The 1,080,062-nt window shown below is 52.9% G+C and overlaps 352 protein-coding genes and 5 non-coding genes across 357 annotated transcripts; 174 read left to right on the top strand and 183 right to left on the bottom strand.

Moving 5' to 3' along the window:
- Window positions 1–7,022: 7,022 nt before the first annotated feature.
- On the top strand, window positions 7,023–8,050 carry PRE2 (Proteasome subunit beta type-5; the record flags this gene model as incomplete). Its single annotated transcript, XM_049372821.1, has 4 exons — window positions 7,023–7,154; window positions 7,212–7,433; window positions 7,495–7,635; window positions 7,694–8,050. 4 exons carry the CDS (start codon window positions 7,023–7,025, stop codon window positions 8,048–8,050), a joined length of 852 nt encoding a protein of 283 aa, XP_049237479.1.
- A 592-nt stretch (window positions 8,051–8,642) lies between these two features.
- Window positions 8,643–13,414, bottom strand: J4E87_001173 (uncharacterized protein; the record flags this gene model as incomplete). The annotated part of the gene is made up of 2 exons (XM_049372820.1): window positions 8,643–11,716; window positions 11,764–13,414. The coding sequence occupies 2 exons, from the start codon at window positions 13,412–13,414 to the stop codon at window positions 8,643–8,645; spliced, it is 4,725 nt and encodes a 1,574-aa protein (XP_049237478.1).
- An 805-nt stretch (window positions 13,415–14,219) lies between these two features.
- Window positions 14,220–14,825, top strand: J4E87_001172 (uncharacterized protein; the record flags this gene model as incomplete). The annotated part of the gene is made up of 5 exons (XM_049372819.1): window positions 14,220–14,257; window positions 14,346–14,369; window positions 14,421–14,477; window positions 14,550–14,677; window positions 14,743–14,825. 5 exons carry the CDS (start codon window positions 14,220–14,222, stop codon window positions 14,823–14,825), a joined length of 330 nt encoding a protein of 109 aa, XP_049237477.1.
- A 521-nt stretch (window positions 14,826–15,346) lies between these two features.
- Window positions 15,347–16,471, bottom strand: J4E87_001171 (uncharacterized protein; the record flags this gene model as incomplete). The annotated part of the gene is made up of 1 exon (XM_049372818.1): window positions 15,347–16,471. The coding sequence occupies one exon, from the start codon at window positions 16,469–16,471 to the stop codon at window positions 15,347–15,349; it is 1,125 nt and encodes a 374-aa protein (XP_049237476.1).
- A 1,354-nt stretch (window positions 16,472–17,825) lies between these two features.
- Window positions 17,826–18,716, top strand: J4E87_001170 (uncharacterized protein; the record flags this gene model as incomplete). The annotated part of the gene is made up of 1 exon (XM_049372817.1): window positions 17,826–18,716. One exon carries the CDS (start codon window positions 17,826–17,828, stop codon window positions 18,714–18,716), a length of 891 nt encoding a protein of 296 aa, XP_049237475.1.
- Window positions 18,717–18,736: 20 nt separating this feature from the next.
- Window positions 18,737–22,110, bottom strand: J4E87_001169 (uncharacterized protein; the record flags this gene model as incomplete). The annotated part of the gene is made up of 12 exons (XM_049372816.1): window positions 18,737–18,922; window positions 18,993–19,102; window positions 19,159–19,295; window positions 19,355–19,362; window positions 19,414–20,103; window positions 20,156–20,241; window positions 20,302–20,460; window positions 21,193–21,421; window positions 21,488–21,599; window positions 21,652–21,806; window positions 21,862–21,886; window positions 22,106–22,110. The coding sequence occupies 12 exons, from the start codon at window positions 22,108–22,110 to the stop codon at window positions 18,737–18,739; spliced, it is 1,902 nt and encodes a 633-aa protein (XP_049237474.1).
- Window positions 22,111–22,982: 872 nt separating this feature from the next.
- On the bottom strand, window positions 22,983–25,461 carry J4E87_001168 (uncharacterized protein; the record flags this gene model as incomplete). The annotated part of the gene is made up of 5 exons (XM_049372815.1): window positions 22,983–24,486; window positions 24,534–24,891; window positions 24,939–24,981; window positions 25,029–25,289; window positions 25,339–25,461. The coding sequence occupies 5 exons, from the start codon at window positions 25,459–25,461 to the stop codon at window positions 22,983–22,985; spliced, it is 2,289 nt and encodes a 762-aa protein (XP_049237473.1).
- A 2,724-nt stretch (window positions 25,462–28,185) lies between these two features.
- J4E87_001167 (uncharacterized protein) lies at window positions 28,186–29,577 on the bottom strand (the record flags this gene model as incomplete). Its single annotated transcript, XM_049372814.1, has 3 exons — window positions 28,186–29,278; window positions 29,328–29,416; window positions 29,500–29,577. The coding sequence occupies 3 exons, from the start codon at window positions 29,575–29,577 to the stop codon at window positions 28,186–28,188; spliced, it is 1,260 nt and encodes a 419-aa protein (XP_049237472.1).
- Window positions 29,578–30,075: 498 nt separating this feature from the next.
- J4E87_001166 (uncharacterized protein) lies at window positions 30,076–30,776 on the top strand (the record flags this gene model as incomplete). The annotated part of the gene is made up of 2 exons (XM_049372813.1): window positions 30,076–30,231; window positions 30,288–30,776. 2 exons carry the CDS (start codon window positions 30,076–30,078, stop codon window positions 30,774–30,776), a joined length of 645 nt encoding a protein of 214 aa, XP_049237471.1.
- A 1,494-nt stretch (window positions 30,777–32,270) lies between these two features.
- J4E87_001165 (uncharacterized protein) lies at window positions 32,271–34,154 on the bottom strand (the record flags this gene model as incomplete). Its single annotated transcript, XM_049372812.1, has 3 exons — window positions 32,271–33,528; window positions 33,579–33,790; window positions 33,849–34,154. The coding sequence occupies 3 exons, from the start codon at window positions 34,152–34,154 to the stop codon at window positions 32,271–32,273; spliced, it is 1,776 nt and encodes a 591-aa protein (XP_049237470.1).
- Window positions 34,155–34,616: 462 nt separating this feature from the next.
- On the top strand, window positions 34,617–35,738 carry J4E87_001164 (uncharacterized protein; the record flags this gene model as incomplete). Its single annotated transcript, XM_049372811.1, has 3 exons — window positions 34,617–34,909; window positions 34,970–35,151; window positions 35,227–35,738. The coding sequence occupies 3 exons, from the start codon at window positions 34,617–34,619 to the stop codon at window positions 35,736–35,738; spliced, it is 987 nt and encodes a 328-aa protein (XP_049237469.1).
- Window positions 35,739–35,802: 64 nt separating this feature from the next.
- On the bottom strand, window positions 35,803–37,896 carry J4E87_001163 (uncharacterized protein; the record flags this gene model as incomplete). Its single annotated transcript, XM_049372810.1, has 2 exons — window positions 35,803–36,703; window positions 36,830–37,896. 2 exons carry the CDS (start codon window positions 37,894–37,896, stop codon window positions 35,803–35,805), a joined length of 1,968 nt encoding a protein of 655 aa, XP_049237468.1.
- Window positions 37,897–38,291: 395 nt separating this feature from the next.
- J4E87_001162 (uncharacterized protein) lies at window positions 38,292–39,968 on the top strand (the record flags this gene model as incomplete). The annotated part of the gene is made up of 3 exons (XM_049372809.1): window positions 38,292–38,442; window positions 38,494–39,087; window positions 39,139–39,968. 3 exons carry the CDS (start codon window positions 38,292–38,294, stop codon window positions 39,966–39,968), a joined length of 1,575 nt encoding a protein of 524 aa, XP_049237467.1.
- Window positions 39,969–40,330: 362 nt separating this feature from the next.
- J4E87_001161 (uncharacterized protein) lies at window positions 40,331–41,767 on the bottom strand (the record flags this gene model as incomplete). The annotated part of the gene is made up of 2 exons (XM_049372808.1): window positions 40,331–41,460; window positions 41,524–41,767. 2 exons carry the CDS (start codon window positions 41,765–41,767, stop codon window positions 40,331–40,333), a joined length of 1,374 nt encoding a protein of 457 aa, XP_049237466.1.
- Window positions 41,768–42,052: 285 nt separating this feature from the next.
- J4E87_001160 (uncharacterized protein) lies at window positions 42,053–45,900 on the top strand (the record flags this gene model as incomplete). Its single annotated transcript, XM_049372807.1, has 4 exons — window positions 42,053–42,291; window positions 42,367–42,878; window positions 42,928–45,677; window positions 45,730–45,900. 4 exons carry the CDS (start codon window positions 42,053–42,055, stop codon window positions 45,898–45,900), a joined length of 3,672 nt encoding a protein of 1,223 aa, XP_049237465.1.
- A 380-nt stretch (window positions 45,901–46,280) lies between these two features.
- On the bottom strand, window positions 46,281–50,312 carry ACR2 (DNA-directed RNA polymerase I subunit RPA2; the record flags this gene model as incomplete). Its single annotated transcript, XM_049372806.1, is given in 4 exon segments — window positions 46,281–46,753; window positions 46,806–49,926; window positions 50,098–50,293; window positions 50,308–50,312. 4 exon segments carry the CDS (start codon window positions 50,310–50,312, stop codon window positions 46,281–46,283), a joined length of 3,795 nt encoding a protein of 1,264 aa, XP_049237464.1.
- A 204-nt stretch (window positions 50,313–50,516) lies between these two features.
- On the top strand, window positions 50,517–51,600 carry J4E87_001158 (uncharacterized protein; the record flags this gene model as incomplete). The annotated part of the gene is made up of 6 exons (XM_049372805.1): window positions 50,517–50,566; window positions 50,723–50,795; window positions 50,879–50,898; window positions 51,024–51,086; window positions 51,209–51,280; window positions 51,327–51,600. The coding sequence occupies 6 exons, from the start codon at window positions 50,517–50,519 to the stop codon at window positions 51,598–51,600; spliced, it is 552 nt and encodes a 183-aa protein (XP_049237463.1).
- A 2,845-nt stretch (window positions 51,601–54,445) lies between these two features.
- J4E87_001157 (uncharacterized protein) lies at window positions 54,446–54,872 on the top strand (the record flags this gene model as incomplete). The annotated part of the gene is made up of 2 exons (XM_049372804.1): window positions 54,446–54,451; window positions 54,606–54,872. The coding sequence occupies 2 exons, from the start codon at window positions 54,446–54,448 to the stop codon at window positions 54,870–54,872; spliced, it is 273 nt and encodes a 90-aa protein (XP_049237462.1).
- Window positions 54,873–55,443: 571 nt separating this feature from the next.
- On the bottom strand, window positions 55,444–59,216 carry J4E87_001156 (uncharacterized protein; the record flags this gene model as incomplete). The annotated part of the gene is made up of 6 exons (XM_049372803.1): window positions 55,444–55,980; window positions 56,031–58,756; window positions 58,803–58,811; window positions 58,860–58,889; window positions 58,937–59,085; window positions 59,140–59,216. 6 exons carry the CDS (start codon window positions 59,214–59,216, stop codon window positions 55,444–55,446), a joined length of 3,528 nt encoding a protein of 1,175 aa, XP_049237461.1.
- Window positions 59,217–60,633: 1,417 nt separating this feature from the next.
- Window positions 60,634–61,557, top strand: J4E87_001155 (uncharacterized protein; the record flags this gene model as incomplete). The annotated part of the gene is made up of 1 exon (XM_049372802.1): window positions 60,634–61,557. One exon carries the CDS (start codon window positions 60,634–60,636, stop codon window positions 61,555–61,557), a length of 924 nt encoding a protein of 307 aa, XP_049237460.1.
- Window positions 61,558–62,618: 1,061 nt separating this feature from the next.
- Window positions 62,619–63,530, top strand: J4E87_001154 (uncharacterized protein; the record flags this gene model as incomplete). Its single annotated transcript, XM_049372801.1, has 3 exons — window positions 62,619–62,942; window positions 62,996–63,379; window positions 63,432–63,530. The coding sequence occupies 3 exons, from the start codon at window positions 62,619–62,621 to the stop codon at window positions 63,528–63,530; spliced, it is 807 nt and encodes a 268-aa protein (XP_049237459.1).
- A 545-nt stretch (window positions 63,531–64,075) lies between these two features.
- J4E87_001153 (uncharacterized protein) lies at window positions 64,076–65,483 on the top strand (the record flags this gene model as incomplete). Its single annotated transcript, XM_049372800.1, has 2 exons — window positions 64,076–64,360; window positions 64,416–65,483. The coding sequence occupies 2 exons, from the start codon at window positions 64,076–64,078 to the stop codon at window positions 65,481–65,483; spliced, it is 1,353 nt and encodes a 450-aa protein (XP_049237458.1).
- Window positions 65,484–65,771: 288 nt separating this feature from the next.
- On the bottom strand, window positions 65,772–66,477 carry NAA30 (N-alpha-acetyltransferase 30; the record flags this gene model as incomplete). The annotated part of the gene is made up of 2 exons (XM_049372799.1): window positions 65,772–66,185; window positions 66,247–66,477. The coding sequence occupies 2 exons, from the start codon at window positions 66,475–66,477 to the stop codon at window positions 65,772–65,774; spliced, it is 645 nt and encodes a 214-aa protein (XP_049237457.1).
- Window positions 66,478–66,680: 203 nt separating this feature from the next.
- J4E87_001151 (uncharacterized protein) lies at window positions 66,681–68,764 on the top strand (the record flags this gene model as incomplete). The annotated part of the gene is made up of 3 exons (XM_049372798.1): window positions 66,681–67,034; window positions 67,126–68,536; window positions 68,616–68,764. The coding sequence occupies 3 exons, from the start codon at window positions 66,681–66,683 to the stop codon at window positions 68,762–68,764; spliced, it is 1,914 nt and encodes a 637-aa protein (XP_049237456.1).
- Window positions 68,765–69,223: 459 nt separating this feature from the next.
- Window positions 69,224–71,288, bottom strand: J4E87_001150 (uncharacterized protein; the record flags this gene model as incomplete). The annotated part of the gene is made up of 2 exons (XM_049372797.1): window positions 69,224–69,481; window positions 69,534–71,288. 2 exons carry the CDS (start codon window positions 71,286–71,288, stop codon window positions 69,224–69,226), a joined length of 2,013 nt encoding a protein of 670 aa, XP_049237455.1.
- A 310-nt stretch (window positions 71,289–71,598) lies between these two features.
- Window positions 71,599–73,087, bottom strand: J4E87_001149 (uncharacterized protein; the record flags this gene model as incomplete). The annotated part of the gene is made up of 2 exons (XM_049372796.1): window positions 71,599–72,609; window positions 72,656–73,087. 2 exons carry the CDS (start codon window positions 73,085–73,087, stop codon window positions 71,599–71,601), a joined length of 1,443 nt encoding a protein of 480 aa, XP_049237454.1.
- Window positions 73,088–73,251: 164 nt separating this feature from the next.
- J4E87_001148 (uncharacterized protein) lies at window positions 73,252–74,616 on the top strand (the record flags this gene model as incomplete). Its single annotated transcript, XM_049372795.1, has 1 exon — window positions 73,252–74,616. One exon carries the CDS (start codon window positions 73,252–73,254, stop codon window positions 74,614–74,616), a length of 1,365 nt encoding a protein of 454 aa, XP_049237453.1.
- A 295-nt stretch (window positions 74,617–74,911) lies between these two features.
- Window positions 74,912–76,069, bottom strand: J4E87_001147 (uncharacterized protein; the record flags this gene model as incomplete). Its single annotated transcript, XM_049372794.1, has 1 exon — window positions 74,912–76,069. One exon carries the CDS (start codon window positions 76,067–76,069, stop codon window positions 74,912–74,914), a length of 1,158 nt encoding a protein of 385 aa, XP_049237452.1.
- A 778-nt stretch (window positions 76,070–76,847) lies between these two features.
- On the top strand, window positions 76,848–78,644 carry J4E87_001146 (uncharacterized protein; the record flags this gene model as incomplete). The annotated part of the gene is made up of 3 exons (XM_049372793.1): window positions 76,848–77,481; window positions 77,557–77,593; window positions 77,648–78,644. The coding sequence occupies 3 exons, from the start codon at window positions 76,848–76,850 to the stop codon at window positions 78,642–78,644; spliced, it is 1,668 nt and encodes a 555-aa protein (XP_049237451.1).
- Window positions 78,645–80,605: 1,961 nt separating this feature from the next.
- Window positions 80,606–82,653, top strand: J4E87_001145 (uncharacterized protein; the record flags this gene model as incomplete). Its single annotated transcript, XM_049372792.1, has 6 exons — window positions 80,606–80,660; window positions 80,712–80,717; window positions 80,776–80,919; window positions 80,968–81,452; window positions 81,498–81,635; window positions 81,724–82,653. The coding sequence occupies 6 exons, from the start codon at window positions 80,606–80,608 to the stop codon at window positions 82,651–82,653; spliced, it is 1,758 nt and encodes a 585-aa protein (XP_049237450.1).
- A 93-nt stretch (window positions 82,654–82,746) lies between these two features.
- On the bottom strand, window positions 82,747–83,807 carry J4E87_001144 (uncharacterized protein; the record flags this gene model as incomplete). The annotated part of the gene is made up of 3 exons (XM_049372791.1): window positions 82,747–83,079; window positions 83,155–83,408; window positions 83,465–83,807. 3 exons carry the CDS (start codon window positions 83,805–83,807, stop codon window positions 82,747–82,749), a joined length of 930 nt encoding a protein of 309 aa, XP_049237449.1.
- Window positions 83,808–84,725: 918 nt separating this feature from the next.
- On the bottom strand, window positions 84,726–85,812 carry J4E87_001143 (uncharacterized protein; the record flags this gene model as incomplete). Its single annotated transcript, XM_049372790.1, has 3 exons — window positions 84,726–84,967; window positions 85,129–85,512; window positions 85,665–85,812. 3 exons carry the CDS (start codon window positions 85,810–85,812, stop codon window positions 84,726–84,728), a joined length of 774 nt encoding a protein of 257 aa, XP_049237448.1.
- Window positions 85,813–88,254: 2,442 nt separating this feature from the next.
- On the top strand, window positions 88,255–88,881 carry J4E87_001142 (uncharacterized protein; the record flags this gene model as incomplete). Its single annotated transcript, XM_049372789.1, has 1 exon — window positions 88,255–88,881. One exon carries the CDS (start codon window positions 88,255–88,257, stop codon window positions 88,879–88,881), a length of 627 nt encoding a protein of 208 aa, XP_049237447.1.
- A 1,188-nt stretch (window positions 88,882–90,069) lies between these two features.
- Window positions 90,070–90,891, bottom strand: J4E87_001141 (uncharacterized protein; the record flags this gene model as incomplete). The annotated part of the gene is made up of 2 exons (XM_049372788.1): window positions 90,070–90,290; window positions 90,426–90,891. 2 exons carry the CDS (start codon window positions 90,889–90,891, stop codon window positions 90,070–90,072), a joined length of 687 nt encoding a protein of 228 aa, XP_049237446.1.
- Window positions 90,892–92,837: 1,946 nt separating this feature from the next.
- J4E87_001140 (uncharacterized protein) lies at window positions 92,838–94,865 on the bottom strand (the record flags this gene model as incomplete). Its single annotated transcript, XM_049372787.1, has 3 exons — window positions 92,838–93,116; window positions 93,172–94,779; window positions 94,845–94,865. The coding sequence occupies 3 exons, from the start codon at window positions 94,863–94,865 to the stop codon at window positions 92,838–92,840; spliced, it is 1,908 nt and encodes a 635-aa protein (XP_049237445.1).
- Window positions 94,866–96,830: 1,965 nt separating this feature from the next.
- Window positions 96,831–98,837, top strand: J4E87_001139 (uncharacterized protein; the record flags this gene model as incomplete). The annotated part of the gene is made up of 1 exon (XM_049372786.1): window positions 96,831–98,837. The coding sequence occupies one exon, from the start codon at window positions 96,831–96,833 to the stop codon at window positions 98,835–98,837; it is 2,007 nt and encodes a 668-aa protein (XP_049237444.1).
- A 5,778-nt stretch (window positions 98,838–104,615) lies between these two features.
- On the bottom strand, window positions 104,616–105,168 carry J4E87_001138 (uncharacterized protein; the record flags this gene model as incomplete). The annotated part of the gene is made up of 2 exons (XM_049372785.1): window positions 104,616–104,721; window positions 104,786–105,168. The coding sequence occupies 2 exons, from the start codon at window positions 105,166–105,168 to the stop codon at window positions 104,616–104,618; spliced, it is 489 nt and encodes a 162-aa protein (XP_049237443.1).
- A 2,970-nt stretch (window positions 105,169–108,138) lies between these two features.
- Window positions 108,139–110,781, bottom strand: J4E87_001137 (uncharacterized protein; the record flags this gene model as incomplete). Its single annotated transcript, XM_049372784.1, has 4 exons — window positions 108,139–109,039; window positions 109,101–109,446; window positions 109,507–110,580; window positions 110,775–110,781. 4 exons carry the CDS (start codon window positions 110,779–110,781, stop codon window positions 108,139–108,141), a joined length of 2,328 nt encoding a protein of 775 aa, XP_049237442.1.
- A 1,077-nt stretch (window positions 110,782–111,858) lies between these two features.
- J4E87_001136 (uncharacterized protein) lies at window positions 111,859–117,138 on the bottom strand (the record flags this gene model as incomplete). The annotated part of the gene is made up of 3 exons (XM_049372783.1): window positions 111,859–112,112; window positions 112,161–116,677; window positions 116,861–117,138. The coding sequence occupies 3 exons, from the start codon at window positions 117,136–117,138 to the stop codon at window positions 111,859–111,861; spliced, it is 5,049 nt and encodes a 1,682-aa protein (XP_049237441.1).
- Window positions 117,139–118,921: 1,783 nt separating this feature from the next.
- Window positions 118,922–120,498, bottom strand: J4E87_001135 (uncharacterized protein; the record flags this gene model as incomplete). Its single annotated transcript, XM_049372782.1, has 3 exons — window positions 118,922–119,177; window positions 119,290–119,565; window positions 119,621–120,498. 3 exons carry the CDS (start codon window positions 120,496–120,498, stop codon window positions 118,922–118,924), a joined length of 1,410 nt encoding a protein of 469 aa, XP_049237440.1.
- Window positions 120,499–123,264: 2,766 nt separating this feature from the next.
- On the top strand, window positions 123,265–125,838 carry J4E87_001134 (uncharacterized protein; the record flags this gene model as incomplete). The annotated part of the gene is made up of 1 exon (XM_049372781.1): window positions 123,265–125,838. One exon carries the CDS (start codon window positions 123,265–123,267, stop codon window positions 125,836–125,838), a length of 2,574 nt encoding a protein of 857 aa, XP_049237439.1.
- Window positions 125,839–127,962: 2,124 nt separating this feature from the next.
- J4E87_001133 (uncharacterized protein) lies at window positions 127,963–134,649 on the top strand (the record flags this gene model as incomplete). The annotated part of the gene is made up of 4 exons (XM_049372780.1): window positions 127,963–128,111; window positions 128,294–128,969; window positions 129,074–134,422; window positions 134,482–134,649. The coding sequence occupies 4 exons, from the start codon at window positions 127,963–127,965 to the stop codon at window positions 134,647–134,649; spliced, it is 6,342 nt and encodes a 2,113-aa protein (XP_049237438.1).
- Window positions 134,650–141,197: 6,548 nt separating this feature from the next.
- Window positions 141,198–143,767, bottom strand: J4E87_001132 (uncharacterized protein; the record flags this gene model as incomplete). The annotated part of the gene is made up of 4 exons (XM_049372779.1): window positions 141,198–142,515; window positions 142,607–142,904; window positions 142,951–143,532; window positions 143,584–143,767. 4 exons carry the CDS (start codon window positions 143,765–143,767, stop codon window positions 141,198–141,200), a joined length of 2,382 nt encoding a protein of 793 aa, XP_049237437.1.
- A 215-nt stretch (window positions 143,768–143,982) lies between these two features.
- J4E87_001131 (uncharacterized protein) lies at window positions 143,983–145,518 on the top strand (the record flags this gene model as incomplete). Its single annotated transcript, XM_049372778.1, has 2 exons — window positions 143,983–144,332; window positions 144,381–145,518. 2 exons carry the CDS (start codon window positions 143,983–143,985, stop codon window positions 145,516–145,518), a joined length of 1,488 nt encoding a protein of 495 aa, XP_049237436.1.
- An 8,289-nt stretch (window positions 145,519–153,807) lies between these two features.
- On the bottom strand, window positions 153,808–156,848 carry J4E87_001130 (uncharacterized protein; the record flags this gene model as incomplete). The annotated part of the gene is made up of 4 exons (XM_049372777.1): window positions 153,808–154,018; window positions 154,071–154,814; window positions 154,863–156,443; window positions 156,490–156,848. The coding sequence occupies 4 exons, from the start codon at window positions 156,846–156,848 to the stop codon at window positions 153,808–153,810; spliced, it is 2,895 nt and encodes a 964-aa protein (XP_049237435.1).
- A 3,696-nt stretch (window positions 156,849–160,544) lies between these two features.
- On the top strand, window positions 160,545–162,553 carry J4E87_001129 (uncharacterized protein; the record flags this gene model as incomplete). Its single annotated transcript, XM_049372776.1, has 3 exons — window positions 160,545–160,771; window positions 160,822–161,423; window positions 161,490–162,553. 3 exons carry the CDS (start codon window positions 160,545–160,547, stop codon window positions 162,551–162,553), a joined length of 1,893 nt encoding a protein of 630 aa, XP_049237434.1.
- A 232-nt stretch (window positions 162,554–162,785) lies between these two features.
- Window positions 162,786–163,366, top strand: J4E87_001128 (uncharacterized protein; the record flags this gene model as incomplete). The annotated part of the gene is made up of 2 exons (XM_049372775.1): window positions 162,786–162,887; window positions 162,938–163,366. The coding sequence occupies 2 exons, from the start codon at window positions 162,786–162,788 to the stop codon at window positions 163,364–163,366; spliced, it is 531 nt and encodes a 176-aa protein (XP_049237433.1).
- A 4,311-nt stretch (window positions 163,367–167,677) lies between these two features.
- On the bottom strand, window positions 167,678–168,430 carry J4E87_001127 (uncharacterized protein; the record flags this gene model as incomplete). Its single annotated transcript, XM_049372774.1, has 1 exon — window positions 167,678–168,430. The coding sequence occupies one exon, from the start codon at window positions 168,428–168,430 to the stop codon at window positions 167,678–167,680; it is 753 nt and encodes a 250-aa protein (XP_049237432.1).
- Window positions 168,431–171,031: 2,601 nt separating this feature from the next.
- On the bottom strand, window positions 171,032–173,083 carry J4E87_001126 (uncharacterized protein; the record flags this gene model as incomplete). The annotated part of the gene is made up of 6 exons (XM_049372773.1): window positions 171,032–171,764; window positions 171,819–171,928; window positions 171,991–172,302; window positions 172,367–172,447; window positions 172,589–172,856; window positions 172,920–173,083. The coding sequence occupies 6 exons, from the start codon at window positions 173,081–173,083 to the stop codon at window positions 171,032–171,034; spliced, it is 1,668 nt and encodes a 555-aa protein (XP_049237431.1).
- A 3,078-nt stretch (window positions 173,084–176,161) lies between these two features.
- J4E87_001125 (uncharacterized protein) lies at window positions 176,162–178,989 on the bottom strand (the record flags this gene model as incomplete). The annotated part of the gene is made up of 2 exons (XM_049372772.1): window positions 176,162–176,283; window positions 176,376–178,989. 2 exons carry the CDS (start codon window positions 178,987–178,989, stop codon window positions 176,162–176,164), a joined length of 2,736 nt encoding a protein of 911 aa, XP_049237430.1.
- Window positions 178,990–179,891: 902 nt separating this feature from the next.
- J4E87_001124 (uncharacterized protein) lies at window positions 179,892–181,376 on the bottom strand (the record flags this gene model as incomplete). Its single annotated transcript, XM_049372771.1, has 1 exon — window positions 179,892–181,376. The coding sequence occupies one exon, from the start codon at window positions 181,374–181,376 to the stop codon at window positions 179,892–179,894; it is 1,485 nt and encodes a 494-aa protein (XP_049237429.1).
- Window positions 181,377–181,951: 575 nt separating this feature from the next.
- J4E87_001123 (uncharacterized protein) lies at window positions 181,952–182,355 on the top strand (the record flags this gene model as incomplete). Its single annotated transcript, XM_049372770.1, has 3 exons — window positions 181,952–181,996; window positions 182,047–182,160; window positions 182,209–182,355. The coding sequence occupies 3 exons, from the start codon at window positions 181,952–181,954 to the stop codon at window positions 182,353–182,355; spliced, it is 306 nt and encodes a 101-aa protein (XP_049237428.1).
- A 1,271-nt stretch (window positions 182,356–183,626) lies between these two features.
- On the top strand, window positions 183,627–184,860 carry AOX1_2 (Alternative oxidase, mitochondrial precursor; the record flags this gene model as incomplete). Its single annotated transcript, XM_049372769.1, has 4 exons — window positions 183,627–183,876; window positions 183,929–184,241; window positions 184,297–184,634; window positions 184,688–184,860. The coding sequence occupies 4 exons, from the start codon at window positions 183,627–183,629 to the stop codon at window positions 184,858–184,860; spliced, it is 1,074 nt and encodes a 357-aa protein (XP_049237427.1).
- Window positions 184,861–187,094: 2,234 nt separating this feature from the next.
- On the top strand, window positions 187,095–189,195 carry AOX1_1 (Alternative oxidase, mitochondrial precursor; the record flags this gene model as incomplete). Its single annotated transcript, XM_049372768.1, has 3 exons — window positions 187,095–187,391; window positions 187,443–188,835; window positions 188,888–189,195. The coding sequence occupies 3 exons, from the start codon at window positions 187,095–187,097 to the stop codon at window positions 189,193–189,195; spliced, it is 1,998 nt and encodes a 665-aa protein (XP_049237426.1).
- A 341-nt stretch (window positions 189,196–189,536) lies between these two features.
- On the top strand, window positions 189,537–190,940 carry J4E87_001120 (uncharacterized protein; the record flags this gene model as incomplete). Its single annotated transcript, XM_049372767.1, has 2 exons — window positions 189,537–190,267; window positions 190,331–190,940. The coding sequence occupies 2 exons, from the start codon at window positions 189,537–189,539 to the stop codon at window positions 190,938–190,940; spliced, it is 1,341 nt and encodes a 446-aa protein (XP_049237425.1).
- A 3,091-nt stretch (window positions 190,941–194,031) lies between these two features.
- On the bottom strand, window positions 194,032–195,057 carry J4E87_001119 (uncharacterized protein; the record flags this gene model as incomplete). The annotated part of the gene is made up of 2 exons (XM_049372766.1): window positions 194,032–194,865; window positions 194,917–195,057. 2 exons carry the CDS (start codon window positions 195,055–195,057, stop codon window positions 194,032–194,034), a joined length of 975 nt encoding a protein of 324 aa, XP_049237424.1.
- Window positions 195,058–195,998: 941 nt separating this feature from the next.
- Window positions 195,999–197,254, bottom strand: J4E87_001118 (uncharacterized protein; the record flags this gene model as incomplete). The annotated part of the gene is made up of 2 exons (XM_049372765.1): window positions 195,999–196,773; window positions 196,794–197,254. The coding sequence occupies 2 exons, from the start codon at window positions 197,252–197,254 to the stop codon at window positions 195,999–196,001; spliced, it is 1,236 nt and encodes a 411-aa protein (XP_049237423.1).
- Window positions 197,255–200,375: 3,121 nt separating this feature from the next.
- Window positions 200,376–200,478, top strand: J4E87_001117. The gene has a single exon. It is a non-coding gene; the product is annotated as a tRNA-Ser (tRNA).
- A 7-nt stretch (window positions 200,479–200,485) lies between these two features.
- On the top strand, window positions 200,486–200,566 carry J4E87_001116. Its single transcript has one exon. It is a non-coding gene; the product is annotated as a tRNA-Ser (tRNA).
- A 294-nt stretch (window positions 200,567–200,860) lies between these two features.
- J4E87_001115 (uncharacterized protein) lies at window positions 200,861–202,000 on the bottom strand (the record flags this gene model as incomplete). Its single annotated transcript, XM_049372764.1, has 3 exons — window positions 200,861–201,487; window positions 201,557–201,921; window positions 201,976–202,000. The coding sequence occupies 3 exons, from the start codon at window positions 201,998–202,000 to the stop codon at window positions 200,861–200,863; spliced, it is 1,017 nt and encodes a 338-aa protein (XP_049237422.1).
- Window positions 202,001–202,431: 431 nt separating this feature from the next.
- Window positions 202,432–204,467, bottom strand: J4E87_001114 (uncharacterized protein; the record flags this gene model as incomplete). The annotated part of the gene is made up of 5 exons (XM_049372763.1): window positions 202,432–202,546; window positions 202,594–204,036; window positions 204,084–204,174; window positions 204,221–204,381; window positions 204,433–204,467. The coding sequence occupies 5 exons, from the start codon at window positions 204,465–204,467 to the stop codon at window positions 202,432–202,434; spliced, it is 1,845 nt and encodes a 614-aa protein (XP_049237421.1).
- A 251-nt stretch (window positions 204,468–204,718) lies between these two features.
- On the top strand, window positions 204,719–205,856 carry J4E87_001113 (uncharacterized protein; the record flags this gene model as incomplete). The annotated part of the gene is made up of 2 exons (XM_049372762.1): window positions 204,719–204,853; window positions 204,984–205,856. The coding sequence occupies 2 exons, from the start codon at window positions 204,719–204,721 to the stop codon at window positions 205,854–205,856; spliced, it is 1,008 nt and encodes a 335-aa protein (XP_049237420.1).
- A 603-nt stretch (window positions 205,857–206,459) lies between these two features.
- J4E87_001112 (uncharacterized protein) lies at window positions 206,460–207,404 on the top strand (the record flags this gene model as incomplete). The annotated part of the gene is made up of 1 exon (XM_049372761.1): window positions 206,460–207,404. One exon carries the CDS (start codon window positions 206,460–206,462, stop codon window positions 207,402–207,404), a length of 945 nt encoding a protein of 314 aa, XP_049237419.1.
- A 50-nt stretch (window positions 207,405–207,454) lies between these two features.
- On the top strand, window positions 207,455–208,968 carry J4E87_001111 (uncharacterized protein; the record flags this gene model as incomplete). The annotated part of the gene is made up of 2 exons (XM_049372760.1): window positions 207,455–207,459; window positions 207,603–208,968. 2 exons carry the CDS (start codon window positions 207,455–207,457, stop codon window positions 208,966–208,968), a joined length of 1,371 nt encoding a protein of 456 aa, XP_049237418.1.
- Window positions 208,969–209,122: 154 nt separating this feature from the next.
- Window positions 209,123–210,283, bottom strand: J4E87_001110 (uncharacterized protein; the record flags this gene model as incomplete). Its single annotated transcript, XM_049372759.1, has 1 exon — window positions 209,123–210,283. The coding sequence occupies one exon, from the start codon at window positions 210,281–210,283 to the stop codon at window positions 209,123–209,125; it is 1,161 nt and encodes a 386-aa protein (XP_049237417.1).
- A 986-nt stretch (window positions 210,284–211,269) lies between these two features.
- J4E87_001109 (uncharacterized protein) lies at window positions 211,270–213,110 on the top strand (the record flags this gene model as incomplete). Its single annotated transcript, XM_049372758.1, has 5 exons — window positions 211,270–211,824; window positions 212,302–212,326; window positions 212,378–212,415; window positions 212,464–212,607; window positions 212,664–213,110. 5 exons carry the CDS (start codon window positions 211,270–211,272, stop codon window positions 213,108–213,110), a joined length of 1,209 nt encoding a protein of 402 aa, XP_049237416.1.
- Window positions 213,111–214,743: 1,633 nt separating this feature from the next.
- On the bottom strand, window positions 214,744–215,663 carry J4E87_001108 (uncharacterized protein; the record flags this gene model as incomplete). The annotated part of the gene is made up of 2 exons (XM_049372757.1): window positions 214,744–215,346; window positions 215,415–215,663. 2 exons carry the CDS (start codon window positions 215,661–215,663, stop codon window positions 214,744–214,746), a joined length of 852 nt encoding a protein of 283 aa, XP_049237415.1.
- A 1,472-nt stretch (window positions 215,664–217,135) lies between these two features.
- On the bottom strand, window positions 217,136–218,881 carry J4E87_001107 (uncharacterized protein; the record flags this gene model as incomplete). Its single annotated transcript, XM_049372756.1, has 2 exons — window positions 217,136–218,444; window positions 218,496–218,881. The coding sequence occupies 2 exons, from the start codon at window positions 218,879–218,881 to the stop codon at window positions 217,136–217,138; spliced, it is 1,695 nt and encodes a 564-aa protein (XP_049237414.1).
- Window positions 218,882–219,444: 563 nt separating this feature from the next.
- On the top strand, window positions 219,445–221,010 carry J4E87_001106 (uncharacterized protein; the record flags this gene model as incomplete). Its single annotated transcript, XM_049372755.1, has 1 exon — window positions 219,445–221,010. The coding sequence occupies one exon, from the start codon at window positions 219,445–219,447 to the stop codon at window positions 221,008–221,010; it is 1,566 nt and encodes a 521-aa protein (XP_049237413.1).
- Window positions 221,011–225,055: 4,045 nt separating this feature from the next.
- J4E87_001105 (uncharacterized protein) lies at window positions 225,056–226,936 on the top strand (the record flags this gene model as incomplete). The annotated part of the gene is made up of 4 exons (XM_049372754.1): window positions 225,056–225,309; window positions 225,367–225,434; window positions 225,489–226,503; window positions 226,552–226,936. 4 exons carry the CDS (start codon window positions 225,056–225,058, stop codon window positions 226,934–226,936), a joined length of 1,722 nt encoding a protein of 573 aa, XP_049237412.1.
- Window positions 226,937–228,279: 1,343 nt separating this feature from the next.
- On the top strand, window positions 228,280–229,076 carry J4E87_001104 (uncharacterized protein; the record flags this gene model as incomplete). The annotated part of the gene is made up of 3 exons (XM_049372753.1): window positions 228,280–228,447; window positions 228,505–228,633; window positions 228,696–229,076. 3 exons carry the CDS (start codon window positions 228,280–228,282, stop codon window positions 229,074–229,076), a joined length of 678 nt encoding a protein of 225 aa, XP_049237411.1.
- Window positions 229,077–232,202: 3,126 nt separating this feature from the next.
- On the bottom strand, window positions 232,203–235,825 carry J4E87_001103 (uncharacterized protein; the record flags this gene model as incomplete). Its single annotated transcript, XM_049372752.1, has 5 exons — window positions 232,203–232,747; window positions 232,799–234,097; window positions 234,146–235,307; window positions 235,359–235,544; window positions 235,817–235,825. 5 exons carry the CDS (start codon window positions 235,823–235,825, stop codon window positions 232,203–232,205), a joined length of 3,201 nt encoding a protein of 1,066 aa, XP_049237410.1.
- Window positions 235,826–237,920: 2,095 nt separating this feature from the next.
- Window positions 237,921–239,761, bottom strand: J4E87_001102 (uncharacterized protein; the record flags this gene model as incomplete). The annotated part of the gene is made up of 3 exons (XM_049372751.1): window positions 237,921–238,689; window positions 238,741–239,128; window positions 239,179–239,761. The coding sequence occupies 3 exons, from the start codon at window positions 239,759–239,761 to the stop codon at window positions 237,921–237,923; spliced, it is 1,740 nt and encodes a 579-aa protein (XP_049237409.1).
- A 990-nt stretch (window positions 239,762–240,751) lies between these two features.
- J4E87_001101 (uncharacterized protein) lies at window positions 240,752–242,725 on the bottom strand (the record flags this gene model as incomplete). The annotated part of the gene is made up of 2 exons (XM_049372750.1): window positions 240,752–242,401; window positions 242,453–242,725. 2 exons carry the CDS (start codon window positions 242,723–242,725, stop codon window positions 240,752–240,754), a joined length of 1,923 nt encoding a protein of 640 aa, XP_049237408.1.
- A 348-nt stretch (window positions 242,726–243,073) lies between these two features.
- J4E87_001100 (uncharacterized protein) lies at window positions 243,074–244,068 on the bottom strand (the record flags this gene model as incomplete). The annotated part of the gene is made up of 2 exons (XM_049372749.1): window positions 243,074–243,091; window positions 243,409–244,068. The coding sequence occupies 2 exons, from the start codon at window positions 244,066–244,068 to the stop codon at window positions 243,074–243,076; spliced, it is 678 nt and encodes a 225-aa protein (XP_049237407.1).
- A 2,225-nt stretch (window positions 244,069–246,293) lies between these two features.
- On the top strand, window positions 246,294–246,518 carry J4E87_001099 (uncharacterized protein; the record flags this gene model as incomplete). The annotated part of the gene is made up of 1 exon (XM_049372748.1): window positions 246,294–246,518. The coding sequence occupies one exon, from the start codon at window positions 246,294–246,296 to the stop codon at window positions 246,516–246,518; it is 225 nt and encodes a 74-aa protein (XP_049237406.1).
- Window positions 246,519–250,427: 3,909 nt separating this feature from the next.
- J4E87_001098 (uncharacterized protein) lies at window positions 250,428–251,171 on the top strand (the record flags this gene model as incomplete). The annotated part of the gene is made up of 2 exons (XM_049372747.1): window positions 250,428–250,680; window positions 250,729–251,171. The coding sequence occupies 2 exons, from the start codon at window positions 250,428–250,430 to the stop codon at window positions 251,169–251,171; spliced, it is 696 nt and encodes a 231-aa protein (XP_049237405.1).
- A 401-nt stretch (window positions 251,172–251,572) lies between these two features.
- J4E87_001097 (uncharacterized protein) lies at window positions 251,573–252,859 on the bottom strand (the record flags this gene model as incomplete). The annotated part of the gene is made up of 1 exon (XM_049372746.1): window positions 251,573–252,859. One exon carries the CDS (start codon window positions 252,857–252,859, stop codon window positions 251,573–251,575), a length of 1,287 nt encoding a protein of 428 aa, XP_049237404.1.
- Window positions 252,860–253,646: 787 nt separating this feature from the next.
- J4E87_001096 (uncharacterized protein) lies at window positions 253,647–254,912 on the top strand (the record flags this gene model as incomplete). Its single annotated transcript, XM_049372745.1, has 4 exons — window positions 253,647–254,158; window positions 254,209–254,634; window positions 254,684–254,822; window positions 254,871–254,912. The coding sequence occupies 4 exons, from the start codon at window positions 253,647–253,649 to the stop codon at window positions 254,910–254,912; spliced, it is 1,119 nt and encodes a 372-aa protein (XP_049237403.1).
- Window positions 254,913–255,362: 450 nt separating this feature from the next.
- Window positions 255,363–262,013, top strand: J4E87_001095 (uncharacterized protein; the record flags this gene model as incomplete). Its single annotated transcript, XM_049372744.1, has 10 exons — window positions 255,363–256,167; window positions 256,213–256,564; window positions 256,612–257,447; window positions 257,496–258,793; window positions 260,038–260,108; window positions 260,161–260,308; window positions 260,357–260,392; window positions 260,446–260,927; window positions 260,976–261,817; window positions 261,895–262,013. 10 exons carry the CDS (start codon window positions 255,363–255,365, stop codon window positions 262,011–262,013), a joined length of 4,989 nt encoding a protein of 1,662 aa, XP_049237402.1.
- A 766-nt stretch (window positions 262,014–262,779) lies between these two features.
- Window positions 262,780–263,643, top strand: J4E87_001094 (uncharacterized protein; the record flags this gene model as incomplete). The annotated part of the gene is made up of 1 exon (XM_049372743.1): window positions 262,780–263,643. The coding sequence occupies one exon, from the start codon at window positions 262,780–262,782 to the stop codon at window positions 263,641–263,643; it is 864 nt and encodes a 287-aa protein (XP_049237401.1).
- Window positions 263,644–266,338: 2,695 nt separating this feature from the next.
- On the bottom strand, window positions 266,339–268,004 carry J4E87_001093 (uncharacterized protein; the record flags this gene model as incomplete). The annotated part of the gene is made up of 3 exons (XM_049372742.1): window positions 266,339–266,534; window positions 266,575–267,489; window positions 267,544–268,004. The coding sequence occupies 3 exons, from the start codon at window positions 268,002–268,004 to the stop codon at window positions 266,339–266,341; spliced, it is 1,572 nt and encodes a 523-aa protein (XP_049237400.1).
- A 748-nt stretch (window positions 268,005–268,752) lies between these two features.
- J4E87_001092 (uncharacterized protein) lies at window positions 268,753–269,827 on the bottom strand (the record flags this gene model as incomplete). The annotated part of the gene is made up of 3 exons (XM_049372741.1): window positions 268,753–269,073; window positions 269,124–269,553; window positions 269,604–269,827. 3 exons carry the CDS (start codon window positions 269,825–269,827, stop codon window positions 268,753–268,755), a joined length of 975 nt encoding a protein of 324 aa, XP_049237399.1.
- A 1,083-nt stretch (window positions 269,828–270,910) lies between these two features.
- Window positions 270,911–272,929, top strand: J4E87_001091 (uncharacterized protein; the record flags this gene model as incomplete). Its single annotated transcript, XM_049372740.1, has 3 exons — window positions 270,911–271,745; window positions 271,793–272,398; window positions 272,457–272,929. The coding sequence occupies 3 exons, from the start codon at window positions 270,911–270,913 to the stop codon at window positions 272,927–272,929; spliced, it is 1,914 nt and encodes a 637-aa protein (XP_049237398.1).
- Window positions 272,930–272,999: 70 nt separating this feature from the next.
- On the bottom strand, window positions 273,000–273,986 carry J4E87_001090 (uncharacterized protein; the record flags this gene model as incomplete). The annotated part of the gene is made up of 1 exon (XM_049372739.1): window positions 273,000–273,986. The coding sequence occupies one exon, from the start codon at window positions 273,984–273,986 to the stop codon at window positions 273,000–273,002; it is 987 nt and encodes a 328-aa protein (XP_049237397.1).
- A 523-nt stretch (window positions 273,987–274,509) lies between these two features.
- J4E87_001089 (uncharacterized protein) lies at window positions 274,510–276,317 on the top strand (the record flags this gene model as incomplete). Its single annotated transcript, XM_049372738.1, has 3 exons — window positions 274,510–274,546; window positions 274,609–275,316; window positions 275,380–276,317. The coding sequence occupies 3 exons, from the start codon at window positions 274,510–274,512 to the stop codon at window positions 276,315–276,317; spliced, it is 1,683 nt and encodes a 560-aa protein (XP_049237396.1).
- Window positions 276,318–278,145: 1,828 nt separating this feature from the next.
- J4E87_001088 (uncharacterized protein) lies at window positions 278,146–279,684 on the top strand (the record flags this gene model as incomplete). Its single annotated transcript, XM_049372737.1, has 1 exon — window positions 278,146–279,684. The coding sequence occupies one exon, from the start codon at window positions 278,146–278,148 to the stop codon at window positions 279,682–279,684; it is 1,539 nt and encodes a 512-aa protein (XP_049237395.1).
- Window positions 279,685–282,692: 3,008 nt separating this feature from the next.
- J4E87_001087 (uncharacterized protein) lies at window positions 282,693–283,712 on the bottom strand (the record flags this gene model as incomplete). The annotated part of the gene is made up of 1 exon (XM_049372736.1): window positions 282,693–283,712. One exon carries the CDS (start codon window positions 283,710–283,712, stop codon window positions 282,693–282,695), a length of 1,020 nt encoding a protein of 339 aa, XP_049237394.1.
- A 2,437-nt stretch (window positions 283,713–286,149) lies between these two features.
- Window positions 286,150–289,844, top strand: J4E87_001086 (uncharacterized protein; the record flags this gene model as incomplete). The annotated part of the gene is made up of 2 exons (XM_049372735.1): window positions 286,150–289,017; window positions 289,071–289,844. 2 exons carry the CDS (start codon window positions 286,150–286,152, stop codon window positions 289,842–289,844), a joined length of 3,642 nt encoding a protein of 1,213 aa, XP_049237393.1.
- Window positions 289,845–293,991: 4,147 nt separating this feature from the next.
- J4E87_001085 (uncharacterized protein) lies at window positions 293,992–297,013 on the top strand (the record flags this gene model as incomplete). Its single annotated transcript, XM_049372734.1, has 6 exons — window positions 293,992–294,116; window positions 294,405–294,504; window positions 294,574–295,362; window positions 295,419–295,457; window positions 295,995–296,346; window positions 296,403–297,013. The coding sequence occupies 6 exons, from the start codon at window positions 293,992–293,994 to the stop codon at window positions 297,011–297,013; spliced, it is 2,016 nt and encodes a 671-aa protein (XP_049237392.1).
- An 896-nt stretch (window positions 297,014–297,909) lies between these two features.
- Window positions 297,910–300,054, bottom strand: J4E87_001084 (uncharacterized protein; the record flags this gene model as incomplete). Its single annotated transcript, XM_049372733.1, has 1 exon — window positions 297,910–300,054. The coding sequence occupies one exon, from the start codon at window positions 300,052–300,054 to the stop codon at window positions 297,910–297,912; it is 2,145 nt and encodes a 714-aa protein (XP_049237391.1).
- Window positions 300,055–300,388: 334 nt separating this feature from the next.
- Window positions 300,389–300,830, top strand: J4E87_001083 (uncharacterized protein; the record flags this gene model as incomplete). The annotated part of the gene is made up of 2 exons (XM_049372732.1): window positions 300,389–300,413; window positions 300,466–300,830. The coding sequence occupies 2 exons, from the start codon at window positions 300,389–300,391 to the stop codon at window positions 300,828–300,830; spliced, it is 390 nt and encodes a 129-aa protein (XP_049237390.1).
- A 170-nt stretch (window positions 300,831–301,000) lies between these two features.
- Window positions 301,001–302,743, bottom strand: J4E87_001082 (uncharacterized protein; the record flags this gene model as incomplete). The annotated part of the gene is made up of 5 exons (XM_049372731.1): window positions 301,001–301,661; window positions 301,735–301,868; window positions 301,927–302,237; window positions 302,317–302,687; window positions 302,736–302,743. 5 exons carry the CDS (start codon window positions 302,741–302,743, stop codon window positions 301,001–301,003), a joined length of 1,485 nt encoding a protein of 494 aa, XP_049237389.1.
- A 1,135-nt stretch (window positions 302,744–303,878) lies between these two features.
- J4E87_001081 (uncharacterized protein) lies at window positions 303,879–304,968 on the top strand (the record flags this gene model as incomplete). Its single annotated transcript, XM_049372730.1, has 2 exons — window positions 303,879–304,150; window positions 304,197–304,968. 2 exons carry the CDS (start codon window positions 303,879–303,881, stop codon window positions 304,966–304,968), a joined length of 1,044 nt encoding a protein of 347 aa, XP_049237388.1.
- Window positions 304,969–305,508: 540 nt separating this feature from the next.
- Window positions 305,509–310,494, top strand: J4E87_001080 (uncharacterized protein; the record flags this gene model as incomplete). Its single annotated transcript, XM_049372729.1, has 1 exon — window positions 305,509–310,494. One exon carries the CDS (start codon window positions 305,509–305,511, stop codon window positions 310,492–310,494), a length of 4,986 nt encoding a protein of 1,661 aa, XP_049237387.1.
- A 2,644-nt stretch (window positions 310,495–313,138) lies between these two features.
- Window positions 313,139–314,200, bottom strand: J4E87_001079 (uncharacterized protein; the record flags this gene model as incomplete). The annotated part of the gene is made up of 1 exon (XM_049372728.1): window positions 313,139–314,200. The coding sequence occupies one exon, from the start codon at window positions 314,198–314,200 to the stop codon at window positions 313,139–313,141; it is 1,062 nt and encodes a 353-aa protein (XP_049237386.1).
- Window positions 314,201–315,410: 1,210 nt separating this feature from the next.
- On the top strand, window positions 315,411–315,906 carry J4E87_001078 (uncharacterized protein; the record flags this gene model as incomplete). Its single annotated transcript, XM_049372727.1, has 2 exons — window positions 315,411–315,477; window positions 315,530–315,906. The coding sequence occupies 2 exons, from the start codon at window positions 315,411–315,413 to the stop codon at window positions 315,904–315,906; spliced, it is 444 nt and encodes a 147-aa protein (XP_049237385.1).
- A 610-nt stretch (window positions 315,907–316,516) lies between these two features.
- Window positions 316,517–318,583, bottom strand: J4E87_001077 (uncharacterized protein; the record flags this gene model as incomplete). The annotated part of the gene is made up of 1 exon (XM_049372726.1): window positions 316,517–318,583. One exon carries the CDS (start codon window positions 318,581–318,583, stop codon window positions 316,517–316,519), a length of 2,067 nt encoding a protein of 688 aa, XP_049237384.1.
- Window positions 318,584–319,726: 1,143 nt separating this feature from the next.
- J4E87_001076 (uncharacterized protein) lies at window positions 319,727–320,826 on the bottom strand (the record flags this gene model as incomplete). Its single annotated transcript, XM_049372725.1, has 2 exons — window positions 319,727–319,765; window positions 319,816–320,826. 2 exons carry the CDS (start codon window positions 320,824–320,826, stop codon window positions 319,727–319,729), a joined length of 1,050 nt encoding a protein of 349 aa, XP_049237383.1.
- Window positions 320,827–321,930: 1,104 nt separating this feature from the next.
- Window positions 321,931–323,750, bottom strand: J4E87_001075 (uncharacterized protein; the record flags this gene model as incomplete). The annotated part of the gene is made up of 2 exons (XM_049372724.1): window positions 321,931–323,414; window positions 323,465–323,750. The coding sequence occupies 2 exons, from the start codon at window positions 323,748–323,750 to the stop codon at window positions 321,931–321,933; spliced, it is 1,770 nt and encodes a 589-aa protein (XP_049237382.1).
- Window positions 323,751–324,259: 509 nt separating this feature from the next.
- Window positions 324,260–325,605, top strand: J4E87_001074 (uncharacterized protein; the record flags this gene model as incomplete). The annotated part of the gene is made up of 5 exons (XM_049372723.1): window positions 324,260–324,347; window positions 324,405–324,511; window positions 324,573–324,745; window positions 324,794–325,193; window positions 325,243–325,605. 5 exons carry the CDS (start codon window positions 324,260–324,262, stop codon window positions 325,603–325,605), a joined length of 1,131 nt encoding a protein of 376 aa, XP_049237381.1.
- Window positions 325,606–326,124: 519 nt separating this feature from the next.
- J4E87_001073 (uncharacterized protein) lies at window positions 326,125–327,892 on the top strand (the record flags this gene model as incomplete). The annotated part of the gene is made up of 6 exons (XM_049372722.1): window positions 326,125–326,199; window positions 326,254–326,561; window positions 326,638–326,726; window positions 326,803–327,104; window positions 327,185–327,452; window positions 327,699–327,892. 6 exons carry the CDS (start codon window positions 326,125–326,127, stop codon window positions 327,890–327,892), a joined length of 1,236 nt encoding a protein of 411 aa, XP_049237380.1.
- Window positions 327,893–328,191: 299 nt separating this feature from the next.
- J4E87_001072 (uncharacterized protein) lies at window positions 328,192–328,882 on the bottom strand (the record flags this gene model as incomplete). Its single annotated transcript, XM_049372721.1, has 4 exons — window positions 328,192–328,217; window positions 328,269–328,434; window positions 328,483–328,646; window positions 328,699–328,882. The coding sequence occupies 4 exons, from the start codon at window positions 328,880–328,882 to the stop codon at window positions 328,192–328,194; spliced, it is 540 nt and encodes a 179-aa protein (XP_049237379.1).
- Window positions 328,883–329,895: 1,013 nt separating this feature from the next.
- Window positions 329,896–332,025, top strand: J4E87_001071 (uncharacterized protein; the record flags this gene model as incomplete). The annotated part of the gene is made up of 6 exons (XM_049372720.1): window positions 329,896–329,963; window positions 330,014–330,086; window positions 330,139–330,282; window positions 330,336–331,223; window positions 331,272–331,461; window positions 331,508–332,025. The coding sequence occupies 6 exons, from the start codon at window positions 329,896–329,898 to the stop codon at window positions 332,023–332,025; spliced, it is 1,881 nt and encodes a 626-aa protein (XP_049237378.1).
- An 881-nt stretch (window positions 332,026–332,906) lies between these two features.
- On the top strand, window positions 332,907–335,158 carry J4E87_001070 (uncharacterized protein; the record flags this gene model as incomplete). Its single annotated transcript, XM_049372719.1, has 4 exons — window positions 332,907–332,984; window positions 333,031–333,087; window positions 333,134–334,442; window positions 334,491–335,158. 4 exons carry the CDS (start codon window positions 332,907–332,909, stop codon window positions 335,156–335,158), a joined length of 2,112 nt encoding a protein of 703 aa, XP_049237377.1.
- A 730-nt stretch (window positions 335,159–335,888) lies between these two features.
- J4E87_001069 (uncharacterized protein) lies at window positions 335,889–337,581 on the top strand (the record flags this gene model as incomplete). The annotated part of the gene is made up of 4 exons (XM_049372718.1): window positions 335,889–335,970; window positions 336,019–336,559; window positions 336,606–337,492; window positions 337,550–337,581. 4 exons carry the CDS (start codon window positions 335,889–335,891, stop codon window positions 337,579–337,581), a joined length of 1,542 nt encoding a protein of 513 aa, XP_049237376.1.
- A 5,850-nt stretch (window positions 337,582–343,431) lies between these two features.
- On the bottom strand, window positions 343,432–344,847 carry J4E87_001068 (uncharacterized protein; the record flags this gene model as incomplete). The annotated part of the gene is made up of 4 exons (XM_049372717.1): window positions 343,432–344,051; window positions 344,108–344,194; window positions 344,247–344,697; window positions 344,749–344,847. 4 exons carry the CDS (start codon window positions 344,845–344,847, stop codon window positions 343,432–343,434), a joined length of 1,257 nt encoding a protein of 418 aa, XP_049237375.1.
- Window positions 344,848–345,457: 610 nt separating this feature from the next.
- J4E87_001067 (uncharacterized protein) lies at window positions 345,458–348,511 on the top strand (the record flags this gene model as incomplete). Its single annotated transcript, XM_049372716.1, has 6 exons — window positions 345,458–345,574; window positions 345,624–346,108; window positions 346,166–347,194; window positions 347,633–347,762; window positions 347,816–347,914; window positions 348,155–348,511. 6 exons carry the CDS (start codon window positions 345,458–345,460, stop codon window positions 348,509–348,511), a joined length of 2,217 nt encoding a protein of 738 aa, XP_049237374.1.
- Window positions 348,512–348,886: 375 nt separating this feature from the next.
- On the bottom strand, window positions 348,887–350,672 carry J4E87_001066 (uncharacterized protein; the record flags this gene model as incomplete). Its single annotated transcript, XM_049372715.1, has 2 exons — window positions 348,887–350,122; window positions 350,307–350,672. The coding sequence occupies 2 exons, from the start codon at window positions 350,670–350,672 to the stop codon at window positions 348,887–348,889; spliced, it is 1,602 nt and encodes a 533-aa protein (XP_049237373.1).
- An 842-nt stretch (window positions 350,673–351,514) lies between these two features.
- On the top strand, window positions 351,515–359,545 carry J4E87_001065 (uncharacterized protein; the record flags this gene model as incomplete). The annotated part of the gene is made up of 4 exons (XM_049372714.1): window positions 351,515–354,179; window positions 354,226–355,119; window positions 355,167–359,455; window positions 359,513–359,545. 4 exons carry the CDS (start codon window positions 351,515–351,517, stop codon window positions 359,543–359,545), a joined length of 7,881 nt encoding a protein of 2,626 aa, XP_049237372.1.
- A 1,087-nt stretch (window positions 359,546–360,632) lies between these two features.
- Window positions 360,633–363,316, top strand: J4E87_001064 (uncharacterized protein; the record flags this gene model as incomplete). The annotated part of the gene is made up of 5 exons (XM_049372713.1): window positions 360,633–360,699; window positions 360,755–360,780; window positions 360,954–361,378; window positions 361,429–362,211; window positions 362,263–363,316. The coding sequence occupies 5 exons, from the start codon at window positions 360,633–360,635 to the stop codon at window positions 363,314–363,316; spliced, it is 2,355 nt and encodes a 784-aa protein (XP_049237371.1).
- A 1,157-nt stretch (window positions 363,317–364,473) lies between these two features.
- Window positions 364,474–364,980, bottom strand: J4E87_001063 (uncharacterized protein; the record flags this gene model as incomplete). The annotated part of the gene is made up of 2 exons (XM_049372712.1): window positions 364,474–364,931; window positions 364,977–364,980. The coding sequence occupies 2 exons, from the start codon at window positions 364,978–364,980 to the stop codon at window positions 364,474–364,476; spliced, it is 462 nt and encodes a 153-aa protein (XP_049237370.1).
- Window positions 364,981–368,751: 3,771 nt separating this feature from the next.
- Window positions 368,752–370,313, top strand: J4E87_001062 (uncharacterized protein; the record flags this gene model as incomplete). Its single annotated transcript, XM_049372711.1, has 3 exons — window positions 368,752–368,756; window positions 368,897–369,050; window positions 369,102–370,313. The coding sequence occupies 3 exons, from the start codon at window positions 368,752–368,754 to the stop codon at window positions 370,311–370,313; spliced, it is 1,371 nt and encodes a 456-aa protein (XP_049237369.1).
- A 560-nt stretch (window positions 370,314–370,873) lies between these two features.
- On the top strand, window positions 370,874–371,601 carry J4E87_001061 (uncharacterized protein; the record flags this gene model as incomplete). The annotated part of the gene is made up of 2 exons (XM_049372710.1): window positions 370,874–370,923; window positions 371,175–371,601. 2 exons carry the CDS (start codon window positions 370,874–370,876, stop codon window positions 371,599–371,601), a joined length of 477 nt encoding a protein of 158 aa, XP_049237368.1.
- Window positions 371,602–372,037: 436 nt separating this feature from the next.
- On the top strand, window positions 372,038–373,040 carry J4E87_001060 (uncharacterized protein; the record flags this gene model as incomplete). The annotated part of the gene is made up of 2 exons (XM_049372709.1): window positions 372,038–372,294; window positions 372,344–373,040. 2 exons carry the CDS (start codon window positions 372,038–372,040, stop codon window positions 373,038–373,040), a joined length of 954 nt encoding a protein of 317 aa, XP_049237367.1.
- Window positions 373,041–373,671: 631 nt separating this feature from the next.
- J4E87_001059 (uncharacterized protein) lies at window positions 373,672–375,249 on the top strand (the record flags this gene model as incomplete). The annotated part of the gene is made up of 2 exons (XM_049372708.1): window positions 373,672–373,860; window positions 373,918–375,249. 2 exons carry the CDS (start codon window positions 373,672–373,674, stop codon window positions 375,247–375,249), a joined length of 1,521 nt encoding a protein of 506 aa, XP_049237366.1.
- Window positions 375,250–375,297: 48 nt separating this feature from the next.
- On the bottom strand, window positions 375,298–376,524 carry J4E87_001058 (uncharacterized protein; the record flags this gene model as incomplete). Its single annotated transcript, XM_049372707.1, has 1 exon — window positions 375,298–376,524. One exon carries the CDS (start codon window positions 376,522–376,524, stop codon window positions 375,298–375,300), a length of 1,227 nt encoding a protein of 408 aa, XP_049237365.1.
- A 648-nt stretch (window positions 376,525–377,172) lies between these two features.
- Window positions 377,173–379,575, top strand: MDR2 (multidrug-resistance transporter mdr2; the record flags this gene model as incomplete). The annotated part of the gene is made up of 2 exons (XM_049372706.1): window positions 377,173–379,062; window positions 379,108–379,575. The coding sequence occupies 2 exons, from the start codon at window positions 377,173–377,175 to the stop codon at window positions 379,573–379,575; spliced, it is 2,358 nt and encodes a 785-aa protein (XP_049237364.1).
- A 724-nt stretch (window positions 379,576–380,299) lies between these two features.
- On the top strand, window positions 380,300–380,923 carry J4E87_001056 (uncharacterized protein; the record flags this gene model as incomplete). The annotated part of the gene is made up of 1 exon (XM_049372705.1): window positions 380,300–380,923. The coding sequence occupies one exon, from the start codon at window positions 380,300–380,302 to the stop codon at window positions 380,921–380,923; it is 624 nt and encodes a 207-aa protein (XP_049237363.1).
- Window positions 380,924–381,045: 122 nt separating this feature from the next.
- Window positions 381,046–382,086, bottom strand: J4E87_001055 (uncharacterized protein; the record flags this gene model as incomplete). The annotated part of the gene is made up of 1 exon (XM_049372704.1): window positions 381,046–382,086. The coding sequence occupies one exon, from the start codon at window positions 382,084–382,086 to the stop codon at window positions 381,046–381,048; it is 1,041 nt and encodes a 346-aa protein (XP_049237362.1).
- A 563-nt stretch (window positions 382,087–382,649) lies between these two features.
- J4E87_001054 (uncharacterized protein) lies at window positions 382,650–383,705 on the bottom strand (the record flags this gene model as incomplete). Its single annotated transcript, XM_049372703.1, has 1 exon — window positions 382,650–383,705. The coding sequence occupies one exon, from the start codon at window positions 383,703–383,705 to the stop codon at window positions 382,650–382,652; it is 1,056 nt and encodes a 351-aa protein (XP_049237361.1).
- Window positions 383,706–385,920: 2,215 nt separating this feature from the next.
- On the top strand, window positions 385,921–387,914 carry J4E87_001053 (uncharacterized protein; the record flags this gene model as incomplete). The annotated part of the gene is made up of 2 exons (XM_049372702.1): window positions 385,921–387,849; window positions 387,903–387,914. The coding sequence occupies 2 exons, from the start codon at window positions 385,921–385,923 to the stop codon at window positions 387,912–387,914; spliced, it is 1,941 nt and encodes a 646-aa protein (XP_049237360.1).
- Window positions 387,915–388,792: 878 nt separating this feature from the next.
- Window positions 388,793–389,688, top strand: J4E87_001052 (uncharacterized protein; the record flags this gene model as incomplete). The annotated part of the gene is made up of 2 exons (XM_049372701.1): window positions 388,793–389,595; window positions 389,646–389,688. 2 exons carry the CDS (start codon window positions 388,793–388,795, stop codon window positions 389,686–389,688), a joined length of 846 nt encoding a protein of 281 aa, XP_049237359.1.
- A 431-nt stretch (window positions 389,689–390,119) lies between these two features.
- J4E87_001051 (uncharacterized protein) lies at window positions 390,120–391,420 on the bottom strand (the record flags this gene model as incomplete). The annotated part of the gene is made up of 4 exons (XM_049372700.1): window positions 390,120–390,139; window positions 390,195–391,085; window positions 391,136–391,217; window positions 391,274–391,420. 4 exons carry the CDS (start codon window positions 391,418–391,420, stop codon window positions 390,120–390,122), a joined length of 1,140 nt encoding a protein of 379 aa, XP_049237358.1.
- Window positions 391,421–391,812: 392 nt separating this feature from the next.
- ALC1 (Allantoicase) lies at window positions 391,813–392,947 on the bottom strand (the record flags this gene model as incomplete). Its single annotated transcript, XM_049372699.1, has 2 exons — window positions 391,813–392,786; window positions 392,839–392,947. The coding sequence occupies 2 exons, from the start codon at window positions 392,945–392,947 to the stop codon at window positions 391,813–391,815; spliced, it is 1,083 nt and encodes a 360-aa protein (XP_049237357.1).
- Window positions 392,948–393,735: 788 nt separating this feature from the next.
- On the bottom strand, window positions 393,736–396,228 carry J4E87_001049 (uncharacterized protein; the record flags this gene model as incomplete). The annotated part of the gene is made up of 2 exons (XM_049372698.1): window positions 393,736–396,020; window positions 396,075–396,228. The coding sequence occupies 2 exons, from the start codon at window positions 396,226–396,228 to the stop codon at window positions 393,736–393,738; spliced, it is 2,439 nt and encodes an 812-aa protein (XP_049237356.1).
- An 825-nt stretch (window positions 396,229–397,053) lies between these two features.
- On the top strand, window positions 397,054–404,657 carry J4E87_001048 (uncharacterized protein; the record flags this gene model as incomplete). The annotated part of the gene is made up of 8 exons (XM_049372697.1): window positions 397,054–397,164; window positions 397,219–398,996; window positions 399,052–399,059; window positions 399,119–400,628; window positions 400,767–401,160; window positions 401,225–404,126; window positions 404,180–404,287; window positions 404,338–404,657. The coding sequence occupies 8 exons, from the start codon at window positions 397,054–397,056 to the stop codon at window positions 404,655–404,657; spliced, it is 7,131 nt and encodes a 2,376-aa protein (XP_049237355.1).
- A 961-nt stretch (window positions 404,658–405,618) lies between these two features.
- J4E87_001047 (uncharacterized protein) lies at window positions 405,619–406,368 on the top strand (the record flags this gene model as incomplete). The annotated part of the gene is made up of 1 exon (XM_049372696.1): window positions 405,619–406,368. One exon carries the CDS (start codon window positions 405,619–405,621, stop codon window positions 406,366–406,368), a length of 750 nt encoding a protein of 249 aa, XP_049237354.1.
- A 273-nt stretch (window positions 406,369–406,641) lies between these two features.
- On the top strand, window positions 406,642–407,518 carry J4E87_001046 (uncharacterized protein; the record flags this gene model as incomplete). Its single annotated transcript, XM_049372695.1, has 2 exons — window positions 406,642–406,946; window positions 407,026–407,518. The coding sequence occupies 2 exons, from the start codon at window positions 406,642–406,644 to the stop codon at window positions 407,516–407,518; spliced, it is 798 nt and encodes a 265-aa protein (XP_049237353.1).
- A 2,970-nt stretch (window positions 407,519–410,488) lies between these two features.
- On the bottom strand, window positions 410,489–410,974 carry J4E87_001045 (uncharacterized protein; the record flags this gene model as incomplete). Its single annotated transcript, XM_049372694.1, has 2 exons — window positions 410,489–410,566; window positions 410,798–410,974. The coding sequence occupies 2 exons, from the start codon at window positions 410,972–410,974 to the stop codon at window positions 410,489–410,491; spliced, it is 255 nt and encodes an 84-aa protein (XP_049237352.1).
- Window positions 410,975–411,925: 951 nt separating this feature from the next.
- Window positions 411,926–412,624, top strand: J4E87_001044 (uncharacterized protein; the record flags this gene model as incomplete). The annotated part of the gene is made up of 1 exon (XM_049372693.1): window positions 411,926–412,624. The coding sequence occupies one exon, from the start codon at window positions 411,926–411,928 to the stop codon at window positions 412,622–412,624; it is 699 nt and encodes a 232-aa protein (XP_049237351.1).
- A 338-nt stretch (window positions 412,625–412,962) lies between these two features.
- J4E87_001043 (uncharacterized protein) lies at window positions 412,963–413,977 on the bottom strand (the record flags this gene model as incomplete). Its single annotated transcript, XM_049372692.1, has 5 exons — window positions 412,963–413,184; window positions 413,248–413,338; window positions 413,395–413,734; window positions 413,794–413,877; window positions 413,926–413,977. 5 exons carry the CDS (start codon window positions 413,975–413,977, stop codon window positions 412,963–412,965), a joined length of 789 nt encoding a protein of 262 aa, XP_049237350.1.
- A 1,406-nt stretch (window positions 413,978–415,383) lies between these two features.
- J4E87_001042 (uncharacterized protein) lies at window positions 415,384–416,765 on the top strand (the record flags this gene model as incomplete). The annotated part of the gene is made up of 2 exons (XM_049372691.1): window positions 415,384–415,745; window positions 415,808–416,765. The coding sequence occupies 2 exons, from the start codon at window positions 415,384–415,386 to the stop codon at window positions 416,763–416,765; spliced, it is 1,320 nt and encodes a 439-aa protein (XP_049237349.1).
- Window positions 416,766–416,973: 208 nt separating this feature from the next.
- Window positions 416,974–417,612, bottom strand: J4E87_001041 (uncharacterized protein; the record flags this gene model as incomplete). Its single annotated transcript, XM_049372690.1, has 2 exons — window positions 416,974–417,479; window positions 417,564–417,612. The coding sequence occupies 2 exons, from the start codon at window positions 417,610–417,612 to the stop codon at window positions 416,974–416,976; spliced, it is 555 nt and encodes a 184-aa protein (XP_049237348.1).
- A 526-nt stretch (window positions 417,613–418,138) lies between these two features.
- Window positions 418,139–419,056, top strand: J4E87_001040 (uncharacterized protein; the record flags this gene model as incomplete). Its single annotated transcript, XM_049372689.1, has 1 exon — window positions 418,139–419,056. One exon carries the CDS (start codon window positions 418,139–418,141, stop codon window positions 419,054–419,056), a length of 918 nt encoding a protein of 305 aa, XP_049237347.1.
- Window positions 419,057–419,600: 544 nt separating this feature from the next.
- J4E87_001039 (uncharacterized protein) lies at window positions 419,601–421,728 on the top strand (the record flags this gene model as incomplete). Its single annotated transcript, XM_049372688.1, has 2 exons — window positions 419,601–421,054; window positions 421,143–421,728. The coding sequence occupies 2 exons, from the start codon at window positions 419,601–419,603 to the stop codon at window positions 421,726–421,728; spliced, it is 2,040 nt and encodes a 679-aa protein (XP_049237346.1).
- Window positions 421,729–422,565: 837 nt separating this feature from the next.
- On the top strand, window positions 422,566–423,056 carry RPL44 (40s ribosomal protein L44e; the record flags this gene model as incomplete). The annotated part of the gene is given in 5 exon segments (XM_049372687.1): window positions 422,566–422,574; window positions 422,587–422,662; window positions 422,715–422,815; window positions 422,866–422,931; window positions 422,982–423,056. The coding sequence occupies 5 exon segments, from the start codon at window positions 422,566–422,568 to the stop codon at window positions 423,054–423,056; spliced, it is 327 nt and encodes a 108-aa protein (XP_049237345.1).
- Window positions 423,057–423,495: 439 nt separating this feature from the next.
- Window positions 423,496–424,650, top strand: J4E87_001037 (uncharacterized protein; the record flags this gene model as incomplete). The annotated part of the gene is made up of 3 exons (XM_049372686.1): window positions 423,496–423,691; window positions 423,757–424,424; window positions 424,486–424,650. 3 exons carry the CDS (start codon window positions 423,496–423,498, stop codon window positions 424,648–424,650), a joined length of 1,029 nt encoding a protein of 342 aa, XP_049237344.1.
- A 1,777-nt stretch (window positions 424,651–426,427) lies between these two features.
- Window positions 426,428–428,369, top strand: J4E87_001036 (uncharacterized protein; the record flags this gene model as incomplete). Its single annotated transcript, XM_049372685.1, has 3 exons — window positions 426,428–426,494; window positions 426,552–427,104; window positions 427,154–428,369. The coding sequence occupies 3 exons, from the start codon at window positions 426,428–426,430 to the stop codon at window positions 428,367–428,369; spliced, it is 1,836 nt and encodes a 611-aa protein (XP_049237343.1).
- Window positions 428,370–428,732: 363 nt separating this feature from the next.
- Window positions 428,733–429,261, bottom strand: J4E87_001035 (uncharacterized protein; the record flags this gene model as incomplete). The annotated part of the gene is made up of 3 exons (XM_049372684.1): window positions 428,733–429,044; window positions 429,096–429,149; window positions 429,211–429,261. 3 exons carry the CDS (start codon window positions 429,259–429,261, stop codon window positions 428,733–428,735), a joined length of 417 nt encoding a protein of 138 aa, XP_049237342.1.
- A 515-nt stretch (window positions 429,262–429,776) lies between these two features.
- Window positions 429,777–430,327, bottom strand: J4E87_001034 (uncharacterized protein; the record flags this gene model as incomplete). The annotated part of the gene is made up of 3 exons (XM_049372683.1): window positions 429,777–430,121; window positions 430,179–430,232; window positions 430,283–430,327. 3 exons carry the CDS (start codon window positions 430,325–430,327, stop codon window positions 429,777–429,779), a joined length of 444 nt encoding a protein of 147 aa, XP_049237341.1.
- A 1,680-nt stretch (window positions 430,328–432,007) lies between these two features.
- J4E87_001033 (uncharacterized protein) lies at window positions 432,008–433,878 on the bottom strand (the record flags this gene model as incomplete). Its single annotated transcript, XM_049372682.1, has 4 exons — window positions 432,008–433,064; window positions 433,114–433,538; window positions 433,589–433,701; window positions 433,749–433,878. The coding sequence occupies 4 exons, from the start codon at window positions 433,876–433,878 to the stop codon at window positions 432,008–432,010; spliced, it is 1,725 nt and encodes a 574-aa protein (XP_049237340.1).
- Window positions 433,879–436,684: 2,806 nt separating this feature from the next.
- J4E87_001032 (uncharacterized protein) lies at window positions 436,685–439,011 on the top strand (the record flags this gene model as incomplete). The annotated part of the gene is made up of 3 exons (XM_049372681.1): window positions 436,685–436,750; window positions 436,803–437,163; window positions 437,213–439,011. The coding sequence occupies 3 exons, from the start codon at window positions 436,685–436,687 to the stop codon at window positions 439,009–439,011; spliced, it is 2,226 nt and encodes a 741-aa protein (XP_049237339.1).
- Window positions 439,012–439,420: 409 nt separating this feature from the next.
- J4E87_001031 (uncharacterized protein) lies at window positions 439,421–440,466 on the bottom strand (the record flags this gene model as incomplete). Its single annotated transcript, XM_049372680.1, has 2 exons — window positions 439,421–440,062; window positions 440,116–440,466. 2 exons carry the CDS (start codon window positions 440,464–440,466, stop codon window positions 439,421–439,423), a joined length of 993 nt encoding a protein of 330 aa, XP_049237338.1.
- Window positions 440,467–440,686: 220 nt separating this feature from the next.
- J4E87_001030 (uncharacterized protein) lies at window positions 440,687–442,848 on the top strand (the record flags this gene model as incomplete). Its single annotated transcript, XM_049372679.1, has 3 exons — window positions 440,687–440,737; window positions 440,803–441,093; window positions 441,145–442,848. 3 exons carry the CDS (start codon window positions 440,687–440,689, stop codon window positions 442,846–442,848), a joined length of 2,046 nt encoding a protein of 681 aa, XP_049237337.1.
- Window positions 442,849–444,682: 1,834 nt separating this feature from the next.
- On the top strand, window positions 444,683–445,900 carry J4E87_001029 (uncharacterized protein; the record flags this gene model as incomplete). Its single annotated transcript, XM_049372678.1, has 4 exons — window positions 444,683–444,856; window positions 444,908–445,606; window positions 445,658–445,672; window positions 445,727–445,900. 4 exons carry the CDS (start codon window positions 444,683–444,685, stop codon window positions 445,898–445,900), a joined length of 1,062 nt encoding a protein of 353 aa, XP_049237336.1.
- A 1,082-nt stretch (window positions 445,901–446,982) lies between these two features.
- J4E87_001028 (uncharacterized protein) lies at window positions 446,983–448,312 on the bottom strand (the record flags this gene model as incomplete). Its single annotated transcript, XM_049372677.1, has 2 exons — window positions 446,983–447,665; window positions 447,718–448,312. 2 exons carry the CDS (start codon window positions 448,310–448,312, stop codon window positions 446,983–446,985), a joined length of 1,278 nt encoding a protein of 425 aa, XP_049237335.1.
- A 1,413-nt stretch (window positions 448,313–449,725) lies between these two features.
- On the bottom strand, window positions 449,726–451,356 carry J4E87_001027 (uncharacterized protein; the record flags this gene model as incomplete). The annotated part of the gene is made up of 3 exons (XM_049372676.1): window positions 449,726–450,474; window positions 450,555–450,676; window positions 450,722–451,356. 3 exons carry the CDS (start codon window positions 451,354–451,356, stop codon window positions 449,726–449,728), a joined length of 1,506 nt encoding a protein of 501 aa, XP_049237334.1.
- Window positions 451,357–452,734: 1,378 nt separating this feature from the next.
- J4E87_001026 (uncharacterized protein) lies at window positions 452,735–454,804 on the bottom strand (the record flags this gene model as incomplete). The annotated part of the gene is made up of 2 exons (XM_049372675.1): window positions 452,735–454,429; window positions 454,478–454,804. 2 exons carry the CDS (start codon window positions 454,802–454,804, stop codon window positions 452,735–452,737), a joined length of 2,022 nt encoding a protein of 673 aa, XP_049237333.1.
- A 1,126-nt stretch (window positions 454,805–455,930) lies between these two features.
- On the top strand, window positions 455,931–456,002 carry J4E87_001025. Its single transcript has one exon. It is a non-coding gene; the product is annotated as a tRNA-Ala (tRNA).
- A 693-nt stretch (window positions 456,003–456,695) lies between these two features.
- On the bottom strand, window positions 456,696–459,117 carry J4E87_001024 (uncharacterized protein; the record flags this gene model as incomplete). The annotated part of the gene is made up of 3 exons (XM_049372674.1): window positions 456,696–457,808; window positions 457,857–458,408; window positions 458,461–459,117. 3 exons carry the CDS (start codon window positions 459,115–459,117, stop codon window positions 456,696–456,698), a joined length of 2,322 nt encoding a protein of 773 aa, XP_049237332.1.
- Window positions 459,118–459,439: 322 nt separating this feature from the next.
- Window positions 459,440–460,790, bottom strand: J4E87_001023 (uncharacterized protein; the record flags this gene model as incomplete). The annotated part of the gene is made up of 2 exons (XM_049372673.1): window positions 459,440–460,132; window positions 460,197–460,790. 2 exons carry the CDS (start codon window positions 460,788–460,790, stop codon window positions 459,440–459,442), a joined length of 1,287 nt encoding a protein of 428 aa, XP_049237331.1.
- A 229-nt stretch (window positions 460,791–461,019) lies between these two features.
- Window positions 461,020–461,706, bottom strand: J4E87_001022 (uncharacterized protein; the record flags this gene model as incomplete). The annotated part of the gene is made up of 1 exon (XM_049372672.1): window positions 461,020–461,706. One exon carries the CDS (start codon window positions 461,704–461,706, stop codon window positions 461,020–461,022), a length of 687 nt encoding a protein of 228 aa, XP_049237330.1.
- Window positions 461,707–461,960: 254 nt separating this feature from the next.
- Window positions 461,961–463,029, bottom strand: J4E87_001021 (uncharacterized protein; the record flags this gene model as incomplete). Its single annotated transcript, XM_049372671.1, has 3 exons — window positions 461,961–462,274; window positions 462,324–462,691; window positions 462,743–463,029. 3 exons carry the CDS (start codon window positions 463,027–463,029, stop codon window positions 461,961–461,963), a joined length of 969 nt encoding a protein of 322 aa, XP_049237329.1.
- A 558-nt stretch (window positions 463,030–463,587) lies between these two features.
- Window positions 463,588–464,838, top strand: J4E87_001020 (uncharacterized protein; the record flags this gene model as incomplete). The annotated part of the gene is made up of 4 exons (XM_049372670.1): window positions 463,588–463,734; window positions 463,795–463,903; window positions 463,954–464,427; window positions 464,480–464,838. 4 exons carry the CDS (start codon window positions 463,588–463,590, stop codon window positions 464,836–464,838), a joined length of 1,089 nt encoding a protein of 362 aa, XP_049237328.1.
- A 409-nt stretch (window positions 464,839–465,247) lies between these two features.
- J4E87_001019 (uncharacterized protein) lies at window positions 465,248–467,013 on the top strand (the record flags this gene model as incomplete). The annotated part of the gene is made up of 2 exons (XM_049372669.1): window positions 465,248–465,330; window positions 465,399–467,013. The coding sequence occupies 2 exons, from the start codon at window positions 465,248–465,250 to the stop codon at window positions 467,011–467,013; spliced, it is 1,698 nt and encodes a 565-aa protein (XP_049237327.1).
- A 331-nt stretch (window positions 467,014–467,344) lies between these two features.
- Window positions 467,345–468,541, top strand: J4E87_001018 (uncharacterized protein; the record flags this gene model as incomplete). The annotated part of the gene is made up of 1 exon (XM_049372668.1): window positions 467,345–468,541. One exon carries the CDS (start codon window positions 467,345–467,347, stop codon window positions 468,539–468,541), a length of 1,197 nt encoding a protein of 398 aa, XP_049237326.1.
- An 888-nt stretch (window positions 468,542–469,429) lies between these two features.
- On the top strand, window positions 469,430–470,006 carry J4E87_001017 (uncharacterized protein; the record flags this gene model as incomplete). Its single annotated transcript, XM_049372667.1, has 2 exons — window positions 469,430–469,828; window positions 469,881–470,006. 2 exons carry the CDS (start codon window positions 469,430–469,432, stop codon window positions 470,004–470,006), a joined length of 525 nt encoding a protein of 174 aa, XP_049237325.1.
- Window positions 470,007–470,178: 172 nt separating this feature from the next.
- On the bottom strand, window positions 470,179–470,894 carry J4E87_001016 (uncharacterized protein; the record flags this gene model as incomplete). The annotated part of the gene is made up of 3 exons (XM_049372666.1): window positions 470,179–470,587; window positions 470,648–470,794; window positions 470,890–470,894. The coding sequence occupies 3 exons, from the start codon at window positions 470,892–470,894 to the stop codon at window positions 470,179–470,181; spliced, it is 561 nt and encodes a 186-aa protein (XP_049237324.1).
- Window positions 470,895–472,792: 1,898 nt separating this feature from the next.
- J4E87_001015 (uncharacterized protein) lies at window positions 472,793–473,476 on the bottom strand (the record flags this gene model as incomplete). Its single annotated transcript, XM_049372665.1, has 1 exon — window positions 472,793–473,476. The coding sequence occupies one exon, from the start codon at window positions 473,474–473,476 to the stop codon at window positions 472,793–472,795; it is 684 nt and encodes a 227-aa protein (XP_049237323.1).
- Window positions 473,477–477,013: 3,537 nt separating this feature from the next.
- Window positions 477,014–479,128, bottom strand: J4E87_001014 (uncharacterized protein; the record flags this gene model as incomplete). Its single annotated transcript, XM_049372664.1, has 3 exons — window positions 477,014–477,245; window positions 477,326–479,042; window positions 479,095–479,128. 3 exons carry the CDS (start codon window positions 479,126–479,128, stop codon window positions 477,014–477,016), a joined length of 1,983 nt encoding a protein of 660 aa, XP_049237322.1.
- Window positions 479,129–480,573: 1,445 nt separating this feature from the next.
- Window positions 480,574–482,314, top strand: J4E87_001013 (uncharacterized protein; the record flags this gene model as incomplete). Its single annotated transcript, XM_049372663.1, has 2 exons — window positions 480,574–480,786; window positions 480,842–482,314. 2 exons carry the CDS (start codon window positions 480,574–480,576, stop codon window positions 482,312–482,314), a joined length of 1,686 nt encoding a protein of 561 aa, XP_049237321.1.
- A 2,142-nt stretch (window positions 482,315–484,456) lies between these two features.
- J4E87_001012 (uncharacterized protein) lies at window positions 484,457–485,143 on the bottom strand (the record flags this gene model as incomplete). Its single annotated transcript, XM_049372662.1, has 1 exon — window positions 484,457–485,143. The coding sequence occupies one exon, from the start codon at window positions 485,141–485,143 to the stop codon at window positions 484,457–484,459; it is 687 nt and encodes a 228-aa protein (XP_049237320.1).
- Window positions 485,144–487,323: 2,180 nt separating this feature from the next.
- Window positions 487,324–488,303, top strand: J4E87_001011 (uncharacterized protein; the record flags this gene model as incomplete). The annotated part of the gene is made up of 4 exons (XM_049372661.1): window positions 487,324–487,534; window positions 487,584–487,640; window positions 487,689–487,768; window positions 487,869–488,303. 4 exons carry the CDS (start codon window positions 487,324–487,326, stop codon window positions 488,301–488,303), a joined length of 783 nt encoding a protein of 260 aa, XP_049237319.1.
- A 1,283-nt stretch (window positions 488,304–489,586) lies between these two features.
- J4E87_001010 (uncharacterized protein) lies at window positions 489,587–489,928 on the top strand (the record flags this gene model as incomplete). Its single annotated transcript, XM_049372660.1, has 2 exons — window positions 489,587–489,591; window positions 489,640–489,928. 2 exons carry the CDS (start codon window positions 489,587–489,589, stop codon window positions 489,926–489,928), a joined length of 294 nt encoding a protein of 97 aa, XP_049237318.1.
- A 690-nt stretch (window positions 489,929–490,618) lies between these two features.
- J4E87_001009 (uncharacterized protein) lies at window positions 490,619–492,241 on the bottom strand (the record flags this gene model as incomplete). Its single annotated transcript, XM_049372659.1, has 1 exon — window positions 490,619–492,241. The coding sequence occupies one exon, from the start codon at window positions 492,239–492,241 to the stop codon at window positions 490,619–490,621; it is 1,623 nt and encodes a 540-aa protein (XP_049237317.1).
- A 1,523-nt stretch (window positions 492,242–493,764) lies between these two features.
- On the bottom strand, window positions 493,765–496,030 carry J4E87_001008 (uncharacterized protein; the record flags this gene model as incomplete). Its single annotated transcript, XM_049372658.1, has 2 exons — window positions 493,765–495,918; window positions 495,968–496,030. The coding sequence occupies 2 exons, from the start codon at window positions 496,028–496,030 to the stop codon at window positions 493,765–493,767; spliced, it is 2,217 nt and encodes a 738-aa protein (XP_049237316.1).
- A 372-nt stretch (window positions 496,031–496,402) lies between these two features.
- Window positions 496,403–499,150, bottom strand: J4E87_001007 (uncharacterized protein; the record flags this gene model as incomplete). Its single annotated transcript, XM_049372657.1, has 1 exon — window positions 496,403–499,150. One exon carries the CDS (start codon window positions 499,148–499,150, stop codon window positions 496,403–496,405), a length of 2,748 nt encoding a protein of 915 aa, XP_049237315.1.
- Window positions 499,151–502,333: 3,183 nt separating this feature from the next.
- On the top strand, window positions 502,334–502,696 carry J4E87_001006 (uncharacterized protein; the record flags this gene model as incomplete). The annotated part of the gene is made up of 2 exons (XM_049372656.1): window positions 502,334–502,487; window positions 502,542–502,696. 2 exons carry the CDS (start codon window positions 502,334–502,336, stop codon window positions 502,694–502,696), a joined length of 309 nt encoding a protein of 102 aa, XP_049237314.1.
- Window positions 502,697–503,032: 336 nt separating this feature from the next.
- Window positions 503,033–504,943, bottom strand: J4E87_001005 (uncharacterized protein; the record flags this gene model as incomplete). Its single annotated transcript, XM_049372655.1, has 1 exon — window positions 503,033–504,943. One exon carries the CDS (start codon window positions 504,941–504,943, stop codon window positions 503,033–503,035), a length of 1,911 nt encoding a protein of 636 aa, XP_049237313.1.
- A 587-nt stretch (window positions 504,944–505,530) lies between these two features.
- Window positions 505,531–506,502, bottom strand: J4E87_001004 (uncharacterized protein; the record flags this gene model as incomplete). The annotated part of the gene is made up of 1 exon (XM_049372654.1): window positions 505,531–506,502. One exon carries the CDS (start codon window positions 506,500–506,502, stop codon window positions 505,531–505,533), a length of 972 nt encoding a protein of 323 aa, XP_049237312.1.
- A 1,575-nt stretch (window positions 506,503–508,077) lies between these two features.
- Window positions 508,078–509,192, bottom strand: J4E87_001003 (uncharacterized protein; the record flags this gene model as incomplete). Its single annotated transcript, XM_049372653.1, has 2 exons — window positions 508,078–509,150; window positions 509,189–509,192. 2 exons carry the CDS (start codon window positions 509,190–509,192, stop codon window positions 508,078–508,080), a joined length of 1,077 nt encoding a protein of 358 aa, XP_049237311.1.
- A 2,471-nt stretch (window positions 509,193–511,663) lies between these two features.
- Window positions 511,664–512,584, bottom strand: J4E87_001002 (uncharacterized protein; the record flags this gene model as incomplete). The annotated part of the gene is made up of 1 exon (XM_049372652.1): window positions 511,664–512,584. One exon carries the CDS (start codon window positions 512,582–512,584, stop codon window positions 511,664–511,666), a length of 921 nt encoding a protein of 306 aa, XP_049237310.1.
- A 535-nt stretch (window positions 512,585–513,119) lies between these two features.
- J4E87_001001 (uncharacterized protein) lies at window positions 513,120–514,221 on the top strand (the record flags this gene model as incomplete). The annotated part of the gene is made up of 2 exons (XM_049372651.1): window positions 513,120–513,162; window positions 513,209–514,221. The coding sequence occupies 2 exons, from the start codon at window positions 513,120–513,122 to the stop codon at window positions 514,219–514,221; spliced, it is 1,056 nt and encodes a 351-aa protein (XP_049237309.1).
- A 124-nt stretch (window positions 514,222–514,345) lies between these two features.
- J4E87_001000 (uncharacterized protein) lies at window positions 514,346–514,798 on the bottom strand (the record flags this gene model as incomplete). The annotated part of the gene is made up of 3 exons (XM_049372650.1): window positions 514,346–514,447; window positions 514,497–514,583; window positions 514,637–514,798. The coding sequence occupies 3 exons, from the start codon at window positions 514,796–514,798 to the stop codon at window positions 514,346–514,348; spliced, it is 351 nt and encodes a 116-aa protein (XP_049237308.1).
- A 453-nt stretch (window positions 514,799–515,251) lies between these two features.
- J4E87_000999 (uncharacterized protein) lies at window positions 515,252–518,395 on the top strand (the record flags this gene model as incomplete). Its single annotated transcript, XM_049372649.1, has 3 exons — window positions 515,252–515,576; window positions 515,626–516,570; window positions 516,618–518,395. 3 exons carry the CDS (start codon window positions 515,252–515,254, stop codon window positions 518,393–518,395), a joined length of 3,048 nt encoding a protein of 1,015 aa, XP_049237307.1.
- Window positions 518,396–520,998: 2,603 nt separating this feature from the next.
- On the bottom strand, window positions 520,999–522,090 carry J4E87_000998 (uncharacterized protein; the record flags this gene model as incomplete). The annotated part of the gene is made up of 1 exon (XM_049372648.1): window positions 520,999–522,090. One exon carries the CDS (start codon window positions 522,088–522,090, stop codon window positions 520,999–521,001), a length of 1,092 nt encoding a protein of 363 aa, XP_049237306.1.
- Window positions 522,091–522,634: 544 nt separating this feature from the next.
- On the top strand, window positions 522,635–523,492 carry J4E87_000997 (uncharacterized protein; the record flags this gene model as incomplete). The annotated part of the gene is made up of 2 exons (XM_049372647.1): window positions 522,635–522,865; window positions 522,920–523,492. The coding sequence occupies 2 exons, from the start codon at window positions 522,635–522,637 to the stop codon at window positions 523,490–523,492; spliced, it is 804 nt and encodes a 267-aa protein (XP_049237305.1).
- A 164-nt stretch (window positions 523,493–523,656) lies between these two features.
- Window positions 523,657–525,156, bottom strand: J4E87_000996 (uncharacterized protein; the record flags this gene model as incomplete). Its single annotated transcript, XM_049372646.1, has 1 exon — window positions 523,657–525,156. One exon carries the CDS (start codon window positions 525,154–525,156, stop codon window positions 523,657–523,659), a length of 1,500 nt encoding a protein of 499 aa, XP_049237304.1.
- A 627-nt stretch (window positions 525,157–525,783) lies between these two features.
- On the bottom strand, window positions 525,784–527,654 carry J4E87_000995 (uncharacterized protein; the record flags this gene model as incomplete). Its single annotated transcript, XM_049372645.1, has 3 exons — window positions 525,784–527,038; window positions 527,096–527,383; window positions 527,431–527,654. 3 exons carry the CDS (start codon window positions 527,652–527,654, stop codon window positions 525,784–525,786), a joined length of 1,767 nt encoding a protein of 588 aa, XP_049237303.1.
- A 1,559-nt stretch (window positions 527,655–529,213) lies between these two features.
- J4E87_000994 (uncharacterized protein) lies at window positions 529,214–532,289 on the top strand (the record flags this gene model as incomplete). The annotated part of the gene is made up of 3 exons (XM_049372644.1): window positions 529,214–530,046; window positions 530,183–530,595; window positions 530,824–532,289. The coding sequence occupies 3 exons, from the start codon at window positions 529,214–529,216 to the stop codon at window positions 532,287–532,289; spliced, it is 2,712 nt and encodes a 903-aa protein (XP_049237302.1).
- Window positions 532,290–533,046: 757 nt separating this feature from the next.
- J4E87_000993 (uncharacterized protein) lies at window positions 533,047–534,212 on the bottom strand (the record flags this gene model as incomplete). The annotated part of the gene is made up of 3 exons (XM_049372643.1): window positions 533,047–533,653; window positions 533,710–533,854; window positions 533,900–534,212. 3 exons carry the CDS (start codon window positions 534,210–534,212, stop codon window positions 533,047–533,049), a joined length of 1,065 nt encoding a protein of 354 aa, XP_049237301.1.
- Window positions 534,213–536,753: 2,541 nt separating this feature from the next.
- J4E87_000992 (uncharacterized protein) lies at window positions 536,754–538,565 on the bottom strand (the record flags this gene model as incomplete). Its single annotated transcript, XM_049372642.1, has 3 exons — window positions 536,754–537,779; window positions 537,835–538,286; window positions 538,343–538,565. 3 exons carry the CDS (start codon window positions 538,563–538,565, stop codon window positions 536,754–536,756), a joined length of 1,701 nt encoding a protein of 566 aa, XP_049237300.1.
- Window positions 538,566–539,216: 651 nt separating this feature from the next.
- On the bottom strand, window positions 539,217–541,551 carry J4E87_000991 (uncharacterized protein; the record flags this gene model as incomplete). The annotated part of the gene is made up of 6 exons (XM_049372641.1): window positions 539,217–540,374; window positions 540,426–540,508; window positions 540,557–541,025; window positions 541,079–541,179; window positions 541,231–541,399; window positions 541,447–541,551. 6 exons carry the CDS (start codon window positions 541,549–541,551, stop codon window positions 539,217–539,219), a joined length of 2,085 nt encoding a protein of 694 aa, XP_049237299.1.
- A 1,573-nt stretch (window positions 541,552–543,124) lies between these two features.
- Window positions 543,125–543,902, top strand: J4E87_000990 (uncharacterized protein; the record flags this gene model as incomplete). Its single annotated transcript, XM_049372640.1, has 2 exons — window positions 543,125–543,796; window positions 543,846–543,902. 2 exons carry the CDS (start codon window positions 543,125–543,127, stop codon window positions 543,900–543,902), a joined length of 729 nt encoding a protein of 242 aa, XP_049237298.1.
- A 402-nt stretch (window positions 543,903–544,304) lies between these two features.
- Window positions 544,305–546,234, top strand: DBP9 (ATP-dependent DNA/RNA helicase; the record flags this gene model as incomplete). The annotated part of the gene is made up of 3 exons (XM_049372639.1): window positions 544,305–545,224; window positions 545,281–545,920; window positions 545,971–546,234. The coding sequence occupies 3 exons, from the start codon at window positions 544,305–544,307 to the stop codon at window positions 546,232–546,234; spliced, it is 1,824 nt and encodes a 607-aa protein (XP_049237297.1).
- Window positions 546,235–546,848: 614 nt separating this feature from the next.
- On the top strand, window positions 546,849–548,945 carry J4E87_000988 (uncharacterized protein; the record flags this gene model as incomplete). Its single annotated transcript, XM_049372638.1, has 2 exons — window positions 546,849–547,342; window positions 548,501–548,945. 2 exons carry the CDS (start codon window positions 546,849–546,851, stop codon window positions 548,943–548,945), a joined length of 939 nt encoding a protein of 312 aa, XP_049237296.1.
- A 3,354-nt stretch (window positions 548,946–552,299) lies between these two features.
- On the top strand, window positions 552,300–554,378 carry J4E87_000987 (uncharacterized protein; the record flags this gene model as incomplete). The annotated part of the gene is made up of 1 exon (XM_049372637.1): window positions 552,300–554,378. The coding sequence occupies one exon, from the start codon at window positions 552,300–552,302 to the stop codon at window positions 554,376–554,378; it is 2,079 nt and encodes a 692-aa protein (XP_049237295.1).
- A 10,959-nt stretch (window positions 554,379–565,337) lies between these two features.
- J4E87_000986 (uncharacterized protein) lies at window positions 565,338–566,077 on the top strand (the record flags this gene model as incomplete). Its single annotated transcript, XM_049372636.1, has 2 exons — window positions 565,338–565,686; window positions 566,022–566,077. The coding sequence occupies 2 exons, from the start codon at window positions 565,338–565,340 to the stop codon at window positions 566,075–566,077; spliced, it is 405 nt and encodes a 134-aa protein (XP_049237294.1).
- Window positions 566,078–567,638: 1,561 nt separating this feature from the next.
- On the bottom strand, window positions 567,639–567,934 carry J4E87_000985 (uncharacterized protein; the record flags this gene model as incomplete). Its single annotated transcript, XM_049372635.1, has 2 exons — window positions 567,639–567,837; window positions 567,885–567,934. The coding sequence occupies 2 exons, from the start codon at window positions 567,932–567,934 to the stop codon at window positions 567,639–567,641; spliced, it is 249 nt and encodes an 82-aa protein (XP_049237293.1).
- A 340-nt stretch (window positions 567,935–568,274) lies between these two features.
- Window positions 568,275–569,186, bottom strand: J4E87_000984 (uncharacterized protein; the record flags this gene model as incomplete). The annotated part of the gene is made up of 4 exons (XM_049372634.1): window positions 568,275–568,846; window positions 568,896–568,961; window positions 569,012–569,089; window positions 569,138–569,186. The coding sequence occupies 4 exons, from the start codon at window positions 569,184–569,186 to the stop codon at window positions 568,275–568,277; spliced, it is 765 nt and encodes a 254-aa protein (XP_049237292.1).
- Window positions 569,187–572,820: 3,634 nt separating this feature from the next.
- Window positions 572,821–575,708, top strand: J4E87_000983 (uncharacterized protein; the record flags this gene model as incomplete). The annotated part of the gene is made up of 3 exons (XM_049372633.1): window positions 572,821–574,690; window positions 575,110–575,269; window positions 575,321–575,708. 3 exons carry the CDS (start codon window positions 572,821–572,823, stop codon window positions 575,706–575,708), a joined length of 2,418 nt encoding a protein of 805 aa, XP_049237291.1.
- Window positions 575,709–576,021: 313 nt separating this feature from the next.
- J4E87_000982 (uncharacterized protein) lies at window positions 576,022–576,783 on the bottom strand (the record flags this gene model as incomplete). Its single annotated transcript, XM_049372632.1, has 1 exon — window positions 576,022–576,783. One exon carries the CDS (start codon window positions 576,781–576,783, stop codon window positions 576,022–576,024), a length of 762 nt encoding a protein of 253 aa, XP_049237290.1.
- Window positions 576,784–576,971: 188 nt separating this feature from the next.
- On the bottom strand, window positions 576,972–577,766 carry J4E87_000981 (uncharacterized protein; the record flags this gene model as incomplete). The annotated part of the gene is made up of 1 exon (XM_049372631.1): window positions 576,972–577,766. The coding sequence occupies one exon, from the start codon at window positions 577,764–577,766 to the stop codon at window positions 576,972–576,974; it is 795 nt and encodes a 264-aa protein (XP_049237289.1).
- A 1,153-nt stretch (window positions 577,767–578,919) lies between these two features.
- J4E87_000980 (uncharacterized protein) lies at window positions 578,920–580,221 on the bottom strand (the record flags this gene model as incomplete). Its single annotated transcript, XM_049372630.1, has 1 exon — window positions 578,920–580,221. The coding sequence occupies one exon, from the start codon at window positions 580,219–580,221 to the stop codon at window positions 578,920–578,922; it is 1,302 nt and encodes a 433-aa protein (XP_049237288.1).
- A 927-nt stretch (window positions 580,222–581,148) lies between these two features.
- J4E87_000979 (uncharacterized protein) lies at window positions 581,149–583,510 on the bottom strand (the record flags this gene model as incomplete). The annotated part of the gene is made up of 4 exons (XM_049372629.1): window positions 581,149–582,220; window positions 582,744–583,187; window positions 583,235–583,306; window positions 583,389–583,510. 4 exons carry the CDS (start codon window positions 583,508–583,510, stop codon window positions 581,149–581,151), a joined length of 1,710 nt encoding a protein of 569 aa, XP_049237287.1.
- A 1,435-nt stretch (window positions 583,511–584,945) lies between these two features.
- Window positions 584,946–585,879, top strand: J4E87_000978 (uncharacterized protein; the record flags this gene model as incomplete). The annotated part of the gene is made up of 3 exons (XM_049372628.1): window positions 584,946–584,995; window positions 585,044–585,356; window positions 585,409–585,879. The coding sequence occupies 3 exons, from the start codon at window positions 584,946–584,948 to the stop codon at window positions 585,877–585,879; spliced, it is 834 nt and encodes a 277-aa protein (XP_049237286.1).
- A 262-nt stretch (window positions 585,880–586,141) lies between these two features.
- Window positions 586,142–592,812, bottom strand: J4E87_000977 (uncharacterized protein; the record flags this gene model as incomplete). The annotated part of the gene is made up of 6 exons (XM_049372627.1): window positions 586,142–586,263; window positions 586,299–588,316; window positions 588,367–592,328; window positions 592,378–592,597; window positions 592,647–592,720; window positions 592,768–592,812. The coding sequence occupies 6 exons, from the start codon at window positions 592,810–592,812 to the stop codon at window positions 586,142–586,144; spliced, it is 6,441 nt and encodes a 2,146-aa protein (XP_049237285.1).
- A 460-nt stretch (window positions 592,813–593,272) lies between these two features.
- J4E87_000976 (uncharacterized protein) lies at window positions 593,273–594,268 on the top strand (the record flags this gene model as incomplete). The annotated part of the gene is made up of 1 exon (XM_049372626.1): window positions 593,273–594,268. The coding sequence occupies one exon, from the start codon at window positions 593,273–593,275 to the stop codon at window positions 594,266–594,268; it is 996 nt and encodes a 331-aa protein (XP_049237284.1).
- Window positions 594,269–595,236: 968 nt separating this feature from the next.
- Window positions 595,237–597,033, top strand: J4E87_000975 (uncharacterized protein; the record flags this gene model as incomplete). Its single annotated transcript, XM_049372625.1, has 2 exons — window positions 595,237–595,871; window positions 596,001–597,033. The coding sequence occupies 2 exons, from the start codon at window positions 595,237–595,239 to the stop codon at window positions 597,031–597,033; spliced, it is 1,668 nt and encodes a 555-aa protein (XP_049237283.1).
- A 378-nt stretch (window positions 597,034–597,411) lies between these two features.
- J4E87_000974 (uncharacterized protein) lies at window positions 597,412–603,021 on the top strand (the record flags this gene model as incomplete). Its single annotated transcript, XM_049372624.1, has 8 exons — window positions 597,412–597,419; window positions 597,623–598,962; window positions 599,125–599,234; window positions 599,582–600,199; window positions 600,985–601,630; window positions 601,683–601,812; window positions 601,916–602,434; window positions 602,481–603,021. 8 exons carry the CDS (start codon window positions 597,412–597,414, stop codon window positions 603,019–603,021), a joined length of 3,912 nt encoding a protein of 1,303 aa, XP_049237282.1.
- A 63-nt stretch (window positions 603,022–603,084) lies between these two features.
- On the bottom strand, window positions 603,085–604,402 carry J4E87_000973 (uncharacterized protein; the record flags this gene model as incomplete). The annotated part of the gene is made up of 2 exons (XM_049372623.1): window positions 603,085–604,035; window positions 604,094–604,402. 2 exons carry the CDS (start codon window positions 604,400–604,402, stop codon window positions 603,085–603,087), a joined length of 1,260 nt encoding a protein of 419 aa, XP_049237281.1.
- Window positions 604,403–604,775: 373 nt separating this feature from the next.
- Window positions 604,776–606,254, top strand: BNA52 (Kynureninase 2; the record flags this gene model as incomplete). The annotated part of the gene is made up of 1 exon (XM_049372622.1): window positions 604,776–606,254. One exon carries the CDS (start codon window positions 604,776–604,778, stop codon window positions 606,252–606,254), a length of 1,479 nt encoding a protein of 492 aa, XP_049237280.1.
- Window positions 606,255–606,800: 546 nt separating this feature from the next.
- Window positions 606,801–607,781, top strand: J4E87_000971 (uncharacterized protein; the record flags this gene model as incomplete). The annotated part of the gene is made up of 4 exons (XM_049372621.1): window positions 606,801–606,844; window positions 606,913–607,039; window positions 607,095–607,222; window positions 607,355–607,781. 4 exons carry the CDS (start codon window positions 606,801–606,803, stop codon window positions 607,779–607,781), a joined length of 726 nt encoding a protein of 241 aa, XP_049237279.1.
- A 460-nt stretch (window positions 607,782–608,241) lies between these two features.
- Window positions 608,242–609,168, top strand: J4E87_000970 (uncharacterized protein; the record flags this gene model as incomplete). The annotated part of the gene is made up of 3 exons (XM_049372620.1): window positions 608,242–608,285; window positions 608,335–608,461; window positions 608,533–609,168. The coding sequence occupies 3 exons, from the start codon at window positions 608,242–608,244 to the stop codon at window positions 609,166–609,168; spliced, it is 807 nt and encodes a 268-aa protein (XP_049237278.1).
- Window positions 609,169–609,761: 593 nt separating this feature from the next.
- Window positions 609,762–610,321, bottom strand: J4E87_000969 (uncharacterized protein; the record flags this gene model as incomplete). Its single annotated transcript, XM_049372619.1, has 5 exons — window positions 609,762–609,788; window positions 609,830–610,066; window positions 610,128–610,139; window positions 610,202–610,257; window positions 610,315–610,321. 5 exons carry the CDS (start codon window positions 610,319–610,321, stop codon window positions 609,762–609,764), a joined length of 339 nt encoding a protein of 112 aa, XP_049237277.1.
- A 1,112-nt stretch (window positions 610,322–611,433) lies between these two features.
- Window positions 611,434–617,513, bottom strand: J4E87_000968 (uncharacterized protein; the record flags this gene model as incomplete). Its single annotated transcript, XM_049372618.1, has 3 exons — window positions 611,434–611,697; window positions 611,745–611,858; window positions 611,907–617,513. 3 exons carry the CDS (start codon window positions 617,511–617,513, stop codon window positions 611,434–611,436), a joined length of 5,985 nt encoding a protein of 1,994 aa, XP_049237276.1.
- Window positions 617,514–619,592: 2,079 nt separating this feature from the next.
- J4E87_000967 (uncharacterized protein) lies at window positions 619,593–620,648 on the bottom strand (the record flags this gene model as incomplete). The annotated part of the gene is made up of 1 exon (XM_049372617.1): window positions 619,593–620,648. The coding sequence occupies one exon, from the start codon at window positions 620,646–620,648 to the stop codon at window positions 619,593–619,595; it is 1,056 nt and encodes a 351-aa protein (XP_049237275.1).
- A 1,811-nt stretch (window positions 620,649–622,459) lies between these two features.
- Window positions 622,460–624,119, top strand: J4E87_000966 (uncharacterized protein; the record flags this gene model as incomplete). The annotated part of the gene is made up of 3 exons (XM_049372616.1): window positions 622,460–622,519; window positions 622,569–623,930; window positions 623,988–624,119. The coding sequence occupies 3 exons, from the start codon at window positions 622,460–622,462 to the stop codon at window positions 624,117–624,119; spliced, it is 1,554 nt and encodes a 517-aa protein (XP_049237274.1).
- Window positions 624,120–624,275: 156 nt separating this feature from the next.
- J4E87_000965 (uncharacterized protein) lies at window positions 624,276–625,978 on the bottom strand (the record flags this gene model as incomplete). Its single annotated transcript, XM_049372615.1, has 3 exons — window positions 624,276–624,908; window positions 624,957–625,567; window positions 625,618–625,978. The coding sequence occupies 3 exons, from the start codon at window positions 625,976–625,978 to the stop codon at window positions 624,276–624,278; spliced, it is 1,605 nt and encodes a 534-aa protein (XP_049237273.1).
- Window positions 625,979–626,858: 880 nt separating this feature from the next.
- J4E87_000964 (uncharacterized protein) lies at window positions 626,859–628,753 on the bottom strand (the record flags this gene model as incomplete). Its single annotated transcript, XM_049372614.1, has 3 exons — window positions 626,859–627,700; window positions 627,747–628,099; window positions 628,146–628,753. 3 exons carry the CDS (start codon window positions 628,751–628,753, stop codon window positions 626,859–626,861), a joined length of 1,803 nt encoding a protein of 600 aa, XP_049237272.1.
- Window positions 628,754–629,472: 719 nt separating this feature from the next.
- Window positions 629,473–630,779, bottom strand: J4E87_000963 (uncharacterized protein; the record flags this gene model as incomplete). Its single annotated transcript, XM_049372613.1, has 5 exons — window positions 629,473–629,670; window positions 629,719–629,991; window positions 630,040–630,509; window positions 630,559–630,619; window positions 630,675–630,779. 5 exons carry the CDS (start codon window positions 630,777–630,779, stop codon window positions 629,473–629,475), a joined length of 1,107 nt encoding a protein of 368 aa, XP_049237271.1.
- Window positions 630,780–631,269: 490 nt separating this feature from the next.
- On the bottom strand, window positions 631,270–632,832 carry J4E87_000962 (uncharacterized protein; the record flags this gene model as incomplete). The annotated part of the gene is made up of 6 exons (XM_049372612.1): window positions 631,270–631,299; window positions 631,346–631,501; window positions 631,549–632,319; window positions 632,370–632,444; window positions 632,493–632,595; window positions 632,768–632,832. The coding sequence occupies 6 exons, from the start codon at window positions 632,830–632,832 to the stop codon at window positions 631,270–631,272; spliced, it is 1,200 nt and encodes a 399-aa protein (XP_049237270.1).
- Window positions 632,833–633,273: 441 nt separating this feature from the next.
- On the top strand, window positions 633,274–636,182 carry J4E87_000961 (uncharacterized protein; the record flags this gene model as incomplete). The annotated part of the gene is made up of 6 exons (XM_049372611.1): window positions 633,274–633,309; window positions 633,364–633,456; window positions 633,513–633,598; window positions 633,648–634,796; window positions 634,844–634,964; window positions 635,013–636,182. The coding sequence occupies 6 exons, from the start codon at window positions 633,274–633,276 to the stop codon at window positions 636,180–636,182; spliced, it is 2,655 nt and encodes an 884-aa protein (XP_049237269.1).
- A 577-nt stretch (window positions 636,183–636,759) lies between these two features.
- On the bottom strand, window positions 636,760–637,923 carry J4E87_000960 (uncharacterized protein; the record flags this gene model as incomplete). The annotated part of the gene is made up of 1 exon (XM_049372610.1): window positions 636,760–637,923. One exon carries the CDS (start codon window positions 637,921–637,923, stop codon window positions 636,760–636,762), a length of 1,164 nt encoding a protein of 387 aa, XP_049237268.1.
- A 1,796-nt stretch (window positions 637,924–639,719) lies between these two features.
- J4E87_000959 (uncharacterized protein) lies at window positions 639,720–641,258 on the bottom strand (the record flags this gene model as incomplete). Its single annotated transcript, XM_049372609.1, has 1 exon — window positions 639,720–641,258. One exon carries the CDS (start codon window positions 641,256–641,258, stop codon window positions 639,720–639,722), a length of 1,539 nt encoding a protein of 512 aa, XP_049237267.1.
- A 397-nt stretch (window positions 641,259–641,655) lies between these two features.
- J4E87_000958 (uncharacterized protein) lies at window positions 641,656–647,097 on the top strand (the record flags this gene model as incomplete). The annotated part of the gene is made up of 3 exons (XM_049372608.1): window positions 641,656–641,837; window positions 641,891–645,173; window positions 645,220–647,097. The coding sequence occupies 3 exons, from the start codon at window positions 641,656–641,658 to the stop codon at window positions 647,095–647,097; spliced, it is 5,343 nt and encodes a 1,780-aa protein (XP_049237266.1).
- A 1,022-nt stretch (window positions 647,098–648,119) lies between these two features.
- On the bottom strand, window positions 648,120–649,205 carry J4E87_000957 (uncharacterized protein; the record flags this gene model as incomplete). The annotated part of the gene is made up of 2 exons (XM_049372607.1): window positions 648,120–648,142; window positions 648,167–649,205. 2 exons carry the CDS (start codon window positions 649,203–649,205, stop codon window positions 648,120–648,122), a joined length of 1,062 nt encoding a protein of 353 aa, XP_049237265.1.
- Window positions 649,206–651,821: 2,616 nt separating this feature from the next.
- On the top strand, window positions 651,822–655,349 carry J4E87_000956 (uncharacterized protein; the record flags this gene model as incomplete). Its single annotated transcript, XM_049372606.1, has 1 exon — window positions 651,822–655,349. The coding sequence occupies one exon, from the start codon at window positions 651,822–651,824 to the stop codon at window positions 655,347–655,349; it is 3,528 nt and encodes a 1,175-aa protein (XP_049237264.1).
- A 1,756-nt stretch (window positions 655,350–657,105) lies between these two features.
- Window positions 657,106–657,990, top strand: J4E87_000955 (uncharacterized protein; the record flags this gene model as incomplete). Its single annotated transcript, XM_049372605.1, has 2 exons — window positions 657,106–657,195; window positions 657,532–657,990. The coding sequence occupies 2 exons, from the start codon at window positions 657,106–657,108 to the stop codon at window positions 657,988–657,990; spliced, it is 549 nt and encodes a 182-aa protein (XP_049237263.1).
- Window positions 657,991–658,667: 677 nt separating this feature from the next.
- Window positions 658,668–659,322, bottom strand: J4E87_000954 (uncharacterized protein; the record flags this gene model as incomplete). Its single annotated transcript, XM_049372604.1, has 4 exons — window positions 658,668–658,849; window positions 658,899–659,094; window positions 659,149–659,170; window positions 659,315–659,322. The coding sequence occupies 4 exons, from the start codon at window positions 659,320–659,322 to the stop codon at window positions 658,668–658,670; spliced, it is 408 nt and encodes a 135-aa protein (XP_049237262.1).
- A 234-nt stretch (window positions 659,323–659,556) lies between these two features.
- J4E87_000953 (uncharacterized protein) lies at window positions 659,557–660,996 on the top strand (the record flags this gene model as incomplete). Its single annotated transcript, XM_049372603.1, has 3 exons — window positions 659,557–660,141; window positions 660,192–660,443; window positions 660,493–660,996. The coding sequence occupies 3 exons, from the start codon at window positions 659,557–659,559 to the stop codon at window positions 660,994–660,996; spliced, it is 1,341 nt and encodes a 446-aa protein (XP_049237261.1).
- Window positions 660,997–661,398: 402 nt separating this feature from the next.
- Window positions 661,399–662,510, top strand: J4E87_000952 (uncharacterized protein; the record flags this gene model as incomplete). The annotated part of the gene is made up of 3 exons (XM_049372602.1): window positions 661,399–661,571; window positions 661,633–661,912; window positions 661,965–662,510. The coding sequence occupies 3 exons, from the start codon at window positions 661,399–661,401 to the stop codon at window positions 662,508–662,510; spliced, it is 999 nt and encodes a 332-aa protein (XP_049237260.1).
- An 873-nt stretch (window positions 662,511–663,383) lies between these two features.
- On the top strand, window positions 663,384–664,986 carry J4E87_000951 (uncharacterized protein; the record flags this gene model as incomplete). Its single annotated transcript, XM_049372601.1, has 3 exons — window positions 663,384–663,843; window positions 663,899–664,296; window positions 664,345–664,986. The coding sequence occupies 3 exons, from the start codon at window positions 663,384–663,386 to the stop codon at window positions 664,984–664,986; spliced, it is 1,500 nt and encodes a 499-aa protein (XP_049237259.1).
- Window positions 664,987–665,239: 253 nt separating this feature from the next.
- J4E87_000950 (uncharacterized protein) lies at window positions 665,240–666,172 on the bottom strand (the record flags this gene model as incomplete). Its single annotated transcript, XM_049372600.1, has 1 exon — window positions 665,240–666,172. One exon carries the CDS (start codon window positions 666,170–666,172, stop codon window positions 665,240–665,242), a length of 933 nt encoding a protein of 310 aa, XP_049237258.1.
- A 1,164-nt stretch (window positions 666,173–667,336) lies between these two features.
- J4E87_000949 (uncharacterized protein) lies at window positions 667,337–668,437 on the bottom strand (the record flags this gene model as incomplete). The annotated part of the gene is made up of 2 exons (XM_049372599.1): window positions 667,337–668,242; window positions 668,432–668,437. The coding sequence occupies 2 exons, from the start codon at window positions 668,435–668,437 to the stop codon at window positions 667,337–667,339; spliced, it is 912 nt and encodes a 303-aa protein (XP_049237257.1).
- Window positions 668,438–669,800: 1,363 nt separating this feature from the next.
- On the top strand, window positions 669,801–670,831 carry J4E87_000948 (uncharacterized protein; the record flags this gene model as incomplete). Its single annotated transcript, XM_049372598.1, has 2 exons — window positions 669,801–670,074; window positions 670,125–670,831. The coding sequence occupies 2 exons, from the start codon at window positions 669,801–669,803 to the stop codon at window positions 670,829–670,831; spliced, it is 981 nt and encodes a 326-aa protein (XP_049237256.1).
- A 730-nt stretch (window positions 670,832–671,561) lies between these two features.
- On the bottom strand, window positions 671,562–671,997 carry J4E87_000947 (uncharacterized protein; the record flags this gene model as incomplete). Its single annotated transcript, XM_049372597.1, has 2 exons — window positions 671,562–671,597; window positions 671,626–671,997. The coding sequence occupies 2 exons, from the start codon at window positions 671,995–671,997 to the stop codon at window positions 671,562–671,564; spliced, it is 408 nt and encodes a 135-aa protein (XP_049237255.1).
- An 8,968-nt stretch (window positions 671,998–680,965) lies between these two features.
- J4E87_000946 (uncharacterized protein) lies at window positions 680,966–683,039 on the top strand (the record flags this gene model as incomplete). The annotated part of the gene is made up of 5 exons (XM_049372596.1): window positions 680,966–680,973; window positions 681,106–681,218; window positions 681,264–681,452; window positions 681,504–681,636; window positions 681,686–683,039. 5 exons carry the CDS (start codon window positions 680,966–680,968, stop codon window positions 683,037–683,039), a joined length of 1,797 nt encoding a protein of 598 aa, XP_049237254.1.
- Window positions 683,040–684,411: 1,372 nt separating this feature from the next.
- Window positions 684,412–686,534, top strand: SAC6 (Fimbrin, actin-bundling protein; the record flags this gene model as incomplete). Its single annotated transcript, XM_049372595.1, has 4 exons — window positions 684,412–684,434; window positions 684,505–684,715; window positions 684,764–685,467; window positions 685,514–686,534. 4 exons carry the CDS (start codon window positions 684,412–684,414, stop codon window positions 686,532–686,534), a joined length of 1,959 nt encoding a protein of 652 aa, XP_049237253.1.
- Window positions 686,535–688,259: 1,725 nt separating this feature from the next.
- Window positions 688,260–689,576, bottom strand: J4E87_000944 (uncharacterized protein; the record flags this gene model as incomplete). The annotated part of the gene is made up of 2 exons (XM_049372594.1): window positions 688,260–689,075; window positions 689,142–689,576. 2 exons carry the CDS (start codon window positions 689,574–689,576, stop codon window positions 688,260–688,262), a joined length of 1,251 nt encoding a protein of 416 aa, XP_049237252.1.
- Window positions 689,577–690,140: 564 nt separating this feature from the next.
- On the bottom strand, window positions 690,141–692,513 carry J4E87_000943 (uncharacterized protein; the record flags this gene model as incomplete). Its single annotated transcript, XM_049372593.1, has 4 exons — window positions 690,141–691,257; window positions 691,539–692,014; window positions 692,064–692,092; window positions 692,510–692,513. The coding sequence occupies 4 exons, from the start codon at window positions 692,511–692,513 to the stop codon at window positions 690,141–690,143; spliced, it is 1,626 nt and encodes a 541-aa protein (XP_049237251.1).
- A 1,845-nt stretch (window positions 692,514–694,358) lies between these two features.
- Window positions 694,359–696,428, top strand: J4E87_000942 (uncharacterized protein; the record flags this gene model as incomplete). The annotated part of the gene is made up of 5 exons (XM_049372592.1): window positions 694,359–694,716; window positions 694,766–694,956; window positions 695,014–695,040; window positions 695,098–696,373; window positions 696,400–696,428. The coding sequence occupies 5 exons, from the start codon at window positions 694,359–694,361 to the stop codon at window positions 696,426–696,428; spliced, it is 1,881 nt and encodes a 626-aa protein (XP_049237250.1).
- Window positions 696,429–697,266: 838 nt separating this feature from the next.
- J4E87_000941 (uncharacterized protein) lies at window positions 697,267–698,804 on the bottom strand (the record flags this gene model as incomplete). Its single annotated transcript, XM_049372591.1, has 3 exons — window positions 697,267–697,633; window positions 697,690–698,548; window positions 698,735–698,804. 3 exons carry the CDS (start codon window positions 698,802–698,804, stop codon window positions 697,267–697,269), a joined length of 1,296 nt encoding a protein of 431 aa, XP_049237249.1.
- Window positions 698,805–699,458: 654 nt separating this feature from the next.
- Window positions 699,459–699,961, bottom strand: J4E87_000940 (uncharacterized protein; the record flags this gene model as incomplete). Its single annotated transcript, XM_049372590.1, has 4 exons — window positions 699,459–699,488; window positions 699,542–699,631; window positions 699,765–699,843; window positions 699,954–699,961. The coding sequence occupies 4 exons, from the start codon at window positions 699,959–699,961 to the stop codon at window positions 699,459–699,461; spliced, it is 207 nt and encodes a 68-aa protein (XP_049237248.1).
- A 224-nt stretch (window positions 699,962–700,185) lies between these two features.
- Window positions 700,186–702,771, top strand: J4E87_000939 (uncharacterized protein; the record flags this gene model as incomplete). The annotated part of the gene is made up of 1 exon (XM_049372589.1): window positions 700,186–702,771. The coding sequence occupies one exon, from the start codon at window positions 700,186–700,188 to the stop codon at window positions 702,769–702,771; it is 2,586 nt and encodes an 861-aa protein (XP_049237247.1).
- Window positions 702,772–703,918: 1,147 nt separating this feature from the next.
- Window positions 703,919–707,582, top strand: J4E87_000938 (uncharacterized protein; the record flags this gene model as incomplete). Its single annotated transcript, XM_049372588.1, has 2 exons — window positions 703,919–704,361; window positions 704,408–707,582. The coding sequence occupies 2 exons, from the start codon at window positions 703,919–703,921 to the stop codon at window positions 707,580–707,582; spliced, it is 3,618 nt and encodes a 1,205-aa protein (XP_049237246.1).
- Window positions 707,583–707,796: 214 nt separating this feature from the next.
- Window positions 707,797–709,193, top strand: J4E87_000937 (uncharacterized protein; the record flags this gene model as incomplete). Its single annotated transcript, XM_049372587.1, has 3 exons — window positions 707,797–707,803; window positions 707,903–708,379; window positions 708,433–709,193. 3 exons carry the CDS (start codon window positions 707,797–707,799, stop codon window positions 709,191–709,193), a joined length of 1,245 nt encoding a protein of 414 aa, XP_049237245.1.
- A 121-nt stretch (window positions 709,194–709,314) lies between these two features.
- On the bottom strand, window positions 709,315–709,993 carry J4E87_000936 (uncharacterized protein; the record flags this gene model as incomplete). The annotated part of the gene is made up of 2 exons (XM_049372586.1): window positions 709,315–709,697; window positions 709,762–709,993. The coding sequence occupies 2 exons, from the start codon at window positions 709,991–709,993 to the stop codon at window positions 709,315–709,317; spliced, it is 615 nt and encodes a 204-aa protein (XP_049237244.1).
- A 2,888-nt stretch (window positions 709,994–712,881) lies between these two features.
- Window positions 712,882–713,625, top strand: J4E87_000935 (uncharacterized protein; the record flags this gene model as incomplete). Its single annotated transcript, XM_049372585.1, has 1 exon — window positions 712,882–713,625. The coding sequence occupies one exon, from the start codon at window positions 712,882–712,884 to the stop codon at window positions 713,623–713,625; it is 744 nt and encodes a 247-aa protein (XP_049237243.1).
- A 441-nt stretch (window positions 713,626–714,066) lies between these two features.
- Window positions 714,067–715,424, bottom strand: J4E87_000934 (uncharacterized protein; the record flags this gene model as incomplete). Its single annotated transcript, XM_049372584.1, has 6 exons — window positions 714,067–714,117; window positions 714,180–714,255; window positions 714,307–714,330; window positions 714,919–715,008; window positions 715,056–715,147; window positions 715,197–715,424. 6 exons carry the CDS (start codon window positions 715,422–715,424, stop codon window positions 714,067–714,069), a joined length of 561 nt encoding a protein of 186 aa, XP_049237242.1.
- Window positions 715,425–719,127: 3,703 nt separating this feature from the next.
- Window positions 719,128–720,982, top strand: J4E87_000933 (uncharacterized protein; the record flags this gene model as incomplete). Its single annotated transcript, XM_049372583.1, has 2 exons — window positions 719,128–719,735; window positions 719,782–720,982. The coding sequence occupies 2 exons, from the start codon at window positions 719,128–719,130 to the stop codon at window positions 720,980–720,982; spliced, it is 1,809 nt and encodes a 602-aa protein (XP_049237241.1).
- A 456-nt stretch (window positions 720,983–721,438) lies between these two features.
- On the bottom strand, window positions 721,439–721,828 carry J4E87_000932 (uncharacterized protein; the record flags this gene model as incomplete). Its single annotated transcript, XM_049372582.1, has 2 exons — window positions 721,439–721,718; window positions 721,770–721,828. 2 exons carry the CDS (start codon window positions 721,826–721,828, stop codon window positions 721,439–721,441), a joined length of 339 nt encoding a protein of 112 aa, XP_049237240.1.
- Window positions 721,829–723,483: 1,655 nt separating this feature from the next.
- On the top strand, window positions 723,484–724,248 carry J4E87_000931 (uncharacterized protein; the record flags this gene model as incomplete). Its single annotated transcript, XM_049372581.1, has 1 exon — window positions 723,484–724,248. The coding sequence occupies one exon, from the start codon at window positions 723,484–723,486 to the stop codon at window positions 724,246–724,248; it is 765 nt and encodes a 254-aa protein (XP_049237239.1).
- A 1,194-nt stretch (window positions 724,249–725,442) lies between these two features.
- J4E87_000930 (uncharacterized protein) lies at window positions 725,443–726,838 on the top strand (the record flags this gene model as incomplete). The annotated part of the gene is made up of 3 exons (XM_049372580.1): window positions 725,443–725,489; window positions 726,032–726,256; window positions 726,310–726,838. The coding sequence occupies 3 exons, from the start codon at window positions 725,443–725,445 to the stop codon at window positions 726,836–726,838; spliced, it is 801 nt and encodes a 266-aa protein (XP_049237238.1).
- Window positions 726,839–727,829: 991 nt separating this feature from the next.
- J4E87_000929 (uncharacterized protein) lies at window positions 727,830–728,320 on the top strand (the record flags this gene model as incomplete). Its single annotated transcript, XM_049372579.1, has 3 exons — window positions 727,830–727,938; window positions 727,993–728,220; window positions 728,265–728,320. 3 exons carry the CDS (start codon window positions 727,830–727,832, stop codon window positions 728,318–728,320), a joined length of 393 nt encoding a protein of 130 aa, XP_049237237.1.
- A 498-nt stretch (window positions 728,321–728,818) lies between these two features.
- Window positions 728,819–729,502, bottom strand: J4E87_000928 (uncharacterized protein; the record flags this gene model as incomplete). The annotated part of the gene is made up of 2 exons (XM_049372578.1): window positions 728,819–728,969; window positions 729,045–729,502. 2 exons carry the CDS (start codon window positions 729,500–729,502, stop codon window positions 728,819–728,821), a joined length of 609 nt encoding a protein of 202 aa, XP_049237236.1.
- A 2,259-nt stretch (window positions 729,503–731,761) lies between these two features.
- Window positions 731,762–732,524, top strand: J4E87_000927 (uncharacterized protein; the record flags this gene model as incomplete). Its single annotated transcript, XM_049372577.1, has 2 exons — window positions 731,762–731,843; window positions 731,896–732,524. 2 exons carry the CDS (start codon window positions 731,762–731,764, stop codon window positions 732,522–732,524), a joined length of 711 nt encoding a protein of 236 aa, XP_049237235.1.
- Window positions 732,525–739,544: 7,020 nt separating this feature from the next.
- Window positions 739,545–741,135, top strand: J4E87_000926 (uncharacterized protein; the record flags this gene model as incomplete). The annotated part of the gene is made up of 2 exons (XM_049372576.1): window positions 739,545–740,453; window positions 740,515–741,135. 2 exons carry the CDS (start codon window positions 739,545–739,547, stop codon window positions 741,133–741,135), a joined length of 1,530 nt encoding a protein of 509 aa, XP_049237234.1.
- A 610-nt stretch (window positions 741,136–741,745) lies between these two features.
- Window positions 741,746–743,874, top strand: J4E87_000925 (uncharacterized protein; the record flags this gene model as incomplete). The annotated part of the gene is made up of 2 exons (XM_049372575.1): window positions 741,746–743,366; window positions 743,480–743,874. 2 exons carry the CDS (start codon window positions 741,746–741,748, stop codon window positions 743,872–743,874), a joined length of 2,016 nt encoding a protein of 671 aa, XP_049237233.1.
- Window positions 743,875–744,328: 454 nt separating this feature from the next.
- Window positions 744,329–745,624, top strand: J4E87_000924 (uncharacterized protein; the record flags this gene model as incomplete). Its single annotated transcript, XM_049372574.1, has 1 exon — window positions 744,329–745,624. One exon carries the CDS (start codon window positions 744,329–744,331, stop codon window positions 745,622–745,624), a length of 1,296 nt encoding a protein of 431 aa, XP_049237232.1.
- A 2,178-nt stretch (window positions 745,625–747,802) lies between these two features.
- On the bottom strand, window positions 747,803–748,391 carry J4E87_000923 (uncharacterized protein; the record flags this gene model as incomplete). The annotated part of the gene is made up of 2 exons (XM_049372573.1): window positions 747,803–747,814; window positions 747,978–748,391. 2 exons carry the CDS (start codon window positions 748,389–748,391, stop codon window positions 747,803–747,805), a joined length of 426 nt encoding a protein of 141 aa, XP_049237231.1.
- A 663-nt stretch (window positions 748,392–749,054) lies between these two features.
- J4E87_000922 (uncharacterized protein) lies at window positions 749,055–750,273 on the bottom strand (the record flags this gene model as incomplete). Its single annotated transcript, XM_049372572.1, has 3 exons — window positions 749,055–749,363; window positions 749,416–749,627; window positions 749,679–750,273. 3 exons carry the CDS (start codon window positions 750,271–750,273, stop codon window positions 749,055–749,057), a joined length of 1,116 nt encoding a protein of 371 aa, XP_049237230.1.
- Window positions 750,274–750,797: 524 nt separating this feature from the next.
- On the top strand, window positions 750,798–752,033 carry J4E87_000921 (uncharacterized protein; the record flags this gene model as incomplete). Its single annotated transcript, XM_049372571.1, has 1 exon — window positions 750,798–752,033. One exon carries the CDS (start codon window positions 750,798–750,800, stop codon window positions 752,031–752,033), a length of 1,236 nt encoding a protein of 411 aa, XP_049237229.1.
- Window positions 752,034–752,769: 736 nt separating this feature from the next.
- Window positions 752,770–774,662, bottom strand: J4E87_000920 (NRPS; the record flags this gene model as incomplete). The annotated part of the gene is made up of 6 exons (XM_049372570.1): window positions 752,770–758,534; window positions 758,584–762,735; window positions 762,789–767,058; window positions 767,106–770,312; window positions 770,365–774,089; window positions 774,185–774,662. The coding sequence occupies 6 exons, from the start codon at window positions 774,660–774,662 to the stop codon at window positions 752,770–752,772; spliced, it is 21,597 nt and encodes a 7,198-aa protein (XP_049237228.1).
- A 3,947-nt stretch (window positions 774,663–778,609) lies between these two features.
- Window positions 778,610–783,425, top strand: J4E87_000919 (uncharacterized protein; the record flags this gene model as incomplete). The annotated part of the gene is made up of 7 exons (XM_049372569.1): window positions 778,610–778,834; window positions 778,888–779,416; window positions 779,475–779,701; window positions 779,758–780,271; window positions 780,322–781,103; window positions 781,170–783,100; window positions 783,152–783,425. The coding sequence occupies 7 exons, from the start codon at window positions 778,610–778,612 to the stop codon at window positions 783,423–783,425; spliced, it is 4,482 nt and encodes a 1,493-aa protein (XP_049237227.1).
- A 235-nt stretch (window positions 783,426–783,660) lies between these two features.
- J4E87_000918 (uncharacterized protein) lies at window positions 783,661–784,449 on the bottom strand (the record flags this gene model as incomplete). Its single annotated transcript, XM_049372568.1, has 1 exon — window positions 783,661–784,449. The coding sequence occupies one exon, from the start codon at window positions 784,447–784,449 to the stop codon at window positions 783,661–783,663; it is 789 nt and encodes a 262-aa protein (XP_049237226.1).
- Window positions 784,450–785,673: 1,224 nt separating this feature from the next.
- Window positions 785,674–787,318, top strand: J4E87_000917 (uncharacterized protein; the record flags this gene model as incomplete). The annotated part of the gene is made up of 2 exons (XM_049372567.1): window positions 785,674–786,139; window positions 786,189–787,318. The coding sequence occupies 2 exons, from the start codon at window positions 785,674–785,676 to the stop codon at window positions 787,316–787,318; spliced, it is 1,596 nt and encodes a 531-aa protein (XP_049237225.1).
- A 400-nt stretch (window positions 787,319–787,718) lies between these two features.
- Window positions 787,719–791,546, top strand: J4E87_000916 (uncharacterized protein; the record flags this gene model as incomplete). Its single annotated transcript, XM_049372566.1, has 1 exon — window positions 787,719–791,546. The coding sequence occupies one exon, from the start codon at window positions 787,719–787,721 to the stop codon at window positions 791,544–791,546; it is 3,828 nt and encodes a 1,275-aa protein (XP_049237224.1).
- A 378-nt stretch (window positions 791,547–791,924) lies between these two features.
- On the bottom strand, window positions 791,925–794,192 carry J4E87_000915 (uncharacterized protein; the record flags this gene model as incomplete). Its single annotated transcript, XM_049372565.1, has 3 exons — window positions 791,925–792,425; window positions 792,492–793,838; window positions 793,884–794,192. The coding sequence occupies 3 exons, from the start codon at window positions 794,190–794,192 to the stop codon at window positions 791,925–791,927; spliced, it is 2,157 nt and encodes a 718-aa protein (XP_049237223.1).
- Window positions 794,193–794,568: 376 nt separating this feature from the next.
- J4E87_000914 (uncharacterized protein) lies at window positions 794,569–795,778 on the top strand (the record flags this gene model as incomplete). Its single annotated transcript, XM_049372564.1, has 3 exons — window positions 794,569–794,599; window positions 794,637–795,335; window positions 795,384–795,778. 3 exons carry the CDS (start codon window positions 794,569–794,571, stop codon window positions 795,776–795,778), a joined length of 1,125 nt encoding a protein of 374 aa, XP_049237222.1.
- Window positions 795,779–796,937: 1,159 nt separating this feature from the next.
- Window positions 796,938–798,657, top strand: J4E87_000913 (uncharacterized protein; the record flags this gene model as incomplete). The annotated part of the gene is made up of 2 exons (XM_049372563.1): window positions 796,938–797,127; window positions 797,177–798,657. The coding sequence occupies 2 exons, from the start codon at window positions 796,938–796,940 to the stop codon at window positions 798,655–798,657; spliced, it is 1,671 nt and encodes a 556-aa protein (XP_049237221.1).
- Window positions 798,658–799,059: 402 nt separating this feature from the next.
- Window positions 799,060–799,148, top strand: J4E87_000912. The gene has a single exon. It is a non-coding gene; the product is annotated as a tRNA-Asp (tRNA).
- An 805-nt stretch (window positions 799,149–799,953) lies between these two features.
- J4E87_000911 (uncharacterized protein) lies at window positions 799,954–802,340 on the bottom strand (the record flags this gene model as incomplete). Its single annotated transcript, XM_049372562.1, has 7 exons — window positions 799,954–800,125; window positions 800,176–800,389; window positions 800,467–800,670; window positions 800,720–800,798; window positions 800,847–801,263; window positions 801,307–801,371; window positions 801,419–802,340. The coding sequence occupies 7 exons, from the start codon at window positions 802,338–802,340 to the stop codon at window positions 799,954–799,956; spliced, it is 2,073 nt and encodes a 690-aa protein (XP_049237220.1).
- Window positions 802,341–812,280: 9,940 nt separating this feature from the next.
- J4E87_000910 (uncharacterized protein) lies at window positions 812,281–813,739 on the bottom strand (the record flags this gene model as incomplete). Its single annotated transcript, XM_049372561.1, has 3 exons — window positions 812,281–812,603; window positions 812,653–813,248; window positions 813,303–813,739. The coding sequence occupies 3 exons, from the start codon at window positions 813,737–813,739 to the stop codon at window positions 812,281–812,283; spliced, it is 1,356 nt and encodes a 451-aa protein (XP_049237219.1).
- Window positions 813,740–815,966: 2,227 nt separating this feature from the next.
- J4E87_000909 (uncharacterized protein) lies at window positions 815,967–816,863 on the bottom strand (the record flags this gene model as incomplete). The annotated part of the gene is made up of 1 exon (XM_049372560.1): window positions 815,967–816,863. One exon carries the CDS (start codon window positions 816,861–816,863, stop codon window positions 815,967–815,969), a length of 897 nt encoding a protein of 298 aa, XP_049237218.1.
- A 778-nt stretch (window positions 816,864–817,641) lies between these two features.
- J4E87_000908 (uncharacterized protein) lies at window positions 817,642–819,492 on the bottom strand (the record flags this gene model as incomplete). The annotated part of the gene is made up of 1 exon (XM_049372559.1): window positions 817,642–819,492. One exon carries the CDS (start codon window positions 819,490–819,492, stop codon window positions 817,642–817,644), a length of 1,851 nt encoding a protein of 616 aa, XP_049237217.1.
- A 1,102-nt stretch (window positions 819,493–820,594) lies between these two features.
- On the top strand, window positions 820,595–821,661 carry J4E87_000907 (uncharacterized protein; the record flags this gene model as incomplete). Its single annotated transcript, XM_049372558.1, has 3 exons — window positions 820,595–820,799; window positions 820,880–821,204; window positions 821,280–821,661. 3 exons carry the CDS (start codon window positions 820,595–820,597, stop codon window positions 821,659–821,661), a joined length of 912 nt encoding a protein of 303 aa, XP_049237216.1.
- A 321-nt stretch (window positions 821,662–821,982) lies between these two features.
- On the bottom strand, window positions 821,983–823,639 carry J4E87_000906 (uncharacterized protein; the record flags this gene model as incomplete). Its single annotated transcript, XM_049372557.1, has 5 exons — window positions 821,983–822,119; window positions 822,166–822,814; window positions 822,873–823,124; window positions 823,192–823,244; window positions 823,294–823,639. 5 exons carry the CDS (start codon window positions 823,637–823,639, stop codon window positions 821,983–821,985), a joined length of 1,437 nt encoding a protein of 478 aa, XP_049237215.1.
- Window positions 823,640–825,624: 1,985 nt separating this feature from the next.
- On the top strand, window positions 825,625–827,323 carry J4E87_000905 (uncharacterized protein; the record flags this gene model as incomplete). The annotated part of the gene is made up of 2 exons (XM_049372556.1): window positions 825,625–826,653; window positions 826,706–827,323. 2 exons carry the CDS (start codon window positions 825,625–825,627, stop codon window positions 827,321–827,323), a joined length of 1,647 nt encoding a protein of 548 aa, XP_049237214.1.
- Window positions 827,324–827,652: 329 nt separating this feature from the next.
- On the bottom strand, window positions 827,653–830,179 carry AP1B1 (AP-1 complex subunit beta-1; the record flags this gene model as incomplete). The annotated part of the gene is made up of 7 exons (XM_049372555.1): window positions 827,653–828,267; window positions 828,315–828,491; window positions 828,539–829,107; window positions 829,155–829,792; window positions 829,843–829,974; window positions 830,029–830,049; window positions 830,103–830,179. 7 exons carry the CDS (start codon window positions 830,177–830,179, stop codon window positions 827,653–827,655), a joined length of 2,229 nt encoding a protein of 742 aa, XP_049237213.1.
- Window positions 830,180–834,543: 4,364 nt separating this feature from the next.
- Window positions 834,544–835,811, bottom strand: J4E87_000903 (uncharacterized protein; the record flags this gene model as incomplete). The annotated part of the gene is made up of 3 exons (XM_049372554.1): window positions 834,544–835,295; window positions 835,351–835,436; window positions 835,486–835,811. The coding sequence occupies 3 exons, from the start codon at window positions 835,809–835,811 to the stop codon at window positions 834,544–834,546; spliced, it is 1,164 nt and encodes a 387-aa protein (XP_049237212.1).
- A 2,157-nt stretch (window positions 835,812–837,968) lies between these two features.
- On the bottom strand, window positions 837,969–839,076 carry J4E87_000902 (uncharacterized protein; the record flags this gene model as incomplete). The annotated part of the gene is made up of 2 exons (XM_049372553.1): window positions 837,969–838,515; window positions 838,664–839,076. The coding sequence occupies 2 exons, from the start codon at window positions 839,074–839,076 to the stop codon at window positions 837,969–837,971; spliced, it is 960 nt and encodes a 319-aa protein (XP_049237211.1).
- Window positions 839,077–842,364: 3,288 nt separating this feature from the next.
- On the top strand, window positions 842,365–843,793 carry J4E87_000901 (uncharacterized protein; the record flags this gene model as incomplete). Its single annotated transcript, XM_049372552.1, has 2 exons — window positions 842,365–842,952; window positions 843,002–843,793. 2 exons carry the CDS (start codon window positions 842,365–842,367, stop codon window positions 843,791–843,793), a joined length of 1,380 nt encoding a protein of 459 aa, XP_049237210.1.
- An 858-nt stretch (window positions 843,794–844,651) lies between these two features.
- On the top strand, window positions 844,652–846,029 carry J4E87_000900 (uncharacterized protein; the record flags this gene model as incomplete). Its single annotated transcript, XM_049372551.1, has 3 exons — window positions 844,652–844,655; window positions 844,865–845,711; window positions 845,879–846,029. 3 exons carry the CDS (start codon window positions 844,652–844,654, stop codon window positions 846,027–846,029), a joined length of 1,002 nt encoding a protein of 333 aa, XP_049237209.1.
- A 2,453-nt stretch (window positions 846,030–848,482) lies between these two features.
- FEN1 (Elongation of fatty acids protein 2) lies at window positions 848,483–849,817 on the bottom strand (the record flags this gene model as incomplete). Its single annotated transcript, XM_049372550.1, has 4 exons — window positions 848,483–849,004; window positions 849,054–849,615; window positions 849,659–849,669; window positions 849,719–849,817. 4 exons carry the CDS (start codon window positions 849,815–849,817, stop codon window positions 848,483–848,485), a joined length of 1,194 nt encoding a protein of 397 aa, XP_049237208.1.
- A 481-nt stretch (window positions 849,818–850,298) lies between these two features.
- J4E87_000898 (uncharacterized protein) lies at window positions 850,299–851,718 on the top strand (the record flags this gene model as incomplete). The annotated part of the gene is made up of 4 exons (XM_049372549.1): window positions 850,299–850,506; window positions 850,554–851,469; window positions 851,516–851,625; window positions 851,672–851,718. 4 exons carry the CDS (start codon window positions 850,299–850,301, stop codon window positions 851,716–851,718), a joined length of 1,281 nt encoding a protein of 426 aa, XP_049237207.1.
- A 711-nt stretch (window positions 851,719–852,429) lies between these two features.
- On the top strand, window positions 852,430–853,164 carry UBC1_1 (Ubiquitin-conjugating enzyme E2 1; the record flags this gene model as incomplete). Its single annotated transcript, XM_049372548.1, has 4 exons — window positions 852,430–852,473; window positions 852,631–852,676; window positions 852,756–852,969; window positions 853,025–853,164. The coding sequence occupies 4 exons, from the start codon at window positions 852,430–852,432 to the stop codon at window positions 853,162–853,164; spliced, it is 444 nt and encodes a 147-aa protein (XP_049237206.1).
- A 306-nt stretch (window positions 853,165–853,470) lies between these two features.
- On the bottom strand, window positions 853,471–855,483 carry J4E87_000896 (uncharacterized protein; the record flags this gene model as incomplete). Its single annotated transcript, XM_049372547.1, has 3 exons — window positions 853,471–854,094; window positions 854,151–854,895; window positions 854,948–855,483. The coding sequence occupies 3 exons, from the start codon at window positions 855,481–855,483 to the stop codon at window positions 853,471–853,473; spliced, it is 1,905 nt and encodes a 634-aa protein (XP_049237205.1).
- A 936-nt stretch (window positions 855,484–856,419) lies between these two features.
- J4E87_000895 (uncharacterized protein) lies at window positions 856,420–859,403 on the top strand (the record flags this gene model as incomplete). Its single annotated transcript, XM_049372546.1, has 3 exons — window positions 856,420–858,802; window positions 858,853–859,134; window positions 859,183–859,403. 3 exons carry the CDS (start codon window positions 856,420–856,422, stop codon window positions 859,401–859,403), a joined length of 2,886 nt encoding a protein of 961 aa, XP_049237204.1.
- A 1,050-nt stretch (window positions 859,404–860,453) lies between these two features.
- Window positions 860,454–860,781, top strand: J4E87_000894 (uncharacterized protein; the record flags this gene model as incomplete). Its single annotated transcript, XM_049372545.1, has 2 exons — window positions 860,454–860,481; window positions 860,567–860,781. 2 exons carry the CDS (start codon window positions 860,454–860,456, stop codon window positions 860,779–860,781), a joined length of 243 nt encoding a protein of 80 aa, XP_049237203.1.
- A 3,342-nt stretch (window positions 860,782–864,123) lies between these two features.
- On the bottom strand, window positions 864,124–866,034 carry J4E87_000893 (uncharacterized protein; the record flags this gene model as incomplete). Its single annotated transcript, XM_049372544.1, has 8 exons — window positions 864,124–864,619; window positions 864,674–864,988; window positions 865,042–865,089; window positions 865,140–865,269; window positions 865,317–865,432; window positions 865,484–865,706; window positions 865,754–865,928; window positions 865,978–866,034. The coding sequence occupies 8 exons, from the start codon at window positions 866,032–866,034 to the stop codon at window positions 864,124–864,126; spliced, it is 1,560 nt and encodes a 519-aa protein (XP_049237202.1).
- Window positions 866,035–869,960: 3,926 nt separating this feature from the next.
- J4E87_000892 (uncharacterized protein) lies at window positions 869,961–870,753 on the bottom strand (the record flags this gene model as incomplete). Its single annotated transcript, XM_049372543.1, has 2 exons — window positions 869,961–870,315; window positions 870,371–870,753. 2 exons carry the CDS (start codon window positions 870,751–870,753, stop codon window positions 869,961–869,963), a joined length of 738 nt encoding a protein of 245 aa, XP_049237201.1.
- A 1,298-nt stretch (window positions 870,754–872,051) lies between these two features.
- On the bottom strand, window positions 872,052–872,846 carry J4E87_000891 (uncharacterized protein; the record flags this gene model as incomplete). Its single annotated transcript, XM_049372542.1, has 2 exons — window positions 872,052–872,708; window positions 872,787–872,846. 2 exons carry the CDS (start codon window positions 872,844–872,846, stop codon window positions 872,052–872,054), a joined length of 717 nt encoding a protein of 238 aa, XP_049237200.1.
- Window positions 872,847–873,259: 413 nt separating this feature from the next.
- J4E87_000890 (uncharacterized protein) lies at window positions 873,260–874,202 on the bottom strand (the record flags this gene model as incomplete). Its single annotated transcript, XM_049372541.1, has 3 exons — window positions 873,260–873,724; window positions 873,851–874,107; window positions 874,163–874,202. The coding sequence occupies 3 exons, from the start codon at window positions 874,200–874,202 to the stop codon at window positions 873,260–873,262; spliced, it is 762 nt and encodes a 253-aa protein (XP_049237199.1).
- A 407-nt stretch (window positions 874,203–874,609) lies between these two features.
- Window positions 874,610–876,069, top strand: J4E87_000889 (uncharacterized protein; the record flags this gene model as incomplete). The annotated part of the gene is made up of 2 exons (XM_049372540.1): window positions 874,610–874,707; window positions 874,824–876,069. 2 exons carry the CDS (start codon window positions 874,610–874,612, stop codon window positions 876,067–876,069), a joined length of 1,344 nt encoding a protein of 447 aa, XP_049237198.1.
- Window positions 876,070–876,478: 409 nt separating this feature from the next.
- J4E87_000888 (uncharacterized protein) lies at window positions 876,479–878,121 on the bottom strand (the record flags this gene model as incomplete). Its single annotated transcript, XM_049372539.1, has 2 exons — window positions 876,479–878,044; window positions 878,098–878,121. The coding sequence occupies 2 exons, from the start codon at window positions 878,119–878,121 to the stop codon at window positions 876,479–876,481; spliced, it is 1,590 nt and encodes a 529-aa protein (XP_049237197.1).
- A 333-nt stretch (window positions 878,122–878,454) lies between these two features.
- Window positions 878,455–879,459, bottom strand: J4E87_000887 (uncharacterized protein; the record flags this gene model as incomplete). Its single annotated transcript, XM_049372538.1, has 1 exon — window positions 878,455–879,459. The coding sequence occupies one exon, from the start codon at window positions 879,457–879,459 to the stop codon at window positions 878,455–878,457; it is 1,005 nt and encodes a 334-aa protein (XP_049237196.1).
- A 1,021-nt stretch (window positions 879,460–880,480) lies between these two features.
- Window positions 880,481–882,595, top strand: J4E87_000886 (uncharacterized protein; the record flags this gene model as incomplete). Its single annotated transcript, XM_049372537.1, has 4 exons — window positions 880,481–880,699; window positions 880,784–881,048; window positions 881,094–881,405; window positions 881,454–882,595. 4 exons carry the CDS (start codon window positions 880,481–880,483, stop codon window positions 882,593–882,595), a joined length of 1,938 nt encoding a protein of 645 aa, XP_049237195.1.
- A 2,748-nt stretch (window positions 882,596–885,343) lies between these two features.
- On the top strand, window positions 885,344–887,586 carry J4E87_000885 (uncharacterized protein; the record flags this gene model as incomplete). Its single annotated transcript, XM_049372536.1, has 5 exons — window positions 885,344–885,536; window positions 885,585–885,837; window positions 885,884–886,571; window positions 886,619–887,413; window positions 887,434–887,586. 5 exons carry the CDS (start codon window positions 885,344–885,346, stop codon window positions 887,584–887,586), a joined length of 2,082 nt encoding a protein of 693 aa, XP_049237194.1.
- A 195-nt stretch (window positions 887,587–887,781) lies between these two features.
- J4E87_000884 (uncharacterized protein) lies at window positions 887,782–888,285 on the bottom strand (the record flags this gene model as incomplete). The annotated part of the gene is made up of 2 exons (XM_049372535.1): window positions 887,782–888,221; window positions 888,282–888,285. 2 exons carry the CDS (start codon window positions 888,283–888,285, stop codon window positions 887,782–887,784), a joined length of 444 nt encoding a protein of 147 aa, XP_049237193.1.
- Window positions 888,286–892,014: 3,729 nt separating this feature from the next.
- J4E87_000883 (uncharacterized protein) lies at window positions 892,015–893,222 on the bottom strand (the record flags this gene model as incomplete). Its single annotated transcript, XM_049372534.1, has 2 exons — window positions 892,015–893,136; window positions 893,214–893,222. 2 exons carry the CDS (start codon window positions 893,220–893,222, stop codon window positions 892,015–892,017), a joined length of 1,131 nt encoding a protein of 376 aa, XP_049237192.1.
- A 207-nt stretch (window positions 893,223–893,429) lies between these two features.
- Window positions 893,430–893,515, top strand: J4E87_000882. The gene has a single exon. It is a non-coding gene; the product is annotated as a tRNA-Val (tRNA).
- A 1,238-nt stretch (window positions 893,516–894,753) lies between these two features.
- On the bottom strand, window positions 894,754–896,047 carry J4E87_000881 (uncharacterized protein; the record flags this gene model as incomplete). The annotated part of the gene is given in 2 exon segments (XM_049372533.1): window positions 894,754–896,020; window positions 896,040–896,047. The coding sequence occupies 2 exon segments, from the start codon at window positions 896,045–896,047 to the stop codon at window positions 894,754–894,756; spliced, it is 1,275 nt and encodes a 424-aa protein (XP_049237191.1).
- Window positions 896,048–896,761: 714 nt separating this feature from the next.
- Window positions 896,762–899,147, bottom strand: J4E87_000880 (uncharacterized protein; the record flags this gene model as incomplete). Its single annotated transcript, XM_049372532.1, has 2 exons — window positions 896,762–897,943; window positions 897,990–899,147. The coding sequence occupies 2 exons, from the start codon at window positions 899,145–899,147 to the stop codon at window positions 896,762–896,764; spliced, it is 2,340 nt and encodes a 779-aa protein (XP_049237190.1).
- Window positions 899,148–899,913: 766 nt separating this feature from the next.
- On the top strand, window positions 899,914–902,072 carry J4E87_000879 (uncharacterized protein; the record flags this gene model as incomplete). The annotated part of the gene is made up of 3 exons (XM_049372531.1): window positions 899,914–900,194; window positions 900,244–900,745; window positions 900,798–902,072. The coding sequence occupies 3 exons, from the start codon at window positions 899,914–899,916 to the stop codon at window positions 902,070–902,072; spliced, it is 2,058 nt and encodes a 685-aa protein (XP_049237189.1).
- A 2,263-nt stretch (window positions 902,073–904,335) lies between these two features.
- On the top strand, window positions 904,336–904,814 carry J4E87_000878 (uncharacterized protein; the record flags this gene model as incomplete). Its single annotated transcript, XM_049372530.1, has 2 exons — window positions 904,336–904,507; window positions 904,657–904,814. The coding sequence occupies 2 exons, from the start codon at window positions 904,336–904,338 to the stop codon at window positions 904,812–904,814; spliced, it is 330 nt and encodes a 109-aa protein (XP_049237188.1).
- Window positions 904,815–905,010: 196 nt separating this feature from the next.
- Window positions 905,011–905,578, bottom strand: J4E87_000877 (uncharacterized protein; the record flags this gene model as incomplete). The annotated part of the gene is made up of 2 exons (XM_049372529.1): window positions 905,011–905,377; window positions 905,436–905,578. The coding sequence occupies 2 exons, from the start codon at window positions 905,576–905,578 to the stop codon at window positions 905,011–905,013; spliced, it is 510 nt and encodes a 169-aa protein (XP_049237187.1).
- Window positions 905,579–906,907: 1,329 nt separating this feature from the next.
- Window positions 906,908–908,329, top strand: J4E87_000876 (uncharacterized protein; the record flags this gene model as incomplete). Its single annotated transcript, XM_049372528.1, has 1 exon — window positions 906,908–908,329. The coding sequence occupies one exon, from the start codon at window positions 906,908–906,910 to the stop codon at window positions 908,327–908,329; it is 1,422 nt and encodes a 473-aa protein (XP_049237186.1).
- A 555-nt stretch (window positions 908,330–908,884) lies between these two features.
- J4E87_000875 (uncharacterized protein) lies at window positions 908,885–910,181 on the bottom strand (the record flags this gene model as incomplete). The annotated part of the gene is made up of 5 exons (XM_049372527.1): window positions 908,885–909,099; window positions 909,153–909,399; window positions 909,450–909,629; window positions 909,750–910,067; window positions 910,125–910,181. The coding sequence occupies 5 exons, from the start codon at window positions 910,179–910,181 to the stop codon at window positions 908,885–908,887; spliced, it is 1,017 nt and encodes a 338-aa protein (XP_049237185.1).
- A 966-nt stretch (window positions 910,182–911,147) lies between these two features.
- J4E87_000874 (uncharacterized protein) lies at window positions 911,148–912,797 on the top strand (the record flags this gene model as incomplete). The annotated part of the gene is made up of 4 exons (XM_049372526.1): window positions 911,148–911,276; window positions 911,329–911,567; window positions 911,619–912,599; window positions 912,668–912,797. 4 exons carry the CDS (start codon window positions 911,148–911,150, stop codon window positions 912,795–912,797), a joined length of 1,479 nt encoding a protein of 492 aa, XP_049237184.1.
- A 3,618-nt stretch (window positions 912,798–916,415) lies between these two features.
- Window positions 916,416–917,934, bottom strand: J4E87_000873 (uncharacterized protein; the record flags this gene model as incomplete). Its single annotated transcript, XM_049372525.1, has 3 exons — window positions 916,416–917,209; window positions 917,261–917,487; window positions 917,558–917,934. The coding sequence occupies 3 exons, from the start codon at window positions 917,932–917,934 to the stop codon at window positions 916,416–916,418; spliced, it is 1,398 nt and encodes a 465-aa protein (XP_049237183.1).
- Window positions 917,935–918,532: 598 nt separating this feature from the next.
- J4E87_000872 (uncharacterized protein) lies at window positions 918,533–919,297 on the bottom strand (the record flags this gene model as incomplete). The annotated part of the gene is made up of 1 exon (XM_049372524.1): window positions 918,533–919,297. One exon carries the CDS (start codon window positions 919,295–919,297, stop codon window positions 918,533–918,535), a length of 765 nt encoding a protein of 254 aa, XP_049237182.1.
- A 3,573-nt stretch (window positions 919,298–922,870) lies between these two features.
- J4E87_000871 (uncharacterized protein) lies at window positions 922,871–923,893 on the top strand (the record flags this gene model as incomplete). Its single annotated transcript, XM_049372523.1, has 1 exon — window positions 922,871–923,893. One exon carries the CDS (start codon window positions 922,871–922,873, stop codon window positions 923,891–923,893), a length of 1,023 nt encoding a protein of 340 aa, XP_049237181.1.
- Window positions 923,894–924,298: 405 nt separating this feature from the next.
- On the bottom strand, window positions 924,299–925,501 carry J4E87_000870 (uncharacterized protein; the record flags this gene model as incomplete). The annotated part of the gene is made up of 1 exon (XM_049372522.1): window positions 924,299–925,501. One exon carries the CDS (start codon window positions 925,499–925,501, stop codon window positions 924,299–924,301), a length of 1,203 nt encoding a protein of 400 aa, XP_049237180.1.
- A 2,154-nt stretch (window positions 925,502–927,655) lies between these two features.
- Window positions 927,656–928,983, bottom strand: J4E87_000869 (uncharacterized protein; the record flags this gene model as incomplete). The annotated part of the gene is made up of 2 exons (XM_049372521.1): window positions 927,656–927,824; window positions 928,346–928,983. 2 exons carry the CDS (start codon window positions 928,981–928,983, stop codon window positions 927,656–927,658), a joined length of 807 nt encoding a protein of 268 aa, XP_049237179.1.
- A 2,039-nt stretch (window positions 928,984–931,022) lies between these two features.
- J4E87_000868 (uncharacterized protein) lies at window positions 931,023–933,418 on the top strand (the record flags this gene model as incomplete). Its single annotated transcript, XM_049372520.1, has 8 exons — window positions 931,023–931,319; window positions 931,367–931,559; window positions 931,607–931,794; window positions 931,857–932,046; window positions 932,098–932,691; window positions 932,745–933,111; window positions 933,159–933,261; window positions 933,395–933,418. The coding sequence occupies 8 exons, from the start codon at window positions 931,023–931,025 to the stop codon at window positions 933,416–933,418; spliced, it is 1,956 nt and encodes a 651-aa protein (XP_049237178.1).
- Window positions 933,419–936,412: 2,994 nt separating this feature from the next.
- J4E87_000867 (uncharacterized protein) lies at window positions 936,413–938,824 on the bottom strand (the record flags this gene model as incomplete). Its single annotated transcript, XM_049372519.1, has 3 exons — window positions 936,413–937,927; window positions 937,975–938,434; window positions 938,820–938,824. 3 exons carry the CDS (start codon window positions 938,822–938,824, stop codon window positions 936,413–936,415), a joined length of 1,980 nt encoding a protein of 659 aa, XP_049237177.1.
- A 416-nt stretch (window positions 938,825–939,240) lies between these two features.
- On the bottom strand, window positions 939,241–940,251 carry J4E87_000866 (uncharacterized protein; the record flags this gene model as incomplete). The annotated part of the gene is made up of 1 exon (XM_049372518.1): window positions 939,241–940,251. One exon carries the CDS (start codon window positions 940,249–940,251, stop codon window positions 939,241–939,243), a length of 1,011 nt encoding a protein of 336 aa, XP_049237176.1.
- A 131-nt stretch (window positions 940,252–940,382) lies between these two features.
- J4E87_000865 (uncharacterized protein) lies at window positions 940,383–940,990 on the top strand (the record flags this gene model as incomplete). The annotated part of the gene is given in 2 exon segments (XM_049372517.1): window positions 940,383–940,423; window positions 940,441–940,990. 2 exon segments carry the CDS (start codon window positions 940,383–940,385, stop codon window positions 940,988–940,990), a joined length of 591 nt encoding a protein of 196 aa, XP_049237175.1.
- Window positions 940,991–942,983: 1,993 nt separating this feature from the next.
- J4E87_000864 (uncharacterized protein) lies at window positions 942,984–945,018 on the bottom strand (the record flags this gene model as incomplete). The annotated part of the gene is made up of 2 exons (XM_049372516.1): window positions 942,984–944,021; window positions 944,074–945,018. 2 exons carry the CDS (start codon window positions 945,016–945,018, stop codon window positions 942,984–942,986), a joined length of 1,983 nt encoding a protein of 660 aa, XP_049237174.1.
- A 650-nt stretch (window positions 945,019–945,668) lies between these two features.
- Window positions 945,669–946,392, top strand: J4E87_000863 (uncharacterized protein; the record flags this gene model as incomplete). Its single annotated transcript, XM_049372515.1, has 2 exons — window positions 945,669–946,304; window positions 946,360–946,392. 2 exons carry the CDS (start codon window positions 945,669–945,671, stop codon window positions 946,390–946,392), a joined length of 669 nt encoding a protein of 222 aa, XP_049237173.1.
- A 1,973-nt stretch (window positions 946,393–948,365) lies between these two features.
- Window positions 948,366–949,201, top strand: J4E87_000862 (uncharacterized protein; the record flags this gene model as incomplete). The annotated part of the gene is made up of 2 exons (XM_049372514.1): window positions 948,366–948,626; window positions 948,677–949,201. 2 exons carry the CDS (start codon window positions 948,366–948,368, stop codon window positions 949,199–949,201), a joined length of 786 nt encoding a protein of 261 aa, XP_049237172.1.
- Window positions 949,202–949,488: 287 nt separating this feature from the next.
- Window positions 949,489–950,330, bottom strand: J4E87_000861 (uncharacterized protein; the record flags this gene model as incomplete). The annotated part of the gene is made up of 2 exons (XM_049372513.1): window positions 949,489–949,493; window positions 949,547–950,330. The coding sequence occupies 2 exons, from the start codon at window positions 950,328–950,330 to the stop codon at window positions 949,489–949,491; spliced, it is 789 nt and encodes a 262-aa protein (XP_049237171.1).
- A 363-nt stretch (window positions 950,331–950,693) lies between these two features.
- J4E87_000860 (uncharacterized protein) lies at window positions 950,694–951,076 on the bottom strand (the record flags this gene model as incomplete). The annotated part of the gene is made up of 2 exons (XM_049372512.1): window positions 950,694–950,834; window positions 950,888–951,076. 2 exons carry the CDS (start codon window positions 951,074–951,076, stop codon window positions 950,694–950,696), a joined length of 330 nt encoding a protein of 109 aa, XP_049237170.1.
- Window positions 951,077–951,875: 799 nt separating this feature from the next.
- J4E87_000859 (uncharacterized protein) lies at window positions 951,876–954,224 on the top strand (the record flags this gene model as incomplete). The annotated part of the gene is made up of 1 exon (XM_049372511.1): window positions 951,876–954,224. One exon carries the CDS (start codon window positions 951,876–951,878, stop codon window positions 954,222–954,224), a length of 2,349 nt encoding a protein of 782 aa, XP_049237169.1.
- A 2,394-nt stretch (window positions 954,225–956,618) lies between these two features.
- On the top strand, window positions 956,619–958,124 carry J4E87_000858 (uncharacterized protein; the record flags this gene model as incomplete). The annotated part of the gene is made up of 1 exon (XM_049372510.1): window positions 956,619–958,124. One exon carries the CDS (start codon window positions 956,619–956,621, stop codon window positions 958,122–958,124), a length of 1,506 nt encoding a protein of 501 aa, XP_049237168.1.
- Window positions 958,125–959,044: 920 nt separating this feature from the next.
- Window positions 959,045–960,585, top strand: J4E87_000857 (uncharacterized protein; the record flags this gene model as incomplete). The annotated part of the gene is made up of 2 exons (XM_049372509.1): window positions 959,045–959,138; window positions 959,189–960,585. 2 exons carry the CDS (start codon window positions 959,045–959,047, stop codon window positions 960,583–960,585), a joined length of 1,491 nt encoding a protein of 496 aa, XP_049237167.1.
- A 189-nt stretch (window positions 960,586–960,774) lies between these two features.
- Window positions 960,775–963,420, bottom strand: J4E87_000856 (uncharacterized protein; the record flags this gene model as incomplete). The annotated part of the gene is made up of 2 exons (XM_049372508.1): window positions 960,775–963,233; window positions 963,300–963,420. 2 exons carry the CDS (start codon window positions 963,418–963,420, stop codon window positions 960,775–960,777), a joined length of 2,580 nt encoding a protein of 859 aa, XP_049237166.1.
- Window positions 963,421–964,515: 1,095 nt separating this feature from the next.
- Window positions 964,516–965,115, top strand: J4E87_000855 (uncharacterized protein; the record flags this gene model as incomplete). The annotated part of the gene is made up of 1 exon (XM_049372507.1): window positions 964,516–965,115. The coding sequence occupies one exon, from the start codon at window positions 964,516–964,518 to the stop codon at window positions 965,113–965,115; it is 600 nt and encodes a 199-aa protein (XP_049237165.1).
- Window positions 965,116–967,058: 1,943 nt separating this feature from the next.
- Window positions 967,059–967,859, top strand: J4E87_000854 (uncharacterized protein; the record flags this gene model as incomplete). The annotated part of the gene is made up of 2 exons (XM_049372506.1): window positions 967,059–967,064; window positions 967,191–967,859. The coding sequence occupies 2 exons, from the start codon at window positions 967,059–967,061 to the stop codon at window positions 967,857–967,859; spliced, it is 675 nt and encodes a 224-aa protein (XP_049237164.1).
- Window positions 967,860–968,352: 493 nt separating this feature from the next.
- Window positions 968,353–970,120, bottom strand: J4E87_000853 (uncharacterized protein; the record flags this gene model as incomplete). The annotated part of the gene is made up of 2 exons (XM_049372505.1): window positions 968,353–969,745; window positions 969,795–970,120. 2 exons carry the CDS (start codon window positions 970,118–970,120, stop codon window positions 968,353–968,355), a joined length of 1,719 nt encoding a protein of 572 aa, XP_049237163.1.
- Window positions 970,121–974,820: 4,700 nt separating this feature from the next.
- J4E87_000852 (uncharacterized protein) lies at window positions 974,821–975,852 on the top strand (the record flags this gene model as incomplete). Its single annotated transcript, XM_049372504.1, has 1 exon — window positions 974,821–975,852. One exon carries the CDS (start codon window positions 974,821–974,823, stop codon window positions 975,850–975,852), a length of 1,032 nt encoding a protein of 343 aa, XP_049237162.1.
- Window positions 975,853–975,955: 103 nt separating this feature from the next.
- J4E87_000851 (uncharacterized protein) lies at window positions 975,956–978,752 on the bottom strand (the record flags this gene model as incomplete). Its single annotated transcript, XM_049372503.1, has 5 exons — window positions 975,956–975,958; window positions 976,227–977,039; window positions 977,336–978,369; window positions 978,423–978,577; window positions 978,640–978,752. 5 exons carry the CDS (start codon window positions 978,750–978,752, stop codon window positions 975,956–975,958), a joined length of 2,118 nt encoding a protein of 705 aa, XP_049237161.1.
- A 1,395-nt stretch (window positions 978,753–980,147) lies between these two features.
- J4E87_000850 (uncharacterized protein) lies at window positions 980,148–985,022 on the bottom strand (the record flags this gene model as incomplete). Its single annotated transcript, XM_049372502.1, has 1 exon — window positions 980,148–985,022. One exon carries the CDS (start codon window positions 985,020–985,022, stop codon window positions 980,148–980,150), a length of 4,875 nt encoding a protein of 1,624 aa, XP_049237160.1.
- A 744-nt stretch (window positions 985,023–985,766) lies between these two features.
- J4E87_000849 (uncharacterized protein) lies at window positions 985,767–988,280 on the bottom strand (the record flags this gene model as incomplete). Its single annotated transcript, XM_049372501.1, has 2 exons — window positions 985,767–985,941; window positions 986,005–988,280. The coding sequence occupies 2 exons, from the start codon at window positions 988,278–988,280 to the stop codon at window positions 985,767–985,769; spliced, it is 2,451 nt and encodes an 816-aa protein (XP_049237159.1).
- A 322-nt stretch (window positions 988,281–988,602) lies between these two features.
- On the top strand, window positions 988,603–989,276 carry J4E87_000848 (uncharacterized protein; the record flags this gene model as incomplete). Its single annotated transcript, XM_049372500.1, has 2 exons — window positions 988,603–988,690; window positions 988,753–989,276. 2 exons carry the CDS (start codon window positions 988,603–988,605, stop codon window positions 989,274–989,276), a joined length of 612 nt encoding a protein of 203 aa, XP_049237158.1.
- A 175-nt stretch (window positions 989,277–989,451) lies between these two features.
- J4E87_000847 (uncharacterized protein) lies at window positions 989,452–990,985 on the bottom strand (the record flags this gene model as incomplete). The annotated part of the gene is made up of 2 exons (XM_049372499.1): window positions 989,452–990,776; window positions 990,826–990,985. The coding sequence occupies 2 exons, from the start codon at window positions 990,983–990,985 to the stop codon at window positions 989,452–989,454; spliced, it is 1,485 nt and encodes a 494-aa protein (XP_049237157.1).
- A 511-nt stretch (window positions 990,986–991,496) lies between these two features.
- J4E87_000846 (uncharacterized protein) lies at window positions 991,497–992,030 on the top strand (the record flags this gene model as incomplete). Its single annotated transcript, XM_049372498.1, has 1 exon — window positions 991,497–992,030. The coding sequence occupies one exon, from the start codon at window positions 991,497–991,499 to the stop codon at window positions 992,028–992,030; it is 534 nt and encodes a 177-aa protein (XP_049237156.1).
- A 6,578-nt stretch (window positions 992,031–998,608) lies between these two features.
- Window positions 998,609–999,645, bottom strand: J4E87_000845 (uncharacterized protein; the record flags this gene model as incomplete). Its single annotated transcript, XM_049372497.1, has 2 exons — window positions 998,609–999,288; window positions 999,339–999,645. The coding sequence occupies 2 exons, from the start codon at window positions 999,643–999,645 to the stop codon at window positions 998,609–998,611; spliced, it is 987 nt and encodes a 328-aa protein (XP_049237155.1).
- A 3,391-nt stretch (window positions 999,646–1,003,036) lies between these two features.
- Window positions 1,003,037–1,005,460, bottom strand: J4E87_000844 (uncharacterized protein; the record flags this gene model as incomplete). The annotated part of the gene is made up of 4 exons (XM_049372496.1): window positions 1,003,037–1,004,120; window positions 1,004,174–1,004,295; window positions 1,004,343–1,004,980; window positions 1,005,034–1,005,460. 4 exons carry the CDS (start codon window positions 1,005,458–1,005,460, stop codon window positions 1,003,037–1,003,039), a joined length of 2,271 nt encoding a protein of 756 aa, XP_049237154.1.
- A 2,121-nt stretch (window positions 1,005,461–1,007,581) lies between these two features.
- Window positions 1,007,582–1,011,007, bottom strand: J4E87_000843 (uncharacterized protein; the record flags this gene model as incomplete). The annotated part of the gene is made up of 1 exon (XM_049372495.1): window positions 1,007,582–1,011,007. One exon carries the CDS (start codon window positions 1,011,005–1,011,007, stop codon window positions 1,007,582–1,007,584), a length of 3,426 nt encoding a protein of 1,141 aa, XP_049237153.1.
- Window positions 1,011,008–1,014,838: 3,831 nt separating this feature from the next.
- Window positions 1,014,839–1,015,903, bottom strand: J4E87_000842 (uncharacterized protein; the record flags this gene model as incomplete). Its single annotated transcript, XM_049372494.1, has 1 exon — window positions 1,014,839–1,015,903. The coding sequence occupies one exon, from the start codon at window positions 1,015,901–1,015,903 to the stop codon at window positions 1,014,839–1,014,841; it is 1,065 nt and encodes a 354-aa protein (XP_049237152.1).
- A 476-nt stretch (window positions 1,015,904–1,016,379) lies between these two features.
- J4E87_000841 (uncharacterized protein) lies at window positions 1,016,380–1,018,160 on the top strand (the record flags this gene model as incomplete). The annotated part of the gene is made up of 2 exons (XM_049372493.1): window positions 1,016,380–1,016,385; window positions 1,016,433–1,018,160. 2 exons carry the CDS (start codon window positions 1,016,380–1,016,382, stop codon window positions 1,018,158–1,018,160), a joined length of 1,734 nt encoding a protein of 577 aa, XP_049237151.1.
- A 106-nt stretch (window positions 1,018,161–1,018,266) lies between these two features.
- On the bottom strand, window positions 1,018,267–1,018,998 carry J4E87_000840 (uncharacterized protein; the record flags this gene model as incomplete). The annotated part of the gene is made up of 1 exon (XM_049372492.1): window positions 1,018,267–1,018,998. The coding sequence occupies one exon, from the start codon at window positions 1,018,996–1,018,998 to the stop codon at window positions 1,018,267–1,018,269; it is 732 nt and encodes a 243-aa protein (XP_049237150.1).
- Window positions 1,018,999–1,019,312: 314 nt separating this feature from the next.
- On the bottom strand, window positions 1,019,313–1,021,121 carry J4E87_000839 (uncharacterized protein; the record flags this gene model as incomplete). Its single annotated transcript, XM_049372491.1, has 4 exons — window positions 1,019,313–1,019,767; window positions 1,019,813–1,019,996; window positions 1,020,053–1,020,881; window positions 1,020,931–1,021,121. The coding sequence occupies 4 exons, from the start codon at window positions 1,021,119–1,021,121 to the stop codon at window positions 1,019,313–1,019,315; spliced, it is 1,659 nt and encodes a 552-aa protein (XP_049237149.1).
- A 1,145-nt stretch (window positions 1,021,122–1,022,266) lies between these two features.
- On the top strand, window positions 1,022,267–1,023,383 carry J4E87_000838 (uncharacterized protein; the record flags this gene model as incomplete). The annotated part of the gene is made up of 2 exons (XM_049372490.1): window positions 1,022,267–1,022,618; window positions 1,022,668–1,023,383. The coding sequence occupies 2 exons, from the start codon at window positions 1,022,267–1,022,269 to the stop codon at window positions 1,023,381–1,023,383; spliced, it is 1,068 nt and encodes a 355-aa protein (XP_049237148.1).
- A 960-nt stretch (window positions 1,023,384–1,024,343) lies between these two features.
- On the top strand, window positions 1,024,344–1,025,072 carry J4E87_000837 (uncharacterized protein; the record flags this gene model as incomplete). Its single annotated transcript, XM_049372489.1, has 4 exons — window positions 1,024,344–1,024,351; window positions 1,024,432–1,024,448; window positions 1,024,519–1,024,787; window positions 1,024,845–1,025,072. The coding sequence occupies 4 exons, from the start codon at window positions 1,024,344–1,024,346 to the stop codon at window positions 1,025,070–1,025,072; spliced, it is 522 nt and encodes a 173-aa protein (XP_049237147.1).
- Window positions 1,025,073–1,025,637: 565 nt separating this feature from the next.
- J4E87_000836 (uncharacterized protein) lies at window positions 1,025,638–1,026,696 on the bottom strand (the record flags this gene model as incomplete). The annotated part of the gene is made up of 4 exons (XM_049372488.1): window positions 1,025,638–1,026,291; window positions 1,026,355–1,026,531; window positions 1,026,586–1,026,620; window positions 1,026,675–1,026,696. The coding sequence occupies 4 exons, from the start codon at window positions 1,026,694–1,026,696 to the stop codon at window positions 1,025,638–1,025,640; spliced, it is 888 nt and encodes a 295-aa protein (XP_049237146.1).
- Window positions 1,026,697–1,032,186: 5,490 nt separating this feature from the next.
- On the bottom strand, window positions 1,032,187–1,033,519 carry J4E87_000835 (uncharacterized protein; the record flags this gene model as incomplete). The annotated part of the gene is made up of 5 exons (XM_049372487.1): window positions 1,032,187–1,032,418; window positions 1,032,468–1,032,935; window positions 1,032,982–1,033,119; window positions 1,033,167–1,033,248; window positions 1,033,312–1,033,519. 5 exons carry the CDS (start codon window positions 1,033,517–1,033,519, stop codon window positions 1,032,187–1,032,189), a joined length of 1,128 nt encoding a protein of 375 aa, XP_049237145.1.
- Window positions 1,033,520–1,034,520: 1,001 nt separating this feature from the next.
- J4E87_000834 (uncharacterized protein) lies at window positions 1,034,521–1,035,794 on the top strand (the record flags this gene model as incomplete). The annotated part of the gene is made up of 3 exons (XM_049372486.1): window positions 1,034,521–1,034,629; window positions 1,034,676–1,034,714; window positions 1,034,764–1,035,794. 3 exons carry the CDS (start codon window positions 1,034,521–1,034,523, stop codon window positions 1,035,792–1,035,794), a joined length of 1,179 nt encoding a protein of 392 aa, XP_049237144.1.
- Window positions 1,035,795–1,036,699: 905 nt separating this feature from the next.
- Window positions 1,036,700–1,037,758, bottom strand: SHO1 (Transmembrane osmosensor; the record flags this gene model as incomplete). The annotated part of the gene is made up of 4 exons (XM_049372485.1): window positions 1,036,700–1,037,224; window positions 1,037,276–1,037,398; window positions 1,037,450–1,037,605; window positions 1,037,663–1,037,758. 4 exons carry the CDS (start codon window positions 1,037,756–1,037,758, stop codon window positions 1,036,700–1,036,702), a joined length of 900 nt encoding a protein of 299 aa, XP_049237143.1.
- A 1,905-nt stretch (window positions 1,037,759–1,039,663) lies between these two features.
- On the bottom strand, window positions 1,039,664–1,040,378 carry J4E87_000832 (uncharacterized protein; the record flags this gene model as incomplete). The annotated part of the gene is made up of 2 exons (XM_049372484.1): window positions 1,039,664–1,040,130; window positions 1,040,177–1,040,378. The coding sequence occupies 2 exons, from the start codon at window positions 1,040,376–1,040,378 to the stop codon at window positions 1,039,664–1,039,666; spliced, it is 669 nt and encodes a 222-aa protein (XP_049237142.1).
- Window positions 1,040,379–1,040,673: 295 nt separating this feature from the next.
- On the top strand, window positions 1,040,674–1,042,322 carry J4E87_000831 (uncharacterized protein; the record flags this gene model as incomplete). Its single annotated transcript, XM_049372483.1, has 4 exons — window positions 1,040,674–1,040,756; window positions 1,040,806–1,040,885; window positions 1,040,935–1,041,289; window positions 1,041,338–1,042,322. 4 exons carry the CDS (start codon window positions 1,040,674–1,040,676, stop codon window positions 1,042,320–1,042,322), a joined length of 1,503 nt encoding a protein of 500 aa, XP_049237141.1.
- Window positions 1,042,323–1,043,017: 695 nt separating this feature from the next.
- CYT21 (Ribosomal protein S16, mitochondrial) lies at window positions 1,043,018–1,043,586 on the bottom strand (the record flags this gene model as incomplete). The annotated part of the gene is made up of 2 exons (XM_049372482.1): window positions 1,043,018–1,043,360; window positions 1,043,510–1,043,586. 2 exons carry the CDS (start codon window positions 1,043,584–1,043,586, stop codon window positions 1,043,018–1,043,020), a joined length of 420 nt encoding a protein of 139 aa, XP_049237140.1.
- A 383-nt stretch (window positions 1,043,587–1,043,969) lies between these two features.
- On the top strand, window positions 1,043,970–1,044,838 carry J4E87_000829 (uncharacterized protein; the record flags this gene model as incomplete). The annotated part of the gene is made up of 4 exons (XM_049372481.1): window positions 1,043,970–1,043,981; window positions 1,044,038–1,044,146; window positions 1,044,194–1,044,354; window positions 1,044,410–1,044,838. 4 exons carry the CDS (start codon window positions 1,043,970–1,043,972, stop codon window positions 1,044,836–1,044,838), a joined length of 711 nt encoding a protein of 236 aa, XP_049237139.1.
- A 420-nt stretch (window positions 1,044,839–1,045,258) lies between these two features.
- Window positions 1,045,259–1,049,792, top strand: J4E87_000828 (uncharacterized protein; the record flags this gene model as incomplete). The annotated part of the gene is made up of 5 exons (XM_049372480.1): window positions 1,045,259–1,046,742; window positions 1,046,795–1,047,075; window positions 1,048,375–1,048,619; window positions 1,048,668–1,049,150; window positions 1,049,202–1,049,792. The coding sequence occupies 5 exons, from the start codon at window positions 1,045,259–1,045,261 to the stop codon at window positions 1,049,790–1,049,792; spliced, it is 3,084 nt and encodes a 1,027-aa protein (XP_049237138.1).
- Window positions 1,049,793–1,053,803: 4,011 nt separating this feature from the next.
- Window positions 1,053,804–1,056,348, top strand: J4E87_000827 (uncharacterized protein; the record flags this gene model as incomplete). The annotated part of the gene is made up of 2 exons (XM_049372479.1): window positions 1,053,804–1,054,873; window positions 1,054,923–1,056,348. 2 exons carry the CDS (start codon window positions 1,053,804–1,053,806, stop codon window positions 1,056,346–1,056,348), a joined length of 2,496 nt encoding a protein of 831 aa, XP_049237137.1.
- Window positions 1,056,349–1,058,869: 2,521 nt separating this feature from the next.
- On the bottom strand, window positions 1,058,870–1,059,497 carry J4E87_000826 (uncharacterized protein; the record flags this gene model as incomplete). Its single annotated transcript, XM_049372478.1, has 3 exons — window positions 1,058,870–1,058,908; window positions 1,058,959–1,059,468; window positions 1,059,492–1,059,497. The coding sequence occupies 3 exons, from the start codon at window positions 1,059,495–1,059,497 to the stop codon at window positions 1,058,870–1,058,872; spliced, it is 555 nt and encodes a 184-aa protein (XP_049237136.1).
- Window positions 1,059,498–1,059,953: 456 nt separating this feature from the next.
- Window positions 1,059,954–1,061,314, bottom strand: J4E87_000825 (uncharacterized protein; the record flags this gene model as incomplete). Its single annotated transcript, XM_049372477.1, has 2 exons — window positions 1,059,954–1,060,912; window positions 1,061,308–1,061,314. 2 exons carry the CDS (start codon window positions 1,061,312–1,061,314, stop codon window positions 1,059,954–1,059,956), a joined length of 966 nt encoding a protein of 321 aa, XP_049237135.1.
- A 352-nt stretch (window positions 1,061,315–1,061,666) lies between these two features.
- On the bottom strand, window positions 1,061,667–1,063,290 carry J4E87_000824 (uncharacterized protein; the record flags this gene model as incomplete). The annotated part of the gene is made up of 4 exons (XM_049372476.1): window positions 1,061,667–1,062,362; window positions 1,062,413–1,062,700; window positions 1,062,753–1,063,066; window positions 1,063,122–1,063,290. The coding sequence occupies 4 exons, from the start codon at window positions 1,063,288–1,063,290 to the stop codon at window positions 1,061,667–1,061,669; spliced, it is 1,467 nt and encodes a 488-aa protein (XP_049237134.1).
- Window positions 1,063,291–1,064,508: 1,218 nt separating this feature from the next.
- Window positions 1,064,509–1,065,406, bottom strand: J4E87_000823 (uncharacterized protein; the record flags this gene model as incomplete). Its single annotated transcript, XM_049372475.1, has 2 exons — window positions 1,064,509–1,065,103; window positions 1,065,162–1,065,406. The coding sequence occupies 2 exons, from the start codon at window positions 1,065,404–1,065,406 to the stop codon at window positions 1,064,509–1,064,511; spliced, it is 840 nt and encodes a 279-aa protein (XP_049237133.1).
- Window positions 1,065,407–1,068,620: 3,214 nt separating this feature from the next.
- On the bottom strand, window positions 1,068,621–1,070,045 carry J4E87_000822 (uncharacterized protein; the record flags this gene model as incomplete). The annotated part of the gene is made up of 3 exons (XM_049372474.1): window positions 1,068,621–1,069,034; window positions 1,069,087–1,069,669; window positions 1,069,717–1,070,045. The coding sequence occupies 3 exons, from the start codon at window positions 1,070,043–1,070,045 to the stop codon at window positions 1,068,621–1,068,623; spliced, it is 1,326 nt and encodes a 441-aa protein (XP_049237132.1).
- Window positions 1,070,046–1,070,603: 558 nt separating this feature from the next.
- On the bottom strand, window positions 1,070,604–1,071,225 carry J4E87_000821 (uncharacterized protein; the record flags this gene model as incomplete). The annotated part of the gene is made up of 3 exons (XM_049372473.1): window positions 1,070,604–1,070,899; window positions 1,070,952–1,071,114; window positions 1,071,172–1,071,225. 3 exons carry the CDS (start codon window positions 1,071,223–1,071,225, stop codon window positions 1,070,604–1,070,606), a joined length of 513 nt encoding a protein of 170 aa, XP_049237131.1.
- A 985-nt stretch (window positions 1,071,226–1,072,210) lies between these two features.
- J4E87_000820 (uncharacterized protein) lies at window positions 1,072,211–1,073,589 on the top strand (the record flags this gene model as incomplete). Its single annotated transcript, XM_049372472.1, has 3 exons — window positions 1,072,211–1,072,238; window positions 1,072,306–1,072,414; window positions 1,072,473–1,073,589. 3 exons carry the CDS (start codon window positions 1,072,211–1,072,213, stop codon window positions 1,073,587–1,073,589), a joined length of 1,254 nt encoding a protein of 417 aa, XP_049237130.1.
- A 67-nt stretch (window positions 1,073,590–1,073,656) lies between these two features.
- J4E87_000819 (uncharacterized protein) lies at window positions 1,073,657–1,074,935 on the bottom strand (the record flags this gene model as incomplete). The annotated part of the gene is made up of 4 exons (XM_049372471.1): window positions 1,073,657–1,074,045; window positions 1,074,116–1,074,442; window positions 1,074,502–1,074,758; window positions 1,074,805–1,074,935. 4 exons carry the CDS (start codon window positions 1,074,933–1,074,935, stop codon window positions 1,073,657–1,073,659), a joined length of 1,104 nt encoding a protein of 367 aa, XP_049237129.1.
- Window positions 1,074,936–1,077,251: 2,316 nt separating this feature from the next.
- Window positions 1,077,252–1,077,708, bottom strand: J4E87_000818 (uncharacterized protein; the record flags this gene model as incomplete). Its single annotated transcript, XM_049372470.1, has 2 exons — window positions 1,077,252–1,077,360; window positions 1,077,416–1,077,708. 2 exons carry the CDS (start codon window positions 1,077,706–1,077,708, stop codon window positions 1,077,252–1,077,254), a joined length of 402 nt encoding a protein of 133 aa, XP_049237128.1.
- Between the last annotated feature and the right edge of the window lie 2,354 nt (window positions 1,077,709–1,080,062).

Raw genomic sequence — 1,080,062 nt, 5'->3', positions numbered from 1 at the left:
AGGTGGCAGTGCTCCCCTTTCGCTCCCATCACACCCAACATACCGGAGACTTGATTATTGTTGTACACAAGTTCTTGGACTCCCAGGAACCTCAGTTGAGCAGGTTCCCCTGCAAAAACCCTCTGAAGGTCAACTTGAGCGAATGGAAACCAGATATCGGTGATTTCTTCCTCCATGAATTTCTCGATAGCGTCTAGTTGGCCGATCATCCGAAGCACGGTGTATATCCTGGGTATGTGACTCCATGCATCTCTTGCACATAGCTCTAACAGTGCCGCGATTTCCCGTATGTCCTTTTCAGTGAAGCGCACGCCCGGAACCTGAGACACTGTGTCCGGAAAATATCGGCCCAGAAGGCTCTCGGGCGAAGCATCAGGCCTCGTATCGTACTCATGAGCCTGAGGGGATTTGGTGGTGATGACACCCCAATCGATATCTTCAGAATCTGGAACAGGGTAGTCAGACACCTCTGGCAGCTTTTCGCCATCTATGAAGAGGTCAAGCGTAGGTCCAGTATCTGGTTCGGATGCCTGGCTGGTTGATTCCAAACCACTGTCTTCATCGCTAGACTGATGCTTCGCTGATGCTGAGCGACTTCCATCATCGCTGAGCAAAGCCTCCAGAGACTGTTGGTTTTGTGAAGACTTCGAGTCCGCCTCATTATCTGATAATCGCGGCAGCGCGAACAAGGCGATTCGTTCCAAATGACGAGCGACATGATCGCAAAGGCTTTTAGATTTCCTGAAGCACAAATTGCATTTTCCCGAAGAGCTGCGGTCGGAACGCCGAAACATAGGTGCCAAGTTGGCCATCTGCTCCCATGAAAGCTTGGTGCCATGGCTCTGCAACATGTGATCCATGAAAAGCTTTTGAGTTTTGTATATGCCGTGCCCTTCGACGTTACAGTGCCAGACACAGCGGTGCTCTTGAGTCTCATGCAAGTACCACGAGTTTCTGCTCAGGAAAAAGTGGTCCTGAAGACTGCAGCCGGAAAAGGTACAGACGTAAGGTTGAAGATCGTGTAGGACGTGTTTCTTCCATGACCTCTCCGATTTGATGTATTGTATGATGTTGCAGTAGGGGCAGAGGAAATTGGTAAGCGGAGTTCCGTCTACGTTCTTCGGTATTGGAGGTACAGGAAGGCCTATGCTGTTGATCGCGTAGCTGGATGCCCGAGAATGATGTGAAGATGCAATAGAAGGGGGATAGTCGAACTTCTGTAAGTCGGGGCGATCAGAAAGACTTTGATGAGTCGTGGCTTTCGATGGACGTGAGATCCCAGAGGCTTGTTCAGAGGGGGGTATTGTGTAAACTACAGCTTCTGTACCTGGATTCACATCAACCATGGGTCTAGATGAGAGGCCATTCTGTGCCCGCTCTGGCTGAAGTTTCTGGTTGTGCTTTTCTTGATAAGCCAGAATTTGCCTTCTGAGAGATACGAGTTGCCCAAGTCGAGCGGCTATTGTAGGATCGAGTTCGGGATGCAAATCGCGTACGAATTGCGCATCATACTGCTGATATGGCGCGAATTGGGTCGAGATCCGTTCCGTGATTCGTTCAAGTGCGGCTGGGCGTCGAATAGGCATCTTGTACAAACAGTTGATGATGAAACGTATTAACTCCAACGTTTTCGGGAGCTCCAGATTGTTGCTTCTAGCTGAAGAGGATACATCCAAACCTTCAGAATGCCGTTTAGTTGCCTGCTCGTCTTGTTCTTCGCTCGTATCAGAATCTAGGTCAGAGATGGTGCCAGAGCTCGCTGTGGAGTCAATAGCTTCAACACTTAGATTAACATCCACCATTTCCTCGAAAGGCTTCGTCTCATTTTGAGCTATCTGAGTTGCTGGTAGTGTCAATGTCGAGTAGGCTGAGGCGCCGATTTCCAGTTTACTTACCTCTCACGAGCTTTGATGTTGTTTCGTAAGCTTGGGCATTAACGATAGAAAGGACCACGCTGACCGATAAAGATGACAAAGATAGCACGGGAATTTGTTGGCGTAGGAGATTTCGAACATCGGAAACTCTGAGAAAGGATCATAGAGAATATAAGAATACAACGCTACCTACATATTTGTTCAGACTGTTGAGAAAGCTCACTACCTATTTACGGTAAGCCTTGGTTGTGGTAGAGAGCGACAGGTGGTAGCCATACCCTTTCTTGGTAGAAAGGCGACTTGCGTAAGCGGTAATCGAGAGAAATCTCGTATAAGTCCCCAGAGTATATGGCTCCCACATTGTTCGCCCATAGGAGGAGTTTGTCCAATTCCGATTCGACATCTCTGGGCGACATCTGATTGCCTATGTCACGCTTCGGGGAACGAACAGCGGATAATAGGGCCTGGAAAGAGCCATGACAAGAAGCATAGAGGTCTGCGAGTCGGGAAACCATCGCGATGAGTTGCGGTAGCGACTGAGGCCATCGATAGGTCTACTCAGCTAAGGTGTTGAGAGTAGGAAGGCTGAAGGCGGGGGCATGACGGGATCAGGCTGCGCTAGGCTGCGTTCGGTCTAGGGCAATCATATGTCAGTCAGCCTCGACCTCGGGAAGGCTTTACAGCACCATGTAGCATACGCAGTAGTCGCCATATGGTAAAGAGTAGGCCATATCAGTATATAGACTGATGTGACCAGCACTCTTACTCCTGTGGCTCAGCCTATGTATCCTAATGTAGCTGGCAGGCAAGTGCAATCATTAGCGATAGCGCTGTGGTTTTGGATACTAACCAGTCGAGAATCTTGTATCATACTATATATAGCTTTACAACGCTTGAAGATACTAATGCATGGAGCACATCAACAATGGGAAAGGTCCAAAGTTAGAACACATTTACTCATTGAACGAACCTCTTTTTCATCCAATATGTTTAACCTCTACCAGACTCCCCCTTCATCTTCCTGGAGCGATCGCATCGTAGTCCTCTTTCAATGGCGTAATAACTCGCTCAATGAAATTGGCCCGAAATTTGTCGTCATCTAAGCTATAGTTGAATGGGTACCCGAGATCACATTGTACACAAGACGCAGCCGCCAGCGCAAATCTATCGTGCTCACGATTTTGGATGTCTCCTAACAATCTTGCTGCGACGAGCATCTCGGTTGTGGGTATCGCGTTTCCATCTGAATCCAGCTCATCAGGTAGGGCCAAAGCTAACAATCGTTGGCCGTATGTTAGTTCCATAAGCGACACACCAAGCCCATACAGCAACGGATTTCTAGCTAGCTTTCTCCCCTCAGATATTACAGGAAGACTTGCACTCGTCGTGTTGACGGTGATGAAAGTTCGTGATACGTAGGCTGGCTCGAATAACGGGATGTCTGGATTAGACACGTTTGTAGGGAAGAATACAGAGTCTTGTCCATAGTCGGAGCCGATCCACGGTGTGCCGTGAAGCTGCAATACTGCCACAGCCATTTGTAGCGCCACAGTTATTCTAGTTGTTGTTATTACCATTTACCCATAACGAAAGCTGACCTTACGTACTTTTCCTTGGGAGATACACCGTTCTGTAGCCGTTTGCGCATTATCTCCCCCAAAGACATTATCGCCCGTGTGTTCCGTGACTCATGATAGTGCAGTGACTCGTGTATGTGAAATCTCCATTGATCGTCGTTCAGATAACCAATACACGACCCTATGCTTGTAGGAGTTTTGAGCGCATGGCAGATATCACGTATCTCTGGTGCAGTATAGGTCTTCTGAGACTTCAGTGCCGGAGACCGGGTGGGCGACGTATTGGGAGCAGACGAGGCCGAGGTTGCAAAGCGTACCGATGGCGTGCCCAATCTTACGAACTGTCCTTGTAATCTGGCCTATGCATGAGCTTTATCTCATACCAACGACATCGGCTCGCTTGTGTACTTACGAATCGACACGCTCGGGTTCTATGTCAATGTCACGCCACTTCCAAGGAGGCAAAGGATTTCGTCCTGGTTTCTTCTCAAGGGAAAGAATGCATTTTACTCGAAAGCCGCTTTGAGTCGTGTCATTCTTGATGCGTAGCTGCAGACTGGCTTGGTGAAAGTGTTCACAAGAGCAAGAACACGATAACCGGGATTCGAGACTTTTGAATACACGCTTCGCGTGGTCACGAACAACCAACCAGTGCGTGGAGTCGATCTGAGCCTGCTGCTCTCTTCGTGGAGTCTCCAGCTTGACTGCGTTGTCGACAAAGCTACCAATACTTTCAATCTCTTTGCTGATGTCTTCGATGATGGCTTGGCAGCGCCTGAGTTGGTATATCTCCGATAACCCTTTTCGAATGAAGAAATTCGTCCGTTTTGTCTCATCTTCAATGAGCTGGTTTCCTGATTTTGTGATCCAAGATGGCTAATTCTTAGCAACGAGACAAACAATCATGGAACAACTTACCAGATAATCGTCACTCAACTGCAGTCTCCTCTTCAATTTATTCACCTTTGTCTAAGGTCAGTTCTGGTAACATTGGACGCAGCAGGAGTAGTTACCTTTGTCTGCAGTATCTGCGTCGCCGCCAAATACTTGTTATACCGCAGTCCCAACCTTCTCTTCAGTTCTTCATGTAGATGCGGATCCTTCCACCTCTCCGAGTCCGGATGTTCGATCAGCTCCTCCTTTTCCTGAGGTGAGATCGTAAGTGGAGAAATCAGCTGCTCGCAAGACGCACGATACATCGTGTATGCAAATTCGAACTTGATGCTCAGCTCATCATACTGCAACTTGTAGTTCGTCACAGCTTTGATGATTGAGTACTAGAATGTTGTTGTCAGCGAATGCCTCCTGTAAGTTGGTCTAGTCTTCTTACACCCGCGGAGTAACTTTCCAGAGCTTTACAGACGAGCGGAAGCACTGCGAGTACGACGCCAGCTACCTCGAATCCGGACATCGCACAGGCTGCAGTGTGATAAGCGTGAGGGTATTGACATCAGATCGTGTTCGCGGGGTAATCAGTCAGGCTGGGTGGCGGCTTCTGGAGTTGGACGACAGGCGGCCAATCTAGCCCATTCTCAGCCACCTGCAGCCTCACGTTCATGATTCGTCACCACCACGAACATCACAGATATCCAAACATCAAAATTTATCATGATCATTAAGAACTACCCGCTCAAACCCCAACACCAAATCAATTCCCAAACAAAAGAAAAGGCGTCAAAGCCAACGATCCATGCTCCCGAATGGGGGATACTTCAACCCAGCCGGTTTCCTCCTTCTCATCCACCTCCCACCCCCACTCGCACTACTCCCCACAGTACTACTAACGCAATCCCAATCCCACGGCATGCTCTTGCTCAAGGCTTCGTAGCCGGCTACTCTGCGTAAAGTACCTCGGGTTCGCTCTTGCTGGACATTGCGGAGGGCTGTGCGGGTGCCTTCCCGGACTGTTGTTGATGATACCCTAGGCTCGACGATTTGGGTGTGGTAGGTAGGTTCACGGGGGCGGGACGGTGGTGGACAACGTGATGGTTCGCGGGTTGGTGGTGGAGGGCAAGGGGATGAGATTGTGCGTTTTCTGCCAGAGCCGCGGAGGTGGCCTTCTTTAATGTCGACTATGCCGAGTCCGTGATGGTGGTGGTCGTGACCATGAATCGGATGCATGAGTAGGGGATGTAGATGCGGATGCCTGTGGTGATGATTCAGGTGCGCGTCGAAGTGCACGTGATCATGGCCACCTCCTTCCTCCACCTCGAGGCTCATACTCGGTACTCTGACACGCACGTCGCTAAAACGAGGTGATGCTGGACTACGACGAACGCGAACGAGGTCCTCCGCACATGAAGAGTCGGTAGAAGGGCGCTGTTGCTTTTTGCCTTTGGCTGGTGTGAGGGTGAACCAGCACATTTCTGGGGCGCGGCGAGGAGAGATCAACGCCGGAGTCGATGCGCGCGGGCAAGGGGTGGAGTCGTGTAGGCGGGGCAATACGATGGTAAGCAGTGTGTGAGAAAGATGGGTTGTAAGTTGAGGGTGGTCGCGAAGGTTGATAGTACGAATAAGGTGTAGTGTCGTAACGGGGCATTCAGAAGACTTGAAAGAAGAGCAGACAATGGGGTGAAGGCGGTACTTTATCCTACGGCTGACACACAATGTACATATGATCAGATCCTTTCGCACTCCTTCTCTTGATGGCGTCCACCTATGTATATACTGCTGCCCTCGACGATCATTTGCTACCATCACGCACGCTGCGCCGGACCTGCACGCGGGCCGCACGTATGCTTATACGTGAGAGGACAAATGAGACAGAGCGAGTGAAGACGGTGCCTGCATGATTGTTGCTGGTGCCTGCATATAGGAAATGCAAACATGTGTTCAAGTCCGCTGGGCGAGTGACTGAGGCTGACATGGGTGCGAGATGCGCGCGTGGGTCGGCGCGATGTCTTGCCTGACCTCAAGTCTCAACGAGCGGCATGTGACGCTTGAGCCCCAACGCCCGTTCCTGACTTGCGCGATGCGGGAACTTGTAGTACCTGATGACGTACGTAGATATGTATCAAGGTCGTGCAATAGTCCTTCGGATGGCATTTCCCTCTTTTGCGATGCGTCTGCGCCACGCTGGTCCGTCGCTGTGTGTGACGGGATGACTGCGGCTATCTCTACACTCTTTGCGCGTGTACATGTCTGTAAGCATCATTGCATCCCTTCTCTTAGTTAAATGGAGTAGATGCTGTTGCGATAAATGGCGACGACGTACGCCAGGCGCGCAGTACTGAGCATCGCTGTTCGTGTGGGTGGCGATCACTGCGAGGTTAGTACTAGAGAGGAAGACGTGAGCGTAGCAAAGAACAAAGCAAGCGATAGGGCTCATCATCCATAGCAGAGTCTACGCGCAAAGACAGCTCGAAAGTGCGCAGGTTGTAGTGTAGGTCATCGGCGCTGATCCGCCGGACTGGTGAAGGCAACAGCTAGACGCGGCTATGTCTTGGCATTACCGACAACGCCGGAGCTTCGAGCTCACATCACCACGTCAAACAATCAAACAACCCCACCCCAACCACTCGATCACGTCTCTGATACCCTCTGAATCCCGCCAATACACACTGTCGCAACCATGGATTCATTAGTATCGCAGTACAGCCGACCGGCGTATACAGAGGAAGGCCCGTCCGAGGAGGAGCAGTTGCAGCTCTACAGCGGCACCCCAGAGCTATCTCTCAAGTTTGCCCTACCACCAGTAGCTCAGGTGCGCTCACCCTCTATCATGACTTATGAAGGGCGGAATATACTAATACCGTCATAGTCAGCATCATGGCTCCGCGCAATGACGGACGACTACTCCAACCCGAACTGCCCCATCAAGATCGCCCACGGAACCACAACCCTCGCCTTCCGCTTCAAGGGCGGCATCATCGTAGCCACCGATTCGCGTGCGACGGCTGGAAACTGGATAGCCAGTCAGACGGTCAAGAAGGTCATTGAGATCAACAACTGCTTGTTGGGAACCATGGCTGGTGGCGCTGCTGTACGTACAGGACAACCACACGATGGAGTTTGAAGGCAAGTGGAGTATTGACATGCAATAGGACTGCCAATACTGGCTCGCATACCTCGGAATGCAATGTCGCCTCCACGAGCTCCGCCACAAGCGCCGTATTTCCGTCGCCGCAGCCTCCAAGATCCTCGCCAATCTCGTCTACTCATACAAGGGCATGGGTCTGAGTATGGTACGTCTTCCCCCCTCACCGCTACCCTCCCTCCCACCCCTATCTAACACATCCCCAGGGAACAATGTGCGCAGGCGTAACCCCGCAAGAAGGCCCCGCCCTCTACTACATCGACAGCGACGGCACGCGTCTCGCCGGCAACCTCTTCTGTGTCGGCTCCGGTCAGACCTTCGCCTACGGTGTGCTCGACGCACAGTACAAGTACGAGCTGGAAGACGACGAGGCGCTCGAGCTGGGCAGGAGGAGTATCCTCGCTGCTACTCACCGCGACGCATACTCTGGTGGTTTCATCAACTTGTACCATGTCAAGGAGGACGGCTGGGTCAAGCACGGCTTCAACGATACGAATCCGATTTTCTGGGAGACGAAGCTGAAGAAGGGCGAGTTCTCGAACGTTACTAGTGCGTTGGAGTAGTGTGGTGGCTATAGGTTAGGGGAAGAAGCCCAAGGCCCGCTGAGGGGATGAGAGATAGACGGCAGACCACGATAGCTGCAATGTGGCAGTCTCACTCGAATCACGACTTAGACATGTCCAATGAAATAACGGCACATCACAATATTTCCCTCCTGAAGCGAATTACGCATTGTGATGTTTGCATTTGCATTACCAAATCATACGCGACTAGTCACCATTATCTATGATACTATGCATGCGACCCCCAAGAGCGAACAACCGAACAAGGAAAGAGCCGCAGTCCATGCAGGCTAACGAACGCCTACTATCCCCTCCACCACATGAGTATGAAAGAGAAAAGAAAAAGTGCAATGTACACTATCCCAGTGCCGAATAGTTGGGTATAAGCAAAAGCCTCCTAACAAGGAAGCAGTAAACGCCGCGCAAGTCCCGTTGTCCCCATACTTTGGACATGTTCGAACGCCGTTGACCGAATTGATGCAAGACAAGACAAAACAGAAAATGATGTGGAAAAATCAAAGAAAAGGGAGGAGAACATCTCCAAATGATAGTGAAGTAGAGCCAAGTAAGGGTGTGGTGTGGTGTAGTTTGCTCAACGACTCCGCCTTCGTAATCCCAAATCCTCCTGTTGTAGCTGCTTGATCAGATCGAAACTTGCTTGGTCGAGGTTGGGATCGATCATGTTGATCATGCTGCCCATGGGGACGTTCATGCCGCCGTTCATGCCCACGGCCATGCCCATACCGGTTCCCATACTCATGCCGTGCTCCAATTTGATGCCGTTGCCATTGCCGTTTTCTTGCCGTTTGCTGGGTGTGGATTTGGGTGTTTTGCTATTGCGGCCAGCGCGAGAGGGCGTTTGACTGGCTTTGTGGCCAGAGGAGTTCTGCGTACGAGCTTTGTATGTGTTGTTGAGTGTAGGCGTGACAGGTGGGGGAGGGAAGTCGGAGTTTGTGGTGAAGTTGTTGTAGTTGTTTGTGGCCGGGGAGGTGATGTATGGGTTGTAAGTGTGGTTGTTGGTGGTTGCCGTGGGTGAAGCAGCGGAGACATGTCTGGGCGAAACAGGTGATGATGGATTACGGACAGCGTGGTGTTCTGATCCGGGCTTTGATGTGAAGCCTTTCGTGTGCGTTTGCGCAGTATCGTTGTGTGGTGGCGGACCAGGCGTGAGCGGCTCTATGCTAGGACCATGGACTTCGCCGTTGCGTCCAGTGGGTTCCATTCCGTCCATGAGCATCGGATCGGTCGGTTGATACTCGACAGACGACATGACCGTATCACCGTTTGCGTGGTACGAGTTCGCCACGTCGTGATTGTAGTCGCCGTTCGTATATGCTTGAAGGGCAGGATCAACTGGCACTAGATCGTCATTCTCAGGACTTTGATCTAGCGCTTGCTGGGCGGAATAGGCCATCTCTTGGAGGAAAGACGAACCACCACTGAACTGGTTCGGAAGAGAATGTCGCGCATGCATGTCTCCATGCAAATATTCGTCGTCATATGAAGATTCATGTCTCATCCGCTTCGCTGTTGATCCCGAGTCCTCATCGCTGACTCTCCGTTTCTTAGACGCTGAACCCCGCGGAATGGGGATCTCGTTGGCCTTGACAGGATCAACATTGCCATACTCGTCGTGTATGCATCGCCGCTTGCTCTTCCTGCAGTCGGCACAAGCCTTGACTCTGCCAGACTTGAGTGCATAAGGGTCGCCGTTCACATCAGCCATGATTGGGCCGCCATTCACTGGCCCATTGGCGGCGTTCGACAAGCTATCTGCAACGGAGTGATCGCTCAGCCGGCGTTTGACAGATATGCCGTATGAGCCAGAGAGATCGATGGTGTGCATACCCGGCTTTGATGTATCAATAAGCTCGTCTTTGTGTTTGCATCGGATACGGCGCTTCCTACATGCATCGCATGCAACACGTTTGGGTCCGAGCTGAGATGTTTTGGGTGTGGTGATGTGCGGGTTGTTTGCCGACGGTCGTAGGAAACCAGTTAATGGTCCGGACGTTACAGGCACCATTTCATAGTTGTAATTCTCCACTTCGATAGGCGGCGAAGGCTCGGGAACCACATCAGAAGCTTTGATGCGGGCTGAAGATCTCTCTGCCGTTGCTCGTAAGGCTTCATGGAGCGTCTCACGCTCCAGTCTCTTAACCTGAGCAGCACTGAGCTTCTTCTCTGTGGTCTCCATCACTTCGGGAAGAACAGCATCAGAGAAGGCCCAAGATGGTATGGTCTCATTCCCGCGTTTCCATGCGATCCACATTGCAAAGCGTCGGGCTAGCACAAGCGGCTCGCCATGGCCCTTAGGGATCGACTTGTTGACAGCGCTTCTGGTCTTTTGAGGCACATCGATTTTTCCTTCGGTAATCAAGACAGTTCTCCAAATGTAGTTCAGAAGATCGCTCAGCCCTTCGAGTTCGTGCTTGGAGTAGTACCGTTTGTTGTAGTTCTGTGCGCCGAGGTGCGAGTTGTGACCGAACCTATCTGGCTCGCAGTAGATGGGTGTGTCTCGTGTGAACTGCTCGCCGCTTTGCAGAAGCTCTTGAACTGGACCAGGAATTGGATCTTCTTCCAGATATTTGATGGCTGTTAACCACATGATCTTTTGGAAGAACGGATACCGAAATTGCAAGGCCACCTTGGTGTTCTTCTCGATCTCCAGAATCTTAATCTGCATGCCGTAATGGATGCGAGTGAGGAAGTTACCGCCGATGACGAGGCTGTCCTCGGGAGTCCAGACTGCGTGGATCCAGCCAGAAGGAATCAACATGGTATCTCCAGGGTATAGATCTACTCGGTAACACTCCTTGACCTGTTTGCCAAGCCAGTCGTGTCCTTGATTCGGAGAAAGACACCAGTCTTCGTATTTCTTGAGGTTTTGCTTTGTTGGTGGGATAAAGAAGAAGACCTTCTTTCCCTTGACGATGTGATAGTAGACGGATGAACCGCCAAAGTCGATGTGGAAGTCGGTGAAGCAGTCTGCGACAGACATAAGGCAGTAGAACTGCACTGGGGGCGGCGCAGACTTGTCATCCTCCCGCCACACGGAATCTTGGAGGTCCATGTCTCGAACAGCCTTGGGCCGCCGTATGAGCTTCCCAAGCCTGCTTCGAGATACCTCCAGACTGATGACATTCCGTACTGGCTTTTCTCCTTGTTGCTCGTAGTAGTCGGCCCACTTCCCCATGGTCCACTTCTTGCCTTCGCCTTCTTGTGCTTTGACGTCGATGACGGGTACGGGTTCGTTTGGGCCGTAGAGTTCCGCTACGCGGCGAACCGTCAGGCCCTTGGGTATGACCATATCCAAACTGTCTTGACCGTCATCGACGACTGTATCGTACCCAGCGTGTGATCCTGACCCGTCTCCTTGCCCCTCAGTGTTTCCCATGACGATGTCTTCCTCCGTTGACACCGCCGAAGGGTTCATGTCGCCAGGGATCACGATCGGCTCCTTGAACCCGTTCATCTTCTCGAGGAAGTCGCCGGTGATGAGTTGAGCCGGGACACGCGCAAAGGTCTCGGGGGTGAATTCGATATCGCCATTCTTGAAAGCTGATATATAGTGGTGCTCCGGGTTGTCGTCTGAGGTCTTGAGAACACCCTCGTTTAGACCAGCGTAGTCAACAGTTGTGTGGGCTCTGACGGATTTACGAACCTCTGGACCATGTTAGAACTATAAGCCCAATGTGCGTCGGTAGACCTACTCGTTGTTTCACCAAACTTGGGTCTACACGGTTCGCAGTAGAATTTGTTTACCTCCCGTACCTCCCGTTCGCTGTTGAAACCAGCGCAAGGGTAGTGATACCACTCTTTGCAGCCATCGCAGCCGATCCATTGTTCGCCGTCGCCGATTTTGGTAAGTGATTCGGACGATTTGCAATGGGCGCAGATAAGTTCTGGTTCGGCTAGAGCGGGCGCAGGCTGCGCGACAGGAGCAGCAGGAGCAGGGGCGACTGCTTGGTTTCCAAGAGGTAGTGATTTGGCTCGTGAGTACGTCGAGAGCGGCTGGTCGTCTGGTATTGGTGGAGCGGATATTGAGAAGGAATGACGACGTGCTTGCGAGGGCGAGATTTGGGCTGGTCCAGCTAGCGGTACCGTGGGAATGGAGCTGTCCGTTGGGACCGCAGCAGACTGGTCGGCGGGCAGACTCAGCGGCGACTGAAGCTGGTCCGGGGCTCCAGAAGTACTTGTGGATGGCGCACTTTTGGGCTTGGGAGTTGACTTCTTCCGTTTGCTGCTGGCCGAAGGGGTGCTACGAGATGCGCGCGCCTTCCCTTTTGGCAAGCCCTGTCCTTTTTTCGCCTTTGGCTCTTCTGACGGAACGGCATCTTGCATCTCAGGCTGTGTAACGATAGTAGGAGCTTCTTCAGGCGGTGTATGTGTTTGTGCAGCCGAGGCGGTCGGGGCTATGTCTGAGGGTGCGTCTAAAGGGTGTTTCAGGTCGACGGGTGCCTGCGTAGGTTGGCTGTAGTGATCGGATGACGGTGGTGGCGGCGGAGGCGCTAGAAAAGGATTTTCGGGCGCTTGCTTGTGTTGTATTTGTTGTACTGGTTGCGAATGTTGTAGAAGTTGCGAAGGCTGCTCGGCCGGCGCTGACTGTGAAAAGACCAACCGCTTTGCTGTCGAGGGCGGAGATTGCGCAAGCTGCGTTGTAGCTGCCGTGAAGAAATCGAGCAGCAGCTCAGCTTCAGCACGTCGGTCATCAGGCACGGCGCTGATCTGATGCATGCCATTGCCGCCGTTGGCCGTGTGCTCGACGCTATAGGACCAGCCCGGGATGTGGCTCGTAGCCGGTCTCGACTGAGACTGCCCATACTGCGGAGAGCCGTACACCTCGGAGCGCGCTCTCTTCGCGGGTCTCTCATCGTAGGGATATATGGGCTCCCTAGGGGAGGCGTGTACGGGGGCGCGCTCGCCGATCGGGTAAGGGAGGGTCGCGGGCGACGTCGCTGGGTGTGAAGCATGGCGCGAAAAGTCAGCGTAGGGCAGGTTTGTGTGCTGCCTGGTGACAGCGACATCTGCGAGGGCCTCAATGGGCGATGCCTGCGCCAGAGAATACTGCGGCGGCGGAGGTGCGGAGCGCGACGAGTGCCCGTACGTCACCGCCGGCGACGACTGCTCCGCGGACGCGCGCGCGCCCTCTCTGAGAGTGAAAGCATTGTGCGGAGCATCATTGATGTGCCTTGTGCCTGATAGCGACGCGGTTGGGATATTCGCATTGCCGGCGGGGTGCGCCGTCGAGGGCTCCGTGGGCAGCAGGATGGGCGACAGTGGCTCGTAGGCGGGCGGCGGAGGTGTAGGGGCGCGCGCCGAAGCTCGCCTGTACTGCTCCTTGAAGGACGAGAGGCGCCTCATGGTGGCCGTGGGTGCGGAGGTGGATGGACTGGGGCTTCGGAGGTGCGAGGTACTCGCCGGTCTGGCGTCTCAGACAGATGCGCGGCTATGGAGCAGCGGCACTATCAGCGGAGAGACGGGCGGAGTAGGAGCCGGGCATGGGCATGTCCTGCGGCGAGGCGAGGCGACGGTGGGCGCGGTCGCGGATGAACGAGCGTAGGGGGAGGTTTGGGAGCAGAATGATGGTGGTGGAGAAGTCGGCGGGGATTGTATTGGGAATGTTGCGACCACGACCAGCACAATCCAACCACGACTCGGCCACGCCAGCGCCGACGACACTCTCAGGACGCGATAGGTAGGCGAGGATGCGGCGGCTTCACAGAGAGCTCGAAGCGCATGTGTCTGTGGTATGCAGATGGTTGGCCGTTGCAGGAGCTCTGGGGAGGAGACAAGCCGCTTCATTCGCTGCAAGTCCGCGTCTCCGATTCGAGCGCTCGATTCTACGGCAAGGAGTGCACCCATCACCATATCACCTTCAGGTGAGACATCTATATTCCAGTGCATGTCCATAATCACTAGACGCTAAATTTCCCATTTCACAGCCTCTCGTTTGCGGCGCATGTGCATCGTCATCTCGGTGCTGCATGAGTCGCTGTTCTTGGTCTGCGTCCGCCACGTGATGCAGCTCGGCGCTCGGACGTGCACGCCATCCACGATTGATCCCGCATGTTCACCAACTTCACTTCTCACTACAACCTCCCCACCGCCCGTCGCCCATTACAAACCTCGCAGCCCGTCCTTTACCGTTCATCACAGTCGCCAAAGTATGAGTCGAGGAGGAAAATTGGCCCCGGAAGTCAACCGGTACGTCCGCCATGCCGCATCGCGTGCCAGTCGCAAGGCCGATGCGACCAACTCACACGACATCTGCGCTAACATGTTATGTCTACAGAGCTCTCTTCGTAAAGAACCTGAGGTTAGTAGATGCCCGAGGTGTCTAATCTGCCACGCGCTAATTCTCTGCCAGCTTCAACGTCACCCCAGAGGAACTCTTCGACCTCTTTGGCAAGTTCGGCCCAGTGCGGTACGTCGTCTCCCTCATGCGCTGGCGCATCTTGGCCTTCACCGTCACTCCAGGTTACTGACGTTAGCACAGCCAAATTCGCCAGGGCATCGCCAACAACACCAAGGGCACTGCCTTCGTCGTCTATGAAGACGTAATGGACGCAAAGTCGGCCTGCGACAAGCTCAACGGCTTCAACTTCCAGAACCGGTATCTCGTTGGTACGTGGCAGGCGCTTCTCCGACACAGCAACCACTAACAGCAGCAGTATTATATCACCAGCCAGATAAGATGCTCAAGGCCGCGAATGATCTCGCCGAGCGCCAAGAGAACTTAGAAAAGCTCAAAAAACAACACGGTATTGATTAGGGGTGCGCGAGGACTCAGGAACAGGTGACATCGCGCGAGCGAAGTAAAGACAAAACTCCTGAGGGCCTCAAGACCGATAGCGTAATCTCTAGAAGCTCTTCGAGCCGCGGCGGCGACACGCGTACCTCGACGACCGATTCGATTTCAGCGGAAAAGACCGGCGCTCCTTCCCCGACGACTACACCTGCCTGCCGTAGCTGCGACTGGCGTACTGTAAAACGATCGTTGAAGGGTATATTCAAGTCGGCACACGGCGTTAAGAGGTCATGAAACGTTCACGAACCATGACAGATTGCTGCATTTTCTTGGAGTGGGACTTTACTTAGGATAGCTGGTGATGCATAGGGCTATAACAGACTGCAACAGGCCCCGGCTTCCTCTACAGCGGGCAGTCGGTACTCATCCGACTAGGAATCAAGGACTTCTGGTTCCAGCAATTGCATATGACGCAGTGACATGCTAACAATGATTTCTGAAGGTAACTTCCTCAAGGTCCTTCGCACCTTCCACTTTCGGCTGCATCACGGGACTAGAACCGCCATCTGGCCGAGCTCGTGGTTTTCGCCAACCCAGTCGAAGCCTCTCTCAAAGTCGTCCATCTTGAACTCCGTCACCGAATCAAAACCTCTCTCTTTTCCAAGTCTCAACACTCCCGCTTCGGCCATCTTGATCATTTCCTTCACATCTTGACCCCGGTACATGGCATGACCATGAACCGTGATACTCTTAAACACGATATCCATCATCGGAATCTCCACATCCTTCATCGCGCCGCCACCAAAGCCCATGATACACGCTCGTCCGTGCTGCTTGAGCGCGCCAAAAGCAGCACGAACATGTGTACTCCCCTCCGCTCCCATGGGCGTGAACTCGAGAAACGCATCCACGGTGCCATGCTTCTGCAGATTCTTAACATCGACCTCGATGTCGTTCGTTCTCAGGACACTTGAAACAAGCTTCGGATGCGCATCCACCAGCCGCTGAAGCGCGCGCTCATTCCTTCCCGTCACCAAAACAGACGCTCCCATCGCAACCGCCACGCCCACGGCAGCACCTGAAAAAAGCCCCGTAGCAGGCGTAACAATCAGTCTCTCCCCGGGCCTCAGCCCAATCCCCTTCAGGCCACTATACGCCACAACATCAACACTGAGCTGCACCAACTCCGGTATCGTATACCCCAATTCCCCACAAAGCCTCTTTTCATCCAGCGCCCAGGTGTTCTCCAAGGGCGCCTTAACATACTCCGCAAACGTAGCATACCGCCAGTTATCCGCAAAGAGCTTCTTACTCCCCTCACTCGTACCTTCCATTGCGCCCCAGAAAATCCACGTATCAGCGTCGTCGCGGGCGCGGATGAAGGGCTCGAGGAGTACGAGTTGGCCTTCTGATAGACATGTGGTGTCGGGACCTGTAGCTGCGATGCGGCCTACGGCTCGTCCGCCGGGGATCATGGGGGTGGGGTAGGTGAAGCCCGCTTTGCCAGAGAGGATGCCCGGAGTTTGGTGTTGGAGGAGGTTTGCGAGGACTTTTACTACGACAGAGCCTGGGCCCGGGTTGGGTGTTGGGATAGACTTTGGGACGAGGGGCCCGTTTTTTGTTTCTTGGAGGAGGGCTTTCATTGTTGGGGGCAGGGTGGTGGTGGACATATTTGGATATGAAGGTTTGTTCCTTTCTTGATAGTTGAGAACGTGTTATAAGATACGGTTTGGGATCGGGTTTCTGTACCTCTTCCCTTATCCTACCTGCCAGGTTTTCCGTACTTATACCTGTCCATGACCACATTGGTGTGCACCCTCCATGCCATGTCATCCATCTCGTTCTACTCACCTATCTCCTTCTCGCGCAAAGGCCGTCGACCTTCTCTCGGAGTTTACGCATATGACGCGCTTCATACCTCAATACATTTGCCCCATCCTAGCGATTGAATCATGCTAGCACCACACCTCCGTCGTTGCTACCCAATCAACCAATCAGACCGCCTCGCGACTGCTGTATACGAACGCGGGTTAGACCCGCCCCTTAGCGCGGGTTCCTGTGGACCCTTTCCGCCGTCGCAGTATGCAGCACGACCTCATCGCTTACGCCCTGCTGCCACCGGCGATGAAGTAGCTAAACTCCGCGTTTCTTCCGTCTCGTACAGTCTTACACGCATATCTAGGTATATAACGGCGGCATGGACTCTTTATACGAGCACGGGTTAGACTGCATCTACCCACCTCCAATGCCCTCACTGTTTGCAGGCTTGCCGCACACCTCATAGGCACTCCAACAAGAACGGAACTCAAATTGAATCGACGCTATGCCTGCTCTCGTACCCAAACGCAGCGGTTTGTCAGCGGAAAAGGGTGTAAGGAAACGCCGCTGGAATGCGAAATCGAGGAACGGGTGTCAGAATTGCAAGTTGAGACGGGTTAAGGTTAGTTGTGATGACTGTATCTAGGATTTAGGCTGGTTGGGCTGATGGTTCTTGGGTAGTGCGATGAGACGAGGCCGCGGTGCGCGAAATGCGTGACCTATGGCGTGGCGTGCGACTTTGAGGGTCAGGAGGGAGAGTTGGACGTGCACGTGGAGGGCGTGGGGACAGTTGATTTTAGGGAGCTATCCACGATTACGCCGCACCATGAGAATAGCGGAGCGACTCGCACGCCGTGGAGCCCGATATCGTTCAACGGCGTTGTGACTTCTATGATTGGAGACTCTCTTCGATCTGGGGCGTCGGCGCTGGATCCAAACATGGGTACTGGACAGTCATCTTGGGAATTTTCGGAAAGTCATCTTGAGATCCTTGCGAGATTTCAGAGTAGGACGTCTCTGACTGTCGGAGGTATGGTATAACATTGAATCGTTTTGAGTATGCGGGCTGACTGACGGAATTCGTGTAGGCGAGAGAATGGCCCCAGCATGCAGAGACATAGTATGCCGCCTCACATTCAACGTAACGTCTAACCCATTCTTCCTTTAGCTGTCCAGAACTGACTTGTAGTGTAGCACCCCTTCCTAATGCACATGATCCTCGGCCTAACCCTGATGCACGACTCTGCTCTTGCCCACACTTCCACCCGATCTCTCTCTCTCCAAAACGCATCGCTGCGCCACTGGTCCCACGCCACAACGCAGTACCAGCGTCTCCTCTCCGGTCCCATACCTCCATCCCAACGCGACGCCATTTGGGCCACGGGCGTCCACCTCGGCGCTGCTTCCTTCTGGTACCTTGAGTCAGACGACCCCCACGCAGTCTGGCCGCTGAAGCCTTCCGAGCCGGGTGACCTCGCTTGGATGAAGATAGGAGAAGGCAAACGACATCTCTGGCGTATAGCAGATCCTACGAGGGAGGACAGTGTATTCAACCGTATTCTAAAGAAGAAGACAGGCCCATGCCCTACGCCACCCGAATGGATGGTGAGTAACGACACCAGTCTCGTGCCTGAGAAAGTCAGACTGGTCTTTGGTGTCACGGAAGAGTCTAATAGGGATAACAACGTCTACCATTTCCCTGTCCTCATCCTTTCGCGGATCCAGCATCTACGCTTGTCGCATGGCAATGTATTGGATTTCCTATACTTCACCGCGTTTCTCACGCCCGAATTCTTGGCCTTGCTAGAACAAAAAGACCCTAAGGCTGTGTTTCTTTTGGGTTGGTGGTTTAGCATGTGTCGCGATGGCACGCTTTGGTGGGTGACGAGACGAGCGAGGGTCGAAGGAGAGGCTGTGCGGATTTGGTTGGGCAGAACGGATAAGCGTCTTCTCGACTTGTTGGAGGAGCTGAGTAAGAGGAGGGTAAATGTTTTGGAAGAGAGGTTCTGGGTAATGGAACGGGTTGTGGATGAGGATGGCTTCGAGACTAATTGGGCGTTGGATTCTAGAGGTAGGATATTGACGGTGGCTAATTGAGGTGGAATGTTACTCTTTTTTCATACCCTCTTCTCGACGTATACGGGCCATGAATGCGGAACAACCGTGAAGTAGGCCTTCCACTGCCAGTCTTGCGCGGAGTCCACCTGCTTGATCTTGTAGTCCCTGACTAACGTCGCTGCGATCTTCGCGAGTTCAATCTTAGCGATGTTTTGACCTGGGCAGCCTCCATAACCTGCACCAAACTGCGGTGATCAGTCAGCATATACGCGAAGCCGCCGGTGTACACTCAGTATAAGTGCAAGTGTCACTCACAGGTATCCAATGCTTCTCCATGGCAGCACTGTCTGCTTTCAACCATCGATCTGGATTGAAGACGTGCGCATCCGCACCCCAAATCTCCTTTGAGTAGTGCATCACCCATGCTTCAGTTTAAGGTCAGCCTGGTCGATAAGGAAAACATCGAAATGGATTCACTCACGGTTGATCGAAACAATAGTACCCTCAGGTATAATGCGATCTCCAATGACCAATCCTCCTTTGGGCGCTATGCGGGGAAGGCCCATGGGCACAGGACCGAAGATGCGAAGAGCCTCCTTCACGCAGGCTTGCACGAAACTACTCAACGTCAGTCTCGCACAGTCTTCCATGGCGATCAGACTGAAATGCTTCCTCACCTAAGCTGCTGTGCATCAGCATAAGACACCACCCGATCCCCACACAGCCCGTCCCTTACCGCCTTCGCCACTTCCTTATGCGCGCGCTCCCACGCATTTTCATGCCGAATCATATGATAAACAAAAGACTGTATCCCCGCCGCAACAGTATCCGACCCCGCCCCCACAGCCGCAAGCGCCTGCGTACCAATCTCGCGTATAGTAAACTTATCCGGATGCTTCTCGTGCTGCTTGAACCAGTAATGAACAGCATCATACCTCACATTCTCATTTTTCTCTCGATCCGCCAACACAGACGTGACAGTGTCGAAGAGATGGCCCATTGGTAAGATAGACAGCCATGTCATAATGGGGTTGGCTAGCAGGGCGATGTTGATCCAGCGGAAGTAACCTGCTACAGCGATATATGCGTTCAGAGCGAGGGAGTTTGAGATGGAGTTCCCGATGTCTTTGCCTTGCGCGAGGAAGCCGAAGGGTTTAGAGAAGACGATTTCGCCGATTACGTCGAAGGTTAGGTAGGAGATGTAGGTGTTGAGATGCATTGGTTTCTCCGCGGCTGCGTATTCGTTCATCCAGTCGAGGAAGGATTCGAAAGTACGGTCGATGTGCTCTTCGGAGCGGAGCAGGTTGGAGACGGTATATGCCGCGGCTATGTATTTTGACTTTTCGATCTTTTTCTTGGGGTCGGTAGTGCTCATGGGTGACTGGAAGCGATAGTCTGGTAGGGCATGGATCTTGTACCAGTTTGCCTTGTACTCATGTCAGTCGTCTCGTAGATCGATGTGCTTTTCGAAGTAGTACCTTGTGTAGAGGAGCTACGAGGATCTTCGCAATGGCATCTGGATGGCTAACGCTGACTTCGTCGTACGAGATGCGAACAAAGTGACCTAGAAGGACTGTGAGCGAACTGTCGATAACAAGCGCTGTTGCATATCTTGTACACTTACCATGTTGTTCATGTAAGCGTACGAGTTCGAGGTTTTGATCACCTTTCAGAATACGATGCATATGCCAAAGACGAGTGAAGGAAGCAGCAAACGGTCCTGGTATATCGCCGATTGCGGAGAAATACCGGCGCCATGCAAGTAGAGTCAAGAGACTGATGCCTGCAATTGACGTGACCAAAAGCCAGTACATGTTGATTCAGTCGAGACGACTGATATCGACGCGAGCTTGATCTGTATAGTGGGAAGATATGCGGCGTGGCACATGAGTGGGATGGAAGAATTCGAGACTTGCATACTTTTGGAGTAGCGGGATGCGGCTTTAACCGAATCAGGCTTTTAGCGACATGCAGTTCGAGATGGCATAGATTACGGACCGTTAGCGCGGGTGAGGATGGGATCCTAAAGTTTTCCCATTGATACGCGGCTAGGTACACTACAATACTGAGTAACTCAATACAGGAGTGAAGCGCTATGCCGAGCTATATATACTAAGTCTCAACCCGGCTCTAACGCAAGCCTTCGGACGTATGTCTTCAAGCCGCTATAATCTCGGTGTATGTCGCACGTCCAGTTCAGTCGTCACAATAATTGAGTTCTGCCGAGAAGACTTTACAGAGTTGGAATGCGACTCTGCAAACCCGAAAACCAGTGGACCTGGTTGTTTGTGTAATCCTTCCACAAGCTCCACTTGTGACTCGTTGCCAGTCAGCCCCTGCTCTAGCCTCGTTATAGTTCCCATGGAAGCGCGCTTATTTCTGAGTCCTCGGCGCATCGATGAAAGATGGTATGGCTTCTCGTTCGATCGCTCATAACTGCCCGCAGAGCTGTATTTGCCTCTGACCTTACCCCAAAGTGCTTTCATTGCGGGTAAATTCGCTGCGACAATCGCACATTGGACCTCGAATGATGCCACAATCATCATTTTTCCCACGTCTATTGATAGGTCTGTCTTCATCGAGGATACCGATATGAGGATGGGTAGGCGGATGATTGCGACTGTGACGGAGATGATGCCGAAGGCGAGGACGGAGACGACGGTGACTTTGCGGCGTAGATTCATTTGGAGGGTCAAAACGGAGGGTATCGGGAGACAGATGATGTAGAGGTCCATGAAGATGTTCTAAAAGCGACACGTGTCAGTATGCGCGCAAAGTGTGGTGGCTGAGTGTAGGTAGCCAATACGTACAAGGATAGGTGGCGTGAGCATCATTATACGCATATCGATGCATTTGACCTCGGGATACAACATGGGGTTGAGAATCTTCTCGAATGGTACGCATTGTAGGACGGTCATGAGTCTAGATGCCGTTAGTCTGTGGCCATATGAACTGCGGATACCATTCAACTTACAAGCTGGAGAGGAAAATCGAAAACGCAAGCGCGAATCCAAGATATACGAAGCCGCGGAACGTTTGACCAACAGAAAGCCGGAGATAGAACAAGAGGAAGGTCATCTTGATGACAGAGTGTGCGCCATAGATCACGATCTCTTCGATGAATGATATCTGCGTGCTTCCTTAGTTCTTCTATCTCTCACGAGAACACCCATAGAGTACGTACCCGAAGAAGATCGAGCGATTGGAAACTGCAATTTACATTGCCTGGTCTGTTGAAGTCGATGGTAAGTCTTCGCACGATCACAGAAGATCACCCCCAAACTTACTTGCCACAGCCCAGGTCCAGAAACAGCTGCAGAACAACTTGGTGAGCAATACTGACGACCTGAGAGAATAAGCAAACGTGGAGACATCGCAAAGCTGGTCATGTTTTACCAGTACAAGACATGAAGCTGTATCATCCCAACCCCATGATCTCAAGACTAGTGCGCGAGAGTAGAATCGGGCGACCGAAGACAGCAAGCCGATTGCGAACGTGACATAGGCGACAAAATACGCCCACTCGAAGAGGCCGAGCACCATACTGAAGCTATAGGGTGGGAACTACTGCTGGAGGAGAAGGATGAACGAGCAACTCCACAATGCAGAAACAAAGGAGATGCATCTTAGATCTAACTGCGCGAAGATCAAACCTCCACCCTACACGATGCCCAAAACAGCGTTCACGCATCGACACGAAGCAAAAAACCTTTATCGCGTCTCATCTGGCTCGCTGATTTGCCTGACACACCGGGAATGCGCGCCACGGCACAACGTGCGGCGCAATTAAAGCCGGACCTGGTATAGCCATGTGTATTGTACCCCATCTCAGGGGAGACGAATGTTGATCTTATGTCGTTATGGCGGCAATCTAGATGGCGTGTGTGCTCAGGACGCGAAGAGGTACAGGCTGAGGAGCGCGGTTGAGGCCGCGAGGGGGTGACGAGCTATTCAACGGTCCTGCCGCCTTGGCAACGTACACGTGCGAGGTGGTACTATCGTCGGGTAACTTGTTCATGATCGCAAATTGGCTGATTTGGGGGGTTTAGGAGATTTGCAAGAGAATTGGAGATGTTGGAGGGTGAGGCGTGGAAGTGTGGCTAGTCAGCAAATGTCGGAAGGGTCCAAGCAATGACTAAGAAGGCACGTCATTGCGACGCATTGGCATCGACACTGAGTAAGAGCGACGGCACGTAAAGGTACCGAGGTATCGACATGCCATAACACAAGATTTTGCGGAAACCATCGATACAATGCGAACGATTATCGCCCAAAAGACTAGATTACGGATGCACACTTCCTCGATTACACATCCTTCACAAACCCAACCTCAATAACCTTATCCATAGGAACATCCAAACTCGCAATCTTCGCTCTCGAGTTATCCCGAATGAACAAGAAAGCCTTCAAGAAGAACCGACGGATGATGTTCGTACCGACCTTAACCTTCATCTGCTCTTTCCCAATAATGTACAAGACTTCACGGTTGTACGCACGCTCAAGGGCTTCCAGACGAGCAGAAGTAGTTGAGCTGCGTGTTGGAGTCGATATGCCACTCCCAGCAACAGTCTCGGTAACCATGGTCTTCTCCGGCTGGGCGCCGGTAGCCTTGGCTGATATCTCGCCTTCGCGTTCCAGGGCCCGTGCGACGATGTGGTTGCGGACTTTCTCGTAGATCAATGATGCTAGATCTGGGGTGATTACTTCGTCCATGTAGCCGTGGCGGACTACTAGGCGGTAGCAGTTTGGAACGGCGAGTCGCGAAACACTGTATCGATTCTCTGGAGCGACGAAGGGTACCTCCAGCGGCCGGAGATGGAAGAATACGATGACCTCAGGGATGGTGACTAGTTTGCGGATGAATTGACTGAAGACGATGGGAGTTGTCTCGCCGGCTTTGTCGAAGAAGATGCCGAAGCCTTCCATGGTTCCGACAGATTTGCTGCCATATTGCTCGGTTAGCTCTAAGCGGCCGTCTGGTAGTGTCTTTACGAAGTGCGTTGTTGGGAAGCGATCACTGGCCTCGGCGCCCCACTGTTGCTCTTTGCCAAATCGCCAGAGGATGAATATGGATCCGAGAAGGCAGGCAAGCAAGATGGTGAACCAAGCACCGTCGGGTACTTTAGTGAGTGCCGATGACAGGTAGGTACCGTCCAGGCAAGCGATGGTGAGCCAAGGAAGAAGTACAAAGTATGGCTTGATGCGCCACACTAGGATCGCAACGAGGGTAACCATGCAAGTGTCAAAGAATGTAACGAACATGACGCATACACCGTAGGCGTTACCCAAGGATGTTGTGTTGTTGTAGATAGCAGCGACAAGTACAGTGCCAATCATCAGTAGCCAGTTGATGCTGGGGATATATAGCTGTCCGTGATACGTTGTCGAAGTGTGGACGACCTTGATCTGCGGGAAGTACGAAAGCTTCATGATCTGGGTCAGGAGCTGGAACGTCGCCGTGATCATGGCCTGCGACGCAACGATGGCAGCAGCGATGGCTACGATAAGCGAAAAGATGAGCCATCCTGGTGGGGCACAGTTGTAGAAGGGGTTGGAGTATGCTTCCGGGTGCACACTGATGTAGGCAGCTTGACCACTGTAGGCAAGCAGTAAACACGGGTAGGCGTATCCGAGCCAACTGATCTGTACGGCACGGCGACTGAAGGCACCGATATCTGCGAACAGGGCTTCAACGCCTGTAAAGGCCAGGAGTATACCACCAAGACTGCGCCAGCCTTCGTATTTGTTCCGTATCAGGTAGTCGAATGCATAGAAAGGATTGAAAGCTTTTAGGATCGCGTAGTCATAGCTGTAGTTGTCAGTCAAGAGTACTTCGGGAGTAACAAGAATACATACTTGGCAAGGTTGTATACTCCAAACCCAGCGTTCAAGGCCAGCCATACAATGACGATGGGCGAGAAGACAAACGTCAATTTCGTGACACCAAGCGGCTGCACGACGAATAGCAGGACCAGAATGGCGCATGTGACACCGATGATGGTGGACTTCTCGATATCAGGCTTCACGACGTTTAGACCTTGTACGGCACCCAAGACGGATTGAGCTGGAGTGAGAACACCATCAGCCATGACCATCGATACGGCTAGTACACCGATGACCTGCAGTAGACCGCGAAAGAACTTGGACTTTTCGATAGTTGAGCGGATGTTTCTTGTGGATCGGCCCAGAGTATCGGTATTGTGTCTCTCCATCCCTGCATGAAGTCAGTATAAGAAGACCTATGGCATGATGCACACTCACGTATGAGGGTTGCTTCGCGTGGATCTCTGTTCGCGATGTTTGCCTACATACATCAGTGACTGAGGTACTCACGCACGTTGTTTGACGTACATATTTGGAAAGAAGCGAGTATGTGCTGAATGTGCCACCCTCTCCATCGTTGTCGGCGCGTAGGATGATCAAGACGTACTTGACGGTGACCATCAACGTAACAGACCATAGTATGAGGGACAGGGCACCGAGCAGATTGATTCGACTAGGCGCCTCTGTGAACGTCGAAGAGTAAACATAGAGCGGTGACGTTCCAATGTCGCCATAGATGACACCGGTAGATTGGTATGCAAGGACGAGGATCTGTGTCAGACTGAAGACCTGTGTCGCGTCAGTGTGCTGGATCACACCGCGCCATGTGCCTCCTTACCTGACTGCGCTTAAAATCGCGCTCATCGCGCAGACCTGCATCTTCGTCTTCCGCGTCTTCCAGTTCGCTGATCTTCGCATCAACCGAAGTCCGATTCGCGTGCGACTTGGTGCGTGAGCGCATAGGATAAACTCCGCCCACGGACTGCGACGACCGAACGGGATGCAGGTCTGCATCTGCAAAATGTATTGAGGTATCCATACCAGGCTGTCGGTGTTGTACGCAAAGACAGTCAAGCAGTCTCGCAGGACTTATACCATCCCGTTATCTGGCCGCAACTATGACTGTCTGACAATCTCATCTGGTAACGAGCTCTGCCGCTGACGAAAAGCTTTGGTTGGCTCCTAGCCTTGGTGCTTATCGTGAGAACGGAATGCCCACGTGTAGTTAGCTGCTTCATTGTTTAGGCAGGATGGCGCAGCACTGCGGGATTTTCTTGAGCGTCGGCGCGCGGGGATGTGACTTGCAGCGCTTGCTTTTCGGCGCCGCAACGCTTTTGATGCAATGTCGCGGGCTCGTAAATCGCGCATCCCGTGAATAGTTGCTAGGAGTAATGGCTAAAAGCAGGCTTTGGTCCTCAGCTCGGGGAGGAAGCACATAATGCATGGGCACTCGAAAGAGTGCAGTGTGGTCGGTCACAGTGGTGACGAGCGATCGTCATCCGCCATCGTCAGGGGTCGAGCTTTGCATCCTGCAGACTTCATGCACGAGTACCAGCTGAAGTTTGGCGGGGTGTGGGATGTCTTTGTGTATCGGGCAACTGCACCCTGAGGGATGATTGCAGCTAAGATCGTTCTAAGCCAATTAGCGAGGGTCGCTAATGCCTGAGCGGGTCACCCCGCTAATGCTTGGTCTGACCTTCACGCCTCGCAGCCCGTGGGGTCTCGACCACGCGTCCGGCACTCATTGACAGACGGTTCAGTACCAGCTCTACCTCGTTCCTTGGTCACACTACTTTGCAAGCGCCCGTCGCGGCTCGTGTCTATGAATTTTCTTCGTGTCAAAGGCCCGAAAACAAGGATACGATCATGACAGCGCATGGCCTAGCTGACGGTGCCATCGGTCTAGCAAAGCGTACCTGCATCTGAAAGCCGGTCATGTCGTTGACATGGTGTATCATTTCTCTAATTACGTAGTCGCAACAGCCACCGTGTTCTTCGTCTGCATGCGACACACCCCAAAAGATGTTGCATAAATCTGCCTAGTCCACAATCTCGAGATTATGGCAGCTTCTCCAAACCGAATTGCGCAGATTCAGCAAAGAGACAAACGATCTATCACGGGTTGTACTCATTCACGTGATCGGCGAGTAAGCGTATCTTCGCGCAAGTATAAAACCCTCCTTTAGCATTCTCTCCATCTCTCTATCTCACTCATTCTAAAGTCATTGGAGTTTTCAAAACCTTAGCATGCAAGCGATATGTTCTCATAACGAGCCTCGATCAAAACATGTCTTTTGTCTCGCCAGCCTTGTCCATCTTAATTCCAAAAACCCGAATCTCGAACCGAATGTCTGCTGCTCTTCTCCACTGCTACTTTTATCAAATTCATGCCAGCAACTCCAAAACCTTTACGATATGTCGTTATGGCGGTCTGTCCCTCAATAAGAAAGCTTCTAATTTTCATGGAGAGTAGACTTCATGGGAGTAAAAACTTCTGGAGAACAAAGCGATCGTAGATGTCATTGATGTCTGCGTCTCTGAGCAACTGAACCCATTCGAAAGACAAGAGAAAACTTCGATGGAGTTTTCGAAAGAAAATTGTCGTAGACGTATTCATGTCCGCGTCTGGAAACAAAAATACCCAACACAGGATCCATGGACGTTGGAGCTTTTACTGTTTCCCGAGAATTTCCCCAGTATGGAACATGTCCGAGTTCCTCTCGTCTCCACAATATATAAAACCCTCTTCTCACCCAGGTCTCAACTCTTATCTTTCCACCACGCTTCTCCTGCGCAAATCTCAAAAAGCCCGCAGCCACGAGCCGATGTGTTCCAAAAAAAAAAGAAAGAAAGAAAGAGATTATGTCCTGTCTCCGTTGTTCCTGGCTTCTCAGCACATTACAAAACTACAAAATACCAACGCATGTGAAGTGACATGGCTCAAATAGCTTAGAGACCTTTGCGATGTCCTCTGCGCTCCAGCTTTCTCACCTACTTTCTCTCATTTAATCATCAAAAAAGGGCTGTGATCCTTGCATGTGGAAGTTGTTATTCTCAAAATCAGAACAAAACAAAACCGCAAAGTTTCCATGGAGTCTTTCCTTCCTCTGGGCAAAACATGCGAGATTTCTCAAGAAGACCTTTATGCACGACTTCCAGTTCAAAAGCCCAAGCTGCCTCCTTCATGAGTCAGCGGAGAGTTTCCAAAAGTCTGGGTTTGAAGATCTTATGTGTTCTGTTTTTCGGCTGTGGGCCAAAAGTCAAGTACCTACGTACTCATGCTTCCAGCCTTCTACGAAACTCTTATCTTAAACATGATCTCGCTCTTCGAAAAAGCCTACAAGACCCTTGATGATTTCGAGAGTGAGATTGGAGAAATGAGTGATCGCACGGCACTTACCTGTCGATGATGATGATGATCATCATCACCGACGCATACATCCTCATGGCACCAACACATAGTGTATTCATCCATTGTTCTAGTATATATCCATAAAAAACATACTCTATATGCCAAAGCAACACATCCCAAAGCCATAACCGACTCCCCAACTCCACATCATCACCGGGTATACCACGCTCAATTCACACAAGCACTGAACATATCGCTTCATCCCAGCATCATCTTCCACGCACGCTCTATACGCTGTGCATACACCGAAGACATCCACTTCAGAATCCCGTCCTACAACTCGTCGTGCGCATCCGGCTCAGGCATCGTAATAGGCTCCGTCGGCCTACCGAGTTCCTCATCAATGCTAACGCCCTTCTTAGCGCGGTGCTTTTCCCACACGCTCCAGAACTCCTTCTCCATGCTCTTGTCCATTTGGTCGGGGAGGACCACTACGTACTCGACGTGCAGGTCACCGTATTGCAGGCCCTCGTGGGTTTCGAGTTGTTGGGCCCATACTGGCATGCCCTCTTCTTTGACGATTTCAACCATGTTGGGCTGAACAACTTCGCCGCGTTTGCGCGAGAGTTGGACAATGTGGCCGTCTAGGTGGGTAATGTTACGAGTCCAGCCGCCCATCCATGCCTCGCGGAGGGAAAGCACTTCGCGCCAGAAAAGATCTTTGCCCCGTCTCCGGAAGAAGGTTCCGTCTGTGCGCTCGTGGTTTTGTTCTCCCATAGCGGGTTCGGCCTCGACGAGGTGGACAATGAGGTCGCCGGCGACGTAATCGGGGCTTTCGTCGGCTTCGTTCTCGTAGGTGATGCGTACGCCCTTTGGCATGCCCTTCTCAATCTCGAGATCGTGGGATTCGGCTTCGCGGATAACTCTACTGCCGTGGCAGACGGGGCAAGGTTTCTTGATCGTCTTTCCTTTGCCGTGACATTGGTCGCAATGTACCTGCACTTGCTGGAACAGGCCGGGCGCGAGTTGCTGTCGCTGGATCCTGATACCACGTCCACCGCATGTACCACAAGTCTCCACGTGTCCATCTTCCGAACCTGATCCCTCGCAGGCTGAGCAAATCGCTTGCTTCTCGATTGTGAACTCCGTCTTTCGGCCGTTGTAGAAGTCGCGCAGGGGCAGTGCGACCCGTACTTCCATGTTCGGTCCGCGTCGTTCTCCGCCCTGGTGTCCAAAGTGTCCTGAGCCGCCGAAGAAGCGCGAAAAGAGATCGAAGGGATCGTGCTGGCGTGGACCACCGCCTTCTTTGTGTTGCTTGATGCCATCGTGGCCGTACTGGTCGTAAATCTTGCGCATCTCTTTCTTGCTGAGGACCTCGTAGGCTTCGGCTATCTCGACAAACTTCCCACTTGCCTCATCGTCGCCACTGTTAAACGTTAGAGGTGTGAGCTGGTATGATGGGTTTACGAACGTACGGGTTCTTGTCTGGGTGGAACTTCTTGCTGAGGGTTCGATAAGCTTTCTTGATCTCGCGCTCCGAGGCATCTTTCTTCAGGCCAAGTAGCTACAGTATCATGTTAGGAAGTGCACTTCTACTTGCAACTGAGGCGAAAGTACAGATGTGTACCGATATACGCTTTTACATACCTTGTAGTAGTCCTCTGCACCAACAACGATCAGCGCCAGGAAGGCGACCAGAAAGAACAGCGCTAACCGTGGGAGCATTTTGTCCTATGAGTTGCGCCAACAGCGGTGTTGGAGTTGCGAAAGTGAGTGGACGGAATAAAAGTATCCGAGATAAATGCAGAGCAAACTTCTACATGGAGTTCGCGTGTGAAATCCGGGTACGAGCGACCCCGAAAAGAAAGAATTGGGAGAGTGAAAGCGGAAGGGCGACTTGGAATGTGAAAGTGGATGTTGCGAATGGGACACGATAGCAGTAACGTAGATTATGCGGCCAATCGGAGTTAAGCCTTGGCATTACCGACTTCACTTTTCATGCGAGGCATTTCCCACGCGACGACGGTGAATCGAGGCTGCACCACCCCACACGCCTCCGACACGCCATCGCATACAGTAGAAGGACGCATTGAGTTGCCGTCTCCATACACACATCCTCAGGTCGACCTTGGCGTGCGCAGCCCGCGCTAGCAAACCTCCGCAAGACCTCCGCAACCACCGCACACCAACCACGCCTCGACTCGACACCCACCACCACCCGCCATGGCGTCGATAGCGACCAAGGCGATAGCCGGAAAACCAATTCTACCGCCATGTTTCACAAGTCAGAAAGTCGGCGTCGTAGTTTCAGCAGGCAAGATGGCGAGAGCAGTACGAGTGCGCGTCGCAGAGCACGAATGGAATAAGAAGTTCAGGAAGGTGTGTTGGCACGACAATCGCACATACGCCCAAAGCAGTGCTGACGAATCAAACAGCACTTTCCAGCCCCAAAAACATACATAGCCCGCGACCCCAACAACTCCGTCGTCGAAGGAGACATTGTGCGCATAACATCCGGCTACCGCACCTCCAAAGTAATCCGCCACGTCGTAACCTCCATCGTCGCGCCTTTTGGCGAGCCCGTCGAAAACCGGCCCCCAGTCCTCACCCAAGCACAACTCGACGAACAGCGCATCAAAGAGCGGTTATTGAAGGACGTACGGTCAGCGGAGCGGGGCAGGCAAGCGAGTATCCAAAGACTGGCGCTGGCGCGGAAACAAGGCTTAACAATACCCACACTGGCGGAGGCTATGGAGGGTATGAGGATACACACCGAGGCGGAAAAGGCACGGGCTGAGGCGCATGGTGGGCAGGCTGGTCAGCAGAAGACGGCCAAGGAGAGGAGGCTGGATCAGGGCAAGAAGACGAAGGCGGAGGTTAAGGCGGAGAGTAAGGTTAAGAATGCGAGAAAGCAGACTGCCTGAGGTAGTTGTGAGGTGGGAATTGTAAAACATATTTTGTATACATCAAACGCATCCAAGGCCGCCTGTACGGTGAGTTGTGGCAGCGCATGGCATACGCTTTACGATGTCACTGATGTTCAGCATTACTACAATGATGACTGTACTAACCAAGCAGCCCTCACATCTGTCTTATAGCGTTTTCTCCTTCTCCATGGGTATATAACGGGACATCTTCTGTTTCGTAGCTCAGCCCAACACGGAACTGACACTCAAGCCAAAAATCCAGCTCCCACGGCCAGGAGAGCTACCGCCCATCCCACCAGCCTCAAAGAAGCTCCATCTCCACTCGCCTTACCTAACACCAGTCAGTCAGTCAAACATCTCACACGCATCTCGTCAAGTCTCAACATACCTTCCCCATCCCCCGTCTCCACCGCACTCCCCACCGCCGTCGTACTCTGCGCCACCTCCGCCGCCCTCGTCCCATTCGGCCCCTCTATGTACTCCAACCCCCTTCCCTCCCCTCCATAGCACACCTGCACAACCTTGAAGTGATCATCCGTCTTCGCCTGCGGATAAATCTCCTCGACACACTCCCTCCACTCGTCGGCCTGCCTCGACGAAGTCTCGCAGTAAAGCATGCAGTCCTGCCACATTTTCACCTCAGCCCCCGGTTTGCAGCACGAGGCGAGGTAAGGGATCGTTTTGTTGCTGCTGCCGGCGTCGATGTTGTACGTGCAATACATGCCGGATACGTCGCTGAAGAACATTTCTCGGGATACGGAGGGGTGGCAGGTTAGGGGCGTTGCCAAGGGGGTGCCGGATATTATCATCTGTGTGCCCGAGGGGGCGAGGGAGGAGGTTGGTGTGGGGAACAGGAAGGTGTCTAAAGAGGTGAGGGAAGACATGGTTGTGTGGGTGAGGATGTTTCGTTGTATTCTTGAGGCAGAAATGTTTTCGTGGATCCGAAGTCGTGCGGGAGATATGTAGTATTCCGTCTTTGTTTGATCCGTACCTAACCTACTTTCACCTTTCCCTTATACTCATCCCATCCACCGGCACCAGCGGCACTTTATCCACTTTTCTTCTTCTACTACTTTACTCAAGCAATGCCCATCCCGAGGCTCTCATCTAACACCTATACCAACCATGCCACCAGAAGACTTTTTCCCCACTTCACCGACGCCTGGGCCCCTATTAACTTTCAATCTTCCTCGCGTAGTTGTAGTCGTACGAAGAGCCTCACCGCGCGTAACCCGTTAGAGTCAGGCGCCCGATACGCCAAGAGCTTCTGGCAGGGAGCTAGGACAGAATAGGGAAGATCCAGGGCAGTAAGGCGTGCCAATTTAGACATACGGGAGATTTTCTGGACGGCTAACGGGAAGAGATACGAAGATTGACGCGCTGTGGCTGTGTTTTGAGGCTCTGCATTTTGTACATTGGTAAAATAGCGAACATCCATAGAACCCCGATGTCTTCTAGGTATAACCATCCTCCCCACCATCAACACCCCCCTCACACAAACGGCAAAACAACATGACTACCAAACTCCCCACCCACATGCACCACATGCGTCCCCTTATTCCTCTCCTCAAGCTCCACCTTCTTCCTCGGACCAAACTCCTGCACAAGAGGATACTCGCCACTAACCTGCACGGAAATCCCCTCTCCAGCCTCAAAATCAACACCCATAGCCCACAAACCTATCTCTAACTTCACCACCTCGCCCGCCGGTACCTTCTGCACCTCGTCGTGCGTATGGAAAGGATATTGCGGGTGGATAGACTGCGAGGGATCGGTTTTACGGTGGGAGGCGCGGAGGACGCCTGTAGGGCCGCAGTAAACCATCAAGTTCGAGTAGTCTGATTCGGGGATTTCAGACGCGGATTTGTAGGGCGCGGCAGACCAGGGGATGTTTATGGCGATCATGGGGTTTCCGTTTTTGTCGAGTTTGCGGATCAGCACGTAGACGATTATGTCGTTGAAGTCGGGGCAGGACATGTATAAGACGGCTTTGGGGAGGCCCATTAAGCGGGTAGGCTTGTCGAAGGTCATTCTGAAGGCTGCGTGGGAGACGGGGCTGGTGTTGCTTTCGGAGTTGTAGGTTAAAGTGCCGGGCTTGCTTGGTGCGGTGGCTTCAAGCTTGTTATCGGCGGAGAGGTAGAGGGTGCGGTAGTCTGTTCGTGGAATGGGGAAGTCTTCTTCGACGATGGGGTAGATGGCTTCTTTGTCGCCGTAGTTGAGCGACGACATGCGTACGCGCGGTGTATTTTCCCAATCGTTCTTCTCGCCCTTTAGGTACCGGTCGAAGAAGGATGCGAGCTCGTCGATGGATTCTTGGACGGCCCAGAGATCGTACCATTCTTGATACGGGTCCCATCTTAACCACTTGTCCTTTGTGTCGACTTGCATCCAGCCGCGTATCGAGCCCATGGTATGCACGAAACTGGAGTAGGATGCGACGATGTAGGTTGGAATTTTGATGCTGGCGATGTCGGCGCGTTTGTCCGCCCAGTAGGGGTTCATGGTTGAGGAGCGACGGTACATCTCTTTGAAGTCTTCGAGTCCGTTCTTGCCCCGGATTACGTGCTCGGTGATGAAGTCAAAGAGGCCATTGTCCCAAGCTCCGCCGCGGACGAATTGTTCGCGGTAAAGATCACCACAGGCTTCCCAGGGCGCGATGGCTTTGAGCGAGGGGGGTTGTGTTGCGGCAATGAACCATTGGACGATTCCGAGATGTGAGTTGCCTGCCAGTCCGATCGAGCCGTTGCACCTGTATCATCGTTAGACTAGTGTTATCCGGAAGACTGGTGCGAATCTTACCAGTCCATCTTTGCGAGCTCTTCGATCACGTCGTGCCCATCCTCGCCTTCTTGCTTTCCCATAATGACGATGTCTCCGTCTGAGTCTCCCGCACCTCTCGCATCTACATTGACGACTGCATACCCCCGAGGAACGTATTCTGCCGGATCGGGTCCTTCGAATCGCTCAAGACCGCTGAGGCAGCCTTTCGGCACACCGCAACCCCATTTGACCTGGATGATGTCAGTCTCTCCTCATTCCGAGTTTTTTTTCTGTATGGTAAACACGAACCTTTGACATCATATCGATACCCGTATGTTTCTTGCCAAAAGGACTCCAGGCCACAATCGCAGGCACTTTCTCGCTCCCATCGCTACCGACTGGCCGATAGATGTCGCAGTACAGCGTACACCCATCTCTGACTTTGACAGCAACGTCGTGCTCAGCAATCATGTCTCCAGAAAGTGCGCGAGCGCCATCCCGACTTTGGTACCCCTTGCGAAGAGTCTCTTTGCGCGGATTGAAGCCTTGGTAGCCATTTTCACCCACCTTGGGCGGCTTGACAGCCAGATTGGCGACCTGAAAAGCGAGAGGCATGATTGCGGTATGAAAAGAGCGGACAAAGAAGTTGTTGCGAGTGACTTGCAGCAACATGGGAAGGAGGAGGCCGCATCGTGGTTTTGAAAAGAGCGTATTGTCGCCGGTGGACTCCGTGGAAACCGCCCGACCGTTCTCGGCCGCGACACTTCCACCGAGTGACCCTGCCTTTTGTATCTACACGCGCCTTTCGAGGTGTAGCGTCGGCATGTGGAGCGTTTCGAGATGCACATGCACGCTAAGGCTCGCCCGATCTCGACCGTGATGCAGTGAGCCGCAGGGTCCGCCCCACAACGAAGCTTGTCTGTCCCCGCAGCGAGCGGCCGTGGACGGGCGAGCCGGGGTAATGTGACCGAGAGGATTGTAGAGGGGTGTGAGGTATATCAGTGGAGGAATATCTTGTGCCATCACCTCCGAATCCATTACTCCATTTCAAACTCATCAACTCATTGTATTGCGACTATGGCGCCCTTCCTTGACGACAACGAGAACACGAGTGCTGCTCAGCAAAAGTACGGCGACTGGCGAGATGACTTCTATGAGAAGGGCTATGTCGTCCTCAAGGGCGTCGTGCCCAAGGAGCGTGCTCTGAAGTACCGCAACAAGATGATGGACTGGCTCGGTACATTCCCCAACGACTTCGATATCAACAAGCCAGAGACATGGACCAAAGAGAATCTGCCTCAAAGCTTCAAGAACGGCATGTACCTCAACTACTGCGCTGCACACGAGAAGTATGTTTGGGAGGCAAGACAGTGAGTACCCCTCTTCGCAAATGACGCGCCAATCTTGGTGACTGATGCTTTTGCGAATAGAGAACCAGGCGTTCTAGCTGCGTTTGAGAAGCTGTGGAACACAAACGAGCTCATTGTGTCATACGATACCATCAACCTCACACTGCCGAATGCTGGCAAAATGGCTGGCAGCAAGCCGTGGCCGCACGTCGACCAGGCACCCGAGCGACAAGGCCTGTCGTGCGTCCAGGGTATCATCAACCGTACGTCAAGACTCCTTTCTCCGAACCATTCTTAAGTCAAGACCATTCTTAAGCACCCTGCTAACACCCCCTCAGTCTCCGAGGCCGGTCCCAAAGACGGCGGCCTCGTCGTAATGGAAGGATCAGCCAAGCTCTTCGACAAATTCTTCAAGCAACACCCTCCGGACCGAACCAAGGGCCCCCTCGCCGCTCTCCACTACGACTTCTACCCCTTCCAAGACACCGACGTAAAGTGGTACGAAGACCAAGGCTGCAAGATGGTCAAGGTCTGCGCCGAGCCTGGCGATCTCATCCTGTGGGATTCGCGCCAGATGCACTACGCCGTCTACCCCGAGACAGACAACATCCGCACCATCATCTACGCATGCTACACACCGGCAGCCATGGCGTCCAAGGAGGATCTGGCGAAGAAGAAGGAGATCTTCGAGAAGTGGGAGGCGACTACACATTGGCCACACATCAACATCCACTCACAAGGGAAGGCCAAGGTGGATGGAGAGATTGATCCATGGGAGCGGACGGAGCCGCTTGAGAAGCCGGAGTTGACGGATAAGCTGCTCAAGCTGGCGGGTGTGAAGCCGTACTGAGGAAGACATAGTGTAAGACTTTCTGAGGCAGAGGCGAATTTTTATAGCGTTGTATAGAAATCATTCACATTTGAGCAAACACCTCGTCCCAGTCGTCAAAACCGTATGTTGCATTGAGTGTGCTGCCAATCCCATCGAACATGTCGATGTTCTCGTAGTTGCCGTGGTGGGCAAAGCCGTCCATTGGAGGCGCCGAGTTGGATAAGTCGTTGGTGTTGCTGTGATCAGCCATCGACAGCTGCTGCAGTAGTTCGTGTATCGTACGTGACGTTCCAGGAAGCTCAGTGTCGTGTCGTTCCAGCACGGGCAGAAGCCCCTCAAGTACAGCCGAGCCTTTTGCTGCATGGACAGCAACGGCAGAGTGCTTTCTCAGCTCAGTAAATGCCATTCTTAGAAGGTTGATGATTCGAAGTTTTGCGTCACCTCGATAGTCATGCGGGTTGGCAAGCATGTCTAAGGATACGTATATAGCAGCTGCGACTGTTGACGCAGATATAACCCAAACTAACCTGTAAACCCTAGGAACAGGCTTCGCGTAGTAGCTCAGAAGATTGTTCGCCGACTGAAGGGCCAGCTGTCTGAAGTTCGGGTCATCATCTGGATTCTCCGGTGACAATACACGAGCGATGGTCAGCAATAAGAAGTCAATAACGAAGTGGATCTGATAGCGCTGGAATGGTATCCAAGGGTACTCTAACTCCCATATCCGGTCGTCTTCATTGGCTGGAAAGTTTGGCGATAGATGCAGAGGCAGGTCTCGTCGAACAGTCTGAACCTCCTCGATGGCTTTGATAAATTTCAAATTCGTCTGGTGTGTGTTGGCTTTGATGTAGATGTAGACTATGTAAGAGACACGGCACATGATTGAATGGTAATGAGCCGGTGAAGGAGTAGCGAGATTTCCAGACTCGAAAGAAGCAGGACTATCAGCCATGGGCGTTCTGGGTAGTATGTAGTCGTCCTGGCTGGTGATGGTCGATACATGGCAGCAAAAGCTGGCGGGGGAAATTGATGGCGGTCGAGACCAACTTCCAAGCCTAGAGAGGGTCAGTCAGATCGATTGGGCCAAAGCGTACGTGGCCAGTACTTACCAATCCCGGATAACGCAAGCCCACCACAACCGACGTCCCATTTCCCGCTGAGAAGGGGACGACCACTCCGGTCTTTTGCACAGGTCTTTGGAGATGTTGACTTCATTCCCCAGCTTGTGCATATCAAGGCATCTAGCCATGTTTGTCGCAAAGCCGGTGATGAGCCACTCTCGCTGGTGTTCACCAAAGTTGGAATGACATAGTGTCAGTACTGACAGGGCCTGAACAACAGGGAGAGAAGGTGAGCCTGCAAACCCATACCTCTCTAACTCTTTCAGCGCAGCCTCATACCAGAGACGAGACGTGTGTACTGCAATAGAAACAGGATTGTCCAATGGCATTCCAAGTTGAGGTAGTTGGTTGACATCGGGGATTTCGTCTGGGTTGGAATAGAGTATGCCCACAGCCAGGACAGCAAGGTAGACAACCAGCCAAGGTCTCCGTGCGCGATCGATGCCAGCACCGAGCTGCGTACACTGCCAGAACTCTTCATGTTCTCCGAAGAACACATCAGCATCCACGGCGCAGTGCAGCCAGCCCAGCGTTTGGAGCGAGAAGGTAACGAGTTGGATACTAGCGTCTTTACTGGGAAGAAGCAGATAGATGGGATCCGCAGCAGGTTCGTAAAGTCTATCTATGAGATCCTTCTCGCCACCCTCACGCGCAGCATTGGTCGTGATACCGATGTCGAACTGTTCAAACGCCGGGATCAGGTCCTCCAGGGAAGCCGACGGTGCAGAATAGTCCGTAGATTCGCTGGTGCGGCTATGAGCACACGGCTTCGACAGCGCAAGAGCAGTCTCGAGTTCAGCAATCTGGGCGCGCAGGGCGCCTCGTTCGCGCAGGAGGTCCTCGAGTTGCACATCCTCCGCGCTGCCAGCCTCGGAGTCGGCGTAGACGGTTAGCTGTCCCCTGACGCGGACGATCGGCCGGCGGCAGGAGTTTCCGGCATTGCGGCGCACGCAGGGCGCGCAGGGGGATTTCTTGTCGCAGCGGATTTTGCGACGGCTGCACTCGACGCACGAGCGGCTCACGCGCTGCGATGTCTTGATGCCGGCTTCGCTCATGGTGCGTGAAGGTGACGTACGTGGTGTGGGTGGTGAACATTTGCCGAGGAGCTTGAGGCTCAAAATGTCCCAGGCCTGTAAGTACACGGTACGCGCGTACCCCGCATGTCTCGTCTCGTGTCCCCCATGTCGTTCCCAGCTTTTCCCCCTGCCTGGACCGGGCTATCCCCACACCTGCTTTCAGCTTAGCCCGCGCTCCCTCCACAATCCGTTCGCATACTTATTGGGCTGCGCGGCCCAGTGCGGGCGAGGTCCGGGGTTGCACTGCGCTGAGAGTCGTGTCCCAAGTCACGACGCAGATGCCATGGCGCTGGTAGCTGCGTCCACTTCGGAGCTGGAGGTGTACAAAATCTGGGGAATGCCTCTCTGTTTCGAGGCATCAGCGGCTGTCCATCATGGCGCCTCACGACTCCAAGAACGAAGCCAGCGCTCACATTGAGATAGTTGATGCCCACAAGAAAGCTGCCAGGCCGGTGGTTGGCACCATCAGGCTGTACGACGAGGATGGCATTGTGCTGATCCCAACACCAAGCAGAGATCCCAATGGTAGCTCCAACCCATCAAAACCATCAAGATAAGGATCGCTAACGAACATAGATCCTCTAAACCTTCCAAAATGGCAAAAGTACATTATCTTGATCATCGTCGGCCTCTACGCTGCCACCGGAAACCTGATGGCCAGTGGCATCACCGCCATCCTACCCATCGTACAAGCCTCGTACGGCGGCGACCCAAAGACCAGCGACCTCGCAACCTGGCCAGCTTTCTACATGGGCGTTGGTAACCTCCTCGCGATCCCTGTAGCCCATGCCATCGGCCGCAGGCCAGTTTATCTCATGTCGACCATCGTGCTCTCCTTCGGATGTCTCTGGTGTGCCTACAGTGGAAGTCTGGAGTCGCACATCGCAGGCAGAGATGTCATGTCGATTGCTGCCGGCCAAGCTGAAGCGCTGTGCCCCATCATCGTACAGGAGATTTTCTACCTGCACGAGAGAGGCCATGTCATTGCGTGGTTCTGCGCGCTGCAGACGCTTGGTACTGCTGCGCTCATTGTAGCGAGTTCGTATCTCGCGAACGATCTGGGCTGGAGATGGTGGTACGGCGTGTTTGGATGTCTGAGCGGCGCCATTGCAGTCCTCAGCATCATTTTCGTCGCGGAGACTAAGTATGAGCGCACGCTTGAGGCACTGAGTAAGTCGACCTACACCACATAGTCCAGCACATATACTAACCCCCCCTCAGACGGCCAAGGCATCGACGAAGACGGCACCCTCGTCCCCGTAACAACAAACACCAAGCGCCCCCTCGACACTGTCAACTATGCGCCCCGCAGCTTCCTCAAAGACATGCTCCCCTGGAAAGGCCACGCCCACTGGTCCGAAGCCATATCCTGCTGGAAGCAAATGTTCCAAATCATCTGGTTCCCCAACATCCTGTGGCTCATCCTGATAAACTCCGCCGCCCTCGGTATCTACGTCCTCATGTCCGCCCTCTTCGCCGGCGTCCTCGTTCAACCGCCCTACCTCTGGAACTTCGACATGCTGGGCTATGTTTTCGCAGGACAGGTCGCGACAGCCGTTGCAGTCCCGCTCTTCTGCGGTTCCCTGAGCGATTTGATCGTCAAGACGATGAGTAAGAGGAACGATGGCGTTAGTCAGCCGGAATATCGTCTCCTCGCTCTTATCATCCCGCTGGTGTCTATCCTCATCTCAACCATCATCTACGGCATGACCGCACAGAATCCCAACAACTGGAGTTGGGCTGGCATCGCCGTCACACTCAACGTCGAGTACTTTGGTTTCGTCGGTATTGTCGTTTCCAGTTTTGTGTACTGCATGGATGCTTATCCTCAGCGCATCGATGCTGCGCTCGTTCTCATCTGCTCGCTCAGGGGCTTCATTGGCTTTGGAATCTCGTTCGGGTCGATCGCTTTCGTTGAGAAGGCTGGGTATGAGGGTGCGTTCAATATCTGCGGCGGCATTGTGGCCGCACTGATGTTCTTGGGCATCTTTGTTTATCTGTTTGGCGAGAAGATCCGCAGTATAACGCAGAAGTGTGCTCAGGATGAGTAGACGTCGGATTGCGACTCTCGGGAGGTTAAAGTCGTCTTGGACGTATTAGTTCTCTGGAGCGAACAGCCCTGCTTATTTGATTATGAGAAATGAGAATGAATCTGCATTTATCCCAATGGCATCGCTCTATGCTTAGTTAGCCGTCAACCGTGCGGAATCAAACTGACTCAAATGGATCATAATGTACGATCGTGATTGAGCAAAAGTATATTGAACATGCTCTTGACCGTGTGGAAGGGTATCGCAATAACTCATTGAGTCGCCGCTCTGTAAATGGCCAAAACTCCTGTACTATGCCCATGCCGTTATACGCCTTCCATGCTATTACTCATACAACGTCATCATAGACGTGATCGATGGCGTTAATCCTCTACAAACTCCTCTTTCATGTCATCGTCCCCCTCATGTTCTTCGTAAGCGTTCACTAGGAAAGGGTGGTGGAGCGCTTCTTCTGCTGTGATGCGCTTCGCAGGATTGCATTCCAGTAGGCGGTGCAAGAACTGGACAGCCTCCTTCTCATCCTCATCCAGCTCCCTCTTTGGTTGTGTCTTGTCGCCTGTGCGGCCTGTGCACCAGAGTATGATCTTCTCCAGGCTGTGCCCACCCTCGCTATAGCTGGGTACATTGGTCTCGAATACCTGGCCGTGCAGGAGGGCTGTCTCCCGCATCTTCTTTCGTCCGAAGATGGTTGTGATTTCGAGGAGCGCATCGATGTCGTCTGCACTGTGGAAAAACGGGAAGCGCTTCGAGAGCATGGTCAGGAGAATGACACCGACACTCCAAACGTCGATGGAGCAGGTCTGCTGGGTGCACTTGAGGAGTACCTCAGGCGCACGGAAACCACGGGTACCTGCGCGGTTGGCACGACGGCTGTTGCGTGTATCATTCTTGGGGTATGCGGAAGCGGTGTGGCCTGCTGACTGTGTCTGCGCGTAGACACTGTGTGATATTCTGTATCGACGGTCCTCCTCCGACATGTGGCAGGCGCAGTTGTGCCAGTCTGTGCCCTCTCGCTCGGCGAGGCCAAAGTCAACAAGGACTCCACGAGACTGCGAGGTATTGTAGAGGAAGTTGGTAGGTTTGACGTCGCGGTGAATGATGCCTTTCTTGTGTACCGCTGCAAGTGCAGTGAACAGGCTCTTGAAGTAACAGCGCATGTCGGAGATGCCCATGTCGCGGTAGTAATCGCGGAAGTCGCGGTGCTGGTAGTAGGGCAACACAGCGACGACCTGGTCTTGGTGGCGGAAGGCGGTGATGAGCGGACATACTGAATCCGCGTCCCTCAAATCAAACAGCAACTCGAGCTCGTTGAAGATGCGTATCGGACTGCTCGTGACGTAGATCTTCTTGATCGCGACATAGCGGGGCTTTCTGGCGGGTTGCCTCTTGTGTGCTGGGAGAGATCTAGCCTCCTCGCGCTCGTCGATGTCCCAATCGTTGTTGTACTTGGTGTATTCGAGATCCTCAGCCTTGTAGACGGTGGAGAAGGTTCCTATTGAAAGCGTGAGTCCCGCCCGCTACCCTGCATGCTGCAAGCCAATGATGTAGGACATACCCTCTCCAATGCGGTTAATCAGTCGGAACCGCTTGCTGATTCCGACAAATGTCTCTTCGAAGCGTGCCATATCTTCCTGAACGGAATCTTCGACTTCTTCGTCGCTGCTGTCGGCAGTGCGCCCGCTTTCGTCGAGCGGGTTCATGCTTTCGTCCTGTGTCTCTTCGGCCTGGTCCTCTCCCATGTCGTCCTCATGGACGTCGATTGCCTCTGCATGACGCAATGAAGTGCGTGCCTTTGCCATGGTGCGCGTGGCTTGTGATGTTGTGTTGAACGCTGCGTGAATCTTTCTTCGCGGTATGGCGGCCGACGCGTTGGACCCTGGCTGGCTAGGCCGAAAGGGGAAGACTGATGGCAGACGCTCGGACCACTAACAAACAGCTGCAACGCGCCTTCCTGGGTCGGTGCATGTGCGACGGTTGCGGCCGCATCTTGACTTTCACGGCGCAAACACCCCCACCCTAGCCCGACGCTGATTTCGTCGCTTCTTGTTTCTGATTTCTGATCTCCTCAAGCGACTCTGATCATCATGGACGCCCGGGTGGATTTTGACATCAATGAGGCGGTTAAGCTGTTCGACAGCGATCCCTCCGCGATACCCACCCCCGAGGCCCCGCAGGCGCTGCAAGACTGCGAAGATGAGCCAGAATCGCTGTCGTCGCCCGGGTTGATCAACAGCGAGCTGAATCCTGTGGTCGATGCCGTGGCGGAGAGTCCAGATGCGATTACTCGCAGCTCTGTGTTTGACACGCTGCAGTTTCTCTTGAAGTGCGTCCCCGCATATCCAAAGGATACAAAACAATATGACACGGAACCTAATTCTAAACTGTTCCGACTATCTAGGCACTCATCGCAAATACCGCCAGCCATCCTCAGCAAGATCCTCGACCTCATCTCCTCGGCGCTGTCCACGCAAACCGACATCATCCACGCCGACCTCGAAGCCGAAGACCAAGATGCGATACCACACCACAAGAACCTGCTGGAGATGTATGGCTTCCTTCTCCGATGGACCATCTCCGCCGTCGAGACCAGAGCGCTTGAGAAGTCTGCCTCTGCACCAGCAGCGCGGGGGCGGGGTAAGGCCACAAAGACAAAAGCGGGAGGCGGCAAAGACGTCGTCTGGGATGCCTCGGCGCAACTTGAGACGGCTCTCGACCGCATGAGCAAAGTGCTGAGGCTCAAGCTGGGCCGAATCTTCGTTACCACCTCGGAGCGAGACACCTTCATCGGCCTCTTCACCAAGCCAGTATACCACATCCTCGAGAATGAGGCCAGAGTCAAGAGCAACGCCATACGGAGTCACTGCTTTAGGGTTCTGTGTTTCGCCGTCAAGTCTCATGGACATGCATACAGTAGGTAGAGGAAGACTCAGACAAGTGACTGTACTAATACCCATGACAGCTGCCCAGACGTCCATCAACCAGAGCTTGACATACTTCGAGCATCTGTCAGAGCCCATGGCCGAGTTCCTCTTCACACTAGCCGACGCTTTCGACTATCCACAGCTTACCGAAGACGTCTTGAAGGACATCAGCAGCAAAGAATTTAGTTCTACCGATCTGAAGGGGCCCAAGTCCATCTCGACCTTTCTTACCAAAATCTCCGAACTCACGCCGCATCTTGTCATTCGCCAAATGACATTGCTCGCCAACCTACTGGACAGCGAGTCATATACCCTCCGTTGCGCTCTTATTGAGGTGTGCGGAAACTTGATCATCATGCTTAGCAAGCTGAGCCAGGACGACCGCAGCGAGCAACACAAGCAACAAATTCGCATCTTCTTCGACGTACTCCAGGACCGCTTCCTGGATATCAACCCCTACTGTCGTGCTCGAGTGATGCAAGTCTACATCAAACTTTTGGATCTAGAGCAGAAATACCCCAAGCGCAGGCAGAAGGTCGCCGAACTTGCGGCACGTAGTCTGGAAGACAAGAGCAGTAATGTACGTCGTAACGCAGTCAAGCTGCTCGCGAAGCTCATCTCAACCCATCCTTTCACTACCTTTGATGGTGGATTGCTATCGACGAAGGATTGGGAACAGAGGTTGGCCGATGTCGACGCTCAGATCGACGCCTTACAACCCCCGGAAGAGTTACGTGAGCGTGCCCCGGGTGAACAGACTGTAGACGAGACTCTATTGCAAGACGCAACCCAGGCCGATAACGATGAAGCACCCCAACATCCAGCCGAGATGTCCGAGGAAGAAAGAGCTGCTGTAATTGCAAAGGCACAGAGGGACGCTGCGACCGCGCAAGAACTGGAGAAGTTCCAGGCAGTACGCAAGTATCTGATGGAAGCGCTCAAGTTCATCGAAGTCCTCAACGACGCCGCTGAGGTTGTCACTCAACTGCTGTCGTCCAAGAACAAGAGCGAAGTTATCGAGGCCATGGACTTCTTTGTGACAATCGACGCATACAAGATCGCGAATGCGAAGCTTGGTATCCGGAGGATGTTGCGTCTTATCTGGACCAAGGGCAACAGCGACGAAGGCAAGGGTGTTCAGACACATCTGTTGGAGTGCTACAAGGGCCTTTTCTTCGACGCGCCACCTGGTTTTGATGCCAATGCAGTTGCTAACTACATCTCGAAGAACATGATCAGTCTGACATTTGGCACAACCCCCGCTGAACTCACGTCACTCGAGCAGCTCCTCAGCACCATGATGAAGCAGGGGCTAGTCAACGCCTTGGTTATTCAGAAGCTTTGGCAAATATATGGATACCAGAAGAAAGACATTTCCAAGAACCAGCGCCGTGGAGCAATCATCGTCCTTGGTATGCTCGCACTCTCGGCCCCACAGATCATTGTCGAGGAGATGGAAGTATGTCTGCGCATTGGTCTCGGGGAGCTCGGCCGACGCGATTTGGGCCTGGCTCGATACACCTGTATAGCTCTGCGCCGCATGAGTCCACCACCTGGAAGGCAGGCCTCGAACGACAAGCCAGTACAGACCGTCAAGCTTCCAAACGATCACGCAGTTCTTGTCAGACTGGCCGCCATCACAGAGATGCCATCCGATAGCAAGGAATGGTTTGGCGTTGCAGAACAAGCCATCAGTGCTATATACGTCCTCTCGAAACATCCTGACGTTTTGTGCTCTGAGATCATTCGCAAAGTTACAAAGCGTGTGTTTGCGGGACAAACCAAAACTGAGTCACGGCCGACGTCGAGTTCCAGTGCTGCAGAACCAATGGAGGTCGATCAGGGAGATGAGGAAATGCCCGACGCGCCTGCAGCTGAGGAACCACATCAGAAGAAGCAGAACTCGGCGCTTGCATTATCGCAACTGCTTTTTGTTGTCGGACACATTGCCATCAAACAAATCGTTCACTTGGAGCTTTGTGAGCTTGAATTCAAGCGTCGCAAGGCTGAGAAGGACAAGATGGCACCAACACCTCGAAAATCCATGTCTTCGTCGGGACCCACACCACTCAAGAAGGGGCGGAAGCGGGGTTCGACCAAAGAACCAACGCCAGCGCCTGAAGAAGACGATCTAGAGCTCATGGCGGGAACGAACGAAGATGACTTCACAGAAGCTATTGCACACGTTCGTGAACGCGAACTTCTATATGGTCCACAATCCCTCCTCGCAAATTTCGGACCCCTCGTAGCAGACATTTGTGCCAACAACACGTCGTATAACCACCCGACGCTACAAGCACAAGCTGCACTGTGCTTAGCTAAGCTCATGTGTGTCAGCTCAGAGTACTGTGAGACGAACCTCGGTCTATTGCTCACCATCCTCGAACGAAGCCAGGACGCTGTTGTGCGCAGTAACCTTGTCGTCGCACTCGGCGACATGGCTGTATGCTTCAACCATCTCATCGACGAGAACACCGACTTCCTCTACCGCCGTCTGAACGATGGCGACCCAAGCGTCAAGCGAACATGTCTCATGACCCTAACCTTCTTGATCCTAGCCGGCCAAGTCAAGGTCAAGGGCCAGCTAGGCGAGATGGCCAAGTGTCTCGAAGACAGCGACAAGAAGATTGCAGACATGGCACGCATGTTCTTCACCGAGCTGTCCACTAAGGACAATGCCGTGTACAACCAGTTCATCGACATGTTCAGTGTACTCAGCGCTGATTCAGGACTGAGCGAGGATGCCCTGAAGAGGATCGTCAAGTTCCTGGCTGGGTTTATTGAAAAGGTACGTTTGAACGATCTGACCACGTTGATGACCTTATACTTACTTTGATTAGGACAAGCATGCCAAACAGCTAGCAGCCAAACTTGCGTCCAGGCTACCGAGAGCAGAGAACGAGAGACAGTGGAACGATGTCGCGTATGCATTGAACCAGCTTCAGCACAAGGACGAGGACATCCAGAAAATGGTCTCAGATGGGTTCAAGGTTGTGCAAGCGAATGCTTAAGCTGCGTCTTCGTCTTTACCCTTTCTTGTCGTGTCGAATTTGTTTATGACTTTATGAAAGCGATGATACCCTGGTTTGGGTTGCGTTGGATCGGGGGCGGTAGATAAGCTTTGGCGTTTGGACTCACATAGTACATTTATGCAAGTTTTACATCACCGCAACGACGAGAAAGTACACATGAAGCGTATTGTTTGAATTCGTGCGAAATACTCTACACTCGTCCATCTCGTGCACCAAGAACGCCCGTAGATGCTGCTAAAAGCCAACTTTTGGACCGACATCATAAAAACCAAAGTTACGCCGATGAAAATGCGTAAAACAAACGTCCTCTCGTGTCGTTGATCCCTTCTCATCCCAGCAATTGTACTTCCTCCTTTCCTTTATGGACCAACATTGAACTTCAGCCTTACACCCATACTAGCAAGCTCAATGTCCAAAAACTTGAGCACACCAGGTACCGCCACCACAGCAACGTCCTCACCGCCACTATACCGCATCCCCTGGGCATCCATCCACAAATCCGCTTTACTGCTATTCGCATCCGCCAAGACAGCACACCTCCTGCAGCGAATGGTGAGATCCTTGCCGCTCCGATCCTTCTTACGGCCGTACTCAGCGACGGTAGGTGTAGTGCTGAGGAAGGAGCCGCAAGTACGACATATGGAAGCTTTCGTGTAGTCGGAACAGTTCATCAGACGGTCTTGCAGTAGGAAGGCTGTGCCGTGGGCAAGCAGGGAGTCGCGCTCCATTTCTCCGACACGGATACCACCACCCTTGCTACGTCCTTTGATGGGTTGGCCGGTTGTGGAGACGACGGGGCCGGTGGTTCTGGCCTGGAACTTATCGTTGACCACTGCGTCATTGTTAGTAGATGGGGGTGAGATGGTAGGGAGGGAGATGCTTACTGTGACGTAGACGCTGGTAGTAGACCACACCAATGTAGATATCTGCGTGGAGTTCTTGACCTGTGATGCCAGAGTACATGGGTTCGTTGCCGTAGTAGTTGTAGCCGGCTTTTTTAAGCTGGTGGCCGAAGTAGTCGACGGCCGTGTTTTGCTCGTCGAAACGGAAAGGCGTTGAATCTTGGGCCATGCCGTGGAGCGCACCGGATTTTCCGGCTAGCGACTCGACGAACATACCGATTGTCATACGCGAGGGGAAAGCGTGAGGGTTGATGATGACGTCGGGTTGCATGCCGCTCTCGGAGAAGGGCATGTCTGGTGTGGGGAACTTCTGACTGACGACACCCTTCTGTCCGTGACGGGAGGAGAACTTGTCACCGACGACGGGAGAACGGGGAATGCGCAGCTTGATACTGAGCTTTTGGCAGGGTTGCGTTCCGTCTTCGGCTCCGATGATGCGGACCTCTTCCACGAAGGCGAGTTCATCGTCCTTGTATTTGAAGAACTGTGTTTGGCCGTCGCGATTAACGTACTCGCCGGTAGCTGCGTCGTACGAAACAATGTGCCATGCGGCAATAACGTCGCCGTGGCGCAGCATGGTGCCAACACGTGGAAGACCATCTTCGTCAAGAGTCTCTTTGGATGCGGCCTTGACCAAGCCCTCAGGGGCAAAGCCGAACAACTTGGTCACTGACCTCGCCGCACGGCTCTTTCGGTTGCCTTCCTCGAGATCGCAGATCTTCGTCTTGTATACGGTTCCGTGGCCGAAACCGCGCTCGTGTGAAGATTTGTTCAAGATCATAGCGTCGTCCATGTCGTATCCGGTGTATGAGATGACAGCAACGACGGCGTTCATTCCGTTGGGAAAGTTGTCCATGCCGTATTCGTTGTGCAACGGGGCTCTCGCGATCGGAGTTTGACCGGTTTGTAGGCGGTAGGTCTTGTTGTCGGTTCGGTATGCTGTAGCAGTTCCTGGTGTACCCATCGATTGTTTACCCATCTGACACTGGTACATGTTACGGGGCGATTGGTTGAAATCCGAGAAAGGCGTTTGGTTGGCGATGATACTGAAGATGTTGGTTGGGTCAAACTCAACATGCGTCGAATCGCCAGAAACGATCTCGGCATCCGTGCAGGCGATGGACATGTATGGTTGCTCAAACGGTCCTACGTAGTCGAGCTTGCCGAGAGGCAGGTACTTGACAGGTCGGTACATTCGAGAGCTTTGTGAGAAGAGGTAGACACCGGGATATTGACCGCCATTGGATCCGGGAATGAAACCAATCTCCATCTCTAATGGCACGTTGTGCGAGCCTTCAACCTTCCAGTAACGGAGTGTATCGGCAATGGTCTTGGCCTGCTTGGGCGAGCAGAAGCCTAAGACACGGCCATCCAGTTGTACGACCACACTCGCTTCAAGAGAGGCGGCTGACTTGCTGGATACGCCTAGTTGCGCCACAAGGTTGGGAATCGTGGAGACATCGACGTTGGAAGTGGCAATCTTGCACTTGTGCGCGAAATGGTTGAGAAGTCCACAGGGCGATCCATCAGGAGTGTGTACAGGGCACATGAATCCCCACGCCTCAGGAAGTAACTTTCGGACAGTTGTTGTCTTCAGTTGTGCGAAAAAGGCACCTCGATGCACCATTCTGAAATGTGAAATGAAACGAGGGAAGTTGAGTTTCTCAGCGACCACGACGTATCCAGAAGTTTGCTGCAGATCCAGACCCGTTGGACTGACGAGATTACCAGTACTGAGGAAGTACTCCAGAGCTTGTCCCAGGTTCATGTTTGTTCGTCGGAGGATCTTGGAGTTCCAGTCCTTGGTAAAGTCTTGGGATGTGAAAGGCTTGTACTCGTTCTTCCTTCCCCACTCCCTCAGCACAAGTTGGAAGCTGTTGAGCCACTCTTCTAGCTTCTCTTTCAAAATCATGCCGTAGAGTTGTCCGCCTAGTAGGATCTCTTGGAATTGTACAGCATCGGGGTTGTCGACAGCGCAGTCGCCTTCGACCAAAGCGTAGAGTTTCCTGGTCATGAAGAGAAGCATCCTGAACTTGTCGGCATCCTGAGCTGGTGTGACGTTGACGCAGCCTAGATGGGGTAATACTATCTTACGGAGGAATTCCGTACCGGCCTCCTCGTCGGCGACGTCGGCGGGCAGACCAAGTACAATCTTGAACTTTCCACCCAGATATGCCCGTGTCTTCGCCTTGGAGTGTAGCCCGTAGACCTTGTATGTGCGGAGTAGCAGCTCTACTCGGTCGGTGACGAACTGCTTCTCTTCAAGACCTTCGGAACCGGCTGCACCGACCAGACCCTCGAAAATTTCGCGGTCATTCGTCTCGACCAGAGCCTTCATCACCATGACGATGGGAACCAGGTATTCTGACTTGCGCCATGAGAAACGGAAGTTGACGTTGCCGTCGCTGAGGTAGTGCAGGGCGTTCGATTGCGAGGTCTGGTCGGGTCGCATCGATCTGAGGGTGATACCGAACTGGGTGTAGCCGGCGCCACGGTTGGTGAAGGCGCCGCGCTTGATGGCCATGGGGTAGTTGCGACGGTTGACCTGGAGGAGACGAATGATCTTCTCGATACCGTTGACGATAAAGTATCCGCCCAGCTCGTCGGACTCTTCTTTCGCCTTGACCAACTGCGCTGGCGACATGCCTTCCAGCTGGCAGCGGTTCGATCTCAGCATGACGGGTATGCCGCCGAGATCCACAACGTCCTCGTTCCAATCTCCGTTATTGACCCTCCACTCCAGCCGTGCGCGCATCTTGCCGCGGTATGAAGCATGTCGTTCGCGGGCCTCGGCGGGATAGATGTTGCGGTTCTTGAGCGCGACCTTGTTCGAAGGCGGCAGGACGGGCTTGTCGAGGAAGACTTCTGATATGCGCAGGTAGAGACGGTTCCTCTGGCCTGCATCTTCGGGGGCTGCGTATGGGTCGCCATCGACAAAGATCTTGGTGCCAATGTCTTTTATGCCCTGGTCAAGTTGGCCGCCGCGGGTGAAGATGGTGTTGAACGAGTTGATGTGGGGATCGACGGCAGCCGCGAGCATAGGGTATGCCGTCTTGTCCTTGGGCGGGTTGCGGAACAGGTCATGCCGCCTGAGGGTATCAAACTGGATATGTTAGCCTGGCATAGTTGTGTCGAAAGTGCTCTCTTGCCTTGGTCGACCATTCCTGAGGGCTGTCTGCCCGTGCGGGAGGCGCCATGATTCCGTATGCGGCTATTACGGTGAATGTAAGATTAGGGCGCAATCAAGCGGCATGCGCAATAGTATATCAAAGACTGTGAGTGTCGCGGTCGCAAGCTGCAGCGCGATTGAAGATGCGACGCTGCGCTCGAACTTTTTTACTAGACTAGTCGGATCCATGGTTGGGCTACCCCTGCTAGCGCGCTGGCCAAAGTCACACGCCGCGGCGGCTCCATCACTCTGCTGCAGCGTGAACCACTCCGGGCTTTCCTTAGGGCGGCACAGCTCTGCTCTCTACTTCCTCACGGCATTGCCTGCGCTCTTTGCCCCCCGACGCATCGAAGGAGACGTTGTCCATTTGCCTGTTGCTGTTGCTAAGACTACGGCGATCGCGCCTACTACATGCCCCGCAGCAAGGATCAAGGTTCCCAGACTTCCCTCCATCGCCCGTACATCACCACTCCTCCCGACCAGACGACAACTCCACCGAGTCAGCCCCTGCCCTGACGACGGCCATGGCGAACCTCTTCCGCCGCATCTACGACTGGCTGCTCCGCCTGTTCTGGTATGCCTACCTGTCCTTTTCTACTGACCCCAATGCCCACCTGGCTGCCTGATGCGCCATTTGATACTCGCCCAACTGCTCAGCTTCCGCCCAAGAAAAAGCAAACTTACCGGCGACGATAACATGGCGCTCCTGCTAACTTGCGATACCATCCAGGGCGACTGAGATGGACATTACCATGATCGGGTTGCAAAACGCTGGCAAGACTTCGCTGTTGAGAGTTCTGGCGGTGAGTATCTTCCTGATGCGGAAAGACCCTCCTGCGTCAACATCATCAACTTTGAAGACTGCGAGCTGACCCATCCGTTCTAGGGAGGAGAGTTTACTGTCGAGTAGGTCTACATCCGTCCCGAGTTGCGCAAGCCGGCGGCGACGTTGTTTCATCCGTGTCCCGATGCTACTGCTTTGCGCAACGTCGGGCGCCATCGTAGTCGGGCCCTGCGCTGACTGGCTCTAGCTCCATCCCGACGGTTGGCTTCAATATGAAGCGTGTCCAGAAAGGTCATGTAACCTTGAAGTGGTGAGTGCCCTCCATCTTCTCCCTGGTCACGCATGTCCGGCTCTTGCAGCGCCAAGCCCAGCCTTGCGGGGTGCAGCGCAATCTACTAGCCTCGAGGCGCACCTGCTGACCAGCGGCAACAGTTGGGATCTCGGAGGCCAACCTAGGTTCCGTTCCATGTGGGAGCGGTACTGCCGCGGTGTGAACGCTATTGTGTACGTCTCCTCTCATGTGATGGTGGGGTGTCGCTTATCGTCATAGGTTCATCGTCGACTCCGCTGACAAGGAGGCTCTTCCCGTCGCTGGCGAGGAACTGAAGCTCCTACTGGAGAAGCCTGCGCTGGAGGGCATTCCTCTTCTCGTCTTGGGCAACAAGTCCGACCTGCCCAACAAGCTTTCCGTCGACGAGCTGATCGAGGCGCTCGACCTCAAATCAGTGTCGCACCGGGAAGTGAGCTGCTACGGCATCAGCGCAAAGGAGGAAACCAACCTCGATGCCGTTCTCCAGTGGTTGATTGCCCGAGCCAGCAAGTGAGGTATTATGTTGTTCGTATTCGGTCGACGTAACGTGACCGCGACGGTCAGGTGCCGCTCGCAACGCATTCGACTGGGTTTGGTGTTTTCGCAACTTCACGACGCCGACGTGCCTACGTTCTTACGAATTACGGTCGTCAGCTTTACATGACATCTTTAATGATTCTTACGACTTGATGGAAGAAAAGACGGGCAGATCGCTCTGCAGGCTAGCGATGGCCATTCCAGTTCCCCAGCTCGACACATTTACTTCTTCTCATATCATTATGATGGCGACTGCCCCTTCTTCATCCTGTATCATCCTCTTTGTTTCGATTTCCAGCGAAGACGTAGCGGCTAAGAAAAGACGGAAGATTTTGGTCCAGGTATGATTGATATGTATGGTTGCGCGCGCTTCGTCTCTTGTTCGGCTCCATGAGGAGCGACCTGAGTTGCAGCGATATAATGGTATCCTCGTCTCTGTCATGTGTCGCCAATGCTGTCCTCGTGCTCGTGACTTTCGCGTGCCTCATGTGCAGGTGCGCGGCATCTGGTTTGGTATTGACAAATCGTTTGGACGGATGTTTGTCGAGGACTCCAGCGCAATTGCGTGTGAAGGCTTGTCGAGGCTCGTGGTGACTCCTCTCTCAGTCGGCCTGGCCTCCCAAATCCCATGTTGCACGCAGCTCAATGACTCCAGTACATGGTAGCGCCGCGGAAGTAGCACCTCGCGCCAAACATTGCAACAAAACGAACAAGTCACCGCGACACCGGTGGGGGAAAGAAGAAGAGAATCAATGCACCGAGAGGAAAGAAGAGAGCAAACAACTAAATTATTCGCACAACTCACGCACCGCGCTGGCAGAAAAACGGGGTGGGACCCAAGCAAAATCCATGGCCATGAACAATTGAACAACTCATCCTGCATTAGCGCCTCCCAGGGAATCCTGAGCAGAGCCCGTCTGATTGGTCAGACGGCGGCGACAGCAATGCGAACCCTTGTCGCAGAGCTGGGAGTGGAATGGCAGGATGGATTGGCAGCCGATGAGCTGGAGGGGTGCACGGGGAAGTGGGTGGGATGTTGCGATGGGGATGGGGACGGTTTGGATTGAGAGTTCGTGGCGTCGGGGACGGTGGGTGTGGCGCTGAGGGTGAGGGGTGGGTTGGAGTGGGGTTAGGGTTGATGGGGTTGAGGTACAGTACTTGATGCTACGTTTGTGAGGGAGTTTGCACGGGACGCCAATTGTCAGAGGATTGCGTTGCGAAGCATTACATGTTGAAACATCCGGCAAGATGCAATGTGGTTGTTGATAGTTAATTCCGTCTGGAAGACTCACGCGGCATCATCATCACTGGAGACACATGTCGCAAAGGTTCTAGACAACCTTGGTGATACAAAGAACACACCACTCTCGAGTACATCCCACAAGTACCGTACAAGACGCGCAATGCACCCATCTCACGATGTCAACGGCTGAGCGACCACGCAACGCAAAATCTCAAGCGCACTGCTGACCCGAGCAAAGGGCAATGTCTCGGAACCACTGGAACCACGAAGAGGCTGAACTGCGTACCCTTGGCGCAGACTCGACACAACATTGCGAAAGCAATAGGCGCAGCAGCTCTCGTGATCCTCAAGAACCATCGTCGGCCGACTAAACTCCCTCCAAAGTCTTACCCTACTAATCAAAACCACCCGAACAACATGCGCAGCACGACGTTTTGCCGCACAATCCTCCCATCTCATCTTCTCGAACAAGCTAGAACCCGGATAGCCCATCATCCATCCCCACTGCGCCTCCTCACCCACAATCAGCAGTACCAAAAAGCCTTCCCAGCGCACCCAATAAGCCCAAAGCACACATCGTAATCGTCACCAGCTTAGCCCTCTCGTCTCCGCTTTACCCGTTTAAAGCCTAGAATGCGGGCCCCAAGCCATACTCCGGGCAGCGTTCTTGGCTGGATCGTGGCTGAGCACCAACGCCCAAAGACACATCATATCCGTGTTGAGCGGATATCGTCATAAGCAGTCAGCCAGAACCCTGTTCTTCCTGCGGATTCGTTCCATCCCATCTCCGTCGCAACTTTCTGAACTTCTATCATTTCCAGCTTTTGAAACAATCGTCGCATATCGCTATAACACACAGATTTGAATATTCATCATGGTAGACCTTGAGATCGCGCATCCGCACCACACTCCTTACCGTACGAGACAGTACTACGGGCCAGATTATGGCGACAGGTACGTTTTCATTCCATGCGCTCATCATCGTCATCCTCCATCTCTCCTTGTCCATCATTCGCTGCAAAGTGGCTGTGCGACACACTTTAGCTGTGCAGCGGCGCAGTTAGTCCATGAATTTTCTGGGGAAAAGGCACGCTTGGTGGATCAAGCGGATCGGCTTGGTCCTGGCTTCGCGTTGGTGCAGATGGGTGTTTGCGACAGACGACGTCACAACGTCACTGCGCCCAGCCTGGCGCCCGCATCACTCGGCATCTATGCTGCGTGACTGCTGGAATGGCCTGCCTTGTGGTGGCCCTTGCCACGGGTTTTTCTTGGACATAATACGCTGCTTTCGTCTTTCTCACATTTTGTTCTTCAACCACTCGAACACAGTACACCTCTCACCACTCCACTTTTTGCGCTTTTGTACCAAGGACACTTGCGCATCGCGTTACTGTCAATTGATCGAGAGATATTGGAGACGCGACACACAAACACACGAATATCGCTTCTAACACGCCATGGCTAGGAGGTGCTATAGCAACAGCCGGGGCTACTACCGCTGCAACTCAGCATGGAATAACTGGGTTCGCTGGGTGGTCCTCGTAGTCGTCGTCTTGGGCTTCCTACTCCTCTTCGTACTATGCTCGTAAGTCCACCGTCCATTCTTCCCCCAACCCTCCCTCCCTTCCCTTCTCCAATCGCCATCCCCAATCGCCATCCCCAACCCCCTTCCACCCAGCACACCACTAACACCCCACAGCTGCCTAACCGCCCGCCGCCGCCGCAAAGCCGGCCGCCAGCCCTTCTACGGCACAGGCTGGGCCGCGCGCCCAGGCAATAACAACGCATACGGCCAAAACACCACTGCACCCTACTACAACAACCAACACAACCCCGCGCCGCCTTACTCCGCCGCCACCAATAACAACAACGGAGGTTACTACGGCGGCGGAGGCGCAAACCAGGGCTACTACGGTCAGCAAAACGGCGTCGAGCTGCAGAGTCCGCAGCCAACATACGGAGGCGGGTATGCGCCGCCGCCGGGCCCGCCGCCGACGAAGGGTTAAGCGTTGTACGGTAGATGATGAGAAGGCCCCTCGGAGATTGAGATGGGGTTGGATGGCGTTACGGAGATTGTGAGAACTGGACTGCGTTACGATATGTGATGAACGAGCGAGGAAGGGACAGGATGGTTTCCTTTGCTGTTGAACACGCTTGATACCTCTTTTACGCTTTAATGCTATTATTTATCTTCCTTGTAAATGCGGAAGATGTAATCTACTATTACACGTTTCACCAAAACAGCATACAGCATAACCTGCTTATAAGACCTGTTTCGTGCACATGTCTTGCTCGTTATGAAACACACGGATGGACATTTCAGCTAGTCCAGTACGGCACTGCATCATTAATTATTGATCGCGGGTGTTCAAGTATAAAAGCTGCATGTATTCCATCCATTCATGTTACTCTTGGTCTCCCATTTTCAATACTCTGCGTAGTTGCGTCCAACTAACCTCACAGGCAACACCAGACTTTCGTAAAAAGGGCATATGAACACGCTAAGCATACACCTTTTCAACCGATTCCTGCAATGCTACCTATTCTCCAAGCCCTGGTCTCTCACTTCCAACCAATCTAACCCACCAACCTCAAACCACTGGCCGGCGCACCGATCTGTGTGATGCCGTCGATCCTGCACACAGTGCCCTTGTATCTGGCGTGGTACTTGGCACCGCTGTATGGGCTGGTAACCGAAGGCATGCCGCTGTAGATAGGTGTGAAGCTAGCAGCGCAAATGTCAAAGTCGGCGAATTGATCAAAGTCAATCTCGATGACGTCGCTGGGGTTTCTCTCGGCGACCGTCTTGACGCGGTTAGCTTGCTCCTTCATCTTGGCGTTGCCGGTGCGGTCGAGCAAAGCGTTGGCAAAGTTCAGCGCCGTGTTGAGCTGCTTGTTCTTGTGGGCAAACATCATGGCTGCTGAGAGCGGGATCGAGTTGTGGGGACCCTCTAGGTCGGGGACCGTGAAGTAGGCAGAGAGTTCGAGGGCGCGCTTCTTGTCCGCGTCGGAGAGGGCGGAGATGTCGGTAGCGCCGTTGAGCAGTTTGCGACGCTCTAATTCGATGGACATGGCAAGAATGTATTGCGTCGCCGTGTTGATTGCCTTCTTAGCCTACATTGATGTTAGTGTGCGTTGGCTGGATGTATGTCTGTAAAACTTACATCAGAAAACTCAGCTTGGGATGAGACGACGTTGACCATGATGAGCTGCAATAGGCTCTTGAGGACTGCGACACCCTCCTCCAATTTGTTCTTTTGCAAGAACTGCTTGCCAGCGGTCAAGTCTGCCGATAATGACGACTCCAGATCGCGTGGGATGATGGGCAGGATCTTGCGCGAATCGGTCTCGTCTACTGTTCTCCGTACGTAGTTGACCAGCGAAGGCATGTTTGGTGTCGCTGGCAAATAAGTTCGGGTGGCTTGGTAGATCTCCTGGAAGCGCTCTTCAAGGGGAGCGAAATTGACAGCACCAACCTGTCGGTTTAGCAATTGCATGGCAGTATCGAATGATCCTGCAGCAATGTGATCTGCCGCCAAAGGTGAGTTGCGTGCCCAGAAATCAGCTTCGCTGCTTCCTGCACCAGCATCAGCACCCTCAACCTCAACGAAGTCGTCGTCTGCCTCCACATCGCCATCATCACCCATGTCCCAACCACCGATATCGTCGTCCTCGCCACCTCCAAGTTCAGCAGCCGCACCTTTAGGCTCGGTGTCGCCCATAAGATCCTCGTCGCCAAAGCTGTTTGCTGTTGGCTCTTCGGATCCGATGCCTTCGACTTCGCCTTGAAGAGCCTTTTCGAATACAGTTGAAGAAGCTGCGCGCGTTGGCCAGTTTGCTTTGTGAGTGGGCACGATAGGTTTGGCAGGTGCCGAAGGAGCACCTATTGAAGGAAGGTTAATCTGCTCCTCCGATACACCGGCAGCTTCAAGTATTGACTGTGCCTGTTCGTCGAGACCTTGTGCCTTGGCAGTGGCATATGCGAGGGGGTATAGATCGAGCTCCTGGAACATCTCTATCCGGTTTTGTACGTCGCCCAGGTAGAGTGCGTTCTGGAATCGTGCCGTCATGTCACCGCGGTGCTCCGCGATCTTAGCCATGCGCTTCAACTTGTCCTGATCTCCGGTAGTGAGGTACAGGAAGGATAGCCTGTCGAAGTTGCGCAGCTTCTGGTAGGTCATCTCTACGGTTTGGTGGTTGCCGTGTGCTAGAGCTTCGGTGCTCAGCCGTTGCCAGAGCTTTGGTCGGTCAAGCTGCTTAGCCATCTCAACTGCAACCTCCAGGTTGCCGCATTCGATAGCGAGCTCGAACCGTGTCTGAGGATCCTGCACGAATTGGAGAGCAATCTCGGGATAGCCCTTCTTCTGGAGGTAGGAGATGATGCTCTGTCCAACCAGACTTGAAGTCTTGATGATATTAAGCATCTCGTCGTAGTTGCGCTTGACAAGGGCGAGCTTGAATCGATATTCAGTGGGGTCGATTTGGAGAATCTTGGGCTTCGCAGCACGGTCCAGGCAGTATACGTTGCGACCCTTGACTCTTACAAGGTATACTGTTTGCTCCAATGTGCGTACTATACCATTGTCGCCGTTCATTAGACTGTACTTGATGTGGTTCAGCGTGGAATACAGAAGGACACCTGTGTCATCAAAGATGGCACTCTTGATCCGGATAGTCTCGTGCAGAGTGCTGACTTGCTCCAGGTTCTTGTTCGCAATGGTGACATTGTGTTTGCTCAGCAATGCGACGTGCAGTCCATCTGATGACCAGACAACGTACTTGACGCCGTTGACAGAGAGCTCAGCAAGGTTCTTCTTGGCCTGGATATCGTACAGAACAACCGAAGTAGGAGTGATCAAGAGCAAGTTACCGGTGCCGCCGAAGTAGATGTCGGTGGTTCCGTGCGGGGGCTTGATGGTCTTGGTAGTGGAGTTGCTGAGATCCTTAATGTCGATCTGTTGGTTAGACTGGTTGAAGACGGCAAATCGGTTCCTGGCCACGAATACAGCCGAGCTACCAGATCCGCGCTTGGTGTCGGTCGGTTCTACCGCTCCCGAAGCGTCGCGCGGAAGGCTGATCAGCTCGTATGTTCCGCTGTCGGCTGGAGATGTGACCAGTATAGAGCGTTCGGCAGGGTTGTAGGACAGTGTTCGTGGAGGTACCCAGGCGCTTCCCAGCTTCTTGAGAGACAGCATCGATGGGGACTCGATGTTCTTCTGGAAGTCGTAAGACCGTACGTGCTTCTCCTTCGTTATGTAGAAGAGGTTGTTCTGGTAGACGGCGGATGCGGGCCGCTCGCGTTCCAGCTTGAATACCATGACACCGTTGTCGTGACCGGCAGCGAACAGGTTGATCTCAGGATGAGCTGCGATGACCCAGAAGCGATCGTTTTCGCGTTTGAAGGACTGGACCGATGTACGCCTGTTGAGATCCCATACGCGAATCGTCTTGTCTTCTCCAACGGACAGGATCAAGTCCTGATGTGGGTGGAACAGACACGCCGACGCGTTCTGGAAGTGCCCTCGGCAGGTATCGACTTCCCATGCCTTTGTTTCCGACATCCTCCACAACTTCACGAGACGGTCGTCACCAGCGGAGACGATCAATGGGAGTGTAGGGTGGAATGCGACCCAGTTAACACCTCGGTCGTGGCCTTCGAGGACGAACTTGACAACAGCATCGGTGTTTCCGAACATATCCGCCTGGTTCTGGTTCGCGCGTGCCATCTGGTCCTCGAATGACAAGGCCTGTGGTGCCGAATGCTTCTTCCTGAGCCCAGAGATATCCCAAACGCGGACCGACTGATCGAGCGAGGCGGAAACGATGAGGTCTTCCTTCGGGTGGAATTGCGCGCACATGGTGTAATGGTTGTGACCGGTCATAGTACATACTTCGGAGGGTTAGGTGTGTTTTTGCGAGGGATGCGACGGACTTACTCAGTGATCCTATGAACGTTAGTTGTGTGCCAAACAGCAGTTGAGGATGTCACTTACGGTTCTGCCAATTCCATATACGAATGGTCTCTGATTCGTGTTAGCCATTGCACATGGAACCCATAGCATGCGCTTACGGTCGTCGGAACTACTCAATATCCATGGCAGCTCGTGGTGGAAGAAGACGGTCCGGACATAGTCCAAGTGGCCGTTCAATGTGAAGAGACATCGCCGAGTCTGGTATGACCAGACCTTGATCTTGTAGTCGTCGCCACCAGACACGAATCTGTGCAGTCTCAGTATGTTGCTGGCGCTCCCAAGTTGTCCACGGGATGCTCACAATGGCTGGGTCTTGTGGAAGTCAACGCCGCGGACCGGCCCGTCGTGCTCTTCGAAGCGATCTATGAGGGTACCCATGCGGTAGTCCCATAGTTGGATGGTCGACGAGTGTAGCGACACAAGGATCCATGGCCTGGAAGCGGTCAGCGGGGAAGGGAGCCGCAAGGTGAAGGTATGAGCTACCTCTTGGGGTGAAAGGCAATGCCTTTCGCACGCGAAGACTTGGACTCAAACTGCCCGGGATTAGCTAGCTACACGGTCGCATAGATGGGAGCTGCTTGCCTTGGTCAACATCGAGGGAGAGGAGGCCATAGCGGAATTGGGGACGAAGCCGCAGCTTCACTGTCGTCTAGAGTGGCCTCAATGCAAGAGACAGCAGGCGCGAAGGGATACGGGTATAAGGTAAGGAGAAAGAAACACGGTGTTGACTATTATCTTTGGTATTGCTGCCTGCGTGAGCTGCTCTTGCTAATGTTCGATATGCCACGCAACATTCGGATTAACCGCCTAACCGTCCTGGTCTCTAGCGCGCTTTCCCCACCAAGGTCACGTGAGATCTGCCAGACATCGCCTCAACTCCGTCTGAAGCGCTCGGGGCCGGTTTCAATTTCAAGCGAACCTCGAGTTCCCACACTAGTTGCCGTAAGGCAGAGCCTCACTTCCTGACGCTGCCTCATCTCAATTTCGCCGCCGCTGCGTGGCTCGGCTCCCCTGGTCTGGCGTCCTGCAACGATGCCCCGCAGAACTCACCAATGCGACTCCGTGTGCCAGCTGGCATCGTAGTGCCAACCCTACCTACCCGCCCTGTGCAGGACAATTTTGCTCGCTGACCTCATTGGGCATCCATCCTGTCTGACGCAAGGTAGATTGCCCGAGTCTCTGTTGCGACTAATCGTTCGCAAACACGCAGCATCGGAGTCATGGAGGAAACCGATGCAGCGCATGCAAAGGGCAGCAATGCTGCAGACCCGCTCCGTGGCCGGCCAGCTCATCGCTGAAACGCAGGTGATAATTGGCGACAGCCCGCACACATTTCTGTCTCTGCAGGGAATTCATACCTCCTCCAGTACTCTTCTTCCCCTTTAACGTTCCCATTCGATCACCACAGACGCATCGCATCCGAGCTGACCTGCACTTTGTGGCTGTTACCGATCTGCGAGCTACGCTACCTGCATTGCTGCCTATAGTACTCCAATTCTACCTGCACGATAAGCCAAGGCGTTGCAGGGTTCGACTTGTCAAAACTCTCCACCTCTCCGCTCGAGCTCGCCGCTCAGATATCCCAGTAAAACACTCCCGGGCCACCTCCAGAATGATACAGTCGACGCAACTCCTCTTCCGTATTTCAAAGATTAGACACGCCTGTCGGACTTTGATCCCTTAAGAAGTCAGCACAAATACCTGAAAACATCATCGATACGTACGCGATCGCAATTGGCTGCAAGCAAGCCTGACGCAACTTTCCCCGTCAAATCACCACGACACCCTCCTGGCCATGGCAACACACCACGAGATGCCAGCCGCCGCGCTCAACGGCCATCCGCAATCACCACCCATGACGCCTACTCCTCATACCATTAGTCGCTTCCCGCCGCCAAAATTCTCAACCTCTCCAATACATCGACGCGTAAGCAACTTCATCCAGACACCTCCACTGGAGTACATTGAACCGACCGGACACGACTATCACTTCAGCTTCACACGCCCGCAATCGTGCCCGGCATCTTCGCGTCTGTCGTCAGAGTCCGACAGAGCTTATCCGGCAACAACGTTGGAGGGATCTGAATACGAGACCGACTCTGAGGAGGAATGCGAATCGGATCAAGAAAGTGAACAAGAAGAGGAGATACCGATGCGTCGGGTAGAGAAAGCCCAATTCGTACTCGAAGAACTGGACAGCGATCCAGGCTACGACTGTGACGTAGAGGTAGTGCGACCAGACCATTGCGAAGATGCAAGGAGCGAAAGGAGCGGCACAAAGGCAGCGATATTCGCCAGAATGAACGAGCTACAGCTCGAAGAAGACACTTCAGAAGACGAGGAAAGGGAGCGGATCTACCTAAAGAAGAAGAAACGATGGAGCGCAGGCATTTTCAAGCGCAGCCACAGCCAGAGCGTGGAAGGAGACAGCAGTTACTCCGACGATGACCCTCTCGATGACAGGGACCAGAATGCTCGCCGACTGCGCCGCCGCGTCCGAGGGCCTAGAAGAGGCTCGCTTATCTTCGAAGACCGTGGCTTCTCGAACACGAATAACATTGCGGAGGTTGAGGAACCTGACGAAGGAAGGGTGCTACACTCCAAGGGACCGCCATCCATCCCTAGTGATGACGCCTTTACTCTAGACGAGCTGCCGTTCTGGGGAGGGCACAACATGATGGAGATGGAATTTGAGTCTGACCAGGTGTCAGAATTATGATTGACGAACCTTAGAGGCCATTACCATGACCTTACGGCTGTTTTCTTAGCTGATTGCGTTCACGAGCGACACGCTCGCTGTCGATTGTTGGATTTAGCGTAGCGTACTATTTTCTGAATGCATCTGTTTTTACCTGCACATTGCTCAGCACCCACCAGACAGTAAGACATGGTCTAGATGCGAATTTGAAATCCACCTGCGTCTAAGCTCTGCCTTTGTTGCAGTTTGTTCTTAGAGACGCGTTGGTCTCGCGAGTCAGTGCGGGCTAAACTTAGCCATCCTTAGGTAAACAGAAGGCCCACCTGCCCAGGCGTCAACGGCGGAAGCTGACGGCCGCTTGCAAGCGACCAAATCAACCCACGCCAACTATCAGGCAACACGCATTCACGAAGGACGCGGATAGTCGCCCTTCCGTTGTTCTGCGCCGAGTCGACTGACCTCAGTCACAAAACGCAGCTCATCTCGCGCGAGACCACCCCAAGGCTAGCCTCACTATAGACGTTTACCGGTAGATTGCACACGCATCATCAATCCTCTGCACGGTCAACTTTTCTAGCCGTTTCATCTTCATCAGCGCAAGCGTCAAGAAGTAATTTCCATCCTTTGTCCCATCTATTTCGTGCAAGCGACGCCGTGACGCCGAAATACACCGCCCCCACAAGATCCACGCCCCATCAGCGCTCCCGCTGTAAGGCTGACGGACCGCCAGACATAGTCGCACCGACTTGGAATCCCAGCCAATGATTATTCTTGACCCCAGGATGTCTAAGCATATCGCATCCCTCGCTGAAGAAAATACACAATTAGTCGGCAAGCGTCAACACCGTACTGTACAGCCCTCCGGAATCGTGACTTCCGTCCAGGACAGCTGATGAGTGCTGGTAAGACGGATGAGAACAATGGAGGTATAAGTAAAGCAGCGTAGAACACTCAGTTGGAGAATCATCTCCTTACAACACAACCAGAAACTCATACTACCATCTCATCTTTTCCTCTTTACTTTCCATTATCTCCTTGTTTCTTTACTGTCTATCCAAGCCTTCGCTTCTTAATCAGTAATCATGTTCACCATCACCAACATCGTCGTTGCTTCGCTTGCTCTTGGTGCTGTTCAGGCACTCCCTCAGCACATCCATGCGAGACAGGACAATGCTACTTCCACTCCTGCTGCCCCGGCAGCACCTGTTTCGACGCCTGACATCTTCGACGACCTCCTCACTGCTCCTACAGCCATCAAGCGTTTCCAAAGGCTTTTGACTGTGGGAGAAGGCCCTGAAGGCCCTGAGCTCCTGAAGGGAGACGACCTCCGCAAGGCGACCGTCTTCACTTTCGACAGGAATGCGAAGCCAGCCCCTGGCGCAGAGGGTGGGGTTGCGGTCGCAGCTGTGAGTGTCCTCGTTTCTGTAATCGACACAACTTATACTAATCCCCTCACCAGAACATCGGAAACTTCCCCATCCTAACCGGTCTCGGTATCTCCACCACCGTCGGTTTCCTCGAGCCCTGCGGCATCAACACCCCCCACGTCCACCCGCGCGCCACCGAGATGCTCACCCTCGTCGAAGGCGAGAAGATGGAGTTTGGTTTCGTCCTCGAGAACGCACTTGTCGGGCCTAAGCAGAACCCAGAAGTCGCAGGGTACCTCAACGCCTTCGAGGCTACAGTCTTCCCTCAAGGCTCCATCCACTACCAGTTCAACAACAACTGCAAGCCAGCGACTTTTGTGGCGGCGCTCAACTCCGAGGACCCTGGTACTAGCCAGATTGCGCAGAACTTCTTTGCGCTTAACTCGGAGGTTGTGGATGCTACGCTTGGTTTCCCGGTAGGTTACATTTGTTAGAATGGTTTGGAGGTTATGCTAACGTGTTTTGAAGGGTCAAATCAACAGCAAGAACATCGACGAGTTCGGTGCTTCGCTTCCTGCCAACCTTGCCCGTGATGCCAGAGCCTGCATGGCTAAGTGTGGACAATAAATCTACTGGGAAGGCACAACACGTTGAGGGACACTCGGGAGGTTGTAATATGACGGGACGACATCTTCGAAAGCAGCATACATAGCGACGGCGCGATTTAGATTCACCGAACGATTGGTGGGCATTGGTTATTGGTTTTACTTCTTTGTGGATTTACCTTGGACTTATCTGTTATTGAGCTTTACACTCCTTATGCAAGCGAATAGAAAACACTTGTTTATCAGAGCTACTGCATTATGTCATGCGTGAGTGTTTGTTCGAGCTTCCTCAAAAGAAGGGGTGGGCAGCCACACATGTGGCACAGCAACTGGACCCTGGAAATGTTATTTTGGTGACTGTTCCCGGCCCCGCAACGACTCATCCAGTTGGGCGCAGGGCGCAAGATACACCAACAACTCACCCGCTTCGACTGAGCTTGAGAAAACCAGCTTTAAATCGCTGTTTTTGCTCACCCCTTCTTTCTCCAAACAACTCCACTACTCTCCTTCCGGTCTCGAGTCAATTGGCACACCAGCTGCCCCTCGTACCCCACCACGGCCGACACAATGGCAGACCCCGCGGCAATCCAACAGGAGATCGCGGACATTGAGAAGAGAATCGAAGAAGCGCAGACACAACTCAAGGATGCAAAGTCAAGATTACAAAAAGCTCAGGCAGCTTCGTTCGTCAACCCCGGCGCGAACATGTCCGAGGAAGAAAAGATGGCGCTCATCAAGGTCAACCTGGCGGAAGTCTTGAACCCAGAGATCATGGACGAGGCGCTGAAGAAGCAAGGACACTTGAAGGTTTACTGGGGTACTGCGACAACAGGACGGCCACATTGCGGTTACGTATGTTGACATCGCGAGATACGGTCGCGTGCACTGCTAACGATGTATACTCTAGTTCGTACCTATCCTCAAGCTCGCACAATTCCTCGCTGCAGGCTGCCACGTCAAGATCCTGCTCGCAGACATCCACGGCTTCCTCGACAACCTAAAAGCGCCCATCGAGCTCGTCAAGTTCCGCGCGGAATACTACCGCTACACCATCACCGCGCTACTCAAGGCCGTCAAGGTGCCAATTGACAAGCTGGAGTTCGTGCTGGGATCGAGCTATGAGTTGAACTCGGACTACACCATGGACCTGCTGAGACTAGCGAGTATAACAAGCGAGGCAGCTGCAAAGAAGGCCGGCGCAGAGGTTGTCAAGCAGACCGAGAACGCGCCCTTGAGCGGCCTCATCTACCCACTCATGCAAGCCCTCGACGAGCAGTACCTCGACGTAGACGTCCAATTCGGAGGCGTAGACCAACGCAAGATCTTCGCCCTCGCAAAAGACGTACTCCCCAAGATCGGCTACAAAGAGCGCGCCCACTTGATGAACCCCATGGTTCCCGGTCTGCAAGGCGGAAAGATGAGCTCGTCCGACCCAGACTCCAAGATCGACGTCCTAGACGACGCAGACGTAGTAAAGCGCAAGCTTAAGAAAGCGCACGCGGCGCCCAAGATCGTCGAAGAAAACGGCGTCCTCAGCTTCGTCGAATACGTACTCCTGCCCGCCAGCCACCTCAACTACGGCGAGCCCAAATTCGTCGTAAAGCGTCGCGACGCCGAGCTCCTTACCTACACAGACATTAAGAAGATGCAAGAAGACTACGCAGCCGACATTCTCACACCCCAGGATCTCAAGCCCGCGGTTACGGAGGCGCTCAACGCGCTTCTGGAGCCCGTGCAGAAGGAGTTCCAGGGCAACCAGGAGTGGAAGGATATCGAGCAGAAGGCTTACCCGCCGCCGCCGGTGGTCAAGAAGGAGAAGAAGGTTAAGAATAAGGGTACTTTCCATCCGAAGCAGAGGAATGTGGAGGCTAAGCCTGATGGGCATGTTGAGGGTGAGGATAAGGACAAGGTTGATGTTGGGACTGAGGGTGGGGAGAAGGCTATTGAGGGGCTGAGTTTGGAGGAGAAGAAGTAGATGGGTCGGATAGATGTTTCGTGATACCGTGTAGATGAGCATACTAGTTGCGTCCGTCGTTGCATATGCCTACAACACTCTGTTTAGTAGTGTCTGTGAGGATTACATGCTCTGGTTGGTACAAGTGTCTCGTCCTTCATGGAGCCTAGAGAAGGCTACCGTGGTATTCCACATCCAATAGTTATGAGTCTTCCTGTTCCTCCAGAGCCGCCAGTGCCACTCAAAGCTGCTGACTTCGTACCTTTTCCACTCTGGATAAATATTTGTTGAAGCAGCTCCATCCCTCTTTCAAGAGTACAACTCCGCCTCATCCCTTCTCATCTCCATCCCCCCACCTCCCTCCCCATGCATCCCATGCTCAGGTCTCTTCAACGCAGTCCCCTCCTTCAAATACAAAATCAACCTAAACGCCGCATTCCCATTCAAATAATACCGATGCAGCCTCTTACTCCGTGTAAACCCCAGCCGCTCATACAGTTTCAAACTGGCTGTATTCGACACCTCAGTCTCGAGGACGATCTCGTCGGCGTCGCGCGCAGTCATGGCGTCGATGGCGAGGCGAACGAGTTGCGTGGCTATGCCGCGGCCGCGGTATTCTTCTTGCGTGGCGAGCATGGCGATGTAGCCGCGGTAGGTGCCGCTGCGGTGGGGTTCGAGTTTGCAGGTTATTACGCCGATGAGGGAGTTTGTGGGGGAGAGGGCCTGTGGAGGGATGAGGGTTAGACACTGTAAGGTGGTTTGGGGAAGGGGGAGAGAGAAGTACCATGTAGCATAAATCACCCCATTGGTATAAGAAGTACCGGTATACATAGATACTGTATGGCTCGGATAGGTCTTTGGAGATTAATTGGCGGATGGCGGGGAGGTACTGCTCTTCTTTCGAGGGTTCGTATTGGACATATTGGAGGTCGTCAGGTTCCTTCAGCTGTTTGGTCAAGGGTGCCGCCGTCGCCGTCGCATCAACTGTGACGTCGCCATCTTCATTGCCGGCCATGGCGCGTGGGAAGGAGAGCGATGCGCGTATGCTCAGCCCCTCATAGCGGCCGGCTTGGCCCGCCGTGTCAGGAACGTGCTTTCTCGTGCATCCTTGTGCCGATCATTCCGTCACATGCCGAGGGACGATAACCAAAAACAATCTCGTGGCAGTCGCCCACGCTTTCCCGTACAACCCCGCGTACAACTTCCAACGCTTCGTTCATGTCTTTCCTGAGACGCCGCTTCGGCGGTGGCGGCGGCGGCGATGACAGCGAGATCTCGACGCCCGAACTGTCCCGCGAACCTTCTCCCGGACCGGATGGGAAATACAAGCGTCCTGCCAACTTGCGCCTGATTACCGCGGAGCAGCTGCAGACGCTCAAGAAGAGGGGGCAGCATAAGAAACGGAGGAATTTCTGGGTGTTTGGTCTGGGAGGCATATTCGGGTTGTTGCTGGCGGGCTTCTTTGCGAGCAGTAATGACATGATTGATCTGAGTAGTTTGGAGGGCGTCAACTTGGAGAGCATCATGGAGGCGCTGCCAGACAACTTTGTGAAGAGCGCGCAGCAGATGCAGGTACGCGCGACCTTTGTTTTCTGCAGAAGAGGACTGAATGGGAGACCCTGCGCATGGAGTGGAATCGAGGCTGACTGCCCCAACTCAGTAGAAATCAGAAAAAGACGCCGTAAACTACGATTCCTTCGCCGTCGGTCTCCACGCGCAGAAACAAGGCATCAAAGCCAAACACCCCGTTATCATGATCCCCGGTGTCATCTCGACGGGTCTTGAATCCTGGGGTACAGAAGAAGGGTCAAGACAATACTTTCGCAAGAGATTGTGGGGGTCATGGACGATGATGCGCGCGCTCGTGCTGGACAAGGCACAATGGAAACGACACATCATGCTCGACAAAGACAGTGGTCTCGATCCACCCGGCGTGAAGCTACGGGCAGCGCAAGGGTTCGACGCAGCCGACTTCTTCATAACGGGATACTGGATATGGAATAAGATTCTGGAGAACCTCGCTACCATCGGGTATGATCCAGGTAATGCCTTCACTGCAGCCTACGACTGGCGCATGTCGTACATGAACTACGAGATACGGGACCAGTACTTCACGCGTCTGAAGTCGCACATCGAAGTTGCCGTGCGCGTGTCTGACAGGAAAGTCGTTCTTCTCTCGCATTCCATGGGTTCACAGGTCCTCTACTACTTCCTGCACTGGGTCGAAGCGGAAGGTTACGGCAATGGCGGACCAAACTGGGTCGACGAATACATCGACAGCTGGATCAATATCTCCGGCTGCATGCTCGGCGCCCTAAAAGACATGCCCGCCGTCCTCTCCGGCGAAATGAAAGACACAGCCCAACTCAACGCCTTCGCCGTCTACGGCCTCGAGCGCTTCCTCTCGCGCTACGAACGCGCCGAAATCTTCCGCGCAATGCCCGGTCTCTCCTCCATGCTCCCCCTCGGCGGCAACGCCGTCTGGGGCGACGAAACTGGCGCCCCCGACGACCTCCCCGGCCAAAACGTAACTTTTGGCCCCTTCATCCGTTTCCGAAACGCAAACAGCACCATGACGCAGAAGAACATTACGGTGGATGATAGTCTGCCGTTTTTATTCCGCAACACAGAACCCTGGTTCAAGAAAATGATTCAAACCTCCTACTCCCACGGCGTAGCCCACACCACCAAACACGTCGAGGACAACCAGTTCCTGCCCGCTAAATGGGTCAACCCCCTCGAGACCCGGTTGCCGCTCGCTCCCAACCTGAAGATCTACTGTTTCTACGGTGTAGGCAAGGATACGGAACGTGCGTATTATTATCGCAGCGACGATGATCCGTTGAGCGGGTTGAATGTTACGCTCGATACGATGTTCACCCAGCAGGAGGGCAATGTGGATCATGGTGTCGTTATGGGTGAGGGGGATGGCACGGTGAATTTGTTGAGTTCGGGGTACATGTGTACGAAAGGGTGGAAGATGAAGAGGTATAACCCCGCAGGTGTGAAAGTGACGACGTTTGAGATGAAACACGAACCTGATCGGTTTAGTCCGAGGGGAGGACCTAATACTGGTATGTCTTTCCTCTTTGCCCTCCTTTTCCTTTGCTGTCTCCTCGGTTTGGATACATGCTGACGATTATCGTGAAATAGCGGATCACGTAGACATCCTCGGCAGAATGTCACTCAACGATCTCATTCTGCAGGTGGCGGGTGGACGGGGCGAGTTGATCAACGATACCATTCATTCCAATATCAGGGAGTACGCCGAGAAGGTCAAGATTTACGAGGAGGAAGACTGAGCTTCCGTTATGAGTATAAGTCAAGCGGGGATCATGTATATGAATAGCGATGCCAGCGATGAACGATTACGTTGCAAGGAGATGGTGAGGGATGGATGGGTAGGGGGGCTCCGGCTCAGATCACTTGATTAAATGATCGATCGCTGGAGACTACGGAAATGATACCATAGACTACTGTTTACCCACTCACTACACTCTTGTAGATGCCTTCTTATCCAGGAGACCAGATTGGACAATATTCTTTTGCATTACGTCAAGGTAAAAGACGGCGGTGTGCTTCAAGCTAATGTTATTGTTGGGAGGATACTTGGCTTGGTGAATCTGTGTTGGGAGTTTGTTCTCCTTCTCCTTGGTCGTCCACGTCTGCAGTAACGAAATGATAATGATGGTACACCTCCTCCACCTCCTCCTGCTCCTTCACTACCCCACTCGCTCTTCGCCCTCCTCCCCAGACCTAGACTAAAAGTCCGCCTTCCCACCCATAACCTTCGCCGCATTAACCGCACTCATCTTGTTCGCCCAGCCCTGCGCAGGCACAATCTTCCTCACAGTCCTCACCTCATCAGACGCGTATCCTGGAATACGAATATTGTAGTTGCGCTCGAGAATGACTTGGATATCGCGGATGTCGAGCTGGGGCGAGTCGCGCAGCTTGCTAAGCTTGCACGCGTTGCTGATGACGTTGTCGACGAAGTCGTCGGCGAGTTGGAGGACGGCCTGCGGAGTGGTTAGATATTGTGTTTGAGGGCATATAGGAGATGGGGCTTACCTCTTCGACTTCTGGTGTTAGGGCTTCTTCTGATCCACCTGTTACCTGCCTCACGAGCTCATCTAGCTTCCGCTTGCTGAGCACCCGATCGCCTTCACCTTCGAGTTGGAATGGTGGTGGACGTGGAATGACGGGTTGGCCCATGGGTCCTGGCGCGCCGTTGGTTGGCCCACTCATAGTAGGCCGGGATTGGCCCATGTGGACGGCTTGTGGTGAGGTGACATTCAGATGGCGTGGAATGGGCATCTTAGGGTTATTAAGCTGCTCGCGTTCGCGACTGCCAAAGTTGCCGCCTTGTCCGCCTTGCTGCATGGGTGTGTTTGTGCGTTGCGGGTCGGTGTAGGAGCGGTTCGCGGCGCTGACGGCGGCGCTGTGGGAGAGAGGAATTGGTGGGCCGGGCGCGTTCGAGGCGGCGGATTGAGGGTGTGGTGAGTTGCTCTGCTGGTGCGCGTTCGCCTGCATGGGGTTGATCTGAGGTCGCTGCTGCTGTTGTTGCTGGTGGAAGTTCTGTTGCTGTTGTCCCTGCGCGAATTGCGGCATCTGGCCTGGAGGCATCGTCTGCGAGTGAGGCCCTGGCGGAGGTCGAGCTTGCGGCTGTCCTTGCTGCATTTGTTGCTGCTGCTGCTGCTGCTGCGGAAGTGAAGGCGGCATCTGCTGGTTGTGTTGTTGGTTATGCTGCTGTTGCGACGGGCCCTGCTGGTGGTTTCCCTGGTTTTGTTGCATGTTGAACTGGGGTTGTGGTTGGGGTTGAGTTTGCGATTGTTGTTGGGGTTGTGGTTGTAGTGTCTGTCCGCCCTCAATCTTGATTTGAGGCTCCTCTTTCACTTGGGGCTGCGCGGGCATGTTAGGTTGTGAAGGCTGGCGCTGAGGCGCTTGGGGCTGTTGTTGCGGCGGTTGCTGCTGCTGCTGCTGCTGTTGTGGGGGCGATTGCGCTGTGTTCTGGCTCTGAGGTTGCGCCTGAGCCTGGCCCTGCGCATTTCCCTCGCGTTCATCCTTCCATTGCTTCTGCATGGCACGGAACTTGTCAATCTGGGCCTTGATCTTAGCAGACTCCTTCTCGATGTTGGCCTTCATCATGAGCTGTTCCTGGGGTAGTTCCTGCCCATTGTTCTGCCTTTCGGTAAGCTGATGAACAAGCCGCCGTCTCTGCTCGTTAAAGGAAGCTTGTTTGGCAAGCATGTTAAGATAACCAGATCGGTACTCCTTGATTTTGGTCTCGTACTCGGGTGTGCCTGGCGCCGGTCCATTCGTGGGTCCCTGCATGGGGAACTCGTGGACATGCTTGACGATAGCAGGATCGACCTGGCCGCGTCCTGGGTTCTGGCCTTGGTTGGGCTGTTGTCCTTGGTTCTGCTGGTTGGGTTGCGCGCCGGCACCACCAGCTCCTCCATTGGGACCCTGGCCTCCTTCCTGCTTGACCGCATTGGGGTTCTGCTGGCCGGCTGCACTCGACTGTCCAGCTTGTGCTTGGTTCTGATTTCCCTGTTGCTGCTGTGCCTTCATCTTTGCGCGATACTGGCGTTCGCGCGCGATGAACTTTTGCGACCAGTCCGTCAGCTTCTGACGCGCCGTGGTATTCTCCTGGCTGCCCGGCGGGTTGTTGTTGAAGATGTTCCACGAGCTCTGCATGATCAAGCGGTACTTCTGCTTCTCGTCTTCGGGAAGACATTGTAGCTTGAGGATGTCATCGGGGCGTAGCAGCTGCTGGCCTTGCTGCTGGCCGCCGCTGGCCTGCTGTGGCTGGGATTCGCTCATCGCGAGGACTGCGGACTTCGGAGCCGCGCGTTGGGGGGTCGAGTCGTATGCGAGGTTTGATGCGGGAAGAGGTCTTGGTGTTGTCGCGTAGTTGCTGTGATTAAAAGATGAGTGGCAGAGATGGATTCTTGGTGTCTGAAGTTTGATAGTGGGAGTGGTGAGGTTTGGAGTGATGGTCCACGCATGGGGCCAAGCACCCGACAACGACCATGTCGCGCGTTTGTACGACCGCACGTGCACGCGTCGGTCCTCACTGACACATACGTGCATCAGCCAAGCAACTTCTCTATTATCTTGCATCTAACTAATGCTACCGCTCAGATGCAAACGGTATCTCACTACTCTGAGAATCAACCTTCGAAACTTCCCCTTTTGCGAGCGCCCGCTCTCTGGTATTCCGGACTTCCCACTCGAATTCCTTGAGTGCCCTGATCTCGCTACCAACAAACAACAACCCCATCAATCCGTCGATGACACCAACACTAAATCCCAATGTACTCAACAACATTAGTATGAAGGCAACGTAGTTCTTGGGTGACCACCAGACACCTATTAGGCAGCCAACGGAGAATGAGAGCTGGTAGAAGAAGTGACCTATGCGCAGCTTGCGCTGTATCCTTTCTCGGACCTGGTACTTGAGTATGGTTGCCATGATCTCGTCATAGACCTCGATGGGCAAATATTTCTCAGGCAGTGCCCATGGGGATAGCCGTATGGCTGACGGATCAGTAGAAGTCCTCGTCAGTGTCGCTTCGACGGAGAAATGATCGCTCAAGGAGCAGTGTAGCGTAGGATGACGCATCGCCATGCCTACGTTAGCTTCCTTGAGCTCCCACTCAGCTGTCTCCTCCTTGGTCTCTGGGTGGTGGTATCGCCCGCTGCTGAAGAAGACGTAGTCAAGTCGCTTCGCATTGGGGTCTGGAACGGCAGGATCTATTTGCACGTTCTCACCCTTATTGAGACGTCTCTGTTGTCCTTTGTTCCACCGCCAGGAGTTCAGCTCACTGTCGCACGTTGCTCCATTGACAGTCATGTTGAACTGCGCAGATGGCATTGGTACGCCGCGAACCTGCTCGACCTTGTCTTTCGCTGCGCCGATAGAGGACTCAGGGTGTAGGATGCGCCATACGTCCCGGACAGGCGAATGCGTCTCTATGATACGGTGCGCGAGGGATAAGGGGATCATGTTGAAGTCGCCCATGCCGATGACGAGATGTCCACGTTCAGCCGCTGCGCGCATGAGTTTTGTGATTTCCCACGCTTGGGCTGTCCGGTGGCAGATGTAGGAATCGTGTGGTTCGCGTTCATATGGAGCGTGAAGCTATTGGAGTCAGTGCGTGTACTTTGTAGCTGAACGCCCAACTTACATGCGTGCAGAACACTTCTGCAATGTCTCTCTTGGACGGCCCCATCTGGATTCTTGCACATGCGACTCCCTTTCCCACAAACCAATCGCCACGATAGAATGCAGCAGGCCGTCCATTCAGAGGGTACCGCACCATATTGCTCTCGAGAATAGGCCATCGTGACAGAATGACTAAACCACCACCGAAGATTCCGCTGTGGTAGAACTTGCCATAGGGCAATATGTGTTGTGTCTTCTCCCTTATGGCATTGTAGTCTTGCTGGGTCCAGCACTCCTGGAGTCCGACAATGTCTGGCTGCGGACTGGCGGCGGCGATCTGGTTTCCGATTTCGGTAAGGCGCTCGTTGCGCAGCTTGGAGATGAACTTGAGACCCCAGCAATTGAGCGATAGAATGCGAATACTCGAGGGTGGTGGGCCGAGTTGTGAATCCATTGTGTAGACGGACGCGAGTTGAACGGACGGGTATGATGCAACCCAGGAAATGTACCTGAGATGCTGCAGGGATGCTGGGGACCGCCTGCACGCTAACTTTCCATTGCCGATCAGTCGCGTTCCGCAATTCACTACGCAACATCAAGCCAACTACCACATTGAACATGGACAACACACGGTCAACCTCACCGAAAAGACGGCGCGAAGACGAAGACGGCTACGATGACGAACGACCGCGCAAACGCTCCGCCTCACACGAACCGCCCAATGCCTCCCCCAGCTACAGGATAGCGGAAAGACCCGCGCGCCGATACAGCAGAGGAGACAGCGAAGACGAACCACGCGAATACCGAGACCGGCGGCCCTCCTACTCGCGCTCGCGATCACGGTCACGCCGCTCCAGCACCTCCTCATCCTCGCACCAGCGCCGCACATCACCCTCAAAGCCCACCACTCTAAACTATGCGCCCACGCTCATCCTACGCGGCCACAAGAAAGCCATATCCTGCGTCAAGTTCTCGCCCGACGGCCGCTACATTGCCTCAGCCTCAGCCGACTGCACAATCAAGATCTGGGACGCACACACCGGCGCCCTCGAACACACGCTCGAAGGCCACCTCGCAGGTATAAGCACGATATGCTGGTCCCTCGACTCCAAGATCCTCGCCTCGGGGTCCGACGACAAGAGTATAAGGCTCTGGGACACAACCACTGGGCTCGCCCACCCCACGCCTTTCATCGGCCACCACAACTACGTCTACAGCATAGCCTTCAGCCCCAAAGGCAACATGCTCGTCTCGGGCTCCTACGACGAAGCAGTCTACCTATGGGACGTCCGCGCCGCCCGCGTCATGCGCTCTCTCCCCGCGCACTCCGACCCCGTTGGCGGCGTAGACTTTGTCCGCGACGGTACGCTCATCGTATCGTGCTCTCACGACGGCCTGATTCGTGTCTGGGACACGGCAACAGGACAGTGCCTCCGCACCCTCGTCCACGAAGATAACGCCCCCGTTTCCTCCGTCATCTTCTCGCCAAACGGCAAATACATCCTCGCGTGGACCCTGGATTCCTGCATCCGCCTGTGGAACTACATTGAAGGGAAAGGGAAATGCGTGAAAACGTATCAAGGACACGTGAATAAACAATACTCGCTTTCCGGTGCGTTTGGCACGTACACAGGGAAAGAAGAGGGTGTCGAATACGCATTCGTTGCGTCTGGGGATGAAGAGGGGCAGGTGGTGTTGTGGGATGTTAGTAGTAAGAATGTGTTGCAGAGGTTGGAGGGACATGGCGATGCGGTGTTGAGTGTGCATACGCATCCGACTGAGAAGTTGATTGTGAGTGCGGGGTTGGATCGCACGATCAGGCTTTGGAGACCGAGGGAGGGTGAAATAATTGTCAACGGCGAGAAAGAGACTGAGAAGGTCAATGGGGTGGGAGAGGGAGAGGCTGTAAACGGGATCCAGCGGGAGGAGACGAATGGGTTTGATCCCAATGTTTTGCCGCCGAACCCATTTGCTGAGGGCTGAAAGGGGCCAACCGAACAGCGGTCTAAGGATGGCCAAGAAGAAGAAGATGGAAAGAATTGAATAGAATGTGGTGTAGTTTAGATACCCAGGTAACTAGCGTATGATTGCTAGCACGTATTCTCTCCCTGATCCCGTTGTCCGTAAATCGTTAAGCATCGGAAACGCCTCGTGCTTTTTGGTATACCCCAACGCCGACCATGCCGCGAACAAATTCGCGTCAAGTTGAAAGAAAACGCCGTGAAAATGCACCGCCTCCACCATGTTTCCATGCCATCTTACCCCTCACACCACCCATCTAACTGAAATGGATACCCTCTTGGTTGAAAGCATACAGTAGCTTCAAAAAGTCACCCTCATCACACAACCGCGCCCGCTTATCCGCCAACTGCGTCTCATCCTCCAACACCTTCCTCACCTTCTCCCTGACCAGTTCACTCAGCCTCCCCTTCCTCTTCCTATTCACGCCATTAACCCTCTTCTTACTCTCCGCCTGGAGTTGTTTGAAGAAATCCGGGAGTTCATCGTCCGGGTCGTCCGGGTCAGAAAACCCTTTGAATTCGTCGTCAAGGTCCATATCCGCTTCGTCGCCATCTTCCGTAATCTCACTCGGATCCACCGGACTGTCATCAACAGGAATATCATTCTGCGCACACCACAACCTGTAATTCCCCCCCAGCAACTCCAACACCGCCGCCGTACCCAAGAAACTCGCTCGTAACGTCCTATTCTTCCGCACAAAGCAGATGCGTAACAAGCCATCCCACTCCTCATACGCAATCTGCGGCCGCGGATTCTTCGGCTCGATACGCACGACGTTGCTCTCGACCTGCGGCGGGGGATTGAAGTTATTACGTCCGACTTTCATGACGTGGCTGACTTTACTCCACATTTGTACGTTGACGGAGAGGCGGGAGTAGAGTTTCTCGCCGGGCCGCGCGAAGAGGCGCATGGCGAATTCGCGCTGGAACATGAGGATGCAGCAGCGGGGTGGGTGGGCGAGGGCAAGCAGTTTGAAGACCAGTGGTGAGGAAATTTGGTAGGGCGTATTGCTTATACAGACATCGAAGCGGGGGAGTTCGGCCTTTATCACGTCGCCCAACCGGATCGTTAATCGCTTTTCCTCCGGGCTGCCTTGAACTCGTTTTGTCAATTCAGCGGCCATTCGGGGGTCCATTTCTACGGCTGTTACTTGTTTGGCGGCTTTCAGTATCAGGACTGTCAAGTTTCCTGTTCCCGGACCCACTTCGAGAACGTGGTCGGATTGCTTCAAATGCGCTTTTTGGACGATGGCCGTTGCGACACCGGGGTTCTTGAGGATATGCTGGCCGAGGTCTTTGTCCATCTTGAAGATCGAGTGTGCGGCCGAGGCTTTCGCAGAGGCGGCGGCAGGGCGGGCGTAGGGGGAGGCATCTTTGTCGCCGCCTTTGCTGCGCTTTTGCTTTGCTTTCGGCATGGTGGGTGGTTGTGAGGTGGTTTGATGCGGTTGAGTAGGTTTTTCGTCGACGGAGAGAGATCGCGCGAGATCTGAGTAGTGCTGCGACGAGCTTGAGCGGGTAAGCTTGGCGGTTGTGGGTACTGGCCGAACTTGCGATCGGTTGGCGTGGGCTGTTGGATCTGGCGACGATAATTTTTGGTGTTGCAGATCGGATTTACCGCGGGGTTAAGACATGTGAGCGCGCGACTAGCGTGGTCGCGAGTTTGCCCTGATCCATGACGTTGATGCGACTTTCATCGCATTCTCGTAGTCCTTGTGCAAACCCTACTATTCTCGTATGCGAAATAGTATCGCGAACCTAGCCTCAAGCCTTCTGTTTTCATCGCGTTGTCACTCTTTCAAAGTCGCCACACACAGTCGTTCCCTCCTGAAATACTCACCCTTGCCGACGCGCTCCTTCCTCAGCAACCCCAGCAATTGCAATCACTATCAGCATCGCAATTACACTCACTTCATACCACGTGCCCCTAATTGCCCCGCTGTACACTTGCAAACGCGGTTCCTATTGCGGCCTTTGTCGAATCTCCAGTCACCTCGACATGCTATCAGGAGTAGCACCCTAATCGCGCTCTCTCACCTTTACCTCGATCGATTGCGCCCGTTTGCCGTCTACAAAAGCAGCTTTCCGGCCTTCGACCTCCGTCGCTCCTACACCTCACTCCTTACTGCATCAGCAGTCCCAGGAAGCCTAGGAACCTCTTTGATAGACACTCATAAGCCTTTGGCTACAGGAATCATGGCCAGGAAAATCTCTAACGCGCCCTCAGACTCGTCCCTTTCACCTCCTCCTGACAACCTCATGTCAGCCACCGAAACCGCTACCGTCGCCCAACCAGTAGCGAACGGCAAGAAGCGGAAGGCCGAGACAACACCCCGTACAAGGAGGACCAGAGCACAACAAGTCGACGTCGAAGATGTTGTTGATGCCGTCGATGAGTCGCCTCGACCCAAGCGTCGCGCTGCCAAGAAGATAAAGGTCACAGAAGAGGTGGAAGATGAAGTCATGGCCCAAGAGAGCGGTGATGGCGAGGGCAAGTCTAAGAAAGCCGTTTCAAGACGTAACAAGAAGACCGCTACTACGAAGAAGGCCGTGGCGGAGGACAGTTCGGTTGAAGCCGAAGTCGATGCAGAGATAGAGGTTGACGCAGATGGAGATGACAAGATCGCGACCAAGACCTCTGTCAAGAAGACCACACGAGGCAAGAAGAGCAAGGCCAAGATCGAAGACAGCGACCATGAAGACAAGCCCAAGCCTAAGCCTAAGCCTAAGGCAAAGGGCAAGGGCAGTACTGCAAAGATCCTACCACCACTTGCAGATCGCACCAAAGACTCAAAGCATCTGATTGGCGCCCATGTCAGCTCCGCCGGAGGTTAGTTCATATCACACTCCCGTCTGCTATTTGTGAAGACCACTGGCTAACATGGACTCGAAAACAATCGTTTAGGCGTACACAACTCCATCATCAACCTTGTATATATCGGGTATGTTTTTGATCTTCCACATTCACCAATTTGAGCCATCGCTAACATCCACAGCGCCAATGCTTTCGCTCTATTCCTGAAGAACCAGCGTAAATGGGAGACCATTGAGATGGATCCAGAACATGCTGCACTTTTCATTCAGGGCTGCAAGGACCATGGTATCAACGCTGCGGAGTGCTGTCTACCCCACGGTTCCTACCTGGTCAACCTTGCTCACCCTGATCCCGCTCGCAAGAAGCAGGCCTACGACTCCTTCTTCAACGACTTGACGCGCTGCCATGCGCTTGGCATCCGGTACTACAATTTCCATCCTGGAAATGCCAATGCCACCACTCGCGAGGAAGGCATTCGCATCATTGCCGAGAACCTCAACCGAGCACATGCAGATCCGGCGACTGGTAGCGTTGTCACTGTACTTGAGACAATGGCAACTCTCGGCAACACCATCGGAGGAACATTCGCTGACATTGCCGCCATCATCAACCTCATCAAGGACAAGAGCCGTGTCGGTGTTTGCCTAGACACCTGCCACGTCTTCGCTGCCGGCTACGATCTCCGTTCCCCTGAAGCCTACGCCACAACCATGGACAAGTTTGACCAGGAGATTGGCCTAGAATACCTCAAAGCCTTCCACGTCAACGACAGCAAAGCCCCTCTATCCAGCTTCCGCGACCTCCACGCCCGCATCGGTACCGGATACCTCGGCCTCCAAGCCTTCCACAACCTCATGAACGACGAGCGCTTCCACGGTCTCCCCATGGTTCTCGAGACCCCCGTCGACAGCGTTGACGCCAACGGCAAGAAGGTCGAAGACAAGGGTGTCTGGGCGCGCGAGATCAAGTTGCTCGAGAGCCTGGTCGGCATGGACAACACCTCTGATGAGTTCAAGCAGTTGGAAGCAAAGCTTCTAGCCGAAGGCACCGCTGAACGCGAACGCGTCGGCGATCAAGTTCAGCGCAAGGCCATCAAGGACGCGAAGCCTAAGAAGAAGCGCGCTACCAAGAAGAAGGTGGAGAGTGAGGATGAGGACGAGGAGGATGTGGAGGAATGAGATACAACCACTTGAGTACGTCGATTAGCGCCATCAGAAGGGATGGGTGGCGCATGAACTGTTCTATCCTCGAGGTGACTGTTCCGGCTCTGGTGTTATCCCTTTGGTCGTCTGGTGGAAGATGGAAGAAGGGTACGGGGTTGATGAGAGCAGGAGAAAAGCGGGGTTGAAATGCGTTGATTTGACTGAATTTTGACTTCGGCTTTTTTATCTCCTATGCGATACCCATTTCTTTGTATGGAAGGCATAGCATTTGCATGGGATATATACTGGTGGAGACTTCAAATCAACTCTACATCATGAGCACATATACAACTTATCTTGTACTGTGTAGGCGCATTGGACAACGCGAAGATGATGCTTATTTTGCTATGGTAACATGACCATGTTTCTCATGGACGAGGGCGTTGGATCACTTCGCGGCCAAGGTAGCGAGTAAGAGGACAAGAACAGGTATATGTATTGCTACGGGTCAGAGGTACAGATTGAAGTTCGTATCAGTGTTTTGAGATACCGGACATCAGGTGATCTTAACATAGATTTCACCTGGGCACTGTCTCTTCTTCAAATGCGAGCTGTCGGGGGATGGCTTCGTCATATAGGTCAGCTTCTACTACGCGGATGTGCAAGAGCTGCTTAGGCATCACTTGGCTCTGTAGATGGTGCGTCGGCATGCGTAACTAAACGGTGTGGTCTGACTTCCTAGCTGGGCCACCGAGATGCCGAGCGTGGGTGCCGAGGCCGCGTGTTCGTGCCGATTTGATGTGTAGGGCGTGTTGAGTAAGAGAGCTGACTTCGTGCCTCGTTTAGCTGGTGAGCTCGATGACTAACTAGGTAATAGGGATGGCCAAGCTCGCCTACGCGTAGAGTTCGTAGGGATTAGGGATTTAGATATGTTCGGAGGGATCTCGGGAATTGTGGGGTTGTGGTTAGTGTACGGGAATGAGGCTTCACATCGTTCAAGTCAAAGCAAGACGCGTGGATAGTTGAGTAGTAATCGCTTGAAGGACTACCTCCGGTGAAACATTTGCCAGTAACTAGAAAGTCTCCGAGAGACAGCGTTGTGTCGTCGAGATGCTACTACTGCACATCATCAATGCTATCGCAATCATACCGTATACCAAAGTGCGATCTCAATTGCCAGCTCGAACCATTACTAAACGCAGTCTGAGTCAAAGGCGCAGTCTGTTCATTTTGCTACTACTGCACACTAATAGAAGAGATGATGCCCAGGTGTACGGTGAAGCAGCCACACCAGCATCGCTTGCAGTCGACACTGCATATAGTGAAGTAACATAAAGTAGGAACAGTAAGCATACCGAAAGCCACAGTCTCAGTTCACTGGCCAGACAGGGAGGAGTACTGATGCTTCTTGGGGTGTTCGAGGCTTCTGGCGTGGGAGGGGTCTATTTCGGTTCTAGCGGCTTGGCATTCCCTATCGCTCTTGCTGTCCAGTCTGCCTTTCCGTCCTACTCTACACACGACGCATACGCGGTCTGACGACATGTGTAACACACTCGACGGGCACGATTGAGACCACTCAGAGCAGACTCTCAATACAACTGTCTGCGGCGCGTCCCGAATTCATATAAAGTCTGACCAATCATCTCCACCTTCCATCCCATCTAGCCTGATCAGGTTCCATGTCGCGAACACGTGGGGTGACGAGCGTCTTCTTCAGCCATCAGTCCACCGCCAGATCAGGGTGCCGAACAATAACCCTTGTGGACCTAAGCCTCGCCTGCAGCCACGGTATGGAACTCCCCCGAGACGCCTAACGGAGGCAGGCAGTTTGCATACATCATACACAGCATCGTTCGACAGCCATATGGCCACCGAGGTGCGTTGACAGCAAAAGTCTCAGCTCCAGCTTCTCAGAATCCTGTTAATTTCTCCGTCTCATCTTTGCGTCATTCATTTCGCTTGTTGTTCATCCTTGGAAGGTGCATCATTGTGGAAGTATGGTTGGTGTTCCGAAAAGCACTGGGTGCCTCATCTGCCGCAAGAGGAAGATTAGTAAGTCGTGTGTGGCCCTCTTCCTTGCGGATAACGCCTGACTAAGGACAGAGTGCGGTAAGGCTAGCTCCACCAGAACGCCCCGACTCAACCATTCTGACTAGTGACGATCAAGACGAAAGTTGGCCGACATGTCTGAATTGCCAGAAGAATGGAAAGCAATGTCCAGGAGCCCCCGCGCGACACACGTTCAGAGATCTCGGGCATAGGCTGAGTGGAGGCGCCACACACTCCTCCGTCGAAGAAACTGCATCACCAGGTAAGCTGGTATTTAGTGTACACGACTACGATACTGATTCGGTCACAGATCCGGACAGACAATTAACACAATTGAACGAGAAGTTTGCCGACAATGGGTCCGTCACCCACAAATTCAGGATATCGAACAAGAGTTCAACACCGCGGAAGCGGTCTCCACGATCAAGTTCAATCAGCTTATCTCCACCTAAATCGCCCTTTCTGAGGCAACCGTCGCCATCACAGCATCAACAACTCGCACGCTCCTTGATCGCAGCTACCACAACAGGTAGTACCGGGCATCGCATGTCGGTATTTGGTCGGTTTATCCAAGAAGTACCAGCTAGGATCGGACACAATGCTGCCCTTGATGCAGCAGTGACAGTACTGGTGAATGTCCATACCTCGCTTGTATACAAGAAGACTGCAGACGAGATCGTTTCGCCAGAGCTTTATATCCGGGCTATCAAAACGCTCCAGGGATGCCTCGAAAGCCAGCAATTAGGCATGTCGCCCAATACTCTCTGCGCATCAATACTTCTCGGTCTTGTAGAAGTAAGTCTTGCCTGGTTGAGCTTGCACCCGTACTTACATGCCCAGGCATTCGCAGGTCCAAGAACAGGCAACCGATATTTGACGCACGTGGGCGGCGCCGGACGATTAATGGAATTACAAGGGCCTTCTAGATACACGGACAGTTTCACGAAAGAGATGTTGCGCTTCAATAGAGGCGGGATAGTAAGTCGACCAAAATCACGATGATGCGGTCGAGTCTATTGGCTGCGACATGCACAAGAAAGCTCGCTCGAGACTAACATGTCGGTAGATTATTACGTGCATATACGAACGAAAGCCATGTTTTCTCGCATCGCCTGAATGGCGAGATATCGCTTTCGACAAGACCGGGCTTGGTTTCGACGACTGCCTCAATACCGACTTGATGCAATACATGGCCGAGTTGCCGGGTATCTTCAATACGTTGAAAGAGTTGGACGAAACTTACACCCTACAACCGCTCCACACTTCGAGCTTTGAGTTCAGCTCCAACGGCGAACTATATAAACCGTTGATCGACACGCCCCCGTCACTTGACTTCTCCACCGACTCTTTCGACGATATTGATTTTCAAGAAGACATACGGCCGGTCAAAACATCGTATCCAATCAGCTCAAATCCATACACATCTCAATACGAATCTGTACGGACGGCACTTCTGTACAAGGTATATGAGCTCAAAGACGCACTTCGCAGTCTAGGCGAACACATGAACACGAAGCTCACAAACGGCATCGCCGTCTCCGAAACACCGGCAAGAGAAAAGGGCAGTCCCATACAAACGACCTACCATTTCAACAATTGGCGCGACATGACCGCCTACAACTGCTTCTGGTCCGTTATCATCTTAACGAACAAAGTCCTAATGCGCCTCCTTTCTCCCTTCGACCAAGCGCGCTATCAACTCCAATCCGAATGCCGCTGCGCCGCCGTCGAGATCTGCAAAACATGGGAGGACGCTTGGGCCAGTAGACCCATCGGCGCGTTTCACACTGGCTTGAGCTTTGTTGTGGCATACGAATTCTGCACACCGGAAGTCCAGGCATGGATAGTAAGGAGCTTGAACTCTCTTCTAGACTACCACCAGGTTGATGCGTTTCGTTGGTCCGATGAGGTTATTGTTAGTATGGCTGAGAAGCTTGCAGGCGAGGGGCCGGCGGTTGCGTTTTCGAATGTTAGGGTTGAGGGGGATGCGCGGTGAATGAATGGTATTACAACAAAGCTTGCTTACATTCAGGCGACCGATTCCTCAGACTTGTATTCCATTACTGATACCCAATAGAAAAACGAAAGCTTATCTGCTCTGCGTCGCCACTGCACCTCCCTGCGTCTGCGTAGCGACAGGACTCTGTTGACTGACAAATACAACCAACACAGCCGCATATGCTGCCGTGGCTGCGATAACATCTTTCCTTTGCGCCGTCGTCAGGAAGCCTAGCCATCCCGCAAATGCCACAACAAAACCAGTAACAGCACCCAGTTTGGGGATCATGTGGTCTTCGAGCCGCCAAAGAACCCACATCGCGGCTACCAGGAAGCCGATTGATATGACAGTACCGACAAAGGTGACGAAGCGCTGCATCTTCTGTTCATTGACGTACTTTGCGCCTTCGGTTGATTCGGGGGTCTGGAAGCATTAGACTCCCGGAGAAGAAAAACGAAAATGAGGAAAGGGACAAAGAGGAGAGCAGTAATCACATACCAAAAAGAAACCATAAAAGAATTTATCGACAAACCTCGACAGGTAATCGTTCTCCGCGGGAGTGTACAAACTGACAAGGTCGGGATACGTTGTTCTGGCTCCATTCTTCTTCATCTGGTACTTCAGCTGGTGACCAAGCCACGGTTTCCCGCCATGGAATTTGGGTGTGGAGATGAATCGATCGAGTGCCTCGACTGTTCGTCCCGCCGGGGGCTCGAGATGCAGCACACCGCTGTAGGCGGCCAAAAGATTGTCTAAAGCCTCTGTCAGCAAGTCTCTCCTATCGCTTGGGTACGGAGCTACCTCTTACAGTATTCCATGATTTTGAGGCCGAATTGCTCGCTGTCTATCCCACTCTCTAGTCCTTCTGGATCCCCTTCACGGCTAATATCGTCCACATACTGATCATGTATCATTTCGAAACCTCTTAATTCTTTGCTTAGCACAATGAGCCGATGCATGGCAAGCTTGTCATATCTTCGGAACACCGCGGCGGACTTGCTAGAGTTCTGGGCGAGGGAATCCGCTATTAGGTATGAGCCCTCTTTCAATAACTGTCTTTCCCAGATTACTTTGGGGTCGTTGTGGGTCTGAACACCCGTCCAGTGTACGTTTTCAACAGCTTGAGTGGGTGATATTGGCGCTATTTCCATCGCGTCATTGGAATGTCCGGGAGACGTACGTCGACCCGAGAGATCCATCATGGAAAGAGCAAGGAGTACGATCAAAGGGTTGAAGGGGCTCGTTATCACCCTGAGGTTAGCCAAAGGCACATGGTTGCCTTATCAATTCAGCCTCGAAGGCGAATACGACATATCGTCTATCTTGCCCATATCCGGTCGAATTTGGTTTCCAGCTCCGACATCGAATTCTTGTGTGTGGCCAGTAAGCGGCAAGAAGAACAGCCACGTCAGCCTGCACGTATACATAGGGTATAGGTTCGGTTACACAACAGCGTTCCCAATGCATGATGTAGGACTATTGGCGCAGTTTTTATCGTAAGCTGAGTGTTCGTCTTCGCTTGGGGTAGCCTTCTACCTCGATCTTCTCCATATTCTCTCAGATAACACAGAACATTAAACCCTCCGCAACATATACCAATCGTCTAACCAATTCTTCTGGAGCTTCATGATCTAATCGCCAAGATCAGTTCTTTCGCGCGGGTTTAAAGTCGACGCTGGACTCGCAATTTGTTACTACTTCACCATACGTTGGAGGCACCACTTCTAGCTGTCATGCTGCTGGCGGACTCAAGACAGCCAGCAGCCAGTGCTTATGGCCTCAACGATATATCTACTCGAAGCCCAGGAGGCCAGAATCACGAAAGAGCGCATCCAAACAACTGGAAAAAGAAAATAGCAAAGAAACTCAAGTTTTGGAAAAGAGACGACCAACAAGACGATGGGCCGTGGATGCCAAGAAGCAGTTACCTGCTGGGTTAATGGCACTACCTGTTATTTGTCATATGTAATTGCGTGGGACAGATGGGAACGAGGGCCACGGGGGAATTGGTGGTCAGATGATCGGTCATTCGCTGGTGCTAGTGACTCGCCCGCAAGGTACGTTGTACCTTATGTCTCTAGAGCTACATGCGTCTTCTCCTTCTTATCAACACCCAGCCACAGTAGATCAGGTCGGCTGTAATGTCCACAAACGTCCAAGAACCCTTTTGCCTTCAGAATATCATCCAGCTGCAGTTCTGCGTAAACGAACCCCTCTTCTGTCTCTGGAGGGCCTTCAGCCACCAGGCGCCCATCTGGGCCAAAGATAGCTGAGCTACCTCCACCAGGGGTATTCATGGTGACGCCAGAGGCTGTTCGCAATGTAGCGATGCCTGCATCACTCATTACCGCTGTAGTGTGCAGAACAAAGGATTGCGACTCCATGGCGTAAACTTGAGAGAGGCTGCGGCAACCTATATATGAAGTACATTAGCTAAGGGATACTCTGCTCGTATACAATATGATATCGCACCTTCTTTGCTCATGGAATACAAGCCTGGACCGCCATCGTGATCGTACAGCGGCGGCCACGCAGCAACATGTATGGTTTCTCTCTGATGGTAAGTGTGGTATTTGAGTAATGGCTGCGTATGCTCCCAGCAAGCCAGGGTACCAACGCGTCCAACGTCCGGCAGCTCCACGACATTCTGGAGAGCAGAGCCCGATGCATCTCCAAATATCGTCCTCTCCATGTGCGTCGCTTTCAGCTTCCGACGCAGGACTTCGATACTTCCCTCGGCATTGATGATAGCTTGTGAGATGTAAAGCGAGCCTTTGAAGTTCTCGCTGAACCCAAGCACAACGGCGATATGGTGATCTGCAGCACTCTGACAGATGCGACGCATCTCATTTGAGTCTACATGCAGAGAGTTCTTCATATAAGCTGTCGAGAGCTCGAAGTCTATGGGCCTTGACCTAGCACTGCATATCAGCATGCCTTGGAAATCGACGAAGGACAACTGTATTCGCGAACGTACCATATCCAGGCAGGGTAGCCTGGAATCCAACATTCGGGGAACGACACAAGCTTTGCGCCGTTCTCTGCTGCCTCGCGGATCAAACGGCAGGTCTTCTCGACAGCCTTTGGCAAGTCAAGCCATGCTGGCTCGAATTGAGTGACAGCAACGCGAACAGTGGATGATGGTTGATGTGACATGACGTGGATAGTGTGTTGAGCGTAGGAAAGTGAAGGGTCCACGGGTATCTGATCACGTTGTATTTCAAAGAAGGTATTTATTGCAGAAACACAAAGGACCGTACATATCACTATGGTATTAGCAACGAAATGACTGCAGCCATCAGATAAGTGGGCACGAGGATACAGAGGTTCACTAATCTTATACAGCAACACGAAAGGCGGGGCTCCTGAATGCCAGCAGCGGAACCTTTCCGAAGGGATCTCGGCAAGCTTCGAAGCCGACGTATCTCTACATCGGCAACCTTATCTCTGATTTCGGCATCTCTCTGGCGATAGACGGTCATCTTAATGCTAACAGATGTATAACGCGACCGAAACAATGCTAAGCCGCGGACACTGCCCCAATTGCTCGGGTGATAAGTATCACATATACCCGGGTAGTTCCCGAATAGACCCGTGGACTGCACTACTCTTCCCGCTCCCCTTCTTATTCATCAACTTCTATCTGAAAGTCACAATGCCATTCTTAATTAGATTAATTAGATGCTGGTCCGCAGCAGCGCTTGGGTGATGTTACCCACGCACAGACATGTCAGATTCGCGAAATCCTATGGTGGGCCTTACCACAGCCAAGCTACAAGGCAGTCGGGCTCAGCGAACGGATCTCACCTGGGCAGCCTTCACCTTGCTTCCTTCCACCACGGTGGCTTTCATACACATCTCCAATACAGTCTTTTGCACCCTGAATAAGTCTTTGCGATCGTTATAGGTTTACTATCTGAGTATTGAACGAGCAGCATACTCCACGACGCGTCCACTGTGGGCTATGCGGGCTTGGCGTGCAGGATGAGAAGCGAAGCTGTCTCCGGACAGGAACTGGCAGAAATGAGGTGCGTCTCGCCCAGGTCAGAATCTAGATCTAGGTTGCTCATACTGAAGCTCCAGCCATACAACGGGCTTACTGAAAAGCGGCTATGCAAGTGTCGATTCGCGCGATGACACCTCTGGCGATAACAGTCACAATGCGAATGTAGTCGAATTGGAAGACAACTCCGCCCCATCGCAGGTAAAGCGTCGCCATCTCATGCGACAGTTTCGGTTTCAATCCGCTTCCTCGACGTTCTCTCGATGTATGGGCTCTCGTTGGAACCGGAATACCGAACGTCGCAAAGTAGCCATTCACTACAACAGGGCAGTCGCCGCAGTGCATGCGTTACTGCACGTTGTTCCTCTTTCTGGCGCCATCCTACTGCTGGTATTCCAATGGACGAATTATTGGGTCAATGAACAGAACGATTACTCAACTGAATTGCAATTTGCAGCAAAGCTCCACGAGTTACTTATGCAGGCTTCAATCGTCGAGGTTCTACTTAGCATTATTCGTGCAGGTCTTATTAACGGCCTTGTTCCATTCGGCACTTTATCAGGCGCTATGCAGCCGACTCAATTGTCTTATCTATGGTCACTGGATTTCTTCTCCCTCTTTCGATCTCGTGCACTCCAAGGATGGCGAAAGACAATCTTCGTGGTCGCCATGCCCCTCTTGTTCGCTTTGACAGCGCTGGTTGGACCTTCAAGCGCTGTTCTCATGATCCCACGTGCGGGCGTTCCACGCACTCCTTCACACAGCCAACTCTGGGGAGTAGCATCTGACGAAGCTTCGTATCCTTCTAAAATTCCCATCTCAAAATTTGACTCGTACGTACCTTGGCCCAAAATAACATCGAGTACTGAACTACAAGCAGTGATATTCAAGGGCTGAATTCAACCCTATGGTACTCCGACAGATACGAACGTGGCAGTTCTTATGGGTCAAATACCATTCTTCATTTTTCCCGGAGATTATCGAACTTAAAACGACTCCTACGGTGGTCCAACGATGTGCGCAACCCCGACAAAACCGGGGGTACAGTGCTTCGAGAGGCAAATGTCACGATCCCGACGGAGGTTATAGCTGATCAATCGGACCTAAAGGGCATAGGAAACACGACGCTAATCGTGGAGGCTGCACACCCAGTTGTAGGGGCGCAGTGCTGGGGATCCTTTTTCGACATCAATAACAGCAGCGATTGGTATTACCCCTGGCCTTGGACATCACTAATGCCGGATCTTCCCACCTTGATCTCCAAAGTATCGGATACTGTCGAACTTTCCGCCTCCACATATGGAGGGGGTGAGAATCACTCCACTGCTGTCTACTTCAGTCCGGTCTGGATCTCATCACCAGAGCCAGCAGATCACCCGTTGCTCGTAGTGTTCTTCCAGGGCAGGACGAGTGAAATGTGGAATCAGTCCACACTGGTCCAGCCTGGTCTGCTGTCGTCAATGGTCGAAAGTAAAGATCCTGCTGTGACCGCCTCTGTAACAGCATGTTCACTTTCTGCATATTGGAGCTCTGGCAAGGCGCAAATGCGCTACAACGAAGCATTCACACTGGTCGATACTGGCCAATCATCAACAATGGAGCAATCCGCACACCGGAAGATCACGCTGGATATTGCTGGTGATCACCCAATGCAAAGCGCGAAGTTCTATTCGGCCCTTGTGGGAATACTCGGGACGACACAACTCGGCAGCTTGGGTCTAGAAGGTGCACTAGCTGCAGCTCTGGTGATCTGGATCGCCAAGGTACCAACGTCGGTATCCATGAAGAAGTCGAAATGGCTGGAAGCTTCCTTTTTCTCTGAGTACCCACCGGAGGAAAACATCGAAGACTACACCCCTTACGAGTTCTTTGCCACACAGTATGGCTACGGCTATGGGATGCGATCGACGTCTGTATATCTATCCATGACGGTGCTGCTTCTGTACTGTGTTGTCACTATTGGCTACATGCTATATACATTCGCCACTGGCTCGGCCTCAACGGCTTGGAACTCCGGAGCTGAACTACTTGCACTTGCGCTCCAGTCCAAAAGACCAGATCATTTGGGTTACGTTGGCGTCGGAATCGACTCCGCCAAGACTCTAAGTGAAAGCGTTGGAATTCGAGTCAATGTAGATAATGAAGTTGAACTGGTGTTTGCGCAAGATCGGGACTTCAACACAAGAGGGTTGCAGAAACTTGAACAGAATACAGAGTACTAATACATATATTAGCCTAGTAGGAACGACTTATGTAGATTGTGTATCGCCTACTAGTACTCAACACAGGTCTATTATAAGATCTAACAAGAAAGAACGTATAACAGAGTTAACTAGAAGATAGAAAGCACAAAGCCTTTTGTCGTGGTTCTCTTCTATAATATCTAAAGTAAGGTGTTAGTCTCGAATATTATAGCCTGCAGACATACATCGATCTAATAAAGAAGAATGATGTCTTAGAGATTCCGACCGAGGAAGGAGCAGTTTAGTAATAGACCTGCTTTAATCCGCTAGTGTCCATCGCTCCAAGTACCACATTCTCCCTAAACCATTCCCACCTTCTCTACCAGTCTAGTCGTAGTTCGCCGAGGTCGTAAAATCTATCATGCCACCCAGCAGCGGCCCGCCCGCGGGTGACAGCCCGACTAGGTAGAAACACTACCACGAAGGAGCAGTATGTCTGACTTATATCTGACCTGCATGCGGCTACCGGCGATGCGTCATCAAATCTACGCTTACTGTGGGGGCGAGAAAGCATCTAGCTCTCACGTCGTGGTCCAGACGCTGACCCGTTTCTCCACGTGTGGACCGGCCCATCGGTACAGGCAAGCCACGGCGGCTATTATACAAGACATCAGTCTTTAGGCTTTCATCGGTTAAGTCGTGTCTCCAATGCCATGGAAAGCCAACGCACTCATGGCCCTGATGGAACACCCTTGCTTGCCCCGGGCGCCTCACACATCAACTTGGCTATGTCGGCGAGGTCCCCACTACCAGGGCGGGGTGACGGCCCGCAACATGGTCTCGTAATCTACATGCACGATCGCTGCACGATCTAACCAGGACGGAAGGAAGCAAGATGAAGTTGTTTCGTATGCAGAAAACACGAAGCTTTTTATTGTTGTTCTTTTCCGTCATATCTAGGTATGCATGCATCATGACATCATGTTTAACATCGAAACCAAGAAACCAGCAAGACCACAAACCACAACATGCAAACGCAAGGGCAAAGCGAATGCGAAAACATTACCCCCACTAAAGCAAAATAAGAAGCCAAGAGCGTGGAAGAAAGAAAAAGAGACAAAGCCGTTGCAACCGTCTGCGCCACACGCGCTACTGCCGCAGCAGCAGCAATAGTAGCCGGCACGGCACAGCCCTAGTCTCCACCAACATCAACTTCGACTGGAAGCCTTACATCTGGATATTGCACTTCTTCTTGCACTCCGCGGATCCGATAATAGCTCCAGTGCCCACTTCAGGGATCATTTCGCCGATGCTGGCGGGGTTGAAGGACGCGTCGCCGAAGCCAGCGCTGATGACGTCTTGAGGGACGGACCAGAGGCTGGGCAGGATGTTGAGGGTGCCGCTGTCGTCGCTGTTGAGGGCGCTGAGGAGGAGGGCGGGTTCGCAGTCTGTGGGTTGGTGTGGTTAGTAAGATGTGCATGCAATCAAGACCGGGTAAGATGCAAGGGCCGTTGCTCAGACCGTGAGGCTGAGAGCCGCATCCCCGATCGGTCAATAGGTAGCAGGGAGTGTGGAAGACATACCATTGTTCTGCATCATGTGCAGACTTCCCTGCGGGAAGATAGTAACACGCATGGGGATCATATCCACCTTGCGTGTCTTGACACCATTCTCGCCAATCATGTAAGTTGTCGTGTTGCCCGTGATAGCAGTGACCAAGTTGGTAGCCCTGGGATGCAGATGCGGTGGCAGCATGCCACAAGGAGCGAGCTTGAGAAGAGCCATGCTGGAGCCGAGGCCAGTGAGAGCAGGGAAGCTAGCAGCATTCGCGTTGATGACAGCGCCGGTGGGCGAGTCGTAGTCTTTGCTGGAGTCGAAGTCGAAGTACCAGTCTTCATCGGCAGGGAGAAGAGCATTGCGGTCGAAGTTTGTGGCGGCCATGCGGAGGGCGGCGTTTAGTTCGGGGTTGACGGTGGAGGATTTGGTGTCCGCTGCGGTGATGAGGGAGGGGAGGAGGGAGGTGAAGAGGAGGATGGTCTTGGTGAACATGGTGATGGTGGGGGTGGGGGGTTTGGGGGTTAGGAGGGAAGGTCTGGAGTGTAGCGTGTGGGAGGAGTGAGTGCTTGAGATGGCGAGATGTTGAGACGATGGGTATATGCTTTTATATACCGACAACCGAACAACAGGACGTGATGTTGGCAAGTGGGGCTGATAGATCTGGGAAGCTGCAAGGCAATCGACCGTATCGACAAGGGTAGAGAGACGGAATAAGGCGTGCTGACTTTGGGGCTGAGTTGCGTTGATGGGTAAATTGTAGTAAGCAAGTGGTGGAGTTTATCGACTTCGATGCCGTCTATCCAAGTCATGCATGCAGACTTATATAGATCAGGCGGCCGCATGGAAGGCTGGGACTCGCTGCAGTGGAGAAGACGAAGGGCCAGGGCGTGTTCGGTAGACTGGACTGCTGACCGCTCTGTCTTGCTCATCGTCGTAGGCTTTCAAGCCACTGTTACTCTTGCCCGGTGGAGGCGTCGCTAGGGAGGTTGATCGGTCATTGGAGCGTTCCTGACTATGGAGCGCCATTCCGTCCCAGCTTGTGTCGTGACCAGCTGTCAAAATTTCCTCGTTTGAGCCGAATATGTTTGTTGATGGCACTGTTGCTTCCGACGGGCTGCGCTGGTGATTGCTGCATATAATGCATCGTGAAGATTATGTGAGAAGCGGTCCGATCCCGGGTGTTGCTGCTTCTGTAAGGTACCTAGGTACATAGGTACATCTCACTTGCCTGCAAACCCGGTTTACGGATCGATGCTCGAGATTCGCACCATGTGTGCGGCCGCATTGGACCAGGGACCGGGGTCAACATAGCGCGTGGCGTAGCTTAACTAGAAGGGGACGTGATAGATTGCTATGCTGAGTCCTCCGACTGTTACTGGCAAGTTGCAGCTTTTGTGCAAACTCGCTTGTAACGAGAAGTGGTCGTAGGTGTGTGATGGACCTTCCTCCATCACATGCTATCTGTTGATACGACCTCTACTTGGGAAGAGACGCCGATTTAGTGTAACAGATTGAAGCTTGTGAGCGTTCCTTGGAGGTTGTAGACGTGCTGTTGGGGATGAGTGGGTCCAGGGTGGTGCTGCATATCAGTCGATGGTTATAGGCCTTGTGCGGCCCAACAGCATTCGAGCTACCATCAAGCGGAAGAATACGTCGAAATCTGACAGGCGCCTTACATGGCTGCGTCAGGCGCCCCTTGGGTACAGACTGGCTAAAAACGCCACAGTTCTACCGAACGAGGCGGAGCTTAGTCAAGATTGTTGGTGGAGGAACGTCGATATTCTTAGTGACACGGTCGCACTAGAAGATTGCGCCATTGGTCGTTCAAACGCTAAGTTTCGACCAACGGCAATACAGATGTGCGTGTAATTGTGGAAGAAACACAACGCGCCAGTCACGTTGTGGCCTCGTTGCATTAGCTTTGCCGTCTTGGGCGGCTATGCTTTGGTGTGCAGGGATTGGTTAGCCCGACGCGAGTTTGAGAAAAAGATGCCCGCATCGTTGCGCAATATCTTGTGTATCTTGCTGTGCAGCTTTGAGTGCTTTAGAGAAATGACTTACCACGAAGAGAAATGTTTTGCTAGTATCACAATCGCGAGATACTTCGTCCAGGTCAGAATCGGTCGCGGAGCAAGCGCAGCAAAGGTGTAGCTCTAGATTGATTGTGACACCAAACAAGTTGGCCTTCGTGGATCTAGCTCAGCGTTTCATGTAAATGACTTGAAGAGTGGGAAACCGAACAGGATAGTTTTGGGGACAATTTAGGTCGTGAATAGGTAGAAGAATTGTACGCTATCCCAGACGCCCCGAGCATCTCCGGTCTTTGGAAGTGATGGGATTCTAGTATAGACCTCGGGGCTTGAGGTTCACAAGTCCACATCGTCCCATATTGGTCATTCAGTCCCTTCAGTAAGAGCCACACCGGTGACAGCGAACTATCACTGTTTGGTAGCAATACCAGCGGAATCAGCGTGATCAGTCTTATCTGAGCGCATGAGATAGGCCATTACCCCCCAGATGCCTCTCATCGCCTCAGTACGGTCATCAATGTTGAACAGATCGAACCATCTTGTTCTTTGCACTTTTGGGGAAAACCAGTCGGAGTCTGTTGGCGCTTCTTTGGGCAGTCTACCTTCGGTGATGTACTCAAGATAAGTCGGATGTATGCGTAGCTTTAACAGGCTGATGTGGTGGTTCAATGACGATACCATGAAGACCTAGATTGTCGGATCAGCGGAATGAGCTTCCTAGAGCTGTAGTACGAAGCCCTACATCGTCCCACTCAACACTCTTGTCTTTGCCGATGGCCTTGTAGGTCACTTTTGGATCCCACAGTGGGTTTCCAGGTCGCAACGTTTTCCAAATCTCTGCTGGTGACGGCCTGCGGCGAGCCTTGGATCCGTCACGATTCCTGTCGGTGGGTTTTGCTTCAGGTTTGGACGCTGCATCTTTGGACAGTATTTCGATCGCCCCAGTTGTTTCGCCAACCTCGCCCCCGGGTCCTCCACCCCACCGCTCCTTTGTTGTCCACCATCTATCCTCGCCACCTCTTCGTTCAGCTTTCCCCTCTCTAGCTCTCTCTTGTGCCAGCAAAAGCAGCCCACCTAACTCGCGCACAGCATCAAGATTAGATTGCTTCTTCAGGTTTCCTGTCAGTCCAAAGCCAACGTCTGCCCTGCATTGTATCCCCAATACCGGACCTTCCATATAGCCATGCCTGGCCTTAGCCCTATCCTGAGGTGCTTGCCAAGCGACAGAGCTCATGCGAACAGGAAATCTAATGTGCTCAATTGTGAGGACGGGAGGACGGCGGTGTGGTGAGAGTGTCACACCAAAAGCCCATGCAATCGGCTCTATGAAAGCACGCACGCAATCAATGCGGTACTGATCAGGCATCTCGGCACCACTCCCGATACGATAGCCTCGGTAAGACCCGTTTGAGAGATCAACTACCTTGTTCTGAGACTCCATATTCACAGCCCAAGGGGCCTTGGGTGGTGCAGCCCGAGCTGGTAGTATGCGGTTTGGAGTATTTGACGGCACACGTGCGCTCACTGGTGCGGCGCTGGAGCCATTGGCGCCTTGGACCTCGGCTGGTCGATGTCCACTTTCAGCATCTTCAACCTTGGCCTTCTTGCGAGGTTCCTCTTCTTCAGGCGTGCGAGACCCTGGCCTCGCTGTGGATATTCGATTCGAATCAGTTTCACGTTTGGCGTCCTGACTTTGGGCATCTGTGGACTCTTGCGGGGAGCTTGAAACCACTGCCTCCCCGCTAGCACTGCCAGCTTCTTGCACTGGCGGAAGATATTCGTCTAGTGAGGTATCCCAGTAATAAGCCAAGTTGTCAAGACCTTCCCAGAACTTTCGGAAATGCGCTAGTCGAAGCTGTGGTTGATCTCCAACACTCTTGCGCGTAAGTGTTGAGTAAGCATCAGCATTCTTGAAGAACAGTTCTCTCGCTCGGACATAGAACTCTCTCTGATCTGGTACTCTTCTGCCATTGCTCAAGAGTGTGGCCGGGGTATCAGGACTGGTTGCGGCGTCGTTCTCTCCCGGTGATTCTAACCAGGAGGTTGGGGGCAGGAACGACTCTGCGTTGTTTGGCAAGGATGACAATAATGTTTCCAAGTCACACTGGGGCTGAAACGTGACATTCAACAAGGCCAAGGTCTCTTCACTCACATCAGACGGCTTTTTGAGTCGCAAAAAGTGCTCTGATATCCTTGCTCCTGGTTGGGTCCAGGTGGCTGGCAACGTGTTTATTGACGGCTCGGGCGGCTCAAGGGAAGGAAACTTGACGGGTGTCGGTTTCGAGGGTGGCGACCTCTGTTTCTGCGTATCATGCTGCCCCGCAAGTAGGTTGCCTATGAACAAGTTGTCCTATATCAGCAACAATATTGCACGTGCGCCGCACGTCTCAGACGAAACATGTGTGGAATATATACCCACTTGACTGACAGAAGCATGCCAAGTAGCTACCACAACAAGCAGCTGAACCCGAGAAGAAAGAAAACATGTATGCGGATTTGGAAGGCCATTTCAGATGCCATCGTAAACCAAGCTTCGAGATGATGTGATTGGCGTAGACTCCCGAGGTCCACTTCGAGCGGGCAGACAAGACCTCTGCGCGAGACGAAGAGACGCCGGCAATGGACCAAGAACAAACCAATAAGAAGAACACTCACCGCTGAAGCTGAACATTATCACAGGGTCGTGGTACGAGGACCGTGATGCTTAGGGGCGTGGTGGAATCGGCGATGGATGTCGAAGTCGAGCGAGGGCCGCGGATCTTCAAACCGGACGTGCGCACCCAACGCAACAACGTCTCCACACCCACCAGCGACTCTCTGCTAGAGCTTTGCGCGAGCATGCGATATTGATGCATTATATCAAACTTCAGGAAAACCAGATATGAGTATTGTGACATTTCCTCCCCGCAAGCCACGCGCGGCGTAGCCACCTAAACTCTAAGAGCACGTTCACACAATATAATCTTAATTATCTTAACGTTGCTGTCTTAATAGATTATTTTATTTTAATCTTAATAAGTTCTATTTAATGTTTATTAGAAAGTAAAAAGTTATAATAACTTAGTATAGTTGTAATTCTAATGTAGTTATTTATATATACTATAGTATATACTTAGATCTAAAAGTTTTAGTATCTTATAAGTAGAATAGCTACCTAGTAAAGAGTATAATAAAATAAATCTTCTATATAGTAAAGAGCTTTATCTAATATATATAAAAATAAATGCTAGCTCTAGAACTTTATACGCAATATTAATCTAGTGCGTAGTACTTATAAGAACTATAATAATGCTAATTTATATTAGTATAAATTCTACTTATAACCTCTATTATGCCTAGCGTATTAGAGAGTATAATGTAAAAACTAAGCCTAATAATACTTAGAGGCTTCTACTATATATATAAAATAGAGTATGTATAAAAGTATAGCTTATAGAAGAGCAACTCTATAAGTATATTTATACTATACTTTTAGAGATAGATAGCTAATAAAAAAGTAAGCTATATAGCCTTCTTAGCGTAGATAGAAGAGAAGATTTAAGTACTTTTTACGCTTTACTAAAAGATTAATAAGATTAAAAATTTTACGCTAAAAGAGGCCTAGTTTATCTTATAGTTAGAGTTATAAAAAGATAATTAAGTAATTATAGAGAGCTTTAAGTTTAAGAATAATATCTTTGCTTTATATAATAGCCTTATTACGTATTACTAGGGCAGATATTAGGGGGATACGACGTTAGTTCTATTATATTATTTATTATTATTAGAGCACGTTCATGCATTACCCCGAAGGCGACTGTCAAGTGGTGCCACTGGGGCCAAATGAATCATGGGATGACAAGGCAGACCAGGAAGATGCTTCTCAGCGATTTGGAAGATGCGAGAGGTCGAATAGAAGTATTTTCCATCTTCGAGTTGCTTTTGGTGTTCAGTCACGTGCTGAGGACGCCCTGCTTGCCACAACACCAGCACCAGCCTCCAACACTCCTCTCCATCCAACCCCATCGCGCATCGTCATCTATGTCATCGCGTCCGCAAGAATGGCTGCCAGAGTGCTTTGTCGGGCGGCACGGCAGTCGGCTGAGACGGCCAGGCCGGTGCCGCTCAAGTGTGCGAGGCTCAGCGCGCTTCATGTGCATTGTTCGAAGCGCGATGTGAAGCCGCCCGCGTTTCAGACGGATACAAGCGCACCATACTGTGCCAACGGTTGACTACCACCCGGCCGTTCTTCGAACGCCTACTAACACCTCTCTTCGTTAACCATTCATTCAGCATCACGTAGCGGTAGACTCCAATTTCCCAGTTTAATATGCACAAAGCGTCCGCGGCGCCTTGTATCCTTTCTCTTCGTCTCTCTTTCTGAGCCCTTGTCGGCGTTTCTTTCCATGAGCTACTGCTCGCATGGCCACCCCTCAAGAGTCCATTACGACGGTAAACGGGAGACGATGTACTCGTTCTCGGGCCCGAACGGCCCTTACAACCTCGACGACTCCAGCAACGTCCGCAGCCGCCGCCCCTCCCCAAGTCACTTCGTCCACGACCGTTGAGGCGGCACCCAAGATAGAGACCAGCACCAGCCAAGCACCTCCTCCGCCACCTCCTCCCTCTTCGACGGCACCGGCACCAGCGCCGACTACGTCTGCCCAACAGACAGCACAGCCGCCCCCCGCAGTGCCTACAACATCTACGACGGAAGCAGCAGCAACGTCCGCGATAGGTACGAGTAGCCCGGCCCCTACATCTTCGGAGCGGGTGACACCGCTGGCTCTCGCATCTTCAGCCCGTGCAACGGTAGCGGCTCAGAAGCAGCCAGAAACTCAAGCGGCCCCAGAAGTGTCTTCTCCGGCCGCTGCTGTTCCTCTGGCTGTGTCTTCGCAAGCTGCTGCGGCTTCACAGGTTGCTGTGGCGGTGTCTTCGGCTCCGCCTCCGCCTCCAAGTCCCATACCAACAACTTCTGACACAGAACAAATAGCTGTTCCAACGTCACTCGTTGCATCTTCGCGCGCACCGGCTCGCTTCACAGCTCCGGCGATATCCGAAGGTGCCACATCGGACGCGAGCCCTCCGCTGGCGATAGAAACCGACACGAATGCACAACCGTCTGTGACAGAAGCGCCGGCTATCGCAGAACCACAGCCCACTACTTCGCTAGTAGATTCTACACCGACCGGAGGATCGGCTGGCATAATTGCACCGGAACAAGGAAACTCTGGCGACAACAGCCCGTTGACCTTTGCGAACGGTGGAAACATAGGCGGCATAATCGGGGGTGTCTTTGGCGGCGTAGCTGGATTGGCCTTAATCAGCGTATTGCTCTTCGTCTGCTTGCGGAAACGGAAGTCGCGGCCCGTGCGATGGAACGAGAAGCAAGAGTCAGGCCCAAGTTTCCTGGCCAGGTTGAAGACGATACCCAGCGGGGTGGGCGCATTCGTTGCCAGGATTAAAGGAAGCCAATCCGGCCCGATCAGCAATCCATACCAACGCCATGCTGCGCAAACCAGCGTTGGTTCGGTATATTCGAGGGACTCCAATGGCAGAGGTCGATCAACCAGCGAGCCGCAAGGATTCTTCGGTGTCAAGCGCGCAGGCTCCAGCAACAGCATGTCAAGCAAGAAGAGCGAGAGGAATCTGCTCCGGAAGAAGCCGAGCAGCATTTCATCGAATTACCGATTTCCAGGAATCGTCGAAGACACAGGCTCGCCAAATCCCTTCGCCGACCCAAAAAGCACGCTGTTGGTACTCAACCCGGATCCTCGAAGTGCGCCTGTCACACCGCAGGTCCCTGTTGCTGCTGCCGACACGGAACCCAGAGATCCTTTCGCATCGATCCAGGACCCACCTGGAGCTGCACCAGCCTGGGCTCAAGTACCGACTCATCACCATACACGTACTATAAGCTCAGTATCGGCCCTGAGCTCACATCCCGTGTCCTCATTCTACACGGCCGATAACCCGTTCCGAGATCCACCTTATGCGCCACCTGCTCCCAGTCAGGCTGTTCTACCAAGCCATACCCGTCGTTCGTCAATGGCATTACCAGGCTTCAACGCGCTATCGACCGTGGATGCCACCTCTACCTTCGCCTCTCGTGACTCTGACATGTTCTTCGGAGAACCAGGACCGAGCAGGCCCGCCACCAACTTCTTCACCCCAATGCCAACTGGTCGTACGGTCCGGCAATCGGATCCTTTCGACCTCGACCGACCTGAAGTTCTTGGCTTTACAAGCGTCTTCAACATCAACAGGAAAGAAGTGGCCGGGAATATCACGCGACAACCTACACGAAGTAAACGAACAAGTAGCGTCGGCAATTGGGGCAACGCGGCGCCAGACGCCAATAACTATGGGCTGTTTCCGAGAGACAGCACAAAGCAGCCACCACCGTGGGGACCGAACGGCAGGAGATGACGACGGCCACACGATGATACAATGTCGCAATGGAGGAACCTTTCGCGCACAGGACGCGTAAAGACATAATGAGTAACAATACGGACGGCGTCCCACGATCTTTTCTCTCGATGGCAGGAAGTATTCCGCGGGCTCCATCACATCTTTTTTCACCCACACACACCTTCCCTCCCACTTTGAATATGCACTGAGCGAGCCATTTTCTGTAACATATATCCCCCCCACTACAGATTTTTCTTGTAGTTGTCGTAGCGTAGCATAGCGTAAAATATACCCCTCAATGAATACCATTACGTATAACAGTATTGAGTCTTCTAGGCAAAGCAAAGGATTAGTGATTGTTGCATTGATTGTGAGATGAAGTGATGTACGAGGTCGTACGATGGCGGGGACGGGTGGCGGTTGCCAAGGTGGGTTTGGAGTGTCAACCTGAGGCAAGGGCGTAGGACGCTAGGTATAAGGTTTGACTTGTGAGTGACAAGAAGTCTACTCGGATGCGGAAAATGCTTGGGCCGTGAAGTCGAACGGTTCAGAACATGTCGTTCCTGCCTGGCGCCTGGTGCCTAGTGCCTGGTGCCTGGTGCCTGGTGCCTGGTGCCTGGCAAGACATGTATACCTTAATCAAGGGAAGAACTATGTATCCTACAGCATATATTGACGCTACGTCCTCTTCCTTGCGTATTATTGTCCTAATTAGGCCTCCGAATTGTCAAGCCTTGTCTTTGTGCGAGATGCGTTGACGTCAGAGACTGGGATGAACATTCTCTCTTTCTCGATGTGGCTGACCCCGCTTCAGCAGGCCTTCTCGTCCATGGCTCCTTCCTCTCCACAATACCTCATTCCCTCATCACAATACAGCACCTGTCCTCAACAACGAACCTCTTTTCAGAAACTCTTCCCCATTCTGTTCCGATAAGACCTGTTTCCCCAGCCGATCTAGCGAAACGTTGCGCTCCTGGCCTATTCCTGATTGAGGTGCATTTACCACTTCCGGCACGCTTTCATTATGCTGTGCAAAATCTGCCTGAACATCTTTCAAGGCTCATTCCCTGCAGACTTCATTGAGCACCATGGCTCGTATCAAAGTCTGCAGCGGTCCGCTCTCGCGGACTGTGACATCTGCCGCATCGTCCGGGACGAAATCTCGAGCAATTTACCACCAGGCGCAAAGAGCGTTCGGGTTTCAACGAAGTTCAGACTTGAGCCTGATAATGAAGATGGCACTATATTTTTGGGCCTTGAAACCACTTCACCAGGATTTTTCGGCGAGTGGTTTTTTCACTGTGAGCCCACAGAAAGTATGCGCATCACGTCATGGGCGATGAGTATGTGCTGACGTCCAGAAAGAAGAAGGAGAGACTCCCGATGCAGAGAAGCCATACGACTATCTAGATTGGAATGCTAGTATGGCTTGTGCGAGGGCTTGGTTAGCCGAATGCATAGAGAATCATACTGACTGTCCAGCATCTCGTCCAAGAGATAGCACGGTCCGCTATACTAGCGGAGTATCCAATCCAGCAGGAGAGCCCACTACATCTCTCCCAACGCGTCTCCTCGAGATAGGCCAGCCAGAAGCTGATCAAGTACGCTTGTTGCTATCCTCCGAGCTAGACAGCACCTCACAGTACGCAACACTCAGCCACTGCTGGGGGAAATCTCAAACGCTCAGATTAACATCAAATTCATTTGAACGCTTCAGGGGCGGCGTAGATATCTCCGATCTGGCAAAAACATTCCAGGATGCTATAAGCACGGCGCGATCACTTGGCATCGAGCTGCTATGGATAGACTCCTTTTGTATCTTCCAGGACTCACGAGAAGACTGGGAGCAAGAAGCGGGACTTATGAGTCAAGTATACCGCAACAGCTACCTTAACATTGCAGCTAGTGTAGCCATTGATAGCGATGCAGGTTGCTTTCGTCAAAGAGCTCCGACTGTTGAACCCTGCGTTGTTCATACTGCATGGGCCGATCATCCGAACGGCACTTATCGTATTTACGACCAGTATTTTTGGCCCACGACCTTCGAACGAATGCCTCTGCAGAATCGCGCATGGTTCTTCCAAGAGAACGTTTTGGCTCACAGGGTACTGCATCTTTGCGGTACTCAACTATTTTGGGAGTGTTTTGGTCTGAGAGCTTGTGAGACATGGCCTACCGGGCTACCGGCAGACATGAAAGACTCTTACTCGTTGAAATCCACAAAACGGCCTGCAGCTATTGAGATCTTTGGCTCACGTGTTTCTACGAACGGGGATATTCTAACAGCTTCATTCAGAGCACTGTGGAGAAAGCTCGTAGCAGCTTATAGTTCGTGCGATCTAACCTTCTCCAGCGACAAGTTGATCGCTCTGTCGGGCATCGCAAAATACATGGAACGGCTCTTCGACATAGAGTACTGCGCGGGCCTCTGGGGTCATGACTTAGCCGCAGGGTTGGCCTGGTACCGGGGTAGTGCGGAAAGCTTGCCGGGATTCCCACCAGACGCAGATCACACTCCCTACCGCGCACCTTCATGTTCATGGGCATGTGTGGATGGCGGAGTATCATGGGACAAACATTACCGGGAGATTCACTGTTTGGTCGACGTTATCCGTTGGGAGGTGCAGTCTGCGAGAGGAGAACGGACAGGAGCCATCACTGGTGCTACTATGCAACTATCTGGATACCTGAACACGATCGAACTGCACCCAATTCCCGGTCCCGAGCGAAAATTCGAAATGTATCTCGACGGAAGATGGTACAATATTACGTCCTCCAATTTTAGCTTTGACCGTCGTCCGCCATCGTTCCAGTTGCACTTTATGCCGCTCTTCAGCCAAGATCGTGAGTACCTTGAGGAGTCTGACGACTTTTACTGTCTTCTACTCACAGCTGCACCCGATATGCGTGGCTGGTTTCAAAGAGTAGGGATGTTTCGTACGGGTTTTGGTTTTTGGATGGTGGATTGGAGTCATTTCCCTCGCTTTAAGAACGAGTCGTGGTTGGAATACGAATCGGTCAATGATGAGGGAAAATACACGATTACGATCATATAGATACATCCTAGGTTCTGCGATGCGCGACTGCAGACGACATAGCGTCTTTCATTTTCCGCTATAAACTTTTCATCACCTCGTAGAGGCTACACACATGGTATTGGGTAAAAGGTTCTTTGTAAGAGCTTATGATAGGAATACGGAAAACAACACGGGTCCTATGTAACTGTAGCTCGGCTGATCACATCACATCAACTTCGTTTTAGTTTCGTTACTGACATCACAAAAGACGAACGCATGACTCTGCGTGACCGCCCACACTCAGCAGCCCGGTTCCACCCAACGAGACCAGGGTATGAAGGAGGTAGTGAGCACCGCAGCTCTCTTTCGAACTCATGTAGCTTGATCACTTTCAACCCGTAGCATCGGCTGTTTTGTCGTTCTTTTTGGTGTCTTCTTCGCCCATTTTCGACCTTGTGGAACATCGTGTGCTTCTTCATGCATTTTGGAATGGTCAACGGGAGGAGGAAGAGAGGAAGAAGTGAGGCGGAGACATATGCAGTCGCGTTTTTCATTTTAATCGCGAGGAAGGAGACAGGCGAGGACATAATTGGCCACGGTCAGTAGTTTTGGTCGCACAAGGCGAGAGTTGTAGATAGGAAGCAAGAACTCGACAGGAGGAGGGAGGCTTAAATACCCCAGAACCGCAAGGTGCGACCATGTTTTAGAGACCCAGGAGGAGGAGGCCGACAGACATGCAGTGACGTTGAATGGTTTTGGAGAACACTGCTCTTCGATAGAAAGGTAAAGAGGAATGGAGATAAGGCCGCCGAAATCTGGTTTTGTACGCAACATTCGAGGCCCACAGCCATCAGAATGATGCTGCATAAGTTTCTGTCAGTTACAACATTCAACCGTAGAGATATGCAAGTGCGCAAGTTTTGTACTACGGATGTATATGCCAAACCTTCGTTTCTGGCGACGCGGAAGAGCCATGCAAAGCGTAGATTGTTGTTGTGAGACATACTGCCTTTCTCTCATTGTTTTGCAAAGGATCGAATCGCCGAATCATGGATCTGTTGTTCGCGATTTTGTATTTTGGTGGGACTTAGTGTGGTGGTCGGAAGAAAAGAGAAAGGACAAAAGGTACAGCACTTGTTTTATAGCACTGCCGAGAGCTTACAAAGCCCATGTATCTGTCAAATGGTAAATTTCTGGTCTTGCCAGGCAGATACCATGGTTCTGACGATCGTTTATTTTCTAGCCGAGAATGTTTAATCTCAAACCGATGTTTTTGAGAAGAAGGACGCAGAAGCATGCGATCATCTCTCGCACGTTTTTGTTAAATAACGAGAATGGAGTTGATACCAGGAAGAAGGGGGAGAAGCAACCACAAGAAGCGCTTTATACTACAGGCCAACATAATCTCGTGACTGCGTACTCCGAACCACACGAAAGGTAATTTGGAACTCTAGAGTAGATGGGTAAAGAGCATGTCACTGTTCTTGGTGATTTTGAGCACATGCGACCGAAGATTCCGTTCTTGACGAAACGGGCTCGCACAAACACATGAACTCTGCTGAATATGTTTTTGGTATGAAAAGCAGCGCGGTGGTATTGAAGGAAAGAAGCAACTTGATAGACTGAATCGTGATTTAAATATCGTACTAGCGACTGCGCAGCCTCGAGAAGCACATGAAAGCACTGCTGATGAGTGTGAAGCTCCGTTGGTATCCATGATGTTGCTCGGAGATAGGTACTGGTCTCAAGTACCCTATGTTGGTGTATTGTTCGAGAGAAACCACGGGAAAAAGCCATCGCCTGTCTTTCGGAGCAATTTTGTAGTGTCGCATTTACTATAGATTGGAACAAGGAGTGTGAGGGGAAACAGCTTTCACAACCTCTAAATCTTTCGACCGTCGCACACAGACAACATGAATATCTTGCCATTGTTTTTTCTTCTCGACGCGACGACAGACATGAACCGTGGCACAGCTGTTTTCTGGTATCCACGTACTGGTTTCAATACCATGTTTTTGACACTCGTTTTAACCCGAAGAGAAAGCGGACATGTGCCTTTTTGCTTAATATGTCGCTGATGCCGTGAGTCTCGGAACAGAGAAAAGAGAACATGGGGATCCTTTCTCTTGGTTTTTTAGTGTGTACGACTGAAGGGTTGGTGATGAGGAAGAAGAGAGACGCATCCGTAGGGGTGGCTTTTATACATCTTTGCCTAGCGGCACTTTTCCCACTCGCGGAAGTCATGGGCGTTGTTTGGGTACATTTCGAGGAAGTATATCTTGTGCTTCAGTCGATGCTCACAGCATGATGAGATGTAGAGTGGTTTTGGACAGGCAGCCATGACACGGTAGTTCCATCTTTTAGATTCGCGCAGACAGTGGAACATAACGATGCCGTGGTAAGTTTTGGAGAGAAGACACATCATTCTAGAGGTGATGTTTTTGGTGCAGGCGAGAAGGCCATGAAATTGATCAACGCACATTTTGGAGAACATTGCGTAGAAAGGTGATGTAGAAGTCAGAGAGGCCGGCGCTCGTGAAGCTTATATACTTTTTTTCGCCAAGAGACCAAAAGAGAGCACCTGTCTCGCCATCAATTCGTGCCATGTTCCAACTAAAGAGAATGATCAATCGCGACCATCGTCAGGCATGCAGGGTGAAGGACGAAGTATTCCAAGTTGTTGCATCTTGCAGTCATTAACATTATTCTATGTTGTTTCTATTCGTGTTGACAGAACTCCAGGAGGATTTCATCTTCACCATCTCCACCTTATTCCCATCTATGCGATACCAAAGACCTTGGTAGGTGTGATGGTGAAGTTGAGAGGGTAGGTGACAAACTGGTTGTACCTAGCCTCGTGGGTGCCAGAGAAGTTGTACGCAGGGCTATGGCATCAAAATCAGCTTACGTCCATACAATGTAACAGAGAAGGAATACGTGAAAACTTACCGGTCACCATAAGCAGCATACTCAAAGCTAACCTCAATCTCCTTAGGTCCAAGACCCTGACCATCGTGCACCCTCTCAGACAGCCTAGCCGCAACACCGTTGTTGACACCCTCAAGCAGCTGGCAGTTCTCGTACGCAGAAGGGATCATGAAGCTCTGGTCGTAGCCCTGCTCGTAGCCGTGGCAGTACGCCTTGACGCCAGCGGGACCCTCGGGTACGCTCGGCACGGTGATGTTGAAGTTGTAGTAGCAGCCCTGGCGGGAGCAGCCGGCCTCCCAGTTCTCGACTTGCCAGGTCCAGCCTTCTGGGATGGCGATTTGGCGGGCGACGGGGCCGGCCATGGCGGTTGAGGCGAGGAGGGCGAGGGCGGTGAAGGATACCATGTTTGCGGTTTGTGTGGGTTGGTTTGGTGGGTTGGTATTAGGTATGAAGGTGTGAGGCGTGAGTTTGTGAGATTGTGAGTACAGCAGAACGAACGACGCGACGAAGGTCTAATATACAATCACGCATCCTCCGAACACGAGCCCCCAACCCACAGCCAAAGGCATAGTCGTGCCGATTAATCAATCGCCAATACGGCTATTAGCCGTACGGACGGACAAAGTTTACTCGTTCGGGCATTTAGACGTCACTTTGCGCCGAGATCGCCAGCCGAGGATGCCCGTTACAGCATGACGCACTAACGCGAAGACAAGGCTGTCCCCGTCCACTAACCACAACGCGCGCATCACGGTCCACCCATGGCCTATATTTGGCGTCAACGTCTTATGCCCTTCTCCCACGATGCGAACAGTGTGCTCCTTCACCGTCTTCCAGGGTGAGATGAACGGACGATAAGATATTGGTTGCAGGCCATGCCCTCGGATTCTGAGCTGATTAGGTGAGTGTGCCACCGCTATGCAGTTAGTCTACCAGTTTTGCCAGCATGGCCACAGTGGAGACGCTAGGTGCGCTCTCGTATTTCCCCATGATGGTGGTGCGAGGAACGTCATTTCTCGACCAAAAGTCTGTTTAGTTGCTGTTTCGTTGTTACAGTCGCCACGGGGCTGAGGTAACATCATTTCTGGGCAGACCTCACCTGATCGTATTGCTTCTGCGGCTAAGGTTGGTCGAAGGCCGCGTTGTTTTACTGCGAGGACGGTGTTCACGACGGCTTTTATCATGACTGAGTTTTGCGCTCTTTTGAAAGCGCCAGTCCATGGGCCTTGTACCCACATCATTCTGAAGCTTTGCATGGATTTTACACGGGTCGCCAATCCATGTGACCACCATTTAGCATTTCCTGGGGGAAGATTCGAGAACGCAGCACAAAGTTCGTTTTTCTCTCGATTTCATGTTCTGGAGAGAAGGAGGAAGCGACACACGCATGACACAGTCAAGGCTTAGTTTCGAGAAGACGAGGAAGCGACAAACACATGTCGGCGTGTTGGTGATTTTTTGGAGGAAGACAGGAAGCGACAGACCCATCAGGACATATTCTTCCCATTTTGGTTCCACAAAGAAGAGTAGAAGTGTGTTGGAAGAGGGAAAGAGTCCACCACCCGTGAGATTGTTATACCCCCTCCTACCACTAGAGGAGACCAAAAGAACCATGAAAAGAAAACGGCGGCTTTTTCGCAAGTGGAAAAAAGGACACTGGCAGCCACACTCATGAATGTAGGTGGCGAAGTTTTTGACACAGCGCGTTTATCCACCGACGTGATTGCAAGAACATAGCCAGATTGATACATGTGCTTGTTGCTGGCGTTTTTGGAAGAGTAGGTTTCACTGTGCTTGGCTCATGTTGTAGTTAGTTGCGTTTTAGATCCAGCACGACGGAGAAAACAATCATGGTGTGATGGGATATGATATTTGGAGGAATAGACAAGCAGGCCACATAGAACCACAGCCTGTGAACTTTTGGAGAAGAGAGCCAGCAGCACATGTGAGCTTTCACGCTGCATTTGGAGAGAAGAAGGAGACAGCACACCCATGGAATTACCAAGATTGGTTTTTAGTCTCACGCAGAGGAATGTGAGTTTATGAAGAGAAGTAGACCGCAGGAACGGAGGTTTATATATGCGGAATGGGTGGTTGCGCTAGGTCGGATAAAGCGGATGGGAGAAGGACGCCGATATGAGCGAGGGCGCAAAACCATTCAATCTTTCCATAGTGAAAGTACAGATACCGTTTGGAGACCAGAAACACCCATGATAGGTTTTTCAAATATCTTGGATAGGAAAGTCCAGTTCCAGCTGGCTCATACGGGTAGTTTGAATATGATTTTGGAGAAAGAACCGAGGACGCAAAACATTCGTATGCTCGCTTCGTTCTTTGGTAAAAAGCAGTCCAAGGTAGGTTTTGAGGTAGAAATAGGAACTCAAAACTCGCTCATAGGTTGATATCCAGCAGCATTGGATCCAGAAGACGGAAGGGACAGTCATATCACTTAGGTGAAGACGTTTCTGGAGGAAGAAGCGACATATAACCTCGCGGAGGATGATTTTGGTTAAGCCCAGGAAAGCGGAGGAGGCAGTCATGGTTCTTGTGAAATGTGTTTTTGGATAAGCCCGGGAAAGCGGAGGAGATAGTCATGATCTGTAGTTTTAGGCTTTTTTGGAGGAAGAGGCGGCACATGGCTTCGGGTAGTGGAATTTTGAACCAGTCCAGAGGAGGCGGAGGCAGAGACAACCATAGACGTATAGTTCGCTAGTTTTGGGGAAAGACGCAGCACATACTTTTGTCTCCCAGTTGTTTAGATCGATCCAGAGAAGGCAGGAGGAACAGTCATTCTGCAGTGCACTCCACGGTTTTTGGAGGAAGAAGCAGCACATGGCACACACCATTGTGCTTTTCATATGCGTTCCAGAGAAGGCGGAAAGAACAGTCATCGAAAAGACCTCGAGTAATTTTGGAGGAAGAAGCGAGACATGTACTTCTGCCATAGACTTTTTGAGACCGACCCAGAGAAGGCGAGGAGGAACAGTCATGACACCACAATGTTGTCTTTTGGAAGAAAGAAGGAGGACGCAGGACATGGCCCTGTCGAGGTGGTTTTTTGGAGAAAGAGGAGGCAGCGCACCCATAGACCTCTCCTCGACGTGTTTTGGTCCTATAAAGGAGGAAGTGAGTGATGAAGGAAAGAAGAGAGGATTGCGAGAGGGGTATTTATATGCCGGGCGCGCGCTGGGACTGGGACCAAAAAAAAGTGGTGTCTGGCGTCGATGTCCATGGGACATCAAAAGTTCAAGACACGAGAGCATGTATTCCACAACATCGGTGATGAATCCTCCATCTCATCTCTCATCTTCAAGTTCCCCAACCTAATCAATCCCACAACCCAATTCCACAACTGACTCTACCCACCTTCCACTCTAATTCCTACTCGGCACATCCAACCCCCTCACCTTCCTTCTATCCCCATCCCTCCCCTCACTCCCCCTCCCCTCCCGCTCATCCCCACTCCCCCCCTTCTCCTCAACCATAACCCCGCCGTCACTACTCGCCCCACTCCCCCTCCTGCCATCCGGACTCAAACTACTCCCGTCCCTCCTACTCGCTCTCTGCATCCTGGACGCAGCCGTCGGATCCGCATCCGCCAGCGCAACAGGCGTAGCGACCCTCGCCAACTGCGCCACAGCACCCATTTTCTTATCCGAGATCTCTTGGGACGTAGTGTTGGCAGTGTTGGCAGTAGTAGTAAGCATACACGACGCGACTTCGCTGCGCACAGAGCTCCTGCTGCTGGATCGCTGGGAGGAAGATGAGGGGATTGGTTTGTTGTCGTGATTGTGGGAGCCAGGAGATGGGTGGTGCGGGATAGGCATGACAGCCAATTCACCCAACCAGCGTCTTGCCAACGCCCTTCTGCATCGTCCGACGACACCGAAATCCTCCCCGCCAGTCCCAGTCGCATTCCCACTGCCATCAACATTCCTCCCGGGCCTGACTTTCTCCTCGCCAAACCAACGCGTAATGAGTCGCCATTTGAAGCCAGCCCACCACCCCACAGGCACAACATCATCGCGCGGTCCGCTGCGACTCCACAGGCTGGGCTGCGCAGTAGCAAGTTCATGGTACAGCGCCTCGTAGACGCCTCTCCGCATGGGGTTCTGACGCTGCGTGGCGAGATTGTGTTTTACGCCGTACCAGAGGATGAGGACGATGACGAGGACGGGGATGGAGACTATGAACCACCATTTTAGGGGTGGGTTTTCGGAGAAGGTGGAGACGTTCATGCCGAAGAAACCGACGGTGAAGGTTAGGGGGAGGAAACTGGGGTGGGTGTGTTAGTTTCTTGACAGAGCTGAGGGAGGGGGAGGGAATGGTGGCTTACATGAATGTGATCCAACTCAGCCGCCACATACTCAGGCCTAACTGTAAAGAGTGTCGTGCATCCCTAATACCTACGCTCTTGTACATGAGGTCTGATAGAGCGGTCGTGGGGAGGATGACATCTCTTTCCCACTGCCCGGTCAACTTGTCGAGTTCGTCTGGTACGGACCCTAGCCAGGGCTGGTCTGAAGATTCCTTTGGGTCGGCGCCGGCTAGGTCGTGGAGATGCGTGACCATTTCCTTTATGACGTCGACGTGAATGTATATGAGGCGTTCGACCTTGAGCCATTGCGCGCTGTTCTTCCAGAGTTCGGGGGCACGGGATTCGTCGGCGGGGTTCTCGTAGACTGGGCGGAATAGTGGTTAGTATAGTTTCTTGTGAGCGGTAGGTGGGCGTGACTACTCACTCTTATCTTCCAGAATCCCAACGTGGGTCTCGCAAACAGCCAGGAATTTCTGCCAATTATAACTCAACGCTTTGAACACGTCCTGCAATATGAAATCCATGCACTCCGCCGTCAGCGTCTCATCGTTTTCCTCCATGGGCAAGTAGAAGGATAGTCGTCTCCAACGAGACTCGAGTTCTTGTCGCGCGCCGATAAGGGTATCTTTGACGGAGCCTGTGACCGAGTTCTCAAACAGAATGATTGTGTTTCCGTTGTCGAGGGACCGGAGCTTGGGGATGTAACGTTCTTGGTGCTCATTCGCATCTACGTTGCCGTAACTCTTCTTCAACCGCATGTACTCTTCCCACGCTTCCTCGTCGTATGGGTTCGGTATATCGGGGTCGACGGCTTGTCCTGGGGTTCCGTCGCTGAGTTGAACGTAACAGCTCAAGCGCTGCACATATACGTCGTGTCCATATCGTGGCTGATCCGTCTCGTCGTAATGATTGAGCTCCATTATGGACTTGTTGTTATTCGGCCGAGGGATGTGTGTATTCCTGTCGTAGGATTTGAGGTAATCGGCTCCGAAGGCAGCGCGCGATATGCCGCGCCAGGGATCGCGTTGAGCGCGGAACGTACGGCCATTAAGGACAGGTTTGCCGCCGCGTTGTTGAGGCTTCTCGTAGCTGGCCCAGCGACCGAAGTTTGTGCCTACTAGATCGTCCGTGGCATCGATGTTGAACTTGCGAAGGAGGTAGCGTGTTGCCCAGCTCGCGTTTTGGACATGAATCACGCGCAATGCTGCTTGCGCTGAGAGATCTTCTTTGCGATAGAACCGGCGCAGACTGTCGATGTCGGAGAACTCCTGAGCCACAATCTTCCGCCTGTCCTCCGCTGAGTGTTCCTTTGCGACGTAGTCGATGAGAAGCACTCGGCCCTGTGACCAGCTCTCCTTTGTCCATGGTTGCCGCCATTCGAGATTCGGACTGTGCTTGCGACGGTGGCCAAACGTGCCTTTCGGAGGTTCTCGGTGCCGTAAATGCGACTGTTCGTGTTCGTGGGAGTAGTGCGTAGACGTGGTAAAGGCTCGAGGGGCTGTTCTGGATGTCAGCTAGGGACCCTGACAGCCAGCAAGCGCGACATCTGCCAGCGCAACGCCAACCTGGTAACTTTCAGGGACCAATAGGTATCATGGTCCACGCTATCATAGCTCTTCTTTACCACGTCTCTTCTCCCTCTCCTCGCCTCTTCTTTTCTCTCCTCTTCCTGGGAACACTCACCATTCACACCCTCCATCTCAGGACTCGGCAGCGGCCCGACCCCCGTCGCCGTATCCTCAACCGTAATCGGCGGTGGAGTATTCGACATTCCCTTCCTCATACTAGCCATGCTGTACCGAATATCCTCCTTCGTAGCTAAATCGTGCCTTCGCTATGTTGTGAACTTGGAGCCTGCGCATTCAAGGATGATCACCCGCCAACGAAATCGGGATTGCGCGAGTACGACAACCGCGTACGACGAACAAACAGGTCGGTTGGTGGAAACAGGGCGCACATAGATGATGTGATGTGCGATCGCGGAGGTGTATGTCACGGTGGGTGGTAGTGGAGTGCCATGATGGTGGCCTAATCCCGTGTGTGGTGCTGCGCTCAGAGGGAGGTCATGCCGTGCTGCCGTGGGTGGGTATGTTGTGGCTGATGCGATCATGAGGCTGAAAAGAAGCCCACCAACGGACGCGATGAAGTGTCACGGGAGCGGGGGAGATTTGCAGTTCCTTCCAGTCTTCCGTGTTCCCTTGTCCTTTTATTAGAATGATATTACAATGCCATTAGAATGCCTGATCGATGTGCGCTGCGTTGAAAGAAAACTAACATGTACTGCGTATGGGGATATGTTGTGGCTGATGCGATCGCCTGGGGTTCGCGTCGCGTGAACATTTAGTGCCCGCACTAGAGGGCGGAGTCAGCCTTACGGATACGGGATGACAAGAGCACGACAAGAGCACATGCACGGCAGATTTCGATCAATTACGCTATTATTCAGACAGACATCATGTACCTCAATACGGCACACATCTTAATTAGATTCTAAGTAACTAGACAGTAGACTACGAGTTCCATATGGAAGACTCGGTTATATGCGAAACAACAGCGAGGTGGTATGGTAATAATGTCGTAATATCGTGTCGGGTTGATGCAGCTGCGCCAGAACCAATTGCGCCGAGATGTGGATGGGGTATTAGCAAAGGGAAATGGAGAGAGAAAGACAATACAAGGAAAACCCTCGGCATGAGAAGTTCCACTTCGCTCGCTCGCTCGCTCAAACGCCGTCAAGAACGATGGTGGGGAGAAAAGCAAGAAGGGGGGTATCTAATCATTCACACTGGCGGCTGCGTCTCGTGATTTCCTCGTCACTGAGGGCAGCGAGCCAGAGACATTTGCTGAGGACGTGAGGTTCGACGTTGAAGGTGTATTTGGAGCTGGCTTCGAGGAGGCGGAGAAGGTTCTTGACGATCGTGGCGGCGGTGTGGTGGCGGTCAAAGTTGACGAGGCGTTCGCCGTCGGCGGGTGGGGCGTCGATGAAGGCGGGCTTTTGGGCGTTGTAGATGAGGTCGCGGGTGTAAACGCCTGGTGGTTGTTAGCTTTGAAAAAGGCGACTGTTGGGCAATTACTCACCGATGAAGGGAATGCAACCGTCGTCTACAGTTGCTGTTTCCATTTCGAGCCGCAGGTTGTGGAAGTTCTTCAGCGGTTGGACAAGCGCTTCCAACTCTGTCATGACCAGCATCTCGGCTGCGGGAACCAAAGCCCATGTCTTCTTGAGGCTTGATACATCGTTCGATATCAGGGCGATCGCGATCTGATACATTGTAGCGTAGTTACGGTATCGTCGCGCGTGGGTTGCGATGTGAATAAACTTGGTGATGCATCGCGCACGCTCATGGATATCCTCGGTGAGCAGGACCTCGGATACGACCCATTTGACGACAAGGTTGAATCGCGCGATGACGACATCCACACCTCTAGCCTCTTCCGTTCGGAGATATTGTACCCAGTCGCGGATCTGCGGGGAGGACTGCTTCCAGCGCAACTCGATAAGTTCCTTCCAATCAATCTCGTCCAATGCGTCCTTTTCAACAATGGTAAACTGCTGAGCGAGGACTTCGGAGTCATGGGCCAAGATGAAAGGCAAGTGTGCAGTTCGGGTCGGAGCTGCACTCTGCTGAGGACCTTCCAGATCAGCGGGAGATTCAGCAAGTTGCACAGGCTGTGTGGATGGCTGCTGGTTCGCGCGAGAGACGGTCGGGGTAAGGCCTGGTGTTGGCAGCCCTCGGTCGAACACTGTTGAGCTAGGTAATTCGTCGTTTAGTCGGTTACCCTTTAGAGGCGGTGTTGGAGGGTGGCGCATAGGATGTGTGAGGTTGTCAGGGTCGTCCTCAGGTGTTGCCGGCTCGTCGTCGAAGAAACTCCTCACGCCGTGACTGTCACGACCTGACTTCGCTCCTCCAGCAGAACTCCTGTCACTGAGATCCTCGTCTTCGTCAAGCAAGAACGATTCGCGGGGGTAGGCTGTACTTGGCAAAGTGCCACCCGGCGGTATTTGCTTCATGCTCTCTGTTTCGACGACGTAGTCGATAGAGGATTCCATCGACGAAGATGTTCCCGGTGGACCTTCAGAGTGTGGCGAGACACTAGCGAAATGCAGAGGAGACGGTTTGGCGGAAGACCTCATGGTATCAAGCGTGTGTCCTCGCTGGGGGGTTTCTATCTGACTCAAGCCCCGGTCCAGAAGAGGTATTGAGGAATAAGAGTCGGTCGACTCACCAACAGACTGAACAGCAGGTACACGGCGGTTGAAGTTCTCAGCGGAGAGGCGGTACATTTCTTGTCCGTCTGTTTCTGGAGGAGCCAGTGGACGGTGGAAGACGTCGTCGGTTTCGGGACGCCCTCCCTGGTCGAAGGTATCAGCTCGTGCGCGTTGTTGATCAGCGCCTGTCGGGCGGTAGTAGTCTAGCTCAACAGTAGTGCGTTGGGAGGGAATGCTGGGCGACTTCTTCTCGTAACGGCCCTCCAGTTTCATCAGAGCCGACTCGACACCACCTTCGTCGTCCGTATCGTCAGGAAGAGCAGCAAGCTTTGCTACTTCGGCTTCGAAAGACGGTCTTAGATTGGGCTGCGAGGAGTGTGTGTCTACTAGTGAGATGGGCTTCTTTGGGACCTCAGCTTCGGCTGGCCCTTCTGTGACGGGCTGGGCTTCTGCTTCTGGGTCGTTGAAACGATCGGATCGTAGAATGACCGAGTTTGTGACCGAATGCGTGTGGTTAGAGACAGAGCCGGTAGAGTGTGGACGTTGCGATAATTCGAGATCATGGATGTTTCCTGCAGCGCGAAGGTCACCACCCGGACGCCTACGAAGCTGGCGTCCGGGCCCGCTAGCATCAGGCGCTGGTTGGCGGTCGAGGAAGAAGGGATCGTTATCTGATGACATGGTTTGGAATGTAGCAATACTCGCGGGTCCTTGACGTCTGCTAAGCACGCTGTTGTAGGACGCATGTCGGCGGAGAGAGCCTGCCCGCGCCAGGGAGTTCTTGGCCGACCCCCGGCGTCGGAAGGAGTGCATCCTTTCTGGGCCCGCAGAGATGGACCTCCTTGTTTGTCTGGTGGTGGGTCGTCTCGTCGACATTCGCGAATAGCGGTGCTCTTCTGTCGCTGTTGCTGGGCGAGGCTCTGGATCGTCGTAGAGCTCGGAATGCCTTACTGGGGCAGCGGGCTCACTAGCCAATTGCTCATTATTTGCCTCCTCTTGCTGATGACTGTCCAGCTTTGTTGCTACCTTGTCGAGATCGGGTACCAGGGTGTCCGATATGACGGGCACGGGCGGTGGCCCGGTGTCGTCAATGATCACTATTGACTTGCTGCCGCTGGTGATGGCGCTGTGTACGCGAGGGTCTTGTGCTTTCTGGCGCTCCTGCTGGGTTGGAGTACCACGCCTGTCGAACTCAAACTCGAATCCACCGAGATCAGGGGGCTCGAGACCGTGTTCCTGACTTTCACTTTCAAGCTGCTCTTGGACAGCCGCTCTAAAACTCTCTGCAACTGCGGCGGCCAGGACGTCAATGCGCACTTGGGGCTTTGGTCGAGTGGGACGTCGCTTATGTACGCCCCCTGAGATAGAGACTGAAGACATGGCGCCTGGATTGGAGGATCGCACGTATGGCGGCTGCCGTTGTTGCCCAACGCTACCTAATTGAGGGCTTGGACTCATATTCTGCCGGGTGCTTAACGCGCGGCGTACACTGCCGAAGATCTTCTTCATGCCTGGAGAAGTCGCATGCCCGGGTCTCTGGAATTCGTTCGCTTCCGCATCTTCGATGTCATGCAAATACTGAGACCTTGAAGGGCGTAGAGCTCTGACCTCGAAGTATGGGGAGCTGGGCTGGAAGAGTCCACCACGGACTAGCGTGCCGGGCATGTTTGTGACAGCAGACATGGCAAAATCTGCGGGTGCGTTCTTGGGAATGGATAGTGGCGCTCTGCTGTCTCGAAGAGCATCGGTAAAGCTGCCGCTGCGCTTGTGGCCATGCGATGGGCGGTGAGCGTTCTTGATGGATGCTGGTTGTTGTGGACTGGCTGTCAGGCGAGCGGTGCCTGTGGGAGCTGGGTTGCTGACTGGTACTGGGTGGGGATATAGGGGAAGCTCAACAGCCTGATCGTGTTTGTGCCGCATGGGTATTGAACATGATAGTACATGCATGCTCTGCTCACTGGCGGGCGATAGGGGTATCTGGTGGTTCTCGTATTCTTGCGAAATGTAAGGCGAGCTCATGGAGTTCTGAGGCGTGTGCCGTGCTCTTTGCGCCCAGTCCATGTGCCGACTGGCAAAGTGATCGCTTGGATTTGAGCCGATGGTCTCCTTGGTGTCCCGGATGTTTGCTCGTGGAGGAGTCGAGGGCAATGGAATTGGTGGGGGAGGCTCTTCGTATGCCGCTTGTGATCCATCGTGTCCGCCCGGGAGCAATTCGTCGTCCGCAAAGTTCTGCCCAATGTGGTCTTCCATCTCCCAGTACAATGCGCACGTCCGCCTCCAGCACTTCTTCAGTTCCCCAACAATCTTTATGTCACCCCCGCCTCCATCTTCTCGGTTCCGGAGATCGTTGTACAGGCTGTTGACAAGGTCGCAGAAATTGGTCCGTAGGGAGTAAAAGGGCATGAAGTCGTCAACGAAGTAGTTCAGGATCCAATGGCGGAGGGCTACGAAGGTGCGTACACGGACAATGCGCCCAAAGTCGTCTTGGCGGTCGACGGCCCATCGTAGGCGGGAGATGAGGTATGCGACGAGATCTCGGGTGCAGAGGAAGGCGCGGAAAGTAAGGAAGAAGTCGGAGAGGAGTTCGTAATCCAGGAAGCTGGGCGAGGTGATGTGCGCAACGAGTCGGGAAGGGGTGGCTGCGAGGATGTCGCCGTCGGCGTTGAAGCGCACAACAGCGCGGTCGTCGGGGTTGGTAGTGAGGGCATCGTAGAGCCGGGGGCTGATAGGCATGTGGGAGACGCGCGCTGAAGAGGGACCAGAGGGGGGCATTGGCGGGCGGTCCATGGTGGCGCGGAAGCGGTGGGGGACGGGCGAGTAGGCGTCTGATCGAGGGCGCGACGACAGGAACGACTGCCGCACCCCTCGCTGTGGGGTCAGGAGCGAGTTCGCAAAGTCGTCGGCGCCTGAGGTTCGGGTGTAGACCGAGGAGCGCAGGTCGGCGGTCCCCCGTGTGCTGAAACGCGGAGTGCCCAAGCGGTAATGCGGTATGGGGACCTGCAGCAGCGGGAACGACGACGTGTCTGCCGTCTTCGGGCGCATGTGCGACGGGCGCTCAATCACCACCTTGAAGGTGCCCGGCTCGTGGCTGAGCGTCGTGGCCGTGTGGTCGTCGACAGTGGAGAACGAGTGCGAGCGCGCGTGTGCAAGTGGGCGTCCAGCGGAATCGGCCTGGGAGTGCTGCTGGAAGGCATTGCCCTCGCTCAGGTCCGGTAGCGGCGGTGTAGGTTCCGAATGGGGTGTTCGCGAGCCGTAGAGACTCTGCTCCCACTCATTGCTCAGCGGGCGGAGTTTGTCGAGTGTTGCGCTGTCAGGCGGCGTCTGGGGCGGGAAGACGAAGGGATCCGGCTGACGGCCTCGCTGGTTTCCCGGACGGGCTACAGGTCTGGGGGTGTCAGTCTACGAGTCTACGAATGGTTGGTGTTGAGGTTGGTGAGGCATGGGATCATGTGAGGCATGACGTGCGCCTTCCTCGCGGGCTGCGTCCACTGGTCGCTCTTTCCTCATGTTCATGATGTTTACTGGCCGTAGAACATCGGCCGTAACATCAACACCAATCTCGACGTACCTCAGGTATATCACGCCGTTGTGGACGTTCGCAACCGTGTAGCTGCGGCCGGCCGAGGTCGAGTTGCTCGTCGTCGTGTCGATGGTGGCGTTGCTGGTGCCGCGTGCTCTCGTCCTCCTCTTGAGCTGCTCCCTCGAGTCCTTCACCCTCCGCAGGCGGCGCGAATCATCAGCGCGCCTTTTTGCCGTGTCTGAGCCTGCACCTGCACCCGCACCGGGCCAGATGTCGCGTTTCCCTTCAGCAGGGGAGCCCGGCGCAGGGAAGACATTGTGTTGCATTGCCGGTAGGGCCATCCTCCCCCATAGCACTTCAGCTCAGCGGGTACATGTGCGTGGTTGTCATCGACGACTCGGACTGTGCAGACGTCTTAATTACAAGTAGCAAGAGGGAATCGACTAGAGTTGATTCATGTGCAGCCCTGTCACATCGCCCAGCGCGCGCCATAGCAAGGCCATTCACCAGTCAGCGCCCGTGTCGCTTGGGCTGAACGCCGCCTGCATTGACCCAGGCCTGGCCGGGCTAATCTGACCTCGCTTCACTCCGTTGCTCCGCCTGGTGAACAGGGAAGGCCAAGTGATTACAGGTTTGCCCGTCTGCTTGCATCGCCGCGCACGCACTCGAACCCGCTCCAATGCAGCTGCGAACTGCTTTTTCGCTGCCCCTCGGTCCCCATCCTGCGAACGGCCGCCACGCGCCTTTGCCTCGACACCCAAAGCCACTACTGCCATGCTACTGCGATATTACGTCGGCTGCCGGGCGATAAGCTTCCAGCCACGTGAATATAAGGTTCCTCCAACTTGCTATCCCCGTGATCCCGAGCTTGTCATCGATGTTGATCGAGGTTATCCTACCCGCCTTGATAGTCGTTGTGCAACGGCCTCCACTCCCCCGTGGCCGCACAAGATTGCCAAAACAACAACGCATAGGACAATCAATAAACACATCATTCGCCCTGCGCTCCTGTACCAGGGTCCTGCCGTTTCCAGGCGACCACGCATCCATCCAGTGCCGCGATCTGCCACTGCATCGGTACTTTCTCCTCCCTGGCGATCCAACGCCGCCATTGGCCACCCTCATCATCTCGCTAAACAAGTGTTTCCCTCCATCGCAATCCCTTAGCATCCTGCAAACACCAAGGCGGCTCATCTCCGACCCTGCGCAACGTCATCAACATCCCTCTTATGAAACAGGGCTCCCTTCAACAGTCGCTGCCGCAATTTTACGCATCCACACTGACTACACAGGATTTTAACGTCTAACGTTCAAGCTGACTCGACGCGCATTATCACGTACATCATCTCTGCCCGTTGCGTCAGGCTGCAATCCCACAAGCGCCCTATAGTAACACCCCGGATGCCCATCAAACCGCGAGCTACTGCACGACATCAACCATGGTACCACCTGCCAACTCGTGCATCTGGCCTCCACCGCTTGACACCTGTAAGAATACACAGACGCCCACACACTAATGCCACCTTACAGCAAAACCTGCGCCGGTACATCTAGCTCGTGCCGACCTAAGCCGAGCACACCACCCAAAGCACTTGAAAGCCATATGCAGCAGATACGACAGTAGTGGAGTGTGTTTTCGCAGACCGAAGAACTGCCTGATGCACAGCACAATTTTCTATATTCGGCACGACCTGCAGCACTCCGACTTCGCCTCGTTATCATCCGGGCCGAATGGCGGAGCAAAAGGGACGAGCCTAAGCTAATCACCCTGAGATTTTCGATACGAACGCGTGAATGGACAGGATGGTAGATCTGCGGTGCATATCACATGTACCGAGATCGGTGAAGATGTGTCGTGAAGGGCAAGATCGTTCTCCGACAATATTCGCGTCTCCTTCCGCAAACTTATAAGAATGCCTGTGCGAATACACCGACGACTTGGATATCCAATACCGATGTGTTGTCTATCCAAAACCAATAAATGAGAAATCAGAAATACGGCAGCCTCAAAACATATGAAAGCCTTATATTGTCAAGAGACAAGACAAGACAAGACGCATCGGATACCCCCGGCCTACCGCCCGTCCAAAAAGACGATTCATGGTTCGCTCAAAAAGGATACCCCCTCACCCCATCTTCAGCCTCAACATCCAGCCCCGCCTCCACCTGCTCTTGATGTTTCCTATCTAAATAGTCCAACAGCACATCTCCATACATCTCCTTCCCCTTGTACCGACTCACATCGTCCCCCCAAGAACGAATCGCACTGGCTAGTCTACCCGGTACGTAGGGCTCCTGTGCGATTTCCGTGATGGGGTGGAAGTAGGTCCGGATTGTGAAGACTACGCCGCCGGATTTGGGGAGTCTGGTAGTGATTGTCAGTTAAAGTAGTCCGTTGCTATTGATGTGAAGCGTGGACAGGTAAGATGGAGACTGCGAAAGGGATATTCATGACGGTGAGGATGTTGTTGACGTACCTCCTCAGACTCTGTCTCTCACTCCTAAACCAATGATGCTCAACCGCCTTGTTCTTCTCCGCTGTAAACCAGCCTATCCCGCCTTCTCCCTCTGTATCTTCAGGCCCTATACTAGAGCTCCACGCGAGGTTGTCGTCGACTTGGATGAAGTAATTGTTTCGTAGCACGGGGGATTGGGGTTGGATTCGCCGGAAGAAGTTGGACATTGGTTTTTCGAGTTTGGTTTTGAAACTGTTGTTCAGCATTGTAAGCAAATCGTGCGTCAACTGAGGGAGGCTAGGGTTGGGTGGAGAAGGATGGAGGTGGAGGGAGAAGAGGGGAGACAGCATACCCAGGCACATCCCCACTAGTATGAATAGTAGACAGCGGCATCCCAAACTTATCCTCCAACCTCCAAAACCCTGCTAAGAGTATCGCACCAGCGAGGAGATAATACTGTCCATCTTCCTTTTCAACCATAATAGCAAGATCATCCTGAACCAACCTCGCACACATCTCCATCGCATCCTCCTTCACGCCATTCCTCTCCAGTCTTTCAACATCGAAGATTTCGCCCGTGGCCAAATTCCTGAATCCGTTCTTGATACCCTCGGAAGAGGGGATGGTCTGGAAGACGGTGGGATAACGTTGTGGTAGGTAGGAAGATAATTCTTCGAGGAGTTCCACTGCGGCGGGGACGGCTTCTGGGGCTGTTCTGATGCATTTCGCTCCTCGCTCTTCTATCCGTCTTGCTTTTAGGTCGTGGAACTGCATATACTGATTGTCGAGTTCTATCCATTCGTCCCAGTTCATGTTGCGAAGACCCATTGTGATGTTGTACTTCGGGCCGTGGCGGAAGGGACGGTAAGGGAGGGGCTTAGTGGTAGTGAGAGAGAAGGATGGGTAGGGGGTCGCCGGAGGCCGGGTGAAGTCTGAGGGTGGCCATACTCCTGGAGGGCGATCCGGTGTTTTGAACGGAGACCGTTTCTCGAGGTTGGGTGTACTGGGTCGTGGATTGTTTTGTCTGCGGGCGCGAATTAGGTTGGTGGCGGCGATGGTGAGGTATGTGAATGCGGCGAAGAGGAGGAGGGAGTAGAGTGCTGCTTTGGGTTGGATGTCAGTCTGTTTAAGGGCGTTGTTAAGGCGGGTTTGAGCGTTGGTGCAGTGCTGTTGTATGTCACGTGCAAGACGTCTGGCGTGCTCGTCCAGGTTGGTGATAAGAGCAGCCATGATGAACGAACACCAAGTAATGGGACTACTACCACCGACTCCAAGTGTAAAAAAGAGAGGACGTCACGTCCATAGTATAAGTAGTCACAAACAGAACAGCACAGTACCCAATGACCGTACACATCATGCGCGACATGTAAATCGACTTCCTATTAATTCATCTGGGATATGTACAAGCCAATCGTCTTCCGCGATAACGACCCTGGACACTGTGGGGTTGGTGCGCATGTGTCGTCAGTAGTGGTTATCTTGTCTGGGCGGGGAAAGGAATACCCCACTCGGTTAGACCTGGTGTCTATCGATGCGACTCTTGATAACAGGGATGGACATCCTCGCACCACGTCTGCGATGTGGTCTTGGGGCTTAACAATTTCACAACGTGTTTTGATGAGTTGCACCGTGACGCCGTTGGGGAAGAGGAGTTGGCTTTGGATTTGGTATCCTGTCTGCGTTGAGTCCGGATTACCCCCACTTTGTATCCGACGACTGGTATTCACATGTGTATACTATGCGTCTTTCCGATCTGTGCGTTGTAGCAAGCAGTAATCGCCCCATTGACGACGAAAATTTGCTGGGATCACGGCTAGGTCTGGAACCCAGAGCATGCGACTGATGGTATGGGTCTTGCTTGCGTCTAGGAAAGGAAGGCACTTCAACGCTTTCCAGTGTTCTTTGTCGGAAATGTAATCCGGCTCAAGAGCTGTTGGGGAGGCGCCAGCAGAGCGAGAGTCTACAATGAAGTCGCACTGCTCAATGTCCGTCTGTTTTGTCAGATTAGTGAGGTTCATGTTCATATCTCTAGCTTACCTACATATTTGCTAGGATCTTCCAGGTTCTCATCGTTCATTCCGGATGGTACGAGCCAGGTGCCGGGGAATAGTCCGAGACTGGCATCGGCTTCGCTGAACTCGCCTGGTAGGAGGCCTGAGAACTCGCTCTTGATGAACTTGGCGCGGACACCTTGGGGTAGGTTGAAGGAAGACGGGAAGCGATACCACTCTTTGCCTAGACATACAGTGTCTCCCGAGCGTGCAATTGTGGGGTCGAACAATGGCTTGTAAATGTTCAGTGGCGCTGAGTATGCGGACATGTGACCTGAAAAGTGTTAGAGATCTGTTCAAGGTTCTGCCAAAAGCGCTAGCACTTGTTGATCGATGGTATGAGAGGTGATACATACCATGAATTCTAAGGATGCCCAGATTCAAGGACAAGATGATGGGAACACAGACGATGACGAGCTTCACCATTGGAGGTATTTTGCTGACTAGGTGTCGTGGGTTCATCGAACCAAAGTTGGCTAGCAAGATGTGCAAAGAGAGGGCCGCGTTCCATGCTAATCCAGGATACGCTGGATACATGAACCGCTCCTCTTTGTGAGGCTGGACGGTGAATATTGCCAACCACAAGTAGAATGGGCTGACGAAGGTGATGGACCTCGTGAGCGTGTTCCGATAGACAGCCCTGTCAAATACGAGGTACTGGATCAGCAGCAGCGGGAGAGCAGCCAGCGCGAGGAAGAACCAAATGTTGAAGTTGAGCGCTAGATTTCGAACGTAGAAATGCCATGGCTCTACACCGTAGATATCAGGGCCTCTACTACCACCACTGAAAACGTTGTATAAAACGATGTTGAGCGGCACGCACACGAGCTTCCTGTAAAACAGCGAGTCGATGGCGGTCTGCAAGATTACGATAGCAAGGGCTCTAGGTGCGCCTTGAAGTAGTATGCGACGCAGACTCTCTTTGATAGTGCCGGTGAACACGCCCGCGACGAAATCTTCCGCAATAAAGGGAAGGGCGAGCGCGCCTGCAAAGGGCCAACCCAAAGCACTACCGACGGCGAACCATGCAATACCTTGTGCAGTCCTCATTTTACGTCCGGACCAGTCCATGAACGACGCAAACCCAAGCATAGCACAATTCATGGCGAAACTCGACGGAAGATATGCAGGGGAAGCATGATACATGCCGGGGCTTATGACCATGATCATGGCGAAGAAAGACGCAACGCGCACCTCGAACATCTTCATGATAGCCGTGTACATGCGAGACTGGCATCCTGCGCAGACTATGGCTAGGACCGCTCGCAGGAAGTAGAACTCGAACACCTTGGATCTTTCCAAGCCTAGCGCTTGCAGAGGCAGCGCCGCGAGCCCTATTACGAGCGAGTGTATAGCAGTGTAGGCCCAGCTTCGGATGGCATAGTCAGGAGAGTACTCCCAAGTCTGGAGGCCGTAGCCATGGTTGAGGTAGTGGCTTGGTTCCCAGTAGTTGAAGACTTCGTCGCAGTCTTGGATTGGCGAGAGGGCGGCGGCGGTGAGGTTGGCTAGGGCGAACACGCAGAAGATGCCGAACGTGGAGAGATGGGGTGGTGTACTGGACACATGATGCATACGTTAGCCTGTGATCGCAGGGTAGGGGATTGTGGCATGGCTCAATTGAACTCACTCAGGGGCCGAATGCGCCGTCTTTGAGCGCGATGCAGACATGTCAGCGACAATGATTCCAGAACGTGACGGCAACCTCCATCACAGAGTATCGTCACTTTCACAGAATGACGCGGTGGGTCTCGCGGTCATAGGGCTGAGCTGCGCGTGCCCGCCAAGCTTGTTAGCGCGCATCCAAAAAGGCGACGTTCTTCCCTGAAGCGCTCCTTTCAACCAGAACTATCATCGCACGCATTTAAGCAAACTGGTGCAGACAACGCAGTGGATAACTCAGCCATCACGCGTGCTTCAGAGAAGACTGCAGAGAGAGACACGAGCAATGTCCGACTCTCTGGAACCACCGGCCAAAAGGGCGCGGTTGGAGGCGGACGCTCCCTTTTATGGCACATCTACATCTGCATCTGCGCTCGACGCGCCGGGCTCGCCTGTCGATGACATGGACGACGACTTCTACGACACTACGCCCGTCAAGCCCTCTGCGCTGCCCTCACAGGCGGACGGAGCGCCGTCGTTGTCTGCTACGGCGGCACCCGCGCCGGCCTTTCACCTTCCTGGACTCGGCTCTGTGAGCGAGACCCCGGCCGCGCAGTCGCAGTCGCAACCACAAAACGGCGCAGTCGTCCCAGACGACGCCCCGGAAGACGGCGAGCTCTCGGATGACGAGGCCTTCTACAATGATGCGAGCCCGCAGGCCGCCATCCCAGTCGAGCCGCCCGTAGCCAATCACGGCCAGGCGCAGGATGAGGCTCCACAGCTCCAGGCCGTCGCTGCTGCCGACACGCCTGCTGCCGACACAGACGGCGAGCTCGACGCGGCCCTGACCGCCGCCATAGACCTCCAGAACGAGATCGAAGACACCACAGATGCTCCTGCCCCCGACGGCGCGGCCTTCGATAGCAAGGCCGAGTTCCTGCGCGCGGCCGAAGCCAACAGAAATGACCAGAGCGCCGAGTGGCAGCTCGACTCAGATGCATCCGACTCAGACTCATCGTCCGACTCCTCCAGCTCCGACGACAGCTCCGACGAGGGCTCAGACGAAGGCGAGCTGCTCGACCCCGAGGAGCAGGTCCGTCTCCTGATGGCTGAGGCCGCCGACGAGCCAGGCGCATCCGGCCCCGTCAAGGTCAAGACGCTCAACGAGCAAGACGAGAAGTTCGAAATGCCCGACATCGCAGTCACGCCAGAGACCAAGATCACAGAGCTAGGCAAGGTGGAGTCCATCGTCGGGAACCTCGTTGTTGTCAAGGCCAAGATGTCTGGCGACGAGCAAGTGCTGGAGTCTGGCTCGGCGCTGTGCCTCGAAAACCGCACGGTTGTCGGCAAAGTCTCCGAGCAGATTGGTCGCGTGGAGGAGCCGCGCTACTCCTTTGGCTTTAACGATGCCGCTGAACTCGAGACTCTAGGTATCAAGAAGGACGTACCCATATACTATGTCGACGAGCACTCGACCTTCACCGAGACAGAACCCATTCGCCGACAGAAGCACACCGACGCATCGAACCTCCACGACGAAGAGACCAACGATGTCGAGTTCTCAGACGACGAGAAGGAGGCCGAATACAAGCGCGAACAGAAGGCTAAGAAGCGAGCCAGGCAAGAAGGCAACGACGAGCCAGTGGTGCCCGTCAACATCCCGACCGGACCTAGACTACACGTCGACGCTCCCGCCCCGCCCATCTACCGACCCATGGAATATCAGGGCGGTGGTTTGAAATACAGCGATGACGAAGACGAAGATCTCGGCATGTACAAGCCGCTTGCCAGACCAGACCACTTCGAGCAGATTGTTGGGCAAGGTGCACCATTAGAAGATCGCAGCCATGTTCGCAGAGGTATGGGTCGCGGCAGAGGTCCCTGGGGCGATCGGGGTCGCGGCTTCCGTGGCCGAGGAGGTGGCGGCGGTCGCGGTGACTTCGGTGGTGGACGCGGCGACAGGGGAGGCTATGGCGGTGGACGAGGCGACTTCGGGGGTCGTGGTGGTGGAGGACAGCGAGGCGATCGAGGAGGCGGCAACAACAACAACCAGAACAACCGAGGCGGTGGAGACAAAGGTGGACGTGGCGGCAAGAATCAATCTGACCGTGGCAGGCAACCAGAGCAGTTCCAAGATCGCCAACAGAACAACCAGAGGAACCAATACCAAGAAGGACGGTCCGCAACCTCGGCATCGCCAGCCCGCCAACAGCAAGATCGCAGCCAGTCTTACACTCAGCAGGACCGTGGCCAGTCTCAGCAAGCCCAATCCCAGCAATCTCCAGCCGGTGGTGGTGGGAAGAACAAGAACCGCAAACAACGGCAACGTGAGAAGAGGGAACGGGAACGCCAGCAACAACAACAGCAGCAGCAGCAGTCACAACAGTCTCAACAACCTCAAAAGCAGCAGCAACAGCAACATACTTCTCCGGCACCTTCTGGACCATCAAATGCTAACGCTTATGCAAACAACAGCAGCGCAGGTTGGCCAGTGCCTTTCTCCGGTCCCTCACAGCCAGCGGTCCCCTATGCTGCCGCACCTCCGCCTCCACCGCCAGCAGCAGCAGCGGCCTACAACTACCAGCCATCGTACACTCCCCAACCTCAAGCGCCAGCACCAGCACCAGCCCAGCCACCCCAGCAGAACCAAGCGGCCAATCTAGCAGCATGGGCACAGTGGTTCCAAGTCATGCAAACCATGAGCGGCCAGCAACCACAGCAACCGCAGATGCCAGCGCAAGCACCTGCACCGCCACCACCACAGCCTCAGCCGCAAGCACAGTACTCCTACCCCTACCAGCAATATGCGCAGCCGGCTGCTCCCGCGAATCCCCCTCAACAGGGCAACGCTCAAGCTGGAGCGCAGCAGTCGCTCCAGGATATTCTGCGTGCGCTCCAGGGCGGTGGTGCTCCTCAGTGATCTTAACGCGGATATTTAATCATCAGCAAGTGTGTGTTCGATTCGGATTAGGTGTTTTGTAAGATTATATATATATATATGTTATTCCAGTATGAGTTGCATGGCACGTGGAAGTTGCGTTATGGCAATTTCCCACGAAGCATGCACTCTGGTACTGGGAACAGACAGCTCCCCCGGATGCAAAGCAGTGCGTCACTACACAAAAAGGGATGCAGGATGTGAGATAGACTTGGCGTCGTACAAGCGTTAATGATTGCTTCTTATGCTATGAAGATGAGTTGTTGCTGTGAGTGGTCTATTGTGAAATGGATGAAGCGGAAACGAGCCGGTTGCCGGAAGAAGTACTGCGAGGTAGCATGTGATTACATAGTGTACTGTACCCGTGGACACCTTCACAATCACTCATCAATGCTTGGGGGCGTATATGAATGCCAAGTTCGTGAGGGAGTGACCCGGTTGCCTGGCTGCCGGAAGAAGCATGTGCGAGTAGTAGCATGTGACTACGGTGCACACCTTCATGATCAGTCATCAATGCTACAGGGGCGTATGTGCTCGTAATGTAGAAATGCTGTGGTCTGGTGCAAGCGCTATTGACACCTTCACGGAATGAGAGTGCGCGATTAATATGGACTGGGGCCAATTCATTCATTGACGTCCTCCACGGCGACATACACATCACGTCAGCATCTCGCGCAGCAAAGCGCAGTAGGCAAAAAAGTATAAATACACGCATACACACGAATGAACGTGATGTTTAAATCCGCGGTGGTAGCACAACAGGTCTGCACGTCTGCCTGCTTCGGGATATACGGCAAATAAGCTCCGGCGTCACAACCAACGAGAGTCGCTCAAACATCGGAGAATAATGAAACAGGAATGTCTCTAGCTATTTGAACAGGCGGAAGCATAGGCAGTGGCTCGGTGTACGCCACAAATGTCGGACTCGCTTCTGAACCAAACTATTGAGGAGTTAGTTCTGGGATGAAACACGGGTGTCGGTACTATGATGATGCGATGTCAATGATGTGGATGGTTAGGCAGAGATGGACAGGAGCAAGGGATGGCGATGATGATGATAACGGGACGATGGTTATGGTCGTCGTCGTCGTTGTCAGGATGGTGGTGGTGGTGGTGGCTTTGGCTCCGAAAAAGCGGGGGTTCAAGCTCTCGGTGCACCGGGGCCATGACCTAACCTAACCTCAGCGGAACTGGAATCGGCATATGCTGCAAACAACGCGCGTAAGATGAGATGTAAGATGAAATGTAAAAGCACGGCACTGTAGTTCGCGATATGACTGCATGCGGCGCGACGTCCGTGTCGTGGTTTGGTGGTTCTAGTGGTCGTTCTAGGCCGGGGGCATACGGAGAAGGATTGGTATGCTGGGAGTATAGGACGGGTGCTTGGTGGCTCGGTAGGGTCCGTGGGTGGGAGCTGGGTTAGCGGAAGGGAAGGGAGGAGGAGTGGGTTGGTGTGGGCTGTGGGTGGCGCATTGTTGGCAGAGTGTGCCGCTGTCCATGGGTAGGTAGTAAAGTGGAATAGGTGGGGGGGAGGAGGAGGAGGTCTCATCTCTTGCACTGTCTAAAGCATACATGTCTGTGTGGTTGGGGATGTCGTCGTTCTGGGTTAGTGTTCTGGGTAGTGTTCTGGAGTATTGCTAGCACGGAGGCTCGGTAGGACCCCGTAGTGCTTGGTCGGTTCCAAGGTTGGAGAGGGTGCAGGTGGCGCATTGTTGGCAAAGCATGCCGCTCTCCATAGCAAAGTGGAGCCCCCATGCCTGTCTCCATCCGAAGTGTCAGTGAGGGCGTAGTCAGCCATTCTTCACAACCATATGCACCACCACCCACCATAGCCTGACGCTCTCCTCCACCTCCAGCTGTCTGTCTGCCGCCGCTAGACAGCCCGAGTCTCTCGCCCGCTCCGCCTCGCCTCGCCGCGCGCCTTGCCCTGCGCTGCCTTGCCCACTGCGCTGCCGACCGCCGCCCATGTTGCACACCTCGAGCTGCTGTCCCGCCTCGATGAAGTAGCCGTCCACGTCCACTCTGCGCAAGCAGTCCCCACCAACACTCCCGCCGCCCACGCGGGCCACTGCCGCGACTCACACCCTGCACGCCCCCGCCGCCGCCATGACGAGGAACGAGACCATCGGCCGCCATGGTTCGGTAGAGAGCTCGTGGAGTTCGCGCTCGGGCGACACGATACGGCCCTATGGACGCGCGGGCTCGCTGAGGGGTACCCCCGTCACCGTCAAGACGGACAAGAACCTCAATTCCCGGTATGTTGTTGCGTCTGGTGCCGTGCGAGATGGACGCTGGCTGGGGTGGCGGCGCGCGCTGTGCGCCCTCGACCTTGACTCTGGCCTCGTCTCGTCTTGACGCGGGAAGAGACATGTCTTGCCTGTCTTACTCTTACACGTGCATCCACATCGACAACCGAGCGACTGCTAACACGCCATAGTGTCGAGCGGGAATCCGAGATATCGCCTGGTACCGTCCCCCCAGCTCCGCCGCCCAAAGACAACCCCTCGCACCGCCCGCGCAAGCCTGCCAATTGGGACGCTCCCACGCCGAGCGCCTTTGGCCACCACCGAAAACAGCTGGCTGTCCTGGAGACTTCGGGAGGCCGAGTGCCGTCCATATCGCGCAACCCCCCCACCGCTTCGAGCGCCAATTCACAGGTCGCGCCCTGGTCCACCGCGCCCAACGGGAACAACATGACCAACAACAGCGTCTGGAGCAGCTTCTTCAACGACTCAAACGAGGATGTCTCCCAGTCGTCGCCTGGCTTCCGCCCGGGAACCGGCACCAGAGAGGACAGCATGGGCTTCCCCATGAAAGACGACAGACGGCCGTCGGTAGCCAGCGCCACGACCGTCAGCAGCACGGGTTCCAAGTCGAGCATGGGCCGGAATTTCCACAAACGCCTGCAGAACGTCTTCGGGGAGGACTTCCCCGCCGACGACCGCCAGAACTCGGATTCGAGCCTGGGCACGCCGCAGCGCAACCGCGGCAACTCCCTCAGCAACACAATTGGCAGTAAGCACCAGTCGCGCCCGACCTCGCCTACCAGCTCCCGGCCACGCACTCCGCAGGCGTCCTCGGAAGTCACGCCATGGGAGTTCCAAGACTCCAAGGTGAGTCTAGTTCACATCCAGAGGAAGGCACTGCGTCTCTCACTCATGCTCCTGCCCTACTACTCTACCGCCGACCTCGGACCTGTATCACTAACCCCTCGCAGGACGTTCCCACTCCCGCTGAGTATGGCGGCCGTCGTTCCTCCGAGCAACATTCTGCCAAATCGGGTCGATCGCATCACAAGCTGCACGTAAGACTGCCTGGCACTGGCCACCGGCACAAGGGCAGCAAGGAGGACAACAAGGCCCCAGACGGACGCGCAGACATAAGCCAGCCTTACCCGCTGCGCCCCACCACCAGCCGCGAAGATTCCAGCTACAGCGTCCGACCGAACCAACCCTCGGCCCTCAGCTCCGCCTTCGCTTCCAAGACAAGCCTTCTGGGACGGCCGTCGAGCCCTACGCCAAGCTCATACTCGGATATGACAAGAGATGACAGAATAGCGCAACGGTCTCCCAGCACCAACAAGGCGTCACACGGTTTCTTCGCGCGGTTACGAGGCAAGGACAAGGACAAGGATCGCACATTACCGGGAGACACCCTCAAGAGTCTGGTTGCTGCTGGAACTGCCTCTGCCACCTCTCTGAATCCCTCGATCAATACGACACGGTCCGCGAGGCCAGAGCCGGCTCGGCAGGCCACCATGGCGAAGCAGCAGGCGATCAACAATGGCATTGAGAGCGCAGCCAAGGAACAGAGAATGCGAGCGCCTCACCACCGTTTGCCTACCTTCCGGAAAGAGAAGCGCGCACCTGCGAACGAGCCTACGGGACGGGACCCTAACGATAATATCGCTAGCACAGCAGGCAACGATGCTGTTTTCTTCCTGGACAGAAATCTGGACGACATGGAAGGTATCGTGAATCTTCAACAGGCACCGCCGATGACACCGCCTGTGGGCGAGGTGCCAAAGCAGCCACCGAACCTCGGTGAAGACATCTCCGTACCAGGACCCGATGACGACGGCACCGCGGCGTGGGACGCGCCAGACTCCTGGGCCGTGAAGCGCATGAAGGACGAGATGGACAAGCTCGGAGACGCCGACGAGACTACAACGCCTTCCAAGGAAGAGAGCGACAACAAGACGTATTGTCTGCGCATCTTCAGGGTCGATTCAACTTTTGCGACTCTATCAGCTACCTTGAACACGACCGTGCAGGAAATCATTCAAATACTAGGGAAGAAGACCGTATTGCAGGACGAATTGGACAACTACCACATCGTGATGCGGAAACATGACACCTCACGGCAACTGGAAAGTAACGAGCGCCCGCTGCTGATCCAGAAGCGATTGTTGGAACTCGCCGGATATACGGATCTAGATCGCCTTGAAGACGTCGGACGGGAAGATAACAGCTACCTCTGCAGATTCACCTTCCTCCCTGCCAAGATGAGCGGATACTCCAGTCTGGAACGGGATCCTGGGTTCAGCAAGATGCAAAAGTTCAGTCACATTGATCTCCAAGGTCGGAACTTGATCACCATCCCTATTACACTCTACCAAAAAGCGACTGAGATAATATCGCTCAACCTGTCGCGTAACCTATCACTTGACGTACCTAGAGATTTCATCCTTGCCTGCACCAATCTGAGGGAGATCAAGTACACCAGTAATGACGCCCGACGACTACCACCCAGCCTGAGTCTTGCTAGCCGGCTGACCATGTTGGATATCTCGAACAACCGTCTTCAGTCTCTTGACCGTGCTGAATTGCACAAGTTGCAAAGTCTACAAGGTCTCCGACTCTCCAACAACGGGCTAACGCGACTGCCACATTACTTTGGACAATATCGCGCGCTTCGCAGTTTGAACTTGAGTTCGAATTCTCTGAACGAATTCCCCGACTTTTTGTGCGAAGTCCGGACACTGGTGGATCTCGACATCAGTTTCAACTCGATATCGAGCTTGCCCAAGATTGGCCAATTGACATGTCTAGAAAGACTCTGGGCGACGAACAACAAACTGACCGGCAGCTTCCCTCCAACACTGAGCAATTTAGTCAACCTGCGAGAAATCGACGTGCGGTTCAACGCGCTTGATAGTATGGATGTCATGTCCCAATTGCCCCGATTGGAGTACCTGATGATCGGTCACAACTCTATTTCGGCCTTTGAAGGCTATTTCCCGAAGATCCGTGTGCTGCACATGAACCACAACCCAGTTACACGCTTCGGCCTCACTCAGCCCACCCCAACACTAACCGCCCTCAATCTTGCGTCTGCCAAACTGGCGCAATTACCCGAAGATCTGTTTGGCAAACTGACTGGACTCACTAAGCTCATCCTCGACAAGAACCACTTCACGTCCATATCGACCAACATTGGAAAGCTGTACAGGCTGGAACATCTCAGTATAGCTCGAAACTCTCTGGATGACTTGCCTGCCGAGATCGGTCGCTTGGTGGAGCTTCGCTATTTGGACGCGCGCGAGAACAATCTGCCCAAGCTTCCCGAGGAGCTTTGGTATGCTCGCCGATTAGAAACGCTAAACGTGTCGTCCAACGTTCTTACCACGTTCCCCAAACCCGGCGCATCACCTCCACCAGTAGCAAATGGGGAACAAGCTCAAGTAGACGGAGCGCCTGCGCTTGTCACTCCAGGCTTGACATCAAGTCCCAGTTACGAAGAGCTGGGAAAATTGGAAGACTTCCAGAATCGCCGTCCTAGTCAAGCATCAGGAGGTCTGAGTGTTGGTTCGTCGGCTGCCTCTTCGCAACGGAAGGGGTCGATGGCGTCATACAACACTTCAAGCACGGCGCGCAAGACATCAGTAGCGTCTCGCGCGCCCACCGAAGGGACACTGACACCCATGTCCCGCAAAGACTCCAGCCTTAGTAGTCGCTTGGTGACTACCTTTGCGGGTTCTCTTCGACACGTGTTCTTGGCTGACAACCGGCTGAACGACGACGTGTTCGACGAACTGTGTCTTCTCCCCGAATTGCGAATTGTGAATCTGGCATACAATCTCATCTATGACGTTCCACCTCGTACGATCCGACGATGGCAACATCTTACTGAGCTGTACCTGTCGGGCAACGACCTCACGTCTCTGCCTGCAGAGGACTTGGAGGAAGTTGGCTCGCTCAAGGTCCTTCACATCAACAACAACAAGTTCCAGGTGCTGCCGGCCGAGCTTGGCAAGGTTGCACAGTTGGCTGTTCTTGATGTGGCTAGCAATTTGCTGAAATACAACGTGTCGAATTGGCCATATGACTGGAACTGGAACTGGAATCACAAACTCCGATACCTGAATCTGTCAGGCAACAAGCGTCTCGAGATCAAACCCAGCGGCTCGTACAGTGGCGGCGGCATGAGTATGCGAGAAGGGCGCGACCTGACCGACTTCAGCTCGTTGATTAATCTTCGCGTACTTGGGCTGATGGACGTCACGATGATGGTTCCTTCGGTCCCTGAACAGTCAGAGGACCGGCGAGTGCGCACTGCTGGTTCGGCTGTGGGTACCATGGCGTATGGTATGGCCGATTCACTGGGTCGCAATGAACACATCTCGACAATGGACATGGTTGTGCCCCGCTTCCGCAGCCACGACGACGAACAGCTGTTGGGTCTGTTTGACGCACAGCCGCTTGCGGGGGGCGGAGCTAAAATCGCCAAATACTTGTACGATCAGTTCAAGAACCGATTTGCCGATGAGCTCGACCGTTTGCGACCGAGTGAAACGCCGTCAGATGCCTTGCGACGAAGTTACCTTGGCCTCAACAAGGAACTCGCTACAGCTGCAAGTCAGGGTCTGGACAAGAACGGACTCACTGCACCGTCAACGCAAACACGCAATTCAGTGCCTGATCTTAGTGACGACGACCTGACATCGGGAAGTGTGGCGACAGTACTTTTCCTGAAAGAGATGGAGCTTTACATCTCCAACGTTGGTGATGCGCAAGCCCTTCTGATCCGTTCGGAAGGAGGACACAAGATCCTTACCAGGAAACACGACCCCGCTGAGCCGAGTGAGCGATCCAGGATACGAGAAGCCGGCGGATTTGTGTCGCGGCAGGGTAAACTGAACGACATGCTCGAGGTATCAAGAGCATTTGGATACGTTCAAATGTCGCCATCGGTCATTGCTTCGCCGCACATTATGAACCTTACTCTTGGCGATACAGATGAGATGATCCTGATAGCTTCGCGAGAACTCTGGGAATACCTCACTCCAGACTTCGCTGTAGATGTCGCGCGATCAGAGCGCAACGACTTGATGGTCGCCGCCCAGAAACTGCGCGACCTGGCCATTGCCTTTGGCGCGACGAACAAGATCATGGTCATGTTGCTTGGTGTCAGCGATCTCAAGAGCAAACAACGTGCCCGGTACCGCACCCAAAGCATGTCCCTCATACCCGCACCTGGCGCGGATCCAGACTGGGGCGCATCACGCAGACGTGGAAAGAAGGGCAACCTGGTCGGCGACTCCAAGCTCGCTCGCCTCGACAACGAAGTGGACGCGCCAACGGGCGAAGTCAGTCTGGTGTTCACGGATATCAAAAACTCGACCATACTGTGGGAGACGTACCCGATTGCTATGCGTTCTGCAATAAAGATGCACAACGAGCTTATGCGCCGACAACTACGCATTATTGGTGGGTACGAGGTCAAGACGGAAGGTGATGCCTTCATGGTCGCTTTCCGCACTGTGACATCAGCTCTGCTGTGGTGTTTCACGATCCAGAGCCAGCTTCTCGAAGTACAGTGGCCGCAAGAGATTCTCAACAGCGTCAATGGACAGGAAGTGGTCGATCCGGATGGTAACGTCATCTTCCGCGGTCTCTCAGTCCGCATGGGTATCCATTGGGGCACACCAGTGTGCGAAGTCGATCCCGTCACGAAGCGCATGGACTACTTCGGACCCATGGTGAACCGCGCCTCACGTATCTCGTCCGTAGCCGACGGCGGCCAAATCACCGTCTCATCCGACTTCATCGCCGAGATCCAACGTCTCCTCGAAACGCACATTGAAGGCGACCGTAAGAACTCCGCCGGATCTGAAGAAGCCTACGGCGACGACATGAACAGCCAAATGATCCGCGGCGAACTCCGCTCCCTCAGCTCCCAGGGTTTCGAAGTCAAAGACCTCGGTGAACGCCGTCTTAAAGGTCTCGAGAACCCTGAGTATATCTACCTCATGTATCCGCATTCGCTGGCTAGTCGGCTGGCGGTCCAGCGCCAGACGGAACAGAAACCCGTCGAGCAGCAGAAGGAGGCTACGGCTGGTCAGAAGATGGCGGGGAGCCAGCTCACCATCGATACCGAAGATGTGTGGGATCTCTGGAATATTAGTCTACGTCTGGAGATGCTGTGCAGTTCGCTCGAGAGCCCTGGCTGCTCGGAATTGAAACCGCCTGAGACCGCGTTGCTGGAGAGGATGAAGAGCCGGGGTGGGGAGATTACCGATCGTTTCTTGATTAACTTTGTTGAGCATCAAATTTCGAGGATCGAGGTATGTTTCACAGTCTTTGTTTGGTTTGAAGGGAGTGTGTTTGCTAACTTGGGAAACAGTCTTGTGCCAGCACCCTTGCTCTACGCCACCGCATGCGGCCGTTTGGCAGTGCACCGCTGCTCGAGCAGGCGTGTCATATGGGCGACATCTTCGCGGAGCTCGATGCGAAGTTGAAGCGGTTGGAGGAGTTTGAAAAAGGGGCGATTGAGGGTATGGCGCCTTCTTGAGAGGTGGGCAGTCGCCGTATCAAGAACTTAACTACAGTATGACGACAATCACGCAACACCACGACAACAGACCACGAGCACGCGCCGTTCACTACAAACACCGACGGACGATGACCGAGAATACCGAGTCTCACTACCTTATCCACGCAACACACCTATTTCTATCCTAATCCTCCTTGGCGAAGGAACACGGCGAAGCGCACATCTCCTCTTGGTCATCGTTATCGTCATCGACCACACACGCGCGCGTGTACTCGCATACATATCCATACGATCCGATACGCTCGAACCGCCCTGGTGGCTGCGAACTCTCTATACTTTACTCACGATACCTCATCTCGCGTCCACCTTACTTTTACCTCAGTATCTCGATACCACTCACATCACACTCTCAGACCTCGCGAATGGAGACCCTGCGAGGTCAAACAATTGGGTTTTCACGGCGTTTTAAGGGAGCTCGCTCCTAAGCGGCTTTTGAGGTTTTGGGGCGCCATGCGATTTTCATTTTTGGGTTTTCCTGTCTCTCGGTTTGGCACTGTGCGATTTGGCTTGGTACTATGCGATTTGGTTTGTGCGGCTTGGGCTTGCTTGGGTATGCTATGCGCCGCTACGTGTGCACGGGACTGGTCTGGTCTGTGGCAGTAGCTTGTAAGGTTTATTGTTATCATTGGAATTTGGGGATGAAGGGATTGGAATGAGCGGGATGGGCTTGGGCACTGGTTTTGATTGTTGAGCGATGGGCGGATGGATGGGTGGATGGGGAGTCTCTTTTTCACGGCCTTGGGATGAGCGATGTGGGATGCGGGGTGGCAGTCTGCTTGGAGCGTTTTTGGGTGTGGAGAGGGGGTGTATGATTGAAGGATGTGAGGATGGTGAGGGAAGGGGAAGATGGGTGGGGAGTTGGGTGAGGAGAAGTAGGGGGTTAGTGAATGACTATCGCTTTTACCTGTGCAAAATCCACGTTCGTCTCATGTAATCATGCGCATGCCGAGGTGGTTGACGGCAGAGGCATACGAGTCCAGTGGCTACTTGGGTCTAGCGCACCACGACTCTTGGACTGGAGATGCGTATATAAACCCCTCTACTACCTTCCTCACTCCTTTTCTTGCATCACAAAAGTCTTTCTCCTTTTCTCTAAAAGCAAGGGGACAAGTGCGTTATGTGCGCTCCTCCTCTTCCTTTCCAAAACAAGGAGCCAGCTGCTCTATGTGCGCTCCTTTCCGGCTTTTCCAAAACACCATACCACCTTGCCATGTGTGCTCCTCTCCAGCTTCTCAAAAACCATAACATGATGAGGACATGTGCGCTCTTCCCCGGCTCTTCTCTAAATCTGCAAGACGACAGCGGAATGTGCGCTTCTTTCCCGCCTTTTCCAAAAAGTATACCATGTTGTTGCTATGTGCGGTCTTCTCGACGCGAAAAAACTCAAACCCTGCTTCATCTGGATACATGTCTAAACACCAAACCATGTACAAATCTCCGACATGTTGTACTCCTCCTTCTTTGCCAAAACTAATCGACGTTGACGAAATGAGAGCAGACTCTCCCGGCTTTCCCACATCAAAAGCCGTGCTGGCACTGTGGCGATGAGCGGTGCGCTCGGAGTCTGTCGCACATTCTTCAAAGACCAGAGAGCAACGAAGATGGAGAGGAGAGAGGAGTGGGGTTGGGGTATATAAACTCCCTCTCTCGACTGCACTTCTTTTCTCCTTATCCTACGCACTTGGTTGTGCTTTTACCAAAATATCCATGGAGTGCGTTTATGGAGTGTGTCTGCTCTTCCTCCAAAAACACTACTTCAAAGAGAGCCATGGAATCTGTCCGCTTCTCTGCCTTTCTCTAAACTACGCTCATCTATCCCACATGGGGTGTCTCTCCCTCGCGCTTTCCAAAAAAGATCACGGAACTTCGAATGTCTGCTCCGCGCTTCCTCTTAAACTCACATTCGAGTTGTCGATGGAGTGTCTCGCTTCCTCACCCTTCTTTTCTACTGAAAGATCCTTTCAAACATGTTATGGAGTCCGCTGTCCTCTCCGTCTTTCTCTAAAACAAGAGATGAAGGACAGATGGATTGTCTCTCTTTTCTCCAAAAGGCCACAACTACTGGGAATGGAGTCTGTCCTGCGCGCTCCTCCTCTAGTCTCGAAAACCATTGAGATAGAGTGACATGGCTGTGCCATAAGAGGAGAACAAAGAGAATGATGGCTGTGCGAGAAAAGCTTGCACTGAAGGATGATGGAGTGGTTCTCGCTGCGTCTACCAAAACCAATCAAGGATCTTTTCATGGAGAGAGCTGGAGTGGGGTTGTCGTACCAAAAGCTAATGAGATTCACATGATGGCTGTCCTTTATCCTGCTTTCAGCCGTAGAGCCAATTCGGAATAGCGGCTGAGCGGGTAGATGGATATATAAGCCCCCTCTTCTACCTCTTTCTTGTCTTCATAACTCAACATGCCTTTGGGCTTTTACAAAAACACTGGATGTACGAGCTATGGCTCTTCTGCTCCTTCTTTCTCAAAAACCTATGGCTCAAGGACAATGTCTCTCTTCTCCGCTTTCCGGTCTTACATTCAAAATTCACGCTCATTATTCGCGATGTTTCTGGAAAGACGGCAACATCACGATATGAGAGAGACGGAGAGTGGTGTGGTGTAAAAAATACAGCAAGACAGCCCTTGATGAGCTCGTTTAGCGAGTATCTTGCCGTCACTACCGCAGAGTAGTGGGAAGTGCGGGTATAAAATCCTATCTTCTGGTCCTCTTCTTCCTTTCTCACTACCACCACTTCCTTCGGGGATTCACCAAAAATAGAGAAAACTCAGTTCCATGGTTCTTTGTCCGCTCTTTCCAAAAACGAGATTCTTCCGCCTTCATGCTTCGGCATTCCCCAAAACTATCCTGAAATAAGATGGATGTCTGTTCCCTCCCTTCTGCAGAACTCAAAATCTTCTTCAAGGCACTTCCATGACGAGTCTTCCTGCGAAAGACTACCAAAAGTACTTTACAAGAACAGGATGGAGACGAGAAACTAGCAGCTAGCGATGTTATGAGAGAGGAGTCTGTGAGAGCTTGCATACTCGAAACTGAAACGATCGGTAAATCTCGCAATGGCCTGTCGGTCTTCCGTTTCCCCGATTTACTCCGCGCTAGTGGGAAGGGAGGGTATATAAACACCTCTAGAGCTCGCTCTGCTTCTCTTTTCTACACCACAAAGTCTTACTTTCTTTTCCAAAAACGATACTAGCCATAGCGCATGGCTTTCGGACTGCGAGAACCAAAACATTTCTTCTAGAAGTCTTTACCGTGGGCGCGTCATCGGGAAATCGAGTACCACGGCTATATGTCCCCTTCCCGCGTCTACAAAACGTGAAGGAACTCGCCATGTTTTCTGTAGACTTCCAAAACTATATATACACAGTAGTATGGGAGAAAGAAAGCGCAGAGATTGTCACAACATTACCAAAAAATTCAAAACGCGTACCACATGTGTACATGGTCTGCAGCGTCTCTGCTTTCTCTGCGGTTGCACGGACTAGTTGGGGCGTATATAAACTCCTCTTTCGCTGTTCGGTTTCTTCTTTTATCTATCTCAAAAAGTCTCCAGAGTTTTACCAAAAACACAGGAGGAAGCGAAGTATGGCGCGTTCGTCGGAGTGACCAAAATATCCATCAGGCACAAGCATGTTGTGGCATTGCGCTGGGGATTACAACGGCGAAAATAAAAAAGGGAAAGAAAATGACATGGAAGGAGAGAATGGTATGCGCTTCTCTCAAAGGAACAAAAGCTACTACCCATGGTTGGGAGCGAGTGGGACTTGCGAAGGTTATCCTTTGTCTAAAAAAGAGATCGCTAGATCCTCATGCAGCGCGGTCTCCCCTCCTTCCGCAGCAAATCCGGGGTATATAAACTCTCGATTGGTGTCTCTGCTACCTTCTTCCTATCATTCACCACTTTATCTTTCGGGATCAAAACAAGTATGTTCTGACCGCATGTCTGCCTGGCCTGGAGAGTCTCTCTAAAAGGTTTCTCAACATCGAAAATGTTCTTCTCGCCGGCCTGAAAGCGTCTAAAAGTTATTGCATGCTTATAATGTTCTGCTGAAAAGGCACAACAGCGAACATATGCCTACACTGTCTCACTGCCATCACAAGAAGAACAGAAACGGTGTGATGCGGGAGATGAGTGCGAGATTTATCTTATCAATACCTAAAAGCATCCCTTGACGAGATATGAGCTGCTTCTCTGCATGGGGTGGTCGGTCATAAATACTACTGGCAACACCTGTTCTTCTATATTACACTCTCTTCCTTCAGTCTACCAAAACTGTCTACGGAAGGATCGATGTTCTTCCTTCTTTCCAAAACCTCTTGTACACTCTCTCATGTTTGCGCTGCTCCATCCAAAACCACTAGAAAACGACTACATGACGTCGACGCAGTGGGGCTTCGCATCAGCTAGATTATCGAATATATAAACCAGCACATCTGGGCAGACCTTTCATCATCGTGCTCTTCCCGAGTTCTCCAAAACTGGCATTGAAAAGCTTGATGGTCTTCCGTTTTTTCCAAAAGCATTCGTTACCTGCTGGTATGACTGTGTCCTGTCTTTCCTGAAATCAACAGCGTTATAGGGTATGGAGTTAAGCCTCTGGATTTTAAAGTTGGTTAGGTCGTCGCTCAAACTGGGAATATCGCAGTGTATGTGTCGCGTCAAAAAATGACCATCCACCATGACGATGTGGTTGTGAGCGTCGAGCTTGCAACACGAAAACCTGCAATACAACTCGCTACGTTGTGTCTGGCGGTTTGGCAGCTGTGCATATAAATACCGCTGCGATTACCTTCACTTTTATTTACCACACTCTCTTCCCGAGTCTACCAAAAGTGTACGAATCTGAGTCATGATTTCTTTCTTCTAAAAGCTGCCTTGTTACCATTTATGTTTGTCCTTCCTTCCAAAACGCCGATCCAAAGACAAGATGACTTCGAGACTGTGGGATTTGGCATTGCCTACAGTAACTCTTAAAAGCATTCTCGACTGAGCTATGTGTGCGCTCGAAGAGTAGCGGCTGAGGTTGCGATGTGGCTGAGTGAGGGTGTCAAGTTTGTAACACCGAAAACACATCTGCCGCTTCTTTACATGGGTGTCTCCCAGTCGGGCGGCTGCGTATATAAATACTACCGCGGTTACCTTTACTCTTACTCTTGTTCATCACACTCTCTTCCTGAGATTACCAGAAAAGAATGAGAAGAGTCTGATGTTCTTCTCTCTTTTCCAAAACTTGTACCTGGAGCATTTGATGTTCCTCCTCCCTTCCAAACCGCCCAAAGATAAGTACGATGAGTTTGAGACCGTGGAATTTGGTATCAGCTGTTGTATTTCCAGAGCAGAGCCAGAGCAGAGCCATGTGTGCGTCCTGGAAAGACGAGGCCAATCAGTTCATGTGGCTAAGAGCTTGGAGCTTGGAATACAAGAAGAGAGATCTAGCCGCTGAGAACACACTGCGCCGTGGTCACGGCTTTAGCAGTATATAAACCTCACTTCTCAATGATTCTTTCTCTACAACACTTCTTTCTTTACTTTCTAAAATCTATTGACACCATTTATATGGTCTGAGGATCTCCTCGCTGGACAAAAAGAAACAGTGCAATTCGCTATGAGAATTCGAGAAGACGACTTGCGCGACTAAAACACGAATGCAAAAAGACCCATAGAGAGCATTTCTGAAGTATCTTACATTCTCAACCATGGACAGAGACCCGGGCTTTCCCGCATTCTCACATTCCAAAACTTCGCTTACTTGTCCTATGTTTGTGCCGTTCCCACGAAAACTATGAGCATCACCCGATATGGGTGCGAAACTGAGACAAACTACTGAATGTATGCTCGAAGACTTTTATGCGAGAGATCAAAACTGCAAGGAAGTCGTTACATGTCTCTGCGAGTTCTGTGGAGCATGTGATGATACCTCAAGCCAACGCCTTCAAATCCAACGCCTTCAAATCCAGCGTCGCTGACCTCATGACTCAGTTCTCGTGTATATAAACCCCCCATCTACACCCAGTCTTCTTCAACACACTTTCTCTCACTTCTTTCCAAAAAGCCCACCTCTACTACTCATGATCTGGAGTTCCTCTCTCCAAAAACGACCCACGTTTCGGTCGATGAGATCCCGCTCCAGCAGCTCGCGTATCCAAAACAAACGATGATAAATCCGCTCTATGGAGAGAGCCTTTCCAAATCCTCTGCCGTGGTTTAAAATCCGATGTTTTGGCTTGGAAGTGCTGGGTAGGAAGATGGCTAGGCATTGTTGTGGGGTTGGTGAGGGGAAGTGTGATAGTGTGAGCTTTTGTGTGTGTATGTAAATCGGTCGAAGCAGGTAGTCATGCGATCACAAAGCCGATACTTTGTAGCATTTCGTATCACAGACTTGTCAATACAATATTTTTGAACTACGTCTACCTCTCATGCAGGGTCAACAGGACGGTCTCAAAACGCTGTCTCGGTATTCAGTACCAAGCATTTCTCGCCATGCCTCCCTTGCCATCCTACAGCCTCAGCCCCCTCAACCCCTCCCCCACCGCCTCCCTACTCCTCAAACTCTCCCCCGCCGCCCTCTGCGCAAACGCGACAACATCCTTAACCTTCATCCCCCTCCCAAGTCCATGTGCAATCGCCCCACAAAACGTGTCTCCAATCCCATTCACACTAACCACCTCACTGGGCTGCAGCACCTTCTCCACCGGAAAAAGTCTTATATACAGACCACCAACGCCCTTGCCTTTCCCATCTTTACCAGCCGACCCCATCGCCGACATATTCCTCGCAAGAACATACCCCCTCTCCTTCTCATCATACAACTCCTCCGCATCGCTCGCGAGCAACTTCGTCATCAACACACCCTTGCTCCCCAATTTCGTCAGGATAGTAGGGAAGAAAGGCAAGAGTTTGATGGTTTGTTGGGGGATGCCTTGGTCGACTAGCTCACTTCCTACGGTGACGGCTAGCGGGACGCGTAAGCCGCCGTTGGGTATGCCCAGTGCGTCTATCACACCGAACCATTCCGGAGACTCGAAGAGCGTGGATTGGGCGGCGAAATCGTGGAGAGCGGTGAGTTCGTAAGTGTTTGGTGTTATGATGTCGACGAGGGGGGTGGGGTAGACGGATTGTTTGGCCGTGGTACTGGAGGTGGAAGGGAATATACGCAGCGCCTTTGCCGTGGAGACAGGCTCGAAGATCGTGGTTGTATCGGGGTGGCGGGCAGCTTGGAGCCAAGTGTGTAGAGCGGGTGACGACCAATTTGCGTCTGTGACGAAGGCTTTGGGGCGGGGAGAGGTGGTGGTGAAGATGCTGGCCGCGAGTTCTTGGATTGTATCGATGGGGATGGTTTCTAAGATTGACATGTCTGCCATGGCGAGGGCAAGGTCTTTGTTCGTGTTGTTGATGGCGACGTATTGGGCTGTCCGGGATGGGGCTGGGAGGGTTTTGATACCGGTTATCGGCATGCCTTCCGATTGCAGCTGGCTGAGGGCTGCGCGGCCGCTCAGGTCGTCGCCAACGGCACTGTGGAGATGGACAAAGGAGCCTAGGAGGTGAGAGGCCTTCGCAATGTTATGCGCTACGCCTCCCAGTGTTTGGGTGATGACTGCTGGGTTCGAGGTGTGAGGTAGTGGTTCTGTTTGGCTCGTAGAGGCTGTAAACGGAGCATAGTCACACGAAAAGTCGACCGCGAGGGCACCTGCAACGACTACATCTGGGACTTGTTGAGACTCGGTCGTGGATGAGATCGAGGTAACGGGAGTTGAAGGAGGCTCAGAAGGTGATGGAGGTGCATTACTCAGTTGCTCTCCCATAATAGAAGCGGGACTGGACTGAACAGGAGTGAAGTAAGAGGAACTTCGTCTAGCATACTTACATCAGTGCCAGTCTACATTAAGCAACAAGAGTGCTGGCTCACCCTTGGGCTTCTTCCTGCTTTGCTTCAAGTATGGCAAGCTCTCGTGCTACGATGGTGGCCCGTCTCACGTTCGATTCTATAAGGGCCCTGTTGGCGGGTATACTCTTGCCCTTGCTGAGCTCCTTGATCTTAGCAAGCACAAAGGGTGTGTTGTCTTTGCCGGAAATGTTGGCTGCTTCAGCTTGTTTCAGAGCTTCGGCGATGATCACATCCATTTCATCCTTGGGTATAGCGAAATCGATAGGAACGGGGTTGGCGAAGAGGAGACCAGATGAGATTTGGAGTGCGTGTTGCGCATCTAAATGGTATTAGTAATGGAACAAGAAGGGGATTTGAAGACTCACATATGACAGCAGCCGCCTCGATCTCATCCGCAATGGTCGTGGGACTCTTGACTCCACTGTCCCTCGACCAGAAGGCAGGGAAGTCTACATTGCCTTGTCGTCCATCGGCGAAGGTGCCTACACCTACGCCTTCGGTCTCAAGATACTCTATCGTCCGTGGTATGTCGAGGAAGCTCTTGCAGCCACTAGAGATAACGGTGACCGGAGTCCTGCCGAGCTCTGTCAAATCGGCAGAAATATCCATGCTTGACTCAGCGCCGCGATGAACCCCACCAAGGCCACCTGTTCCAAAGATCTTAATGCCAGCGAGGTGAGCGAGCAGCATAGTGCCTGATATAGTTGTACCGCCATTGAAGGACTTGTCGGTCAGTCGCATACCGCATACATAGCCGAGGTCTCGTCGCGAGAGCTTCATTGTGTTTGGATTACCAGCAGAAGAAGCCAGCTTGATCAGCTCTTCTGGATCCATGCCTACACGTGCTACACCGTCTAGAATACCAATAGTAGCTGGGATGCCGCCATTCGTTCGGACTACGCTTTCGAGGAGGGATGCGAGGGCTACGTTCTCAGGGTAGGGAAAGCCTGTCACGTGAGTTAGCAAACGATGCGCTTACGCATATCTTTCAATCCTACCATGAGTGTAGATTGTCGTCTCCAGCGCGACGACGGGCTTTTTGGAGTGTAGAGCTTCGCGCACCTCCTCCGAGACACGGAAGAAGCCATTGTTGGTCAAATGGCGCCTTCCCGATGCAGTCGCAATGCCATTGCGACTGGCAGATATCCTTGGCCTACCAAATGAACGTGCTAGAAGTCTCATAGTGACGTGAGAGAGTGAGGGTGGGTAGAAAGCTAGACATGGAGGGGTGAGCTCGAGCTGTCGCGCCAAGACGCGGAGGTGCCAGGGAACTCCGAAGAGAACACCTACGACGCAACATCCGCCGCGTAACCACCGACTGCCCAACCTGCCAGCCAACCCAATTCCCTCACCACCGACCTCATACATGACTGGATAGCTTGACTGCTGGTCCAACAATGAGGTCTTTCCTCTTTACGAGCTGCATAGCAGCGCTTTCGAGCTTCGCGAGCGCCGAACTCAACCTGTCACAACCGCTGCTATCCAAGCAAGTGCTACCCAGCACATTTACACCACCGCAGGTGTTCAAGAATGCCAACCTAGTCCGGACGACGAACCTGGACAAGGCATACGTCAGGGAGACGATCAATGTCATAATCGAGAACATTGACGACAAGGCGCAATCAGAATACTACCTGCCATTCGACTCGAGCACATTGTCCAAAGTTGGAGGGTTCGAAGTAAGAGACAAGAAGGCGGCTGAGAAGGGCATCTTCAAGGTCGAGGTGGTGGGCTTTGATGCAGAGAGGTAGGCAATGGTGCGATTGATGTTACATGTCGAGACTGACCGGGACAGCTCCGTCGAGTTCTACAAGATCCACCTCCCCGAGCCCCTCGCACCCAAGGCGCAACAAACCATCAGCATCTCCTACTCGATCGCCTCGGCTCTGAAGCCCGTCCCCGCCCAGATCGCCCAGACGGACAAGCAGTACATTCAATACGACTTCAGCGCATACGCACCCTCGGCCTACCTCACCGAGAAGCAGCGAACCAAGGTCAAGTTCCCCAACAGCGATGTGCCAGACTACACGAGCCTTCCCTCGGAGCTCAACGACGAGCAGACCGCCGACCCCCAGAAGCAAGGCTCGACCTTCACATACGGTCTTTACAACAACGTGCCCGCAGGCGCCCAGCAGGCCGTAAGCGTGCGCTACGAGTTCACCAAGCCCGTCACCCACGCGACACTGCTGGAGCGCGACATCGAGGTCTCGCACTGGGGCGGCAACCTAGCATCCGAGGAGCGCTACTGGCTCGTCAACCAAGGCGCAGGACTCAAGAACCACTTCTCGCGCGTAGAATGGCAGCGCCAGTCCTACCTCAACCCACCCACCTTCGCCCTCAAGGGCCTCGCTCTGCCCCTCGCCCCCGGCGCCGTCGACCCCTACTTCACCGACGACATCGGTAACGTCTCGACCTCCAAGTTCCGCCCGGGCAAGAAAGAAGCCCTTCTGGAACTGAAGCCGCGCTACCCCGTGTTCGGAACCTGGAAGTACAGCTTCCGCGTTGGCTGGAACGCAGACCTATCCTCGTACCTGCGCAAGCTCTCCACGGGCGACACCTACGCGCTCAAAGTGCCCTTCCTCGAGGGCCCCCGCTCCGGCGAAGGCATCTCCTACGGCCGCGTAAACCTGCGCGTCATCCTCCCCGAAGGCGCGAAGAACGTCAAGTTCTCCACCACTGTGCCTATCGTCAGCAACGAAACTAGCCTCCACAAGACTTTCATGGATACCCTCGGCCGCACCACACTCGAACTCACGGCTATTAACCTGGTTGATGAGTTCAGAGACCGTGACCTCGTTGTCACGTACGACTACCCCTGGACTGCTGGATACCGGAAGCCCGTTGTTATTACTCTGGGCATGTTTGCCGTGTTTGCTGTTACGTGGGTCGTGGGTAGCATTGATACTAGCATTGGGAAGAAGAAGACTGCGTAGAGAAAAGAGAGAAGGTTTGGAATGTACAAAACAAGATTGAGGGGAACGGCACGATATCAAAAGAGATCGAGAGGTTTTGGGTATCGATATGTATCTGGCTGCATGAACTGGGTTCACACAGCCGATTTAGGAGTATAGCGCTTTTTATAAGGATCATGTAAGAAGAATGAATACGAAGTTCCAATTCCAATTTCCCCGTGTCCAATAGTCTAGGGTATCACGCACTGTTCTCTACCATCTATCACAACATGCCCCTGTGCTCTCTAATCCAATTTACAACCCAGCACTCTCCGTCTACTCCCGTTTCTCTCACAGCTCAAACAAACACAGCCCCATCAAAAAGGATCCCTCCGTCCCTTGACCCGATGAACATGCCGACACACAACCCTCACACCCTCTTCACATCCCCTCCTCCCCACTTCACTCTTAACACACTGCGCTATGCGTTCCGCAATCGCTACACTGCGATGTGTACCAGAGTGACAACACACACTCAGACTGACTTCCATCTCCCTCCCCCTTCCACCATCCCTGCTTCTAGCGCGCTCCCCAAACCTAACTACCCTCTCCACGGCTTTCCGCGCCGCATACCTCGCCTCACTGTCTTCCATGACAATGTCTTGGATCCGTGGACTCACGCCTGAGTACTCCCGGCATAGAGAGGGTGAGGGTGGACGGACGGTGCGCGCGTCGATGGTGTAAAGGTGTGGGATTGGTGGGGTGCGGATGGGGAGTTGGGAGGAGAGGAGGGAGGCGCGCGTGGATTCTGAAGGTGTGAGGTCCGTGGCGAAGGTTATTATGTAGACGGTTGGGGTTGCGGGGATGGGTGTGTGGTAGGTGGGTTGGTGGAGGGGAGGGTGGGAGGATTGGTGGGTGTGGTATGAAGTAGAGCGAGGTAAAGTGGTCCGTTGAGGCGGAGTGGAAGAACGATATCGTTCTCGGTGGTGGAGTTGGGAGTCGTATTCGAAGGAGTGGGAGTAGGTGGCGTACTGCTTCTTAGGCATCTTATCGCTAGTGTCGTCGTGCCGTATGGGGGGTCGGGGTGGTGGTGGTATGTATCTGCTCTCCCTTTCCCTCTCTCTTCTACTCTCTCTTCTACTCTCTCTATCCCTCTCTCGATCTTTCTCCCTCTCCTTCTCCCTCGCCCTAACACGTTCCCGTTCCCTCTGCCTCTCCTCCTCTGCAATCCTGACCGTCCTGCTCGACGTCCCCTGAGCAGGCGGAAGATCGAAATGAACGTGTCTGCCCTCCGTCTTCTTGAGATTGCTCTTGCGCGGTGGTCTTTCTGGCTGCTGTGTTTGAACTGGTTTGACGTATCTCCAATATTCTGTTTGAGAGGGTCGGTATGAAGTGCTTGGTCTGTGAGATGTGCCGGGTCGTGCGTACGTAGTTTCGTAGTAGGAATTGTAGCGACGTGGTTCTGTGTACGGGTAGGGTCTGGACATGTAAGTTGTGTCGTAGGATCTCGAGGTGAGTCTGTGAGGGTAGAGGGGAGGATGCAGGTAGGTGTGTGAGTGGTGGGAGGGAGGTGCGGAAGTGTAGCGGTACATGGTTGTTCTTTCTCGTCTTCATGCCTTTTGTGATAGCGATAGACTGCTGTGTCTCCCCTTTGCGCGATGCGTATATTTACAGAGCCATGATAGAGGAAGAAATGATATTGGTGGTGTAGGTGACAGACGTTGGCGAAAGATTCAGAGTTCTTCGCGTAGGTTGATGGTAGTACGATACTCATAGTATGGCGTTCGCGCTCCGTGCTTGCGAGCATGCCGATAGGCAGTCGAAGCTCGTGGGAGTCACAGTCGCACAGAACGACATGGCGTTCCTGCTTCCCCACACTGCCATGTGTTGGGTGCGCATTGCTCTTGCCAAAGCTGAGGTTCGGAAATAGAGATTGAGATATGGGAACGCGACCAGCACGGGTATATGATTGCTATGAAGCTATTGCGAGTTCGACAACTTGGTTTGAGAGTGAGTCTGAAGTGGTGATAGGACTGAGAGAAGACTTGCAGTGGTCGACCGTTGATGACTTTAAGAAGTGACGATTGGTGAGATGACGAAGTGGTCAACAGACTGGAGGAAGGAACTACCAACTCTAGAAGCAGCTACCTCATTATATGCGCATTCCCCAAAACCTCTTCTTCTCTTTACGTGCTCTTTCCTCTTGCGCCAAACAGAAGTCTAGTGGATAAGTCTACGCCACATTACCAAGGCCTCTTCACTTGGGCTGCTGCCTTTCTGGGTTTAAGAACTCGATCACTAATCCTCTCATCGAATCTGCCTACCACACTTCTTGTCGCATCAACAGTAGCCATCTCGAAACTCGCAACGACTTCGAAACGAGTTTACAATTCAGTACATCTCGCGTCTAGTCAAGCTTTCTAACAGTGGGTCACCGGCCTCTCTACTGCACGACATCTGTCTGACTCCGCCACACATTCTCGCTTCCACAAGAACCCACGAGGATCCAGGACTGCAGTTTCGCAATGTGCTCAGTTCCACATTTCGTCGCTTGCGTTGGGCATCACCACAGTCAGAACGATTTAGCTTTGGCTTTGGATGACTTGCTTATGATGTGCGAAGCGGTCCCGGCGTGTAAGCCGTATATTGGCATCTCGGCTGTATCTCACAATTTGCGGTCCGTCTTGAGGCCGGCCTTGATCGTCCGTTGGGCATCAAGGTACCATGTCGGCGTCCTCGCACGGCTCGCTGACCGCTGCGACGACCCGGACGAAACTCCAGCTGCAGGTGTTCAGAGCACTGTCGTTGTCGACAAGCGAGGTGTTGTGATTGCCTTGACTAGTCGATGCGAGGCATCGCGACGTCGCTCATGCTTGAGCAGATTTCGCCATCGCGACAGCCCCACCGGGACCCTGCACTGTCTCGAACATCGACAGAAGCCGTGTCTCGTTATGTGGATATCACATATTGTGCATGCGCGGTGCAGGCATACCGCTGCGCTCAAGGCTCCGAAGTTGCGGTCTGACAGATCCGGAACCGCTGAGGGGTCCGATGTTGTGTAACGAGCTCTTCGAAGGGTAACCCGGACAGCACATAGCAAAAGCTGCGAATATGCAAACCGATTTCTTGAAAGTACGGCCGAAAAACCATGGCATGGACAAGCTCTATTGGAACGAATGAGGCTAACGATTGACAAGGTCTCTGATTGAATTGGAAGGACAAGCCGCATCGTCTCATCATGCCATATGAACTGAGAACTGACACAGTCTCCTCAACACCATGCACGACACATCTCTCGGACCTCTTGTCGTGAAGAAATCCGAGCGTCGTCAGTGGAAGGGCCGAGTTGTATCAGCCGTTCGCTTGCGCCTTCGATCCTCTTTGGGGCTCGTCGCGATACGTGCACGAACAAGAGGTTCGTCACCGAAATGTGGCCGACAGCCGCTGCTCAGCGCACGAGCAGTACTCACTGCGAAAGTACAAGTCGTACCGAAGCCGGGGAGATCATGACCGAGATTGCACGCTCGATGAGACGCGCAAAGAAGACGCTCAGAACATTCCAGGGTGTCTTCAATCTACTCCGCCCGTACAGGTTCTCCACTGTATGCGCGTTTCGATGTTGCAGCTAGAGCTGGGTCAGGGGCCCCTCCCGCACCGGATACCACTATCTGCACCCCAGACCCTAGCTGCTTACCGGCTATCGTCACCAAAGTGGCATGCCGGAGAACGTCTCCAAGTCGCCATGCAATTGTTTGCGATAAGCAATCGTCGATAGGAATCGGAGTCAAAAGGCCCTATCGTGCATACTCAACACTCACCACCCACCGGTGTACATGCAGCATGCCAGCTGAGACAATGTTAATAATAGGCGCATAATGCGCATCTTGCATTTCCCTCACCTATGTACCGTTGCGGGGCATCCCGTTACAATTTCGGCTGCAGTAACGCGGTAGGTGGCCTTTCCTGTGGGAGCTGCCTCTAGCCGATGCGTTGCCTGTCTAATCGGTGAGGGAGCAAACGTTCGATTGGCGAAGACTCAGTCAGCGGGAAAGCACAGCGCGGTTGGTGTTACTTTTCTTGTCAACGTTTCGCCTGCGTGGGATACTGATTCGACGACCGGTGTTGCGACTGCATGTGCTGTTGGGGTTGATGGCCTGGATGGAGACTTGGCTCGCAAGGCGGATCTGAGCACATCTTCCTGTCACACTGCTAGTAACGCCTTGGAGATCCTACAGACGCGGCTACCGTTGAGGGAGCCTCACTTTCTCAAGGCTAAAGGCGAACTTGGTGGTTGTGTCATGTACCTTCTCTTTCGCTACACAGGGCTGTCCGTCGGTGTGATACGTCCGCAGTCGCGGTCCACGGGTTACTTGGGGACGCGAAAGCGATGTCTGTATGGGGTTGTGGGATCTGCGGATATCTCCTCCGCCCGCCTTCCACACGCCTACCCATCTTGGCAACTGCCCAGGTGTCAACATCAGAGATATCCGCATCAAAGGACTTTGTATGGCCGGGTCGTTGTACCGGTGATGTTGCTGAATATAGTCGAATACGAGCATCAAACAGGTTTGACTCTTGTCAAGACCCACGCGCGCGCCTACTCCGAGTATATACTCAAAGTATAAAAAAGAAAAAGAAAACACGAAAACACGTGCTACGAATACTCTGCTGTGTAAACCTAATCATCGAGTCGCGTCTAGCGTACAGTCGGCATCGACAACCGACATAATCACATCATTCGCCATCACCGGCAGCATGAATCGGATTTGCCTCAAGAGTCAAAATACGATGTCGCACGCGCTACAAGCCTGTCGTAGCTGCGTAGCATAAGGCATCAAGGTCGTCGGCGACTGCGAGACAAGGTATGGCAACCACGCGCCCCCCCAGGAAGCTGAACTTGCCGATGGAAAGCGAATGTGCCGCAACCTTATCCCACCTGGCAGCAACACCCGTGACAAGTTCACGCAACGGAGTCTCCTCCGCAACACCTCAATGACGCCCTTTTCCAGCTCATTTCCCAGCATTTTGAACCAGAGAAATGCTCGTTGCTGCCCAACGTTGCTTCACCGTATCAAACTCTACTCGTACTCCGTGCCATGTTTGCCGTTTCTGGGTGTGCCTCGGGAACGTGGGACATCGCCGTCTACTGCTTTGTCAAGTTTATCAGATGATGAAATCTTCCTTGACCGCTGGACAGGCAATGGAGAAAGGTCCGATGACTGCGGAAAAACAGGACACTTTCAGCAATGATGCATGATCGACAGGATACAGTGCACTTTGCAGTAGATGCTGCGCGAAGTAAATGAATAGGAAAAGGAGTCCATGCAGCGACTGCGACTTTGGAGAGCGCAGCATACGCGAATGGGAAGGGAGTTGTACGTTGCGACTCCAACACGTACAAGGTTACCCCAAATGATCGACGGCCTGCACCCGGCAACCAACGCATCAGCATCTTACTCATGCACACATTGTCCAACACGTACGATATGCCAGACATTCCGAACATCAACCGCAGTAGGCGCTCAGTAAACAACTGTCGCAACACTCCCAGCCTCCCCCCAAAAATATCTCGTACGAGAATCCACCTTCACCGCACCCTCCTTAGTCGCATTCATAGCGTAAGTAAGTAGTACGTACTCCAGAACGAGCCCCTCCAACATTCGGCACCAAGTCCGGTACGTCACCTCACCCGCCGTAAAGCTTCCGAGCGTGCCCACCTAGCTTGCAACGGAGCACGTGGGTACCGTGACTAAACTAGCTTCAACACCCGTCATCAATAACTTCTGTCTCTGCTCTAGTCCAACTTCAAGGCTCAGGGTCCGCGCTACTCTGATCGTCTTGACCGGAACCCGCCGTCACGTTTTTTCTTCGCGCTTCGCTCTTCGCACTTCGCTCGCTCGAGCCGCAAATAGCGCCGGGGGGATTGGGGATGTGTCGATTGTGCAAGCACGCCAGGGACAAGTTGCTGTCAACGTTGCTAGTGAACCGGACTTTGCGTGCAGTAGTTCAAGCAATCATGTTGATGTTGAAGGGTGCTGTTCTGCTTTTTTGGCGTGATTTATTGCCTATTTGGGTGTTTCGCGCGGACGTTGGAATTTGCCAGGCGATTACCTTGATGAGCGCGATGCATGATTGTTTTTAGTCAGATGAAGGGTTCACGGTTAGTAGAGTTGGCAACATGTGCCGCTCCCGTCCTTCGCATACGTTTTCCGCCATCATTGTCGTTGTTGCGGTGAGGGAAAAGCCGCTAGGTCGTTGGTACTGCGTAACCACATGAGCATTTTGTTGCGAACACGAAAGCGAAGTCGCAACGGGTTAATCAACAACGAGAGCGGTGAAAATATGACTATTTCAAGTTATTCATTCAATTCGCCTTGGGAGGAGGGAGGGCTATGCAGGTGGTATCGTATACGGCAGGTGCGTTTGGCAATTGTTTAGTCTAGGTTCGTAGGTTACCCGCCTGTGTGCTCTTTGCTTTTCTTTTACGCGACGAGGCGCTCTCCTTTCATGCAGAGGGGGAGCACGTGGATCGCGTAGTACATACACACCTTTTTGAATAACCCACTCACACTTTTTTTCGTAGGAAAATGGACTTGGAGATGAGGCGTTATGTACTGATTTACTTGCATTGCATTGCATTTTGCATTTGAGGCTGGTTGGGCAGCGACTAGAGATCGTGGGTTTGGACTTGGTATGCAGGTTGGATGTTGCGCATATTGATACCCTTTCCGGGAACCCTGGGTTCCGCGAAATGTAGCAGTAATGATCGGATCATGTTAGATCGTATGATGATTAGTCGCGCATGTAACGGATTTACCCTTGACGTTCAAGATAGCTTTTGTTGCTTCTTCGCCTCTGTGAATGTACCGGTCGCCCGAACCACCGCATCTGTATACGTCCCTTGAAATGCTCGCGCCGCATAATCGACAGCAGGGATGCATCGCGACTGCAAGATAGAGTTTGCGATACAGTTTGAGACGGAGCCATGGTATTGGACTCTGTCTGATCGGTGTGAGATAATCATCAATCAGATTATTACAAACAATTACTACCGTGATATGTGACACTTGGGGGGCGGGCGGCGGTAGAGCAGGAGTCGGCGAACCGCAGCCAGCCCGCACGAGCGAAACGGCTGAGGCGCTGGACCCGTGCGGACCAATCTCTCCTAATCCCAAGCCGGAGCGGGGCGTGCGACGCCACAGTATTAGACCGAGGAAGTACCGTTAGTGAGCACACGAAACACGGTCATCTTGCAGGCTGTTCGCGATACGGCTTACGACTTGAAATGCGGCCATCCAAAGCCGTTGGGTGAGAGCCACGGAAAGAAAAGCCGCGGACCTGTAGATCAAAGTTCCACCATTGCATGAACGGTATGCTCGAGGGTCCGGCTGCGAAAAGCAAAGTAAAATGGATGGGATTGCAAATGCGATGCGGGCCCGATACATTGTGATTATTGCGACAAAGCGACAGGGTTGTAAGTGCTGTGGCTTGGACCTAGAACCCAAGATCTCCTAATTCGCGAGTCCTAGCGTGCATCGATGTAGATGCGCTCCGACGTCCGACTCCACACCACCCTCCACAAACGTAACATAGACCCCTAGTCTGATCGGTGAACGATGACGGGGAAGAGAGAGGAGAATGAGAAAAGGTCCCTGGGTATACCCATATCTGTGGTCCGGCGTGCAGTGGTGTGAGGAAAAGCAAAGGTTTAGTTGCAGTTGAGAAAACTTGCTCCGTCCCCGCTACCAAGCCTTGGGCGGATATGTGTGCATACAGCGGGTAACTTGGGTTAATCCAGAGATACGCGAGGACAAGATCTGAGACGCAAAGGAAAAGAGGGAGGAAATGATGGATTCCGAAATGCTTAGTTTCAGCGCTAGCCGCCCAATGATGATGATAGATAATTCCAAAGAGTCCAAAGGAAAAGAAGCCTTCCGTTTCGTTGCCGTTCGCGTGTGCGGTTGTTGCTGCGCATGTAACAATGCGTTTCGCTCTCTTTCTAACAATAAAAAGCTGTCCTGATCGACGAGGGTGGTGGGAATAAAACAGAGGCGAGATTGATGGAACCCAAAAAGCAAATATATGAATGTCCAGAAAGAATGTTACGTGCAGCTTCCGCGGAGTCTACTCATGCAAATCATCATGCACGTTCAGATCGATATCGGCCCGGATCCACCAGACAATGGCGCGTGTCGGATGGCGGTTCAGATCGAGGGTGGCTGCCGTGTGCAGGAGACACGGAGATACATCGTCGGATGGGCGCGCAGGGCGGGAGTCGTCATGCCAATGCGCCTGGCCGATGTTGGATATGTCGTCATGATGTTGATTGCTTCATTCGAGACCCTGTTGCCTCTGGACGTTTTTGAGGATCTCGAGATCCATGCGGAGGATTGGCGAGTTTTGCGCCACGTCGCTAATGACAGAAATCGTGCGGCGGAAGAGGGCGGCGAGGTTGGCCTTGGTGAGCCAGGTATCGCTGGGTAGTAGGGGGTATAATTTGGATTTGTAAACCGAGGCTAGAACGAGCATGTTACCGAATTGTCTGGGGTATGTGTTAGTTAAGATGCCAAGGCAATAATCTGATGCAAACTTACGCGTGAAGTGTGCCGAAGACGTTGGTTACTATGAGCCTCTTCTTGCGCGTGGGTGTGAAGTAGTGGTACGTGCTGCCTGGCTCTTCGCCTACGCGATCAAATGCAATAGTACTCCGAATAGCAGCGTCAATACATTGGCAAGCGATCTTGATAATCTTGTGCTGGTCTTCGCTGAGGTCAACCATTTGCACGTTTCGGTTTGTAGCCGCACTTGGATAAGGCGATGGCGAGTTGTGCTGTGCAGCGCCGGTCGTGCCTGGGGGCGGAGGCGGGAACTCGAGCGTGTGACTCGCAAGCTTGAGGTAGGGTCGCAACATCATGTATAGGCCACCATAGTACTTGGCGCGTACACGAGCAATGTTGAGATCTGTCGAGGGTAACTCGTCGTCCGACCAGGCTAGTTCCGGTGTGAGCAGCTTCCGCCAACCTTCCAGTATCTCCTTGTGGGTGAGTGCGTGGTGAGCAACCTCCTTGAAGCTGGTAGGGTCGAAGGTCATGCGGCCAGTGGGGCCGTATAGAGCGTTATGCGCTACGTTGAGAACAACTCGTAGGAATGTCTGCGTGGAGTACAGCTTCATCATCAAGTCTTGCCTGGGGCCTGCGCGTACTTCCACCTCTTGCTGCGCGAAGTTGCTATCCTGGTCTTGCAAACAACTCTCGTTGACGCCTTCGGGGTACATGATCTCGCTTTGATGTGCAGAAATGCCGGAAGGTGGTAAAGTGCTCATCTCTGCCAGGATATCACTAGAAACTATCAGCAAACGATAAGTCTATTCAAACGAAAATACTCACGATTCCAGTTGGAGAGCTGTCCAGTAGACACACATCACCAGGTTGAGTCTGTATCTCTCCTTGCCGCTCCATGTATGTCTTCGGTCGCTATTCTGACGGAGTAGCTTGCTGTAGTCGGCCTTGATGAGAACCAGGGCGATGCGACACGCGTTGTTGATCCAGCTCCAACTCTCCAGTACGCGAGCATACTGACTGAGGAACAGTGCAGCTAGGAGATTAGCTTGCGCATGCGCGACAGTGTTACCTCCTTGTTGATTTCCTAGGATATCGGTGGCGTAGGCATAGTAGGCCATGCCAGGTAGTAGGTCGATGTTCCTGGGGCGATTTTCATCGGAGGTCTCGCTGGTGAAACTGCCGCCATTGGGGTGTGGAGATTCTCTAAAGGTTCCCCATTCGTTGACGTATGGATGCCGGTCGTTCTTCGGCGCGGGCAAGGGATCTGTGTGAGCGCAGACTTTACCAAGAGCAAGGACGAGCAGTACAATCGCGTTGCGTAGAGACCTCTCGATCTCGCCGCGACCTGTTGCTAATCCTCCTTCGAAGTTGCTCTCCGAGTGTTTTCGCTTTACGCCATGGACGGGAGCAGGCGAGCGGGGGTTCATAGGCCTTGCATCAGGACTATATTGATCGCTGAAGTCCTTGAACATGCGCCTGAGCTTGGTCTCGTTCATGAACGGGTGGAATATGTGCATCGTCTCCATGTAGGACCTGAGCAACTCGAACATGACTGGGCGCGAGAAGTCGGGCCGACCATCTGAACCAAGCCCGTTGCTAGTGGCTTGCCGCGGCTGATGGGAGAAGTACTCTCGAGGTGTGCCGATCGGAGTCTTTACGGAACCGGCATCTGGAGAAAATGGATAGCCCCATAGCCCTTCTTTGCCAGGTGCTGGTGATGCGGCTTCGGAGTCGTTGCTGCTCTCCGGGCTTCCGGGTCCCTGCGCTCCGTCGTTTAGGTCTTGGCCCTCGCCAACACCCCAGACGCGCAGCAGACCGCGATCCTGCTCAAGCTGCATCGGGTAGTCCGAGACTTCACGACCGTTGTCCATTAGCCTTCTTAGATAAGGAATACCTTGATAGAAAATGCTCATTTGCTGCCATTCGTCGAGCAGCTTGTGCGCAGGTGTGGTGTGATCACCTTGCAGACCGGTCTGTTCCTTGGGACTGGTCTCAGTGGCATGGCTGCGGTCTGTCCTTACACTCTCGGCTGGTGTGGCCGGTTGCTGGGGAGGTGGCGCGAACTGAGACTCCTGCTTGATGGATGCCGATGCTTGTCCGCCCAAAGGCGACATCATGTTCGAGTGAGGAGCGATGGGAGACTCCATCTTCAGATTGCTGTTGACCCGGCCGATGTGTCCTCTTCCCTGTATGGGAGTAGGCCATCTAGATGTGCCGTGCTCTCTCGGGGGTGCCGAGAAAGAAGCTACGGGCGAAGCGTGATTCGACATCATCTCGTGGTCTCGCGGCTGTGGGAGCCGGCTCTCTACACTGGATTTCCAACCGTTGAACTGGTCCACGAACTGCGACAGGACTTCAGATATGCTGTTAACGCTTTCTTGAAGTTGCATCATGCTTCTGTCTTGCCTAGGGTGGGTCAGCGATGAACCAAAGGGGGGAGGGAGCAACGCACTTGGGTGGCGGGACGTCCTTGTACTGGCAGTCGAAGTTGTTCTCTCTGCAGAACTGGCACGGTCGTGCTTCGTCACACTTTTGCTTTCGCGAACGGCAGTGGTTACACGCTTGGGTGGCGCGCACCTGCTTTCGCCGTATCTGTTGCGCGTTTCCATAGTCGTTCATGTACGGAGTCTGCGCATAGGGCGTAGCAGGAGCGGCATACTGCTGCTGGACAGGTGGTGGAGGCTGGACATGATATGGCGGTCCGTTGGGGTGTGATGGACTTATGGCGTGGTTGTATCCATTTGGTATGCTGCCATTGGGGCGATGCTCGTGGTTGATTGCCCACGGCTGGTGGTGGCCGCCATGCTCCATGGGAGTCTGACTTTGAGACTTGACGTCGACACTGATACTGACGCTGGTGGACCGGGAACTGTGTTGCTCTGGCGCAGTGGTTGTCTGAGGTGTGAGTGGGGGACGGTAGCTGTTGATTCGGTCCTGGGGGATCGTCACAGGCGATGCTCCAGTAACGCCATTGGAATGCTGACGAGGTGAGGGTATGTTCCGTGGGTCCGCAAGGGCACGAATATCAGATGGCGGAAGGGACGGTGAAGGTAGCGGTCCGGGATAGCCTTGAACGTGAGAAGGGTACTGGGCAGACGGAACCGGTAAGCCGTGAGAAGCGTAGGGGGGAGAAGCCTGGACCAAAGTGGGATGGGATGGAGGTCGAGTGGGTTGGGTATGAGGCGGTGGAGGAGGGGGTGGAAATCCGTGGCCGTTATACTGCGGATGATCAAGATTGCCGGAGCCCAAACGAGCTCTCTTAGACTGGCCGGGCGCGTCAGGATCAGCCATCCTTAGATATGCCAGACGGAATCCGCTATGGCCATGCGGCTATGTATGACAGACGACTACTGGGCAAAACGGATGGTCCCAGGACCACCAAACGGCAAAAGCCAGGAAGGTCGCGGGGGGTGGGCAGGTGGTGGAGAGGGCGGCCTCGGCAGTCGCAGGGTCAGGAAAAGACCAATTCGCCAGAGTCAGCGAATGGGAAGTCAAAGATGATTTGCAGATGACAGCCCAACCCGCGTCATCGCCTGGAAGAGGGGAAGAGTTTGGAAAGCGTCGCAGGGCAAGTGCTCGGAGGCCAGAGTGGGATGCAGGACGGGAGCTTTCCTATGCCGCGTGCGCGAAGAAAGGACCTAGCCTTGGGCAAGACTCTCTTACCATGGAGCCGGAGACAACTATCCGAAGCAGGTAAGGCCCAAATAGCTGAGTCGCGGACGGTCTATGCTGTCGACGTTTGCTGGCTTGGTCGGCGAAAAGTGGCGCTATTAAGACCGGGCCGTGCGAACGAAGGGGCCAGGGCGCAATCACAAGAGGCGCGAAACTAAATCAGTCGCAAAAAGGAACAGCTCAAAGCGAGACGCGACGGGGGGCGGGAGGCGGGTCAGCGCTGGGTCAGGCACACTGGCGGTGGTGGTGGGCAGCAGTGCGAGTTAGCCGTGGTGACGGTTGGGGTTGTGGTGGGCGATGGGCGTGTCGGGAGGGGAGAACACCATGCCGAAGCCTGGAGAGATGGACGAGGATGCAAAGGCGGCGTATTAGCGCGAAAGCGAAGGATGTGCAGCACACAGGTCGCTTGTGCCATTGACCAAGCTACGAGACCAGGGTAGCAGCGCGGAGCCACCAGACGCGCTGTGTGGCCATCGTCAAGGACGACATGGGGACCGTTGTATCAAACAGCGCGCGCTGCCAGAGCCCGTCATGTGCCATAGGATGATGCCGTTGCAGACAGCAAACGTTGCTCCCGCCCGACGCGACCGCGCATCCAGTGCTGCTACTTGGCCGCCGTCTGCAGCCGTTGGCGACACGTCTACTTGCAATGATGACTTGCTGCTGCTGCAACACCAGCGCCGGCTATGTGACAGTCACAGTGCTCGCTGCCTCGTGCGGCGATGCGCGGTCCTCCGCCCTGCAACAACCATCGTGCCGGCCGTCAGCAGCTGTAGTCGGATAATTTCCGCCCAATTGCTGGCCCTGAAGACTCAGGAAACTGATCCGAGCTCTGAGGCCAGCTAGTCACGATCCCTAGTCGGCCAGCCTCCACTTTGCAGCGGCACCGAGGCATTCGAGAAGGTTGATGGAAGTGATGCGCTGCTGGTGGCTGCAGACGATATCTCGCGACGCCGCCACGCCTCTTCCTGCGCCCGCAGCCCTCTGCTTACCTGAAGCTTCGCGCTCGCCCTGGTGTTGCAGCGATTCATGCGCCGAGTCTCCGCGAACAGGACCTGTCACTTGCGACTCTGCTGCCCAAAGATCAGCATTGCGTTTCCGGGCTGCAGATCCTGGCGAGACGCCTATAGGCAGTCTGGTGGCACATGGCGAGGTAGTGTGTGTACAACTGCATCACCCTTTTGTCCGCCTCGTCTGCTAGGGAAATCGCGGCTGCTGCTCATGGCAGGTGCCGGAGAGGCGCCGGCCAATTCTATTGACGTTAGTTTCATGAGCTCCAAAGTCAGTGGTAATAACTAGCGCGCCGCAACACGCGACCGCCAGTATGGCGTCAGGAACATTTGCTAGACCCCTCCATTGTGCACTTGGAGTAGGTCGGTACTGTGCACGCCGCAGTGCCCTCGACACCCTTGCAACGCGGCCAAGCTCAGGTAACCTGGTTACTCGGCCGTGAAGGGCCTGCCGCAAACAAACGGTCAGCTGCCCGGCGACATCAATCCAAAACAGCAGTGCCTTTGCTGCTAAGCTCCGAACAGAGATAGCCAGTGAGCCAGTTTGTCAGATGACGAGCCGACTCTGCCCGGCCCTGCTGCTCACCGGCGCTATGGCAAGTTGCGGTCTGCTTCAGACTAGATGATTGATGCGTGAGAGGACCTGTCCGATTGACGACACCCCACAACCGAGATTGTCTAAGCCAGGCCGGCCTGCGACCCTCGTGGGAACACCCTGGCTTACAGCATCCTGGCGGCTGTCGCTCTACCACGTGGAACGCATGAGGCGTCCAGTAGAAAAACGGGGTGTCCCTTGGACTACTTCTCCAAAAGACGGCGCAGAAGCGAGTCAATCTCGTGTCGAGAAGTTGCCGTCGAGTCGGTGTAGTCGCTTCACTCTGCGACACGGCATACCAAGCCTTGCCATCGATCGGAGCAACAACGCTTCTAGAAATTCAAACTCCCTAGACGGCAAGTGATGTAGTAGCCCTTGTCCTCCTGCCTGCCGCATGTGGCATAACAACATGCAGAGGGGGCTGGTGAATCGGCAAAGCGGCGCGACACGGTGAACCGTGAGTCGTATCCATGGAACGAACGCATTCGCTTTGTCGTCTGAAGATCCAAGTGCACGCGCTGACACAATTGCAGTCAACAATGACGGAAGGATTCCTGTGACGTCGCAAGTGACGATATACGCTATACGCGAACCTTCGTCTGCTCGCTGTCCACCAGGCGGTGCGCGCGAGTATTGCCTGGACGCTGCTCCTCGGAGCCATGTCCTACGACGTCGTACGAACCGCAGAGTTTGCAGCCGAGCGCGCACCTCCCAGCGGTCCCCATTACCTGGTGGTACGATTAGATCAGACGTTCATGTTTTGTGTTTCGCAGATGCGTGGTGAGCGCAAGCGTCACACAACTGGCACTCATGGGAAACACGTCGATTCGAAGGCGCCAAGCCCGTTTCGGAAGCGATGACTGATGACGCAGACCTCTATGGCATTGCAACACCACACGAGCAGCGATTTTGTGAGCGCAGCCTATCAGACGATGGCTTCATCCGTATTCCTCGATGTACCGCCAGTTGTTGCATATAGCACGCATACGCGAGATGCATCTGCTAGCGATCCTCCCTAGCCGAGGCCCTGAAACGCTTGTGAGGCAAAATTGATCGCGCGTATGTATACGTCACAAACCCCTCTGCGCGCTGGAAGGCGAATACCCATCCACTGCACCATCTTCACCGTCCTCACGACAGCGCCTTCGATAGTGCGAGACCGTGCGGATCTCAATTTCTTGTGTCGATAGCCTCACTTTGAGCTTGGAGTCCTCCCGACGAAACAACGTCATGGTTGCCACCCTGGTTTTTAGCGTCATTGCGAGCTTTGCCATCTATCAGATAATCTCCAAGTATCGGGGCCTGCAACGCAATATCGCGCTAGCAAAGAGCTCGGGACTACCTGTAGTGGTAGCGCCATGGTATACGTTCAGCATCCTATGGCTGTCGACGTTCAAGCTATGGTTGCCGTTACTGGAGAGATTTCTGCCACAATCATGGCGAGGCATGTGGTTTGAGTACGTAAATTCGACTTGACATCAGGCGAGGTATTAATTAGATATTGCAGTCTTCTGAATCCAGAATGGAGTTACATGACCGGACATGGGCCTTTCGAGAAGATGGGTATGGACGTCTTCATGGTCGCATCTCCTACCAGAAATGTAGTCTTTGTTGCAGACGCGGAAGCCGTGACTCAGATTACCACCCGCCGCAATGACTTTCCCAAGCCCCTTGAGATGTACACGTCATTGGACATTTACGGCAAGAATCTGGTGAGTACTGAAGGATCAGATTGGCGCACACATCGCAAACTTGTCGCACCAAGTTTCGGTGACAAGAACAATCAGCTTGTGTTCAATGAGACTCTCCATCACGCAAAGTCGATGCTGGGATTGTGGGCCGGATCCGAGGGTAAAGGCAATGAGACTATTGCCGATCCTTCCGTTGCGGCAATGAACTTTGCTCTCTATGTTATCAGTGGAGCGGGTTTCGACGTACGCGTAGTATGGCCACACGAAGAGGGCAAGAAAGTGGAGGACAAAAAGAGCGAAGACTCTATCTTTGTAGGATCGGAAGCCCCTCCTGGCTACACCATGAGCTACAGGGCCGCTCTAAGCCAGCTGCTCCACAACATCATGTGGACTCAAGTCATGCCACTTAAGTGGCTTGGTAGGTTCCCTCTTACTACTACTTCACCGCGTCGAGTTGTACACGTCATCTAACAATTTCTCGTAGCACGATCTCCGGTCAAAATGCATCGTGAAGTCAGCGATGCGGCCCACGAATGGGGTAAGTACATGGATGAGATCTATGAAATGAAGAAGACCCAAGTCGAGTTTGGCGAGACTCAAGCAAACATGGACATATTTGACTCTCTGATCCGCGGAAGCGGCATCACCAAGAAAGAGGGTTCAAATTTCACGAAGAGCGACCTGCTGGGTAACGCATTTGTGCTTATGTTGGCGGGCCACGAAACAACTGCCAACACACTACATTTTTCCATGGTATTCCTCGCCATGAACTGGGGCTCTCAGAAGCGGCTGCAAGACGACATCGACAACATATTTGCGGGCAAGCCCATCGACGACTGGAAGTATGAAGAGCACTTTCAGAAGCTATTCGGAAGCATGCCAGCGGCAGTCATGAACGAAACTTTACGGCTGCTGCAACCAATCATCAACATCCCGAAGTCTACTCCACCAGGTCGACCACAGCCATTGAATATCGGGGGAAAGCAGTATATGGTGCCCGGCGACGCTCACGTATTCCTCAGCGCAGCCATACATCGCAACCCAAAGTATTGGCCAACACCATCTGATGTCTCAAGCAAGGACGACCTAGACCAATTCAGACCTGAACGCTGGCTCATGGATAGCAAACCCGATAACGATTTCGTCGACATCAACTATGACGATGAAGGGCTACGTGGACCAGCAGGCGAAGACACTTCATCTGAACTCTTCAAGCCCGTCAAAGGATCATACATCCCCTTTAGTGACGGCTTCCGATCATGCATTGGTCGACGCTTTGCTCAAGTGGAGATTCTCGCGGTATTGGCCGCGATCTTCTCTCAGTACAGCGTTGAGCTCGCAGTCGATGACTTTGCTTGTGATGAAGAGATGGAGAAGATGCCAAAGGGAGGCAAGAAGAGAAGAGATCTATACAAGATGGCTACGGATAGAGCCCAGGACCTGATCCAGACCAAGATGGCGAGTATCATCACGCTGCAGTTGAGGGGTGTCTCGATACCAATCAGATTGATGAAGAGGGGAGAAGAGAGGTTCGCTTTCGATGTCTAAAGTAAATTGTGTCTGGCTTTGTATGTACAATATTTCGGTATACTATCTATACGGTTGGAGGTGTAATGGAAGCTACCCCGCATACGTCACAACTTCGAGTTACCCCACCGACAGCGACTACATCCGCCATAACTCCGGTATAATTACTAACACAAGAACGTTTGTACACAATTGAAGCTTTGGACTTCATATCTGAGAATAAGCGTAACCACCCAATACAGCATACCTCAAAATGTCACCACCCATATTCCCGCCCGAAGAGCTCCAGCAAATCGTCCAAGAGGTAGCCACACTCCTCAAAGAGCGCAAAGAGACCATCTCGGTAGCAGAGACAGTAAGACCCCCCAGTCCAACTCAAAGCCACCTACTAACCACTCCAACCAGGCAGCAGGCGGTCTCATCTCCGCAGCACTCCTCTCCTTCCCCGGCGCATCGACCTACTATCGCGGCGGTCTTACCCTGTACACACTCGAGTCACGAATCGCATACTGCGGCTGGACACAGGAAACCATCAAATCCTACAGCGGTCCAACCCCTGCCATCGTCTCTGGCCTCGCCGAGCACACGCGTAAGACACTGGGAAGCACGTATACCATCAGCGAGAGCGGAACCGCAGGGCCGACAGGGGGAACGACTCGTAACCGCACACCAGGCTACGTAGCGCTTGCCGTGGCACGGGAGGGCGGGGAGACAGTGACTCGAGAAGCGGAGACGGGGAGCAGCGAGCGCGAAGCCAACATGGTGGCCTTTGCCGTGCAAGGCCTCAAGCTCGTACGCGATGTGCTCCAAGGAGGAGGTGAAGGAAAGTTGTGAATCATGTAACAACCTCAGTCTTGGGTTGATGAATCAACTCAGAAGGAGTAATTTGTGCGACAGAAGATGCATAGGTACCGAGTCTGTGGTTGTAACATGTTTCGTTGAACTCACATAATCTAGATAGGGCAAGGCAAGGAACAAATGCAAGGAAATCGAAAAAGCGCATATGTCATGATTGGCGTTGCTCGCTTCGATCCGAGACGCCCAATCCAGATTTGCGCACGCACAACACCATGGTCCATGTCGTAACTTCATCATAGCCGCCCTCTCCGCTCCCAGAACGATGATCGAACGATTTCCCTCGCTTCTAGAATGCAATTTCACTTTCTCATTTCGGTAGCCACCGAGGAAGGATTCATTGAAGTTCGATACGAGATTCACGATCCTTCCTAGGAAGGTTCCAAAGGTGACCCAGCAACTCGGTATCACATCGACTACGCCGCAGTCCCAAAGCGGTAATCTCAGCCGCAGCGCAACCACACCAGCCTCCCACAATTCGCTTACCCATCACCCTATTCTTCCTTCTATTATTCCCACGAATGCCGTTTGACGTGTTTCATTGGCGTGATAGCCGCCCAGATGCTGCCCAGTTTGTTCAATGCACGGCTGGGGCGTGCAGGTAGGATCTTTGCGGCACGGTAGCTAGGCTTCTTTCCAAGGTTCTTGACCCGCCTTCGCGGACGTTGCCAAGTTTTGAGCGACTCCTTGCATGCGTGAAGCGATAGGCTCGTTTGATACTGTGCCGCTGGAAGCTTGCAAGCGGAGGATCATGCGGAGGATCAAGGAAGGTCGGTTACCTGCTTCGAAGGATGGGTGTAGAAGCAGGCTGGAAGGTTGGCGTGGAGTCGGTCGGGACTTTTTGGCGCCACGTGTGGTACTATGCAGCCCTATCTGTATGCAGAACTTACTGCATGGGGAAGCTGATACTTGGACGTCGTGACGAGACGGCGACTATCGCGATCCTGGGTTACAGACTCAACTCTGAGGTCATGATGTGGATAGCGTTGGGGTTGATGTGGCGTAGCTGTTTGAGAAGGTGACGTATGGAAGGGGTAGCGGTCAGCTGGTCTTCTGGAGATCCGGTGTGACGGTTGTGCTAGTGCTCTGATTTGGTACACGGGAAGAGTAAACCGAAACTGTAATGCTTACATGCTGACATGCTGACATACGGACATTCTTTGTCCGCAATGCGGAGACAGAGAGTCCGACAGTGCGTGATGAGAACTTGCACATCCATCATGCACAAGTTGCTGGTTGTACCATTCACACTGATGACTTCACGAAGAGACGTAAAGTACCAGACATAGCCTTTCTGATTGAAGGCCACTGATGGTCACTGACGCGCTTCACCAGCACTGCGACGTCTTCACAGGATGGCTGTATACGCGAAGTAGACTTCTTAACCAGCGTACCATACTACGTTTCTCTAGTACAGACATCATCAGCTATGTTTCCAATATATCCACACATGCAGATGTTCCCTCTTCAGCCCTTCGTGCAAGCGATCCCGCAGATGCAAATGCCAATACCAATGCCACTACAACCAATCCCTCTACTTGCACCTCTACTTGCACCGCTACCACCTCTATTACCACCGCAACAGCACTTCCAGCAGCCAGTGATCCTCCCACCTCCACCCGCTCTCCTGCATCCCCAGCCCTTCATACCACCTCCCCCCTTACCAGTTCAGAAAACCCTCTACATCCTCTCCTACTCGACCGAAGTCCTCAAACATCACCCAAACGCCGAAGCACAACTCCTCCAACACACACCCGCCGGCGTCCCAGTCCTCCTCACAATATACTGCCACAAATGGCGTGCCCCACCCCGCGAGATATGTGAAAGATACACTGGCGTAAGCCCGCAAGTGCAACAGTTCATACTGGGCAGTCGGACGGCGATAGGGGAGATGTGAGTTATTCACCCTTCGTCCTTCTATATTCTCCATTACCATACTGTTTGGAACAACTCAGGTTCCTAGGTAGCAGACGGCTGGCTGATCTGAGACACTATAGTAACAAAGCCATCACCGCTATAGCGAATCATCTCAACGCTGGAAACCAGATCGCATCAATACAGACTACATGCTATGCGGGTACGTAATTGTATTTATTAATCTAGTGTTGCAAGCAACAGTATATAAGTATATAAAGATAAGTATAAGGTGTAGAGTCTCTATAGCCTACTTGCAATTAAATAGTAAATAATATAAAGCTTAGCGCGCTAAGCTTTAGCTAATATTTTAATATTTTTAATTTTTTACTAAAAATTACTTTAGTACTATAATTTATTAATATAATACTTATTTATAGATATCTATTAAAACTTTTATAGAAAGTTCTTAGTACTAAAATACTTAAGTACGTATACTAAGTATAATAAATAAAAGTTTTAAAAATATTTTTTTATTTTTTAATACTTACTTTACTTACTATATTAGTAAGTACTTTTTTTTATTTACTATATATTACTAACTAAATAGATTATATTAATATGCTTTAATAACTACTAAGTAATTTTTCTAAATTAACTTCTTAATAACTTTAACTTATTACTTACTTCTACTTTTCTCTTTAATAATAAGATACTATTTTTATAGTTATAAAATAAAATTAAAAAAATTTATAGCTATAATATTAGTAGTAACTTTATATTTATATTTAGTACTAATATTACTAGTATTAAACTAAAAATTATTAATAATATAGTTATAGCTTAAGTTAATATTAAAAAAGCTTATATTATTTTAGAAACTAGCTAGCTTATTTTTTTATAAGTTTTTTATTTTAACTAGAGTAACTATAAAAATAAAGTATTAAAAAAGATTATTAAGTAGTAGCTACTAGCTTTTAATAACTTCTAATATAAAATAAGTATAAAAAAAATTATAAGTAAAAAAAATATAAACTTTATAAAGAAGCTATTTAAAGAAAGAAATAAAGCTTAGATAGCTAAAGTACTATATTAATATACCTAAGTCTAGTATAAGTATAAAAATAAGTAAATAGTGTATATTACGCTAAAAATAAGTAAAAAAATATTAGTAATAGTATAGTATTAGTTATTAATTAAAACACTATTAAATAAGTGTTAATTTATCTCTTAGGGTTCCCCTTAACTAGGCGCCACTACCATGCCATGCGGGTACGCATCGAAGCGTTGCGACAGCGGAGATTGTAGCGAATGAGATGAGGAGGAGGGGTGTGAGTGTTGTGGTCAGGCATGCGCATCGGAGGAGGGGGGTTGGTGATGCACGATAGGTCTAGATGGATGAGGATACAATGGGTAGGCTTTTGGGATGAGTGGTAGGGCTTCTGGAGGGCGGAGATACCAGGACTCAGTCTGTCCCTAGAGGATTTGGATTGTTTCTCGGTATGCAATCGGTCGTTTTGGACGAGATACCTGTCTCATTCAATGATTTATGTACGAATTGTCTTGGTGAGATTTTTGTCTGAGACATATTTCAGGTTGCTATATAATAATTGACGTGTCTGCTCTTGTAACGATCTTACCATCCATCACATCACTCGAACTGGTCTTCGAGCACACGATCAACCGACTAGGAAACACATCTGCACAGCACCAGCGACAAATTAAACGACTCTAAGATGCCTAGACGAAAGAAAGCCTACCGTCGCCAACCAAATAGACGCAACGAACGTAACCCAAGCCCCGACTCACCATCGAGTGGTAGCCAAACGTCCGGTACCAACACCGAAATGACACCCGACAATGCGTCTTCATCGGCCTCCGCAACCTCAACTACCACCGACTCTAGACCTAGACGCGCGACGATTCCCTATCACGACAATGCTAACCAAGCTACAGACGCAGTTGGCGAGCCAGTTGCCGAGTTGAACAACGATGTCTTTGAGGATAGGCCTCGTGCGCCAAGGGATGCTGCGGAGATGAAATGGTATTCACCGCTTTTCACGACGGGCCTTTCTGGGGGTGCTGATACGCAGGATGGATACGAAGTTTACATGTGGGATTTCATTTGTTTGTTGGAGCGGGCATAGAGGGAGGAGGAGTGGGAGGACTGTAACTATTGGGAATAAGTATCTGTGTTATATCTTACCTGAGTACGCATGTACGTGCTAAGATTTGGGGTTAGAATGCAAATCTTACGATACGAATACTACTCAACGTGGAACTATGAAATGTACAGATATGGATGCCGGCGTACGTCATATTGATAGGACATACGTGGGGCTTAGAGATGGACTGATGATAGTAAAGATTATCTAAGAACCCTTTGAGCCACATGATTATCATCTGTAATACGACAGAATGGAGTTCATACATGTCTTACTTCGTAACCACTTCCGTGTCCTCATCGGCATTTGGTGGCCAACACTTCCATGGGTTTTCCCCCTTGCTGATTTTCATTTGCTGTTCAAAGCCACCTTTGGTCGCATGCAAACAGCACAGCCTCCTCTTAAGATCGTCAGTCTGTTCCCTTTTCAGAATCTTACCGATGGGCTTACCAACTCTGCAGCGCTTACTTTTGGGGTCCTCGGTGGCTACGACTGCATAGTCATCCAGAACGGGTAGTGTGTCTAAGTGCTCGAGAAGCCAGGTTAGGCCTTCGTCCTCCAGGAGTGTGATGAAGTCATCGCGAGAGAGAGGCTCTGGTTTCGGAGGAGGGGGACGTGGCGCTTTCGCCAGAGTCTCCTGTGATGGGTGATCTAATTCCTCGACTGGTGTTTCCGAGACGGCATAGACCTGAGGTGAACTTGGGAGCTCGTAAATAAGCTCGCCGATCCAGTGTAGGTCGCTGTATCTCTTCATAGCAGCATACATGGTTTTCCTGGCTTCAGTGAGGGTTGATCTCAGCTCTTCGAGGTCATATTCGGATGGTGCTGCAGTTGAACACTCGTTCACGGGTGTACCGTCAACTTCAAAAGGGTCGAGTGGGTTCAGTGCATGTGCTTGCTGCAGGTCCTTCCTTTCGTGAACGCTCATAAAGCTATCAGATCGAACTTTACCATTCGGCGTAACCGATGTTTTCGTGGGAGAGGTGGCGAGCGCAAGAGCTGGATGTTGGGTTGCGTGAGGCATTGCGGGCGGTCTCTTAGTTTTGCGATATCGGTGTCTGCCTTTTGGTTCCGGATGTAAGGAATGGAGGAGGGGTTTATATATCTGGATCGCAAAAGCCTGTCACAGTGGCTGACAACAGCAGATCCGTTGGCATCTGAACACATTTTGTCTGCATGGCTGCGCTGAATTATACTGACTCAACTTCCAGCGTGGGAGAAGCTCTTCGTCAGAGATGACTATTGTCTCCGCAAGATTTCCGGAAACGTTAAGTAGTACCATTGCGTAAGTGTTGCGTTGACATTTCTCAACATGCTGGAAGGGTTAGTGCGAGTAACAGGCGCAAGAAAGACTACGCCAGGTATGTGTAGTTCGATATGACGGTGACTTTACGGCCACGTTGTAGACAGCTGTAAAACAGCCCACAGATCTTTCATGCGACGAAGTTCAATCTGATGCAAAGAACAATAGGATAGGTAACAAAGTTGACGATACTTGGAGTGCTCACAGACTGATGACCAATGTGACCACGATGCCGTTGACACCAGGCTGGCCACTCGCTCCATCATCTAGTACATGCGGACAAACCTGAAATCCCACTTTCTCGTAGAAAGCTCTTGCGCTCGTATTTGACTGCACCATGTCAAGATGGGCCCCCTTCGCACCCAAAGTTTTAACTGCACCCAGGAAATGCTGTATGAGCATAGAACCCCACCCCTTCCGCTGATACTCAGGCAGAATATCGATATGTAGATGCGCCGAATATTGCTCCAACACCTGCGGCCAAGGCAGCAGCATACTACAGTCCGCTTCATACACAGCCTTTCGAAAGTGCCTAGCGTCTTCTCTTTCCATCCGCGAATCATTGGTCTGGACATCCGGATGTGGTACAAGTTTCGGGTCGATAGTTGGAGTGAACACGTCGCGCCAGCGCTGCGCGAAAGACGTTGTATCAGCGGCGCCAATACAATAACCCACCACACGTCCGTTGCCGTCATCTAGCACGTAGCATGTTTCGGGTGTTAGATCAACGTAGGCTTTGTACCAGAGACGTAAGCCTATGGTGCGCGCTGGCTCCCAGTCAAGACCTGGGTCGATAGTTTCCAGGAACTGTGGCTTTCGTCAGGATGACAGTGACGAATGAATCGATGCTGTGACGCATACCACGTGGAGTCCGTCATTGTAATCGGCTGATGTATTATACGTTCGGACAAACGGGGTTTTCGTTGCCATGGTGGACTCGATAGCGCAAGCGAATAGGCTAGCTCGTTGGTGGACTGTTCGTATGGGGATGATGTTTCTGGCCTGTAAATAGGTGAAATGATAAGAAAGAGGACGAGATTATGCGATGTTGTTATCTTTCATTCAAGCAGCATTTTGAGAACAATGGTACCCAGCGGGGAAGAGGGGTTCAGCTTGCGCTCGTTCAGTGATTGGTCGTACATATTCAGATCGTGTCAGCAATATATTCGCCCATCGATACGAAGCAAGTTTTCAGATGGCGGTCTGCTTTTGCGAGTCAGGTCCCGCCTTTTGGCAGAGACCCCTCAGAGTCGAGCGCGAAAGACAGAGAGAGAAGACGCGCCCCTGCGAAGGATGGACGAAAGAAGGAACCCTGGCACTAAGCCACTTCTAGCCTAACCCCGTTTTTGGTGATGTCATCCCCAGCCTTCCTACCTTGTACACGCGCATCCTATGAAAGGACAACCTACTTCTTCGTCAACTACTTGGACACCATCGTAGAAACGCATACTCACCCACGGTCGGATAACCAGCGCATTTGGTGTATGGCGGTACTTGCTTCAAGCAGTTGAGTCGCCCTGCGCCGCAGTCTAGCTTGCAGTCAGCGCGTCGCGCACCTTCAACGTCGGAAAGCCGGAGACTCATATATGCACTTACTTTCGACTTCACATGGCCCGGTGTACGGAGGATAGTTTCCGAGCTCGTCGCAGTCTGTTTGCCGCCGGAGTACGTCGCCTGTGTGAAGCCCAACTACGTACGTGCCGAACACGGCGAGGCTGAAGATCGCGCGTAGCAACATGGCTGCCAGAAGAGAAGGATTTGTCGTCGGAGAAGTTCAGTGTGTCTCCCTGACCTTTTCAGAAGTAGCGAAACACGCTTTCGACTTATATGACACTGTCGAATTACCCGGATATGAATGCTCGCTTGGTCCCTGGCGGATACGAGAACAAAGAAATCCTTGCACAACACGAGGCTAAGTGACAGATAAGATTCTGATCGTGTTACTTTAATCTGAGGAGTGGAATTTCATTTGGAGATGGCCGTCAAAGGAATGGAGGCGTTTGCATGCGCAGCCCACAGCAGTACCATGGCGTTTTCAGATGCGATGACGGCGGCAGTCTTCGCAAACGTCGAGATAACAGTGGCATGTGCGATAGTGTTGCTTTAATTCAGGTACCGATCGAGGCCTACAACCCGAGCTCCATGTATGTAACACCACCAGACTAATACCTCCGATATCTAGAATCACCGCCAAATTTCCAGAGAAGGTGTATGTCACGTGTCGTCGAGACCAAACCACTCGACAACGAACAGCTTTGATGAAATCCCGTAGCATCCGCACAGCTTCGACTCTTCGGAACAACGTATCCCATCGCAACCCGACTAACGACCCATAGTACTCACAACCCCAAAATCCCCTTCAACAAACGACCCATGCGGCCCGAGCGCATAAACCTGTGGCATATCCGCCCTCGCCACCTCCTCAAACGTCCTCCCATCAAGCCCCACAAGAATGCTATTCGTCCCCTCCTTATTAATCGTAATCGTAATCACAATCCCATCATCCTCCTCCGTCGCACCCGGCCTCTGGATGAAAATCGGCTCCGTAGGACAACTCTCGCCATTCTGCGGTACCCACGCTTTGAACGTGCCAGTCCGCCAATCAGACTTGAAGAGGTGACCATAGAAAGACGCATGTGGCATATCGACGCCGTTACCGAGACGCCCGATAGGAACATCTGTGCCTGGAGCGGAAATGCCGTTCCCGGATACGCCGTAGACGAAGCGGTAGTTTGGGTCCATGGATGCGGCTTTGGAGATGCGAGGTAGTTCCGCCATCATATCTGGAATAGCGGCTTTGACGGTGCCGCGGGCGACAACGGCGGGATCGCGCGTGTTGACGGCGGAGAGTTCGTAGCGGACGAGGCGGCCCGTCTGGTAGGGTTTGAGCGGGTTGATGACGTTCGAGATGGCGTATTCGTGGTACGGGTAGTGTTCTGCCTTGTAGCTCGCAATGTCGACATGGACGTTCGTGTGCCCCGTTTTGGGGTCGACGTAGTCGTAGGCGTTGGCTGTGTGGAAGAAGTAGAAGTTTGGGACTTGGTAGGATGCTATGCTAGGAAGTGTTAGTTCAGGAGTGTTTAGAGACGAAGGGAGAGAGAGGACTTACACCTTGCCGTCGGCTTTGTCCAGGACGTAAAAGTACACGGGGGAGTCGTGCTCGCATACCATCGCCTCGACGAGGGTCTTGCTCGGATCACTGAGATCCAATATAACAGGCTGATGGGATGTTAGTTTCGATCCATATACCGCCACTCCATCCAGTTGGAACTACTACTTACGTTCCTGACGAACACAACATACTTGTCTGTCATAGCAAGAGCATGCGTGTAGCACGGCTTACACGGCAGCGCCGACTTCCATAACAGACGCGCCGGATTCGCCACCACATCCAACGCAAAGATATACATAATACCCGCTGCATCGATCAAGTAGTTGTACGTCGTTCCTCGCTTGCGATCATGAACCGGTTGAGCGCAGCACCCTGTTCCAGCGAGCTCGGGATCGATGACCGCATGAGAGAGTAAGCGCTTCGGCTCGAGCGTCTTTGCATCGCAGATTTGCATGCAGTTCCAGTCCGTGTGAACGAGGATCTATATCTCAGCGTGAGCTTCGCCATGTTCTTTTGGCATGAAGTGCAGATGGGGCTTGTCTTACCTCCTGCGTAGCCGGATCTTCCGCCTTGACACCCCTCGAATTCGGATTCTTATCCTCCGGTAGATGCATACCACGTCTCGGCTGAACATGAACATTAAGAGCATCTGGTTCGATGGAATCATGAGGCAGGAAAACGGTTTGCTACGTCCATCCGAAAACCGTCAGTCTTCCCATCGCTTCTTGTGAATAGCCATGACTGGAGGAGAAGATGATCAGACTTACACGCGCTCCAAGTAATTTCGAACACGGATCCTGGGCTTCGAAAAGAGGTGTGTTGGGATTCGGTCCCACCCAGGAGTTCTTGACGTAGCCGTCTCGCTGCGCGGCGCGCGTTATTCCGTTGGAAGTGTAGCGACTCATGTAATACACGCGACCGTCGGTCATGCGGAATTTGTGGAGGAGGGCCAGGCCGTCGAAGAGGTGCTGGATGATGACTCGGGGTGTGGAGTCGTCTTCAGAGGTGGGGACTGTGAAACGGCCTACGCCAACCCTGTGGTGAAGTTAATGTTAGCTGGGGGTTTAGGGGAGATGTGAAGGGTGGAGGGTGACGTACCGAAGGAAAGAGCCATGAAGCCACTTGGGCCATGTGCCGCTGAGCTTACACTCCACTTCAGTCGTTGTTTCTGGGACGTCTTGAAAGTACGGCGGAGCGTATTTGAGTTCTTCCGCTGTGATGATGTCCCATCGGTAGCCTTTTGGCTCTTGTTCGGGTGCCATTTCAAGATTGGGGAGAAAGTGTTTGTCGAGTGTAAGTAAAGATGTATTGTAATTGCAAGACACTGATGAGGATCCGATGTTGATGAAGCTTCGAGGTGGTGTACGGTGCTTTATATATGCTCTTCATTCTTCCATCGCGGGATACAATGAAGCCATGATCGTAAGCATTCAATCACTAGAGGGCCGATTCCATCTCACCGACAAGCAGACAAGGCCGTCAAGTTGGAACTTGAAGCATGGTACAGCTCTATACCGCTTCCAATCTTACCTATACAATGTGCCAAACCCGGTTAAGTGTATGACTACATGCAGGGGCACGCAGTAAAATAATCAGTGCCCAGACTCCTACCACGGTTTCGGGACAGACTTCCACCTCCACCCCTCCGCCTCCCCTCCGCCTCCCCCACCCACCCCTGTCGCTTACCAACGATACTGCATGGCTAGCTGCCACGTACGATCACAAAAGATATCAAAAGCAGCATGAGTAGGTACGTAGACTCGGTGCTTTGCAATCCTCGTTTTCCAATTGGGCGGCGCCGGCGGATGTCGGTAACCAAACTGACATCCGATCCGGATGACAGTATCGTCAACTCCGTTCCGTATACTGCCAAGTTCATTTAGATTTACGCAGGGACTTTATTGCGGAGGATATGCAACGGCAGCTCTTAGTACCGTCGGAGGCTTTCTGAAGGCTACCCCCTGCATGTATCTAGCGGGTTCAGCTCAGCCACCACGGCCGCTGTGCAGGATCAGTAACCTAAAAGGTCGGGCATTTGCAGAATATGTAAGTCTTGAAGCATTATGTGGTCGAAGAATTGATGGTAGGAGATTAAATGTTCACTTCCATCAGTCAAAAGAACTATTCGTGCGATAAACCTAACATATGATACCACTCTACATCACCATAATCCTTCTCCCCCTCCACATCCACCATCCCATCGCCATCACCATCGCCATCACCAACGCCATCACCAACGCCATCACCAACGCCATCACACACTCCACCTCCTCCTCCTCTCCACCCCCATAACTCCCCGCTCAACCATACCCCTCGCAACTCCTCCTCCAATCGCCTTGTACCATTCCTTATACTCTGCATACTCCTCCTCCGGCATAACGTCGTGCAGGCCGCCCTTCTCCAAACCCCCAGCATCAAGCCAAGCGCCAAGATCAAAAAGGACTTCATCTAGAAAGTTGGAGAAGGTGCTATCGCCTGGTAGGTCGGATATGTTGCTTTCGCTTTGTGTGTAGAGAGGGCTGTGGACGAGGGCGAGGGTACTGTCGGTGCTGTAGACTGAGCTTGGAGTGGGGCTTGGTGGGTTGGTGTCGTTGTCTGGGATCTCGATGTCTTCGGGAGTGTTTTTGTCGATTTTGCCATCGCGTGAGGATGCAGACTGCTCAGTGTAGTACACCTCCACACCCTCCCTATCCTCCATACCATCTTCTTCGCAAGAATGTATACTATCCCTCCTACTCCTACTCACTAACGGCGACGCCAGTGGATTCATATCCCAACGCGCATCGTCCGGAGGCCATGATGTAGATGCAGTACTGTCCCGCTCTCGTTCTGTCCCGTTGGATTTCCTCGCGGCTGCCCTTACCCTCTGGCCCGAACGTATCTTCTCAAGCGTCGATGGCGAAGGCGGGGCTACCTCTTCTACTGGGATACTATCGAGTTCGCGTTCCCACTTGCAGAACCGACAGTTTACGGCTAAACAACCCTGCATGTTCTTGTGTTGTAAAAACTTCTCTTCGTGCGTGGGCGTCATCGAAATGGATGTGGTTAGGTGTGAAGGTGTTAGGCTTTTGTGTATGGAACGGTGTGGATGGCTGTGCAAGAACAGAGTCGGTACTTTGTAGGAATTTATATGGCTGGGTGAGTACAATGTCTGTAATACCACCTGTGTCTCCAAATAAGATACCAATAAGACAGTCTAGAGCTGCTGTCTAGGTATTTGACATGGGTCAGGTGTGAACCCTTTGGCTCGATATCTACTGATGCCATCCACTCACGTGTTCATGTCTTGAATATGGGGAGACAATGACATTGATGGCCGGGCTTGAACCTCAACCAGGTGAATCATATCGACTGTACAGCCAATGGAGGCAGATCGGTTTACTATGGTATCATTCTATATCTCGCTCAACTACTATCTAACATACACTGTCTCGTACATAGAATTAGTCTGCTGCCCCCAACCTCCACCATCCGCTCCCGATCCACCCATGAATACCAATCTAGCTCCTATCTACAAAAGCATACTTCCGCGCACGCTCCCAATATCCCTCTCTCCATAATGCTGCAAGCGCCTAGCACGCACAAAAACATGCCAACGCTCACACGCACTCCATTCGCCAGATACGCTCGCTCGCTCAGCCATGTGTGAAACAGAAAATGCTTCTTCAAAGAAAGCCAAAAACACGTGTGAAACTCCGGGGTATAGGATACTTTCTCCCAACCGCTAAAACGCCAGATGGAAAAAGCAACAAATCAAAAATGTGGATATAATGGTCCAGAGGTGAGATGGATATTTCGATGATACATCGCGGGGAAAGAGAGAGATTCTTCTTCGAAAGAATGCAGATGCTTAGTACTAGAAGTCGATATTAGGGAACGGGGTTTAGGACCAAGCCAGGATCCAGACGCGAAGTGAAAGTTGGGGGTGAATAAGTAGGTTTCGCTAACGTTGATTGCGTGATGTTGCTGTCGTTCGTTTGGAAACAAGAGGTGCTGTTCAGGTCTGCGCCGGTCCGTCGAGGTGAATTGTCCGATTTGCAAGTGCCTATCTCCAAACCGGTCTATCTCCTACGCTTGACTGGCGACCGCTAACACGGCTAGAAGTACGGCTTTCGGCCAGGCTGTCGAGCCTGCTGCTGGAGCGTCCGGGAGGGGTCGACTTAGCAGGTGGGGTTGACTTGGTGGTCTCGGAAGTGGATGAGGTGCGCTGCCTAGGTGTAGGTAACAGACTGCTGCGACGACTGGCTGCGGCACTCGGAGGGCGTGATGCGCGACGGGCCGCCGGACTTTCTTCTTTGGCAGGGCTCTTGCCGCTTTCTACTACTGTTGAGACACGACGGCTAGACGCTGGCGTACTTGTACTTGAGGAAGACAGGGGCGTTGATCGTATCGGCAGCTTGCCCTTGGCAGGAGTAACGGGAGAGGAGTTCATTGGGCTTGGCATCAATCGAGCAGAGCGCTGCTGCCCTGGAGTAGTTGATGGAGAACGGCTGGATGCAGTCGGCGAAAGAGCTGAGGAGCGACTCAGTGGGCTTCTGAGGGGTATCGACGAACGGCTTGCTGAGCCCAGTCGCGATCCGTCGGGTGATTCGTCTTTCCGGAAGGGCGAAGGCGTAGTCAGAGTCAAGGGCTTAAAGTTGTGTCCGACGACAGTATCGCGCATGTGCGTGTCCGAGTTCCACCGGGGCTTGGGCCCAGGCCTATCGGTCGGCGTCTTCGCGCGGGCTTGACTAGCTGCGGTGCCAGCCATGGCGCGGGAAGGTGTAAAGTCCAAACGTGCGGAACGCTCGAGTGTAGATTTGCGAGAAGCGACACTCTCAGCACCCAGTGGTATGCTGGAGTATCGCCGGTTGGGCGGGGCCGACGATTTCAAGCTCGCAACACTGGACTGACGAGGCTTCTTGCTTACTGGAGTGATGGAAGGCCGCTGTCCACTACTCTTACGGCTCATGACGACACTCGAAGCGGGGGATGTGCCTGGTGTGTCAAGGCTTGACTGTGGTAAGGAGCCCTCTGTTAGCACAGTGGAGACTGAGTCGCGAAGCTTTCGCGATGTGGTGAAGTCGTTCAAGATGATGTCCGTGTTTCCAGTCACGTCTTCCAAGTCCTCCACCTTTGCGCGGACGTCTTTTTGGATACGCAGGATCTCACCGTTGACTGTGGACCTGTGCTTCATCTCGATATCGATGAGCTCAAGCACGCGCCTCATAGACGGAGGGTAGTGATCTCGCTTGTCTTTGTAGGTGGCGATGCGCGTAGCCAGCTTCTCCTCGTCGCTGTCCTCAATAGCTTGCTGCAGTCTTTCGATGCTCTTCATGCACGAGTCGTACATGGCAGCAGCCTTGCTGTGAGCTTGACGGAAGCTGTGCACCCATTTGTCCTCGCCCAGCTCTTGCCTCAGCGCATCAGCATCGGCTTCGAGCTTAGCCTCTTCCTCTTCTAGCGATTCCTTCCTCCGTACCAGTTCGTCACAGGCGGAAGGAAAGATGGTGCTCGCGCGCATCTGGAAGGCGCTGAGTCGCATAGGGAGGAAGTCGAGCGAAGCACGCAGTGGCTGTAGCTTGGCGAAGAGGGCTAGCAGTCGCGAATTCTCTTGTTCGATTTGCGGGATGGGCGAGGTGGGCGAGACGATGGATAGACTGGGCGGCATACTAAGCCGCTTGCTGTTGATTATCGACTGCTTCCGGGGGATTACCTCAACGACGGTTTCGAGCTCGGAAATGTCAAACTTCTCGGGGGCTTCGGCGACTGAGTCGGAGATGACGCGGTGTCTGCGCTCCTCCATCTCAAAGATCAGACGACTGAGGTTTCTGACCTCGGCGCCGATTTCGCCAAGCACGTTGTTCCACAGCTCTTCCCACTCCATGGCGACCTCGACCTGGTTCTTGATGTTCTTGAGCGTCTGCTTGATCTCGCCCCAGTTCATGACGATGTCCTCCATCTGGCTGACAAGCGTCGTCTGGTCTTTTGTGGGCAGGAGCGCAATGTCGGAACGCGACTGCAGGTCTTCTATTGCGCTAATGTAGACGTTGACGAGCCCTTCGAACTTGCCGATGGCGGCATCCACCTCCTCCAGGCCTTCTCTTCCGGCAGCTGCGGCCCACTCTACGTCATCGTCGGCGTCGAGGCCGCTGAGGACCTCCTTCGTCTTGGATATCCATAGGCGGATGTCGTTGGCTGCCTTGTGGAGTGCGCGTCCGGCCTGGGTGGAAGTCGGGAGGGCGGTGATTTCGGAGGCGATGGTTGTGGGCGGCAGCTTCATCGAAGTCAGCTGCTGGATCTGGTTGGTGAAGCTGGCCTTGGAGAGGGTGTAGATGGAGTTGGCGCGGGGGTAGTGGCGCTTCTCGAAGTAGGACGCGATGTCGATGCCATTGTTGTCGTCGAGGACGGATGGCTCCTCTTCGGGTACGGGGGCGGGTAGGGGTGGCGTGTCTTTGGGTGGGGGAGTAGGCGCGGCCATGGGCTCAGGGTCGGCAGGTGCGGTGGGCTCAGGGTCGGCAGGCGCGACAGGTTCTGGTTTGGCAGGCGCGACTGTGGGTGCTGGTTCGGCGGGCGGTGCGGGCGCGGGTTCGGGCTCAGCAGCGGTAATGGTGCCGCTGAGTGCTTTTTCCGACTTGGTGACGTCGGGCAGGCGGTACTTTTGCAGGTCGAGCTCTATTTCGGCTTCTGACTCAGAGGGGAGAACTTTATCGCTGGTGCTGACGACGCTGCTGTGGTCGCTGTCAAAGTCGGGCTCCATCACCAGCGTGGGCACGCTCTCGCCGGTCGACTGAGGCACGAGCGGCGTCTCTCCAGCGGCGGGAGCCTGACCAGCCTTTCCGGACCACGCAGTACCGCGGCGCTCGACTTCGAGGCTGCGGGCTTTGCGGAACTCGTCCAGGCGGCGCAGGCGGTCCTCCTCGATGCGGCCGACGTCGACGGCGCTCTTGTTGTTGGTGTCGGCGATCTGGTTGAGGAATTTCATGCGTGCCAGCAGGCCCGGGGAGACATTTCTCGCGAGTTTGGTGGTGCTCTCAATGTGGGCGGGCGTGTGCCGAAGGGGTTTGGGCGAGGATGACGACGTCGTGGTCGTCGGTGGTGGGTTCGGCGGTGTCTTCGCTGGCAAGTCAACGGCAGTCGCGGCGGGGCTGCTGTCGAGAACTGAAGGCGGCGCGGCCGTGTCGCTCATTGAGCATGTCTGTGTGGACCTCGAGGATGCCTCCAGGTCGCGTTCAGACAAAAGAGGAGGCTGCGCAGGACTGGTATCGCTATGCACGGATCAAAAGATCAATCGGGAGATGAATCGACGTTCTTTGGGTTGGCGCCGAACTCGCGTTAGCTTAGTACTTAACGCGTTGCTTCTGTTTAACAACAATGTCGGTGTGGCGCATCAACAATGAAAAGGTTTACAGTGCTTGCGCGAGTGGTGTGTATTCATTGTGTGTCTTTGGAGGAGGCGTTCCATAGGTCTAGAGACACCCGTTCACAAAACGTCCCGCTTGTGTCTCACCGGGCGCCGCTGTGCCCAATTTCCGCCAGCAGCCAGCTCCCCCCTGCTATCAGTGCTTTCATTCCCACTCATTCCACTCATTGGCACTCAAGGTGCAACGCCTCGGTCTGTGCCACCCTTTCTAGACGCCTCGGTCGTCGATCTTATCGTTTGTGTTATACACGTTCACTATGTGCTATGCATGGTCATGTGCTCTCTACCCCGTATCGTGGTGGATCCGTCCCCAGTCCTTTGAGCTGGACGGACTTGGATTGAATGGGATTTCCGATTGGGGACCTATTATACATTGGTACACATTATTTACATTCCGACTTGACTGTATATAACACTATAGATCTGCAAGCCGCAGGTGCAAAGGGGGTATCTATCTCAAGCCGCCTCCTATCGGCACGCTCTGAGCGGAATGGTAAAAGAGCCCTGCTTCCAACCAGGGAATACTCTTTGAGGAAATTCTCTATGGTGTGGAGTTGAGATTTGGGTGGACATGAGCTTCGTGCAAATTAGATAAAGGGTTAAGTGGGAAACATGGACAAGAAATGAAAGAAGGGTGAGATCCATGAATACTTTGCCATAAGGCCACTTCACAGCGCCTCGTAATTCGGGTCGATCTGTAGTGTAGGGGTTCTCGTTTGGTTCTTCTGCTTTTGCCATTCCGACGTGATTTCCTCACGCACGCCCTGGCACCATTGCAGGATGGCAGCATCGAACTTCTTCCACGCTTCTGCGTCCTCGCCGTGGACCACGTCCATGACATTAACGTCGAGTTTGATGTCCCAGCGTAACTCGGCGGCTTTGACCCAGTAGCGCAGGTTGTCAGCGCAGCGATACGGCTTGGCTGTGTCGGTGTGGTACGTCTTGATCTCTTCAAAGTGTCGTTTTGATTTTCGGACGAGAGTGTTGTGGAGATGTACGAGGCGCAGTCCGTTCTGTAGCGCGGCCAGGAAGGGTGTTGGGAGTTCAGAGTCGGCAGCGCTGGTCCACTCAGGCAGGGGCTCTGGATTGCTGTCAAACGACTTGAGGAAGAGCAGCTCCCTCTCGCGTTCTTTGCCCGCCCAGTCACCCTCGCGCCACGACCAGCTTTCTCTTTCTGCAAGTTCCAAGCGCTCCTTCTCCTCTTCCGTGTCGAGCAGTGTGCCGATGTCGTCGACCCACTGCTTAAGTTGGGTGACTTCATACGGCTGCACGCCGTTTCCGAAGTTGCGAATGGCGAGACGTTTCAGTACCTCGAGTGTATCGTATAGTTCCTTTCGGATCGTCCGTTCCGACTTGATGGCGTAGAGTCGTTGTGGTTCTTCGTGTGCGGTGTAGTAGTTCTTCGCGGCGCGGATCGCGAGGGTGGTGACGTCCAAGAGATTAATGCCTTGTACTTCGTGCCAGCCTGACGCTTCCTCGCCACCGTTCTTCGCGGTCTTTCCGTCCGGCTGAACATCAGAGAAGCCCTTTTCGAGTTCGTGCAGATGCTTCATAGACTCGGCCAGCGATTCGCGTAGCTCGCGACGCAGGACAGTCATATCAGGCGGCGGCGGGACGTAGACGGGGTTGTTCTTGTAGGTGCTGACGGTAGGCGGGAGCATCATGGGCTCAGGGTCCTCCCACTGCATGGACGCCGTCTCGTCAAGCGGTGACTCGACGAAGCCCACTGGGTCATTCATCCCGTCTGGTGACGCCAGCGACATCGTCGAGAAGTCGGCATCGAGGCCAGGCGACATTGGTTCGTTGCCGCTCGCTGTGCGCGATCCGGGCTTGCGGCCTTTGGCCACGCGTCCCGTCGCGGTGTCGAGCAGGCCCGTCCGCGCGAAGTAGTACTGGAGATGTGCGATGGTGCCCAGGTTCATGACACTCTCTCTGTTCTTCGCCGATTTGGAGAATTCGGTGCCCTCGGGGCGCATGTAACCACGTCGCCTGCCGCCATCGGAGAGGCGCGAGCTCACTGAGCGCGCCGACGAGACAGACGACGCGGTTGAGACAGAGCGGTCGAGCGGGGGAATTGCGCCGATGGCCAGCGATGGGGTTGCCCAAGGGTCGGGCGAGGTTGAACGTGCGGGTGGGGAGTTGGGCGTGTCCATGGTGGTTGACAGGGGTGGCAGGTGCAGGGCCGTCGCAGTCGTGAGACTCCTTATCAGCAGAGAGATTCGGTGTTTTCGAATCCTAGGCATTTACGGAGCGGTGGCGGGTTATCTAGCACTGCTCTTGTTTGCGGAGCCTCCTGGGCAATGTGCGGTTGTTGCTATGTGAGTCGGGGTTGCGATAGGGGGCGTTTGATTAGAGGTTTCAGTAACGGGGAGCGACGCGAGATTGTATCCGAAAACAACGCGTGACTAGCGGCACCACATCGCCCTGAGCGTCCTCACCGATGCAATCTCCGTATAGCCGCGAACGCATGTCATTGCGATTATCCTTTGATCTGAACAGGTGTCAAAAGCAAATTCTCCTTTGCGGCGCCAGATGCCTCCCGCCCGCCGAAGGTTGCTTCTGGCCCCGCAATCCAGGTGAAAGCTCAAGGGTTCCTTCCCGAAGTAGCGTGTACCTTTCGCAATAACGATGACGTCGCACGCCTGCATGAGCATACGCCCTATATTACAAGCAGACATTTGCATGAATTTGATCTAGCAGACACCCCTCTCGCAACAACCCCACTCACATGAGACGATTCTTTGCAACTACAGCCAGAATGTCAAGCAAGCGAGTGCGTTGTCTGCCCACGTCACTAGTGGCAAAGCTGATGTAGCCACTCAGATCCAGTACAAAGTCGAGGGCGAGGTGCAGGGCGTCAACTTCCGATCCTTCACGCAAAAACAAGCAAAGAGTCTCGGTGTAACGGGCTTCGTGACCAATGCATCCGATGGGAGTGTGCGTATTTGACTCATACTTGCGTTGACCACCACTCATACCAGGCAGGTCCAAGGCGAGGCTCAGGGCAGCGAGGATAAGATCAAAGAGTTCGTTCAACACCTGAACAAGGGACCGTCGGCTGCATCAGTCTCAAAGGTTGACCATTCGGACATCTCGACCAAAGACGGTGAGAGCGGTTTCAACGTCCAGTAGTTGGTACTCGGCTCCCCAAACACAACCTTGGAAGACTCAACACACCTGCCGGCATTGACTTGAACCAACATCTGCCAATCATGTATGTCCTGCGCTACCGTAGCCCATCAATGGCATGAAAAGAGTAGTGTAATAGCATGCATCAATTTAAGTGCGATATCGGGCGTTTTCAGCCACAGGCTTTCTCTCGAGCACGCAGGCTACTCAATTATCATTGAGCTATGTTGCAGCAACATACATCGCGCACCGATAACATACTTGCTCAAAAAGCATCCTGCTCGTGACTTGCCGTGCGCACGTTCTTGCCGACTTGACGGCAGTCTTCGCCCTTTCTCAATCGGTCATCGGCAAGATGCTGAAAGTTTTCTCTTTAGGTGAAGCAAGACCCCGTCGCTAGTGTGTCAATGAAGTCTAGACAGCTCGCACGTCCACAGGTGTGATTGATCTGAGTCGAAGATCGATATGCTGAAGCTGCCAACACCACCTAGGCACAGCACCGCGTCTTGAGGTAGCAGCCACAAAGCATTCTACCGCTTAAAATTGACCATGAAACCATGTACCAGGTCATCAAAGCCACAGACGAAAGATTACTATCATGGTACAGCTATATTTCGATGTTGCGCCGTGGCGTCAGCCCTATCAGCGGGTCTACGGCAAACAACGAGACCCCGATCTCAGTCAGCGAGACCCCGACGAGCTTCTTCCGGAAGCAGCGACCACGCATCCAACGCAACAACATCGTCCGTTCATCGTACACGGTTCTGAAAAACCACCAAGCTTGCTTTGATCAGTCGCATTATACTTTCGTATCTTTTTCTTCGTCGCCAAAGTCCCCCTTTGAGCTGTTGGACAGGGGTAGGTAAAATGTCTTGGCAGGGCGATCCCGGTTCCTTCCGTCAGCTGAATCACCACTCCTCTCAGCCACCTCAAACTCGTCTTTGCACGCGACCGATACGCCCGTAATTGACGACTGCTGACACTTCCGGCCTCTGGAATGCACCCCATTCGCTCGCCGAGTCGCCGCAGGACGGGTATGGCGCGGTGTAGCGGCGGCATCCCATGCCCATTCCTGCTTCACCCTAATGATGACTGAACGCGCCAGGCAGGCACGAGTACTGCTCGATAGTTTTTTTTTAGGTGTCAGATATAAAGGACCAACGTGTGCCTCAGTCGTGCTTCTTGCTAACCATCAGCACTTACCATTGCAGTTGATATCGCCACTTGCCCTACATACGCCTACTCAACATATACAAGTATACCCTAAACCGCAGATGATCCCCACCAGAGCAACAACACGGGGATCAACCACCTCGAAGCGGGCTACGGCTCAGCTTATCAAGTCCTTCCAGAGCTACAATGCTGGATTCCGGCCCACATTCGTTGCGGTACAGCACTTCCAGTCACCAGTTGGTCAGAGGCATTTCACCTCTTCACCAAATGGCGGAGCCAAGATCGTAGAGTTCTTTGAGAAGCACCCGACAGAGAAGGTCCGCAAGACGCATGCAGCATGGCCTCATCCAGGTACGTACCCTCCAAGTACACAACGCCTTGACAACCAGCTAATACCTACCAGTATACACCGAAGAGCAGATGAACCAAGTCACGATCGCGCACCGAGAAGCGAAGACCATGTCCGACAAGGTCGCCCTCATCGCCGTAAAGATCCTACGCTGGGGTCTTGACAAAGCAACTGGATACAAGCATCAGAAGGCTGTGGATGTGGATGCGAAAGACCCACTGGCAAAGCGGAAGGCTTTTGCAATGAATGAAGAGAAGTATCTCATTCGAAATGTCTTCTTGGAGAGTGTGGCTGGTGTACCCGGCATGGTCGCTGGTATGCTTCGCCACTTGCACTCCATGAGACGGATGAAGCGCGACAATGGATGGTATGCATACTCGCTTATTGGAATACGAAGTCGTTGCTAATACATCATTCGCAAGGATTGAATCGCTACTCGAAGAAAGCTACAACGAACGAATGCACCTACTCGTCTTCCTCAAGATGCAAAAGCCAGGACGCTTCATGCGTCTGATGGTATTAGGCGCCCAAGGAGTCTGGTGCAACGCATTGTTCTTCGCCTACCTCCTCAGTCCCCGCACCGTCCATCGATTCGTAGGATATCTCGAAGAGGAAGCCGTCATCACATACACACGCCAGATCGAGGATCTTGATGCAGGCCGCCTGCCTAAGTGGGCGAAGATGGAGGCACCCGAGATCGCGGTAGACTACTGGCAGATGCCTGAAGGCCACCGCACAATGCGAGATCTGCTCCTCTACAGTGCGTATACCCCTGATCCTTCCATGCAGCACAGCCCACTAACCCAATCCTAGTCCGCGCAGACGAATCCAAGCACCGAGAGGTTAATCACACGTTCGGTAACCTCGACCAGAAGGAAGACCCTAACCCATACGTGAGCGAATACCGGAACCCAGAGGAGCCTCATCCGACCAAGGACCTTGCCCACATGAAGCCGACTGGCTGGGAGAGACACGAAATCATCTGAGGACCCCCATTGCTTTACTTGTTAGCGATTTGCTCGGCATACACGGCGTCTTTGGTTTCCATTCTCCGCTCTTACAAAATTGCATTTCGGCGTTATAAGACATCTTGGAATATTGGAAAAACGATACCCAGATCAAGATGGGTGTCATGAGGAGTAGATGCATCATGTATCCCTAGACTTTCGGACCTTCTACAGATTCAGATTCAATCTCAATTCCAAGCGGTGTGCTCCCATCGGATCCGCATCTCGATATACAGTAGCCCCAGCACAATAGCCGGTGGTGGTGCTAGGTATAGCAATCATTTGATATCACGAAGCTTCATCGATATTCAGCACAGAGTCGCTAGGTGGATCGCGGCACATCCGGAGATGGAGTAGGCTCGAGGAAGGACCGTTCAGGACCAGGGCGCATTTCGCGCTGACTGGCGGCCTGAACGACCGATGCCAAGTTCGACGCGGATGCAACGCGTGCCCCAGCCTCCTCCTTGACTTGCAGAATAGCGCTTTCAAGGTAGCGGAAACTTTCCGGTCAGCATCTGCATAAACATCTCCACGTAAGCCCCAGCCCATGCATTCATGACGAGTCAGTCACATAGGGGCGCGTTTCGCGCAGCCTCGCGCAGCCTCAAAAAAGGAACCTCGCGGTAGCGTGCCGATCTGGACAAGCCCAAGACCAAGACCGCCAAACTTCAATACCGTCCTAATGCAGCTACTGCTGAGTATGATTCGATAAAACACACGTTCGCTTCGCTTTGCTGTGGCCGATGTAGAGTTGCGATCGCTGAGGTTTACAGTTTAGTGGGCATGAACTGTACCTCGGGAATAAGGTAACATCGTGACATTAAGGGTCGCCTTTGGGTTTGCGGCTCACAGGGTCTAGTAGCAAGTCGATGTGAACTATCTCGACGGACAGAATGTACAACAGCAGGAAGCCATTCCTTTCCCGTACGAGACCGTTTCCAACGACTGGTTTACCGTTCTTCCGTGGTTCGAAGCGGAGCTAACCCCGCACTTACTCGCACTAGCTTCGACGCCAAGGGCAGACCTCCTCTCAACGTGAGGCACAACGACTACGGCACTGGGTGGGTGGGGGAGTGGAGTTGGAAGGATGGTGATGGATATCCTGTCTTTGCTGACTCTCACTTTACCATGGATGCCATCAACGCCGATGATAACCTCCAATCCATTGATACCTCCGTCAACCACGAGTGCGCCGAGCGCGTGAGGCACCCACAGTACATCCGTGCATCTCTCGTGGAAGAATGCGGATGTGGGGTGCAGTAGTCGCCATGAGACGTCAGCGCCGCAAGACCCCCGCAGAGGGACGCGAGCTAATCCCTCTTGCCGCAGCTGCATGAGCTTCCAGGACTATCATCCTTGAAGCTACTTGGAGCTCTGGAAAGCACAGCATAGAGTGCTTGAACCTGTCTGGCCATTGCGAAAGCCCGCGCAAAGATTTCGGATCAATTCCTTCTCTGTGCATCCGTCATAAACGATTCTCATATCTCGGTTATCGCTTTCCCGACGGCGGCTCACTCAAACGCCTCGTTCATTCCTGTTTATACGTGATACGCTGGAGCTCGACGCCTGGGGACGCTACATCGGCCTCTCAGCTTCGGGTCCGCAATGCTTACCCCCAAGAGTGGGCCTGTGTACGCAACCGAGCATGTCTTCTTACTGGATATGTTGCTTCTCCGCACCCAACTAGCAAACATGCGAAAACTGCAGCGTCTATCCCAGTCCGGTCTTTATCCAGTACCGTCGGGACGGTATGTACCCTTGCGCGAGCATTCCGACCAATCATTGTTTGCGCACCTACCCTGTGGAAGTCCGGCATAGACGCAGCCTACCTTGCGGATCCGCAAGTTTGACATGCCGCTCCCCTTCGAATGGCCTCGACGGCGACCCCTGCGGTCCCATGATGGATGGTCGCAGCCAACGTCTAAGCCTCTTTGGCTGGGGAGGCTGGCCAAATGGTACATGTCCCCTCTTCGGTGCATGCATCTTGCTGCTATCGGAATTGACGGCTGATGGACAGCGCGTAGTGACACAGCCTAGATGACGGACCCTCCTTGAAGCCGAAGATCCTGGAGATGCGGGGTCTGAACAGTTTAAAGAGACGTCGTGCCTTCGACTGAGAAGAGCATCATGCCCAGTTGACTTGTCTCCTGCGGTCAACGATACAACAATAACACCTTTCTAATTATATCTTTATCTCATCGACAGCCTTCAAGATGACGATTCCCGATGAGGTCGACATCATCGTGTGTGGAGGTGGTTCTTGTGGTTGTGTGGTTGCTGGACGTCTGGCCAATCTCGACCACAACCTCCAGGTCCTCTTGATTGAGGGTGGAGAGAACAACCTGAACAACCCATGGGTCTTCCGCCCGGGTATCTACCCGAGGAACATGAAGTTGGACAGCAAGACTGCCACTTTCTACTACTCTCGTCCCTCGGAGTGGCTTGATGGCCGCCGAGCTGTTGTGCCCGTCGCCAACATCCTCGGAGGTGGATCTTCCATCAACTTCATGGTAAGAACTTCCCATCCACATTATCATTAGCAGTTATTGACTTCCCATCAGATGTACACTCGTGCCTCCGCTTCCGACTACGATGATTTCCAGGCCAAGGGTTGGACCACCAAGGAGCTCATTCCCTTGATGAAGAAGCACGAGACCTACCAACGTTCCTGCAACAACCGCGACATCCACGGTTTCGAGGGACCCATCAAGGTCTCGTTCGGTAACTACACATACCCGATCAAGGAGGACTTCCTCCGTGCCACCGAATCTCAGGGCATCCCGACCACCGACGATCTCCAGGACCTGACCACTGGCCACGGTGCCGAGCACTGGCTCAAGTGGATCAACCGCGATACCGGACGACGATCTGACTCTGCTCACGGCTACATCCACAGCACCCGCGCTGTTCACCAGAACCTGCACCTCCTCACCAGTAACAAAGTTGAGAAGGTCATTCTTGAGGGAGACCGCGCCGTTGGCGTCAAGGTTGTTCCGACCAAGCCTCTCCACCCCGAACAGCAGATGTCGAGGGTCATCAAGGCTCGCAAGCAGATCATCGTCTCCGGTGGTACTCTGAGCTCTCCTCTCATCCTTCAGCGCTCTGGTATCGGTGACCCAGAGAAGCTCCGCAAGGCTGGCGTCAAGCCTCTCGTCGATCTTCCTGGTGTTGGTCTCAACTTCCAGGATCATTACTTGACCTTCGCCACCTACCGCGCTAAGCCTCATGTCGAATCTTTCGACGACTTCGTCCGTGGCGACCCCAAGGTCCAGGAGGCGGTCTTCCAGCAATGGAACATCAACGGCACTGGCCCACTCGCCACCAATGGTATCGAGGCTGGTGTCAAGATCCGACCGACTGAGGAAGAACTCAACATGATGGACAGCTGGCCATGCAAGGAGTTCCGCTCGGGCTGGGACTCGTACTTCAAGGACAAGCCCGACAAGCCCGTCATGCATTACTCCGTTATTGCTGGTTGGTTCGGTGACCACATGGTCATGCCACCGGGCAAGTTCTTCACCATGTTCCACTTCCTCGAGTATCCCTTCTCTCGTGGTTCCACGCACATTGTGTCGCCAAACCCGTACGAGGCCCCCGACTTCGACGCTGGCTTCATGAACGACAAGCGCGACATGGCTCCTATGGTCTGGGGTTACATCAAGTCCCGTGAGACTGCCCGCCGTATGGACGCCTACGCTGGTGAGGTGCAGGCCATGCACCCCTTCTACGGCTACGACAGCCCAGCCCGTGCCAAGGATATGGATCTTCAAACCACCAACGCCTACGCGCTCCCTGGTAACATCACGGCCGGTATCCAGCACGGATCTTGGACTATGCCCATCGAGAAGGGTCGTGCAGCCAAGCCCAACTTCTTGAGCTCGAGCTGCCAGGACATTCAGGAGGACTTGCAGTACTCCACCGAGGACATCAAGCACATTGAGGACTGGACCAAGCGTATGTATTCCCCTACTCATGAGTCGTCGGACATCTCACTAACACACTACAGGCCACGTTGAGACCACCTGGCACTCGCTCGGTACCTGCTCCATGGCACCCAGGAACGGCAACTCCATCGTCAAGCACGGTGTGCTCGACGAGCGCCTCAACGTCCACGGTGTCAAGGGCCTCAAGGTCGCCGACTTGTCCATCTGCCCCGACAACGTCGGTTGCAACACGTACTCGACTGCGCTCCTCATTGGCGAGAAGTGCGCCGTGCTTACGGGTGAGGACTTGGGCTACAGCGGCAGCGCCCTCGACATGAAGGTCCCCAACTACCACGCCCCGAGGGAGATTGCTGGACTGTCGCGCTTGTAAAAAGTCGCTGGGTTAGGATGTCTGTTATATAGTTTTCATGATTAAAACGAGTTAATGTTATGTTGTGTACAGTTACACTTTGTGTCTCGTCGTGATTGTGATGTTTGGTTGTGACTGCTGGCTTACTCTTCCGACGATGTCGTGATCACGCTAGTACCCATCTCCACCTCATCCATTGGTCGTTCCTGAATTGCTAGCCGCTGACCCACATGGCATGAAATGTTTAGTCGAAGACCGGAGGCACCGCATACCTCTTTGTGTAAGCCTTCCTGTCTGTCTTTACATTCCACTTTTCCTTTTCCCTTCCTAGCCTTCGCGGACAGTCGCCAAACCCAGCCACCATGTCCGCACTAACCCTCAAACGTGCATCGCAAACCGCGACCAAGATCACGCGACCAGCCTTCCAACACACCATCCGCAATCTAGCAACCGTATCACCAGTACAAACAACGACCCGCAACCACAAAATCGTCGTAATCGGCGGCGGCTCAGCCGGCATATCCCTCTCTCACCAACTCCTGCGCAAAGGAAACTTTTCCCAAGACGACATCGCCATCATAGACCCCGCGCAATGGCACCACTACCAACCGGGCTGGACGCTCGTAGGCGGCGGTCTAAAAAAGAAAGAAGATCTGCGCCGCCCCTTGAAAGAGCTCATGGATCCACGCTTCAAATTCTACAACAGCGCTGTAGGAAGCTTTGCACCAGAGGAAAATTACGTCCTGACCAGTAACGGCGAGAAGATTGGGTATGAACAGCTGGTTGTTGTGCCCGGTATCACGCTTGACTATGGTAGTGTGAGTGGGTTGAAGGAGGCGTTGGAGGAGAAAGATGCTATGGTGAGCACGATCTACGACTATGCGTATTGCGATAAGGCGTATGAGAATGTGAAGAAGTTCAAAAAGGGTGAGGCGGTGTTCACACAGCCAGCTGGTGTGGTCAAGTGTGCGGGCGCGCCGCAAAAGATCATGTGGCTTGCGTTGGATTACTGGAAGGATGCTGGGCTGTATCCGAAGGATATCAACGTCGCTTTTGCGACGGGGTTGCCTACGATGTTCGGTGTGCCGAAATAGTAAGTCGTCTTCTCTACCTGCCAGTATGCAAACGAGGCAGAAATGTGCTAACACCCCACCAGCGCAGCAACGCTCGAAAAGCTCCGCGTAGAACGCGGCGTAGAAGGTCTCTTCCAACACGACCTTACTTCCATCAACGGCAACACCGCAACCTTCACATCCCCCAACTCCCCCACCCCTGTGAAGAAACACTTCGACTTCCTGCACGTCGCGCCCAAGAACGTGCCTTGGGGGTTCATCAAATCTAGCGCTCTCGCAAACGAATCAGGCTACGTTTCCGTCTCGGATTCTACAACGCAACACACTTCTTACCCCAACATCTGGTCTATAGGCGACGCGTCCTCTTTACCGACATCCAAAACCGTGGCTGCCATCACGGCCGAAGCACCGGTGTTGGTGTCTAACGTACTCTCAGCGACGGAGGGCAAGGAGCTAACGGCTAGTTACGATGGGTATACGTCTTGTCCGTTGCTGACGGGGAGGAAGGAGGTGTTGCTTGCGGAGTTTATGTATGGGGGTGTGCCGAAGGAGACGTTCAATGGGCTATTGGGAATTGATCAGGGAGTGCCGCGGAAGGCGTTTTACTGGCTGAAGAAGGACTTCTTTCCGTGGGTTTATGGGAAGTATCATGTCAAGGGCGAGTGGGCGGGGCCGAAGGGGTTGGCTAGGTGAGTGGAAAGTGCGATGGGTTCGCGCCGCATGTGGCCGGGTAGACGAATCGTCGGCATGTGAGTGTATTTTGGCGCCTGGGAAGCTGCAAAGGCATTGTTGACCTATTTCAGATAAAATCTCCCTTCGGGATCTGAATCCAAATATTATCGTAGCTGTTGCAGCGGCATACTGTGCAATAATCGTGGGCAATCGCTTGTTGCCTGTGATTGGTGGTGCTAAACAGAACTTACAGAGCTACGGCCGCGTACCGTATTAGCTAAAAAGAACATGTCGAGATTGTGCGCTTGTTTACCGACGACTTTTTGAACAAGTGCCTCATCGGAAGGTTCAAGCCAGACAAAGCGTTGTCGCCGGCCTGTGGCGGCGCAATTGGTTTTGCGCGGTCCGTCAAGCACCGCGACTGCGAACGGACGGGTACGTGCTCACCTGGGCAGTCTAGCGCTTGTACCACCTCTGACACTTCCAATACCTCCGCCGCTTCTGCTACTTCTACCAATCTCACCAGCCCTACCACGCCCATCACCTCCACCACCTCCACCACTTTCGATCCGCCATCAATCCCTGCAGCTAAGACATTTTGGCGACCTTGCCCGTCTACCCATCTCCATTTGCACCATGACGAAACCCAACCTTGGAAGGTACCCGCGCGTACCTCATCACCGGTATCTACAAGATCAAGGAGCTTGGTCAGAAGGAGTACCACCTGACCCTGAGAACTTGGAGCGCCGTAACTGGATTTGAAGAGCGCGACGTCAGAAACTGGGTCACACAGACGGTCTTACCTTCATTGCCCTTGTTCATTGAATGGCGAGATGGCTGCCTCAGCCAAGAAGAGAAGCCTGCTGCAGTTATACGTCAATAAATGATGCAGTTCATGAGCGATGACTTGTGTTGGAGAACGTTCTCATTTGGGACTGAACATGGCGGCACGGGTTACTTTTGTACGAGCGGGGCAGGAGGATACATGACACTTTCAGTTCTTCGGGGAACTGGCAACAACCACCCTGGCGACAACGTCGGAGTTTGCAGTCACCCAGTCTCTCGGATGAGGCCCCCAGAAGACGACAAAGTGGCGAATGCTTCACCCGGCCCGGCCTCTATTTGCTAGCCGGGCACCGAAAACGATAATACAGCGAAGGAAACAAGAGGACATCTGAGTGTATGACACTCATGCTGGCATGCATGTCCACGACATGAGGGGACTGTATGAATGCAGTAAATGCCCAAAGCTTTGGTACGACCTGTACCTTCTAGCTTCACACGAGACCAGGTGTAAAGGCAAGGAGAGTTCGAAGTACGCGCGGTTCGACGGCGTACATCGGGCTGAATACATACCTTAGTCAACAACTGGCAAAGCGAGAGGCGTGCTCGCCGGGGCAAGGTCTTCCAGTGCCGCACCGAAAGCATGGAAGTCTGGAGAAGAAGACATGGCAAAAGGCCTACCGATATTCGCCAGAAAAGTCTTCGACACGTTGGTTGACAGCCACGGTAGCGACCTGGATGTCCCGGGAACACTTATTGCATTGTATGACGTCCACACGTCATGCGCTTCAGCGGACAAATTCTCCCAAGCGCACACGACAATCGACCCCTCCATAAGGTCGTACTATGCTCGCGCATACAAGTTCAAAATATCGATACAAGCCTGGACAAACTCGCCGCTCGCGGGATCAAGCCATTCCTCCCCTCCATCGGCTTGGATAGTTTCGCATGCAAGGCAGACCTCATCCTGCCATGGCTCCAGCGCTCTCAGTCTTTCACGCTCATCATCCGCTCACCGGATTTGGTGTATGGCATGGACATAGCCTACTTCCCCCAGCACAATTCCGGCTTTTACTATGGGCTCTTCAAGCCCATGACCTTCTTGTGGGATTTTCCACAGACACGGCGGTCGATGACGGCGTCAAGAATCTACTGGCGGCCTGGAAGGCTTGCCAGGACTGGAAAGACTACGGTCAAGCACACAACGGTCGCTTGATCGGGCGGAACGGCGACCCGCAACGCGTGCTCAAGAAGTCAAAACGTGGCCCAAAGAAATCGCCCGTGGTTCCTACTGGCGTAATGACTAGCTTTTTCGAATCAGCATGAGCACAACATCGATCATGCCACATCACGACTACGCAATACCTGATATTTGCGACCTTACAAAGTCACGAGACCCTCGTTACCTGTTCGTTTTCCGACCATATATCTGTTTGATTGTCACACCGGCAGAGCATGTACTCTGTCATATGGCGAGGAAACCTCGGACGACATCAGTTGATAAGGTCTCGCTACAATAGTCGGCGAGAAGGAGGTAGAAGACTAGCACGTCTCTTGCTACGGTTTCGCATATACGAGACAGCGACATGGGCGTTAATGGCACTCATCCCGATAAATACAATAAAAGGTTGAGCATACACGATATTCTACAAAAAGCGGATGAAAGACGTATTTGCGCTTCATCCTTCAGGGTCTAGACGGGCACGTGGTAGACTACGTCAAACCCTTTGTTCGAAGACGTTGCCAGGTCCAAGATGGTTCTGAGAGTGCAGCTCGGTGACGACGCCGAGATTATTGAGTCTCTTCGGCCAGGAGGAGCGAGGATGCATTGTGATCAGGTAAGCAGCGGTTAGGAGACGTCCACAAACGCCATCAGATCTGCGGCCTCCACTGGCCGACTCTCATGAAGTGCCGTACCAAGCCCTTTCAATGATGGCTTTACGTATTCAACAGTCGCACAACGTGGGCACGCGCCATCACCGCCAACGGGATATGTTATCTCCTAGTCATTGTTTAGTTTTAGAATTCATCTTAACGATAGCTATTGTAGTCTCCCCGCTCAGCTTTAACAATTAGTTATACCAATGTGCACTGCATAGTAGCTTCCTAGCTATCCCTTGTTGTACAGCTGATACCCCAGCAACTCCAGTTGTAGCTTTCTAGTGCACGTATTAGCCTTAGTCATCGCTATTCATGTTGCAACGTAGCCTTCCAGCTAGCTCATGCGTGTCACTTGTAAGTTCTCCGAAAGCTATCCCCTCTCCAAAGGCGTTCCTGTCACTAGTAGATACCTTCAATCGACAGTCGCACGATCAGAGCCAACCTATTCTTACGGTACTCTCGCCTTGCCTTTCGCCTTGGTGATGGCGTCCTCCTTGGCTGATTGCACGTCTTTGTCGTCGCGGCCCCGCACTCGATCCCGGACTATGCCGAATGCACCTTTCGCGATCTCCTCTGTCGTCATATTCTCCCGGTCCTCGAGGCTCTCACTTGCAGATTGCAGCTCACCAAAAGCGGCAAACATGGAGTTGGCTTTCGTGATCATGCCCGCCTCATGCAGCTCCTGGTAAGTTCCTTCGGTGAACAAGCGCACGATTTCGACCTCTTGGTCTTGACCTATCCGGTAGACCCTCGTGCCTGCCTGGTGCTCTGTAGCCCAATTGAAGGCCGGTTCGACGTGATGTACTGTTGCACATCGGTGCTGCGCGTCGTGGCCGGCGATGTTCAGCGCGTAAGTGGTGATGAGGACTTGTGGAAAGTCCTTCTCGTCAAAGGCTCGGATGCTCTTATGGCGGTCATCGACGGACATACTGATGTCCAGGTGAATACCCACCAATTCTACAAGCTTGAGGCACATTTCGGCTGATCGAGGAAACTGGGAGCTCAGGAGCAGCTTCCTGTGGCTGGCGACCTTGGTCTTGCCCAAGACCACGCGCTGGATCTCCCATACAAGGAAGCGCAACTTCGGAGAGCCCCAGAGGAATTGGCGCAAGACCTCCTCGTCACTGTAGAGCGGAGTGTCTTTGTTTTTCGGGTTCAGGGCTCCCGCCTTCTTCATGCGAGCAGTGAGCAGAGGAAAGCCCTCGCGCCGCTGCGCACGGATTGACGCCGTCGACATCTTGTCGAGCCTGGAGAAGCCGATGTGCGTGCACAGCACCGACAGCTTTGCGAACTTGGATCAGATCTTTGCTGAGTTCGTCTTGGAGTCCTTCACCTTCGCGCTCTTTGCCAACGAGGCCGCTTCGACGTGCTCGGCAAACTCACGCTGGTAACTGTCTTCTCGCTCGTTGTAGGTAGCCAACTCATCAGCGGTAGTCGGGGCTTCTCCACAATTACTGACACAGGATCGTTCCATCGCTTTGCAGTGGGCGGTTCTTATCCTTCGGTTTCGAGGCTTCAACTTTTTTCGTTCTAGTGGTGAGAAGATGGAGACCCTCCTTTCGCATCGCGCGAACCGACCATGTTGACATTCGAGCCCTGAGAATCCGATGTGCGTGCAGAGCACCGATGACTTGGAGAGATTGGAGCTGGGCCTTAGATGCACTGCATTTCTGGGCTTTTTTTGGTGTCCGTACGCTTCCATGTAGCTACCCAAGGTGTCGCCATCAAAATGTCAGACAACTGTAGATGGTTTGTATTCCTCCGCAATATTTATATATCAATACCCGGTATCTTCTTGTTAGATTGTAGGCTTCTAAATATGTATAATCCAAGGGATCAAACCATCGGTAAAGCTAGTGTCTTCTCCCAGCTGATTGATAAGTTTGCTGGAGAGGTGAATTTAGGGGATTGTACGCTCCTGAAAGCCTATATCACGAAAGCGTGAACAAAAAACAAGGTTCATGTTCTCTCTGGCCTCAGCAACGTCATTACTGAACAGGTTTCTTGACAGAACCAACATGGCAAGGATCTTGTGGACGCGTGTGGCGACGATCTTTACATCCACTTCATCCATGATGGCTTTCTTGGTATGCCTTCCAACGTAGTAACGGAATGCTGCTGTTGAACAGCACTTCAAGCCGTCAAGATTGGCCGGGTGGTAATTGTCGTATGCATTTTCTGGGAAAGGTGCTGGTATGTCTACCAGTACTGATCGGCCATCCACCTTCTGCCGTGATTTACGGTCGAGACTTGACGGTTGGTCGCGGTGGCACTTCAGCAGCGCGGTCTAGTACGCACAATACCAGCCGCACGAGATCTCTGTCCCGATCTCCATGTCGCCAAGACCGTCCATCGAGTTATAGTCGCTCTTCCAACCCTCGATCAGCTCAGAGCGGTCCTTGACGACAGTGTGATCTAGTGCCTGAAAGAAGCGATCGAGTAGTACTTGTTACTATCCAAGACCCTGGGATAGTACATATCGTTGGGGTTCTCCTGAACTGGAGGTGAAACATCCTTCGCGATAGTCTTGCCGTCGATTTTCTTCCTGTCATTGCGATCCAGGCTTGGTGGTCGATCACCGTTGTATCTTACGAGTGCAGGCCAGTGGGAGCACTGCCACCCTTCTTCGATTGACTCTTTGATCTGTTGAGCATCTGGCTCGTCCACTGAGCTGCAGTCGCTGTGCCAATCTTCGAGGGGCTCGGAGCGGTTGTTGACACCGGTAGCCAGGCCTTCCTTGAACTTGTCGTACCGTGATTTTCGAACCTCGTCGGTGCTGTGGGTTGAGTTCAAATCGGCGACCCATCCCCATCCGACGAACTCTAGGAACGCCAAGTACCCATCGAAGTCCAGGATAGTGTCTACCACAGGAGATCCTGTGAAGACGGCCTTGAAATGTGCATCGAATGACATGAGAATCTTGCCTTGGCGGGTCCGATCGCATCTACGGATACATTGAGCTTCGTCAAGAATGATGCGGAGGAAAAGCTTGTGCCGTTGCTCGCGCGCATTCTCGGTATCCTTTAGGTTTTGCAGCTGGCTGTAGCTTGCCACTACAACCGTGTGCCCCGCACGAGCCCCCATGTAGACGCTGTGCCTTTTGTCAAAGAGAAGTCGCTCCTTACGAGCACCAGCTTCGTCGCCGTAGTTGTAGACGTCACAGTTGATTTGCAGCTGATTGGTATCCCGGCTTGCCTCGTCTCGTCGCACTTGCGGATGCATTGTCCTTCGTCCAAGATGATCCTCAAGCGTCTATCGCGTTCTCCTCGCTCCTTCTTGCCGTCTTCGATGGCTTGAAGCTGACTGTATGTAGCCATCACAATGCTATGACCTGCTCGGGCTGACGCATAAGTTGCGTGCTTGGGGTCAAACAAGAGGCGCTCCCTTCGAGCTCTGGGTGGTTGACTATATTGTAGACGTTCCATCCGGTTGATCTTGTGATCGTGGTAGTATAGGTCTCTGAAGTGGTCCTGGTTCATCCCATTCCTCTGCGCGCCGGGCATCAACTCGGAGTTGCGATAGATAGTGATGATGTCCCGCTCGGTCAGAATAGCGCTCGCATCGCGTAGAGCCGCCTGCCAGTCCGCATCGTTACCGACAGTACTCTCATCATCTTGAGGATCATCAATCACCACCGTGATTGCTGTCAGCGTCTCTTTCTTCTCTGTCATCTTGAATGCCTTGACGACCCACCTCTTGAACGTCGCGAAATTGCAGACTGGCTTGCGTTCAAGAGTTTCTGTCGCACCGTCACCCTCGCTAGAGGTCCACTCCACCTGCAGTACGATGTCTCTGGTCGTCGAGATTGGATTCCGCGCGGCGGTAACTGCGCTTAATCCGCTAGCCTCCCAGGGTCCTTCTCAGCGGTCGCCTCTTGTATAGCTGGTTGATCTTGAAGACCCCAGCAGATGAGCTTGGTCATGGTGCAAGTGGAGATGGGCAACTAGAAGCAGACGGTCTGTCGCAATATCTACTGCAGTAAAGAGGCCTATATCGCGGGAGATACAATAGACAGACACCATCTGTCCACTTTCTGGGGTTTGCTACGTATGCACCACCCTCTAGTATGTTTGTTGACATGAGTCATGCTAAAGTCTATGTCGCCGCCTCGTACTGAGGGTGTCAAATCCTTCTGGCTTTTGTCGGTTGCTCGGGTTAGCTTGTACGCCTCTCGCATGTAGCCGAGTAGAGTTGCGTCAGAGAAGCCAGATCAATTGACATTTTGCGACATCGGGAAAACGCTCGTATGGATGTTGTCTTCTCAATTGGTCACCACGGCATCGGCACGTGATGCAGGTGAGGTAATCGAGTGAGGCGCCAGACTATTCGGAGTAGCTGGCTTTGGAACAGAGACGGACCCGGTGAGGTGGGCGCTCCTCTAGTGATTGTGCCAGGTGTTGCTTCTGTTTCAGTCAGAGTAGCGAGAGGTTAGGTGCGCGCTGCTCCAGTGATTGGCATAGGCGTTGCTCCGGTTGGGTGAGTCACCAGGTCAGTAAGAGCACCTAGAGGTGGGTTGGCTGAGGGCGGCAAAGTCTGTGATCGCGAAAAGAAAGACCGGATGCCGTGCGTCTTGCGGGCCGGAGCGATCTGAGCTGGCTTCTTACGCACCATCTTATACCGTGCAAGGCATTGTAGTGCGACCTCGGGAGTGAAGGTTGGTGGGAGGAAGAAACTTCCAAGGTTGTCTCGCGACGCGTCATGGTCTTGGCGAGACGGCGCGTCACGCACGTGAACTGCGCTCCACTGCCCACGTGGAAAGACATTGAACTGCCCACCTGGGCAGACTCACTATCCCAGTGCTGAGAGGGCAAACCTTCATTGTGTTGCTAGCTCCAGAGATAGATCCAGGGCCGGACTTGTAGTGCACATCTTGATAGAACCATGGCATCGTATTCTTTGGAAGGCAGCTGATGTATTGAATCGTCGCATGTAGTTGGAATTTGGCCTCCCGGTAGGCTTCCCAATGTCAGCTGAACGATGACTTTACCTATCTCGTCAATTGTTCGCAATTCGGCCTTGGGCCAACGGTCATATTGTGCGTATGTTCAGTTTCGTTGGCCTCTTTCTCATCCCTTCCATTATTTAATGGGCGGATTCAGCCATCGTATATCTCGTGTGTGTTGCGGGAGTTCTGTTTCGTTGAGATGAGCATTCGGTCAGTCGAGGGCTCCGCTTGGCCCTGTTGAAAGCGCCAAGGCCGAGGTGACTGCCTGTTTCGTAAATGAAGGTGAGAGACGAGAAAGGGTGAAGGCGGATTTGACGCTACTGCGACCATTCAAGCTCTTTCTGTCCAGTTCTTACTGCCCGCCCTCACACCTCCTCGCCCCATCCTACGCGACTTGCACTTTGGAAAGAGATGGATACCGAACAAAACAGCGCTGATCCCACTTCTGGTACCGCGATGGCGTGGCGTGAGACCCCCGGGGTAGTGCAGCCGAATGCCAGGGTCACATTACACGCGCTGGAGCTCACCAACGGGCACTTCTCAGGACACATCCAAATCGCGATTCCAAAGCCCCCGTCCACGGACAGTATCCACCCCAGCTCTACTCACTGCGAAAACGCCAATTCGGAAGATATGCATCCTTCGCAGTCCACAAACGCGAAGAACTTGAAGCGTAAACACACCGGTGACGATGCAGCTCGAGCATCGAAAAGGGCCCCATCACCAACGTTTCTCGGGGGAAGAGTTGCAGATCTGAGAGGTCCACCGATGGCCACACAGCCAGAGGTTCCTCCTAACCACCGTTATCGACTTACCAACCCACCAACGTACACACCCAAAGTCCCTCGCGAAAAGACTTCAAAATCGAGCGCGAGCCCACAAGAGGTTCCTCCTGTGGACACATTCGAGTTCTTGGAATGGGTAAGAAGCCAAATAGTGGGTTGTGCGCCAGCAGATGCCAAACGAATGCTATCAGCGATCGGCTGTTTGAGAGATCCAGATACCCGGGAGCTGGGCTTCGGGATTGCGTTGAAGATTTTGGGCAGACACATAGCCACATTGGTGGAGGAAGCGAAAGAGATGAAAATCATGTACGACAAGGTCCAGAAGTCAAGTGGCCCTTGCGCCAAGTCTCTCTTGCAGACTCTCGAACAAGCAATTCGTCAAATTGACAAGAGACGAGACGATTTCGCCGAGCGAGTGAGGGCTTTCGAAGCGGAGGCGAAGGCATGAGGTGGGATGACAAGAGACGCAGCGAAGCCGTCCGTGGACAGGATTGTTGATGTCGGCTCTCCCAGGTTGTCAGTCAGTTAGTCATGGTTGAGTAGCCAGTGGATTGACCGGTCAGTAGTCAGTTCTTCCGCGAGGCTCAAATACATAGGTACGTGGCTATACTACCAAGGTCGTCCATCCACTTTATACATGATCTTCCCCCTTTTGTTTTGCTGCTTGCCGGCAGCTTAGGCTAACGACCATCACCTTAGAACATGTACCTAGGTATGGAAAGCAACATACTCAATGAACCAGCATTCGGATTTCGGGACTTATTGGAGCACTGCATTCCTCGAAAGCCCATTGTCGAATAGTGATGGGGTGATGGTAAGATGTTGGAAGTTGCTAAGTACAAATTCAGCTCAACGTCCCCGCACTTACCGCCCGATTACCCGTCAAACCTCCAGCCCCACGAACACGTCCCACCTTCCTGTCGCAACAACTCAACATTTCTAGCTCTCCTTTACTTGATCCGCCCAGAATTTCAGTTCTCGACCCCTAACGTCGGCATTTGGTTCTTGGGAATATTGATACACCAAATCCAGACTTCTTCATCAATCAGCAATCAATTGTCTGGCACTTTGGCGGAGTGGTTAACGCGCTGGCCTGCTAGTCCTCAGTATCGAGGGAAGTTAGCCAGTTCCTTCGGGAGCGTGTGTTCGAATCACACAGGTGTCGCAACAGGGGCGTTGTGGCGGAGTGGTTATCGCGCAAGACTAGAAATCTTGTTCCTTCGGGAGCGTCAGTTCGAATCTGGCCAACGTCGTCTTTTTGCTCTAGCAGTGTCCTCGGTGTCGTGGTGTTGATAGTGAGGTGTTGAGGTTGACTTTTTGGGTGGGGGAGTTGGGCTTGAACATTAGAACATCAATGCGAAGCCTGCAGTAATCTTGTCTTCTGAGGAACATCAAACAAACGCGATGGTGCTGTAGCATGTGGCGCAATAGTCTGTGTACTGGAAACATGGTTCAAGTTCTCCGGTATCTTGTTGAATGTTGTGATTAGACTTGAGGCTGTTGGCTGATCTTATTCCCTACGATACCCTTCTACATTAGACTACCTCCTAATCGATAGTACAGATGACCTTGCCCTTTGTCTTATTCTCCTCCAACAGTCTATGCGCATCCTGCACCTTCTCCCACGGCAGCACCTTCTCCACAAACAGCTTGAAGCTCCCATCCTTCATCTTAGGCAACGCATGCTCTACAAGCTGATCCCTAAGCTTGCCCTGATACTCCTCATCCCTTGATCGCAGACTGCTTCCCACAAAGGTACACCTCTTCCTGATGAATGCGCTGATATCAGTACCCTCTGGCACCTTGGTTCCACCCATGAAGCCCAGATTGACGATAACACCATCTTTGGCGATAGCATCAAGGTTTGCTTGGAAGTATGATGCACCGATGAAGTCGACGATGATGTCTACGCCCTTGTTGTCTGTAGCCTTCATGACTTCTTCCGCCCAGTTCTGAGATGTTGTGTTGAATGCAGCGGTTGCACCAAGCTCTTTTACGGCGAAGTCGCATTTGGCGTCTTGACGGGCGGTTGCGTAGACGGCGGAAGCGTTGTCGGCGAGGGAGAGTTGGATACCGGCGATCGAGACTGATGAGGCGGCTGCGTGCCAGAGGATGGTTTTGCCGGCAGCAAATTGACCGACGAGGTACATGGCTTGGGTTGCTGTGATCCAGGTCTACGAGGACTTTGTTAGCAAAGCGATAAGTTACGGTGCGCTGAACGCTACGAGAAGGCATTGACTTACCTCAGGAATACCCGCGCATTGCTCCCAAGTCAACTCCTTTGGTTTCCGCACCAGCATATGTGTTGACACCGCAATGTACTCGGCATACGCTCCTCCATATGCTAGGCCAAAGACTTCGTCGCCCACCTTGAAGCCCTCCTTACCTCCACCCTCTGCGCTCAACTCTGCGATTGTACCCGAGAACTCTACGCCAAGGATCTTTGAAGCACCAGGGGGTACTGGATACATTCCTTCGCGTTGCAATAGGTCCATGCGATTCAGACCAAAAGCCTTGATCTTGACGAGCGCTTGCGACTTTCCGAGCTTCGGCTTGGGAATGTCGCCGATGTGGAGGTTCTCGACTGGGCCTTTGCCATCTTTGATATCTTTGCAAAATTAGCAATTTGAGCGTTTCAAAGTACAATAATGTCGGTACATACCTACTGCGCGCATCGTGTCGCTCATTGTAATAGTCGATGAGGTTTGTTGGCCGCTGAAAATGAATACGAGTAGATTGAAATATAGAAAGGTGGCGCTTTACGATTAGTGAGGGGTTGTCAAAGAGATTGTCAGAATGTCAGGATGTCAGAATGTCAGAGTGTCAGAAATTCATAAGGAAAGTGGTAGTCTGTTCCGAGGCCATTCCGGTAGCTACGGAAATGATTGGTAATGACGTTTGAGGGGCAGCTAGTCATTGAGCTTGAGCTATGGTGGGGTCGGACAACATAGGCCGCGGCAATAGACTCGTAATGGTATGGTACAACTTGCTTCATTCGGGGGTTTGTCCGCGCGGAACGTCGTGTGCATCTATCTAACATCCATCATTCGAAGCTCTCATGTACATTACTAAATACTACCGAACGTGATGCAGTCGCTCGAAAGAGACAAGCACGATTCTAGTTGACGAACAAGGTGTCGTCGTCGATATTGTACTGCTTGATGAGCTGAGCTAGCTTGTTGGCCTCCGCGGCGTAGTTGAGCTTGTTCAAGTTTTGGACCTGGTATCGCGGCCTGGACAATGTTAGCAGATATCAAACCACGACATGCAGTATACTTACTTTGGCTGGTCCTGGTATGTCTCCATCTTCGCCCGCACCCTGAAGTTGAACGTCTTGCATGTAGCCTCTTGCATGACATTCATGAAGTTTTGTGTGTTGTTCTCATCGTCATCCATCTTGATCTTCATGGCATCGTTTGCCGACATGCCGACAATGTCCTGTCCAGCTTCGTCGAAACAGCTGAGCCACAACGTGCCGGTGTGGTCGCCAACGTTGACGCTAAGCACATAGCGGTATTGAGGTTCAGGGAAGGTAGCCTGGCACTTCTCGCACCACCAGGCACCGGGGTTCTCCTCAATGACCTTCTTGTTGCAACCTTGCGTCGAGCACGCGGGGTATGCAATGGTAGTATTCTTGACATACAAGACAGATGCTCGGAGGCTTAGCCATGTGGGCGTGTCTTGGAGGTATGCTTCCTCCTCGATGACTGCCGAGATGGGCTTGACTTCGTTCTTGGAACCGCCTGAAGCCGAGGTCAAGTTCTGGTGTGTAGAAAATGTCGCAGTCTGTCCAGCAGCGTTGAACCATCCTTGCAGCTTGTGAGCCTCATCAATGTCTGGATCTACCATCATAGTTCCAGAGCTCAGCAAACTCAGGCTTCGTCCGCCAAAGTCGGAGACCTTGGCTCCCTTGAATGCAATGATTGATTCCAGCGGCGCTTCGAAGCTCTCGGCAGCTTTGCCCCAGATGGTAAGTCTGACAGACGTCTGGCTGTCATCGGCTAGTGTCAACTCTCGCTTGCTGTAGTCCTTGTTGGTGTTCTTCGATGTTATCGTAGTAACCTCTGCGACCTCCTTCAAAACACCGATAGTATCGACCGTTGCGTCCTTCTCGATGGTATTCAAGTCACCAATCTTGGTGAAATTGAATCGTATCTGTGGTTTGTTCTCCTGGTCCTCCGCCTTCTCAACTTCGGTATCGCGTTCGAATTGCAGTTCGTAGTCGTTGGGCAGGTTGGAGAATTGCTTCTTAGCAAGCGTGACTCGGCAGGGTGCTGAAATGTAGTATACAGTGCCCACCTCAAAGACGGGGTAAAGCTTATCAGCGATTTCGGTAAAAGCCGTGGCTCGGATCTCGCCAGTGTCATCGAGCAGATTTACGCTGAACAGCTTGCCCGTTCCCTTCTGGTTGTGCCATTCTTTCATATCGCTCTTGGCTGTGCATCGTGCGCGGATAGTCCACTTGTGTGCATATGGCGAAAGAGACTCGATAGGGTAGAGGTTGGGATGCGAGGAAGTACCGGGATTGCTCTGGTGAGTAGGGAGGGATCGCTGTTGTTGCTGAGGGGCAGGGGCAGGCGCGGGCTTCGATCCGTAGAAGTTGTTGCCAGAGATGGCTGCGGGTTGTGCCTCAGCGGCCTTGGTGTCCAGAGCTTCGGGCTGTCCGATCTTGTCGAGTTCGCCGTATTGCGACAGGACCTCCAGTTCCATGATGATCAGGATGCTAGTAGCTGTCAGCGCAGAACTGTTCTAAGGTGTAGAAATACGTACTTCTTGTCCTTGACGCGTTGAGGGTTGTACTTGAGGAGGCGAACTATTGAGCCCTTCTTAAGCTGACCAGAAGTGACAATGTCGTTGGCGGCTGCACACGATTAGCTACGTCCGTATGGTGCCTTCGCTTGACTTACTCGTCGCGATCATTGTCTGTATGAAGTTGCGAATGTCGCTCAGGACAACGCGGAAGCGCTGCACTGGGTTCGCCTCGCCCGCCTTGGGCTCCATCGTCTTGATCTGCACGCATTGCAGGACCGGATTTTCTACGAAGCAGCCGCTGGGCTGGAAGATGCTCCTAGGCGGTGTCAGAGTGCGACATAGAATTCTTCATCATGCCAATACTCACTGAATAGCGCCTTGCGTAATTGCTCCCTCTGCCATGGTGACTGTGATGTGTGTGTTTGCGTGGTGTTGAGATGGCGTGTGTCGGTGGCGGGCACACGTCGAAGATGAGAAAGCGCGTCGACGCGTCTCGACACGTGACTCAGTGGCCCCGCTCTAACCGCATCCACGCGTTCAAGTGGCTCTGGGGCTGTGCGGGGCTACGTAATTGGCTTGGACCCTTCACAGCCAGCTGCAGCTCACTCATACCAGCTTTCGCGTATATCAACACTACACAATCTACAAACATCATGGCGGACAACGACATCGCTACACGCGCACCCGAGAGTGATGCGCAGGAGAAGCCCCAAGAGCAACCCCAAGAGGCAGCAGCGGAGAGCGTCTTCCCCGGAGACACCAGAGCGCAAGAAGGGCCAAGCATGGGTGTAAGTCAAGTCATTGTCACGAGAAGCTGCATATTTATGCCCAATTTTCTGTTGCTCAAGACAGCTTGAGTGTGTTGTGGATACCTGCATCTATGCCCCCAGCTCTGACTTCCATATACTGATTATCCAGGAACACTGCACCACAGATCGTCCAACACCTTCCGGCGAGAAACCTACCGGCGACCTCACAAAGCTAGGCGGCGTCGAATGCTACATCGCGAAACCGGCCGACTACCCACACTCGCCCTCGAAGCTCCTGCTTATGCTGACAGGCGGCACTGGCGTCAAGTCTACAAACAACCAGCTGCAGGCTGACAAGTACGCTTCGGAAGGCTACCTCGTCGTCATGCCCGATCAGTTCGACAACGACCCAGCGCCGAACACTGTTGATATGACAGAAATACCCAAGGAAGCATCATGGCTAGAATCGGTCAAGCTGAGGACCGCAGAGGGCATCAAGTCATTCATGATTGACATGTGGCTCGCTCGGCATACTCCCGAGAAGGTCCTTCCGCTACTTCACAAGGTTGTGGAAAGTGCAAAGGAAGAGTACGCCGATGCTGTTGCCAACGGTGGAGGAATCTATGGCATCGGCTACTGTTTCGGCGCCAAGTACATCCTCATGTTGGCATCCGAGCTGCCTGACACGGTTGCCTGGGGTCAAGAAACACAGAAAGATGTAGAGCAAGGCACGGTCAAGAAAGAACCTGTTCTCAGGGCCGGCGCTGTTGCGCACCCAACCATGACATACAAAGAGGACCTCGAAGCTGTCAAGTCACCCGTCTACATTGCCGCGGTCAAAGACGACCCTATGTTCTCGGAAGAAGACGCATTGACACCTGGTCGCAGAGCCATGGAGACGAACAAAGTCGAGCACGAGATTCAGGTCTTCGAGGGCGTACCTCACGGTTTTGCTGTATACGGAGATTATGAGGATGCCAAGATCAAGCAGTCACAAGCGCAAGCTTTCGGTCAAATGCTGGGCTGGATACAGTCTCATTAAGGCTGCTGTACAACAAATATACGTACCTTGGCAGTTTTCTACAGATGCGTACAATGCGCACCCGATCCGACAATGTTGGTACCACGGCGTTACGGTAGGTAGGCATGGCGAGAGCCAAATCTGAATTCTATCTCATCAGCGACCCAATTAGACATGGAATGCTTTTATGTCTTTTTTGTTTCCTCTGACGTGTTCTCTGTCTCATTGTACGTTCTTGCTGCATCTGCTAGAACGCGTTCTAGTAGCAGGCTTATTACCGACAGTCTAACCGTGGTATGCAGCAGATCTTCAAAACTGTTCCGCGTCGCTTTGAGTATCGTGCGTCTCTTTTACGCCCCAATTTGACAGCCTATGTGTAGAATGCCAAGATGGGGCGATGTACCCTGCAATAATCCTATATGGGTAACCACTCCAATGCACTGATCCCTGCTTCGACGTCATCGATCGGGATGCTGTAATTGCATGCAGAATTCCAAGACTTCGTATTGACCCGGCGTAACAGAGTTCTTGCAGCAACCGGGACGCAAGTAGACACATATAAGCTCGAGTTTCGAAGATTGCCTTTCATTGTCACAATCAGATAGCTCATCGCTCACACGAAGCATGATGTTGTCGTTCCTTTTAATCGCCGTTGTTATCATCCAGCTTCACCATGTTGCCGGGCTTACAATCGCATCCTACCCCCTTTGGATAGAGCGGACGCCTCAGCCCTACGCCATCGAGAACTTCTACAACGGCAGTACGCCTGCAATTCTCATATCAGGCGGTGTCCCCGACATCCTTTCCAACCAAAGCGTCGACCTCAGCGCCAACGCCGAAACACCAAGTATCAGACAATATGTCGAACACCGTAACATCCGCCTCATATACGTCATCTGCGAGGTTTCGTACCGCCTCGTCGCCGATAGAAGGAAGGGTATCAACAAACTTGAAGATCTGAAGGGCAAGAGGATTGGCAGTTTTCTGGGCTCGAGTGCGGAAGTGTTCGTACACAATATGATGAGTAGTGTTGGTGTGCAGGATCATGAGTACGAAGGGGTTAATGCGTGGTGGTGCATGAAGACGCCGTGTGCAAACGATACTATCCCGTACCTTCTCAACAACGGAAGCCTGGATGCGTTCGGTATTTGGGAAACTTCTGTTGAGCTTGGCGCTAGGGCTTTGGGGGATGACGCGATCATCTTCCAAAATGCATCAATCTACCGAGAAGTCTACGCGCTGTTCTCTACTACGGAGGCTCTCGAAAATTCCTCGAGGCGCAAGGACATTGTAGAGTTTGTGAGGGCGCTTGACAAGACACGGGACGTATTCACGAATTCGCCGAATGAGAAGAACGTGTTTGAATATGTGGCTAAGACTGTTGATGCAGATGTGGAGGTTGTGGAGGCTGTTTGGAAGCACCATAATTGGAGTGGACGGTGGGATGATGGGATGATAGACTTTTTGGTGGAAGAGGATGGGTATCTAGCGAAGCAGGACAACCGGACGATCACTCCGAGGGAGGAGTTGGAGAAAATGTTGGATTCAAGTGTTATCGATGAGTTGTAAAGGATTGAGTAGCGCTGTTCGCTCGGAGTGAGTGACTCAATTAACTGAAAATGGGGTATCTGAGTTTGAGTCTATGCTGCAAGATTATGTTGGTGTGCTCGTGTAGTTCAGTCTTGCTGTGACCTTGAGAGGATTACACTGACACCGCGACATCCACGAGCTGGACCCTGCATGACTCGCGCCTCAATAAATTTCTAGGCCCCCTCAACTGCCCCTCCGAATACTTTGCGAACGCAACACCAACACTACTGAAATAATCATGGACGACCCGGAATTCGATACTCAGACTGATCTCCAGACGCAGAGCATATTGCTCGCCGCTGCAAACCACGACACCGCCTCCCTCCGCAACCTTCTGCGCAACTCTTCCGCAAACGTTCAAGATTCCGAGACTGGTTTTACGCCTCTGCACGCCGCAATCGCTGCCTGTGAGCCCGACGAAGATGACGCAAAACGAGTCAACGGAGACACAAATGGGGAAGCAGCGGATGGGGCCGAGGATACGAAGAACGAAATGGACAGCGCTGTAAAGACCATCAAATTCCTGTTCGAGAACGGTGCGATATGGAACGACTTGGATTCAAATGGCGAGACACCGGGATGCATCGCGCATCGATTGGGCCTAAAGGAACTATACGAGCTCTGTGTCGACGCAGGCGTGCGCGCAGAAATGCTGCTGAGTCGCATGGAGCAATACCAGCTTCTTGGAGACGATGATTCAGATGAAGAAGACGAGGAGGAAGATGAAGAAGACGAGGAGGAAGATGAAGAAGACGAGGAGGAAGATGAAGAAGACGAGGAGGAAGATGAGGTTGAAGAGGTGGCTGAAGGCGTCGAGGTAGTGGACATCAGTCAGGAAGAAGCGCAAGGCGATGAATCAACCGAGAACCCAAATTATCTCTCTTCCAAGCTCACATTCGACCGCGACCGATTACTGGACGATTCCTCAAACGGAGTCATGATGGAGTGGGAGACAACACTCATGCGCAGATCGGCCGAATTATTGGTGCCGACAGAAGGGCTTCGCGTTCTGAACGTTGGTCATGGCATGGGCATCATCGATGGTATCTTGCAGGAGAAAAAGCCAAAAGCTCACCACATCATTGAGGCGCATCCAGATGTCATCAAGCGCATGAAAGAGCAGGGATGGCATGAGAAGCCGGGAGTCGTCATCCACGAGGGACGCTGGCAGGACATTGTACCAGGTCTTGTCGAAAAGGGCGAGCTGTTCGACGCAATCTACTTTGACACCTTCGCCGAAGAATACAAAGCACTACGCGAGTTCTTCACCGAACATGTCATCGGGCTCCTCGATCCTGCTGGTGGTTCCGATGGCGAGGGAGGCAAATTTGGCTTCTTCAACGGCATGGGAGCAGATCGCCAGATTGTTTACGATGTTTACAACAAGATCGTTGAATTCGATCTCTTCGAGGCTGGTTTCGACACAGAATGGGAAACGGTCCCTGTACCGAATCTGGATGAGAAAGGTGAATGGGAGGGTGTGAGGCGGAAGTACTGGGTACTCAACGAGTACAAGCTGCCGACATGCAGTTTCGTCGGTTGAGAATAGACAATCCCAGAATTGACTTGAAGGTGAACTTCGATAATGGATAGTATTGGAGATTTGAGCAAACAGCTACAGCAAAGCCCCTAGGCTCGGTGAAGCGATTCTTCCAAGCATTACTCCAAAACACCGCGCTGGAAAGATGCGACATTCTTCAGTTACCGTTCAACCCATCCATGAGACCGTGCATCTGCAACAGCTTATTGTATCGGTTCTGTTGCGGTTCAACCAACTGCTTTGCTGCCTCCGCCCCTACGACAGGCATCGCCTTCAATCCATCATTCTTCAACTTCTTCGGAACCATCCTAGGATCCAGCAAGCCGACCTGCACAAGAACAGATGCTTGATCCCAATACATATGCTCTGAAACCAGCTTGTCTCCTCTTACCGCCACGATACTGACCATGGGTATCTCCACTCGCTTGTTCGTCGGCGGCACACCTGGCAGCACCCAGTCGACCTCGTCCGAATGCGTAAAAGACACGACCATCTCGTCCACTATACGATTGACACCCATAGTCCTCGAGACCAACCGTATAGAGAAGTCTTCCACCAGGCTAGGCACAAAGAACTCTCCGTAAAACTCCGCAAGCTTCTTCCTTCCCACACCTCCCTGCATAGTCGGCAAGATCGTAACATGCGGGCTATCCTGCGTCATGTTCTTCACCACACTCATACTCGCGCGATCTGGATCGTCGTCCTCAAACCTCGCATTCCAGTGGCTCAGCGCAATAGGTTCAAGATCCACGTTCTTCCCAAATCCTTTCCGTATACATGCTAGCGCTCTTGTCCATGCCAGGTTCGCTTCTACCTCCGAATACGCTCGCGAAGATGGATCCGCAAATCCCGTGGCACACTTCTCGTACCGATACAGCTTCCACTCGCACATATCTGGTCTTGGGCTAGACTGGCTGAGTCCCGCTATATGGACCTGCAGCTGATGCGAGTTCGGGTACATGGTCTTAGGGCTCGGCAACACACTTGGGTAAAACGCTATGATAGCGCAGCATTTCGCCAACGGCTTCTGTGCTGTTTTCAAGACAACGCTCGCTGCGTCGCCATAGGCTATAATCGCGTAGTTCTCGCCCAGGTTCAAATTTATGGATAGTTCTTTGAGGGACCGGATGTAGGCTGTTTGATTTTGCGTGTTGGGGTCGTAGGGCAGGTATTGCGCGTCGTAGCCCTCTTCGCGCCAGGATAGCAGTGCTTTCTCCGGTGCTGGCAGAGCGCATGTGAGATATATGCGCGGCGGACCGGAGTTGAATTTCAGGAAGCCGCCTGTTCCGGGCTTGTTGTCGAAGGACGTTATGGACATGTTGAGCGATGTGGAAGCGAGTGTAGCTAGGCAGGCGCTGCCGAAGACGGATTGAGGGCGAACACAATGGTCTTCAATATGCGGGACGGGTCTTCAACGGCTTTTCATTTCTTGTTTCTCTCGATGCGCGTGGCCCTCATCCCCAGCCACATGCGACCAAGTTTCATGAGGAGCTCGGGCTTTGTCAACGCGGGATGACGTCATGTTCGAGATTCGGAGTGGGGCACTCGCGTGGCATGTCTGCGACGGCAGGCAACAACGAGTGTTTATCTCGTGCTTATGCTCAAGACCTATAGGAACGCGAATGAAACCTGCAAGGTGATTCATCTTCAAGAAAGCCCTTCACTCTTATTTCCCGGTGTATCCACAGGTTCTTCTGTTCTTCTCACGTACGAACCGCAATGACCAAATTCCCGATTCACGTTCAGCTCCACAGCCGCTACAACGTCTTCGACACATCAGGGAAGCTACCATTCAGTGTAGTGTTTGGTCTTTGTCGGTTAGAAAAGTCTGATACAGACCCTCGATCAATACTTATTGACACAGTCGGTTCAGTCTTCGATGTGCCTTACGCCATAGCGCATGGCCTGTTAACCCTGCATGAAGAACGCCCCGGGGAAGCTAGGCAATGGGTTGAAGTGGATGTAAGCTCGCTTGGAGAGGTTGATGCGAACAATCGAGGTTGCATTTCAGTTCCGTCCCGGGTTCATCGAACAAAGAGCTGGAGACATGATATCACGGTATATCTATGCGCTATTGATCTCCAGGGCGTGTTAGCGTCAGTTTTGAAGCCGGGAAAGAGATACAAAATAAGACTCGCAAGTCGCGACCTTGGAGTCAAGAAATGGACATACAGTAACCAAGAGGATTTTGCCGACAGCGACGGAGATGGCGAGGAAGTGAGACTAGTCAACAGCTGGCGCCACGGTAATGCAGCTTTCAAGGTCGTCGATGACCTAAAGTTTCCACCGCGACTAGTGACGAGCATGTGTCTCGTCAATGATATATCGTTGGAAATCACTGTCGTTAATAGTGGCTCCGAGACTGTGACCGTACAGTCACGGGGCCAGCAGAAGTTCCTCGTCCCATGGGGTCCTTCAGCTACCGAAACGAATACCCTCGACGGTCGCCGCAGGGTCATTGATCAGTCAGAGCTGAATCGTCTGCCCACATCAAGTTTTCTCATCGTCAATGCCGCGACTGGTAAAATGATGCACAGGCAACAGACCAGCATCTGCCAATTGCGGCATGCGAAAACCGACCTGAGAGCCAAGATGGATGAGTTGGTCACTTTGAAACCTGGAATCCCATTAGTCAGTTTATTCGATATTGGACGCACGCTCCGAAGCCTTGAGGATGGCCGATATATAGTTCGGATGCGTCCAAAGGGTTGCACATGGTGGTGTGGTGAGCTGGAGAAGGAAGAGGGAGAAGGCGACAGGGTTCCCGCCCGTTTGTGGAAGGGTTTCACTGTTCCAATCATGCTGGTTTCAGAAGATGAGTTGGACATAACCATCAAGGATGGGAAAGTCGATGGAAAGGTGTGAGATATGGTCGGTGGCTTCGCTGGTGCTAATGCACGCACGCTGACGTCATGTTGGATACCGTCGCGTGGCACACGCGTGGCAGGGTCGTTGCTGCTGTCCGCGCGCAACATCAATACGTACAACTCCGGATGCTTGCGATGGATGTCCGACAGAATGCCTCAGCGGTGTTGGAATTATTACTGCACGAAGAGGTAGAGACGGCCGATTTCGGACCGGCGGGGCTTTTTGATTCGACATGACGCCATGTCGAAAAGTCCCCGTTTTACTAATCGACGTTGCCGCCGCGAGCCACCCTCCAAAGCTCCAGAACACATCTCAGATACCTGATCGTATTCTGAAAACCTCACAATGGCTTCATTCTTCCCTCGTGCAGCTTCTCGAGCTCTTCGCGCTTCGGCGCGTCCTGCCCTGCGGGTACAGCGTCCTGCTGCCCCGCTACTCCGTCGCGGGATCGCGCTTCCAGCTGAGCAGCCACGACTGAGGCTGGGATCCATTGGTATGTAGTGTTTGGAGTATATCTCAGATCAACGGTACTGACTACGCGCAGCGCCTAACTTCCAGGCGAAGACCACCCATGGCGACATGGTAAGCTTCTCCGATGAATGCTGCGCAACGCATGCTGACTTCAAGTAGGACTTCCACAAGTTCTTGGACAACAAGTGGACTATCCTCTTCAGCCACCCTGCCGACTTCACACCTGTGTGCACGACTGAGCTTGGGGCCTTTGCGAAGCTCAAGGATGAATTCGATGCGCGCGGCGTCCAGATGATTGGCTTGGTACGTGTCTATCGGCTCATTGACAGATCAAGATTGGCCTACTGACCTTGCTATAGAGCGCCAACGACTTGAGCTCCCACGACCAGTGGATTGCCGACATCAACGAGACCTCCAACACCACCGTGCAGTTTCCCATCATCGCCGATGCCAACCGCCACGTCGCTTTCCTCTACGATATGATCTCGCAAGACGACCTCGATGCGCTCCAGAAGAACGGCGGCATTGCCTTCACGATCCGTTCGGTTTTCATCATCGACCCAGCGAAGAAGATCCGCCTCACAATGTCATACCCCGCAAGCACGGGCAGGAACACTGCGGAGGTACTGAGAGTTATCGACAGCCTGCAGACAGGAGACAAGAAGGGCATCGCTACACCCATTGACTGGCAGAAGGGCCAAGACGTCATCGTGCCACCCAGCGTCAGCACTGAGGATGCCAGGAAGAAGTTTGGCGATGTTAGAGAGGTCAAGAAGTACCTGCGCTTCACTAACGTCGGGCAATAGACGGACAACAAGCGGTGGTGTAAGATAGATCATACGAAATGGACCTTGTAGAGTTGATCTTCTTCGGTTCTTTGGCCCGACAAACATACTCTTCCAGTCTTCATCGCGCGATTACGGTGCCGCAAGCCTGAATTCGAACGAGTGTGCGTTACTTCTCGTACTCCGACCTCGATCCCTAAGCTACATTCAGAATAGACTTAATACTTCGAATAGCCTCCTCTGATTCCCTCTCCGCAAGAGATGCAACAAAATACTGGCAGTGCGTTGCGTCTAGTCGTGCTCTGATTGCAAAAACTTGTTCAGAGTACGTCCTTATAAGGAACCAGATGTCTTCGTAGTCTTTTCGTTCTTGTCTAAAATGATATGCATTCAGCTTGCTAGCCATTGCGCTCACTATGTCAATGAGAGGAAGCTGCTTTGATCCGAGGTCTGTGTTGTAGGTCACGATCTCCGAGTTGCTTTGAATGTCGGTAGGGGCGCCGAGAGAGCCTGTCGCAGAAGTTATCGATTTGTCCATCATAGTCAGCCGCGAGAAAAACAAAGAGTGACGCTTGCCTCCAAGGATTATATCTACGGCAACCCAGAGTTCTGGAACACCAGGATCCAAGGGGCCGCCGACCAGAACGAAAATTCTCATCACGCCGGACGTAGGGCCAGCAGGACGACGGACTCTATGACCTCAGTTCGTCGCTGGACAGATTAATGGCATGTTGAGTTGCTCACCTGGCTTGCACGGAAAGCACATCGATGGCTCGTTGCATCGTACATCCGACAGCCACGTCAACGTCTTGGGTATCGCGAATGCTTCCTCGAAGCTTCAGCGCAAATCCGCCCATAAAGGCGTAGGGGACGGCGTTGACTTGGAATACCCGAGACATGAGGTCTGCTGCAGCGAATAATTGAGAGGTAACAGCACGATTTGCCGCAGCCACCAAGGCATGCTGTTGTTCAGGACTATACGTTCCCGGTTGTTGTTGAGTTGCCCGGGAACGAGACATCCCGAAGATAAAAAGTTCGACTGAGAAGATGAGACGAAAAGCGAGTATTGTAATATACCTAGGTAGATATTATACACAGTAACGTATATGTGACTGGAAGACGAAGAGTTGCCAGTAGCCAGTCTGAGAATGTGAGACAACATTTGTTCCTCTTTATGAGCAGTTCAAGTCACCAACAGATAAGAGGACCTCAGAATTGAAAGCGCGCGCGAATTTGACCATCGCGAATCCTGGCGCGAACTGTTTCGTTGTGAAAGGAGTGTGTGCCTTGAGCGTGTGTTTCATGATCATAGCGCGCTAAGTGCAACTGAATGGCACAGCAGCGCTTAACTGCGCCGCGGCGAACCGCGTCCTTGTCCACCAGTGTCGTAGCTGAACAGAAGTTTAGCCAAAAACGACGAAACTTTGTCTTCAATTCTTGGTCATTTGAGTTCGATGAGACGACGGTAAACCAGATCACAATAGTTTCGGCGATCGTGGAATGGTGGTCGGGTATTTGATGTTGACAAACTCCAAATCACGTCCAGACTTGCTATTTCTCAATCATCAAACGGAATTTGTTGAGACATAGACGATTGTAATGCTCCGAGCTATCCTAGAGATCTCTGCGTTTTTACTACGCCTGCGTCCGCGCCTTATACGTAGTCTCTCTCCGTAGACCTTGGATCCGGGGATGCTACACCACAAAACCGCGTGGCCCAATATCCTTCGGCCAATTCCGCGCCAATACGACGCTGCTTGGTTTGGACAACGTCATTCCAGGACTCTTTCAGATTGATCGGTTTGTTTGGAATTTCCAGGAGACACGAGGTGAAGTCAAGTGGAACCGAAGCCCGGATCTTGTCGTTCTTTCGCCATACCCACGCTAAATCATTTTCGGCGTCAAGGTTCAAATGCTCTAAACCCCATTGTTCGGTCAGATTCATGCCATCTATGAGGTCTGTGAGTGCAACCATGTCGTTGGTGTCGAGAAGACTTTGTGCGAATACTTCTAGTATCGGGTACGGGAGACCCATGTGGCTACGCTCAATATTGGGGGATACGCATTCGATGTGCGCGTCTTCCGAGGGGATCAATGTGAAGCACAGTGCTTTGTTTACGACCTTGAACCGGGGGAAAGTGTGCAGTAGCGACCGCGGGGCGGGTGGGCGCGGCGCATAGGTTTCGTAAGTGGCGGCTGAGCCCAGAAGTGCAGACGCTTCTTCAAGCTGTTCTGTGGGTACGCACACCTCCCAGTCCTAGTAGTTCAGGTCAGCAATACAAGTATTGAGACCATCTAGAGAACGGGGCGTCACTTTGAGCTTACCCTGCGTACCCTTCCGGCGCCGTAGTAGATCAGAGCGGAAATACCAACGAGACAACAGGTAATGCCAGCTCCATCTAGTAGCTTTGCCACTTGTAGAATCTCTAAAGTGCCATGTCCCCCGCAACTTGGCAGCTCATCGTCGGGGCTCCTATTGATGACAGCGGGGTCATTGAAGTGCTCGACGGGGATCGGTTTGGGAAACGGCAGGTGATTCAAGTCCCGTTCCTCCTCTGTTGTGTTGTATTCCATGGTGCGCTTTCTTCTACGGGTTAGGGATGTGAGAGAACGGTGGATTGATGACAATTAGAAGGGAGTTATGGCCTAGACGCCGGTGCTTGCTCACAGGCTAAGGCGTTCGACCGCGGCTTCAAGGATACGGTTGGCGATGAGCACTGATTTCGCAGGTGAGATACGTCTGCGCTGCAGCGTAGCAAATGTTGTTATCGCTGTGAGTTGCGGTGGTGGGAAGGTGCTTCCAAGTTTGCTGAGGTGTGCCGAAGGCGCGAACGCAGCTCTGGATACCAGCTTTCCGCGGTAGCAGCTCTAGTGCACCTGGGCAGACACCAAAAAAAGTTACACTGGAATCACAAGTTCATTGTGTGAGGAGACTTCGTATATATGTAGATGGCGTGGAGAAAGAAAAAAGACTTATAAACGTACAACAGCGGAGTTGTACTTGGCTAAGCGGTTGCGAAGCTTGGACCGCATGGCCGATGGGGAAATCAAACCAGTCCGAACAAAACGTTCTGACAGGTCGAGCCTCGAGCCCTAAGGAGGCGGTGCGAGACATATGCGTGTATTCAGATTTGTATTGTTAAAGCTAAGGTTCCAACTACTGAGAAAGGAGAAACTAGGTGTGTACCCGTGAGGTAATCACGTGATAAGCGGTGGGAAGTTCCTCGGTGAGACTTCCCTTCGTAAGTAGCGAAGCGTCTTCATCTATGGAACCCAGCTCTATTTAGCGTTCCCCCCGAGCTGATATCATTTGAACTGATTCAACACCATTATCACAGCTTCATACATTAATTTCCGCGGTTTTGTTAGCCATCGCGATTACTTGTCCTATATCCATTCCAAGTCATGCCAGTACAATATTTGTCGAGGGCAACGCCCATAGCGACTAAAGTTCTACGAGGTATGTCTATTGGTTCACGTCGATTCAAGGCTCACTCACGAATATCTGCTGCTAGATACTCCACCCGCACAGCCAACTCCCCATGCGTCCATCACAGACCCTTACTGGACCAAGGAAGCGCTCTTCGGGTTATTCAGCGTTCTGCTCGTCGTGCTCATCCCTTGCGTTGGTCTGCTGTTTAGAGCTTGGCTGGCCAGACGCCGAGGTACGAAGCTATGGAGAAAAGACTCTAATAGTGTCTTTGCTAACCTAGTCTCTTCATTACCGTATTGACTGAACTCAGGTACCAACGATGCCACGGCAGGTCATCCTAGAACACGACGAGGAAGGAAGGCTCGCAGCAAAAGAGGTCAGAACAATACGGTCGTTATCATGTGCTGAGGCTCGGATGTTGGAAGACGGATGGACAACAACGGTGTGCCGGTTTGAGGTATGGGGTGCCACGCAAACGATACAAGCGCGTCGGCGTTGAGGGAGTTCGCGGGTCATCTTTTGGGTTTAATTAGCATCGCAAGCAACGTATGGAGTCTTACTGGCATATATTCCTATCCAATCTCAGTATCAGGGTATCGTGCGCAACCATCCTCTACATCCCAGCCGGTGCCGCGGACGACAGCCTGACAACCTGTCCTCCATCGCCTCCAGCTTCTTTCTTCCATCCAAGCACCTCGTCCTTATTTCTCTCCTTGTTGACTTCCCACGGGTTGATGAATCCAGCGCTCAGGTTACCCGTCTTCACACCTTGGATGGCCAGTTTCTGCTTCGCCTGCGCAATATACGCATTCAGATAACCTTGGGTGATGAGACTGCCGCATATACACTCCAGCTCCAGTAAATCATACTCGTGGGTGTACGGCTGCACTCCTTCCATGCCGATAAAGTCCGGGTCGATGTATGTCGATTTGCTTGTTGATGCATGATCCTGATAGATGTGACCAAAGTTGCGACGGCCGGGGCCACGGTCTTGCGCGGCCATTGCGGCGTTTTTGATGAGCGAGCGCGCCTCTAAGAAGCGGAATACAAGGACGGCTGCGTTGAGGTCGAGCAAAGCAGCCGATTTTGATGCTTCCCCTATGCTTCCAGTAAGGATGAATACCTTGCGGAGAAGTGACCACCATACGAGGGGCTCGCAATAGTTGCCGATTGGGTAGAAAATACGGTACTTGATCATAAACTCCGCACTTGGATGGGAAAGGTCCAGATTTGTTATCCGACGGAATGTTTCAAGGTCTCCCCTGCGAATCGCACGACAAAGCGGTTCGAACACTTCCCGGAAGCCCACGCATGCAGGGTCGTTGTAGATGAGTTCGTTTGGGAAACGACCGAGGAGTATGTTGGCAGCGACAAGGCAGACTGCGATTAAGCGGCGTTGCTTTGGACACTGCCCGTGGCAACCTCTGTATGCTAGCTCCAGAACAAGCTGAGCTCCGTAGAAGTTGGTGTTGCTGAAGTGGTACCGCCCGAGGTAGTAAAGGAAGGTAATGCGCTCCGCAGCCGGGTAGATGTGTAATGGTGGTGAGGAGTTCGATATGTTGTTGAAGATGGTCTCGCAGCTCCCCAGCTTGTCGGCCTGGAAGAGGGTCTTCAAACATATGTTTGCCATCTTGTAGATTCCAACCTTCTTCCCGTCAGGCTTACCGTCCTTGATACCTCCGGGTACAGTGTTGCGATCGTTGAGACATATGATGAAAGCCTGTCGCACGATATTCGCTGCCCGCTCTGGCAATGACTCGCTTTGGCCGTCCTCGTCCGCGTCGGTGGTGATGAGATGCATCGTCAAGTCCGGTCTCTTCTCTAATCCAATCGCTACTCTTGCGAATACCTTGGCATAATACATGATGGTAGGAAGCATCAGAATGCCCTTGGTTGGATGCTGCAAAGCGCTATTTGCTCGTCTGGCGTCGCGTTAGCATGAAGTAATTTGATGGCTACTTCCATCAACATACGACTGGAGATCTGTCATCAGCTCGAAAATCAACACAAGATTCTCTGCGTCCATGTCTCGGAGAAAGGTCATCCATCCGACAAGGAAGGTGACCAGCGAACCCCAAGACTGAATAGGTCTACCCTCCTCATCCTCAGACTCTGCAGTCTCAGTGACGACTCGCCTGACAAGATCCTCGAGACGTTTCTCAGACTGTTCGTTGTTTGCAGGGTAATTCTGCTGCAAGGACTGGATGAGCTCTTGATGGTCTGGCGGGAAAACATTGCCTTCGCCTGGCTCCAGCAGTACGATGGACTGCAATTGATGCGGATCTCCGGCTTGTATCGCAACGTTAACTGCCGTGCATAAGCGCGTCTCTACATCGGGTTGACCCCGGAAGAACGACATGGCTACAAAAGCCACCGTTGGTGGTTGAGGAAGGATTGAGCTAGAGGGTGGAGCGCAAATAGAAGTAGCTGCCCGCTTTCGCATTAGCGTCAGGTCCTAGCTCCAGACCTCGCTATCCGCCCCATCCCTGTCGACGATCCGGACGAGGTCTCTCATTCGTTTCATCAGCTTGGGTCGACTTTGGCTGCTAGGATACTACTGGAAGCAGTAAACGTGGGAAGATTAACTTTCAATAATTTATGGATACTTTCAACTACCCGTCTTGCCAGCAGGCGGAATCAAGCCAGCCCAACGATGGCTCAGTGTTGTCAAAAGCAACGTTGCAGCCCGAATGGCTTTCACATGTCACCTGCAGGACAATGCAACGGGCCCACCGTGACATCACAAGTCGTAATATGCGAAACACAACATCGGAAACTGCACGTTTCCGCAAGGCTCCGTGTGAAAAGCTGAACGTCACGTAAGATGGATCAAGGTCATGCATATCAAGATGCCGCAGCCATCTTCTCGTCTCCGTCTCTCCATCTCCATTCTCTCCCAACGAGAGAAATTCATCCGTCACGATGGGCTACTTTATGAGCTACATCAAATACTTCCTCACTCACCCCATTCTCTTCATCTACGAAGTCATACAATATGTGCTCGACTTTGTGCTCTCGCCAGCACCGCCGCCACCGCATGCAAACCTCGTACGACCTAAGATCGCAGTCATCGGGGCGGGCCTAACAGGCGTATCCGCTGCATCGCACATTGTCGGCCATGGCTTCGATTGTCGCATCTTTGAAGCCGGATCCAAAAAGAATCTCGGTGGAATTTGGAGCCGGGTGAACAACACGTCTGGTCTGCAAATCCACTCGCTCATGTACCGATTCCACCCTTCGGTGCATTGGAGCAAAGGATATCCGGATCGCCAGCAGATTGTATCACAAATCAGGTCCCTTTGGGAGCGATATGGTCTTGAGAGTAAGACGGAGTTCAATATGCGTGTTGAAAAGGTGTACAAAGATCCTCACGGACGATGGATCATCAACGACCCCTCTCACGGACGATTCGATGGCGTCATTGCTGCGATTGGCACCTGTGGTGACCCTAAGATGCCAACGCTTCCCGGTCAAGAGCACTTCAAGGGCGAAATCTGGCACAGTTCCCAACTCGACGGTAAAGTCGCGAAAGGAAAGAAGGTCGCCATCATAGGCGGTGGGGCCTCAGCCGTCGAAGCCCTAGAATTTGTCGCCAGCGCAGAAGCAGAACACGCCAACGTACTGGCTCGATCCGAGAAATGGATTATTCCGAGAAACCCATTCATCGACAGTCTTCTCGCTTTCAACATATTCGGGATGGAGACCATCTTCAGTTGGATTCCGGAGTATATCCTCCGTCTCTTCTTCTACCGCGATCTCTACGACATCTCACCAGCATCCAACAGCGGAAAGGGTCTTTTCACTGAGACACCAATGGTAAACGACTCAGTCCTTGACCTCATTCGCTCAGGTGAAGCATCATGGCTACGTGGCGATATCTTGGGCTACGATGAATCTGGCACCGGCATCAAGTTCAACAAACGCGCCCGAGGCGTCCCCAAGAATGGACCCGGTTCCGAGAAACTGATCGAAGCCGACATCGTCATCATGGCGACAGGTTACAAGCGTCCAAGCCTAGGCTTCCTCCCAGACGAGGTCTTCAACGAGCCATACGAACCACCGAACTGGTACCTCCAGGTCTTCCCACCAGAACACCCTTCCATCTGCGCAAACAACTGCACCTACGTCAACGCCATCGGAACGGTCGGTAACTACCACATCGGCATCTACACGCGCTTCCTACTCATGTACCTCGTCGACCCTCTCGCTCGACCGCGTACCTGGTGGATGAAGCGCTGGATCGACATGACGCGGTTCATCAAGACCAAGGCTCCCGGTGGCGCTTTCGACTTCTTCACGTACTCGGAGCTCATCTACTGGTTCTTGTTCACGATCGCGATCAACCCGTTCAGGTGGAAGTGGGCGGCTTTTGTGTTGTGCGGTATTGGTAAGGGATTGCCGTTGAGTGTGGTCGAGCAGGAAGACAGGGCAAGGGATGGCCTGGGTATGAGGCATATTTTAAGCAACCATGATAACGGGGAGGATTAGACGTGTATCGAAGCGCGATGTAACCGTAGATGTTTAATTCGAGAGGTTCTTCTACCCCAAATATATGCTCGGGAGATTGTAACCATCGTGCGCAATATGGTTTAATTTGTACCGCTGTCTTGCTGGGTGTCTGGTTGCTTCGTTCGTGGGGGTGACATGTCAACTTGACTCCACGGGTCGCATCAAGGCTCTGATCCTTTCTCTCGCGGCATCTAGAACATCATTCAAGTAAACTTTCGGCTTCCAAAGGTGGGAGTGACGTGATCTCATGGACCCTTACGTGCGCTTCCGAGCTTCTTCAAATTGCCATACGATGCAATTTCTCAACTAGACCACCTAAGCAAACTTTCGGCATTCCAGAATGGGAGTGACGTGATCTCCTGGACCCTGACAGCCGCTTCCGAGCTTCTTCAATTCGACTCACGATGCAATCTCTCGACTAGAACACCATCTAAATAAACTTTGAGCATCGCAGGGCGGGAGAGGCGTGATCTCAAAGACCCTGATGACCAGTTCTGTAGTTCCTCGAAATGACAGACGATGCAATCTCTCGATTTAGCAAGCTTTCGGCATCCTAGGATGGAATTGACGACCCTGATGAGCACACCCGTACTTCCTCAAGATGACATCGGAGGCAATCTCTCCACTAGAACACCACCTAAGCAAAGTTTCGACATCCCAGGGTGCGAGGAACGTGTTCTCAAAGATCGGTCCAAGGTTATTTCCGCTCCCGAGCCTCTTCAGTCTGTCGACGATGTCACGATGCAATCTCTCAACACAGATCACATGATCAAGGTCCGCAACAACGAAGGACGTGCAACGCGAGTTGCCTGTTGTAAGAATGAAGCGGGCTTACCAGTCATTAAATATCCCAATCTTGCTCTGTGAGGTTACTGTCTACCGTGTTCACTAAGAAAAGGAGCAGGCGGTGAGGTTTTCCTATCGATATCGCAGATTGCATGGTCGGTGCCTCTGCCACAAACTCCACCCCCTTTTGCACATTTTGAAAAGTTTGCTCGGATGCTCATAATTTACTGACTCTTGAGGGTATTCGGAAGATACGAATAGAGTTGTGCAAAGAGGGACCGGCTGGGTACACATGAGGCGCGTCTGACCCCATGCATCGCCATGGCAACAGTGTTGCAAATGCGAAAGGCGCCGGGCAAAACCACACCGTCATGCGGAGGGATGAATCGCAAAGATTGGCAACGGACGATATGCGCGAGGGTGTGTTTGGAAAATCATGAGGATGTACCCCGCGGGAAGACGAAACCGCGTTGCAGATTTAAATATACCCTTCTTTGTGGTGGTAATCTGAATCTGACGATGCGGATGCTCACCGGATGTCCCCGCAGTCACAGGCTGAAAGGGAAAGCGCATGTCACAGCGTCCCGCGTTGTCTCAGGAATCGCACCTTCCGAAAACGCCAGGCCGCAAGCGAAGGCGCCGCATGCATCGATGTGAAACCCGTGCTTCTTGTTGGACGCCGAACCCTCGAGGTACATTACTATAGTAACTATAAGTGAATCCTTTGTCACACGAAAGAGGGTCTGATGTGCAACGTGCTGGCCGAGAACGGGATGCACGCGACGCAAGGGATTGAATTTCCGAGATGGCTGATACTGGTGAACGCTTCAAGGAGCTCCAGGAGCTGTCTGGGTTTTCATGGTGAGTGACCCTCGGGCCCGAAACATGTCCCGCGATGTGTCTTGAGAATCATGGGCAGAGTTTTTCTTCACACAGAGTGTCCACCATGATGAAGCTCTTACTGCACATCATGTCGGATGCGTCCGGCCAGGTGCTGACACGATATGGACGACGAGACACCATGACAAAGAGTTACGGCTAAGCTGCCACCAGTGACGAGAGTGCAGATTTTCAGGGTCTCGAAACGCGAGGCCTGCTCTGGCGGCGTCGTGAAGCGGGTCCCGAGGTCTGGGGTATATGACGCAGACCCTGTGGTGAGACTCGCCTTCACCTATTTAGGTCAGGTGATGGCGCGAAGTCGGTTGTTTGTGTATACGAAGCTCGACGCGTCGCACCTGGCGACGAGACGATGGTTTTTCGAGGCGCTTGCAACAAGCGCCACAGGTTGGCCGTGCGAAGGCTTGTCGTGTGTCTGGCGGTCCACAAAAGGAGGGGTCAGCCCGTTGGTGGTGGGGTCCAGCCGATCGTGTGCCGTTATGAAGGTTTTGTGCAGAGGTATGGTGGGCAGAGCCGCCGTTCTCGAACAGCGACTCAGCTCGCCTCTAAATGGCACCACAGCAACTATGACAGCGGCCCCCGGCCTCTCCGACAGCCATGTCGGGTCTGCGCTGACGTCTGTTGTTGTTGTCATGTTGTTGCGGCTCTTAGCGAGGGTCGGTGGTCGACAGGTCGACAGTTGTCTGAACTGGTTTGCAGCAGTAGGCGCAAACAGGCGGCCGAGAATAGCAAAGTTGGCAGTTCATCTCAGCCTTATTGCCTATGACGTTTGCAACATGTCGCCATCGCGATCGCAGAGGGGAGAGCTCGATCGCGAGCACGGGACTAGAGCGGTAGCGCGTTGGATGGAGCCATTCCTGTTTTATGCAGCCGCTTAGGGCTAAGGGGATCAGAGGGCGAACGGGCCGGGGTGAGCTCACGTCGTCAAGCCAGCGGCGCCTGCGACGTCGGTCTCGCTGCACCGAATACAGTCTGAAAATCTCCCGCCCGCCCAATGAGTCGCCGACAGAGGAGGCAGCCAATGGCGACGCGTGCAAGCCATGTTACAGCGAGGCGGTTCCCTGGCAGCGACGCCAAGCCTCGTCGCTGGGCCGTACGATGACGAAAGCATGCGCAGATGCAGACCGAGCTTGCCTGATCAAAACAGCTCGCGCTTCGTGAACGAGGCTGGAGATGGGGTAGATGATGCTAGCGTGCATAGAATCTGGATAGTCACGATAGTGTAGACGGTGGGCAGAGAGGGGTCGCCGTTCGGTAGCGAGTGCAGCTGGTTTCCCTGGGAGACGGTTGGTACGTTACGCAGGACGGCTAGACGCTCCACGCAGCCCACGCAGAACCACTCCGAAGGGAGAAATTCTCTCGGCGGCGCGAGTTTAGGCGGAGAGCGAACGTATGGTTTCACGTATCGTGCTGGGCTTACAGGGAGCATCCATTCCGCTTGCGTCTGACCCGTGCCGAGCTAGGCAATTGCTTCTCTGGCAACCATGGCAGGAGTGCGCTTTGGCTGCTTTGTCGAGCTTTATCTGAGATCGAGGCCGGACTGAAGCAGCGCGCGTTGGAGCAGTGTGGCCGTGATGCCGTGCCGTGCTGCTATTCAATGGGTACTGCGCGAGGTGGAACAGCTGCGAACGGTTGTTTACGGGCGTGCAGCGTGACTTAGCTGCAGCTGCACGGCGACTACGCGACAGCCTACGCGTGGGATCGCGATCAAATCATGGGCCGGTGTACCTGCGGCGGAATTAGAGGCTGCGGATCAACAGCACCGCTTGGGCGTGGGTGCATAGCCGGGCAAGCAAACTCCAGTCCCCAGTATTCTTTGTCCCGTGCTGAGCAGTGAGGCCTCCGGTGTGTGCAAGCGCCTAGCTCTCAAGCCCACGCCCTGGTCGTCGGCCCTAACCTGGCCCAGCAGCGGGCTACCCCAGCAACCACGGCATGCTCAAATCCAGTGCGTGACCGGGCTCCGCTTCTCTCTTCTCTACCCTTCTCGTCCCCAAGAAGGCCCAATCCCCTCTTAAGTTGGCTGAGCGGATCTTGGACGACGGTTATCGCCAGTATCACTACGGCAAGAGCTACCTCGTTCACCATCCACCTGCCGACCCTCTCCCGGACCCTCCCAGCCTCAGCCTCGCCCATGTCCGGAGCCCGCCTGTAGCATCTCTACCGACACCGACACCATCACCACCAGCATCTTCAGAGATTGGAATTAGCTTTCCTGTCTTGTATGCTTATCGCCAGTATTGCATCCTCCCGTCCGACCTCACTTCAGTCCCGACGTGCAAACGCTCGCTCCGCCCGTTGCCCGGTACGACGATAGCCACCACCAACACGAAACCAATCCACCATGGAGATGTCTTCGCCGCTCGCCGCCATGCACCCGCCGCCCATCCCCGGCCCCTGGGGATACCGCCGTGACCTGCCGCAGTCGAAGCCGCTGTTTGGAGGAGCACACAGCCTGGGCCCCAAGAGCTTCAACTTCCGCGACCTCAGCATGAAGAAGAGTGGGGGGGACTACTTCACTCTGCAGCCCATGCGAGGCTCGTCACCCACCACCAGCCTGGCCGCCGACATGTCGAGCAACCTGCACATGGACCAGAGGTACAATCCCTCCTTTGTCTCTTTGATATTGGCAGCACACTAACGCGCTTGTTTCAGCCCCCAGCTCGCCACGCCGCGTCGGTCGCTCTTCACGTCGAATCTCTTTCACCAGATCGACACCCGGGGTAAGTGGCTGCGCACTCCAAACTGGAAGCACAAGGGCTAACAGGCACAAACAGAAACCACGACCCCATTGACTCGATGGGAAGGCGTTACGACTCCGCCAATTCCCTCGTCCTCGCCCGGCTTTGCACCAGACTCCATGGACATCTCGCCTCTTCCCCACAAGGCACCCTTCAGCTTCATCAACGACCGCTGCCTGCCCCTACCCTCTCCCTCCCCAGAGGTGACCCCCGGTTCCGACAGCGACATGCTCACCCCATGTGACGAGCTACCCACCCCACCCACATACTCTACGCCCTCGCTCGAGGTTCCCCGACCCGTGTCAGCCGCCGACCGCCGAAAGTCCAATCTTCTCAGGCCCTCTCTTGCGCGCCACAAGAACTACTCCACTAACACTGTGTCGTTCAAGGACCAAGACAAGCTATCGAGCACTCCGCTGCCCGCCTTCCAGTTTGGCTGCGGTGACTTCACCCGGAATTCGTCTTCACTCAGCTTGGACGAGTGCTTCACTGCTTCGCCTCCCCAAGAACGTCGTCCTACTTCCAACGGCTCTCTCTTCGCTTCAAAACCCAAGCCTTTCTCTCTCAACTCTACTGCCGCCCGTGCCAATGGTTCCCCTCTTGCCGCCGTCAGAAAACCCGCCGGTCCCCCTTCTCGTCGTCCCAGCAAGTTCCGCAGATCGTTAAGCATGTTCGAAAGCCCCGGTGAAGTAATGAATGCCAAGCAAGAACAGGATGATTACCAGCCCAGTGGGCTCCAGTCTGTGATGGATGTCGATGATGCCAACACTCTCAAGCTTCCCCACTTCACCACTACTGAGCCAGAGAGTCTCCCTCGCATCACCCACGAGACATTGGTAGAAGTGCTGGATGGTGCTTATGATCACTTGTATGACAACAAGGTCGTCATTGACTGCCGCTTCGAGTACGAATACAATGGTGGACACATTGAAGGTGCATTGAACTTCTGTGACAAGGAGAAGCTTGCCGAGCGTCTCTTCCAGGCCCCGTCTAGCGAGAACACTTTGTTGGTCCTTCACTGCGAGTACTCGGCGCATCGTGCTCCTCTAATGTAAGTTCATCTCATCTTTCGGCTTTGGTCATTCACTAACAACCCCAGGGCCAAGTTTGTTCGCTCGCAAGATCGCAAGGAGAACGCGCATCAATACCCTCATCTGTCATTCCCTGAAGTGTACATCCTCGACGGCGGATACAGCTCCTTCTACCATTCACACGCCACTCGCTGCTACCCCCAAAACTACCTTCGCATGGATGCCAAAGAGCATGAACAATCATGTGAACGTGGCCTCAACAAGCTCAAGTTCAAGTCGCGTGCCAAACTCAACCGTGCTACCACCTTCACCTTCGGGCAGCACTGCCAGATGGAAGACAGCCCTACAGCCATGGGCCGGTCAAGATCTGGAAACAATATCTTTGCCCTCGGCAATGACTCCCTGGAAGTCGGACGTGTCACCGCCGCTTCCCGTCGCATGGCTTCTTATTAAGCCTGCACAACGAACAACCAACACTATAACGAAACTAAACTAACTCATGGCGGATTGATTCACGGCGTTATGGATGATTGCTGCATGGCATTGGATCCCCACAGCATTGGCGTTTGGTCTTTTTCCATTCCGGGGCGTTCGAGCGATTTCATTTGGCTTGCATCACTCTCGGAATCTTTGCACAGCGGCAACAGTCTGCATCTGATCTTTGGGGTGTCACCCCGTTTCTTTTCTATACCCCTTGTCGCGGAGCTGTGGGCCCGGACAAAAGTTCACATTTCTTGATAGGGAACGCTGGATACCCATCTTGTCTACGGCGAGCGTTGAGCAGTCCAAAGAAGGCTGCCTCGCGAGCTTCTTCATTTCCTTTGTTACTATTACCCATCCTCAGACGGATCTCTCCTGGCCTTGCAGCGCTGAAACATTGCCTGCACATGTTCTTCAGAACAAGTATCTAAGAATCATCACGAAACCAAGTACACAAACAGGTCTACGTGCCTCCAGAGCATTAATCACCTACACGGCATCTACTGCCCTTTCCTTAATACAATTCATTTGGTATCATTCTCTACATCACACAGACTGAACTCCTTGGCTTCTTTTGTACAACCATTCGCGCGACTCTTTCATGTATCTATTTGCCTTTACCTACTTCTATTCTCTGGTTCGTGTACATGTACAGAGAGGAACGTGAGGAGGTAATGGGCTGTACATATCTGTAATGCGGATGGACGATGGATGGCTTGAGGAAGTCCTGCAGTCGACCAAGCTAGAAACAACAACGAAATCTCATCAGATTGCTCCACCTGTACCATTATCCTGATGAAGAAGCCGCGATGTATCATCAAACTAATGCATGCACGGTTTATATGTTGAGCCAGACACTAGCAATGGTTCATATTGAGATACTACGGTAGCGACGGCCGTTGATAGCTGCACCCTTAGCTCCTACCAAGGCGTCATACATGTGTAGCCTGCTTTTCCTGAGGTGTCAAGACGCGTCGGAACCAAACTGGGACGCGTCGGCGCTAGTGGTAAGCGATCCCCGCATCGCGCATCCCTGCCCCACCAAACATCTGCAATCTGCATGCACGCTCGCTGCAAGCCAACACACGCATGCATCCGGCCCGAGACATACTTCAGATCTCTGTCTTGCATCCCGCTGCTCGTCGGGTGCCTGCCGATTGCTTACCTTCGATCTCATCACCCCGCCTTACCTCGATCTCGGTGCAGCCACGATACACGCGCGCCTGAGACACGGCAGACACGCGACTTACGTACCCGACCGATACGACCGTTGGCTTTCGAGAAAAGCAAAGGGTATATTTGTGTGGAACGGTACAATGGATATCGACGACCTTCTCGCGGAGGTCGCGGTCGACTCCACGCCAAGAGAGACACGCGATCTGCAGGAATTGACGCGGTGTTGGGTCGCGGAGAGGGTTGCGCCTGAGATATTACCGTGGCCTGAGGAGCTTATGGAGAGGGTATTGGAGCGTATTAGGAGACAGGTGAGCGCGCGGCAGACTGCAGCTTGCGCAACGCAAGGTAGCTAATGACGCAGCCAGATTGAACTTGTCGAAGACCAGACGGGTGATATGAACCCGAAGACGAACTTCAAACTCATTATTATACAGACGGAGCTCGAGCGATTTAAGTTCTTGGTTCGCAGTTTCTTGAGAGCGAGGATAAAAAAGGTAGAGCGCTGTCTTGCCCTACTGCCAATCTTTACAGCGGCGTACTGACACCACGTTTGCAGATCGACGCACACCCTCTACACATCCAATCGCTACATACGGCCTCCCTCGAAACGACCTCCCCGCTCCTCTCCCCATCCGAACACCAATACCTGACGTCGCATCAAGCGCTCCTCTCCTCGCACTACACATCCTCCTTCCTCTCGCAGTTCCCGGCGTCGCTACAACGGCTCGATGATACGACAGGTGGCATAAGCATGATCGATAAACCGGATGAGGATAAAGCGGTCTTCGTCAGGGCGTTGCGTGATGTAGGGGAGATATTCGTGGAAGGAACAGACCGGCGGTTCGAGATGAAGAGGGGAGACGTCTGGGTTGTGAGATGGAGTGCGGTGAGGACTTGGTGTGTGGGGTGTGGCACTGGGGATGTTGAGTTGATATGAGGCAGATGCAATATTATACCGCGAGCGAGAAGAGAATGATATGGGGTGGTATCGCGCCAGATGGTCCATTCCAGATTTCACGGAGATCGCGTCAAGGACAACGTGAAGGAGCTCTGAGCGTGAGCGTATTCTAGACGAGTCTGAGACGGTGGAAGCCAGAGACGCAAATCTGCCCTCAAAGACAGAACCTAGCACCACGAGCAATCTGCATCGCCCATGGTTCCTCAATCCGCCTGAAATGGGATCTATTGGGTAAAATGACCTACGAGAGGCAGTTCTTTTGGACGATCTCGGGCCACAATAACCATCATCATCTCCATTCAATATCCTGATTTTCCCGCAAATTTCTCTACACAATGATAGTTCAACATACGGCCAGTCACGCAACTCAAACGTCCATCGCGTCCGCTACTTCCACAATCGGTTCAAGCGACAGAACGACATGCGCGAGTCAGAATCTATTTTGGGGTCAGGCGGTCAACACAGCCACATGGTCTTCTGCACTCGAAGTTTTGAGAAGAACAAGCGACTTCGACGATTCACGATGGTAGTTGAGATGACGAGAGATAGAAACAACACATCGCCATTGTTGGGGCTATGCCTTGGTGGGCGTGCTTCCCTCTTCTCCTTCTCCACTTCTCCACATCAACTCAACCCGGATTAGGTTTTGGTAATGATTTGTAAATGTAAGTTGGGTTGAAGAGTTGTAAGAACGCAGCCGATCTTTATATAAACACCCGGTGACGCTAGTCGCAGACATTTTTGTTGCGAGATCAGCCTTTGGAGGTAGATATGTAGGATATGTATTTGGTGAGAGCACATGGTTGAGCCTTGTATGGAATTTGGACGGCAGAACAGCATGGCGACTACGTAGGCCGATTTTGAGACGCACGAAGAACACAAGCGACATGTATATGTCGTACCAATATTTTGTTCTGGTAGGCAAGTCTCTTTCCCTTCTTCACATGGCCGCTTATACATGTACTTTTTGGTCAATAGAGATATATTTGGTATTGGAAGACAGTAAGGAGAGGAGAACGAGGGCTTATATAAAAGTCTGGGGACGCTAACCGCACGCGTAACCTAGCTATCTTTGAGACTTCGAAGAGATACGGCACTGTTGCCGTGTGGTAGGGACATTTTGCAACCTGAATTTGTCTTTTGGAGTTGTGTCCAAAGGGCGTGATTTTCGGTGAAAGGAGCAATTTTGAGAAGTGCATGGGGAGCCTTTCTTCATGAAGTTGAGTCTCTTTTACTTGGATATTTTAACACCTTTCGTATGTAATTCGGAGAGTAAAATGCGCGTGTGAAGGATCTACGGGCGGATTCTGTCCCAAAATTCCGACGACTAAAGGGTACGAGATACCCATTTGGATTTGTTGATAATACGGAACGTTTGACCAACGCCGACTTCTCATGTCTTGAGTCCGTTCCGATTTTGATACTGGCTTTGCAAACATACCTTGGATGTCCAGCGCTTTGAATCGAGAGGCGGAGAAGCACATTGTCTTCCGCTGACGGTGTTTTGGAGATCGGTGAAGCTGGTAGTGAGGAAGTGAGGAAGATAGAAAGTGTTGTAGCAAGGTACTTGTAGAGTTCCTGACTTCAGCTCATATTGCAAACCTCGGTGATATTACGGTATTCTCGTTTACTCTATGATACACATGGAAAGATCTTATTCAGGTTTTGATTGGGTAGCGTGGATATGTAGCCAAAGGTAGAGACCTCTGGATTGCTTCACACGAACATGGAGAGCCCCATAGCACCTTATACAAGAAAGAAACTAAACAGGCCTGCAGACTATATTGACCCAAAACCTTGCAAAGTAGGTGGTCTAACGTCAACGTAGGCTCTAGGCTGTTTAGCTTTTTCTTAGGTTGGCGTGATAGGACCTTTTGGAGAAGAACGAGGAAAACCATCGCGGTGGGGATCATTGTTTCGAGGTTTTTGGATTTGCGCAAATACAGATGAGGATCAGAGACGACGGACAGATCTTCATTTATACTGCCAGCACCTCGAACCGAGAAACATATTGCGCTAATTATTAGGCTTCGATGCCACTGTTAGCGTTCCCGTTTCATCAGACATGAATGGTATTTCCGGCAAATTTGGAGTCCTAGCGGTGACTACACCCGAATTCCATAGCTCAGGAGAAGCGTTCAAGCCGACATGTTTCTATTAAAAAGAGGTTTTGTTCCACGCAGAGCGAGCAATCTCATGGGTCTGTCTGTGCTGTGTTTTGATAGCGCGCAATAGAAGAAGGCTGTGAGGAATAGGTGATATTCGGCAAGAGAGCGAAGCTTTATACTGTTCAAGGTCTACCTCAACACATGAGTATGGTTTGTGTTGTTTCGGTCCAGTCGCGCACCGCACATGGAGAGCTTCATGTCCATTTTGTTTAGCTCAGTCGATAAGTGATTCTCATCGACCTGTTCCTGGACCTGTTTTGATATCGTCCACAGTCTCCATCGCAATCATTAGCAAGCCGTCGATGTATTTTGGTGGCCAGAGAGCCAACACCATCAGTGCTTGAATCGCTGGTTTTGGTGCCTCACCAGTTATGGTGGTGTACAGAAAACGAATATATCGACCACTCGATAGAATTTATATCGACTGCGTACGAGCCCAAGAGCGCAAGACAAATCATGCTGGTTTTGTCACTCCTTTTTCGCTTTCACATCGGCGGTACATGGCGACATCGAAATTCGGTTTTTTGGAGTTTGCTGGAGTGCACATAGATCTGGTGCTTCGGGTTTTGGATCCCAGGGAAAACACATGTCCATGCTGAGTTCCGTTTTTGGCAAAAAATTGAGGAAGTAGAATGAGTAAAGAGTGGAGGACGGAGAGAGAGGTGCGGCTTTTGTATGGCTAAGGGAGGCACGTGCAAGGTCGGGCTTTCGGTATGAGTTCCCGCGAGAGCATAGTTCGCACATGAGATGAAGCCTCCCTGTGGGGATGGCTACATGCGCTTCCATTTCGACGAGTCTGTCCACACCACATTGAAGTCCACATATCTGCAATCCGCACGGCATGAATGTACGCACCAAACACATCATTGAGAACAACAACTTCCATTGCGTATTGTAACGCTTCTTACACCACCATATTCTACCCAACGCTCTATACTCAAACAACAGTACTATACCCACCACCATACCCTCTCCTCCCCTTCCACCTAACATACCACTTCCTGCCCTCATCCGCCCAAAACACACAACTCGCAACCGCAACAAGATGCGCGAGATCACCTAGACCAAGAGCCTCGGTCTGGAAAACGCTTTGCAGCGGTGGAAAGTAGATAACAGCCAGCTGTCCGAGCAAACTGCCCGCGACGGCGTAATTAAACATCTTGTTGTCGAATACACCAATCTCGCCTGCAAGAACGGATTTACTGGAGGAACGGCAGGTAAGTGCGTTGAACATGTCGAAGAGGACGAAGCAGGTAAAGGTCATGGTTGTGTCGCGGGCGGTGACGAGGTTGTCGGTCGACATCTCGAGGTAGTAGGTTGTGAGTGTGCCGAGCATGATGATGGTGGCGGATTGGAGGACGCGTTGGATGAGTGGACGGGTCAGGACGCGAGCGTGGCGTGGGCGAGGGGGTAGCGCCATGACGGCTGGGTCGACGGGTTCTACACCGAGGGACTGTGCTGGCGGTCCGTCCATAAGGATGTCTGGAGGTGGCTGTTAGTAAATATCAATGAGGCGGGAGTAGAGAAACTCACTGATCCACAGAATCTGCATGGCATTGAGCGGATTCTGGAAGCCGAGGAATGTGCTAAGGAGTACCAAACTCAGTGCTGCCGCGCTGGTGCTGAGTTGGAAGGTGAGAAAGTTTTGGATGTTGTAAAAGATGCCCTTGCCCTCTTCGATCGCGTTGAGGATGGTCGCAAAGTTGTCATCTGTCAGAATCATGTCTGCGGCCTCTTTGGCAACATCCGTGCCCAGTCGACCCATGGAGATACCGATATCTGCTTTCTTGAGTGCAGGCGCGTCGTTGACACCGTCACCAGTCATTGCCACAACATCGCCTCGTGATTGTAGTGCTCGGACAATCTTCATCTTGTGCTCAGGACTAGTTCGCGCAAAAATCGAGGTTGTCGCAATAGCCTGTGCAAGCTCTTCCTCGCTCATGTGATCCAGTTCGTCACCACGGATGACTGAGCGTCCAAGTGCTGAGTTTGGCATAATTGGCATACCCAGACTCTTGCCGATGGCGACTGCTGTGGTCTCTGCATCTCCTGTGATCATGATAACCTTGACTTTGCCAGCCATGAGTCTCCGAATGGCTCTCTCTACACCCTTACGCGGCGGATCGTTCATGCCAACCAAGCCAGCGAACGCAAGACCACGGTACTGTTCATCATCACCAAGTGCCGAGCTGGTGGATGGTGCAGGTGAGGCTGTACCACTGGCATTCCTCTTTTTCCCTTTGGATGCACCGCTTGCGAAGCCGAGCACACGTAAGCCTTCTTGCGCCATTGCATCGGCGGCCTTCATCGCTTCTTGTTTGCGTGCTTGATCCAGTGCCACCTCTTTCCCTTGTGCCGTTACATAAGTATCACAGCGGTCCAGAACCCGTTCCAGTGCGCCTTTGATGTATGCGTGTTCAGATCCAGGGGTGAGGTTGCCAGAATTACCGCCAACGACGACCCCCATCCATTTCCTCTCCGAGCTGAAGGGTGTCTCGAACTTGCGTTCGCCGAGTCTTTCCCGGATATCGTCTTCCCCAAAAGCGTCCATGAGGTCTAAGAGGGCGACATCGGTGGGTTGACCGACCCATCGGCTCTTGGCAGCTGTATTGTCGTCGCCTCCTAGAGTCGAAGAAAGAACCGCTGCCGTGGACGCGGAGGCTGCCTGGTCGCTCAACAAGCGGGCATTGTTGACAATGTTGCCAATTCGTAGTATGTTGCGGGTCGGCGAATCGAGGTCGGTGGAGTCGTGCTTCGTCTTTACGTCAATCGGTGCTGCTTCGTCAAAATGCCATATCTTCGTAACGGTCATATGGTTCGTGGTCAACGTGCCTGGTCCAAGTCAGTAAATATCATGTGCGCGAAGAATGGTTGACTCACCTGTCTTGTCAGTACACACGACATTGACAGAAGCCAGCGTCTCAACACTAGGTAGCCGTCGAACAATGGCGTCGCGTTTGGACATCCTCAGCACACCCAGCGCAAGCGTGACAGTAACAATAATCGGCAGTCCTTCGGGGATAGCGGCAACAGCGAGTGAGACGGCGATCTGGAAGACCTCGATGAACTTCCAACCGCGCCACAGCCCTACCAGACCAATTAAGGCAATGACTCCAAAAGACATATAACTCAGATCCTTGCCCAGACGGTCCATGGAAAGTTGTAGAGGCGTCCGCGGGCTTTCAATTTGCTGCAGAGATGCAGAGATGGCACCAAACTCCGTGTTGCCTCCTGTGCCGACGACGATTCCTTGTCCGTAACCCGATCTAACCAATGTACCCATGAAAGCAATGTTCTTCTGGTCATTCAGTCGTATATCAGCGCCGACCGTTCCTGCGGCTTCGGACGCGTAGAAAGGTGAAGATGGCCGTTGTAAGCCCGGCGGAGGTGTGATGGTGTCTGGCGACTTGGAGACAGGCTCGTTCTCTCCGGTGAGGTTCGACTCGTCGATGCTGAGGTCTGCCGCGTGCGTGATGCGAATGTCGGCCGGGATGCGGTCTCCCGTGTGGAAGAGGACGAGGTCGCCAGGGACCAACAACGTCGCAGATATCGTAGTAGACTTCCGCTCCGCAGCTGACAGGGCCGAAGTGGTGTCCTTCAGATTCTCCAACTCGACGTCGTCAGTTGGCGTGCCATTCGGTATGCGACCGTTCCGCGGTTGCTCGACCCCAGCGCGAATGATGTGTGCCGAATGCGGAACCAGCTGGTTCAGCGCCTCAATTGACTTCTCCGAGCGGTATTCCTGCACGAAGCCCACTGTCACCACGATGGTCACAGCCACGGCAATGCTCACAGCATCATCCAAGTTGCCCAGTATGAGGGATACAGCAGCGGACCCGAGCAGCAGCAAGATCAGCGTCTCCTTGAATTGCTTGAGGAAGCGGAGCCAGAGCGGTTCGGGCTCTTCGTGGGGGAGTTCGTTGAGGCCGTGGGTGTGGATGCGCGCCGAGGCGTCCGAGGCCGAGAGGCCATGTGTAATCGACGTCGAGAGCTTGTGGGCCGTGTCCTGAGCCGAGAGGAGGGAATGGGCGGATGTTATTGACTATTCACACGTGTCAGCGGCGTGTCCAAAACTCCGGAGCGCATGGCGTACTGAGGGCGTGGTGCTGCGCTTGATGGCTTCTGGCGGCTGCAGCATGGGCGAAGAGGGCCGCGAGGACTTGGAGGGCAGGCCCGCGGCATTGTAGAGGGGCAATGAGGACGTGGATGCTTTTGACATGTTGGCATGGCCAGGAGTCGACTGTTGCGCCGCCGTCCAACGTGGCCTATCCGTCCAGAGCTAGCGTGGGAAAAGATGCGCGTCGCCGTGGATTATCGCATTGGTGCTAGTAGTAATAATGCGTCTTTGATTGGCGAGCGGGACGAGACAAGGAAATGGCGAGCGGGACGAGACAAGGAAATGGCGAGTCGACTGCGGGTTGTCGTTGGGGATGGTGTTGCTCAATGTCGATGGTGGACCAAAACGCCAAAGCACCGGTACTCTCGAGCAGGGGTCTCCATCGAGCGTCTGGTCACCACTTTCACACCAACTACTGTTTGACTTCACAGCACTAAACCCATCTGACGACGTGTTCCGTTTTGAAACACTCAATGTAACCTCTATTTGTAGCTTAGCGTTGTGTTGCCTACCATGTGTCGGCTTCTCGCAGCGTCGAGTGACGCCTTGGCAGGTACATGTCCGCTGCACGCTCAAGTGATGGCGCGCTTTTCCGTGGCTCTGCGTGTGATGTCATACACCAGCCTCTCTCAAACTCTACACCTGTGGCTGAAGCCTGCGCAATTTCCTCATCTTCATCTTGTACAACTTGGATTTACTTTGATTAAACGCTACTTGAGTAATAATACACCTTCCCTTCGAATAACCGCCGAGCAGTCCGCGAGACAACGCACCTATCGACAAAAGCAAACGATTCCGAGCTGGTTGCCAGAACATCAACCTTGATCGACCCGCTCGAATGCGAAAGACAGACTCTCCTCTGGCTCGGTAGAAGATCCGAAGAGCTACCATCAGAGTCTGAGCAGGGACTCGGTGTCCGCTCAGGTGAAGACGACTGCCAGGAGGACTGCACCTTGCTGCCGGATGCAAGTCCGTGGGCTACAGTACCTTCTATGCACACTGCCGACGCCAAGCATGCCGCACCTGTGAGTTGCAGGCTCGGGTGGGGTTTGCCCATACTGAACGCTTGGACATGAACGTCCGGCGTGCCTTCCTGAGAACCATCATCTGGTTGAGGAGAAGAAACGATAGCCAGCTTCGGTGTCCCGCGGACTTTTGCAGCAGCGTCTACATCAGAAGCGAGACCCATCATAACGGCGCCAGTACATCGTATTGACTCCATGTGCTGGAGATAGACGGCGGTGTCTTTGCTACCTCTCCTTAGGTTTGGCGGTAATGTTCGTTCGTCGACTAGGACAAAAGGATTCGCTGCGTCTATCAACGTCGCCTTGACCGAGAAGCGATTGCCGTCTTGTCCTTTCACATGAATAGTATCACATCGTCTCCCCGTAGGAAAGAGAGTTCCGGTCATGCTCCCGGCAGGATCCACAAAGGCCACTTTTACTTCGCTTCCCGTTCCCTTGACGCCTGGTATCGCGTAGTCTCCGTCTTCATCGAACGATCCGTCCTCGTCTACTTGAATGGTATCGACGATGAGCCGCGAAGTGTTCGTATTAAAGATCCGTACATCGAGCTGAAGAAGAATGAGTATCCCATCCGTCTCAATTACAACAGGAGGACTTACCGTCTTCTCTCCGGGACTTGCACGCACTAGTCCCTCTTGTAGCGCAAATGGTCCAACACCAGCGCACATGTTTCCACAGTTTCCGCTGAAGTCGACCGCCTCCTGACCCACTGCTACTTGTACAAAAGTATAATCGATATCGACACCCATTCGGGATGATGGCGAAACCACTGCAACCTTGGAAGTCGTTGAAGTCGCTCCTCCTACTCCATCAATCTGTCGAGCATCCGAACCTTGAGAACCCATGGCGGCAAGTAATGGGCCTGCCCACGCTGATTGGGAAGATGGCAAGTCGTGACGATGTATGAAGAGACCTTTTGAAGTACCAGCACGCATCAAAACGGCTGGTAGGCTGTGTCGCACTCTTTTCGGGGCGCTTTCGTGTACCATTGGGAGTTCGGGTATGCGGATCGGCGAGATGTGTGAGACAGTCGAGGCGTGTGCCTTTTGAACACTGGATGGCTTAAGAAGTGTGCGAATCATCTATAGAGGATGATGCTGCGATTGAAGGTGATGAATGCGATGAAGTCGGCGCTTCGTTTCCAGGCTGACATGTGTCATCATGTTCGACGGTGCAACTCTCTATATATGTCTTCGTTCCAAAAGTGTTCGGGTAGATACCAACGGGTAGAAGCATGAGACTCTTCCCGTTAGCGCGCAAGATGCCGTGGGATCTCAAGTTGCTGCGGAAAGCCTAGCCGCGGTAAAACCTCGGCTTTCTTCCCGCGGGACTTGATAAACCACAGGATTTGACGCGCTAACAGAAAAGTCTAGTGTCACTATACCCGTCTCTTCTCTGTCTTTCGCGCTCAAGCCTGAAAGGTCTTTTCGCGAGAGGAAACCTTGGCCGTGCACATCGGGAGATGGTAATTCCGGTGACAGTGGTTTGCCAGGCTCATGCAAAGCTTCAACTCTTACATGTCCCAGTCCAGCATTGTGAATTGATCAAGCTCTGACCCGTTGAATCCATAAAGTAGGTCATCTACTGAAAACGGTTGCTCACTGAAGGTTTGCTGTTGGCCCTGATAAGTCCAATCTCCAGAATTTCCAAAGGGCAGATTTGCCGTCTCCATAGTACTGTACGCCGACGGCGGCACTCCAGGTACAGCCAATTCGGCAGTAGGGTCCATTGAACCTGGCTGCGCTAGATGCGTAGAGTCCTGATCTCGGACAAAACTCTGGATAATGCCATCGATATCGAAGCTTTGTAGGCTTGATTCGCGATCCATTGCACTGCCCCAAGAAACGTCTGGTGCGCTGCTGTGGTTGTCTTCACCACTGCCGATATGTATGTCATTCAGCTCGGGTGCAACAACACCCAATCTCTTCATCAGGCTCTGGATAATGGCATTGGCGCGTCGTACAGCCCAATTAGTCTCTTGGTTGTCGCGGAAAACGGCTAAGCAAGTCTCTAGGCTCTTGTGAGCTTGGGAGCCGGCACCACGCTTGGCTGCAATACGGGCATGCACAGTGGCAGCAACATAAGTCGCATAGGAAATCAGGTAAGGGGCTCTCCGCACACTGAAAGTTTTGTCGTATGCTCTCAGGAGCTGTACAATAGCATCCGCCGCAGTGGCGCACGCCATAAACGAGTTCACGGAGATGGCGCGTGATGTATTGTAGAGATGCCCATCTGCGACGAAGGGTCGGTGCAAGAGAATCGTGAGAACATGGTACAAGGCGCTAGTGTTGTTTTAGTACATCCGTGGCGTGTGCAGCGTTATAATCACTTACTGTAAGCTTAGAACATGCGGAGGAGGTGTCGCCGCTACTTCCGCTACATCTACCGTGAGGTGTTCGGGCAGAAGCCCACGCCATGTTAACAGCTTTTGATGTATGCTCTCCAACTTGGTGGACAGCTCTGTAGGGCTTACGTCGAAGCTTCTTTCGGTATAGATGGTACTGAGTATGTCGCTCAGAATAACCGAGAGCTGGCAAAGGTGTCGAAACGTGGAGATACTATAAGCCGGCGAACCTAGATAGACGGCGTCTGGTTGCGTGGAATAGGAAAAGGGCGTCCAATGCTCAAGTTCTTCGTAGGTGTCGAGAAATTTGGTGGGTACGAGTGTCTCTGTCATGCTCACTGGGCGACCTTGATAGAGGCTTTGGATCTTGTCGACGACTGCGCTTTTGATTAGTGTGATAGTTGAGCATCATGAATACTATACCTACCAAATGCTGCCCAGAAAACGCGACGTCGGATCTCATGATCCTCATCAGAAAGCTTACGATACCCTGCAAATTCAGGCTTATCAACGTGAAGACCAAGGTCAACGATCATGCGAAATGCCAACCCAGCGTACAGCCAGGCAGCACTGCGCTCATCGCCAAGAGCAAACAACGAGTTGGTCATAACTAGCAACGCTTGAATTGTTGTGATTTCGCTCTTGTCCAAAGCGCCTCCCAGGAGTTCTCTCACTCTTTCACGAAATTGCCAACCAGCAGTGCGGACATCGTCTGCTACACGGCGAACTTCGTGCCGTGGGCTGAACTTACTTGCGCCGAAGTAGATGGCATTCAAGAGAAGTTTGGAGAAGTACGGACCGCCGCATGCCATGTCACGCATGAAGGCTGGGCGATAGGTAGTAAGGAAAGAATGGTGTTGCCGGTTCCAGTGTAATGATAACAAGTGCATGCCAAGCTCAGGTTCGACGCCGTCGAAATCGAGTTTCATAAGTCGAAAGTTGACTGTCTCTAGTTGTCTCTGACGGGCAGCTTCAGCAACAAGACCTTTCTCTATCCATTCATCCGACATCTGGGGTCGTGCTTCAGCAGCATATCGATCATTGGTGCCTTCGTCAAACAAAGTGCTCGTGCGCCCATGATAGCTAGAGGAGCCATTGGGAGCGACAACAATGCGCGACACGCTTTGAGGTGTAGTTGCAGGGGTCTGTCCAACAGGCGCAGAAGCAGCGATCGATGGTGTTGACTCTGATGTCCTGTCTGATGCTCTTTCGGATGTTCTTTCTGCTCGCGGCGTCTTGCGCGGACGACTGGTAGCATGTTGTACGTCATCTATGGATATAGGCTCGTAATGACAAATTGTATCATGCGTTTTGCAACTTGCGCAGATTGGCTTTTCAGCACTGCATTTGATCTGCCAGCCTCAGTATGCAACTCCTCGACGATGACAAGCAGGCGTCCAGTAACGAACCTTCCTCCGCCGGCAGAACGTACACGCCTCGGCAGCCCTTTTGCGCGTGCGGCCTGTCGCCGCTGCATTCGTAGGCATCGCAGTGTGCGATGGCTAGCACGACGGGAATTTTGGAGGGTGATGTCGTCGCCGGAGTTCAGAGAGGCGAGTAGGTGCAAAGGGCAAGGCCGCGAAGACGCAGTTGCCGACCTCGGGATAATCTGCCGCAGCGCACCTGCCTCAAGTTGGACAGCCCAACTTTTTCCGAGCAATACACGCCAACACAATGCACATTTCCTCCAAGTCATTAACTTCAGTCAAATGATCAACCGTGAAGTCATGACGTTTCAAGCATCACTTGGAGAAGGATACTCCAGATCCGCGAAGGTAGTACTGAATTCATTCCGTCTTCCAAAGCTAATGTAACTATCCTAATACAATCATACAAGGGACCAACTTCCCACAAACACCATACCTCACAAGAACACCAAAACACCAGTCAAAGTCCGTCTCCAACGTGAAAAGAGTCATACATGAAAAGGGTATCCAGCCAACACCGACAGATGATACCAAGCCCCAAAGAAGGTCGAAGAAACACAGATTGTTGAACTTTTAGGCGGATACAGACACCTCAGGTGGTCCCTGGAACATGGCCTCAGCGGGCGCGTCGGGATCTCCAGTAGGTGCTGCTTGAGCCTGGGATGCCAGCTCGCCACTAGCACCAGTCTCTGCCCATTGTCCCCAAAGGCCACGCTTAGCGCGAATGCGTAGAGGGCCACCAAGCTCGTTAGCTGGCTGCTCAACTTTAATGGCATCCTTGGTCGCCAGTACCAGCATTTCAAAGAACATCTTCGTCGCATCTGTTCGTGATGTGCGGGCCTCTGGGAAGGCATCCTGAAAAACGATGCTGGTCTTTTGCCGTACCGACTCGCTCTCTTCAGCTTCGGGTCCAAACTGTTCTCGCAAGAAATGGACAGCGTGCTTTGTGCCTAGCGATACGGGCCCAGCTTCGTCGGGATGGACTAGCGGCGCGGTTGTGTCGTCGAAGTTGTCTGGAACGGGCGAGAAAATGTCCTCTTCGTCATCACCAACCTGCTGGAAGCCAGGGTCGTCAGGAAGTTGAACGATGTCGTCGGATCCCGCAAGCGTTGGGTCGTTGTCGCCACCAAGGCCAAGGTCACCGCCTCCCAAAGTCGGCTCATCCTGCTCAAATTCCAGCTGCAGTTGTGGCGTCTTCTCTCCTTCGGCTGCGGCCTCGTCTTCGGTAGCGTCATTGTCGGCAATTGCACCACCACGCTTGCGCTTCTGGGCTGGGCGTGAGACAACTTCTAGGGAAAGGATACCTCGAAGCTCTGGAGCCCATCCTTGGCTTCGTCCGTCGCCCAGTATGCTTGAGACAAACCCTCCGGACTTTTGCATGTTCATCAAAGCCATCAGAAGAGGGTCGCGAGGCAGGAACGATGCAGGCTTGAGGATCTTCTCGCGGTTGTTCTGTTGCTCCCTCAACTGGTGGCTTGAGATCATAGTTTCGGCATCAGCTGCAATGACCCTCCTGCGCTTGGCGCGGGCTTGATGGATTGATTCTTCCTCTTCCTGCTCTGGCTCTGGCTCAAACACGGTGACGTTCTGTTCGGCAACCTCCTGTTCAAGACGTGTGGCCTCCTCCTCTCCCAACTCGGAGAGCGGTGACTCTTCACGTTGTCGCACAGGGAAGTCGCCGGCGATAGAGCCTGCAGGAAGTTCGGTGTCCATGTCCATACCGCCCATAGTAATATCCAGGTCATCGTCCAAATTGAGTTCATGGCCGCGTGCGAGTTCAGTGGGAGGATCTTCGCCAAGGTCGATGCCGAGATCATCGTCATCCACTATCATGTCTTTGCCTAGCCCGGTAAACTCTTCGGACCGACGGCGTTCCAAAGGTGCGTTACGGCCAACTTCAATGCTGGTACCCTCGTCGTAGGCGGCTGTCGGCTCCAAGTCATCATCCTCTCCAATGTCCAGGTTCAGGTCGTCATCCGGCAATTCCATGGGCTCTCCGCGCGCCTGCTCAATGCTGCCGGAAAGGAACTGGCTGTTGTCCCAATCGGGGACTGTGGTGTTGCCGAGGTTGAGGCTGCCGCTAAGAGGCTGGGAGAGAAGGAAAGAAGGGTCGGGCATGGGAGCCAACAGATCGAGATCGGTGATCTGATCCTGTAGCATGAGGTTTGTGGGATTGGCGACGTGAGTCTGGGCGGGCGCATCGATGTTTCCGGGACGGAAGGCCTGCACAAGGGTCAGAGGTGGTCATGTCACGCAGTCAAACTTGGAACGTACCATCCTGATCTTCCACAGCGCTTCCTGACAGTCATCCTGGAGGTAGTTGACCTTCTTGTTGTAGATGCGAACCTCGCCGAGGAGCAACTGCGCGTTCAACCGCAATGCAAGCGGACCGCCAGCGGCCACCTCGGGTCGGATGATGACCTCGCAACTCTCTGGGATCTTGTGCTGCAGCACCTGGGCCTTGGTGAGCTTCTTCTGTTGATTCGAGGCAAGCCAGACGTGCGCAAGCGCGCCCTGCTTGAATAGGAGGTCCTCTGGAAGAAACATGGTGGTGGTTGGGTAGATCGGTTTGTGGGCGGGGTGGTAGAGGAGTCGCGCTGTTGTTTACGTCGACGCGTCGCGGCCAAGTCGATGCGCGTGGCGTGAAAGCGCGCCGACAATGTCAAAATTAGAGCCCCGAAGTGCGCGCAGATGCAGCAATGGCAGTGATGGTCAAAAATGGTTGAGCGACGATGGTGTTGCGGATGCGCTCGGTCGTTGAAGGATGAATGAGGCTGGTTAGGGCTGGCTGGGATTAGATGGCAAACACGACAGCCCTCGCTTAGTCATAGGCCTGTCGCAAGACCAAGCCCAACTTCACCTTCCACGCACGTCATCTTCCATTCCATGCTACTTTCACGATGCAACAAGCTGCTACATACTTCGTTAGACAATGGACACATATGTTTTGTCCATATAGACATTAGAGGCAACAAATTTTCATGCAACTTGGACAATTGACTCAGTCAACTGTTTCATTACGCAGACTTGACTTCATATGGAAGCCTCAGCAACTACTAGGTACCTCAGATCCGCCGACTCCACCTCAATCCTGGACTGCTCGCTTCCACATATTTCACATCGATCTTCCTCCCTCTGGCGGCAAACCCGTCCCTAAGCCACACCACCAACCGCTCGATCAACGGTGCACAGTCCACCAAAACGTTCTGCATACCGTGCCGATCACTTACCCTGATCCTAGGCCAAGCCTCGATCGTCAACGTCTGCAAACTCTCTACCTCCAGGAGATCTGCTAACTGGTAAATCGCAATGACATCTTCCAACTCTCTGATGCGCGTTTGATCGAATGTCCATAGATCAAAGGTCCCTAGCGTTGTAGGAGGGATAACAACATCCTCAGCCCAGTTACATGAGTCAATAGTCATGTACCCAACTTCGAACTTCAATGCGACTTGCGTTAGCCCAGTACATCGCTTCATGAGCTCGATGTAAGTGTTCTTAGTCCCAGCAATTGGTTGGTAGCGGCCGAAGAGTTGGAAATCGAGTTTACGAATTGCGGCAAAGCCTGAATCGTCATCGCCTAGACTCTCCAGGAACATCGTGAATCGTACTGCTTGCTCTGGGTAGATGAGGTAGAATTCGGTCGTCCGTAGAAGGTACAGGGATACATCGACGCGCGTGGCTTGGTTCACGCGACAGAGTTGTTCGAGCCACTGGAGGTAGAAAGGGTCGCCTCCACGACGGGTGTCTACGGGACCGAAATTCAAGGGCTGAGACTGAGAAGTAAGGTCCTCTGGGAGTATCGCATGTCGGTAGATGATCTCGCGGAGCTCAAGTGGCAGAGTTGGAAAAGGTATAGTAGATTGCGCTGCAGCGTTAGTCGGGTTCATTTTGTTCATGATGCTTGGTGGAAAGAGTGTAATAGAGAATTTCGTTAGTTTTTCGCAGTGCTCAGTTTGCTGTTTGCGAGAACAGGGAAATACATGTCTTGCAGGTCAACTAATTAGTGTTTTGGTACTATTGGCTTCGTGAAGAGCACTGCTTCAAGGTACCAGCACGCAATGCGACCAAGTTGAATTGGTCACTCCTTCTATTGTACACTCCCTGTGCCTGCGCGCGCATCGCAACGAGTTTGTTATCGACGGGCCATGTCAGCAAAGGGGTTGTCAATGGACTGACAAATTTCGGACACCTCCAAGATATTAACGTCGCCATTGACTGTGTGGAATGATATCGCTGAAGATGCACTTTGTCTTCGAATCTGCAGGCATAGAAATTAGTCGCGCAAGATAGTGACGCTCGGTGTCGAGTTTATTGAATGGGATGACATTGAATGGAGCGGAAGTTGGATGGTATGGGAGAGCGGCAGAGGACCGAGAAAGGAAATGAGGCGACGGTCTACTGGAAACCTCCAATCGCTCTCAGCATAACCATGCATGACCGACTTCTGCTGCGACTTACTTCAGCATGTTGCCTGGATCTATCATGTTTCATAATGTTCAGTAAACAGTGGACTTCTGGTCCCTGTGGTCCTTGAAGTACGATAAGCGATGGATCCGCCCGCTGATCATCAAACCCACTGACACCCACAAGGCTGGAAGGCGGAATTCGGGGTGCAGAGTTGCCCGCAGGCAAAGTTGTTGAGACCCGATTGCGTTTGGCCGTGCGACGGGTGCGGATGCACCGGACGGTTTGATTAACGGTCGCAGATCGGGCGTCCGGAGCAACCCACTGCGAACCACTCGCATCTAGTTCTCGCACGAGGTCGAAACTTCGACCGGTTTCGCAGTAACAGCAATTCGCATCTTCTGAGATCAGGCCAGATCTGGTGGATAAATCTTTCGCCGTGAGGCCACATCGATCTCGCGCATGTAGGAGTGCCGATCTTCATAAAAACGAACAAAGTCTCGAACGCGCACTCCGGCCTCCACTTCAGCCATCTTCTGATATCAGGTACGCTATCTTATCGGTGTCGCGACTCGCGAGCTTACGCCCGCAGTTGTTTCCGGTGTCGAGCGGGCCGGCTTATCATGTTCTGAGGCAGCAGTGCCAGGACCACATGGCACACATGCGCCATGATTACTGCCTCACGTAGGGTACGACTGCAGCACCACGTAATCGAAGAGGGCTGAAGTGCGACAGGCTAACGCCATGTGTGGATTCTCTGAAGTGGCTTTCTTGGGTCTTGGTGCTGACGAGTGCACGGATGAAGTGGCCGTGCAAGTCTTGGACTCTTTGCCCACTTTAAGCCGCTTTCCAGAATTTGTTTGAAACGAGGTTCTACTGTGCCTGTCCCTGTAAAGTCAACTTGGCTGTTTGAATGATTAGTCGTGTGTCCACATGGATGCGAATTCGTGCAACAACCTGCTGGTGGTCGCCTGAACAACCGCCGTGGTGGCTGAGCGTCACCGAGTACGTATGAGGTATGCAGGCGACTGCGAAGTGCCGGAATGGACGGGAGAGCGAAAAATCAAGGTTTTGGCGCTAACTTGGGCGATGGACAACCAAGGCAGGGTCTCGTGCATGCGTAAGAGGAGACCCTGGCCATTGAGTAAGAGCGCACTGACCGCCGACATTCTGGCCTCGGGTCTCTCCACTGTATAATCTACCATGACACACACATCTTCTGGACGCGTCAACTGTCATAAGAAGTTGCGGCCTCCATCGTCACAGCTGATCTTCCACCTATCTCTTCCAAGTTCTTGAAACCTGCCAGCCATCTGTCTAATCTGCGCTTCATAGCTATAAGCCACGCATCGTGCATCTGCAGAACTTGGGCATCTTCACATTAACTCCATTCGGCACTCCATCACACTATTATTGGACCCATCCGCACGCTACCAAGACACGCCAACGGACCCCATCGATTACGGCTACTTTAACGCCCGAATACGCAATTACTACCCTGCATATCTTGCATTTGCTGGCTACATCATCGGGCATTCACAACCCACCGGCGCATATATTACGAAGTCTGCCCTCGGCTTCAGTATTGTCCAAGTCCAGCACACTGCAAAGTCTCTCGGTCGCAAGTCGCACACAGCTACACCACCACAACTACTCTATTACTCTACTACTCAACGACAACAACCAACCTCAACCACACCAAGCCACAATGTTCTCTTGCGCCAACTACGAGCGAGGATGCCGGGGTCGCTGCAACCGCATGAACGGACGATGCGATAGCTGCCACACACTCAACCTCCAAGTCCGCAGCAACAGCGCCTCATCCACATCATCCACCAACGGTCTACCATCAGCTGCCTACTCAGCCATGACCAACTCATTCGCATCGCTGTCACAACTCAACTCTCAATCATCGTCGACAAGGGCGCAATAATCGCCGGGCCCTAGGCGTTCACCCTCATGACATTCGACGAATCATTCAAACATCAGCGACTTAGCGGCACAGTGTGCAGGCAACACTCTTCAGCTTCGACTTTGCGATTTGGGAAACTTTTATTGGAGCACATCGGTTCAGCATTTACACGGAGCGATCTTTTCTTTCAGTTGTATGATATACCATTTTCATTTTTTCATGTCTTTGGAGGACCACTGCAGGCGTTTGGCAGGGCATGCAAGAGGCGGAGCGCTAGGCAGAGTTTCCCTCGGAGGACTTGACAAACTCCCACCACCACAACAATCAAACCCAAATTACCTCACCTGCATCTCCTCATGCACTCGTGATTCTTTCCATGCGCAGAGCACCCTGTCGGCATCACACCTGCCACAATACGTAAGACAAGACTTTCTCCTAGCCCCACAGTCGTGTCTAGATCTCACCCTCATCCATCCGCCCATCACGCAAAACCCACAACCACGAGCCTTCACGCTTCAAGGCCCGATCCCTTTCTCTCCTTTCACGGCAATCACGGGTCCATATTTCCGTACAAAACGTCGCTCTATTTCCTTATTCCCTATAGCCTCTATACAGAATACGTCCGTGATGTCCCGTAGCTGGGGGACGCAGGCTAAAGAGCCCACTCTTTGTAGGAATCCAGACCACCGGCGCACGGAGTAGTAGGCAGGGCCTAGAAGTCGGTATCGATCGAGCGTTGTGCTGGGGATCGGCTCGCTTGGACGGGCAGGTGGTGCAGCGCGCCTTTGGTGGCCGCTGCACTGTGACGTCAGTCGCACTTCCCACCACGTCCTGCTTCGTTTCTCGCATGTGCGTTTCAGCTCCGAGGCAAGCGGGTCCTCCACGGAGTCCACTCGTAGGCGCGGAGAGGCTGCGGGAGGCTTCTTTTCGGTGCTGTCATGTCGTTTTCTTTTGATTAAACTTTGACGATGTCTGCTTTCCGACATGCTGCCGCGGGAACCAACCTCGCACAACGAAAGGCCTGGACCTCAGGTGACGGCAAAATGGTGCCGAGGCCAATAGACTCGTGCATGGTGGTTATGATGCATGGCATTTTCGCATTCCCATGCCCGGGTTCATGCATTTGTGCCCATTGTTTCGCCGAAGGCTGCATCAAACAGCCGTAAAGTGTGTTGTTGTTGTCGCTGTTGTTGCCCAGGTGTAGTCGCGCCGATGTTTGCATGCGCCTTGCTGCAGTTACACCACCCCCAGCACTTCTACAGGGCATCAATGTTGGCTCTTGCGGAACCCAACATGCGACGTCTTCGATCTTCCTGCTCGCCAAACCTGGCGCATGTCAAAGCTGCATCGTGGACGTCGAAGCTATGATGTTGATCAACAAAATCCTTCGCGCCCAATTTTAGCATCGTGATCGTGACAGCGATGGAGCTTCCACTTGCACTTCCTTTTGCTCTCGTCTCTTGACAGCCTATCGGAGTCGATGACCCGAGGCTCGGACCTTCACTACCGGCACTCGATAAGTGCGGTGACAAGCGAGTGCGAAGAAAGATATTAGTGCCATCGACTCGAGGGTCCATAAAACCAGTGAGTTGCTAGCTGAGCATAAGCGCGAGACGTGGCTTTTCGGGAAGGAAAGACGCTTGTTTTCTACGTCATGCCGTTGGAAAAGCTGAACCTGTCTCCACCATCGTGAGAAGTCTGGAACCTCAGACTCGGTCGTGCCGATGTTCTACATACGGTTTGTGCAGTTATTCTATCGATGAAGTCTTCCAAGGTTCAGTCTAGTAGTCACGTGTTCTTAGTATTCACATTCCACCTCGGGCTGTCTGGGTAGGCACCCATCTGAGGAAGGAGCAGGTATCATCGAACACAATGTCCACGCTACCATCCACCTGATCTACTTCAACGAAGATGAGTGATCACTCCGCACTCTTAACAATCCTCTTGTCTTCACGCGCAACAATTCCGGGTTTCACTCGGTGAAGCAGCTGCGTAATCACTCCATTCAAGCCACCAACTAGCAAAGCCTCAACGACCGTTGGGATACTCACCTATAGAACCCGCGCACAACGTAGTACAAGACACCTGAGTCACACCTCCTCGTGTCAACCACTACCAACTATTCTTGAGAGTATGACTCCCCAGAATATCCCCGCTGACAAAATCTCTCACGAACTACCGATGTCGCTACCCGGACCGGAAAGGCGTCACGTGGAAGCGCGACAGTAGGACAAGTGAGCTGAATAGGGTATGCATGACGAGCTGGATAAGCCGCATAACACTAGTCGTTGCAATATCGAACGATGCAGCTTATACAGCTACGCAGTAACACGGTCCGATGAACCTATGGCTGCCCAGCGATGTGCTTACTCAACCACATCTTGTGGTGCGGGAGTGATTGTTTCTAGAAGGAGGAGGCTCGAGGTGCATGCAGCCCTACCCGTGTGAGGAAAGCTTAGTTGGCTGTCAGTGTAAGGCATAGGCTCGTGATGAAAGGACTAGTAGTAGCCTGGTACACGTAGAGGTTTGCGGTGGGATGAAATATCATGCACGTCTTTAACCACAACCCTAGTCCATGATCCAATCACCCGCTTCCAATACAGTGGCTAGCGAAGGCTGAGTCGGTCTACCAGCCAGCCACAACGTCTACCCACTACCATCACGCTCCATCCCCTACCTCAGCGACTCCCAAATAGGCAAGCATTTCGTGCACCCCAACACCCGACGTCCTCCCGTTGAGCCACCCCGTATCTACCCGTACTCGCATACCCACCCTTCCCCATGTCCGCTGCCAAATCCCCCATCAAACATCGCGTACGTAAATAAATCCTGCTTATCAAATGCCACACCAAGCACCTACAAGCCTCACGCGCCCTGTGCTTTCCCATACCGCTCCTCCGCTGAATAATCGCGGGATGGGCGATGAGAAGAGCAAATAGCGTGCTGGCTAGACGCACGTAGGAAAATGATCAGCAAGACGGATTGTGACGCGTGGATCTCTCCGTGCAGTTCATGGCGTTGTGATATGGAGTACATATCCCCATTTGAAGCGGCGATAGTTCCTGTTTGTTGATGGAGAGTAGCATCAGCTTTCCTCTTTCCTGTTTCCTGCTTGCTTCTTTCCAGTTTGGAAGTAAGGTACTTGCCAAGATCGGATATCGAGGTCTTGTTTCAACTTTGATTACAGGTACCGTGAAGTTGCCAAGATATCAAGCTTCGCAGATAAGCTCTTCCTTCCAGAAGCATGTCGGCGCCTTGGTCAGAATCCGCCCCGCGAAGGAAAGCCAATTACAAAGTCCGCTTTCGACATGGTGTGTATCCTGATTTGGAAAGTCAGGCTACCAGGGCCGATATCAAGAAGTACGACTACTTCTTTGGTGCGGCGCAGAGATGGGTTGGTACACCAGGAACATGTAGGTACAAGTCATGTGGTGGTCTTATTAAGTCGATGCTAATGACTGTCTTGTAGTGGACTTTGTCGACGAATCGTCACTCATAGCTGAAGAGTTCGAGGGCCCCGGAAGTGCTGATAAAAGGAAGACACCAAGACATCTGGTTCGCTCCAGGACGGCTGAGAAGATACCACAGTCGGTATCGAGGAAGAGTCCGCAAGGAAGAGAGCGACACATGCGCCCGACGAGTCGAAGCTGGAATGATCGAGTGCTCATACCCGCAGCACCACAGACCACGCCTGACCTATGGCAGCTTCCGTCGCATATCCGGCGACACACAAGCCCGGCACCTGGCTCAGTCTCAAGTCTCTCCAGCCTTGACGAGCCCCTGCCGGGAACTTGGAACTCTGGCATCCCCTCGCCACATCCATTCGTTCCAACGAACCATGCTTCACCGGTAGCATGGCCGATACCTAACCCAATCGAAGCATATCTTTTTCGGTTCTGGGTAGAGAAAGCATCAGACGCACTAGACATAATGAGTCCTGCTAGCATCTTCAAAAATATCGTTCCAAAGCTCGCTTTGACAAGCCCGATGCTCATGAACGCCATCTTCATGATTTCCGGACAGTGTATACTGCGCTTCGATCCGTATTTCCCCACCAGACCATACGACTACCATGAGAGACTATTGCAGAGTCTCATACCGTATATTGCCGAGAAGGGACAAATTGAAGATGAGGCGACGCTGGTGGCCGCCATGTTGCTGCGAAACTTTGAGGACTTCCATGGTACGTGAACACGAGGAATTGCGCGGAGATCAGCTGACATTCAAATAGCGGGTACACAAGGACAATCACATCTCTCGACGTTTGAACTCTTCTATGGTCCTGGAGGCTGGGTCTTCGATATGTCTAGCCCGGTTGTACAAGCTGCTCTGGTACTCCATGTGCATACCGAAGTCAGCCAAGCATTGCTCAACCAACCCACTCTGCGCATTAATTATGAAAACTTCATTCTGCCAGCTCTAATATCGCCAATCGATGAAGTCTCGTGGGGAAATCGAATATTATGGCTGACTGCGCGCATCTTGCAGTGGGCGCAAAAGAGCGTGCGGACGATGGCCGAGTGGCAGTATCTTCACAGTTTGGTCGATGAGTGGGAAAGAAGGCGACCCGCAAGCTTCGATGCCTTCTTTTACCAGGAAGGCAACCCAAATGCCGTTGGTGGAGGATATCTGGAATTGTGGTTCTCTGGCGCTTGTCATGGTGAGTCCAATTAGTCGTCAGCTCACGGACTGTTTGCTAACAGGCGACAGCGGAGGCGAACCAACAGCTGCGAATATGTCGCATTGCACTTGCAGTCTACAATCCAGGGATGAATATGCAAGGCGTACATGATGAAGTCTTGAGAGGTTTGAGAGAGATGATAGCTATCGCTCGGTGCAACGCTCATTGCATTTCTGCGCAATGGGACGCCGCGTATACAGTACATAAGTTTGGCACCGTACTGCAGGATGATCAGGACCGATGCAAGATGGTCGAATTTCTAGAAGAGGTGCAGGCCACAGGCATGCCGACACGCACGTCGATCGAGCATCTCCAAGACCAGTGGAACTGGAGATGGAACCATTACGCAGGAGAAATAAATTAATTCCATAGGAGAATGTGGTCGTCCACAAGATTACCTGGTCAGAGACCCAGCAAGGAACAGACTGCCCATGACCACACCCAGGAAGGTGATGAGAATGATCCTGCCCTTGCCGGTCAGAGCGAGATACGACATGACGCCTACGATAAGCTCCCACCGTCGAGCTGCGTCTCTCCTGGCTTTCCACTGTGGGTTGACCTCAAAGGGTGGCCTGGAGAGAACGTCATTCACGCCCATCTTGATAGGCTTGTCATCAACGCGCACAGATAGAGCAACCGGTCGATGGTCGGACGTCGGCTGTACGGGCAAGGCGGTGTAAATCTGCGGCTCAAGGTCTGATGAAGATACGGATGGGAGGTAGAGGATTCGGTCGCACCATGAGGGATACCGATGTTTCGACCACTCCCATGAGTCGTCCTCTCCAGATCGCTTGGGCGCGTTGGAGTTCTTGCCATGTGAGGTGGCGTACTTGTATGTAGGCGGGAAGTTGATAGGCATTTCTTGGAAGCCATGCAGGGTGCGTTTAGCGTCCTTTTCTCTTATCAGTTGGTCCTTCTTCAGCAGATGTGAGTAGTGTGTTGGCGACGATTCGGACGCTGTCGGCTGAGGGTATGATTGATGCGCGCCCTCTTCTGGTGGGCTGTCGTGGGTGCGGTAGTTCAAGTCGCCGTAGAAGAAGACGTGGTTGCCAGGTGTAAAGAGACCGTTGTGGTCGGCTGGTGTCTCAGACGAGGGGCCAAGCAGCGGTCGCTCTTCGCTCGAGCTGTACGGGGAGTCATCGTTGTTGACAAAGACCAGGTTCCGCACCAGGTTCTCCCAGTCTTTGTTCCGCGCGTCGATATTGCTCTCCATGGGCGCAAGATGGGCGGCCGCAAAGGTAAGATCGAGGGTATCTTCAGAGTCGGGGCACGAGAAGCCGACGCGCATGGCAACGGCGCCTTTGTTGCCCATGTTGGAGAAGCCGACACCTGCGCCTGCCGACTGTATCCATTGTATCCTTTGTATGACGTGGGGTTTCGCGAAGAGCATCAGGGCCGTCATGCCCAGGCTGCGCGTCGCGATGTGCTCGAGTGAGTCGCTGCCATTGCTGCGGAGGTCGGCGGCAAGCTGGACGGTCGTGGTCACGCGGTCAAAGTAGGGCTTCAGATAGGAGCCTCCGAGGAACGAGTAGGCGATGGGCGCAACCTCCTGCAGGGATATGGCGACGATGTCGGGCAGAGGCGTGTCTTTGGGGAGGGCATCGAAGAAGGAAGGCGCGAGGGACTGGGGATCGACGAGGTTGCGCGCCGCATTGAAGGTAAGGAGGTAGAGTTCAAACATGACGGATCACGATGCTGGCGTGTCGCTGCAGACGCGTCGGTCAGCACAATTTCGGCCTGTTGAGGGCGATCACGATGTGGCACCAGGGATGACGAGGGCGGGGAAGGTGCAAATGAGGGCTTGGAAGGTACGAACAGAGTTATTGCTGGAATTAACAACACACGTAAGACGTCTACAGTACAGGTAAGGGCATGCACGGGGAGGGTGGTGGTGCACCCGTGGACGCGTCTGGTGGCAGGCAAGTGGCTGCAGCGTGGGGTAGCAGGCGGTCAGGATTTGCTGAGCTGCGGTAGTGCGGAGAGGACAAACGGCTAGGGCGGCTCCACTGAGCGCTCTGGAAGTGGAGTGCCAACCGCGACGGCGTGTCATTTCAATGGAGACAGTCACCCAGACAGGCCAGGATGCAGTGTGCGGAGTGTGCGGAGGTGGGAGTGCATGCGGGATGGCCTCGCCAAATCCTGGCCCTGCATAGACCTGTCGTCAGAGGCGTCCGTCAACAAAACGCGGTGGGGGAGAAGCTCAAGCTCTTGGAAGGACCGAAATTATTTGCCAGCTGCTTGGGCATCGTGAGCTTCACTCCCAACCTCACTTGATTCTTCTTCTTCATTTCCCACTTCTTGCCCTGTTCTAGCTTGCTTCCTTCCTGAGTCGTATCACATTGACTCGAGAGCCTTCTAGAATCACCTCAGATAATCTACTTTACCTCGACGCTTACCTTCTCCTCATAATTCAGAGTTTCTCTCTACCAACTGCGACGTCCAATTGAATTGGGCTTTCTACCACAGCCATGTTCAGATCTCAGGTTTTCCGTCAAGTCGCACGCGCGGCCAGAGCCCAAGCTCCCCGTGCCACCTTCAGACCAGCACAGTCAGCTATTTCCTCACAGCGACATTTCACGTCCTCACCTAGTCGCTTCGACAAGGACCCCTCCAACGAGGACGATGTCAACGCTGCAACCACATCGGGCGAGCCTGGTGAGAGTGGGGAGCACGAGGGTCAGTATGCACGTACCCGAGACGACATTGTCGTCGAGTACCCAGAAGAGAAGGACCTACCACCCTCCAACCCCGTCGTGGGTCGTGGAGGTGAGCACTTCAAGCGCACTTTGGCTTCGTTCTCCATGGAGGGCAAGGTCGCTGTCGTCACTGGTGGAGCCCGAGGTCTGGGTCTAGTCATGGCGCAGGCCTTGGTGACCTCGGGAGCCGATGTAGCCATTGTCGACATGAACAAGGAAGAGGGTGAGCGGTCAGCCAAGGGCCTGCTCGATATCTTCAAGAAGGAGAACCCAGGGTCTCGGAGGTAAGAAATCCATATGCAGAACCCACGACCTCAACTAAGTCAAAATATAGAATTCCCAAGGTCACAGCACATTTCTGCGATGTCTCGAGCCCGACATCTGTCAACCAATCTTTTGCCGAGATCCTGAAGAAGCACGGCAAGGTCGACAACCTCGTTACATCGGCAGGCTTCACCGAGAACTACGACGCCATCTCCTACCCCCATGACCGCATACAGAAGCTTTGGGGAGTCAACGTTGACGGTACCTACCTGTACTCTGTGGCAGTCGCGAAGCATCTCATGGAGAGGAAGGTACCGGGCAGCATAGTCATGATCGGTAGCATGTCCGGAGCCATTGTCAACGTCCCGCAGCCGCAGGCTCCGTACAACGCCGCTAAGGCAGCTGTCAGACATCTGGCCTCCAGTTTGGCGGTTGAGTGGGCTGGCGCTGGCATTCGTGTCAACTGCATCTCGCCCGGATACATGCTTACTGCGCTGTAAGTACACTGAGAGACGAAGATTGCGCAGATGCTAACAAAGTTGTAGCACCAAGAAGATTCTCGACGACAACCCAGACCTTCAGAAGCAGTGGACTTCTCTCATTCCGGTTGGCAAGATGGGACGTCCTGAGGACTTGATGGGTGCCGTCACCTTCTTGTCCAGCGACGCGAGTTCCTATGTTACTGTAAGTGACGTTCAGCCGCACTGATGAGCAACAACTGACCAAACCCAGGGTGCCGATCTCCGAGTTGACGGAGCCTACACATGCACTTAAGCCAGGGCTGACAGTGGAGAAACGTGAGCGAGAGCGCAAGAATGTATGATAGAGTGAAGAAGTCCACCAGCTGGAGTGATATTTTGCGCGCAGTCTGGCGACAGAAGGCGATATGGCAACTTCGATAATAGTATGAGATAATCAATCATTGAAAAAGACGCGACCCACTCCTGTTCCTGTCCGCGTGAACTTGACTCTTGCATTGTCATTGAAATTGGCGGGTGCGTCATGGTCCTAGGCAGACCATGATACAGCTGCAGCGCGTGTCTTAGTCATCCCGGTTCTCAGCCTCTTTGTGGCCGTGCGACTCCACCAACACCAGCCCTGCATAAAGCTCCAGTCCCTCCAAGGCGCTTCACGAGGGCTAATCTAGTCGCGTCATGTGGCATAAACAGTCACACAATACAGCATAACCGACCCTCACTCTGCTTCTTTGGCCGGCCCGAAGCCATGTTCAACATCTCGAATTTGGTGCAGAAGGCGCAGCAGTACATCGAACCCACGCTCAACACCATAGCCGCTCCCGCATCGTCAGACCGCCGACCCTCCAAAGCCACCCTCTTCCGCTACCAATTCCGCCTCCCCGACTCGCAGAACCCCCTCCAAGAGATTACCGCCGAGCTTACTCTTCAACCCCACCATTCCACGAGGGGCCCCGGCGACGTCACATCGGAGAAGGAGCGCAGTCAGGGCAACCACTATGTCGGCAAGCTGCACCTAAGCGAGCAGTATCTCTGCTTCTCCACACAGGGCTCAAGCTTCGCCAATACCGCGAGCCTGAGCTCCTCCAGCAGCTTCACCGGGCAGACTCACGGTGCGGGACCTGCGGGCAACGGTTTCACATTACCGCTATGCGGCATACGACGGGTGGAGCGGCTGCATAGTCAGAGCTACATGTTCGCGCTGGCGATAACAACGTGGAACGGCATACCAGACTCGAAATCGCAGGTGCCTGCTGGTCAGAAGCTTACGATTCAGCTCGCGGGGTCGCGACAGGCCTGCGAACGCTTTTGCGATGCTCTCAAGAAGGGACTGAGAGAGGGCGTCAAGGAGGTAGACAATCTGCGCAAGGTAGTGGGGCAATGCTACTCGGAGTATCTTCTCACAGACGCCGAGCAGAAGAAGGCCGGAGATGATGGCAAGCAAGCGCGAGAACACCCAGATACCGGCCTAGGCATGATCTTCAAATATCCAGGCAACGCACGGAAGCTGAGGGATGCGACAAAGATACGGCTATGGCGCGAGTATCTTAGAGGTATGACCACCAAGCGTGCTTAAAGACGTTACTAACATGCAGCAGATAACGGCCGAAGCGCAACTCTCATCCGACAACCTACCTTCCACAAGCTCATTCGCGTCGGTCTGCCGAATCGGTTACGAGGCGAGATGTGGGAGCTCACTTCGGGCGCCTTCTTCTTGCGCCTACAGAACCCGAACCTCTACACCGAGACCCTAGCAAAGTTCTCCGGTCGAGAGTCGTTAGCGATCGATGAGATTGAGAAGGACCTCAACAGGAGTCTGCCGGAATACCCAGGCTTTCAGTCCGAAGAGGGAATCGGTCGGCTCCGACGAGTCTTGACGGCATACAGCTGGACAAACGAGGAGGTTGGCTACTGCCAGGCGATGAACATTGTGGTCGCAGCATTGCTGATGTATGTGTACCCCTTGATATACAGCTGCTTTTGTCTAACGAAACAAGTTACATGTCCGAGACTCAGGCCTTTTTCCTCCTATCCGTGCTGTGTGACCGCCTCCTGCCCGGCTACTACTCACAAACCATGTACGGCACTTTGCTGGACCAGAAGGTCTTCGAATCGCTCGTCGAAAAGACGATGCCCATACTATGGGATCATCTGGTCAAATCAGACGTGCAGTTGTCCGTTGTTTCGCTACCTTGGTTTCTTTCCCTCTATATCAACTCTATGCCTCTAATCTTTGCTTTCCGCGTTCTTGATGTTTTCTTCCTCGAAGGCCCAAAGGTACTCTTTCAAATCGGCCTAGCTATCCTGCGCATCAATGGCGAGGAACTACTCGATGCCACAGACGACGGCACCTTCATCTCAGTCTTGAAGTCGTATTTCTCAAGGCTTGACGAGTCTGCCCACCCGAAGTCCGAGAACCCCAAACTGCGAGCAGTCACTAGATTCCAAGAGCTCATGGTGGTCGCGTTCAAAGAATTTGCGGGCATCACACAGAACACTATCTCCGAGCAGCGAGCGAAGCACAAGGATGCCGTACTAGAGAACATCGAAAACTTCGCCAAGCGTACATCAATACGTAACCTCGGTCCCGATAGCAAGAAGCTGAGTGTGAATGATCTTGGGTTCTTGTACGACAAGTTCTACGCCGTGTTGTACGAGCGGCAGCAAAGAGCCGAGATAATGCAACAAGAGGCCGAGCGTAAGGCAAAGGCCAGTAGGATGAAGGCAACCGAGGTTGTGATGGGTACATCTGGAAGCGCGGAGAAGGGTCGTGTGGCACTCGGACCTAGCCCTACCCAGATGGACTACGATGCTTTCAGAGAGTTCCTTGCTGGTAAGTCATGGATCATCGTTTCTAAGTATGTACGCTCACAGGATACAGGTATCGCAAAGTGGGCAATCACTGACTCACCGAGCTCCCCACCCGAGGGCAGTGGTACACAGTCTCCACACTCGTACTTTGGAAACAGTATGAGGAAACGACCCCCAATGTCACCATGGGGTTCAGGACCGGAGCCAGCAGATCACGAGTTTATGCGACGCTTATTCCGGCGGTGGGATGTGGACATGACCGACTCATTATCGTTACAGAACGTTGTCACTGGCTTTGCACACGTAAAAGGCACCAAGGACATCATGTCCAACATCAGCTACTTCTTCGAACTCTACGATGACGACGGCGATGGCAGGGTAGATCGTGAGGGTATCTTGAGAATCTCGGAAGCCCTTCTTTTCCTGTCAAGACGAGGCGTGCACGATCCAAGTCCAGCTGCTTCTTCACTGGATGTTAGCTCAGAGGCAGGTTCGGAACGTATCGGTCGCGACGAACAGTTCTTGAGCAGCGTTTCTGCCTTCATCCGGCATTGCTTCGAATACGCTGACCCCGATCACCCTTCTAATCAGTCAAATAAGGCAGTCGACCAGGTCTCAGAAGAGGTTGACAACTTCGCTATTGGCGATGACGAAGAAGATGACCTGATAGACTTTGGATCTGAGCCATCAACACCAAAAGCCACAGCAACCGCGTTCGAGAAGTCAGAAAAGAACCCAATGTCGCCAACACCATCAAATCATACCACTGAATCAGACGTTGCAGAGCGCAACGACAAGGCAAAGTCGGCAAACCTTGCGCTTGACCCGAACAAGCCTCTTCACATAACGCTTCCTACTTTTCGCATGGTCATTCTCGCCGACGACGCACTACTGAATTTCTTCGAAGTCGGCTTCTCATCGTCCTTCCGCCTGGCCGACGAGACGCTGTCCTCGGGATCCAGCTTCCACAACCTCACCACTTTCGCCAATGCTGGAAGACAAGGCGGCGGAGGTGGTGGACTAGGCGGTGTTGTCGGCGGCGCTGGCGCTGGTGTTGTGCCACCCGGCAAGGGCCTACGAGGCATGCTCGACAACATCGTCAACGACGGAATGCGCGTCGCAACCGAAGTCAGAAGGCGATATGATGAAGCTCAAAAGGAGCTGGATAAGGAAGCTCGACACGGACGAGAAGATGATGACGATGATGAGGAGGTTGATGCGAAAGACCTGGACCTCCTGGAGGGTGCCGAGACGGTGGACGTGGGCGCATCAAAGGGGGAAGCACCGCTGGACCTACTGTCACCGACAGGTACTGGGGAAGAGATCAAGCCGGCTAGGAACCGGTCGGCTAGTGATGCGAGTAGAAGAGTGCTTGAGTTTGAGCGGTAGCATTTGGGACGTAGCAGGAGTGATCTCTTTGGAGTTTAGGATTATCTCAAGACCTTGCTTCTGGTCTCTTCTGTAGACTCATGTATGGAACGTTCAAAGTTGTTTTCTGTGCACTGATGTGATGATTCTGCTAACGAGCCAAAGCCAAGGTGCGCTTGACGCTGTGTAACATTGCAAGGCCTGTATTTGAGCGGCGTCGTACCATCGCTAATACCATCACAAGCATCAAACCCAAATCTATTCATTGCACAAACGCATGCTCACAAGCGTTCTCAAGTACAAAATATCCTGCAACCATCATCTTGAGATCATGCTGCCCGCAAACCTCCTGGCAGCAGCCCTCGTCGGCTTCCTCTCCAACAGCACAACCCTACCAGCCTTACCGACCAACCCCTTCCACAAAATTGGGTTCGATCTAGACCACATCGGTCGCGCACGCCAGACATCCCTCATAGAAGAGACAACACGCATTGTCTACGGGGAGAAGGAGATAAAGGTCAACGTTGCAATCTGGAACATGCATATACCCGAATCGCACTATTTCCACGACATATTAGAGACGGGTCTACAGCCCATGGGCAGAGGGGGTGGGTTTCGCGTTGTGATCTTCACTGGGAGGGGTTGGTTTGAAAACAAAGGGGGCAGAGAGAAGGGAGACTGGAGGTTCAGTGGGAATCATGTGGTGGATGGTGGTGTTGTGAAGTTTAGAGATGTGGGTGGTGAGGGTTGGTGGGGGTGGTTGCGGAGGATGGGAAGTGGATGGAAGGACGGCGATAGGAACGAACTATGATCTGCTCAGGAAGCAGCCGGGTATGTCTGAAATGCAAGGAAGCGCCATTGTAATACTCGATACCTAGGTATACTAGGGTTTGGAGTGAGAGGACCCCTGACAGCTATCCGACGTCAACCGCGTGGTTGTCTCTAGCGCTCCACAGCTACCCCGCAAGTCTCGTACCTGGCCCGCGGCTCAGTTCCGAACGAAGCTCACTAACACCAGCTTTCTCCACACGAGCATATCCCACGATGCACGCGTATTCTTCCTTACCTCCGATGCATTCCGCGTATGAAGATGCTTCGGTCGCTATTTGCTCGTGCTGCAAGGTCCCGTAGGCCTGCTTACTGCGCACGACGCGGTCTACTCACACAAGCATACAGCATTGGACCCAATGAGGCATGTTCCTAGCTTTCCGATGATGTGATGGTGGAGACTGACGTTATGACAGCCGCCATTGCTGGAGAAGACGGTGCCACAGCACTTTGACGAGGTTGTGAGACAATACGGTGACCGGAACGCGTGTGTGCCAACCAGACCAAGCTGCAGGGACGCGTTGCTAATACTCGTACAGAGTAATATCGCATCATCAACGTATACGCCTGACGTACGATGCGCTCGATCGCGACTCGAATAGGCTTGCTAGAGGACTGCAGAAGCTTGGCGTGAAGAAGGGAGACAGAGTCGCCGTCAGTCTAGGGAACAATGCTGAGTTCGCTACTGTATGTTGGAAGCATGTTGGAGACGCATAGTTGCTGACCAGAGGAAAGCTCACGTACGCGCTGTTCAAACTGGGAGCGATACTGGTATGTAGCCAACCGGCTAGAAGCATGGGTACTAGCAGCTAACAGCTACACAGGTGCCATTGAACCCTTCATTCAACGCACCCCAAGTCCTCAACGCGATCAACCACCTAGATGCCGCGCATCTCATCATCGGAGCCGAAACGAACCTTCCGCGTAAAGACCCGCGATCCAATATCTCGCTCCTCACGCACTTGATACCCAACCTCGCTGGCTCGACTCTCGAATCCGAACTCGTACCGTCGCTGAAGAACGTCATACTGGTAGACAACTCGCAAGGCAGGGTGGATCTGGGAGATTACAAGGGTCTGAAGAGATACGAGCACGTCGTTGAAGATGGTGCTCAGGAGAACGCGTTCGAAGATCAAGGATTGCATCCGAATGACATCGTCAATATCCAATTTACGTCTGGCACCACAAGCATGCCGAAAGCTGCGTGCTTGAGCCATAGAAGTATTTTAAACAACGGAAATAGCATCGGCGACAGGATGCTATTAACGCCAGACGACGTTGTGTGTTGTCCGCCTCCATTATTCCAGTAAGTTCTCGCAGCAATCTGCTGTCAACATCAATTGACTCTTTGTAGCTGCTTTGGATGCATTCTGGGATACATGGCCACTGCTACCCATGGTAGCGCCATCGTCTTTCCCACCGAAGCCTTCAACGCCCTGGCCACACTCGAAGCCGTTCGCGAATACAAATGCACAGCCCTATATGGCGTCCCCACCATGTTCGTAGCTGAACTGGAGCTGCTAGCTCATGGTGCTGTACCCAAAGACGGGTTTCAATACCTCCGTACCGGTATCGCTGCAGGCTCCGCGATTCCCTCGGAACTCATGCGCAAGCTACACAAGAACCTGAACTTGACTGAGTTGACCATATGTTACGGCATGACCGAGACCTCTCCTGTATCAGCCATGACCACCACGGACGACCCCATCGAAAAGCGCATCGACAGCGTCGGTCGTCTTCTCCCACACGTTCGCGCCAAAGTCGTCAGTCCGTCAGACTGGTCGCGCACACTTGACGTAGGCCAACGCGGCGAACTTGCAGTGTCAGGCTACCTCCTCATGAAAGGGTACTGGGGTGATACAGCACGCACAGAGGAAGTTCTACAACCGGACGAAGACGGTATGCTATGGATGCATACCGGAGATGAGGCGTCCATGGACGAACAAGGATACATCAAGATTACTGGCAGGATAAAAGATCTGATCATCAAGGGGGGCGAGAACATCCATCCGCTAGAGGTAGAGAATTGTCTCTTCGCTCATCCTGCTATCAGCGAGGTTAGCGTGGTGGGTCTGCCTGACGAGCGGTACGGTGAGGTTGTCGCAGCCTTCATAGTCACGCATGCTGGCGATGATGGGAACGTGACCACGGACGAGGTGCGAAACTGGGTCAGGGAGAAATTGAGCCACCATTTAGGTAAGTCCATGCGCTCCTAGAACGTCGAATCCGAAGCCTCGGGCCCGCCTAGGAACTATGCTGACTGTATGAACTAGTGCCGAAGTACGTCTTTTGGGTCGACAACTACCCCAAGACTGCGAGTGGAAAGATCCAGAAATTCAAGTTAAAAGAGCGAGGAATTGCGCTCTTACAGGAGGGTAAAGGACTAATCTAACGCTCTGTGCGCCTTGCGCCCTGCAATAAGAAACATACTTCTCTTGACCGTCGTGGGTATCGTGGATCTGATGACTAATTCGTAACAGAGACTTTCTTGACGAATTTGCAGGTCCTACAAAACCATCATTAGTGGCAACATCTGTCGCTAACCGAGACCTTTACAAATCTATTCCTAGCTAAAAGCATGCGGTCAACAAGGATCTTGATGTATAGTACTTTATACGAGGAACATGTGTGGGTCGGCTCAACATACTGCATTCAGGCACGTAAGCCTCGCAGCTTTGCACTATCTTGGTTCCCCAACGCGGGCAAGAGCGCCTGCACACAAAATTTGTTACCCGCGTTATGAACCGTTCTTGGACGAAGAAGCGAAGCTTAGGATAAGCCTTATAAGCTTACAGGTCGATTTGCGCTGAATGCGTGGATCATTTGCTTGAGCCCTTTTGATGCATGGAGCGCGCCCTCTAACACACTCACACGCATAACTTTCGATTTCCAATCGATCCTTTCTTGCACGCCGAACTATCTGTTTTTCAACACTCACGTACTAGTTATACCTTACATTGTCGCTCTTGGCACCTCCTCTTTCTCTACAAGAGTGCGTAGGCTAGCTAGCATTCGAAACTCAACGTGTCTTGCTGTGGAAACGCACGAATACACCTCGTACGAATCAGAACTTACCCCTCATCGATATCGACACCAACTCCTTCACCTCCTACTTGAAGAGACAGTCCCAGTAGGCTCTCGTCTTCACACACGCGAACATGTCCAAACCAGCAACAAACACCAAGACGCCTACTCCCTCCAACCCGTCCTCTCTAAAGCCCCGCTATGAGATCCGTAAACTGGAATCCGAACATCTGCTCTGGGCGACCGCCATCCTAGCCCACAGCCACGGTTTCCACTCCGCCATCTGGCAGCACATATGGCCCGACAAAGCACTCGGCCGCTGGACACTAGAAAGCGCCAGAAAACTCGAGTACCTCGTAGCCCACCAAATTGACTCTGGCCTGTCCTACGGCGTCTTCGACACAGAATACCAGTTCAAGACCGCCGAGGCGAAAGAAGCGGGCGGGAAACTATTCTGGGATGTCAATGAACCCGAGGAGAACAGTGTGGAGCAAACCCAAGGCCGGAAAGCAGAAGGCTTGAGACTACTCCGGCAAATGGACTTTCCGATGGTCAGCATAGCGTTGTCGTACGATAACTTCGTCCCTTTCGATCCCGCGAAGATGGGCCCGGTAGACGAAGCGATACCAGAATTCAGTCCGCTCTTCGGCGCTCTGAGGAAGCTCGACCCGAGGGATCCAGCGGAGTGGAAAGCTACCGCACCAGGTCAGGTACTGATGCGCAACGCGACGTCTACACGCCACGACTATGAGGGCGAGGGTGTTGCGTCTGGGGCGGCGCGTTGGCTGCGGCGCGAGGCCAAATTAATGGGGTTTAGGGGTATTCAGATTGAGTGTATTGCGGATGCTGTGACGCATCTTTGGAGTGATGGCGTGGAAGAGCCGTTTAAGGGTAGGGTGGTTAGTGAATTTGATACGGAGACTTGGGAGGATGAGGAGGGACAAAGGCCATTTGGTTTGGCGAGGCAGAGATGTACTAAGTGTTGGGTTGATCTGTAGGCTGGTGGTAAGTGAGGGGATGAGAAGAGAGTGGATTTGGATTTGAACGCCCTAATGGTTGCTCAATTGATTGTGCTGCGTGGAAGCGTCCTCTACTGATATTGAGTGATGAGACCTCTGACGTCAGTGCCCAGGTGGTGTACATCAGCCGACGGGCACAGTCAAGAACTGCAACACTTTCTGCATCACAATCAAACTCTGCTCTTATGTTACACATGACCTTAGAATCAATCGAAAGACCGTACTAATTCCGATACCCAGCAACATCGACGAAATGTCCGATTTTCGCCCGCGGGCTGAAGCCGAGCTTCTCGTTGCAAGAACATGCTATCTCTCAAACGATCCCGTCTTCTTCATAGTCCTCATCATCGCAGAGTACAATTTCAAAGAGGGAGTTATATACCTCCAAGATGGTCTCGCAGGCTCGAGGCTTTACCATCCCATGAACTCCAGCCAATTTATTCAGTGTCTCGACAACGAGACGGGTGAGGAAGTTGAAGTCGTGCGCCAAGGCACAGAGCCAGTCCTCTTTCGTGAAGACCAAAGCGAAGTCATTTTTACGACAGGGAGGCCCAGTAAATCCTGCGAAATGCCGTTCATTACTACTGCTCTCCGACCAGATAGGAAGTATAGACTGAGCTTCAAACCGACAACTCCGATTTCGCATTGGCCAGTCAGCGCGGTGAATACTTCCACTTCTCTTTCAAGAAGCCCGGGCGGTTTGCTATCTGCGTCTGAACTTCCTACACCAGCCACACCGACTATGTCCTGGCAGGCCGCCAACGACAACGACACAATCGTCTTTGAGACCCGAACTTCGCGACCAAAGACACCAAAAGTCACCGTCTCTCTATCAGCACCATCGACATACTCTCTCTCCTCTCCCACCAAGAAACTCGCTTTCACACTCACGTTCTCGACGGACGCCGCGTATCCCTTCACAGTCCACGCAGATCGCGCATGGGTCAAGACTCTTCAATCCGACTTGGCAATCCTCGACGCAACGTCGCGCTGCAAGCTCGAACCCTATCTAGATGTATATCGAGAGCATTACGAAAATGAAAGACACGAGTTCATACGATTCGAAGGAACGTATACGGAGCACCGAGAGTTGGATTTCGGAGGCGGGAATTTAAGTAGGTTGGAGCTAGAGGTTGGGAAGGAGTATATACTCTGCCATCTCGGCGGGTCGTGGTGGTGGACGGAGGATACGGTAGATGAGGTAATGAACTACCTTGCTTCTTGGAGTAGCGCAGGTCTGGAAGTAGGTACGACAATCGAGTTTCAGGGCGCGGGTGAAGTGAAATTTACGGTGGTGGAGTGATGATACCCTCAGCGTTCTGCTTATGTGCACCTGGAATATCATACAAGGACCGTCTTGAAATGATACGGAGATGTGAGCCATTGCGCACCCTTGAGATAAGACTGAAGAGCATGTAGCTGTCAATACACTGGTACCGTCCATTCTTCGAGCAACACATCGACGATATCTCGGTCCACCGAAATCGACACGTTTCTAGTCTCTGTCATTTCCTCATCCTCCCCTAGCTTTGACATTATGTCAGCAGTATCCTTGGTGCAGTGCTCGTCCTCATCCTTCACCAAACGTCGTCTTTTCCTTGACGAACGCTGGCCAGCGTCCTGCTCCGTTGCATTGTTTGGCGACCCTGATGGGTATGGGTCTATCATAGACGCGTTTGAAGGCGTGCGGGCGTGGTAAATCGGAATGTCAAGCACAGAGAAGTCGGACGACGCCATCGGCTCCGCGTACCCACTTGAAGAGGAGTACCCGGGGGTGGGACTATACGGCTCGTACCATAAAGCTGGCGTCATAGCTTCCAATGCTACCGACGTGGAACCGCTTTGTCTTTTAATGCAATTGCTTCGTCTTGCAGGTGAATCCTCGGCATCGGACCCTACGTATCTTGATGATGAACTGGATGGAACAGGGACGCCTCGCTTCAGGCCAGTACGCTCAAACTCTTCAGGAAATCCTTGGGTGTGCTCATTAATGTTTATTCCGCGACAGATCCCGTGAGGAAGCTCCTCTCTCCCAAGGTTCCGCTTTATGCAGATGCTACACGGATAGTCATAATCGCACTATGGTCAATTAGTACGACATGCGAAAGTGATATGATATACTATACCTTAAGGTTAAGGATTTGACAGTTGTGGCAGCCTTCCACTAAGCGCATTGTAACCGCATTGTTCTTTTGCTCTGCCGTCAACGCTCGTTTTCGACGCTTCCCCATCTTTGCTTTGTATACTTTTCCTGAGCCTGCATTCGGCCAACCTAAGACGCGTGGAGATGCGTGCGCATCTTGTCTTGCACTGCTTTTAGGCTGAGAAGGGATATTCTCTGCTATCAAATTATCTGTCATCGATTGGCTGGTGCCATCTTGTTCCCGTTCCAAAAGTGGGTTCTTTTTCCTTTGCCGACAATCTAAGAACATCAACTGATATTGATAGTCTCGCAGGACAGTGTTAGGGCTCGGCGGTTGTGGTAAGAGTGTCGAATCTGCGGTCAGCGTGGGAGACTGGTTATGCAGCGAGCTTTCGACACGGCTTTGTGATGACTGAGATATCGCAGGAATCACAGGTCTGCTGTAAATAGGCATAGAGGGACTAGAAGTAGAGACTGGTAATAGCATGGGCCTGTTGAGCATGGGCATAGCAGGACTAGGCGGGCTTTGAATCATTCCTGACATTGGCTGCATTGCAGCATGCGAATGAGCTTGCTGGTGCTGCCAATAAGCTTGTTGGCGCTGCGCTTGAGCTTGTTGGTGCTGTGCTTGAGCCTGTTGGTGCTGTGCTTGAGCCTGTGCTTGAGCCTGTGCTTGAGCTTGTCGTGGAGCCATAGATTGCGCCTGCCTCTGAAACCGCGCACACGTCTGCGATAATGTTTCAGGAGTCTGCTGAGCCAGTGCTGACTGTCCTTGACCAAGACTAGGTCGTTGTTGCTGACCAGACAGATCCAACGGAAAGTCTGAGGCTGCACTTCCACTCGGCACTGGAGGATAATAGGGCGTTTGCGCATCGAATGATGGAATCGTTTCGATCGATCTATGTGACACAAGAGGCGGGTGCTGTGACACAAGAGGCGGGTGCTGTGACATAAGAGGCGGGTGCTGTGAGCTCTGCGTCGACGGAATGGCATCAAGATTGGTTGTTTGCTGAGGCACTGAACGCTGCCCTTGGCTGAAATAGAAATCATCCAAAGGAAGCTGCGTGCTCTCATCCGGAACGTGAAGAAAGCTATCGAAGTCGAAGTTCTCCAGACTGCCCGAGTTGTCGTTCATATCGAAATCGATGAATGGAGAAACCTTTCCAAAGTCGGTAGCTGACGGAAGCCTGATACCGGATTCAAATTTGCGGCAAAAGCGTTGATACATCTTTTGCACGTGTCGCTTCCGATGCTTCTTCTTGTCGACGTCGAAGTTCTTCTGTAGCATTGTGATGCGCTTCAACAGTTTCTTCACATGGTCCGCTGCTTTTGCCAGCTCTTCGGTCGAGATTTGCTCTTCATTGTCATCGCCTGACATCGTTGCGTCGCTGTCAGAAGTATCCGAATCATCTGCGGTCGAGAGGTCGATGGTAATGGTGTTTGGCTGAGGCTTTGAGATTTTATCTAGCGGAGGCAGCTCCATAACCGGAGCGTTGGCCATAAGCTCCAAAGTTGGAACACGAGAGGCGACGCTTGATCCTCGAAGGGTTTCTTCATCATCGATTGCGATATGGCAGAATCTGTTTTCGAGAGCTTGCAGGATTTTGAGTGAGTCCTGCTGCCGCTGGTGCAGTTCGCGGATCTTCTCACGCTCTTCATCCAAGACACCTTTTCCCATTCTTCTGTGGCTATTGTCAGCTGCATTTTATGCATGGTAGTGTATCAATTCAGCTCACCCTCGCGCCTGACCTTGGGCTAATTGCAAGACATGCAACAAAAGCACAAGGCTGTTCTTCAAACTCTCAAGTCTCCTTCGGTTCAATTCGACCCGCTGTTCCTTCATCGGCCAGGTCAGCTTACCCATCACGCTCAAGCTTTTCTTTCCATCCTTTGCAGTCTTTCTCCTCTTCTCTACTATCTCTGATACTTCGTCGAAGACGCTTTGGCACTTTTTGATGATGTTGTTAGCGTCCTGGATAGCCTTCTTCGACACGATGGATCCGGCCTCCTCGGACTCAAACACTCTGCCTACGCTTTCGAGCGCATTCGACGTGAGCTCTACATCATCGGCAATGTCCTTGACGTCTTGGTCTGCCCGCGCGGCTGAGTTCGTGAAGTTGTACAACGCGACGCTGAGCTTGGCACCAGCCCCCGCGATCTGGATGATGCTAGCTGCGAGGCCTATGACTTCGGCCATCGTAGGATACTTGCTGCATGCGCATTACTTGTCCGTTCGAAAGTGTCGCATTGCAATGGTGCTAGGATTGAGCGCGAAGATAAGGGCGGATTGAGTGGGAAAGCAGCCTTCTTGCGAAGGCTGAGTGCCTGCATGACCCGCTGCGGCTGAGGCGCAGCCGCATGCTGTGAACACCTTGCCATGGGAATTAGAACAAATGAGGATGCCGTCGCACATGCGATGCTGTACAGCGCTGTGAGCAATGCAGGCAAAGATATGCGACAGTTGTTTCGCGTACAGACATGATAGGTGTCCTACGTAGTGCTTGGGTCCTGTGCAGGTGCATGTCGCCCTCAGGTGTGCCTGCCTGTTTCGATTCCTCAGTTCCGCGCCTCCGTATCGAATCACTATCTCACACCGGTCGACTGAAGAAAAAGACGAACTCCTCTTCATTTCCACAGATTATACCTTGACAATGACACGTCCACCAAAGAATGAATGGGCAAGCAGCTCTCTTCGGTTTTATCGCGGCCGAGCTTCGCACAATAATACACCGGCTGCAGGATGAACAAGCAGAAGAGTTGGGAGACCATACAGTGCAGGAATTTTGAAAGAGTAAGGTCAGTCTGGCGCATCATGCAGAATGTGAATGGTATAAACATCATGTTCTGAAGCTAGGCTCTGGGTATATAGCGAAACAGCATGGCAATGCAAGAAAAAACGTAGGAATGGCGTGTGACTTCATCAAGCGCCCTCAGCTACCCTCCACCTACTTGACATGTACAAGTTCGGGTGTCTGCTGGTAGTAATCCTGTTGCCCGTTGCCATAGCCGTACGTGATCTGCTGCTGCGTAACGGGCGCATACGTTTGTTCGGTCTTCTCGATCGTCTGGTTCCAAGAGATGTGTTTGGCGATGCCCAGCAGCGTTATAAAAGCCAAACATTTGACTAAGCCGATGATGTAAGACAAGGCCAGCGATGCGCCAAGAGAAGGTGTTACGGGCCAGTAGATACTGGATGAGTAGACTACCCCCAATGATGCGTTCACGAATAGGGTAACATAGAGGGCAGTAACCCAGCCGAAGAGGTCCTGGGGCTGTTAGCAAATGTACCAGTAGATAGTAGCTGCCATGGACTTACACCTCCGGGTAAGCGTCTTGATCTCAATGCCGAAACGTTTGACAGAGACATAGCCGCCGAAATAATAACAACGATCATCCATACGATGTCGTAGGCAAGATCGAGACCACTTGAAACTAGTAACGCAAAGTCCCAGTTGGACTCCAAGGAGTTGTCCGCCAATGCGACGTAGGCAAACATGCTAACGTCTGCTAGGATGACAGCAAACGCAACGCCAATAGTAATCAGAAGTACGGTTTTGGAACCAGATGACATGTTCCCAAATTGCTTGTGCAGCATGGAGTTCAGGACGTAGACGAACACGAACAGCAGCGCAGCATTGGCCAAACTGCTCATGATGGCGGAGGCAACGTTGATGTTCCAATAATCAATGTAGTTGATATTGTCGCACTCTGACATGACTTGGCTTACGAGACTCAAAATTCGCGCGCTGGAGCATGTTAGCACTTCTAAAGCCTGTGAAAGATACTTTGTCCTTACATGACTTGGAGGAATAGGGCTGCAACGAAAGGTACACCAATCAACTTCTTTCCGGCACCGCTCTTCTTGCGAATAAAGAACGTCGATATGAAAATACCCGTGTACAGAACCAGGAACAGCACCACAAATGCGAGCGCGGCTTGGGCGTACGGCGTATTAAAGGCGTCGGGGCATGAAGCATTGCTGTATCCGGTGCCGCCGCCGCCGCTGCGTCTGGGTGCCATGGCAAAAGGGTGTTGGTGCTGATCAAGTCCCCACGTTGGATTTCCGAAGTCAATGGGAGGTGAGTTGGCGTTCGACTGACGGTAAGACGCGAGACACGGTTCGCGGCGACCTCAAGAGTATTTCAGCAATAACAACTGCATGCTGCATTGGTGCTCCGCCTTCTCACAGCCTGCAGCCTTCCCGTTTTTCCCGTTTTTGGGATTAAGTCAGGGGCAGCTGAAGAGTCGCTAAGCCTCTCAAAGAGTTTGTCGGGCGCCTTACTGTGCCAGAAGGATCGAAGCGAGAGTGCGCGAGATCCTGTGGACGCCTTGGAGCCGGGGTGTCAAAGCCTCAGCGCGTAGACATATTATCTGGCAAACCCCGAGCGCAGTGCATTTAAAAAGAAAAGTATACTGGCTTAGGTTTCTCTTAGGAAGTCATGTCCGCAGTATGTTAAAATAAGACAGGGAGGCTAGTTGCGGGTTACGTCGGGATCAACGCTGTTGCCGACTCTAAACAAAGAAAGACAGGGCCAGGGCTGTGCCTCAAATAGCAGTAGTCTGCGGGTAGTCCAGCTCTGCAAGCAGCTCAAGAGAGTGTCGCGTCGCAAAGTCGAACAATGCGATAGCACAGCATAACAGGAAGGCCGCCCAAAGGTGCCCAGGTGATCGCCCGGGCAATTTAGCCTTGCGAGTGGCTGGAGCTTCACGTGACGTGGCTAGTGCAGCCACGGATCAGTTTCCGCGATGCAGGGCGCGGCATTACATCATGTTCGTCGCCTCGACCAAAAGCCATTTCCCTGCGCGTCTCATTCACGCGCATCTGTTCTTTCGGAGAATAGGCGGTCAGCTGCTCTGATTTATCTTATCATAGCTCGGCCGTCGTCTTACATCTCGCCGTGAGCTCGTAACATCCACCTGTTCCGATGATTCCGTTACAAGGGACCCACGCCACAAGTCTCTCTACCAGCCACGGACATCCGGTATATATCCTCAGACTACCGCGTATCCATCTTCAAACCGCAAACTATTGAAGACGACACAGACAGGAAGCTGCAGAGTCAAAAATCCTAATTTACACCGCTGGTGCCCAAGAAGTCAGCAATGGCACACGTATTGCAGGGACTGTCGACGCGACCCGCGCTCGGTAGTCACGACACGTGGACAGCCAACGCAGCATCGGAAACACTGGATGTGGACGGCGCAACAACTTTGAGTCCCCAAAACGACGAGCAAGCAGCAGACTCGCGAAGTCGAAGCACGACAGCGATACCGTCCGATGACAGTGGTTCAGAAACGCAGGTGGTGGAGAAACCCGCTGGCCGCAGGAAGAGCATCCAGGTCGTTTTAGAGCAATCGGGAAAGAAGGGCGAATACACCTTCACTGCTAAAGATCCTGTCTTCCAAGAGGTTCTTCAGTCAGGTCTGCGGCGAGAGGCTGAGAAACTCAATGGAAAGGCGAAGGGGAAACCCCGCGATCTTGTCTTCACACAACAGTTCACCACATTCGACCGCCAAAACGCGTCCGCTGCGCACTCCCCGTTCCATGGATTCTTCACACTCTTCTGGATTGCGATGGCTTTGCTACTCGCGCGAATAGCTGCAGGTAACTACAGGACGAAAGGCTCCGTATTTGGGGATGCAGAGATTCTGCACCTGATGATCGACAAAGACTTGTTCGTCATGTTGACGACTGATGTCGCAATGTGTGTAGCCACCAGCTTTGGCTTCTTCCTGCACAAGGCCATTGTCAACGACTATCTGACTTGGAACGGCTCAGGCTGGCTCATACAGTCTTTGTGGCAGACTTTCTTCACTTGCACCATCATCTGGGTTACTTTCTGGCGAGACTGGCCTTGGACTCATACAGTGTTCATCGTTCTCCACGTCTTCGTGTTGCTGATGAAGCAGCACGCTTACTCCTTCTACAACGGCTATTGTATGTGATCCGCACTGGAATAAGAGACCTGAGCTGACTATCAATAGTATCGCGAGTATATCGACGACGCAATCTGCTCCGTGAAAAACTACGTCAACTCGATGATATCAAAGCGCATGAGGGCCCGACCCGAACAGATCCTCCGACTGAGGCGCTAACTGCTTCCGGTCTTGAGAAAGCTGACCAAGGCCAGTTGACGCGTCGGGGAAGCATTGGGCCAAAGTACTCTACCAATTTATCAAAGGAAGAGTCTGAGATTGCATCTATCGGCAAAGCTATTGAAACCGGCAACCCGCTGGATTCGGAACAGATTGAAGCCTTTCGACGCGTGCTCAACACCGAGATTACGATTCTTGATGAAGAGCTTCGTGGAAAGTGCACTACCACCGATAACGTCTACCCGAACAACTTAACGTTCTACAACTTTGTAGAGTGGGCGTGCCTTCCCACACTCGTCTACGATCTAGAGTACCCCAGGCAGGAACGCATCAACTGGTGGTATGTAGCGGAAAAGTCAGCGGCCACCCTGGGAGTCATCTGGATTATGATCATCATCTCGCAAGCATACATTTACCCAGTAGTCGTAGAGACTATGCGACACAAAGAGGCTGGCATGTCGCTCGATGAGCGATGGAAAGAATTTCCATGGGTCGGTAAGTGCTACATCACTATGAGACCGTCGAATATACCGCTAACGAGCTCCCTTTATAGTATCCGATATGCTCTTCCCCCTTCTCCTCGAGCAGCTTCTCAGCTGGTACGTCATATGGGAGTGTCTGCTCAACGTGTTGGCCGAAGTCACACGATTTGCCGACCGCGGCTTCTACGGCGCATGGTGGAACTCCGTGTCCTTCGATCAATACGCTCGCGACTGGAACCGACCCGTCCACAACTTCCTACTTCGACATGTCTACCACTCCTCTATCTCGTTCTTCCATCTGTCGAAGATGCAGGCAACGTTCTTCACTTTCTTACTCAGCGCTATTGTGCATGAAGTTCTCATGTTCTGTTTATTCAAGAAGGTCAGGGGATATCTGTTTACGTTCCAGTTGACGCAGCTGCCGCTGGCAGCGTTCAGCAAGACGAAGTTTATGAAGGGGAGAGACACGTTGGGGAACATCGTGTTTTGGTTTGGTCTCTTCATTGGACCTAGTGTCATCACCAGCTTGTACCTTATCGTTTAGATGTACTAGTACGTCGTAGAATCTCAGCTCCCTTTCAAACAATACATTGGTTGCTTAGTCTTTCACACTATCAGTTCTCTGAGGCTTGTGCGCCTTTGCTTCTCTCCTCCTTCAACACTTCCAATACTCTTCGCGTCAATCTATCGCGCTCACCGACATCTACAGTACCATACGCATCCTGCGACTGCTTGAAGATCTTCTTTTCCCATCCGTCCCCAACATTCGGCTTCCCTGCGTCCTGCCAACAATCCTGCACCGTGCCCCCAATATTCTTAAAGAAGCCTTCTAACCCCGCCGGTCCACCGCCGGCATGATAGCTCTTAAACGGCCCAGCGACTGCCCACCGCGGCCCCATACTACTCTCTACGATACTATCCAGCTCCTCCACCGAAACAACCCCCTCATCTACAAGATGGATAGCCTCGCGCAACAACGCAAACGCCAATCTGTTCGCCACAAAGCCAGTCGTCTCTTTCTTGATATGTATCGGTACTCTCCCACGACCCGTCCAAAACTCCTGCGTCCGTTTGATCACTTCCTCCGAGGTATCCGGCGACGGCACTAGTTCCAACAACGGCATGATGTGCGGCGGGTTATACGGATGCACGACCAACAACCTCGACTTATCCTGCATATCTTGCGCTTGCTGCGACGCCGGAATACCAGACGTGCTGCTCCAGAATAACGAATGTTCTGGTGCGTGTTTCTCGACGTTCGCCCACAGCTCTTTCTTGAAGGCCAGGTTCTCCGGACCAGATTCTTGGATGATGTGCGCGTCTTCTACAGCTGATTCGAGGGATTTCGCGATGCGAATGTTGGAGATAGCGGCTGCGGCGGGTTCTTCTGCGAAGAATTTCGGTAGGTTTTCTTCGACGTATTGGTCGACATCTGGCCGGGTGTCGTAGATGGTGAGTTGGGAAGGGCCGAGAAGGTGGGATAGGTGGAAGGCGGCGAAGGATAGGCCGATAGTTCCGGTGCCGATGAGGGTGATTCTGAGGTCTTTGTTGCTTTCGACTTTCAAGATGGGGTTTTGTTGCGAGTCTCCTGCGTCGGACATGTTGGTTGTGGAGATGGTGGATCGGTTCGGCTAGTCGTGATGAGAGGTTTGGAAGTCGCGGTAGCTGTCTGGGTATGGGCCTGCTTATATCTGAATTCTGTTTACTAACGATTTTGAAGTTCCACTCAAACCTCGTAAAAAGATGGTCTGGTGTGTGGCAATGAAGCGGCTCTTACACACCCTGGCTCGGATGTTACCCGAAATAACGTCAGAAGGAGCGCCGATCTTAACCGCTTCCGGATGGCAGGGTAGCTGCTCAACCCCGCCTTGTACCTTATCCCCGCTCCACGATCGACTCGAGCGCTGCGAATCCGATGGAGATGAGCGCGCCGAGGAAGAATGGTGGCAGTCGCCTATTAGAAGGCATGGAGACGGCCCATCTGATGGTCACTCGCTTCTTGATCCGTGACCTTCTGTACTGCGCTTTTCAGTACGATTCTACAGCGCTGGTTTCCTCGCATCAGTTTATCCGGTTATAAGTCGCGTGTCGTTTGCGATCCATTGCTGAGTCAGTTGCGTTAAGATGGTGATCTTCAAGTCCAGGCAACCGCCCATCGATCGTAAGTTGTCAAAAGTCGAATCTACCATGCAAATGCATTATCATTGATGCTGACCGTTGTAGTACCAACCGAATTGACGGACTGGGACTGGCTCTTCGACTCCGCCTACTCGCCTATCAACAAATACCCACCGAACGAACTAGCTGGATTCCAAAACGCGATCACGAAGGAGCGTGTAAACTGGGCCGATGTGAAGAAGTACTCCACCTATATATCCACTGCGCTGGTCAAGAAGTATGGCCTCAAGGAAGGCGAAACAGTAGCGTTGTTCAGTCAAAATACCGTCTGGTATCCGGTAGCCATGTTTGCTGGACTCCGCGTAGGAGCGAGGATTAGCGGTGCTAGTCCAGCATACAACGTTGAAGAGATGACATTCGCGCTGAAGACCGCGGACGCGAAGTTCTTGATGACTACACCTGGAAGTATGGACATTGCAGCTGCGAGCGCAAAGGCTGCAGGCTTGCCGCATTCCAACGTGTTCCTACTGGAAGGCGAATTACCTGGATACACCACCGTCCAGGACCTAATTCGTATGGGAGAGTCGTATGGCGACTCCGGGCAGACCTCGGCATTCAAGCTACCTCCTGGCAAGAAGAACAAGGACGTTTGCGGTTTCCTGTCTTTCTCCTCTGGAACGACTGGATTGCCAAAGGCTGTGATGATCAGTCATCAGAATGTCATAGCGCAATGTCTTCAGGTACAGCAGATCACGCCTGAAACCCAGAAAAAGATCATGGCCGTACTTCCTCTGTTCCACATCACCGGTCTAGGTAAGTTTAACTGTACGAAGTGCATGTGAGACATATACTGACTTCGTATCTCTACCTCTACAGTCCATCAGATGCATCTACCAGTCCTGCTCAATGCCGAGGTTATCATGCTTCCGCAGTTTACGATGGAGAAGATGCTGGATATCATTGTTGAGTACAAGCTTAGTGAGCTTCTACTTGTACCACCGATCCTTATCAGACTCGTGCGCGACCCATTAGTTGACAAGTACGACCTCAGCCATGTCACACGCTTTTCGTCGGGTGCTGCTCCACTTTCGGAAGAGATTATACAGCAGCTTCAAAAGAAGTTTCCCAACACCGGTTTCAAACAAGGCTACGGAATGACAGAGTCTTGTTCATGCATCACTGCACATCCACCTTCGAAGTTCTCCTACAAATATGCGCACTCGGGTGGTGCGATCGTAGCTTCTACCGAAGTCAAGATCATCAAAGACGATGGCACGGAAGGCGACGTTGGAGAGGATGGCGAAGTTCTCGCTCGTGGGCCACAAGTCGTCATGGGCTACCTCAACAATGAGAAAGCTACTCGCGACACTTTCGATGCCGATGGCTTCCTTCATACTGGCGACCGCGGTGCTATTGACGAAGAGGGCATGATACACATCTCGGATCGTATCAAGGAACTCATCAAAGTAAAGGGCATCGGTGTCGCACCGGCTGAACTCGAAGACCTGCTCTTGGGCCACCCGAAGGTCGAAGACGTCGCGGTGATGAGCGTCAGGGATGATTACTCTGGTGAGCTGCCGAAGGCGTACGTTGTGTTGAAGCCGGGAACGGAAGAAAGCACAGCGGCTGGGAAAGACATCATCGCGTATGTCAAGGAGAAGAAGGTCAGATATAAGTGGGTCAAGGAAGTTGAGTTTATCAATGAGATTCCAAAGAGTCCTTCCGGTAAGATTCTGAGGAGAGTGCTAAGGGATAAGGAGAAGAGCGGGAAGTTTGGGCTTGTTGTTAAGGATGAAGCGAGGGCGAGGTTGTAAGCCTTGCATTCCAAACAGCCTTACAGCACTACCATGAGAGACACGGGCTGCCATGTATACCTAGGTATGCTTGGCTCTCCAGTGATACCTCGTAGATAATACTATTTTCTTGGCAGTGGATTTGTACTTGCTCGTAGTCAACCGTCACCTTCTAGTCTTACTAGGGCTGATAACGCCACAACGCCAACCTCAGCCCCGCACGGACCATATGCGTACACATACATATACACCTCAGCCTTGCCTGACTTCGAAAACTATATCTTATCGACTCTTTCGATTACGTCAGTAATATCTGAATTTCTGACTTTGCCCTGGAAGTTAGTCCCGTACCCCAAAGACACGAGTGCAATGGACACAAAAAGGTTCAAAATAACCCATGGGGTCTTCCTCCCCTTGATATTTAACGCAATGGACATTTTCTCGAGTATCACCTTCTTCGTCAAACACTACGGTCTGGCCGGTTTGATGATCTGCACATTTGGAAGTCGCGAGGTATGGAGAATCCAGGTCCAGATATTGGGTAGCACCAGAGACTCCGACGCTATGGACTTCAAGAGATCGGCTCAGGAAGACAGCAATATCATTGCAGTAGCCGTATGTTGAACGATAGTGATCCGCGAGTCTATTATGCTAATATAACAACGAAAGAGTACGATTCTTGCCCAAGTAGCGATCACCGCACTCTCTTTGGACAATCTGAGTCGCGCACATTGGGTTGCAAGGGCGTTCTTCACCTTCAGCCTCGTCTCATCAATGATGGCCGTATACTACGCAACAAGCCAATATCGCATCTTAGGGCGGTGCTTAGGAGCCGGCGAAGTGAAAAGATGGATTCAAGGCTCAAGATCAGTTCAGCACTACAACATCCTACTCAGGACTCACACGTATATGCCTTCTGCCGCTGCGGTGTTAAACATGTCAGCCCCGAACATGCTTCTATCCTCCTCTCTGAATGCTTTCCTCATAGGTTTGGGAGTGTACCTTGGATATGTCTGGACGCGAAACCTTGATGAGCCAGCTGGTGTGATAGGTAGTCGTGCTGTTTTCATCACATATATTGTCGGATTGGTCGTTTGCTATCTCGTATATGCTTCATCACGAGCTGTTATCGCAAACCAAAGCTATGTTTCCGAAGACCTATGGATTCAAGTGTGTTTTGACACGGAGCTCCGCCCTTCGGGGCTGCAGACACTTGCGGTTGCGAACGGAGCCGCTTCAATAGGACCACCTCCGGACCCGGATGTAGAGAGAGGAACACCGCTGAATGCTATACCCGAGACGTTGAGCGGGGAAGCGCGACATGGAGGCATTTTGCATGAGGATGCCCGGAAAGAGTTGTTGGTACTGTTTCAGGAAGCCGCAGATATGCGTAAAGCATCCGCAAAGGTCGACGAGCGTTTAGCTCGGCTTTTGGAAAGGCTTGGAGAGGAAACTGGCGCATGATCAGCGTGTCCATGTGGACTAGCTGCTCATTGATGGACGAGAAAGGGCCTGATCAATGATGGAGTGCAGAGGCGACGTTGTGTATAATACATACAGAACAATTTGCGCATGTGTATCAATCTGCTTGAAGGCGAGTATGATTTTCAATGTAGCCCGTACCACGAAAGACATGGATGACAAATGACGTGTGAGGGCATGGTGGGGTCGGCGTTTGTGCCCCTCCGACAGGGTCTTGGATCAGAAAAGTTACTCGAAGAAGGTGCAATTTTACATTTCTAAGCAACATACTGCCACCCGTCATATAACTTCGCGCAAACAGCAGTGCGCGCTTTCTTGTACCCACATCTCTCACGCATTTCAAAAATCGAATTAAAAAGCCAACAACATGGCCATCACGAACCCGACGCCCAACCAGCCCCAGCACGACGAGGACGACATCGACGTACATGATGTGGACAACACCCTAGACGCCGAGGAGGCGGAAGAGATTGTGGAGGACGATGGCGACGTGCCCATGGACTCAGACGACGAGGGTGACGAGGGTCGCCAAGAGATGGAGATGGAGATCAACCTCCAAAACGACTCGGTCGCGCATTTTGACGAGCACAAGGACAGCATCTTCTGCATAGCGCAACACCCCGTACACCACGAGATTATCGCGACAGGAGGCGGCGACGATGTCGGCTACATTATCGACGCGTCTTCGGCGGCAGCGGCGCAACCGAGCAGCGACGGACAGCCCACCGAGCGCGAGGGCCTGAAGAGCATCTTCACCCTAGACGGACACAAGGACTCAGTCAACGCCATCACATTCACCCAGCCAAAGGGACAATTCGTCGCGACAGCTGGCTTGGACGGAAAACTGCGCGTTTGGCAGGGCGTCCCCGACGGCAAGAAGTGGAAATATCTGGCAGAGGCACAAGAGGTCGAGGAGATCAACTGGGTTATCCCCAACCCGTCGCCCGACCACCCCAACGTCGTCGCGCTCGGAGCCAACGACGGCTCAGTGTGGGTGTACCAGATCAGTACAGAGAAGAACAACGAGCTACAGGTCCTACAAGCATACTACCTCCACACCGAGACCTGCACTGCCGGCACGTGGTCGCCCGACGGCTCGCTCCTCGCTACCATCTCCGAAGACTCGAGTCTATACGTGTGGGATGTCTTCGGCGATGCCGCATCCCAAGGTCTTACCGCGACGACCGATTCGCAAGCCGTGGTAGGCCTGACAGGTCTGGACGAGCGCTTCCGCGTTGAGGGCGGACTATACTCAGTCGGCATCCCGCCCTCGGGCGCTTTCGTCGCAGTCGGTGGCCCCGAAGGCCAAATTCGCATCGTCGGACTCCCCCGTCTTTCTCTCGCTGCGCCCGCGCAAGCGTCTACATCATCCAGCGGCGGAGGCGCAAAGAACAAAGCTGGAGGAGGCAAGCAGGCTGGCGCCAAAGGCGGTGCTTCGTCAGCTGGTCAAGCCGGACAGATCTTGGCGAGTCTCCAAGCTGGAAGCGACAACGTCGAGTGCATGAGCTTCTCCTCTGCACCACTCACACTCATGGCCGCCGGCAACGTCGACGGCTCCATCACCCTCTTCGACACCGCACACCGCTTCGCCGTCCGAAGGCGCATAGAAGACGCACACGCCGACGACGAGTCACCACAAGCTGTCGTTAAGCTCGACTTCGTTGCCAAGGAAGGCCCCGGAGGTTGGCTGTTGACCAGTGTGGGATACGACGGTGTTTTGAAGCGATGGGATGCACGAGGTGGAACAGCTGCGGCTGGAAAGGGCCTTGTAGGCGAGTGGAAGGGACACCGGGGAGGTGGTGAAGGAGGAGGTATCATGGCCTTTGTACAAGGAGATGGTGAGACAGTCGTCACAGCGGGTGACGACCATGTCGCGCTAGTTTTCAAGACGCCTTTGACCCAGTAGATTCCATACATGTCACGAAAGCAACCATCTCGTACGAACGACATCTCATTCAATCATGCCCATCTATGTGGACGCCAGCGTCACCTTCTACAGCACATAATCTTACGAAACGAGTCAAACAGGTACCACTACACCCCCGGACCCGCTAGCCATGACCGCCGTTCTCACGGACACGTCTGTATCGCACCGGGCAAAGTCTCCACTGCCATCAACACTTTGCCAACAAGTTGCTCCATCTGGACGTTTTTGCTTCACGCGCACTTGCTTTTCTCTGGTAGGAGCTATTGGACGCCGGCTAGAGTGCTGGCGGTCGTGGTCTAGATGGAATGTACGCTACTGTATATGCAGTACAAGAGCGTGTGTGTGCGCGGAGAAACAGAGCAGAGAGAGGAGTTGGGTGGAATCAGCCTGCTCTGAAGCATGAGTCCAGCCTTTTTGTGTAGCCAGTGTCTGGATCTAGTACGAGCGTGGCAGTGTAGTTTCCATGTCGTGTGTGGAATCGAGACGTAGAGGGATGTCAAAGATACCTAGGTACCAACATGGACAAACTAGCACTTTGTCAGGATCGCAATGCTTGCGCGACAAACGTAACTCTACACTGCCCAGATGAGTCTACACGAAAGCACTTGATGTACAGTAGATCTACCATTTACAACAGTAAAAGAACTTATCCCAGCAATTCACAAAGTGCGGGTACAGCACCCAAGCGCAATGTCAGCCATGATCCTATGGCCCACGGCCCAAGAGCCCGCTTCGAATCGTTCCAACGTTCCCTTCCAGAACAAGTAACCACGTACCGACCGTTTCGCCACCGCGCAGCCCGTTGGCGCTTTCCCCAGGGAACTGTGAGATTGGCATTTCAACGGTGAAAGTCGCCTCCCCTTCCTTGCTTGGAGGCAGAGAAGAATCTGGTGTTGTGTGGGGTCCCTTCAGCCTTATGACGTTATGTATCTCCACTCACTCGATGTATCCACCTGCGGGTTACGGATGCTCATCTTCATCTGCTATCTACCGAGATACTTCCATGCGAGATTCCTGTTGCGGAGGCGAATATACGTAAGAAGAACCGAATTGAGATTTCTTGCCTGCAAGCTGCATGCCTCGTGGGATAGTGGAGGCCCTGGACGGCCTGTCCGAGGTCGCGCCGGAAAAGTGCTCCCTGGCCAATGGGAGATGGGTTGCCTTTTGTAGACGATCGACGGACTTCGCGTACACATGTAAAGTGACAGACATGCTTACTGAAGTCTGACAAGGGGTAGTCAATGCAAGGTCGTCACTGTCGAGGAGGGAACTTCGTTGTCGTCGTGCGGGGTCGCGGAGACGTCAAGAGACGTCAAGTAATGGCTTCGCAATGAGGCTTACGACACAGGCTCATACTCCCTGCCTCCCAAGAAACGATCGAAGGAGGAATCTACTTCGATTCGCTTATCTGCAGTATCCTGTCCCGTCCCATTACTTCACAATCCCTCACGTATACTAATCAAGCGAGGCGTCTTCGCGGCAAAATCTTCCGTCAGTCTATTACTTCCTTTTTTTGGCCAAGACTCGGATCCCTGTGAGCGGGAAGCAGCAATGCAACTTAGGCGTGGTAGAATCGGCTGATATGACGCAATAACAAGACCCCGTCGTCAGCTGGAGACGACGGTGTCAAGGGGTGAAAGATGCGGAATTCTGAGTACGCTAACCAGGGGGAGAGAGGATGGAGGAACCCGGATCTTCACCTCGCATGAACAGGGTGTCGTATGCTACGCGATAGGCAAACTCGTCCGTAGCTAATGAAGGTACAGAAAACTTTTGAAGCTCGCGAAGCAAGAATGTTGGAGCTTCTTCATGCCGCTCATAATATGCATGATCATTCCTGCCATGTAAAATTACGTAGGCAATTTCCGGGAATGCTACTGCGGATACGCGTACGAAGGCATACAGGCTTTCCTACCTCTGTATACACCTGTCGTATCCCACTCAGGTACTCTGCTCGAACGACATCTGCAGCAGTGGGTCTTATTCCCCGGCGAGTATGACAGACGACTCATAGCTCAGCACATCGTAGCATCCCAGATGTGGTAAACCATCAAAACTCTACGCGAGCTGAAGATCTAGCGTGCTCGGCTTCGAACGTCACTGATGGGGCCAGAGTAGCGAGTTGACCCACCGCGTACCTGGAATGGGTAGCTGTAAGCGCATCACTGCTATGCTAGCTGCTTGTATGTCTGTTTCTGGACAGTCCTACGGCGGGGAAGACCGCGCCGTTAAGAAGGGCCGAATTGTCATGTGGTAGGCTATTCGTATCAATCGTGATGGCCGGCAGAAACGCTATTTTGGCGTGCGAACTGTTGAATTCCGCGGGTGTTAAACAGTTGTCCTATACCTCGGGACCAAGATAGCTTCAATCCGGGCATTCTTTCCGTGAGCCAATGAGAGTATCGCATGCTGTGTGATACCCGTCTGGGGCTGACTGACGTGTGACAGGATGTGGGGATTGCTAGACAAAGTCGGTAAGCGAGGCGCGATCCCAACGACGTCCGTGGAGTAGCAGGGTCCGCGTTATCGGAACCTGGATCGATTGAGCTGAACGGAATGAGAGTACGGTGGATCACTGGGGAGAGGTCATTGTGTTGCTGAATATGCTCATTCATATTGAAATGACTACCTGAGGAAGATATGCAGTAATCGCCTTTCCGTTTTTATACTTTGTAGAATCTAGGCAGTACACTCGTACGAGATGGGACACCAATCCCGTCAACCGCTCAAACGCCATGTCGTCGAAATCGTGGCCACTGCAGCAGGCAATATCAGGCAAGCTGGTCATTGTAGCAATGTAGAAAAAGAAAAGAAGCTTTTGGTTGCTCAGAGAAAGGCAAAGCCCAGGGGTATCGTGAAATCGTTGGAAGAAGTGAGAAACAAGGACAAGCCAGCAGCCCACATTGCATATCAAAGGTCAAGGCAGAGCGATGTTAAATGCATCAATACTGGAAAGCCTTGGTGGCGAGAATGTGCAAGTTGGCTTCCTAAGCCTCCATGTCGTCCATGTCTTCGTCGGTAAAGTCCTTGAGGAGCTCGAGCCCATGGAAATCGTCGACATCGGCGGAGCTCATGGAAACCATGCTCTGCTGTCGTGCGTGTTGGTTGGAGAATCCGGGGCTCTGCATATTGGAGTTCTGCATATGGGGGCTCTGGTTACTGTGGCTATGTCGTGGTGTTGCGTGGTGGCCAGGCATACCAGGTGCAGGGGCGTCCATGCCGAGAAGGCCGCCGGCGCACCGCGCTAGATACTCGTCGACAGCCCAGAAGCCGCAGCCAGCGTGGCGTAGAACTTCGTTCTTCAGGTCGAGGACTTCTTCGCGTAAAAGTGCAACATTCTCCTTGAGCATCTTGTTCTTTGCGGAGAATTCGCGAGCGCGTCCCTCGAGGCTGCCGATGTACTCCTTCTTGCGCTGCCTGCACTTGTGGGCAGCTACACGGTTCTTCTCGAGGTGCGTCTGGCGAGCGGACGATACTTGGAAAGGGTAACCGTCTGCAGTGTAGGCCTCGACCATCTGTGGCTGCGACTTGGGCCTGCCCCGCTTGCGCTTCGGCGGCTGAGGGTTGCCGTCGGCGTTATCCTGTTGTTGCACAACGGGGACGCTAGGCAGAGAGCCGGCAACCGCGTCTTGATTGGCCGAGTCCTGGCGGCTGGTGCGTCGTCGCTTTGCAGGCGGCATCTGAGGAGAGGCTTCCTGCTTGGGCCAAAAGACAGTCTCGTTGCGGAGTTGCTCGACAGGAATGGACGTCTCGCGCTCGTTCCGAGCGTCCCGAGGGGCGTGTGCTGGCGAGGGCTCCTCAGGCGGGGTGACTTGGCCGTAGCGCTCCATGGTGGCATGTGTAAGCAGCGAGGGTGGAATGGAGAAGGCTTGCTGGGGAGGCATTGAGGTGGGATTGCTGAAGGCGTTTGCCCACTTGTCCTGCTGGGAGGGGCCATTGAGGCTGTTCATGGCTGTGAAAGCGTCGCCAGCCCACTCAAACTGTGGTTGCTGTTGGATTGCTGTCATGGTGGACGACGTTGTTTGTTGTTGGTGTGGTGGGGGCACGGAAGGTATGGTGCGCAGGCCTGAGGCGGGAGGTTCCTTATATGGGCAGGAGGGTCCGACAGAGCTTATGTGATCAAGGCAAGAAGCAGCGGGCCAGGGCAGTTGTGAGGGAAGAAGGAAGAGAGCCGCGGGAGCAAAGATCGCCTGGCATGGGATTTCAAACAATGGGGGCTTTGGCAGCATGCGGAACTGAGGAAAGCGATTCTAACGAGCAGGGGCAGGCCTGGGGACCGTGCGATTGGTGGGTTCTGCGGTGCGTTACGTAGTGCGCCTTCCCGATCGACGATGAAGAGGCAATCGCTACCTAGCCCGCACGCCAGCTCGAGCATCTCGGCCTCTAGCGTCTGTTATGCTCGATCGCGATGGCCTGCCGCGCCCTGCCAGCTGCTGCCACTACTGGAGCCCGTCCGAATTTGCGTCTTTACAACATGCGCTTTTGCAGTTCCGCCATGACCAAAACGGGACAGTCCACTTGCCTAGCCATCCCAGTTTTCTCAGCCCAAGCTACTGAGCAGGCACCTAGCTCGACACAATGGTAGACAGCTTTCGCCGCCTTGGATTGGCTGCGAACCTCGTTTGCGCTACTCCGAGCGGTCTCCGCCATGCGAGGGTGGAGCGAGGCCTATGACGTTGTAACGGCTCGCTCCGCGGAACACGTCCGGGCTGAGAGCTGGGCCAACCGTCACGCTATAGCTCCACATGGGACCGTTCACGGCAATCACCTGGAAACATGATCCCACCCAATCACCGACGGCTCTGCATCCTGCTCCATCACATCTACATTCGACGATAGCTGTCTCCGAGTAGGAGTACTGCTTGTACATCTGCCGTTGCTCATCTGTTCCAAAGTGCAGTCGTCACCATTGTCGCCTCCAACGCAAATGCTCCCGCAACGATACTAGTGTGTACCAAGGCACAGCGGTAGACAGCTGGAACCAGCCCAGACCGTAGCGCACGATAACGGCAGGCCACGATGCTCCACAACCCATGTATTCTGTCGATCACAGAGTGCAAGCCTGTTGGCCCAGACGAGTTTCGCCGCCCGGTCCTACAGACAGGGTTGCAGAGTGGCGCATCGAAAAGTTGGCTGCCCAACATGGGAAAATTGCGAAATCCCATCTTTTTGCTTTGAAATCCGATCAGACCCCGCCCCAACCTTGCACACCTTGCATCATCGCGCCTTAGCTCCATGTGCCAATCACAATCAAATCCCGCTTCCTTCACTATCCTCACATCCTCACTCGTTGGCATGCATCTCGACGCCGCTTGCTCACAGTGAGCTCACGTCTTGCCTAGATCTCTTCGCTGAACAGTACCGCAACCTATAGGAGGGGCCTCTTGATCAATTCAGGCCCTCCACGATGATAGCCAAAATGCGTAATCCCATTCGTTGCCCTAAGTAGCTCTACATGATATACCCCAGCATCGCTGTAAAGTCTAAAAATGTGGGCATCTGTATCAACCCGAAAGTCGAATTAAACGATTACTCAAATCGTCACTCACTCAATGCCCAACGAAAAGCCAAGGTATCGATTACCGTCACAAGTTGTAATGATACGCTATTTGCCGGGAGACCTCTCATGCCTCTGTCACCTTGTGACACCCCACGAAGCCTTCGTACAACGTGGACGCTTGGTCCGACGTGCTTGACGCGCCTAATAATGTTTTGATAACGCGCTGCACCCCGAGAACAGCTTTCGTTAGTGTTCATCATTATGTGACGCTGTCGAGAACTTCGACCTTCACATGTCATGTATACCACTGTTAAACTCGCACTATTCCAAGGTTACTAGCGACAGCGACTCTTTTGAAGGAGATACTCGAGCCAAGGATTCCATGTTTAAGATGCAACCACCGTATTTACTCGCGTCGTTGCCCATGTGCAGTTGTTCGAAAAGTGCATGTCTATTGGGAAATGAAGGCAATGATCCAACGCTCAGCGGGAGGCGATACCTGAAACACTGTGGTGCCAATAGAAAAAAGGCAATGAAGCTGCTCGAATAGAGCTCGGGAGTGTCCAACACGTTCCTCGCTGTGCTATCAGCGCCGGGAGAATGCCTTGATCCATCTTACCCTGTCCTCCTTTGATATCCACGTTCAGCGGAGCGGTTACACGATAGGGAAGCTAATACACATCATTGGACGACCTCGGGAGGTTTCCACCATTGTATCACGTGGCTCCTCGTTGATGCAATTGGGTTAGCGTGTCTTGGCGGGAAAGCGCGACGCGCATCGCGTCGTCGGCGCAACAGTAGGAAAACACGCTCGCTCACGACCACAACCCCGACCCCGCTATGTCCTGAAAAGCGCCATCACAATCGCATACACGTCCAACGCGCGACCGCACACATCACTCAGTCGGACCACTCGCGCATCGCGATTGCGCTCAACCGCGGCCATGGGGTACATCAAGCAGATCACGATTCAGGGTTTCAAGAGCTACAAGGAGCAGATGCAAATCGAGCCCTTCTCGCCCAATTGCAATGTTGTCGTTGGCCGTAATGGATCGGGAAAGAGTAACTTCTTCGCCGCCGTGCGCTTTGTGCTAGGCGACGATTACCACAACTTGGGTCGTGAAGAGCGTCAGGCGCTGCTACACGAAGGATCCGGCTCAGCAGTCATGTCAGCATATGTCGAGGTATGCTTCGACAACACCGAAGACCGCTTCCAGACTGGCAAACCCGAGTTCTTTCTCCGCCGTACCATCGGCGCAAAGAAGGACGAGTATTCAGTCAACCGCAAGAACGCTACCAAATCCGAAGTCATGCAGATCCTCGAATCCGCTGGCTTCTCGCGATCGAACCCCTACTACATCGTCCCGCAAGGTCGTGTCACGGCGCTCACCAACATGAAAGACTCTGAGCGCTTGAAGCTGCTGAAAGAGATCTCCGGCTCCAACGTCTACGAAGAGCGACGCGCCAACAGTCTCAAGCTTCTGTCTGAGACTGAAAACAAATGCGGAGCTGTCGATGGTGTAATCGACTCCATCAACGGGCGTCTAAACGAACTCGAGGGCGAGAAGGAGGAATTGGAAGCGTGGAGCCGGAACGACAAGGAGCGCCGGTCGTTGATGTACATTTTGAAGTCCCGGGAGGAGGCTGACCTAGAAGCCTTGATTGAGAAGATCGACCATATGGAGAACCAGGGTCGTGAGATGAAGGAGGCCGACGAGGCAGCATTTGTACAGACTGAGGCCGACATCGCGCAAATCGACATGGATATCAACAGGCGAAGAGGCGACTTGGACGTTCTGCGGGAAGATCGCGTGCAGTCTGAACAAGAACGCAAGTCAGCGACACTGGAGAAGGCCAAGATCGAGCTCGAGCTCAAATCGTTGCAGGATAACCAGTCGGCCGCCCAACGAACGAAGAAGTCGCGGGATACACAAACGAAGTCACTCCAACAACAGATACGCGCACGAGAGACCGAACTCAAGAAGCTGATACCCCAATACAACGCAAAGAAAGAAGAGGAGGAAGCCGTCAGATCACAGTTGCTAGAAGCTGAAGGCCAACAGAAGCGTCTCGAGGAGAAGCAGGGTCGGACAGCTTTCTTTACAACCAAACGACAACGAGACGATGCATTGCGCGCTCAAATCGAAGAGTGCAATGCTGACCTTAGCCGCCGCAAGGCTGTTCTCATGCAGACTAATGAAGAGATTACTCAACTAGAGAGCGACGTTGAGCGTCTTGAAACCGAGATAGCTGAACTACGATCAACCATTGAGAGCGAAGGAGACGCTAGTGTCAACCTTTCAGCCAAAGTCGAGCAAGCAAAGGATGCCTACAAAGCGGTACACGACGAGCAGACGAACCTCTACCGAGAAGAAAACAGGGTCAATACTCAACTTACAAACTCGCAAGCCGAGCTTCGAAAAGCAGAAAGCACGTTCTCTCGACTGCTTGATCATGGCACTAGTCGTGGTCTGGAGTCTCTCCGTAGATACCAAAAAGAGGGGGGGCTAGAGGGGGTGCATGGTACCATTGCAGACCTACTCGATGTCAACAACGACTACAGAGCCGTGACCGAAGCAGCAGCTGAGGGTGCGCTCTTTAACGTTGTCGTGGATAACGATGAGGTCTCCAGTAAGCTGATTGATCGGCTCATCAAAGACAAGGGCGGACGTATTACTTTTATTCCCCTTAATCGCATCCGGGCTCATGACATGAACCTTCCTGCGACAGGGGACATGCAGCCACTTTTGCCAAAGTTGAGGTACGATGAAAGATTTGAGGATGCATTCAGACATGTGTTCGGCAAGATCGTTGTCTGCCCTGACTTGACTGCGTGCAAGAAGAACGCAAAGCAATACAATGTTCGTGCGTACACTCTTGACGGAGATAACGCTTCGCGCAAGGGTCAATACCGAGGAGGTTACCACGACCCGTCCAAGTCAAAGATTCGGGCTTACCAAACATTGGCCGAGATCCGCACACAATATGATGAGCTGCAGCAGCGGAAGCGAGATATTGCCACCGAACTTGAGCAAAAGCGTCAACAGCTCACTGCGGCACTCAGCGAAGTTCGACGGCGGGAATACGAGAAGGACAAGGGCGAAAACAGCTATGCGCCTATGCGGGAAGAAGTACGAATGAAGCAAAGAACCCTTCGAGACATACAGGACAGCCTTGCTAGAAAGAGGATGACCGCTTCAGCACTTCAGTCAACAATCAATCAGCTCGGCGCACAACAGAGTGACTGGGAGGCTGAGATTGCTTCCAAGTTTGAGAAAGCGCTGTCTAACGATGAGGAGCAAATGTTGATCACACTTCGAAGCACTGTACAAGACTTGAAGCGGCAATTTGCACGAGCCAAGGAAGAGCGCGCCATGCTAGAATCCCAAAAGGACGAGGCTGAGCTCGATCTTACGGAAAATCTCCAGCCAGAGCTTGATAACATCCTATCACAACAGGGCGGCGCAGGCGGGTCTACGGGCCAGTCGACGCGTTTACGAGAATGTGAACGAGCTCTAGATGCTGTCAATCAAACCATCGCGGACCTCGACCAACAGATCCAAGAAATCGACGCCCAGATTGAAGACATCCGGGCCCAGTTGAGCGAGCTGGAGAACTCAAGAAACGAAAAGGAATCTAGCAATAGGCAATTGGCAAAGGCTATGGCTAGGCAAGAGCAGGCCATGTCCAAGAAGGACTCCGATCGTAGTCGTTACACAGACCGACTAGCGGAAGTCAAGCGGGATATCCGTGATCTGGGTACCCTTCCTGAAGATGTCAATCGGAAATACACTCGATGGGACACGACAAAGGTAAGCTTCACTTTCGCCTCTTCAAACCTGCACACAGCTGACATTACCACAAGGTTACCAAAGAACTCACCAAGGCCAACCAAGCGCTCAAGAGCTTCGCCCACGTCAACAAGAAAGCATTCGAACATTACGAGAACTTTACGCGCCAGCGACGGACCCTAACAGAACGCCGCGCCGAACTGGACACATCACGCAAATCCATCGAGAATCTCATCGATGTGCTAGACCAGCGCAAAGATGAGGCCATCGCCCGTACCTTCAAGCAAGTCGCCGCAGCTTTCGGCGAAGTTTTCCAGCAACTTGTTCCCATCGGCCGCGGTCGCCTCATCATCAACCGCAAATCGGACCGTGACGCACGTGGAGACATCTCTGACGACGAGGATATGGAGGAACAAGAGACCCAGGGGAAGAAGAGCAAGGTCGAAGAGTACACAGGTGTGAGCATCGCTGTATCCTTCAACAGCAAGCACGACGAGCAGCAAAAGATCGGTCAGCTCTCTGGAGGCCAAAAGTCGCTCTGCGCGCTCGCCCTCATCTTTGCTATCCAAAAGTGCGATCCCGCGCCCTTCTACCTCTTTGACGAAATCGATGCCAATCTCGACGCGCAGTATCGAACTGCTGTTGCGCAGATGCTGGAGCGATTGAGTGGTCATGGTGGAAAGAACGCGGATGGAGGTGGTCAGTTCATCTGCACGACTTTCAGGCCTGAGATGGTACACGTGGCGGATCGATGCTATGGTGTTACCTACACGAATAAGACGAGTAGCATCGATGTTGTTGATAGAGAAGCGGCGCTTGAGTTTGTCGAAGGTATGCAGAAGGCTTAATATGGGTATCAGCACAAGCATTATGCAAGTCGATGAAGGAAGTGTACTATGGAACTGTATGAGTCTTTTACGCAAGAGGAGGGTGCGCTTGTTTTGTGTCAATTCACGGTTTTCATGTGTGCGATTATGGCGACTGGACTGGGAACGTGTTCGTAGGACTAGTCAGCTATGATTCTTCTGTCTTTATTTCCTGAAGTCCGTAACTCTACTCCAATCTGTGTTTTGTGCAGTGTAATGTACCGCGAGTTTGCCAGTCTGGTTGAAAAGGCGCTTTTACTACATCTTGACCTTGGACAAAGCAGCAAGAAGAAAGCTTGATTCTCAACCTTTTGGGTATTGGTAGAGAGCTATAGTAGATTTGAACGACTCCTTGATGATACCCACTTGCTCTCATATACTCATTTCAACGATTGATACGAGGGCTGGGGCAGCTTCTCTGGTAGCAGCAACGTGATCGACTTGTCAAAATGGGGCGTACGGCACCTGCCCACTGGATGCACAATGGAAACAAAACATCATTATGGATGTAAGCTGCTGTCTACAAGCCTCTATCGTAGCCTGTGAAGTTCGCCTGACAACCAATGCGCAGCCTTGGCACTGGAGTTTGAGTCAAGAAAAGCGAACCCGACTGGAAGTCTGCTCAAATCAATTTCCCCCCGATTTTGTTCTCCTCCTGACCATAATCCGAGGCGAAGGTGAGCCAACTGCCGCACGCTCGAACAAATTACAGCCAAACAGCGACGTGCTCGCTCTTCCTTCCGATGTTGTGTCTCTACACACGGCGACGGTACCCGAACTATTGATTATCAAAGCCGCATCGTCTCTTCTAGACCCTGCCTCCTGCCTCGCATATTGCAAATCATGCCATATACTGGCATTGATCGGTGTCGCGAACAGGCAAGTTCGAGCAAAGTGTGGGTTTCGTGCTGGAAGAGTTCGTCTCGAGATCGGGTTCTTCGCTGTACATCGTTGCATCTACACAGCTGAGGGGCTTGGCCTATGCGCTTCGAAAAGAGGAATTCGTGTCGAGAATCGGGGTTTACTAAGGGGATCGCGAGAGGGGTATCCACGAGCTAGCCGTATTTAGCGCTGACGGGTTTATTCCGGCAGTTCGGGTAGCGGCTTGGTGCTTTTGTCCGACGACAACACATCTCTCGCATCGTGATCACTGGTACTTGTGGCTGAATAGCTGCATCTAGGTATTGATTAACGCCGAATTTTGCCACTGTTCGCGCGTCCGGTCACGCTCGTAGACGTGGTTTCGACGTATCGTCTCTAGTGCAGGTGTGCTAACGCCCGACATGGACCTCTGCGTCCAGCCTTCGAAGTAAGCGGTAGCTTGATTGCGCTGGCTAGGTTCAGGGGAATGCAGTGCAACTAGCAGCAGAGGCGTGGCAATGCGCATGTATGCGCACCCAACTGTATGAGTCTGCAAGTACTGCGAGGCCAGCAGTATAGATGTGTAATCATCGGATAGGGTCGGAAAGCCATCTGGAAGTCGTGGCGTAATGAGGCTGAGAAGGATGCGAGCAACGCCGAAGTATGCCACGACGAGAGCAGTGAAGGCGTCGCGAAAGTGCCGAGTTTCGGTCGAAGTGTCCTCCCAGAACAGCAACTTATCCGTATCCACTGCATCGTTCATATACTCAAGCCAAAGCGCCTCAATATTGCTCCCAAGCACGGTGTAAGCATCGAGGCCAAATTCTGGTCGCGATGCGCCGGTCTTCCGCGCGACATAGACGTCCACCAGGTCGGATACATAGCCCATAAGCGTCTGAAACCGAGGTAACTCAACGTATCTCAATGGCCCGTACAAAATGCCTTGCATTCGGAAAGGTATCCTCTTGCTATTTCCGGTCAGATTGATGAATGTCAATTGAGTCCGGAGATGATCTGCAAAAGAAGTACAGTGTTAGCGCGCGTTACGTGTTTCTCCCGTACGAAAGAGACTGCCCTCTTGAGTTTCAGACAGGGTGTGGGATACAGTCTGAAAGGGTACATCATCCTCTCTTCCACGAACAATACAATGACGACCACAGCAAATACAGCTAGGCTTTATCGCATGAGGAAACTTACAGAAGATCTGACACAACGCCCCTTGTGAGCATTGTTTTGGTGTAGTCAATTCAAGCATCCGAACAGCTCCGAAAACGTGAGAACAATAGGCTGCGGCGTTGGTAGATTGCATAGCTTCAAATAAACTGAACAGAACGCTCGTAGACACCATATGTACCGTGACTTCTTGCTTGGTATGTAGACGGGAGACGAATCGACTGTGCGCCCGTAGGGCTTCTCCGTACATCTTCCATGAGTACTGTGTAAGTGCCATGTTTCCGCTTTCGGCAGCGCAGTAGGCAGATGCCGTAGCCTGTGCAGCCGTTGTCAGTGCCTCATTTGTGCCATCTGTTGTCAGAACAGGCAAGCTATGCAGCCAAGTACGTTGATTCCGAATGTCTTTGCTTTCGCCCTCGGACGTGAAGTGAGCCATAAAGTGAGCATAAAATGCCTCGGTCACCACTGCTCTTTGCGAAATCTGATACGACAACACTTGGTCAGAACGCGCGCAGCTCAGCGTGGACGATTCCGCGCTCTTGCTTGTTAGTTTTGACTTGCGCTTTCTCATTCCGTGTTTAGCAATGTTCGTCATGTCTACGAAGACGGGACCATCTGGTAGTCCGGGGCAGTCGTGACCGGTGCGAATGCACATAAGACATTTGGGGACTGTCGCATCGCATTTGATGCGTTTCTTGCGACAGGTTACACACGAGTTGGTTCTTGCAGGCATTTAGAGTGCTGGGAGAAGTTTCAAGAGCAAAGAGGGAGATAATGCATGTACTGACGGTGCTGCCTGAAGTTTCCACGGGGTGAAGCGATATCGGGAAGTTCCATCACATGCTAACGGAAAACAGCAAGCTAGCAGAAGCTTCCAGATTCGGGATAGCGCAACCCGCATCTACAAGTTCCCCGGAACCCTTGAGCTGAAGTAGATGTCCCTTGTCAGCGCGCGCAATCAAATTATGTCAGACATTCGTTTTCAGAGTAAAGTTGCGAGAAAAATGCTGCAGCGTGTGCGGATTAGATGGGTGTCCCAAGCTCGCGAAGACGGAGTTGCCTCGGGTGAAACACGTGCTGCTCTTTACGGCTACCTAGGTATGTGCTGGCGGGATTAGCATGTTCGCGGAAACACAACCGTACACTTCTGTCCCTTTGCATTCACGCAGAAGATAAATCGGCTCGTGTTACGAAAACTGATGCCTGGGAGCCACCCAAAAGATATGGGGTGTCGTCGCTGGAGACACATCATCAACAAAAGATATGTGAGTATCCGTTATTTACATTGATCCCTCAATGTGTACAGGTGGTTTATCTGAACTCTCAACAGCAAAGAAGCGAGGTAGGAGCCAGTTCCTTGCTAGGAATGACGTACGCGACCTGCATCGCGCGTACGGCTCAACGGCGTGTTGGCTACCTAGGCATATTCAAATAGCACGACAACCCAAACGCGTTCGCCATTCTTCGCTAGCCCTGCACATGCTGTAGTTTTTCTTGCTTCATTTTCTTTCCGCGCTGCAGAGAATTGACAGCTGTGGATGCCATGCGATCTGGCAGGCAACTTCCGCGGGGAGTCGCCGCCCTGCCTTCGATCCCGATCCCGACGAGGCGAAACCTGTTCATGATTTGCCGCAGGCCTGTATAATGGGCCACTGCTAAACGCATCCGACTATATCCACTCAACTTGAAGCCACAGCACAACGCTGCTTCGGACAGTGAACTAATGTAGAGGACTATGATTGGTGGGTGAACAGCCGCCTATCAATCCTCTGAAGGGTGCGTTTCTCCCCAGCACCACCACTACCACAACCACCAAACAACGATTCGTTACAATTCGCATATGCGTGCCTGCCTATTGTCTTGTCTTGAGACATCAAGCCACACAGTCCCGTAACCGTTCCTTTACCGTGGATTACCACCCTTCGCGCCTCAGGCCGTCCTGGCAGATCCGTTTCCCCTCATCGCTCCCAGAACAACCAGGCCCACGGAGACCTTGGCCGGAACCCAACACGTGACTGAAGTCGCTCCCCTGCGAGCTGCATCTGCACTGGCAGTGCGATCCTGTACTGATTTCCAATCACCGTCGGCCTGTGCTATGCAACGAGTCCCGCTCGGGCAGTCCAGTGATGGACAGGGTAGGAAGATCGCGATCCAAAAGGCGCCAGCGCCGCCGCAGCAGGGCAACGAGAATGCAGAAAGATACGAGAAAGAGCAAAGAGTGTCAGTGACTCTAGCCTACATTAGTACACGTTGTGAACTAACTCGTTTCTCTAGTGCAAGGGCATGCAAAACGTGCCGCAGACGAAGTAAACAGCCGCATCCCTCCGTATTTAATCGTTCCTGCTGATAATCCCGCTCCAGAAGTCAGGTGTTCGGGTGATCATCCGCGTTGCGCCAACTGTGAACGCAACAACTTAGTTTGTGTGTACGATCCAGCACGTCGGGATCGTCTTGGAGAGTATGTTTAGATTAACCATCCAACATTCGACTTACATGCTGACTTTACAGGGCCATGAGGTTGAACAAGAACCTCGTTAATCTCCTAAAAGAACTAGAAGACCGGGTCGATGAAGCAGACAAAAAGGCCATCAAGCAGACATTACATGATGTATGTATTCCGTCAGTTATCTCGTTGCCTGAGAGTGTGACAAGGCTACTGCTGACCTTACTTCTCCAGGTTGAGGATGATCTTGTTTCCCTGGATTCCTTACAATCCGTCAGGACTCTGGGAAAAAGGCCACGCGAGCAATCGGCGCAGAGAAAAGAGCCAGGGGATGGCCATCACGGAGAGGCCCTCGTGACTGCATCCGTCGGCTCCAACGAAGATCTCGACTTCCTTGATGAGGATTTGATGCGCAGCCACGAGTCGAGAGAGACCGGCTACATGGGCCAAAACTCGGAGGTGCAATGGCTACGAAGTGTTCAGCGTCAAGCAGAACGTGGCAACTCAGACCCTCAAGGGCAGCGATACGGCCCTCCAGGCGCAAGTTCGGCAGCTATTGACGAACGATCCGAAGCTTTGCATGAACGAAGACAGAATGCTAGACCGGGCTCGATGCAACACATAACGGACGCGACTTTCTACCTGGACGGCGATGATATTGAGGTCGATATCGCTGTAGATCCAAACGAGATGCCTGGCCCAGACATCGCTGAAAGGCTCTTTGATTGCTATCTGGAAACTGTACACGGCACATTTCCTCTCATGCCCGCTAACTTCGAAGACCAATTTCGACGCTACATTCAATCTCTCAGGTACAGAAATCCGTATCAAATCCCGCCACAATGGCGTGCGACCATGAACCTACTTTTCGCTATTGGCGCCAAATACTCTCATCTCATTGGTGCCGAATGGCGAGGCGATGAGAGAGACCATCTCGTATACATGACACGAGCTGTTCAACTCTTGGGACTGAAGGATACTATATCGTTCCTGGCAGCCCCCAGTCTGGGCAGGGTTCAAGCAGTAAGTGTCCATCTCCATTCAAGCCTCATCAATGTACCTAACATCTTGAACACTAGACAGGAACATTGGCGTTCTACTTCCTTGTGATCGGACACGTGAGTAGAGCCTGGATCATGAGCGGGCTCTCCGTCAGACTCGCCTTGGCACTCGGTTTACACCTGCGTAACGAGGACGATTCGATGAACGACTCTAGGAGAGAGCCGTTGGTGAAGACGTGGTGGTGTTTGCACTCAGTAGAGTGCCTCGTTTCATCCATCACTGGTCGGCCTCCGGTCATTGGAAACGAGGATTGCACTGTAACATTGCCACAGTACAAACCTGGATCTCCAACGCGAGACACAAATGCGGCGCGACGACACTCTCGCGTCCGCACGAACTACAGCTCACCTCAGACTGTTGGAAGTAGCGCTGCCTCTGACTCAGGTCAACGGGATGCGGATGGAAGCCACTATCTGCATACATATGTCACCTTGACCATCATTTCACAGAAGGTCCTTCTCAGCCTATATTCGCCCCGGACCGCAGTCCAATCTTGGGAGGTATGTGTACCATCCTTCCAATCCGACCGTGTAGTCGCCGACAAATGATTCTTGTTTGTGTATAGGACATTCTGCTGACTACCATATCTATAGTACGTACAGACGAAAATTACGGAGCTGCTCAAGGAACTAGAGGACTGGGTCAAGACAGCGTTACCATCTGATGACATCCGTCCGAGTAACTCCACCCAACGACCCGAGCTCAACCGCGAACGTTTTCTACTCAGAATCTACTACTGGAGTACGAAAGTGCTCATCACGCGGCCCTGCCTCTGTCGAATAGAGCGAAGAATAGCAACAGAGAGTTCCAAATCCATGAACTTCAACGCCGAGTCAGCAGAGACATGCGTCGAGTCAGCTCGAAACATGACGATGCTGTTCCCTGAACAGCCAGATACACAGTTCATTTACTCGCAAGGACCGTGGTGGGATGTGGTTCATCTCAGTAAGTTTATCATGATATGAGAAAAGTCTAACAAGAGCTGACGTTCTTTCCACTAGTCATGCAATCAGTAGCCGTGCTGCTGTTGGAGATGGCCTATGAGGGCAAACATCTAAAGGATGAGAGAGACGACATCCTGACGTGCATCAAGAAGATGATACGCTGGCTTCGTGCTATGAAAGTAAGTGACCCAGTCGCTGCTCGGGCTCATGATGTCGTCTACAAGATTTTGAACACTTGTGCGCCTGCTCTTCGGGAGCAAGTCAAGGAGTTGATTGCCGACGATACTGGATGGACTTCTCGGCCCGCAAAGCCTACACGCTCTGCACCGCAGTCAACCTCCTGGGAGGAAATGCCGCCAAATTTCCCACCCCCGCTTTCCCAGGATCACTTCATGGACCCGCTACTTCCGTACCCTCTGCCAGAACAACAACCAACGTCTTTCGCTTTCGGAAACCCCTTCATGACGAACTTTGATCAAGGCGTACCTCTTGTCGATATGCAACAGCTATGGTGGCAGTCAGCGCCCTTGAGTCACCTGGACTTCAATCCTTCCACGATGAACATGTCACAGCAGCAACTCATGCAACAGCAAATGCAGCAACAAATGCATCAACAGATGCAGCAGAGCGGTCTCGCCGAGCAGGAAGATATACAGGGCTCTTCTTGATCGTCTCGCTCGCAGGAAGGGGAAACGGATTGGCGGTGTAGTTTCGGGTTCAGCAGCTTTAAAGCGAATATAGATATTTGAACATCAATAGAAATACCATTCTTTCCCCTCAGCCAACTAAACTCATCGCACCGACACCTTCATGCATGTTCATACAAGACCAAGGCCTTTGCAACGAAGTCCCAACTTCATTCCACTTCACTCTCCATCGACGGTCTCCCAAAACTCGACACGGACTAAGTTCCCATATCCAGATCAGCGAGTATTCCTCCCGAGCAACCTGCCAACATTGACATACCTCATTAGGCGACATAGTCCTGTAAAATATAAAGGCCCTATACGCGGGATCGTATTCACCCTTGACCATCATTTTAGAGTGATCTACAAGTCACAAGTCATCAACACCCTTACCTTTGCATCGAGGAGCCCAGGCGACAAGAAGCGTGCTAGCGACCGATACATGGCTACAGCGCCATCCCACATCCACGCCATGACTGTCCTAATTGGCGATATCGCGTAGAAGGGGTGGGTATTGGCAGCCGCGAGTGGAGTGCGAGAGAAGGAGCTTGGGTATCTGCATGAACGCGGGTGCCATGGCTAGTGGAGTAATGGGTCGTCGGCAGATAAAGGTTCATTGGGAATGCAAAGCTTAGGTAAGATTGAAGTCAAGATGAGGTTTTGGCTATGCATCTCGTATTGCGGAATAGGTTCCCGTGACCAATCATGCTAGCGGAGGTGTGCCCAATGTATGAGGATGGTCGCGCCACTGGAAACATTGCAAATGTGAAGGGCGTTGGCATGAAGTAGCCCACAAGGTTCTTGTTATTGCAATTTACAACCAACCAACATAATCGTAACAGTCTTATGCAAGTCCATCGTTACTTCGTCAGATCAAATCACCCACTAGACGGCTGTCTCTTCTTCAAGACGTTCCTCCGCTGTTTCCGATCCGCCTCCAGTAATCTTTCCCGATCGTTTTTATCCTTGTGAGTCCCACTCCCCTCGCCGAATCCTTCTCCTTGTGTGATGGTGACTCCGCTGACGGCTTTGCCCGCCCCAAGAGTGATACCATTGGCTCCGAATTTGCCCGCCATACTCTTCGTGCTCTGCTGGCTGTCGAAACTGGACCTCCTGGCGGGCGTGTGGTTAGCGGGTGTGGTAGTTTGAGACGGATCTGTACCAGCGACTTCGTCGGAGGACCACCATCCTTCGGGCCGAGACGTCGAGGTTTTTTCTGTCATTTGAGAGTCGCCGACTGACGCACCTGGTGAGCTGAAGGATATGGTTGACATCCTGTTTGTGGAAGGGGGTGGCGAGGATATGGTTGATATCCTGTGCGAGGGTGGTGGTGACATGATTCTGTTGCGGGAAGGCGAGGGCTTCTCTTCGGTTTGGGTTCTTCGGTGAGTGGGAGGTCGTGGCGTTTGAGACGCTTGGAAAGGACTTGCTAGCGACAATGGCCTTTCTGCTATCGTCGTGCCATCGATGGAGCTCGGCGCTCGCGAGTGCTGGGAAACTTTTCTTGTCCGTAGCGCTACCGGAGCTGTCGCACTCTCATCTCCCGCATCGTCGTCGTCTTCGTCGCCGTCTAACCCGGGTAGTTTGCTGGACTCTGGTAGGAGACCTTGGTACCGGCCCGGCGATCGTAAGCGTCGTTGCTTCTGACTCTCTAGAGCTGCTGCTTCTGAGCCTGCGAATTTGTCCAACGCTTCAAAAACGTGCGGGAAGACGAGTGTGTGAACCGATTCCGCCCACAGGAAGTCCAGGTGCTCGTAGTGAGGGATCTCTTTAGCGATAGTATGAGCTGGGAGCTCCTTGAGCATGACCTTGATGTCGACTAAGCTGTCCGAGCCGCCGTAAACAAGCACGATCGGCGTCTTGATGTTCTTGGTTGGAAACTTGGCAACCTTGTAGTACTTGGATCGATTGGATGTGATTGGATTCGGCGCTTCATCGTCGTACATTTGGAACGTGCCATTCCGAATGATCTGGAACCAGTGTACCACGCTCTTAGTCGACGTGTATGAGTAAAGATGGGGGTATGCTGCGAGCTTTTGCTCGGGTAGGATGTTGACAGCGGACCAGTTGAAAAGGAAGCGCAGGGATGTGTCGATGAATCGGACGAAGATGGGAGGATATAGGATGGATTGCCACATGGTTGCCGACGGGAGAATGGTCTTTCGTCCGAACGCCAAGTAGAGAATATCAGGAGAGGCTTTGACAAAGGCGTCGACAATGCCAGACGCAACACCCTTGGGAGACATGGCCGGGGCTAGCGCAATGAAGACATCAACCTTCTCGTTCAGTGTGGGGTGGATGGACAAGGTCGCGAAAGCCTGCGCGGTTCCTTGCGAAAAGCCAATATACGACAGAGAGGGCTGGTGCGTAGTCTCGAGGATGTAGGCGATGGAGTCCGGGATGTCGTGGAAGGCGAACTGGTCCATGCTGAAGTTCCAGAAGCTGCTCGAGGTAGGGGGCGTGTGGACGCTCTTCTTGGAATACTTGTTTCCACGGTTGTTGCCGAGCCAGACGTCGTATCCGCGCTCGACCAGCTCAAATGGCAAGCATCGCTCCTTGTCGGTCAAGCAGACCCAGACCTCGCTGTTCATCATGAGACCGTGGTGCAGGTAGACAACCTTCTTCTTGACGCCCTTGGCCCTGTCTCCGCTGTTGACGCGCACGTTTTCCTCGCCCTGTCGCCAGCCCAGCCGGTGCAGACCCAGGAGATAGCCATCGCCCGTCTGCACAATGTGTTCCTCGCAGTAGTAGCCGTAGAGGTCGCAAAGCTCGGTAAAGTCGGACGCATTGGCGATGGAGCTCCACACGCCCTTCTTCTTCTGGCGCGAGCGCTTGGACGAGGGCGACGAGAGGTGGTTGAACAGGCGGCGCGTGAGGCGGTAGCAGAAGTTGATAATGGGCGTAGGGAGGGCAAGCGTGATGACGGCAATGAAGGACTCGAGGCCGATGAGGCAGATGGAGAGAACCAGGGCGATGTACTCGCGGATGTGGAGGCGCGACAGGAAGGGTATATGGAGCGCCATGCTGCCCAGGTGCCCTCGGGCGTGTGAAGACGGGCAGGGCACAGAAGCAATTAAAGCAGAGAGAAAACGGCAGCGCGACAACGCATCGCCCCTCTGTACGCGCGGGCCTCTGAAAGTTCACAGCTCGCGCTCCAGCCCCTCTTGAGTTACGGTGAGGTCTTGAGTCTGAATGACGTTCCAGACGGAAGCAGCCATCCCTGACATGTGACAACGCATCCTAGCCCCGGAGGTTAGCGCGACGTTTCGCCGACGGCTGTGAAATGTTAGCTCCACCCCATCACTCCACACATGCATTGTTGAGTGCGCTGGTAGCCACACGCGACCTCCTGCCACCATGCCGCAGTCCTGCAAAGACATCCGTATGGCTTATTTTGTATCTTGTGCGATGCCTCGGCTAACCGGAGTGGCTAGGCGCTGCGCTGGCATTCTGCCTCCAAAATAGCGACTGCATCATGGTCGACCGACACACGCCCGGCGAATGTCTGCGCCCGCCCCTCAAATACACCCTCCCCACCCAGTGCCAGCAGCTGCAAAAGGGCTACGCCGAATGCAAAAAGGGCATGATTGACATGCGCAAGCGCTTCCGCGGCAACCGACCCATTGCCGTGCCAGGCCAGCTCGAGACGGGCGCATTTGGCCAGGGCCGTTCCGAGGCGGACGAGAAGGCGGGCACCATGGAGGAGAAGGGATACATGCTCTACGCGGGGCGGCCGTACAAAGACGTCAAGGAGACCAAGGGCGATGAGGATCCAGAGAACAAGGGCCTGGACCGGTAGCGATGGTCCGCGGCACACGACAGCATAGATTGGCGTTTGGGTATCACGAACGGGGACCCCATCTCCCCTCTGTATAGCAAGCCTGTACATTACGCATACTAGCGATATATCACGAACCTCTGGGTATGATGACACGAACAACTGCAGACCCTCCTTGACTAGCTCCTTCTCTAGATGGCAAACACATACGATTGATCGAAGCACTCGTCCCACCCGGCAACCCCGCCCTTCCAGTATCTCTTCAGCACCGAGCATACTTTGAGTGGACAGCTCGTTCCCAGTGTCCTGCTCAGATCCTCCAAGCCCGCCTCGATCCAGTTGCGCGTCCCTTCCCCGCGATGCATAGCTTCTACACCCGCGACGATCAGCGGCCAGACCATAAACTTAGCCATACGCGGGGCCTTGAGTGCAGTGCCGAGGTTGCTGAGCAGGACATCACCGTAAGCTGTTTGGCTCTCGAGCAGTGAAGGGATCGTCGGCAGGACCATGAGTGGGCAAAGGGACAAGGTAGCGTAGAGCGCGACGGCGGATTTGTACACCAGACCAACAGTCAGCCATTCGGTGCAGAAGGTGCCAGCTCGCGCCCAGTCCTCGACGGGGAAGGCCTCGATGCGGCCGAGGACGTCATAAGCTTCGAGTGCATGATCCGGGTTGAAATCACACAGCTGGATTGCTGCAGATGCTTTTGCGCGCAGCTGGTTCGTCCGCAATATCTCAGTGAAGAGCTCTCGCGGACAGAGCGTGTACGGAAAAATGAGACTGTACATGTCGGTTATATCTTCCCTCATTTCCTCCGCAGTGTTGCTGATGTCGACTTGATCCCATGACGGACTGCACGTGTTGGAAAGAGACACGATACTAATCATATAAGCAGGTTTTCAATCCAAAGGGCAAATAAACATACAGTAGGTAGAGCACCATCGGCTGGATAAGGTACGGGGCTTCCTTCATGACCTGCTTGGGTCCACCTCTGAGGTCAACTATCCGCTTCATGGCATTCACGTGTGAACGTCCATCCGCAAAGGTGGGGTTTTGGAGCTAGAGGTACGTATCAGTACGGGACTCCAAGTTTCACATTCCAGGCGCACTCGCATACCTCTAAGCACATGAACATGAGAATTGTGGTGATAGTCATGTCCGAGCATCGTGTCTTGTCCTGGGCAATATGGCGACTCAATGCTCGCAAAGCTGCCCCCCGATGTTGGTATACTTTTGTCCGCGCCATCACCGCTGTATGGCCTGCGCCTAATGGTAGACTGTAGATGAAATGATTGAGTGACAGGCAGACTAGCGCATGATGGATGGACGGAGTAAGCAAATGCAAGACCTGCGGAGGGAAGAGCACGAGGGCAGGGTTGGGTGCCAATTCTTGGGATGCCTTGTATTGTGGCTGTATCCGTACGTTGTCTGGTAGCGTTAGCCATCGGCCACACATGTCGCTATAAAACTAGCCTCATGTTTCATAATGAGGAAAGCAGTCACTCACAGTACTGAACAGCTTGCACCTCCTCCGATGTCTCGTCTATGAGATCATCATAGAATGGTACATCTTGCATGCTCAGGAACGCAAGTAGGCGCTTCAGTCGTTGGAGTGGATCACGACCCGAGCGCAATAAGCTTTCGGCCTCCTCGTGCAAGCCTTTCTCCACGATCTCTTCGATCTTGGCCCTTCCGCCGATCTCGAATACCCTGGCGGCCTCTTTGGCCACGGCTATCATCTTGAAGGATAGCACGTGGAGCTCAGTCACCCGATACTGGGGATTGACGATCCGGTCCTTTACCCATTCGGTCAAGGCGGCTTCGTAGTCCATGGGTTCGCAGGCATAGTCGACTTCACTCTTAGCCGTTGTGTTGTTGCTGGATCTTTTCCGCGGACTACTGTCTTTCTTTCCTCTTCGTTTGGACGTCACCATCCCTGGCTGAACCCACTGAAGCGGCTTCGCGTCGTCGTAGCCCGAGCATTGCCGACCGCGTTTCTGACACTTGTTGCAGCGCGGGAGCGTCTTGTCGCACACTAGACGCCGTCTAAGACACTCCCAGCATTGACGTGTCGCTCTCTTTCCTCTCGTTTCGGCCATGGTCGCTTCTGAATGCGGGTAGATGAAGATTAACTGGAAGGTACCCGCAAAGAAGGCGGCAATGGCAGCGGCTTTGGTGGCCTCATAAAAGCGTGCATTTCTGCAGTTTTATTACCATAAAGGGCTCGTCTAGCCATCATAGGTGGCTGGTGATGATGAGTTCAGCTGGTTATCAAGTTCGTCTTGGCCAACTTTACTGCTGTATTGGGTCTAGTCCAGCGAGGAAGCTTATGTGCATGTGGCGCTGGGGGCCTGAGACCCGAGTGTCTTCGTATTCGGAGGTGCCGAATCGACATGTCTTGTGCTGCAAATCGCAACAGAAAAGTGCAGGTTGTGAGCGACCGAAGAAAGTTTTGAAGCATGTATACATGCGCATTTAACGGTCTGCCTAGCGTGGTGTGGCTGCATGTGTTCATGAGGATAGCGCGACGCGTTCCTGCCCGAACGGCGGTTGCGTCATTTGACAGTCGAAAGCTAGTATGAAGCTCGATTGGCAGGTGCGCCTAACAAACGGCCACCACGATGAAGCTTTAGTAGATATGGTCATTGGGATCCCGTTCTGCTGGCCGGCACATTCTTCACTGTGTTCTTGCATGTGCTGCTACCTGTCAACATCCAAATGGTGTGAGGTATGCTACTTTAACGTGCTCCGAGTTTGAGACGCGACAGCGATGGAATCGTTCTGCCTTCCAAAGTTGCATTTCTTGAGCCAAGCTGATTGGATCAAGAGCAGGCAAGCGGTATACGGGAGGACTACTTAGCTGTGCAATCGTATGAAGGCTCGGCCATCAGTAGTGCTGTGTCAGGACAAGCCTGTAGTAATCCTATTGGACATGCCGATTGCTCTTCTCTTGCCCTTGGAGTCAGCAACGATCATTCGAAGATCAAATTGCAGTCGCTCCAGCTTAAATACTCGGATGCGCATGTTACTTCTCATGCTCTTCATTTACCCCGTCAAACAAATACTACCATGGCTCCCTCAGACGGTGAGATCATTCCCGGAAGTGTCTACCTATATCAGCCTGTTAAATGGGCCCCTCCTATGTTCACAGTATGGTTCGCAGTTGCTACCATTGCGCATGTTTGGCAATGCTTCAAGTACAAGGCCTGGAAAGTCACCGGTCTCCACCCCTTCTGCGGTCTACTGTTCACAGCTGGCTTTGTCGTACGTTCCTACGGGGCCTTTAATTACGAAAACATCGGAGCATACGTCGCGAGCTCTATCCTCATATTATGTGCACCGTAAGTAGCTCGCCCTTCTCTTTTGAGGTGGCTAACAAATCACCAGCCCCATCCTTGAGCTGGCCAACTACCATGTGCTTGGTCGAATACTCTACTACGTACCATACCACTCGCCTCTGCATCCCGGCCGTACCCTTACGACGTTTGGCGCAATATCCAGCATCGTTGAAGTTTTGAACGCGATCGGCGTCTCCTGGCTAGCGAACCCCAACATTCTCGAGACCTATGCCGACATCGGGCACATCCTGATGATGGTGTCACTGATCTTACAAATCGGTGTCATCCTCCTCTTCTGCATAATTGCCGGCGTCTTCCACAGACGGTGTATCAGAAGTGGCATCGAATCGAAAAAAGTACAGGGCCCTCTCATCACGCTGTACATCAGTCAGGGCCTCATCCTCATTCGCACAATATACCGCTGCATCGAACACTTCGGCATCAGCCGCGTACCCACGAATCCGTCAAAAGACTGGGATCCAATGAGTCTCTCGCCAATCGTTCGATACGAATGGTTCTTCTGGGTTTTCGACGCGAGTTTCATGCTCGTAAACACCGTGCTGTGGAACTATCGCCATCCGCGTCGCTACCTACCGGAGGACTACCATATCTACTTGGCCCAGGATGGGCAGACCGAGCTGGAAGGTCCAGGTTGGAAGGATGACATGCCGTGGTTTATGACCTTTATAGATCCGTGCGGACTTAGTGCGTCAATTACCGGTGGTGGTCGAAGGGCAGAGAGACCATTCTGGGAGAATAATGGCTATGAAACTTTCGAACTCTTTCAAAGAGACACTGGTGACGTAGTAGTTAAAGCCTGAGAGGGCGGTACGCTACCTAGGTATGGTGAAAAATACGAAGGGGGTTCGCTGTTTATAGATTCCTTGTTGATTGATCGGTTGCGAGTTAGACTTGTACAGATAGCGCTGAAAGCTCCAAATGCGGACCTTCTCATCTCGCACACCATCGGTAATGAGACCTTGGGAAGCTGCAAGTATGCGGCATCGAGGTGACGCTGCGTATCCCGAGTATAAGGGGACGGAGGGCTGTGGATCAAGGAGGGCGTCGATTGAAGGCTGCGGGCGTAGGTAACAGGGCGCAGCGTAGTGGGAGCTGTCACCGCTTTGAGAGGAAAGGCTGATGTCATAGACGCGTCGCTGGCCGCCTCTCAGCCCTTCCAACACACGACAGGCCCCACTACGCGGCCCGCCTGATCATCCACCTTCCTCCATCTGGCCATGTCTGCCTATGCTACTCTTCGCGTGCATCATGCCTGAAGTTCTAGAAACTATATCAATGCTGATTGCTGCTGCGATTGATGGTGGAGGGCCATTGCGCAATCTACCTCGGCTCCGCACATCATGACCGCGAATCTCGACACGCGTCGCATCCGGTCTTCCACTTCCGCTGAGCTTCGAGACTACTACACCCAAATACTGGACGATGCGCCAATCCAGGAGATCACGACACAGCTTCTCTCAGCTATTGAGAGAGGCTCGATATCGCCGCTCACCTTCGGGCCATGGCTCGGCGTAGCACAGTCGCCTATCGCTACACGCGAAGCGCTCAATCAAGATAAATCCGTACTTGTCCGCAAGCTCGGCATCAAGTTTCTGCGTAAAGGACTTTGTTCTTCGCGATGGAGAGAGACGTGGGATGGCGTTGGAGGAACTGCTGGGTTGCTTGACATCTTTGCAGACCTCTCAGTGATCGAGGTCAAGGCTGCTTGTAACGCAATTGGTCGTTCTGGTAGAGGCGCTGACCTGAATGCGAAAAGAGAGCTTTTCACGAAATTCTTCAAAGCGCTGCACCCTCATCGCTTCCCCGATTCGCCGCATAAGACGAAAGATCAGCGTGCACTTGGAAGGTTCTATCGACTCATCATTCCTGCGTGTTCGAAGGAGCTGGTAGAAGAGGCCATCGCAAGCGGGTCGAAAGGAACATGGAAAGATGCGCGAACCAAGGATCTCGTCAAGTACTATCCGGAGTGTATGCAAGAAGAGCTTCTCCAAGCGGTGAGCGCGGAACAATTACCCAGCGACAACATCACGGTATTTACAGAGCTACTGCATCACCATCCGCCAGGTAAATCGACCACAAAGGGCTTTTCCAAGTCGATGGAGTTCTCTTTGAGACTCTTGGAAACCCTTGGTAAATCAGCGCACTCGGTAGTGGCGGACGAGACTTTCATCGACCAACTCGTCAATCCTCTCATTAAACGTGCAATCAAGAACCATGCAGGTTGGGATATGATACAACGAATAGTCGATCTCACAATGCGGTACTTGGAAGCCCATCCGAGCACAGGATGTCACATCACTGGCATCGAGGGCGACTTTCTCCAGCAGGTCGCCTATTGCTGGTCACAACAGCCAAGTTTGTTCGAACAGCAACTGCGGAGGCTCTGTTCTCATCCGGTATTCGGTACAGCCAGCAAGACCAACATCGGAGACTGGGATGACGTCCTCGCAAGGATTCCAGCAAAGCGAAGCTACCCACTCTTGAGACTTTGCTACCAAGAGTCCACCTCGCTTGACCTTGACAGCGATGCGGATCTGAAGAAGACCAAGAGCTCGATCCATCCCAGCTTTTTCGCCAATCTGTCCCCTGCCGACGCTCTGCTACTGTTTACTCGTCTGCGAAAAGCGAGAGGAGATGTTGATCTAATCGACCTTGATCGAAATCGCTCTATTTTCGGCCAAACGCCAACCTATGAACTTCAAGGTCAAAGTGGTGACCCGGATATATTTCACTTCTGGCTACTAAGCCTGAACAACAAGGAAGAAGACGCCAAGATATTGGCCAATGGCTACGTTGATGTGCGCAAGAAGAAGGCTGCTACTGCATCTCAGCCGGAACAACGTGCATTCTTTGCCAAATCAGCGCTATTTGCTGCTATCGCCAGTGGGTCTCTAGACCTGCTGAAAGATACGCTGGAGTGGACCAAACGCTTCTTGCGAGATCCGCTCGTGATGCGGGAGATCTATCCAAACATATTTCCTGAAGAAGCTACACGCCTACTATCAGGTATTCCTGCATCGATCAACGGATTGTCAAGCCTGACTGTGCTACAACACCGAGTCGCAATGGCGAACACGATTTTGCAAGGAATGTTTGACACAGCATGCGAAGCCCTCAGGGAACCTTCGTTCAACGCGTCTGATTGGGGTGGCGTCTTTGAGCTATTCCACGATGTTATCAAACTACGGATGGATCTCACACCACATGTCAAGAAGCAACTCAGAGCCCCTGATCACGGTATACATGCCTGCATTTGGCAGGTCACGATTCCTATGCTCATTGCGGTCGAGGAAAAGGCGCAAAGAGAGGAATACGCAAGACTAGAGGCGAATCATCCCCGTGGCATTCTCGCCTATCACAGATCCTTCACTATTGAGCTTGAAAGCTCCGAGGTCTCGACATATGTCTTCTTAGACACCCTCGCACGAGCGAGAGACGAACTCTGGTCCAGGCTAAGGCCGCTAGACCGTCCCGTCACACTGGCGCTTCCTGAGCCCTTTCCTAGAGGACTTCCAATACAATACCTGACTGCACCGTGGATTCTGAACGTGAAGGATCTCAACAGCATAGGGGCATCTTACATTGCAGCGCGTACCCAGCAAGCCATCTTCCCAGATCCGAAGACTGCTCTCCAACCCGTATCACTAGACAAAGAGTTTCAGAAGACCATTGGGCTGTTCGTAGACAGTTACCAGTATGGCCTACAGCTTTATATACCCAAAGCATGCGACAAGCTGGAGAAGAAAGCTCGTCTCAGAAGGGCGTGGCAGTATGCCATCGGCCCTCTAAGCTCCGACAGGATGACAGAGGAGGAAGCAATACGCTTTTGGAAAGACATGAAGCCAGACGATTTGGATGAGTGGCCGCCTGAGGGCGTGATGAGGAATATAGAGAAGTCTTGGCCAATGATACCTGAGGATGACGGTTCGGGTGAGCCATGTGAATGGAACCCTTTTGCGACAAGACCGAATTTTGTCGAGCGGGAACTTGATGCACCGACTTATGTGGACTTCTCAGTTGGCGTATCGAGAATCATGACTTCAAGAAGCCGTGTGAACTTTCCTATTGTTGCAGCACCAGTTAAAGTTCCTGGCTACGAAGAGGACGCTAGGCTTATCTGGAGTTCATCGCGCGATATGGGAGAAGGTGGCGTGTTATCGGCTCTGCTGTATCTCGACGCGAAATTCGTCAAGAGCGACCGCCTTCTAGCGACTCAATTTCCTTCGGAAACAGACACGCGATACCCGGCTTTATACTTGGACGAAGAGTTCCTCACTTCTGATGAGCCAAATCAGTTTACAGCTTCCAGAGCCATACACGGTCATTTCGATACGATACCTCCTACATTGCTGGCACAGCTTTCACGAAACCTCGTCAAAGCTCTTGATCATGCGGACACAGTTGAAGAATCCGACAGCCATACAGCTCTGCATGAGGTCACTATGCAGCTCATTGCTCGACTGGGCGAAAGTGATAGACCTGGCTTGGCCACGCAGTCAGCTGTCCGTACAATCCTGGATAGGCCCAAGTCGAGCTCATGGCATCGCATCCTACTAAAACCGAGTTTCCTCCGAAGACTTCCGGCGTCGCAAGCTAGAGCCTGCATTGGATCTCTTTCCGATGAGATTATCAACATGGTACAGTCCAGAAACATGAACAGAGAGAGCTCAGTAGAGGGCAATGTTGCGCGACCTACTGGCGAGCCACATGTGAAAGTCACTACGATTAAGATGTTGGTTCAGATTTTCCAGGACCTTGACTTGAACGGAACAGACTACGCTCTTTCAGTGCTATCGACACTTTCAAAAATGAACACCCATGTGGACGTCAGGCTCAACATCGTCAAGAGCCTCCTAGTACTGTTTGAAACTGGCTCTCGAGACCAATCTCGCGCAGTACTTGCTCTTCTGGAGTTGTTCATACCAATAGCTGGATCGTTGAACGAAAGACAGCCGCTGGATGAAGCGCAGTGGCTGCAGTGCGAACAGGACCTCACGCTCCCCGAGATTCAGGCCGGCATCTCGCTCGAGGAAGGGTCGGAATCACCGGTTTTGGTGGCTCTGATCCAATATTTCTGTAACAAGAAGAACGATACGGTCGAGTTCCAGCAATTCGTAGATCGAGTCTTGATGCCGGTACTGCAGAACCTCAGAGATCATACGACGAGATGGGCAGCATTGTTTCTCCGAAAGTACGGGCTTGAAGATGCGTTGCTTATGGACGTTCGCATCCCATCCATCCCGCGAGACCCGTACGTGAACAGGCTGCTATTAAACAAGAACAACAAGAAGCCGGCTCATGTACCGCATACTATACTGGAAGAATATGTGGAATATCTGTGCTTTATCATCGGACCTCCGGCATCTTTGCGAGCCATGAATGAGGGGCTTGTCGCTGACCCTGCACTAGCTTCACTTCCCGAAGTTCAAACATGGATACGACTATTTGGGCAAGACCGCAGTCTCCGGAATGGTCGCTTTTCTGCAGACTTCATCGAACTTCTAGAACACGCGGTGGACTCTTCCGACGATACAGTTCTCACACCGAAACTCATCCAAGAGCAATGTCTCAATATTTTCACGACGTTTGTATTCAACGACGGGCCAACGTACACCAGCCTTACGAAAGGCTTCTATAATAGATTGCTGAGTGGCACATATATCGCAGAGTCTTGGTGGCTACAGCACGGCAAACCGATCCTAACAGCGATGGTGTCTTACGTCAACAACTTGCGCAACCGAAAATGGGAGCGCGACCCAGCCCGAGAGCCTTCGGTCCTTCCTGATACCTTTTACTGGCGTCTTCTCCTGCTCGATTATCCATGGCCTTCGCGCGATGAAGGAGAAGAGGCTCGGGAACGGAAATGCACGCTCTTCGCCGGTCAGCTGGAGGCGATCATCGATGAGTTGAGTAGCCAGCCAGTCTACCATCAAGCCCTTCGAGACCTGAATGCCTACCTTGCCACTGACATCGTGTCTTCCAAGGGCAGCGGAAGGGGTGAAAAGCGATTCGGCACATCTCTATACATTTACGATAAGCACGATCTGCTGCACGATCGTCTCCAGAACAATCGCATATTAACAGCGATCTACGTAGGCGACATTCGTAAGACGAGGTTGAGCTGGTTGACGGCACCAGACTTGTTGAAGGTCGAAGTTGCCTGGGCACTAGTTCAACTCGTGGGAGACGAGTTGAAGGAGGACCGAGCTATCGTGAATAAAGAGACCAGGCATAAGTTGGAATCAATGGTGGATACGTGGAAAGCATGTGAGAATGAGGGTGTCCGAAGAAGAGGATGGGAGATCGAGGAAAGCTATCTGTCCTAGCCTTACCTAGAAAACGGACCATAGCAATAATGCTTGCTTTAGTTAGTAGGCAGATTTTACGTCAGCTCGGATCCTTCGACGCGGTCCAAGGCTGGTGGCCTGATCAATGCGACTTCACAAATTGGCGAGCCCCGCCGGAACTTCTTACTGTAGCCCGCGAAGTGTGACAATGGCTATTCCTGAAACTATTAACGCCAACATGCGGAAGACGATGGAGAGCATGACGCCACTTTGGTACTCTTGGCCACAACTCGCCGACCGAAAGCCCATGCCGCCACTCTACCAACCACTGATCTTTGTCCTTACCATCGTCCCGTTCTTCTTTTCCAGCCGACGTCGGATCGCCATCTGCATATTCCCACTGATTCTAGACCTATGCCTTAGGTTACCATGCTATACCTTCGGGAACCCCTCTGCCGACTATTACAACAGCTCGTTCTTCATTGCTGTGCCTCTCTGGTTCCTCGAATTCGCCATTTTGGCTCCACAGAAAGGGCCCGATGCCCCTGCATACATTGGAAACCCGAAGCGCAGCGACACTAGGAGCGCGAGAACCTTGGATGGAATGTACCTGTCATGGCAGAAAGTTCTCAGGGTGTGTTCACTCACGGTTCCGTCGCATCGTGGTATTGGTTGGAATTGGCAGGTCAAAAGCGTTCCTGACGATCCGTACGAGGGCCTTTCGAAACGGGCCTTTGTGCGCAGACATTTCCATAAGATGATGATTACGCACTTGCGGTCTATGGCCATGCTCTTACTGCTCGGGTGGGGTTCAGCTGCGGAGGTACGGCTGTCATCGGAAGCCCACCCCTATCACCTCATGGTCGATGCACTCATTGGTTGGTCCAGTGCGATATGGGTCTGGGAAAGATTGAACTTCGCTTACAGCTTCATGGCGGCTGGATCTGTTGCATGCGGGGTATGCAAAACGTGGCAATGGCCCCCGCTAATGGGAAAGTTGAGGGATGCGTGGTCTGTGAGACAGGTCTGGAGTGTGGTCTATCACCAAACAATGAGAAAGGTAAAGTCGGGATCAACTCCTCATTACACTTTCACATCTTATCCAACTGTTCCACCACCGTGCGGTATGCGAGCATCGCTAATGCAAATGTCTATTGCAGATGGTCTCGCAACCCGCAGCTCGCATTGTGCGCCTCCTGGGTCTCCGCAAAGGCAGTCTCGCATCGGGATTAATTCAACTCTATGTGTCTTTCGCAATTAGCTGCTTAGTGCACGAGTTCCAAATGTTTATGGTAACGCGTAGAGACATGGGAGAACTCGTATTCTTCATGTCGCAGCCGGTAGCTATCACCATCGAGGGTGTTGTGCAATGGATGGCTGTTCAGGCACGGTACCGAGGGGCCGGCCATGACAATATTGGACCTGCATTAGCAAGGTATGCGGGCTACATATGGGTGGTATTGTGGTTTTCCTTTAGTCTACCAACATATGTGAAAGGTTGCAGAGACGCAGGGATCGTTCATGATGCGATGTTCGGCGAAAGACCCTTCGAGACTGGAGTACGTTTGGCAAATTGGATTCTTCCAAGGTTCGGTAATAGAGAGATTTTTCTTCGAGCAAGATGGCACATACAGTACGTAAAACGGTAGCCCAACCAAACCGAAATCCGTATCGAAAGTAGAAGTCATGACAGAGGATGTAACTGTGAGCCTATCGAGACAAGATGGAGCCGGACTGGGTGAACGGGCATGCCCAGGTGATGATGACGACGGCGCCCTGCGCTAAACGGCTAGTGGGGGTCCGTGCTGTCAAACGCGTCTTCCAGGCTTGGAAGGGTTTCGTGCCATGAACGACACACCGCACCTCAGGAACACAGGTGTACCTAGACGCACAACACTCCCAATCGCGAAAACATTCGTGCATCTTTTCAGCCTGCTCGGGAAGATGTTTAGCGTTCCCTCCGTGCGACCCAGGTGGAAGCGATGGCATGCTCCAATGCCTCACCAACCGGCCCCTCATTTACATATCGAATATCGATCGTGAGGAGAACCCTCCTGTCGGAGTAACCCCATAGCCTTCGATTTTGGTTGGTGGTTCAGGGTCTTTTAACCCTTCTAAGCTCCATGAACTCATCATATTGAGTAGCCGCGTAGCTGCAAGGTAGGGATTCATAAAAGAGCTTCCCTCTGCTCTCTGTAGTCAGGAATCATTCGTTCTGCACGCTCGCTTTTCTCCTACATTTGCTCGATCCCCAGTAGCCAGCCGACATGTCAGGCTGCTCGCTCGTTGCCGCGGGTCTGCCGTCCCTCATTGGGTCGGCCACCCCAACCTTCAGTTATGATCGAGCTAGGCATAGCTTTGGATCTGGCGACAACTTCGGTATCCAGGTGACTTATATGTCTGGTACTTCTACCTGTTATCAAGGAACCAGGCCTACATTCACGCCCATCATTTCCAACCCGTTGCTTTTGTACACCCGCACCTGCACTTACCAGACCCAAGGCGTACCGGCAACCTATACAGGCATTTTCTGTCAGGATGCTGACCTTTACGACTGGGTCAACATGGGTCGTTATACGATCGATAACTATGCGTTCCTTAACCCGTTCGCTGCCACTCCCCGTGCCTTCACTGCTGCGTTCGGCGACCAGCCTTCCCCAAGCACTGTCGCTACAAGCGTCGTTCAGACGACTTCGACTGCTACCAACACTGCGTTTGCGCCTGTTAGGCCTGCGGCGACTACTACAGTCTCTTCCGCCTCTGCCACTAGCACACAGACAAACATCGCTACTTCCACATTCCCGGTCACCAGTGCTGTTACACAGACCTTCACTGTCTGCCCGACATCCATTCGACCGAGTTCCTCTAGCTCTTCTCCAGCACCCATTGTGCCATCGTCTTCCCGATCATCCTCCATTCCGGCTGTACCATCATCGTCGGCACAAGTGTCTACTACCACCACGGTCGTCATGTCGACAGTCACGCCAACGCCGAGCTCCATCTCTTCACCTTCCTCCATCCCGTCACCAAGCTCGTTTTCTTCGCTTTCCCCCGCTCCTTCGCCAAGCTCATCTGCTTCGCCTTCGGCTATCCCATCGCCGAGCTCGTCCTCAATCGCGTCTTCCGTTCCATCGCCAAGCTCATCTGCTGTGCCAGTCCCGAGCTCATCTTCTACATCTTCTACACCTTCCGCGATCCCTTCGCCAAGCTCAGCCTCTGTTGTCACCACCACAGTGGTAAGCGTCACTACGGCTACTCCATCGAGCTCCGCTTCCATCGTGTCGCCCTCGTCCGCTTCTTCCAGCTCATCCGCTTCATCGTCTCCTATCCCATCGCCCTCTTCAGCCTCCGTCGCTACTACCACCGTCGTAAGTGTGACTACGGTTACTCCGACACCGAGCTCCATTCCGGCCACATCATCCTCGGCCGCTTCTTCTAGCTCATCTGCACGCCTATCATCCAGCTCTGCTTCCTCGAGCCCTGCATCGGGCCCCGCTTCTTCAAGCGCTGCGTCGAGCTCAGCAGCCTCCACCCCTGCTTTGAGCTCCGCTTCTTCAAGCCCTGTATCTACCCCAGCCGCTTCAACTCCTGTCTCGAGCTCAGCCTCTTCAAGCCTTATCTCGAGCGCAGCTTCTTCAAGCCGTGTTTCCAGTTCTGTTTCTTCAAGCCCGGCTTCAAGCCCGGCTTCAAGCTCAGCCTCTTCCAGCTCTGCTTCGTCAAGCCCTGCTTCCAGCTCTGTTGCCATCACTTCAAGCTCTGTCACCCCCACTTCAGCCAGCGCGTCGCCATCTGCGTCTGCCTTGTCTTGCCCCGCGAGCGATGGTGCCACGTTCACCACCCCTCAAGGAGACTTCGTCGTCGAGTGCTTCATCGACCGCACTAACTCCGATATCGGTGTTGCGCCTGGTAGCCCTGCGAACTATGAGCAGTGTATCCAAGCTTGCGGAGCTACTTCTGGCTGCCAGGCCGTTTCATACCTGCCAAACGGCCCTTGCTACTTGAAGAGCGGTGTCGGTGCGCCTAGGTCCAACGGTGGTGTCTGGGGTGCTAGGATTGCATCAGTCCCTGTGTCTTCATCTTCTTCGATGATCGCTTCTTCTGCAGGCGCTTCCTCTCAATCAGTCGCCACGACCACAGTTGTCAGCACCACAGTCGTCACCGCAAGTTCATCTTCCAGCCCTGCTGCCAGTTCAGGCGCTAGTGTTTCTTGCCCTGGCTCCAACGGCTCCATGATCACTGTCAACGGCATGCAATATCTAGTTGAGTGCGGTGCCGACTACCAGGGTGGCGATATTCCGGGCCCAATGAGCCCGACCTACCCCAGCTCCTACGAAGGCTGCTTGGCAGACTGTTCTACCACTTCAGGATGTGTCGCTGCCAGCTACGTTATTAACGGTCCTTGCTACCTGAAGAGCGCAGCCAACGCTGCCGGTTCGAACAGCAACATTATTGGTGGAAGACTGATCCGCAGCATCTCAACTAAGTCGGCAACTAGTGCTTCTTCGGCGGCACCTGCCTCTTCCTCTGCGGCCGCTTCCTCGATGACACCTGCCTCTTCGTCTGCTGTCGCTTCCTCATCTGCGGCTGCTTCCTCATCTGCGGCTGCTTCCTCATCTGCGGCTGCTTCTTCCTCCGTGGCTGCTTCCTCTTCCGTAGCTGCCTCCTCGCCTGTGTCTACCTCATCCCGTGTTTCCTCTTCCGTTTCCCCCTCTTCTTCTTCCGTGGCAGCAAGCTCAGCTCCAGTCACTTCAGCTGCGCCCACTCCCGGACCCTCTACCGTTACTGTCACTACGACGATCTCCAACACAGCATACCAGTGCGCATGCACACCTGCTAGCGTCTTCGCTGCACCATCAAGCACCCTTGCTGCATCATCGAGTGCTCCTGCTGCATCGTCGAGCGCTCCTGCTGCGAGCCCAACAGGCGCTACTAGCTGCCCTGGTTCCAATGGCTCAATGGTCACAACGTCATGTGGCGCAGTATATGCTGTCGAGTGCAGCTCTGACCGCTTCGGCAATGACCGTAAGTTCCCCTGTTCACCGTTACAACGCACACAAGTTAATATTGTATCTAGTTGAAAACGGTCTCGTGTATACCGACACTTACGAGCAATGTCTCCAAGCCTGTGACAACACTACTGGCTGTGTCAATGTTTCCTGGGTCATTGGCAAGCCTGGTGCTTGCTACATGAAGGGCAGCATCGGTGACGTCCGCGTTAACTCGAACATCATTGGAGGACGCAAGCTTTCCGGCTGCTCCACCTTCAAGCTTCACCGCAAGCGCGTCGCGTTTGCCGCTCCCAAGGTGAAGCTGAACAAGCGTGCCGCGGTTGACGACTCCAAGGCGAAGTTGGAGAAGCGTGCTGGCTTCTTCGGTCCTGACTTCACATTCACTCAGGCTCAAGTCACTGCGACTTCGACTGCCACTGCCAGGACTACCGTTACCACGTAAGTACTGTATTCCTTGCTTCCATCATGCACTCGCTTATCAATGATAGTACCTCGACACCCGTCTCCGGTACCGCTACAGCGACGGTTTTCACTCTTGCCTCTACTACGATCACCTCCACCACAAGCGTGCCTACCACCGTCTTCAACACCGTCAGCGTTACCACCTGCCCGACTGCTTCCCCCACACTCTGAGCATCGGGATCTCGCTCCTAATACATGCAGACACCGTCGAATGGATCTCACTGGTCAACGCTAGCCAAGCCAATCGTAGGGCTTGTCGTCACACGATAATATCAACTATCGTCGCTCTTTAACACACGTATCGGCACTGTTCGGTGTTTGCATAGGGTGTGTCTCAATAATAGAAACAGTAGACAGTTCAATAAAAGTTCTTGTTTTCTTGAACAAACATGCGCTTCGCTGCTATGACACATAAACTACATGGTCTATAATTCCTGTCTGATAAACATTACCTCAAACCTTGCGCTCGTCATAACTTCCTCCAGATGCCCGACAAAGAGAATCGAAACAAAGCTTGTACACATCGAAAGTTGACGAGCGATTACCAACCACTCGCCGAGACAACGTTCTCATAACGCCCACTCAATTAATCATGTCAAAATCCTCGGACTCGTCACCACCCCACCCGCCGTCCCGAACACCGGCTCCAGCCTCACACCACCAAAACTCCATCCATCCACAAACACACCATCTTCATACTTCTTACTAACAATAAACCCCAACGCCCCGTCTAACCCCACACTAACCTCGATATCCCCCTCAATCTCCGCCCACCCCTTCCCCTTGAGCTCCTCATACCGTCTCGACCCGACCCTAACCCTCACCGCATCCGGATGCAACAGCACACTCCCCACATCCGGCGTAATCTTAACATCGACATAGCGCTGCGAGAAGGTCGACGGATCAAACGGTTTCCCGACACTGAAGACAAGATCTCGAGGTGGCGTATGCGTGCTGTTGTGGAAGGATGCGAGGAACTGGACTTTGTATTTGCCCTGCGGTATACCTGTTTTTATCGTGCGGAGACAGATGTTATCGGCTTTGATGCACTGGTACACGGCGGCTTCTTCGCGGCGGCCATCGTGGTCGAGGTCTTCGGCTACGGGAAAGATGCGTTTGAGGCGGCCGGTTGTGTTGTCGAGGGCGAGTCCGCTTTCGCCACTGGGCGAGAGGTCGCGGTATTGAGACATGCGCGGTATATCGTCGAGGTGCGGGGAAATGCCCAACGGCATACCTGTTTTGAAGTCGACCTGCGCGAGTTGGAAGGAGGAATCAAGGAGGCCGCGTCCGGTCATGCCTAGACGGAAGTGGGAAGCGCTTATTTCGAATTTTGGAGGTAATGCGGAAAGTTTGGCCATGCGTTGGCCGAAGTCTTTGGCGGACCGGATTTGCTCGCCGTCGTTCATGTAGAGTTCGGTTAGGGAGGCCATTTCGTCTTCTTTCATCCATTGTTCGAGGCTGACGTCTGCGAGGCCGCGGTCGACGTCGAAGCGGAAGTATTTGGTGTCGGAGTTGTTGTACATGCGCTTCATTTCGTTGTCGACACGTGCGGTGCTTGTTGCCATGCCGGTGAGTGCGCTGGCTATGGAGATGTCTGTTCCGAGGCCGAAGGGTAGCCATGATGCCATTTTCTTTACGCTGGGGATGCTTTGTAGACCGGTGCCTACGGAGACGATGACGCCGATAGAGCGGCCTTCCCAGAGCGCTTTTGCCGCGTAGTCGACTTCTGCGCAAGGGTTGTTGAAGCCTACGCCGCCGTCTAGATAGGTAACTTTAGGCGTGCCGAATTGCATCTCTTCGAAGAAGGTTGGTGCTGCAGATGTAGCTCTTAGCGCTTCCCAGATTCTCGTCGTCCGGTCATTGGGATCGTAGGTAGACAGTATTCGGGGAAGGCCCAACGCGTTCTTGAGGGAAGTAAGTACAAAGCCGCGGCACCCCTTCGCGTTTGCCTTTTTGTGAACTGATTGCCGGTGATGTAGCTTCCAAGTAGCGCTTCGCATTGGCTTTCGCGGGCCGAATGGACTGTCGCTAAACAGTGTAGACAGATTCTTCGTGCTATCGATACTTTCAGGAGGGCCTGATTCCAACGAGCACAGCGAGTTCTTGAGTGTGCCAACCGGACTCTCTGTGATTACCGGCGCTGGCGGCGCATCTGCCCAAATGCTGTCTCTGGGTAGATCAGCCGCTTCATCCACTTCTTCAAAAAGCGCCTCATCCCACATTAGTTCATCTGGATCGAAGCCGAGGTCTTTCAACGCAGACTTGATGGCATTTGCGAGAACGGCACCGGAAAACCGACTTGCTCCTGTGGGGATCTTCATGCCAAACGCCTTTATTGATCGATCGTGCTTGAAGATTTGCTCCGCTAATTTACTGTATACAGCGATGCAGGTTTTGCAATCGAGTCGCAATCGTGACAGCATGATGGCTATTATGCCACCCGTTGATGTGCCTCCAATAAGGTCGAAGTAGTCGCACGGTTTTAGCGGTTCGTGGTCGTTCATGGCTTTCCTTCCTAACCTCTTCTCTTCCAAGGCTATGTTCTCCATCAGGTTCTGAAGTACCAACAGAGACGACAGGCCCCGTACACCCCCTCCATCCAGTGAGAGCAAGCGCAGCGGCGCGTTGTCATTTCTCTCTGGGTTTGAGGATTGCATGGTTGTTGGCGCCGAGAAAGGCAACAGATGTCGGTGTCGTCAGTATCAGTTTCTGGCGATCCGGGGTTTTTGTGAACGGCGATGGTATACTGTGTTTTGAATACAGTCGCGAGACGTTTGCTTGTGAGTGTAGGATACTGCACTGAAGTTGTCGAGTCAAACACTAAACCCGCCTCCGACTCATACGCATGACTGGCACGAGGCGGCCTCTTCCAAATCGATACGTGTTACAGTGGCAACGACGAGGCGTGAGTCAGATGTTGAGTCGTCTGCAGAAAGGTCCCAAGGCTGCCTACAAGGCTGCGCTTTGTGGTATGAAACAAATGACGTGCCACCAGGGCAGAAACGCGATCTCAGAATGCTACCAGAAAATCATCGAAAACCACGGGAAGTGGGAACAAGCTTCCTATAAGTCCTGTGCCACACCCCCCACATAACTACAGTTTGATGTGCTGTTCCGCGTCAATGCGAACATGGAGAACGCTCGAGGCATATGGGTATCCATTTGGGGGCCATCTTACGCGCCTGCTTAGCCTATGGTAGCTAGATCAGGCCCACCTTTACACAGAACAAGGCTACGCGCTGCGCCACGACGGATGTGCGGCGCAGGCGGTCTGGATATAGCACAGACAATGTACGTTTACATTGGGAGTTCATGTGTTGCGAGTTGCATCTCCAAAAAGAGTAAAGTTGGTGAACAAATATCAGGTGGCGGGTGCAGCGGGGAGAATAGGCAGCTAAGGCCTGGTGAGGCTGTCTGCTGCGCTTGTCAGATGTGTCAACCAATCACTAGCGCCGCACGATGGGGCTGCGTGCTATCAAGGTCAGCTGCCAGACGCGGGTGATGTAAGCTCTGCATGCGTGCAGCTGAGGCTCCGCAGCACGACAGGGTGCGCCGCTCGCTCGCTCAGAGTCGTCGACGAAGATTATGTTGGAATCAAACCAGGGCTGTAGTGCCCTGTGCTCTATTAGATTACAGTGTATACCCATATGTTAAAACGCTTGTGACCGTGGATGCAGACCGTAAATGCAAATCGGTTTCTAAATGCGCCCATATATCCAAACCCGGGGTATTATAATCAGATGCCGTGTGACGCCATGCATGCCCTCGTCTTGAAGTCGTTAAGTCATAAATCGTGATCGTTAAAGTCGCTCTGCAGCGCGTAGTCCGCTAGTCATATTCTACGCCAAGTTAGTGAATGCTGCGTGGAAGGTGCGTTGGCAGAACTTACAAGTAGTTTTGCGCGGTATGCTTCCCAATGTTGGTCGTAAATTTGCTGCAGCATCATGTCCGACTCCTTCGCTCTTAGTGTGCGAAGTGTCTCCATTTTGGGGCTGTCCTTCCTCCTCAACTTTTGCCTGGGGACGTAGATCGGGGAAGGCGAAGGCTTGATGGTCCAATGAGACGGCGGAAAATAACTTAGCGACTGCGAGCGAGCGTGAGTTGTTGGCACCATTGGAGAGCCAGGTGGTGACGTGGCAGGTGTTGATGGGCTCGATGCAGTGAAACTGGCCGCTTCGGAGAAGACAGATGGCGATGGCGATGAAGTCGCAGAGCTGTTGGAGATGACGGGTGACAGTACTATCGGCGATGGGGGTTCCACAGGAGCGAATCGGGTGGGACCGGGTCGTCGCGCACTTCCCTTGCCAGAAAGTGGTGATGGTCTTTTGATGTCGATAACACGGGGGGTCCTCTGCGGAGTCGCGAATTGCGACTTGGTGGTTTTCGCTTTTGGGTTCGGCGTGGTGTTGGGTTCCTTACGTGGCAGCGCTGGTGACGTGGGCTCCTTGGTGGTGGTGTGGGCCGATTGCGACGATCGCACTCCCTCTCCGCGCGACAACGGCGATGGCTTTCTTTCGGCGGCAACAGCGCGTCGCACCTTGGATGGCAGCGTGTTCCTTCTGCCGAACAAAGGTGTCGGGCTTTTGACGATGTCGTCGGCGTTGAACTGGAAAGGCTCGGATGGGCGAGATGGTAGAGATGGTCGGACGGATTGTGACGGCAGCGAGTTGCTCCTGGCGAAGAGGGGCTTAGGGACCAACTCGGTTTGCCCTCCAAAGTGGAACATGGGCGGTCCTTTCATCTCCATCTCTGGGTTCTCCGGTTCCTTTGGTGGCGTCGTGGGCGGCGATGTTTTGCATTTGTACTGATAGAATACGCGATGCGGATTGCGTCGCGGAACGGGGGGTGTTTTGCATAGCGTCAACGTCTCGTCCAACAACACGTCGAGATCCTCCTCCATCTTCCTTTTCATAGTAAACGCGATCCGGTGGTAGTCGATGTTGCAGCCCCGGCAGTGCGAAGCGAAATGGATAAGTAGGTGATGAGGCGTAAGCAAGCGAGACGGGTGTCTATTCCTGACACAAAGCTGAAGGTTCCATGGGAGTGTTAGGGGAAAAGGAACGGATCACCCGCCTCCTCTACAAAGTTAATTAGTCGGTCAGGTCCTTGATTCCGTGCGCAACACGCGAGCGAGCGCTAGACGTCATTGGACAAGCCGCTGGCGCTGCAACTTGCGGTAAAGCTGGCTGGATGCGATCGAAGGTTTGCCAGCGTGGCTAGGACCCATAACCCTGCATCCTCATTTTAAAATGCCCCACGACGCGGGCGATCACGCGCAAGTCCCAACAGTCTTCCTCAGGTGAGGGTATGCAAGTAATCCGACATGTACATTTGCGGTATGGCGCTGATGGGGTGATGGAGATGAGATGAGTGAGCATCGTCTTATGTTGTGCCTGCATGGCTGCTCGTCATCGCCGCGCGACTGGACGGACAAACCGGGCGCTAGGAGCCAGACCCGGTAAGGCCTTCCCCAGGAGTGTACCTCGCGATCGAGATCCAACGGTATTCGACGTCAGGCATCATGTCATACCACATGCGTCGCCCGCCATGACGGATAGCAGCACGCTGAAGTCGAGATTGAAGTCATAGAGATGACCTGCTTCGGAGTCTTACGGCTCAGGAGAGCAGGTTACGTAGTGTCACCACATTCAGCACGGAGTCCAGGCTCATCGGGATGCCTCCGATCAAGCTTCAGCATGGCAAGGGTAGGATGCATGCCCCAGGGTGGTGTTGTGGTCTCAGCTTCTCAGTGACGCTGCTTGCCCAGCCAAAGACGGTGTGTAAACTTGTATCCTCATTCATGCGGAGAGCGCATCTCATATTATCCACTATCGTACCGCCATATTACAATCATGTATTCTTCGAAAACGTCAACGTCGTGCAAGTACGACTGAAAGTAGCATGACCTTCGCCTTCTAGATGCAAACATAAAATGCAACGCCTGGTATCAACCGTGAAAATGCAATAAGAAACCACCATCCAAGCTCAGCCAGCCTCAAATGCATTAGTCAAGTTCGCCCGAGAACGTCTGTCGACGCATTGCCGGGGTCCCGATGTTGTTAAGCGGGATGCCGAAATCGTCTTCTTCAGCCCAGTCAGCATCATCATCTGACTCCCAAGCACATGGAATCTTCTCAGCGCGGCGTACGCGGTATGTGATAAAACCGAACCCATTTGAGATGCTCGTAGCGATACGGAGCATGACGGATACCAGGTGTGCGGGTGGCCCCAGAACAAGCTCGCACGTCTTGCTCACCAAGGCATTTGTGAAGTCTCTGCCTGGGTTGTGCTTGGGTGGGCAGAAAAGGTTCTGCGCTGGAGGCATAGGAGAGAAGGCACGTCTCTGTGAAGCACCTGTGAGCTTCCTCATACGAATGGCATCCGGTGGTGTAGGTATGTCTATGCTAGCACGCCCGAGGCTGTCGTCGTCGGAATCGCTCATTAGCGGTGGTGTCGAAGGCGCTGATGACGGTCGTCCATCGATCGAGGTCACCGCGGACGGATAGTATGGGGCAGTAGGAGTCACAGGTGCGGATGCATCAGTACGCTCGGTGGATAGGCCGCGGACAGTAACCTCAGATATCTGACGTCGGTGTATCGAACGGCCCCTGGGCTCATCTTGGTGCTTGGAAAAGATTTGTGCCCATGGGTTCACGACATCAGCCTCGGCATCGAGGAACTTGGGAGAAGGACTCCGCGGAGTAGCAGTGTCCAGAGAGTAGAACGAGTCTGCGCTTGAGGCCAGACTCAAGGCGTCTGAAATCTGGCGCTCCAGTATGGGTTTCTCAGCTGCGTTGGATTGCTTTGCTGGTGGAGACTCTACTATACGTTCCATGGCCGATACCGATTCTCTCCTGGGCGCTCGGATGGGCGCCGTAACTGACCGCAGGCCTTGAAACATGCTGGCGCGTTCCGCTACCGAAGGACGACGTTGAGGCGATCTAGAGAGGAGAGGCTTTGGTGCCGTTCTTGCCAAAGGGGTCTCGGGTGCGGCCGGCACTATTTCGCTACTGTCAGTACAGACGCTCGACCGGTCGTCCTCTTCATTTGAAGAAGTGGTGCCAGTGTCTGAGCTTATAGTACCAGCAGTAGAAGGCCGAGAGCCATGTTGCTGCGGAACCCAGGTCTTGTCCATGACCCACTTCTTTGCCTGTCCTGAGGGCTTCCTCTTGATCGTTTTGCGTGGGGGGCTCTTTGGGCGCTCGAGCTCTGCGACGACCTCGAACCCGCGCGCAAACGGACACTGCGTCCTCTCGTACTGCATGACTTGAGCCAATACTGACTTGAATTGCGTGATCTTGTCCTTGTCGTCGTCCGTCTCATAGGGGAGCTCGATGCGATAGTACGAGTCCTGGCGTACGCGCAGCACGAAGACGGACTGATTGTCGACAAGCCATATCTGAGACCTGGGAAAGATGGTGTGCAGGAGGTTGCCGCTGTTCAGGAAGGAGACATTGGAGGCTGTCACACGATAGATACGGAGAGCGCCTGTGATAGGTTAGACAAGTTCCAGCCCGGTGACACATGGGATGGCATACCGACTGCGAGTGTGCGCTCTGTAGGCGTCTTCCAGGGTATCGGATGCGCTGCGTCACCTGAGCGGGAAGGTGACAGGCGCCGAGCGGGCCCAGCTGTTGTGAAGGAGAAGATCTTGGAGTTGGAGCACACAAACAGCGTCTCTATGCCATCGGCACTGTTTACAGACGGTGCAGGCACCGACGTAGTCCTCCGTGCAGTGCGCGCGGGCAGTGTGAAGCTGCGCCTCGAGTTGCTGGGGTTGAGAGCAGACGGCGCGTGCTCAGGATGCTGGGATGAAGCCGGCATCGTCATAATAGACTTCTTATAGGGGCATTGCTGTCCCGGTAGGGCGAGGTCGAGGTGAAGGATCCCACAGAAGACAGCGGCCGGCGCTTGGTAAGAGTATTACAAGTGTTAGTGCAGAGATGGGGGGTGATGGAGAGGCTGAAGGGACTGGAAGTCCCTGGCTTCGGAACGCTACGCGCTTTGGCCACAGGGACGACTTGGAGTTTCAACCTGATCAGCGGATCGTCTGAACCCCGCGCGCGTCCAGTTGCCAGTTATGCCGCCGGTGTGAGATGGGACGCTGCAGATGGGTGCGTGTTTTGTTGGTGCGACGGCATCCCCTATCAACAACGCGTTACTTGCTTTGTTTGCGACGCGCTGCGCTACGACGGGTCCGTGGGGAGCTGTCAGTACGTCATGGGCTCCGCCAGTTCGCAGGCGTTCGCACACGACCTCTACGTGGACGCAATCCACGTTTGCTGCGCCCAAAGCAACACCAGACTGCCTGAGCCTCTGTCGAGCTTGCCACCATGGACAAAATCGACATGTCCCAGTTCGACGTGTCCAACTTCGACCCCAACGCCATCCTGCGGGGAGCCCAGCTTACTCTGGTTGGCGGTAAGTCGAGGCCATCATGGTATCGTGAGTGACAGCTCCATCCTAACACCGCCGCAGTCAATCGAGCTCTCCAGAACCCGGGTCTCTTCACTTCGGACCACTACCGTCAGGCTGCTATTGCTGTAGCTGCAGGCGTCGCTATCCGCATCATCGTCGCCATACCCGTACGTCTCAATCATTCACGGATGCCCTATGCCACGCAAACATTACCTCTAACGTAGCCAGATTGTCGGCGTCAGAGTGCTACTATGGATTCTCTCTCTCTTCGTCAACATGGACCACACCAGCATGGACGAGAGTGTCGTCAACGGCCTCCACTTCCTTGAGCACACCGTCCTCCAGGTGCCCTTCTTCCTCATGACCATGATGCGCTACGTCACACCTACTCTGGATCGCATGTAGGCACGCTCGTAGCCGTTTTGAGATCTAGCTGACAACGTCTCCAGGTTCATGGACTCCCTCCGTTGGGTCGACGAGACGTACGTCCAGAAGCACAAGACCGAAGACCCCCACAACCTCCGCGCCATGTACTACCCAAACCTCGAGAAATACCCCGACCACGCACCCAAGCCCGAAAAGGAGAAGAAGCCAATCAAACAGGCTATAATGCTATATGCGACAAAACAGGGAAGGAAGGCGGCCATTTCTTTGGCAGTACTGGCATTGTCTTACGTTCCATATGTAGGACGCTTCGTGCTGCCCGCTGCCAGTTTCTACACATTCAAGAAATCGGTGGGAACTCAGCCCGCAGCAGCCATCTTCGCGGGATCACTGCTGTTCCCCCGTAGATACCTGGTCAGCTTCCTGCAAGCTTACTTCTCATCGCGGACTCTGATGCGAGAGCTGGTAAGCATCTCCTCAGAGAACTCCACGTTCAATTGACTAATTTAAACAGCTTGAGCCCTACTTCACACGCGTTCGCTACAACAAAGAGCAAAAGAAGCTCTGGTTCAAAGACCGAGCTGGTGTGCTCTTTGGTTTCGGCCTAGGCTTCTACATCTTTGTCAAGATACCCCTCGTCGGCGTCCTCATCTACGGTCTCGCCGAAGCGTCCACGGCATACCTCATCACGAAAATCACAGAGCCGCCGCTCCCGCCCACCGAAGCCGAAAAGTTCAAGGAAGAGTCACTGCGCTGGAAGAATAAACACGAGTTCCTGAATCTGCCATGGCAGCACATGGACGAATACAACCTCGCAATGCACAAGCCCAAGGTCCAATCCGAAGTACGCCAAACACCACGAAAGACCTTCAGCTAGTTTGCGATGACGTGAATCCCCCGGGTGACAAACTCTATGTGAGCGGGAAACTGCCGCTCAACATGACGAACACGCGACTTCGCACTTTGGAAAACGAACCGCAATTAGAACATGCGCCGTCGGCAATCAGGTATATTTAGCTGTCACGCTATCCGGCCGCTGTACGATGATGGTTCCATTATGACTATACCCCGCAGTGGGGTCAGCACGTCCCGTTGTGGTAGGTAGCTTACAGCTCCATCCGATCATACGTAACGTAACAGCCCCGTATCATCGAGCTTATCACCCACCTTGTAGTAATAGTTGGTGGATATGTGATTCGGTCTTGTCCTCGGCACGTATCTATTCGTCCCAGATAACAATTGATAGGTTGAGAGTGACTCTTTCCCCGCGTCTATTGGCTTCTTATACGTGACCTGCCCCTCTCGCGACTGGACGCGTCTTCCATTGTTGTTTGACACCCAGATTGATCTCTTCTCTTCCATATAACCCAATCCTGATACACTTCCAAAGTTCGATATGGGCAAGGAAGGTCTCCGATACGCGGCGAAAGTCTCGCTCGATAAACCAGCATCAGAGCAGGAATGCCTGCACGTACGTCAGATGCTCACAACACCCAAAGTTGATCTTCAAAGATAACACGTATAGAATCGCTGGCATCCTGAGAACCCCTCCTATGGCTCCATCAAACCTGGTGAAGCCGTCAAGATCGAATGCGTAGATTGGACGGGTGGTCAAATCGGCAACAATGACTCAGCAGACGATATCCGTGATGTCGACTTGACCAAGATCCACTACTTGACTGGACCTTTCGATATCGAAACTGCGGAACCAGGCGATGTTCTGGTCGTTGATATTCAAGATGTACAGCCGCTAGAAGACCAGCCATGGGGTTTCACGGGTATATTTGCGAAAGAAAACGGTGGAGGATTCCTGGATGAGCTTTACCCAGAACCGTAAGTTTGCGAGAGGAGTATCATGCCTGAAGAGGACCAAGGGGAAAACAAGACACTTGGACTAACGCACATTCAGTGCAAAGGCTATTTGGGATTTTGAAGGCATCTTCTGCAGCTCACGCCACATTCCTGGTGTGAGATTCGCAGGCCTCATTCACCCTGGCAGTAAGCATACTCCCGATCTACCTGCTCCTCGAAGTAAACACGATACTAATCACATCCCCCACAATCTCAGTCCTAGGCTGTGCCCCCTCCGCCGAAGTCCTCGAAACCTGGAACACGCGTGAAGCCGAACTCATCTCGACGCACACGCACCTGGACCGCATCGTTGCACAACCACCACAGCCCCAAAACGCCCACTCCGGCTCCGCCACAGGTTCCGTGAAGGACAAAATCGCGAAAGAAGGCGCTCGCACAATCCCAGGACGTCCTGAACATGGCGGAAACTGCGACATCAAGAACCTCTCCCGCGGCTCCAAAGTTTTCCTCCCAGTTCACGTACCCGGCGCGAAATTCAGCGTAGGAGATCTACATTTCAGCCAAGTAAGCTCTTCCCATCCACCCCCACAAACCCTATCCTGAACAGAACAACCCGAACTAACACCCCTCCCTCTCTCCCCCAGGGCGACGGCGAAATCTCCTTCTGCGGCGCCATCGAAATGGCAGGCGTCATCACCATCAAATTCAGCGTCATGAAGGGCGGCATGAAGCAGCTCGACATGAAGAGTCCCATTTACATCCCTGGTCCTGTGGAGCCGCAGTTTGGTCCTGGCAGGTACATCTACTTTGAGGGGTTTAGTGTGGATGAGAAGGGTAAACAGCATTATCTTGATGCCACGGTGGCGTATCGTCAGACTTGCTTGAGGGCGATTGAATATTTGAGACGGTTTGGTGAGTTTGCTTCTTTTCTGGGTCTGTTTGCTTTTGCGAAGCTTTGGGGTCTGCGTATGGCCTAGCCTGCCCTGGTGAAGTTCGAGGCTCATGTCTCGTTTGGTACCTCCAGCGTTCTTGATTTCTTGGCATTGGCTTTTTCGTTTGGAGCAGAGAATGGTTGTCGTGTTTGTAGCGATGGGGGTTGGTTTTGAGTTTCGAGACGCTTGAGTTTTTCCCGGAAATTAGTCACTGACTGAACTGCAGGCTACAGCGACTACCAGATCTATCTCCTGCTCTCGTGTGCCCCGATTCAGGGTCATATAGCTGGTATTGTCGATATCCCCAACGCCTGTACGACCATCGGACTACCGATGGACATCTTCGACTTTGACATTAGTCCCCAGCTTCCGGCGGAGAAGCGCGATCTTGGGACGTGCGCGTTTGCTGGGAAGAAGTAGATGGTGTGTTTGTGTTGGTCTATGTGTGCAGAGCGTGTAGAGGGTTTGTGGGTTAAGTCTGAGGTTAGCGCAGGGTGGCCAGACTGCTTCGTTTTGCTGTCTGATTCAATAGAATGTCACCGTATTCGAAGCAATCTCATGAACATGATGTGTTATATTGATCATCGGTATAGGGAAGATGGGGTATCCAATCTCCTCTGCGATAGACACCGTAGGCCAATTCTGAGACTGTAAGCAGTCTGTGGTCGTCGTAGCGAAGATTCATCCTAGCATTTATCTGCAAACGTGTCGCGGGTCGTCTATAGAACCTTGTCTGCCGCAGAGACTGTGTCTTTTTAGCAAGCTGCATTCGCTATTAATTAGTAGGGACTCATACCATTCAAGCCTGTGTTATCAGGCTCAACGTGCGCTGCTTTGACGGCACCGTTTTCGATGACCAAGGCATATCGCTTGGAGCGGTCACCTCCGAAGATGGATGCACCGTCGAAAGAGAGGTCAAGGGCCTTTGTGAAGCTCAGGCTGGGGTCACCGAGGAAGCGGATCTACAGAGGTCAACAGGGTGTTTTCTCATTGGAGTGCAAGGAACTCACACCGCTGGAGCCAGATGGATCAAGCATCTTGCCCCATGCTTTCATGACAAAAGGGTCGTTCACAGAGACAACAAAGACTTTGCCGGCATCCTTCAGCTTGGAGGAGTTGATGTAGCCCGGGATGTGGTTCTCAGAGCACGAGGGCGAGAAGGCAGCCGGAACGCCTTTGCCATTGTCAAACACATGTTCACTCAGTCGACGCTAGGGGAAATTTACCGATAATCACACCCTTTCCGGACAACTCGTTGGCCAGGTTCACCTTGTTACCTGGCGAACCCTCGACGAGGTCAACGCTGGGCAGCTTGTCACCGACATTGACGAATGCAGGTGCTGAGGCGTGGAACAGACGTCGACCGGCGACTGGACGAACTAGGGGTAGACGGCGGACGGTAGCGAACATGGCGTGTATGCAGGTAGAGGTGCGTGTATGTGGGCGTGTGTGAAGAGAGCACGTGTGCACTTGGTGGTGGTGAGGCACTGGTGGTGGGGGTATTTCGGTCGGAAGACGGCAGGCGCGCGCACCGGCCGCGTCCCACTTGACGTGTGCAGCCTGTCCCCGAAGTATGCAATATCGGAACACATGGCAGCATCGTGTCCATAAATAAGAGCTGTATATATGCAGGTTAGTCTTGAGTGCAGCAGCAAATTGCGGATAATGATACTGACCCATTCGACCCACACCGGTACTAGCGCAGCCCAACTGCACGCTTGCTGCTGTATGCCGATCGTGCCTCAAGCCGGTGGTGAATCGTCAACGGCGTAATCAGTGGGGACATGGGTTGCAGAAACACGGAAACATTGGCTGGGACAGCCACGCCCGGCGTACCATGGTCGCCGAAAAAGGACTGCAGGTACTATGGCCGCGCTCGCGATGTGTGTGCGGTGTGGAAACGGGGTGCGACTCAGTCTGCTCATGGCCGTGTCCCGTGTCCTGTCATAGCAGCAACCCCCTGGCTCGTCTCCTCGGCACGTCGCCCGCTTGGCTTGCTCCTAGCGCATGCTCGACTGCATTCCTCTCGAGCCCAGTGTTAACCTGCTTTAGGCCCGTTTAGCTCCCAAGTGCCCGCGCAGAGGTGCCCATGTCTCCCTGTTTCTTACACTTGAAGGTTCCAGATCTCGTCCATCGCCCTCCGTCCGCCTGCAACACGGCGCGCCCTTTTTGGGAAATTTCGTCATCGCCCATCCACCACCGATCCGCCCCCGGCCAAGCAAAAGTTTAAACCACTCCAACGCGCAACCGGAACCTTGCGCACCGTCCCCCGTAGCTCCATCGCGGTCGCCTCCAGTGGTGAAGACTGTGACTGGGTTTCAGCAGACCCTTAGGCATCGACTCGACTATCCGGGTGCCGTCGCGCATCAACACGGATCACCACCAGCGGCATTCACGCCCACAACGCAGCCCAATTCACCATCATGGATCCCAGCCAAGCCGGTGGGGGAGGGTCCAACAACTCCAGCGACTTTGTGCGCAAGCTGTACAAGTAGGTTGACGCGCCCATGCGCGCTGTGCTTCGCGCTGAACGTCATCTAGGATGCTGGAGAATGGGAGCGACGAGAGTGTAGTACGATGGGGAAATGACGGCGACAGCTTTGTCGTCCTGGAAGTATGCGCCTCGGGCCTTCAATATCGTGGCAGACCTGCTGACCCAGGGACAGAACGAGAAATTCACAAAGCACATCCTTCCCAAGCACTTCAAACACAGCAATTTCGCCAGTTTTGTCCGCCAGCTGAACAAGTACGATTTCCACAAAGTCCGTCACAACAACGAAGAAAATGGACAATCACCTTATGGACCTGGAGTATGTGATATTCCTGGATGCATCTGCGGGTATCGTGGCTAACAGCCCCATAGGCCTGGGAATTCAAGCACCCCGACTTCAAGATGAACAACAAAGACGCGCTCGACAATATTCGTCGAAAGGCCCCCGCGCCGCGAAAACCCAACCAAGCTGCCGCGGAAGAGTTTGCGCCCTCGCAACAGATGGACATGGTCAGCGGACAATTGATGGCCACGCAGGCTCAACTGCATGCGCTCGAGAGTCGCTATAGTGAACTGAGCATCCACCATTCAATGCTTTTGCAGGAGGTCATCGGGCTACAAAAGACGGTTGTCAACCACGAGCATGTCATGCAGCAGATCATGACTTTCCTACATGGCGTGGACGCGACGCAAAGGAGGAACAGCAAGCTCGTTTTCCCTAACGGCACTGACTCGCAGAACGGCAGCATGGAGCCCGCCGCAGCCAACGATGACGATAACCCCGCTTCTCCATTGCAGCACGCTTCTAAACTTTTAAGCGAAACAAACGCAGATGCTATGCTGAATCCCCGAAATCTGGAGCAGATGAACGAGATCACCATGCGGATGAACGGCACTTTGACAACCCCACCACCAGACATCGCGCGAGCAACACTGCGACCGACGAGCCGTGGACCGCCATCAGCAACTTCTACCGGCTCAATGCGTCTGGAAAACCTCGATAACCTCGTTTACCCTGTCGGTTCCAACCAAGGTATCGACCCCATGTACAGCGAGCACATCAACAACATTCCCTATGCTGCCCCGCCCAAAGCAGTAGAATCCAGCGAACCCAGAATGCCAGAGCCAAAGAGGAAAAATGCTATTCCAGACCCAGGATGGATTCGACCGCCTCAGATTCTACTCGTTGAGGACGACCCCACCTGCCGTCGAATTGGAAGCAAATTCTTGTACGCTTTCCACTGTTCCATCGATAGTGCTGTAAGTCATCTACTCTCGTCATTTGGACGCCATGCTAATTGAACACAGCTCGATGGTTTGGAGGCTGTCAATAAGATGAACGCTGGCTCAAAGTACGATCTGGTCTTGATGGATATCATTATGCCAAACCTGGACGGTGTATCAGCATGCCACTTGATTCGACAGTTTGACACGACCCCGATTGTTGCTATGACTTCCAATATCCGCAGTGACGACATCTCCATGTACTTCCAGCACGGTAAGAGAAATTCATTCAATTTAAGTCTCTGTACTAATATCTTCAGGTATGAACGACGTTCTCCCTAAGCCGTTCACCAAGGAAGGTCTTCTACACATGTTAGAGAAGCACCTTGTACATCTCAAAAAGCCAGTCGCTCAGGCTGACGGAACCATGGTGGCACCCCAGCCTGTGCAAATAGCACGTCAATTGGTGCTCAAGGAGGAAGATTCTCCAGCCAAATCTCCACAGACGGTCAGCAACTGGAACTCACCCAATCAAATGCCGGACGTCTCTCCTGTAGGCAGCACAGTCCCGGACGATTTTGCGCAGGCCATGCGAGGCCAACCAGTCCAACACCCAGGTCCATATGGTGTGAACCCCATGCACGGGAACATGGGATACAGCACCTCACCACACATACAAATGCAACAACAGCAACAATCACAACTAGCGCCGGGTCATCGCCGTCAAGTCTCGGAAATATCTGGAGGCGACGACATGAACAATCCAGCGAAGCGTCAACAAATGTACCCTCCCCAAATGCCACAGCAGATGGGGTCCATGCAACCACGCCCGCGTTGATAGCAGGCGCGACGAGAGGTTCAAGCGGTCTCGCCAATTAAGCCTCACAACGAATGTGATGCAGCCACCTGCTACAGGATGACAGGTGTTGAGTGTATACTGCACTGCTGGACAAAGGCGATGCAGCCATTTTCAGGGCCGATAGTCGTGATCGGCTCTTGTATCTACAGGAGAAAAAGGTGCAAGAATAAGGTAGCTCAGGGAGCTGTCTGACAGGGTATTTAGGACCTACAGGGTCTGAGGCGTTCGAGGTCATCTATCCATTGTATCAGGTCTGGGTTGGACGGTTGCTAGAAAAATACCCTACTTGCTAGATAAACAATTATATTCTTCTCTCGAACATAGGGAGGTCAAAGTAGCCAACGTCAAGGATATCTATACTACTTATTTTTCGCACTTCCCTCATTGTGGGCTGTCTTGAAAAAACTGATGATTACTCATGTCTCTGGATATCAGAAATCTCTGACAGCAGCTACTGACTCTAAAGCTGTTCGTGTAGAGCTACAGGTCTCGCTTTGCATGCCAATCTTGGTCATTCCCTTCAGGTGCAAGTGTCGTCGCAATAAGCATTTCCGAGCACATGTCTGCCCTGGTGGTCCAGACCTTGATAGCCAGCCCAGAAGGCCGCGCACGAGCATGTTCGAGAATCATGCGCAGCGGCTTACCCGCAGAGCCACCCCGCTAAAGGATCTGAGACGTGACGGAGACCCGAAGATCTGGTAGGCGTGGTGGTCCCTGGTCGGGGGCTTGTGACTCAGCGGTGGTGGTCAGTTAGTGGGAGCTTTTTGGAAGTCGTAGGCCAAACCCCTCCACGTGCACCACGAATCTAGAATTCTAAGCGCCCCTCGAGCTTTTGCGCAACACACTACCCAAAAGCGAAGATGCCACCGAAAGGCAAGAAAGGCCAAGACAAGGGCAAGTCCGGCGAGGAGGAGCGCGATGAGCCGCTGCAGGCTGTGGTAGGTTGCGCAACGCAACTGGTCGCGAATTATGCTAACCTGGTAGATACTCGCGGATCCTTTCGAGACACGCTTCAGTCCCTTCACACTCGAGCACCCAAGAGTACGCATCCCCCGACTATTGCCAGCCGCCCGCTGACGCCTGCTAGTGTCTTCTGCCCCTCGCGAATACCCCGCTCATCGAGTACACGTTCGAGTTTCTCGCCAATGCCGGCGTGGAGGAGGTCTTTGTATACTGCGGCGCACACAGGGAACAGGTTGAAGACTACATCAAGGCCTCGCGATGGTCCTCCAAATCGTCACCCTTCTCGCGACTGGAGCTGATCCAGTCGACGTCACATTCCATCGGCGATGCGATGCGAGATCTGGACAGCAGAGGCCTGCTGGTTGGCGACTTCCTCTTGGTCTATGGCGATGTGGTCAGCAATCTGCCCCTCGAGTCTGCACTCGCAGCGCACAGGGCGCGGCGGGCCAAGGACAAGAACGCTATCATGACCATGGTGCTGCGCGAGGCAGGCGCGACTCACAGGACAAAGGCACAAGGCACAAGTCCCGTCTTCGTAATTGACCCGCAAAAAGACAGATGCCTACACTTCGAACAGATGCCGAACCGAGACCAGACGCACTACCTCTCCATCGACCCCGAACTGCTCTCCACCCACCAGGAGCTTGAAGTCCGCCAAGACCTGATCGACTGCGGCATTGACATCTGCACACCCGACGTGCTTGCGTTATGGAGCGACAACTTCGATTTCCAAGCGCCTCGCAAGGGCTTCCTACACAGCGTGCTCAAAGACTACGAGCTCAACGGCAAGACATTCCACACACACATCATCTCAGATCACTACGCGGCAAGAGTACGGAATCTCCACGCATACGAGTCCGTCAGTAAAGATATCGTCTCGCGATGGGCATACCCGCTATGTCCGGACAGCAACCTCGTTCAAGGACAGTCATATCGGTTACAAAAAGGCAACACATACAAAGAGGAGGGGGTCATACTTGCGCGCGACTGTGTCATCGGGCCAAAGACAGTCATCGGTCGGGGCACCAGCATAGGCGATAAGAGCGTCATCACCAACAGCATCATCGGGAGGCATTGTCAGATCGGCCGGAATGTCAAGATTGACGGAGCGTATATTTGGGACTACGCCAGCATAGCAGACGGCAGTACGGTTACCAAGGCCATCCTCGCAAATGAGGTCTCTATAGGGCGCAGATGTACCATCGAAGCTGGTGCTCTGATCTCGTATGGGGTGAGCATCAGCGAGGGTATGACGATACGAGGAGAGCACAGAATTACAAGAGCAAAGCGGAGACGAGAACAAGGAGAGGAGGTCGTTCGTGGCGATTCAGACCCTGCGATAGTTGGCGAGAAAGGCGACGGCTTCGAATTCCACGACTCGGACGAGGATGATGAGGACGAGCTGGTGGATGGTCTGGCCACCAAGGGCTCAAGTGAGTGCATTGTCGTCAGCAACTACCTACATTCGCTAACAGAGATAGTGTACACTTTCTCGAACGAGTCAATATCCACAATCAACTCGGATTCAGAAGCAGACATGATGGGCATGGAACGCCACGACAGATCTGCGACGAGTAGTTTCCTGTCTGTGGGCTCAGCCGACAGTCAACACGCGGCAAACTTCGATCACGATGCGTCTGCGAGTATCTACGATTCGCTAGTCGAAGGCCATGAATCCGCCAATATCCAACTGGAACTCACAGCCCTCCGCATGAGCACAAACGCGTCGGACCACCAAGTCAGACGCGCAGTCGTCTCATCCTTCGTCAAGCGTGTCACCCAGCTCACCAAGTCGGGCGAAGCGATCAAGAGTGCCGTTGCGCAGGTATTCGGGCAGCACAAGGAACTCATCGATCGCTCCATCTTCGACAAAAACGCTGAAAGCAAGACGGATCAGATCGACTTCATGCTACTGCTCCAAGCCGACCTATGCAACAAGGAGAACGGCGATGCGATTCTGCTGAGCGCATCAACAAAGCTTGTCGAGTTGGACTCGATAGAAGAGGATGGCATGATACAATGGTGGGAAGACGACAAGAGCACCGAGAACGCGGACATGGAGAAGGTGAGGGAGAAGACGAAGAGCTTGATCGACTTCTTGCAGCAGGAGAGTGAGGACGAGAGCGAAGAGGAGAGTGACGAGGATTAGTGATGGCTACAACACGGTAGAGGTTCGGTATATTAGGGACACTATTGTAGCAGATATTCAAGCCCGCGAGTCTACGTGGAAAAGCAATGCTAGCATGAAGTCACGAAAGTCTATGTCGGTGGCCGGTTTCATGTGAGAGCATAGGCGACACCATTATAGAGGCACGTCTTGGCCGCTGTTATCCGCATTGGACATTTGTGTCTGCAAAAAGCAACGAGGATGTCTTGAGGGTACACTGCGTTTTACTATAATAGACTGGTTAACACGCGAAAAGGTGTGTTCTAAGCGCGCGGTGAAATGTGGAGAACGCGGTCAGGTTCCGGACGCCCCTGGACTGTTGCCTCCCAGAAGGCGCTAGGGCCACCCCGATGAGTGCCCGCATCGAGGACCAGCAATCGACTGCTGGACGCCATCTCTCACTTCCTGTGACTCCTTCCCTTCTGTGCTGCTGACCAATACGCTGCTGTTTCCGACCACCTGTACCGCCACTCACCACACGCGCCTCAGGCCTTGTCTCGTCTTTGCACGTCGCTCCTTTCGCCGCCGCCTGTCAAGCCCGCGTTCCGTCATCAGGCGGGACTCCTCCATCATCACGCCGTCCACCACCCTTCGCAAGCGGAAGGCCGACGAGGCAGACAACTACCTCAGCCCCGCCGAGGAATACCCCCATAAGAAGACCAATCACCCTGTTGTTACTCTACCAGCCACGCCCGCAACCGACGCCGGCAAGATGGACTCGGACGACGACTTCAACAGCTCCATGAGCGGCGATGACTTTGACGACCAGGACAGCGACCTGGACCTGGAAGAGGGTGCGCATCCCCCAGCTGCCACTGAAGACACGTGCTAACACTGCCTAGACTCCGACTTTGACATGGACCAAGATGACGTCGGCTTTGAATCACAAGACAAGGACATCAAGCCCACGAAGCAGGCCTTCGAGGTAGACTTCAAAGTCTTCGACCCCGCCCAGATCCAAGCACAGCAAGACAAGCAGGTCGACGAAGTCTCGAGCATCCTCGGCCAGCCACCCGAAGCCGCCGCCATCCTCCTGCGGCACCTGCGATGGAACAAGGAGCGCCTGATCGACCAATACATGGAGAAGACAGACGAGGTCCTAGAGCTAGCGGGTCTGGGCCAGGACTCTACCACCAATCCGCCCAAAATAGAGACGATACCAGGCTTCGTCTGCGACATCTGTTGCGACGACGACGCGAACCTGCGGAGCTTCGCCATGAAGTGCGGACACCGGTTTTGCTTAGATTGCTACAGGCAGTACCTCGGCACCAAGATCCAAGACGAGGGAGAGGCTGCCCGCATACGCTGTCCCGGAGAAGGCTGCACTCGCATAGTCGACTCAAAATCGCTAGACCTTCTCGTTACGGCAGATCTCCAAGACAGGTACGTGATGATCGCTCTACTTTCCTCAGCCTGCTAACAGTCGTAGATACCACACCCTCCTCACGCGAACCTACGTCGACGATAAAGAGAATCTCAAATGGTGCCCTGCGCCTGACTGCAAGTACGCCGTGGAATGCCCTGTAAAGAGCAAGGACCTTACCAAGATCGTACCGACAGTACACTGCGAGTGCGGACATGACTTCTGCTTTGGATGTACACTGAACAACCACCAGCCTGCACCTTGCGCGCTGGTGAAGAAGTGGGTCAAGAAATGCGAGGACGACTCAGAGACCGCCAACTGGATATCAGCCAACACGAAGGAATGCCCCAACTGTAACTCCACAATCGAGAAGAACGGAGGGTGCAACCACATGACGTGCAGGAAATGTCGCAATGAATTCTGCTGGATGTGCATGGGCAAGTGGTCGGAGCACGGCACGAGCTGGTACAACTGCAATCGCTTCGAAGAGAAGAGCGGATCTGAAGCGCGCGATGCGCAGGCTAAGTCCCGGCAGTCGCTCGAACGATACCTCCATTACTACAATCGCTTCGCGAACCACGAACAGTCGGCGAAGCTCGACAAAGACCTCTACCTTAAGACGGAGAAGAAGATGCAACAGCTACAAAACTCATCAGGCATGTCGTGGATTGAGGTGCAGTTCCTTGACCAGGCTTCACATGCGCTTCAACAATGCCGACAGGTGCTTAAGTGGACCTACGCCTTTGCCTACTACCTCGCCCGCAACAACCTAACGGAGATCTTTGAGGACAACCAGAAGGATCTGGAAATGGCCGTCGAGAACCTCAGCGAGATGTTCGAGAAGCCAATCGATCAGTTAAAAGACCTCAAGGTCGATATCCTTGACAAGACTTCATACTGCACCAAGCGGAGGATCATCGTCCTCAACGACACAGCGGAGAACCTGAAGCTCGGTATGTAGTCCACACGCCTCCATGCACTCCTCACTGAACTACTGCTAACATCAACAGGCACATGGAAATTCAACGTAGACCTAGTCTAGAAGCCTCCCAAACCTCGATCACGACTGCCCCTACTCACGTTTACGAGTACCACAAATACTCTTGGACTGAGAACACGGGTATGGCAGTATTAAGGATCGCTGTCAGGAGGTCTGCGCACGAAGTGTAATGGGCTCACCTTATACAAGGGAAAAACTGAACACCTAGGAGCCTACGTTGCCGTTAGGCCACTAGCTTCGCAAGGTTTTATCTTAATGTAGGCTCTAGGGTGTTCAGTTTTTCCCTTAAATAGGGTGGGCTAGCAAAGAAGATGAAGTTTCACGCTGTTTTTACGTTGCATGGTCGGTTCCACTGGCGCTTGGAGAGAGGTATGGCATTGTTTGCATGGCGTTGATCAATCTGTGGTAATCAGCGGTTCAGCGGGCTAGGCTTAGCATTTTATCTTCTTTTATGTTCGACATTTCCACATACTCGACGCAGGTTCAGAGAAGATATCGAATTAGACGTTCAATTTTCAGTGTGTTTTGTGATGGAGTGTTGTTTGAAATTCTAAGGTTGTCAGTGGCTCTCGCTTTTATGGGTCCGTCCTCCCACGACCATAGGATGCCAACCAGATTATGCTGTGCAAGGGAGGGCAGATATTTTCGCTACTTTTCTTCTATCCTCCATCCTCTCACATATGCACGCAAATCACAATCCAAACCCGACCTGCAGACCAACCCAAACGCCGACATCGTCGCCGCCGAGGTCGACATTTTCGTCGCGAGCGACGTGAGTACCTCCCGACCCCCCTATGATCACCCACCCAGCACTAACAGAACATGCGTATAGCTGATAATGACAACGCAAAATACCCATAGCCAGTTCCTGGAACTTCCGGCCGAACTGCGACTGATGATGTACTCCTACGCTCTCACCAACTCAGTACCGGTACTGGCTACTGTCATCAGCATCAACACTGACGGCGGCTCTATTCAAGTTCCCAAAATCTACGCACAAGGGGAGTATCACACGCGGTACACTCTAGAGACCCCTCAAATTCCAAAAGCCGAGTTCAACCAGCTCCGATATGTCTGTCGCCTTTTGTGTCAAGAGACGAGGGGCTTGAGCCTGCGGTATAACGAATTGGTTTTCATGAAAGAGCCAGTAACGACAACACCGGCACAAGCAATATGCGCGAGGTTTTTAGAGGCCACTCCTGCCAGTGCACAAGCGAGAGTCCGACAGATTACGGTCATCGCGAACACAGTGACGCCCAGGCCGTTGGAACACGCTTCGATCACTAGAGATTGTTGGTACGATATCGGGCAGCTGCTCACAGGCGGCGAATACCCTATCATACACTCATTCTGTCGCGCCAACCCAACTGCGAAAGTGGTGCTCCGCTATGACACTAGGCGTATAAACAAGTTCGGACACGAAAAACCCCTTATGGTAGGCACCAGATACGCGCTGCTTCACGCTAGCCTACGCTTCTTCTTGCGTGGCTCTTCGGCTGTTGAGGCAGGGTTGCTCGAGGCAATGACAGGGGGTTCAAGTCATCCTCAACATCACTATCCCTACGGATTGTGGAGAAAAATACATATTGCCGAGTGGGCAATCGCTACATGTATGATACCAGCGATAAAAACGACTCCGGATGCTGAGAAGATCTTCAAAGGGGCGCTATTGGACAATTTCAGAGTCACGATTTCTAGATGGTATCGTGTGCCGAGTCCGCTGTGGGTGATGAAGGATGAGTGGTATGCGGCTACCAGGCGGGAGTTTGAGGAAGGGTGTTAGGTTGTTTTTCCTGCGCAATAGGGTGATAGGACGGCGTTGGAGAGGTTTAAAGGAAGAAGAAAGGTCGTATGGTGCACGATATTAGCTACAGGCAAGATATAACTTCATTTCCACCCCAAACTCTCCAAATACCAGACCACCGATATGAAAAGTCCATCATCATCTTCCATAACCCTCATCTCAGCGCCTTCCTCAATTTCCTCATTTCATCACCCCTACCACTCATTATCCTCACCAAACCAATACCCTCCAGGCATGTTCACACCCCATCCGGGTTGGCCGAATGAATACGGATCACCCAAGCTAGCATGCATACGCGGTCCGCGGTCGGAGTTAACGCACGGTCTCCTCCGTAGCTCCGTTGAGTAAGGAGGGCTAACGCTGCGGTAGTCGGCTGAGCGGTATCCGCGACGTGGCTCCTCGTGGCGATTGCGTGGTGGGGAGACGCCGCGGCTGTATGCGTAGGGGTTTTGTTGGGCCCATTCTTCAGGGGTAAAGTGGGGATACATGGTTGGTTCTGATGGAGATTTGAGCTGGGGTGGATTTACTGGGTGGTGGTGCTTTGGTGCTTCGTGCTGTGGTAATTGGATAAGAGATGTAGTGGATAAATGAGTTGGCTTTGTTGATGCGGTTCTGGTGGAGGGTGTCGATGTGCTTTTATACGTGGGTGGCATGATGAATGCATGGAAGATTGTGACCGGAGTATGAGGTGTTATGACGATATTGGGTGAGTTGGCGGATCTCAGGATAGCGATGCGCTGGCTCGGAGTGATGGGTTGTGATATTTCTGAGGGGAGGTAAACATTTGAGACATCCAATGCAAACTTACTCTGGACGAACGTCTATTGAAAGACACTGTTATTGATGTGCGTAGGGAATAGCCGTAACCGACGGTCAGAAAGCCAAGATATTGCTGGAATCCTTGGAATGTCTCGACCGCCTTTGACATACTTTTTGTAGCTATGAGAGACATTCCGACTGCAAGAACTTCTATTGAAGGTCGGTGGTGATGTAAATGCTACAGTATGCGCACCTATGATCAGACTAGCCGTCCGAGCTCCTCAATATGCCCAGGTGTGGTCCATTGCGGAAAGTGTCCACCGTTGTTACTACGAAAAACTGGATATCTATAGAGTTTCCGTGAACCTTTAATAGCTATCACTACGTAGTCGTCTTGCACAGGCTTGATCTGACATTATTTGACATTGTATTGCCCGAACATGAAGATTGTTCTTTCTTAGAGTCCCGAGTCTAGCCAGACTCCTAAATCAAGCCCGTATGACCTAAGTTTCGGGATGGTATCAATTAACTCACTCAGAGTAAACTGACTGTATGATGGGCGTGTCATGTATAGAGCGGTCTGGGTTGAAATGGTGATGATCAGGAATAACCAAATGAATAGGACGATGCGACAACCCCTAGTTGACCCAATGTGTAGAGCGAGAATCAACTCCAACGGTAAAGGGATAAGGAAGATGCCATTTCGTGGCAGAGATATTGCACTGAATAGCGTCGCCTGGATACAGGCAACCATGGCAAGGATTGAAAGCTTGTGGCTCTCAACCCATGCCCTGATATCCCATTGTCGATTTTTCTTGTTTTGGAGGACGAGTGGCGCAGAGTAGGAGATGGATCCTCCACGCAAGTCTTTCTCGATGCGTCGACGCAGCTTAGCTTCGGTAACCGTAAGGACTTCATCACCTTCCTCGCTTACGAGTCCAGTCGTTTGTTCTCGCATGGTAGATGCAAGTTCTAGTACAGCCTTGTATTCTCCTGCAACGTTTTCTTTCTCTCGCCCTCGTTTTTGCATGACCATGTAGGCTCTGAGCCACATGATGTAGAGCCCTGAAGTCCAGACTATCATGAGGATTACCATGATGAATAATTGAACATAAGAAAACCCCCACTTATAATCCTGCACGAGTTAGTCGGAAGAAGGGGGCTTCGCGTAAGATGACTTACCGATACAGCTTGACACATTCCATTGTTCCGCATGTAGTCATAATGGTACGTTCTGTTGTTATATGCCCATAATAGTGACGACTTGTTGGAAGTTACACTGAATGCTTGCTCTGTATGATAGACACCATTGCCCTCTTGCAGAGAGGGAGCTGAGATGTTCAGGACAGGAGGTGGTAAATTGATGCCCGCGAAAGTCGAGTTCGTAAAATTTTCGCCGTTCAGACCGTAGTCTGCAGTATCTTCTCGTATATCAGCAACATACGTGCTCCTTTAGGTAGCTTAGCTTACATCTAGACACATTGTACAGCAAATCGCAGACTCCAGGAGTACTGCTGTCAACCCCGGTAGCTCCGTAGCAGAAGTTAAAGTTCGAGCTGATTGTCTCAGGTGAAGAAATCACTGGCTGATTACCAGGAAAATCTACTCGAGCCCAGTCAGATTCCGAAAGCTCCTCAATACCATGATTTCATTACCTATGTTTCGGGCAGTGCTTGATGTGACACCATGGTCGCCATCCAACTGCACGCGCCAACCGTCATGTATAACGAAGTAGGCGAAGGCGAAGGAGCTGAAGCGAATGTAATCGCCTTCGGTGGTGTTAACAAATGCTTCAACGTTCGCGCTGTAACCAGTCATTGCACTGGCGAGGGTCGGATACATAAATGTCAATACCATGGTATACACCATGAAGACCATGGCTATCCTGGAATGCAAGCCGTGACGTGTCACAAAATCTCGAATCGTATAGATGATAGCAAGGAAAAAGCCGCCGCTTGGTAAGAAGATTGTCCGATATGTTCCGAACGTAACTGGTGTAAGTTCCATGGATGTCGTCACGTATTTGGCGAAGACGCGCCACGATATATACGCGATGAGCGCCTGACCACCACGTCCTAGTAGCTTGAGGGTAGTTAGCTCTCACGTTTTTGGACCATACACTTAGCTGCCTGGCCTGGGGTATGGCGGCACTCACGATATCCCAGCTGATGTCTATAGCTTTCACTTGTGTGAAAGTCATATGACCCCATCCCAAACTAATCTGAAAAAAGCTCGAGCTGCTCAGATATCGAAAATGTGATGGATCCACTGTGAAGGCACCATCGGGCAAACAAGCGTCTAGTTCAACGGGGGCCTTGGAAGTGAGATATGACAACCATGCCAAACAAAGTAACAACGTGACCATTCCAACTACGAAAAGTAGCCACGGTCCAAGCCAGCGCCATTGTTTACGAATGTCTCCAGCTGCTTGCCGATGACTTTCGCAGCAGGTCGTCCAAAAGCGTGATATTCCTATGCAGAGCGTGGACCCGATGTTTGAGGGGTTTAGTACCATTGTAGAAGCGGAAAGATGAGTACTCGCCTTTCGCGAAAAAGTATATGCAGGATTGTGCATCCGATGTAGGTGTAAGACTGTCAATAGCACTGGGAACCAGGGCCTTGATAAAGTCATAGATAAAACAAGACCGCGCGTTTCTTCATGCACACCATCTGTAGGCAGACCGGGCGTAGTGCTTAGACGTCCTTCTGCTGACTGCAGCACCGCCTCGTTGGTCGCACTGGGGCCCATTGCCCAACGTTTTCGGTCAGATAACGGTTTACGCAAGTCTTGTGCATCGGCAGATTACGATCCTTAGGGACAGGATATTGCTTGCGCTTTTGTGTCCGGTTCTATCCATCGCAGCGGCTGCGGTAGTGGTGGTGGTGATGGTTATTATCGGAGTGGTGAGCTGTGCATCGCGTGCAGCACAGATGTTGGTTGAGGGGCAGTGGGCTGTGGCACTCCGCCACCACATGTACAGATGGCATACAGCCTTACCGGGTTATTTATTGAACGTGCACGCATAGCAGTGTGTCTATATTGCTGTGAACACTGGTGACCTCCCGTCGCACATGTGCAGTTGAACGCGACTTTGAGGCACTGGAGGAAGGTAGCAGTGGGATGACGCTGTCGCGCCAACGCTAACATCCTCAAATCGGCCCTTCAAGAGCGAAGTCACCACGAACGCCATGGCGTAGACCTCAACACTTAATCATTGATTACATCTCGAACAACTCCAAAGGCGACTGGTAGTGAGTACCTAAATACAGTCTGACAACTTTATTGATGCGCGACAGACGTGCCTTCCGCTTCCAACCACCATCGCTCATCAAGCAAAGGTCATCTCTGGCTTATGTCTTGCCACTTCTGCCTTCCGGATGTTGTGGTAGTCCATATCCTCAAAATCAGACGTCGTGTTTACTGACACCAGCGGATCATCTTGCGATGCAGGTGGACTTTGCCTCTTACCACCCCAGATGAATGTTCTGACAGTATTCAATGTTCCTCCTAGCGGTCTCGGGGTGGCGATCCTCGGCGCGCTTGGATCCTCGTGCTTGTCATGGATCGCGTCGCTTCGCTGGGGACTCCGCCCGCTGCTTCTTGAGGATCTGGAGAGCCTTAGCACCGACAGTATACGGTGCCCAAATCGCTGGAGTACACTATCCTGCTTTCGTCGGTCGTCATCGACAGGGTTGGTGATGAAGACTCCGCGGATAACAATGACGGACGCCATTATGAGCGCGACGCAGGATTCGACCATAAACCAATACGCAGCCCACACGGGTGCAGTTCCGAATGCCGCCGCTGTTGTTTCGGTCAACGAGCCAACGACCCGTATCAATGCGCAAACAACCATTACTGCCGAGAGACCCATCAAGGCCACGATTGATAATTTCCGAGAAAACGACATCATCGACTGGTTTACGACGACAATGGGAACGGTAACGACTAGAAATCATGAGCCTGTGAACCGGGGTAATGAAGTTTCTAGCTGTATGACTTACTGAGAATATCGCCTATGATGTCAAGGACGCCAACGATGACATTACCCGCGACACTTCTCTTATGCATCTGGGAATCGCCGCATTTAGCTGTATGAAGTCAGTACTTCGCGTCTTAACAATGGACAAAACATTGACTGACCTGCGTCTGCACCAAAGTGTGCACATATGACGACAAAGTTGACTACAGCATAGATCCAAGCAATGACAAGAAAGCCTGCGGTGATCCAGAAAAATCGTACGACTCTGACCGACAGTCCAAGGGTCAGGCCATGGAAGAAGTACATGAAAGCAAATTTGACTAGATAAATGGAATTCCATCCGAAGATGGAGAATATGAACGCCCACTTGGGGATGTCCAAGATCGCAGGAATGTCCTCTCGGAATGGGATTGTCTTCCTTTGGTTTATGGCTTCGACGAGATAGAAAGGATTAAGAGCCTTGTGGACGCAGGCGAACGCTACTGTTAAGCACAGCGACGACACCAAGACGAGTCCGTCGTCCCATCGTATTTTTCGGCCTCCAAAGATGCGAATCGCGAAGCGCACGAAAACAGAAAGAATGGCAAGTCCAAAAAGGAGTCCAGTTGAGATCTGAGGTATTCGTCAGTATTGGAAATATCGGCCAGTACGGGGAGTGCATACCACGAATGGCGCCTTGTCGATTCTACCAGCATGTTCGATGGCGTACTGTCTGCCAGGCACGTATTGCGCGGGTGGCAGTTTCGATGGATCAATCGACATGACTGGAGATATACTTTGGTAGGATGAGATCTCGGTGAGAAGACTGGACGATATAGCTACAGAACTTCAGGCGGGCCGTCGAGACATAATAAGCACATCGCAAGACGTGGGATCACAGGCGACTGCATAGAGGCTTGGGGCTGAGAAAACTTGGAAATAGTAATTGCATTCAGAACAGATAATTGCCTGCTCATCTCTCGCGCTTATCATTGGAGTCGCGGCTTCGTGTGCTGGATGGTGGTGACAGCCCGGAGCTGTTGCGTGTGGGGGCTATGACCGGTCGGCGTCGGGTAATGAAGCACGAATCACAACATCCCCAAGAAACCGACGGCTCGGTAGCATGTTATTACACGGCATGGGTAAAATCATTTGAGCTGTCGGGGTGCATGGCATTGTAGTACAAGACTGCAGTGTTTGTGCTATAGATAGTGCTGACATGCATGATGCCCAAATAGGGCTAGCGCCCTACCCGTGCCGCCCCCAAGGCTACTTCCTCGTGCGCCTTGCACCTTCGGCGGCATTTCAACATCAACACTCGCGAAATCGAGCTCATCTACTCGTGCTTTTGTGCCGCCTTCGGCAATCTTTGTTGCACGAAACGTGAGTAAGCATGACGCGGGTCAGCATGCCAGCCGTTATGGCTGTTGCCGCAGGAGCCTTGGTCATGTTTGTAGCCAGCTTAATGGCTAATCGGCAACACATCAAGAGGCTACAAAAGTCAGGTGCAGTAAGTCGACTCTTCGATATATCGCAGACGTACTTCTAATAATAGCCAGCCTATGCCAAAACACCATCCTCTATTCGGTCATCTCATCGTGTTGAAAGAAACCATTCAGAACTTGCCTCGCAACACTGTAATGCATGTGGTAGTACGGCGGATAGCAGAGTCATTCCCCGGCGGCGTCTTCTACCTCAACCTATGGCCTTTCAACGCTCCTCTCATGGTGGTCGCAAACCCTTATGTTGCATCGCAAGTAGAAGCTGCTTTCCTCAACAAGCCGCCCAACATAAATGCTACCTTGGAGGTCATCAATGGTGGTCCGTCTCTACTGACAATGGAGGGAAGCACGTGGAAGAAATGGCGAGCGCTCTTTAATCCAGGATTCGCTGCTGGCTACATCACAGGACTTTCACCTGCGATCGCCGAGGAAGTCTCAACTTTCTGCAAACTTCTCCAAGAACGCGCAAAGAAAGATGAAGTCTTTTCTTTGGAAGAGTATACTCTTCGGCTAACATTCGACATTATTGCACGTGTTACCCTGTAAGTTCACATTCAGTACGCTTGCAACATGGGGCAACTGCTGAACATCGGACACAGTGGCTCACGTCTATACTACCAAACCCAAGGAAGCGCGCTAGCAGATTGTCTCCGAAGACAAGTCTACTGGACATCGTTCGGCACAACATTCAACCCGTTCCGTCGCTATCTCAGTCCTCGTCCGCTCGTTCAAAAGTACAACAATTACCGTATGAACCGATACCTCGATGAGGAAATCGACAAGCGCTTTGAAGAGTTGGCCAGCTCCCGCAAAGACTCATCTGGTGTTTCCCGCAAACAGTCGAGATCTATCATTGCGTTGGCCATGGACAAGTATCTCGAAGATGTAGAAAACAAAGATGAGATATCAGAATCTGTCTTCAAGCAGCTAGCGAAACCTCAACTTCGGTTGTTCCTTTACGCTGGTCATGATACTACGAGTAGCACACTACTTTACAGCTACATACTCCTCTCGCGTCACCCAGAGGCCTTATCTAAAGTCCGTGCAGAACATGACAAGGTGTTCGGGTCAGACTTCTCGCTCGACACCATCACTCGGACTATCGCGGACGACCCCTCACTACTGAACCAGCTACCTTATACCTTGGCCGTCATCAAAGAGGTTCTACGCATCTTCCCTCCCGCCGGCAGCATGCGCGATGGCCGTCCAGATGTCTTCGTTTCAGATGAGCAAGGCCACCAATATCCCACAGACGGCTGTAACATCTGGACTCTCACCTTAGCTTTGCATCATAACCCCGAAGTATTTGTGCAGCCAGAAGACTTCATTCCTGATCGCTGGTTAGTCGATCCTGAAGACCCGTTGTACCCTAAGAAAGCTTCGTGGAGAGCTTTTGAGTGGGGTCCCCGTGCATGCATCGGGCAGACGCTTGCGCAGTTGGAACTCAAGATTGCTTTGGTCATGACGGTGAGGATGTTTGATATCACTCCGGCTTATGAGGAGTGGGATGTGTTGCATCCCAGGAAGGGTATCAAGACTGTTGATGGAAATCGAGCGTATCAGGCGGAGATGGGGGGTGGTGGAGCTCATCCGGTGGATGGGTTGCCGGTTAGGGTTACGCTGCGAGCGTAAACAGGTCGAGAAGGATGCAAGGAACGAGGATGATACTTTGTTGCAAGTTGCAAAGTGCAACCTAGCTGGCGATTGGTATTATGTCCTGAAGATATACACTAGCGGTAACAGATTCATCCTCTCCTTCCACATTCTGAAAATGCCGTTTCAGGGTAGACTCTGTTCATCTCCACGCTCACCTTCACCTTTACCTTTACCTTCACCTCCGATCCATTTCAATTCCAATGTCCGTGCTTCGATATCATCTATAATATCCTCCGTCCTCCGTACGCAACCTATCCCACAAAGTGACACTAATCACAGTCCACGAAATCTCGAGTCTTCACCAGCGACAACATGGCTGAGCACGCTCGTGAAGAGCTTGTCAACACTTTCAAAAGGCATGTACTCAGATCAGCTAAAGCCTATCCAGAAATTGACTAACTCTACGACAGCTTGCTAGACTCGGGCGCATACTCCGACTTCACCATTACCTGCGGCAGCGATATGTACAACGTCCACAAGGCTGTGGTCTGCACTCGATCGGAGTTCTTCAAGAGTGCGGAAAGGTTCGCTGCTAATCAGGTAAACGATATACTACTCGCGTAATTATACCGCGCACTCGTTAACGCATCTAGCAGCAAGCGTCAAGTGCCAAAGCTGATCTCTCCGAGGACGAGCCAGACATCGTTAAGCGGCTTGTCAAGTATCTTTACGAAGGCGACTACGATACCGAGGTAGCTGATACGATACCTGCTAAAGCCTCCTCGCCGGTGGTGACAGCGCCCAGAAAAGATATCTATCACTACGACTTTCCACACACATGTCGCCTGGGTTGTAAGGCTCTAGACAATTTAGTCTGCCATCATCATATTTGCATCTCAAACACATGTGGCTCGTCCTGTGTGGACTTCGTATGCCTTGAATGCTGCCCGGACTGGACTTCTTCCACAATACCCACAGCAGGCGCGTCACAGCTCCTCCTTCACGCCAAGATGTACGAGATAGGCGATAAATACGACGTCAAGGGTCTCAAGGATCTCGCCCGCATCAAATTCACCTCCATCTGCGCTCCATTGTGGGACGATGAGGTCTTCGCTGAAGCTGCAGAACACGCCCTCAACACAACACCGGATACCGATGTTGGTTTGCGAGAAGTGATCCGCGAGACTATTGTGGCCCACATCGAGCTGCTCAACAAGCCCGAGATTGCGGCGTTGCTGAGCAAACACACTGGCTTCATGTTTGGTGTTCTGAGACGCGTGGCGGAAGAGAAGGCGGGCTTGCAGCCAGCGACCGGACTGTTGTCGGATCGCCGTCGCCGTCGTTATTGAGACAATGATTGTGGATGCCGTGAGAGGAAAGCGCGAAGGGTCGATGATGGACGCCATTGATGGACGCTAGGGTGTACTAAGAACACGAAGACTCTTCTTCATAAGGACACGACTTGCAGGAACGATTCAAGTTGGCAGACATATACACGAGACAGAAGCGAGAGTTGGTGGAGGAAAGATAGATCCATTCCAGATATCTAATCTACCTCACATTGCGTTCCATATCAAGAGTAACGTACAGTACATCAACTTGTGCCCAATGAGATGGGAGACACATGCTCCATGTAGGAAAACCAGACGCCGATACCGAACCCATCCCATTCCATATATCAGTAGACCCTCTTGGGTCATATTAACGATCATATCATGTCACATTTACTGGCTAGCGACGCGCTCCTTGACCTTCTCAAACATAGACTCCATCTCCTCGGCGATGAAGTCCTCGATCTCTTGCTCAAGGTGCTGGAGCTTGCCTCCGGCGCGGTGAGCGGTGCGGCTGGCAGACTCCTTAGCGCTCTCAAAGTCACCCTCAATCTCGGAGAGAGAAGGGATGGTGATAGTGAACTCGGACTCCTCCTCCTTCTCGGCAGCCTTCTTGACAGAGTAGCCACCCTTCTCAACAATCTCGGTGTAGTTGGAAGAGCCACCACCGTTCCAGGCGAGGACGTTCTTGGTGTTGCTTGGGACATCAGAGAGGGCACCGACGGTGGCGACGGAGATGAGGTTCTCCTTGAGCTTCTTGGGGGTGATGTCGGCGACAGCGTAGGCAGAGTCCTTGCTAGGCTGAAGAGACAGCATGTAGGCGAGGAGACCAGCAATGTGGGGAGAGGCCATTGAGGTTCCAGAGATGGTGTTGGTGGCGTGCTCAGAGCCGATCCAGGTGGAGAGGATGTTGAGACCAGGGGCGAAGATGTCGTTGCACTTTCCGTAGTTGGAGAAGTAGGCACGCTCATCGAGGAGAGTGGAGGCACCGACGGTGACGGCCTTCTCAGCAGCAGCTGGGGAGTAGTTGCAGGAGTCGGCGTTGTCGTTACCGGCAGCGACGGCAAAGTGGATACCAGCGTCAACGGCAGCGTTGACAGCGAGGTCGAGGGTGGTGGACTTGCCACCTCCCAAGCTCATGTTGGCGGCGCTTCCCTTGAAGCCCTTCTTCTTGCCATCCTTGGCGGCCTTGACAGTCTCAGAGTGAGACTTAGCAGCGTACTCAACACCCTTGACGACGTCGGACATGGTGCCGGAGCCGTTGGAGCGGAGGACCTTGACGGCGTAGACGTGCGCCTTCTTGGCGACACCGTACTTCTTACCGGCGACAGTGCCGGAGCAGTGGGTGCCGTGGCCGTTGCCATCCTCGTCAGCATCGCCGTTGGGGATGGTCTTGCCCCACTTAGCACGACCCTCAAAGTCAACGTGCTTGGTGTTTGTGCCGGTGTCGATGACGTAAACGTCAACGCCCTCACCACCGTCGGCGGCGTAGAGGTACTTGTTCCAGGTGCCGAAGCTCAGGGAGTCGCGGTGCGAGATACGGGCGAGACCCCAGGGGGAGTTCTTCTCGACTTCAGGTTCGTCGTGGCCGAGAGTGTGGACCTCTGAGTCGCGCTCGATGTAGTCGACCTATCAAGGTGTTAGCGCCAAGTCTTATGCAGGTACAGGTACCTAGATGGCGTCACGTGTGCTGATGCGGAGCCGGAGCTGCCTGCGGAGATAAGGCCGCCTAGGCAGCGCTCACTCTAGGCCACCAACGCGCTGACGCCATCTGGGATGATGCAAGCTGGTAACAGCTGGGGAGAGAACTTACATCGGGGTGGTTCCTGATGGCCTCGATGGTCTCGTCGTCGAAGTGGCCAGAGTAGCCCTTCATGCCAGCCATCTCGTAGACGTGCTTGAGACCATCGAAGACCTCAGTGGTAACGGGGAACTGCGAGGAGCGCTTTCGCAGCTCCATGCGCTCCTCGTTGTTCTTGGTGTGGACGCTCTGGACCCAGTCGTGGTGCTTGGAGGCATCCTTGACGTGCTTCTTGAAGACGACCATGTAGCTGTTGGGCACCTCCTTGGCAGAGGTCGACGACAGCACTGGGGCGGCGTTCTTGTGAATGGTCTCTACGTTGAAGGTAGGCGACGCGGCGGCCAAAGCCGGTAGCGCGAAGACCAGGCTGTACTTCATGATGGCGGAGCTCGCACAGCGAGAACTAGAAACACAAGGGTAAAGGGGTGCAAGAAGCGTGATAGATGAAGGAAGGGGTGATGGGAGGGAGGAGAGTGTTGTGGAGGAGAGATGGGGATGCAGCTGGGGTAGCTCTGGCGATGGAGCTTCTTATCAGGACCTCGGTGCATGGCCCGGGCGCGCTAGGTGGATGACGCATGACCTATCCGCGCCCGCGCGAGTGAGGCTGGGGTGAGCTAGCGCACGCGCCATGAGTATCAGATGAATGATACATGGATGGTATCAGGACACCCGAGTGCCCTGGGATGCAGAGGCTGGCTGTGTTGGTGGAGCGTGGCTTCACATATGGTTACTGGGAGCCAACGTTGGCCTGACATGTACTGAGGTAGTTATCGATATGCCAGCCACACCTGGGCAATGCGTGCTCACGTGAGAGGCAATAGTCAGGAGCGCACCATGCGGCCCGCGTGAGACAGAACGCGTGTTTATCATAACTATGTTGGTAGGCGATATGCACAGCTCCTAGTGCTGGTGCACTGTTTATCAGTACCTTGCTTTGCGGCGACTTGACGTTGCTCGGCGCGTGGGCGCCTGTAGCCTGGCTGAGCTCTGGACTGACAGGGATCAGCTTCGATGACCAGCTTAGCAGCAACCACGACGAGCGCGGAGCCCGCCCGCCGTAATCAGCCCTCATTGTGCGCCCGCCCACCACCAAACGACACGACTAGTCTTCCCCGCAAGTTGAGGTCTCATGTGCGGGCTTGGGGCTCGGGAGACATGAAGGTGCTACCCGCGCAGCCATCACCTCCGCCCAAACTCCGCAGCAGCGGTCTCGCCTGAACATGGCGACGACGCGGCCGCACAGGTCCTCCACGGCCGCCTCACGACTGCCGCCGATGAATAACCAGATAGCCGAACTCCGAAGCCTAGCGGATGAATTGATCAGGGCCTCCGAGACCACACCACCGACCTCCGACGTCCTCCACAATCAGAGCAACGCCCTCCGCCGCATGCGCCAGCTGCTGATCGAGTCCAACGACCAAACCCATACCAAAGACGCGTTCCGCCATGTCCGCGGCTTCGAGACGCTCCTCATTACCCTGCGCTCCCTCTCTGGCTTCTACAAACCCGCCGAGCTGCCCACGCCCGACCGCATCGACTTCTTCGAGGTGATCAAGGGAACACTCGATGTCCTGTCAGACGCGCTGAACGAGCATGCCGGTAACAGGCGCTTCTTCGCCAAGCGCGTCGAGCACGGCGGCTGGAGTGCTCTGGAACAAGCCTTGGCTAGCACTGGCATTTTTGGCGGACAGTCGCAGAGCAAGCGTGACGATGCCGGCCAGGAGCAGCTTTTCGGCACCCTGTTCGCCTTTGCCTTGGGCGAGGAGACCATGACACGCATCTTCAGGGATATCGATAAGAAAGTCGAAGTCGCACAACCCAAGCAGGACGAGGACGCAGCAGCCAGCGGCGACTCGCAGCCTACTGAGATCGTAGTCTCTAGCCCGCGGTCCGTGTACAGCGATACCGATCTCGATCTCGACCCACTACGCAGCCAGGTACGGGCTATATTCAGCGGCAATGAGATACTGCAGAACCCAGACATCATTCCGACCATCTTCCACTTCTGGCGGGGTCTCTCTGGTGAAGATGCCCCGGGCACGCGCTCCAAGGCTCTTTCCATATCGGTGCTGCTTGCCATCCTGGAAATCACTTCCATCTCATCTTACAACAAAGCTGCGCTGCACGTCACTGGCGTCTTGAGCAGTGTCCTACCCCTGCTATTTGAGAACAAGTGCGCTCCTATAGAAGCCAGCCTCTTGCAAGAGCTGGCCGACGACCTAATTCAGTACGGCATCAACAAGCTGGACGATGCATACTACCTCTTCCGCAAGGCAGCGTCTTCTGAATCAGCTGCTGAGTTTCTCTTGCGTGGTATGCGCTCCTCCCGCGACCCGCCCTTCATACAATTCGATCTATCTTTGCATGGCTTCAGCGCTGTTGAACTTCCAGACATTGGTCGTCCATTTCCACCAATGTCCCCAGGAGGCGGATATACATTTGCTGCTTGGGTAAGGGTCGACAGATTCGACGCCGACTGCCATACCACCCTCTTCGGCGCATACGACGATACACAAACGTGTTTCCTCATGGCATATCTGGAAAGAGATACCCGTTGCTTTATCCTGCAGACTTACATGGGTCATTCCACTGGTGTCATACCCAGTGTTAGATTCAAGAAAGCTCCTCGTTTCGAAGCAGGCCGGTGGTATCACATCGCTGTGGTTCATCGGAGAGCCAAGACTATCGGTATCGGCGCTGCTAAAGCATCTCTTTTCGTCGATGGTGAGTTCACCGAGACTATGAAAGCCCACTACCCTTCGCATCCTCCGTTACTGGATAGCAGCCAGGATAGCTTTGCCTCCATGTCTTCGAGCGTGTCCAAACACCACATACTCGCGTTCTTGGGAACACCACGGAACTTGGCGCCTCGGCTGGGTAGAAACGTCATTGCCTCCAAGCTCTCAGTCGCCTCCTTCCATCTATTCTCTGAACCGCTGTCAGATGAGCTGATCGCTGTATATCATAAACTTGGTCCGCGTTACTGTGGAAACTTCCAAGATAGGCTCGGGTCGTTTCAAACCTACCGTACCTCTGCTGAGCTTCATGTTCACAACGAGATATTACATCCTGGGAGAGAGGAACGATCCGACATCGTAGCAGCTATTCGGGCCAATGCAAGCCATCTCATGCCTGAATCGAAGATAATACTGAGCTTCTCTCCCAGTTCCGTAATGGACGACGATGACAGAAATGCCATCGATGAATCCCAACTAATCCGATCACTATCACGCGAATCAGCTAAAACTCTGCATAAGTATACCAGACTTCATAGTACTCCGATCATCATCAATGCTGCCGTACCTTCGGTCAATGATGCATTATCTCAGCCACGAGGATTTGGACGTCTATCTGGTGACCCTGTCGTTGTCGTTCCACAATCACTCGACGATGCTATTTGGCGCATTGGCGGATGTGTGGCTGTCGGCTTGAAGCTGGTGCAATCCGCCCAGACTTTAGACAGCATGCTTCGATCTGTCAAGATTTTGCTGGAAGCCGTCGGGGGCAACTGGCGCAACTGCGAGGCCATGGAGCAGCGCAACGGATTTGCTGTCCTGGCAGAGGTTCTGCGCCAGAAGATTGGATTCGCCATGGGGGGATTGGTGCCGCGCAACCCCTCCTCATTAGATGTGACACCAGAAGACTGCGAAGGCTTTGTTATGCAGCTCTTGCGAATCATTCTCCGATTCGTTGGATACGATGAGCACGAGCCAACCGAGTCACTCATCATCAACCCACTTGCGTATAGAGTACTTCTGGTTGATCTAGAGATCTGGCGTAGAGCTACCTCATTGGAAACGCAGAAGCTGTATTACCTGCAATTTGCGCACTTTGCCAAGGGCAGCAAGCACCATCACTACAACGCTAAGCGATTCCACAGGATACGTAAGTATACCGACATGGCGAATCAACTTTAGCTGACCTATCACAGGCGTTGTCAAGCGTCTCACGGATGCTCTTAAAGGTGAAAACTTCACTCCATCAACGTTCAAGCTGTTTCTCGCCGCCTTCAAAGCGCTACTTATCATCAACTTCAACGGGGAAAATGCGAGATCGCTATCTCTTTTCGTCACATATGCGCTGCACGACAGCCGCGCATCGTATGCGAAACGAGCACTGCGACCCAAAGCGAGCATTGCTCGTCTTCGCAAAGGCACACCACCAACATTGACACCAGAGTCTACACCACGCTCGAACAGCCCGGCACAAAACGGCGGCAGTTCGCCACCACTATCACTACCCGATTTAGGCATCGCCATCCTCACTCTTTTAGCGGAACTTCTTTGCGATCCTCAGAACCCGCACGAAATCGTTCGTTTTGCGAAGAATGTCACTGGAAAGTGGCTGCTCTATCTTCTTGCCGAGCCTGAACAACGAGTCGTTGTTCTTGGGGCAAAGATCTTAGCTCGACTGCTAGTGATCAATGGTTCGCACTATGTCAAGAAGTTTGGGGATAAGACAGGAGGCTTCATCTTGATGAAGAACAGGTTGCGCCACTGGTGGAATACACCAGGCATCTGGACTATCTGTTTCGCGATCCTTTTTGGTCGCGATGTCGCAACCATTGACTTCGAGCGCGACTTTGACGTCTTCAATCTGGTCGACATTTTTATCGCGCATTCACCCCAGTCTCAGCTCAGGATTTGGTACCCTGAAATATTCCCAGTAATCACCGCGATGTTGGAGACTGGCCTGCGAGCGATTGTCCGCGATCGTGACCTCGCCCGAGCCGATGATGGCACACCAAAGCAAGAGACTGGCGAAGGCACAGTCACTCGAGGGCGTCGTAGAACAATGTCGCTAAATGCCAAGCAGCCAACAGTTGGTGAGTTAAGTTCAGCCACTATGTAACAACCATGCTAACGACTCTAGATACCCGGGCTCCTCAGACAGATCGACTGAATGACTTTGCCGTTGTTCTGAACTCTGCTATCCAGTTTCTGTCTGAGCTACATTCACGATCGGAAGGGTTTCGCGATTACACTCACTCTTCCAATTATGTCCAAGAACTGCTCTTCGTCCTCTATCCAGTCATTGTCACATCTGACAGTGTTAGCGCTGAGACGGAATTACTTTCAAGAGGGTCCGCACTGACCTTCGAGGGCCAAGACGTTGTGATCCGACCACTTTCCCGAGCCAACGGGCATGAAGCGCCTGTGGTTCGCACGACCAACGTTGACGTATCACCTTCGCCTGCGTCTCGACGCGTGTTACCTTTCCGCAGAGCGTCATCATTTGTGCTCGTCTCGGCGGATAAGAAGAAGGCCGCTCAGCAACCTTCTCTCAACCCAATACTATCACCAAAGTACGCTGCTCCCTTGGCACTAAAGGTTGGTAGCTCCGTGGTGGAAGCGACTTTGGAAGTTGTTCTCGACGTGTTCAAGGACCAGATATTCACACGCAAAGAGTTTCCTGGCTTAGGTCTCTTCCTCAAGACGCCTCCCGGCTTTCAAGAACATCAAGCATATTTCGAGTCATACATTCTTCGGCAAACGCTCTCGTCCGTCAAGAATGCGCTTCAATTTGATCAGCAATTATTGCACGAACCGCGCGTTCTCCTCAATCTGCAACGTTTTGTGATCCACGTGTCCGAAGCGGTCTTCGAGGGATGGTTTCTTGAAGGCGCAGAGTCCTTGCTCGACTTCGCTGGCTTCCTCCTAGAATATCTCGAACGTCCGGATATTGCGACTATCAAGTCCGTCAGACTATGCACGCAGCCTATCTCATCAATTCGCAACACCTTCTTGAGAGTTGCTCTGCTTCGTTTGGCGGAGTCTGATGAGTCAGAAAGTGGTGCAACTACCACAGCAGTTATCGAGAAGATGATGTATTGGCAGCCTATCATTCTTTCTTCTGTCAACAACGAAACATTCTCGTTGAAGATGATCTGCTATCTTCTCTACACACAGTTGTCGTCTGAACACACGGACGTGCGTCTTGCGGCGGCGAACTTCTGGAGGTCGCTCATGGTACAAAAGCCTCACGAAACATCTATGATCTTGGCCGATGCCATCCACGGCGACACCAAAGATCTCTACGATGGCTTTCAGAAGCTTGTCGAACTTGATAATGAAACATTCTTAGAGTGGCTCGATAAGAACAAGACCGAGATGGATAAGTTCTTCTATGGCTCAATGACTAAATCATGGGAAGACTTTGCGCAAAGCCAAAACAAGAAGACCGAAGAGACTTCTCAGAGGCGAATCGCCAAGCGCAAGGAGAAGCTGAAGCAGTGGCAATCTGATGAGCTTGCCGCGGATAATGTCTGGAATCACCATGAGAACTCCACAAACCACTGGAGATCCAACATACACGCATCTGAACGCATCAAGCACCAGCGCGTCCTTCAAGACCAGCAGGATAATGCTACTTACATGGCAACAGTTTTGGCCAAGCTTGACCACCAACTGAAAGGCCCATGTGGTCTGTTCGAAGACAGTCCACCTGCCAGATGGCGGCTCGACGAAACCGAGGGTCGTGATCGAAAGCGTCTACGCATCGTTGTCGACAACACTAGCAGAGAGCAGTCGTATCAACCCAAACGCAAAGACACAGATCCACGAGAGCGACCCAGGTTGGATACCACTGTGCCAGCAATTTCGGCGAAGGAAGCTGTTGGTGCCACCCCTGTCAAGGCGCGATCGACTAGGTCTGCCTCTTCTGTGAGTGCATCGGGTGATCCAACGGAAGAACCAGAATCTGCTAGCGATGATGACTTTGAGATGGTCGAAGCTATGTATGAAGATGAGGACGGCTTCGAAGACAAGAACCGCAAGGTCATGCGGAGCCTTAATCGCGGCGATCAGGTGCAATACGTTTGCAATATCTCTCGGGTAGTCGGACTGGAAGCAATAGAGGGCCTCCTCATCGTAGGAAAAGACTGTCTCTACTTGCTGGACGACTTCTTCCAAAGGTCAGACGGCGAGATCGTACGCGTGTGGCAGGCGCCGCCAGATGAGCGCGACCCCTACGTTCAAGTCATAGCTGGAAAAGAAGCTGTCACTACCCGTCGCCCACCACCAAGGAGCCAAGAAGATGCAGTGAGAAATTGGAAGTGGACTGAGGTTATCAGTATTTCCAAGCGGCGCTTCCTTCACCGCGATGTTGGAATCGAAGTCTTCTTTGATGATGGCCGTAGCTACCTTCTCACAGCTGTCTCTGCCCAGGCTCGCAACGACATCCACTCTCGGGTCCTACAACGAGCTTCGCATGTCGCGAATCCGGACAAGCATGCCAACTCTGAGATATCCTGGCGCCTTGACTCCCTGCGCAATCCGGAAGAAGCACCACAGACATTTGGATCGCGCTTCGCATCAGCATTTGGTTCTGCTTCCGCTCATCCGGCGACCAAGAAATGGCTGAAAGGAGAGATGTCCAACTTCCATTACCTGATGTTCGTCAATACACTCGCTGGAAGGACGTTCAACGATCTGACCCAGTACCCGGTCTTCCCGTGGGTGCTGTCGAACTACCACAGCGAAGAATTGGATTTGAGCGACCCGAGCAACTTTCGAGACCTCCGCAAACCTATTGGTATTCAGGATCCTAAGCAAGAGCATCTCATTAGAGAGAGATTTAGCTCGTTTGCCGAGATGGGAGACGCTAGTCACGCCTTCCACTACGGAACTCATTATTCGTCCGCCATGACCGTCGCGTCGTATCTGATGCGACTTCAACCCTTCAGCGCAGCCTTCTTCCTCATTCAGGGTGGTACATGGGATCACGCTGACCGAATGTTCTACTCGATCCAAAATGTCTGGGACTCGGTGTCCGCGAAGAATATGGCCGACGTACGCGAGCTTACCCCAGAGTTCTACTTTCTCCCTGACTTCTTGACCAACGTTAATGGATACAACTTCGGTTTGCGATCCGATGGCTCGAAGATCGATAACGTTCAATTACCTCCGTGGGCCAAGGGCGACCCAGCCATCTTCATCGCCAAACAGCGTGAGGCTTTGGAAAGTCCTTACGTCAGCCAGAACCTGCATCATTGGATTGACCTCATCTTCGGTTACAAGCAGCGAGGCGAAGCAGCAATCGAGGCTGCAAATGTCTTCCACTACATGACATACCAGGGTGCAATCGATCTCGATTCGATTACTGACGAGAAGGAGCGCGCACAGAAGATTAGTGTTATCAACAACTTTGGACAGACGCCTCCACAGGTTTTCCAGCGACCGCACCCACAGAAAGAAAACGTCACGAAACCCACCAAGCTCGACACGTCGGCGGAGAGCTTACATCGGGTTCCCGGTACGCTACTGGAGTCTAACGATCGCATCTCATCTCTCAACTACATCAGCAAGAGCGACAAGCTCCTTTGCTCAGCACCATTTCGGCACAACATACCGCCGCATCATGATCGTTACATGGAGTGGGGTTTCACGGATGGCAGCGTGCGTTTCTATGATTCACACTCCAAGAAGCTCATCGGGCTGTTCGAGCATCTACACTCTGGCCAGCTGACAACTTCCCTCTTCGTTGACGGTAGAACCCTCATCACTGCAGGAACAGACTGTACACTCGCGATTTGGAACATGAGCAAAGCTGAAAGAGGCCACATCGACCTGCAGAACGCCACAACGCTATTCGGCCACAAGTCATCCGTCATCACACTCGCCGCAAGCCGCGCCTTCTCTGCATTCCTATCCGCATCACTCGACGGACGTGTGTTCCTCTGGGACTTGAATCGAAACGAGTTTGTTCGCGAGCTCGATCTAGGCCCACGGCAGAAGCGCAACCCAGTACCGATTCAAGCGGCTAGGATCAATAGCGTCACAGGACACATTGTACTTGCTTGCGGGAGCCGACTCATCGTCACGACACTCAACGGTGCAGTGCTGCTTGACGAGGATATATGCGACAGCGAAGACGACGCAGATAGCATCACGGCTGTCGCTGTGTATGAGGGTGTGGGCAATGAGTGGTGTGAGCGCGAACTCATCTTCACTGGACACCGTAGGGGTGTCGTCAAAATCTTCCATCTAACGCCAACACCCCCGACCATCACCACTCCAACCTCAGTACCCAGCAAATGGTCTGCGAACCTCATCAATGTGCTCAATCACAGTGATCCAACGTCTCCCTCGTCTGCGGCACCCATCACGTGTATATTGCCGATGCCTCACCATGTCTATACCGGCGATGAGGAGGGCAGAGTGGTAAGTCAAGAACCTTTTCATCCTTCGTACGCACGTTCCGCTAACGTCTCTCTGCAGTACGAATGGGATTGCGTGCACAGACATCATTGATCCTCACTAAGCAAACTTACCAACATGTGAGTAAGTGGCTTTTGGTATAGACATGGCATGGTGTTTTGGATGCTTTTCGCATTGGCGTAAATAGCTTGATTTGTGGCATTGAAAGGTGCATTGCGGATACTGAATAGACAAAATTTTCGATACACCCTCTTACCATTGTCGATGCAACGCAGTCTTGTTCCATCCAACACACCATCTTGAGTCTAGCGGAACTATTTACGGTTTTCGGATAAAATCTCCGTTCGCTAGCCTGATGATTGATCAAATGATGCAGATGCAGAGGCAGTACGCGTGTTGCGTTCGCTGGCGTGTCGTTTTGGTCTTGTGATCGTGCTTATCTGGCGTTTGCTTGGCGTTGCTTGTTTGGCTAGGGGGATCCGTGTACTTGCATTGCTGGCGACCTGATCTCCCTTGCATTACATCTTTGACTAGATAAACCTACGTGGCTGGCGAGATCATGATGCTGGAGGCTTTGCGTCTTGAGGTATCGAAGCTAGTATGATGTTGTTGGTGCATCTGTTGCTAGACAGTCGCCATATCCGGTGTGCCTTATCAGTGATTGATTATTCAGCACAAGGGTGCCTCAGATGACGTATCCGTGCACGTTTTTTTGGAAGAGTCATTATCCCGTCTTGACATACGTTGGTGCGTGTATGTTGGGTGTGAAGGGTCTAATGTTGAGGGCTCGTTGCAATGATCAGCTTCAACGCCAAGGTCATGCCAAGTCCTGGAGTATCACACTCTAGTTGAGCCGCAAACACTATAAGGGTCTCGTGCCCCTTCTGGATCACTGGAAATAAGCCAAATATCGTACGCTTTGAGAGTTGGCCGTCCTTAATTGCGGGGTTCAGAGAAAGGGTACACATGAGCTAGTCCCGCAAACAGCTAGCTCGTGGGGGAATGCGATCCGCACCTGCCCGAACACAGCATGACCCCACTATTAGGCCGCGTGCTTTGAGCCAATCCCAACGGATTAGCACGTCATTTTTCGCCTTAAGTCTGGGTCGTCGTCGCGCCGCCGTCGCTCTTTCGCAACTCCAGAACGACGCGACATCCCGAGCGACAAACCGAACGATACATGGAGTCGCCGGAAACGCCCGCCGTCCCAGAGACTGCTGCTAAGAAGCGCAGAAGACCAGTCAACGGTACGCGACATGGCCTCTTTATATGGCGATAGGTGTGCTAACAGAGTTTCGACAGCCTGCGCTACTTGCCGTGCAAGAAAGGTAGGATCTCATGGTCTCTTGTATATTATTCCTCTCTTTAGATACCCATACCAAGGCAATGGGTATCCGACGAGCGACCATTAGGTTGTCGTGATGGTCGTAGTTCTGGCGTCGGGGCCTAGGATATCCGGAAAACCATAAATCAGGGCCCAACGTAGCTGACAACCATCTAGGTCAAGTGCGATGAACGCCCAAACGGCTGCCTGAACTGCGAAAGGCTACAGCTAGACTGTGTGCAGAATGGCGGTGTTTCCACTGCTGCGAAGAGACCAAGCACGGCGTACGAGCCTGTTGTAGGCATCAAGCGTAAACGTACATTTCGATCCTGCATTCCCTGTCGAGACTCCAAAGTCAAATGCTCCGGCGAACGACCGAACTGCATAAGATGCCAGCAGCGCAGAACCTCATGTGTATACGATGCTGAGCAGGTGGAGCCAGCCTGGGTACAGAGCATTGCGACTCCTGCCTCAGACACGCACGCCGATTCCGTGATGATACCGCCACACACTCCCCGAGATTCTCGAGAGCCTTCTAGGATACTCGGCTCACTGTCGAATAGCGAGCCTGCTGTAGCTGGGTGTCCGCCGGGCCTACTATGGTATGCTTCACGATTTTACTGGCGTGCATCCAACTTACGAATATGCACAGGTTGTTTTCCCAGCAGCTGCCACCCAGAATCAAACTTCATGCGTTGTTAGATGCTTACTTCAACAACGTCCACCCCATCCGCGTGTTCGCGTTCGAGCACAAGCCCTCGTTCATTCGAATGCTGGACGAAGGACAGCTCGTGGATGCCTCCGATCAAGCCCTCTTGCACATAATGTGTGCATTGGGTGCTCGATTTTACGCTCTCGACTACAGTGAGTCGTTCTCGCCCTTGACGAAAGATCTGATCCAGTCAGCCGGAAGCCAGTGGGCTAAAGTCGCGGAAGAGATGTTCTTCGCTGATTACAGCACCATCTCAATTACCAAACTGAAGGTCTTGGTCTTGCTTCACGACCAGGAAGCTCGCAATGGCAACTATGCTGGGTCTTTTCTTCTTACTGGCCTTGTCATACGTATGGCGCATGCCTTACAGCTCAACAATGAAGTGTCACCAGATGTGCTTTGTAAGGAATTAGGAGGAAGTCCAAACGAGGTTTCTGTGCGAGAGTCGCGTAGAAGACTTATGTGGGCGTGCTATATGATTGATGTCTGGGCTGGTAGTGGCGTCGACCACCTCACTATACTCAATGAAAGAGACCTCAAGATTCAGCTTCCGTGCAACGAGCGTCAGTTCTCACTACAGATCCCGTGTATTACGGAGCGGCTCGAGAGGGGCACACTATTGGAACTCATGTCCCCCGAGGACATTCCAGAGAAGCCGGCGGATAACCTGGGCATGGCTGCGTACTATGTGCGCATCGTCAGTATCTGGCGACGTGTTCTTCGGTGAGTGTGGCTAGGATCAGCTCGCGAGTCTTGATTGCTGACTTGGCTTAGGTTTGTGAAGCACATGGACGAAGAACAACCGCCGTGGCTTCCAGAGTCAGGATTCGCCGTCCTCATTGAGGACATACAGTCGTGGAAACAAAGCCTGCCATCCTGGCTAGATTTCTCCGCAGACAACATCTACATTCGGCGCGAGACACATCAGCTAGGTGCCCTCCTCCTCATCCACTGCATGTACCATCACGTTATGTGCGACGTCCACAGGATCGCTCTCCCTGACCTGTTCAAAAACCAAGAGCCGTTCGTCTTCCCTACTGATCGACAGGCGTTCGTAAGTCATCTACAAGATGTCTGCTTTGAGCATGCGCAGCGTATGTCGGTCCTAGTCTCACACATACTCCAACACGGGGTCAAACACTTTGCGGACTCCATACTGCCTTCATTCGTTTACAACAGTAGTCGCATCATGCTCTACTATATCGCTCGGATTCTGGACGTATCAAAGCCCGACGCAGGAACTGTGATTGGTCGTACAGTCGAGTTAGTGCAGTACAACAACCAGGCGTTACGGGAGATGGCGTTCATGTACCCGCTTGCTGAATCGTTATGTATCACCTCCGAGCGCTGGTTGGAGACTGTACGCGACAGTCTGGCTCGTGGTCACTCTGCTGACTACATTGCGCCTCAGGATCCATCAGAGAATGAAGCGCGGCGCATTGTCGGCGCGCCTGCACCGATGGCTGGTACTCCTAGACAGCGAAATGCGGCGATCTCAGTTATTCCTCCTGTCGAGGAAATACTGTCAGCAACTTCGCCCTCGACTCTTCGCACGGCTACTACTCGCTATCCTTTCTCAGCGCCTACCACTGGTCACGGTTCTTCTACTGTAACATCAGGCCAGGCCATGACGACACCATCTGAGAATGCACTAGGGACCATGTACTCTTCTCCCAGCGCGCCAACTGCTTTCGAGCAACCCATGTTCAACCTGGACGACCTCCAGAATTTCTTCGGATGGGAAGCAAGTGATGACGAGAATGCGCAGTCTACTGGGTTCGAGGGCTTTGGTCCGCTAGGCTGGGCAAATAATTTCTCCATCATGTAAGTGAGTATTGTATTTGAAAGTTACCTGCTGGGCGTTTGGGCACGGTCTTTCTATGGTATACCTCTCTCTTCCGTTAAAACCGACGCGGTAGGTTCTCGGCCATCTTGGTTCATTACTAGAATGTCGCCTCTTTAGGATCAATATTAACTTTGTAAATGCACTTTGACTGGCCATGGTGGGTAGTTACTTCAGTGACATCGTGATTCGAGCGGTAAGGTGCCGCTTACCCGCGTGGCACGGTCTAACAGTGATGCAACTAACGGACAGCGACACACATAGTAACCGCCAAGCTCAGAAGCCGGGTATTTGGTACTTTGCCGCTTTATCAAGACTCTTGGTAAAAGCAATTATATGTATGAGTCTCATCCTGACCACCTCGCACCATCACAGCCCGTACCTCAACATGAGCGACACAATACCATTAACTAGCGCATTGAGCGCAAGACAATCTGCCCTCAACAAATTCGTACAACAAAACTGGTACTATTGGCGCTATCTTTACATACCCGGGACCTTCCTCTCCATGCTTGGTTCCCTCAGCCTCGCGTATGCGGTACATCTGGATCGAGCGCGCCCGCACGAGCTCCTTAAACCTTGGAGGATATCCTCGTTCCTGTTCTACGTGCTGGGGCATCAGCTACTACTATACGGTATTCTGATCTGTTCGTTCTGGTACATGCTCAAGGATGAGCGTCCTGGATCGGGGATCGCCCGCGCTGATGCCGACAAGAATGCCCTGGGATCGATTAAGCAGAACGACCGCACCTTGGGTAATGGCCCCGACTATCTCGTGGAAAGACATGCAGTCCCATCAAATGATGCTCGCGCTATCCCGCTAGTTAGGTCTGCTATCACTGTCGCAGCTTCGTCTTTGGGCGTCGCCGCCGTGGTGACCCGGTATAACTGTCTAGACAGCGAGTGCCCATTTCAACGGAAATGCTACGTAGTGAGCCTTGTATGCATTACAATCGCTTTTTCAAGGTATTTTTGGGGTTTTCTCAAGTACGTTCGCAAGATTGGGACATACATGAGGAATAACGCGGACCGGACCGGAGGATGAATCCGAGCTAAGGGTGGGTTGAATAGGGCACCCGAAGAAGGTAGATGCGAGAGTGTTGTGGTGTATCTAATAATTTGTTCATTGAACTTCATAAACGTTACTTGCCCTGCAAGCCCATATGCCAGTTTTCGCGTAGCGAGTGGTCAGCTACCGAAAATATGTCCAACCATGCTTCGCTGCCCGTAGCCATACCACGTCCGTATATGTTTGTGTCATGGATACTGTTCTGGACAACATCCGTTTTCGTCCAGTATGTGCATGCGACTTTTCCATCTGGCGATATGGCTTCTATCATGAGCATTTTGTTCTGCTCTTGTAGGACTGGAAACTCCGCTTGAAACCAAAGACCTCCCTTGTTGACATAACCTGGAGTATCTGCGCCCGGTCCAATACTGGCGTCCATGACTGTTGCGAAAACTTTGCATAGCGACGCGAAGGCTTTGGACATGTTGGTGTAATACTGTGTTCGCCAGGTTTCGTTGTTCATGATGCAGCGCAATGGATTCGTTCTCGTGGCTTCGCTGTTGTAGTATTGTTTGGGCCAGACATCCTTGGCTTGATCAGCAAAATGCGGGGACTATGTAGCGAAGATGCAAATACCCATATTGTTGTCATTGGAGACTCGCCATTTGGTCTGGTTTTCGCGTAACAGCGCGCCGTCTCGCTCAAGCCGCGCGTGTAGAACAGACAGAGGTTAGGTTCAGGTCGCAATGTAGCTTCCGCTTGGAATAACTCGACGGTGTATTTATCGACGGTGTCCCAGGTCGCCTTTGAGCTGTGGGTTTGGGTGCAGTCATCGTCCTTATGCTCTAGCGGAGCAGCTCCGGTGACGAGGAAGAGTCGGTAAAATGCTATAACAAAGGAAATGAGCTTCATAGCGAAGTTGAAGTGTAACGGATTTGGGGTGAGGTTTCCCATGCAGCAGGGCGGAGCTGTATCTAACATAGATGTAAGCGGCCCCCAACGCCTATCTATGGCGAGGCTGAGCGTCAGGCGTGCAGGCTCGGCGCCTGCGCCCTGGCGTCAAGTTTGCGCATCTTGTCAGCTTAAATACCAAGGATACGTTCGCACCTCACACGACCAATTTCATCTCTTTGGTGATCTGGTATGCCTCTAATGCACACGGTTCAACAGCACCTAGATAGTCAAGGCTCACTCGGCTCACTCGGATCAATCGTGAATCGCGCAATACTCAACTAGCGATCTTGCGAAGAACAGCATCTCAACGGTGTGCCATGCACACTTCACATGGAATCACCAGCAGATCGCGAATTGAAACATCTCGGCTACGGGAATGGGAAATGGTGGATGGTGGATAGAAGACGATAGGTGGCAAATTGCGAGATGGTGGCTGGTAACCAAGCGCCCGCACAGCCCTGCCCAGACGCGATCTCGGGTGCGTCGGAATAGAGTTAGCTTGCCCCCGCATTTGTCCTAGTTGAGCCGAACGATCACAATGCCGACGTATCAGTCATGGCTACAGTTCCAGGGCACGAAGGCAGCAATACCATTTTGCTTTCTTCTTATATATGGGTATAGTACGACTAGCGTCACTACGACGGGAGATATACCTATGTCACGTACTTGAGTGTTTACTATTGACTTGGGCAGCAGGTGGAGTATGAGATGAAAGATACGTTTCTAGATTGACAGTACAGATACATTGAGCCCAACAATCAAGTTCGCTCGCTTTTGATTTCAAGATCGCACGCCCATTCGTTGGCGGGGAAATCCCGGAGCGTACGAAACAAGGCGAATGCTTTCGGAAGGGGAACAGTAAGTGCTTTGAGCTCGTGAAAGGTGGTTCGAATGACTCCGGGAAAGCGAGTGTTCGCAGCGGCGAGGGATATTAGATTTCCGTAGGCGTTTCGGTCGAAGCGCGGCTCGACTATTAGATGAGGAATGACTTGAAGAAGTAGTTCGTCGGGAAGGTCCCTGATACTGGCCTTGGGGATACTGCTGGCTGTGGAGGACGACATGGCTGAAGACCAACAGCCTGCGAGCGTGCGGAGGGGTAAATTCACGAATAAAGAGTATCAATAACAGCGATCGTATGAAGGAAAAGAAGAGTAACTTCACAGGCAGGTGCTAGTAGGCACCCGTCTGACTACACATGTGCCCTCCTATCCGTTCGATTAGGATAGACATGGTGAGAGGTGCGGGGCAATGGGGTCGAAGTACAACCAAACGAGGCGAGATAGGGAATGTTCAAGCAAGATTCCCTAGCCAACATGTGCTGTTGCCTGGGAGGGGGTTCCGTCTCGAGTGAATGGTCGCAAACCTGTCTCCATATAACGGGTAGCAAGTGCAATGGTCACGAGCTTCCTCGAGAGTGGACAGTAGCGGACATAGTGTACATTAGAGAAGACTGTCGCCTACTCCAATCGAGCCATCGAGACAAGTAGTGAAGTCGTCAAGGAAATCGCAGAAGCTGCTATGTGCCTTCGTTGCACGACCGCATATGCATTGTTGCACCGCAAACGATTGTTGTGAGTACTTCCTTTCGTGGCTTGTCATTTGCGGGCAAATCCGGTCCGTCGCTGGTATCGAACCTGTCTCCAAGCTCAGTGCTGATTAGACGACAGACGAGTCTTGTGATGTGATCATCGAGTACACCGACACAACCGTAACAGTGACCGTACTCCGACCTCCTCGGGGGATGACATCAATGCAGCTCCGGCGTAACAGGGACTTGTATGTGGTCAAGTGGTGGAGGAGCAATCCCTGCGTGTATGAAACGGACGTCTACGTACTCGAAGGGCCTGATAGGGGGCGTCTTTCGAGGGACAGCCCTCTGATACTGCCGGTGTTCATATCCTGTCCAGTACGCAGTGTGACTGCACCTCGAGATACGGCATCGGACCGTGCAAGATTTAATGTGGTTCTGCGGCCAGTGCCCTTGCATTCATAAACGGTCCAGGGGCGGGAGGCTGCTGACTCGGACCGATTCGATCGCTGAAGTGATCGTCCACCAACGGTTTTCTCCGCAGCTCAAGGCACATGCTTTTCGTTGTCGTTACTGATGACAATTCTCAGGCAGAGCTTGCCGTGTGACATCGTCGAACTGGGCGAAAAGATACATAGTACGACTGCACCTACAATCCGGTGAAAGACTAGCATAGTGGCCTTGGGACTACCAATTCAATAGTCAGAAGACTTGAAGCTGAGGTTTGCGTGTAGCTCGACACGGGCACTCGATGTGGAGCAGGCACGTGGCGTGGAGACGCGTCGGGAAATTGCTGGTAGCCCAATTCGTTCAGACAACGCTAATCCTCCACCAGTTTGGTAAAGCTAGAGTCAAGACACGGGTAAAATCTCCAACGGCCGTCTCGTAGTTGTAGCGCGATATCAACAAAAGGCTGCGTCATGGAAGGTTTACCGTGCGCGTTGTGAAGGCACTAAGCTGTATTGGTCAACGCTACGCCGCTTGGGGAACATTCGGACCGATCCAGGAAGGAGTGTGCCTGAGTGCTGGCTTCCGACGATCGCGCAAAAATACCACCGTACTTTCTGTAAAACCGCGACCCAGTAGTTTGCGCGACCACATAATGGACTGCAACTTCAAGTATACTTGAGTAGCTGGAGACGACAAACTGCAGGTCGTCTATACTAGAAGACGCGCATACGGGCCGATCGTTCACGTTGTAACGGTGAGATGTGGCAGAGCGGACTGCAACCCACTGACAAGGAACAAAGAGCCGCTCTGAGAACGACCAATGCAGCGTCGATACCAGTGCGATGGCAGCCCTATCTAAGCTTTTCTCACTGAATGGGTCATACCAATGAGTCGCAGGAGACGTCTACGATAGTCCGCATCGAAGCCGCGAGTTCCGCGCCCTGGCAGTTCTACCCCTGATGCCGATCCCAATCGACACCAACACGATGACCTGAAGCGCACAGGTTATGACTCGGGACTGTTAGAGACACAGCAAAATAGGAAGAGCTTTGGGAGACTGAAAGCGGCGTCGCGCATGGCGCATGCCCTTGAAGTCATCTTGATTAAGGTTCCTCTTGGTAAGGCGAACTAAATGAATCCAGGGATGCATACCTGGAAAAGTCACGACCAGCAGTACCTATGCCAAGCTGCCAGCCTCAAGACAAGATACGGTGAGGCTGTCAAATCTGCCATACTCCAGCTAGAAATTACTCGAGCGGGGCAAAGGACCCGTGCTGGTGGTTTCCACCTTTGTGGGGTCACCAACAGCGATCTACGTTCATGATACCACTTCATAATGGCCGAATGCATGGGTCTCTCCAGTGGATCAACTACGGACACCCTGGAATCAGGCTTCGTCATGTCGATCGACATCCTACTGGTCTTCCTAATGCACACAACGGTGATATACCGGACATTACTGTGCTGCCACACTTGTACATGGTGTGGCGTTAGGAGAGAGACGTTGGAGTGGGTGAGTATATAAGTACTATCGGCTCCGACTTCAGTAGTAGTATCATCCAGCTACAGATCCACAGTCATTCCTTTTTTACGACACTCGCTTTTTGCTCCAACTATTTTACAGTCTTTCCAAGAACCCTAATTCTCCCAAGATGCGTTTCAACGTCCCCGCCATTCTTGCAGCCGCCGCTGTTGCGAACGCCGCTGTTATTCCCCAGATCCCCAAGGTTGATGGCGTCGTTGGTGGCGCCACATCTGGCGTCTCTTCCACCGTCAACGTGAGTACACTACAAGTCGTCTTATGATCACTCAACTGACAAGTTCAACAGAAGGTTGAGGGTGTCGCAAGCCCCAAGATCAACGCCTCCATCGGTCGCCGTGTTAACGCAAAGGTCGGCACCAAGTTCGGCTCCGTAGACGCCTCCGTCGACCCCAAGAAGATCAACGCCAACGTTGGTGCCCACATCACCAGGCGCCAGGTCCCTGACGTCAAGCCCATCGTTGGTGGTGCTACCTCCGGCGTCACCTCCACTGTCAACGACGTCAAGAACGTCGGTGCTGACGCCAAGGTCGAGGCTCTCGACGACGTTGTCGAGGTTGAGGTTGGCAAGCGCCAGGAGCTCCCTGTCGCTGGTGACCTCGTCAATGGTGCTACCTCCAAGGTCACCTCCACTGTCGACGACGTCAAGAACATCGATGCTAAGGTCGATGCCCTCGGTGCCTCCATCGACGCATCCATCGGCAAGCGCCAGGGCCTGCCCGTTGTTGGCGACGTCCCCGTTGCTGGCGACGTTACCTCCAAGGTTGGATCTACTCTCGCCGACGTCCAGAACCTGGACGTCAACGGCATCGCTGAGGGTGTCACCGCCCCCGTTGCCCCCGTCGTTGACGGTGTTGAGTCTGCTCTCAAGCCTGTTGTCGACGGTGTCGAGCAGGCTGTTGCCCCTGTCACTGGCGCTGTCTCCGGCCTTGTTACCCCCATTGTCAACGACGTCAAGGACAGCGCTCTCGGTGCCGTCAATGGCGTTACCTCCAAGGTTGAGTCCACTGTTGGATCCACTGTTGGATCCACTGTTGACGACGTCAAGAACACCACTGGTTCCGCTTCCGTTCTTGGTCAGTCCGCTGATGCCGCTGTTGAGAAGCGCCAGGTTCCTGACGTCGCCCCCGTTGTTGGTGGTGCCACTGGTGCCGTCGAGCCTGTTGCCAACACTGCCACCGGTGCCGTTAAGCCCGCCGTTGACACCGTCAAGGGTGCCGTCGAGCCTGCTGTGAACACTGTCAAGGGCGCTGTTGAGCCCGCTGTCAACACTGTCAAGGGCGCCGTCGACCCTGCCGTCAACGCTGTCAAGGGTGCCGTTGAGCCCGTTGTCAACACTGTCTCCGGTGTTGTCTCCCCTGTTGTCGACAACGTCAAGGGCGTAGCCGGATCTACCGTCAAGACCGCCACCGACAAGGTCGGCTCCACCGTCGACGATGTCAAGAACATTGACGTCTCCGCCGATGTCCTCGGCGCTGCCAAGGTCGACGCCTCCCTATAAAGGCGCTGCTAAGCTATGACGGTCATGCTTCGAGCGTTACGCAATCTTCCAGCGTCCATAGCGGGACGCGTTTGTACATATATCCTAATCTGTAGTAACATCTAATCAGAAATACCCCCCCTGACTTCGTTGATTACCTGTGAATCTGCCAAACTGGAAGTGTCTGTTGAGCTCACTGGATTGACGAAAGTAAAGTCGTCTTTGTCGTTATGTGCTATGTCCAAGTTATCGAGCTGTCCGAGTCATGTGTTGAACTATGATCACGTTGCCGTCCCTTTGTAGTTTTTTGTTCGTATTGTCTCAGTGATTATCACACACCTGATGTAATTAGTGATCTGTATGTACCAAAGTGCATGAAATGGAGCTGAGACCTATCCGAAGTCTTCACCATCTGGCTTGGGTAAGAGAAATTATTACCCAGTCTTAGCTCCATGACAAGTGAGAGGCTCTTGGGTTCGGCTGCTACTTGTTTGCACGCAATCTGCTTACAACGGTCCTTCTCTCATGTCCAACATTCCTTTCTTCCTTAACGACAATAACTCTATTTCAACACAGTCGAAATGGAGTCCCCCAGCAACCCACACAAGCGACAGAAGCTCGGTTTCGAGAGGTAAGTCGTAAACTACATTGAAGAAAGGCACACTGACAATATTGGTTCCAGCTACTCAAATTCAAAGATGTTATCCGACATCACGATTCGATATGGAGTCTCAGGAGAGCGGACCTTCGAAGCGCACAAAGTAGTGCTAAGCGCAATGTCGTACTGGTTCAAGGCAGCTTTCACTGGACAGTTTGCAGTAGGATTATCTTCCGATGATAGAGATGCATCCCTTACTGACGCACGAAGGAAAGTTCCGCCAGAGAGATCACCCTGAAAGAAGACGATCCCGATGCTCTACTCTTGATGCTCAACTTTGCATACGATCAAAAGATACCAAGTCTGGATGACGTTGACAACGTTATTCGTACTGCCCGTAGCATCCGAGATTGCTTAGGCTTGTACCGCGTCGGTGACAAGTACGACTTTGCTCAGTTCCGGGATCGGGTCATCTCAGTGTTCAAATGTAGCATTGGTTGGTGGTCGATGCAAGTGCGATCAGACGACCCAGACCCTATAGATGCCGTTGTACATCGAGAGTTCTGTGGATTCGTCAGAGACGTCTATGATATTGTGTTGATGGCCGAGCTGAAGGAAAATGATTGGAAGGGTCACTGTCCTCGTTGTGGTGGTTACCAACTAGACTGGCGGCCAGAAATGCTGTCTTACGAGGAAGACAAATTCAGTTAGGAAGGACAAGAAAGCAAATGATAATACCTGGGTATTCTTGCGTAGCTAGAAGAGTGGTAGCGCGGTCTTGCCTCGGCAGCGGAGATGTCCGGCACTACCGACAGGCCACCCTGAGCTAGGTTTCAACTTTCCAATGTTTCCCCCTCGAATTGCTGTCCATGAACTTGCGATTCCACCAGCCTGCCACTTTAACGACGTTACGACCCATTGACGACCATTTTGCATCTCTCGCTCTCTTTTCTGTCTTTCTGAACTGTTAGAGAAACTCCGCGTGGCTCCTACTTAGCTCGGAACCGTCTGCGACCAGCCATACCTAGAACACACGCCCTCGCGCAATCACGCCTCACCGCTCCAGACTGCAGCTGCTCAGCTCACTCGACTTGTTATCGCACTCGCTCTTTACGTCGAAACTACACACCCTCCTTACCTGCCCACCATGCCCGAGACAACCAAGGTCGTGCCCCTCACCTGCCACGGCCACTCGAGACCTGTGCCGCATATTCACTTCTCGTCTTTGGTCGACGAGGACCAATATTACATTATATCAGCATGCAAGGATAACAACCCCATGCTCCGCGACGGAGTGACGGGTGACTGGATTGGCACCTTCCTGGGCCACAAGGGCGCCGTCTGGCAAGCGAGACTCTCCTCGGATGCCTCACTGGCAGCGACGGCCTCTGCGGATTTCTCTGCGTAAGTGCTTCCGATTACCGCGAGGGAAGCGAGTACTAATACTCCACAGTAAGGTCTGGGACACGCACACCGGTGAAGCCCTACACACACTCTCGCACAACCACATCGTACGCGCCGTCGCGTTCCCCAATCAGCCCCACCCTCAGATCCTCGCGACAGGAGGCATGGAGAAGAAGTTGCGCATATACGACCTTTCACGTAGCGACGCGACGAGCTTCGAGATTGGCGCAGGTGTCCACACCGGAACCATCAAGTCGATCGTGTGGACATCGGACCCGAACGTCATAATCACAGCCGCCGAAGACAAGAAGGTGCGGTGGTGGGACTTACGCCAAGAGTCTACAATCGGCGAGCACGCCGTCGAAGGCACTGTTGGCTCTTGCGAGTTGGATAACACCTCCTCGGAGGGCATTCTGAGCGTAGCTGCTGGAAACAGTGCCTACTTCTTCAACAGCCAGTCGCCCGGATCGCTCATCAAAAGCATCAAGACACCATACGAGATTGCCAGCGTGGCTCTGCACAACGGGGAGCGGAAGTTTGTTACTGGTGGTAGCAACCAGAATGATACCTGGGTCAGGGTCTGGGACTTCAACGAGGAGAAGGAGCTCGAGACCAACAAGGGCCATCACGGACCTATCTGGTCGGCAAGCTTCTCGCCTGACGGAAAGCTCTACGCGACAGGCAGTGAGGATGGAACAGTCAAGCTCTGGAAGTTCACATCCGGCCCGTACGGTCTGTGGAAATAGGATTTCGCATGACCGGCGCTGCTCCTTGCCACACCTATGGCCAGATGCAACATTCCAGCACCCCCATAGTAGCAAATACGAGACAAGTAGCATTTACCACTTTGGACACTTTGGACAAGCTGTTGCAATCCCGATTCTTAACAATGACATGTATGGAACAGGTGAGCAGAAGCGCTGCGAGCCCATATCGTAATCGCAGCATTGGAGTTGACATTACATTCGCGCGCTATCTCAGGCTACTCCAACCAGGGTAACTGTACCCGCGGAATTATCCGATTCGACATGCCGAAGGATCAACAACACCAATGGCGTGCAGCAACATCATCCACCTGCATATGCTACGGCCGGCCTAGGTAGCGATATGCAATGCTCAACACAACGATAAGACTGCCTTGGCAAGATAGCCGATAACTGCGTTCACGGCCGTTGCCAAGGGTGGGAGGCCTCAACTGCTGCACTTAAGTACAGATGTCATGACCTCGTTGTCTGTGTTGTATCCCCGAACATTACTGTCGCCTGTGAGAAGTCGTTGCCAGGGTCTTCGGTTATCTCGCCTCTACACATCTCAGGTCAATAGTTGCATCCGGACTTCAAGCACCAACAGCCGGTTCAGCAGCTGTACAGATTCAACATGGGAGAGAAAGAGGAGATCTCGCCAGCGCGAGAGGCTAGCATCGATGAGGGGCAACTTGCTGCTGAGAAGCAGATGCGCGATATCGGTGCAGATCTGTATCTCGAAGTCCAACAATACTCAAGAGAAGAGCTGGAAGCAGAACGCAAAGTCGTCTTGAGAAAGATCGATTGGGTCATCATGCCGATGGTACGTTCTTCTCAACTCATGTCATCAACTACGAGACAGCATAGCTAAGAGATCCAGATCTGCATAACATACATGATCCAATTCCTAGACAAACTCTCCCTAAACTACGCAAACGCCTACACCCTAACCCCCGACCTGGGTCTCCAAGGCGACCGGTACGGCTGGGTCGCCGCCATCTTCAACTTCGGCTACCTCTTCTGGGCACTCCCCGCAAACTACCTCATCCAGCGGCTTCCAGTCTCGAAATACACCGGCCTAATGATTCTCCTCTGGTCCATCCTCCTCTGTTGCCACGTCGCAGCGAAAAACTACTCCGGCATGCTAGCCCTCCGCTTCTTCCTCGGCATGTTCGAAGCCAGTATCAGTCCCGCCATCATGAACATAGTCAGTATGTTCTACCGCCGCGACGAACAACCCGTTCGCATGTGCGTATTCCTCGCTTTCAACGGCATGGCAACGATGGTCGGTGCGCTCCTCGGATACGGCCTCGGTCACGCGCATTCCGCGCATATCAAAACGTGGCAACTCATCTTCCTCGTCATCGGCCTGTTGAACTTCGTCTGGGCGTGGGTGTTCCTCTGGGTTATGCCTGATAGTCCTTCCACCGCCAAGTTCCTGAACCATAAACAGCGGATTGTGGCGATTGATCGTATCGCGAGCAATATGATTGGTGTTAAGACGAAGCAGTTTCAGAAACATCAGGCGCTGGAGGCGGTGCTGGATTTCAAGGTGCTTTGTATTAGTCTGATTGGGCTGTGCTGTGGAGTTATCAATGGCGGTGTGTCGAACTTTTCGTCGAGCCTTATTCGGGGGTTCGGGTTTAGTGGTATCTATGCTACGTTGCTTCAGCTTCCGACTGGGGCTATTGAGTTTGTTGTTGTGCCGTTGTGTGGACTTGCGGCGGGTTACTTCAGGGATACAAGGTGTCTTATCCTGGCTCTGGTTTGTTTGCCACCGCTGGCCGGGTTGTTGGGGATTCGACTCACGCCGCTATCGGAACGCTGGAGCCTTGTCGGATGTACTTGGCTGCAGTACATCATCGGCGCTCCGGTCATTCTCTCCTGGAATCTGCTTACGACAAACATCGCGGGTCACACGAAGCGTAGCACTGCGAACGGCATGTGGTTCGTTTTCTACGCGGCGGGCAATATTGCAGGAGCCAATATCTTCTTCGCGAGGGAGGCGCCACGTTATTTCTCGGCATTGACGGGGCTCATCGTTTGCTATTGCGCAATGGTGGTGATTGGAGGTGTACTGGCTCTGTGGATGGGTTGGGAGAACAAGAGGAGGGATAGGATGTATGGTCAGGGAGAAGATGATCAGGCCATTCGGGATGGATTCAGCGATTTGACGGATAAGCAGGCGAAGCATTTTAGGTATGCGTTGTAGAACGGATAGGGATTAACAGAGACATTTTGATAGTAACTGTTCGTGCTTTCATGAAGAGATGCTCATGCTATCCAGATGCTTCGCAAGACCATGGTCTGCACTATAATACTGACTCATATCACCTGGCAAGAACCCAATGCCTTCACACCCACCTTCGTCATCAAACTCCACACAAAGCATCTCCTTTGCTACCCACTGCGCAGTCTTGGCATGTAGACTCGGCTTCACCGATTCGCCGTCGCTCTTTCCCCCATACACTTGACTCCTTCCCTTAGCGAGTGCCTGGAACACTACCAACTGGTCGCGTAGGTACTCATCCACGCAGCCACCATGCTCAATCTCCGCCAACAAATCGTCGGAAATCTTCTTCACGATGGTAGGAATGATCTGTTCGAGCTTCCCAGCACGGAACCCACGATCGTATAGCCAATCGCGGCCAAGCTTCATGCCGGTGGACGTGGTAGCTACTAGTAGGAGGTAGTAACGCTTGTTGTGGTGTGAATTTTCAAAGGTAGTGTCAACCCTGTCATGGCGATCGCCCGTATCGCCGAAGAAACGAGATTGGCGTTTCTCAAACATAAAATCGAGTTCCTCGCGGAACTGCCGCTCAGTATCTTTGGGTGCGATGATGGTCGCCGTTACACTGACAATTTCTCCTCTGTCGAGTAATTGAAACGCTGATAGTCTTTCTTTCAGAGGCGAAATTGTGTACGTGACGCTGCCAACAGTAGCGCTCCCTTGTGACCAGCCCCGCGAATGGATCTGAATGCCGATGTGTGGTGTACCGATAAGTTTCAACATTGGTATGAGGACCTGAACAACATAGTCGATGGAGGGAGAGTTGGAAACATTGGTGCCTCCGTCGATACATACACGTATCGGCGCTTCAACTCCAGAGAAGATGATGTACGGTAGGATAGCTTGTAGGACCAGATTCACGCTACCAGGTGTGCTCTGTTTGATCCGCACGTCGCCAACACTCAGTAAGCTGTTTGACCGTTCGACGATCTTGGATGGAATAAAAGCAATTTCCTTGCTCTTGAATTCTGCACCGTCGATGTTCGCATTGCTTGCTTGGCCTAGCCACTGCACACAGGTCAAATGCTGGGCTTTAAGTCCCCCGCCGCCGGAGCGCTTGCCCCGGATCTTGATGATGTGGATTGGACTTTTGGTCAGGCTCGAGAGGCCAAGGGCTACCCGTAGAAGTTGGCCTCCGCCTTCGAGTGTTGTGCCGTCTAGACGAATGGGTGTCTGGGTTTCAGGTGTGGACGCCATGGCTACGGACAATGCTACCGTACAACTGTGTAACTTATCGACGAGTTATGTGTAAACGTGAAACATACTCTGAGATGCATCGCTGTTGGGGCTGAGACATTCGTTGACGCCTGGTGTATGAGTGGAGATGACTCAGGCGGTCGCACTTTCCATTCATGCTGCGAATGAGCCGTAAGGCCACCCCTATGTAGCAGCTATCTATTGAGTCATATTCGCGCCTTCTTCGTTCGAGAGATTGAACTTCTTTGTAGAAACGTCGTCGATTTGGTGTGGGGGTGAACAAGGAGACGACCTGGAGCGCTCAAAGCTGCAGCGTCCCGCGGCGATGACGTCGTGCAGTGACAAACATTGAGACAATAGACATCCATAAAAACACTGGGCATCTAGAACGTGATCATTGCAAAGACCCTTGAACGCGGGCGTGAAGTTGGTAGTGCCCTGCTTCAGGGACTCTCGGAGATCGAGCCGCGGCACGCAAGCGATCGACGCGGCGGTCCTGTCGTCATCAGCGAGGCGCCGAACTTTTGATTGACATGTCCGAAGCCGTCCACTCCCACGTCCGCACGTCCATGGCCATGTCGAATGCCTCAATAACGCCCCAATTCCATCTTCACGTCCGGTAGCTGCCTCGTCTACCCTCCGCCAGCCATGCGCGCCCCGCTGGCTTTCTCCGCAAAGGCCTGGCACGGCCCAGGCAACGGAGCCCTCTTTTCCAATATACAGTCGCGCATCTCGACGATAACACCCGCCATTTCGAGATCCTTCGCTACCACGCCGATACCGAAAGCTTCAATACCGAAGACGTCACCGAACAGCTGCGCGCCGTTTCTCTTCGCACCGTCATCCATACTACGACTCGCAGTCGCGGGCACCACACGCAACAATGGCCTACACACACCAGCTCGCATGTTCACGACATCGCGACTATTAGCCGAAGCCTCGAGCAATGCCAAGCCTGCGAAGCAGCGCATATCATACAAAGAGGAAATCAAACAAAAGGGCATCGTAGACTTGGAAGAGCACGATGGCGAGCCCGAGAACGAGGAACAAGGCTTTGCAAAGTCCGAAAAGGCAGCGCAGGCGAAACAGGTCAACTTGAGCGCCAAACTCAGCAAAGACGGGTCTGGCTCTTCAGGAGCGCCAGGCGGCATGAAGGAGATCTGGAGGCTGATCAAAATTGCCCGACCTGAGCTCGGCGTACTCTCCTGGGCCTTCCTGTTCCTGCTCCTTGGTTCTGGCATTTCTCTCTCGGTACCCTTCTCAATTGGCAAGATCTTGGACGCCGCTACCTCGACTGAGAACACCAATGGGCTACTCTTTGGTGTTTCTCCGTCTATCTTCTACTTCGGGCTGGCAGGTGTCTTGACGACCGGCGCTGCCTTCAACTTTGGACGTATCATCATCCTTCGAATCGTTGGAGAGCGCATTGTCGCACGTCTTCGATCGCAGCTCTACCGCAAGACCTTCGTCCAAAACGCCGAATTCTTTGACGCCAACAGGGTTGGAGATCTCATCTCCCGTCTCGGTTCGGATACCATCATTGTTGGAAAGAGCATCACACAAAATTTGTCGGATGGTCTACGTGCGCTCGTTAGCGGTGCAGCTGGTTTCGCCATGATGGGTTTCGTCAGTCTGAAGCTTACTGGTATTCTCGCCTTGATCGCCCCGCCTGTCGCCCTCGTCGCTTTTTTCTCCGGTCGATCGCTACGAAACCTCAGTCGGAAAATCCAGAAGAACTTGGGAACATTGACTAAGATCGCCGAAGAGCGGTTAGGGAACGTCAGAACAAGTCAAGCCTTCGCTGGAGAGGTTCAAGAAGCATCGCGATACAACCGGCAGATCAAGAGGATATTCGCTCTAGGAAAGAAGGAAGCCGTAGTTGCCGCGAGCTTTTACGGAAGTACTGGACTAATGGGCAACCTGACCATCATCTCCATCCTGTATGTTGGTAGTAACATGGTCAAGAACGGCGTCATCTCCATCGGTGAGCTCTCCTCGTTCTTGATGTACACCGTCTATGCTGGTTCTAGTATGGTTGGTCTTTCCGGCTTCTACGGTGAGATGATGAAGGGTGTTGGAGCTGCCAGTCGTCTCTTCGAACTCCAGGATCGCAACCCAACAATATCGCCCACCAAGGGTCTACCAGTGAAGTCGGCTCGAGGCCCCATCGAATTCAAGAACGTCAACTTCAGCTACCCGACCAGACCAGCGGTTACCATCTTCAAGGACCTCAGCTTCAGGATTGAGCAGGGTACCAATGTAGCCATCGTTGCACCCAGTGGAGCTGGAAAGTCTACGGTCGCCAGTCTCCTTCTACGTTTCTACGTCCCCAACTCCGGAACCGTAACCATCGACGGCCGAGACATCACCACCTTGAACGCAAAGCAACTGAGGAGGAAGATCGGTTACGTCGGTCAAGAGCCCGTACTCTTCTCTGGCACAATCGCGGAGAACATTGCATACGGCGTACCCAATGCTACTCGCGCTGAGATTGTGGCTGCTGCCCGAAAGGCCAACTGCCAGTTCATCAGCGATTTCGTACGTACAACCCCTATCATATGAGAGCCCCGCTAACAGGTACAGCCTGATGGCCTTGAAACACACGCTGGCGCAAGAGGAACTCAACTCTCCGGAGGCCAGAAGCAACGTATTGCCATCGCACGAGCACTCATCAAGAAGCCCGACATCCTTATCCTCGACGAAGCCACGAGTGCTCTGGACGCCGAGTCTGAAACTCTTGTGAACCAAGCGCTTAACAAGCTTCTCCAAGAAAACAACACAACTATTAGCATCGCCCATCGTCTATCAACGATCAAACGGTCCGACCGTATTATCTGCATCGACTCTGAAGGTAGGGTAGCCGAGGAAGGCACCTACGAACAGCTCAGCTCGAACCCAGAGGGCGCATTCAACAAACTCATGGAATGGCAGATGAGCGGTGGTGACGTGCCTGCTAAGGACGTCAAGGCCCCAAAGCCTACGGAAGAAGAGGAAATCGAGCGAGAGCTTGATGAGGAGAAGGAAGAAGCTGCTGGCCGCAACCGTGTCTAGTGAAGCTGCATCTTTATTTGTATCATATTCAATGGCAGTCGTGGCGATTTTGCGCGACTCTCCTGCTTCTTCATGGAAGCAACGGTGGACAAGCCCACCACCAACAATGAACCTCCACACAGCACCAGGGTTGCTGCACGCTTGGGCCCAAACACGCATCCCAAAAGCAGTATGCGCTCCGCAGGGAGTCCAGAGAGTGGTGTCGCTCTTGCATGGCGCTATTTGAGTGGTACTATTTGATCAAAACGAGAACTTCTACGATCACGCTCTTATATTGCCATAGCCTAGGAAATAGTTCACGTTCTGACGACCCAAGCATGTGAGGCTTGCAGCTATAATCAAACAATCATTCTCCTCTCAACATCACTCTGTACTCTGCAAGACATGTCGGGACGCTCCGCTAGCTCCTTCAGCACCCTGATCGCACCCTGCATCGCCATGTCATCACATAATCAGGTACGACACCACTCATAGCACGCACCGCAGCCTGATACATGAGAGGCTACCAATCAAGGCTCTACTGGACACACTAGCGTACCGAACAGGCAATCTCCCCGTACATCGTGAGGTAACGCGATGGTGACGTCATGCATACCACGCAGTCTAGACCCTCCACACCTAACGCGCGCTGACGCGATGTATACCGTGATGCAAAAGCAACGTGCCATATAATCCCCATCTTACTCGACCCTGAAACCCATCCATCTCAACCAATTCCTCCCTAATGCTCAATACCACATCCCGTCTCCTCCGCCTCTCCACATCCACATTCACAAAGCGAAGCCCAGTCACCGTCACCAAATCCTTCAGCACAACCACCCCTCGCCTCTACGCCGCCAAAATGGACGCCTTGAAGAAAGTCGGCAACCGCGAGAACGCACCCCCAAAACATGAAATGGTGCATTTCCCCGGCCTCATGTCCGAAAAGCGAAGCTTCGGCGACTTCCGCACCGTCCTACACACAGGCCTCTACTCCCAAATCGTCGCCATGGAAGTCCCCGTGAACGGCGAGATCGGGGATGAAGTCCATCTTGTCGACCAGATCCTGCTTTTCACATCCGGTAAAGGGCTGGCGACGGTGAATGGCAAGGACCAGGAGGTTAAAGCCGGTGATGTTGTTGTTGTGCCGGCTGGGACACAGCATCAGTTTGTTACCAAGGGGGATCAGCCGCTCGAGTTGATTACGGTCTATGCGCCTGCGGAGCATCTGCCGAGTAGTGTGCATAAGACTAAGGAGGAGGGGGATAAGGCTGAGGAGGATGAGATTGATGAGGCGCCTGAGTGGGCGTTGAAGCCTAAGGCGGAGAATGAGAAGAATGGGTTGGTTAAGGAGAGTGGGAAGTATTAGATGGGAAGGCTGTGTAGTCTTAATGACAAGCGTATTCCATGAGGCTGAAAGCTTATGTGTTGTTTGTTGGTGTAGGAGATCGTGAGCCGGGGTACGTTGATGTATAAATATCGCCTGGGAGGTTAGACCTCAACCCATTCCGTAAGCTCTTCCTTGCGAACCTTTTGTCGCAAGAGCCTCCTCTCTTTCCCCTCTCCATCAAAGACGGCGGGTACGACTTGTATGTCAGACTCGCTGCCAAACTTCATCGTAACATCCCATGCCTTCCCTCGTCTGAGCTCCCCAATATCGTCGGCAATCTTGAGAGCTTTGTACTGAATATAGTCTCCTAAAGTATCACCCCAAAACCGTTTTGATTGCGGGATCTTGGTGCGATCGCCTTCAATATCATTTTCTGGATTGAAATTACACACCAACCACGGCGCGCCTGCTCTTCCGTTCTCCTCGATAGCTACGACGAGGACGAAGTTAGAGTCAGACCAGGATACCTGCCATTCGTTTCTTGTAGCCCTTTGTTTGTTACTTTCCAAGTCACAGTCTTTAAGACAGAACACCCGGCCCAGCTGCATAAACACAAAGCCCGTGGCGTCGTTCCCTCTGGACTCATTCGTGAGTCCAGATTGGTCCGGTTCGATGTCGTTGGGCTGGGCTCCTGCGGTCTTGGTATCGGATGCTCTCTTCCACATATTGATGCCAAGTATATCTCCGAATTCCGGCCACTCGCGTTGATCGTCCCAGTCCACGTCTTCATCCTCGTATATGAGTTTGACATACCCATCAGGTACTAGGCCGAAGTGGTAGTCGCAATGCATTCCCCATTCGAGCGCGCCCTTGTCTATGCAATTCAGTATGTCATAGACGGTTTCGCGCGATTCTCCATCATGGAAGTCGGTTTCTTGGACCGCTTTGATGAGGTCGGCGGCGGTTGGACGTGGTTGGTCGTGGCGGATGCGTTCTGCTTCCTCTGCCTCTTGATTCATTTGCTTGAGTCGCCATTCGTGATATCTGTCTATACTTGCTATGTCGGGAAGGAGTTGTTCCAGGTCTCGGGGCTGGTGGGAAGAGCTGTCGTCGTTGGGGCTGGGATAGCCAGCTTGCGACATGGCGCTGGCCATAAGTTCTGCGAAGATCTTCTCGCAATCGGCGTCGGTTAGGGATGACATGGTATCTTCTCGTTTGTTTGTTTAATTTTGAGTGAGAAGGAAAGAGGGAGAGAGAGGTCAATTTCAATCTTGCGGTGTGGAAAGGCAACTTTGAGCTCTGCGGGTGAACCATGGTACCATCAGTGAGTCACATCGTCTATGATCCAAACTCTGAACCCTTTCCAGATTGAAAAAGACATCAGTTTTTTCGCTTCAAATAGTTACACTCAATGTGTTTGTACTGCGATTCCATGCTCGTGAAGGTGGACTTAGCCTGTCCAGCTGGTGTATGTTTCGCGTAGTGATACCTACCCATGTAATAGCCTCATTCTAAAGATCAGACCCACGGCTTTCCAAAACGTCTGGACCTGGTACGACTGCTACTGCATCGAACTTGAATGCAATGATTATTTGACCACGGTGGACTCCAACAGTTGGCGTGCATCCTGCGCATCCCCAACTAGACCTTGGAAACTCGGAAATGTGGCGGGTGGTCCGGCATGCAGATATCCCCGTTCGCCGTTTCACCGCCCCCACCTTGAAGTGCAACTCAATCGTCCTTCAGTCTGCACCCTCTAGCCACCTCAACGACTATTCTCAAAGATCTTTTGTCGCACGAGCTGTCCTCTCGAGGTAGGTGACGTATTTACCACGGCGACAAGCTGGGGACTGTAGTCTCCACCAAACCGGCTCGTCATGACCCATTGCTTGTCAAATCGGAGCTCGCTAATTCGATCTCCAATCTGTAAGGCAACGTACTGGTGACCAGAGCCTGGAAGCGTCCCCCACTCGTCGTCAGTCTGCGGGATGCGGAACCTGGAGCCCTCCAGTTCGTGTACTGGCATGAAGTTGAATAGCAGCCACGGGGCTCCCGCACTTCCGTCGTCTCGGACTACTACAACGAGAACGAAGCCGGAGTCCAACCACGGCATCTGTATGGGGAACTTGCCGTCGTCGTGGTACTTCTGCCTTCTGGAGTCATCGAGGTAGCACACTCTGCCTAGTTGCGTGAATACGAACCCGGTGCCATCGTTACCAGTGGAGATGTTGCTGCTACCAGACTCGTCCGAGCTGTGCTCCTTACGTCTGTCTCCCGTCCACGGAACTGTCTTCGACAGGTTGATACCAAGGATACAACTAGGCATCGGCTCGCGTTCGTCGTTCCAATCAATGTCGTGATCTTCCGGCCTCAACTGGAATAGGTCTGGCCTCAGACAGTAGTGGTACTTGCCATACGTTCCAATGTCGATATGAGAGTACAAGTCGGTCCCGAGTAGGTCGCATAGGTTTCCGCGTGAAATTGGGTCGAGTAAGTCCACTTCTCCTATGGCCTTGATGATCTCGTCGGCGCTTGCAGGCTCTGGAAGCTGTCGACTGAGCTTGGTCCTCTCACGACACCAGGCTTTGTACTTCTCTAGGCTGTCCTGCATCATAGCGTACAAAGTCAGCGTATTCATCATAACCAGTTTGTACGAGGATATCCTTACATGATTTGGGAGCAAAACCTCCATGCGCGCTTGGACCTTGGTTTCGATTGAAGGGTCTCTATGTAGGCGCGGGCTGCCGTCTGGGTTCTTGTAGCCAGTCCTCGACAGATCTCGTAGCTCTGTGTAGATCTCCTTGCATCGCTCATCGGTCATCGTCATAGCAGATTAACCAATGCAGTCGTACCGCGTCTTGGAAATGAGAACGGTCTTGCGCGAAGTACTTAATGGGTGACTCAGGAGTGTGGACGAAGGAAGTGGTTGGTGTACTGAGAGTAGGTTGCCTAAAGACGGGCTGCTTGGATATTGGTGATCGCAATTCACCATGGATCTGATCCAGAACTTGATGGCTATGCACACTTTTCGAACGAGTGGGTGTGGGTGCACACACAAACTGCTTGACCTAATAGTTCGGTAGCTAAACGCAATCAGCGCACGCATAGCGCAAGCATCAACCCCCGACCACGGTCGTTGCAGGACCACAACCAGTCGTTACGGAAAGCTCATTCCACCCGAAGTTCGCTGTTCTTTTTGAGTCGTGCTCAACGCTGCAATGAACCCTGGAAGAATCTGCCAAGCCTTAGATTGTTTTCTCTGCAGCGCACGATGTGCCAAGTACAGCCATGTACGACCGTAAGTGAGGGTCCTCGTTTTTTATTCGTATGATCAAGATCAGGGATCGAATCATTGTATCTTTTACACAGTTGGCTTTGTACTCGGACTGAGGTGGGTAATTAATGAAGCATATCGCATCGCCAGCTGACCCTCATCCGTATCCCAAACCAGATCTTGGAAAATCGCAAGTTCGGAAAGTGGGGGAGAAGTTCGGACAGGCTGCTGGACAAGCAGCGCGATTGTTAGTTCCACTCATCGGTATCGAATAGACATATGCTGCCCAGTGTGAATCGATCATGAACTCACCGTGATGTTCCATCGCGACTTTGCTTTCCGGGTGGTGTATGGGTTTTCGTCATAATGCAGCTGAGTTAGTCACGTATTACTACAAGCGGTAAGAAGGGTTCTCAGTGATCTCACAAACCTCCAGATCAGAGTGACGAATGGAACAGTGCCAGAATTCAGGGTCGTGACAGTTGCATCACAGATCTGCAATTGAGACTCGAGGCGTGTGGGGCCGCTAAGAGAGCGTTTTCAACGTTCTTCCACCATGGCGGAACACGATAGTGACGCGGACCCTGCGCGCGTTCGCGGTGGTGGGTGATGGTCTGTCAGCCTTGCCGTGGCGTAGAATGACATGTTTAGAGGCAGTCTAGATTAGAATACGGGTGTAAGTATCAGGCATATCCTGACATTGGGCGAACGCAAGTCTTGGTGCGGTAGGTTTTCGTGTGGCGTTGCAACGACGTAATAGCGCTGCAATGCCCCGATCGCGACATTTTCGCGAAGGCACTGGATGCGCTCAAGATGAGGGGAAACATGGCAGGATTAGTGTCTTCAGAGAGGAACAGCGGCCGGAGTCACGATAGGTAGCTCGCGGGGTCGGGCTCTGAGCCGAAGTTTGGTTATCAGATGCGATAACCGCCGAGAGACCGAGGACCGGGCGGCGTGACAATGGCATGTTACAGAGTGTGCGCGACTATGTGCCGAGAAGGCGTGCACTTCAGCTCATAGTAATTGCGGTGAAGGCTGGTGGTGTAATATAACGCGTTCGGCGAGTACCATGATCAGGAGATGGGGCTGATGCCGTGGGCGCAGCCAAGATAGTCGCAAGATGATTTGATCTAGGTCTATGTCGGATAAAGTAGGACATGACAAGTGGGAATACGAGCGGTTTCGGCGATGGGGCGCTGACAAGCGTCATTCGGCAGAAGTGGGCGTTCGGGATGCTCATCTCAGCCTTGAAGGCGTCGTTGATCGGCAGTAGGAAAAGCGTCCGGGCGCGGCCTCTGTCGAACATTTGTCCATCACCACCAGGCCTCACCTCATGCCCACACCCTCTGCCACGGCTAGAATCCGCCCAATACGAATCTATTCACAGTCACTGTCCATCGTGTCACCGATCTCGGGAATTCGCACGCGGCTGCCACTCGGTCGTGTTCGTTTGCCAGCCAGTCGAGGTGAGTGATGCCACGATCTGATAAGAAATTCGGTTGCATCGAAGCATCAGATAACCACCACCATCCCCCACATGCTCTGCGGTCGCACATCTCCGTCGTCCGCGGTTCAACAAGCAAGCGCGCCATGCACACCTGCACCGCGCCTTGCTGTTGCATTGAATTCCCTACGGCCATACCAAGTCAGCTCTTGCTAATCATGGTCCGCGCTAGCAGTCCCCTTTGTCGCGTCCCCGGCAGCACGCCCATCGCTCCTTCACCTCACTCCACGCAGGCACATGGCAACCTCGACAGCCACCATGCCCAGCCCCATCCCTACCACGTCGACTTCCCACCCTGACGACCCAATTCCTGCCGAGCCAAAGGATATCCCACACCTCTCACTCCGGCCCTCGCCGGCACAGTCGCAGCCGGAGCAGACCTCCCCCAAATCTTCAGGCGAGTCCACACTATGGACCACCAGCAGCGATGAGTCTGAGGCGCCCATGACGCCCATGACGGAGCCCGATCCGGGCGTTGAGGAAGTAGTCGATAAACTACAGGAACTGCCTACCTCGGCTGTCAATTTCTCTGGGCAGACGCGTCCTCGCCGCGCATCTACCACGCTCATTTCGGACAACCCAAACGACATCAGACGGATACTGGGCGAGGGTGAGACGGCCACCAAGCTCATCAGCCAGTGCTGCGGCGGAGGATGCTGCCTGCTCAAGACACTGGCCCCGGACGCATCGTCGCCCAACTTCATACCCGTCGTCGTCCCCGACAACCATGCCTTCCGGAGCCTCAATCTCCAGCTGGGCCCGCTCGCCCTCGACAGCGAGCTCACCGACACAATTCCGCTCCCTCCCGCCAACATGTCCTTCGAGCCTCTGCCGTCCAAGGACACCAAGTACGTCTCGCAGGTGCACAAGACGCCGCCCAAGTACGTTCAGCCACACCCGCCCTACGAGGTCTACTCGGCGCCGCTCTACCACGCACGCGAGTTGACCAAGCCGGGCGCTGAGAAGAGAACCATCCACTTCGACATCGACGTTACCGACTACCCCGACGAGGGAGGCGTCGACTTCAAGGTTGGTGGTGCCGTCGGCATCTGCCCTCCCAACTCGCAGGAAATGGTCGATGAGCTGTTCGATCTCCTCTGCATCCCCAAGTTTGTCCGCGACAAGCCAGTCACACTCAAGACGCAGACTGGAAGATGGCCGACCATCTGGGGCGAAGACGAAGCGCGCGAGCTTGTCACAACCAGACGCGAACTGCTGACCTGGTGTGCCGACATCCAGTCGCACCCGCCCACCAAGAACCTCCTTCGCGTGCTCGCCGAGTATGCCGAAGCCCCCAACGAGAAGAAGATTCTGACATACCTCTGCTCAGCCCAAGGACAAGCAGCCTTCTGCGACCTCCGTACCACTTCTCACTTCACAGTCTCACAGATGCTCAGCGCCTTCCCTTCATCGAAGCCGCCGCTACCGCACCTCCTCTCCGTCCTCACCCAGCTGATGCCACGATTCTACTCCCTCTCGAACGATCCCCACATCTCGTCTGCTCGCCCCGGCCTTCCCGGTACACGCCGTCTCATCGAGATGGCCGTTACAATCCACGAGACACCCGATTGGCATGCTGAGGGTGCCACGCGCACAGGTGTCGGCAGTGGCTTCATGGAGCGCATGGCACACGCCTTCATCACAGCCGAGAATGAAGGCGTCGATCCCCGCAGCATCCTCGATCTGCGCATCCCCATGTTCCGCGGACTCATGGCGAACCCGCTGTCGAAGCAATTTGGTGGTGAAGGCCCTATGGTGCTCATCGGAGCGGGCGTTGGCATGGCCCCTTTCCGTGGCTTCATCTTGAACCGTTTGAAGAATGCCAATTGCGCCAACAAGATCTGGCTCATCCAGGGTGTCCGAGACTCTATGCTCGATGAGCTCTACTCCGGTGAACTAGGCGACCACGAACGCGAAATCAAAAAGGTCGTCCAGAGCCGGAAGGTCAAGGTGGGAGGCTCCAACGAGGTCAAATACGTCCAAGACGAGGTGCGAGTACAGGCTGACATCGTCTGGTTCGTCATCAATGCTCTCGACGGCCGTATCTTTGTCTGTGGCTCTAGTAAGGGCATGGGCGAAGGTGTTGAAGAGTCCCTAATTGATGTTGCGATGCAAAAGGGCCGCCTGAGCGAAGCGCAAGCGAAGGAGTTCTGGGCCAGGAAGAAGGAGGACGGACAATACATCGCCGTAAGTACACTTTCCAAACCATGCCTACCTTACACATACTAACGAATACGCAGGAAACATGGTGAACATGCCCTCTCCGAACATCTGTACATACAGTTACGGCTTCCGTTTCACGACCGCGTCTCTATCCTTATCGCTACCACATTGCCACGGCGTTCGAACAAAAGGAGTCCTTATAAATCATATAGGCAGAACAAACATTGGTACGCACTTTCAGTCGAAGATGGCTGTTCATGGCCTCTTCGTTTTCTGGGTTGGGATATTCATCATCACATTAGAAGGACATGCGCGCAAGAGCATGGCGTTTGTCAAAGGTCGGGAACAGGCAATTTGTTTGCGTTATTACTATTGTCAAGTCTAAATCATCATATCATATGTTGTTGATAGTGGGAAGAGAACGTAATGAAAGATGTTATTACAAGTTGTGGTGTTGTCTGTCGAAAGCTTGATGCCTGAGTGAAAGCTGATAGCTTCTCAATGCAATTGATAGCACTACTAGGGGTAGCTACCAGTTATGTCGCACCATGTGAAGGAACTCCTCGAAGTAGAAGTATACATTACTTTTGTCATTATGTATTTATTGGCAATTTGATGGGACGTATGCTACACGAGTCCTAGCCGCACCCGGTAGCATAAATGCCTACGAAGGTTAGTCTTTCCAAAAACCGCCCCTCGCCATAGCCCTGATGAATTTAGAGAGCCTATTCACTATGCAATAACCTGAGTTTTTCATCACTCGTCCATTGTAAACCTTGGTTTCAATGCATCTCAACCGTGGTTCTCAACGTTCGCTACTTTACAGCGTTATAGCACTTGTGTATAAACGATTTCGATCACTCACATCGCACCGAGAAAAACAGTATCGTCCCTCTGCTCTTTCACCCTCCATAACGGCTGTGAACTCTTGTTCGGTACGCGTTCTCAACCAACATTCTCTTCCAGCATGGCAAGCCAACTCCTTGAGCTCCCAGACGAGGTCCTTCTCCAAATTCTGCACTACCTTCCCAAAAGTGTCAAGCATCCCAATCCCCAAGCCGACTTACTGAATGCGCTCTCGACATGCAAGCAACTAGCACCACTTGCCCGAGAGGTTCTCTTCTGCGCACCAATACTATACTCAAGCAAGGTCGACCGATTTCTCGCTTCACTCTTCCAGTACCCAGACCTGCGATACAAGATCCGCAGCCTGACCATCGAAACGCAAATCCGTGGAATGTGCATAGGACCGAACCCTATCCCAGCACTCGATCCTTCGCTACTATCAAAAGCCATCAGCCATATCAGCACATTAGACATCGATCCTCTGACGAAACAAGACTTCATCGAATCCCTGCATGCCGGAAACGAATACGATGGACCAAGCATCCTCCTCAGCCTTGTGCTGACCATGCTACCCAATCTACAGGAACTGTATCTCGGGGGCTCGATACTGTACAACTTCCCCTTTCTCCAACCCCTGCTCTACCATAGCAGCCTCTTTCCAGCCCACACCCCTGATCTAAGCCCTCTCCTCCCTCTCTTCAGCCACAAACTCACCGTACTCGAACTACCCAACGACTTCCGCACATCGCCTTCCAGCCGGTCCGATTATCGAGGCTCTGTGCGTGGTATTCCGAAGTATTTTCCCTCGTTACGCACGCTTGTGCTGCCGAGTGACAATGTTGTATATGCGTACTACAAAGAAGTCGTGCCGTCCAAGCTCGAACGGCTTATCTTAACCGACTGTCTCGGTAGGGAGGCAGAAAGGTGGGTGAAACATGTAGCCAGGGCAAAGCCAACGCTATTTCCCAATCTAGCGACAGTGAGCTTGTATCACTGCTGCCCCGGAAATGCCGCTAGAATGGCGTCGCGCGAGCTTATGAAGGAGATGGGTATATTGTGTAAGTTTTCCTCTCGATCATGATTTGGCGGTCGGCGTTTTTCTAACAGTGTCCGGTAGTCTACCAGTATATTCCTGTCCTTTATCTCTGGAATACTAATGAATTCTTCCACCCTTGGATGTATGGTAGTAACGAGCTCGATCTTGCAGCGGTGGATATGAATGATAGAGCACGAAGATGGGACAAGGCTGAAAGGGATGAGGAGAAGAAGCGAGAGGCTAGGAAAATTGCATGGGGCGGAGTTGCAGGCGTGCGGAACCACACGAAAATGTAGGAAGGATATGCGCTTGAACTCTTTTTTCGGTATCAGGGCTTTGTCATCAGTAAAGCCAACGTATCGTTAACGTAATGCTTCGTTAGTACACTCGCTATGAGCAGAGTGTACCAATTCTATCCGACACCAGGCCAACCTGTGCACAGTCAGTTTCCACATCCTTGTATCGAATCTCTCATCCATAAACTTACTCCAAACCGTCGGCCCACCATTGACCTTCGCAACATTAACCCGATCCCCCACCCTCCACACCTCCTCCCTGCCCTTCCCCCAAAACCCGTACCTTCCAAACACCGGACTCCACTTCGCTCCTACATCAATCCTGCGATCCTTCTGCAACCTTTTCAGCACCTCTCCACTCGGGCCCTCCCCCGGTTTCCCCGTCTTGTAGTCAATATTGATACTCTTGCACCTTACACAGTTGTGTGGAAGCAAGATCTCCGTCCCGCCTTTTACTGTAACTTTACCCCAGTAATCTTCTTCGTACGGTTCATACGCGCCCTCCACCACGATATTAGGACGGAACTTTTCGATATCCATGGCCATACCTTCTGGTAGCCGGGACGAAACATCATCGAGACTCGTTTGCGAGCAGAACAGATACGGAGCGCAGTCCGCGAAAGTGATTTTCCAGGATTCTTCTGCTGAGGGCTTGTGCAGACCCATTGCTTTCTCGACGTAGGAAGCAGTGAACGGGACGTATTTGGAGAGAAAACGGGTTAGTGGCGAGGGTTCCGCGGGTTGCATGTCTTGGAATTGGACGGTGCGTCGGTTGGCTCCTAAGTAGACGAAGATGACTGGGTAGCCGAAACAGGATGTGAACCAGTCGTTGTACTTTTGGGGCATTAGGAAGGCGGACGTGGGGCTGGAGTGCATGTCGATGTTGATGGGGGATAGCTTATCTGTGTCGGGTTCTAGTGGGACTTGAATTGATGTTGCCTTTGATGAGTCGCCGTAGGCGATGTGTTTGACAGTGATGGTGTCGCTGGACATCTCTTGGAGGAATTGCGTCATTTCGGGGTATTTGGCTACCGCCATGTTCTTGTAGCCTTCTTCGGTCTTCTGGAGAAGCATGAAGGAGCCTGGGTGATGTTAACCATGTTTCGATGGACTAAGGATGTGATGTGTGTACGGTCGTGCTTGAAACCATGAGCGGTGGCAACGGCTTCGGTAACCTTGACGGCTCGCAGCGACTTGATGGGGTAGATGTATATCTAACCGTGCTGTCATCAGCACACGATCTCAACCATCTCATAACCATCCGACATACCGCTGAGATCTTCATAGCCGTCAATCGCTGCATCAATGGGCTAAGAAGATTGAGAAGTTGATACATGCCGAAAGGCACTACACAAAGTGCCGTGATGATCCATATCGGCGACACCTTCTCCATATTGAAAGCGTAGTTTTCCTCCATACTGGGCAACCAATTCGCAAATATCGAGAAATGGAAGCGACGGTGGTCTTGGACGTTGATGTGGTTGCGGTTGGAGATGCGTCTGACCCACGTGTACGCCTTACCAAGGCGCCAAGACATGTCAAACCTACTTAAGTAACCTCGGCCATTGGTCATCATCGAACCTTCAACGGCACGCAGTGGCGTCAGTATCCTACGAATGTCGTAAGCAACTTGCATTGGGAAACACATTGTTGAGTACTCAAGGCTGAGAAGGACCGCGGTACCTAGATGTTCGCAGTTCAAGTCAATGCCGGCTTTACCGTGTCAACTATACAGAAAACGCTCTCGGATAGCTTCAATGAGTTTGTTTGATCTTGATTCATCTAGCCACAGTCCTAAAATCTGGACCCTTACACCCTCTTTCCGAAAACTCGGAACCGCTTCACACCTCCATCCGGGATAATCACCAACTTCGCATGCGTGTAGCCCCTGCCAGCCACCTCCTTAAGCTCAGCCTTATACTCATGCTCCTTATCCGGACCCGTCTTTTGCGGCTCCAGAACCTCAACCCACGACGCATCATCATGAGCCGGATCCTTCTCAAAGCTTCCAGCAAAGACCTGCACCTTTTGCGGGAAGTTACCCCTAAAGTGCGCCGTGTCTACAACAACGTGATCGATTTCGCCCTTTGCGCCCAGCCTGACAATCGTCCAGTCGACGTGTTCGCCACGCGTGCGCTTCGTTTCCCAGCCGTCGCCCATGTCTTTTCCGCGACCGGGGAGGAGGAGATTGTCTTTTGTGCCGAAATGTTGGTCTGAGCATGATGTTGCGACGCCTCCCATGACTGTTGCTGAGAGCTCGAAGATGGCATCTGCGGATTGGGGGAACACGGGCACGGCGACACCGTAGAGGCGGAAACGCGCAATGCCACCGTCGGGGTACATGAGGAGTCGGACGTGGGTGTACGCCTTTTCAGTGATGTTTGCCAGCTTCCATCCGTGCCGTTGGCTAGGTCCACACTCCTGCTTTGACAGAATTGTCTCCCAACCCTGGTAGCTTGGCTTCTTCACCTCTTCTTCCTCTTTCTCGTCCGTGATAAAAGCACCCTCGACGGCAATTTCTGGTGCATGGTTTCCGTTGAAGTGTGCCGTGTCAATTTCTACACCTGCTACTTTTCCGCTGGCGGTACCCAGTCGCAGTACCACCCAGTCGGCAGGTTCGGTATTGTGACGTCGGGTTTCCCAACCGTCATACCAAGCTCCCGTATGTACGAAGACACCAGGTTTACGGACTGCTGGAGTCGGCGTTATGAGATTCTCGGCTGCAGCGAAGTATTCATCACTGAAAGAGAGGACTTTGGAACCAAGTGGTGCAGATATAAGATCTTGATGCTTGTTAGATCTTCTGTCGGAATGCGAGGGTTATGGACTTCTCACCAGTGTATTGGGACTTGAAAGTACTATCAATTTCATCAATTGGTATCGATTGCGCAGTGTTTGTGGCTACGCTTTTGACATCTTCGGGTGAAATGGTGCGAAACTCCATTTTGAAAGTATGATATGCAAGAAGAATAAGAATATAGGTGAGTACGCCGAAGAGATAGATAAGTAGGAAGTATGTTTTGGGATTTGGCTGGCTACCAAGAAGTTATGGCGGGATGGTGGAGTGGTGGGGTAGCCAGACCCTGCGTGCCAACACTGCTGCTGCTATCGGAATCCGCCGATACCTCCGGCGACTCGATGGATATTGACGGGCCGATCACGGAGTGATACCGATAACTAGATAGCTGCCTTACATAAGACTCTCATTATCGACAGTCATTCAATGTATTGCTTGTACAGTGTTTGACTCCTCTCGCTGTGAGATGGGCCGATGCTACAGTAAACGCGCTGTTTGCCCGGCGGGCCGCACGATAGGGAAAAATTGATGTGTCCGTAGTTGACGCGAAAGATTGAAGTAATGGTAAACAGATCTATGCATACCCTGATACTATGGTAATATCCAACTTCTGTGCTGTTGCACCCTTCACCCCGCAACGGAATCAGCATCGTTCTTGCAGTTGCAGCCGAAACAGTATGTCTGCATCCTCAGATCTGGTTTGCATGCCGTAGGGTAATTGATGGAGTATTCCTCTTTGGGCCGTACGTCGGACCAGGTGCCATGTGTGTATCCAAATCATATGCGGCAATGCAAAAAAGAACGCGATGGTCAGCAGCAACGAGATGTTGTAGAACGGAACTTGAAAGAATCCGGTCTTCGTCTCAACCAAGCAGTGTGGACGCGACTATCAAGGTCTCAATTAGCAGGGTTCTCAATACTGCCGATCTTCATCTTCACCCATAGCTCGGATCGTTCCACTGCGTCTCTGAATAGTAGGAGCTTCCATTCTTATTGTTGCCTCCATTCAAGTCCAACTTGGCCATAAACTCGGGGGGTACGGTGGGAATGTATTTCCGCTCTCGTTCTTTGTTAACACCTCCGAATCCGGCACCGTAGGTGATGAGCATGTCCGTTGACGTTGGAAGTGAAAATGGCAGCATGTACGACGGGTCTAAGAGAAGCTCGTCCGGTGGCTCATCCTTCTCGTCTTCCTCCGACATGCGCGAAGGCGCAGGCGATGGTTCGACAGGTTTATCGGAAGTAGGCCTGACAGGCGTGGTTGGTACGGATTCCGATGCTGGCGGCGGATTGGGCGACTTTGTGCGTGCGGCTTTACGATCAGCGGCAGCTTTTTGCAGATGTACAATGTACTTGGAAGCGCTTTTCGGCAGGCCTTTCTCGCCCACTTCGGGCCGGTAATATTTCGCGGTGTGTAGTAGCTGTTGGGGCGACAGACGTGTCAGCTGTTGCAGAGTACCCACGAGCGACTCTAGGTCTTCCCCGAGTGAAGAGAAGCATTGAAGCCATTGCAGAAGTTGCACCAGAGGCTCGAGATGCCGTTTAGCAGCGTCCGCGGTGTTCTCGCCGGTAGAAGTCATGGAGCCGTTCTCGTAATGTTCGGGTTGCCGGTTGTTGGAACGAGCCCAGTCTTCGAGCGTCGAGACGTTCATGCGTATTTGCATAGCTTTTGTACGTGCAAGATACTTCCGGTTCGACATTATGCGGTTGAAGACTTCGGCGGAAAGCCAGTAAATGAGCTGCGATAGCACCTGCGCAGCAATGACAGAGTGCACATCGTACAGATCAAGGACGAACAGGGTGGATGATAGGAGAGAAGTGATGTTTCGCGGTGATGGCTGTGCTCTACGCTTTGGAGATGGCGGGCGGAAGCGTTTCTCGAGGGGTTCTAATGGCTTTGCCTTGGGTTTGGAACGGAATATTTTCCATTCGTGTTGGAACTGTACGTCTTCGAAACCAGGCATGGGCTCATGGTCGAGCATTGCCTGGTCCAAGTTCTTGTCCATCCTTCGCTCAGCGTCACGGATGATCAAGATGAAAATCTCATTGATAAGTTCTGCCATCTGCAGTTGAAACTCAGTAGTCGCGCTCGTGAGCCCGCCGTCTTTCTTGAGGTAATGTAAAAGCAGTGTCGCATTGGACATCCAGAAGGCCAGCACAGTCATATCCCACTGGTGCTTTTCTACAACGTCGTTTATCTTGTTCATGGCAGATACTAGCAGGGTCTCGAGAAGTTCCGGGTTCGCATGATAGTGTGCGTAGCGGGCACTCAGGAAGAGTATGTTTGCGGGAACTGGCTTTTGCGACGGAGAGCGCTGCGGCGTCATGTTTGTGATGATAATGTCCAGTATACGTTCCAGCTCGCTTTCTTGGAAGACAAACATCTGGTCGTTGAGACATCTGTCCCAGATGAATTCCTGCGCTTCTTCTTCTGGCTCTTCAGGTGACTCGGGCTGTTCGTCCAAGCCAAGGTTGCCGATATCAACCTCGAGATTGAAAGCACTCTCCATCATCATGCGCCGTTTCAAATCGTTCTCCTGCATTTCTTGCTCAAAGCGGTCCTGAGAGAATCCAGAGCTGTAGAAGTCGTCGCCAACACCGACGTTGCCAATCGCGTATCCGCTCTCGTGTAGATAGTCGGACAGCTCGGTGTTGGGCTCGACGAAATCGAACGCGGTCCTTCCTCCAGAAGACTTGACATCCGTCGATGCGCCGTGGTCGAGCAGAAGTTTGACGATGGCCTTGTGCCGGTTTGTCATGGCCCACATGAGCGGCGTCCAGCGATTCTTGTCTTGCATATCAACAGTTGCGCCCTGCTCGAGAAGTGTAGCTGCCACGTCCTCGTGCCCAAAACAGCTTGCGTAGACTAGTGGCGGCGTGCCTTCGGCGTCGACGCCGTTGATGTTGATGTATTCCCGCGTCTTCCCATCCAGCAGCCGCTTTACTCTTTCCAGCTCGCCATTCGATGCGGCCAGCGTAAAAAGCCCCTGTAAAGCCTCTTTCTTTTCCTCGTGTGACAACTTGTCGTCGGCGACAACCTTGGCCTCGTCGCCTGCATTGTCGTTCTTGAGGCGCGCTTGGTGGGCCAGCATCTGCACTAGGCGACTATCGCTGTCCTCGAGCTGCTGCATGTCTTCGTCGCCAAAGGTCGGGTCGTCGAGCGAGAGGTTGAAACTGAGCGGGCGGGCGGGCATGGGGGTGGTGAGAAATTGCGACTGCCCTAGGCGACGTCAGTTGCTCGTGGTTCATTGCGCCTTCCCGATCCGACACTTACCCTGCCAGGCGTCGTAGATCTCGGTTTCCTCATTCATGATGGTGACAGGTCGCCTGTCATTGAGGGAAGTGGGCAGGTCCGAGGGGAGTTGTCGTGGCCTCATAGGTTCCCCAAGGTCGCCTGAATAGGCATGCTCGTGGTCGGGCGAGTCCATTGTGTGACATTGAATAGGGTGGATGTGGAAGGATGTTGTTGCATGTGTCAAATGTCGAGGGATGCCCGGTCGCCTGTGGTGGGGCAGCGTCAGTCTAACAGTGGCGGGCAGGCAGAGGGTGCTATGGGGGCGAAAGTCGGTCGCAGTGGGAAATTGCGACTGGGCGTATTGCTGACCCGCCCGGCGGTTGTGGTAATAATGCAGCGTCGGTATGCAGATGATGCAGACGGCACTACTGGCCCTGAACCACGATGATGTCGCTACCAACGGCTCCAGCCCGAGGGCTAACGCGCCAGGCCGATCTTCCGCTATGCCAGATACAGCCGTCCCAACTTGCGCGGGGGACGCTCCGCATGCCAGCCACACATGGTCCACGTTGATATTCGCTGCGGATGCGTGCTTGGTTTTGGTTTCAGGGCGCGTTGGGCTGGGCAGGGAAACGTTACTTTTGCGTGCGGTGCGTTGGGCGCAAACTTCCGCTACAGCGAGCCCATGTCGATTATGACGTCTAAGAACAAGCGCGAAGTCTGAGCGCGCATCTTCGCAGTCCGTCTGCTGTGGCTGGAATGCCATCAGTAAGCACTCCACATGCGCGTCTGCTCCCTCTAGAACACTGGCATCAACAGCCTACCGGACTCTCCTTTACGCCCCTCCCGTCGCTCTCAACACCCTCGACGACCGCGCTCTTGATATGGCAGTCGCGCCCCGCTGATGCTGTGATGGATAGATCGAGCGCCTGGCGACTTTACCCTACACATTGATTCTATACATCCCACTCAGAGCATGTCTTAGATCCCCGGCGGTTGCGAACATCGGAAAGACACAATGACTCGATCGGAAGGAGGCGGGCGCACGCAGCACTTCTCGCACATCTTTGCGCGTCTGCAGGAGCTGCAGAACTATGGCTGGGACACGGACATTGAGCCCTTCCACTCAGTAAGAGGCGTCGCATAGCCCAGGTTGTCGCTGCACCATGCTAACGTCGAATAGTCGTATGATAACTGGCATTTCTTCGGTTACGAGAAGCAAGCGCCCCGGCAGGATCGCCCTCAGTCAAGAGGAAGGAGCGCCGTAACCTCCCCCACCTCATTCAAGCTGTCGCATTCGCCTGACTCCCTGACCCGAAGCCGCCCAACCATAACACGCACTCACCGCAGTTCGGGCTCCGATGCAAGCGCCTCTACCGTACAAACACATCGCACCAACACCACCGCCAAAGGTGTGGCGAGAGAAGGCCGGACCGTCGTATGCCGTGTCTCGCAGCAGACTCTGCGGCTCGAACGCGAGTTCCAGCTCGCCAAACTCGTCGTCAAGGAGTCGGATCCAGAGTGCAAGCACTTTGTTCGGCCCATAGAGTTTGTGAGGCTATCGACCAAAGCCGGCGAGGAGCATCTTGTCGCCAGCATATTCGAAGCCCCGGGGCCTAACTACCTCAACGACTTGGTCAACTTCGGCCCTAATTTCTGGAAGGTTGGCAGTCATGGACAGAGCGGGCAATCAGATGCTTCATTGCCCAACCGTGGAATACCTCTCCTCACCTTCCTCGACTTTGCCGTCGGATCAGTCGAGTGTCTGGAAATATTGCACCACGGTCACGAAATTGTCCATGGAGAAATTCGGGGCGATGCCTTCCATTTCGCTGAGAACGGGACGGTCAAAATGATCAATTTTGGATCGGGCGCACGATCTTTCGAGAACGGACTGACAAGCGCTGGTTGGAGTACCCTGTCAAAAGAGACTGGCATCGAATTGAAGTTGGCTTTTATATCCCCTGAACAGACTGGTAGAATGCCCGCTGAACCCGACACAAGAACCGACATCTACAGTCTTGGCATTCTCTTCTACACGATGCTCTGCGGGCAGACGCCATTCGAAGGCGCTACGGCTCTCGATGTCATGCAGAACGTCATCAGCAAGCGAATTCCTCCAATTTCTTCCAGACGACTAGACATCCCAGAGGCTCTGTCAGAGATCATCCAACGTATGACGCAGCGCAATATTGAGGAGAGATACCACTCTACTTCAGGCTTGAAATTCGATCTCTTTCGTATCCGCGAGCTTCTTTACGATGGAGATGTAGAAGGATTGAAGGCCTTCCATGTAGGCACCAAGGACATCAGTTGCTTCTTCAACTTGCCCCTCAAACTAATCGGGCGTGAGAAAGAACGCAAGACCATAGTGGACGTGATCGAGCGCGTAGCGAGGCATCGTCGGAGTAACGTCAAAGCGTTGCAGAGCCTGAGCTCAGGTTCCTCCTTTTCGGATCGACGAGGAGACCTGCAATTTGACGACATCATTTCCGAAAGCACTAGCTCCAGAGGCTCCGACAGCAGGCTCAACAGCGTTTCGGCAGATGGCCCTGTATTCATGGAAAGCGCTCGGTCGATGCAACAGGGCTCCCAAGATAGTGTCGCACAATCAGAATCATCAACGGCTGAAGGAAGTGTGGACAGTCGGCCCCAACTGCAATCCGCGAGCCGAGGCCGTTCCAACAACAGCATTGAAAGCACCGGACTCTACTCTCGCAGCCACCAATCCAACGATGGCCTAAGAACTCTAGCCAGCACGCGAAAACTAAGGCGCAAGGCGCGATGTGAGGTGATAGCCATCGCCGGTGCCACCGGGCTGGGTAAATCTCGTCTCGTGCAGAGCGTACAGAGCACAGCAAGGAGCACTGGCTACTTCGCTATGGCTAAATTTGATCCCGCCAAGAAAGCACCATTTGACCCCATTCTTCGGCTGATGTCTTCTTTCTTCCGCCAAATATGGTAAGTCTCTCTGAGGACTACTCTCAATTCTCGCAATTGTACTAACGTTAGCCAGTATGTACAGTCATCTTGGACAATCATGTTCCCCTATACCAGCTACTAACTTACATCTCTCTGTCTAGTCAGCGAGGCGGACGTAACGACGGAATTTCACCAGAGATTGCGCCATTACCTCAGGAACAGTGGAGTTTGGGCGGTGTTACGAACCTACCTTGATCTACCGGAATGGCTCTTAAACACGAACGGAAAGAGTCCGCAACAGAAGGACATGGAGCCTACTAAGGATCTGACTCGACGGGCATCATCTCCTGCCGTTCACTGCGGATCAGCTGGACATACTGCCGAGGCTTGGCTACGAAGCGGAGGTGCTTCGAAATCTTCCAGATTCATGAATGTCTTCATAGATGTTCTACGACTCCTGGCAATGCACAAGCTCTGCACATGGAGTTTGGAAGATGTTCAGTATGCCGATCCCGAAAGCGCTGAGCTGATTCATCACATCGTGCAAGCCAAAATTCCGCTTGTTCTTATGCTCACGTACAGCGACGAAGAGACCCTACCCCGAGAACTCACCCCACTACTGCGTCACGCTACCAGAGTACAGCTTCTTCCTTTTGTAGAGGCCCAGACGGCCGACTACGTGGCTGAGACGCTCCACCGGGACCATCAGTATATCCTTCCTCTAGTAGCGGTAATTCAGGAAAAGTCTCGAGGTAACCTCTTCTATATACGCGAGATACTAGACACTTGCTATCGGAAACGCTGCGTGTACTACGAGTGGCGGGAGAACACTTGGGTTTTCGACCTAGACAAAGTCTTCGCCGTTTTCGAGAGTCCAGAGTATGGGTCATCTGTTACGACTGACTTTATAGCAAAGCGGTTGACAGAATTACCATCTTCCAGTAGGAAGCTCTTGGCGTGGGCATCCCTCCTGGGTGGTACTTTCTCGTTCGAACTTCTGAAGAAGCTCCTTCAGCCCACAAACAAGCCCGCAGCTCATGGGAGGTTACCACTTTTCGAGAGAGACGAGAGTGCCGTCACAGCTCTCGATGCAGCATTGAAAGCCTACGTACTCATGCCTGCCGAACAAGATGCTCGATTCAGATTCAGTCACGATCGGTACCTTACAGCGGCTGTGAACTCCCTCGACAAGGAATGGGATACACAGTTGATGCACTTCACCATTGCCAAGATGATAACTTCCGGCGAGGAGTACAACGACGACTCGACGTCAGGTTCCAAGGCGTTGTACATGCAGAGTCGCCACATCTGTCTCGCTGCAGAACTGATCAAGACCAAGGAAACAGTGCGAGCTCCATTCCGTGATATGCTGTATCAAGCTGGAGAAACTGCATGCGAGTCGGGCGCGCGATCAACTGGCATCTACTACTTCGCGCACAGCCTCATGCTTCTGCAAGACGATCCATGGAACGACAATATGCCAGACGTATCCTACCAAGAGACGTTGCAACTCTTTGTGCGCTCGGCAGAATGCTATTGGCACCAGGGCATGTTCGATGAGGCTCTTAGCCTGATCCGGACGACCTTCCAGCATGCTCGCGATCCCTGCGATATGGCTAGTTCATTCATTCTACAGTCTAGGGTGTTTGCTATTCGCGGCGACAGTTTCGGGTAAGTAATGTTCCACATCCTTTCCGTGCATGCGCCTGGAGCAGGTTGCACGCTTGCAAGATAGCATGACATGTGTACCTCTCGCTTTTCATCACTGCAACTATCGCGACAGTTAGCTAACGACATCACCATCTATAGTGCATTCCAGGCTCTCAAAGACTGTTTGTCTTTGCTCAATTCCCCTATTCCTCCGACAACATGGGAGGCGTGCGATGCTCAGTTTCAGCAGATATACGGCACGCTTCAGAACATCGATAAGGAAGAACTGCTCAAGCGGCGTCCGTCTCCTGATGACCGTGTCCTGATGACTATTGGGCCTGTCTTCATCGAACTCCTTAGTGCGGCGTTCTGGTCGAACAGCCTGCTTTTCTATCAGGCGACGCTGAAACTTATCACCGTCCATCTCGAAAAGGGTACCATGTCACAGGTTGCCCTTGCATACGTGCATCTGGGCACTGTTGCGGGCGGTCGTTTTGGAATGACGAATTTCGCAGTCGACATGGGCGCGATTGCAAAGCGAATCTTTCAGATGGTAAGTTCTGGCTATACGAAGTGCACGTGAGATATATGCTGACTTCATACCTCTACCTCTGCAGTTCCCTGAAGACTACTACACCCTGGGACGAGGTCAAACTTTGCAGCCAATGTTTCTGGGTCACTTGGAAGCGCCTGTAGGCGATCTGATACCGAGCTTAGAAGCAGCCTTGCAGGCTTCACTAACTGCTGGCGATCGCATCCTCACACTTCTAAATCTTGGTGTACAGGCTCACTTTAGGGTCATGGCTTCATACGACGTCGCAGAATTGGAAGCCTGGATTGAAGAAACACCGCTCGATATGCGAAACTGGCAGAAAGACATGCGTGGAGGAGTTTTTCTCATGGCTGCTCGTCAATATGCAAGAGCGCTCCAGGGAAAGACTGACTCAAGCAACGCTCTTTCCCTCCTCTCGGATGACGATCACAATGAGGTCGGGTACATTGAGTTCCTCGAAAATACGGCCAGCAATCCCAAACGTCCCAAGTCTATATATCTTGCAACCAAACTTCCGTTGTTGGTACTCTACGGTCATCATTCAGATGCAGTGGCTCTTGGGGAGATGCTACTTCCGATGCTTAGCAGTCTCTGGTCAGAACGACTCAATTACTCGGTCCGATACTACTTATCGTTAGCATACATGGCTGTTCTCCGAGAGAAGCCCGCTCATAGCCGGAGAGACGAGATGGTAAAACATGTTCATGAGACCCTCAAATTGCTCGAGACATGTTGCACCACCACTGATGTCAACTACCGAGGCTGGATACATCTTCTCACTGCCGTCCTCGGGGATGTTAATGCCGATCCGCAATCCGCGCTGGAGAATTATGAGGCAGCCATGGAGCATAGCGAACGTTACGAGTTTGCATTGGACGAAGCGTTTGCTCTCGAGCTCTACACTGGATGGTTGGTAGACAAGAAGGCCTACCGGGCGGCCCGACATTCTTTGAAAGACTGCATCTCGGTATATCGGAGGATGTCAGCATACGGAAAAGCAAATCACTTCGCGAGTCGGTATGAGTGGCTAGTGCGTAGCGGCGCCTCGCTCACGACAGTGGACCAAGCTGTACAAACCTCCCTCGTAGATACGGGTAACACGGCCTTCAGACTGGAGCAAAATGATCATGATCAATTTCTGGGCGCGGAGACTGCAGTCGATCGAACACAGAACTGGATTGTCCCGGAAACACGGCGCCAAGAGTCTGCTCCAGCTCTACACAACGGTCTCTCGGCTGTCGGTCTGGACATGCTAGACCTATCCTCAATCTTGGAGTCGAGTCAAGTCTTGTCTAGCGAGCTCGTCGTCGATAAATTGATGGCGAAGATGAGTACCATTTTGCTCGAATCTACGGGCGGTACTTTGTGCGGCATAGTGATTGAAGACTCACAAATCGAATGGTCGATCGCATGCGTTGCCACCAACGAGCCTGACAACGACAGTGGTGTCTCTTCCGGCGTCACATCCTTCCCTGCCAGTCAACCTTTAGATACTGTGGACGATGTTGTTGCGCGGCAAGTGACGCTCTACACACTCCGCTTCCGAGAGATAGTCTTCGTCCAGAACCTACTAGAAGACGACCGCTTCTCCAACGTTTCTGATGCCTACCTTCAACGGAATCCCGAGGGGAAAGCAGTCATCTGCATCCCGATTCTGCACAGCGATCACCTTCTTGGTTCAATATACGTCGAGGGCCCGCCGAATTCGTTTACCGAACGCAACACCCAGGTTCTTCGGTTACTGGTGAATCAAATTTCCATCTCCTTAGCTAATGCACTGCTTTTCAAAGAGGTGGAAAGAGTATCCGCAAGCAACGAAGCCATGCTTGAAATGCAGAAACGCGCTTTGTCACAGGCGCGGGCAGCAGAGATCAAGGCGAAAGAGGCTGAAGCCATAGCTGTGCGTAACATGAAGCTGAAAGAAGAAGCCGCGAAGGCAAAGAGTTTGTTCCTGGCCAACGTGTCGCACGAGTTGCGTACTCCCTTGAACGGCGTGATCGGTATGTCTGAGCTGTTGAAGGCTTCACCGCTAAACTCGGAACAAACTGGATACGCCGATTCAATTCGTGTCTGCGCCGATACGCTGCTCTCGATCATTAACGACCTTCTGGATTACTCCAAGCTCGAGGCTGGCAAGATGAATGTCTTGGAGATGCCCATTTCATTGAGCGAAACAATTGCGGAAGTAGTCCGCGCTTTGGCCTACACGAACGCTGAAAGAGGCCTCAAAACCATTGAGCAATTGCATCTGGATCCAGAGATGCTCGTCATGGGCGACCCTGTTCGACTGCATCAGATTCTCATGAACTTGCTGTCCAACAGCTACAAGTTCACGCCACGAGGATCTGTCACTGTCCGCGCTGTTGTTGACCAAGAGACAGACGACTGGGCAGATGTGACATGCAGCGTTATAGATACTGGCATTGGTATTCCAGACGAACAGAAGCAGAAATTGTTCCTTCCTTTCTCGCAGATAGAGTCCAGCTCTGCTAGGAGCTACGGCGGCACTGGCCTTGGTCTGAGTATCTGCAAAGCCCTCATAGAGAACGTTATGCACGGTACAGTACGTCTCGACAGCCAACCAGGCCAAGGTACTACAGTCACATTTTCGTTGCGATTCAAGAAAGTGCCGAAAGCGCAAGCAGGCAGTCAGCAGCAAAGGACACGAGAGCCAGACCCTATGGCTAGGTTCTCAAGCCAGGAAAATAACGGCCATGAGCAACTGTCGGGTTCCTGCATCGATCTTTCTACGATACCCAGACGAGAACTACGGGTCTGCATCGCGGAAGACAACTTGATCAATCAGCGCATCGCAATCAGCTTCGTGCAAAAGCTTGGGTTCAAATGCGACGCTTATCTCGACGGATACAAGACTATCGACGCTCTTGAGCGTGCTTCGGAGAATGGGCGCCCCTTCCATCTTATTCTCATGGATGTGCAAATGCCGCATTGTGATGGCTACGAAGGTAAGGATTGCTACTCGCGCCTTGGCTAGCACATGAATACTGACCATGTATAGCTACGAAACTGATCCGCAAGCATCCCAATCCCGAGATTCGAAACGTACTTATCATTGCCATGACTGCTTCCGCTATCCAAGGAGACCGCGAGAAGTGCCTGGAATCCGGTAAGTTCTGGCAGCTGAATCCACGTTTGAAACATACGCTAACCTAGTAGGCATGAACAATTACCTCGCGAAACCGGTTCGCGCGCAGACGCTCAAAGCGCTACTGGACTCATACCTGAACAAGAACAAGGAGGTGGAGGAAATCCCCAATCTTGCGATCGAGGCGAAGAAGTTGGTCAAACAAGCATTGAACGAAGCTGAAGCGCTGCCTGATGTCACGAGTGGACACAAGGATCTCGAGAAAGACGTGCAGAATGGAAATGCTGCAGAAGACGGGAAGAAGCTGGAAAGGCCGTCCAGCGTTCGTATGAGCACCACCCAACACATATTACCCAACGGCAAGACGGAGCCAGTGCCGCCTTCCGAGTAAACCGCATTTTCTTGGCCAATTTAAGGATTGACTGGTGGATGTTTTGCGGCTTTTCGAGTTCCCGTTCGCGTTGTTATAGGCCGATCGTTCTTGCATCGCATGGCGTTATGCTCACTGTAGGAAACCATAGAGGACTTCCTTCGTGTTCCAGGTACATCGTAGCATTCTCGCCGGCAGCGCTTGATGATTGAATATTGCTGCAGTGCGAATTTGAATATATACCCGTTCGATCGGTTCATCGTGTTGACTCAATCTTCTTCCTGTCAAAGCTTCACCGTGCGGGGTTACAATACGATGCAATGACGGCCCAGCATGCGCACTCTCAGAACAGACATTTCGACGCGTAAGCTCGCAGCACGAGCAACCTCACGGCATCACTGTGCTCGCCGGATCATCGGCCAAAGCACGACTTGGCGTCAGCTCCCTAGCCAGCGTGTCGCCGTCCCCACTTTAATTAACGCCGAAAAATGCCGCGCACCCTGCGGCGCAGTGACTGAACCACGAAGTGGCTCATGAAGTGGCTCAACAAAGCGGTGGCACAGTCGCTGCCAATAGATCGTCACTAGAGTCAGCGTTCCGCGACACAACTTTTACACCTTATACAACACCGGTGGTGAGGATGAGTCTGCTCTCGCAGATCTGCATGTCAGAAAAGGGCTTGCGTCACCCCCTTCCCCCTTCTCGGCTAACGGGATGTGCGTCAATTGGGCGTGGGCGTGGGCGTCTGGGTTAGCCGGCATCCACGGTTGAGTTTGTTGGCAGAGGGTTGAGTCTGTGGCCTTTCTTCCTGGTTTTTGGTTTTCCTCTTTCATGGGTTTCACTTCTTTCACCATACGTATGCTCTAGGAACTGAATATTCACAACGATACGCTTGATCTCACCTCTATTGTTCTATTTAGACTAATCATTATCTTGACTACTCCGCGAAAAGACAACTGGGTTGAATATGGACACAGACACCATGACACGACCATCTCTAGAATCCAAGCGACATCACACCTTCGGCCTCCGTCGCAGCAGAAGCCACCTGTCCAGCAAACCATCCTCTTCACACCTCTTCGAAGGCACCGACGCTGTCCTCCAAAATCGCAAAGTTGCTCTTCGAAATGTCATACAGACGCACCACGCTCTCGAACGGAAATACGGCCACGTCGCAACACCAACGAGTACCTCCAGCGAACGACCGACTTCATCTTCCTCCTCCATCTCCTACGATCCCTTCACTACTGATTTCGGCGACCTATCTATGCCCGACGCTGAAGTGCGCACGTTTCGGTATCTTCTTCACAGATGGGAACCCAAGAACCTGGAGTGGGCTGATCCAGAATTCGAAAAGGTGATCGAGCGACGAAGGGAGAGCTTCGAAGAAGCGGCCATCAAGCACTTCATTAGTCGGGTTGCGCTGTGGGATGCCAGTGGGCAGGAGCAACAGACCCAGTCACGAAGCGTATTCTCAATTTTCGGCAGGCGGAGGAGATCGAGGGCGAAGAGCGATGCGAGTAGAATGCTAAGCATCGCGGAAACGACGAAAGAGGATCCTGACTTGGACGCGTTGAAGGAAGTTACTACGAGAGAGGGGTTGGCGCAACTACTATCGACGTTATTGAAGGACGATGGGCCAGCGACCGCGAGATTGAGAGAGGAGTGCAAGCAGGCGATGCATGAGTGGTATCAGACGAAGTTTATTACAGATGGGTCGACGGTCAGTTGAGAGGAGGTGCATCTACATCATCTGGTTGGACTTCGTAAAATCTATGGCTATCATATTTTTCGATATACTGCATCGGTAATAAATCATGGCTTTCGGGTTAGGGAAACGTAAATTTGTGCAGATGCGACGAAGTTCAGTGTTCTTGTGCTTGCTGTACCCCAGTGATGTCATCAGCACTATCCGCATGGCTCCGCTTCCGATCGGAACCAGTCCCGTCACCCATCTCAAGCTGTTGTGAAACGAACTCACAAACACGGCTACGTTCCATCCAACATGCCTTTCCTCCACGTCGGCTACAAACGCTTTCACTACACCGACTTGAAACCACAAGATGGCAAGACACGCGAGACACTCATTTTCATGCACGGGCTGGGCTCTTCGCAGAATTACTATCAGCCAGTAACTCAAAGCTTGGTCGCGAATGGATTCCGCTGCATTACCTTTGACAACACAGGGGCCGGTCGATCGACGTACACATTTGTCGAGCAGAGTATCGAGACGCTAGGAGAAGATGTGATTGGGATTCTGGACGCGCTGAACGTCGACAAGGCTGTGTTCGTTGGGCACAGCATGGGAGGGTACGTCAGCGACCTCTCGGGCAGAAAGAAGCCTTGGAAGACGCGACTGCAACGAACACGACAACTGACACGTCTCTAGCATCGTCGGTGCACACCTTGCGGCTGAGCGAAGTGACCGCATTGTAGCAGCTATCCTGATCGGCCCTGTATATCCCAGCCCTGAGGCAGGCCCCCGCTTTCACGAACGGATAGAAACCGTTGCAAAAGACGGTATGCAACCCATGGCCGACAGCATCCCACATGCTGCAGTCGGGAAGAAGGCGTCTCCACTGGTCAAAGCGATGATCCGCGAGTTATTGCTATCGCAGGATCCAGCGGGTTATATTTCCAACTGTCGAGTCATTATCAATGCAAAGCCGCCTCAGTACAGCAAGATCAGCGTGCCCGTACTCATTCTCGCTGGTGAGGAGGACAAGAGCGCACCGCTTGAAGGATGCAAGAAGATGTTCGAAGAGATTGGTAGCAGCGAGAAGAAGTTGGAGGTTATGGAGGGAGTCGGGCATTGGCACTGTCTTGAGGCTTTTGACGAAGTCGCGAAATTGATTGAGGGGTTTTACCACGAGATACAATAAGCAGTCCGTACAGGTTATTTCCGAACGACCCGCGGAACGGGGCACGCACTCACGGAACTGTAGGGTAGTGGAGAAGCTCGGCGTTCGTTTCATCGCACAGGCCCTCTTACTGCGAGTCAAAAGGGAGGAGTGTACCTGCCAAGTCATACCGCCTTTCTGTGATGCTTCGCACTGTGTTCGCAGTGTGCGCGTTGTGCCTGCGTGGTGGAGTGGAAGAGGGGTTCGTGAGGATACCACGTGCGAGCCGATCTTCCAGACGACCCTTGCGATGACTAGCTTAGCGACAAAAAAGCTGCAATGCAGACTCATCTCCGCGTGCGAGTAGGACGCAATTGGTGGTGTTGTGCTGCCGCATGACATAGCCATTGGCGGCGTCCCTGGCCCGATCAGCTGCATCATCTGCATTGGATGTGGCCTTGGCGCATGGGTTCCACCCTCCAAAGAGCGTTTGCAGCGGATAACTGTAAGCAGTAAGGCAGCGGGCCGCGCACCCACAAGACATACATATGGGAGTAAAGACTTTTACAGCCTCCCATTCGTGTAAGAAAGGGCTGTGGGAGAAATGGATGTATTCTAGGGTAGTGGTTCAGGGTTCTGCGCTGGTACCCGCCGCAGCGGTTTGGTGTAATCTTCCCTGGCGCCCCTCTCAGCAATGCCCACGACGCCATGCGCAGCGCTTCATTTGGCATCCTTTACTTTTCAGGCTCGACATTTCCGCGTGCGCTTGCCTGAGTCGAGCGTGGGTCATCTTGGCCCGATGTCGCTGGCCTGTCGTTCTTTGATTTGATTCGGTCCTTCCCGCCGTCCGTGCTGCACTCCCAAGGTTGTGCCGGATCGACTTGTCGGTAGACGAGGCTGCCACTCGCGTCTATTCGACATGGCCTCGCGCCCTCCTTCCCTTATCACGAGCCAACCCGAAGTGATCAGCGTCCGAAGCTGTGTGTGTGGCCTCTCACGCGCTACCACATCATCGCTGGCATGTGAAAGCCGACGACATCATACTTGAATGTTTCGTCCTCTGCCCCCCATGTGCGACTCTGATTGTGACATATTTAGTGCATCTGTCATGCTCCGTCTCGAACCCACGGAAGCTAGCGAAATCCTTCTCCAGTTTAATCGCGCCGCTAGTCTTTTCACGCGCCTAGTCTATTCAGGCCCCGGAAATCGAGTCCTGGAAGGCGGTGAACTCCCAACCCTTTTCGTAGAGGTGCCCACGCGCTCGGCTCAAACTCGTCAAGAGATCGTGCATGCCGTGCGTCTCGCTGCATGCTGGCAGGGTCTGGGCCAACCAACGGCCAAGATCGACATTTGGGACGTTTTGATCTCTTCTTTATATACTAGGCTCTAGTTTCCCTCCTACTGACCGCGGTTGATTCAATAGTCCTCCAGGCGGGTCCCGCGGTTCGTCACTTGACTGACCCAACAATTACTGGCGTCACATAGCCCGCCTGTGATTCCAGATTTCATTCTCTTATACCGCTTGTGTGTGCCGTTCGCGCGAGGAATCCAAATCTGTGTGTTTCGGTGTTGGCACTGGCTGCTGGTATGGGCTTTTACCCCTTGAGCACAGAACCTTCCTATTCCGATACTGATATCCGACCTAGACGAGTACCGAAATTATTCACCACTAAGACAATATTACCGATTCAATATCCTTTGACACACCTCACATCTACGTCACTCCCCGTTCTCGATCTTTGATAGATCGGCGATGAATCGAATTGATAGTGTTGCGGGTTCCTATCTCCCTAAGATACCCAGCCAAGAACCACTGTGCAACAACAATACCATCCGGCATAGCAAACATCGCAGAAATAAAGTCGAATCGATCGCTCCTCTCCAGGTTGCAGACATGGAGCCACGACGACCAGTATCAGAGCAGCGCTCACGACCATTACGACAACAGTCCACCACATCATCAGAAAACTCAAACAGCAGATCAAAGAGCCGTGGCCATGGCTCAAAGCCCTCATCGCGACGCACTTCCTGTACTATCGTGGACCCATCAAGACCTGCGCGCCACTACCGAGTGAAGAGTTTCCAAACACCACCCGCCACCACAACCAGCCAAGATGTTGACGATGTTCTTGCGCTGCACTTCCGCAGTTGCAGCATCTTCTCAAACCCATCCTACCAATCAAACTCTGGACTTCCAAGCCCGACGATGTCTCACGGTGACGCATTCGGTTTTCCCAGCGCAGCGACGCGTTTCAGCTCAGACAGTCTACGCGTAGTGGAAGAAACATCCATGCCCCGCCAAAGCGAAGACACAATCGACGCAGAAAAGACCAACACAACCATGCATTGGACATCGCCATGCACGCGAAAACGCGAGTACGAAAGAATCGACAAAGCCAACAGCGGTCTACGAGGTTTCTTCCGCAAAGTAACACCGCGATGTGTCTCAGGCCCGCAAGAGAAGTTCTACGAGAAAGATCAGTCGGATGCTGGATCTGTGCGACGCTATCGCATGGACGATTTGGATGACGCGCATATGAATGAGAAGGACAGTGCGCGGCCGCGGACGAGTCCTACACCCAGGCCGAATTCAAGACCTGGCGTGAAGAAGCGGTGGACGTGCTTCTAGATGTGAAGAGCAGAGAAAGAGAGAGAGAACAAGAGTGACATTACGCAGCAACGAGTTTGGCATATTTTCGCGCAGCATTGAGAACAGGCGTTTGCTATATCACGATACCCACGGCATGTTTATTTTTGCGAGCTTGTTGCTTTTGAATCAGAGAGAACGCATTATACCAATACGTCCATAGAGTAGAATTTTGTCGTAATTTATAGTTTTGCATTGATCTCATGGTATTTTTGCTGGTGTAGTGAATGAACATGCAACAGGCGGTGAGCATTGCGTCATGGCATCGCATTTCTTCATGAATTGGGTATTCCATGCGCGATATACAAGGCGACGTGCAACGCAAGTGAATTGAATGGTGATCATTGGTATAATTAAATGTGTATCTATAACTTGGACTCCTCCTTGACTGTGCCAATCTTGAGCTTAGGTGCGTACTTCTTCAATACGCTCTCGTTGTGGTACTGTGTCTTGGTCAGCAAATCCAAACTTCATGTGCGATAAGGCGCTTTCGATGATCAAATCAAGGGTCCAGTCTGCCATGATTCCGCTGGTACCGAGCACCGAGTACCATCAGCGCGGTGGTACCAAGACCAAGCGCGCAACAGCAAATCCGGCCCTGGAAAACCGCGCGTAGCAAATTGTCCCAGGCATTCCTGTCCTCTCGCCTCTTCCGTGTGGTGGCTATAACGTACCTTCCAGAACTGCTTGCTAGCATCCTTTCCACCGACTCTCTTCAGGATCTTAGCGCCACCGGGGTGCTCGTCCACAAACGAGTCCATCTTGTATACATCATTGTCGACTATTATGTACAGTCCCTTCTCGACTGTGTTGTGCTCGGCGACTTGCTTGGTGGTGAGAGACTCGGACATGGTGGGCTTATGAACGCGTTTCGGCAGCGGCGGCGCGACGGCAACGGAGGAGAGGTACTTCGGCGTTTGAAATACGAGAGGGAGGTTGCGACGGTCGCGCTTAGTTTTGGGCTTTTGGAGGGATTTGTCGGTGAGGGAGCAGGTGAGTATGGCTATGGTGATGCGATAGAAGTGATCACGGGCGGAGTCTGGGGTTGATCTAGTAGTAGCTCGGGTTGCGGCTCGGTCGTGGAATGCTATAATGTGGAGGTATGCCGAGGTTGATGAATCGCGCTAAAGCTGCGCGTGGTAAGCTGGGTTGCGGAGATCGTGATTGGTGCTGACACGTCATTCCTCCCTCCCTTATCGACCATCAATCTTCCAAGGCCGTTGTTCCTTCCCCAGGCCTGGAAATCACCTGGGTAGACATCGCGGCGGCGGTGAGTTTCGCAGGTCGTACCCATGGATTTTGCGAACTCTATTGCCACATGCTGCACCGACCGTCGAAGCGACGAGTGCCGCAGGCTGGATGAATGGACGTCATGTTCCAAAGAAGGTTCTATTGCGCTTCGTCTCAAGGCGCAGTTGCCTTCTCTCCAACCTTGGTACTGATCAGGCAAATACCAGTGGACTTGTATACTCGACACATTTCATTCGGTCTCTATGCTTGGTCGCTTAGTCCACCACTACCATAACATGCGATTAACGGGTTACAGCGAATCATCGCGTATGAAGAGGAAATCCAGCAGATCTTCCTTCCTCTCACTTGCTTAGATGCAAAATGGCTGCGAAGTGGAGATGGCGTCCGAAGCAAGGACTTTTCACGAGCTCCTGCCTCTCTAAAGCTACTGCCACAATTCATTTCACTTCACCTACCACCTACCTCCCCAACTAGCTTGTGTGTCTCCCCAAGCACGCGAAAAATCGACTGCAGTATCCCTTAAGAACTGTATTCTTCGGTTACACGACAAGATGTCAGCGAAGCATACTGAAACCCCTGTGCGCAACACAGAGGTAGAATCACACCTTATTCGACTACCCGGCGAGCTTCGCAACAAGATCTTCGAATACGCACTCACCATCGATGAGGGAATCTTCTATCGCGAGGACAAACTGGGTGTGGGTTGGTTATGTCTCCATCCTCGAACATTTGAAGAAGACGTAGAAAGATTTAGCGAAACCCCCGCACCAGTAGGTCGTGTTCAAGAGTCGGATGATGACGCTCCCATGAGGAAGCGACGAAAAATCTCAGAGACGAATCTGAGTACCAACAAGCCAGTGTCAGACACCAAGAAGACGATACACCAAGGACCGGTCAGAGTGAATGGACATGTGGTCGCCAACCAGCTCCAGTTTGTCAACAAAAAGCTTCGAAACGAGACCAAAGCGTTGGTCATTCGCCACAACGATATACACATCCGGGGTCCGCCGAACAACCTCACCAGATTCTACAACAGCGTCGTGGGAAAGAGAAGACTATGGATCCAAAAGATCCACCAGCAAGTCACAGATTACCGCTTTGAGGATCTATATGGTCTCCAAATCGACGCAGAAATGCATCCCCGCTTTCTGATAGAGTGTCATAGCAGGGGCACTGGAGGCTGGGCGGAATTTTATTCTCTCGCTACTCGTGCAGCAAGTGGGACGCCGAACATTGTCTTCAGTTGGTAGTACCAAGAGCGCTTTTGTACGAGCAGAATGCCATGATCATCAGAATGGACCCGCTACTAGTAAATTTCAAGGTGTTTTCCAGAGATAGAGGCTTGGACAAGGCTGTAGCTTGACTTTCCTGCGAAGAAGATGGCATTGGGCGGAAGTGGTCGATCTCGTCGTTGCGATGAGTATACAAAGGCGGAAGGAGGAATTGACAGCGTAGTTTTTAATGTTCTGGATCTAATAGCTCCCGGACTAAGATGATATGATTCCAGCTCTACAATGCTACGTTCCAAGTGCAAACTGCGACAATATATACATGTGTTCCGAATCTACAGTCACGAAGTCAAATGCGTTCATGCTGCGGGGCTAGCAACGGACGTTGTGAGCGGGCCGCTCTCAATGTAAGTCCCAGAGAAGAACCAATCTTCGGCGCCCGTTCCATCGTTACCCTGGCGGGGCAGACGAAGGACACCAAGATGCCAGTCGGCGCCGTTGGAAGAAGTGCTGGTGGAGAAAGGCCCGGCAGTCTTGGTGAGCGTGCTGTTGCCGGTAGAGTGCCAGAAGGTGACTTGGTTCTAAGGGATGGTATTGAAAGTCAGTATGTGCTCAAGGTCACTTTATAAATGATTGCGACTTACGGAGGAGAAGTTGATCTCGTAAGCTACGTTGTGCCACTCGTCCGCCTTGAGTTCGACCTTCCACTTGCTCTGGCCGCCCACCATCCATTGCCTGCGTTTGGGTTAGCATCATCCCCGAATTGAGTTCATATATTTGGGTCAGCTCACAAGTTGGTGTTGCTAGTGCCAGACTCTCCGTTGACCCATCCGTACTTCAGTTCTGTGAAATGGCTCTCGAAAAAACAGATCTGGTGTTCATTCGTCGCACTTGGAACGTTGGTAGTAGACCTCTTGATCGAGAAATGGTAGTATACCGTGCCCTGGTTGATAGCAGCCTTCGTCTGGGGAATGAGCTCAGTCCTCCACATGTCGCTGTTCCACTTAGCCGTGTTATCGATCGTGATCTTTGCACCTTGCTTGCTGCCAGTGTCGCCAGAGTTCTTGTAGTTCGGTGACAGGTTTACGTATTTGGTGGTGGCGCCTGAGCCGTGGATATAGTACTGGTAGTCTGGCAGAGAGAGGCGAACGTCAGCTGTGTTCGCTGTGTAGCTTGACTGCAGCACTTACTGCCCACTTGATTTGCCCATGACCATTTGTCCAGATCGGAGGAAGTGGTCATGTCGTTGAAGCGACCATCCCACAGGATCGTGCCTATCTCTCGTCAATGGAATGTAACATGCAAGGTGAGGGTCAGCAAACCTGCCGACACGGCGCTCACGAGCGCGTTGATGATAGCTGCCTTTCCGAACATGTTGACGATTGAAACTCAAAAGGTCCCTGTTTTGAGAGACTGTAATAATTGGCAGTTGAAATGCCAGCATTCGAGGTCTTCACGATGCTATATAAAGACCGCCTCAAGCTAATGCTTAAAGTATCTCGACCCGAATCTGGAGGCGAGGCGTCCATTTCGTGCTTAGAGCGCTGCACATCAATATCGGGGAAAAGGCACATGTCCGGCATTCTACATTGAGTATGTACTCAATGTGCGCTGCGTGACCACTGTTCTCAATCAATCTATATGTTTTCGCCGCCTTTTCACATATAGTTGTGGACCTAGTAACGGCCAAACGGTCCGGGACACATTGCGCCTTGTCTCAGCCAGACGCGGAAATGGCGACCCGGTTTTCGTCACCGCGTCCGCGGCACATGGTTCGATGCCGGCGAGTTAAGTCCATACAGGTACGAGATGATGGCGGGCTTGTTAATGGAGGAAGGCCGATCTGGCAGGGTGTCGAGATTAAGCTACATTAAGCCGAGGCCTACCCCACAACTAGTGCGAGCTAGAAAGCTTCGAATGGCGAGTCTGTCAGCAATTTCGCATGGTGACATGAACTCAAGGTCTGTCGCTACGTGCAACTGTTTCTTGAGATATGTGAATGGATGCCTTTGGCATGACATTGGTTGCGGCGCGGGCGCACTTGCCGTGCCGCATCTTCCGAGATCTACCAAGGGGACCGAGAAGAAGAACGCCAACGCCTCGATGCCTATCGCCGCAAGAAGTCTCGCAAGAAGAGGCTGTCAACCACACCGAAATAGCTTTCCAGTCTTTCGGATCTCTCACCCATATTCAGTTCCAAGGCTTTCCTACTAGTAGCTAGTGAGTAACATATGACGACTGGTCCGGATGACCTAGCAGCTGTAGACGTCGCATGGAGTGATTCAATCTAGTACCAGACTTCAACCAAGTTGAGAGGCTCGAGAAAGTACTGCGCGGCGATAGCTGCAAGAAGAACCGCAGCAGCTGCGATCCAGGTGTAAGCGGAGATGCGGCTTCCCGCTTGGGGAGAGGACGCTAAGGAAGTGGCGTGGTCTTTTCGAAGTTGATTTTCCGAGCTGCGCCTATGAGGGCTGGATGGAACGCGAGTCATGTCACCAGCCTTAGGCACTTCGATTCATCGCTGGAGAATCAACGAGACTTTACCTGGCGTTTGAAAAGCATTTCAGAGTTGTTTGCAGCGCGAAGGGCTCCCTTTCATAACACCGCGGTTGGTACTAGCCGCTCAGGGATTAGTGTCTGTTAGTCTCATGCCGTCGTGCACACGGTGGCCTCTTACACCCCACATGGACTGAGGCACAGCAAAGACTGCGCTACGATGGATGTCGTTCCCAATCGCGCCATGAGCTTCCGCCCTCGCTGTCTCATATTAACTGCTGATCATGAATGTCGAAAGATGCATCGCGCTACACAACGAAATACTGCGCCACGGTTGGGTCAGCTCAGGTCGCAGTCCAGAGTCTCTCGAAGCCACCTGCAAGACATGGTTCGACACTTTTGGCGATGATGCCGAGGCTGTTCGTCCCCAGCTTTCGCCTGATCTTGTTCGTTTTCTCCAAGAAGCTCGACTTATTGGTTATTCTGAAAGTGTAGTCGATCTATCCTTCTTCTACTGGCTACAAAATCTCGCTTCGCCAAACTTCATGTTTGAGCAAGCGGAAGATTGGTCAGACGATGGAGAAGATGGCAATCTTTTGGTTCTCTACGAGATGAACAACTTCTCGGGTCACTGGTGCGGACTGGTGTAAGTTGAATCAGACAGCCGCATACTGTCTTGGTCCGGAATGTACTAATCTTGTCGTACAGATATGATCAAGAAGCGAACCTCTGTATCTTGAGCCCAAGCATCCATGACGCAGATGAGGTCTTTGAACAGAAAGTGTGGTACCCATTGGAAACCGCTCTGGAGTTCTGGCTGGGCCAGATTCGGAAAGGGAAGATCGTTGCTGCGCCCAAAGCTATACACGAAAAATCTGGCAATGAGCGCTACGACCCTTGGGAGTTTATCCCGTACAGCAAATCCATGCTGGAAGAGAATGTGGAGGCTTTCAATCGTCTAGTAGAAACTATCGAAACTCGGATGCCTTCCACAGCCGAGCACGCAGAAGCTGAACAAGTTGTACATGGGCTGGTCGAAGAGAGCATACTTCAAAGCATGAGTCTTCCCCACAACTTCACCTACGATTTCCTCCGACAGGCACGACGCCCACGCTTCCGAAACATAGCCCCAGGTCTCGAAGTAACTACCTCCATATTCTCCGATCAGCCATTCGGTTCTTATCTCTCGTCTACCTCCGACCGGCCTCCTATCCTTCTATTTCGCTTCAATCCCAACACTGTCACTGGCGAAGAAATAGACAATCCATTCCCTGGATTCGACCGTATTAAAACTCATACTGCGGGTCTATACCTTCTCCCACATTGGGAGACGACAGCCGAGGACGAATGTAGGTTGATTTTACCTTTTGGTATTGGAGCAAATGGGTATGCAAGGAGGACTGATGGCAGCAAGTTCGGGGGAAAAGAGGATGGTGAAGACAGCCATGTAGATATGTATCGTCCTGGATATCAGCCGCTTGAGGAGCCGCATGATCATAGTCTTGTCGATGTGTTGAAGAGCTGGACGGGTATGGTGGAGAGAGGCGATTGGCAAATTGATGAGAATGGAGTTGCAGGTGGAATGGATGTATGGAGAGAGGCTGATAGCAAGGAGAAATGGGCCGGGTATGTGATTCCGAGGGCTGTACAGGGGGTAGAGAGGTAGATAGCTGTACAGGGGGTAGAGAAGTAGATAGCTATGGTGAAGTATGAGAGCTTTCAGAGGTAGAGCAACTAAAGCAACACGAAGCTACAATCGCGCCCCGGAACTTTTCACCCTTCAAGCCTCAAGTAATAAACGCCTACGAGATAGCAGGCTGTAGAGGAAAACGGAGGTTTAGACTATTCGGAAAAGCCTCATTGGTTACCTATTTCTACTGGAAAAGGCTCTCGAGGTGGCGTCGCACCATTCTCGATTCTTTGTCTTCGTTCTCTACTCGATATCCCGGACCTTCCCGGCAACCAGGATTCCACCATGCATCTTCCCAGAGATCTATAGCATGCTGCCAAATGATCTTGAGGCGCTGTCCCTGAGACGATGCGCTCTTGCTAAAGTCATCCAAATAGCCCCTGTCGAACTTAACCTGAGATGCCTTACAAACTCTCGGACCTCGCAAGATCTCGGTGTCTTGTCCATCTTGTGCAGGCTTCGGACGCCCAAGCTTAATCTTGAAGCTGTTGTACTTGAAGTCCAAGCCCGCAGTCTCCGAGTAAAGTTGCCTGTTCGCATACTTGAGCATGTTGAACTCAACGTAGCGCTTGACAGGAGACGGTGTTTCGAGTGCACCGAGATTTTCCGAGTGCCGCACAACCTGCCGGGGTGCTTCCGGCGAGTGAAGATAGAGCGGAGTTGGTGAAGAGAGCGCGAGCTCGTATGTTTCTGGAACATCATAGTTAGCGCATGACCAGTGCATCGATCATCGTCGAAGTGGCAATGATAAATGACTCCAGAGCTCTGACTTACTGTTTCGTAATTCACCGGGGAGTTTGAGCAGGGGCGATTCCGTGGACATGTTGTTAAGTTCGTCTGCTTGTCTGCTTGTACCGTACTTCTGCTGGGTAAACTAGAGTAACGTCTTCGAGTCGAAATTAAGTACCAGACGCAGACTTCTGTAAAACATGGGTGGGTTTAGATTCTGCTCGGAGAGGAGAGGAGCACTCGGGGGGTGGGAGTAGGATGCTTTAAAGGGACGAGCCACTAGGTACTCCAGGTGAAAAAGGTCACTGCATTCAACTCATTCGCGATACGATCGAGTGAGTACTCTCTCGTAAATTGAAACGCTCTGGATCGCGCTTTGCCTCTGTTGAAGTGGTTAGCCTCACGTTGACAACACTGTTGGGCCGGATCGTATCGATCGCGAGTTTCACTCACGAGCGTTCACTATTTGTAACCCTCTACTACATATACAAGGGCTTCCTCCCTTCTACATAACAACCACATCACAACTCTTCTTGATCTACAAATACTCACGAATCCACCAATCACTCAACCCCTACCAACGTAATCTGCTCCCCAAATCTTCTACCAACGCGGAAAGCATGCCAGTTAGGTCGAACATGTTTTCAGATTTCATCTGGTCGTTTATGTCGAAACCGGAAGCTGTAAAACCAGCGACCAAGAGCCGCTTCTTCCTTCTTCCTCCCGAGCTCCGGAACGTTATCTACGAATACGTCCTAACCACACCAGACGCAACGCTAAAGTACACGACAAACGACACCTCCGGCCACAAACAGCTCAATCAGCTACAGTATGTCAACAAACAGCTACACCAGGAGTGCGCACACCTTGAGTTGAAGTTCAATACTACCATCACGATCTCTACCCGGGCCGAAGGCAAGACCACTGCCACCGAACAATTCTTTGCGCTTCTCGCATCTCTTCCAGAAGAGAAACACAAATGGCTCCGAAATGTGGCTCTGCAAAATACCGACGCTGATGTGAACGAGTACTTGACGCAAAGGAATAATCCAGGCAAAAAGGTCCTCAAACAGATCGACAACCAAGCCAACATGTGTCGACTAGCGAAACTGTGCAGACAGATGCCATATATTACCGTGGAACACAAATGGTCAATGTTCAGCGCCAAAGTGCTGAAGACAGCCTCTAATGGACCTGTCGATCCTCTCATGGTAATCGCACTTGGGGTTGCCTTATCAGAGCATCTCTTAGGTGACTCAAGGACCGAACTCTGGCCTATGGAACCGAACACCAGACCAGTCATAGAAAAAGGGTTGGAGATCGTGAGAGGGTGGAACAAATTTGATATAAAGGGCGGGACGTCGCAACCATTACATGAGAGTTTACGGGCGGATAATTTGCACTTCTTCCCCATGGAAGATATCCTAGAATCGGAGGAAGTCTCCGTACGCACAGGAACTCACTTCAACGATAAAGGGGAGGATCTTGCGCCGATATGGAGAGCGGCGATAAGGAAGTGGGTAGCGGAGGGACTATAAGGGAACTTTTCATCAGATCATGTCTACTCTAAACAACCCGCGAGAAGATGCGGATCGATGAGCAATTATAAGCATTCATGTACCTCGTTCATGTAATTCGCATCGGTGATGCCGTCCTTTGCAGGTGACCAATGTAAACTCGCGATGAGTGTGTCTTCATAGCTGTTGATGTAGCCTCCACAGGGTCTTGTTTTGTAGTAATATTTGACTTATTCGCATGCGTAGAAGGTTAGGCGACTTGTATATGATTCGTCGTTCACAATTCTTCTTTGTTTCATCGGCACCTGTGATGTTTGTCGTGTGAAAGCGAATGAAAGAGGTGAACGAGATGAAAGCAGCCGCGGCCAGCGCACGGGCCCGCAGTTGCCTCGGTGACATCACAAACAAGCTGCGCAGACTTTCCCAAGTCTGCCTATCGCCCATCACAGCGACCACACGAGCCAACCCACGCCTGTCTCACGTCCGCCCTACAACTGTCTCAGTCGCCGGCCCCGCTCAACCGTAAACTTAATTCGGCGACAAAAAAGGACCCCACCACATCGACATGGCTGACGCGCGCGGAGAGTACTGGTACTATGAAGATGGCGTCGACCCCAGCAAGATAACAGTCCCGGAGCTGAGGAGCATCTTGCTGAGACATGGCGTCACATATCCGTCCTCGGCAAAGAAGCCTGCTCTGGTTGGCATGTTCGTCGACCTGGTCCTCCCTCAGAAGTCCAAAGTCCAGCGGATGCAGGCACACACGAAGCGATCGACGCGGGGCATCGTAGACGTCCCCTCCAGTTCAGCCAGTACGGTCGAGACAGACGACGCCGAGGACGAAACACTCATAGCACCTACGCCTGCGAAGACACGACGCACAACCCGCCGAACCACCCGCGAGCCAACAGAGGAGGCAGAGGTGCCGGCACCACGCGCCAAGACACCCGCGCGCGCTGTCCCTGCCAAACACAGCAGAGCGTTTGAGCCCGAGGTGGATGAGAGGCCTGCAGCTAGGCGTACACGCAAGAGTGTCACTCCTGCACCCAAAGAGCCCACGCCTGAGCCTGAAGCATGGCATCGCAACGACGCTGCCAGCCCCTTCACCCAGGAAAACCCGTTCCAAAGCGGAAGCTCTCCTGCAGTACCAGATACCATATCGCGCGACCGGCGTAGGAGAACTACTGGATTTGGTCAGCAGGAGCGGCGCAAGAGCGATGCGCACCGCCGGAGGACCGTCCAACCCAAGGCTGAACAACTAGACGAGGGCATCATGGTACCTACACGTGGAACGTTTGATGTGGCGGACCCACGTACACAGCATCAGGAAGACGATCTTGCAGATGCCGGCGAGGAGTTCACTCCAGAGGAGCAACTTGAACTAGTGCGCGAGCGTGCAAAGGCTGGCGAAGTCGACATTCTGCCTCCACGCAGACGGAGGCAAAAGGGCAAAGCCACTGGTACGATCAAAGCAATGGCCGGAACTCTACTCCTCACAGCATCAGCCGCTTTCGCTGGCGTCTGGCGACAGGAAAAGATCGATGTTGGCTTTTGTGGCATCGGACGAGATGCTACTGGACTTGGTGGTATGGAGCTACCGAGCTGGGCAGACCAGCTCCTCCCGCAGTGTGAGCCCTGCCCACCACACGCGCAGTGTTTCCGCGGGTTGACTCTGAGGTGCGATCCCGATTTCATTATGAAGGACCATCCGCTGTCACTCGGTGGCCTGGTTCCTCTCCCTCCGACGTGTGAGCCAGACAGCGAGAAGACGCGGAAGGTGAATGGTATCGCGAACAAGGCAGTGGAGATTCTGCGACAGCGCAAGGCCCAGTATGAGTGTGGGGAACCAGATGCGGCAGGGAATCCAGTGGAAAGCCCTGAAGTTAGCGAAGGAGATCTGAAGCAGCAGATGGCTTCTCAAAAGAGCAAGAGCTTGACAGACCAGGAGTTCAGTGAGCTGTTCGACAGAGCCTTTCCTGAATTGACTATGCGAGAGGAGATAGTCGAAAGCACCGATGGGTAAGTACTTCCTTTCCAGTTCTCCAACCACTTGTGCAACATATCTGACGTGGAATTGTACTAATCAGTTACTCTTCCTTGGAAACAGAACAACAGGCGGACGACGTCTCGCATCCACCTCCCTCGCCAAGCTCTCCCTCTCCTGCAGCGTCCGAAGATCCCTCCGAGAATCTTTTGAACGACATCTTCTCCAAATTGTAACGATGCTCATTCTGATTGCCACTGGATCGTACGGAAAGTACGCATACACCAGTAACCGAGCAATGGAAGTTCGCGCGAAGCAACTCGCAAGCGACGCATACGATAGACTCCAGGACCAGGCCGCGTTGAGCTACTATGACCCTGGCGCGGAGAAGGGTATCAGTATGACACAACTGCGAGATGACGTCTTGAGGACTGAGTTCAACGCATCTCGCCGACAGAAGCTATGGACAAGGGTGCAGGCGAAGGTCGAAAAGAACAGCAACATCCGTGCAGGTGTCCGAGCCACAGCGAGTGGTGACGTTGCTCGCATGTGGGAATGGGTCGGCCCTGTGAAGCGCATCGACGACGGACGGAGCCCTGAGAAGCGCGAGAGTGGCAGGTTCAGTCTCGGCATGGGTAGCAGCCCACTGTCCGCATCCAAGGATACGAAGGAGGTCCAGAAGTGGGAGGAGGGACATCCGATTTACTAGTCGTTACGCTCGCAGCTTTCATTTGTTTCCCATCGCGGGTTTATGGGTCAAGGATGATATATGATTAGGGATCTGCACTTTATTTGGCACGCATGATACCACAATTCAATTCTTACTTCGACTGCACTTCATCGTTTCAACACACTCAATGACTAGTGAATATGTTTGGGGATGGTCTGGTGCGTGCCCTCGACATCTTGGCTGTGGCTGGTGAGTGGCGCGGATGTCGGCTTACTAACCTAGCCGAAGCCCACACAACGCTAGCAATATCGGCCCAGCGCGACCACAACACCTCCAGCAACACCGCCAACTTTTCGCTCATACTAACCACAGAGCAAAATCCGTCAAAATGGTGAGTGACATTCTTGTTGCCAGAGACATTGCGAAGGACCACGACCGGTGCGACGAGCGAACGAATCCACGAATCTTCGATGACGATGGCGAGGCGAATTCTCCGACCCCGCGACATTCGACACGATGATACCCCATTAGAAGACCGAGATGTGGCGGAAGACACTTGATGCTGAGAGGGGTGGGATTGTACAACGTCTCTTACAGAGGGCTGCTGGTGCGAAGGGACATGTGAGGACCTTGGCGTTGAAGAGGCGGCGACTCAACACGTACTCCATCACGGGCCCTTGGTATCGCGCCGCATCTGAACCCAGCTGTCGGGCGCAGTGTAGATGCTGGCATTTGATGGTGGCAACATCTCACCAGGATGATCTCAATCGCGACCTCCGCATCACCGCACATCCCTCGCCATCGCTTACGTCGGTCGCTCGCTTCGCATTCGTCGCCAGTACAGGAAATTGGGAATTTCAAAAGCATTGAGCCTGAATGCTGACTGTGACTTCCCAGGTCAACGTTCCCAAGACCCGCCGAACCTACTGCAAGGGCAAGAAGTGCATGAAGCACACCCAGCACAAGGTCACCCGTTAGTGATCCGCGTCCACACACTCGCATACCCGTATACTGAGACTGTGTAGAATACAAGGCAGGAAAGGCCTCTCTGTTCGCGCAGGGTAAGCGTCGTTATGACCGCAAGCAATCCGGTTACGGAGGTCAGACCAAGCCCGTCTTCCACAAGGTACGATCGCACGCATTCGAGCTCAAAAGATGAGTACTAACACCATGCAGAAAGCGAAGACCACCAAGAAGGTCGTTCTCCGTCTAGAGTGCACACAGTGCAAGACCAAGGCACAGGTAGGCTCCGCTCACATTCTTCCACCTCGCAATCGCTAACATACTCGTAGCTCGCCCTCAAGCGATGCAAGCACTTCGAGCTCGGTGGTGACAAGAAGACCAAGGGTGCCGCTCTCGTCTTCTAAGCGTGTACCTTCTTTCTCTCTCTTTTGCTGGGCTCTCGGCGTAGTCTTCGGGCGGATGGAATGGACGGCTCTACCTTCGACTCAAGCAATGCATCAATCATCAGTGCGATAGGAATGAAGGCGTGTGAGGCGGAAGATCTGGCGACAAAAGGTCACCAGCCACGAATTTACGGACTGTAACCTACATATGCATCAAATGGAGCTCGATTGAAGGGACCGCAAAACATTCCCACTTAACGCAGGTAGTGACAGCGTGATCGGTGCCAAGTGATGGCTTCTGGATGCAGCAGGTACAGCCGCGCGGATCGTTACTGACGGAGTCATTTCTAAGTAGTGGCTACCCCTCCACCCCACTAACGCGTCGCGCCCTATCTTGTCGATTGGCTTTGACGCTACTTCTCATGTGAGTCTCCATCATTCTTTGGATTGCCCTCACACAATGGCTGATACTAAGAAAAGTGTCCTCATTATTGGCGGCGGCGCAGTCGGTGCCATTGCAGCCGTCAACCTCGAAGTCGGCGGTCTCGCAACGGTGACCGTGGTGCTGCGATCCAACTACAACGTCGTCAAAGACCAAGGATACACAATCGAGAGCTGCGATCATGGAAAATTGGACGAATGGAGACCTAGCGTTGGTACGTTGTAAACCTTATGAGCGATCCACCTGCCGATCCGCACCCAAAAAGCTAACACACCCAAGTCCGCAACACCATCCCCAACCTTACCGAAGAAGACCTCCCACCATACGACTACGTCGTACTCTGCACCAAAAACATCCCCGACGTCTCCCCCACCGCCGTCGACCTAATCACGCCGGCCCTGCCCAAGAACAGCAACAAAACCACTCTAATCCTCCTGCAAAATGGCCTCAACATCGAAAAGCCATTCTTGCGCCCGCATCCCAACATCCCCATTCTCTCCGCTATCTCCATGATCGGCAGCGCGGAACCCTCACCGGGCCACATCGTCCAAGACGAAGGCGACAGGCTTCTCATCGGCGCGTTTCCCACTTCGAACATCAACCCTGCTGTACCGGAACGTCGGGCGGAGGAGTTCGTGGAGTTGTATGGGAAAGGAGGGAAGACGAATTGTCAGTACTCGCCTAATGTTTTGCATGATAGGTGGAAGAAGCTGGTGTTCAATGCTTGTCTGAACCCCATCTGCGCGATTACGGGACTGGATGATGGGCGGCTAAGACTTGCTGATGGGGCGTTGGATGGCCTTGTTAGACCGGCTATGCGCGAGATTGTTGCGGCTGCGAAGGCGGTTTGTGGTGTTGAGTTGGCGGAGGATGTGGTTGAGGCGACCATTCATCTTGATCCGTTGGAGAGCTATTTGAAGCCGAGTATGCAGCAGGATGTGGAGAAGGTGAGTCTAGTTCCTGACTCCGGTGGTTCACGTGGGAAGAACGAGGTGCTAACGTTGATAGGGCAACTTTATCGAGTTTGAGAATCTGCTGGGCGAGCCGTTGAGAGCGGGAAAAGATGCTGGTGTTGCTATGCCGACGTTGGAGGTGCTATATCAGCTTGCGAGGGCGATTCAATGGCGGATGAAAGAGACTAGAGGACTTGTCGAGGTGCCGAAGAAGAAGTAGCGCGGTTAAGCTGGAATGGCAGCTCTTGGTGTTGTTCATGGTGTTATCAGCTCCACATGTACTATCAAGTACGGATTGGTAGAGTACTAGAGATTATGACACGAACTTGGAATGACCATCGAAGATGTGTAGTATTTCTTCGAAGCTTTTCAGCCTGTTGCTAGCATGCTGTCTAAGACAAAGAGAAAGCTCCAATCAACCTCACCTGAACGACCACCAGTACCGTGACCGTTTCTTGATGCGGACCCTGCTGGAAAGGTGCCTCGCGATGGTAGAGGTACGGCTTGTCTTCACCATCCTTAGGCATGCGGTAATGCAGCGGCTCTGAGTGGGTGAGAGCAAGTTGGTAGATCGTGTTGCGGAGCTCGGCCGGTAAGTCCAGAAGAAGCGAGGTGTTGGCCATCGTGGTGCGATAGTGGTTGAGACTTGTTTTCGGGAGATGAGGAAATTCAGTCGGGTTGGGGCTGTAATTGACACAAGAAATTGTGCTTGAGACCCTCGGTTGACTAGTGGCCGGTTGTCGTTCCAAGGTTCGCTCTGCGCCGCCTAAACTGGAAGGGGGTGCTTCCCTCCACCTACACTCCAGCAATACAGCAATACAGCTCGTCTCTCACCCAACAGGCCCGCACTCTTCGGGTGAATGCGTCATTACCTCCATGGTTCCCTACACGCCATTCACTTCTTGCACGCACTGGGGCTGACTTGGACTACATCTCCTTCACCTTGGGTTCAGTCCCGAAACTAAATCGTGTCATCTACTCGACCAAACTATGACCAACATACCGGCTTGTAACGCAGAGCTCATGTATGGGTACGTCGGTGTCGTGATCAGCAAGCTAACTTCTGTAACATCACGTGCAAACTCAAAACCCAACTACACCTGGGCAGGGCTGCGTAAAGCGTGTCGTACGATTCCAAGATACGTAAAAATGGTTAGAGTCCACAGCAGGTTTAGGGCTGAGTTGGTGTTGCAACATTTCGGCGAAATTCTTCAGCAGCCGATGGGGTGGAAAGATGGATATTGACGAGACGAGGCATTTCCACTCATCTCGATCAGGATGGGTTCGGCATGGCTATTCGATCGGAGAAGGCGACGCTGGTGGAAGCGTGACCATCCGAAGCAAGGCCGGAGGAGTTGGCGATTGGACAGTCATGGGTTCGCGTCGTGGGAGTGGAGGGGAGTTCCTGAAAGCAGAGCGGGCCATGGCCCTGCCGCTGCAAGGGCATGAAGATCTTTTATCGTAAAACCGGTAGAGGCGGAAGATCTTGGGCGCTGACAACGTCGCCATAGCAGGGTAAACCAGGTTTTAGTGGGCTGAGGAGCGGAACCGAGGTGGCGGTGCAGTTCGGCTCATGTCATGCTTGGCGAATGACGAGTGACGACGCTGTGAACCAACTGGGCTGCTGGCCACGACTGGCAAGAGTCAAGAATCTTCTTAACCTTCGCACGTGAACCACGCTACCCATCACCTGTCGCTCCTGTGACTCTGCCCTACGCCTCGCGCACCTCACCTGGCCACCGACCCAACAACAACCATTCTTGAGCGCTTTCGAGCGCGCGCGCCTAGGCTTGGAATCCACTCAGCCACGCTTTGCTGCTTAGTATCACGACCAGATCAGCACTTTTCAGCCGCGAAATCAGCCCACCGACAACAGATAGCTTGATAACCTCAGGCATCAGCGCTTCCCCAAGCCTGACTCTATGCACACAAACGCGCCTCACCAGGCTGAACACCAACAACACCTCGGCACAGCCAGCGCATACCGTATACCGAAAATGGCGCTCAACGGAGTGCGCCGGAAAGACACGACCAAGGGCCCGCCGCTGCGCGTTCTGTCGTTAGGTATGTTGGTGATGTGATGTAAGGCCTCAGTATGGCAGGTGCTAACCCATGTGACAGACGGCGGCGGTGTGCGGGGGTACTCCATGCTCATCATCCTCCAGGAATTGATGCACCGAACTTTTGTCGAAACCGAAGGCAGAGCCCCAAAACGGCACGAAGTACCCAAGCCATGCGAACACTTCGATCTCATTGTCGGCACCGGCACGGGAGGCTTGATCGCTATCATGCTGGGGCGGCTGAGAATGGACGTTGAGACCTGCAAGGACGTCTACGTGCGCATGACGAGGAGAGTCTTCGAGACCGACAAGACATTTGCCGGCATACCGTATCGATCGACGTTGTTCAAGGCGTCGAAGCTGGAGGAGGCCATCATGCAATGCGTGCGCGAACATACAATCTACGACGACGAGGGCAACGACAATCACAACGGGCAGGATGCACCGCCCATGACCCCCGGGAGCGCAATATCGGGCCGCATGCAAAGAAGCGCTAGTAATGCCAGCAACTACAGCCAGATTGGCATGACTCCCGTGAATATGCGCATAGCCGCCATGAAGTGGGGGAACCCTCACGCCCAGCTATACGACAACAGAGAAGAGCGCACTAAGACGTGAGTAGGACGCATTTCGTTGATATGCCAATGCGCTAACTGTCTGCAGTGCCATCACAGCTGTCTACAAGGGCACCAAGAAGTCTGGCAACGGCCAGGTTCTCCTCCGCTCCTACGATTCCCGTAAAGAACCTCCAATCGAACCAAACGCCACGATATGGCAAGCCGGCCGAGCAACTTGCGCGACCGCCCTAGCATTCAAGCCAATCCAGATCGGCCAATCTGTCTTTCTCGATGAAGGCTCCGGCAAATACAACCCAGCGCCTATGGCTCTCGACGAAGCTGTTTGCAACGAATGGCCTGGGCGCGAAGTTGGCGTTTTCATAAGCATAGGCACCGGAAAACGGCCAGAAGGCACAAACGCACAACAGCATCTGTGGTGGGAAGGCTTCGTTTCCGGCGGCATGGGCGACTTTGCAGAGGCGAGACGGAAATTGATCCAGAAGATTGAAGATTGCGAACGGACACACAAGGAGATGAAGGACCACCTTGCGAAAAGACAAGTCAACCCCGAGAACTACTACCGTTTGAACGTCAACGTCGGCGTGGGAGAATTTGGAATGAATGAGTGGAATGCGCTCGCGGAAATCAGCACGAATACACGCATGTACCTGGCGGACAAGGGAGTACAAGGCATGACGCTTGACTCGGCTGCAAAGATCGCAAGGATACACTTCGCAAAGGTGCGATGGGAGCGCGCAGCCAAAGGAGAGTCGCCATTTTCGCCAGGCGCGCAAGCACCGAACAAGCCTCTTCCTACGGTCCCAGACCCAGCACCCATGGCAGTCGAACTACCAGCTGAGGAACTCGCGCCAGAATACTACACAAACATACATCCCGCCTTCCGCCCTCCGCCAGAACCGCGCCGGCCATCAGACAACGACAAGTTCCTAGTTGTGTCATCAGACGAATATCCGCAATCAGCGGCGAGTACAGATGGATTCAGCGACTTCCATCCCCGGCATTCAGGTGAATTAGTGTCGCCAGGACGTCGTTCGGATGAGCAATTCTCAGCGGGGCGTCCAGTATCCTGGATGAGCTCTGCGCCTAGCTGGGATGATCGCATGTCCAACGCTCCACCTAGACCACCTAAGACACCTTTGCAAGATGGACTTCACCCACCGCCTCTATCCGGTGCACGCACATCACCCCCCTCTGGCTCTCACTTCGCAAGACCCCCTCCAGGTGCGCCTCTACCGTACCCGGATACTGACGGCCCGCCACCGATTGTCAACAAGGCGACGAAGCCGGACTATACACGGTAAACGAGTGCGAGGTCGATCTTCTTTTTGCATATATGCTTGAATGGTGTGTGGAGTCTTGCATGGCCTATCTCTACGAAGGGGCGCCCATATCACGATGTTTCACGGCTGATAGTTTGTTGAGAGAATAGTTTAGATACCCATCGAAGTTTTCTTTGTTTCGCTCAATGTCATGAATTTTTTGAAAAGCTGATCGTCTTCCTATGCCGTGTCTCATATTTTTCCAATGATCATGAAGATCGGTGTAGCCCATATGTGCTGACCAGAATACATGCATGACCGAATTGCTTCGCTGCATCAACGTCAAAAGCTATGCATCGTCGTCATGATCTCGAGAACCTCCAGTACACCCTTGTTGAAAGCGAGTCAATCCTCGGCCAGAAGATCCTCCTCCTTGGGCTCGGGCTTGACTGGAGTCAGCTCGTCCTCGTCCTCCTCAACCACAACCTCCTCAGCAACCTTCTTCTTACGTCCGCGCTTCGTAGGTGTAGCTTCTCCCTCGGTACCAGCATCACCCTTGGCCTTACGCTTACGCGGTGTCGGGGTTTTCTTGGGACCAACCACATCGCCCTCGTCGACACCACGAAGAGCAGCGAGGTCGGTCTTGAGGGTGCCCTTGAGGCGGTCGACCATGATGCGACAGGCGCCGACGGACTTGCCATCAGGACGGGGCGCGTTCTGTTCGGCTGTTAGTAAAGAAGATGATAGAGGGAAGAGGAGGGTACGTACGGCGAAGTCAAGCTTGACGTTGGAGAACTCGACGAGATTGAAGTAGTATGCGAGCTATGGTTTGTTAGCAGTGGACAAAACGATGTCTGTGATGTGATGTGGAAGCGGCACTTACACGTTGACGGTCAGTCCAGCCCTTGCCCTTGGCTCCCTCGGTGTCTGACATCGTGAATTAGTGTCTTGTTGTTGTTGTGTGATGTTGTGTATCAATGTAAGGCAGAATGTAACGGCAAAAGGACGGTAGATGTGAAGTTCGTGCTGCGGTGTGCGAGAGTGTAAGAAGCAGGAAGACGGAGAGCATGCAGGATGTTTATATCTGGAGGCGCAATTGTGCTGGTGAGTGCGGTCTTGGCATGTGTTGAAACGAGGTGAAGGTGAGTGCAAAAGTTACGCGTGCATTAATCCAAGTCGGGAGATTGCGACGCTTCAGGGAGTGAGGGATTTAATCGGGGAGAGCATGTCAGCGCGACATATGGTTTTAAACACTGGATTCTTTGTTGAGTGAACTTTCGATGTATGTGCCATATAGAGGCTGACGATGCAGCCAAGCAAGCCCATCGAAATACCCAATGCATGCCGTGAACCTATTCCGAACGCCAGACGTTGATGTGCGTTACAAAACAATCATGTCAAGCGCCCAAATATATGCCTCCAATGACGTCGTAGTACCGCCTTTGACGCTCAGATGTCATCAGCCTCCTTGAGGATGTCGTCGTCATCCTCATCCTTGACCTCGTCCTTGACGCCCTCATCCTCCATTTCTTCCTCAGCCTCAGGAACAGGGACCTTCTTCTTAGGTCGTCCGCGTCCCTTCTTGGGAGTGACCTCGGCGTCGTCACCGTCCTCATCGGCCTTGACCTTGCGCTTACGAGGGGTAGCGGCCTTCTTGGTAGGGGTGCCTTCGGCGGGACCAGCAAGAGCAACTCCGGCCTTGATGGCATCCATCTCGGGCTTGAGAGCGTTCTTGGTCTTCCAGATCTTCTGCTTGCAACCGTTGACGTTGCGGCCCGCAGGAACAGGAGCGATCTATGGCACGTTAGTGGGAAGAAAGTTATACTTGGACAGTGAAGAGAAGATACGTACGTTGAAGTCGAATGTTACGTTGTTGGCCTCTATGACGGTGAAGAGGTAGACAAGCTGATCATTGTTAGCATTGCAGTTGCGCGAGGGCATGGCCGCAAACATACCACTTCGTGCTCAGTCCAGCCCTTGGGAGTTCCTTCGGTCGACATGTCGTTTTCTTGTAGAATATATTGTCGTTTTAATAGGCGTTCCTTCGATGTGCAAGATGTTGTCGTGATAGCGGCGAGGTAAGGAAGAAGTAACAGCGGTGGAGAGAGAAAGGGTGAGGTGAGAGCACGAAGGACGTTGATATCCGTAACGAGAAGACTGCCAAGCGGGGCAAAATCCGTCCTCACCGTAAGTTCGTAAAGAGTCAACGCGGCACGTGGTGCTTCGTGCAGTGTGCACCATACGTGGTGAAGGTGAGTCAGTTGCTCACGGCAACGCGATAGCCGCCTTATGGATCGTGTATGCTGTGCCGATTCGACTCGATGGTTTTCAAACAAGGAAAACCTCCAAAATATAAATTCTTCAAGCTATCACGATGTATTCCATAGGTATGCGACATGCTCCACTGATTACCTACCCTAATTTGATGGGCACCCGGCGTCGAGAGACGATAGCAAGGATCAGTCTCGATGAAAACCATCAAATATCGCAGATGCACTTACATGTTGTGCGATATCTTCTGAAATGGCCAGATGTAAATTGAAAGACGAAGTTGGAGTGAAACTGACAAAGTGACCAACGAAGATGCAGCCCAGAATAGCAGAATGTACAATACCTACCTGGACAGTGTATAAGAAGCCATACCCAAGCGAGCTTCCCACTGTCGCAAAGAGATGTTTGCAAGTGCCCAATTGTCTATAAAAGTCGTCTCCATCCACAATGTCTTTTCAAATGGTGCTTGGTATGGAACTTCCTGTCTCGACATCAATTTTTACGTCCAAGCACTCATACCATACACAACGTCAAGGCTGCGATATCAGATCGTATCATATCTAATAACATTGTGATGACCTGTTAAAAGACGAGGTATCGCCCTGGTCGAAAGCCAAAAAACACCCCATACCCAAAACAGGCAGTCAAACACGGCCACACACTAGCAGCTGCCAGCCACCTCAACCACCAAGTCGTCCCGATTCGACCCGCTCCGACCATCTCGCATACGGCGATATGCGAACCATTGAATCAGTGCGTACCGGTGGATGTGGGTCCGGAGTAGAAGCGGGCCTTCCCGTGCGTCGATGAGCCACCGCATGCGGCACCGAGGCTGGCACGGGTCTGTGCCTACTATAGTTCGAGGGGTTTTGATAAGGGTTCGCGTGCTCTACGGGATTGGTCGGGTTGATAAGAGGAGATGTTCGAGGCGTGCGGATCGTCTTATCGTCTTACTGTATCTTTGTGAGATCAGACGGCGGATGAGGGGTCGGACAGTGAGGGGGTCCGCGTCGGGGGGCTGTTGGGCGCTTTGGGTACTCTCAACAAATACTCTCCTTGAGAGTTATGCTAGCTATCCGGTGTGACACTAAGGTGAAGATAGAGACATTGATCTTGGCCGCTTGAGGTCACAGAAACGAAGTCAGGGAATTGCAAATATTGTCCATAACATATGTATTGTCATTCCAGTGCGCTCAGCTGCACCAGGTCGGAGGTATCTAGGTGTACTACAGGTCATCGTGAGAAGCGATTAAATGTAGTAGGGTATCGAAATCCGTCCAGCCATCCCACAGAAAAGGAAATTTTGTGACCCATTGCCCAGTCTAAATGATATCAAGACCGAAAGAAGAAAAAAGGTAAACCTAAGTGGCTAACCCTGACGCCAAAGAACATGTCGACGAAGTAGAAAGCTACAAGTGAGCAACACCGTTTGTGACCTCAGCGACACCGACGGTGGTGCCGTTCAACTTTTCACTTGCGTAAAGTTGTTGAGAGACCTTCTTGTCGAAGTACTTGGGCTCGGTGTATGGGTCGTACATGTTCTTCTTAATGTAGGCGTCGAGCTGCTCGTCGGTAAGACCACGGAGCTCGGTAGCGCGGTCAACACCGTTCTTCTGAGCTGCACGGATGACACCGCGGGTTACGATGACGGAGACTTCGCGGATGCGGCGGATGTCGGGGTACAACCAGCCATCGGCGCGCTCTTGCTTGTTCAATGAAGTCGACAGTGATTCCGCAGAAGCGTAGATCATGTCTTGGGTGACAGAGACGGCCTTGGAGATAATGGCACCAAGTCCGATACCAGGGAAAACATACATGTTGTTTCCTTGGCCAGGGGTGAGCATCTTTCCGTCGAACTCCATTGAGGGGAAGGGAGAGCCGGAAGCAAACAGGCAGCGTCCCTCAGTGGCGACGACAGCCTCCTCGAAGGTGCACTCAGATTTGCTTGAAGGGTTGGAGAGAGGGAAGATGATGGGGTGGTTGTTGAGCTTGGCCATCTTCTCAAGGATGTCCTTGGTGAAGGCACCGCCGATGGTCGACAGACCCATCAGGATAGTGGGCTGTACGTAATCGATAAGGCGGCTGAGCGACTGGTATTGGCGGCCGTTGTTGTCGTCACGAGCAAAGAAGACCTTGTGCTCGGCCAGCTTGTCACCACGGTCCAGGGTAACGAGACCGTTTGAGTCGACGAACCAGAACTTGCGCTTGGCCTCGTCCTCTGTCAAGCCCTCCTTGATGAAGTACTCAACGATCTGCTTGGCAACACCAACACCGGCACTGCCAGCGCCGAGGAAGATAGCCTTGTGGTCCTTGGCGGGAACACCAGAAGCCTTGACGGCGTTGATGAATCCACCGACAATGACGGCACCAGTTCCCTGGACGTCGTCGTTGAACATGGCGTATTGGTCTTGGTAGCGTTCTAGGGCGGGGAAGGGGTTCTTGAAGTCCTCGAATTGGATGACGATGCTGTCACACGATCAGTTTCCTGAAAAGAATACGGATGTAAAATACATACCTGGGCCACTTGTCGGTAAGGGCAGCCATGAGCTCGTCAAGGAACTCCTTCTCCTGCTCAGGAGTAACCTTGGGCATGCGAGATCCCATGTAGAGGGGGTCGTCACGGAGAGCCTTGTTGCTGGTTCCGAGATCGAGAGTCAAGGGCAGGGTGCTGTCTGGCTTGATACCAGCGCAGGCGGTGTAAAGAGCGAGCTTTCCAACGGGAATACCCATGCCGTTCACACCAAGGTCACCAAGACCCAAGATGCGGGATCCGTCTGTGAGAACGGTGATGTCGACCTGGTGCGGCCAGTTGTCGAGGATCTTGCGGAGGTTGCCGCGGTCGCTCCAGGAGAGGTACATGCCCTCGGGTTGTGTCCAGATTTCGTGCCATCGTACGCAGGCCTCGCCGACGGTGGGGGTGTAGATAAGGGGAGTCAGTTCCTGGGTATGTTAATTCATTGCCCTAGAGATACTACTGAGTTCTCACATACTTTGATGTTCTCTCCGAGAAGACGGTAGAAAAGATGTGGGTTGGTAGCCTTGAGGTGAACGAGGTACTGGAACTTCTCAATGGGCGCCGTCTTCATGGCAAGGAGCCTGAGGCCTTGGTTGGGTCAGTAGTGATATTTGGATAGTCGGTGTTTGACATACATCGCTCGCTCTGGATGTCGTAGCTCTCGACGGCGGGGGGAGTGAGGCCGTATGTGCCCAGGGTCCTGCGGACGTCGGGTGTGTAGGACAGGTCGTAGTCACCCGAAGTGGTGCTCAGTTGGCGGGCCATGTTGGGGCGTGTGGCGGAGGGCATGTTGTCGTTTGCTATAGTGGCCATACAACGAACGAAGGAGGGTTTTTGGATTGAAGAACGGAGGCCTTGGGCGGGAGCCGTAACTTTTATAAGCGGTCTGAATCGCTGCATTGAAATGAGCTGAAACGACGCGTCGGCAATTGAAAAGGAATTAGGAAGACAGCCCGCCTGGGGCGCGGAGGATGGGGGGCTACATAACAAGCAGCCTATCGGAGGGGTCAAGGTTCCGCAACAGTCAGTCTGTGAGGAGATCCGTTCTCGCCGTCAAAGTGTGCCTGTAAAGGAAGCATGGACCAGCCCGTTGGTGACTTTTACGCGAGTCCCTTCCCCAAGTTTACTATCTTGCCGCGTGCACAACTGCAGCTTCAACACTACACTCAAAACAAATCATATCGCATTCTAGGACACTCTGTCACCATTCCAGAGTCTTCACAGTTTGTCTTCCAGAATTTTGCTCGAATCCTGAGGGATGCCGATGCTCGTCGTGTCACAGCCACAGCCACCGGGTAGCAGGGGTCATGACTGGACGTGCATACGAGTCGGGAGCAATCGGAACGCCCATATTTGCCTTGACGGAATGCCGTAGGATTCTTCCATGGGCTTCAATCTTCGTCCGCTCACCTTCTGTGCTATCTTGCTTTTGCCGGTACTCTGACCTAGCTGGAAAGTAGCCCGAACGGCTCTCACCCGCGCCCTCGTCTGTGGTATACCGCTGTTTTCTTTTGGTCAACGACAGCATGCCCGTAGCCCAATACCGCGCTCGTTGCGAGGTCAGGCATCGAGGCATTTTATTTCCGTAGTCAATGCGCAGCGCCGCGTTGCAACAGCGTGCTTATTATTAATCGCGTTGATCTTACGGGAAATGTCTCATGGCCATTCGCCACATGGTACCTTGAAGTGCTGTCGCGTTACTCAGGTCAAGCGGCCCCGATGGACATTAGCCACTAATAGCCAGAAGCCATCACCGTCTACTCCTTCGCGGGTCCGCACCGGCTCCATGAAAGCACACCGCGACCCGACGATTGCTAAGCACTACGAGCGGTGTGTCTTTGTACCGCAGACGGAGCCGCTGAGGGCAACTTTTTTTACGCACACGGTACACCCCTGACTGTTCGCTAACGGACCGTTGGTGCCATGCCAGGGGAAGCGCATGCAGCATCCGATTGCTTTCGGCCCATGTCTGCGACAAGAAGAATGGGCGCCTCGACGAGTAGTCGACTGTCTATATCCGTGATATCCGGATCGCATCTCAGTATCGGAAGTCCGATTCAATGCACGTTTGATCTCCTTTGCGATATGGACGAGGTCTCAGACCCTATACTTGCAGATGCGACAGTGGATCACCCGCGCGGTTGTGTGGGGAAAGCTTGATGGCTTGGGTAAGGTAGCCGCCCTAGGGCTCTGCGCCCAGTTCCTGCTCCTCCGAGAATTGGGGCACGCGACTCCACAGTCCACAGCACCACGGGATGTTACGGACAACTTTATTGCAATTACCCGCATCCGATATTCACATCCACATCCGCGGAGGCTGGCTGACGCAAGTATCAATTATCGACAAAGTGGCTAATTATCAATGGATTGCCTCCCTTGCAGCAAACCTGCGACTGTCATGCAGCTGTCAACCTTGGAAGTCTCACCGTCTCTTGACACCTGGAAAGCCATGGCGTGCGAGTCAGCATCGTACATACTAGATCTGATCCAGCACACGCATGAAGCCCTATGGTCGGAGCAAACTAGCATGGGTAGCAAACTACTAGTCTCTGACAGTCTCCGATCTCCTAATATTTCTTCCAGAAAACAGCCTTCGTCGCATCTTGGGAATTAGACAGCTGCCTGCCACCTACCTAGGCTTCTCGCGCTCCACAAATTCGATGGGAAGCCAAGGAATCTGCATACAATGGTATGCATCTAATCACTTGATCTACCTAATTATTACAATACTACTGGCTTCTTACACAGACTGTTTGGGATGGTCGTGTGTGCCAATCGCACGCGATGTCTAGTTGACAAATTTGGAAGGCTCTCGTGTTCTTGGCAACACAAAGCCCGCTGTAAAACGACAACACGATCAGTCTACATAAGGCATATGTCTAATGAAAACCTGATTCCAGAATCTGGGAGCCTGATTGAAGAACAATGAGGTCCATCTATCAGCTGGCCTTATAGCTGCTTGCTATGACGCGGCGACGCACGGAGACACTTCCGCGGGGCTGTGATGGACCTGTGGTAGCTGTGAGCCTGTTCACGATAGCCGTAGTATTCGAGCTGCTATCAAAGCGGCTAGGTCTTTCAGCCGGAGTACGCTCCATCATTCTGAACCGGCTTCCGACGACTGCTTTTCTGTACCTTTTTTCGACTACATTTCAGAGCTAGAGAGTGGCTTACCTCGGCATCGGTTTGCTTTTGACCCCCATTATACGAACGCAAGAAGACATTCAGGATAATCGCCGTGTTGGTAATCTACACGCTTGGGTGAAGTTTGCTCATATCGCAGAATATGGAACTCATCAAAGCCACGTGCTCAAGAGTGATGCGCGAACCATGGGTGCCATAGGTTGGGGAATGACACCCGCCCATGTAGCCTTGGCGCATATGTGGAGCCGCGGGATCGACGAACGGCATGACGTCGAGGCGCTAGCTTCCCTCGTCATCCTGATCAACGCGTCGTTTGGGAGCCTGGAACCTTGGTACAGCTTCAATGTAACCTCTGCCAGAGCTCTCACCACTTTCCATCAACCACAATTGCACTCCACTCCACGTGAAAGTGACACAAACTATCGCAATGTCACTCTCATCATGCTTCGGCTCGCGCAAACGCGACGACGACCAGCGTCCTTTGTTGCCTCAGGTATGTCAGCTCAACTGTCTGCAGCGCGACGCGTACTAACACCGAACGACAGTATCGCGATGATACAACGCTCCAGCGGGAGGTGCACCAGAAGCTTCACTCGTACCAGATGCTGCGGGCGCTTTCCATGGGATTCATGCCATCGAATGAACAAGTTATCATCAACCTTCGCAGCTTGCTCTCTGCAGACGTCCTAAACCCAGAGAATCCGGACTTGAGCGACTCAGGACGCCTGGTTGTCAAGTTTACGAAACAATGGCTTCATCAGTTCATCGACACGATGAACCACAAGAACAGCGAAGACCAGATTCAAGACTTCCTCTGGTACCTTTCCAAGTCCAGGATCTCTGTTGACGTGGAGGATATCGCAAGGCGAACGACACGGTCAAAAGCAAAGGCGGATGCTACTGCAGGTGCGTACTCACAAATGCGTCTATATCTCATTCACTAACACGGGAGCAGCATACCAGAGCCTCCAAACCGTCGGATCCCTCCTCCTTACCAACTCAGACTTCCGCATCTTCCTTTCTGATCTCCAAACCGTCGGACGCGAAGTATTCAGAGATACCGCATTCACACTGTCGAACGTGTCCAAGAAGGCTGCGAAGAAGATTGAGCCCTCACAGGCAGAGTACAAGGCGCTTAAGGAGCCAGGCGCTGACGAGGGCCCTCCGCCTTCGGCCGAGGATCTGGGTAACGATGTCGCGGAAGTAGCCCAGGTAGTTGGAAATGGTGTGGCCAAGGTTGCTAAGAGGGCAGACGTGAGTCTGGGACAAAAGCTACAGGGTGACGAGGGCGAATCTCTCATGTTCCGCCTGAAGAAGACGGTTACAAACCTGAGGCAGAAGAGGGACTACAACGACTCCGTCTCGGTGCTGGCACAGCTCCTGAAGCGCTACGCTTTGGTGTACTCTCGCACGGTCGAAGATGCCATGGGCACGCTCGAAACCGACATCGACACGAACCCAGCGATGGACAAGGCCGTCAGGAACTTCTGGACATTCATCAGCTCGTTCGGAGATAAGCAGGAATGGAAGAAGCTCGAGGACGCCTTCCACCAGGTCTTGGATCACTCCCGCAAGGATCCAGAATTCGAGGATCTGCTGACTGACGTTGGCAACTCCCTTCAGAAGCTGCTCACCGACCCCGACTTCTTCGATCACGTCGACGAGAAGTTCCAGGAACTCCGAAAGAAGGCCCAGGGTGTTGGAAGCGAGTCTTCGCTCCGTCGGGATGTCGATGTGTTCTTTGAGCAGGCCCAGCGAACGTTCATGGCCGTGACACAGGATGAGGACATTGCGAAGATGATCAAGACAAGCACGAGGATCTGGAACATCTTGTCGCCTATGCACAACTACACCAACAGCGAATTGGTTCAGGACGCCATCAACGTCTTCGTTCCTCTCGGAATCCAGGCTATCCAGTACATTCCTATCCCCCGTCTGGAGGTCTCCACGCCCGAGATCGACATGCTCCTCGAGAACCTGATTATCGAACCCGGAAAGACCGTCAACCACACCTCCTTCCTGCCTTTCCGCTTCAAGGTAGAAACATACAACGACTTCGAACTCCGCAAGGCCCGCTTCCGTGTGGCGTCAAAGGCTACTTCCAAGTTCACAATCAAGATTGACGGTCTCTCGTTCCGTGCAGATGAAGTCGGCTTCCTTCTTCGCGCACACTCTGGTCTCCTCCGTCTTGCCGATGAGGGTATCGCATCTTTCCAGCTCGACGAGCGCGGTATCGATATCCATCTCGACGTCGAGGTCGGCAAGGAGAAGCTAGAACAGATTCTCACCCTCAAAGCCGTGCGGGTCCACATCCACAAGCTCACCTACAAGCTTCGCAAATCCAAGTTCAGCATCCTCGGCTGGCTGTTCAAACCGCTCCTCCGCCCCATCGTCCGCAAGGTCATGGAGAGGCAGATGGCCAAGGGTATCGCCGACGGTATCCATGCTGCCAACCGCGAGCTGATCTTCGCTCGCGAGAGGCTCCGAGCTACGAGGATCTCGGACCCAGACGACCTCAAGACCTTCGTCAAGGCTGTCATCACTCGTCTTACACCCGCCGACGATCCAGACGTCTACACGAGGGTTGGTGTCGATGCACCTGGCAAGGGTGTATTCGCTGGCAAGTATGCACCTGGTAGTGTTGTCAAGCTGTGGGAAGAGGAGGGTCGTCGTGCAGCGGAGCGCATCGATGACTGGGATGAGGGTGGCTGGAGGAACGACGTTTTCGACCTACACGCTATGACAATGTCTTAGGCGTTTTGTTGCATCTCTCACGATCGGCTCAATTTGCAAGGTGTAATTTCCTTTTCGGCATGGTTTCATGGGTTTATGATCGTCTCAAGGCCAAAATGTTTTCTTAGCGGTAAGAGCATGGTTTGCTCATATGCGTGTATACGATATCCTAATGTAGTACATGATCCATTTGATAGTTTTGATACAAAGGTGTCAAATCCTAATAATGACTACAGGTCCGCTTCTAGGCAGACATCTAATTCATGAAGGCCCGCTCAAACAGCGTTATCATAAAGTGCACCAAACTCTGACCGCGAGTTTGATTTTTTCGATTGCTAAAATGGTCTTTCTTTCCAAATGGGAAAAGCTTCTAGCCTTCCCAACTATCCCTCACAAATCAGGAATCCCAACTACTCTCTTCCCGATTCACCTAGAAGGGAGGCAGGTAGAAGGGGTATCCGCCGTTCTTGATACGGAAGACGCTAAGCAGGAAGCTGTACATGCCGAACAAGACACCGGTCCACAGGAAAACGGCGAATGACTGTGCGCGCGGGTCTTTGATCCTGGGAACCTTGATGGCGAGAGAAATAGCAGCAAAAGCGAGGATGCCGTAGATGGCAGCAACAATCTGCGACTCGAGACCGTACTGGCTACTGAAGCCTCCAGCAAAATAGTTCATACCACCCTTGCCGTCACCAACAACATACGGTGTCTTCCTAATGTGGTTGAACATGTGGCCACTGGTAAAGAGAAGCACGGCAATGAGGCTGACGGCGGCCCAGAGGTTACGGTTCTGGAGGATGGGAATGATATATGGCCAGGCGACTGAGATGGCCGTGATACCTCCGAGGACGATGACAGTTGCGGAGATGTAGAAGACCCAGTCGATGGGGCGGGAGACGGAGGGCTTGGGCACGTCAGCGGGGAGCTGGCGCGCGATCCAGGCGTGGATTTGTTCGGCTTTCTGGGGTCCGGCGGTGAAGTCGAAGCGGACAGGTGCGGAGTCGACCTTTGCGTTTGCGCCGACGGTTGGGTGGAAGTAGAGGAGGACAGGTGCGGTTTGAAGCATCATCTATCCATTGTTAGTTCTGGAGAGCTCACAGTAGAGGAACAGGGAGGTCTCACCGACTGGAAAGTGTTCTTTCCATCAACAAAGTCCAACGTGCCGAACACCAGTCTCGTCTTCCCATCTTTATCACCCTTCATCCAGCTCTTGCCCAGCAAATCCCACTCTGGCTGAAAGTCCCTGCAGAGCATGCATCCGAACCTCGGCTCCAGCGCAGTCAAAAGTACAGCAACGCCATAATCTCTCGGAGACTTTGTCAATTGCGCATAACCGGCGTCGTCGAGCTTGAGCGGATGGCCCACGGAAAGCGACTTGGCGCGGGCGTCAGTGAAGCGGTCGCCGGTCGATTTCTTGGCTGCCAGAGCTGTAAAGGGTAGCAGCGAGGCCGTGAGGAGCTGTAACCACCGCATTGTGTCGTTTGGCGGGTGGAGAGTTGGTGTGCGGAGCTTTGGTGGGTTGGACTGGTGCTTGGGAACGTGGCCTCGAGCTCGGAGATGCGGCGTGCGTAATGCCAAGGCCGACACCTAGGCAGGGGTGCGCGACAGTCGCGTCTACCTAAAGCCCCACCACATTCCGTCCTACATCTACACCTAGCGATACACTCGCGCATCATTGAGCAGATATTATACCATGGTCGCCACTGTCGAGGCAGATATGGACATCAACTACGAGATGAAGGATGTGAGTGAAAGACGGCTGGACCCTGTTCGGCTGCCATGTCTTAGACCTTCTACTAACCCTTTCAGCTCCAACATTCGCTGCGGAACGCGACGCTGGAACTCAGTCTCGAGCGGAGTAAGCATTCGGTCGAAGCGGTAGTCAAAGACGAGGAGATGCGGAAGTTGCGAGTCGCCCAGTGCCTCCTGCAAGACGAGAACAGCGACCTACACGAACAACTCGAGGATGAGCAGACGCGCTCCGACGGGCTAGAGGCATCACTCGAAGAGGCCCTTGCGCAGTTGGACGAGCAACGAGCAGAGGCAGAGGCAGCACAAAACACCATCCGCACCCAGGCGCGGGAAGTCGCGAATCTCAAGGTAAGCACGTCCGGCCTATCGATCATTGCGCTATTTGCTTACTACTCTTAGGCCGAACTCAAGGCTATGGAAAACGTCACATCCGACTCCAACAAGATACTTTCCGACAAACTCGCCCTCTCACGCGAAATCTCATCACTACGCCCCGAAGTCGAACACCTACGCGCCCAGGTCGAAGCAAACACCGGCCTGCTCTCCGAAAAGCTCGCATTGCAACGCCAGATGACCACGCTACAAGTCGAACTCGAGAACGAGAAGCGAACCTCCGCCCGTACCATCGCGAAACAGGGGAAGAAGATGGAGCAGGACGAGGACCTCCGCAATGAGCTCGCAACGGAGAAGAAGGACCGGATCAAGGCTGAGGCCGGGCTTACAAAGGCTGAAAAGGCCATGGAGAAGGTGCAGGCCGATCTGGAGTCGCAACAACAGGCCACCGAAAGTCTGCAGGCCAAGGTCGAGAGCCTGTCCAAGAAGGAGGCCAACAAGGCCAGCAAGCGCAGTGAGGCCCAAGATGCCGCGATTGAGCAACTCCGCGAGGAACTACAACAAGAAAAGGCCGCACGCCTACAAGCCGAGAAAGCCCACAAAGACACCGCCGCCCGCGATGCTGAGATCGAAGAGCTGCGACAGGAACTCGAACAAGAGAAGCGCGAGCGTCAGAAGGCGGAGAAGGCATCGAGGAAGGGTTCGCAACAGCCCGACGATCAAGCCGAAGCTGCAAGGAAAGAGCTGGAAGAAGAGAAGCGCGAGCGCAAGAAGCAAGAGAAGGAATACAAGCAGACCTTGGCCGAACTCCAGGGCAAAAACGCGGTTCTCGACGACAAGCTGAGCGCCTTCCGCGAGAAGCTGCGAACGACCAAGGAGAAGTTGAAGGAGAAGGAAGCCGAGCTTCAAAGGGTAGACCGGGCGCAGACCGCACCACCTGTTAAGAGCATCGCAGCTGCGTCTAGCAAGCCCGCAAAGACTGCTCGAAAGCGTATGGCCGCCACCGCTGAGCCAGAGACTATGCTGGGTACACCAGGAGACGGCTTCCCTGCGAAGAAGGCGAAGCGCGGCACTTCGGTCTCTGCCATGGGCGATACATCCACTTTCTCACTAACGCCATTCCTGAACAAAGCTAGCAATATAGCACTTGACAGTCCCATCGTTGAAGAAGAGGAGGAAGAAGCCGAGCAAGGCGAAGAAGAAGCTGCTGAAGAGCAAGCTACTCCGACAGCGCCTCCCAAGAAAGCCCTCAAGAAGACTGCCCAACCCAAGGTCAAGGCCCTCGCGCCATCAGCATCGAGCAAGGCAAACGCAAAGCCACGCAAGAAGAACGCTGCCCCAGTCCTCGAGATGGTCTCAGAGGAAGCATCTGAGCTCTCGCACAACACATCCGAGAACGCACCCGTATCCATCCCGACCAAAGACGACGATGGCCCATCCAAGAAGTCCAGCAAAGTCAAGCCTCGCAAGTCACTCATGTCCTTTGCCACATTTACCGAGGAACCCGCAGCGGAGAAGAAGAAGAAGCGCAAGCTTGGTGCAGGTGCCGGCAAGACACTCTTTGATTCTGAAGATGCCGAAGACGCTGCGCCCCTGAAGCCTGTCGGTCTCAGCAAAGGCCTATTTGCGGCGAGGGCCCTGAGTAAGAATGTGTTGGGTAAGCAGGGACAGGGACGCCCCATTTCGGGCGGATTCAACATGATGAGTGAGGAGGCGTTTACCTTCTCGCCGCTCAAGAAGGATCGAAGAGGGGCGAGTATTTTGAAGTAGAGGAGAGGGTTTGGGGGTTCTGAGGTGCTGTACAATACTCGTTCGGTGCATATTTGGCGTTTGGTATCAAGTATTGGCATTCATTAGACTTCAGGTTATATGCAATACATACATTACAGTTGCATCCTACAAGACAGGAGCAGTTCAAGATACGATATTCCATAAGTCTAGTTAAGGAATACATACAGAGTTCTGTAGGACGTCCAGCAGACTGAATTCCCGTGAAGACGTCCACGCTGCTACATTGCACTTTTTCGAACACTTGAGAGAGTGTCGTATGCAACACGCTAGAACCCAATATCTTGTTCTCGAACTAATGTTGGTCTGCAAGTAGGCCAAACGAATGGACCTGGGCGCTTAAGTACCTTGAAAGCCATGTGCGGCGCGGAAACAGGACCATAGCGCTGGGGCGTAGTAGGCGCACAGTATATATAGGCCGTACTAACTGTGCCTCTTCAAGGCGAGCATACAACACGACCCCAAAACAGACCAACATCAAGGTCTCCCCCTGAGTAAGCCGTTTCTCGATGGGTCCAATGGAGTTGGAGTAAGATTTCAAAGAAGGCATTGTCTTTGTAGTCGAGCGCCTGATTGGGCTGTGCATTATTCCCACACCACTCATCTCGAGATGAGGGATGAGGGAATTGATGCTCACCGGCGACCTGTAACGGAAATGCGCAAGGCAATACGGAAAATGCGCAGACACTTCGTGAGGGAATTACAACTCGCTCACGGCGCGCCGAAATCGCTCGTGAGCGATATCTGACCGGTGCGGACCGGAGTACGAACTCATGAATGCGAGGACATGCACTTCGTACACGGTGTAGATAGTACCGCCGTGGCGCACCCCTTGTCCAAATGGCTGCAAGACGACTTAGACGCTGAAGCCATCCAGAAGGCAGAAGAGACAGCTCACAGCTGTGCCGCAGAGAGTAATAGCCAGCACCAACACAAGTGCGATGCCTCACGATGTTTTCCCGCGCCAGCGCGCTTACAAGATCGGAAATAACTCGTCTACTGTCAAGCCAACTCACCAGCCTCCTCGGGCGTTGTTAGTCCCCTTTCAGATATGGCCTAACATCCGCAGCCGAGCCTTCGCCACGAAGCCCACCTACAGGGCTGAATCCGATGGCCGGGGCACTTGTTGCCCGATCCACGAGGCGCGTGATAATGCCGAGATGGCTGAATTGGTGTGCTTATCGAATGGCCAGATCGCTGACGTCGGACATGTTTGAGCACGCCCTCTGTATGGCCCGTTTGCATATATCGAGTGTGCCTTGAGCGTATTTGCACGTCACGAGTAGACCCGAAGGGTGTGCTCTGGGCTTGGTTCCCGACTTAGCCGAGTGCGGGAGGCCTTGGAGGTGCGTGGATGTTGTGTGACGGGAATTCGATGGGTTTGTGTCAAACTGCAGAAGTGCGCGCTGGTATGGGTATAGGAAACCAAGGTCAATCAATGTGTTTGTCGCTTCATCTCAAGGATCGTAGTGAGCCTTACAGCAGGTGGTAATGGATGCGCATCCCACGCTGTCGTCAAGAGTCCTTTTGGTCGCATGCGATGGTAAGACAGGTGCGCACAGCCCCAAGAAGTGGCCACACACTAGCGTGACAAGGGCATGGGCACGAGCAGGGATCGAGCTAAGCTAGCTTCCCCGCTCAGAATGCATGGTGCTGTGAATGCAATTGCCTGGGTGCATATAAGCCAACGACACCCTGTTGTTGTCGAATAATGTCCCTCACGTATCCTTCTACCATCGCCGAGTCTACTCATTCTTCTTCCAGACCCATTCTTCACGATAACGATACCGTTAACAATCAACGTACTACCGCAACCATGAGCGACGTCAACGGAAAGGCACCTGTCAATGGTGGCACTCAGTCACCTCGCACTGCCGAGCCGGTTATCAAGGTTCAACCACCGCGTCGAGAGGATCTTCAGCCTAGCTATGCGAGGGTTATCCAGCCTGATGATGCTGATGCTGACACAAACGGCTGGTACGGTGGCATGGTATGTTTACCTTAAATCCATATCCCATGCGCCACTCTAACATCCATCTAGATCAACACCCTAGGAGGCTGCATCGGTACCCTCGGAGCCATCCCCTGCTGCATCGTCTGCCCCAACCCCTACAAGCCCGTCAACCAAGGAAACGTAGGTCTCGTCACAAAGTTCGGGCGCTTCGCCCGCGCCGTCGACCCCGGTCTCGTCTACGTAAACCCACTATCCGAGCAACTCGTCCAAGTCGACATCAAGATCCAGATCGTCGAAGTCCCCAAGCAGGTCTGCATGACCAAGGACAACGTCTCCCTTCAGTTGACATCAGTCATCTACTACCGCATCACCTCGCCCCACAAGGCCGCTTTCTCCATCTCCAACATCCGCCAGGCGCTTGTGGAGCGTACGCAGACGACGCTGAGGCATGTTGTTGGTGCGCGTGTGCTTCAGGATGTGATCGAGCGTCGCGAGGAGATTGCCCAGTCAATCCGTGAGATTATCGAGGAGACGGCGCTTGGATGGGGTGTTGAGGTTGAGTCGATGCTCGTCAAGGATATCATCTTCAGCCAGGATCTGCAGGATTCGCTCTCTATGGCTGCCCAGAGCAAGCGTACCGGAGAAGCCAAGGTCATTGCTGCGAGGGCTGAAGTTGAGGCTGCCAAGCTTATGCGTCAAGCCGCCGACATTCTCAGCAGCGCTCCAGCTATGCAAATCAGATACCTCGAGGCTATGCAAGCCATGGCAAAGTCCGCAAACTCCAAGGTCAGTCCATTCATACTCTATTCATCTAGACTTCCGCTAATTCCCGATTAGGTGATCTTTTTGCCGGCAAGTGAAACCCCTATACACGCTGTATCTAACACAAATGCTGACTTCTCTTAGGCTCAAAACCAGACTGTCCAGAGCGCGCTTGCTCAAGCCGACTCCGTCGGCGAAGGACCAAGCTCCCACGGCGCCAGCCCAATGGGCGTGCAGAGCTCGGCAGCTCAGGAATACGGCGGTAATAGCCACGGCTTCCAGAGCGCCATCAACTCGCATGTCATTGAGAACATGTAAAGAACTGGCTTAATGACAAGCTCCCATTCTTCTCTGTATTCATGTTGCTTTTTGGTTTCTTGGTTTGGTAAGCGATGATTACGGATGGATGGATACGACAAGGCAGATTGATGAGGGTTTGATGATGGACTTGGGCATTTTGGTTTCCGCGTTTCTTGATACCCTATTCCGGCAGCAGTATTATCGGTTCACTCGCTACTCGTTCTGATAGACACTTTTACGATAATGATAATGCCTGATTATATCCAACGAACTCGTCACCTTCATGTGTGCCTTAGGTGGTGTCAGAATGCCGCATACGAGGAGGAATGGGAGGTTGAGTAAAAGACATGGCGTGCCTGGGAGATATACATGTCATCTGGCGAGGATGACAGTAGAGTATACAAACCAATGTACTCGTTACACTGGACTATCTCTCCATCTATCGGTCCCCCAAAAACTCACTGTCGTCATCAACCCTCCTGATGCCTTCCTCGATAGTCACCGCCAAACGACTGAAGCATGGCTCGCGCTGCGTGACCTCATCGGCGCCAACACAAAAACATGTTAGCGCCAGCTACCAAGCATATATAATCTCTGCCTTCTGACCTTTTCTCCTCTTCTCGACACCCTCAAATGCATGAGTGACTCTCCAAAAAGAGTTGTTCGTTCGTAAATGACTTTTGGAAAGTGAAGTGGTTGGCGATGACATGAACGTTTTGCGCCAAAAACAAGTTGGCTTGTGGCTATGTGGCGGACACGATGTGACTCTGGGTGACTCGAAACCAACACTCGAAAGCCATGTCGAGTCCAAAAGTGAAGTTTCATATGTTCATTCATCTACTTCAGCGTACTGTACCTCTCCTCGACTCTTTCCAAATCATCCGTTCACCAGGTTATGCCACCTTGTATACCCCAAAACGTCCAAGCTTACATGCCATGGTCGCTCACAAACGCACAATGCTTGGCTCCAAAACATGCTTTGATACAAAGGAAATTTGAGATTTAAAAATGGAATAGTAATAACAGAAGCTCCAGCTCCCGCAAAATGATCAACAAGAATGGAGGGAAGAATAACAGGGTGTCTGACCAGAAACACGGACTTATGAAGGAAGAACACTCTTGTCGGTCGTTCCATTCCCGTTCCCTAGTATCGGCCGGGCCTCTTTCTGTTGTGGTTCGCCATATGCCCACTTCGTCGCTGCGTTGACAATGTTTGCGCATACTGGGTCGACGTGCTTGACCCATAATGCCGCAGTTCGGTATAGGATGTAGTAAAAGACCGCGATGGCGATAAGAATGTGCGTCGTCGATCCACGTTGAAGGTCCTGTTGCTCTCCCTTCTCGTTCCTTGGCGGGTTCATCGCGGAAGGTAGGTAGATCATCCAGGTAAGCACAGACTTGATGAAAGTGTTGTGCAGCAGGTATACAGGGAAACTGACACGACCGAGGAAATTAAAGACAGGCGACGTAAGGAGTTTGCGTGCGTTCCTCGAAAAGAAGATTCCCAGCAGGACAAACGCGGCTCCCAGGTGGTCCCAGTATCTTCGGATATCCGTCTTATCGGCGGTCAGGCTGTGCATGATGGTGGCCATCGTGTGCGACCAGCGTGTGTTCTGTGCCGAGTCTTGGGGAAATCCAGCCATGAACATGCCGCAAATTATCATGATGGCGGGGATGGGGGCGGGGAGGACGGAGGTGGCGGCATCCTTGTAGTGGTTGTGCAGCTCGGCTACGAACATGCCCGTGACGATGTTGAGACCCTTGATGGAGCCAACTGTGAGGTCTGCTCTAGTTAGCGATTGCCCAATTCGTTTGCTGGCCGGAACTGTACACACCTTTGCCAACTTGCCAGAAATACATGTACATGATGCCGTAGATGATGAACCGCGCTTTCGGTCGCACCAAAACCGTAGCAAGCATGGTTGTATAGACCATGAATGCGCCTTCCAAGAACATATGCAGTGTCCATTGTGTGCCATCGTACTCGTCCCAGCCGGTTGTCCATGTCTCTGTTTGCGCCCTGAACAGCGACTTGAAAGCCATCCACAGCGTAGGCTCCTGTCGGTGCCAACCCTGCCGTATCCACTGCGCATCGACGTGCTTCGTCATATGGTATGCGTTCGTATTCGCCATGAACCAGGTAACGATGGTCGCCGCCATGGTGGGGAGAATCAGCCTTCCTGAGCGCGCGAGCGCACTTCGTGCAATGCCGTGGAAGGCAGCATCGTGATTTCCCTGGCGCGACTTGCTAATCGGCCCAATCGAATTGACGTATCCAGTTACGAGGAAGAAGAGGGCTACGGCGCTACGACCTCCGACGGCGAGGCGGAAGAAGGGGAGTTGGAAGAGGTGCGGCGCGGATTTTGCGTCTGCGGCGGGCTGGTGTAGCCATGGTACAAACGCAGTACATAGGTGACCGCATACGACCATAAAGGATGCTATGCCTCGGAGGCCCTATAGCACACTGTTAGCCCCAGTTACACGACTGTGCTTGTGACGGCGGGTACGACTTACATCTATCCAGTTGGCGTCGCGAGGAGGCATGGTGAGAGAATGTAGCGTGCAAAGCCAAAAGAAAGTCTACTATTCAAGGAAGGTGAGGATTTAAGAACTATAGTATGTGCTCAGGCGCATTGCCGTGGCTTCGAGACTTGCTGATGCGTGCCCAGGTGGCTTGGAAGTTCCGCTGGTGCCGAATTCCGGGTACCAAGAAGGCGAAGAACAACGGCGCTCGTAATGATGGAATCGCTGCAGCAAAGCTCAAAACGGACGGCAAAGAGGGGAGCAGAGGTCAAAAGGAAGTGTGAGTGTAAACCAGCGGTTTGGCCTTGAGAAGCCAATGCACCCTGGCCCTACCGGTGGGGGCTACATCTTTTCAGGAACGCGCACCCTGCAGTAGACGCGGCTCACTGGGCAGATGCTGGACAGTTGGATAATGCCAAGAGAGGCTATCGGGAAGGTCACTTTAGCACTCTCCTTTGGCACGCCATCAGTGGTTTGCGGGCGCGGCAAAAACCCCAGGTAATGCTTGAAATTGATGGCAAGACTCTACCACAGATCACCCCTGAGCCGCAATGAGGTTGGTGCTCATGTCGCGTGCCCGGGCAGATGAAGCATGGAGCATGAAGATGGAGGGAAACGGCATCCCGCGCTAACAAGCTGCATCTGTGGCCTTTACAACTCCATCGCGTAGCGCTCTCCTGACGATGGTCCCTATATCTGGAACTCTCCGCTGGCGGATGTAACACAGCCATTGCAGCTGCACTTAGCCATGATCGTCCGGAACCGTTCCTTACTACAAGACCAAATTTAACGCATGTTACGAACCACGAGGCGAACATTCAGCACTCCGCAAAGCCAACTACCCGCGTATCCGGATCACGATAGCGGTACCACTGCTCATCGGCGCATGGAGGCGTAAGCTAGTGCGACGCCTCGTAGAATCAAGCACACGGAAGAACGTTTCGTTGTCTTGGCGGGCTGACGTGGAGGGCCGCTTTAACCGAGACTGCAACCCCTGAGCCAAGTTAGGGGTCGCTGCAACGCATCGTCATTTGCCAGAGCGTCCGTCTCCGATAGAGTGCCGTTTCACACCTGAGCGGTAACAATGTGTTGTGTGTCGTGACAATCGCGCGGCAAACCTGCCAAGGCCTCACCGCGCATGCAGCTGCGTATACAGAACGAACACGTCTTGTTACCCAGATGAATCTCTCCCTGTGTTCGCGCCCTTCTCGCGATAACTCGATTACATTCTCGTAAAATTGCAGGGCTACTTGGAAGAACATCTTTCCACTGTCACGATAACCATGAGTCAGATTTCAAGAAACGCCTTCAGCGCCTCTGTCATTGCACTCCACCTGCCTTGCCCATCGTAGCGTGTGGCAACTGCTCGAAGCCGCCACCCAGGACCGCAGGCAGCGTGCTTGCCGTACCTGGCGTTGTCTTCGCCCACAACACCCCAATCGAGAAGCCGGACGCGTGCTCAGGAGCGATGACATTGTCATTGGCCTGACACAAGTTGGTTAGCAAATATCGGTATGCATGGCTGTTTGCCGGATCGAAGAGCCTTACATCAACAAGCAACCAATGTAGCTTCTCCTGCAGATACGTTCCAACGACATTCTCATCCATACTGCGCAGTTCCCCCATGCGCATCCGGTCTTCCAGCGCTGCTGTCAATGCGACCACGCCATTGGTCTGCATCTCTGTCTTCTCCTGGCCAACCGCGTTCTGGAAACCTGCATATCCAACGAACCCAGGCTCTGACATCCATGCCTGAGTATTCGCAGGTCCGGCGTTGATGTTCATATCTGCGTCCAAGAAGACGAGGACCTTGGAAACACCTCCAGGCCCCATATGTTGTGCGCGTATGACGGCGGAGTACTGGTACTGGGAATCGCTGCTCTGTGGACTGGCGACATGCTGTTCAGCGCGTGCGGTCTCCCACGAGAACCGTGGCGTTGCATTCACCCCGTACAGTGCGTTCACTCTACCAACCAGAGTGTCGGTTGCGGAGAGCCCGAGGAACTCAGAATACGTGGAGCCGAAGATTGTGTGGTCGCGAACAGAGGCTGAGGTCCAAAAGTCGCCTGCTGTATTGCGATGAAATGGATAAAGAGCTATCGATATCAGCGTCATACAATATCGAGTAAGCGGTCCAGGATGCACTCACGTGTATTTTCGTCCGCTTCTGAATACGGTGCAGTCGCGAATGTCGGCCAAGGGTTGACGTGACTCTCGACGAAGCTATCCGGATGAAGGTCTTGCCAGATGGCAAGCAATCGGTCGACGTTGCTACAATAGTCAACACCCGACTAGAGTAGGTTGCGCGGTACTTACGTATGAAGCAGCCAGAAGATAGGATCAAATGCAGAGTACGCCGCATCGTACATATGACCTCCACGACCAATGGCATTATGCAAAGTATCATGTACCGACTCCAGACTATTCGGGATGGCGCCCTGAGCATCCGTTTCCGCCATGCTGTTACTGACGTCGAGATAATTTGCTTGCATGCCCAGCATCTGGTAAGTCTGCTGCATGAGGTTCACCCGATTGCTGTCCAGAGACTCCGCTACAAGGTCGTTCTGGGATTTCGCACTTACGGCCATACTAGCCGGGTGTCTCTTTGTCGAATTCCAGAGTATCCACGGTACACTCTTGAAGTCATCAACTGGCAAAGGATGGAAGTAGTAAGCGTACAGCGGATTCGGAACAGACATTGTGGTCGTCGCCTCCCCATTTGGAACTTCAATCTCGACCGTTTCCTGTTGTACGATCGCAGGGAAGGAGCTTGTGTCCTTGGGCGGTACGGCAGCGGCGTCCCAATACGGCATGCGGAAGGTGCTTAGGGCATTGTACATTCTCTCCCTCGCTTCTCCCACCGGAAACTCCGAGATTGCTTGTTGAGCATTGGAGTAGAGCAGTTCCTTTTCAGAGTCAGTGGACCGGATAATTCGCAAGTCCCCTTCCATACTTCTATGAGGCCGAGATAGGGTCTGTGCCAGGTGGGAAACAGGTTGCTGCCATGAGCACAGTAGCCGTTGCTTCCGTTCGGATGTTTGCCAACGTCATCCCATGGTATGTAAGGCCGGCCGTGTATACCTGGTGTCGATTAGTGTGTCACTATCTGGTTACATGTTGCATATGATAGTGACAGAGCTTACCTGCGATCTGATAGTAAGAGAACTTGTCGTATTGACCTATGCTCTGCAGTCGCCGCAGCCCTAGCAGGTAGACGTTGAACTGATCTTTGTTCCGCTGTAATTCTCGTATCTCCAATCGAGGATGTATAGTATCGATACCCAGTCCACGAACGCCAAGAATAGGATGTATTGAATTCGTTTGTCGTGTTTTAACACCCTTTCTTGGTACGGCAGTTGAGTTGGCTGGGGCATACAACATGAAAACGCAAATAAACAACCAGAGCGCTCTGGCGAGCATCCTGAAAGCCACCAAGTATTGGCTAACGCAAGAAGCAAAGTGAGTTGTCGAGAGCGCGGACACGCTTGCGAGAGAACAGCATCAAGCTCTAAGGAATCTGAGATGAGCAGAAGACGGGTTTCCGGAAATGGCACAACGAAACAAATTATGAGCTGATTCTACATTAACAGTGTCGACGTTGTACACGCTGCTCATCTGCTTATTCTTTATCGTGCATATGTAGCTAAGCGCGATATGCTTACACTGGTGACCAAGCCTGTGTAGTACTCGACGCGTAAGGACAGAGTCGTGACAGAAAGATTGATTGGTACAAACCCAAGAAGCACGCAAAGTGCTAAATATAGTGTATAATCTCGAGCATTGGACGTTAATACAGGGCAGTTCCATAATGACACGAGCTTGGTATGGGAACAAGAAGACACTGCATCAATATATCAGAGCATTAGGTGTTCACACTGTACACGTCCTGTATGGCAAGCAGCTTCGCGATCAGAGTCTCTGCAATATGCTCGCATCTAGACAGCGAAATTAGTCATATTGTCCTGGTTTGTTGATGCGGCGTTAGATGGCTGCGGGTTAGCTGTACACCACGCTAGTCGTGACCTCAACACCGCCATGTTGCGACACATTGCTGACGACCCAGACCACATTGGCCAAACACAACGTTGCACCTTCCTATTCAAGTTTCGGTGTGGCTTCAGCCATAAACTGAGTTGCAAACTTAGCAAGAGAATATCGCCTCTAGAATTGTGTATATGAAACCTTTCAGGCTGATAGTAAGCCGTGGATATGCAAAGAGACGCCGTCGACTCCAAGTCATACAAAACGTAATAGTACAGCCACTAGAATAGTACTCAACACACCAGGACACCGGCTAGTCCAGCTTCAATCCATATTCGCGTACGCATACTATGCGTGGTCACCCTCACCAGTCTCGTCGTGATGCATTTCAGTCCCGTGAAAAGCATCGCCGAACGCCGAATCATCGACAAGGTCCAAGCCCAGGTTGTCATCGTGTCCATAGTCGGCCAGAGCGTCTCCAGCACTGTCAATGTTGTCGAAGCTTCCAAAGTCGGCGGTGTCGAACATGCTGCCTGCATCAGCGTCGATGTTGGATTGAGGCATCCCACCGACGTTGTTCGGGCGCTGGTTGCTGCTCATGTTTGGCTGCTGGACACCGCCGGCTGGCTGTTGGGCATTGCCTGACTGGTCGTTCATCGTCCAGTCATCAGTCTTGTCTCCTGCACCCGCCATGCCGGACATTTCTACATCCAGATCCAAAAGATCGGCTCCTACATCAAGGCTTGTATCCTGTTGATCGAATGCCGACGACTGGTTCATGTTGCCGTGTGGTACATTGGGTGTACCGGTGGCGGACTGCGATTGACTCGGTGGTTGCGATAGTCTAGGCAAGGACATGTTGCCGATAGGTGTGCCAGAAAGTGATCCCGACCCATATTGATCCAAGAGGTTCGCGGCAGAGTTATCTTCCATTGAGCCCTGGTTGTTCATGCCATTCGATGTGCCGTTCGCTTGCTGTTGGGCTCCGTTGCCGTTCATCTGCGCTTTTGGAGGTGAGGGTTGTTGTACTTCAATAAAACCACCCTTGTCTACACAGACAACCGCCTTCTTCTCATCAAACTTAACACCCAGCGACTTCTCCAAATCTTGTACAACTCCTTCGACCGGGTTTGCGTCATCACCGTCGCTCTCGGTGGAGCGAGATAGATCTCGTAGTCGGCGTTCGGCTTTGATGTAGGTCCTGGTGCGCTTCAACTGTGCCACCTTCTTCGCGTGCTCGGCCTTCATCTTGTCAATTTCAGCCTGCTCGTTCTTCGTGTACTCTGCTACGCGCTTCTCGAAGTCCTTGAGTTGGTCTGCGTCCAGCTTGTAGTAGTTTTTGATTTGGTAGTTGTCCTTTCCTGGCTCCACATTCTCAGCTCCAGGGACGTCCAAGATGCCAGCAGTAAGCGGAGCAAGCTCGCCCATGAGGCCTAGGCCTAGATCAATCGGCGCGATCTTTCCAACAGCGTACGGCGATGAGAAGATCTCCTCCATCCACTCGTGATGCTGCTTGTAGCGCGACAAGCTGATCTCGCGCGGAGTGAGGAAATCGAAAGCATCTTGTGTCGCGTTCTCCTCCTCTTCGAGAGTGTTGTCCGGCGCAAGCGCGCCTGCAGCGGGTTGACGGGGTTGAGGTTGTGTCGGCAAGCGCTGGCGTTTGGCTGGCGGAGGTTGTGCAGGATATTGCCTGCCTGGGTACATGGGGTTGTAGCCCTGTGGCTGAGGGCCTCTCATCGCCTGGTGTCCAAACTCGACTTTTGGCCAATTCGCCTGGTCGACTAGCATGAATTCCTTGCGCATCAACGGTCCGGCTTGCTGGAGTTGAGCGCGCATCTGGAACTGAGCCTGGACCTCTCGTGGGACGGGTATTTGGGCGGCGGGCATTCTGCTTTGTGGATCTGCGGGCTTGTAGTGTACAAGCCAGAGATTGGGATCGATGTTTCCAGGACCTGCGGCGATTCGATAGCGATGGCGCGCGTGTACGGCATATGGTTCGCCGGGGTAGTGGTAGCCACTGTTGTGGACAAGGACTTGGAGAGTCTATAGGGTGTTAGGCATTGCGCGCAAATGACGCCTTGGTATACATACGTATCCGCGCACGTTCATATCGTATGCGGTCTCAGCATCAGCCCAAACCATGCCGTCCGAGGCGAACATGGTGCCCATGCGCGGGGGCTGCCATGTGAGGATGACAGTGCCATCTTGGGGAGGGGCGGCAAGGTAGGTCCACGCGACGGGGGACGTGTCGCGCACGATCTGCGGGCCTTTGATGAGGTACTCGAGGGCTTGCGGAGCTTGGAGGCCCGGCAGAGTAGGGAAGCGGTACGAGGATATCAGGTGCACATGGGGAAGGAGGTGGTTCGGCACCTGCGCACTCGGGTCGGGGGCATGGTAGGCTTGGTTCATGCCGTACATGATGGCGGAGATGATGCGACGGGATTGCCGCGTCGGTCGGGTCGGTTTGGGTGGTGATGCAGCGGGCGCGAAAGCTGGGGTTGGTTGATGTCTGGAATCTTTGGCGCGTTGGGACCGCGCGACTGCCAAGATGTCGTCGTAAGCGGTTAGTGCGGTACTCGGCTCCTACGAACACATGTTCAGCTACGATCATGGTGTACACAAAGGTGCTATTTTTCTGTATGTTAGTGAAAGGTTTATGGCGTATAGTTCCAGCGGGAACTTCCTTCGTACGCATTAATCAGCATCGTCGAGGATGTTCCCCTTTGCAGCCGGCCCTGAGCACCTGAAAGATCCTACCTAGGTATTTCAACCTTCCTGTATCATCGGAGCGCTGAAGTCAGCCTTGAGCACTATGTCTATGGTCTTGTATTGGAAGTATTCTTGCATAATGCTCCGGTGTTGACCTTTACCTGGGTACTCATTCTGCACAGTTGTGGAAGGGTGATTTCGAAGGTTCAATACCAACACTAAAATCAACCAACTATCGGGCATTGATGATACGTCACTATGAATTACGCAGTGCCATGGTGTAGTCATATACAGCAAAACTGGATGCAAGGAGGGTAGGGAGGCCTTCTCTTGCGAAGCCGTTGCATCCTTCCCCTCAACCTACCAATATCTGGACGTTGAACCTCTGCACTGAGCCTACCTGACACCTAATGTGACGTACCTATCACAGGGGCACTATGAGCTTCTCTTGTATGCGAGTAACTGTACAAGTCTTTAGCAAAGGGATAAGACACTGCCCCATAAGTGATGAAGAGAAGGAGTGAAACATTCGCGTGAATTACGTGTCCCAATGAAAGATGCACTTTGACTGGCGGCATAATTTGCGAGTCAGCCCCACAAACTTGCATGGTGTTTTCGGCGAGAACGGCTAAGTCGATTGAGTGGGGGTAAAATGTCACTGGCACGTAACACGAATTTTTATCAAGCCTCGCTCACTCAGGGCGTCGAGCCGCAATATAAGGATATAAACGTTACAATTTGGCGACTTTTCATCAATCACCGATCACCGATCACCGCTCATCGCCCGTTTGGGCGACGGTGAAATCAGCGGTCCTCTTGGCAAAAGAGCAAAACCGGGCTTGTGGTTTAGTGGTATAATACTCCCTTAGCATGGGAGTGGTCCAGGGTTCGATTCCCTGCAAGTCCATCTTTTTGCGCTGCTCTATAGCCCAATAGATGGGTGGGCGCAGGAGAGAGTGGTGAAGACTTGGGATTTTTTGCGTTTTTTTGGTAAGAGGGGCAGTACGACTCATCATTCCACGTAGATGATGCAGCTTCTTTGCTCATAAATTCACCTCTGTGCTCATGTCTGCTGCCATAGTTTGACCATGTTCTTCTTTGGTAATTATTTTAGGGATTTTGGGCGTGTGGTGGTCGCAGGCAGCGTTGGAGATTCCTCATCTCGACCAGCCCTTCCATGGCTTGGTAAAAGCACTGCGACAACAGCTGCGTCTTAACAGCATGACAGATCAGTGTAGTGCATCAGTTTTGAGCACATGCAACAAGAGTGTGTAGACTTCAACATAATTACGACACTCCTACTTAGCAAACAACCCCATAGATCTAATTTTGAGTCTCTCCGCAGCTCCGAATCAGGGAAGATGTGATTGTACACACCCCTGTGCAACAAAGTACGATCTCGCAAAGACGGTCTTGGTTCACCCTTCGCTCGTAGCAATTGCTAACCCTATTCGACCCTATGTCTGGAGGCATTAATCGCTATATGATCTGACGAACCCAGTGACGGGTCCGTGTTCAAAGCTTTATTAATGCTACATATGCCGCTCAACGAAGGAGATGAAGACGCATCCTCAGCATCGCCAGCCGTACGCGAACGAAATTAGTAATTTGGATCATAGTCGTACACACCAGAAGGTTCCTTGAAGAGGAAGTCAAGCATGCCACGATGCATCTCTGTCTTCTCACTCAATCTCGGGTTTCTCGGCTCCACACCCACATTCAAAAGCACCAAACCCCACTCTATCGCATGCCGTAACGTGTCAAGACTTATCATGTTAGGGGTACCTTCAATTTCCGCATGTGTGGCTTCCTCTCCATTCTCCTCTGCTGCTTCACTAGCGACTATCCTAGCAACATTTTTAGCGATGGGCACAACCACATCGCGCAGTGTTTCAAGCACTGTCCTTTTGTTATCGCGCTTGAGCGTCTCCGATGGATCCTGTTCGTTGTCGTTGTCGTACCTATAGACGTATGCTTCTGGGGATGTACGTTTGCGAATACAGGTGGAAAGATAGCGCCAAGCGTGTAGTTGGGGCAGATTTGCTCGGAATTTCACTATAGACTCGGGTTTCCAGTCGTTGATGATCTGGTCCACCGAACTTAGAGCATCGCGGTCTGCTGCGCCTGATACAGGATATCTGGATTTGGATTTCCAATCGTTGATGACCTTTGCCAACTCATCTTTAAAGGCGCCAGCGTCGTCCGTCTTGCGCCGTTTCCGTGGTGGTTCAACGGTCTGACCGAGAGCAAACTGTGCCCAAGTATCGCTCTCTTCTGGGGTATACGCGAGTTTGAAGTCGTCGACAATGGTGCCTTCTGGCTTCTTTATCTCATCGCCGTACATGCGGTCCAATCTGGCCAATTGATCATCGATGACTTTTCGCAATTTCTCTAGACTTGGGCGACCATCCGGGTCATATCGCAGACATTCCGAGACAACCTCGCACAGACCGACACTGTATTCTTTGGGAAGCTCGCTCAGGCGTCTTGGAAAGATCCCTTCCTTCTGGCTGACATTTCCTTTCTTGAGTTCATCATTATACACCCAAGTTTTGCATCTCTCATCGGCTTCGTCATAGAAGTCAGTACCTTTGTTATGAGCGACCATAAGTGCCCAGGTTGTCATAGCTAGACTCCAGATATCCGACTTCTCCGAGACAGTCCATCTTTCCGGGAACCAATCCAATTCCTTGAGCGCGGAATGCTCTCGTTCCTGTTGAAAGATGAGTATTGAGAGCACGAGGAGATACAGATAACTTACTGGGGGCTGCATGCCAGGCGTACCGTCGTATCTTCTCTCGTCTGTACCCTTCTCACAGGCAATGTCAAAATCAGAAACAACAATGTTAGGATATGCAGGGTACTTGGTATTAGCGGCCTGCAGGAATATGTTCGCATCCTTGATATCGGAGTGCACAATTGCCCGCCATGTCTCTTCTTGGTCTTCGGGTGCTGCATTCGGTGATGAGCAGGTACCATCCCGCAACGCCAGTAGTGCCTCAGTCACTTGGCTGAGAAAGTACCAAATGAAGTGCTCGGGCACAGGTCTCTCTTCTTTCTTATGCCCGTCGTGGATGCGTGCGAGAGTCCCCAGTTCAGCAAACGACGTGTATATGTTGTACAGATGTCCTTCTAAAACCTGGTTTCCTGTATGAGTACGGAGTGTTTTGGTAGATTTCCGGTGACTGTGGCCACAATATGGTATCATATGCGAACAATTGAGGGTACTGATTATCTGGTTCATATGAATCTCGTCCTCGGCGTCCTTCTTCTCTTTGTCTGATATTGCTTCCAGACATTTGACCGTGACGCGCTAGTGATAGGTTAGCACAGCTACCTGGCTATGTTTGTTAACCTTGACTCACATCCTCGATGACGCCAGTGCTGTTGGTTCGAACACATAAGTAGACGGACTTGCGAGGCATTGATCCCTGGCTAAAACGCCGCTTGCCATCCTCGAGCCGAGTCTGGTGCAAAGTCATTGCAAACTTCCAACGACCGTCGTCATGACTGTAGAAGTCTTTTCTCTGGCCTGCCGTAGGGCCCAAGAAGTGTTTGCGTTTAGGGTCATTCTGAAGGAAAAAGTTAGGCGACCGCTCACCGCTCGAGGCTTCCGATGATGCCACTGACGCATCATCGTTGTTGTCAGGCTGCGGTAATCCAGTTGGTACTGCTACTGCTACTACTGGAGGCGCTGGGTTAGGAGGAGCGGCTGGTGGAAGGGCTGGAGCAACAGCGCCTGGCGCAACTGCCATCGCCGCAGGTTGTCGGCCGTTATCTGTCTTGCCCAGCCAATGATTCCTCCTTGCGGTCCACAGCCTGTCGATACTCCCCCCTGTGTTTCTTCCGCGAAGATCTTTTCTCCGGTTAGCGATGACCTTCCGCATAAACGAAAGGAACGCGTTCCTCGTCCTGTTGTTGGTAAATCCATCATAGAGTGCTGCATCATCGACATCTATGCTGAAGTATGTGTCAAAACCGTTAATGTTGTCTTCCACCCGAGGGCGCCGAGCGTTCGCCATTGCACGTAGAACGTGCTGAGTGCCTTGGAACGTTACGGGGTATTATGTGAGGAGTTGCAAAACAGATTGCGCAAGCCTGCGCTCAAGTGAAATCGCATTTCCATTTCGACAAATAACGTCAAAGCCTCTTGTACTGCTTTGTTGATGGCCGTGAGGTGCTGGTTTGATGCGAAGACAATGGAATTGGGGGTGCGGAAGCAAGAAAGAACTCTAGGGGTCTTTACTTAGTAAGACGCTTTGTCGCATTTGGCAAGAGTTTCTGTTCAGAAGTAACCTTTAACTTTTGTTTCTCATGCAATTGATTTCGTTACCCTTTTAGCGTTCATATCTCCTGCTTCCACTCCTTGTTAAACGCCCGCCCAATAACCATTCTCCTCACCTCACTCGTTCCAGCACCGATCTCATACAACTTGGCATCCCTAAGTATCCTACCAACGGGCACTTCGTTCATGTATCCCATGCCGCCCATCAACTGCACGGCATCAGCCGCGACCTCGCTCGCCCTCTCTGCCGCATACAGGATGGCGCCTGCGCAGTCTTGTGTCTTGATATCGGGACTAGCATGCGACTCATCCACAGCGCGGGCAACACTGCATGTGAACGCCTGACTAGCACGATATTTCGTGTACATATCCGCCAGCTTCCCCTGCACAAGCTGATTATGCGCGATCGGCGTACCGAACTGCTTCCGCTGGTGTGTGTAAGGAAGGACGTTATCAAGCGAGGCCTGCATGAGACCCAGCGGTCCCGCTGAGAGTACAAGGCGTTCGAGATCCAGGCCCTCCATCAAGACGCGGACGCCGCGGTTGATCTCGCCGAGGACATTTTCCTTGGGGACGAAGACGTTCTCGAAGACAAGTTCGCCAGTGTTGGAGCCGCGCATACCCAGCTTGTCTAGTTTGTTCGCGACGCTAAAGCCGGGGGTGGAGGTCTCGAGGATGAAGGCTGTGATGCCCTTGGAGGCGGCATTGGGTTCGGTTTTGGCGTAGACGACTATTACGTGTGCGTCTGGGCCCTGTAGATGTCTTGTTAGCACATCTCCCTAGCAGTCTCATATATGAGCATAACAGGGAACGTACGTTTGTAATCCACATCTTGGTGCCATTAAGCAGATACCCACCATCCACCTCCTTCGCCGTACTCTTCATACTAACAACATCACTCCCAGCACTATGCTCGCTCATAGCCAGCCCACCAATCTTCTCCCCACTGATCAAACCAGGCAGGTATTTCTTCTTCTGCTCTGCATTCCCGTTCAACATCAACTGGTTGACGCACAATTGGCTGTGTGCCGCGTAACTCAGTCCTATGCTTCCGCTCGCCCGCGACAGCTCCTCCATGACGACACAGTGGGCTTGGTAGCCCATTGCCAGTCCGCCGAACTCCTCATCCGCGGTTATGCCTAGGAAACCCGCCTCGCCGAACTTCTGCCACATTTCGTTGGGGAACTCATTTTGTTTGTCTGTGCGAGCGGCGACGTCTTCGGGGATCTCGCGTTGGGCGAAGTCGCGGACTGAGTCGCGGAGCTCGTCGAGGTCGGATTGCGAGGGGGGTGTGAAGGCTTTGGGGTGCTTGGTCGATGCGTGGCGGACTGTTGTGGAGGAGATGGCGGCGCGAGGGACGCGTGTTTGCCGGATGCTGCGTGTGAAGAGGCGGGGGGCTAGGGAGGCCATTTTGACTGTGATGTAAACTGGAAATTGAAAGTTTAGAGGAAACTTGTCAAGAAAAGTGGTGAGATGTCTGACAATACCGTCTTGGGAGTTCGGTTTGCGACGGCTGATGGACCGAGGCACCTTCCTAACTGATGGATTGCGGAGGACCAGGGTCCGGGGAAGAGGGAAGCGGCGTAATTCCGCTCTCCCTTCCCATCTATCAACAAGCCTCTACACCTCCAACAAGCCCTCAAAGGTCCTTGACACGCTTCATCGCCCTGTCATTACACTCCCCCACATCCAGCGCGACCAGAAACCTACTCACAGCATTATACGCCGCAACCGTCGCCGTCAACTCCACAACCATGGTATCCTCCAACACGCCCTTGACCATCTCCGCAACCATATCTTCCACCTGCACACCCACAGTCATCTGATCCGTATAAACCATAACCGCATACTCCTCCTTACTGAACCCCAACAGCCCCTCCCTCTCCACCATCCCATGTTTTGTAACAGGTAAATCAAAGATAGTCTGAAGTACTTCTTTGGATACGCCTGCTTTCAATGCTAGAGCGGCATGCACGTCCCACTCGTGGACTGCGTGGTTTAGTACTGCGATGCGGCTTATGGCTAGCTCTTTGAGATTGGCTGGTAAGCTGGTTTGCGTGCGGATTGCGCCGATGAATGAGTTCCAGCCGTCTGCTACCGCGGGGTTATGTAGGAGCGCAAGGTCGAGTGGGATGAGGGGGCGCGGCTTTCGTCGCTCGGCGATGCGCTCGTAGACTGGGCGGGCTTCTTCATTTGGGGGCTCGCTTGGGGCGTAGGGGACGCGCATCTTGAATGTAGTTGTAGAGCTGAAGGGTCGTAAGTGGATGGTGTGTGGGATGAGTCGAGTCTGAGAGCGGACGGTTGCTAGGTATGGGCGGAGGAACATTGGATGCGAGGAAGCAAGGAAAGAGGGAGATTATATATCATTCTTGTGCATATGCAGGGACTATCACGGATATACTTTCCGGTATACGGAATAGCAAGGCATGGCACTGGTGAGCAATGCTAGTTGTTCAGATAAAATTGAGTAAATCAGGTTTTTGAAAGATCATTCGATCAAAGATTCATTCATGCGTAGTTTTCCAAAGATCCCACTGTATGAAATATATACATGTTCAACACCACAAAAGACGAACTAATCTACAGTCTGCTCTGTTCATCAAAGACATTCGGTAACCTAGGGATACCTTCCAATCTAGTTGTCTTCTTACCCGCTGGCGCAAGTGTAACATTGTATGTCAAGTCGAGCTTCGCCTTGGGGTCCTTGCTAGGCTCAAAGTCTAGCAGCAGGTCGTCCTTGACGGCAAAGACAGTGTCGTTCGTGACCCATTGGTCGTCACGGGGGTATAATTGTGTGATGAGCGGCTTGTAGTTCTCGGCTGAGACCATGAGATGAATGTGTGCGGGACGGAAGGGGTGGCGGTCGAGTGTCTTGAAGAGTTGGCCAGCGGCGCCTGTTGTGTGTTAGTCGTGCTCATACAGTCTCTTTAGAGGATGACATACCATCGGTAGGCAGCGAGTACGCTGTTGGCTTGTAGCAGTAGTACCAGTACTCGCCCTTCTCGTTTGTGGTGAACTTTCCGCGCAGGTTGTTGGGCTCCTGGTTCTCGGGATCTTGGAAATCGTACTTTCCGTTTGCGCTCGCTTGCCAGATGTCGATGACGGCGTTGGGGATGCCCTTCTTGGTGTCGAGATCCATGACTACACCGTGCATGAGAGTTGTCTGGCCATCAGGATGCGGGTTCCGGATGATGGTGTCGCCGAGGTCACGGAATGGCGAGTGTGGTGACCAGAAGGGGCCGAGGATTGTGGAGGAGGTGGGTGTCTCGCCAGACTCGTTGATGTGCTTGTGTGCGATCTCGTCGACCAATCTGTATTCATGTCAGCTTGGGCTCTGAATTTATACAGGCTCAACAACTTACGATTCTACACCTAGCACATCTGAAATACGATGCGCCTCGTTCCTGGTGGCTGTTGTGGTCTTGCCAATGGAGTTCACAAATCGCACGCCCTCAAACCACTCCTCGTTGGTAAGCTCGACCTCGCGAATGAAGTCGTGAAGATGTCTGATCAGCTTGCCCATGACAAAACGCGTCCGGTCTGGCACATTTGGTCCAATAGCGTTGATGACGGCGTCGGTGAAGTTAGGGTCGAAGCGGTGCGAGCCATTTTCCTGAACCTCAGGCGCTGTCTGTGTGTTTGGGTCCATTTTGGATGTGTAGGTATATAGGGAATCAAGGTACAAAGGGTATCAAAGGGCTGGTGAAGGGGAGTAGTACGGAATAGACATCATGCCTGGGAGGCATGAGCTTAATAAATAGTAACTGAATTCTACCGCCCGCAGCCAACCGAACCGATACCGTTGACAATGGCCGTCTCTCTAGCCGCGGATCAGGCGAGACCTTGTCAGAGCTGTCTGGCGGCATGCTGTACCGGCTTTCAAACGTACTATGAGCGCGAGGAGCTACAGTGCCGAAGGCTGCGCCAGGTCGCGACGGCTGCCCCGCCTCGCGCTGGGCGGGTTGGCGAATTAAAAGGGAGCCGATGTGGAAGAAGTCTTACCCGGCCTTTTTCCCTCGCGATTTAGCGTCATCAGCACTAATTCCCCGCCTTCGGCGCAGACCCCGGAAGTCTAGAGACGCGACGCGATGGCTGAATTATTGCAAGGCGGAGGGAGTATTCGGCATACATCCCAGAGTGACAGCTTTTGCTGCGAGCTGTTTGTTTACACCAAAGACACGTTCCGTACAAGGAAGCAACCACCAACATGGTCAAGCATCACCTCATGATCGGCACTTGGACGCCGCCAGGTGTGATCATCACAGTCGCATTCGATGATGAAACATTGAAGCTGGAGTTGGTGAAGAAGACGGAGATCCCAGAGGATGAGCCCATAAGCTGGATGGCTTTCGACGTATGCGCGCAATTTCTGGACCTCGATGCGACCAACGATTGCTAATGACTAGGATAACAGCACAAGAGAAAGAACATCTACGGTGCTTCTATGAAGAAATGGAGCTCGCACGAGGTCAAGAGCCCGAGTGAGATTGTACACACAGGAAGCTTTCCCATGGGCGGACATCGTAAGCGACACAACATCAACACAGGTTGCTGTTACTGACAAGTTCCACAGCCAAAGCGAATGATGCCGACACCAAGACGCGTGCGATCTTCCTCCTTCCCGCCCAGAAGCCACCGTATGCCGTATACTGCAACCCTTTCTACGACTATGCTGGCTACGGCAACATCTTCTCAGTCAACCCGGAAGGTCACATCAAAGAGAACATCCAGAACTTCGAGTATTGCGAAAAGACTGCCATCCACGGTATGGTCTTCGACGCCTCAGAGACACATCTCTACAGCGCGGACATGTGGGCCAATCGGGTCTGGTGCCATAAGAAGATAGATGACGAGGGAAGGCTTGAAACAGTAGGCTTCACTGAGGCACCTGCTCCGAAAGACCATCCAAGATGGGTAGAGATGCATCCGTCGGGCAACTATCTATATGCCTTGATGGAGGGAGGGAATCGGTTGTGCGAGTACGTGATTGATCCGCAAACCAAGCTGCCTGTCTATACCCATAAGACGTACCCATTGATCCCACCTGGCAAGTCAACCTCCTACTCCCGACCCTGCCAGTAGCTAACTATATCTCTCAGGTATCCCCAATGCAACCACTATGTACCGCTCCGACGTTTGCTTCCTCACCAAATCTTCAAACTACCTCTTCGCGACCTCTCGATCCAACTCCTTCTCCCTCACCGGTTACATTGCAGCATTCAAGATCGCTCCCTCAGGCGCCATTGAGCGACAAATCTGCCTCAATCCTACACCGACGTCTGGCGGCCATTCGAATGCAGTATCGCCGTGTCCTTGGTCCGACGAGTGGTTGGCCCTGACAGATGACGAGAAGGGTGGCGTGGAGATATATAGATGGCAGGATGAATTTCTAGCAAGAGTTGCGAGATTGGAGATTGGTGAGAAAGGCTTTGGTATGAATGCTATTTGGTACGACTAGATCGATACACAATACTTGGGCATAGAGGATCCGTGGGTAGCATCAAGAGAAATAGCATCACGAAGCTACCTAGGTAGCATGATTTCTGGTGTGGGTGAGTCTGCATGCATTGATGGTCCTCCACGTCCCGAAGCGTAGCGTACACGCGTGGCAGCGGCGGGTCTGTGTTCAGTCTCGGAAGAATGAGGGGCAGCGGTACCGCCGTCGCCCGAACTAACGCCAGCCGGCAGATGCCATCGGGGGAGCTCTTCTTTCCCCAACTTCGTCATGGCCTGCACGAGATAATTGGAGTAGTATAGTCGCAACCATCGAATCTAATCGTTTTCCAATCTTCCATTTCCACCCAGTCGTCTCTCATCTACTTGCGACACTTACACTGAAGGTTACAGCTACCCACACAACAGATACAATGGCAGCCAAATCAACACCAGGCATTTTGTACGTGACGATGCAGCCCAAGGAGGGCTTGCCTGAAGCACAGTTTCACGATTGGTAAGTTGACCCCTCCGCAGTCGCATCCTTGCCACTTCACGATCACACCTGACACTCTTCCCTCCAAGGTACCAGAACGAACACGGCCCCAATCGTCTGCGCCTCCCCTTTTGCAACAATGGCTTCCGCTATCGCGCCACGGATCTCGAGAGCGCGCCTGGGTCTAAGGACAAGCCAGAATGGATGGCCATCTACGATTTCGACGAACTCGAGTGGCTCACTAGGGAACCGTACACGAAGCTTCGAAGCGCACCGGTGCAATCGCAACGAGAACGCGATACTATGAAGCAGATCTTTGTCGACAGGCGATCTTACGATCTACTCGGGGAATGGAAGGGTGGAGACTTCAAGGACCTGCAGAAAGTAGAAAACGAGGGAGAGAAGAACGTGATGATAGCCGTGAGCTTCGCACTACACGAGGGCGCAGACAAGGAAGAGGAGCTGAAGAAGTGGTACGACCAGGAACACGTACCTCTTCTCCAGAAGGTGCCAGGCTGGAGGAGGACAAGGAGATTCGTAACATCATACCTAGATCTGGAGAGCGAACACAAGACCGAGAAAGAGTACCTCGCGCTGCACGAGTACGCGCCCCAGAATGGGCTAGGAGGACCAGAGTTCAAGGCTGCTACTACGACGGAGTGGTGCGATAAGATCTACAAGGATGTCGTAAAAGACAGGAAGAGGAGGGTGTACGATCTCTACTACACCTTTGGTGCTGCACAGCGCGACCTCCAAAGTCTGGCGAGTAAAGACACAGTACCAGCAGAAAGTTCAGAAGGCATGGTCAAGACGCATCCTGCGCACACCACACCGGAGAAGCGACCAGTAATCGAGAGCTTCGTCACAACAAAAGACGGCGTGCAACTGCCGTACCGTCTCGAAGGCTCCAGCGATCCCAATGCGCCTCTTCTCGTGCTCTCAAACAGTATACTCGTCGACTACGGCATCTGGGACGACTTCGTAGCCGAGTTCACAAAAGCCACAAACAACAAGTACCGCGTCCTCCGATACAGCACCCGAGGCCGCAACACGCTTCCCTCGAACTCTACATCACCTGTCACAGTCCACACGCTTACAGACGACGTCATCGCCCTCCTCGACGCCCTCCGCGTCAAGGAAGCCTCCATCGTCGGCGTCTCTCTCGGCGGCGCAACAGCACTCAACGCAGGCCTCTCCTACCCAGACCGCATCTCCGCCTTCATAGGCTGCGACACCAACGCCTTCGCACCCCCCTCTAACGCCAACGCCTGGAACGAACGCGTCGCCGTCGCCGAGAAAGAAGGTCTGACCGCCTCATCCGGCGAACCCATCGTCGGCGAAGAACTCGCAGAAGTGACAGTGCGCCGCTGGTTCGTCAAAGAGTCCTACGACGATGCGGAGCTAGCAAAGAAGATCCAGCGCGTCAAGGACATGGTTAAGACGAATTCGTTGGCTGGATTTAGAGATTCGGTCAAGGCGCTGCATCAGTATGATATTAGGGAGAAGATGGCGGGGTATAAGGGGAAAGGCGCGTTTTTGGTGGGTGCGGGGGATGGTGTGCTGCCTAAGACTATGAAGGAGAATATGGCGGATAAGTTGGGGAGTGGGGTTGAGCTTAAGGTTGTGGATGGGGCGGGTCATTTGCCTATGGTGGAGAGGCCGGCGGAGGTTGCGCAGTTTGTTGCGAAGTTTTTGGAGGGTTAGAGATGTGCATTTCGATAAGTAGAGGATCGTGACAAATACTCATCTATCTCTATCTCAAGTTAGCTGGGGGCTTTTGCTTATTGGGATCCTCACCTGGGCAACGCCGACTAACCGTGAAAAGATTAGCTCAGTAGAACCACCGAGAAATGAAACTTATATCCTCGCCTTCCGAGGTCGCGGACCCGCCATCTCCGCATCCTCTTTCCACCACTGCATTCTTCGTTTAAGACCTTTTTATTCAATTCCAGATCAGTAACAAACTTGTTCTGTCATTGGCCCCAGCCATTAGCCAACAAGACCTATTGCAGGTACTGAGGCTTTGGAAGCTACAATGTCGAATCGCGTCCGAAATGGCCGTATCGGCAAACGAAAGTCTCCCGAAAAGAAGCACAACCCGAATCTTACTCAACTATACTTCTTCAAACCCACTGCGGACAACCGGCGTTTACGCCCTTTCAACAAGACGCCTTACAAGCTTGACTTCTCCGTTCATCAGGGCCTCACCCTCGACGAGGTGGCCTGCAGGAGAGTGGGTGGCCCTGAATTTATCATCTGGGATATCCTTGGCGGAACTTTCGATTTGGCCAGTCGTCCTGACCTTGTTATCGCCCTACGCTCGCTTCCTCATATCTGGTACATAGATGAGAACTTCATGAATATCGATAGAGGGCTCGCCAGACGAGGCTTTAAAAAGGAGATCATTCCCGGATCGCACTATAAGATCTCCTGGCGTAGCGATCCCAGTCAGGTGAAATTGTCGGCTGACAAGACACCATTCGACCACTTTATAGAGATGAAATCGCCTCACGATGTAGAGGACTGGACAATGAGGCAAGAGGAGGTTAGTTTCAATGCGGAGCCCCTCGCTACTCTGCTACCTCGGGCAGCGAATACGGAACAGGGAAGGGCCTGGGATGTATATCCGATACGTCTGTCTTTTTATGGAGTGCCAGTTCGACTTGAACGCCTGTTCATTGATGATCCAGAGAAGAAAGCCACCTATCTCACTATTTCACCCGCCGGTATCACTACAAGCCCAAGCGGTCATCCTCTGAGACGACAACGATGCTTCCTTTATGTCACTATGAAGCTCGATGAGGAGGGAAAAGAGGAGGGCTGGGCAGAAAAGATGCTGGGCCTACCATTCCACTTCTCCGGGGCTTTATACAGCACCGACACCGTCGACTTGGTGGAGACTCGTTTTGAGAAAGTTGACGACGAGGCTGTCATCAAGAAAGGCCTCCGCTTCGAGTTAAGGGGCACTGTTGACAGCATCGACGAAGCCAAAATAACCGTCAAGCCAGATTGGTTGGATCGCCGAGCTTTGGAAAATGAAGACAACCGGGAAACTATGCACGTGATCTTGCAGAAGGATGTTGAAGTACCAGTGGTTGGGGATAAGTATCTGATTAAAGGCATCATTCCGCCACCTGTTCACGATCAGTGGGGGAGTAGATTCGATTTGGAGGATGGCAAGCTACCGGATGGAGTCTGGAAGGCATTTGCTTTTGATCGCATCATCGAGTAAACTGTTGTCATTATGCTCGGTGCACAATTTTAGAGAGATAGCTGTGCTCGCCTTTGTCAATGCCATCGTCGCAACTGTTTAGTAGTGAAGTTGCGGACGACATCGAGTCTTTGTTCCACGTTTCGCATCCATGAAGCCTGTGTCCATCCATGAGCCGACCGGCACCGCTTTCATATGATCAACTCTTACTCATACGAGACAAAGACGATCCCTGTGTGAGACTGTTTGGCCGATGACTCTACAAAGCTAAGACCTTGTCTATGCCGCCTTCCTATACAAGCACCGCTCTTTCGCAAACATTCTACTTCTAAAAAATCAAAGTGTTCTTCTCAAACGCAGCTGGAAATGTCAGACCGGATCCAGCACGGCCGCATCGAGAAGTCTCCGGGCAAATCACGTCAGTATGACCAGTCGTTTCTAAAGAAAGTATTTTCACGACACAATCAAGGGTATACTTTCCACCCCACGGACGAGAACAGGCGTACATTTCCCGAAAACAAGGATCGATATTTTTTCGACTTTGGCAGCTGGCGTGGCTCCTCGATTAAAGACCTCGCCCATGACTGGGATGGAGAGAGCTTTCTGGCTAACTTTGTGCTTGGCGAGAAGTTCGATTTGGAAGGTCGACCCAGCCTCATCACGGCTCTCCGTTCGTTGGATGTCAATTATTACTGCGATGATTGGAAAGTTGGAACAAAGGTACTAGAACGGGGATTTACGCGGACCTTGAGAAAGGGCTCTCACTTCTACTTTAGCAGTCTCGCAGAACATTCCAGAGTACTGCTGTCTTGTGATGAGACGAAGTATGATCAGTTCATCCATGTAACTTATCCGCCGCCTGAGCATTGGACAAGAGAAAAGACTCCTTCATTTGGGGGCGGCGTAAAGATGCCTGATGTGACTCTAGAAACGGCCACATTCGAGGAAACACTGTTTAGTGAGCTCAATCAGGCTGAGCGAGAAGAGTTGGCGCAATTCCCGATACACCTCTCTTTCCACGGCATGCCTATCAGGCTAGAGCGGCTGTTCATCGACAGCCCAGACAAGAAAGCGACATACCTGACTATAGCACCGTTCGGCTTCAAGAGCAGCTCAAGTAAGCGACATCCCCATTATCTCACAATGCGTCTCGACGAAGAAGGCCAAGATGAGGATTGGGCTGAGAAACTTCTCGGTTTACCCCATCACTTCTTAGGCGCCTACGTCAACAGCGAAACGGAAGATCTTACGTGTGCCCATATCAAGCCTATACAGGCGAACGAAATTGAAGCTGGGTTTCGCTTTGAAGTCCGTGGAAACGTTGTGAAATCGGAAAAAGGCTTTACTCATGTCGAACCAGATTGGGAGGGCATTCGGTATTATCGGTATGCATCTGGAATATGTGTATCACTCAAGAGTCTTTTTCCGAGATGCTCGCAAGAAGAATTGGATCTTCAAGTTGGACCAAATCACATTCGTGGGATAATTACGCGGTGGGATAACCGGGGATTTAGTTGTAGGGAAGATCGTCTCGAGCATGCGGTATGGAGACGCTGTGCTTCCGAACTGGAGAAAACAAAATGAGATCGAACTCTTGTAGCGCACTGAGATATCATCATTACCGTATCAATATCAATACTTACCTTCCAAACTACCCTCTACCCTCTATCCTCCCTGCCATCCAACCAGCTCGTGCAATTCACACACCTCTTCGCCTTCTCACTAATATACTTCCTACAAAACCGACATTTAACCTGCTTCTTGACGATGTTATCCCCACTCCCCCTCGAATACGCCAGTGCCACGACCCAAAGCGCCAACGCAACGACCAGGAACCTGACAATCTTGTCCAAGAACTCGCCGTAAGCTAGCACCACAGCGCCGTCATCGACAGCCTGCTTAGGGGTGTTGTAGCCGTTGGAGATGGTGGTGTTGTAGTTGGGTCCGGATTGCAGGATGGCGAACTTGGCGTCGAGGTTGCGGGAGAGGAAGGGGAGGAGCGAGATTATGGGGAGGATGATGGAGGAGACGAGGGAGTTTGCGACGGCGGTGAAGGCGGCTGCGAGGCTGGGTTGTGAGTTAGTATGGCTTATGTGGATTTTGTCTTGTTAGATGGAAGTGACATACATCAGTCCAACGGCTACTTCGAGCACGTTGTCGCGTAGGGCGAAGTTGCTGAAGCTATCCCAGGCACTGGCGGTTCGCCTTCGGATCCCCTGTTCTGCATCGCGGAGGGTTTGGTGTGTGTCTTCGTCTAAGCGCGGCATGATGGTGCTGTAGGATGTTAGAGATGGTAGGGTAGGATGTCACGGTGGGTAAGGATGTGGTGCATGGGTGGTGAAAGCTGGAGTCGCGTCTCAGGTGACGACGTCATGCCGGCCGACGCGTAGTGCGCGCACCTAGGTAACCTTGGAAGGTTCGCACTAAGCACGCGCATCAGGCTTGTACGAGCACAAGCACGGTCACATTGGCATCTTTGAAGCATACAATTGCCATCGGATATGTTCAGCAGCGTTAACTGTAATGAACATCCCCCCTTCGTTGGTAGTTGTGGCGATATGATCATCTCCACTTCAACGCCTCCCGAAACCCAGTCTACTCCACGCGTAAGCTTCCCCAGGCTGTGGTCCACTTAGCGAGACGCCAGATAGATCGGCTTTCCTTATTATCATTGCCCTGCGTCGCAGACAGCCAGGCGGCTGCAGCGCTGCGCACGACATATCCAGATCCTCCGACATGACGACGTCTTGCACATCATGCCATGCACACGGCGAACACCACATCCTTCACGATCTCGATCGCGAACAGGCGTCGCACACCCAACCTCACATTTATCTTATCCAGCCACCAATCCGCGCCGTGGGTCTCCGAATACCGACCCCACAGAGTCGGCCCTTCTACACAGGAAGCCACTCTCCTCCCGAAGACAGGCCACATGCCCAACCCACACCCCACCCCACCGTCGTAACGAGGAAACCACCAAAAAAGATTTAGACCCCGCCTGTCGCAATCACAATCACGCCAGGCAGCCTCATGATTCAGTACCATCGTCAACTATGCCGACCCCGGATCAAAGCACTCCGCCGCCTATCTCGCGCCGCGTGACCCTGTGCGGCACGCCATAGTAAGATCGCCGTCCTATCTGTAAGGGTCAAAAGGGTACATCGTCCAAAACGCAGGGTCTTGCCATCCGAAGCGGATGGAAAAGCGTGGACATGACAAGTGGTCACGATACATCAGGTCATGTTGTATCAACTTTGGGAAAGGTAAGCTGTGTACATGTGTAGATCTCTTCGCGTAAAGCACACCAAAAAAAGATGCGCGGTGCAAAATACCCTTTTTCTGCGATAATGTCGGCACGCTGCGCTTCGTGAATGGAGGAAGTGAGGGGTAAAGAATCCGAAAACGTGGTTGGTGAAGCTGATGGATATATGCCGGTAAATGTTTCTTGGGCACACTTGCTCATGCAACATGCGCAGTGCACGAGGCTGCATGCAAGATACAGAACAAAGCGGTATGGCTAGTCCTTGTTGGAGTAATGGCAGACGAAAATCACGACTTGGTCTGCTGCAGGCAATCGTGAGGCTGAACGGAAGACGAGGAAGAAAAAAAATTGAGTTGGCTGGTACGATAAGATTATCTTCGCCTCTGTAGCGGTGGTGCCGGGAGACCCGATTATTCCTGCTGTGACAGTCGCCGCGGAGGTTTTTCGGATGGTTTAGGGTTGGAGCGGTAAGCGCGCGAAAGAGGGATGTTCGCTGCTGGCGTGTGGATGGGTAATTTGGGCGCTGTTGGTGGTTTTTCGCTATCGTGGGTTATGCGGCGTGAGGTCACGGTACTGCACGCTTGTCTCTTAGTCTGCAGTAGTCGCGTTTTCGGGTGGGGGATGGTTGCGTGTGCTCGACTCAGTATATCGCCGACGGAGGTTGTCAATGGAAGGGGTTGGCCCGTTGCGTTTGATGAGGTCGTCATAGCAATATCACCGAGCCAAGTGCGAAGGAGGGGATGAAGCTTGAAGATATTATGAAGTGGAATTTGTTTGTTGTTCGATCGCTATCATGCTGCCGCGGCACGCAATGCAGTACAGTATGTGTAAATGCTCAGTAAAACACCGCCCAATGCGTGTAACCATAAAAATGCAAGCCCGTGGTATACCAAAAACGCCTTCCAATGCTGGGTGTAAAGTCAAAAAGCCACCAACGCCGCGCAATGCTGCGTATCCAACCCCTACCCCATGATGCACCTTTTTCTCTATCCCGCCGTACTACCGTGCTACAAGATCGACTCTCCCGTTACCGAGTCAACTCGTGCTCTTGATTTTGATCGGGTCGATGACCTCCGGCGTTCTGCGCCGTCCTTGGGCTTCCTCGTCTTTGCGCGACGTAGCGCAGGAACATCCTCCTCTTCAGATTCGTCTACAGTGAACAGGTCTGGGCTGGGTTCTCTCCATGAGTGGCGATGACCCGATAGTGTGCGCGAGTACCGGCGACGGTTTTGCTGTTTGCGGGTCGCGAGATCCTGTGCGCGGCCTCGTGATGGTTCAGTGATTCTGATCCGTGGAGGGCTGAGCTGAGACACAACTTGTGGCGTGTCGTTCAGTCGATCGTCATCGAGCCCCATGAAAGACTCCTCCTCGTCCTCTTCGTAGATGGTAGGCGCGTGGTACTGAGTGTGGAGCTGGCTGTGGTTGTGCTTGACATATCGGGTCCACTTGTTGGCGAGGTTGGACTTGAACTTGGAAGACTTGGTGGTGCGCGGTCCTTCCTGGACGTCGATGCCTGCGCTCAGGGACAGCTCGTACGGGTCGTCAGCCTCGGTGATGGGTGGTGAGATGAAGTGCGAGAAGGGGTCTTCGTCGATGTCCGGAAGATCGTTTTCATTAGTGTCGTCGCTGCCGTTCTCGACCCATGGTGGGAAGGAGTAGGCGCGAGGGGTGCTTCGTAGATAGGAAGGCATTATTAAGAGGAAGTCCTTGAATTTCCGAAGGAGCGATGAACGTCGAACAGGCAGTGATGGCTTAGCGCTTGATTCAACCTTGACAAAGGCGATGTGACCGAGAATGGTGTTCGTTCCCCCGGCTCCTGGCCGGTCCTTCCTGAAACAGCAGCTCGCGAACGCTCGGTGAAGAGAGTTCACAAGTGGTGCTGGTAGGAGATTTTGGTGGTAGGTTCGCCAGTGGTGAGCGGCGCACGCAAGCTATATATGCGTGACTTTTGGGTAGGCGTCTGGAAGAGTCACGAGTGGGCGGCGTGGGAGAGGCGACGAATATGAGACAATGCGAGTGCTGCCTGGGGAGTGTTTGCCTGGGAGAGGGCAATGCAAGAAGCGACAGTTAGTAGGAACCGTGGTTTATCCTCCGCGAGATGTCTGGGTACGGGATGCATATTCTGGAGGATTCCTTGGGTACTTATGTTGACAGGCGAGCGAAGCAGCCGGAAGAGGAGCCCTGCATGTGCAGTGCATGCGCATTAGCGTGCGGTGTGGATGAGAAGCTTAGTGCAGCGTGAGCAGAATAGGTAAGGATCCCAGGGCGCAAAGGAATGGGTGACAGGCAGAGTGATGGCGGACGGGCCACATGAGATGGTTGGCGGCACACCATCTCGGTGTAGGATGACCTGCAGGCTGCACGCGCGCATTGGCCACTAGGTGTTGCGGACTCGACGGCCGTTAATGCAGGACTGACGATCCATGGAGTGCCGCTAGATATCAAACTATGGCCAGAGACTGAACAGCGCGATCGTGCAAATTGCAGCGAGCCGTCACGACGACTGGCGACACTAGGCGTCGAGGGTGGAGCCAAAGGCCCGAAGACACTACGCAGTCACGATACAGCGCTAGCGGCGGGGCAGATCACACCAGCATACCATCACAACCTCGACGTTCCCACTCAGCCTCATTTCAGGCTTGCCTCTTTTGGTCCATCATACACCCTCTTCTGCTCACACGCCGCTCGCTCGCGTCGCTGAGAGGCCACGACGGAACTGCTTAGAGTCCCGCTACATCCGCCCTGCCACGCTCGTCGTGAGCATGACGAGGCTGCTTGCGTGAACCTTTGTTCTGTGCCTGCAGCCGACGCTCGACTACACCGAACCCGGTGGCGTTCCTCCAGAAATGTTTCATCAAAAGGTCATGGATAGGGTTTCAGCTCCGTGGATGATTCAGCTGATGCGGCTCCAATACACCACACTGACAAACTACATTAACTTTGGATCACCGTGACAATTGCCACTATTGAAGCCTGGCACCGTGGTCTGCCTACACGGAGCATTACCCGTATCATTCGACAACCTGGGATAACGCGGCAGCACCTTCCGGCTCCACTATCCAGTTCTCCATTATTTTGAGATTTCTACTGTTTTCCCAGATTCCTCCTTACAACCGCGATACGGCCCGATTTTGCTTGGGCTCTACAAAAGATGGAATGACGTAGTTTCGCATACACACGACCCTCCTGTTGGGCTTTGTAATGTTACAGTCACCGTTTTCTGACGTTGCGGTCAACGTCGACGATAGTCGCACACTGTAGACGTGGGTAACGCGGTTCCCGGGCGCCAATTTGGGCGTGCGCCTCAATATCTGACTAAGAACTCTATCTCGCCCACCGCAGTGTCACCTGAACCCTGATGCCGCCTGACGAGTCGGAGTCGCCTGCGTTCTTGAATTTCAATGCGTCCCGCTCGCTAATGCTAGCAGACGAAGTCTTGGGAGCTCACGTTCAGCTCTCGAGACGAAGTTTTGTGCGCCTCATGGCTGTTCAAGTTCCAAATGATGTTCGGCGTGCACGAGTTTGTCGCGGTTGGGTATTCAAGAACACTACCTTGTTGGGTGGCTGGGGGCAGCTGCGACAATCTCGGCTCCTCTTTCCAGATGCTACCACAAGTCGCTTACGCCATTAATGAACTGCTTCGACACGGGATTGGACGCTTCTACAGTTTCTCTCCTAATGCGAACCAAACAACGTTCACGAATAGAAGCTCATTGTTTTCCTTCGAAGCGTGTAGTCTTCCCTGGCATGTCGGCTTCTAGGCGTTGTTATTCGCAGCGCTTCCTCCCTTGACTGCATCACGTCTTACCAGATCTGGTGGACTACAACACAGCATGCCCTAGTAGCGCTCTCTACGCAATTTGCTTTTTTCCATTCAAATCATTGGGTCCTTAGTCTACACAAATCGACCGATGCAGTGGCACGCGTACCGTGATCTACCACTCACCGCTGGGACGACCCCAGCAAGACTAGATTTCTTCACAACCCGTCTACATCCTCGCAGAGTCCGTCCCTCAACGTCCTTCACGATGCATCTCCAAAGCCATTCACCGCCCTACACCGCCCTTTCCGCCATGCCTTCCGCGATACGATCTACGAGGCGCGAGCGCCCGGGAGCTAAAGTCGCTCGCTAGCCTACAAATCCCCAGCAGGGATTCCCCAAACCGTCAGACCTGCATTTGTACCAAGGAAGAAACACCATACCTGTGGGTCTGCAACAACTCGGACGCTTTTGTTCCAGGTTTCTTGAAACAAACATCGGACCAGCATCGGTCCACCTCGGACTTTTTATGACGCGCGCCTACAGTTACGGGCTCGCGTTTCGGCGAGGCGACGAAAAGTTCGAACGAGATGATCATTGGCCGCCTGCCTCGTTTCGATTCCGTCTCCGTTCGTACATACGAGGCGCTCACCGCTGGTGTTCCTGCACCAAAGCCCGACACACCGTGCCGATAGCGACTTACATAGTGTTGAATGCCGGCATTTGTACCAGCGCTGACAGATTTCCAGTCGCCTTGACTGGATGCCGACGCCGGTGCCAGGGATCCTGTCTGTGGGGTGCATGGTTGAGATGAGCCCCGCCGTCTCTTCGAATTCTGCAACACCACGGACTCTGATCCGACTAATCGCCCCTCTCGATCCGAAATCTAGTTGAGATGCGCGCGCGTACTGCCTGCCCCTATACTCGCGCCCAATGCATGTCCTTGGTACAACGAGGCTCTCACCGACTACGTCACTTCCTACTCCTGTCTATGTTTGGGTATACTCTTCTCCGCGGGTCAATGCGATAGTAAGCGCTTCTGAGAAAGACTTCATCAAAATTACCCCGCTCCTCCCACACGGAAAAAAATTAATGGTGTACGCGTGTTCCGCGTGACACCATCGACATGGTGCGGGAATGCCGAGCCTGCAAGTAGTCAATCAGCTGCAATGGCAGAACAAACGTGAGGGCTGCAACAACCAGAGGAGACAAGGAAAAAGAAAAGGAGAATAAGCTTCGTCCTAAACGCTTCGTCGCAACATGTCGGAATCAGCACTTGCGTATGCCCATGCCCATTACCCCAGCTACGCCACCTGGCACACGCGTTGCACTCACGATCGTCGCGTTAAAACTCTTGTCTCTTTATTCTTTGCTCTTCGTACCCAATCACAAAAGCGCACGCAGACCCCCTCGTTCAAGAAACGCCGTCCCAAACGCCGCGATCAATGGGTATAGTACATGCCAGATGCTAAGATCCGATGCCAATCTCATATCCAAGCATCACCTCTGTTGATGCTCCCTCCCAGCCCCGATTTCCGCCCGTTGAGATCATGAAGTTGCACGTCGGGTCGAGGTATAGTTGCGATATGACGCCGGTGCGGTGTCCGGGGACAATGAAGAAGGGTGTAGCGGCCGCGCCGGCTTTCGGTCCCGCGTCGTTGTGGGCGAGGTCGTAGAGACGGAGGATGTCGTATGATGCGCTGGTACATGTTAGTGCTTGTCTCACGTCACGTCACGGCACGTATCTATGTGTGCGCGTGCGAGGGGGATGTGAGCTTACCAAATGAGATGTCGCCCATTGGGCATAGCCCGAACTGCGCTCACTGCACCACTGACGCTGGGGAACCGGAATGTGCGTCGCGGCTCTCGTAGACTCTTGTGCAGACTGTACTCGTCCACTGTTCCGTTTCGCCGGCCAGCGTAGATGAAGTTGCCGTCTGGTGACCAGCATGCGTTCATGCACCATGGTGGTGTGTTTCGCGGGGGTGTGATGCGTGCGACGGGGTTTGGTTGCCGGCGGTCCCAGATACGCAATGTGCCGTCCATTGACGCGTCCATAAAGGTCGTTTCAGATGAAGCAGGCTGCTCGGTCTGGTTTGCGGAAGTAGTCGTGGACTGTTCTAGATCCTCTCCATGGGGCAGGCCGTTGGAAGTGCCATTGAGCTGCGCATCTGTAGTTCCATTCGCTGCTGGTTGGTTATCAGCATCTACTGGGGGTTCCTTCGCTTGTTCCGCAGCTGGCTCCTCGGGTGCTTGTACAGGACCGCCCATGTCCATCATGTCCATGTCAGCATTGGCGTCGTCGTTGGCTTGTTGTATGCCGTTCGCGATGGCTCTGGAGAACTCGTCCTCGTCGTCGTCACCACCGAACGAAGGAAGAGTGGCCGAGAGGTTGTTTTCCTGGCCGTCGCCGAACAAAGAGTCCTGGTCCTTGTCTCCAAACAGCGAGTCGTCTGGAGATCCCTGGGCATCCTCAGCACCTTCTTCTTTGGGTATCACGGGCTTTATATCGGCGCCGTTCGCAAGGGCGCCGTTGGTTCGAGGTCGGGCGGAGTTGTTGGAGGAGAAGGTGCCGTTCGAGGTAGGAAGGGTTTCGGTATCCTGAGGTATAGGCAGGGTAGACATGGGACGTTGCTCGATTGCGGATATCTGTCCTCCGCTCGTCTCGAACTTCCTCTTAACGCTACCAGTGTTCAAGTCCCAGTCATTAATAGTCTTGTCCCAACTACCACTCAATACCGACGTCTCGTCCTGCGACAGTGTCAAGACCGACACGGCTGAGGTATGGTTCTTGAGTGTGTGTATTCGCGTTCCTTCCTGATGGCGCACCGACTGCAGGTTTATGCCTCCCGAGTCCAGACCCGACAACAGCCATAGCGCTTGGTGGTGTACTGCGAGCGAGTATACGGGGGACAAGCTCTCTGCTGCGGCGCTATCCTCATTCTCCCAGTATGAGAGAAGCACGCCCGCCTTGGTGACGGAATCGACGAAAGGATGTCGCTGGGCCACCGTCAGGGCAAGCTTGCCGTTGGCCGTGTCCACCCAATTGAACTTTCGTATGTAGCCGTCTGCGCCTCCGCTGAAGACCCATCGCATGTCCGGTGTGGCGGTGATGGCATTGATTGAGGTGCTATGCGGTGCGGCGATGGTGGGTATGATGTCGTATATAGGCGCATTCAAGGCCTCTTGTCGCACGCTCGGGTGGAAGGGCAGGTTTCCGAGCACGCCCGAAGCCGCCGCTCGAGGGCTGGGCGATGTGAGGGTGACGGAGGGGTTGCCGTCTGCTTGTCCAGCTGTGCCGCCATTGGATATGCTGTTGCGCGGTCGCTGCGAAGGGCTGTCGGGCTCGTCCTGGTCCTGGTCCTCATCGTCGTTGTCGTTGTCTCCGTCTGCATCGTCGTCGTCATTATCGCCGTCGTCTGCATCGTCGCCCTCTTCCTCCTCGTCTACATCCATGGCATCGTTCTCCTCCTGCTCATCTTCCTCCTCGGCGGAGCCTGTTGCGCGCGGTCAGCTGGCAGCTCCTCCGAGCGTCGTGGGGATATCTACTGGCGCCATTCTCGTAGTCGTCCTCCTCATTCATACTGTCTCCATGAGCATGGGCTAATTAGCACGTGCTCAGCGGATGCACTGCTACGTCGCGTCGAGTGGATGCGCCGATGTTCGCGTTGGGGACATGGATGAGGCTCGGCCTCGCGTCATTCTCCCGAACGACACCATTCCTGTTCGGGACTAGCCATTCCTGGAGCCAGCTGGTCCAAATGGCCTTCAACTCCCCGACCAGCACCTGTGCAACGTACAACCCCGACCCATTTTTATTGGCTGATATTGTACAGGTTTCTCTCCTTCTTTGGATGCTGACGGTTCGCCATAGACAGGGGTGAAATGGTGTAATCGCCACGCGCAGCAGCAGTGCCCACGATGAACGTTATCACACCAATACGTCCGTCTTCGTTTAAGGCGTCTTTTTCCGAAATTTTGCCATCCAGGACCATCGCAAAGTCTTCGCGAGATACACAGAACGTAAGAAAATAGACCTTTAAACTTCAACAATTGTCTACTTCGTTTTCCTTTGATGTCTTATCCAACCTGATTGAGAGACCCCATCGTCCTTACTATGGCCTCCGGTCCTGTCTCCTGGAATGCTTATGCCTAGAATGAGTATTGCTCTTGGCGTAAGAGTCCGCAGCCACCAGGCTGGCATCGGTGTTCAGCCTTTTTACCCCTACCTAAGTCTTTGCCTCCTCAATGATTTGGCCCCCGCACCTGTCGCGCTGGCTTACTCTGCGATATCTCGATAGGTTTCCCAAACAATGTTTTGTCATCTGATGGCTACCGGTCTTGTCCTCAGCCTTCTTAAGCATGGCAGATCCTCGTGCCCCGCTGTTGTTCTGATATCCCGTTGTTCTGGCCTCTCTTCTATGCGAACCCTCTTTCTTCCAGCCTCTTGTTATTCGATCGCTTCGATTTACTACTCATCATTTTGACATCCTGCGGAGTGTGATGGAGGATACTGCGCTCTTGATCGATCAGCGATCGTTGGTCTCCACCAAAGAGAGTGATGTTCACGAGCGCGATCTGGGACCTACGAAACCCACCGAAGGAGCCAAAATCGCTCTGAAGCGTGACTTTCCGTGGCTTGAGTTCATGTATCACACTGCAGTACTCGCCATAGTTGGTATCCTTCTGTGGATACACATCATCGGACTCTTTTGGAGGGATTTCAAGATCAAGAACCAGAAACGGCAGAACATGGAACTCCAGGCATTTCAGGTCGCGTCCAAGGCTCACGAGTTGCTGATGCTCGCATCACTATCCACGATTGTCTTTCACTACATGCGAAGACTGCTGGTCGGGCGAAACGGTATTCCCTTCGGACTAGTCAATGCACTTCATGTCACAGGCTCGCCCAGCATGCTGTTCAAGTGGTCATTCTGGGCGGGGTGGAGGCGTCACCTCCCATTCGGAGGCTTGTTGTTTCTCACCTGTATCTTTTCGCTGACTTTAGGACCGTCATCTGCGATCACGATGATTCCTTCGCTTGAGTGGTACGAGATGAAGAACGCTTTTCCAGCCAACGGCTCAACCGTCCTCTACAACGCAACTGCAGCCAAAATCTGGCCAACTGTCTTCAATAACTCAATGGACACAAACCAAACTGCTCGTTGCCTCCAAGATCCATTCAAGTCACCATTAAACCTATACTGCCCGTCGGCAGGGTTCATCGATATCTATAAATGGGTATTTATCTCCAGTTTTTCCGACATAATATGTATTCAATGCTGAAACTATTCAGTTTATCAGTTTCACGAAGACTGGATCACGCGATGACTTGCTCTTCACAGACCTACGTGCGAGCAGCGTTCAACGGAAGGTCTCCATCAAGACTGGCAATGACCCAGAGGGCGGCTGGGCCTACACCACCGTCGTCACAGAGCTGAGCTCGAGAACACTCGGTACATTTTATAACTATGCAACACACAACAATGCCGGCGGTACTAGAGACATGGCATATCCCCGATTGCGCATCGTAACGGACACTCCAATACACCAGCCCATCGTCTATGTGAAGTGTAGCCTCTCTATATGGACCCAAGTCCCGGATCGACTACGTGTCCCATTTCCGAACATCGATAGGTCACAGGCATGGGGGCAGGAGGCATTGCATCCCGAAGCTGAGACAAAATACGCCAGGCCTAACGATACCATCTTTGATCGGCTACCGAGTGAGAACGCGAGGTTCAAATGGTACAAAAGCAACAACGGGGATTTGCCATCATCGCTACTTGCGTTGGCAATCATCCCTGTCTCGGCCAAAAACTCTACAAAAGACAGATACCCATCCACTGCCACTGTGGCATGCTCAACTGATGCAAGGTGGGTCTCTAGCGATGCATATTACCAGCCCAAGAACTCGACCACTGTCTCGAGCAACGTTTCTGATGCACTCTCCGAGACCGAATGGAAACCCGAAAAAGCACTCCTCACCAAGTTGGGCATATCAGAAAACCCGCTCGACCTGAGGCTCGACTGGGCGCATTTTCTGAACCGAAAACAAAGCGAATGGCTAGCCGACAACTCTTCCTCCAGTATTAGTGGCATGGCCCGGTTCCTCAATACTGCCATCATCCGCCCTAAACAAGAAGAGAACAGAATTACGGCGTTCTATGCGCCTAATATGACTACCCCAGACACGGGCGGCGCATTCGAAGAGGCAATAGCGATGCTGGTGGGAACCGTGCTTGTAGACGGCATAGCGCGAAGCACCTCTAGATTATCCTCTTTCGTCAAAACTAACGCCACCGCTGACGTGGTAACAAGACTTGAAACCTTCCTTCCCTCAGGTGAAAGGCTTTTCAAGTGGAATCCAGACAGCTACGTTCCCGGTTTCTATTCAGTTCGCATCACACTCGATTCTTACGGATACGGATACGGACTCCAGAACACAGCCGTCTGGGCAGCCATGATTGTCCTGCTGCTCTTTGCGCTGATGTTGATTGTGCACATAGCATTTGTAGGCTATTCTGTCGCTAGGGGACGGTACTACGGTGGCGAGTGCTGGGAGGACGTAGCGGAGCTTATCGCGTTGGCCATGAATTCGGCGCCGAGCGAGAAGTTGTACGGCACGAGTGCGGGTGTGGAGCGCGTCGATACATGGAGGAGTTTGGTCAGGATCCAGGAGACAGGCGACCAACACCTGGAATTGTGTGTCGTGGATGGACAGCAGGAGGATGGAGAGACGGCTAAGATCGGGAAGAAGTATTTGTAACCAGAGTGTTTGCTCGTATTTAGGTCGACACGACAACGTAGCTGAGACCTAGATGCACTAGCCATTGACAGTGGTATATTCTGGGTTTGTTTAATTGGATGTATCGTCGCGAAGTAGTTTAGAGATCAAGGGTTTGCAGCCACAATCGGAGACGCGACACGAAATAGTAATTGAATGGTTTGGGCGGAGTTCCTTTCTGGTACTCCGACGTGAAGTTTTCATAAGTAGAAAGTTCTTATTTATATTGAGGATATGAGCGTCAGTGGATATAGCTCCAACCTTTTATCGGCAAGATGAGGAGATCGAGCGTCTGGGTCTGCTGGTATGGATGGTGATCGCAGAGTCCCACTTCCAATATCACGGTGCAGCACCGGGATAGCCGATATGTTGATCCTGACGGCTCGCTGCGATAGTTATTTTTGACACCAACGAAAAGACGTATTGTCTGAGTAAGGAAAATGTGGCGACCGTCGGCACTTACAGCAAGTTCTTGCGAATGCGAAGTTGCTTGACTCAAGTAGTAGGCGTGTCAACGCATGGGGCCGCTTCCCCGAACTTGCGGGTTCAGGCCGCCAGCGAGGCTGATCGGCCAGCGGCCCCCATGGCCATGAGGCAGCCTGGCGACCTGTCTTTGGGTTTGAAATTTGCGGCTGAGTTCAGTGCGACAGAGCTTGTACCAGTTGGTGTTTCTAAACATTGAGGAGAGAAGAAAGGCGATGTTGATGAGATGTCGGTAAAGAGCTGCAGAGCCGCAGAGCCGCGCAGGATGCGGGCACCCGCAGACACCCCGCTTAAACTGCCTAAGGCCTCTGCAGAATCATCCAGCGCGTAACTCATCGTTTGGAAACACATGGTGCACGGTGATATGGACTATGGGAGCACTTGTAAGTTCGACCGGTGAGAGCGTCGTGCTCGTGGTTCTACCTAGGAGGCAAATGATGACATGCCGCCTCGCCACTCCACGCTTATTGTGCCGCAACATAGGCATACGCCTCATGCTCCTTACATTTCAGCAACCCCAACTCCTTCAACCACTCAAAAAGGATCGCGATGCCGGTTCTCAAGCTTGTGCCACGTTCCACGTCTGTTGCACTGCCCTACGCGCCGAGGCATGGTTGGTCCAGAGCGGCGTGATTGGATTCCCGACCCATAATCCTGTAGCCGCCGAAGGCACCTCTTGCATGGTTTCATAGCCAGGCTGGTGCGGCGATCATGCAGCCTTCACGACTGCGCCGCAATATTTGCTCCGACATGTACTGCATATGCCCGAAACTTGTACTCTGGGACAGAGTACTAACTCCCACATCCTCTCACGTTCTGCGTGTGTGCGAAACGTCAAGTGACTCCCTCAACCATGGCGACACCCACACCATCCCCCACATCGAAACATTTCAACCTAACGACCACTCAAGAGGAGAATGCAATCGAAACGGACCTGGCCCTTCCTGGCATCAAGCGTGGTATTGCCATTGGAGTAGCGTGTTCCGTATCGATTGTCGTTATCGCCATTCTTGCTTTCTTTGCGATCAGACGAAGGAACCGTGTGCTGGCTCGGAGAGCACAGCTCCAGACCACGAAGAGAAAGTCGATGGATGCCGAAGCAGGACCACAGGAGAAAGCTTGGTATTCTACACCCGCGTCATCACCACCGCTGCCAACACCACCACCGCTGCTTGTTGAAGCCGATGCTCGGATTATCTACGAACTGGATGCAGGCCAGATACCAGAACTGCACGGCGATACTGCTGCGCAAGAAGTAGAGGGAAATAGCAACATTCACGCCACGTCAGAAGCGGAAGAACTGTACGTTCGGAAGCTTGAGCAATGGAGGACTTGGAGCATGGCACTGGAGCCGGATACAGGGACTCATACCACCGAACCCGTGCGTGCTCCCGTACCGCTACTCATGGTTTCACCACCTGAGGCTTCTCCTGGTGGAGTCTCGCCTTTGCAGCGCTTGTCGAGGGACTACACCCCGCAGGACGGCTCGCCAGTATCACCGCCTCCAAATGTCCATTTTCCATCGGGTCATCGCGAGTACACCAACCATTGAGAGAGAGAAAATTCCAAGGTTGGCTTCCCCGCTAGGAGAGCGCGAAAAATATATTCTGATTCGTAACGACATAAGATGCTAGCGGACCGTCAACACGACGCTTTCTTATCCTCGATACTCTTCGAATCGACGTGGTACTGGTCGTCTTCGTCATCGATTGGCGAGTCCGGGAAGAGCCGCTCCCCAGTGCCTTTCTTTTCGTCGTTTGGAAGGACTTCGGAACCTGGTAATTCTGCAGCAAAGAGTCGACGGTCACCAACGGCCTCCACGGGAACAACAGGACTGGCGAGTTCAGAAGCGCTCTTCTCGCTATTACACCCAGCCTCCATCTCCGCTGGCCCGAGGGCTCCACATTCGCTCCCCTTTGTCGCATTCTCCAAGTCGTACGAACTTTGTGACAGGGTGCTCTTCCGGCGTATTCCAGCTCGCCTTCGACGCACGCAAAACCAGCCGCCTAGTAGAAGTAGTATGACAGCAACGGCGACTGCTGCGCCGATACCAGCGCTCGCGCCAACGCCCAGACCGCCATTTCCGGATTCTAGAACTGCGGGCGCTGAAGCAGAGGCTTGCGTCGAGGTTGAAGAAGGAAGAGAGGTTTGTGAAGATTGTGATGCATCGGCCGGTGATGGTCTCCCAGGAGGACCCGGTGTTGGCGGCGTTGGAGTTGGAGCAGGTGCAGTTGAGCTCACGTCGTCATCGTCATCATCGTCCCTGTCCTTGCGGTCTTTCTCTGTCTCAGTCGGGAGCGGCACAGTCGGATCTGTGGATGTCGACATGGCGGATATCACGATGGTAAACGTATAGTAAGAAGACTGCCAGAGCGCACGGCGACAGTTGTACAATAATGTGAGCTTCTAGTGACCAATTTTGAGATAATCTCCAAAATAATTTGCACTTGCTACACCCCACTTACATATGAACATCAATGTCCCAGGACAATGGGCATCGACGACGACACCTCATCCATGTTTTCGCGTTCAAGCATCGGCAGAGTCGCGGCACCCATCGCTCATTCGCAGACGGTCCTAATAGCGCGTCGATTCCGCCGGCTCAGCCTCGTCTCCTCACGAAAACTTCGGTCAATTGTCATCTTGGCCTTACCTGCTACAGGCCTGACTTTTCCGTGCCTTGATGTTGGGTCTCGATAGGCCAATGACTTTGATGCTCCCATGTAAGATGGGAGACGCGTCCATCGGGGCTCCGCTGTGCTGTCGAGTTCGCCAAGCTGCGGAGGCCATCGCCGCGTAGTCATCAACTACCGATCCATTCGACCAAAGTTTGGAATTGTCTTGCCCTTAGAATGAATATCATTTCTGCGTGGCGACTTTTGTGTAGTGGTGTGCTTCGGGCTGCGCACAGTAGGTATGTATGTATGCAGGAGCTCCTGAGAACTAAGGAAAATTCACGGGCCAGCCGCTACATCATGCAGGGCTAATGACATTGACCCAGGAACTGGAATTGTCGATGCTGGGCCTAAGTCGAAAGTTTTGCCATTCATGGACAAGCCGCTGCACAACACGTGGGGTCTCAGGCATCGCTAGGTATGATCACGCCGATTAGGTTCACGATATTGGGTTCATGGAAATGCGCGCAAATTGCCATGAGATGTATGACACCTATCTCTTTAGAGGAAAAACAGCGACCTGACGGCGAGGAGATGGTTCGAGTCAGTGCTGCGAAGCGTGTGCGATCCACATGTCGGCGCCATCGGAAGCGAGTCCGTCCCGTCCGCGGTGTCCCCTCCAGCCTCCCCGCCCCATCGCGTTGCACGCCGTTCAACGTGCCTCGACGCCGTCGCTCGCTCTATGCAAATGCTCCTCCTCTCAACCGATCATACAAACCGAATGCTGCCCAAGCAAGAAAATCAGCGAAATCTTTGACGCCGCGCGTCTGACTGGACTCTGGACCGGGCTACAGACTGCAGCTCTCGCAATCGCTTTGCGGGACGCATCTACTGTGAGATTTTACGGTACACCCAAAGTTTTGAGTACATTAGCACGTGGTCTATGTACAGGGACAGATGCCTCGGGATGCTGCTGATTCGCTATTGCTGTCTGAGTAAGCAGGGGCCATGGAAAGTATCACTACCACCGTAGTGCCCGCGGAACAAAGCCGGTCGAGAACTCCTAGGGGGAAGAAACTAGATCGACATGAATTATACTTTCAGCCATCCCCAAGGCAGTCATCATTACCGCATAGGATATTGTGCCATCTCGAGAGCACGGTGGACTAAGATCGATCTTTGGCGGTGCGCCCATACACTTGCATCAGCTTCTTCCGCGGGATGAATGCCACAGGGTCTCTTCCGTGGCCTACAAGCATGCTATCAATCTGATAGACTCTGGTGCGGCTCCTCTGGATGGTCGATCAGCTAGATTGGTGCCTGCGCCTGCCCTTGCAGGTGATGGGGACGAAGAGGCCGTCAGCTAGCGCAGAGCGGCACACCCGCACTTCTTCAATAGCGCGACATTTGAATGGGGAATCCCTTCGATAATCGTCTGAGTAATTGCATGTTGAAGAGGTGATCTGGCGACACAGAACCATACAATGGCAGAGGTTGGCAGAGAACCATGATACGTCGACGGCGCGCCTGGAACCAAACACCAGAGATCCAAAGGTCTGGAAGGAATGTTGTTTTTCGTTCCGGATTGCATGTTCTGGCATTAAGAGCTAGCTTCGCACGTCAGTTAGGGTTACCGGTCTGATGGAAGAGTCTAATACTACCGCCCAAAGTCCTGACGAAAGACGCCACACAACGGCTGACCGAGAGATAATAAGGGGATCCACCGGGTCTATTGCGCATTCATCGTGCATATCCCACAGGCCACTCGCCCCCGTAAGACTACGCCGGTTGCGGCCCGACCTCTACGTGGATTCATATGCCTTCGGGCTCCTCTACACAGATTGTTGCGGATCTTACCTTCATTTCACATTGAAACCACTGAGACCTTGCATTATGGCAAGCCAGAACTCCAACCCCAACGCAGACCCTGTCTTCTTCGGTGGCATAGAAGTCGACATCACCCAATTCGATTTCAGCGACCATACTTCGAAGGTCAACAGTCTTACGATAACATGCGCAGTCTTCATCGCTCTGGTGGTGTTGACTGTCGGTCTCCGCCTCTTCGCAAGAGCGAAATACGTCGGCCATATCTTCATAGACGATTGTACGGGCCAACCTATTCCCTCACAAAGGTCCCAGCTGATATATGACAGTCCTTATCATTTGCGCGGCCATCTTCACTGTTGCTCTGGCTGCAGTGTGTATCGCTGGTAAGCAGCAAGTATTTCGAGTGTGGAATCCAGCTAACGATATGTTAGCGACCCAATATGGCCTCGGGCGACACATTTGGCTCCTACCCATGTTGACACTCTTCGACACTTTGAAGGACTGTATATTGGTAGGTGCCAAGCTTTCATTGGGTGTCGTATTATGGATATGGCGATCGTCATGAATGTTGAAAATGGGCTTATTGAGCTGTCACAACTAACGCGCTATAGTATCTCTTCATCTGCCAAATCCTATACGCCTTTGCTATTGCGTTGACGAAGATCGCCATCATATCGTCGTACCTGCGTTTCATCCACGACAAGACCTTCCGCATCTGGATGTACGCGATATCTGTGTGCATCGTCGGTCTATGGATTTCGGGTAAGACAAGCCACAGTTACCGACACGTGACATGTGCTGAAGTACTGTTAGGAATCTTCGTCACCATCTTCCAATGCCGTCCGGTCCAAGGAGCGTGGGACTTCACCCTCGAACCAGTGTGCGTCGACTACGTCACCTATCTATACGCCAGCTCCGCCGTTAATGTCGCGACGGATCTCCTCCTTTGCGCGTTACCTATACCTCATATTTGGAGGCTGAACATGCCAAAAAGGCAACGAATCGTTCTCTGTGTGCTACTGGCAGGAGGTGCAAGGTATGTGTAGACGGCAGGTCATCGAACTTCGCTGACGTTTGATAGCGCAAGCATATTGGGCATTGTCCGTATTGCCTTCTTGGATCGTTTACGCGTCCTGGATGTTACCTGTAAGTATTCCTTCGGTTTGAGGATCATGATGGAGGGTGTCTTTGGATGCAGTAAGCAGAGCACGAACTGCTATACCTGCCACCAACAGAAATTGCATTGATGTCGGCTATTCCACTCGAACATGAGAGCTAACAAATATACAGATCAGAGTGTCGAGTGCGTAATTATGTCGGTAGGCGAGTGCAGTCTGGGAATCATCTCCGTCAGCATCGCTGCTCTTCGTCCAATGGCACGGCAGTTCTTCCCCAACGCGATGCGAAACTCTCCCTCTTCCTCGTCCAAGCCACGCGAAGCAGGACACGTTCGCCTCGAACACATACCCTCAAGCCAGGACAAGGATCAGTTCACATCGGACAGCAAACATGATCTGTCAGGTTCATACGGATCGCATACACAAGTCTCTTGCTAGTCATCTATGTATAATCTAGACAACGTTTACAAACCTCCGTACGGCTTCCCATCTCGCATACCGTCTTCAAATGCTGCAATGTCGATTCATACTGTCGGGATACTATGAATGGCTGAGTGGTGACTTCGCAAGTCTTTTGCGAACATAGCACAGGCAACGTGAGCTTCATTTGGCACAAAGAGTCCAGCGAAGCTTATGTTACCAGTACTACATTTGAATCCTTGGCTGCGTTCCTGACCTAGAAGAGAAACAGGAATGACGAAAGTCCTTGGAGGTTGTCAAGCTCTCGAGACAGGCGACCAAGAGCGGGACGGAACGCCTTGTTCAGCTGACCGCCAAGAAAGCCAAGCCGTCAGCCCAATCTCGCGCTTTTCCATGGCTGGCTAAACAACGATTGTTATTGGTCCAACACCCTCACGACGTCACAGACCATTACCAGAATCGCGTCAAGCTGAAAGCAGGCTGTGTTGGCGATCTTACTCTGCGCGCGCAGGCTGTGTACAGCGTTAAGGCGTCCACGGCGTAATTCATGAAGCACACCGCTTGTGGCCTGAATACATAAATGCGATGAGTCGCGCTTCCTTTCCATGTGCATACAACTCATCAAATCTGCCTTAAGGTTACACCAAAGACTCATTGCGGCGACTCATACATCAACCACTCACCCTTAATATACTCATCAGTCTATAAAACCCTACCTCGAGTTCATTACCCCCTTTACAACTTTCCATCTTCAAACACAAACTTGCAAATCTACCTCAAACATTACCACCATGAAGTTCACAGCGGCAACTGCTCTTCTCCTCGCGACTGTCGCGCTCGCCAGCCCAGCACCCGTCGCCAACCCAGACGCGGTAGCTGAACCAGCGCTGATCGGATCTCGCGCCCAATTCCGCGAAGCGCTTGCTGCACGCGACACCCTAGTTATGCCAGAAGTTCAACTCGAAGAACGAGCCAGCAGCAGCGGCGGCAAAGGAGGAGGCAAGGGTGGAAAGGGCACTGGTGGAAAAAACACCACCGAAAGCGCGGCGTCCGACATGCTTTCACCAAGTCGCGCTCTGCAGATCACTGCACTGGGTCTGGGCGTTGTGGAGGTTGTGAGACTCTGGGGTTAGACGACGCGAGCGAGATGGGGCTATACGGGTTGAGAGCAAGGTGGCTATCATTGTATTTGGAGGAGAGAGGCGGAGTTTGATGTGGTCACGACACTTTACCGAGCGATGGAGTCATGTTTGCATGTTATTGTATGATTTAGGAGTTCGATACCACGGCATTCGGAAATCAATATGGAGTTCACAACACCACAATCTTCTGCTTGCAGGCTAAGCTTAAGGCGCCCGCTACGTCACCCCGCATGTGTGCCACAGCGATCAAGTTTCCATATCTGACACGACAAGTCCATGTACTGGGCTACAAGGACTGATGACGATGGTATTGACCCGGATCAGTGAACTCAGTGTGTGTTGTACACCGAGTGATTCATTCCATCGTTAAGATGATCATCTCAGTAAACAAGCATAGCCACAGTGTGGCGGTGTTGATTAGAAGACAGACTGGATATGGCTGAGACGATCAGTGCACAGCCACAAAGAGCTGAGAGATCAGCAGATATAACAAGCTCGAACGAGTTCACCATATGCAGATCAAAGAATTTGAAGCATGAAGAGTAAACATTAACACTGGTATCTGCCGCGGCCTAAACGCTAGAAATGAAAAACGCCGTGCAAATGCTATGCCCCAAACGCTACGCTATGCTATCGGATCGAATAGAATCCAAAACACTTTTTGTTGCCATGAAGCAATGTTTACAAGAACTTGTTGATCATCTTCTTCCAGCCACTGGCGGAAGATTCTTCCCAGGTCTCGCTAACTTCGTCCTCGAACTTTCCACTCAGGAGATCGGCTTCCGCGGGGTTGATGAACTTGCTCCTGGTAATGAGCTTGTGTCCAATGTACAGTACGGCGAACAGGATCAAACTGATGTATGCGATAAAGAAGTCTTCAACGCTCCATGGGACGAAGGCGGTGAAACCTTGGGTGATGGTGATGATGGCGCAGAAAGTGACACCGTAGATAGCGAGTGGGCGGCCACCCCATGACTTGAATGGAAGAGTGTCACGGTCGATGTTCTGAGCCTTGAGTGCGCGCATGAAGCTGATGTGGCAGATCAAGACACAAGTCCAGGCGATGAAACCTGCGACGGAGACGATGTTGAGGAGCCAGTTGAAAGCTTCTCCACCGTTGGCGCTAAGGTTCATGTAGGCAAGCAGACCCATGGCGCCGGTGACTGCGGTCGCCCAGTATGGGACACCTCGCTTGGTGGTAGCCTTGAGGAACGCAGGGGCACACTTCTCCTCCGCAAGACCGACAAGGATACGGCTGCCTGAGTAGACGTTGGAGCTGGCGGCCGAGAGAACGACGGTAAGCAGGATGGCGTTGAAGATATCGGGAAGAGCGGAGACTCCTGCGAGCTGGAAAGCAATAACCATAGGAGATGAACCGGCGTTGGTGTCACCAATTTGAAGAGCTTCGTTGTCGTAGGGGACCAGAATGCCAACGAAGAAGATGGTGAAGACGAAAAGGGTGAAAATGCTCCAGAAGGTCTTTCGGATAGCCGAAGGCATAGTAACACGGGGGTTCGCGGACTCTCCAGCACCAATAGCGCAGAGCTCAGTACCCTGGTATGCGAAACCAGCCTGGATGAGGACAGCCCAGAAACCGACGAACTTGGCAACAGGGCCCTCGGCAAGGTATGGAGCGAAAGCACCGGGAGAGTTCCAGTACTGGAAGCCAATGTAGCCTTGTGCGCCGACACCAGCGTTCATGCAGATGGCGTAAATCCAGAAACCGACAAGGGCAACGACCTTGATGAGAGCAAACCAGAACTCGAATTCACCGAAAATGTCCACGGGCAAGAAGTTGACGGCGGTGATCGGCACCCAGAAAATGGTGATGAAGATGCCGATGCTGAGATCTGAGTCCCACCATTGGATGATAAGTCCAGCGGCTGTGAGTTCGAGTGCGTAGGTGATGGACCACGAAAACCAGTAAATCCAGCCCATGGAGAATCCTAGCGAGGGGTCGACGAAGCGGGCAGCGTATTGTGTGAATGCACCAGAAATGGGGAGGTAGGTAGCCATCTCAGCCAAACTGAGCATGACGGAGTAGACCAGAGTACCGACGAAAACGTAAGCCAGGAGCGCGCCAGCAGGTCCAGCAGTAGCGATGGAACCTCCGCTAGCAATGAAGACTCCGGTTCCTACAGTACCGCCGATGGCGACGAACTGCAAGTGTCGGGATGAAAGCTTGCGCTGAAGCTCATCCTTGGGGGGTGCGGCCTGCTTCTCGACGTCGCTCGAAGAGTGCGGGACCGACTTGTCCGACCGCTGGTCCATCTTAGGCGTGATCTCCTCAGAGGCGGATGCCATATTGGTGGTGGTATTGGCGAGGGACCCTGGGGTGGGGCCTGAGGTTCAAAGTAAGAACAACAACGACGAAGCTGTGATGTATACGATAGATGTCAAGTGCGCAAGAGCCAGGGACGAAAACGATATTTCAATCAAACCACGGTTACCCACCACTCCAGAAAGTGGAGTCATGGCGCAAGACTCCATGAGCCATCATGTTAGCCGTCGGCGTACTCCACGCTCTGGAAAGCCAGTCGACCGTCCAAATTTTCATCGTCGGTCCACTTGGCGGGCAACAGAGTCGTTTTGCCGCGCAAGATGCAGAAGTTGAACCGTGACAGTAGCATGATCGAAATTTTCGAGCCAGGATCACGTCGGCTACGAGCGGGTCGGCGCCGCCAGTTCGCGTCGCCTTGAGCGCGACAGGCCAAGCGCCAATGCTTATCGCGGGATTACCGTGTGGAATGTGTAGCTTTGCCGTTCCGTATGTTCCCAGCAGAAAAATTCTGCAGCTTAGCAGTATCTTTTTTGGGGTACTTTGTGGCGGCGGACGCGTTTCGGGAATAGCGAGAGGGCCGGCCCTTCATCGGGTCACGGCCTTGGCGCTGGCCGTGTCAGACTTCATCCATCGGGAAACCTCATCAGGCCTATCATGACTCCGTCGCATGTCACCGCATTCAGCTCACCCCTTTCCCCAGCCGGTGGTTGTAGAGATCTGCTTTGGTCATGCTGAGTCAAATGCCGCAGACTTTTATTTGCATGGCTTGAAGGCGCATCACGCTCTACTTAGGTAGTGTTGTTACCAGATTCGCGCGACTATCACATCGTGAGAGCCCAGTTCCTGCACATCTTATGCGACCAGTGGAAGCAACCAGCCAGCATAGCAAGCCATCGATACCGCCTATACGTCCAGGACGCATACAAAAATCCGATGGAGTCTACCATCTCACACGGCTAAGAGGTTTCAACATCAGGCGCGTTCACAACTAGCTTTCTCACCGCAGCATCATCGTCGACGTCGAAAGCAACACGTACTATTAGTCACGTACCGAACGTGGCATAAAACTAGACCCCAGGTTCTTCAGCCTTATGCACTTCAGTACGAGCCCAAGTGTGGTGCTACCGTTGCGCTGAGACATGGGAGCCGGGACCCAGCCGAGCGCTCGCCGGACTGTCCTGGCAGAATCCGGGGACGTGTCTGACTTTTCATGTGATCTGGGGAAGATTCGCCTTGTTGCTGGACTAGAATTCTTGGCCTTGAGCCGAGACCCTCGTCTCGTTGCCACTGTGTCTTTTCACCACCGCATCGTCGTATATGATTGGACATACATCAAGTGTAAATTACATGGATATCTCGGTACATATCGACTAGTCTTACTCCTGATGAAGCAGCCCGATTTGTGGATCGATTCGCTTACACGTCTAGAAGTGGAGAAATTGGGACAGGTACACTACTATTACTACACTGCGGCGCTCAAGCACGATGTTCGTTTCACCTCGACAACGAAGCGCTGTGGGCTCCTCAAGACTCCCAACTGACTCATTCACTCGTCATCGTCGTAGTCCATCTCTTCGTCTTCGTCCTCATCCTCGTCGTCATATCGGTCTTCTTCATCACCCTCATCACCATCCATCCCACTCGTGTTCTTCAACTCATCCAAGTCCCACACACTATCCGGCAACCCCGTAACCCCCACATCTCTCTTCACAGTGATGATCCCGAACTCCTCGACGCCGCAGAAGCCTCCCCTCTGACTCTTGCCAAAGAACCCCACAATAATCTCATCAGGGCTGGGTGTCAGCCTCACAACGTCCGAGTCACGCCTCGCGTTGAGCTCGCCGGCACTGGTGCCGTCGCTGAGATGTAGCCTTACACCATCCCTAGGGACGACTTCGACGGAACTAATCTCCACCCCCTCGGGAAGACGTATCTTCTCGGAAGCGTGACCGCCGAACTGGTGCTTGCGGCCGTATGTACGCATGGGTCCCCAGTGGCTCGTGTGGCCATCTGCATACTTCACCACGCCGCCATCCCATAAACATCCGACCCTTAGATCGATGGAAACGGCGCGGTGCAGGTTTCCATCCTTGCCCTTCTCGTGGAGAAGCTGCGCCCATTCGTACCTACGAGTATCGGACTCATCGGGGAAGGCCAGGCGCTTTGCAAGTCGGATCTCGGAGCCTGGGATACGGATGTATGATCTGCTGGCGAGGAGTTTCCAAACGTTGCCGATATTGGTCTCCTTTCCATTGTAGGCGAGGATGTTGAGATGGAGGGCCTGGGATCGATCGAAACGATCTTCGAGAGAGGATTCCGTATACTCAATGCGCTTCGGTGCGTTGCGAGTCCAGCCGAGGGGCTGGGATGTCTCTGCACGGTTGAAAGTAAAGCGTACGATGCCGCTGCTTGAGCTGATGACGAGCTTTGTCGGACCTTCGTCGTCGGTGTGCTCAGCGTAGGCCTCGGGCGAAGCATGTCGTTCTTCGTCGCTGATTGTAGGGTCTACCGGTAGACGGAAGTGAGGCAGCATGCGGAACGAGAGCGCATCAGCTAGGTTCCAACGGGCATTGTTAGGTGTGTTATGAGGATCCACGAGCACACCTTCTGATTTGAGGTGACCAGAGTATGCGGTCTTAGGGAGGAAGTTCTTGGGCCAGTCTTGCGCATATCCACGTTCCATGATGCCAGAGCGGTGAGGCGAGCCGAATGCGTGACCAATTTCATGGAGAAAAGCGCCTTGGCCGATTGCGCATGCTTCCCACATGGTGTTGCATTGGCCATTGTCATTGCCTACTTTGTCTCCAGGTGCACGGATGTCCGTGAGACAGCCTGTAACTTCTTCCAAGAAGCGCGGCCAAGAGTAGGTCAGATGGCTACCAAACATACCCAATGAGATTCCGTCAGGGTTATGGCAACCCAAAGCTGCATGGCCGAGGATCAGCTTCTGCGTGACGCTGTAGTGTGAGTCTAAGATCAGCCCAGCAACGATGGGTCGGGCGTCGGAAGCGAATGGGCCTCCCTGCTCCTTGAGCGCATCCAAAAACCAGTCGAACAAGTCATTGTCGCGACGTGCGTTAGGGTTCTGTTGCGCGACCTCTTTATTACGGATTTCCTTGACGGTCCTGGAAGAGCGAATAACGTTGACTTTGGCAGTCGATCGCATGGCACCTTCTCTGTCGAGAGCCTCTTCAACGCGCGCATTGAGGAAGTCGCGACTGATCGTGTCCACGGTCCACTCCTCATCCAGCCTGAACGATCGACGCCCAGCACCTTGCAGCCTCAAGTCTTCCGCGGTCATAGCTTGCCACATGTAAGCCGCCATGCGGAGCTTGGCGATAGCTGCTTGAAGGTCAGAGTGCGCCGAAGATATCCCAGCGGCCTTTGAGGGTGGACAGTCAATGAGGCATGGCGAGTCTGCGGCAACCATGATAGCGAGATGGAGAGGCGGGTACTGCAAGAGCGGGATGTAGTTGACGTTCACCTCGATGGTGTGTTCAAGGCAGTCATTGCAGACGTAGGCAAATTCCAGGACGTTCTGCCCCGGCGAGAGCATAACAAGAGCCTTGAAGTTACCGCCTGCTATCGGCCACGTCTGCTCGGGAAAGGAGTCGGCCTTGTTTGCACCTTTGGTAGCAACATGGATGTAACTTCCTTCGGCAGCGGTAAGCGCATAGGTACCCGTGACTAGGAGACAGCGCTGTTGTACGTGTTAGTTATAGACGGTCAACATAAGAACTGCACCATACCTGATGAATCGTTTCCCCGTCTGCGACATTGGTGATGTTGAGAGGGTTTGAAATTGGTGCCATTCTGATGCGATCGGAGGATCGTTAGTAGTGTGTTTCGGTGATGTTGTGCAGAAATAGGAATATAACGTCAATTTTTGTCAAGAGATGTTGCGATGTATCTGGAATGTCATTTTCATGTCGTCTTACTGTGAGTTTTATATTCCATTTCAAACGCCCGTGAGCAAGGCTGCAACTCCTTACTATGTTGTGGCTTTCAGGCAGCCATCCCAAAACGGCTAGTCTCAGGTTGTTGCCTCGTCGAGGATGCTGGGTAATGTCTTTCACGTAACGTCACCATAACAACTCGCATACTGAGAAGCGTGACATCCCTAAAGGTTCGAAGCATAGGGTGATTACGCGCGATGCAAAACACGTTGAAATTTCGATGATGCGTTACATCACCATACACTGGTCGGCCGCGCCGCCCGTAATCATCGAACTCATGGCTTGCATCGCCCGTGCTTGGAACATCTCTTGCAAATCGGCATTCCCAGCTGTGACCTCGGCCTGTGCGGCAGCGGCCGCAAAATTATGCTTCCTCTGTTGTCTGTGCTCCTGCGACCAACCTTTGTATAAGTTGTCCACATTCAAAGGTCCATCATCCGTAAAGAGCCTGGCGGCTCCTTTGTGGTACTTCGTCAAATCCTTCAAGCATACCTCGCTTTGCGCGCACTCATAGTTTTCTTCCTGTTGCCTCAGATGATTGCGCATCGCTCTGCGCGCTATGTCCATGAATCGAGGATATTTCCCTTCGATTAGGGACGTAGTAATGATGGTATTCGCTGCATGTTGCGGCGATCGTCCGGTTTCTGAGAAAGACGGATCCCAAGCTGGGTCGTTCTCGAGCGCTGCGTAGATGGCTTTCCACGTATCCGAGCATTGCCGCTGCATCAACGTTCCGTTGAAATAAAGATCTGGCAAGTCAGCCTGCAGCCAGAAAGCAAAATGTTCCAGAATAGCAACAGATGTGAGTCCGTCTCTGCCGTTAATAGGCTCCAGTTTTAGTCCCTGCTGCTCTTGAGAAGCTTGCATCGCGCGCGCGAGACGGCCACGGGTTGCATCAGGAGCAGAAGCTTCGAGAAGTGCCGTAGTAATGGTGTCGATTCTCCCATTGAAGGCTCCACCGGGTATCTTCTTGATCCAACAGCCACTAGCACCGCGCGGCAAGTAGACAGTCTCTCCAAACACGGTTGCATCTCTGAACAGTCGAGACTTGTTAGTGGGATCATATCTAGGCCGGCCTAGATCTCCACGGCTAAGGTCCAGACGATCAAAGGTATATGATTGCACCTGCTTGAGCGTGGGCTGGCCAGTAGCAAGATCGAAGAGAGTCCGTGCTTCCTCGGGCGACTCGGGTGGTCTCTTGATCAACACGTATCGGGGATCCTGGCTGAAGAGCATGAACTCCATGTCGGGCCACACTGGGTCGGAAGGGCTTCTCAGCTGTGTCCCCATATAAACATGAGCCATGAAAAGAAGAGAACATGAAGTTGCTTCGTGTGACAGGCCAGCCGCGTGCCAGTGAACGAGAAAGTGGTACTTCAACATGCCGTTGAGCAAAGGATGGTGTTTATATATGTAGAACGCTTTTTTCTTCATTATCCCGAAGATGGGGTGTCCATTGACCTTTGGATCTTGCGCAAGCTGTTGCCATTGTTCGGCAAATCCGTCATGGTTGGCCCAGGGACTGATGTCGTTGTATGCTTCTCTGAAAGGTTTGTAACATTCATCTTGGATATTGTCTGGCATCATCGGATCCTCCCAGTTATTCGTAATGGCCTGTTCTACTCCCATTAGATGGTTCAGGTAGACCTGAAGTTCAAAATGCGGTCGGTTGGTCATCTCGCCCATGATGTCTTGCGAGTCGAAATGAAGCTGGACGCCATATGTAAGCCACATTGGGATCTTGTGCTCGGTAAACATGTCCAATAGACCTTTGGAGACCATATCCAGCAGTGGTGGGCGTTTGGCTGCTTTGGCGACGATCCGCATGATTTGGGCAAGTTCGATTGCTCTGAATGTTCGATTGTGAATGTTGGCATCGCCGAAGTCCTTCGGCATCACTTGCGGAATCGAGTTCTTTTTTGTCATGTGCTTGTGGAGGTAGAACTTCAAGCCAGCGAAGACCGGCCAGAAGTCGAAATGTGCTTCACTCTGGGCGTCCGCTGTAACGCCAAGCCTGGTGGAAGGCTTTGCAATCTCCGCGAGAGACCACTTGTGCATATCCTCGTGGTTGTTGTAGAAAAGAACGGCGGGGAGCGTCCAGACCGGATACTCGGTGACTGGATATTTCTTCGGTCGTGTTACTAGCAAGTCGAACTTCGCCTCCGCACTTTGAGCAAGCTTAATAGCCGTATCCGTGGTCATGGCTGCCACAATCAAGTCGACTTTGCCGCTCTTGTATTTCTGCCAGTTGTCACGGACCACCTCCCTCATGTCCTGTTGCTCCTGTAGCATAAGCGCAACAGCAATCCAGAAGTCGTCCTCTTTGTCTTCCTCAGCTTCCTCGAGCGTGACATTAGATACGTCAGGGAGTGTATCTTCGGCAATATCTTCCTCGTCGGCTAGTGCCACGAGCTCATCGACGGTCAGCCCCGCGAAGCGATTGCGTGAAGATAAGTCAGCCACATTAGTAGCGGAACCATTGTTGCGTGCGATTTCTGGTCCGCCCGACCCGAGGAATGGCTTGAGGGATGCGAAGGTGTCCTCGAGAACCTTGATGAAATATTCGTGCCGCAGGTCACTGTTTGTATCCGGGTTGACTTTCGCCTTGTACCATTGCGAGACCTTCCGACGTGTCTGAATGGCGCGACTGAAGTGCCTGCATAAAGCAACAGGGACCATAATCTCAGACTCTGCTTCTTCTCCAGCTTTTGCTATCGCTTCTGCCATGGGTACAAAGTCCGATACTCCGAGTTGGTATACTGTGCCACCACCTCCACCTTTCGCATTCTGGTTGCCTTTCCTGCCCGCGCCCTTTTTCGACTTAGATCTCGACTTTGTCTGTTTTTGTTCTTTCGTTTTGACTTCGAAGCCGATGGACGCGGCGGTTTCGGCAATCCATCCTGCAATGTATTCGGTGGCTCGCTTGTACAAGGTGTACTTGGCGAGGAAGGTCTGTGGCTCGTTGAGACCCGACATGACGTGAGCCGATTCGAGGCAGAGAAGCGCTCGATGTTCGCGTTCTGTAATGGGTGGGGTGCCTGAGTGCGACGATGGCGGCACCTGGTGCTGCCGCAGCTCGTATAGCTCCAAATGAGAAGGCGGGCAAACCCTGCCGAGCGCCGCTAGACCTATTTCCCACTGCACGTGACCTTAGAAAGGCGGGGCGCCGAACTATCAGCGAGCACGACTCATAACGGCCCGAATCGATTCAAACACTCAACTACGCCTCAGATCCATTGGTATAATACGGCGTCATGTCAACGCAGCCGTTGTATGGATGCGAAACTGAATATCAGAATGATGAGATTGCTTGAATGTGCATAAAACGTATCCTGTTTTTGAGTGCCTACCTAGGTAGGTATGCTCGACATCCCGATCAGAAACTGACCATGTAAAGAGAGCTTCGGGACCTCAAAACCAGCTGCTGTACTCGTTTGTCAAGCGCATTCTACTTTATTCTTCGTTACATTGTACCTAGGTAGCAATAAATTAGGGCAGGTCTATTGGATCATCTGCTTTTCGACTATCATAGGCTTCCTAGGACAGGTGTATACCTAGGTAATCGCGACCGGATGCGAGATCTTCAGCGATGGGTGTTGCAGCGCATTCATTCAGAGTGTTGGAGTCACCCAAACCACGATGGCGATTCGGAACTTGGGTAGCCAAATATGTTTGAACGCGGAATCTAAGGCTGACGAACTCTCACTTGCACTTGTTGCAAGCCATGTTGACCGAAAGAAAGAGAACAGGGCTGTTTCTATAGCAAGAAGCGCAGTAGGTGTGGAGGATATCAGTACCCGTAAGTACAGTTTGAGCAGCGGTGAAGGACACCATTTCCAAATCTCTACATGTACTTTGGTAGTCGCCAAAAAGGTTATTAGAATTGTCAAATAAGCGGTCAGATGCTACTACTGTAGTCAGTAATCGGCTATCGTCGTCCACTGTGCTATGGTGTTGGTTCGAGATCTTAGTCGCGCCGTAGCGGCATCGTGGCGTTTGTAGACCCGACCAAGCGCCAGATCAATCAAACTCAAAGTTGACATTCACGCCGTCGAATGTAGTGTTGTCTGTAGTAGCAGTCTGACTGCAGAGGTCGATTAGAATCTGACCCTGGGGTCATTCTAGAACAACATGAGGAGAGCGGTGACTGTTGGCGGATGCCGACGAGCTTCGGAGCATGGCCGTGCCCTTCCTGGTGTGTCGCAAATGTCCCTGGCACATCTGGCACATGGCCACATTCCATCGCAATGCGCGAGCACCTCAGTACCATGGCGTCGCATTGCTTCTGGCCCTTCAACTACGCGCTGCATGTGCTGTACTTACCGCCTTGAGCTGTCACGTCCGCTCCTGAGTTTCGTCGACCCTGCGCGACCACACGCACTAGGCCATCAGCCTCGTCGCCCTCGCGTAAATAGGATGGCAGGATCGCGTGGAAGATTGCGTTTCGCCTCAAAGAATGCACTTCAGTTAAATGAAGTGTTTGTCGCGATTGGCTGCGCGATAGCAAAATGATGTAAATCGTCCTGCACGACTTGTTCAGATCTTGCTGCGTTGTCAGGAACCGGGTCTTTGTTGTGACGTAGATCGATGCAAGCGAGGTCGGCTGCTCGGGCTGTCACGCCAGGATCAGGCAAGGCGCGGTCAAGTGGGGCTTAACGGCCGCCTGGGCATGCAACGTTCCGTTCCATACATTTTCACAACGTCTCCTGAGAAATGCACCTGCTTTCGTCGTTTAGGACCGAATGCGGGTCTCGTTGTGCTGACCAGATGTGTGCGAATGGCCTCATCCAAACTCTAACGGATATTACGGATGTAAATGTCAGCCTTAGGACAATTCGCACAATTTGACAGCCTTCGACGTTTGAACTCTGTGAGTACCTATAGATTCCCATCCTTGTGCTATATCAAACGCTAGCCGAACCATCACCAGGTTTTCCACCGTGTTACAGGGCTTCCTTGGAAGCTGGTTCTAGATTCCCATTCGCCAATACCCTTGCTAAACCCCTTAGCCCCACGTTTCGATCGCTTTTCTGGACTTCGTCACACCTACCTCTAGCATCATCGGATGGCGTATTGAGGCGCTTGAGTTCTTTGACAGCTGTTTGCCACACCTTGTCATGGGTCAGCTCTGGTAAATCTGCCGGTTGCTAAAGAAAGATTTTCAAGGTTGGAATGAACGCGTGGTGTGGGTGACGATGAAGCATCGCCTCCACCAAGTCGATCGGTCAAAGCAAGACGACAAATGTGTACACATTCTCACATTCGCATGAATACACGTTCATGCTAGGTGCCGTTCAGGCGGTCTACGGGCACTCAGACCACATCCACAAGCGTTTGACTTGGTGAACTTGAGGCTCGGAGATGAGCCTTATGCAACGCCTGTGAACGAGCGCTCCGGTAGCCGGTACCCCAGCTTAGGGTACGTCACTGGCGCTGAAGCCTCAACTCGTGGAGGGTGTCCGACCACCCTATGGCATAGTCTGGGGCAGCCACAAAACCCTATGAGAGGCTTTGACGTGGACAACGTGCATACAGCCAGGACACCCTGCAGCAAATGTACGCGCCAGGGGCAGCGAAAAGATGCCCAATGTGTAAGTATGTTCGCGTTCGACATCTGATCCCTGCCCTGAATGGCTATACCTCCGATATCGATCTACGTTCCACAGTATCCATTCTTCATGCGACAGCAACTCCAGCCGTGCAGGTTTCGAGATCAACAGCCCTAACGGATACTCCACCCTCGGTACCAACCAGTCAGCATGATCAGCCAGGTACCACAGAGCCAAACCAGCTGAGATCGACGTCATTCTTTGCCAGGTGCAGACTCGCCATGAAGAAGTTGGGGACGCCAGGTGGACCTGTCACCGTTATTTTGACCGTTATGGACGTGCGCTCCCGGCTGTCAGCTAATTCCCCTGGCGTCGATGACGATCGTAGCCTGGGTATGCCGGTGTTTGATGACGATGGCAATGTAATGAAGCGTGTACTTGGAATGAACCTTGAACAAGATGAGGACTGAGAAGGTATAAAGAGGGCAACGATGCCTCGACAATTGAACATCATCCAACACATTCAACTCACATCAACAACTCTACAACACCACTTCCAAACAACACTTCCTTCTTTCACAAGAACCAACCAACCCAACCAACCTTCAAAATGCAGTTCACCATCACCGCCATTGTTGCTTTCGCCGCCACCGCTGCCTTCGCTGCTCCCCTTGACGAGCGCCAGGTTGGCCTCTGCTCTTCCGGCAACCCCGTATGCTGCGCTACCGATGTCCTGAACCTCGCCAACTTGGACTGCGCTCCTCGTACGTCCTTCCCATCCTCACCTATCAAAGACATGATCACTAACATTCTCTCAGCTACCACCACCCCTACCAGCATCAACCAGTTCATCGACGGATGCGCTGAGTCCGGCCAGCAGGCCAAGTGCTGCCTCATCCCCATCCTCGGCCAGGCTCTCATCTGCTCCGACGTCAACCCCACTGCTGAGGCTCCCGCTACCCCCTCCGCATAAGCGCCTTTCGTCGCTTCTCATTCGGCATGGCGCGAATAATGTATATCCTCAACGATGGTCGTGCCTTGGTTTCTTAGACACATGTACAACATCTTCTTTCGATTGGTTTAGATAGGGAGTGAGCATTAATACACATTTCACTTGGAGTAACTCTTCTTTATGGTGACATTGATTCATTCTATCTATAACTGAAAAGTCAAGAGGAGTGTTGGGAAATACAACCCATGCATTGGGCGAAGTTTGTAATGGCTTGAACTACCGAGGAGGCATTCGAATGCTGTGAGGCTGTCGGTATGACAGCTGTAGTGGTGTAAGATATATACGTTGGCGTCCAGCTCAACGCTTTGCGATGTCAGGAAGCCATGTGGGCGACATCTTCTCCCACAACCGCCTGAGAGGACCAGTCTTGTCCTCCTTGTCGTTCTCATCCGGGTCATCGGAGTCGTAACGATTGCATAGCGATGCCCAGACCCTCTTGTCTTTGAAGACATTCTCATGGAGGTACTGGCAGGCTTTGTACCATTCATCCCGAGAGTCCCAATCTGCAATCTCTTGGCATTGATTGGTCATCTCCGTGGCTCGAGAGATGCAGCTCGTAATGCTGCCTATCAATGGTGCCATTTCAAGGTCACCAGGCCACGGGCATCTACGACCTTGGAGTCGAAACACGACTGAAGCGCGTTTTAGGAGGGGTGCCGCTTTCTCAAGTTCTGCCTTCACATATGAGGCCATGATGAACTCTGGGTGTTGTGTAGGTAACTGGGTGAGCTCCAGTACATTGTAGTGCCATATCTTCAAGCTGGCGGCCTTCTGATTAGGCCAGTTGAATGACCTCCATTTGAGCTCTTTGAGCTGATCATCTGGCAGACCAAACCAATCTTCTTTACTGAAGTCAATGAGGCCTGGTGCACCTTGGGGCACTATCGGCTGCTGGGGAGGTGCCTGTTGGATAGGCGCGGAGGTACTCGGTGCCTGTTGCGGCTGCGGAGCGATCGTGATGGCAGGAGCGGGGAGGTACTTAGTGGTGGTGGGGATGGCGGACAGCGTCCCCATATTGGGTGCTGGAGGGTCTTGCGTACTTGACGCGGGAGGCTCGGGCCTCATGATGATGAGGTCTTGGAGACAATCCTTCAACCCAAGGTAGTTGGCGAATTGACGATAGAGCGCAAGGAAAACCATCAGTTCCTGGCTCTCTTGAATGGAAGCGCCTTCAGGCACCAAGTAGTTCCAGAACTCCACGATAGAGGCATTCCAGCCAATAAGGGATGACTGCTCCATGGTCATACCGCCCACGAAGTATGGCTTCAGGTCGCTCTCGGCACTCGCCATCAAGGTCCAAATCGCGTCTGCCGACGACATGTACTCAGTGCCGGTACTGGCAGCAACCAGAAAACCCCTCATCGCAGTCTCAAGGGTAGGTGCTTGACTAGCCAGGTTGCTCATGGTCGACCTGGCAAGGTCTTCGAGGGATGGCTGTGGCGGGGCCGGGAGGTATGTGATAGGTAGCTCGACAACCTTATGGGCAGGCGCGATGACTACGTGGTCCTTCGTGGTAGTAGCTGTCGACTTCGTAGTGATTTGAGCCACCTCTGGCTTCGGTATGGTAGGTGCCGCGGCGACCTTCTCGTGCTCGGTAGACCTGTAGGCAGGTGATGGTTGCCTAGGTGCAGACCGCCAGTAATCGCGTTCTTTGCGACGGGTATTGCCCCAAGAAGTCGACAGTTGAAGAACGGGATAGTGTGTCGGGTCGCGTCGATCGGAGTGTGCGAACGACTCGCCGGTGCCGCGGAAGTTGGTGAAGGGGAACTCGAATGGTGGTGGATATGAGGGAGGCGCTGGCTTTGCAGGCGTAAGAGTGACAGGCGGTGGTGTGATGTGAGCGATGGTGGCAGTGACAGGGAGCTTCGTCTCTTGCGACTGTCCCTTTTCGGCAGGATCATGGAGGTCGTCTTGGTCGGCCTCGGGATGAGGGCCTATCCAGTAGGTATACTTGATATATACATATAGGGCGAAGGTAAGGTAGACGCAGATGAGAAGTGAGATGAAGCGGAGGTAGACGGGAACTCCTTCGAAGTTGTGGGTGAACTGATAGTAGACTTCCCAGCAAATCTCCCAGTATAGGTACGAGACGGCGATTTGGAGGCGGCGAACAACAAGCGGAAAGAACTCAGATGATGCGAAGACGCGGCCGATGTCGAGGGCTACTAGCAAGAGAAAGCAAAGAAGGGCGATGGTGACAGTGCGCATCTTGTCGGTATAGCGTGCGGCAGGTGAGCTCGCAAAGTAGGGTATGATGAGATTTTGGGTATCGTCAAATAGAAGAGCTTGTCTTGGAAGCTGCGATGGGAAAGAATTGGAGTGTTTGGTTTGGAAACTGAGAGCAATGAAGCAGGACGGGTGTTTTGAGGGTTTGTATCGCTTTGTGTGTGCGCAAAAGATATTTTGACTGCTATTGTGGCTGGGTCCGTGCCTATTGTTGGTCACCGTGGAAATGACGACGAGTTATTTTGAAAAAGCGGTGGTGAGTCGCGAATTGCGATGCGGAGCGCTGGACAAACGGAAGGCTTGGCGCGATACCGGCGGTGGATGAGAAGTGAAAGGGACAGCGACAAGACACGCTAATCGCCAGAACGCTATCATCAGCTACAAATGATTTGTTTGACTAGGATATCGTCCCAGTAGAAGGAGAGGCCCGCGGATCAAGGTGTCTATGAAGCATGGCGTTTGCTCAAGTCGGTGGGAAGGACCATAGAAATAACATCCAATTGAAGCCGGAAGGTGCGTAGTTGATGAGTCTTTACCTACAGATTCACATCGCAATGTAAGTTCCGACTTCAATGCCTCCGTCCGATCTGAAAATCTAAAGCCTTTGCGAGGATGTAGAGCATCTCCAAACGTACGCACGCCACACCCTTCTCCTTGCCCATGCGGACAGGATTGCCCACAATAGCCTCTACTTCTATTCTCCGATTTGATTGAACATCCTGAAGCATACTAGGTTCGATACCAGCGTTCGTCGGGATCCTGGCTTGCGCCCGGCTAAGCTGATTGTCGACCTGTTCGCGCGTGATTTCGTAGCCATGCGCAGCTGCGATGTCGCGAATCTCAAGCATCACAGCTAGTACAACACCGTCCGCCTCTTCCGAGGCAGTTAGAATATCTGTGTCTTTGCTCAGAGCGAGAGCACACATGGGGTTCCAGGATGCATTGACGAGTAGTTTCATCCATCGCTTGTGCTGAACGTCCTCGTAGAATTCCGCTGTAGCACCGGCTGCTGTGACAAGTTCCGTGAAAGCTTTAGCCCATTTACTTGGTGCGGAAGATGGATAGGCTCCCACTTGGAGTTTCTCGACTTCACCGTGTTTGATGACGCCGGCTGGCCGTTGGGTAGCGGGCATATAGACGACAGCGCTGATGATAGGGTTGTTTGGGTATGCCTTCAAGTATTCTTCTTCGATACCGACGCCATTCTGAATAAGTACGATGGCCGTATGTCCAGGTGTGATGGCAGGAGCGATGAGCTTCGGTACCGTATCCGGGATAGCCTTGCTGCAGACGATGATGTAGTCAAATGGATCTGATGATTGTGACGCTGCTTCTCCACAGTCTCGGACTACATTGGGTTTGAAATGAAGGTTTTGACCGAAGATCGATGAATTGATGGTGAAGCCATCTCTCCTTACGACCTCATAATTCGAGCGGCAGACGGCGGTGGTCGCGGCTACCTTGCTGAGCAGGTACAAGTATACCGTTCCGACGCTACCGGCACCAAACAGAAGGATCCTTGGCTGCTCCCCCGAAGACATGGTAGAATCTTAATATCGAAGATGGTGTTGTACGTAGTTCTCCTGCAGTGCGACATGGAGGATTGGATGGATGTCACAGTCATGGCCCCACGGCTCTTTCCGTGGCCCCCAAATTTTCGCCGCGGAACAGGTACCCGCATTCTTCCCAAGCCAACTTGGCGCTCCTTTACAGACCATCAGTAAGCCATCTGCGGGAACAGTCAATCCTTCGTTGTATACTTGAAGCGGTTATTAATCCAGAACGACAGGGGCCGTCATACTTGTGGGCTCATTGCACGCGCGCAGGCTGTCGCAACAACAGCAACATCTCAGAGGACGATCATCGCACACAACCAGATAGCATCCACTGTGATACAGCAGCACAGCTCATAGCCCTGAAAAGGATATCGTGCCTCAGCCGCACTGTGGGCCCGCAGGAACACAGCGTGGCTTTTCATGCAATCTGGAGCCTCGCCTCGATTCGCTGCCTACGTTACCCATGCCGCATCCTGCATGCCAGGTCAGGAAAGGAGTGGTCAGGCCTGTGAAGCTATGATGGATACGACCACCAAGAGCTGGGCAACTAACTCCAGGTTGCCTTGCATCTTTATTAGTTGTCAGCTCCGTACACTAGCTGTGGTTATAACAGCTATGAGATGAACCGGCGCCCTCGTATTCTGGTTGTCTGCTTAGCCGCCCCGCCAAAGCCAATTTGCGGCTAACGTACCGCGCGTCGACGCGACGATGCATAACCTTCTCTTACTCCTCCTTACCGCACTCGCAGCGCGTGTTTTCGCGACAAGTCAGATAGCCCTCTTCGAGGATGATAACTGTCAAGAGTCATTGCGAGGTTTAGAGGGTCCAAACGGCTATCCGAATGGTACCTGTACAGATCTCAGGCGCAATGGCCCTTATGGGAGCTTCCAGGTCGTCGGCCTGGACCCAGGATGCACAGGTATGTTGCTTCGCGACAAGATGGATGCGAGGATGGCCATACTGACATTGCGCGCAGTCACTATTTATATGAACGATACGACCGTCGACATATGCTCCGGCTTCCAAGAAGAAATCCAACCGATCGACTGCTACAATTCGACCTTCGTATACTACAGTATCGACTTCTGCGACGCCGGCGGCATTGGTGAATCACCATCTGCCACGTCCACGCCTACGCCTACATCGACCCCATCGTTCACACCACCCCCCTCAGGCTCCTCAGGCTTGTCAACGGGCGCGATAGCGGGGGCAGCAGTCGGAGGAGGCATAGGGCTCGGCATAATAATCGGATTAGCGGTGTTCTTCATCATGAGGAGGCGGCATTCGTCACGCCCACGGGAGATGTCAGGTTCTACGGAGCTTACGAGCGTGACGCCATACGAGGTCCACGCAAAGCATATTCAGGAGTTGGGACCAGGAGCGGTGGCATACAAACACGAACCTGTGGAAATTGAACAACCGCCTGTTGAAATTGGGGGTATGGAGATGCGACGCGACGAAGAGAAGGGGCCGCGCTAGAATTGATGTATCAAAACACTCGAACACCGTTGGTGTGTCTCCGGGATCGTCCTTCAATCGCACCGAACCTCCCCTAGACCCTCAGCTGCTTCCAGAGTCCAATAGTGAATACTCCGAATACGTGTTCACCAGTTCCCATCGCCCGTTACTGAAGTCGATAGCCCCGGCCAGAGCAGCCCAGCCTCTGTCGTATTGTACCACATACTCATACAACTCTCCATTGGGGCCATCAAAATCATAATTCGCGAGATCAGTGCCAGGATGGGCGCGCATGGCACTGAGAGCTAGCTCGATATCCTCTCGCACGTCAACATTCAAGAATGCGGGAATTTCGAAGTCCAGATCCCAAACATTTGTTGGAGAATCCTGATACGGCGCCTGCTCAAGTAGCATACTTAGCCAGAGTTTCCTGAGGCTGGGCATGGTCTCGAGAATGTGCAGTGGCTGGTGCCATGTGCCATGCTGTAAACCCACAGATTGGATCACAACGTCCTCCAGTATCGACGTGTGCAAGTGCAGGAATGCGACCAACTCTTCGTGGTAGATAACCACCTCAGTGAAGTTGAGATGACGTAGACCGGGGAAGAAGAAAGTTCCCGCCGGTTCGCGAGCGAGCGGTAGGAGGGTATGATTTTGACTCAGCTCAAGCTTGGTGATACCGACACTTAGCCTCAACAGTTGTCCAATCCAGGCAGGATCCATGTCGTTCGTGGTAGAGACGTAGCGTAGTTTCTTGCAAAGGCGCTCACGCCAGTATCTGGAATTGTTGTCAAAGTACTCAAATGCGTCTCCAGAATGGGACGAGTTCCAGAACTCGAGCTTTAACTCGATCTTTTCGTCCACCTCAGCCTGTTCTATCGCATGCAGAGTCAAGCGGTATACCCGGTTGTAACCATTGTCATCGCCTTTTTCCCAAGACTTTCCTTCTGAACGCTCCAGACCGAACATCGAACTTCGTCCACATCTCAAGAGAATTTCATCATCCTCGATGTATCGAGGTCCGCGAAAAGATTCAACGTCAATTTGGATACTTTTCAAGTTGTTGAACTCCCGGAAGACCTCGGTGAGAATCATGAGATCCATGCGTGAGCGTTCAACGCTTGTCTGTAAGTCCATGTGTCTCTTCTCGTGTACCTCTTCACCAGCTATGAGAGCTATACCGTGTCCGATACGCTCGCCACTCACTGTCAACTCATGGACATATCTTGACAGCACAGGATGGCGGCAGATTTCGAGGAGTGTGCCAAGGCTGGTGGGATGAAGGATGACGACGAGGTTATTGAAAAAGCGCTGTCCGAAAGCGTTCGCGGAATGTGCTGTTAGTGCGCGACACACACGGCGTACGTTGATGAGATCTTCGTCGGCTAGATGATTGGAAACGTCACCGATAATCTCAGCGGGAAGGTCGAGGAGTCGAAATGGCTGCGGCGGCTCCTCCACGTGGGCCGCCTTGACTTGAGCGCGAGTAGTCACCATGACTGCGGTGCAATCTCTGCTGTAGTTGTGAATGAGACTGAAGGGTCTGCGATGATGTGAGGTGAGAGTTCGCGTGAGCGAGACGCTCTTGCCCGTTTGTCAACAACGGGGTCGTGCGCTTTTACGCTAGGCCTGAACCTGGGGTGAGAGAAGGTACGATGAAGGTAAACAGCAGCGAGAGAGTTGCCGGTAGGCGCGTGCAACATGAATTATCATCCTATTCATGATGTGCAGTGTGCTATATAGTGATCCCTAGTCCGTAGGAGCTGCCTCTTACCACACCGTGTCAAAACATTTCTCGGACTTTCCCGGCCGTCGCAGCCAACCGCTAGTTGAATTCTTCCTTCTTGACTCCAACAACTTTAGCTCATCACTTCGCTGCCTTGGATGCCAGAGCGATGTTTGCCGATGTGAAGTCAATTCTGTAGTAGTCCTCATAGAAGAGTTGATGTTTGTATGTTTGTACACCCTGAAGCAGAGCTCGAAGAGCAAGCAAAACGTCTGAGCGTTTATCACATCTGAAGCAGGATCTCGCGTCACCGTCCGTTTCTGGTGCTGTAGCGTAGGCTACATTTTGACCTAGGCAAGAGAGACTCAGACCTTCAAGAATTGGCAGATCATGTATGGTCTGCAGGATCTCCTTCCAGGATCCATTATCCAAAACGATGTATCCGAGATGAAGCTGAGTCAGAGTACTCTGATGCGCTTCGAAGAAGCCGGCTATAGCAGTGTTCTCAAGGTCCACTCCGCTGACGGCAAGATCTTGAAGGTGCTGCCAAACATGCACGTCGCCATGTCGATTGCCAAACTTAATACGCCCTCCACTAGGCAGTAGCTCCAGTTCCTTGAGCTCCGAGCATGAGGCAGCAAGGTGGGAAGCCCATCCACTGGTATCACTAGGACGAGCTTGAAATTTGCGGACCCTGCGCGACAGTCTCTCTTTCCAGAAAGGGGAGCTGATGTTGAACAGTTCAGCCTGAATTGGTGAATTGTCGGTATCCCTGTAGGGAGAAGAGCTCATGACTCGAAGATTCAGATCAAGGTGTATCCTGTCACAAACATTCGCGCGGTTGATAGATCCCATCATGACCTGGAGCAAGTGGCTGAGTGCGCTAAAGTCGCAACGGAGCTGTTGCGGAGTGAGTCTCTCTGGGCCACAACGGAGCCCGACGACTTCTCCAGTTAAATGCCAGGTTTGCACGTACGATAGGCTGTCTATCCGAATAGTTTCCAGATTCACAAACTTTCGAAGCGCCTCCGTGAGCATGTCTTCAGCTTTTGACAAAGGCATACCAACGTGGACCATCGAAGGAGAGCCACCGATCTCGCCGCTCATCGATATCGTCCGAACAAATCGCGAGAGCTTCTCGTGACGTGCATAGTATAATAAGACGGCGAGACTATCCCAACGAGGTAGAGCCACCAAATGCGCCAAGAATCGTGTCCCGAAAGTGAAAGTCGAGCGATCGTTGAGAGTGCAAGAGACCAGTCGGATCTTTCGCAGTGAGTCATCGTCCAACTGGTTGCAGACACTGCCGAACAGCTCCTAGGAAACGAGAACGCAGTAAGCACGCGATCAATGCATCGTTCGTCAAAGCGGATCACTTACAGCGGGCAAGTCGAGGATCCGGAAGATGCCATTCAAACTGAGCGCACCGAAAGCGACAGTAAGCTCGTCCATGTTGTCGCTGGCTCAGCTGACCGCGCAGTATGCGCGCCTCGAGTGAGAGAGAGAGAAGCGCGGATGTTGAAAGTGCGTGGACGGACTTTGTGGGTAACAGTTGTTGGGTATCATCAACTGCTCGCGCGCATTCACCTGCTAGCGCCAAGACTGCGCGTTTGCATGTGATCAATCCATCTCAAGTCTTCTTCGACGATGTCTCAACTACCTCACATATCGACATGACATAGGAAGGGAAAAGTGACTGATAAGAGGTAATAATAAATGTACAGATATGGAAGAAGTCTATGGTCCCAGACCCAAAAGAGACATGATTACCCAAAGTGCAACGCCGATAAATGCAGCTCCTGATATCGCAAACGGGCATGCTCCTGAACTCCAAAAGCATTGAGTGATACCCAAATCAAAAGCCAGACGTGCACATCCTGATACAGGGTCCACCGTCAATACACCTGATTGTACCCATCTCTCTTGTACATTATTCGTGCCAACATCAACCCTAAAAACATTCTAAATCTTCCTCTTCTTTGTATGAAACATGTTGTATTCTACCCTCTTCCTCTTCGGCGCCGGATCGGCCGCTGCCTGCGCATTCGTCGGCTTCGGCTTGGGTGCGCTGAAGTGCATCCCAGGCGGTAAGGAGGTCCGCGCGGGTGGTGGCGGCGCATTGCGTTGCTGCGGTGCAGGCCTCTGTGTAATGGTCGGACGATTCGCGGATAGTGACGGCGCGGGCTGAGTGTCAGGCTTCTTGGAAACGGACGCCGAAGCTTGGTTGGACACTACCATACTTTTCGGAGCCTCATTCTCCGCCATTCGGACCATCCTTGCTGGTGCTTGCCTGACGTTGGTCTTTCGCTGAGCTAGAAGATGTGCTGGAATTTGGCTCGCTTTCGGGCGCTCACGGCCATGGTCGAACATGCCGCGCTTCAGCTTGTCGAAAGCGGCTTTGCCCGTCTTTGAAGGTGCACCCGACGGTTGCCCCCAGCTGCTGGTAGTGCGTCCAGTGAACATCTTGCTTGCGCCGGCACCGTATCCAAACCTGGTCTCGACAATCAAGGTCTTGTTCTGTCCGCGATCTTTCTGCAGCGCTTGCATCTGCTGTTTGAGGGCCTCTTTATCCGCCTCTATCTCCAGTTCTGCATCTTTCTTCAACTTGCGATACACCTTGCTCCAGTTTCGAGGATCGCGCGGCTCATGGGGCTTCGTCTCCCAGTTCGGAATGTCTCGCTTGATAAAGCGAAGCCATATCTCGCCCGTCTCGCCAAGTAATTGTGGGCAGTTGGCCTCGAGTTCGAGCAACTGATCGGGGCTCTGTATGAATCGGAGGACTGGCTGGAGGAAGGAGTAGGGTAGATCGCCGACGTCGCGGAGCATATCGATATTCTTGATGAGGCGCTGTCGAGCCAGCTCGAAGAGGCTTGCGACAGGCATGGTGACGGTAATATTTATGCGGAGGATATATCCAAAAGCGTTGCGTATGATGTTGTTGTGAGGCGGAATGCGAAGATCAAACGGGTCGGGATGTGAAGGGTTTTGGTCGTAGAGAGGTGGTTTGCTGACAGGTTCGTCGGTGTTCGTTGATAGGGTGTCGTCTATGTAATGTGAATCATGGAACGGCCGAACGAGGGCGGCGTGAACCGTAGATGGGGCTGAGGACCCCACGGGGCTCACGGCAGCATGTTGGTGGGCTAGTCCGGATCAAGAAGCTTGCTGTAAGAGTGACGCTTGCCAGAGCAATGCGGAGCGATGAAGGGAAGAGTGATGAGAGGGAAGTGTGAGTGAAAGTGTAGAAGGCGCGTTGGACCGGTCTCTGACGTCTGGTGGCCCCGAGGTGATCACAGGCGCTAGCGGACCCCTGCAAACGCGTTGATCGATTCAACTCTTGGACCCCAGCATCGCGACTTTGACGACGACGACGTACAATACCACAAACAACATCTCCCCGTTCTTCGACCATTAGGAAAATATGGCGATCAACGACTGGGGTCTGCTTTCCCAACCGGATGAGGGTAAGGCGTCTTTCACTCACTACAAAGCTCCGACTAATTCCAGCAGATGCGCTGCACAACGTAGCCCGCCTACTAGCTGTCGAAGCACGCCCATACACAAACACGGCCAGTCGCATACTCAAGCCAGATTTCTTCGAAGATGCGCGCCCCAGACAACTCCCCTCCCCGCCCCCGGATGCCTCAGGCGCAGAGGAAGAGGCCGCAGCAGTCGCTGTCGAGCGCGAGCAACAAGCGCACAAGATCGAGATATGGCGGAAAGACATCATGAACGAGCTATCACTGCTGGACTTTGCGATTGTTCGATCCGAATTCACCACGAATAGCAATCACACCGAGCGCGCGCGTTACGCCGATGAGAAGACGGCCATCGAGGCAAAGCAGGAGCACGTGCGCAAGAACATAGAGAACCTGCGCGTCAGACTGGTCGAGGCGAAAGAGACGCTGGCCGTGCGCAAGACGTACGACGAGCTCACGGAGAAGATCACCAACAGCAAGATGCTGAAGCCACGGGACGAGCAAGCACACGCCCACGAGAAGCTGGACCAGGAGATAGAGGAACTCAATTCAGAAGTCCGGTTGGCTAAGGCTACCTGGAAGGAGCGACGCACGCAGTTCGGACGAATCGAGGAAGAGGCACGCGGCATGTTGCGCATGATCAAGGACGAGAAGGAGGAGGCTGAGCGCAAGGAGGGCATGATGAAGGATGGTGACGAAGATGGCGAAGGCGAGGGTAGCACCTCAAGAGGAGACGTTAGCCATGCCGGTACACCGCGACCAGATGGTGGCATGACACCTGGGCATGCCAGCCAGAGCGGAGACGGCTCTTCATCACTACGCGTACCACCACAAGATCGCCTGAAGCCTCTATCACGGGAAGCCAGCGCCGCGCCCTCACCTGCTAGATCTGGTGCCGCCGATGACACAGAGATGGCAGACCTTGGGGCACACTCAGGAGATGCCAATGATGGTGACTCTTCTGGGCTGGAAGAGGGCGAGGATCTTGAAGATGGGGAGGAAGATGGCGAGGATCGCACAGACACCAAGATGGACGAATCGTGATCACATGTAGACATTGATTCTTTGATGATTTGATTGCATAGCGCGGTGTTCGGGTATCATTCCATCATCTTTGTACCACTACCATACGGCAGCGGTTCCAACTATCTCTTCGGTAGTCACGAATCTAAGAAGCTTCACGCATGGCCGCCTTGCCCTTTTCGACAGCCTCTTTCGCCTTGGTGATTTCCTCCGGTGATGCCTGGGCGCCGCCTTCTTTGTTGTTCTCCTACAGATTGTTAGTATGGGATACCCAGCCCATAGCATCCTGAACCTACAAGCTCCTCCTCCAGCCGCTCAACTGCCTGCTCGATCTTGGTCTTCATGCCAGGCAGGACGTTCTTGGTCTCCTGGAGTGCTTGACGCTACACCGCAGTTAGTAATCATGTTTAGTATCAGGATTGCCGAGACTCTGTACCTCTTGCTTCAGGGTGTATTCGCCGTTCTCATCTCCCTCATTGGCCTCGGCCTTCTTGATGCGCGCCTCTTGCTGCTCGATTTCCTTGTGGTAGCTGGCTTCTTCCTTGACAAGGCGGGTTACGACGCCAGTTGCGATCGTGAGTTTAGATGGAGGCGCCATGATCAAGACTGATATTGGTTACAGATCGAAGTAGTGTGTGATTGAAAGAGGCAGAAAACGAGAACTAGAGGTTTAGTTGAGCTGATTAGTGTCGCTGTTCGTCGTTGCCTGCTTGTAAACATTTGTTCACAGCGGGGCTAGCTGCCCCACTAGTAGAATTAGTCTACAGCGTGGTCTGTATGTGTACACATAATGCTGTCAAATCGCACTTGATGTTTGCAGAATGAACTCGGTGGCTTTCACAGAAAGACATCTCCAGTAGCAGTCGTCTTTTGGCCTGCAATTGGACTTGCCTCTGGCATGCCAAGACCACTTACGTCCGTTTGCAGACTAGCCTAGAACGCGTCCCACGCGTCGTTGCGAAAGGAGTAGGCGCGACGAGCCCACCTTCCCTGGCAACCCCTCTACAACATCAACACATTCACCGTTGCTGCCGCATAGAGCACCGCAACCATGTCTTCCCCAGAGAAGCGCCGCTCTCAGCGCACTTCTGCGTCGGCGACTCCACGGCGAAGCGCCCGCGGTCAGAATTCTCAGATATCCGACAGCAGCCCAGCGCCAGTAGGTCCAGAGGAGCAGTTACAGTCCGAGGCTTCGCAGGCGTCGCAACGTGGATCGCAAGCGACTCCTCGCAATGCAAGATTCCAGACCACTTCGACACAATCCCCGCTCTTCTTCCGCTCCTCGCCTGCAAACCCCTCCAATTCGGGGCCAGCGAATGGTGACGAAGAGAGTGATGGCGGTGCGACACCAAAGGCGTCTGCCATGACGATTGGGGGTATGTAGAGACTGATATGAGCTCCAGTATGCACCGCTGACAGACACAGATTCATCGCCCATCCACTACGCATCCTCCTCTAGCCCTGGCCGAGCCCGCAATGCCCAGAGCAACATCCCTGGAAGCAGTAGCAGCGCCCTTTTCGTGGGTGGCTCCGAGTCCGCAGCCCGCAATCGACGCAGCGATATCCACTCAGACGTTTTCGGCACCAGCTCTACCAATCGCCGGCGCAGGCTCTTTGTCGACGAGAATGGCATGCCAGTACAGGAGGCATCGGACGCGCCGACCTTCTCCAACATCAATCCCGACACATCAGATGCAGACGTCTTGGGCGGCAACTCTACTCGAGTCATTTGGGGAACCAATGTGTCGCTTGTCGATGCCAGACATGCCATGAGAGACTTCTTGATGAACTTCCGAAGGAAGTATCGCATGGTTCAGGATGGCGAGCTGGCCGAGGGCTTGAGTCTTCCGGACAGCCACCCGGCCATGGCCAGGGAATATGTTGATATCATGAAGATGATGCTCGAGCTTGGTGTCACGCCTTTGAACCTGGACGCGCGCAATCTCAAGTCTTATCCGCCGACAAGGAAGCTCTGGCATCAACTGCAGGCCTACCCGAACGAGATCATTCCCATCATGGATGTGGCGATCAAGGACACGATGCTCGAACTCGCTGAGAAGCGTATGGCAGAGTTGCGAACCCAGATGTCACAAGCACAGCGTGCTGCTCAACCCAGGGCTCGTGACTCGAGCTCCCTCCCGCCGATGTTGAGCTCTGATGCCCCTACACCTGGCGCCCCGTCCCCGGCTCCGTTCGCAGAGATCCCGAACCTGGTCAGCGAGGTCGACCAAAAGACGTACAACGTTAGGCCGTTCGGTCTCGATCACACCATCAACTTGCGTGAGCTCAATCCTGGCGATATGGATAAGCTCGTCAGTGTGAAGGGCCTGGTAATTAGGACCACGCCCATCATCCCGGATATGAAGGATGGTAAGTGTGCCACAAGAATGTCCAAGGTCTTTCGCTAATGTTGCTAGCTTTCTTCCGGTGCTCTGTATGTAATCATACTGTCAGGGTCGACATCGACCGTGGCAAGATCACCGAGCCCACCAAGTGCCCGCGCGCCGTATGCGATTCGCCAAACTCGATGCAGATCGTGCACAACCGCTCCGGCTTCGCGAACAAGCAGGTCATCAAGCTACAAGAGACACCGGATGACATGCCGGACGGACAAACACCTCATTCAGTGTCACTATGTGCCTACGATGAGCTCGTCGATGTTTGCAAGGCCGGTGACCGCGTCGAGATCACTGGTATCTTCAAGTGCAATCAAGTTCGCATCAACCCGCGCCAGCGATCCGTAAAGAACATCTTCAAGACATACGTAGACGCCCTTCACATCCAGAAGGTTGACAAGAAACGAATGGGCATTGATGTGTCAACAATCGAAGAGGAGCTCGCAGAGCACGCAGCTGGTGATATTGAAGAGACCCGCAAGGTCTCCGAAGAGGAAGAGGAGAGAATAAAGGCTACTGGCGCTCGTCCTGACGTTTACGATCTGCTCTCTCGCTCGCTGGCGCCCAGCATTTACGAAATGGACGATGTGAAGAAGGGTATCCTGCTTCAACTCTTCGGTGGCACCAATAAGCAATTCGAGAAGGGTGGCAGTCCAAAATACCGTGGCGACATCAACGTCCTACTGTGTGGTGACCCGTCCACAGCCAAATCTCAGATCCTACAGTATGTACACAGGATCGCACCGCGCGGTGTGTACACTTCTGGAAAGGGTTCTTCTGCAGTTGGTCTGACTGCATACGTCACCCGCGATCCCGAGACCAGACAGCTTGTGCTTGAGTCCGGTGCTTTGGTATTGTCTGACGGCGGTGTATGCTGCATTGACGAGTTCGATAAGATGTCGGAGGCAACGCGATCCGTTCTTCACGAAGTCATGGAACAGCAGACGGTTTCCATCGCCAAAGCTGGTATCATCACCACGCTCAACGCCCGTACCTCGATTCTGGCATCCGCCAACCCCATCGGATCGAAGTACAACGTCAACCTTCCCGTTCCGCAAAACATCGATCTTCCGCCCACGCTGCTTTCGCGTTTTGATCTTGTTTATCTCGTCTTGGATCGTATCGATGAGCAGAACGACCGTCGTATGGCTCGTCATTTGGTCGGCATGTATCTTGAAGACACGCCCGAGAATGCTAACAAGAACGAGGTTATGCCTATCGAGTTCTTGACTGCTTATATCTCATACGCGCGCTCGAACATTCACCCCAAGATCACTGAGCCCGCATCAAAGGCTCTCGTTGATGCATACGTCGCGATGCGCAGTCTTGGTGCCGATATCCGCTCGCAAGAACGAAGAATCACGGCCACCACACGTCAATTGGAATCCATGATCCGTCTCGCAGAAGCGCACGCCAAGATGCGCCTATCAGAGGAAGTCACAGCCGACGATGTTCATGAGGCTGTCCGTCTCATCAAGTCTGCGCTCAAGCAAGCAGCTACGGATGCACGCACCGGTCTGATCGACATGTCGCTTCTCACCGAAGGTACATCGACCAGCGACCGCCGCAGGAAAGAAGACCTCAAGCGTGCGGTTCTTGCCTCGCTCGACGAGCTCGGCTCTGCTGGCCAGAGTGTGCGCATGAACGACCTCGTGAAGAAGGTGCGAGAAGGCGCCAGCGAACAAGTTGAGAACCAGGAGTTCCTAGAGGTGCTCCGTAGCGCTGAACTTGAAGGCGCTGTTCAAATCAGTGGTGAGGGTATGAGGAAGATGGTGAAGAGGGTTGTTGGTACCTTTTAGGTCGACTTCGAAGGCATGGCGTTTGAGGGGTTATGGGACTAGCATGCCTCATGGAATGATGATGCGATGTGGTGAATTGGGTAGTTTAGCAAGCACTTTGTTGTCGCGTTGCATTTGTATAGACATGAGGTCGTCTTGAATAAGGCATTGGATGTTCTACTTGGCTCAGATATCTCGCTGGGAATGTGTACGTCATGTCTTTTGACGAGTCTGATTCAAGGAAGGTGCAACGATGGCGACTGTGTTCCTGCGTCGCTTCCGTTCCTGCGTGAGTGAGGCACATCCATGGATGCAACCCCGCACTTCTGCGTTCTATTTCTTGCCTACCAACATGACCACACTGGCTTCTTCACCCTTTAGCGCTGTGCCATGTCGACCTCTAGCGTGAGCGCAGCGCCCGATCCATCCGAGTCAGAACAGGGTATCGAGAGCCTAAACCCGTCGTTTTGTGCTAACTGCTGGAAGCTTTGCATACTGCCTGAGGAGCTGGATGTTCGTGGGTTCGTATACGCTGAGTACACTCTGGAAGGCATCGCCGAAGCCGTAACTGGAAGGTGCCAACTCTGCTGTCAGTTTCTCAACTACCTTGAATCGGGAGATAGCATCCAAGATCTTACCGGAGACAAAGTCTTCCGCGCATGTCTCGCGTATGAATCAAATGCATCGTACGACACACGGTATCTTCCTCATGTCCATACCATCATCTTCTACGCTGTTGAAGGCACTGATCTCGAGGCGCGTGGCGGTGGACTCCTACTCGTGATCAGCGAGTATACTCTTACGAATGGCGTGCCATTCGTGTTTGAGAGACATGAATCCAACCAGCCGCGTCCGGTACGTGTCACGACAGCCTTGACATCTTGGACTGGGGATGAAGCGCACCTCCGCACCATCACTAAATGGGTACAACAATGTGAGGAAACCCATAGCGCTTGTCGTCTCGAGAAACTCCAGAAAAAGGGCATATTCATACCGACTAGACTTATCGATGTTTCAACCGCCGATCTACCGTACCTTGTCACCGCAGACACAGTTTGCAACCAGAAGGACCATAGGTACATCACCTTGAGTCACAGATGGCAGAATGCAGATATGCCCAAGCTTCTCAGTTCGAATCTACACGACTTCCTTAGAGCAATCCAACCAAACACGTTACCGGCAGTATTTTCGGACGCCATAGATCTGTGTCGAAGAATGAGCGTACCCTTCCTATGGATCGACGCACTCTGCCTGATTCAGGATGACCACACAGACTGTGACCGCGAGATTTCTTCCATGGGAGAGATATATGCCAACGCATTCATGCATATAGGGGCAACAGGGGCATCCAACAGGGCTAGCTCAGGACTGTACACTGAAGTAGACCCGATTGGCCTCTCACCATTGTATGTGAACTTCCAACGGGGCACACGGAGATTCTCTCGTCTTCTCCACGAAGCCACTGCGGCAAAACGGATCAATCAATCAAAGCTTATGTCGCGCGGCTGGGTTCTGCAGGAACGGCTTTTGAGCCCCAGATCTATTTACTTCGATGATCTGCTTAGTTGGGAATGCACACAACTAGTTACCACCGAATTGCACCCGGATGGTGCAATGGAACTTCCTGGTCGAACTGGTTGGGGCTATGACTTGCCGTTCAAATTGCCTAGCCTTCTCGGAGGGAATACTATGACTACCGGTACAAAAACGATTGATTATCACATGAGATGGCTGGCTGTTGCGGAAGCGTTCTCCGGTTGCCAGTTAACATATGATGAAGATGCACTACCCGCAATATCGGGGTTAGCGAGAGGGTTTCAGACGATGCTACAAGATAGATACGTGGCTGGTATCTGGTATAAAGATGCTGTGCGAAGTATACTTTGGATACATCAAAAAAAGCGGAAAGACTCTGATGATCCATCGACATGCCCCGAAAAGAGCCACCGAGGTTCGTATAGTCTTTTGCTACACTGATCCAACGATGAAACTTTGACTAATTTTCGATAATAGTACCTTCGTGGTCCTGGCTCTCGTTGAAAGGGCGCATAAGATTCCTTTGGCTGCATTCCATTCCACAGCAGCCATCCGATCTTTCACTCGCACACGTTCGTGAAATTTCAATGAAGCATGTTCAGGATGACGAATTTGGGAAATTAGCATCCGGATATCTCCGGCTCGCATGCTACATTCGCAAAGCCTCCGACAGACCAGCAAGAGTCGGATCGTCTTTTGCGTCTCAAATGTATGTTTACGGTGCTTGGTGCGAGAATTTCGATGACTTCCGGGCATCATGCGTCGGGTGTTGGTTTTGTGTGCTTCAAATTCGTGGAGCCCGTCGAGCAAGCTCGATTGAAAAGGAGTTGATATGGAGACCGGCACACTTAGTCGGCATCATCTTGGAGCCTGTCGATCTATCCCAGCGAATATTTCGAAGAGTCGGGCTTTTTGCGCATCCCTGGGGAGAACACAACACAAACCGGTTCAAAGAGCTGTGCCCAGAGTTTGCGGACGTTACTCGTTTGGAGGACATGGAGCAAGAAGAGGTCACCATTATCTGATGAGTAGTGGACGGATCGTTCTAAACTGCAAGACCATTCATACCAAGTACGGCAATCGTTAATCTAAACCACACTGCTCAGTGCCCTTTCGTAGTTCTCCTTCCGCCAAGACTCTCGCCATTTCGCCTTCAGGCTCGTCTCCGCCCATTTCCCCGGGTCATCGATGTCAACACACACATCAGCTTCGTCCTCGCCATCTTCGCTGTCCTGCGAAATCATTCGGATAGCAAGACGTTTCGATGGACCCGTTTTATGCCATATGATGGCCTCCAGAGCAAACGCGATAGGATATTCGAATTGAGACATCATATTCGAAACCAGCCAATTCCTGCACTCAACCTGCTCCATGCGGATTGAGTTTTGAGATACCTGATGTATGTCGATTGAAGAACAGCCGTGAGTATAGAACTGGAATCCAAGTCCTGCGAGATTCGGTACGTATTCTTGCAGCAACTGCACAAGACCCGTATACGTGCTATCCCATTCGTTCGGGCCGGTAAGCGTGATATGATGCAGATGATTCATGCGCTGCGGAGCATGTCTGATCAGATGGTTCAACCAGGGATGTAGGTCCTGCGAATTGACTGACAAGACGGTGTCACGGAGGAAAAGCTCCTTGGCTTCATTGCGGATGGCCTTGTTGGATGCTATGAGGGCCCAGGGCCCTCGGGGCTCGACTGGAGAGTCGGCTTTGTAGCTGCAACGATCTTCTTCTTTGCACATGCCTGACCACTCGGGATTCGCGCATAGCAACCGCGTGTTCGGATTGGTACGGCGGCAGGGATACCACACGAAAGGCGGCGGCTTTCTGGCTTGGGACGAAGCTTCTTTCTTTGTCTTTACACGTCTGCGTACGTGGATGTGTAACAAGTCGCGTAGGTAATCGTAGACCTGAAGGCGCAATTCAGTTGGGAGGCCTTCGAACGTTGCTCGAGGATTTCGAGGTGTCCTGAAGATGGAGGCAGGATGTACTTCCTCGATGTCTGAATCGTCGTATGCTACGGTCTTTCTCTTCTTCCTCTTCTTCTTCTTCCCTTCGTTATCTTGACGAGTCGATTCAATGGAAACTGCTCGAGACATGCTGGAACTGGCTGATGACGTGTCGTAGTAGTCGTCATAATCGACAGCCTTTCGCTTTCGAGTTGCGCGGACCATTGTAGAGTGACAGATATCGTGAGTAGTATCGAGCTTGGTCGGCATATAAATGAGCTTCACTCACCCCTTGCATATCAACCAGATGCGTGGCTGCGGCACAGCTGGCATAGTTTCCAGGCAGCGCCGCACCCACCTATCGGAACCTGCGAATTTATGCATATTATCCTACGCGATGTTACACTGCGTCTATCTTGGGTGGTGCTGGATGTCAGCGTTGTACCTAGGTCCCTTTACCCCAAGCGATCACAGATGGAGGTGTTCGACTTTCCAGGTGTGAGCTGAGTCAGCCATGAGCCTCGGCACGAACCATGTACAGCGGTCTGCTTCCCACAACGTCTGCAACAGCTCGCGCTGACATTAAAACTCTACGATGCCTGACTTGCATAGTGAAAGCGCCGTGAAAGCTCGATGTACTCGAAACGATAACCCTCATTACTCCGCCAGTGCTTATCGATGACTGGATAGCTGAAAGCCCGACGAATGCCTACTTCCATAGCTTAATTCACCCATTACCCCGACTCACACGAGACCCATCATTGACACCATGAAGACGTCCAAGTATGCACCAAAGACGCCTGCCGAAAGTTTAGCCCAATCGAAAGCCGAGAAGCTCAAACAGGACAAAGATCGCGTAACACGTTTGTTAGGACGCGTCCGTTGGAAAGCCGAGATGCTCATGGTGTCCTACTTCCGCACCATGGAGATCGTACAAGCAGCTGCGCAAGAGAACGAGTACCACCAGTCCCAACACGCAATGGGAAGCGGCGCATCGAGTGTAAGCAGCTATCAGCCCCGTTACCCCACCCGTCGCGAGACTGACACGGCGCAGAAACAAGCCGAATCCATGTTCAAAGTCGACTTCTTCGAATTCTACACGCTGCTCGAGCGCTACATCACAGACTGCCTCGCCATCTTCGGCGTTTCCGTCTCCGCCTCTGCGCCGCGCACAAACTTCAACGCCCTACGTTACGAGACAAATCCCGATCTGCACCGAACCCGACCGATGGCTTCGCATGCCTTTCACGCAAACCTCCTAGAAGCGTTAGATGACGAGAAGAGCCCATTGGCAGGGTCTTTGGGCCTACAGGATGTTCGCGTACAACTAGGCATCGCGAAGGAATACCGTAATGCGTGGAAAGATGCTGATAGCAAGGCAAACATAGCCAGCGGTGACGCGCACGCGAATATGTCGCTCCAGGATCTACAACTAGAGCATATGTTGCGCAATATCATTGGTGGATGTGATCTTGCTCATGAGGCAGTGCAGCAGCATTCAGACGGTACTACGAATGGTACTTTGACTAGTCGAGACTTCGAGCCCAAGACATCGTACGGATACACAAGCATGGAGATTGAAGATACGCCTTTTGAATACATGGACGACGCTATGGATCTGGATTGAGGTAAGCGAATGACCTGTAGTGTCATTTGTGGAAGAATATATTGCATGTTACCACAACACTTGGTTATTGCTGAAGCCGATCGACGGCTCACGATGTAAGTTGCTACGTTCCTTTTCCCGTCTCTTCTGCTACCTTGTTACTCCCAACCCAAGCCACGGCCTTTCTATGTGCTCAGTCTTTCTTCAATACCACCTAAGGTTTCAATCGGGCTCGTTGGCCGATGTTGCTCAATACCAACCTTCTGCATCATATGCTCCTCATCGTGTCTTTCGTCTTGCAACAAACTATCCGCCCGGTACCTGTTGCCATCCAATCTGGCCGTCGTTCCCTCGAGGGCGAGCTTCTCTTGTTTCAACTCCCACTTGCACCTCTCTTTACAGTCCCAACATACACTCCTCTTACACACGCGCATATCGTACTTCCACTCATGTCGGTTCAGCATTTCCTGACAATGTGCACAGTCCATCGGAATAACGATCGTCTCCATATCGCCACGTCGTCGCGCAATACTAAGACCCTTGCTGGAGCGAGTGTGGATTTTCACATCCTCATCGCTACCAGCATCGATGCCGTCGAATACAACGAGTTTGTCGACTTTGCACCACCACGCGGGTCGGTTGCCAGCTTCTGTCCGCGCACGAACGGATGTGCTGGTGAAAGCGCCCACCTGCGCGCCTGGACCGGGCAGCCAGCATCCATTCGTCGTCTGCCGAGGCGGTGTGAATACACGCGTCTTCTCCTCCTCAACCTTCTCTTTCTTCGCCGGCATGTTCAATCGTTCCTGCAGAAGCGCTGTAGGCGACCGCAGAGCAGCTTTTGACTGCGTCTTCGAATTGCGGATCAGGTCGTACCGCTTCTCGAGCTCAGAGCGTGGCTTGGAGGAGTCGGACACCGGGTTCGTTCCTAGGTTCAACTCTGCAGGCCGTTTCAGGCGTGCAATTGAATCTGTGCGTTGACGGGGTGAAGAGGTCGATGTCGATGCAGTGTGCTTCAAAGAGATAGATGAGTTCCTTGATTGATGATGGGAGTCGTTAAGAGCGAGGGATGTGGGTCGGGACTGTGGTGGGAGGCTGTCATCGTCTGAGACATACACACCAGAGTCTCGGTCGCGGGATTGCGTGGCACTGGCCGTTGCGGTAGATATTGGCCGTTTGAGGGCGTTGTCTTGGCCGTGCGTAGAAGGGGAAGGCACGGGACTTTCTTGCTGTGGAACGGCTTCCTGGACATGTTGGACCGCTGCTGTCTCTTCCTTCGCAAGAGAAACGAGTTTCTCTGTCGCAGCAGTGCCTTGGGGCTGGCTCAATGGCGACGATTTTGGTGGCGGTGCTGGTGGCTCCTCCGTGTCGTCCAAAATCAGCTTCTTCGAGTAGTTCTTGACCGCAACCTGAACTTCTCGCTCAGACTCTTGCATCAAAGGCTCTCGCTCTCTAGCAGGCGGTGTTGCGATGAGGGGTACAGCCTCTAGTACCTGCTCAGGCTCCAGCGGCAGTGCATCGTCGTCGAAGAGGAAAACCCCAGAATCCTCGCCATCCGGATTCAGATCTAGGTTCTTGGCTACCAGAGGGATGACCATACTAGAATCTTGAGCTGCTGCATCTTCAGTGAGCAGAGGTGCCTTGGACGGATCAGGCTTGTTGCTCTTCCAAAAGGCGAAGGATGGCATATTGTTTAAGGAAAAGACTGTGGGCCGATTGCTATCGGGAACGAATGAGTGTGAATAAATGAATGAATGAAGAGCAGTGTCTTGCCCAAACATCACTACCATCTCGCTCTTTACATACCCTCAACCCACCACGCCGCCAGTAGACCCTACAAGCACAGCCCCCGCAACCCACGCGTCCTCTAATACCCCTCTCCATCTTCACATCCTCCAATCCCACTTTCCGATTCCCTGAATAATCTCCTTCCACGATGCCAAATGGCTATCTGACGTCTGCATGCTCGCTCAATCTGGAGGTGGTGCGATGCGAAACACCGACAGCCGGGATCTAACTGGCGCATTGTTTGACAACATCCTAGCCCGGCTCTGTCTCAGACGCGACTGACGTTCATGCACGCTAGGATCATGGGGGTGGGATATCGATAAGAAGGATGTGGGACGGGGATGGCGTTTATGCGTGAGAGGGGTAGAGTGTTGGATGTTGATGATGCGCGAGTATTTTGACTGGAGTGTTTTGAAACATCTATGTAGGGGGCTACCTGTCTATGCGCATACAGCTGATTGTTATTGTATAGAAGTTGCTGTACTAAGATAATACAGCAGCTATTGAGTTCTGGTATGCAAGCATCCTTACACGACGCGTCCCTTGACCTGCTTGATGTTCTTGACGTTGATGTCGCGCCATCCCGCCGCGGCGATAAGAGCGCATCCCAGCATACAGATACTCGTGATGAGCATAAGTCGCTGCGAATCGGCATAAGACTGCGCGATACCAGTCCTCTCAGGTGATCCCCACTCATACGACAGCTGGTTAGGCAGTGAGGCGTAGATATCTGCGACATTGACGCCAGCCGGGACGTTCTTGACGAGGTTGTTGTAGAAAGTTCCAGTCCAGATAGCAGCTGATACTGTGCTTCCGACCGCACTGCCAATAGAGCAGAAGAGGTTGAGAACAGCAATGATGACAGCCATGTGCTGATGATCCGATGGCGCCATCATAGCCAGCTCACCTGCGATGACGATTGTGCCTCCTGCGACCGCAGTGAAGATCTGCGTCATCACGATGAAGCCCACTGATGTGCCCGGCTGGCGGAAGTGGATCATTAGCCCAAGGGCCAAGATGTCGATCGGGAGTGCGAAGAAGACGGCAACCCACTTGAAGCGCCCTGTGATCCTGATTGCCGGACCCACAGCTGCTAAGCACCAGAAGCAAGAGACCACGCGGTAGATACTCTGGACGTAGCTGGCGGTAGTCACGTTGAGGTTCCAGACCACCTGTAGCATGGACCCGAAGTAGCTTCCCCAAACTGCGCTGTTGAAGTAGACGAAGACGAACATGATGCCAGCGAGGAAGACGGTGCGGTCCAAGAGCAGTTTGTACGGGATGAACGTGACAGGTGCGAAGAACCTTTCCCAGATAGGAAATGCGATAAGCAGGATGAAGCCAGCAACTATCATGCCGATGATCATAGGACTCTTCCACTTCTCCGCTTGATAGCTGTACAAGCTGAATGGCAGCAAGAACAGAGCCATACCTGCTACCAGTACCAGGATACCAACAGCATCAATGTCGACACAAAACTTCTTGATGGCTGCGGCGCTCCAGTCGATGCTACGCGGTTCAAGTAGACCCTGCTTCCGCGCTTTCCTGTCGTTGAAGAGGACCAACGCAGCGAGAGGTGTGACGACGACGGGGATGATGATGGTGAAGATGCCGAAGGCCCAGCGCCAGCCTGGCCCAGAGAGCACGGATTGTGCAACGGGACCGCCGATCCAGGTTGTGATTATGTAGGGCGAGGTTGCGAAGGAGAGCATGAGAGCGCGGTTCTTGAGCGTTGAGGTATCGGCAATGAAGACGGTCAGGATGTAGGATACTGCTTGTGATCTGACATGTTGTTAGCGATGTTCTTTCCGACCTTGCCTGACAAGAGATGATGCTCACCCAGTAGAAGAGAAGACCTGAGCCGCAGCATACGTCTCCACGTTCTTACACGAAGCCATCATAATGTATCCCACCATCCACACGCACAGCGAGAGCAAAAGTCCTTGTGGTCGCCCCCACATGTCCAGTAGTTTGGCTAAGGGGATCTTAGACAACCCGCCGATGATGGAGGACATGATTCCTGTAGCGGCTGTGAGGGAGTGAAGGCGGAAGGCGCTGGTTACGTAGGGGTTCATGGCGCGAATGACGACTTCTTGGAGGGCAGTGACGAAGTAAATCCACCAAATGCTGGATACATGTTATTCGAGGTATGAAGATGGATGGATGAAACAAACATGACATAGGCGCCAATGAGATGGTATTTCGTCCATACTGTTGCCGCCGCCTCGACGGCTTTGACACCGGCTTGGGCGTTGCTGGAGAGACTTTCTTGATCGGTAGCTTTGTCGTGAGATGCATCGGTATGTACGCCCTTCTCTGTGTCGGCCGCTTGACGAGACATATCGGCGGGCTCGACAGAGTCGGTAGCCTGGTTCTTGGGACGAGAGAGGAACTGCATGCTGTCTGACACCGAAGCGATAGCGCAGTCCGGCCAGAAAGGAGAAGAAAGGATCAACGAAGAGGCCTACTACGCCCAATCACTGTGTCTTACAATGCGTTCTTATACTTTCTCGAACATTCAGAACCCTATTCCACCCGTTCAAAACTCGTATAAACCCACAGAGCCGCAGTCTGGAGGCCACCACAGGCCACTGCCGACCCTCCAGGACCATGACACTGGAACCGCCTTCTACATTTCGCACCTATGACAAGGCTACCAAGGCGGTTTCAAGTACTTGGCAGTGCTTGGTTCCGGAACATCGATACTTGAAGTAGCATTGAGGATGCGTAAAGTGGAGTGGTGGTGTTCGTGAAAGTGCTAGCGCGGAAAATTCGATCTGATTAGATGCAGAGATAATCTTATCAGCGGAGGTTCGGAGCATTGGAAGTCCGGGCGAAGCTCGGATCTTGGACGGTATGCAAGGAGCGCAACGTGTTGTTTACTGGAGGCGCAGTATTGAGATGGAATTGCTGCCACGTGTCTTTGTCGCTTTTCTACCTTGGTGACTATGTGTAAGTTTGTGAAGGAGCTGCTAGGTGTCTGCTGCCGGTGTAGTCGACGTAAGAGATGTCAGTCGATTGCGAAGGCTGGCGCGACGTCAAGATCGAATCGTGATCGAGAGCCGTCCGTCACGTTACATTGGACAGTACTGCGCCCCCAGATTATTACAGTTCTGGCAATGCGCTCCCGTTGTCACAGCGTCTCAGTGATGTTTCGACCGGCTAAAGGGCTATGATGCACAGTGAATTAGGAAACCTGCAGCAGACTACAAGTGCGATGACTGAGTGACTGCACCCGTCTGAGGTGAGACCGTGCCGACCCTCAAGCGTCGACGCGGCAGACAATAACCTGCTCATGAGCATGTGGGATGAAGTCCGTGGGGTGTTCACTGGCGATTTGCAGGATGTGCATGAGAATTGCTTCTGCGCGAGTGCCGACATGCCGGGCATGTAGGCGTGGTGCGCAAACCCCCAGAGGGAAGCTAGCGCAGCTGGCGATCAATCGTTATCACAAGACAAGGTGTGCAGGGCGTGGAGAAAGTTGAAGCCACTCCATAAGACGGCAGGCCGCAGCTGACGATGCGATGGCAGAGCGATTCGTCGTGTTCGGGAGATAGCAGGTCTTTGTGCGATGCGCTGGCAGGCGTCGGTTCGTGCCTGAAATGCGCCTCGGGTGCGTCAGCGTTCCCGTCCAGGGCTGGCCGGATGCAAGCAGGCAGCTTTGAGCGTGCCAGTCTTCACAACGTTAAACCTCGTCCATCGTCGACTGCAGCGCGTTCAAATGCCCACGCTGTCTGCGCGCCACAGCCCCCCTGTACCGACAGCGACAGCTCACTCCCCGCGCCAGGCCCTGTCCAACGGCCGCACGCCGCGTACTCATTACAGCAGCCTCATCTACTTACCGCCCATTCGCACCCGGACCTGCCTGCTGTCCAGGCCCCAACCAGCGAAGACGCGCCGGAGCCCGCGCAGGATGCCACGAGTGCTGCGGCCCATTGAAGCAAAAGCACGTCCATGATGATGCCTCCGACTGCATCCACTGCCGACGACCTCGACGGCTTCCAGTCCTTGACCGGCGTGGCAGAGAGTGCAGAGCCCACTACGTCAACGCCTGCCCGCGACGACCCCACGAGCAGCACCACCGCCCCAGACATGTCGGCTCCCATGCGTCAACACCCGCTGGCTGCCCAGCGCCCGCCCTTCAGCGTCAACGGCTCGCCCTCGCCGCGCTCGTCGCGAGAAGCCTCGCCCGCAGGCCCTCACCACCGCAGTGCCACACCGTCTGGTGCCAGTGTGCGGCCGGGCTTCCGCTCACGCAAGAGCAGCGCCGATGCGAGTCCCAGCCGCGGCTCCAGTCTGTCCAACTCTGCTGTCGCCCCGGGGGTGCAGCGTGCTCTGTCCTCCACCAGCATACCGGAGCTCACCCCAACATCGTCGACCGACACGGTGCGAGCCACACGCGCTTCCAAGCCATCGTCAAAACCGAACTCGGGCGACACGACTCCCCATTGGCCCCTCTCACCGCGCCTCAAGTCACCACCGCCGGGCGATGACGGCCGCTCTCGTTCGCGCACCAACTCGCTGCGTTCGCAGATCAGGAAGCCCGAGGCCCAGTCGACGCCCGCTATCGTCGTCCAGAGCTCGTCCCCAGCCTCAGTCTCTCGCTTCCCAGTGAGAGAAGACGTGCCCGTGAGCGACGTCGACGAGCCACCAGCCCAGCCACAGACACAGCCTCAGCAAACCATCAAGGCGCCCTCGCGCAGTTCCGGCGGCGCGGCTCCCAAGCTGGCAACGGTGCAAGAATCTAGCTTGCCTGCCACACCCGGATTTGATGGTCTAGAGCCGCAAAGGTACGCTTTCCCCGCAACGGCCCCACTGTTTGTCATCGCGACGCACGTTAGACTATCGACGGAGCCAATTTCCGCTGCCATCCGCAAACTTTGTTAACCTCGCTCTTAGCTTTGTTCCCCCAGCGACTTCCCACAGAACTGACCAGGACCGAAATGACGTCAATTCGTCCAAAGTCACCGAAGACCTCAGCACCAAGCACGACACGTCCAAGCACACTGAGAGCGGGAGCGACAGCGCGACCAAGAGCGCCAAGAAGGGCAAGATGCAGGAACAGCGCTCCGCCTACACCCATCGTCCACACACCGTCTCGGCCAAGCCCTCCCTGTCCTCCATGTCGACGCGATCGCGAGACCCGCCCCTCCGCAACATGACGGTCGAAACCGAGACCGTGCCCTCTGTCGCGCAGCCGTCAATTGTAAACCAAGACAGATCCGCCTCGGGTCGCGTCGACGGCGGCATACGGCTCAAGCCCAGTAACGAGACAATTCGTCCCAAGACCCAGAAGAAGGCCCCCAAACGGAAGGCCGCATCCATCAATGCAGGCACTGGTAGGTTGCAACACATCTCGTACCACTATTACATTCCAAGCCGGCCGGAGTACGGCTCTCGCTCTGGCGTGCACCCGTCATTTGGCAGCCCTATCTCATACCGCTCATATGACGACCGGCCGTCTTTGTTGACCTTGTCACCCCCAAGTCCAGCGTTGAGCATGGCTACTCCCCGCCCTCCCCATCTCAGCTATTTTTATTCAAGCACTAACTCAAGTTATCGTACAGCTTCATCCAAGGCAGATGTATTCGAACAAAAGGTGGCCAGCGCCGTCGACGAGGCCGACTCGTCTGACTCGGACGCTACCTTTATCTACGAATCGAATCCTCCCGAGCAGCCAACTCGCAGCCGCCAGCACCACTCGCGAACGCCAAGCATGACGTCGCTAGCCAGCCTCACAGACCCACGACTCCAGATCCGCGACACGCACAAGCATCCAAGCAAGAAGAGCAGCATCAAGTTCACGAACCCATACACCAACGCGAGCATTGATGGCGATGACCGCGGCGAAGGTACTGTCCGCATCGGCTCCGGACGAGCGGGCGGAGGTAGCCACCATCACCACATTGGAAGACATGGCCAGGGTCGGGGCGCGCTCAGTCACATCACCATGGACAGCGACAACTCGGTACCGCAATCTTCGCGCGCACGTGGCCCGTCCTCCAGACACGCGTCGCAACCGAACAGCCCTCGCTTCCATACTTTCAATGTTGGCAATGGTCACAGCAACGGCAGCAAGAAAAGTGGGGAATTCTCTGCAGCATACGACATCGACGCCGAAAACATCGCCGATGATGAGCGCACACCTCTGATCCAGTCTGGGCGGAGCCCGCGGGCCCGCACGCCTCGCCAGCGCAACACTGCCACCATTCGCCAATTAGAGCGCCGGCATCACCGTGATGGTGGGTGGTGTCGGCGGTTCGCTGGCTGCCTGGTTCTGTCGATCCTGCTGCTCGTCGTCGTATTCTGCGCTGTTGGGCTTGTCTTTGCAACAACGAAACCGCTCACTAGCCTTGTGGTGCGAGACATTCAGAACGTCGTTGCAAGTCAAGAGGAGATTATGCTGGATCTCATAGTCAACGCTGTCAATCCCAACATTATTGGGGTCACTGTATCCGACATGGACATTTCGCTGTTTGCTAAGAGCAAGCATGTCGGGTCGGACAGTTGGTGGCGCGAGCACGGGAATGGCCCGCATGACAATGTAGAAGATTGGAGACCGATCGAGGAAGATGCAGTTCCAGATATCTCGATTACCGGTGTAGACGAAGGAACCGATCCTATCGAGGGCGAACCACGGACCATGTTGCTAGGCCGCATCGCCCACTTCGATTCGCCATTAAACTTTGAAGGTTCCTTTTTTCAGCGACACCGCGCCGAATCTATTGGCGAGCTCCGACTTTCGCACCCTGGAAACAAGACCGAAGCTGGTGGCAGCGAACGTTGGGAAGAGGTCCTGCAGTATCCTTTCGAATTAATCGTGCGAGGTAACTTCAAGTACACACTGCCCCTCAGCACGCAGGAGTTCAAAGTCCCTGTCACAGCAACCCATTACTACGACCCGGATATCGAGCGCAAGAAGAAGCTCGACTTTGCAGAGAAAATAGAAAAGAGGAGGAATCCATTACCTGTATCAACAAAGCCTTGGGGACGTTACGACCGCAGAGCCCTACCGTTCTGGAGTCTCCTATAGCATGTCCTATCCTGTATCACAACATTGCCCGAACCAGAGGGGCTAGCACAACCGTGTGGCCCTAGCAATATCGCCCAAAAGAAACTGATACCCACTAAAAACGAGTTCACGACACAATAGACTTGTCCCGTCCCGGCAATCGCGAAATCAACAAACGCGTTGCCCTTTTTTCTTTCGGCTCCACAGCCGTTCACGAATTCCTTTTTCGATCTGCAAACCACCACACACCGCCTCCTCCGAACCGGCTGTTCGCATGCTCTCACAGCGAGTGATTTTGAGCGCCCTTCCTTGACCTTGCGCTTCAGCGATGGTGTTTGTATCATGACGTTTTCTTCTTCTGCATTGCCCAGCTTTTGGAGGACCCAGCCTCCGTCCCCAGCGACTTTCAGCGCTTTTCTGGTTTTAGCTTGGAGGTGGATTGCGCCTTGCGAGTCCAAATACATTCCTTTGATCTCTCTTCTATGTATCCATAATTTAGCCCTTTACTTTTGGTTCCGGTTGGACCTTTGTTCGTTCCCATAGCGGCTAGGGTGGTGCATCAGGTTAGGTATGGCATGGCATGGTATGGTAGGGACTGGAAAGACATTTGCATTGCGCTGGGAGTATGGACATACAGGAATTTATTGAGTTACTCATACTGATATCCCTCATCTTGGCTCCTGTGATGTACTAAATCTCGATACCCAGGTCATGAAAATCGTTAGGTCCTTGCAGGGCAGGCGACCAGACATACTCCAGAAGAGCGCCATAGACACATCTAGCGGTCAGCCTCGCCACCCTTGCTCTTCTTCGCTGGTTGCTCCGCAGTTCCCTTTGCTCCTGTGGTAGCCGCGACCTTACGCTTCTTGGGCGGTGCCTTCGCAGTAGCCTCAGCGTCCGTGGCAGCCTTGGTGGACTTGTGTGCAGCATCAGGAGCAGCCTTGACCTCCAGAGTAGACGTTTTCTTCTTCTTTTGGGCGTATTCTTCCTTGGCTTTCGTCTCGGTTGCCTTGTCCTTATTCTTCAACTTCTTGAAGAATGCATCGAAGTTCTGGTCGTTCTTGCCCACCTTCTCTAAGCCCATGTTGTGCCCGGCGCGGCTGGTATAGGGCTTCAGACCCCATGCTTGGATCTTTCCGGTGCTCACGTCCTTTTGATACAGGCCCTCGACCATGTACGCATGTTGGTCGTCGTGGAGGAAGTTACACGCTTTGCGAGGACAAGGGAGATTACTAGCGGGATCAAGGTTGTGCCTCTCTTCCTTTGTGCACCTTGTTTTCCATCTTGGTATCTGCTTGGGACGAGGAATGGACTCAGGAGTAGGGGTTTGCGAGGTAGCTTCCTGCTCTGCGGGGTTGGACTGGCGGCCGGTGTTCTCGTGAGGTCTGTACTGACGTTAATGGCTACTTTGTTCCACCAGGCTACTGACAGGATAACATACCGGACTCGTGGCGGCTGCAAGATACGATGGGTGTCTTGAAGACGTGGCTCTTGTGGATGTGTACCCTCTTGGGATATCTCAGATTCCTCGCTGGTCTCAAACGCAGCCCACACCGCAGCCTCGAACTCATCCTCGGGTGCGTCTGCTGTTGACATTAGAGTTTGTATCTTCTTCGATCTGGTCAACGTACCATGTGTGGTCTTGGAGATCTGCTCGTAAGCCTTTACCAGGGCCGGGCTCATGGACAACTCGCGGTCGGGTTCATCGACCTTGCTGCGAGCTTGAAGTAGTACGTCTGGCTCCAAGCCCCCCAGCAGTTCCTTGGCGGCAGCGACCTTGCTCATAAGAGTGTTCAACTTGTCTAGAGTCGTGACTCCCGGCATGTCCTTGAGGGCGACATCGAGACGAGCCATCACGGTTGCCGTGGTATCCCCCAGGTTGGAGGTTTCATCACCTTGACCACCATTCACCGCAGGTCCTAGGTCATATCCAGATGAGGACATTGCGTTCACTTCTATATGTATGTCAGGTTCATCGCTTCACTTCGTGGTTACAAAAAGACTTACGAGGAAGAGTTGGGTATTGGAAATTGGGTACGATTGGAGAGAAGCAATGGTAGAACGATCGTGTGGTATCAATCGGAGGAGGCGCTAAAGAATAGTTGTGGGACGAGGACAGTGCTCTTTGCGGTGCTGTAACGGGAGCCTATCGCGTTTGCAGTGGCGTAGTGGTATCGAAATGAAGGTCTGGAGTCGGCCCAAACCCATGTAACTGCCTATAGTCTATCGACGTTCAGATTCACGATGGGGCGCTTATACACGTCTTGGTCCGATACGTTCGACCCTCCCCACCCCCCCCATTCTAGTTCCTCTTGCATCCTGCTTGACACACCATGGTTCCCTGAGCGTGAGCCTGTAGCCTAAACCATGCGGGGAAGGCTTGGGCTGTGTAACCACGCAAATTCACCATTCACTATCTTTTGCGACCGTAATCAGAGCTTCGGCTGGTCCAAGCGCCAGTCTAGCGCCCCTCCACGTCCTTTCGTATAACACCTTCCACTTTGTTTACCTTTCTTCCTCTTCAGTCGCACTCACATCCGCAGGATGCGTGCGACTCGCAACCTTCGGCGTTCTAGCCTGCGCCGGCCGCTGCCGCTGATCGACTGTAACTCTCAACCTTCGATCTTCTTTATGAAGGTAAGTTCTGGAGATGTCGCGTCAACCCTGTGATATCCAGCTGACTTGATACTTACAGATCGCCGGGTTCTGGCGCACTCGCATGCGCACAACTTTCACGGAACCGAGAGTACAAGTCGACAGACGAACGCGGCTGAGTGAACCCGACAGGTTTGCTGGACCCCAACAACGGCTGTAGTCTTATAGGCTGTGGTTTATGCTACAGTTGGCTGGCCCTTAGCCTTTATGGATTCGGGTTCGGCAGGGTCTATGCTAAGTCAAAGAGAGTGATGGCCTCTTTGACCGCATAGATTGGGGCTATAGTAGGTTCGCAAGTTCACTACCGCTGGCTCCGACGGCTTACCACCACTGAGGTGAGACGCTCTGGCAGATAGTGGGTCTGTCGTCAGGTTCAGTTATGGACAGTCACTGCTCGTATGTCAGGTACAATAGTTGGATAGACAGGATCAGCAACCGCGGCTGCCTTCTTCGTGGTCCTGTTCCAGGTCACAACAATGGTGGTTCGATTCCATCCCACGTGTACCCACCGCCAGTGTTACCCTTCTCAGGGAAACGTGTGCGGAAGATATCTGCGATAAGAAGACTTCCGGAAGTCTTCTGATAGGTCATATGACCCACGATACATGACATGCAGGTAGCTGGCTCCCATATCGACGACAAAGAGACAAGAGATCAGCTGCGGTCGTAAAAAGCCTAAGCTGTTCTTCTGTTTCTCGAACCACGGCACTTGGAGAGGGGCCCATGTGCCACTTTTTGGACTCTCCAAGACCGCCAACCATCGGTGGTCGTACGCCTCCGCCGGTGGAAAATCCTATGTCACCATAGGTAAACTTGGTGGATGTTTGTGCTATCGTTGTGCAGGCCAACGTAGTGACAGCAACACCGCCATTGTCCTGAGGTCGGTCTTTTGCACGATGTTAGTCCAGTGCAGACCCAATACCCGAAGAGGTCGGTTCTCTGCCAAGGTCTCGACTCGCGTAGAGATACATACCCAGACTCAGGACTATTACTCGTAGGGCCCGGAGGATGAACATCAGGTACGTACCCCTTCCCACCTTAGCACCCCTTTGGTATCGTCTTCACCGAGCGTAGAAAAGTCCTGACCGCGAAGCATCTTCTCGGATGTTTCGAGGGCCGGACGAGATCTCAACATCTCACCTTGGGCAAGTGTCGAGAGTGCTCGCACTTCCAAGATCAAGTGGCAAGCTATGCGACGCAAGTCGTCTTCATCGGGCACGTCCATACTGCGATTCAACTCGCAGTATCTTTTTCATTGAGTCATCCGCCTTTATGGCGGGTCTCGAGGAAGGAGAAGGGAAAGACGATCAGAGTAAGTAAGAAGGATATGCGACTTAACTCAGAATGCAGCTTGGTCTCGTCTCGCGCTGAATGCGGAAGCTGCATCTTAACGTGCGGGCGGGTTGGAATGGCTCGGAGGCAATGCGCGGAATCGCTTATGTTTCAGTGCTGAATGTATACATTAGAACCATCATGTCGCGATACTGAACCCGGAATTCGATAGCGGCTTCCAGGACTGCGTTGCTGCCGATTACTCAAGACGAACACTCGCAAACCACCGACTCTTGCTTACCCTCCACTTGATACGCAGACTCAGATTCACTCGCGATAAGGCTCAAGGCTCGAACGCGAAGCCCAGAAGTGCGTTGCTGCTGGCACAGGGCAGCGGGTCGGCGAGACGGGGTTGCGATACCTCCTGAGTGAGCTGGGCAAAATGACGTTTACATCCAGGGTGACGCTAACCTCATCGAGCCACCTATCCGGCAACTGCACGTCGCGCATGTAATTCTAGGGACATGTTGCGCACATCAAATGACATTACTATGTTGTCTACATCTCATCCAAGACCAAGCTATCCCAAAGCCACCCTCTCCACTGCGTCGTCCTCGTGACCTTGATGTCCAGTCGATTGCTTCCTTCCCCCTTCAACGCGCCTTCCGCGATCGGAATCTCAAGCAACCTCCACTCGCCCGCCCGTGTCGCACCACGATACGTATCTTGGCTGTTCAACAGACTGGCGCTGGTGATGTTGCCCACCTTGACGTCGTTGAGCAAGATATCGCAGCTCGAGCCCTGAGAGAAGCCCGCCAGCGAGACCGTCAACTTAGCGGCGGAGGTGCTCTTGGAAGGGAAGAGAACAGACCAGGTACCGAGAGCGGATTGTCCGAAACACCAGTCAAGAGGCGAGCTGGTACCGACAGTGTAGGTCAGGTTTGCCGGGCACTTGGAGATGCGGGCGTGTTCGAATGGGTGGGCTGGGTCGGCGAGCTTGAAGCCATCGCTTGTGCGGTCGAAGTCGCCGATTTGGAAGATGCGCTTCGCGCTGTCGGTGACCTTCCATGTCATCTCTTTGAGGTTCGTGTTCTTTCCCTCGCGGATCACGACGTCGTTCTGGGTAAAGTTTGTTGTGACATCGCCGATTGCGCCGCCGCTGCCCCAGGCATAGAGCGCGTAGGTGCCGGTACGGATGTCGTGGATATCGAACTTGCCGTCCTCATCGGCGTATGTGGTGTAGTAGTAGTTCTGGCCTTGGTCGAGCGTGGACACTGTGGTGTTGCGGTTGTCTCCAAGGAAGACGGCGGCGCCAGCAGCTGGGCGTCCATCGCTCAAGAGGAGCTTGCCTTGCATCTTGCCACGAGACTGGTAGGGCTTGTTGTCAAACCACTTATACGGCCAGGCCGCTTCCTCCTTCTCCCAGCGGGCTGCGGCATCGTCTTTGCTACCGTCGTTGAGGTACCAGAGCCACGGTCCCCAGATTTTGCCATCAGCAAACGAATCGCGCGCAATGGCCTGGTAATGTGTGCCGTGAATCATGTTCAGCTGGACTGCATCGCCCGTCTGGGACTCGCGATGGACCTTTGAGAGGTTAGTATCAAACCGCATACCAGCGACGCGACCGGATCGAACATACCATGAGCTCCTGCTTGAGATGATCGCCGTTGTAGTAGTCCTTCCCAGGATTGAGGTACCAACTCCCCACTTCGTCCCCATAAACACCGTAGTATTCTTGGTCTCGAACAAACCCACTCCAGTCATACTTTGTCAAGAATGACCCGTCAGCCTTTTGCCAGGTTTCATCCTGGACGTTGGTAGCTTGACGGTATTCTTCTAATGCGGGAAGCACACCATCTTTGACGTTGTTGTGACCACGTGGAAACGAGGTGTTGTCGAGACGCCACAAAGTACGGAACTCGCCCAGCGTAGGCAAGTCGTGGTTGACAAAGTACTGGTACGCGCCTGGAAGGTCATCATAGATCACCCAATGAAAGTCGCCCTCCTTCGCCGTAAATTTGACGTTGATGTAATCGGTATCCGAGTCCACAATCGCGGCGGATGTCCAGTTCAAATCAGATGCCGCGCCGTCTACATCTTGTTAGCTGTGTTGTGACTCCGTTGCCACAGCACCTTTTCACACATACTGTAACTAACATAGTGCCCAACAGCATCTCCAACGCGGTCCTTGCCCTTGTACCACAACTTGTCGGCATACTGGCGATTTTGCGTGACATTCCAGATCTCATTGCCGATAATCCAAGTCGAGTTTCCAAGCTCTTTCAAGAAGCTCTTAGGCTTCTTTGCGCGCTCCTCCACTGGAGCCGCTGCAGCAAGCGCAGCAAGGCCGAGGAACTTGAGGGCGCTCATGATGATTACAGCAATGCGCGAGGGTACTTGGCGAGGATAAGCTTGAAGCCATAGTAGCTCTGGTCATTATATACCGCTGCAAGCATGTTCGTCGCTCGAAGAAAGCTAACGTGCCTCTCGGCGGAGATGCCCCGAAGTTATTACCGGGTAAGCACTGGGGTCGCGGGGTACCTGGAGCAACCCCGGACAATTTGATCGACAAGAACATTGTTCCGGAACTTCCTGCAATCGCGCTTCTTCGTTGTCTAGTAGCGCGTTCTTGGGGCGGTGTTTGCCCGCGCGTGCATCCTGGATTTGGGAAGGCGTTTGTGGTGACACGGGTGAGGCTCCTTGCAAAACGTGGTCAACCGCCAATACGTTGGGCGAAGAAGCACCGAACGCGTCTTGAGAGCGTTAGACAGAGTTGTAATCAATATCACGAGGTACCAGCAACTGGGTCGATGCTCGCGGTGATGTGCAAGAGTTCAGGAGGTGGCCGAGGGCTTGGAAGCACCGAGCGGGACGCTTGCCTGTTGCGGCCTGGAACAGCTGCTACTAATCAGCATTACACGGGAAATCTGTGCTCTCCAGAGAATCTTCCATTCTTGCGCGAGGTATAGGACAGTCTAATGAAGGCTCCACCGTATGTGTGTGTGTGTCTGCCAACTTCATCTACGATTTCTCTTCCAACGCCTTCGCATCAGCCTCCTTGGGTGTTTGCGTTCCTGACGCAGCTGTCTTCTCACCTTCCACCACCTCAACATGATCCCCGCGACGACGGCCCTTGCCAGTGATGTCGCGCCACATACCACCGAAGTTCCTGGCTAAACTCTCACGGCCTTCCCACAGAGGATATACACCAACAGCCATAGTACTGCACATCAGCCAGATGATGCCAACGATGACCCATCCCGAGAAGAACGACTGACTGAAGATGTAGCCGGAACCGTAGAGGGGCATTGGCCAAAGTACGAGGAGAACGAGCGTCAGCGTCGCGGTGGTGATCTTTGCAATCTTGGAGGCGCGGAACAGCTTGGCTTGTTCGGCAGCTTCGGCTTCTGGGGAGAGGGCAGCATGGCGGCCGTGCACGGCTTCGATATCCATGTGCGCAGCTGCTGTAACATCCGAATCGTCGACAAGGCGAATGTTCTTCATTGACACCCAGTCGTAGTTGTCAACTCCGAAGATCAGGGTCAGGACCGGGATGAAGATGACGGGCGAAAGCAGTGCGACAACATTACCAGCCAACATTGGGTTGTTGGCGCCAGAAGTAGCGACAGTGATCACACCGTCGTTCAGCTTGGAGGTGGTGACGAGCCAGGCGGTGATGCTGCAGCAAAGACCCAACACTGGCGACAAAGTTGCCGCCCATTTATTCTGACCCTTCCACATCAACGTGAGGGTTGCTGGAAGAACCGCAGACGAGATGATTACGCCCATGAAGACGTAAAGCCAACCCATGCTGATACCTGCATACCAGAGGCCGGTTGAGAATGCAGCCATGACAAGCCCAAATCCACATACGCAGACGTGTGAAGTGTAGACGAGACGTCGGCCACTCGCGCTGGGGTTGATGTAGGTCGCGTAGATGTCGTATGTCAAGATGCTGGAGACGGCAATGAGCTGCGCCGAGAAAGCTGAAGTGACGGCCATGAACACGACTAGTAGAGTAGCCACTGCACCACCAGACCCGAGGAGCGCCACAGCAGCATACGGAAGAGTGAGGCCCGCGCTGATTGAGGCTTCATCCATGCCATTGGGGTAGGTAGGGAAGTATTCCGTGCTCTGCAGGGCCAGAGCGGCGAGGCCCATAGTGGTTGCGCAAAGCCACTGACAACGAGATCAGGAGTGATTCAAGATGCGCATGAATGGAGAACTTACCGGGATAGCGAACCATGAAAGACCTCCGATGATGTATCCAGGAAGAGCATGAACTGGGGATGCGGCAATGGCCTTATTGTAGTCTGACTATTGTCAGTTTCTGATACCATTTCATGCAGAAGAACACTCACATCCATTGTCCATGAAGACAGTTCCGAAGTTTCCAATAATGTTGATGACGAAGAAGATGGCGCCATCTTTGCTTCTCATCGTAAGATAGCTTCCGCCAGCGTTGCCGGGAACGGGGGTGGTTGCCGAAAGCTCCTGCAGACGATCGTACACTGCTTTGGGAGAGCCGAGCCGGTCACCAGTAGCATAAGTCGTGAATGCGAAAGTAAGGAGGATGATGAGGAGGATAACGGTGTGAACGTAATCCGTGAGAAACGTAGCCTTGATTCCACCAAACATGGTGTAGACTACGACACCCAGAGGAAGTAGGAAACAGGCTGCGGCTGTAGGTACACCGGTTAGAGAGCTGATGACGGCAGATCCGCCAGTCAACAACATGGCTGTAACGAGTATGTTGGTGAAGAGGCCGAAGGTGATGTAGACAAAATGCGTAGCCTTTCCATAGCGAGCACGCACAGCTTCGAGGAACGTCTATGAAGTGGTCAGTTCTAGCTTCACGATATAAATGAACATGTTTTACTCACATGAGCGTTAGGAGCTCGCCTCTTGAGTTCGATCGCAACGGTAGCAAAGAGCAGGATCTGTACGGTAGCACCAGCGGCATACCAGAGAGGTCCAGAAACACCTAACGACGATCAGATCTCTAATTCTCATGTGATGTAACGTCGGAACCTACCGTAGCGGAACGCGACCGAAGAACTCTGCAACAGGGTAGCTGCCCAAGTCCACGAAGACACTACTGCTGAAGCTACCAAACCAGACTTGACAGTACGACCGGCAGTTGAGAACATCTCCGAAGTTTGCACCTCATTGTTGTAGCGCTTGAGGACCCAAGTAGTGAAGACCTTTAGGTTGTCAGATTGTTGCGCTTGTAGTATTCATGTACACATACCATGCCAAGGGCGAAGAGAAAGCCAACACCAAGCACGATGCCATAGCCCCAACCCTGGCCAAGGGGAGAAGCAGAAGGGCCAACAGGAGTACCACCGCCAGCCATGTCGAGAGATGTAGCTTGTTTCAACGTCAAGCTTCAAAGCGTAGGCTGTCGAACCAACCCAGCGGGGCAGACGAGGTATCTATACCCCAATGCATCCCCACGATTACCGTTTCCCGGCTTCAGCTCGGTCCCAAGACTGCTATCTCGAGCCTTTCAACCGCACACAACCATCGTGTCGATTGGCAATCGGGCCGGCACATGATTGGTTGAAGATAGGCGCATGTCAAGACTAGGTAACGTGCAACGACGGCCAAGACTAGAAACCTCTCGTCTTCTACGCAATTTTGAAGCTTATATTAGCAATGAGGTCTTGTTGTAGGGCACTTTCAGCTCTTAGCCGACTGGGCGTTGCATGATCGCTCGCCTATGCTGATAACGAACGGCCTTGCAACGGAGGTGCATCGCGCTTGCCTCGTAGTGGCGGGCAGGACCGAATGGCTCAGCGGAAATTTTCATGCTGAGCCCTGAGTGGCTGAGATCTGTGACTTTTTGCTTGGACAGACTGAACGAGGTCTGGGCGTGGAGATGGTGGGCATGTTGGAGGCAGGTTGGGGTTGGTGGTTTCGATGAGGTAAACGGGAGAGTGAAGATAAGCGATGGTATGGTAGCCAATGAGCACGCGCTGGCGGTGGAGTCCGAAGTCGGCTTGCAGGAAACGACCCCCTGTGGCCCGGCTTTCTCCACGGGTAATGATCGACCTGCATCTTCGCAATGTTGTCGTTACTCGATACCTTCGACACATACGTGCTTATTTCTCTCGAGAGTGTTCTGCAACTGCATTCTGGTTGTCCGCGCACGTTCGCGCGATCAAAGCTTTGAGTCCGGCTTCCACGGGCCCCCTTTCCGCCATCCTCTGCCGCCATGTTCTACTGCTCAACACCAACAATTTCGTGAGGACAGTATGGATCTACTCTAGCTCTCACTAGAAGATTAGATGGTACCTGTGAGCGAGCAGAAGTGGAAAGCCCATCTTTAGGTGTATAGTATAGGAGTGGTTAGAATTGCTGATCCAAAGCAGCGGAACGATATGATACGGAGGATATTCTATCGGAACATTGCACCCCGCGACTGCGACGAACGTTTTGAGAAACCTACGAGACGGTTCGTTGTTCAATGTACAAGGAGTTTATGTTGGCGTCGCGCTATAGAGAAGCAAGTCGTTATTGGTGCTTCACTGGGCTTACTCACGGTTGCACGAGGCTGTCGCACTTGGAAAGGCCTTTTGCCCAGGAAACGAGCGTTGAAAATATAGGTAAGGCTTCTCTTCGCATTAGTGCTGGTAGCTGTCGACATATCTTTGCAACAGGATTACCAAGGAAGACTTTTCAGCGCACATTAGGAGTCTTCGAATACAGAGCAAGTAATATCTCGTACTTGTTGTGCGTGGTGAGGAGCGAGTGACCAGACTCACGGCTCGGTTAGCGTGTCCATTCGGCTCCGTACGACGACCACGAGGAACTACCCCGGCCTCTTTCCTAATCAGGTAGACAGTCAGCGGGAGCTTCGGATGTCAAATGCATATATTCTGAAGACTTAAGCACGTTTTCTTGGTTTACACACTTCCACCAGCATCATGCTTTCCATCTTGATACTCCTCGTGGTTGCACTCGGTGCCATCGCGCACACCACCACAGACGGATGTCCGCGCAAGGTGAGTGCGGAAGGCGTGCAGGTTCGCATACCTCCAACGTTCAATACCACCAACCATGCCCATCACGGCAGATCATGGCGACCACCACCTGACGGTTTTTACTTCAAACCATGGTCAATGATTCTTGCGTCAAACCCTCAGTATGCTGCGATGCGGAACGTGCAATACGACCCGACACCGATCGATCCCTCTGAGCCCACTGGACTTGTGAACGATCTCTTCTCATTCCAATTTCCAGGCAACGACACAATTATTACAACATATGGCGTCGATACACCGCATCCCTACTTGCCAGCAGTGCTGGACTTTGCAGGGACTGGGATCTTGGTCGGAGCTACGTGCCAATACAGCATCTTGGTTTGGGGCTGCGACGCTAATAGAGTCCCATACTACGCGAGCTATTCGACAGCAGTGGAATTCACCCAAACGCCCCCGGGTATCGACCTGATGAGTACGAGTGATCAAGGACCTGATCAGGAAACGATCGATGCTGTTTTGCGGGCGTTGAAGAAGCTAGGAAACGAGGAGATCACCAAGTATGTTGCAGCGTTGGAGAAGATGGTGCAGGATGGTGGCAGAAGAGGCATGCCTAGGGTAAGTATTCGGGTGCTCCTTGCTGGCACCTACTAACGAAGAACTTTAGGCTACATGCGACGACTATTGCAAGACGAATCAGGGCTTGGTCGGGATCGGAGGTTGAGGTTCATAAAGTCGAGCTGGCGAGGTCGTACTCGAATGCCCTTGCTGCAACGGATGCCTGCTGATGCTCTGTGTCTGGGCTTCCAACAGGCGCATCCATATAGTCGATGATCAACGAGAAGACATATGTAGTTCTGTGTAATGACGGCGTAAAGTGTGTGAATATTCGATCCTGCAGTTCGTTGCGGTGTCGCGTGTCTGCCGCTCAGTCCCAGTCGCGTGTATGGAAGTCGCGACCGACGCAGGGCATCAGCGTTCAGCAGTCGCTCCTCCGCTGTGGGTCGCGCCAAGGCCGCCCGGCAGTAGCGCCAAAAAAGTTCAGAACTGGTAGATGCAGGCAGCGCAAACCTCGACGAACAACGACGCGACCACATTTCGTAGATTCCAATCAAATTCCGGCACGATGGCGAAGCGCAAACTCAACGAACACGACGTGCCAGAGGTGACATCGAGCGATGAGTCGCAATCTGAGCCCCGCAGCTCCCCCGAGCCCGCGACATCCAGCACAGCCGCGACTGCGACTGCACCCGCTTCCACACCAAAGAAGAAGAAGACCTCTAAGTCAAAACCTGCCGCTGAGCCAGTCCCTATAGTCGCCTCATTCGCCGAACTTCAACTCGAGCCCCGTCTGCTAAGAGCGATCCGCGACCTGAAATGGGCATCACCAACGGCAGTACAGTCCCAAGGCATACCATTGATACTGGAGGGACGCGACGTCCTTGCGCGTTCGGGGACAGGTACCGGAAAGACGGGAGCCTATCTTCTCCCCATCCTCCATAAGACGCTGCAACAGAAAGGCCAATCGCTCATCCTGGCGCCCACTAAGGAACTCTGCTCACAGATCGCATCAGTCGCGAAATCGCTCTCACAACACTGCGGGCAATCGATCCGGGTCCGCAACATCGCTGGCAAAGAATCAGATGTCGTCATCAAGGCAGCACTCGCGGACAAACCAGAGATCGTTGTCGCAACACCAGCGAGGGCATGGGCAAACATCAACAGCTCTGCCATGGCAGTCAGCGACATCAAGACGCTTGTCGTAGACGAGGGTGACCTGATCAACGGTTACGGGTTCGCAGACGACATGGAGAACATCGCCCGGGAGATTCCTGTTGGAGTCCAGAAGATCGTCCTTTCAGCCACCCTCTCAACTGATGTTGAGTCACTCGGCAGCCTGCTCTGTACGGACCCAGTTGTGCTGAAGCTTCAGGACCTCGACAAGGACTCACAGAAGGTCAAGCAATACGTTCTGAAGGTGGCGGAGGACGATAAGTTTCTGCTGCTTTTCGCCATGATGAAACTCAATCTGGTACACGGGAAGAGGTAAGATGCGCCTGCATGAACTACATTTAAGACATACACTGACTTTATACCTCCAGTATCGTGTTTGTTGGCGACGTCGACCGATCATACCGCGTCAAACTCTTCCTCGAGCAATTCGGCATCAAGGCGATCGTACTCAACTCCGAACTGCCGCTGGCGTCCCGAACACACATTGTGGAGGAGTTCAACAAAGACCTCTATAAGATTCTCATTGCTTCGGACGAAACCGACGTCGTTGGCGTGCAAGACGAGTCGCGACCAAAGAAGAAAGCGAAGAAGGACAAGGAGACCGACTCCGGCGTCTCTCGCGGCATCGACTTCCTGAACGTCAGCTGTATAATCAACTTCGACTTCCCCGGGAACTACAAATCATACTTCCATCGAATTGGACGAACAGCACGAGCCGGCAAGTCTGGCACGGCCATTTCGTTCATCATCCCGAAGGAGAAATACCGCAAGCACAAGCCGACTACATTTGCTGGATGCGAACATGATGAGGAGGTTCTGAAGAAGGTAGAGCAGCACCAAGAAGAGGGCCAAAAGCTGGAGGATTACCAATTCGACATGAAACGATTAGAGCCATTTCGATACCGGTTCGCAGATGCCCTGAAGTCGGTGACTAGGATCGCCATTCGTGAGGCCCGTATCAAGGAAATCCACATGGAGCTGGCCAAGTCGCAGAAGTTGTCCCGATACGTAAGTCCATCTGCATCATTCACTGCTGGCTCATCCTAACATTGTAACAGTTTGAAGAGAACCCTGAAGCGCTCGCGCATCTCCGCCACGACCAGACTCTCAACCATCCCGCGAGGATACAACCCCACTTGCGACATATCCCCGATTACCTCCTACCAGGAGGGAAGAAGCCGCAGGATGTTGGCTTCGTGGGTCTGAACATACCAAGGGCGAAGAAGCAATATACCAAGGGCAAGGGCAGGAAAGTGGTACGAAGGAATGGCAAGGTCGATCCTTTGAAGACATTCAATGCGAGGGGTAAAGGAAGGAAATAGTCCAACAAATATCGGCAGAAACCTGGAAGAAAGATTTGGCATCCTAGTGGCCGTGCCAGCTCAGCCGGTATCTTCATAGTATATCACGATCCGCCACGACGACCATGTCTACAGTTTTCTCTCTGCATCATTTTGGGTTTACACTTTTCTTGCGCATCCTCACGCCCTTTCCCATGGCTGACTCCATTGCTCTACGATACAGAACCTCGCCTGGATATCTACCTGGGTAGGTATCGGGCACCGAACACGTGAGCTCCAGACAACGCCACACTATGCACTGCAGGCTCACCGGTTTTTTGCCCGCATCGCTGTCAGCTCACCCCGACAAAATCCAATCTCTTCGCACTCACAACCGACGGCCGTTCGAACAACATAACCGTAAACATGCGCGACCTCGAACACCGCATGTAACGAGCGGTAAGCGGGTTGCAGACTGTTAGCTTGGCCGACGAGAGTCACTCGCGGGCACTCAGCCGTGCTCCTGAGCAAGCCATGTAGGTACATCCGCCACCGGGCATAATATTTCACATTACTGATAGGAAGATGGTAGCGGCCTAGCCGGTATTGCTGTCGTCCTTTCGCCACAATTCCATATTATCACGCCTTCGTTCATCATGGAAGCAGATACGGTTTCCAGCGCTGCCGCAAGCGAGGTTCCAGTTTCGGTTGGTATCCTGTCGCTGAGCGACGAAGTCGTTATTGAACAAGACGGTGACTACAAGATCGAGGACGAGAAGTACTTGCCGATTGAGTGCCAAAAAGTGCTTGGGTTTGGCCATAGCGGTGTGGTGCAAAGGGTGGAGCACAAGCAAACAAAAGAACTGTTCGCAAAGAAGGTTATCAACTTTCCTCGTAAGGGCAAAGGCAGGGAACAGGCTGAGGAGCGATACCATAATGAGGCTGCTATCATCCGCAGTCTTAGAACTCATACTCACGTCATTCGATTATTCGCTTCGTTTACGACGCCGGGCTCTGGCGGACTACTTTTGCAACCTGCTGCAGACGAAGGAGATCTGCATGACTACCTAGACAGATTTGCCGACCTGGTCGAAAAACCCGCGAACTCATCCACCAATCTTGAAGCGATGACCAGAGTTCTCGAACAGGCGTTTGGATGCTTGTCAAGTGGCCTGGTATACATGCACAAGAGCGGGATACGTCACAAAGATATCAAGCCACGCAACATCTTGATCCATCAGGGTATTGTGATATATACTGATTTTGGCGCCTCAAAAGATACGAACAAAGATGGCCATTGTACCACAGAAGGGGCACCCGATTCCGTGACTCGAAAGTACTGCGCGCCAGAAGTACTTGAGTTTGAGAAGAGAAATTTTGCTGCAGACATTTTCTCTCTGGGCTGCGTGTTCATTGAGATGTTGATACGGCTAAGCCGTTTATCAGAACCTGAAGGCTCGGAAGAGGCCTGCTACTCAGGAATCATGGACTCTCTTCATGATCTACTTCTAACTGCCGATATCCCTTCCAAACTGGCATTCCTTGTGTGTCACGTCATAGATATGACCGCAAGAGATTCGTTGAGTCGTCCTACCTCTGATCAAGTTTTTGACGCTATCTGTCACAATATCGGCTTCTCTTGCTCGGATTGTCGCTCCATTGATCTACGCGCATCTTCAGTATCAAAGCCCGACAGGATAAACAACAACCAAGGGTGGACGTGGAGCCCCGAACACCAGGATTACTACTATGTCACATACGATCAGTACCGTCAGTTAGGGAACGTCTTCTGTTTTACCCGAACGCTGACTGTTATAGAACGCCCTATTTACCACTGGGGCAGAAAAGCCGAATCTTCCGCATCAGACATTCGTTCTAGAACCGATTCAGCAATTGAGCCGCAAATGCCTGAGCCAGGTATGACAAGATAGCCATCTTACTGCAACGACAGTACTGATCGAGTCTTTTTAGCTCCCCAAGACGTTCGTACGCTACAAGGGTTCATATCGGGCACGCCACAGACTGGGTGGTACGATCGCCTAGACACTTGTTAGTACATCAAGACATTCGCAGGTTTTCTCTAACACCAAGCCAGCTTATCGAATGCGGACTAGTCACGAAGCGCGAGAGTTTTTCAAGGTAGGAAAGGTTTTTGCCATGCTATACACCGAGACAGCAAGCGACGATTCTGTATCGATCTCCAACGACGAAGCATACACAGTGGTACGATTTGGGCAAAGCGCATACACAAATATCCGCCCCTTTGTCGTCGTGGATGTAAGACGGGGCTTCGTGAACGCTTGGTAAGCTTCAGCGCAGCTATCAAAAGCCGCGACAAAGTGTTAATCTGTCTCAGTGGTATCGGCACCTATTCTGGTCGTGGAACTCTCAAGGAAGGTTGCAACCCAGCCGAACACACAATGGTGTACTTATCTGGGACTGATCCTGCGTCATGCTACATTCCTGGCGAATATGAAAGTGGCATGACTAAAGAGCCAATCGAGGTTGTGCCAGCGGAACCAAGTGTGAGTATCAGGAAGGAGTCTCGCATCCGATTCGGCAAAGTGTATCCAATCGAGATGAACGTCGCAGTCAAAGACATTGGCCGAGTTCGCGAAGACCAGATCAGCGCACTGCTCAGCTACTGGCAGCAGGAAAACCATACGCCGCCCCTTGCGTATACTCCTTCATCTTCAACCGCCTTCTCTTCGAACAACTGGTCATCGGGCGGGCTTTCTTCTCAGCGTGTGTAATTGCCTCCTGGTGGTATGCGGATGAATGGCCTGACCCAATTCGATCAGCGAGAATTCTGGCTGCCCTTACGAGTTCACGAAACTAACGGCCGAAGTATTGAGTCGGACTTTCATGTGGGCGTTCCCGGGGCGAGAGAATGTGGGTCGCGTTCTGCTGCCTTTCCGACTATTGCAGATGTTGCACTCCGTATATGAGCAGATCAAATAACTTTCCCCTACATAGGCCGGCACCTTTCATTGTTCGCCGGGCCAGAATGTCGTGATGGGCTTGGCCGCCGCTGCGCAGCTACTAATGTGAGATGGAGTACAGCTATCTGAGAGCCTTTTGGCTACAACGGGCAGTGTTCGGTCGAAACGTATGCGGAGAGTTGGCGGTATGGGCGGGTCCGAGCCTGATGTATTCGAGGCGGGTGTCTATCAAGCTGCGCACGTGTGGGCAGATGGCTACCGCTGTAGCTTGACAGGGTCTTGGCATGATCAGTTCCCAGGGCAGTAGTATGGGGACAAAGGCGGGCCCGAAGGCGTGACCACATCATTCGATTATATGCCACATTCGTTGCGATATTCATGTTCAGCTCGATCCTCAGCGCCGGCGGGAGAAGATAGTGGCTCCCCGGAGTGCTGTGCCGGCCCCGGCCCTGCAGGTTTGCGCCCAAGCTCCCGATGTCGCCTCCCGCTCCTGGTTAATCCCACCACACCTTCGCAACTTTGCACACGCACGCAGTACTGACCAGCCCCTTGCACACGTTACCAAAATGATAACCACTCATCCTAACGAGCCACTGGATCGATTAGGAATCGGCCCTCGATGATGCCGATCTAGCTACACGAGGAGCCTCTATACCACGCGATATCGTCTTATGGTCGCGTTTGACGCACGCGACACGTCCACGGATTGCGCCTGCATGCCTTGGAATGTAGGAGCGTAGGCTAATGTCCAGTGAAGCAGCGTTGCGGATGAGGACACGCAAGCATTGATATTGGAACAAGCGCGAACAAAACAGACTGGAGATCTTCAGCATGCGTTTCGTCCGTCCGCACCCCTTCGCACAACGGCCGCCGTCATACACAGCCTATTGCACTGACGCCTGTATGGGGTTTTCGATCGTGCGATCCTTCTCGCGGCACGATCATAGGGCGAGTTCAAGTCGCACCACGCTGCGCACCGTATGCTATGGAAGAGAAAGTCTCAATTTGGTCATATATAACGTATGTGATAGGGAAGAAAACGTAACAACAGTACGACCGCACCGCGATCACCTTCCCTTTCGGTCCCAGCCATCGGAGCTCGCAATCGTTCAATCGGCCGTCAAGACTCATCAACATAAAAAGCAATGAAGAGTGGGACAAAATACGTATTTCGATGAGAGGAAGACAGGACTGATGAAATAAGGAATGGGGGCCGCTGGACATCCGAGTCGAGCTCGCAAGTCGTATGCGCAAAATTCCTGGCCGAGCGTGGCAATGTACATCACCATGCGACACTCTGGATGATGAGGACCCCAGCCTTAGCCTTGGTCTTGATCTTCGTCCTTCCAATATTGGAGAAGCTTGCCTACATGCCCAGGATGGACCTGGCCGATATCTTTCACTTTGACATTCTTCTCAATAGGGTATGTTTTCCCGAATCGTATACGGGAATTGCTTGTCAGATAGATGGAGGATGTGACCGGCTCGATTTGAATGGCTTCCTTCTCCATTCCGTTTTCGTACTCTCCTGGGATATAGCAGGAGTTTGGATCTGTCCCGGGGAGGTAGACGATGGCATGTTCGGATGGCCTGCAACCGTCTTTAAGGGCTCCACGCCCGGAATATGTACCAATTCCACTGGCTTATGTTAGCTGGTGCAACATATCTGGTCTTGAGACAGTCCTCACCAGGCTTTTACGAAGCCATGACGAACCGCAACTACCACGAACCGACGGATGTTTGTGTATACCACTTCATTGAACCGAACGATAGTGTATGCATCGTCGCTTGGGTACGCAGGGGCAGTTCCTCCTGCAGCCTCAGTGTACAACATTGCGAAAACCTTTCCGACTACGAAGAAAGTGTGAGCTTCAGAGCCAGTCCTCATTCGGTAGCCTGTGTGCCACAAATCAGTCGAGAAGCTGAGCGCCCTAGGACCTACTTACTCTGGTCCAGAAGATCATACCAGCCGGTCTGTGGCGTCCCCTGGATGAAGCCTCTCAGTGCACGAGCATCCTGCGGAGCTACGAAATACAGGTTAGGCGAAACGCCTGCCACAAGGTTTGGGACAATGACATACCAGGCTCGGGCATCTGGGCCACGTTTGCGCCATTGTTCTGTTGACTGCCCGAGTCCTGCCTTGGAAGGGGTTCGGCGATGTCCGCTTGGGCCTGCTGTTTAGACCAGTGATATACCGGACGTTCTGTTTAGATCAGTGGACTGCGGTGAGTTTCAGCTTGATAGAACGTGGCAATACTTACGGTACGCATCCAACGTGATGCAGTAGTAATCCTGGTATCGCTGGTCCCATACCCAGTTGCCGTTCGACATGTCGCACAATGTCACTGGACACTGATGCTGGCGTCAAAAGAGTTCTCTCTTACAATATCGACGGCGCGCCCTGTGCTTTTGGCAATACGCCGATCAGTTTTACAGGCTCGATTGATGCGGTGGCGTGAGTAACAATCCAACATCATGATCGGTAGTCTAGCGTCACTTTATAAGAGCTGGAAAGTGTTGAGCGATGCGGCTCTGCTGTTGTAGCCAAAGAATATGGAGAGGGCGTGGTGCGCAACGGGAGAGAGCGATCGCTGTCTCCACCTCCAGACTCGTCTGCATATGCGTTTCATCTCCTCACGCATTACGCATATGCGTGGAGAGTGTTCACTCGTTTCCCGGATTATACGGCTGGTTCCGACATTAGGGCGGTTACGTGTATTGAAACGAGCGAAGCGGCGACCCGGTCGGTACCAATCAAAACAGTTAGTGTCAGCCTGATACCCGACACTTCATCCGTGCGACAAGCAAGTCGGATGCGCACATGCGCATGGCTTCCGATCTGTTTGCTCAATGGTTCTTTCATCTCAGCGCATATGAGAAGTGACCGGACCGCTTCAGCTTCTTCCGTGCGCAAGCCTTGACGGCTGACATCTAACCTGGGAAACCCCTTAACTACTGCACTACGCCAGACAAAGACCACGTATGCCAACACGTACTGTCAGAGTGGATGCTCTTTGCTGATGTCCACGCTGAAAGCCCTAAGGGCTGTCCTTGTCCACCGAAAAGAAGCTACCGCTGCGTTATGCAAGGGAGCAGAAATTGCCCAAAGTCTTGTCCCCAGCAAATTCTGTGTCTGCATCCCCATGACTCAATCTCCGAGACGTCATGGAGATGCAAAGTCTAATCAGATATGGGGAACAATCAGCTACGCAGCTCGGTCTGCTAAGTGTTCTCAATCGACAACGCCTGAACACCCTATCCGATTCCCAGGCAAAGCTTTCAGCCAATAGAGAGGACTTGTTGATCGAGCGGGAAAGAGTGAGAGCAACTGGCCGCAAGGTTCAACAAAAGCGGATAGATGCTGGCAATGCAGAAGCCAAGTTTATGAGACAGCTGAGTGAGTTTGTCAACAATTACCCTGGAGAGCTTTCGAGAGCGCTCTTGGCCGCCTACAACGACGTCAGAGAAACACGAGATGATCTGGGTGAGATGGAGGACGACTACCTTCGAGCCGAAAGCGATCTCACTGGCGCGGAATGGACATTCGTCGCCCACGAGACCCAATTCTACCAGTTCGATATCAACAGCATTTTCTCAGAGCCAGACAGCGAACAGCTCGCTTCTCCACACAGCAGAAGTCTTGAAACCTCACACCATCTACCACTCTATCATATACCACCTTGCCCTACAGGATCGTTGTCTCCCAGTCAAGTCTTGAGGCTACCACCGCCACCACCTCCGCAATTTGCTCGTTCGCCACCACCTTTGGCATTCGCTACTTCTCCTGTTGCAGCCCAGCCTCCGCTCGTTCAAGTTGATCGAGAATATGCTGCTATGATGGCAGGGGTCGAGACTTTGAAGAAGGAATTTGACAAGGTGCGGCAGACACATGCCAGTACTATTACTTGGGATGAGGGAGATGATGTGTTCTTCCCGGAAGGAGATGGGCTTCCTGATAGTAATCTCACAACCTCTGCAAGCGAGTTTGGGGACATGGTATACGAACTCTCCACCCGGAGAGCCAAAGCGGAGCAATACAAAGCTGAAGAGATATTTCCGGTGCTGGCTGCGTCACGTTTGGCGAGACGAGTCTCTGATCCGGCGAATCCATACAGAAATGTACCCGAAGATTCGACTGCAATGAGACGAACTCAAACTGAAAGCGCCGCTGCATCCATGCGAAACAATGCCTCTGTAAGAGAGAAGATTCGAGCATGGTCCCTGACGCACCTCAAGGAAGATGCTGTGCAAAAGCGCCTGTATCTAAACACCCTTGCACACTACGGGATAGCAAGTCCCACTGAAGGTGATTGGGCGCTTCGAGCAACACAATTCTGGAGTCACGATAGCCTCGTCGAGAGCGAAACTGCGGAAGACTGCAAGACAGCTTCCGTTAACGAGATGGAGTGTAATCCCGGGTCACTTCCCGATCTGAATGCTACGCCGAATACAATTGTCTTTCCGTCAATGCAACATCCTCTCGACGATGTGTCACACTCTATCGCCCAACCAGCTCCCAGTCCGGAGGTTCAGCAACGGCACAGGACTCAAGAGAGTGGTGACGACGACTCATCGACATCGTTCTCGCAGCTGTCACAATCATCAGATTTTGATGACGACAGTCCGAAGACGCCCTCAGATAGACTTGGCGTGGTTGAGGAACCTTCCAAAGCCGAGGACCGTGATCCAGGAGATGTTATCCCAGTCGAAGTCGCATGTTCCTGTCCGGTGGAATATGGCGATGCCGCCCAACGAAAGGACAGTGTTCAGAGTACGAACATTGAGCATCACATCAGCTGCGCTAGGTATAACCAGGAGGTCAAGACACGAGTCTCCTCGCAAGTGTCAAACAATATCGGAACGAAGACGGATGCTTCAGTAGTTGGCGATTGTCATGGCCCGACACAAGAGGAAGATTTCTTGGTACCTACGCCATTCAATGCAAACTCCGATCCCGCAAGTGGTGCATGCGTTCAATCAAGATCCAATACTACTGCGCAGCTTACTTCGGCAAATCCATGGGTACACACCGTAGCGCTGTCGACACCCAACGACATGGGCAATCTCCAATTTACCGATGCTTTGAACAGGCCTGATTCTCGGCCACCCCTTACACAACGGAGAAGTTCTGGCAATCGGCTTAAGGAGTGGCTTTCCTCGGTCAAGAAACTGCGCAGTAAAAGCACTCCCACGATCGCGATGCATCACTCCGGAGCTCGTACAAGAAAGCAGTCAGTGGCATGACAGCGTCCCGTTCCTCTCGTGCCGAGAGTCATCCGTATCACTTTTCGGTGATTATTTCCGTCCTTCTTGCAAATACCCGTTACCGGATGCTTTTCCAATACTGTATAGTTCACGGGCGTATGATTACAGGAGTACATCTCTTCATTTCCGGACATCACTTCAGGCAAAGTTTGCCGGCTTTTCTTACTGGGCGGTAGCTGGTCATTTTGTCTCCTCTTCCCGTTATCTTAATGCATATATCGGTTCTCAGACATGCCATGCCGCTCGATCCGAGACCTCTTGAAACCGCAGCTTGAATGCGATGATCAGCAGCTGAAGAAGGCAAGCGGGCAACTGCGCCAATGGTAGCAAGATTCATGCGAGCTTACACTCAGCCTACACCGTGTGACCACTCAGTCGGGCTCAGCTCCACATGTCCCACGTTGACGGCGATCAGCAGGACGCCCGCTTACATGTGAGCGAAGCCTGGCTGGTCAGAATCAGCGCGTCGCAGCCCGAGGGAACGGCCAATGTCTTTCTTTCGGCCCGATAGAAAAATAATTGCCGGTCACACGAACCCGGCGGATGCACGACAGCCGTTACCGATCATTGCTAGCCGCGCAACATGCTTGTTTTGGAAGGAGATGCTAAACCTCACCAGCAGTGTTTATTGATATCGTATCTGAGATGAGCCGTCGGAGTGACACCCGGAAACTGTTGGCAGTGGGATACGATTTCCACCTTCATAGAACTTATTCGACTCCTGGTTTGCTCATTGCTCCAGCGAAGCGGTCGAGATATAGGAGAAGGTGGCACGGCGTCGTCGCTGCCACATCGATGGAGTTCCAACGGCCCGTCGACCCCACTTCGACCCACCACGGCATGCAAGACCATCTAGCTCCCGTCTTACATGTTCACCAGTGATGCAGGACGTATTTGGCGCTGCGACCAATAACAGTGCGTCCGCCTTATAGGGCTGGGAAGGGCAGTCCGATCCACTTATCGTAGGAGGTCTTTCTACTTGTGGTATGGAACCTACCACCACAATACATATGCGCACGCGTGACCAATGCCATACGGCATATGCGCATCATTCAGCTCCGCGCGCGCGGTCGTGCCGGTGATCATCGCCCTATGGCCCCGCTCGACGTGGACAGGAATGTGCCACATGCCTTGTTTTGAGCAGGGGAATGTACCTTGGCCTGATATCCTTGGGTGGGCACGTATTACGATCAGGTTCTTGCGTGGTCCGATATGGCGGACGAATGAAGCGAAGAACGTGGGCGGACTGTTCGTGCCGCGACGGCACAGCGAAGCAGCCGTCCCACCAATAATATAGGACGGAGATGTGCATTCTTTCTTTCCGTCGTTTAAAAGTTGTTTTTACGGGATGAGGCTCGCGAAATTTGACCTATCATAGCCGCGGTAAGCCATTTAAAGCGGGAGCCTAGGAAGCGGGACGTACGGCTGAATGTAACCATATACGGCTGAATACGTTGGAAAGATTACTCTCCAATACCGTTAATGTCTCTATCACATGCTGACTGATAGCTGGAGGAAAGCGATTGCACCCGCACATTGACGTGGGTAAGTGACCTGCTGCCTGAATAGGAGGATGACATGGGCGTCTTCGAGAGGCAAGCGGCTCTGCTTGCTACAATTCATTGGCGGGCAGGTCTTTGGAAGTAGAGGCGACGCACTTGTGACTCAGTACACGTACGAACAGGAAGACTATTGGGCACGTGTACTTTGATAAGGTATGCACATCTCTTTGCCGATCCACGCTACGCGCATCTATGCAGTGACTGAAGTTTCGTCCATGAAGCACTATGCCTACATGGATGTCTTTGCCGTATGATTACGCGAAAATCCTTTGGACATGGTGGAGAGTGTGAGCGATCAAGATTACATCATCTGGTACTGTTCGAGGATGATGTAAGTGCAATTGTGCTACATACCGAAACAAAAGACGTCTCGAGCGAAGTCTGAAAGCCATTATTCATTAGCGTGATATAAGCAAAGCGCGAAACGTGGATAGTCCGTGGAAAACAAGCGCAAACGTATTGTTGAGTGAAGAAAATGCCCGAGCCAGGTCAAACATCCTCATCTTGAGCAGCCTCATCGGTGACTTCGTTGGATTGCCGAGTATCGGAGATGTTCTCCATGTTCCAATAGCCAATAAATGTTGGCAACCAGTCTTGGTGCACAACACCAAGGTCTTTGACTTTGACGTTATATTGGATTGGATGGTGTATCCCAAAATAGATCCTCGACGCTGTTGCGAGAGGCCTTTCGCCATTGTTCATAACGATGCAGATAGGATATTTTGTGAGAGGGGGTTCATCTGGCAGTGACTGAGGACCGTGACCTCCATGAGAATATGCGATAGCGTGCTCGTTCGGAGAGACACCTGGCTTCTTTGTACCTTGACCCTGGTAGGTAAAGATGGGTCTTGTATCGTTAGTAGAGTACGCCAATGAGAAATATTCGACTTACACAGCGAAACAAAACGCTTTTCTGCGCCTGACCACGATGAACCTGCGCACTTGCGTGTGTACGAACTCCTGGTATTTTACCATTGAAATGGCGCTGTTGTAATCGGTCACGCTGTTGATATTTTTAAGGGCACTGACTGCATTGGCACCAGCTGCTTCGCTGAAAAGCACCGAGAAGACCTAGCGCTATCAGATTTTGTTCTTTTTACGGAGAACAACAATACATACCCTTCCTTCGATGAAAAACGCCGCATCTCTGACGTAAAACGCTTTTATGAATTAAATACGCGATGCTTTAGGATACACCATGATGACATACAAGAATCAAGGTGTTCGTAGTGACTGTCAGCCTGTGCAGTCCTACCGTCGTAGGAGCCGAGGACCTGTTTCCCTTGGCGAATAATGGGTGGGCGAATACTGGCTGGTCCCGCGGCGGCGACAGAATCGATACGCTGGTGTAAGGGACCTGTATAGGTCTGGTGGACATCGAAGTGAGGTTGGACTTGTATCTGGGGTATGAACTGGGTTTCCAACTGGGGTTGCAGTTGGGGGACAGGGGGCGCAATATTCAGAGGGACCCAGTCGAAAAATACCCAACTTTGCCCTGATGGCCTTTAGCGAACGTGTGTGCTTCTCGAAACGATTCCTTACCGTCATGATGATTCCAGTACCATTGCCGGTATTGGTCGTTGAATTGTAGATAAAGATAGCGCTGGAATTGAATATTCCATTCAGGCTGGGGTTTGGTTGGATCCAACATGTCGTAAGTGATGCCACATGTCACCCAAAGCGCGGCAACTCAAGACCACACAAGTATCATGCAAGTGCACCATGACTACTTATGTGCGTCGAATGACTGGACGCGCAGAGCCGCATGTGCCTAGGTAGAGAAACTGCGAGACGAGGAGTCATCTGAGAAGACAGCCATGATGCCGACGCGACCCTCCTACAGCTTGCGATAAAGTGGTAATGTGATAATCCATGTATGCGTTGGCGTGCATGCCAGCCCTGGGAGAGGTGGAGGGGCCTCGGTGCAGGCCGCCAAGGTGAAGCTACGGCAACTGCTACGACGCGTTCGGCCCTTGGTCCGCAGACCCCGCTTTATCTTGGGTCGATCGAAATTGGTTAGTGCGAAAGGCTCCCCCTGGACAGCCACATGCCGCCCGCCTGCGTAGAGTGTTTCGGCTGCGCATCAGCCTGGGTCTGAGTGTCCATCAAGCAAATATTAGCTAGTCGTAGCCACGCCACGGCATGCCTCTTGCATCTGCGATCTCGTACCCATTCCTTGAATTTCGAATATGCACCTCGATGTTCAATGTCTGAACAAGAGGCACATAGCTCTTCTCGTCCGGAATCGATTCAGGATGGTGATGGGCACTTTCCCGGTACGTCCTTCGCTATCTACCATAGCTTCTCTTTGCTGACGCTCAAATAGCAGACACTGTCCCTTACCTTCGTTCATCAACCTCCGCGGCCGGTGCCGAGCCTGTTCCCACGGGGAACCGTACATTACATTCTAAACACTCATATGTGGAAGATGGTGATCGAAAATACCAAATTGATGATTTGACATTGCAGGCTGTTCAGGAGCATGGCGAAGATAGCGCCGGGCAACAGAACTCGAAATACGGGCCTCGTCGTGTACAACCGTCCTTTGTTCCTCCACCTCCACCACCTCCTCCGCCGCCGCCACCGCCACCAGCTTCATCTATCAGCCTTCACGTCCCTCCACCTCATCCCACAGTCGCTGGGAATGTTTCGGATCTAGCACCGGATGCAGTACGGAATGTAGATGCAGAAAGACTTGATCGTGAACAAGAAGAGTTACGAGATTGTCGCGAGGAATTGCTTGGCTCACGCTTCAAATTGGCGGCGCTGCGCAAACAACTCAGGGATCTCCATATCGAGACGAGTGCTAAGGAGGGTTCGGCACTCAATTTGCTTCGCCAGTATCTTAACGATAGCCCGACATCTCGACTACCGGAAATCGAGAAAGCCTTCGAGGAAGCGTCGGCAATGAGAGATCAGGTGGGCTTGCTCGAGTCGACATACGACACGGCTGAAGCCAATTACAATACCTTGGAATGGAACTATACCAGCAAAGAGGCAAGATTTGTCGAGGGCGCTTTAAGTAACAAATTTGTACCAATCGGTACAGTGAGTCGAAGCCGGAGTGCAGATGACCTGAACATTGCACAATTGACGCACGGCATGTCTGACAGGACCGAGAGATCGCGTGAAGCTTGGAATCACACTACGTATTGTGAAATCAGTGACCCAGGAGGCAATGTTCAGGCCCAGACGAAAACAGCTCAGCATGGAAAAGTGTTGGGACAGGATGAACATACATCTCCTGGGAATACTTTGAACGAGAGTAACCATGCTGCGGTTAGCCCGATTGAACGTGGTATTGAGACATCGCAAAAGAAACAAGAACATAGACGTTGGCTGCGTAAGATGGAAATGATCGATGCCTGGTTACTGGAAACTGTTGCCGATTCACGTCTTCACCAACTGTATTTGAGAGCGATATTTGACGTCGGCTATACGAATGACGACGCTTGGTGGACGCACACAAGCCAGCTTCTGACCGAATCACATGAAGAGTTATCTCTCTTTCGTACTGGAGACTCTACGGTTTCTAACCAAACCACGAGCAAGCCCAATATCCCACGAACTGTGGATGCTCCAAGCCAAGATATGCCCACCTTGGATATCATTAGCAGCACATCTCTAGCTTCAGAAAATCACCCGAAAGTCCAGACTCCGATCCCGAGATCCGAAGACCTGTTGCATGTCGGTGGACGAAATTTGGCTACACTTAAGCCTCCTACAAGAAGCGTCAGTGGATCTCCAGTCTCTTGCATGACTTCCGAAATACCCAGCCGACGTACTTCATGCACCAATACAGCAGATACAGCAGATACTCAAAGTGACGCTACATCGCAAGATTCCGATACTGGTGGTATTCGCCTTGACTGCACGACACTTCCGGAGCACATGGACGACGCTCAAAATGATCAAAATCGTGGCCACTTTGCTGAAAGCACTCACACGACCCCCACCCGGCAAGGGCAACGCAAGAGCACATCTTCCACATCCGAGTCATCGCACCATTCGGACAATGCTTATGCATCGCAACCTGCACCCGCACCAGATTCGGCGATCCTTACCAGTCGTTTGGAATCACTACCAACGCCGCCAAATCAATTCAGTAGTCCAGAAGACTGTTCTATAGCTTCCGAAGCAGAAAGTGGCTCAGGCGACTCGCAGACGTTTCAACGCGAACAACTCTTCGCTCGTACCGAAGAACCATCTCCTAATGTTTCATGTATAGCACACACCCAGCCGGAGAGCAGTGGGTGTCTAGTCATGTAGATCTTACTTTGATATCTCCTTGTTGCCTTCTTTTTTGTTTACAATCCGACGTATTGTCGACTATTTCGATGACGAGCGACACATGTCGTCTATTGTTTCATATTAAACACTTTCACGCTTGTTTCACACATCACTATGTAACAGTATAGGGTAGACTGGTGCAACGCTTGCGGGTCGGCGTATGTTCACCACGGAGTCCGGAGATTATTTCATGAAAACGATTTGTCAAGGGTTTGAATTGGTATATATTATGTTGTTTGGAGCGACCAGTATGAATTGGGTCGCACACTACCCATTGCGAAATTCCACTCCTACAATACGCTTCATTCCAGGCAGTCGCGTCCATGCAGGTGGTTATTCACATTCGAAACAGAGGTACCTGACTGGGCCTATAGCTGAGCTAGTCCGACTAGGCTAGCGTGTCGTAAGCGAGGTGAATCTTGGCAGAGCCCTAACTGGTGCCCGAAATCTCCTTCCTGACAACGACGCGCAGTGGCCGGATCCTTCGAGTCTCACTGCATATCAGAGCTTCCGCTTTGGAAAAGCTATCAACAACGTGCGTACAGGCTTAGCTTCACCAGTCGATCGATGCGACATGAGCAATGCCGCATGCCAAGGATATAAATGCATGATGACACGCAGCTTGCATTGGATATGCGTTTATCTTAAGTGCGGGGACATATCTGCTCGGAACCATCAAGCAGAGGATGCGCGGACGGACGATTTGGAGAGGAGGGTGCTGGTATGCTCCGTCATGCTAGCCGGTACGCCGGGATACTTCAATTATGAAGGCGCCACGATGCGCATGTTGACTGTGCGGATCATGCTCCAAATGCTCATGCACGATAAAGAGACGGTTGAGTAAGAGACTGCGACCTTGCGATGGTCATGCATTCTCAGGCAGCGAGGTCGATGGCTGATAGCCAGGCTTCCAAGGACCATTGCCTTTCGGTCTGTCTAGCGAATCAAAGACATCGGCCCGCATCGTGTTACGTTCAGCCTACAGATTGCGGTGACATAGTGCGTAGTGCCACCTAGAGCGTCGTAATTGTACTGATCATAGCGGTGATATCGACGTTTATTTCGATCAAACCTTGAAAGCTAGTAACCCTCGATGTGCCTCCCACCACGGCATCGCCAACTTCCTTTTCCGAGCCGGAAGACTCCGAGATATCAAAGATGTCAGCCTTAAGCATACCAGGGGTTATATGTACGTGGCTGCAGTCGAATGAAATAACGGGCGGTTGCGGGCACGGTCGCATCCGTGGGGCTGGATCGGGAGTGATGGCTGTGGCGATGCGTCGCATGTTGGAGTACATACAGGCCGCACTGATGCAGTGCATCATCATTGCCTTCTTGCTGGGCACATCCCAGCTTACGGAAGCCACTTTGCAGATTCCAGAGGTAAACCTGTCCTGGCTGTCCAGCGCCCTATGCGCTTCATGCCGTTGCACTATCGGTATGTTTGCCCCACTTGCCCCACCTGGGCACCTTCCGGTCGGCTACGTCACCAATCTTATCGCACATATTCCGCATGTCTTGTGTTACACGACATGTCATTCTTCTGGCATGCAGAGACTTGACGAGCAGATATTCAGTCGCGCTATTATGTCTGGTGAGGGCCTGGCATGTGGAGATGAGCATTTGCTTGGATAAGATTAGACAATGAGATATCCAACATGTTTGCCTGTTCACCGATCAGGCTCCTTCCGCCAGCCAATCACTGCATTGTTCAGCCGCACTTTTCATCGACTTCTCGGTCTGCTGTTATTGCTTCTGCAAGCCTCAAATGATGCACCGATACATTGGTGAAAGGCCCATGCCGTCGGAGTTCTGGCAGCGAATCTCCAGCGCCACTTCGAGCAAGGTTGCCAGGCTGTGTGTGCATAACCGACGAGGCGCCCAATAAGATAGCATTGAACTTCGAGATGTGTCTGGGACACAAGTTGTCGTCCAAGTGATCATGATCTCCTCCGATAACAAATTGCGATGCCATTGGTGGCAAACATAGGGGGCCAACGTGCTGAGCACATGCGACTCACTGTGCGACAGTGAGTCAGACCGCAGGCAAGAACGAAGAGTAAGCGCGGAGCCATGTGGAAGCCTGTGTAATCGCCACCGTATCTGTATGCCTCCTATTCCATTCGCTGCGAGTTACGTTGATCAATAGTATCATTCGTAGATTGCAAGGGAGTGCCTGGCTCTGGGGAGGTTTCGGGTCTCTAAGTGAGGCAGAATTGTTCCGAGGCCTGGTGCAGCCGGGGCCCGAGGTATAACTTCCGGCGAGTGCGAGCCGATAGATGGAGTCATTCGCCATTGCGACATATCGTACGGGGCCGAAAACCGTCTGCGCAAGCCTTTATCCGAACGTGGCTGTTTTTCTGGGCGTGATGATGATATCCATACCATATCAGGAGATGCTGGATGCCTGCTAGTCTCCTGGTGATCTGTCTCTTCATCATCGTCTGATACGTGGAGCTCAGGCTCTGTGGGCTTCCCCAGCCATGTCTCAACGCGCTCCTGGGATGCAAAATAATCCCCAACCATATTTGGCGGCGCCTGGATTGAGCTGGAACTCGGGGTAGTGCTCTCCAGCAAAGTACAGTACATCGACTTGGCGAACTCTGGTTCTTGAAATTCGATTCCTTGCTCGGTACACTGTTGTTTGAGTAAATGTACATCTTCATGTGCCCTCGTGTGTTCTTCTTGGATTCTAGATCTTTGCACCCGTGCTCGGTCGAAGAATACAGCGTCAGTAGAAAGCTGACTGGTTCCCGCAGCGCGGATGAGCTCTCTTTCTTCTGCACGCTCACGAAGGTCGAATTCGAAATTGCTTAATCTCTCGTGATATATGCGTATATCGCCCATCCGCATATAGAGCTTTTCGAGTAGACCCATGTCATGATCATGGTCGTTGTCTATCGGTAAAGCAGTGTGGAGAAAACTTGATGGTGTTTGTACCGGTTGGTATGAGCCTTCCTGATCTGTTGACTGAGCGACATCGGAATAGATGGTTTCTTCCAGGCGGTCTAGTTGATACTCTTGGCTGGACAGGGCATCTTCTAGCACTGCGGTTTGCTCCCGCGAAGAGATCAGATCGGCTCTGCAACGTTTGAGCTCTTCAGATGTCTTGATCCAGTGATCCCAGCTTTCAGTACTGTTCTTGTAGATAGCATCCTCGCTGAGATAAGTCAGACACTGTGCCTGAAGTTTCTGTTCCACTTCCTCTTTATGCCAACACTGCAACCTCTCTTTTCTCAGGTTTGTTCGCATAACCAATATCGTACTTCGTAACGAAGATATGCGCGACCTATGTGATAGCCATATCTTCATGAATTGTGCTTGTGCTATTGAACTGTGGTCTGCGAGAGGCGATTGCGACATGTTGTTACAGGTGATAAAGGTTTTGACAGATGAACCCGCACGTTGTTCGGTCGGGTATTCGTCCTGTCGCGTTTGCGTGGCGGATGTATGATGTGGCAAAGTGAACGGTCCGGGTGCGTCGGTCTGACGAAGCAGAATTTCTTCGCTACCACTATTCATTTCAGCAGCTTCGGCGACTACATCGTGGGCTCTGGAATATGTAAGTGAGATGGCTCACGCCGCTGCTCTCCGTGCGGTGAAATACTTGGGCTTGTTATTGAGGGTAGTTGTCAAACATCTCGCAAGTCGTCAATGCTACAACTAGAAAGTTCTGTGATGTTGGAAGTATAGTCGAATATGATGGAAATTATGGTATTGATGTCTTGTAGGGCGGGTGTTGTCCTGTTCGCGTGTGGCTGTAGGAAACTTTGGGGCGCGCATCATTTTAAAGCCAATCACGCTAAGGCTGCCCGGGAGATACGCATCCATGAATCTAATCTAAGCGCGCTCACCGGAAAAGCCACATGGACAAGAGCAGACTGCAAGATGAGCTGTCCATCAATCTAACTTGCTCATCGATATCACACCTAACATGAAGACTTTGGAGCCGCATCACATGCGGCATTGGATGCGCTATATACCGTAGGTAGGCCCGCATCATGGCGGGGCACGAACCGTCGCACCGTGCACACAATGCAGCGGTATGACCTGTATGATTACACTCGCCAACTCTATTACTATTACGATTATGGCGCCAGCACATACATTTACGCCAACGGTCTGAGAGTCCCTGCAGTAACGTCTGCTACAGCGTACGTGGCCACCCAGCACTACTATCTACCTCGGTACCTTCCAAGGGTCGAAGCTGACTTTGCTTCTTGTGACAGGAGCGTAGGCAGTAATCAAGCTCAGGCAGTTGCTAGCACATCGCCAAGTGCAGCTGGACATGGTCATAACGCAGTTGACACAGGCAGTAGCGTGGATATCGCCAATACCTTCTCACGGCTTTCTGTCAACCATATCGATACAGCACCCGATAACCTTGGTGAGAATGCTCACTCGAGCCACACGTCTATTCAAGGGCGGTTTGAACTAATCACAACATAGCTTTCGCCCCATATCCAAGCAGCAATTATACGCTACCACAGTACGGGTACCCCCAAAACATCGGGGTCAACGCCGCCGCACCCAATCCATATCCTACCCATGTACCAACATCTTCTCGACCATCCGATGGCGAGTTGCTCGAGAACGTTGGCCGAGAAGTAGTTTTACATCCCGATGCATCAAGCACGCCGCCCGATTTTCCTCTATTGAGCCAAGGTCGGTGGCCACGAAGAATTCTCAGGGGATCTGAGAGACATGGAACCAGCGAGAGACTTAAACCGAGTATGTCCAGTTCAATCGTGGTGAAATAGTTCACTGACTGTGTGCCAGGCTTCCAGATTCAATACCCGGGCTACAACTTCTACAAACGTGGCGTTGTGTTCCGCGTGCTATGGCCTGAGCTGGCTGGCGACGTTAAGCAAGACATTACGATTGCAACGACCGGCGCATTTGGAGAGAAGACTTATTACAAGATCCGTTGGTTCGTCGTAATCCGAGAAGGGCACAATTGCTGTACCTGTTTGTTAGTTCCGGAGGCTTTGTTTTAGTTGTCATCAAGTCTAACAATTGCAGGTCGATCCAAACATATGGCGGCAGAGGCGTCCCAGAAAACAAGCCGAACAACCATCATGCCATCATGTACACCGGAAAGGCACCCCCACGAGCCACGGCTTCAGAAATCGTCTCGACAGAGCCACCGATGGGCCAACCTATCCGCGTGATAGGAAAAGAACCGTGGAATACCATGGATCCAAAGTCGCGTGTCAATTTCCTCAAACTCTATACCGTTGAGCACAATGTCAAGGTGGAGGACTTTGGTCATGTCGATCCCAACGACGAGTGGACATTGATGGCCCAATTCAAGTCGCATTGGGGAATCGAGGATGCGGAACCTCTGCCACCAGCTCGTCATACCAAGTTCTACGATGGTCATACCTTTGGGCCAGCTCCAACCCAAACACGACAAGATTCGTTTACTGAGTCGAGTCAAGCTTCAGGGTGGCAGACTGGGTATGGACCGGACTCAACAACACCCACGCCTACAGTGCATAACCCAGAACCATACCGGCAGTACCAAAGTCCTGGCACGAGCGCATACGCAAGCCCAAGCAATGCAACATACCAAGCATCCAACTATCCGTCTCAAGCTTACCCGAGCAGTGCAGCTTACCAAGCACCCGGAAACCAAACGCAGCCCACGCCTACTTTCTCATACCCACACCCTACTAACACGGCCTATATGGCTTCTCAAAATCCGGCTTATGTCGCACCTAGTACCAGCCACTACGCCTCGCCTAATACACAGAGGCCCACTGCGCAGTACGGATATATCCCAACGGGCAGCCAAACACAATACATGCCGGCAACGAACAGTAATGCCGACTTATACGAAGACGACCGTCGAACACCTCGCGCTCGCAGGCCTTCAGAAACTAGCTCTGGTAGAAGCAAACAACAGCATGAATCACAAAGGCGCAGATAGCAAATGTTTCCCTTTCAGATACGTAAAGCCTGGTCTTAGGCTGCGCCTTACTGGCGCATCATACTATAAGTGTCCGATGATCTAGCTCTTAACGATGTTGACCTCTTTCGAGATGACAGGTGTTTGTCTACATCAGCTCCATTCTCATAACTTCCCTCGAACTTTTGTACGATCTAGCTCTTTTGGCGAGATTTTCGCTCTGTTGCGCGAGCCAATTCACACCGTTGGGATCACGAGACTAGACAAGGATCTCCTAATTTTAGCTCTAGTAATCTTCCATCTGCGATCTGTATCTCATGACCATGCCGCATCGGATAGGTTGCATAAGCTTTGGCTACGACGTAGCGCAATAGCGACGATCATTAGACCCAGAATGTCCAGACCAAGTCCAGTATCTAGACTTACGCACACGTTACAACGCATGTGAGAGTACTACATAGCGGGTATCGCGTCGAAGATGAAAGTCACAGTCTACCCATCATACAGCAATCCTGCTACTCAGAATGCTAGGCTGTCAAAATCGACACTGTCGATCTGGACACATTTGTATAGCATATCCAATCATCTCGCATGCCATCGACGCAACCTTGCGAGGGCGCCCTGATCTACGGCGTACTGATACCTCAACTGGAGCCGGAATGGGCACAGGGGGCGAGGTGTCACGGTCTTCTTCAGACAAGATCTGAGGCGAGGAGCTTCCGACGTATATTGTTGATTGACTCGCTTCGTTGACTTGTGGTTGACGTTGATGATGGCTTTGTGCGGCAAGAGGAGCCAAGTTTCGAGCAGGAGAAGGAGGTGTGGCGACGACACCATTGGCCCCGCGTGCGGCAGCGAACCGTAAGTCCTGCCCGGAGGCTATATGGTGTGGAGCCACCGATATTTGACGGGCTTCATCGGTATCGTATGCGGTAACCCGGCATAGCTTGCTGGAAGAGGTGATGGCTTCATGCTCTTCTTTCTCATCATCGGAGAGCTTATTCGTGAGCTGACGGAGCTCAATCTTCAATGCCATGACCTAATCTCGGAGGTGCTTGGCATCGGTATCGGCATTGTGCAGTCACATTATCGTTGCAGTCAAATCACTCCACCACTTCCCATTTCTTGTGTTGAATAGAATTGGATCAATCGCGAATACATATGAGCCAATCAGTAGAACCAGTTCTCAGAGCAAATCGACAGTGTCGATTTGTGCAGTTCCCATAGCTAAGCGTGATGTGGCCGAGATTTTGGGGTATCAATCCGGTATCGTGAAGCTTATATGAACGATACCTCAAAGGGCTTTCCAGAAGTCATGAATGACGTGACCTGCGACACGGCAAAAGATAGCAGTATTGCGCTAGACCTTCATCAACACAACACAACACATAGATTCATTCCAATGGGAAGCATCATGGTGAAGCGTCAACGCATACAGGCGCTAGAGAGGAGGAGCAAATATCGAAGATGGTATCACTATTTTTGCCCGACTTTTTGGACTCTCGATACACGCCCCTCATTCATCGTCACTACAGCCTTGTTTTCGGCCACCGTGACTGTGGAGGGGACGATAGGCAGGCTGAGGTGAGGCTTTGTGCCCTTGTCGGCCTCGAGATCTGAGGAGTCTAGGAGTGCGCCGGCGTTACGCAGTGGGTAGTCGTCGTCCTCGAATGGGCTGGTACAGTTAGCACAGTAGAGCACATGAAGAGGTGCATGACATACTCTGAGCCGCCGACTTTGGTGACATTGCCTTTGGTGAATTGTGAGTCCATGTCAGTATTGGGGCCCAAGGTTATGGAGCTTGCTCTGCGTAGGCGTGGTCCCATGGTTGGGTCTGGCGAGTGAAGAGTTTGCGGATGGCCACCTTGGGAGGTTGCAAATGCAGCAGGCACCATGCTAGCCTTGGCAGTATGTCATTCGGTCGTATTCGGCAGCAACGCACTCAACAGGCCATCATCAAGCAGGTACAGATTTGCTCAAGTGGAATGCATCATTGGATTCATATTCAGACTTCATGGACTTTAGCAGTCAAAAGCCCTGCAAGCACGACGCGGCCGCCGCTGCTCGCAACCGTAAACGTGTCCGAGAGGGGACACAGAGGTAGGCTTTGTGCTACAAACACTCATCCCAGGCAGTACGCTCAACGACACGAGGAATCTTCTCTCCACTCAACTGGCAAGACTTGAGATTGGCGAGCACGTCGTTGGCTCCGATGTCCCTCAGCCAGTCTGTCTCGGGGTACGTCAACTTGGAGTGACGCCAAGGGCACTCGGCACCATGGGGACAGGTGTAGAAGGTGCCGAATGTGGCGTGGCAGAGACCGAGAGAGAATGAGGAGGTGGAGCTGTATTTGCTCGGGTCATACTCCTTCGCGTCCGCAGTGGCGTCGGAGAGCTTGGGCCTCCAATGGGTGAGGTTCTTGACAGTTGGCGGGCAGCCCTCGTCCGAGTCGGGGTTGATGACCGACTGCCAGGTCCTATAGACCAGACTGTTCTTGTTGACGCCCTTGGCAGACAGAATGAGCTTGAAGAGACCCATGCAAAACTCGGGGTCGGCGTCCTTAGGCAGGCCTGTAGGCGGTGGGGGCCCTCCGACCTGGACCTCTATCGCACCGGCGGCTTTGTGCTCTGCGGGCGCAGGAGCGTCGGTGAGAGGAAGTTGGAGTCGATGGGTGACATCGTTGACTGCCGTGTGTCAGTACTCATCACTGAAGCATCGCGGAATGGCACTTACTCAGCTTGTCGAACTCGCCGTTGACTATGGCGTCACTGACGACACTCTGAACGCGCTCACTGGCGGCTATGTTTTGTTAGTGGCGTCTACGATGCTGGTGGACAGGATGTACTAACACTCGACAGAATTGCTGGGCGCCTTCAAAGGCTCTTTTGGATCGGCTTTGTGCCCTTGTTGCTTTGCCTCTGACTTCGCTGCTCGATGTTAGCTATGAGCATGGTTGAAAGGGGAATGGTAAATACCCTTGAGAGCGGCGAATTGCGCTTGCACATACGCTTCAATCGCATCCATGGTGCAGTATAGGACAAGCGTGTTTTTGAGGTGGTGAGGATGGGAGGAAGCAGCAAGACAGAAAAGGTCGGTGGTTTGTTTGTGGGCGAGTCTGTGCGCTAGCTCACTGCTCCTGCCTGTTTTGAAATCACCAGTCACGTAGCTTCGCTGCTCTCGAAGGTTCCATGGAGCATAATAAGGCAATATGAACGTCTAGGTGAAGCCGTATTGATGTAAGAAACGCGTGAGTGTCAAGTTACCTAGGTACCTCTGGCAGTGTGCGCGTCCTCGTGATCTGCCCTCAAGAGGAAGCGACACTGTACACCTGGGCAATAACGCTTGGCTCAGGAACTCGAAGCCTCTCCCATTCTGCAACATTGGGCGCGTATAATCGCCTGGAAGGTTAAGTTTGAAGGTGGAAGGTCGAGTAGGAATTGCAAATGTGAAAGCTCAAATAGCAACATTTGAGGATTGCGCATAGCGCAGCTGTATGCTTCCGATCAAGGTGAAGACGAAACGACCTGACCAACGAAAGGGAACTTTGTTACTTTGACTAGATTATGAGATCTCAGTCTTACCATTGTGCCCGCATTGCAGCATCAATACATTCTTCGATAAGCGCCGTCAAGCGCTTTGCAAAAACAACGCAATGGCGTATAACTTGCCATAATTGACATGACTCTCAAGTTCAAGGCTTTCCCTCTCCGTGGACTGCACTTCGATCAGGTATCCCGCGATCTCGCTAGCTATGTGCCTGAGGAGGTCTCGATTAGTGCGATCTGCATGTGTGTGAGACGACACTGATTACATGTTGCAGTTCAAAAGAAGACACTACGCGTCTAAATACTTGTTGCCTCTCAGTAGACTGTGTAAGAAGGGGTGTAGGAGGTGTGTGGTGTGTGTTTAGTGCGACGGATTTCTGCGCACGAGGCCCACTTTCCCCGCGCTGGCCCATGCATCCGGGCCTCATGTGACCGCGAACACCGCGGACCCTAGCGCGCGATTCTCGTGTGCTCTGCATAACGCGTCACCAACACCCAGAAGACACGCGACTGATCAGAGCTGAAGCGCGAATTCCTCTACCGAAGCGCAAATCCACTGTCTCTAGGTCTCAGCGAATTGACTTGCCATGACGCTATGGTTCGTTCTCTGAAATCCGCCCGCGTCGCCGCCCGCGAGTCGTCCGCCGGTCTGGCGTAGCCGTTCCTATGCTACGAAGTCACCGCTCGCCGGGACGGTCCACGCTACGAACAAGATGGCACTGTCGCCCCCAGATGCCAGTTGGAGGTTCTCGAGATGCGCGCATTGCACACAGCCAGACTGAACATGGAGAAGGTGCCTCGATATGAGACCTCACCCAACTCTCGTTGCCGCACAATTTCAGGAATCCAATGACTACAGGGTCAGGCTGGTATGTTATGTCTGATCTTGTGTGATGGGTATTCACACTGACAAGATTGTAGATCGAGTTCCCTGTCGGCCCAAGTTAGGACTATACACGTCGAATCCTCTTCTATCGCATTCGCAAGCGCTATCCTACCACGGCCGAGCTCGCGTACACATATACCACACAAGGAGATGGAGATCAGCATGGCCAAACTCAGGCCATGAATCTACAATGGGCGCACGTCATCGAAGGCTTCACCACGCCAACCTAGGGAAAAACTGAACACCCTGGAGCCTACGTTAACGTTGGGCCACCCACGTTGCAGGTCTTTGTCTCAATGTAGTCCGCAGGCCTGTTCAGGTTTTTTCCTGTATGAGGTGTCACCGCCGTGGATCTGTTCAGCAATGCGGACACGTATAGTTCCGGGCATAGTACGCTCGGCCTTGGGCATCAGACCCCACCTATATGCCTGCAAGAACGACGTGACTGCCATTGGCATTGAGAGCATTGTGGCACCCACTACGCTCTGCTTCCACGGTTACACACTCTCAGACGTGCCAAAGGATACGAACAAGATTCTACCTGCGCAACCTGTCTCCTGCTTCCTCACTAGACCCACGAAATGACCTCTCATTGCCATACAACCACACGTCTTAATCTCCTCGCTGGTTTCACGACTCAATCGCCTCGGGGCCTGGCTACACGTATATCAAAGATGGTTCCAACGCCAGCAATTTCAGCAATCACATATGTCCAGGAGCTGTCTGCACACGAGTACTTCATGCCATTCATTCTTCAAGCTGCCATGCGTTGTCTAGTTTGGGACTGGATGGTACGCTTTATACACCTGCAAAGCTCCTTCGATACTTTGTACGAGACCAAAAAAGACTGTTAGACAAAGTACAGTAACAGCAATCCAGAACGTGTACCACTGAGGCCCGTTTCTTCTATCGTACCAAAACTGAGAGATGGATGTTGGCTTCGGTTGATCGAACCTTTCCTTCAACGTCATCAGTTCATCGCGCCAATATTCGAAGTTCATGGCACGGCGATCGGTCGACAACATTGCGTTTCGGTTCAGCAATGAAATATCCGGATACGCGATGTCATCATGTTGCGATCGCTGAGATTTCAACCACCTTTGCGTGCTAGCATCTTGTCTCGGGAACAACAAGTCTAGTGTTCGCAACGTTTCGTCGATGAGATTCTTCGGATATAAATCACTATGTCAATCAGCAGCTGACCATAGCAATGCATTCCAGGACCTGCCTTGTCTGATGATGGAGGAAGGTTGCATGATGAAAAACGCAAAGCTTCCGGTCGTTGTCGATGAGCCGCAAGTGGTTGGCAAGATTGTTGGTCCATTGGATCTCAAGCCCAGTGAAGCGGTACAAGTTGAACGCCGTGAATTCCTCCTCAAATGTCAGGTTCCCTGTATCGGTAGAGCTGACGACGAAGTGATTTGCGAGAACGGTCTTCACATCGACTTGATCATCGCTCCACGGTAGGAAGGTAGGACCCCACGTCAGGTACTTTGACGGAGCTCCCACATCCACCATCAAGAACAAGCGAACTACCAACCGGACTGATCCTTCCGCCATATGGCTCTTGCTTTCTTCACTTCTTTGTTGAGTGACCAGTGATGCGAGAGAGCGCTTGATCATCTCTTTCGTATGGCCTGCTTCTAGTTGCCGAATGATCATTATGATATCCTGATGCTCCCGAATGGTCACATGCTTGCCGCCATCAGGCTCAATAGCCTTTCTGCATTCTGCGGTGTAGTGTCGAAAATATGCATCCCAAGGGCAGCAGCCTCGATCATCCCTGACTGCAAGTATCCGGACAGGGTTGATAGGCCAATAGGCTTCCAGGACGTTACGCTTGTGTTGGGTCTGTATAGGGTCTTCGTTTGCCCTTCCGGAAAGCACCATGTTTGGAGTCGTGGCTTCGAAGCGGACATTGTTGCGGAAGCCTGTAATGTTTTTCTTATGGGTTGAATGCTTGGAGGTCCACATCAGTTACCATGTTTTCCAGGGCAGTGCTTGGATGACAGCGTGGCGCAGTCGGGGCTGAGTGCTTACCAGATGGGTGTCGTTGGGGGCGGGTTGCTCACCGGAAGGTATTGAGTGCGGGGTCGAACAAAAGTTCAGCCCATCCGCAACTTCTACGTGGTGACATCTCCTACTCGATGAGCGCCTCACCTTGAATTACGCATTGCGTGCACGATCATACGTCTCAAAAGGATGATTCAGCACAACGCCGATACATATGTTAGTCACAGCCCAAATCGAAGAGCTGCCTCGGGTTGCCGATCTGGTAACAATGAAGCAGTGTTCCCCTACGATCACCAATCCAGAATCGAGGGTTGTGGACGTAAGAGTACGTCTAGGTGGAAGATTCCTGCAGCGAAGTCGGGCCAATCACGAGGACTCAGTCGATATCGAACATCCAGTTCGTGTGGATCAAGAAGCGAACCCAAAGTGGAAAGATGGCCAGCTTTGCTGGGAGGCCAAGGGGAAATGTGCTCAAGTCTACGCAGAAGCAAAGACCAAGCTACTGAGAGAGTTAGACCAGTCTCAACGAGAGTCTTTCTGTGAGATTTGTGTGTCACTTTTTATGGTAGGAAAGACGCCTCGAAAAGCGAAACCTATGATCATAATTTCCAGCGAAGACAAACGATCACGGGAAGAAGCCAAGAGAGCCATCACCAGAAGCGGCGTTCTGGCGGATCTTGGCTTCGAGATCGGGGTGCTTAAGTACCTCCCATCAGGCCCCACTCATCCTGCCGCCGGATCACCTAGCGAAGCATGTTGGGATTCAGCATCAGAATCCGAAGGATGGGATTCAGATACTTGGAAAGAGAAGACGCCTGATCCTTCTTTCCACCCGAATACGCCTGTCTCTTCATCTGCCTACTATGATTCTAAACAGGGGCTACGAATCACCGGAATGCCCATATACGTCAAGACAGCAGATGGTCGATCAAGAATGGGAACAGCCAATGTCGTGCACAACGGATCCAAATACGGTTGTATTACTGCAGCCCATATTTTCGGTCGTCTGCATCAAAGCCCTTCTTCGATCGATGATGACGAAGATGATCTCGGTATACCATTCGACAGCGACAGTGATAGTGAGGACAGCGAAGACGATTTGAACGAAAAGACATCTTTCGCTGGGGCCCTGTTGTCAGGCTCAGTAAGATCAAGACAATCTAACGTCTTGCACGGAGATGGTTTTGGTCTCGGGGGAGCTACTGGGCCTAGCGATCTCTCTGAAGTCTCGATAGATCTGCCGCATGGTCTGGCCTTACTTGGTCATCTGGAGCCTGACCAGGAGCCCGAAAAGTCTTTGGATTGCGCTATCATAACCATCGATGACCCTGGGCTTCAACGGACGCTCGACAGGACCAGAGTTCTCAAGGAAAACAATGTCTCTCATATGTCGAGTTCTACAGCCGAGCCTAAGCCTTCGATGGCTACAGCATGGACCACTCATGGTCCTATTCATGGTACTCTCAACAAAGTACCTGTTCTCATGCGTCTACCAGGGAGCATGTCGTTTCAGTCTGTATACACCTTTGTGTACGAAGGTGAGATCAAGCGTGGCGATTGCGGATCACTAGTCCACGACACTACTACTAGAGCACTGTACGGCATGGTCATCGCTGCTGCCGACAGGCAGCCCATTGCTTACATAATAGCGGTGAAGGGATTGATGAACCATGTCGCGAACGCAGGATGGCATTTGCTGGATGCCAATGATGACTATATGCACTCTAGCGACATCCATGACGAAGCTGCGGATATTCAGACAGGACATATTTCTTCGACGGCTCCTTTATCGATAGACAATCTTGAGTCAATATCATCGCAACCGAACAAATTCCAGACAGCTACACCCGAAGCACTATCGACAGCAACAAACAACTCCCAATCGGTCTCCTTGCCAACACGAATATTTGGAGTGGAAGAATCACTAGCCAGAACTACTCAAGCCGTGTCTGGACAAGCACATCTTACCGGGACATCACATCTTGGGCAACCACAGCCTGAATGGAGCGCCCAATTTGGGAAATATCTTGTCACCCTATGGAATGTACAATATGGACGCTACTACTGGCAGCACTACATTGAAGGTCCGTGACTGAACCCTGGCATATGTATAAGCTGACTGGAAACAGGACAAGGTTGGGTATTCTTTGACTGGGTGCCTTTAACGCATGAAATCCCACAGGCTCAACCTCAACTTCAACCTCAATTTCAGATCCATGCGCGCAATGACTCTATACCGACAGTCACAGCATCTGGAGGTGGATTTGCTGGTTATGGGAGAGGAAAAGCTATCTATGCGACCTACAACTCAACGAATCCGAGTCCTAACAGCCACTATGAGACACTCGATCCATGTTAGGCTCCAGTCCTCACCATATGTGCAGCATGCTGACTTACTCTAGCTTTCTACGTCAGGGGCAGCGCTTTCTTTGAGGAGGGCAAGGCGGGTAGCAACCATTAAGGGTGATGTCAAGATTGCTGACAGCTTTGCAGGTCTTTTCAGTCCTCTTCACTGAGCCAGCAGGTGCCAACGCCCTGACCGGGCTGAATCCCATGGCCGACTACAACACGAGCCTGTCTATGGTCAAATACAATGAATACGTAGATACCCAAATACGGAGGTTCATCGTCACGAAACGTAAACGCGAGTTCTTCTTCGCTGTGTACGTGATCGTCCGTTTGACACACGCTGCGAAATGACTAACACTTGGCAGTCCTATCTTCACCTATTACGGTCAAGCTACCACGAAGCATGGAGTGGCTGCTGACGAACATGCCATTGCATATTCATTCGGACAGCAACCGCAACTTGTACATGGTGAAGCGCCATTGCGGAAGTCTCCCATCCCGATTGTGATGGAAGAAAATAACAAGGCATTAGCCTATGCCTCCAGGATCTTCTTCGCCGTTCATCACCCGATTCAATACAATGTCAAGGTCAAAAATCTCGGTCACGTGCATCCCGATTATCTACCCACCTTCCTTGGATACTGGAACCAGGAGAACAGCGACTCAAGACAAGACATTGATATCACCGCGGATCAAGGTCGCGTGGACGAAGTTCAAGGTCATGAGACCCAGGATCCCGTAGACATGTATTAATTCACAACACATCAAAACATCAACAGCTTCCCTCTCTTATATCCCATTGGAGAAAGCCCTCTTCTATTGAAGTTCCTATTATGCCGATAAAGGTAGCATTGATACGTGGCCTTGTCGTCTTTTTTTCACACGTCTTTCGGTCGATCAAGAATGCTTTGCTCCCATTCATTGCTTCCATATGCTTTTATCAAATCCTGCGATACGATTTCATGGATGATCAACGACGCTCATCAGCGTCATTTTTTATCAACAGTACCTGGCGTCCTAACCGTGAATTTAAAGCGCCTTCCCTAGATCTGTAATGGTAAAGATTCTACTCCGCACCTTCAACAACATACCCCTCATTTGCATGCCAAATCAAATCCATCGCATAAACAAACAGCCTATCCTCGAAGAGCGTACGAGATGCATGTAGCCCGTCGATCTCATGTTGAACCCCCATAGCCCGCCGCGCTTCGGGTAAGTTATAAACCCAGTCGGCGAACAACACATACTCCCTATGATGGCTCCGTACAGTTCTTCTGCCATTGCTTAGATCCAACACCGGGCCATACCAAGCACAACGCTCGCCCCGTTCGTTGAACTGGAAGTGCTGCCTACTGAACACATCCAGTTCATGCACATCTTGTTCGAGGCTACGCAGATTGTTCGAGAACGTCTCATAGTCCGATACCAGTACATTCATCGCAGGAACCAACGTGAACTCCAGCGTGAACTTGAGGTTATGAGCCTCGGTCGATGATGGTATAAGCTGTGCCTTTGTGCGGAGCGCGGTGAGATTCTTAACCAAAGCCTTGAGAGGAGCGAAGATCTCTTCGTAGCTTTGAACAATGAAGGCGTTGTTGAGGGCTGTGTAACGGTCTACATCCAGATCCTCATTAAGTTCCAAGGCGATGCGGGCGGCGCGCTCGGTTTTGTGGAAGGTGACGCCGGCTTCTCTATAGCGATCTTCCAATGAGTTGCAAAGATTGAGAAGACTATCGGCGCGTTCAATGATCTCTTGGATACCGGTGCGGGCTTTCTTGGCCTCCTCGTCGGCTTGCTCTGGAGGTACGGGTTCGCAGTTTGGGCACATATTGGTGATACGACTGACAGGTTGGCTTGGTTACCCCTAGTTAGCTCTGGTTGCAGTGGCTGTGGGAAATGATAGGGTGAAATTACATCCTGTGGTATAGAGAGCTACAGCAGCGAGCGCTGTGAAGCTTCGCCCCTAGAGTGTACATGTAGTCTGCACAGCGTGTTAAACTTCGTTCACCCACCGTCTCACCAACCCTCGACGTCAGTAACAGCCAACATAGTCCAGTACGGGTCTTTCCCAATTCCCTCGTCTTCCACCACGCCATCGACAAAAGCTTCCGTATACGCAGACTTCGACTTCACCACCCCATGCTCAATTTCCAAAAAGGTCTGTACCCACATCCGAAACATGTTACCCTCGCGACTGTGCTTAGCGGCTAGCGCCTCAGTTCCATCAAGATCGGAGCGCTCGGCGAGCTTCGCTACTTGCTCCTCCACCCATACCAGTCCAGCCTCCAAATTCCGAAGTGGTTTTGCCAGTTGAGAAAGCGTGAGTTCACATTCAGCTTCCAGTACGCGAAGTCGATCGACGTTCTCTGGAGCAGTGCCTCTTGATAATACCCATTTTTGCAGCACTGCATAGGCAGCGTCGAAAATTTCGTCCCATGGGTGAAAGAACGGCTCTTCAGAGCGCGGGCGGCCGATTTCGAACATTTGGCTGAGCCGTGAACATACAGTCTGCTCGACTGCTTTCGAGCTACAAGTAGCGATTGAGCGCCGGAGCGCATACGGAATCTTGTGGTAGGCGACTCCAGCGAGTCGAAACCGCCTTTCGTATTTGTCCAGTCTGGCGAGCCATGAGAGGGCCCGAGGCTTTGCCCAGTCAAGCCAATCTTCGTATACCGCCGCAGGAGCTAGGAACGCTGTGTTCGCGCTGTCTAATTGCCAGTCATACGGTAGGTTGTTGATCCATGTGTCGATCCGCTTCTTCTGGGATCGTGACAAAAGCTGGCCATACGTTTGTTTTGATGAGATAGCCATGGGTGTTTGATCGTGTTTCGGGCAGGGCGGTCGCGCTCAGTCCTGTAGGACGGCTCTGGGTATCCTTGACCTTCTGGATGTCGCCTGCGTAGTTGGCTGATCCGTGTTGATATTGGTTGATCACGCAGATTGGAAGAGGCGGGTGGGGGATGTGGTCGAGCGACGGGGTTAGGTGCTGCGCCCCGTATCCGTCAGTCGCCTGTTGTTGTGATGGAAACGCAAATGGCCGTTTGCACGTTGTGGTGTGTGCGCTAGTCACACTCATAGTGAATGCAGCTTTGGCCATCGCAGCGTTTGTTGAAGCGCACTTTACCACGTAAGCCTAGAAGGTCTACCGACGACAAGCTCGCGCTGATGAGTCAACTCCAATAACAGGCTTGGCCTTGAAGTATACACTACATTTTTGCTCCATGTATCGTGTATATGGAGTACAATGTATACTTCAGGGTGTGGTGTGATGGAGCGCGCGAGTTGAGTAAAAGACGCTTCTCCTTAGGGTCAGCGCTCTTGGATCATCGCAAATACTTTGGATACCAAGCGGTCCATGATGGAAATACCATTCTCTTCAAAGCAAATATATGATATGAGAACGTCAAAACCAGAGCTCTGCGCCAACGTTGCGCAACTTCGATAGGATGGAGAATGAGCGCTCCATGATTTTGATGACGTCACGCGTTCGCGCGAGCCGCGTCCTCACGTGGCAATTCACCTAGCTGAGATGAGCCTTGTTTTGGTCGCTAGTCGGTCTTGTATTCCGCGAAGATGAGATGACATTCCAAGGTCGTCGCGTCCCGTGTGGGTGAAAGAGGCTGGTAGGTACGGTTTTCCCCTGAGATGGCTGGACTAATGACGTCATCGATGCGACTCATGCACGCATGTGACAGGCAGGGCAGACCTAGAGCCCTCACACTTGACATGCGCACTACCAGCCCCCCACACTTATGCTTTTGTTCTGATATCGAATAGAGCAAATGCAAAGTTCATTAATCATCAAATATACACCAAAAGCTAACTACCTGGGTATGTACCCGATCTCTCCTAGACCCACCCACTCAAAATGTGTGCAAAACATATACAATAAGCTCAAGAAGTATGTACTCATCACATCGTAAACACACCATCCACCTCCCTACTTCGCATCAGCAGTAGCCGCTTACTGCCCACCAACAGCGATAGTGAACAACGTCGGGCTACCAGCGAAGATCGTGCCTGCCACATCCTGACCACCATCCGGAACAACATCGTCATATGGGAAAGCGTACCCACGTCCATCTTTCTGCATCTGATGAACGATGCGGGAGTAGTGGTTGGTCGTCGGGTCCTTGTAGTACTGGCTCGGGTTGCTGCCGTTGGGGAACTGGTTGCCAGGCGTGTTTAGCAAGATGCTTCGGTTGAAGGCCGCGGCAAGACGGGGGATGACTGCGTTACGCGCTTGGTTCGATCCAGTTGCAAAGGGCCCAGTGCTGCAGGTGAAGATATCTCTAGCTGATGGAGCAGCAAACTTTCCTGCCTCACCTAGTTCGAGCTCGTTGCCTTGGACGCGGCCCTTGAGGTTGCCGGCTGCGGCCTGGGTGTTGATGGTCATGTCCTCGTTGCGGTACTTGTTCCACACTGCCTGGACGTAGCCGTTCCAGTAGTCGCCCCACGCATTCTCATTGCCAACAAGCAGGTTGTTCGGGCTCAGTACGCGCAATGGCTGCCCGTTGGCCTCGTAGATCAGCTTATCCCACGGTCGACCGTCACGCTGGGCTTGCGCGCGCAGCTCTTCCATGATTCTTCGGAAGCCATCGGCGCCCATGCCGGGTACTGTTTGGGTCTTGCCATCGTTGCTGGTCAAGCTGAGGGCAACGGGAATGCTGACAAAGTCGACGTAGCTGATATTGGCGAACAACTGCGCGTCATTGTAGGTGAACTCGCAGAATGTCCAGTTGATGTTGAAGTTGGGATCGCTTGGATTGGTCACACTGGGCTCAACGACCGCAGGGCCTGGGTTGAGGAGAAAGGTGAGCTTTGCGCCGATGCTGAACCAGATACGACCGCCGGCAATCTTGGGGATCCTGACGTTGACGGTGTTACCCGGGCGGCCAAGTGGAATTGCGACATCAGCTTGGAGTGGCTGTTGGATATCCTTAGGAGCTACTGGGTAGTAGATGGACTGGCCGTCTGCTTGGACAAAGAGAGGAGTGTTGTTTCGCTCGAGAGCAAGGCCGGTGATGTAGCAGTATACATTATCGGAGTTCGACTTGTTCTGCAAGGCCAACTGAAGAGTGCCGGGTGCGGCCTCAGCGAGAACTTGTTGCTGTTCGTTGTTGGCTTGTGGAGCTGCTGCGCGCTTCTCATTGCCGGCGTCGGCGGGAGTGGGAGCGGGTGGTGCCGGTGCCGGATTATCCTCCTGCTTGCCCCGATTTTGCCAGCTCTGACGGCGCTTGTTGACGAAGCTCTTGAACGATTTCATGGTAATGTTTAGGACAAATTCCGGGTATAATGATGAAGAAATGCGACGGTAAAGTAAGGGAGAATGCGAGTTGCAAGAAAGGCAAGGAAAGCAGCGTATATCAACAGTGTTGTAATTGCGCAAACCGCGAGTACGTCACACAAGATATATCCTCGTCCAGTTATAGTCAATGCACTGAACGCGCCAATGTCCTAGATTTCAAGGCGTGAATGCAGGGTCCAGCTGATGTCACACATGCGACGAGATTCCAGGGCGATCAAGGCACGTGCAAACCTGTTGCGATCGCCGACTCGCGCGCGGGCCTAACGTCAACAATTTCGCGTTAGCAACCAATCACATTTTCACAAGCGACACCACCTTGTCGCGGCCCGATGGAGGAGAATCCCATCTTCAAACCACGCGTGGCGCGCTCGTGGCATCTGAATCTGACACTTAAAACGCGGGGTGCAGTGTGCGTGGTATCTTGGGACTGGTATTGGACGGCGCCCGGTAGGCGGGTTAGTGTCGTAAAGGAAGGTATTAATGAGCGGTAAGCGGAAGTACGCGATGCTTTGCGACAGTGTACATTGGAAGAGACCCGTTTTGCCTACTTTGTGCCTGGTCCAACGCCTATCAAACACTGGAATTGTCTGGGTTAATCACCGTATGCCACGCCAATACGCTGGAAACGCGTACAAACTGTATGCCCTCAAGGTAAACGGCTATCGTACAGTCCGATGCAAGATGCTTTGTACAAGAGTGAGATCGGCAGTCTGATTCACATGCTAGGGCGAAAGGCCTCGAGGCATGCCCACGAGCTCGCAGACGAGTGATCTGTAATGCGAACAGCGCAACGGCGCGATGCAACGTGTTGCAGTGCGTCCAGTTGTCGTGAACAAAGTCGCGCATGACTGCCCGTGGCGATTATTCGACGTCCTGATACGGGGATCAGAACGGTGCTCCATTTCCAAAAGACATGCCAGTATAGTTGTTGTAGCTGTCCTCCCCCCAAATACCTCCCGCCATATCGAAGAATTGGCTCATGTCGAAGTCGGCACCCCTCATAAGCGCGAAGGGGTCGTTGCTAACCTCGGTCACGGGGGCGTGGTTCATGTCTATGCCGAAGTCTTCCATATAGTTGGTGCCTGCTAGCGTATTGTATTGATCTTCCGCGTGTCGTGTCGGACACGTTGTTGGTGCGCTGGTGATGGGACATGAGCTTCCGCTCACACTCCGCTCAACCGAGTCGCTGGGCGTAGATCCTGATGGCGTCTGGCTAGACCGCTCCGGTCGAATTTTGCGAATGTACCAATTCTTTGTCAGTTCATTGATCATTCGCATAGCGTGCCAGAAGTCGGGGTGGGGTCGCTTTGTTTTATCGAACGTCGATAGAGTCTGCATCCGATAGCAAAGTGATTCAAGACAGAGATCTAGGCGCACTCTTTCTTGAGCAGCTTGAGTATCCCACCCGATGGCGGCATGGTCTTCACTGGGTATGCATAGCTTGGCGACCGTCATGATGACTGGTGGTAATCGCATCCATTCCGAGAACGATATGAGGTGATATTCGTGGGCTGGAAATGAAAGCAAAGTATCGAGAAAGCGCTTGCTGGCTTCAAGAGAGGAGAGTAGGCTGTTGATCTGTGACGAACGTACCGATGCCGGTAACTCCGAAGGAGACGGCCGAAGGGCTACGCTGTGCAGTTGCATCTTGGCGTATGAGAAGGAGAGTTCGAGTAGTCGTTGAGAGGGGACACCGTTGCACTCCCGTTTCCATGTATCGAGTTGTACATCTATGAATCGAACGTGCATCAACGCTCGCCCATCAGACATTGGCAGTTGCGAAGTGTTAGCTGTGAACAACTCATCTTGTACTTGGTCATCAATCTGCCGCAGAGATATCAAAAGGCTAATGGTCTCATCGGTTTCGTACTCGCGATCTTGCTTCAAGCTTTGCGCCCACTCGGTCATGGTTGAAGTATGCTTGAGCAGATTCGGCTTCTGTAAACCTGCCGCAACCCTGCTAGAGTCAGCATGCAAAGTCACAATCTGGTGACAAGATCACATACATGGACGAAAGGTAATAACAGCCTAGGAAAGCACGGCGCCTTTCGCGCAGTTCTTCAGCTGGTGGTGGTGGAGCTGGAGGTCGCTTTGGCAACATTGGAGAGATCAAAGGCTGAAAGTCTTGGTGTAGGCCGATGTCTAGAGCCAAGCCTGTGACGAGATTATGCAAAAAGAAGATTTGCTGTGTTTTGTGGCTGAAGACAAAATGGTACCTGCGCAGATCAGTAGATTTTCAGCAATGGTGGGTATCATCCTACCATGACAGATAGACCAGTACGCTTTGAACTAGGCCCAATGTCCTTCGGGGTTGTAAGATTGTTCTGTTAGCGAGCTCTTGGCGAAAGATACCATCAAGTGCCATCTGGCGTGTGTGATGTTCCCATGATGCCACCAAAAATATTGCGAGTGCAAGCATGGGCCTGTGCTCATGAAGCTGTCTTGCAGTGACTTGGGGCGGTAGCATAACAAAAGGGAACGTGGCCGACATGTTTCGATACTCTATCAGTAGTGTGTCTGCTTCGCCGGATGTGAGCAATTGCTGGACAACCTCATGCTCGATAGGAGCTTCGGGTCGTTTCGAAGTCCTAAAGATGCCCTCACGAGAGTTAGGAACATCTTCACGGTCGTCAAATCTGTGGATGGTGCGGATCTCCTCAAGATACTGTCGATCGACTTCAGCACTCTCTGATGCATCGTCGGTACTTTGGTCAGGCGGCACGGCGTTCGGTTCGTAGGATGGTGTCGGCATCCAGCTACCCGGCGCCGTGTTGACTAGTCCCCGATTCCGCCAACGTTCCGCTGCGATTTCTCTAGGGATTGGCTGCGATGCATTTGCTGAGTCTGTTGTGACTTCACTGTCAGCCGCATGGACGAGCTTGGCTACGAGGCCATCGATCTTTTGCTCGACCTGCGCGATTCGGCTACGAATATCATGAGTTGAGATCGAAATAGACAGGCAGCGACTTACGAAGGTGCACGCAGCTTCCTCGCTCTACGCGGCGCTTCAGCCCAGACACATTCCTTGCCAGCTGAGAAACATCTGGCGGATGGTCAGCGTCTTTGTAAAGACATGAAGATGTGGAGCCACGGCTAAAGTACCACGCTCCCATTGGCTGGCATACCTCTGACATAGTCCAGATTGGGCGCTCGGCAAACATCGCGTCTTCAGGTTCCGGCAGCGTTGGCACGCCTGTGTTGTTCGCGGTACACCCGCTCTCGCGGACGGTTGCTCAGTTTCCTCCATCCGATGCGATGGCGCAGGATCGCTGCAGGTGTGAGGAGAGGGCAAGAGCCAGACCCAGCACGGGACGGAGGCACGATCAACATCCGTCCCGGGTCGCCTAAATTACTCATCCACGCTAAACTCCTGGGGTCAACTAGGTACCAGCATGAAATGAACACTGCAAACATACGACATTCCAAAGACACATTTGTATCGATTGAGTGCTCAACGAAACATTGAACCCTTACGCTTCAGTTTTATAAACTTCCTCTTCTGCTCTAACAATTCCCAGGCTTCGTCGTTTGGAACCTCGGGAACCATCAAACCACGAGGGACTTCGCTCATTGTGTACAACTTGCAAGCGCACTCAGTTAATCTAGAACTGTAGCTTTGACGCCAATCTCCAACCGTACCAAAGCGTTGCACCAATCGAAATGAGGTTCAGATGTATGCTCATCGCATGAGCTCTAGAAAATGCCCGATTGAGAACCATCATGTCATCGCTCATGGCCCCATTGAGCTGCGCTTTGCCATCGCGAGTCGCTTGTCTTTCCATCAGCTATCAACGAATTCGCCAAGATCCGTGGATACTCACCTTGGTGAACCCTTTCCACCATCAGGTCCTTTGTCCTCGGACCAAATACAACCAAATTGAACCCAGCAGTAACACCAGCGACTGCGAAAGCGATCCAGTCACTCTTCTCTGCAAGCAACGAAAGTGGCCCACGAGGCGGAAATGTCGCAGCGACGATGAGTAAAAGAATCGACTGGCTTTGGAAGTATATTGGAAAGACACGCTTCTGCAAAGTCGTAAACGCTGATCTGGGAAGAGCTTGGTAGGAGACTTTCGTCATTACGAAAGTCTGGTACAGCTCGGTTCCGAGTAATGTGGAGTAGGCCAGGAGGTGAACGGGCGGGAGAAGGGCCGCAGCATAGTTAGGAAAGGTAGACATAGCAATGTCAATTCGATTCAGAGGATAGATTGCGGTATAGATCAAGAGCCGCTCTGAGATATCGATACCCATGCGGCATCAGCAAATCTTTGACTTTCGCTGCCGCCTAGCATAGCGGATCTGATCGGGAGTCGCATGGACGTTCGCATCCGTCCCGGCGAGGCTCTAATGCATTCATTTTCCGCATCCCAAAGACCTTCCGCATCACCAGCTACAGCACGCGAAACGAGTAGATAGAGTCGCGAAATGCGTCGTAGGCGTGTCCTGCTCATGACGGCATGAAGCATCTCGGGCTGCATTGCCGCGAGGTACCTGACGATTAGCGCCGCACCCCGCAACTCCTTTACCATCCATCCCAACTCCCCGAGGATCTGCCACCACCACTCGCTTTCTGGCCATGCTTCCGCGCATCACGAGCGCATGTCGAGCTGCTTCAGGCAAAGTCAAGATGCAATATGGCAACCCAAATCTGGAAGATCTATGCATTCCATTCCGCCGGCGCAATGGCTGAGCGCGGTATAGCTGTCGCTGTCACGGCTAACGACGTACATATGTACTGGATGAAGCTCACACTCTAGGATTCATAGTATCATCCCATTAGACAATCGAACGCCTTCAATATGCGCGCAACACTCCTCTCTCTCCTCCCTCTCGCTCTCGCAGCACCAGTCATACTCCACCGACAAGCCACGAAGCCCATATACTGGCTCCTAGCCGGCGACTCAACCACAGCCACCAACGGAGGCTGGGGCGACGCGTTCCTCTCTACAACCGTCGCGAGCAGCTCCTCGGGGCATAACTACGGCCACAGCGGCGCGACAACCAAATCGTTCCGAGCTGGCGGCGACTGGGCAAACGTAACCAGAGACATTGGCACGTACAAGGAGGACTACAGGGTTTATGTGACGATTCAGGTACTATACCACACGTATCAGGGATCGGGATAGCATGACTAATTGTCACCAGTTCGGCCACAACGACCAAAAGCCCACCTCTGGCGTCTCCCTAACAGACTACCGCACCAACCTCGCAACCTTCGCCTCCGAAGTCATAGAAGCAGGCGCAATGCCCATCCTCCTCTCTCCGCTCACGCGTCGCACATTCAACACAACCACGAACCGCGTTATTGAGAACCTGTCGAACGAGACGGCCATCACACTCGACGTCGCCGAGGCCAACGACTTGCACGTCATAGATCTGAACAAAGCATCGACGGCGTATGTGAATGCGATTGGACAAAAGGGCGCGGATACGTATAACTGGGGTGAGAATGGTACAACGGGGAATGATCGCACACATTTGAATCCGTGGGGTGAGGTGGTGTTTGCGCGCATGGTAAGTGATTTGTTGGTGGAGAAGTACGCGGAGGAGTTTGGGGATTGGACGGTGGGGAATGAGACGTTGAGTGCGTTGATCAAGGATGGAAAGGTGGCTTAGGTGAGTGTTGGTCAGATACTGGATACCAAGGAAGAATTCGATCACGTTCAGGCTTCGTCAAGAGAATAACATCAAACGGATGATTTCAAAACTAGACATCGCTACAAAGCCTCACGGTGCTCGTGCTACAGTCATCACTCAACCATATCCCTGCCCTTCATACCCACCACTAGCCCACCGCCTTCCCTGCGCCTCACCCTGACCCTGCACGTTATTGATCGTGGTTGTACTCGAGTTCGGCGTATCCCAAGGTGCATACTGGCTACCTGGATTCGTATACTGACTGCTCGGCCTCGAAGCCGGAGATGAAGCTGCACTTGTGTGCGAATAAGGCATGTATGATTGCTGCGTTGGAGGCAGCGGTGGCGATGTATACGGCAAGTACTGTTGGTGAGGGGGCTGTGGCGCCTGCGATGGACCTGGATACAACCACGGTTGTGCTTGATTGAACTGCTGTGATTGTCGGTGTGGTAGTGGTGGAGGGTACGACTGGTTTACAGCACCAGGGTTGTTGCCCTGTGGTGCAATCGGGGGCGATCCATACTGTGGTGGAGACGCGACCTGCTGAACTTGAGCAGCGTAGTCGTGTTCTGATATTGATCGGTCCAGTGGTGGTGTGGGCTTCGAATAGCTGGACTGCCGCTGCTGGTGGTATCGATTAACTGCTTCCAGGTTTGCGACTGACTTGCGATTGACAGCCTTGCTGTTCCTCTTGAGTCCGTGGTCTGCACTCCCCTTCCTCAACGTCGTGCTGTCAGGCTGCGGCACGCTAGCTGTGGATCCAATCGAGCTGTATCTCTGTGATGGGAGGGAAGAGGCCGAGTCTTGTCGTTGTCGGTCGTCAATGGACGATCGCATACCTTCGGAGGATAACGGTGGAGATTGAAGTTTGCCCTGAGCGGGTATAGGGGGTGAATGGCCAGCGTACGATGATACTGGGACCTCTGCAGCCGGCTGAGCATGTGGAACCGTTACAGCCTCTGCCCTTCCCGGTCTGAGGTGAAAAGGCAGACTCCAGGGCTCCTGAGAGTGCTGCCCATGTGGTGGTGCAACTTCCTTTTCATCGCTGTGTATGCTGGATTTGCGAATCATTTGCGAGGGCAATGGTGGTACCGGGCGACGGCGGTTTATCCCAACGCTGAGGCTTGTTGGAATCTCCTGGTGCTTCACGGTCCGGAACCGCTTTACAGTTGGGTTGCGTTTGCAGCGGTCCTGTGCCTCTCTCAACAGTTTTCGTATCTTGTCCTCATCGGTTAACTCTTCTTCAAGTTCGACATCAGTGACACTGCCTGCGTCAGTCTGTCCAGCCACGGAGACATTGTCACCTTCCCATTCGTCATCATCAGTCTCTTCCTCCTCTTCATCATCGGAATCTTCTTCCTCCTCCTCCTCATCATCATCATCATCCAGATCGGAATTTTCATCCTCTTCTTCTGACGTATCAAGTGCTTCGGTTGCAGATCCTCGATTTGGATGTCGTGCGTAGACATTGGCGCCAGCCTTGAGTAAAGCGTCGACACAAGCTGATTGACGATAAGCGCAAGCTTCAACGAACGCTTCATCCAAGAGGTGATCCGGAGGTTTTATCGCGAGAAACTTGTCCAGAATAGTCTTGTTGCCTCGAATGGCAGCTGCGGAGATAGCACTTCGGTACATTCCGCCTTGAATCCGAAAGTCTGCTCCAGCATCAAGTAGCTTGACAACCACCTCCATACGGTTGAAGTATGAGGCGGCTACGAGAGCGGTATGATATTTGCCATCGTGATGATTAACGAGTTCGATGGCTCGATCGAGAAGTTCCTCAATGATGGCCATATCGGCTTTCATCGCTGCTATTTGTAGGGCGTCGCCATACTTCCCCCCCTTTGCATGTACATCGGCCCCATGTTCTATCAGCAACCGCATAATTTCCAAGTCGTTCCCGTAAGCTGCAGCAGCTACAGTGGAGCCAAGTATGCCTCCCAGCGCTGAAGCATTGGCACCGTTGTCGAGTAAGCGCTGCACGACAGGTAAGACGCCAGACTGAGCGGCAGCCAGGATGGGGAAGCCATGTAGGCCACCACTAGCGTTCACATCGGCGTGATGTTTGATGAGAAGCTTTACAAGCTTGTCGAACCCGCCGGCAGCGGCTGCAGAGAGTGCACCGCCAAACTTTCCATTCGCTGGCCGGATGTTGACAGCCGCACCATGCTGTAACAGCTCTTTGACGATGTCGAATGAGCCAGCAGCACAAGCCGCCTGTAGAGCCGAACCATACTCGCCGGATATGGGCTCCGTGATGCTAATGTCGGCACCGGCTTTCAGTAAGACTTGGACACTTTCCATATCCTCGGCCCATGCAGCAGCTTGCAGCGGCGTTCCATATGGCCCACCAACAGCGTTGACATCCGCGCCAGCTTGGAGCAATACCTCGCAACATTCCTCATCGCCTTCGGCCCTGTGTAGAAATTAGTCTCTTTGAAGATGATCAGGGCTGCTTGAACTTACGCTGCAGCGTGGAGTGCTGTACCGTACTTGTCGCTTGAAATGTGCACGTCGGCGTTGTGAGAGATGAGGAATCTCAGCCCATCTGCATCGCATGAGTCGGCGCAGTTGATCAAAGCTGTTGTACCTCTAGCGCAGGCTGCATTGATGTCGTGGACGTTCTGCACGAGGAGCTCCAGGTTTTCAGTGAGCAATGTAGATGCTGCCAATGAAATCACTGGCCAATTATCCTCCCCTCCGCGTACGTTGACATTAGCACCATGTTCAAACAGAATCTTGGTTGCAGTGCTGTCGCCTTGCTCCACCGCAGCAACAATGGCATACGAGAAGTGCCCTCCGAATGCGTTCACATCAGCTCCTTCTTCGATAAGAAGGCGAATGGTGTCTTCATCGCCAGTATGAACAGCAGCTTGCAGCTCGGTGCCGTAATAACCAATTGGTTCAGTATTGAGCTTGGCTCCGCGCTCAAGTAGCAGTCGAACGTTGTCGGCATCACCATGCCATGCAGCGGCCTGGATGCATGTGCCGTAATCTCCACCGCGTTTGTTGACGTCCGCGCCTTTATCAAGAAGAGCCTTCATGATGTCTGCTGTACCGTCGTATGCACTGGCGGCTAACGCAAAGCCATACGTAGGCCCTTCCGTATCTGGGTTGGCGCCAAAGTCGAGAAGCAGCTCCACGGTCTCCAGGTGCTCGTTGTCGGTAGCCTGATACAGGGCCTCGTCTAGTTGCGTTTGATCGATTCCCTTTGGATGAAGTAACTTGAGTATTTCCGTTCTACCGTAGAAGGCGGCCAAAGAAAACGCTCTCTGGTACCTGATGATGCACGACGGTACTTTGGATTCTTTTTCCAGAACGGCGTTGACAATAGCATCGTAGCCCCGTTGCGCAGCAGCTTGCAATGCCTGTTCGAGCACGAGAACGCGCTCCTCTTTCTCGAGCAAGATCTCGAAGACTTCTAGATGGTTGTAGGTAGCAGCTGCGTTCAAGAAGCTTCCATAGGTCTTCATCGGTCGGCTCAGGTTCCACGACTGTGATAAGAGGTGACGGACAACATCAGCATGTCCACGACGGGCGGCGGCACCAAGTGCAGACCCGTAGAAGTACTCTTCGTTGGGGTCAATACTAGCGCCTCTCTCGATCAATAGGCGAACAGCTTCAGTATTGCCTGAGAATGCGGCCACATTCAGCGCTCTTCGGCCAGCGCCACCAATGACGTTGACATCGGCGTTGCGGTCGAGCAGAAGCTTCACGACGCGATTTTCGAGGTTGCCCGCAGACGCGTAAAGCGCTGTTCCATGGTCCGACGACGAGGCGTTTACATCGGCCTCGCGGTCGAGTAAAGTGCTGACAACATCGTAGTGGCCGTTCCTTGACGCAGCATGCAGCGCGGTAGGATTGGCGCTGCTGCTCGAAAAGTCAATGTCAGCACCTGCTCCCAGTAGCGCATTGACAATCTCTCCACAGCCACCATCGCATGCGTAATACAGAGGCTGGAAACCCAGTGAGTCTTGTAAGTGGACATCCGCCGTCTCCCTGTGGCTAAGGATGTGGTCGACTAAAGCAGGGAACTCGAGGATTACAGCGACATGGAGTGGCGATACGTCTTTTTGATCTGTCATGTTGTGAACTTCTTCTATGGTCTTCCACCATCTTTGACGAGCGTCCGAGGCTTCTTGCCAGAACGAGTGGTCGAAGTCAATCTCTTCGAGCACATCCGGTGGTGCTCGCTTCGCATGTTCCACCCAGTACCGAACAGGATATCGTAGATCAACGTCTAGCAGACCTTCCTCTTGATTTTCTTCTCCAACCGAGGATGAATCAGCCTCGTCTTCTTCTTCATCTTCATCGTCTTCGTCCTGTTGGTCATGATCGTCCTGTTCGCTTTGTTGGCTGGCGCTATCGTGTACTGACTTGCTGTCGGCTTCGGTCGTATCGGTCGCCTCTTCTGCTTCGACCTCAAGATCCTCCGCTGGCTCTTCTTCCTCTTTTTCTTCCTCTTGATCTTCATTATCGTCCTCTAGCTCGTGTTCTGCGGTGTCTTGATGTTTGACGGCGTCGTATATATACTCCAACGAACGCAACGCGATGATGCCATGCTGAACATCGTCGAGATCCAGAGATAAGTCGTTCTTTGCATACTGTCGGAGATGTTCCTGTGCGGAGATGTCGATCCATTCGACAGTGCTGTTATCCAGATCCCAGTCGTTACCTCTCAAGGTGAAGAATGCACCACAGCGAACTATGTATGCTTTCAGCTTGTCCACATCGTTGCGATGTTGCTGAGGTAGCTCGGCCATGATCGCAAGTTCGCGCATGGTGGGCGCTACATACGCCGAGATTCTGCAACGCAATATCTCTTTCGTGTATTCATGGCCCTCCGCTTGTGGGTTTAGGACGCGCTTTCGCACGTGCTCAAACATGTCGGTCAGACCATACGGAAATGACTCCAACAGTCTTCGGATCTGTGCGTGCTGTGTAGATCCGGGGACCCACGCATTCTTGACTTCTTGTACGACTAGACTAACGTAGATCCAGTTGTCTTCCGCGCGCGAGTAGATGTGGCGCTTCACGAAATATGCCAAAGACCTTGGAAGATCCAGCTCGTCGACGCTGTTTGATATGTGCGCTTTGAGGTCGTCACTAATCTGCGCAGAGTTCTCCGCGTCGCTCAGATTGATCTCCAACGATCGCGGTCTCAAGCATTTCTCGATGTTCGGGCGCCCGCTGCGATTGAGAAGCAGCCATCTAACGGGTTGACACTCCTCTTCATCGTTTGTCGTACCCTCGGTCTCTAGCGTCTCTGACATGTACCGCAAGAATTGTTCCAACGATTCTTCCGCAAGCTGCTCCACACCATACACCACGATGTAGATCTTAGTGTTAGGCAGATCCCGCGCCATCTTATGTAGTGCTATCCATAAAGCAGGCACCTTGAGTATCTCTTCAGTGTCAAAGCTTTGCTTTCCAGCGTCTTTGCTGCTCCGAGAATCTGAAAGCAGGTGTCGGGCAAGATCTTGGTCCATGTCGATCATCTGGCGGACAGCCATTTGCAGCAGACCTTTCAGCGATCGTCGCATCGTGTCGCCCTGGTCGCAAAAGAACGATATGATCATAGAGTTGTTTGCTTGTGCATTTCGGAGAAGTTCAAGAGCAGAAGATGCGATCGCACCTTGGCCCGTACCAGCCTTTCCATGGATCCAAAGGATGGGACTTGCGTTCAAGTTCTTCCAGGTCTGAAAGTTTTCGATTTCCAACACTGATGATGACTTCGTGCCCTTCGCTCCTGTGTAGGTGCCCTTTACGGCGGCTTCTACGTCGGCGAATCCTTTGCCGAGCGCATCCATCATGCTGTGGTAGGTGCGATCATCGACTTGAGATTGTCGAAGCATGTTCTGACGCGTCTTGATGATGCTATCCGCCTTATTGGCTGTCTCACGGATCTCATCAGAGACGGAAGTGAAGTTACCATCCTTTGGCCCAGGGAACTTGTTGAGTTGGAAATGATCCGACATGAGAGAGATGCTGTCGAATGATTCGATTGTTGCCGAAGATTGGTCAACAATGCGCTCTTTGCTTTTGAGCCATGTGATTCCTTTCACGAGATAGTTAACCAAATCGCTATCGTTCTCTTCCCAGAAGCAAAGTAGCCGAAACTGAGCTTCTCGCGCCATATAAGAGAACTCGGAGAGTAGACTGCGCAAGATCTCCGAGTCTTTTTCCAAGACCTTGAGTAGACTAGACGGCGCACCCCAGCCGGCGACTTCAGCCATGGATGCCAGAACCATTGCCTTGGACTGGCTTGACGTGCCGTGAAAAGGTGTACCGAGGAAGAAGCATCCAGCGATCCAAGGATACACGTTGGGAAAGTCTGTTTGGCGCGATCTTGACATGAGCAGGGCCTTCTCGAGAATGATGCCCCCAAGACAATGCGAGATGAAGATGATGGGCGTTTTGGTTTGGTTCTCCAATACGTTGTTAGCATGTAGTCATCACGAGTACGTACTAACTCACCACTCGTGACCTATCGAGGCTATGTAGTAGTTTGTTCGCGACATTATCGATGCGTTCGTCGACTGATCCTTTTCCGAACCACTGCGACTGATACTGGAAAACGCTAATCTTGGCATGTGGAATCTTCTTCGGGAGCATATTGGCATCGCGAAGCCAATGCACTTTGCTCTTCTTCCATGTATATTCGGGGTCCGCTCCCAAGCCTGGAATGGCGATGATCCTCGAAGTTATTAGCTTTTGATTCTCGCGTTGGACTTCCAGCCACCTACTCGATTTTGGCCGAGAACTTTGACGTTGTCTGCTCATCACTAGGGTAGACAACGTTCAGTCCGGGGTTGAAAGACTGTGCTTGTAAACATGTAGAAAACCGAGTGTGAGCAGAACACTAACCTGTGCATCGAACTTCGAATGCTGGACCTTGGTGGCCGAAGCCATCGCGAATCGTGGTGCTGTAGCAAACCCGCGCTGCAAACTGGCAACTAAAGGCTACAGCGTAATGTTAAAACCATCTTGTGAGGTATGCGCTCTAAGTTTGGAGAGCGCCGCGTTTTCGCTGATGGCTTCACCCACCCCCTGCATGTGGATTTCTTTGGAGACTTTGGGGGCCGCTTATGTTGGGGGCCAAGTTACCGAAAAGGGTAAGACGCATGAGATGGCGCACAGCCGCTTGATCACAACTGTATTGATTGCCGAGTATTGATCGTCTGGCGCTGTTCGCGATGGCGCGGGACCGGGGTAGAGGCTCGCCAGTACGCTGGGCGACGAGCTCCGGCCCTCTCTTGCTGTCGCATTCCCCTCCGGCGAGAACCGTGTTGTTTGTACAATGATTGACTGCTGCGAGGTCAGTAGCAGCCCTGTGAGCATATGATAACATGCTAATGACATGTAGCAAACAATGAAATACCCAGTGCCGTTCCGCACGGCTCTGCTAAAGACGGAGAGCCCGGATGGTAGTTCAGGGCCGGAGGTACCGTTGCTGCCAGCAACATACCGGAGAAATTACAAGATCGAGCCAGTCCGCAACAACATCGGCGCGTTCTTGGATATCGAGCTGAATGTCCGCCGACTGAACGAAGTCCACAAGTGGCTATGGCTTGTGGGCCTTCCAAGCGCGCCGCGACCTCTTCATTACCAAGTGGTCAAGAAACGGGAAATTGTGGTGACGGAACAGCTGGATCTGCATCTTGTTTGGTCGTCAGCGTCTTCGTCGTCGATTCTCCTCAAACCGCTGCCTCGCTTCCTTCTCTGCCCAAACTTCTGGGTCACGGAGATTTGCCCACGTCGGCACCTGTACGAGACGGCACTGGGCTTCATGCTGTCGTACGTCGCGCTCGTCGAAAGGGAGGTTGACTACAATCTAGCCATCAACCACGGCCTCATTCCTAAAGAAGTCACTTGGTCTGGGTGGCTGGCGCTCGTTGGCGAGGTCGTCTGCACCTCGGTACAGACGCATACCATCGATGCGTCGGCTGCATCGTCTGTAAGCTTGCTGGAAGACCGCCCACGCGTCAACCAACGCTTCAACTATGGCGAATTGAGACTTGGGCGGCTGAACTGGATATATCGCTTGACCATGGGCGAGTTGCGCGGGTACCTAAGCGGCTGCAGCACGTATGGAGCCTTTATGCGTGACAACGTTAACAGTCTCATTACGCTATTCGCATACACTACCATCGTGCTCTCCGCGATGCAGGTTGGGCTTTCGACAGAGCCTCTCGCAAACGACTACTCGTTCGGCATGGCGTCGTACGTCTTCTCCCTCTTTTCCATCCTGGCTCCACTCGCATGCATTGTCGCTATTCTTGGCGTTATAGCCTTTATGTTTGTCGTGAATTTGGCGCGCACGCTGAGGATTCGAGGGCAGAAGCGGCGTCAAGGTGTGAAGGTGTGAAAGCTCGACGCGACACGCGCCTGGCTGCTGGCAACGATGACGCGCTGCGGGCCGACAGCCAGGGAAGCGACAGCCCAAACATCCCCACCAAACCTCACCAGTCCCCCGGGGCCATCAACACCCACCAACCCCACCAAAGATAATTGATGAAACCCTAGGTCGCGATAGCTCTTCGCCGTCTATAGTAGCTAGGCATCCATGCCAGGCACCGACTGCTTGCATCAGTGGCCAGATACGGGCCCACAGACGACGCAACGTATCGCGATCATGCCCGAGGTCATCCACGCCTCACGGACATCAGTAGCGGGATTTCGCATCGTGCACGAGCAGAAAGATGAGAACAAAGTGCCAGTAATCCAGCGAAGAAGACTCGTATCAATAGGCTGTGTGCATATCTCTCTGCCCGTGTTGCAAGGGTGGCTAGAATCTGTGTCGTGTTTGCTGCATACACATCATTATATATTAAGAAGTAGCTAGCTCCTAATACGATGTATACTTCTACCTTGAAAGATATATTCAACATTTTCTAATGCTTTTGTAGACTGCAACAGGAGGTATAGCTATCGCAGCACACGGTCTTGCCTAGGTACCGACGGGCTAGAATAGACGCAGTAGTAGCGGTACCTAGGTACAGTATTACACAGCATCGTCTGTGACATCAAACGCGGTTATGATAGAATTCTGGTCGTCCCCGACGCACACGTTCTATTCGTACTTCAATCCAAGCCCATATTTGCATCGCCTGCCAGTTCAGACTCGCAGCGAATCCCTCCCTAACAGCTCCAAAGCTTCATGTCGATTGTTAGTTCCGCTAAGCCTGCTGAGCTCCAAAGAGCGAAGGAAGGAGTTTGTGTGTCAAGGCTCGGTGTAAGCACCTGCCGAGGAAGCTTTTATCCCGACACTTGACCTATTCCGACTCCTAGCGCTGACACTACGCCCTACATGACCGACACGGCCAGCAATCTCGAATGTCCATCTCTAACCTCATATTTTTCGACGAAATCGCCTCAAGGCACGACATCATGAGCGACGAACCTGTAGAACTCACCAACCTTGGAGCGTCCAAGGTTGACACCCCACCAGAGGATGCTACACCACGCGTTCAATACCCGCGTGGTATCCGCTTGGCTTTGATAACTGTCGGCCTCGCTCTCTCCATCTTTCTCGCTGCTTTGGATTCAACAATCATCGCTACCGCAATCCCGAGCATCACCACGCAATTCCGTAGCATCAGCAGCCTGGCCTGGTATGGCTCGTCCTACGCAATTACCAACACCGCATTTCAATCTGCGTGGGGCAAAGCCTACCAGTACTTCAGCCTCAAAGCCACCTTCATGTCTGCAATTGCAGTGTTTGAGATCGGTAATGTAATATGCGCAACTGCACCAACAAGCGAGGTTTTGATCTTCGGGAGGATCGTGTCTGGCATGGGCGGTGGCGGAGTGATGACGGGTGCGTTCATCATCGTCGCAATGACAGCTGGACCGCAATACAGGGCCGCCTATATGGGCGTGTTTGGCGTGACTTTTGGATCTGCAAGCGTCGTGGGACCATTGTTGGGTGGCGTTCTGACAGACGGCCCTGGATGGCGATATTGCTTTTGGTACGTGAACCCCGATCTGTGTTTTGGCTGCTTTACCGTCTACAACACACTCTCCACCAAATGTTTTGCGCGTGGATGGAAACCACGCAGGCATTATAAAGTCAAGGTCGGTGTGCTGACACTACACAGGATCAGCCTACCGATTGGTTTCGCTGCTGCGCTCACGATGTTCCTCTGTTTCCATGACCCTGGCAAGCCCAAGGATGTACCTCTCCGCGAGAAGCTCCTGAATTTGGACCTTAACGGCGCCATCTTGCTATCCGGATGCTTCTCTTGCTTCATCCTAGCCACGCACTGGATCGGCATCATGCCTCCGACTAGTGCTCGTATCATTGGCAGCTTTATCGGTTTCGTGGGCCTTTTCATCTGCTTCGCGATCAACGAACGCTACATGGGGAGCTGCGCGATGGTACAAGCTCGCGTGTTCAAGAACAAACTGGTCTTCGCCAATCTGCTATATGCATCCTTCATTGCGGGCGCCTTCTTTCCGCTCATGTATACACTGCCAATCCAGTTCCAATCTGTCAACAACAACACGGCTTCGCAGAGTGGACTCCGACTTATTCCACTCGTCATGGGCGTCTCACTCTTCACTATGATATCTAACGGAACCCTCACCTTCTGGCGCCACTATAAGCCCTTCTTCTTTGTCGGCGCAATCTTGGCCGTAGCTGGAAACATAAAGATACACTCCTTGGATGCCAGCACACCAACTAGAGACTGGGTCGGCTTCGAGCTTTTGACAGCCACGGGAGTCGGCCTCGCTCTTCAGATCCCGATGATTGCCAATCAGGCTCTCGTTTCTGCAGACGACCTAGCCGCTGTAACATCGATGTCGCTCTTCATGGAAAATACTGGTACTGTATTCTCCGTAGCATCGAGTGAAGCGGCATTCACGAACGGACTGCTTTCAAGCCTCGCCCGCAACCTGCCCGAACTGGACGCGAAGGAGATAATGGATGCTGGCGCGACGCAGATCCGCGGGCTGTTCTCAGGTCATGAGCTTGATCAGGTATTGAGAGGGTATCTGGATGGCTGTAAGACCAGCCATGTCATTCCCGTAACCTGTGGCGCAGTCTGTGCGGCAATCAGTTTGTCCAACGCTGTGCCGGCGACCTTACAAGGGATAAAGAAGCGGCTTGGGAAAAGCCATGATCGATGATTACTGAGATGATATGGAAAAGGAAGCTTCAACACATTGACGATGTTTCAACAGGAAGACCAGGACTCAACGGTCCGGAGTTAGTGGAGCTCAAAGCCCGCGCCGCGATACGACGTGTTGTCACGCCTCACACGGTCTCTTGACAGAGCCCAGCGTGGAAAACAGAAACCGGCAGTTGCACCGTGCTGATGTGCTGCAGTGCATTGATCGTCCCTGGCCGGCTGCCGGTGCAATAGCGGCGGGACGCGTTCCGCTCAAACTATATTAATGATATGCAACGATAGCCTATCGGTACATCAGGCGCTCAAAGAGTTTCGCGTTGTTGCTCGATGACTTTCACGTTGTTCGCGAGTCGTGAAGTAATCCACGTCGGATGAGATGTGCGCGTGGATGAAGCACGCGTGACGTAGCATAAGCTGCTAACGGAATCGGGCATAGCGTTCCCATCACGAGCCATCTACGCCCGTGCGCAGCGGCGACTCAGCCATCGCCGCGCTTATCATAACAGTCCCGTCTCTCTCGCCCTGTTGTCTCTTCTGCAATGTCCACAAATCATGCCATCAAACTCGACTCTTAATCATCGGAGCAGGCCCTCTACCATTCTCTTCGCCTTTGGCGTCTTCGCGCAGGTCGCGTTGCTTGCCTGCATCTTCTGGACTTACACTAGCTATGGCAACCCCCGTGAGCCGACCGCCTTAGCGGAAACCACAACTAAGACATCATCAAGACCAAGCGGCTTCACTCTGCGCCACCTTTTGGATCACGGCGCTGGACAACCTGGGCCACGAGCACGAAGATTCGATGTGACTCCAGAGCGGTTTGCCGTTGCTGGTATCGACTCCCGCATCGGGCCCTTCACTATCAAGTCGGCACCAGTCAAGATAGAAAGGCCCGCGTTACGTGGCTACGATGCACAGATCCCCATGTCGCCCATGTGGATCGCCGAGGATATTCCGGGTCCGGATGTCACGGACAAGAACACCGTTATCAGTTTCGCAAACATGTCCGAAGATGCTTACAAAATCGGCCCTGACGACGCAGGATGGATGGACGTCGATGGGCATTACAACTCGTCGGTCCCTTTTGGCTGGGATGACAGTGGCATCCGAGGCCATGTGTTCAGCGACGACACTAACTCCACCATCATTCTGGCGGTAAAGGGAACGACGGTAGCCATGTTCGAAGGCGACGGAACGTCCGTGCACGACAAAGAGAACGACAACCTGTACGGCTCTTGCTGTTGCGGCCAGGGCGGCACATATCTTTGGCGCAAGGTATGCGACTGCCAGACTGGCACCTACAGCTGCGACGAGCAATGCGTCAAGAACGAGTTACGGAAGCCGAACAGGTACTATGCCGCAACTGTCGAGCTGTATCAGGAGGTTGTCAAAATCTATCCGGATGCACACATCATGACGACAGGGCACAGTCTAGGAGGCGTCCTCGCTTCTCTGATCGGCCTGCAGCACGGTATCCCCGCGGTGACGTTTGAAGCATACCCACAAGCCTTAGCAGCTAAGCGCTTAGGACTACCAGCTGCTGGTGACGTTGCTCCACTCAGGAAGAATACAGGTGGCTTCCATTTCGGGCACACCGCTGACCCCGTGTACATGGGAACTTGCAACGGTGCGACGAGTTTCTGCTCTATTGGCGGATACGCCTTTGAGACCCTTTGCCATACCGGAAAGAAGTGCGCATACGACGTGGTCAAAGACTGGGGTTGGAGGCAGAACACACAGACACACAGCCTTAGATACGCCATTGACAACGTGTACATGAAGTACGACGAGGCAGCAAAATGCCAAGAAGAGGATGTTGGTTGTGTCGATTGCTACCTATGGAAGTTCGAGAACGGGACGAAAACCACGACAACGAGTACTTCTACAACACCAACAAGTACCACATCATCGAGGACGCGGACGGAGACATGTAAGACGCCTGGGTGGTGGGGATGTCGTGATGAGACTACTACGATGGTATCAACTACATCGTCCAGCGTATCAAGTACTGCAACTAGCACAAGTACAAGTACCTGTCAAACAGTGAGTTCCAGAACCTCAAAACAGTGCGAACATGACTAACTCCTTGAAGCCCGGATGGTTCGGCTGCAAAGACAAGACGACAGCTACCGGTCCTATTACGTCTGCTACGACCACTACTACATCAGCTGCACCGACAACTACTTGCACCTCGAAGGGCTGGTTTGGCAGGTGTTACGATGACGTTCCAGCGACAACCACTCCAGCCATGCAAGCTCATGCCTACTGGCGGAATGCGGCGACTGCGACACAGACGGCGCCTTAGACTTTCAGAATCTTGCATATGCTATATGGGTATCTTTCAGTAGCATGATATACCCATTTAGAATTACCAATCAATCGTCTTCGTTGCTTCTTATCATCACGCGAAGAAATGTTGCTGCATGATTCCGCCATCTGGTGGTGGCGCGAAGGATCAGTTACGTTTAGGCTAAACCCGATTTACTTGAGCCATTCCTCGCATCTCTAGGCAGCCATCAACGAGTGTGTTAAAAACAAAACGCATGCAGCACAAATTGGCCATCAAACAAGCTCTCTCTGCTGTGAACACAATGCTTGACTTTGACTTCCACCTCACAACACCTCGTCTCTTCATATCCCACCTTAACCCTGAGGACGATGCTCATTGCGATTTCGCATACGAGCTAGTGTTTAGCCCAGGTCCCGCTGAGCAGAAGCCCGCAGTCGATGCGGAAAAGACAGAGATCACACCCCCTCGCGATGTTGGGAAGAACTTCATCGCGAAGGATATTGAGAGGATGGAGCAAACAGGCTATGGTCGCTACCTGGTCTCGCTCAGACAAAACTCAGCTTTGAACATCAATTCACCGCACGAAGACGAAAACGTCCCTTTCTCGAAGAGACGACTAACGCCAATCGGCATCGTGTCAATGCAACTCGCGCGCTTCCCGTCCGAACCGTCCGCACCAACGATCCCAGATGTCGGGTTCACTTTCCGCCCCCGGTACCTTGGAAACGGGTACGCTACTGAAGCTGCAGCGGGCTTGATGGAGTACTACACAGACGAGAAAGGACTCAAGGAGTTTTGCGGTTTTTGCAAACCGGAGAATACAGCAAGCGCAAATGTTCTGAAGAGGTTGGGGTTCGAGGAGAGGGGTCTAAGGGAGGTAGATGGTGTTGTTGACGGGGAGATATTGAGCGCGTTGGTCTGGACAATTGGCGTTGGGCATGAGAAGGGCGCGCTTGAGAAGCGAGGCTTGCAACGCGTTGAGAAGCGTTCATGGAAGTGGTGGCGTTGAAGCTATTGGGCAGGTGTATACATGACATGTCCCTTCGCTAGACGATTAGCTCAGAAGACACTACTATACAGCATGCCCAACACAATCGCGATCATGCGCAGGTGTAGAAGAATTGTCCGATGAACGCGGTGCCGGACAGATGATCGGAAAGAGTCCGCGCGATGACGTCTGTGCTTCGGCCCAAGTCTTAGCGCAGTACAAGCCCGTCTTCAGCCGAAGCTCGCATCCGTCCGACGCTTCAGCTTCGTCGGATGTTCCGTCGAGTGTTTCCTTTCACCTCAGGGTGCAGCCGCGCGCTCTGGTAGCCGATTGCTAACTATTCGCACTTAGCTGACGCGACATTATTCCACGAGATGTCAACACCGGATGCACTGGCAACGACGCGTCCGGAGAAACGGCGCAGACTTGAGCGCGTCGCAGCGGCCTGCGATCTGTGCAAGAAAAGAAAGGTAAAGTGCGACGGTGAGCAACCATGCGCCTATTGCACTCGGAAGGATCGTGCGGCTACTTGCACGTTCAGCGGCCCTCATGCACGCCCACAAGCGCATTCTGCCGGCCACACTCCCCTTCACGGTGTTCGTTCCGACGATATCCACCGTCATCACCCCCGTTCAACTGGCCATACACCTCATAATCGCGATCGAGATGAACAGGACGATGCTGTGCGACAAAGACTTGATCGCGAAGCTGCCGAGGATGGAACATCACTCTCACCAACATTGAGCAGAGATGATCAACAAGGCGATACAGTGGTGCCTCTTGAGGGTCGCATCCTCCGTGACGCCCAGGGAAAGTCTATATTCATTGGCGACTGCGCCCCGCTATCTTTTCTGCAGACAGTCAGGCATCTCATCACATCCGAGGTGGACCCAAGAGCTACTGTTCAAGCTACACGCGACCCCATCATTGAGATCGCTCGGCCTGATTCAGCGGATCAACATTCATGTCCTCCTATTGATGTGCATCAGGTCGACGCACTAGTCAACGAGTTCATGGCTGCAAGTAGTGGCCTCGTTCAGCTCTTCCAACGAGAGGATCTTGCTCCCGAACTGAAAGCATGGGCAGGCAGCAGGAATTCGAGTTCAGACGATGCTGCAGCTGCCGTCTTCTATCTGGTCCTTGCGATCGGCGCCCAAGAGCGATTAGAGGAAAAGGCAGAAGCCTGGTTCAATACTGCTCGGGATGTGCTTTTGAAGCATATGTGCAGCAGCATGAACGTCTCTACTGTTCAAGGCTTTGCCCTCGTAGCCATCTACATGCTCCGAGCGTCTCAGCCGAATGGAGCCTACTTATACTTCTGTATGCGAAATGAGAAAGAACTGGCAGTACATAATACGCTAACTTGTTTCAGCCCTGGCTGCGCGTGCCGCATATGCAATCGGCATACACCGAACGGAAGTGAACGCATCCTTTGGCGAAACCATCAAGCTGGTGCGAGACCGGATTTGGAAGAGCATTCGCGTCACCGACCAGTTGATAAGGTAAGATACAACTACAGATGTCCTCAACCAAAGTCTCACACGTTGCGGAGTCTGCACAGCTTCACTCTGGTAGTATATGCTGATCCTCTGCTTCCCCATGTAGCAACGCATTAGGCCGACCTCCGTCCACATCAGATGTCGATTGCACCGTCAAATACAACACTTTTGAAGACAACACCGAAACCGATGATGCCAATATACTGGATGCCAGCGTCCAGATCTTCATGATTATTGAGCGTGTCGTCGTTGAAGTGTACTCTCGCAAACGCATATCATTACGCATTGCAGACTATGTTTCGCGACAGTTGAAGAGCTGGGCGTCCAAATGGCTGCAGAAATTATCTCATCTTACGACCAGACCTCATTCTCGAGAAGCCGTAGTGGGTGCTTGCTCCACACTCTGCTCCTATTACTACGGCATCATGCTACTTACCCGACCTTTCCTCATCTACGAGTTATATGAGTACATGGGCGCTCCTCTAAAGAGCGGAGGCTCACAAGCTGATCACCAAGAGAAGCGCAAGTACGCAGATGCTGCACTTGATGCCGCGTCGACGTTAGTGGATACTCTGCTAGTCGTGACGATTACAAAGCAGTTGCCTCGTAAGATGCCACTGATAGTGTAAGTAAAGCTATCTTGCCCTATTGAGTAGGCTAACAGGTATCAGATCCTGGCTCTTTACGGCTACACTTGTTCTTGCTGTCGGCATTCTTGGGGACTCGGGACTTATGTTAGTGGACAGCTGCAAAGATGCAATCACTTGCATGGACTACTTTGGTCAAGTCGACCCTCATGCCCGGCAATACTCACAGGTCGCGCAATCGCTGCTCAAGATTACCACTGCACATGCCAAGAAGAGAGAGCTGCATCTGCGCCGTAAAAGGAAGCAAGCATCGTCGGAATTGTTTGGCCTATTGCCTGGAGAGTCAACTAACATCGCGGCCCAAGTGGATGAATGCGACGCACAGCTCGGCCACGGGTCGCTGGTCTCCCGAGACTCCGTTCAGCGCCACGTGTCTTCCGCAGCGCCACTCGATTGGACTATATACGATGCCGACTTCTTTGCCATGCCATGGCCGAGTGAGAACGATCAGGGTCTCCAGGATTTCTTGCAGCCGGGCACTCACAACCTTGATGGCGTATCCGTGGCTGACATACCGCTTTTTCCCATCCACGACCAGCAGATGGGCGGTAACTTCTTCCCGTAAGTTCGAGATGGATGGGATGGCGTCACGAGTGGGTTTCTTCTTCAAATTCTCTCCCAAGACACTTCAATGCACGACTTTTGTTTCACTAGTCTCGTCTCTCGATGTTCTCAGAAACGGTATCAGCTTGGTGCCTCCAGTTCCGACCAACTCTTGCGTCTTCGGCTTTTCGGCCGCCAACTCCGTCGAGGCGGAAGCTATATCTCGTCTCTTGGGACCGGTAGTGGGTTTTCCCATTCGGCTCGGTATGATGATGTACCTGGTCACCAAGGCGATGTGTTTGTCGCGGAAGCCGCTGAGCGCCGCGACGGCTTCGTTGAATGCGGTCAGAAGCTCAGTGTTGTCTGCATGACTATCGACGTAGCTTCGAATATTTGCGATTGCTTGGACATCGTCAAGAAAGCGGGCATGGGGCCCGGGCATGTACCCACGCATCTCTGCGTGAAAGCCGCCGCTTCTCGAATGGTCGACAGAGAGAACCGCATCGAAGAATTGTAGCAGCGAAGACTGGCCGTTGGAACCACCACGATAAGCGCGCCATGTGCCTTTTCCGTTACCTTCGTCGTAGAAAACGCCGTTTGGTAGACCGGCACTCGCCATGTTCATGCTCCCAGCCAGGAAAGGTCGGATGGTGTGGTAGAACATCTGCGGGTCACACCGCTCATCCATGCGTTCCAAGAGCTGGCCAATGCGCTGCATTCCCTGTCGGAAGTATTGCAGGGCGTGTATGATCGTTGTGGCATCATCAGTCTCGACAGCTTCAATAGCACCAAGCATGGCCTCGATCAACGGGCCTGCTCTTGCTTCCATGGCATTCGAAATAATGAAGAACCACGACTCATCATCGGTTCCCGTCGCTGTGTGTAGTGCAACCATGTTCTCCGGTTGCGTCAAGTCGGCGTCTTCGTTGAGTGGTGTCCAGTTCCATAAGTTCAGAGCTGCATATGTGGCCACTGGATGCACCTCAAGATAGTCGGCAGTCTGAAGGAACGACACAGTGATCGCTGGGGGTAGTCGCTAGCTTCCTTGTTAGTGACTGGAGACTTTAAGGTACTGCGATTTCATGCTGACATACCTCTGATGGCTCGGGACCTGCCCATATGTAGCCCTGGGCTATGACAGCGAGCATCGAGTGTGCTCTCTGCCATTCTGCCTCACTGGAGAGATGCGACGTATCGAGAACGGGCAATTCGTCAACCCATTGCCGTATTTGTTGTGTCTCTATGAGGGTTGGAAGTTGCTCAACGATCTTCTCCCATGGTTGATAGTAGGTATGCGGTAAGCGTCTTAGTGGTGGCTCGGCAGGTAAGAACCCGTTCTTTGAGATGCCGTAATTAGGGAGTGCATCGGGTGATGGGAGGACGGGAATCTTGTGAGGACTCATTGCGGCGGAAAAGGTAGCGACGGTAAGGTTGCACAGTAATATCGGAAGGGTACGTCCTTCCTTGTAGCGGCGAACTCCTGCTTTATTGCGCTGAAGAGCGAGGTCCACACTCAACCCACGGTCGCGTTCCGATAGTCTTCCGAGCTCGGAATGACGGAAGCGTTGTCGGATGAGAGTCCGATACCCCAATGAAGAAGGTGCAAGCTTAGTTTGATGCAAGCCTCAAGCCTCTTGCTTGGAGACGTAATGGCCAGATCGTGATGCATATATAGTCTGACGCCGTCTTCTCAGTATCATTATCACATTCATACATCACATTGCATCTCGTTGGTTCCCCAAGACATACCCTAACCGACAGCACATCATTATCACCATGGACGCACCTGCCGCAATCCAACAGCTTCGCCAAGGGCAAAAGCCACAGTGGCCAACAAACGCCGAATCAGCGGACTTTGCGCATTCCCTCGATCAAAGTGCAGACATTCCCAAGACGTTCCGACCCGAGTTTGTTGTTCCCAGCAAAGCGCAGCTAAAGCGGAAAACCCTGAACGATGACGCACAAACCGCCAACCCTGCATCAACACCAGACGACGAGGCCATCTACTTCTGCGGTAACTCTTTGGGACTGCAACCGAAAGCTGTTGGCGAACACTTGAACGCGTACCTTAAGACATGGGGATCAATCGCTGTTGGCGGTCATTTCACCGCCCTCGAGGACTCGCCGCTCACACCCTACCAGGACATGGCTGCTGGGTGCTCGAAGAAGATGGCTGACATCGTCGGCGCATCCCCTTCAGAAATCGTTGCCATGAACACATTGACCATCAACCTGCATCTGATGATGGCTGCATTCTACAAGCCAACAGAGAAGAAGCACAAGATTATGTGCGAGTGGCGGCCTTTCCCCAGCGACTGGTATGCGATCGAGTCGCAAATAGAATGGCACGGTCTCGACCCCAAGAAGTCTATGCTACTGGTCGAGCCGGACGACGGATACATCATGACCACCAAGAACATCCTCAAGCTCATTGACGAGAATGTCGATGAGCTGGCTCTCATCATGCTGCCCGGTATCCAGTACTACAGCGGCCAATTACTCGACATCCCCACCATCACCGCACACGCACGCAAGCACAACATCACCATCGGATGGGATCTAGCGCACGCCGCAGGCAACGCCGAGCTGAAGCTACACGACTGGGATGTCGACTTCGCATGCTGGTGCACGTACAAGTACATGAATGCCGGTGCCGGTTCCATCGCCGGTGCTTTCATCCACGAGAAGCATGGCAACAACGACCACTACAAGGGACTGAAGGGCTGGTACGGCCACGACAAGTCATCGCGCTTCCTTATGGACAACAAGTTCGTTCCTACACCCGGCGCGCAAGGCTTCCAATGCTCTAATCCATCGATCGTCGACCTTACATGCTTAGCCGGCTCGCTAAGTGTCTTCGAGAAGACATCCATGGCCGACCTACGATCACGATCTCTGCTCCTCACTGCATACGCTGAGCACCTGCTTTCCCAGATAGCTGCGCGCAACATCAAGGATGGCAAATTCCCCTTCGAGATCATCACACCCACAGACCCTCGCTTCCGCGGCGCTCAACTGAGTGTGCTGCTGCCAGAGGATGTTTTCGATGATGCGAGCGCGGCGCTAGTGGAGAATGGTGTTGTTTGCGACAAGAGGAAACCAGGCATCATTCGTGTCGCACCAGTACCAATGTACAACACTTTCAGTGATGTTTGGCGGTTTATGCAGATCTTTGAGGAGGCGATACGGGAAAAGGGTCAAGGGCAGGCTCAGGAGCAGCAATTGCAAGGGACGGCGGTTGAGGCGAGGTTGTAGAACAGTAATGACTTGTTAGATGTTCCTTTAGCAGCGTGAGACGTTAATTTACATAATCACTGTATTCATGCTCCATTGCCATTGAACTATCCACGTGCCATCTATAAACCAATTTGCTGAATACTCGAAGTTGGTATCTGTAACATCAAAATGCGTTCAGAACTGGTCTGAGATCTTCCCCAAAGTGACCGCAAGTGTCTCTCGGTATTCATCACCAAAGGATTTTCCACTCATCCTCTGGGCTTTGCGTTGGTAGTCTTCTGGCGAGGTACTTTGGGGTGTGTGCATTGGTAGGCTGGTAAGTCGACAACGGTGGTTTCAAAGTTTGCCACGATTCGTCGGAACGGTCATCGCCATACTCAACCACGGTAGCCAAGACTTTTTATCCGTCTCTCACTTGCGCGTTACCCTCACTCACTTCTACCTCGTACTTGGACCGTAGCGGAGTAGAGTCGCGCTAGCGGTAAGACTACCTAGGCACATAATTCAACACTGCCACCCAGTTTCTCTCCACACTCACCATCACGACCACGACCACAGTCGAAAATGGCGGCTGCTGCTCAGCAACACGCTCTAGCCTCACTCAAAGGGTAAGCTTGATTGTGCCAGCTTCTTGTTCTCCCAAATTATCATCGCAGTGACACTGACCACATTACAGCTTACTCGAATCCGGCGCATACTCCGATCTTACCATTAGCTGCAACGGCGATGCCTACAAAGTCCACAAGAACATCGTTTGTGACAAGGTCGACTTCTTCACACGGGCCCTCCGGTTTGGCGGGAAAGTGAGTTGCCTCACGATGACGACGATTGTGCACCATGGACTGACCGCCAGCGAAGGAATCTCAGAATGATGCTATCGATCTCCCGGAAGACGACCCCGCCATTGTTAGGCGCTTGATCCAGTACCTATACGAAGCCGAATATACGCCGCTGCTATCTGATGTAGCCTCTACGGGATCTGCTCGGTTCACGAACAAGACAGATCGCCCCAAATTTCACGCGAACGGAGATGCATTTCATTATCGCTTTCCCCATACATGCTCGGTCTTTCCGCTCTATGGAACATGCAATGATCCCATGGTTTGTCCACATCACAGGTGCCATTACAACGAAGCCGGTTATTTTCTGGGAGCCGGAACTGGGTGCTGTGCCCATTTCACCTGCGACAAATGCGAGGTGGACACAGCAGTACTTCCTTCGTTAAACGGCAGAGAATACCAACTTCTTCTCCACGTCAAGATGTACGAGATTGCAGACAAGTATGAGGTGAGAGGTCTCAAGGATCTGGCTCGTGAGAAGTTCCAGAGGTCCTGCAAGCAATTCTGGGATAGTGACGTCTTCGCGGTGGCAGCGCATCACGTCTTCTCCTCAACGCCCGACTCCGACAAGGGCTTACGCGATCTAGTCAGCTTGACAATTAGCAAACACATGTGCTTGATGGATAAGCCGGAGATCGAGGCTCTACTCACTGAGTTCAACGGGTTGGCGTTCGGTCTCCTCAAGTTGACAAGGAAGAGGGGTTGAGTGATTGGCGTGAGCTCAATCATGAGAGACTTCGAGAGTGAATATGAATGCACAAATGTGGTAGGACAAGAATCTACGAGAAGCAGAAGCATCATGGAGAAACGGTCGAATCAGAAATGGGCATTCGAACCAATTTGGAAACATGCGCAAAAGCTCTTGAGTACGGGATGAGATCATCATCAGGTCAAATAACAGCCATTTCATCTACTTCCTCTGCTTCGTGCGGTGCCATTTGTCATGTCCTTCTCATATACCGCTGATGCTGACTGATCAGTTCAGTGATACGTATATGCATATGCATATGCTTAATGAGACTGTCGACATCGGTTCACATTCACTTCAAGATAGAAAAAAGACTCGGAGGAAAGTCGCGCCGATTACGAAGTTGCTGAGAAAACTCACCCTCTACCTCTGTGGACTCCTCTCTCACCCAACAGTACAATCGTGTTCAACGCAAAAGATGGCAGAAGCTTCGCAAAAGCAGTTGATCACAACTCTCAAGAAGTAAGTGACCTTACACAAAAAGATCCACACACAAACTGACAGTCCTCAGTCTGCTCGTCACAGGCGCTTCGTCCGACTTCACTGTCACCTGCGGTCCTGATACCTACAAAGTCCACAAGAACATTGTGTGTTCTCGTGCGGAGTTCTTCGCTCGTGCTCTGCGATTCGGTGGGAAGGTACGTTTCTAACTTCTCCAGTGACGACGAGGTTCGATCGTGAAACGGCCTGCTTGTTAACACAATTGTAGGAAGCAATTGAGAACACTGTTGATCTTCCCGAGGAAGAACCCGCCATCATCAAGCTGCTGTTCCAATGGATCTACGAGGGCGATTATGAACCAACTGCAGATCAGGCACCTGCAGATCAGGAGCCAGTCTGGCCTTCGACCGAGTGTGAAGCAAAGTTTCCACATAGATGTTGCAATGGCTGGGGTTCATGCCAAACCACGGTCTGCACTCACCACACCTGCGGAACTGACTGCGATCGCGACTGCAATTCCTTCACTTGCCGCTCCTGCGAACCTGGCGCAGAAGCCAGCGAAGAAGAGAAGGAGCTTCTCATCCACGCCCAAATGTACGAAATTGCCGATAAGTACGATATCCCCGGCCTCAAAGACCTCGTCAAGGTAAAGTTTCGTCTCGCTTGTAAGCTGTCGTGGAACACTCTCGCCTTCGGCAACGCAGCTCACTATGCCTTCTCTACCACTCCTGATCACGACAAGGGCCTGCGGGACATCGTCACCGACACTATCGCTGCGCATATGAAGGCACTCTTGAAACTGCCGGAGATTGGGGCTTTGTTAATCGAGTTCAATGGTCTAGCCTATGATCTGCTCAAGACTCGGGTGTATCCGGAACTTCAGCAGCATGAGGCAAGGTGGTAGAATAGTAGAATGGACGCCGGGTTTGTTCTGTGAGAGCAAGGAAGATACGAAAGTATAATCTGGACCCCGTATGGAAAAGATGATGACAGCCGAAAAGGTTTGGCTATTGGGTGTCTGGAAGATAATCAAATGGGAACAGTCTGATACTAGACTCCGCGCTGTTGTTTTGCTGTGATGTCAATGATTTACTAAAGCAAATGCTAGTGAGATGGACGTGCAGTTGAGATCAAAGCACAGTAAAAACATAATGTGTACTAAGACGCTTTGTTATGCAACGTGGCTCAAGAGTATACCTCTACCAAATCTACCGCATAGTCCTCATCCCATGCACATGTATCGTTCCATCATCCCGCTGAAGCACATTCATTCCTCATCGCTCCGTCTACTGCAACCTCACCTCCCCCTCCCCCGTCTTAATCCCAAACTTACTCAACCGAATCCTCGGCACAACCCCCACAAGCACCAACACACTAGCAACAATAACAGCCCAATGCTGCACATGCGCCAAGTTCAAATTATACGTCGTCCACGTCGCCGCGCAAATCGTCGCAAGCCCCAGCACCGCAATAACATACCCAGCCATGCGATGATACTTATAAATACTCTTCGCGTTCTCCACGCTACCATAAAGCTGCGGCACATAATACTGCGTGAACCCCACAATCGCCTGGATGTACACAAGGATATAAAAGGTGAGGCCCAGGCGCGCGTGCGCGGATTCAAAGTGTTCGTGGCCGGGGCCGGCTTTGTTCATTTCGATGACGATGAGGCCGGCGGTGAGGGCGGAGGCGCCGAGCGCGTGGAAGAGGAAGTGGGCGAGGGTGCCGGAGCGCTTTTGTTCGGGGGTGTGGGTCGGTTGGAGGACGAGGGCTGCTTGGATGGCTAGGAGGAAGCCGGCCTAGGGGGTATCAATGATACGGTTGGCGAGAGGGGGTGATTAGGGTGGTGTTGTGGCTTACGGAGTTGAGGAGCTGCGTGGTTGGGTTGGTTAGTTGGTGGTGGGCGAGGTTTGGGGCGTGGGGATGGGGCTTACTGGGTGGGCGGAGAAGAAGATGAGTTTGTTGGAGAAGATGGCTCCCCAGATGATGGCTGCGAGCTTTTGACGCGTTAGTATGGGCGTGGTAGTCGGGGTGTTGAGGTGCTTACGATCCATATTCCTGCTTGCGCGATTGGAGCGGTGCCTGAGTCTATTAGAAACCTTCCTTACAGCGTATGCTTGACAGCACATACCGATCCACAGGTTATGGTAGAGAGGCTGCCCATGCATCTGGCTCGCATCTCCTCTTCTGCCTAGAAGCGGCTCTTGTTCACTCTGTCCGCGCGCCGCGGCGGCATTTGGTGGAATTCCCGTCGCAGAAGCCATGCTGTGATGTAGAAACTCAAACGCGATGCTATGAATAGCCTGAGACTCTAGAGAAGATCGAAGGATATAGTGTCAGCCTGCGACAGGTGTCTGAGGGGTGCGCTTCGGACTTTAGGCGATGAGGAAGCTCCGGCAGACAATGACGACAACACGAACCCCTGTTCGTATCCACCAATTAGCGCGATGCGGATGTCAGATGCATCCAACTCCGGCCAATCAGCGCCGAGATGACTAAAGCGTGGAGAAAGTGGTGATGTTTGCATTGCGGGTTTTGGGGGGTGGAGAAGGCGTTCTTGACGCGAGATGCATGTCTAGCGCGTCCACAACGGTCGCGTGAGACATCTTCATCGCACCACCAGACGCAAATGAGGAAGCTGAGCATCGGGTTTGGTGGTTTGAATATGTTCTCGTCTCCGTTACATCGTTGCTATTGTACAAGTTCGCGCTCATCCATAGCGCTGCGTCAGCATAGTCATCCCCGCTGCGTGTTGAGGTATCAAGTCCATGTATAATATCCCCCCTCTTTCTATCCCAAGGCAGAGTTTGCTGCCATAATGCCGCCTAATGAACCATGCCACGGGGAATCATCCTCCACCAGCTGCGTTCGCTCCAAAGTAACAATACGCCGTCAAATGCTCATGCATTCGCCTTGAAAACATTACATCCATTAACAATCCAACTGCATAACCAGACTAAGGATATGAGATGCGAGAAGCATCCCATGTAACAACCAGCGCCTCTAGTGCGATGGTAGTAACGTGGACCACTGTCATGTTCGGTGTGCCTAGTAGCACGTCCAGTGGCTCCCCAACTGCGCCGTTCGCTGATGCAGGTAGGAGCAAAATCGAGTACCGTGCCTCGATACAATGTGTACGTGTGCGTAAAGGTAAAGTCACCCACTCTCACTTCTTCTTCATGAGAGCAGGCTGTTTCGAAGGGTCGGCCGGATCCAGGAACTTGGTCATGGCAAGAGAGAGTTCTTTGAACTCCACCGGCTTCGTGACGTAAGAGTTGAAGCCTGCTTCCACGCACTTTGCGTAAACATCACCGAGGACGTTCGCAGAGAGCGCGATGATAGGGTGGCGGCGGTAGCTATGCTTCTTCTCCCACCGCCGTATTTCTTTGCAAGCTTGGTACCCGTCTTTGTTGGGCATGTGTAGATCACACTGGACGACGTTAGTACTGTCCGAAAGAAACAGACGTTGCTACTTACGAGGATGATCGAGTAATAGCCGGGTGGCTTTGCAAAGACGGTCTCGGTGGCTTGAACACCATCCTGTACCGTCTCTGTTTCAATGTCGATCCTGGCAAGGAATTTCAAGATGACCTGAAGACTATTAGTATGCGAAAAAAGTTACATGTAGAGGCCACTAACCGTTTGGTTGATCTTGTTGTCTTCGACCAGCAAGACCTTGTGGTTCTTGCCACCCACGCGGCGCTTGAGTTCTTCAAAGACGAGCTTTTGGCTGACAACGACCTGCTGTGCGCTGTCTTGATTGCGATCCGTGCTAGACTCACGCTCCTTCTGTGGGTCGAAGATGATGGCAAACTTCGAAGGTTTAAGAGGCCGGTAGATGAACTGGAGGCGTCGATCCATGTGAAGCTGCTCGTAGTCGTAGACCGGTGCTTCTTTGATCAGCTCCTTCTTCTGTGACGGATCCGAGACTACGACAACAGATGTGTTGCCGTACGCCATGGAGCTGAAGATCTGGTCCACGATGGCGTGCACCTCGGCAGTGTCGTGCAGCACTAGAACAACATGGGTGAATAGCACGGGATTGTCGCCACCCATCATCTTCTGCGCCTCGATGACGCTAGCTTGACCCGTCACTTGATGAGGTATCCCTTGAGGAAGCGTGTTCCTGATGTGTCGGATCGTAGCTTCCCTACTATGCTCCAGTGGGCACACCACCAGTATAGAATACATGGGAGGTTGTAGAGCACTGCCAAGCGGTGACAGACTACGATGAGGTGAAGACGCACGGAGCGTCTTGTCCGAATTGATGGAGGTGGAAGAGTCGGGCTTGGGGGCTTCCTCGCTATCGGTTCTTTTGGGTGGCAGAGCTAGTTTAATATCCGCGTCTGAAGCTGGGCTGGCTTCCTGCAGGTACGAAGACGCAGAAGATCTTTCCGAACGCAAGCTCGACTGTCCAGTAAGAGCGGCACTTGTCAAAGAGTGATCCGAGCTACCAGAGGAGAGGGACGGAGAGTCGCGCGAACGCTCAGAGGCTGAGAGACTAGATGCAGGCGACCTGACAGGTTCGCTCTTGTCGGAGGAGACGCTTGATACGCGCTTGATCGGTGCTTGGCTAGGATTTTGTGACTGAACAAATTTCTGAAGAGCCGAGGGCTGGGGTAGTGGAGGCACTGCTGGCACTGCGAGCGGCGTCTCAAAAGCTGGCGTGCCTGGTGTCGACACCTGCGGCCTGGGGAAGTCGTCGGCGGTGGGAAGCCCAAACTTGATCGTGAAGAAGAAAGTCGAACCCTTGCCTGGCGCACTTCGTGCGTCCATTCTACCTCCATGTAGCTCGACGAACTGCATAGAGATAGCCAAGCCGAGTCCTGTTCCGCCATGTTGCCGGGTGCTGCTGGCGTCAATTTGGCTGAATCGCTTGAACAGGTACTTGGCCTCAGCATCTGTGAAGCCTTGACCGGTGTCAACCACTTCGAACCGAACCATGGTCTCGTTGTCTCGCAGGGGCCGAGATCGATCGGGTGGTTGCAATCTGCATCGGATAAAGATTTCTCCTCGCTCGGTGAACTTGATTGCATTCCCAACCACATTGAGAAGAACTTGGCGAATGCGGAACTTGTCACCCTTGACCTCTGCTGGCACACCTTCGTCCACAAGGTAGTTGAGTTCAAGGCCTTTCTGTATGGCTAAGCCCATATTCAAGTCATTGACCTCTTCAAGAAGCGACGGCAGATGGAGCCATTCCATAGACAGCTTGATCATACCGGCTTCGACCTTTGACAGATCGAGAATGTCGTTGATGAGGTTCAGCAGACTGTCGGTACTAGCTTTTATGATGTTGACATGCTCCAACTGCTCAGAGTTGAGCGTGCTGTCAAGCAGGAAGTTGACCATGCCGGAGATACCGTTCAGAGGAGTACGGATCTCATGGGACATGTTACTGAGGAACTTGGACTTTGCATCCATGGTTTCCTTCAACGTCTGCTCGAGCAGCTTGTGGTCATTGATGTCGGTAGCTGTGCCATACCAGGTCTCTTCATCGCCGTCTTCAGAGAGTGAATTCTCTAACAAGATCCTGACCAGATGCCACCTGTAGTCACCGTCTTTGTTGCGAAGTCGCACTTCGGTGGAATACGATGCCCGTCCATCTGCATCCTTTGCAACCCTGAGAATACCAGTGCTTGCTAGTTTGGACAACTTGGCCTGAGGCATGTCCATGCGGTCTGGTACTGATCCACCTGGGCTGGTGATTGTTCGCTCAGTCTCCGATGAAGCGTCCGATGAGTTTGAGTCGGTTCTACCGTGATCTGCTGGCATTGAAGTAGGCACATTGGCGACTCCGTGTTCATCTAACTCGGGAAGCTTGCACTTGACAACGTCATCAGGGTGCACATGCTCCAAGAAGCCGTTGCCCAGGGCATGAATCTCACTCTGGCCAGAGAAAGAAATCCATTGGGAATTGCAGAACGTTAAACCTCTGCGATCGGACACGACAAACACAATCTGCGGGCTCGAGTTCGCCAGCGCGCGGTATTTGGCTTCCGACGCGGCCGTCTCCTGTTGTCGAGCAGAATTGAGTTCAGCAATATGCTGTTCGTGGAAATCCATGTTGGTACCGATCCAGTGAACAATCTGCTGGCGCTTGTTCTTGAGTGGGGCGACACGAACGTAGAACCATCGGTAGTGGTGATCGAACCTTTGCAATCTCACTTTCTTCTGCAATTGCTGACCAGTGCGTAGCGATCTGCTCCACTCCTCCAGATACGAATCGCGATCCTCTGGGTGAATTGAATCCCATGGGTCTTGCAACACCTGCCGTTGATCCTGGCCTCTATATATCAGGAATTTGGAGTTGACCCAAGTAATTGCTCCGGTATTGGGAGCGGCGGTGAAGATCTGCACCGGTAATGAGTCGGTGATTGTCCGGAGTAGACTTTCTGAAGGAGGTGGCATGTCAGACGTTTCGGTGATGGACGGTCTCCTCACATGACCATGCGGGGCCTGAGGCTTCCCACCGGGTGTTGTCGCCGATTGCAAGGACTGGAATGACGAGCTGAAGTCTGCACCGTATGAGTGCAAGAACGAATGGCCTCTGTTGGAGTTGCTCTGCATCTGGGCGCGACGCGTGCTCAACGACTCGTCTGGCTTATCGCTACGTGCCTTGGAAGCATCGTCATTGGCCTGTTCAGCTACTGGGTTTACAGTCACTCGCTTTGCAGGACGCTTGTCTGTCTTGCGGGCAGCTTGTTCATGAGGCGTCGAAGTTGGGGCGTTCAACGTTTTGCCATATTGTTTTCTCGCATCGAAGTAGCTTTCAACCGCTTCGCTACCTGCAAGTTGGCCAGGGGTACCGCCCACGGAGTGTCTGCTCGAGAATCCGACGGAAGAAGTGTCCCAGCCAGGTGTTCCGGCGATGGAGTCTCCGGGACTGTGCTTGGATCGACCCGAGTAGTCGGAAGGACTAGTAACACTGCCCGCTGCTGAGTTGGTGATGTCTTCCAGATCAAGGTGGAGCAGATCGTCGAGGCTATCGGAATCCGAGGGGAGGCTAATGCCGCCAGAAGTGCCAGCTGTCATGCGCCGCTGTCGGACCGACGCGACTTGAGCTTGAGCGTTGGTGAAGTGCCAAGCATTGGAGAATGACGTAGCAAGGTGAGGGCCAAGGTGCTTCAATGAGTTGGTAAGGTTCCGCGGATATGGCACGATGGGCGACAGTATGGAAAGAATCGCAATGGGCGCTTTCCGCACAAAGCCCTCCTTGTTCAGCGACGTTGACATGGATTGTTCGGACTGTCTCCGCGTCATTGACGGCGTTTGATTTGGCGTGGAGGTTGCTGGAGACGCCATGATCTGAGAGAGAATGGGATGCACCAGAGGTATGTGTGTAACTGTACTGGCTTTGTCAACGCCAATGGCCTCAACCATGCCAAATTGCGTGTAGTCTTGAGGTGAACGCGACGGGTTGAATGTCTCCTCGTCGACATTGCCTGTAGCGAAGAAGGGATTGGCATCAGCATCATTCTGGATAGCCGGGGACGGGGCGGGCGACTGTGCCCATGGTGAGCTTGGGTACTGTTCGTACTCTTCATAGCGTTGCGGCAGGCGGGGATCATTCGTAGCCAGATTGGCACGGCCACGAGCGGCGGCCGCTTTGTGAGCTTCTTGTGCAGCAGCACTACCCTGTATCGCAGAAGGTTTATTCTGTTCCGATTTGTCTTTACCCAAGTCCTCTTTAGATGTCGAATGCGAAGTCGAGTAATCTCTAGTCAGAGTGACCAAGCGCCCTCTCTCCAAGACACGGTTAACACCGGTGTTGTCGATGAGGGCATCTGGCTCGTGATCGAGAGCACGCAGTACATGGTACACAGCGCTGGGCGGCGAAGGCTCGCCCACACTGGAGAATTCTGGGTCGCTAAAGGTAGGTCCACCTGTTGGTGTCGAGCCAGCGAATGCGGGAGAGGCGCCATCAAAGGAAGCCTGTGAGACCTGCCTTAGCGGATGCTCTGGCCTGGCAGCCATATGGGGTGCGTGGCTGGCAGACCTCATTGGACCTCTTGGCCGGTTGAGCGACGCCGGTGTGGGCGTATCTGGACCGGCGCTGGACTTCTGGCGTTCGTGGCCCGCGAAGGAGTGATGCGAGAATAGCTTTGGTCTGCGTTCCGGGATCGTGGTGGAAGGAGGCATGTCGGCATGTTCATAGTCGCGTGAGCTTGGGTTCTCTTCCGACTGGAAATGGCTTGCTGCTTCCTGGTAGGTGGCTGCATGCGGGCTTCCCTCGTTCCCCATGGCAGTAAAACTAGTCTTCTGGCCCCATGGCACGTTCTCGATATCAGACGCATCCGCTGGTACTGCCAAGGTGGCTCTTTCCGCTCCATAGTGGTCGCGCATGATGGACGTTACCGCCGTCCACCAAGCAGCGAGGCCGGGCTCAGCACCCAGGCGCAGTACGATGTCGTAAAGATTGGGACTCGGGAATCGCGGGTCTTCTGCATCCGGGCTCTGGTAGTTTCTTCCTCCGGGGGCGAAGGGCGTGCTTGATGCGGCGGGGGTGCTGCTCTCGGAGGCGATGCGCTCTTGCGGGGTTGCGTACTCTCGCGACTGCCCCGCTGCTACCGTGGGCGACAGGCTGGTGAAGGGCATGTGGAATGCCGAGGCCCATCGTGGCGTGTTTGGGACTGAAGGGAAGGGGTAGGATGGCGTTCGAACGGCATGGGTGGCGGCGGGCGTCGGTGGCATGCTGCCGCGAATGGTCCTCGCAGACTCGGTCGATTCGGTCGACGTGGTGAGGCCCGTAGGGAGCGGCGGGTTCGGGCTCGGGGTTGGACTGATAAAGGCGCCCTCGAGGGTGGGCGAGATGCCGGGCATGGGTTCCTCCTTGATGGGCGATATGCGGCGAGAGCCCAGCGCGACAGCGGAATTGTTGGACGAGCTCCGCATGCGCGCCCGCTGCTGTTGCTGCAGCATCTTCAGCTGCAGGCCGCGCAGGCGTTCCACCTCCATCTCGTCGGGCGAGGCCTCGCTCAGTGGCGCTTCTTCCGCGGCCAGCTCGTCGGCACCAGCGCCTTCGTCCTCGTCGCCCGGCTGGCTCTCTGCCTCGCTCAGTTCGCTGTCGGTGGCGGCATCGTCGCGGGGTCTGCTCGGGTTCCGGGTTCCGGGCGAGGGCTGCGACGTTTGCGACTGATATGTCTTCGCGTCGCTGGCGGCCAGTCTCTGCAGTGGCGGGCGCGTCGTGGGTGGCGGCGCAGTCTCTCTCTTGGGATTAGGAGAGGGTGACGGGGCCTTTGTCATTATTGCATTCCCCAGTCTCCCACGTAACGCGCAAGTGGTGTCGTGATGGGGTCGAGGCAACGGCGGGCATAGATGGGATGGTGAGCTATGACGTCGCGGAGTGTGCTCCTGGCAAGAATGGACGGTGAAGCGGCCTCAGCACATGGACAGGTCAACAACACGACTTAATGGCCACCAGTGGTTTTCGCACTGTCAGACTGCCAGCAGAGGCCGAATCCCACCGGAGCGCAGAGACAAGCTGGGAGTGCTTGGTGAGTAAGAATCAGGTGGTGGGCTCATGCCAGGATCAGGAGCAGGATAGCCTCGCGCCCGTGGGCTTCAACACACGCCCGCATACACTTACAGAAACGTCGAGGCCGCGCACTGCACGCGCTGGACAAAAGCAGTTTGGATGGATCGTGGATCGCGTAAATGATGTGTATTGGCGCGAGGGACCGTCTTGCTCCTGTCTCATTCCAGCCGCCCGCTTGGACGAAATTGACTGTTGGCTGCGAGCCGCTAGATCACGGCCAGCGACGTCATCAGGGTTTCTCGATACTCCAGCCGCGCCTATGCCGATCTGGAAACCTCCAGCGACGCCCAACCTCCACAGCCCGTACTCACCGCACCGCATTCTCCCTCTTCGCTGTCTCTACATCGTGATCCTGCCTTCACCACCCATCCCCGTCGACCGCTCTTGGGGCGCTCTACATGGCGTCAACTACTATTTTAGCGATGGCCAACGGGATGCCACGTTTCCCCATTGGATGGGTACCCCTGCACATTTCCAAGACGGTTTCCCATGCCGTCCCGAACCGGCTAGCGCCAGCAGCTTTCCTTCCGGAAGCCTGAGAGACGCTCGACGCACCACCGTTCTCTACACTACTCAAGAGCCTCACTAGCGACGCTGCTGTCCCTCTCTCGATCAACGTGTTGAATACGCTATCCCGCAAATTTGGCCGTCCTGTCGCGTCTCGGCCCGAATCTGCGCCTGCCTACAAGTAGCCCATGGAGCCACTTGTGGTGTCATTGTGCTGGAGGGCGGACCATGCGGCTGGATCTTGCAGTATACCAGAGTACACTAGGAAGCCTCAGCGGCTTTGGCGCTTCCATTCTTCTAGCTCCTGTCAAATGCGGCGGGGCGGAATCCCAAGACAACGTGCGTGGTAACAATGTGCCGAGCAGCTGCCATGCGAGACACGCTGCGCTCCAAACTTTAACAATCTCTACCCGTCAGCTGGCGGGTACCTGCCTCACGTGCGAACACCACGGCTGACAGGTACCCACCGCCATGCCCGCGTCACCCTCGGCAGAGGTATCGTGAGATCAGATAATGCCTGCTTGCAGCCCTGTACTCGCAATCTATCTTCATCCGCGACTTACCGCGCTTCCGTTCCGACGCTCGGAACGACTACCCCTACCAATCACCATCTAGAGGTCTTCGAACGGGTACCTTACATTGCCCATTACTACCCAACGCAGATCTACAGACAATCCCAATATCGAGACGCCACAGCCGTCTTCGGTGAGGTGAGGATGATCTTTGTGCGAACCGTTATCCAGGGTCCGCGGAGCTTTACCTATGGAACAACCACGGTACGCAATCGCCGATCAGATCGTGATGATCGCCACCCCAATGACGCGAGCACGAACGTTTGAGCCGCGCGTAGCCTATCCGTGCGAGATCTGTAACCACATCTCTCAAGAAGAACTAAGATTATTACTGAAGAATGAGCTGTTTCGCATATTTAATGGCATCCGAAGGATCATCTAGGAATTTACAAATACCATCTGCCTGCGCACCAGCATCGGATTTAACCTTGCAGCACAGACCACGTGGAAGTGTCTCGCCATTTCCTGCACCAGTACGCGAACATTAACGACAACACTCGCCATAGACAATATCTCCCAAATCAAAGGGCCAGCTACCATACGATCTAATCGAATTCACTTTTGCGTCACCGGAAGGTAAGCGGGTAAAAAGGCCAAGCGAATGACAAATACATCTAGTACTACATTTCCAGCAAGCCTCAAACACACCGACAAGACATCACCGCTCATTCAACAACCATCAATGAAACGACCGCACACCACATTGATCTAGACACTTCCAGCGCTTTGAACATCCTCGTCTTTTCCAAGACCTCTGCGAGTATTGGCAGTGCCCTCACCACTTCCAGCACACAGGCTCAAGATCATGTTCCCCTTGAACTCACCCCAACACTGTTTCGTCGGCTCATGCTCCCTCGTCCTGTCGAAGTTGTAAATATCGCGACACTCCCCTTCGCAATCAATCTCCGGACACGTATTCTTGATACCCGCCTCAGGCTCGAACTTCAAAGTCAGTCCGCCCTGGTACCCGGGACACTGATCCGTCTTGGCCTTGTAGTCCGCATCCGTAGCAGTGAAATCGGTGCCGTTGTGCTTAGCCGGTTGACCGCAATCCAAAAGCGAGACGTCATACCAGAGTAGAGGGTATGGTTGTGGAGCTTTGGGGTTGTAGGTAAGGGCGTATTCGAATTGTGTGGTGTCTTTATTGCCAGGTTTGTCTGCCCAGGATATCTTGATTGAGATTCCTTGACCCCATAGTTTGTCGGTGTCTGGGTTGTTACCTTTGATGTTGTCCGGATCGGGGGATACCCACGTGCTACGGAAGCCTTCGCTGTATGTCTCGCCAGGAGCGATGGGGTATACGACTTGCTCTTCTGGTGTGCTATAGGTCGTATTGCTTCCGTTCAGTCGGAATCCGCCGATGGTGTTGATGTTGACGGGAACGGAACACTTGTTCACGACGATGGCATTACCGAATTCGCAGCCCGTATCCGGCGTATTCACAGGGCCGTAGTCGAGAGTTTCGTGAGGTTGGGGTGCGGCTTTGGTAGCAGTCGGCGATCTACCCGCAGCCTGATCCGATCCGGCTAGCGCAGTCACCACATGAGACGCGCTACCAGAAGGAACACCAGGAAGTACGCCAGCTGGTGCCATGGAGGATATCGCTTCGAACGCTGAACTCATAGCCATCGTTCCTTCGATCGCCGAGCCCGATCCCATAGGCGTCGCATTGCTGAGGTTGATCAAGTTCACGAGGAAATAGGATGCTATCATGACTGAGAAGCAGATTTCGTTGAAAGTGAAGTGGTCGAGTCCCAAAATCATCGTGGCGGTTTAGTGTGGAGGACGAATAGTATCGGGCTATGAGTATTTGATCGTCTGCGTAGTGTAGATAGATATTGATAGCGAAGAGTGCAGTGTTTTGCATGTAGTAGTAGATTTGAGGGGAATGGTGTATGTAGCAAGTTGAAAGCAGCGAGAAAAGTTGAAATATATTTACTCTTCCCGCCATGAGTCTTCGACGATGACTTGGAGAGGTGTAGAAAGTGACTGGTGTTGACAGATACCGACCTGACTCCTATTGTGACAACGTTTCGCTATCAGTCGACACTTTACATGTATGTAAGAGTCATCAACATGGGCTGGTATACCATCAGATCTCTCTTCCATCCCGCATACTATCCAAACCCACATAACTTTTCCGTGCGCTTACCCGCAAGGTCTTCTTTCCTATCATCCTCCAACCTCGAACCACTTTAGAAGCTCAACATTATACTCCTCAAACCCACCAACAAGATCATCCGCAGATATATTCGGTGGCTGCAGCAGTGTAACATAGAAGCGAGCTAGACAGTCCGCAAAAACCGCGCTATCCGCGAACTACTCTCCGCGCTTCTTAGACTTATCTACAAACAGACCTAGCTGGCGATGCGCAGTTATAGCCGGCAAAGACTCCTTCTAAGAAACCAATCTCAGTGCCTGTTTATAAGCCTGCCAGTCCGCACCAGCCTTGCCCTCATACTTAGTAGTCTCTCTGAATTCTCTTAGCTTTCTGTGGATCTCGTGCTATAGCTGCATCGCTTCGTAAGTCTTGCTAAAGGCAGGGCCTAATGCCATCTTCATTCTTTTGTACGTCTTGGGCGTGTATATGTTGTTTACGTATGGCTGGAGCTTGGACAGAGTGGAGTGTTGCGGGTTTGGGATTTGGAGTACTTCGACTAGCTCGTCGAAGGCGAGGTTTTGGAGGTGTTTCTCCTTTTCTGAGGTGAGGTTCTCGGAAGAATCTTGGTCATCGCCGGCATGTGTTGGTTCATGGTCCGGTTTAGGTGTTCCTCAAGCCAGGATGGCTGACAGAAGCGCCATAACGAATAACACCCGTGAGATGACGAGAAGAGCCGCGAATAGAGGGCTTATTTGAAGCATTGATAAAACGACGAAACAACAAGAAGAATAGTCTAGAAAACGTATGCTAGAGGGTTGTCATTCGAAGGAGCGCATTACCCTGCCTCTCTGAATGCATGTAGCACATGCGCTGCTGACGAAAGCTGTGTGTAGCTCCTCAACTCCTTGGGTTTTGCTCTTTCGTGTACGTCTCGCCATGTTCATGGTACCTGTACAGGTAGACGCGCTATCGATCCAGGTCAGCGCCAGTAGACCGTCGGAGAGATTTACAGAAGGTAGGATGAGGCATATCTCCACTAGGTGTGTCAAGGTACGAGTGACTTGTGTGGATGTATGAATGAAGAAAGACTCACGACCTTGCGTGCTTGCTCATCGATGTCTGACGTTCCGGAGCTACCAGGCCACGAGGAAAACAAGTCCGCGCCTTCCCTGAGTCAGCCACAGCCCATCCAATCACCACGCAGTACCTGACGACTCCGCATTCCAGGCCCTCGATTTTCCTCCACATTCCGCGTCGGCGCTGTTCCGCCCTCCCGCGTCAAGATGCCGACGCAACCCATACTAGAGCTTCCCGAGGCTGCTGCGACGATGCTTGGGTATACAGATATCCGGGAGCGCTCCAATTCTCCCCACAGTGATTTGTTATCTACACCTCCACAGTCTGTGAGTTGAGCGCTGCATATCATATATCGGAAGTCTGGAAGTTTGTATACTTGCGCAAAGCCCAGCCCAGCATGCCGTCAATATCCCTCACACTGCGCACTGCGCGCACCTTTTCGCGAAGCACAACAAAAGTCATTCAACCTTCTCTTGTTACTCTCCGTCGGCTGCTAACACTGACAGACATACCTCAACCTCTCGCGCTCCTTCTCCTCGTCTCTGCGCCGCAATGAGATCAACAAGGTCTACCCGAGTGCCGCAGCGGCTATCGAAGACATGGCCTCTGACAGTACGCTGCTATGCGGAGGCTTCGGACTTTCAGGCGTCCCAGACACGCTTATCCACCAAGTAAAGAGCACACAACACATCACAGGCCTGACCGCCGTATCCAACAATGCCGGCATCGTTGGAGGAGGCCTCGGCCTGCTACTCGAAAGCAAGCAAGTCAAGAAGATGATTGCGAGCTACGTAGGCGAAAACAAAGTGCTCGAGCAAATGTACCTCACCGGCGAGCTAGAACTCGAACTCACACCGCAAGGCACCCTCGCCGAGCGATGTAGAGCAGGCGGCGCCGGCATCCCAGCCTTCTACACACCCGCCGCCTTTGGCACCGTCGTGCAAACCGGCGAACTAGCCCTCAAGCACAACAGCGACGGCAGCGTAGCCCAATACTCCACACCGCGCGACGTCAAAGTCTTCGCAGGCAAGAGCTACGTAATGGAAGAGAGCATCAAAGGCGACTACGCCTTCATCAAAGCCTACAAAGCCGACCGCCTAGGCAACGTACAGTTCCGCTTCTCTGCCCAAAACTTCAACGGCGCCATGGCCCGCAACGCAACCACTACAATCGTAGAAGCGGAGCACATCGTCGAGCCCGGCGAGATCCCTCCCAACGCCGTCCACGTCCCTGGTATCTACATCGACCGCGTAATCCAATCAACGGCGGAAAAGAAGATCGAAAAAGTCGTCAACGCAAAGGACCCCAAAGAAGCCGTCTCCGCCCTCGGCGCCGGCGACGCAGCCTCGAAACGCGAACGCATCGTGCGCCGCGCGGCGAAGGAATTCAAGAACGGCATGTACGCCAACCTAGGCATCGGCATGCCCATGCTAGCCCCTTCCTTCGTAGACCCCTCCGTGGAAGTCCAACTTCAGTCTGAAAACGGCATCTTGGGTCTAGGTCCATACCCGCAAAAGGGCCTCGAAGACCCTGACCTTATCAACGCGGGCAAAGAAACTGTGACTTTACTCCCCGGCGCGTCCTGCTTTGGCTCCGAAGAGAGTTTTGGTATGATCCGTGCGGGAAAGATCGATCTAACTATCCTCGGTGCCATGCAAGTGAGTGCGAGGGGTGACTTGGCGAATTGGATGTTGCCCGGTAAGGTCAAGGGATTCGGCGGTGCGATGGATTTGGTCAGTAATCCGGAGAAGACGAAGGTGGTTGTTACCATGGAGCATACGGATAAGAAGGGGAGGCCCAAAATTCTGAAGCAGTGCGAGTTCCCGCTTACGGGTAAGGCGTGTGTGAGCAGGATTATTACGGATTTGGTGAGTACCCCTCTTCTCCTTTTGGGTTGTTTGAATTAGAAACTAATGATTGCGTAGTGCGTGTTTGATGTCGACTTTACAGAGGGACTGACGCTTATTGAGCTTGCGGATGGTGTGACCGTAGATGAAGTGCGGTCGAAGACTGGTGCGGATTTCAAGGAGGCAGCAGAGATCAAGCCGATGCTGTAGGAGACATGTGGTCTTCACACTCGCACAAAATACCAATGTCGTTTTTCTGCACAGATGATGCACGTCTATTCCAAAACCCCTAGCCCGCTATGAGACAAGTACGCAAACTAAGCCTATTGATAATGCAAACACCGCAACCCACTACGTACAACCATCCTACTCCGTCCTCGTCTTCAAACTACCACTCGCCCCATCAACAGCGGGATCGTAGTCGCTTCCAGCCTTCAAACTCTTACTCCTTGACGGTACCATTGAAGGATTAGCCTCCTTCAACGGATCCACCTCAGCAGCCTCGATATCACTGTCCTCACCATCAATACCCGCCTCACGCCTCCGCCTCTGACGCTCCAGCCACTCCTCGTCGTCCTCATCCTCGCTATCATCCTCACCAACAACACCATACCTGCCTTCACTACCGCTACCACTACCATGCTCAGGGTCCTTGATAAAGTTATCAATGATCCAGTACTGCAGCGCATTCATAATCAACGGGAAGATGAACATGACGAAAGTGATTTGCAGTGCGGTGTTTCCTTCTGTCCAGCGCAGTGCCCAGTCTCCAACCCATGCGATCCAGGGGAGGAAGGCGAAGATGGCGAGAACGCACAGTTTCATGCCGATGAGGCCGAGGAAGTAGATTATGGATTGCTTGAGCCACCAGGTTGCGCGGGGTGGTTGGCCGTAGTTGCCGCTGCGGATGGACTCTGGGGGGTTGGCTAGCGGGGTTTTGGCGAATGCGGCGTGGAGGACCTTGAGGAGGAGCACGAGGATTGGAATACCGATTGTGGTCTGGCATCGTTAGTTACTGATTGCAGATGTTCGTGGGAATGAACTTACGTCGATGGCCAGGTTGAGGAGGTAGAACGAGCACGGATTCGGCTGGTCACCTTCCTCGTTGGTTCCAGCATACTTCGTTGTCGCGCTGGTTGTTGCTGCTACGTCAAATTTGCCGGAGGACAGCATGGACATCAGGACGTTTGCCAGATGCAACAGAACCGAGCCAAAGACCTGCTTGGAAACATCGAAGAACCAGATCTTTATGGGCCGTCGCGGAGACTCCCTCAGCCTCTTGATTGCGAGAGAAGATACGGCGAGTAGTCCAAGGAAACCTTGTACAATCAGTGCAAAGTTTCCAAGGAGGTTGCACTCGCCCTTGTCGCTCTCGCCATCCATCGGGTTTCCTTGTGCGGCTACAGCTTTGCTAGGCTCGGCGGCTGGTACTGCTGTCTTCTCAGGCTTGGTCTCTGCCGGAGTAGCTTCAGACGAGGGTGTAGATGTCGGTCTGGGTACGTTTTCGGGCGCGGCTTCTTCGTCGTTGGCATTGACGTTGTCATCCGTAATACCAGTCGGTGTCGGTGTCGGTGTCGCAGGGGCAGCCTTCGAAGGCTCAACAGGTTTCGCAGGTTCCTTTTCCACGCCGTCGATGCCCATAAGCTCGGTCTCAAAAACTGCACGCACCATTAGCCAGACCCAAACTCTCCGCATAAAGCAAACATACCCAGCGTTGATCCCGCAGGAATCTTATCACCCATAGCGTGGTTCCCATACGCCAGCCCAGGCGGGATGACCAACTTCCTGGCCTCTCCAATACACATATCCAGCAGACCCTGATCCCAGCCCTTGATCACCTGGCCCTTGCCAATCGTGAATGTAAACGGTGCGCCACGGTCGTAGCTCGAGTCAAACTTGCTGCCATCGCTCTGCAGCGTGCCCTTGTACATCATCGACACTTTGTCGCCCTTCTGAGTCTTGCGCGTACATTCCGCCGGTCTGGTGACTTGGACTTCGAGATCCTGCGCGAAAGCAAGCGAAGGTAACAGCGCGAGGGGGAGCGCAAGGAGGGAGGTGAGGAGCCGCATGGCAGGCGGCAGTAAAGCGACGTGATGTCGCGGTCGCGGTCGAACAAGAAAAGCGAATGCGGTATTGCGCGTGAGGTAGGAGGTAGAGAGGCAAGAAGCAGTGCGAGTTAATAAGCCACGATGAGGCTGATTACTGTACCGTACTGCAGGACTTTCGGGGCTTCTGAAACCTGCGTCGTGCGAAACGAAGCGCTTAACGCTCGCAAGTGCGGACGTTTGCCCGAAACAGATGTGCCGGCGTGTAAACGGCGAGAGAGGGGAGAGAAGGGGGTCTGACGGTCAACGCCAGATGTGGATGTGCCAGGTGGTTGTGGCAGGTGTTCTCGACGTGCATGGCCACATGAGGTAACTGCGGCCAAGGGTCCTAGATTGTCCCGCCGATCCCCGAAATGCCTCCGCGGTAGTCGATTGGTTGTCCTCGCCTTGGATCTCAAGCTACAAGATGCACTACAGGACGTAGTACCGAACAACTACCTTGGATTATCCGCCCCATACAAGGAAGAACCTGAATTTGAACAGGTGCGCTGTCGTCTACATCAGGACGAGACCTAAAGTTTCCTATATTCCAAGACGACGTAGGATTCTAGCAGGTAGGGTGTTGAACTTTTCACGTTTGTACAGTGCGCACCACTCTTTAAGATTATCATTGTTGAAACACACGAAATAGATATTGATATGATAGTACATAGCGAATGTGGTTCAGATGCAGTCTCAAGGAAAGGGTATAGTAATCCCACGGCACGGCAGCATTCGCGCACCCGCCTTCCAAAACTTCCCAAGTCTCCTGAACGCCTGATGATGCTGACAAAAAAGTGCGATGAAATACCCAACAATACACACGCTGAAATCCAGAATGATTTGCTTGCTACACACATGTATGCTACTCAGTGTCCCGTGCAGTCTTGATCGGACTTGCTCTCGCCGGGCTCTCAGATACGGATGCCCCGCTTAGCCCGGGCGCAAGTTGGAGACTGTTGCGTACGATGCCTTGTCCTGGCCGCACGACGACGCTGCCTCTTCGGTCGCGCTCCAATGGATCCACGGTGTTGACGGGCGCATACGTCTCCTGATTCTGGAGATGTGCGTTCATCCGCGCCTCTTCTCTCATCTTCTTGATCTTCATGTAGTTGTATGCCGCGATGCTGCCAATCGTGACGACAAGCCCAGTCAGGTTGATGGGCGTAAGGGGGTCCTTGAATACAAGGTTCGCAGTCCCAATCGTGACGACCTCTTTGAAAATGCCACAAATGCTAAGGGTGACGACTGAAGTGCGCTTCAGCAGAGCGAATTCGGAGGCGGTCATAAGAAAGGCGAGGACGCCCGGGAACAAAAGAATGCCAATGCCGAGGCCGGCGCCCCTGGCTTCGAAAAGTTGTGAAAGACCCTCCATGAGCGCGGGGAAGCCTTCCACGGGTATCGCGAGAATGAGTATGCTGATGAACATGACGGGTGCGAGGAAAAAGATGGAGGAAAATGGGTTCGCTGTCGCGGGGTTGCGAAGGAGCAGGATCTGGGTCAGCGACCAGCGGAAGCCGGACGAGCAGGCCGAGACCATGACGAGGATGAAGCCGAGGGTGTGGAAGGCAGCCTCGCCGGCTACCATCATGACGACACCGCAGGTCATGATGAGTATGATGAATACGAGTCGCCAGGAGGGTTGTTCGAGGCGGAAGAGGAAGGCAAAGATGAGGACGAAGCCGAGTGCAGATGACTTGCACATAGCTGTTGCTGTTAGTTGTAATCGCAGAAAGGAGAGGTCATCCCTTACTGAAAAATGTCAACGAGATGAACTTCAAGCTCGTGTTGCCCAGGCCAATGTCCATGCCAGTGGCTGCACCACACGGCCCGAGTCTGCTGAAGTAGAACCACTTGGTCATGAGCGGCTTCTTGGGGTCGACCGGCTCTACGCGCGAGCCGGCAGCGTGTGGGTTAAGGGAATCGTGTCGCGGTCGGAGGGAGGGTATTAGGAATAGGACGAGCGACGCGAGCGTAAACTGGACTATCATATGCAGACATGTCGTAAATAGCGGAAAGGGAAAGATGTTCTTGGTCTCGCCGTCGCCCTTGGCTTCCTTGAACATCCACTTGTTGTAGACGGATATGGATATCGAGAAGAGGTACCTGGGGCTGTCAGCGCGTGTCAACCGTACTCCTATTGACGTTGTACCATAGACATATCAGAACTCCATTGACTAGCATCGATTTGAGCAAGTTCTGGTCGGCGAGCTTCTTCTCCTCCTTTGTGTATGTATCATCCGGCACGATGCGCTGGTCGAGCAGCGTGTTCCGCCTCTTTCTTCTCCGGCGTCTCCGCCTGTCGCGCTTGGTGAGGCCCGTCTCCTCGTCGTCTTCGAGCCCGTCGGCGCTCATGTCGTCGTCGTCGGCGCTGTCACTGGACTCTGAGTCGGAGCGGTCTGCACCCGAGGAGGACTCCTCTCCTTCTTCGGCAATGTGGTCGGAACGGCGGCGGCGGTGTTTCTTCAGGTCTGTCTTGGTGGGCAGGGTGGCGCCGGCGAGCGAGGAGGAACGTCTGCGAGCGGCCGTGTGCTCATCCGTCATGGTAGGGGTGGGCGGGTGGATGAGTTTCGCAATGTTGGTGCGGTGCGAGACTCTGCGGCCGTCATCCGAAGCCAGGTCGGAGAGGGAGCTGGCGGAGGGCAGGGAGGGCAGTGTTCTCAGAGGAAATTCATTCCCCGGACTAAGCAGCGGGCCTTGTTGTGTAGCGGTGTCCTGCAACTGCAGCCAGCGAGTTATCCGGGCCCCCTCTGAAGTCATGCTGCTCGACGGCGTGCACCTGATTCGCTTTAGCCTGGTCGCCAAGCCGAGAAGGAGGAAGACCCGCCAGCTGGCCCGGTTTCCTAGCAGTGCTAGCAGCGGGCTAGCATCAGGGGCTTAGCGGGAAGATGCGTCAAGGGATGCTTCAACGCGACAGAAGGATGCAGGTACAGACAGACAGACGCGACAATATCACGCCCGCTGCCGCAGCGCGCGACGTTTTGATTGTTACGGCCTGCACTCTGTGACACCGGCTTGGCCGGCTCTTCAGACGGCGCACCAAGCAGCGGCCAATCACCACCACGTGTCATAATTAGTTGTTAAGCGGGGAAGCTCGCCGCGGGAGATCCACCAGGTGATGAAGATGGAGTCTAGACGCCTGCCAGCCGAGATGCCGACTACTGCACGCGACCACTTGGTATGCATCAGAACATATGTCATGGAAAATGCACATGTTGGACTGTCCAACACCCACAACCTGCAATCCCTTTGTTGACTATTTTTGGTCCAAGAGTGCCTACATGCTTTTGGAAAAGCATGACGCTGACGACCCGACTTCCGAACCCAATGCACTGCGGGCCCTGCATCTGCAGTCCGCCCTGCATGCCAACCTTCCATCGATGAAAAATGTGCCGATCACTGCGCCGACCACGGAAAACTCCAAGGATATCCAACCTCGAACGCCATCAGATGCGAGTCTAAACAGAGAAAACGTGTGACTATGTCGGTGTCGGCGGCATTACTGGTGCTGAGGGCAGCTGTTCGATCTGCCGGATCAAGAAGCTCTTCTCGTCGATGAACTGCTCGTCCTCTGTCCGATCGTCTAGGAACGACGGCAGGAAGCGCAGTAGCTTCTCCCGGTTGCTGATAAGGATGCGTTGCACTGCGACTGATTTATTCGGGTTGGCAACAAACACCTGCGTCTGTTAACATGCGCACATCCTCTGACACTTATCATGACTAACCTTGAAGACGTGGAAGCCCTCGTAGTTGATCATCTTCCTGTCGTCCCGCAGCAACTTCATGATGATCTTGAGATGCTCCCCCGAATCCACATATTGCGTCATAACGTTGTAGTTCGCCCGGTCGAGAAGAATCTCGCCCAGAAGCTTGATCGACTGGCGCTTCGTCACATAGCTCTCCGACTGGACCAGCATCGAGTTGTATTTCGAGAAGAAGGCGTCGAAGTTCGTTTGGAGGAACGTAGCCACTAATGGCTTGTGCTTTGTCAGGATTTCCTATCGCATGTTAGCCCTTGAAATACCATACCCATCTAACCAACCTACCCTGAATGTGTTGAATGCGTCTGCGCTGACTTCGAATGCGCCCTTGTCTATCCACCCAAAGAATTTCCAGAAGACACCATTGCCGGTGGCTGGTAGATCCGGGTTCACGTTGCCCAAGTCGAGCGTCTGGCCATCCTCCATTGGCTCGTCGTAGAGCAGCAGCGCAGCAATCGCATCGTATTTGAGTGCCTCGCGCAGAATGCCACCACATGGCATGGCGCTTTCCCGCCTATCGTAGCCTCGACATAGCGCTATTATGATATCCGGTCGGTATGCGACGACGTGCTCTAGGACTTGTGGTGTGGCCTGCCCGGCGGGCTTGTAGCGGAATGCGGTCGAGAATATGACCTGGGCGTCTTTTCGTGATTCGAATGGGAGCTTGTGGATGTTGATTGCTAGCGCGTAGAGTAGGTCTTCGTTTAGGATACTCGTGAGCAGCTGGAAGACAGCCTCGGGATTTACTTCTGTGTCTTTGGCACGTCAGTATACTCTCTACTATGTCGTAAGAGACGAACGCACCGGGTGTGCCCTGAAGCCTAATCTTCATCTGCTGCAGGTCTAGTGCTAGTCCTTCCTCCAGCTATCACATGTCAGAAATGTCTCCCAAGCGCTGCACTGCAGTCGGCTGGTCGCACCTTGGGGTTGGGTTTATCCTCCTGTCCTAGCCGCAACGTAAGCTCTTTGATGGAGCGGGTAAGCTCGAGGTTGTTCTTCTGCTTGTTTCGGAATAGGAACGCCATGTTGAGGGGGCTCGGAAGTTTTGCAGGGCGGGGATCGAGGTGCGATGGCGGCGGTGCTATGAGGGGCTGCGATTTGAGGCCAGGGCCGGGAAGCTGCTATCTTGACGGCGACAACATACAGGCGACGGTAGGGGAATATGGCTTGGGCTCCGAGGGCGGTTATGGCATACAGGGGGCCAATGCGGTTGTTGTCCTGTCTCTGCTCTGCCCTGGTGATGCTGTTGCTTGTGAATGGCCCGAGGATCAACCCTGCCTGCCCGGCTAGTGCACCCTGCGCTGACTTGTACTTCCACTCGCCCACAGTTGGTTACCCGTATTGGAACTAACTTTTCAGTGGATGGCTAACAAGAATTAATTATATCACTATTTCAATTATATACGGAAAGATTTCGTCATGCTAATGACAGTATGTTCAACGCGCGCGGAATTGCCCCGCTCCTCCACATCGCGTCTTGACGCGAATATCCCAGACCAACAACCAGACCTATGCTCACGACGAAAAGTAGGCATGCTCTAGGACCTGATAAAAAGTTAGCCATGTCTTCAAGTCTGGCCTCTCGTCTCACCTTGGATGCACTCATTCTCGAGCCACTCTCGTATTTGACTAGACTGCCAACAAGATCTCGTTCTTGCTCTGACAGGCTCGGCAGCAACACCGACCAATCCTGGGGCGGGTACTCGTAGAACTGGACCTTGCCCCAGTCGCGGAAACCCGCAGCCTCCTGCTTCAATCAGCAAGAGTTCGGGTAAGCCAGACGCATAAACCTACCGGCCAGACCTCCAAGTTCGGAGTTCCTAGCTTCTTGAAGACGCTCTGTATCAAGGCCAGGTCACTTCCTAATTCTCCCGAATCGAACAGTGTCTCGTGACTGGGATCGAGTGCTTCGGCAACTGTGCAACCAGCAGCCCACAAATCCAAGCTGCAGCCGTACTTCTGGTTCCCAAACAGCAGCTCTGGCGGTCGGTAGCAGGTAGTACCAACGTCGGTAATCTTCGCATCCGCTGCTTCTGGACCCGGTGCTTCGGGCGCCCACGCGATGCCGAAGTCGGAAAGATATGCTGGTCCGTCGAGGGATTTCAAGAGTATATTGGAAGGCTTGATGTCGCGATGTATTATCCCCTTGCCATGGATGTCGGCTAGGGCGGTGAAGAGGTCTTTCAAGCACGACTTGATCTGGCTCTTGGACAGCTTCTTGTCCCGCAGTAGGTCGTTGAAGTCGTGGCGCACGAATGGGAAGACCAGAACGAAGTGGCTTCCATTTTCGCGGAAAGTCTCTATGAGAGGGATGACCCGCTCTGATGCCGCCATGGCCAGAATCTTGGCCTCTCGCTGTGAGTCGTGCGGTTGCTCCATTACCGATGGTGTAGTGATCTTCAGAGCCACGACATTGGTCTTGGTGGGTGACTTGGTGGGAAAGTAGCTTTCATTTCCAACTGCAGGCGCTTTGTAGATGACGGAGAAGAGACCTTCGCGATGGTACAGTGCATTCTGATACTTGCCAACCGGTTTGCCGCCGGGTGTTGGGACATAGTCTTCGTCCTAGGATACGAATTAGTTGATTTGTGGTTTTTAGTATGGCAACTGCTGACCTCTGGTGTTGGAAAGTCGAGTGACGGTCTGGGCAGATTTGTTATCTTGTCATTGCACAATCTGTCGTAGTCGTCCTGCGACATGGTTAAAATGGAATCATAAAGCACCATATTGATATGTACCAGAGAGCGGGCGTCTGCGTAGATTGTCGTCTCAGCTACAGTGGCCTTTTTCCGAGCGTCGTCTGCCGACAGAGAAGGGTCCGCTGCCTGGAAGGCTGATGTCCTGCAATAATGTTAGTTTTGAATTTCCATGTTCCACGCGTGCTGATTGGGCCAGATCGTCTTTTTCCATCGAAGATCGCGATCAAGCAAGTATGCCATTCACATGGTCGGGCCCTGTTCCGGACTAGAATGTACCAGGTTCCCTAGCGTGACGGTATAAACATGTTACCTGCATTTTTGTGACAGCCATCAGGCGGGCAGTGAAGCCCAAGCTCGCTCGCCAGTCCGAGGAAGCCATGTGGCGCGATTACTCAGACGCAGAAGTCGAGGTAGGAGACATGTAGCGGTGTCGCCAGGCAAGAGAAGGAGACCAGTCGCCCCGACTCAGCGTCCGCCACTGCCCAAGCCCGCGCGGTCGGTGCCCAAAGGCAGCATGGCCATGGTCACAGAGGTCAATATTATGCAATCACTCGACACGTTCTGGCGCGTCTCAGAATCTTCACCAAGGCCCCGACTGGGTCAGGGGAGGCATCTCGAGGTTTAGTCGTTTCCCAGGTTACGTCAGACTCCCGGACGCAACCGCGGTGGACTAGGCCGAAAGCGACGAGCCCCAAGCCATGACAGCCAGCGCAGTTGTGACAGCTCCACGACTCCCGACCAGCCCGCCGAGCTGCCTCTCCATGTAAATAGCCCGAATCGCTTCTCTGTGGCTGTGCGCCCGTCCCCCGCATTCCTCGCCATGGAGCTCCAACGCAAAGAATACCCGGCATTGCTGGTGAGAGTGCCTCGATGCTGCCCTCCCAACTTCTTCGGCTCACCCCATGTATAGACATCGCTGTCGCCCACCCAGGCCGTGACGGTCCTCGACACCCGCATGAGACATGTCGGCCAGCTCAACACCCACATTGCCGACTGGCTGCAGGTGCGTCCGGCCCAGCTGCCGCGCATTGCCATCCACACGTGCTCACCAATGCGCAGGAACGCCGTCGCGTCGAAGAACAATACGTCACCGGCCTGCGCAAGCTCGCAAACAGACATCCTCCCGACGAGTCCTCGGACCTGGGGTATGCACCCGTCCCATTCGTCTCATAGCGCACCAGCTAACACGGCCAGCATCTTCGCGACGCCCTGGCAGAAGATCGTGAGCGCAACCGAGTCCATCGCCGCATCGCATGCGCATCTGGCCTCCCGGATCGAGGCCGACGTCGAACGACCCCTTCGCGACTTCTCTGCCAACAACCGGGATGTGCAGGGCTTCGGCAACATCCAGGGGAACCTCTCGGCAATCGCAAAAGACATCGACACGGCGCAGAAGAAGCAAAGCAAGCTTCGTGATAAGGGATCGAAGGCCAAAGCTTCCGCCGTTGCCGACGCCGTGCAGGATATCGAGAAGGCGGAGCTGCAATGGGACTCGCAGGCACCCTACGTCTTCGAGCAGCTCCAGGCCATTGACGAGACCCGCCTGAACCACCTGCGTGATGTGCTCACGCAATTCCAAACGCATGAGGTAGACCAGGTAGAGCGGAGTAGAACTACCGCCGAAGAGACACTGAATGCCATGCTGAACATTGAAACCGCCGATGAAATACAAACCTGGGCGTTGCGAATGCGGAGCGGAGATGCACCCCAGCCTTCGCGGAAACCAAGCAACCCACCAACTCCCTCGCGCACCCTAGCACCCCCAGCTTCTGGACCAACATCCCCTACCGCAGTTGATGACAACCGGAGCCAGAAGAGTGGCTCTGTGCCGGAGAAACACAGCTCCAACCCTCTCAAGCGATTCGGCACGGTATTGGGGAGGAGGAGACAGAGTGCGCATCCGTACGGCCGAGCGCAATCACCAGAGCGACAATCTTCCTCAAACCTGGGCTCGGCATTTAGTGGATTTGGCAAGGGCAAATCGAAAAAGGGTGACAACCAGGGCTCATCGCTGCCCCCTACTGCGGAACGCCCGATATCACCTCTGCGACAATCGCAGAGACCCAGTACTTCTCAAAGATCCGATTCCCAAAGCATTACCCGCCAGGCCAGCACTGATGTTGCGCCTAATGGCCCCACACCCGAGTCGACCGTGGAGACAGATGCACCAGCCGCCGTCAATGGCACTGCACCAGTCCAAGAGTCCATACCAGAGCTCAAAGAGCCACTACCGCCGCCACCAGTTACGGAGACGCAGCCAGAACCCGAAAAAGATGCCGAGGGTTTCTCTGTGCCTCCATCAGCTCTTGATGCCATCACCGAAGCCGAGAGAGAAGCAGGCTTGTAAGATGACCATACACACGACAGTCTACTCAGCTAACGATTAACAGGGCACAAAATGACGGCAACGCACCACCCCAGTTTAAGCTCGACATTAGGAATGCCCCCATTCAAGAGGAAGATGGAGATGCTGATGCGGCTACCGCCAACCTGGTCAACATGCTGCGCACAGTAAGTAATAGCAAAGGTGTCTTCAATCCTATACTAACACCCATACAGCAAGCTGCCCAGCCGAAGCGGTCAAGCACGTTGCGCGGTCGCCGAGATGTTCGTAACACGATATTCGTACCAAACCCCGCAGCACCCGAGCTCCAAAGCATAGGCGAAGTGCCTCCACTCCCAACGAGCGATTCTGGTCTCGCTTCTGGCCCCGGTTCAGCAACATTCCCTGCCCCTGCTATTCCTCCCCAACCTGCATCTCCAGCTTTCAAGCCTCCCCATCGCGCATTGCTGTCAGACGACCACCCAGCATCGGATACGCAATCCATTCGATCGGGCCGATCGCTAAGCAGCTCCGCTAGCACCACGATCAGGCATCCGGACCTGCATGAACCAGGGCTCAATGCGTCGCTAGTGGAGACCGTCAGCGCCTGGTTCGAGCAGGGTAACGTTACCAAGGCCATGGTAATCGGGCAGGTCGCGCTCGCGTACAACCCCGTCGATGTCTCTGCCGGTCCATTGGGCACCGAGAGCATACGTCTGGAGAACTTCCCCGTGCTCGAGAAGGTAGCGCCCAACCCTGCCTTCATCGAGCAGTCAACAGATAGCCCAGGCAACTACACCGTTGACCTATCGAAGATTATGAAGACATCAGTGGCCTTCCACTACCAGCTTCACATCGAAGACAGCAACATAGCATCCCTCCCACCACTCATGCTGTCACCAGCCTGGAAGTCAGAACTCACGCAAACCTCGGCCATCCTCAACTACTCCCTAAACCCCCGATTCGAACTCGGCGGCGCAACCAGCATCACCATCCGCAACCTCGTCCTCGTAATCCGCCTTGAACCCGGGTCCAAAGCAACATCCTGCCAATCGAAACCCACGGGTACCTTCTCGCGCGACAAAGGCCTCATCTACTGGCGTCTAGGCGACGTAACCCTCTTCAAAGACTCCGCCCCCCAAACCCTCCGCGCCCGCTTCATCACCGACGGCCAAGCCAAACCTGGTAACACAGAGGCCCGCTGGGAGATCAGCGACGAGCAGTCTTTGACTCTAGGTAGCGGGCTAGGCGTTAGCATGAGTGCGCCTCTCAACGCGAAGAAGGACGATGGCGAAGCAGATCCGTTTGCGGACGCAGAGGAGAATGCGCCGCCTAGTCCGGCGATTGGCTGGAAGCCTGTCGCCACTGTTAAGAAGATTACCAGCGGGACTTATCTGGGTGTGTAGATGGAGAAGGATGTTGTTTTGAATAATGGGCAGGAGGAGGAAGAGGTGGAAGTGTAGATGCACGTACGAAGATGTTAATTACCCCAATCTATTTAGACTACCTGCTATTTTCTTTGTGTATGTGTGTGGGATGGATTTTGGGAACGTGTTGCTCTTTTGTAAATAGGTTGGGTATGCGAATGCAGTCTTGATATCCCATCGGAGATATTGTGTTGACTTTCTTTCTTTCCGTAGTCCTTATCTGTTGTACGGTGTGAGCTACTTTAAATCATCGGTATTAGTTGCTTTTGTTCCGCCTCTTAAGCAATACCTGCTCTGTGGTTTATCCCAGACGTGTGATGGTCTCCGTCTTTGCTTACGGGTTAAAGCAATGATTGGAGCAATGATGGCCAGTAGTTGCGATTGATCATCCAAGGAGGTGCCTTGCAAGAAGCCGGGCTACAGAACCAACGATACCCTCATACACATTGATATCCTACCACCCGATATACCAACCAGAATTACCCACTCCGTCACATCCATAGTGTGATCGCACCCCACCCCCCATGTTCCTCACAACCCTCTCCCAGGCCAGGCCTCACATACGATCAATCTCCCTCAGCAACTCCCTCCTACCCGTCTCTCTCATGACCTCCAACTCCGCTGCGAGTATAAGCAAAGTAGCCTGGAAGCAAAGTGCCCACAAGATCTTGAAACCTAAATGCAACTCCCAAGTCGCCAGCGCCCCAGTCGTCATCAAACACACGGCAACCATGAACGCCTGACGCCTCTCAGAGCACGTACGAAAAACATGATGCGTCGAAGCAAAGGTAAACAGATCGCGCGAAGCCGATCGAATGGGCAGCGGGACTGTGCTTTTGATATCGACAAGCGGACCGGTAACGTTGTCGTCAAAGTACACGTGCGTCCGCATGCGTGCGTAAGTGTATACAGCCAGAGTGACGAAGAGGAGGATGGTCAAGATCTCCGAGTTGTTGATGTAAGCAGTGTAGGGAGCGTCGACGTGGAAGTATCGGAACCAGATGACATGGATTGCGTTGTCAACGAGGTGGATGTACGACAAGCGAACTGCAATGTCGCGCCATGGCCGGAAGATGAGGCTGTAGAGGAAGTAGAGCATGTCGGTTGGGTCGTCCGTCTTTTCAGAAGTGAAGGTCCATACTGGGTCGCCGCCTCGGTTGTGCACGGTACGGGTCTCTTCGCGGAAGTAGTAATCGTCGTAGAAACCGAGGTAGCTCCAGCTCCAGTATCTGCTTTCGACTAGAAGCCATAGCCAGAAGATCTTGCCGACGGAGTTGGAGTTCCAGACCAAGCTTGACCAGTTGGGTTGGGTGCTCCAGCCGGAGAAGATAGACATGACCCGGATGACGGTGGTGATGAGGAAGTGGAGCCAGAATGTGCCTTGCAGCAGACATCGGAGTCTGTTACGGTAGGCGATGAGACTGTATAGGAGCGTGGCGCCGACAAAGATGTAGAAGGCTGGCCAGCCGCGATGCGTAGGTGTTTCGAAGACGTGTCGGTTGAACGGGCACTCAGGATACGATGTTCGCATCTCGCCTGGAGCATTCCAGTAGCAGACTGCATACGTGCCTGGGTAATTGTTCCTGAGAGCTATTGCGGTGTACACCAACAGTCCGGGTGGTGCGCAAAGGAGCAGTACGATGTGCCAGTTTGGCGCGTTGCTCAAGTCCCGCCGAACGAACTCGCACCAGGAGGTGAAATCATCCCACAAGCTTGTCATAGCTGCGACCGAGGCAGGAATTTGGCGTGCGAATATGATGTTGAGGTACAAGCCGCATGCTTTTTATGTGGACGCAAGAAGGGCTGGCCGGTGGCTGTGTACCGAGTTGGTTGTACCATGGTTGAATGAACCGGTGCCGATATGATGAGGAATCGTTCCATAGATTCAACAAGCTGTGCAAGATGTCAGAAATCGAGGTGATGTTAGAGGTTGTGAAGGCTTACAAATAGGCGCTCCTTCTTGGTGAGGAGCCTCGACGCCAACGGCAGGGCGAGAAGCGTCGTAAGATGGAACGTTTTTGAGGTTTCGGTTTTTTTTTTGGTTTTTAAATTTTTTTTGTATTTTTTCTCTTGGGGTGGCGTGCTCTGCTGCGGCAACTGGGGAGGGGCGAGGAGAGGTCGGAATCGTAAGGGCACGACCGGCGTATCATAACGTATCATAACGGCAACGCGGTCGATCATATGGCATCCTTAGACCTCTCCCCGAGCTTCGTTCGTGTGGCCTCTCCCCACTGACTCCACCGTTCGTGACGCCCCGTAATGCTGGGCCACCTTCGCAAAGAGGCGGAAGGCCAGAACGCGGCCGATTAGGCCCAGCAGGGCGCCGAGGCTTCTGTCAGCAGGTATGAGGTCCCGCCACGAGTCCACTTGGAAGATCGCTTCCACCAGCGCATACACACAGCAGAGCCCCTGAATGAGAAAGGCAATTAGCAAACCATCTTCAAAGCTTGGGTGAAAGGAAGATAGAGGAAAACTAACACTTTCAATGAGCCACACCCAAGGCTGGTCATCGAAAAAATACTAGTTAATAAATGACCGGAAGCGATAGTAGTACATATTAGCGATGATGATACTGCAGAATCAAAGACGAAGCCACCCAGCCATCATATACCCCTCCGATTGTTTACCGCTAGTAGGCGCGCTAGTGTCCAGCTCCTCCCTTCTCTCAGCAGCGGAAAGATGTACCCTTCACATCACTTTCATTTTACACAGGAAATCCCAAGACACCTTAAAGACAGACACGCTCCACTAACTAGTTTATCGCTGAAAGAAAGTAAACCAATGTAGCCTCCACGATGGATTATGATTTCGCTTGTGGATGTATCAAACGCGTGCATATCTTCCACCGAGGCACCTACCTCAATGTCTAATACTGACGTATGACACGCCATGAGGTAGCGTGGAGGCCTCCGCGGCACCCAATCTGGCCAATGCACCCCAGCCTACCGTTGCAACTACGATCGGTATGCCACTCAGCGAGGCAGGTGGAAGTAGGGCATGGAGCATACAATCATGATATCCAGCTCACAAAAAACTTCAAGAGGCACGTTGCTGCATACAACTGAAGTGGAGAGAACAGAAGACACGCTCGTAATGTGATTTGAGGAAGACGGAGTACTAGGAAAACACCTACGCTCATATCTATCTCGACTTCTGCCGAATACATCACGTGTAGGTCGCATACTATGACACTTACCATACCCATGTAGGTTTCTAGTGGCTCAGTAGAAAGAACATTGCCAGTAGGCTATGTGGTAGCTCGGCTAGCATGGCATGGGCAGATGCGGACTATATGCAACATCACGATTGCGCGGCTGGAACAAGAGAATGTGCATTAATACGTATATTCCAAACTATGGAGTTATGAGTAAACTTACATTGAGCATGAAGAGAAGACCTCCCAAATTCGCTTTTCCAAATGAGCGCCCTGAATGGTATGTGTCCGAAATGATGTCGGCCCAGGTCGCGAAAGATGCAGTGTAATCCTAGATAGTCAAGTCGCGATGAAAGACGCGCTCACTCCATGCTCTTTGCGAGCGCCCACAGACTGTCGAGCTTAGCCCGTCCGAGTGTCTCACGAGCCTCGCCAGCGGTTTCGCAGACTCTGGAACCCCACTTGCGGAAGGAGCGTTCCTTGATCTCACCCTCGAAGATGAGAATGCACTTGTTGGATGAATGGTCCTTTACGTCTCCGGTATCGGTAACTGGTCTCAGCCACTTTGGGTCCGATGCTTGCTTCTCGGCCTGGTTCTCTGTTGGTGGTCCGTTCTCATGCCACTTGATACGATGGAGCATGAGCTTCTTGTACTTGTTGATTGCATATGCGCCGCCTTCGACAACGACTAGGTTGAGATCGGGGTTGAATAGGGTGATACCGGTAAGCGCGTGTTCTTTCGCGTTGTTGTCGATCTGGAAACGATGTTTGCCGTAGGCGAGTGTGTTGATCTTGAAGACGCACATGTAGAGACCTTTCTGCGCGTCTTTCTCTTGGTTGGCTGCAAGCTTGGCCGCTCGCTCTTCCTTGGTCAATTTCCGGTCTTCGTTTGCAGTGATGTGATCGTCGTGACGCTGTTGAATCTGTCCCTCGACGAGCATCTCTACAGCAGTAGGATCTGCGATAGCTTGCTCACCCATGACACGCATCATGTTTCCGCGCTTGACCTTGGGTGGCGGAGGCGGCTCCAGACCGAGACGAATCTTAGCCTGGTGCTCCTTGAGGTCGGCCGCACGGCGCATTCTGCGTAACTTCTGTGTCTCCTTGGTGGTAAGATACATGGGCTTCACCTGGACTAGACGCTGATCCTGGGGCGCTTTCAGGAGGGGAGGATGTTGGACGTAGAGAGTGATGATGGAATCGTCGGTCTCAACCTTGACCTTGGTTAGGTCGTCCAAGCACTCGTAGGTAGGCTCGGCCAGAATACCCTCGTCCCACCACTCGATGTCCGGAGGTGCCTGAACCAGGAATCCGCGCTCGCTATTCTCGTCCAGACCAGCGCGGCGTGCTTGGATGGCGAGCGTCTTCTTGATCTCTTCTAGGCGGCGTTGCGCGCGCAGCTTGGAGGCCTGGTCGAGGTACTTTCCATGCTCATTGAAAGCCAGGACACGAGGGCCTCTCTTCTTGGCAAGGGCAGCAGCCTTGGGGTCAAAGTATGGATTCTCCAGCTCCTCCTCTTGTTGTTGCTTCTGCTTCGAGGCAGCGGGCTTGGCCTTGGGGTCGACTTTGGGTGTCTCTGAGCGGCGATTGCCCAGTGTTGTCGCAAAGCGAGGGCCAGTGGAGTCTGGTGTTGGCGCTTTCGCGATTCCTGAGCCGGCCTTGAGCGCTTCCATCCGTGCCTTCATGGCAGCCAGCTTGTCCTGGACCGATTCGCTAGCGCCAGCCGACGCCGGTGCAGGAGCTGCAGCTGCGGGCTGCTTCGCGAAACGGGCCGCGATCTCTGCGGCCTTTGCCTTCGCTTTCGCCCTCGCGGCTTCGATGGCATCAGAAGCCTTTGCGCGTTTAGCGTCTCCATTTGGGCCCTGGCCGTCGGGGTATGGGCGCTTCTCTGCCATTGTCATGGTGGATGTTGTGGATAAAGGAGTGTCGGGCGTGTGATTGGCGTATGCGGAGGCTCGGGGGTGAAGTTTGATTGGATTCGCGCAATGTTGTCGCTAGAGCGCTGTGGAAAATCAACGCAACTCACTACATGTGATGCGCGTAGGATGTAGCCGGCGAGTGTCTCCCAAAACTGGCGGGTGGGGTGTGGTGGATGATGAAAGCCAGTCGCTGCAGAGTGACGCGAAATCCGCGCTGCCGCCTCGACAAGCGCCTTGGCACTGCCGGCTAAACCCTGGCCGAACTTCTCTGGTCCCGAAAAAAACTCCCCGCAAGGCTCGCGCTGTTGCGAACATTCACTAAACGCCTTTGCGCGCGACTTCTTCAGACAATAGGCGCAAAAGACAAGCTGGCGCCGCCATGAACACCCACCAGCCGATTTCCTCGGCCATTAATGGCGTCGAGTTTGGCTTCTTGACGACAAACGATATCAAGTCGCTCTCGGTGAAGCGCATCACGAACCCGACCACCTTCGATACGCTGCTGCACCCGGTACCTGGCGGTCTGCACGACGCTGCCTTGGGCGCTTTCTTGGACAATGCGTGAGCTTCATTGCGTCTCTACCAGCTCATTCACTCCGCTAACAAACTTCAAGATGCGGAACATGCGGCCTCACCAGCTTCCAAGGCTGCCCCGGCCACTGCGGCCACATCGAGCTCCCCGTACCCGTATACCACCTCACGTTCATGGACCAGCTGCTGCGACTGCTCCGGGGCAAGTGCGCATATTGCCACCAGCTCAAGCTCCCCCGCGTCCAAGTCAGCGAATTCGTCTCCAAGCTGCGGTTGATAAGATGTGGACTAGTAAAGGAAGCAAACGAAATGCACGAGCACATCAGCATGGAGAAGGGCAAGACGACAGAAGACGCCGGTAATTCGGAGGATGACGATGATGACGACAATGCCGACATCATCACCCAGCGCAACAACTACGTAAAGCGCTGCATGAAAAGGGCAGGCATCACAAAGCACGATGCGCGTGCTGTCCGCGACAAGAACGAGACCATCTCCGATGCGCGACGACAAGTCATCAAGGACTTCTATGCCGATCTGACCAAGCGGAAGGCCTGCGGCAGTTGCACGGGCATCAGCCCAACGTACCGAAAGGACCGTGGCATCAAGATTTTCCGTAAGCCTCTGAGCGAAAAGGATAAGGCCAAGATGGCTGCAAAAGAGATGTCCTTCCAAAACCCTCTGGACATCCTGGCTCGCAGAGATGCGAAGGCGAAAAAGCAACATGTACACGCGGATGAGGGAGTCGCGGACCTGGATCCCAACTCGAGCGAGGACGAGGGCATCGAAATGGAGGATATACAGCAGGCCGACGGGTCGCTCCTCGCTACAGAATCCCGCATGGCACGGAAAGCGAAGTCGTCGTCCGCTGTTTCAGAGAGTGCGCAAGAGTATATCAACGCGACAGAGGTCAAAGCAGCCATGACCCTACTCTTCGAGAGCGAGACTGAGATGATGCGACTTCTGTACAGCCCTCACGGAACCAAGTCTCTCGTGGACGTAAACCCCGACATGTTCTTCACACAGGCCATCGTCGTACCACCCAACAAGTACAGACCCGAAGATAAGACGGGCGACTCTATTGCCGAATCCGCCAGGAACAAGCTCTACAAGAGCATTCTCGAAGCATGTGACACGATCCGTCAGATTAGCCAGGAGATGCGAGGCATGGAGAACGAGCTCGGATACCGGAAACGTAACTTCGACGACATGCAGACCCAGTTTGTCAACCTCCAGGGTGCCGTGAACGCCCTCATCGATCGCGATGCAAACCCCGTGCAAGGCCGCGCTGCAGTCACAAACGCCGATGGTATCAAGCAGGGTCTGGAAAAGAAGGAGGGTCTCTTCCGAAAGAACATGATGGGCAAGCGTGTCAACTTCGCCGCGCGCAGTGTTATTTCGCCTGACCCGAACATCGAGACCAACGAGATCGGTGTCCCTCCAGTGTTCGCCATGAAACTTACATACCCAGAGCCTGTCACGAACCACAACTTTTACGATCTTAAGGAAGCTGTCCTGAACGGTCCCGACAAGTGGCCAGGAGCGCATGCCATCGAGAACGAGTTTGGACAAGTTGTGTCACTCAAGAAGAAGAACTACGAAGAGCGACTAGCTTTGGCCAACCAACTGCTTGCACCCACAAATTCATACTCCAATGGAGCTCGGAATAAGAAGGTGCATCGTCATCTGAACAACGGCGATGTTGTTATCATGAACCGACAGCCGACACTGCACAAGCCGTCAATGATGGCACATCGCGCCCGTGTATTACCGGGAGAAAAGACCATTCGCATGCACTACGCCAACTGTAACACATACAATGCCGATTTCGACGGTGACGAGATGAACATGCATTTCCCCCAGAACGAGCTTGCCCGCGCGGAGGCTATGACGGTAGCGGATACCGATCATCAATACCTATCTGCGACTGCTGGAAAGCCTCTGCGTGGTTTGATTCAAGATCATATCTCCATGGGAGTCTGGCTTTCGAACAAGGACACATTCTTCACAAGAGAAGAGTACCATCAATTACTCTACTCTTGCCTGCGACCGGAAGACGGCCATACCACCTCAGGTAGACTTGAAACAGTTAACCCTGCTATCATGAAGCCTAGGCCGATGTGGACGGGAAAGCAAATCATCACCACTGTTTTGAAGAACATCAAGCCCGCAGAATACCAGGAACTGACGCTCACATCCAAATCGTCAACGAATGGCAAACTCTGGGGTGTTCACGTCGAGGAGCAGTTCGTCATTGTCAAAGATGGCCAACTGCTTTCTGGTATCATGGACAAGGGTCAAATCGGGCCTGCCGCGGGTGGTCTTATCAATGGCATATACGAGGCTTATGGAGAGACAATTGCTGGTCGAGCCCTCAGTATCATCGGACGGCTGCTTACCAAGATGCTTCACATGCGCGCCTTCTCTTGCGGTGTCCAGGATCTGATTCTCACAGAGGAAGGAGATCGTGCCAGGCTGGAAGAGCTCCGTAAAGCGGAGAAGGTTGGATTCGAGGTCGCCTCCAAGTACGTCACTATGGACGCGGAGAAGATCGACCCCATGAACCCGGAATTACGGCGACGACTTGAATCCGTGCTACGAGACGACACCAAGCAGCACGGTCTGGATCTGCTCACCAACACTGCCAACGGCAAGATTTCCTCTGCGGTTACCTCAGCCTGCTTACCCGATAAGCTCATTAAGCCATTCCCCAAGAACCAAATGCAAGCCATGACAGGTTCTGGAGCTAAGGGTAGTATGGTCAACGCTAACCAGATTTCATGTAACCTTGGTCAACAAGTTCTGGAAGGCCGAAGAGTTCCAGTCATGATTTCTGGTAAGACACTGCCGTGCTTCAAGCCCTTCGAGACGAGCGTACGCGCTGGTGGTTACATCGTCAACCGTTTCTTGACTGGTATCCGACCGCAAGAGTACTACTTCCATATGATGGCTGGTAGAGAAGGTCTCATCGATACTGCTGTCAAGACTTCGCGCTCCGGTTATCTGCAAAGATGTATCATCAAGGGTATGGAAGGTCTCAAGGTCGAATACGACACCTCTGTCCGCGACTCCGACGGTACTATGGTCCAGTTCCTGTACGGTGAAGACGGTCTGGACACAACCAAGCAGAAGTATCTCAATGACTTCAAGTTCCAGGCGGAGAACTTCTACTCGCTAGCGCAATCCCTCCACACTGCTGAAGCCTACCCGAAGGTTTCTAGTGCTGAAGCAGTTGAGCACAACAAGAAGGCGGCGAAGAAGGCTAGGAAGGGTGATGTGGCTGCAATGGACCCTGTTACTGCAGTTTACACGCCATCGAGACACAGTGGTAGTACTTCAGAACTGTTCTTGCAGGCTAAGCGCGACGTAAGTTACTTCGTTTTAATTGACTGTTATATGCTAACAATCATAGTACTGTGATCAAAACCCCGACAAGCTGCTCAAGAACAAGAAGAAAGACGAGGAGGGCGAGATTCTCAAGCGTACCTTTGAGCAAATGCTTGACCTCAAGTACCTGCGGTCCCTGGTCGAGCCTGGCGAGGCTGTAGGTGTCGTTGCTGGCCAATCTATCGGTGAACCCTCAACACAGATGACGCTGAACACCTTCCATTTGGCTGGTCACTCTGCGAAGAACGTCACACTCGGTATTCCCCGTCTACGAGAAATCGTCATGACTGCTAGTGCGAACATCTCTACCCCGTCGATGCAACTATATCCCCATCCCGAGCTTTCCAAATCAGACAACGACAAATTCGCTAAGAGTATCAGTCGTCTGCCACTCTCGGCTGTGCTCGACAAGGTCACTGTGACTGAGACCACTGGTCCCGGTCGCGAACATAGTCAGGCCAGGAGCTACAAGATCCGCCTGGACTTCTACCCGGCAAAGGAGTACACCAAGGAGTACGCTATTAAGGTTCGCGACGTTGCCGAGTCTATCGAGCAGAAGTTCTGCCCGCGTCTCCAGAAGATCATCAAGGCCGACCTCAAGAAGAAGGCTGCGAACAAATCCTTGTCAACGGCGAAGTCGGCTGCCATCCCAACTATCGGCGAGAAGACTGGTAGAAGCGAAGAGCAAACAGTTGACGAGTCAGAGGAGACCTTCCGCGCGGGACGGGAAGGCGGTGCAGAGGACGATGACAGTGACGACGGCGAGGGTGACAACGACACTACTCACGCCAAGGACCGAGGCCGACGTGAAGACAGCGTGGCTTACGAAGAGCCAGAAGAGGAGGAACAGGCAGTCAACGACAACCTTGATCGAGAAGACGAGATCAACGACGAGGACGAGACCTACGGTGGCAGCCCCAAGCCCTCGCGCGCAGCTACCCCGGAACTCAATTCTGACGATGAAGACGAGGGTACACTCGTACCCACTGACGAATCCTCGGACATCCGCCACGACCGCATCTGCCACGACAACGAACACATCCACGACTTCACCTTTGACGACCGCAAGGGAGCTTTCTGCGAGATCACGTTTGAGTACGAGACATCGACTCCCAAGCTGCTCATGCTGCACCACGTAGAAGATGCTGCCAACTTCGCCACCATCCACGTCATCCCCGGTATCACCGCCGCTCAATACTCAGATGCAGATGGTGTCATCAACACCGAAGGTTCCAACCTGATCGCCATGCGCGAGTACGCCCACATCATCGACGTGAACCGCACCATGACCAACGACATCGTAGCCATGCTGCACCTCTACGGTGTGGAAGCCGCCCGCGCAACCATCGTCAAAGAAATGCACGGCGTCTTCTCCGGTCACGGTATCTCCGTCGACCAACGCCATCTCAACCTCATCGCCGACACCATGACCAAGGGCGGTGGCTTCACACCTTTCAACCGTATCGGCATGAAGGGTAACGTCAGCCCCTTCATGAAGATGAGTTTCGAAACCACCGTCGGTTTCCTCAAGGACGCCGTCATGGAGCGCGACTGGGACGAGCTCAAGAACCCCAGCGCACGCATTGTCGTCGGTAGACTGGGTGGTATCGGTACGGGTGCGTTCGACGTGCTTGCACCGGTCAAGATCAGGGATCCGCTCAAGAATGTCGCGGAGGAAGTCAACGAGGCCATCTCGAACGGCATCCGCGAGAAGCGCGATTCAGACTCTGAGTCCGAGGACGAGGAAGAAGAAGAGGAAGATGAGGACGTCGATGGCGATGTTCAGATGGATGACGTGGAGATGCAGGATGTGGATGCTGTTGAGGAGGAGGAAGAGGTCGTTCAAGAGTCGCCGAAGAAGAAGGAGAAGAAGAGTAAGAAGCATAGGCGGAGTAGCGATTAGGCGCTGCGGATCTCTTTTGCTTGTACGTTACTATGAGTGCATGTGTTTCTTGAGCATGGTATGGGCGTTTGGGGAAAAGGCGGGGTAATATCGATGTAGTTTAGTATGTTTGCATTGTGAAATGGCAAAAGTGTTCATATTCAGGCTAGTCTGCCTTTGATGAATGACTTTTGTTGTGATATCTACTAGTAATGCAACACATGTTGGAATGAGTAGTTCCAACTAGGCTGCCATGGTGGAGTTGTGATGGATAGATGACGAAGGAACGAGCGCTCAATGCGACGTTTTGTTCTTCCGCTAGGCACTAATAGTAGCGCATTTTTGTAGTGTGTAATTGACTTGAGATACCAAGAGCCATAGCTGCAATATGATAAAGCTGAGCCCTACCATCGATACGGGATATGTCGATATCTGGACTTATAAAAGCAAGACGTCTAGACGATCGTAATTGTCTGTCTTTCATAGTTTCCTGGGTCCCAGTCGTGGAATTCGGGATAGCCTGGACTGCAGTCCTGTCCCGGCCACCTGTCGCCACGAGGATGATCGAACATACCGATCCTACGCCACGTTGTCCTGTCATCGTCAACGGGTTCAACAATGATGCCTGCAAGCTTTGGAATCCGAACATAGCCGTTATGGCTGCTTCTGCTTCGCACTAAAACTCCTTTTCGGTGCGCAAGCAGAAGGAAGTAGGCATTGCTCATGCCTCGGATGTCAAACTTCTCCCCTTCATATCCGGTGTCAAACCACTCGTACTGTACACCTTGATCGTCGCATGTCCCGGAAGCCATGCGTCTGATGTTGCGTTCTGATGCCTGTCGAGTCGCTTTGCGGAGATGTCCGGAGATCTGGAGACGAGCGGATAAGATGCAGCCAAAAGGGTCAGGGCCCGATGGTGTGACGTCAATTTCTTCAAGCCGCCCAATAGAGGTATAATTGGCGGTTGCATTGCCTATAAGCTCGTGGTTATCGATGAAACCAATGGAAAATTTTACGGAGGCCCAGGACCACGATGGTGCTGATTACATTAGAGGTGGCGCAAAAGCTGGATTGTGGACAGAAAACTTACCTCGATAGTCGCTGGGGAACGGAGGATATCGCGATTGACCAAACTTTTGGTCGTCACGGAACCAGCATAAGCCTGGGATAAAGTCGCCCTTCCATAGTCCAGCGTAGTACTCGTCCTGAAGGGAAGCCTGGAAATTGCGTGCAAGACCTGATAAGGCAGGGAAACAATCCAAATCGTACGTGAGCTGGCACTTGGTAAACGATTTGACAATATCTCGCCAAGCTTTGTATTGTGCAAATTGCTTGCACTCGACAATGGTATTTCCTAAGCGAACATTTGGTTCCTCAAGACCCAGTGGAAACCCAAATGGAAAGGATTCGCATGCGACTAGCTCAGAACATTCCCAGACCATCTGTTGGCCGAAGAAAAGCGATCGAGTACTAAGGAGTCGCTCCTGTAACACCCATCCACGCTTGAAGAGAGCACTGTTCTCGAAGTCATCCGCGTGACACTCATCATAGACAATGTAGTCGTACTTTCTGCCTCTTCGCTTGATTGTCACACACAATGGTGTATAAAGCAGGGGGTCTCGGTCTACGAATAAACCGGGGCTCAATGCTTGTGGTTGTTTCTGTTCAGTAGCGAAGCCCGGTGAGTCAAGACCTTGGCTTGTAGGCGAGTCTTGTAGAGTAAACCAGTCATATCTCTCTGCACTATTCCTGTCCCTATCTCTTGAACGCCAAGTGCTTGTAAAATCGGTGCTATAAGCGATATTGCTGTCTTCGAGTGTCTCACTTCCGCCCTTGCCCTTCATCACACTGTCAGACGCCAAGCCGCTGTCTGCTGGTGACCTTACAGCATCGGCGGCTCCAGTAGCGCCAACGTTGAGGAAGGCATTCTGGTAGATGTGATTCATCTTGGAGACTTCGGATGCCTTGTCAGCCTCATCATCTTGTATGATGCACAGAGCATCAATCCAGACATATGGTAGTTGTAACGCCCTAGCCAAATCGAAGGCGTCCTGGAATAGCTGTGGTAGCTCGGATACGTTTACACCCCGCTCCAACTTCTTGGCATTACATCGCAGCAGCTTTGGCATTGGGTCCCGCCACCTGTGACTAACTGTCATGTACAAAGGGGCTTTTGAAATGCACCTGTGTGCCGTAGCTACGGTCTTCACTTTTAGCGAACTAGCCGCAAGCAACCGTGACGGTATCGTTTCTACTGTCTGGATATTGGAAAGCTGATTGCAGCGTTTGTGGTTTTTCGAACACTCTTTGAACCATGCAGAAGCCTGGTTCATGCATCGTTGATCGCTGGTGCTACTGGGTAGAATAGGCAAAGCAAGTTGGGCAGGAGAGAAATTACTTTGACCAAGTCCCGAACTTGTTCGTTGATGAGTTTGGGCCGGGCTGCTGAGGCAATTTGTCGGTCGAAGCGCCAGTTTGTAGATCTCTGGCGATGATAAGTTCTCTCCGCTCTCTTTCAGGACAATGCTCAAAGGTTGGTATTGCCCCCAATTGATGGATAATTCCCAACATGAGTCTCTGTCGCCATGTCTCTGATGCAGACGCAACGCGAATGCTTTGCATAAAAGGCAGCCGCGTTCTGCCGACAGCATGATAGTACTGCCCTTGCGCGTGACTCGACATACATCAGTCTTAGCCTTATCCGGCTGCATAAGAATCTCCTGGCAACCAGCGCAGATACATTGGTCATTCGTCGGCGGAGATGACGAAGAATGCAGTACGGATTCCATGTTGATTGTTCTACACAAAAGTAGTTAGCTTTAAAGAAGCTGCGGACTACCAGACTGTGAGATGAAGACAAATAGACCACAGCATCTGGCATTGACGTTCGATAAAGAACAGACACTGTCACATTAGTAGGCGCTAGTGGATCAAAAACAGGAGATATGTTTGCGCCTACCTGCATGTGTGTAGCGCGTGTTGCAAATGGAGCGAATTGATATCTAGCCAAGGCGTATCAGTGCCAAAAGGATGCGACTCTACGAGACCAGCGATCGTTGCGGGCGTAGTGATCACCAGGCGCGTATCTTAGTATACGATGCGATGGCGACTGGAACAGCACTCACTACACGCGGTCGCTGACAAGAAAGACAAGATCGCGATTGTCGCGAAGTCGAGTCAGTGAAGTGTGTGATATAGCCAAGTGAATTAAATAATCTGATGTTCCTAGTTCTGTCTGTCAGTAACTAACTTAGGCGTGTTGTTTCTTACATGAAGGAAGAGACTGTGTCTAACAGCGGTTGCCTGCGTAGCCTACCCCGCACCACGAGGTTGGGATTAGGCAGCCGTCCTGTGACAGCCGTGTCGTCATTCCTGCCCGTATCACCAATACGACTGAGCTGATGCGCGCAATATACAACAGTGGCTCCAAGACCAATTAGCATACACTCATAGAACGCGACATGACTGAGTCTGCAAGATAGTGGTGTACTACTCGTTCCCGTAAGATCTTGGAACTACCACTAGTAGAGACACATGGAAAAATTAATGTCAAGCAGTACCATACGATACTGGATGCGCAATCAGATCAGATCACCAGACATGTTGATATGGAAGGCTGGAGACGAATCGCCATTGAGCCACGATGGTGATGAGCCGATGTTTATCTCCGTCGGTAAGTCCGCATTGAGGTGGCAGCCTGGGACTTGCCAATCAAGGCATCTCACTCTTCTCTTATCTGTATATATCGTTTCTAGCTAGTGTAGGATTTCGCTTATGCGATAGCGCGCAGCAGCTGCGGCGTTGCTTTACCATTGTCTCTAATCAGTTTAACGCGTTAATCTACGCGCTGTTTTGATCTACAGAATATCGCGTGCGATCTCTCATTGTCATCTTTGCATGGTCATTGCAAAGTACGTGAAATTCATCATGAATTGCTCTCTCGTCTCTGACAATAGCTTCGGCCCTCAGTATTGCGACGACTTCGACTTCACACTAGTCTTCGAACAAAGTCTTTTTCAGATTGCGCCATGTGCCTTATTACTCCTCGCTCTCCCAATCCGAGCTTTCCAATTGCGACGACAAGAAGCGAAGTGCGAGAGATCGTGGACGCGCCTTGGCAAGCAAGCCATCATATTGTTCTTGGCTCTGAGCCAATGCGCTTTACTAATATCCTGGGTGCTTGCAAAGAAAACTAGTCAAACCGCTGTGGCAGCGGCAAGCTTGTCGTTCCTCGCTTGCTTGGGCCTGCTTTGGCTGTCTTCCGTTGAGCACACGCGCTCAGCGAGGCCCAGCGACATCATCAGCGTCTTCATTCTCGTCTCTATAGTACTAGATGTGGCACAGGCTCGTACCTTATGGCTGCGTCATCGCTCAGACACCGCCGTCGCGGCCACTTTTACTGCTTGCCTAGCCATCAAGATTGTCATGCTCTTTTTCGAAGCACGATCCAAGAGACCATGGCTGCTTCCACCATATCAAGCCTACGCGCCGGAGGCACTCGCAAATATCTTCGATCGAACTGTACTGTGGTGGCTTGGCCCGCTCTTTCTCCTCGGTTATCGAAAGAACATCAAGTTTGAGGACTTGTACGATATCGATGAAAGTCTGCGGTCTGAATCAGTGGAAGAGCGATTCATGAAGTATTGGTCACGCTTCCGTAAGCCAGGCTGCCACATCCTTTAGGCCTGCTTCTGACGAGATTAATAGGTCAATACAACATCCAAAGGCGCCCTCTCTTGCAAGCAATGGTCTTGACAACCAAGTGGAGTCTGCTGGCGACTATATTGCCACGTCTCTGCCTCAGCGCTGTGAAACTCACCCAGCCTCTTCTGATTGACAGAATAACGAAATGGCTCGGAGATGACTCGCGAGATCATGATACCGGAAAAGGCTTGATTGCCGCGACATTGCTAATCTACCTGGTCATGGCCCTCTTGACTGTGACGTACAGAAGGCAGGGCGACCGATTTCTCACTACGCTGCGCGGGGTTTTCATTTCCGCATTGCATTCGCAGAGCTTGGCCCTTTCCAACACCCAGCTCTCAGATGGAAACATGCTCACGCTAGTAAGCACTGACGTGTTGCGCATCGGCATGAGCTTGCAGCGAGTCGGAGAGATGTTTGCTGCTCCGTTCGAGATCGTGGGTGTCGCAGTATTGCTAGCTCGTCAAAGTGGTGTTTCTTGCATTGCTCCAATCGCAGTGGGCGTCGCAGTGCCCATCATCAGTGCCCTCAATAGTAAGCGAGGTCTGCCGATCCAGAGGATCTGGCTCGATGCCATTCAACGACGTGTTGCATACACAACTGCTGTACTCGGTTGCTCCAAAGGCTTCAAGATGCTGGGGTTGACCGAGTTCCTGTCTCAACGGATTCAAGCACTGAGAGTCAAGGAGCTTGCTGACTATGCCGGGTACCGGAAGTTCGTCGCGGTCAGGGAAACACTCGCTTCAGTACCCAATGCCTTGGTGCCAACTCTTACCCTAATGATGTTTACTTTGAATAACGGCGGCGACAAGCTGACTCCAAGTGTGGCGTTCAGTACTTTGTCGTTGGTCTCGCTTCTGTCTGCGCCGATACAAGAGGTAGTCTGGGCCATCATCGACCTCCAACTAGCTTACACGAGCCTTTTGCGCATTCAATCCTTCCTGCTTAGCGACAATGGCAACAACACTAAGCTTGCGTCAGATCTGAACAGTACTTCCCCGTCCGTTGAGATGACGGCGAGGGTTCCAAAGGGTATCAGTCTGATCGATGCGACAATGTACGCTGGTGACAATCATCAGCGCCCTATCCTTCAGGATATCTCACTGGATTTACAGAAAGAATCTTTCACCCTCGTACTTGGACCAGTCGGAAGTGGAAAGTCGACTTTGCTTCGTGCTGTCGTCGGCGACACGAAGCTGGATGGTGGCAGACGTACCGCCTCGAGGGGCTTCCACTCATTCGCATTCTGCTCTCAAGAACCCTGGCTGCCCAATGACTCGATCCGGAACATCATCATTGGAGAGTCCGACTATGACCCGATTTGGTACAGCACCATTGTGAGCGCATGTGCATTATCGATCGACATTGGGCGATTTCCGGTCGGAGAGCAGACAGTGGTGGGTAATAAAGGCATGTCACTGAGTGGCGGGCAGAAGCAACGTCTTGCCCTCGCAAGAGCGCTCTATTCGCGAATCCCCGTCTTGGTACTAGACGACATCTTCAGTGGGCTAGACATCAGCTCCCTCAAACACATTGCTGGATCTGTCTTCGGCTCCTCCGGTATAGCCAAGCGGCATGGTCTTACAGTCCTCATGACTACTCATACCGCCACGTATTTTGTCCAGCAGGCCAGTCGGATAGTCGTCTTGGGAAGTGACGGTAGAATCGCTGAGCAAGGGTCGTTCGAGAAGCTGGTAAGCAATCCGAACAGTTTCCTCCACACCATCGAGCTTCGGGAAGAGAACGCAGCCAATACGTGCGAAGAGCCAAACGATGCTGTTCAAATTCCGACGAATCCGGTCGGCGAGTCAGACGATGCTCTAGAGTCTCCCTCTGCACGCCGGACTGGAGAGTTCTCGACCTATGCATACTGGTTCAGATCATTTGGATTGACATTAACTCTTCTGTTCATGGCCACGACTTTATTGGCGGGGTTTTTCTGGAAGTTTATGGAGATCTGGGTTCGGTGGTGGTCTGATGCAGAAGCATCGCGACACTCTCTGGGATATTGGATCGGCTGGCATATTGCGTTCGCGCTGCTCGCATTGTTGTTCGATTTTGCCAAATTCTGGACCATCCTCGTCTGGGCTGTACCTCATTCATCAGCGAACCTCCATCAACGAATCTTGAACAGCGTAATGAACGCTCCATACTGGTTCTTCTTCAAGACGAATTTAGGGTCGATCGTGAACCGCTTCTCTAATGACATGACGTTGATCGAGAGCGCTGCTGCCGGTCCCATCTTGCAAGCTTCGGAGAGCCTTACGATGGTCTTGGGCAGCGCGGCATTGATACTGGCCGGATCGAGCTACGCCAGTGCCACTCTGCCGTTCCTGCTTTTGGCGGTCTATCTCTTACAGCGATTTTACCTTCGCACGTCGCGCCAGCTCCGTCACATGGACCTCGAGACACAGGCGCCTTTGGTTGATGCGATCCAGGAGACAGTGTATGGCGTTTCGACCATTCGCGCCTTTGGATGGCAATCTGCTTCCCATAGGAAGTTTATCAGCCTTTTGGACCGTTCTCAACGCCCACATTACCTTCTGCTGTGTATCCAACGATGGTTGGGCCTCATGCTGGACCTTCTGACAGCTGTGATCGCCACCGCTGTTGTAGCCCTAGCTGTCAGCGTGCCGTCGACATCATCTGCGAGTTCTCTAGGTTTAGCCTTGCTCAACATCTTGGGGTTCAATGGTCAACTCTCCACTTTCGTAGTCGCCTGGACAACGATCGAGACGTCTGCTAGTGCCGTATTTCGCTGTCAAAATTTCGAACGAACGACTCCAAACGAGCAATCGCCACTAGAAATCGCGAGACCTAATCAAGACTGGCCGGCAGATGCAAAGATCGTCATCCAGGACTTGCGCGCTACCTATACTCCAGATGGTCCGGATGTTCTCAACGGAATCAGTCTTCGTATTGCACCAGGAACCAAAGTCGGTATCTGCGGCAGGTCAGGAAGTGGAAAATCATCTCTTCTGCTCTCGTTCTTCCACATGCTGGAGAATATCCCGAGGGACAGTATTTATATCGACGATGTTGATCTTACTACTGTTCCTCGAAGCTCACTCCGGGAACGCCTGACGGCGATTCCTCAAGAGACACTGATCATACCTGGTACGATGAGGGAGAATATGGACCCTGTGCAAAAGAGAAGTGTCGATGAGATGAACTCGGCTTTGGAGAAAGTCGGCCTCGCTTCACTGGTCGCTGGTCGGGGTGGTATCGAAAGTGACATGGCCGACATTGGTCTGTCTCAAGGTGAGCTACAACTATTTGATGTTGCCAGGGCACTCCTACGCCCAAGCAAGATCCTGGTGGTGGACGAGATGACCTCTTCTATGGATTCGTTGTCAGAAAAGGTGATTCTTGATCTTGTGCGAGCCGAGTTTGAAGGCAGTACAGTTGTAGCGGTTGCGCACCGGCTGGCTACCATTGTTGACTTTGACACCATTGTAGTCTTGGACGCGGGGCGCCTGGTTGAGTCTGGGCACCCCCATGAACTGCTTCAGAAACCGAACGGGCAGTTCCGGAGGATGTGGGACCAGCAGGAGTCACAGGATCGGTAAGTACCAATAATTGAGTAGCTGGCCCATATACAAATGCCCAAACTCAGACCCAAGGCCGGGACACGTCCTGCTCTTATCATCTTGTTACATCTATCACAGTCCGTGACGCCGTTCGTACTGATAAGTGATATGTAACCTTGAGCCAATTCAGGTAATGGAGCTCGTCCCAAGATACACAGTCCATGGCACCGCCCTGCATCTTGGTGGGAGTAAGCCAAGCCCTGATGATCCGACAAACCATCCCAAGCTCGAGGAAGATATCGACTGCCGACCTACTTCTATCGGTATGCGCATTACCGTCCCACGCGCTGCCGTGTAGCTGCCTTCTTACGCAACAGGCTCTGCGCCCATCTCCTTATGCACAAGAACGCATGTCGTCAAACTAGCCTCAACAAACGACAGCGATCATCGATGAACCGTCCTCGCTTAGCCTGTCGATCCGCCACACTGCATAAGCACGTGAAAGCCGCCGTTGTGGTGAAAAGTGGCGTGCTGTCTTTATCGCGTCCTTCCCGGCAGGCCCACCTGCTCAAGAAGGAATGCCGATTATCGAGGTTCGGAGGAAGATGCATGCCGCGGTTCCATCGGGGCTCGGTAGCAGCTGATCAAAGGCGTTGTGACTCGTGATAGCCAAGCCATTGAAGAACAAAGACGAAATGAGATTTTCTCGTGAGCTTGAGCCGCAACGCGTGACATGCAAGCTCCGCATCGGCGCCCGATGAGTAAGCGCGCTCAGCATGTGCGCCAAAACACGATTCGTGCGCTTTAGCAACACGCCAAACCTCGTCATCCACTTTCACATGCTTTGCAGGTTTCTATTCTCATTCAGGACCCAGAAGGGCCTCAACACGTTCCACCGTATTGATATCGAGACGCGCGCTGTCCTGCAATCCTGCTGATGCACAGGAGGTATCTATGCGGCACGTATGACGGAGCCAGTTCCCGTCACCGTTCAATGGCAGCGCTGGAATTGTCGACGTGATAAGAGAACCCAATTGCGAGGCGAGGACTCCTAGCTGCCATGCACGATGCCAACCGATCCATGGTAGGTTTGCGGCAAGCAATTGGACCTTCCGCGATAGCTGACGCGGAAGCGGAGTCGACGTACCGTATCATCGAGACGCGACCGATAGGACAAGAAATGCAAGCCCGACATATGCGTGTATACAGGGCGGCCAAGCTGTTCGAATATTTCGCCAACAGGAGAGGGGCGTGGCTGACCTTATCTGACGTCGCCGCGTCGTGAGTGGCCAAAGCGTCGCGTCTTTCACATGCCAGGCGCAAGCTGTACGCCTTGCAGGCCAGCTCCTCAACGCTCAACGGGCGCGCGATAGAGTTCGAGACGCTGGGCAGACATGAAGACAGCATGTTGCGGCTTGCTCTGTGTAACGTCTGACTTGCATCGACTCCGCACGCTGGGTCTCAACGGTCGAGACGAGAAGCGAGGCGAAAAGTTGACTTTGGGTAGTGACGTTCTGGTAGGTCCCCGCGTAGATTGACATGGCGCTTGTCGACGATAGCCACTTTCACATGCCACTGCATCTGCTTCACCCCAGCCCACTGAACCACGCCCTTTTCAGCAAAGCCTCCCAACCAAATACAGTCACATCATAGCGCACAGCCGTATAATAAGGTCGACCAGGACCCTTTTCTGTCTTGCTCTACGTTACTGCTACTCCTCCACTGCTTCGCAACCCAACAATTCTTCTTCCACCACAGTAGAACCTGCAACACTGCATATCTACTACTACGATTAATGGCACCACACGCAACCGAAGACGGCAACAACATGAGCTCTCAGGCGCCTATGACTAACGGCGAGACGCCCAGCTCAAAGGCTTTGTCGGTATGTGCTACTTACTTTTCTTCTCTTTCATCACACCCGCAAACACGTCTCTTCAAAGACATCACGAGTCACTCTGCTGCGATCTGGCATTGATTGCGGACCGTCGCGGGGTTTCGAGCACCTGGGAACCGCAATCTACTCGGACCAGTAACACGGCGCACGAAACCCACGATGCAGGCGCGGAGCTTATGGCCCAGCCAATCAACCCAGCATTCCGCGAACCTTCTTACAGCATGAACCCTACTTCGCGGAAGCCGTCCGAAAAGCTTCCGTGGGAACTTCCGCGACTGCATACTTTGAGATCCGATAGACGAGCACGAGACTAACTGCCTCCAGCATCTCAACTCCTACCCCGTAGTCCACGACAGCGTCGAGACTTTCAAATCCAACCCCTACGGCTCGCGCGCACTCAACCTCGCCAGCAATACCTACAACTCGGTCGTTGCACCCTTCCACCCTTACCTGCGCACACCATACTCCTACCTCTCACCCTACCTGGCACGCGCCGACCAGCTCGGTGACTCTGGCCTCTCCACTCTCGAGACACACCTGCCCATCGTTAAGGAAGACACATCAAAACTCAAGGAGTACGCGTTCTCGCCCGTTACATATGTGCGAAGCACATGGGAAGACGAGTACAAGAAGACGCACTACAACAACGGTGTCGTCAAGATGGGTGTCGCGACCGTCAGCTTCGAGCTCAGGATGGTGAGCGATGCGTGTGACGTTGTGCTGGGATACCTGAACAAGGGCAAGGAGCAGACGAAGAAGAAGGTTGATGAAGTTAAGCAGTAAAGTGCGACTATGACCTGCATAGTATCTCGGGGCGTTTGTACGATGAAAGTCGAGGTGATGAGGGCTCGCTGATCGGAAAAGCAAAGGCGAAGGGGCGTCCATCAGTATGGCTTGTCGATGTAACGTCGAGTAACTTTCTTGCGCCTGTCTGCGCGCCTTTCCTTCAAAGATAGACCGGTTAATGACATGATATCCCTTCTGTTCAATCGATTGGTGTTCACCGTGCACTGTATCAGCATGTGAACCGAACCAGCAATGGCCTAGGCGGCTTCTTCGTTGACGGGACCGAGGCCGTCTGCTTCATGGCATCGTCGCACGTAAAGACAGCAATACGGGGTGCTCGGGTCGTGGTGTACTGCATCGGCTCCTTGTTTCGCTTCGGTAATGTCATAGTCGTTCTTTTCTGCACTGTCAGCATGAGCCTCACTACATCATCAGGATCATCCAGTAGCAGACAGTGGCCAACGTGAAAATCATGTTCATTTCATGAAGTTCGTGAATTGAGCCGGATGCCTTGAGCGGATGCCGGATTTTTCATGCTTTGATTATCAAGCCGAAATACACGCCTGGACGGCAGGCCGGTTGTGTGTCCTGTCATCCCATGATATCCACCGCTCATGCAGCATCTTCCGTATCAAATCATGCCCATCTGCGCCCAGCCGTAACCGAAGGAAAGCTTAGAACTGTAAGGGAGTGAAGAACCACCTGTTCTTTCCGGACTGGTATCGCTCCTCGAATGCCTTCTTGACGGTCTTCTTGGCATCCTCCCGTTGCGAGACCTCCTTGAATGTGTCGGCGGAGATGACGCCCTTGAGGTTCTCGAGCTCGATGGTGTAGCGGGTGGGCATAATGTGGGTGTCTGCGTCTATCAGCGTCTGCCCAGCGAGTGCGTCCTCATGACCACGTACAGTTGACCTGCTTGACGAAAGGCTTGACCTTGCTCTTCTTGGCCTGCTTGGTCTTTGACATGCGGCGGGTGACCTTGGAGGGGTAGGTCTCGATACCGGCAACGAGCGCGTGGGGGAAGGGGTGCGACTTGGTGCCGTTGTCAAGTGGTGAGATGATCACGCACTTCTTTCCGGCGTAGCGGCCCCGGGTGATGATCTAGGCGGACTGTGAGTGAGTGCGATGGGGGTATTTCGAGCGATTTAAACGTACGACAACGCGTCCGACCTTGAGGCTGGTGAAATGTTAGCAGCTGTTCTGTCGCATGTTGTGGGCTTTCAAGGGTGCGATAATTGGCGTCCGCTGCGCATTTTGGGGAGCATCGCGGGGCGCCAATTTGTATCGCAGAGAGGGTCGTGTGCAGCATCGGGGCACTCACAACTTCATTTTGGCTGTTGTCCGGGTTAGTGATGGGGTTCTTGGTCCTGGAGTTCGAGGTTGTCGCCAGAGCAAAAATGGTGTGTGGCATGTCGCTTGATCCGATGAGTTTGGCCGGCGCCGCCCCATATTAATTCTTAGCGCCAAACACGCTGGTTGGCTGGCCCCGCCGCCGCCTCTAGGAAATCTTGAAGACCCGCAAAGTTCGCGACGGCCAGTCGACACAGCTGGACAACCACCACCATGAAGATCAAGGCCCTCAGCCGGTCCACGGCGTCCACCCAGGCCCCCGGCTCCAGCGTCGCCAAGGTCACGAGGAACCTCGACCCCAACCTGCATCCGTTTGAACGTGCGCGCGAATACACCAGAGCCCTCAATGCGACAAAGGTCGAGCGCATGTTTGCGCAGCCCTTCCTCGGCGATTTTGAGCCTGGCCACGTAGACGGTGTATACTCCTTCGCCAAGGACCCCAACTCCCTCGAGCATTTCGCCAGTGGCAGTGGCGACGGCATCGTCAAGGTCTGGGACTTTACCAGCAGGGAGGAGAAGTGGCAGGCGCAGGCGCATGAGAACCTCGTCAAGGGCATGTGCTGGACGCGGGACAAGAAACTCATAACCTGTGGATCAGATCGCCAGATTCAGCTGTTCGAGCCATATGCGCAAGCCTCGAAATCGGCGCCAAAAGCAACATGGCACGGCAACTCAGCCTTCACCTCTGTCTCGCACCATCGCTCGCTACCGACCTTTGCTGCTGGATCCAGCTCCATCTCCATATACGATACATCGAGGACGTCTGGTGCCCCTGTTTCCAACCTTGTGTGGCCATCGGTAGGTCTTTCACGCAGAGCAGACCTAAGGCATATACTAATAATCAGTAGGCCATTGACACCATCACGGACGTCAAGTTCAACCAGGTCGAAACCTCGATACTCGCATCATGCGCGACTGACCGCGCTGTCATCCTCTACGACGCCCGCACGAACTCACCCCTACACCGCACTGTGCTCAACTTCCCCGCGAACTGCATATCCTGGAATCCTATGGAAGCCTACAACTTCGCCGTTGCTTCGGAAGACCACAATGGATACATATTTGACATGCGTAATATGAAGCGTGCGCTGCAAGTCTTGGTAAGTCCAACTCAAAGGTCAGGTCACAGCAGTTACTAACAACAAGTAGAAAGGACATGTTGCGGCCGTCATGTCAATTGAATTCTCTCCAACAGGAGAAGAGCTCATCACTGGCTCCTACGACCGATCCATAAGAATCTGGGAGCGATCAAAGGGTCACGCTCGGGACGTCTACCACACCAAGCGAATGCAGCGCGTCTTCTCCGTCGCATGGAGTCCCGACAACAACTACGTACTCAGCGGATCAGACGACGGCAACGTCCGCCTATGGAGAGCGAGAGCTTCTGAGAGGCAGGGCGTCAAGTCATTCGCCCTCAAGCAGAAGCTAGAGTACGACGCAGCGCTCAAGGAGCGATACAAGCATATGCCAGAGATCAAGCGCATCGAGAAACACAGGCATCTGCCCAAGACTGTCAAGAAGGCGGGTGAGATCAAGAACGAGGAGCTCAAGGCTGTCAAGAGGAAGGAAGAGAACGAGAGGAGGCATACGAAGAAGGGCACAGTCCGGAGAAAGGCAGAACGTGAGAAGATGATCTTGGCGAGAGAACAATGATAAGTCAAAAGAAGGGTTTACTACATTTTTTGCATAGCGTTGGCGTTCTTGGTATTCAGGTAGAGGGCCTGCGGTACTATACGATGCATCCGAGGGTGTTGATCATAGTTCAAAAGATATGGGATATTCGACTCCATCATCCTGCCTTTCCAGCAACAAGTGTTTGCATTGAAACCGATGCTTTTCGAACGTTGATACACGTGACTTCGCGTGATTGCGTCATACCTCGGTCTAATAGTTACCCCAATGTAGTCCACAGCACGAAAGGGCGCGAAGAATGACATTTGACCGAAATCAAATAACATACTTCACTATCCGATTTGCAACTTTCAGATACTTCTGAGCTGCACCGTTGTACTCCCCAGCAACAACGTACCAATCCGAGCCGTCCAGGTCGCAAGCATGGCATCTAGATCCGCTCTCCACATCCAAGACACCAAGTTCAACGATCTCGGTCTCTCAAAGTCCACTTTGAACAAGGAGAAAGTCTGCTGCTACACGCGCTCGCTAGAGAACGCCAGCGATGACAACCCCATACTCGTTCTCATTCATGGATATCCGCAATCGGCTTATATGTAACTTCCTCTCATCCCTATCACTGCACTTCATACACTACATGATCTGACAAAAGGCTAGGTGGCGCCACATAATCCCTCTTCTCCCATCCAAGGCACCGCTCTTCGTTCCAGATCTACCTGGCTACGGCGCTAGTGCACCGATTGCGAAGAACGATAAAGTGAGTATAGGAACGGCGATACTCGAGGCGCTGAAGACAGAGGTCAAGAAGGGTAAAAGTGCAGATGGAGATGTGAAGGTCATACTCATTGGCCACGATCGTGGAGCGAGAGTTGCCCATCACCTCACTGTTAGCGGGGTGGATGGAGTGAAGATCTTGGGTGTTTGTTTGATTGACATCGTATGCATTTCCTCCCTGGGCTTCCTTATATCAGGCAGGCTAATCTTGATAGGTCCCAACCTCCACACAATGGCAACACTTCACCTCCCCAGCCACGGCAGCAAAGGAGATAACAGGCTACTTCCACTGGCCCCTACTCGCAAACGTCGATCTAGCAACGCGTATGATCACCGCTTTCGGCCCATCCAAATGGTGTCAAGAAATGATCCTACGTTGGTCAGGAAAGAGCAGTGCCGGTATCGAGAAACTGAAGGCTGATGACTCGTTGACCGTCTATGGCGATTTCTTCAACCAGGAACATACGCTGACAGCTACTTGCGAAGACTACAAGGAAGGCGCTACGACGGATGTCGAGAGGGAAGAGAAGAACCAGAAAGAGGGGAAGAAGATCGGAGTGCCGTTGCTGTTGGTGTACAGTGCGGCGAGCATTGGGAGTAGGTTTGACTTTCCGGATGTGTGGAAAGAGTGGGTTGGCGAGGGAATCAAGATTGAGGATCATGGGTTGGGGGATGGGGTTGGACATTTTGGGGCGGAGGAGGCGCCTGAGGAGTGTGCAACGGCCATAGTGGGTTGGACGAAAACATTTATCGGACGGTAAAAAGTAGAGTGATGGAACGTTGTACAGCGAGACATTCCAAACGATCGCAATGGTCTTTCCGACTCGGTCGAACAGAATCGTGCCACACGGTTCAGGGAGATAATGTCAATCTGTCGCCGATCATCCTATGTAATGATATTGGCCAAGCGCTTATCTGGAGCTCTCGTGGATGAGGCCACAAGTCGTAGCTACCTAGGTACTATCCTCGCAAATCTTGAACGGAACACAACGCTCACCAAGATGGCAAAATTTCTCGTGGTAGGATGACAGATATTGGCGCCTACCGGCAGGTGTAATTCCGTAGCCAATGACGCGTAACGCAATGTCGCATTACCGACGACTTTGAGGTATTGACGTGTCGTAGGTTAGGACGTAGTTCGCGTCGAGAGGGGGGCCTCGGGACCATCCGCGCGCCGCCTTGGCGGCTGCTTCGCGTGTGCCACTCCCCCCGACGCGATTCGCTGTCGCGCACCTCCTTCCAGACCTTGCATCGCCCTCGACCATACGGCAAGGGCAGACAGCCACACTAACTGCATCAAACAGGTGCGAATCGATGCTTGCCTAGGAATGATACAACTCTCTATTCCCGAGAGGCATCTCCGCAGCTGCGGCGTTCTGCGGCGTCGCTCTGCATCATGCAGTCTAGATCATCGAATAAGCAATGCAGTGCGATAGCGACACGTTCGCGCGATTGGCGACAATCCGGAGCTGACTGGCTGACCTGCGCAGTGCAGAGGAGGTAGCATGCTGCCTGCATTCTGGGGCACAAGCTTACGCAGAGCGACAGGCAACTCTAGTGCACAGTACCTTCCATGACCTCCTTATCCGCATCCGACCCTCCCACTCTAGCATTGGCAGAATCGATCGGTCATCATGCTTCTTCCTACCGCTGTAGTTTGGCTGTTCTACATCGCTCGTCGCTCATATGCGTCAGGATCGTACAACCTGCAGCTCGCAGCGTCCGCGTTGAGCCCGCAACTATCCAAGGACGCCATTATCACGTTTCCATGGGATGCTCGTTGGGACGATCTTCAAGTCCGCGGTGCCTCACCACGAATATCTCCCGACTATAATGTGGTAGTTGAAGTCGCGACTGAGTCCGACGTGCAGACAACGGTCGCGTTCGCCAATCGTTTCGACATCCCATTCCTAGCCGTTACCGGGGGTCATGGATGGACCACAACGCTTAACAACCTATTGTATGGCATTCAGATCAACATGCGCAAGCTCAATACTACGACACTCGGTCAGAACGGCAAGACTGCTACTGTCGGAGGCGGAACGATGCAACACGAGATTACCCGCTCCCTGTACGCCTTGGGCAAGTATTCTGGTGAGTTGGGACTCGTACATTCATACACATAGTTACTTACCGTCCTTGTCACCAGTTACCGGGCTTGGAGAATGCGTGTCAGTAGCAGGTCCACTGCTGGGAGGCGGGCACAGTCTCCTCCAGAATCAGTACGGCTATTCTCTTGACGGTCTCGTTTCCGCGCGCATCGTCGTTGCCAGCGGCGAGGTTGTAGAAGCTTCCCGGACGAAGAATGTCGATCTGTTCTGGGCTCTACAAGGTGCAGGCCATCAATTTGGCATTGTGACAAGTCTTGAAGTAAAGACTTACGATATCCCTTCCAATTGGACCGTCTACTCGATCATCTTCCCATCTGACAAGGTCGAGGCGCTTTTCAGTCTGGTCAACGAATTCGAAGAGCCGAGTACGGAACGCTCTGCGAAGCTAGCGCTCACGGGGCTGTTCGTGAGAATACCTGCTGCTGATCCCGTCAATGTAAGCGCAGCCTCGCAATACACCTGCCAGATACTGACTGCTCATTAGCCTGTCGTAGCATACACTGTCGCCTACGAGGGCACGGAAGCGGAAGCTGACCCCTATGCCGCTCGTTTCAAAGCGCTCGGACCAATCTCTACCACGGTCTCCACGGACGTCAATTACGTACAGCTATACACGGTGACTGGAAACAACCTCGGAGGCCAAGCTTGCAGGCGAAACCAAAACGTTGCAGGAGCCGGTGTCTCTCTACCTACCTGGGATCTTGAGGGTGTTCGCAGAGCCTTCACGTTATTTGGTAACATCACAGCAGATTCGCGCTTCAATACATCGATCACTCTGATGGAGAATTACGGCATGCAGGGTGTACGAGCTATCGACGTATCTTCCACTGCGTTGGCATCCGAGGAACGCGAGTATCCTATTCTTGCATCGCCGGTTCTGTGGTGGGTTGGCGACGATGCGCAGACCACCAAAGATGCGTACGCACACACGCGCGCAATGCGTGATGCGCTATACACTGGCCTCGACCGCACCAACCAAAATCGACACTGCTATGTTAATTACGCTAACGGAGAAGAGGATAGGCCTGAGATGTATGGGCACGATGCTAGGCTCGCTAAGTTGGTCAAGTTGAAGGGTGAGTGGGATCCGAAGAACAGGTTTGGGTATTACAACCCAATAGTGTAGGCAGGAATGCATTCACAGTAGCAGAAGACGAAGTATTTTGAGGACGACTTTATTACTAAACTAAACGCAAGCGTGGCGAATGATGGTGCCAGGAGTAACTCGCGTCGAAAACCAGCGCAAACCGAAACGCCAAACCTCAGCCGGGAGCAACTCGCGTCACAACCCAGCGCCGAACCCAAACGCCAAACCTCAGCCAGGAGCAGACATCGCATCTCTCCGCTGCCAAAACAAACACAAAAGTCCGGCGAAGCGACTACAGCCATTTCCAAACGGCCTCGTCATCCCCGCTCGCAACGCTGCCCTCTGGATCCCAGTCGAAATCCTTTGCCTTAGGCGGCCACTGCCCCTGACACTCCAGATGCTTTGCGATAGCATCCTCTGTCAGCTCCGCCCCTGACTTCTCCTCCACCTCTTCCTCGATCCCTGACACCTCCCCCTCCCCCTCCTCAGCGGGCAGCGCGAAGGTCCTCGCAGCGTCGTGAAGCTGCTTTACGGACATCTTACAGGCATTGTCGACCTCTACGCGCGCTAGCCCCTTGCTGGCGGAAACTTTGGCCTCAGGCCCAAACTCCGAAAATGTGTGTTTGGTCATCTTCCAGACGGTGACCTCTTTTTCAGAGGCGTTCTGGTCGATTTCTTCAACGGTATGCTTGCTAGCAGTGACCGTGAGGTGTGTGTGTAGTGATTGTCGGGTTTCTCGCTCACCCGAAACGGTTTCGGCATTGTTGAACAATCCCGCTTCGACGCAGGATTGGCCGACGCCAAGGTATTCTGCCTCCTCTGCCATGTACAGCCTGGCCAGGCGCTCAGGCTGGTTGCAGGCGATGTGAAGGCGTTTTGTGGCTGGTAGTGCGTCGCCAAGCACACCCCAGATGTCTGTCCATGTGATGTTGAGGGTGGCGGACTTTGATGGTTTGATGACGATCTCGAGGATCGTGTTCTCGGGATCTATGGCCAGATCTTCCCAGTCTTCTGGGCCCCAGATGGGGAATTTTTGGTGAGAGGAGGACGACGCTGTGGCCTGCGCCTCCTTTGATGTGGTGAAGAGGGCGGCTGGTGACGAAATGCTTGTGACCATGTATTCGTCTTCGTCGAATTCGACGGTTGCTGTTGTAGCCATGCTCGCTTGCCAGACGGCGTCGCGGAGCTCTTTGGGTAGTTTTGGGAAGAGCGTAAAGGTAGACATGGCGATGGTATTGGTAGTGATGTAGTAATGGTTTTTTGTCTGGAGTACTGGTATGCGTACTGGTTTTGTCTGAAGCGAGTTCGGACGGGTATGGTAAAATGGTATGAGAGAATAGTTCTGATGAGAGAGAGAGGGGGGAATGGGCTGCCTTTTATTCAGACTCAAAGCGCGCTAACTGCAGTACCGCACTACTCGACGGCGGAAAGTCATAAGGTCGCCTGTGTCTTTGCTCCACTCAAAGCATCCAACGAGCATATTATCACGTCACAAGAGTCATAGAGCTACCCTATGACACGGCATAACGAATACAATCAGCGCATCGACCAAGAACCGAGACCCGACATTACAGCCTGGAAGTACTCGTCGCGCCATTAGGTGTCTCTGGATACATGATTATATCGCAAAAACCTTCGGCCAAGAACCGATACCCAAATTCACAGCCGGAGGTACTCGCCGCATCACATAGAATTGTATCGCGCAAGCGTTCGACCAACGATCGAGACCCGATTTTGCAGCCCGGAAGTACGCACCGCACCATATGGTGTCTCTGGACATATCGTTATCTCGCGAAAACCTTCGACCAAAAACCGAGACTCAATTTTGCAGCCCGGAGGTTCTCGCCGCACCTCATGTTGTTCCTGGATATGTCATTATATCGCTCAGAACTTCAGGCAACCACTTCAGACCCATAACACGAGAGAAGAGACTCCTGCGATATGGCACCGGTGCAAGAGTTTTCAAGTCATATGATCGCTCCCATACTTACTCTGCGACCACTCGTGATGGCTTGTAGTCTCAGCATAGGCAACGCCCGCTCAGCGACCCCCAGAGTTTACCCAGCTGCTCGAAGCTCAGCCGATTGCGCATAGTTTACCCGAAGCTATGACAAGTGCGCGTTGCTGTGCTCAATCGTCTAAGCGCTAATAGCCTAGTTTGAAGACATGTACACATCGCGCTTTTCAAGTTTCTCAAGACACCCGTTCGATACATCATCCGCTTTTCCATTTCCTAAAGCCGTAAGATATTTCCTATCACTATTTGCTAGTTTATATTGCTATTTTGGATTGCACTGTCTGCTCAGGTATCGTTTCCTGTCACTCGCCAGTCCGGATTGAGCGCACAGTTGTCTGCTGACTAACTCGTCCCCGCTCTCACATACTCTCTTCACAGACCCAGACCTTCCCATCCCTTCTTCCATGTGGTTCTTTCCTGCACCTTCTCCACCCTCAAATCACGGCTCCGAGCCTGTTCGTAGATTGAGTCATCAACCTCGACGACTTTCCGCCGCTCTCCTTCGCTGCTTTCGCTAGCGTCGTTACCGCTCTCATCTGGATGTACGGACTGGTCGTTGCACGGACTCTCCCCAAGCTTGATAGTCTTCAAGTTTGGCCATTCTGTCTGGCGATCTAGAAGATGCTTGAGGTAGCGCTTGGTCTCGTACGTCGAATCCATGATACCGATCTTCTCGATCGTGGTAGGTAGACGACAAGTTCGGAATGTCCCGTACTTGGCAGAGAAGAAAGCGTCTTGTGGGGCATTGAGACTGCGAAGTTTAGGTAATCCAGCAAACGTGGTCATTGGAGTTGTATCGTGGATATACTCTATCATCGCAATGTACCTGACCAAATCCTTGAGCGCGGGCTCAACGTCCAGAGTTAGATCTGTCAAACTGCAGCTCTTCAGATGCGAGACAATATGCGCGAAAGATCCTCGTGGAAGGTGGGGGAGTCGGAATTCGTCGTATGGGTCGACAACAGCGCGGTACAGAATGAAGAGGTGGGTCAAGTTTGGAAGACCGCTAACAACGCTTCTGAATTGACCGTACACACCCTCCATGTGAGTGGCTTCATAGCAGTAGAGCGATTCGAACTCCGGTTGGATGACCAGACGGGTCAAAGTCGTAGAAACTGTTGCACCAGGTGTGATATGTGATGTCATCGTATTGGCATAGTCTATGGTCGCCAGAGGGTCTTCGAACAGGTCGAACCTCGCGGCTTCAAGCCGGGGTAAACTCAGCCAGCTTGATGGTGCGCGTCCATTTGTTGACAACCGTGTCAGGCTAGAGAGGCCCTGGAAGCAATCTGACAAACTCACGTGCCTGGATATGAGCTCGAAAAGATTTTCGACTTCGGCCCAAACAGCGTTGTTCTTGTCTTGTTCGTAATACAATGGTGAATCCAAGGTCGTCAGCGAAAGCGTACCGAGGGCAGGCGTTATGCACAGGATTATCCCGATGAGAGCCGTGTCTACGCCCCTCACCAGCATGTCTTCCCAGTCCTCGTGGTGAAGCGAAACACCGTTCCTTGAATTGACAGTGCTCGTAAAACCCTGGAATAAGGCCAAAAGCTCCGGAATACCGCAAGTACAGTCCTGTCGGCACTCTTCATAATAGCACCCGCAAGATAAGCAGCTCCGGTGATGCGTGAATGACTTGCCGGATAAGCTGATGTTTAGTTTCCGCACTCTGTTCGCAAGATCGGGTCGCTGCAAGAGAGTACGCGCGAGATTTGCAAGACCTCGTTTTGGGGTCGGATTTGGAGAGACTTCCGTGTGTAAGACCTCTTGCGCAATAGGGCATAGCTTCCGGCAACTCAACGCGAGGTGATTGAGATCGTTGCATCCGTTTTTAGTGTCGTCTCGCAGACATTTGGCGACTGCGACTAGGAGCTCGTCTGGGAGGCCACACAAGTCAGTCATGTCGACGAGCGCGCGTGTCTGAGGCGTGGGGTAATGATCTCAGGTGCCCAGGTGAGATGAGAGAGCGATAGCCTGTTCAGTGCTGGGGAGCAGGAAGTCGCGAACAAGCCTAGTCTCGCCCGACTGGGTAAGCTGCCAACGCGCTATCAGCTGACTCTTCTCTCACTTGCATTTTCAGATGTCGCAAGCTCGAGCAGAGTTCACTCACTGTATCGCAAGGTTGTCTAGTGGTCGCGCTGTGCTCTCTGTCAAAGCTCGTGAAGCACCAGAATGTGTCACTACCAGATAACTTTGGATGGCAAAGCATCATAGATTTGCAATACAGCCTATCAATCTCTTGAGTACTACTGGTCAAGCTCTCACGTGTTGGCTCCGCTGCGTCCATCCCTTCATCTCTCTTCTCTGCAGTCGACATTACCAGCTTTCGAATGTAGTCATCCTCAGTGCCTAGATATAACAGCGCCCTCGTTGCCAAAAGCTTGGTCACTTTAGTCGCGTTGGATTGTGTAGCTGCTTCGTGTGATTTCCCCTCTTTGGTCACACATGCACTTGCCTTCGATAACTGTTGTGTCAGCTCCACTCACCACCTTCGCGCCTGACCCATAATTTTATCCAGTCGATGTTTCTATACACCTATATTAAGATTTGGGCTGCTGCTTTCCTTCCTTCACCATAGCCTTCATTGAAGGTATCTCCGTATTTGACTCTTCGGTGGGTCTGCGACAGCTAGCGCGTCCGTCCATTGGGCAACGACTGCCCGGGCATGGCCGCTAGCCACATCGGCCGTGCCCGGGGCCACCAAACAGGCAGCCATCAGTCTTTGCCTGATACGGCGACCTCCAAGCTGCCGTACATAAACTCATAACGTCTTCTCGACAGCTTTCGCGACCATCTACCGTTTACCTCAAGCTACGAAACTCGCGCTGTCCCAATGGCGTCTGATCCTATCCCTCCACCCTCCAATTTTCAGCCACAAAGCCCGCTGTTCTATGTCATACCTGGCGAGATCCGTAACGAGATCTTCCAATTGGCGCTCATGCAGGATGAAGACAGCGCAGCAGCGTATCCGGAAGACTCGTACTGGTACCGGCCAGGTTTCTCAGGTCCGCTCAAGGGCAGCAGTGCGCTTTTGCGCACGTGCAAGCTCGCGTACGCGGAGGGACAGAAAGTGTTCCTCAGAGAGCTGGAATGGGCTTTTTGGTTTAGTATGTTTATGCGAAATCTGTGACGTTACCCCAAACTGATCTCGACGCAGATCGGGGACCTGATGGCCGTACATGCACTCCAGCGTGCGAAAAGTTCTTCCGCAACCTAACTCCACAAGCCGTGCAGTCACTCCAGAAAGTTCGTCTTTTCACGCAGATGTTCTGGCTCGAAGAAGGCGATCAACTATTCTACATCCTCAGCATACCTCAATTCCGACCAACCCAGCTTACTATTACCATACGATACTCCGACTGGTGGTTCTGGGAAAGCAATTCGCCACTGAGTATGGAAGAAAAGTGGCTATGTTACTTCGAAGGAAACCCCGGCTTGCGCGTACTGAGGGTTGAGTACGAGACGCTCAGTTGGAAGAAAGCGGAGATGATGCGCATCATCGAGCGAAACAAGAAATGGAAACTACCTGTACGAAGAGAAGGCGGCAACTTCCAGAATAATGAGCTCGAGGGATATCTGAGCGCTGGGAACACTGAGCTGAAGGAATGGACTTGGAAGGGCCCAAGCAAGCTGGATGGACAAAGTTGGATTCACCACGGTACCGAAGATAAGGTCGAATATGTCGTCGTAACGGATACCTGGAAGTTCGTGGAAGGCGAACTCACCGAGAAAGAGATGGAGGGCCGATTGACCACTATGATGCGAGCACCTGAGTTGACGCGGGCCGAGGTGGAAAGACGCCGCAATATAGGCGCATGGCGTGGAAGGCTTCGGGAGAGGAAAACTACACAGTATGCAGTTTAGTCAGAGATGTTTGCTTCACTGCGGGTAACATGTCCTTTATCACTCTGCAGCGATTACTACATGAAAATTTGACAATCGCCTACCGCTTACAACCCTTTGCGCCTTGTGACGAGTATCCGAGTGCTATATGCCCTAATCTTGCATTTAACATTAACGTCAACAGATTTTAGCGCTCGATAAACCTCAACTCCAACTTTTCTGGCTGTCTGACATGAAGCAGCAGCGGGTCTGCACATGAGTCCCGCAAAATACTCATCACCTTCTGTTCAGCCACCCCCACCTTCTCGCCGTCTTGACACACCACTTCAACCCTGACCTTTTTCAGAACGCTACTCAACACACCGCAAAATTCCACCTGACTGAACTTCATTCCCGGGCAGATCCTCGGGCCAGTCCCCCATGCGAAGAATCCATTACCATTCGTTGGGTGCTTGAGTTCTTCAGCAGACAGTATCTCGGGTAGAGTTGCCTTGCTACTGCGGACGGATTGCGATTGAATCCAGCGCTTCGGGTTCCAAGTCAGCGGGTTAGAGAAGTTAGCGGCTGAGGTGTGAGAAGCCCATGAGTTGAGTATGATTTGGGTATTAGTCGGAAGGACGACATGCTCATTGGCTTTATTGGAATCTAAACTGGTTTGTGGGATAGTACGCTGGATATGTGCAGGGAAAGGCGAACGCGGAAGAGGCGGCGAAGGACCGTAGAGACGTAGCGTTTCGTACTTGCAATTCTGTTAGTCTTCGATCATGCGATGCGTAACAGTAGATGACTGGTGTTGATGGAGAACGAAGACGTACCATGACAGCCATTACTCTCTTCAGTCGTGGAAACACTCTTGCATACTCCAATTCATCAGCTGCTTCGTCTTTCAGGACTTCATCTAGCTCTTCCACTACCCAGTCTTCGATCTCAGGATACACAGCCAGTAAAGCCAATGCATATGATAGTGTGATAGACGTAGACTCCAGTCCACCAACCGTGAAGATGAAGATATTACCTCTGAGTTCAACATCTGAGAGTTTGGACTGTGACAATCCACTTTCAGTCTTGACTTCGTCGTTTGCCCTCATGAGCGTGCTGATGAGTGTAGCAGCTTTGGATCGCCCGCTGACCACTTTTGATCGCTCTCTCACGACAGTCTCGTCCATGTACTGCCGAAACTCACGCATAGCGAGTAGCAGCCTCCTAGTACTGGTTGGAAGTAGCGATTCGAGTATGGGCAATTTGAAGAGTGGCATGATACTCTCTATGGCCGGAGATGTTGAAGTACTCATCACCGTCACTAGTGCATCGCGAAGTGACAGTTGGTGACCTGGTGTCGGTTCATTAACTTCCGTATTCTCGAAAGCGATTGAAGAGATAACGTTGAGCGCCAGTGTACTGGTATCCTTGATCATGCTGTTCGTCCTTCCGCCGGGTGATGAGAGCCAACGCTCGATCATGTTTTTCGACTGTTGCAGAGCTTCGTTCCATACCGTGGCTGAGGCTCGCTCGTTGAAGCATGGCGCTGTGAGTTTGCGATGACGGATCCAATCATCGCCATTTGACTTTTTGCATTAGCTTTTACTGTCCCGAGTACTAAGAATATAGGGTGAACTACGAGTTTCCAGAGCATATGGCACATACCGTGTCAACATTTTGCCCAAACGTGCCCAATATCTCTACAGCCATAGTCAGTCTCCGATTCCAGTTTCCTATCACACATCGTCGGACTCACCATTCACATTATCCGGCTTTACATAACCCCTCCAATCCTTGAGTACATGTTCAATCGTTCTCGGATCACTCGTACATAGCACATTATGCCCTGGCGCCACCACGATAAAGCAAAGACCTAGCTCTTGATGTAACTTGTCGTCATCTTGCCAGCAGCATGTCCAGTCAATGGCCCTGAACCACCGGTATCTTTCTAGGTACGTTCGGAATAGACTGGTTACCAGCTGCCATTGTAGAGTATATGGGGTGACAGGACTTATGATGATGCGCAAGCCAGTCTTACGTGCGGACACGTAATTACGATAGAGTCGGTACAGCGGGTATGTGACAAAGACGTGAGCGAAGAGGCAGAGTATCGTTGCGATGATCATCTTAGCAGGGTTTGGTCGATGATGAGAAACTGTGATTGACTACGGGCACCTTGGTGTAGCTAGAATTTAGAAGACATTGGATATCTGTGATCTGGGTGTCTGCACGCTGAGATTGCACATCACGCGGGGTCACACATGCATCGTGCTTATTGAGGCAGGCGCAACTTGATGTTTAACGAATGAATGTAAAAAAGTCGGCTTCATCCGACTATCGACTTTTCACTTATGCGGAGATACGAACTATCAGACAGAGATAATCGCATAGCAGCAGAGGCATGAAAACGCAATGCGCACGCGCAGCGCGCATGCAGGCGCATATCACACACGTGATGTCATCCTACTCTACATCACAACCTCCACGAGCAAGGTTGCAGCAGTACAATCCTGCCACATCTGAGACACGAGCAAGCCTGCGCATGCACGCCTCACCGAGGCACGTCTGCAATGCAGGGTCAAAGATACCGAACGTGTCAAAACATGCAGAGCCGACCCGCGACGCACGTCAATTACTCGACAGGAGGGATGCGCCCGTCTTGGGTTGAACATGGCATCGTGGACACTTGCAACGTCGAATGTTTGATCTACAACATGTGTTCGCAGGAGATTGCGGATGAGTATTTTGCTGGTTTTACCGTAGTAGCAAACTTGTATGTTTCAGGCTTTAGCCTGGCTTGTTTCATGGATCTGGTAGGTATGTGTGATTCGGAGTGGGTTGGGGAGAAGCATTAGCCGGTCGCGATGAATGATGATGTCGCGATGAGAAGCGCAACGGAGCCGAACGTGTCGGGGGATTGTCAACTTTCCCGCGAATTGGAATGCAGTCGTCAACAGTAACAGTGATGTTGTTTCCACAGTTATTCCATATCGTTGATGTCAACAAAGGCAAGGTAATGGGACCCAATGCGTGGATATGCGCATGCTGCATGTACATTGAGGCAGAACTGTAGGTACGCGTGGGGAGCAGTCGGTGGTCGACACCCGACAATGCCGTCTGCGATGCGGGGTCAGAAGGCAAAGACCTAGTATTGGTGGTTGCAGGGTGTGTAGACGTAAGTATACATGCGTGCTGAAAGGTAGCACCACGCTATGACACCTGGTACCGTGGTTCGCATAATGCGAACCCAGCCACAAGGCAGGCGCAGCACAACTCAAGCAACTTCAACATGACTAAATGAACTACGACGCTGGACTGCAACACGATCAATGCGCGAGTTCTCTCGGCCCGCGATGCATGCAGAGATTTTCCTACCAGATCAGCCCATGTTTCCCAGCCACCCCGGCGTATCCCGGGATGGCTGGCTGAGCACGTTCTCCTCGGTGTATTCGGATAGCGATGGAAGAGCTCGAGCATCCTGTGTGTGGACCACCGTTGACGCGTATCTAGCTTTTAGCAACGCTTTGGCGTGAATAGCCCGGGCCTAGGCGTCATAGCCCGTTACATTCGGTGAGTAGTCCGTTCGCATAGCCACGGATTAGAGGTTCGGCCAAAACCAGCTCGGCTCGAAGTGTTTTTGCTTTGCTCGGATACGACAACACGACCCGGTAGTCCTGATTTTGATTACCTATCGAAACACGCTAGACAACTCGAAGGCTAGAAGGGAAGGCGTAGGTGGTAGGATATCGCGCGATGCTCTCGGTCCTGTGTAGAGACCCTCGGATGGGAGCTCTGGAATGCCGTCATATTACCGACGCACTGAGGTATATTGACCATGCCTTTAAGCGACTGTGGTGATTTATCCAGCCGCCCACTACCAAGGACGCGGGTAACGCACTTTGCTTTCCCTAGCGAGCCGGTGTAGTATCGAGACGATATCGAAGGTGGCGTGTTTCCAGTAGATAGCGCAATAGCGCTTGCACGCGTTATCTGTTCGCCTGTTGCCCGGCGAAAGTACGTCTTTGGATAAAGATGAGTCGATGTATGGAGCGTCGATACCGGTACAGCCGCGTTCTGCAGTAGTATACCGGGTCGCTATGTGTCCATACAGCTGGGTCCGACGGTCAGTACAGCAAGGACGTCGCGGTAGGCTGAATGCACCCATGGAACTCCATCGCCGCCTATGCATAGTTGCGCTGAGACCCTTCTTAGAACGTATGTTCCTCAATTCGAGTCATTCCAAGGTTCTTGATCATCGTATGTAATCCGCTTCATAGCGTGGGGCATACTGCAGTGTACCCTGAATTGTGGCAAGACATACAATTGACGCATGTAGGTATGTCGTGCGGATCATGCACCGCCCTAGCCACAAGCGACTCTGCTGCGAGATGGCAGCCTGCTTTGGCTGCCGTTGAGATGCTGCATGGAGGCGGAAGTCGACATGTGTGCCCACCGGCGACTTTCTGACTCAAGTGACGACTTCCAAACCGTCTGCGTCGCTGCCGGCACTTTAGAAGTACATACATACACTGAGCGTGCGGCGCAGCGGGGGGAGCACGGCCGTCTACTTCACCCTAGCTCGCCAGCAAGCTTTTAGATTGCTTCAACCTTCCATTGAAGATCCGAGGTACAAGAATAGAAGAGCGGTGAAGGTTTCGCTTCTAGAGGATGTTTGTTGCCGGCAAAACGGGTAGTCATCTCAACCGAACAATGAACCCCTCACTTCGATTGTTCATTGTTGAACTTTGTTGAGCATCGAAGAGCATCTGGAGTGCAATCGAAAAGACGCTAGAGAACGTCGGAACAAGCGAGTCGTCCACAGAGCGTGACAAGGGGTGGGGCGAAAACCCATGAAGCAAGACCGGTGAGCGTGTCGACCCGCCAATCAAAATCAGAGGTCGCACCCCACGAGCTGCAAGGAGCGGTCGTGGCTTACTTGCTCCGTCGATACCCCGATAACGGCTCTGCTGTCTCCTGACGTGGCCGGTGGTGATTGGTAGCCGAACGCCTATCTGAACGCTTGAACGAGGATGTGGTGCTGATCAATATGGAAGCAAGGGCTCCAGAATGACCGTCGCGGGAGAATTCAATATCTCGCTCTGAACCCACGACGGTCGCTTCGCGCTCGTGTGCTATCAAGCGAAGACATGAAATTGTCAGTGGAACCGCACGTGAAGGCCTTATTCCAGCAGTTCGATCGAGCCGTGATCGTGGACGACTGAGGGGCACGAGCTTGGCTCAGACCATGCAGGGATACCCTATATCACATGCATATGCAAGTGCGGCTTGCTGCATACGCGGCGTTATCCAATCGAAGGCTAGATTGTCCCAAGCGCGGCCGCATCGCGGGATTGCCTCACGCTGCAGGAACGTTTGTACATGTGTTCGAGACGGTCTTTGACTTGGACGTGGAGAATGATTTCTTTTCTCTAGAGCGGTATTCTCAGTGAAGCAAATGATAAGCTTGGTAGTTGTACTAAGCAGGCTCAGGGCGACGCCCTCGTCCGGGGATACAGACAGCTGTGGTCCGAGTACAGATTGCGCTTTATTGCCAGTTGGACAGGAATGTACACAGACCCCACTGCGTGGCCACTACACGAGAACACGATGCTCGAGGGAGCTAAGGCTGATGCAACAAGAGTCGCCCTTTTGATGAACCCTGTCAAAGGATCGAGAATAGAACGCTGGTCTTGTGCTGAGAGGTTGAAACCTCTGGGCGCTCGACCGGATCGGTCAAGGACGGTATTTGCTCTGACACACTGATGTTGCCAGTCCCGACTGCCGCTGTGGTGGTGGTCAGCAAGTAAGAGGTAGAGACAGGCGCGGGCCTTTCTCCACGATCCGCTCCCACATCGCGCCGGCTGCACTGCACGTTTATTTACACCTGTGCATATCTGCTAGCCACGGTAGTCCACGCGACGAGGGTGTGACTGCGCCTTGGTGAGGAGACGGTGCGCACAGCTCCTTGAACGTAGAGTTACACACGGTAATACGGTACGGGTCGCTTGAGCTTCTGGTCCTACCTTTCGCCTCTGGTGTGATTCACATACTAGCAACTGTACTACCGCACTGTAATAGAGTTCCTGGCATGGCCATTCCAATCTTGGCGAGGATCAACTGACGATGCGATATGCTCCGACGGCCCTCATCTGATGCCGTCAGTAGTGGTACAGGTGTGCGGGAATGTTGTTCCCGACCAGACTTGAGACCACATGTTGCAAGATAACATGGGAGGATTGGCCGTCAGAGCATCAATGTACGCTCCGCGGCTAGCAGGGGGGATCAGATGGATGCGAACAGTTGGTTTGGCGCCTGAGGCGATAACATGGGCAGGACAGGTGCCAACTGTCAAGTGGCTGGCCTGCTTGAGTCCCAGAGTCGAGGCTGTCACCGTTCGCATGGTTGTGGCAGGGATGGAGGCGGATTCTCCCGTGCGCTGTGCTGCGAATCCCGTGACGCAGTGACATGGCAGGGCGTTTCTCGCTTTGAGGATTGCGGCGAGGGAGGCGTCCGGCCGTATTGCTGTTTCAGCTGGCCGAAAGGAATGCCCTTGTGATACTGCACTAGGTCACTGCCAGGGTACTGGGTCAAGAGATTCCGACAGCGAGACACGGTGATGAATATTGAGTTGCACTCATAGCGCGGTAGTGCGGGTGGCTGTTGAGGGCGCAGTAAGAAAGCGTGACCTCGGCTTGGCAGGGCTGCTTGGGGCTAGCGTCGCCAGCGCATCTACTCACCGCAACTAGTGGGCATCCTATCAAACTCTGCGGCGTCCACATCCAACGTCAAGCCCAAGCCTGTGTCACGGTCGGCACGTTTGTCCATCGATGGCAGTGTGGAGGGCTTCCAGCATCTATGGTCGACGCTGCGGACATGACATGGCTGTCGCACACAGTCGAGTCTCCACGTCGCACCTGCTTCACATGCTCGCTTCATGTCTTGCGTGTCTAGGCCGTCGAGTGGATAAGCCCATGGCAATGATAGACGCTGGTCTCAGTCCATACCGTCGACTACACAGCCAATCAAATCGGGTCTGACCAATACCATACCAAACAGCCAGCTGGCTTGCACGGCCTACCGTCCGTCTATCCCGCTCGCTCTCGGGCCTCATCCCTGCCACAGTTGGATGGGGCGCCCATTTAGCCTGAGCAGGGAATTCGCACGGCATCAGGGTGTCGAGAGACATTCGGGGAGCTGGATCTCATCTACGTCCTGCCCAAAGCATCCATTGCCGCTGTGAAAGAGGAAAGGATGACGATGGTGGTCAGCCCATGGGCGTGCCGCGGCAGTTGAGCCCGTTTCAGAGCGAGCGTGGCTGGCCGGCAGTGCTGCAGTGTCTCTCTCTGCTTTTTCGTCTCAGTGAGCACTACCAAGCGTCCCGCTCTGACTCGCAGCAGTGCAAATCATCGCGCCAGCCGGGCCACTCAGCAGCTCCAGCCGACTGTGCGTGATATGGACCCAGACGTTTGACCTGGGGCTTTCCGATCGCTTGTTGGGATGCGTTTCTGGGCTATGCTCCGCATCAACGCGGTCCGGCGCAGCTTAGTCAAAGGCTGCAGCCCTTGCGCGACTGCTCCCTATCACTCGACGACTGACTAGGTGTATTCGCACTGCGCGTCAAATATCTCCGGCTACTCTCAATGGCCCCATGTATTCAGCCGTGTTATCCCCATCGGGAGCCCATCCGATGCCTCAGGAAGCGGCACACTGGTGAAAAAAAGTAGGCGCCCGCTAAACATGGAGCCCACTATCCTTGCCCGCCATGTCATCGCCAGTGTTTAGGAAGCTGGCAGGAGTCTGGAGGCACGAACAGGAATAGCAGCCGTCTGACGGTCCCTGAGACGTGCTCATGGCAGCAGGCGTGCGAGAGGATGCGTCTGCTGTCGTGTTTCTTTGGGCCAGGGTGGTGGCTGGCACGAGAGTGCTATGCTCGCTTGCGTGCATAGTGGTCGTCGCGGTATAGCCTCGCAGCCCTGTCCCTGTCATCTCGTTCTCCATCCAGCGCCCTTGTCAACCGCACCGTCGGCGGATCAGCCCAGTCAGCATGCTCCAAGGTGGAGTCTGTGCGTCGAGAGCGAAACGGCCTGCCTTTCACGGGATTGTTGCTCGCGGGTCCAGGCTGGGTGCGCAAGCCGGGCCACCCCCATGCCATCGTGTCCTCTGCGACTCTCACCAAGCCCGATGTGAATTTAGATTGTGTGCTCGCGGCGGCTCGTGTGTGTGCAGCGCTGAGTCCCCAGAAGATCTCCACCACCCGTGCCTAGGTACAGTAAAGAGCCTGCACCTTGGGCGCACCGTCTCTGGCTTCACGCGCTGCTGCGGCTTCATCTCGACTGCATCGCCTGTCTCATTGAGCCGCTCCTGCAAACTCGCGCCGGCCCGTTCACGCAGCTACAGCGTTTCTCTACGGAACAACTTGCCAGCGACGCCCATCGCGCACTGACAGTGTAGAAGCATTGGACACGCCGCCTGCAAAAGAAGCGGCCACCTCGAACAGACTACCTGGCGGGGCGTGCGTTGCTCGCCTGTCTCGGTCAGCCCTCTTAGCTGCGGCCTGCCTGCTGTCGAGCGCTGCAGAGAATCCTGCAGCATCGCCGTCAAGAACGACTTCCTTCTCCACACGCAAGCAACCGTCCAGCGTCGTTGTTGTCCGCACTCTTCGCGTTCGTTCGTTGAAGAATTTGGTAAGTCAAAGGGTCTACCCACTCTCTTCTGTTCTGCCACGCTCGAATGCTGCCCGCCGGACACGCCGCCTGCGTTTCCTTCGCCTATCTGTCGCGCGTTGTCTGGTTGGTCCAGCACTAGCAAGAGGTCCCATCCCAACCACCTCCGCCTCTAAACCCTCCGCCTCCCCACCGCAGTCTGCGAAGAAGCCTCTCTGTTGGCTTTCCCTGTTTACATCCCATATACGGCCGCTTGTTGATTGTCTTGCACTCACTTCTTCCTCTTTTGTGTCCCACGTGCGAGTACTGACGCGTGCTGCGCGTAGTGTTTTCTTGCAGGTGCAGCGGTTATCAGTATCGATACAGCTCGGCCCGCATTAACGAAGCGCGACGACATTACGACCCTTCACGACAACAACACTGCCCACGCCCACGTCCACCCTGCAGCACATGTTTCGAGCCCGTTCAGCCATCTTCAGCTATTCTTCCAGACCGGCATTCGTCAATTCCTCCCTTTGCGTGTTTTGCACCTGAGCGTCAAAAGCGTTGTCGACTACCAGCTCTTCCTGCTTCACGACTGCAACGACGTAACGATTAGCTTTTTGACACTTTAGCATTGTTTGCAGCGTTCGAATTTAGCCTGCAGCTTCACTCGCGCCTTGAGCTTTGCGTCGCGTCTATCTATCGACAAGTCATCCTGGTCAGTTCCTCCATCCACGATTACCACCACTGCACTCCCACCCCAATCAATCCGGTCCACCACCCTTCACTCGACTCTCCCCATTGTACTCTCAAACCTGCCTCTCCAGTTGGATTTGTTTGCACACGTGTCTGGCCGCGTCTCGTTGGCTGCCGCTGCAGTCGACCGATTTCGTTTTGAGGAAGCAAACAACTAACTTGCGGTGAAGATCATTCGTCCTGTCAACCTTTTGCGGCAAGCTATAACAACAGCGAGCTATCGTCTGTCGGATACGTGCGCAGATACTGCAATCTAGTTTCGCGAGCGTCGACTGATTGCTCCGCCACAACAATACGCTCGGCTATCGTGAGGACTGACTCGAGCATCCTCGCGAAAAGCTTCTCGAAGAGCGACACAGAGACTTCTACGCGAAAACACGTCAATACCGTAAAGCTGGAGCTCCCGTCGATCTCGTCGGTCCACGCCCGCGGCCCCGTCGATACCTGGTACCAATCCCACTACCAGCCCAAGCCTGCAGTATCCAACGAGCGTCTGCCAGCCCTACCCCAGATACAATCGCATCCTAGCGCCTCGTCAAACTCCTCTTCCCCTCGAGGCGACTCCATTAGCTCTGGTTCAGTGGTCGGTGGAAGCGCAGGTTCCCATACATCTTACGCCGCATCGATCAACGGTCAGGCCACTGGGTTCAAGACGCCCTCCCCCGAACACACCCCACAGTCTATCCGTCGCGACTCCCACGTGAACGCGCAGTCACCATTCGGCACCCAAGACGGATACGGCTTTGCTACGGGCGGCTACAACAGCATGAACCAGATGCAATCGTATGCTGACGTGCATCAACCCCACATGGCTACCGCTACCCACGCTCCGGCGTCAGCTCCCCCTTCGGGCTTGTCGCATTACTCGTACCCCCCGCAACAGTCCTCGATGATGCAGCCTCAACACCAGTACAGCCAAGGTCCACCCGGATATCCATATGGCTACCCCACTGGTGTCCCTTCGCAGATGCCTGCTTCTTCTGGTTCAATGAATCCGGCTATGGTGCCTTCGACGCTCCAACTTCCAGGTAAGCTTGATGCCATGTCCTCAGAGATAAGACTGACTCTTCTAGCTATGTCGTCCGGAGCCCCCGCATCATCACTACCAGGTTCGCAGAGCTATCAATCTCAGACCTTCGACCACACTGGCCAGGTCGCTCCCCCAGGAATGAAGCCCCGTGTGACCGCAACACTGTGGGAAGATGAAGGCAGTCTTTGTTTCCAGGTTGAAGCCAAGGGCGTTTGTGTTGCTCGCCGTGAAGGTATGTTTAGTCTTCAATCACACGACGGAATACTAAGCTGACTCATTATAGACAATCACATGATCAACGGCACCAAGCTTCTCAATGTCGCGGGAATGACCCGGGGTCGTCGTGACGGCATACTGAAAAGCGAGAAGACGCGCCATGTTGTTAAAATCGGCCCAATGCATCTCAAGGGTGTTTGGTAAGTGTCACCACTTCGCATGCGACTTTCAGACACTAACTTCAGACAGGATTCCTTTCGAGCGAGCTCTCGAGTTTGCCAACAAGGAGAAGATCACCGAGCAACTGTATCCTCTGTTTGTTCACGACATTGGAGCACTGCTTTATCATCCCTCGAACCAGACGAGGGCAAGTGTAGGAAGCGCTGCCATGGCTGCTGTTGGGAACCGGAGACCTGACCATACGCAGACACATCAGCGATACCTGTCCGGACCGGCAGCGTCGCAACCTCCGTCGCTCCATCATCACCACTCGATGAGCAACCCGATTGGTGCTGCCATGTCTCAGCCACCGCATGCTATCCAGCCGCACCCTTCGTCAGGTCGCCCCGGCATCGACCGGGCTCACACTTTCCCTACTCCTCCCACAAGCGCCTCAAGCATCATGGGTATGGGCAACCAAGGTAGCTCATACGAGTGGAACGGCGCCAACGTCCAAAACTCCCAAGGAGGTCAACCGCTGTCCATCGACACTGGACTGAGCAACACGCGCTCTGTACCAACCACGCCCGCCAGCACTCCACCTGGCGCTGTGCAGCAGGGTATGTCGTACGCTTCTGGTCAGAGCTTTGACGGCTCCAGGCCCTTGTACTCAGGACCACCATCTCAGCCAGGCCAATACGCACAGGGCCAGCCCATGATGGGATACCGTCAAGACGGCTCTTACCCAAAGACGGAGATGGCACCACCATCGCGCATCAGCGATGTGCCGGATGAAGGCGACGTCAAGCCAGCCGATGGCATGATGCCGCAGGGTAGCGAGCAGGTGGCTCCTCCCCAAGCTGGAAGCGAGGGCGATCATGAAAATGAGTACACCCACGCCAGCGCTCCTTACAACGGAAACAGAGGCCCGTACGGATACGCCTCCAACGGTGCACCTGGCGCCATGCACCCCGACCACGCCCACCTGTCTCCTGAGATGACGGGATCGCCCCACCAAAACGGGTCTGGACGAGCCACGCCTCGATCGGCAGCTACCGGCCAGCCTCAATGGAACCCGGGCTACTCGACGCCGCAACGTCAGGGACCCCCTTCCAGCAACCTTTACAGTGTTATGAGCGATCCCCGAGGTCCCCCTAACGGTAACGCAGCTCACGACGCCTACCAGGGACCCGGCGCTGTCTCGCAGTACTCCAGCCAGGGATACCCTCCCTCCAACGGAGTGAACAACTCTGGTAAGCGCGGTCGCGACGACGAGGAGCAGGACCCATACCGCCCTGATAGCGTCCAGGGCGACGATATGGGCGGCCTCAAGAGACGCAAGACCATGGAGGGCGGTGCCGTTGGTGGAAACTACGCCGACCCCAACCCTGGCATCCAGCGCGCGCATACCATGACGGCCCAGGCTCAGCGTACCAGGCGGTAATCGGACTCATTCGCGCAAGCATTCGGGTGGTCAGCTGCCTGTTCTCACATTAGAAGGCGGTTTGGCCTCTATCTACAGCGATTTCGCGGCATTGAGCGAGCGGTCTTTTCAGCAGCAACACAACATGGTACCTCGACATTCACCAGCAGACTCACGGACCGGAACGCAACGACTCGGGGCGACCCAGACGCCCATCTTGTCGCTCTCTCGTATTTCCTAGTGTTTATATTTCCTTTGGTTATGTCTCTTGTCTACATTTCAACACGTTTCGGCATTCACGACTTTAACGACCATTTGCTTCTCGGAACTCGTGTTCCACCACACCATATCCTGGGCTTTCAGTCTCATGATATACGACTTCTGCATGCGGCACGAGCACGTGCAAGTCTTGTACATTCTACAACCACGTCTTTTACTTTTCTGGAGCTGGAAAGAGTCTGGAAGCTTTTCGGAGTCGGTCGTGCTGCCACCTCAGTAATCCTCTCGCTCGACATACGCCAACACACCCACCGTTAATACCGGACACATGTGGCAGTGGGACCGACGACGTGAGCGACACAACTCCAGTACTCTTTCCTGCTTGGGAAACAACGGCGCGTCATGTTTGACGAAAATGCAGGCGCACACGACGGGATGTTCACGCAATGATGACATTGATTTGGCGGGCATGTCTAGAGTCGACATGTCGCCCTGTTGTTTTTTAGTAGGTGGTGCGTTCGGGCTGAATAGCATACGGACAGCCGTCAAGCCACTTTGAGCGATTTAGGAGACGGGATGGTTTAGTGTCTTATTTTCGTTGGACGAGCCGGCGACATGGACCTTATGATGTTAATGAGGGAATCAAAAGCTCTTTTTCCACTGATGTTATGCGTCGGCGATTGACTGTGATGTGCTGTGATGCGTTGTATGTATGCGGCTTTTTCATAAGTAGAGACTAAGGCTGGCTCTAGCGACGGGTGAGGTGGCAATGGACACCGCTTCACACACTAGGGACCCATGGAGGCCTTGGGCATTGACGACGGGCGGGTGTTGGAGAGAGATGAAGCGGCGAAAAGATTCAAGGGCATTGCGCGTCCAGGGGTACGAGATGGTCGTGTGTGCCACCTGCTATGTGGTCGCGTTGGGTACAGGTGAAGGGATAGCAGCCTAATGCAGGGAGCGCGGTGACGTGCGTACGTAATCCGGGATCAAGTTGCGACCTGCCCCTCGAGGCGTCCGTCTTGGCAGTCGCCCCACGTCGTCATCGGGTAAGCAAAACAGAGGCTCAAAGTCGACGAACGCGCACCCAGAACGAGGCGGAGCCAGGCAGTCACGTTGCCGCCCAGTATATCCTCCCCGCTGTGCTAGACTTCTGTCCACCTGCACCGCCAACATGAACATCATCAAGCTGCAAAAGTACGTAGGCGCGCCGCCCTTCTCGCGGCATCCGCTGGCTTCCACGGTAGCTAACAGCCATTGCGCACAGGAAATACCCCCAGTTCGAGCAGGGCGAGATCTTTGGCCTGCAGGATGCCTTCCGCAAGCTCGACGTCGACGACAAGGGCTACCTCGACGAGAGCACCGTCATCAAGGGCGCCCAGCAGTCGGAGCACCAGCCCTACGACGTGGTGCGACAGGCCCTGAAAGAGGTGGAACTCGACAGCTCGCGGAGAGTAGAGCTCGACGACTATGTAGATGTACGCATTGCAGCATACCACGTACCACGTGCAAGCTAACCGCCACAGCTCATCTCCAAACTGCGCGTCTCGTCGCCGGCCCAGCAGCGCATGTCGACCGGCCCAACCCGCCCGCGAGCCGGCACAGCTTCCAGCGTAAACTCGCCTTCGAACCCAGGCCACGCCTCCAAAGGCAGCGTCGGCGGCGGCAGGATCCAGGTCCAGGGCTCTTCGGCCAACGTCACCCACACCATCAACGAAGATGAGCGCACCGAGTTCACGCGCCATATCAACGCCGTCCTCGCCGGCGACCCAGATATCGGCGACCGCCTGCCCTTCCCGACCGACACGTTCGAGATGTTCGACGCCTGCAAGGACGGATTGGTCCTGTCCAAGCTCATCAACGACAGCGTGCCAGACACCATCGATGAACGTGTGCTGAACAAGCCGGGCAAGAAAATCAAGTCGCTCAACAACTTCCACTTCACCGAGAACAACAACATCGTCATTGAGTCGGCCAAGGGTATCGGGTGCTCTGTCGTCAACATTGGCAGTGGAGACATCATCGAGGTACGCGAGCACTTGATTCTGGGTCTGATCTGGCAGGTCATCCGGAGAGGTCTGCTCGGCAAGATTGACATCAAGCTACATCCTGAGCTGTACAGGCTACTGGAGGACGACGAGACACTGGAGCAATTCCTGCGTCTGCCCCCGGAGCAGATCTTGCTGAGATGGTTCAACTACCACTTGAAGAACGCCAAGTGGCACAGAACGTATGTACAAGCTCCATCATACTCATCATATAGCTAACCTTTTCAGTGTCTCCAACTTCTCCACCGACGTCAAGGATGGCGAGAACTACACCGTCCTCCTCAGCCAGCTCGCCCCCGAAACCTGCTCTCGCGCGCCGCTCCAACAAACCGACCTCCTCCAGCGCGCTGAGATGGTCCTGCAGAACGCCGACGCCCTCGACTGCCGCAAGTTCCTCACACCCACATCGCTCGTAGCTGGAAACCCGAAGCTCAACCTGGCCTTCGTCGCCAACCTGTTCAACACACATCCCTGCCTCGACCCCATCACCGAGGAGGAGAAGGCCGAGATTGACGACTTTGATGCGGCAGGAGAGCGCGAGGCCCGTGTCTTTACTCTGTGGCTCAACTCTCTCGACGTCAAGCCCGTCGTACAATCGTTCTACGAGGATCTCAAGGACGGCACAGTTATCCTACAAGCATACGACAAGGTCATTCCGGGCAGCGTAAACTGGCGACACGTCAACAAGCCGCGCGAAGGCCAAGAGCTAATGCGCTTCAAGGCCCTCGAGAACACCAACTACGCCGTCGAGCTCGGCAAGCAGGTCCAATTCTCGCTACCAGGTATCCAAGGTGCCGACATCACCGACGGCCAGCGCACACTCACCCTCGGTCTCGTATGGCAGCTGATGCGCAAGGACATTGTCTCGACCCTCAACGGCCTCGCCCAACAGCTCGGCAAGCGCGAAATCTCCGACGCAGACATGATCAAGTGGGCCAACGACATGGCACGCAAGGGCGGCAAGAGCACCCAGGTCCGCTCCTTCAAGGACTCTTCCCTCGCCAACGCTGTGTTCTTGCTCGACGTCCTCGCCGGCATGAAGCCCGCTTACGTCGACTACGACCTCGTCGCCCAGGGCCGCAACGACGACGAATGCTACCAGAACGCCAAGCTGGCTATCAGTATTGCGCGAAAGATGGGCGCTACCATTTGGCTTGTGCCTGATGATATCGTTGCCGTGCAGAGCAGGCTTATCACTACTTTCATTGGTAGCTTGATGAGCACGCATGAGAAGATGGGTGGACAGTAAGCGCAGTTTTGTGAGATCGTCTTGACTGAATGTAAGCCTTTTGAGGCGGATGGGTAAACGATGGAACGAACGCCCTATGGGTGAAGCGTGCGAGCGTTTTTAGTTTTGTCTTTTGGAAAATAAGTTCTTTGCAAGGAATGAGAAAATATCATCGTTGTTCACTGTCATCCTTCTTTGAGTTCAGCGTTTTGGTTGAAGTCATATTTTCGATGTCGATGCCTTTTGAGGTAGACGTGCAGGATTGGACAGACATAAGCCGACTTTTTCATAATTTTGATCCCAGCTACCAAGCCTGGGAGGAAGGCCGGAGCACACACATCAAGCCACTTGTTGTGAGTTTTGGAAAGTTTTGTTTATAAGTTGCGTCTTCGCTCTTCTCCATGATAACCTCCTGGGACCTTTTGTGGTATAACGTTCGCGATATGGAACGCAGCATCATACCGACAGCCTTGACTTTGATTCCTTCTTCTGCGAGTTTTTGCAGAGACGGAGGAAACAGGAAGCGACATGATGACATTGCGGCTTTCTTTCTGAAGTTTCATTTCGCAGCGTTCCAACGCACTTCTACCATGTAGCTTTGAACTTTTCATTTTGGAGAATGCGATCTGATCCAATGCAGTGGAAGAGTGGTGAAGGAGTCCAGCGGCACAGAGACATACGGTGGGCTAGGTATGTTTTTTAGGAAGGCAGAGGAGAGCCATCGCGCTCTTTTCCAGATTTTTGTGGTTGGTTCTGACTTGGGGAATGGCGGAAGAGAGGAACATGTAGCGTTTCTTGAGATCTTTTGGGAGGAAGCACACACATGTCTCGTAATGTTCTATATTTTGGTCCAAGGAAAGGTGAATATGACGAGTGTGTTGAAGTAAAGACCACCTGGGCATAATTGCAGAGGACGTTCTCTTTGGAGAAAGCGGACACATGTCTTTGTGCGCTATGATTTTTGGTTCCAAGAAAGACGGTGGTGAAGAGTGCGTGGAAGGCCTAAAGTCGAGAGAGTAGGGGCTTTTATACGCGACGACCAGCGGAAAGTGTCTGCGGCAAAATGCTGGAGAAACGACATCGGTCGGGTCTTTGTATTTTTGAGGTAGCTGCGATGCTTTGGCGGAAGCCGGCATGGAACATCTCTTTGGTGTTTTTGTTGTTGTTCACAGAGCAGAGGCGGATGCCATGAATCCAGTCGAACGTATTTTTTTTGGATAATAGGTAGGCTACCTAGGTAGACATAATCGAGGGCCTGGACTCGGAGAAAAGAGGAAGCAGACACGCCCAGGCGTGTACTTTCTTCATTCCGGGAGAGATCAGGGGACATGACTGATGTCGAAGTGTCTTTGAAGTTTTGCGGTGGATTTCGGGGTTGTAGAGACACCTCGGGCATCAGGTCGAAACCCCGTGCTTTTGGTAATATGCGTCCTTAATGTGTTGGAACCCAAAGGCGGAAAACGGATCATAAAACATGTATTTGTCGGTTTTGAGAAAAGAAGGACATTAAATATTGAGTCCAAGCTTTTTGGAAAGCCACGTATTGTGGGGGTAGATGGAAGAAAGAAGGAGGAGGGAACATTATCGAGCTTATGTACTGCCTCCATGAAAAAAGATGAGATGACAGAGTGTCGGAGAAAACAACATGGCTTCGAGAACTTTCAGTTTGGAAGAAGAAAATATTGTACACAAACATTATACGAAACTTACCTTTGCACTTGGCCATGCTCTATACAACTATGGCAACTATTTATTTACGCCTATAGCTTTCCTTCTCCATAGGGCCTCGCTCACGTCCTCATCCCCCCCACCACTAACCCCCATACTAACCGCCTCCGTCCCTTCACTCTTCTCCCACCCATCCGCCTTCCTCCTCCCCAACGCCCTCCTCAATATCCATTCCTTCGCCGTAACCTCTTCCTCGCTGTTACCATCCCCTCCCTCCACCAAACTTTTCAACAAAACATCATCCTCGGGCCGACAAAAATACACAAGACTAAACCTCTCCACACTGCCCTGCTCCCCAGGCGGCGCAACAACACGATGGATATTACTCCTCAACGCGCCATTTGAGAACTTGACGAGTGCGTCGCCTAAGTTGACGATGCAGTGGCCGGGTAAGGGACGGACATACGTCCAGCCATCTTCGCAGAGTTTCTTCTCGATGGCTGTGGGTGGTGGGGATGTGGATGCTGGTGCGAGAGGGGAGATGTGGGATGGCAGTCTGACTTGCAGGCCACCTAGGCGGTTGAATAGGACTGTGACGCTGCCGAAATCTGTGTGTTCGCCTAATGCGACGCCCTTGAGGGATTGTTCTTGGGGTGGTGCTTTGACGAAGCGGATTTGGTCGCCTGATGAGGCGTGCAGACGGTGGATAGCGGGTAGGCCGCCTGCGGAGCGCGGTTCTGGTGTTAGAGGAAGGCGGGAGGAGAGTAGGGAGGTGATGAGCATGCAGATCGCGTGGGAAGAGGTAATGTAGGATTTGTATATGTCGCGGTGTGGGTTTAGCACCGCTGGGGAGGGAAGGGGGGCACTGAGGCCGAGGATATCGTCTTTGGAGATCTAGAGGTATCGAGTTAGTAGTTGAGGTTGGAACATTGGAGTAGGAGAGGAGGAAGATTGATGTACATTGTAGAATTCATTCCGGTCCTTCGTTCCTTGCTTATCGACATAACCTTCGCCGTACCCTTTGTAGCCAAAATAACTGCCTTGGTCTTTGAAATCGTATTTGATCTTTTCAGAGACATCTAGATCGTAGAAGTCTCGCATTATTTCGAATAGCTTGTCCACATCCTGGAGTAGCGCATCGCCGTCGACGGCGGATGTATCGGTAGTATTGGTGCTGTCATAGTTTGAATGGGTATTGGAGCTGCGTACGTCGAGATAGAAGAAACCCAGCTCGCGACATGCTTGCCAACATCTGTTTTGTTCTTCTTCGTCGCGGTCGAGTAACTTTTGAAGCGAAATGCGGAGAAGTGGCGCGGTGGGTACGTTGTCGGGGAAGACTGGAAGATCGGGAAAGTGATCGCGTGGTGGGGATGGAGAGTGGTCTGAGTGAGGCATGGCGAGTAGGTGTCAGATGTTTCATGTGGTGAACTACATCGCGGAGGAACGCAAGATACGTGCGTTGTTCGCATGTCGTGTGGGCCGGGTATAAGTGCTGGTGATAAGGTACACAAGTGGAGGAGCGCGTGGAGAACGCGGGGTAGCCTCGGATAGCTAGGGCGATAGACAACACTAGGGAATGACGATAAAGTTCAGAAGGGGCAATCACAACAACACAAGACAGAGGGACATCACGATGCATGAGACGATTTTTAAAGGAGACGCAATTCATTAACTATCCACAGATGTAGCTCCGATATTTCCACCACCCGAACAAGCAGACATGAACACCAACCCAAACACCGAGAGCGATAGACACCGATCGATGCCTGAGAGCGCCATGCTACCCGTCAAGTGACGATGCAAAAGTTATGAACACAAGTATAAGATGAGGGGCCATGAGCAAGCAAACGCCTAAGGGATGATTGAAGATCAAACGTTTGAATGAGACCTGAGTAATGTTAGATGATGCGCGATGACAGTGAGTGATGGTGATGATGGCTTACCATTGACGAGATGTTTCTACAACCTGGATCCGTGAACAACCTTGTAGTCGACAGCCATCTCCATACCATCGTCATCGATGACGAGGATACGGACGCTGCCACGGCCGTTGTCGAAGGACTCGGTCAGGCGGGAGATGAGACCGCTCTGGTCAAGGACGGGAAGACCCTGCTTGACATCGCCAGACTCGGTCATGGCAACAACGCGACCGTCCTCACGGATGTCGAGAACACGGTACTGCTTGAAGACAGGTCCGAGCATGTTCTGGACAACGACGGAAGGAGCCGGGTTGGAGATGAAGGAGGACTCCTCATGGAGCTGCTTGGTGAACAGGTCAACACCGAGGTAACGGTGCTGGCCAGTCTGGGAGGAGGTGGTGATGCGGATGACCTGGCAAGGGCGGCCCTGGAGGATCAGGAGATCGCCGATGCGGATGTGGTGGCAGGGGATGGTGATAGTCTTGGTGGAAGCCATCTTGCGGACTGTACGGACAGAAGTCGGGACAGGTGCGATAGAAGCAGAGACGGGTGCGGGTGCGTGGGTGATGGAGTGGGAGTGGGCAGGTGCAGCAGCAGAGACTGTGGACCTGGGAGGGGCTGGGGCTGGGGAGCTGTGGACGCGAACGACCCTTTCAACTGGAGCTCCGGATTGGACGGGGCGGGCAGGGGCAACAGAAGGAGTAGCTGAAGTGTACTTCTCCTTGACGATTACCTCTTCACGGTCGTCGTCGTACTTGGCACCGGGGTAGGAGTGCTCGTGAGAGTGGTGGTGACGGTGAGGGTGGATGGGGTGTTGGATACGGTCGGCGACCTTGTGAGCGGCGTGAGAGATTCCTTGACGAAGCGAGTGGTATTGGCCCTCGTTGTCGTAATATCCCATATCACGCTTGCGGTGCTTGGGGGGTGCGGCAGTGGAACGAGCAGATGATTCTACTCGGACCTCAGATGGCTGGTGGGAGGCAACAGACTCGACGTGCTTGCTGCTGGGGAAGGTGTCGTGCTTGGTGGTGTAAGTCTCCTTCGAGTAGCTTGCACCGGCGACGATGGGACGGGTACGTTCGCGAATCTGACGTTCAGTAACGTCGATTTGGGATGGAGCGTAGTCGGTGGCAGGGCCGTGGACTGTATTGAAGTGTCTATCGTAGGTCCTGTCCTGAACCTCGACGTGGGAGTGGGATGATGTAGGAGGTTGGGGGTGAGGTTGGTAGCTGAAGGAAGAAAGGAAGGTCAGCTTTGGGTTGGGCAAGGAAGAGCTTAGAGGAGGTGAGGGAAAAGTGGGGCATGCATGTCGCTAGGACAACAACAGATGAAAGGGGTTAGCGGCTAGCGCGTGGCTGGGTGCCGCTAAAGTCAGGGGGTTGGTCTGTTGTGCTGATCCGTGCGAAGATGCGCTGGCAAAACAATGGATCGGACTTACCGGTCGTGGGATCGCTCAAACTCTACGCGGTCAGTACGCTGAACGTGCTGAGAATGAGGCTGGGGCTGGGGCTGTCCGGGCTGTCTGTAGCGAGTCTGCTCGTGGATATGTAGCTCCTCACGGTGCTGGGGAGGCTGCTGAGCGTGAAACTGCTGGGGCTGGGGAGGCTGCTGAAACTGCTGCTGCTGCTGGGGAGGAGGCTGGGGACGACGGAGGCGCTCTTCTTCGTAGATGCGGACCTCTTCCTTGACGTGGGTGTCGTGGTGTTGCTGCTCAAACTGCTGCTGCTGTTGGGGAGCCGGAGGAGGAGGGAGGACGGTAGCGGAGAAGGATTCGTGGACCTCTTCGTGACCTTCCCGTCCGTGAGAAGCCTGTTGCTCGAACTGTGCTTCCTGTTCTTCTACCTGGACACTGGTAGATTCCTTAACTTCCGCGTTCCGATACGCAGACGGGAAGACACTGAAGGGGATCGGAACCTGGGTGGATTAGCATAATTGCTTATACACTCGCGGTGAGAGAGCATACTCGTGCTTCAAAATCCAGTTTGCCGGAGTCTGGTCGTTCGTTCCTGAAAACCCTTCGAACCGTTCGAAAACAATTCGAAAGGAATCAAGAAGAACTTCTTGGCTCCTTTGAGGGTCTCACGTGGAGATATTTGGAGATATAGGATCTACTGAAGAGTCGCCAGCTTTATGGTGTTGACGTGCAGCAGCTTGAAGATGCGCAATTGGATGCAGTAGCGGGGTGTAGGTGGAGGAGTGATGGAGTCAGGCTGGCCGAGGAGGGGGATCAAGTAGATTGGCGGTCAGTCGGATCACTGTTGTGTCGGCGTATCGATGGTCGCAGGGTTGTGGAGGCTGGGAAGCTTTGGCAGAGCTGTTCAAGCTGGGACTAGCGTTATTGACACGGAGCACTAGCGCGTATCAGCTTCCCCTTTTTCCCAGCCATGGACCGATTCAACCCCAGAGAACCCATCACATCCTGGCGCTTCTCGCACCGAGGTAATTTCGGACGCGCAACTGATCTTAGCACGGCTGTTGACCGGGCAATGGCCAGCAATTGGTGTCGCAATCCAGAGTCGAGTCGCATTGGAGCTCCACAGAGCTGCCGGGAGCTTCCCCGACCTGGCTGCAGCTCCACGACCATGGCCATTGGCAGTGGGCCGATCCCAATGTTGCGTGGTATGCTTCAATTGGGGCCGGACGGCCTGCTCATGCATGATGCGCCAGCTCCTCCGTGAAGAGAGGCATTTTCAGCTCAGCCTATCCATGTCGCGCGCGGCCAGCTGTTGATAGCTCCAAGCCTCTCCCCAGCCACCGCGTTTTCGTCGCGTCATAATTGGTCAGAGCTCCATATTGCTGCAGCCCGAAAAGCATGGCTGCAGCTGCGTGGCCCGACGATCACGGATCCGCCGGACTATCACGTGCGAGACGGTTCATCGATCGCGGTCCAGGTGCTGCAAATTGACGCGGACTGGGTGAGCTGTCCGGTCGCTTGTGGACTCGACGCATGTGAACCGTGGTTCTCAACGGCTGTCCGCATCATCGTCCCCACGACGTGCGCCCGTGTCTGACATGCAGCACCTGCCGCAGCGACGGTTTCGTGATTGTGGAGAGTTTAGTGATTGGATTGGTGTGCTACAAGGACTGTGTGGTCTGTCACTGTCACGCAGCTGTTGTACGGTGTTTGCACTGAGAATGTCAGCAGCCTATACCCAGGAGCGAATGGTCGCTATAGTTCGGAGAATCTGCCATGCATGCCTCCAAATAGCACCTGCAAGATCTGACTCTTTTTTCTGCAATGCGCGTTTCTCTATACTTTTCCCTGTGTATACGTTGTCATACATAGCATCACTAACGACTTGTAACAAGGATGTAAAACCGACTTCGGTTTGGCTTCGGGAAGTCGATGACCCGACGAAGCATTTCCGATGATTTTTGCGATACCGGATGACTGACCCGATTCCAATGACGCTGGAATTCGCGACGTGCTTCGATGTAGGAGTTGCATGTTTATGCGGAAATCGACGTTGGCTGGCCGCGACTTCCAGTTGTCCAGTAGCTGTTGATCGCGCTGTTGTGTTGCATCTCGGCTATCAGTATAGGTAGGAGCGACTACACAACCTTACACTCTACACCCTTCTCCTCTCTGCTATATCGTTGTTTACATGATCAGTCTCATGCTTGGACTATAGTCGTGGACGCGCCTGTAGACTTCCCATTCCAGCGCGCATTAGGTCATGTCTTCATGAGGCTCTATCCAGTCGCCATTTCCCCTTCTAGATCAGCAAGCATCTGAAGCGGCGAGCGAGCCTGTGTTGTACTCGGCACATGGCAGTGCTCACCAGACTGAATGTTGCTATTACGATGAATTCCCCGCTTCTTTGCAATACTTCCTCTTCCTCACGTCGGGTTAACTAGGAAGGCGACTGTATTGAGAGCCACACAGTATAGAATGTACTACACCTACTAGTCAACCGACGCCTACTTCTTTTGTTAGGCTTTTGTGCTTTCCGTCGTACCATTCTATTCTCTATCGAAGAGCGAGAGAACGAATAGTTTCGCTGTTAGAGTTATTGTCAGAAAGAGCTCTCAACTATCATCGCTCCTTCCATTTCAGACAGTCTGCAGGAACAAACACCACGTTGAGGTAGCTACGATGGACGCCACAGGCCAGATTGGGAGACATCTATCTCTATGATATGCTTCCATCTTCTCCATGACAACACGTATTGCTTACCTTGGTAGCATTCATCACCCCATTGTCTATTAGTTTTCTATTCGACCATTCGTAAGCTGTTGAGTACATCCCAGCTCCAGCATGCGTTTCCCTTCCACGGCGCTTCTAGCGTCGACGTTGCTCGCAATATCAGCAAAGGCCCGCTTTATCATATACGCAGATGAATGGCACCCAGCGCGTCCAACCAACCCACGAGATAGAGCTGGCATCGACCATGTCATCCTCGCCTTTGCCCCAGCTAACGCAACAGCTACGTTCCAGCCCAAAGTTCCCATACACACCATCCGCACCGAGTTCCCCAACGCAAAGGTCATGATTGCTGTTGGCGGCTGGGGCGATACGGTTGGTTTCTGTCAAGCCACGAAGTCCGACGCATCGATGCTCACGTTTGCCGCTGATGTTGCTACTATGCTTGCCAGGACTGGAGCAGATGGAGTCGGTGAGTATACCATCTACCTATATTGGTTACTTGTCGATGCTCACAACAGAAGACATCGATTGGGAATATCCTGGCGGCAACGGGGCGGACTACAAACAAGTGGCGAACTGGGATCAGACTTACCAGATCGCCGCGTTCCCTAAGTTACTGGCTGCCATCCGTGCCGCTATTGGGAAGAAGCTGCTTTCGATCGCTGTCCCAGGAAAAGAAGGCCAGTCATCATATACTTGTTTGAAGCAAGTCAACTGACAAGTAGTAGTTGACATGCTTGGATACACTCGAACAACCGGACCTCAGATCTGGCCATCCGTCGATTTCATCAACGTAAGTGACATCATCTCTCTCACACCAACCTTGCAGAGATCATACTAACTCTCCCAGGTGATGAGCTACGACCTAATGAACCGCCGAGACACAGTAACCAAACACCACAGCTCCGCCATCGATGCCGAAAACAGCATAAAGGACTACCTCGCCATGGGCGCACCACCCTCCAAGCTCAACCTCGGTTTCGCATACTACGCAAAATACTTCACCACGCAAGGCGACTGCAGTGCCAGCCCCCTCAACTGCCCCATCGCCCTCGCGGAAGATGCCCAAGGCAAAGACACGCTCACCTCTGGCGCCTGGACCTTTGAGAGATCTCGCATGCGCCCCGTTGATGCCTCCTCTCTGACCGTATCCCAAGACGGCACCTGCGGTCCAGAAAAGGGAACCAAGTGTGAGATAGGCTGTTGTTCTCAACACGGCCACTGCGGTACTTCGCCTGAACACTGCAACGGCGCCTGTCAACACGCGTTTGGATCTGGATGTACGGACGCCGATGTAGCAGCTTCATGGCAGCTCGCAGCCAAACACGGTGTTACTGACGAAGTAGCTGGCGGACAATACTACTTCGATGCCACAAACCGCCTCTTCTGGACTTGGGATACGCCCGAACTCATCACAAGGAAATTCGACAACATCGTGCGCAAGTACAAGCTCGGTGGCGTCATGGCGTGGAGTTTAGGTGAAGACAGCGCGGACTGGAGTCATATTCGACAGATGGCGAGGGAGGTTGCTAAAGGTGGACTTGGTTTGACGACTGCCAGCGACTCCAACATGCCAGTCGATGGCTCCATGTACGACGAGATCGCTGATTATTGCTGTCCAAACGGCTACGATCCAGCGAATCTCTTAATCTATCAACCGGGATATATGTTTCCACTCTCTTACCATCCTTTTCTGGTCGATTGCGGGGATGGGAAAGGGTTGGTTTACTGTGCATGCGACACCCCCGAATGTTCCTCGTGGGCACTTTATCCGGACCACTTCGATGGCAATGACTCGGTTCAGTCGATGTTGAACGAGGATGGCCTTGTTGAGATGCAATACACGGAGGCCCTCCAAGCGATGCCAACTGAGCACGACCAAGCTGCACTCGAGACTCCGCGGCCGCATGTCGGTGTCATGACCGAATGCTTGGGTGAGGGTGGTGCCACGACATGGTGTCCACTACACTACACAAACGACCTCCCATCCATGCCAACTGAGACCAGTCCAGCTGCAATCGAAACCTCATGGCCGACTGACGCTATCATCCTTGAATGCATGGGCGAGAACGGTGGCCTGACTTGGTGTCCGCAATCCTACACCGACGAAGCCCTATCGAGTATGAGTAAGTCCAAGGCAGCCGCACTCCAGACTCCGTCGCCAGCACCCTTGCCGACTGACGGTGTCTTTATGGAATGCCTGGGTGAGCATGGTGGTCTAACTCGCTGTCCACAATACTACACGGACGCCGTCCTATCCAAACATTCCGAACTCCACATACCTGCACTCCAGACTCCGTGGCCAACACCCTTGCCGACTGAAGGTACTTTTCTCGAATGCATGGGCGAGTACGGCTTGACTTCGTGTGGGGTATCGCGCACGCAGGAATTTCTATCGAATCTGAGAGATCACAAGGCACTCCAAACTCCCACGCCGACTCCCACGCCGACTCCCTCGTCGACTGACGGTGATTTTACCAAATGCGTGGATTATTATGGTAGCATAATGCGGTGTCCGCATTACGTCATGGACAACTTCCCATCCAGTCATTCTTCACTCGACGCAGCCGGACTCGAGACTCCGTGGCCAATGCATCAGAACCCTACTGCTGTCATGACCGCGGCCGCTATCGAGACTGGGTTCACTACGCATATCGGTATACCGCAGGCGCAGGAGAGTGGGCCTCCTGGTGGATCTTACGGTATGCGTAGGCGTGAGAGGGCACAGAAAGCGTGAGAAGACTGTTTTGCGGAAGTCTTTTTTTGGACGCACAGCGATGTTTCGGTTTGTTTTTCTTGTTGTTTGAGTTTGCAAGATGGAATGCTTTGGGCAATTGACGGCGCGTTGTTTCTCTGTCTGTAAGGTAGCGTGCGATTAATGAATTACTACTCTTTGCTACCACGACACAAATGCCGTGGTTTCCCTGATACTAATACAATCATCCCATGTGCCACTTCATCCAAGCTTGACCCAAGACTTTTGCCCAACCTGACCTCATTTCAATCCATCAGAAGGAGCCTATGCCTTGACGGTACTTCTCTTCATACCCTTCCTCGCGTTCTTCTCCCTCTCCTTTTCAAGGAACTTGCGCTGCTCATCGGCGCTGAGACGACCCAGCTTGGCGTCTCTCATCTCCTTCTTTGCCTTGTCAAGCGAAAGCTTCCTCTCCTCGGCCTTCTCCTCATCATCTGCCTTCTTGATCTTGGCGATTTGCTCGTCGCGGGTCTGCTTGATGCGGCGGAGGGCTTCGGGGCGGAAGTGTCCATGAGAAGCAAGCTGGTCGGTAAGACGGAGGAAGTATTGGAAGATGGGCATGGTGGTGGAGTAGTCCGAGGCGAATTTCAGGGAGAGGCTGAGGCGCTTCTTAGGCTTGGTCTCGTCGAGGCTAGAAAACGTTAGCTTGGATCATATTATAGAGGGATTGAATGCCGGATGACTTACGTCCTGGGCGCGTTGACGGGCTGGTCGCTGACGATGATGGCCTCGAAGCTGTCTCCGGCGTCGTTCACAGCCTTGATGAGCTCGGGTGTGAGCAGCATATCGGTAACCTCGGCGCTCTCGCTCATGACAGTGACCCAGACAGGCAACTTGGCGTGATCGCGCGTGCTGGTCAGAGACAAGTCGTAGCGCTCATCGCGCATGCGCTTCATGATATCCTTGTGTACAATTGCGAAGACGAAGCCGTCGAAAGAGCTGTTGGTGACCTTCTTCGCGTCCGCCTGACCGTACGAAGGAGCGAACTTGGTCTCCCTGCCATCGAAAACGTAGGCCGTAGCCTCGAGACGCTCGCTAGGTGCCGGGAAACTTTCGAAGAACAAGGGAAGCACGCTCTCTCCCAGCCACATGAAGGGGTTGGCGCGCTTGTAGAAACTCAGCCTGAAGTCGACGAAGGCAACGTTCTGGCGTCCAGTCGCGTAGGTCTGGTACTCGTCGGCCTTCTTCTCCTTGAGCATGCTGTCCACATCTGCAACCGCTCCCTCTCCGTCTGGGCGCGTGTAGCCGACTTGGGCGAACTCTTGGGTCAGGACAGGGGCGTGGGCCTTCATCCATGCCTTGGCCTTGCTGCGGTTGCGCTTGGTGCCCCAGAGGTGGACCGCGATGAGAGCAACGAGGAATGGCAAGATGTACATCTCCAGCTTGAAGTCGTCCATGGTGGTGCGCTCCCACACTCGGTACCATGCTGTATAGGGCCGGTTGTCGCCGAGGCCTGTAGGAGCGGCTTGCGCTGCACCGGTACCGGTCGTGAAGGACGAGATGGCAGCGGGTGTGGGCTCAGGAGCACCTGCGTAGTCGGCGAAGTCTGGTTGGTGTTAGCGCAGCCATTGGTTATGTATATTGATAAGCTCTGCAATTCCCGATGGTATCCTCACGATAACCTCGCGATTCCATCTCCTGTCAAGAATTCGAGCGTCGCAAAGGGGTCTCGTATGGTCCCGCTTCCCAGGCTGGTGGCCTCGCGACCGCGCATGCAATGTAGTGTACGTACCATCATCACCAACAACTGGAGCCTGGACAGGCTTTTGGCCACCGAAGAGACCCTTGACGAAGTCTGCCATTGTGTCGATGCGTCACAACGAAGGAGCGTACGTGGAGATTTGGCGGCGCGGGAGGTGGTTTGGAGGATCTCGGCTCGGTTCCACGTTCCAGGCACTGACCTCATTTTACAGCGACTAGCACGCATGTGGAGGGGCATCTGGGCAAGCTACCCCAGAGCACCTTCTGGTTTCGCGCCTGGATCTGGTGCAGCCTATTGTGAAATTTCGGTCGGGTGTTTTGATATTAGCTTCTTGGGGACATTGGTATGCCAGACTGCTCATCTAAAGTGGTTGTGTCCGTACTCGACACTGGTAGGAATGGGCACTCTGCCATGACTATGGAAGCTCAATATCAAGCCCCGTTGCAGTCCGAGTAACTAAACTGTCTGCTGCCTCACACGTATCCGCAAGGTCGACCCAAAGACGTATTCTCGCAAGTCAATCTAGTCATCGTTGCAAGTGACAGCCATTCGTGTTTTGTCAGCCACGTAGTAGCTGCGTGGTAGCATTACTTCAGAATAAGTGAACACAGCGTAAACAGACAATGAAGATTGTTCTATACGGTCTGACAAAGGAGATGTTGTAATGGGTAAAGACTTGTCGATTGATTGTATATTGATGCAGAAGACTCATGCTGGTCCCACCCATCTGGATATCATGCTCGAAGTGCGGAGTCTAGTTCTTGCCGAACCAGGTCTTGTGTCCCTGAAAATAGTTAGTGATGATGTTGCACTCAATTCAACCCAATGCAAACTTACAAGGACGAGACGGCCCATCATGTACATGCTGGCGCCGAGGCTGCTGAACATGATGACCTTGAAGCCAGGAACCAGGTACTTTCCGCGGGCCTAAGAAGCAATCTGTCAGCATTTGTCCCTGTGTTTTCTCACTTCCAGACGCCATGTGTCCAGCACCACATGCGCATCATCTCTGACCACTTAATGCCCCCATCAACCCTCCTCTTGTATGTTCAGTACGCACCTTCTCCCAGGTCCTCAGTCCGTCGTGCTTCTGGAACTCGCGTTGCCAGTAAGGCACCTTGTTCTCGCGCATAACCCAGCTGCCGACTGTCAGTATCCAGCTCTGTGCGGAAAGGCGGAGGAGCGCTAGAGGCTGTCGCGGTGCTCTCCGAGGCCCGCGGCCAGGCCTAAAGCTCGAGGATGAACGTACCCAGGCATTTTGAAGAGTGTAGAGGAGTATTGCGCGGCTTGCGGGGGCAATTGGTGGATTCGTGGATTGGTCGATTTGGTGATGTCGCGAGGTCGAATGATCCGCCGGCGAAAGCAAGTCGGCCGCCAAGGCCCTTGGCCGCTTTGGGCGCAACAACTTTCCGCATGCTCAGTTCACGCACGGCGATTGCGACGCCAATGGACTGATTTCGCCCTTCGCCCCTGTCTTGTTGATGCCACCGGCTCTGGACAGGCTCCTCGCCAGCCCGCCAGCCCTGCGACTCCTGCGCTCCATCGTCAATGCCCCCGAACTCCCCGCAGCCTGTTCCGCGGCGACAAAATGCTGCCCGCCAGTAGCACGCCGCCGCAACTACTCGACCAAGCCGAAACCTCCACCCAAGCTGAAATGGAGGCGAATGAAGGATGCAAGCGAAGACGCGGCAGTCCGAGACCACGTGCTCAAGGCACTCCAGCGTGACGAGTCCAACGACGCCCTCGTCCCGACCGTAGATATCTTCGAAAACGACGTCGTACGTGTAGCGGAAAGGGAAGACGATCCTGCACAACTCGCCGCTATCCTTGCAAGTGAAGAGAGACTGCACGGGAAAAAGGGTGTCCGCAATGTCTGGCAGAACTTCCGCCGTCGAGGGTACCGCCTGCCCACTGAAGACACACCCGATGCCGCGTTCCTATGGGGAACTTTTGTGAAGAACCACCTGATCGCGGACAAGGCGATAGAGCACGCTGAGGAGCTGCTTCACGAGACAGGCAAGACATACCCTGGTCTGTACTATCTGGTCATGAGCCACTGGCTTCCGAGAAGAACAGCACCAGCGTTGAGGCATCACTACGCGATTCAAAAGAGCTTGAAGCCTCAGCGGCTTCCTCTACGGCAGCTGGCACATCAGGGGCGATCGACTTACAAGCACGGCGCATACGAAGCATTGATGGAGATATACGAGCACAGCAATGAGCGGGACCTCTACGACGAGGTGGTGCCGGCGCTCATTGAGAAGGGTGACATAACTGCGGCACGCCGATGGCATGCAATCTGCACTCTCCGCAATGATATGCCGTCAGAGTCTGTCGCGTCACATCCTCTCGTCCAGCTGTTTACCGTTGAGGATTCAGCTCGTGAGGTCTACTTTGATACGAAAGGGTCGACGAAGAAGTGGAGGCGGGGTGCAGCAAAATACAAAGAGAACCTTCTGCGCCGCTTGGAAGGCCCCGATACCGCGCCCGTCCGATTCGAAGACTCGTTCGTCGCCCGCATGTTCGCAACGCGTACCTTTCCACCGGCTTCAATCATACAAGGTCTCTCTATGGTGGGCATCAACGAGATTGGGCCTCAAGCTGTGCTCACCATGGCCCTGCAAACACAACCGGTGGAGGAGCTACCTATGAGGTTCGAAGAGCTCAGGCAAGCAGGCATTGCCCTGCAGGGCTGCGTCTTCTCTTTGGCACTGGAGACGTTCGCAATGGAGCAGAAATGGCAACTGGTGCGCAGTATGCTGCAAAGCGACCAGCATCCGGACGTCTTTGGCGACGTGGAAATGCAACGCAAGCTGCTCGAGCACTATCTTGACAACGACGATTATGCGCAAGTCCAGCGCACACTTGCCATTCTAACGCTCTTCCACAATGACTCTAGTCAAGAGTCTTGGAACCTGCTCTTGCAAGTCTACATTAAACGCTCTGGACAGAAGCATGTCGTGGAAGTGCTCCAAGACATGCGTGCTCGCGGCATCATGGTGTCGCCTGAATCAATCATGGCCATTCGCAGCCTATTGCGTCGTCGGCAACGAGGACACAAGCCTGTCAGTGACCGATTCGATGACTTGCGTTTCGTCGCACGTGTATTCGTCATGATTCTAGAGAACGGTTTAGCCCCCATCTCTCCACTCCAATGGCGCGAGATCGTACGCAGATTTGGCATGGTTGGAAGGTTTAGGGAGCTTAGAAGACTTTTACTCTGGCTTCTTTGCTGGTATGCACCGAGAAGCAGTTACCAGTTCAGCACGTTGCCAAAATCACCATTTCTCGAGCCGGCGACAGCGAAACTGCGTGCTGCATACCCTGAACGATATCACTACTTTCACTTCCCAACGACGGTTACACAGCGCGAGAATCCGTTGCACCCCGTTCGACGACTGTTCGCCCCCTCCCTTCAGCAAAGTCTCATCATCTGGGGCTTCAAAGCTGGACTCCTGCCAAACGCACCTCTCGAACAGTCCATGCTGGGCCCGACGCTAGCCAAGAAGCATTACCGTCGTCGGTTGCTGCAGCGCCGGATGCTACGCCGATTAGAGTGGAGCGCAGGTCTACGGATCCTTGTGCATCTACGAAATCTCGGCGTCTTTGTTCACTACCATACCGTACTCAAAGCCTTGCAGTCGCAGTTCATAAACATGTTTGGCCATGGTCGCTCCAAAAAGAGAGAAAATAGAGTGGTGGAGAGGTCCAACACGCTCCCGTATGCGCGATACGTTCACGAGGTCAACAAGGTATGGGGAAGCCCGCTACTGCGGGAGCCTCAACTCTTCGGCAAGGGCATGGTGCACGATCACATGTGGCACCCACGTATGAGACGGAACATCAACCGCAGAGCTTCCATCAGTCTTGGTGAGATTCTGGGCCCGAACTGGAGGGACCGCGATAAGGAGAGCCACACGGCTGTCAAGCAAGACGAGAATGCGGCCATAGCTCAGCTGCAGAAACACTTCAAGAAGCAGGCCAAAGCCATAGAACCAGGTTCTGAGCCGCAACCTCCTTCCACCATAGCCGTCCCGCGCGTCCAAATCGATAACGGTAAGAAGTAATGAAGCGCCCCATATGCCGGCGACTAAGATAACGACCCGAATGCCTGGCCCTGCCATGATACGTAAAGAATATACACCATAACCTTTTTCGCTTACTCCAACCCCGGATCCGGATGAGTGCTTTTGATGATTCGCTATTCATTGCTTACACACTTTCTCAGCTGTTCAAGGAGTGAAAATCTAGACCTCCGAAGAGACGGAACGGGTGGAGGTGCGGGCGCGTGGAGCCGTCGCTTGGGTGAAAGCGGGAAGTCGCGCTAGTGTGCGCCTCATGAAGGCTTGACCTGCAGGACCTCAGCTTTACACTTTCGCACCTCCAATCTCGACGTACAATCGCTTCCGCGCACCACTGACTGAACTGCTACCCATGGATTACTCACCGCTCCTCTTGATGCGCGGTCATAACTATAGCTGACCACGCGGGAGATGCTGCTCGTGCGGCCAGAAGCAGGCCTTCCATCCCGCTTTCTCAGCCTTCCCAGCTTCTCAGCTCTCAAGCTCATGAAGTGGCTGATTGACGCCTGTTTTTCGTTCGCTAATTTGATCAGCACCCTGTGTCATGTCATGACCATTCGCCAGGCCCAAGGCCGAGGACAAAGTCGGCCCCCGTCATGCCAACAAGCGCTCTGCTGGCGCGTGGTCTTTCCTCAACCGTGCCTCCTGCTTCAACTCTCCATGTAAGATCCCGGAAACATGCGCCAAGGCTGAAAACTCTGTTATGCAATGTAACATTGTTCTCCTGCAGCCAGGCCGGACGATCAGCCACAAGGCTGTGCGGGCTTTCGCGAACCTCCGCTACTTGTCCTTGTACTACAGAATGAGTACCTAGGCGCCGTGCGCGAACACCCTGCACCCGCATGCTTCCACCAAACAGCATCACCTGTCCAATCAGACCTTGGACGGCAGTCGCGTTGCTACCTTGCATTGCTTAATTCTACCGGAATGGTGCTTGACGCTTCCTGAGGCATGCGCTCGCTTCAGTCACTCTGTAAAAGGGTGATGTCTAACGTGCCGAGCGTCTGACCCAGGAGTCTGATTCGGCCTCGCGGGTATAAAGGCCTTCAGGTTGCTCTAGCCAGCCGAAGTGCTTGCTCTAACTTAAGCACCTGTCATCGTACATAAAGCACTTACTCTGAATTCGATTGCAATGAGTTCCACCGATAACGACTTGTCAGAGCAACAAAAGGCCAGGACGGGCAAGAGGCGGGGCAAGGATAGCAATGATGTCCATGGAACGGGCAACTCGTCGTGGAAACATCGTCGTGAATACAGCACTTTCAGCTATCAACCTTTGCCACGCAGCCAGGGGACCATTCGGATCCTTGAGCTTTTCTCTAGCGAAACTTCGGCTGCTGGAGTTCTTTGTGCATTGATCACACCAGGCGAGAACGAGAGACACCAATATCCCTATGAAGCCTTGTCGTGGTGCTGGGGCACAGCAGGCAAGTCTGCTGAGATCAGGATTCAACGCAATCGCAAGACATACATTAAGAAAGTGAGCCCGAACCTTGTGGCTGCTATGAAGGCACTTCGCTACCCGGACCGTAGCCGCTTCCTGTGGATTGACATGGTTTGCATCGACCAAGACGAGTAGGTCAGTCAATGATACTCAATCAATAATCGCTGACTTCTGTAGCCTGGGTGAGAAGAATCATCAAGTCGAGATGATGAACATAATTTACGGCAACGCTTCGCGAGTTTGCATTTGGCTTGGGGACGCGACAGAATCCAGTCGCATGGCACTACGCTTCATCAAGAAAGAAGTCTCACATTTACGAAGCTTCGACACCCTCTGCGACAGTCAGGACGCGAGCAAGAAATGGGTCGCGTTACTAGATCTGATGCAAAGACCATGGTTCTCACGACGGTGGGTTGTTCAAGAATTGGCCTTGGCGAAGAACCCCATCATCTACTGCGGCAGAGATAGGATCTCTTGGAAGAAATTCGCTGTTGCCGTGGAACTCTTCGTGGAGGTGGAAACAGCGACGCATCGCCTGTCGGAGGTCATGAAGAAAGATCGACAGTACCAGTATATTCCCAGTGTTTTCGACTACGTCTCTGCCCTCGGCGCTAGCTTGCTTGTTGATGCGACAGAGCGCCTGTTTCGCGACTACAAGAAATCCGAAGTAGCGCAACCCGTGCCAGACCCTCTGGCACAGATTGAGTCAATCACCGATTCGGATAGCGAAGCCTTTTCTGACCCAAGCGACAGCGAAGACGACTACACATCTGCACCCCTTCATTCAAGCCATGTAGAGGACGTATCTGGTAGCTCGAGACATCGTATACAGCCTCTTCTCAGTCTGGAATATCTGGTATCAAGCTTGACCATTTTCGATACCACCGTTCCTCACGACACAATTTATGCACTGCTTGCGATCGCGAAGGACACCACACCACGAGCTGTGAGCGTAAATGCTGCTGTCACGTCTAGAAGCGCTCAAGCAGGCCTTGAGGTTTACACACAGCGCAAGAGCTACAACGTCGACTACAAACTGCCGTACGTAGATGTATGCAAGGACTTCATTCAGTTCTCGATCGACCGTTCCCTTCACGGCAACGCAAGTCGCGCGCTGGATGTCATTTGCCGCCCATGGGCCATCGAGGAGAGGAAGCTACAAAAGATGCGGGATACCAAGGAGAAAGAGAAGGAGAAAGAACAAAGAAGGAAGAAAAGAGAGAAGGACCTTGAAGCACGCCGCAAGGGACGCGAGAGCCGTAGAGCACTTTCCAATCATGCCGAACCTCCTGACCCACCTGAGGGAGCATCTGTTCAGAACGTATCTACGATTGCTGAATCGGGGGATATGGCATTGCCTTCCTGGGTACCACAACTCTCGAATGCACCATACGCGATGGCCCAACGGCCGGGTTTGACCGGCCCCAAGATGAGTCGCATTAACGCCGATCCTTTGGTTGGACTTCCAAGTTCCTACTCTGCTGCTGAGACCAAGGGCGTCGACATCAAGGCACTCCGATTTCGTAAGCGACTGAAACCTGGGCACTTTGACGAGGGTCGATTCAGCATGTACGTCCGCGGCTTCACGCTTGATGTTATAAAGGATGTCACACAGGTATCTCGCAACGGGCATATTCCCGCAGAATGGCTTGATCTTGCAGAGTGGGAAGACGGAAAAGGGTTCCCACCTGATATGTTTTGGCGGACGCTCGTCGCCAACCGGGGCAAAGATGGCAAGAATCCACCCGTATACTACTCGCGGGCTTGCCAAGAATCGTTCAGAAAAGGTGGTCTTGAGAGCGGCGCAATCGACACTACCGCGCTCATTGAATACGAACGCAATTCTGTCGTCGCCCAGTTCTGTCGCCGTGTGCAGGCCGTCACATGGAACCGTGCTCTTGTGCGTACCGAAAGCGGGACACTAGGGCTGGTCGGGAAAGATGTCCAAAAAGGCGATTTGGTCTGCATACTCTACGGATGCAGTGTTCCGGTCGTGCTGCGGGAATGCCCGAAGAAGACTGAAGAAGTATTCAAGGAAGAGATGGAACAAGAACTGGTCGATGTCAAGAATACTGTTGTAAAGAAACTGAGGCAATACATCTTGCGTAAACGACGACATGAAGCTTGGAAAGACAAAGAGATGGCAAGGCTGTGTCGAGTATGGCTGCGAACCACCGACTACATGCGTAGCCACGGTATCGATCCTTCCAGAATGTCATCCAAAGACAAGCAAAAAACCGCGAGCATCCTTCTACACACGTTGAAGCAAGCCATAACCGACTTCAAATCCTGGTTATGCGCAGAGCGCAAGAAGGTATGGCCCGCAATTGAGACCCGCATTAACGAGGAGGTGAATGAGAGAAAGGAGTACCCTAGAAGGAAGGTGAACAGGCCAGGCAAAAAGGAGACGGACGAAAACCTGCGCCGACAGACATCACGAAAACGGAGACAATCACTGGGTGCTGCAACCATGCTGGGGAGAATTACTGAAGTACCAACAACGACTGAAGGTGCTCCCCATGCCGCTTCTAAAGAAGGCCCCACAGCCACCAAGAAGAAGAAACCATTGGTAGACTGGTGGGATTTCGAGCTGGCACTTGTTGCCGGTAGGCGCTGGTTGCAAATGACCAGAAAAGGGAAGGCCAATCGGATCAACTTTGCGCTACAGTACAGTGAACATCTTTGGAAGCAAATGCAGCATGGCGAATACGAGGCTGTCAAAATGCGCGTGGAGAAAGGAAATATCAAGAAGATGGATGACCAGACGGATCAGCACCGATACCGCGTGATGAGCGAGCGCGACACCCACAACGGAGGTATGACTGGCGGCTACCAGACAGCGAACAAGGGACTCGAAAGGAACGACTCACCGACAAGAGGCACCGAGGAGCATCGAAATGATCAGGACGATGGATACTCTCAGTATCATGGAGACAACGAGGAGCCTGACAGCACTGAGGGTCACGGAAAGACCGAGAGAGAAATTGATGCGTATGACGGTGACCACAAGACAGAATCGGAACCTTACGGGAACGGAGAGACGTCTCAAGCAAGTTCAAGGTCGTCGAGCTCGAGACCCTTTACTGCACATGCGCCGCCTAACATCCCAGCGGCCATCCGGCCCAGCTGGCGCCGCCCCGTAAACAAAACGAAGTTGGAGGCTGACGAGATAGAAGAATACGATAAGAAAGTCAGGGAAAATCTGCGTGAGAGGCTCGGCGACGAGGGCTACTTTTCTTACACGCTTCTTGGCGAGTGTTACATTCATGGAATGATGGATGGTGAGGCAATGCAGCACCAGAATGAGGGTGCTGAAGGGGTCATTCCTTCGATGGTGTTCGAGATTCGTTGATGGTTAGCTCTTTAGTCCGTGTAGCGAATACGATTTCGTGTTGTCTCAAAGCTCGATACAAATTCGCCGAACTTGAGAGCGCGACAGAGTGATTAGATGGTTTGCCCGAATCATGAGATGTCGCGTTCTCACGTGCATGCGCGTGGTCACTAGCTTAAACGGGTCACGTTTCAGGAGCCTGACGCGTCAGCCCCACATCCGCGTTGCCGAGGAAATGCCAGGTCGTCTGGTCATACTCCCCTTGTTGTAGCGGCACCACGCCTCAATTCTTCACAGCTCGCACTTCAATTCCCCTCAATTGCACTCAAAAACTTTACAAGAACTCATCGAAACCATGGTTGCCCACTGCGCGCTGTGCCCTGACGAAGGCAAGCTCAGATGTGTCGCCTGTAACGGAATCCAGTACTGCTCCAAGCGGTGCCAAAAGGCCGATTGGAAAGTTCACAAGCTCATCTGCAAGTCCTTCAGCGAGCACATGAACAACCGTCCCAGTCAAAAGCACTACAGCATCATCGTCTTCCCGAAAGATGAAGAGGCGCCTCGCTTCGAGTGGACTCTGTTCGAGCCTGGCACCTACAACGCCAAGATTCCGTCGCCCAAGAAAGCCTACGTGCAAGAGCTGGGCTTCGAGTTTTATGGCGTAAATTGCAACAATCGCAACAACCCTATAGGATACTTCGAGGAAGACAGCACCGATTACACGACTAAGAGGCACATCGCTGGAAAGCATCTCGGGTTGCTCTTCACGAGAAACTTGGGATCTTTCGAAGAGCCTTTGCCGGAGGATATACCAATCAGTCAGTCGATCCCTTTGTACAAGTCGCACGAGAAATGTACTAACTCGATACAGACAAGAGCTTGATGGACATCGATCCTGAGCTTGCGCGACTCCACGGCAAAGGTCACGTCCTTGCCTGGGGCTGCCATTGTCCCGAAGACAGACGCAAGACCTCCGATCTCAACTGCACACCGGCAGACTTCCGTCACGCCGTCGATGCTCTGAGGAAGAACCATTACAAAGACAGCCTGCGGGCGAAGGAGGTCATATCAAGGAAGACCGGTGGTGTCCTCGCTGTGCGCCTCACTTGCGTGGGCGACAAGCTGTTTTTCGGACATCCAACATATGAGAGCCAAATTGAGCCGCGCTCCATCCTGAGCAAGGATTCGCAAGTTCCATGCCCCGTCGCCGACAAAGTCGGTATTCCACTCATCATCCGGAAAGAGCCCCCTGCGCTCTCTTGGCGCGACCGCGACGTCGAGTCCCGTCGGGAGAACCACAACGCGGCGATGCTCAACCCGCCAAACCAGAAAACTAAGACTGGCACTCTGATCATTGCTCGCAAGGACGGGAAGCCGCTGTTGCCTACGCACCTCTTCTGCCTCATCATCTATACTGGCGAGAGGCTCCAAGACCCGAAGTACGGTGAGGACGGCCATCGTCTGCCGAGTATGATGTTGCAGAGCCGTTTGAACCTGGTGTCTCCGGAGGACTTTGAGGAGTACTACAACAACGAGTGGCATCGTTTGAAGCTTAGTGAGAGGTTCGTCCCCTCGCCTTATCAAATGTATGATGACTATGATGGCGAGATTCATCCTATCAATATGAGATAGCTTGGGATGGAATGGGAGAAGCACTGGCTTGTGGATGAGATAGAGCGATGTAGGAATGTACAAATGAATGTAGTCTGTTATATTCAGCTAGATAGCGTCTAAATCAACTTACGTTCCGTAGCTACAATTCGCTCTTATGTGACACCTCCCTACTAACACCATCCCCCTCTTTCCCGCCACCACTTCCAGCCAGCCTGACAGCAATGGTAGGCTTGTGTACCAGCGTCTGCAGAACCACACAATACCTCTCGGTCAACTTGCCCAGCTTCTCGATCTCTTCCTCGGTGACCTCCCTGCCGTCTTCCCTCTCCCCAAACTTGACTGCAAACTCAAGCCGTATGCCTGTTATGCCCACGGGAGCCGTCCTGTCTACGCCCAATGTGCCCTTGAAGTCCAGGTCTCCTTCTGCGGTAACGGTTCCCGAGGCGATGGGTATGCCGAGGGCGGTAGCGACGGCCTTTAGGGTGACGCCTGAGCAGGCTACGAGGGCATCGAGGAGCATGTCTAATTCACGGCGCATAAAGTCAGCACGTGCATCAAATGTAATTCCGATAGAGACATTGCTTACCACCAGAGCATAGTTCGCCGGATATCGCTGGGTCGTCACCGCCAGCCTTTTGGTGCAGACCGGCTACCCTATGCGCTTCCTTGACCGCCGAGCTATCGGACAGCTTGCATGTTATCGAATGATCGTCGAGCGAGCCCGTGGATTTGAGGGTGACAACGGCGGAAGACGGGTCGCTGCGGTACCCGTCCTTGATCGGGGCTTGCTTTTGGCGGAGCGCTCGAGCGGCGGACATGTTTGCGATGAGTTGAATGTGAAATCGGTATGTGAAGAGTAGCGAACTTCTAGATTGATTTACGGTACGAACTTCTGTCAGGGCACCTAGAATCTTTTCAGAGGCTCAAAAGTCGTCGTTAGCCTATACATCATTATGAAGTGTACCCCGCAAGGGGCAGGTGGGAGCTCCGCAGCCCCGCTTCGCCGCTGGTGCGAACGATCAAACAGGAAGGAGGGGTGGCTCGGTCGAGATGCTACCCAGAGACCTCATATCCAGAGCTTAGAATCGTATGCTGATGAGCACGTTTGAGATGGGAGAGAGGAAGGATGGCAGCCGCGACCTGCGCGAGTTGGATTTGCTACAGATACGTGCAGACACGATATAAGATAAGCGTCAGGGGTCCAGCGCGTGTGCGGCACTCGTCTTCGCTCCACTTCAACGTCATTTCTCGTCATGTCTCTTGCCTTCACACGATCCACATTGTGATCGCGTCTTTCTTCCGCGTATACTAACCTCCGATCCTCGAGCATGAGTTAGTGCAAGCCTCGTTCTTTTGGCACAGGCTCAACGCGGTTGGGACGACGGCTATCGCATTGCCAGTACTCCAAGGCGACAGCCTTTGACACGGAACATACAGTTCATCCGTAAGCCTTTTCGCTTGTCTTCAAACCTTGCATAGATCGAGTAGGCGCGCGGTCCTCTGTATGCAAACATTAGGAGGGTTGCCAACTGAGAGACAAATACGGTGGTAACAAACTGATCGGACAGCGCGTGGCTGTGATGTGGCCGTCGAGACACAAGCAGAAGATCTAACGTGCTACTCAGCCTAGTCTCACATTACCCGTCCACGCGCCTCCACTCTTAGTGTTATGATCCCGACGTCGACAACCTAGCTATCCTACTCCTGCGCAACCGCACTTACACCTACGCGCTCAGCATGGCTCGCTTTGCCGACCTTCCTACTGAGCTCGAGCTCCAAATCGCGTCACATCTCTCCTCCAAAGATCTCGCCTCCTATGCGCGCATCGGCAAAGTCCAAGCCAAGGTCGCACGCGAGCATCTCTACTCCGCACCGACGATCGAACAACCAGACGAGGGGCACCGGCTAATGATGCTGCTACGCACATTGTTCGCCCGCCCTCAGCTCCTCACAAACATACACTCGATATCGCTCGCTATCGTGAACTGTACTATGCCTTTCGGCCTCGGTTCGACAGCAGAGAGGGCCGAAGCTACACGCATCGATTGGGATACGACTAAAAATGCCCGTTTTGTTGAGGTCGATAGAATTGTCGGCAGCCCTCATTGCTTGGGATACAAGGACGTGTATCAGCAGCTCGTCTTCCGCCTCAAAAAAGTCATGGGCAATCATGACTCCGAGCGGTATTGGTTTTCGCATATCGTCAGATGGCGCACTGCAGCTCTCTACGGCGGATTACTTCGAATTTTGCCTAATCTAGAGCGACTGGAGCTTGAATGCTACACCAAGCTACATAAAGGAATATACCTACCTACAGATGAGACAGATCGCAAGTTTTCGGAAACTCTCTTTCCTTCCACGCCGTGGCGCATAGGCCCGGTGCGTTTCCCGATGTTGAGCGAGCTACATGTCAAGTGCGGACTCTTGATCAATAGCACTCACCTCTTACCCAATTTGAGGACCTTGAAAATTGGTGAGCTCGCAGATCTCCCCCATACTGAGTTTCCGTCCCTAGTACGCATGCACTATTTGTCTGCGTGCGCTTCCTTGTTGCAAGGAGAAAGCCCGGATTGGGCTATACCTCGACTATATCAACTTGATGATGATATGTTAGAAGTACAAAACTTCAATTTACGCTTCCGGGCACAGACCGTCCGCAGTGTCGGCGGTGGCCCCGTCCGATACGGCGGTATTCTTTCTCTTGCTGGGGTATTGGAACGTCTACATGTGTCTAAGTCAGTTCTAGAGACGCTATCCGTAGAACCCATCGACCATGGCGAACTCTTACACTGCCGGTTTCCAGTAAATCCTGATGGGTTGATATCGGACTTCAGCATGTTCACCCGCCTACGAGAGCTTACTTTGCCCTTTCGACCATCTACGGACACTCTGGAGGGCAAACTACCTCCAAGTCTGGAAAAGCTTAGTCTACTGTGCACCAGCGCAGTTTCTCCCACATCGGTCGAACATACCCTTCAACACCGGCTCAAATACGGCATCTTCTCGCGTCTCGATCTTTCCCTCTTGTCTGAGACTGACGTGGACATCAATCACGAAGCCTGGGATACGTTCAAGAAAGCTGGCGTGGCTGTGTATATCTGGGTGCGGCAGTCTGTGCTTCTGTATGAAATGCCTGTGTAGGGTAGGAGGGCTCAGGGAACGGCGTGGACATTTCCTGGTGGATCAATAACAAACTTGGCAGGTTGTATGAGGGTTGTATGAGGGGCGATCATATTGACGCAGATCTGGACATGGCTGTGGGACCATGGCGGACGCTAAGAGACTAAGGGGGTAAGCGCGTCTTCACGTGATCTGGGGCAGCTCCCCTCTGGGCAGCACCTTTCAAGCCTGGGCCACACCACCCAGCAACAACTCCGACACAGTGAGTGTCAAATTGGTCTGAATCTCCGCGTCTTCGAACACCGCCATCATTGCAGCTCTCGGTTACTGGATGACATACTGCAGTGCCTGCAGCCAAGTCTCTGGTTGCGCTCTTTCACCTTCGGGTCACGACTAGCGCCCAACAGTCTGTGCACGAAGCAACGCGTAATCGTTATTTTGTTGCGACCTTCTCTCGCTATTATTTAGCTTTCCAGCAGCCCTCACCCCTCTCCATTGTCTATCTGCTCACGAAAAGCGTCTAGCTGGACGGCGCCTACCCCAACACATCTTTGCACAATCCGGTACCACAGGATTTGTCGCCAACATGTCGCTCACCAGTTCCGCCGCTGTCTGCCAAGCTACTCCCGTCAACAAGCCGTTCAATTTCGTCGCTCTTCCTCTCGAGGTCAAGGAGCTCATATACAAGCACGCCATGTTCGCGGGCGGACATCTCTGCCACGAACTCTACGTTTACTCCGGAATCCTCGGCAACGCACTTAAGCAGTCTTTCCCAGCGATTTGCTTCACCAACAAGCTCGAGCGCATCATCGCTTCCCGACTCTACCTACGATACCAAACAATCGTTATGCACAACAGTGACGACTCACCGGTTCTTGAAGCTTTCCTATCACAGTTCGGAAAAGCCAATGAGGGACTACGGTGGTTAAACCATGTTGAATTTGCCAGTACGGGAGACTTCTGTGACGATTTCGGCAAAGCTATTCCTTTGATCAAGGTGTGCACCGCGCTGAAGACGGTTGTATTCCACATGATCTCAGACCATCTTTACGAATGGGAGGAAGAAGGCCTGTTCAAAGGTAGACCTAGCACTGGTACTGAGATCTCCGAGCGCCTGCGTCTACATGGCTTATCCGACTGTGGCCATCTGACCAAGGTTCGATTCAGCGTGTGGGAGGATCGTCGTGTGGAACTGGAGGGCTTGAAGGAGTTGATCCAGGACTTTTCATGTGCCTTTCTGGCGCTGCACGGATCGACAGCTTTCAAACAGCTCGATTTTGGTATCGAGAATGAGTATGGTCTGATATGGGTGTTGGAGCCGCAGGTATGAGAGAAAATGTACGGACATGGCGCGGCAAAGTAACTATCGATGGGCCTTTTGCTGCATGCGATTACGACTTCACAAGAGCAGTGGGTGGGTGTAATAGTGAGGGCCGGGGTATAAATTGATGTGTATCACAGTACAATCAACGCAGATGTGGGTTATTGAGGTCGACGTGAAGCTGGGTGAAGGTGAATGCGAGGTACAATAAGATCCCTGTCTTTTGTCGGCGCGATTCAGTACCTACCAGTGTGTAGGCCCTTGATTGCGAGTAATACGATGTTAGAGTCTGAGCTTGAAGACAAATTGTGTATTATTAGGAATCTCATTTCATCTTTCCTAGTGGCGAGTGCTTACACACTCTGCAGTGCATGCCCGTGTCGATTTGACAGTCATATGAAAGAACGCCTGGGGGGCTAAGGCCGAGAAAGACCAAGCTCGATACGCCACCTACTCGCCGTGCAGCGTGTCGAAGTAGCAGTCGACAGACTTGATCTTGTTCTGTCCATTGCCGTTAGTTTATATGTCCTTGTCAAAAGAGGCTAAATATCTAGTGCACTCACATCCAATCCGATAGTAGCAAGATTTGCAATGGATTCGCGGGCCGAGTACGACGGGTTACCTTGGCACTTGGAATTCCTAGCTTGGGTCAGCCTTGTATCACTTGTGAGCCTGCTTGATGAGACCTACTCGTATAATTTGCAGGTAAAAGGCCTGTCCCTATTGTTATAGCCGTCGGGACACGGAGTTAAAATGACCGAGGAAGCCCAAGGGTTGTCCCTACAATGTATCAGCAAATGTACATGGTGGAGTCTGGTGCGCTTACTCCCTGATTACCCTACAGCCACTATCGCCCTGGTGGCAGGAGTAGGCGACACTTCTGCTACCTTGGTAATCGGGTTGTTCAAATAGAGCAAGCTAAACGGATATCAGCGAGTTGATCAAAGGGACTATGATGCGCCATACCAAGTACACGTCTGCGGCGCGGGTGTCTGCGGTGCCGATGTCTGCGGTGCTGATGTCGGAGTGGCGCTCAGAACGAGCATCAACTCCAGCGACGTGAGCATCCTTATCCAAGAAGCACTGCATGGACCTAATCGTCTCCTGTTCATCATGGTCAGTAAAGGAACGCTTCTTTCACGACGTCCAGACTCATTGGTACTCACATCGAATCTCGGCGTCGACTTTGTGAGATCGTCGATAGACGTGCGCGTCAAAAGAAACCTAGAAGTATAGTCGCAGGTCGGTGTGCTAGCTAACGTTACTCTCGTACCGCAGATGAGCTTGCTCGATAAGACCTACGAGAAGAAGAAACATGCGAATGTCTTGTTCCCAACTGGTGAGCCGTGGGGGCATGTTTGTAGAGTGAGCGAAGAAGCCCATGGCTCAGAGCTTGAATATGTTAGTCATGGTGAAGTGGACTGACTCGGTGCACTCACGCGCCGTCTGCGAGGCAACCATTCATTCCTGTAGCGCATAGGTAGGCTTTAGCTCGCCTGCCTTGCTTGTAAGGTCCTTCGTAGAGGTGTACCTAGAGGGCAGTTAGAGAAGATAAGTAAGAGGTAGTGGTGTGCACGTACAGCAGCCGGAAAAGGGTTAATGTCTGCAGTGCTGACGTCGGTAGCCTCGGAGATGCCATCGAGCTGGACGCGGGACGCGCTAGCGAAGATATCCTGAGGCATGATCACGTCGCTGCCGTCGATGACCATAGGCTCATCGCCGACCTCGATCACGGTGCCATCGGTCTTTTGCAAAGTGAAGCCTGCTGCAACCGAAAGCAGCGTCAGAAAGAGGATGAGGAGACGCATAGCGGGCGAGAGATTACTGTGGGGGGACGAAGTGATGAGTCGAATTGGGAAGGAGTTGATTTGACTTGTTGGTGGAGGAAGAAGTAAGAGGTAAGGATCGCAGCGGGAGGGCAGGCTTATGTGTTGGGAAGAGTAAGTAAAGGCAGGCTAATTCCAGAGCCAGCAAGTGAGTGCCCGTTTGCCAACATTCCGATCGTTAGTGAAGCCGAGGCCTATGTCCGACTTCTGTGTCACGTATGAGAAGTCAGTCGATTGCACGTGCTTTCGCGCAAACGACGCCGCGAGAAAGCTGGTTAATAACACATGTTGGCCTTTCGCTTTCACTTATCAGTGATTGTTGTAGAGGCTCATGATATAGGGCACTAAATCAATGTAATCATTTGAGGTTAGGAAACGCTGAGACAAGCCTCCGCTAGCCCTCCCAGGTACTCCCTCAGATGTTCGTGACACCCAGCTTTTCTTCCCTTTGGCCTACTATGGCGAAGCTGAAGGAATCTAAACTGCATCCTACAAGCGTGTTTCTCTCGTAAACCGAGTCGCATATTGATTCATCATCACCTGGACGGCCCGTCTGTATGCAGCCCTGCCTTCACCTCAAATCCGAAGTCGTACGAAGACGCGACACCTGGTGGCCTACCCAAATGTGTGCTCCATGAAGACGTTTAAAGAAACCACCTAGCACATCAACCAACAGTTGTGGCGATTCCTAGGTAGTTCGAGTATAGAGTGTGCGTCTTGTCAATGTTGAAGTTCAGTGACTAGCATCGGGTGCTCATACGACAACCCCGCGGGTGATCGGCGCTAAGGCCTCTGAACTCTCATTGGCCCCCGCCATCGCCCACAGATAGGCAGCGACTACCACCAGAGAACCCCGAGCCTCGTAGCCTTCGCCCTAGACCTGTCACAATGCATCGATCAAGTGTTGGCAATCTGCTTAACCTACTCCCTCGACCTCCATGGACGCAGCCACTCGATTGGGATCTGGGAATGAACTGGGGTGGCGAAAAACGTGTCTTCTTCCCTGCGTACGTAAGGCACCGTGACGGCAACAATACATCGCAACCATCGCCTACTGGGTTCTCTTCATTCCAAAGGCTTCCCACCGAACTTCAGCTCCGTATCCTCTCATGTTGTTCGATACCAACCCTTTGGCAGCTCATGCGAACGTCATCCATGCTACGCAACGAGTCATCAAAGCTATTCTGGGGACATCCCGATGCCTCTTTCCTCCTGTCCAGTTGTTGGATTAGTAGAGGCGGCTATTCTGGTCATACTTGCGTCGACCTTGCGTTCCTTGCCTACGTACAAAACGTAGAGATTGAGTACAGCTGCCTGCACTACTGGCTTTGGCCGAAACGAGAAGCAAAGGCATCATTCCGCCTAGAAGACGTGCAACAAGACATTGTGGCTGGATTCTGGTCTACATTGAAGAAGAGATGCCCGGCAGCTAAGAGGGTAGTGTTCAATCAGAATTTGATGCTCTGCGACGTCATGGAGGAAGTCGAGAAGGTGCCACTATGCCTGGAAGTATTGTTACGAGCTTCTCCAAAAGACATCGTCGCTGAGGCAGTCATCATGCAGACGCGAGAGAAAGGTGAAAATTGGAAAACCGACTTGTACAACTATAGGGAGAAGCCGCAGTGGAGAAATGCATACTTTCGGCCTCTTGGAGATGGAGGCTGGGAATATCTTGATGCGACAACGCGTAACAACACAGTACTAGTGCCTGGACGGCTATTTCGCGGTATAGTCGGGCAGTTTGAGAAAGATAGCTTTATCTTGGATAGGATCATCTTTCAAGAACGCGCGTTTTGGCCTCTCGTCATAGAAGCCTTGGACCGACACCACTTCGATAATGGGAAAAGCAATGCTTTCGAATGCCCTAAGCTCGAATGCACGGTGAGATTTACAAAGGCTGGCGAATGGACGATACATGCAGCGACTACGTCACATGGCTACGCTCGAGCTGAGGATGATCTCTTTGATATACTGCCTACAGAACTGCGAGGAGAATTCGAGGACAGACACAATGTTTTGATGATGAAGAGACAGGAATTGAGGGAGGACTACACAAAGATCTTGAAAGATTGGAACGAAGAAGGCGGGGAAAAGAGAAAAAGAATGGAACAAGAATATCTTCAACAACTGGAAGACGATCCAGATTGGGCGACAGACCAGCCGGCGGCAGATCACCGGATCTGGAGGAATTTCACAAGCATGATGGACCTGACCTAGAATGGATAGTGAACAGGGTTTGCGACCTGGCGGAGAGTGTATAATGACATTGTAGGGAACTAGTTCGGTCGCGACTCGGTAGTTTCAAAGGGTCGCATGCCGGTAGTCGGAAAATGCAGTGATCAATGCAAGCTAGATCGTTTGGAGCCTCACGGGCGCGACGTGAGCTTGATCAGGATCAGTAATGCTATCAAATGCCCAAGTCGCAGTAGAGCCGGCTCGGTTTGTTCGGTTCCGTACAGTGTCTTCGGTACCAACTCAACCATGAGTTCGAGATCAGGTGCATCGGCAAATTGTAAAGAGCTGAACGATCCGGTGATGTGTTTACTCAACAGGCTACGGATATCACCCTACTCCACCTCCGATGGGGCCAGCGCGTGCACTGAGATGCTCAGTCGGACACCGACTTTGCCATCTCGAACCATCGGGCCGTAAAATTTTCTCGCTCAGCATGTACGCTACTAGGCGTATCGATATGCAAATTTTGAGCCTCATCCTACCCACAACGCGTCTCGAAGCACGCGTGGGCCGTTCGGAGCTGTCGGAGCATCCGGAAACGGAAAGCCGACCGCCACTATAACGTGAATTCGCGTGGCAGACCGTCTAGAAGTCAGCGACTTGCATGCCCCACGTGCAAATGTCGGGGGCCGGTCGGGGGCAGGTCGGAGGTGGATCGAGAAATCGATAGTGGAGATTCCGCGGAGGAGTGAATCGTGCACCGGCAGCCGGTGTGCCATGGGGGCGAGGCGCCAGGCGTTCGAGACGGTAGCCGAGCTGACGTCACGGGTCGCATTCTTAAGTTCGATAATCAAGGCTAAGACGCGTGGCGCAGCTTGGCGCGGACGATCGGCGCAGCTTGGTCTGCCTTCTTTCGATGCTTAGAGGGCGGGCGGAGGCCTTGTGTTGGAGGCTTAAAAGCCAAGATCAAGTGTTGCGAAACCATCTGTGGTGTGGGAATCGTGCGAAGATAAGACTTGCAATGCAGTCAAGGATGACGTAGCACACCTTCTACCGATTACTCGGTGTACACCCGACAGTGAGGAGATGGCAAGGCGTCCCGCGTGTCTGTCCAAAGCCAATACTACCTTCGCTTCGGTCGACGCGCACTTAAGTTTCGACCCATATTTAATGCTACATCGCCTGGTCTGAGAGGTCCCGGGGACAGTGTCCAACGGCCTCTAGCACCAACGCGCCATAGCGCTCAAGCCCTGTCAGCCGTGGAAGCTGTAATATGACGTTTCGAGGATTCGAGCGCGTGCCTTGTGATGCGCACAGTGTGCATTGGGCTCTTTGGAGCGTGCACCCGCGCCTCTGGATTCACTGCGCGTCTTATAAGTTGCTTCTTCCGCCTGCGTGACGTCTGGGTTTTATCATCTTACCCCAGATTCTCCCACCCAGTCCCCGCAACTGGTTCCCGGGTTGACTACTTTTGACCAACAACCCACCCAAGCGCATTGCTGTCGACAACATGGCGTCTGCAGCAGAGCGTAAGCCCGAAATCCACGACATGGACACCGTCAACAAGAACGAAGCTGGTGACGCTGAGAAGAAGAGCGCTTCCGACGGTGACCTTCACCACACTGAGAACCCGGCCGATCACGCGATCACCGCCGCCGACAAAGAACACTACGAGAAGTACGGCACCTACGATCGCTACGAAATCACCGAGGAAGACTGCTACGACGAACTCGGGTTTTGCTTCCCAACATGGAAGAAATGGACCATTCTCAGCATCGTCTTCATGGTGCAGGTCAGCATGAACTTCAACACCTCGCTGTACAGCAACGCCGTCGGGGGTATCTCTGAAGAGTTCAGCGTCAGCAAGCAGGCAGCGCGTCTGGGTGCAGCCATCTTCCTCATCACCTACGCGTTCGGTTGTGAGCTCTGGGCTCCCTGGAGTGAAGAGCTAGGACGATGGCCTATCCTCCAGCTCAGTCTCTTCTTTGTCAACATCTGGCAAATTCCCGTGGGCATTGCGCCCAACTTCGGTACCATCCTTGGATTCCGTGCACTCGGCGGTCTCTCTACTGCGGGTGGTTCAGTCACTCTCGCCATGGTCGCGGACATGTGGGAACCGTAGGTACTTGGCGCCTTCATTCGATTTTCGTACTAACAGTGTTAGTGACAACCAACAATACGCCGTCGCGTTCATCGTCTTCTCCTCCGTCGGCGGCTCGGTCCTCGGACCCATCGTGGGTGGCTTCGTCGAACAATTCCTCGCCTGGAGGTGGAATATCTGGATCCAGTTGATCTTCGGTGGAGCCGTCCAAATCGCCCACGCCATCTTCGTTCCCGAAACCCGTACCACCGTCCTTATGGACCGGATCGCTAAGAAGCGCCGTACAGAAGGCGAGAAGAACGGCAAGCCCAACAACATCTGGGGACCCAACGAGCTCAAGACGTTCAAGGAACGTTTCAGTGTTCACGAGATTCTCGTTACCTGGGTCCGTCCCTTCCGCATGTTCGTCACGGAACCCATCGTGCTCGTTCTCTCCCTGCTCTCCGGTTTCTCCGATGCCATCATCTTCATGTTCCTGCAGTCTTACGCACTCGTATACGAGCAATGGAACTTCTCCGCCTACGCTATCGGACTGACCTTCATCGCTATCGGTATCGGCTACTTTATCGCGTGGTTCTCGTTCTTCCCGGCTATCAAGCGCAACGAGCGCCTCCGTCGCGACCACCCCGATGATGAGAGGTCTCAATACGAGGCGCGTCTTTGGTGGTTGCTGTACACCGCGCCATGCCTTCCTATCGGTCTCATCATCTTCGCTTGGACAAGCACTGGCCCACCAATCCACTGGATAGGATCTCTGATTGGATCAGCAATCATTGGTATCGCCAACTACGCCATTTACATGGCAACCATCGACTACATGATCTGCGCATACGGTCCTTACTCAGCCTCCGCGACTGGTGGTAACGGATGGGCTCGTGACTTCCTCGCTGGTGTTCTCACGCTCCCCGCCACACCTTTCTTCTCCAACATTGGCGGAGAAAACCATCTCGCATACGCGTCAACGATCCTCTTCGCTATATCTCTTCTTCTCGTAGTCTCGGTCTACGTCATCTACTGGAAGGGTCCCGAGCTCAGGAAGCGCAGTCCCTTCGCGCAGCAACTTAGTGCTGCTCGTGACGAGACTGGTGGTCGCCGCGTCAGCAGCCTTCCAGGCATGTACGGTTCCCGCGCAAACTCATTCGCGCAGCAAGGCGGCTCGATGCCCAACTCTCGCAGGGGTAGTGTGGTGCGCGGTGTTCCGGGTGGCGAGAACAGGTACGCGATGCACCGCAGGCAGAGTGCGCGCAGCGCCGGAGGTGCTTGAGCGCCGCTTGTGTTTCTTAGTAATACAGACGATACGGCATAATGATATATTAATGTTCATGAATTGATTGTGTGTTGCTCTCGTGAAGATGTTGGTGACGGATGGCGATCCCAAGCCTTGTGATCTGTGCTGGCTCTTACATAATCGAATCTGCCCTGCTGTTGCCGTTGTTGCGCGACTCCGTCTCGAGACACCACGAACACTAAAATCCTTGTTGTTTTTATACCAATACGATCACGCGACCGCTGATGCGACAGCACAAGCACTCTTGTGACGAAGAGCGCATGTACCTCCATACTGCGGACGCCACCAAAGAACATCTCGCCGACCCAGCGGCCTAGCTAGATTTGCGCCGAAAACATTTCGTCCACACACGAAACAACGGGACTTTATCCACCAAATCCAACCAATATCTCTTAGAGACAAAGATAGGTTTGTCTTATCGCCATGGTGTTGTTATACAACCGCATTCGGGACTGTCTTTGGGGTTATCTCCTCCGGGTTGACCGGGGTGTCCGTACCATTCCCATGTGTGTGCGTACTCTCTTCGAGCCTGCTCTTTTTCGAGAAGAAGCGCAAGATCTTCTTCTCGACATCAATACCCTTAGCCTGCCAGGTTATTGCGTCCTCGAACTCATCGAACTTCACGCCAGCTTCTTTCGCGCGTTTACGGATCCCACGAGTTCGGAACAGCCAGACCCAGTGTGAGACGACCATACTCATCTCGATGGCACAGCTAAGCATCGTTAGTCTTATTCACTAATAGCATGATTACCACGATACATACCATAATGCGTACATGGTCCCGAAGAGCACGTCAAACTCGTTCTGGGCTACGAGAGCCATCAGCGAGAAGAAAGCGCCGTTCCAATCGATGGCCAAGAAGATGAAGTCTATACCTACGACACGGCCCCGTCTCTTGAGTAGCTCAAATGGGATAGGTATGTAGCCTGAGATGAGAGTGAGAAAGGCGACGATGCCGATCAATAGGACTGGCCACTCCAACCCGTCGGCGTATGGCTGTCGGATAGCATAAACAAGACCAACTTCAACCCCTGCGAATAAGACGAGAAGAGCGAAGAGCAGAAGAGATGCAGTCCAGGTTCGCCATTTCCTAATCCTGGTTAGCCGTCCGATCTTGACAGGCAATGTGGTTTCATTTCGATGGACTCACCGGCTGTAAATCAGACACTGCGCCCAACTAACACCGCACAACACACAGAAGCACTGCGGCTGGACGATAAGCGGGATGTTGAATTGCTGCGCGATGGCGTACACTCCGAAGGGCACTCCACTAATTGAACATAGCAGCATCATGGACTCAGGCAGTCCATCTGTTTTCTTGGTTCTCCAGTTCCGGTATATTTGCGGTAGTAATTGGACGCACCAGAACACTGTTCCAATGGTCCCGAGTACGTTCGCAGCTAGAGGTATTGACGTCTGTGGCGCCATTTCACGTCGGCGGAATGAATTCGAGAATGAATAACACGATTATGATCCCAAGGGTTGCGAGGTTGGAAGCTCTACCGCAACTCAGGTAAGAGGTATTAATGTGTCCTAAGTATCGGTGGCGAACTAGGAAGTGAAATTGCTGGCCCGCTATCTAGCTCATATGCCGACCAGTGAGAGCGCGGTGCAACAGCGGCTCAACCACGAAATCGCAACTTGGGAAGCCCGTTATCCTTTCACAGTTTCTCCGCTTCCTAGATGGGCGAAGATTAAGCCAATCCTACTGGTGTATTCTGCGTTCGCTTGGTCCCGTGCTGCGGGTAGCTAGGATCACGCTATACGAGTCTGGCAATAAGACGACATGTGGTGCATGAGCTCTCCCCACTCTTTTCTACGGATGCCAATCCGGGTTGTAGACCCTCGGTATGCTGCCCGAGTCCTTTTGTCTGAGATGCTTCGTTCGGGTTTCGCGGGCGGGCTTCAAGTCTTCCCGTGAGGGACTTTGAGTGTGTACATTGGTCGGGTTAGTGAGTCGATAACGGTGGTTTACCAGGGTTGTTCGTCGAAATGGTCGTTCCCGTACTCAACCATGGTCTACAATACTTCTAGTTCGAGAGAGATATGTTATCCGATTCATCGTTCGTGTCTCGGGCTCTTTGTCAACCCCTTAGCTGTATATTCATTTCCATTGAAACTGTCACTACTGTCGTCAATCCCGTTTTCTAACGATACTCTACACCAATTGACTTGGGAAGCTTTAGACAAGTACCACAGTGAGTGGTATCAATGCCTGTGAGCTCTATGGAGAATGTATGACGGAATCGTTACTGCGTTAAGAAGACTGTAGATCCGAAAGAAAGGTGGGTATAAGGAAGTAGCCGCATCGTTATTGCGTTATGCACGTAGTGAATATGCGGGTGCATACACGGCTGCCTATGGCTACCACTTTGCATATATATTCCGTGCTCTATTGACTGCATAACACAGAAGATCGTCCTATCAACCTACAACAAACGCCTCAACACATACCGCGTACCTTTCGCAAACTCACTATGGCCGCCGCAACCCAGCCCGATGGCTTCTTGACTCTTCCCGCTGAGCTCCAAGTCAAGGTCTACAAATACGTTCTTGCCGCCGTTCCGAAAGCACCTGGCCCAGGTAATCTCGCACCATATGCCGGTCTCCTTCTGTCGTGCAAGAAGGTTGCCTCCGACTTCGAGTACGAATGGGCTAAATACTACAACGCGCGTCTCCAACATATCGTCGAGAACACTTGCTTTCACCCATTGCCTGTCAAACGGTATGTGCATGCGGCGCATCTTCGTATCTTAGTCGCACAGCCGGGGCCGGGCCCGGGGCCATACGTTTACGATGTACGAGCACCACCAGACTTCATGGAAATGACGCGGTTCTACACTCTGAGGCTATCCTACCCAGCTCGCGATCTTACAGTAGATCAATTTCTCTCCTTAGGTCAAGCACTTCAACTCCAGGCCCTACAGTCAGGAGTCGCATCAAGCGGAGTCTTCCCTCGGGTTGACTTCAGGGCGCAGGAAATACACTGTTCTTCTAAACCGATTTTCGAACTCCAACACTCCCAGAGTAGCCAGCATGGAAGCCAGAGCGATCATGTTCGGCGTCTGACCCTCGAATCCATACCAGCTGAGATTCGGGATCAGATTTTGTACCATGTGCTATCCGAGGGTCCGACTATGGAACAAATTTGCGATTGGTTGGATGTGTTCAATAACTCGCCTATGATTCAGGGCCACATTATGTACCGCGCCTTCGGAGACCGTTGGTTCAGGTTTCGGTGAATATAGCAAGCGGGGCACATGGAGGAGGTTTGGAAGGTGTCGATAATCCAGAAGCAAACGAGCCACGTAATGATGGAACTGATGAGATCTTCGTGTATATAGCAGGGTCCAGTAAGGGAAAGCATCCAGACTCCAGTTCCCAATAGTTCGCTCATGAAGCCGTCACCGAAATCGACAGTGTGTTCGTGGATCTATTGTACTCGGCCTGGTGTAGCTTCAGTTGACGTCTCCTCATTCTACGTGCCAAGTCGTACTAGCGTATCAGCAGATGTCCCCATCGTGTCTTCCGGGTCGAAAATCTCCTGCGCTACGTTGCGCCATTGTTTGAGCGAGACCTATGTATAGTGTGGGGATATCTGTCGACGGAAGTGAGCGGAGTCCTGTCAGGCCATTTGGGTGATTATGTAAGACGAGCTAAGTGAGCGGCGCCGATCTTCATACGTCACAACCCCCTCGCATCAGTCACCGCCAAATCCATCAGCACAGCCTCGGGCAATTTTGTCGTATATTCACCCATCTCACAACTACCAGCGAGAACGCAGTCAGAGCTATCTGCCGTAACAATTTTCCGATACCGTGATGTACGGCAACGTCTTTCTCACGTAATGACGATGAACCTAGAAATATGGCAAGTGCGCTCGGCCGGAGGCACTACCACTGAAAACCACCGAGATCCGCTACCCTAAACCACGCGGTGACCAGAGGGTCATAATGATCGCGATCAGCACTCAGCTTGCAGCATAGACAATGTTGGCTGCTGTTGAGGAGAAGCAAACCGAAGCCACCATCACATCTCATTCGCAACTCGCCCAATCAGCATATGCGGCCCAAGATCCCGACAGCCATCCCAGATACGATCGACGTCATTATAGACCGTTGTTCTGCTCGAGGCATCTCAAGCGATCCAATTCCGTTGTAAGAAGTGTTCGCATCGAGGTGTATCGTGATGTGCAGAGCTCAGGTGTCATTCCGATGGAACGCCTATCATGCACGCGCGTCGAAGGTCCCTTGTCGTTACCGGATCTTTACATCCTGAACTTTGTGGGGTAGCGCCATCGGCTCCGCGATCCCCCAATAGTGCAAGCCACGGGCCGCTTCAAACAACGAAATTTTCTTAATAGCCTTGGTAGGCTCTACCTCACATCTCGCTATGCATCCCACGACATCCGCAACGAATGCCTCCTAGGACTCCCCATGGGCGAAGAGATCGCTCCACCCCAAGATTTCGGTGCTTGGGGTCCGTTTGTTCGCGACAACTACCGCCCTATACGTGTGACCCGCGCGGACATAGCTGTAGCGGCTGCAGCATTCGGGTTGACCAACTTCTTCGCCATAACCGCAGCCTTCATCGCCATTAGGCAGACGAAAGCATGTCGGCGCCCGAGGACCAGTCTCTATATCTGGATGGTTTGGCTGGAAATCGCGGCTTCGGTAGCTCTCGCCATCGATTGCCTGTTGTATCTGTTGAGGATTATAGAACCTAGCTTTTACTTCTTCTTCTCAGTCCGCAAGTATACCGTAGCCTTGGCATCTGTACTTGGCTGACATCAGCAGTGCTTTGCTGGGTTTTTCAAATTCAATTACTGCCTCAAATCATCATCAATCGCATTCGCATCATCCTTGGGGATCGAGTCAAAGGCCGGCGCCTCGTCGCAGGCGCCGCGATCTATGTGACCTTGATCAATATCAGCGTGTTCATCATCTGGATACCTGCGCGGCTGCAAATAAGCTCAAAGTACGCCTGCAATCCGTTTTTCACAAGTACGCCCACTAATGGACGCAGTTGGGTTCGAATTAACGCTATTTGGGATCGCACCGAGAAAGTATTATTTCTTCTCCTCGATGGATACCTCAATTGGTACTTCATTCGCGTCGTCAATGCGGATCTGGTTAAGAACGGCTTAAGCAAGTACAATCGCCTGGTCCGTTTCAACAAGCGCATCATTGTCGTCTCTCTCCTGTTGGACGTCTTGATCATTGGCGCAATGAGCATCCCCAATGGATTTGTGTGAGTTTGGCTTGCTCAAGTGCACTCTCGCTCAAAGCGACTAACTTTTACAGATACGCTATGTTCCATCCTCTTGCATACCTGGTCAAGCTCAACATAGAAATGTCTATGGCTCACCTCATCAAGACCATAGCCCTAGGCAGCCCGAACCCTGGTAATGACCCTTCACGACTCTTGACTTTCTCGTCTTCGCCCGGTGAAGACATGTTCAATGCCAATATGTTTGCGGAAGTACCACAGCAACGACGTTCGCTCATTCGCGGTTTGTTCGGCAGCGACCATATCTCGTTCTCGCAAGAAGACGTCCGCATGAGAAAACCGGGAGATTCCTCTACAGGTAGCACATCCGTGCCTGATTACGAACTGCCGTCTTGGAAACCTAGGGCGGAGAAGGAGCCTGATACGAATGGCAGCGATAATGTCAGCTCTGAAGCGAAGAACAACACGAGAACCCACCAAGAGAACTGTCGTCAGGAGAGCAAGGTGCCGAGAAGGACCAGAAGTCTGGATGGAGGACCAAACATCCCCATGCCGGCGGCAGTACATCTTCCTACTCGAGCAAACACATCGGAAGTTGGTTGAGCAATTCTTGCGAATCGCTACATTCATCACCTAGCAACTACTTAGACCAGGGGTACAATCCTCCTGACGCTAGTACTACGTCATGTTGCCGACTGCGAATCGCACCGAGCCCACTCAACGCGAACCGGGACCATTGACCTACCAGAGGGATGCGTGATGGGACCAGTGATGCTGCTTAGTTTGAAGCGGATCGCATCGCCTCAACAAATCGCCATTACATACGCCCCTTGATCGTCATGTAAGAGGTACGAGGCTGCATGCAGGCTTCTCATGTCACACAGCGTCTTCGTGTCGCTTGAGCGCACGATTTCCATCTCCAACGGCATAAGAAAGTGGCGCATACACTTGTCAATCCTCCGCATGAGTTTGCAGATGCGAGAGCAATGCCGCACAAGAACCGGAGATCAGACATGTTACTGATTGAACGACACACTGTTCGGGCCAGGGCTGTTCCGACAGTATTTGGGGTTGCTTCTACGACATACAAAACGTGTCACGGGCGGCTGCTTGACTGTGTGTCCTTGGGAAGATTTCACACAAACTATTGGGATGAAGTGCAACAACGCATACGTGCTGCAATACCCCTGATCTAAACTGTTCTTTCATTTGGCTGCTAATCAAGAACAAATCCATTGGTCAGACTCGCTCGTACAAGCGCTATGGGTACTTACGGCTGTGAAACAAACATGCCGCGAGAGGAAACATGCGCGTGGTATACCTAGCCGACAACCGAAGACTATTGACTGAAAGAGATTGTCTTCCCGCTTGGTACTCTGTGTCATGATGTTGCCCGGTAAGAAATACGCGGCACATAGGTATCACGAGAGGACGAATCAATGTAATGTTTGGTAGCCAAATATAAGAACCAGCATCACCCCACCGTGCCGGCTGCTGATACTTCTTCATACGCACCTAAACCCACCTGAACGTGTGACTTCTCAATCGAGCAACTTCACCAACGTTCCGTACATCGAACCCACCGAATCGCAACATGAAGTACAATTTGTCTTTCGTCGCTTTCATGGCCCTCGGCTTTGCCGCAGCAGAAGGCATTCGGGGCGAAGCTCGCATTGAGAAGAAGAGGTCAGATTCAGATCTATGTATGTACATCCCTTCCATCCAACCATTTCAACCCCAGAAACTGATAACCTCAGATTCCGTTCCCGTCCCCGACTCAGTGCACATAGAGTCCTACCCTGCGGTCCCACCGCCTGTAGAGCCTACCGACATCAGCTCCGACGACTCGTGCTCCACGGCCCTCACCACAATCACGACTACGCGGACCGTCTCTGTCATCACGCAAATTCCTTCCAGCCTCGCTAGTGTCACCGGTACCGCCGACCTAAGCTCCTCCGTGCCTTCTCAGTCAGCACCTTCGACTAGTGAGACTGGCCTCATAGAACTCACTACTTGGCTTGCGCCCCAGCCATCGAGCGGTACGACAACGGATTTCGTTCCCGCTCCGAGCAGTGTTGCTTCTGATGGTGAGGAGAGTAGTACTGCGCCTCCGTATGCTCCTGCTCCTAGTGCTAGTGATACGACGACGGCGACTGTTATTGTTGAACCGACTTCGTCCACGTCGAGTGCTTCAGGTCTGCCGGGGTTTACGGATGCTGCTGGAACGGTCGGGGTGCCGGTGGTTGTTGTTGGGGTTCTTGGGTGGGCTGCTTTGGTGCTGTAGGAGGGGAGGGTTCGTGATCACTTGGTTTTGGGAGGGGGGGGGGGGAGTAGATAGTAATGTTTTACGCAAATGTGGAATCCATCCTTATGAAGAGACTGATCGAAGGAGTGTATTTACGATGCTATACTAGATATCTGTCATCTGATCAACCTCCCCGTCGTGTCGCGTTCTACTTGGAGCCATAGTGCACGCTGTCCAAGTGGCGAGAGATGCGTTTCATACGATACGCGATATGAGGAACGACGTCTCCCGCTCTTATCATCACAAACCAACTCTAGTACTGGCTCCATAGGACCACTTTATCCTTGCCAGTTGGGGTCCTCAGCCTGAAGGGCACGAGCAATAGCCTCGTCGTCAGCCTCTTCAGGGTTGATGCCAATGCGTGCCTCCTCGCCAGTGAGAGCAATGGAGCCCTGCTGTCTACCAGTCATGCAGCAAGAGTAGAACAAGCTAGCCCATAGGAAAACCCTAAGTACACACCCTGATTAGTACAGACACTCGACGTATCGGAAAATGATGACCTACCAGTTGAAGAAGTTCAACCAAAGCAACAGTCCCTGCCATGTGTTGATCTTGACTCCACTGATCCACAGTCCACGCTCTCCAGCAAAGTGTGCATCTCCCTTAGCCGGTGTACTAGCGACGTGTCCGATGAAGCCTATGATCGACATGCCAATCGCAGCCGCCATCTTGAAACACTGGTATTTGATATACCTCTGCTTGGAGAGGGTACCAGCGACGGCGCGCCTCTGTTCTCGGCGGACGAGGTAGACGGTAGTGATGGAGGTCAGGAGGGGCGTGTAGAGGAGGCTCAACGTGAAGAACTTGCGCTCCGACGGGATTACGAGGGTGAAGAAGGCGGCGAGCACGGCGAGGAGTGCGATGCCCATCTGGCAGTTTTGGATGATGCGCAAGCGGGGAGAAGCATCGCGAGGGAGGGCGGAGAAGGGCCCGAAGCTCGTGGGTAGGTTCATGGACGGCATCTTGATGGTAGGTATGCCGTTATTTTCGTGGTGGTAAGAGATGTGAGGATCCAGATGTAAGCACACGATGCGGGCCTCGCAGCGTTCTTTATCGTGGGGCTGGCAGCTTCACCGGTTGCGCCTCAGGAACAACGGGATGGACACCCCTGTCAGCCACAGACCTCAGAATCCCAAATTTGGCATCTTTCTATACTCAAATTCGCGCGCCCTGGTGGGGACGTGGTGCGCGATTGGGCCGGGTGCCTGGAACTGGGGCGCGCGATACCGCAAGCGTGTCGCGTAGTTTAGGCGGCCAGCCTGGCGTAGGCGGACGTCGTGTCAAGCTGTCAGCACGCGATCTGGGTTTTGGCGAGCGAGGCTAAGAGCGTGTAGGTGTTGAGGTATTGAATATGTATCCCGGCGGCTGTCAAGATGGTGGTGAGAGATGCAAGCCATTCGCTGTTTGGAAACTGGGTATGTTCTGGGCCGTCAGCACTGCGCTCAAACTCGAATAAAGCAATGAAGGTGTCAGCCGACTTTGTGCCATCGCCATCGCTCGAGTCGTTGAACTGAACATCGTCGTAAGACTTGCTCGTCGTTCCTACTCTTGTAACATCTGCATTTACTTTTGCAATCTGAGTATGCGTTGTTTCCGCTAATGCGCCATACTCTTTGCGCCTGAGGCAGTCATCAATACGAGAGATTGGATCATCGGTAGCATTAGCGACCTCAAACACCAGCATGAAAAGCCACCCGTTGTCGCTGGTCGCATGATCGGGTTTCGAGATCGATGAGGAATTTAACCAGATCCTCTCGCACGCGAAGCGGCTCATCTGCGCCAGACACGGCATGAATTGAACTGTCCTCTTCGTCGGGTGGTTGAGCGCATACAGGTACTCGGTAGATGCGAGATCTTGGACGCGTGAAGTCTCGTATAAGGCTAAATAGTTATCCAGGCCATCGCTGGGGTTTTGAGCGCGGTAACGGCGCGCGCGTTGGAAGCCCGGGAGGCATACACGCTCGGGCAGGTGCTCGTTGGTCCACCAATCGTTCAGTGCATCTTGATCGACTGTGGCAGAGTCAACAGATCCCCATAGGACGAGGATACCGTTAGTCGTTTGCGACGCGGTTGAGGGAGATGCCATCTCATGCTAAGGCGAGTCGGGCGGTGCGGTTCACGACGCTGGCCAGCCTTGGGTTGCTGATAATACAACTCGCCGCAATTTCAGTTTGATACGAATTGTGCGTATGTCGCAAGATGGCTCAGAAGACTCAAAGGGATTGCTTTGCCCAGGCAGGTCTTATTGCACGCGTGCAGTGCTGCTCTTATCGGACCTTACGGTGATTTGCCAAGTGGGGCAGCTGCCGGTTGTTCCTGCAGCTCTCCGCACAACGATCATCCCACGTCTCTCCCTTCCACCAACCTGCCCTTGTCCAACATGCCCAGGGGGTGACAAAACGCTCTTCACCATGCGACAAATTCTGAAAAAGCCGATGATCGGCAATCCGCACGTTCGTCCGATGGTCGCGGCCTGAAACTGGTATCCCCAAGCCTCGGCCGGCGAGAATAACGTCTCAGTTTCTGCCGGTGCCATGAAATTCTCGAAGGCTATGCGCTTCGCCACGGCGCGGCGCATCGCCAGATGACCTGCTCCTCGAATCGTGCAGCAGCTTTTACGGCCGAGGAGAATTACAATCTCGCTCACTTGCATCCGAAAATCGATAACGCTCGCGCCAAAGGGATCGCTCCCTCTTAAGCGTACATCGAATCGGTAGAAGACTCTGCCTTTACAAACAAACTGGAACGAACAATCCCTTGCTCTGGATCCGCGATCTTCGCGCGTGGGAACCGGTGAACAACATCTGGGAACCATGTCAAGCTCTTGTCAAATTCATCTACCGGCACTATGAGCATGACAACGCACCCTATGCCTGCTAGGTTTGCAAAATTAATTGGCTGGATAGCTCCGCTGGATGGCATTGTCTAATTTCCCACGAGATAACCCACACGGCTAACGCAGATCGACACTAGCATTCAGCCTGTCTGCGGCAACTAGCCGAACAAGCCTTGTTACCAAGGTCAGGGGAAAATATTAAGTAGCAATGCGCCTCCTCGTACGGGCGTCTGCACGCCGTCAAGCCTCAGCTCCTCGTATCGTCAGTCGTTTTTGCGACCACACACTCATTTATACCCAATCCAGTCATTCTTTGTACTTGCGCAACTCCGACCGTTATACCCTAATCTAATCCTTGTTTTTTACGAGACCCACCCAACCCACCATGCGTCAATCCATTGCTATCCTCTCCATCCTGGCAAGCGCGGCTTGTGCTGAAGACGTCGTCAGCTTCTTTTTCCCCGGTGGTACGTCACTCTAGTCCGAGGAACACCGCAGATCAAAGTCTAACAAGCGCAGGCTACGACGGCATCGACCCTGTCGCAACCATCAACACCGCCAACCCCTCCACTACCGAGTTCCACATCGCATGCCCCACGGGCGTCGACGATAGCGAGTGCGGCTGGGGCCCAGGCCTCGATGTCACCATCCTTTCGCAAACGCGCTTCCAAGCCCAAATGTCTACCGATACGATATCCATGAGCCTCGGATGCGACTACAATGAGAAGGCAGTCGAGATGACTTGCACGGTGAACCAGCTTGGTGGCAATGACGATACAGGCGGCAAACCCATCACTGCGACACTGTCCAGTGATGATGTGCAGTTCCTTTCTGCAACCGTCGTTGCTGGAAACAGCCTCTTGACTCCTGCTGCAAGTGCTGCGACCAGCATGACTGCCTCAGCGCAAGCTGGCAGCACTGTTGCTACTACTATGAGGAGTGCTAGCACGGGCGCGATGACACCCAGTGGATCTGTCATGCCGACTAGCACCATGGCTTCTTCGGCTTCAGCGTCTACACCGGCTGCCAGTGGATCTGATTCGGCATCTGCTTCTCTGCCCGAGAGCACCGGTGCTGCTCACAAGTACGGCATTGAGGGCTCTGCGCTGCTGGCCCTTGCTGGTGCTGCTGCGCTGAACCTCTGGTGAATGCGCCAACGAGGTAGTTGGTAGATGATAAATAAACGTTAACGAAGACCATCACTGGCAACAAAGACGCGATTTATCATTTTGTCAGAATCCAACCGCGACCGATGTGTCGATTTGTGACTTACTAACTACCATCTTCAAGCCGTCCCGTTACCTCTAATCATCGAGTTGAAAGTTTTTGTTTGTTGATAGACGACCAGTACTCACTGGGGGACAGCCCGGCTCAGACCGCCACACAGTCCACACTTCCTGCCCAGTCACGGCATCCCGAGTCCGAACGTTTTCTAGCACGACCGTAGCAGGCACAGGCCCTTCGATGAACCGATGCAGCTCAACAACACGCAACCTATCAAGGCGATAACCCAAAGCACAACCGCAAATCTTCTCCGCAAACTTGAAAGCCAACGCGTCAGCTGGCTGAAAGACTATGCGTTCCATCGTGTGGGGGGGTCTTTTCCTTGTAAGCAAGTACGCTGAGGAGTTGAACCGAAGCGTGTGTAGACTTTTGAGCCTTCTACACAAGTACCTGAGCTTTTTTGCATTTCCAAGTTGTAATCTCCCCATTGGGTCGACAGTGTCGTTGCATTCCCAGAGGATAGTCAGGTCTGTGATAGGCGCGATGTCACCCTTGAGGAAATTTGCAAATGGGTGCCGTCCGTTGTAGTCCAGGGTCAGATGTGTGAGACTGCTCATGTTGATACATAGCCAGTTGAGGTTAGTGGATAGAGTCAAGCTCTTTACATTCGTCATGCTCAGACCTTGACTTAGCCGACAAATACCAGTTTGTTCCTCTCGCTTGAGAAACCAACCTAGATTTCCATACACGTTGTTGGAACTAGAAGCTGCTTTGGCGTAGATCTCGACAGCGCGCAGTTGAGGCAAAGACGCCAATATCAAACTAGCGACCATGAGTTCGCTCGGACAAGAGAGGCTCTGTATCCATCGCGCGTGACCTGCGCCGGATCGCTGGGAGCCATCGGGAAGAGTGTACACAATCTTGGCCATCTTTGCTGCTAAACTTCCTGGCTCATGGTCCGACGATTCGCTTAGGTATTGTGACGGCCGTATAGGCACACCTTGCCATAACCATATCGCTAGACTGCACACATTTTCCACGAGATCGGGGCGCTCGATGATTGTACGCAAGAAATGCAGCATTGGTGATGCATAAAAGCCGTCGTACGACGGTTCGCGGTCTTGTAATTGGCGCGGTAGCGATACATTTTTGAACAAGAATTCTTGCGCAACGGGTGCAAGCCGCTTGCATGTCAATGCTAGATTCACGAGTGGTTGCGTGCTTTCTCTATGTTTCTGCCGTGTCTCTGTGGCACTCTGGGGAAGTGTAGCTGTTGGCGGATCTTTGGGATGAAGAGGAAGCCAAGTGGGCGAACCATAGCCAGCGTCTTTGTCGATTCTCACGTCGGGCTCTAGGTAGCTGGCAATCTGGAGGAGGAGCTCGTTGGGTAGGTCGAGAAGCGAGGGTTTGCTAGTCATGGACATTTTGGTTTCGGATGCCTGAATAGAGTGCTCAAGAGTCCTTGAGCTTGAGACAGAAACGAAACATGACCAAATTATAAGCGGTTCACGGAGACCGTAGATATGAAGGTCATAATTAGACAAAAGAGGTTTTTATGATTCACAACGCCACTTACACCCAAACACTGTTCAAGACGGGTTGTGCACCTGTACCACATGTCGAACTATATGAATCTCATTCTCGCACTGTAAGAGTCAACGTTCTAATTCAGTCGCCTACCCTTGCTCCGTACTCCTTCCAAAATTATGCACTTTGGATACTTCCTCTTGCCCGCGCATTCGCAGTTAGGACGACAAAAGTCGCCACAGTCAGGTATGCAAATATGTCTAAGAACCCAAAGCTCATGATGACGCTAAACCCCAACACAGCATACACCAGCCGTCCGTACACTAGAAACTTCAACATTTTCCTGCTGGACCTTGGAAAGTGTGTTTCATATGTCAAACGAGTAAACGCAAAGCCTGCAATTATGAAGAAAACGGCAGGTGCGACATCCTCGCCAGAACGGGCGCCAGAACGCGAGCGGTCATAAATTGCATGTCCAGTTGCAATGTCGCATAAGAGTCGTAATTCAGGGAAGCGTTCCATCAAACCGTACGAGTATGTGCCATACGCAACGTGCAAAGCTGGATCGTGAATAGCGACATACGATGGAGGTGTATTCCCGAATCGCTGATAAGCCAGGCAGAAGACCGCGATAGGAGCGACGATGGCGAATATGGGAAGGGTGATGAATAGAAACGCGCGCGAGGCTTCGTCGTGCACGATAATGATAAATACGTCGAGCCATGTCAGTACCTCGCCGTTGTACATTTTGATCTCGCTGCTCGATGCATCCATGTCTTCGACGCCGAACGGCGTCCATCCGAGTTTGCGGTCGTGCCACTGGAACCAGGGTGTTCGGCATACCCTGTCTAGAAGAGCAGTGGACGTCGTGCGAGGGAGTAGTGGAAGGAGCTTCTGGCGACACAGGAGGCATTGTTCTACATCGTTGGTGGCGCGTCGGTAGGTCTCGAAACAGTGCTGGCCAACAATGTGTCCGCATGGTAGCCTTATGGGTAGGCATTCGGGTCTTGGGTCACTTCCGTCCTCGTCGTCTTCTTCTTGGCTAAAGTATGTGCGCAGGCATATCCAGCATTCTTGTTCGATGAGATCCGTCGGAAAGACGTAGGTAAACTGGTAAGCGTATCGTGTACTGAACAGAACATGAGAGAGTGACTTTTCCAGTGCGCTCATTGTGGAAAGTAAGATACGAGAGAGTGGTAGAGTATGGGGGCCGCAACGAAAACGACAACCAGTTTACCGATATTGACTAACATATTTGCGGAGCCGATCTTCACGCATTTGAGCATGTTGAAGATGTGGTCTACAAGGACTTCCATTCGATCGGAACGGGTGCTTCAGAGTGGTGATTCAATTGTCGTAGTCGAAGGTAGCAAGTCATGGAAGGTGTATATCCTTGGAATTCGATCGTCGACTAGTATTATATGGGGATATTGACGCCAGGGTACGCTGTTGACGCGAGTGCAGCTTCGTTAGGCGCTCCCAAGTCCTCCAGATCCGGTGAAGGAGCGGTAAATGGCTTGAAATGTGCGCTCATATGAGGTGTATTGTAGCCCACTGATGTGGCAGTCGAGGTAGAGTCAGTGTTATGATCCCGGCGAAGGACGAGTGCAAGGATGTAATTAAAAGTGTCCGCTGACCACAATTCGCGCACGTGGCCTGACACGGTACAACTCGGGCGAGAGGTCCGTAGAGTTTAGCAAGTTCCATAGTGAATCGCGTTACGATTGTGCAACTGCCAAAAGCTCTTTCCTCTCTCACCACCAGAAGCCTACCCGATGCAGTTAGCGTGGCTCGAGCGTGGCTCAAGGCCACAAGCAACATTAAACAATCCAGCCTTTTACACAATCAAAACCAACAGATCTGTACTTCCGGAATAGATTCAACTCACAACCCGCCGCCATGTCGCAATCCAGGACCGCGATACTGCGACTTCCCGATGAGCTCCTGCTCAGTATCACTGGCGGAGTCGAAATTGTAGACCTCCACGCTCTCTCGCTCACTTGCCGTCGTATACGTCCAATAGCACAGGAAGGTCTTATCAAGCGAGCGACTGTCGAGCCCGCAAACCTGTGGAAGCTGAACGCGATGTTGCAAATACACCCAGATCTGGTCGCGTCCTTCACCCATCTTCGTCTCGGACCAATGACGATGGACGTTGCGCGTGATTCATACCGAAAACACTACACCGCATGGAAAATCAGCAGGGGTTGCTATGAGCAAGGCACGACAGACGCGGAAAGATCGACAGTATGCTTTTTCGAGAGCATGACCGTTCTCTTAACTCTTGCGCATAGTCTGAAGGCTACATCCTTCAGTGGGATGTCAGGCACCATCTTCGATGAAGTCAACGACGCATATAATTCGTTCATCTGTCACAACAAGCCTGCAACCATATCAACGCATCGACCAATCCGACAAGGGAGATCGGATCTTCAAGCGCGACTCGAGGAGATCACTGTCGAAGTTAGTCTTGTCAGTGAATATATGCACAACAGTCTGATCATGGGCCTGGACCCGGTAGACTTTTCAAGTCTCAAGCGGCTGGTGATCCCATACCAATACCTGTTCGACAAGCTATGCATCCACGACAGGGCTACGTTCGGACATCGCATTCGTGACCCAGCAACGGCTGAGCTTCGCCACGTACTCCCTTCATCCCTCGAGTCTCTCCGCACGAGCATTAGCCATGAGAATTTATGGCCAGGCACACAGTGGCTCGACAATCTGATAGCTGATGATGTCAACTTTCCAAGATTGCGCGAAGTCCAGCTGCTGTATCCGTATAACATCGTCTCCATGGGCTGGCATTATAGATCCATTCACTACTCCAACAACAAGGAGTTCCCGGCTGCGCTTCGGAGATGGCGGGCATCGCGTGTTAGCCTAACCACCGCTTTTGGCACTACTAAATTCCGCGAGATAGGATGGGAGGCACCGAGCGGTAACCTGACTACCGCCTGGAATACTAGGAAACTTTACGCGGACGCGAGACAGCCAGAAAGGCATTATACACCCGGTGATCTCATCCCTGTCATCGAGAAGTGTCTGGCCACTACACATGATCAGCTAGAGAAGGAACCTGAGATGATGGCAGCACTTGGCTATGTGCTAAGGTCTCCTTGATGGCGCCGTCTTCGACAGTATCACGGGGCTGTCTAATAAGTGGGCCTGATACGTGAAGTATTAGTTGGAAGGGGTTATTGCGACAATTCGATATGGAATGACGACCTGAGTCTGTGAAAATGGGTGACAGCAGACACGTAAGGTGGGCCTTGTCCAATGAAGCTGCGGTGGACTCGAAAAGCAGATCATTTAGCAAAAACAAAAAGACGGATAAAAAAAGCTAAGGTTAATGTGAGGATTGTTGCAGTGATGTAGTGTCAGGCGTCGTGTTGGTGTTGTGAAGAAGCGATGGGTTGCTCACCCCCGTCTGCTGTTGCGCACGCGCCCTGACATCATTACCGGTCCCACTCGCTTCATCCCTCCTGCCTCCCCTTCGCCATCTTCTGCCTTCTGGCCCCCCACGATATCAAAATCTAGACCCTCTGGCTATTTCAGACGCCTGCCCCCGATACCCGCGCAGACGATCCCACGAAGCCTATTCCAGCTGCCAGCTTCACATATGACAACATGTTCGCGATGCTGCGCAGGGGGCTGTGTGGCCGCACGCGCTTGAGCTGAGGTGCGCCCCTTCACGGCCACGATACGCGACAGGGGCTCAGCAGCGCAATTGTCGCTCTGATGGTCTAGATTCCCGTGCGACGCATTCGATATGACGTCGGTCGAAGCTCTGGATATACCAAAATCTCGGACAGAGCTGCAGTGCTCTAACGGGCTTGTATACCATAGGGCTGCAGACGGATAGAGGGCGCATCCACGGGTCCAGACCGCCATCGTCGTAACCGCAGGACCTGGGTATGATGTCGTTATGGTGTGTACAAGGTCGATCAGGCTCACTTGTGCGCAAGGCATCGACTCTACGGTGTGCTCGTCGTGCCAGAGAGGGTAAGATGAGGGAGGTGGAGAGTTTATGATCTCGATGGGAGAGATCTGGACTCTTCAGACCATGGCTACGTCGTTGACGACGGCGTTGGGTATACTGCGCGATGCGCTGACAGCCAGTATACAAAGGACAAGCATTGTACACTGACTTGGAGAAAGCTATCACCACATCTACAGCCACATATCCAGATCCACTACACAATCAGCCTCACACCAGTCTCCTCACGTCCACATGCGCGAACGAAGACACACGTCGTCAACATCGATCGAATCCAACCATCAAAGCGGTCCGAGCCTACCCCCGAACGCCGACCTTAGCATTACAATGACACTGGAAAGCAAACCTCGACGTCGGGCGAAGAAGTATCGCGCCATTGAGCGACCGGACGGTGTCATCGTTGAGCACCCGCAATATCGACCAGCAGGCACGTCGCAGAAGCCCACAAGAAATCCCGAACGGAACTTGATCTCATTAGATCACGTCGGTACACAAGAAAAGCACACACAAGGAGCAGGTCCGAACAGTATGGAGCACGACCTCATGGGAATAGGCATGGGCAGTGACAACTACACTAGACTGGGGAGAGGGAGGGGAGGATATCACGAGGTTGCGCGCGAGCTCACACCTGCTCATATCATGGCAAACGGGTGCAAACAGCAGTCCTATGCCGACTTTAATCCGATGGCTCGCTTTCTTGGCGAGCAAGGGCCCTGGAGTCCTGACTCTTCTCGAGAAGATGCAGGAAAAGACCATGGATCCTACTCAGCTGCAGCTTCCTCAGTGCCAGGATCAAAGAGGAAGGTGCTGTGGTGACTATCGGCTCCACCCTCTCGGGCTCTCGTCTATGCAAGCGATTGCAGACGAGGTATATTATCCGGTGGCCGTGTGCTTGGTGTGTCTCGTTTAGACACTCACAGTCGGAACCCGAGTGCCGAACCGATGGCCGATGGTTGTATGAATTGTGGCTGCGATGCCGAGGATTACGACTGCAGGACGGGCCGGGGAATGTATGGAGCAGCGGCAAGCGATCACACATGTGCATCTTTCCAGACAAACGCCCGTAGTAATACGAGCGAGCATGCTGATTGTGTCGCCACTGAGTATATCGGCCAATTCGTAGCCCTGTTACTGTTTCACTCTAACACCTCTTGATATTGCCATGCGCAGCGTCACTACCACGCTTGCCGCAGCACCGATGAGCTATGATCCATGAAGCGCCAGGCGTCGCCAATCCTGCAGCAATACCTTTCTGGAATGCAGGCTCCACATAAGAGCTGTGGCGCGCTCGTTTTGCGACTGCATTCATTATCTATATCAGGGTTGCCCTCAACCCCTTCTCAGCGCGGCGAAACCCAAGAAGGCCATAAACCCCTGTGCTACTCACTGCAGTCACCAGTCGTATTTCTCCAGCAAGATGGCGGTAGTTGATGTCCTACAGCGGTTTTCAGATATCAACCCCCTCTTCTTCGCAATAGTCGGGCTAGCCCTGACAGCATGCGCTATTGGCGCACTATCCTACTCGCATCGCGTCCCTAAGAATGCGCCACCTCAAGTCAAAGACGACCTTCCAGTCGTCGGAGCTCTTGGTTTCTGGACCCGAAGATGGGAATGGTGGAGCGAGCGACGCGACCAGTCCAAGACCGGAACCTTCTCTTTCCATGCTGGACCGAACATGATTGTTGCGCTTTCAGGAGGCAAAGGGCGCCAGCTGTTCTTCGAGTCGAAAGATCTGGGCTTCACCGAAGGATATGCTGTGTTGTTCGGTAACTCGCCGAAAGTTTCCAGGACCATTACCGCCGAGGATAATAATCTCAGCTTCAGCGCCATGTTCCATCGCCGTCTTAACTTCTTCTTGAAGAACGACCAATTCCGTCGCAAGCTGCCTATCTTGATATCCGACACAAAACAAGCTCTCGAAGCCATCAAGAATGAGCCCAGTGGCCGCACCAATCCCTTCGAGAGCCTGTACCGGATCGTCTTCCGCCTCACCATCCGCATGGTAGGCGCTACTGAGATTGCCGAAGACCCTCAGATGCTGGAGGAGGTTCTAAAGATGTTTGAGACGATTGAAAGCAGCTCTACCGCTACGTCAGTCTTGTTCCCGAAGCTCCCTTCACCGGCTCTCTTGAAACGGAACTGGGCAGGAGCGCAACTTTATATGATGATCGACAAAATCATCAAGAAGCGTGCGGCAAGCGACGAGAAGCACGACGATGCGCTGCAGTACTTGCTGGATCAGGGTGATCGCGCCGAGAGAGTCGCTCAGTTCGTCGTTGGAGCGTTGTTCGCTGGTTTACTCAACAGCGGTATCAACGTAGCCTGGGTAAGTAAACCCAAGCCTCCTTATGCCTTGCACCGACAGGATTCAAGCTAATGTCAACTAGGTTATGTCCTACCTCGCCACCTCACCCAAATGGCTCGCCAAAGCGAACGACGAAGTCCGCAGCAATGCGGCGAGGTACGCTAAGGACCCGAACGCACCCTTGCTCCAGCAGCTCGACGACATACCTATAGAGGCATGGGAAGGCGAGTTCCCAGTCATCGATATGTGTCTGCGAGACTCCCTACGTCTGAACCTGCTCGGCACGGCCTTCAGGCGGAACATCAGCGGCAAGAACATACCCACGGGTAACGGCGACGAAGTCATACCACCCGGCGCATTCGTCACATACGCCCCGGGCGACATACACTACGATCCAGAGATCTATCCCGACCCACAGAAGTGGGATCCGGCTCGATACATGCCAGATCGTGCGGAGGACAAGAAGAAGGCAGCACATGGCTTCCTTGGTTGGGGGTCAGGACGGCATCCGTGTTTGGGCATGCGCTTTGCGAAACTCGAGCAGAATATCATCACCGCGTACTTCATTGCTACTTTTGACTTCAAACTTGAAGACGAGAGTGGCAATGTGCTTACTGTCGCCCCTTTCGTTGACTGCAATGGGCATTCGGCGCATAAGCCCAAGGAGCTGCAATTTCTTAGGGTTATAACGAAGGAGATGTAGGTGGTATAAAGTCGGTAATTTGATGGATCAATGTGTTTTGGAAAGAGTACATTTTATCGCCACCGTCGGTCTTGGGCATGTGAGCCCTGTCTTTTAGTGTAGAAGTAACATGACGCAGGGATGCGACGCGATACTGCAGTATTTGGCAAGGTTTGAAGCGACACGAATTGAATATCCTTATACCCAAGTGTGCGCGTAGCTATCGTTTCTTATCTTAGTAGGGCATGCGTGTCAATGGAAAGAGCATTGGAACGAGTCACCTGCTTGTATACTAGCGGCTTGGCGCGGACGTGTCACACCCTCCTTGCACCTCAGTCAACGAGCAGCCACGGTACACATGTTGCGCTATACACTTTCTTTACCTTGAAGCTACGAGGCGAAGAGATTCTTTCACAGTCTAGGGAGGTCTTTCAAGTAATACCCCACTACATTCACTCGATTACGTCACCCGATAACTGACCATATGCAGGTACCGCGGTAGCCGCCCTTGTGACTGACCCACAGTACTCACATGCGCCAATGGATATTTGCCAGAATACCAGTATACCAGCGCGATAATCTGCGCTTCAACTCAACCACCCAAACCACATCTCACTCTCTTCATACCGCGATGGCGCCGATGACGCCACTCAGCTCTAGTCCCAGGAAGCGACGCGTAGCGAGTCCCGCAAACGAAGTCAAGACACCACCTCTCTCACGGGAAGCCGCGATACCAGAATTCAGCCCCGAGGACTCCCAAGATGGCGGCCAGCACGATACGTCTGCGCTGTTGGACGAAGTCGACACCCACCTTGTCCAAAACAACGGAATGCTGCGCCTCCCGTCCGAACTCCTTGAAATGGTAGCTTCCAACATGCTCGGCACTACGCACATCTGTAATTTTGGACTGGTTAACAAACGTCTTGGAGAAATTGTTCAAAAGACCATCGTGCGAGAGCTGATCGTGTCGGGGAGGAACATCAAAGGCTTCTTGCGAATGCTTAGCTATCAGCCGGAACTCCTTAGCAAGGTACTCAGTATCAATCTTGGGGATTTCGGGTGCAGTCACCACGTAGGCTGTTTCTGCGCGAATGGAAACAGTCTCGACCTGGACACACTGGAAGGTCTTGGCGCAGCCATCTCTACGACTACTGGACATACCCTGGACTGGAGCCGGGTTTGGGAAAGCAACGCCTCAGTCGGTACCATATGGAAGAAGGAACCAGCGCTTTACCTTAATCTTCTCGCGATATCGTGTCCCAACATCAAATCGGTGACTGTTCAGCTACCGGAAGTGAGGCCATTTTTCTCCAGCCAACCGCCACGTTCGCTTCAGCGGGCACCTCTAGCCTTTCCAGCGCTGAATCTTGAGATGCTACCCAGTGCCCCATTCCAAGGACCAGCGTTACCACTGTTCCAGGCCAAGCTCGAAGCTCTCACAATCGCGGAGAACACCAGATGGAAAGGGCCGCCCACCATCGAGGTTCTTGAGTCGCACGATGCCAAATGGAGGAGTATGGGATCGCACATAATCACACTGGCGGATTTCGCAAGACTGAAGCGGCTTGATATACCCATGGGCATTCTTGGGCGCCCCGACGACATAGTCTTCTCTCTTGCGGCCAAACCTATTGCAGCACGTGTCAATGATGCGCTTCCGGCTAAAAAGACTTTAGCAGAGGCACGTTCCAAAGTCATACCACTCACTATCCAACGCCTTCACTTGCGCTCGTGTAACAAATGGATGTTTGCTTTCTTGCAAAGAATGAACGAAATCCCCGTGGGCGACCTGAGACTCAAGCACGTTGAGCTATCTTTCAACACGCCGTGTAAACAACTCATCATACTGTGCAACGCTTTCGATCTGGGTCGGCTGGATTACCTTGACCTACTTACAGATCTCGATCGCAAAGGTATCGAAGTGACCTTCCATAGTGGGTCCCAAGAGGTCTCCGGGGACATGCGCAAAGAACTCGAGGCGTTTTATCGTTTACGGCCTCTGGAAATGTGGCGCTGTTCAGGATCATCTGCGCCACTCTTCGAGTGGGCTCCAGAAGCAAGCAGACAACCCCAACTGGCCTTTGGCGTCAGAGTGTTCTTACGTCACGCTGACCACCACTCGCAACTCCTGAACAGCCCCACATTCGATTTGACGAGATGGGTACAGGGTGCATTCTTTCATGGTAACAGAAACAGCAAGTGGGATCCGCAGCTTCAAGAACCAAACAAGAAGCAAACGACAATCGACTCTAGTGGGTGGGCTGACAGGGCTTTGGGGAAGCGTGCGTTCAGGCGACGGCTTTCGCCATTACTGAGTGAGTTTGGTATTGGTGCGATACTGACATAAGACTAACGCGCATGGCAGATCTGGACACTTTCCAGTTCACTCTCCGCTTCGAGCAAAAACTTGCGCCCCTCGCTAAAGAGACCCTATTCCTTGGTGCAAGCTTTACCACCACGGAGAGTACGAACGCACAGTCTCCAGAACAATACAGAGACTCGACCAAGAAATTGTGTGCGAAAGAAGAGCAGACAAAGCGGTCCAAGAAAGCCGAATTTACCGAGCCTGCATCACACATTACCGATAAGGCGCAGGGCTTGGACGAGGACATAGAACGTCTGCAGCTGGAATCTGTCAATATTCCCATGGCCGCCGAGTTCAGTGAGACACTGTGGGCTAGCGTTGCCTGGAAGATATTGCTGCAACCGAAGAAAAGGTTATGCTACAAGGACTGTTCAGCATGTTTGGGTAGTACGTAATGACTAGATAAGATGGACAGTATACGCCATGGGCTAGGTTTCTGGGCCGACCTATCATTGCATATGTTCAGGGTGGATTATCAATCTGTGAAAGACTTTAGATAGTATTCGCAGTAGTCTGGGAAGAGCAGTAGGCATGAGATGGGTGGAAGTCATCTGCTCGCTACAAAGATTGGACGTGAAAGACACAAACACGTGACACAACCGTGCGCTTCTTCCAAACTTCCAAAATTTGGTCACCCCGCATTCGATGTGACCCAATCTTTACGATAACGCAAGCTTATGCTTATATTTTGGCAGCTTGTTATCCGTCGATGACACCCTATCGCAGCCTGTGCGCCAGTCAACCACTCATCACCGCTGCCTAATTAGACATCTCAGCCTCGCGCCTACCCCACCATATCACCGCCCGCACGACCCTTGCTTCAGCCCGAATTTCTCTAGCTTGCCCATCATGTCCCGACCATCCGGATTCTCACATTCACCTCGCACACCTAAGACCATCGGTGATCTTCCCGAAGAATTACTTCTCAACATCGGCGCACAGTTCACGACTTTGAGTCGCAACCGGGATCTTGCAAGTCTTGCGCTCGTATCCAAGAGATGGCGGCCTGTCGCGCAAGAATGGTTACTCAAAGAACCAAGGTTCAATCTCGCATTCATCGATCGGTACATGTCAGAACTGGGCTACCGGTCGCACTTGCTCGGTCAGGTCAAGAGCTTGGAGATTTGGAGTAAGAGTGAAGGCAGGACAACCAGAACTCAGCATACTACTCGCACTGGGGTACAAGTGTATCTCACCCAACCCAAGTACAATGCGCTACCTGCTCCGGATTACATAAGGCAGGACGCTGAGTTTCTGGAAGCATGTGGGGTCATGATCAATCACTTCGCTACCAACAAACGACATGCGAAGGAATGGCTAGAAGCTATTAAAGATGATATTGTCCCTGCACTATTCGGCGTCCTCATCTGCGCTCTACCCAATCTACGCGAGTTGAAGCTCGGCGATACATGGCTCATGGACTTTCCTCTCTTCGCGAGTACACGGTCTGCATCCGCTCGCGCAAGCTATACACTACCATACGAGTGGAAGCACAAGTTTTTGCTTGGAGCACTGACAGCCAAGTTACCGCATTTGACAGTGCTTGAGATACCGAGCGACATGACAGCGATAAGGTACTCCCACAGCGTGACTACGGTCTTCGACCTCCGCCGCTTCGAGAGCCTGAGGGAAGTCGGTCTGACTATGAAGGCGATACAAGGCCATGGAATCATACGACAAGGACTGCCAATTACGGATCCGGCGGAGATCTTCCCAAAGACGCTGGAAGTCCTGCGCATCAGCGAGGCGACGCACATCACAGCCAACTTCCTGAATACGCTCTGTCTCGCTAAGAAAAAGCTCCACCTACCCAACCTCACGCGCATAGAAGCCTATCATATGGAACATCTAGACAACACTAGATTCAGCGCCGAACTGGACAACTGTCTAGATCCAATCGACGATGTACGCAAAATATGTCGCGACGCCGAGATTGCGGTGTATCTCTACTTCCCGCCGTGGACTATGTCGACGTGGGAGTCGAAGGGTGGTACGCCGTGGCGATTGAAGGCCGAACCGGATGTGCTACATCGTGCGGAGTACGTGTGCTGGAAGAAAGCGATGGGACCTTTTGGTGTGCATCAGGATCCGATGGATAGGGTGGAGGTTGAGTGGGACGCTGATGGAGACGCTGTTATGATCTAGCGTGTCAGAGGATATGTGTACAGGGGCGAGGATGAGTTGCGGTAAACGTGTAGCTACCTAGGTACTTTTGTCAATCGTCAGGGCCTTCATGTTTGTATAGTACGGCAAAGTTGCAGTAGGAAACAAGCAGTCTTGCTCGCATATAAAGAGCTCGCGCAAAGTAATCCGATCTGAACAGAGCTACCAGCTGCCATGGCAATATGGTTGCGCGTACTAGCTGCGAAGTGGAATTGAGAGATGTTGCGTCACGCTTGCCCTTCCCCTATCTTGATCTATACCGAATCCGGCATAGCCTGCCCCAAATTGCGGCCCTGGAGGCCTAATGTCCCGCGGGGCCGAGTTCACAGCTCTGTTTCTGCCTGATTTGAGGACACACACACACATTGGTTTGTCACGAGCAACGGAAGAAAGACTCGCACACCCATTGGTGCGCTTGTCAAGTAGAGAAAGCGCTTGGAAATACCAACTTCTGTGCGAGCTGATCACGATCCCCACAGTCAGACCTGAACATACATTTCTACTTCCATCCTCCACCACTACGATCAAATGGCACCCGCGCGGAGGGATTGGTGCGACTCCGATGACTCCGACGACTCCATGGCTCAGTGTTTTGATTACCTGCGCATCGATCCGTCCTCATCACCGACGCGAAAACCAGATGACAGCCGTCTTCTGCGTTTACCCAACGAGCTGATGTTGCGAATAGTAGAGTACCTTGCGCCTACCAAGCGTCTGCTCATAGAACAAGGGTATGGCGATCGCACCTATGACCGCACATACGGGGAATACCCAGAAGTGGCACCAGAAACTGAGCAGGCGCGTTGGAGGCATGGGGCAGAAGTTCAGAGTATACTTTTCACGAGTCTAACATGCAAGCGCCTGCTCCCTATAGCCCAAGCCATTTTGTATCGCGACGTCTCCCTGCCTCAGCCATACCGCTCGTATTTGCTGAAGAAGAGGGCCCCTTCTTTCTTGGCGCCCTTTCTACGTACGATAACCCATCGTCCAGAACTTGGCATCCGTGTGCGCAGCCTGGCTGTTTGGTTCTGGAACAAGTCGCCAGCTTGGATTCCAAAAGACTACGAAAAAGACAGGCTCTGCAATTGTGGTAGCTGTGAAAAGAATCTGGGTAACATTGCGGAGTCACTCCAGCTATCGGTTGAGGAGAAGAAGTCACTCATGAACGACTTCATATCTCCTTCAGAGGCCGCAGTGTGCGGCCTCATTCTCACGGCACTTCCCAAACTTCAGACCGCGGAACTGTACACGAGACGTTCTTTTGCGGAATCTCAAAATCCCAAACATTACTTCTGGGATTCAGCGTTCGACCTCACACCAATGAAACAGGGTTTGTCACCCGCCAGGATATCGTCACTCGCACTTTCCACGGGGTTTGAAGGTCTCAGCGCGATTCCTTTTTCCACTCTCACCAACCTCACTCTCGAGTACGATAGAAGTACAGCATTTCCAATAGTGCACGAAGGGTGCTGGGTTAACGTCAATACCCTCAAAGTCATAGTCACAAGAGGACTCTTCTTCAGGGGCGTAGGAAGGTTTGCACAGAACCTGCTAGCCCTCATGAAGAGTATCCCCAATCTGCGGATCCTCGAAGTCGAGTCTGGTCCAACCCTGAACCATTACCCTATCCTGGCGGGTGTGGATACCCTCGCGATTCATCAAGCGGATCATGATACCCTGGTCTCGCTAGATGATTTTCTCAAGGGCAAATTCGCGCCTCTGAAGGATTTACGACGCCTAGAGGTGCATTGGCGCGGCGATTTGGCCCCGCCTGATCACATAGTGGTGAACTTTCCGAAGATGGCGAAGAGGGCAGGAATCCCGATTGTCACTCTAGCTGATGGTGAGATCTGTGAGATCTTCGAATGAGTACTGAGACTGTCTTAGGCGAAGAGCTTCCGTGGGTTACTGCCCCAGAAACAGGACTGAGTCCAACGAATATTAACGTCAAAAATCACTAGAGCAGAAGGCCCTGGTGAAGCATTAGCAAAACATTTGTTCTAGACAGTGTATTGCATCTATCAAAGTCTGAATGAGCGACGTATTAAACAGCAAAACTACGTATCGATAAAAACATTACCTCGATAGTCCCTTCTCCTCAGTAAAGAACGAATGCCCAGCTTTTATACCACTCTTGTCCGCTTCGCCATTGAACCACATTCACTTAAGAACCTGGAGCCTGTACACAGTGATGATTGCCAATGCAATGCGTGCAGCACAGCCTCGTCTCACCCGGAGGCGCACTCGTCCCGCAAGGAGACCAAGCGGGCAAGCACTGCGACGGCGGCGGAGGCGTGCAGAATGTCAGCTCCAAGTCCGTCTCAGCCCCACAGACCTTAATCTGACTACCCGCGGGTGGCTCGCCTGAAGCCCATACAATGCTTTCGCAGGTAGCATCCGTTGGCTTGAGTGTCAAGGACTTTCCGGCAAACCCGTCACCGAAGATGTCGCTCATATCGTACCAGACCTGGTTGACGTCGAGATTGTAGGCGAAGATGGTCTGGCTGACGTTGGGCTTGGAGATTCCGCCTTCGATGGGGGAGATCTTGAGGGCGATGCCACCAGATTTGGGATCAGTGCGAAAGGGCTCGCTGTACGATGATTCGGGGTAGATGATGTTCTGGTCGCTCATGCTGCTGCCAACAGACCAGAGGTAGATTGGATCGGTGCAGTGGTTGGTTACGATGGCGCGACCGGCGGCATTGACGCATGCGGCCAGTGCAGTGACGGCAAGTGCGTTGAAGAGCATTTTGAAGAATGTTGCCGATTGAAGACCGAGTTTGCGATTGAAGGTGGACAGTTGTTGCGAGGACAACTGTGACAGCTCTCTTATACTGTTACTACACTCCACACACAGCGTGGCCGTGATTGATCCTCGTATCTGCAGCAACCCTTTCGCTACTTTTGTCTACATACCACGAGGATCATTGCACCGGTGCGACCGAGTAACCGACAGCAAACGAAGTTCTTCGTTAGAGTATTGGTGGCGATCATTAATGATTGGCCAGCTATTTTCGGCCTCCAATGATGCGCGCCGGCATGCAGATACCAATCACATGGTCCCACGTCTGGAGGTACGCTTATTGGTGTCAGCTGAGGCATACTCACGCTACGTGAGGCGTACCAGCCGGTTGTGTATGGGCTTTGTACACTAAGACAGCTCGTATATTACGGTAAGCTAAAACACAATGGCGTGTAGCAGTGACCGGATAGCGGGTACCAGTACGAAAGACCGGGGAAGTGAAACCATATCGGTTTCTTCGTATCATAAGTATAAAATGAGATGTTGGATATACGAGCGTTACACGTTGGCTGTTGCAGAGCTTCTTGCCTGGACTGCGCGAGAGTGAAATGACACCGCTCAGCTGAGCTGAAGACTTCGTCACACTGGTGTATATTAATTTTACGATGCTCATGGTATCTCGTTGACACTGTTGACCGCCTTGGTTGGCGTAGCGTTCACAGCTTCACGCTTCTTCCTGCTCATCTCGTAGACCGTTTTCCTCAAACGGTTGATACTACCCAGTGGCTGATGTGCCACCAGTCCATCCCATGGGTTCAGTTTCATCATGTCCTCCCAAAAGACTCTTCGTTGGGCGCTCAACGCATCTTGAGGCGGGAATTCAATTGTTGCGATGGTCTGATATGGCGCCGTAGCTTCGTCCCATACCACTGAGCCGTCTTCGGTCGGGTGATGAGCAGGTGAAGTACCGAGCTGAATCTGCACTTGACATCAGCAAAAGCGACAACAATTAGGCGTTGTCGAGACGGACTTTGAACTCGTATTTGGCGCCATTATCAGCAAAGTACTCCAACAGCCAATCGCGAAGTGCCTCTCGCGAGTCACTACCTTTGACTTTCTCCTCTCGTTGCTTCATATCGTCGAGTACTGGGAAGAGCGCCATGTGGCCATACCATTCGCCAAAACGAAATGCACTCTGAGTGTAGAACGAGTGGCTGATTATGTTCGTATTCGGGAGCATACCTAGCGCAATGAGTCAAGACAAATAACATCCAGAAACAGCACGTAGCCTACCAGGCGCACTTTGCTTGATCGCATCTGTCCTTAGTTTTGTCGCTGCGGCCAACTTCAAGGGACTGTCAAAGTACTTCTCCCTCAGTTCCATGATCTCAAGACAAGTATCGATATCGGTCAACTCGATCGACGGAGCGTTATTGAAAAACACATCCTGCGTACTGGCCTCAGGGTCAGAGCTTTGGAGCTGCTCACCCTGCACACCGAATACTCGCATTCCCAAACCGCGAGGCCCTGGCTGCTGGTCTGCTTGAAGAAAGACAGGTTCATTAGCATATCGTGCCGCGACATCGTAGATCTTGCCGGGTGTCTTGAATAGGCCTTGTTGTAGGTGGGCCGGCAGGTCCGGAAGCACGGTCATTTTGCCTTTGACAATACCCTGCGTCTTGACGTGCGTCGCTCGAAAAGCATGTCGATGCTGATCGAAATTGTGCTGCTGCATCCTGTTCATCGTCTCTCCAATCTTCTTAGCGGTCTCATCTTCGTTGGGTTTTGGCGTCTCCACCCCCGGCGCATCCCAGCGAAGGTAGGAGTCGTTTGGCGGAGCTGAAGAAAGAGCGCGCTTTGCGCTATCGTACACATCAGAAAGCGACATCTCAAAATCTGGTAATCAATGAATGCCCAGGGCCAAGGGTTGGCTTTGCATGGGTCTGAGTTGCGATCGTGAATGCTGCACTAGCTGTAGCCGCGACGTCATAGATGCATCATCACCGCGGAGGTCCCCAGGGCTCCACAGAACGCGGATAGACGCTAAACATGGTAAAGTTCGGGGGATGGGCAATATTGGCATGGTGAAAAGTTCCAGGATGGCTGTAACAGTTGCGTCTGGTGATCTGTGAGGCTCAAGCATCGACGGGCGGCAAGACCTCCTTCGCTCGACCTGTGCTGAGATCAGCGCGCGCTAAACCCAACTCGCATGACACCTTGACTTTCTCGCTTGGCATCGAGCCAAATCGCATCGAAGAAAATGCCAAATTGACGTCAAGCAATATGGGATTTGCTTCGCTGTCAACGGTCATCCCCCGTCGTCGATAAGACACCATGTCCCCGTCGCGCCCATCATCCTCGCATCCCGAATCAACGACTTCATTGGTTTCAGGCACCTCCTCTACCGACAACATGAGTGCCCGTGCCAGACCCATCAAACGGCGCCCCCGGCCCGCGCAACGAGAAGACTACAACCCCACATATTTGCCATGGAAGAAGCGCTTAGATCACTTTACTTGGTCGTGGTTTGAGTGCACTATGTCGACCGGCGCCATTGCGACACTTCTCGGGCAGCAGCCATACAGCTTCCACGGATTAAAGACCATTGGGAAGATTTTCTTCATTTTGGATATCGTTTTGTTCCTTGCGTTTAGCGCATGCATCACCTACCGTTTCATCCACAACCGTGGATCCCTTAAGCTCAGTCTGCACCACCCACACGAAAGCTTCTTCTTCGGCGCATTTTTCGTATCTATCGCACTCATCATCTACTGTATCGAGCTGTACGGAGTGCCATCTTCAGGACCATGGCTCATCAAGACATTGGAAATACTCTTCTGGTTATACGCGGCCATCGTCATCTTGGTCGCCGTTTTCCAATACCACGTTATTTTCGATCGACGTGAGCTTCCTGTTACCGACGCAATGCCCGCTTGGATCCTACCGGTATACCCCTTCCTTGTCCTTGGAGTTCTGGGTGGTACACTGTTGAAGAGCCAGCCACCTGGGCCTGGCTTCGCCATCTTCGTCGGCAGCGTTACCTTCCAGGGCTTGGGCTGGACTATCGCGTTCCTAATGTTGACCCTCTACTTCACGCGCTTGGTTAACAGCAATCTTCCCGAGATACCCAAACGCCCCGGCATGTATGTGGCTGTTGGTCCGGCTGCATACACTGCGAACGCATGCATTTCGCTTGGTATGCAGGCACCGAAGCACGTCCCCGAACATCTGCTGGGTATCACATCCTTCCCAGTTGGTGATGCTTTCAAGGCTTTCGGAGTTATCGTGGGAATCTTCTTATGGCTAATCTCCTTCTGGTTCTCCGCCATCGCCACCATCAGCATTGTCATCAGTGCTAAGGAGTCACACTTCACCTTGAATCATTGGGGATTCATCTTCCCTAACGCTGGAATGACCATCGCACTCATCTACATCGCCAACGCACTGGACAGTCCAGGTATCAAGGGCGTGTGCAGCGCAATGACCATTGTTTTGGTGATGCTGTGGATCTGGGTGGCGGTACTCAATGTGAAAGGTGTGCTACAGAAGAAGGTCTTGTGGCCCGGTATGGATGAAGACATGGAGGACATTGAAGGGCACGGCCACAAGCCGGGCTCAGATCAAGAAGACGGAGATGGGCAAGTGTAGAAAGCTGTTACCATTCTCAGCGATATATGTATTTAACGAATTGTGTAATGATTCCACTGATGGAATGCTTGTTCTGCCACTAGCCAGCTGTCTCTACACAGAGCCAACGTATTAGATGCGATCGCGGCCAACACATCATTCCTTGCCCACAACCCATCTTCGCCACTACACAGTTGACCAAGATACCACCGCGCACCGTGCATCTAGAACAGAATGTCGTACTACAACATCTACCCCGACACAGTCATTGACTACATGATATGCACCACTTGCGGTACCGAAGCATTCGCATGGCTAGCCGATGCCTTTTGTTGTCCTGCATGCGGTAGCGACAAGTACAAACATCCAGAACATGCGCATCCTGAAATCGCTTCAAGTTTTGATGAAGCAGATATACAAAGACAGCTTGCGAAAGAGCATTGCGAAGAGATTCGGCGACATTTTGCTGACTTGCAAAAGATACATCCAGGGCAGCTATGGGCTGGGGCTACGATAACGACGCGCGAAAGGAAGAGGAAGCGTTCGCTGAGCGATGACGGGCAGCGTCAGAGGCAATGAGCTAGTTCTGCACGAATCAGGCGAGGGTTGAGAAGTCGAGGTGTTATGCATGTAACTATTGCTAAGCGACGTAAAGGGAACTATTTGTAGAAGAACGCTGAATAAGAACCCAATCAGTCAACACCGTACGCCCCTAGATACCCGTAATACTAATACATTAAAGTTCAACTCCACCAAATCACCCTCCCATCTGGAAAATTGACTTCGAACTCTCCTTCCTCTTCAATCCAATCCTCTTAGCCAACTGACCAAACCCACTACCCCTCCTCTCCTTCTCCTTCACTCCCTTCACCTCAACCTTCGTCTTGCCCTTCTCGCCCCAAGGGTTCTGCGCCTCTCGCTCAATCTGCTTCTTGCGCTCCACAGCAAGTATGCCAACTTGATCCACGAACACAGACTTGTCGAGCAAGTCTTCGACCCTGACTCTCAGACCATCTTGGTCAAGAATGGATGCGACTTGTGCCAAGCCCATGATGTCTCCGCCCAGCTGGAAGAAGTCTGAGCCAAGATCAATGGGTGTAGGAGAGCCACGCTCGTCGTGTAGAATTTGCTCCCAGGCCGATCGCAGCGTTGTAGCGAGGGTGTTTGTTTCGTGATTTGAGAGGCCTGTGTCGGTGGGTAAAGTGATCGGCTGCTTCTCCACGGACCGCTTGCGCATCTTCTCTGAGTTGGCGGTAGTCGAGCTACCGGAGCTGACCTCTGTAAACAATGGAAGCAGAGTGTGCGGGTCTTCCGAGAAAGCGATGACATTGGCGCAAAGAATGTCGAATGCGTGCTGTGCAAATTCTGTGGTAACCGTGCTGTTCGGGACGTACGTCAACGTGACATCCATTTCGTTGCCACGGGAGGTAGTGTGGATGGAAAAGTCTGCGAAGTCTTCCTGAGAGCCAACGGCGCCGATGGTGTACTCGATGCCGCCTAGCTGCATAGTTGGCTGGTCATCTTGAATGTTCTGGTCATGTTGCAGAACGCTGGAGAAGTTTGTCCAGTCAGGCCATTCCGTGCAGTGTCGGGTGATCTCGCGGAAGCCGAGCGACTCAAATGGCATGTTCGCGATTTGTTGGTCTTGAACATACTTGAGAAGATCCATTACAGTCCAATCAGGTCGGTACACGATGCGAACAGGTACCATGTTCAAGCAAGGGCCGACGATGTTCTCGACATTGGCGACACCGCCGTTACGGCCTGAGATGACGTGACCAAAGACAATATCAGCCTTGCTCACAAGACGGGAGAGAGTCGAAGCCCAAGCGGCCTTGGCCACCGTTGCGCTGGTGATGTTGACGCCCTTGAGCTTGGGTGCACTGACTCTCTTTTCGAGCGTGATGGATTGGCCAGCTGAGCGCTGATAGTTGGGGCCGAATCGGTTGACAATCTCTGTCATCTTAGAGCCGCGAAGAATGTTTTTCCAGTGATCGTGGGCTCCCGATACTGTCTTGGCAGTTTCGCGTACAAAGTTGCCGAAGCTTGGGGCAGATGAGACTGGAAGGCCATTGTATCCGTCTTGGAGCGCACTGAGAATCTTGGACATGCACACTCCATCGTATTGGGCGTGTGAAAGTCGCATGAAGATACGGTATTGCCCTGTTTGCTTTTGCTTCGCGACCACAAATTGGATGAACGCTTCGCCAAGTCGTGGTCCGCCCTCTCGATCCTTCTGTTGCAGATCCTTGGTGAAGGTGTCGATATCTTCGTCGGTTTGATGGTATATGAATTCTGGTTGAAGCTTCCGCAATACGACCTGAAGGAAGCGATCGCCATAGGGGACGAATACAGTGCGAAGAATATCGAAGGCTTGTACCATACGGTAAGCAGCTTGCTTGAGCTTGCGAAGATCGAGAGGCCCATCTCCATCCAGGTAGAAGTAGTTAAGCATCCATTTTGACTCCATGAGAGTACCAGTGATGGCGAGTGATTGAAAGTCTGTGACAGGGAAGACGTCCGAGATGCCTCCCTTGAATACTTGCACTTTCGAAATGACACTGTCGACATTGGGGTCTCCGAGCATCGAAATGGACCTGTTGAGAGAGCTCTCAACACCTTCCTGGATAGTATGCGTCGCCAACGGCCTTGAACTGATTTTGCGCGAGGCATTTGGCTTCGTTGGGCCGGTGGTAAGCCCTTGCAACCTCTTCAACATAGTCGAATCTCTGTGGCTCAGCTCCGACTCGGCGGGCATCTCGCTGGGAGCTATGCTCTTGGTGTCGGCGTTTGGATCGAACATGTTGTCCTGGAAGTCGCTCCAGATTGATGCGGCTCTGCCGCGTTGGTAAGACCTAGACTGGCCTCCGACACTCTTGCCTGCCACTGAGCCGCCGCCGGCTCGGGACATAACTTCATCAATGACCTCGCCCGCAACACGTACTACACGAGCCATGTCGGCAAATGTGGGGTTCTTGAACACATCAGCCACGGTCATTGAAAGGCCCTCTTCTCTCGCGGCTCCGACGAGGCGCATAGCCATGATGCTATCACCCCCGAGATTGAAGAAACTATCCTCTTGCTCGATGGTGTCCTCCACCGTCTCGAGAAGCTCAGCCCACAGATTGAGTAGCTTCTTCTCAACAATGTCGGGTGTGACTTTGGTAGAGGTCTCGGTGGCAATGACACCAAGAGTGGCGACCATGTCAGCAGCGGTCTGGATCCTGTTCTCCGCATTACTGGCAATGCTCATGCGGCGCGAACGTATAGAGGCTGCTCGTGGTGAGGCTGGGTGTATAGACGCTCCATCGACACTCGGTCGTCCGCGTTGTGACATTGAATGCTTTCTCGTGAGCATCCCCGTCATTTGGTTCGTCATCTGATCGATTGTCGCAGATGTGGGTTCGGTTGTCAGCTTGTTCTGCGCTACGATCTGTTCGACGATCTGGGGCACCATCTCGCTGACGATGGATCGGATGAGGCTGCTCCAGTCAGGTGTCTCAGCTGGCTGCGGCGCCGCTGGTGTCAGATCAGGGAATGTGATCCTCGGCGTACGAGGTGGTGAGGTTGATCCGGCACTGGACATGCTCGAGCTGGTTCTGAGAATAGGACGCGGCTTGGGTAAAGCAAGGTGCCCGGGTGAAGACTGTGTCGGCTTGATCTTGATGAAGTTATCCAAGTCTGAAATGGTTTGCTGTGCGTTGTTGAGCGCCTGGGCCAGGACCTTTGCCATGAGAGCAGAAACGTTCTTCGCCTCGGCATCGGTAACTGCATCACTCCAATACGTGAAGCGCACGGCTTCATCGTCGCGAGTGGCATCGATGTTGACCGTGATAGCGAACTCGCTGGGATCGTGGCCATCAAGCTGCTCGAACTCAATACCAGAGTCATCTGCCGCGGGCTCGTCTGTGTTCCCGCGCCTCTGAATCGAGACGGCAGTGTTGAAGAGCGATTTTCCAGAAAGACCAAGATCATGCTGGAATTGAGCGAGCGAGCAATGTTGATGTGGCATGGAGTCGACAAAGTCGGACTGCACCTTCTCAACGATCTGGAGCAGTGAAGAAGCCGGTTTCAATTGAACTCGTGATACCAACATGTTGATGAACGCGCCAACTGCGCTCTCGATATTGTCGATTGGTACGTTTCTTCCAGACGTGAGATATCCGTAGCACACATCGGAGGAGTTGGTGTAAGAGCGGAGCACCAGAGCCCATGCTGCGAGGAGGATATTGGCGAAAGTGACGTTGCTGCTCTCCGCTAGATCGTGAATCTCGTCGAATCGGGTAAAGCGCATGTCCAAAGATCGAAGCTCTCGCTGCTTACTGGGGTCACGAGGCGTAGTCGGGAAATAGCATGGGCTGACACCGCGAAGCTTGGCCTTCCAGTACAGTACCGCATCATCAACTGGGAGACCGCGCAGGTACTTGATATAGTCGCTGTATAGCGGTCCGTCCTCAGATAGCTCCCCTTGGTATGCTTCCTGGAGATCTTGTCCGATAATGCCGAGTGAGCCTCCGTCGATGACGGCATGGTTGACAATGACCTTAACAAAGATCTTGCCTGAAGGAGTCTGGACGACAGCAGCCTGATGGGGAAGGACAGGTTTCTTCTTGCCGTTGAGAGAGCCATGCTTGATGGACTCTAGCATCTTGGTCACTTCGCTGTCCTTGCAAGTATACTTGACTATGCCAGAATCGGGGCCCTTGACGACAATCTGATCGAAGACGCCTCCTTTGCAGACACTGTCGATGAAGACGGTGCGCAACGCTGGATGACGGGCAACGACTTGCTTCCATCCATCGATGACTTGACTGGCATCGACTGGGCCTCGCTTCGATTTGACCTCGAACGTGGTTGACGACCAGTACGATTCCGGGGCCTTGATCTGACTCAAGATCATCCCGTCTTGGATAGGCGAGCAAGGATACATATCTTCCACCTGATCAAAGGAATGGATACCGGCATGGGGAAGAGTCTTCAAGACTCGATCGAGGCGACTGTAAGACTCCAATGGTAGTAGTGGGAAGTCGGTCATCGTTGGCTGTGGGGTATCGGTCTTGGCCAGTTCGGTGGCGATCTCCTCCAGTGTGCGTTGGCATTCGGCGATCCACCTGCGAATGCCTTTCTGGTTCTTGGAGTAGCGATTGTACATGAAGCTGAGTTGGATCTGACCTTCAGAGACTGAAGCCGAAATCTCGAAGAGTGCCATACGCGTTGTCTTGGTACCCACGTCGGATGTCTCTTCGTCATCGCCGTCCAGCTGCAATGGCTGTAGGAGCGAATCGCTAGACCCAGACTGTTCTTGTCGGCCAAGGTAGTTGAACAGCACTTCCATCGGTGCATGATTGTCAAAGCGTTGCTGCCCATCTTCTGTGAGATAGCGATGAGCAAAGTAAGGTCGGCCATTACTTGTGATTTTGCGGCGGGTATCCTTGACTTGTCGGAGCGTATGCATGACCTCGTCTTCTTCGTCACCGATGGGAATGGTGACCGGATACATGGATGTGAACCATCCGACGGTTCGGGAAAGATCGAGATTACTTGAGTCCCATGCTTCTCGCCCGTGAGACTCGTTGAACAGGGTGGGAGCCCTGCGGTTGATGAACACGCGGGAGAAGGAGTGGACAATAGACGCCAGGAGGATGTCGACGAGGTCTGTCCTGTACACGTGGTGGTTTTCGAAAGCCATCGCAGATATTTCCTTATCGATGACGAACTCATCCCTCTCAGTATCACCGTACACGTTCGATCGAGCCTCCATCCCCCAGAAGGCGTAGTTCGCCGGTTCAACTGCGAGCGGCTGGGTTTGCACGTCGCGTTGTCGATCGATTTGCGAGGCGTTTGAGCTCTGCATCGCATTCCAGGTCTGGAAAGGTAGGCTCTTTGCAAGCTTTGTAGTTGGGCCAGAAGCGAGTAAGTCTTCCAGATCGCCAAGCAACACGCCCCAGCTCACTACATCTACGACAAGGTGGTGAGCCGCCATGAAAAGCATCTGTTTGCCCTTGAGACTGAAGAGATTCACGGCAAAGACAGGACCGGCGCGAATGTCGAGGCTTTTCTGGGTAGCGGCAATGATGGCAGTCGCAGCAGAAGCGGTTGAAACCTCATGTGCCGTGAATGCGTAGGATCCGGAAATCTTCGAGGTGACAAGCTGCTGCCATTTCCCAGCCTCGTCCTTGGAGAAGCGAGCACGTAGCATCGAGTGACATGCGACGATGGAATCCATAGCGCGTTGAATAGTAGCCGGCTCCACGTATCGTGAGATGCGCAGTGATGATGATTGGTTGAAGTGTGTGCCGTTTTCGATCTTGCCGGTCTGGAAGTAGAAGCGCTGAATGGGAGAGAGGGCAAAGGGTTGGTCGCTTGTCTCTGTTCCGTGGTCCAGGATGACTACAGCCTTGATGTCGGCCGCCAGATGGGCCAGGGACTTGGCGCGCAGCACTTGGTTCAGAGTAAGGCTGATACCCTCGCTTCTGCACTTTGCGAGAAGCTTCATGGCAGAGATCGAATCGCCACCAAGCGCTATGAGTGGTTAGTAAACTTGACACTATCCTCTCTGGGGATCACTTACATAGCCAGGACTTGGAAGGCTTGACGTCTTCCACAGGACAGTCCAATACCTTCGCCCAGATGCCCCGAAGAACTGTAAGAGCGGTATCAACAGGTCCATCGGCCACTTCAGGAAGCTCAGCGTTCACGATGCGCTGATGCGTGGCTTCATCCAGATCTTGTAGCCACGACCCGACTTGCTTCTTGTCCAACTTGGTGGAAGCCAAGGCTGGGATACGGGGAACAGCGATCCAAATGGCAGGTACCATATATGATGGCACGAGATCAGACAATCTCTCCCTTGCGCGATTGATTCGCGAGAGCGTTTCTTTGTCGGAGAGTACCGTGCGCCAGTCTGAACCAGCGTTGGTAGCGGCGGTTCCGGGGAAACTGACGACAACCGTGAGCTTCTTCGTGCAGGGACCAATCTTGGGTAGCTGTACAACCACTTGATGGATGTTGTCGTCCGCCTGCAAGACTGTCTCGATTTCATCAAGCTCGATTCGCTGACCCGCGAGCTTGATTTGGTTGTCTCTTCGCCCGATGTAGTGGATAGACCCATCAGCGGTGTACTGGACAAGGTCGCCGGTACGGTAGATACGCGATGTACTACGGGTCGAGAACATCTTCAAGAAAGCAGGGGCTTCGATGAAGGCTTCCGCAGTACGTTCGGGATCGTTTAGATAGCCTCGGGCGAGTAATGGTCCCTCGAGGCAAAGCTCTGCGGTTGCGCCGATGGGTGCAAGCTCGTGAGGATTGTCAGAGTTAGTAAGCCAAGCACGTCCGCTCTTTAGGGCGCGACCAATGTTCGACGGGTCTCGTTGTGCAGAGACATGATCATTAACGATAGCAAACACAGTGCCCTCGGTAGGACCGTAGCCGTTCTGTAGTTTGACCCCGTTGGCCCATTTGTCGACCACGTCAGATGTCATCGCCTCACCACCGGCTACCAGAGTCTCCAATGTCGGTACAGCGCTTGGTCCTTCCAGCGTACCGGCAACTGACGGTGTGAAGAAAGCCCAGTTGGCTTTGAGATCTGTCACTGCAGCGGCGAGGTCCGTGGTGCGCTGTTCGTCTGATGGTACACAGATCGTGGCGCCCCTAAGAAGGACGGCGAGGGTTTCGCCAACGGAAACGTCGAAAAGGAAGGAGCAGAACTGGAACACTCGAGAAGTAGGCGTGACATGAAGCCCTTCACATATCGCAGCCGAGCTGGAAGTTATACTCTTGTGCTCTACGACCACTCCCTTGGGTTGTCCTGTGCTACCTGAAGTGAAGATGACGTAGCAGGTATTGTTGCCTTTGGCGCGCTGCGATAGCGGTCCGGAGCAGGTCGGTAGTCGTCGAATGGCGGTCTCACTGACATTAAACACGTGATCGACCATGTCCGTGAAACGATGGGCATACGGCGGTGAGCACAGGACGATCGAAGCTTTGCATGCCTCAACGATATGCAGATGTCGTGAAGGCGGGTCTGATGAAGATAATGGCACGTAGCCTGCGCCAGAGATGAGAATAGCCATGATAGCTACGATGGCCCATCGCGACTTGTCCACACAGATCGGGATCAGAGATTCAGGGCCAGCACCAAGCTTCACTAGCTGCTGTGCCAGTTGCGATGCAAGCGCGCCAAGCTCAGCGTAGGTGAGTTCCCCATCGAAAGCGGTCACGGCTGTGGCAGCGGGCTGAGATGCAGCCTTCTGGAAAAAGAGCGAGGGCACAGTGTCATCGATGAGATCAGGCTCATACGCGTTCCACTTTTGCACGAGCTGCTTGTCTTGTTCACTGAAGACAGCTACATGACGAACATGAGTAGCTGATTGGAGTTGGTTCAGCACCGACTCAAACTGGTATAGAAGGCGCTGAACATGCCAAAGCGAGATGACATTTGCATCGAAGTGAGCCAAGACATCGATCTTGGTCGATCCCATCTTGCACTCAATCACGAGTGGGTATGTGAAGAAATTGCCCTGATCTTCGTTCTCGTGAACGGTCCACATGGAGTCGGCGAGCTCCTCGTTCTCCGTTTGAACAACCAAAAGGTTCTGAAAGTCGCATGCGGCTGCCATGTCGTCGCCGAGTGCTTTGATAGCAGAAATCCCATGGTGTTGGTATGGGATACGGTCGGTGACATTCGTCGCTATCATCTTGAGCAAGTCGCTAACAGTAGCGCCGCGATCAATTTTGACCCTGGACGGAACGGTGGTCAATGTAGGACCACACACGTCCGTAATTCCCGCGACGGCAATGTCTCGCCCAGCAAGAGTCTCACCAAACACCACATCATCACTTCCGGTGTAGGCAGAAAGCAGCAAAGCCCAGGCAGCTCGTATGACATTGGCTGGTGTGACGTCTGTGTTCTTGCGAGGTGCAAGCTTCACGGTATGTTGGAACATCCGTCCGTCGGATGTTGCGTTTGAGGTGGCATGGGGTGGCTGAGGGAACTGGAAGGCGTTGAGACCCATCAAGCTGTTCTTCCAGTAAAGATTCGAGGCAGAGGCATCAGTGCCAGAGATGTACCCCACAAATTTGGAGTAGGGTGTCTGAGGGATGGTGGATGTGCCGCTCGAGTATATCTGCTGCACTCGCTGAAGCATCAGGTAGATACTCCAGCCATCGTACAAGGCATGATGCAGTGTCCATACAAAGTACCGCTCCCCTGATGTCGTAGTAACCAGTGAGTACGCTGCAAGTTTGCCACCGAGATCCGAAGGAATGGTCATCGCTTCTCCTTCGGCACTCATGAGCGAGGTCTCTTCTTTCCAGAAAACAGGATCCTTCTTCATGACAGCTTGCACGAACATACCGGATGGTAGCTGGATGATGCGAGTACGAAGGATGTCAATCTCTTGAATGGCTGTGTCCCAGGCCGCCTTGAATTTCGTCATGTCCAAAGATTTTGGTAGCGCCAACACGTGCTGCGCGACATAAGCTCCAGCTTGCTTGATGGAGAGAGTGAGAAGCGCATCCTGGAGTGGACTCGTCGGATAGGCGTCCTGGATGTTTTCCTTCGGAACTCGACATTGCTGGACAGCTTCGTCCAGTACTTCAGCTCTCGGAGACGAAGCTGGCAGCAGGTCAAAAGGCTGCACTGCCTTCTGCGGCTGATTGAGTGTGTTAGAACGGGTACCAATCTTGGCTAACTCGGAGAGCTTCGGATTCTTGAAGATATCGATGAATGATAGCTCTAGCTGTTCGGTATGAGCCATCGCAACGAGACGCATGGACGAGATGGAGTCGCCACCAAGGCGGACAAAACTGTCGTCGATGCCTACTGCAGAAGGTGGCAAACTCAAGACGGAGCACACCGCCTTGTGGATCTTCTTCTCTGCCTCGGTCGTGGGCTGCTTCTTGTTCGCCATGCTTGTGAGTCGGTACAAAGCCATTGTCTCCCGACTGAGGTTTTGTACTAAGCTGCGGAGACGATTGCGGTCTAGCTTGCCCGCCGAAGTCCAGGGCAACTTCGTGACAGGGATGAAGATCGAAGGTATCATGTACGAGGGCAAAGAGCCGGCGAGCCCATTCTCAGTGTCTTTGCACATGTCTCGAAGCTCGTCGCTGAGCGGAAGAAGTAGTTCATCGGAGGCGGGCAGGTCGGTCGAGGGCGGCTGGACGTTTTGCGCTTCGTCTCCGGCTTGACCCTGAGTAACAGCAAAGAATACTGCCAAAGCCTTCGCAGAGCTGCGATTGGAGGGTGCGACTAGTTCCACTGCGGACTGTACGCTTTCGGGGAAGTTCTTTCCTACGTGAAACTCGATCTCACCCAGTTCAATTCTCTGACCGTTGAGCTTGATCTGGGTGTCCTTACGACCGATGTAGTTCACGGACCCATCTGTGTTGTAGCGGACAAGGTCACCTGTCTTGTACATGCGGGCTGTTCCAGAGACTTGGCTGCCGGAAGAGATAGTTTTCGCCCAGGCAGGATCAACGATGAAAGCCTTCGCGGTCTTGACTTCATCATTCAGATATCCACGGGCCACGGTGGGGCCTTCAATGACGAGTTCGCCGACGCTACCGATAGGCATGAGTTTGTCGTGGTTTCGTGGGTGTACGATCCATAGTCGACATCCGCTTCCGGTACCGATGGTGCCTGGCTCTGAAATAATGAGCTTGTGATCCAGTGTGGACTTGTATGCAGTAGCGGCTACTACTGAGCACTCGGTAGGGCCGTAAGCTGTTCGTTGTCAGTACGGAGCCGAACGGGGAATATAGGGTCTGTATACATACCGTTGATGAAGCAAGTGCTGTTGCCCCATTTCTTGAGGATGGGTCCGGGAAGCGCCTCGCCTCCAGAAACAAGCGTCTTCAAACCAGGGACACGCTCTGGCTCGATAGTTCCAAGAACCGACGGGGTCAAGAGTGACCAATTGACTCTCAACTTGCGGATGGCGCCAGCTGCGTTGTTCATGCGATCGTCATCTGTTGGCACGCATACCGTGGCGCCTACGGTCAAGGCTGAAAGAATCTCGATACAGCTTGCGTCGAATGTGTATGAAGCAAACTGGAAGGTGCGAGAGGTTGCATTGATATTCATGCGACGCGTGAAAGCAGCTGCACTTGTACAGAATGCTTGATGAGGAATGATTGTTCCCTTCGGCTTGCCGGTAGTACCTGAGGTGAACAAGCAGTACGCTGCGTTGTCGGGAGTTGCTGTGGAACGTGGCTTGCTGGTCACTGGAATTCCGAGCTTCTTGATGGATCGTTGGTCGACGATAACGGCTGCCTTTGCGACCTCGCTTGCTTTGTCGTGGTATCCGCGCGAGCACAACACCACCGGGGCGCCAACGTCTTCGATAAGCTCTCGAAGTCTGGTTTGCGGATGCTTCGGATCCAGCGGCACGTACGCTCCACCAGCCTTCATGATTGCAATCATGCTGACGATGGCGTATGATGACTTTTCGAACAGAATTGGCACGAAAGTCTCAGTGGTCACACCGATAGCCTGTAGATGGACTGCAAGCTGATTGGTGATCTTGTCAAAGTCTTGGTAAGTGAATGACCCGTCCCATCCTTCCACAGCCTTCGTTGCTCGTGGTCTCGTCAGTGCCTGATCATGAATGACGTCGTGCACACAACGGCGGATAGGTGGCGGAAGTTGTGGGTTCCATTCGGTGATTTGTCGGAGACTACTATCGGTGAACACGTCCAGCATGCCAACAGTGAGCTCCGAAGCACTGCTTTCAACAACGCTGTCCAGAATCTTGCTGAAAGTATCGGCCATGTTCTGTGCTTGAGAGGGGAGAATCCTGTCTTTCGAATAGCCAAAGTCGACAGTGATGTTGTCGTCGGTAACATCTGCATTGACTGTGACAATGTATTCGCCGGCATCTTCCGCTTCCATATCTTCGTAGGTGAGAGCCGTCTCCTCCGGATCGCTTGACAGACCGCGCCTTTGGAAGGTGAAAGCCGTGTTGAACAATGAAGGTAGTTGAAGGGCATGCTGTATGTCGGCAAGAGAGCAGCCCTGATGCGAAAGAGCCTCAGTAGAGCCTGTTTGGAGAGCCTCGAGGAGCTGGGCAATGGTCGTGTCATCCGAAAAAGATATGCGTGAGATGACCATGTTGACGAAGCAGCCCACGGCCTCCTCGATGTTGGTGACCGGAATGTCTCGACCAGAAGCGATTAGGCCGAAGGAGACATCAGACGTGCCTACATAGTAATGAAGAGTGAGAGCCCACGTAAGCTGGAGCACGTTCGAAAGAGTCACACCATTGTGCTTGCAAAACGCCTGAACACGGGCAGTGCTACCGAGGTCTATGTCAACTGATCCTGACTCTGGAGAGCTTGGGATACCATCGTTGAGGGTGGGAAAGAAGCAGGGCTCCATCCCGGCAAGATGCGTCTTCCAGTATGACAAATCAGCATCGCTGGATTTGGAGAGCATGTATGCAATGTAGTCGGAATAGAGTGGTCCGGCATCAGCCCGTGTCAGCTTTCGTGCGTACGCACGAGCAAGATCCGTAAGTAGATTGGATACCGAGGTGCCGTCATTGATCGCATGACTGAGCTCGAGCTTAATCCAGACTTTGCCAGTCTTTGTTTTGCAAATGCTCATGCGATGAGGTGGCACAGCCTCGCGGCAGTCAATGGGCGATTGATCTCGCAGAAGCTTGGCAACCTGATCGTCCTCGCAGTCGGCGAGGAGTTGAACTCTTCCGGCTTTCTCCTTGACTACGACCTGATCTTTCGACCCGTCCTTTGCAAGGCTATCGATGAAGATAGTTCGCAAGGCCTGATGACGGTGCACTACGACTTGCCATGCTTCGGTAAGACGGCGTGGATCCATTGGCTTGCCATCCGTGGACTGTACTTGTGCCACGGTGTGATACGTGTAGAGCTCGGGATTGCGTGATTGCGTGTGAAGAAGACCCTGCTGCATTGGAGATGCCGGGTATATATCCTCTACATCGGTGAGGGTGATACCGGCGGGCAGAACCGCGGAGAGCCTGGATGTACCGTTGTAAAGAAGTGGAAGATGCTTGAAGTTGCTGACGTTACGCTCCTGTCGAACTTCGAGAAGCTGTTCCACGGCATCGACGAGGGTCTGGCGACACTGTGCAACCCACGCACGGATCTCGTTCTGTCGTCGCATGTTGCGATTCCATCCAAAGGAGAGCTTGATAGCGCCCTGGGAAACCGCTGCCGTGATGTCAAAAAGCCCTAGGCGGGGAACATCCGCTCCAACTTCGCGAGAGTCGACCTCATCGAGCGAAGTGAACAGTCCCTCCTTGCCGTCTTGTGTTTGAAGCCTGCCAAGATAGTTGAAGACAGCTTCTGCAGGCCAGTGGCTGGCATATCGAGTCTGGCCTTCCTCTGTGAGATTCCGGTAGGCGAAGTAAGGCCGCCCTTTGTCTGGCGTACGGTTTCTGAAGTCTCTGACCCATCGGATAGTGCTGATCATGTCTGTGGCTTCATCCAGTGGGACAGGAAGATGGATAGGCGTCACTGTGGAAAACCAGCCCACTGTGCGCGAGAGATCTTGGCGGCTATTGAAGGTTTCACGACCGTGGCCCTCATTGTGTATCGTGATGGTGGACCTGTCAGAGAAAACCTTGCGGAACGACTCAAATAAAGCAGCGATGAGAATGTCAAGGATTTCGGTAGCCAGGGCGTCCTGTGCACCGAGGAGGAGCATGGTGTCTCGAGTCGACAGCTGTACATCCTCTTCCACTACGTCTCCACTGAGATTGGAACGGCCTTCCATGCCCCAGTAGTCGAAATCTCCCGGTGCAATATCCCCAGCCGGAAAGACACTTCTGGCGTTCTCTTGCTTGGCCTGAATGGTCTGCTGTTGCAGCCACAGGTGATAGGGTAAGCTCTGAGGTGCTGGCTGAAGGCCGTGAAGGAGACCCTGCAGATCTTCGAGGATGATTCCCCATGACACCACGTCGATGACAAGATGATGAGCGACGAGTGCTATGGCCTGAGAGAAAGTTTGATCGATGTCAAAGAGCTCGATAGCAAAGGTCGGACCGTTGGAAACGTCCAAGGTTGCCTGGCTGTCATCGATTATGGGTCGTAAATTGGCATCGTCTCCTGCTTGCACGTTGTGGCGACGAAGTCTAAATGACGTTGGTGCATCTTTTTCGACTCGCTGCTTCCAAGCTCCTGCTTCGTTCTTGGCAAAGCGTCCGCGAAGCATTGGATGAGTTTTGACTAGAGTAGTCACCGCCGCCCGAAGCTCTGCAGTCTCGACATTGCGTGAGAGGCGGAAAAGCTCAGTCTGATTGAAGTGGTTGTGCGCATCGCCAACGGTGTCGAAGAAGACGTTTTGAATTGGCGAAAGATCGAAGGGCAAATCGTAGTCTACGGCTTCCGATACAACTTGTGACTTCTCGGAAACATTGGCTGCTGAGGCCATAGCCGAGATGGATTTGGCGCGAATGATATCCTGTACGCTGATGGGAAAGCCCTGCGCACGACACTGCGATGAGACTTGCATAGCGGCAATTGAATCACCGCCAAGATGTAGGAAAGACTGGTTGAGACGGATATCAGCGACTGAAAGGTTCAGAACCTTGGCGAAGATAGCTTGCAGCTTCTTCTCGATCGCATTACCGTCGTTGGATCCGGTGTCGTCCGATCCAATGGCCGAGATCAGACGATAAGTAGGCTGGTCCATCTCCTCCAGCCACTGGATCGCGCGTCTTCGATCCAATTTACCGGAAGGCATCAACGGGAAGCGCTCGACAGCGACCCACAAGGAGGGTATCATGTAGGCGGGCAAGCGCTCGCATAGACTGTCCCGAATGGAAGCAATGTTCAGCGAGGCACTTTCTTGCGGCAACACCTTCAATCCGTTCCCCGTGCTCATCGTAGTCGTGCCCATGGTTTGGAGGGACACAATTGCGACAAGTCGCTTCGCACAAGGTCCAGCCTTAGGCACCGAAGCCAGAGCGGTTTGTACGTTGTGATCGTTCAATAGTTTGTGCTCAACTTCAGATAGCTCTAATCGTTGGCCGCGCACCTTGGTCTGGAAGTCTTTGCGACCGAGATACTATTACAGTTAGTATGCGTCGAGCTAGAGTAATGGAAACGACTTACCAGCATTGTGCCATCCTCGTTGTATTTGACCAAGTCACCAGTCTTGTAGATGCGCAGGGACGCTGAGGAGTCATTGCTCAGTAGACCTGGAGACCACTTGACATGCCCAACGAAAGACTGGGCTGTCTTTTCGGGATTGTTGAGATATCCGGCTCCAACTGCACCTCCCTCCAACAAAAGCTCTCCTATGGCGCCAACTGGTGCAAGTACGTTGTGGTTGTTCCTTGAGACGATCCAGCCTCGTGCTGTGACAGCCTTTCCAAGATTGTTGGGCTTCATGTGAGATGTCATGATACTGGTAGTTGCGACAGCAGAGCATTCAGTTGGTCCGTAACCATTGCCGAGTGTGACCTTGTCCGCCCAAGTGATCAGGTCTTGCTGCGACATTGCTTCGCCAACAAGGAACAGAGTCTCTAACATAGGGACTTGCGATGGCGACATCATACGCACGACCGACGGTGTGAGAGCAGCCCAGTTGACATTGAACTGGTTCATGACACCAACAAGATCGTTCGTTCGGGTAGCCTGGTCTGGTACGCAGATAGTACCGCCCTGCATGAGAGTGCTTAGTATCTCAATTAAGCAAGCATCGAATGTGTACGAAGCGAATTGGAGTACTCTAGACGTATTAGAGATCTCCCAGCCAGCCACGAATGCAGTAGAACTGGTGACCCAGTGGTTGTGGTTCACTAGAGCCCCCTTGGGTTTGCCGGTCGACCCAGAAGTGTAGAAGGCGTATGCTGGAGAGTCACTGTGTACTGAAGGAAGACGCTGTAGACTATCATGAGGAGTCTCAGTTGCTTGCCGATCTACAACCAGGGTGCTGGACGGGATAGACTGGCAAAGCCCTTCATACTGTGGCGCGCAAAGGACCAGGTCGGCGCCAATGTCTGAGACAATTTCACGAAGGCGGAGAATAGGTGCCTCGAAGTCCAAGGGAACAAATGCTGCTCCAGATTTGAGTACAGCCAGCATGGCGACGATGGTCCAACCTGACTTGTCGAAGCAAAGCGGGACGAATTGATTTGGCTTAACCCCAAGTCGCATCAACCGGTGCGCGAGAGCAGTAGATCGGTCGTCGAGCTCGCGGTAAGTCATGACACCAGTATCCCAGGCATTGACAGCAGCAGCGGTGGGACGAGTCGCAACCTGGTCCTCTTCGATAACACTGTGAATGCATCTACGGATTGATGGCACTGGCTCGCGATTCCAAGAGCCGATCAGATCACGGTCAGCAGAATTGACTAGATCCAGGTCATCCAACGTTCGCGTGATGTTGTCAGCACCATTCAACTGCGTGAGGATGAAGTCAAATTGCTGCACCATGCGCTGAGCGAGCCACTTTTCGACAACGCGATCATCGAACAACGCTTCTACCAGAACGCCAGTCGAACTGACCTTGCAGTTGAAGACGAACGCATAGCTGAAAAAGTCAGTTCCGATAGTGTTGGCACTGATCATGTTCCACAGAGGGCTCTCGGCGTCGAAGTCGTCTCCTGACTCGATACCCAGAAAGCTCTGGAAGTCACAGGCTATGGCTGTCTCGGAACTGAGTTTGCTGATGTGTTGTAGACCGGCGAACTGATATGGCAGCGAAAGCGAAGACTGTTTCTGGGTCTCTTTGAGATACTCGTGAACTGTGGAAGTGCGGTTGAGCCGCAGCCGGACGGGTGCAGTCGTAATAGTGGGGCCAATGATGGACTCTATGCCAGGAACGGAAGCCTCGCGACCACTGTTGGTTTCACCCCAAATAACGTCATCTAGTCCGGAGTAGGTGGCAAGGAGAATGCCCCATGCTGCGCGGATCATGGAAGGGACGGTGACCTCGAGGCCTGGGTTGCGTTTGAGCTGTACAGAGTGCAGCAATTGGCCATTGGCTTCCACGCGGTGATCTGGGGATGGCAACTGGGGGAATTGTGACGCCGTTACGTTGTCAAGTTGCGAAAGCCAGAACGCATCGGATTGCTTCTGTTCCAAACTCGTAATGTACTTCACGAAGCGCGAGTAAGGCACAGTGAGGGCGATGTTTTGGGTTTCGTTGCGGTAGTGTGCTTCGACTTTGCGGAACAATGCTGTCCAGCTCCAACCATCGTAAACGGCGTGGTGGGCAGTCCATACAAAGAAGACCGAGTCAGTCTTCTCACCAACGAGGGTGAAAGTTGTTAGAGGTGCGCCGTTCTTGGCGGGAAGCTGTCTGGTGGTCTCGTTGATATCTTGGATGTCGGGGAGAGACTGCCACTCAATCTCTTCGCGTAACACTACCTGCAGGAAGCCATGCTCCTCTGAGTAGACGATGCGCGTGCGCAAAGTGGCCTCGCTGGCAATGACGGCCTTCCAAGCCTCTTTGAAGCGCGCCAGGTCGATGTCGGCTGGCAGGCGGTAGATGGGCTGCACGACGTACGTTCCTGGATCCTTGTTGGTGAGCATTACAAGACCCTCTTGGAGCTTGCTGCATGGGTATATGTCTTCAATGGAATCGGGGAAGACACCGCACTCAGCTGCAGCCAGTGCCACGATAGCCTGACGGGAAGACTGCGGGAGCAGCTCCATAGGCAAGGTATCTGCTTCCGGCTTTGCGGCATCATCGGAAGAGAGCATCACCGCAGTAGCGGCCATGTCTAGCAGCTTAGGCTGCGCGAACACATTGGCGACATTGAGCATAACGCCATCCTTTCTAGCCGCAGTGACGAGCTTCATGGCGCTGATGGAGTCCCCACCAAGGCGGAAGAAGGAGTCTTCTGCGCCCACAGCGCTCGCGTCGAGCTTCAGCACCGAAGCCCAGAGACGCGCCAACGCGACCTCAGCTTTTCCAGCAGGTGCGCGGCCGCTCTTGCCTGCTAAGCGGAAAGGAGTCATGTGTGATTCAGGAAGGGCTGCCGCCAAGGCGCGTAGCACCTTCCGGTCAAGTTTGCCAGACGTCGTCATGGGCATGCGGGTGACTGGCATGAACATGGAAGGGACATAGTAAACAGGGAGCGCATTGGCGAGCGCGATTTCCACCTGCTTGGCCACTACGCGTGCCGACTCGCCCATCTCGCTGATGGCAGCTGGAGCCTCATCTTCAGAGAGGCACATGAAGGCTACGAGCGCTTTTGTCTTGTTGCTGTCGTTGAACTTGACCAGCTCGACAGCCGACTTTGCGCCAGCCGGTAGGTTCAGCTTGAGGTGGTGTTCGATCTCCCCCAGCTCAATACGTTGGCCATGCAGCTATGTAAAGTTAGTTGATGAACTTCAGAATGATATGTGATCAGACGCGTACCTTGACTTGAGAGTCTTTTCTGCCCAGATAGATCATGTCACCGTCGGAGGTGTATTGTACGAGATCGCCAGTACAGTAGAACCTACGTCCCGTGGGGCCCATGACACGAGCCCACTCAGGATCCATAAGGAATGCCGCCTTTGTCTTCTCGGCGTCATTGAGGTAACCGCGGCTGAGGATTGGTCCTTCGAGGATCAACTCTCCCTTGCAACCAATAGGCATCAGGCGGTCACGGTTCTCGGCGTCGACGACCCATCCAACGCAACCGATTGCCTTGCCGATATTGGTAGCTTCGCCGCGGCCATCACTGAAATCTTTGAACGCCGAGTTGATGGATGCTTCGCTAGGTCCGTACATTCCAACAAGGTGGACATGTTGACTCCAGAGGTCGATGAGCGCCCTGGTAAGAGGCTCCGCACCAAGACAAAGGCTTTTAATTGAAGGGACCTGTGCAGGCGTGAGAAGTGCCGCCACCGTAGGTGTGAGATCCATCTTGTTCGCTCTCAGCCTAGCGATGGCACCAGGAAGATCGTTGACACGATCGGCTTCAGAGGGTACGCATACGCAGCCACCTCGCTGGAGAGTAGTGAACATCTCTTCTAGTGAGTTGTCAAACGTGTATGAAGCGAACTGAAGCATGCGCGAGTCCCGGTTGATGCCGAACTTGGAGCCGTGGGCCTCCGCGCTGGTGGCTATTGCCGAATGCTCAAGTACAACACCTTTGGGTCGCCCGGTACTACCACTGGTGAAGATGACGAATACCGGGTTGTGGGGCTGCACGCTAGGGCAGGCAGGACCACCGACAAGAGGAAGACTCTGTAGAAGTGCATCATCTACTATGATGACATTGGCCACGAGACCGTCGAACTTGGATGCACGCGAAGCAGTAGTCAGTACCACTTGGGCACCAGCATCTTCGAGACGGGTTTGGAGCGCTGGGGCGGGATGCGCTGCATCGAGTGGGACAGCAGCGCCGCCTGCCTTGAGAACAGAGAGCATGGCAATAATTGCAAAGGCACTCTTGTCGAAACAAGTAGGCACGAACACCTCAGGTCCAACTCCAAGCTTGACGAGATGATGCGACAAGCGATCTGTGGCGGTCTTCAGCTGTTCGTATGTGTACTCTCCGTCGTGAGCACAGATCGCCTGTGCCTCTGGTTGAGAATCAGCCCATCGGGCGAATATGTTGTGTACACACTCGTTGATCGTGGCCGGCATGACATTCCAGTCCTGTAACTGTTGCAGGTGCCTCGGGCTGAGATGGTCCAGGGATGAGATGCGCCGTTTCGAGTTGAAGACAATGTTCTCGAGCGCACGCGCGAAAGTGTTGGCGACATTCCTAGCCTGTATGGCGGTGAGATGGTCTGTCCAATAGTCGAGATCCACAGCTGCTGTGTCATCGCCGACTTCGATATTGACACTAACTGGGTACTCGGTCGGATCGTAGATCGGTCGAACCTCGCGGAGAGTGACATCCTCTTTGGGAGAGTTCTGTTCCTGGGGTAGGCGACGGTAGGAGAGCGCAGTATTGAAAAGGTTGGCGCCGGAGAGCTCGAGCACGTGCTGAACGTCGGCCAAAGCGATATGACGATGAGGCAAGGCTTCCATATAGTCTCTTTGTACGTCCTGAAGTATGTCCAAAAGACAACGAGACCCATCCGATAGATCCACGCGGCAGACGAGCGTGTTGATCAGCGGTCCGACGATGCTTTCCACTCCATGGACTTCCTCCGCATCACGAGCGGAAGTGAGGTAGCCGAACGTGACGTCGTTACTTCCGATGTAGCAGCTGAGTGTCAGTGCCCATGCAGTATGAAAGACGTTGGATAGCGTAATGCCATTGGTGTTGCAAAAGTGCTGCAGATCGGCCAAACTTATACTGGTCAGATCGAGGCGGATAGTGACCAGTTCTTTGGCTACAGTATGGCCTAGGCCGTCGTCAAGAGTCGGGAAAGAGCAAACCTCACTACCACCGAGGTAAGATTTCCAGAACTCGAGGCTGGACTCTTCAGGTTGCTTCGCAAGCCATGCAATGTATGCGCTGTAGGGAGTACCGTCGAGAATGGTTCGCCCTGCGCATGCTTTTCTAAGTTCCTCAGCCAATAGACTCATGGAGTGGCCGTCCATGATGGCATGGCTGATATCCAGAGAGCAGTAAATCTTCCTGTCGACCGTAGTGCAGATGGTGAAACGGTGGTTTGGGCATCGACCGTGGTTGTAAGTGACGGAACGCTGCTCCTCAATGCGTTTTATAGCATCCGTCTCATCCAAGGCTTCGAAGTGTACGATGTTGGCGTCGATGTGTTTGAGAACCACTTGATTGTAGAGACCCTTCGCACCGACATTCTCGATGAAGATCGTGCGTAAAGCTGGGTGTCGTTCGACGACTTGTTGCCAAGCGTCAGCGACCTTCTCCCAAGAGATATCCCCGTGGATCGTGGTAACCTCGTGAAGAGTAGCCGCAGCGTAGAAACCGGCATCCTTGGTTTGTGACAGCAGCAGGCCTTCCTGCATCCTTGAACATGGATACACATCTTCAGTGTCGGTGTCCCGAATGCCAATGGCTGAGAGGCTATCGATCATGGCTGAGAAGCTCTCGTCCGTCAATGACAGTAGCGGAAAGTCGCTGAGTGTTGGCTTCGGGTCGAGGATAGTGAGACCTCGGATCATCTGCGAGATGGTTGACTGGCATTCCGATACCCATTGCTGAATGAGTGACTGGTGCTTCATGTGCCGGTTGAACGTGAACGCGACCTTGAGATGACCTTTGAAGACGAAAGCGGAGATCTCAAAGAGACCCCACCTGCAGGTTTCGTGACCAAAGTCAGACGTGCCGCCAGCCTTGCCTGTCTCTCCGGCCATGGTGCCGGATGGCTGGAGAAGAGCGTCCGCTCTCTCGAGTTGCTGATATTGGCCGAGATAGTTGAACAAGATCTCCATGGGCCAGTGAGTTTCGAAATTATCACGACCTTCTTCAGTGAGACAACGCCTAGCAAAATACGGCCGGCCATTACCAGGGATTCGTCGTTTGAAGTCCTTGATCTTGCGGACTGTATCTGTAGGATTGCGTGATGGCGATACAAGGATTGGAGATAGCGCGGTGAACCACCCAACAGTGCGGGTGATGTCAATGTCTGAGTCCCAAGGTTCACGCCCGTGACCTTCGTTGAAGATGGCAGGCACAGGTCGGTCGGTAAAGACATGTGACCAAGACTGGATTAATGATGCAAGCAAGACCTCGACTGGCTCGGTCTTGTAAGCAGTATGGCAGTTGGTCAGGAAGGCGGCACTGAGCTCCTTGTCGAGTTCGAAGCTGGCATGACTAGCATTGCCGTAGGTGTTGTCTTGATGCTGAATGCCCCAGTACGTGAAGTCCATAGGAGGAACATCAACAACAGGAAGGACGTCATCAAGCTCGAGCGACTCAGCGTGATCACGTTGTAGCTCCGCCCATTTTTGGAACGGAAGAGCAGGGGCAAGCAACTGCCCGCCTTTCAAGATCTCTTCAAGCTCTTCAAGCAATAACCTCCACGTGACTAGGTCAACAACTAAATGGTGACCGGTGAGGAATGCATACTGCTCGTCACCGAAATCGAAGAAGTCGGCAGCGAACAGCGGGCCAGAGACGTGATCAAAACATTGCTGCGAGTCGGCGATCTGAGTGTCGATTTCAGCTTGTGATGTTACGTCAAGATGACGAAACCGGTAGGAGCCACTGATATCGTCTGCACTGGAAGTCAGCAATGTGCAAGCGACTCGCCTACAGAGCAGCAGTAGTACACGAGGCCATGTAGGTTGGGGCACTAGCTGTTAGACTTACTTGTAAGACGCTGTTGCCAGCCATGCTCAGGTGAATGCGTGAACCGTGCTCGCAGCATGGAGTGGCGTGTTACGAGCTGTTCCACCGCAGACTGAAAATCGCCGGCGTCGGTCTTACGTGACACCCGGAGATAAAAAGATTGGTTGAAATGGCCATTTGTGTTTGGACGCTTGAAGAAGAGTGATTGAATGGGAGAGAGCTCGAAGTCCTCATCGAAGAATTCCTGGTGGTCATAGGCTGAGTTGCCGACTTCTTTGACAGCAGCCGACAACTGGGTGATGGACTTGCTGCGCAACACCTCTTGGACGCCAAGACTCATGCCTTCCTTCCGACATTGGCCCACGACCTGCATGGCAGAAATGGAGTCTCCTCCAATCGAAAGAAAGGATTGGTCGAGAGGAACATGGGGCAAATTGAGGACATGAGCCCAGATAGCTTGGAGGCTCTCCTCGACATTAGTGACGACTGTTGATGACATGTTGGGTCGTGTGTCGTTCCTGTTAGACACTGGGTGAGCAAATGATTGTGTTGAGGGGTCAATGTGATGCTACATCAGGGCATGGGCCATGTGAAGGGTTCTGTGCTAATCGCGCGGTACGCGTTTTGCTTGCATGGAGGGTATACTTACAAAGATCAGGTAGAGTGTGTCTGACGAATCTGATTGTCAGCAACAATGTGATTAATTTACGTACCGTGGATTACAACTTCTCGTCGAGTATGAGAAGGGTGGCGAAGGCAGATGCGTGCCTTTTGTGCTGCCGACAAAAACTTGGGTATAGCAATCCAAAGATTCTAGATTCAGTCACACGGAATGTCTGTGATTGAGAAGATGAAAAAGCTCAGTACGGGCCTCAGGTTCTACTCTTGCATATGCTGCGTGGGATCGTCATTCGGGGATAGTGAGTTACTCCTGAATCCCTTGCCACCTGATACGGGGGTCTCGGCATGGCAGTGAAATCATCATAGGTTATTCTTGTCTGTTTCAAGCCACACAGACTGGAGAAGCATGGAATGCGAGCGCAAACAGCCGGGGCCTGCAGGCAGGCATCGTCTTCGAGAACGAAGAAGCATTAGCTGCAAAGACCCGCAGGCGCCCAAGGCCAGCTTAGAGATGTTCGTGATTGGAGGCGTTGCGCTGGATAGACGAAGGAGACGGACGAGCTGGGCATGAAGCGGTGGACACGCTGGCGAGTTCCTTTTCGAGTTGCACCAAGAGTAGTGCATACCAGATTGTGCGAAACCAAAAAGCAACGGGCGGCTCCTAGTGGGCGAGGGCCATGACCGTCGCGTCTTCGCGAGGCTGGCTGTGACGTGCTTGGCTTTTGCGATGCTGTGAAGTCTCTGCGGAGGTCGCGACAGGTTAATAGGTACATATTGTGGCGTGCGTAGGAACACGAGACGGTCCGACGCGGAGATGGAAGGTGTGAAGAATGAGGTTTGACGCGTCGGTGGCCGGCTGGCTCCTGCTGGTTGGGGCAAGACGCGCGAAAACAAAGATGCGGGGCGCTTATGTAACGCGTCACGCACTAGGCTACAAAGAGCCTTGGTCTAGCTCCAAGCGCCATCGGATGCTCTTCTCCGCCTCAGCGCTGCCCCGGCGCGACTTTCGCTGCCCGTACTTCAAGCCTCCCTACATTGGCATGCGTCTGCATACGGCACCCACGAGCTTGCCGCCAGCTGTCACCGGTCAGCTACCCAACGGGGATCTCGCCTCACGCTGCCACGTTCAACAGTCTGCCACCATCAGCCTCAGTTCCCGAAGCTTCCGCCGCTTCCATGACACGGTGCCGTGACTACGATTCACGTTCCGCTGTCAGTCGCGCTACTGTATGGTTTTCTTTGTACGCCACCTTCCACTTTCTCATTTCCCATGTGTGCATATCCGGAACGGCTTTTGAACCCGCCGCCATCACGCTCCAAGAAGTCTCGCCTGCCGCTCCCGCGAAGCACGCCCTCAAGACCCACACTGTGATGGTGGGATGGATCCATCTCTAAGGCGCACAGCACTTTCCAAGGTCCCGCTCCTGATAGTTAGACATGGTCTAGGTAGTCGACGTCGGATGAGGATTATCCGGCTCCTACCGCTGGTTACCAGGCAGCCGGTACTCCCATCCTAGGGCAGCTCAATCCTCATGTGCGGCTTCCCTGCAACTGATCATGCCTTTTCAGGACTGTCAGCACACGTCGTACCATCTGTCGAAATGCCTTTGTCATCCGCGGAACACGAGCACGTGAACAAACGCGCATCCACTGCATGCTGTCGCCACTATCCAGCAGGCCTCGGCGAAACTCATCTGCCTAGCGGTCGTCAATTTGCTTGACAGGAGCTCAGCCTCGTCGTATTCAGCTACTATTGTGGGGTAGACAGCCGTCCAAGACATATGAACATGGCTGCAGGTACCCCAGAAATCTGATATTACCCGTACGAGCTGCGCAAGCCATGAACTTCACCTGTGGATACACTTGCAGCTCTAAGCTAGTAGTGGAATCTTCCGGTGCCCTTTGGAGTGTTCATCGCGAGCTGTACCGGCCGATCAAAACGTATGCGATCGGCGTTGCATCGATCATCACTCAAGTGCAATGAAGCTACCAAACAACATGGAGACCTACATCGGCACTGCCATGAACCTGGTGCCGTTTTTGCGGTCACATCACACAAGCTCAGCCATCTGCCTTTCGCTCGTCGACACCAATCCCTTCAGCCTGTTTTCTTCGCCTCCTCGGAAACCGATTTGGCACTCCGCCGGTATTCAAGTCCGCAATCTTGACGAATCACTCGTCATAACAAAGAGGCTACTCCGTTATTCGGTCCACGAGGAATCAAGTTTCGCCTACGAACAGTCGATCACTGACAGAGTTCATCGCGTCCTACTGTACCCATTTCAGGGCTTCGTTCTCGCGCCTGAAGTCTCCTAGGCTTCGCGACCATGAGCCTGTACATTGGCGGGTTGGCGAGTCTATAACAGTGATTGGTGCCGTAACCACTCCATGTCTCAGCACGTGAGTGTCTGTGTTTGAGGTGATCAACACCGTTTCCATCTGGATAATTGCCGCGTCACCAGCCTAATTGTTGGATTGCACCATTCTTGATTGAGGGGTAATGCGAGATATCATCGCGGTCAGACCGGTCCGTGTTCACTATCACTCTCCTCACGGTGGCGGAGGTTTCGATCTCGATCAATCAGACTGCACGAACGCGCCTTCATGCACAGGAAAATGTCTATGTGATGACGTGGGTTGCATTTTGACTCCCGTACTTGATTTTATCCAGTACGCAGGTGCGCCTCGGACAGCCAGTGTTGTACATGACCCGCATACGAGAACTCAGGGATCAATGAAAGTGCACTGTTACATCATCTTTACACCTGGAGGATCAATGGTATTCTCGTCAAGGAGTAGCTCCTCCGTCGTTAGCAGTTCAGGCTACTTTGCACTTCACGATGACTAAAGGGCCGATGAACGGCCGTAAGCGATGTCTTCGCCTTTTTTGGAAGCCATAATCCCTCCTTCTTTACATGTCCTATTTTGGCGCTCAACACAGCTAAAAGAGGAAAGGACACCGCTGTCAAACGTTTTCAACACCCCTAGTTCAGAGCACGGTGAGCCAACAGCAATGTCGCCGCGCTACCTGCTACGGCCTTTCGGGTGCGATCGTCGGCATGACAGCGCCGATCTCCAAGCCACAAGCCACAAAACAGGCGCTACGGCTGTGCCAAGGTGACACCGTGGTAGAGTAATTAAGGTTAAGGATTCTCTTCCCGGGCCGCCGACCACACTGTTTTAAGCGCAGGGTGATGGGAGGGGCGCTTGTCGTTGCTGCTAATTCGGGTGGAACCCAGGGCTAATCCAAATCCAAGCACCATGCGATGCCCCTGTCCATTCAAACAGTGTACAACACGACGCATGCAACCTGCATGCACCAAATCCGTACCAGGTTATGAAATGCCAGTCACGCACCCTACTACCGGTATATTCTCCACCATCACTTTCCGGGTCTGCAAGCTATCTGCTTTAGTGTAAGATGACGATGATCTCAGCCAGCCAACTCAATATCATGCCATCAAGATGGCGATTGAAAGCCGTGTTCAGCTCATAATTAATACGTAAGGCGCTACTAGTAGCTCTTGGGGAAGAGAAGAGGTGTGTGTCTGTGTGGCATTGCGGAGCATTGGTCTGAAAGGATCTTCAAACATGCTACCGCCTTGTCCAAGCCGTCGCCGCGAGTAGTCAGAAACACTGACGCAGGGAAGCAAAGAAATAATCACCCTGCCACCCGTCCACATGATCAACATAGGGATTGGAACTACTCAAGCGTTTGTGGGGTTCTCGGGGTTCTCATAGTATCAAGAGTCCCTTCCCTATATGCTTCCCTCGATGCACCATCTACATTGCTAAACAACGTCGACGAGTTGGTTCTCGCCCATAATGGCAACAAGTATGGATCGCAACTGCGCCTTGACGGACGACACCTTTGGTCCCTATGCCGGCGCGGAGTGCCGTGGCGGGTTCGACTTTACTCTTCTCTTTTCAGAGATCTTTCTCTCCATCATACCTCTATCTCTGTTGATAGCTATTGCTCCCTTCAGGATCTACCAACTGTGGTGGAAGGAGACCAAGGTCTCTAGGTCTACCTTGTTATACACTAAACTGGTATGTACTTCATCGCGAGCTCAACACTCAGGTATCTGACCATTACACCACAGATAGCATGGGCCGTCTTCACTGGCTTCGAACTCGCCCTTCTCGTTGTTTGGTCGAACCGACAAGTCCGCAACAGTCGTGCTGAACTCCCTTCCGCTGCCATCAGTTTTGTCGGCGCGTTGTTGCTAGGATGTCTCTCCTACGTAGAGCATATGCGAACCATTCGCCCATCATTCCTCCTCACAGTATACCTCCTCTTCACCAGCATATTCGACATCGAACGTTCCCGCAGCTACGGACTCACCCCAGAGCTTGAGCATGTTGCCACCGTCTTCGGACCCCGCCTGGGACTGAAGGTTTTCCTTGCTATAGTGGAAGCAAGAGACAAGCGCCGACACCTTTTGCCGGACTTCGCCAACAATCCGCCGGAGGCTACCAGTGGCATGTACAAGCGAGCGACTTTCTGGTGGCTGAACTCGCTGTTCAAAAAAGGATTCTCAACTTCGTTGAACATCGAAGACCTTTTTCAATTGGACAAACACCTACGAGCCGACTACTTGCATCATTTGCTTGGATCATCATGGGCAAGAGGTAGGTCATAATCACGTCTGAACATTTCCCGCACACCCGCTAATGCTAGAGCTCATAGTCAAAAACATTGGTGCCCACTCTCTCTTCGGAATGACACTGAGAAACCTTAAATGGTCTATATTGGCAGTCGTGCCACCCAGACTTTTCCTGATCGCCTTCAACTTTTGCCAACCCTTCTTGATCGAAAGGGCAGTCCTCTTCTCCCAAGAAGAAGACACGGCGCAAACTTCAAACATCGGTTACGGACTCATCGGCGCATACATCATTGTCTTCATCGGCATCGCAGTCAGTATATAACCGGGATAACATGTCGTGGACAGCTGCGCTAACTAACCATGCAGGTTTCTACCGGCCAGTACATGCATCTAACGTTCCGATTCATCACCCAAATGCGAGGCGGTCTCATCTCGATGCTATACAACAAGGCGACAGAAGTCACATTGACGGACGTGGACGCTGCATCTTCTATCACGCTCATGAGCGCTGATGTTGAGCGCATTGTTACTGGCATGGAGACTGGCCACGAGATATGGTCCAATACTCTTGAAATCACCCTTGCGATGTATCTTCTGGAGCGACAGCTCGGTGCAGCATGCGCTATCCCTATCGGCGTTGCCGTCCTCTCATTGCTCGGCTCGATAGCAGCCACCAGCTTGGTAATGCAACGTCAAGCACTTTGGCTTGAAGGTATAGAACGGCGAATCGCAGCGACCAACGCTATGCTCAACTCGATGAAGGGTGTCAAGATGGGCGGTCTCACTGAAGTGTTACGAGATGATCTTCAGAAGCTCCGAGTCGATGAGCTCAACATCTCCAAGAAGTTCAGGAAGCTCCTCATCTGGACTATGGGTTTCTGTAAGTCCTATATCATGCAAAATCTCCCCTCATTCACTGACTTTCGATAGCCTACATCTCGCCAATCGTGTCACCCATCTTGGCGTTTGCTGTCTTCTCGGTCATCGCACAAAACAGCGACGGCCAAAGCACACTGGACACCGCCACCGTCTTCACTTCCCTATCGCTGTTCACACTCCTCACTGAGCCTCTAGGGTCTCTCATCATGGCACTTTCCTCGCTCATGGGAGGTGTGGGGTCGTTCAAGAGAATCCAGGATTTCTTGACACTAGCTCCGAGAAATGAGCAGCGCAGATTCCCTTCCATCTATGGTGGCAGCACAACGTCGTTGTTCGCAGGTGAGTCGATCAAGGGATCCGAAACTTCTCAAAAGAGCCGCGGCTCTGTTGAAGTGAAGGAGTTCAGCGCGCTCGGCTCTCAGGCTATCGTGATTGAGAACGGCTACTTCGGATGGGACCCGGTCAAGCAGCCCTCTGGTACCTTGCAGGACATCGACATGATCGTCCCACGCGGGAAGATTACCATGGTCGTGGGACCGGTAGGGTGTGGTAAGTCAACCCTGCTCAAAGCTGTGTTAGGAGAGCTGCCCGTCATGGGTGGCTCCCTGCAGGTGTCTTCCCTGCGGATCGCCTTGTGCGACCAAACCCCATGGCATGTGAACGGCACAGTGCAGGAGAGCATTATCGGTGCAGCAGTATTTGATCATCGGTGGTACTCATCGGTTGTTCGGAGCTGCGCGTTAGATGAAGACCTCCGGCAATTACCCCAGGGTGATCAAACCGAGATCGGCAGCAAGGGTATCGCATTGAGCGGAGGCCAGAGCCAACGAATTGTAAGACACACCAACACTCACCCCTCTTTTCATGATTGGACATTACTAACCACTGTACGTTTCCAGGCGCTTGCCAGAGCAGTCTACGCCCAAAAAGACATCATCATCCTCGATGACTGCCTTAGCGGTCTCGATGGCCAGACCGAGAACCGCATCTGGCACAGCCTCTTCGGCTATGAGGGGCTATTGAAGCGATGCAGAACCACTGTTCTTGTTGCATCCTCTTCAGCCAAACGTCTACCTTACTGTGATCATATCGTCTCTCTCGACAGCAACGGTAGCATCTCGGAACAAGGCCCCTTCGAGAAGTTAAATAAGTCAGGAGGCTATGTATCAGGCTTTGATCTTGGACGCGCTGACTGGGACTACCGCCCAGAGAAGCACATCTACGAAGAGCCGCCACGATACACTGAGCGTCAAGTCACCGACGCCCAGCTCACAGAGGACGACGTCCAAGCGGAAGCGAACCGCCGCACTGGAGACACAGCCATCTACCTCTACTACATCAGCACTGTGGGTTGGATCCCGACGATCATCTTCATCATTTCCATTGTCATCTTTATCTTCGGTATCTCGTTCCCAACAGTTTGGGTGAAGATGTGGGCTGAGTACAACGAGAACCACCCCAACGAGCGACTCGGTTACTGGCTGGGCATCTACGCCATGCTTGGTGGGCTTGCTCTCTTCTTCCTCATGGTCAGTTGCTGGCAGCTCATTATCACGATGGTACCTCGTTCTGGTGTCACATTCCACAAGAAGCTGCTGGATACAGTGCTCGCATCGCCCATGTCCTTCTTCTCCACCACCGATACCGGAGTGACGCTCAATCGCTTCAGCCAAGATCTCATGTTGATCGACATGGAGCTGCCAGTCGCTGCACTGAACACCTTTGCCACTTTCGTTCTGGTCATCGGACAAATGGTTCTCATCGCCGTCGCGGCTCCCTACGCAGCGATCTCATTCCCTGTCGTCATTGTCGCAGTCTTCTTCGTACAGAAGTTCTACTTGCGCACGTCGCGTCAACTCCGCTTCCTCGATCTAGAAGCCAAGTCGCCGCTCTACACTCAGTTCAACGAGATACTGGAAGGCTTGGCGACTATTCGTGCCTTTGGATGGCAGAGTTTCGTCGAAGAGAAAGCCAAGGCGCTGCTTGACCGCAGCCAGCGTCCCTTCTACCTTCTCTTCGCGGCACAACGATGGCTGACGCTTGTCTTGGACCTCGTCGTTGCAGCTGTTGCCACTATTCTGATCGTCCTCGTCGTCACACTAAAGGGAAAGCTCAGCGCAGGATATGTCGGTGTTGCACTACTGAACGTCGTACTCTTTTCTCAAAGCATCAAGCTGCTCATCTCCTTCTGGACTCAGCTAGAAACACACATCGGAAGTGTGGCTAGGATCAAGAACTTCACCACCGATGCCATCGCGGAAGACCATGAGAGCGAAGATCACATTCCCGCTTCCAACTGGCCAAGCGCGGGCAAGATCGAGTTCAGAAGCATCGAAGCATACCATCGACCCGGTGAGCCCGTCATCTCAAACTTCTCCCTCTCCATCAACCCTGGTGAGAAGGTCGCCATCGTTGGTCGCACCGGTAGTGGAAAGTCGTCGCTGGTCCTCTCACTCTTCCGTATGGTCGAGCTCTCGTCTGGCAGCATTACCATCGACTCCGTCCCCCTTACCCGCATTCCTCGTCAAACCATCCGCAGTCGCCTCATCGGCCTACCTCAGGACGCTTACCTACTGCCCGGCTCGATCCGCCTCAACGCCGATCCTTTGAGAGAGTCGAATGACAAGGCCATTATGGCCGCGCTGAAAGACGTCCAGCTCTGGGACATCATTGTGTCCAAGGGCGATGTCGACAAGTACGCGCATCCGCTAGATGTCGAGGTTGAAGACCTCCACTTCTCGCACGGACAGCGCCAGCTCTTCTGCTTAGCGCGCGCCATGCTTAAGAAGGACAAGTCCACCGTGGTCGTCATGGACGAGGCCACCAGCAAGTAAGTCATCGCACATTCCAGCGCACTCTCAATACTAACAACGACGCTTAGTCTCGATGCTGCAAGCGACGCCCATGTCCAACGCCTTCTTCGCTCCCGCTTCCCACACCACACCCTCATTACCGTCGCGCACAAACTCGACACCATACTCGACTTCGACAAGGTCGTCGTCATGAACAAGGGCCAACTCGTCGAGTACGGCTGCCCGCACAAGCTGTTGGACCGCCAAGGAAGCTGGTTCAAGAGCCTCTACGAGGACACCGCACGAGGGGGAGACGTAGAGGACGACGATGACGATGACGCGATAAACACCGTATCGCGATAGGCACAGAGCTGGACATATACATAATGATAATATGGTGACGAGTTCATTTCTTTGCACATATGTCTGCGGGTATACAAAACATTTCCTTTGTCATCACATCGGAGCCAAAAGGCGTTGGGGTATAGCAGACTGTGTTTATTTGTTTCCACCTCTATATTTATGAAGAAGCCAAGAGGTCTTCATGGTATCACACTTTCATAATAGATACAATCATACTCCAGACCCTCCACAGAAATCAAGACGCACGTGAAAGCTCCACCACAACCTCCTGACCTTGGTTCCTGAAGCCCTGTAGCAACCAATTCTTGATACCGGCGATAACATTCTCGGGGTCGCCATCGACAGTGTAGGCGGCCACCATGTCGCTCTTGATGTATACCAGACGGAGGTGCTTCAGGGACTTGTTGTCGAAGATGGATTTCATCCCATACTTCCGAACAATATCCGCAACCGACCTCGTCACCCTTCTCTTCGCCCTCTCAGGATCTACCCGTTCTAACTCTTGAAGCTGTCTCTCACCGAACATGGAATCTGTAACCGTGGATGTATGCAGAGTGAAAGCCATCTCTTGTAGCTCAGGCAGACTCGAAGCCAGAGCGAGATATGGGTTTGAATGGCGGTTGTCGGTAATACCAGAGAACCAGTGAAAGCCGTTCATGTCGACTTTGAGGATGTTTTTGTCGAGATCGGGAAGAGACTGCAGCATTTCGCCGATGAAGTAGGTGTCGGTGGTAGAGGCGACGGTGAAAGTCAGAAGGCGGATGTAGGGAAGGACGGTGTTTCTCCATTCTTCTTCTTTTTCGGCGTTGAAAGTGATGCCTCTGAGGAACTGGGGGCGAGCGGGATTGGCTTCTGGTGTACTGGACTCGGCGGCGATGTCGACAGTGAAAGGGCCTAAGCCTAAGGAGATGGTATGGTTAGAGTTGGTGGATACAATGAGGAGAGGGGACTTCTTTACCATTGCAAAGGATTTGCCAGACGGTGACGTTGGCGTCATCGGGTACACGGACATGACGCGGTCCATGGGCCTGGAAGTTGCCAGTGGTGTTGGAGTTGCTGGAGCTAGACATGATGAATGTGTGTATAGCTGTTAGGTGGTGGTTCAGATATAGGAAGGAAGATGATAATATAGCGAGGTATGCCAGGCGGTGGGGTCTTGAAGTGTAGGTAAGGAGTCCAAGTCTAGTGGTGGTAGAGGATCCTTATATATGGCCCTAGTCCGAGACCCGACTACATCGTCCTCGCCTGCCATGATGCCCTTGTGACAGGAGCGTTTGCTCGAGGTAAAGGAGAAGGCCAAGTCAAATGCGAAGAGAGGACTGATGACGCGATCGATATATGACCAACGGGCCCATATCCAGTATAGTTGAGAGTGTGAGAGCGATGGTCCACTGGCAAACGCACACTTGAGCGCTCTTGTACCCGACTTACTCAGCAATTGCGTTCAGTGTGCTCTTGAGGCTCTATCAGTATATCAAAGAAGACGTCAGGGGCCACTTGCATGTGACAAAACTCTCTCATTGCCGTTTGTATCCTCATTCACGTCAAGTCAGGGGACAACATCAGGTCCAGTTTGACATAGAATCGGTGCGGCAGCGCTCCGCAGAAAATGATGCATGCGACTGACTATAGCAAACGCTCTAACGAAGTCGGTTGTTCGCGGACGTCCGAGTCTCGGTCGAAGCTCCGTCTGATGTTACGACAAATCTTGCATTGAGAGGACTGTGGTTTTTGAGACGTAGCAAAGTGAAGGATGTGTGCGAAAAATGATCTGAGTCAAATGCGTTCTTCGAATGTCTATGTCGGTCCCTCCAAACGACGAACTAATAATTACCGAAACTATTTTAGCAATAAACTTTGGGCCGAACGGAATCTTAACTTGTGGTATTGTTCGCGGAGTAATCAAGACGGGCAGCGGGGCATTATCTGACCGGCTAAACTTCGCTGCTGACATAACCCCGGCCGTGTCCGTGACGCGACACAACACTCGGCGTTGGAAAGATCGACGGGATGCCCAGAGTAATCGCGGACTCGTTTCACAGCCCCGGGGCCGTCTCATATTCCAGAGCGCGCCCTACAAACCCATGAACACTCTCACGATGATATTTAGCTAACGATAGATATCACTGACTTTTGCAGCTTGCTCCTTGCATCCTTTCTCTTTGTTACCGTCGCGCCATTGGCATGCGCGTCAGCCACATACCCGCCCCCCTTCCTTCCTCCCGCCGTACGTTGACGAGCTATCGCAATGGCATTACACTTGGATCTACCACGAGAATCTCTAGAAGATGACGAAGCCCTCTTGACCCCGACAGAACCGGCCTTTCTGCCACCGCACAAACCGACCAAGAAGCCATGGGTACTCCTCGTGGTGCTCATCTTCATCATTGTCGCAGTCGTCGATGTGGGTGCCTACCTTGCCGAGCCACCTCTGACACGTCTTTTTGAGGAGAATCTATGTCTCAAGTACTACCGCGAACAAGACCCTTCGGTGATCGATGGCGACGGAAGCATACCAGAGCAGATGTGCAAGGTGGATGTGGTGCAGCAGAGACTCGCCACCATTTTTGGTTGGCAGGACATGTTCAGCGCGATACCGGGCATTCTTTTGGCCGTGCCATATGGCACCTGGGCAGATAAAATAGGGAGGAAGTGGATCGTCACAGCAAGCTTGGTCGGGTTGGACCTTGCCTTCGTCTGGGTGATGATCATAAGTAAGATGGCATTGCACAAATCATAGCTACAATGCTAACGTATGGCTAGCCTACTTCAACTCTCTCCCTTTACAGTTGACGTGGTTCTCAAGCGCCTTCACGATCATCGGCGGCGGTCCAATCGTAGCCATGGCTATCGGTGTAACGATGATCTCCGACATCGTACCTCCAGAAAAGCGAACGACGGTCTTCCTATACCTGACGGCCTGTGTACTTGTTGCGGAAATGCTGGCACCGATAATGGCAGCGAGGCTGATGGAGAGCGGGAACTGGCTGCCTCTGCTATTGTCACTAGCAATACAGCTTATGGGAGTTGTTGTGGCTTTGTTCGTCCCCGAGACGCTGCACCTGCGCGATCTGCCTGAACCCAAGGACAGCGGAGACCAGGTCTTCGAGCTACAGCCCACGCCTACAACCAGCCACTTTTCGCTGCGAGCACAACTCCGCAACTTCCAGGATGCAGTGCACTTCCTGAGGAGCGATTGGACCTTGAGCCTGGTCGTCCTTACGTTCTTGGCCAACAGACTGGGCAGACAGTGCATCTCGCTTCTGGTCCGTTATGCTTCGAAGCGTTACAGCTGGGAGATCAAGAAGGCCGCCTACTTACTCTCATTCCGCGCAGCTACCAACTTGGTGGCTGTCACTATCTTGATCCCACTAGCAAACTTCTTTCTCTTGAAAAAGCTGCGTTTCCCTGCACACTGGGCCGATCTCTGGATCGCACGCGGATCCATAGCTTTTACTACCATCGCCTTCTTCGTCATGGGTATTGCCGCACATCCTTCTCTTCTGATCATTGGGCTTCTCATTTACAACATGGGAACTGGTTACACCGCTGCAATGCGATCTGTGTCCATTCATGTTGTGGGCGGTCAGTCGAGTCCTGATATTGGCAAACTCATGAGCACCATTGCGATTGCAGAAAGTATTGGCGCCATGATCGCGGGCCCACTGCTGAGCGAGCTGTTCCAGGTGGGTATTGGTCTTGGCGGCGCCTGGCTTGGTTTGCCTTTCTTGATCTCCGTTGTGGTATTCGCGTTCATGACTATCGTAACGAACTATATTGACGTGGGGGATAAAGAACCGTTTTATGTGCCAGTGCATGACGAGGACGAGGAAGAGATACGCACGAGTGCGCTGGACCACGAGGAACTCGCCAGGCATAGAGACCTGCCATGATCATAATATACAGGCGGACAATTTGACTTCTCATGCCCGATTGCGAAGGCTTTCTTTCCAATTTGGGGCACATGCCATCTTATCAAAATGGTAATATTTTCCCGGGAAGGCGCGTTCCAGAGACAGTGGTATCTCCTGCCATGCGAGGCCTCAAGTCGCCGCTTCTTCCACAGCATAGGCAGTGACGTACAAGACTGCAACTGCCGCAACAACATTTGGCTGTTGTGTCTTTCTTCCCACATGTCCGAATGCATCACCCCTCATACCATTCCGTTGGTCGTGCTTCATTACCGCTGTTTCTGCTACATGCCGTCAACACGTCTTTAGCACTGCTTCGCTAAGTTGGCCGCACCCTCTTACCGCACTACTCCAGCAACCACAGTTTTATCCTGCCACTCCGATGCTTGCTCGTGCGAATAGCGATGCGGGTACTCGCCTCCGCCGGTCTAAGTCTGCCTCGACCGTCCACAAACGTCCCACTTCCATCGCCGAACCGCTGGATCTAGATGCGATCAAACAGCAGGCCCTAGCTGCAGCCACTGCTGCCTTTGCTCGTGCACAGGCTCAAGATGCGGCAGACCGTAACGCAAAACGTAGTGTCGAGCTAGCGAGATCGAAGAGCAACGCCAGCCGCAAGTCTCTCACCTCCCAGGGCAGCCACTTTCCACCTCGCGACTCGAGTTTCCGGTCTTTGCAGCGTCCGACTGCCGAGCAGACGAGAAGTGCACAACGCCTGTCACAGGCTTCAGCAGACTCTACGGAACAGAACACAGAGCAATTTCCGCCCTTCTATCCTACTCCCAGCGTCCATGGGTCGCTTTCCATACCGCGGTATCTATCGACGCAGCCTTCGATCACGTTCAGCGAGAATGTTAGACCGAGTTCCCAGCCAAAGTCATTTCGACAGAGTGCTTCGTCCTCGATTACCTCGCAGCAGATACGGAAAGCGCGTTCCATGTACTACGCAAGCAGTGTTCAGACGGGATCACCGATTGCTCGGCCGCCGTCCAAGTATCTTACAACACCACCTGTGGCAAGCATCAGCCCGGTATCAGAACCCTCGCCAATACCTCTACCCTCTCGAACGATTCGGCCGTCACCACTGGCAGGCCCGCGTATGCCGGTCACAGTCGGACCTGACACTACGCTTGACAAAGTACGAGATGAGTATCTACAAGACTTTCAGCAGAAGGCGGTGAAGCACAAACCGTCGATGTTTCTAGCGCCCTTCAAGAAACGACAAGATAAAGGGAAGGACAAGGGCAAGCGTGTCGCGTCAGAAGCGCAATCTTTCTCTACGGATTATCAGCAAACACCCGACGAGTCGACGGCGGATCTTGCCTTGAGCGACTTCGTGCCACCCCAGGAAATCAAGGAAAAGAGATCGTTCTCCGGGTCTCTCAAAAGCAAAATCAAGAAGGTCTTCCGGCGCACGTCGGGCAAGTCCACCAATCTCCCTGTCCAGCAGATTGATGCCAGTCGCGACTACTTCCATACTGCGCACTATAGTCCACCCACTGCCAAGGACGGACTGAGTATTCCTCCACCTAATGAAGAAACGTTAAAACGCATTCGTGCTCGGACACCGTCACTTGAAGGCGCTTACCCCGCATTTCTACGATCTGGATCCAGAAGCAACAGCACCGGAAGTGCACGGAGCAATCGGAGTCTTCATAGCGAAGCCAATGCTGCGAACGTATCAGCTTCTCGAGTCACAAGTTGGGGAACTACTACCACCAGCGATACGCTGACACAACGTGCCATGAAGCGAATGACCGTTATCCATGAGTCTAAAGATAGCATTGGGAGCGAGGCAGACCGTGCGGCATCTACAAGTGCTTCGAGAAGGAAGTCTATGCCTCTCCCACCTCTCGCCGCTTTCCGCGACCCCATGCCCATGGAGATCCTCACTGAAGAGTCACTTACGCCTGTCGATCCCAAACGAGTCTTTTCTGCATTGATGAAAGAGATAGGATCGTCAAAATCACAAAAGTCTTCAAGCCCGGCCAAACGAACACCAGGCGCAGAAAGCGATGTTTTTGAGTCCAGCACTACCAAGCTCTTCTCTCATACACGAGAGTTGCATTCCAGTGGAAGTCGAAACCTCCGTAGCAGTATCGATCTAGAACAGCGACCACCATCACGACGACCGGCCACATCCCAAAGCACTCAGAGCAAGACCAGCACGATCAGATCTTTTGGACGGGCGATCAGATCCACCATCCGCACAGTCACACCCATCGGACAACACTCATCACCTGATCCAGGCCCTATCAGTCGTGTGGATGGCACGAAAGGAGTACATCGAAGAGAGGAAGCGATGCCTTCGTCGGGCAGCACGCCTGAGTCTGATGATACACAGACCGATAGTGATGGAGTGGAGCGCAATTGTGCCGTTCAGATGTTTACTCCAACGACATCGCAAATCGAGAAGCGCGTAGAGAGAGCCAAAGACCGTTGGAAGACTCCTTTGGACGAGGCAGAGCACGTCCAGTTTCCGCGTGAAACTGGCAGAACTTACGATGTCGCAACGTTTGTTCAGCGGACTGATGATTTCACGAAACCGGCTGTTCAAGATGACAAGGAAGCTGCACCGGGCGCTCGTGGTACGGCTGGTCAACTCCTACGGAGACTGCCTGTTTCGCCCAGAGTATCCGTGTCACCAGCTTCTCACACTGCCATGACGCCAATGTCTCCCAGCATCTATTCACGAAACACAGATGGCGTCAGCATCCTTCCTAATGACAGTGTCATGTCTTTCGGAGGGCCTAGTGAGGTTGAGCAATCTCAGGACGGCGGTTCAGCAGTCGTTTCAACTAGTCGGTCAATAAGGAGCTACGTTGTAGGCACACCTTCTCCTCATCGGCGCGAACCTACTCGAACTAGTCGTGACTGGAGAGCTTGGCTGTCGCATGAGATCTCTGGTATGGAGCTCACCAGTCAAGAAGATCTGAGGATTCATGATCGGTATACCACTCCATCAAAGAAACTTAGACCGGATTCGAGCCATACATCACACACAGAACACGAAGACACGACGGTGGTTCTTAGGGGATCGCTCGATATTCCCACGCCGCGACCGCATGCCGAGGATATAAATGAGAAAACTGAATTGACTGTTACTCGCGCAGAAGATCTTAAGCGTCGCGGTGACGATGGCGCACGTGCTGCGAAGTCAGACGCGGAGAAGTCTTCGTCGCACACCAGCACTCGCGACGGCAATCATTACCCACTCCGACAGATTGGTGATACTGAGAAGCTCATCAAAAACTCTCAGCCCGAATCAAGGTCTCTTTCGAACAGGCAGCATCTACTGTCAACACCTGAAGGCCACGCACCTGGATCGCGCCCGCCTCTTGAAACGCCAGAATTGCCTTCAAGAAATGACCAATTCTCCTTCCTTGATACTGGTCGACGCTCCAGTAATAACGTCCTTGGGTCGGCCACCGAGACAATTGCGCCGGGCAAATCCCAATCCTCGCCCAAGTCCACGCCTGATCCCAAAGCTACCACCAATACATCTGCCCCAGCCACGAACGAAACTACACAGCGCGTACCAATCACCACCCTGAAGAGGAGCCCCGCGCGGAAGGAGAACGTCACTCCCCCATCCCTCCGCAGTCACAAAAGCTCCGCTATCTCCCCGCTAGGTCTATCAACGCGACCAAACTCCCAGCAACTACTGTGTACGCCCCGCCGTAACTCACCCAGCACCAACGTTCACACCCTTGAAACACCATCAGCAAAGAAGAATACCAGCTCAGCAGAAATAGTAACGCCCCTCCGTCCTCGTGTCCGCGCAACTTTGCGGCCCATGTCGCCCGAGAAACTCGCTCGTAGACCACGAAGCGCTTTCGACCTCCGCGGCAGCAACAACACAGGTCGCCCGACTATCATAGACTTGGACAACTACTCTCCACTCCCTGCCTCAGAGCTCCGTCGTCCAGCACTAACACTGAAAACTTCGACCAGCTCACTGGCTATGAGCAAAGAACCATATCCCGAAACCAGAGTTTCTGTTGGGAGGGGTATTGAAAGTGTGCTTGGTGGTGAAAGCCCTGGGAACGGAGGCAGGGATGGCAATGTAACACCAGGTCAGCGAATGGCCGATAAGTTCCTAAGGCAGAGAAAGAGTGAGAACGCATTGTCGCCGGGTGGCAGTGCGGGAAAGCAGAGTCTGAGAGGCGGGTTGGTGTTGGTTAGGGAGGATACGCCTGCGTTCTTGTGACCATACTGTTATCTAGAGATATATGTATCGCGACAGGAATATGGCGATGGGGCTCTTTGGATACAGGTAAGGGTGGATATGCATGACATGGGGATGGGTAATCGGATGGTCTTGGATGGGACAGGGAGGCCTTTGGGCGGTGTTGTTGTCCGGTTGGCTACTTGGTATGGTATATGCCCGGTATTTTGTAGTTTTGCTGGTATCCATGCAGTTACATCTTTACATGTTCACCTTTACATATCCACGTCTCTATATGCACATTTCGAAAATTACATATACACAATAACAGGGTATTTTACTACAAAGGAAAAAACGCTGATGTTGAATCCACCTCTTATCTCTTCTCCCATCCCTCATCTACCCATTCCCATTAACTCATCACAACAACTCCCCCTCCTCATCCAACCCCCCTTCATCCTCCTCCTCCTCGAAATCCATATCCGCCGCCGCCTCATCAGCCTTCCTCTGCACCTCTTTCAACCCACTCATCTCCTCGACCCACCCCCTCTCATTCAACGCCCTAGCCACAAACTCCCATGGATCCTTATTATACGCCTCGAGCACCCTATCGCTACACGCAGAGCAGCAGTCGTAGGGTTTGCCCTCGACTTGAAGATTCGAGAAAGTGGATAGGTAGCCGCGTATTGTATGGGGTATTGTACCTAGGGGGTGTTGGAAGGGCGGTGGGAGCGCGGGGTGTGAGGGTGCGGGTGCGGGAGGTGTGTTGTTTTTGGGTTGGACGGAGGGGGGTGCTGCGCGGGCTTGGGAGGGGTGCTGCAGGATGGACATGAGGAGTTCGACGAGGAGGGAGGAGGCGAGCGGGGCGACGCCGGGGCGGGTTACGGTGCATTGTTGGTCGAGGGTTGCGTTGCTTAGGGACTGTTTTGTGGGGAGTTAGCTGTTGTTCAAGTTTCTGGGAAGAGGGGTTCTGGGTGGTGGACTTACGTCTGCGGGTGCGACGACGTCGTTGCAGAAGTAACATCCTAGTTCTACTTCTCCCCTTCCTTCTTGCGTTGTCTTCAGACCGTGGCGCATGACTACGTAGGTGTCGAAGCCTAGTGCGGCGTTGAGGACGATCTTCCCGTAGGCCTTGCCCATGACGGTTGGCAGCCATCTGCTCTCTCGTGTGTCCATGAGTAGGAAAATGGCGTCGTGTTCGCTGATGAGTTTCTGTAGCTTCTCAAACTCGGCCTTGGTCTTTGCGCTATCGGTCATTGGGTGACCCAGCATCGGTACCTCCATGACATGCCCTTGAGCATCGACACCTGGATATATCTCCTGTAGAGCCTCTGCTGCTCTTTCAGCTTTCTTTGCGCCGCCTTGTAAACAGTCGTTGAAGTTGAAGAGAGGCTGTCGTACGGGGTTGGAGAAGCTGACTGTGGCGTTGTCGATGAATGTGATCTTCCTGACACCCCATCCCATCAGCGTTCTTGAGACGTAGGTACCTAATGTTCCCGCTCCGAGCAACAGACACTTGCAGTTCTTGATGACGTCCAGGTCGATGGTGGGAGCTATCCGCCACTTGATCAGCTTGAGGTTGAGGTCTACAGCCTGGTCTGCCAGTTTGCGCTCGTCCATGTATTCGGAGAGGTCCACGTTGCGCGATGTCAGCTTGCCTGATTCTGTCCGTTCCCAGCCCGTTACCTTAGGTAACTTGGGTGTCTGTGGGCGCGAGTCTGGTCTTTCGGATGTGGCGGCTGCCTCGGGTATTGGGTCTGACCGTAGCTGTAATATCAAGGAGTTGGAGTGGTCGCGTCGTGTGTGGGTGTCGCGATAGCACATGATTTGAGCGTCGTTTAGGTGCCACCGATTTCGCATCAGCACGAGCAAGTTGCGAAGGGGCCAGCCTGGGTTGGTTTCGTATGTGGAGGGATCGGCGAAACATATGAAGCGATCTTTGCTATCCACCTTGTCGAAAAAGCCCTTCTCGTAGGCCTCCAGTCTGCCTATAGACCATGTGTATCCAAATTCTTCCAAGGGTGAGACGGGCGTCTTTGGCCTCTCCTCTGGATCTCCGCCACCTTGTATGCGCTTGGCTAAGAAGAAGCCTCGTTGACGGACGTCTGAGCTGTATCGCCACGTCTGCACCGCGTCTACCAAGTATGTAGTCTCCCGAGAGTGTAGCCTTGTTGCCTCCCCAATCTGCTTCCACGGTGGATCTGACTGTATGGCGGGGAAGCCAAAGTGGTATGTGAACTTGTACTTCTTGAGGTTGGCGAAGATGATGGCTGTGAAGGAGGAGAGGAGGGAGGGGCATTCGTATATCGAGCCGTCGTGGATAGCATCCCATATCTATGCCGCGTCAGTTTTGATCGCAGGGGGAGATGACGGACGTACTGTTTGGGCACATCGTTCGAGTATGGCGGCGCGATCGAGACTCTTGTAGTCTTCTATGGTGTTGCAGTTCTTTATGATGCCTTCGGCGCGGCAAAACGTAGGAGGGGTATCGTCCGATGTCAGCGCATTCGGGTGTATCTGTACTCGCATAGATCGCGACGAGTGCTCTCCGGGGCGGACTTCGTATAGCCCGAGCACCTTGCGCGCGGAATCGTCGAGTTTGTCATGGTTGATTTTGATGTGCGCGAGAGCGGCATAGAACTGAACGTCGACATCACTCAGCCAGGGCGCAAACTTGAGGGTGGACATGGTGGGCGGTAATAGCAGATGGTGGGGTTGCGATAAGACGGAGTGAGGATGCGTGGCGAGGCGGAGATGTAGTATGCAGGGGATGTGTCCTAGCAGGCAATGATGATGCCAGTCATACGAGCAAAAGCAATACACGTGCAGCTGTCAAGGGCGCCTGCATGTGACAGTGAATGTCCCAGTGATGCTGAGGCAGCCGCACGCTTCACCCCGCGCCTTGTCATGGGTCCAGCCCTGAGCGATCGATGAGGCCCCGCCACGCTAGACGCGTTCCTGCAGCCGACCACGCGCCTAGCCGCTGTTAGCAATCCGAGATTCGATCCACGAGTCCGCCCTTGCTGTTCTCCGGTTACAGCACATTCGGACAATATCTATCGCTATGCTTATTGGATTGTGCGGAGGCAAGCACCGTCCGAGATTACATGAGACGAGGCTGACAGGGCACAGGAATATGCGCGGGCAAGTCGTCGATAGCTTCGTACCTCGTTGAGGAGCACCACTTCACCCGCCTACGCCTGGCCCGAACTGCTGAGACGCCTCCAGAAGAGAAGTCAGCTTCCAACACACGTGTTCCTTCGCCGGTCAAGTCGTCCGTAGACGCACAGCATACCTTCCCGAACATCGACTCGCTACTCGACTTCGTCACGCTGAGATGGAGAGAACGATTCGTTACAACGGACATATGGGACGAAACTGTGGTTGATGCCCTCCTCAGGCGCCCTTTCTTCCTCCTCGTCAGCGTCGACGCGCCTGTTAGTGTGCGATGGCAGCGGTTCAAGACCCGATGTGCTGCCACCGACCACACACCGCCTACTCTCGAGGAGTTCGTTCTACGCAATGACAAACACTTGTTTGCTCCCAGAACAGGGCTGAGCGCCCTCTGTCAGAGAGCACAGCTGAAGCTACTCAACTCCTCGTCCGACATGGCTTCCCTGCGCAGTGCCATACTTTTCCTGGACCTCATGGACGAGGCCCGTGTACGGCCAAGCTGGGATCAATACTTTATGCAGTTGGCAGACCTGGCCGCGCGCAGGAGCAACTGCATGAAGCGACGAGTCGGTTGCTGCATAGTACGGGAGAAGCGTGTGATTAGCACCGGGTACAACGGTACCCCACGTGGCATGACCAACTGCAACGAGGGCGGATGTACGTTCACACTTGGGAATCCCCACGACACAGACTAATAACGTACAGGCCCTCGCTGCAACAACGCCGCACAGGGAGGTGTTGGTCTCTCCACCTGCCTCTGCCTGCACGCCGAAGAAAACGCCCTCCTCGAAGCCGGTCGCGACCGCATCGGCGAGAACGCCATTCTATACTGCAACACATGTCCCTGCTTGACCTGCAGCGTCAAGATTACACAAGTTGGCATCAGCGAGGTGGTCTATAACCAAGGCTACCTCGTGGACGACCAAACAGCCAAAATCTTTACTGAGAGCGGCGTCAAGCTGCGCCAGTTCTCGCCGCCTGCAGACGGCCTGGTGGATCTGAGCATCGGCGTGGGCGCAGACAAGCAGGAAGAGGACAAGGCAGAAGATGCTAGGGAGCTACTCGATGATATGAACTTCCTGCGACCTGTGGACAATTAGGACCAGCTGTCAGGATAGACAAGCCAAATAGAAACCAAGCTGTCCGACCCGCATGTAGTCAGATGGGAACGGCTGTTGGCGCGTGGTGGCGCATGGCGGCGTTGCTCAAGCCAACGCCCCACGAGGTGCGACCGCATGTCAAAGGCCACTACATGTCTTGGGCAACGGCATCATGCCACTTCCGGCGCCTTCAGACCTTCTGTTGGTCGCCAATTGCGATGCGCATCGTTCCAACTTCGACAAGCTAGAGTTGGCGTTCGGGTACCGACGATGAAAGGATAGTTACAAGAAGGGCTGGCCATAGCACAGCCTTGCCGGGCAACACCGCCACGCACGCGCGACCGTCAGCAACGGTTCGGTTCGCCCGCGTGGCCCTTCTCATATTAACAACCTCAAAAACGCGCAACACTTATACTTTGCATTCGGCCCATGACGTTTGACCTTGAGAGTTCCGTAACTCGTGTTGCTGACTTCTCATTTCCCCGCCTCAACAGTACCCTGAAGTTTAACAAGCTTCGGCCCGCCTCGTCGGGTTGAACTTGGGCCTGATGACGCGCCCACGCGGCGCGGTACCAACACCGTCACTATTACGGTCACCGCCATGCGATAGCAACATGAGTCTTTCGTAATTCGCTTTACGAAGACATACGGAAGATATACCGCTTGTCGTCGTCAATGTACCTACGGTAGCCGTGCTATCGTCTGTCGATCCACCAGCTTGACCAAGCCTCGACAAGCATCCGCTTCCGAGGCTTACTCTCTGAGCTGGTCTGGGCACAATGAATGCACTAAACAGAGCCGCGGCGAATCAACGCCAAACATCATGCAAAAGTCTCGGTCTAATCTTCGTATAGTCCTGCTTCAGGAAGGTGCCTAAGGTTGTGCTTCTGTTTGCACTGCGTCATCTCGCATACCTCGTTGGTGCTCGCCCTTCGGCTACGAATCTCAACGCGATAGCATGCCCTGCACGACCCGGAAAGTGGCGTTTGCGAGGTTTATTACCGAGCCTTGCTGGTGCCTCCGCCAACCTCCTGCTCTTCCGGGGTAAGCGCAAGGGTCTGTATACCGCAATGCCGTCACGTAGCAAACGTTCAAATACTCGCCTTGGGCCCGGTTCTTCCGTGCCAGCTCACAGCCGCTTTCATCAGTCAATTCCAAGATGAAGCTCCTTTCAGTGGTTGGTTCTTTGCTGTGTGCTTCTACAGCTCTTGCTGGAAGCTCGCCACACAAGCGTGGTGTGTTTGAGAAGGTCAGGCCTGCTGTCGAGAGGCGTATGCCGGGAGAGGCTTTCAAGCATCCCGAGATCCAGAGGCGTGCCGAGAGCTTCTTCTTGACCAACAAGACTGAGTGTTAGTATTTATTGTCATACTGTCATACATCAGACTAATAAGCCAATAGCCTTCGCTGTCAACGGTACTGGTATTCCAGAGGTTCCTTTCGACATTGGCGAGAGCTACGCTGGTCTGCTGCCCATCTCGGATGACCCGGAGGAGACGCGAAAGCTCTTCTTCTGGTTCTTCCCTTCGACCCAGGCTCAGACCCCCGAGGAAGTTGTCATCTGGCTCAACGGTGGCCCAGGATGCTCTTCGCTCAGCGGTTTCCTCACGGAGAACGGCCCGTTCACCTGGGAATCTGGCACTCTCGCCCCGGTCCAGAACCCCTACTCATGGACCAATCTCACCAACATGCTCTGGGTTGAGCAACCCGTAGGTGTTGGATACTCGCAAGGTACTCCCAACATCACCGACGAGGTTGAGCTTGGCAATCAGTTCCGTGGTTTCTATAAGAGCTTCGTTGATCTCTTCGGACTCTACAACTGGAAGACCTACATCACCGGAGAGTCCTACGCTGGTTACTACGTCCCCTACATTGCCGACAGCTTCATCACTGCCGATGATGACAAGTACTTCAACCTTGCCGGTATCTCCATCAACGACCCCATCATTGGTGACGAGACCATCCAGCAGCAGGTTGTCCTTCTCCCATTCGTCAACTTCTGGCAGAACCTGCTCTTCCTGAACGACACGTTCATGGAGCAGATCACCCAGCACCACAAGGAGTGCGGTTACACCGACTACATGGACAAGTACTTCACCTTCCCCCCTCCCCAGGGCGCTTTCCCCGTTCTCCCCGACCCATACAGCTCGGAGAACTACACTTGTGACCAGTTTGACAACTTCTACTCTGCCATCCTCGAGGTGAACCCCTGCTTCAACATCTACCACATCACCGAGACATGCCCGCACCCATACTCCCAGCTCGGCATAGTCAACACTGGCGACTACTCGCCCCCAGGCGCCGAGATCTACTTCAACCGCACCGACGTCAAGATGGCACTCCACGCCAACGTCAGCACCGAATGGCTCCAGTGCACCAACACCAACGTCTTCGGCAACGGCGACGACGAAGGTTCCGACCAATCCCCCGGCCCCGCCAACAACGGCGTCCTCCAGCGCGTCATCGAGTACACCAACAACACCATCATCGGCTCCGGCGACCTCGACATGCTCCTCAGCACAAATGGAACCCTCTTCGCCATCCAGAACATGACCTGGAACGGCGCCCAGGGTCTCTCCGAGTACCCCACCACCCCTCTGTACGCGCCTTACCACCCTGAGTACAACGGCGGTGCGCTTGCGGGTGCTGGTTACCAGGGTTACTGGACTGCGGAGCGTGGTATGATGTTCTACACTGCCCGTCTTGCTGGCCACGAGCTGCCTGGCTATACTCCTGGTGTTGCGTACCGCATGTTGGAGATTCTCCTCGGACACATCAAGGACTTCAGCAGCACTGAGAACTTTGTCACGCAGACTGGTAACTTCACTGGTACTGGTACTATTTACAGGAGGGGTCTTGGTATGGGTAGCATGCAGTTTTAGATGTGCATGAGGAAGATCTGATGAATCAAGGAATATGTAAATGGAACTCAAATGATACCACCATACTTTATTTGCATACCAAGTTCATTCATGTGATAAGTGCGATTTCGTTCAAGGGGCAGATGGCTGCCCAGTCGACCGTTGTTGGAATGCCGCACTTGACGTTGTGCTGTGCTTTGGGTTCTGCATATGACTCGAGTCGGATCTAATCGCCGCCGCCGCTCGAAGACCCCCACCACACAAATTTTCACGACCACAGCAACGTCATCTGGGAACGACTTGAGTGGTTTGACCTCAATGAAGCAGCGTGCACGCCAATGCTGCATTGCATGTTTCGAGGATATATTTGCACAAATGTCAAGGTTTGCCATCAACCACCTACTCAACTATCAAGTTGATCAATCTTCAGTAGTATAGTGGTCAGTATTTCCGCTTGTCATCTTGCAAAAGACAACTCGCGGGAGACCGGGGTTCAATTCCCCGCTGGAGAGCTTTCCTTTTTGCTCTTCCTGCTTCCCCGCAGCTGCCCACAGTCTTGGTGGATGTCATGACATGTGATTAGTGATCACGTACATGCTTTTTGCGTGTCACGGAAGCTAGGCATAGTGGATAGTGTTAGAGTAGTCTTGGGAAGTGTGTGCGGGATCTCAAATGTTGTTTTTTGTCTTCGTGGCTAGGTTAGGTCCGCGGGTTTGAAAATAGACCGCGGAAGCTAGGGGTAGTAGATGCAGAGGGGCTTGTAGTCTAAGGGTGCATAAGAAGTGTATTATGTACATGGGGACTTGCAGGTTGTTTTTGCTGAGAAGGGTGTTTGGGGGTTTTGGTCCGTGGTTTGGGGATGGCAGCGAGGCGAGGCGGAACATGCTGGACACTAGGGATACGCTATTTAGATGGTGCTTTTGGGGACTAAATACGTGCGCTTCTTGGGTTATACGTGTGCTTCTTCAATCTGGATTTGTGCGGATGCTTCGTGAGGTTTATTGGGGCGGGCTAGGTACCTAGGTACGCGGCAGCGCGATGTTGCGGGTGGTGCCCGCCTGGCCGCTTGCACCGCAAGTGCCCAACCATCCGTCGCTGCCTTCTTACATTCCCCAATGCCCTCTATCCCCGCCCGACGCATGTTGCGGTATACCATGTTGTCGCACATGCGCGCCTAATCGCTAACGTTCACATGCAACAGTGTCGCAAAAAGCAAATTGTCGTTATTCTGCAATACATTACTATTAACACGGAAACCACGACAAAAAGAGCAAAAGAGAATGCGCCATTAACCCCGGAAGCCAGACTGGAACACATTCATGGTTCGCGCTGCGATTGTGGTGATGTCAAACGATGCTCGAGCAAATGCTCCCTTGAAAGGTCCAACACTCTCCTGATCAGCTCCTCCGAAAGCTCTACCTCGTCGTATTTTGAGATCGCAAGAGCAGTCCTAAGCAGATTCTTTATCTGACGGCCGTTCAGTTCGTACCTATTGTTAGGTATCAGCAACGCCACGTAGTGTCTGCAGGTACTGCTTACTCGGTTCCGAGACGCGACAATGTCGCCTCGTCCCACTGTCCAGACCCGACTTTCTTCAGAAAGTTTCTCCAGATGTTAGTACGACGAATGCTATCGAGCGCTTCGTATCGGATAGTCAGGTGAATCCGAGATTCAAATGCCGTGTCAAAGTCTTCGAGACGGTTTGTCGTCAGGAACATGGTGCCCTTGTAGTATTCGATGAGGCGAAGAAAAACTTTGCGAGTTGTTAGCCGCCAGGGACTTCAAAAGGCCGATTCGTTCGTTGACGTTTAAGTCTCGCTGGAGGCTTACCTGAAACATAAGCGTTTCGCTTGAGATCGGTTGCGGTCCTTCGAGCCAGAAACACGTCTGCTTCATCGAGCAATATGATGGCGTTCCACGCCTTTGCTCGGGTGAATATCGTACGAAGTTGCACATCTGTCTTCTCAATGTCTGTGCCCAACTCGCCACTGGTTATGGAATACATGGGACATTTCTTATGCTCAGCTACGGCCTCTTGATACCGTTAGCTCAATGTTCCGACATCGCTCACGCTGTCACGTACCTGCTGTAAGGGTCTTGCCGAGCCCTGGCTTGCCGTAAAGCAGGAAGACAAGGCCTTTGCCTTTCCCTGGCACGATGTCCTCCTCATGTCAGCATCGATTTGGACACATCAAACAGAACTTACTTACATCGAAGTCATCTTGGTTCTGATGCGCTGAAACCATAGCGAGGATTGCAGTCTTCATTCTGGCATCCAATTCGAGGCTATCAAATGCATTTGGGTGCCATTCAATATCCCGTACCTCTTCGACCAAAAAGAAAGCCCATATCTTCTCTACAAACGAGTATCCTCTTACTCTAGCAGGAGTTAGAAGGGCTTGGTCATCAGATATCCTGTAAGCTGGAGTCCTGAGATGAGACATGAATCTGTCTTCCTTCTCACTGGCCTTGCGCGCCATGCTGTGGTCCCCGATCATGTCATAGTCTCTTTTGACTGTGTATTTATCGTTGTAGTCCATTGTGGCGCCAGATGTCGAAAGGAACGTCGCAAGACGGGGCGTAGCTTGTGCGTGCGTCTCGTAGTCTAACATGATCCGCCCTGACACCTGAGTATGTTAATAATGGTCAAAGCCTTGATGCCACACTTACATGACCTGGTATCAACTTGTCCACATGTGTGATAGGCTCATGAGGAGGCTCCGACCAAGCCAATGCTGCTTAGCCCGTTAGCTAGTACCAAACGGCCAAGTCGAATACTGACCATTATAATGCATGTGGGTCTTTTCCAGGATCTCTCTCCACTTCCGTCCTCGTTGTATCAGCCTTTCTCTCAGGCTTTCCGTGTCTTCTTTCTTGTGAAACCGTATGGGATACACCATCAAGGTATCGATTTTGACCGGGGTAGGAAATTCCCTGATCTTGAGTTTCTCCCCACACATACCGAAACGTGTACCATTGTAGTCCCATCTCTTGGCCTCGATCTTGAAATACGGCGTCAGGTCGTCATCGGTGCCTTGGCGAACTTCTGGCACGTATTCGCAAGTATCGACTGTGTAGCATTCGTCGAAGTGGTCGCCTTGAGCAATGATCACCTCTTCCGGCCTAAACAGCGTCCAGAGTAGAGGATAAGAGACCATTCGGTACGGTTCAGAATGTCCGTAATCACGTTCGGTCTGCGAGAGATTCTTGTCCATGAACTTGATTAGCACATCCAAGTGCTCTTTCTCGACCACGGTCCTTGAGTCGTCGGAAGCATAGCTCCGAAGCTCCTTGCGGTAATGGAACAGCGGCGCGTACGGCTTAGAGATAGCGACCAAAGCAGAATCGAAGTTCATCGAGGGATGATCTCCCAAGACATTGCGGAAGGCTCTCAGTATATGAGGTGATCGAACTTCGAGATCTATCGATACCCTTTCGCCCATTATGTCAAACCTTCTCCGCAGTACTAGGATATAATCCTCATATCTCGCCGCTACGCCGGATTTAGCTTGATGCCGATTGGGGGTTAGGGTGATCAATGGCGTATCTCCCCATTGTTCTTTCTCGCGAATATCCACCAGATCAACCTTGAAATCGAAAGTCTCCTCCTCATGTGCCAAAACTGGTTGCGTAGTCGTAGTCGAGACATTGGCAACATCCTGGAGGATCCCCCGGCGTGCAGCGCTGTAATCTTCCACCGACATGGGATAGTATTCTGCCTCTCAGATGGTGATGACAGAGTGTGCTGTAGGTGTCAAATTATTCCACAAACTTGAGCTTCAGATGGTGCCTGGTAGCATGTTAGGGTTACCACCTACCTAGGTATTCTGCACAAACTCGATTGCGGCTGAGCAACAAAGGTACCAATCGTAACTTCCACGTATTCAAATCATGCACAAAACATCGAGGCGCAGCTCATATTTCTAAACACGTCATCATGAAGATGCATCGAAAGATTTCCGATCAACGCAGCCTTGTCTCGTTCAAGGTCATCAATTGCAAAGCAGCCTATCGTAAAGACCGATTCAGGCCTTAGTAAGACGGACGAATAAGTTTCGCCTCCTTGCTGTATATCAGCAGCTGAGCTGCAAGGCAGAATCGTCCTGCAGAACAGGATCTTCGTCAGCCCGTGCCGAGATGGGTTAGCGTCATGCAGCCTCGTCGCTCAACGAGCAGATTACAAACACTCTGATGCGTAGCCTGACTCTCGAATGGCCGATTTTGAACCTTAAGAGTCTAGACCACGGAGCCAGACTGCGGGTTATTACTGGGGTTCGAGCTTACGTGCATGGTTGCGACTACTCAGCCCCGAGCCTTGCAGCTCTACCAATATGAGGCCTTCGGGCTTAGCACACCCATGTCCTTCACATGACCTAGTATGGGACGATCCCGATACATTCTATCGTAGATTGTGAAGCTTTCGGTTTGCGAAGTTGCTGGTTCACGGATACCTAGGGCTCGCAACCTGAACTTTGGAAGTCATGAGCACAGAACAATCGCTTTTGTAAGATACACGCGCGACGAACTCATGTTAAGGGCTGACTTCGTAGCGAGCGAGAAAAGCAGACTTCGCCTCTAGAGCTTGGGTACAAGTTACCTGAAAAGCCGAGCAAACGAGGAACTCTCTCTAGAAGCAACCATGTATTCACATTCCAAGAGAAGAATATCATGAAACGAGCGACCGAACATGAAGAATACAGCAAAGGTGGCATGCGCTTAACTGGGCTACCAAAGTTCGACGATCTCAAGAACTACGGCATATCTACGAAGACCGAGAAACACCTCTGGACATTGGAAATTCGACGATTGGCAGCGGATGCGGCCTCGGAAGACGCTCTGATCTTCGACAGTAGCGGAATCTTCGACCGAACAGACTCGACGACATTTGAGAATCTCTCAAATCTTGCTGATCAAATTGCATGCAACTTTTGCATAGTAATACATGACAATACCCTCCACATACTGGAACATTGCCGTTGGATCTCTACCCTTTCGACAGCAGTCCGGAACTTCAAAGATGCCAGAACACGACTCACCACCAGATTTGAACAAGACGAAGAAAAGGTGAAGGCTCGTCGTCCAAAACTACTCGAATCCGCCGACGACAACCGCAAAGTATACTTCGCACTCGTTGATTACATCACTAGCCATGTTGCCAGACTGATGGTGCGCTCCGCAACAGGCGATTATTGGAACCATCACTCCCTGGCAATCCTGGCCAAATGGTCTGCGAAGCTGAAGATACTGTCCTATAACCCGGCTCAATACGCCTCTCTATCTCTGGCTGCCGCGGAAGACTTACTAGAACGCATGACCGATACCGAGGCCAAAGAGAACCTACAGGTACTGAAGGTTCGCGCTACAGATGCGAAGGCCGATAACAAGGACGATATGGACATCGACTCGCAAGCCGAAGCCGACATCACAGGCTACTACTTTCAGGATCATTACGGAATGCAGGTCTTCCTATCACAGCTCTTCAACTACGCGGTTAATGCCCTGTACGCATCTGAGAAGACTGGAAATCCGCCTAACAGCTTCGAGGTCTGCACACTAGTATACGAGACGGGCCTTCGACGAAGCTTGACGGTAATATCGAGCGATCGCAGAGGTGACGTGGCAGCGACTTCGGACGCTACGCATGTGACCTGCAGCTACACTGCTTTTCAGAATTTGAGAAAGAATTTTGAACATCTCAAAGCGGAACGCCAACCGCCCCGCGACGATGCGCGTGACCAAACAAGTATCCACTGTCAATACAAAGACGGCTCCGTATCACAAGACCACGTCTTCCGTACATCACGCTTCGACGACATAGTTTCCATCATGATTCCTCTTTCATTGACTGATCCGTTTATCGGAATTGGAATGGGTCTGATGCTGGACTTTGCAACTGGTAACAGCGAGGACGAAGATCCCGTGTTACAGTTTGAACGGAAACATTTTACCGCCAAATTTGTTGTTACGACTGCAGCGTGGGAAGACAGACAGCATAAGCTCAAGTTCGCCAATGTTGCTCGTCAACCTGATCTTGAAGTCTTGTCAGTGTCTCAAAGCCCTTTGAGTAAAGCGATACGTGGTAAGGCTATTTCAACCTTTTCGGATTGTTTAGGCTATACTGACTTTGACAAGCTGGTACTAGTTTCAAGGACATATTAGCAACACCCCCAGGGCAGGGAAAGATTGATCCTCTATCATCAGGTGGTAGCCCGGGTAGCCTCAGCCAAGCCAATTTAGAGAAACAGAGGCTCGCGGAGACACGTATGAACGACTGGATCATATCCGAGCTCACGGTGACGCTCAAGTGCCACCGCTACGTCTATACCATTCTCTTTATCTGCGTCGTGCTCATATGCGGGGCAACGGCCGTCCCTTTCTCAGTACAAAACCGCCTCAAGGGAGTCGATCCATTCAACATCACAACCTTCGCTTGGCTGTTGGCTGGTTTCATCCTTGTGATTGCGAAATCGCGATATGTTTGTGAATGGCCGTGGCATGACTTCCTTCGCGGACGCGTGGTGTGCAAATCGATCAAAGAGATGGCCGACGTAACGGGTGACGACGATCAGATGATCCTGACTAGTCTACTTCACAACGAGCGCGACACCACGCTCATCACCAAAGGCCCGTATAACGGCATGTTCGACAGACGAGCTGAATCTGGCAACGAAGGATTCAGCATCGACATCCCCGTGCACCTATCGACGATGCTTGCCAGCGGTTTCATTGTGCTGAAAGTTTTGTCTGTAAAGGGCGAAAGACTGATCTGTCTAGATGTCAGGAAAGGCTCGGAGTGGGGGTCTAGTGCGGCGTTGCGACTTCAAAATTCAGAGTATTTGACGTGCACGGACATGGATGATGACAGCAATGTTAATGAGGAGGTCCGGGAGAGTTCTCATGGTACAGCTGGGAAGAAGATCATGAGGCTGAGTAGGATTCATTTCACGTGGACGAGGGTGCTGGGCGTGTACGTTAAGGATTCGTTGTTTGGTTGATCTCATACCTAGGTAGTGTGGGGTGGAAGTAGTGTATCATGCAGCATCGATCACGTTACAGCTCTGTCTTTGCAAATAGACGTGTCCAGTTGGTAGAGTGTAACGCGAGTTAAAGGGTCGAGACGGCGAGGTGGTGACCTCGGCTGTGAGATAAGCGACAATCACGTGTCGACGAGTAACTATCTGCAGCCAAGCTGGCTACCGACCGCCTCAACCCCGTTGCGACAGGGCGTCTTGCAAGATGTGAATTCCAAACGCTACGGCTAATCAAACGAGTCATTATAACGAGCAGCTTGGTGCCCTAGCAGAAGATTGCTGCATTGTCTTGCGTGGATTGTTGGGAGATGTTTAGCGGCGGGCGCGCTTCGGGTCGTTTTCAGGCCACCCGTGGACTCCGCACTTTGCTTTACTGCTGGCTTCTGTTCGGATTCCTCGACACCCATTCACAAATTACAGCTGCACACTAATATCCGCCACAATATCAAACATGCGCGCGCGACAGTAGATGTCTGCATGTGACAGTATACGTTGTTCTGAGGATCTGATATTTGCCTGTCAATCCGCTGAGCATAGCCTGGTCGCTTACGGTACCGGTGAGGCAATGGCTTTTATCGTGGCGGGATGTCCGCAGCCCGTGACTGTGACCATTGGCCCGCTACGACACAAAACCGGTGGAGATAGTCCTGCTCTTAGCGAAGTACCACCCAGAGCGCGAAAGAGCCACAAGAGCGGTTCACGAAGCCCGATATGTGGTGCCTACATGCCTACATTTGGCGTACGCAGGTTCGCTTCTCCCTAGCCTTTTAATTCCTCGATAATCATTTCCGACCCATATCATTCGATCGAAGAAGAATAATAACCACAAGAGGACGCCCTGGACACTTGTGCAGATATCGAGCAGGTAATGCAAAGCGACGACACGTATGCAATGGGAATGACGTCTAAAGACGTTCTCGAGTCAGAATCCGACGCCAGTTCCGAATCCGAGCCAGATCCTCATGAGTCGCTGTGGAAGAACCTTCACTCTTCCATGTGCACCAGTGTGTTCGAAAGAACAGAGCGCAAAGAGTTTCTACCCCGAGACGCCCTCGAGAAGATATTCAAAAGGACCGTAGCAGGTCCGAGCTGCAGACGTAATCTAGTGCTTGAAGTTATGGGTATAGATTCGAGCAGGCCTAACGAAGACGACAGAGCACTCGCGGACTACATTCTGGACAGCGCGCAGAAAGTCTTTCTCATCGCAGTTTATATACGATTGGAGCAACTTCACGCGGCAATGGAACTCTTCAAGGTTTCTCAGTATGAAGATATAGATTTGCCGGTTAAAGACTATTCAGGACGACCGCGGCAAGATCTATCAAGGTGCCATCCATTCGAGCAAATGGAGACTGTTCAAAGGAAGCTTAGGAGAAAAGACGGAGTGAAGAACCGAATGCGCATATGGAATATCCATACCATCATCAGATTCCAGGATAGCCAGTGGATTTTTCTGACACCAATCATCTCAGCTCGTGATGAGCAACGCAATCTCGATGATCGCTGTCCCATACCTTTCACTACGAAGAACACACAACAAAGCCGCGGCGCGCATGGTGTTGTAGACAAGTATACTATTCACCCTGCCCATTTCAAGAAATCACTTCATCAGGTAATTCACGTCACGGCCCACGATTGACTGGGATGTATGAGCTAACGGCGAATCACAGTACGAGACCGAGCCTCACGTGGTCGCAGTCAAAACTTTTAGGAAACGCGGCCAGAATGGAGCCGAGGATGTGAAGAGGGAAGTCGACGCGTTGGTCAAGATGAACCAACTCGGAGAAGAACACATTGTCCGGTTCATCACATCTTTTCGGCGTGGTGCATTGAAGGATTCGGAATACTATGTTTTGCTCGAGTGGGCGGACGGCGGCAATCTCAGCGACTTTTGGAATCAAGCTAACAAACGAGAACGGACGGCCTCGTTAGTCAAGTGGGTGATAGAGCAGCTCTACGGACTTACAAAAGCGCTTTCCGCAGTCCATAATATGCCGGACGGGGTATCTTACAGCCACGGTGATCTAAAACCTGGCAATATCCTCTGGTTTCCTGACAGCGGTGGATACGGCACCTTCAAGATCGGCGACTGGGGCTCGGTCTATACCCATGATCAGGAAAGGGCTTTACTCCAACGTCGTGGTGTGGATACAACTGCACAGGTTGGCACAAGAAGATATGAACCACCAGAGACCGGCCTACTGTCGCTTCTTCCCGAGGGAACTCCGCGTGTACGGTCCCGCTTGTACGACACCTGGGGTATGGGCTGCATCATCCTCGAATTCATCATTTGGCTCCTTTACAACAGTGAAGAGCTCCGTAGGTTCAACAACAGTAACCAAGGATACTTTGGTCCTAGTGACATGTTCTACGAGATCAGTCACGACAGAGTTGCACGAATACATCGCGTGAGTGAACACTGGATGGAGCATATGTCAAAGGATGGCCTGTGTCGCCCAGGTGAAACAGCTCTCGGGGATATTCTTCATGTCGTTCGTACAGGTCTTTTGGTTGTTGAGCTACCCAGAGACGATGGTTTAGACCTCCAAGCTTCTGTGGGGTTATCTTTCGTCACGCATGATGACAGTCCATTGATCAGCCTCACCACGCCAGAATCGACGGATTCTGAAATACTCCATGGTTCGTCATCAAAACGGCGAACTAGATTTCGCGCCAATGAGCTTGAAATGGAATTGCTTAGAATAGCCCAAGGTGGTGAAGGTAAACACTACTGGTTCCAATATCAGGAGCCGAGACCAGCACCAGGGGACATGAGTAGCTGGTCTAATTTACTGGTATCTACTGGCCAAACAGCGTACTCTAACGGTCTTCGCATCCCTACAGATGACCCGGTCGACTATGCGCATCCACCTTTGGATCCAGAGGAATGGGAATTTGAACTCGACAATGGCTTTGCTGCGACCCTATCGTCTCGGTTGAAGGGTATCACGGGCACCTCTCCACATCGACCTCCGTCATCGGCGGGATTATGTACCTTGTGTAGAGACTTTCGGGAGCGGATACTAGACGCGGATTTTGCGATTAGCTATCCCACACAAACACTCCGAACGAACTCAAAGGCCGAGAGCTGCTATCTGTGCTGCATGCTATGGCAGATCTGTCGTGATATAGCTGAGGGTCGTGGTATAGCCGAAGTATGGTCCAAGGGTTGGCGAGTCTGCCGTGATATCCTAGAAGGAAGGTGCAAAAGTGTGCCTCTCGAAAGAGTGGGATCTACCTTGCGTATGAGAGGCATGAGGCATCCGGTACTTACTCTATTACGGAGCGATGGTGAGTCCCCGCTCTGACGCTGAGACGAACATCTTGTGCTTATTGTGATCACAAATATAGATACTGGGCACCGTGCGCCTGATATTCAGATCGGGATTTCTGAGCTTCCAGAGGCAGGTACGGATCGGCATTTTGCCTTGATACGAGGTTGGCTTGATGATTGTGATACGATGCACTTCAAACCTGTGTGTATGCCTCACAATGACACAAAGCTGACGGAGAACACAGAGATCAGACGACCGACCCGTCTGATCTACATTGGAAGCGACGGCGATGATTTTGTCAGACTCAAAGAGACGCAGCCCGGAGATAGTGGTGACTGGATCGCGCTTTCCTATCGTTGGGGCGACTCTCCACCTTTCTCTACCACTCGACAGAACCTCGTTAGCCATATTATGGGCATGACACTGACAGCGTTACCTCGCACTTTCCAAGATGCCATTAAGGTGACTCGCGCTCTTGGGAAGCAGTACCTTTGGATAGACTCCATCTGCATTGTACAAGGTGAAGATGGCGACTTTGGTCATGAGGCAAAGCGAATGGAAGATGTGTACAGTGGTGCATATTGCGTGCTGGCCGCTAGCTGCGCCACCGATCAAAAGTCGGCATTTTTGCTACCTCGAGCAAAACGAGAGCATGTCGCCCTGAACTGCGAGAAGGGCGGCAGAAATGAAACGATCTACATTTGCAGCACGATTGAAGATTTCCGGAGTCACGTATTGCAGGGTGCCCTGCACAAGCGCGGGTGGGTGATGCAAGAGCATGCCTTGGCTCGGCGCACGGTGTTCTTCACCGAGCATCAAACATATTGGCAATGTGGTCACGGCGTTCGATGCGAGACCATGGTGAAAATGAGAAAGTGAGTGCTCAATCCTCACCCCCCTGCGCTTAAGTGACCGGCACGATGGAAACTGATCGCGTTGTTAGCCAATCTGCTGCTTTACTTGGGGATCCGGAATTCCCCAAACTTCTGGACATGGCAACATTCGGCGAACGTGTTCTCAGAATTCAAGAGCTTCATCGACAGTATTCTCGACTAAGTCTTTCATCGATATACGACCGGCCTACAGCCATTAGTGGTTTACAGCAGCGACTCCTCCGCACTATGGGTGTGACCGGCGGGTTTGGCATCTTGGATGACCCCAATACCAACGAATTCCTTATCCGTAGCCTCTTATGGCATCGTGCAAAAGACGTGAGATTCTTGGAACAGATCGCGTTTCCAAGCGATCGGGAACGCGTGCCATCCTGGTCTTGGATGTCAGTCTCTGGTGGGATTGATTACTTCATCATGCAATGGCGTCACTACGACTGGCAAATGATACAACCACCGTGGACATTTTCATCAGCCAATATACCCAATGCGTTCCACGGAATATCCAGAGTGTTTGATCTTACCAGGGTAAGGGTGAACGAGGAAGATGTTATCTTCGACAATCTACTAGATTCTGACATTCTGAGGTGTGAGGCAATTGTACTGGGTATCGAGAAGGGGATACAGGCGATCGAGGACAGAAAGCATTATGTACTCATGGTCAGGCCAAATGGGATTCACAGCCCAGATGGCGAAGTGCTGTACGAACGAATCGGAGCAGGTTATGTTCCAGGGAGATGTCTGAAAGGACTTTCTAAAGTCTGTACACTGGTATAGCCTGGTATCAAGTCAATTCGTCAACTCATCGTCAAACCCTGCAAACCTAAACGTCCTTCCCATGACTTCCTTTCCGTCCACCATCATTCTTGCCGCGACGACTTCATAAGCGTCACCCTCATACACCCTTAGCGCATCTTCCTGGTCAACCGATGCGCAAGCGTATACAACACCATCCACCACGGCCCCCGGCTCATCAACCAGCGCTTTATACCTCCCCGCCCAAGTCCTAACACGCCCGTCTAGCAAGACAGCAGGTCGCAAAGCCAGCAGCTCATCAGCAGGTACACCAAACAGTCGTTCTAGCCTTGCCGGATCCCCCAACGTACCATAGAAGAAGTAGTGAACAGGAAACTCGTGTAAAGGTTGTTCGGTGGGCTGAGCTGGGAGATTGAGCCTGTGGTGAGGAAGTGTCCCATCCCTCCCCAGCAACGGTAACCCTCCAGAATCTTTATGCGCAAGTCCAACACGGATTTTGGTGAACTTCTGACCCGGACAGTGCTTCTCGATCCAAGTATCGAGAGCCTTCATTCCTGACTGGGTCAGCCGACAGAAGCTTGCTTCGCCGTCTTCTCCAACGCCACTTTCGAGTCGTGGCACACGAAGGAGATTGAGAGCGTTGGCTACATCCCGTGGTGTGGAGAAGGGGTGTTCGAGGCGGAGGAGATAAGAGGCTTCTACTCGGCGTCGGGGACGTTTCGGCGGTGAGGTGGTAGAAGAATTCGTAGATCCAAAAGGTTTCGATGGGATGTGTGGTAGGTCGAAGTCGCCGCCTAGCTCTTCGAAAGCCTGTGTAGCGGCGTCGTCTAGTTCGAGGTAGTCCATGGATGATGGGGTGATAGTAGACTGGAAATGGATCTTGAGGTCGAGTTGATGCTGGAAGCTTCAGGGAGAAGTGGAATGCGACACCGCGAAAGGAACGGGCGGATAGTCCGCATGGCATTTGCAAAGTTGAATCATGGTTGACAATTAGGTAGCGAAATGATAGAACCTTGGTTCGACGAGTATGAGTTGATTGCAGGCACCATTCTGGTCAACATCCATGATTGATTGGTTCATTAACCGTTTCCATTCCATTAAGCATTACACTAGATAATAATAGTCCCTTTCTTTCCGCGGTGGTAGGCTCCGACCGAGCCCTTCATTACCACCTATTTCCAAATCAGCATAGACATGGCATCTGCCATGCCTTTGCCATTTCATGCCCACAACATCATCAAAACCCCCTATATGCAGACATCCAGCCGCTCAAAAAGTAGAATGCGGAAAGTGTGGCGGCCGGGCGCTGAAGCGAATGTATACAACAACAACACAGACACAATTGTGTCGTAAAAAGTCCAAAAGGTAAGCGACCGACTTGGGTATCAAAAAAGGGGTACAATAAACCGCGCAATTACAGCGCTACAAGGGATGCCCACGAGAAGAATGGTTGTGGTTCCCCGATGCATGCATGGCTGCAGCGTCTCTGCTGCTGCAGCCGAGGCCAGTGATTCTATGCCGTCAAATCCATGGTGTAGATAATGGATCGCTGAAATGCTTCGCAAACAAGAAAAAACTCCGCTCCAATGCATAGGTCGTTAGAGGCCGTCACCCGGGGAGGTAAGGTGATAGTGCGAAACGTAGGGATGAGTATAAGTCTGTGGCGAGAGAGATGTAGATGGGTCCTAGGTCTTAGTCTTTGCGGAGGGTGGTGGGCTCCGTGTCGGATCCGATGGTCTCGCCTTCCCAGAGGCTTTGAGAGTCGTCGGTTGGTGATCGTGCGCCGATGGGACTCCTGCCACCGGTGGAGTAGGATGAAGAGGAGCCGCTAGCCCAGTCGTCCGAGTCGGAGTGGGCGTGGGATGGAAATTCCTCGTAGATGTCGAGCATACTGTAGCCAGCACCGTCCATGGGGTCGCCAATCTCGACGTAGTCGTAGTCCCAGCGGAACTCCTTGTCGGATTGGGGGCGGGGGAGGAACTTGGCGCGGCCGAAGAAGTAGCAGACACCGGCAACTGAGGAAGTTAGCACTAAAAAGGGTTGAGGTTGGATGTCAAGACTTACGCAGACTGCCAGCTACCAGGTCAATGGCGTAGTGGTGGGAGAAGTACATGGTCGACCACCAAAGCCACATGGTGTAGAAAACGTACACGGGGAAGAGCTTGGGGAAGACGTGTCCCATAAACAGCGTCTCGAGAGTAGCCCATCCGGAGTGCAGCGAGGGGAACGCGCCAAAGACCAAGGGCGAAGCGTGGAAGCCCGAAGTGTAGAGATCAATGCCAGTCAGCTTGTCGATTGCCTTGAGTCCCGCGGCGTCACCAGGGATGCTGTAGTTGGCGGGGGCCAATCCGTATGTGTTCTCGTACCAGGGGGGCGAGCAGGGGAAGACCATCTGGATCAGAACAGCTGTGATGTTCATGTAGCCAAAAGCGCGCGCCCAGATTGGGAGGGTGCCAGGAGGCGCCCAGATGAACATGCATGCGCTGACAATGACAGGCGATACATAGTGTACGACACCGTATGGCAACCAGGCGAGAATGTCCAGGACTGTGTGCTTGTGTGCGGAGAGGATGTTGCTGAGGTTGGCGCCGTAGAGGATGTTTTCGAGGGCGGGGAGGACGCGGACCCAGATGGCAGGGCGGTAGTCTGCGGAGATGTATCTGGGGCATGTTAGTATGGATCTTGCCACAAGTTCGAGGAAGCGGATTACGTACTTGCAGCTAGAAAAGAGGAATAGCCATGTAAGAGTAGGGAGCAATGGGAGGAGAAACTGTCGTGTGATGGGCATACACAGGCCCGTCATGAGCAGCGTGGCTATGAATGTCTTGGCAAAGGGCCCCGGCGCCTCGCTCACGGAGAGGGAGAAGATGGCGAGGATGGCGAGGAAGAGATACTGGGCGTCGTATATGCTCCAAGAATGGGTGCGCAGGGAGCGCAGGGTATCCGAGGGCGAGAAGGACGTCTCGAGGCCGGCGATGGATGACGTGGGCGCCTGGCGACTGCGTATGCGCGACTTGGTGGCCCTCCACTTCCTGCGCACGCGGTGGGGGATAAGACTGGGCAGGGCGGAGAGCCCGGGGACCTTTGTGCGCGACAGCATGTCGGCGGCGGTGCTGTTGTCGAGGAATGCGAGGTAGCTCTTGTTCGTCATGCTGAGGATGGTGCTGGAGGAATGGCGGTTCAGGGCTCGGTCGCTCGGGGGTTGTCTGTGTGGCGCAGTTCCAGGTAGGTGCAACAGCAGACACGCGACCAGAGGCGGGTGAAAGCACGTCGAAGTTTGACGTCGTGCAGGAGGTGGGCGAGCGGACAAGAGGGAAAGAAGGCGGAAGAGGGCGGACTAGGGATTATGAGAGGCAGCCGTGACTTAGTGGAAGCTCCGGATGGCTGAGGCTTGCACAGCGCGCTGCCGGGGGGTCAAATTAGGTCCGCGACGTGAGCGGCTACGACGGACCCGGCTAGTCTGCGAGGGCGCTCAATTTCGTTTACACCAGGACGCTGTGACGGGCGCCAGGATTCGCATCATTGTTTCGACCGCGTTGGCAAAGAATGCGAGTGCCCGTGGTTGACGCTTTCTCTTTCACCGTGGGCTCTCATGGTAGCATGCGACCCCAACCGTGGCACTGATAACGTTCCCAGGGCCTCTGCATCTGCATGCATGTGACCCTTGCAGCACACCCGTCGACTTCCTTATCACGTTGTCCGTCGCACTCACGCATGGCTTTGTCATCTTGGTACGGGTCCCGTCTAGCAAAACTGCTGCTGGCCTCGCGCCAGAGTGATGCGCCATGCCAGAGTGATGCAGCGGTGCGTTAGACCCTTGGTTAGCCTGTCATGACATCAACATACAGGTGACCGCATCGTGCCGTCAAGCCATGGCAACCAACGCATGCCAAATCGTCTTCCATCGACTTCCGCATCCCGGTCCGTCGCCTGTACGAGATACGGGCATGTGCTGGTCAGCCTCGTTCGCTGTCGGCGCTGTCTCACAAGGCGTGCGGCCACCCACCCCAGCCTCAAAGACACACGAAACATGCCCTGCGCTCCACTCACTGCATTGCCCAAACTTTCTCACCTCTTGCACGCTACTTACCAATCACGCCCCGACACAACTCTCACCGCACCAACAAAGCCACCGCTGACTGTACCCGCGCCTTTCCTTACCGTCCGTCGCGACGTCTGAATAGGCGCCCTCGGCACCTCGCAAGATCCGCAACCCGTGCAGTCCTCGCCTGCTTGGCGTAGACACATCCTCGCCCGTTTTTCCACTGCCATGGTTCCACCCGCAACCCTGTGCTTTTCTCACGCCCGATGCGCAATTTCTTTTTTCCTGTCCGATCCACACTGCCCAATCGCCGATGGCCATCTCGGTCTCGCTCTCTCGGACATTGTAGGCGGAGGCTCGGACGAACACAACCTCCACCGCGCTTTCCTGTCACGACATTCGCCGTCGCTAAACTAGACTAACTTCACCAACTAATCAAACAATCTCTTTACCGAGTCACAGCCAAAGGAAAAACTCAATTCAATAAAAAATTCGATCACACAGACTTCACTCGATTTGTAGGCTAAATCACAAAAGAAGAGTCGAGATCCAACATCGCGACCATCGCAATTTGCCTCCTCCTTTTGCCCTGACTCTGACACCCTTCTCCAACAAATGCCATGTACATCCCTTTCAACACTAACATTACCATGTTCATGCCTTGACTCGCTGTCACTGTCACTCCCCCAACAAACATGCTGCCCAAACAAACAAAAACCCACCCGCATCCGCTGCCCGTCCCTTTCTCCGCTCGTTTGCTGTCCTGCATCCACACCGCAGAAAAGAAAAGAAGCACAGCATGCCCCGTTGTTTCACTAAAGACAGAATCCAGGTACAATCGTGCTACGCGAACGCGAAAATGTCGCGCAAGAACCTAGTAGTCTCGTTTTCGTAACCCGCGTATCCCAGCCTCTCCCTCTCTCCCCCGTCTCTGCGCGCATGTCTCGCGCGCCGCGAGAGGGTCCGAGCGCGGTCAAACCGTCGCTCCGCCGCCGTCGTCCCTGCTGCAGAAAGCGGGAGTCGGGTAATTGCCATTTGCTGACTACTTTTGCCGAGACCGTCGTGCTGCCGTTCGGCACGCCGGCGGACGGTGAAGGGTTGTTGCGATGATCTGTGGTGGATGATCTCGGAAGAGTCGGAACGCGGATGCGGTGGGAGGAGTAGGGGAGGGGGATCTCAGGGGATGCTCCACTGAAAGTGTGCGGTTGGGGATGGGATCGTCAGGTACGGTGTTGTGGAGGGGGGATCATGAGTCGATGAGGGTTTGGCAATATGATGGCAACTTCAAGGTAGACGGGTGAATGCTACGAGTATCAATTTGGAGTACATCGCAGCATCACCGGTATTTGTTCCACCCATTGTCCATCTCATAATCTCCATCATCACCATAGTCCTCATCACCTTCCTCTTCTTCCTCGTCATCCTCATAGTCATCCTCCTGCTGCTGTTCCCTCTCGCGATCGTCAAAGTCCGGCCTCGTGATGTAGCCTGCAATGCGGTCCTCGCGCCTTGCTTTATTCACTTCCTCCGTGACATCCTCATCGACACGACCCTGATGATCAGAGTATGTATACGTCGCATCATTGTAACCACCATCCATCGCAACGACGTGCCCACCGCCACCAGCATGGCGGTATGCAACGGCGGCTTCGCGAGGGCCGCTGAGGTATTCTTCGTCTGGTGGATCGTCGGATACCTTGAAGCCATTTTCTTCAAGACGCTCCTTCCATTCGTCCAGGTCCCTGCCTCCAGAGTCGATAGGGGGCGGACTGTATTCGTTGGGAAGTCCTGAGGCGTAGGATTCGCCCATGTCGGTGCAGTTTACGCTGGAGCCACTTGGGTTGAAGATGTTGGTGGGCTTTTCCGTGTCTTCTTCTTCATCATAGTCGACTTCTTCGTCGTCGTCGTCGTCGTCGTCGTCGATGGCATCTTGCACGTCGCTGGCTTCTTCCTCGCGGTCAGCATCTTGATCGCTATCGGCTTCTTCACCCTCGTTGTCATATTCATTGTTGGTGACATCTTCGTCGTCGTCGCTAGAACTCTCGTCGCTGGAAACCTCAGCACTGCCGGCATCATCATCGCCGCCAGGTCCTTCGTCGTCGCTAGCTGCCTCAACATCACTGTCGTCGTCATTGCTTAAGGCCACTTGATTGTCGCTGGCGTGTCTATCGTACGGCTTGAGAGCGTGGCGTCTCATCTTCTCCACATCGTGGTAGGTTGGGTCACGAGGCATGTCGGGTGTGTCCTTTACGGCTTCAAGCTTAATACCTAGTATCCAAAAATGTAGTTGTAGAAGTGAGTATCGATAGAGTAGCTGAGTGAGGAAATATAAGACACAGCGCGGCAGGCTTTATGCCATCTAAGGCCGGACTATGATTTCAGCCTTGGCCCTTCAGCCTTGAGCCTTCGGGTTCCGATACAGCAACTGCGGCATGCCGTTCGGCTTTGGTGGCGCCAGGCAGACACGGCTGAGGTCCCTGGACAGTAAACAGGTTTTGATTGAGCGACGTGACAGCCCACCTGTCCAGCACATGAGCCACAGGAGAGCATCATGTGCATAGCGCCAACGTACATGGACGCACTCTCGGTGATCGCGATCGATACCATGTAGAATCATGTATGGCGGTGGCTGAACAGCGCCATCAGGCTGAGCCTTTCTTCATGTCGCTTGGCGATGCAACTAGACGTTCTTGTGCATGAAAACTTCGGATCGGATGGATAAGATGAGCAAGTAAAGTTTCTTCCTCTACATACGAGGTAAGAACTCTATGTACCATCAGATACGCTGGGCCATGCTATATAATGCCAACGCCGAATGCCCTTCGCGCAGAAAAATGCAATGCAATAGAAGAACCACCACAGAATAAAGCCAAAGCTATGTACAACCAGAAGAATACCACCGAGAACGACAACGAACAACGCCAAGCTCGCTCATCCCTCATACCGTATGCGAACTAACACCAAAACAATGCATCCCGAACCAGTACATCCAACCACGTGAACCCACCATCCTACGGCGTATCAATAAGATCCTCCAAGAACTCATCGAGTTCGATAATCGTAAACTGCTCCGCCCACTTAGCCCTAAACTGCCTCCTCCTGTATCCACCATTAATCTGCTGACCCCAACTGATCAACTCAACTTTCCACCCCTTTTTCAATGCGCGCTCTACATGCGCGAGAAACCCATCCGACATCTCCGCCACGGCACCATCACCCGTCGCGAGAACCATAGTGCTAGGTACTTCGGTATCAATAATGCTCTGACACATCTTCAAGTGAAGAATCTCGTCGACACCTTGCTCGACCCATTTCGGGGCCGAGGGCGTCTTCGGAGTAACAGCAGATGGACCCGTTTCAGAGTCACTGCCGCTGCCAGAAGAGCGTATTTGAGTAGCCTTGTGCCAGCCCATCTTCTTGACGTCGTTGAAGAATTTCTTCTTCTCAGAGTCTTCGCGTACGATCAGGACTTGCTCTTGCATGACGCTGTCGTAGCCGACGGCTTTGGATGTCTCGACAAGTTTCGCTACGTGAGGGAGGGGGTTGGCTTCGCGGTGGGAGCCGGCGAAGAAGCGCTTTGCTACCGGTCGGCGGCGCTCCATCAGTAGCGCTAGACTGTCAAAGGACATGTCGTATGCGTTGTGGTGCAGGCCGTGGTAGCGGAGCATGTCTTTGAGGCCTATCATGATGTTGGAGGCATCGACAAAGACGTGTAATCCATGCGCTGAGTTGCGCTCGTTAAGCATTTGCATAGGGGCCACCAGCCACTTTCGATCATCAGGGAAGGTCTCCATCAACTTGTTAAACAAGTGATAATGACGCTCTACCTGTGATCTAATCGTGAGAGCTGGTCGCTGTCCGCTGAACGACTTACGATGCGGCGTTGGGGTGGTGGGTGGTTGTTGAACGACGGCTGGTTGAGAACAGGTTCTTGGTACGGTAACCGGTCGAACAGTTCGGGGAACAAGTCCATGGTGCACCGGTGTGGTAGCACGAGGCGCTTGCTGAGGTTCGAGTAGAAGGTCCTGAGACGAGGCAGGTACGAGTGCATCGAATGCTATATTTTGGGTCTGAGTAGGGGCCGGTGCAGCCGAAGGAACGACTGCAGGGACTTCTTGAGGAGGCTGAAGAGTCACAGGCTGTGCCGCAGAAGGCCGCTTGAGGATGCTGGGGCGGGTCTTGGGTGTCCTGGGCTGCTTCTGTTGTGTCTGGGGAGCCTCGGTTGTGTCTTGTGCAGACGCTGGAGTAGGGGTCGCAGGCCTGATCTTAGCGCCCACGTTGGATCGTGAATGTGCTCGGGACGGCTTGGTCGGCGTTTCCGCCACCTTCATCTCCCTGGTAGTAATGCTGGCGATATCATCTAGTTGTTTCCGCAGTAACACCTGCTGAGCCTGTTGTTGCCTCTGCTCGCGTTCTTCCGCAAGCTGGGCCAAGGTGTCCTGAACAGCTTGTTGACGGCACCGCTCTTCTTCGAGCTCCTTCTCGGCGCGTCTGCGAGCCTTCTTCCGTTGGGTCTTAGTCAGACCTGTGTTGTCTATCGCCTGCTCGTCTGAGCTCTCGTTAAGTTTGGCAGGTGTCTTGGTCGAATCGAGGACAGGGGAAGGTAATAAAGCGTCATCGGAATTGCTGAGTTCGGACTCAGGATCGAGTGGCGGCAACGGTGCGGAGGCGGTATCGGCGAACCCTAGATTTTCGAACAGCTTCGAAAAGCTGCCTAGACGTATTCCTCCATCTTTCAGTGTAGAAGCCTGAGGTGTCGCCACCGACCGAAGCGGAGGGGAGCTAATCTCTTGGGTGCCCGAATCTATCAGGCCGATGGCGGTGCTGAAGTCCCAGCCCGAGTCGAGCGGTTGTGAAGGCATTTGATCGTTGTAGGCTTGCGAATCGGCGTATTGACTTGGTGTATGCTTGTCGTAAGGAATTGGTGCTAATGCGTAGAAGACACTGGAGTCGTCAGTAAGGTGAACGATGAACCATGGTAAGCGGTCCCGAGGCTACAGCTCGCGCGTATTGAAGCCTGAACAGCCTTCACAGTCTGGATATATACTGCGCCGCCTGTACCGCAATAAGTGTCAAACATACCGTGTAACTGATCTCGAAACAATCGTCTTAGTCGCACGCTCATGGTCTATCGCGACAGGTTCAATGGAAAGAGCGTCTTCAGACCGAGTCGGAATCCACAGACACGAGTGAAAGGAAAGAAATGAGCAGTGACAAAGAATGAGTCTTGCGCGAGAGGTAAACGTAAGTGAGTGAGTCTGGGTGGCGGCGGGGTGAGGGAGATCGGCAGGTAGTCAGGCGTGTCTCAGCCTCATATGGTCAGTGCTCCATGATTCATTCGAGTCGGGTCGCGAGGCCAACGCGGTGGCGAATGACACACACGAGATGCATGCCATTGGATCTTCTCTGCGCCAACCTCGACTGGGCTTCAAGTCAGTCTTTACGTCGAGCTAGATTCTCTGAAAATTGCAACATCGCAGCCCGATACTTCATACGCATTGCTTGTTCGAGATCCTGTCGGTGGTCCGACAGCGTCAAGCGTCCCGAACGAGACGAGCTGGATCGTCGCACAAGTGAACATGGTCTGGCATGCTTCGCTGCAGGGTGCTTCTAGTCTAGCTTCTAGCTACATGTTTACATGCACTTTGGACAAAGTCTCGATTTACTTAGCCTATGATCTTGCCTTAAGACCTGACGCCTACGCCATCGAACAACACAATGAGCATAGGTACCGAGACGATAGTAATTGTAACATGGACATTTCCTGATACTGACCGAAACACCCATCTTCAAAAATACGCAATCATGACCTCCCAGCTCAACGTAGACAACCTCTCTTAAGCCTCGGCACAACCCTCGCGTCCCTTGCCCCACAACCCGCAACATGTATCTCCAGCAACCCTTCCCCAAGTACCCCTCCCTTCACCTCCCCCTCTCCAACCCTCCCTCCCCTCCCAAAAAGCCATGTCCGCAGATTTCTGGGCAGGCTACGTATCCGGCGCAGCAGGAATAATAATCGGCAATCCACTCGACCTGATAAAAACGCGTCTCCAAGCCGGTCCCTCCTCAACGCACAATGTCGAAGCTACATCTCCAGCTACCACAGGCGCGGTAACAGCACCACGCGGTTTCAAAGGGCAATTTGAGAATGCGGGGACACTCGTAAGAGGTGAGTCCTTCGCATCACACTACACAGCAGACAAGACAAAATGCTAGGATCAACTGACTGACTCAACTCCTCCAGTATAGGCGCAACAGCACCCATCCTAACCTACGGCGCGTTGAACGCCCTCTTATTCATGACCTACAACCGCACCCTCACCCTCCTCCACGATTCTCCTGCATCGCCTACAAACTACTCGAAAGTCTTCCTGGCAGGTGCAACAGGCGGCCTCGCATCCTTCATCGTGAGCGCACCTACCGAACTCGTAAAGTGCCGCGCGCAGGTAGCAACCAACGCGACGACAACTAGTTGGAGTGTAGCGAGAGATGTTTGGAAGGCAGAGGGGATCAGGGGTTTGTACTATGGAGGTGGGATTACCAGTGTGAGGGATGCGGTGGGGTATGGGTTTTAGTGAGTTGCTTGCCTGTCCGTTCTCCTGGATGGAGAAGCACGATGATCGAGGACGTTGGCTGACCGCACACGCAGCTTCTGGTCCTACGAACTTTCGAAACAGGCCTGGTCTTCCCCAGACGACTCCGATCGCGAAACAGCCATGAAAGTACTGTTATGTGGTGGTCTTGCTGGTGTCATAACATGGGCGTCGATATTTCCGCTGGATGTTATCAAGACGAGGGTGCAGACGCAGATACTACATGCGCCGATGCGGGATGGGGAGGGAAGTGCGCTGCTAGGGTCAGAGACGCCTAGAGCACGGTTGAGCGCGATCGAGGTTGCTAGGCATGCGTACAAGACAGAAGGTGCGGGCGTCTTCTTCCGTGGCTTGGGCATATGTAGCATACGGGCATTCGTGGTGAACGCCGTACAATGGGCTGTCTACGAGTGGATGATGAAATTGCTGCAGCAATAACACATCATATCAATCATCACGAATACATATAGATCATGACAAAGAAGAGCTTGAAACCGCTAGGTTACTATTCGATCTCCTCATTACATTTCGAAAGCTAGCCCTTTTGTCGACAAGGAAATTTTGGTCCACTACAGACATGCCCGTGATCAAGACCCGTAACATAATCTCTCCAAAGCTCCGTCATGTGTATACATGTGAAATGAGAGAGAAAAAGGTGTTCCTAACATGACAATGCTCATAACCAGAGCAGATGGGAACCCGTATGCATCAGCCTCTGATGCTTGCGCGTCGAAGAAATACCGCAAAGCAAGGATCACTTTACATGATCTGATCCTGGGTCAAACCACCAGTGTTCTCGGTACCCTCCATGGCATCGCCGCCGTTGCCCATGTTGGTGTACTTGACGTAGGCGAGACCCAATGGCCTGCCACCGTACTGGTAACCAGTGAACTTGGCTATGCATTGTTAGTGATGAAGAACATAGCGTATGAGAAAACTTACCGATAGATGTCTCGGCATCTCCAGCCTGGGCGAACTCAACGACACCGGTTCCGCGAGAGCGACCGTTGGGCTCATACTGAATCTCGGCACGCTCGACCTTGCCAATCGTGGTGAAGAGCTCGACAAGATCCTCGTTACTAGTCGACCAGGGGAGGTTGCGAACGTAGATGGTGTTGCTGGGCTCTCCGCCTGCAGTAGCGTAGTCTGTGAATGGGTTGGGTGCGGCAGGAGCAGCGTTGGGGTCGAAAGCAGGGCCACCAGGGGGACCGCCGAAGCCACCTCCACCAGCGTAGCCTCCACGACCTCCAAAGCCACCACCAAATCCGCCACGGCCACCGAAGCCTCCACGGCCGCCAAAGCCTCCGCCAAAGGCACCGCGTCCGCCGAATCCACCACCGCGACCACCAAAGCCACCAGGAGCGCCAGCGAAGCGGTCTTCACGGACCTCTAGGTTGCGACCTTGCCAATCGTAGCCGTTGAATTGGGTAATGGCGTTGCGAGCATCCTCGGGAGTCTCGAAAGCAACAACACCGGAGCCCTTGGGACGGCCATCGGGGGCGATGTGGACGTCAGCGCGGAGGACTTGGCCGTTGTTAGCAGCCTGGCGGAAAAGGTCCTTCAGATCCTGCCAGCCGACGTTGTAAGGAAGCTAGAACTGGGTCAGTACACGCTATCGAGGTAAGCAAAGAAGAGAAAAGGGTACGAACGTTGGCGACATAGACCTGTCGTCCTGCACCACCTCCGGCAGCAGGGTTGCCGCCGAAGCCACCTCCAAAGCCGCCGCCGCGAGGCATTCCGCCGCCAAAGTCACCGCGTCCGCCGCCGGGGGCGCTGAATCGAGGCTCGGCCTCTCGGTCTTCGCGAACGTATACGAGTCGGCCCATGAGGTTCTGGTTGCTGAGCGATGCAACAGCGTTCTGCGCCTGCTCCCGAGTGGCATATTCCACGATGCCACAGCCCTACACCCAAGCAAAAGCCAGTCAACCTCCATCCTTCTCACGATCAAGACAAGCCATCATCCTTTACCTTTGACATTCCGTTCGGCAGCAGCAAGACGTCTGCGAAGAGGACCTCGCCAGCTATTTCCGCATTAGCCCAGCTCTTGACGCGGCGCAGCGCATGCCGTACCTTGGCGCATAAAGTCCTTCAGGTGGTGCCACTTGACATCGTAGGACAGGTTGCCGACGTAGACACGGCGATCTTGTTGCGAAGAATCCCTAATACTCTGCATCATTTCACCCTTGTTCTCGACAGGTCGCGATGAAGCTCCTCGGCCAGCACCGTACGATTGGTAGCCTCCTGCACCTTGCGCACCACTTTGGGGGGAGCGCGAGCGGCGTTCAGTGCGGCGGTAGTCCTCGCGACTGCGTGAGCGGCTACGGGGCGAGTAGGAGCGTCTGGAGCGTCGCGGTGAGCGAGATCGTCGACGGGGAGAGCGGTCGCGCTGGTCATAGTTGTCAGTTTCGTACGACATGATTGCAAAGTACACGCAATGTGTCGAGGCGACGAAGAGGTTCTGGGAGGTTCGGCGATGGCGAGCAGGTGCGGGCTCGCGTGGGTGATGGGGTTGAGGAGAGGTTGCGCGAGCGGGTGAGGGCAAGCAGCTCGGAGCTTGGGCAACGACAATCCGCCCGGGCGGCAGTTGCCGGCAGCGACAGTCACGTGACGGACCACCACCCAGGCGTGAGCAATGAGCGAGGAAACGGAGGGTGCTGGCTGCCTTGGAGGGGCTCATAGGTAGCTAACACCGGTCCCCTCACCATCGCCCACGCTTACAGAGACCCATCCAGCACTGCAACAGCCTCGCCGTTCACCTGACCTGCGCCCGGAGGCGGAAACAGAAAGAAGAAACATGAGCACTTACTCGGTCGCTTGGACGATAGTTGTCTCCTGCAGAGTCTGGTAGGGAGAGGTCAGCAGGCAACGTGTCGGGTCGTGAGAGAAAGCAGAACCGTGATGGCGCGGAGGATGGCAAAAGCTTTGGGAAGCCAGGGAGGGGAAGTTACGGCTGCGTATATAAGAGGGGCCCACTTACCCATCCTGTGTATTAGAAGTAGCTACCGGTGACACTTGCTAAAAGGCCGGCTTCCCTGCCAGCTCGAGGGCCAAGTGGTGCAGATATCACGCTGCAGAGAAATTGCCCTTCTTCCGTCCACGCCTCAATGATGACGCTGTATGGGTCCTCGACAGTGCAAGCCTCCCCACGGCACAGCACCCACGCAGCCAATCGCGTTGCAGAGGCGCCCACCGAAGGCCTGAGGGACGTCCCGGCCGGCTGGGTTGGTCGACGGAGGTTGAGGTTGCAAGACCGATCGGGAGCGCGTCGGTAAGCCTGGGATATAGCTGAACCTGTCGTGAACTGCCAGCTGTGGTCGATGTCACGCTATCCCACCTGATGAGTCTGGTTTTTTTCGGTTTCGTGGGCAAGCAAAAGCGCGGCAGATGTCATGCAAGCAAACACCTTGATGGGTGGATTGATTGTGATGGAGGGCTGTGTGTGGGTCTGTGGAGTCGTTCGGTCGCTGGTCGTGCCTTCCCCCACCATCTCGGAGGCCGTGCGCTCCTGCGGGAGCGGGTTCCTTAGCCGCGGCTTCTGTCTTCCATTCCACTATTTACTCCGCGTGGCTTCGCTGTTCAAACGCTCCAGAAATCCACATCACCTCCTCTATTCAATCGCGAGCCGATCAGCGATAGCCGGTGGTACGGCTGCCAGTAAGCACAATTAGGCCACCACAGGCCTGGACCCCTAGCCGTGTGCACTGTTACATCGTCAGATCTCATCATCGATTTGGCCCAAATCGTAACACCAACATGCACTCTCTACCCGTCCTTGTATGACCGGTTCTCCCGGTCTGTACATCATCGCTGGTTGCACAGTGCGGGCCTGGACTTCGATTAACTGCACCCTGGTTTCCGTTGAGGCATATACGTATACTTCAGAGACACGTAAGCTGGCCGGTCAATTAGAGTGCAAAAGGCCACCTGCTGCCACTTTAGAAACACCATGTTCGTTAGCTTGCCTTATCTGCTTCTCAACACGAGCAATCAATCGCCTTCAACACGCAATCTGCTTGCTACTCGCGGACAGGTGCGAAGGTCTCTCTCTTCCTCCACCTCTCCGCGGAACGACAGAAGCTGGCCAAGCTCCTTGACCTATTCCAGTTTTGGATGTGCATACTTAGGGTACGCTCACAGCTCTGGCACGGATGAAATGGGGAACTTTCCACAAAGGCATTGAACATGCTACAATGCGATTCGGTAATAGGGCCAACGGGTAGGCGACGTCATCAGGACAAAAGCCGAGGTTCCCCACAGATTGACATCTCGATGCATCTCAAGTTCGCCCACTGATCAACTGCACGTTTATTCTGCATCCTTACGTATCCAATATAACAGCAGCCCAAACAATACATTGCTTGGAGGTCTCGTGACCACAGCATTTCTGCTATCGAAGTCAATATGCCTACCAAATCACCGTTTCCCGATGTGGACATTCCGGCCGTTGACCTCTGGGGTCTAATGTTCGACCGCAAAGACCGCGACTTCCCCGACGATAAAGTCATATATCGCGCCATCAACTCCGACCGAAAGTACACATTCGCCGATGTAAAAAGCAACGCGACATTATTCGGCGAAGGACTCCGGAATCTCTGGGATTGGCAAAAGAATGACGTCCTTGCGTTATATGCGCCAAACGATATCGACGTACCGCCAGTCATCTATGGAACCTTTTTTGCTGGTGGCATTGTCACGCCCGCGAATCCAGGATATTCAAAGGATGAGCTAGCCTACCAGCTTGAGAATTCGGGGGCTAAAGCGCTTGTCACGACAAAGGCATTCCTGGACACCGCGCTAAAGGCTGCGGAGAAAGTTGGAATCGCAAGTGATAGAGTGATCTTACTGGGTGCTGAGAAAGACGAGACACATCGATGCAAACACTGGACTAGCATCAGGAAGACATCAGGCGCATTGCGGTATCGCAGGAGACGGGCGGATCCTGAAGACCTGTCATTCCTGGCGTATAGTTCTGGAACCACAGGATTACCGAAAGGCGTTATGCTCAGTCATCGCAACATTGTCGCAGATCTACTTCTTTGCCAGGGTGCAGTGGGAAACTGGTACTCGTCCGCGAACGACAAGTTCTTGGGAGTTTTGCCATTTTTCCACATTTACGGACTTACTGGTCTGGTACATCAGACACTGCATCGCGGCATTGAGCTCGTGGTAATGCCGGCTTTCGATATGGAAACCTTCCTGCGGACGATACAGGAACACAAGATTACCTTCATCTACGTTGCACCTCCAGTCATTGTACGCTTGTCAAGAGATAAGATGGTGGACAAGTACGACCTGTCGTCAGTCAAGATGATTACCAGTGGCGCCGCTCCCCTTACGAAAGAGCTAGTCGATACTGTGTATAAACGACTGAACCTCAAGATCAACCAAGCATACGGGCTAAGTGAAACAAGTCCAATGACGCACACTCAGGTACGTTTCCATGTCCACAACACTGAGCGATGAATGCTAACACTCCCTCCAGCCATGGGACGAATGGTACACCTCCGTCGGCAGCGTCGGAAAAATGTTCCCCAACATGACCGCAAAATACATATCCGCCTCCGGCGCCGAACTCGGCCCCGGCGAAGCCGGCGAGCTCTGGCTCAGCGGCCCCAACATCTTCAAAGGATACTGGAAGAACGAGTCCGCAACCGCCGACGCCATAACGCCCGATGGTTTCTTCAAGACAGGCGACATCGGCTTCCAAGATGAACAACACAACTTCTACATCACGGATCGCGTCAAGGAATTGATTAAATACAAGGGTTTCCAGGTCCCACCGGCGGAGTTAGAGGGGAAGTTGATGGAGAGCGAACTCATTGATGATGCGGCGGTTATTGGGGTGAATGACGAGGAGCAGCATACTGAGGTGCCGAGGGCGTATATTGTTGCTTCGAAGGCTGGTGCTGGGGAGGCGGAAGCGAAAGCTATTGTGCAGTGGATGGATAAGAAGGTTGCGAACCATAAGAGGTTGAGAGGGGGCGTGGTGTTTATTGATGAGGTGCCGAAGAGTGCGAGTGGGAAGATACTGAGACGAGTGCTTAAAGAGAGGAGTAAGGATGATGTGCCCTTGGGTGTTGTAGTCAAGGCTAGACTATGAGTGAAGGGAATCCCACTGTTATATTAGCCTTTATACTGTATATGCCGCACCGGCTCTATGCCTTGAAGAAGCAAAGCTGTCACGTCAAACCCGTGATGCTACAGTGAGGAGAGAGCATGAATCGTTTAGTGGGGTATGGCAGTGACTCGAATATGTGCTCATCACAAGTAACAGGAAACATCTTGGTGCTTCATACCAGTATCTCTCGATTTGCACACATGTGATCGTATCAAGGCATGCTATTCCAGCGCCAGTAGATGCTCACTAGATATACGTTTTCCCTAACATACAAACACCCAAACCGGAGCAACGGCCTCGAGACCATCTGTCTAGAACAAGTCGAGCAAATCCTGGTTGCTCTTCTTGCTCTGCTCGCCGCCTAGTTGCTGTGCCGGTGGTGGCGGTTGGTTGGTATCCATGCTCATGCTCGCAAATCCATTCATGATGTCATCGTTGCTCATCTGTGCGGCCTGGGCTGGCGGTGCGGCGCCGCCTCCGTCCCCGAACAAGCCTAGCAAGTCGTCCATGTTCGATTGTTGTGGAGCAGGCGCGTTTGTGGCTGGAGATGCGACGCGTTGCGGGGTGCCAGCGAGTCCTTCGAGACCCGATGAGCCATGTGTGGGTGTTTTCTGCATTGAAGCAGGCGCGGAGCCGTCGAAATCGATATCCAAAAGGTTCTCCACGTTTGAAGGCGCTTGTCCGCTGACGGCAGCAGCAGCTGCTGCTGCCGCAATTGGGTTTTCTCTTGCTTCTTCCTGTTGCTCTTCAATGGCAGCCCGTTGCATGGCCTCTGCACCAAATCTGCCCTGTCCAAGGAAGGCCTCTGGTGGCTTGTGGTAGACTGAAGCCAGAGTTGATAGTTCTGTGAGTAGCGTCTCTAGTAGTTGAGGAGGCAGTGACCGTATTGTGGATGTGATCGGGGGTTTGTCGGAGAGCACAATATCCTATTTAAAGTTAACATCATGTTGCGCAGCGTAGTAGTCTAACGTACCTTGGTGATCTGGGGATCACTAGAAAGCAGTCGCCAATACACGTATGCTCGATCGCGGATATCTGGGTTGTCGTTGTCTGCGGTAGCGGCCTGCAAAACCTTTGTTACCAGGCCTTGTGCTTGATCTGGCTTCTTCAGGAAAAGCTTGACGACGGCTGTGAGTATTTGAAGTTGTGTCTGGTGGCTGTTAGTTTCCGTGAATCCATCTTGGAGGGCAGACGTACTTGAGTGAACTCCTCGGCAAATGTGTCCACGAAGTTCGACAAAATCTCACCCGCGTTGTTGATCTTCTCAGCGTACTCTCCGACAATCCAGATCAGTGAGGCTCTCGCGTTGGGCTCATCCAGCTCGTCTATGCACTGGCAGAGGGTCGGTATTATGCCTTCGTAACCGGGGTATTTGCGGAAAATATCCTTGATCACTACGATCGCTTCCTGGACGACGTAGTTGACTTTGGTGTTGATGAGGTCTAACAGTGTGTTGACGCACTTCTCGCTTGCGCTTTCGATCTTGATGGCGACCTGCCCAATAGCCTTCACGGCTCGTCGCACGAAATCCATGTCCACCTCCATAGCGTACTCCTTCAGCTCGGCCAGTAGCTGGTCGACGTTCTTGTCGTTCGCTATCCGCACCATGATTTCCAACTTCTGCATCTTCAGGTATGGCGGGTCGTTGTATTTGCAGAAGAAGACGCGCATCTCTTTGCTGAGGATATCCGATTGCTTCTGGAGGAGTAGGTCGATGTTTCGGAGCGCAACGTACTGTACTTCAGGAGCGGAAGATACGAGCGTGACTATAGCATGTTAGCGACACCCCTGTAAACCTCCGTCGTCAACATACCTAGTGGGGGAGCCATCTTCTTTGCATACGACTTCATCATCTCGGGAGAGATGTTTCGCATGTGCAGGAAGACGACCTTGACAGCGGCCAGCACCACACTCGGGTTGACGTGCTGGAACTGTGGAACGACTCGCTCGCAAATGTGCTCTGCCTCCTTGACATCTGCCGGCTTGTAGTCTGCTAAAGTGGTGAGCAGAGTGACTCTACCCCACTCTGTACACTCATTCAGCGCCAGAAGCATCTTCTTCAGCTGTTGTGACGATATAACCAGGGCCTTGGTTTCCGGTGCTGCCTCCTGAATCTCCACCAGTGCAGTGACCGAGTTTGCGACGACCATGGGGTTCGGGTCGCCAACCAGTTCCTGCAGCTGCTCCAGGAAGCCGTTCTCGATGCACATGGACGGGGCGAGGTCGAAGAGCTTAGCGACACAAAGTGCTGCTGTTTTCCGTACGTACGGAGACTCGTCTCTGAGTGTTTTCCGTAGCGGTTCCTCCATATAATCTGTCATTTTATCGACGCGGATACAGCCCATTGTTCGGATCGCCAATGCTCGTATGAGCGGGTTTGCGTCTTCGGAGTCTTGTACGAAAGTGTTTACGGCGAGAATACAGAGATCGGGGTGTGATTTTGCGTAATTCCTAAGTATTTGTCAATTCCCACCTGCCTCGCAACCAGAACTTGGACCTACATGAGGTATAGATATACCAGCTTCTTCTGGTCAAGGTCGGCAGTCGCAATGTTCTTCAGAACGTCAGGGAAGAGGGCCGAGACATCTTTACCCAGCGTCATGGACATGATAGTCTTCTGAATGGCTTCTTTCCTGCCGCAGTCTTAGTATGCCCCCAGTGTAGTCCTCGCAGTTCCAGGCGCTCACCGTTCGTAGGCATATTGAGATCTGATGCAATGGTCAGCTGTGAATCGCGATCTGGCTCTTTGGGAGATTCATACACCAGACCCGCCCTCAATTCGAACGTCTCTCCCTTTCGCGGGGGCGCAAATGCGCCTCTTATCCTATTAACGGCCATCTTCGTAGGACCGTACAGGCTAATCGCTCAGCCAAACCCCTCCGACTCCGGCTCGTAGAATCTGGAGCCTACTCCCCTACAAGGCCGAGGTATTGGGAAGCGCAAACTTCTTTGGCGATTTATCCTAGCTGTCGAGAAGTCGGTGTCTCTGGATCGAGGGGCGTGGGTGAAGGTGAAGTGCGGGTTGGGTTAATGTTGGTGGAGCTTCGCGATTGCCAGACTGCCACCTTGATGATGCGGTCTGTGCGCTGCCCCGGGCCCGCAGCCATGCATCGCATCTAGCCCAGCCCTGAAATGCTTCGACGCTCCCACTCTCATCATCGGCGTAGCAGCATGGTAAGTCGATGCAACAACCATAACAAATTGTATGACGCAGAAATCTGACTTCGGATCGCAGCCTTCCAATCTACCTAATCTACGTCGACTCTTTGTGGAAGCGCGCAGCGAGGCGGAGGAGAGCGCGTACTCGAGGAAGGCCGTATGCCCAACCTATAAGTATCAGTTCGGTGATCGAGTGAGCTGACGCAATCACAGTTTTATAATCTCGCCATATTCATGTCATCAATCGCTGTCTTTAGCTTGGTCGCACAGCGAATGGCTTCCGCAAAGGCTGTCGGTTCATGATCTGAGAAGAACACCACTACATGATCGATGTCATGATCAACTCGTAAAACAATAAAGAGAAGCACGGCCCTTTAATTAATAATACAAGAGCCTGCTGTTCCGTTGCGCTTTATTGTGGATAGACCTGGCGGCCGGCGCTTACTTGAACAACAACCCACCTCGGCGCTTGAGACAGCGATTTCAAGGGTTCAAGCCAGCCATCCGCCAATCAACTTACTATCGGATGGATTACATGCCCGTTACAAGTAGGTGAGGCGCGAAGTGATACTATGCGCTCTACTAGTTTACGACTTACCTGCATGTAACCCTGAGATGCGGCACAGTAGCTATACACCATAGCAATAAGAGGCCATGATGCTTCTTGCTTTTCAATCCATGCTCCTGGAGAGTTGTCGTTCTTCCATTTCACAGACATGTTTCGCTCCGCGCCCACAGCTCCCCTAGCTCAAGACAATGACACAAAACACCAGCCCCTCATTCGAGCGTCAACAACATTCTACGACCGGATCGTCACTGACTGGTGGTGGTGGGAGCTACTTAGCTGGGTCGTCAGTTTCGGCTGTATGGCGGCTATCATAGGTGTGCTCTGGTATTATGATGGCAAACGGCAGCCAGAGTACTTGGTGACAGGTATCACGCTCAACGCATACGTTGCCGTCTTCGCTGCGGTCTCTAAAGCAGCATTGATACTACCGGTCTCAGAAGCCATTGGACAGTTGAAGTGGATTTGGTTTCAGAAAGAGGCAGCGTTATGGGATTTTCAGGTCTATGACGCCGCTAGTCGTGGACCTTGGGGTGCGGCTCTGCTTCTTATCAAGACAAGGTGCAGGTTAGGATACCCCAATCAAGACCATGTTTTTTAAATCGCTGATCTGGATGCAGACATTTGGTGTCTCTTGGTGCACTGATCACTGTTCTTGCGCTTGCTTTTGAGCCGTTCTTCCAGCAGATCGTGGCCTACCCGGAGAAAATGATCGCTACCCAGCAGAGCACAACTTGGGCTGCAAGGAGTTTTGTGCCCGGATATCTACCTATACTGCGCAAGTTCGCAACCGACCCTCGTTCAGATCCGACCATGGTCGCAGTGATTGATACCGCGTTCAATTCTCCAGAGACTGGGATTAGGTCATCCACAGCCACATGTCCCACCGGCAACTGCACCTGGCCCTCCTATTCAACGCTTGGTGTCTGCCACGAGTGCCATGATGTGTCGTCCATGCTCGAATATCAGTGCGAGAACAATACACACCTGGATCGTGCGACAGGCTTCAGAGAAGCCTTAGACCCTTGTGGATTCAAGGTCAATAACACGTTCCTAGTTGGTTCTACGGGTCTTGTTGGTCAACGTCAAGTGACTAGTTTGACAACACTGATTGTTAATACGTCAAATGTTGACTCCCGATTCGACCCCTTCTTGAACACCACCAGATTTGCAGACGTCACTCTCCCTATCGCGGATTTTTATGTTGGATACACTCCTGGCGGCCCAGCTGCCGTAATGAGAAACGAAACGCCGGTGCTGATGGAATGCCTACTTACTTGGTGCGTGAAAACTCTCCAAGCTCAAGTTAACAACGGCGTCCTCGAAGAATCGGTCACCAACTCCATCACAATACAGCCGGACAGGTATAGCGCATCATCGCCGGTCGTTGCTGCCCTTGGAAATGAGACCTTTAGCATTGTGAACCAGACTACGGAGCTCCTGCGTGACTGGATATTTTCCGATCTGCCTCCCACACTTGACCAAAACCCGGCATATCCTTTTGCTCCTGACACGGGTGCGTGGAATTTCCACCAAGTCCCACCGTACGACTTCGAGGGACCTCTTGCCAATCTCAGCAAAGCAATAACAAACAACTTGAAATCGCGTGGGCTTGGCACCGTTCCTATCGCAGGTATAGCGTGGACGACGGAGAAGATCGTTGAGATACGTTGGGAGTGGATTACGCTGCCGGCCATTTCGCTCGTCGGAAGTCTGGTCTTGATCTGTGCGACCATACTGGAAGGACGTCGGACTCAGGCTCCTGTGTGGAAATCCTCAGCGCTGGCTACTTTATTGCATGGACTGTCTGAAGAAACCCAGAAGCGTATCGACCCAGAACTTTCCTCGAGTCAGACTGAAGCAATCTCCAAAGGGCTGAAGGTGAGTCTCTCATCTCGGACAGGTGATGCGCGCTTGATTGCCACATGAACGATGTGCCGCATTCATCAACGCTCTCTTCGAAGTTTGCCGGTTGATGCAGACTCCCGCTTGAGTACCTTCGCTTGGTAGAAATGGGTCACCAGGTTCCTCCAGTTCACCTCCCAGGTCCATATCTTCCTGTCCTCGTCCCAACAAAATTTACCCTTCACGCCCACCGATACACCAGTCAAATGGTTCTTCCCAATATTGACCCAGGGCGGCGCTTGTTGTAGTCGCGCCACTGGTAAGCTACCCGCACGCCTAAGCTCATCGACGCTCTTCATCTCTCCCAGTGGCCCAAGTGTCTCCGACGACACAAGAACTGCGCGCTGCCGATCAGCAGTGATGCTGTCGAACGAAAAAATGATCCTAGATCGCGGAATAGGGTCGCCAGGCCACTTCAGTGTACCTGTTGCGGGATCGCGACGAGGAAGCGCAAGGAATATTGTGATATCCGGAAGATAGGTGGACATGAAATGGCGTTCAACATAGTCCTTGAAGTGCGAAGAGACTAGACGCACGCTGCCCCAGAGATGGGAAGCATCGCGGTGGTCGGCGTGTTCCAAGATCTGCAACCAAAGCTCTGTAGGTAGTGCGGGGGGTGACGATCGAAAGTCGCTGATGCTTTGATTCATATGGAATGAAATTTTCATGAATTGTAAAGTCGAAAGAAGCGTCACCAGATGTGATGTTTCCAACAGGCTTCCTGCGTCTATCGATATAAGCTGGGCGATCTATGAGTCATCGTTGGTGGCCTATCCGATGATGCGGCCGACTCAGCGAATGCATACGCCACCCCAAGGCTCTTGTATACTCTACGCAGAGGATAATACGCCTATGACTCAGGATAGATTTAGGCCTTTGTTATCGCTAGTCACTGAAGGTGTACTTTGGAATGCGCAGTAGTTGCGATAGCTTCGAGGTCCCCTTGTATCCTGGCTTTGTAATGAAATATGTATTCGTAGCACACAACAGTATCACTGATTAAAGTCATACTCGTTCCAGACAATTTTTCTTGGTCAGCTGGTACTTCATCGGTCATGGAAAGCATCAGGTTCGCTTGGTGTTGTTACAACCAAGCCTTAGTGGGGGCGAGAGCATCTTGGGATGACGTCGCCGATGTTACAAGATGCCGTGTTGCGGCATGTTCGTGCCTGATCGTCGCATGGTGTCCTGAGACATCCAGGTTTCGACACTTTCAATGCATTCATGCGTAAGTAATCAAGTGCCAGACTGCTTGCGACACAAGATCTAACAGAGGAGCAGGCGAGGTAACATGAACGAGCAGAAATACAATAGAATAGTTTTACATTTCATCAATACTAAGTAGGCGCCAGAGAAGGAAATAGCGCCCTCAGAACCAGTCCAATGAAGCGCTTCGCTTCAACCTCCGTAGAGTGACCTTCCGTGCCCCTCTAGGGAACAGAAGTACGATCTATCTTGTAATTGTCGTCAAAGAGGAAAGTACCATTATAGCGTCCACTGCTTCAAACCTCAAACCTTGTCAACCCCAAACCTTGCCGTCAACTCTCCTGTTCTCTCGATCTTCATGAAGTGCCTAGGCGACGAAGTCACGTGCGGCAAAGCTGCGGCGGTTGAAGCGTCCGCGTCCACGTCCACGACCGAAGCCGCCGAAGCCGCCCTGTCCTTGCTGGCCGCCTTGACCGCCCTGCTGGCCTCCTTGCTGGCCTCCTTGTTGACCACCCTGCTGTCCACCTTGCTGTCCACCTTGCTGGCCGCCCTGCTGTCCTCCCTGTTGACCACCTTGCTGACCGTTGTTCTGACCGTTGTTCTGGCCGTTGTTGCCGCCGTTGTTGCCGCCGTTGTTGCCACCGTTGTTGCCGCCACCGCCGCCACCGCCAACAGTGAACCTCACACAGTCATCCTGAGGACCACGTTGAGCGACAGGCATGACAACAGGCTGATGGTTGGAGGCAGAGGTGATAGAGCAAGCACGGTAGTTACCGGCAGGGAGACCAGCCTCGAGCGTGGCAGTGAGAAGACCATTGCCGTCACCAGCGTCGTTGATACCCTTGAAGAAAGCAAAGTTCTGAGCATCAGGAGGGTTGTTGGCGTCGTTACCCATGTCCTGGACGGAGATATGGGTGTGGCCAATGACGTTGCCTCCCTGAAGCGTCTGCGGGGCAGCGTAGTAGGTGTTGTCAGGGTTGGTGAAAGAACCGGCCTCCAAGTTGGTGATCTTCACGGAGAAGTCAATCTTCTGGTTTTCCTGGATGCCTTGTTCGTTGTTCTGGGGGCTGGTGAAGACCGCAGAGATCATGTTACCAACGGCAGGAATATCTCCCATGACTATCTGAAAGTTAGCACCTATCTTCTGAAGCAGGCTTGAATGGCTGAAGCTTACCGATACCGTTGCAGGATCCCTCCTTGACCTGGAGACCGTTGGTGAGGGTCTTGCCTTGGCAGAAGTTGATGAAGTTGGCTTGGTCACTGGTCAAGTTAGCAAGGGATCTGTACAAAGACGTGCGTGCCAACATACGTGAGGGACGCGGCTTGTCCATCTTCCTGGCCCTGATCGAATCCATCGGACTGACTGGCGGTTTGAACAACATCAGGGTTGAGGGCCAGGTTACCACCACCACCGCCGTTGTTGCCTCCGTTGTTACCACCGTTGTTGCCGCCGTTGTTCTGACCGTTGTTCTGACCGTTGTTCTGACCGTTGTTGCCTCCGTTCTGGCCGTTGTTTTGTCCGTTGTTGCCGCCGTTTTGACCGTTGTTCTGACCGTTGTTTCCACCTTGGCCGCCAAACTGGGCATTGGCGACACCGGCTGCAAGCAGCATAGGGATGAGGGTTGAGAAGCGCATGATGATAGCTTCAGGAAAAGAAGTTAAGATTGATAAAAGAGTGGAGTCCGGCTAGCGGTGGATTACAAAAAAGGCAGATACGTTCAACGTAATCTGAATGAAGAATTAAGAGGAAGAGAAAGGAATGTAACCCTCAACTGCAGAACCGGAGTTTGTAATGGAACAAGCGACTGATGATGGTGAGGAAAGCAAGATATCTGAGGAATCGCATTGCCTTAAGTCCTTGGCGAGCGAATACAAGGCAAAGAGCAACCTGGTAAGGCGGCTCGTGGTTCCTCGGGCATGAAACCCACGATGAAGGCAGAGACGTCTCAAACCCACCCATACCGACATCGATAACGTCGCGCACGGGGCGCTGGCATCAACTGGCGCCCTGCCACTGACTGAGGCTGGCATGGCAGCCTCTCCGGAACGAGAATGCGCCAGGCATTGAAGAGGAGGTCCGAGAAACGGTTCGTGTAAGAGGTGTGCAAGAACCCCAATGGCGCTAACCCAAACGAGATGCGCTAGCCGCCTTTCAGGCTCGAGCCAGGCATCTTCTAAATTTTGAGGAGGACACGCTCAAACTCCTATGATGCCTTCCCATGCGCCATAACAGCAACCGAATGCACGGCAGGACTGTGTGACTGACTTCCGATATCCGTTCGTCACCACCGCAACGCCAGCGGGGAAATTTGGTTTACTCGCTCCGGCCCACTTTGCGACCCACGCCTCCTCCATGAGCCTCACTGAGTTGTCGGAAGCGATGTGCGACGTACTCGAGCAAGGTTGGTTCGTGCTGTCACTGTCTCGATTTGACGGATGTGACAGGTGACAGTTGAAGGACCACGGAGTAGCAAGTCCGCATCCTGCATCTGCACGCACTCTGTTGGATGCCAGAGGCAATCGGTCCTCTCTGCGACAACATGCGATGGCGGCAATTCTTAATCCGAGATCGATAAAGATCGATGTTTGCTGTTTGGGATGTTGCCGTGCCAAGTTGTCACGCCCACTCATCAACTCCACTGTGGACGCGGCGCCCAGACAACATGGCGACGTACCGACGTACTTCTCCACCATTAACAAGAGTGTGTATACCCATTCTCGAAGATCTGCACGCTGCTCCATCGAATCTGCAAGCGATGATGCTGCGCTTGACCCACACTCAATGACCGTGCTCGCGGCAAAAGGAACTGAGACACCTCCTGTCAAACCCCGCTACACGTTCGCTCCTTCAACGTCGTGAAGGATTACGGAATCAGGGTTGCCGTATATGGCTTGGTGTCCACGGGTCGCTCGGCTTGCCTGAGGCAGGAGGTGTCTTCAGGCACGGAGGATCTACATCTGTAACCAACACCCGCAGAAACTCCTCAGGTTCCAGTCTCTGTGACGCAAATCCTCGAGGTTGGGATTCTCTGATTAACAATCTCAAGCAGGCTTACGTGCATTCTCTTCTTCGGATCTGTCTCTTCCATGAATTGTACCGCGCCATCTTCGAGGAGTTGTCGCGACACCCTTCGGTCCTACTTCATCTCAACTGTCACAAGGAGGCTTACGAGCGGCGACTATACACACGCGTTCTTTCGAATGTATCAACTTCGATACCTCAGATGGTCAACTCCCAAATCCGACCACAATCATCACGACCGTCAACGCACAGCTTCATGACGATCATGAGAACCCGAACAGCTCTTCAAGACAGATAGTACTGTTCTCCATTCCAGATGATCAGCCACCCCACTATCGTGCGTACTGCGTGGCCTTCAGCGAAGAAGTACGAGGCAGTCGGGGTCTCCTCTATGTTGACAAGTCCAGGCAGGTTCACAGGCGACTACACATATATGTTCTGTCGGAACTGTCGTCTTCCATACTTCCATACAGTCAACTCCCAGGCTCTACCACAATCATCTAGACACCCAGGCGGTCGGCGTGTCCTTGGTGTTAACAAACTCAAGCAGGTCCATCGGTATCGACTGTACATACGCCTTCTTTCGTATCTGTGGTCTTCCATACTCATAGCGATCCATTGGTGCGCGATGTCGTACTCTCTCTGCCACCCATCTCATTTACTATTGCTGCAATGACTATGCCATACGGGCCACTCTCAACCTCTGCAACGCCTACGATGACCACACGGGAACCTACTCTCGAACGAGAACCATCGCAAATACGATAGACTTAGACAGTCAGCCGCCCCTCCATGACCTGTACCGCGCTACCCTCCAAGAAAAGCTGCGCAACACTCTTGTCCTCGTTCATCTCGACCTCGATGGAGATCTCGCTTCGTCTCCCCATCTCTACGCCCTGAATAATCTCGTACTTGAACGTCTTGGATGCCTCTCCTGCTGTCTGCGACAGATATGCGGCCAAATCGCTGGCGGCGCTACCGGTAGCTGGATCTTCCAACGGACCCTCGATCATCCTCGTCCTTAGCTTCGTCACGCCATGGTCGCTCGTTCCCGCCCGAACAAAGAAATATGTCCCAATGAACGTCTCGTCCCAGCCCTGATCCAGGCCCTCGACGGAGAGAGACTGGCCAGCTAGCGACACCATGCTCAGTGCCTCTTCAGATTCCAGTTCGACCAGAACAAATGTCATGCCTTTGACTATCGAGACGATGGCATGTTCATCTTTGACTTTAACTTTGCCTTGCCGATGGGCTTCAGCCAATTGCGGCTGGAGAGCGAACAAGTCGTCCTTGGTGTACCTCTTATTGTGGATATGACTGCATTGGTTAGCTGACATGTATACACACCTGCAGCACCTCAGGTCGCCGAATCGCTCTCAGACCGTGGGTCTGGAACAGCCCGAACTACGTGATGCAGACACTCTAGACAGGCCGGGGGAGGACAATGTCAAATGCAGGAACATACACGTCATGAGGGATCGAAGCCTTCGCCGTCTTCTTGCCGCAATCGTATCGCAGCCCGACCCTCCCAGCTTTCAGGTTGAAGCTCGCTTCCATGACACCGCTGCTGACGCCACGGTCCCGAGCCGTCCTTCCCAAGACATAGCAGGCCGTGCCCACGGTAGGGTGTCCGGCGAACGGCAGTTCTCGCGAGGTCATGAAGATGTCGACAGTCCATTGGTCCTCTGCCGCACCATCCGCGTGTTCGTGCAAGAAGGTCGTCTCCGATAGGTTGAACTCTCGCGCGATTGTTTGCTTTTGTTCCTGGTTTAGGGTCCGGCCAGGCGGGATGCGCACAATGGCCAGCGGATTTCCGCCGTATGGCTGCGAGGTGAAGACATCCACGGTCACGAAGTCGAGCTGTGAGGGAGCCGCCATGGTCAAAGTATCTGAAATGACAGATTGATGTTTGGTATCTAGTATTGCTTTGGCTTTGTAAATACGTGGGCGAGATGACTCATCAATGAACCTGCATGCTGCACCGCAGGATTTCGGTACCACGCCCTACATGTCACATAGATTCTACATTCCAATTCCAATCCCACCTATGTGATTTCAAATTCCTCTCGCCGTGTGTTTCCGCCGTTCATTCTGATGGTGGTGTTGCTGCAGCCCGAAATAATGGTACCAAGGACAGCCCGCCAAGCAAACCGAGGTTGTGCATCTAGAAGGCCACGTGAAGTGCGATGGCGTCGGTACCTGCCATCGTGTCATGCTCAGGAGCACAGCCCTTTGCATCGGTCTTGGCAGTATTTTCTATCTCCGAAGGTGAGGCTGCGGTCGTGAGGCTGTGCAGTCGCTGCGCGAACACCATCCAAGGATGACTAGCTCGCCGTTACGTGTCCTTCCGGCTTGCCCGAAGAAGTACCTGAGGCGTGGCCGAGAGTACTGTAAGGTCAACCCTACCTTATGCATGCTATGATACAGCAGTGTACCTGGCTATAGTAGTATCTCCAAGCTGTCATGTCAGGAGGTTTGAAGTTGCCACATGGGGCAACGAGGAAGCTGAGTTGTGGTACTTCCCTCGGCGACTACGCACTAGCTGTCCGCGCGACGACCGTGTCACGGAGAACAGCGAGAGTGGAAACATCCGCAGGAAACCTGATCAGATCATCGCAGAGTGTTGCAGTTGAACCAAACTTGACAACACCAGAGTGGCTTGCATCTTCGATTCCAGATCAGAGGCCGACTACGCCACCAGGAGAAGGCATGACAACATGGCTGCCTATAGCAAGGGACTGATTTGAAATTCCACACCCTGTTTGCTTCAGCTGCCCCCCGTGTGCGTGGCGGCGTGAAGTCGATCTTCAATGCGCATGAATGTTGTTGCAACGATGGTGTTGCTTCCCAAAGGGGAAGCAATTTTGGGCCGCAACGAATAAGACACTGCAACGTTAGGTGTGGAGACTAAACGGGGGATGGGATGCTGGCCACGGTCTGCCCAGGTGCGAGCAGATCGACGCGGAGATTATTTTCAACGGTCTTTATCGATTCGTACAAATGCATCCTGGCATCGTTGTGCTAGCTGCGTTTGTTCCTGCGCGGCTGTGGGTTGTTGAGGAGAACCACCGGCGTTTGTACCCGCGGCTGAGTGGCCTGTGAGGAGATTGTCAGACGGTATGGCGTCAAAGGTCAGCGCAAAGGGACCAACAGCTCGTCAATCTGGCGATGTGCAGTACGATCGCACAGCTTCGATCGATGAAATGAGTAATCTCGGCTCGTGTAACGATGGGGTTGCCCTCGGCCTCGCAGTGTGTGGTCTGCAAGCGAGGAGGAGCACTGATGCTAGTACACAAGACTGCTAGGAGTCAGGACGATCCTTTGCGTTACCTTTACGAGTCCGATCTCGAACGCGTACATGCTGCTGCACCGCGGCCCAAGGCCATGAGCATGCAGTCTGCACTTGTTGGTACCTTAGGTACATGTATACTCGAGGAGCCTCAATCACATGCATCGGAATCTGTCCGACGGCAGCGGGCGAGATTTCCACCCATCTCCTAAATCATAGTGTGCGGAAGCAAGATTTTGACATGACAAGCGCGTCGCGTTGTTTGTTGACATGCGATAGCAGGCGCTGTTATGATGCTTTTTGTGATATGAGCAATCTTTTATCGGAGCTGCAAACACCCCACTCGGCTGCAGGCTTGCACAACGGGGGCAGGGGCCGTGGGCGGTGATAAGTTCGCATGGCTGCAGCTCCGAGTCTGCAATGTACATCGCGTTTGCGAATGTGCGAGCTCAAGGATACGAGTCGTGAATCTAGGCTACAAGAGCCAAGTTCAGAGGTTTCATCGTCAACGGGCCTGCCGCGCCGCATCCTCATCGCTACACATTGCCACAATATTGTCGAGATGACGCGGATCATGAGGATTTGGGTTAGGTTCGTGAATATCCAACTTTGCCATGTTTCTGTGCCTGAAGGTTGGGTTTTGCACTGCGAAGTCAAAATGCCGATGCAGGCCCAACCCTGTCCTCTGACAGTTGCAGCTACGGCGGCGTCCTTATTGGTAGTGCGGAAGAATCGAAAATGGGGTTGCATGTGCATGTGCATTCTGCAAGGTCCAAGTGCTCTCGAGGGGACATGCATCGGCACCCAGGATGATGCGGTCGAGTCCCAAGTGGAGACTGCATCGTCGGTGAATTGAGTTAGGGCGGCGCAGAGTTCGCGTGCGGTTGGGCAGACGCAGCACGATTCAGAAGCCACCAGAGCAGACCTCGGAATGTCGACAGCGGCGGACCCTTTGCGGCCAGGATCAGCCTGTGCTCTGGTGCTTCTCCATGTTTTGGTTCGACCATGGTACTGCTGTTGGCGCCCTGAGAGTGACGTCTCAGGGTCCTCAGGGGACGGCCGGAGATGCACGTCGTACCAGCGCGACTGTGAGCATAGCGCGAGGCGACGATTGGGAGCAACTGTGCCAGCTGTGCCTGACTCGGGGCGGGGTCGGCAGCAGGCCTGACGCACTCGAGCTGAAAGGCGTTGCCGTGAGATGGCTAGGCCGTCTTGGTCGTGGTTCTCGGGGAAGCTGGAAGCCCCTGTCACTGACGCCACTCATGCAAGTGCAAAAGCGACCATCACGGGCCCTCGCTCAGGGATCATGAGAAGAAGCGTTGACTAGAGCAAACGCAAAACCCTTTCTGTATACCTACCCGACGTCTGCCCGTTCCAGCCCTCTGCGATCGTCTGCTCCTCATAACCCCGTCCTACACCACCACTGCCACTTGACCCTGCACCGCTGTGTTTGTCCTTCTTTTTTGCTTACCGTGCTCATAACCGCCTGCCCCGTCGCACACTGCAACGCCGACCACACTGGACATTCCACCATCAACCTTGCCTGGAGCGACTCGACGTGGATTCACCAGAGCCGTATCACCATCTGCCTGCACGTCCGCACTGTCTGCCGTGCTTGATATCCTGCCTCTCCGGTCGCGCCTTCCTTTCTTCTCGTCAAAGCTACGACCACCCCACCAAACCCCACGCGCCGCCCGCTAGCCCATCTCCCCCGGGCCGCCTTTTCTCCTCGTCAACACCCTCAACTCTAACCTCGCTTTCGCTTCTCGGGGATCGCATTCCGCTCTTTGCTTTTCTGCGATACGCGCAACTCTAGCGCTGCGCCATCGCCGGGACCCTTCGCATCCACACGCCACACCTTTCACGTGCTCTTCAAAATGGCATCAAATCATTCCCGGAGCGCGTCGGACGAGAACCACAACTCAATGGCATACATTCTCGAACACGTATTACAGTACCCTGGCAGCTACGACATCCCCCTCAAGACCATGTACGAGCTCAACCGCGTGGACCGCGCCCAACCCATCCCCAAGAACTACACCAAGTCTGGCAACACATCACCAATTTCCAGCTCATTCGCATGGAACACCACAGAAGCTGCGACCATGAGCTTCACCTCGTCGTTGATGAACCAGCTCAAAGCGTTACCCACACGGACCAGCGCACTGCCACCCGCCTTCATCGTAAACTTTGTGACCCGCACCTTCATGCCCGAGCCCGCTGATGTCGACTGGAGCCAAGCTTTGACTGCGCTCGACTACCTGAAAGATTTGGAGACACGACGACGCAGAGAGATGGCTACCACGTTCGAGGCCCTCGACGTCCACAGGGACACATGGGACGCCGACATGGCCCGTGTCGCTGAAAAGGCACCTGGCATCGCACTCTGGATCAACAACCTCGAAGGCAAGAACCGGAAAGCTGAGTCGTACTACGCTCAGCTATGGGTCGGGCTCCGCCGATGGGTATGTTGTCTGTCTTCTTTCTCACGTGATCTCAACTAACATGAAGCAGATCATGATCAACCATCTCTCTGACGAAGAGTTCAACAAGCTCAACTGCATTAGCTACCTCAACACCCTCTTTCCTCCTGTTCACGCCCAGACCAAGCTTCCCTCGCAGTTCCTGAACCACGAGGCTTTGAAAGAAGAACGCCAGATCTTCTTCGAGCTGATCAGCCAGGTGCAGAGGAGGGGACCTGATGTCCTACTTCCTCTCATCAACCGGGACAAGCGCCCAGAAGATCAGACTGGCTGGCCCACCGTCCAGAGGATCGTCGACAAGTACCTTCGCGTCGCGCAGAACATGATTCAAGACTGCATCGCTACTCACGGCCCAGAGTCGTTTGATCGCTACATGAACGGACCTGGCAAAGAGAAGAAGCATGACTCCGGTGTCAGTTTTGGTTCCGAGCGCCGGCCCAGCGTACAATCTAGCGTGCACGAGAGGCAGTCGCCCGAGCCCATGCTCAGCTACACCCCGTCCATCAAGGGTCTCAGCAAGCTTGAGAGGATTACTCGCGAGTTCAAGCGCATGCGAGTCAAGCCCCGGCCCGAAGTCGAAGAGATAACGCAATTCAATCAGCGGGCCGCCGCTGACCACATTCCCCAGACAGGTGCGAATGCTGGAAAGAAGTCGCTCAAAAAGGCCCGATCGCTCGCCAGCCTCAAGTTCGGCAACGGCAGCTCGGCGTCATTGGCTAGCAGAAAGGGCAGCGATGCTCTGGCATTCGACGCCGACGAGATGAAGAAGCACCGCGCAATATACGAGGCCTCGGTCAGCAAGAGCACCCACGCCCATGCGTAGACGGCGGAGCAGCTGTCCACGACGGCCTTTACGACTTTACGACGACTCGTATCACCACGAGTCAATGTAGTATGTTCACATGCGCTCACGACTCCACGGCTCATACCGCGCTATTCGGACCGATGGGCAACGCGATGCCTAGACAACATGGAGACCTGCCATCGCCGCAAAAGCATGCAGGCGTTCCGAGTCGTTTTATTAAAGTACCCCATTGTTTTCTTTTCCGGCACTGCGAAGATGTCCCGACGTCTCGCTGCCGTCGTCAGTTGTATGACCTTTCTTAGCGGGCGTTGTCAGAAGCAATACCTTCGCGGGTCAAAATTTCTATTTTCATTTTAGTACATTCAGTTCATGTGATCTATGACGGATAAAGCATGGCGTTCAGGAAACAGGGTGCATGGCAAATGGCGTACTACAACGAATTGTTTTTGGAAGCATGTTTCTTTTCTTCGGCTGTACATACGAAAAGGCACGCGACTGCGTTGCTGCGGAACACGCATCGATATCCGAGATACTTAGTGTAATTGTGTCATCTCAGACATGGACGAGTAATGGATAATACACACACACACATCACAATCAGCTTGTTTGAGCATGGCGCATGTATCGCATTCGTGTTATTGGCGGCCCTGCCCTCAGGTGAGGAGCGAGGCCGCGCAGGAACGAGGCTGCCGTTGCTGACCTTCCGTATTGAACCTCATGGTTTCACGCAAAGGATTGCCTTGCGCTCGCGTAGACGTCGCAGCATGGGATTAGCAAAGTTTGTTTTGCAAAATCAATGGAACTCGACTCAGGACCCTGGCGTACGTAAACTTTGTTTTTAATCACACTGCCCACTGAGCCCGCAGCTGTTCCCACATGCGTCTGCACGCACAACAACAACAGGGTAAGTCGCCCCCGCCACGCCTTGCCGCATGCAGCCCGGGTTCGGGTGCCCGTTGCAACGCCAGTGGACACTGGACAGGACGTGGAATCCTTCACGTGCATTTTCGGCGGGCAGGCGAGAATGCACTCGCATCACATCCCCCCGGCTTGGAAGGGCCCCGAAGCTAACCGTCGACGCAAGATCAGCACCCGATATGGCAACACGCATCCCGAACGCGGACCCGACTTCTGACGACGCCCGCCATACCGACCGCCCGTCACCTGCGCACGCGTCAGACGCGCCTGAAGCAGCCTCATCCGCGACGCGTCCCCGTCTGACGTCCCCCGTCGCCGCCGCACCGCCCAGACGCACCTTCTTCGACCCCTGGAACAGCTCCAGTACCGGCCATCAGCGCGCGGAGAACCGCCTCGGAGGCTCCACTTCATGGCGCGCCTCACGGAGCCTCAAGCTGGGCGAGCAGTTCAGGGCAGGCAGAGGCGGTGGCAAGAGAGTCGCGGATACGGTGGGTGCAGGGAGTGAGGACTTTGGCAAGGATGGCCGCAAGGACAACGGCAGCTGGGAGAAGGGCGCAAAGGGTCTGAGGACCGGTGGACAGAAGAGCCTGGCCGAGGTATGGGCTGCCAGCAAGGCCGGCAGCAGCAGGAAGCCATCACAGGAGAAAGACGACGGTATTGCGACTGTCTCTAAGCATGCGCCAGACATGGGGACAGACTCAGACACGCATCCCCAGAGCGACGTCTCCTCAGCCTCGTCAAAACCTTCCGAAAAGCAGATCTTCACCGGCCTCTGTTTCTATCTCAACGGCTCCACCGCCCCTCTAGTCTCAGACCACAAGCTCAAGCAGCTCTGCGCTGCCCATGGCGCTAGCCATTCGATATCGCTCGGCCGCCGAACCGTAACGCACGTCATACTTGGTCGAGTAAACTGCATTGGCAGTGGGGGTGGTGCAGGCGGCGGCCTAGCAGCAAGCAAGATGCAGAAGGAGATTACTCGTTCAGGTGGCAAGGCTGTCAAGTTCATCAATGCGGAATGGTAAGTCGCCAGCAAAGTAAGCCTTTGGGCTTGCGCATCTCCCGCCCGTCACAGCTTGTCCAGCTGTTTCACACGCGATTGCGCATGTGATTGGGTTTATGCACAACATATACATGCCCTCTGTCAAGACAATGTTTAGGATATTGACTGACTGACACGCTGAACAGGGTTCTAGACAGCATCAAAGCCGGGCGCCGCCTCCCAGAGTCTCGCTATTCGCCGCTGAAGCTAGCGCACCAGTCGCAAAGTAGCGTACTGGGTATGATGCGCATTGGTGCTACGAGTTCGAAGCAGCAGCAAGAGCAGCAGCAGGGATGAGAACCCAACCTCGCTTTCCCTTGTCACCAGCAACCACGCAACTCTCGCCGGATCGACGCCATATTACCCCGTTGGGCAACTCGCCTGACTTGTGTAATATCCCTGGACGCAATACACACAACGATGAGTAAACCCGCGAACATGAATAGATACCAAAGATACCCACATCCCAAAGCAGTAAAAAGCCTGTCCAAGGACCCTTGAAACACGCCTACCGCACAGCAAACCTTCCCTTTTCCAGCGTCCCAAAAACGCGCATCATTTCACATGATAAGTGCTAATGTACATGCCACGCGAGTATATTCACCGGCCGGTGTAGATCCACACATTCGCAGCATGCAGCAACTGAAACGTTGTCTGTGGGGAAGTTCGTCCGGGACCCGCGTTCGCGCATGTGTCGATCAATCAACATGTTCTTGCCTTTCGACCAAACCACCAACGACGCTGTCGTGCAAGACCCTGGACCCTTGGAAACTCTAAGTGGCGCGATAACGTGGCGCGATTTTTCGCGGCTAGTCGGTTCGTTAGGGTTGCGTTCGGCTTGCGCTATACCTGCCGTGGGTTTTCCGTGGGAGAGGCATCGCTGATGTGCTGAGTTGGTTACGTTTGATGCGTTCTTTATCTGATTGTGAGGGAGGAGTAGATGGGCTAGAAATTGGCTCGTTTTGTGCTAGCGCAATGTAGTCCGTGAACATCTTTCATACCTACTCACTTACCCGTGGACATGCATACCAATGAACAAAGACCAAGCCAAAAACCTGTTCTCCCAAAGACTCTCCGCGGCTCCCGTTGCAACCGAACAACATCAGGCAGGCCAGCCGACCGACCAGTCTACTCCCTTAACAAACGCAACTATGAACCACTCTAACGCGGATGCATCCGTCAATAGCGCAGAAGCAGGCATCCGTGGATTGTGTCAACGTTGGCGCGGCCGCTGCAAACAGCACTGGCGTGAACTCTTTTCTGCTCTATCCATCCGTCTATCCATCCGTCAGTCAGTCAGATGTCATGTCACATCCGTGGACGCCAACGTAAACGCCAGCGTCAGAACGTAACCATCCCCCACCTGAACATTCTAGCTCCTACGCCTCGTTTCGCCTTTTCAATGTTCGATGGTACCTTGAGAAAATAACCTGGTACCGAAGTTTTCCCGCTTGTTTCGAACCAAACCAACGTTGCTTGGAAGGTTGTAAGGGAAGGGAATTAAGGTTGAGTGGTTCATTTGGCCGGTTCAACGACTTCAACGACTGCTAGTTGGTCTAGGTTGGATGTGGTAGTGCGTGCGCTTGCGTGGTCGTGGGCGAAGGTGGGATAAGCCGGATGAACAAGGACAGGTAAGTGCTGAACTGCTGGACCCTGGATGGATGCGGCCATGTCATGGTAGGTAAGTTCCGCGTTGTCGTTCGCCCGTTCCTTTATCGTTTCAGGAAGCGTGTTTCGTGACGGGCGTGACTCGTTACGAGGATAGGATGGGTGGATGGATGGTTCCGTTGGGGCCCGGGGGACTATTGTTACGGTTTTATTATCTGTTGAGTTTGCTGGGATGAGAAGGGAAGGGGTGGTATTTGCCATCTCACTTTTTGGCGCACATAGAGCATCGAATGTGATGAATTCGGATGGTGAGTGATGAGATTGCTAGTCGTTCTTGCCCGGGCAGTTGCGCCGCTAGGGTAGCGTGTTGTGATAGTTTGGTAGGAGACGTTGGAGATATAGAGTTCGGTTCGCCGGGTTACTTGCATTCCGTCTTGTGATGACGATGGTGATGGGTGTAGGTTTGGTGTGATGTGCAGTAGTAGTAGGAACATGATGGCGGGTATTGGGAGTGATGTCAGAGGTAAACTTGGTGAAAGTAGGCGAAATCTATGGTTCTGGATATCGTAATGAGATATATTGGATTTGTTGACAATATGTTGCGCATCCTTGCGGTCAGTCATGGAAAGGTTGAAGGGGTGTAATCAATTTAGGGACCTCGCTGATGGGAAAACAGAACTCTTTAGATTGTTCATACCTCTCCGTCCCGATGGAATTTGTGGAATTGTCGAATTAGGCTCTTTGAATGTTCTCCTTGGAGAATCGAAATAAACCATAGGCTCGCAGATGTGGACACAGTATGAGACGAGGTGAGGGTAGATGCCCAATACAATATTGAGGTGTATACTGGGACATGAACCTGCATACACTGTACGAGGAAAAAAAAAGTAGATACCAGGCCAAACGATAAGCAGGCACTCAGTCGTGTGAATTAGGGATTATGCATTTGACAATATGGTTAAATTCCTTTGGTTTCATATAGAACGAAGCTACTTGTCGAGATACTATGATGTAGATATGGTATAACGAACCACATACTTATCATATGCCTTGCAAACGCCGTAAGCCCACCGGTATCACTATCCCATAAACGCCCTTTTCGCGCAAACCCCGATGCCCCCTCCCCGTCTCACATCACCTTTCTAACCAGCAGTCCTCGGCTTGGCCTTGGCCTGCTTCTTAGCCTTCGCATCAGCCTTTTGCTTTTTCTTCTTTTCCTCGAGCTTCTCCTCTGCCTTGCGCTTGAGACTAGCCTTCTCCTCAGCAGTCTTCTCAATCGGCTTGAAGAAGCCCTCCAGCCTACTCTGCTGCGCTGTCTTCATGTTCTTCTGTAGCTTGGCTGCTCCGTTGCGCACCCTGTCTTCGTTGAAGTGCTTCTCTTCGACCAGGAACTTGACGAGGCCTTCTACATCTGGGGCTTCCCACTTGAAGTCGCATTCTGGGTCGTCGGCGGGGCGCACGTCGGGCTCGAGGAAGAGGAGGCGCGCATCGGCAAACGGCCAGTCGTCGGGGATGGTGAGCTTCTTGGAGGATTGGGACTTGATGTGTTCGACGACGCCTTCGAGGTCGGTATGCTCGCGGATGAGCTTGAGGGCGGTGCTTGGGCCGATGCCTTTGATGGGGTCGAGGTAATCGCAGCCGAGGAGGATACAGAGGTCGATGAACTGACAGTGGTTAGTAGATGATAGGTTGGAGGTAGGTCTTGACTTGTACCTGTTTCCGCTCCATGTTCAGGCCTTCGAGCACCTTGTCCAGGTGGATTTCCAGAATGGGCTCTTTGCGCTGCTCGCTGAAGGTCAAGTGTCGCAGCAGGATGGGTGAATCGAAAGTAAGCGTGTCCATGTCCTCTGAAGCAGCGGCGTACACCTTGCCTCCTCTCGCCAACGTAGCACACTGAGCTTCAGCCTCGGTCGGTGCGACAATGTAGGGGATGCCCATGAGCTTGAGCAAGCGCTGGCACTCCTCGTTGTGCTCCCTCGTAACCCTGACCGTCCGCCGCGAGAACTTCTCAACGTCCTCTGCTGTACCGGTCTCCTTCGCCTCTTCAGCCGCCGCGTGTGCCTCTGTCTTGCGCTGGAAACGCTTGGCGAGCTCGCCGGACTTGAGCTTGGGTGGAGCGCCATCGAAGACGTAAAGAGGCTTGATGCCGTTGTCGACCATGCGCATTGTGCGGTAGAAGAGACCCATGAGATGTGATGTGGTTTCGCCAGTCTCGCTCATGAGCTGCTGGCCATCGGAGCGGACTGCGATGAGGAAACTGTAGATGCTCATAGATCTACACAGTATTAGATTGGAGAGCCATAGAGGGGTTAGAATACGCATACGCATCCTGAGTATGTTAGTAATTGACGGTGTAGGTGAGACGATAGCAGACGTACTATGGCGACTTTGCGTCCAAACTGGTTCTTGATCTCGCCCTTCTTGACGGCCTCTGGCGCATGCTCCTCAATGAGCTGGTACAGGTGTTTGATACCCATGGCGACTGGATTCCTCTGGCAGTTGTATTAATCAGATAGGTTTGAGGTGCTGTTGGCCCAGAGTGTTGTGTGCAGAAGCGTAGACGACTGCGTGGTGGCTGGAGAAAGTGACGCCAACGATCGTCACGACGCGTTCGCGTCTCACCGCGCGCAATCACGGTCTACATTTCTTGGCATTGATACCCCACATTTGCCTGTCATCGCTTAGTGAGGCTCTGCATGCGTTCCAGGCGTTGCATCTCGGATCTGCTATCTGCAACTCGTGATCCCGCCAAATCCTTCAATTGCCGCGTGTCTGGAGTGATGATGCTAGCTTTCTTGCCACCGCGGAGTGCTTCCGAACCGCCTGCCGCGGTTCTTTCAACGGTGGGACTTCCGAGGCCAACTTCATCCAATTACGCAGATTCTCGTGAGAACCCGGGTATAACTGTCACTTTTGTGTAGCTGAGACACTTTCCACATTCCTGATTACGACTCCAAAATGCTGCGACCAACCTACAGACATGCCACCAGGCAATTGCGCACCCCACTCCGGTCTGCGGCCCTCGGCAAGCGGTACCTACATGCTCCCGTCAAGTTTGACTGGCAAGATCCATTGAATACAAGCAACTTGTTCACAGAGGAAGAGCAAGCCATCTCGGAGACAGCAGAGTCATATTGCCAAGAGCGCATGCTCCCGAGAGTGCTAGGTACATGTACCGTTGTGGGGAGTCTAAAGCTAGCTGACGTGTTACAGATGCATACCGCAATGAGGACTTTGATAGGAAGATCATCACGGAAATGGGCGAATTAGGGCTACTGGGTGCAAGCATTCAGGGCTATGAGTGTGCCGGAGTCAGCAGTGTTGCCGCAGGTCTGATCACCAGAGCTGTGGAGAGAGTCGATTCTGGATATCGTTCCGGCTACTCGGTCCAAAGCTCACTGGCCATGGGAGGTATCGAGGAGTTTGGATCTGAAGAACTGAAGGAGCGCCTCCTACCCAAGATGGCCAAGGGTCAACTGCTGGGCTGCTTTGGTCTGACTGAGCCAAACCACGGATCCGATCCAGGCTCTCTGGAGACGACTGCTAAGCCGCATCCGACCAAGAAGGGCTACTACTCACTGTCTGGATCAAAGACGTGGATCACAAACTCGCCCATTGCCGATGTTCTCCTTGTCTGGGCGAAGCTGCAAGAGACTGGCAAGATCCGTGGCTTTGTCATTGAGCGCGACCAATGTCCACCGGGTACTCTCGAGACCCCGCCAATCAAGCACAAGAACGGTCTGCGGGCGTCCATTACCGGCATGATCCAGCTTGATGAGTGTCCCGTGTCCGAAGCAAACATGTTTCCAGAGGTTGAGGGTTTGAAGGGACCCTTCAGCTGTCTCAACTCGGCCAGATATGGCATTGCCTGGGGTACTATCGGTGCTCTCGAGGACTGCATTGCAAGAACCCGGGAGTACGCACTCGAGAGAAAGCAGTTCAAGAACAATCCGATTGCCAAGTACCAGCTCGTGCAGAAGAAGCTAGCTGACGCGACGACGGATGCTGCATACGGTATCCTGGCCGCCCACCAAGTCGGAAGGCTCAAGGACGAGGGCAAAGCTGCACCTGAGATGATCTCTATGATCAAGAGACAGAACTGTGACCGGGCTTTGATCAACGCGCGAACGTAAGTAGCACCAATCGCTTGTTCGACATGTACTGACTGTGAGCAGACTGCAAGAAGTGTTTGGCGGAAACGCAGTATCCGACGAGTACGGGATCGGAAGACATGTCGCCAACTTGTTTGTGACGCAGACATATGAGGGCCAGAGCGACATCCACTGTGAGTACAATCGAAACGTGTCTCGACTCTGACTAACCTGCATCAGCTTTGATCCTCGGTCGTGCAATCACAGGTCTTCAAGCATTCTGCTAATGGTGAAATATACTCGGGTTGTTGCTGTACTACCAACAAGAATACGTAGAAGCGCACCCAATCACGAGCAACATGTCAGCTGTAGGCGCCTAGCGGTGGTACGCATGCAGGCAATGTTTATTTAGAAGTAAATGCATATCAAACCCGGCGACTCTTGCCTCGAACGCGGCAAGTATCACATCTGATTGCTCGTACCCACAGTGCCGTTCGCCACCCGAGTAAAGGCCTCGCTACCGCCCAATGCGTGGTGACTAAGTGAGGTCAGAAGCAGCGTGAATGTCCATGTCAGCCTTGAGGCATCTTCTCCAGGCTTCGATAGGTTGCCACCCAGCGCGGTTGCTGGGTAGAAACGCTCGGTGGAAATGTGGGCAGCGACAGTTGGGCGGTCAGCTTGTCTCGCCTCGTGCGGTTGGCTCCTCACACATGATAAATACAAACGCCCCTGCTGCAGCCCCATCGTGCAGAACATCGTGCTCGTACAGCGTGACCGTCTTTGTCCTCACATAGAGTCAGAGGTGAGTGAGTTAAAGAGTGGCGGATGAGGTTCCCGCGCTGACACGCCGCACTTGCTTTCTTTGGATCCCCGCCGCTAACTAACCGCCTTGCCTGCGCAGACATCCCACTTCAACTCTTCAACACCAACTCGCTCGACCCCGACACCCGCGATACCCGTCACCACCACTCCACACACCACACACACACACCGCAGCCATGGCTCTCAAGCGCATCAACAAGGAGTTGACCGATCTCGGCCGGTACGTGACCCATCTCCCGGCCCTCGTGGCTGGCGGCGAGGCTCGCTGTTTTGCTTGCACGGCCACGACCGCATGCGGGGCCCTCAAGCAAGGCCGCGACGCCGTCACCCTGCGAGAATATGACGGGAAGAACATTTTGCTGACATGATGCCCCTAGTGACCCTCCCTCTTCCTGTTCAGCTGGCCCCATCGGAGATGATCTGGTACGTCACTCTTCTGCAAGACAGCCACGCGGCTGGGCGAACGATAAATCACACTGGACACGACACTAACAACACGCAGTTCCACTGGCAAGCAACCATCATGGGTCCCGGCGATTCACCATATTCCGGCGGTGTCTTCTTCCTAGCAATCCACTTCCCAACCGACTACCCCTTCAAGCCCCCGAAGGTCAACTTCACCACCCGCATCTACCACCCCAACATCAACTCCAACGGCAGCATCTGCTTGGACATTCTGCGAGACCAATGGAGCCCTGCTCTGACCATCTCAAAGGGTGCGTTACCCGAGTCCCCTACGTCGAGCAGAATACATACTAACAAAAATCACAGTGCTGCTGAGTATCTGCTCGATGCTGACAGACCCAAACCCTGACGACCCGCTCGTCCCCGAGATCGCACACGTCTACAAGACCGACCGGTCCCGCTACGAATCGACGGCGCGCGAGTGGACCCGAAAGTACGCCATCTAGGCTCTCGAAGCGCAACAAAGGAGCGTCAAGACTGGGTGCGGCGGAGAGCGTGTCTTTTGTCGTTAGCATCTGCGAAAGGGAGGCTAGGATGACGGTTAGGGGCAGACTTTCATGGGTAGTGACTGATGGGGGGTTTTACACTTGTACTACGGCATGCATGCTGGACTGGGGTTCATAGCATCTGGCTATTATCACTCTTACCACAACAGGCTCGATTTCTTCTCTGATGTTCGACTTGAGTTGCGTGCTTGTTTGTGATTACTGTGAAGATTGCACGTGATGATATTTTACAACATTGGTAAGCGACTAGGCCTTCTTCGCCTCGTCGCCTTGTCCGTCTACACTATCTTTACTTGTCTGCGGATCCTCCACCGCCAGCGTACCCGTACCCAGGATCGAAGACATGGTATCACCATGGTCTAGTATCGACGTATTCTGCGCTTCTTCCTTCAACCGCCGAGTCTTCTCCTCGGCCAGCCTCTTCCACTCCCTATCTCGCTCTTCCTTGGCTAATCGCAGCCTAGCCTCTTCCTCTTCCATCATCTTCAGTGTATTCTCCTCCACATCCTCCTCCACAGAGTCCTTCAGCACCTCTTCGTCTACTGCGTCTACTACACCTTGCCATCCACCCTCTCTAACCTCCTTTGCCAATTGAGCAAGGTCCTTTTGTTCCCTCTCCACCCACTCGCGACCGTAGTTTTGTAGTTTCCTGCGACGCTCGAGTTGCAGCATGTAGGATGGGCCTACGAGAGGGCAAAGTATGGAGGCTCGCTTGTTGAATTTGATGTCGAGGAGGAGGTTCTTGTGGAGATCGCGGAAGGTGGCTTGGACGTGCTTGATGGCTATGCCTTTGCGGCCAAGGTCGTTGGTTTCGTCGGCGGGGTCGCGGAGGGAGAGCATGTACGAGGGGAGGGGTTTGGTTTCTCCGCTCTGTGTGGTGGTTAGCATGATGCAAGATGTAAAGAGGGTGATGAGTGGGTACATACCTGTAGCTGGGCCCTCTGCGTATCCGTGAGGACAGGGTGTTTCGCCTTATCGAAGAGGTAAGCAGGTTCGATAGACACACCGTGCTTCGTCGTGTCGAAGTTGCCCCAGAAGTCGAGGAAGTGGAGAAGGGCACGCGCAGAGTCTTGTGGTGGCTTTGGTGCATGCTTTATGCTGGCGACGAGCATCATGAAGAGCGAGTAGGAGCCAAAACCGCCGCGGAATACGTCTGACAAGCCGCGTGTATCGAACATGGTCTTGACTACCCAGTACAGCTCTCGCAGGTAGGGTATCTTTTCCATGTACTCCTGCATGGTGACCCTCGAGATGGATGTATCGTTTGAGAGCACAACCTGCACATCCAAACCCGATTTGCGGTCCTGCGCGGCGACGAGAGGATAGCGCGCGTGACGAATCGCGGCCAGTAGGTACGCTCCGTTCTTATTGAATACCCTCCAATATAAATTATTCAGAAGACGTGTTCCCTTTTTCCGCTCTTTCGTATCTGGCGGGAATTTTGGTACCTGCGCGGGGTCCGACGGTTGCGACTTTAATACCAGCCTGAAGTCTATGTCTGACAGAGGCATAGCTATGCCAGTCCGCTCAGAGCCAAACACCTCGATGTTGTATTTCGGAAGGAACTGTTTAACCTGTCTCTGCACCTGTTCGATGAGGTGCTTCCGCGCGGCCGTTTCGTATCGATCGGGTTGTGTGTATTTGTAGAATCTCTCGATTTCTGAATGCAGACTGGACCTCGACTTAGCATGACATTACGAGTGAGGATGGCTTGGGGGTGTACCGATCCATGCCTGTCATTGTTGGCTCTCCCTCCATGTTCACACACCATGGAAGCGTGCTTTCTCTGACCTTCCCGACCACAATGGGCCGCACAACGACGCCCTCGTAGTCTTGCGATTTTGCGAACGCGTCTTTGGCAATCACAAGCTGATCCTGGGACTCGACGTTCGGGGCAGTAGGTACTGTCCGCTTCAGGTGTTTGTTTTTAGCGATCGAAACCTCGACCTTGCTGGACAGCCAGCGCCCTTTGACCGTGGTCATTCTCCTCACGGGCAATGGCTCTGCCTTTGCCTCTGCGCTCTGCTTTTCTGCCGCATTTTCGGTGGCTACTTCGCTAGCTTGGGCATCGCGAGCATGAGTATTGTCACCCTTGCTACTTGAATTCGCGCCATCTTGTGCAGCTTCTGTCGCAGTAGAAAGTTGGCGCCGGTCGCGGGGTCCTGGCGAGCCAGGTTGGACAAAGTGCTGCCATAGCGCAATGGACGGACTGAAGCGGTTATGGGCGCGACATATCAGCCGGGTGCTCGAGAGTTGCATTAGGCCCGGGGAGATAACGACGACTCGCAATGGGGCAAGGTGGTGGTTGTGCTCACTCTACACGAATCTTCTGCATGCATCTTCGCGTGCACCATGCCAAGCATCTAGTCCGCTTTGGGCCGTCGAGTCGATGGCGGAGGATGCCAGGCACTCCCGCGGGCATGCTGCATTACCAGTCGCTCTCGTATGCACCCGGCCGTTGGACACGTTTATTGCTAGCCCTGCGTCTGCCATGTCGCATGATATACGGAGGACATTTGTGAAAGCGGCCAGATTGCCCCCAATACCCCACAGGCACTGCAGAGGCCCCAAGGCGTCTCCGTCGTCGGTCCACTTGCAGCACTTGCGCCGGCCCACACCCTCGTCCGATATGAAAGCTGCCTGACATCATATTGACACGCCCAACAAAACTTCGCAGAGCGGTCAGCGAGCGGAGCGCGTGCAGGCTCGAGAAGTCGGTAATGGTGCGATGCCTTGCTTGCAGCAGAGACAGTAAGGCCCGAGCTGGTCGGCTCCAACGTCACAGCTATGTTAGTGGGGCGTTGAACCATCCCACCACGGCCAGCTTTTCTTCCCTCATTACACTCGTCGACCTTCTGTGAGCTTCTCGACACACGTGGTGTCTTCTCTCTGACATCCTTCTCACACCACCCTTCGTTTGAGACCTCTAAATTCCCCTCGTTCCGTGACAGCCCCAGCCCAGACCCATTGCGGAGCTCTTTCCTGTGAGACTCGTCCAAGACAGCGACGCAAGCACCAGGTAATTCACATTTCATAATTATTTTTAGTCGCGCCTCACCACTGCATGCACGTAAACATTGCACTGCCTGTCCACCGCTCGGCATATTCCTCACCTATCATCCTCCCACCTCTCATCTTCTCGCCTACAAGTACCTGACAGTTCCATGCAGAGCACCGCCTACGCTTACATCCACCATGGCCCCTCCCACAGATGAGAAGCCCCAGAGGCCTCCGCTCGACTCCCAAGACAGCACACATCCCGCACTAAACCCCGCAATTACCAACGTGCCCGTCACACCCGGTGTACATCTCTCCGGCAAAACTGCCTACTTCGACGAGTCTACCACCGAGAAGACGAGCAACCTTCCCTTCAATCCCGAGACTGCCACACCAGGCCCCCAATGGAGCGCCAACTCATACTTCTCTGGCCAGCAAAAAGAGGGCCAGGCTAGCACTCAGACTGAACAGGCAGCCGGCGCACAAACTGATGGAGACGTCAAGAGCAAAACGAGCGAGGTACCCGACCCGAATGCCAAGCACGACCTTGCAGACGTAGATCCTCGCGCCGCACACCCTGGCTTGAACCTCAGCGGTCGCGTTATCAGTGCGACCTTTGCCATACCCTATTCAATTGGTTACTCACAGGGCAACGACTGGGAACTGAACCCGCGACGCGGAACCTCGGCCCTTTTCGACTCCTTCTCTTACCTGGCTTCCAGTTCTTCTCCATGGAACCACGTGCTCGTAGGCTGGACTGGTGAGATCGCGCACGCAAAGACAGCATCCGTCACAGCCACGCAAGCGCCTATGAACAAGGCCGCCGCGCCCATTCCCGTCGATCCAAAGAAACCGACACAAGTGCCTCAAGCTCCAAACAGCTTCAGGATAGGCCCAGACGATCGAGCACGATTGGATAAACAGCTCGAACGCGATCACGGAGGCAGGATTGTGCCAGTGTGGCTTGTCGACGAGGTAGATGATGGCAAAGATGAATACATCCTGAAGAATCAGAGCCATTGGAGGACATATGCCGAGCACGAGCTCTACACCCTGTTCCACTACAAGCAAAATGAGCCAGCTGATGGGCGCGCTGCCCGGAAATCATGGGCTGACTACTACCGCATGAACAAGCTCTTCGCAGACAGAATCCTCGAGGTCTACAAGCCGGGCGACATCGTCATGGTACACGATTTCTACCTGATGCTCTTACCAAGTCTCCTTCGCCAACGTCTACCCAACATCTACATTGGCTTCTACCTGCACATCCCTTTCCCAAGTAGCGAGTTCTACCGCTGCCTGAGCAGACGGAAAGAGATCCTGGAGGGCGTGTTGGGTGCCAACATGATCGGCTTCCAGTCATATAGCTACTCGCGGCACTTTTCGTCTTGCTGTACTAGGATACTGGGTTTCGATTCGTCTTCCACTGGAGTCGATGCGTACGGCGCGCATGTAGCAGTCGACGTGTTCCCCATCGGAATTAACGCAGTCTCCACACAGCGACAGGCTTTTGGCGACCCGGAGATTGAGCATAAACTCAAAGACATCAGCGAGATGTATGCTGGCAAGAAGCTCATTGTTGGTCGTGACAGGCTAGATGCGGTTCGCGGAGTGGTTCAGAAGCTCCAGGCGTTCCAGCTCTTCCTTCAGAAGTATCCCGAGTGGGTAGGCAAAGTAGTCCTCATCCAGGTCACAAGTCCTAGCGGAGTCCATACCGATAGAAGTGATGGCGCACAGGAAAAGGTGGTCAACAAGATCTCGGACCTTGCGGCCAAGATTAACGGCACCTATGGAACTCTAGACTTCACCCCGGTCCGTCATTTCCCACAATATCTTTCCCGGGAGGAATACTTTGCTCTGCTTCGACTTGCAGATATCGGCCTCATCACCAGCGTACGAGACGGTATGAACACGACAAGTATGGAATACATCATTTGCCAAAAGGATAATCACGGACCGCTCATTCTTTCGGAGTTCTCTGGTACAGCGAGTTCCTTGCACAACGCAAGCCACATCAACCCCTGGGACATGGGCGGAGTTGCCGATGCGATCAACGACGCTCTGAACCAGAGTGACGAAGTTCGTGCCGAGACTCACGCCCAACTCTACAATCATGTTGTGCAAAACAATGTACAGGCTTGGTCGAACAACTACCTGAAGCGATTGATGACGAACCTGTCAGCTTTCGATCAAGCGTTCGCTACGCCAGCACTTGACCGGGCCAAACTACTCTTCCAATACCGTGAGGCCAAGAAGCGACTCTTCATGTTCGACTACGACGGCACTCTGACACCCATTGTCAAAGACCCGCAAGCAGCCATTCCATCCGATCGTGTCATCCGGACCCTCAAGACCCTAGCAGCGGACCCTGCGAATGCTGTTTGGATCATCAGCGGCAGAGACCAGGCTTTCCTGGACGAATGGATGGGCCACATTCCCGAGCTGGGTCTGAGTGCTGAGCATGGCAGCTTCATGAGGCATCCACGCAGTCAGGAATGGCACAATCTCACCGAGACGACCGACATGAGCTGGCAGCAGGAGGTTATTGACGTCTTCCAGCACTACACTGAGAGGACACAAGGTGAGCTATTACACTGTCAATCAAACTACCTATTACTAACAGATGATCAGGTTCATTCATCGAACGCAAGAAGATTGCCCTGACATGGCACTACCGGAGAGCGGATCCCGAATACGGTGCGTTCCAGGCGCGTGAGTGCCAGAAGCATCTCGAGAGGACTGTCGCAAAGAAGCACGACGTCGAAGTCATGACGGGTAAAGCCAATCTTGAAGTTCGCCCGAGGTTCGTGAACAAGGGCGAGATCGCGAAGACGCTTGTAGAGAACTATGGCGAAGGTAGCGGCAATGCGCCTGAGTTTGTTCTTTGCATGGGCGACGACTTCACAGATGAAGGTATGTATTGCACTTGTGGCTGCGCTGTCCACCCGCTAACATCAACAGACATGTTCCGATCGCTGCGCCAGTCCAAACTGCCCACTGATCACGTCTTCTCGGTCACGGTTGGCGCCAGCTCGAAGCAGACGCTGGCGAGCTGGCATCTGCTCGAGCCTTCGGATGTCATCTCTGTCATTTCGTTGTTGAACGGATCCGCAGATGCAGGCAATGTTGGCGCGATTGCTGTGGTCGATGGCACGGTCCCGGAGTCACGAGTAATCGCATGAGGTCATGGTCGGACAATTTCAACTGTAATGGAGCACGGAGCATGGTGAGGCTATAGATCTACGGTATGCGGCATGGCGATCCCGGAATTTTTTGGGCATCAAGTTTTGGAGAAGCAATCAGATCCTATGTCATGGTGGTTCTCGTTGTCCTACGAAAAGAAACGTATCTGTTCTGTGATCGGCCATGCCGATTGCTACCCGGCGGATGAATTGTGCTGCACGAGGATTAGCGATGCGCCCCTGGGACGAGCGTCGGTTGCCAAGGCGGTGGCGCCGGCACGTTCTGGGGTCTCGCCCAAGACCCCTGATTACCACGTGAGACCCTGACTCGAGAATCGGGAACCTTTGGGTGCGAACTCTAGAAGATCCAGGGATTTGGAGCCTTCGGAGAGGTTTCCGCGACGGCTATGCTTACAGATTTCCCAGCTGTCAAGCAAGTAAGCCGCTACACCCCGCAATAAACAATATCGATGCAAGCAAGCCGCGCAATGGCGAAAGCGGTCCACGACTCACGAATCCGCGACACGGACACGATGGCTTTTCTAGGCCTGGTATGTTTTGGCTTTCGGCTCTACTAACCCCAAATCATGCAACTTGGGATTCGAGAACTGCCCGCGCATGAAACCTGGAACGCCTAGCAACTGTCCCGCCCCAACAACCTATCCGAGGGAAGGCCCTCCTTCCTCTTGGAACTCGCGTACCGTAGTCGTTGATCCCGTCTTTTACCAGCCATCCGTTCCTTTTTCATCACATCGTTCCCCTCCCGCGCCGCATCTCTACACTCGTTTACCCGCTATCTACCCTCGCATAATCTGAGCACCAATCTTACAGGCGTGAAGCGCATTATTATAACATAATTCGAGTACCTGGTCCGACCTCAATCCGATACGGCATCTGCAACAGCGCAGCAGGGAACTAGCCGGCGAACACATTGCGACATCACAACCGTGCCGTATCTACGATCCGCCTCTCCTTGGTATTCCTTCTTCGACACAGACACAAACACAATATCTCTCGGCGCGCGGCACAACAAACTTCACACAATACACAATGGGTCTCATTGAGAAGATGCAAGCTCGTATGTCTTACCTCGCTTCGTCCCATCTTACCTTAGCCCCGAACCTTCACATCTGCGACAGTAGACTAACAAGAACCCAATCCAGGCCTCGAGCTCTACCGCCTCGAACAGCGTTACACACGTCGCGAGAAGCGCACGACCTTTATCAGCGAAGCGCAATACGTTGACGGCGAGTACGTCTATGCCTCGGCTCCTTCCTCGGCAAACTCGTCCACCACCTCAAGTAGCAAGCGCTTCAGCAAGATGCCTTCCACTATACGGATAAAGGAACTGAGCCGTATGGGAACTGGACGGTCATAGACGCCCCTCGGACGAAGCTGCTCCTGTACCTACGGGTCGACGACGGTGGATGGACACCTATCTGGTCGGACCAACAGAGAGAAGACAGCGTCGTGGCCTACCGAGGGACAACGTGCCATGCATGACACCTTACACGGCATCGCAGCACACGACGTGTCCAAAGCTTTGAGAACGTCGCACAAGAAAACACACACCACGCGCAAGCAGAAAGAAAGAGGATACAAGACACACCTCGCAAACACTGCGCAAGCGCAAAACATAATCATTAACGCAACGACATTTACGCCAGAACAACCATCGACGACAGGGAAATAACGGACTAAAAGTTTCTTCCATCATGTCAGGTTCTCTTCATTCTTTACACCCACATTTTCCTTTTCTATCTTGCCATCTATCGAGATTTATAAGTCATGTTTGCGACACAGTTAGAATACCCCATTGGCTTCCAGAGTAGACCTGGATATGCATCAATACAAGTTTATATGCAATTGGTTGTGTTGGATGATGAGTTGGGTGATGTGTTGTGTGAAGGTGTCGCGGATGAATTGAGTGGTTGCCAAGGGCGTCCTGCAGATGCGTAGGGCGCGTGGACCAAACGGCGCATGCGAGGGGTTGGGGATGGGGGTATCGTAGGCGTAAGGCGTGTGGGCGCAAGGCGTGTGCGGATAAGGTAGTATAGTGCAAATACGGGAGTGATATATTCACTTTTAGTCGACGCGGACACTACTTGTTAGGACAACAGCCTTCTGAAAGCAGGATCCATTAGGACATCAGCAAGTATAGCTAATTGATACCTATCACATTCTCCCCTTACATCTAGTCCACGTACTGGCAACCGGGAACATGTCCAACAATCCCATCGAAACCACACCACCAACAACTGTTGCTAATCCAAACGACCAAGACCTACCCTCACGAAACGACATCGGAGATAAACACATCTCACAGCTCCATGAGAACCCTTCCGTACTCCCCCCAACCCTCCCACCCATGGACAAAGGAACACACGCCTGGCTCTTCCTCGCCGCAGCCTTCGCCATCGAATTCCTAACCATCGGTCCGTCCCCTCTCAACATCCCTCAACCACTCCCCATTCTACTCTCTAACACACCTCTACCTAACACACACTCACCAACCCACAGGCCAATCCTTCTCCTACGGCCGCTTCCAATCCCACTACACCACGCACGCCCCCTTTGCCTCCAACTCCAACTCCAACTCCCAATCCTCCTCCTCCTCCTCTTTCGCCGCTGTAACCGGCGTCCTAAACCAATCTCTCATCCTCATCTTCCTCCCCCCCGTTCTGTATCTCGCGCGCCGGAAACCAGTCTACGCACGCTGGATGGCGATGACGGGTCTGCTCGGTTGTGTTGTGTCGAACTTGGCTAGTTCGTTTTGTACTAGCACGACGCAGCTGCTGTTTACGCAGGGTGTGCTGCAGGGCGTAAGTGGTAAGATACTTCACTGTGGGAACGACATGTGGGACGTTGACTGACCTCGTATACTTATCTCAGGTAGTGTGGCGTTCTGTCCGCTGTTGGTCTTCGCAGAACAGTGGTTCGATAAGAGGCGTGGATTGGCGTTTGGGGTTATCGGCGCGGGTGGTGGGTGCGGAGGGTTAGTCCTGCCTCTTTTGATCAACGCGTTGCTGGATCAAGTGGGATACCCGAGTACGATGCGGGTTTTGGCTGGTGTAATGTTTGGACTAGGGATGCCGTTGGCGTGGTTTGTTAGACCGAGACTCCCAGTTACGAACGTCGATACTGGGGAGAAGAGGTTCTGGAACTGGAAACTCATTTGCTCGAGATCTTTCTTGTTGCATCAACTTGCTAATTTTGTTCAGGGCGCGGGGTACTATCTCCCTGGGATTTACCTCCCTTCTTTCACCCGCGAGGTGTTCGGTGCTTCGGATTGGGAGTCTACGGCCTCACTGATGTTACTTAATGTGTCTGCTATGGTCGGTCTTACCACCATGGGGTACATGACCGACCGGTTTAACTCACGGGTCTGCATTGCGGTCTCCGCTACGGGCGCTACGCTCTCTGTCTTTCTTTTCTGGGGCTTGGCTACACATATCGCTGTTCTATACACCTTCTGTATTTTGTTCGGTTTATTTGCCGGCGGCTTTCCAGCAGCATGGCCGGCTGTTATGAGGGAGATGGCGAAAGAGGGCGAGTCGAGGGGGATGGGACATGTGGATACCATTCTCATATTCTCGCTGTTCTGTCTTGCTAGGGGGGTTGGAAATATTGTGGCTGGTCCGATGAGTGAGGCGCTTGTCGGCGGCATGCCTTGGAAACACGAGGCAATTGGGGGCTATGGAAGTGGTTATGGTGGACTTGTTGTTTTCTGTGGGCTGAGTTCGCTGATTAGTGGGATGAATGCGTTGTGGTACCATCTGATGTAGAAGTCTCTAGTTTTGGTAGAGCAACGAGCACGTCTTTCTGGACCAATTACATACACATGCATGCGATTTAGGATGACTGTTCCAGATTCTGTACTGCTCGTATAAGATTACGCCCGTGTAACGCGCGAGCATACTTCACTCCACCACCTCAGATCCTGCAGCGTCGTAGCCACAGATCTCTTCGTAGCCCTGTCACTCATCCACTAACCCTCCCGCATAGCATTCTTCCCGTAATTCTAACCGACCGGCCAAGGATCCAAAGGGGTGCCATAATGCGAAGTTGCCGATGACAGCCTCGATCCCGCTAAGCCTGCATATGTACAGTGTCCTAGCAGTGCAGGGTCACGTAAGCAGGCGAACTACGCCCTCTGAATACCGATCAATCCATACAAGAGGATGTGAAAAAGCAAAAGATGGTGCATTTCTTGTCATTGGTGGTGTGCGACTAATCGCGGATGGGCGGACCAAATATGACCTGCATTGCATGAAGCTGCAACGCTAGCAGCAGATGCAAACCTGTGACCATTGACACCCACGTAGTGACCATGCGAACCGAGGACGATGGGGGAAATTACTGAAAGTAGGTGATTGTAGTGTTGATGGAGTATATTGCGCTAAATAATAAGGACATTGGCGTAGTTTTGCTATCGAGTACGCGTGTGGCTGGCAGCTTGGGGGGTATCATCCGATCTATAGGTATCTTGCGCAAGTGAATGGGAGTGGCCCCTGATCTCTCTTCCCTTCTAGGTGGTGACTCCGTTTGTTCGAAAGAAAATGATGAAAGAAAATGAAATCCAAAAGTTGACCAACGCCGGAATAACAGATGCCCACCACCATGTAAAACTCCGTTGAATGTGAAATCGTTAAAATCGTAAAGTTCGAGGCGGCCATGCGCTCTCGAATAGGAATAGGCGAATGCGATGCGGAGCTGTGCACTAGACATTGTTGTCGTAGTCGCTGAGGATATCCTCTGGGTCCTCCGGTGGAAGCATGTCGATGGTGTCGCTTGTACGAGGGCCGGTGTACTTCTTCCTTGCACCCGCATACCACCAAGCCGTGCTAAACAGGCCAATGAAGGCTGCCACACAGATAGCGTAGTTCATGTTGTCGGCCCTGACTGGTTTGACAGTCGGGAAGAACAACACAACACTGATGAAGATGACCCATGTCACTGCAATCGCATTGACCGGCTTGCTCCATCTGCCCATAGTGTATGGTCCAGGGTGGAAAGTGACAGTGTTCTCGTACCATCGGTGGGCAATGATGACTGCGATGTAACTGATGTCCAAGGCCGGGGCGGTGATGTTGAAGATAGCCGTAATGGTAAGAGTGCTTCCGATGCCGATTAGGTCGAGGCAGCTGCAGAACAGCACAACTAGCCATACCGCATTGACCGGAGTGTGCGTGTAGGAGTTGATCTTGCTCCAAAAGCTATGCAAAGTCAGCACCCCTCAATATTAGCGTCGATTGGACGCGGAAACTCACCCCGAAAATGGGAAGGCTGCGTCGCGGGAGAAGGCCCAAGCCATTCTAGCATTTGCCAACATGGCTGAGCAGCCGGTGAAGAACTGGACCAACATGACGAAGAACCACATGATGGTTCCACCTGTTTTGCCGCCAGCGTTGAAGAAGATCTGGGCCACGGGCAGACCGGTCGGCGTGGCCATAATCGCATCGTAGTCTGACATGCAGAAGCAGAAGGTGACGGTTAGCATCCAACCGACGACGCCGGAGACGAGGATTGCAGCGCGGATCGCTACAGGGCCGCGAATAGCGGCATCGTGGGTCTCTTCCGACATGCTGTGTAACGCTGATTAGATTGGCTCATGTGCGGAGTCGTAGGGCTGACTTACTGTGTCGTGCCGTCGTAGTCAGTCATCGTCCATGCAACGGAAAGGAAGCTGGGACTAGTCAGTGGTCTGGCGCTATGCAAATGTTGGTTTGGTCCTACCCAAGGAGGAATGAAAAACCCTTGCTTCCCCAGCCTGAGCCGTCCATGACTGTTGTGAACACCCATTGTGGGCTTTGCTTGTTCGGTGTGAGAATGAGAAGAGCGATGCAGATGCAGATTGATGCGATGACTATTTGCTGTCAGACGGCGCTCAACACGAATCCTTCGTCGACGTACTGTTGATAGGGGCGAACCACAAGATGATGCGATGAAGCCAATTCGTGGGGAATGAGCAGATTGTGCCAAACATGCACAACACGAAAATAGCGAGAAGGACGGTCTGATATGCTTGCCTGCATTGATCGGTAAGCTGCTGCAGGTGATCCAAGTGGGGTGATTCTTACGGCGTAAAAGCAGACTCTCCATTGTCTAGCGTGTGCATGACAACCGTCGCCAATATCATCTGGGAGATTGTATACGCCAGACTTGCAACGCCGGCGGCTTGTCCAAGGAAGTTGCACCAACCGATGATCCACGCCCAGGCTGCAACGTGTTCAGGTGGTACAACGTGTTTTGTGACATAGTACATGCCTCCCGCTGTCGGATATGCTGAGACCAGTTCGGCAACTTAACGAGAGTTAGCTAGAGCTCTCGCATGTATGTTACAAACGTACCTGAACTTGCTATGCAGTATGCCATGATACTGCCAATGAACCAAGCCCATACTGCTGTTGCTGGACCACCCGAGCTCATTGGTGCACCAAAGGTGGCGGGCACTGAGCCCAGTACTCCTAGAATCGAGATGGCATATGAAACTGTAGACCATCTCGAGAAATGTCTTTGTAGAACCTGCGGAGACTGTTGGAAGATGCTCGAGTGAATGACTTGGAGCGCTTACAGGAGTGTATCCAATGCGCACAAGTAGGCGGTCGTCGTCGTCTGCGATGGTTGCCATGATGCTTCGGTTCTGGTGATGCCCTGCTTCTGCTGCTTTCGATTGACTGGAGACGGTAGGTTGGAGCGCTCGTGGCTCACTCGGTCCCAATTCTTTGGAGTCTGGATTGAAGCCCATGGTTAATACCGGTGATCAACGAACGAGCATGAGAAGTTGAAGAGAAACAAGAAGGGTCTCGGCGACGGAAGCGTAGAAGGAATTTAGAAGGGTGTAAAAGACGGTGGGCCGTCAGCGGAGACACACTAGGAGGATTGACAGCCACGGCGTGGATCCACAAACCCAGCTACCAGGGAGTCGATACTGGATGTGGAAAGGGTACGTGGTCGGGTGAATGATGTAGGGGCATGGGAGACATGTCCACGGGTAGTGGCTATATGAATAACCTGACTAAAGGAAAAGCCAACCGTGCGACCAACGGGTGCCCAAAACGGTCCAGTAGTATCAAGTTGCGAGATGCGACCTACATTCAGGGTAGTAATTTTACAGCGTTTGCCATGATGACACGTGCGGAGTGTGTTGCTAGAGGCGTGAACGTGGGAAAGAGCAAGTAAGGAGTGGGACGACAGGGTGCGAAAACGCAGCCAATCGCAAACAATCAGCCTCTTTTCGCAGACGGGCAGATCCTGGAGTCGCTGAAGCGATTGTGGGTTTACGGTACTGTCATTTGCGCACGAAGACTGGTGCCGAACGTTTGAAGGAAGTAGCGTGCTGGGGCCAAGAAGAGTGGTGCCGCTTCGGCGACCCAAGGTGGCGGGCCGTTTACTCTGCATTTCTGACTGGGGTATACTCAGCCCTGGGAACAATATGTAACCCACCTCATGAGACGCTTGTGACGCCTGTCGAAGCGGCATGGATGAGCCTCTCGATAGCTGACTGTCGATGTTTAGCCGATGTGTCGCGAGGCACGGTAGATTACTCAACGGCGTCAACGCGCCTCAGCGAGGAGCCCTTACTCAATGTCCGGGCAGGAAACTGCCGCGGTCTAACACATTCTTTGGAGCTATGACGCACGCAGATGGAAGTGCGGCTTGCCTTGCGTGAGCTCACGAGCGGTACGACTCGGGTGTTACTACGGTCTACCTGTAACCGGTACCCCCTGACTGTTCGTAAGAAAACTTCGTCCAGGCGGTGAGGAGGAAGATCTCTATTGGTCCGCGCGGCTATTTTGATACGACGTACCTTCGCCGAGGGACAGATCTGACGAGCATGATATCAGGGAATTTTGTAAGCTTCTGGCTGGGCTCTCAAGGAACGCAGACTTCGGAGTCGCTCCATGAACCGCGGCGGGAGCTTTCATCCGAAACCTTGATCCCTGACTTTCGACTGAAACGTCGGCCATGATTTACTCGGGATTCGTATACTCGACAATATACTTTGAGAATGAGAGTCTCGTCGACAGCTTATCAGAAATCAGTCCCGCGCTGTGTCATCTTGCCTAGACGAGTAGCATAAGCGACACCCGCGGACATGCCTGCGACGGCACACATGCCACAACCAATGCACATGTAACACGAACCTGACCAGATCGTCCACGGAGATTTGCTTCTCATTACCATTGCGCTGGGCCTCTTGCACCTCTCAAACCGTGCCTTAGTCGCGCGCCTTGGTGCGCGCCACATATCTTCGAGGACCCGATTTAAACAGCAGCACGGATCGTCTTTCTGCAACCAGCCACGACGAAGCATGGATCAGGAGCGTCGCCTAAGTATGCACATGGCCAGGTGATCATGATGATGGTACCAAGGCCAGGATATGGAATACTCGCTAGACGTCTAGGAGCGTTGGCAAGATCCGAAAGAGCGGTGGAAGCTCGCGGCTATTCACCCATCGACTAATTCCAGGGTCTTTCCTGTTCGACTAAGTCCGCCTGGCACGGAGTTGAGCACGAAGCAGAGCCGTTGGACAAATTACCAGAATCCCTGGTCTTTAGCGTTTGTCAAGCGTTCACGGCTACAACGGAAGACGATGCGTCGTAAGATGAAGATCCTCCAAGGCTCTGCGATGAAATATACCGACCGATATCGCTTGCAGCTGCCTCATCGATCATCACAGACGACATGGGTGCATCGTCATTCTGTTTCGGGCTGTCGGGGGTGTTAGCACTCGAAGGTTAGCTTGGACGGCGCAGATGTGAGTCGGGGAAGGAGCAGAACCGGCGTCTAGGGCCCACTGTGGGCATCATCGCATTGCTAGCTGCAGCGCAAGCCCTTGGACTACCGCTTGCTCTTCACATCACCTTGACCGCGATTCCAACCGCAATCGCATTAGCAATTGCCTTTTCAAAGCATCGCCGACACTACGCAGAAAGGACGTCAGAAGTTCCTGCTTCATCTACGCCATGCGCCTTTTGTCCGGACAATTGCTGACTCGTCTCGTTTCTCCAAGCGAACCTGACATCTCTGATCTTTTCCAGAAGGTACCTCTTCCTTTCGGCGGTTTCAAAATAGTGCCGAAGCCATGTGCGGACCCGTCCGTTAGGGCCGGCGATCAGCCTGGCACTTAGACTGGCGCAAGCCCACGCTGGGCTGCTTCCACCTCCAGACGGTGTACCATTTTCGATATAGTAGCTGAAGACATCCTTCTAGACTGACCGGAAAGTGGCGCTCTTCCCCATATCCTTCGAGAGCTACTAGCCACGTTCAACACCAAGATGCGACCTTCAGGTTTCGCTGACCTTGATGCGTCTTCGCAGATGCGACAGCACACAGCGCTGATCAAACCTCACCGATCGTACAGGGCGCTACCGCTTTCAGTCATCTACAACCGCTCTCGCTCACACCCTCGAATTCATAGTACGAGGTAAGGCCGACGTCGACAACGCAGAACCAAAACGAAGCAGCCAATCCAAGAGCATCGGGTACTGGTAGCCCAGATAGGCTTTGCACCCGTCAGTACCGTGGTAAGCGTGATCGCACTCACTCTGGTACACGCATCTGATAAAGATGCACAACCGAGGTGCCTGACAATCAGATGAAAGATGCAGACCCCTTAGTGCGAATCAGGCTCCGACACGTAAGGGTGGCGGATATACGGCTGACGGGGAAGTGAGAACGCTTCCCCTCCACGCGCAAAAGCACCAGAGAAGGCCCGAGACGATTGTTCATCTGACCAAAATCTTGAGCCCACATCCAGGATAAAAGGAAGTGCCCTGCCTCCGCGGAGTGAGCGAGATGGAATCAGGGAAGTTGTCGCCGTCAGCAAAAAAGAAAGAGTTGTTCGACTTCCGCGGCACAGATGTCGAGATGAGATATTTGTAACGAAATTCGAAGGCAGTCATAGAGACACCGCAGTAGCAATGCACCACGGATCTCGAAGATCTGCCTGGTACGCTCGTCAACATTTTCGATGGCATGCTGTGGAGGCAGAAGGATTAGAAGAAATACCTAAAATGCGGCCATCAATCGCAAGAGTTACTCAGCAGCGGCGTGACTGCATTCCAACACCGGGATATTCATCACAGTAATACAGACGCTGGTTTCATTGCACCCTTAGCATTCGACACATTCGATGCGATAAAATGCGTTTTGCGACGCTTCATCTACCAGCGCACCAAGCAACCACACGGTCATCATAGGCATCGAAGTGTAACAACGAAAGTCACATATGCAAACAACTGTTCAATGATCAGCCATCCCGTACGATTGATGAAGCGTCTGCGCAAGTGTCGATGACATTGTATTTTTTCGAACGAAGTGATGATTTCGCAAACAACGTTACGACAAGAACCAACTACGCGGCACGACACGATGCAGAACAAACAGACATGAGTGTTTTCAAGTGTGATGCAGAGATGCATTCATGACGACAGCTATATACGACTGCGAATATATACAAAGAAGCGTTGTGTAACCCATCTCAGGGTACTGTACTTGAGGGTTCCCATTCCAGGTTTCCCATCTCAGAGTCCCCAGCCCCCTTCACCCCATCTAACAAGTAAACTTCTTAGGTCCAGGAACAGTATAAGTAGCCGCCTTGTAAGCATCATAAGTGATACCCGCATCGCTGCCCTTGTACGCACCAGGGAACCCAACAAGCCCACTCGGCTTCGTGGATCCACCTCCAGTTACCTTGAGCTGATGGCACCCAGGATAGAACTGCGCACCAGGGTACTGGTACGCAGCGTGCAGCGCAACAATTTCGTGGCGCACGAGGTAGTAGCCTGGGGCGATGCACTTGGGGATGGTGTATGTGACGGAGCCGCCGGGGACTTGGAGGGCGTCGGAGCCCCAGACGTCGGATGTGCCTTGGCGGCCGTCTTCTTGGACTTTGAACCAGACTGCACTGGTGGGGGTGTTAGTATCATCGTGGTGGATAATAGGTCAGGTGGGTTACTTACGCTGACTCAGGCATCCAGTCGTTGCATCCGGCATCGGGGCACTTGGCCATGTAGGTGATGGTAGGACCCATGTGGCTCTCAGGCCAGAGCGTCCAGTAGAGCTCGACGTCTGAACCCGCGGCGGCTTCGGCGTGGAGAGCAGCGGGCTTGGAGCCGTTGATGCCGCCGGCTGCGTAGCCGCCGCATTGGATATCGGAGATGGCTACGTCCTCAACCGGGCCGTTGCCTTGGATCGGGCGCGAGATGCGCTTCACGTCCGTCATGTACGGGTCCTGGTAGGGTTGGTAGAAGATGTATTCTTTGCCGCCGATGGTGGCATTGTTGACGTAGCCGTGGGCTGCGACGGCGGTTGCGAAGGCGAGGGCGGAGGCGATGTATTTCATTTTGAAGAAGATGAGAAAGTCGATTCGATTTCGAATTGGGTTTGGGGTATCAAAGAAAGGAAGTTTGGAGGTGGTTGCGAGCTGTAAAGATACGATCCTGCGTATCGAGCGTGCTGATAATCCGAAGATGAATTGAAAGAAGATGAACGACTTATAAGTTTTGAACAAGACACAAAAAAACGAGTGAATAGACGACGATGGAGTTAGACAGAACGACCGGTACTGAGTGACCTAGATGCCGAAAACATAGATTGACTGAGGCGGCATGTCTTATAGTAAGTAGTCTCCGGCTGGTAATTACTCCACGACACAGGAGCGCAGTTGCGTCACCATGGGATTCCGATCCAAGGCACCACCAGCACCAAGCATCGAGATGGATTGTTTGAAACTTGCACTGGCTTGCCATGGCGATGGCCACATGCTGGAGGGCGATCATGAAAGGAGGGTGCGTAGATTAATCAAGGCGCGCTAGCGAGGCTCTGGGCGGCTCCACTGTTTCCCCTATGAGGCTGTGAGGCGTGGCTGGATCAGGCTGGAAGGAGCCGTTGGGCCCGTTGAGGGAACTGAGAGGAGGTAAGCGAAATGAGTTGATGGTGGATTCTCTTGTCAGACGTCATATTTCTATTGGAATGCCATCATATGTTGTTCGTGAGGAGAACAGTCTCATTCTGGCGTTGGTTGTGTGCCGTCACAGGGCACGGGTTCGTCCGCGTTAGAAAAGTTTAAAAGCGTCTCGACCTTTTTTTTGTGAAACATGACGCACAGAACATGTTCAATAATCAGCCTACGCTTGCGATTCACGCAATTGGTGGACACCAGCTAGATGTTTCTTGGTGGTTGTCTCAGATTCGATATTGCATCTGGGCATCTGCCACGTGATTGCGGATGTTCGTTTACCCAAGTACCGTACCAGGGAAGACCCATCCTGCACCTCGGAGAAATTAATATAGTCGTTATATAGAGCAAAGCCGGGTTGCCGGTCGACGTGGTGTCACGATGCACACTTTACATGGCCTTGTCGAACGACTTTAGATTGTTTGTGCTGCGGGACTGTTGCGATGCGGCCCGCGGGGTTGGGGAGGGTTTGGTGATGGCGCCGTGGTTAGATTGCGATGGGCTGGTCAAGGGCTTGGCTTTGGCTGGACCGTGGGGATGGGAATCCTGCGAAAGTCACGACTTGTTTTGCTTCTCTGGATTGGTATCAGATAGTGATTGTTGGGTTGAGTTTCTAGATGGTGCTGTTGCTACTCTACTCTACCTTGACACTCTAGAAGCGCATGTCCGCATACCTCTACCATCTACCAAGTCCTCCCCATGACATTGTGACCCAACGCGATAGTCACCTCTCCCTTGATCAACATCCACCTCGCAAAGTCCTGTGCGAAATGCGCATACTTCCAGCACAACTTCGCGAGCTCTTTCTTCACAACATCCTCACCTGTGTCCCCGGCATCAATTTCAACTTCTTCTTCTCCTTGGACCGCAGCTTGACCAACAGCCGGCGTCGCGTTCCATTGCTGTGCTCTGACCCATATCCTAGCCGCGGTTTCGCATACCAAACCTCTCAAAGGCCAGAACGTGATCATATCCGGCATGTCTTGACCCTGGAACACCTCCCAAGATTCGTCATCGTTCTCGTAGATCAGGTTGACATACATGCGGAGCAGTCTCACAGCGTTCTTTGCCGTATTGTTTGCCGGTTGGTCCAACCAGGCCAGAGCGCCGTCAGCGCCATTCTGAAACGCCCTATGAGTACGTCCAGACAGACCACTAACACCGTAACTCTTTTGACGTGCGAGATCGTAAACGGCAACGTGGTGAGCCGCTTGCCGCTTCATAGACATGGGGGCTGAGGGCAGAAGACGCGGATTGTAGGTCTGGAGGTAAAAGAAGCGTATCATATCTTCGACGGCTTGTACGTTTCCAGGAGGGATAGTGATGATAGATCCAACATTCTGGAGCATGTTAGAGAATGCAATGGTTACAAAGCCCTAAACAGGAGTGGGTGGTGAGTAGGCGTTATATTGACTTACGTATTCTCCGGAGTCGAACTTTCTCTTGAGAGTCACCGAGTTAGCGCAGAGAACATGCATATGGGTGCGAAAGCGGTATTCGGCTCGGGTTATGGGATCGCTGTACTTGATGGCAACATTGGGGGTATTAAGGGTTCCTAAGACAGCACTTAGCTCTACTTCTAGTGGAGAATCCATTAGTGATGGTCGATACTGCTGAATGCTAGATGTCTAGGCTCAACATCTCACTGCCTATATACCACATTAGCAAATATCAAGTGCTTGCTCGATGATGCTCGTGCTGAAGACTGATGACTGAAAACCACAAGCAATGGTAGGCAATCAGAGAGTAAGTATTAACACAGCTGCATGAAGTACCCTGCAACCTAATCCGTAAACTCCAAGTTTTATGGCCGTAGACACGCTCATTCGTATGCCAAACCATTGCCCTGAGCTCCAAAAAAGATAGCCATCTACCCATGTCGTCGTTCCGTCTAGTATCCAGTCGCACCGGGTGCCTTCTCGTCCTTCTTCAGACTGAGCAGCAGTTCCCGGAAGCGGGCCTTCTCGCTACCTGACGCGCCGCCCTTGGTGCCCTTTCCACTCAGATCGACCAGCTTGGCGATGCGCTCCCAGCTCGTACCGCCTGCAGTGGTGTCGTCGCGGTTCGCAAGGAACTCCTCAGCCTCCTTCCGTGTCTTGGCGATCTCCTTGTCCTTCTTGTTGTTGTAGTTCTCGTAGAAGTCGTCAATGTTTTGCTGCGCCTCCTGGATGGTTTTCTGTTTGCGGTCGTGGGATACCTCGTCGCGGTGCTGGATCTGGAGGTCGCGGCGCTCGCGCCATTCGCGGATGACGTCGGGCTCGGGCGAGTCTGAGCGCTGTGGGGTGAAGGATGGGGCTGGTTGGCCGGGGAGGAAGGGCAGGCCTGAGCCTGTGATGGTGCCGCCGGGAGCCATGTGCTGCTGGAGTCAGTATACTGTCGCCATGGTGATGTTTCCATGCTCAATTCAGGTCTCGACTGGCGCGTCACTTTTGAACATGCCAGATCGCAACCATGCCTTGGCTAAAGAGGCAGGCGTGCTTACGTCGTTGGTGGTGTCAATGGCGGGGAAGGAGCTCTCGAAGCCGCTCATCTCCTGGCCGCCGACGTTGGCCTGGCTGAAGTCTCCCCCAAGCAGGTCGTCTTCGCCGTCCTCGACCGTCGCTGCCCTGTCGTTTTCCGAAGCAAACTGGTCGGCATCGTCGCCAAGGAGCGCGCGTTCACGGTCGAGGAAGTTGCTGGCATCGTTGTCGCCGCCGCCAATGTCGAAGTCTGCCGCATCGCCGCGCGCTTCGGTCTGGCCTGCTTGGTTTAGTATGCGGTGCGGAGGTGCTTCGGGGACCATAGCTGAGCTCACCGGCGTCAATCTCGTCTAATGAGGGGAAGCGGTCTGCCATTGTGGGTGTGGAGGGTGTGGGAGATGTAGTGGGAGGCGCGGAGATAAGTTTGGCGACAGCAGTTTGCGTACAAGTGTCTTGTTGTTGCGTCTTGGATAGTTACCGTTGGTGACGGCCAGCCAGGGAGCTGCTTGGCGCGGCGGAGCCACGTTTAGCCGCATACCACCTAGCGTCTCTAGCTCTCAAGTGCTCCCTCACCTGGAACTCTTCCACTCATTCCATCCCCAACACACGTCATCATCTGGACACTGTAGTCGCAAACACTTGCAGAGCGCATATCGTACGCTGAAGGTTACATCCCATCTGTTGCCATTACGCGCACTTCCGCTGGGTGATTGTCTTCTGCTCGCGTGCGCATCATTCTTCAGTAGCTGTCGCATATATTCGTGAAGACCTCCAGTGCCATCATGGCTTTCACCGAGGACAGCCTCAAGGCCAAGCTCTCATCGCTCAATGAGACCCAAGAGGCCATCTCCACGGTCGGCCAATGGATCCTCTTCCACAGGTAAAGCATCCCATTTCCGCCAAGACCCCAGGTTGCTGCATGCATCACGCGTTGAATCCATGGATTGCGGGTTTTGTCATGCACTTTGGAGCCATATACTAACGTCACGTGTACAGACGACATGCCGAGCGCATCGCTCATGTATGGCTACAGCGCATGAAGGAGTCGCCTCCGAATAAGAAACTGGTGCTCATCTATCTCGCCAACGAAATCACACAAACCTCCAAGATGCGCAAGAAGGAGGAATTTCTGCGCGCATACGAACCCATTCTCGCCGAAGCGACGACGGTAGCCTACAAGGGCTCCCCCCACGAGATACAGAACAAGATTCGGAGGGTCGTCGAGGTTTGGAGGCAGCGCAACATCTTCAACTTGGCTGTGCAGCAGGCAGTCGAGAGGTCGATAGACGAGGTGGACCGCTCCAAATCTACACGCAAGCCTGCGCTGGGTGGATCGCTCTTCTCGAGCTCGTCGGTCCCACCTGAGCTTACACCGGTCGCGCCTCTGGCAACTGCGCTTCAGAAAGCCGATGCCGCGACGAAACCCGCCGTCACCACCGCCAACCAAGACTACGAGAAGCTCACCAACCCGAATGCCGCGATCCCATCCCCGCCAATGCACGCGGCTGGACTCGCTGCACTCTGCAAGAAGCTTGCGCTGGCCGAAGGCGCTGTCGCCGAGAGCATCAAGGCGCGCAAGGCCCTCCTTACCGGTCTAGAGCACCTCCTCGAGGCGAACAGGAAGAAGCTGGTCGACGAAGAAGCACAGGAAGCAGATCTAAAGACGCGCAAAGACGCCATTGAGAGCCGAAAGCGCGCAGTCGAGGAAGCCATCCTCAAAGGCCTGTCAGCAGCAGAGCAGAACAGAATCTCTACCGCACCCCTCCCAGTCGCTACAACCTCACCCGTCGCCGCCACCTTTTCAGGTGCGCAGGAAAGACCAGAAGTCGAAGAACTCACACCCCCGCCCATGGAATCTTTCACACCCGTCGGCTCACCACACCTCGCACCCGCGCCTCAGAACGACCCCGTGCCCACCATCCGCGACGACGAAATGCCGCAACCCGCTGCCCACCCCGTCGTACCAGAGACCGCCCCTGCCCCTGCGCAGCACACCACCCAGCCCGAATACGCGACCGCCATCGGCGAGCCGAACCAGCACATAGCCGCAGACCTACTCAAGAGCCTACAACATGCGCCAATGGGTGGTGCTGAAGGTGGTGTGTACGGACAACATCATGTGTATGAGAATGCGCATAAAAAGAGGAAGATGAGCAGGAATGCTGGTGAGGATGACTTTGCAGCGTTTGCTGGGGATAGGGATATGGCTGGGATCGATGATAACTTTGCTGAGCTGATCTGAGAACATTGAGTCAGTAGGGGTGACTTTAGCTATCCCTTCACGGGGTATTGATAGATGGGATGATAGATTTAAAATGATAGTTTGTGGCGCGGGAGTCGCATCTACTACTGCATGGCTTGTAGTGTGGTTTGCGCAGGGCGTTGGGGTTCATGGGTCGATGTATGATATGTAAAGGGTCTGAGCATGGGTGGAGTGGGAACTTTGCAGGTATAACAAGGGAAATGATGGGCGTGATCCAAGGCAAAGCTACCGGAATAAGTGGGAGACAAACAACTAAAATTTGTCATCGAAACTGGTTAATTTTCAGATACCATCATCAATCATAATGTACAAATACAGCATTCATCCCAAGTCATGCCGTCCCATCTCTATTCTCATCCTTCACAACACACTTTCACCCGTCCCTTTCCTAATCTACTTCCTCAACCCTGCTAGGCTCTTGCGCCTGTGCCTGGCCAGGCATCTTCCTATTCTTCTCAATCTCGCCCATAACCCTCTGTCCCTCCTCCGTCGTCGCATCAATCACCCCCTCTTCCAAACTCAACATCCCCCCTTGACCCAATTTCTCCACCACCTCCTCCGCCTCATCCACACTCATCTTCGCCAGCACCTTATTCACCTCATCCAGCTTCCCACTCTCCAACGCACGCTGCAGACCCGGTGGGAACGACTCGAAGATCTGACGTGCTTGCTCTTCTGCTTCTTTCTCCGCTGGGTCGGTGGCGCTGGACTCTTGGGGTGGAACCGAGATGTTGATTTGCGTGCCTGGGTCTACGGCGTGGAGTTGGATTTGCTCGACGCCTGCGCCTTCGGATGAAGGGTTCTCGGCGCGTTCTTTGAGGATTTCGGCGGCGCGTGTCTTGATGCGGTGGTATGTGGAGTCGACGTCGTCGTTGAACATTTTGCCGGCTTGGTGGTCTTTTATTTGTATGCGTTTGAAGAAGAGCTCTACGCCTTGTCTACCTCCCAGCTGCCGACAGTATTGTAGCAACAAGCCTTGATGGACGCATTGCCGCGCGTGTTTGGGCTTGCCGTCGAGTTCAGAGTTGAAGGCTTCGACGAGGAGGCCGTCTGTTTCTTTCTCGGCGAGGATCTCGGGGTGTGCCATGAGGAATTGGAGACACGCGTACCAGTCTCCGGCTTTTATCTTAGCGAATTGCTGAGCGAGGGGTGAGGCGGTGATGTCGTCTTCGTTGTCGGAGTCGGCGCCGGTGGGCTCGGCGACGCTGCCTTCTTCTATGTCGCCATCTGCGCCGGAGGACTGGCCTGTGTCTGTTCGCGTGGCGGAGGGGCGGGAGGGATTGTTGAGGAGTTCGACGGCGGGCTCTTTCTTCGATGAAGAGGATGAGGCGGCCTTCTTCTTCTCTTCTTCGGCTTTCTTGACGTTGGAGTAGCTGAAGCCTTCGTGGATGTCGTCGCTCGTGATGTGCTTCTTGTCTTCCTTTTCTAGCTCGTCTAGCTTGGCTAGGAGTTGTTGCTGGAGGTCTTGTATGCGCGCCTTCTCCTTCTCTAGACCCTGGATGAACAGTGTATATCGCGGCTCTTCGCTCTTCTGCTCGTCAATGTCCTTCTTCACTGCGTCTACTAAGCTTGCCATCATCTGCGGGTATGTGGGCTTGTCCTTGATGTGCTCGTGTACGCCCTCTGGTGGTGGCGGCGGCCTGTCCGAGCCTCCATCTTTGTCAATCTTCATGTCCATCATGCTCTCCATCATCGCCTGGAAGACGAGCTGGTCATCGTTCTGGCCATTTCCCTCGGCCTGCTTGTCCTTGTGCGACTTCAGCGCTGTGAGCAGGCGGTCGACGCGTTCGGTGAGGCCATCGTTGATGATGCGCTCGTACTTGAGCGTCTTTATTTGGTGGCGGCGGTGGTCGCGCTCCTGGTGGATCTGGGCTTGTTTGGCGCGAATGAAGGATTTCTTGTCGACGTTGGGGTGCACTTCGATGTCGCTGTCGTCCGAGAGCTCCAAGGCGTCCTAGTAATTGTTAGAAGCTGCTTCTATTACAATGGTCGAAGCGCATGACTCACCCACTTGCTGTAGTTGATGACCATCGTGGCCGAGGTCTGAGTCGTGTGCTACGGCGAGTGTTTGTGTTGTGCTTCGAGGTTGCACCTTGTCCGCAGCACTGCGGGGCTCAAGTGGGATGTCGCGTTCGGACCAGCTCGTCATCGAGAAGGTTCGACCAACTTCACTTTCACTCCATCACTTTCGTCACGCGCGCTGCTATCATCGGCAGTGTATTAGATGCACGAACTCCGACAAAAATGTGTCGCATCACAAGAACAGTATTGCGAAGTCGTATATCTTCCAACAGTACAAGTATTGCGTCATTACGCTACGCGCCTACATATCTGTCTCCATCTCCACTGCAAGATCGCTAGATTTCACAAGATCTGGGCCCTCAGCCATTCGTTGTCACTGCCGTCATCGTAGCCCTCGTAGTCCTCGTCTTCATAAAGATACTCGGGCAAACCTTCTATGCGCGACGACTTCAGCGCTGCAACGATGAGATCCGTGCCGAAATCCGGAAACATTTGCGCAAGAGGGACAAGATGCTGGCGATTGAAGTCCGGATGCGCGTTGACCCAGGCATTCATGGCCCCTTCTACAAGAAGGTCCTGGACGCGATCGAGAGGGTGGTTTGAACTTCTACCTTCGGGTGAATGTGGGTTCGGTGGGTTGAATGTTGTCTGCCGCGCGGAGTTGTGCCGCTGAGATGTAGTCCTTACAGGAACGTTGTCAATAGACGTGGAGTTGGTTTGCTCAGTCGCAGACGGGTCTATCTGCGAAGTGCCTTCCGCGGTCTGATCGGTTTGGTGTAGGTCGTGCCGCAGAGCTGGAAAATAACGCTCGCTATCATGATACACTTGCCTCACCATGAACCGGAAGAACTCCGGTGCTGTCGTTTCATCTTCGTCACCGTAGGTCCGTCTTGGTTCAGTGAAGAGATCCACGAGCTGCTTGAGCTGGCGATAGGCTAGAGCTGTTAGACCTTCTACTTGATACTTGTCGGCTACTGCGAATACACGCAGACGATGCATGAACCGCTGTCTCAGCTCCGTCAACTCATCCGGAACGTCGACTGTTTCGAGATACTCCTCCTTATACGCGTACTCGAAAAGAGCCTCTAGGCCTTCCGGATGGTCGCCCCTAAGAATTATCACCTGATCCTTGGCTTCCTTGAAGTTTTTGGATGCCTTCTTGAACCACTCGCTCACTGAGCAAAGGACAAGACGATGACCGACGAACTTCTTTTCTCCGTCGTCGCCATATTTGATGGTAACGTCAGCTAATAGCGGATTCTTGTACCACGTGGCATTGGGGTGAGGCTGTTCTGGATCTGGGCGGACGGCGGCTGTCCCACATGTGGTACACTGTGGGCTGGCCATGACTGCGAAGCTGATCTAGCTGCTATATTGAGAATGGTAAAGAGAAGTTGGGTTGAACCGTGAAATAGCACAGGAGGTACCTTGCTTTGTAGTCGATGCAGTGCTGCTGTGAACTTTCACATAGCTGATCATTGTTTAGCGTCAACGATGCCTTTCCAGAACTGAGGAGAGGGTGAAAGGCCGTCTTCTAGGCTCTTCATCCCGCCGCGGGAATGATCTCGCTACAAGACGAAGCCTGAGTTGGAGTTGGAGCTGGGTGATAAGCCATGGAAGCGGCACGGATACTAGTGGAGACCAGAGCCATGCCATCTGTTGATGAGTTTCGTGTGGTGACCGGCAGCCAGCCTTGGAAGAGACCGTCGAACACGATACCCATGATGATATCATCCCGTAGAAAGGAAAGGTCTCTTGGGTTCCAGGGAGATGCAAGGACTAGTGACGTACTACGCATTGATCGAGTTGAGTGATTGTCGCGATTGAGAGGCATCAAGACCACTGCGCTCCGAGCCGCCTTCCGAACAGTATGATGAAAGCGAGTTGGCGAATGATAGCGTAGAGATACGGGAGATGGCCGGGGAGAACCATCGGAGAGGTGCGATGCCATGCTCCCGGTCCTCGGAACGCTAAAATTGCGCTTGTCGCCCAACAGGAAGGAGCAAGCTTCGATCAAGCTTTCTGGCATGGCTTGTCCACGACCATGCCGAAGCTTATCTTTCTCTCCAATGAACGTTACACGTGCGATTTTGCCGCTTCCGCCCCTAGGGGCATCTCTTTTCGGCGGCATGGGTAAGACAGCCGAGGCGGCGATGCACGTACGCGTACCTGCCATAAAGGCTACATAAGAAGATGACGCCCTTCAAGCTGATCCTCGCGCGCTGTCCTTCACCCTGTTCTCACGATGCGGTCCTTTGCCTTTGGCGCTTTCCTCTCGATAGTGGCACCGGCGCTAGCCTGCGAAGGCCACAACAGCTGCTACGGGCCGTTAAAAGATGATGTCGTGTTGACCAGAAATGTTCGTCGCATGCAACCTGACGCGCAGAATGCGACTACTACACCCAAGGCGCCGCTAGAATGGGGTCAAATCAACTTTTTGCATACGACCGATACCCACGGATGGCTGGAAGGTCACATCAAGGAACAGAACTACGGGGCCGATTGGGGTGATTACGCCAGCTTCACCAAGCACATGAAGCAAAAGGCTCGGGATCTCGGCGTCGATCTGCTTCTGGTAGACACAGGGGTTAGTGTCTGCCATCAAGCCCTGGGGACGAGTAGGGCTGCGCACGTGGGTGAAGAAGGCCGCAATTCAACTAACGCGCGATAGGACTTACATGACGGTGCTGGACTTAGCGACGCGACGACTCCCAATGGCAACGTCTCGAATGCCATTTTCGAAGACATCGATTACGATTTGTTGACCATCGGAAACCACGAGCTTTATGTTACCGAGATCGCCTACGAGACCTTCAACAACTTTTCCAAGGTCTACGGCGACAAGTACCTTACCAGCAATGTGCAGATCAAGAACCCCACCACTGGCCAGTTCGAGTACATTGGATCTCGCTACCGCTACTTCACCACCGAGCAGGGTAAGTCGGTCAATCGTGGAATTGACAATATGCTGATAGGCCTAGGGCTCCGCATCATGGCTTTTGGCGTTCTCTTCGACTTCACCGGCAACAGCAACGTCTCTAAGGTCATCAAAGCGGCCGACATGGTGAAGCAGCCGTGGTTCCAACAGGCTGTTAACTACACCGAGCCCATCGATCTGTTCGTCATCACTGGTCACAATCCTGTGAGGACCAGCGCTTCTACCAGCACAATGGGTACTGTCTTCAAGGCCATTCGCAGCATGAAACCAGACGTACCTATTCAAGCTTTTGGCGGACATACTCACATTCGAGATTTTGCCGTGTACGACGACAAAGCTACAGGAATTGAGTCTGGTATGTACTTTGGACGAGCTTTGGAACAACTGGCTAACATGGTCTCAGGCCGTTACTGCGAAACATTGGGCTGGGTTGCCATTTCGGGCATCGAATCAAAGACTTGCAAAGCGCCGCATAATCCCAAGGGTGTACCGAATCCGACACGCAGCGCGGTAGTACCACCGAGCACTGGGACTGCATCTGCTAGTGCTCACATGCCTACGTCTACTTCAAACTCCACCCTTCGCTACGCCCGAAGATACCTTGATTGGAACCGCAACACGTTTGCTTATCATGCTAAGGGAAGTCAACGCTACACCGCATTTGACACAACCGCCGGTGTCAGTGTTACTAATGAGATCACTTCCGAGCGAGCGAAGCTTAACTTGACTGATTTGTATGGATGCGCCCCAGCGACATACTGTCAGTACTGCAAGCCGTTCCTTGCTGAAGGCAACATCTTCGGACTCCTTCAAACCGCGTTGGCCACCGTCGTTGTAAACGAGACGCGCAAGGACGTCCCAAGACTCATCATCATCAACACTGGATCAGTCCGCTTCGATCTCGCCAAAGGCCCCTTCACCTACGACGACTCCTTCATCGTCTCTCCATTCAAAGACGCTTTCCAGTTCATCCCCGACGTACCCTACGAGCAAGCATCTCAAGTACTCGGCATACTGAACGCCGGTCCCTTCCAGAAGAAGAAGCGGGACCTTGAAACTTCCGACTTCGGCTTCAGCCCCATCCTCGCAGACCGAGACACCTGCCTCGACCCGCCACTCACACACCACTACGAAGGCGTTACCCGCCGTTCAAAGCAAGGCGGCCGTCTCATCCGCCGTCAATCCACAGCCCCAAACCCAGGCTACACGACAAAAGACGACTTTGGCACCGACGGTGACGACACCGTTCACTCAGCCATCCCTAACTTCTCCCAACCCAATGATCTCCAGGCGAACGCTTCCTTCCCGCTCGATGGATCGATGCCAAAGACTGTTGATCTGGTGTTCCTGGATTTTATTGCTAGCTATATCGTCGACGCCTTGAACCAGCCTGATGTTGGGGGTGACTTTGAGCTCAGCCAGGTGGAATATTATATTGATGAGAGCTTTACGACTAATAGCTATTTGCCGGCGTATGCGAAGGTTGCTTGGCAGGCGAATGTGCCGAATTGTCCGGTGGGCGAGGGGATTGGTGCTGCGTCGTGAGGAGGGCGTTAGGTTGGTAGAGACATATGGGCCGCGGTCTTCGTGGAGAATTGATTAGTGTCCTGTATAGAACAACAATCTTAATTGTGTATAAAAGATAAAAATCTGGTCTGAGCTCCAAGTATATAGGCGCACACATGTTTGCCCAACGCGTCATTGGCTGTATTCATACCATGGCCTGGGTGCCCGCAGATTATCGCGATATGAAGTGTTAAACATCTTCTCTGAGGGAAGATAGTGACTGCAATGCATCTTGGTAAGGTTGCCAGTCTTGATGAGAGTGCCAGACATGATTCCACAATTTGTCTTCGTGGTCGAAGCGGTCGCTACAGTCGTCAACGACGCATTTTAGCATATGGCCATCATGCATCAGCATATGACGACGGGAGGATCGTGCGAGAGCGAATGCTTGGTAATAGCCAAACTCCTTGGCTACTTCTGCTGCTCTTGTGCCAGAAAGCTTTCTAGAATCGTTGCCTACAGCTTGCGCAGAATTGCGAAAGGTGGAATGCCGTGTTTCTGGTCTTTGTAAGGCCGCCATTTGAGACATGCCGTCGGACATCTGATTTGTCTGCGGATTGCCAGGTACTGAGGTCCAGTCGTACCTCAGATCTACCCGGTACCAATCACTAGCTTTCCACTGGGCCGCTAAGATGTGATCAACCAGCTCTTCCTCATCGCAAAAGACTCTGAGTGATTCTCGCATCAACTTCACAAAGCCAATCAGGTTTTTCCTTGATCTCGCTACCGACAAGCATGCATGCTTGACGATCTTCACGAAGAGTTCTTTCGGGTCGATCCGATAGTTGATGGATATGGCGCCACCATCACTTGCCAGTCCATGTAGAGCGTACACCTTATCTCTGACGTCAGTCGAATGCTGTCTATGATATCGCTCTAGTAATAGTGTGAGTGGTTGAGGATCGCCGTTCCATTGCGCTTTCGCCCTGATGATGACTGCGGCTGGGCTATCAAGAACGGCTGGTACGCCAACGACGTGAAGAGCCCGCCCTCTATCCGAAATAGCCTGAAGGTCGACCAAGAGCTGCTGTAACTTGATCCACTGTACGCAACGGCTGCCACAGAGAATCTGTACTTCTTTCGCCAGTAAGACTTCTTGCACGATCCAGATCCTTCTCCAGTACTCCTTTTCACACAGCCCCAATATAGCTTTTGCTTTGCGTACATTCCATAACTTCTTCGGATTGAGATCTTTGCCATTCAAAGCAACGCGCGTCTCCAAGTACTGCATCGCGACATCGCTCAACGTGGCATCATCTGCTTCGCCAAGCCAGATCCACACGGAACAAGCTTGTGTATAAATTTCCCTCATCATCTGAACTTGGTGATTCTGCTCGAGTACATTCGCTTGATCGATGCTGATGGCGTCTATCCAGAACCTGACGTCCTGACGTTGCGTTCGCATTTGGTCGAGGAAGTGCCAGAGATTGCGACCGACTGGGAAGGACGAGCCATTGAGGTGAATATCATCATATCGCCCTTTGGCACCCCATGCGTATGAGAGAGCAACGTATGCCGGGCAGTCGTCGTCCAGCGCGTAGCTCTGCAGACTACATTCGATGCGCCCTGACGCGTCATCCTGCTCCAGGGTCACCAGCCTGATGTTCTTCTTTCCGAGATTGAGCGGTACATCGACATACGGGCTTTCCGACGGCGGCATTCTGTGGGCCGAGTGGAAACCACGAGAGGGTAATTGAGAGTATTGTGGACGGTGCTACACTTGTCAGCGTTCTCGAGATGCAGCAAAGGCCAAGGCTGCCGCCTAAAGCCTGCGCCACCACCTGAGCACCTTTGGGGCTTTTTCGGGCTTATGGTAACACAGCATTTGAATCCTTCAGTGGATTTATCGTGCGCTACTCATGAAGAAGAGTCAAATCCCACGTCGACGAGCTCCTTCGTGCTATGCACCTTACTTGTCTGAAAGCATCCAATACACCGTTCGGCATAACTTCAGCTATCTAAAGCCCTTACCAATACCCCAAAGGCCCTTTTTACCTGCCGAAAGTTCCCGAAAGTCCTGCAATTGAAGATACCGATAGAAAAGCCTCAGGGGGGTTGTCGCAGCAAGAGATGAAAAGCAGAATAGTGCAGCGCTAACGACACTAGGCCGCCCCACCCGCTTGGACAAGAACCTGAGGCAAACAGAACCCTTTCTCACACAATCCCCGTTTGAGAACCCACCCCCGTACCATTACTCCGCTGTCCTATTACTTGACGGACCTATGACAGCTGTAGCGCATGCCATTCACGCCACGGTCGCGATGAACTAGACCACACGCGTGAACATGCGACGCGAACCACGGGCCGAGGATCTTGGGCCTTACCACGCGTGGTGCAGCCCTCGCTGCGAAAGACAACCTGTGCAGTGCCAAAAAATGCAGGTACCGTGCAGTGTATGATCTCCATAGCCTGTTGGCTTGGCTGTGCTGGGGTTCGCAATGAGTCGGGCTTTCTATTAGGCTTGGTTCTCGTCCGATCTTCGTAGGGGTAGGTATCTTCCGTTTCCTCTCGTGGTGGTGTGTGGATTCTCTTCGTGGGTCTTCTATATATCTTTGTCGTCTACACTCGCTGGCGAGATTACTTTTCGAAGTGAGGTATACGCTCTTTACATTCGCTCATTTTCTTTACACCTTTTTAATAATCGGGTTGTCGTTCGTACGCTGCTTGGCTCTCACAAGAGCACGAACGTTTCTTCAACTCATCTTCTTCGATTAATACGCGCGCGACATGCATCTTTTCAGCCTCCGCGGCGCGTTTGCCGTTCTCCTAATCGCATACTTTAGCGCGGATGTTGCTGCGATCTCGGGTGGTGACCTTGAGACGCATCGGCTGCTGCGAGCAGCTACAAAACGAACAGACCTCTATCGTAGGGGTGTGAGGATCACCAAGAGATTCGAATCTGAGTTGGCTTACGTGGACAGTATGTTGTAGCAGCCACGAGATTGCACCAATACTGACAATAAGCTAGATGAGAATGTCTGGAATGACAAGTCTACATTTGCTTCGCAGGTCAAAGTCAGCGGGCAGAGACCGCTACTCAACTTGGAAGAGCATGAACATCACCTCAAAGATGTGCAATGTGGTGATGACACGATGAAGCTACACTTTGTGGATACTTCTTCAGCACGAGACGCCCGCGCGGCCTGTCATGACGCGGATGGTGGTTTGATCATCACATCCCACGAGGGGTGTAATGATGACGGCGAGCGATCAGTATATCGGTAAGCTTCTCACGGGCGTTTCGGTGATTTCATCTGACGATCACAGGGTCAATGACGTGTCGTTTGCTGAGGACGGTGAAGCCCTTGAGTTGTCCGTCTCAAAGACAACATGGCGAGCAGCGTTTGATCATGTCGACATCTCTTTCGGCCACACGACAGACGATCATATTTACCGACGCCATTCCGACTTCGCGAGAATTCGAAACAAGCGACAGAACAAGGTCGACATACCCGCAGACACTCCCGACGATGTCAACACTGTCTCCTTTGACCTATCATCGGAGCTTCTCAACACCGCTTTCCCGGTCGAAGCCTTTCTTTCGGGTATCGCTGGTCTTGTTGGAGCACCTGATGTGCCCTTGCCGATCGAGATTGGCTGCAAGCGATGCGCGACAAGTGGGCAGATCGCCCTTTCACAGGGTGCCTTCAACATCGATCTTTCCCAAATCGACCTCATTCCGGACATCTTCGAAGGCGGCGACGACGGCAAGGAAATCTCGCATGTCATCAGTGGTGGTTTCGTAGAGCTTGTGGCGACTGGTGTTGGTGCAACATTAGACTTGTTCGCTAGACCGCCCAGCTCTGGGAAGTTTGAGGTCGCCTTATTCCAACTTCCTATTGCTGGTTTTACAATTCCGGGTATTGGCAAGGCTGGAGCTATCTTTGAGCCCAGGCTCGCCTTTGACTTCGAGATCAGTGGTACACTTGAAGTCAACTACGGACTCCAGCTTACGGTAAATATTTTCCAACATGGTTATTATGGAGATACTAACTTTCTCAGGTCCCTGATGGTTCCAGCATTCGAGTGGAGCTTGCTGATCTTGCCAGCAGCCGCGTTACTGGCTTCCAGGAAACTAGTCTCACTCCGCTGCCCGTCAACGTTAACATAACTGACGCAGAGATCTTGCTTGGTCTCGCGTTCGTCCCTGCCATACCGATTGGTTTCGACTTTCTGGATCAGCTGAAAGCTGAAGTCACACCATCTTTGAACCTACCCCGTCTGGACGCGAAGCTGTCGAGCAACATTCCGGAGAATTGTGGTGCCGGCAACAGCAGCAATGTTACAGCACCGAATGCGCCATTCGCCAACCAAACAACAGAATTCCCACCCGAACTTCTAAGCCTGGGCCCTCTTGCTTTGGTCGAAGCCAATGTTTCCCTTTCGATCGATATCGCTCTCGATGTTTCGATACCAATCCTTCCACCACCTTTCAACGCAGTTGGTGTCCAGGAGAATATTTTCACAGCCGTATTTCCTCTACTCTCCGGCTGCGCAGCACCTGAGAGTGCTTTCGATAACGTTACAGGCGTTATCGTGCCTCCGCCTCCGCCGATGATGGTTGAAGCTACATCCGCGCCTCCGAAACTGGAAGCCAACATGACCGCGGCGCCGAAGCTAGAAGCCAACATGACATCTTTGTTCAGCGCGACCGTATCTGGAACGCCAATTGCAGACACTACAGCGAAGACTACAGCGAGTATTGCTAGTGAGATGGCCGCGGCTCCCACTTTGATGCCAAACGTCACCTTCATATTCGCCAGCGACGTGGTCTCGTCCTCTGCAGAGTCGACTGCTGTTTCGACACCCATGACTAGCACCATATCTACAACTGTGCTCTTGAACACCACTTCAACGGCAATGAGCAGCATGGTGTCAACGACTGCTGCTCTGAACACTACTTCCGCTTTGGCAAGCAGCACCGCAGACGCGACATCCTTGTTGAACACTACCTCGACGATGGCGACTGAGGCAGTTTCTACGCCATGTAGTACTTCTCTGCTGAACTCCACTTCGACTCTGATCAGCTATGCTGTCTCTACGACTTCGTCGGCAGCTACTACAACAGCCCCCGCGTATGAATACACCCCGCCAGCAACGTCGTCGCTCAACGCTACGACAACATCAGCCGAGAGCACGTCGACTGTGGAGGTCACAAGCACGGCTTACGTTACTTCCAAGGTAACAGCAGAAATCACAGTGACTGCTTCCGAGAGCGCGTCGTCAGCTATTGAGACTTCGAGCTCCGCACCTCTTACATCGGAGGCTGCGACAAGCAACGCAACGTCCATGGCTTCGAGCATAGCCACCCAATCTTCAGCTGTTGTCCCCATTTCGTCAATTGAATCATCGGTTGAATCCGCGACGCAAGCTTCATCTTCGTCGCCATCTTCATCGTTTATTCCCACATTCAACATATCGAGTTCAGCAAGCCCGGTCTCTTCAGCCTCGTCGAGCGCATCCGAAACGTCTCTCGTAATGTCTTCCTCTGTTGCTTCGTCATCACCGATCGCATCCCCACCGGCTGTCGCGACAGAGAACCTACCACCGCCGGCACCGGTAGTTACTATGGCGGCTGGCTTCTTGGTACCGAGTAATGCCAGCGCTGCGCCTGTACAGCAGACGGCTCCTCTGGAGTTCACTGGTGCTGCGACGCAGGATGCACACATGGTGAGGGGTATGTTGGGCTGGGTGGTGGGTGTAGTGGGCTTTTGTTTGATTGGATCGTTGTTCTAGTCGTAGCCCTATCTGATCCATCGAATAGATGCCGTTGATGATGGCCTTTTTTTTTCTTCCAATACATCGATCTTCTACCTGAGCGTCCTTGCAAAATGACCCTGAGTGTTCAGTGTATGTACCTAGGCAGCTGTACAATCGAAGACCTCTACAACTTCTTTGATTCTTGCGCACCTCTCTAAGCATCGATGAGATTGCTAGACGCAGATTTTAGGCTGTTCTCCGGGTCATACGGATTGTCACAAGCCCGCGCTAGCGTATATTAGCCACAGCCTCTTTACTGTCTTCGCTGTACATTCCAAGGTTCACCTGCTTTTTCTTCTTTGCCACGGAATGCACGCTCCAGAAGGACTGAATAGTATTCGACATCCGATAAATATCCATTCCTCATGTTCTCTCACTCGGATCTGGTCGCCCATAGTTGCGGATACTGCGCCGATTTCGAGGAGCATAACATTTGTAGTTATCCTATACAAAACTGGAGTTACGAAGGCTCAAGAGATGACTGTCTGTGGTTTCATCTGGCAAAAGCCTTTTTCGAATGGATTGATACCACAACGCAGATACGACCCGCACACGTGAACTTCAGAAAAAATGGCGAACTTGATGTATATCACGTAGGTGATGGTGAACTCGGGTCGTTGCCTAGTTTCTGGATGTTCTTTGAGTGCTTAGTAAGAAGCTCTGGTACGTATTGTCATCTCTACTCTCGTGTGTATGTGCTCGCTTCGATAATTTCTATTGTGAGACTGTTGTGGGGTCTGACTATATTCGTAGACGACTCTCGAGTAGTTACGGCTTTCGACAGAAGGCCCATGGCTCTGCTTCCCGGAAAAACTTCATCAAACGCAACTTTCGATACTACTAAGGCCTGGATGAGCGAGTGTGTTTCAGATCATCCCAAGTGCTCGGTAGACAGTGCACAAACGAGTAAAACACTGGAAGGCATTAGATTTCTGCTCATTGGCGACAAAAACATCACTCTCAACGAAGATGCGCCACCCAAGCGATATGCCTGCTTGAGTCACTGTTGGGGGAACGGGAAAACCCTCACCAGGACCAGTGGTCAAAACCGCAGTGAACACATCAAAACGGGCATACTGATAGAGAATCTCCCAAAGACGTATCAGGATGCCCTATCAGTCTGCAAAGAGCTTGGAATTGACAGCATTTGGATCGATAGCCTTTGTATCGTGCAAGACGATGAAGATGACTGGCGTGAACAGGCTTCCCGCATGGCAGATGTCTATGAGAACGCACATGTGACTATTGCAGCGGTCGGGGCACGAAACGCTTCTGAGGGGCTCTTCAAATCAACCCCAACCCTTCGTATGGGCTCTCTTCTGCCTGCATATCCTTGGCTATACGTGCGACAAAAGTTCGATGTGCCTGGTAGTCGGGAAACTGACTTACATCACAGGACGGATGATGGATGGCCGTTGTACAAGCGCGGATGGACCTTCCAAGAACTCAGTCTGTCACCCCGAGTGCTTCACTTCGGTCCCAAGGAAGTGAGTTGGTCTTGTCGAGAAAGAACAGTCTGTGAGGGTGAGCCAGAAGGTAGCGTCAACCTACCACGATCCGTTTTGGTGTGTCCCTCTGCATCTCGAAGCTCCTTACAAGATCTATGGTATGAGATTGTAGAAGGCTATTCTTGGCGAACCCTCACATTTGCGAAAGATAAACTACCTGCAATTGCTGCCTTTGCCAGCCGAATCAGAGCAAATTCTATCGGCAACCAATACATAGCCGGCCTGTGGGAAGACACCCTGCTTTTCGATCTTCTATGGCATCGTAAATCAGGCGGTACAACCCATCAAGTTGAACCAGGAGTCATTCCAAGCTGGTCATGGTCGTCATCAAAATGCACCGTCGAATGGGAAAGGTGGAATCTGGACATTTGGCAGTACAGCACTTGCACTCAAGTCGTCCAGATCATTTATCACACGCGGGGTCCGCTAGTTCTTGGCGACGTTGTGGAAGCTGCACTCGTACTCCAGACACCCATCATAAAGGCACGCAATGGTTTTCACGCACACCTTTGGGAGTGTGTACAAGACGCTTCAGACCAAGTACCAGCGTTGTGCTTGTTCGAATGGGATGATGAGGTTGAGTATTTCGAAGAGCATTCTGAGGTGCTTGCCATACCTCTGCTTGCACGCAAATCAGGCTCTCAAATTCAGATGCAGCACAACGCGCTGATGGTGAGGGAAGTGGGTCCAGGTGTATACAAAAGAGCAGGAGTGGGTGCCATCTGTTTGAAATTGGAACTCCCCGAGCAAGGTCCCCTTCGCGAATCTTGGATACGAGGACAATGTATAAAACAACCAAGAGCATGGAGGTTCAGGCAGATGGTACTGAACCAGATGATGGCGAGATTGAATCTGACACCCCATGAATGGTATGACCGATTCATTGAGGAGATGGGTCAACGCGAGAAACAGCTGATCAAACTGATTTGACAAACATCATCGAAAGGCGTTAGCGGAGCGAAAGATCAAGCGTTACACTTTGTAGGAACCTCGATCTTCGACCCTGCGATCAGATACATGATCTAATGGGTCTAATGTCTGCCTCACCTTACGATGCCACCGTCGCGTCTCCACGCAAAAGATGTGTTATACTGACGTGTTCAAGAAAGCATCGTGCCGCCTCTGCGTCGTCGTACATGTCGCTCAACTGATTCCCACAGTCTATCCGCCCCTATGTCTTCCTCGAACGTTAAAACCCTCAGGATCACCAAGCTGCTGTAGAGTCTTGTTGATGGAGAGCTCAACTCGTCCATAGCTGCCAGAATACTTGGTTTCAGAGTCTGGAGCCAAGCGTGGACTTGAGTGATGTAGTCGTGTACGGTAACGAAAGGATTTGTAGTAGGCAGCACCTCGAGGGACGGCGGAGGTGGTGGGCAAGCCATGCCGCAGCAGCGCAAAAGCGCCCGATCCTCGTCGTTCTCGGGTTCGACCCACTCTTGATTGTCTTCGTTATCGTCTCGATGCTCTCCTTCCCATCTGTATCCCCATGTATCCAGATTGTCTATGTTTACGCTGATCGACGAGATCGGTGGTTCCGTTGCGGGCGAGGTGGAGATCTTGTGAAAGGAATGACCGTCGGTAGTGTAGGGTTCACATTTGAAATCTGGGCCGAGGGTGTCCGCAACTTCGACTGAAGACTCCAAAGGCCCAAAGAGCGACAAATGCACTCGCAGCATGTCCATAGAGCTTTGGATGAAGCCTCCAGAAGCGCGGAGTTCGTTGTAAGATGAAACAGAAGCTGACATGATGTAAATGAATGAAAAGTGTGCGAGGAAAGTCTGTCAGCTTTGAAGTGAGCGGAAGCTGCTTGATGAACAGGATGCGCCACTTGTTTGGGTACTTATTCAATTACGCGTAGGGATGCGCGACGCCGCAATTAAAAGCAGAAGAAACGAGATCATCAGCTGATCAAGGAGACGAGCCTACGCGACAACCAGTAAGCAAGACTGATCCGACGCCCTGCAACACAACAAATCCAATGTTTCGTTGCCGTGCACCTGGGGAGTTTCAAGGTCCCCAAAGTTTGCGACCAAACACGTGACGTCATCGGAGGTCAATGATCGCTCCTTCCCGTCGCAGTCGCGTTCACTTTCACTTTCTTGGCGTGACTCAATGTAAACAACAATGCTCTCATAGTCTCGCTACCGCCCTGACCATGAAATCTTTCGCACCTTCCCGCACCTTCTGTACAATCTCGCCCGCGCTTTGCACTTCCTTCACCAACCCCACACCAGTGCCAGCCCAAATTGCTGCGCGTCCTCGCAACCCCGTACTGTATCCCTTATCTTCATCTGCAGCGGCCTCATTGTGCAACTTTTGTATATCTTCGAGGCTCATGCCGTTCGCAAAGTCCTTGTGGCTCTGTGCCACCAATCCGCGCCCATCATACAGCTCCGGCCAGACGTTGGGGCCGCGCAACTGATCGAATAGTTTCGAACGCGTCGTCACCTGACCGCCATCTTGTGCCTCTAGGACTGCGGCTTGGTACATCGGATGGACGTTCACCTCTTTAGAAGCGAGGAAACGCGTTCCCATCACGACGCCTTCGGCACCGAGGGTGAGTGCTGCAGCAACACCGCGTCCGTCGACGATACCACCTGAGGCGACGAGAGGTATGTGTGAGAAGCCTTCCGCAGCGAGCGCGTCGGTCACCTCCGGTAGTAGCGAGACGATGCTTGCGCCTTTCTCGAAGCCGTGACCACCGGCGTCTGCGCCCTGGAGACACAGCACGTCTGGTCGCGCTATCCTCGCAACGTGAAGAGCCGCTGCGACGCTACCGAGTTGAATCCAAATCTTGCTCTCGGGTGAAGCCTTGCGTATCGCTGGTACCCATTCCGCGTAGTCGACCAGATCTTTCGGCACGAACAACCAGATGACCGCGGGCTTGTAGCCATCGAACACCGGAAGAATGTCTTCGAGTTTGAGCACAAAGGGAAGGAAGCCGACGCCAACTGGGAGAACACGCGACGCCGATAATTTAGGACTGTCCTTGAAAGCTTCGGTCGCGATATCCAACTCTTTCCGCAAGTCGTCCATGCTGCGTAGACTCCCGATCATACCGAGGCCACCAGCGAGTGTCACAGCTGACGCGAGCTTACCGCCTGCGAAGCCCGCCATGGGCGCGTTGACGATGAGCGGTGACAACGTCCATGGCAGCTGCTCTTTGAGGGTCGACATGACGGGCGAGGACCAGATCCAGGCAATGTTGAAGCCCGAGAGAGGAGCTGCCGGTAAGAGAGACCTTACTAGAGGCTGTACTAATAGGTGTAGGAGTAAGCAACGCCCTTCGTCAGACGTCCGATGCCATGTTGGGCACTCGATTTTACCACCAGCTCCATGCGGTTACAAGCGGTGCATCGTGTCAGCAGAAGTCAGCACGCAACTTACGCCCAACTTGATTTGGTGGAAGTTCTCAGTGGAGATGCGTACCGATGCCACGACAGCTCCTTTGCCCCGCACTCAGCCCCACCTTCGTCTTTCGAGCTCGCTCCTTCGCAATTTTGCAAAATATATTGCAACTTTTTTTCCATTCTGGCATCAAAGTTGGTTCGATGGTGTAGTTGGTTATCACGTTCGCCTCACATCTTGTGTAGTCCGCGAAAGGTCGCGAGTTCGAGCCTCGCTTGAATCAGTCAGCTGTCTTTTTGCTGTCCCGACGGTCTCGGCGTGAGGTTGATCGACGCGGTGGCATCCTTTTTGCCCAAATTTTGATCTCGAAGATAGCCAAGAATCTGTCATAGCAGCTAGAAGGAGAAATTACGGATTGGCTAGATAGCGTTTAGGAATACATTTGTTTCTACTCAGGAGAATTATCAGATTATAGATAGGTCTGACGTCTACAACATCAGCTCCATCGACCAGTAAATCTTCTTTCAGGAACATGTCCCTGCCACAACTCCAGTTAGTTTGAAGAGCTTCGTATGCCAACTTGATCAGAGGCAAGACGCACCCGCGCCCGTACCGCCTTCGAAGAGTTTGTCGAGGTTGCCTCCCCCAACCAATCGTCGGAGACCAGAGACATCTGAAACTCTGCGACTTCCACCCCCCGCACAAAGGAGTTTCTCGGTACAATGGCTGATCTCAGCACTGGTCATCTAGACGTCAAGATCAAAGCTGGTGGTTTGTGGCTGCTCAAACATGGTCCGTACTGGTAGTCTTCTACCTTGTTACCGGACTTCAACACCACCTGGCAGAAGTGGCACGAGGAATTTAGCCTTCACATTCATTTCGTCGCTGTGAAGTACGACCTTGGTTCAGCAGCATACGCCAAGAACAACGTCTCCGATCCTAAGCTTGGTCTCATCTTCGGATTTATCAGGGAGCAAGACTACGGTGTCGCGAATCTCAAGCAGCACTGGGCTGCCATGCTGTTTGCCTGGATCGCTGGTTGTCGCCCTGGTATCTTCAACGTATTCCAGGGTAATGGCAAAGGCGCGAGCCTAGGTAGTGCATCCGTTCCTGATCATCGAGCTTTTCTGAATCTCTTTCAGGTGTCGCTGGCAAGGTTTGTCAAATTGATGAGACCATGTGCAGGTCCGATCTGAAGTTTGTGCGCATGGCTCTTCGTATTGCTTGTCAGGTTAAACTCCGTTTCAACAAGGGCTCTTGCAGTCCTCACAAATACTGACGACAGTAGAGGATCAAGTTTCTCTAAGCCTATGTAGACATCTTGGTAATTGACCATAGTAAAGATTGAGCTTCCTTATCTTCATGTAGACATATCAATACTTTATTCTAGCAAAGGTCGAAGATTTTAAACTCAATGTAGATATCCTAGTAGTCAGTCACTCAAAGATACCTGCGAAAAGGCATACAAATGCTATGACTGCATCCAACAAAGCATCCAACGATGGGGATCATCTGTGGCCACTATTGAAAGCTCATACCCAAAACCCACGGCTTCCTCCTCTCCAAATCCAGTATCATCTGCCCAAACAGCCCGTTCGCCCAACTAAACCACTGCCGACTCCACACGCCCTTATCCCTCGCATGAACACTCTCATGCATAAGCCCCAACCCATCAGTACTCTGCACCAACCACATCAAATTCCGAACAATTTCATCGTCGTCCTCACTCGTCAGAATGGTCATGATAAGCGCCATGGGCCATGGTCTACCAGGCAGGGTATGCGGACTTGCTACACCGGTGATTACGGGTCCGACGGCGTAATACGGGTTATCCCTCGACAAAATCTTGCGTCGTGTATTCTGATATATCGGATCACGCAGTGTCGTGTACCCCAAAAACGGAGCTGAAAGTAACGAAGGAACATTAGGATCATCCATGATATTCACCGAGCCATAGCCATCAACTTCATACGCGTATATCTTGCCGAAGTTGGGATCGTTGACTATGCCATACTTCTCCACGCCCCGGTTTATCGCTGTGCTAAGCGCTTGCATGCGTGCGGCTAGCGGGTTCTCGCGAGAAGTGATGCGCGACATTATTGTTGAGGAGGTGTTGAGGGCGGAGGAGAACATCATGTTGGAGGGGATCAGGTATTGGTATGTGCATGCGTCGTCGCTGGGGCGGTGGAAGGAGCGTACGAGGCCGATGTTACCTTTGTGTGGACTGCCGTTGCAGTTGTTGATCGGGGTGCCGCCGTAGGGAGCGCAGTATGTGTATGGCGTGTGTTGCCATTCTCCGTCCTCGGTGTAGGAATCTATCGTCATGCTCTCTGTCGTGTTCAAAACTTGTTCAACGGCTTTGGTCCAGTTGCTGCTCTTCTCAAAGAAATCGTAGTCTTTTGTGGCTGTTACGTAGTCGACGGATAGTTGCAGAAAGGATGCCAAGGAATCGAGTTCCCATTGGCAGGAGAAGACTTTGTAGTAGTCGAACGACGGGTTGATGCGGTCGCTATTCATGCTGCTCTTATGTTCAACACCGCTCTCATCCGGTGCTTGGAAGGCGTTGCAAAACGCGTTTTCGAGAATGTAGCGTGCTTGCAGATTTATGGCTCCGCGAAATAGACCGGCTAGACTGTCATGACTGTCGTCTTTGTTCAAGACCGAGATGTATGCTTGGAGTTGGTTCGCAGAGTCGCGCAGCCACATTGCTTCGATATCACCCGTGATGACAAAGGTGAGTTCTTCAGGCTTCATGCTCATCAGAGGTCCTTCCAATGAGTCAGGGTCGCTGGTCGTATTTGACCAACCTCGCCATGCGATAGTCGTATCCAATGTACTCGGCCACGTATTCTCGAATATCTGCTATCACATCAACATCTCATCTTCATAACACTGCAGCAGCGTCATACACGAAAAAGATCAGGATCCTTGACAACACCCCGTAACCGCTCAATTGTCTTCTCCACCTCTTCCGACCGATAGGTCCGACACGGCACGATCGGCCTAGCATAACTCAGATTCCACGTCCCTTGTGTGAAGGGTTCGTGGTATTGCGCAGCGTAATTCTGATAGAGCGGACATTGGGCCGAAGACAGGGATGGCAGGAGAAGCGAGATGCAAGGGATCAGGATCTTTGCGGGTGACAGCCTCATCGTGGCGTGCGCGACGGGCCGATAGTCGCCTGGCAACGTAACAATGTCGTGCGATTCGATGCGGAAATGAAATAGCGATTAGAGGATATCGCCGATGGGTTAAGATGAAGTTGATCGTGTGCGATGTTCCCCGTGAGAGGTGTGAGAGTTCAGCCAAGCCGGCACGAGCCACATGTCACTCGGTTGCAACGGATCGCAGCGTGGTACTAATAAGGTGCCACCAGCAGTCGCGATACGAGGAGACAGAGAAAATCATTTGCGGACAATAATCCACTACCGAGGCGGATGGCAGTGGTTCATTTGTATAGATTGCGTGCCAAGAATGCTCCTCCGTCTACGAACCCCGCTCCGGAAGGACGATTCCAGGCATCATCTGATCAGCCTTTGACGATGGCTCTTACTCGCTTCCTCTCTTCAATATCCAGAACCCAGGGTATGCCCGAATCGCCTGATGTATCTTCCGCCACTTCTGCAAACTCGTCGTCTTCCATGTTGAGAATCAGCGTCATCTGCGTGCTCTTCTGGAAGACGTCGCGGAGTGAGTATGCGCCGCCACTTGTAGCCGCTGTGATGATACCAGAGATGTCGCGCTCGAGCCTGACAGCACCCAACTCATTTACTCTACCGTAGTAGCTCTTGATGCGCTTCTCGAGTGAAGAAGCAAGGGAATTTAGACCCAGAGCGAGGAGTCGGTCGAAGTTTGCTGAGGTCAAAATGCGCTTGATGGGACGGATCACAACTCCCCAACCACGGTCGAAACGCGACTTCACCACATCGACGTCCTCCTCCTCTTCGTCTTCGTTCTCGCCATCTTCGGGATCGTATCTGACATCTCGAAATGCTTCAGCCAGGATGGGTCGAATGCGAGGCTTTAGGACGTTGGAGAACAGTACGGTGATGCCGTCGTTGAGGAGATCTCCGCTCTTGGACGCAAAGGCTTTCTCCATTGCCTTCAGTGTGTTCTCGACGAATACAGCGTCATGTCCGAACGGAAAAAGGTCGTGCAGTGGCGACTTCACATCATCTTCACCGCCTTGTGATTGACGGCCCAGTTGCTGCTGGACTATGCGCTTGACGTAGTCGTTCGCAATGTCGAGATTGTTGATGAGCACCAGGAACGCAATGACCTTGTCCTCTGGAGGAAGACCTCCCTGAATGACGGGTTTAGGGTAGCTTTCGTCGCGCATCTTTCGCTGGATCATGCCGATGAACTCGGCACCTAGAATGTGGCTGACCGCAGGCACGACGCTAGAGACGACAGCACGTTGTGAAGTTGCTAGTGTTCGCTGAATGACCTGATTGACAATGTACATGACGTCGTCTACAGCGGAGGTAATGAAGGGTGGGTTGGATCCAAGAGGCTTGGTAGGGTTCAGTGTGAGATCTGCTGGTGGTTCGTCCAACTGGAAAGCTTTCTCCACCGATCGTCGGAAGAAGAAGGTTGTCATTGCATTAACGGGCTCGATGAGATGGCTGTTGACTTTCTTGTGGAGGTTACTGGTAGCTAGGAAGTTGGGCATCACCAAGCCGTAGTCGATGCGGTCTTCAGGTTCAGAGGGCTGCTAGGGTAAGCTGATGAAGATACACACATGTGTCCGCACTTACTGCACACTTATCTGAGAGGAAACGCGCATACAAGGCATAGCGTCCCAGCATCAGCGCGCCCTCTCCGAGCAAACCGTCAATCTCTTTCATGTCCACTCCTTCATCCTCGCTGGCCCGGCCAGCACCGTTGGCTGGAGAGCTAGAGCGCGGTGTTCCGGCGGCAGGTTTTTGGGAAGGCAGGAAGCTCTGGACAAGGAAGGAAAAGGCATATGATTTGATATCGGTAAGTTTGCGGTCAATGTGGCGCTCTTCATGCCATGTGTCAAGCACGATACCACCTTGAACATCAGCCTCGATCTGCAAACGTTCAATGACCTTCTGCATCATGCCTGGTCCATAGTGGCGCTCTACCAACGGCTCATGACCGTCGACGATTTGGGCAATGTGCTCGAACAGCTTTGTGATGGTATTGCCGTAGAAGAAGCCTTCATTCCTCTGGGCTGGCGCAGCAGAGTTGAAGTTTGTGCGTGCGCGTGAAGCTACTCCCTGGCAGACATAGCGGCCATATGCATCCAGTCCTACATTTGTCCGTCCGATCAGGGGAAACAGCTTGAAAAACCTCGTCACCTTGGAACCATCACCCTCTTGGGCGGCCTTCTCAAACTCGCGCAGGAACAGGCCACACAGCGACTCTGCTGCTGCATCTAGTGTCACGCGCGGCGGGTCAGGCACCTCGGCCGTAGGTACAATCTCCTCTGCGAAGCTGCCATTTACGACGTCGTCGGGTATCTTGGCGGCGCGACTGAGATAGCCCGCTGCCGTCTCCCAGTCCTGGGGAGCTCCCATAGATCCATGTACGCCCAGCACACATGCTTTCAGTTCTGCCACCTGCTCCACCACCTCGAGTGTGGCCTTGACGTTGGACTGTTCTTGGTCTAATCGCTTGACGGCGCTGGAGATTCGGTTCGCAGTCGAGGCGGCGTCGGAGAGCATGCCACTGCTAATGGCTCGCGTATTGACCGCTTGGGTGCCGAGGTGGGCGCGCAGCAGATCGAGGCGACCGAGTTCGCGCGAGAGATCCTTCTGCGAGGCGATGAGGGCGTTTAGGCGCTGGGTGACGCTGGCCTCCTGCTCATGCAATTGGCCGAGGGCTTCATGGATCTGAGCCACGCTGGCGGCGGCGAAGATGTCCTGGTGGTCGTCGATTTCAACTGCCATGTTCAATTGCTGCAATCATGCCGCTGGAGGTGCAGCAGTGGAGGAATATCACACGTCGCGTACTGGCAGTCGAGCGTTGATCATCTATTTCTGGCGCGGCAGCTGTCAAGCGTTGGTGGGCGGGCGCCGATCTCTTGGCCGGTGACGTCTCAGAGCCCCCCGGACACCCACGATCCATGCGCCGTTGCCCCTGCAGCAAGATTACATGTTGACGGCGGCGGGACGGCCTCTACTGTCGCATGTTTCTGTTTACTCCATCAATCTCCGCCGCGACTTTTTGTATAACAGCGTTTGACTGCCCCTCTGCGCCACGCTTTAGCCCCCAACAGCCGTGTAAACACCACGACGACCCGCGCACCAATCACCTACGCATCTAGACCCTTCAGCTGTACGCACCACGATTACGCACCAACGGCCCGCATCTGCACCGAAGACTGCGCCTTCCTCGTACTTCACCAACAGAACGCCCCTACCACTCGCGCCTTCCTCTCCGATCTTTGCGACTTCCTCTGCGACCGCTCCGCGCCTTCCTCTCTCATCTCCGTGGCGCCCTGGACCCTGTCCAAACAGACTTCCCAAAGCGTGCCTGCCTCCGCGATCCAGCGTTCCTCCACGTGAGCCTCGTGCACCTTCACACAAGACATTGAAGTCGCCAACAGTTTTATCCATGCTTCCGCGGTAAAACAGCTTCAAAATCAATTACACTCCCAGGTCGAGTCGCCGGTGCACTAGCACTTGGTAGCACACGCTGCGACCCAACTAAACCATGGACGCAACAGCACACGTCCTCCATGCCGCCGCCCAACTGGATGCCCGCGCTGGTGGCATGGGCGGCGACACTGGAACCCGTCCAGGCTCGTACAAAATTATTGGTCTCGTCCTGGCGATTGCATCGGGAGTCTTCATCGGCACGTCGTTTGTTATCAAGAAGCATGGTCTGTTACAGGCGAACAAGAAGTACAATGAAGAGGCGGGAGAAGGCTACGGGTACCTCAAGAACGCCTGGTGGTGGCTCGGCATGACACTCATGATTGTTGGAGAGATATGGTACAGACTGCGAGGCATCACGTCTGAACATCCTACTAATACCTGGCAGTAATCTTGTCGCATACGCTTTCACCGACGCTATCCTCGTAACCCCCATGGGCGCCCTCTCCGTCGTTATCTGCGCTATACTGTCGACTATATTTTTGAAGGAACGCTTGAGCTTTGTTGGAAAGGTGGGCTGCTTCAACTGCATCATCGGATCTGTTGTCATTGCAGTAAACGCACCAGAGCAGTCGTCTGTCGCGCGTATTCAAGACATGAAGAAATGGGTCATTGCGCCCGGCTTTCTCAGCTATGCAGGTGTCGTCATCGTCGCATGTGTTGTCATTGCTCTCTGGCTCGGCCCAAAGTACGGGAAGAAGACCATGATGGTCTACATCACCATCTGTAGTCTGATCGGAGGGCTGAGTGTTGTCGCAACCCAAGGTCTTGGTGCTGCTGTAGTGGCGCAGGCTTCTGGCACATACGGCGGACAGTTTAAGGAATGGTTCCTCTATGTGCTGCTCGTCTTTGTGGTTGTCACATTGTTGACGGAGATCATCTACCTCAACGTAAGTCCCTCACTCTTTCTTGGCCATGTGGAGTATGCTAAGCTTTGCCCAGAAAGCTTTGAATCTGTTCAACGCTGCTTTGGTAACACCAACCTACTATGTCTTCTTCACTTCCGCGACTATCGTCACCTCGGCCGTCCTCTTCCAGGGTTTCAAAGGCACACCGCTTCAGATCGTCACCGTCATCATGGGCTTCTTGCAGATTTGTTCCGGAGTCGTGCTACTACAGCTCTCCAAGTCGGCCAAGGACGTTCCCGACTCCGCCGTCTTCAAGGGCGACCTCGACCAAGTGCGAACTGTCGCAGAGATGGAAGAACCAGAATACGAGCCCCGAGCCGACACCCTTCGCGGCGGCGCGGCAATCCTCAGATCACTGTCAAAGGCTAGGTCGCACAAGGAGCTTGCTGAGGCAAAGAAGATTCAAGAAGAGCATATGGAACCGATTGGCGAGGGCGAGCAGGTGGAGTTTGACGGTCTCCGAAGACGTAAAACGGTTCTCGACCCCAATCGGCCACCGACGCGCAGCGGCACCATTGTCCAAACCCGAACCATTCACCCCCCTCTTGGAATGTCACAATTCCCGACCGACGAATCCGACGATGACGACGACAACGCTAGCTTCCACCCCGGCTTCTTCCAGAGACTGCGCTCCCGAGGCAAATCGACTAGTAGTCGCGGCAGCTCTCACGCTCCAGGGACTGCAGGAATGGGCATGCAGACACTACCCTCGATTCCCCAAGCCGACGGCGCATCGGACCGCGAATCAGACGCCGGATCCTACAAGCAAACTATTATGACACAAGACACATCCTACAAGCCACTCGACACGCACATCCAGTTCGCCGCGCTCCCCGACCCGCAGTACCGCCACAGCCGTACCGATTCAAACGACTCCCTCGCCCCACCACGACCGAACCCTCACATCGCCAAACGCCAATTCTCTTTCCAAAATGTCTTCTCTCGGCACCGCTCAGAATCCACAGGCGAAGCGTCAAGTAGCAAAGTGCGACCGACTAGTAGGCATAGCCGGAAGAGCAGTAGAGAGGGTAAAGCCGCAGCTACTGCTACCGAGGAAGAGAGGCTGGGTCTTGTCAAGGGCGATTCAACAAATCTCCTTCCTATAGCAAGCCGCGATGATGATGACGAGCCGGTCGGGCCGCCAGGGTACTCGGATGACTGGGATATGCCACGGACGTCTAGTCCAGGGTTTGAGCCGGAGAGAGTGCAAAATAAGCCGGCGATAAGAAGGGTGGATACTGATGGCTCGGAACTCAGTCCGAGGGATCCAAAGGAGTTTGAGAAGGGCGGTGGAGGGGCGTACTTATAGCGGTTAGGATGATGACTCTTTTTGTCAGTCCTTCGCGTTGTATCTCCTACTTGGCTTCTTGAATGTCATTTTGCATAGTTTAGTGTATTCTCTGTTGGGCGCTGTTGGTATATATTGAGCGTCGGCGCTTTCTGCAGTGTGGACTGGCGCGATGAATGGGCCAGTGTATGGCGAAAACGATAGGCTTTTTGAACGTTAATGAGTACTATCATGTGCACGAAGACGTTAGGTGAGTGTACACGTAGATAGCAGAAGGAACACGATTGAGATGCATGGTCGTGGAATATATATATATCATGATGATCACCACCACCACTTTTGATCACGGGAAATCTTGCAGTGTCCGAGCGTTGGGCGCTTGGGTGTGGGTATATAATCCCTTCTCGTCTTCCTTCTTTCCTGTCATTATCCAAAACTTACTTCCTCCCTTACCAAAACATACCTGCAAGGAAATGATGTGCGCGGGCTCTCTCTTCCTTTCAAAATACCCAAAGTCAATCTCATGTTTTGTAAGCGACTTCCTGATGTCTTGCTCCAAAAAAAAAACATGACTGCATGAGCATACACCAAAAAGCCCAGAGCAAGAGCATCATGACTTTTCCGCCAGCTCTGGTCTTCTTCCCAGAAATGATACGCCGATCGTGCCATGTGTCTGGCGCTGCGCTTTCACAAAAACCAACCCGCCCATTGCGATGTTCTGCGTCTCCGAAGATTTTGCAACCTCTGTCTCGAAAGCGGATTTCACATCTTCAAAAATGCGTTTCTCAATGCGATGGTGTTTTTGGAAGTGGGCTCGGATTGTACCTTGGCTTCCAATCTCGACCAATTTCTAAATGACTGGATGATGTTACGTTTGGGCAGTGGGTGGTGATCGGGTATAAATACGTCCTCACGCCTTCCGTCTTTCTTCTTCTTCATCCACACAGTTCAGTGTTTATTATCAAAACTCGAATCATTTTATCGAATGTCTGAGCACTCTTCCTCTTTTTCAAAACTTCGATGCCGCCGAGACATGTCCGCGCTGCTGTGCTCCTCTCAAAATCCTAGCAGCTAGTGTCGATGACTGGAAGATCTCGGTGAAACAAAACACGACGTGCCAGGGCCATGTGCCGGCGGTCTTTGTACTTTTTTCAAAGTTATATCTCCCAGCTGGAAGCTTGAAAGTCGCTTCAAAAACATGCTTCGAAGCGTACATGATCTGCTCTGAGAGTTCGGCGGTCCTATCTCTTGAACGACAAGGTCCCACGTCTTTCTCTCATTCTCAAAAAAAAAACGCGAGACCAACTACATGTGTCCGAGTGCGATATAAGAGCGATTGATTACATGGCACTCTTATTCGTTCCTCATCCGCTCGATGGAGTTATTCTACCAAAACTCACACATGAGGCAAGAATGTTTCCTGTGCTGTTGAGAGTTCTCAAAAATGCAATACCAAAACAATGAACCTGGCTATTTATGACTGTCCTTCGCTTCTCTCACCTCTTCTTAATTGCGGAGATTGAAAGCAACGATGTGTCTTCCGATGCTGGGGCTGTATATAACCCCTCATCTTTCCGCTATCCTTCTTCCCTTCTCATCCACCCAAAGGCTTCATTTCTCCAAAATGCCTTCGCTAGCTTGACATGTTTCCTGCGCTGTGCCCAGTTCAATCCGCTCAGGGTCCAAAAGGGTATTTATCGACCTGAATGGCTGCACCATTTCCTTCTCTTCTATCCTCGATGCAAACACCAAAAAGAGCCAGCTTAAGTTCGACGTTGAAGTTTAAAAGCGTGTCGTTCTCTCTGTTTGTCGCGGTTTCCTTAATAGTTGTGGCTGATAGCAGGATGTATACGCTGTTGCTTTTTCCGCACTCATGTATGCCTACGTCAGCGATCACATGCAAATCCGCGATATTGCTGTTCATCCTAACACGCAGGCATCGAGACATGAGAATAAGCGAAAGTTTCAACATGCGAAGACAGCGAGAAGCTGCCGAGGTAGCCTGTACACAAGAACAAGATGCGCGCGGTGTGGTGACTTAGCGTGGTTGGCTTGCGGTGTGCAACACGGTCATCCTAGCATGACGCATCTTTACAAACCTAAATCATCGCGTATCCACCACCGGTAGATGAGCATGTGTGCATCAACCCCGCCACCTGCCCGCTTCATGCTAGCCTACTGTGGTGAGTTGGACATGTACATAGCCTTTAAATACAACCTCACAGCAACATACCACTGCACTACTGTCAATATTTTCCTTCTTTAATCGCCTAACGTATCCACAATGTCCACCCTTGCCGCCCAGAAAGCAACGGCCAAAGCTGTCATTGATGGATACAATGCGTGGAACATGGACAAGATAATGGCCTATCGAACGGAAGATTGTACACAACAAGTCCTCCCTGCGTCTCTTGGCCGGCCAGTCATGAACAACACCCAATACCGCGAGCGCTTCAGTCAGATGATTCCACATTTCAGGAACTTCAAAGTAAGACGCGGGGTTCTGTTTTGAGACGCAAGCAACTAATATCCCCTTAGGTCACCGTTCACACAGAGGTGCATGATGCAGATGCGAATACATGTATCATGCATGCGACGAGTACAGCAGATAGTGACATTGGACCGTACGCGAATGAGTACGCGCTCATCTTGCATTTCACGGAGGACGGGAAGCAGGTTACCAAGTTTTTGGAATTTGTCGATTCGGCTTTCTCCAACAAGTTCTTCAGAGAGCTGAGGGACGAGGGGCTTGGTCCGCAGTAGGAGGTGTGATATCGACAAAGTCTGTATACTCGGATGGTGAGATCAAACTGGGCTGGGTTATATACAGTAGTCGTACAACATTGATATTGACGCGGATACGCGTATCGACGGATGATAGAGTCTGTCCAGTGACTTGCAGCTGCGCTCTGCGACATTCAACCTCATTTCCGACCATCGTCACCTCCATCCATCCATCCTACCGCTTCACTTCGAAGTCACCTCCAGGCTTCCCAGGCGAATGCACCTGCTCATGATTGTCAAACTCCTTGCCCGAGAACTTGCCCTCACGGACTTTGTTCTGGTTCTTGTGGGCGGCGATGCTGTGTTTGGTGACGCTGTCGCCGTGGCGGTCTTCCACGGGCTTGGGGACGTCGGAGGCGTACTCGGACTCGTGGCGATGCCCTGGTCGGCTGGTATCATGTGACGCCGGGGGAGATGGGGAGGCCTTAGAGGCAGATCGCGCGGAGGAGGAGGATGTGGAGGATGAGGCGGAGGCGGAGGACGTGGATGGGGTGGTTGTGTAGTAGAGGGCTGCAGCGCCGGCGGCCGCGGTCGTAGTGAGCCTGAGGGAGTCAGTATGGCGTATGCAGCCGGGATTTAGTCGCAATGTTGAACACTCACCACGTCAATCGCGATGATGTCTTCAGCGTTTCCTTGGTGCGCTGCTCATGGTCCGTCGCATACTGTCTCCTCGCTGTTGGGCATCTGGCCCGGCATGGTGCGCGAGACAGAGCTCGCAGTGAGGTTGCCTTGGTGGTGAACATTATGTAGCTGTTAAAGATAATGGAGTGTCAACGGCAAGTCCTAGCCTTGGATATGTATGCGCCATCTTGCCAGGTGTTGATGGCTGGCCCCAAGCCACGCTACGTCATCGGCTTGTTTACGCGCCTTGGAACGTGGACGCGTCTGCGCACGTGCCTGCGCACGCTATGCCACGAGGCTCCTGAAGCAAAGGAAGGAGGCACCTGGATCTTCGCTATTGCTCCCGCGCTCCACTACCACCATTACCACTGCTACTGCTGCGTCTACTACGCTCTACAGCATCAAGCTGGTCCCATCCTCGGCATGCGTCACCATCACAGCTACATCTCGGTAGCGCCCTGCGCCGTGCCGCAGCGAGTCTTCAAGAACCGACGACGAGACAGGCCTGGACGGGCTGCATCATGTCTACAGGTCCACCTTCTGAGCACACCCCAGTGCTGGTCTTCTCTCCTGCGACCGCAGCCCTCTTATGAAACCTCTCATGCCGTCCTCGCCGCCGTACTGCTCTCGAGGCCAGCGCAATAGCTTCATATACCACCAAATCACCCAATCCTTCACATACGACCATAGGACAATGAGAATTAGGCTTCCCGTCCGCTCAGCCATATACAAGCATTGTACCGGCGGATTAGTAGTTAGGTGGGTGACCACTAGCGAATCCCCGCTGTTGTATGTTTTTGCACATCCTTCTTTTTGCCCTTTTTTTTGCCCATGCTATAGCGATGACGCAGACTAGACCAGCGACCTCCGATTTGTATACAATCGTGCTTTGTATATAAGAGGAACCGCCAATTCAAGCACCCGAAGCCGAACCCGTAGCGATACGAGCCCGCACCTAAGCCACTTCGAACCTCTATCTCCAGCCATGTTCGGAGGATCGCGAGATGCCAAAGCTCGTACGCAACGGCTCCATGGTAGGGTACCTATACGTCCGTAAACTTGCCTCAAGTACTGCTTGGCAGGTTGGCACTTTCAAGCCAGGATGTTATAGTGGGGCTCCGTTGTTTACGTCCGTAAAGTTGAGCTTCTGACCGACCGGGGCAACTTTGTCACAACAACAGGCTCGGCAGCAATGTACAGGAAACATACACGGACAGGTCAAGGCATCATAGAGTACTGTCAATATTGACAGCAAATGGTGCCGAAGTAATAGTCTCTTAGACTCTGATGAAGAATCTATTGGAAGTGTCTCGGCCGGACAAGGTATCTACTAAGATATATGGTGCTGCTTTCTCCTCTCTCTTCTTGCTACACCAAAACTGCCACATCTTCGTCTCGAACGTACCGACGGCCCCCTAAACGACTCTTCCAACCTACATACCTCAGGAACGATGCCAGGAATGAACATGACCGAGACTATATCCGTTGACTACCTTGTCATCGGCGCGGGTGCTATGGGCATGGCCTTCGTCGATACCCTGATTTCCGATAAAAAGGAGGCTACGGTAGCCATTGTCGATCGCTATTCCCGTCCGGGAGGTCATTGGACAGTTGCCTATCCCTTTGTCACCCTTCATCAACCGTCCCACGTCTACGGTGTCAACTCTCGACAGCTCGGAGACGAAAAGATTGATCAAGTTGGATTCAACAAGGGCCTTGCCGAGGTGGCAACGGGCGACGAGATTGTTGCCTACTACACCAAGGTCCTGAACAGTACTCTCCTTCCGTCCGGTCGCGTAACCTATTACCCACTGCACAACTACACTGGCGATGGAGAGTTTCAGTCGATTACCACAGGGAGGACCATCCGGGTTGGACCAAACACTCGCATTGTAGACTCCACATACGTGAAGGTCACGGTTCCCTCTATGGGTCCACCTTTGTATGAGGTTTCAGACAAAGCCAATCTTGTCACACCCAACGCTTTAGCAACAACACTGAAGCGACCTTACGGCGCCTATACAATCGTCGGAGCCGGGAAGACCGCAGTCGACGCATGCTCGTGGCTCTTAGCTCAAGGCATTGCCCCGGACAGCATTTCTTGGATCATGCCGCGCGACTCCTGGTTTATGGAACGCGCTACCCTTCAACCTCCAGAGACGACGCCCAACCCTGAACAACTGCAGGAAGAAAAATCCGCTGCCATCATGGGGTCCAAAACTTCTCAAGAGATGTTCCATCGCATGGAAGAGCTGGGGCATGCTCACCGTCTAGACAAGAGCATCGAGCCGACCATGTTCAGGCACGCGATTGTGACAAAGGCGGAGTTTGACGAGGTCAGAAAAGTCAAGAACATCATACGCCAGGGACGAGTCAAGCGCATTGACCCAGACAAGGTCACTTTAGAGAAGGGCACATATACTCCTGTGCCTGACACTCTCTTCATCGACTGTACTGCGCCTGGTCTAGGAAACGTGCCACCTATTCCCGTCTTCAATGGCAGAAACATAACGATTCAAAATGTAAAGTTCTTCCAGCCCACGTTCAGCGCCGCTCTCATTGGACACGTCGAAGCCAGTTACGACGACGAAGACCTCAAGAACTCTCTTTGCAACCCCTTTCCGTACACCCGCAAACCGGCGGATTATCCTACGACCCTCCTGGCTTCTATGAAGAACAGACTCAAGTGGATGGTGGAGCCCAAGGTGAGTGAATGGTGTGAAAAGTCTCGTCTTGACTTTCCCGTCATGGGTGCGCCGCCTAGGGATCCTGAGAAGGCCGCAGCTTTCAATGCCAGCATTGAGGAAAAGATCAGGGGTCTCTGTGATCACCTGGAACAAATGGCAAAGAACGATGCCGCAAGTGTAGCCTAGTTGTTGTTCAGAAGTCCTCCTTGGAGAGTGTCTTCTTCTTGATTAATCTGTTTGTTGAATTAATTACGCATTTGTATTCGAAATGAAACTACCTTACCAAACGTTTTCATTTTACCCATCTCTGGTCTTTGATCACCGCGTAATCTCACGTCAACCAGTCATTGTCGGTCCAGATAGTCATAAACGAACTATAAGCATTGCGCACCCTCTTTCCTAGGTTACATTATCTGTTCAAGAAGACACTTATGGGAACAGCTCACTTTGACGCAATTCAAGTGCGATGCCATACTTGAGCTATTGACTTCAAGAACACCACGATGACGCTGAGCGACTGAAATGCTCAAATCTTTTACAACTCTTAGCAAACCGAACGCAAAGAGTTGCTCGAATGATGAGAACCGCAAGTACATGTGCTCGCATTGGGAAAAAGGGTTATCACCAAACGATCTCTTTCCATCACAACAAACGTTATGACTACAACATCTCAAAGAAGAGGAAGAAGGGGAGTAAATCACCTCAGCCTTCCGCTGATCCAGTTGCTACCTCAATATCCGCCTATTGAAGGCCCTGAACGAAGTCGTAGAGTGCCTCATTGACCTCATCAGCTCGTTCAATATGGAGAAAATGGCCAGCATCCACAGTTCTAATCTGCATTGTCGGAGCGTATGGCAGCGTAGAACGTAACTGCTCCGACGGGATACCGACTGAATCCCTTTCGGCCGCGATGAACAGACTAGGCTGCTCAATGATTCCCGACATCGATCGAATCTCTGCGCTGCATTAGATCATGTGGAACAAAGCGGGCATGTGAGATCCGTCTTACCGTCCTCATCAGCCGAGTTGATGCCCCGCAAGTAAGATTTGTACCACTTCAGATTTGCCTCAACGCCTCCCTGTGCGCGAACGATGGTCTTCCATTGCTCCCGAGTCGAATTGGTGATGAAGTCGTTGCCGTATTCCGCTCTTCTATCAGCTGCGAGCCATTCTTGAAGTGCACCAATCGGGTTGAAATTCTCCGCCATTACTTTCGGTGCATTGAACGAGTAAGCGAGAGAATATAGGGAATCCAACTGTACTGTTGTAAGCTCGAATGCATGATGAGTAACAATGCTGAACGTACGTGTGCATCCAAAAGGACGTGTGCGTCATCTTCATCGAAGAAGTACCAGTACCCGAGAATGGGGTAGCCGAATGTTGCTTGTGAAATATTGTTATAAGCCTCCACGAAGGTTTGGTTGACGTCTATTCCGGGGGCGTTGTAGCCGATATCCAAGAATGCAAGTGCTGAGAGGTACTGAGACTGGTACGTGTGAAAGCGGGAGAGTACATAAGCTCCGCTATGGCACGTTAGCCTAGCGGTCTAGAAACAAGACAACGTGCGGCACTATTGGACTTACAGGTCATGCGAAACTGCGATTACCTTTTCTAGACCTTCGCAGTCGAGCAGTTCAGCAACATCAGATGCCATAGTCCTCAGACTATAAGCTTCCAATTCGACGGGCTTGTCTGTACCACCGGTACCTAGAAGGTCTGGGGCTATGATGCCGTAGCCGCGCCTGGTAAAGTATTCGATCTGGTTGACCCAACCGTACGAAGTATCTGGGAAGCCGTGAAGAAACAGGAGGTATGGCTTTTCCTTGTCGAATGGGGCATTGATGGCGTAGCGGTATGTCGTTCCGGAAACAGGAAGCTTGACGTTCTTCATCATGCGCACATAGCTGGTGTTTGCGATATCCGACTAATGCAAATCAGCGTCCAAGTACAATTTGAGGAAGCTTGGTGCTGGTAAACTTACGGTATCAAGACCCACGTTGAACTGACATGTCAGATTCTGACCGAGTGTGAGTACCATTCTGTCAACGCGTTGCTTTAAACCCGTACCTCTGCGCGACTTTGTCGTGTTGATACTGCCCCTGATGCAAGTATCAGACTACTCGTCAGGAGAACTTTTTTGAGAGTAGAGATCATAGCGATGGTCAAGATGGTAGGAGCTGTGTCTGGCTCTAAAAACCGTTATTGCGGCGGAGCCGAGTGTTGGTATCTAGGGTTTCTGCAAAAGTAGCCATCTTATACGAGGCGCAAGCTGGTGCGCAGGAACTGCTACTACTGTTGACTGATCAGTATGATATTAGCAATGCTTCCATGGCGGAAAACTGTTATCCCGGCCGTGTTCGGCACGAGTGTTGTTACGGCCGAGTGCTGCGCAGGTCCTTCCGACAACTTCTCTACACCTAAACCAAGCTTGATTTAACCTACGTATCTGTCTGTTCTGTTCTACTCAATTTTAGCTATGTCGGGCCATGCGTAGGGGACCTGAAGTGAAATTGATGACATGCCAGAAGAGAACGGCGATAGCTAACGTGGTTGTTGCTTCATGGTCGCTGTTAGGAAGGGCCATGCGCGGCGCGGGGCTAAGCAACAAGCGGCGCTCGCAGCTGCCCTGCCTGAACCGTCTGCGTTAGCCTCGTATACCCTTAGCTCAACCTTTCTAGCTATACGAATACATCAAATGTGCTGTAATACTTATTTGGCGGTGAACTTGAGTTACCATTTTTGGGTCGTAATGGTAGTAAGAGCTTCAGGGCCGACGGTGAGGTCTTGACGTTTTCACGTACTGCCGTCTCGGTCTTTTACCACAGCTCCACCCTTTAACCGTAGCTACCACCGCCCCACTTATCAGCTTCATCGTCAATTTTGTCAGTTATTGCGCAACGATGCCAAGTCGCAGGCTCTGCTACGCGATAACAGTCAGACCTGATATATAGTACGTCGGGGTAATGTCGTGTTGAGAAAGATGATTGAGGTAATGCTAGAAAAGATGAAGTTGACCAGTCTTCTTTTCGCTACCGCTACATGCTTGGCATACCTTGCTCCACTTGCCAGAGCGGCGAACGAAGCAATTTCCCATGCGAGTGCTGCCCAAGACGCCACATCATTTGCAATCCAGGTACCTAACGAACTACAAACAACATGCTGCATCGCGCTTAACGCTAGTCCAGTATGCATATCCGATATCTCAATGGCAACAAGCTGTGACGAACATCTTGGATGCTGTCGATAGACCAAATACTCTATGGCCGTATCATACACTTTCCGGCCCTCTAAATCGCACGATAGTCGGCCCGAATGCAGACACGCTATATATCTGGGTGGCTATCGACTTATCGCATGAAGACCTCGTCTTAACCATTCCCAATATCAGTGATGGGAGAAACTGGATATGGCCCTTCTACGACATGTAAGCTTCATTGAAGAATGACAGTGTATGACAGAGACTGACTGATCCCAGTTATGGCAACAATTTTGCTGGGCTATCAATCAACGAGAACTCACCACCGGGGGACTATTTAATCAGACGTGCAGACGATGCTCTCGTTCAACCAGGGATTGAGTACACTACTCCGACCGAATCATCGCGCTACGAAGGCGTGATATCTTATGCTACAACCTATGGTATAATGCTTGGTCGTATACTCGTCCGTAAAAACACCACGGAAGATATTGCGACTATACGCAGCTATCAAGATCAGACGTTCCTCAAAACAACTCTTCGCAATATGTCTCAGCCTTTCACAGCACAAGCACCTAGACTGTCGCGCGATCTCATTGACACTTCGAACGCCACCGACAGAGTCACGGGCTACCTAGAACTGCTGGCCAAGATTGGGCAGTTCAACCAACCTGACGTAATCTCAGACCGGTACCGAGTAGCGTCCAAACTTGGGCGTGCTGGCATCGCAGATGGGATCTACTCTCCACCTCGCACTGTCAACCTGACTGCCGCGATTATTGCAGCGAACGCCAGTATCTCAGCAGCTTACTCCCAAAACCTAATCGATGTCGGCAACAACTGGGTAATCCCCAAAGTAAAATGCCAAGGCATTTTCGGCGTTGAATACGGCTGTCGTGCATACCGCGCACTCCGCGGTTATCTGGGCCTGGTACAGTCCGAAAACCTCTTCATCACAAACAAATCCGACAATTTGACTTTGAGCCCGACATCGGCCTTTCTCTTCACCTTCTTTGGCAAGCCCCCGATCAAGTCGACCGGGTTCTGGAGTCTGACCGTGTATGGAGCGGACCAGTATCTAGTGCCCAATGAGCTGGGTAGATACGTCATCGGCGACCGAAGCACGCAGCTGAAGTACGAGGATGGAGGCCTGGTGTATGATGATGATGGCGCGAATCCGGCGAACGAGACGGCGGATGGGAAATTCCAGGTCCTACTGCAACCTGCTGACATTCCCCCACCGGATAACTGGACTAGCAAGTGAGTTTCCCACCATGCAAATCGATTCATGCGACAAGACATGGGCTGACTGGAGACTTTTGGTACAGCTGGCTTCCTGCCCCAGCGGGTGGTGGTAAGCTTTTGTACTCAGTACGGTTCTATTCACCAGCAGAGGCCTTCACTAATGGCGAATACGTGTTTCCAACTGTTGAAACTATTGATGCAATTGGGGTTTGAAGATCCTTTGTTCTTGCAGTTGACTGTTCGGGGATCACAACTGTGGGAACGTTGTTTCCAGTATCTCCAATGACAATGTGGGCTTGTAAATATACAGAGTGAAACCTGTTATCGTAACACGTCAGCAATGGTAATACGCGTACAGACAACCGAATACTCCGCTCTGAGAAAACCTTATAAGACACTAGCTCTTATATTATCTAAGAATATACAACTGATGTATAGCCCGTAAAAGGGCAGGCGTCGATAGAACTCCAATTACATACCCCATAGAGTCAAAAGTATAAGCAAAATAGCGGTCAAGAAGACTCAAAGGTACAAATACAAACAACAGTAAAATAGCACAGTAGCCGATTATTGCATCAAAGTTTCGAACATTCTGCCAGCCTAACACTACTCCTTCTTCTAGTGAGAGCTGCTGAACCTTGCGTAATTTGCTCCACCTCAACAAGACGTAGTACAGAAGAGCAAGGAAATGATACCACCTTAACGTTATGGACTGTCTTTGGACATGGTTTTCCCTTGGTGATGAGGATGTGAGGTACGCTAAAAGCATCGGCGTTGGTTCATACATAGCATCGAGGAGATTTGAGCCCCCGAATAGCAGATGAAACGTCCAGTAAGGGACGCGAGTGATGCGGTATCCAGTTGATTGAAGGACCGCGATAGCTTGCTCAGTGATCTCATAGAGAACGATCCAGGTATCTGGATCATGACAGAAGATTTCGATCATTGTGACTTTTCGGCCTTGGATGAGCTGTGGTACCGTCCGAAGAGCTACTCTACCACAAGATAGATGGTGAACTCGTTGCAGAGTTGACAGATCTTTATAGATACATGCATTGAAGATCTGTTCGATATCGGAGCTGTCGTCAAGGGAAACAGGCAGAATCCGGGCATCCCAAATGCAGTCACGAAAGATCCTGTTCTTATGGAAGAATGTCATGAACAGGTAGCGACGAGTTGTTCCCGAGCTGAGCAGCACAAGGGTTCGGTTGACCGGGTCTTGCGGGGAGCCTGGATGTCGATTTCCTTCAAAGGTACGCGATCCACGAGGCCATGAACCCGAGGGGAATATTTGTGATACTTCGAGGCCTTTCGGTAGCGCGCTCAGAATACAGGTATTGTCCTTCAGGTAGTTTGGCGAGTAGTCAAGAAGCGGCTTCATGCTGATGTACATTGGCTGCACTTTTGCAAGAAGCAAATCGGTAAAAGGAATGAACTGTAGTTCGCCACCTCGCCTCTGATATAGGTGGTTGTTGCCCGTCTGCTTTACCGGAAGTGCCAAACTACCAAATGTGTCATAGCGGCGTCTGCAATTGAGGACCGCGAGGAGTTCGCCCTCACTGCCTTCTCTGATGAGTGGTAGACTGATCTTGAGGCCTTTATTTGTTATGAAATACGGCTTCATCGGACCTGGTTGAATGCTTCGTATGACATTGTCACAAGCGGCAAATGCAGCTGGCGAATGGGCGAAAAAGCTGCCACTATCAATTTCAGCAGACGGTGAAGTCCAAGCCAATATTGACTGATCATCCGAGTGCTTCACGATCTCTTCTTGTAGCCTCTGGAAGGCTTTCGCACCTTCGCCGTAAAGTAGAGGCATGTTGATGTCGAAGATTCCGAGCAAGCTATAAGCCCTGTCTTCTTTTCGTTTTGTCCTCCTTTTTGAGGCCCACGACATTCTTTCAGCAATGCTAGCTTGCTTGAGTAAGGAGATATCTGAGCCAAGGAAGTCTTTGTTGATGTTCGTGATCTCGCTGATCTTTTCTGCTAGCTCCTCTTTCGTCCCGATCTTGTTCCACTCAGCGTCGTAGAACTCAAGCTTAGGGGGTGCTAATAGCTCTTGAAGTGTCCATCCCCTCGTAAACCATTTTGATTTGGTGAACGCGGTGTGCTTTTCAGCCTCATCGATATCTGCACGGACATCGTCTAGGTAGACGTAACAGACTTGAGAGTTGCAGTACCAACGCCACATGGAGTTTATCGACTCGGAAAGCTCTGCACTGCTACTTTTGTCGATGCAACAGGTATCAATCCAAAACAGCTGGTGACTGTCACACTTTGCTTGTTTTCCACAGCCGCGGATTTTCGCGTATCCTCTCTTGTGCCTGTACGTGTGCTCCATCACATCTTTGAAGGTGACCTCTTCACGGTCTTCACCCCATCTATGCGAAAGTATTGCATACGGCTCAGTCTCTTCTGGGTGGTCCTTAAGCCTAAGGTCTCCATCTTCATTCATCTCTAGTAGACGCATGATCTGGACGTAATTTTGCTGTCAGTACTTTGGGTAGCATTTGAGAATATGAACAATGGAATGTAAAGGAAAGGTTAGTGGTGAAGCTGATGTTGTGCGAAGAAGAACAGAAGATGACATTCGACGTGGTTGTCGCTTTATGACGCGGGGCGGTGATGAACGCAGTCAGCTAGGGCTGTGCAGGGAGGCTAGGCAACAGCCGGCGCCCACGATTGCCCGCCTGAACGCCACCAGCTCAACCTTTGGGAACCTTGCCTCTCCGCCTCCACAAAACTAACACCCAGCTTTAAGAACTATCTGCGCAATAGCTTTCCCCGGGGCATGTCAACTTCAGGAAAAACTGAACACCCTGGGGTCTACACTTTCATCGCTTAATCTCGTATTCTCGCGGGAATGTGAGAACCTTCGGCATTATAGGAAGGAAATTGCCCGTATCGCCAGCGATCCTGCAACGCGTTCAGACTAGCGTTTTTCGAGTAAAGCCGAAGTGGTCTCTAGTTATTTATTCACCTTGATTCCCCCTCATCACCACACCCGACCATACCAACAAATCGTCATCTCTTCTAATACCGATACCGCATCCAACCCTCAATCTGCGCCTACAATGCCGCTCCTCGCCTCTATAACCGTCTTTCTACTAGCCGCGCTCCACGTCTACATCATGGCCTTGGAGGTGTTCTTCTGGACCTCACCAGCAGGGTTGAAAGCGTTCGCACTCAAGCCTGACTTTGCGGCCAAAACCAAGACCATGGCCGCCAACCAAGGCCTGTACAACGGATTTCTGGCAGCTGGCCTCTTGTGGTCTTTGGTCCACCCCAGCGCCGTGTTTGCGCCTCAAATCGCTCTGTTCTTCGCGGGTTGTGTATTTGTGGCCGGTGTTTATGGAGGGTGCACGGCAAACACCAAGATTTTCTTTATCCAGGGTCTCCCTGGAGCTCTTTGTCTTGCTGCGGTAGTCCTTGCGTAGGCGACCCTACCCTCGCTATGCCTATCAACAAGTCTAAGACAAAATAAATTAAGTGATACGTCTAGCTGTGCGATGTGCTTATCTGTGAGGTACGTTGCTACATTACGAGGGCCGAGCTAGCACAGTTCAGCATCCATTTGTCGGCGTAATCTTTTGGCCTGAGTGTATGTCGCGACCTCGGACCGACATGAGGGGGAGGAGTCAACCACCATTCCGTCGATTGACGGTCATGTTGACACTGCTGGCGCTAACGCGCAAAGGGGAAGAACACTACGCGTAAGCACGTGAGGGATCTTTAAAGAGCAATGGGACATTGACGTCATAACAGATGTGAAGGTATTTTCCATCGACATGTAATCTTGTGTATGCTATGAGAGCCGCAATGACATCGGGATCAGTTCCACTTCAGCGCACCAAACGTCATCACCTTGTTTCCAATATCGTGTACCGCTAGCACATTCCTGTGGAAGTTGGCTCCGAGGATATACGGCAGGTCGCCACCCCAGGGCGGAGTAGGTGGTTCCATGAAACCCACTATGCATGTCTGCTTCTGCTCGTCGATTACGCCAAGAGTTCCGTCGACGAGAACGTCTGATGAGGCGTAGGGAAGGTCCGTTCCGTTGATGCGAATGGCGACAGAAGGTATCTTGGCACTGCACGAAGCCACCCAAAGCCCGTCATCCTGACTGAAGGAAGCTGGGGGGTCGAAGGCTGCGGCGATTGTGGCTACAAGGGCCTTCGGGGCTATGGTGTAAGCCGTACCGGTGTCCAGGATCGTGAATCTTTCTTGACTGTCGCCGTAATGGGTCCCCGCGGAGGTACCTGGGGCCCAGGCAATGAACTTTCCGTTGACCACAAACCCGTCCGGTCGGATGACATAGTGGACATACTCGTTCTCCAGCTGGTAGTGATCAAACGTCTCTTTGAGGATTGGCGTGGTAGCGTATGCACCCGTGAGCGGCAACGACGATGACGATGGCGCTCCTCCGATCGTAAGGAAACCTGTAGCTGACAAGTCCGCGTCGTCTTTGCCCCTCTTGCCGAGTACGACCGAGAAGATGGGCTTTGCCACCAAGCCTTGGTCATAGGCGGTCTCCAACCATGGTTTGACGAATATGGGCTTTTTGCCGCCGTCCTGGGACGGGTCCGCGCCCTCAAAGATGGCGGTGGTTGCACCAAGTCCCCAGCCTAGTGACTTTTGTTAACAAACACTCATAGCAGACGACATGCTGTACGTACCCATCAGCCCACTAGTCAGATTGCCTGCGCTCAGCCAGTAGGTTCTATCCACGAACGACATCTTCTGGTTCTTGACGGTCACACCTCCAAAGCCAACGTCTTCGAGACCTACAATACCGGTCGCAAACTCCCCTCCGCCATATGTTACGTTGAAGTTCTGGTCCGCGATTTGGCCGCCAGAAAAGCTTTTGGGGCCGAATTTTGGAAATCCGCAAGTGGGCTGAGATCTACAACGAGGGACGTTTAATATCAGATTCTGGGTACCAGACGGGATTTCGATAAGATATTGGGACTTACTGTTGTGTGCCGTTTACGTCTACACACACGAAATCGGCCTTTGGTACCCAAAAACTGCTGCTTCCAGTGTCGATCAAAACTTGAAGCGTCTCCGTACCGATGGTCACGTCAATGGCATATTGCGCTCCATCATAGATCGTGCGTAATGGCCCACCGCTTTGGCGTTTCGTAAGTTGTCTGCCAGCGCCGGAACGCAGCTTGAGGGGAACAGTTGAGTCGACGACCGGTATACCACGCTCTTGGAGTGCTAGAAAGTGAACATCGGATAGGGCAGCTACATCGCGATACGAGAGTGGATGTGCTGGCGAGCTGGATGCAAAGGCAGAAAGGAATGCGACTGCCGCAAAAGCTACTTGTTGGTTTTTGCGCGTGTGCATTGTTGAGTTAGGCTGAACTCAAGGTTCAATGTGTAAAACAAACTTTGCGAAGAAGAGAGAGCGAAAGGCAGGAGCCATCAATACATTCTTCCCCCTGGCTCGGGTGTAAGCTTGGAAACGGCCCGTAGACAATATCGAAGAGCGACTTAATCTTACCGCCGGTGAGCACGGTCGACAAAACACCGAAATTCGCGCCGCGACGCCATAACTCGTATCGAGTAACAACAGCAGAAAACCCCTAGAGAGAGATTAACCGAACGTGGTATGTATTGTTCGATGTCGAGGCTTGAATTTGCGTCCGCTTAGCTGCGTACAGGCATTGCACCGGGGGCGCCGTTGTGTGTTTTGCTTTTGCTTCTTTCTGCTTTCTTTGTGCTCATCATCACAACACCTTTGGAGTTCTCACGAATGCAATGCGCTACACAACATGCCGCTTTACGGAGGGTACCGCGATTCGATTTTAACCGAATTGACTTCTGGTGTACGTCAGCATCACCGTCAGAACTGAACCATCAGCATTGCAAGTGTCCAGATAACCTTAATCACAAACCCCTCACTTTTCTTCCCTTCGTAGCTTCCTAGAGCACAACCCTTCCAACTACTGTTCTGTGTTCTTCCTGAATGGTATCACTTCGTCGACCGTGCCGAAGCCAGCTCTTAGCGCTACAGAAACGCTGTTCTCGAACCGCTCTGTTCCGGACGCAGTCTGCACACCTGCCTGTGAGCTGTCATTGTTGTGCACATCGACTTGCTCATCATTCCCCCTCAAAAGCGAATCGGTCTCCTTAACTCTACCACCTCTGACTTCAACCAGCTCTCCAAATCTGACCTCCATCCTACGCAGCTCTTCTGAAACATTCTCGTATCCACCCAACGTGCCCGAGCCTCTCGTAACGACCGCTTCAAGTGAACCTCGTCCAGTAGTCGTCATCAGAAGCTGCATGAAACCCCCACTGATTGCCGAAACCCCGTGGTTTTGGACGTAAAGAGCTACGAGCCCTAGCACTAGGATTGGTATCGCTAGGGCGAGTGAGAGACCGTATGGGAGGAAGAAGACGAGCTTGTTCTCGAAGCGGTAGATATTGAAAGTGCGGGTCTCTGTGCCGTTGACAGTGTCAAATCGCTGGTTTAGGGCCAGTGCCGAGATTGTGGTGTTGATGAGGAGCTCGTTGGCCATGTCAGGGTCAAATGCTGGGCAGTCATAACTCAGATCAATATCATGCAGTCGTTGCTCGAAAACACCGAGGTCCCAGATCGCATCTGATACACCAGTGTCCCCCGCTGACGAACCTTCGGCTTCAAGCACGCATGTTTCCACGACAGTACCATTTCCAGTCGTGTAAGGTTTCGTCTCGTTCGACATGTTGGGATACTCAAAATTGCTTATTACGACCCTTGTTCCAGGCTGATTGAGATTCGAGGCAAAGCTCTGGTAAATTGATATAGCGTCGGAAAGCTGTGACCATTGCTCAAAACTTCCGTTGAAGTCGCCAAAACGTATCGCATATGCCGGTAGAGATTCTTCGTCTCCAATCACATAAGAGATGTGTTGTGCTCCGCCAACTTGTGAGATGGTGACGTGATATCTCGCTATCCTTGGCTGACACACTGTTTCGGTTGTAGGTACAACAATATGTATGCCAGAGTCTGGGAAGTCGACGACCTGTGCATATGTATCTAGCGAGTGATCACGTATGGGTTTCCATGTGTCTTTGTCCAAACATGGCCAGTACTGTGGTTTTTCTTCATAGTGGCCGACCCGGTAGGTGATCGATGTATTCCCAGGGAAAACGTCTAACCTCTCGTAGTTTCTCAACTCGCAGCTGGACTCGGGATATTCTATCTGCCAGATATCCCCTGGACGATTCAGAATCCAATTGCTGGGGCTTAATTGCAAGATTGTGCTTTCCAGGGAGCGATTCTTAGTCTCGCAATCTAGTGTGGTTCCCAGAAAATTGAGTTCATACGATGTATTCTCTCTGCTTGCTTGCCTCATCCTAGACATCTCGCCCGCAATCAAGTTTGAGCGTATGATGTGATCCATAGTAGCGCTCATGCTATAGACAAGTTAGTATATACCAAATATGACCTTGGCAATGCTGTGCTTTGGTTGGAACGAGATGGACTAACTATCGTGTCGGATAACAATCTTCTAGCAACGACGGATTCTGTACCGCTTCCGGGAACGGCGGATTACACCCGTAGCATGTACGTAGTTCGCCACAATCACACGGACAAGCTATTGGGACTATAAGATTGCCGTCCGTAATGTCTTGGAGATTCCTATGGTGAAAGACGGACACATTGAAGCTTTGACCAATTGAGGAAAGTTGTAGTCCGACGACTAGAGTGCCCGGAGGATATAACGTTGCAATAGGTACAAGCCAGCAAAACATAGCTACACCGACAAGTATTGGCGTTTTGAAGTACAGATGATAGTTGAGAAGCCGGAGCGGGTTTGTTTGCATTTGGAAAAGATCTTCGATTAGGCTGATCTGCATATTGTAAGCTTCGGTTCCGCTAGCTGGACTGAGAAGAATAGTACCTTGAGAGCACGCTTTCGGAATGTCGCCCAAAGGTATTGTGTATAGCATGTTGTAATGCTTGCTACAAGTGCAGCACGAAACGCGGTGACTAGCACTAGCGATACCGTAGTAGCGTAGGCTTGTGGGACTGTCGTGGTCTTTGCGGAGGGCATAGAGCCTGAGAATATGATACGACCGTCGAGGTATGCGAAGAAGCAGTAGTGCGTTGCTGCACAAATGAAAGCTGATTAGACGCTGTTAGTATCGTGGATAAGCTGACTTTCAACACTACTTATCATACTTACATATAAAGTAGAAGCCTAGTATCGTGACAGGCGTTATCCATGTCGGTTTCCACCTGGGGCGTCTACCGAGCAGAGAGCCAGGCGAGTGCTCGATGGAACTTCTAGTTTGCTCTGAAGAAGCAGGTGCTTCCAACGATTCCAAGGCTGCGTCTGAAAATGGAGATGGAGTGGGAGTCGAGACTGGGTCGAAACTTGATCGAAGCACTGGGCTCACGTTGAAGCATGAGCCAATGGACTCAGTTCGCGATCTCGTTGTGGTCTCATATGGTTCATAAGGCTCATTTGGTTCGAGTTGGCGTCCGCTCACGGCGGTCTCCTGGGACGAGGAGTCCGTATACGAGTGCATTGTTTACGGTAGATTGATATCTCAGGTCGCTTCGAAGATAGCTGCCAAAGTAGGGAGAGAAATTTCAGGACGACTTGCAGAGCTTCTCTTAACGCTGAATCTAGTATCAGGTCGAGTGGCACAGCAGGTAATCCGGCTGATTTGGGGGCCTGCCAATGATTTGGCCCCACCATCCCTGTAAGTGAGATGCATGTCAGCGCTGCGATTGTACTCTCTATTACTACCATATCATTCGATCCGATTCGCCGTTCCTGAGTGAAGAGACCGTCATGCCATGTTTCGGTGTCGATCAAAAGTATTGCGGAATGCGTTCCCACTTGAGTGGGTACCCCTTGAATGCGATACGTGCATATCGCACCAGAAGCCCACAACAGGCTACAGTGCCTTGAACCTGCCATCGCAAATTGTTTGTGGTCTGTCCTTCTATGCGACAGGCGAGCGAACACGGAAGGAAGCAAATGGTTTTATTGGGTTCGGGAAGTTTTCGCAACACTGTGCGACGGAAATGAGTCGGCTGGCAGCGATTTCGATGCGCAAAGAGAAGGAGCAGCACGCAAGCGGATGTGGCAACGTGTAGAGGACCACATGTTGTCGCAGGCTACTTCGGATTAGTTGGATTACTCAACCTCTGGTGGGCGCAATGCTTTTGCGGCACACGATGTGTAGAGCAGGGAACAATGACGCGGGGGTCGAGCATATGTCGTTAGCGCATTGGACCCTGCCCAGCCCCGCGCTTTTCCAGGGGCCTTGGGATTGGCCTGCCCACACTCCAACAGCCTCGCATATGCCCATACTACCAGCAGCCACAGTCGTCGCTTGCGCACTTTCTCAAAGTCAAAATTTTCTTTGATACCGAGTTATCCCATCGCGAATGAGCCACCCATGAATTCCGAATCCACACTACACCCTCTACGTTGAAGGCCTCTCGGACAAGGGCTATCGCAACCGAAAGAACCCGCTCAGATGGAATCCCGGCAGCAGCAGAAGCGAAATGGTTTATCGCGGCAGAAAGGAAATCATAGCCTTTCAACACAGCCTTCCAACCTTCCGATTCGGGATTGCTACTGAGGTCGCAGATATGCGGCGCACCCTCGACGATAGCAAGGCCCGATGACACACCTTTCATTACGAGCGCCTCGTACGTCGCCTGCGACTGCTCCCAGGGGATCAAGTCATCGCTCGTGCCATGAAAAAGGAACGTCGGCGTCTTGTACTGGCCTCTTACAATCTGTGCGCGTGGGCTGGCTCAGATGATTTCCTCTAATGCAGGCTGTGGGAGAAATGCATCACCCTAGAAAGATGCACAAACCTTATACAAGGAAAAGACTGAGCAGGCCTAGAGCCTACATCAACGTTAGGCCACCTACTTTGTAGGTTTCTACGTTAATGTAGGCTGCAGACCTGTTTAGCTTTTTCCTAGGATGACGTGCACAACATGAAATGCATCGAGAGCTCGCACATATGTATACACTCCGGAGAAAGTTCCAGCTAAGTGCTGAGGACTAACTACCATCAACGATATCGTAAGATACTACAATGGTATGGCGAGTGCGAGTGATGCTGGATTTGGGACCTTCGCCGCTGCTATGCTATGGTTGAGTGGGTGCAAGTACTATGGAAGTCAGAGAGAGTACCATGGAAGTAGGGGCAAGTACCATAGAAGTGCAGCTACTAGCACCCGAAACCTCCGAAAAGATTCTGTTGACCTGCACCAAACTTCAGAACGTCAACACAAACAGACAATCAGCAACGTAAACAACATGAAGTGGACGAAAGAAATCATCCGCGCGCGAAACACCCTCCTCAGAAAGCATTATGCGCAATTCGACGGTCTTCTTGAAGATGGACCGGAGTGGAATACGCTCGCCCGTTCCGGAACAGTATGGGACAAGATCTACCAGATACGAAATGCAGCACCCTGGAGAAATGCGCAACACCAAATGCGTCGAGAACTTGCATACTTGGATACGATGCGAAAAGATTTCCAGCTAAGAGCTGAGGACACATCACCATCAAAGATCATGCAAGATACTACAATGTTTTGTAGTAACGTGCTTGCAAACTTTTCTTGGAGAAGCTGCGCCATAGAACACAACAGTCTATCGTTAGCGACCGCAAAGAAGGTCGAAGCGGCCATACCATTGCAAAAAGACGGTGGAAGCGCGTTGCTCAACGCGATGAATTTGCGGCTTCCATCCTCGAGCGAGTTGATAAAACTCGACAACGGCGAGGAGTCCAAGGAGATAGAGTATCTCGAACTGCGCAACAACATTGTTGCACTACAGGCTGTACTATCGAGTACATATATCGAGCGAGCATCAACCCCGGAGAACCTCCTAGAGGACATACGGATGATATCAAGGATACTGTTTCGGGGCATGCAGATTCCGTTCAAGGCTGGCTTGATCCGCCACATGCCAATCCAGGTTCGGTCGAACCCAAAGGCCATATTCCCCTATCCAGGCGAAGTGGAAGCGAATCTGGAAAGGTGGTCAAGGTTCGCTGCGCACGACCAAGAGGACATACATCCTCTGATCAAGGGTGTATGGGACACTCTGTACTACGTCAGCGTCCATCCATTCCCAGATGGCAACGGCCGAACATCACGCCTCTTGTTCGCTACACACGTCGCCAGACATGGCATGATCCCTGCTATATGCACCGACGGGCTCTCCACAGAGCAGTACCTTAAGAATGTGTACAGCGCCATGACAAACAATCCGCTCCCATGGTGCAAGGATGTGATCCTCGCGCAAATCGAAGTGCTGGAGAGACAACGGTGATATCAACCCGCTTATTATCAAAAAGAGGACATGCGACTTTGAGGCCAAGTCAGATAATGCTTAGCATACGTATGCATCCAGACTGCGGCACGGCATATTCGAGGATCCATCTGAGGAAGGTTCCGTTCTCAGGAGGGTGGCGTCCACCGACTGAACAGGGTACTGCCTTGTTGATGGCAGACCTTGTTATGCGGAAGGCTTTGGCAACACCCCAAAAAGCGAGCTGGTTTGGCGAGATGTTGCAAGACAATTGCACAACGCGCGACGTGCCTACTCAATGATCGAACAGTACATATAGGCACTGGGAAAATATACACTTCTTGAGCTTTTCCAGGGATGTGTATCATGTTGCCGCTGTTCATGCTCTGAGTTATAGCTGTGCGTTGTTACTGTGTCGCCATATGATCAATTCACCGCGAACCTTCCCCGCGTCTCACCCGCTCCATGCCACGCGTCTAAGTGCATCTGTCCCATTGCGACCCTCTCATATGCGTCGCCTACGGAGCGAACGAGCATGACGTTGTAAGTACACCACTCTGCATCGCGGAGAGCTTGATCGTACACCTCTTCGTCTGAGAAATATCCATTATCCGAGAGATGAGAGATGACTGGCCCGTTCTTCGTGAGACTGTTGTTCGACTTCCACGCTGACAGTGCAAGGAGCTTCAGGCCCATACTGGCGATGGAAGGCACATGCTCTTGCGGAAGGCCTATGAGCATGCCGCAGCGACGTTTATTGCTGTCAAAGACGTAGTATGAGTCTTCGGTGATGGGGCTAGATGTGCTCTGGAATGGGTCAAAGAGCCCCTTTGGAGCCTTGGAGAGTTCGAACGCTTTCAGAGGGACGCTCATACACTCGAACACAATCGTAGCTGGCATGGCGAGCTGATGTTTGGCGAGCGGCTTGAACAACGAGCTTATCGGCCTATGCCCTGGGCGCACCAGGTCTGCGTATCGGACTCGCCCAACCCAGCCCGACCAACTCCAGCTTGGCTGTTGCGAGGCTGTCAGTCTCCGCTCGATGGTAGTGACAGGGGTCCAAAGTAATGCGAGATCCAGAAGGGGAGTCGGGAGGCCGCCGACAAATGGCCAATCAAACATGCGAGTTAGCATAGTTTGAATGCCGGTGAAAGCATTAATGATATCGTCCGGGTACCCCATCTTCTTTGCCGTGTATTCTGCGATGATCTCTTCGTACCAACGAAAATCGTCCAGTGGACTATATGTGCCAGCTCGAGCAGTCTTGGATTTCAGTTCTGTGCTGGTCGTACGCATCTTGTCCAGGGTGTAGAAGCTGGTGTCATCGCTAATGTACCTGTCTTCGCACAGAAGCTGCTTCTTGCAGTGAAAATACACCTGTTCACCGAGGAAGTATATGCTCCGGTTGGATAGTAATCGTTCCTGGAATGTCCAGGCGCGCGTGTTGTACACACAATCGACGTCTACACCATCGTAGGTGTGATTTGCTAACATGTTCTCCAGGGATGATCGCTCCACCATGTGTAGTCCAGGGGTGACGAAGGTTGCGGTGGTGTTACGGGCCGTAGGCAGAATGCCAGGTAGGCCGGCGTCGGCTGAGTCTCCGTTTAGAGCCACTATCGTGGCCATAGCGCAGCTGTAGATTGCGCACATCTGAGCGAGAGCGCTCGCTTTGTTAGCAGCGTCGTCTTGGATGATGCACTGCGTTTCGTAAGTGGAGGCCTCAATTATTCATGCTGAATTTGCCTACCATCGTATCAACCCACAAGTATCGCTCACCCAGGCTCCTGACAAAAGTCATCGCGTCTTTGATGGTCTGGGTCAAAGGCTGCTTGGAAAGAGTTCCAGGCTGGCACAACTGGTCGTAATTCTCCATCAGGGTAAGGAACTGTTTTGAAGCGCCCCAGACGTAACTCAAGGCGAAATACCGATTCTTGAAGTTCCCAACCGCGAGACAATCATCGATGACATCGAGAAGCAGAAGTGACCCAGTATCAGTAACTGATGTTTGGTGCTCATTGCAGGCGTGATCGTGATCTTTTTCGCAGTCATCAAGCCAACTCTTGATCAATCCCAAATCTGCCCAGTGATGTCTCACTGTTCGACTATACTCTGATTTCTGGACCTTGAAGTCGTTCAATGCCGCCTCATACCCCTGCAAATCCAGGTCATCATCATGCAGAAACACACACGTTGTCAGCCCGTTGAAGTCCCCAGCATACTTCTGCGCATCAACCGATGGACTTTGACCTCTTCCTTGTCGTCTCCGGAAGTCTCGGGCGCGAAGAACATGACGGCAACAGTCGCAATAAAGAACAGGCTCGGTAAGATGCTGGTATTCATCGTATTCTCTGAAGCCGTTGTTCAGCCAGGCTGACGTACCAATGCTAGCGAAGCCCGCACGCTCGTCTTCTTCTAGAGCTATCTGGCATGGCACGCACAGCTCTCCTCCGTTGATACCATCATTCAATTGTCGGATCGCGGCGCGGGAGTACGAGTTGAACATCGCCAGGCATTATTTCTCGAGCATGAACAGACTGTATCAAGCTGCTCTCAAGGCTGCGCGGAGTGGCGTTGGGATGGAGACCTTGTCACGTGCTTTTGTGCGGGGTATATACGCTAAGCCAATCTAGGAAATGCCACGCACGATCTGTGCAGCAAAGGGAGAGAATACCAACCGTCGCCCATGGCATGATGGCATAGTCTTCACCCTTTCACTTGGAGGCCACGTCGCTAATTGCAGCGGCTCACCCTTTGCAGTGTTGTCATTCGCGCAGCAGCCTCGTCCTCAAGGAACCGGCGGATTGGACGAGAACCTGGGTAGCTGCCATCGTCGCCGTCTTGGTGCAACGTCTCTTCTCTATTACGAACAGCTGAGCCAGGCTGATCAACGCGAGAATGCGCAGCGCGAAAGCGCCGACGTGATTTCGGCGAGGTTGAGCGGAGAGGAGAAGGTGGAGTTTGATAAGAAAGAAGAAGCGCGCAAAAAGGCATACAACGATTACCGTGCGCAGCTTCTGAACATGCTGTCTGGAAGTCCGTGACACGCGCTACGCCATGTAGCAGCACGCGGAATGCGCAAACATTGGCCGTAACTTTCCGCGTGTAATCGAAGGCATATACGCTGGTGGTGTGCGGGTGTCGCTGGTCATTGGGGATGTAGTGCTCGCAAATTCTTCCTGCGATGGAAGGAGGATGACGCGCCGACGCGTAAAGACGCGATCCGCACGGGCCACCTACATCAACACCAGCCGCCTGCGAGGAGGGAGGCGCAGAAGCATGCGCAAGAGTCATATATCATCACAAGCTAGAAAGTAGATACTTAACGGCAGAGGTTACTTAAGGTACCTGGGGAAGGATCCACATAGAAGCTTGCGTCAGTACAATGTTGAAGTTGTGCGCGATGAAGCCAAGCGGGCGGCGATTCAGTCACGACTTCCGCAAACAACCACCCTGAACACAATGGTACTCTCGTATGACAGTATTGCCAGTTATCAGGAACTGGAATTCGGGTATGAATGATAACAAGGATATATTGCGTTTAGCCATCGATGCTCTTACGTTCCATCAAGTATGTTGACCACCCTTCCTTTCATGCAGCAGTTGTCGCAGGTTCTGAAAACGTCTTGTCAGTATCTGAGGGCTATCTCGAACGTCCATGTGTGCGCATTGCTTACCTCCAGCGAAGACCCATTCGATAGGAGCGTGGTGGCGAGCAGCTTCTTGCGATCTTGAACTTCGAGGATGTGCTATTGATGTACTCGTTAGTTCAATTTTCCAATCTCACTGCGGCATGAGTACCTCTTCAAACGAGTCTTCCATGACGTAACGTATAGTGGTCACGGTATGAAGCTGTCCAAGCCGGTGGACGCGGGCAAGTGCTTGGTCTTCAAGAGATGGGTTCCACTGAGGTTCGAGAAGGTGAGCTGTCGATGCCGCGGTTAGGTCCAGACTGAGATACCCGTTAGCCAGCCTTCGAGTTTAGCGTGTGTTGTCTTCGTAAACTTACCCACAGGCACCACAGGCGATGGTGATGAGTATGACGCGAATACTAGGATCATCTTGAAGGCGTTGTATAGCGATACTGCGGTTCCTCAGCGTAACCTTGCCATCAATTCGGACGGATTGAATGATTTGATGTGGATCACACCGAAGCGCTCTCTCTACCATATCGAGACTGGACGTCCAAGACGAGAATACGACACTAGCTAAAGGTTAGTCTGGTAAGGTGCCCAATGATGCTGGTAGACTCACTGCTTTTCATGTGGACGCGACCTGATCTGCGACATAAGCGCCCATACTTTACTTGAGGCTTCATTACTATAGTCCCAATCCATTGGTGAGGGAGAAAGACCGTCGGTAGGCATAATGCTGGGAGTGGCTAAGGGCGCCAGGAGATGGAGTTGACACTGTCGCGGCTGATCTATACATGCGCAAGGCTCGGGTGATCGATATTGAAGGCTCGCGGAACACTCTGCACAGTAGAACTTGCTGCAAGCTGAATAATAGACTTGTGGTTGTGCAATATTCCGTAGACTGCTGCCGAGTGTCGATAGTTCGACTGGCTGGGAGCACAGCTCACATGATCCTCCGTCCATTGAGAAGCGTGTGTTCATTACGGATGTCTTGTCATCGGATTCGCCGCCAGGTTGCGAGTTGCAGTCGGCTTGCGAATGAGTGGAGACGCCTAGGTTGCAGATAAGACGAAGCTTGTTGATCTGCTGTATAGCAGTCATCCAAGGAACCTGGGTTTGGCTGTCGTCTCGTGTGTCGCGGTCTAGCATTTCCATGACGGGCTGCTCGATTTGGCGATAATATCTCTCTTCCTCGTGGTTGAATGGCACACGCATCAGATGGTCATCTCTCTTGGGCAAATCCAGGATAGTCTTCGTTCGTCGGATCATCAAGCACGATAGTAGCTTCTTGAATGTCTCACTGGCTTCTTCGACGGTTTTGGTACGCCATATGCTCGAAATGTCATCGTCAAAAGCTTTTGGATCATCGTATGGGGCGAAATGAAGAAATTTGAAGAGACCATGGAAGTCGAGTAGGCTATTCTGGATTGGGGTACCCGAGACTGCCCATCTTGAAGTCGCGCGGAGTGCGGCCATTGCGTGCGCAGTAGATGTCTTATGATTGCGTATTGTATGTGCTGGAGAGCAGTACAGTCAGTATGGAAATACAAAATGTGGGGGCCATTTATGCTTACCCTCGTCGATTATGACTCGCCTCCAGTGGTGCGAGAATATAGAGTCGCTGCTCCGAACGCTCCTGCGATTCTCCCCCTCAAGAGTCTGGTAGGTAGTGAACACAATCTCTAGTGATGCAGCGGCTCGTCAGTCGACGCATTATCTGTGGTGTGTACGTTAGATACAACCTACCGGGCGGTCTTTTGTGGTTCTTCAGCTTGAACCTTCGGTTGCCGTGGTGCATGCACCATGTTAATTTGCCGGGATGGACGTGGCTGATGACGGTCAGTAAGCGTATCTGGCATAGTTTGCGACGACGAACCTCTGTAGCTGCAATTCCCAGACACTGAATACTGCAAATGGCGTCAGCATGCGTGAAATCGTAGGATGCATGCACTCATACAGCTCAGTGGCACCACTATCAGAGTCGATGGTATGGAAGTCTCGGATGTGGGGTAGCCTGTAGACAGATCATTGTCTGAACGGCGATCTTGGTCAGAAGCGATCAGAGCGATCATGCTCAGCGTCTTCCCAAGGCCCATATCATCGGCGAGCAATCCACCACTCCACACCGGGCCAGGCGCAGATTGGACTTCACCAGTCATAGCGTTCACAAAACTGAAGCACACCAAGGTTCAGCATTGAGACGTGAGATAATAGCTCGGGCATACGCACGTAGATTGTCCCGCGCTTATATTCCGCAGCCATATACCAACACCATCCTTGTTTGGATGCATACCTCGTTCGCGTCGCAGGAAGAAAGTCAGGGCTTGTTTCTGATGCCTTTGATTCTGAGTCAGCCAATTGACCTCTTTTACGGCGGCGTACGTACTCTTTCAACTCTGTCCTTAGAGCTGCCGGGCTAGCTGATAACTCGAACTTATCAGTAGTTTCAAAACCGGACAAAATACCTAGAGAGGCTTGTGGAAAGCTGTTGATCTTTGCTTCGTGTGACTGCAACAAATCAAATGTCATTGGTGGGGGCTCGTGAAGAGTGAAGAGGCATTGAGGGTTCGTGTAGGGTACGTTGCGGTCACATCCAACAGGGTCGTCCAAGTAGCAACCGGCTTGATTCAAGAACTCGCCCACATCACCGGAGCGGCGCTTGGGACCATATATTGTGGCGCCGATATACGTCAAAGCGCCCCTGTGTTTCCTCCGTTCTATCGGGGGAGCGATGGGAGCCGAAAAGAGTACAAGTTGTAGTACGAGCTCATCGTCGGCAACCAGCCGCAAGAGCAGCTCGCCCCCATAGTCGTCCAGCCGCCCGACCGAAGCATTGGTACTAACGCGAATTATTGTGCGAGGGGATTCGAAGCGGATCGCGTCGTGCGCAGGAATAGAGGATGCGACATGATGGTTAGGACTGTGTACTTTTAGATCCGATATCTGAGCAACGTAAGCAGAGACCACGAAGGTGAGCAGAACGCAACTAACCATACCAAAGCACACTAAAGTTTCATCTCCTACATCTTCTGCGGTCACGTAGCCAGGCGGTGGTGGTGGTTGCAATGTATTGCAAGCGCTCTCGAGTGTGAGGCTCTCCACATGAGGGGAATCGAATCGCCGTCGCTTTGGAGCTGGAGCAGCGAAATCATCGACGACGATCTCAGGAGGACATGCAAGCATATTGTGCACTGTCTGAAGACAAGAAAGACGGTGTCTCGCACATCACCATGTTGAATGATTGAACTTAGAGAGCTTGAGTGCATCCATTGGATACGGCGAGCTATTGCAAGCCACTGGGGCTGAGCGTGTCTGCCTACGAGGCTGTACACTCATGCGCATGTGCTGTCAACCTTGAGCGTGCCGTCTACAAGCTGCCCTTCATCTCCCCCCTGTCCACAGTACCATCATTGTGTCCATAAAGTGACGAGTGTTGTAGTCGAAACGTCTTCTGCCCGAGATTCCATCGCGCCTTGGTGACGTGCCACACGTGCGCACGGCCCAACCTCGGTACAATGGCGGCGGCCCCTTCCGCCCAAGCCCGCGTCACGCTTCAAGACGCGTTCGAGCGGTTTGCATCCACCGTAGCGCCAGACGACAAGCGACTGTTCCACAACACCCAGCTCAAGGATGTCCGCGATGAGGCGATACGGATCGAGCGCCAGCTTCGCGCTCGCCGGACTCAAAGATGCATGGCCCGGCTGGACAAATTCCTTCAGGGAATGGAGCATTACTCCAAGGTAGTTGAGGTGCTCTGCAATGGGACACCGTTTCTGCCATGGATTTGGGCACCAGTAAAGCTGATGCTTATGGTAAGTCGCACGCTCAGGCAGCGACCGTGTACTTACTGTGAAGACAGATCACGGCCGATTCTATCAGTGCCTTCGAAAAATTCATAGAAGCCTACGGCAAGATTGGAGACATAGTCTCTCGCATGGATCGTCTTGGCGATGCACTTGTCAACGATCACAACTTCCAAAATGTACTAGCTCTAGTATATTCTGACATTGTAGAGTTCCATCGTCGAGCTTACAAGTTTGTGAGAAGAAAATGTAAGTACACCAGCAGCCTGACCTGATGTTGTTCTAACTAGCTATAGCATGGTCTATATTCTTCAGTTCTACGTGGGCTGGCTTCGAATCTCGATTCAGCGGGATACTGAATGATCTGGCGTACCATACCGAGCTAGCCGACAAAGAAGCTGCCGCAGCGGACATCGCTGAATCCGTTCGACGTAGCAAAGCCGACGATGAAAATTGGGAGCAACAAGAGCGCGAGTGGACTGCTGTCAGTATACACTGCTGCAATTAGTGTTTTTGATACACGGACTGACTCTATAACAATTCTAGGTCAAGATTCAAAAGGTTTTAGCCTGGCTAGGAACGACAGATACCCTCCCAGCCAACTTGCTTGACTGGCACCTCCGAGACTACTTACCACGGAGCTGCGATTGGTTCATACAGCACAAAGCAACTGAGTTATGGCTAGGAGATAGCGCAAAGATTCCGCTTTTGTGGCTTTGTGGTAAACCAGGGGCTGGTATGTTCAACTGCCGCCGATGCGGCTAGTCATTTGCTGACCTGTTCGAAGGGAAGTCAATGATCTGCTCTGCTCTTGTGCAACACACTGAGGCAAACGACTTCCATGTTTTCTACTACTTCTGCAGTTTCCGCGGAAGCCGCTCCGATGGTCCCAGCCGTCTGCTGCGATCTCTCATATCGCAGGTCATCCAAAAACATCAGGATCTCGCCATCTACGTCCACGACGTCTGTTTTAAGTCGAATCCTCAACCCACGAAGAAAGCGTTGTTGACACTTCTCCCTGAACTTCTCCGAGGTTTGGGATCCGTGCGACTCATCGTAGACGGTATTGACGAATGGACTTCACGGGATCAAAAGGAGCTTCTCGATGATCTTTCGCAGATGGTTTCAACCGACCAGTCTTCCCATGTCTGCAAGATCATGGTCGCGAGCCGAGACACCATGGCCACCTCGCGGCGCAAGAAGGACAAATTGTCAACGATGATCTCTCTCAGCGGTGGTGATGAAGGTCTTGCAGTCACTCGTGCGATTGCCAGTTTTATCAATGATAAGCTTTCTGATCTTCCCGAGCACTTCGAACAGCTCGACCCAGATTCCTCGATTATGGCTCATGTCAAGAAGACTCTGCTGGAGAAATCTCAGGGTACGTCCTGCTCAGTCTGTTGAACGACAACACGTCCTCTAACACTCAGACAGGTATGTTCTTGTGGGTGAGCCTCGTGCTGGAATCACTCGATACGGTATATAGCCCTGAGGAACTCCGTACTATCGTCGACGATCTTCCCTCTGATCTGGAAGACCTTTACAAACGGATCGTAACTCGTCTCTGCAGCGCCCCAGGTGCCCAAAGTTACGGAGGCGTGCCGCGCATCATGAGCTGGATATGCTTCTCACGAAGGCCTTTGCATAAATCAGAGCTACTGCAGGCGCTGTCTATGTTTTCAGACGATATAGGCACTCAGATGCGGAGTATTCCTGTCGCTTCCATACTAGACCATTGCAAGCCTCTTATCGAAGAACTTCCGGATTCGACGATAGTACCTGTCCACTTTTCGGTGAAAGAGTAAGTCTACCAAAAAAGTGGATTCATCGTGTCTAACGATCGCGTAGATACTTTCTGAAGGCTCAAATACCCCAAATTCTTCCAGCAGTCGATGTTGCACTAGACATATCGTGCGCATGCGCCATTGTCATCATCCGCGGCCTGGAACTCGTACGCTTGGGAAGCAACTCCTCAGATTATCTTGCTCTCATCGCGAGCGGCAACTACAGGCTGTTACCATATGCAATAGAGTTTTGGATCGAGCACTGCTTGCAATATGCTTCCAGAAGAGATCTTCGCCCAGGTCGACCCCTTCGACGTCATCTAGACCGGCTACACGGAACACACGAAGATTATTTGCACGCATTTGGACTTGGTGCAACTCAGAACTTGTCGCCGGACTGGGCAAACATTCCACATGCAGAGAATCGGCTCAGCCTCTTTCTGGATATACCGATCTACGGCTTGATGGCAGATGTACTGAGTTTCAGACACCTAGTTAGCCAACTTGACGGCGACAATACTCCAGGTAAGTTTAGAACGCAAACTGTCTCTTCATTATAGCCGCCTCGATGAGCTCACAAATTTGTCCAGATATTGAGACCTACGTCGTTGATAACGACCGTACGCTCTTCAGCAAGCTTGCCCACACATATGAGGGCGCTGTGGTGGATCTCTTGGCGCGACGAGAGGTCGAGGGTATTACGCCGGCCATACTCCGGGCGTTCCAGGAATCATATGCCTCCACAGCTTTTCGATGTCGATTTCCACATTGTGAGAGGCTATCGTTGGGCTTTGCTACTGCGCAGCTCCGACTCGAGCATGAAACTGTTCACGTTCAACGCGTATATTGTCAGACAGTGTCTTGTCAGTATCATCGCATTGGCTTTGTAAAGAGAAGCGCGCTCATTGCGCATACGCGTAAGCACCATAGTCAGTATGATGTTTTACTCATACCAGCGAAGGTACGGCGCGTTACACATGCGGAATCCAAGCCAGAAGAGCCCCGGCAGAATTGGCAAGGTTCGAGTGTGTACTCCACGTACGCGGACATACGTTACTTAGATGACGAGCGTTTTCCCCCTCGTATCTTAGATGCGCAGATACGGGAGAATTTGCCTTCCGATGTAGAGACATGGGCTCGGCTCAGGACTTGGGTGGGACAAAACCCTACCCTGGCTCCCGGAACCGACATCAAAAAGGTTCTAATGCTGCAAGTCCTGCATCATCAGAATAAGACGATGAAACAGCAGAAAAGTAGCGGGGGTGAGAGAACTCAGATTTCGCCGAACGCACAGCAAACTCAGACGCCTCAGCAAGATCGTCAAGATCCATTGATCACCGCCCAGACTGCGCAAAAGCTGATGTCAACAGCCAAGCCCGAACCTCCAAAAGAAACCGAAAGTGACGTCGATCGATGGCCCCTTGAGAGTCGAAACAAAAAGCGGCGGTTAATGAATGGGCAAGACCGGAACCAGCAACAGCAACCCGCTGTCCTCGAGAAGCAAAGCATTACTAGATCGATGCGAAAACGACAGAGTGAGGCGCAGCAACAGACACTGCAACCGCAAAGTATGGGAAGCTTCGAAGTTCAAGATCAGCAAGAAGCTCAGCGCCGGTTCCAAGAACATGAGCTTCGGGCATCGGAGGAAAGATCACACCATAGCCCAGTTGCTCCCGGTGGCGCACCACCAATTCTGCAGCCAGTGTCTTCAAGTTCCGGGATGAGATCACTGGAGCAGCAGATGCAGCAACAGCAAAGGGTGTCTCATGAGACTCAACAGATAGAGCAACGGCCAAGAATGCTCCGTAACTATGTATACACCCCTGATGGTAAACTGACCAGACGTCAAAACAAGAACGCTGCCCCGGCTCCAATAGCTCTAGGAGGGTATCAAATGGAACTCATGCGACTTGAGCAAGAGAAGAAGGATCAACGGTTGCGGGAAAAGAGGGAGCGAGAGGAGCAACAGCAGTCGGCGCAAGAGCAAGGCATGCGTCACCAGAAGTCTACGCAGCAACAGCAGCAGGCATATCGACAAGACCCTCCGTCTTTCCAGGATTTAGACACGCGATCAAGTCCAGTCACCGCCAGAGACATCTCGCCTACTCGACGAGGTTCACCTAACTCGCACCAGGATCCGTCTGATCTATCGCTACCATCGTCTGACCACCAATATCAGGACCATGGTATAAACTCATTCGCGAGTCCACCTCGAGGTTGGAGAGCTGCAGATATCACTGCGTCACCACGACAGCGGTCTACACTGGATCTAGCGCGTCTACAAATGCAAGAAAGCTCAGCATCTGTTCCATCTTGGAGGAACCATCTGCCCAACCCGTCTTTCGGACAAGAAACTGCGACAAGCTCGTCCCCCTCCCCCAGCGATCGTGTACTTGCCACTTCAGTGCCGCGAGAGTCACCTTGGGGTCAGCGCCAGTCATCATCTGGCAATGAAGATACAGCACCGGATATGTTTACCTTCGGGTCAGCTGGTTCCCGACCGTTTTTCGCTGAAGTACGTCGGCGTGCGCAGGGCTTACCGTCGTCTAATGATGACACGCCGGCGAATGCGGACTTGAAAAAGTCGCGCGGACCAATCTTCTCTGCACGAGGACCGTAGTACCATTGATCAAGAATATGTATATATACATTCCAGCTAAAGCTACCTATCCATCCATTTCATCCTTCCATCCATCCATCCATGCTCATTCATATGCCATCGTAAATACTCGTTTCCAGTAGAACCTTCATCGCATCCAGCATCCACTACATTAACCCCATACAGAAGCCTAGCCGCGATGAGAAGACCGCTACTAGCCATTGTCTTTGTTTGAAACTCCATTGCCCATGACGCACCATTCACGTGAAAAAGAAGTCGGGAAAGAAGAAGAAGAATGATAACGCACGAACGCCCAGTTATAACTTAGAAAGGAAAGATATGACAAGGAAAATGGGGAAGAAAAGACACACGCCCGTGCCGTGCCGTGATGTGCTGTGTACGCCCGTAGTTGATCATGTCAAGCCGAAGCTAAGAGACTTTTATGTATATGCCGTTGAAAGATGGAGGGATCAGGGTCGATGTCGTAGAGAGACATGGACCCTGTATGCAAGTTGCGCCGGGAACGCTGAGAATTTTCCAACCTGGTTTCTTTTGGAGTGAGTGATGTAGGGGAAGAATGTCGTAGAGATGACGGTCGTGGGGTGAGGTGGGTGTCTGCAGGTGCTGAGTTGGCTCTGGGCGGTCGGGGTAGCTCTCCGCTGTGGTCGACCGTCGTGTCGGTCGCCAGCATCGATCGTTGTAAGGCTTCGTCCACCAACTCAAGCATTCCCACCCCAAGCACCCGCACCCGTCTCCTTGCCGAGCGCAGAAGTACCCGCCGTCCGATGACCGCCAACAGGAGCCAGGTTCGGGCTGCCCTTGCCTCCACTACCCCATGACAAACCACTCAAACGCTTGTTGCTGTTGCTAGAGGTAGTCGAAGCACCGTCCCTGCTCTTGTTCAGATCGTCCTCCTCTTCCATGCTAAACAGACCCTGCTCTTCCTCAATCCTCTCGCGGTTGATACTGCTGCTGCTTACAGCGCGATCGATACCGAGACGGCCGCTGGAGCTACCGATGCTGGATGCGGAGGTGACGCGGTTGATGCCGGGGTGGACGGGGTTGCTGGTGATGCCGCTTTCGTCCCGGGCTGATATACGGGTGCGCGAGAGTTGTTGGCTGATCATGCTCATTGAAGCTTGGCGCGGAGGTGAAGCGAGGTATGGGCTCATGTCGCCTGTAGTCGGTCGGTTCATGGCGCGAAGCGAAGGGCTGGCTCCTGGGTGGAGGCTTGAGTTGCGGAGGGGTGAGCCGACGTGTCCGAAGGCTGACTGGCCGGGCAGTGAGCCTGATTCAAATCCTCCGTCGTAAGTCGGGCCTCGGGGCTTGGCCCACATGGACTGGAATCGCGAGGGAGAAGCCGTGGCGGCTGATGGCGATCCGTACTTGAGGTCTGACGCTGTTGGCGAGACTCCGAACCTGGACTGCGAGGTGCGGTTGTCGCTCTCGCCCTGGTCGCGCGAGAAGCGGCGCATCTTCTCCTGTGGTGTCAGAAGATCGCTCAGCGAATTGGGTAGCAGGTCCTCCTCGAATTTGCCAATCATGTCCGTCTCATCCCATTCCTCGTCCTTGTATGTCGGTCGCGCGCCCACACTCGACGACATGATACCCCGAGAGCGGTTCGCGGCAAGCTCAGAGTGTAGCATCCTCCGTCCAACTGGCTGCTCTACCGACTCCGGTGGAGACGACCCAAGTCCTGCAATGCCCCTCCGCAGACCATCTCCAAACGCGGAGTCGTGTAGGTTTCGAAGCGCGGGCGAATCGGCTTGGTACGAGGAGGGCGGGGAGTTTGCGAGGAACTTGGCAGGTACGGAGGACGCAATGGGGCCGTATCGCGCCATGGTCGAGACACCTTGGCTGTCGAAAGACGCAGGAAGCCCTACATCCATTACACTCAAGCCCTTCTGCGTTGGTGATATCGGGAGTCGGCCGTTCTCGTTTGGCGGCGAGCCATAGTTGGAGCCTGGGTGGGAAGAGAAGGTCGTGTCGATAGTCGGGATCATGTCGTACTGGTTCTTCTGGTTCGCGTACTCGTCGGGCATGGCGTACGGGTAGCCTGGCTGCATACCGCCCATATGTGCCTGCATGGTAAGCAGCGAGCTGTTCATGGGCATCTCCTGGTGGTGTGGAATGTTCATGCGGCTGAAGTGATTACCAGCGTTTCCGCGGTTCACGACATGGCCGTTGGGGAGGATGTGGGCGAGGGCGCATTTCTGGCCAAACTTGCAGTTGCCCTAGGTATTGATTAGCGATGATTCACCCCCTCCCGCACATGTCTTACCTTGGTGAAGTACTTGCAGGGCGCCCGTTCCGTCAGCGGCTCATCAGAGTGCAAGAACGGACACGCCTTGCCCGCCTGACATGCGCCTTGCCGGTAGAACTTGCAGGGGACGTGTGAGGTGTTCTTGTTGTTTGGGGGGCTGCGCGGGCCGGCAAAGCCCATCTCGCGCAAGTTTGCCCTATGCTCGTGGCCGTTGGCGCGCCCACCCGGCACTGCCATAGGCCCATGGCCATTCGCGCCCGCCATTGCGCCGTTGGAGTGCTGGGGCCTGAGGTCGCGCGAGGCACGTCTGGCTATCTGCGGCGGGGGGTTCGACGACTGAGACTGAGGCGCGGAGGGCGGGTTGAGCTGATGGGAGAAGGGTCCGTGGTGTTGGAGATGCTGTGGTGGGGGCTCTTGGTGGGGTGGCTTGTCTCGGACGTCTGAGGGAAAATTGGTCGGCGCAAAGGTAGCCATAGCTCTGCAAATTGTGGTAGCGGGCCTCGGGCCTGGGTCGGCGGTCTACCTTCGGCGGAGCAGTGAGAGAATTTCCCTCTGAGCAGCGAAAGCCGAGAAAGAGACTGCTATCACCTGCACCCGTGAAGAGGTCAAGCTTGCCGCGCAAACGCTAGTATCTACGCGGTAAAGGCAGATGCGGCACGTCGCTTGAGGCGGGAACAGGACATGCGACAATCGAAGACGGGAAGACGAATGAGAGCTGCAGCGAGGTTTGGAGAAGGAAGAAAAAGGAAATTCAAAGCTATGCTGGAGAATGATACGCCGGCTATATCGATATGCGCGCACCGCGTGGAGCTGCAGCCTCAGCGGTTCGCGCGTGACATGGAAATCCGACGGCGCCGCGTGACGCCATAACAGGACCCTGGACGTCGACGAGGGAAGTCGCCGTGGAGAGCTGGCACCCACGCTACGCGTCGTTCCTTCCGTGGCTGGCTGCCGACGCGTCTTCGGATGCCCTCCAGCTCACATGGCACCTGCCGTCTGAAACACCTTGGAACACATCTCGGACGACTATTGCCGTGGACGGCCAATCGACGCGGATGGAGAGCTCACGCCTCATTGCAGCGCGACGGTCTAGCCGTCACCTGAGGCTTCATCACGGTCATCTGCAGGAAGAGTGGCGCATTTGATGTGGACTAACTGTATTCAACTCTCGTCTAGATATACTGCTCACCAAGATATACTATGCTAATCTTATCATCGCCGTCTCTGACAACATATCATATACCCGATGAGATGGCTTCAACCTCGCCACACCCTAGATCCACACTAGCTGTGTCCTATCCGTAGTATACCCGCCGAACAGGTGTTGTTGTACCATTCCATCTGCAGATCATCCATCATGTGCACTTGCGGTATACCCAGGTTGTATGTGTAAGCATTGAACTGGATACCCGAGAGCGCGCGGAAGTCATCGTTGAAGAAGATCTGAGTGAGGCGGCAGTTGATGTAGCCCCAGCATGCCGGGATAGTCGCGTTTTGTTCTGCGACTAGCACTTCTTGTTGGAGAGTGGTGTCATAGCGATAACCCGATATGCGCAATGTACAGGGTGTGAGGCCGTTGAGGGCACAGCCGAAATGAGCGGAGTACGCGTTGAACCAGTAGGCGTTGACTGAAGCTCGTGGCCCAGCCCCGAGTTCGCCGGGAAGCATCGTGCCTGCGAATGGCGTGTTGGGAAGGAGCCGCCCGGTCAGAGGCAGGAACATGGCGATGTTTGGTTGCGAGATTGCGGGGTATGGCTCCCACATATCAGGCACGTATGTGTATCCATTGCCGTAGAAGAGGTGGTGGTAGGGGTTCTTCATGCCGCTGGCAACGAGTAGTATAGTATTGTCATCATCGCCGGTGACTGTGTCATCGAAGGTCAGCGTGAAGTTGCCCGACTCGCCGCACGATGAAGGTCCTGGTGCATCGGGAATAGCCACGGTCGTTGTCGCAAGTATCGTTGTCTCTATAGTTGGACTGGGCACGACGATAGTGATTGGAATATCCTGACGCTTCGCAAGTGATGTTGTACCTTCATCCTCGTCTTCGAATACTGTCGTCACTACCGTTTTGAAACGTCTGGATCGGGAGGAGAAGATCTCAAAGGATGGCAGAGCGGAGATTGGTGTCCGGCGCTCAGTCCTTGTCGTCAAGGGTATGGTTTGCAGATCTGATGGCTCTGGTCCAGTTACCGTGGGGTATATTCCAGTCCAGTACGACGCGGTCGTTGAGATGTTGGGTGATGGGAAGACGAAGCTAATTGCGACATCCCCATACGATATTACCTTCGTCATAGCCCGAGCGCCAAACAAAGACGTGGCGTTGAAGCCTGGAGGGGCAGACGATATCGCTTGTGGGGGAGTAGTTGTCGTCAGCGTCAATGTAGAAGTCAGAGTGCTTTGCGAAACTGGGGTTGAGCCTGATAATGAGCTGGACGTGGTGGTGGCCATCGGACTGGAAGTCAATGTGCTTTGCGGAACTAGGCTAGAGCTTGATAGTGAGCTAGACACGGTGCTGACAATCGGGCTGGAAGCCGAAGTACTTTGCGAAACTAGCACAGAGCTCGATAGTGAACTGGACGAGGTAGTAGCGGACGGAAGGCTTATGCTACTACCAGACGACGAAGAGCTACCAGATAAAGAGCTAGAACCAACGGAAGAGCTCGTCACGGTGCTCGGACTCAACAGCGTAGAAGAGGTAGACGTCAAGTTGAAGCTCAGACTCGAGGACGAGTTCGTAATCGGGAATAGCGTAGCAAAGCCGGTGGAGGTATTTGGACCGGGTGTACTGGTTACGGGCTCATTTGGCAGACTCGACGACGGTGTAGAGCTGGATGTACTGATTGGAGTGGATGATGTAGTCAAGCTCGATAACGTCGTCGGTGCCGCAATGGAACTCCCGGTTGAGGGCGTCAAGGAGGGCGACGAAGTGGAACCTGTCGATGGCACGACGGAGGAGCTACCTGCACTGATGGGAAGAGTAGATGGAGCCAAGCTACTCAGCGAGAGGGATGTAGACGTGGATAGCGATTGAGTAAGACCTGTTGACGATGGTACTGTAGAACTACCGATACTGCTCGACAGGCTCATGGAAGTACTTGACGATATGTCGGCAGAGAGAGTCGGTCCTGAAGTGGGACTAGGTAGAGACACGGTGAAGCCATCGCTCTGTGTGGATGGGAAAACGAAAGAGCCTCCAGTAGTTGTCGATGTAGAACGACCGGGAGTAGCCGATCCACTGGATGGACCCAGAGACGTTGTAAGTGCACTTGAACCCGTTGGTACGTTCGAACCGGTTGGAAGCGCCGAAGGTGTTCCGCCAGGCGAGCTTGGGAGTGTGTTTGAGCTCAGACCCGACAGGGTGCTTGATGAGACGACTGACGAGAAGATAGAGCTGATGGTATTCGAGGGCGCGGAGACTGAAGACGGCAAAAGAATCGTAGAGAGCGTAGAGACGAAAGTAGACAGCCCGCTACTGATAGTGACAGCGCTCGTTGAAGCAGGATACGACGGGTAAGGTCTCTGTGGTTGATTGATAGGCCGAGGTAAGCTCGATGTCTCAGACGATGTCGGACCTGACGAAGTTGAACTTACAGACGACGAGACGAAAGGATCCGACAGAGACAGCGCAGACGTAGTTGATCCCAACACTGAAGACACGACAGCCGACCCAGAAGAGGGGATAGTCGTTACCCCCACCGAAGAAACAATCGGCGTAACATCCACCGTCCTAGTAGGCAGCGTACTGAACCGACTAGGCGGCGCAATACTGTCCAGCCACTCTGTCGTACTATTCACGACGGAAAAGTAGTACGTGCCTTTCGCAGGATTAGTCGGTGACGCACCAACTAGCGAAATGGTAATTATCGGTCCAGGAACAGTGACGTAGACGATGCTGCAGTTGCCATCGACGCCTTGAGCCGAGACACCAGGTATTGCGTTGAGTAGTATGTCCAGGGCTATGTAGCCACCGGCCACGACTATACCGACGAAGGCCAGTGTCAATATGAGGTCCTTGGAGGTTTGCTTGTCGGTCCAGCGTATTCGGGTTAGAGCGACGAAGAAGCGATAGATCCATTGTATGGTGCGACATGGCCACCAGTTCCGAGGCTTGAAGCCCCATCGAGGTCGGGCTGCGGTAGTAGCTTTAGGTTTGGACTGCCGCTTTGGACCTTCCCATGTACTTGAAATGACAGAGTCTCGTTTGTCTTCCGCGCCTTTGGTGCGTGAAATCGGAGGAGCGGGCGATGAACCGGGGGAAGAGCTGGATGGAGTTGTATCTTTGAGCGAGGTGATGGTAGGAACACAGAGCGTTTTCCCTGGGGGTTCTGTTGGAAGCTGGCGACGATCAGATGTATTGCTAGTGGATCTGGTTATAACCGCCCCGTGAGAAGATGTCCATGTCGAAGGGGTGCTTGAGCCATTCGTGTCGCTTATGGAGGTCTTGTCTTTCCTTGACTTGTCCTTGCTGCGGATCTTGTTCTTGCCCATGATGAGAGAGGAAATGTTGTTGCTATGATGCACTTGCGAAGATGTTGCTGATAGGCTGTTGTGCAATGATTGTGGTGCAAGAGGTATCCAAAAGTGCTGTTGTGGTGATGGAGGACAGTCATGAGAAACGCGTGTAATAAGTCCAGGTGCGTGGGGAGTGTACCTGCCATGATTGCGGTGAAAACAGAGTAAGCATAGGCTGTATATCGATGGCCAGAGTGAGGACGATGCGACATGTTTGCAAAATAGTTGGAAAGCGAGATGAATATTTGTTGACCGTTCTCGGCTCGGGAGTTCGCAGCAGTTGCGATCCAGAATGCAAGAACCCGCGCTTGACTGATCCCTCGCAGTTGACGCAGCTTGCTCATCACTGGAGTGAAGAGGCGAGGCGAAACAATTATTTGCGCTGCTTCTTCGAAGATATGTTAAACGTCTTGTGTGCGATGTGTGCAGTAGTCTCGGTCAAAACTCCCAGTCACCAGATTGGTCCGAGAATACTAGTGATTTGGCGTCCTCTAACGTCGACGCTTCCAAAATTAAGCTCTTATCTCCCACATTCTGATATGTCCAGCTTCGTTGGCGACTGCTAGTTGCGCGAGACTACCTTCTCTCTCCTCCTCTTCGCTGGGCCTTCCCCATGCGACTGCTGTGATTCTGCCAAGCGGTGTCTTCTCGGTAGGCCAATTCTTGAAGACGGTTGCCGATGGAAGGTGCACCAGCCTCATTGCGTTGTTCTTCCATTGACTCGCCATGGCAAGTACTTGACCGTCCGCGGTGAACGTGAGATGCGAAATCGGCGTCGTGAGGTTCTGCAAGTCGCGTATCGGCTTCGGTGCCTTCGGGATACCGCCATTCGAATCGTCTTTGGCAGGCTTGACTGAAGGGTCGTTCTCGCTCCATGCTCGCCGGTCGTAGACGTTCACAACGCCACTTGAACTGCCAATGGCCACCCATCGATCGCCACCTATCCAGCTTTCACGTCCGCTCTTGCCACCGAGTGCGATGACTGTAGTACCCACAGCACCCTCGTCGTTCCATCTTCCTATGACGCCTCCTTCGACGCTCCATTCCGTGATCTCTCCGTTCTTGCCCGCAATGCTCATACCAGTGCCGTCACCCCACCATGCGAAGTCAGCAACACCACCTCTTGACTCGACGCGCACCTGTGTCGACCACTGCAGTGTCCTTGCATCCAGAATATTGATAACACCGCCGCCCTTTCTCGAGGAACCCCGAAGAGCCATGTATTTGCCGTTCGGTGAGAGGGAGAAGTTCTCCATTGTCCGTTGTTCGTGCTGGTGACCGTACACACGCGACACCTTCTCCACTCTGCCGGTCGCGATATTCCAGACGTGGAAGTAGCGGCGTCGCGCGCTGAGGAAGATGCGCGAGTCGGAAGGTGAGGGATGGAACGCGGTGGTAACTAGAGGAGTCTTTTTGATGTGCAAAGAGGTGAGGAGAGGGTTCGGGTTCGGCGGGTTGGGGTTGACGTGGTGAAGGTATAGTGTTGAGCTAGGACCGGAAGAGAGGAGCAGCGGGTATGCAGGATGGAAGGAGAGAGACGTGATGGCAGACTGTAGTGGCTGTCAGTAAGAGAATTCTATACAATGGCGTCGCAATACTCACCGGGCCAGCCTTAGCGACGTCTTTCAGTCGCTGAATGTCAATGGTGCCTGCTTGCACCTTCCTCCGCTTGGCCACGCTTCGTGAGGTTTGTGACAGGATATCCGCATCCTTGAGTAGCTTCGCCAATGGCTGTGTAGACAGATCCTCTTCGTCCACGTCCATGTCGCTCGCAGACTCATCGCCACTTTCGTCGTCATCCATATCCCGTCGGCGCTTCTTGTTGGCTTTGCCTGTCGCATGTGCCGCCCACTTTGGCGTCGGGTATAGCCTCTGGTACTGCTTCCGTAACCGCCGCGCATATTCCTTGCCGTTGACCATGTCGTCATCCGCCGTCTCTCGCAGCTTCCTCAGTTGCGGCACCGACGCCAAGCTGACTACAAGCCTCTCGTCATCGCTGTCTTCCCAGGCGGGCTTGCCATCATCCTCATCTGATTCTGCTGCCTTTGCAGCCACAGAGCCCGCAGGCGCAGCGACTGGGCCAGCATCGAAGAAGAAGAGGTCCTGGTCTGCTACAGCGTCAAGGTCGGCCTCTTCTGCTTCGGATTCATCCGATGAGTCGCCGTATGCGTTCGTCGCAGGATCGAGCGAGAAGTTCTCCAGGCCCTGACGGAAGCCTTCAGAGTCGCCAAAGATCATGCGCTCCAGTTCTTCTTCCTCAGCATCCTTCGGCAGGACAGGCTTTTCCTGCTTCTTCTCCGTCTGGATGTATATGCTCCCATCATCGCTTTCGTCGTCCTGAGCTCCGTTGTCTCCAACCTCCTCCTCTGTGCCAAACCCCTCAAAGTCATCATCCTGGGGTTCCTTCACCGGCTGCAGTGCGCCTGCTTTTGCATCGTCGTCTGAGCCCTCGAGTTCGGACTGAAATCGCGCAGGGTCTTTCGCTTTCTCGGGTGCGTAGCGCTGGTGACCACCAGACTTGTGTGGAATCGTCTTTGCGGGCGCCATTGTGGTTTATCGTGAATGTGCTGGAAGAGCTGCAGGCGCGCGATCGCAAAACTGAGGGAGAAATTGTTGCAGGGATGACCCTGGTACACGGTAGGATTAGGCGAGCCTCCGCAGTCAGCACCTTGCAACACCACCACTCGCGAACTCAGCATGTAACACAACAACACCATAGCATCATGTCTGAACTTGAACTGAAACAGCGTGAGTGAATAGTGACGAATCAAAAATCTTGAAATGCGGTACACTCAACAGACATGTCGCTGCAAGCGAGTAATTGAGCTCTAGATCATGAGCCCCGCAGGAAACTACCTCCAGGGCTGCATCATCCATTGATGGCCACGTAACCAGGCCATCTTGTCAGCTCCTTTGCGTGCAGGCTGTAGAATGATAAGTACACCACTCTTTTTCTGGGTAAGAAGAATCATATCCAATCTCCAACCCATCGCTTCGGACTTCTATTGGTTGACTACTCCGATTCCGACAGGCATGCCGGGGACGCCAAACGCGGAAGGTATGACTCTGCCCTAGGCAAACACATCACTACATAAGTACACGCAGTTTCCTAGATTAATTTCTCAGTACCACTCCATACGTTTCACTGTCAAGTAGTGTCTTTCGTCTGTGTCCCACAGAGTCTTCCAACCATCAACATGCCAGACCCCAAGCTCACAGTCTCGCTTCTCAAGCCCGAAGAAGCAGAACAATACATGCGCATACGTCACGAAGTCTTCCGGCCAACCGTCAACAAGATTCTCTACGCCCGCGGCGAGCCATCTCAGGAGACCCTCGACAAAGTGACAGAAGACATCCGCGATGGCATAACCAACAAGGGCATACTCTACGTCAAGTGCGTCGACACCTCGACCGGCGAGATGATCGCAGGCGCACGTTGGCGCTACGTCAAGCCCAAAGAGGACGGCGCGAAAGAACGTACCTGGGAGGAAGTCGATGCCGGTCTCACCGTCCCACCACCATACGAAGAAAGTGACCCGGAGATGTTCGCGGAACTCTTCAACTTGTTCAACTCGAACAAGCGGGAGATTCTAGGAAGGAGACCTTACTATGTGCTAGACACACTGGTTACATTGCCGCAACATGGAAGGAGGGGGGCGGGAAGTATGCTGGTACGATGGGGCTGTGAGAAGGCGGATGAGGCTGGTGTTGAGGCGTTCCTAGAAGCGAGTCCCATGGGTGCGCCCATGTATGCGAGACATGGATTTCAGCCTGTGAAGACGGTGGAATTGGATTTGAGGAGGTGGAGTGGAGAGGACAAGATGGAGTTTATTGTGAGTCTACACTCGTGCTTGAGATCGTTGTTATACGTGGCTAACGTTGTGGTAGCTCATGCTGCGTCCTGCAAAGCAGCAAACATGATGATTTGGATCATACTGGTCGAGAGCATCTTGCTGCTCGGCATCAAAAGAGTGCAGACCGTAAACAGAACACATTGTGACTATTCGTTGCGAATTTCACTCATTTCACTAACTGTTGTCTGTCAGGACACTGCACGTGAATGCCACTATATGACACGAAGCCTTCGGTATAGTTACTAACACCAGACTACAACCTATCAAAAAACCTCACAACTCGTTTTTTTTAGCACCAGCTAAGTCGCAATGGCATCAATCCAGCCGATCTACACCATCACAGCCACCCTAAAGACTTATGAAACAGAAGACGTCGAGTCGCCCGACCCAGAAGATGAATGCTACGTATGCATGCGTCCATTCAATTCCATCGACAACGAAGACGACCCTACCGAACTTCCTTGCAAAGCCGTGCGACTCTTACCCTGCGGGCATCTCATTGGCAGCGAGTGTCTCAAGACGACGACTTTAAAGTTCAACATGACAAACTGCTCTCTCTGCGCAGTTCCTCTCGCCGTCAGATATGCGAGCCGCATGGACTACGCAATGTGCTGTCTGTTGACGAATTTCTGCACCGAGACATTTATCGACTACGCACTGCTGGTTGGATCCGTACTCGCAGGCCCGCAGGTCGCCAGCGTCCCTCTGCTACGTCGATTACATACACCAGCCCACGACCAGAAGATGGCGCTACTCTCACACGCCTTCTTCGCACGACAGTTAACATGGGCAGACGCTTTCTCGTTGTGGCTTTGTTACATGAAGCTGGTCTTGGTACCTTTGGGGGGCGCGACACTAGTTTTCCTGTTGGTAGGTCTTCTGAAGAGCCTGGATGATCTCTATGGTGCTCCCATTGAGATGTTTTTTCTCTCCGCTCTGCTGGGCACGAATTGCAGGACATACTTGTCCGAGACTGCCATGCGTATGGTCGTCCAGGTTCTATGCATCGTGACCGAGACGAGTGGTCAGGTCGCTATGATACGACAGCCGAGGCATCAGAACAAGCTCCTTGCCATGAGGGGTGCCGCGTTTTGTAGGGAGGTTTTGATGATCTTGGGTTGCGATGCTTGCCTTTTTGTGGGCGGTTTGTTAATTATGAGCAAGACGTTGGATTTTATGGTAATGGCTGTTGACGTTGCGATGCTTATTTCGTATGGGCTGAGGCGGAGAGGGAAGATGTTCAGGTACGCGTGCGGGTTCATGCTAGCGGCGGTGCTGCTCTGTTTGACGAATTGCCTTCGCATGATCTCCATCGGCGAAGTTCCGCAGGCGCAGTTGAGGTAGTCGCGATGACGTCACAAATGGTAGCCAAACGCGATATCTTTCGCCGTCAAGACTGGCCTCTCTAGCACTCACGGTTCTGCTGAGGGTATTGAAGCTACATCAACGACAAGATAAAGCAAATATCTTTGTACCCAAATTGTGTGATTCTGTTCTTAGTCCTAAGAGTCCTTCAGCCTTTGAGCAAGTGATCGTCGCAAGACTACTACGCTGCTCGCAGTCGACGGCCAGTCTTTACTTTAAAAGGTCTATGGGAACTACAATAGCCTGGACTCACAATACGTGCATGCGCGTCATCGACGCGGGTGCGCACATCGCCGCGCTCCTCCATCCCTGTAAAGCTTACTAGAGGCGGGCTCATCTCTCCAGCGCCACATGTTTGCCTGGTGTCATCTTCACGCTCACCATCACCATCACAGATCAATGAGCGGAAAGTTATCGCTGCCTGCGCTCCGCAGGCAATTCGATTATCGCCGTGGTAACGACATCGGTTTAACGCGTGAAGCTGGGATGAGACCGGCTGCGCGAGCGACTCCCCACCCGCTTTAGGCGACAGTAAACAGCGGTACCAAACAATCTGCGACCAGCAATACCTTTCCATGTGAGCTCGTAGCTCTCGTGACGCCCATGGTCACACATTGCCCGCTGTCAGTACCCGTGTTGATTAACAACCCTCTGACCCCACACCACATCAAAGCCATGGATCTCCCAACTGAAGCGACCACCATCCGCAAGGTCGTCCCCAAGACGCCGCAGGTCAAAACATCTCAGGTCTTCGACAAAGAAAACCACGCCCCTCCAACACCATCTAAGCCCAAGATCAGAGAAACCAAGCTTGCGCTCAATGACGAGACCTCAGACTTCACCATCATCTGCGAAGGCCAGCATTTCATCACCCATAAGAGCATCCTGGAAGCCTCTTCGCCTTATTTTGCGCGCATGTTCCGCTTCAACGGTAGTGTGAGTATTGTCAACCACATTGACATACCTGCCGTGCTAAACCACTGCAGGAGAACAATGATAAAGAAGTACAGATACCCGACGTCGACACCATCACCATGAAGCACATCCTAGACTACATGTACACATCAACCTACCAGTTCCCCGGCGGCGAGACTGTCCACCCCACAGCCTACTGTAACCACAGTACCTACGCCCTCCTGCACGGTCCCCCGACCGCTCCCCAGATCTTCAAGCGCAAATGCCCATGTGCCGGCAAGACGCTGTCTGCCTCGCACCTCCTCAAGCACGTACGCATCTATACGGTTGCCGACTACTTCGACATGCTCGACTTGAAGACCTTCGCACGACAGGGCGTCATAGACGTTTTGCATGTGTACTGGCAGTATGAGGGGCTGGATCTGGCTGATGCGCTGGAAGAGGCGTTCACGTCGACGCTGGATGATGACAAGGGGATTAGGGATGTGCTTGTTGATGCGATGAAGATGCATCCAGGACTGGTGGTTGATGAAGGGGATGTGGAGGAGTGGTTGGAGGATCATCCTGAGGTGAAAGCGAGGGTGAACTGGGACTGAGGAGAGCAGTAAGATGCACTTGGATGGCATCATGAGTTCATGAGGCTACTGAGGCGAAAGAGTGGATAGACAGCTAGTGAGTGTACATCAAGCTTCGATGCCGCGGTATCGCTTGGAAGTACCTAATCAACTCATGCCGACCTCATGTTCGGGATCTGCTACGTTCAACCCCTCAACAGGAAGCTTGACGATCGGCTAACGAAGCTTATCCGCTCGCGGTCGCAACGTCCGGCGACCAATCCCCGGCGGAATACCTGTCAGCACGTCAGCACCCCTACCCACAACCCTCAATCTACAAAAACATACCAGTACCATTCATCCCACACCCATCTACAAAACACGCACTCGCCGTATGGATGTACCTAATCCTCCCCTCTTCAACCCGAAACATATGACTATCCGGCGCCCCCTCCGTATTCCTCGTGCGATCCAGCCCCGTAAAGCCCATAAAGATATCCACAACACCCATCACCTCATCAACAACATACTTGCGATTAGTCATGGGGATATGTTCAGGCAGCCCACCAATATCGCACGTATTTGCTGAGAGATTCCCACGACCGGTATACGCACCACCTTCGAGACGGGCGCAGGGGGTGCCGAAGGGGACGTGGACGGAGACGTCGTTGCAGCGGTCGGCGTAGGCTTCACCGGCTGCTTTGATGGTCTCGCGGGTGTCGCGGCTGGATTCGGGAATGGGGTTCCATGTTTCTTGGCTGTTCCAGTGGGAGGTGCCGGTTGCGTTGAAGGCCCAGTCACCTGCGTCGGTTACGATGCTGTCGATGAGGTTTACGTTGCCTTCGGGGTCTAGGGTCATCTGCGTGTGCATGACGTATGGGTGCTTGGTGTCGGTGACGATGAGCTCGGTCATTGTCTTGCATTGTGTGGTATCGAGGATGGAGCGATGGGTGTCAATGGTTAGACCGAAGGCGGGTACGCCGTTGAGAAGTGAGGCGGTTACGTTGTTTTCGAAGTATTTCATCGTGTAGGCGATGTTTTCGAATCGGTCGTGTTGGCCCGTTGCCATTAGATCCACGTAGGAATCTGCTGTGCTCTGGAGGTATTCGCGGGTGCAGTCGAAAGCCATGGTGGACGTCGCCATCGAAGCCAGGGTAAAGAGAAAAGCCATGATGGTTGTAGCGATCGTGGTGTGTCGACAGCGAGAGTTCACTGGCCTTTAAAGCATCTGATGCCCAATATCGTAGCAGACTGTAGAATTTCGAATGAGATGGATTCCGCGTTCCTGGATTCTATGGACGAATAGTAGTGATGCATGGGCGTCTGGTACTCTTAGCCGCATTGATGAAGGGTGTGGGGCACTCCGGCATTGAGCATATATCGCCTGAGTCTCGTGCAACCCCACACGATCGTTGTTAGAATATATTGGATTCTTCTGCGATCGCTGAGACACGTTCAGAATGCTCCAGATGATGTTGCAGCGAGATCGCAGATGCGCCGTCCAGCGTCGCAAGCCATTGTTCATGATTTATCTTCACAACTCTTGCTTCCTGACATCCGGCAGGTGATAGCAATTCCTCAGTCGGCAGGCAACCCACGAAGCCTCGCACACATTCTTGCAATGCTCTTCATCCCAGTCGTCCAGGTAGTCCCACAATGTGTTCATCGATGCAGCCTGTGTAACGTCAGTACATGACCATCTCGATGCGGCCATTGGAAGATACATACTATTTCTTGTGGTGATGGCTTGCGAGATACGTAGTCGGTGTCCAATTCGGAATCGGCTTGCACTGACTGCGGCGAGCTGTGCTGCTGGTCTTCCGCTAGAAGCGCGAACGCGTAATAGACGCTGTATATCAGCAGAGACGAGAGGACGAGTACCAGCAGAATATGCGCGACTCGAAAGAGCAGCTTCATCGCAGGTTGCGCGGCGGTCTCGGCTCAGTCAGGCTGCTGTGGATTGTTCCTGGTGGGATCTCATGAACCACGAGATGGTTGGGTGGCCGAGCGCGCTAGCGCGCTTCCCGCTCTCAGGCCCTGCCACGCGTCTTCGCAGTACTTCCTTCTTTCACCCTCCCAACACTTTCATCGCAAATAACAATCACACAGCAAGCGTATCGCGAAGCAAACTGTTATTCACGCGAATATCGCCAGATTCCAGCCATGATCGCGTCCACACTTACAACGTCGCCACACGCGCGTTCCGCTTCGACGCGTCCAGAATCTGCTACATCTCCAAACACTACCTGATAATTTCCTATACATGACCGGAGTTGATATACTGATCTGCGGAGCTGACTGCACATATTTGAGAAGGCGAACACAAGAACATATACCTTCATCCGTCTGGTTTGGAACTCTGCTAACAATGCAACAATGGGAACCGATCCGGTAATAAGTATCATTCACTTTATAGAGCGGGTGAAAGTTGTTCTATACCGACAATGGTTTCCAACCGGATGTGTTTTCACTCGACACTCGACAGGTGCCGAAGCAGAGCACGAACCAATCGAGCCTCCACGACTGTTCCTGCTGGGAACTTCTCTGTCTATATAATGCAGCGCTCCCTTGGTCTTATATCAACTACAGCCGTTCTGCAACTCTCAACGGCCGATCAACCTTCAACACTTTCATACGCCAAGCGCAGTACGCTTTCCTATTTTTCTGATAGTGAGCTATCGGCCTCACAAATAGTTCAGTCAAAACGTTTTCAACAATGAGCGATGATAGCTGGGACGACGATGACCGCCGCCATGAATCCCGCCGGAAGACGAAAGATCGAAGAGCGAAGAATGAAAAGAACTTCCTCGAGACGTTGATGGACTCATCAATCGAGAACAGCATGAACAAGCCACTGTTCAAAGCTATCAAGGTCTGGATCGATTGCAACATAGGCATAGACCTCACCTATCTGGTTTGGGCTATTGCTTTATGCATCCCCGCTCGCACATACGGCAAGGCAACATACGACTGGCTCAGTTCGAACCTCACAAACTCACTTGAGCTCGACAGTAGCGATGCGCTGGTCACCGACCTTTTGATGTGGATCAGCAAGCAACCGTCCAACCAGCTGTTCGCCTGGCTTCCGACTTTCGAGCATCTGGAGTGGAAAGATTTGTCGCATGAACAAAAAACCGCCAACAATGATGAGAGCAACTCTCACCATCTCATAGCTTCTGCTGGCTACACTCCTTTCTTCCACGAAGGCGTACCATTCCTGCTGTACAAACCGGATGGCCGATCCTACGACAAACTCACGTTACGCTGCATGTGGGGCAGTAAAAAGCCCATCGAAGCCTTGCTGAAAGCCGTTCATAAGACTGTCAGCGGCCAGATGACGTCCCTGACTGTCCGTTACGTCTCTGCCCATCGCAACGTAGACCGTACTTCGAGGAAACGCAGTCTTGAGACGATTGACATGAACCCACTCAAGAAACAAGAGCTTCTGACTGATCTCCAGGCGTTCTTTGCCGATGGGACGGAGGACTATTACTACCAGAATGGAACGCCATACCGGAGAGGTTACTTATTCTATGGTCCGGCTGGCACAGGCAAGACCAGCTTGTCTACCGCAATTGCGAGTCATTACAATTTGCCGCTTTGCGTCATCGACCTTGCAGGCATGGACGACACCATTTTGCAGAACGATGTGAAGAATCTGCCCGCTCGCTGCGTCATCCTCTTCGAAGACATTGACGCTGCGGGTATTGTCCGTGAACGCACCATGGCGCTGCCGCCTTTGGAAGAACAAGAAGATAGTGACGAAGAGGAGGAGGAGGAGGAGAGTAGTTCAGAGTCCATCAGCTCATGGAATGCAAGGCCGAAGAAGAAGAAGCGTAGGAATGTGGATTCTAGAAAGAAGAAGTCGCCGCCTCCGCCGCCTCCCCCGTCGAGGACAAAGGTCACTCTAAGTGGTTTGCTTAACACTCTAGATGGACCTGGATCGCGAGAAGGCCACATCGTCATCTTGACAACAAACGCTCCCGATTCATTGGACGAAGCTTTGTATCGCCCAGGTCGTGTAGACACCCAAGTGTATCTCGGTTTCGCTGATGACATCACTGCTGGCATCACATTCACACGCATCTTTGGCAGCGATAAGCAGGTAACTGTGCCGCGGAAAGAGCTCAACCGCATGGGCCGTCGCTTTGGGCGCATGATACCCTCCGACTTCTTTACTCCCGCTGAGATTCAGAAATTCTGCATGAACAGACGTGGTCAGCCACAAAAGGCACTCAACGAGTTTCCCCAGTTCATCGACGAAAAGCGAACGGGAAAGACGAACTTCCAGTACGACATCCACCGACGTGCCCCGCAACCCACGTTTCAGAAGAAGGAAGACGTACGGGACGATGACTCTAGCGGTGTGGGTCAGGACACTCCCAGCAGTACTGATGGGTCTGTTGAAGACGTCAAACCACTGACACCTGGGTCGCCCCATGTATCATCAACCAAGTTACCTTCTCCAGCACGGCAGAGAAAGCGCGCAATAGAGCAGCTGCACATCACTCATAGCCGTTACCCGCATGAAGACGACGCCTTGGCTTACGGCGATTATCATCCGAGACGAGGTCAACGAGTTTGGGAGGATCGTCTGGCCGACAGCGTCGCCGATGCGTGCCAGGAAATCAAGGGGTTCTTCACTGAATCACGGCATCCGTCGCACAAGAGCAAATTGCGTGCAGGTCGGATTGAAGAGATGACTATGCCCAGTTTCGAGCCACGCATGACCGCGCCGTCACCACTCACTCAGTCCAACCTCGATGCAATGTCGCTTGACGAACCTCCAGCGGCATCACCATCTCCGATGGACTTAAGAGACACATCTGTATACTATACGCCTCTATCGATTGGCGAACAGATTGAGAAGACTTTTGAGCATCATCGCCGGCCCAGCTATCCAGATGTAGATGGTCGTCGTAATGCCTACCCGTATCACGGGCCCGTGACGGAAGCAGCCGAAGGTAACGCCTGGGAGGATGAAGTCTCGCCGGCGCCTGATACAGTGTCACTTCGCAACCTAGACCCGCAGCCGTTAGAGGATTTCGAGCAGCGCTGGAACTGAGAAACAGCGCAACAGAGCCCGAAAGTTGTGGAGTTGCAAGTGGCGGGGCGAGGCCACGTCGCCGTATACTTGTAGGGTTAGAAGGCTCGGTGTTATTACCCAATACTACATGGCATAACTGGAATCTGCAATTTATTACAGCACCGAAAGTTGGCAAAGCGATGAGTAACTAGCAATAGGAGGGCATACAGTGCCATGTTGACAGATGAATGAAGTGGGGTTTCAGCAGACTTGCATCTTAAAGGAAGACTTTCGGGGAGAGGTGGCACTTGCTTTGGACAAGATCGCAATCTGCGCCAAGTCGCACCAAATGTAGTGCATTTCATTACATTTCTCCGCGTTACGCGATATTCTTAGTGGCCGTCGAAGAGGATCTTCGCATTGTGCAATGCTCTGGTGATGACGCATTATATCCTTGCTTCGTGGCCTGCAGCCCCAGTTGCTAGACGGTTGTGACAAGACTGCATAAAGATGCCGGTAGTCATGATACCCGACTCGATATGCAGAAGTGTAGCAGCCTTACCAGGAACAACTTGTTGACAGTTGGGCTGAAACGGTGCCGGGGAATATCGGACGCTTTTGGGCGCGCAACCCTTTGACACTTGGAAAGACGACTAGAAAATTCATAAGGGTCTCTTGATGGTCTGAGGGAAGTATTTGAGCGTAAAAAGACTACGATGTTTGTAGCCGTTGTAGAAATAGAGCCAAGATATGTAGGAACTGTGTCTGATACATCAGCTTAGCCCACGTGATATCGCATTTAGAAGCACCATGATTGGGTCGGAGGGGCCATCCGTACCAGCGACACTACTCCTGCACCAGCACGATTCCGTACAAGACGTCTGGACACAAACCTGCTTATGCAAGTCAGTCACTTTCACCCAGGGTCATCCCGCTCGATGATACGCCGAACTTAGACTATCACTGTCCATCGATCCTTCCACCAACGTTACAGTAGCTGCAGATAGCGCCGGGAGGACTACACGTCCTGTACGTGAGTGTAAATCGCTTGGCGATGAGGGTATAGACCGTATGTATCCTTGCTTCTTCGGTGCGAAAAGATAGCACCGGGAGGACCACACGTCCTGTACATGAGTACATATCGCTTAGCGTTGGGGGTATAGACCGTATGCATCCTTGCTTCTTCAATGGGGAGAATTGCCGGCCCCTTGACTGGGTCGACTAGAACCGAGTTAACCCATTCTCCGGCCCAAGGTTTCGCTTCACGGTCCCAGTAGTGCGACTCATCCGGGCTCGACCGCATGAACTAAGAAACATCGGGCTGTACATGCCAGTGGGCTCCGCATCAGGAGAGAAATACCTAGATACTCGACCATCTGATCAAGATGAGGAGCTAAATCAAGTTTTGAGATATGAGATATGCAGAAAAGAAGTACGTCCGGTAATTCGGGGTCATGGAGACAACCAATTGGCGTGTTTAGCCTGGTTCTGGGCAGAACGGTTTGTTTGTAATTGGTCACAGTATCATAGCCAGTGCACAATCAGGTTTTCTGCCCAGACAATTCTCGCAACCACAAGTCTGTGCTACAGATTGACCCCACGTATGTAAAACAGCCATCCAAACGAATGTATGCAGCATATCTCTTTGAGAATGTTGTTCCAATATGTATGTAGTTCTCGAGACAGAGAGTGGTTATCTTCGACAAGTGGACAGATCGAGTGCTATGATCCTGCAGCATTGTAAGACGGGTACTTCACCCGTAAAGCACTAAAGCAACGCCCACAGCTCAGCCCATGAAAGAACCCATCAAGGGATATACAAAACTGGCATGCGAGCGATCTTTGTGCAGTCGTTGCGGCTGTCCATAACCCGGGGGAAGACCTCATCAGGACCGGGCGCTTCGAGACAGACGTGGGGAACATGTTCGGGCGAGCTGCGTAGAATAAGAATGCCACAGATCTCGCAGATAAATGGCTCGAGATGTCAAACGTAGGACGATGTTGGTATACATTAAGCGAGGCCCATGTGGTTGGAGATCGAAGCTATGAGAGCCTTCTTTTTTTGCACAGACTAGGCCCAAAGCGCCGCTAGCTTACCCCACCATAGGATTCAAACGAGAGCAGCAAGGAGATTTACACCGAAACCAATGAATGACCTTTATCTTTTCGCTTATTTGCCAGTTTTGGACCTTCTCATCCGCTGCCCAACATTTCTGGACCCTGCGCTGTTGCGATTCTAGAATCTGTTCATGCAAAGGTGAGAGCCGCCACCAGTAGCTTCAACTAGCTCACATCGGAACCGTGGAATCATACCTTTACTACACGTTTGACACTTAAAGCCACAACTTCGCCACCCACTTGCCTACCAGGACTTCCGCCTGCTCTTTACTTTTTGGCGGCATTGACGCCGGCAGCGCCACCTCGAAGGCTACCATGGGACTCCTCGATCTTCCACCAGAACTTCTTGACCTGATCATTGACCGTACCGCACCTGATGGTCTTGAAAGCTTCGTACTTTCATGTAAGACTGTGTATGGACGCGCTGCGTCCCAGATCCGACAGCACAATGACATGCGCAAGACTTGGAGCCACACGACTAACATGAGCCGGACTCGTCGCGGTGACACATTGGCTATCCTGCACGACATCTCTCGCGATCCGATCATTGCTGAGTACATTGAGACTCTTTCTCTCTGGGATCACCGGCAAGACGATGAAATGCCGGAGGATACCACCCCGCACAGTTTCCGCGAAGATGAGCAGGAGATGGAAAATATCAGAGATCTGCTGCGGCGCGCCGAATATTACGCCGATGCTGACGAGGAAGAGTGGTGGGGTCGCATTCTGGAAGAAGACAGAGCGGGCGACCAGTCGAATATGGACAAGTTGTATGCGACCGTCGCTTTGTTAAGTCTTCTACCCAACCTGAAGACGCTGCAACTGCCTGATAGGTGGCATGAGGTCAGGGAAGGTGAGGGCGCCGAGGCTCTTGTTTCTAATGTGCAGTCGCTTGTCGCCATGTCCAATGCAGATGGGCACCGGCAGAAGCCCCTGGCTCGGCTCGAGACTTTGTTACCGTTCGTGGAGGAAGGGTATGACGTCAGAGTTGGCTTGCAATGTCTCGCGCCTTTCATGACTCTCAATAGTATACGAAACATCTACGCTGTCAGCTGCGTTGCGGTTGACGAGGATTGGGGAGGTGTTCCCTTCAACTGGCTCAACCCAAATGTCAAATCTCCCTTGACCCGTGTCGAATTCGCCTACTGTTGCATGGACGCTACGGGACTCTCAGCCTTCCTCACAAACACACCAGCTCTCCAAGTCTTCAAGTACTCACACCAAACAAAATGGGATGGTCTTGAACACGACTGGAACGCGGGCGAAATGATCGAGACCCTGGCGAACTACAACAGCGATACCATTGTTGACCTCGCTATTACCATTGACGAGCTGCATGGCGAGATTGTAAACGGTCTTTCCTCGTTCCTGCGCTTTACGAAATTGCAAAAGCTAGAGGTGGACGTTGAATGCTTCTGTGGACCACCACTGGAGAGCGGACAGCGCCAGGGCCGTGATGCGCATATCCCAACTGGCGCGAGGACGTGGAGGCATATCGACATCCCCTGCATGGGCGACATGCTTCCGGAGAGTATGAGAGAGCTGCATGTCAACACAAACTTCCCAGAGCCGTCTGAAGAGTCCCTCAGGGCTCTGTTCAAGAACATTGTGGTGCGACGTAAAGACAAGCTCATCAACTTACATACGGCGATCATCCGACAATACGGGTCATCCAGTGCGGGAAAGATTGCCGAGAGCCATGATGTCATTTTGGAAGTATTCGGCGCCGATGGTGACAACCTACTCCCAAGGTCCATGATGCCACTGTGGAAAAGAGAATTCAACAGTCGCGTCGGCGGGATCGTATTCACAAATAGCTAGAGCGGGGGCCTGGCGTCAACTGGAAGATCGCAACATTCTAGGTGCGCTGGGCAGCTGGCTCACGAATCAGAAGACGCGGGTTTTGACAAGTGCGGTGTTGGTGTAGTACGCGATGCTGGAAGCGACCTCGGGAGGTGCTTGTGTGTAGGCAGTGGTGATTCTGGGAAGTGCCAGAGGTTATGGCTGGCTATTGCCGATTCAGAAATCTCTGTACATGTATCAACAAAAATCAGTATGTCTTGAAAGGAATGAGGATGTAAGAACAACCTTCCAGTGATCGCGAATGTTGTGATGCCCCTGCATAGTCAGCATGATAGCGCGAGTCACGATTGCGTCATACTAGCGCCCTCTAACCAGCCACCTCGCGCATTGACAAAATCATCGAATAGCAAAGTAGGCTCGAAACATATAACACTGAACAAACCAGTAGCTACGACCGTGCTAATCTCGAAGCCATGGCAGTTGCGTGCTCATCCCGAACTGATCACGTCGCGCGAGCACCGGCCAGCATGACCCATCCTTGTTACAGCATACCGGAACAACAATCACAGCCCCACTACCTTTTATCAATGGTATGGTGAAAGCCGACCAGGAGGCTCTAACGTCTATCAATTTATCTGCTCAGAGAACTCAGATGGCGCGAGGCGCATGACTTCACCCAACGGCAGCTCTGGATTAGTAATGGCCGCAGCCCACTGAGACAGTAACACAATGTACAGCACGTGAACGATGCGAATATTGGTCTAGAGATGCGTTCAGTCAATGTGTGTGCATGACCAATGTCTCTCGCTCGACAGGTTGACCAAAGTATGGTTCACGTTGACTCACAGAACTTCGAACAGTCATATACTCATTCTTCAAAACCTGCGTTTCCTGCCCTTGTTCCATCATCTAAAGATATCGCCCCATCAACTTCGAATATGAAGGTGCCACTTGAGATACTGCGCTGCATCTTAGAATTTGCAGGCGCGTCCTATAACCGTCACGAACTTCTCCAGCTGAGACTAGCCAATTGTATGTCCATTAGTCCTAATGGATCTCGTCGCATAGCTAACATCATCTAGCTCTATTCGACGAAGAAGTCCGCTCCATATTCTTCACCGACCATGGCCTCGAGTCAGTTCGATTCTACCTCCACTGCGGCGCGGCCTCTGGTCGTGAATGTGTTCGACAACCTTTCTGGGACAGAATTGATCGGTACTTTCGTTACGCATACCTCCAACATTGCGTCAAAATGCGGGGTGCTGAGTCCAGTCTCTTCGCGCATTCATTCGCTCCCGTATATGAGTCACAGCTCAAAATTCTGGGGATATCGGAAAGAGACCGTGCCACTAGACAAGAGAAGCTGGAATTGTGGACAGGCTTCTGCATGCATGAGTATTGGAAGGAAAGCAGGGTAGTCGTACACGCTTCCTCGTCAGATGGGGCAAAGAAGCTGCCACACTATGATGAATACACAGTGGATGACGACCCCGAAAAGCGGGTCGAGAATGACCGGAAGTTCCTCGAGATCTGTTGCGCCATTGTCGCCGACGAGGAAGATGCAGTGCTCGACGCATTCGCAGGCTTTCACAGCAGCGTAGACGATCTGAACTACTGTTTCGGCACGACCCTTCTTGGCTTCGCAGTTAGTACCGGACATACAAATATGCTCCGACTGCTCCTCCGCTCAGTAAAAAGCATAAAGCAAGAGCAGCTATACAAGTACCTCTTCATCGCCATCGCCGAGCTCGATCGCCCCAAGAAAATGATCGGCATTTTGCTCAACCACTCCATACAGCATATGAAAGATACAGCAGGAGGCAATGTCTTCGTAAGAAAAGACGTAGCAAGACGGATCCTCATCAAAGATCTCCTCATCTCAGCCAAGGCCAAACGCGACAAGCGTGTCTTCGATGAGATATACAAATGGATGGAGCGCGTTCCAAACTTTCACGGTAAACTCGTCATCTACGAGGCTTTCTTCAACCAGACTCTATACGATGAGAATACATGCGTATTTCTTCCCAAGCTTGATACTCTATCAAAGCAGGTTGACAAGATTCCGGGGACACGCGCCGTGATACCCCGGTACTACCTCAAAAGGCCATACCAGCGGCAGCTCGATAAGAAGTTTAGCGACGTGTATCGTGATGGCCGTTGGATGTTACCACGTCGCTGGTACGGGTACCGCGATTCCAACGTCCCGGGATATTGCATGAGCAACGGGTCGTCCATAGGAAGAGTGAAGTACATAAAGTTGACGAGCCCGCTGTTCAAAGCAGTGGCAAACAAGTCGCTAGATTGGGCTGATAGGCTGCTGTGGGCCGGTGCGGATGCGGGGTGCCAGGAAGATGGCGTGGGCTTACTAGACGTGGCATGGAATGCCGACATCAGGATAGAGGTTGCGCAGCTCATTTATGCGCATGGCTGGAGGCATAGAGATAGGGAGTGGGTGAGATGCGGAGATGCTCTAGTCTAGGATGAACTGCGAGTAAACTAATATCGAAACGCGCGTGCACTATCGTCAGTAACGTGCGCCAACTTCCGCCTTCCCCTTGCCCTTCCAGACTTTCTTCTCCTTGCTCTTGCGACCATCACCACTTCTGCTCCCTACGCGACTTCCCTCACCTTCTAGCTCTTTCCCAATCCTGTGAGCAGCCACACAGTATCAACTATCCAATATCATATCCGCAATATCTCCCCGATCAGCTTCTCGCGCCAGCTGCACAGCAGTCTTCCCTGCCCTATCTTCTACGTCGATATTCGCTCCTTTATCCAACAGGCACTGCACTATCTCCAAGCTGCCCTTCAAAGCAGCGATAGCCAATGCAGTCATACCTTCCCGACCTTGACTTCTGTGGGCGCGGCTACATCTGCGGTCAATATCCTCTTTGATCTCGTCTTCGGTAAGATTGTCTAGGAGGATCTCCATGACTGACATGCGGCCGATCTCGGCGGCGACATGGAGAGCGGTCATGCCGAAGTCTTCGTATCGCATTCGTGCACCCCGCTTGAGCAGCTGGTCCAGACTCTTGATATCCACGTCTGCACCCGCATGGTGCAGCATGAGGTTGAGCGCGACGCCCTCCTCGATGACGCCTGTGTTGAAAGGAATCTTCGGCTGCGCTAGGAAGAGCTTGAGAGTGTGAATGTTGGGATACTTGACTGCGTACTTTAGCGGTCTAAGATCGCGGCCTTCAGGGTGGTCCATGGTGTCCTCGTTCAGAAGAAGATTTGCCATACGAGCGCTTCTGCGTTTGAGTGCCGTGTTCAGGGCCGTGCGAAGGTCAATCTGCTTTCCTTTGATCATCTTGTCAACGACTTCGTAGCGCAGTATTTCCTCGAGCATTCGCGGTTCGTGCTCCTCAGTTGCGTATTTGATGATGTGATACGCCTTCTCTTTCATGTTGGTCGTTATCAAGATCGGCCGTAGTAAGCGGTGGTCGCCGGAATCTATGATATCTTCGGCATAGGCGGTGTTGTTCCACGGAAAGAATCTCCCCGATGTCTTTCCGATTGCGAAGGTGATGGTAACTTCGAGCAACTCAAGGTCTCCCCTGTAACATGCGTTCCACAACATGTTCTCGATATCTTTTTCGGGCAGCTCTGGGAATCGTGAATCAAGCTTGCTGAAGATGATGTTAGCTAGCTTTGCACTAGAGATAGCTGCGAAGGTACATTGGCCAGTTGTGGTGAAGGAGACCTCATTTGAGAGAATCTCTGCCATCCTAACGTGATTGTGCAGGATAGCAATATCGAGCGGTTCTAGACCCTGTGCGTCCTGGGTGGTCGCGTACTCTTCAAATAGCCAGTCTTGACCGGCATTGTCCAAGATCTCAACGAGGTCGAGGAGAGCGAACATGTGGAGGGGTGTTGTGTAACGCCGCCGGAGATCAGAGTACCGAGAGATACCGTAGTTCCAGGCCATGAACATGATCCACCACTTCTCCAGGATTGTTGAATTGGGACCGAAATATCTCAGTATGAGGTCCATACGGTTTTGCTCGGTGTCTTTGGAAAGCTTGAGATGGTCAGCCCAGTGCATTGTCGCATACTTTAGAACAGCAGAGGCCTGAGACATCCAGGAAGATTCGTCGTCGTTCTCCAGGTCTGCTATGTCGATTTGCGTAAGACCAACCTCGATCGCATCTAAACACTCCTTTGCAAGCCTGGTGTGATAGTCAGCCGCGGATTTAGACTTTGAGCGCGCGAGCCATGCATCCGAATCTACAAACTCAATGCGATCGGGAGTGACTAGCAGCTTTGTCGGACAGGAATTGAGTAATCCGAAAACGGTGGACCAATTTTCCTCTGGAAAGAGATCCTGGAACTGTTCGGTCGTCGGTGGATGAAGGAACGCGGCAAGCAACTGTAGCGCTTTAGAACATAGTACTTGATCCTCGTTACTGAGGACTTTGAGGCGCTCATCAATCGTAAGCGAATGTGCAGACAAAGAGGGTTTGCTCCCTGCGTGCGCAGTAAGGTCGATGTTACTGAACGTCGCACCATCCAGAGGGGTGCTGGTAGTGACGAGAATTTTGAACTTGGCTCCAGCTTCCGGACAGCCTTCAAGCGGGAGTGTAAGGGTCAGCAGTTCAATGATGAGAGATCTATCTTCCGTGTCGCATTCCTCCAGGCCATCCAGTATACAGTACGTAATTCCCTCGCTGTGCAGCTTCGCGGCGCGTCGCAAGAAAGCCCACATCATCCTGGCTTGATCGAGGTAAGTAGAAAAGTAGACGGGATCGTCGACGCATTCGCAAAAGTCTTTCATCATGATAGGCCGTTGTTGAAGAAGCTGGGACATCCAGCCTTTCAATACTGCGCTGGCAGTCCTGCGTTGTTGGAAGGGACGATGACAGAAAAAGTAGAGAACCTGAGTCTTGGAAGATGCCGATGACTGCAGACCTTGCAGGTGGTCCACAACGAACAAAGCTGCTGAGGTCCTGTCAATCTTGGTGCCTCCAGAGATCTGTACGCGTAGCTGATCGGTAGTGGGTCCAAGCCACTTTGCAAATTCGCTGTCATCTATCGTCCATTTGTGATCTCCGGTCGGTCCTAGTGAGCTTTTGAGGGTGTCGAAGTGGTGGGTAGGATCAAAAGGTCTTACCGCCCGTTCGATCTTGTCTATCCCCGGCAGCATTAACATGTAACCTCATTTGAGTGATGTGAGGGCAAAAAGGAGCAACTTACCTGTTGAGCTCGGCTCCTTCTTGTCGCTGGACTGAAGCATGTATGGACTGTTGAGACGTAAGCAATCCTTCGGTATGAAGTCTGGCTCGGCGATCTGTGGCTGTGCGTTTTCTGGCTCCATCATGGATACAATGATGGGTTTTACTATCTCTCAACCGCTGAGAGCAAGGGCAGACGAATACTTATACTTTTCATCTTGATGTTTGGTTAGGTATCATGTCATGTAGCAGTTGCGCTTTGCTATTCACACGCATTGCTAGCAATAGCAGTGCATGGAGTTGCGGACAATAGCATACGGGTGGCAAAATAAGGTTCAATAAGGAACGCGGGAGGTATCTCAAAGCTAGTCGATAGAAGAGATGAAATCTCGCGCTGGCTTGGTGTATGCTGTCGGGTGGAGGTCAGAGTGTTGTTGTGGTAGCCGCGATCACACCAGCAGGAAGGTTCGCGGAAGTCTCACGTGACGGCGCGACAAGCGATTTGTGGCTTCGGCGCGCAAAGCCGTCGCAATTGGCCGGGAAGTATTTGCGCAAGCAGGATCTGGCGCAGGGCGATCCAGTCGGATAAGGGAAATAGGCGAGGAAGAAACAAGTATTGGCGGGTAGAGATGGTCAACTGGGAGGAGCAAGGTTCCAGGTACGAGGTTGAGATGAGGTCAAATTGAGCTTTCAGGCGTTGCGCCTCCCGCGGAGCGTTGCGGATGGCTTTTGGCGGCATCGCGATGGTGAACGGCATGGGCGATGCATCGCGAAAACATTGATCAGTAAAGGAGCCATGCATGGGGAGATCGGCCGAATATTGAGTGTCGCGATGTTGCGCGGTGCGGGCGGTGGTGTTGAGGTTCAGCCTCCTATTATTGGGCCCCAGCCCCCATAACAAGATGAATAATTGCATCATGGCGTCGTAGTCAACCAGCGCACTACTGTGTCAAATCCCCAAGCGCGCCCTGCTTTTCTCACCTCTCTTACCTGGGACGGATTTTCGGCATCTTGCAATTGCTTAACTGTCTTGTTCCTTCTCGAGCATTGTGTTGTGTGTTCTGCATCACACCAAATTGATCTACCTCCCCCACAACTAGCGCCGGCATCGTCGGTTCCAGGCCAGGAACTGCTGTTCCCCCAGACGACGGCCCCCCAAACACGCCAAATACCAACACCACCACTTTGCTGCCAGCGCGCATTCTCGCGGCCAGTGTCGCATACTGCTCGACCTCAACATGCCGGCCGTACGCGATCCCCTCAGCTTCCTCGCCAACATGGCGCCCCGCGACTCCAGCCTTAGCGCCCGACAGCCTGCCTTCGACGTGCCAGCGATTGTCTTCGATGCGCCCAAGGCAGCCCCCATTGCCAAGCGACAGAATGTTATATATGCCCAGCAGGGTATAATACCCACCTACTACAACACCGACGGTCCCGAGCCCGGCACCGTTGTCGGCATCGTGCTCGGCAGCGTCGCCGGCTTTCTCCTGATCTGCTGGCTCATCCAGTCCCTGATGAACACCAACAACAAGACCGGTACGACCACGGCCATGGCCGGGGAGGAAGAGATTGTAGTGCGCAGGCCACGACGCAATTCACATGGCGGACGCTCGTCGCGACGCCGTTCCGAAGTCCGCGAGATTAGCAGGAGCCCGAGGCGGAACAGTGGACGCTCGCAGATCATCGTTGAGGAGAGGAGGGGCGCGCCACCGAGAGCGAGGAGCATCATTGTGGAGGGACGGCAACGCGTTCCAGGCGACGATGTCGTTGAAGTCATCGAGGAACACGATGAGTACCGCGAGAGGAGAGGCGCCCGGAGAGGCCCGGGATACCGGTGAGTGATTGAAACGCTATCCTTTGAAGACGTAGATTTACTAATGCATCCAGGTGAACAGATACTGAACAGTAACTCCATCGCGCCTCATACCATCTACCAAACGCCCCATATCCCACCAACATCCTTACGTGCGACCACTACCCACCGTCGCACCACAGATACCCCCAGAATACCCCTTTGCTTCTGCCGCGTTCTTATCTTGCAGTACTTCCACCGATATATCTTCTTCTTTGTACCATAATACGGGCTCTTCTCAACACTTGGCGTTCAAGCGGCGGCATTGAAGGCGACGACATCCAGTTTGAAAGTGAAGGAATGGGAAAATGGAGATGTTACGTATGACGCATCATGTATAGCGAGACGCGCCTCTGATTTGGACGTATGGGAAATGATTGCAGAACTTCTTATTTGCAGATGAATAGTCAATATATGATCCATGAGATCGAATTATCAGTAGCCGGCTGGACCTCACCGTGACGTTGCAGTCGCTCTTTCCTCATAAGGTCGCTCACCCCGACTGGCCCCACTTTTTGCTGGACTATTGTAAACAAACCGCGACACTCACTCCACTACCATACTCTACACCGACAACTCCACGGTTTGTCTGCAAGCGCAAACCACTCATTCAACTTCAAGCGCCCGGCTCGACTGTCGTCTATCGGTCGCAGCAAAGGTACACATCAGCTAGGCCTCCCGCTCAAGAAACTCACCTGACATATCTATAGATGGCTGCGTCGGGACACTTCAGGCTGCTTGACCTCCCGAGGGAGCTGCGCGACATAATCTACGAGTACGCACTCACCGAGCAAGCTGGGCTTGTTCTCACGGAACCCTCTCCCTCTCGTCTCCGTGCAGCAGACAATCCGCGAGGCCCCGATCCGAATCCACTCAAGTTCGTTTGTCGTCAGCTGTACGCCGAGACCAGGGGCCTCGGTTTGAGACATAACAAGATAACTTTCCCCGGTCCATTCAGCTACGAACTATTCGACAAGTTTACTAAGAAGTTCTGTTCCGCTGCGAATTTTGGACGAGTTGGAAGGGTCGCGATCTTGCAGACGGCACCTAGCAGACTGCTCAACGAATTGCAGGGGGCAGATACGATCAGCAAGAAATATCCAGCCCTGTCCGTGGAGGTGCGACTTGATTGGCTTTCCGACCAACAGAGTTTCCAGGGTTGGTGTTGGTGGGGCAGCGTGGTTCAGCGTGCAATAAAAGGCACGTTTCCTGTTCTTGCCAGTGCAGAGCTCAGGGATAGCGCGAGCCGCGCGGCACAGTATCGCAGTGCCTTTCGAGGTGGCTTTTGGGCGGAGTCGACGGCTGTACAAGTGTTTCCTAGGAGTTTTGACGAGGAAGAACTCCGGCGCACTGCTCCCTACTCTGACATTGATGATGTCGATGATTGGATTGCGCAGTGTAAACAGTGGTTCCAGGAGGGTTTCTGAGTCGTTGCCAATGCTTCTTGGATATCACGGCGCGTCCATCAGTGAGACGGCGAAAAGGTTCAACTTGGGCTTGTCTTTCAGAAAACATCCAAGGGACTCCGGCTGCAAGAGTACACAAGCAGCCATGTCCAGGTTCTAACGGCTTTCGCGAAGATGGTCGCCAAGTCTACACATTGATCAGGGCTCATACTACACAATTCCTCAATACTTCTGCTTGATTTGATATCTTCAATCCTTTCGTTGTGACGTCACACATGCAGTCGCTCCTTCCATATGAGTCTCTGTGGTCCGCCAAGCCTCAGAGCAAACGGGCTAGTCTCCTAGACAACAACACTGAGACTCTACTTGCCTCTCCGCTTCTCCTCCTCCTCACACTACTTACTGTCGCCGACACTCAGTATGCGCCTCCCACCCTCACAGCCACTCGCCACAGGCGGCTCAGCACCACCGTCGGTCCCAAACCGCCTACTCGCTCTACCGAGAGAACTCCGCGATATAATCTATGAGGGTAAAGTAGTCGCCACGAATAGCTCTTAAGATATCTTGCTAACCTATTACTAGTATGTAGCTCCCTTGCTATGCTTTGCCAACGCCGTGCTGAGACGTCTTACTATTCGTGCTAACAGCTTAATAGTACGCCCTCACGGAAGATAGAGGCCTCCTTCTCATCGAAACCCACCCGAAGAGCTTCAGAGGCCATCGACTCTACGAACACTGGGTTGAATCTAACCGCCTCAAATATGTCTGTCGCCAGCTATACGACGAAACCAAGGGCTTAGGTCTAAGACTAAACGACCTGGCTTTTCAGTCTGACCGGCAGATCGCAGACTTCTATACATTCATTACTGCGTGCTCGGTGGGTCAGCAGCAATGCATTCGTCAAGTCACACTATGCGACGAATATTCGAGTTCCTCGGGATGGGTGAGCTCATGGAACAAGGGAGTCGAGATATTGGCGCCATATGTCGCCTTTTGGCCCGGTATCAAGTTTCACTTATATGTCGGCTCTCTCGGCGAAATCGAATCCGCCGATATGTGGCTTATGAAGGCTGCCGGCCTCCTGTACGCCAGACACATGCACGAGAACCATGCTGTTCTCTCTCCGTTCATGCGCAGGATGGCCGTTCGTCTTGGCTCTGATCGAGAGGAGCCAATCCCGAGTCATATCCGCATATTCCCTGGTACAGGGCCTGGCGACCTTATCCAACCTGTCTTCAGTGAGGAAGACATACAGAGACATGGCGTAGCGCAGATCAAGCTCTGCATCAAAGAGATCGAAAAGTGGCAGCGAGAGGGTGTCTAGAAACATCAGAGTTTCTATGGCGAGTTAGGTATTTTCTCCAAATGATTCTTGGGGTTACGGAATGGTTTGCTAACTACACAGACTCCGGTGTGTATCATTAATTCTCGGAACTCGCGTTGTAGGGTGTAATCATCACTTGGATTCGGCTTTTGCAATACAAATACCTGGATGGACTATCTGGGACGGGAGACGAGTGGCATCAAAGTGTCGGAGATATTTGCGATATTAGGGAGGCGAACAGGTCTCGACGAAGTAGTCGAAGACTTGGGTCTGAGATACGAGAACAACACGAAAAGCATTCATGCACCATGAGAAGACTGCAAGTGATTTAATGATAATGTATTGAGGGCATGCACCATATTGGCATCCCGTTTCCCGTCCCACAGATGGACACTCATACTGAATTACAACTGATAAATTCTTAGGCCGTCACAGTCCACTCCAAACGTGAACGCATCTTCTCCATCATAGCCTCATTCCCTTAACCAGCCATCTAGACCTGGTTCTCGTTGCGCTCGGCAGGCTCCAAGATACCACCGTGGGTACCAGCCTGCTCGGCCTTGCTGAAGTTGCGACCACCAGGACCCATGTGCAGCCTGTCAGTGTCGACAAGGCCGTCCTTAGCCAAGCTCGACGCATCCCACTTGGCGCTGGTAATAGGGTTGACGTGGATCATGTACATGGTGTCGATCTCCTCGAGCGAGCGGCCCTTGGTCTCAATCATGAAGAAGTAGACGACGAAGAAGAGCAGGACGAGCGAGACAGCGAAGACGAGACCGTAGAAGTAGTCGATGCGGTCGGTGATGAGGGTAGAGCAGAAGGAGATGATGAAGTTGAAGAGCCAGTTGGAGGCGGTGGCGAGACCCATGCAGGTAGCGCGGTAGCGGGCAGGGTACAGCTCTCCGACGATAGCCCAGACGAGGGGGCCCCAAGTGGTGGCGAAAGCGGCAATGAACAGGCAGGTGAAGACAATCATGACGTTTCCGGCAGCGGGCGTGCTCTGGGGAAGGTTCTGGTCGAGGGCGTAGTGACCGACGAAGGAGTAGATGAAGAGGCACATGGCCATCCAGGCAGCACCGACCATCATGGCCTTTCTGCGGCCGACGTTCTCGACGACCCAGAGACCGAAGATGGTAGCGACGACGTTGACGGTTCCGAGGATGATGGAGGTGACGTATGAGTTGGAGAGGCCGGTGGCGGAGAAGATAGTTGTGCCGTAGTAGAAGAAGTAGTTGGCACCTGTCAACTGTTGGCCGGCTTGAAGAACCATACCGAGCAGAGTGCGGTACAGCATGCGGGGGCCGGTGAAGATCTCGTGCCATGGGTGGTCACCGCCAGCAGACTCAGCCTCGAGCTTCTCTTGGATCTCAGCAATCTCGGCGTCGATGAAGGCGCTGTGGGGGTCGACACCGTTGAGACGGGCCATGTTCATGCGAGCCTCGTCGACCTTGCCCTTGCGGTATGCGTAGCGGGGGGACTCGGGGAGGAGGAGGATGGTGCTACCGAGGATAATGGCCCAGAGTGCGGAAAGACCGTTGGGAATGCGCCATTGAGCGCTGTTGACGTAGTCCTTCTCCGTGCCGTAGTTGACCATGTATGCGGTCCAGATACCGAGTGTGATGAACAGTTGATAAGAGGAGACAGTGGCACCACGAATACGCTTGGGGATCGACTCGGATTGGTACATGGGGACGACGGTGGAAAGAGCTCCGATACCGAGACCGGCAGTGAAGCGACCCATGGCGAACTGAACCCAGACGTTCTTGCTGGTGATTTCGATAATGACACCGATGATGTAGAAGAAAGCGGAACCGGAGATAGTAAGACGACGACCGAAGGTATCAGCGAGAGGAGCTGAGCCTAAGCATCCGAAGAGAGTACCGACACTGGGAGATTGTTAGACGCGTTCATCGCGTTGCGGAAGAAGTGACTTACGCAAGAAGACCGACAATGGCACCAGAGCGGACAGCAGAGAACTCGTTGTTCTCACCGCCGAAACGCGCCTTGAAGTCGTCCATCTCGAGGAAACCAGAGATCTGTCCAGACTCATATCCGAACATGAATCCACCGATACTGGCACAAGCACCGAGGATAACGGCAATGGCAGGCACGCGGCCCTTGGGCTCGAGATCCGCAGCCTGGACGGTCTCAGAGTTTCCCCTGGGAGGTGTGTCCGCGGGAGTGGCGGTGTTGGGTGTTCCCTTCTCGTGGATCTCCTCCTCGGTCGCCTTCTTCTTGAAGAAACGCGACATGACCGTCATGTTGAGCGCGTGGTAATTAGGAATCAATAGAGAAAAGCAAAAGGGTATCGAGCAAAAGTCGAGCTGGTCTGCAGCGCGGGGTATACGTCTCAAACAAAGTGAGCTGGAGAGAAGCTGGAGAAGAGGAGACCAGTGTGGGCTGTGAGGAGAAGGCTGCACCGTATAAATAGCAGAAAATGCATGCGGAGACGGGTTCGTAGGGTCTATTGACAGTGGAGCCCCAGTGTCAGTCTCATCCGCATATCCATCCGACTAACATTTTCCAGAACGCCCTAGCCATGGAGGCGAAAGGAGATATGCTCGCACGAGCGCCCTGACAACGGAGGTATGATGACATCGCATCGTGGAGCTGGAGCTGGCAATGGGGCAGCCTGTCACGAGCACGCTCGAGCCGGAGAGCTGCCGGTCGTGAATTTTCTTCATCGCGTAGTATCGGAATGGTTGCTGGACACGCCGAGAAGCACAGACAGTTGATAGTGCAACGATCGGCCCACTGCAGCTGTTGCAAGTATACCACCCTTCCGGTTCTGGTGGATTGCCCCTCGGGGTCGTATACGGGGTCGCATAGTTTGTGACCTTGCCCCAGTGACTCCAGTATCGCGTGCTGCAACGGTTTCCCCTTACACAGCCATTGTGGATGGTGATGATGGGGTGCGCTTCAGTATCGGCGAACTGCTCCATCCGAGTATCCAATGTTAGACTTCATCCAGCCGGCCTATGAGATAGCTTGGAGCTACCCGGGATGTTTCCTTATGCAGGGGCATAGACGCGTCTATAGTGCAGACGAGGCTGACAAGTGCCTCATATCGTTGGACAATATGCAAGACGTGTACGCACGGGCGTGACGGCACTCACTAGCTTCCGCAGAGCCTCAAGTCGCGTTGGATCGTTCACACCGGTGACAAGTCCATCTGGTCGCCATTGGAGGGTAGCCGGAACGAAAAGGTTGTTCTCCAGCTAGGGCAGCACGTTTTCGTCCTAGTAGCCGGTAACTGGTGCGCCAGAGCTTCTGCATTAGAAAACCGGGGGTGACAGTTCCTGCGGGATATCCAAATTCTTCGCGGAGCGCGGTAAATCGAGACTTGCGACGTCAGATGTCCACCTCTACGTCACCGTGATTTTTCATCGCTGGCAGCGCATCCTCGGTGTCGGCGGTACGAACTTGGCAGGTTTCCCAGCAAACGCCGGTCTTGGCCGACGCGCGATAAAAACCTCATCTCCGACTCCGAGGTTGCAGCGCTAGCGGCCCGCTGGGTGCATCCAAGCGTGAAAATCCTGAGCCAAGAGTCCTGAAGTTTCTGAGAAATACGGGTCCGTGTGGATCAATGCGAGAGCATCGTGAGATGAGCAATGTGACAGGTGCCGACATCCAGGTCACGCTTTCGCGTCGAGATTGTGAGACCGGGTGATGTTCGGGAGACCGAGGGGTTACCGGATGTTGGGAACGGCAGTATGTGGGATGACGGTTGTGGTGCGCATGTGGGGAGACACGTTGATGGAGTCTCCAGACACGTCTACGATGGTTAGCCTTGACTCCGTGCTATAGTAGACAGGTACCCCGTGGGTGGTGTGAGTATGGGGTGCCAACCGCAAACCGAAAGATGCGTGATGTGACCAAACAAGCAAAAATACGTACCAGTCTCAACCATTTGATTGAGCGCACCAATGCCAAAGAGCCATTTCTCTTAAGCTTGATAGCAACATGTCGCCGTCGTTCTGAAAAGAGCCAAACAGACGTTCCACCCCGTGGGGAGCGCGACCTCTTATACAAATTGCTTCGGACGGCTTTCCTCCGGCTGTGGAGATTCCTCGACCCCAGAGAGGCGCCGATCCACCAATGAATGATGTAGTCCCGTGATGAACGAGCCGACTGCCGTTTCTTTTGCCTAATGTACCGCCTCTTTTGAGCCTCCTTTCATCCTCTGCCTGAGTCGAGAAGCGCGAACTCTTCCCGCATGTCGGATGGCATCCTGCTTTGGGAAAGGTTCAGGCCACCTCCGCGAAGCGCGATGCTGCCGTGGTGAATGTCGCATAGGAGCTGTGAGGACGGTACCATTCGTAGAAGACTTTTGAGAAGGCGAGAGCCGTAGTAGCACGCCTCTCACAAACCCATGTATTTTCTTGCCTTCGCAATGGCTCCTGCAAAGCGTGTGTTGGCTCTTTCCCATCGGATGGGGCGGAATGGGGTGTGGAGAAGGAGCTCTGGGGTAATGCGGATTAGTTATCGCCAAGCCCCGCTAGCCACCAGAAATGACATGACAGCGTGCTTTCCCTTGACACATCTTTTTCCCAGTCAACGCATGAAAGCACTCGAACTTGGACGACGCATACTCCCTACTCATCGCACCCGTTTTATGAATGACATGCGTTGAATCGCGATGCCTAACACTCTGCTTCATCACGATACTAGCCATATATACTCCGTCCCGGCGCATGGTAGCTAAGCTTCCAGAATGGGTCACAGTGCACGTGCAACTTTCGCGCGGGCATATTCATATCATGGGTCAGGGATTGGGTGTCTTATATTCGATGTACCTATCTGATTGCCCTCATGCTAGTATCGGCGTGTTACCTCGGGTGTGAAGAACTCGAGAAACTATAGCACTGCCCAGACATCTCCAAACTCTCGTCATACAAGCACTTCTTTCCGGCTGTCCTTCTTGTTGCCGATGCGGCGCGTGTTGTTCATGAGCAGCATGCCTCAGATGCCGTTTTTGTACCACTCCCTGATCTGCGCGACCCAATCCTCGAACCCCTTCTTCTTCTGAAGATACGAGTACCGCACTTCGGCTTCATCGTACTCCTCCATCGGATAAACCTTGATGTTTCCCGAGAGCAGTCTTCCTCCTGAGCGGAACCTCCATAACCTCATATTTGTGTTCTTGTGCATGTGTCTTGCCATCTTTCTAATTTCGCTTGCAACACCTGCATCAACCTGGAAAGGCAGCTTTTTCCTTCGCAGAACACGCTGTAGCGCCGCCCCGGCAACAAGCAAACCGCGACATCCAAGATCCTTTCGTAGAGCTTGCGTAAAGATAGCCACTTCGAGCTGCGGATTTCTTTGGCAGAAAAAAACGAAGTCATCAAAGGGTATATCCGAGAGAAAGCGGTCTGTGGGTCGGTCATGCTTGTAACACTCAAGTTGCCGAGTTCCAGGAACGAGGGTTTGGCTAAAGGTGTTATAGGAAGAGTGAAAGGACGCGTCAGCCGGCGAAACACCCATCCAAGCAGTCTCTGTGCGAAGCTGCCTACAAGTGTGCTTGAGTGTATTGAACTGGTGTAATCGCGTTGCGTGGGCCTTGTATGGTGCCTTGTGAAGATTACCAATCACACGTAGCGGTTTTGAGTCCTCCAGTGCGTATTCATAGATCCTGTTGCGTATCTCGCCAGGTAATCGGAGAAGCGGACTATGGAACTGAGGCAGGATCGATTTTGGCACTAGCAAAAGTGTTAGTGTCGTAGAAGTGATTGCAATAGGTGAGATTACCTGCGCCGCTGCCCTCGGCACTCGCAGTCGCCATTGACTGAGCTATACTGTTGATCGCTGTCGCTGTTTATCGTTCTTGCAATGCCGGGACAAAGAGTTTGGAGGTTGCTACAGCGAAATCGCGTGGAGGCAAGAGCAAATGCGGAGGCTAAGCGAGGGTAGAGATCCAATCACAGAGGGAGGAAGAGCAAGCGGTAGTAGTACCCGTGAATCTCCTGAGGTCCACAACCAGGAGCGCCAAAAGAAGAGGGCAGGCCGGGTTGCAGCAGCGGCGGCGGGCGATACGTGGCTGGGTTCTGTCGCGGGTGCAGAGGGTGGTCCTTGGCAGGGCTCAGCGCACTGACGTGAAGTGAATGTAAGTTAACGCCCGCAGCCGTGAAACCTCTAGTACGGTCGCGTTTGTATGGTGATAACGTGTTTTGCCAGGCCTGTAGTGCGGTATGCCAGGACACGTTGTGGTCGCAGCCTAATCGTCATTCCTAAACACACACCTAGTCATTATTTGCTACACGCAGTTTGAAATTGTAAACACATGTTAATTCGATGCATGTATGAAAGCTGTTCCCATATTCATCAAGCTATACATCCGCAGTCTACACTGCAAATCCCTCGTCGTGTTGCGGCATTGCCAGCGGTGTAGGCTGGATTGGCGTCGCTCAACGTTCGAGACTCTCAATGAATAGTTTGCGGCTATCCTCAATCTGTGCTTCCTGTTCTGCATCCAAATTTCCCCCATGTTCCCTGATGTAGTCAACAGCTGCTTTAACCTCATTGCAAAGAGCTTGGATCTAGCCCACCTAGGCAGTCATGAATTTGCGATCGGGGTGGATCGATCGGTTCCCGGTTCGTCCAGGTGTCTGATTTGGGTTGTTCAACTTGTAATTCGATGGGTGTGTTCAGTGTGGTAGCGAAGGCAGCTGTACCATGAGTGCGAGTCCCGTGATACCACGGTTGCCTCCCGGTTCGTCATCTGCTGTGCCGTGGTCGTTGATACGCCTCTCCAGTCCGGCTTCGCGCCGATCTTTGCGGCTGTTGGCTTTGTAGCGATGGCGCTGCGTGATGGCAGCGGTCGAGAGGGTGCGTGGGCTGCGTCACTAAGCACGTGATTAGCACACTAGCGCCTTGGCTAAACAGAAGCGACCCTCGGCGCGACACCAACATTTTGACCTCACCATCGACATCCACACCGCTGCGAACGACCATGAATACCACCATGGCAAATCATCCGCAGCAGCAATTCGGTCAAGGCCTTGGTAACGGTGGCGATGGCCCGCCTAATGAGAGGCAACATGATCATCCACAACGTGGACATTACGCGGAGAGTCTCCGCCCAATTGTAGTGCGCGACCGCCAGAAGTCGACTGACAAGGTGCGCTTTGATGAATACCAAGAGCCTGGCTATCATGCCGGCTATCAAAACAGCAGCTACGGCGCTGAGTATGGCCGTGTACCTGAGACATACGGTCCTCGAAGCAGTTTCGCTAACTCTAGGCATACCTACGACTACAGGCACCCAGTACAGAGTGGTCCCAGCCACAGGACTATTGAACGTAAGGAGACTCTGTTGAGGAAGTCATCCTCATCCCACGGCAGCCATCGTGATCGAACGCGTACGAGGGCTCGCCCTGCGCGTGAGGCGCCGAGCCGAGAGTCGGTCAGCGAGCGCATGGCCAAGATACTCGCACAGCGCAAGGCAGAGTCGAGTTCTTCATCTGCTCCAAAGGGTCAACCACCCACACTGCCCACGCCAGCACAAGGTGCTCAGGGCCAAGTACAACCGGATCTGGAACGCAGGTTCCAAGAGCAAGAGCAGCAATTTCAAGCTGCTATGACGATAACGCAGCAACAGGCGGCTGTTATCGTGGCAATGCAGCAAGAGCATGACCAGCTGAGGCGCGAACATGACATGCTGGTAAATCAGCTGAACGAGGCAGCGCGAAACGGTGCGTTTCCTGCTTTCGCCCCTGCACCACGTGCCCACATAGAGACGGCGGCTGAGCCGCTTAGACCAAATGTCCCGCAGTTCTCGCAGGGTCATGGAGGTGAGTATCACAGCATTCACATGCTATCAAGCCAAGAAGCCGAGTCGCTGCAGTCAGCACCTGGTCTTGGACAACAAATGGCCCCCTCGGGCTTTGGGAACGGTCTCACTCCGACGGGAGAGATCTCTCCCTCATTGCAGCCGTCCTCCAACGGCACGCGTCGCAATGGCGGCTTTACTCAGCCGCCGGGACCGAAGAACTGAAGGGGAATGGGTGGGAAGGGTTGAATGGAGGAGGCGGAGGTTTGAGGGCGGACACTCCTCCTGCCACGTAGTTAGTATGAATGTAGAGATCATTGGTAAACATTTACTGTTCTCTTCAGGCACATGTGATGCTTGTATGGTGGATGACATCTCATGTATGTCAATAACCTCAGCCCCATGGCTTCCAACACGAGATCTACCATCCTTTTAACCACACTCCTCCCCCAAACCCCACCCTACCATCTCCATCATCCGCCTCACGTCCGCCCCAAAAACCAAATATTATACCTCCCCGTATAATTAGGCCCCGTATGTGTAAGTGCAGGCCTTGGAAACTCCAACCCAACCCACTGCTGCCAATTGCTCCACCTCACCCCGCACCCCAACCTAAACACGAAATTCTCCGGAAACGGCTGCGGCTCAAACGCATGGTCCGACCACGTCTCCGCCATCTCGTCCAGAACCCTATCGATGTTGTACCACGCGCTGTAGTATCCGTGCTCCACCCGTTTCCGAGCTATCTCGTAGGAGAAGCCTGCGATGGGGAATTTGGATGTTTCGTTGGAGACCTTCGGGTCTACGGCATGGAGGAATGTCTGAATTGAGGTGGAAGGGTGGTGGGTGGCGAATGTGACGAGCTGGTTCATGCAAGGGTCGAAGAGGTGCGGCGAGAAAGGACACTGTCTGTATGCGATGCGCTCGTGGACGTGGATGCGGCGGATGCTGGTGAGCTGCTCGGGTCTGGCGCTGGCGATGTACTCTGCACATATACTAGAAGCGGATTCGGGGGTGTCTTTGCGGAGAGGGAAGATTAGTTCTGGACAGCGGGTTGGTGGGAGAGCTGATGTTTCTTCGTAGAGTTGTTTGCAGACGAATTTCATTTGGTTTAGGTCTTTCTGTAGGTTTCGGGTCGGATCGTGGAGGATCAGACGTTGATGTAAGACTCCTTCCTTGTGGTATGGCGCCATGAGGATGGCCTCGTCTGTTTCGAGAACGTGAGCGTAGACGATGTTGCGGAGCTCCCCTGGCAGTGAGAATAGCCGGAACGGGCCGGGCGGCTCATCGTGGGAGTTTTTGGGTTGGCCTGGTGAAGCAGTTTCGGTATTGGTTGCTGATGAAACTGCGACATTCGACTGGAAGGGCGTATGTTGGGCTGAAGAGCTCGTGACGAAAGGATAGCCGGCATACTCAAACAATGAGGTCAGCAAGGGCCGAAATGCACGCAGTGATAGAGAGCTCATGATTGCCACACGGTGATGCGGAGGGTTGAGAGAGAATATGCTTTGTCTTGGTGAGTGCAAGGGATTATGAATCTCTGGAGTCCTCCGTAGCAAGCACCCAAGCCTTCTTCTTTGCGCACGAGCTCTGGAAAGGTCGGCGTACTTCTAGGCGGCAGCACCTGATCGATGTTATCGTCAGTTCACGGCAGTCACATCACCAGATCAACAGGATTCACTCCCTCGTCATTCGCCACAATCCCAACCTCCCTCTTGAACCGTGACAACCAGTTCGGGAAATCCGCAGGCGTCTGGTTCCATGGGTCGTCACCATCATACATGATCCATCGCGCCTGATGCTGGATCTCTTCGTCGGAAGGGACGTGGCAGTTTGGGTTCTTCGGTGAAAGCGTCGATGCCGCCCATCTCCTCATGTCGCTGTCAAAGATCCGGTAGAAGTTTGTGTCGTCCGGTAGCAGCGATCGCAACCGACCGTACATGTCCGTCTGCGCGGTAGATTCGGGTGAGACTATGGGTTCTTCCGAGAAAGTGGGAAGCGTAGTGAAGTAGTCGTGGGTTTGCTTGGATGGACTTGCGATCCCGAGAGCGGAGGTGGACGCTTCTTTGGGAGGCGAGGCTGGCCACGAGAGGTCCAGTAGTTCGCCCAAGCCATGATCTGCCGGGACATTGGTGGATACAACATCGGAGATGCCAGCGCGTTGCTTGAAAAGCGAAATCCAATCTGTGCCCGAGTAGATCCCTTTCACGATCCAATTCGCGAAAACGTCGGATGGAGTACTGGACTCTTGCTCCATGCGCCGCACAATCTGGCATGCCTCGTGATGCAGTTGCACATCTTCGAGCGTCTCTCCAGTAGTTATGCGCTGAGTGACGAAGCCACGAAGCTGCGCCTCCAGTGGGCATTGTTCGAATAGATGATCCTTGGCATTGATGCGCAACGGAAAATGTCTGCTCTCGCGGGAAGATCGAACGGGCTGGAATCTCGCGTGTTCAGTCAGCTCATGTGATGACATCATCAGGTCTCGTAGCCATGAGACTTCGTGAAGATGGTTTGTGTCTGGCCCATGCATGACGGAAGTGGTCTCAGCTGCGAAGATGATGCGACAGGCTTCTAGCTGCATCGCATCGTTGTCTGGCAAGTACCCATGTTTGTCGAAATATCGCTGGATGAAAAACTCGATTTCGACTTTGAGCAGTTCGTACGCGTTTGGTGGTGTACCCCAGGATGGGTCGCTACCTTTCATGGGGATGAGAGTACCTCTTTCCCAATCGATGAGATCTGAAGATGTCAGCATCCATACACCCTCAATGAGGAAGCCAAGGTCATCATACCAGGAGGAATAGCAGTCTCAACCAGCGGTATGACGGATGCATCAAACCCCCAATCACCTTGCCAACTGGCCATCGTAACACCAGACTTGAAGTGGTCGGCAAGATGATCGGTCCTCTCCAGCCAAGTGCTCATAGTAGTACCGCAAAATCCGCATCTTGATCTGACATCAGGTATAGGCAGCATCCAGCGCGCCATCGACCACTCAGAAAACTCGACGCCATGCACCAAGCGCAGATGCTGAACGAGATGATCTTTCCGGTGGAAGGTGCGTTCCTGTAGGCTCCTTTCCTGACACGCTGAATAGTGGTGCGCTTCAATATGCTTGTCATCTGGTCGCACCTCGCTGCAGAAGACGCAGCATTGCTCTCCGATCGACTCCTTGGTAGTGCGAGAGCCTTGGAGTGCGCAGATCCATCTCTCCAGCGGTAGATGAAGTGACTTCTCATGACGTTGCCAATCGTACTTAGTCTTGAAGACCTCAGTGCAGAACGTGCATTGATACGGCATGCCGATAGGTGCGGTTCTCTCCGAGTCAAGACGCCGGCGCCGAGTGGTCCGCTTCTTCCGCGGTGCGCGACGTACTTTGAGTGATGTCTGCGAGCCTGACGAGCAATGACCCGAGAATTCACTCGATTGAGAGGTTCTTGCACTGCTTGCTGAAGACATGGCGTAAGGCGACTGCCATGGTTGATGGTACGCGAAGTCTCCAGCATCTTCATCTACTAACAGTCAGCATGATAACTTCATTGCATTGGATAATCAGTCACTCACGTGAGGTAGAAGCCATCGCGCGCGCAATATCGCCAACAGCAGCAGGTTCATGCTCCGGCGGCGATTCCACCCAACGCTGCATAGGGTCTTTGTAGTTCGACGACATCCTCACCGCAGGCGTTCCAGGCCTTGGAATGATATCAACCGGAGAACTGGGCAAATTCTTTACTTGCGGCGAGGTTGGACGGACACTTTGCACCTTCCCACGCCGACGAGCATTCGCGAACCAATTCGTGAGCTGCGCTTTGTTCAATCCCGTTCGATCTTGAAGAGCCATCATCTCACCCTCACTGGGGTAAGGGTGCTTTTGATGAACAGTGAGCCAGTCTTTGAGTGTACGGATAACTTCTCTGGAGAAGCGACTGCCAAGCTTAGGTCTGGATATTGATGCGCTTGGCGTGAAGGGGGACGAAGAGGCGGTGGAATGGTTCGAAAGATCAAGAAGTGACGGATCCATCATCCAACTTTCATTGTACTGATTCGGCACCGCATTCGAGGCCCCTAGGGCTTCCGACAAGCCGGCGAAGCTGCCATCATCTAGGGCGTGGTCTGTGGCGAATTGACTATTCTGAAAGGCGAAGAAAGCATCGAGATCAGCTGGACTATCCATATCGATGGTTACTCAAACGTCGCGAAACATGGAGAGAAAGTTTGCGGGGTAGGAGGGTTGGTTCCCTGGGACGCGCTATATCATGTTCGTGCTAACCGAAGAAGGGAAAGCGCACATGTCAAGTGCGCCTTACTGACACGCTTACCGGGCCAGAATCCTTCGAGTCACGTCAACGTAGGGAAAAAGTTGAATGGGTTTGCAGCCCACATCAACACGAAGACACGCAAAATGTCAAAATGGAGGGAACGTTATTTCATTCCTCTACTTATTCAACTACCTGGTATCCAAAGAAGCTACGTTTGCCTCCGAATCACGTCCAAGAAGACTCGCAGTCAGCTAAAGCCTACCACTGATACGTCTCACACTTGACACTCTTGAACCTGTTCTCCACGCTCAAGTCATCAACCCACTGCTCTCCACCCCTAGAATCAATGCTCATGGGCGACTTGTCCTCTCCACCTCCACAGCCAAAGTCGCGGTACCACTTGCAGTATGCGCCACCATACTGGATGATCGAGATCGGGCCCTGATCCGCAGGAGCAAAGTTGGCGCATTGCTGGATGGCATTGATGGCGTTGTCGGTGCAGAACTGGTAGTGCGCTTGGTGGCAGACTGTTGTTGAGCCTGGGGGCCAGTCGCGCTTGGTTATTTCGTTCACAGTCGCCTTAGAAGCTTGACACTCCACGCTCGCAACCAAGTTGGTCTTGACCCCGAACGTAGTGTGATCCGTGGGAGTCGATACGTACTGCCACGCTTCGTGCGAGCAGCCGGCTTCAAGGTAATACTTGCACCATGTACCCTTGGCTTGCATGATGAATTGGGACTTGTGGGCGACCTGGGCCGGAAAATCTGTGCATTTATTTTGGGCGTTGATGTACCAGCAGCCGGAGGCAAAGTCTTCGGAGCAGGCAAATACTTCGCCCACTCGGATGATTCTAGGAAGTGTCCATGAAGGTGCCGAGTCCGTGGGGAGAGAATCGCGCTTGGTGATATCGTCGGCGTAGATGGGCCTGTCTACGGCGGTGACCTTTTCGATAGCATGGTCGTGGGGAATGACTTCCAGCTCAGATGTCACACCGGGACCTCCGCACACTACACTCGCGAGATCCTTGAAGAAGGTCCCAATAAATGCAGTCGGATTTCCTGGCGCCGATGTGTGATGGAAAACCTCATCACTATCCTTGCACCCAGGCTTGTTGTAGTACCAACAATACGTCCCCTTAGCCTGCTCGAGGATCATGACGTTGTGGGCGGTGTTCGTAGGGAATTCTAAACAATCGTTGAGTGCATCCATGATCCAGCAGCTATCGGTTTGCTCATAAGAGCAGGTGAATAGATCGCCGACTGGGAGGTCTACGGGGCTGTATCCGTCCCTGGGGTATTGGATCTGGGTATTGGTTAAGTCGGTAGCTGGATCCGGTGTGTTGGCTGCAGAGGCCGCGGAAGTGATGAGAGCTACATTGGACCGAGAACCTTCCTCTCGCGCAACGATCTCAGCGTGAGGCTGAGTACGCACACAGATGACATGAGTAAGCCTCTTGCCAATCTCCAAGGGCACATAGTGGACATCCCCACGCCCCTGACCTGACGCAACAAGGAAAATAGGACCCTTGGATACATCGCAGCTGTCCTTGTAGAACGAGCAGGAAACGTTTCGGGGTACAGCCACAGCGATCAGATCATGCGCAATAGAGTCGTCAAGCTGGATGCACTTCTTGGTGTCTTCATCATGAATGCCAAGCTGGGATGTGCTGCCGAATAGGACGGCCATGGCTCCAGGGTCGGCCATCGATGTGTCTAGTACTTCTCGCGTAATGATTGTAGATTGAGGCTTAGTACGCATACACATGAAATGAGTAAGCTGCTTGCCAATGTCTGACGGCACTTTGGGGACTGCGTCACCCTTGTCCGAGTGAACCTGGTACAGAGGACCCTTGGATACGTCGCAGCTGTTCTCCCAGAACCTGCAGAGGACGTTTTCGTGTACAGCCACGGCGATGACATCGTGCGCAGTAGAGTCGCTAAGTGGGATGCAGATGTTGGCGTCTGCGGGGTAGATACCAAACATGCCACCAGTACTGCTGAACACGTAGGCGATGGATGGACCGTCCTTTTGTAAAGTCATCAGAGCCGTGCTGTCGACGATAGGTGTAGTTTCCGCTCGGGCATCGACAAACGGTGCAGTAGCCGCCCACGCATCGATTTCAGCATCAAGGGTATGCTTCTTCCCGCAAGCGACGTGTGTGATGTCGCGGCCAGTATACCCCGGGATATCCACACTCACGACATTGCTCCAAGGATTCGAAGCGCGGAAAATCGGGAACTTGGCTATATTGCAGGCGTTGGTGTAAAACACGCAGAGAATGTTGGCTTCCAACTGTACTCCGACAACGTCATTAGCCACATGCTTGCTGAGCGCAACGCAATCCGCGTCGTTGTCGTCATAGATATACAAGTCGGCTGTATCGCTGAGGACGCGGGCCATCTTCGTCTTCTGGGCTGTGGTCTGGAGAGATGAATCGTCCGCTCGTGCATTGATGCTGGCATAACCGTCTTTCTTCCCGCACATGACGTGGGTGATCTTCTTGCCAACATCCGCTGGCACGTCTCGAGCGGTGAACTGCGCCTTGTCGGTCGAAACGGTGAAGACGGGGTATTTGGCTAGGGTGCAATCGTTGTCGTAGAATACGCAGAGAGTGTGAGCTCCAACAGTTACACTGGCAACATCGCGGGAAATACGATCTTTCAAGATAACGCAGGCTCGGCCGTTTTCGCTAGTGACAGACATTTTGCTTGTGCTGCTGGAGATTTGCGCAAGGGTTGGGGAAAACGTCGTAGCATCTGCTCGTGTCTCGATCGCATCATGGTCTTTTATTCCGCAAATGACGTGGGTAATGTTCCTGGAGATATCCGCTGGCACGTCGCGACTGACAAACTGCTCCGTGGTGCTTGAAACGGTGAAGACGGGGTACTTGGCTAGACTGCAGTCGTTGTCGTAGAACACGCAGAGAGTATGAGCTCCAATGTTCACCTTGGTAACATTATGAGAGAAAGGGCCTTCGAACATAAGGCAGGACCTGTCGCGGTCGCTCATGATAGCAAAGTCGCTTGTGGGGCTGAAGATCCTCGCTATGTACTCCCAAGATGCCGTTGTTTCGGAAGCGGCCGCCGGGCTAGCTTCAAGAGATATAGCATCCGCTCGCACATCGATCTCATTATGGGGAGCAGTCGAAGGCCCACAGACAGCGTGAGTGATTTTCTTGCCGACATCCGATGGCACAGGAACTTTGGTGTAGGGGGCCTCGCTCTTTGCAGTGAAGAGAGGCTTAATAACAGTAAAGCAGCCGCCTTCGTAGAACCTGCAGAGGGTATGGTCGACCAAGGCTGCGTGCGTCAAATGACGAGATACCGTGTCCGGGAGTTTGATGCAGAGCCCAGCGAAGTTCTCTTGATACTCAAAGGCGTAGCCGGTATCGCTGATGAGTCGCGCGATGAGCCCGGACGGTTCCTCAACCGCGATAGATGTCGCCTCGAGAGATGTATCCGCTACTCGAGCTTCGAGCGCAGGAACATCGCTCAGCCGGTGGTCGCCCTTGTAACACCAAACATACTTGAACCTAGTTCCGTACTTCGCATCGATCTTGAAGAGGTGTTGCTTATCCAGAGTTTGAGCGGTGTAAATGGGTTCGCCTTTGCAGTCTGAGTGGCGGTCGTTGTAGAACCTACACCTCAGACCTGAATCTTGAATGAAAGAATCGACGTTATACGCGATATCGCTGTTTAGCTTCAGACAGTTACCCAAGAGCTTGTTGGTCATGAGTTGGCCTACGCCATGGCTGCAGACAACCAAGTATTGCTTGTCCGGGGACGGGTTCATGCAGGCCCAGTCTGGTGAGAAATCGGTGTCTGGAGCGGCGTCGGTGTCTGGAGCAACGACAATTCCCGGAGAGGAAGGAACATCGACCTCTCGAGCTTCAATCCCACCAACGTCCCTGCGCCACTGACCAATCTTGCACATGACATACTTGATCCGGTTTCCAGCGTCGGGTGGAATCGTAAAGCTCTCCTCTTTCTCGTGAGTAGTGGTGGACCCTTCGATGTTGCCATTGCACTCGTTGCTGTCGTCGTAGTACCTGCACGTGATGCGCGCATTCTGAGTAAGAGTTTCGACGTGGTACCCAACGGTACTGGTCAGCGACACACATGCGTTCATCCAATTGTTGGGGATGTTGTTGGCGTTGCCATTGCCGCAGATGGACAAGAAGTAATGGCTCGCATCGGGGTTCATACAGGCGGAGGAAGATGCAACACCCCTGCGCCACTGACCCTGCTTGCACATGACATACTTGAGCTGGTTTCCGACCTGGGGTGGATACGAAAAGATCTCGATGTCCTCTGAAAGATTGTTGGAGTACGCTTTAAAGTCGCTATTGCACTCATTACTGTCGTCGTAATACTTGCACATGATGTGCGCGTTCTGAATAACAGTGCCGACGTGGTGCCCAACGGTATCGGACAGCCGCACACAAGCGTTCATCCAATTGTTGGGGATCCAGTTGGCGTTGCCACCGCCGCACACGATCAAGAAGTAGGAGTCCGATCCAGGGTTCATACAGGGGGATGGGGACCAAGATGAAGTGTCTTCGGGTTGGGTGGGGATCGCGTCGTGGGCGGAAAGAGCGTCATTCTCTTCGGCATGCTTGATATCTTCCGCTCCCAGAACAAGAGGAGCTTCGTCCAGAAGAGCGTCATCAGCTCTAGCCTCGAGCTCACCAGACTCCCCACGCGGCGGCGCCTTATCACACCTGACATACTTGATCTGCTTGCCAATCGCCGACGGAATCCGAAAATGATGGGTAAGGGTAGCGACGACGTAGTCGCTGTTGCAGTAGTCGCTGTCGTCGTAAAATTTGCACATGAGACCAGGGTCTTGAACCGTGGTTGTGACTTCATGCGCGACGCCGGCGGTAAGTAGTGCGCAGACGCCGAGCCAGGTCTTAGGCATGGTGCTCGTGTTGGTGTGGTTGCCGCAGATAGCCGCGAGCCACATGTCTGGCTGTTGTCCCATATTGCATTCGGGAGCAACATACTCGAGGTCGGCGATGTCGGCGGGTTGGGAGGTCGGGATGAGGGAGACGGCAGTGGACTCGGGAGTAGGAGCGGCGAAGGCAAGACCAGCGAGGCCGATCAAGCCAGCGACTAGATAGTGAGCGCGCATGATGACTGCCACGTTGAATGTCAGAAATCTCGGTCCTTCCGCGATCGATAAAGTTACTCACCTTTGGCCAATCGCTCGCTCTCAGCGCACTGACGTTGTCGCTAGCGAAGTTGACAGATGTAGTAGCGATTGTAGAGCTTTCGCGCAAATGATGGAGTGGCTCTTGCAGCCAGTAATAGAGGGTGAGTAGGATTGAGAAAGGTAGTAGCTGAGTGGAAGAGAGAAGACAGGAGGCGACGGGTGGGGGATTTTGTCCTTAGTAAGAGAGCGGTGGGAAGGCGCGCGAAGGCCAGGCGAGCGACAAACGGATACCCAGTGAGTGAGGGGTGGGTGGGAGTGAGACAGCAAGAGGTGACGGGTGGGGGATTTTGTCTACAGTAGGGATAGCGGTGGAAAAGCGCTCGTCGAAGGCCGCCGAGGCCTGCTGAGCAACAAACGGAGCGCCAGCGAGTAAAAAGTGAGAGAAGCGAGACCCTGACAAACGAAGACGACGCCGAGGTGTGCTTGGCCGAATGCGAATATTTTGATCAAGGCGCAAAGCGCATGGCCCAAGACCTTTGCATTCGGATTGCGGCGGTGGACCGCAATCTCATACTACCCGCAAGATATGTGCGTCGTTCTCGCGTGATTACCACATTTCTCCATCCCGCGCAGTTCTACGGATCGAAGTCGTGGTGGATGTCGTACTGGTGTCAATCGAATACACCCTGATATGGCTCCCCTACCCTTCCATTCCGCGCCGCTCTACGGGTCAAGATCGCGGTTAATATTATACTGGCGATACCCAAACCCATCCATCGTAACCCAATGACCCAGCGCCTCCATCTCAGCCCAAACCTTGGGATAATGCTGCTTGATCCAAGCCTCGACGCGAGTTTGCCTCTCAATATTAGCGGTGCAATTGAACCAGCTACCCAGACTAATCAATCGTTAGCAAAGGTCGACGAGTACAAGTACAATATTCGAGAGAAGTCAAACATACATCTGTAAATCAGGAGTAAACCCATACTCCTCCTCCACAGATTCCACCAGCGCCAACGCCTCATCATGATTATGATTCCGCGCAACAGCGCACATATACGCTGTCCAGATATTCTTGTCAATCTCGACATCCTGATCTTTCAAGCGCTTCCAGATAGACTTTGCGTGTTCGGAGCCAAAGTGCATGCCTTCGCTTGATCGGAAGGCTATGGCGAGACTGTTGTATGTTGGGCCCTCTTTGGAATCGCAGATCTCGCGCCAGAAGGAGAGGGCTTTGCGGTTCTCGCCTGTGGCAGCGTATGCGAGCATGAGTGAGTTGCGGAGTTTGGTGTCCATCTCTACGTTTAGGTCCAGTTTGAGTTGGTTGTGCGCTAGTTCGAGGGACTCGGCATCTTGGCAGCGGGCGAAGCCAGTGAAGGCTGCGACGTAGACGTCTCTTGTTGCGGTGTGAGTCGGGCTGACGTGGTTGCGCATGTGGAAGAAGACGTGGCAGGCCATGTCGGAACGGTTCCTGGCGAAGAAGCCGTTCATGATTGGTATCCGATCCTCTCTGGGCGTCTCGACAAACACATTGCGCAAGATTTGGTAGCCATCCCAAGCGTCTGCGGTACTAGTCTCGCCGTCTAGAATGAACATGGAAAGTGCCTTCTGAATGATCGTTCGCTGTTCTGGGGAGTATTGATGTGCGTGTACCTGGAGAAGATCCATCGCGTCATGAATCTCACCCCTCCGCAAATGCAACAGCGTCAGCGCTGCAACAGTTTCCGGTGCGAAGCTGGCCTTGCGCTCGTGAAGATCGTCCACCATGGCCATCAATTCATCAAAGTGATGCTGCTTGGACACACAGAGGGCTTGAATCAGTTCATTGACGACTGCGACACTGCGCTCATCCCCAGAAAAGCTACCCTGCAGGTTGAAGTAGGCAGATCTGGCCCCATCGAGGTCGCCGACGGAGATGCGGTATTGCATCTGCATCGTATAGGTCGTCTCGTCGGGATGAATGCCAAACTTCTCGCCCAGTACAATATAGCGCTCGGCCAGGTACGGGTCCTGCTTGGACATGCAGTGCTCTACCAACGCATTGATGGTCTCGGTATCTGGGCGGATTACAGGAACTTTGGGATCCTTTTGCCGTGCTTCGTCGTTTCTGCGAATCAGTACGTTGATCATCCGAGCGATTTCATCAGGGCCCTTGCCGATAGCAGCAGACCAGAGGAAGATTGCATCCCACTCAGGTTTCGAGGGCATTTCAACCTTGAGCATGTTCGCTACCACCTGTTGACCGTAGGTAAGATCGCCTGCTGCGGCGCAGGCTTTCAACAGAGCAGAGCTGGTGCCGCCTGATGGCTGCGTAACCTGGTGGCCGACTTTGGTGTGAACGGGTTGCGAGTACCAAGATTTGGCTTTTTCCAGGTCTCCCCGCTCAGCGTAGAACGCTACTAGCTTGTTTTGCGCAGGCCTGGTCAATGGAACAGAGGCTTCTGTGAAAGCATCCACCGTTTTCGAGACCTCGGTCAGACTGTTCTCCCGGATGATCCCTCCAAGCACTGTGTTCCAGCTAGAGACCACGGCGCCACGTATCAAGGCATTCGCTGTCTTGTCGTATTTGAAAGCACTAATCGCGATATCTCTTGCTTCAGTAGCCGCACCGAACGCGGCTAGAACCTGGATATGCCTCGAGTTGATGTGCATCTCAAAGGGGACCTTCAATTCCTTCGTCTTCTTCTCTCCAACTTTCTCCGGCTCTTGCTCCTCGGATTTTGCCAGCTCATTGACAACGAGTTTCCCAAAGACCATGTGCGCTTTCCCTAGAATTTCAGGCCGCTTCGACGTGTCCAGTAGCTTTTCTAAAATATTATCCAGGTCATTTCGGCTCAACCATGGCTTCCCATCTTCTCTTGGGTTCTCCAGCAGATACTTGAGAGCTTCAATCGCAGTCCCCACATGCCAATCCTCAAATGTGCCTTTTCTTTGCGCAAAAAACTCCTTGATCGCATCCGCGACATCCTTCGGTGCCGGCGGCCTGAGGTCATTCGCGCGCTTATACGAAACCTCAGCCATTGTATTCAGACCCGGTGGCGCCTCCGCAGGCTTGAGCTTCCGCTTTTGCTTGAACAGCTCCCCAAAGAAAGTCCGCCGTTGCGTCTGGGGAAGTAATCGGGCGCCATGTTGGGTGATGACGCGGGGTCGGACGGCTCGGTAGCGGCATCCTCGGTATAGCAGAGGCTCGTTGGCGATGATGTTGCGGAAGACGAGGCGAGTCAAGTGCGAGGGCATGGCGGCGGCGACGTTCGCTAAGCGCAGGACAAAAGTGTGGTGACGTAGGTTTGGCGTGCAATTGGCGCACAGTGGAAGGGGTATCTAGGCGAAGAAGGCGTCCATGGGGCAGAGGAAGGCGCACAAACGGTATATACACGAAAGAGACGGGATGGAAGCGGGATCCAGTGGCGGCGACGGAGAGCGAGGGGAGCAATTGCGGGAGCTCTTGCCTGCTGTGAAATCCAATTGCGCTAAGAAATCAACCTCCGACCGCCGAGGCCGCATCTCGAAAAGTCACGACGACGCCGACGACGACGGCAACACCACCACAACCGCCGACATGTCAATAACACGGTTACCACTGCGGCCGCTGCCGTCCATAAGCACGACATGCATGCGCTACTTCTCCACCGGGTCCCATAAGCAAGGTGCGCCCAATTCCCCTCCCATGCACACGACTCCATCTCGAACAACCTCTAACCACGCCCAGGCCCCCAAGACGGCATCCTCGACATCCTCGCCAGCAGCACCGCCGCCGCCCGCCCACCCCCAAACACAAACACCACGCGCCCGCGCACCGGCCCCTCCCTCACAGGCATGGCCTCAACCATGGGCCTCTCCGCCAACATGCCACGCGAAGTCCTCGAATCCGACCGCGCGGCCCAATACCAACGGCAAATCTACCGAAAATGGCAACCCGGCGACGTGTACGCCCCCCACGACCTCTCCGGCACCGAGCAAAAGAAGTGGAAGTACGGGCGCAAGAAGCCGCAGCAAGACGCCTTTGATGTGCTAGGCATAAATCCGATATTGGAGTACAAGAACTTTACGATGATGAGCGAGTATATGACGGAGATGGGGAGGGTTAAGCATAGCAAGGATACGGGGCTCCGCCCGAAGAATCAGAGGAAGGTTGCGAAGGCGATTAGGAGGGCGATTGGGTTGGGATTGATGCCGAGTGTGCATCGGCATCCGTTGGTGTTGAAGAAGAGTAGTCCGTCGAGGTTTTTGTAGGAGGGGGATGTATGATAGGGCAATTTGATGTTCATGTTTGACATTTCAAGACGAATGATGGGAATGTGGTATTCAATGCGCCTATCTTGATCCGCAGTGGAAGATATAGGGCAGGTATACAAAACCATAATCTTCGAAACGGCCAGCCGGAAGAGCAATCGTCTTCGCGCCCCAACTAATACCCCGTCTCATTCCTCCCCTGCCTCTCAATCCACAAGCTTATCATCTTCTGCTGCGCATGCACAATCTCCATCGCATAATCCTCATCATAAAGATCATACCACCCCGGACTCTCATGCGGCGGATCCCCCGCCCAAACCATGCCAAACTCATTCGCCTTCTGCGTCTCCGGCCTCCAGATCCCGCCATACGCCCACGGACTCGTCCCGATATACGCACCCCCATTCCTGAACTCATCCATAACCGCTCCGATAATCGTTGTGAAATAGGCGTCCTTGTGCGTCGTGCTCGCACCACTCAGATAAGGGTATTCCTTGTCTTCATTCACCCAGTTATCTCTTGCCATACCGAATTCCTCCAGGAAAACTGGTTTGCCGATGTCCATAGCCCATTGACTGCTGTTCTTCATAAAGTCACGCGCGAAATCTTGGGCAGCGACTAGATTCGCGTCGCTAGCGTTGTACATGTCATAAACGCCCCAGTTCTGGACCCAGCAGTGGGTTGTCGCGTAGTCGACCGTGGAGAAGTTGTGTACGCGCTTGAAGTAGTATTCGCCTTGCTTGCTTTCCAGACCCACGCTGATGAGCTGCTTGGGGGCGAGGGACCGGATGTAGGCGGAGATGCGGTCGACCCAGGGGAAGAGCAGGTCGTTGGGGTTGGGCTCGAGGAAGATGTTGTAGGGGCCTGTGTAGCCGAGTTGGTCGGAGGGTTGGGGTTCGTTGGCGAGTTGCCAGGTCATGATTGTTGGGTCTTCGGTGTAGAGACGGCCTGTGATGGTGTTGCGGCGGCTCATGACGGTTTTGATGTGGTCTTTGTACCATTGCTCGGCCTGCGTGTTGTTGTAGATGAGGTTGGCGAAGGAAGTGAATTCGTCGTATGGCGCTGCGTTGACGCCTTCGACAGTGTAGTTTCCCCATCCGGTGCCAGGTGTTTCGCGCTGCGGTGGTGCAGTCTGGTTCCAGCTTGACGGATAGGGAATTGCGGTGTTGTTGTTTGCCCATGATACGTACTGGGCAAACCCACCGCTCCACTGCCACTCGTTGTTGAGCGTCATGGTGGCGCGCATGCCGCGTTTCGACATCTCAGCAAGGCAGATATCGAGGCCTTGAAAGACGTGCTCGTTGTACTGGCCGGGTGACTCCATGAGTGCTGGGTTCATCCTGAAAGGCTGCGGTGTTGGTGCCCCTTCTGAAGCAGCCATGATACGGAGGTGGTTTATGCCTTTTGCAGCCATCTGATCGAGCTCTGTAACTAGGCGCGAGTAGTTGCCTCCGGCCTCTGGGCCTGCCGCAAGATTCATGCAAGCCCAGTAGTTGATGCCTTGAACATGTCAGCCCACAACTTCTAGGGGAGAGAAGGATATCCTTACCAGTAAGATAGTACAACCCATCACCGTTGTACAGCCTCAGCTCATCCACATAGACAAAGTCGCCGTCCGCAATCGCACTTCCATTATGGCTCTCGCCCCCTCTCGGCAGCACAGAGCCCGCAGCCAACGAGGCGAACAATACCTGAGTCGCGACTTTCATCTCGACAATCCAATGGTAAGAATATGGCTTGAATAAGCCATCACCAAAGGCTCACATCAAAGCTTATATATCCATCCGCCTATCCCGAAGCCGCGGTCCGACTATGCATACTACGTCCCCAAGTGCCGGTTGACATCATATGCGGAGCAAGAACACCCCGACGATGCTACCTTCTCCATCGGAGTGGAGATCGTCGCTGTGCGATTGAGCGAGGTGTGGTAGTTCTTCCGGAAGTCATTGCACGTCGCATGCTACACACGCGTATAGAATGGTAGTGACGAAATGGCTCGGAGTGTGGATCTCCGTTGTAGCGTTGGAGTAGTGTGCTGATGGAAGTGGGTCGCTGGCGTTGGAGACAGTTGCCAAGCCCCGAGGTGCCGACGTCTGTTAAAAATCCGTGCGCAAGCTCATGACCTCGATACCTCTGGCGCTGGCGCCGTGGTCCTACGTGTAGTTCCGCTCCAGCTGTTACGACGAATAATTCAACAGCCACGACCAATCCTCCACCACCATGGATGACGACGACGAAAACGACGAGATCGCAGCGGCCATGGGCTTCGCCTCCTTCGGCGGGACAAAGAAACGCAAATTCGACCACACCGCCTCACCCAAAGCTGGCCCTGATGCGAGCGGCGCCAACTCCACCAAACTGGGTGTCAGATCGAAGAAAGTTGCCAACGAAGACGAGATCAACCTCGACGACGCTGTATCCGACTTCACAAACCCCACGCCGCAACCCCACAACCCCGCGCCGGGCAAAGCAAAGAAGAGCCAACCCGCCGACTCCGGTCTGGCTGCCTTCCTTGCTCGTGGCCAGAATTTACCTGAGACTCCGGCTGCCACCGAGAGCAGCACTCCAAACCTTGCGATGTCTGGCGACCCGCCCGCGGCAGAGATGGTATCATTCGGCGGTCCACCGATCTCCAAGGCGGAGTTGAATGCGCTGCGTCACGGCGTAAGAATGGAGAATGGAGATACGGCATACTTCCTCCCGAGCTTTGTTGAGGATCCCTGGGCGAGGCTGGGAAAGGGTGGAAGCGGATGAGTGGATCTATGATCAACTCTACGAACAGCGCTGTGGAATGATCATTGGAGAAGACGGGTTATGGTCACCGCGCGGTCTTCCTCACACCCCTCCTGGTCTACCGCGATATCTCGCATAGATCCCCAAGCAGCAACAACGTTCTTCTCGTAATTGGCGATGCAAATGTAGCATCTCCTTATTCAACAGGAGTAAGGAAATGCTACATTTGCATCGCTAGTTAAGAGAAGAGTACAGTGCAATATCTACGTGGATCCCCAACCGATAAGAACATCCTTCTCGCAATTGGCGATTAAGGACTTTCATTTCCATGTTCAACAGGAATATGGAAATGCAAGTCCTTAATCGCCAATTGAGAGAAGAGCGCAGCGCAATATCGACGTTGATGCGCAAGCAGCAACAACATCCTTCTCGCAATTGGCGATGTAAACCCTCATTGTAGGTATCCAACAGGATACGCACAATGCGCGTTTACATCGCCAATTGAGAGAAGAATGAGGAACAGGCATAGACTTCAATGGCAGTCAGGTAGTCATCAGCGCCGTTTCATCCTCTTCCTCTTGGACGATCGTTTGTTATAGCATAACGGGGAGCGTTCAAGAGGAAGAGGATGGGAAGGTGATGATGATTGCCTGCCTACCGTGTTGGGTGTTGGGTTTCGGACTGCGGAGGAAGGAGTGGGGATTTGGAAGGCTGAGTCTTTAAGTGGTGATGCAGAAATTTGAGAAATCAAATTTTTGCATCGCCACTTTAAAGACTCTTCTGTGACATTTCCATGAGTAGTCCATCAACACGGCAACGTATTCGTGATCTCCGGTTATTGTGGAGGGCTGAGACGTCTTTGAGAGTAAAGTAGAGATGGCAATACAAATGTGTCTTCAGGAGATGATAACGCAGACCATGCATTCTTTTAAGCCTTTAAGCCCTGGCGCTGTTCACTTAAATCTCCGAGACGCCTCCGCACCCGGGGCGGCCGATCGCGCAGAGTATCGTGAGTCGTGGTGCAGCCTCGTGCCTTCCAAGGTTTGTGGCTTGCGTCCAGAACGCGTCCACACGTGCTTCCCAGGGGTCGCGCCAATCACCCGCTGCGCTACTGGCTCACCATCACTAACTTCATCGCGCGCAACTTCCTTTTCTTCCCGACCTCTTTTAGTTTCTGTTTATGGGCTGATGTTTGCGACTGCCTAGTCGATGTTTACCTGAGAAGCCAACCCGATGCGTGCCCAGGTGTGCTTGTGGCTTGTCGGAAACGCCTGCGTGAGGCTATCGTGAACCTCATGCAGGTACGCGGGCAAGCCACTTCGGCTCCTCGTCCTAGATTATTATTGCTATGTTGTGAGCACATACCCGCTAACTAAAAGGATCGGTCTTTACCTGTACGATACCCAACTTTTGTTGTGTTACTCGTCTCACTCTCTACGAGCACCTCACCAACAGTCATTCCCTCGCTCTTTGTCAACATCTCTCTCCTTCTAATACAGCATAATTCTTAATATTTCATTACACTCATCATGCGCTGGACACTTCTCCTATCCCTCTCAGCAGCGGTAACGCTTGCCGCTGGCAAAGTATCAACGAATGCGCGCTGCGGAAACGCGCACAATGCCTTGCCAGGAGGCATGACCTGCAAAGGTTCAAAGTGGGGTGATTGCTGCTCGCAATACGGCTACTGGTATGGCACCTAGCTTCGGTTTCACAGGTCATTGACTAATGTTTTGTGCAGTGGAAAGACGAAGGATTATTGCGGAACTGGATGTCAGTCATCATTCGGTACTTGCAACGGCGTCGTCGCACCAGCGCGTACTTCGACAACATCTAGCCGCGGCAGTACTTCTACCTCGACTCGGACAGCTTCATCGACAGCACCATCGTCTACTCCCGTAAAGGTCAAGGTCACAACCAACGCCCGCTGTGGAAACTCGTATGGAGCCTCGCCGGTGGGAATGACCTGCTCAGGTGGGAAGTATGGCGACTGTTGCTCGCAGTACTCGTACTGTGGTAGCGGAAGCGCATACTGCGGAACGGGCTGTCAGGCTGGATTCGGAAAGTGCGATACTGTTTCGTCTTCTGTCCGCTTGTCAAAAATCAGCTCTTCGACTTCCAGTTCCTCCAGCTCCAGCAGCGCTTCGTCCTCTACTCCTGTTCTGCTTTCCACTTCCTCCAGCATATCGACCACCGGCACTACCTCAAGCTCGTCGACTTCCATCTCCAGCACTGCTACGTCCTCTAGCTCCTCCCTAAATTCTGGGTCGACCAGCGAAACGACCACCAGCACCGTCTCAAGCTCGTCATCAACCGACGAATCCTCAACGTTACTTTCATCCAGCTCGTCCTCCGAAATCTCCGTAACTCCCGCGACAGCAGCCTCCACGATCACGTCAACACCCACACCCTCCCCATCTACAACGGAGTTCTGCGGCACAAAAGGTTACATTAAAGAACAACCGTCCACCTTCACAAGCAGCCCTTTCACAACTATCGAGGATTGCCTAGCCAACTGCCGGGCTGAGAGTAGATGCGGCAGTGTAATCATCTCTGAGAGCGGGTGCTATCTAAATGAGTCGCCCATCACCAGTGCAAACGTCGACCTTGGGCCAGGATCCCCTCTGACATTCTACAACCGCGAGTGCGGGATCAGCGCCCCGGTAACAACCACGCTGCCTTCAACACTAGCAACATCCACAACGTCGCCAACGCCCTCTCCTTCTCCGACTGCCGCTGAACTCTGTGGCGTGGAAGGGATCGACAACATCAACCTCGAGGTCATAAGAGCCTCGCCATTCACAACCACCGAGGACTGTCTAGCAAACTGTCGCGCAGAGAGTGAATGCGGTAGCTTCATCATCTACTCAAAGATATGCTATCTAGCCCGGATACCCATCACCGCCACGAACGTCGACCCTAGGCCAGGATCTGGTCTCACATACTACAACCGCGATTGTGGCACTAGCGCAGGAGCAACCACCGCACCGCCTACCACATTGGCGACATCCACATCCACTTCCACCACGACCCCAACTCCGACTCCCTCCGTCTGCGTCCCCGCCGCACCAACAGTATCCTGTGTCAAATACCCCAACTGCCCACAATTCACCACTCCACTTTCCAACGCCTGCTCCGCCAACAACTCCCAATGCAAAGACAACTACTTTGTCCGCTGTGGGAACATCCCCGCCGCCGGCTCCCAAGTCATCCTCTCCATTGGCGGGATCCCTGACGCAGACGTCTGCCGTCAACGATGTGATGCGTTGAACAATTGCTCAGCGTTTGCGTTCAAGTCCACGAACTGCATTCTGTATAGCACGATCAATGGGTTCATCTCGGATCCCGCTACTACCTTTATTAGGATCTGTGCGGATAGTTGTGCTGGGCAGCCGGTCAAGAGGGGTGAGGAGGAGAAGGGTGGTGACAAGTCTGTGAGTATTGCGAAGTGGACGCAGGGGAAGAAGCATAGGGGACCTAAAGATACCTAAAGATACCCCATCGATACATAATATCTCGGTAGTTCCAAGACATCATACTTTTTGTAATCCCCGGTACCGAACTCACGCGTTTAAATTTCTAATACTCAATCTCCCAAATTCTCCAGCATACTTTCCTCCCTTCCATCCCACCCCCTCCCATATCCCTCTCCCCCCTTCCTCCCTCCCTCCCCTCCTCTCAAGAAAAAGCAACCCACGCCCCGCACACCCACGCCTCAACCGCAAGCACAAACCCCGCAATCGCCATCCCACTCCCCACCCTTTGGCTAAACTCCTTCCGTGTCAATTTCCCCTCGCCGGCACCAACTAGAATCCATGCTGCGGCGGCGAGGAGGCTGATGAGCAGGAGGATGCCCATGACGACGAGGACTCGCGGGCGGGAGAGGGTGTATGTGAGGTGGAGCGTTGGGGGTTGTTGTGGGTTGCGTCGGGCCCAAGATATCCAAGTATAGTTCTTTCGTCCAGTTTGGGGGGTTTTGTATAAAACCAGTAGGTCACCCTCGGAAGGAGTTGCAGGGTGTCTGTTCTGGCTCGAGCGAAGTGCAGGATGGATATCTTGGTCGTCTTTGGTGTTACCGTTGCCGTTGCCGTTGCCGTTGCCATTACCCTGATCCCATATACTTCTTCTTTCAACATGTATCCCACTCAGCGTCCTCGCACTGAACGTCCTCCGAAACCAATTACCCGCCAACTCGCGATTCGCAGCCCTAAGCGCCAAAGCAAAAGCTTCGTCGTCGAAGTCGGCGGAGCGCTCTTTCCTTCTCATCTTAGGGCTGTGATCCATTCTCTTTTCGCTGTTGCAATTGCTGATGCTGCTCTTGGTATAGCTGTGTTTCGGCGTCCAAGACGAGGCGTACGTTGGAATGACAACTCTGGCAAACTTCTCTTCTCTTCCTGGCGAAAGCCCAGCTTGCTCTTCATCCGCGTTACCACACGCGCACGCACACCTTCCCCTCCCCATACCCCACGTCCACCTCCTCAACCCAACCATCACAACAACACCACCCTCCTCCACACTCCCCCCTCTCCTCTCACCTCCACCTCCCCGTTCCCTCTCCTCAGCACTACCCCTCACAACCCCCTGCGCACTCTCATTCCTCTCCCTCCGACTCCTCATATCATGTCCCTCCCCATTTGCATTCCCCGTCATAAGCCCCAGAACCTCCTTTCCCTTGCGATCATCATACGGGCTCTTCGGCTCATCTCCAAACGGGAACGCACTCGTACAGCACGAGTTCAGCCTCGTGTAATCCTCCGTCGTGCGGTTCGAAAGCGAGAAGTTGAGGGCCGAGAGATGGGAGTCTAGGATACTGGCATGTTTTTGCGGGATATAGCTAGGCTTCGGGATGAGGAGGTCATGACCTGTGTTGGTGGCTGCGGTATTGGGGACGGAGAAGGGGCTGGGTGGTTTGATGACGGGGGAGTAGATTTGTGCGGTGCGGTGGCGGCTGGCTCTGTCGTCTTGGTCTTCGCCGGTTGATAGAGGGGACAGCGTGACGTGTCGGTTTGCGGAGAAAGAGGTGGATTTGGGCCAGGAGGTTGTGGAGGCGGAGTGCAGGTATGTGCGACCTGCTGCGTTTGCCGTGTCGCTACTGACCCGAGGGTCTATACTCCGCGGGTCTGAACTCAAAGCTTCGAGAGCGCGCATGGTCATGACGTGGGCGTTAATGATGGAGTCTGCGAGTACGCTGTCTGATGTGCTGTTTGAGGACGCGGTCCTTCTGTGCTCTCTGCGGAACGTCGGGCTTTGCGGTAGGGCGGTGAGCGTATCTTCTAGAGGTCCTGATGTAGAGAATGGTGCTGAATTGACCGACGCCATGAGCGGAGAGTTGGGCAAAGACATGTTGCTGCGTAACGAATGCCTCGGTGAGTCGATACTGGATCTGATAGACCTATTGTCCACCAATCGCACATTGTCCTTGTTCAGACGTGTCAGAGACATCTTTCGTGCGTGATTCGTTCCTCGACCAGAAGCTCGCTCATCGCCGGTTCCGCTATCATCAGTTCCAGAACCAGAGACATCTGCAAGATCTGCGAGTCTGGGCAGCGAGGTGATGGTGCTGCGTTGCCTGTTCCTTCCGCGCTGCGCATTCTCAGTGTCGGCGTGGATATCGTACGGAATGTCTCTCAGACCCGGCCCTTCGCTTGTAATCGGACTCTGTATCGTTTTGCTCATCCTGTCTTCCCATTCTGATTCGGAAGAGAAGTCGTCGAAGAAGTCGGCACGGTGACCTAGCGCTTTCTGCATCGTTTCGCTGACGTCTGGATAAACTGATATTCGTCTCTTTTGTAAAGCTTCGACAACGCGTGGATATGCTGCCAAGGTAGGAGACAGTCTTTCGAAGGGGTGCTCGAGGAAGATGGGATGAGCCTTGTCTGATTCAGCGGTAGAAGACACGGGGTGCTGGTTAAGAGGCGAGAACTTTGGCGCAACAGATCTCGAGATCGATGGTGTCCGGGTTCGCGCAGTCTCCATTGTCATATCTCTCAACACCTCGATTCATCACCGAGGTTCGCTAATCTCCGCACGTCATCAGGACATCCCGTCCACCTCTTAATAGTATCGACACGATAATCCCTGAAACACATACAGTACGAATACGGGAGATATAGACGAGGACAAAGGCGAAGCAAGGCATATTGGCGCGGGGGGTGGTGGCGACTAGCGGAGGATTGTATAGCAAACAAAGGCGGTATGCACCTGGTACTGCATGTCTACATCCGGCGCTTTACCAGGTCCATGACAGCGGTAGCGAGCGCAAGGCTTTTGTCATCTTGGCCGGCTTTTGGTTGGGCGGGAAGAGTGGACTGCGGATGCAACCGCATTCCGATGGGCCCTGGCTTGCACAGACCGCATGGCCGCCCAAAACCGGTACTTTGGACAGAGGAAATATGGGTATGTGAGAACAGTATCTATTGGCGAGTGGGACGAAGGGTGGAGTTCGCCCAGAAAGCCCCTTGCTCTATATCTAAGCGCGGAGGCGAAAACTAACAACGCCATATGCAATGCCACCAAATCGTTCGTGATCAACATGAGATGGACATGGAGTATGAAAGAAAAGCGAATCCGAAAATCGTATGAGGACTTTGGCGAGTCCCTTACTCGCCGTCGCGGTCGAACATCTTCGTCATTGCCTTTTGCGCAAGCTCTACACCGGCAAAGGTGGCTGCGTTGGCAGGCACTGCTCGTGCCATGGCTGGGCCAATACCAGGGAAGAAAGCCTTGAGACCACCGCTCGCGTGGATGCCCTTGATGGTTCCGCTGATTGTTGGTCGGCCTTCGGCACTTTGCAACCGCGACTTGATGGTGTCGACTGGGAAGACGGGTATCCACATGGCGATACCGGCAGCACCACCCGCAACCATGACGGCGCCCATACTCAGCGACCCCGGCTGACCGGTGACGGGGTCTTTTGGCGTGAGACTGCGCTTGACGGTCTCGTATGTTGCGAAGTAGAGGGCTGATCCAGGGCCGTCACGCGCCAGTGTCATGGCCGAGCCGCGGTATACTGACTTGATGCCGCCTTCCTTATATAGCTGCTTCACCACATCCATGCCACCAGCGTATTTTGGCTTCTCACCAGGCGCCAGGTTCTTTTGTCCCTGAATCTGCAGCAGCACCTTTACGCGCTCGAAGGGTGCGGTGATGATGGTCATGGGGATGGCGCTGAAGAAACCGGCGGCGGAGACCTGTGCGACGCTGAACTGGTTGTTCTCGACCTTGGATACGCTGGATACGAGTTGTTTGCCGAGATCATAGCCCCAGAAGGACACCGCGACTGTCGAATGTCAGCCTTGGTTATTCATATACTGGTCCTCCTGTACTCACACATGGGTGTTACACCAACAAGCGGCGCAGAAACACCTGCATACAGCCCCCTAGCCAGCCCTTCCTTCGCGATAGTTTTCCGCACGACGTCCATAGCCCCGCTGTAGACGCCCTTCTCTGCCGTCTGCATGCGCACCTTGACCAGATCAAAGGGATGGCCGACTACGACAGCAAACACTCCGCCCACACCTCCCGCTAACAGCGCCCGCAGCGACTGCAGCGAAGATTTAGATGCCGCCTTGACATCTTCCTTTAGCTCCGCCGTGTTGGGCAGCTTCTCAATGACCGAATCCGCCGTGTTTGACATGGTGGGAGCTGTAGTGGGGTTGCGTGGGATGGACAGGCGCGCGTGTAATCCCGATAGACGTAGTCGAGTAAGGTATGAAGACCAAAGAAGCCGTCTGAAGAAAGAGCACACCTACGCGACTGCTCCCACAATGCGATGAAGAGAGAAAATGCGTGGCTGATGTGGGCGAGAGCGGATTTGGGTTTCGCATGTGCAAGCTCCAGTGCTCCGGAGAGCTGGTGCTGGGCCTACGTCGGTCCAGCGTTCGGCTGTCCATATGCCGAGGCTGATCGGCGCCGAACAACCGCGCACCTCGTGTGGAAGCCATTGACTGAAGAACGTCATGTGAGGGGTGTGAAGTGCCAAGTTCATCAAGGAGATGTTGTTTGGTTCGCCAAAGAGATGGAAGCGAATGGATGGAGTCTTATAATCGTGGAAGGAGTGATGTGGCTTCACATACAGAAAGCTTGATCCTCCGGTCGAACGGCGCGAGACATGCACCATCGCAACCAGTAGACCCGCGATGCTAGCATCGTCTGGCACGCACCTTGCTACTCTCGTCGATTCCCGAGATATCTGCGCGTAGCATCAGTCTCGCTATACCAAACTTTCACTTTCCAGTCTTCTCTCAACATGTCTAGTCGATTCTCCCATCACACTCGCGCCTGACATCAAAGAGAGCAGGAAAACACGTAACAATCATAATCTTCATCACCCGCCCGACAGTCAAGCGCACGAGATCCTTCTTCTAAGCAAACTTTCTCGTCTATATATGACATACTACCTCACTTGCAATTCTCTTCCATCCACATCAACTACCATCATCAACACACATCTCTGGAGTGTGCATCACACCAGCGCTACAACCTGGACCGTGGGTCGCCCAAAGGGCTTACACGGAAGGAAGGGTTCGTAGCGGGAGGCTCTTGAACGAGCCGGTTGGCAGAGCGGTGGGGCTGTTCAACACTGGGGGTGAGGTATGGCTTGTTTCCCTTTCCACCTTTCTACCTGTTCTTCGAGACATTTAGGACGGAGAGCTGACATGACACAGGTGTATGAAGACTACCCAAAGAGGAGTCATTGCATACGCGGTCCGATGTCGAAGAGAAGAGAAGAGATTCCGGCACGAGACCAGAGAAGCACAGAGGGGGTGTGTGCCAGCGTTATGTCAAACCCGTAAGAAGCCAAAACGGATGTACACGATAGGAAAGATATTATAGGGACGCTCTTGACCGGGCTGGTTGGCAGAGAGGTGGGGCTGCCGACAGGAGTGCGAGGTATATTCTCTCTCTTTCCTTTTTCCTTCCCGACCTCCGAGAAAGACAACCAGTTGCTAACATCATAGAGCTTCCCATAGTGGAATGCCGCAGTCCGTGATGATTCCCAGAGAGGAATTACACCGAACATGATGGCCCCCAGAGAAGGGTCATCACGGATGTCATTCTCCAAAGAGAGAATTGTTTTACCTGGGCGCCCAGGTCGAAGGGGTCTGTATCAGACCAGTAACCTCGAGAGGGGTCTCGTTTCAGCCCGCTTGTTGAGACACCCTACCACATGGCACCGCGTGGTCAAAGGTGTCAAGACAAGAAGGCTGGAATGAGACCCCTCTCGAGGTTGGGGCTTCTTAACGGGGGCGGTTGGGGGAGCGGTGGGACCCTCGACGTATGTATGTCTTTTCGTTGGCTTTGACTCGGCTTGTCTGGAGGGCTGAAGAAGAGATGGTGTCACCGTGGGGGTGTGGGTTCTCGACAAGTAGGCTGATATGCGCATGTACTCAGAAGGTAAGACAAATCCAGTCAAAAGCTGCTTCCAACCCTTCACTATCCCAACATCCCAGCGCCTTTACACCGCCACCTTCACTGTACATACACCAGGCACCACCGCCTCCCGCCACTGCCTTCACTGTAAACACACCAGGCAACAGCCCCACAATCCACATCCCCCTTCCCCCCTCCTCTACTCTCCCCTATATATTCCTCCCTCCCCTCGCACCCTTCCCTTCTCTTCCCCTCATCAAACTGGCGTCTGCAACAGACCAGTCCCTCGAGACGGAACTCCATACGCGTTTGATCCGACAGATTATCACGTGTCACCAGGAAAGCTTACGACCGGCCGGCGTAGCTTTCCAACGGTGATGCAGATCGTCTGTCAGACGGGCGCGTGGGAGTCTGATTTCGAGGGGGGGCTTCCTAACGGGAGCGGTTGGGGGAGTGGTGGGACCCCCAACGTGTGTGGTGGATATATGGGTTCTTTTCGTTGGTTACCTTGGCGAGTCTGGGGAACTGAAGAAGGGACGGTGAGATGAAGGGAACAGATAGTATTGCGACAAAAATTGAGACTGTTGAACCACGCTGACGAGAATGACCGTGGAGGATTGCGTGGTAAAGAGTGATAATTTCTACATCGAGAATAGATTCGAATATATACCAAGCGTTCAGCAATACCAAATGATTAGCAATGCAATGCACGTATTATCCTTCGCGAATCTTACAATGGAATGCCAACGACAGATAGTAATACGCCATTGACATCAACTTCAACACTTACCAACCCCCCAACAACCCCAAGCATTCTCCCTCCCCTTCTTCAGCCCCCTCTCCAGTAGTAAACCAGAGTAAAAGCAGCCAACGAAAAAGAACCCACACACCCACACACGTTGAGGATCCCACGCGCTCCCCCAACCGCCCCCGTCAAGGAAAGCCCCACCCCTATCAAGGTAATCTCGGAATCAGCCTACCGAGTGCCCACCGCAGCCCCATCTACGCCGTTAGCTATGACATTCTGTCTCTAGCTAATGTATTCAATGGTCGCAGGATAGAGGGTTTTGTCGGGTCGAAAACCTCCGGCGAGGTCTGTCAGGTAGGTATACTGGTCTGCATGCAGACTGGGTGGGTGGGGGAGGTGGAGGGGAGGTGGAGGGGAGGCGGAGGGGAGGTGGTGGGATCCTCGACGTGTGTGGGTGTGTGGGTTCTTTTCGTTGGCTTCCTTGGCTTGGCTTGGCTGGGGGGTTGAAGAAGGGGTGGTACTTCCAAGGTTCATGTCTCCTTCTCCTTTTCGAGGGAGAAGGAGAGACAGCGAGTGATCGAGACCTCCACCACCTCCCCTCCACCTCCCCACCCACCCAGAGCGGTGGGATCCTCGACGTGTGTGGGTGTGCGGGTTCTTTTCTTTTCGTTGGCTTCTTTACTCTGCTCTGGTGGAGGGAGGGCTGAAGAAGAGATGTTTTGTATGAAGTAGATCATTACCCTATGTCATTATTACTATCCCAATCAGCCATGTATCTCTGCCATATCCCATCATTATACATCCAATTGTTTACTTTAGATATTGTTAGTTGGGGGAATCGTAAAAATCGAAAGAAAAGAAAACCGCAGCCAGACATCTCTACGTCTACCGTAGTGAGACGTCAATCTCAATCCCTATTAATAACCCTCAAACTCCTCCTCGGATTCAACAGCACACCCCTCGCCCCCCAAAAGCTCGGCTCTTGGCCATCCAACAACCCATCCACAACACTCCCCTCACTATTCCGCCTCCCCCATCTATCCCCCTCCCCAGGCCCGCCATACGCCGTCGTAGGCATAGGATCCACACTGCCCCTCCTCGTAATATCAAAGCTACCCGCCGCAACACCCCCATGGCTACTACCGCCCAGCGTACCCGGCGGCCGCTCACTGCTGTTCTTACCCGAGCTACTAGTAAAAGTACCCTGTTTCTCCGCATTCGCACGTGTTTGTACGGCAGCAGCGTGCGACTTCCAGATCTGGACTTGGCGGCGGTAGATCCAGGCGCAGAAGGCGAAGTAGGCGGCGATGATGAAGAAGACGCCTGCGATGACGCCGGCGACGATGGCGGCGATGTTGGGGCCGCTGTCGCCGGATGAGGCACCCTGTGGGTTTCCGTTGACGACGTTGGTTATGGTTGCGCCGTCGGGACCCGTCATGGTGTAGGTCTGGGGTTTACCGGTTGCGAGGGGGCCTTGGGTGGGTGTTTGGACGGGGGCGGTGAGGGTGGCGCCGCCGGTTGCTGCGCCGCCGATTACGCTTTGCACGGCTTCGGGGACGGCGTAGCCGTAGGAGCCTTCGATGCCGGCTTCGACGCCGAAACCGCGTTGGTTGATTTGTTGGGCGAGGGGGTTGCCGGTGCTGCCTTTGTCTTTGGAGTTGTAGCCTTGGAGCGCGTTTTTGCCTGTTACGGCGGTGAATTGGTCGCTCCAGCCTAGGCTGCTCATGTTGAAGACGTAGATGCCGGGCGCGTCGCAGCCCAGGTCGGTGTTGTAGCCTCCTAGGACGATCATCTGGTGGTCCCAAACTTGGCATAGATGGCCGGCACGTGGGGGAGGTATGCTGGCCTTGTCGGTGCCTTGTTCAACTTCGATCCAGGAGAATGAGGGAACGGAAAGGATCCACATGTCGTCGCGCTGCGTTTGGGTGTCAAGCTTGCCAGGGTCATTGAGATCTTGACCGGCGAACATGTAGATGTTGTAAGATGAGCCGCTGGACATTATTAGCAAGGATTGCGAGTGGTAATGAAAGTAGGGTGTACTCACTCTGCAGCAGCTCCTACAACTGTACAAGGGTTGACTCGGTACTTCGGCGTCTTGCCAGAAGTACTCTGCTTGTACCATGTCGATGTCTCAATGTCGTAAACGTCGATGGTGTTCATCTGCGTCTGCGTTCTGTTAGCATCCGCTATCACAGCCTTAGCAGTCAACTTACGAAAGTAGCATTGTCACCACCGGTCAACCCAATCAAGAGACCTTCTTTTCCAAATCCAGGGACGTAGACGAGTGAACTATCCGCGCGCTCAGGGAAAGACGAGGTGTCTTGTAATCCGCCATACGTGATGTTTCGCCAGACACCGTCCGATCCAGCTGTCATGCCATCTCCTAGCGACTCCACAGCATTGTTGCTCTGACCGGGGAACGTAAACTCCAGCAAGCTCTTCAGGTACAACCGCGGAGTCTGAATGCTCCAGCCTTCCGTCGTGAGGAAATCCAAATGGCCAGCGAAGTAGAAGCCCCTTCCCAGCGTAGGAACAGTAAGACCAGCACCTTCGGCGACACGTTGTACAGACTGTCCAGCGTCTTCTGCCTCTTCTCCACCAGCTGAGGTCTTCGGGTCGGCATGTTCGATCCATTGCTTGCCTCCAATATTGTATTCCCAGACTGAGTTGTTTGAAGGGTCGGCCTGCGGGCTGTCGGAGAATTGGCCACCGTAGAGCCATAGCGAATCGTGCGATGCCCAGAGCTGACCGAGCGAAACAGCTGGTGGGCCTGTGGGCTTGGGGAGACCGGTCAGAGCGGGAGAGGCGACTTGCCAGGATTCGGTGAGATCGAGGGTGAGGAAGTCGTTGTCTGTATCATGTTAGCATTGAATGCGCAGGATTGCGCTGCCTCTTGTAACGTACTCCATGTATCCTCCTTCTGTTGGCCATCGGTAGTCCTGCGGAATCCGTACATGTACAGTGTTCCGTTGACGATGGCGCTCTGTCCGCTCCACCGTCTACACGCATCGGTCGGACTGTCTTCTCGTCTGACGAGCATCGAGCGTTCGGCATTGGCCTGGATCAAGTTCGCCGGGATCGCGCCACCCCGTACGCCGACGTGTTTGAGGGGATTGAGTTGGATGATCGGTAGCATCAATGCCAGTAGGACACTGAGGAGGCCGAATCGATACAGCTTCGTCGGAAGAAAGGATTGCGATGTGGTGGTCATACGCGACACGTTCTCGTTCGCCTCGTCCTCGTCGCAAACCGATTCCCAATCGTCTTCATCGTCAGCCAACCTCTCTCCGTCGGCGCTGAAGATATCGTTCCGGCTCCTAAACCTCAGCATCTTCGCGGGCCTTAACCTCCTCAAACTTTCTCCATGTGTCGGCACCGGACTCCTCTCCTCCATCATCTTATTCTCATCCACCAATCCCACCTCCGTGAATATCGACATGCGGCGACCCTCGGGCCTCGTCGCGGGTTGTGGTCGGACTTGCTCCATTGCTTATTATCGCTACCAAACACGTGCGCCCAGCTGGTCGCGTGCACGTCGTGGGGTAAAAAAAGGGCCGTCAAACGTAAACGAGTCGTGTTCGCAAAGGGTTCCTCGGGTCTCGTCAGGTGGAAGGAAGCCAGCGGGTAAATGGTCAAAATGACGTCGCAGTTCAGGAACAAGGTCGACACCCTTGACCCGGTTCTATTCGACGAGCGACGAGGGAGAGACGGGTTAACAGCCGGATACTATATGTGCCGGTACGCAGGATGCACGTTCGAGGGTGAGCGGGTGGCAAGGGCCCTGGCGAGGAGGCGTAGGCTGCGAAGGACGCTGATTTGAGCGTGGCACAAACAGCCGGAATGACAATCAGCTAGGTGGAGCGAATGGATGTCACTGCAGCAGAAGCGAGCGGGCGATGCGGATGCAGATGCAAAACGAGGGACGCGCAACCGAGAGTAACGCAACGGCTAGAACAACGACAATAACAGACACAGCGGCGATGGAGTGAAGGATTACACTGGGTACAGTAAGATAGAAGGGGGGGAAATACGGGCACCCAAATGTGGAGTGCAGCAGTACGAACCCTAATCCTCCATCCGCCTCCGCCAGCAGCCAGCCGACCCTACCTCGGAGCGCTGAAAGCGAGGCCATCCTGTCCGTTTCGTCGCCTCGCCTTCGCGCCAAAGCCGTTGACTGGCCGCGGATAGACAAGCCAACGTCATGGAGGGTGCCGGTTAGGGGAATGATCAGAAATCGCGCCATTGGCCTCGCAACGTTGCAAGCCCCGGCCGCCTTTGGGAGTGGCAGGGACCACCTGACATAAGCCAAGACAGGTGGAGACTCGAACAGGGAACTGCCCTTACACGCCCTCCAAGGGAAAAATCCGACACATCTGCAGCGCCTCGCTAGTAAGTTGTCGGATTTTTCCCTTGGAGGGCGTGCTTACGTGCTTGTCAGCCTGCACGAGGCTGGAGGTGTCACCATGTCGGGCTTGTGTTGTGATGTTTTCGAGGGGGTTTGTGTATGCACTCCACGATGTACTTTCCTTTCCCTTGAACATCTTCGTGGTGGCCAGACATCCATCGCATCTTCACCACGGACGAAGTTTGCCCCGCGCCCACCGCCAACCCAACCCAGTAGATCACACCACCCACTCACATCCGCAGACCGCGTCTATCCCAGCACCCTCCCACACATTCCATCGTACTCGGACCCTCTAAGCTCTCTAACACGATTTAGTCTCTCTACCTTACGCCGTATGGGTCCCGGAGATTTCAATAGCTCGTGCAGCGTGCGTTAGCCTTTGTGTCCACGTCCACCATCCACAGCCTCGTCCTTTCTACACCTGCATGCGGCTGTGGATCCACGTTTCGTGACCCTTGAAACCCTTCTTGTGTAATTCTATTTTGGGTTTTGCGCTGCACCTGTACCCCCGATTGTGGAATGTGTTGTGTTGTTTACCGTGCCTCACCGTGTAATGTAACTGTGTTGAGGCGTTGAGCGTGGCTGTGCGGCTCCGTAAACGCCGGATGTATCGACACAACGTTTACTTCGCCTTGCGTTGTTCGATGCTCGCTAGGCATATCCATGAACGCTGAATGACTAGAATACGCTATGCGCGATGCGCTACGCACGCGAAGTAGATTTCGTGTGGGTAAGGGTAACAATGGGGGCAAAAGATGTGGATGTGAGATTTCGGTTGGCACCCGAGCGCGATGTGGCGGAGGGGCTTAGTGGCTTTGTTGGCTCCGTTTAGCCACTTGTGAGAGAGGTCACGATGGAGGAGGATACGAGGTACATATGGATGGATGGAACGCTAGATGTTATGCTATGCTGCACTACGCGATGGTGTATATGTTTTTATATACTATGTACACGCGACAAATGCGTTACTCCAAGTAAGTCCAATGCACTACTGTCGCTTGAAGCGCTTGATGGCGACGCAACCCAGCAACGTTGTCAATTCATTTCCTATGAAAGGTCGTAGTACTCATCAATTTGCTCCCCATGCTCACTGGAGATGAAATCCATAATGTCATCCACGGTCCCGTCCAAATCATCTTCATCCACTTCTTTGCAGTTGTCGCGAAGAAGCTGAATCAGCTGGTCCAGCGCACTCTGCAGTACTTGCGGTGTCCAGATGTACTTGCGCTCTTCTGCCACTTCTTCTGCGATCTTGTCCCAATTGAAGTCTCCGTCTTCTTCACGGTCATCACGATGGTTTTGCAGGCTCGCGATCAGATCGTACTTGTCGCCCCATTGCATCTTGTCGCCAGTGGATATGGTCAGCTTCGGGCCCTCTGAGTCGGTCGAAGTGACAGCTGGCTGGACCTCCTCACCGGGAAGCTCATCGTTCTCCGTTGGTGCTGACACTTTACTATCTTGCTCGGACTGGTCGTCATCCGAGTGTTGCGATGAGCTGCTCGACGCAACGCTGCGTTGATCTTCGTCGTCTTCGATTGGGTCGTCGTCCTCAATTGAGTTCTCATTCTGCTCTTGTACTTCGTCGTTGCCGTCTCCTTGTGGTTGCTCTGGGGAGATGATCGGTGCGGTGCTGAATGGTTCCTCTTCATCGGATGGATCCTCCATCTCCTGCTCGGCGTCATCACCAGTTGTCGGTGATTGGGTACGGTTCGAGTCCAGAGCTGGATCTATCAGGGCTGGATCGATCAGAGCTGGATCTATTTGGGTTTCCTGCACAACTGGCTGGGTTTCCTCCACGACCTTGTCGTCGCCCTCTGCGTGCTCTGACTGATCGTCATTGGCAAGCTCCAGATCTGCTACTGACTCCTCAGAGACTTCAGGCTCGGGACGCTTCTCCGGTTCGTTTGCTTCCAGTGTATCGCTCTTCCGGGGGCGTCCACGCTTCTGGGACGGCGGCGAGGTTTTGGGTTGCTCGTCAACATCAGCAACCTCATCCGAGTTCGCAACGACATCTCCCGCCTCAGTCAGGCGGGGCGTTTGATCCTCGTTGGCTTCAGTCCCCTCGCTCTTCCGTGGCCGTCCACGCTTCTTCTTCGGCGGCGAGACCTTCGGTTGCTGATCGGCGTCAACCATCTCCTCATCTGAGTTCTCAATGACATCCCGTGTCTTGGTCGAGCGGGATTTGTCGTCATCATCAGCTTCAATGTCGTCGCTCTTCTTTGACTTTCTGCGTTTCTTCTTCTTCGGTGGGCTGTCCGCTTCCTTGCTGGCTTGTCCTTCTTCGTCGGTGTTGTCAACAATCTCGTCGGTCTCTGCCGTGCGGAACTTCTTGGGCTTCTTCACCTCCGAGCCTTCGCTCTTCCTTAGCCGCTTGGCTTTCTTGGGCGGCGGCAAGGCCTGGGCTTCTTCATCATCCGAGTTGTCGATGACGTCCTGTGACTTGGCAGAGCGAGGATTGGGTTTGGGTGTTGCGCCAGCCTCTCCCTTTGGCCGTCCGCGCTTCTTGGGAGTAGGCTCGGGAATCGCAGATTTAGAAGCAGCAGGCTTCTCCTTCCTCGGCTTGCGTTCGACCTCAATCTCTGGCGGAGATTCGCGCTTCTGCAGATTCCGCCACTTTTGCACGACCTGGATCCGGCTTCGGGTGTTGTCCATCTCACGGCTGACCTGCTGCCAGTTGATGTCTTTGATCGTGTATTCTTCCACTGGTGGTAACCCTTCTTCGGCGCGGTGGTCTTCGTCTCGTTGGGCGACCGTTGTGACGGCGCGGATGAAAAGGTCCTCCTCTTCTTCATCCCAGCGCGAAGACTTGAGCTTATCACCATATTGCAAGTAGTCGCGCCACCTGTTTTGACAGTCGTGCATGGAGCGATCCCCCATGCCTACTGAAATGACCTTCCACTTGTTGGGGTGCATCCCGTAGAACTGCTTCAGACGTTTGTCTTCCTCCTCTGTCCATACTCCCCTCTTGAACTGATGGTAGGTTTGGCGAATATGTCTTCTCAATCTGTCGTGCGAGCGTTCTGTGCGGAGGTGCTTGATGTCGTCCCAGAATTCCGCGCTTTCACGCGCGTCCTCGACGTCCTGAGGCGACCACTCGTTCTTGGATGATATAGTTCCATCCCCAGTGTTGAAGCTGGGGTCAGTTGGATTCCATTGTATGATGTCGACAAGTTCGGACACATCCAGGCCTTTCCTCTGCTGGTAGTCTACGATAGCTCGACGGATGAGCTCTTCCTCGTCTGCGGTGAAGTCGCCGGAGCTTCGTAGATCTGGGGGGTGTTGTAGGTCATGCTCGACGTTCAATGCTCTTTCTGCCGCGGTACCAGCTGGAGGATCTTTCCAGGTAAAGCTGTATCTGCCGCTCTCCCGCTTTGGTTTTGCTTTCCTCGCAGACGACCGCCTCTTCTTTGTCTTCTTCTTCTCTTTGAAATCGCTGTGATCATCACCGGACGGGGGAGCAACGTCTGCCTCATCACTGGAGACGGGCTCTCGCATGATGCTGTCCTCGTCTTCCTCTTCGCCCGACGGCTGAGCAGGCGTGCGAACCGGAGTAGGCTGGTTGTCGATCATATCCTTGTTCTTTTTTGTTTTCTTCAAACTGAGACGCGGCTTAGGCGTAGCTGTCTGCGCGTTGCTTGGCTCTCCGTTCGTGGGACGCGGATCGTCGTCGGGGATCTCGTAGAGGTTTCTGGATTTCGCGATGGGGGTTTGCGGCTTCTTGATTCGTTTTAGTTTCGACTTCTGGACGGTCCGTGGTTGCTCGGCGTCCTCGTCTTCCCCGCCTCCAATAAGGTCTCGAAGTGTAGTCAGCGACTTGGGCGTACCAATCTTCCGCCGCTTAGCCGATGAGGGTGTTCCGTCAGCGTCCCTTGCAGCAGGTTTGCGTGTATGTGCGTCGTTCGACTCCGGCGCGTCGGCTTCTTGAGCGCGCTTGTGTTTCGATGCCGTATGCGAGGGTGAGGCTGTCGCATCTGCGATCATGGTCGTGTCTCCGTCCTGGTTCATGTCTGCGTCGTGCATGGCGTCGCTGATAGCCCGATCGCGCTTCGACTGCTTGCTCTGCTTGTATGTGCGTTTGCCTTTGGTTGCGCTGGACGGAATGACGTGGCTGGACATGGGCGAGGAAGCAGTCGGTTGCGCGGGTCGCCCGGGAATTTGAGAGTCGGGTACCTCGACTGCGGTCGAGTGGGTGAAGGCATCGGCAGCAGGCGATTCGGGCTCCGGTTGCGTCGCGGGAAAGGGAAAAGGAGATGACGCTGGAACGTCGTTCTGGGCTAGCATGCCTTTACCTGGAGAAGTCGCGACACTCTTCTTCGTCAGACCGAGTGCGCTGTTTCGCTTTCGCTTCTTCTGGATGAGAGGAGAGGCGTCCTGGCTGCCGTCGACCTGGGAGAGGGTGCCAATGGAGCCGGCGGCGCCGATGCGCGTGCCCTTTTCGCTCATGAGCTGCTCTGACGCGGCGACGTCATCCATGTCTGGGTCTGCCACTCCAATGCGTCAGTCGTGGCTCTGGGCGGGAAGGCGGAGGTTGATGAGCGAAAAAGTGCCCATTAAAACGCGTCGAGGCCGTCTACTCACTAAAGTGGGACCTGCGCGCCGTGGCGGGGGAAGCTACCGTCGCGGCCTCGCGTTTTGGGGAAGGAACGGGCTGAGAAGAGGAAGTACCCATCCTTCTCCTCAGATCGCTGAAGATGGCATACCCAGGGCTGGATTCGAGCATTGGCGTCGTGATAGCCTTTTGCTGTCGCGAACTTTGTCGATAACTCCAAAAAATTGACGTGTCGCGCTGCGCGAGAGACGTTTCTGGTCCCTGACTAGCCAAACCCGGGCTAGGCTATCTCCCACCCCGGTTCACTGATACCCAGCGGTCCTCCCCACTCCCCGCTCACTCCTCTCGTCCCGTGCGAGGTTCGCGTATTCCGGATTGGATTGAGACCATGACTACTGTCACAGCACTAGCACCTTGTCTCACGATCCTACAACAGCCGCATCAATCGTACAGTAATCCCAAAGCCGGTTCGTTGCAGGATGTTCTCCAGCATTACGATAGACGGCCTACTCAAGCGCGTGGAGGTGGGAATAAAGGCGCGAATTCCCTTCATGATTCACATGTGCGTGTCGTCAACACTACTCTAGCTTCATTTGCTTGCGTAGTAGTATATCATCTCAACCTGGAGGCTTTTCTTCAAGTGTGACCTGCCAACTACATACCCTCGATAGGTATTGAGCATCCGGAAACGACCCAAGACTACTGGAATAGCTCTTTAGTGGCAACATCGTTCTTGTATTTGCTCTCTAGTCTCCTACAGCATCCTCTCACTTCTTCCATCTCGGGCACTCACTTGCTTGCATAGCTCTGACTCGTGGCATCTTCTCGATCGGTCTACTTCCATTCCCGCTTTCACTCACGATCACAACGACCCCCGATGTGATTGAGCCCCACTACTCATCACACACCTGATCAGTTGCATCAACTCTTCATGTTCATTTACCGGGTTGTCAACGAAAGAGGCGTTTAAAATCCCATTCATTCTCAAGCTCCATGAGATGGGTCAGCAACAGAAGCAGAACAAAACTCACTATATCGAACCGCAAGCCGTGCTAGCTGGCCTGGACGCAAGGATCGACGGTCTCGACGTCGCGATCGCTGGTCTGATGGCAGAGCAGCATACGTTGAAACGCGCTCGGGAATATATCCTTTCGACACATGACGTCGCAACAAGCAGTCCAGACGACAACACTGCTCCAGCAAAATCGGCTCTCAAATTACCCATGAGGCCTACATATCCTTCACTATTCCGTCAATCAAGGAGAGCGCAGTCAAGTCTCCGCCAGGAAGTACTAATTCGCAACGCTATGGAGAGGGAAAAGAGTTCATCGCCCCCAGGATCTGTTGGCTTGCTATCGAGCGACGAGTTCGAGGCTTCCTTTCCAGACCGTGATTTGTTTCGTGGAAACGGCGACAACAACGCAAATGGGAGTGGCGCCGACAACAGCGTTGAAGATGATGTTAGGCCATCCATCGAACGCACATCTTCTTCAACCGCGGAGAGCCACTCCACGAACTCTCCTACTACGACGGCGATTTCGGCTTCACGCAGCAACACTCCTTCCCCAGTAGGCGAGACAAGCGCACTCACTACATCATCTCGCAATGTTCGAGGCGCTCATTGGCAGGTAAAACGTGTTACCAAACGCAAGCTACAGGAGAATGCCGCCAAAGCCCGAGAAGTACGTAGGAGGAAATTAAAAGCGATATCAGCGGCAGTATGAGACTGAGACCTAAGTTCACGAGAAAGAGAAAAATGTTATGCGTCTCAATGCAGATGCAGGAGTTCATGTTGGCGTTGGGCGTTGTTGTCACGAAAGGAAAAGTTTGGGTAGGATTGGTACTAAGGAAGATTATATGTCTTCACTGGAAAATCAACTGCTGTCTCTTCTCTCTTCCATGGTCTCTAAGATTAACATAGTCCGTCCTACAAACCCATCAACCGGAAACACATTCTGGTGTCCCATTGAAAAACTTGACGCGACAACTACCTAGGTAGTTCCCAGAGTGAGCAGGGTTTACTACCATTATTCACGACACCTCTGATTCCATAACAGCTTTCAATAGCCACTATTGGAACCCCACACATTTCGAGATGCTTCTCCTATCCATCAGTCAACAGAAATTTGATGACTAGAGTTCAAGCTCACGCGATGCGCTGGACGTAACATCGAGGTGTGCAGGATAGCCCGGGTTTGTAGCTTTAAAGACAAGGTAGCGAAGGACGATGCGACATGAAATAGGGAGGACCAGTCATGCACTGGATCCATTGAACATACATCGCGCTTTCGGGTCAAGCAGGTGATCATTGTTCTGTTTTTCGGGCTGAGAGTCTCGTGCATCCCGTCACCGAATATCTAGCGATGCATTGACAGGGCAACTGTGTCGCACGCGAACATAGGCCACAGGCGCCGCCTCGCTGTGCGCGAACACTGGCAAGCCATGCAGTTTATCATTTAACTACAGTAGACTTAGGAGCGCTTAATAGACGGTCGATCATAGTGACATTAAGTGTAGCACGCATCGCTCTGAGCTCTTGTGCTTTCCTCATCAACGCCGTCGATGGGCCGGAAAGCGCGACGCGATGCAACACGCAGCTTCCTCCGCCTCAACGCCGCCATCCCACCCAACCAAACCATCAGAGTTTTCTTCCTCAACCGACGAGACAAGCCCGTCGCATCAATGAAAAAAAGGTAACCTGTCAGATTGCCATCAACGTCCTGCCTCCCAGCGCAACACGAAGTCGCAAACCAGTCGGCTGAAGATCATCGCCACGAGCGCCGAAGCACCACGTAAAAAAAGCCTCACTCCAGGACATCGAGGCTGATAGTCATCAACCAGGGTGGAGATTCTGTGGCTACTTAGAGTAACTCAGAAGAGGATGCATACTATTAGAGATTCTATGAAGTATGATCGACATGATGAGCAGAAGGAGGGACGGAGGGAGGGCGGTTTATATAGGCAGAGGGAGGGGTGCGCGGGCCAGGGGGGCACGTGATGCGTAGGCGGTTTTGGGAGAAGGATTTTTCACAAGATCCACTGTGTGTGGCCGGTGTTGGCCGGCAGGGCCTATCGTGGGGGCTGGGAGTGAAATTTCTGAGGGTGCGTGTTCGGTGTGGGATCATAGCGTTCGGCCTGCGATGTGCGTGCGGGCGGATTTTACTACTGTGACGCGTGTGAATGGTTGTTGTGGTGGTTTTGCGGAGACTGTACCACGGCGAAAATGGCGGCCGAATCAGGCTGGGTCAGGGGCGGTGGATAGCCGGCGGGTCGCGATCTTTGAAGCGTTTGCGCATGACGAGAACACGAAAAAAAGACGAGAACATCGCTGGATCAGGTCGCTTCAACTTGCGGATAACGAGCACGATGGCAACGAGCAGATTTGTGTGTCTGGCTCGATGAGCTTTCATTTGATCATGTCTCGTCGCAATATGACCCCGGTGTTGGCCGCCCGCTGCCAATCGCAAGTTCTTTACGCCTGCTCAGAAGGCTACTTTCGAACGCTTGAGCTACTCCATCACTACAATACTATGGAACCAATATCACTTGGACAGTGGAGAGCGATCTGCAATGGTCGTCTTTTTCTGTTCATCGCATATTATGTCTCCAGACCCTTGGTCGCAACTGCTGCGACGTTCAGCCTTACCTATTCCTCGTACACGCTAGAGATTGCAGTGCAATGGGCTGGGAGATCCGACCGATCCATTTGGTTCCAACCGTGCGATAGGTCAACTAGCAGTCTAAGCAAGAGATGCTCAACCACCTCTTCCACTCCTGCTCTTCCCAGACTTCCGGTTGACCTTAGGTGCCTCCTCTTCCTCCTCACTGTCCTCCACAACAAGCTTCGGCCCAACGGTCCTCCCGTCAAACCGCTGGCGTCGCTCACTGACATGAACACCCACCTCCCTCCCCCGCTTCCTATACCCCTTGACAAGCCACTCGCCAAACTTATACAGACAAGCCAACCGCGCCTCCCCTCCCTGAAGATGATTCACACCTTCAAGATACACTTTTTTGACCCCGCGATGCTCAAGCATCGGTCTGAATCCGAAGGCATCCAGAAAACCTTCTAGTTCGCGAGGTCTCTGGTATTGTGTGTACGCTCTATCGACGAGCTGAATCCAGTGGAATGACATGGCGATGGTGTCGAGCTGGGTGCACTTGAGCATTAGAGGGATGTCGAGGTTGCCGTCGATATCATAGTTGGCCCGGGTATACGGTATGTACTTTACGTGGGGGAAGTTGATGCGCTTGATGGCTGCGAATCCCTGGGTGGTAGCTACGCCATCGATCGTGACCGTGGGGAACGTGGAAAGGTAGTCTGCGAACCAGCGGGCGATTTTGAAGGGCTTCTTTGCATCGTACTTGAAGTCGAACCATTCGGTTGTTGTAAGCATGAAGAGAGTGACTTCGCTCAAGAGCTGCTTGTTTGCAAAGGCGAGAGCAGGGAGCCAGGGCGCGACTATCGCGGTCGTCAGCTCGTTGTCAGCCTCTCGATCGCAGATGATGAGGTCGTCTGGCCAGCGCCACGTGCAACATGGGTTATTGTAATTGTCGACGTGGAGATGCTTTGCTAGACTCGAGGCGTTGCGCGCATTCTCCAAGTAGGCCTCGAAGACGTCGCAACAAGGCTTACGGTATCTGAGGTGGCCATGATTCGCCAGCGTTGAGTCATTGTGCGCTGTCTCGAGTTGCAAGTAGGCTGCGAAGATCTTGAGACGTAGCTCGGCGGGTAAAATGAGGAACTTGGTGAACTTTGGCTCATGGACGGGTGCCGCTTCATGACTGACGACTTCGGGAATGAGGTTAGCCTCTGTCATTGTTGCGTTGCGAAGTGTCTACTTCTCTTGTAGTCTCGAGTTGTCGGTGACTGATATGATAGCATGGAGGCCTTGGTCCCCCCGCGCGGGTTGCCTGACGCCCTACTTACACGCCACCTGGGCAAGATTGTACACGTCACGTGATGTCTTTCTGCTTGCAGACCTGGTGTCTAGGTAAATTCACTCGAACGGCTGCGGATTGACATACCTAGGTAGGTACCCTGCTGCCTAAACCGAATGGTCAGTGCTCAGTCCCCTCCAACGTCATGTCTATCACCATATCCACTTACTGCATTGTTCTCGCTCAACGAGTCGCTACTCTCAACTCGGGATTGACAATCCGATATGCCGAAGTGTATACATTACGAGGTTGAAGTTTGTATTGGTCTCAAACTTCTTCGTCTACTTTACTAATCTATGGTGACAGGACGCTATTTCTTCCGAGTACATGCTCCTTGTCGCAAGAGCCACAGATCATGACGGTTGCGTGGACCAATCCGATGACCACTCACTTCTCGAGGCTTTTCAGGATCTTCTCGAGGGCGTTGGACACACCATGGAATACGAGACCGAACCCGTTCTACACACCACACCGAACGATGCGCTGAGTGATTCGCTCGCCCAACATAGTGAGAGCTCCAACCTATCTGTGGACCCATTCTACGAAGACCTCACGAAAGCTTTCCGCTATATTTCTTCTGCAGGTCTTTGGTATCTACGTTACGAGACATCTCTCCGCAGAACATCCGCAGATAAGGAGTTCACCAAGATAGCGAAGGCAAGCATGTCATACCTCAAGGACAACCGCGAATGTCGCTTTGACCCATTCATGCCGTACCATCAACAGTACATGTCCAGAACTCTGGTACAGCTTTACGAACACATGGGGTATGGTTCGCTCGGCGACGCTGTCTTTCGCCATATGACGGGCTGGTATGATGTATTCGACTTCGAGTGTGCACGATTCTGTGCGCATATGTGGGACGGACACTGTTCCTGCGGTTTTCTTTATGACGACCACGGCTCCATTGACATTCTTGCTTCACGCGATGTCCCGACCGCGGTGACATATATGCACCAAACGACGAACGACCTAATACCCATCGACCGGTTGGCGTTCCAGGATCTCGCAGAAAGAGTAGAAAAGTACTTGGCTTTCACCAACGACTACGATATCTGGCCGGATGCAAAAGTGGCAGCTTTTCGGGAATTCTCTGGTCCTGTCGTGGAATGGCTACACTACGAGAACGGCATTGAACGGATCGAGTGGACAGAATTCAAGGACATCGCTGCAGCAGTGACGGGATTTTTATCCTACGAGCCACCACCATACTTTCCCCACTTTTTCCGATTGCCGGCTGAGATTCGAAAGATCGTTTACCACCACTATCTCTCCGGAAACGGCGCTGTTTTCCTCTCCAGCTGTGATATCTGGGCATGTTGTATCTGGAACTATCAGTCGCTGACCGTTTGCAAACATAGCCAGAAGACTCTGACCCCAATCGGACAAGCTTACAACGATGTCGGACGTTGGTACGCGGCTTTGAGTCTCACATGCGGGCAGTTGCAGGGCGAGATCGTTGTCTTCATGCTGGAACGCACGCAGCAGATTGTTCTCAACCTCGAGAAGGGTGGCGGCGACGGCGGTGCGTGGTTCTACGACATTCTGGCTGCAATTCCTCGTGGTGACGGTCTGCGTGCAGTGAAGCACCTAGCCTTTTGTCTTGAGCATCTGTGCCACGACTCTCAGTCGTCACCCTATACAAAAAGCCCTATGGTGGAGCTCGCGCTTGCCTGTACTTCTCTCCGAGAAATTGAGTGGACAATTTATATCGAAGAGCTCTTCTGCTTTGACTCTTCAACCGGCTTGAGCAGCCCGCGGTCTGTAGACGCGCTACTAGATAGGTTCGCACTCCGCGCTTTGATCAATTGTGAGAGTCTGAAGCAGATTCGCATGAGAGGTTTTTATGAAAGTCTTGAATGGCAGCGTAGTCCAAGTGACTGGGACGTCCTTGTCGGCGTGGGGAAGTGGTTGATGAAGGGCATTCTGGTTCGACAAGAGCGGCACATTCAGGTGATCCTACACCCTCCTGAAATTGACTGGTATGGACTAGGAATACTCGTGGAGCTAGATGAGACAGATGAGAAAGAAGTAGAAGATATGTGCAAGGCGAAGAAAGCGAAGGCTTTGCTTGCACCAGTGCAGGCAGAGCAAGACCTAGGCCTTTTGCCAAGTCTCTTTGGCGACAAAGTTTGAGAAGGCATCGCATAGAGTAGGGTACAATGAATCTGTCTGGAAACATTCGAGTGCTATCATGATGCTCGTAACCGCTCCAGAATATGTGTCCAGAGCATAAACCTGCCTACTCAAGACTCTTAGCATCCCTCTCCCACTCAAATTCATCTTCATTTTTCCAATACTTAGTACCACTCTTCCTAAACCCCATCTTCTCCAACACTCTACCACTTCTCGCATTGGGCTTTTCCGTCTCGGCGATGAACCTCTTTACACCCTTCTCCGCCGCCGCCCACTGCATGACCGCTTCTGCAGCCTCGCGAGCTACACCCTGACCCCAATACGCCGGCGCAACACCGTAGAGCATTTCGACCATCTCTTCCCATGGTGGTAATGGATCGTCCAACTCGTCGCGTGGGGGTAGAGAGGTTGTGGTAGCATCTCGTACGCCTGCATAACCTAGCCATTCGATGTCGCCGAGTATTTGGCACACGTTATCCATCTCATCTCCATCGATGATCCAGACCTTCTCACTGGCATCCTTCAAAGACCGACCCATATCATCGCTGACTTGCTCTTTCGGTCGCCAGCCAACTGCAAAAGTGCCCAATCCTCTCTTCTCCCAACACTGCGCAATATCTCGTGTAGCGATCGACTTATGCATTTCTTCTTGCGTGCGCTTCACTACGGGAAACTTTTCGCCAAAGCCCATCTCGCAGAATGAGGTATCTGCGAGGAGGTTCGCGAAAAGAGTGACATAAGATGGGATTGAGATAGCCAATGGCGTGGGTACAATGATGAGTCGAGGTGTGACGAGGGCGAACCGCGAAAATGGTGTTGAGGACTGTTGAGAAGTCATCTTGAGGTGTGCAAGGTTTGATGAGATGCATGGACAGTCTTGCGGATACTTGTACACTTGGAAAGATGATAGAAGAGATGACTCGGAGGGTCTTCCGCCGCAAGAAGAAGCCACTAAGTGTAATCCAGCCTAGCGCAATATGACTCAAAATGATGGAGAAGCACCGGGTCACCTCATACAAGGGAAAACCTGAACAGGTCTGCAGACTACATTAACATGACTACATGCAAAGTGGGTGTGCTAACATCGATGTAGACCCCAGGGGGTTCACTTTTTCCCTAGGTTGACGTGAGATGATATCCTTATCATCTAATCTAGGCTATCTTGTTCGCCTTCATTGGCTCGATTTGGAAAGGCGAGAAATGCTTCCCGCGCATACTGTCCCAGCTCTCCACCAACGCCTCACACCTCCGCCAGCTGTTGTCCACCACTTTCTCGTGCTCTTCAACAGTCCTTTGCACCCAGCCATCCCTCTCATCTGCCACCATCACCACTTCGTCGCCTTTGCCGGTATATTTGTATTCTTTCCACGGCGTTTCTCCATTCGCGAAGCTGTTCCAGGTTCGTGCGTGCTGGGTAGAGATGTCCTTGAGTCTTTGTGACGGGTAGCGGAATTGGTACGTCTTGAACACGTAGTACACGTCGACCCAGTGATGCGCTTGCTGCCAGAAGGGACTGGTAGCGAAAGGATTGCGGACGTCGAATACGTACCGATAGACCTTCTTATTCGTATGCTGGGTGAGATACTGAGCTAAGTAGTGAGTCGGCGCTACAACTATCAGCTATGCACACAACATAATGCGGAATGTCTCACCATCAAAAACGACGTCGCCTACCCAACGTGCGCCTGCAGTTATGAATATGTTCTTGTCCATTCCCGGCGAGATGCCGTAAGCTTGCTCGATGAGGTCCGCACTTTTCTCGCCTAGCTGCTTTGCGATGCCTTTGAGGAAAGCGTCCGGGCTGACAGCAGTAATTGCTGACATCAACGTGACGCCCTGTATGTCTGAGTAAGATCTCGGTTTGGACGTATGATTGAGAAGGATCGACTTACCTCAAAGCCTGTAGTTCCCAGAATGATCTCGTTGACCCACTCGCATTTGCCAAGCAACTCAGGAAAGCGGTCCCATGTCACAGAGCCCGCTTCATCACCAAACCATTCTGAATCTTGAACAGAAAGCCACATATTACCAGCTGCTCGATGCTCGGCGGATTCTTCGACAATCTTTTCTACGTCCACTTGACGTAATTTCTTCAGACCTGCCTCGCCTTCTTCTTCGATTCCAACTCTTCTCAAGAAGCTGTTGTATGTCTCGCTTGCGCTTTCGGGTGATAGCGGTGCTGTCGTTGGCCCCATAATGCCAGACATGAGAATCGCTCTCTGGAACAGCGGACCCGAAGACGGAGGTTGGCGTAGCATGTGGGCGCAAATTGACATGGAGCCAGCGGACTCTCCAAAGGCAGTAACCTTCTTCTTGTCTCCTCCAAAGCCCTCGATGAACTTTTGGATCCAGAGAAGCGCATTTCGTTGATCGTTCAGTGCAAGATTTGCATTTCCAGCCTCCGGACTATGTAGATAGCCAAGCGCCCCCAAACGATATTGTATGCTCGCGGAGATGATGGGTTGGCCGTCGAGGATCGACTGCTCGACCATGAGAGATGTGTTGTGCTGCTCGTCAATCTTCCCGAGCACGAAGCCTCCCCCATGGATGTAGACCGATACAGGTAGTCTTGAAGAGGGTGGCTGCTGCTTGAGGCACGAAAGCGGTACATTCACCTGAAGGATAGCACATTTCAACTCGTCCGTTGAGTGTGGAAACTTTTCATCAGGGAAGTTACCGCCGCCCACCGCGTCAATGTTAAAGACTTGAGGGCATGCATAGCTGAGGGCATTAGCTTCTCTTGCCAGGGAAGCATTAAGGTAAGTCATACCCATGTTCCGTGAAGTCTTTCTTGCCCGCAAGCGTATCTGAGAGAACAGACCGCTTGAAGCGAGCGGGGATGGTGGCGTATGGTACGGCGCGAAACTGAACAACGTTGTCGGGCGTGACGATGCCTGTCATGGGGCCTAGGTCGGCATGGTGAAATGTGAAGGTCTGCGGCGCCTGCTGTTGTGAAGTCATGTTTGCTGTTCGATGGTTCTGTCACGCTATCGAGGAACCGCGAAGACAGGCACGAGATATATAAGACACCGACGGTGTACGCAGGCGACGCGCGGAACAATACCATTTCTAGACAGCCTTGTATCTACCGGGAAGTGGGGACCAGGCCCGTCGAACCGGTCGGAGGCGCAAGAAACATCCGATCCGCTTACAGAAACGCTGATTATCGATGCCTACAATGCTGCCTTGAGCTCTGTGATAGGCAAAATCCAGGATGAGTGGTGTGTCTGACAACAGACAAAATGCGCATCTCTTGCAGCTATAGTAGCTGGAGCGTGCGATACGCAGAGGCGTCACTTGATATTGTGACTGCAAGTAAGCCTCAGCCTTTCGGACTCAGAATGACTGCCGAAACACATCTTTGGTGGAGTAGCGGCGGGGTTATTCGTCGGCACATCAACGCGCGAGACCGATGATGAACGGTTGTAATAGAGCGCCGAGAAGCGAGCCAATCAGTTCGCTAAGAAAGTGCGAGCGTCTCATCTCGCGATGTATTGTACAACAAAGCTGTTGTTGCTCCTGGCGTTCGAGCGGTGGTGACGGTGATGACGTGAACGACTGCAGGAAGAATGGCCGGTGGTCGGTGTTTGCGCTAGCTCGAATCAGTGCTAGCTGGCTTTTCCGTTTCCAGACGCGTCGCGAAGCCTTCGGAGGTTAGACGCGTCCCATCGACGCGTCTGGCCTTCGCGACTAGCAGCGATGTTTAACAGCAGAAACGTAATATTATGTTTCAAGAACGGTACCTAGCGACAAGGTGGCTAGTACCCACAGGAGAACTCGACAAGTGGGCGCCACGACCCAGCCACAAAACTCTGCACGCCTCATTCGTACCTTCTCGTCTTGTTATGCACCGGCTCTGAACAGCAATACTGCCCTGCGATACCGCACGCTGACGTCGAAGCGCCCTAGAGGGAACGCCAGAAGTCGAATTTGAAACATTAAACGCCTTTACTGTCAATGTCTCGCTCCCGCGCCTATCCAGGTGACATCCACACCGCAAGATCACGAAAGGGCAACCTCTGCACGTATGTAGTGTAAGCTGGTCCGACTACTATGTCGTGACGACTGCAGATCTACTCTACTGTGATCCCAAGCGCTTACCTTCGATGTTTGTCATGTTTTACAGCTCAGCCCTTTTCTTGGTTTTCGCTGCATCTTCTCTCTTCGCTCAGGCCGCTGCAGAATGTACTCGGTTCTCCACCAATGGCTCGACGGCATCAACGTACGACTTCCATCGCTTCTACGACTTTAGGCAGCTTCATGATGACATCGACGGCGATGCGGCTTCTGCTTCGTCGTACGGAGAGGGTCACACGGACATGGAAGCAGCCAGCGGCCAGTCCAAGATCATCCAGGCTGCTCCTTGGGTTTCGGGCTGGAATGCGAGAGATTGGTATAGACCGTCGCCAAGGGACGATACGGTGGATATGTACTATAAACCGTCTCGTATATCAATCAGTAAGTTGAAGTCACCTTTCTGTTTCTACCAACTACTAACCACTCACAGGCAAGAATACCGACGCGTCGCAGGATTCTACGTATCTGACCTTGCACACGACAAGACTCTCCGATGGAAGCCAGGTGGCTGCTGAACTAGACTTTGCGGAATACAATGTCACCTACGCCTCTATCCGCATGTCCGCACGCATCAATGGAGCCAGCGGCGCAGTCGCGGCTTTCTTCACATACCATGATGACACGTCCGAGTCGGATATAGAGATACCAACCGGGTTAAAGGCTGACGAAGTGCACTACTCTAACCAGCCCACAACCGACCCCGACACTGATGCACCCATTGATGGTGCAACCTTCAATGTGTCAATGGAAGACTACCAACCTACCTCGGACTGGAACAACTATAGGCTGGACTGGGTACCCGGGAAGAGCGCGTGGTACATGAACGGTGCGCAATCAGCTGACACGGAAGTTAACGTACCGGATGCAGAGAGCATGATTATCCTCAGTCTATGGAGTAACGGAGGCATATTTTCGGGGCGTATGGATACCGGGCAAGAGGCCTGGTTCGATATCCAATGGGTTGAGCTGCTCTTCAATACGAGTGCTAGCGCCAGTACTAATCCTGAAGGAGATGTATGCTCGGTAGAGTCGTCGCCAGGCTCGCCGGTACCCAATGCCTCGCGCGGCCTTCAAGATCTGGTTGCTGGGCGTATTTGGTGGGCTATTAGGATGGCGTCAGCTGTTAGCTTCCTGGTGTTCGTATAGCGGCCCATGGCAAGCGGAATTTGGATATAACTGTGTTCATTTCGGACGCTGATCAGAAGCCGTAGAGACTTTCGCACAAAAGAGTGTCTCTACAATATATGGAATGAAGATACACGTCAAGGCTTGGCACTCCGTATGCGTTGGCGGATTATCGCGCCGTGGACGAGAACCGTGGGTCGAGAACCGTGGTCGTATTGTCCGCGTGAGGTTGTGTCTTGAGCGTCGTACGAATGAGCCGCTGTTGCAATGGTTCTAGATCCGCCTGCATTGAACGCGCAGCCATGAAAAGGCCTGTCGTCATATTGAGACGTTTAAGGCGAGTGCATGGTTTTTTGTCGTCGTTGAAGGATGTTCATACGCGTCGTGTGGAAGGACTCCTTAGCTCGCTTACGAGATTCACTGCCTAGATCGCTCATTGGACACCTTACCACTAATCGGAACATGTCACTTGAACGTGTGCATTCTGACAGCTGGGATAGCCGTTGCGTATAGACATAGCATGTATCTTTAGTAGTTGTAATCCGCTCGTCGCTGATGGGTCATCGCGAACGAAACATGACGTATTCACCACGCTAGCCAGAACCGCAGTTTCCAATTCCCCAGACACGCGCCCGCACCCCGCAAAGACGTCATCCTTCCATGCAACTCTGATGAAACGCGTTCTCATGCATTCCATGGCGCACGTACTGCTTTTTCCATCTCTGAACACGACACTCATACCCCGGAGATGGCTCCGATGAATCGATGACGCATCATCTCGCGCGCATTGACGATAACCTTGGAACCTGATGTTGGCCTAGCACCAAATGTCTAAATATCATGGGAGATGGAAACAAACTACCAATCATCCCTCCACACTCAATTACACCTAGTATACACATCTATGTGATTCAATATGCCGCTACTTCGCTTTACAAAGCCGCGAGTCGCCTCTGCTACAGGCACTATACCGGGCTCGAAATGTTCTCGTAGCGCTAGGCCTCATCCACTGCGGAATGGCGCCCAGAGCAGGCAGTATGCCAGCGAGCCCATCATCCCCAAGGTGCAGAATAGCGATTTCACATTGTACGTTCTGATGCCACCGCAACTCTCATCCCGATCCTCCTATAACGCGTATCCTTTAGTAAGTTCGCAGGTGTAGCCATGGCCTTCACCGGCGGTCTTTATTTCGCTATAAATTCAGATCTGCGTCCGTCGTCAAAGCAGAACCTCGCGGCCAATCTCCAGCCGCATCCAACTATGCCGGGCAAGATGGCTGGCGAGAACGAGGAAAACATGCGCAGCCACAAGATCACTATGAAAGGCGATCCCAGCGCACCTGGTGCCGGCAGGCCGGACCCAAATGAAGAGTTGGGTCCGAAGGCTATGGGTCACGGGGCTGCACCTTCACATGTAGCCGACCCGGTTCGTACAAGATGTCACCTTTTTTGTCTACTTCTTGATTGCTAAGTAACACCACAGGCCGATCCCCGCGGAAAGCCCAGAAGCTTCAACTACATGTCTGGAAAGCAAGAGGGTTTGTCGAATGGAGATACTCACCACAGCTCCCAGATTTCCAAGCAAGGAGAGATGAGCAAGAAGGGTGAGGGTGTGGCGGAGACTGCGAAGCTCAAGGGTACTGTGTCGACTAAGCGACCTGGTCCTGAGAATAAGGAACAGCGAGGCAAGGCTCAAATGGATGATGAGTAGCAAGTTTCGTTGATCATCACGCTTGGTATCATTTGATGGGGGGAGGAAATGTAGTAAAGAGAGTAGCAAACTGTAGTCAGATAAACAGGCACTCCAATACCATACCAGCAAAGACATTCCACTAGCCCGTGTGACTATCGCGCATTGTCAGATCACGTGTCGATTGTAAGCCTTGGCTTCACTGTGTCGCAACCAAAGTCCGCACTGTCAGAGCAACCATATTATTAGTTTTAAACTCCTACTCGTACAAGCCATGCCATGCCAACGCACACCTGTCCGCAGTTTGACCCATCCTCGTCCCCAAATAACTCCAAAAACCCATAGCAGATAGCCACCCAAGTTGTTTTCAACTTTTTGTAAGGAAACGAGCTCTTGACCTCCTACCAGAGGAGGAGTGGGAAGAGCTTTTTACCATCGTCGCCATATTGAGGAAAGAAAGGAAAGGAAAGATGGTACGCCGTGATCGCCATCGTGAGGTATCGTACAGGACATGAAGAAGTCGGAAGAGGTAGGTGCAACGCCGTGCAGATTATCCGAAAGAAAAGGGAGATGTGGAATGAGGGGTTCAACCGGACGTGTCGTTTTTTAGGACGGCAGCAGGGGGGGCCTGGAGTGTGTCGGGTGATGGCGCTGTTGTCATCGAAGTGAATATGGGCGTTAATGTGGTAGTCGACGTCGATGCAGGAGTCGCAGTCGCCTCGGTGGCATCGATATGTTCCTCTTGGGTCGTGGAAGGTTTCTCGGCCGCCTTCTCAACCGTACCAGCATCGTACTCTCCACCTCCAATCGTCGTCTTCTTCTCACACCCCATCTCAACATCAACAAACGTCTCCTCACTCCCACACCTCGGCAGCTTCTTGCCGCTGTTCTCAGCAACGTATTCATCATACGTCTTGCCCGCCTTCTTAGCTTCCTTGCGCACATGTCTCACACGCCATAGCCAGACCGCTTGGCTGGCAAAGATGCCAGTCTCGAGGACCATGCAGGCGATGTATAGACTGGCGCCGAGAGCATCGAACCATTGCTGCGCGACGACGGCCATGAGCGAGAAGAAGGCGCCGAGGTAGTCGATGGTGAGGAACCAGAAGTCGATGCCGATGACGCGGCCGTTGCGCTTGGCGAGCTCGAAGTATGGCGGGATTAGACCGATGACTTGGATGACAGATGCGGAGATGGCCATTAGCATCATGGGCCATTCGACACCGCGGCTGTATGGACCCTGTACGGTATTTCGTTAGTAGTTTTCTACAAGATGGTGATTTGTAGCGTGTGGTTGACTTACGCGCAGTGTAAGAATGAGGATAAGTTCCATGATACCGAAGCTAGCTGCAAGAGCGATGGTCGCCAGAGTAGCTGTCCAGACCCGCCATTTGTTGTGGTAGTAGAGTGTTTGGCCCCATGCGATTAGGGTCAGACTGGCGAAAGCTTGAGGTTGGAATTGGAGGGCGAAGTTGAAGTTCTAATCACACGTAAGTAAAAGGTGAGATAGACTGTGCGGTGGGTGATGGCATACCTGAACAATCGCATATACACCAAACGGTACGCCGCCTGCATCCTATGGTTAGCTGAGTCGGCCAGGCTCGTCCATTTGGGGTGTCGCACAAATTGACCAGAGTATCAGCATGGTGCCTGGAAGACCTTCGGTGCTCTTCCGCCGCCAGTTGGTCCATATTCTTCGGTAAGGTCAGCGGACTGCCATGTGCAATGTTGTTGCGTGTGACACTTACTGTGGAATGATTTGTATACACCAGCAGCTGCATTCGGACCTTTGTTAGCAAGTGCTTCGTGGGGTCAAGGGCTTGACGTGGGGTTGCATACACTTTACTCAAGTTAGCATAGCCCTTAGCCACGAAACGTTCGGAGGTACTCACCAGTGCCGAGCGTCTAGAGAACCAGATCGTATGTCAGTATCATGACTCAAGTCAAAAACGTGGGTGGAGCAGAGAAACCTACACCAAGGATATTCGCAGCCTAGCGTTTGGAGTCAGTATGTTGGAGCTGTATGCGATATTGATGGTACTACTCACGGGTGGTATCGAAACTTGCGGTCTGTCCATGGCTTTGCAAGAGTGCTCTCACTACGTCTTGGATGATAAGAAGTGGTGAAGAGGTGTAAGGCTCAGTGGGTGGAAAGATGGATGATGGTGAAAAGAGAGGCCCAGGTGAGACAAGATGTACGATTAAGAAGCCAACTAAAAGGAAGTGTAGAGACGTGAGTTTACGTGATCTGGTGGCGTTTCACGTCGCACCAGGTGTAGTATGTACTATCGCTCTGGTACCTGGTTCGAGTAAAGGAGGAAGAAGTAGCTAAACGACTTCACCAATGGTAGGATGAGGAAGCGGGAGGGTTGTACAAAAGAAAGTTTCCAACTAATGACAGAGCAGTCGGTTACGCCAGCACCGGCACCCAGGTGAAGGCGAAAGTGGTACCCGCTCACACCAGGCAACATGTTGTGCGTGATGACGGAACTGTCAGAGGGTCCCATTTTACTAGCTCTACCGCCGCAGTCGCGTGCAAGAATAAGTCGGCTGGTCATACCAGTGCACAATGGCCTTGGATAGAACGATTTAGACTAGGCAGCTAGTGAGATTTCAGCTTTCGGGGAAGTCATGCCCCTGCACCCGGCGCTGAAGAGCGACTCCGTTCAGACTCGGTAAGAGGTGAGTGGCTGAGCTAGCGTATACAGGGATACTTTTCCTTCCCCAGCCGATCTGCAATCCGATTGGCGAGTCTAGACTTTTCGCTGAACGCATCTATCCTCATATGAGGAAATGGGTCCCACTCCATCTCGATGCAGACGTTGAAGGGGGTGGGTGACGAAAGCCCCCGGTATTGCATGCATACAAGGCTCGGTCGGATGCTGGGTCCCTGCATTGAGCGACGAAGAAAGAACACCTGGTGGCCACTTGGTAAACCCAATCGCTCACAGCCGGGACAGTTCTGTAGACTACGGAGTAATGCACATCGAAGAGGGTAAAGTTAATCTGCATCCAATGAATAACCTTGTAGATGTATTTCCGGATGTGGTCGTGCGTAGACTACCGCCGCGCTCCAAGCGGCTCACGCGAACATCAATCCTGACTGGCCTCAAGGACAGTCCGTCAATCTTCGTTTTGATGAGGTGACCTCGATCCTCCGGTGAGCTCGGCGAGCGCGTGCCCGGCTACATACTGTGCATTCCTGCACACTGACGGACGTTCCTGAAAACTCTGAAGGTGGGTAGCTGACGTGCGGTTGGCGGCTGTGTTGAGACCTGCATCACCTGGCATTCCCGAACCACGCCGGTGGGACCCCGCCTGCATAAGATGGCGTCAACCGGATTTATGATTCGATCCTGTATACAGTACAACTGGATTCAGCTAGTAGGAGGCTCTGCTTTCCCCATCCGAGCGTGTGTCTAGTCCTCGGTTCCTGGCGCCTCGCAGCAGTCTGCAGTAGCTGATGATGAATAAGTGGTGGCCGACATGTAAGGTCAACTAGCCAGCTACTACACGCTCAACGCTGTTGCAGACGCGGCACAAAAGGAGTGCACATGCTGCTCTGCTCAGTAGCACAGCCGGGAAGGCGTGTCGCGAGGGACGATAGAGTTCGCAGCTTTCGCGGCAGCTGATAGGCAGTGGGTCGTTAGTAGCCAGCTGAACCGGCAAATCGCCGCCTCGGTCCCAAAGAATATTTTGAGTCATTGCGTCGACATCCGAGCACAATAACGACAGCCGCGCACTGCGCGGTTATGATGATAATGGTTGTACATCTCCAGCCGGATCAGGTCAAAAAGTGGAACCGTTGGGAAAAGGTGGGGTTAGGGGCGTGCGCCATGCACGCAAGCCAGAGAACCAAACGCTCTACCGATCGACGAACTTCGGTTCATACGTTTCATACACAAAGCTGTCGGTTATGTATGCCGGTCGAGAACACATTCTTTGCGCTGTATTCCGCGTGTACGAGGAGGAGATAACGCGTCGACTTTGTGTTGGCACTTGGTACGTGTGAAGGTTCCCCGCCGCCGTTGCCGCCACTTGGCTGTGGCGTTTATTCGATCCAGGACCACATGCAGGATATGTTCCTGGGACGGCATTGCATAATAGACCAGGACGTCTGCGTGTCTCACGCATCTGCACGCTTTCACCTCGCCTCAATGATACCATCTTCTGCGAAAACGAACGAAGGAATCCATATCGGGGCGATCTCCGGCATGATGCAGCGACGGTTAGCCATATTCGCATCGGCTGCACCCATCTGTATTGATGACTGGCACCGAGACGTGGACGGATAGTTGCGCTTCGGCTTTGCTCCTGGACCCACACGAGACAGAGTACCGGCCGGGCGTACTCCGTTCAATGAAGCCAATGTCATCGAGCCACGAGTCTGACATCCTGACCATCCTGGGATCTGAACGGTGAAGAGACGCATAGAACATGGCGTGTCGGCGACGTTCGGTATGCCGATGTCGCATACGAAAATGTGCAAGCGGACCGACGCTGAAAGGGCCTGATACCGGGTTGTTCATGTCTGGCTGAGGGATTTGTCAAAGATCATCTATCTTGAAGGCATCGTGGTCCGATACGCAAGGGAAGCATGAAAGGCCAGACCAGATGAATCTGGCGAGAAGCGGGCCGATATACCCACTGTGTGGGGAGTACGCCAGTCCCTGGACCATCTTGGGATCTGAAGACGTACGTTCGGCCAGGTTTTAGGCCGTTGACGTGATCAGGATCGACATGTTCAAACTGGCAGGAGATGGCTGGAGGAGTATGGCCCCGAGACTTGCCTTAATCAATGTCGAAGCTCCGACGCGTGCGTACTTTCGCGTTCGCTTTGCCGCTGTGCCGTGGTGTTTGCCAATCCGCGAAGCACCAGGGATAAAGCCAGTATAACGCTAATGGACGGCAAGCTAACCCCTGATTTATCCCCACCTTCAAATGTAAAAGCGATGAATCTCTGTAGATAGGGTGCCGTTCCGACGAGCACGGGCGACTCTTGATCGTTTAGTGTGCGGCCGTATATGAAGACTACTGCAGTGAGTTGTATCAATACCCATTGTTATGGTCATCAACATCATGTCTTTGTCATGGTCGTCTTATCCGCTGGCAGATCCTTCCAAGAGAATGATGCCTGATGTCGTCTTGTGCGCGATGTGACCGGTGAGTAGTTCTGCAAGACTAAAAGCCGACGGGAAAAGCATGAGAACAAGCCGCATCGGCACTTGCAGAGTAGACCGATCAGACAGGATGAAATGGGTCGAAACGATCCGCTACCATGACGTGCAGTATTTGACCGGTGCGGGAAGATCGCTTGGTGGACGAAAGACCTGGGGTAAAGGCCTAGAGCTGACTGCAGTAGTTGCTTCTTGCGGTCTTCTCCGTGAGAATTCTGTCGGCAACGGCGGAGGCGAGGCATATTCGCACTGCAGGATGTATGTAGCAGTGTGTGCGCAGTTAATCCCTCCGTGAAAGTTAGTATACGAGAGGTCCTATCATCGCCCACCTTGAGACACCAGACCCGTAGGCCAGATTGCAATTCGCGCAGGCGAAATCAGTGTTGAGTGGATTGATGCATGCAAGAGCTGCAGGCTATTTCGTCATTGGCTCTTGATGGAGTCACTGTGCTCGGTGAGCCTGGGCGTAAAGCGGATGGCTTCACTCTCTCAACTCAGCGTTCACTGAGATCGGCCAGCAAGACAGCGATCTTCGCAACGAAGTCTTTTGGTGTTGTCCAGATCGTCGGTAGTATCCTCATCACCCTCACTCTTGTCTCTTCCACTGTCATTAATTAGATGAGTGTGTAACGATTGCTGGGCTGGCTTCGTTCTTGTGACTGTGATGATTAATCCGACTGGACCATTGGACGTAAGGAATATGTGATGAGCGCTATTGTAGCGGTTGCAAACTGTACGATAGAGCGGGAGAGAGAAGTAGGTGTGGTGTAGGTATCCAGAGCGCAGTAGAGAGTCTGTACGGATGGAATCGTGTATCGAGTGTGGGTGCCCATTGAACGCAACAGGTTACTGCTGTACTTGCCACTGCCACCAGCGATGATTGCGCGTCTCGCGGTGCCGCCCCCAAATACTGCTCGCTTGAAAATAACGTCTCGTCAACTTGAGCGCGCGGTGAGAATCTGCCGGGCCGGGGTCAACGGCATTCGCGAAACTGATCGGTGAACCCATTCCACACATTCCACACAACAATGCACATAATGTCTAGAGAGCGAAATTTCCACGACCACCCCTCCACCACCGCCCCCGGCATTCGCGAGACCGATCGGTGAAGAAACAGCAAGTTAATCTAGCGTATTTTGGGTATACAAAACGTTGCGATGTGGCGTAAGTCGACAGTTGTGGTGTCGTAAGTGTACATGAAGGCGCACAAAACAAAGCAAGTGTGGGCGTTGTGTTGAGAAGACGAGAAGAGCTGTGATCGTCGATGGATTAGAGGCCCCCAACATACACGAGTGGAATTTGGTGGTGCGGAAGCTGCCCAGGTGTGGAAGGCGCGAGCCACACTCAGGGTGTGTAATTACGATGGGATGGAGCAAAGCCATGTCAGCGCATTCGTCAACGGTCATATTTGCGGGAAGGCCCCCAGCATGCGCGATAGTGGAGTGAGTGACACTGTGTGGAAGGCGCGCTTCCCACGGTCAAATTTGGCAGTCACGAAAGGAAGGAGCAAGACCGCGAGATACTCAATCACACACTAGGAAACCACGAATGACGAAAACCATTTATGACCACCGGGGTGATATTAGAATGTTAATTACTACTTCCTACATGAAGGACCAAAAGGCGGGGGAATAAGTATCGAAAAAGCTAAGAAAACATACGAGAAGCAGTGTCATGTCGAGGACAGTGTGACCACAGACGTGATCCAAGGGAGCTATCACTGTCGGCTAAAAGATGGAAAGGCCCCCAAATAAGAAGAAATGAAGCCCGGCATCCGACCATGTCCCTTCCGTGTCGGCATTGCACAAGCCACCTATTACAAACGCCCGCAGCTGTTGATGATCAATACACCTTTTGACGACTCGATGGTTTCCCGTGGCAAGCGCGCTACCCGTGCTTGACCAAGACCGCAGGAGATGCAACAGCCGGATCCTGAAAGCGAGGTGTGTTGGCGTCATCTAAGCCTCGTCTGCGTCGTGGTCTTGCAGTTGGCCGCTCTGTTCCCTGTTCATGCGGGCCTCGATCTCCTTCAGCTGGCTCTCGCGGGCCAGGAGCTCCTGCCGCTTCTCGTTGATCTCGCGCTGGACCTTGACTTCGATCTCGCGCAGCTTCTCCTCTTCGCGTCGCAGTTGCTCCTCCTTCAAGCGCACTGACTGGCTGGCAAGATCCTCGGGGTTCATCGACGAGTCACTGTAGGATGTTAGTACTGATGTTGTAGCAGAGCGGGGACAAAACTTACGCAGCAGCACCACCTTCGACACTCTTACTAAGCTTCTCGGTACGGTAGTTCTCGTATAGGAAGTCATGCGTAATCTCCTTGAGATCGGCAAGATGGCTGTGGAGGAGGGCACTTCGCACAGCCAGGAAGTCGGAGTGGCGGGGGTTGTCGACCTCGACGATACCCCAGGGGTATTGGCGTGCCCGTACCCGTCGGCCGTTGATCTCAACAATGTCCTCGGATCCAACGATAGCGAAGGGCATCAGGCCGCGGAGCTCGGCGTTCTCCTCGACGGTGTCCTCATCGTCCTCCTCGATGTCGTAGGGGAAGTTGTACACGGGGATGCGGTAGTGCTCAATGTCCTCCATGACCAGCTTCTTCGACTCGGCGAGCTCGGCGGGTGTGAGGGAGTCAGCCTTGCCGATGACGGGGATGACGTTGCAGCGGGGTGAGAGGCGCTTCATAAGCTCAATGTCGAGTTCACGGAGACTGTGATGTGTTAGCTGGAGCGGGCAGAGGGGCTCGGCATACATACCCGTGACCGGTGGGTGTGATGAAGTAGAGCAGGACATGTACACGGTCGTCGCGGAATCGGGGGTTACGCTTAATACGCGATTCCTCTGCGAGAATGCCGTCGTACTGTCGCTCGAGGTAGCCGACGATCTCTGAGAAGCTGCGGAGGGTAAGCGTGGGTTGTGGTACGTCCTGGAAGATGCCTACCTGGCCTCGTTGTCGATCTGGTCTCCAAATCCGGGTGTGTCAACAATGGTGAGCGAGATGCGGGTGCCCTCCTCGTCGAGTTCTAATGTTTGTTAGCAGCCGCACGGGATGATGATAGCCATTGGTCCTTATCGGGGCGACGTACCGACTGTGATGGGCTTGATCTTGACGCCCTCCTCGACGTGTGCCGTTGTTGGGTCGTCGACCTCCTTGTGTCCGAGCACCTGCTTGCCGCAGAGGGTGTTGACAAAGGTCGTCCGGCCGGTACCAGAGGCACCACAGACCATCAGACAGAACTGGATACCCTTCTTGACATTCTTCTTTCTGCGCGTCTTGTTAAGCGCCTGAGACATTGTTAGCGGGTGTGGTCAATGGCAGGTGGTGTGGTGGTGGGTAGGGCGGCATCGTGGCCTGAGGGAGACGTGGTGTTGGGGAGCGTCGTACCGAAGACATGATGAACTCGGGGGCGGTGAATGTGATGGGTGTGGTGGATGGGCGGCGTGCACACGCAATGGAGACAATCTAGCGATGAGGCGAGACTGCTTGGGGGTGAGACGGGGGCGTATGTCTGTGGTGTGGTGTTGGAGCGGTGTCGTCGTGGAAATTTGGGGACGTTGGCAGCTACTCCCTGCGCGATGCAAAGGGGCTCGCTAGCGGGAAACACCCCGGTCGCACTCTCCTTCTTGGCGCGACCACCTGGCGCGTCTGATTTCGGCAAGATGTACAACACGAGTGATTGCAATTGATATTGATCACGAATTGTATTGCAAGTATGTCAAGTTGGCAAGCGGAACGCGTTGCTGCTTTTATAATGATTGCGCGCTGTTCTGCCTGATAGCAGTACTCAGCGGGGTACATTATCAGGGTCTCTCGAAGCTCAACATTACGACTTGGAATATAAAAATGGAAAGTCTCGTATCTCACGTGCGGCTCTGCGCGGGAGGTGGTAGTAATTCTCCGGTTATATCAATGGGACTGATGGTGCCCAAAAGCATCGTTGCTCATCCATCAGGTCCTCGAGCCGCGCTTGCTCTAACCGGTTAGCGCCGGGAGAGCTCAGGTGGATCCCGAGGGCGTGACCGAGCTCTTGGAGGAGCCGTGGACCCTCGATATCGCTATCAACCAACCCTCTCGCCGCTATTTACTCTCGCCTGTCTCAGTCGCTGCTGATAAAATGGGCCTAGCATACTCTCATACACCGCGATAACGCTGTCGGCGCCGTTTGCTGGCCACTTTAAGTTCGAAGTATCTCAGCACAGCGCTCCACCCACCTCCGCACTGCACTTAAGACGCCCCACTTGAGCAGTCGAAACAACCTCCCGTACAAACATCCGCTCTATTCGCTGCGCCCAGCATGAACACCCGGCCCATTCTGGACTCGGATGCCGGGCCCTTTGTGCTCTCGGCATCCTTCAACGCCGACTGTTCGCACTTCTCGGTAGCCTTGGAGAACGGATTCCGCGGTATGACGCGCGCATACATCTTGAAGGCCCCTGCTAACGCCTCCAGTATTCTCGTCTTCAACATGCGAAGAGAAGATCTCCAGAGGTAGCACCATATCCTGCATACCGACCACACCCCACTAACACCCCCACAGAAGTCGGCGGCGGCATCGGCTGCGCAGAGATGCTCGGCAACAAGAGTTACATCGCCCTGGTCGGAGGAGGGAAGCAGCCCAAGTACCCCCAGAACAAGGTACCTCCTGAGGACCCCGACTGGAGCGTCAACGACACTGACATCATCTACGAGGTCCAAATCTGGAACGACAAAACCGAGCGCTTCACCACATCCACCGAGTTCAAGACGCCCGTCCAGCGCGTGCGCCTCTCGCAGACACACATGATCGTCGCGCTGCTCAACTCGATATGCATATACAAGATGAAGGTGCCACCGGTGAAGTCGGCGGAGTACGAGACGGTCAACAACCCGTTTGGGCAATGTGAGCTGGGCACGAGCATCGTCGCATTTCCAGGAAGGGCGGCGGGCCAGGTCAAGATCTACGATCTCAACACGGGCAATGTGAGTATCATACCCGCTCACGAAAGCCCGTTGCGCGCAATCGGCATAAGCAGGAACGGCGACCTCATCGCAACAGCCAGCGAGAAGGGCACTATCATCCGACTATGGTCCTTCCCCTCCTGCACCAAATTAGCAGAGCTCCGTCGGGGCGTCGACCCCGCTGCCGTCTTCTCTCTCGCCTTCTCCCCCGACGGCTCCACCCTCGCCGTGACATCTGATAAATCCAGCCTCCATATCTACGACCTCATAACCGCAACGAATGCCTCTTCACAAGCCGATCCGTCGCAGCACAAGTATGGTATCTTGTCCAAGATCCCTGGTCTGCCCCGCGCTTTTTCAGATATATATCCTACGGCCACGGCCAAGTTCGAAATGGGCGACGAACCTACCACTTGGGGTCCACACGGTAGGTCCGCTACTCTGAGTGCTGGTATTCCGGGTGTGCCGGGCGGTCGGCCGACCAAGGGCCTCATCGGATGGCTCGACGATGAGACTATCCTTGTTCTCGGCGCTGGGTATGATGCGCGATGGGAGCGCTTTCGCACGGGCCGGGATGACAGTGGGAAGAAGTGTCTTGTTCCTAATGGATGGAGGCGGTATATCATTTAGAGGCTTATATGGCCAGCTACGAGAGACGGAGTTATTGCTAGAGGATCATGGTTCTTATCCGCCGTTGATGAGATTTATGTACGGATACGGCGTTTTGAGATTTGGATACGACGAGGCGTTGGTTGCATCTCCTTGGACAGGCGTTTAGATACCCAATCTTCATTCTCTTACTATAAACGTATTTACTCGCGGAGAGGTGATGGCATAGTCTTTCACGCAGAAATCAAAGCACGTACATTTTGATGGATTCAGTCGAGTTTGCATTCTTTACTTCTCTCTCTCTTGTTACTTCTATACATTCTTCTCCTCCATACAGCCGCCAACTGTCAAAATGTTGGCCTGTCCTTTAATTCGCGCTGACCTCCACCGCTCTCAGTTTCATGAGATACAACCCCCAAAACACACCGCTCACATGCCGAGGAACACCCATTGCTCAGCTTTCACATTGGAAGAAGCTGGAATGTCCAGAACGCGAACAGAGGTACATAGAATACATAACAAGAAAGCTAGGAAAGAAGAGTAGGTAGTTGTGAGCTCTGAAGTAAGGGTTCAAACGAGTAAAACGAACAAGTATTTAGAATTACTCTGATTTGAATGTAGAAGCGAAAGAAAAACAAAAGACAAAAAATCGGGAAACTTTGGGTATCGTGCAGAAAGGTATGGTAGCCACAGTTATAACACCCGTGTGCGCAACTTTCTGTGTTGCACGGTGGTGTCAAATATCCAATCAGCCCTAGAAACACCCACATAAATTCTCCTTATCCAGCTCCGCGTTGGCTGTCGATAGCTGTGCACATGGAAGTGTAGTGGTTAGAAAGTTGACAAGACAAGGAAACATTCGTGGCAGGGTCGTAAACAAGGGTTTTTTGTTGGAGAGAACCAGTCTCTCCATGCCCTCTCTTCTCTTATAACAAGATGAGATAGTTGCTGGGCGCGATACCCGTCTCGCCGTTTGGTTTCTTAGCCTGCCACCACCGTCCGCTCACGTCCGAGACTTCGAGGATGTCGTGTTTTTGGAAGCTGATCTCATTTGCGTCATCCGGGTTGGCTTCGTAGCTGTAAATAGCCTTGGCGCGGTACGGGTACTCGATGGAAGCTTCTTGCTGGTTGTTTGCGTCGTCGTTTGTGGGGGTGGAAACGTTGTTGTTCATGCCGCCGAATTGGGGGGCTGAGCTGTTGCGGCCGTTTGCGCCGACGGGGCCGCCGGGGTAGCCGGAGACGGGGGAGGAAGTTTCGAAACCGTTTAGTTGGGCGGATGTGTACATTTGCGGCGGGATGTTGGCGGTTTGGGTTTCGGGCCGGTTGGTGTAACCGTTGGAGATGGGGCGGGAGGAGCGCGAGCCGGGGTGCTCCTTGTGCAGGGCGTACGAGTCGACGAAGGCGCGGTGGCTGGCTTGTGGTTGCGAGCCGTAGTAGAAGATCCAGACGATCTGGGCTTGTTAGTTGGGACTGGTGGTGGGTGGTGTGCTGGCATGACTTACGGCGATCATGGAGAGGAGGATGTAGCCGGCAGCCGCGGCTTCAAAGGGAGCGACGGGCGAGTAGACGAGCGAGTTGACGGATGAGGTGGTGAAGACCAGGCCGGCGGCAAGGAAGCCCACGATCTGCTGGAATTAGCAAGTGCGTTCGCGTGGTGTGCCGTGACTGCTACTTACTGCGACATGGTACGTCCTCTCCGCATCCGAGGCGACTGTGACGGTGACGCCCGCAATGCAGAAGAACATGAAGACGAGCGTCCACCAGGCGAAGTTGGGGAAGCCGCCGTGGATGGCTGATATTATGGAGCTGACAAAGGCGATGACCCAGGCGAGCTGTATACCACGTTAGCGACCAGATCCCGCGACTGCCGCGTACTCCGGGCTACTCACAATGCCAATCGATATCGTGGCCAGCGCAAAAGGATCTCCGATGATGCGGCTCATGCTGAAGCCCTGGGACCTCTGGCCGTAGCCTCCGTTTTCCATTTTGCGTAGTGAAGGAGAGCCGCCCAGCGAGCCGTAAGCGGGCATGTGTTGGTGGAAGCGGCGGGGAAAGGGGCGATTAAGCTATGCTGTCGCGGGCGCAGGAAGAGCAGGAAGAGCAGGAAGGAGCGTGGGTGCCCGATGCGGTATTATGGGTGAATGTCGAGAGTCAAAGAGTGTTGTGGGCGTTGGGCCAGTATATCGGCGCGTTGGTGGAGTTGTGCAGGGCAGCGAACGGTGCACAGGGCGCAAGCAGCGGGAGGCGGGCGTCCAGTGACCAGCAGTGTTGGTGGGCGCGCAAGGCTTCTGCGACTCTGGCGGCTGCGTGAAGGTCGATTATGGCAGCAGGCGGTGGGTGTCGAGGGAGGGTTACGGGCGAGGGCGGGAGCAGAGCGAGAGATGCGACGGTTTCACCTTGGGTTCCCAGTAGTTCTCGATTGGCCGCGCCGGCTGGAATGGCTAAGGGTTGTTCGGGGATTGCAGCGCTGCGGGTCCCACTTGTGCAGAGATTAAAATGGCACCAGCACCGCGCCCGTCAGCCAAAGGCCTGGACAGCTGCACGCGCGTTTAGTGCATTAGTGCCTTTGGTGGCCGTCGAGCCGCCGTACACAGACAAGTCTACGTTGTTTTCATGTTAACAGCGTTATGGGGGTATCTCATCCACCTGTTGCTCGACAATGTGTTCGACAATGTCAAGCTGTTCGCGGCCATTCACTCATTCACCATCCACTCTTCAATACGCCAAGCCAAGACGTGGCGCAGCTAGTACTACCTAGGTACGTCGCTCAAAGGGATCCCAATACATGGCGACGCCTCATCATGCATCCTCGACTCGTCACTCAAGAACACCCCGAGAACCCTCCCACACACAGGACATCCCCGTCCGAAATGTGGTACTTTGATTAAATCGACAATCTACACCGCTGCTGTCATACACAACTGGTCTGACAGCTGCAATTCCACTGCACAAGTCTGGCTAATCTCATGTGCACCCTGCGTCGCCGTCAAGGCATGCCATCCACGTTTCCCCATGGCCTGTCTTGATTACCCATGGTAGCCGACACGTGCGCCGCGTCCATTTGCGGCTGAGAAGGGTGTCTAGGCGCAGTACTCCTAGTTCCCAGGCGAGCCAGGAAATTGACGTCCGGACCATTGTCGGCGCCATTACGCTTCGGGGCCCTGGGCCAGGTCACCAAGCTGACACGAGACGGTCCTGAAACGCCGTGCTACGGCACCGAACCCTCCGCAGCCCTACAAAGTTGCTGAGACCCTCACTTGACCTCACTTTACATCATTCAGCAAGAAAAAGCTGGCGCTTACAAACTCTTTTCGTGTTTGAACTATCTGCTCCTGCTACCTGTGACATGGCAAAGCGTTTCCGGTCAGGGTGCAAAGGTCAATTGACGTACGTTACTGTACCACGCATCAATTTCCCCATGGCCGTCGTCATGATCGGGAAGTTTGTTTTGCAATATGTCACTTTCGGATGCTTGCTTGATCCGAGGCAACGCGTCGCTTTTGTAACATGCGCGACTCTGGATCGCTGCAACGATGGTGACACCGCTCCACATGCTCGCTGCTGATCTGGTCCACATGCCCCGCCCAGACTGCTGAGCCTCTATCAGATGTGCAAAAGTAGAATGACGGTCGCGGGTACCGGCTGTGGCTGTGACGAGTGCGCCCAAGGTACACGTGAAGCACCTGGCATCTGTCAGCCACGCCTTGAAACCGTCTGACGTCGGTATTTGCGCAACGCATGAAGTCCACGTACCGTCAACACAACGTGGTTGAGAAAATAGTAATGGACGTACGGTGTCTCAGCAGGCGATTGGTGCTTCTGCGCGGAGACTGAGGGCACCGAGCGTGGCATTCTTGGTTCGGTGAACTGTTGCGTGATGCTGACAGTTCTCACAGCTCGTCCTCCTCAGATTCGCTCTCCTCGCCCTCTTCTTCTTCGCGTGCCACGCCTTTTTCCTCCTCGGCAGGCCTTCTCCTATATTCCTCCCGCACAAGCGCTCTCAGGGCCTTTCTGAGCCTCTCGTCGTAATCAACCCAGCATCTTCCTGCGCCGAGGAGCATGACCTGCTGGTACCGCTGATTCAGCAAGCCGTTCCTTTTCCGCAGCTCGGATATCTTGAGTGCTTGTTGTAGTTGGCGCTCTTCTGCTTCAGCAATGCGCGGTCGCAACACGGCTAGCTTGGCGAAGCCATCGGTGGTGGGTATCTGCTGGTCTTCGAGAGCTTGGAGTTGTGAGGCAGTTGTTGCGAAGCTTGTTGCGCGTTCAGTCACCAATACAGCTTTCTGGGCGTTGTCGAGTGGGGGACCGTCATGGCTGTCGTCGTGTTGTGTCTTGAGGACATCTTTGTGCTTGCTCACTGGTGACGTTAGCCTCAGATAGTGCAGGAAGTGAGAGCTGCGTACGTAAGTTGTTGGCCTCGTCGAGTAGCGCAGTCTTGCCTGCGAGCTGCTGCAGTGACTGCTCGATCCTGTGTATGCGATCCGGGATGGTCTTTTGCTTGTCCTTGGTGTTGTCCTGCGGGCCGCCGAGGATATACTCCAGGCGATCCAACCGCGATTCCAGCAGTGAGAATGTGAACAGAACCGCCTCCTCGTATTCGTCCATGGTGGTGCTGGATTCGATGTTTATGTTCGCCCAGACGTGCGGACGCGGGCGCGTACCTCGAGCGGAGCGGATGTTAATTTTAGCGGCCGCTGATAAGCCCCCGGGTTATGGGGCCTCGAGACCAGACGTCAGCGGAGCACTCCCACCCTCGCTTTTCACTGCCAGCTCGAGCTCCCATAGCTCTGTCGTCACATTCGCTTGCCTGTGCTCGTCATCGCGATATAGATAGCACCACCGCCAACCCTCGACGGATGAACGCGCAATAACACGAACCGCGCATTTCGCACCCCAGAGCATGGCTTCCTACTCCGCCATCGGCCCCGAGCCAACAGACGCAGACCCCATGACTTCGAGCACCGGGTCGCTGAGAGGGCGACGGTACGATAGCCTCGTATATCTCTTATCGGACGAAAGCTGACCCAAGTAGGAGAGGCAGAGGGAAGCAAGACGTCGGATTCAAGGGCCAGGCAACATGGATCTCCAGTGTCATCAACCTGGCCAACACCAGTATGCTCATGCCAGCTACCCCACACAAGATCATACTGACTATGGACAGTCCTCGGTGCCGGCCTCCTCGCCATGCCCTCCGCGCTCTCCAAAATGGGCATCTTCCTCGGCATCTTCGTTATCGTATGGGCTGGCACAACCGCAGGCTTTGGCCTCTACCTGCAAACGCGATGCGCGCGCTACATTGACCGCGGGCATGTATCCTTTGCGACGTTGTCTCAGATGACATACCCGAATCTGTCTATCATCTTCGACGCCGCCATCGCTGTCAAGTGCTTCGGCGTGGCCGTCAGCTATCTTATCATCATTGGAGATCTGATGCCGGGTGTGGTTCGAGGATTTGCGCCAGGCGCTGGAGACATTACCTTTCTGGTCGACAGGCAGTTCTGGATCACGGCATTCATGTAGGTGCTGGTTATGAAGTTCGGAGTGGTGTGTACTAACCAATCCAGGCTCATCGTCATTCCGCTGTCCTTCCTGCGCCGCCTAGACTCGCTCAAGTACACCAGCGTGATCGCCCTCTTCTCCATTGCCTACCTCGTCATACTCGTCGTAGCCCACTTCCTCAAAGGCGACACGATAGCCGACCGCGGCAACGTCCGTGTCTTCGAATGGGCGGGCCCCGTCTCCGCACTCGCCGCCTTCCCCGTCATCGTCTTCGCCTACACATGCCACCAGAACATGTTCTCGATCCTGAACGAGATAGCCGACAACTCCCACTTCCAAACAACCACCGTCATCTTCGCTTCCATCGGAGGCGCATGCGGTCTGTACATCCTCACCGGCATCACAGGCTACCTATCTTACGGCGACAACATACACGGCAACATCGTATCCATGTACCCCACCGCCGCCGCCAGCACCATCGGCCGCCTCGCCATCGTCATCCTCGTCATGTTCTCCTACCCCCTCCAAATCCACCCCTGCCGCGCCAGCATCGACGCATGTCTAAAGTGGCGCCCGGGCGGCCGCAAACAAAGCGAAAGCAGCCCCTCGCGAAACACACTCATGAACAACACGCCCAAGCCCGGCGCGCCCAAGAGCAGCGAGATGAGCGACCTCAAATTCGCAGTCATCTCCACCGTCCTCATCATCCTCTCCTTCATCACCGCCATGACCGTTTCTAGTCTGGAGAAAGTACTGGCGTATGTTGGTAGCACGGGTTCTACGACGATTTCCTTCATTCTACCCGGTTTGTTCTATTACAAGATTTCTGACCCGGAATCTTCGCACCACCAACGTCTTGTTAAGGACGAAGACGACGAGGACGAGTATCAGAGTGGAGAGGCGGAAGGGTATGTCACGAGCGAGGGACATCTTAATCGTGATTTCAGGAGGGGCCTACTGCGTAATTTGGCGCTTGCTTTGAGCATTTACGGTGTTGTTGTTATGGTCGTTTGTCTCATTACGAATACCTTTTTGGTTGCGGCGCATTGAAGATGTTTCGATCTTGTTAAATTTGGGGAGATGGTGTTGCATTTAGCGGGAGTTATTTGCTTGGGGGCTTATCAATTAGACTGGTTGAACGGGTTGGGATGGGATGGCCTCGGTGTTGGAGTCACGTCGATGATGGTGTCTACGGTTTTGTTGTATTCTGGAGGGTTGTATAGGTATATGTGTGGCCTTCTGTAGTCTGGAGCGAAATAGTAATCGTGCCGCTCTTTTCCAGGACGTGTTCTCCTCACGACTTGTCATTGCGTTGGTCCTGCGGAGCGTTGCTAGAGAGTTGAAGTCCGCATGTTGATGTTTGTTGTATTGTTACAAGTTGTACATTTCAGTTGTAGCCCTCATGGGCCGAGAAAGAGGAGTGCCAATACCATTCTCTCTTCGGAGCGAGCCCCATCACGCTGTGGCTTCGTGCACTGATATTTTCGGACACATGCTCCGTCATCAAGACCAAATGTGTGGTTGTGGTGTTGTGCATCTTTCCTTCTCGTTCGTGTGATGCCAGAATTCGCCTCTGTTGAGTCCATCATACGTCAACTCAACCCGTCATGCTCTGAACCCTATCTCCAAATCTTGATATGTCGACCACATAATTTGTAGCCACAATTTCCCCTTCGCCCTCTCCACGCGTCTTGCTCTCCCCCTCGCACCCAATCCTCCCACGCTACTCTCGCACACCCAAGCACCTAAGTAGCAGAAGCCGTCTCCTTCGTCCCGCCCTCCATATTCTCCACCACAGCCCTTGGCGCCCCTCCCTCTTGAATCAAACTCTTACTCGCACTCCCACTCTTCACCACCATCCCCGCAATCTTACCCACCCTATACTGCGGCTCCAGAATCCCCACCATGGACAGCAACCGCCACGCGGTATCTGAGGGCTGGGCGCCGACACCGACCCAGTAGCGCGCGCGCGACAGGTCTAGTTTGATGTCTTTCCAGGGGCGGCCGTGGGTGTCGCCGGGACGTGGTGGTTGGGGCTTTGGGTCGTAGGTGCCGAGGACTTCTAGGGGGCGGGAGTTGCGCGCTGTGCTGTAATATTTGTATTAGCCAGATGGTCTTGGAGATTGGGTCGGAGTGGTCTTTGGGAAGGGAAGGTGGAGTAGGCTTGTGAGGATATGCTGATTGCAGTATTTGCGGACTCCCGAGATGGAATCGTTGGATGGAATTGGGAGACGTACCGGGCGTGTGCGACGACGATGTTGTAGAAGGGGGAGTGCTTCTTGCCGAAGCGGGCGAGTCGGATTCTTAGGACCATTGTGAGATGTTGTGCGTAGAGGTGGTGCTGTTGCGACGACTGCGCGAACGGAGCGGGCGGTTGGTTGGTGGTTTGGGTATATCTTTTTGCTCCGAGGATCTGCCGAGATGCGTGGGCACGTGCGAGGGGGTGTGGTTTGGGTTGGTGACTGGAGTGTGTAGAACACTTTTCTTGGTAGACAGATGATATGTAATCTCCGGGCTGATCTCTGGCTCGAGCAGAGATTCAAGTTGAAGAAGTTGTGGTGGTGTGCGTTTGCTGTCGCGCTCATCATCCTCCTTGAGCGGTGATGTAATGGCAACACCATGTTGCTCACCAATATATGGTGTGACAACCATCTCTGCTTCTACATCTCTCACTTTTTCTAAACTGAAGACTACACGATGGCTCTTCGAGTGAGTAGCCTTCTGAGATACTTGATTCGGTGATGACTACTAATCTTACTCCGCAGACTCTCTCCGCCAAAAGCGCAGCTGCGCTTGACCAAGAACTCATGTCCTCGGGCGCATTCTCCATTGATCAATTGATGGAGCTCGCAGGCCTTTCTGTTTCCCAAGCAGGTACGTCGTCACTAAATCTGATCGAATCCGTCAAGCTGATCAGTTAGTCTTCAAACTACAACCCCTCAGCAAAGGCAAGCGCATCCTCGTAGCATGTGGCCCTGGCAACAACGGCGGCGACGGACTAGTCGCAGCCCGTCATCTCTTCCATTACGGCTACCAACCTACGATCTACTACCCAAAGCAGAGCAAGAATGAGCTCTATCAGGTATGTACCTCGCCAAGTACCAGAGGGACATCTATCTAATCCTCGGCCTCCACAGCGCCTCAAGAAACAACTCGAAGACCTCAAAGTGCCATTCACAGAAGACTTCACGTCCGCACTCAAGCAAACTGACCACATCGTCGACGCAATCTTCGGCTTCAGTTTCTCCGGCGAAGTACGCGAGCCATTCCCCAAAGTCATCGAAGCTCTAGCATCGACTTCCGTCCCTGTGCTCGCCGTCGATGCGCCATCATCGTGGGATATCGAGGACGGACCTCAGGATTCTGGACCTGGCAAGGGCTTCATGCCACCAGCGCTCATCAGCTTGACTGCACCGAAGCCGCTGGTTAGGAAGTTCACAGGGAGGCATTTTCTTGGTGGCAGGTTCTTGAGCCCGGAGATGGCGGATAAGTATAATCTTGATGTTCCGAAGTATGAGGGCTTGGATCAGGTGGTTGAGGTGCCGGTTGAGAGTGAGAAGCTGTAAAATATGGCCATCCATGCTCGTGATTATTATACAGAATAGACTACAATGTTGTTCGCGCATCACGATGCATGGTCAAGGTGTTTTGGTACCTGCTTGATATGACACTAGCGTGGTTTCCCCGCAGAGCCGCGGTACGGCTAACAGCGGTCTTGAGATGTCATCCGAACCCCAGCTTCAACTGCGCTTCGGCAAACAACAATGTCAATTTCCTTCGAAGCGGAAGCCCGGAAAGTTCTTGACTCCCTTTTGTCTGCTCTCTTCCAGGCGGTATAATCGAGCTGTAACTCATCTACACGTTTCACATACCACTACACCCTCAATCTCGCGTCGTGACTACGCGCAAAGCAACTTCCCCCCACATACACCCAAAGGGCTGTCTGAACTGCTGCGGCCTTTCAAGCGCTCACTGTTCCAACTAAAATGGTTCCAAGAGCGCCTTCAAGAGAGGCTTTGACCTTGCTCAAGCATTCTGTACGACCTTCCGTAGTCGTTCGATCGCAAACACAACGCTGCCTCCTCTCATCCACTTCGCGTCCTACGTTACCATCGCACACCCAATCGCGGGCCACACCCCAGACAGTTCGAAACACCGCGACCTTTACGCATTCTCACCATGCCGAAGCCGTGTCTGTGATCCCCACGAACGTCGACACGAGCAATGCAGACTTCAAAGAGAACAAGCGCCAGATGGACGAGGCAACCGAGAACCTGGTCAACCTGCACACAAAGATCGCGCAAGGTGGACCTCAGAAAGCTCGGGACAAGCACATACAGCGCGGCAAGATGCTGGTTAGAGACAGGATATCTGCACTGATTGACCCGGGCACGCCGTTCCTCGAACTGAGCCAGATGGCAGGTTACAACATGTACGGAGAGGATGATGTGCCTGCAGGTGGTATCGTCACTGGCATTGGCACAGTCAATGGTGTGCAATGCATGGTTGTCGCCAATGACGCTACAGTCAAGGGCGGCACATACTACCCAGTCACCGTGAAGAAGCATCTGCGAGCCCAGACGATCGCCCAGGAGAACCGGTTACCCTGCATCTACCTCGTCGACTCTGGAGGTGCGAACCTGCCCAACCAAGCAGATGTATTCCCGGATGTCAACCACTTTGGCCGTATCTTCTACAACCAAGCGCGCATGTCGGGCATGGGCATCCCGCAGATCAGTGTTGTTATGGGACCATGTACGGCGGGTGGTGCTTATGTACCTAGCATGAGCGACGAGAACATCATCGTCGAGAATCAGGGTCATATCTTCCTTGCCGGGCCACCGCTTGTCAAGGCAGCGACTGGCGAGGTGGTCTCAGCAGAAGACCTTGGTGGAGGCAAGCTTCACAGTGAAGTCTCTGGTGTTACAGACTACCTCGCAGTTGACGACGCGCACGCACTTGTCCTTGCGCGGAGGAGCGTTGGCAACTTGAACTGGCACCGTAATCAGACTGTTACTTCGCAGCCCACTTTCCAGGAGCCTCTCTACGACCCTCAGGAGCTTTCAGGCATCGTCGGCACCAATCTGCGCCGTCAAATCCCCATCCACGAGATCATCGCACGCATCGTCGATGGATCTTCTTTCGATGAGTTCAAGCCATTGTACGGCTCCACTCTAGTGACGGGTTTCGCGAAGATATACGGTCACCCGGTGGGTATCGTAGCCAACAACGGCATTCTCTTCAGCGAGAGCTCGCTCAAGGGCGCGCACTTTGTCCAACTATGTGGCAAGCGACACATCCCCCTCATCTTCCTCCAAAACATCTCAGGATTCATGGTCGGCCAGGACGCCGAGAAGGGCGGTATCGCAAAGAACGGCGCAAAGCTCGTAACAGCCGTGAGCTGCGTTGACGTACCCAAATTCACAGTCGTCGTCGGATCTAGTGCTGGCGCTGGAAACTACGGCATGTGGTAAGTCTCCTTCTAGTCCCACCTCGACACAACATCGCTAACACAAGCACAGCGGCCGCGCGTACTCCCCTCGACTTATGTTCACCTGGCCCAACGCAAAGACGTCGGTCATGGGCGCAGAACAGCTCTCGTCCGTCATGGAAGCTGTAGGCAAGAAAGTGGATCCCGCGCTAAAGGCACGGATCGAGCACGAGAGTGAGGCCACGTTCGGGTCGGCAAGGCTATGGGACGATGGAATCATACCGCCGGAACATACACGGAGGGTGCTTGGCATGGGCCTGCAGATGGCGTGCGGTGGACAGAACAAGGGCGTGGAGAAGGAGAGCACTTGGGGTGTGTTTAGGATGTAAACGCAAAAAAAGGCTTCGTAAGAGCACGCGTGCGATACGCGCGTCTCCCTGTTGCTTGCTTAAAAGCATGATATTCGCGACCTTGACCAAGAATCTTTGGTGTTCCATTTTTTTCTTGCCTGCTTGCTTGCCTTGCTTGCCTTAGGGCCTGGCCTAACTACCTGTGTACTAAGAATAGGGTCCATGACCGCAATTTCCGGCATCCCCACACATTTGCACGGGAAGTGGCTTGGCAGAGGTCTTGGCAGAGAGCCGTCAAGACAGCTGGGCAGGCGGGTTCGGCCTCAAGTACGCCTGTAAGCTTGCTTGGAAACGCTTGTGTGAGACGAACGTTAACGTAGTGTGGAGATCAGGTTCACTCAGCCATAGATGCGGTGCTGTTGATCGGGAGTTCACGCATGTGAGAAACGAAACGGAACAAAACAAACGGTGAAGTCAGGCCAAACAGCGCAAAGTCAGGCGCCTGCGCCACAAACATTCCCTGCAGGTGGGGCGCAGGCATGCGGAATTGAGTCCATAGGTTTCAACGCGGATACCGGGTCTTGCGGCTGCGTTGCGCAAGATACACGCAGACAGCGGAATGTGTTCACTGTTTTGATACTGTTTGTATTCAGTTAGTGGTGGTGAGTGGTGGTATGTGGCGCCGTTCGCACCGGCGCTTGCGCTGTGAATTACAACTTGACCTGCGTTCCCTCGGCTTAGAGGGAACGCCAGCTGCATGATGATTAGATGCAGGCGGCGAATACGACCATGGGATTGCCAGGGTAGCCTATGGGGGCACAGGCCCGTGTTAATCCATCAAAGTTACCTTCTCAGTGCCGCCATTCCGCTGCCCGCTATTGCCTCGACGATCGCTCCCGCCTCTCTTTGTCACGTCCGTCATCAAACGCTGGGGGCCTGTTTACCACTACACTCGCTTTTCTGTCGCCGTTCCTCCGCTGCCACAACCTTTTCCGGTACCTGCCTCCTACTCCCCGGTCAACCTCACCACGCTGCTTGTTTGCTTGATCTTGCTTGATCTCCCTGATCTCGCTTCCTCCCCACTTGGTCTCACGCACTTGCGGGGTAGCCATTCGTTAGCATTGTTTTAGGCGCAAAGCACATGTCGAGATGAGGTTGTTCAGCCCTGCGCGAGCGCTAGCGGCGCTCTCTCTGCTGTCGACAGATGTTGTGCGACCCTTCACCCAGGCCATCGTGCTCGACCCCAATTCAGAGAGTAGGATCCCCGTCGCTGTCGCATGGCTACTGTGCGCTTATACAGTCTGCTAACCTCACTTTACAGCCTCTATCAACGATGTCTCCTCCCAGGTTGCCAAACAGCTCGTTGCGCAATATGCGACTATCGATGATAAGGGCATCCATGTACTCGGTGGTTACCCGGGTATCCTCTACGAACCCTACTACTGGTGGCAGGCGGGCGCCATGTTTGGTACCCTCCTCGACTACTGGCACTACACCGGCGACGATCAGTACAATGAGATGGTCCGCGAGGGACTGATACACCAATTTGGTGAGCATCAAGACCTGGTATGTATCTCTATGCGCTATCGCAAGGTCTGTCGCTAAGCTTTGTAGATGCCCTCCAACCAGTCCAAGAACGAAGGAAACGATGACCAAGTTTTCTGGGCCTTCTCCATGATCGCCGCCGCCGAATACAAACTCAAAGATCCTCCCTCAGACCAGCCCGGTTGGCTCGCCATGACACAGTCCGTCTTCAACCAATTCGTCGGCCGCTACCAGAAGGAGGTGTCCGATGGCACTTGCGGCGGTGGCATGCGCTGGCAGATCTATCCGTGGCTTAATGGGTGGACGTATAAAAACACCGCATCCAACGGAGGCCTGTTCCATCTCGGCGCGCGATTGGCCATGTACACAAAGAACGACACATATGCCAAGTGGGCGGAGAAGGCATTCGACTGGATGGCGAATAGTCCTATTCTACCCGGCGACGGTCAGGTCTACGACGGAACCAGTATCAGCACGAACCCGCCATGCAGCGACGCTGATCAAACGCCCTGGACCTACAACTACGGAATCATGATTGCAGGAGCAGCATACGTAAGACGAATGTTACTACACCACAGATTCGATTACTAACCATGTTCGCAGATGTACAACTACACCAACGGCGCCGACAAGTGGCGCAACGAACTCACCAAATTCATCAACAAAGTCGCCATCTTCTTCCCCGAAGACAAAGGAGGCGTCATGGTCGAAATCTGTGAAGCAAACATAGTCTGCGACGCAGACCAAGAATCCTTCAAAGCGTACCTCGCCCGCTGGCTCGGCATCACCATGCAAATGGCCCCCGAATTCACGCCCCAGATCATGCCCAAGCTGCAAAAGTCCGCCGTTGCCGCTGCGCAAACATGCGAGGGTCCGTCTGACCACGGCGGCGGCAACCACCAGTGCGGTATGAGTTGGTGGAAGCAGGGTTGGGACAACATCAAAGGCGTGGGACCGCAAATGACGGCTCTCAACGTCATCAGTGTATTGAATGCACAGAGGGTGCCACCGCCGTACTCACGCGATACCGGCGGTACTTCTGAAGGCAACCCCGGGTTGGGCTCTGGAAACGACGCCGACCGGTTACCCAAGTTCCAATCCGAAATTACCACTGGGGATAAAGCGGGCGCGGCGATCCTCACTATCCTCATATTCGCTTTGTTCGTCGGTGGATCGGTCTGGATATTGATGTAATGAGGAAGAGATGGAGGAAGCATGAAAGATGATGGTGGTGGTGCTTTTGGTTAATACCCCATTGTTTGGATGCATGTGGAATGCAAGTATGATGGGATGACAACTGAGCTTCTTCGTATGAGGAAGGCTTTTTCATGGCGTTTTTTAATCCAGGGCGAATGGATCGGATGGGCTGGGCTGGGATGGATTGGGAGATTCGTGTGTATATTTGCTATCTCGATGGAATGAAATATGAATGAGTATAGTTTTCGTTTACTATAGGTTCGGTCTTTGAGTTGAATGAGTCGTGATGGAATTGCGGACGCATCTCGTGTACGCGTGGATACATATCTTAGAGCACTGAAGGAGTCGAATGCCAGTGTACGGCAGCCATGTGCCGGTTTGAAGAAAGCAGTCAAAGAGACGTACGCTCTCGTGTGCAATGGACCGAGTTACGTCTCAGACTCTCGAGCTCAGACAATCTGTCTTGATAGGCTTGTACCTATGAGTCTGCGTCACTTCGTCGTTGTGTTGTCCTGATGTCTCGACTCTAAACACACCTTTGGAGTACGTGTGACTACTTCACTTTCTTTGTAGTGGTCTTAGAGGAACGCGTCCGAGATGGTGTAAGACATGGACTGAGAACCTGCCGGACGAAGATGAGATATAACTATGGAGTCGTAGAAGGGGCATTTGAAGAGAGTAGAGAGGCGACAGTAGTTACCAATGCCTTTGCAGAAGGAGAGTAGCGAGACGCTTGGTCAGCGAAAGGCCCACTGGGAACGTAAGTCTATAACCACTCGCTGTAATAATTGCACGATCAACTAAACACACGAGTATAGATATACGAAACAACAATGTCCCGCGATATCTATTCCGGATGTTCACCTCGAAAAGCGGCGGCGGCCTAGAGATGACGATCAATAACGCTACGGAGGTGGTGCCGAGAGGATTAATGAATGACAGGAAAGTGCCTGATCTGTACAGAGAGGCCGAGTCAACGATTTTGGACCTGGTGCAAGCACACTATAGATGCACTCATGATGTTCTGACAGAGTTCAGCTCTTGGGCAGCGTCACTTCACGCCGTCCTTTTTCTCGCCCGCCACGCACCCCCAGAGGGCAACCCCCACATTGCCATGCTCGATCGCGACAGGCTGGACGGCGAGGTCCTGATCTTTTGGGTGCCTGATCTTCTAGGCGAAAGGAAAGGTGACATCGAGTACTTGGCGCATGGATGTATACGAGGTCGTGGGTATACTGCAGTGCCGTTCAAACGACTGGCTGACCACAGGCTGTATACTCTGTTCCCACAGCTTCGACTTTCGACGCAGGATGAGTCGAAGCCTATCGACTTCGGCCACATCTTACGGGATGAAATGTTCAGCGCAACACCAGTTGACGTGTCGGACATGGATATTAAGACAGCTAAGAGGCTGGGCCTCTTTTTTGGAGAGCTCGCCGCACCGGCTATAGTTGCGCTGCTCTGCCTTCAACCGCGGAACTCTTCTGACTATAAAGACACAGCTATCCGGGTAATCCAATCGCTCGGTCTTAAAGAGGTGTATTGCAGAAACCTCGCGACAGGGTACTGGTGCCAAACAGGAGCAGTACATACACGTGACACCAACGGCAGTACTGCTAGGCGATATCGCGATGTAAGACAGTGGATCAAACTGCTTCGTACAATCAGCAACCATGACTTCAGCCGGACTGGAGAGAAGCGGAAGAGGATGGATGAGGATGCGGAGTACGATTCTGGTACTGAGTCTGATACTGATATCGAGGAGTATAGCAGTCGAGTGCGGACGTCTTATGGTTTGCGACCTAGTCCGACGACGCCGACGGCGAAGAAGACTGAAGCGGATAAGTTTGACTTGAGGTGGTTGGATGAGGAAGATGTGCGCGATGAGGGGATGGAAGAAGGGTCTGACGAAGAGATGATCGACGTAGAGGACATGGATGGGAAAGACATTGACGAAGAAGACTTGAACGGAAGATTGCCGGACGGGAATATGCAAGATGGAAATCTTCCAGACTCGAGCGATACTGTCATGACGGATGAGACAATGCGTCCTCCCGGAAGTACACACTACGTCTGCATGCCGTGCTTGAAGCCAGGGAGGTCGGGCGTGATTATGGTGATTGTGGATGACTATGGCAATGTCTTAGATCGCATGTGCTATTCTTCCTGGCGCGAGAAGTGAACAAAAGGTGGGCTAGCGTCTTCCGCTGAGTATGACACTTGGGCCTTTGCGGTTGTATATGGGCCTGGTTGTTTTGTGTGAGATGGTGGTGATTGCGACGGCTGTATCTACGTAGGACAATTGAGGAAATGAATACAAAGATATCAGATGCGCCAGGAGGTGCCGAAAGAAAGGTCTGACGCCTTCAAGGTTGCGCAATTTGGGAGGACAAGCGCTACTCAAGGTATATAGATAGCCATTAAGTGCGCGGATGTATCTTAGCTAGTTAATGTGTAGTGCAGGTGCGGTTGATGCTGGGAGGCACTGGGCGTCGCTTCCAACAGGGAGACGCGCTACTCCGGCTTCGGCTACCTCAGGGGAGCGCCGCTGCCCTGGTGCTTCCCCCAAACACCGCCACCTTCCAGGCTGCCATTGTCACTCACATTCACTCGCCACGACCCAAGTGCTGCAAGCAAACGTCAATGATCAAATTGCGCATCATGTGTTGATACAAAGAACGCCTTACCGGTGTCCTCCCGATCTGTGGCTGAGCGAAGTTGTAACGTTTTGCGATACCTAGGCGGCAGCGCGCAGCCCAGCCGCAGTCCGCCCCAACACCCACCACCTTCGAAGAAGTCGTTTTTCACCCATCCGCTTGGTGGACGCTTAGGCTCTGCAATGCGCCGTGTGGATACGCAACACGACGCCGGTCAATGCTATCGTGAGATGGTAATTCTTCATAAGGAATGAGTGCCGTCAAAGAACCATCAGCCCTCAACTTCACCTTCAACTTCGTAAACGCTGATCGGCTGTTTGTGGCACACGGCATACAGCATGCGAGAATTCTCTGATAACTCACATTTAGGCAGCCATGATCAGAAGGCAAGAAGGCAGAAAGATCGGGATGAAGCGAGGGGTCTTTCAGCTCGACTTGACCCTCGGCAGAGTATACCGCACTGTTTATGGGAGTATTGTGACCTCACCGCAAGACTCAACGCTTTCTTTGGAGGGTTGCAATAGGCTGAGTCTTCGAATCACATCAACTTTGCTACCTTCCAGTCGGTAGTTCCACGAGCGAGCGTGCCTGACCTTGGCAGGCACAGCCCCACCTGCTCCCATCGCATTGATTCTTCTAACGTCTAGACTTGGGTGACAGGGCTGCCGAACACTACCAGGATGCAGGAGACCTCTCACATGTGAGTTAGGCTACAGCCTCAGCCCCAAAAATACCGCTACGCCGCAACGACCCCACACCGCCATATTGGAGATTTCGTCACCTGGTAATCCATCGCATCCCGCCTATCTGTCGTTGGACATGCCCGTCTTCACCCTCACTGTCAAGTGCCAATGACGTACTTGCGATACCATGTCGCGAAGAACTACTCGTGGGAAGACGACCCTTGTGCCCAGCTTACCAATTACTAGCCTACCGCGAGCGTTCAAGCAAGGGTACTTGATCCTTCTACACAATCGCTCTTCCGTCGGCCGTCCCCGATACCGATACTGAGAAGTGATGCGGTCCGAGGCTTAGCATAGGGGGCCAGTTGCTCCCGTCTATCGGATATGCGCTACGACCTTACGAAAAGCAACTATCCGTCGCAGGCCCTGAGAGTCCGTATGTGGATGTTGTTAACATACCAATGATTTCCTCCACCACACACACAACCCATCTTTAGTGCTTTGCATGCACAGATCAGGGGTTTTCTATGGGCGCCACCACTTGAACGCGTGGCGCTGTGGGCGGAACCTCTGTTCCTGCAGCTATGAAATATGACTCTTACTTGGGTATTTAACTCTCGGCGCATCATCCTTTCTTTGAGTTCATCCACCGTCTTCGACTTTTCGAGATGACACCCAAGAAACAACCACCCCGCTCTCCCCAGAAACGATCAAGATCCGAGGCTCGGCATGAGGATGTTGATCGTTCGCGAAAGGTCACTCGCCGCTCGACAGCTTCCGCCCGCACGAATACCATCCCTCGATCTCCGCCTCATACCCCACCACACGTTGGACGAGGGCAGGCTTCCCTCCGACACTCTTTATCATTACCAACATACAGCACTCCGGTTGATCCAGAGACTCAATTCAAGGATACGCCGAACACTCCTCAGTCCCTTGCGAAACGCGTTCTCCGCGTCGAAGACCCTACGATTGAACGCGACATCACCCGTCCGACCCCGCCTATTGTCCTTTCCAAACACGCGTGGGCGCCACGCCATGCTGTCAAGATCAACAGGCACAGCTTTAACACAACCACAAACAGCCCATCTGCCTCATCAAAAGGTACCAGATGGGTGGAAGTCCTGGGTCAAGTGAGCAGGATGTATCATTACAAACGTATCCCTGACGATCAAGTTCGTCTTCTACTCGTCAAGCCGGGCACCTTCGATGAGCAAATTAACGCTTCGTTACTGGTCGTTAGCGATGATCATCTTGGAAGCGAAGATTACCCGTACTCGGCCCTTTCCTACAACTGGGGCAATAGCGCAGACGACAGTACTATTGTCATCCAGGATGACCCAGCCTCGTCTCCCGTCAAGTCCATCAGGAAAGCAGTGGATGTACTCCGAGCGGCCGTGCAAGACAAATTGATCAAGGTCAAACCAAACCTCTACGAAGCTCTCAGACATCTGCGAAAAGAGAACGAGACTATCGCACTTTGGGTGGACGCATTGTGCATCAATCAATCTGACACCAAAGAAAAGGAAGAGCAAGTACTAAAGATGGCGCACATCTACCGTAAAGCCTACAATGTGAATGTATGGCTTGGCTCCGACAATCCTGATGATCTCGTCTCCAACAGGGCTATGGCTTTTATCCCCAAAGTCATTGATCCGGAGAACCACTTAGCTCTTCTCACTGGCGATGCTTATATCGAAGATTGGGCAAGCTTGTACGAACTTCTCAAGTGGAGCTGGTAAGTGCATTGTAGTTCAACATGGTTTTCCTCCGCTCATTTCCCATAGGTTCTCAAGGCGCTGGGTCATACAAGAGCTGGCATTTGCACAATCCGCTTCAGTTCACTGTGGCAAGCATGTGCAGGACTGGAGCGACTTCCAAACCGCCATCGCTATCTTCCATCGACACTTCGATGCCCTGAAGGCCCGGCTCATGATGTATTACGAGTCCTCTCAGGTCAAGCGCGGTCACTTGAACGATGACTCAACCCTGGAGATTGAGCACCTAGGTGCCAAGCTGTTGGTGGATATGACATCCACATTGTTTCGTAAGCGACCTGACGGCACTCTGGAATCCACCAAAGGATTGGAAAGCTTGGTATGCTCTTTGTCTGGCTTCGACACTTCCGATCCACGCGATACAATCAACGCCTTCAGAAGCATATCGAAAGAGGTGACTAGATATGACCCACATGCCGCAGGAAAGCATAGGCCACCGCCCGTTCCAAACTACAGCAATGATCTCTTTGAGATATATCGCGACTTTGTCAAATGGGTTGTCGATACCTCGGGATCCATCGACATAATCTGTCGCCACTGGGCATTGAAGGAACGCCGGGAACGAACTCCAACAACCCCTCGACTAGTTCAACTACCTTCCTGGATCCTTTTCGTTGAAGATTCTGCCTGGGGAAAGGGCGAAGATCTGTTTCGCGGTCGAAAGGCTGGCGACAGCTTTGTCGGGTTACCCGGTAGTAACAACTACAACGCTTGCGGTAGGCAAGGCAAGCAAGCCCGTGTCAAGTTCCCTCGAAGCCCTGTCCATCGCGCCTCAGCAATACCGTCTCAGGTCATCCACGATATGTCGATATCCGTGAGAGGCGTCATGATAGGGACAGTCTCGTTCCGCACTGACCCGTTTCCCGATGGCGTTATCACCAAAGATTGTTTGGAAGGTCTGGGGTGGGGTTTCGACAAAGACGCGATAGAAATCACTGAGGTTCCAGCCAAGCTATGGCAAACTCTCGTGGCAGACCGCGATCCGCAGGGCAACCCACCCCCTCATTGGTATAAGAAAGCATGTCAACATTGTCTTACCTACCAGACCAACAATGGACACATCAACATTAACACCATTCTACGTCGGAACCTTCAAGGCGGCCCCAATGACATCGTGTACGACTACCTTTGTCGCGTCCGTGCTGTCACCTGGAACCGATCCTTTCTCAGAGGCAACCCCATTTGTAGTGCCACCACCAATACTTGCGACTTCGATCATGACGAACTAGTTGGCTTTGGACCACCTAGAACCGAGAAGGGAGATGTGATTGCTATTTTGTATGGCTGCAGCGTCCCAGTCATCCTCCGACCGACTCAAAACAGCTCTGGTGAGCATATTGGGTACCTGTTCGTCGGCGAAGCTTACATCTACGGTAAGATGGACGATGAGGCTTTTGGGGTCCATTGCGAAGAAAAGAACTTCAAGCTGCTCTAATGCGAGTGGCAGTCATCGACAATACGTCCCCTCTCGACCTCACTTCCCCTTCTTTCGCAAAGCCTTCGAGCCCGGCGTTGGCTGTTGGCGTCAACCACACTTCTTCTGTTCTCTCCCATCTTCAACTTGTACATGCGCTTGGACAGTACCCCATCTTCTTCTTTCCACGATACCCTCACGCTACGACGTCACGACATTATATACCCCGCCCGAGTTTGACCGCTCGGCCCTCTGCTTTCTCCCGATACCCTGGCCTTTGCTATGAAATCATGTACACCACCGGTACGATTCGCTACGTTTTCACGGGGGACAAAATAGAGTATCGTTCGGATTTCCTTTCTTGTATAGACCATAATATACCACCATTGTACCATTGTCCGCTCTGGATGTCAAACAAATCCCGGGTCTCTTTATCCATATTCAGACAAATAGCTTTTGTGGAGCTTCCTAGCTACCGACTGTCCCAGTCTTGAGTCCATGTCTAATTCGAGCGCGGTGTATACCGGCGCATCTACCCTCGTTCGTCCCCGCGACGCTCACTCAGTAGTAGTCGATCATCTCGGTCGGCCGGCCCAGGATAAAGCATTTCATGCTCTTGATATCCCGCTTTGTCCAACCTGAAAGTGTCGATTTACCGCCTTCGCCCCAGCGTACGGCCATGTCGGTATCGCCGAAGAGAGCCTCGCAGCGCGGAGTCCTACGATTAGCCTTTGTGAGCGTGTGGTCAGACCATAGAGAAGGTAGCAAGGAACGAGCATACCGATACAATTGACAGCAGCCCATATGGGTCACGGCGCGAACTGAGCTTATCTCTCTGGAACTGACGCGCATGTGTTAGCACAAGCTTCATATCTGAAGACAACACAATCTATACGTACTAATCACTGCTGATGTCGCGACACTCGTCCACCATAACGTCGAAGTAACGGCAGGCTCCTTTGAAGTTGGCCACGTTGCAGACTTGGATCTAGAAGAAACTCTGTCAGTACATGACCCTTGTAATCCGGACGGAAGCGACGTACAACCATATGCTTCCACAAATTGTCGGACGCTTCGGTTGGCAAGGCGGCGATATCTTGGATGCAGAAGATCAGTAGCATGAGTATGCTGAGCATCATGGCAGTAGCGGGAATGCGCATGGTGGGTGGCGTCTCCGATGCTGTGTTTGAGGAAGTCCACAACTAAGTGACGTGGATAAGTGTCAAAGGAAAATTGGTAGGGGCGGAAGGCTGCAAGACTGCGGGGTTTTAATAGCCATGTCGTGCTTTCCTTCCGACATGACTACCGCTTCGCTCATACCGACTTCCGTAGACGACCCTCCGCACTTTCCCTGCAAGCAAGGCGCAGCGCTGATAGGCGGTATGCGTCAAAGCGTCAAAGCGTGACGTACTCCGCATGTATGATCTCTACAGCGAGCCACTCCGACCACTGTATGGTGTCAGATTCGAGACGCATCTTCTTCCCTATCACTGTCATCGAAAAAAATTGTCTCTTTGCCCGTCGGGTTTACGATACCGTTGATACTGATGGTCTTATCGGAGGACTCAATATCCAGACAGTGGGGCTCGACCTTCGAAATATCGATCTCATCAACAAAGACATCGCGAAAGTCTAGTTCTTCATGGAAAGCTGCGTGGTTTCGTGCATCATCTAAAGTCTAATATCAGATTGAATTTTCAGGTCGCACGCAAACAAACAAGTGACTTTGCTGTCGAAGCATGGAATGAAGGGACTGTGTGCGACGCATCTGTCTTTCTAGTTGAGATGGTTGCTCACTTTCCCAGCATTGAACTAATAGCAGTAGTCTATGAAAGTAACGACTGTTTGCTCTGAAGCTATTCCTGGGATAGAAGCAAAGGAGAAGACCAAAGATATATTTGTCTTCTATTACATTCTCGCGCATTGGTTCAGTAGAAACAAAAGGCCGTAGACTGAAAGTCGTCATCCCCAGTGCCAAAGGTCTTTCGAGTTCATCATGACCAGATACCGACGCCAAGAATGGCTCTTCTCTGGTTCCTGTCTAATGGAGCACAACGGATCAACGCGTAATTGCTGGAGGAACTGCTGTGTGATGTGTGTGCGCTGTTCACTTCCCTCTTCACCCCACTCGGTGCGCATCTCGACCAGTCTCTCTTTTTGTGTGTCTTGCATGCGAATCAAACGTTCGTTATGTTCTGCAAACGCTTTCTGAAGCGTCGCGCATGAAGGCGGGGATAATGCAACTTTATCATGTAGTTCGTCGTTGGTTGATACGTAGTGCAATGTCCATTGGCCCGGTTCCTCGAATTGTAGATCACATCCCGTGACTGGACATATACAAGGGGCTTTGAGGGTGTGCAGATAGTATGCTTCCGTTGCCTGTATGAGGAGAAGTTTTCGCGCGTGATACATGGAGTCGTAGGGCTCAGTCTCGTCGTGCATCCAACGCCACCATTTACCCGCGGGTCCAGATCGTTCCTGAAATGGTGGAATTACAAGGCGCGGTGTATCCAAGGGCTGTATCAGCCCTTAAGCTACTGTATTATCGGTAGACTTGATCGTCTGCCAACGCTTCCTTGACCTGGGACGCTTGTGACCATTATGGTCAACATGGAAGTTCGACGCGCGTACATGAATCTCATTCGGATATGCTTTTGCCAGCTGCGTGAGAAATCTGGGCGGCTCTGTGCCGGGTTCGAGAATATAATTTGTGTAAAGCACGACGCTCACGACATGGGGACACCACTCGCGCAGTACCTGCCAGAAGGCAGCTATCTGGTGCTCTGCGTAGAGTCTCGCTTCCTCCTCATCCAAGAACTTGATATAATGCGGTATGAGATCTACCCAGTCATCGTAAAGAGTCTTGTTCGCGTCCCCTAGCTCGACGAGGACGTATTGCATGTACTTGTGAGCCTCGAGAGCGGCATGTGTAAGCCCCGTATATCCGCCAGAAAGTAACCAAGAGCCGTGTATGCGATACTCGACGGCAGGATCAGACCAGAACATTTTGGCGGCTTCTTCGCGCGTGGTAGGTGATGCACGCATAAGCTGGAAGAGCGTTGCGTTGTCGCAGAACGATATGATGTGGTGCTGAAGTTCCAATTGCAGGCGTTGGAAGTGTCTGAAACCGTCGAGCAGGGACTGCTTCATTCTTTCTTCCGAACGAACATGGTGTTGGAAAGTTACGCGTATCTCGCCCTAGGGTGTCGCGCATAGGTCCTAATTCAAGGACGTGGTCCACGGGCCCTTAGGTACAATAGTGGGTCGGGTCCTTTTAGTGGGCATGCTGAGCAAATGAAGCCGGAGAGTAGTCTGGATCATAGTGGTTTGCTCTTCTTCGTCGATAGAGCGTAGTAGTAGCGGTATCTTGCAATGGCGTTCTTGTTATAATGGATTATTGACTACACTAACCCGTCTGCAAGCGGTTTAGTATCTGGACACTAGTGCACTGCCACCGCCCAGGTCTGCCCAGGTGGGCCCGAATGTTTACAAGTCTAACTCATCTCGGGTTCTATCATAACAGAGCCCAAGAGAGAGCGAGAGAGACGTTGAGGGTACCAAGATCACTGCTACAGCCTTCCCCTCCTCCTCCTCTCGACCCCCTTCCCTTCCTTGCCTCCACCTAGTCACTCCTTCTTCTCAACCACCAAATTCCTCCTCAGCGCCTCCAACTCCCCATCCCCAAGCCCACAGTACTCCCTCATATACCGTTCCGCACCCCCAAACCGACTATCCAACATCTCCAAACTCGCCAACATACTCTCCTTCCTCGACCCCACCATGCGCAACGCAGCCTGCCTCCCCTTCTCCAGGATCTCAGGCGGAAACTCCGACGTATCAGCACCCTCGCTATCCCTTCCTTGAATAATCTGTGCCATCTCCTCCTTCGATAGAGGTCTTCCGGTTAATTGCGCAAGCATATACTTCCTAAACCCCGGACTCGTCAACAAGCGCTCCACAATCTCGTCTCTCGCAGGGCGGAGGCCTAGTTCGGTGAGTGCGTACTCTTCCGCGATCTGCTCGCGCGGGACACCGAGGAAATCGAAGAGGAGGCCGAAGAAGATTCCTGTTCGGTCTTTGCCGGCTGTGCAGTGAATAAGCGCACCGTGTTTCTGTCCTTCTTTTCCCTCGCTGTTACCGCTGTCATCGGATGGTGGTAAAGACAGACCCGCCAGATACCGCAAAATCGTCCCATAAGCCCTCCCTCCATCCCCCAAAATACTACCATAAGCCTCCACAAACCCCTTGACATCCTCATCCATGTAATTCGCATACCGCTCCGCCAACTTCTCAGGACTATAGTCTTCATCTGAGAACACGGGTGTCCACGTGCGTTTCACACCTGCTTCCTCCATGGCTTGGATCCAGCCTGGTCTGAAATCTTGCTTGCCGGACCCATCGTCGCCGACGATGCCGGCCCAGCCTTTTTCTACTTCGGGTAAGCTGCGCAGGTCGAAGACGTGGGCGACGCCGATATCGCGGACGGCGGTCCAGCCAGCGGTATCCAACTTGGCCACTTCGGCGCTGCGGAAGAGGACGCCTGGGCGCAGTGTGGAGCCGGAGGTGGTGGTGAGGGAGTGGGTGGCTAGGCGCAGGTTGTTGATGTTGGGGATGTGGGTGTAGAAGGGTGGGATGGGGAGGGTGGGGTTGGAGGGGGATGGCATGGTGGTGTGGTTGTGGTGTAGCGGTGATATAGCGGTAGTGTTGATATGTGTGTAGCTGATTTAATGATGGGATTCCGCTGTTTCCAAAGTAGACTTCGTGGAGGTTATGTAGAGGTTGACGGATTATTCGGTGTGAACAATTGGTACTGTGAACGGTTCCAGTTGAAGGATATGAGGTGTCAAATGTCAACGGCACAGCTGCTAATGCAAGGGGGAGCCTTCACAACACGTGTCGTGTTTGAATTCTGGTTGGTACCTAGGTAGTCGGACCAACGTTCATGATGTGTAAACATCAGCCCCACCATCGCACTCACACTAGCCATGTGCCGAGGTGTAGAGCGGGATGAGTGCACATGGTGCCCACGCCGCGTAATCAAGCATCATCCCTACTTCACGCCCATGGCACTCATTACCATCCAAAAAGTTCAAGAAAACATTCCAACTTCGATTTCTGGGGGTATACATATGATCATCAACCAAAAGACGGAACCACATATCGACCAAGCCAAAATGGTGGTATATTCCGTCGAAGCCTATACACCCGTTTCCAAGAATGATGGAAGAAATAAACCCAGGACTATATCTAGTCTATGACGCCACAGACGCCCGCGAGACTTTTCGTAACGCACGGAAAACATCAACAACCGTTGTCACAACGGTCATGACCACAAAAGCCTACGAAGGCTTATCACAACCAATACGACCGAGCAGCTCCTTGCGATCGCCATGGCCGGGAATACTAATCCCACTAGCGCGCGAGCTTTCCCTCTTTGCTTGTCGTCGCTGACTGGCGCCGTTGAGACGCGCAAAGGTGAGGGCATCGACGCCGACTTCCTCTTCCTTAGGCGTCATGGAGCTCATTCCGCTCTCGCCGCAGGTGGTGGCCATGTTGAAGATGGTCTTGGTCTGCTCCTGCTCGACCTCCTCGTCCTCGCCCTCGTCATCTGAACGCAGATCCTCCGCTGCGTTGCCCATGAGCACTTTGTAGACGATCTTCGCAATGGTGGCGAACCAGATGCAGCAGAAGACTTGGAGTGTGAGGAGGAGCGCGAGGAAGTAGTATCGGATTTGCGGGTTCCAGCAAATGGGTCCGTTGCGGTCGTTGTACGCCTTGAGTAGATTGCCCCAGTGGTTGTTACCGCCGTATGCTTCAAATTGTGAGGTATTGGATGCGGGGACGAAAGAGGTGTACTTCGAGGTGGAGTCGGCGAGGTAGCAGCCGGGTGCCATGTCGACAGGGGCATAGGCGTAGATGGACCAGCAGACCATCATGTAGAGAACGTGGCGGGTGACGACCCAGGCGATGACGAAGAGACCGAAAGCGTAGTCGCAGGCATTCGAGTAGCCCATGTACTTGAGGAGTTTTGCGGTCTGCAATTGTCAGTTCCCGTATGTGGATTTGGCCAGTCAAGGCTGCTTACCGGCAGGATGATGTCGACAAAGTCCATGATGGTCAGAATGACGATTCCGACGCGCATGTGGAAGTAGCCGTAGGACAAGCACATCAGCGCGGTGGTGAAGATGTGGTGGGTGAACATCTGCGCGTAGTCCTTGCGCTTCTCCTCAATATTGACGACAAGAAGCTGCTGGACCCAGAAGCCCCATTGGACGAGGTAGTACCACTTGAAAAGGCCGTCAGCCTCACGGAAAGGCCAGCCTTCCCATATGCCGTGCAAGTCTAGCCAGAACTCGGAGTGGTACATGATGTACTGTAGCCTTGTTAGCACTGCCACTCCATATGTTCTGTGTTGTGCAACATACCATTCCCAAGGACCACGACGCGGTGTAGTAGACAATCAACCAGGCCTGCTCCTTGAACCTGTCCAGGCCCTTCTTTGTCCTGATACCACCCAGCCTTGCCAGCGGGTCGAGCAAGTATTCCATGACTGCGACGCGTACACCAGTGAAGATGACGGTCCACAGTAGGACAAATGGCAGATCATCGGTGCCACAGCCGTACATGTTGGTGTCGGGGTTGTAGTACGACATGTGGAAGAACTTGTTGGTCCGGCTGCGGGCGCGGGGGAAGAATGTGTGCGTGAGGACGAGGAGGGTGAGGAGGTTGACGGAGATACCTGTGGGAGTCAGTATTCACATGTTCAGTATCCTTGAGAGTCTGCGAGAGCGTACCAATCTGGTGTTCCAAGATGAGGGTGCACAGAGAGGCCATGAGCCCCTCATCCTCGACCTTCTTTGCCTGCATCTTCCGCCTCTTAGGCGCAGTCGGTAGCTTTTGCGCTTGCATGTCCGCCGTGTGCGTCTTTCCCAGCGCGCCGTTGGCGTTGTGTGTCGTCGCCATGGTGGCTGGTTGCAATATGCCCCAATGTGGGGAGCGAGAGTGTGATGGAGCGACGCTGTCGCGGTACCCGCTGTCTCGAGGCGGTCCGATAGAGGAGCCAATGGCAGAGGAATGAGTTCCAGAGAGTGCTTGCAGCCCGGCGACGGTTTCCGGTGTCGGTTGCCGGCGTGTAGTGCGGCGTGTGGGCTCGATGGGTGTCGTTGGTGGTCGCTCAACAGTCACGTCTTAGCGAACGGAGGCGGGTGCGTGTCTCAGCAACCAGCAGCCATTGAGCAGCGAAACGGGCGAAAGAATGGGCGCGGTAGGCTGTCGATGCGTAGGCGAGGTTTCGGCGGGGGAGAGCACGATGCGCCCGGGCAGAGCAGAGTCGAGGGAGCGGTGTGGTGGTCCCAAGCAAAGATATTCAGGGTTTAGAGATGGATGGGGCAAGCGCGGATCAACAATCTCCTGAGCGGGCCACGCGAATTGCACCTTTGCCTGGCTGCCAGCTGCGAGTCTGGGTGAAGGATGGCACAGGCGTGTCCAATTGCTCTCCCTGTATTTCTGGACAGGTGTCGCGGGAGCTAGCAGTATTCGCTGTAGCAAGAGCTGTGTCTGGAGCGCGCTACGAATCTGCCCACTTCAAAAATGGGGCCTCGCCTAACCCGACTGCAGCATGCGCCTAAGGGTGTAACGCGAACAAAGACAGGCAGTGTTGCATCGCGCGAAAGGAGGTGGCAAGCCTATATGGGAGTTCAGTCTCGTCCCCATCTGCCCCTAACACGGGCCCTGCACCGTTATCGTCGAGTTCCTGCGAGGGTCGGTTTGCCAAGACATCCGCCGACGAAGCTTGGTGCTCCGAAAATCAAGGGTCCGGGCGTTTCACCCTCCCGACCTATCAACGCGCCCACGCTCCCTGCAGCCCCATAGTGCTACCCCGCCATGGCCTGACCGATATGCATGCATAGCTATTGGATGCAGCATGCGATAGAATGGTCGCCTCTATTCCATCATGAGACGGAAGAACTGTCTTCAGCATACAAACACCGATTATCTGGTAATTGCTTTCGGTGCGAAGAGAAGTGTAAAAGTGATATTATACAACTACGGCTAAGTAACATAGAGTATCAGGATCCATACCCAGCTCCTTAACCCACACGATCCCAGCATAGTGATATCGATTCCCATAACGCCGTACAATTTCTCCCAAGTGAATTTACACCTGCTTTATACTCCCGCCTAGTTGTTGTTCTGTGAGTTGAGGATCCTCAGGATGGCGAGGAACAGGTTGATGATATCGAGGTAGAGCGAGATGGACGCCGCAATCTCCTCCTCGACGTGGTAGTGGCGCATGATCATCTGCGTGTCCACCAGGATGTAGCCAGAGAAGATGAGCGCGCAGACAACGCCGTATCCTAGCTCCACCGAGCTGCTGTGGGGAAAGAACATGGACATGAAGCCGAACAGGACCACAACCCACAGCGCGCCGAAAAGGTATGGTGCCCAGTGCGTGAAGTCGTACTTGCTCTGGCAGGCGAACAGGCTCAGCGCGATGAATATGCCCAGTGTGAAGAAAAGCGCCTGCAGCACAATCCTGGAGTCGGTGAAGGAGACGATGACGGAGATGGAGTATGCTTCCATGGCGGTGAAGCCGGCGAGGAAGAGAAGATTGGTCGGGTACGACTTGCGCTTCCAGAAGGTGAGGCCGAGGAAGACGAAGGAGCCGATGAGCGACACCCACATGAGCGCAGGGGTTTGTTGGATGAAGTTCTTGTAAGATTCCGACATCATCGAGAGGGCGCTGACGGCGGCGGTTGCGAGCAGCTGGACGGTCCTGTAGAGAGTCAGTATGCGCGACGTTCGCCTTTGAGGCATGAAGGCAAGGTACTTACAAGATGGCGTAGACCTTGCGGATGAAAGCCATCCGGATGTCCAGTGTCGCCTCTGCCACAACACCGCCAAACTTGAAGTCATCGGGCAGGTTGTCGTTTTCGCCACGGGGAACGCCGCTGAGGAGGGCTTCTTGGGGGTCGTTGGCCGCCTGGTAGCTGGGTGGCGCCTGCGAATATGACGGCGCGGGCGCCGCCTCGTCGAGCGAGTCGCGCTGAGGCACGTTCTGGTATTTGGGTGCGCCCATCGTGATGGAGTTGTCGCAGAGGTTGACTGCGTGCGATGCGAAAGCGGAGGTTGAGGTGCGCGTTGGTGTAGGTGGAACCTTGGAAGGATGAAGGTGCGTGAGATGCACTAGGGCTGTGCTGACATTATGAGGTCACTCCTGCCGCGGAACTTCGTTTCACGTGCCCGCGTCACGATCAACTCGCAACTTCCAGCTTCTTCCACCCCGCCCGATAAATACCAACGCCAACGACTACCTTGCGGATACTTGGGCTGCGCGTTCTAAGTACACACTACTCCAGGCATGTCATTGCCAATACCTAGGTAACATCTGCCATGCCGAGCATGTGCGACAGACCGCATAGCTTCGTCGAGTACCGTGTGCTCAGGCATCATAATATGCACATGCGCGTAGCCTCAGCCTCGCCCGACTCACATGCATATACCCATACACACCTACCAATAGGACAACATGCACGTGGTTGTGCAACCACTCGGGGGCGGTTGTCGAGACAGCCACTGCAATTGCGGTCTCAGCCTTGTCAAGATGCTGCCGTGCCATGATAAGCATTCTCGCCCCTCGTAAGCTTACTACTTCCATCTTTTCCTCTCTTTTCTTCTCTTCTCGATAGTGTTGTTACTACCAAGAATGCCAAAGACTCACAAATATGCGCACCTCTCGCCGGCACCTTCTCTCCCACCTTTGCGTGCGGACTACGGAGAATCCGACGATGCCATACCACTCATTCACTTGCCACAGCGCACTACAGAGGCTTCGCTACACAATAGCACCTCGAGTAACAATAAGACGGTCTTGCAAGACGAAGTCAGCGCAAGCGACCCAATCGCGTGAGCTGCAAATCTATCTACCAGAGTCTTGCACGCAAGGCTGACCCATGCAGGCAACCCATGCCGGACACCAAGATCACCGCAGCCAACAATACTCTCCTGAGGACATCACCACGCTGGACACCACCACAGCTTCCACGCCCAATTAGGAAAGTAACACAAGCTTGGGATCTGCGACTGAGACGAAGTCGCTTCCATGGGTGGCGCATGGGGGTGCTATTCGGCTGTTGCATGTCCTTCTTCGTCCTTTCCTGCAACATCGCGCTTATCATCGTCGGAGCAACCAGTAAATCCGGCTATGATGTTGAGGGTATTTCCACAATCATTGAAGGAGACGAGACGTTCGCTTCCAAGTGGAATACAATTTTGCATATTCTTATCAACGCACTCAGCACGCTCTTGCTATCTTCGTCAAATTACACCATGCAAGTCCTGAATTCCCCAACACGGCAAGACCTGGATGCTGCGCACGCAAGAGAAGAATGGCTTGATGTCGGACGACTAAGTAGTCGCAATATGCGAACTATTCCCTGGAGTCGCAGATTCCTCTGCTTGGTATTGGCGTTATCGTCAACACCGTTGCATATGTTGTACGTGTTGAATGAGCCTCAGGACTGCGCAAGCTCATTTTTATCAGCTACAACGCCTCGGTGTTCAAACTCATCACGAACAGAGATGATTATCTGATTAAAACAATAGACATCGCATCAGAAGCATGGAGGCAGATATCTGACAGTACTGATAACCAAACCTGGACTCAAGGAGATTACTGGTCCCTGTCAGCTGACCATTGGCACGAGCCATATTCCAAGGAGCATAACTCGATCCACGGAGATGTGGTTCTGGCGATTGACAAGATAGCTATGGATCTCGCGTTCCTCCCGTTCAACGATACCTTCGCGCAAATGGACACCGCCTTCAGGCAAAACAGCGCCGCCTCCGAGCTACCAAACTCCACCTTCGCGCAAGTCAATGCCTCCTACGTGGAATCCGATACGGTTGGAGGGCGTGCCACAGTGAAGAATCTCGTTACGGAATCGTCTAGATGGCTGGATTATTCCAACCTTGGATCATTCGGCAAGCGTAGGAGCGGCGTCTGGTTACATATAGCGAAAGCTGCCTCGAAAAAGGACTTTGCAGTCCCAAGTAAAGTGCAAGTCAGCAAGCGCTTTCTCATCTTGGTCGCATGCTTCAACTTCATCAAGTTTGCTGTCATGTTCTCGGTACTTGTGATAGATCGATCGTCTTACCTGGTCACCTTGGGAGACGCTGCAAGCTCGTTCTTAGAGCAAAGAGATCGCTATACGATCGACAAGTGTCTGCTTAGTCGAGAGGGAATGATTGCGAGGAAGGATCTCCCGAAGATTGGATACGATCGTGGCAACAAAGAGATCGAACAACTTCATTTACGACTGGAGGGATCCTGGCTTCCGTATTCACGATCGTACTTCTCCCCATACCACGACGTAGCCTCGAAAGTCTACGCATTCTTGTAAGCCTATTTTCCTCATCACCAAACACGTGGCTGACCATACAGATCCGTTCTGTCTTTGCTTCTGTGTGGTGGTGCTCTCGCAGGCGCTTTGGTCTCACGCTCAAGATGGGGGACTTCTTCAACCTCCTACATGAACCCTGCAGTAAGCCAAGAGACAGCCACTCTATGGAGTGCGTGGCTTTCCAACGTCCCACAGGTCCTGTTGTCCTTCTGTTACTTCTGGATCAACATCGTCTGTACGTCTATGGCTGCAGAGCAAGAGTGGAACAATCTGGGGGCATCTAGGAAAGGCCTCAGAGTTACAAAGCCGTATGGCCATCAAAGAAGTACATACTTCTTACAGATGCCGTACAGATGGAGTCTTCCCCTTCTGGCTATCAGTGCTACGCTACACTGGTTAATGTCACAGGCCTTTTTCCTCGTTCGCACCTTCACGTTAACCCTCGGTGGCTTGGGGGATGACGGGTATTCCCGTAATACCAGTGCGACATCAACATCAGCAATCGGCTTCTCCGCCCTAAGCCTTGTGGTCTTGATCTCCATTCTCTTTGGGTTGGTCGCTGTCATTGGTGCTATGGGACTTAGGAAGAGACAAGTACGAGTGCCTGTTGTGGCGTCTTGCAGTCTTGCGATAAGCGCTGCCTGTCACCCACCACCTGGCGATCTCAATGCGCACCTAGCCAAACTTCAATGGGGCGTCACAGAGCATAAAGTGGTCACGGGTTTCCAACATTGTTCGCTCTCTTCGAAGCCAGTCACAGAGCCGGAGGAAGGGAAAACGTATTACTGAGATGTATTCAGCACCCACGATCTATGACGTCGTAATCACAACAAGTATATCAGACCTGGAGATTTTGGAGCGAGCAGGCCGCAGTGCATTTGAGTAGCGCAATCAGGTATACCAAGTAGCCTCAGGAATCTCAGCCAACAACTCAAACCTCCCCAACTCGCGATTCTTATACGCCACTGGATCATGTAGCGTATGCGTCCTGACATCTCTCCAAAACCGGTCCAAGCCTACTTTCGCACTCGTCGCTTTCGCGCCTGTGACCTCAAACACCCCAGAAGTAACCCGCAGGCTTGTATCCGTTGTAACGACCTTGACGCTCGCAACCCATTCGGCCAGCTCCCCTCGCTGTCGTGCAGTCAGCTTTGCGCGACTGTCCAGTTCGCCTCCGTATTTGTTCAAAATGGCATCGACTTCTTGACCTGCGCGGTCTGCCAGGGCGGATGCGGCGCGGAGGTGTGCGTGGAAGTTCCCGTAGCGTTCGAGGATGTAGAATTCGTCTGTGGCTTTCTCCTTGTTCTGATCGTGCATTAGCGGTATGTACTGCTTGGGAGGATGCGGGTGTGCTTACATCGCCACCGAATGGCCATGCCCGAGTTCCCTTCACTGTATACCTCGCTGCATATTGTTGTGCGCCGAGCGCAATACCGAGGTAGAAGTTGCTGAAGACGAGCTGAATGGTTGGCAGAAGTAGCGTCGCGAACGGTATCTGCAGCGCGCGAGGATCTGGTTCTTTCCTCTCGACGTTCCATCCCAGCGCATCCGTCCAAGGTACGCGCACATCGGAGATCTTCACACTGCCCGACTCCGTTAAGCGCAGACCAATGTTATTCCAATCATGTCCAAATTGAATACCGGGTTGATCCGTCTTTGCGAAAGCGAAGATGTGGTTCCCAGTGCCTTCGTATACGCCTTCGAGGACGGTGAGATCGGAGACAACACCGCCTGTGTTAAAGAACTTGAAGCCGTTGAAGACGAGGCCGTCGCCGTCGGACTTGATGGATAGGTCGCTGTCGCGGGGATTGACGGCGCCGCCGATGAAGTAGTTGTTCGAGATTATGAGCTTCTGGAAGCGATCGGCTTGTTCGGGTGAGCCAACGATGTTCGCTGTGGTCGACCAGAGGAGGTGGTAGCCGAGTAGCATGCCGATTGACCTGAAATAGTCAGTCTGCATTCGCGTACGGGGAAAAAAGGATCGCACCCGTCTGCTTCGGCGACCTTTCGAACCGCCTTATAGCCTACACTCCAAGGCTGACCACCGCCACCATACTGCTTCGGACCAAGGAGCTTCAGTAGTCCAGAGTGCTTTAGTAGTGCAACTTCTGCACGTGGAGACTTGTTCTCTTGATCTCGCACGACGGCATCAACCGCGAGAACATCGGCTACCTCTTGAGCACGCTGGAGCCAGCCTGCTTCGTCTTCCGGGATAGAAGACCACTTCGTCTCATACTCTGCGTAGACAGCGGGGTCTCTGAAGTCAACTTGCTGCGCGTTTCCGGACTGGCTGTTGGTTCCATTGGTGATAGCCATCGTGTGGATGGATAGAATGATGACATCTCGACATCTCGATCATGATCTTATATCTAGACCCCGCGGAACATCTCTCAGGATGATGAGAATCACGCGGAGTATTGCGTGCTATTTGTTCATTCTTGAGCCATTCGCATTGGTGCGCATGAACACCTGAGTAGGTTTACGATGGCGATGAGAACGACCGGAGAGACAGGGATATACCGCCGACATGGTGAATGTTGAGTTGTCTGCCTATAGGTAGGTGTAGCTAGGAATAGTCCGATACCGTGGGGGCGTAGATTTCGCAAAGCAGTGTCGGTACAGCATGTGAACGTGAAAGTTGGAGAGTGAGACGCGTCGGCGGACCGCACCTGCATCATCGCATTTGAGCTAACCCAGAACGAGACTAGTCTGCAACCAGTGCGCACGTCCAAACGCGAACCGCGTTCGCCATCTAACCCCTCAATCGCATCATCCCCAACTCCGCACTTTCACGGCCCATCACAATGTCCAGCAGACTGCGCACCTCCGAGACACCTTCAGTGACCAGCATGCGAGCCTTGTGTTGCCTGTAGATTATTCCGCCTTTCTCTTCGCGAAGAACCGGGAAGTGTCGCCGAGTGGTAGCTCAACGATGGAGTCTTTGAGCAGCAACGCGAACGTCAGATACCACCCGGTCAATCCAGCCAAGAAACAGAAAGCACCACCGCCTTTCTTGAGAGCGACGGACGAGGTCGGGTGTCCATCTGCCGTGGCGAAATAAGAAGCCGAGACTAGTAAGAATCCTAGCTCGACACAAAAGAAGATGATGATGTAGACCAGGTTGGTCGGCAAGGACGCTACCAGAAAGACCAAGGCGAAGACAGTCCACACTGTCACACGATTAGTTGCGATTTCACCACTTGTCGGTCTTGAGCAACTCACTGATCATGAAGAATCCGAGAGCGTTGTTGTATTGCTTCACATCGCCTCCATATGCTGCCTCAACCCCGAAGGCAGGAGTCAAGATAGCACCAAAGCCGGCGTAGAACAGACCAAAAGCGCTGAAGACCGTATAAGCGAAACCGTTACCGACGGAGAGCTCCCACTGTGCAGTAACTACCAGCCCTAGTACTCAGTCAGCCAAAGCATACATATATCGTACGTTCCGGTAACTTGCCGAATGCCGCCGCAAAGAAGAAATTGGCGACGAAGACATTGTTTGTGGTCACTCCTCGCCATTCCATGAGACTGAGCGACAGCGTGGTCAGAGTCGTCGCGAAGACTCCGATTGGAAGCGCCGTCTTGATACGTTAGCAACGGTGTAAAATGCACTGGAAGCATGACTAACTCCAGCACCCAAAGTCTTTGGAGCTGCGATTGGCACGGCTGGGGACTCATGAGTGAGTTGCTTCTCGACATCGGTCGTGCCAGCGCTGCTTTTACTGTTCAAGTCAGTCGTTGAGAATTTGGACATGATTGTCTGCGCGCAAGGAATCATTCACGCAAGCGACTGGCTTTGATCCACAGGCTTTTGTACTGAATCGTCATGAACTCCCATGCTGAGAAAGACCATCGCGACGCGGGACGACGGCGGTGTCGGTACGTTGCCATTGCGATCATGCGATAGCGAATTACGTGCTTCGGCGTTACTTTCACTGCTCAGTAGCGTTCACATGGTCGTGTCGGGAAAATATCATAGTGTTGTAGTCGATGCTCGCTACCCTGGGCGATCTTGGTGTGGGGTATGCGGTGCTTGAGTATCTTGCTGCAAGTTACGGCACATCACGTCTTCGGAGGGTTGGATTGCCACATCGACCAATGGACCGAAGCTTGTAAGCAGCCAATTGAGGATGCCGGACTCGTAAAGTTGTCGTAAGATTATGCACTACATCTTGTCATATGCGAAGCCGAGATGTTGAGCTGCGATATAGAAGTTGACCAGCTGGCTTAGGCAAGATCGGCGGCAAGTCGGCTGCAATAGAGCTGAACACCAACAAGTCTACGTACCGGGTTTAATCTACGGCAATCCCACAAATCCCGCTCTCGGGATGATTGCATATCACGCAATCCACGCTTATAATGCGTATATCTGATCTGCAATCGAACCCAAGTCCATGTTGCGGGGCAGCATAGTACGGGTACTCAACTCACATACCTCCGTGTCTTCTAACTTACGTTCTGTTGTATACCTCCAAACAAGCATGACGCCGCGCAAGAGACAAAAGACAGGTGAGATTATGCGGAGACTACGGCTATCAAGAACGTGTGGGGCTGATAAGTTGTTCAGCAGCAGCAGAGAACGGAACGACGAATGGCGCCAATGGACACCTGAACAAGACAGCGCAAGATTATACGCCAGCAAAGCAACTGGACCTGAACCAAGATCCTGATCGTCTATTGTTCGCGTGAGCAATCTCCCCAAGACAGACATTTACCGCATCTCCTAACCTTGCGACACTGTAGTTACTGGGTCCCGAACGTCTCAGGCGGTCTTGTTGTCTCAAAAATAGCGCAACGAACGAGTTGGGACCTAGCGTCCAACGTACGATACGCCCGGACGGCCGAATCATACGGCTTCGAGTATGCGCTCACCCAAATCCGTTTCACCGCGTCGTATGGAGCCGATAACCAGCACGAAAGTGTATCATTGTCTCAGGCGCTGTTGCACAACACCGAGCGCATCAAGCTCATCGCTGCGATACTTCCCGGGCCATGGAACCCCACCGTCGCAGCAAAGCAGATCGCAAGTATCGACAACTACACCAACGGGCGCATTGCGGTAAACATCGTCTCGGGCTGGAACAAGAGTGAATTCCAGAGCATCGGGCAATGGTGGCTCGAGCATGCCGAACGCTATCGACGCTCCAACGAGTTCATCCGCGCACTCAAGGGCATTTGGACCGCTGGTGACGAGGGATTCACTTTTGGCGGCGACTTCTATCAATTCCGGAACTACAAGTTATCACCCAAACCACTCCAGAAGCCGCACCCGGAGATCTTCCAAGGCGGCAACAGCGACGACGCTCGGAACAACGGCGCTGAAGTCAGCGATTGGTACTTCATGAACGGCAACGATCTGGATGGCTTCCGCGAGCAGATTGAGGATGTGAAAGAGCGTGCGCGAAAAGCTGGGCGTGAAGGCCAAGTGAAGTTTGCGGTGAACGGCTTCGTCATTATCCGTGAAACGGAAGAGGAAGCTATCCGCGTGCTGAAAGAGATCCAAGGGAAAGCCGACACGGAGGCCGTTGAGGCGTTTCGAGAAGCAGTACAGCAGGCCGGTGCTAGCACAGGGAATAAGAAGGGCATGTGGGCGGACAGCAAGCTGGAAGACTTGGTGCAGTACAACGACGGCTTCAAGACCAAGTTGATTGGTACCAAAGAGCAGATTGCCGATCGAATTTTGCTGTTGAAAAGTCTGGGCGTGGACTTGGTGCTGACTGCTCACTTGCACTACGAGGAGGACATCGAGCGCTTCGGCAAGGAAGTATTACCGTTAGTAAGGAAGCTAGAAGCTGCAGGCAGAGGCAAGGATGTGGACGACGAGATCAAGCGTACGGGCGATATTTATCGGAAGTCTTAGCTGTCATGCAGCGGTGTAAGCTATCTGCAATCTCTTTCTACCCGCCTCTCTCCCACTATACATGCACTTATACAAGGTTGGGAAACGTCTGAGCCGCCGCAATACCCAAAGCCTTAGCACTCCCCTGCTTCACAACCCCAAACGTCTCCTCATTCGTCCAGAACTCAAAGTCCGCCGCACCTTTACCCGGCTTGTTGATCTGCCAAATCATCCACGGCACCTTGAGCCCATTGAAAATGTCGATATGCTGACCCACAACACTCGCCTTGTTTGAACCAGACGCACCGAACTCCTCGAACAGCACGAGCTTCTTGGCGGCTTGGGCGTGCTGCAGTGCAATGGGCGCTTTGTTGCGCCATTCGGATACGCCGCTGTAGGAGTGGATGTCGATGAGGTCGAGGGTGGCGCAGTTCCAGTTCTCGGGGATGTCGGAATTGGGGAATTCGTTTCCTCCTCCTAAACATGGATGATCAGCATCGGTGTCTCTGCGTTTGAAGGAGTGCAAAGTGGGTTGTGGACCACGTACCTGTCGAGATGAGAATGGCGCTGCTGCCCATGATGCTTCGCATCTTTTTGCTTCGATTGCACCACCATCCCGGTGCAGGCGCGATGTTGTTGCGCAGATGTCCCTGTCCCTCGTTCTGGATGTTGAACGAGAAGATGTAGTCTGACAGATCCTTCCACTGCGGTGAACCTGAGAGCAACGCATTCTTGTGTTGAAGAATATGTGTGAGACGGTTGTCGAAGTCGAAGATGGGCGATGCGTCCTGGTAGAAGAACGTCACGTCGTTCTGAGCGGCGGGCGTCCTCGCGCAGTCGATTGCGGGAAGTTTGTACTTCGATACGTATGTATCTGTGACACGCGTCAGTTAATATCACCAGTAATTCCAGTTCGGCTTTAAGGAAACATACCATTACCCCAGCAACCCAGTTGATAGCGATCATGCATAGCGATGATGAGCTTGATACCTCGGTCATGCGCCTCGACCATCAGCTGATCAATGGCCTTCAGCTGGGTGTCGTCGTATGTGCCGACCTGCTGTGGCTCGATATCGGGCATGTTGACTGAGCCAGTGTCTTTGTTGTTTTGAGGCGTGGGAGAGATGAAGATACGCAGCGTCTTGAGTTTCGCATCTTTGACCGCGTCGAGTACAGCTAGACGATCAGCCCTGTTAATGGTGAGTATATGCACGAGAAGTCCTGAGGTGCGCGTACTTCTGGTAGGCATGAAGGAAGTACGAGTTGACCCCAGCCCAGCTCGAAGAGATCGCTCTCTCATCGAGTGGTTGCGCCGCCGAGAAAGGTGCGCTCAAGGCTAGCGGGAGAAAGAACTTGAGAAGCTGCATGTTGGTTGTATTCGATGCGAAGATGCTTTGATGGCCGTCCTTCTTTCGAGGAATCTGCTCTTTCTTATGCTTCTTCGTTTCGTGCCTTTAACCTAGCGTCTTGAAAATTCGATGTGTGACCTTCTGTCTTTGGACTTGGTCTGCAACCTTCTCTTTGCTACATGCTGTCTTCCACCTTGCATTGTTCGCGCACTCCGACTCTATCTTCTCCACTCTATGTCGAAACCCAATCTTGTAGTGAGAGGAAATCTAGAACTAATGCCCAAAAAGGTTGTGCGAGTGCGGAGCAGCCAGAACCGTTCCAGGTAGGGTTAGTACATCTGTACTCCGTACCAGCACGCTAGCTTTGTGAAGGACGGAACCCGATCGCCCGTGTCACATCTAGATTAGCGGATATACAAGGCTCGCTCGTGTTGTAAAACAATCCCTAGCAATCCTCGGAGTGACGTTCTTTAGTATAGAGCGGACCGGACTGCGGGTAGGCCCAGAGCTCGAATGTATGATCGACATTTGAGGGGAAATGAATGGCGTACTGACTTTCCCGGCTGTCGGTTGTCGGAAGTACATGTAGTGCCGAGGTATCGGAGTCTCCGAGCCTTCCTCTCCCTGGACCGACCCGCGGGGGCATTGAACAACATTGCTCCCTGTTAAATGTACAGTTCTTGACTCAAATGTGACAGCTGCATAGCTTCCAGTCTGAGATATGCGTGCTGCAGCGCGGTCGCAATATGGTACAAGATTCTGCGTGCGCTACCAGCAATTTAACCAAGAGTCCAGTTGATGTCTTCCAACCCAACGTACACTGGTGCAACGATGATGAAGATTTTGTTTAGCTCATTTGGTTGTAGTCCCTCCGAGCATGTAGGGGCCCCGAGGATGGCTGGCCTAGCTGAGCAGCCGTGCATCAGCGACGGATCGCGATCATGCAGTGGTCCCACTGGCTTCACAGCCTCCCATGTCCCCCACAACAGGTCCGTATGGGCGTACCGATGTTTTGGCCATATGTACCAAGCGGTGTAAACATTGCGACGTTGTTGTTGGATCACCGGTATGCAGCCCAGACTACATGATGCCTGCAGGGTCCCAGGCAGAGGTCGGAAGTTGCTCATCGCCTCGATGAAAACGTGTACGAATAGAACAGAACCTGCTAGAGTATCCCGATTGCTATGAGACCGGCCAACAGCTCGACACCGCCAGTTGTTGCGTCAAGCTCATGAGGGATAAACGTTCGAGACCACGGCGAGCACGAGGAAGCCGAATGGTATCGCAAGAGCGCATCGACGGACAGGATGATGGAGATATGACTCTAGTCTTGACCGGGAGGGATACTTTGACGAAAGGTCGACTCGTAGACGCCAGCATGCTGAACAGAGGCGAACGTTTGGGCAGCGCGTTGCGGGTGGATGTTGAGGGCGTCGTGAGGGTGGCGCGCAGATGGGCGGGCCGAGGCGCGTTGTCGCTTAATTCCGGGCAGGCTGCAAGCGTATCTCCGGGCGGCAGCATCGCCGCAAGCCTCCACGTCCTCAACAGCACCGTAACTGTGCCCACCACCCGCCGCACCGCAGACGAATACACGCAGCCAGTTCATCGAGATGCTACAAGATTCTCACGCGTCGCGAATACCTGTCTCAACATCCGCGCACACACGAGCACGCACAAGCGCGACTGCCCTTGTCAACACGGCAAACTGTGCGCGCACTCTTGCGACGACGAATTGACGACGCGATCAGAGAGCATCTCCCGCCCGAGATACAATACCCTTAGTCCAACCGCTTCGTTGCGCTCGTGCGCTTCCAGTATCACACCCATCCGCAGAGAGCTGCTAGTCCGATCTAGGCCGTCCAGCCAGCAAGTCTGTCAAAATATCGTCGTGAACACATGTTTGATTAGCGCCGTCCTATAGGAAGTTTAGCCCGACACATAAGCAGGCCATATCCATATGGAGCGTTACCTCGGCTATGATGCTCTCGAAACGCGTCGGGCCATGATATGAAGGGCATCGCAGGTAATGCCAACCAGCTGTTGTCGCACGTCTTCGCCGCATTGCGCGAGACTGATACGTCATGCACTCCACCAGTCGAATCGAGAAGTCGGAGACATAGACATGTGATGGCATGCTTCGCTGACTTGGGTGATCGATACTTCGGTAGGGGAGCTCGCGCATTCGCATCGAGATGGCAATGTTCTGCGCAGCTCAGAAGGAGAACATCACATGGATCATGATCTGCAGTGTTTGAATGATCCAGAAAAACATTATGATTATAGCTACGGGTCCAACCGACTGCAAGATCCCTCACTATCTAGTCCACCGCTCTTCTAAACGGTTCCCTCCTTGTCCAAGTCGGCAGTGGCAGTGCCGACCTGGCTGAGGGCAATAGGGATAGGTCCGTTCATCCTGACCATGAAGTCGCCCACCATGGAAGGTCTAAAGTTATGTCAGCACGCGTTCTCCCCACCCGATAATCGCTCGAATAACTCACCCGTTAAGAACGTGGGCCAATCTCAGATAGATGCCGCCCTCCACCTGCAAGACGCGGAATGTGTATGAAGAGTCGTCACAGCTGTAGACTTTTTCGACCTCGAAGGTAGGGTTGGCAGCGCAGTGGACGTTGTCAACGTGTTGAGAGTGAACGTAGAACGAGAAATACGTCGCGTCGCGACCGCCATACGAGGCGTTGTTGACGGTAACGGTCTCGAATTGGTCCTCCTGGACGGCGGTGGGTGCGGCGGCGGCAATGCCGGCGAAGATGGCAGCGATGGTGGCGAACTTCATGATTGATTCGTGGATTGGTAGCGAAAGTGGGTGAAGTGAGTGAACCTTGTTGTGAAGAGATGGATGGATGCTGTGTAGTGAGTACTTGACGGAAGCCCTTCAACGTTTATATACGCAGGTCAGTCTACGTCCGCCGTTGACTAGTGCAGTGACAAGCTTTCGTCTATTTCGGGCAGGCGTCAATGCGGCTGATGCTTGTGCTTTCGAAATATCTATACGGGGTTACATTGGAGATTGCCGACAAGGAAGTGCACCGCTGAACGGACGTCAGACTGAAGACAATTTAATAGTAGCGGCGCTATACTTCGCTTTCGTGTAGTCCTTCCTTGCAGACTTGTGGGGAAGGAGCCTTCAAGCTAATCGGCGCGAGTAGATTTGTTTACCGCCTCGTTTCTCGAAGCCTTGCAGTCATGCCACACCGCAAACGTCCATCACCCACCGCGATTTCGATGATCATCTCGTAAATACATCGGGCGAGCCACATTATCTCGTATCGTGGAGCAGCGGTCCGAAGGGAGCCAGCGTCGAATCTTCGCTGCACCCGCGCAGGGTCTTGCTATCAAACCCAGAGTCTAGTGTCGAGGTGTACTCAACAGATGTGCAGTGAGAGTTTCCTTGCGGAGTGATCAATTTCAGGACTAACACGCCGTCGACCTCGTCTTCTAGAAGGTTTCGACGTGTTATGCGAAGGCTCACGTGAGTACCCGCCGGCTTTTCATCCGTAGTACGGGTTCTTTACCCGTAGTACACAGCTCCCGGTCGTTGAATAGCATGCAATGTCCGCGCTGACCCGATAATGCTAAACTTAGCATGTCAATACGGGGAATTCATGCGCATCTCCTAGGACCACCCGAAATATCGGCGCAACCGCCCATTCTGTGGTGGATTCATGCGACGAAGCCGAACGCGAAGATGTTTGTGACCACCACGCAGCAGGTTTACGTCAGTGGCCTGGCAACGTTATCAACTTCCAGATAGGAAAGAGCTGCTGCGCTATGGAGTATTACCTTCGGATCTTCCATCCTGGGTGTCCTCGTCAGTCCAGCAATGCGGTCTGGATGTGAGTTCACTCGGCCGACGTTGTTACCACAATCCTGGTCACCAATGCGCCGAATACCATCACACCGATAGATCTGCACGTTCGCACGGAAGCCATGGCAATGGAAGCGTTCGCCTTTATACATGTGCTTCGAGTGCTTCTTCCCGCGGTCCTTTCCATCGCACGAAACTCTCCCACATCCTCCAAGCCGTCATTTTCTTGAAGCAAACGAATGACGACTATTCAAATGTCGTCGGGACTCGTTACAGAACACTCCATGGGAATCTACCAACGCGCAGGGTGTTGCTGTTTCACGTCACAAAACCACAGTTCTCCTCTTCCTCCGATCGCGAAACACAACGCGAGGGATCCGAGTAGGTATACTTTCGGCTTTGGACGGGGCGAGATGCGACTCTTTGAGATCCTCATGGCAGCACCGCGCGGTCTTTTGGTACGGCTTTCCCGTGGAGCTGCGAAGTCCCCCTGACAGCTACCGCATAGCCCATTCCCGTGAGATCTTGAGACCCCGAAGCCAAGTCTCACATGAGCTCGTTTATTAAACACGTTGGCGAATTGCTGGACGTCAGGCGTCATTCCAGAAAGAGCCTCTTCCAAAACCGCCGATTTGACCGATCTATACGATGAAGTCTACTGCGTTATCAAGGTCGTTGTGGAATTGCCAATAGCGATGCGATATACAAGGCGACATCGTCGGAGCACGACTTGTTGCGTGAGGATCAGAGCCGTGTGACGTTTGGTGCGGAGGATAGCTGGTATCACTTGGCTGCCTCGGCGGTGCCGCCAAGCCTCGTCGGGTTGTGGAGGTACGCCCACCGCGACATCACCGACACAGCGTCACCTCCGCCTCCAGCATTATCTCCTTCTCACATCGCACCTTGATGCTGCTCCTACTGTGCGTCTCACGTAGCCAAGCCACCTCTTCATCATGCTCAATCAGCTCACGCAGCCCCAGCGCACAATCGCCCACCGCCGCGCATCCTCCAGCCGACTCCTCATCGCAACGTGAACGAGGGCGACAGTGTCTCTCACAATCATCCAGTACTTATGCAGTAGTAAGAGCAGCCCCATAGTTGTATGCCCATCCCTATCGCCTTTCGGTATAGTGTAGGCGTCCCCACTCGAGCGTCGCCCCAGGGCCCGGCTGACGTATCGCAGTGGCAGATGTTTACTCATCAACGCATTCCCCATCCTGATGCCGGTCCCCGCATCTCTAATCCCATCCTATGACACGACCGCACACGATGTCGGCAGACGCGCACTATACCATTACGGACACTCGCTTGGACCCCATTCC

The sequence above is a fragment of the Alternaria ethzedia genome (genome assembly GCF_023757985.1).
Source record: "Alternaria ethzedia strain BMP 0044 chromosome Unknown scaffold_2, whole genome shotgun sequence".
NCBI lineage: Eukaryota > Fungi > Ascomycota > Dothideomycetes > Pleosporales > Pleosporaceae > Alternaria > Alternaria ethzedia.
Note: the sequence above shows the minus strand (reverse complement) of the source record. Positions and strands in the feature narration are given on the sequence as shown.